Source organism: Pleurodeles waltl, chromosome 6, assembly GCF_031143425.1.
Source record: "Pleurodeles waltl isolate 20211129_DDA chromosome 6, aPleWal1.hap1.20221129, whole genome shotgun sequence".
NCBI classification, from domain to species: domain Eukaryota; kingdom Metazoa; phylum Chordata; class Amphibia; order Caudata; family Salamandridae; genus Pleurodeles; species Pleurodeles waltl.
This window is the reverse complement of record NC_090445.1, coordinates 463,622,971-464,776,403: the sequence shown is the minus strand read 5'-3', so window position 1 is coordinate 464,776,403 and position 1,153,433 is coordinate 463,622,971. Positions and strand designations below refer to the sequence as shown.

Here is a 1,153,433-nt window from a genome sequence, read left to right as displayed (position 1 = left end):
ATGGTCTTGTGCATGTCATGTATGAAAGGTGTGTGAATGGACTGTAAAGCGGTTGGTGCCTTGCCGTGGCTTTACAGCTCACGAGCTGTGAGTCATTGGTTCAGTTTTTTGGCCTTTCAGTTATTACCAGTGCATTTGACTTTTGTGAAATCTCTTGTTAATAAAATTTGATCTACTGAACCATCACTCACCCTCGTGCCAAATCCAACCAGTATGTGTGGTACGAATGACAAAACCTGCTCCGCTTTAATCAGGCGTCGCAGCACACTTGAGACACGCTAGGTGTCTCAGGTGGGACCCCGATGATGAAGCATGCCACCAACTTGGTTGGTGGGTGAGGGGTCTTTTTCACATAACCTAAGTGCGTTTCTTTTCACAATTTTAGTGTTTGGCACATCACAGACGTATGTGGACACATCAAAATGATATATGCAAAACTACCTGTGTTTGGGGGAGGGGCCATCTGTGTTTTTGGTCCTGGGTGCGGCCTTCATCTAGGGAAACCTACCAAATCCAGACATTTTTTAAAACTAGACACCCCAAGGAGTGCAGGGAGATGTGGCTTGCGTGGATCCCCCAACATTTTCTTACCGAGACGCCTCTGCAAACCGCAAAATTTGCTTAAAAAAGCATATTTTCCTGACTTTTGTTTGTGCGATCATCGCTCCAGCACAAAATTCCTACTCCCCAGCGTTCCCCTCAGTCTCCCAAGTAAAATGACACCTCACTTGTGTGGGTCCCCAAAGCAGAGTCAGCCTAAAGATGTATAAAAGAACAATGGGCCAGATGTACGAAAGGATTTTACCCATTCTGTGTCTATGGGAAAAAGCTGTTGTACATATGGCCCAATATGTCCTTATCAACTCGCTGTGCTATCTCCTCTATCTCTACAAGTTTTTGGCCTTATTCTGTTGCAGGCACCTGGCCCACCCACACAAGTGAGGTATCATTTTTATCGGGAGACTTGGGGGAACATAGAAAAGCAAAACAAGTGTTATCGCCCCTTGTCTTTCTCTACATTTTTTCCTTCCAAATATAAGAGAGTGTGTAAAAAATACATCTATTTGAGAAATGCCCTGTAATTCACATGCTAGTATGGTCACCCCGGAATTCAGAGATGTGCAAATAACCACTGCTCCTCAACACCTTATCTTGTGCCCTTTTTGGAAATACAAAGGTTTTCTTGATAGCTATTTTTCACTCTTTATATTTCAGCAAATGAGTTGCTGTATACCCGGTAGAGAATGAAAATGCACTGCAGGGTACAGCTCATTTATTGGCTCTGGGTACCTAGGGTTCTTGATGAACCTACAAGCCCTATATATCCCCGCAACCAGAAGAGTCCAGCAGACGTAACGGTATATTGCTTTCAAAAATCTGACATTGCAGGAAAAAGTTACACAGTAAAACGTAGAGAAAAATTGCAGATTTTGTCACCTCAATTTCAATATTTTATTTTTTCAGTTGTTATTTTCTGTAGGAAACCCTAGTAGGATCTAAACAAATTACCCCTTGCTGAATTCAGAATTTTGTCTACTTTTCAGAAATGTTGCGGTTTCTGGGATCCAGCATTGGTTTCATGCCCATTTCGGTCACTGACTGGAAGGAGGCTGAAAGCACAAAAAAACTTAAAAATGGGGTATGTCCCAGTAAAATGCCAAAATTGTGTTGAAAAATTGGGTTTTCTGATTCAAGTCTGCCTGTTCCTGAAAGCTAGGAAGCTGGTGATTTTAGCACCGCAAACCCTTTGTTGATGCCATTTTCAGGGGAAAAACCACAAGCCTTCTTCTGCAGCCCCTTTTTCCCATTTTTTTGAAAATTTAACAAAATTTTCACTGTATTTTGGCTAATTTCTTGGCCTCCTTCTGGGGAACCCACAAAGTCTGGGTACCTCTAGAATCCCTAGGATGTTGGGAAAAAAAGGACACAAATTTGGCATGGGTAGCTTATGTGAACAAAAAAAAAGTTATGAGGGCCTAAGCGCGAACTGCCCCAAATAGCCAAAAAAAGGCTTGGCACCTGAGGGGGAAAAGGCCTGGCAGCGAAGGGGTTAATATTAAAATGCTAACATTTTAAGTTGAAATTGTGTTGTGTGTATGTACGCTTTGTGTTATAACATCCTCCAGCATTGAAATGTAACTGTGCATTTAGCAACTGAAAAGAATTGCAACTTCATTTTCCACTCTGACCAACGATAAATATGGAAAAATACCAAAACAATCAAAAAATAAATACAGCTAAATACAGGCGGAAATAGCAACAAAAAAACCCAAGAAACCAGGTGAATTATTTTGAAAGGGAAATATATCATTTTAAGATTACAGACCCAGAAACCTGTCAAGCATTATTTACTGGTTTCAGACTTCAGATCCTTGGGATTCAACATTAGGGCTCCAGTGTTTTAATTGGGTTGAAAGCATCATCATCTATGGACTGTATACAATATTTGACATAATTAAATATTAGTTACTTGTGCGACACACTCCAGCGCTACCTTATGGGGTTAAGATTGATTTCAGACTCAAACATCACAAAGTAGAATTCATGGAATACGTCTGCAATGTTAAATTGAGTACATGGTTAACCTTCCAGGGACAAATACCAGCGGTGGACGGAACTCGGCGAGATTTCGTGGAATCCCGTCACTGTGCGGAAAATATGCAGCTCGCTCTGTAATTCGACAGCAGTTGCGCGAGCAGCACTGAAAATAAGCACGAACACCACTATGCATTGCTCACGAGCGTGTGGCCATTCAAGTTGGTTTTGATGCCTCTCGAGAAAACAACTCCAGCTGCAGAAAATCTACTCGAACAGCACCCCCCTGACAACAGCCGCTCGCCAACACCCATGTTAGAAAATCGCGCTAGGTGATGTCAAATCTCACTCACCAGCTTGCGTATTCTTGAGACCCGTGGGAGAAAAATTCTGCCACACAACCATTGACCAGATCTCCACATTAAAGAGTAATGCAGAGTTGCCAAAAATTCTAACAATTACGTCTGTGGAGCAGAATATTTTGCCCACCCATAGCAAATACTGAGATGACGACACAGACTCACCTTGAAAGCGCTCTCCTTGGCAAAGTTAAGGATGAGATCTCGTCGCTCGCGAGTTGTGTTGGTTGCATCAAACACCTGGCACAAAAAAATGCAACAAAAGAAAAGCGTGTCAGTCATAGAGATGCGAGCTGAGGAAGTTTAAATATATAAGTAAATGGTTTCTTACAGCTATTTGACCACCTTCCTCCAGCAGATACGTTTTTGCATCTTCCAGGGCTACCAATGCACACTGTCTATAAAGAAAGAGAGCATTATAAATCACAAGCATCGACGTAACACTGCTTTGGCATTTTGTAAACTTTGGTGGTAGGGAAGAGTACAAAGAATCTGCCATCACAAACTATATGATCTAGTGGTCACTTTTTTCACTGTTTTACCAGGAAGCATGAGTGTATTCCTGAGAGAGCCCCATTCACATTATCAGATTGTGTGATCCTGGGCAAACCATGACATCCTACAGTGCTTCTGATATGGTTATACTCCGTTTTTATTAACAGAATGTCCCAAACAGAAGAGTTAAATGAACAAGCACTGGCAAAGCAAAAAGAGGAGCCCTGAATGTGCGATTACAAACCACACCTAGTGGATTACCTAATTTTTTTTTTCAGTGAGGACCAAAAGCTGCAGGCATTCCCCTGTAGGAGGCAGGATGAGCGGGGAGGACACTGCACAAAAAAGGTAGGATGCCACTCTTAAGCAGTAACAGGAAGCTGCCAGCATGATTTTATTTAACATAAAATTTAAAACAATTGTGGATTCATGCTTTGGATAGAAATTAAGATCTAGTATGAGGCTAGAAACACGTGAACAGCAACATAAAGTGTGTTCATAGTAAGCCACAACGATCAACCACACAATAAGGATGAAGACAACAGACGTGTTACGGGGACGCGTTGCAGGCAGCATCTGAAGCTAGGCAGTGAAGATGGCTCTCGAGAAGCATAGTTTTCATCAGCAGTTTCTTTAAAACACTAGAGGGGAAGAGTCTCTGATGTCACCTGGGTGAGGAAATCAAAACAGGTCTCATCTGCGATATGAGGGTGTCAAGCTACTGGGTTAGCAGCCGCTGCTTGTGTTGGGTTACTTTTGAGCAGACCCATTTGAAGACGACTGGGCAATGTATGCTTATTCATTAGGTCGGCGGATGAAGCGCCTGCTACTGAGGGCTGTATTTGTGAGAGTGATACACAGTTCCCGTTTGCTTCCAATAGATCGTCAGACAGTCTGCAGTCTTGCAGTAACGTTCTGCTTCCTCGTACTTCTGGGAGTTATCGCCCTAACTCTACAGCGGACAGGGTGCTGCATGCTAAAGTTATACGAATACATACTCATGAGCGGTCCCCAAGTCAGGTGTCTCGGAGGACCACGTGACTCACTTACTTTGGGTCATACAAACGATGGGCAGGACCTGGAGGGGCTCCTGCTCGATGCAGCGCACTTTGGCACTGCAGTATGGTTATGTAATAACATCCGTAGTAATCTGTCACCCGCAATCTCGGATGGTAGCCGAAGTGAGAGTTAATGAAAGCGGTCCAAGCTGTCCTAGAACTATAAACTAGGAAGGACAGCAGACGGGTAATATGGATTAATATAAAAAAAAAAAAAACTTGTAAAATCCCAAGAAGTGGTGTCAAAGACACAACTCTGCTATTAAAGAAGAGCAGTGTAACAAGATGAATAGGTCGGCCAGTTAAAAATGTAATCACGTGGATTTCTAACGGTGCCACGTGCTTTGCAGCCTGCTTATTACTATTTCTAGGCCTCTTCTATGGCGTCTATCTTTTTAAATGCTTGTAATAATTTTGAAACCAGTAAAACGAATCAGCTGGGCACGGACCTTCCAATAAGGGGTACTTATATTAGAATGAACTTTATTTTAATTTGTAAAGTGCTACAGCCAGAAATGAGACATACACGCGTTTGTTTGACATACAAGCGAGAAGTCCTGTTTTTTTTTCAACAGTCTGACCTCTGCTGGTAAGTATTCACTTCCCCCATTCTGACTCTGGGTTTTTACTACTCTTAGGGCTCAAGGCAAGCAGTGGATTACATGCTAGTGATGACAGACCATCAAAGAAAACACACAGAAAGCAAGTGCACTCTGCAAGTCGCGTGTCGTGGAGGGCTCAGACTCCGTATTTTCTTAGATGTCTGTCCACTCACATCCTTGGAGGATGTCAGCAACATTTTAATTCGCGTTTTTTTGACTGCGTTTTTTAAATTATTTTTTATTGTTGTTGTGTGGAAAGTGCAGGAACGCGAGGTAAAAGGGTTTCTTCATATTGCTTGACGTAATGAAATGTGCACATTTCTCTGCCAAAGGGTTTTTTGTTCTGTTTTCGTATATGCCCAAACAAAAAAAGTTACATCTAAAGCGAAGAAATATTACAAGGTGATCCACACTAGTATAAAAATGGTCACGATTAATTGTCTTTGACTCCTTGTGTGCTAAAAAAAGGCAAGAAACACGTTAACCTATTTTTGAACCAGGGATTAATTGACGTCCTTACGTGTTATACTTCTGTTTTCAATCTTCGCAGGCCTTCTCAGCTAAATTAAAGAAATTCTTTATGACTACTCATAGCCAATTTTAATCTCACCAATTCCCAGTTCACAATTTGTCCCATTCCCTCTCCTAAGCAAGGTGCAGGGCATTACTCAACTGCTTTCTACGCAGCTTAAAGAAAAGAAAAGCTCTCCAACAAATAGTCCCGTAGTTGGGGGCCGCTGGGCATCCCAACCCCAATCTATTGCAGCGCCTGGCCAGCGAGGAGCACCCCTGATGATGAAGAATGCCACTTCGGTGGGTGTGGGCTTGTGTACCCGGACAGGAAATGCCCTTCTAGTTTGACTGTGCAGTATTTTGAAATTGAGGTACCAGTGGAGTATCCAATTAATAACAGAACAGTACACCACTTTGTTGATTTAGTCATTAAGTGGACGATGTGTTATGGACCGCCAAACACCCCGCCCCCGTAGGCCCAATCTTTCCTTTGTTTTTGAGAATCCTTTCACAGCTCACATTAAGTGAACTACTTTTCCTTTTTCATTCAGCACTTCTTGAAAGTGCATGTGTTGTATAGCACTTCGCTTCACGCCCTTCCCCTCCACTCACCCCCCCCCAAAAAAAAAACCTCTCCCTGTCCTGCCTTCCTCGCCACCCCTCCCAGCCCATTTGTAAAAGCACATTAACAGGGATATAATTGCTGGCGTATGGATGAAGAGCAGACTTCTGGGGTGCTTTTTATTTTATCTCCTGCATTCAACATATTTCATGAAAGCACATGCTTTTGCATACAGAGACATTTATGTTGCTGTGGGAAGATAATCTGCTGCACACACATCCGGAGCGTGGCAGGTTTACTTAGCAAGAAACTTCTCTTCGAGGCCCATAAATGTGTTCCTCAGGCTGCTATGTGGGACCAAATAGCCATATCATGCGGCAAGCAATTCTCTTTGCATTCTGACACTTCCTTATTCTTTCTAAATTATGCCCAGTTACATGAGTGAAAAGTATTTGGAAAAAAAACAGGGCATTTATAAAGCGTGGATTAGAGTGGGGTAAAATGTGGTAGAGTGAAGTGGGGAAGATTGGAGTAGAGTGGGGTGGAGTGGAGCTGGATATATTGTAGTAGAGTCGAAGCTGGAGTGAAGTGAGATAGATTGGGTAAGAGTGTAGTGAGGTAGCCTGGAGTGGAGTAGATAGGGATAGATTGGAGTGAGGTCGATTGGAGTAGGGTAGATTGGGATGGAATGGGGTAGATTGGAGTGGGATGGGTTGGGGTGGAGTGGGTTGGACTAGAATTAAGTGCAGTGGGATAGATTGGATGAAGGGGAGTGGGGTAGATCTGAGTGGAGTATTGTGGTGTAGACTGGAGTGGAGTGAGGTAAACTGGGTGGATTGCAGTGTGGTAGATTGGAATGGGGCAGACTGGAGTGGTGCAGTGTGGTTGAGTCTGGTAGATTTGCACGGAGATGAGCTGGATAGATTGCTGTGGAGTGGGGGGGACTGGAATAAACAGGTAAATTGGACTGGGGTAGACTAGAGTGGAATAGAGTGAATCGGGGTACACTGGAGTGGGGTGGACTGGGGTCGAATGGAGTGGATTTGAGCAAAGTGATGTAGACTGGAACAGGGTATGGTACATTTGAGTGGAATGCAGTAGACTGGTTGCAGTGGGTATGACTGGGGTAGATTGTGCGGAGTGGGTAGAGTGGAGTAGATGGAGTGAAGTAGAATGGAGTAGGGTAGATTGGGTTAGAGTGGGGTAGATTGGAGTGGGGTGGGTACATTGGGGTGCAGTTGAGTAGACTGAAGTGGAGTGGGGGGAGGGAGGAGTGTAGTGTGGGAGGCAGGGAGGGGAGGAGTGGGGGAGACTGGTACACTGGAGTGGAGTGGGGTAAATTGATTTGGAATGGGGTACATTGGAGTGAGGTAGAGTGGAGTGGGGCAAGCACCTCCATTGCTCCTTACCATCCACCCACTCCCCATTGCTTTCCCCAACCGGAACTTGTGATCCCATCCGCATCCCACTCTCCTTTTTATTTACTTATTTATTAAATAGGGCAGAGCCGCAAACTGCCTCTCCACTTCACAAAAAGTGCTACTAAGGTTTACTATATTTTAATTTACAGGTTCATATAAGATCAGTAAATAAAAAAAATAAACTAGCATCATTGTGTAGAAGCACACATGCATTGTGCTGCATGTGCATGCATATATCACATGTGCAAGCCCATGAAATGACGAGGCTTCATCGCAGTTTTTGTTTTTGGCCAATACTGCGCGATATTGACAAACAGCATTAGCAAAGTCAATGGGTCTGAAAAGTAAAACCTATTGGCTTTGCTAATGTTTGTTAATCTACTGCATGCGTTGTATGCAACAGCCACTGTCCCTGAGACTCGGAAGAGTTGGCCTTTGGTGAATTTACATCCACTCCATAAGAACAGCATTTTCACCGAGTTGAATTGGAATGCAGCGTGAACTCTCACCGGGCAGACTTTAAATGTGGGAATGGTTGTGTGAGGTAGGAATGAAGTGTTGTTGGGAAACCGCCAGGTCTTCGGACCTAAAAATGAAGTGGCCGAGGGACTAAAGAGAAATTAGGATGGGAAACGATGTGAAGTCAAAAGCAGTGTAAGACAGGCATAGGGGCACTGAGTCTGAAAAGGCAATGTTGGAGAAGGGCATAAACAAAGGGACAAAAGGCGGAGAGAGGGATATCAGAGATGGGGAGATAAACTACTATTACACTGCAAGGTATATAGACAGACACCAGCAACCTCTAGGGGTACACCCCATGAACATGCAAGCACACCAGCAGTAAAACACACTTAAAGGGGAAGACACTGCTGTGAAATTAGACACAGCAAGAACTTAGCAGTAAGGTCATGGGCAAGAAAACACTAAAAAGCAAGACCGGAAAAACAATGATTTTGCACACAACAGGTACAGGCAGCCATAACGACTGGAAGAATAGACACATCAGTGTATCAAAACTACGGGGTCTGACAGACATTCATGGGACTATCCATAGACTGAGCCTTATGAAAACACATCTAAGGGATAGGCACACAAAGAGGCATCTTGCCAGGATCAACAAAGAACCGCCTCAGGGAGTAAATACACACCAAAGAACCAGACGCTCACTCAAGCACTACCACCCACACCAGGCATATATTAACACCTCGGTTTCTAGGCACACACTCAGACAGACGGATGCTACAGGAAGGATAGTAGAAGGCAAAGTCTCAAAGAGCCAGACCGGCCAGAAACGAGTGGGGGACTAAGTAGCAAGGCGGTGCTCTTACTAGTGGTCAATAGTAGCTAGGAGAGGGTGTTCTGCTGTGGCAGAAAAAGTAGGACACAATATGCAGCGTGATTTTAAAATATGGGCATGAAGAAAGTAACTATCTGCAGAGCAATGAAAACAGTAGAGACATTTAGCAGCCACCTCTCCGATATCCATCCACCTAATGCACACTTTAGCTCAAAAATGAACAGAACCCTATTGAACAGAAGCCTGATCCGACCAGTTTTTAATGCTTATCTTTAACCCAAGAGTCATCGGCGCCTGTGAAGCAGCAGATTAAACTTGCATGCTGCGGGGCTTCTCCTGCATACTTGATGGCTGCATTGCGAACTCCAGCACAGAACACTTACCTCCTCTCCACTGGAGCTGGATTTACCAGTGACACTCCACTCTGCTCTGCTCTTCGCTAATAGGCTGACCGCTAACCAACACAAAGAATATTATTCACAACCCGGCATGCACCTGCATATCACTTGCACCGCCAGACTTTCCCAGTGACAGGGTGTGTCACAGGTGAAAATGCAGTCACTTAAGTACTTAGACACAGGTGACGTGGCCAGCAAATACAAGCAGCACACGAAACAGCCATATTCTCAGCCACAGCTGACCACACTAGTCAAAGAATATTTAAAAGGTTGAAGACTGGCGGAAGCTAGCAGCCGAAGTCGTAACCAAAGGTTTCCAATATGGCCGCCAGTCATGCAGGTTGACAGGCTTTCACACTGGGCAAGTCTGAAGGCTAGGTTTGAAGGGTCTTCAAAGCTGTAGCAGTCAGTAAATGCCGCCTAGGCTCCATGATAGTAACGGTAACAGGTCTAGCAATATGAAGAAGATGAAGAGGGAGACACTGGCACCAGTTCCACACGCTCCTCTTCTCCTGAGAGCCATCAAGGCAGCAGCAGGTTATACTGGGTTTGGCGAAATGCGCGGGTATCGTAACTATGACTGCATGCCCTACCCGCGCCTTTATTTTGAGCTTAATTTGACTCAGCAGCTCCGTGCGGCTGCCACTGACATTGCCATGACCTTCCAAGGTGCACTTTACAAGATATACATCATGTTCATTAACATCAATTTGTCCATGTGCTAAGGAATAAAGAAGTACTACTTTTTACATGTTTTTGCCCAAAGTACGTTTTAATGCAACCATCCATGGTACACTGTGGGACTGAACTACAACGGGGCAACGGCCCATGGAGCCAAAGCCTTAACAGGTCAACAGCTGAAGAGGGTTTACAGGAAGAACTTTACTCTATGTATAAAGAAGAGGGCGAGCGGAAGGCATAGGAGAGAGAAAGTGTGAGTGTAGTAATGACTTGAGACGTTGCCAATAAACTAATGCTGCCTGTAGTCAGGCCTAAAAAAACGGGAAATCATTTTCATTAAACGAATCTTTAGTCCCACATAACAAAATACAACACTGGGGTTCAATTGTTCCTAGATAATATCGATATTTATAGCTGATCAAAACAAGGCACAAAGACTAAAAGTTGGTCGAACCAAGATCACAAAATCTGGCTAAGTGGTACAACTTTAATAATAACATTAAACATAGCTCCTTCACACAAGCAAACATCTTATTTGTTTTTAATTCAAATGGCAACATGCGTTGGAAGAGGATTGTCCTTGCATGCAACGCCACGACACGACGGACTTACTTTCGAATTCTCATGGCTTCCTCATTGTCGTGGCGGAAGAAATCATAGGACTTGTACGACCTAACTGCTTCCCGGCGATACATTCCTAAATTGAATACTGAGTGGGAAAAATGTGGGTAAAGGTTAAGCTTGGGATCTTTTTTAGGGGGTAGAGAAAGTATGAGACAGTTTGGGGCATGCAGTTGAAATGGCAAAAAGACAGTAACCGGCAGGAAGGAAAGGAGACAATATGACAGAAACACAGGAAAGAAGGAGAGAGTGAGAAATGGGAATAAAAAAGATGAATAGGAAAGAAGGGTAGAATAGAAAGAAGGGAGAGGAAAGGACAGAAAGCGGGAGAGAATGCGACGGCACAGTAGCAATGGAGAACGGAGAAAGAAGGCGGTAGAAAGAATCAGATAAAACAGACAGTAACAGCGGAGCAAGGGAAGAGATTAAGTGCAATATCTGTGACCCGATACCTTTAAAAAACCTGGTCTCAGCTTTAGACGCTAGGAGCAAAACACGTGTTTCATCTATTGCAGCGCATCACTGTTATTCATTCAGGGCGTGGCTGCACGGTCCCGAGCATAGAGTGGTCAACCCAATGGTTCATCCACGATACACTGCTAATTACGTGAATGCTGCAGTTCATTACAGGGGTAACATCTTCGGTGCAAAACCTACCTTTTGTAGGCACGCCAATCCAATTGAGGTAGCGGGTTAGCTTTTTAGACATGTACGTCTTCCCCCTTGCTGGCAGGCCAATCATTACAATCAGAGTGGGGGAGTTGGTCATGTATGACGCCCAAGCTGAGGAAAAAACAATAAATCGGAAGGAAGAATTATAGGTATTTGCACTATTCCGTGGGCAGACATACTCCTAGAGAATATTAAACAGCTTTATTTACAGAGATTAAATGGCAATCTTAGATTAGCAGCTTTATATTCAAAGCGATAATATTACAGTACGTATGCTTGAGTTTCAGCCGGTGGGTACAGCATAAGGGTGCAAGGAAAACTATTTCGATTTCCAGTCTTATATTCACAAAAGCCTAGAGACAACAATATAGTAATGAGTAGTGATATAAATTAAGAAAGAATGCAAACGTCGCACAAGAAGTTGCCTGATACCTAAGGGTATGTTGTGCAAGAAAGTCGAATGAAGCAAGGTGGGCAAGGGGTGGGCGGGAGCAAGGTGGTGGGCGGGAGCAAGGTGGCAAGGGGGTGGGCTGGTGGGTGGAAGCAATGTGGGCAAGGGGGTGGAGGAAAGCAACAAAGTCAGCAGGGATTCTATCCCTGAAGAAGAAGAAAAGAATGAAGAAGAAGCAAAGCATGAAAGAGCAATGTGGAGGGGGCATGGAAAAGGACACAGACGAGAAAACGCATCATAAAGGATTTTGAGTGGAAGAGACACACATTAGGAAAACAGCTGGAACACACCTACACTCTTGCAGAGGAATTAAGACAAAAGAAAAAAGTAGGTCCCTAAAAGTGAGCAGTGAAAGGACACAAGTAAATGGGAAATTTGACAGGGCAGGACCACCACAAGGTGGACAAGGAAAGCCCATTGAAGAAGCAAGCACATTATAGCAACAGGAAGGTCAGCCAGTGGTAAACAGCAGGCAAGCTCAAAGCCCCTGCATGTTCTCCATACAGAGCAATGTTAGGACTAGCAGGCTCGACCAAAAATGGCTACTGAAGAGGGCTCTTATGGGCTTTGGTCAAAATGTAAAGTTTTTTAAGGGTCTTCTGTCATCTTTAGATTAAATCCACATTACTCTACAAAAACATGCCTTTCCGGGCTTCACTAATGGATCAATGCACAGATTATGCCACTTGATGGAACAATTGTACAACCAAAAGGCACTACACCGATCTGCCCAGATCGTACTTACAAGACAGGTCCTTTGACATATGTTTTAAGTCCTAGTCCACAAAAATGAACGACAGTGCCCATCACCATCAACCACTAGCATTGGTGGCACCATCCACTGATGAGCATTACTGGATTGTAACTGCATCATTAGCATTTCACCACCAAGCAAAACACTGCAATGCAACCCTTCCAGGTCCTTGGCTTCTTCCTGTCCTGCTGCATAGTGCCCTTGGAATGCTGCCCATGTCTCACATATGACCTGAACAATGCTGGTGAAAAGTCTTCCTCATGTCACCTTCCAGTGAAAACCATAGCCACTCGCTCCTGAGTGCTAAACCCTCAGCAGGGCAACAAGCAGAAAAGCAATCCAGTGAGTCCTTTAGGCCACCCAGCTAGTAGCCATCAAAGCCTAAGTCCCTACCTGAGCTGCTGCCAGAGAGTTTCCTTGGAATGTGCAGACTCTTTGGAAGAGAGAAGGTTGCATTACTGCTGCCATGCTGTACGTATTCTGCGAAAGAAGCTTGTACTATGGTGTCGGCTTTATCAACACCTGTTCTGTCAGCAAGGAAAGCTTCCCTTTCTGCTGATTTGCTCTATCTTTCCTTTGAGGAAGGTCTTGCACTGCTGTTAATAGTACGTAGCCTCCTCATCAAGTGATTATCAACCTCTTGATGCCCCTTCTCTCACATGGACCTTCATTTGATTTCCCTCTCTGATTCACTCTCCTGCATTTTCACTGTTCCCCTTTCTTTCCCCACACAAACCTTTGCCAATCCCTCACGACCATGCACTGCTCTCACAGACTGTTAGAAACAGGGTTTCTGGTTGGCTAGGTTATGCCAACCAGGCAGAACTCACCACCCTAGTCAGGGAAAAAAAGATACACACCAAAGATAATCTGTGCTCACCCTCTAGTAGCTCATCACAGAGCAGTCAGGCTTATCCCTAGAGACAATGTGTAAAGCATTTGCATAACACGCTCACACCAGTGACACAATAAGTACACCACAAAAGAGACTCAACACAGGATATACAAATATGTTTCTATATTGTATATATCATCAGACCAAATAACGGAAATCATAAATACTGTGCATATTATGCCAACTCTGAAGTGGTGTTAGTTTTCCTGGACACTAGGAGCAACTAACGACATACATCCTAAATATTGTAGGCATAAAAGAAAAAAAAGAAATGCAGCAGAACATGAAATGAAAACACAAGGGTCAGCTCTATGTCAGATGCAGGACAATCACATCCACTACATGGCAGTATGAAATATGCCACTAGAGATATCACAGTGATATCACCTACACCACACCCTTCGGTATTGTCAGAGTATCACATACCCATTGTAGTACATAGCAGTTGTTTGATTTACAGCTTCCCCATGTAAGGCAGCTCATAGCGTTAATGCAGCGCTAGTGGCCTGCGTCTAGGTTCCACCACGTATGGCCGCCGAAGAACACATGCACCCAAGTTATGTTTCAATATGGTGGCGGCGCATGCACACTGTTGATACAATGGGGAGACCTCGCTGGGTCCCCCGCATCAGGAATGCACCAAAACAATTTTAACTGCTCTGCGCCTTAGCAAAGAGAAGGGGACGTGGTTTCCAGGTTGTCACAGGGCCGCCCACAAAAGAGTGCTAGGCTTGAGCAACTGTACCCGTCTCTGGCCTGGGCCATGCAGGTTGTCCACCGGGCATTGAGGCTTCCATCTATGATCAGAGGCTGAGATGGACTCCTCCCTTCCAGGGTTTTCCTTTGCGTCAGGCGTCCAGCAGGTTTAAGGGGAGGGGGCTGCGCTGAGGGGCTCCTCTACGTGTGATGCAGCACCCAACAAGCCAGTTCGGCTGATGAAGCCCCTTGGAGGGGATTCTCGCAGTGCAGCTGGTGATGGGCAGTTTGATCGCCACGTGCTGAAGAGCAACAGTACAACGCTATATTGTATCTGCACTCCTCGTCTGCATGGAACAATGCCCTCACCAAGCACAACTCTGTTCCAGGGGAAAATTGCTCTACATGCTCTCCTTGTTACGGGTAGTAAAGCACTCGCCACGCAGTCCTTGGCAAATGCCCCAAGGCCAGTACAGCCAAAGAAGAAGCACTCAGCAGGTACTACTTCTGGTGAGAGGGTACATGAAAGTGCAGCACTCACCACACACTGGATAGGAGTAGCCATGGGTAAGACACCATGCTCCCAAGACTCTGGGCACCTGGGAGAACACGTGGGGTGGGGGTGGCGAACAGCAGTGGGCAGGCAGGCCAGTGCAGCAAAGTCAGAAATTCCACTTCAACTGGTGATACCTCCTGGCAGTCCCACAGTGCCTTGGCAGAACAGAGTCAGGGAGCAGCTGGCAGCAGGGCAACAAGCAGAAATGCAATCCAGTGAGTCCTTTAGTCCACTTAGCTAGTAGCAGGCACTAGGGCAACAGCAGAAGAGCAGTCCAGATGAGCCCTTTGTGCACAGCAGCAGTGCTTCTGACAGATGTAGAGCCCCTGTACTCATACTAATAAATGTATGTGATCTAAGGGGTGACTTCAAAGGAACCCTTTCAAGTGTAACACAAACCCTTTCAACCCAGCCCTGGCTCCAGACTTCAACAAGGGGTAAACCATCCCTTTGTGTGAGGGCAGGACATAACCTATTGTTATTGACATGTAAGGTGTGAACGACCTCTGCCTCTCTCAGTCCAGAAAGACTATCAGTATGCAGATTGATGCAGGTGCCTCTCCGTCACACCAAGCCCCCACTGTGTTGTGGCTGTCTGGAAAGTATGCACAAAGTGTAGTTGTCCCTCTGCCCTAGACGTGGATTGGAGTCAGGCTGCAAAACACTACAGTTATAAGAACAGAGAAATGTCCACTTTCTAAAAGTGGCATTTCTAAAACAGCAATGCAAAATCCAACTACACCAGCAAGCAGGATCTCTCACTACCATCCCCAACATACCAAACATGCCAACACTACTCCTTTCAGATCAGAAATTATCACTTAAAAATAGATGGGGGACTTCCCAATGTTAACCTATGAGAGGAGCAGCCCTCACAGTAGTGAAAAAGAAATAGACTGTTGTTACTACTAGGACATGTTTAACAAAAGGTACATGTCCTACATTTTACATACACAGCACCCTGCCCACATGCTCACCTATGTCCTACCTTATGGATGACTTAGGTGTAGTAAAAGGGGAGTGTAGTCCGTGGCAATTAGTTTGAAATGCCAAGTCAAGGTAACAGTAAACTGCGCACGCAGGTCCTGCACTGGCAGGCCTGAGATAGGTTTCAAAGGCTACTTCTGTGGGTGGCACAATCTGCGCTGTACGCCGACTAGTAGCATTTAATTTACAGGCCCTGGGTATATGGTATACCACTTAACAAGGTACATACAGGTAAATTAAATATGCCAAACAGGTGTAAGCCAATTATACCAAGTTTTAGGGTAGAGAGCACATGCATTTCAGCACTGATTAGCAGTGGTAGAGTGCCCAGAGTCTTAAAGCCAAAGAAAAGAGGGTCACAAAAGCAGCAGGAGGAAGGCAAAAAGTTTTGGGATAACCCTGCAGAAAGGGCTATTTGCGAACGCAGACCCTAAGTTCCTTCCCACCTCCTTTAGACCCTGAGCTACTCCTCAAACTCTTTAGTCCCTACACTGCTTCTCAGACCCTTGAACATGTGCTGCCTCCCACTCAATTTGGAGGCTGCACTGCTCCCTTTGGACTTTGAGCTGCTCACCAACCTGTGCTTCATTCATATAACTGACCAATCCATCCCCTTCTTGGGCCATAGGATGCTCCCTCCAGGACTCATCTTTGCTCTAGCACCATGCATCAGATGCCCCAAATCAATATTGCTTTAGTAGAGTAAAACAGCATTTACCAATATCACTAACATCAAACATGGGTACAGCATGGACATCAGCAGTGCACACCTCATTATATGTGGGAAATAAGCATTACCTACTTAGATCCCGGGTTACCTCTATCTACTGAAACTTGAAAACATCTCTTCAATATACAAAAGACAAAAACAGTATTTTTTTAAATAGTAAAGAGTACACACAACATAATAAGAAAAACATTTTAGAGTAACTTGTAGCAGGGGACTGTTTCAGACAAATAGTTTCAAAAAATAAAACCATCATCAAAAACGTGTATTTAGGGCATTCGTAATTGCAACCATGAAATAGCAGGATTCCAGATTTAAAGCAAATAGTTGTATTTATGATTTTACTGTAGAACAACAAATCCAATGACTACAAAGACCTTAAAAAAAAAAAAAAGAAGACGAAGAAGAAGAAACAACCACCAGACCCTATGTTAATTATTGGTAAGCCAGAGCCTCACAATGCAAATTCTAGCTGTGACTAGTGCAGCAAGAATAATTCCTTAAAGTTTTCTAGACATATGTGGGTATGCTCCAGCAATATTACCTTCGTCGATATCTAAAGTGGAAAATTAATTAATCTACTTAATTCCGAAATACCAATTTCAAGAAGTCTCTACTTTTCAGGTACTAAATAAACATATGAATTGTATTTGTTCCTGGATCCTAAATGTAAAGCAATGAGAGACTTTGAGCCCTAACCATAACGTTTTTTAAGGAGTGTAGTATATGTTCTATAACATGGTGAAATGTTGTGCTTCGAGTTATGATGCATTAAATATCCTGTGACCTAATACAAAGCTTTTAATGGTTTCATCCCTCCTTCTATGCTTGCCAACTCTATCCAATAATTTTTTTGCTAAAAGAACATACTGTCTGGTGTTTTTGCTATAAAATTCGGTATGCTCTGCCAATATGCTTTTTTATCAGTTCTGTTTAACCAAGAATTCAATGTAAGGAAGAGATTCAAGTTATATATTGAGCCTTAAAGCAATTGCAAAAACCCTAGCATTTGGAGATATTTGAAGAATCCTCTAAATAGAGTAGAGTAGTCAACAACAACTGAACTCAAAGATGAAAAAGTGAACTCTTAAATAACTGACCAACATATTGGAGTGTAGAGCAAGATCATATGTAAACAAATGCATCATTGGAAAAGCTAGGCACCAAATTATTATTCTGAAAAGTATATTTGTTGTTCTGGGTTACATCAAGAAACTGTGTTATTGTGGACCATATGATCCCTAATGGGAACCTATTCCATTTTTTCAAAAAGGATGTAGTAGTGGGCAATAAGGGTTCATAATGGAGTTCATATTTTTAATCTATTTGAAATGACAAAGTCACCTCTAAGTAAGTAGCCTTCTTCACATAATGGGGGGAGGTGGGGGCTGGGCTGAGAGGTTTCCACTATATAATATCTGAGTCTTATTTTGGTTCACGAAGTATCCTCAACGTCCTCCAAACCCATCTCAATTGTACCAAATGCCAACAAGGGCTGTGACTGGATTATCTGTAAAACTTGCAGTATCGTCAGCATAGGCAGCTAGAATGATGTCTGTTCTAATACTTCTCAGAGCTGAAATATATGCAACCATTAGAGGATAGTTCAAATATGGTTTGAGGTACAAATCATTCCCCTTTGAATGCAAAATCCAACACATATAGTTCCCATAGATCTGACCAAAACATTAGTCCTTCATAAAGAAGCATAATTCTGTGAATGAAGAAGGGACTAAACCCAAAATGACAAACCTCCCACCCCCCCACACCCAAAAAAAAAAAAAAAAAAAGACTTTCCATACAATAAGGCCAGGTGACCATCAAAGGCTTTCTCGGCACTAAGCAGAATCATTTCAGATGGATTACCTGTAACAATAGCAACATTTAGAATTGATGTAGTCAAATTCATGTGATCAGTCATATTTCGTGAGCAATCAAAACCATGCTGCATGGGGCTACTCACTCTTCAATCCAAGGTGTAATTCGGTTTACCATTATTTTCATAAAAACCTTAAAATTACAGTTTATGAAAAGGGATTGTCCTGTATGAGATACATTCTTTGGGATCCCGACCTTTTTCAGAAACACAATATTAGATTATTTCCAAGAAAGGAGGGGTGAAGTCCCTGCATCCAAAGAAACATTGTTAGCGGAGGGGTACTAGGATCTGAGAGAACCTACTACAGAAACCCAATGGAACTGAATTGACCCGAAAGCCTAACCATTAGATAAACTGAGATTTCCGGTTACCACTTTCTGTACGGTTAAAGGACTGTCCAGCAAATTCTGCTGTGTCTGTTAATTTTAAGAGGTTACAAGGAATACAATAAAACTGGGTTTGGGCGCTATTATGTGTTCTATCTTAATGGCACCATTTTATATATTACTCCCTAAAAGCAGGAGCAATATCACTTGGTCTGCAGAATTCTTGACCCTGGGAGTCTAGAATGGTTTCAAATGTATTCTCAATAGACTGTCCCTTGACCCTAAGGGCCAACATTTTCCCCACTTTCTCACCGTTTCCAATGCATTCAATACAATTTTCTAACAAATCGCATGTTATTTTCCCCATATATTTTTCTTTATCAAATCGCACATCAACTTATCCCATATATTTTTCTGCATAAATATTTCAGTTGTAATAAGTTTAGGGTACATTTTTTTGCTGGACCATAGCGGATAGGCTGTTTTCAATCATTAAAGCCTGTTCTACTTATAGATATAAAAGTGTAGCTCCAAAATAGTCTACCTCAAATTTAGCCTGTCTCTAGAGATGGTAAATCATAAAATAGCTCCCCATATGACGGCTGTTACGCAGTCCCCCACCATACTAACGCTTTTGGAGTTAAAGTTAGCTTACAGGAAACCCATAATTATTTTTAAGCTATAGATATGATAATTTAATTTAAAAAGGAGTTTTCTATCAAAGATTTATTTTCGTAATGTGCATGGTACTTGAAGAGATTTTCCAGAGGGTATCAATATTAATACATTATGATCGCATATGATTTGAGGAAACATGCAAACAGTTGAAAGTAAGGTACGATTTTGTGTTAGTAAAAAAACATCTATTCAAGGGTAGTTGTTATGTGGAGAAGACTAAATTTAAACCCAAGTCTGTGCTGATAATGATGTGGCCACACATCAAAAAGACTATAATAGGTCAAGATGTGTTGCACTGGTGCACAAGAAGATTGCATGCACTCAGAGTTTCCTACATTTCTAGAATCTTTATTAGGGTTGAATTGGTAGGTTAAGAACCCGCAGAGAATAAACCCAGATTCCCACAAGGAATGCTCCAACAAATGTTTCTGAAATACTGAAGGACCATCAATATTTAGGGCATAAATATCATAACTTGTGATGCCACATAGTTACCACTCAAGTCCGGCAACTAGCCATCATCCTCGATAATCATTTTTTACCTTGCAGAACCGCCTATTGCTATTGACCAATAAAGCAACACCTAGCCGGGATTTCTTGAGAAGATACACCAATAATATTGAAGCCAATTTAGGCCACTGCCCCTAAAACTATTTTGTTTTTTCTTGTAAGAAAACAGTTTCAAAGGCTCAGCTAAAAATGTATACCTTTTGTTAACAAATTTTAGTCTATTTACGTTACAGACAAGTCTTTTTCAACTATTATTTACGTTATTCCTTCCCTGTTGCCGGACCATTTTCTAGTAGATTAAAAAAAAAAAAAAAAAAAATCAAGTCTTGCTGCTATCAAAGTTATTTATCATCTTTGCATATTACAATCTAGCTACCTTCACCAGCCCTGACATCTTCACATCCCACCTAAAACGTCCCCCAGAGGGAGACCCTTCACTCTCCCTTACTCAAACCAACCAGAACCCCTACAGAAGGCAGCCAGAGCTCCAGATGTGAACGTCATGTGATATAAGTGATTGAGTAGATTTCCCCCTGCAGGCACAAATAATCATCATCATCTGAGCTCATTGTAGGTCATTCGATTTCCCCTCCCCCCCAGCCGATCTTCCAGTGCTAAACCAACAATGTGATCATTCATATTTTTAATTCACATTGGAAGTGAATCATTTGGATAATTTCTCAAACCATCTTTGTGCTTTGGTTTCCAAGGTACAGAACTGTGTACATGAATTCAAAGTGATTTTCAGTTTAGCCAGCTCTGGAAAACCTGTGCTACTACTGCTTGAAGAGTAAGTATAATTTTTCATATTTTTTTATGGTGTCCTAAGATGGTGTGGCAGAAGTCCGAACAAACAAAAATAGGAAAACTGACTATGTCAGGACTGGAGGTGAGGATTACGCTTCACTTTCAATCCTTTATTCTTCAGCAGTATTCAAAGAAACAACTACCTTTCCCATAATGCCAAGGGTAAAAAGCTATAGAAAACAACCAATCAACAGGTTAAATAACAGTCCAGATAAGCAGCCATTTTCCAGTGCACTTCCTCTTTCTTTCCTGCTCCAGAGAAAGATAAGTGCTCATGTTGATTCTAATTTTGCTGCCTTTCTAGTTTATTCTGCCTTTTATATCGCTGTCTGCTTGTGTAATTGGTGTGATTGTTGCTCGGCCACGTGAGCACATTCACTGCTCCAATTGCATCGTTAGAGTCGGGGGGGGGGGGTCAGAGAGTGCGGTGTTTCTGGTCGGCCCGCATTGGCAGGGTAACTTGGAATGCACATCTTGTTGACTCAGCGGAGGGGATGAGGGGAGGGGGAAGCGCGCCTCTTGAAAAGACGCCTTCCTCGCTGATGCTTTTTACCACCTTGGAAGCCCTTACGCCCCATGCGGGTCCGTAATTGTAAATGAAGGAGGGGCCAATGCACGTAACTCGGGTTGATATTTGCAGGCATTTTCTTGTTAAACTTATACGTGTAGGAGCATGTAGCGCTTGGCCGCTTCAGGGGCCGGGCCCAGGAGTAATTGTGCTTCCCACATTATCACAGGGAGCGGGTCCCAGGGATCGACCCAAAGTGCAGAAACTGCGTCAGCATACCCCTGGGGTCTTCCCAATTTATCCTTGGCTATGATCCTTATTGACAGGGACGTTTTTCTTTCCAGACTTTGTGTGCCCTACCTGCCACTGTGCACCTGCATGCCCACTAAGGGTCCCTTATAGCCGCCCTTTTAACTTCAGGGCACAACCAATTCAGTGGTTATTATTTGCCCTAAATGTGTTTCTATCACCGTGATCTGGCAAAATGCAAGCAAACGAAGACAAAGGATGCCTCCATCTACCATCTAGTGACTTCAGCCTTTGAGCCGCTAGAGAAGCACCTTATTCAGCTGGCTTACGCATGACCGATCCCCTTAAAAATCCCAGGTCCGCAACCCCTACCTAAAGCCACATTCTTGGGGTTAGATCAGCAGGTGCAGCACCCCCATAAGCGCAGGAACCGGTCTGGGGTGGACTTATCAGCTTTCGACAGAGTTAAGCAGGGGCTTCTAGAATGCCCGACTCCCTATTCCTGGCTATCTCGGCAAACAATTTATTCACCCCGAGGGAGGTACCAGGGGTTTGCCTTCTGGGGATGGAGATGATGACGACTCCCTTAAGGACTTTAATGATGAGGCAGGCCCCTCCAGACCCTGGCGCCCATTCCCCTCTTGGCGCCCTCTGCATGCAGAAACCCTCTTCAGGGACCCGGGAAGCCTTCTGATATGTTAGAGCCAGATGATCTGGTTCACCTCCACTCAGCAGAGTGGTTCCTCTCAGAGAAAATTGGCTATTACGTGCCTAATCTTGTCAGAAAGCCTCTTGAGAAGGAGGTCTGAGTAAAACTCTGGGCAGAATGCCCTCGACCCTCTCTGCTAGGCAAGGTAGCTTCGACTCCTGAGATAGATTTCCACATGGACAAGTGCCTCCAAAAATTAATCTGGGACCCCAAGAAAGGGATCAATAGATCTTGGAAAGTTTGCCAGGACAAGCTCCTTAACATGGTGGGCCCCCTAACCAAAATTCTGGAGCTTGAGGAGAAGGCTAAATAATCAGGTGTCACGCTCTCCCCTTAGGTCGTCTCTGGATGGGCTCAATGTGTAGTCTTCTTTCTGGGCAACGTTAATTGCGCTCTATCGACAGAGGCACAGCTCATCAAGGTGCACCCTGAATTAGGGGACCTCGCTTCTATGGAAGCGGGAGTGATGGCACAGGGGAGCCTATTTGGCAAGCCTTTTGTGAAGAAGTTGGCCAAATTTGTGGCAACCTTCACTTCCCTGGAGAAGGCCCAGTCCTCGATCAAAAAAATCTTGCAACCCTGCCTTTTTGTTGGGGCCAGTCGTGATAGAGGGCACTAGGCCGGCCATTTCTCCATTTAAGGCCCTACAAGAGGATAGATCTACTGCAAAGACCAGGGCCAGCCCCACTCTGGAGATTTCTTCTCAACCAGAAGGGCCCAGTAAGGACGAGGCTCCAGAGGCCCTTGTAGGGCCCAGTTCCATGGAGACCAAACCAGTAAGTGTGTCTATTCATTCACATTTAAAAGTAGGGGGTCGTCTGACTGTTTATTCACAACTGGGAAGCTATTAACTCAGACGCTTGGGTGTTACAAGCTGTACGAGGGTTTCAGGTAGAGGTTTATGGTTCCCCCACTCACAGCTCGCATCACCGCCTTTTGGTGTTCTCGCAAGAGCAGCAGAGGCTCATAGATCAAGAAGTGGACAACCTGCTCCTCAAGTTAGCGACGGCTTGCTCTTAGTTGCATCCCAGGAGCTTCTTGAGTAATATATTCCTGGTGGAGAAGCACAATGGCGGCCAGTGCCCAGTTATCAATCTTCGGGAATTCAATGACTGGTTTGTCTACTGCCATTTCCAAATGGAGGGGATTCATCTCCTGTGCGACCTACTGCACCCGGACAATTGGCTGGTGCAGTTAGACCTCAAAGATACTTAGCTCACAGTAACCATTTTTCTTCCACATCATCAGTTCGTACTGTTCCAATGGCGGGGGTTCATCTAGGAGTTCAAGACTTCCCACCTTCAGTCTTTCTTCTGCCCCGCTCCATCCCTGGTGCTTCAAAATCACAAAACCGGTGGTGGAGCACCTGAGGTCTCAGGAATATCATCTTATAAAATTTACCTCGATGACCTGCTCATGATAGCTCAGTGCTCCGTTTGGTTACGGGGTCAACTACAGGAAGCAATTCTCCTCCTAGAGGGTCTAGGTTTTATTATAAATAAATACCGGGAAGTCGTTGCTGGTACCTTCCAAACAAACCACATTCTTGGCCTTCGTTGTCAATTCGGTGAACAGGACCCTCAGTCTACCTTCCAGGAAGAAAGCAAAGACACGCAGAAGACTATGGAAGACCATGGAAGACTCTGTCCAAACTCCTCGACTTACTTGCGTCAGGTGGCTCGGATAGTGGGTCTCCTAACTTCAGGCCATTTTTCCAGGCGCTCTTAATTACAGGGCCTTCGAGCGCCTCATGGCCTGCCATCTACGCAGAGGTCTCCAGTACTCGAAGCAGATCCCTCTTATAGACAAAGTGAGGGCAGAGATGAAAGGGTAGCTGACTCGATGACAAGGTCAGGATCGGAACCAAAGATGGCTTGACCCATTCATGCCTCCATGTGAGCTAGACGCCAGCATGTCTGGGTGGGGTGCGTGCTGTAGCGGTTCCTTCACCAGCAAGAAGTGGTCGGCAGAAGGGAGGGACCTGCATATCAACTGCCTGGAACTAATGGCAGGTTCATTCGCAGTACAGTGCTGAACCAAGGAGAAGGTGAATTGGTGTGTGTTGCTGAAGATCGACAACTTCTCGGCAGACAGCTACATAAATCACCTGGGGGGCACCCGATCGAAGGTCTTCGCAGACTTGGCCAAGGAATTTTGGAATTACTGCTTGGACAACAGCATTTTGGTCCTAGCGGAATATCTTCCTGGGGTACCCAACCAAATAGCGAATTTGTCCTCATGGGAGTGGCACAACACAAGTTTGTGGTAGCTAGATCCGCATGTTTTTTTCATAACTGAATTTGCAGTGAGGTCCATTCACAGTAGGTCTATTCACCTCTCGGCTCAATCACCAGCTTCGAAGATACTTCAGTTAGAAGCTGGAGCGGCAGGCCGTTGCGACGGATGCCTGCCTTTAAGACTGGTCAAAGGAGAAAGGCTATGCATTCCCCCCCATTTGCCATGATCACAAGATTAGCAGCTCAAATACGGAGGCAACAGACAGACGTGGTACTGATCACGCCAGTGTCGAGATCTCAAGTGTGGTTTACAGTTCTTCTGGAACTTTTTGGGGATTTTCCAATCAGTCTCCCCCAAGCTCCAGATATTCTGCAGAATGCTCTAGGCTAGGGACACCCATTAGTCTTCCAAGGCCGTCTAACTCTAATGGCTTGGAGGATTACTGGGAAAGGTGGAGAGTCCCAGGGCTCTCACAGGAAGCTGAGCGACTGCTCCCCCAGGTCTTAGCCGATGGCGCCACCAAACAGTATAAATCATTATGGTCCAAATAGGTACGTTGGTGTATTCAATGCAGTGAAGGGGTGAGATGTTGTATCAATCATTCATTTTTTGGCCTCCTTGGCATCTCGGGGTCTGACCTATAGAAGAGTTAACTCTTCACGCTCCACCATTTCAGCAGGCCAATTGCCTGTGGCACCAGCCCGTGTAGGGAAACACCCATTCATATGTAAACTGCTGAGGGGATTCCAGCTCTCATTGCCTCCAGAACCTTGCTACGCCGATATCTGGGACGGCAATGTGGCATTACATCTCCTTTGATTGGAGACGAGGAATGAATACCTCTCCCGTAAGCAGTTTTCAACCAAATTTGGCATGCTTCTGTGTCTGGTGACTGCAGTAGGGTCTCAGGCGTCAGAGCCCTAGACATTTCAAGTTGGATCTCCACCCCGCAGGGGGTCACTTTTTACATTTCTAGGAGATCTAAAACTGATTCTTGTATGGTCTCCTAACCCACCTTTGATAAACACCCCAAACTTTGTATGGGGCGCTGTCCAAAGGCATCCCTCGGGAGAACGGCAGCTTTAGCTATCCCTAGCAAAATCTTTCAAAGCAATCTTCTTCCCCACCACTGCTTGCTGGGTCTGCTGAGGGATGCAAAAGCAGGAATTAATCTGTTAATCTTCAGAGCCCATTCAGTCTCAGGGGCGATGGCCTAAAAAGCCTTTTCCCTAGTCGCTAAACTAGAGGATATTTTGAATGCAGCTGACTGGCGTTGGACTCTATGTTTAATACGTTTAATTTCAAACCAGTAACCATTATGGTAACTTTGGTGGTGGACTAGCTTTAAACAAGCATAATCCTAACCTCGAGCACCGACACAGAATTAAACATTTCCCAGCAAACGTAAAGGAAAGTTTCAATTCTTAAGGACACATAGGATTATTCCCTCCCAGCTGAAGTGGCACCCACCCTGTAATAAGAGAATTACTTCTCTGGGGCTGCCGTTTTTCTGTTAGGATTTCTTCGATGGGCTTAAGTATAATGCTTTTCAGTTTTTCTTAAAAGATGTTTTACTTGCTGTTTTTCCTTTAAGGTATGGTATTAGTCGATTTGTCAAGTCTGTTACGAATTACGGAAGGTTTCTCTTTAGGATGATGTAGTTACCCTGTATTTATACATTTTTCTCTTCAGGCAACTAATCAAAAAGAGGCAATTAATGAAGGATAGTTTTCCTGTCGCGTCAAGAAAGAGGAAGTGCACTGGAAGATGGCTTCTTATATGGACTGTTACATGACCTGTTGATTGGTAGTTTTCTGTAGATTTTTTCCCTTGGCATTATGAGAAAGGTAGGAGTTTTTGACTACTGCTGGAGAATAAAGAATTGAAAGTAAAGTTAAATCCTCGCCTCTGTGTCCTTAATAGAACTGAAACTTACCTTTACGTTTGCTAGGAAAGTTTTCATTCCCTTTAAACTGTATAAGAGGGTCACACTGTCTGATAAACTTGATGACCAAAAATGAAACTGGCAATGTAAATAAGGTTGGCCCGTGGACTGCTCTTGCCCCAATTGGATTTGTTCCGCTGAAAAGGAAAACGATGGGCCCTATAGATTCAATAGTCAATGACCAAGTGCCTTAGTTCAAGAGAAGACATATGAAATTACTAGATGAAATATCTGCATGGGTCATCCCCCCAATCCTTCAGGTATCACCAGAATGAGAAAGTTATTGCATCACATTCTGTTTTCCATGTCTTCAAACTATGCAGCAAGATAATCCGCTTTTCTTCCCCTTGCTCTGATACTTCTAGCTGCATATGGTGTATTAGGTCTTCCAATTTGCCAGTACGTTCTTAAATTTCTTACACATCAGGCATCAAGAGCAGCCGTCTAATTGCCGACATTACGAACTGCTGCCTGTGTTTTCAGAAATGCAGTCCATGAAACAGCATGATCATTCCTGTATTACTCCTGAAACAAGCAGAATATATCATACAAAGAATTTTAAGTCAGTTGAAATGCTGAGCAGGACTCTACAAGATTCTGCTCCATACTTTTTTTTTCTCAACAATAGCGTTTGGTTGTGATATAATATCCAAGCTCATAAATTCAGTTACCCAAACCGGTAGGCAGTATCAACGTCTTGACAGTGTGATCCAATAGCAGAAGACACCCTCAGACTGATTATCATAGTTTGGTACCAAAGGAGCATTTCCCTGTATGGATTTCTCCCAACAACTAGCTGGTTCCTTCTGTTTACTACTATCTTGCCCAAATTCACCTTCCATGTCAGTTTGTACTTCAGAGGCACCTAACAGTAAATAAATTGCTTCTCTGTATTGATTGCTTCAGTGGAAGACATTTTAGAAAATTATGACGGTAAAGAACCATAAAATGTAGTCTCTGTTGGGATCTGTGATCAGGGCATCTCTTGCCTACCAGTCAGAAGTTATTGAGTTTTTGCACCAATTTTTTGTTTGTTGCCCATAACCCTTTCCTATTCCATTATACCACCAGGATTGGCGTATGCTTCTGCTCCTTCGTCACCTGCAATGTTCTTAGATTCTGCCACAGTTATAACATAAGGCGGCCTACCCACCACCTCAATATCAGTTTTGATACTGCAAATCAGTGCTTCAGTGGGTATATCAGAGTGGAGGGTGCCGTGTCATCCAGTTGAGCTCATCTAAAAACATTGCTCTACCTGACCTGCTGTAAATTATCTGTGACTTCCTGGGTAGTGTAAGTGGAAGTAATAGAGCCTTTCAATAAAGACACTGTTTGTGCCTCCTTATTGTTTGGTCGCTCTATTATTTGTTCCTCAATAGCCTTCTCCCCCTTCTGCCTCTGCTGCACCTTCAGTTTCTCCTAGTAGCCATGGCCGAGTTAAGAAAGAGTGACCCTAGAAGAAATTCACAAGCAGCCACCCTTTACAGGAAATCACTGCAGATGCTCTGGAGACGTGCAGACACTGACGTTCCGATGTCTCCAATGGTCACAAACAGAGATTTGCTGCTTTTTCCTATGCTCAGCGTGGTTTTCCAGGCACACGGGCCTGCTGCTGCGAAGCTCCCGCAGGGACCCCCTCACCACTTCCACTTCTTGCCATACTCGTACATAATTACTCAGTAATAGTAACTGGGCCTCAACAAAAAGCCACGCACCAAAAGGGAGAGAGAAGGAACAGGTCATGCAGTCGAACCATCATTTTCAAACAGATTTCAATAGCTTGAGTGGGCAGGGAAAGGGCAGAGAAGCTCTAAAGGGCAAGCAAACAAACAAATTGCTTAGCTTATTCCATTACTACTTCGAATTTTCTTCCTCAATATTTTTTTACCTTAACAACCTTCTTGAGTTTACATGCACCGTGCGTCCCCACACCCTTCAGTTCTAGACACATCCACGCAAGCACTTGCAGCAGCAGAGCTAGCTGTAGTGTCGTCAGTGCTAAACACCACACTAGCCTCTCCTCTATCATGCAGGTACAAGCCACCAGCTTGCATCACCACACGCTATAGCCACAACTATGATCACTGCCGCAGCAGCAAAACAGTGCAAAACAGTTGTTGGAAAAATCCAGGCAGATGTTTTTGTCTAATATCGATGACATTCGTACTAGGCACTCCTCGTCCTTGGGTGAGGACTACTTAGATCTACTGCTACAGGTTTTGCAAAGCATTATCCATTTGCCCATCATTCACTATATTTACCTACAGTGCAAATCGCCAAGGCCACTGAAAATAGGCAAGTAGGGGTTAACAAAAACTGTAAATAAAATACAAAAAACATTTGGACACAAATAATGATGATGGCACTGGGTGCTCAAAAACATCTGGCCTATTATCTTCACATACAGTGATCAGCACAGGTTACAATGGGAATATTTTAAATCATTCTCCGTAGAACATAAAACAATGAAAGACACTGGTGTGACGCACATCTTATGCTCTACCTTTTTTTTTAATTAAGAGAAATAATTCACTAGAGGTTTAGAGGAAATTGTTATCTAAGTTATGTTTTGAAAAAAGTGAAAACTTTTTATTTGTTTTTCCTAATAATCAAGAATAGATTTTGCTCTCCAGGCTCAACCAGAAATCCACGCTTTGCACTAATCCCAGACAAAACCAATCCCACTGCTATTGTTCCTAATCTATTGATTTTTCACCCAGAAGCACTTGCACATCTAATCCCAATAAGACATATACAGTTATTTACTCTAGTACACTTGAATTTTTTTATACTTCACTTCCTATACGGTTGGTGTTCTCGGGTGGAGTGCAAGGTTAGCGACTGAAAAGTTGGCCATCACATGATCAGGTAAACACTCGATCCTCTGACCTCAGAAACCGTGGCCAGAACGGAATGTCCTTGTTAACCTCACCAGGAAATGAAAAGAAAAACAAAACTAGAGTTTGAAACTATTGTGTGCACTGTTTCACGTGGATCACACACGGACAGTCACCTGCTCCCCAGCCTCCAAGCATGCGACCTTGAGCGAGGTTTTTAAACAATCAAAACAAACAAGAGCAGAATAACCGATAGTTGTGGTACCTGCGCATGTACTGTGCTCTCCAGTGCTGGAGTGAGAATCAGTTAGTCCTGAAAAATGTGCCTACATAGCCTACTAAATCCTAGAACGTAACATTCATCTTTAAGTTGCACCAGAGAATCACCTGCGTTTCTCCGGACACCTTTCATCAAACCCTACCCTTACGTTTTGTTATTGAAAATATAGAAAGAGAGGGCCCATTTTTGCTAAAGCAAGAGTTGGGAGGAAAACGTGCAGAATCATATGTGCTCAGAGAGAAATACAGGCCCCGAGTGTTCATGGCATCCAAGTAAAAGGCCAGTGCAGGAGACAGAGAAGAGAGACAAAGGCATAGTTATCCACAAAGCAGCTACACGTAGAAAGGCCTAGAAGCTTGCAAATGATATAGTTACAGGAAAGGCACGCATTTCAAATCCACGTTAATGAGGAAAGGGAGTTACTGGACAGGAATGTAAAAGCTTTGATGGTAGAAGGTCAGCAGCTGTGTGGAGGAGGTCAGACAGTCGGGGAGGGCTCCAAGCCTGGAGTTAGGAAAGGTGGAGCTACAGACAGCCTTAGAACGTGAGATAAAAGGTATTGCTGTTTTTCACTAAATGTGCATGTGATAGATATGTAACCTTCGCTTTTCTGCAAATGTGTAATTAGACACTTTCTCATGAGAAATGCGGCTTTATGCTGACGAAAGCAGTGACACAATGTACCACGTGAGCGCTTAGATCAAAATGCATGACAAGTGATAAGATGCATTCAAGGTAGCAAAAGTATATAAAAAGGGCTGCTTGAGTTGATGATTTTGAGGGCAGTTTCAGACTTAGAGCTGTGCTGTCCTCCCGGCCGTTATTCATAAATGCTCATATTACTTGCCAAACTGAATCCTGTCTTTCTTTATCCGGGACCTGCCAACAACAGTTTCCAACAGAGGGGCAGCCAATTCCCAGAACATGTTAGAGAGGCCCTAACAGGGGTATTTTTTCATACCTTCATATGTCACAAGTATGTTTTAATGTAGCTCTGACACTGCACAGAAGTTGCTTTTGAGCACTTTCTGCGGAATGTCCGAGGGAAGAACTGCGGAAAACCTTCAGGTGGGTTACGTTCAGTTTGAGTCTATGACTGTCAGCTTTGAAGTAATGCATGGAACACTCAAACCTGATATGTTTGTTATGTTTTGAGGGATGTTCGGGCTGTCAAAAAGTCTGATTTCAGGAGAAGGGCTTGAGAAGTTGATTTACAGTGGGAGGAGCCATGCACATGCAACGTTTACCCCAATACGTTTGTATTTCGGCAGGTGGATAGCAAGTGTTTTGGGTGACTACACTAAGGCATATAGTATGCTCGTGCGGCACGAACAGGCACAACAAGGCCTTGCGCTGGACACTTACAATTTTGAATTCAACCTCTTGTTAAATAGGAGAAATATATGGGCTGGGCACTTAAAGCAAAGGACAAAGGTTGCATACTCTCAGAGTTTGAACCCAGCACTTGTAGGTATACCTCCTCAAATACCATTATACTGGTTGTTAGAAATGGGGTCTGTAAATGGCAGTTGGGTTGCACCCTGTACAAGTAGGGACCCTCACTCTAGTCAGGATAAGGGAGATACCTGCTCAGATAACCCCTGCTCACCCCCTTGGTAGCTTGGCACGAGCAGTCAGGCTTATCTCAGAAGCAATGTGTAAAGCATTTGCACATAACACATAGTAATAAGTGAAAACACTACAAAAGGACATCACACCAGTTTTAGAAAAATAGCCAATATTCATCTATATAAAACAAGCCCAATTATGTTAAGAATCCAACATACAGTAAGAAAACTATGAATTATGCAAGATTTACTCAAAACTACAGTTCCTTGAAGTTGATCAACAAAAACAACAGTTCAGGCCGGCCGCTGCGTTGCGGGCCAGTTACGGTGTCAGGAAGACCCGCAAACAGTACCTTGGATTTGCAGGGCATCGTGATCCTCGTGGTGAGCTCCGGGGGGCGGCGTCACTGACGTCGCAGTGTCAGGTCCGGAGTCGGTGCAGGAGTCGTCGGGCCCTTGAGGTCACATGCGTTGTAGATCGAACTCCAGGCTGATAAAGTCAGGTGCACCAGCGTGGATGGCGTCGGGGCTGCGGTGCGAAGTGGGACGATGCGACGTGTGGTGCCCACAGGTCACGGTGCAGGCAGCGGCTTGGTGATGGCGTCCAGCGGTGTCGGTGAGACCAGGGCTGCGGTGTGAAGCGGGGCGGTGCGACGTGCGGTGTCCACAGGTCACGGTGCAGGCAGCGGCAACGTCGCTGCTGAAGCGCTGTAGTTGGTAGGCCCAAGCCAGCGGTGCAGGACGGGACTTCGTGACCCTCATGATTGGTGTCCACAGGCCACGGTGCAGGCAGGATGCCTGGGGATGACACAGGAGTCGATGGTGCTGGCGTCAGTGGACCGGGGATGCGATGCGGGATGGGACGGTACTTCATGTACCTCACGAGCGGTGTCCACAGGCCACGGTGCAGGCAGCGGCGCCGGTGTCAGCAGGAGCGTCGTCGTCAGGGATGCCCAGGCTGTGGTGTGAGCAGGCGATGCCAGAGTGCGGGGCCCACAGGTCGCGGTGCGAGCAGCGGCTCAGTGAAGTCGTCCCATGACGGCGTCGGTGAGACCAGGGTCGTGGTGCGAAGCAGGGCAATGCGACTGTGTGGCATCGGCAGGTCACAGTGTAGGCCAGTGGCGTCCTTGGCGGCGTCATAGTGGTTTCTCCTCTTAAACAGCACAAAACACACAGTTCCCAGTGCTGCAGGTCGAGGAAACTGAAGTCTTTGGTGTCCATGAGACTTCCAACAGGAGGCAAGCTCTACTCCAAGCCCCTGGAGAATTTTCTCAAGCAGGACACACAGCAAAGTTCACCCTTTGCAATCTTTTCAGGCAGAAGCAGCAACTGCAGGCCAGTCCAGCAAAGCTACACAGCAAAGGGACAGTACTCCTCCTTCAGCTCTTCTCCTGGGCAGATGTTCTTCTTGATTCCAGAAAGATTCTAAAACTTTGGGGTTTTGGGTCTTCTTCTTATACCCAGTTTTGCGTTTGAAGTTGGCAAACTTCAAAGCAAAGTCTCAAGTGTTTGCAAGAACCTTCCTTGTCCAGGCCAGGCCCCAGACACTCACCAGGGGGTCGGAGACGGCATTGTGTAAGGGCAGGCACAGTCCTTTCAGGTGTGAGTGACCACTCCTCCCCTTCCCTCCCCTCCAGCACAGATGGCTAATCAAGATATGCAGGCTACACCCTAGCCCCCTTTGTGTCACTGTCTAGAGGAGAGGTGTGAACAGCCCAACTGTCAAACTGACCCAGACAGGGAATCCACAAACAGGCGGAGTCACAGAAATGGTATAGGCAAGAAAATGTCCACGTTCTAAAAGTGACATTTTCAAACACACAATCTTAAAATCAACTTTACTAAAAGATGTATTTTTAAATTGTGAGCTCAGAGGCCCTAAACTCCATATTTTTATCTGCTCTCAAAGAGAATTTGCGCTTTAAGGATATTTAAAGGCAGCCCCCATGTTAACCTATGAGAAAGATAGGTCTTGCACAGTGAAAACCGAATTTGGCAGTATTTCAATGTTAGGACATATAAAACACACTAGTATATGTCATACCTTAAACATACACTGCACCCTGCCCATGGGGCTACCTAGGGCCAAACTTAGGGGTGCCTTACATGTAGTAAAAGGGAAGGTTGAGGCCTGGCAAGTGGGTACACTTGCCAAGTCGAATTGGCAGATTAAAACTTCACACACAGACACTGCAATGGCAGGTCTGAGTCATGTTTACAGGGCTACTAATGTGGGTGGCACACCCAGTGCTGCAGGCCCACTAGTAGCATTTGATTTACAGGCCCTGGGCACCTCTAGTGCACTTTACTAGTAAATCAAATATGCCTATCATGGACAAACCAATCAACAGTACAATTTCTATAGGGAGCACATGCACTTTAGCACTGATTAGCAGTGGTAAAGTGAGCAGAGACAATAAACCAGCAAAAACAGACTTAAAAAAATAGGAGGAAGAAGGCAAAAAGTGTGGGGATAACCCTGCAAAAGGGCCATTTCCAACACTGGTCTATTATGCAATGGCCACTGCTAAAACATAGGGTGATCCTCACAGGAATATAGACCTATTCAACTGCAGAATGATATACCACTTTGTCTCCAGAGTGACTCCCAGGTCAAAGCCCTTTTGAAATGGAGACAGCGATAGTCAAATGGAAGTGAAGCAGCGTCCCTGAGGCAGTTGCACAATGCAGTCTTTGAGTCACTGGGAAAGGCCAAACTCTTGGTTGCTAGAGACTCTGATGTCAATCTGGCTGTTGAGGGTGTACATAGGGAAAACACTGCAAAAAACCGCCTAATATAATTGTGAGGGCTATGGATCATGCTGGCACTGAAAAGGTTTGAGGAGGCTTGAAGTACCCACAGTTGATACTGGATGAAATGTGAAAGGCTTCATTATCAAGACTTAAAATCCTGAAGGACATTCACTGCATGTTTGACGATAGCAAAGGATGTCTCCTTGTCCTTCAAATGGCATTCCATATTAATGGCAATCACATGGTAATTATATTTGAATCCTCCATGCAGTTGAAAAAGGTGATTTTCTAAGATGGCTTTACTCCTTCTAAGTAGTTGATCAGGATGGGAGGCAACTCCTCCGTTCCTATTACAGCACTTGTGGGTTTCTCAAGGGTCTCTGTACACCCATCTTGTTCAGCACTGCATATAGAACCGTTCTGGTGCCTCAGCACCAGAACCCTACTCAGACCCGCCCTGCCACACCTCATCCCACCTGGACCGCCACATCAGACCTGAAAACGTGGCACTTATGGCTCCTGACTACCACGCCTGCTTGACCTAAGCACACCATCGGCCGAAGCCTAATTCAGTAAAGGACACGGTGTGCCACTCCAGGCACAAACCCTTCTACAAGTCTTCGCTTTCTCCCTGTCCTTATCTTTCCCACCTTCTTCCCGCTCTTGGAGTCTACAACTTTCCTACAGCCACATTCACTCCACTTTAACAATTATTCCACATTTCTCTGTTGCTCTCTCCAAGCAGCTTTTCTTTCCAATACTCTTTTGCCTTCACATGGTACCTCTAAAAACATAGTTCTTTCTTATCCTTTGCTGATATGCTGTGCTTTACTTCAACTCCATGTTAATCACTTTCCCCTCTGTGCCGTCTCTAATCCTGTTGCTCCTAGTTACTAGGCTATTCCTCAAACTTGTTTACTTTTATTTCACTTTGTATTTACTGGTGCTGTCTAAGGGATGCCATGCATTTCCGTATTGTTTCTGTGTACAGCATGCTAACACCTATCAGTCGAGTTGTGTTTTACATAAATGTGGAATAAAATATATAAAAATAAAATGAAAAATTCTGAAAGCCTACAAAATGACTTTTTATGATATTTGGTGTCAACAGCACCGGAGAGGTGAAGTAGGATTAATATGCAAACCTGGCCAACATCGGATGCAGTAAATAGGTTTTTCTAGACCTTCCTTTAGGAGGTCTCAATACATTCCTTAGAGTGAAAACCTAACTGGAAGTCATTACGCAGGTTATTCTTTTTTCAAGTGGCAGAGATTTCACTATTTACCACTATCAAAAGTACCTTGGCTAGATATGGTAGACCAGACTAGTTCAAACAATGCTCACTTTGGATTAGTCATAGCATCTCACCAGTGGTCTAAAAGTGGAAAAATGCTGGCCCACTTGAACCAGTAACTCAAACGTCATCTGGATTTCAAGGAAACACTGCGCCGGCCAATTATGACTTCTTAACAGGGGCAGGGTGATTATCACTGGTATTCCCATTGAAGGGCTAGGTCAAAAGCATAGACCCGGACAAAACAGTGTTGCAGTGACAATGAAACGTACTTCCCAGTGGAAAACATGTGGTTAGCACCAAATCCAAAAGAATTCTGCAACCCAGGAGGAGCCTGGCTGGCCAAACTCAACCAATTGCAACTGAACAGTTAGAGGTCGAGGAACTACAGGCATAACTAGAACCATTTAGGTGATGTGTCTCTGTTAGAAATGGGGTCCTTGGTTGACAGTCTGGTTACCCCCTGTTCAAGCAAGGACCCTCACTCTAGTTAGGATAAAAGAGAATCACCCTCAGCTAACCCCTGCTTACCCCCTTGGTAGCTTGGCAGAGCAGTAGGCTTAACCTCAGAGTGCTAGGTGTAAAGTATTTGTACCAACACACACAGTAACTTAATGAAAACACTACAAAATGACACAACACCAGTTTAGAAAAATAGGAAATATTTATCTAGACAAAACAAGACCAAAACGACAAAAATCCAACATACACAAGTCAAGTAATGATTTTTTAAAGGTTTAAAATAAAAAGAGTCTTTAGGTAGTTGTAACACCACACTAGCGCTGCTAGCGTGAAAATGTACCTGGTTTGCGTCAAAAATAACCCCGCACGGGCGGTGTGCGTCGAAAGTAACCCTGCACGGCTGTGTGCGTCGAAAACAACTCGGCACGGCGGTGCGCGCTTAAAAAGCCAACCACACGACGATCCGAAAGTCCCGCGGCGCAGGGTGCGATCTCTCAGCCTCCGTCAGCGATGCTGCGCGTCGTTTCTCCTGCTCCGGGCGTCGGTTTTTCGGTCGCGTTTCCTGCGGCGTCGTTTCTCAGCTGCGGAACCGGCGTCGCGTCGTTTTCTCAGCCGCGATCGGATTCGCGTCGATCTTTTCTCCGCACGGCGCTCGGTGCGTGTATTTTTGTCCTTAGGCTGCCAGCCTCTCCTTTCAGGGTCCCAGGAACTGGAAGGGCACCACAGAGCAGAGTAGGGGTCTCTCCAGAGACTCCAGGTGCTGGCAGGAAGAAGTCTTTGCTATCCCTGAGACTTCAACAACAGGAGGCAAGCTCTACATCAAGCCCTTGGAGATTTCTTCTTCAAGATGGAAGGCACACAAAGTCCAGTCTTTGCCCTCTTACTCTGGCAGAAGCAGCACTGCAGGAAAGCTCCACAAAGCACAGTCACGGGCAGGGCAGCACCTTTTCCTCAGCTATCAGCTCTTCTCCAGGCAGAGGTTCCTCTTGGTTCCAGAAGTGTTTCTAAAGTTTGTAAGTTTGGGTGCCCTTCTTATACCCATTTTAGTCTTTGAAGTCACCTTTCTTCAAAGGGGACTCACACCTTCTTGTGAAATCCTGCCTTGCCCAGGCAAGGCCTCAGACACACACCAGGGGGCTGGAGACAGCATTGTCAGAGGCAGGCACAGTCCTTTCAGATGAGAGTGACCACTCCACCCCTCCCTCCTAGCAGAGATGGCTAATCAGGAAATGCAGATCACACCCCAGCTCCCTTTGTGTTACTGTCTGGTGTGAGGTGAAAAACAACCCAACTGTCAAACTGACCCAGACAGGGAATCCACAAACCAGGCAGAGTCACAGAATGGTTTAAGCAAGAAAATGCTCACTTTCTAAAAGTGGCATTTCCAAACGCACAATCTCAAAATCAACTTTACTAAAAGATGTATTTTTAAATTGTGAGTTCAGGGATCCCAAACTCCACATGTCCATCTACTCTCTAGGGGAATCTACACTTTAATCATATTTAAAGGTAGCCCCCATATTATCCTATGAGAGAGAGACAGACCTTGCAACAGTGAAAACGAAATTGGCAGTATTTCACTGTCAGGACATATAAACCACATTACTATATGTCCTACCTTATCCATACACTGCACCCTGCCCTTGGGGCTACCTAGGGCCTACCTTAGGGGTGCCTTACAGGTAAGGAAAGGGAAGGTTTAGGCCTGGCAAGTGGGTACACTTGCCAAGTCGAATTTACAGTGTAAAAATACACATACAGACACTGCAGGGGCAGGTCTGAGACATGATTACAGAGCTACTTATGTGGGTGGCACAACCAGTGCTGCAGGCCCACTAGTAGCATTTGATTTACAGGCCCTGGCACCTCTAGTGCACACTACTAGGGACTTACTAGTAATTCAAATATGCCAATCATGGATGAACCACTTACATACAATTTAAACAGGAGCACTTGCACTTTAGCACTGGTTAGCAGTGGTAAAGTGCCCAGAGTAACAAAAACAGCAAAATTAGAGTCCAGCACACATCAACAACCTGGGGAACAGAGGCAAAAAGTTAAGGGAGACCACGCCAAGGATGAAAAGTCTAACACGTGTCCCCCCCAGCTAAAAGTGGGGAGCAACTACCCAACCTCATGGGAGTTCTCATCACTAAGGCGGAAGAACCTGGACAGACCATCAGCATTGGCGTGCTCTGTACCGGGTCGATGTTCCACCGTAAAGTCCATCCCCTGTAGGGAAATGGACCACCTCAACAGTTTTGGGTTCTCACCCCTCATCTGCATTAACCATCTGAGGGGTCTGTGGTCGGTCTGAACTCGGAAGTGAGTCCCAAACAAGTAGGGTCTTAGCTTCTTCAGTGCCCAGACCACAGCAAACGCTTCACGTTCTATGGCACTCCACCTACGTTCCCTGGGTAGTAACCTCCTGCTAATGAAGGCTACAGGTTGATCTAGGCCCTCTTCATTCAGCTGTGAGAGTACTGCTCCAATACCATGCTCTGAGGCGTCTGTTTGCACAACAAACTCCGTGGAGTAGTCAGGTGCCTTCAGCACAGGTGCTGTGCACATGGCAGCCTTCAGGGCATCAAAAGCGTTCTGGCAAGCCTCTGTCCAGATCACTTTCTTGGGTTGCTTCTTAGAAGTCAACTCAGTTAAGGGGGTAACAATGGTACCATATCCCTTAACGAACCTCCGATAGTATCCTGTGAGACCTAAAAAGGCTCTCACTTCAGTCTGGGTCTTGGGAGGCTCCCAAGCCAGAATCGTGTCAATCTTAGGCTGTAGGGGTGCCACCTGGCCACTCCCCACCTGGTGTCCTAAGTACACAACAGAACCCTGCCCTATTTGGCACTTGCTCGCCTTAATAGTGAGGCCTGCCTTCTGCAGGGCCTCTAACACTCTCCAGAGGTGTTCCTCCCATGTGGAACTAAACACAGCAATGTCATCCAGGTAGGCGGCACTGAACTCATCCAGTCCTGCCAACACCTGGTTGACCAACCTCTGAAAGGTGGCAGGGGCATTCTTCATCCCAAAGGGCATCACATTGAAGTGGAAGTGCCCATCGGGGGTAGAGAATGCTGACCTCTCCTTTGCCCCTTCAGTAAAGGCGATCTGCCAGTACCCAGATGTTAAATCAAACGTACTGAGGTACTTGGCAGCTCCTAACCGATCAATGAGCTCATCAGCTCGGGGGATGGGGTGTGCGTCAGTCTTGCTGACCGCATTGAGACTCCGGTAGTCCACACAGAACCTAAGTTCTGGAGTGGCACCAGGAGCAGTAGCCTTTGGGACCAAGACCACTGGGCTGGCCCAAGGACTGCTGGAGTGCTCAATAACCCTTAGGGCTAACATTTTGGAGACTTCCTCCTTAATGCAAGCCCTCACCCTGTCAGTCACCCTGTAAACCTTATGTTTAACAGGTGTACTGTCCCCAGTGTCCACATCATGTGTGCACAGGTGGGTGACTCCTGGGATCAGGGAAAACAGTGAGGCGAACTGTCCCAGCACGTGGCGACAGTCCCTCTGCTGTTCCTCAGTCAGGGAGGGGGAGAGGATCACTCCCTCCACAGACCCATCTTTCTCTCCTGCAGACAGGAGGTCAGGAAGAGGCTCACTCTCTTCCTCCACCCCGTCATCTGTCGCTAGGAGCATGGATAGCTCAGTTCGCTCAAAGTGTGGTTTGAGGCGGTTGACATGTAGGACCCTCAAGGGGTTCCTGGGGGATTGCAAGTCTACCAGATAGGTGACCTCGCTCTTTCTTTCCACCACCTCAAAAGGCCCAGTCCACTTATCTTGGAGAGCCCTAGGCTCCACTGGTGCCATGACCCACACTTTTTGCCCAGGCTGAAACTCAACCAGAGTGGCATTCTGGTCGTACCACCGTTTCATATCCTCCTGGCTTGCTTCCAGGTTCTCCTGAGCGAGACTCCTGAAGCGGGCAGTCTGGTTTCTTAGTGCCAGCATGTAGCTAAATACATCCTGGGGTGGTTTACTAGGAGCTTCCTCCAAAGCCTCCTTCACCAGACTGAGCGGTCCCCTCACAGGGTGGCCATAGATGAGCTCAAAGGGGCTAAAGCCAAGTCCCTTTTGAGGCACCTCCCTGTAAGCGAACAGAAGGCATGGCAAGAGGACGTCCCACTTACGCCTCAAGGGCTCTGACAGGCCCTGAATCATGCCTTTCAAGGTGCGGTTGAATCTCTCAACCAGACCATTACTTTGGGGGTGGTAAGGGGTGGTGAACTTGTAAGTTACCCCACACACCTTCCACAGAGACTTCATATAAGTGGATATGAAGTTTGTACCTCTATCAGATACCACCTCCTTGGGGAACCCCATGCGGGTAAAAACCCCCATCAAGGCACGTCCCACCACGGGGGCGGTGACCGTCCTTAGAGGAATAGCTTCTGGGTACCGTGTGGCATGGTCCACCAAGACCAGGATGAACCTGTTGCCCATGGCTGTCTTGGGATCCAGAGGCCCCACAATGTCAATTCCTACCCTTTCAAAGGGAGTACTGACTACCGGTAAAGGTTGGAGGGGAGCTTTGCATTTCCCCCCTCTCTTGCCACTTGCCTGACAAGTCTGACAAGATCTACAATAAGCAGCTGACTGCTTGTTCATCAAGGGCCAGTAAAAGTGGGAGACAAGCCTCTTATAGGTCTTGTCCTGCCCTAGATGTCCTGCCAAAGGCACATCATGAGCCAAACCCAGTAGGAAGGTCCTGAAGCCCTGGGGTACCACCAGCATACGAGCTGACCCCGGCTCAGGAACCTTAGGCTCACTATACAGGAGGCCATCCTCCCAATAAATCAGGTGAGTACCTGGCGCCCCGCCAGCCGCCTGGGCTGCAGCCTGCTGCCGCAGTCCCTCAAGAGTAGGGCACTCCTTCTGCGCTGTGCAGAATACTTCCCTGGTGGGTCCCCCTTCCTGCTGCCACTGCGACAGCTCAGGGACCTCCCCCAGTTCAGCCACCTGTTCCCCTGTAGGTTCCGGGGCATCACCCTCAGGCTCTGCCTCCTCCCGGACCGTGGGAACTTCTGGGGCGGGTTTCCCGCGCCTCCTGCCTTTCCTCTTCTTGGCGGTCCCCTGGGCCACTGTTTCAGGCTCCAGGGGCTCTTGACTACCCTGATTGGCCGCCATAGACCGGGTGGATACGCATACCCACCCAGGCAGACCCAACATCTCCAAGTGAGACCTGTGTTCCACCTCCTTCCAAGGGGAATCTTCCAGGTCGTTGCCTAGCAAACAATCAACAGGCATGGTTGGACTCACAGCTACTTTCCAGGAACCTGAGACCCCCCCCCCATTCAAAGGGAACCTGCGCCACTCTGCAGAGGCGCTCAGAGTTGTCTACTGCAACTACTTGGTGAAGTACCCGGGGATCAATCTGCTCTTCAGACACCAGGTGACTCCTCACTGTAGTCACACTGGCTCCTGTGTCTCTCAGAGCCTCCACCCTCTGTCCATTGATGGTCACCCATTGCCTGTACTTCTTAGTGTTATCAGGCACTAGGTTTCTCTGGACCATCTCACTGTCCCCTAGTGAGACAAGGGTCATTTCTGCTGGTTCCCACCCACCTGAAACCAACTCCTCCCCAAGCGCTACACTGGCCAAACCCTGGGACGGTGCACCAGTGGGTGTGCTTTTGGGGCATTTGGGGTCCCCCCTCACATGACCCACCTGGTCACATGCATAGCACTTACGTGGGGAACCACCTGCCACTGGCTTCCCTTTGGAGAACCATGGCTTCTTTTCACTGGGGGGTTGGGAATTCTTACCCTGGGAATCAGTTTGGGGCCCTTTAGAGAACTCATCCTGTTTGCCCTTACCCCCCCCTTTCTTCTGAGAGGGACCCTGCCCACCCTTGGCGTGGTCTCCCCATACCTCTTTTGGACCCTGGTGCTCTCCCAGCGGTCCGCTTCCTGTGCAAGCTTCCTGGGGTCAGTCAGCTTGCTGTCAATGAGGTGCTGGCGCAGCTCTGGAAAACATAAACTGTACAAGTGCTCCCAAGCAATTAAATTGTAAAGCCCCTCATACGTGTTTACCTTACTGCCCTTCACCCAACCATCCAGTGACCTGCAACAAGAATCAACACATTCCAACCATGTTTGGGATTCCTTTCTCTTGTAGGATCTAAACTTCTCCTTGTACTGCTCAGGGGTGAGACCATACCTTGTGAGTAAGGCCTCCTTCATGACAGGGTAGGTGAGACTCTGAGCATCCCCTAAGGCCGTCAGTGTGTCCCTCCCCTCTGCCTCAAAATGCTTCCACAGGGCTGCCCCCCAATGAGCTTCAGGGACCAGGTTCATGTGGAGAGCTGACTCATAACCCTTGAACCACAAGTAGATATCGTCCTCCCTCTTATAATCCCTCACAAGGTCTTTTGGGATGTGTACCCTTCTCTCAGGCTGCACTGTAGAATTGCTGCCACCATCCCTACTGGACTGACTCCTCTGATCAATCTCTTTTAAACTGAGCTCATGAGCCATGTTTATCTTCCTTTCCTCAAGGGCCAGCTTCCTCTGTTCCATCTCTAGACTGAGCTTTTTCAGCTCCAACTGGTACTCCCTCTCTGCCTGTCTGTCCTGTAACTCTCCAGGTGTCAGACTCTTGGAGGACACACTGCTACCCGCCCTGGAGATTCTCCCCTGAGACATAGCAGGCCCACCCACTACATCAGTGTGAGTGACTTGCAACTCCTCTTCCCCCTCTGGCTCCTCATCTGTGTGCCCCTCAGCTGCTTTGGCTGTCACCCAGGCCCTCAGCGCCTTTTGCAGCTCATCCTTCTTGGATGAGCTCTTAATGGGACAGCCAACATTACTACAAAACTGCTTCAACTGAGCCACTTTGTAGCTCTCCAATTTCTCCAAGTCAAAAGCAGCTTCAGCTAGGGCATCTCCAGACTGAGACATGATGAGAGGTTAAAAAAATATGCACAGTTCCAAAAACAGAAAAGCAAGTTCTCAAATGAAGTTCCAGAAAAGTCAATCACGGGATCAGCGAAAAAAAGAAACTGAATGCAGAGAAAAACAGTCCAAGTAGAAAAAACAAAAATCACAAGACTAGTAGTATGTGGTCACGTAGTGGTCTGAGATCAAAACAGTAGTGTACACTTAATTACTGTATGTCAAGTACAAATACAAGTCCAAATCCCGACCGCTGGTCACCAATGTTAGAAATGGGGTCCTTGGTTGACAGTCTGGTTACCCCCTGTTCAAGCAAGGGCCCTCACTCTAGTTAGGATAAAAGAGAATCACCCTCAGCTAACCCAAGCTTACCCCCTTGGGAGCTTGGCAGAGCAGTAGGCTTAACCTCAGAGTGCTAGGTGTAAAGTATTTGTACCAACACACACAGTAACTTAATGAAAACACTACAAAATGACACAACACCAGTTTAGAAAAATAGGAAATATTTATCTAGACAAAACAAGACCAAAACGACAAAAATCCAACATACACAAGTCAAGTAATGATTTTTTAAAGGTTTAAAATAAAAAGAGTCTTTAGGTAGTTGTAACACCACACTAGCGCTGCTAGCGTGAAAATGTACCTGGTTTGCGTCAAAAATAACCCTGCACGGGCGGTGTGCGTCGAAAGTAACCCTGCACGGCTGTGTGCGTCGAAAACAACTCGGCACGGCGGTGCGCGCTGAAAAAGCCAACCACACGACGATCCGAAAGTCCCGCGGCGCAGGGTGCGATCTCTCAGCCTCCGTCAGCGATGCTGCGCGTCGTTTCTCCTGCTCCGGGCGTCGGTTTTTCGGTCGCGTTTCCTGCGGCGTCGTTTCTCAGCTGCGGAACCGGCGTCGCGTCGTTTTCTCAGCCGCGATCGGATTCGCGTCGATCTTTTCTCCGCACGGCGCTCGGTGCGTGTATTTTTGTCCTTAGGCTGCCAGCCTCTCCTTTCAGGGTCCCAGGAACTGGAAGGGCACCACAGAGCAGAGTAGGGGTCTCTCCAGAGACTCCAGGTGCTGGCAGGAAGAAGTCTTTGCTATCCCTGAGACTTCAACAACAGGAGGCAAGCTCTACATCAAGCCCTTGGAGATTTCTTCTTCAAGATGGAAGGCACACAAAGTCCAGTCTTTGCCCTCTTACTCTGGCAGAAGCAGCACTGCAGGAAAGCTCCACAAAGCACAGTCACAGGCAGGGCAGCACCTTTTCCTCAGCTATCAGCTCTTCTCCAGGCAGAGGTTCCTCTTGGTTCCAGAAGTGTTTCTAAAGTTTGTAAGTTTGGGTGCCCTTCTTATACCCATTTTAGTCTTTGAAGTCACCTTTCTTCAAAGGGGACTCACACCTTCTTGTGAAATCCTGCCTTGCCCAGGCAAGGCCTCAGACACACACCAGGGGGCTGGAGACAGCATTGTCAGAGGCAGGCACAGTCCTTTCAGATGAGAGTGACCACTCCACCCCTCCCTCCTAGCAGAGATGGCTAATCAGGAAATGCAGATCACACCCCAGCTCCCTTTGTGTTACTGTCTGGTGTGAGGTGAAAAACAACCCAACTGTCAAACTGACCCAGACAGGGAATCCACAAACCAGGCAGAGTCACAGAATGGTTTAAGCAAGAAAATGCTCACTTTCTAAAAGTGGCATTTCCAAACGCACAATCTCAAAATCAACTTTACTAAAAGATGTATTTTTAAATTGTGAGTTCAGGGATCCCAAACTCCACATGTCCATCTACTCTCTAGGGGAATCTACACTTTAATCATATTTAAAGGTAGCCCCCATATTATCCTATGAGAGAGAGACAGACCTTGCAACAGTGAAAACGAAATTGGCAGTATTTCACTGTCAGGACATATAAACCACATTACTATATGTCCTACCTTATCCATACACTGCACCCTGCCCTTGGGGCTACCTAGGGCCTACCTTAGGGGTGCCTTACAGGTAAGGAAAGGGAAGGTTTAGGCCTGGCAAGTGGGTACACTTGCCAAGTCGAATTTACAGTGTAAAAATACACATACAGACACTGCAGGGGCAGGTCTGAGACATGATTACAGAGCTACTTATGTGGGTGGCACAACCAGTGCTGCAGGCCCACTAGTAGCATTTGATTTACAGGCCCTGGCACCTCTAGTGCACACTACTAGGGACTTACTAGTAATTCAAATATGCCAATCATGGATGAACCACTTACATACAATTTAAACAGGAGCACTTGCACTTTAGCACTGGTTAGCAGTGGTAAAGTGCCCAGAGTAACAAAAACAGCAAAATTAGAGTCCAGCACACATCAACAACCTGGGGAACAGAGGCAAAAAGTTAAGGGAGACCACGCCAAGGATGAAAAGTCTAACAGTCTCCATTGTCCCCCAAACCACACTCCATTATTCCAGATCTTCTAGCTTCCATCTCCAAAGGCACATGGGCTTTTCTCTGTATCCCACACTTTTGGCTGCAGTTGGTCACTTGAATTCTGGAACTAGCTAAACAGACGTTATAGTCTTTAGTAATCCAGAAGTATTAACATTTGTAGTTCTGATCAGCTCTTGACCCAAACTTACAGTTTACAGCCATAACGGCTGATCCTGTGTACCCACTAGGTTCTTCTTATATCAGCGGAGTCCCTGCCAACCAAAAATGTTGGTTGCCCAGTTTCAGACTACAGACCCTTGAAGTATGGTCACCTAGGTGAGTTTGGTGTGGGTGACAGCTACATAACAGCACCACGTCCCTTTCCACTGATGTGAGCCCAGATGAGACCTTAGCTGATCTTTACTGGACCTGTGCTCGATGTAGCTTCTGGCTAAAGTACTCTCAGTAGCTCAGAATACGGGTAAATCAACACTTTGCTTCAACTGGCACATGTTTGTACTTTGAACTTGAGTGCGATACCTTTTCCAGATTACAAGTGGACATTGAAGGCTTCGCTGACTTTATAGGGAATTTTTATTAGAAACTTGTAAAATAGGCTCAAATTCACTGACTTGTTCAGTTTTGTACCCCGGTTGTGAGATTACGGGATTTGGTAAATAGACAAGAAAGCAACTGGTCCAAAACCGAGGAACAGAGGAAAATGCTATTTCTCCCCAGCAGTTTTATCTGATGCACGGAATAGTAGAGAACGAGTCTTCGCCCCGAAGAAGCACTGAGGATACATAGGCGTAGCTACGGAAAGCTTAGCTCAGACAACTGGTAGCACGTGGTTTATCGGTTTACGTTGATTGCAGACAAAGCACTAACAGTTAAACCGAAAAGCAGCAGCAATATACAACAATAACAAAAATGGTGTTATGGCACCAAAATGAATCGACGACAAATCATAAAAACAAAGCATCTCCTCGGAAAAAGTCTCACATTATCGTGAACCCTCATTTAATAGGTGGGCACTAAAGGACACAAATTTGAGTCAGTCAGGAGGGTACTTATTGTAATGCGCTTTCAGAAAACGAAGGAAGAATTAAAAAAGGTAGGACCAATTATTTGTTTCCATTCTGGGTAGTAAAACAATTAAATATTAGGTCCTTGGTGATGTACGTCTGGACTCTGGAGGAGAAAACGAGAAATTTTGTTTGAATGCATGCACACCAAATCAAGGCCTTAGACTGCACCGGAGTACAGCCTAGTGTCATGCAGATTTTCTATTATCAGGAGAACATTTTTGGTGCTAATCTCTGCTGCAGTACAATGTAACAGTCAATTAACTGGGTTTCCTAACTTCAACTGTTTGTCATCTCTAATATCAGGTATTTGCAGTTCAATATTAAAATCGGGTTCACTCCTTCTCCGTATTCTTGAAAGGATGGATTCTTTACGTGTGCCAACACCAACTTGGGGGGATATACGGGTCTTCATAAAGTAGTTGTGATCCAGTTGCTGTAATGTGGTTCCACTGAGGTCAATTATCAGCCAGTGTCATTGTTGCCTGGCCAAGCTATATCAGAAAATGCGATGACTATGCAATCCCAGCCTTTTTAGAAGCAATGCCTGGTTCTCTTGATGATAGTCAGATGGGTGTGCCTCCCTCCTTGTATAGGTGATGGATCACCTGAGGTGCCAAACAGTATAGTGTGTGGGGGGATTAGAGAACCTCGGGCTTTTAGATCTCTCTTGTTTCTTTTATATGGCCTATTTAATATCTACGTTGAGCAACTGGCATCCATCATCTGTACCTGGCATCCAGGACCATGTGTCGAGGGAGACGATACCCAGACCCTCGGTCCGTTTTGAGACCATTCTGGTACAATTTTCATCAAAGTATGCATGTTGTCAGAGTGGATGGGGACCAGATAAGGAGCAACTAGCTAAAGTGTAACTTTGCCAAGTCAGCGGTAATGGTCACTGGAGACCGCGTCCACCATTGAGGTCGTAGATCTACAATCATGCCCACCTCCATGAATGCATTTTTTTACTTGGCTTGAAAAAGAATGATAACTGTCGGAATTTAAGTCCAAGTCCAGGCGTTGTCAGTATTCTGTTTATTATTTGCACTTTCTGCACAAAATATTGCCCCTTTTGATCCGAGGTTGCACGGATGACTACTGTCTTACTCTTGGAAAGCTGGAATGCTCCTTATTTGAGTACTAAAAAACCTCTATTAACTAGGCTCAATGAGAAACAATACTCTGCAGCTATTGTCATCTACTGAGATGATTATTAAGAGCAGGATTTCACTTTCATTTTTATTGACTACTAACCCCAGTAGGAAAAATAATAAAATTTAAATCTGGGAAATAAGTACATGCAATGCCTTCATCCTTTCTTTCAGCAACATTGGTTACTTATGTACTATCTCAGACTCTTCAGTCATTCTCTGGTTTCTTCATTGTGCTTAGATTTTTTAAAAACATGAAAGGGTAGGAGCTCCTTTTCTGTGCTTACCCTACGGTAAGTTGGTAAGTACCCCTCACTTACACCTCATAATACATCTCCCATGTGGAACTACCAGCGGAAGTCCCATTTAAGTAATGTTGGCAAAGCAAGGCCTCTTCATTGACATCCACACGCCATTTTGTGCAAGAGCTTCTCAATGACACCACAACAGCACAAGGCCACTTCACAAGGAATGAGAATGGGCTGCTTGCGATGTCCGAATAAAAGATTAAGCTTCTCTCCGTAGTCTTAATGTAAACCTGAATGCTGATGTTCCATCTGGGCCATGTGATGCATGTGCCTAGACTTCCATTGCATGTGTGTGCGCACACACACATACACATTCCCCTCCCCCTTTTACACAGCCTTAACCTCACCACTATCTTCAGTGAGGAAGGGGGCAGGATGAGGAAAATATACATGTAGGACTTCATGCTGCAGTGAAAATCAGGGCAAGAAACACACTAAGAAAATCTTCGACCAGGAGAAGTGACAGTTTGTAGGAGGCTGGCCTGGCTTATAGTGGGTACCTGATGGTACTTACACCTTGTGCCAGGTCCAGTTATCCCTTATTAGTACATTAGTAGTGTTCTAGCAGCTTTGGCTGATAGAGGTAGCTATAGCAGAGCAGCTTAGGCTGAACTGGGAGACATGCAAAGCTCCTACTATACCACCTATATCATATAGCACTATATCATAAGAATCACAAAAAATAAAGGTACTTTATTTTAGTGACAATGTACCAAAAATATCTCAGAGGATATACTCCCTTAGGAGGTAAGTAAAATACACAAAATATACACACAAAGCAAAATCAGGTAAGTAAACAGTTGGAAAAGTAGTGTAAACCCTGTGGAATACAATAGGATGCAATAGGCCTAGGGGCAACACAAACCATATACTAAGAAAGTGGAATGCGAACCACTTAGGGACCCCAGGCCTAGTGTAGTGTGTTGAGGGTTGCTGGGAGAGTAAGAAAACACTAAGGGTGTCCTAGATACCCCACCCCAAGGTGCTGAAAAGAAGGAGTAAAGTGACCCTACTTTCCCAGAAACACACTAAAGTCGTGGTAGGAGATTCTGCAAAGACCACAACTGACTGCAAAGCACTGAAGACGGATTCCTGGACCTGAGGCCCTGCAAAGGAAGGAGACCAAGTCCAAGAGTCACAGAAGTGTCTCGGGGGGGTGGCAGGAGCCCACTAAACCCCGGATGAAGGTGCAAAATGGCTGCCTCCGAGTGGAAGAAGCTGAAGATTCTGCAACAACGGAAGATGCCAGGAACTTCTCCTTTGCACTGAAGATGTCCCACTGCGTGCTAGAGGATGCAGAGTTGTTTCCACGCAGAAAGACCAAAAACAAGCCTTGCTAGCTGCAAAGGTCGCGGTTGAAGAAAATGGGTGAGACAGAGGGGGCGCTCAGCAACACAGAGAGCCCACGCAGAAGCAGGCAGCACCCACAGAAGTACTTGAACATGGGTTGAAGAAAACTGAGCACGGCGGTCGTCTCAACACTACAGAAGAGGGTCCCACGAAGCCGGTGGTCAACTCAGCGAGTTGAGCAATGCAGGACGGAGTGCTGGGGACCTGGGCTGTGCTGTGCACGAAGGAATCCTTGCAAAAGTGCACAGAAGCCCTAGCAGCTGCAGTTCACGCAATACAGAGGATTACTGTCTGGCATGGGGAGGCAAGGACTTAACTCCACCAAATTTGGACAGATGGACCACTGGACTGTCGGGTCACTTGGATACAGCTCCTGTGTTCCAGGCACCACGCTTGTCACAATGAGAGGGGACCCAGAGGACCGGTGAAGCAGAAGTTTGGTGCCTGCGTTAGCAGGGGGAAGATTCCGTCTACCCACTGGAGATTTCTTCTTGGCTTCCAGTGCAGGGTGAAGGCAGACAGCCCCTAGAGCATGCACCACCAGGAAACAGTAGAGAAAGCCGGCAGGATTCGGCGCTACAATGTCACTGGTAGTCTTCTTGCTACTTTGTTGCAGTTTTGCAGGCGTCCTGGAGCAGTCAGCGGTCGATCCTTGGCAGAAGTCAAAGAGGGAGATGCAGAGGAACTCTGGTGAGCTGTTGCATTTGTTATCTGAAGAGAAGCCCACAGGAGAGACCCTAAATAGGAGGATTGGCCACCTAGTCAGGTAAGCACCTGTCAGGAGGGGTCTCTGACGTCACCTGGTGGCACTGGCCACTCAGAGGCCTCCATTGTGCCCTCACACCTCTGGATTCAAGATGGCATAGGTCTGGGACACACTGGAGGAGCTCTGGGAACCACCCCTGGGGTGGTGATGGACAGGGGAGTGGTCACTCCCCTTTCCTTTGTCCAGTTTCGCACCAGAGCAGGGGCTGGGGGATCCCTGAACCAGAGTAGACTGGCCCTTAACACCTATTTCCAAAGGGAGAGGGTGTAACACCCTCTCTTAGAGGAAATCCTTTGTTCTGCCTTCCTGGGACTGGGCCGCCCAGACCCCAGGAGGGCAGAAGCCTGTCTGTGGGTTGGCAGCAGCAGTAGCTGCAGTGTAAACCCCAGAGAGCTGGTTTGGCAGTACCCGGGGTCCATGCTGGAGCCCCGGGGATGCATGGGATTGGCACCCTAATACCAGATTTGGCATGGGGGGACAATTCCATGATCTTAGACATGTTACAGGGCCATACTCGGAGTTACCATTGTGAAGCTACATATAGGTATTGACCTATATGTAGTGCACACGCGTAATGGTGTCCCCGCACACACAAAGTCCAGGGAAATTGCCCTGAACTATGTGGGAGCACCTTGGCTAGTGTCAGGGTGCCCTCACACTCAGTAACTATGCACCTAACCTTCACTAAGTGAGGGTTAGACATATAGGTGACTTATAAGTTACTTAAGTGCAGTGTAAAATGGCTGTGAAATAACGTGGACGTTATTTCACTCAGGCTGCAGTGGCAGTCCTGTGTAAGATTTGTCTGAGCTCCCTACGGGTGGCAAAAGAAATACTGCAGCCCATAATGATCTCCTGGAACCCCAATACGCTGGGTACCTAGGTGCCATATACTAGGGAATTATAGGGGTGTTCCAGAGTGCCAATTAGAATTGGTGAAAATGGTCACTAGCCTATAGTGACAATTCTAAAGGCAGAAAGAGCATAAGCACTAAGGTTCTGATTAGCAGAGTCTCAGTGACACAGTTAGGCACTACACAGGGATACACATACAGGCCACAAACTATGAGCACTGGGGTCCTGGCTAGCAGGGTCCCAGTGAGTCATATAAAAACACACTGACAAATAGGGGTTGCACTATGAGCACTGGGGTCCTGACTAGCAGGATCCCAGTGAGACCATAAAAACACCCTTATATATACACTCACAAACAGGCCAAAAGTGGGGATAACAATGCTAGAAAGAGGGTTTCTTCTCACACAGTTATTTTAGTCTTCTTGGGTGTCACTGTTGGAAGAAGAGCTTTGTGCCTTTCACTTGCAGCACAATCTATAGAAATGTCCCAAAATACACTTTTCATAGCTTTCTTTTGTAGAAGCAGTAAATTGATCTGTTATCTATGCAGCAGTCAGGCACAAACATTTCCACCAGAGGTCTTAAGTGTTTTAGTTGCGCCACATGTAAATAGTTCCTCCTGCTCTGTTATTGCTGTATACATTGGAAAACTCTAAAAACACACACTTTAACTGCTTTTTCAGCACCAGGCAGGTTTTAACCCTTCTTTGATACAGCCCTATGGTGCTCGTCTGACATACGTGGTGATCTCTTATTTTTCATCTATACGGCCTGAAAAGCAATCTCTCTTGGCCTCTGGTGCTCTCACTAACTTCAAACGAGTTCACTACAGCCGTCGTGGACTGTGGCTTCCTCCAGTCAGCCCGGTAAAGCTACGGCGACCACCTGCCCGTAATTTTCACTGACTATCCGTAATTTCACCCTAATGTCCATTTTCCATGATAAAAGGTTTAAGGGACGGAATTTTTCCATCATTTTAGACTTTTGGCTAAAGGACAAAATAAATTAGAATTCGCCAGGTGAAGTGAAGGGAGTCTCATTTTCTGTGTTCCAGAGGGAGAGGCAGACACAAAAACAAGCTAGCTTTCTTCCCAGGGTGCCTGCTACCCAGAAAGAAATGCAAATGTGTGCAATTGGTTAAATCTGCAGTCCTAAAAGCTGCTCTGGAGCCATTATAGGCCTTAATTGATGGAATCACATGAAGCTTCCTGTGACAAAGATAATATATTTTTCAGAGGTACTGTATGGGTGCTCCAAGTTGAGCTGTGGAGTGCATGCTTTAAATGAACTGTTACATAAAACATTTGCACTAGGTATAATTTATATATTATTACTGAAATATATACTTTAGGAGCCGTTTTCATCTTAACCTACATTAATACGCACATTTTGTGGCAGACTATACTATCCGGTGTGTAATGCACGTTTAAATAATGACTTTCAGCATGCTTCCAGGGACCTCAGAATTCTAAAGTTACTTTTCCCTCCCGCACCAAACAGGATTAAATTCTATGCGCCTCTGATTGCACACATAGGTATCTGTGGTGATCACATTGACCAATAGAGGTTTCATAACATAAAACAGTCTATTTCCCGCTGAATAGTTTAACTTTCAATTATTTATCTTTTACGATGTGCATTATTTCATATACAGATATTTGATGGTCAAAGATCAACAGAATAGTTACAGAATAGTTTGTTCTTTTTAGCAATGTCTTTGATTCCGCATCCACGTTCTCTGACCCAGTCTCCATTCCAGTATTCATACTTTCTCAATGGACTGCGACTGCTGTTTTGAATAGTTATGTGGGCCACGATATAACATTTTTTTAATGCAAAGCATCAAAACAACTTGCTGCGCTGCATGAAAGGGAGAGAGCAGGAATATGCCATATCTCTGAAAATATGGCCCATTGCTGTCCTCAGCCTGCGCTAGCACACAATCTGCTGCCTAGCCCCAACGCTGGTACCCTTGCACCATGGTGCAAGGGTGCCTGTGTTACATGCAGGATTGTTTTTGTGCAAGATAGGACACCTTTAAAAACAAAGTTTAGAGGCATTTTCCTCTTTCAGAGTGTGCAGCACACTCAGAAAGCGGAAACACAAGGAGAAATGAAGATCTTTCTTCTTGTTGGGTCTCCCCTGGGAAGGCGTACAATTCTAACACATTCCCAGGTCTACTAGAGTTGGTAAATTGGGGAATCCTCAGAATACATGAGTGGATGCATGGGAACACCAAAGCTCCCCGCCATGTTATGCCTTTCCGGCATAGTGTAATGCAAGGCAAAGACTCGTGCTGCCTTGTTTTATAACAGATTTACCAACCAAACCACATAGGGTGCTTCTACGTGGCATGGTGAATCTTATTCTAGGGTTTGCATCGTCCTGCGTGGCACAAGAGCAATGCAAAACCTTGATAAATCTGCCCTGTGATGTCTGGAAAAAACAGTGATATCAGCATATGGTGTCTTGGTTTCTCTTACCTTCATTAGGTACCTGTTATTGTTGTCAAATTATCCTGTGATCTGTATTTAACACAGTTTACTATTCATTTTACAGAATTGTACAAAATACTGTCTTTTATTTTTAAAGGGCATTGAGAAAAAAGTAATCTAGTCAGTGGCTTAAGTGTGCTATGTGTGACCAGGAAGCCTGGGTTCAAATCCCAGGAATCCTGGGTTCTAAACTGTATGACCTAAGTCAAACCAATTTACTTTATATGTCTAATTTACTTGATAGTGATGTTTGAGTAGACCTTCATGTAATTCAGTGTAAGATGGACTGTGTCCAAAACTCACATATGTTTTATTACCCTGTAATGCTCCACCATCCATATCAATAATCTGCCATGATGTAAGGGACACCAGATAATTGGTTCACTTTGCTCATTCCTAGTGTTGTCAAAAGAGAGGGTTAGGGAATGTTTTAAAGTTCACGTTTGGAAACTTTGACTTCAAATACGTGTCAATGCAATGTTGTGATCTGATGTACTAAATTGAAATAGTACCATATATTTTTTAAAGTTTTTATTGTTGTATGCCAAAAAGAGGTTACATTGCATGATGGTAGCCAGATATGTAGCAAAAGATTCCATCGTAGATTTACAGAGGGCTACATCTATTTATCAATCAATAAATCAGTATTTGTAAAGCGCGGCTACTCACCCGTGACGGTCTCAAGGCGCTGGGATGGAGGGGCCTCATCCGAAGAGCAACATCTTGAGGTTCTTCCTGAAGATGGTGAGCGACGGGCATTGTCTGGGGAACAGAGGGGTGGGGTTATTCCAGCTCTTCGCTACAATATAAGTAAAAGAACGTCCTCCGTGGTGGTTTTGCAGATGTGAGGGACGGTGGTTAGGGCCATTTGAGTGGAGCAGAGGGATCTGGCGGGGGTGGAAGGAGAAGTGGTGGTTCAGGTAGGCTGGTCCTGCGATGTGTTTGTGTGGGTGAGAAGCTTGAAGGTGATTAATTTCTCAATAGGTAGCCAGTGGAGGGTCCTCAGGTGTTGGGAGATGTGTTCTCGGCGAGGGAGGTCCAGAATGGGCCTGGCGGCGGCGTTTTGGATGAGTTGAAGGTTTTTTGATGGCTTCCATTCCTGCGTGAAAGTTCCTTTTGGCTATGTCTGGTTCTCCGGTGAGGGAAATGATGAGTTGTGTCTCATCGGCATATGACACGATGTTCATACCATGGCAGCAAGAGAGGTCATGTATATGTTGAACAGTGTGGGACTCAGTGAGGATCCTTGGGGGACTCCACAGTTGGCTCCTGTGGGTCTGGAGCTGTAGGGAGGGAGTCTCATGAAAAGTTAGCAACAATTGTTAAAATGTTCTGTGTAACTAACTGGCCCATAATAAACTATCCATTCCCATCCTCCTGCCCAGTCACCACTGCCTTAACTATCAGTGTAGGGAAGCAGAGCAATGAACCCGGTGGTGCTTAATAGAAAGCCTTCAAGTGGGAAAATCCAACAGTATGTCGGAGATAGGTGCCCTTAAAACACTGCCTTTTGTAGTTGCCTACATTTGGCAAAAACAACTAGCACATAGAAACCAAGAGTGTATGTGTCAGAGGTGAATTACAGGGGGAATGCATCATCCTTGGTGCAGTATTTAAAGCCTGCCACCAAAATATCCCACTTCTGTGCAATCAAATATTTTCTCAGACAACTCATTTCCCCCTGCTTAACAGGGTGCTCTCAGATCGAAACCAAGACAGTAAGACCCTGGTAAAACATGATAGTCCGTGGAAGTGAATCCTTTTAGTGCACTGTAATATTGTGTTTTGCTAGAAGAAAAGGCAGGTCAAGAAATTTGGTGGATGGTTTCTCGGGCAGGGGAATACGTCCTATAGGACCATTTCTAGGGAATTGTCAGTACATGGCGTATCATGGTTGACTGCACTACGAGAACTCTCTGCCAGTGTGAAAGGAGTGTGGGGCAAGACCAAAGCATATGAAGCAAATTGGCATCTAATTACATACAGCAAAAACAAAGGCAGCTGTGGCTCCCTAGTATATTTTGTCAATTCAGGTAGTTGTAAGGTAGGCTCAGTTCAGAATACTACATTAAATATTCTTAAAATTGGAGCCACAGGGATACTTTATGGGCGTATTCCAATATTAAGCCCAGTCCGCCTCGTGCAGAGATTTGGCCATGTCCAATAGTATGGAAAGAAGGTGTGGAGTGGTCCCCTTGTTGCAGGGACACTCTACACACCCATCTTATCAGTTTGCTGCCAGTCCCTATGGTGTAGAGCATCTAGCACACCTTATGTGGGGTTGGTGCTAGGTGGCGGACATGAACCAGGGCCTTTAATGATTGTTTGAGTTGTTCATAAGTAAGGAATTGGCTCAGGTAAAGACTGTACTCCACCATAATGATTTAGAAATCTAGCAGCTTTCTGCCATCAAACACGTTCCCTAATTTTGAGAGGCTTCTAGCATGCCACTGACGGAGTTACCAAGAGCAAACCTGTCTTGCATGAGTGGGAAGGCCTAGCAAAGGTAGTGCAGTTGTGTTGGGTTTCTTCATGTTAGTGAGTTTACAAATTTTAATAACGTATAAGAAGCCCTGTGGAATAACCTTCGGTTGGGTACACTGGTCAGTAGGAAAAAATAGGTAGTGTAGTAAGCTGTTCTTAAAGTTTTTACAGGTAAACCCCGTATCATGCAGGGGTTGGCCAGACAACCAGTAAGCAACCCACTGGAGCTGTGTAAATAGATAATACCGTTGTAAGTACTGAAGGGCTAATCCACCCGCAGTCACAGTTGGCTTTAGAGTGGAACGAGACAACTGGTGGTGCCCCAGACCCCAAAGCAGACGTGGGACTTGTCTGAAGAAAGAATGAGGGATGAGCAGGGGAACGTTTGCAAAAGAATACAATAACTGAGGTAGCACCACCATGTTCACTAGTGTGAGGTGGCCCATTACTGAAAGCAGAAGAGAAGACCAAAAGCAAGCTTGGCTGGGAGGGTTGTACTACTCTGCCCGGATTTCAATCTTGCAAATCAGTGGGGGAATACTAGATAGTAATCCCTAGACACCAACAGGTAACTGATTCCCTGTTCAAACTGGCATCTAATTGTATATAAAGGGGAAAACGCTACCACATGTTAAAAAAATACTTATTATATTTTAAAATGTTTACCATGTTCTTAAATTTTGCTGCTGTAATTTACATCCCAAATATTTTGAAGATTCTACATGTACTTTGGCCCTTAGGGAACAGCCAGTGGTTTGGCCTTGGCTCGATGGCAGAACCAATTTAAGACATGGACAGAGTTGGCAACTGCCCAGAGCACAACCTTCCAAAGGGTTTGACCCCTGCTCATCCTTCATAAACATGACAAGTGGACCACTGCACCAGCAGAGTTTGCCAGGGTGGGGGGGGGGAGCTGCTTGTTCAACCACTTGACAGTGCCTCTTCTCTGCTGAGACAACTCCCCAGGCATGCAATACTCTCCGATACTCATGGATAACCCATTTTGTCTGGTTTTAGGAATTGTCCCACCTTGTTCTTCTCTCATTTATCCAGTTCTTAGCAACCACACCTTTTAATCAGTTGCTGTGTATCTCCCATCTGATCTTGATTCCATTGTCCTCTTTAATTCTCTATGATTGATAAATTGGACTTAAAGTTCTGAGACAAATGTTGAGTCCTGTACACACACTAGTGCTGTGAGACTACAGACAAGTTGTGTGTACTTCACATCCTAACTCTCGGTGTGAGGCTGTGGTCCACACAATCTGTTCTGCCTCATTACATTCTTTTTTAGGTTTAATGTCCACTGGAGGTTGAGGTGAGCCAGATGTTCTGTTCAGCTTGTCTAAACTAGCAGAAGGTCACTTACCTTAATGTTTCCCAAACTGTATACCATAGGTTTTAAAATGTTAGAAACATAATACAAATGTTGCTGTTGCTTTTCTCCAAGAAGTCTGAGTAAATTTGGATATGGCAGATCTCAAGGGCATTAATTTACTATTGAAGAAGGACATAATGTGGCACTAGAGGCCATCACAAAGACCACAGTGAATAAATAGTGCTATGTAGAAAATAGTAATTAAATGCACTGTTAAGGTAGTCTTATGCAGGCTCTTCATGGATGTGTCCATACAATTGACTTTCTGTCCTGAATTTGTGCCCTGAATTTTTACCCTTTGTCCTGATTTTTTACAGTCCTGTCCAGAATTTGCCTCCACACCAGGTGGTCACCCTAAGTAAAGCAGATATGACTTGCGAGTTGAACACCGATGAAATGCTGTTGAACTTCACTGTTGCTGATTTCACAGTAGGTGAGCTGAGATTCAACCAAGTCTAATCACCTATTAAAGCAGAACAGGACACTGCTACTGTGCAGAATGAAGCAGAAAATCTCCCTGAGAGCTGACTAGAGAAAGCCTGGGTGATGACAGGCAAAAAAATATATATATCAGGAATACCCCTGAGTTGCTCCTAATTCTGTATTTTGTTCACACAAACAGACAATTATAGTGAATTACTCCCTCCTACAAATAAGCCAGCAAAATTCTGGGACATATACAAACAGTATCTTGTAGGGAAAGAAACGAGAGAACCAGAGGGTGGGATAACTGATGGTTAACCAGAACATGATTACTGTTACGTGTCCAATTGTTTACATATTGTATGGATAAAACCTGGAAAGTGCAAATACTCCTGTTAAAGGACGCAATAGGGTAATTGAATTGTATGAGTCTGCAAATGCACGATCTTATTGTACTGCTTTACTTGTTTGTATAAAAGCATAAATAAAAGGTTTTAAAAAAAAAAAATTCTCACGGATTCGTTAATTTAAGGTACAGTCAATCTTGCGCCAAAAGAATCTGGGCAGACCAACAAAAGAGAAGAGAAAGGATGGCAAACTCTGTGGTGCTGTAACATGTTCGCTCATTCATTAGGGGATATAGACTGTTGGGTGCAGGGCTGCAACGAAGACCTCTATCTAAGAATCGAAATCTGAAAAGCACACTGGGAAAAGTATATGAATCTCTTTGCAGAAATTGTATAAAAACGCAAGTGGCGTGGAGATCATTATCGCATATAAACACAAGTGGTTCTGTCAGATGGAAAAACGGAAATAGTCACTCTAATCTTACATACGAAATAATAAGCAATAAAAAAAAAAATCAACAAACGAAGGGCTCCCTATGTGAAAAGTGCAAAAAATGCTAGTGCAACGCATCCATTAAGGTAAATAAACTGTTCATATAAACAAATGAAAAACCAAAATCGTTAAAACATCGACGATTCTACAGTTCGCCGGCACCGATCGAATCTCCTTTTTGGAGGCATCTATGAACAGATGAATTTGATCTATCTAAAACAGATTAGATATTTTCACGGACTGAACAGGCTTTTCATGAAACCATTTTCATTTTCATCTGTTTATATGTACAATTTACCTTAAAAAGCACTCCAGGTGGCCCTTTAACAGAACACCGAGTCAGCTGAATGGACAGCTTTGATTAAACGCAGTGAGGTGTACTATAAAACAGAATTATAAAAGAAAACCCCACACCAGAAGAAAAAAAAAAACTGGTTGATGACATATATGATAGCTCAATTATCAAAACGGAAGCTTCCCTTAGTAACTGAAACGAGGGGTTCGCGTGCAACTCAACTATTCCACTTTCTAGTTGACAGCATTTAATAGATCTAATGGACACTACAAAGCTGCGTCGATCGCTTGCCATGTGCCTGCGTTTCAAACTGTACGTTAAAGGATACATAAAATGTGTGCCTGACCGCGCCACAAAGTTTGGAACATAATTTCCACACTGAAGTTAGTTCTGCAAGAACTCAAGCAAACATTAACCAACTGGCTGAACATTCAGATTCCAGCACTTGGCAGGTTATGTGCATGGTGAATTCAGCTACCTTTGGCACAGTGGTTTTATAGGCTGGGTCGGTGGTGGAAGCGAGTAGAGTGAAATACATTCTAACTGGATCCTGCAGGAGGAGCTTTGGGAGTGGTGACGGGAACGGTAGGATTTCTGCCACCAGAACATGTGACTGCAGCTAGCAGTACTCTATTACCTCTTTTTGCAAGGCGGGCCCACATGAGCCAATCTTTTGGCATCTTATACAACCTAGGTACAGACTAGGGCAGTACCATGTCTCCCAAACATTTCGTATACAAGTTGTTTTCGTTTCCATCATGATGCCCACCTGTATAACCTCGATCACAAGGATGATCATGGGAAGGGGCGAACCAGCATGTTGTGAACATCCCTCTGCCCAGCTGCTCCCAACTGAAATGTTCATTATCACTAGACAGAAAATGTATTCTGGTAGTCATAAGAATGACCCCATTTTAATGGATTAGATGACAAGGTACAATATCATCCCAGAAAATTAAAGTGTAGGAATGACACCAATGATTGATCATATTATCTGGAGGAGCAAGCGACTGACGAGCCATGCCATTACTATATTAATTAAAGAGGTGGAACTCAATGAAATCCCCACCCCTGCCAATTTGGAATTGTGGTGCAATAATGACTATTAAAACTTAATATTATTCTCAACCAGTTGAAAATCTTCATTTACTACCTGCATATGGTCTTAGTGACTACTCCCCTCTTGTACCTTTTGGGATACCTTGAGGGGGGGGGCTATGCTGCCCTAAACTATCGAGTGTGCCACGAGGTGACAAAGTGGTACTGCCAGCCAGGCTGCGACAAGTAATTAGCAAAGAGCCACAGACGCCCAGTGCCAACTCCACTCACTCCTCACCTTCTGAACAGATATATGCACAGAGGTGAACCCGGGTTAGGCAGGTACACTGGTTTGATGGTGCTTGAGAAACCACTGCATCACAACCATTTATGATGGGCAGTGGGGCATTTGGATGGGTAGCCTGCACTGGGGGAATTTTTTTTGCATATTTGCAAAACAATTGAGACCTGCCATTTGCTGGTCTTTACTGAGGCTCTGGGGTTTGGGTAAACTCATTAGATTGTACACTGGAATATGGTGTCTAAGGGGTGCAATCACATCTATGTTGCTTTTGGTGTCTCAAACTACCACACCTCGAACTGCATTTGAAAAAAATAGCTAGGCCAGATTCTAACGGATACTCTGACACCTCAAGCCTGTGACCCCTAAACACGATCTGAGAATAATCACACAAGTCCTTGGGATCTCGTGCACCCGTGAACAATATCTGAAGATAATCACATAAGCCCTTGGGATCTCGTGTACAGATCACAACAATGCTATAATGACCGACCTTCACAAATCTCACCCGGCATCATTCAAAGTATTTCCGTACAAGGCAGCCTGCATGCCTCCTAATGCTTAAAACTTTAAGCATGACACCTGTTGCAGCACCGCTAAGACGTCTTACCTTGAACACCAAGCTGAATTTCACCTACAAGGCAGTCCATCTTAACCCGTCAGAATAATTATGCCAGGAGGTTCAGCACCTGGTATTCGGAATGTTTTTTCATTATGCAATAGAAGAGTTAGTTTGATCACGATATTCAAGAAAAGTGTCAAAACATCATCTCCCAAGTCAGAGAACTATTTACATGACCGCACCTCAGATGTCACAACAGCAATATTGATCCCTCTATACCAAATATTTATGCAATACATCTTAGACTCCAACCTTGAAATCGTGATCCCTTATGCACCTTCTCAATATGCAGGAAATTGTAATATTTGCCACGTAATTCCAACTCCCATGATTCTCATAGAGTAATGCGTGTCAACTTGCAAGGCTCAAATTAACACTTTCTGCAATAAAAACATTGTTGTACAGCTTTCCAACAGTATTTACACAATTCTGGAACCAATCTTTATTTGTAAAATGAGGGTGCACAGAACTGCATCTGTGCCCACCAACTGTGGTCACATGATTAGAGCAGGAGACTACTCTATAGGTAGAGATATTACTGCTCTGGGTCATCCACGCTGTAGGCAGATTGCAAGGAGGTCTGGGTGTGGACAAAGGATGGGAAAATAGATGTTCATTTGAAAGTGCCACGCATTACTAATGTGGTGTACACAAACTCTGACAATGCCTTTTTTCCCCAAATTCGTTGCGCTTTTCAAGCTATCCCTATTTATAAGGGTGGAATTCGTGTGTCTAAACGTGCCAAAGTACTCCCGTTTTCCGAGCAGTGCGGCACGAGGGATTTCTTCACATGGAAAAATATTTTCCATTTCAACGAAACAAAGTTGGGGTAGGGATATATTCAAATGCGCAATTACACCAAGCCAAAGTTTGCAAATTGCCTGCTCGGCCAACAATCAGTATTAGGCAATCAGTATCAGTCTGTAGGCACAGACAGGGGCTATGGAAAACATGCATACCAAGAGAATTTACGAAAGTTGCATGGGTACTTTGTGAATTGGGGAAGATGAGAAAACCTATAAAGAATAGGCAGATCATACAACTGCCTAGATATCTGTATTTTTGTCAATTGCTCACTTCCCAGGCTCCAAGATTTGATGTATACAATATGATGGGTGGGAGTCTCAAACGTTTCCGACACCTGAAAAGGAACAACGTCAAACAGAGCTTATGTAAATATCAGTAATATAAGGAGCATGCCCAAAATCTGAACACTGAACCAGCTGTACTTATTGTCTGATTTTCAATATTTCAAGCCAGGCGACCTAGGCTATCCATACTAAATACAACTGTAATACAAAGCGCACATATTTACTCTGCTCTTCATGAGTTCAAGGCAGCTACTGTTGTACTTACAGCCCTTTTTCTCTGTAAGCCGAACTGATGATCCTTTGCTTTCATTGTTGTTGCTCTGTTCCATCTCGTGGCCCTTCATGTCCGACATTGTTATTAGTTCACAGATGCACAGGTTTTTTTTATATGGCGTCTATTCATAAACACAGTTAATTAAAAAATTAGCATGTTTTGCATTCATCTTATCTGTAAAGAAAAAATATTGCATAGCAAGAAAACATTTTATCATTTTTAGGTCGAGTGTAAGCGTTCAAACCTCATATTATTTTAGTATACTTCTTATGGCTGAAAGCGATTTCATTTGTTGGTAGCAGTGTTTTTTAAAATATCTTGCTCGCTAGTGGTCAGTTCTGCCTTTTTCTCCGTCCTTTTTCGGTTTCTTTATCTGTTGCTGTGACTGACTAATGTTATTTCTTTGGTGCTCCCCTTCCACTATGGCCGTTTTTGGCTAGTCGCTGCCTGTGTTTAATTGCAGAATTCCTTTTCTCTCATCTCCTCCCATGTTGTAGACATTTGTTTTGGCTTTATTCGAGTGCTGCCCCTGATTATCTCTGGCTTCTAAAATAAACACCCAGTCGTTTAGCTCACTGCTCACAAAAGCCACAATATGCCCTTTCTGGTAGAAAGTAGCTAATCCTAGAAGCAATGATGTAAAACTGGCTTAGCCTTGCATGGAGAGTGTCCCTCTCCATCTCCCTCTCCCTCTCCCTCTCCCTCTACAACATTGCACACATTGCATTGCTGATATCCTTTATTAGGGCCATAACTCTTCTCAGGCTACTCTGCTTGTTGAAATGTGAGGCAAGATTGCTTGCCTGACTTTTCATTCTATTAAAATATAAATAAAGCACTTTTCCAGCCTTATTTTCCACTTTCTGTTCAGGCACAAAGTAGTGCAGTCATCTCATCTCTCCTCAAGGGCTTGTGAATTCTGATGTCAGTGGCCACCAAAACATGGCAGGGAAAGACATAATTATGAGACAGGGTTGACCAATTTATGTGGCAAGAAAAGTCCAGTTCTGAATTTACAATGCCAATAGCTCTAACTCAAGAAAATGCAAACCTATTGCATTGCAAATGCTTGTTTAAATTCTAGTGCCGCAGTCTCTGGTAGTCGGACACAAACTGCAGTGGTATATGAAGAAGGCATAGAGTGCAGAGAATTAGCATGACATGTTTATGTTTATGAATTTATAAAGCGCATTGATACCTTAAGGCCTCCCGTCGCTAGGTGACAGAGTACGCAAAGTGAGCAGCGCCACAAACAGTTTGGGGAAATGTTGCAGATTAATAGACCGGGAGATTATGGGAAAACCTAAACCTAGATTCACTTCATAGTTTGGGGGCAAGATAAGCAAAAGATCTACCTCCCCATCTGGCTCTATGTATGCTTGGAATCTTCAGTAAGTGACCCTATGAAGATCTGAAGGGTGTGGAGAGGAGGTACGGTGATAACAGTACATTCAGCTTGAAGGGGCCCTTTGAATTCAGGACTTTGTGTGCCAAACATATTGTTCTGAATTTAATTCTGGTCTCAATGGCCAGTCAGTGCAACATTCTCGAGGCCTCTTTCTCCGAGTCTAACCTGGATATTTTCAGGAGTGTTCTTGCCGCCGCATTTTTGCACTACCTGCAGTTTTTTTAATGACATATTTTAGGGAGCCCAGGTATAGGGAATTACCATAATCTAGATGAGTCATCGCAATGGATTGAACCACTGTGTGTCAGGAGTTTTCTGGAATGAGAACCAGAATTTTACGAATTGCCCATAGTAAGTCAAAGCAAGGAGTAGCTACTTTTGTGCCTGTGAATCCATATTAAGGAATCTTTCTAGCTACATTCTGAGATTTTTGTATTGGGGAGTTTGGAACAGGGGGACTCCACTGACAATCTGGCCACCTTAGCCCTGTTGTTGCTCCAAGAGGCTTACCTCAGTTTTATCACCATTTAGTTTTGGGCAGCAATTTGCCATGCATCTAGTACCTTTTTCCAGGCATGATGCAAGTTGCTGCTGTTCAAGGTGCTGACCCTCCGCTACAGACACATCTAGTTGTGTGTCATTTGCTTAGGAAATTATGGATAAACCATACTCCTGTACGATACTTGCCAAAGGTGTCATATAAATGTTTTTAAAAAAGTAGGGCTAAGGGCCGAGGCTGGTGGTGCCCCACACTTGGAAGACATAATATCTGAGAGGCATGAATTTTCCATAACTTGAAAGGTTTGGTGTTTCACAAAAGAAGACATTCAATCCAATGCCTTGCCTGGGACTCCCACTTCATTTAGCCTTTTAATCAGTATCTTATGATCCACAGTATCAAAAGCTGCACTTAGGGCTAATAAAATAACTGTAGCCGCACCTTCCTAATCTAGAATGCATTTGAGCTATTCCGTAACTGACAACCGAGCCTACTCTGTGCTATGCTGTGCATGGACGTCCATTAGCATAGGGTGACAAAGCTGAATATCTTCAAGATAACCAAACTTTGTCAAGTTAACATGCTTCTCTATTAACTTTCCCATCACAGGTAGAAGTAAGATTGGCTGGTAGTTGCCCAACACTAAAGGGTCTAAATAAGGTTTTTTCTACAGGGGCTTTAAAATGGCATGCTTCCATTTCTCAGGGACTACCGATGCCTCTAGCGAGATATTGAGGATTTCCACTATTAATAGGAAAAGTATTTGTATGCCATTTTCCAAAGTAAGTGGAGGGGCAGGATCCAGGGGGTGCCTGATTTAACCTTCTTCATAGCATCACAAATCTTCTCCTCATGAAACCCTTGGATAACTGCCAAATGCATTGAAACCACAGGCAGCACGTCGCTGAGTAATTGATAAGGGAGTTGGTTAAGATTATCTAATAGTGCATTATAGATATTCAGGGCCTTTTACTGAAAAAGATCACTACCTCATTGCATCTTGCTATGGTGGGCGGCGGGAAGACATGACCTGGTTCAACCATGATGAGGGATTTGACAATCTTGAAAAGTTCTCTTGGGGAGTCTGTGGCCCGAGAGATTTTTCTCTCATAGTAAATTGCCTGAACCTTTTTGATTTCGCTTTGATAATGCATGATCGCCTTTTTGCAGTCATGTTTTTTTAATTGAGGCTGGTATGACTTCCTCCACTTCCTCTCCAATCACTTACATTTTTTCTTCAGAGAGGCTAAGTGAGAATTAAACAAAAGTGAGGATTTAATTTGTCCACTGTATCCTTCATCACTACTTGTAGCGCTCCTGCAACTGAAAACCCCCATTGTGCAATTGTTGAAATGCGAATCAATGCATCAATGTCTGCCAAGCCAACAATGCATTGATTTGACATAGGTAACCTGTGGTGCTACATGAGCATTACACTTAATCAAAATTGTCCTGTCAATCTGTTTGCCTATCTGTATCTAAAACTGTGCCACAAAGAGACAATTGACAGTTGGCCTATTCTCGCCAAAGTCAATTCCTTCAGGCAGAGGCCATATTGGTGGAGGTTAACATTTAAGGAACGAGGAAATGCAGGAAACATCTACAGCTACAGAATTATTCTCAGTAATTTTGCTCAGTACGATCCTTGTGCCTTTGTCAGACCACCGGGCCAAGGCTGCTGAAATACCACTCTCTAACTACATCTACATACGATGCAGCTATTCAGTATTAGGCAGCTTTGTAAAAGTAACAGGGATCATAGAAGAGATCAATGGTTGGTGTTGTTAAGAATCTGATTCTGTGCTGCTGTAGTTCTTGGTGGCCTGGCTCATCAATCTTGCAGCCGATACAAGCCAACATTTGGCAACAAGTCAGAGGAATATTTAAACAGTGGAGTAATCTAAAACAATTGGAGAAATTTAAAATAATGCAATTTCTGACTTAAAGAAAAGTGAGTCTCCAACCTAGTGTGTTGGCATGCAAACTGTGGCCACAATAATCAAAGCCACTTTCGCTGTGTTACCAGAATGCAATTTCATATCCCAAACTAACCGGTCTTCTTTCAGACAACTAATCAAAATGAAAAAATACAATAGGATAAATAGCCTTTGCATCCTAAGTTTGGAAATGCAAAGTTGTTTTGGTGCTCATGCAGTTTATTCAATAAGGCCTAAGGAAGCATTCATCTAGTGCTTGCTGTACTTCTTGTATTTATTTCAAACAACGGGGTAACTTCAAAAAGAGTGAATTATGTCAATAAATTGGTTCACTTGATTATGTATACAATGCAAAAAAACAATAGATGCATCATTCTTGCACATAGCCCATCTCATTCTCCAGCCCATTTATACCAGCCATTATTTCTGAGCCATCTCCAATCACTGCCGTTCTCATGCACACTTAGCCTTGCTCATTCTCTTTTTAAACTGCTTAAATGGGCCTTTAACTTTACACTGCATAATTTGTTTGGGGGACGTTATAATTATGTGTTAGTGTACAAACAGACAGGACCGTCTAAGAGATGTGTTGGACTTGGCCCTCTCTGCAGGGTCATCCCCAAACTATTTGCCTTACTCTTTCTGTTTTCACCGAATTCATATTTGTTAGATTTAGGACTCTACACACTTTACCACTGCCAAGCAGTGGTAAAATGCTTATGATCTCACAATTAAACACAGTGAAAATGGCTTACACCCAACTGGCACATTTAATTTACTTGTAAGTCCCTAGTAAAGTGGTACTACATTTACCCAGGGCATGTAAATTAAATAATACTAGTGGGCCTGAAACACCAATTGTGCGACCCACTTAAGTATCCCTTTAAATGTGTTTCAGCCCTGCATTGGAGCCTGGTAGTGCAGTTTTAAACTGCCATTTTGACCTGGCAAAAAAAAAAAAAAAAAAAAAAAAAAAAAACACACACACACACACTTTAACCAGGCCTAAATCATCCTTTTTAATACATAGAGGTCACCCCTGGGAGTCCCGCAACTACTCACAACAGCTGCTGCGCAATGCATCCTCAATGCAGAGCTCCACAATGTACCCTGCAACTTCTCGGAACCGCTGCTGTGCAAAGCATTCTCTGCGCAGGATTGCACAACGCTCCCTAACTAGAATTTAGGGTACTTCGTTCAGAGGGTCTAAATTGGTCCTTGTATCTGTCCTGCGCTCCATCACGGTCAGGCTAAACTTGTGAAGTTGTCATGGTCCAGCGCGATCGGATATACACATGTGGCTCTTTGTACTTTTTGAGAGCTATTTCTACCTAAATCTTTAAAATTGCATATCTCTGATTCTACTAAACTGAATTATGCCATTTTTATGACAATTTATTGCATTTTACTCCATGTTTCTTTTGTTGTGTGTTTACTTTATTAGAGTTTGAAGTGCTGCACATTACCTCCAAGTGAAGCTTGATTTTGTGCCAAATTACAAGAGAATTAACCACAGGTTAATTTGGGGGTTTGCACGTGTTTCACTCAAAGAAGATGTGTCTTTGCTGCTTGAGTAGGGTTTCAACCCCCTCCTACCAACTAGTAATCCAGTTTTCTACAAGATATCATTAGTATCTATGCCAAAGACATTTGACTGCCTGACAATTTTGTTAGTTTACAGGATTGTGCTTCGAAACTGCCCTAGAACAGGCTATCCCCTGTTCAAATTTCAACTTTATCAAAGTCATAAAGGACTCCTTGATTTTGTGTTAATGTGGGCTTTTTTACTCCATAAATGAGAGTCTTCTTTGATCAGGCATACAAGCGAAGTAACCTCTATAATACAACAACTGTACGGTTCCTCGTTTCTAACTCATTCGGCATGGTAGGTGTGCACATCTGTGGCATCTCAAATAAGTTAGGTCAGATACACCGACACAATAACAAAAATAAACAAACCTAGTGTAACCAAGACTGGTGCTTAAAAGGGAGTTGGGAAGGAAGGGAATCAGAATCTGTGAATTTATGTCTGTCATCGCTTAGGTGCCCCGTGTTCTCTGGATTTCTTACCTTTGACTGCACAAAAGCTATCCAGCCTTTCTCCCTTCAATAAAAAGGTGATCTCTAGCTATAAATCTCATGCCCCATTATTTTACCAAAATATTATGATTTTATCCTATATGTTAACACATACAAACGCATCTGTGAATCCCAGTACATCCCCTTTTAAAACACAACTTTAGCCTCCATGACAACTGAATTGTGATGTACACCTATAATTAACTCGGCCCTGCCTCCAGAACGATTCATATTTGTTTACTTCTCTCAGGAGTGCGCCAATTCTGCAATAGTTTGGCATTGGGAAAATGTTGCTCTTACGTCATGCACGATAAACAAAGTAGTTTCTGTTTTTTTTACTCCAAAAAGAAAAGTTATTATTTTCCTTTGACCGCTTAATATTTTTTTGTGTAATATTATTAAACTTTGCATTTGAAAGGTATTATTATTATTATTTTTTTTAATTGGCCTAAGTGTTACAGGGTTGTTTGAGTTTTTTGGATGTAAAATGTTGAAATACATTGTTTTTAAACGTATTGTACAGCAGCAAAACCACTTCCTTATAATTTCTAAGTTGCTTATTCAGCGATGGCCAATGTAGTTAAAATGCCGTTGTGAAGAAGGGCTTCTGTAGTAGTGAAATGGCTTATTGGCTGGCTTCGGATCAGATGGGCTAGCCTGACCAATCTGAGAACGTTGCGACTTAGCGGTAGCCTGTTCGTTCACAAATCCCAAGGCTTCCTATCCCCAAGCAATATGTAGTCGATGACATCTGAGGCAATAAAAAGAGGCTTCCATTAAGAGACTCCCCTCTTTTTGCCCTGGGTAGGCGTGGGCCAGAACTTCTGCTCCTGTAATGACAAATCTGCCTGCCACTGCGAACTCTTGCTGATAAGTCTGAACTGCCATTTTTGATCTGACTACTGTGCGTTGACTCTACGCCCTCGCTGTCTTGTCAGTGAACCTAACTTTCTCTTTCTAAACACAGTGCTAGATACCACCTCAGGTCCTCAGCCAAGTACTATGTCTACCTAACAATTTAGTACTACTCAAGTGAACTGTCGTTCTTGGGTTGATTCTATATTGTATTTCTTGGTTGCTTTGTGCCTTTTGCTTCTGGGATGATTGTATATAAGATTACACTGGTACTACTATTGCCACCACGTAGCTATACGGTTACACGACCACTCAAATGATCACAAATAGACAATCATCATAACGACCAAATACGTTAACTTCTTAAAGGCATATAGTATGACTGAATGCATGAGGGTTTGTGACAATTTTATATAACAGACTGCACGACAAACTCGTTAGTAAACTACTCGCATGCTTTGTAAGAACTGTGCTATAAACATCATGTCAAACATTAACAATAAGCATGCCAAATGTTTCTAATGTTGTAAGGTATCGAGGGAGTATAATGTTATTCATCTGAAAACGGTTGTAGCACCTCTACGGAAGAAGTAAGCGCTATATAAATACTCGTATAATACAAGATAAAAAGTTCCTAATAGTGTAAAGCATCCCATATGCCTTGAAACACAGAATTAACCTGCTTATGTAAGGAATAACACAAATATTGCATGAAAGGCAAATTGCAAAATGCATGACAATGCAAACCTTATGTAGGACTAAAACATTGGGCTCTTATGGAGGAGTCGCATGCTACCTGTCCACAAAGTGGTTCATCAGACGAAGTAAGCAGAGAGATCTTCCATGACAGCCACACTTGCCCTCATTAGGCAGATTTCCTTTGCATTCACTCACACACAGTTTTTTCCACCTAGCCTGGTAACCAATGCCTCTCACATACCTCCTTGACAAGCTAAACTTTCATTATGAACGCTCCTCCCTAAGCACCTCACAATCAGAGGATGGTGTCCACCTGTCTAACCCCCTCGTGTAAAATAATTCATCACTGCCTTCCCAAAACACAGGTAATCAGGTGGCTCCTCACGCAGCTTCTACAAAGGACCACACTCCTCCCCTTCACGGACTACGGGTAGGTCCCGTCTGCCCCTCCACTCTTCCCGCACCTGTTATAAACTATTCTTTCCGCCAAGGTCCAGAGGTGGGTGAAGGTAACCCCCCTTCTGGCCGCGCAAAGTCTTATCTCCTATCATTTATTCTCCGCATACTTTTTGTAAAGTTCACCTAAACTCTCACAGGTCAAACCTGTTCCCCGACACACACCCTATAAACAAAAACCTGCCCCAAACACACCAGTCCCACATCATACAGCTCGAAAGTCCGTTCGGTCCCACGCTATGCACAGACATGTGTCCTTCTCGCCCGCACAATGCCTTCATATATACTCTATTTGCCAAATGTCAAGCCCTAGGTTAGGTACATGCTGTATTGCATCAAATCCATTTAAGCTACCAAGCACTCTCTGACAAGTCAAAGCTCCACTTCACTTCACTGCAGATATATCCAGTGCTTGAAATAGAAAAATAGAAACGCAGGTACTCTGTCCCAGATTCCCTGCTTATTTCTGAGAAGTGTCGTTACTCTCCAATTAAAAGCATTACGTTTTTCTTGAAAAGTGCAGGTGCTCTCCCTCTCAAAATAAAAAAGTGCCGGTACTCTGTACTGGACAGTACCGGCCCATTTAAAGCACTGGATATAGCTCTTTTTCTTGCCTTAACCGGGTGCTGGTTTCACGCAGCTCCTGTGCCTTTCCTTGTATCCTGTGCCTGACCGCTCACCTTCAGCACCCTCCTCAGCTGTCATTCACTGATCTGCCAGCGGGCCCTGTAACATGGAAATCCGGCACCGGAAATGACGATGCCCGCTCCCACGGCGAGCCCCCTCATGTGATGTTTCATACAACTTAACGACCTTCAAGATAGACATAGAAAGAGGACAGCCACGTACTAGTCCTTTTCTTCGGGCATAAGTCAGCCATCTTAGATGAAACGATTTACCCTTTATTTACTCGTTAGAAGTTAGAACACACAGAAGGCATAGCTATAGTGTGGGACGTTAAAATATATAGATTTTAGACATTTTTTTAAACAGAAGTGAATCAGAATACTCAATGTATATCTATTCTTTCCAGTCTATTAGGAAGCTAAAGTTAGGGTTGAGTGGCAGCCCTTTCCCAGGTCTGTGTGATGTGCTACTTCAGTCCAGGTTTTCTCTCTGAATTCTGGGACTTGTAGTATGGTGTACTCCATTACAAACCACAGCTCAGACAAGTACCACGCATCAGGAATTACATTAAAGCATTTTAATGTTGGTGCCCACATCAATGTATTAAAATGCATTGGTCATGCATACAGAGGTCCCTGACACACTTTGGGGTTCATGAGTCGCTCCAAAACCAGCATTGTGTGCAGCACTGCTGCTGTAGGTTTCCAGCGCCGGGCATGGAGGATTCATTGTCATGGTAATGTTGGAGCATATATTTTAGTAACGCTTTTAGTGACCCAGACGTCAGCAGAAGGTTTCATGATTAACAGTTTAATGCAGAAAAGCTGCACTGACACATATTTTAAATGCTCAAGTTTTCATTTTTGGTGGTCACCATTGTACCTACCCGAAATAACAATGTGTTAACAACATTTACATAAAGTCAATGTAAATTTTAGACTTTTTATTAATTACTAGTAGTGAAATAAATTTTTTTCTTTAATGTTTAATGTGTGATTTATGAGTTTAAATAGACGTGCATATAAAAATGAATATACGTCGGTCATATTTAACGTGATGCCTTAACAAGTTTGCAATTCATAAGAAATGTTTGACTTATTCTGATGATATATTATTAATGCTGAATTTACAAGTTTAAATATTATGTGTGTTTTATTAACAAATATATGATGCATTATATTTCTTGTGTTAGCATAACTAGGTGTGCAGAACTCGTATTTGCAGTCATGTAAAAGTGATCAAACATTGTTCTCTCTAACGTGAAATTTCCCTCTAGGTTTTGTTCTCATGAAATGCTTGCAAGTAGTAAGAGACTCTTTTGTTAAATTATACAGAGACTTATAGTTAAATGGCCTTAGTTCGGGAACATTTAGGCCTGTGGACGCAATGTTAAATCATTAATTCGACTAACGCAGATTCACATAGGACTGAGGCAAGTCCATTGTACACCTTAGGAAGATTGTTTCAAGCAAAAATAAATTGTTACCGAACTGTCCGGATTCACACGAAAAGAGGAAAGAAAATACTGGATTGTTGCAGCTTGACATTTTATTGATATTTGATTGGATGATGCCTCTTTTACGTGATGTGGTACCACTGAGCTGGCAAATCAGAAAGTATTATTCCTTTTGATTTAGGGATTGGAATTCATAAGTGTCAGGGAGAGTTGTCCTTTTCTTTGCACTCACTCTGTCGGTCTTTCCTTGGCTCTTGGCCTTGCTGGTCTCTGTGCATCTCGTGTTCTCCACTTCCCTGATGGTGCTAAAAACGGACCTTGCTGCTGATCTGATATTTTTCTGATGAACAATCCTTGAATGCTGACCCTAGGAGAGGCATAAATATCCCTAATGATTGTCATTTCCCTTGACATGTTTTCCTTTTTCTAGACAAGACGCTAGCATGCTGACACTCACTCTTTTTATTTTTCTAGTTAGCACTAAGTATATTTTTCCAAACTCCTTTTGCCTTCTTAAGTATTTTGCCTGCATGTGCTAGCCCGTCCCCACGCATTCTTGTCCTGATTTCGTTAGCTTTAGGGACAACCTATGCCCAACCCAAATTTGCTCATTCTGTTTAATTGAGCTTGACTAATGTTGATACAGAAGAAGTTACAGATGATTAGAATTCAGTACCAAAGACTTAGCAAACATGAGATCACCCAGAATGAGAATGCATATAAAGGAGTTAATTGCCTACATTCAAACATGAGGTGCATTGGATAAATGGAAAGGCAGATAGGCAAAGAAAAGAGATCAGAAGAAAGCAAAGCAGAATTTGCCTCTGGCTGGAGCAAATCAAGCTAATGATAATATAAGAATGGTATAGATGAGGGAAATTCCAGGTTGAGGTTATGTACATGTCCTTTGGAGCAGAAATAACATATTGTCATTCACAAATGATTACCCAAGATTGAGAAAGAAGCGAGTAGAGTGGTACAAGCAGACCGATAGATTTTTGAAGCTTTCAAAATGCCTGTGGGAAGATCTGAACACATTGTTTGACATTGTGGTTCCAGTTGATTTGTGTTTTGAGTGCAAGCGGAGTGTTGATTGGCCAAATCACGAACCACCAAGCGATCCAGTACCAGGCGCTGAAGCGGTGATGAAAGGGTATTATAAAGAGATTGAATTTCTGAAGAACAACGTTTCCCCAAAAGATGCTGATTGGCAAAACATTGAAAGGACAGCACAGGAAACAAGAGTCGATTCAAGCCTATTATTAAACATTGCTGCATGCGTTCAAGCAGCACAGTGGTTCTGAAACTACTGAGCTGAAAACATGATTCATTTTGTATTTAGATCTGTGCAAGGATTGAAGCCTGAGGTCCACACAATGATTCAGCAGCATTTTATTTTTTGGCCGAACAAACCAATTGATGAAGTACTATATTGAGCAAGGTACTGCAGTGACAAAATTAAATTGAAACAGAAAAACCTGAAGGAGAAATTAATGGTGATGAAAATAAAATCTGCTGTGACAAGAAATCAGAGCCCACAGATGATGGTGAACAATGCAAGGGGTGCAACAGCAGGTTAACAATATGTCTTAGTGTAGAGGTAGAGGACGTGGTGTTCAGATAGATCAAAGTGGTAATGTGATTGATGTGCAGTCAATAAATAAAATGCATATATACATACAAAGTAACGGAGCACTCTAAGAGAGTATTGATATTCAAACAATATGATAACAATATAGTTAGTGACGTCAAAAGATTCATGTGTACTATTGTCTTTTAATTTAACACATTTAGACACATAAATACAGTACAATAGAGATCAATCAATTTGACTACAACCCAACTTTGTAATACAATGTTTGTTACATAAATCCATGAAATAGTAAGTGTTGTGCTCTATGTAACTGATCCAGATAGAGTTGAAGAAACAGCCAACACATGTTTTGTCCCTGATGAGAGACTTCTTCAAGGCTGATGGTAAGAGAATAATGATGTGTTTTCATATTGAATAATCATTACTAGCATAATCTAATTGTGTCCTGACCCATCACCATCATTTTGTGATGTTTCATGCAAGTACAGCTAGTGGTTAAAAGTGTTTAATCACCACACAGCTAATAGTGGAATATGCTAGGATGAGGGCCATCTTTGCTAATAGCAATAGGAATGCGTTGAAACTAGTATCAAAAAGACAAAAGAAGAGGAGACCAAGAACACTATACCATGAGAAAGAGTAAGAGAAGTGGAAAAGCCCTTGATGTCACCAAGATTGCCAAATATAACTAGGACATGTTCCTTACCAGTAAATTGTGTCACAAAGAAAAAATTCTAAGATTGGCAAATGTAGATCGTAAGGCCAGTCTTCTTTTTGGAAAATACTCTGTATGATAATACGAGTATAAGCGGTAAGTATTTATTGCATCTTAAGTACACCAAAAATGAGTAACCAAAATATGTATACTACTAACCTCCAAAATTGTTGAAACGTGTGTCAAATTATGTTCATAGGAACCGAAATTAATCTCTCTCTAATCGTGATCGAAAAGCACCATGAGTAATATTTCTAGTCAAAGGTAAACAATAAAACCATAGGTCTTGGTTCATAAGTTGTAATCAGTACGAGAGTCTTGATAAACCTCCTGGTTACAATCTCTGTATTGGAATAAATGAGAGGCTCACTCAATCCGAAATCTTTGTCCATAAATTGAATGAAAGTCTGCCAAACAATTCCTCAAAATTGAATGTGGGAAGTTTAAATTGAACCTCCAAGTCACGTAGTAAGAAAGAAGCAAACCAGCAAGTTAATTTCTTGACTAATTTTTGAAAGCGTAAAATGGAGCGCGTGCATACATTAAGCAACTCGGAATTGGTAGTAAAATTTATCAGTATATAGCCCAAGCCAAAAATAAAATAACGGAATACCAGTCAACCAAGGGCCGCCAAATAACTCTAAGAGAATATAAATTGATGACCATCATCACATAACATTTCAGTATGCAAAGTGCCACTTACATATAATACCGGCATGTCCCTCTGTAGGTTTGTACTGTTCAGAGCACGTTCGTATTGAGAGATCTGCGTGCTGCTAAGTTTTAAATAACCTCCGGGTTGTGCATAAGTATAAGTCCATTACGTAAGCGTGCATCAGTGAACTTCTGTGTAACGTCTCGGGCTAGCACGTAGCACACGAATACGTCATGCCTGACTGGGAGCAATGGAAGTTAGAACAGCTAATCTCATTTGCATGCCGAATCACCTGTGAAGAAAGACTCGTCTTCTTGAATCTTGACCAGTAGTTTCCAAATAAATCTGTGATTATTAGTGAAAAAGTAAAAAGCGAAAAACAAAGACTAAGAAGAAAAATAGTGTTATAAAAGAAAACTGAAAACTAAAATGAGCACCTGAAAGATGGTGATAGAAAGAATAAAGTGACCATTCATAAATATGTAGAGAAATAAATCAAGTGTATTACTAATTCTTGTATTGGTTTTGTTTTGGCAATTGAATGATCGCTCTCATGTTAAAAATGCTTACAGAAAATGATATAATTATTGTCTTGAATCATACCTCTATCTTTAGCCCATAATCTGATAATCCATCGAGCTTCATTTTTTTTTTTTAGATCTATTGTATGATCCCCTTCCCTCTGGTGGGATCTTATGTGACTTATTCCCAGAAATTTGACAATGGGAAGTTCAGATCCTGTATGATTTTAATTCATGTGTCTAACTAGTGGAAATGTTTTGTCATTGTTGCGTAATACTCTCATATGTTCTTGTATTCGATCCTTAAATGCCCGAATTGTGCTGCCAACATAAATGCTCCCACAAGCACACTGAATTACATATACTCCAAATTTTGTATTACAGTTTATAAAGGAATCAAAAACCTAAGTTGTGCTTTGATTGAAACTAAACTGGTGTGTTTTGTGTATCGCTAAGCTGCACATATTGCAGTTTCCACATTTGAAAAATCCCTTAGGGAGATCTGGTAGCCATGTTTTTGTAGGAACATCATGTACAGGAGGCAGGAAAATGTTACACACCAAGTCTCTGATGGTTTTGCCTCTCTTGTGTATCATTTCAGGTTCGAAATCCTCACAGTATAGTTTTCGGGCATCCTTTTATTTTGTCTTTCCGATACTAGTTTCAACTCATTCCTATTGTTATTAGCAAAGATGGGCCTCATCCTAGCAGATTCCGTTATTAGTCTTGTGGTGATTAAACACTTTTAACCACTGGCTGTACTTGCATGAAACATCACAAACGATGGTGATGGGTCAGGACAGAATGAGATCATGTTAGTAATGATTATTCAATGTGAAAACACATCATTGTTCTTTTACCATCAGCCTTGAAGAAGTCTCTCATCAGGGCGAAACACGTGTCGGCTGTTTCTTCAACTCGATCTGGATCAGTACATAGAGCACAAAACTTACTATTTCATGGATTTATGTACCAAACATTGTAGTACAAAGTTGGGTTGTATGTAAATTGATTCATCTCTATTGTACTGTATGTATGTGTCCTTATATTTCGATATATATTAAATTAAAAGACAATAGTACACACAAATCTACTGACATCACTAGCTATATTGCTATCATATTGTTTGAATATCAATACTCTCTTATTAGAGTTCTCCGTTACTTTGTATCTATATAGTTCATCTAAACAGAAAACCTTTTCTGGCTTGAGTTTACACATCAGGGCAACACGTGTCTTGTAATGTACGAGCACCAAAAACTATGTAACAAAAACTCTTTGGAGAATACAAAACGGATGTGGATTCACGAAAACCATTGTTGCCTTTGTTATAATAATAAAGAAAATGTAGCCATGTCATGCGTGTGGCAACTTCGGACACTGGATACAGGAGTGTCCCTATCCTAATGTGAATAATTTGGTGCAGAATGGTGGTGTTGATCAGACTGTTGGCAGTAATCAAGTTCAAATTCAGAGAGTCCAAGGACCTCCGAGTCCAAAATGCAGCTGTTCCTACAGGATTACAGCAGATGCAGGTCCCGCAGCAGTTGCAGGTTCCACAAGGTTTTAAATCCTGCAACAAATGCAGATTCTACAAGCTCTAATGACATAGCAACAAGTGATTGTTCCTCAGCAAAACAATAAACAGAGAGCAAATGCAAATGTAAATCAATTGGTAACACAATTTCCCTTAATTTATTTGAGTGATGAGGAGTTTCAGAAACATTTAACAGTGACAGCTCTGATGATGAGGATTGTATGTTAGCAGCATCCTAACAGTAGATCAACGCGTTCCTTATGTAAATGCCAGTGTTATGGAACACAATGTTTCATTCCTGGTTTAAACTGGAGCAACACGGTCAGAACTGCATAAATACCAAATGTGCCTTTGTCGTGAAAAATAATTCAGGTGGTAGGAGTAGCAAATCAGCTGTTAACTAACCGAATTACAGAACATATCCCAGTCAAAATATTGTCATTTGACGACTGGCACCGTTTTGTGGTTTGTGACTCAAGTCCTGTGAGCTTGTTAGGTTGTGATCTATTCTGTAAGCTAAATTGTTCTATTAACTGCACACACAAGGGAATAGCAATTCAAACAAATAGTGATGAAGAAATGCCCCGCAAAATTGAATAACTGTACCCTACTTATTTAATTGTTCTCAATGATAACAGTTAATGATTTACCAGAGTAGTTGCAAGGAACAGTTATAGCAAAAGTTTAGGATTTTTCAGGAAAGTGGATAGGACGCATAAGAGGAGTTGAGCCAGTTAAAATCACAGTTAAGCCAAGTGCAGTGTATCCACGGATACCACCTTATAGCATGACCCCTGAGGTAATTTCAGGATGTCAGGTACCGTGCCCAAACTTGCACGGGAGCAGAATGACCATTGTTCCTCTTCCCAGAGCTAACCTGTCATCCAGAATGACAGAATGACTGAAGAGCTCCACTGGGGCAAAGGGGATGGGGATAAAGAAGAGACTGCCTAATCTTCTTTGTTCCTGCTATTCTTCTTGAAATCTTGCCCTGTCTCCTGTCGTGAGAGACCCCGTTTGCTTACTGGTGAACAAGCCTTAGGAAGAAACTGCAAGAGAAATGCAACATATCACCAAATTCAATACCTTTCTGTTCCTCTATTCTTAGACAACAACAGAAATGTATACATACATATATGCACTTGTATTATGTACATCATTTGCTACATACCCAAAGTGAATTAGGAATTTGCCTCTTTTCTATGTTGTATAATGTAGTTGATTATTCATTCTATTTTTATGTTGGAAAATGTCTTCTTTTTGTCTTTCAGAGATGTGAAGTCTGAAAATGAAATGTTCCTTCAAAGATATTTGAATCTTAAATGGCAAGTACAACTTCTCACTTATATATGCAAGCAATTTTCTGTATTGAGTCTCTGTAAGAAAGTTCACTTGCTTGAGTCATTTAGTTTTCCGTTTATTGTATGGCTATTTGCTTTTCTTGAATTTTCCAGTAACCTCCTTTGCGAGTTGTGAGGTTTTGGTAAATGGGTTCAACAAAACATTTCTAGAAAACTATACCTGCCAGAAATCAAGCGTGGTAAGAGGCACTGTCTCCTGGACACTTTTTGGTAGTTAGCAGATTATATATTCAGGATAGAGCAAGTGCTAGTTGTAGACACTATTCCTGGACTTCCGAATATCAATGGAAACACTACTCACGTGATAGAGCAGCCGCAAATTCAGAACACTGCTCTCAGGTCTTCTGAAATCCAATAAAACACTATTCACGTGTACTGAGCAGGCACGTAATGAACACTGAATTGTGCGTTCTGGGAAGGATAGGTGTCACCTTGTAGGAAGTGGGCAAGTGCGTCCGAAATACTGCCTTCACGTTGCTTGACTTGGAGAGAGAAAAAGCGGAGGCAAATCAAAGCTTTATTCAGATTCCTGAGTAATGCAGAATGAAAGGTACGCTCCCCTCTCACTTTAAGAGCCCTTCTTTGGATTGCTATGTTCGCAAAGAAGCTAAATATGATGCCCTTAATGAAGTCTCTACCTTAAACAAGACTAAACCGACAGAGAAAACAATTAACACTCCTCACTCGAGAAATAACTCATTGAAGTGTGCAGTTTAGAATTTTGAGCACACTGAACATTCTACTCTGAGCTTCACTGAATTTCCTCAGAACACTACAATGGTGATAGATCGAGGGCACTTTAGTAGCCATCTTGGAGTTTTTTATGTTCCACTTATGACTTCATTTATTGGGTATCACTATTTCTGAATTACGGAGCCCTCCTTGAGAATGGATTGCATTGACTGCTCTCTCCCTGGAACTGGGTTTTTGAGGATGGTCCTGACACAGGAATAACTCCCGTAATTCAAAACTTAATTGAACAAGGTGTTGCAAAGGATAGCCTGGAAAGCCCATGTAATCCCCCTATTTTAGAATTGTGGAAGCCCAATACTGCATAGTTCAGGATTTGAGGAAAGTGAACAAGATTGTCGTTCCATGTTGTCTTGTGGTACTGAATCTAGCAGTGATTTTGTCCTAGTTTCCTTGTGAAGTGGAATGGGTTATGGTTACTGATTTGTGCTAAGCATGTTTCTTGATTCCCCCCATGAGGATAGTCAATTTTTTATTTGCTTTTAATTTCGGAAGTTGTGTTTTTTCATGGTGTCGTACGCCTCAAGGGTATATGTAGTCACATTCAATTTTTATTCAGATTTTGAAAAATAATTTGGAGTCCCTAAAATGCCTTTTCATCCATTTCTGGTGGAATACATTGATGATTTGCTGGTTGCATCAAACACACATGAAGCCTGTAGGCGAGATACAGTTGCCCTGTTAAACCACTTAGGAGAAAATAGACATAAAGTTTCCCAGCAAAGTTGCAGTGTTGTCAAAAAGAAGTTAAATATTTAGGTCACCACATAGAGAAGGGTACAAGGAAGGTGTTCCAAGAGAGAATTTCAGTAATCATGCAGGTGAACCCACCAGTGACACAGAGAGATGTCAGAAGGTTTTTGGGGATGGTTGGCTACTGTTGCCAGTGGATTCTGAATGTTTCCCTTTTGTCCAAGCTGTTAGTGAAGTTGACACAGAAGGAGGTGTCAGATCCAGTACCATTTGATGACACAAGCATAAAAGCCTTCTCCGAGCTGAGAGGCCTGTGCCGAGCCCCACCTCTGGGAATGTCTGATTATAACAATGGTTGTGCGCTTTCTGTTTTGAAACAGTTACACAAAGGTACTGTTCTGCTTTGTCTCCAACTAAGAGGAAAGCGATGCCAAGGAATGCAGCACTCCTAGTTTGAGTAATGAATTTATTAAGGCACTTCCCAGATATCAAAATAAAGCACATGAAAATATAGTTACAGTAGTTAAACAATGCCAGACATAAAAAGTACAATGCATCAACCATGAATATGTATGCAGTGAGTATATATATATATACATATATATATATATATATATATATATATATATATATATATATATATATATATATATATATATATATATGCATGTGCACAGCGAAGCTAGATAATTAAGGAATAAAAATGCATCACTATGGGGATCAAATCCAACAACATCATCCTGGTGCCAATGCCAAGTTGTGGAACCCTGGACAGCTGGGACAGGAGAAACCTTCTCTGATGGGAGTTTGTTCTGGGCAGTGCATCTACCCCCAAAATGAGTTCCTTCTGCCTCAGCACCAAGCTTCCCCACCTTATATACCTTAAACAAACCCAAGAGGGAGGTTCTATCAACATCCCCCTCTGTTCTCATTAATTATGAAATTAAAGCGCTGGCTGTACTCGGTCTTCGTCAAAAACACGCTTAGGAACGGGCCCTGCCCCACCGATGCGCATTCCAGAGGCAAAGTAGCAGTACTTCTCTGTGATGAAAATTGAAACCATTCCCAGACTGAGACTCTCTTATCATGTCTACCATCCACATTCCTCATGTTATGTTCCTGCACGGTACAACGTGGTGCTGGTGAGATAAAGCGCAAACAACGCTCAGTGTAGAAAACAGGTTTTGCGGAAAAATACCTGTGCCACCGATGTGACGCATCTGAAACTAAGTTAAGCACAAAATGGAGTTAGTGGTCAAGAAAGAGTCGGTGGTTAAACACAGATAGCATTACAGGTACCAACAGGCCCGCGGCATCTCTTTCTAACACATGTGATCCTGCAGCTGCTGCATTGCTCGGCTGTTTAAAATCTGTGTCAGCCCGAGTGTCGCTATCAGCCATTGCGAAATGGGTCACTCCTGAATGTTTTTGTGCCTCATTCTGTTGAAGTTCTTTTGACCCAAACCAAGACCCAGTACTTAACTATTGCTTGTTTGACCCGTTATGAACAAGTTATTGTGGGATCCTCAAATTTTAATATTAAGAGGTGTACTACTTTAAATACAGCAACGTTTTTGCCAATTACTGCTGAAAATGTAAATGACTGTGAAGGTGAGGTGGAGCATGACTGTCTCGCTGTGACTGAACTGTGCACTAAACTAAGACCTGATATTCAAGATGCCCCATTAGCTAAAAATGACTATGGCACTCATTATGACATTGGCAGTCAGCTGACCGCCACGCCAGCAATGGCGGTAGTACCGTCGCCAGGCCGACGGCAAAGACTGCCAAATTATGACCATGGTGGTGATCCCTCCCATAGAAAGCCAATGTACCACCTGAACTGCCAGTGTGGTCCCTCCACTGACCACGGAGGTAGCCATCTTCAGGCATGCGGAAGACTTCAACCCCCTACCATATTATGACATAGCAGACCGCCAGGATTTCCAGGGCGGGATCACCACCACCAAAAGCCTAGCAGAAACAAATCATATAAAATGAAACTCTCACCTCCAGGGACACAGAGGAGTCCGCGGCCACCATGGAACCCGAACTGGAAGTCATGCCGATGTTGTACCACTTAATGGCAGTCCAGGAGCACCAACGCCGACAGATGCGATGACTGTGAGTACAGCTGCCTAGCACACAAGGAAGGGAGGGGAGAGTGACACACAGACAACACACACCATACACACATACTACACACCCAGAACCATCTGCAGAGTTAATCAACATCAACATAACCTCGTAACAAAGAAAGCCAGTACACATACCTCTGGTCCAACCACTGTAATTATGTGGGAACATATATACATATGTACAGCAAGAGCCATTTGTAGGAGGCTGGCCTTGCTTGTAGTGGGTACCAGAGGTACTTACACCTTGTGCCAGGTCCAGTTATCACTTATTAGTGTAGAAGAGGTGTTTCTAGCAGCTTAGGCTGATAGAAGGTAGCTATGGCAAAGCAGCTTAGGCTGAACTAGGAAACATGTAAAGCTCCTACTATACCACTGGTGTCATATGCACAATATCATAAGAAAACACAATACACAGATATACTAAAAAATAAAGGTACTTTATTTTAAGACAATATGCCAAAAGCATCTCAGTGAGTACCCTCAGTATGAGGATGAGAAATATACACAAGATATATGTACACAAACCAAAATTATGCAGATAATAGCAAAAGGAAGTAATGCAAGCAATGTAAAGTTACAGTAGATTGCAATAGGAGCACATAGGTATAGGGGCAACACAAACCATATACTCCAAAAGTGGAATGCGAACCATGAATGGACACCAAACCTATGTGAGCTTGTAGAGGGTCGCTGGGACTGTAAGAAAACAGTGAGGGTTAGAAAAATAGCCCATCCCAAGACCCTGGAAAGTAGGTGTAAAGTGCACCTACAACCCCCAGAGAGCACAGAAGTCGTGATAGGGGGATTCTGCAAGGAAAACCAACACCAGCAATGCAACAACAACAGTGGATTTCCGGACCTAAGTACCTGTAAGACAAGGGGACCAAATCCAAGAGTCGCGACAGTGTCGAGAGTGGGCAGGAGCCCAGGAAATGACAGCTGAGGGTGCAAGGAAGCTGCCACCGGATGGAAGAAGCTTGGTGTTTTGCAAGAACGAAGAGTACTAGGAACTTCCCCTTTGGAGGATGGATGTCTCACGTCGTGAAGAAGCCTGCAGAGGTGTTCCCACGCAGAAAGACTGCAAACAAGCCTTGCTAGCTGCAAGGGTCGCAGTTAGGGTTTTTGGATTCTGCTGTGGCCCAGGAGGGACCAGGATGTCGCCACTTGGATGAGGAGACAGAGGGGGTGCCCAGCAAGTCAGGGAGCCCTCACAGAAGCAGGCAGCACCCGCAGAAGTACCGGAACAGGCACTTAGAAGAGGAGTGAACCGGAGTCCACGCGAAGTCACAAAAGGGAGTCCCACGACGCCAGAGGACAACTCATAAGGTTGTGCACTGCAGGTTAGAGTGTCGGGGTCCCGGGCTTGGCTGTGCATGAAGGAAATCCTGGAAGAGTGTACAGGAGCCGCAGCAGCTGCAATTCACGGGGTACCCAGCAATGCAGTCTAGCGTGGGGAAGGCAAGGACTTACCTCCACCAAACTTGGACTGAAGAGTCACTGGACTGTGAGAGTCACTTGGGTAGAGTTGCTGAGTTCCAGGGACCACACTCGTCGTGCTGAGAGGGGACCCAGAGGACCGGTGATGCAGTCTTTTGTTGCCTGCGGTTGCAGGGGGAAGATTCCGTCGACCCACAGGAGATTTCTTCAGAGTTCCTGGTGCAAGAAGGAGGCAGGCTACCCCCAGAGCATGCACCACCTGGAAACAGTCGAGAAAGCCGGCAGGATGAAGCATTACAAGGTTGCTAGTAGTCGTCTGGCTACTTTGTTGCGGTTTTTCAGGCGTCCTGAGCAGTCAGCGGTCGATCCTTTGGCAGAAGGTGAAGAGGGAAATGCAGAGGAACTCTGGTGAGCTCTTGCATTCGGTATCTGAAGAATTCCCCAAAGCAGAGACCCTAAATAGCCAGAAAAGGAGGTTTGGCTACCTAGGAAGGAGGATTGGCTACTAAGAGAGGTAAGAGCCTATCAGAAAGAGTCTCTGACGTCACCTGCTGGCACTGGCCACTCAGAGCAGTCCAGTGTGCCAGCAACACCTCTGTTTCCAAGATGGCAGAGGTCTGGTGCACACTGGAGGAGCTCTGGGCACCTCCCCTGGGAGGTGCAGGTCAGGGGAGTGGTCACTCCCCTTTCCTTTGTCCAGTTTCACACCAGAGCAGGGCTGGGGGATCCCTGAACCGGTGTAGACTGGCTTATGCAGAGATGGGCAGCATCTGTGCCCATCAAAGCATTTCCAGAGGCTGGGGGAGGCTACGCATCCCCAGCCATCACACCTATTTCCAAAGGGACACCCTCTCTCAGAGGAAATCCTTTGTTCTGCCTTCCTGGGCCAGGGCTGCCTGGACCCCAGGAGGGCAGAAACCTGTCTGAGGGGTTGGCAGCAGCTGCAGTGGAGTCCCCGGAAAGGCAGTTTGGCAGTACCCGGGTTCTGTGCTAGAGACCCGGGGGATCATGGAATTGTCTCCCCAATGCCAGAATGGCATTGGGGTGACAATTCCATGATCTTAGACATGTTACATGGCCATGTTCGGAGTTACCATTGTGACGCTATACATAGGTAGTGACCTATGTATAGTGCACGCGTGTAATGGTGTCCCCGCACTCACAAAGTCTGGTGAATTTCCCCTGAATGATGTGGGGGCACCTTGGCTAGTGCCAGGGTGCCCTCACACTAAGTAACTTTGCACCCAACCTTCACCAGGTGAAGGTTAGACATATAGGTGACTTATAAGTTACTTAAGTGCCGTGGTAAATGGCTGTGAAATAACGTGGACGTTATTTCACTCAGGCTGCACTGGCAGGCCTGTGTAAGAATTGTCAGATCTCCCTATGGGTGGCAAAAGAAATGCTGCAGCCCATAGGGATCTCCTGGAACCCCAATACACTGGGTACCTCAGTACCATATACTAGGTAATTATATGGGTGTTCCAGTATGCCAATGTGAATTGGTGAAATTGGTCACTAGCCTGTTGGTGACAATTTGGAAAGCAGAGAGAGCATAACCACGGAGGTTCTGGTTAGCAGAGCCTCAGTGAGACAGTTAGTCATCACACAGGGAACACATACAGGGCACATACTTATGAGCACTGGGGCCCTGCCTGGCAGGGTCCCAGTGACACATAGACTAAAACAACATATATACAGTGAAATATGGGGGTAACATGCCAGGCAAGATGGTACTTTCCTACACCATTGGCCAGTCCAAAGTCAACAAATGGCTACAGGGCAACGTCCGAGGCCCATCTTGACTCCTGACAGCCCAGTCACTCCAATGGGCAGGGGCATCATGGAGATGGTTGGCAGGCACCTCAGGGGTCGGGGGCTGGGGAGGAGTGGGTGGGGTTCTTTTTGGGAGGAGTGTCCTTGGCCTTGGAATTGGGAGGGTGCAGGTCTTTGCCCTTCTGTTTAGGGGCGGAGGAGGGGCCTTGGGACGGGGGGCCGCAGTGCCACTCTTTTTCCCCTTAGTGGCAGGTGTAGTCTTAGGGGGAGGAACAGGAGTCGACTAGGACCTGGAGGTACTGGCTTGGGGGGTGGGACCTTTTTCATACGGGCGGGACAGGGGTGGGGGGAGAGAAGTGGTCAAGGCAGGAAAGAAAAAACTTCTTTGGACCAATGGGGTGTGGTGTGGGAGGAGGATTGGGAGTGGAGGTAGAGGGAGAGGTCGTAGGAGGAGGAGGAGGTGTGGTGGACTTGGGTGCAGGTGCATGGACAGTGTGTGAGGTGGATGGCTGTTGAGTGTCTGAATGGGAGTGTTTATGTGTCTTTGGAGGGGGGCAGACAGGGTGGGAGAGGACAAACAGGACGTGTGTATGTATGTTGTGGTGGTGTCTGCAAGTGAGGTAGGTGTGCTGCATGAGGTGGTGATGGTGGTGACTGCACATGTGGTGTGTGGGGTGCATGTCTGCGTGTCTGCTGTTGTGGTGACTGTGGGCAAGGCTGTTCAGGTGGCAAAATCTGGGACTGATAATGCAGTACATGTAGGTGTGAGTGCTGATGTGACTGTGGGGGTGGAGGAGGGGGAGACAGTGGAGGAACTGACTGTTGTAGTATGTGCATCTGGCTGTGTGTGTGCTTGTGGAGTGAAGTGTGGTGCCTGTATTCGTCTGTGCATGTCCTGTCTGTTGTTATTGGGCGCATGCTTGTCAGATTGAGTGCGTGGGATGGGTTGGGGTAGAGAGCTATGGGACTGAGAGGGGGGAATGGAAGAACCAGGGATACTGGCTGCCATCACCGAGGGGGCCAGAGCCTGAAACAATCTCTGTAGGGCAGCCAAGCCACTGCAAATGTCCTCCAGGAAGACATTGCATTGCTGCATCTGGGATGCCAGCCCTGGGTCACTATGGTTGACTGCCCTACAGATATGGATCTCAGGAGGTCAATAGCCTTCTCACTGAGGGCAGCAGGGCTGACTGGGGCAGGGCCTGAGTTGTCTGGGGCGAAGAAGACGCCTACCCTCCTGGGTGAGCGGGCATGGGCAACTGGGTGGGGGGCTACTGGGAGGGCAGTGCTGGTACAGGGGTGGCAGAAGATGACATAGCTAGGGTGGTCCCAGAGTGGTCCACCACCACCAGGGAGCTCTCATCGGAGGAGGAATCTGAGTCTGTAGTAGTCGCTTCTGTCTCCCCCATGGTGCTCCCTTTGCCCTCCAAATCACTTGTCCCCTCGGCGTCTGTGCTCTCTGCCTCCTGAGTCCCGTGGGCTGCAGCTCCCTCACTTGCCATTGCCCCTGCTCCTTCACCAGATGATGCTTATGCGCACATGGACATGATGACAAAAGGAGAGAGGGTGGGGAGAGAAAAAGGTAGCATAGGGTCATTCACAGCACCAACAGCACATATGGCTTACACATCAGAATCACTCGCTGGGACTTACATTGCACATTACGGACCACAGTGAAAAACCATTACCTAGGTACAACAGCAGTAAGGAACCCAAACACTACTAACTGCACAACTACTGGGACTAACTAAGCCCTGTCTGCCATGGTAGGCTAGCTACTTATCAATACCAAATATGCATACCACCCTACATAGCTAAGCAGGACCACACAGGAATAGCTAAACCGGTATATTGGGCTATCCACTGACTAGAACCTTGCACCCAAACCCAATGGTAGGCAACAAATACAAAATACCACACAGTCTGCACTCACCCCTGTTAGACCTGACAGCCTTAGGGTCGTCACCCTCAACTTGTTGACTGCCTCCCTCCACTTTTTGACACTGTTTTTGCTGGTTTTAGGACTCTGCGTACTTTACCACTGCTAACCAGTGCTAAAGTGCATATGTTCCCTCCCTTAAAACATGGTGACGTTGGCTCATACCTGTTGGACTTTTTTGCTTATGCAGGGTCATCCCCAATCTTTTTGCCTCCCGCCTCCTATTTTCTTCTGACCTGTTGCTGTTGGCTTTTGAACTCTGAGCACTTTACCACTGCTAACCAGTGCTAAAGTGCATATGCTCTCTGTATAAATTGTATGTGATTGGTTTATCCATGATTGGCATATTTGACTTACTAGTAAGTCCCTAGTAAAGTGCACTAGAGGTGCCAGGGCCTGTAAATCAAATGCTACTAGTGGGCCTGCAGCACTGGTTGTGCCACCCACATAAGGAGCTCTGTAATCATGTCTCAGACCTGCCATTGCAGTGTCTGTGTGTGCAGTTTTAACTGTAAATTCGACTTGGCAAGTGTACCCACTTGAAAGGCCTAAACCTTCCCTTTCCATACATGTAAGACACCCCCTAAACTAGGCCCTAGGTAGCCCCAAGGGCAGGGTGCAGTGAATGGTTAAGGTGGGACATATAGTAATGTGTTTTATATGTCCTGACAGTGAAATATTGCTAAATTTGTTTTTCACTGTTGCAAGGCCTGCCCCTCTCATAGGTTAACATGGGGGCTGCCTTTAAATCTGATTTAAGTGTAGATTCCCTTTGGAAGCGGATGGACATGTGGCGTTTGGGGTCTCTGAGCTCACAATTTAAAAATACATCTTTTAGTAAAGTTGATTTTAAGATTGTGTGTTTGAAAATGCTACTTTTAGAAAGTGAGCATTTTGTTGCTTACACCCTTTCTGTGGCTCTGCCTGTTTGTGGATTCCCTGTCTGGATCAGTTTGACAGTTGGGCTGGTTGCACCTCACACTGGACAGTGACACAAAGGGAGCTGGGGTGTAGCCTGCATTTCCCGATGAGCCATCTGTGCTAGGAGGGAGGGGAGGAGTGGTCACTTACACCTGAAAGGGCTGTGCCTGTCCTCACACAATGCAGTCTCCGACCCCCTGGTGACTGTCTGGGGCCTGGCCTGGGCAAGGCAGGATTTCACATTCAAAAGAGACTTTACTTTGAGGTAGGCATACTTGAAAGGATAAATTGAGTATAAAAAGGGCACCTACAACCCCATCTTTAGATCACTTCTGGACATCAAGAGGAACCTCTGCCTGGAGAAGAGCTGAAGAGCTGAGGAGAAGTGCTGCCCTGCCTGTGACTGTGCTTTGTGAAGCGATCCTGCAGTTGCTGCTTCTCCCAGAGTAAGAGGGCAAAGACTTGACTTTGTGTGCCTTCCATCTTGTGAAGAAATCTCCAAGTGCTTGATTTAGAGCTTGCCTCCTGTTGTTTGAAGTCTCAGGGACAGCAAAGACTTCTCTCTGTCAGCACCTGGAGTCTCTGAAGAGGCTCCTGCTCTGACAAGTGGTGCCCTATCCAGTCCCTGGGCCCTTGAAAGGAAAGGCGGTGGAAATCCAAGGAAATTGACTTCGGACGACTTCGGACCGACGCCGCTGCTGATTCCGGTGACGCTGCCTGCAACTGACTCCGTGATCTTCGCTGGAACGCGACGGCTTCCGCAGGCCCGACGCTGCTGCAGCCCCGCTGAAGTCCGCGACTCTGTGGAAGTCGCCGCACCACATTGTGACCGACACCGCTCACAGTGCGCGGATTCAACGTTTCGCACAGACGCCGTGATCCCAGACTTCACGCATCGACTTGTTTTCAGTCTTCACCAAAGGTACTGTACTTGGGGGTCTACGCGACTCCATGTCCGGCGCCGCTGGTGTCGGCTTGTTGGGAACGACTCCGTCACAATGCCGTGTTAAAACCTCATCGCAGCATTTTGTGTTTCTTAGCGCTATTTTTGAGTTTAATCTTTAAAAATTAATAACTTGACTTGTGTATATCGTATTTTGGTCATTTTGGTCTTGTTTAGTTTAGATAAATATTTCCTATTTTTCTAAACTGGTGTTGTGTCATTTTGTAGTGTTTTCATTAAATTACTGTTTGTGTTGGTGCAAATACTTTACACCTAGCACTCTGAAGTTAAGCCTACTGATCTGCCAAGCTACCAAGGGGGTAAGCAGGGGTTAGCTGAGGGTGATTCTCTTTTACCCTGACTAGAGTGAGGGTCCTTGCTTGAACAGGGGGTAACCTGTTAACCAAAGACCCCATTTCTAACAACACCCAATTGGCTTATTTAATTTACTTTTAAGTCCCTAGTAAAGTGCACTACATGTGCCCAGGGCCTGTAGATTAAATGCTACTAGTGGGCCTGCAGCACTGATTGTGTACATAAGTAGCCCCTTAACCACGACTCAGGCCTGCCATTGCAAGGCCTGTGTGTGCAGTTTCACTGACAATTCGACTTGGCATTCAAAAGTACTTGCCAAGTCTTAAACTCCCCTATTTCTACATATAAGTCACCTCTAAGTAGGCCGTAGGTAACCCATAGGGCGGGGTCATATGTACGTAAAAGGCACGACATGAACATGTGTATTCTATGCGTCCTGGTAGTGTAAAGCTCCTAAATTCGTTTTACACTGCTGTGAGGCCTGCTCCTTTCATAGGCTAGCGTGAGGGCTACCTTCATATACTGTTTGAGTGGTAGATTCTGATCAGAAAGGAGTAAGAAGGTCATATTTAGTATGGCCAGAATGGTAATACAAAATCCTGCTGACTGGTGAAGTTGGATTTAGTATTACTATTTTAGAAATGCCAAAGTGTGCATTTCTCTGCACTTAAATACTTCTGTGCCTTAAAATCCACGTCTGCCAGGGTAAGTTGACAGCACCCTTGTGCATTTCACTCAGACAACCCCAAACACAGGATGCTCACTCACACCTGCACTTATCTGCATACTGAATGGGTCTTCCTGGGCTGGGAGGGTGGCGTGCCTGGCACTTACATGTCAAAGGACAGCGGCCTGCCCTCGCACATTGGACTGCCACACCCCCTACTTGGACCCTAGCACACAGGATGGAACTAAAAGGGGATCTTGTGCACTTCCAAGCCACTCTTTGAAGACTACCCCACTTCAAAGGCACATTTGGGTATTTAAACCGAGTCCCTGACCCTACCAACTCAGACACTTCTTGACAAGACACTTCCTGGGAAAGAAAACTGCACCAGGACCTGCAACCTGCTAAGATGAGCTGCCTGGCTGTCCAAAGGACTCACCTGACTGCTTTGCTGTAAATGATTGATGCCTTGCTGTTGCCCTGCTGCCTTGCTGCCCTCTGGCTCTGCTGAGAAGTGCTCTCCAAATGCTTGGATTGAGCTTGCCTCCTGTTTCCTTGAAGTCTCTGGACCAAAAAGACTTCACGTCTGCAAAGAATTCCTTGTGCGGTGGAAATTGATGCACAACCTGCCAGAATCGACACACAGCCTGCCATGCGGTGAGAAAACTACTGCATCGCCGAACCGGAACAACGTAGCCCGGCTCCCCGTGTGGAGATTGACGCAGCGTTGTGACCTGAACTTCGGCACATGGTCCACTGGATCGATGCATCGCTGAGCCAGAATGACGCAGCCCGACTTCCTGCGAGAGGAATCGGCACAGCGCCTGCCATGAGACAGAAATTTCCCCGCATCCCCCACCGGATCGATGCAGCTCCTGTGACGTCATCCTGCATGCCCAGGATTTCTCTACATTGTCCCTGGGGCATCCAAATACCCCGCAACCCGAAGAGGATCCAAGCCTGTGCTCCTGAAATCAACACAAAGCACTTGCTGCGTGAAAAAGCATCAATGCATCGTCTGTGTGCACCCAGAGAAACCGACACACACCTCCCCGTTTTCCACGCATCTCCTCCTCTGCAGTCCTGTGTGGATAATTTAGATGCAAACCAGGTACTTTGTACTTGCAAGAGACACTTATTGCTTTTTAAGAACTAAAGACACTATTTATCATTTTTAACAGTGATATTTCGACATTTACTTATCAAATTATGATAGTTTTGAACTGCTTTTTATCAGATAAATATCTTATATTTTTCTAAACTTGTGTGGTGTCTTTTTGTAGTGTTCCACTGTGTTATTGCATGATTTATTGCACAAATACTTTACAAATTGCCTTCTAAGTTAAGCCTGACTGCTCAGTGCCAAGCTACCAGAGGGTGGGCACAGGATAATTTGGATTGTGTGTGACTCACCCTGACTTGGTTGGACAGAGGGTAAACTGACTGCCTACCAAAGACCCCATGTCTAACCACCCCTATGTGGCTGCTGTGCTGCCCTCAAGTGTCCATCCAACTCCGGATTGATCACTGCCAGTGTGCAGGCCATTAGGTGGGGTCAGGGTCTGATGGGCACCCCTCCCTCGTTGGGAGGCTGTCCCCAGCTGGGCCTCCGTGGTCTTCCGGGCCCAGCATCTCAGGTCCTCTAACCCTTTCCTGCAGTGGGTGCTCTGCCGGCTATAGATCCCCAGGGTCCGCACATCTTTGGCGATGGCACGCCACAACCCTTTCTTTTGATGGGCGCTGACCCGCAGAGGAGACAGAGACAGAAGGACACCATGAACTATACAATCCAGTCTGTCAAACAAATGGCTCACATACTGCATTTGCCCTTCATCAAGCACACACATGACCCGTTCCTCTGCATACACATTGCAGGCAGCCAACCCCCCCCCCCCCAATGACACACTTCTAGCACACACATACATCATCAAGCAGCGATGGCGCATCCAACATACCCATGATGTACTCACCTGTTGGTCTGGTGGCCCATACAACTGCCCATACAGGGGTAGGACCCCATCCACAAGCTTCTCCAACTCCTCAGATTTGACTGCTGGGTCCCTTTCCCTTGTAGCACGGACAATCGCAGCTTCCAGACACAGGTCACAGCAGCACACGCAGTGGAGAGGTAGAACTGTAGAGAGTCAGGAATCAAGTGAAGTGGTAGAAAGAATATGGTAGTTATGTCCGTGGTGGTAAACACCGTCCCCGCCTGCGTTGATCATCATTGGTTCCTGTCCTCCATAGAGCCCCATTTTAGCCAATGAGAAGTAGCAGAGCAGTGCAGACCGGCTTCCGCCATGATGCCTAACGCCGGTGGAGAGAGGTCACTTCCACCTGTCCCTGCATACTACTCATGTTGAGAATAAATATGTGCGTCATTGATATTGACTGTTCACACCTAGACAATTCCAGTATCCTACATACATAGATGCTCTGTGCATTATGATGTGTGTCCATAGTTCCTGTAGTCACACCCATTTTACTTTTGGCTCACGTAGATACCAACCACTGCGGAGGATGAGGAGGCAAGCACCCGTGTACAGACCCCTTGTGGACTTGTCTACACTGGAGAACCGGCACATCATACTCACCTATCATCTGGACAGGTCCACCATTGCTGAGCTGTGTCCACAATTGGAGCCAGATCTAATGCCTGCTATCCGTAGCACTACAGCTATTCCCCATGTAGTACAGATACTCTCAGTGCCCCACTTCCTGACAAGTTGTTCATTCCAGGTGACAGTGGGCTTGTCTTAAGGAATGTCACAGCCAATGTTTTCAATAGTGCTTGGAAGGGTTTTGGCAGCCTTGTTCAAACACATGAGCAGCTACATTGCATTCCCCTAGAGTGAAGATTTGCCTACTGTGAAGGGTGGATTCTACACCATGGGACATATACCACATGTAAATCGGGGCTATTGATGGGACCCATATTGCTTTGGACCCATCCCAGGGCAAATGAGCAGCTATACAGGAATAGGAAGAGTTTCCACTCAGTTATGTCCAAGTGGTATGCCTTGCAGATCAGTACATCTCCCACATCACTGCCAAGTACACTGGACCTGTGTATGATGCCTATGTCTTGAGGAATAGCAGCATTCCACAGGTGATGGCACGACTACAGAGGCACAGAGTGTGGCTCATAGGTGAGCATGAGTCTTCACACAATGTATTTTAGTGTATGGCAACTGGAGATGTACTCCATGCCATTGTAAATAGGTAATGTGTGTCCCTCTCTACTTCCAGGTGACTCCATCTACCCAAACCTGTCCTGGCTGTTGATCCCTGTTAGGAATCTGAGAACAGGGGCTGAAAATCAGTAAAATGTGGGACATGACTGTACCAGAAGGGCTGAAGAACGCACATTTGGCCTCCTGAAGGCCAGGTTCAGGTGCCTCCATTTGACAGGTCGGTCCCTATGATATGCCCCTAAGAAGATCTGCCAGATTGTGGTGGAATTCTGCATGCTGGACAATTTGGCCCTCAGATGCCATGTGCCCTACCTGCAAGAGGAGGGGGGTGACAATGCACCTGTGGCAGCAGTGGACACTGAGGACAGTGAGGAGGAGGAAGAGGGTGTGGACAACAGGACACATATTAATCAGCAGTACTTCCAATGATACTCATATAAGGTGTAGATCTGTTCATGTCTCCATTTCTGTCGAGTGCTGTGTGCCAGCTGTGTTGAGCCAATCACTGCAATAACCTTTCAATTGATTGTCACTTATGCCTTGCCTTTTTGCAGATGTTGGTGTGGTCACAACAGTGTACTGATGTGATGGCTACAGACTGCTTAACAACATTTGTGTGAAGGATTCACATTTTACAGGACATTTTCAAAGGATAATGCAGTCAATTACATTGCACATTTCTATCTGATAAAGCACTATTTCTCCAGTTGTGATCAAGTGTGCTTACTGAAGTCACAATAATGAATGAATAGTGCAGTAGAGCGGGGTGATGGCTGAGGAAAGCCACAGTTTAGTGGTCCAGTTAGTTTGGAGCACAGGTACAATGTCCATGGGCCCAAAGGGTGAGAAGCAATGGCAGTCCTAAGAGAACAAGGTGCCTCCGTGGCACACACGGTGGACAGTCTGGAGGGGCTCATTTCCTGGCAGTGGTCTTTGTAACAGTCTCAGGAATCTGTCTGGGTCACAGGGAACATTTGTGGTGTGTTTCTTCTGCTGCAGAGGGAGGAGGAGGAGTGCTCGTAGCCTGTGGGTCCTGTGGCATGTCCTCCTGTATGCTAGCTGCAGCAGATGTTGATGGCTGCTGAGTGGAGTGGCTAGTGGTAGTGGGCAGCTGGTGTGCTCTGTTCTGCATGGTGTTGGCCATGTCACCCAGCACCCCTACATGTTGGCATTTAGGCTCTGCAACTGCTGTATGACCTCCTGGTGGTGTACCCCATGCAGCCACTGGTTCCCCTGCATGACGGTGATGACCTGACCCCTCCTGCCCTGTGATTTTTGATATGCCCCCAGGACATGTGTGCGTGCCTCTTGGGCAGTCAGTTCCCTAGGCCTGCCCCCCCCGCTGAGGGCGCACACCTGACCTCCATCTTTCCCTGGCCCCCTGGTGCCTGGGTCTCCTGAATTGTGTGCCGACTCCCATTTACACCAGGACCTTCTCCATCTTGCCTGTGTGTACAGTTGGGCACACTATTGATCGGCCTGTCCTAGGGACATAGGATTGAGGATGTTGGGTGTCTGCTGTGGTGTTTGAGTCGGAGGGGTGGGCCCTGTGGTGGACTGACTGTGGGATGTGGAAGCCGACTGACCTGTAGTCCCAGATGGACCAGGGAGTTTATGCAGCACGGTACATCCAGTGTTTGCTGTCATCACTGGGGGCATCTTCTCGTGGAGGACTGGGTTGCAGTGGCACCTGCTCCCCGCTGACATTGGCTGGGGGACCTGTGGGGCTGTTAGTGATTTGTCAGGGTTATTGTCTGTCACATTGTCCGCATTTCTACCTTTCCCTATGGGTTTGGTGTTGTCCCCCACCTTTTGTAGTGTATGGTGTTGGATTGCGGTTTTGATAGTACTACATGCTGTCCATGCATTGTTGGTGTGTATGTATGCAGTACTGGGAGGGGTGTGTCTGCAGTGGGTAGGCCATGTAGGGGTACAGATTTATGTGTAGGCATTGGGGGTGTGCACTGTGTGGGATGGAGTGGGGTGTGGGGAGTCTGGGTGAGGGGGTAACATGCCATGCATGAATTGGTGGAGGTAGGATAGTAATGGTGACTTACCTGTGTCCAACCCTCTAGTGACTCCATTGAGGCCCTCATGATGCAGGATTGCCATGACTTGCTCCTCCCATGCTGTCAGCTGTGGGGGACGAGATGGGGCGTCAAGGCGACCTGGTGCCTTGATGTAATCGAATGCACCTTTCACCGTAGGTCGTTCCACCTCTTTCGTTGTCTACCCTTGTGAGGGGATATTATCCACGGAGTTCACCCTGTCCATGATCCTCAAAATAGCTCTATCTTCCTGGCAATGGAGATCTGCTGGAACTGTGCACCAAACAGCTGTGGCTCTACCCTGACAATTTCCTCTACCATCACCTGCAACTCCTGCGGGGGTACTTTTGTTGGGACATGCCTATTGTATGCTGTGTGTGTTGTGCAGAGGGTATTCAGTGTTGTTGTTGGGTGTGTGGTGTGTGATGCATGACGGATGTATAGGTGGATTTGATGTGTGTGTGCAGTTCTGTAAAGGATTGGCCTGGCAAGCTATGGCAGTCTTTTCGTGTTTGCAAGGGATTGTAGGTTGGATGTGGGGGTGTTTTATAGTGCTATTGGTGGGTGGGTGTGTAGGGTGTGTGTTTATGTGTCAGGTGTGGGTTTTTGAACTGGCCAATGTTGGCTTGTGGTGGTGATGGTGTACACCGCCAATGGTTGACTGCCGTTGAATGTCCACTGCGGTGATTCGTGAGTCCTAATTTGCAGGGCGGTGTTTTGCTGGCGTAGCGGTGTGGGTGGTGGGCCCGACAGGTTTTCGCCTTCATTAGGTCTGGTGGACTCGTGGTAGTTTTCTGTTGGTTTTGTGTGACATAATCTGGTGAGCGGATTAACACCTCTGCGGCGGTCTGTTGGCGGCCGTCACCATGGCGGTCTTCTGAGTAGACTGCCAAAGTCATAATGACCACCTATGTCTTGTTCGTTGATGGCTCCTGTTTAAGAGCCAATGATGGAACTCTGAAATCCGATAATAAAGTTGGCACGGAGTCAGGAGTGACAGAAGCTTCATTTAGTCTTTTCTGCCCAAGTAGCTGAATAGATTGCTCCTACAAGAGCTTGATTGCTTCTGAACAGCTCAAAGTAACCATTTTCATTGATAGCCAGTATGGTTTTGGTGTTGTTCATGACTTCGGAGAGTTATGGTCCCAGAGAGGCTTTATGATCTCTTCTGGATCACCTATCCGAAATGGTGACAGGGTTTACTAACTATTGAAATCATTGCAGTAACCTGTGAAAATTGCAGTTGTTAAATGGGCGACACATCAAAAGTCAAATGATTACATCTCATTAGACAATGCATATGCTGACCGAGTGGCACACTATTGTGCTCTCTAAGGGACATCCTTTAGAAAGAAATGGAGCAATGGAAGCAGCTGCAGGAAGACAAATCAATATTTCTTCATGACAGCAATAGATACTTGGGAAGAAGTAAAAAGATTTCTGAAAGAAGTACCAGAAGATGAATGTAGGGGTTGGAGTAGAGCAGGCTGTGTTCAAAGAGATAAGGATGGTGTTTGGGTTTCCAGTGAGGAAAAAGCAGTGTTGCTCAATAGTTTGTTGTGCCCGATGGCAAGATATTACAATGGACAGGCTGATATTGGCAGGGACGCAATGATCAGAGCTTTCAGACAAAAATGGTACAACCCCCCGATTAGGGTTGGTTGCAGAAGCAGTGTGTCACAGATGTGTAACATGTCAACAAATTATTGTAGCGAAACGCACTATGGTTAATCTGAGTCATATTGGTAGATCAGGAGGTCTGTTCAATAGAATGCAACTTGATTTCATTGAAATGCCTGTGTGTAGTGGATTGAGGTATGCTTTGGTGGTGGTTTGTGTTTTCTCACAATGGGTCGAGGTGTACTCAACTCATAGCAATGATAGCCTTACAGTTGCAAAGCTGCTTTTGAGGGATTGATACCTCTGTTCAGCTTTCCGATTTCTCTGGAATCAGATCGAGGAACTCATTTCAGTTATGAAATCATTAAATAATTGTGTGTGGCTTTACAAACTGAGCAAAGATTGCACTGCAGTTACAGACCGGAAGCTTCAGGATTAGAAGAGCAAATGAATGAAACGCTGAAGTCTCAACTGGCATAAGTGTGTGCATCTATAATATTGAAATGGCTGGATGCATTGCCTCTTGTCCTGATGAGCATGTGCAGCACACCCAACAGAAAGGCAAGATTATCCCCTCACAAAATCATTATAGGGTGTTGTTAGAAATTGGGTCTCTAGTTGGCAGTCGGTTTGAACCCTGTTCAAGAAAGGACCCTCACTCTAGTCAGGATAAGCCAGATATCCAGCTCAGATAACCCCTGCTCACCCCCATGGTACCTTGGCATTAGAAGTCAGGCTTATCTCAGAAGCAATGTGTAAAGCATTTGCACATAGCACACAGTAATAAATGAAAAGACTACAAAAGGACACCACACCAGTTTTAGAAAAATAGCCAATATTGATCTCTATAACATGACCAAAACAAGGGAAATCCAACATACAGTGCTAAAGATCTGAAATGTGTAAGATTTAACTTAAAAATATAGATCCTTGAAGTTGATAGCTCCACCTGGGGCTCTCACGGCATTGTGATCAACAAAACCAAAAGTTCAGGCCGGCCGCAGCAATGCGGGCCAGTTATTGTCAGGAAGACCCACAAACAGTACCTTGGAATTGCATGGCATTGTGATCCTTGCGATGAGATCCAGAGAACAGCATTGCTCGTGATGCAGTGTTGGTTCCGGAGTCAGATTGGGAGTCAGCGGGCCCTTGAAGTCACGTGCGTTGCGGATCGAACTGCGGGCTGACGAAGTCAGGAGTGCTGGCGTGTACGGCATCAGGGCTGCTGTGCGAAGCGGGACGATGTGACGTGCAGTGCCCACAGGTCACGGCGCAGGCAGCAGCTCGGTGACAGTGTCCAGCAGCGTTGGTGAGACCACCCCTGTAGTGTTAAGAGGGGCAGTGCAACGTACGGTGTCACCAGTCACGGTGCAGGCAGCGACATCATTGTTGCTGAAGCGCTGTTGTCGGTAGGCCCACGCTAGTGCTGCAGCTTGGGACGGCTCAAGGCAGCATCTACCAGTCGCGGTGCAGACAGGGATGTCTTTTGACGACATTGGCTGCGGTGCAGGATGGGATGGTGCTTCGTGCTCCTCACTAGTGGTGTCCACACGCCACAGTGCAGGAAGCAGCGTCAGTGCCAGTAGGAGTGGCATCGTCACGGATGTGAATGTTGTGGTGTGAGCAGGAGATGCCGGAGTGTGGGGCCCACAGGTCCTGGTGTGAGCAGTGGCTTGGTGAAGTTGTCCGATGATGGCGTCGGTAAGACCAGGGTCGCGGTTCAAATGGAGGCATTGCGGCTCCGTGTGGTGTCTGCAGGTCACAGTGCAGGCCAGTGGCGTCATTGACAGTGACACAGTGGTTTTTCTCCTTGAACAGCATAAAACACACAGTTCCCAGCGCTGTAGGAAGTTGAAACTGAAGTCTTTGATGTCCCTGAGACTTCCAACAGGAGGCAAGCTCTACTCCAAGCCCTTGGAGAACGTTCTCAAGCAGGATGCACAGCAAAGTTCACCCCTTGCTCTCTTTTAAGGCAGAAGCAGCAACTACAGGCTAATCCAGCAAAGCAACACAGCAAAGGGACAGTAATCTTCCTTCAGCTTTTCTTCTTGGCAGAGGTTCCTCTTGATTCCAGAAAGATTCTAAAAGTCTGGGGTTTGGGTCCAATCCTTATACCCCTGTCTGCCTTTGAAGTTGGCAAACTTCGAAGCAAAGTCTCAAGTTTTCATAAGATCCTTCCTTGTCCAGCCCAGGCCCCAGACACACACCAGGGTGTTGGAGGCTGCATTGTGTGAGGGCAGGCACAGCCCTTTCAGGTGTGAGTGACCACTCCTCCCTCCACTCTAGCTCAGATGGCTCATCACGATATACAGGCTACACCACAGCTCAGTTTGTGTCACTGTCTAGAGGAGAGGCATAAACAGCCTGACTGTCAAACTGACCCAGACAGGGAATCCACAAACAGGAAGAGTCACAGAATAGTTCAAGCAAGAAAATGCCTACTTTCTAAAAGTGGCATTTTCAAACTAACAATCTAAAAAGCAACTTCACTAAAAGATGTATTTTAAAATTGTGAGTTCAGAAACCCCAAACTCCATATTTCTATTTGCTCTACAAAGGAATTTGCACTTAAGAGTTATTTAAAGGCAACCCCAATGTTTACCTATGAGAGAGATAGGCACTGCAACAGTGAAAACCGAATTTGGCAGTATTTCACTGTTAGGACATGTAAAACACATAAGTACATGTCCCACCTATTACATACACTGCACTCTGCCCATGGGGCTACCTAGCACCTACCATAGGGGTGCCTTACATGTATAAAAAGGGAAAGTTTAAGCATGGCAAGTGGGTACACTTGCCAGGTCGAATTGGCAGTTTACAACTGTACACACAGACACTGTAGTGGCAGGTCTGAGACATGTTCATAGGGCTACTTATGTGGGTGGCACAATTTGTGCTGCATGCCCACTAGTAGCATTTGATTTCCAGGCACTGGGCACGTCTAATGCACTTTACTAGGGATTTACCAGTAAATGAAATATGCCAATCATGGATAACCCAATCAACAGTACGATTTATATAGGGAGCACTTGCAGGTCAGCACTAATTAGCAGTGGTAAAGTGCGCAGAGACAATAAACCAACAAAAACAGAATCCAGCGCATCATAAAAACAGGAAATCAGAAGGCAAAAAGACAGGGGAGACACGCCAAAAAGCTGCCGCCTCTACCAGTCTAACAGGTGTGCTATGTGATTGCAGCTGTGTCCGCAAATGCACTTGTGAACATTACAGATGGCTTAGTGCTGGATTATTGCAAAGGAGTAGCTGATGTGGCTCGCTCCTTGTCTCACCAGATTGAAGATTTGAAATTGGGTTCTGGTGTAGAAGCATGTCAGAAAGTCATGCTTAGAGCCCCGCTTGAAAGGGTCTTTTCAGGTAGTCTTGGTGACTATAGCTGCTGTAAAGTGTGGTGGTCTACCGATCTGGGGTCATGTGAGCCACACAATCAAAGTTCCAAGTCCTCTTGAAGATACAGTGTCTGTTCCTCTACGGTCGGTTACAGTGAGAGAAGGGGTCCAGGTTAGCAGAACTGAGGACAAGACAAATAGCTATCACAGAGCATACACAGTTGCTGAAAGTCTGAGCGTGTCAAAGGCAATCGAAAGTGCAGGAGGATCGAGTCAGAGTCAGTCAACTCCTGTTAGCTCAGAAAATGTTCCAGTTGTGCCTGAGAAAAGAATTGTGGTTGGAAACCAGTGGCCTGCAGACAGTCCATACCCAATGATAAATGTGCCTCCTACTATTGCTAAAGTGACGGACGAATCAGAGCAAAGTGACAGTGATATTGAAAGTCGTGCCGCAAGGAGGTCAAAAAGAAAAAAAGTTCCCAGTTGAAAATATTCAGCTCCCGAATGGACTTAATACGCAGCTGAAGATTGGGAGAAGGAGTTTGTTGCCTTTTGTGCTGATAATTAGAATCCAGCTGAATACTTTTAACTTGAAATTGCTTTAGAACTGAACTTTGAAATCCTATTGCCGGTTGATGAACAAAGACATTATTTGCTGGAAGTGCTAATCAGTGATTACCAGATGGTTTACTATTAGAGACATTGAAACTTTTAGTAGTGACTTTTGAATATTTGCCGGTAGAGAAAAATCTTGATGAACTTCCAAGAAGATCAAGACCTTTGTAAATAAGTGCAACAATTTTGAGAAGATTTTTGGTTTTTGGTTTGCTCACAGAAGAAAAAGAATAGAGGTCCTGTAAATTGATATAGAGCGCTTTTGCATTTTTGGGTTTTTATTTTTATTTTTGAATTTGATATTTTTGGTCTAAGTCTAGGCATGCCATGAAACCCAACCAAGATATAAGGAGTAAATGCAAGTATATGTGTGCAGGATAAGCAGAATTGTGTTTGGTTGTGAGCATTTTATTGATAGTTGGTTTGACTCTGCCAATGAAAAAAGAGGTTGAGAGCACAATTACACCAATGTTAGGATACTCACATACAGAACAAGAGGATGAGAGACTGTTTCACAATAACGACTCAAAGGGAAGTATGGGCTTCATTAGGGTTTTGGCAGTCTTTTAAGCAGACCACTGAAGCCACTGCAGTCAATAGACCGCCAGTGCTGGCAGTCTGTTGACTGCCATATTCGGAGTCCTGTTTGGACTTTTGCCCATTTATGGGCGGAAGTCCGACTCCGTCGGCTTGGCCAACGGAGTTTAAGAGGCAGTTCCACCACCAGCACTGCCACGGCAACAATGTACCGCCCACCGAATTACGGTATGTAATACAGTGTGGCAAAGTCCTGTCGGCAGTGCTGTGCTGGCGGTGGAAAATGCCAGGACCCATCCCCTCCTGGACAACCACCTCACTGGAAAAGGTAAGTTCATCATCCAAAGGGGGGGGTGGATGGGTTGGGTGCATGTATGTGGTATGTGCATGTATGTGTACCTGAATGGGTGTGAATGTGTATACGGATGTGTGCGTGGAGGCTGTGTGTGTCTGCATGTATGCAGAGGGGAGAGGGTGTTGGGGTGCGAGTGCGTGTGTGTTTGTATGCAGAGGGGTGGGGGTATCTGTCTGAGTGCGTGTATGTGTGCAAGTCTGCAAGTGAGTGGGCGTGTCTGTGTGCAAGTCTGCAGATGAGGGTGTGTGTGTGCAAGTGTGCATATGCGGAGGAGAAGTGTGTAAATGTATGCGTGTGTTGAAGGGGTGGGGGGGTGAATGTTTGCGGAGGGAGTTGGGGGAGTGCATGAATGCGGAGGGGGGTGTGAATGATTGCGGAGGGGATGAGGAAATTAATGCGGGGGTGCATGATTGCGAAGGGGCTGGGTGTGTGCATGAATACGGAGGGGTGGGGGTGGGCATGATTCCGTAGGGGGATGGGGTGTGCATTAAAACAGAGGGAGGGAGAATGATTGTGGGGGTGTGAATGATTGCGGAGGGGGTGCATATGTGTGAGTGTGAATGGGGATGTGTGTATGTCAGTGTGAGAGCGGGTAGGGGTGTTTGTATGTATATGTGTGATTGGGGTGTTTGCAAGTGTGTGGATGGGTGTGGGGGTGCATGGAGGTGTGTGGACGGGTGAGGGGAGTACATGGAGTTATGGGGACATCTGTCCATAAATGTGCCGATGGCAGGAATGGGGATTCCAGTCACCAGTTCCGTGACCACCAGGGTTTTCGTGGCGGGGTGACCGTCATGGAAAGCCTGACAGTCTTTTGTCTCGTAATCCGGCTGGTAGGCAGAGGCCTGCCACAGGCCTGGAGGAGCTCACCACTGGCCACATCAGTAAAACCGATCCGGCGAGCCAAGTGGCGTTGTGGCGGTTTGGCTTCAGCCAAACCCCACAACTTGTAATGCGGAGGTGCATGGTTGTTATATTTGTACACAGATCCCTTCATCAGTTCAGTAAGAAATTATGTATCACAGCTTGCCACTAACATCTTGCAGTCTGTTACTAACAGTTATATAACCAGAAGTATGTACAATACTTCTATTCAAACTATGATATTGTGTTTTCTTTTGTGCCTATGAATCAGCATCTGAGTAGTATTGCTAAAGCGAAAAACATCGACATTGTGGGAGATTTCTTTGAACCAACCCTAACTTCTTGAACAGCATATGCACACAGAAACATTTTACCCTGCATTCTTACAAAAATAGCTTATTAGTCAAGTAGATGACAGTAGGCAAGCAATGAACATCAAAATAGAAAAATAAGTAGTTTTACAGGATTGGCAGAAAGATGCTGCACACATTACAGCCAGTGATACATGGACACTTAGCATTAGACTGGCAACCCATAGGAAAATTATGTATATATAGACCAAAATAAAAAACAGACACACATTTTGTAGGTACTAGTGTAGGTGCAATTACTTTTATTTAAAAGTGTTTGGACTTTTATGTTAAATGGACAGGATCCTGCCATACCAGGTGCGTATTTCATCTGTGGGGAAAATGACTATTACAAACTGCCGAAAGGCTGGTAGGTTACATGCTACCTGGGAGTAATATTTCCGAAGATGTATCACATGGACAATTTTGACAACCCAGTCTGGAAAAAGAAACCAAATTCTAGAATTAAAAGAGGATCCAGTGCAGCAGAGATTACAGGTTATATATTTGGTGCCATCATTCTATCAGTTGGTGTAATCTTGAATAATATCAAGATTAGGAATGTGTCAACCATAGTAGATAAAATGTCTACTGATTACACTGGAGCTATGCTTTTAATGGATACAGAAATGGTTACTGTGAGATCAATGTTTTTGCAAAACCGTCTTGGGTTAGGCATATTATTGGCGAAGCAGGGTGGAGTCTGTAAAGTTTTATATGTGCAACATTGTTACACTTACATACTGGACAATAGTAAGGATATAGGTAAGTTTATCTCTAACATCACAAATCTGGAAAATGACCTGAAAGGACAGACAACCACCTGTGCAATGGAAGCAGTAGGCAATGGTTTTTCGATCACTGGAAAGTGGTTTGGAAACTTGGGAAAGAGCAGTAGGAATGATCTTGAGACCTGTGTTGATTCTGCTTTCTGGCTTTGTGTGCGTTAGTTGCACTTGGATTATACAAACTATACACATTGTGAAAAGAGAAAAAAGCTGAGAGCAAACAGGGGAGGGAAGAGATAAAATTGGAGAAGAGGAGAAGTATTTATTATGCTAATCTCAAGAAAATTGAGAATTACAGCAGACCTTATCGAAAAAAGACATATAACATTTGAGTTGTCTCATTGAAATTACAGTGTGTCCTTTTTTGATGGCATAGATTGCCGTCAGCGGAGGGACTGTTGGAGTGTACATTTTAGTCATGTTTTTAGTGACCCAGACGTCAGCGGAAGGTTCATGATTACCAGCTTAACGTAGAAAAGCTGCACTGACATGTATTTTAAAAGTGCTCATGTTTTCATCATTGGTGGTCCCCCTTCTGCTTCCGGATTTAACAAGGTGCAAATAAGATTTTAATAATGTCAAAGGATATTTTAGACTCTTTATTAATTGCTAGTAATTAAACAAATGTTGTTCTTTAATGTTCAATGTGTGATTTATAAGTTTAAATGGACATGCCTATAAAAATGAATGCACTTCTCTGTCAAATTTAACATGATGCCTTAACAAATTTGAAATTCATAATGAAATGTTTTACTTATTCTGATGATATATTATTAATGCTGAATTTGCAAGTTTGCACAATATGTGTGTTTTATGAGCAAATATAATAAAGTATGATATTTCCTGTGTTAGCATAAGTAGGCCTCCAGAACTTTTATTTGCAGTCATGTAAAAGTGATGAATCATTGTTCTCTTTAACATGAAATTTCTCTCTAGGTTCTGTTATCATGAAATGCTTTGCAAGTAACAAGAGACTCTTTTGTTCCATTATACAGAGACTTGTAGTTAAATGACCTTGGTTCCGGAACATTTGGTCCTGTGGACATAATGTGAAATAAATAGTTTCACCTAACGCAGATTCACATAGGACTGAGACAAGTTCATTGTACGCCCTGGGAAGAAACTGGATTGTTTAAAAAAAAAAAAATGATTACCAAACTGTTTGGATTCACACGGAAAGGAGACGATTCCAGACCAAACCTAAGAAAATACCAGATTGTTGCAACCTGACATTTTATTGATATTTGAGTGGATGGTGGCTCTTTTACATGATGTGTGACCATTCAGTTGGCAAATCAAAAAGTATTATTCCTTCTGATTTAGGGATTGGACTTCGTAAGTTTCAGGAGAGTTGCCCTTTTCTTTGCGCTCACTCTGTCAATCTTTCTTTGGCTCTTGACCCTCCTGTTCTCTGTGAGGCTTGTGTTCTGCACTTCCCTGAAGGTGTTCCTAAGGGACTATGCTTCTGATATGATACTTTGCTGATGAAGAATCCTTGGATGCTGATCCTAGGAGAGGGATATCTCCCTACCGATTGTCATTTCCCTTGACATTTATTCCTTCTTCCATAATAGAAGCTAGCATACTGACACTCATTCTTTTTAGTTTTATAGTTAGTGATCTATAGCCCTAGATTTATTTTTACAAATTATTTTTGCTTTCTTTTGTATTTTGCCCGCATGTGTTAGCCCGTCCCCACACATGCTTGTCACAATTTGGTTACCTGTAGGGACAACCGATGCCCAAACCAAATTTGCATATTCTGTTTAATTGAGCTTGACTTATGTTGATACAGCCTGAGTGCATTAGTGTGAATATGAGGATTGACTCACTTGAATTCAGTGACCACAGAAGGTATAACAGTGCATTAGGGTTTATTTTTATAATTAATTGTAGTTTATTTTTCAGGGTGTAGAAGCAGGACTACCAGTAACGATACAAAGGAAAACACAGATGAGCTACCTACACACAGTATTATAACTTAAGTTCTTCACCTGAAACTGAAGCATCACTACAGTGGCCTGGCCACTTGTCTTTTATGAAGACACATGTATATGTGTAAGAAAGAAGAGGTTTGGAACAGGGCACACACAGCTCATCATGCTAGAGAACACAGAATAGGTGCTTTAGTGCAGGAGTGGAGGAGCTTCGAACGTGGATTTGTTGCTATCATGAATCGCAAGTTCTTGAAATCTTTATTTCTGTGGTAGTGTTATCTTCACTGTCGCTAAATTGTAGTAGTCTAACCTTGTACATTAGTATGTGAAGTGGTGTGTGCATATGCAGACTTGACTTTGATTTTAGATACAAACATCATGGGTGGACACAGTTGATTTGATATTTTACACTGTGTGCACCGGTGGACCAGAGGTAGTAATTCCGACAGTGTGTGTGTATATTTCAGAGTTTCAGACAAGACATGCTTCACTGCCTTTTTAAAAAGCTGTTTTTATACAGGCCAACATTTTTGAATGGGTAAGTGGGAGATTTTGAAAAGTAAATCAGGAGAATTAATTTTCCTCCTTGATTTGTACTGAAGCAGAGACTATTTCAAGTGGGAGATATCTAAATTAAAGCCATTTTTAGGTTTAATAAAGCCACTTTCGGACTTCAAAAATTGTGAGTCTCCCGTCTCAATCATGTCTATGTATGTGTTTTGTGCACTTGTTCAGTTGGGCAGACAACAACTTGGAGACTGCATCAATTTTCCTCTACTGCAGAACACCTTTACTATGCTTTGGGCATCCTTCTTGGGCGCACTTCCCCCTAAACACAAGTTGGGGGGGGGCGCCTGGGTGGAAATAACCTGTGCTGTGCAGCAAGCATATATAAGCGGGTCACTGGTTTTTGTGGTTTAGAGTGGGGCACCAGTGGTTTCATTAGGGGTACCAAAAAGTAGACCATGTAGAAGGCATGGTGTGCATCAGTCTCTGCAGAGCAGCTGAGAATCACACATAGGCAAGGTAGTGTCATGCGAATCTGAATAACAGAACCCTTTTGGCTCCTGAAAGACTCTGTATAGGGATGACGTATGTTTTAGAGTGAGGTGAAGTGAATGCAGGTTTAGAATGTTGAGTTTGTGGCTACACACAGAAGAATAAAGACATGCAATTCATAGCTCAGTGTGTGGTGTATACATTGGCGGCTACCCAGGCTGAGGAGGACGTTACAACTGGTGACGAGATAGGGGATAGTTACCCGAAGATCGACAGTGCTCTCTCAGAGAGTTTGCCCTAGACTAAACAAACTGCTTGTGAGTGCCACGCGTGTCTTTGTTGAAGTGCCGAAGATCAAGATTTGGCATATGTGGAGTCAAAGTGCAACTCCAGCCCTATGTGAAGCATTTAAAAATACAGAAAGCTTCACTGAGAAGTCTATGCATCGTTAGCTAAGAAACTATTAGCAAGGCCATTTAGAAAGGTACAGTGCTACTACGCAATATAAAGCTATACAATGCACAAAGTGCTACTGCTGAAGGGGGATACAACCAGGTTTTGAAAAAGCAGCAAATAACAGCAGCAAATTATACAATGATGCGGCGATCAGAAGCCCTGCAAAGCAGAGATCAGCGCAAATGAACGCCTAAAGAAAACAACAAGGAAAGGTCATCTGCTTACCAGAGCTGATTAAAGTGAGTCATCATACTGCTGCTGGAAGTGGCTCCAAGAGAAGTGCCTGGGGTTGTGATTACAGAGCCGTCCATACCTGCAGTTACGAGAGGCCCAGTAGAATGCCATTCTTTCAATGGAGACCAAGAAAGAGGCCACATTTCCCGCAGGCATAAAAGATGACCCTGAGGCCAGCATGTCGCAGGGCCAGGCTGATGGTATGAATGGAACAGATCCTGAAATCTGGTAGATAGAGAAAGAGAGAGGTCCAGTAGCAGGGTCAGCCAATCCTGTCAACAGTTATAATGCTGCTGCCTTCCTGAAACCATCACCACCCTTCAATACTGCCAACAAGCAAAATATTAGCGACATTTGATGATTTCATTGATGTGCTAGAAAAAAAGATAACAAAAACATTATCAAGGACCTCATGAATCTTGCTGGTGATGGTGTAAAAGAAATCATAAAGAAAAACTGTGAGCAGTTGAAGTTATGTACTGTTGAATTAAAGAAATCTTGAATCTCAAATTCAATTCAATGCCAAATGTAGATTATGAAAAGTACATTTTCAGTCAAGAATCACAAAGAGTTAGTGAAACCATAGATGAATTTGTTGAGAGACTGGATATGCTCATAAAACATTTCAGATTCAATGATTTTAATGTTGAAGAAGCAATACAAATCTGAGTTGATGATGGATGCATGTTAGATTTATTCAGATGAATGCTGAGAGAAACTCTTAGTCTGGAGAGAGTTCTTATGGCTGCCAGACCTGAAAAGCATGGTGATCGACAAGCTGCTGACCGGGAGTCCGGAGGAGCCTAAAGTGAGTCAATCATGAATAAGAAAAGCAAGCAGAAACACAGAGCTGAAGGACACAATATGATGTCTCCATGGAAAAAGAAGGCTATGCAAAGGCGGTGGTAAAGAAAACCATTTTGTAGCAGTTTGCAAGGTGAAGGAAAAAGTAAGAGCGTCACAGCAAGACACCAAAATGGCCGACCAAACGTTCCAGAAGCGATACTGGATGCACGCCCACAAGGCCAAACAACATCATCTGTTGAGACAAATTAACACTAAAGGAAGTCGATCGTCATCTAAATCATAGTCAAGAAGTTCATCAGCAAGTGAAGGTGAGAAAGATGATTGTGTGACTTGCAGCATGTGAAGAATAATGCCAGTCGAAAAAAAGATGACATGAAAAAGCACCCAAGTCATTCTAACATTGTTTGAAGATTATACTGAAAATGAATGGCTGTTCCATACCTTTCATTCTCAACAGTGGTGCGTGATAAATATTATGCATGAGGAGAAATATAATGAACTATCTCCATTATCATGACTGACACCATGAAAAACCAATGTGTACACATGGGCTGCATCGACACCCTTGAAAAGTAAAGGTTTGTTTGTAGCGACTATGAAACACAAGAAAACAAAAGCGCAAGCATTCATTCAGATACTTCAAGGTACAACATCATGTGCCTATTTACTCAGTGGGACTAATCTCAGTAAACTATGATATCAATGCTCATCACAAAATAGTTGTAATTCCCTCATTATTTCATGTATTAGGAAAACTTAAGAGTATGAAAGTACAATTGCATAATAATGATGTCCATTCTGTTGCTTACATACACAGAAGTGTATTTCATTTACAGGAAGCTGTTGAAAAGGGATTTGAATTACTTTAGCATGACATCATTGAGCGTGGTACTCACGCCATGGGTTTCTCCCCTAGTAGTAGTGCCCAAAAAGGACAGTGAAGGAGCTGTACGCATGTGCATGGATATGCGTCAAGGGAACAATGCAATTGAAAGATAGCGACATCCAGGTCCTCACATTGCTGATATGATAACCCAATTGGATGATGTGAAAGGCATCTCTCACCTTGATTTAAACAAAGGATATCATTAGTAGGAACTCACGAAGAAATTGCAAGCACATTACAACTTTTCTTCAAATATTACTCTGTTGCGATAATACTAAGGGGGTCATTACACTGCCTGCTGTAAAAACCGCCTACTGCTGCCGCAACAGCCACCGATAGACCATGGCTGCAGCTAGCAGCCGTCCGCCCTATTATGACCACAGCTGAATTTCTGCCAGAAAGTTGGCGGAAATCTGGCTGTGGTCATGCCGGTGGATTACGGTAAGGTGATGCTGCTGCCAGAAGCAGCGCCACGCCAGTAGACCGCCGCAGACCATATCATGAGCCATGATTCGGCCTGGCGGTGTTCTGCTGGTGGACGCTGCTGCTGGCAGCAGCACCCTGTCTCATCTCCTGCTGGAGGACCCCCTGACATCGGGTGCTCCGACAGGGGAGAGGGTGGGGGTATTTTGTGTGTGGGGGGGTGTGTGTATGTCTGTGCATGTGTGTCTGCGGGTGTGTGATGTGTGTTGTATGTGTGTGCATGTATGGATGTGTGAGTGCCTGTATGTTGTGTTGTGTGAATGTGTGCGTGTTTGTATGTATGTCAGTCGGTGTGGATGTGTGTGTGTGTGAATGGATGTATGAATGTGTGGATGAATGTGGGTATGAGTGTGTGTATGTGTGTGTTCGTGTGTGCATGAAGGTGCGTGTATGTAGTAGGGGGGTTCTGGGGAGGAGGGAGGGTTGGGGGTAACCAGGGAAGGAAGAGGGGGCAGAGAAGACCCCTATCAATGACAGGGAAGGGATTCTGTTGTTTTGGCAAAGTACCTCCATCAAACAAATAAAGATCTAAAATCCACCTAGCTACTGAAACAGCTGTGACAACTATCAAGATTATCCTGACAATTTTACAGGTTTCCAGCACCATTTTCATCACGCACCAGATCAAGTGAGGATTAGTACTTGTACCAAAGCTTGTTACCCTTCCTACTTCTACCCTATAGTCTCTACTTCAAAAGCTTGAGGGGCCGTCCTTAAGTTAACTGGATACCGAACGGCCTGCGATCCTCTGACCACAGCCCTAGCTTACCAATTCATTCTTCATTTTGTCAGAATGCCTCTATAAGTTGTTTCATAATAATATCTCTTAGGCCATAGAGGCTCATCAAAGTCAGTGAAGCAGTCGTCTGAGTCAGCTTAGACGAAGTAAGTCCAATATGGACCTGCATATTTCTGATTCATTTTTCATTCTCCCTGTTAGCTCTTTTAGATTCTGGCAACTCTAAGTCATTGTCACCGAATTCTGACCCTTCTTCATTCACTTGTTCTTCTGTCTCATTAACTTCAGTAATGGGCTCTGGTCTCTTGGTCTTGGATAGCAGAATCTTTCGTCTAAGTCATATCTTTGGTCATCTGTCTTCAGAATGTCTCCTTTCCTTAGAAGCACTAGTAATTTATGACTCGTAGAAAGCTGGATCATGTTTGAAAGCTGAGTCCTCTGTTACAGTCTCTCCAACTTCACTATCAGACTCTGAGGCACTCATTCTAGGCTGTTGTCATTCTCTATTTTCCAGGAAATTCCATCTTTTCTGCAGATATATAGTCTAAGTCTTAGTCTGGAGCCTTCAACCTGAGCTTTCAATCTGCTTTTGAGGTTGGTGATGCTCTGCGGCAGGCTGTGAAGCTTCAGATAGACCTTCGTCCTCCTCCTCAGAGGCGTCAGAAACTTCAAACTGAGGTGGACTTGGAGAGTTAGAGAACAATTGGCTCCCATCACACCCTTTTAAGATGTATAGCCAGTTCAGCAGATCGGCACACTTCATGTCCGTATTTATTGAATGACCTGGTAAGACCCTCTCCAATGTTCTCCCAAACAGGACTTGCTAATATTCCATATCACATGAACCCAATTGGCAGGGTTCAAATCATGGCATGGGGCAGAAATCATGGATAGGGTAACAACATTGAACTGCTGAGAGACAGATTGCACCACATCAGCCAGGCCTTTGCAACGTTCACGCACCAAGTCAATTGTAATGTTCACAAGGGCAGCCGCTGGAACTGTAGGGATTCTCAAGGCTCATCAATCAAATGTTGGTGGGGGAGAGTCCTGTCCTCCTTCACAGAGTGCTTTGGATGCGCATGGGTACCAGGTGAGGTCTGCCTGGCTATTTGATAGATGTGGAGGTGTGTGCCTTAGCCAGTTTTCCTGTGATCATCCTGTTTACCCTCTCTATGACTCCTGACACTTCCAGTCTGTAAACGTAATGAAATCTCTGGTCAGTCCCTAGGGTGGGGCATGACAAGTGCATCGCCTTGTTCTTGAAGTGATTCCCTTGATCTGATTCAAGTGGAATTGGGATTACAAGTCACGGGACCAACTCCCTCAATAGCAGCTTTAAAACCAGCATTTTGTTTCTGGCACACTATGCACCATTGGCACAGGCTCCCAGTCAACTTTGGGAAATGGGGATTTTGCCAGTAGAGTTTGAAGGTTAAGACCATACAGTTCCAACCTACATTGGTTGGACCATGGATATGTCTCACTATGGCAGAGAATGTGGGGTCAGATACTACATGTTTGCTTTCCTTTAATAGCCAAATGTCAGTAGCAGCTTTCATGCATACTGTTTTTCCCATTTCTCTTTCTCAAATGGAGGAGTTTCATGTTGTAATGCCCTCAATTCATTGAAAGTTTGCACTGTTTAGAAGCATATGCGCAACTGTCTCTCCCTCTGTAATGCTTCGCCAAAGTGGAATGAGCTAGTCTCAACAGCGCAATAGTAGGCCATTTCATCTGCATGTCCGTTCCCTTGGATGACAAAGTCCTCGTAGCTCTTATGCACAGCACATTTCACCACTTCAATCTGTTGTGGCACATTTAAGAAATTCAGGATGTACAAGCTGTTCCTAATTGGCAGGCCAGATGAGGTTAGGAAACCTCTCCGTAGGACCACAATTGGCTGAAGTCATGATGGCTATCAGTGTAGGTGGGACTCTCAGTCCATCAGAAGTACAACAGGCCCTTGTAAGAGCAATCATTTTGGCACTTGAACCAGGGTTATGTGGCACAAGTGGCACACGTAAACAACATCACTCAAGGTACAGGCAGAATAGGACGCTCTTAAAATATCACGTCTGTTTTTTAGACATGAGCCATCAACGAACACAATCTGGTCTGCTTCATCAAGGGGCACACCCAGTATGTCTGGTCTTGGGTTTGTCCACAATTCAGTAACATCTTGTCAACATCAGGGCAGTGCGCGCTCTACGGGCGGCTAGAATGCAAAAACCTAGTAATTTCAAGTTAACATAATTTATGCATTGTGCTGATATGCTGTTGTATAACCTTTTGCATTGCAGAGTTTAATCCTGAAGACTTATGTTCAGCGTGCATATAAATACTGTTCATATACAATGTACTGCTGCAGGCTTCCAGACTGTGTCAGGGTATGGTCCCTTTCTAGGGCCTTCTAGAAGCTTTCCCTGCAGCATGTCTGGGTGTGGTTTGTGGGCTGGGCTAAGGCTCTATAAAAGGGAAGGGAGCCAGCCCAGCTCCACGTGCTCACTATTCAGAGGTCCCGGTGCAGAGCAACAGCAACTTCCTGAGCTCCTGTTCCGGAGGCATACTTTGATCTTCCAGGCCTTTGCCCTTCATTACTTTGGTGATCCTTGATCAGGGCGGTAAGACAGAGGTTGGGCTGGGCCCCTGATCCCGTTGTCGAAGGCATTCGAGTTCTTGGGCCTAATTTTTCATGTTGAGAGATTTTACCTTGTGCGTGTGAATGTGCTCTTGGTTTTTCTGGCATTTACATGTTGATATTCGAAGCGGCAAGACGCACGATTCATTCCTCGTGTTTAACTTTGACATTCATTGTGCGCTACCATTTCTTGGCAGTTACATGGTGGCATTCGAATCGGCAAGACGAGCAATTCATTCCTCGTGTTTAACTTTGATATTCATTGTGTGCTACCATTTTTGGCAGTTACATGGTGGCATTCGAATCGGCAAGACGCGCGATTCATTCCTCATTTTTAACTTTGACATTCATTGTGCGCTACCATTTCTTGGCAGTTACATGGTGGTATTCGAATCGGCAAGACGCTCAATTCATTTCTTGTGTGTAATTCAAGTTATTCATTGTACGCTACCATTTCCTGGCATTCATATGGTAGCCTTCGTATCGGCAAAACGCACAATTTTTTTCCTTGTGTTTTATTCATGATATTCAGTGCGCGCCACCATTCCTTGGCATTCACGTGGTGGCCTTTGAATCGGCAAGACGCGCAATTCATTTCTTGTGTCTATTTCATGGTATTCATTGTGTGTTACCATTTCATGACATTTATGGGCTGACATTTGAATCGGCAGAACGCGCGATTCATTTTTTGTATTAAACCCATGCTATTCATTGTGCGTTACCATTTCATGTCATTTACTTGGGAGTGCTCGAATTGGCAATACGCGCAATTCATTACTTGTGTTTAAAATCACGATGTTCATTATGCGCTACGACATCATGGCATTTACTTGGTGGCCTTCGAATCGGCAAGATGCGCGATTCACTTCTCGAGTCTAACTTATGTTATTCATTGTGTACAATCATTCCATGGTATTTACAACCTTTGGTAAAATCTGCAATGTGCGCAATTCATGTTCCTGCAATTCAAGAAAACTAAAGTGCTAGAGTTCTTGATGTGATATTGTATGTGCATAATAGTCCCTCAAGCACGATTCATATGGTGGTTTAGAAATTCATTCAGATTATTTCCTGATTCCTCATGCAAAAGACTATACTTGAATTTGAAAGTTGTATTTAACCTTTCTTGATTCCCTCACAGGTATCCAGTTATCTTGAAGCCTAGTTATTTAATTCCATGCTTAAGTTGTCCATGTTTTCAATATGACACTGCTTAGAGTCATAGCCTAGTACTGGTTAATATGATATAATCTTGATATTGTGTGCTGTAACCTTTTGCTTCCCACAAGTCTCCTTCCCAGCTGTTCCCTACCTAACCCCCTTTTCCCCATTTGGACTCTCTTAGATTCTGTGACATTCTAATCAGACTATTGGAGCTGTCTTGTGGTGGAAGTGTTGAGAACGTGCACAGACCCCTGAGGATCTGGTGACTCTGACACATCTACACAATTGTGTTTGTACTCGCGTTCATCTCCCTCATCTGTGGTAGCTAACAATGTTGAAAGATTGCGAACATTATAGCACTGTAGGGATGCATTTTGTGCAGCCAGAATAATTTTCTGATAGTCGGTTAGAAGGCTCTTTGTGAGGTGCTGTGTGTGCGTATGGGTCAAAAGGATTTTGACGGAATGGGCACCATGACAATAAACTGGTGACCCATCGCAATATCTCCATTTTGGTGTATGCTCAAACTAACTGCTGCAACTGCTTTGAAACAGCTAGGTGATGCTGCAGCTACAGGATGAAGGATCACTGATAGGTAGGTCACAAGCCTTTTGAAATCACTATGGGTCTGTGTCAAGGCAGACAATGCTCACCCATCACTTTTGTGACAGAACAGAATAAAATCTTTGGTGTAGTCCGGCATTACAAGAGCTGGTACACTGCAGAATACATTTTTGAGCCCCTGGAAGGCTTCCATGCTCTTGTCATCCTTTGGTATCCATTTGGAAGGAAAAAATGTAGAGAAAGACAAGGGGCAATAACACTTGTTTTGCTATTCTTTGTTCCCCCATGTCTCCCTATAAAAATGGTACCTCACTTGTGTGGATAGGCCTAGCACCCACAACAGGAAATGCCCCAAAACACAATTTGGACACATCACATTTTCACAAAGAAAACAGAGCTGTTTTTTGCAAACTGCCTACCTGTGGATTTTGGCCTCTAGCTCAGCCGGCACCTGGGGAAACCTAGCAAACCAGCGCATTTCGGAAAATTAGACACGTAGGGGAATCCAAGATGGGGTGACTTCTCGGGCTCTGACCAAGTTCTGTTACCCAGAATCCTTTGCAAACCTCAAAATGTGGCCAAAAAAACACATTTTCCTCTCATTGCGGTGACAGAAAGTTCTGGAATCTGAGAGGAGACAAAAATTTCCTTCCACCCAGCGTTCCCCCAAGTTTCCCAATAAAAATGGTGCCTCACTTGTGTGGGTAGGCCTAGCGCCCAAGAAAGGAAATGGCCCAAAACACAACGTGGACACATCACAGTTTTTCACAGAAAACAGGTGATTTTTACAAAGGGCCTACCTGTAGATTGTGGCCTCTAGCTCAGCCGGCACCTGGGGAAACCTAGCAAACCAGCGCATTTTTGAAAACTAGACAACTAGGTTTATACAAAATAGGGTGACTTGTGGGGTTCTGACCAGGTTCTGTTACCCAGAATCCTTTGCAAACCTCAAAATTTGGCCAAAAAAACACTTTTTCCTCACATTTCAGTGACAGAAAGTTCTGGAATCAGAGAGGAGCCACAAATTTCCTTCCACCCAGAGTTCCCCCAAGTCTACCGAAAAAATGGTACCTCACTTGTTTGGGTAGGCCTAGCGCCCACGAAAGGAAGTGGCCCAAAACACAAGGTGGACACATCACATTTTTTCACAGAAAACAGAGGTGTTTTTTAAAAAGTGCCTACCTGTGGATTGTGGCCTCTAGCTCAGCCGGAACCTGGGGAAACCTAGCAAACCAGTGCATTTTTTAAAACTAGACACCTAGGGGAATCCAAAATGGAGTGACTTGTGGGGCTCTGACCAGGTTCTCTTACCCAGAATCCTTTGCAAACCTCAAAATCTGGCCAAAAAAAACACTTTTTCCTCTCATTTCGGTGACAGAAAGTTCTGGAATCAGAGAGGAGCCACAAATTTCCTTCCACCCAGCGTTCCCCCAAGTTTCCCGATAAAAATGTTACCTCACTTGTGTGGGTAGGCCTAGCGCCCACGAAAGGAAGTGGCCCAAAACACAACTTGGACACATTACATTTTTTCACATAAAACAGAGGTGTTTTTTAAAAAGTGCCTACCTATGGATTGTGGCCTCTAGCTCAGCCGGCACCTGGGGAAACCTAGCAAACCAGTGCATTTGTGAAAACTAGACACCTAGGGGAATCTAAAATGGGGTGACTTGTGGGGCTCTGACCAGGTTCTGTTACTCAGAATCCTTTGCATACCTCAAAATCTGGCCAAAAAACACTTTTTCCTCTCATTTCGGTGACAGAAAGTTCTGGAATCAGAGAGGAGCCACAAATTTCCTTCCACCCAGCGTTCCCCCAAGTCTCCCGATAAAAATGATACCTCATTTTGTGGGTGGGCCTACTGCCCGCAAAAGGAAATGCCCCAAAACACTATCTGGACACATCAAAATTATCAAATACAAAACTACCTGTTTTTGCAGGGGGGCACCTGCGTTTTTGGTCCTGGGCTCAGCAGCCTTCTAGGGAAACCTACCAAACCCAGACATTTCTAAAAACTAGACACCCAAGGGAGTCCAGTGAGGTGTGACTTATGTGGTTCCCCCAATGTTTTCTTACCCAGAATCCTCAGCAAACCTCAAATTTAGCTAAAAAATCACATTTTTCCCACATTTCTGTGTGGGATCACCGCACTGGGACACATTTCATGCCACCCAATGTTCCCCTCAGTCTACCGGTAAAAATGATACCTCATTTGTGTAGGTGGGCCAAGTGCTTGTGAAAGGGAAGAGCCAAAAACATGTCGATATTGAGGGGGAACAAACGGGGTCCAAAAGGGCAGTTTGCAAAAAAACATTTTTAGACTGACAAGTGCAGCAGAATTTTTATCGGTATAGATGAGACAATGCTGGGTGGTAGGAATTTTGTGGATTCCTGCAGATTCCGGAAGGTTCCATCACAAAAACGTGGGAAAAATGTGTGATTTCCAGCAAAGTTGGAGGTTTGCAGGAGATTGTGGGTACAAAAATGGTGCGGAGTACATGTGAAACACACCACCCTGGAATCACCCAGATGTTTAGTTTTCAGATGTGTCTAGGTCTTGTGTATTTTTCTACATGGCAGCGTCCCAAAGTCCATAAAGTACAGCCCTCACCATTCCAAGTGGGACGATTTTGAGAGTAAGCCAAGCTCTCATGGCCTAAATGAAAAACTAAAACCCAATATAATCAAATGTCTTCTTGCTTGCTGTGGGATAAGATGTTTTAGAGTGCGGGGGAGAACTGAACGAGGTAAGGGCGTAACCAGTCCCATACTGGTTGGTAGCCACCACCCCAATATTTTTTGTTTTTTAAATTTCCTGGTATCTAGTAGACTTTCTGCCCCCCGGGGTGTGGATCAGGGGTAATTGCCCCATCTGCCCACTGGTGGGCAGAACAACTTTGGCCCCATTTATACCCCCACCCTCTTATTCATAAAAAAAAAAAAACTTCTCTGGCCTCTGGTGCAGATGGGACTTCCAAAAATAGGCCCATCTGCCCCCAATGGGGGGCAGATATGGCCAACAGTAATGTGCCCCTATGGGGAGCGACCCTTACCCAAGGGGCTGCCCCCCTAAAGAAAACACACGCACACACACACACCAATCCCTGGTGCCTATGTGGTTTCTGCCCCCAGGGGGGTAGATTGGCCTCACAAAAATTGGCCGATCTGCCCCCGAGAGGGGCAGAAATGGTCTAAATACAATTTTCCCCCTAGGGGAGCGACCCTTGCCTAAGGGGTCGCTCCCCACCTCTAAAAAACAATACAAACAAAAAACAAAATATTTTTTATCACTGGCGCCTAGAGGTTTCTGCCACACCTGGGGGCAGATTGGCCTAATAACAATAGGCCGATCTGCACCCGGGGGGGGGGGGGGGGCAGAAAAGGCCTAACATAAATTTGCCCCCGCCTCCCCTGGGGAGCGACCCTTGCCTAAGGGGTCGCTCCCCACCTCTAAAAAACAAAAAAAAAATCCCCAAAAAATGTATCCCTGGTGCCTAGAGGCTTCTGCCCCCCCCCCTGTGGGCAGAACAGCCTAATGACAATAGGCCGATCTGCCCTTGGGGGGGCAGAAATGGCCTAAAATATATTTGCCACCCAGGGGAGCGACACTTGCCTAATGGGTCGCTCCCCATCTCTAAAAAAACAAACAAACAAACAAAAAAACACAAAAAAAATATTTGCCCTGGTGCCTAGCGGTTTCTGCCCCCCCTGGGGGCAGTGGGGCCTAATGACAATAGGCCGATCTGCCCCCCGGGGGGGCAGAAATGGCCTAAAATAAATTTGCCCCCGTTCCCCTCCACCCCCGGGTGGGCGACCCTTGCCTACGGGGTTGCTCACCTTGCGTGACATTGGCGCAAAAAAAAAAAATCCCCGGTGCCTAGTGGTTTCTGCCTAATTGACCTAAAATTAGCCAATCTGCTCCCAAAGGGGGCAGAAATGGCCTAAATACAATTTTCCCCTTCAGGGGAGCGACCTTTGCCTAAGGGGTCGCTCCCCTTGCATGAAATTCACGAACAAAACAAAAAATACCTGGTGTCTAGTGGATTCTGTCCCCCTTGGGGGCAGATTGGCCTCATAGAAATAGGCCAATCTGCCCTCTAGGGGAGCGACCCTTGCCTAAGGGGTCACTACCCACCTCTAAAAAAACAAAAAAACTAAAACAAAACAAAAAAAAATGATCCCTGGTGCCTAATAATAGGGGGGGCAGAAAAGGCCTTAAAAAAAAAATGCCCCCCTGGGGAGCGACTCTTGCCCAAGGGGTCACTCCCCTAATGCCAATTTCCTGTAATTAATAAATCCCTGGTGTCTAGTGGGCATTTCAAAAGCCGGATTGCTTTACAATCTGGCTTTTGAAATGCTCTGAGAGACTTTAAACAGAAGGAAATTCCTTTCCTTCCCTTTGAAGCCTCTCAGGCCTCCTCCATGTGATCAGAAGAGAAATGCTGATCATTTCTTTTCCGATCGCGCTGGAAGCTCAGAGGAGGCCTCTGTGATAGCGCACGATCGCGCGCTCACGTCATGGGGGGGAGTTGGGGGTGGAAGGGGAAGGGCTTCCCCTTCCATCCCTGCCTTGGGGGGGGTAGGGGAGAACCCCACAGAGGGAGCGCTAGTGCTCCCTCTGGGCTCTGTGCCCAGGACGTAATGGTTACGTCCTGGGCACACAAGCACTGTGCCGCAGGACGTAACCATTACGTCCTGGGCACAGAAGGGGTTAAGAGCCGGCGGCAATGTTGATGTGACTTTTCCGCTGGGCCAGCGGAAAAGTCTAAATAGGGAGCCAGTGATACCACCAACACTGGCGGTATACTGGCGCCCGCAGCCTCAACGGTCTTTGGGAAAGACCGTCGAGGTTGGAATGAGGCCTTAAGACATTTAGAGGCTCTGTGGCTACCTGACTGTTTGTGGCAGGCTTAGATAGAGGGTCACTTAAGGTTATAGAAGCTGACAGGGTGCTCTTGTAAGGGTGGATCGTGGCTAAAGCATGTCTCTGGACCAATGGGGTCAGTGTACTTCCTGATTCTGTTTTGCTCGCGGGCACACTTGAGGTTGGAGTAGTACATTTGATCTATGCAGGGTTTTGGGGTGCATCTCCGGCTTCTGGGGCTGCATTTTCCTGGGATGGTGTGGACCTCAGTAGTTCATCTTTGAGAGAGTCATCCTCCTCATCACTCTCTTGGTCTGACTCTTCTTTGAGCTTCTTTGGATGGAAAAGATTCTCCTTCAACAGGCCTTAACTGTCTATTGCAGGGGAAGTGCCTAATGTCGCAATCACATCCTCCTTCCACCTTCCCTGCCTTTCATCATCCTGAATGTTCAGCCAAGAATAAAACTTCATGCAGCTCTTTAGTGCAAACCTCCCTCTATGTTTCTCATTCGCCATCTGTTCCCAAAAATTCTGCGTCACAAATTGTATGGGCTTAGGCTGAGGTTTTAAGTCATATAGGCCCTCATTACAACCCTGGCGGTCGGTGTTAAAGCAGCGGTAATACCGCCAGCAGGCCGGCTGAAAAAAAGAATGGAATCACGACCATGGCGGGAACCGCCAACATAGACAGCCACTTTAACACTTCGACCGCCGCGGCGGTAGAAACAAACACCTTGGCGGTCACTGCCAACAGACAGGCGGAACACAAGGTTTCACCCACTGTATTACAACACGCCTATCCGCCACCTTTTCCAAGGCGGTACCAACGACATCAAAAGCACGGCGGAAACAAGACTTGGAACAGAAACCAATCACTTTTCAACACTTTACGAACAACCAGAATGCCATGGAGCCCGAACTACAGGTGCTGCCCATGCTAGTCTACCTCCTCTTGTATCAGGAGCAGCAAAGACGCCGGCGACGACCACAGTGAGTACTGCACCTATCACAGAGGGGAGAGGGGAGGGGGGAGGGAAAAGAGAGTGACACACACATGCAACATGCAACACCCCCACCCTCACCCACAACCCCATACACACAAATACATGCAGCAGCATTACATATACACACTGTCACCCCCTGGAAGAATGCAAAGACAAAAGGAAATGATTGTAACAAGTGTAATCAATTAAATATCAGATAGGCCAAAATCAAAAATCAGTATATACAAATATGTACACCAACTACACAAGTCCGGATATTAATGAAATCATTGTCCATGGATCAGTGTCCCAAAATGCATGAGCAAAGCACACACAAGATACCTGACTCGAAACGGAGAGAACCCTGCAGGGGCATCAGATGGAAAATAAACAGGCACCTCAGAGGGAGGGGGGGAACACCTCAACTGGATGAATAGACGACGCCACTGCTCCTCGAGGGGGCTCCATGCCCACTGATTAGTCCTGGGGAGTGTAAAGCCAGTCAGCCAGTCTCTCAAGTCTCTCCAGTGGGTGGTTTGCCCACTGCTTTATTCTGGGGAGTGCAAAGCCACAGTCTCAAGTCTCTCCAGTTGGCGGTTTGCCCACTGCTTTATCCTGGGGAGTGCAAAGCCACAGTCTCTCAAGTCTCTCCAGTGGGTGGTTTGCCCACTGCTTCATCCTGGGTAGTGCAAAGCCACAGTCTCTCAAGTCTCTCAAGTCGGTGGTTTGCCCACTGCTTCATCCTGGGGAGTGCAAAGCCACAGTCTCACAAGTGGATGCCTTTCTCCACTGGTTCTGGAGGGGACTTTGTGCCCAGGGTGCTTCATCCAGCCAAGGACTGGGGTAGTGGATGCCTTTCTCAACTGGTTCTGGAGGGGGCTGTGTGCCCACAGTGCTTCATCCTGCCAAGGACTGGGGTAGTGGATGCCTTCTCCACTGGTTCTGGAGGGGGCTTTGTGCCAAGAGTGCTTCATCCTGCCAAAGACTGGGGTTGTCGATGTGGCGGAGGTGCTGGCGGTGGTGCATGTGTCTGCACCTGTTGAGAGACACAGCAGGATGTCTCCTGCCGCCTCAGATGGCTGTCCACTGGGGCTGATGGTGGGGACTGTTGGTGAGGCAGCAGACGTGCAGGTGGCGGTGCTGGTGGCGGTGATGGTGGTGGTGCAGGTGGCAGTGTCCACCGCCGTACAGGTTGGTGTTGTGGTTGACAGAAGGGGTGACTGGTCCCTCAGCCGGAGCCTCCGTGCCCTGTCCTGACCTGCTCTTTGGCCTGTGTCCCTTCCCCACCTTTGATGTCACTGCTGGTGCCTGCCACTGTCTCCTTTTGGTTTGGAGGAGCCCTTGCTTGCTGGTAGGTGTGGCTTCTCCCTCCAGCATGTGGGCACCTTCTTCACCTTGGCAGGTGGCGGAATGGCCTGCTCCTTGGCCTCGCTAGGTGTCACACTGGCAGCCCTGATGGGTGGTGCCCGCGATGTGACCAGACTTTCTGAGACCACTGTGCTGAAGGATTTGGTGGCTGAGGTGCTTGGCTGGGACCTGGGCAAACTGGCCCTAGGGGAAGGACGGGGGGAGGTGTAGGGAAGAGGTCGATGTTAGTCAGGAAAATGTTCTTAGACACCTTGGGACGGGAAGATGGAAGGGGTTTGGGAGTGGAGGAAGAGGTAGTGGTTGTAGGAGGTGTACGTTTGCTGAATTTGGGTGAAGGTGCATGGGCCGGAGGCTGTTGTGAGGTGGATGGCTGTTGGGTCGGTGTGTGCCTGCGTTTGTGCAGTTTTGGAGGAGGTCTCACAGACACACTGGGAGAGGACACAGGGGATGTGTGAATGGTAGTGGGGGAGGTGAGTGCACGTGAGCGGTGTGTGGTGATGGGCGCACTGGTGATGGAGGTAGTGGATGAAGATGTAGTGCATGCAGGTGTGAGTGGAGATGAGACAGGGAGGGAGGAGGAGGACGTTGAGGAGGGGGACACAGTGGAGGCAGTGGATGTTGGTGTGTCTGCAGGGGGATGGTGCTTGTGTGAGTGCCTCTGGGATGTGTGGTGCTTATGTTTGCCATGTCCACTCTTGTGTGTTGATGAGGGTGCATGCTGGTCAGATGGTGTGCTTGGGATAAGCTGAGGTACAGGGGATTGGGTCTGGGTGGAGGAAGTTGGAGGGGGTAGGCTGGACACAGGGACAATGGCTGCCATCAGTGCTGAGGCCAGAGCCTGAAATGCTCTCTGTTGGTCTCTGTTGAGGACCATACAGTTGCGTGTACTGGGGGAGGACCCCATCCACTAGTTTCTCCAACTCCTCCACAGTGAAGGCAGGGGCCCTTTCCCCAGGCACTGTAGCCATTGTCGCTTCCAGACACAGGTCACAGCAGCACTTGCAGTGTAGGGCCTCTCCTGTTTAAGGTCAGGTATCGAGTGAGGCAACAGATGGCGGTCACGTCCGCGGTGGTGCGTACCATCACCACCAACGTACCTCATCATTGGCTCCTGGAACCCATAGGGCCCAATGATAACCAATGCTGGATTGCGCCGCTGTTTTCGACCGCCGACCGCGACGGTGTACAATGCCAGCTCATTTACATCATTTCCCTTTGTCCCCCCTTACAGGTCAGGCAGCTGCCATTTCAGGGGGCCACATGGCAGGCCAAATAACTGCGTCACACCTATTTAGGCCAGGAATACCGACAGACAAAGGCACATAGAGAAATTTTAACGTTAGTGCTAAACAGCCTTGTGAAACCTATGTGTTGTATGACCCTCTGCTCACCATTCTCCTCCATAGGGCTCGTCCGCTGGGGCAGGTGATGAGATGGTGGCATCCTCCGGTGTACAGACCCCTGGTGGACCTGTCGCCAATGGAAGACAGACACATAATTATCACTTACAGACTTGATCGTGCAACAATCCAGGAACTGTGTGCCCAGTTGGAGCCAGACCTGATGTCAGCTATCCGCCATCCCACAGGAATCCCCCCTCTAGTGCAGGTCCTGTCAGTACTCCATTTCCTGGCCAGTGGGTCTTTTCAAACAACAGTAGCCATGGCATCAGGGATGTCCCAGCCAATGTTCTGTAACGTGTTGTTCAGAGTGTTATCTGCCCTGCTGAAACACATGTGCAGCTACATCGTTTTCCCTCAGATGGAGGATTTGGCCACAGTGAAAGGTGACTTCTATGCCCTGGGACATATCACCAACATCACTGGTGCCATTGATGGTACACATGTGGCATTTGTCCCCCCTCGCAGGAATGAAGAGGTGTACGGAAACCGGAAAAGCTGCCATTTGATGAATGTGCAGATGGTGTGTTTGGCATACCCGTACATCTCCCATGTGAATGCCAAGTATCCTGGCTCAGTGCATGACGCTTTCATTTTGAGAAATTGCAGCATCCCTTTTGTGATGGGGCAACTCCAGAGGCACCGTGTGTGGCTAATAGGTGAGCCTAAAGTCCCCACACAGTTTAATTTACTGTCAGGGTATGGGAGATTCCCTAATGTTTGGAGGATGTCTAACAGTTGTCCCTCGATATTTGCAAGTGATTCTGGTTACCCCAACCTGCCATGGCTACTGACCCCAGTGAGGAATCCCAGGACAAGGGTAGAGGAACGCCACAATGAGGCCCATGGGTGAACTAGGAGGATAGTAGAGCGCACCTTCGGCCTCCTGAAGGCCAGATTCCGGTGCCTCCATCTGACAGTTGGATCCCTATACTACTCACCGAAGAAGGTGTGCCAGATCATCGTGGCCTCCTGTATTTTGCACAACCTGGCTTTGCAACGCCAGGTGCCTTTTCTGCAGGAGGATGGGCCTGATGCTGGTCTTGTGCCAGCTGTGGAGCCTGTGGACAGTGAAGAAGAGGAGGCAGAAGAAGAAGATGTAGACAACCGAAACAACATCACCATGCAATACTTCCAGTGAGACACAGGTAACAGGATGGAACTTATTCCCACATCTCATACTATTGTAGGGCCTAGCATTAGTCTGCCCTTTTCACTCTGTGTATGGACCCTGACTTGTCACTTTGGCTTTCCATTTCACAGATCTGGGTCCCTATCTGTGCCCTCTGCTTTGTTTACTCCTGGCCTACAGCTGTGTAACATTGGTATGTGAACAAGTAAATTGACACTGCTATATTTCAGAGATGTTACAATTACACATTTGTGAAAGCACAGACTGACTCCAGATTGTTTGGTGATTCAAGGGTATTTATTTTAGTGCTAATACGTGGATGGGGGTGTGTAATGGGCTGGGGTGATGGTGGAGGAATGTCCATGGCAGAGCCCAGTCTCTTGGTCTCACAGGTGCATTGTCCAATAGGGCAAAGCAAGGGGAGCAATGGCAGTTTAAGGTGGACAGGGTGACAAAGTGTGACAGAAGGGTGACATTCAGGAGGATCTTATTTCCTGGCGGGGGTCTTGGCAATGTTCTCTGTCTTGTTCCTGGATCTCAGGGACCATTTGCGGGGTGGTTCTCCTTCTGCAGGGGGTGGGGTGCAGGTGGCCTGTTGGTCCTGTGGTGGTGCCTCCTGTCCACTAGCACTGGTGGAGGTGAAGGGCTGTTCATCATTCAGGCTAGTGTCAGGGCCCGTTTGTGTCCCACTGTGTCCCTCATGGTGTTGACAAGGTCTGCCAGCACCCCTGCAATGGTGACCAGGGTAGTGTTAATGGACTTCAAGTCTTCCCTGATCCCCAGGTAGTATTCCTCCTGCAGCCGCTGGGTCTCCTGAAACTTGGCCAGTATCGTGCCCATGGTCTTCTGGGAATGGTGGTATGCTCCCATGATGATGGAGAGTGCCTTGTGGAGAGTGGGTTCCCTGGGCCTGTCCTCCCGCTGTCGCTCAGCAGTCCTCCCAGCTTCCCTGTTATCCTGTGCCTCTGTCCCTTGAACCATGTGCCCACTGCCACTGACCCCAGGTCCCTGATTGTCTTGGGTTGGTGGGTTTGCCTGGGTTCCCTGTAGTGGTGGACGCACTGCTGATTCACGTGTCCTGGGGACAGAGGGATGGGCCGGCTGGGTGGGTCCTGTGGTGGTGTTTCCTGAGGGAGGGGGTTAAGTGCTGGTTTGTGACAGTGGCAGGGGAACCGACTGTCCAGAGGTCCCTGATGGGCCGGGCTGGTCATCTTGATCCAGGCGTGCAGATCTGCTGTCATCATGGTGGGCCTCTTCTGTGGGGGGACTAGATATGTCTGGCACCTCCTGTCCAGTGACGTTGGGTATGGGTCCTATTGGGGTGTAAAAGCATAGTTTTAGTATCTGTGTGTGTCATCTTGTGCATTGGGTGAGGTACCCTCTACTTCTGTGCTTGCATAATTGTGTTTGCCCTTTTGTGATAGTTGGTTTGGGGTCTGTGTGGGTATCTGTACTGGACATGCTTTGGTGACGGAGGTCCATGCATAGGTGTTGCATGCAGGGCATTGGTGTTGAGATGTGTGGGTTGTGATAGTGGGACATATGTGAGATGATGAAGTGATGGGAGTGAGGGTAAGGGTGGGGGTATGTGATGGCATGCAGGTGTGACTTACCAGAGTCCAGTCCTCCTACTACTCCTGTGAGGCCCTCAGGATGCAGTATTGCCAAGACTTGCTCCTCCCATGTTGTTAGTTGTGGGGGAGGAGGTGGGGGTCCACCGCCAGTCCTCTGTACAGCAATCTGGTGTCTTGAAACCACAGAATGCACCTTCCCCCGTAGGTCGTTCCACCTCTTCCTGATGTCATCCTGTGTTCTTGGATGCTGTCCCACTGCATTGACCCTGTCGACGATTCTCTGCCATAGCTCCATCTTCCTAGCAATGGAGGTGTGCTGCACCTGTGACCCGAAAAGCTGTGGCTCTACCCGGATGATTTCCACCACCATGACCCTGAGCTCCTCCTCTGAAAACCGGGGGTGTCTTTGAGGTGCCATGATGTGGTGGGGGTGATGTGTGAGATGCTTTCTGTTGTGATGTTTTGGGGGATGTGTTGGTGTGTGTTGTTTGAGGTGCGTGGATGTTGTATGGGTGATGGTGTTGTGTGCCTGTGGATGTTGGTGTTATGTTTGCTAATCGCTCTCTCTGTGCTTCTTCCCAAAAATTCATTGTAAGGGTTTGTGGGTAATGTGTGTGTGTGTTTTATAGTGTTGTGGGTGTGGTGTGTGTATGTGTATCAGGTGTGTGTATTTTGAATTGTCCAATGTAGGTGTGTTTTGTAAATGTCTGTGTATTTTGAGCGCGGCGGTGTATACTGCCAATGGATTACCGCGGTTGTAAGACCGCCGCGTTGATTCGTGGGCTTATTCTTGTTGGCGTGACGGTGTAGGTTTTGGTATTGCCAGTTTATCACTGACCTTTGGTGTGGCAGACTTGTGTGGGTGTCTGTATTGTGGTGGATTCCGAGATGTGGGTCGTAATACCTGTAGCGGAATTCCACCGCCACAACGTTATGTTGGCGGTCTTCAGCACAGCAGAAAGCGGGATTTACTACCAGGGTTGTAATGAGGGCCGTAGTCTCCTCCTCAGATTCTCAAGCATTGGTATTGGATAGGTGCCACACAGTAGAAAAATTAGTTGCCCATCTTTCTCAGTATACTAGTGCCTTCGGTTGAGCCATACACACGTATGCAATAATTTCTTTGTTGCCATTTCCCTTGCTGGTGTGCCTTCGGGTGGAAGCTTCTCTTCCCTCTTTATCTCTTTCTGCTTTTTCTAGAACTGAATCTCTTGATTTATGCTTTTCAATGTTAGCTATGACCTCTCCTCGCCTTTCTCCTCGCCTTTCACTAAAGTTTCTCTCACTCACGGATCTCACTGTTCGTTCTCCAGTCACAGAACAACCAAGTCAAAGGCCAGTCAATCACAGCGCAGTGCAGGTTCTGCATTTGCCAGCCTATCCCTGCACAGCAACCTTTCAAGCAAGCAGCCCATGTGCGGTTGAACACTCCTGAACCCCATTTTCTCTCACTCTCATATAATTTCAATGTTGTCTGCTTCTATGTGAAATGAAGTGTCCTCAAGAAATATTCTACTCAGAATAATACTCACAAATCAGCAGACTTTCGACCTGCGGAGTTTACCCTTGCCAATGTTCTCACCCAATGCAACTAGTAATGATCCCCAACTAGCCTTAATTGATACAGCCAAGCAAAGAAAAGTCAAGTCCCTAGCTTGGCGTGACTGATAGTGCTTCACAGGAGACCTGACCTTAGCAGACAATACAAAAACCTACAAGAGCTCCAAATTAAACCTAAGATACCTTTTACCGATGTAAAACCACAACAAGCAATTAACACAGTGCAAGCATCAAAAATCCACAAAAAACAATAAACAACGACTACTGTCCCTATGAATTTGAGGGTTAAAGTCACATAATAGCTCAATTCAATGTCTGTCTACTGCATCTCAGAACCCCATTCAACTTCATGTTCTTCACTCCCCACTCATTTATTCTCATACACTGTTCCCTTTTGATACTCACATCATTGTCTTTGCTTTACTCTGGCACGCACCTCATCTCCCCACGGCTGTCTTTGGTCAGCATTGGGGCATAGGCTTCTGTCAATGTGGATCTTGGGGTGCAGCCACCTTTACCACGAAGATTCAGTTATTAGTTCTTATGCCAGTTTACCTTCACAGGTCAGATCAGTACTTCATTACTTGACAGATCCTTTTGGAACCATCAGCTCTGCTACCAGATCTATCAGTGCGTAAACCCATATATTTAAAAAAAATAAAAAATAAAAAAAATTGTTTGTATTGGTTTCACTGTTAAACAATAATAATCCAGCATAAAAGTTGACAACATCACAATATTCACTGTCATTGTTCCACCTCTGTCGCCACAGTTGGGCCATGCCCCACCAGCAATGTTGGAGCACATACATAACCAGTCCTTTTCCCCTATTCGTGGATTTACCAGCGAACCTCTCAATTCCCCCACAATTCTCAACTATCCTCTGCATTACCTCTCCGGTTAATATGGTTCTGCCATATTCGTGCCATCATCCCGCTTCGCTCTGTTTGTGTGTTGTGTGCTAGTGTCTAAATTCTGTGTTCGTGTACCCAGATCTTGGGCACCCTCGTCTGCTTCCTGGAATGCCTCAAGTATCGCCGCACGGGTTTCTATGACTTCCCTCACTTGGTCTTCTTTCCTAGCCTGTCTGATATGCATCTCATCTATGAATGGCAACTCAACTGTGTCCCTGCTCCACAGTGTTATTGAGAGGGCTCTCTTTCCTAGTCATCCAAGGGCTGTTCACTTCCTGGCAATGACAGCTCAAGTTCAAGCTGTAAGAATTTCCAGCTCATTTTCTCGTCTGGGGGTCCTTAACTATGCCCAGTAGACAGCATTGTGGGGCCTCCCACAATTCAGTGCCAGTCACTGTCCTCGGTCTCATTGCCACCATTTCCCAAAACAAAATAAGCGCACCTTTGGACACAGCCAGGCCATGTGTAGAAAGGAAGCACCATCCTCCCCTCATAACGGGCAGGTCACCCTCCTTCCCACATAATTCTACTAAGTTTGATTGGTGTCAGATAGGTTTGTTGGACATAGTTGAAGTGTATCAATTTGAGCCTGGAACTGTAGGGCACTTTTTTATTTAGCTCACATATCACCATCCATTCTATATCTGTCAAAAGGTCCACTAAGTCTTCCATCCAGGCCTGTTTGGCTATAAGGCTTTACTAACCCTGTCCTTTTTTAATACTTTATAGAGAATGGACATTTCTAATGTCGAGTAAAACCTACTGCAAACAACATCTGCAGCGTATCTGTCTGCTAGGAGGTTCAGGTGGGTGAAGGCACTTGCTTCTAAGAGCAGATGCTCCCGGTGACTTATCTTTTTCCAGGTTTTTAATGTATCACCAGGAAATATACAACAGGATGGTATACTTCATTATAAATTATGTTAAGCATGGTCAGGGGTCTATCTGTGGAGGGATCCGTTGGCTCCCCTCCTGGTTTAGGTACCATATAGACCATTCGTAGTTTAGGGGGCAGCTATGCCTTGCTTCCCTGTGGACCTCTATCAGAGGTTCAGTCAACTGAGCTGCAAATATATGATAATATTCTACTGAGAAGCAGTCCCCGCCCAGCATTTTTTCCCCAGACATCTTCCCCAGTGCCTCACTCACCTCTTCCAGTGTGCTCTCTGCGTCTAGCTCCTCAGAGAGGGCCAGTAGGACCACTGAGAGGTGTATCTTCACCAGATAAGCCGCCACAGTGTCCAGAGCAGGCTGTTGTCACAGCCATACAGTTCTTCTATGATCTTTGAGCATACCATTGATCGCCACCTGTGTTTTTGTCAGTATCCCATTGGGTCATCTCAAGGACATAATGGGGAGGGGGAGCTGTTTGCTTCCTGCTTCAGTATCCAAGCCAGCCATTTTCTGGGTTTGTCACCATCTCTATTCAGCCACTGTGAGTACTTCAGACAAGTGAACTTGTCCAGCCTGTACCACATTTCCCCCAACACAGTGTAGTGTTTGTAATTTCCATCCTTACTACTGGGTTTACAGCTTCTCGTTTCTATAAGTCCACCAATTTTCTCTGTAATATCACAAGGTCTGTGGTATGTTGTCATCTAATGCCATAGATCTTACTCATACACTCTCCCATCACATTTCACATTTGATATACATAATTCCATACCATCTAGCATTCCCTTCACATGGACATACCTGCTGCTTGGGTCCATCTCAGAGTACCACAGTTTGAATGGTATCCCAGGTATCACTCATATGTGCGGGCATAAGCAGAGTATGAAGACGAGAATCATTGACCTCTCCAATTCTCTTTCAGTTTAATATCTTCCTCATCAATAAAATGTGTTTCCTGTAGACAAGCTATGCCCATCCCCTCCCTGTACAGATAGGACATCACCCTGTGCCTCTTCACATACCCTCTAAGTCCTCTGCTATTCCATGTGACTAACGTATATTCTTGTGCCGTGCATTGACAGAAATCATCCCCTGGGGCATTCCTCTTGCTTCCCCCCTGAGTGAGTATCTCCTCCCCCCACTTGTCAACTTGCGACATAGATATCCAGTGCCAGTGCACAATCTCAGAGCATTTCCTCCTGTTCATTGTCAGTCAACTGCAACATAAGAAACCTTTGGTGGCAAAATCACCCACCCCAGTAAATGCTAAGTTACAGCAAAACATTGAGCTTACCCATTGTGTTAGATTGGAGTATGTTCCAGGCCTATCCCTCCAAGTTCCACAGTGCAAAAAAACAAAGAACTAGTAAGCCTTGCAAATGCCTCTGTGTTAACTACCTGATGAAATACACAGGAGGGAGGCAATACTCAGCAGGTCTCAAGTCCAGAAGGGACTAGACACAACCAGGAACCACACTCGAGCTTCCCTAATGTTCCCTATCTAGTATTCTCGATGAGCCATACTGTTGCTTATTCAAAATGCTTCCATTATCAATCTAATTTGTTAAGTCTCCCCATTTGCCTACCTCAGGCTCCCAGCCTGCCCCTCTCATTGTGCCCAGACACCAGGCATGTTCCGCACCAGCACTGACAATGTACCTTCCTGCCAGTGTGCCTTTTTACTGTTTTTCATCTGCATCCACTTGCCTGCTATGCATTCAACATCCATGGTCAGCTCTTTCTCCTGCTACTTTCCAGCTCTCTTTCCAGCATGCCATCTTGTTGGGCCAGCACCCGGGGTGTGAGCCGGCCTCGCAGTGTCTCCAACCTGCGAGATCCACTGCTACCACTGCGTCCAGTTTTCATAGTCCTGCCACCATGATCAGCCCTAGGTGTCCCACGCACACACCCAGGAACACGATCCCATAGTTCCAACTGGGACCACACATCCTCTAGTTTCTCAACAAAAAAAAAAAACTTTTAGTTAACTATCACTCTAAACCTGGCAGGGTACATCAGCATGTATGAGAGATTTATGACTTTGAGTTTCTGTTTAACATCCATGAAGTATTTATTTTGCAATTGCACCTTGTGTGTGTAAGCTGGAAAGATGGAAATTTTAAAGTTTTCATAACACACTTCTCAAAGCTCTCAAAATGCTGTTGCAGTCCCTTTAATTGAAGATTCTTACTATTATTGCGCTGGGTGGTGCCCCCCCATTAGCAGTCCCAATATCAAGGCCACATGGGCTCTCTCAACCACAAACACGGCTGATAAATCTTTCAGCTTTGTGGCATTTGTTATCCAGTCCGCAAGGAACTTTTCAGTGGAAGCACCCTCTGCTCATTTCAGGAAGCCCAGAAATCTTAGGTTGTTCCTAAGTGATCGATCCTCTGCATTTTCCACTCTACTCTCCAGAGTTTTAGTATCCACAGTCAGTATTGTTACCTGCTGCATGAGAGCCATTATTTCTATTTTCAAATCAGTAATGGAATGTACTGCAGTCATGACTCTATCTGCCACTGTCAGGAGATTACCCATTAAATCAAACTTCCACAGGAGCAGATGCCATTTACCCAACTCCCTCCAACAGATGCGTGCTCAGACTTTACTGATTATCTGAACCGGCATCCACTAGGGGGAAAGGGGATTGGGAATAGAAAAAGGGAGTCAGCCTCCAGATCCAGTTCCAACCTGTTTCCTACTTGAAGATAGCATATTCAGTGTGTTATTCTGTAACCTGCACCTTTCTTCTTATTGGGATTTCTTTAAAGAAAGGACCTGCAGTTGGGTGACAAGAGCATAGATAAGTACATTCCTACTGCGCATTCAACTGTTCAGCCATTCACATTCACCCAATTCTATCGTTCTCCTAACCTGGATCTTTTGAGAGACTAGCCTCTCTCTAAGAGAACAACGTTAACTTAATATCTTCTTTTCTCCAGGAGTCAGAGGTATCCAAGGTTCTCTGGAGAACAGTTCAAAGGTTCACCAATATACAATCTACGAATGTCTTTTACGGGAAACGAAAACTCCTTCTCAAGGTTCAGTTTTCTCAATCACAGCCTTTGAGCACTGAGGTTTGTCTCTAAGACTGGCAAGTCTGCAAGGTGAAGTGATTTTGAATATACATGTACATATATATATTGGCAAGTCTGGAAATCATACAAAAGGATTCTGTACTGCAGTTGCTTGAAGTTCTGTTAAGTCAAAACAAATTCTCTGCAGAAAGCTGATGGCCAGTTGTTGGAAGAAGGAAGAAATTCAGTTTCTCCAGAAGGGAAAAAGGAGCTGGTGTGCACATCTTAACAAGAAAAATGATTAATCACTCAAAACTGGAAGAATTCTCTATGAAACGAAGCACCTCAGGGACACTGCTCATTCTCCTCAGGATGACAGTTGAAGTGCGCAGCTCCCAGAGAGAAACACCTGGAGGGAAGCTTCAGCACAAGACTAAGGTAGAAACAGTAGAGCGATGACCTCACAAAGATTTGCGGCCACCATCTTGAGTGGCAGTTAAACCTGAAGAAACTAGTTCTAAGAATAGCCTCCTCAAGAGCCACCGGGAGTGAGGACGCCGCTGCAACCAACGTGGGTACAAGGGAAAGGAGAATCGTTTTTGCTGAGGGAAGAACTTAACAACAATGGCAATCGTTTTCCTGACTGCCACCATACGTAGATTTGTGCAGAGCAGGCCCACTTTTATGGAGTCTAGTTTCCCCACCAGTGCTGTACATGATCCCTGAATGGCCTCCAGTAGTGCAGTGCAAGATGTCTCTTCCTCTTGCTCTGTCGCCTTGGACCTTATTAGCCTAGTGGCCCTTGTGGCAGGTCCCTTCAGGGTGATGTGTTGCACTATGGTACTCTTTATCAATGCCAGGGATAGGGGAGGCGAATGGCTTACTTCTCCAATGGAGGTCAGTCCATGTCTACCCCGCCGCAGGCCCTCCACAAAGGGGTGGGGGGATTTACCACTTTCTCCAAGTCTGATATCGTAATGCAGACCACAGCGATGACCTACCGGTAGTGACTTAATCTGTGCAGTGCGATAAGGAGTGAGGGGGAGCCTTATGTCACTGCCCCTACCTCACACTCACTCACTGTACCCACACTGCCATCTCCACTGCAGCAATCATGTCCCACCGACCATGCACTCTTTGCAGCCCCAAAGGTATTTTACGGCTCCCTCCAGCAAGACTACGTTTCCACACACCGCTCCCTGCACCACCACACGTGGGGGCAGGCCGTTGAACCACCCTAATAACCAGGACTTGGAACCAGTTGACTCATTGTGCCGATCGCCACGGTACCTGGCACCACTCCAGCTTAGGTAGGGGCCCGCTCAAAAAGACAATCACACTCCACAATGTTACGGGCTGCCGTCTCGATCCCCAGCTCTCTGGTCACCCAACTGCAGTTCAATCAATCGGCCTCCTAAAACAGGCTGGGGGAGCAGAAGGCTTCTGGTCACAGGCTCTCTGCTTCTGTGCTTACCACTCACCTCGTGGTCATGCACCAGTATGTAGGCACCTGCCAAGCAGCCCAAGGAAGTCACAGCACCCTCTTCCACTATTGCACCTCTGTCGCAAGGCGGGAGTCAGGGAGATGGGCCCCATGCAGCCTCCACTCTCCACTGCAGCGGTGAGGCGGGACGAGGTGCAGGCACCAGGCACTATAGACTAAGACCAAGCACCCTCACTATCCACCCTGTCCCAGGTGAGGGGCCCAAAGTCTATCTCTGGCCCCCAACTGCAGCTTTTCAGCTTGGTGCCCTCTGCTTTGTCAGTCTCAGTACTGCTCAAATTTCGGCCTTTAGTTGGCACCACTCCTCTTCTCTTCACAGTTTGCTCACCTCCAGCATGGGACAGGTTCTAAACGAGCCAGTCCTGGTGGGGTCTACACTCCCATTTGCCGCAGTGATGCTAACGCTTTTCTCCTCCCGGTCAGGATTCGAAAACCCTTTCCTCGAGGTCGATGGGTTCTTTGTACCGAGTTACGATCATGGTTAACTGCATACAATCATTCCAACCTCAATCAATATAACAACACATTTAAACACCATGACCAATGTGGCCACAGAAACAAAACTCCAATCTGCGAAATGTTTCAAAGATTTATTATAACCTAGGAGCCAAAGTAACGTAAATTGTGCACATGATCAAGTTATACAAATAAAGAAAAAACATAGGCTGACCAAATGTACGAAACAAGTTTAATTGCCTCAATATCAACACTATTAAGCATTCCAAAAGAATTACACATACCAGCAAAGAAACAATTTGTGCAACAAAAACAGATTTCAAATTATTTGTTGATGACATTAGTCAAGCCAAGTTACAAGATTGATAAACCAAATTGGGTGGTCAAGGTGTAGGGGCAACCTACTACTATCATAAATTAGAACAATCATGTGTGGGAATGGGCTAACACATGTGGGCAAAAGCAAAAAGAAAAAGAGGTCAAAAATAATTTGGAAAACTCATCTATCTTGGGCAAAGTTAGACTAACTATAAAAATAAAATAGGCAGGTGTCAGCATGCTAACTCGAATTAGGAAATAAGGCAAGGAGACAATTAGCATTTCAGTTGAACATACCTCTCTTGGGATCAGAAAATAAATCTGATTTGTCAGCAAGGTAAGGAATCTTCGGCAAAGTCCACTAGAAGCACCATCAGGAAAACTGCACATGTAACCGAGGAAAAAACAAAGGGGACAAGTTAACAATTCAACAGCAAAGTGGGAATGACACTGAAGCTTACAAGTCCTTCCCTATTCTGGAATACACAAAACAGTTTGATTGGTTGTTTTGATGAGTCCATAGTATACAAAAAAGACAACATGAAATGAAAATTAAAACACAAGATGAATTTGTAACAGTGATGAAGATTCCCAGATCTGGGTGAAGTCATCTCTCCCTCGTGTGACACAGGCAATAACTAGCAACTCTGTACATTACTTGATATATTTCAACATCTTCCCATGGCTCACAATAGTTCCAACATTTTTCATGAGACTAGACAGCTAAACAGTAGGATATGTCTTGATTCCCAATCTCCAGCACTCGATGTAGCTTATTCAAGGTCAGGGGGAAAAGCTTACACATAGTACCAATAGGACTCTTTACTTTTCACGTGAAACAACCTATTGAAAAATTTATGTTAGAGGAAAAGAAGATGACTCAACAATGCATGTTACTGCAATATGAAAACTTCAGGCCTAGTTATGCTAACACAAGATGTTAAATACATTAATATTGTTATTACCAAAACACACATAATATTCAAACTTACAAATTCATAATATATTATAAAAAATATGCAAAAGCATTTCAATATTAATTGCAATATTTGTTAATAGATATGACAGAGATGTGCATTTATTTTTCTGCACACATGTAAATTTATACTCCAACTATCCTTCCTCTGACAGCAAATTATGCCATCACAAAAAGGACATTCTAATTTGCAATGAGACAACACAAAGCCTAGTTGTTTGATAACATAAGGGCCTTGGCTACTGAAATTCTAAATTCTCCTCAGGTTCTTGTAATAACTGCTCCTAATTTTTCCCTCTCAATCTATTCCCACCTTTGTTTATTCTTGGCTCTTTGTATCTTCTAGCAGTTGTATAACTTATAAACTCCAAGTGTGATTATAACACAATCAACAAAGGTCTCAGGATCATTCTCTCTATTCCCTGTCCATGATTCAATATTCCAAAATCCTCTGCCTGTTGTTTCCCAGATGTTTGTCTCTTTCAAGTCCTCTTTTAAATTTGTCATGATTGATATAAATTTCCTAATCCCCTTAATGTTATCTGGAATGTATGTGCAACAGCGTTACACCTGTAAAACTTTGCAGACTCTGCATTACTTTACCAATAAGATATCTTTTGCAATACAATTTTGCATAACCATTGATCTCATTGCAAACATTTCCATATCCATTTCCATATCTGCGACATGTCAGTTCAAAGAACCCTCCCACTATGTTAATATTGTTAGCTTTAGCAATGCTACTCAGATGCTGGGTATTAGGCACAAAGGAAAAGACAAGATCCATTTTGGAATAAAAATACTGAATATACTCTTGATTATATAGATGTGTTAATAACAAACTGCAACTAATACCGTAAGTCAAAGGAAGACTATGGTATGCAATTCCTTCCTGAACAGATGAAGGAATCTGGGTACACACATAACAAACACACACATCCATAGTTTCAATGTATTCATACATTGATCTGTAGTATACATTAGAAGACAAGTCTCCCTTTAAGATGTCCAAATGAAGCAATCTCTCATCCTCACACAATTGTTCCCGTTTAGTATGTGACTCCTCCTGCACTTGTGTGACTGTGCTCTCTAAATTATCCTTCACTGACACCTCAATCCATCAATCATCAATATACTCACTATCACACAAACTATTGCTAAACACATACACATATATTTACATTTACTCCATTTAGCCTGGTCCGGATTCATGACTTGTCTAGAATCAGACCAAAAATACCAAATTCAAAAAACAAAAACAAAATCAAAAATACTTCATAGTCTCTTTGCACTTATTTGTAGCAGTTTTTGATCTTCTAGCATGTTCATAAAAGTTTTTACTAACAAATTCTCACAGTTCAAAAGGGAAAGGTTTTTTATAAATTACCATTTGTTAATCGCTTATTAGCACTTCCTGCAAATAGTATCACTGTTAATCGATTGGCAAGGTTATTTCAAAGTTCAACTCTAAAGGGATTTCAAGTTCCAGAATGTTCAGCTGAATCCACACTGTCAAAATAAAAGGCAATAAACTCCTTCTCCCATTCATCTGCAGCAAAGTAAGTCCATTCTGGCGCAGATTACCTTAGGCTTGGCAACCTCTTTCTCCTTGATATTCTTGTTTCCCTGTTTTTACCGTCACTTGAACAGACTCTTCAGCTACTTCAGCAATTGTTGAAAGCACATCTGCAACCGGGTCTGGATGTTTTGAGGAACATTGGTCTCCTCTCTAAGTTTGCATTTCAGACACAACTGGTTTCTCAACATTGGCTGAGCTAGCAGGGGTCAACTGACGTTGGCTTGACTCTCCTGCACCTCCAACAGTCTTTGACACTCTCAGACTCTCACCAGTTTATGCAGGCTCTCTGACAGCCACTTGTCCAGTCCTCACAGTTTGGCTGACCTGGACTCCTTAACTCACTGATTCAGACACTAAAGGAACAGGCACTGTATCTTCAAGAGGACTTGCTTGAACTCAGTTTGGCAGACCAGCACACTTCACAGCTGTTGTAGTCCCTGGAACAATCGCATACGACCTTTTCCAACGCAGCTCTAGACATGTCTATCCTACATGTTTCTTCACCAGTACCCATTCACCAGGACCCAAGTCGTGACACTGTTCCTGTGACGGTTGAGCTGTTGCTTCTTCAACCTGATGAGACGGAGAGCGAACCACATCAGCTAGTCCTTTGCAATAATCCAGCACTAAGTCATCTTTAATATTCACAAGTGCATTTGCAGGCATGGCTGGTAGTCTCATGGCACGTCCCATGAGAATCTTGTGTGGACACAGTCCTGTCTTCTTATCAGGAGTGCTACACATGCTCATTAGAACAAGTGCTAATTCATCAGGCCTTTTCAATGTTGTAGAAGCACCCACCTTTGACAAATGAGACTTTAAAGTTCCATTCATCTATTTGACCAATCCCAACCCCTCTGGTCTGTCACTGCAGTGCAATTTTTGCTCAGTTTGTAATGCCACACATAACAATTTTATGATCTCATTGTAAAATGAGATCCTCGGTCTGATTCCAAAGAGGTCAGGAATCCGAACCTTGAGATCAGTTCCCTTAAAAGCAGCTTTGCAACAGTGAGACTATCATTTCTGCAAGTTGAATAGGCTTCTATCCAATTGGAAAGTATACATACGTTCACCAACACATACTTCAATCCATTGCATGCAGGCATCTCAATGAAATCAAGTTGCATGCTGTTGAAAGGGCCTCCTGATCTACCTATATGGCTCAGGTTAACCACAATACATTTCCCGAAATTCATCTGCTGACATGGTACACATCTGTCACACACTACTTCTGCAAATAGTCTGAATCTGGGGTCTGTTTGAATGTTCCGATCATAGTGTCCCTGCCTAGGTGCCATGGTAATACCTGGTCAATGAAGGCAACAAACTGTTTGGCAACACTGATTTACCTTCAGTTGAAACCCAAATGTCATCTTCATCTCTCTAAACACAACTTGCTGTACTCCAACCTCTGCGTTCCTCTTCATTAACTTCTTCCTGTAATCTCTTAACCTCTTCTCAAGTGTCAATGATCGTCATCAAGAAACTCTGGTTTGTCTCTTTTGTGGTACTTCCATTCCTCATTCCTCATTAAAGGACGTGCAATGGACAGCCCAGTATCTGCCCAATTGATCAGCATAGGCATTGCCCAACAAGATATAATCACTCGACTTTTGATGTGCTTCACATTTCACAAATGTGATTTTTACTGGTAATTGTAATACTTTCAATAACTGATAGAACATTTCACCATTTCGGATTGGTGATCCTGGAGTCACAAAGCCTCTCTGGGACCACAACTGTCCGAAGCCATGAGCACACCAAACCCATACTGACTATCAGTGAAAATGTTCACTTTAAGCTGTTAAGTAGCACAACATGCTCAAGTAAGAGCCACCAATTCAGCTACTTGGGCTGAAATGACTCCCTGAAGCAATGAAGCTTCTATTATTCCTGAGACTGTGCAAACCGCATGAACCAGCTCTCAGAGTTCCTTCATTATCTCTCAAACAGGAGCCATCAGCGAATATGGCACAGTTATTTTCGTCTAATGGGGTATCCCAAATATCAGGTCTAGGTTTGGTGCATAGTCCAGTCACATCAAGACAGTCATGTTCCACTTCATCTTCATCATTAACATTGTCAACATTCACAGGCAACAGTGTTGCAGGATTCAGAGTAGTACATCTTTTGATATTAACATTTGGCGAAACAAGGATTGCTAACTCATAACAGATTATGCGAGCATTGGTCAAATATTGGGTTTTAGTTCAGGTTAAAAGGACCTTGACAGAGTGGGGCACGTAGATGTTCAGATGATAGCCCATGACAATGCCTTCGCACTGTCCGATGCTAACACCTGCTACTGTGACTGCTTTTAAACAACTGAGCAAAGCAGCTGCTACAGGGTTCAGTGTGGCAAAAAAATAAGCTTCTGGTCTGTTGACCCCTCCATGTAACTGCGTCAAAACAAAAAGCGCACAATCATCAATTTCATGACAAAACAATGACAAACATCTATTGTAATCAGGCATTTCTGGAGCATGGGCTCGGCCCAGGCTTTCTCTCAGCTCAGAGAAGGCTTTCAGATGTGTGTCGTTAAACAGTACCGGATCAGACCCCTCTTGGTGTGTCAATGTTTGTAATGGCTTGGAAACCATTGCAACATTTGGAATCCACTGGTGGCAGTAGCCGACCATTCCTAGAAACATTCTGACATATCTCTGTGTCACAGGTGGATTCATTTGCATAATTGCTGTAATTCTCTCTTGGGACACCCTCTTTGCTCATATCTCTATGTGATGACCACATATTTCACTTCTCTCTGATAATACTGTAATTGTGCAGCAGAAGCTTTATGGCCATTTTCACCCAAATGGTTCCACAAGGCAATGGTAGCTCTCCTACAGGCTTCATTTGTGTTTGATGCGACCATTAAGTCATCAATGTATTGAACTAGGATTGAATGAAATGGCATGTTCAGGGACTCTAAATTATTTTTCAAGAACTGATTGAAAATGGATGGTGGCTCAGTACCCCCCTGAAGAGTACGACATGAGGAATAAACATGACTTCCAAATTTAAATGGAAATAAAAACTGTCTCTCTTCATGGAGTGGGAGGGAGAAGAATGCTTGGCACAAATCAATGACAGAGAACAATTTCGTTCACAAGGGATCTGCAACAAAATCACTGTAGGATTTGGTACCACTGGAAAACAGGGAATGACAATTTTGTTCCCCTTTCCAAATCTTGGACTATGCAGTATTTTCCATTAGGCTTCAAAAGTCCCATAATAGGAGAATTACATGGGCTTCCCATTACGTCTTTCAAGACACCCTGCTCCCTGCTCAACAAAAGTTTCAATTACAGGAGTAATTCCTGCAATCACTTCTGGGGCGATGTTATATTAGGGGATCTTAAGAAACACTGCAGTGGGCTTATTGTTATTATGACTGTCTCAACACCTCTTATTAGTCCATATCTTTCCCTGAAAAATCCCAAACCTTCACTACTGTTCCTTTCAGGTTTTCGGGAAAACCATTAACTGTCATCATTGGGAATAATTAAATGAGAGGATACATTTCATAAATTTTGCGGGACGGTTCATCATCACTATTTGTCTGAAGGAGGAATTTAATTTGCACAAAAGGTGACGTCCCAGCAAAGTCACAGGACTTAACTCGCAAACCACAATTTGGTGCAAATCCTCAAATGGCCCTATTTTAGCAGGAATATGCTCTGTAATCTGATTTATCAAATGGTGATTTGCTACTCCTACCACCTGCACTTTCCTTCCTAACAAGGGCACGTTTGGCACTTCTGCGGTTCTCACAGTAGAACGAGTTGCTCCAGCATCAACCAGGAATGAAACATCATGGGCCAGATGGATGGCCCAGAGTTTTGCGACTCACAAAAACATATGTACAACAGTGTACCTCACACTGTTTGCGATTCCCAATGGGGTCGTAAATAAGCTACCTCATCAATATTCATGAGGTAGGTCGCAATTTGCGACCCTGTTGGGAATGGCTGCACTGACAGGGAAGGTGGCCTGCTGGGGACAGCAGACCATCATGTCTGTTTTAAATAAAGACTTTTTTTTATTTAAATGCAGCCCGTTTTCCTCAAAATGTTATTTTCATTTTTTCAGAGCAGGCAGTGGTCTCTGGGACCACTGCCTGCTCCGAAAACATATTTTCGCTACCCTTCCCATAGGGACCCCCTTCCCGTTTGCGAATGGGTTTGGTGCTAACTGCGATTGTTTTGTGACCACATTCACGGTCACAAAACAATCATAGATCGCACTACAACTCACAATTAGGAAGGGAACGCTCATTCCTAATTGCAACTCGCAAACCTATTTTGTGATTCAGTAAATTACCACAAGCATGACATGGGCTTAACCTTTTCATTGGCCTCAACTACATTACCACTTTGATCTATCCAAGCACAACGTCCTCTACCTCTGAACTGAGGCACAGTGTTACCGTGGTGTTGCATACCTTGCATCCCACTTGTGTTCACCATCCCTTATAGACTCTGTGTTCCTGCCTGGGCAGATTTAATTTGCATCACCACTTTCTCCTTTAACTGTTTCTGCTTCAATTTAATTTCATCACTACAGTACCTAGCATACTGATAAGCACTTCATCAAATTGTATATTCTGCCAACAAATCAAATCACTCTGAAGCATGCTGCTAATTTCAGTTTTTAATCCCTGCATGAAACTGAACACAAAATAACTCATGTCCTTTGGCTCAATAACCTCTGATCCACTATGCAATTTAAATGTTTGCAATAATCTCTCATAATAAGCATCAATTGACTCATTAGTTTCCTGAGGTGACCTGTCAACCCTTTGCCGATCAACATCCTGTGGGGAAACTCTATTCTTCAGAAACTCAATCACTTTGTAGTACCCTTTCATCACCTTTTTTCAGACGGTGTACCTCTTCCTGGATCTCTTGGCAGTTCACAAGTTGGCCAATCAACACTCCACTTGCACTCAACCCAAAAATCTACTGGAACCACAATGTCAAATAAGGTGTTCAAATCTTCCCATAAGCATTTTGAAAGTTTTACAAACCTCTCTATTAGGTTGTACCATTCTATGGGTTTCTCTCTCAAACTCGGGTAATAATTTGTGACAGTATGTTACTCTTGCTACATAAGATATGCACATATCCTCCACCTGATATCTCTCTCATTGGTAGCATTTTTACACTCTCATCAGTTTGACTTACTCCATCAGGAGGCAAATTCTGCTTTACTTTCTTCTGATCTCTTTTCTTTGCCCTTCTGCCTTCCCATTTATCTAAAGCTCCCCTTGTTTGAATGTTCAGAATTCATTCTTTGATGTGCATTCTCAAGCCGGAAATGAATTCCAATCTTTAATTTTTCCTCAAGGGTTTCTGATTTGTCTAAATCAACATAATATTTCTCAGCCAATTCTACAAATTTTTCATATGTGAATCCTGCACCATTTGTGACATATTTGCACATGAAGCGCAATTCGTCTTTATTTTAGGTATCCAATCTTTGTAGCTCAAGTGTTCCCTCAATTAATTCCTTTTAATTCCAATTTTAATCTGGGCACCATCATTGTTCTATCTCTCTCTGGGGTCTCTTCTGTTCTGCCACTATTGTTTACTGTACCTTTTGCTCCACTCAAACTGTCTAACCACTCAGTCAGTTGCTGTGCTGAAAGTCCCTGCAAACTAATCTTGTTTCCCTGTGTCAGGTTATGCGGAGTATTACATGGGACACTTATAATCTGTTCTAGCAAGGACATGTGTGTAACTGGAGGTCCTGGAGGACTCAACTCTATTATTGGACCTGTTCGATCTAACATCTGATTGGGATCTGCAATTCTCGTGGGTGTCATAGCTGGAAAGGATGTATTTCAGCTTTCCATTTCTGAATTAGTTGAGTATGGTGAAAACCCTGCAGATACTGGATTTGGGGACTGAAGGCTACTCGCAGTATTACCTTAAGCATTCAGTGGGACAACTGGACCTATGGTGATGGGGAGTGTTAATGTTTCTGGTCCTGTCAAACTTGTCTGATTTTGCAGAATCATCATCCCTGCACTTTGGCCTGTTACTACTGTACTGTAAGTCTGTTGTGATTGATTTGAGGCAACATTTGTGGTTGTCGATACTGGAGAATACATTGGCATTGCCTGTCTCTGATTAAAATTTTGCACAGGTGCTGTCACATTAGGTGTTGATTTCATCTGAATCACTTTTGTACTTGACATTACCTCATTCACAACTGGGCTTGTAATCACTACAGGTAGGACTCAAATGCTTTGAAGGCTATACGGCTTACACATCCGAATCTGGCTTTTGCGTTTACACAAGTGAAACCGGGTCAGCAAATCTCACACTGATTGATATGGATCCTCCACATGTACTCAGTACTCACCTAATACCAACCAACAACTCACACTCACTCAAGGAAAACTACTGATATCGTCAATGGTGTATCATGACCAATACCTCACTGCAGACAATAAATTAACCAACTGTCTCCATACACTTGTGTATTACCCATGGATCTTAGGCCACGATGGACCCGTCGACAATAACAACTACCAATTACATTTTTTAGCACAAAGCGCCACAATCACTTAAAATAGGACGACTGCACAACCGCCTCACAACATCACACTCTACATCAATTTTAGCAAAAGCACTGCGATTGCAAAACCTTACTGATATATATTGCATTAAAATTATAAAACTTATAAAACTTATAACTGGAACTTCATCAACCTCTCAACTAACCATAGACCAACTTACAATGTGGGCAGGATTTTGAAACATAACCAATCATCAGTCCAACAACAGAACTGTCAATCCTAAAGCTGAACAAAATCACAGTTACACCTCCCAAGGGACTTAACGTCACTCTGCTACCAGAAATTTGCACGTTTTCTCCTCCCGGTCAGGATTTAAAAACACTTTCCTCACAGGTGATACCCAGTGAGGAATGTGGTTAACCGCATACAATAATTCCGACCTCAATCAACACAATAACTTTAAAAACCGTGACCAATGTAGCCACGGAAACAAAACTCCAATCTGTGAAAAGTTTCAAAGATTTATTATAACCACAGAGCCAAAGTAACATAAATTGTGCAAAGGATCAAGTTATACAAATAAAGAAAAAACATAGGCTGACCAAATATATGAAACAAGTTTAATCTGCTCAATATCAACACATTTAAGCATTCCAAAAGAAAAAAGAGGTAAAAAATAATTTCGAAAATTCATCTATCTCGGGCTAAGTTAGTCTAACAATAAAAATAAAATAGACAGTGTCAACATGCTAACTCTAATTAGGAAATAAGGCAAGGGGACAATTAGCATTTCATTTCAATATACCTCTCCCAGAATCAGTATGCAATTCAGATTTGTCTGAAAAGCAGGGAATCTTCGGCAAAGTCCATTGAAAGCACCATCAGGGGGAAAGTGCAGAACACGGGCTGCACATGGAAATCAGGAAAGTTCCAAAGGGACAAGTTAACAATCCAAGAGCACAGTGGGAATGACACTGAAACGTACGAGTCAATCCCTATTGTGGAATACGCAAAACAGTTAGATTGGTCAGTTCGATGAGTCCACATTATGCAAAAACAACAGTATCCAGTGAAAATTAAAACACAAGATGAATTTGCAACAATGATGAAGATTCCCAGGTCTGGGTGAAGTCATCTCTCCTTCTGTGTAGCACAGGCAATAGCTAGGAACTCTGTACATTACTTGATACGTTCCGACAAATTCTCATGGCTCACAATGGCTCCAATGTTTCTCATGAGACTGGACCTTTACACAATAGTGTCTGTCTTGATTCACAATGTCCAGCTCTCAATGTACCATATTCAGGGTTAGGAGATAAAATCTCACACATAATACAATAGGACTCTTTGCTATTCATGTGAAACAACCTAATGGAAAAATTTATGTTAGAGGAGAAGATGACTCAACATTTCATGTTACTGCATTATGAAAACTTCAGGCCTCGTTATGCTAACACAAGAAGTTAAATGCACTAATAGTGTCATTAATAAAACACACATAATATGCAAACTTACAAATTCATCATTAATAATATTTTACAAAATATGCAAATGTGTTTTAATATTAATTGCAATATTTGTTAATGCATTACATTAGATATGACAGATGTGCATTTATTTTTCTGCACACGTAAAAGAAACAAAGGGTGATGCAGCATCCTCCAAATGTAGAAAGTAAACACAATTCCCCCAACCCATCCTCCTGGTGCACATGTTTGCTATCACGCTTCAAGGAAGGTGTACAAGGCTGTTAAGGTGGCCTCCCGCCATTTCACGTCCGTAGGAGCCGCCCTCTTCGGGGAGGTGTAGGAGCCATAAGTATTTAGGGCAGGTCAGCTCTCTGAACTCCCCAGAAAGGAGGGTCAGAAAGGGGCATCATTAGCTCTCTGTAGGACTGCCCCTATGCGGTAAGGATAAGTGTAAGATTTTCCATCCCCAAGATCTGCCACAACTGATGTAACCATTCCAACTGTGTAGGGACCTGTGGGGAACCCCACTGTGTCAAAATGGTCTTTAGGGCCGCACCAGGGGCTAAGCTGATCTGGCGCCCCCTTAAGGACTTAAGTGGGAACGTTAAAGGATTAGGGAGACCCAGTATGATTTAGGCCAGGAACCTAGGGAGCTGTGTGTTCATATGGTGGTCAATTTCATTCACGATGCCCTCCCAGTAGGAGGCCAGCTTTGGGCAATCCCATAGAAGATGGGTGAGCGTGCCTGAGTAACCGCATCCCCTCCAGCACAGGGGTGAACGCAAGCCGTCACTTTTGTGGAGCCGGTCTGGGGTGAAGTACCAGTAGTTGGCTATCTTCATTGCAGTCTCTATGCTAACTGCACTGTATGCTGTGTGGCATCCCCTATAGTAGATCACCTCCTACTCCATGGGTGTTAAAGGTCTGCCATGTTCTGTCTCCCATCTTGCCTGGCTCGGGATTCTAGATTGCGGAGCCACTTGTTGTAGCATGTCATAGAGGTCTGAGGTTATATCTTATGTGTCGTATTCGTCAGTACCTGTTTTTCTTCTGCGTGATGGGTCGGCATGCCCCTTCCCGAATCAAAGGGTTCATCACCCAGTGGCGAATCTGGAGATGGCATATTCTGTCAGTCTCTGGTAGAGAGTGGTTGACCCTTAAGCTTTCAAAGGGCAGTAGACCTTCTTCATCGAATAAGTGTCCAACGGATCGACATGTTGGGGAGGTCCAGGGTCGGAAGAATCGTTGGTTCAAACCTGGCGTGAAGTCCGGGTTCCCCACTATGGCGTCAGGGGAGAGGGGAAAGATGTCAGTCCCCTAGTGCGTGCTTTCTGGTCCCATGCCTTCACAGTTGCTCTAGTGACGGGGGAAGAGTACAGACCAATGGTCTATGGCAGCGCGGGACAAAGGAGATCTTCCAGAGGGAGGTCCCAGCAATTTCACGGTCCATGAATAGCCACCGTCTATCCGACTCTGGCCCAGACCACTGAACCAGGTACCGAAGGTGGGTCACCCTGTAATATTGCTGAAGGTCTGGGATTCCCAGACTCCCCCCACCCCTAAGTGGGCGTTGGTAAGCTGGGTGTCGGGCCATTCTAGGTTTCCCACCAGCCCATATGAAGTGATTAACTTCGCTCTGTAACGCCTGAAGAGAGACGGGTGAGGGCTCTGCCGGGAGCACCTGGAAAAGAAACAAGGCCCTGGTTAAGACTGACGTTTTTATGGCAGCTATTCTGCCTTTCCATGAGATAGGACGGAGTCTCCGTTGGGTCAGTTCTTTTTTGACTCTCTGGAAAAGATGGTGGTAGTCCAGCTTTGAAGACTCTGCAACGTTCCTAGCTAGCTGTATGCCCAGATATGGGATGGAGTGCGGATTCCAGTGAAATGGTTACTGCTGAACCATCAAGTCCACCATCTCCTTCGGGAGCATGAGACTAAGGGCCAGATGTATCAAAGGGTTTTACCCATTCTGTGTCTATGGGAAAATGTGTTCATACATATGGCCCTAAGTGCCTGAGATTTTGAGAGGTTTATCCTGAAACCCGACACCTACCCAAAGGCCTCCACCTCCTTCAGAAAAGCTGAGATGTCCCTTAGCAGGTCGTCCAAGGCTACCACCACATCATCCATGTAAAGTGCAATAGTATGTTCTTCACCGCCGAAGATTGCCCTGGGGATCTCTGGGCTGTCCCTCATGTGCTGCGCAAAAGGCTCCATGTAGAAAGCAAACAGCAGGGCGTGTCCCGCGGCCGACCAGGAATGAGGTGGAGGTCACACGGCTGACTTTAACTGAGGCCTTTGGGTGGCTGTATGCAATTGCCATCCACACTCAGAGCAGGGGCCCGAAGCCGAAGTGCTCCAGAGTTGCCAGGAGCTGTGATCAGTGGACGCGGTTGAACGCCTTTTCAGCCTCTATGTTGAGCAGCATCAGATCTTGCCCAGAGCGTTGAGCTTTGTCTAACATGTGCATGATCCGCTTGGTGTTGTTCCCGCACTGCATGTGCAGGATGAAGCCCACCTGGTCTGGATCCACCAGTCCAGGCATCAGTGGGTTCAGGCTGAAAGCTAGGATGACCATGAGAAGTTTGATGTCTATGTTAAGTAGTGAGATAGGTCTTTGGGATGACCACGATGGATACACCTAATATGGATGGCGGTATCGTGCCCGGGCCCCAAATGGCATTGAAAAGGCGATTCAGAATTGAACGAGACTATTGCAGAAAGTTTTGTAGAACAGGCCTGGAAAGCCATCTGTTCCCAGGGATTTCGAGGCTTCCAGCCTAGCTATTGCGGAAATGACTTCTTCTGTTTGAATGGGGGACTAGAGAGGGGCCGCCTCTGCCACTGAAAGTTGAGCTGTGCAACCTTTACTGAGATACTGATGGGAGGTGTCCAGGTTGGACCGTTCGGGGGAGTATAGATCCCAATAAAAGTCTCGAAAGGCCGCTGCTATCTGTGTGTCGCCCACCACCTTGGACCCATCCTGGGCCTTGATGTCTCCACCATCATTGATTGCCTCTGGGCTCAAAGCCTATTAGCCAGGAGGCATCCACACTTGTCCCCCTCCAACATAAAAAGAATGGCGCAGCCGAGTTACTGCGTATTCCACTCTGTCACTATCTAAACTCGTGAGCTGCACCCTGGCAGCACTGAGCTGTCTCCAGACTCTCAGGGCCCCGGTTCGCTTGTGTATCCTCTGGAGTTACGCCACCTCCAGCTGTAGTTGGGCCCTCTTCTCTCGCTGGATCTTATTGTCTGCTGCTGATATTGCATTAAATTCACCTCTAATGACTGCTTTCAGCATTTGCCAGAGTAGGGAGATAGGCGTGTCTGCAGTGTAGTTGATTTCTAAGAAGCTGGCAATGGTTTTCTGTATCTGACCCACGACTTCGGTCCTCAGTAAAAGAGTAGTCCTAAGCTGCCAAGGTCGGTGGGCCCTGGGCTGGGGGGGGGAACGCTCAGCACCTGGGAGACAGCTGCGTGGTCTGACAATGTACAAGGCTTAATGTCTATCTCCTTCAGTATCTGTTGGGTGCCCTTGGTGCCCAGGAAGAGGTCAATGCAGGCGTAGGTTTTGTGTGCATGCGAATAGAAGGGGAAGTCTCTGGTTGTAGGGTGCCTACCCCTCCATAGGTCCTTGACGCCTAGCACCTCCAGCCTCCCCAGTCCCACTGGTGACAAGGCGCCCGCTCCACCATATCTAGAAGCCGACCTGTCACATTCATTGTTAAGGACAATATTAAAGTCACCCCTTATGAGCACCTGTGTAGTCCTGCACTCGGGGTAGGAACTCCTCCTGCTTCTCATTGGACACATAAATGGATGCCACTACGACCTGGAAGTCCCTAATGTGTATCCTAAGAGCCAGCAGACATCCCTGTATGTCCACAATTTTGTCTCCCACCCTCCCACGAAGGAATGCGAGACGAGGAGTGCCACCCCTGCCACCTTGGTCTCCCGTGAGGAAAAGTGCTGTATTGGGAAGGCTCTCAATCGTAATCTATGATGGTCGGCAGGAAGTAAATGGGTCTCCTGTAAGAGCCACAGGTCAGCCCAGTGTTTTCCAGGTAGGAGAGGACCGCCTTGCGCTTGGTTGGGTTGTTCAGCCCTTTAACATTAAGTGTAACTACTTTAAAGATTATTTAGATGGGACAGATACGATCTCGAGGTCTGATGAGCACCCACCCATACCCTGGCTCCCTCACCCCCGGTGTGGCAAATGCTACTGGAAGCTGTGTTCATTAGATATGCATGCCTGTGTGCGAACTTTGTGCAACCTACCCCAGTAATGAACAACATAAACCACAACAACATTTCTAACAATCCGCTAGTGGGAGCCGGAACCTCCGGCGTAGTCCAAAAGGATAGTCCAAGATCTAGGAGTACGGCACTCTAAGTACCTGTCCTCCATTGGGTGCCTCCCCACCCTCCCCCGGTGCCTCGACCCTGGCTTTTGTAGTCTTGGTGCCATTTAGGTCCTGCTCTCTCACTCCCTGTCAGGTTTCACTAAGTCCCCCGTGAGAGATTCCAGGACCGCCCTCTGCTCAGATGCCATTGACTCTGGGTCCGGTTTAGTGCTCCATTGGAAAATCAGGCAGAAGGGATGGCCCCAGGAGTAGGAGACTCCCCTGTCACTGAGGTATGAGGTGAAGTCCAAAGCCAGGTCCTGATAGATGAGCAATGAGTGGCCACAGAACTTCAGCGTGTGTTGCTCTCTTGCCAGCCACAGTATGTGCTCCTTGAGGGGGAAATCATGGATACAGACCAAAATGTCTTTGGGGGATACATGGGCCAACCTCAGCGGGCCCGCCCAGAGAACTCTGTCCATTCGTATTTCCCTGCCTGGGTCCTTCCTTAAAATATGGTGGGAAAGGGATCCGACGTATTGGGCAATGTTGTCCTCCTTTGCCCCGTTGGGGCTCCACAGATGCGAATATTATTCTGCCTCAACCGGTTCTCCAGGTCCTCTGTGTGTGCTTGTAGGACAATTTGTTGCTCTTGTACCCGGATTACTTCCTGCTGGAGTTGCACTATCTCCTCCTCTCGGCTATTCTCGTGCTCTTCCAGGGTGGATACTCTCTCACCAACCTCCTCTAGCTCGTGTCTCACCTCCTTCAGGTCCTAAGACAGGTCCTTCTTTACCGCCTGTAGGTCCTCTTTCAGCGATGTGAATAGCCCTTCAAGAAAGGACCACGTGATTGGGCCCTCTCTCTCCTCGTTGCGCTTGTGCCGTCCCATAGTGGGGGTGACTGCGTCCGCTTTACCTGTCATGGACTTAATCAGCATATCTTTCACCGATCTGTCCTTCTTGGAACCTGCCAAGGTCATCACTCCCTGCTCCTTCCAGCCGGCACCGTCAGGCCCCCTCTCCCTGTTGTCGCCTCTCTGAGGCCACACAATTCCCTTAAGGGTGTAGAACCGCAGTCCAGGCAGTGTGCTCCCCACACGCTCTCAGCCACAATGAGCCACCTCTTATGATCACTTGATGGGTCCCAGCCCGGTGTCCTGCTCGCTCCAAGGCAGCACCGTTCCTCACATGTGGGGTGCTCTGTGAGGCGGGTGATGTACAGGGTCTGGGGGATGACCAGGGCTCATCCCCTCCACCTCCTCTAACGGGGCTACAGCCAAGGAGCAAGCCTCTACCAGCTGGCGTTGAGGCTCCCCTGCAGTCCAGTAACCTGTGTTGTTCCCAGGCAGAAGGGCCGCGGGACGCACTCCTCCATCTTCTGTGGCGCTAGTCTCTCCTTTGCCAGCCAGGGCCCGGACCCCCCACTGGGCCAGGCATCAGGCTCTCCCGGTCACACCCCTTCCGCCTCTTCCAGTTCATTATGCCTGGCCGACCCGGGGTTCTCCACTGCTCAAGATGTCAGGGCCCAGGAGGGACCACCTGGGATGAGCCCGCTCCTCTCAGGTCACCGCAGGCCCCCCACCAGCACAGGTCTTTTGGTTTTCTCCTGGGGCGGCCATACGAAGGGGCCCGACACTCTGCTCCTCCGCCCCTGCAATCCTGTCTCAGGCATGCCACAGCCCGTCCTCCTCCCCGTGGTCACCTTTGCCTATGCCCAATCACTTGACCAGCATTGAGGCTCCGCTGCAGTCCAGTACTTTGCATCGTCCCAGGCAAGGGGGCACCGGGCAGCACACCTCTGTCTTCTGCTGCACTATTTTAGTCTTCTCTACAGTGCTTGCTGACCTGTATAGGCCCCCTGGGGGCCAGGTCTCCCTCCAGCCCAGGCGCCGGAGACAGGCCGCCCCCCTGCTTGGGCCCTCCAGGAATTTCTCCAAGAGGGGGCCGCCAGTCATCTCATCGGGTCCTGGGGCTGCCACGAGCCTTCAGCTATGCTGCGATGGGTGCTGCCATATTAAGGAGCTGCATGGTCTCTGGTCGTCAAGCCCAGTCTGCTCGTTGTTGGACTTCTGCAGCCGTCTCGTGTGCCCCTTCTGGGCCCTTCTCTTCCCTGACACATTGGGGCAGGGGGAACCGTGCTCTGATTGCTCCAGGGGGCGATGGCCAGGGTTGCTCATGGCGGGAAGGACGGAGAGGCACGAAAGTCCACCTCAGTGGTCTGCCGTCTTGGGTCGTGTATCCACACGTAACTTTAAACTAATAAATCCTAAATCAAAATAAATCATATTAATTTCTACTCATAATAACAATGCATTCTAATGATTAATATATTTCAACATTGTTAATTCATATTAGCACTTTGTCAGTTCTGGTAGGCACAGCATTTGCCGTGGTAGGGACAATGTCCACCCCATTTAAAACGTGTACACTTTTAAAATACACGATAATGCAGCTGTTTACGTTTAGGCTTTTAAATGCAAATATAATAGTCACCTAGGGCTGACTTCTGTGCCACTAAAGAATTACTAAAATGTACACTCTAACAGTGGTCATCAGGTAGGCCCCAAGGCTCTAGTGCCCCGCAGGACCCCAGCGTTATCCCACAGGAGGGGCCCCTAGTACAGTAAATCTCATAGCTTCCCAATGCAAACTGTATGGGACGCCACCAGGCAGGATTGTGCAGGAATACTTTGTGGGGCAGTTGAGAGCTCTAGCTGTCCGTCCCTTCTCCCATCTTGCCTGGCCACGCCACTGCACAAACTCATACATTTAATTTCCTCCTCAGCACACTGACACCCGATCAGGAGCAGTATAGTTCTTGCTGGACTTTGGCGCTCCCCACTGGACCAGTCTCTCCCAGTAAGCCAAGAGGGTAAAAAACAACAGGCAAGGTTCTCTATTTAAAGGTTTATTCAAATAAGTTAAATACAGAAGTGCAAAAGCTGGGCCATTAAATTTAATAGTAAATACGCATACAAATCATAAAGAATACAGCAAAGAGCCCAGTAAAGTTGTAATGGAAATCCAGCATATATTTACCTTCTAAGAAAGTGGAAAGGGTCTCCTCTTCATTTGGAGACATCACATTCTTTTATATGGCTTTAGAAAAAAGCTTAACACATTCACTGCATTAATACATGGCATGTACGCTCCTAACAAATGGAAATGAAACAGAGCGACAGTGGAGTCAAGTATGGCTTAGTGCATGAAGAAAACAGTTTTGAACTGTGCTCTGGCTTCAATGGAAAGCTACTGAAGTATATGCAGCGTTGGAGTGATGTAATCAAATTTCTTGAGGCCTTAGATAATATGAGCCCCTGTATGTAGGACAGCTCTGAGGGGAGCCACATGGGCTTTTGGTACATCTGAGAAAAGAGAATTGCCCTCGATTAATCTGGGGAGGACCAGTGCCTGGACAACAGCTTTTGAGGCTGGTATGAAATAACTGATGCTCCAAAATATTTAGTTGAATCCAGGCCAGCTTGGTTATAGCAACAATTTGCCTCTGAAGACTATCTGGGATAACAATCAGAGACTTGGCATTCTCTACGTTGTCCGGTTGCAGTCAAGGATGGAGAAAGATTTCATCCACTCATGGACAGAAAGGTTGGATTTCATTGGGCAGAGTTAAAGGAATTCAGTTTTAGTAGGGTTGAGTTTGAGTTTGTAGATGACATCCATATTTGAATTCTTACTAGGAGGATGGAAAGAAGGAGGATGTCATTGGCCAATAAGAGCTTCAGAGAAATCTGGGTATCATTCACATACAAGTGGTAGGACAACCCAAAGTTGCTTAGAATCTAACCTAGAGGTTCTAGATAACGTTTGAACTGGTTTGGAAAGAGGATTTGGCCTTGTGTAACTCCTTGTTGTGGACTGCCTTTATTGGGAATAGAGCTTCTGTTTTTTACTACGTGTGAGCGGTTTGTGAACTATGAGTTGAACCAGTCAAGGACTACCCCCTGCTTGCTCATTCAATCTCTCAAGGTGTTAATCAGGGTATGATGGTTGACTGTATCATAAGCACCAAACGTTCAAAGAGAACAGGTGGACAGAATAGCTGGAGTAGAGGATTCAAAGTAACTTATCAATAATTTGTAGAAGGGCAATTTCTATGCTGTTACCATGTCAAATGCAAGAATGGCAAGTGTCTAGGAGGTTGTTTAGATGGAACTGAAATGAGAGCTCAGAAAGCTATGCAGCTTTCTAGCATCTTCCCTAAAATGGGCAGGGAAGAGACTGATTGCAAAGTGTTCATGGTAATCGGGTCCAAAGCTGTTTTTAGGAATGGAAAGATTTGATCAGATTATAAAAAGTCTAGGAAGTCCACTTGCTCAAGAAAGGAGTTGACAAAGGTGAACAAGTATGGTAGAAGCAATTTGGCAAGATCTTTGATGAAAGAGCCTGAGATAGCATCAGTAAGATGGGTTGACAGTTTAACTTTGATAATGGTGCCTAGTAGCTCAGTCTTTCAAACTAGGTCTAAATGCGTCCAGGATAATTGCTTGCCCACAATTAGACTGTTTGGCAAAAATTAGATCGGTTGAATATGGAGGAAAAAATAGATCAATCAACTCCACATCCTTATCAAAACAGTCCACAAAGTTTTCAAAAAAGGCTACCAGGGCCTTGATATGGGGCTTATAAGCAGTGCTGTTCGATTGTTAGATTATTTCAAATAGGAGTTTAGGCCTATTTTTGGAGGGGTCAGGAGGGATTTGATGTTAGAAGATATGGGCTAAAAATGCAGCCGTTGTAAATACTTTTAGCAGTTCTCAGTCTTGTCAGTATTGAAGACGAAGGTGCTTGTATCTATTATTTATCAAGCTTTTGTGAGTCTTTTCTTTCATCATGAAGGTTTTTGGTGAACCATGGGAGGGAAGGTTTGTGTCTGCTCAGCTTGCTCTCTAGAAGTGCAAATTCTTCAATCAAGGATTCCACAAACATGTTATATCCATCAGAAGTGGCACTGATGTTTTGAGGCGGAACAACAAAGGTAATATTCAACTCAGCCTTGTTAGCCAAGGCTAGAATATCAACGCTTTTGGAATCACAGATTAGACTTTGACCTTCCTAGGTTGGCCTGAGATTTGTAAATGTGGAAACATTACCATGAATGGGATTTGATGGTGAATAAACCAATCCACTGGGATTAGGTTGTCAGTAGCCAAGAGAGAGTCTTTGAAGATCATAAGGTAATAGAACTTTTATATTGAGTCTGTTTCTGGCACTGCTGAAAAAGGAGAAGGTGTTCACAGGTTTGCTGTTCTCTCCACCCCAATTAAGACTTAAGTCTCTAAGGAAGCTGGTGCTCACAGAGGTAATAATTTGAGAAGTAATACACTTCATAGATTCTTCGAAGAAGGTGATCTTTTTGAACAAGGTTGCAAATAACATTCAATCTAATAATAGGGGGTTCTGGGCTAATATTTTGAGTAACAGACACTGGATAGAATGAAAGAGCATGCAGCAAAAAAATAATCTGTATCTTAGAGAATTTTTGAAAATTTTGCGAGTAACTGCTCTTCTCTCTCCCCTGCCCCCGCTACCCAGTACAAAGGAGTAGTAAGGGAGAAGAAGAAAGTCCAAACTATTGTTTGATGAGTCACTAAGCCAAACATATGTAAGAATTATGACTTCTAGATTGAAGCTCAAGATCATATTTGCAATCTCTAGGCAGTATTTGACTGCAGAGCAGCAGCTAAGAAGCAGACACTATAGTGAGGAATTATGAAGACATGATATTTCTAAGGGTCAATGAGCACTTTGATGAGATTTGCAGGTTATGTCATGGCTGTGGGAAGTGCACCAAGAAGGCCATGGTTCATGATGATGATGTGGAAATTGTTTCGGGAATGGGTATCTTTAACTTGAGGGCAGAACTGGAATCTTTGTATCTTTAAATGAGATCCATGAGGTCAGCATCTTCAAGGGAGGAGAATACTTGTTTGGGTCTATGGAAGTGGCTGTTTTAGGGAAAGTAGGATCCCCAAATGTTTCTCTTGCAGGTAGAGGGCTCAGTAGGGTGCAGGTAGCGATAGTGGCTTAAAAGGGATAGGTGAGCTGAGAGTAAACTGGACTAATCAGGAGAGAGTGGGCAGAAGGAGGAGGCTTGTGTAGTTTGACGGGGGAGAGTGGCTTGTGTTTATTTCTGGATTGGGACCGGGATTAGGTCTATGATTCAGGGGTTCTGGTGGATGGTACAGAGAGTCAGCAAGAAATTAGGTTTTCAATGAAGGGGTGTAAGTAGGGAAGGAGGGGGTTGTTTCGGGTGTGGGCTGGAAAGTGGAGCGGCGAATAGAAGAATAAAAATAAGATGATACAGTTGGAGCCATGATAGTAGCTAGTGGAAACTGGGTAGTAGGCGCTGGGAGTATGAGGGAGAGAGATCTGCAGAGATGTGGCAAGGAAGGAGATGAGGGTGAATTTAGGGTGAGAGCAAGGAGACAGAAATAGGATTGCTTCCTTACACCATGGAGGGAAAGATGAGGAATTGTAGGCAAGTGGGTAATTTGAGAAATTTGGGGGTCGAAACAAAGGAAGACATGGATCAAAAAATGGATGGCAGGTGTTGGGAGACCGATTGAATGGGGACAAGGGGTTAACAGGATTAAGGCCCAGAGACCCGAGTAATGAGGTTTGTGGCGAAGTATGGCTGGTTGAAAAGGAAGAAACTATAGTGTAACAGTGGGGGCATTTATCTGAGGGCAGGGAGCTCTGTGAAAGGCTCAAGGGCACAAAATAACTGTGAGCAGACTGTGTATTATGGGCTGTTGCCTGACAATGGGATAGGGGATCTGGTATAGAAGTGGGGGTCAGAGTCTCAGGAATGTCAACAGACAACTGGGACAGTAGAGACTTGGTGTAGGGAGAGAAACAGTTGGTCAAAGACAGCAAAGTTAGAATCATTGGCTTAGAACATAATTTTAGCATTGTTAAAAATGGGGAGTGAAAAGTAGTAAGGCTTGTGCATTTAAGCTTACATCAAAGGAGATGCTAGTTGCTGAGGGGATATGTAAGATATTATTAGGGTATTTACCCATCAGTGTTGTGAGTGAAGTGAAGGTCAGTTTTGATGGCCCCCTTCCATGTACAACAATAAAGGTCTGTAAAAAGGGTTTCAGGAATTCTTTCAGAATGTTGTGTTGAAAGAGTTTTATAGGCTACTGTGAGAGATTAAGAGACTAGGTTATCTTAAAGGAGTTGATTCCAGCTTTGGAGAAATGTTTTTGGGCTGAGGTGAGATCTTAATAAGCCATCTCTCACATAAGGGGAAGACTATTAATGAGGATATCTTGGTTGTCTTGCATTGGTGACTCAGCAGGCTGGATTTCCATTACAGGGCAGTTTAAGGCAGTTTGCAGAAATACTCAGAGCCATCACAGGAGAGATCATGCAAATGATACACGTAAGATAGAACAAAGTGCTTCTGGGAGTGGAAGTGAGAGGTGGCACTCCAACATTTTCCAGACAAAAATATATTATACATACATTAGTTTTGCACACAGAGGAATGTCAGTGTCAACCAGAGACCCAGAAGGCAAACGATCTATATTATTAACCAAGGTTAATTGGACCTTATTTTCTGACCTAGGAGGCAGTGGAATGAAGGAGATCAGTAAGACAGTACTAAGATGGTGCTTCTAAAAATTCACCACCCCCTAAGTTTTTGAATCAAATGAAACCAATGTGGCCGGTGTTGGAGTGGCCAATATTCACCAGTGGCCTGAAAGGTAAATTGCCCTGTTTGTGTGTCCATGTGAGGATGTAGGGGCAGCAAAGTTTTACGAGGATTGGGATCTTTGAGGAGGAGCGTAATTTAAAGCACTGAATAACTTTCTTGGATGTTAACACATGTTAACAAATTACAGTATTGGATCTTGCAGCTGTAAGGCCAATATTATACTGGGTGAGAGTAGTGGCAACCCTAGGGCAGTGGTGTGTTTAGAGACTTTGGAGGAAGTAATCTTGTATGATGGTCCTGGGGGTTATTCCTGGGGAGCTTATGTTAAAAAGACTCTAGAGAACCTCCGGTTGAAGGATTAGTGGGTGGATCTGGGTAGAGTTACTAAAGAGACAGTGGGCCAGATAAAAGATCGATACTGGGAACTCAGGAAGACAAGGGTGCAGCAGGAACTCAGGCCTGATTCAATCACGCACTACTAGTTTAACAATGTCTATGACCCAGCTCACCCTTGCCTGTAAGAAATTTGATGAGGCAAGGCGTCGATGGCTTCTCACTTTTTTTAAGGCTAGTGGAGTAAATTCTATGAAAACTGCCCTCTCAATTTGCGCAAGCCCGGGTACTGTGAGCGAACATAACCTGTTTGCCTCATAATTATGGGCCACTTGGCCCAGGCTAAGGGAATTGCCAGCCAAACTAGGGGTGGCTGTTTTTTTCAAAAACGTTAAAAATTTTGTAAGATCTAATAGGGGCATAGGCGATAACAGTATGATAAAATATGGTCTGCCTCCGCTAACGTTAGGGCCCGTCCTCCTTTAAAAGTCCCTGTAGCTATGTGAGTTATTACTGCCATTACAAAATACTGTGAGCACACGCACTTTGCCCTTGGGTCCCCCCACGAGTTGAGGACAGGCACTGACAAATAGCTGCCCCTCTTCTAGGATGTGGATGGGGGGCAGTCATCCTTAAATCAATCATTTATATTTAATTGTTTGGGGATATGTGATTTTTTATGAATAGAGAGACTGCTGCTATTGTATTTTAAACTGTGACTATGGGGCTATTATGAGTTTTTCAGTCTTTTATGATGTGTACTTTTATATTATTGTAAGGCATGTTGCTGATACAAGTTAATAAATTGAATTACAGCATTGAAATTATTCAGAGTTCCCTTTTATTTATAGCCCTCGTTTGGGACAATATTCAGTATAAAGTTATAGACTTTTGATGACAGCACATTATAGAAAAGAGACAGGAAATATTTATGCTCTTTTTTATAGACTATTGAGCTATTACATTTTTGTGAATGTTTTTAATATAGTTTTTGTTGGTCACATGATTTGGAACGGGAGCATGTTTGTAATGGAGCACAGTCAAAATCAAAAAGTTAGGTCTAGGCAGTGTTGTGTTTAATAAACAATTATTAAAGTAATAAATAAAAGTAGTATAATTAAGCATGAGTTCTTTGTGTTGTAGTGTCTTGTGAGTTAGTGATGACGGACCCTTTTGGTTCCCGATGGACTCCATAGAACTGTGGCATAAGCGTTCCGTTGTGGTGAATAGATTTCATGTCTAGAATGTTGAGTTTGCAGTTACACGCAGAGCAATAAAGACGTGTAAGACCAACCTCCCTGTGTGCTATATTAATCTATGAGTACCCAGGCTGTGGAAAACGCTACAACTGGCAGCAAGATGGGGGATACATAACCAGAAGATTGACATTGCTCTCCCAGAGAGTTTGCCATGGTACGGCAAACTGCTTGTGCGTGCCAAACATGCATCACTCGAAGTGAAGATCAATGTTTGGTATATGTGGAGTCAAAGTCGTAGGAATGCCAACAGACAACTGGGGCAGTAGAGACCTGGTGTAGGGAGAGAAACAGTGGGTCGACCCAGCCAGTGTGAAGATTTAGAAGATAACAAAAGTTTCATTGAGAAGTTCACTCATTGTTGGCCAGAAATTTGCTAGTAAGGCTGTGAAAAAGGTACAGTGCTACTATGCAACATTGGGCTATAAATAATACAGTACGACAATGCTAAAGGCAGGAGAAAACAAATACAATGCAAAAAGGTGAGAAAGATGAAGAACCCATACAAGAAACAAAGCACCTACTCACAGTTAAAGAAGAAGACAGCACCTCAAAGCCAGCGAGCAGGAACGATGTCCCAGGTGGTAGCACGTGGCTAGTGCTTCACGAAAGTGCCAGTACAAGTACGTGGCAGATGCTGCCAGAACTAGATTCTCTGGGACAGCAGAAAGTTCATCAGGTTATGATGCTGCCCCATTCTTGAAACCGCCACCTCCCTTTGATTTTGCCAAAACGCAAACTATTGGTGGTAGATTGACTACATAGATAGAAGGCGTAAGAGGGGTAATAAAGAAACTGCTGTGAACTGACAAAGTCACATATTGTCAAATCAAAGAAGCGTTAAATCTCAAGTTCAATCCAATGCCGATTGTCGATTACAAAAGATACATTTTTTAGGCAGGAACAACAGAAAGCTGGTGAAACAATCAACACATTTTTTAAGAGACTTGATACGCTTATTGAACACTGTAAGTTTAAAGGATTCAATGATGAAGAAGCCATATGTCTCAGATTATTGACGGATGTCTGTTAGATTTATTCAGATGACGAAAACTGAAAGAAACCCTTAGTCTGGAGCGCATTTTCATGGCTGCCAGAGTTGAGGAATGTGCTGATCGACAAGCTGTTGACATGAGGTGTCCAGAATGAGTTAGTCATGAACATGGAAAGTAAGCAGGAACATAAAGCTGAAGGACAGAAAGTGATGTCTCTAAAGAAAAAGAAACTGTGATTTAGATGTGGATTTTCGTTTCCACAAAGATAAATGTCCTGCCATTGAACAAGTGTGCAAAGGCTGTTGAAAGGAGAACCATTTTGTAATGGTTTGCAAGGCAAAGGTAAAGCTAAGTGTGTCATGACAAAAAAACAAAACGGATGCCCAAAAGTTCCAGAACCAAAGTTTTGAGCATGCCCACAAGGCCAAGCGGCAACGTCAGCTGAGGCAAATTGACACTAAACAATGTCAATCATAATCTAAATCTTTGTCCAAGAGTTCTTCAGTTTCATTGTCAAGTGACAGTGAGGAAGACAGATGTGAAATGGTGATGTTTATCTCAGAAAAAAAATGCATGTCGGACTGGCCACATGCAAAGAAGGATACGAGTCAAAGAAAAGTTGATGAGTAAAATCACAAAAGTCCTTCAACATTGTCTGAAAAATACACTAAAGGCTGCCCCATACCTTTTATTATTGACAGTGGTGCATTGATAAACATTATGCTTGAAGAGAAATACAATGAACTGTCTCCATTGCCCTGTCTCACACAGTCAAAGACAAACGTGAATACATGGGCTGCATCAATGCCATTAAAGCATCGAAGTTTGTTCGTAGCAACAATGAGACAGAAAAAGACAAAGGTACAAGCACCCATTCACGCACTTCACGGTACTGCATCAAGTGCCAGTTTACTTAGTTTCACTACTGCTGCTGATCTGTGAACTACAACCTTAATGCTGATGATGAAATAGTAAGTCAGTTCCTGCTGCTGTTTCATAGATTAGGAAAACTTAAGGCCATGAAAGTGAAACTGCATATCAATGAGGACGTTCGTCCTGCTGCTCAAAGATATAGACAAATTGCATTTCTTCTACAGGAAGATGTTGAGAAAGAGCTTGCAACATTATTAAAGCATGATATCAGTGAACAATCTACTGGTACACCTCTGTGGGTTGCCCATAGTTGTAGTGGGCAAAAAGGACAGTGAAGGATCTGTACACATCTGTATTGATATGCGTCAAGCTAACAAGGCAATTGAAAGAGAATGATATCCCGGTCCACTCATTGATGACATTATCACACACCTAAATGGTATTCTCTCACCTTGATCTGAACAAAGGATATCATGAATTGGAACTCAAAGAAAATTGCAGGTACATTACCACCTTTTCTACCCATAGTGGTTTATTCAGATATAAGCAAATACGTTTCGGTGCGTCATCCACTGCAGAATGTTTTCAAGTTGTAATTCGACGTATCATACAACCTGTCATGAAAGCTTTCAATTACAGTGATGACATATTGGTTTTCAGGGCTACTCAAAAGCATCATGACAAAGCTCTTACAAAAGTGTGTTGTTTACTTTCTAATGCAGGCTTAACTTTGAATGCTGAGAAATGTGAGTTTCACAAAACAAAACTCAAATTCTTTGGCTTTTGGCTATATCTTTTCTGATGGGGATATGGTGCTGGATCCAGCTGAAGTACAAACTTTGCCTGCCACCAGTCCCCCACAAGATGTTACCATGTTATGCTCATTCCTTGGCATGGCCAGTCATTTTTCTAGATTCATACCTGACTTTGTCACAGTCAGTGCTCCCTCACAGACTTAACAAAAGGAAATGCTCATTTTACTGGTCACACAAATGTGAACTAAGTTTTAAGAAAACCAAGTATGCATTGAGAATGGCACTGAAATGGCCTACTTTGATCTGAAGCTTCATAGAGAGGTTGTTGTTGAAGCAAGCAGGTCAGATTGGGTGCAATCCTTGCCTAACACAATGGAAATCTAAATACTCGAAGGCATATTGTGGCATATGCAAGCAGAAGTTTGGCACAAACTGAATGTGCTTATTCACAACCTGAGAGAGAAAGCTTAGTAGTGGTGTGGATTTGTGAATATTTCCATGCATTCTTATATGGAAAACCTTTGACTCTTGTAACTGATCATCAAGCTTTGCTTACCATTTTTGGCAATCCAAAAGCCAAGGTGCCTTGTCAAGTTGAATGTTGAGGTTTGTGACCACAAGAATATGACTACACTGTTGTGCATCATCAAGCAAACGATCAAAAACATTCCTGACTACTTTTCACAAGTGCCAGTACGGTGTCATGGTACCCCTTCCTAAGCAGCTGACGCCAACATTAACTTCATCGTAAAATATAGCACACCTGCTGCTATTTCTTTTAAACAAATTATTACTGCAAAGACAGTGACATGTTGATACTAACAGACATTATTGCACATCAATCCTAAAAACAGCACACTCGACCTCTCACCAGTGACAGTGAAAGCAATGTTCATACTTATGTTCCAGCTCTCAGAACTGATTATTTCATAATAAACATATATTGGTCTCTACGTAACAATAACAATACATTAGAAAATTCCACCTACCTATGGCGTCCACTGTCATCTGACATACTGATAGCTACAAAAACTATTGAAAGATCAAGTACAAAATGATCTACTATGTACCAATTCATTATTTATGTGATGATTCAAACTTGCTTCTTCATTCTACCACACAATTGCATAAAAACATCCAAGCACTTATCCAATATTAAAAATATATATACAATTCCACCTCACTATTCAATCCATTGGGGAATATAGTATCCAGTCTCAAAATATATCTGCATTCAGTTTGTCGGAGTATCTTGTCACGATTTCCCTGTCTGGGATGTCGGATCACATCATCAATCACTAAGTATTTCAAGCAGTTCACATTGCCATTGTGATACTCACTTATGTGCCTGGCTACTGGATAGGACATTTCCTTTCTTACTTACTGCCCTAAGATGCTGTAGAATTTGTTTGTGGACTTACAAAACTGTACTGCCAACATAACAAAGCCCACATTTGCAGGACAATATATTCGTGGCACGTTTGCGTCTTGCAATTATAAAGACCACAGATTGTTAGTGGTTTATCCCTAAATGGTATAACGTACTCTGTTGTGTTTACCCCTATTCTACAGGCCTTAAATTTGTGGCATTTGTAGACACCTTGTGCTTTCGACAACCAAATTTAGCCTGCAACATTTCAGGACTACTTACAAGGGCATCTCTCATAAAGTACTCCCTACGGTAATTAATGGCAAGAGTTTTTTGGACCTACCAGCCCCAAAACTGGATCACTAAGTGTCAAATGCCAGTATTTTCTCAGGCTACCCTTCAATTGTCTCCCCTGTGTAATATAAGCTGTTACCAATCTCATAGACAAATTATCTTTAGCCTTGTTTTTCCTTTGCCTATCTTTACTGTCCTTATCTGACTTGAAGGGCATGGATTAATGATTCATATGTTCAACCGTGGCTCCTGTGGAAAATGCTGGCCGCTTTTTGGATAAATGCGCAGGCAGGATTGATTGTGGCACAATGCTCATTTCAAAGAAAATAAACCTCGATAGAATGCATTTACAGATATAAACAAAGTAGGTGCCCAAGCTGAAGCTCCACTCCTGTTCTAATTATTGTACATTTTTGTGCATGGTGAAGTCAAAATAAGTGTGTTATCTTTCCATTTCCACTGTAAAATGTTATCTATAATCCATGATGGAGGTGTTTGAATCCTTCCTTTTTTTAGTGCAATATCTCATGCAGTGACTGTCACGAGTGGGTTCTTTCATGTCATCTGCTGCTGAGACCCGAGATTATGTTATCCCTTTTAAAAACTACAGGTATGTAAAATGGCCTAGGAGTACCACCCTTTTGGCCCCTGCCCATATACATTAGTGATATGCAAAGTCTTTCAACCCTTTTTCCCAAGAAGATGGATAACTTACTAAAAGGACCACCCCCCCAGGCATGTTTCCCACCGATTTTAGAGACATGTTCTTGATTCATAGGAATATGATCATATCTCCACCAAACACAGAATAACTTTATAAATGTTGTGGCCAAGCCCTGGTGCACATGACACTGAGTGATTATAGGGGGTTGGCTGCAAGGCCTGGGTGGCCAACCCCTGCTGTGCACGGTCTTCAGGAGTTGGGTGGTAATAGGGGGTTGGCTGCAGGGTCTGGCCACAGGCTGCGGGCATGGAAACAGATGAGAACTCCACTTCCAGTGAGCGGGAGCATTTTGACAGCTTCTGCTTGCTGGAAGTGGAGTTAGAATTTGCTTTTGCTTGGCAGGAGTGGTCACAACTCCTGCTAAACAAAATCATACAGCTATCTCCCACAGGAGCTGCCCAGGGGAGAGGGAGGGTGGCAGCCCTCAGGGCCATTAATGGCTTAAGGGAGGGAGTGTGGGACCCTCACTATTTTAATGTTACTAATTGGCCTCAAAGAGGTGGTGGTTCCTGGGGTGGTGGTCCCAGTTCTGGTGGTCCGTGTGGACCCCCCCTCCTTAACGTCTGTTTTAACCCCAGGGAGGTGGTGGTCCCCGGGGCTTCTGAAATCCCAAGGAGGGAGTCCTTGCGGCCCCTCTTCTTTTCTTGAAATAGCCCCGGAGAGGTTGTGGTCCCCTTAGGACGGTCCGCCCGGCACTCCTATATATTTTTCTAAATTGTATATCGGACAAACTACGCAGAAGGGCAAATGCAGAATTCTACAACACAAAAGCAGGATAAAATGCAAATCAATAGATGCACCTCTAGTGGAACACTACAAGATGATGCAACATAAATGTGATGACATAAAATGGCAAGTTGTGGAACAAATCTCCTTGGGATCTAGGGGAGGGGACAAAGACTACATCTTAACCAAATGAGAATTATATTGGATAGAAAAGTGCGGCACCATAAAGGAAGGATTAAACACCATTGAAGATTGGCGTCACGCCTCCCTTTAATCGCACTTTTTCATCCTGCCCCTCCCACAGTCCCCCTCGCACTTATTGCCATTACCTACTTCATGCAGGGCCAATGTCACCACCCGGGATTTTTTACGTATTTTTTACATATCCATTTGACACAGAGACCTCAGTAACTGGCATGTCTCCCTACAGACTGTGTCCTCCAGTGGGTTCTTATACATAAACCCTTACACTCATTTCACTTTTCCACCCATGAATTGACCAGCCTATTAGTCGCGTGTTTAGTTTGACACACATCTCTACACTATGCGATCTGTCTTCATCACATGATCGCTCCCAATACCGGGTTAATTTCTAATACACTATACTTTCCCGAGCGCAAGACTTCAATGCGCTCAGTGGGCGGACCAGATAGGAAACTGATGATATTCCCTTTCTGAAGTACCGCGCCGACAGCGTCGCTGCTTCCGTTGTCGTCGGACCACATAGGAAAATACTCACACCCTATTGACCTAGTTACGGACCAATGGGGTGTGAGCTTCGTCCTTTCATCATGGCTGACTTCCCCACATAAGCCAACACGTCGGATAAACGTGCAGCTTAGTCACAAAATATCCCCAGTCACATGAGTTAATGTGCACCGTTACACGGAGGATTCCGGCCATACGAGTGAACTTCTAGAAGCAATATTCACTAGTAAGCTGCTAACATTATATTTGAATATATCATACATTATGCTATAATTTTATTTCATTATACATGTTTTTAGATATTATGAGCCCCAGCCCACAATTTTTGAATGGCTGATTGGGAATGTACTTCCCTGGACTACTCACATGGAACATTACTACATTTGGAGTGATACCCCTAGACGAACTATTGAGCTTGTAAGCAGTAATTGACATCTTTATGATACCTACACATCATACCACACTATGACAAATAGAGTACAATTGTGTATATCCTTTCCCTTTAGGAAGATGCCCTTGACTAGAAGATATTAATCCTTCACTGGATTTCCTAGGTGAGTGCTGACATGTGGTCCCACCCATAACGCCATTCACTGACGCCGATTAATGAGGCCTTTATTAATAAGGATATTTACACTATCCCTAGGTGCTACTGACCAGACTCTATTCCCAGTCCTGATGATGACCCACTATTGATTTACATCAACACTTGGGGTCGAAACGTCGACATGATTTTGAATGTGGATTAATACTGTAAAGAAATTCTATGTGACTTCAGGGTCTCCTGGATTGACGGAGCCGTTGGAAGTCCTTATTGTTCTTAAACCACTTTCTGTACATATTGTAGATATCACCATCACTTCCCCTCACAATATTCACTTTCACTGTGTTTTTCTAATTAGGAGCACCTATCAATACAAGTACAATCCGTTTGAGTGATAAAAATGCAATGAAGTAACAAAAGTAATAAAAACATTATTGACGTTACATATATAGTATATCTTAATTGCTGAGTCAATTGTTTACCAAGGAAGTCTAGGAGTACTTCCCCCTTGCTCTGACCATAGATTTACTGGCGCTCATTATGACATTGGCGGTAAAAACCGAGCACCGCTGCAGTGACTGCTGTCAATATACCGCCGCAGAGGCGAATATCCGCCCACCAAATTATGACACACACACACACAAAACTGACAGAAAACGGCCACAACCACAAATCCGCAAGACCCACTGCATGTGATAAACTGTTGGTACTACCACCTATACATTATGCCACCAAAACAACACCCTCCAAATAATGACCCACCAATCACCACTGCGGACATTCAACGGTGGTAAACCATTGGTGCTGCACATCGCCAAGGTGGATATGGCCACCCAAAAACAAAACAAGACACATTTTCCAGAACCATAAACCCACGCCTGACACAAATACACATACCCCACACACCCACCAACAGCAGTGTAAAACACACCCTCACATCACCCACAATCCTTTGCAAACAAGAGAAGACCGCTACACTTTGCCATGCTAATCCCAGAGAGAGCTGCACACACATAGCACAACTACCCATTCATCCGTCACACCTGACACACCCCACTTCACACATCACCCAGTGCGCAAAACACTCCATGCAACACCCATGTCCCAACAAAGGCACCCCCGGTTCATTGATGAGGAGTTGCGGGTCATGGTGGAGGAAATAGTCAGGGTAGAGCAACAGCTGTTTGGAGCACAGGTGCAGCAGATCTCCTTTGCCAGGAAGATGGAGTTAAGGCAGAGAATCATGGACAGGATGAATGCCGTGGGACAACATCCATGCACAAGAGACGACATAAGGAGGAGGTGGAACGACCTACGGGGGAAGGTGCTTTCCATTGCAACAAGACACCATATCTCCATCAGGAGGACTGGCGGTGGACCCCCACAGCTGACAGCATGGGAGGAGCAAGTCTTGGCAATACTGCATCCTGAGGGACTCACTGGAGTAGCTGGAGGACTGGACACTGATGAGTCAACATTTACTACCTATCACCCACCATACCTGCATGCCATCTCACTCCCTCACCCTGACTCCCCTCACCCCACTCCATCTCACACAGTGCACCACCCCAATTGCCAAACCTAAATGCCAAGCCCTGCATGCCATACCCACTGCACGCACATCCCTTCCAGCTCTGCATGCACATCCACCACCAATGCATGCCCAGCATGGAGAAAAGAGAAACCATCACCATACACAACCAAAGTTGGGAGGACAACAGCAATAAAATTGGGAAAGCTAGTAATGGGAAATATGTCACTGACATGTAGTGCAATACATCACTTACATCCCCACAAGTGCCCCAGCCAATGTCAGTGGCAAGGAGGTGCCACGGCTACCCAGTCCCCCACCAGAAGATGCCCCCAGTGATGACAGCAACTCACGAGCTCTGGATCTGGATGTACTCCCTGGCCTATCTGGGACCACTGGTCAGTCGGCTACCCCATCCCACAGCCAGTCCATCATAGACCCCCCTCAGAATCTAACACCACAGCAGCCAGCCAATGCCCCCACACCTCTGTCCCCACTACATGTCAATCAGTAGTGTGCCAACCTGTCCAGGGACCCAAGTCCATACCAGACAGGCACAACAATGAGGGTCCTGGTGTCAGTGGGAGAGGGCTCACCGTTCAGGGGACACAGACACAAGGGGCAAAGGACACTCAGAGGACAGCTATGCACCAGGGGGAGGACAGGCCCTGGGAGCCGACTGCCCAGGAGGCCCTTACAAATGTCTTAGGGGCATACCAACAATCACAGGACAGGATGGGTCAGGTGATCACCATCATACAGGAGAACCAGCAGCTGCAGGGGGTACACCACCAGCAGGTCATGCAGCAGTTGCAGGACCTAAATGCCAGCATGGCCTCCATTGTAGGGGTGCTGGGTGACATGGCCAACACCATGAAGGAGGACAGAGCATACCAGCGGGCAACTTCTACTAGCCACACTACCCAGCAGACCTCCACATCTGCTGTAGGTAGTGGACAGGAGGTCCTGCCACAGGTCCCACAGGCCAGCAGCACCCCTCCCCCTGCAGAAGGTGAACTACCCTCAAACATTCCCTGTGACCCAGACAGACACCAGAGACGGTTGCCAAGACCAACACCACTGCCAGGAAATGAGCCACTCCTGGATGTCCCCCTTGTGTTCCACTGTGTCACCTTGTCTACTTTGAACTGCCATTACTCCCCTTCCTATGGCCCCTTGGACACTGGACCTGTGCTACAAACAGACAGGCCCACTAAACTGGACTATTCCCAACCATCACCCCCACTCTATTGCACTTTACAAAGTATACCACATTTTTAAATAAACACCCTTGGCCACAACTTGAGTAATAGTGCTTTATGTGAAAGAAATGTACAATGTATTGTACTGTATTGAACTGCATGATCTTGAGCAAATGTCCAGTAATATGTTGATCCATACTACATATGTGTCTCAGCAGTCTGTACACATCACAGCATTATACTGTTGTAACCACACAAACTTCTGCAATAAGGGAAAGGCATAGGTGACAGTCAGTTGGGATGCAAAGGTAGTGACTGGCATTATGCTACAGCCATACAGCACAACACTTGAATGGAGAAATGTATAGTTCAACAGTCTTACCTGAGTGACATTGGAAGTACTGTAGTATCATATGTGTCTTGTTGTCCACATCCTCCTCCTGTTCCTCCTCCTCATTGTCTTCATTGTCCTCTGCTGCCACAGGTGCATTCTCACCCCCTCCTCCTGCAGATAGGGCACATGACATCTGAGGGCCAAATTGTGCAACATGCAGCACACAGCAACAATCTTGCAGACCTTCTCAGGGGAGTAGCATTGGGATCCACCTGTTAGATGGAGGCACCTGAACCTGGCCTTCAGGAGACCAAAGGTCCTTTCAACAATCCTCCTGGTACGCCAATGAGCATCATTGTACCTATTCTCAGCCTCTGTTCTCAGATTCCTAACAGGGATAAAGAGCCAGAACAGGTTTGGGTAGCCAGAGTCACCTTCAAAAAGTGAGGGACATACATTAGCCTTGCACAATGGCATGGGGTATGATTCCTGAAGGCACACACTGACATACATTGTGTTGTGACATCAGATGTGGGATGCTGCTATTTCTCAGGACAAAGGCATCATGTACTGGTCAGCAAGGCACACCATCTGGACATTGAGTGAGTTGAAACTCTTCCTATTCCTGTACACCTGTTTCTTGACCCGGGGGGGGGGGGACTAATTCAATATGGGCCCCGTTGTTTGCTTTCCTTATCTTATGACCGAGCTGACAAAACTTCTCTGGAATGCACTTCTTAGTTTAAAGAAGACATTTGTTATTATTACTTCAGTACGAGGTTCCTGAGAGACGAGATTAGTAGGTTGGAAACACATGTTTAAAAGTAGTCACAGCAATAAAAGCAAAATATACCAAAGTACTTCTCAATTGCAATGTACACAGCAAATACATGTGATTATATTATAGCATAACTTCAAAGCAAAGCATAAAAGTCCAAATTCATCACCGTAGGGCCAATCACTGCTCGTCATCTTTCTCATGCCTGCAAGTTGATGACTCCTGTTCAATTGCGAGAAAGAGATTTTCCACCCAAACTGGAGGTCAGGCAGCTGACGTCCGCTCCTGACTGAAGCCTTGGAAAATTCCCCTTGCTGCTACCCAGGGACATGGTCTTATAATGCAAAAAGCCTGATAACAGGCCCCTTAGTCAAAACATGCTGGCTACTGTACATAGTGGGAACAAAACAAGAGTTGGAGAGTGGCCAAGTCTCCAAACCTCGCTCGTTCCCAGGCTGGATAGAGAGGAAAACACAAAATATACGCTCTCTTATCACGCTAGCGTTCGGTGTGAACACAATACGAAAAACACAGCTTGGTCTATCATGTGGAAAAACACAGTTCATCTGCAATGTGTCAACTGCAATGTCGAACTCCACGATAAAGCCAATAGGCAGGTAAACTGAATACAGAATGTAATATCTAATGCCACGTTAAAGCCAACAGGCAGCTAACCTAAATACCAAATGTAATGTCTAATGCCACTTTAAAGCCAATAGGCAGCTAAACTGAATACAACATGTAATGAGTTACTGGTGAACATTGAGCAACTAGTAAGCGCAGTGGTGAAACACAAAGGGGGTCATTACAACCCTGGCGGATGGTGTCAACAGGCTGGCAGTCTTTTTTTTTTAATTATGACCATGGCGGTTACCGCCAAGGTTATCCGCCGCTTCTCCGTTCCGCCCGCCAGGGCGGAGGCGACCGCTGGGCTGGAGACCTGGGTCTCCAGCCTGGCGGCCGTGACAATACCGCTGCTGGTATTGTGACCCGGCTTACTGCCATGGATTTCCAGCGGTAGGAACCGCCACGAAATCCATGGCGGTAAGCACTATCAGTGCCAGGGAATTCCTTCCCTGGCACTGATAGGGATCTCCCTCACCCCCACCCCAACTCCCTCTCCTACACCCCCACCACCCCTGCCACCCCCCAAGAGTGGTAGGACCCCCCTCCCCAACCCGACCCCCTACATTACCTTACACATACACACCCGACACGCACGCAGGCACCACCAACACACATACACGCACACACACCGACACACATGCCAACATCCACACACACAGTCAGACACGCACACCCACATTCAAACATACACACGCACATCCATACAGACATACCTACAGACATATATGCACTAATTCCCGAAACACGCAACACCCCCGCAAGCATACATGCTCTCACACACCCCCTCTACATACACCCACACACACCCCCATGCACGCACACAACACTCCCCCGCCCCCCTCCCCTAACGGATGATCGACTTACCTGTTCCGTCGATCCTCCGGGAGGGGACGGGAGCCATGGGGGCAGCTCCGCCGACACCACACCGCCAACAGAACACTGTCGCGCAGAATCACAGGACGTGATTCGCTGGGCGGTGTTCTGTTGGCGTGGCGGTGGAGGTGGAGCAACCTCCACTTCCCCGCCGCCCGTCACTATGGCTATTGGCGGTTCTCCGTCGGAAAAACGACGTAGGGCTGCCAACAGTCATAATACGCCGAGCGGAAAACCGCCACCACTGGCGGTCTTCAGCACGGCAGTCCCTCGGCGGTCTTGTAAAAAGACTGCTGAGGTTGTAATGACCCCCAAAGTCATTGGTCAAACACAATTAATGGCATAACACCAGTCAATGGCCCCAATCACATGTGGTATGTGTCCCATTCCATAGAATCCAGCCTTCACAGTGGGCAATTTATCTACCTGGGGGAATGCGATGTAGCTGCACATGTGTTTGAGCAAGGCTGCCAAAACCCTTGCAAGCACAATAGAGAACATTGACTTTGGCATTCCTGCAGCCAAGCCCACTGTCACCTGGAAAGAGCCTGTTGCCAGGAAATGGAGCACTGATAGTACCTGCACAAGAGGGAGTATTACTGTGTTGCAACAGATAGCAGGTAGCAGATCAGGCTCCAATTGTGCAAACAGCTCTATGATTGTGGCCCTGTCCAGACAATAGGTGAGTATGATGTGCCTGTCCTCCAGTGTAGCCAAGTCCACAAGGGGTCTGCACACGGGTGCATGCCTCCTCCTCCTATTAATCCCTAGTGCTGGTACCTACGTGAACCAAAAGTAAGAAGGGAGTGACAATAGGAACTATAGACACACAACATCAGTGTACACAGAGCATGTTTGTGTGTTGGACACTGGAGTTGCTAGGTGTGTACATTCGACACCAATGACACACTATTAAATCTGTACATATGTACTAGAAGTAGAAAATGGCAAATGCCTGTTCTTTATACATGGACAGGTGGAAGTGACCTCACTCCGCCAGCGTTAGGCATCATGGCGGGAGGCGGTCTGTACAATCGTGCATTGGCTAACATGGGGCTCAATGATGATCAGAGCCGGCAGTGACGGTGTTCACTGCCGCAGATGTGACCGCCATTTTCTGTCTATCACTTCACTTGAATCCTGACTTTCCACAGGACTACATCTCCACTGCGTGTGCTGCTGTGACCTGTGTCTTGAACCTGCCATGGTTTGTGCTACAGGGGAAAGGGCCCCAGCCTTCACGTTGGAGGAGTTGGAGAGGGTTGTGGATGGTTTCCTACCCCAGTATGGCCAGTAGTATGGGCCTCCAGACCAACAGGTTAGTACATGACGAGTGCTTTGCACGCGACATGGCTGCATGTAGATGTGTGTGTGTGCTGACAGTGTGTCATTTGAGGGGGATATGGCGGTGGCAGTGTTCATGTAGAGCAGTGGTTCCCAAACATTTTCGACCCACGGCTCCCTTGATCTATTGGCCACTGGCTGCGGCTCCCCATTATGTTACTTTTTGTTGGCGGGTGGGGGATGTAAGCCTGGCCTAGGGAGTACATCCATTTTTCTCCCTGAAAAGAATTGGGATGACGCCAATGAAGGTATTGTAATTCTATATATAACTGTAAAAAATAAAAATGTAACAGTTGTTTAATTACAGCATGCATAGGGTTTTTTAATAAGGGGAAAATATTGGTTGACGGTAACCCTAGTAAAATGGGCAGGTCTCATTTTTATGTAGTTATAACATAACTGTTTAAATATTGTGAAATGTAGAATCCCTTTAGTTGTGTTTAACCACCAGAGGGCGCTCAATGACAAAATTAAAAAAGAGCTGCTACAACTGAGTAGTTTTATTTTGTACGAACTGGCCCAAGGGCTATAAATAGCTCAGTGGTTCCCAAACTGTGTGCGGCGCCCCTGGCTAGTTTTGATGGCGCACCAGCGAGCCGCGGCGCACAGATTGGGAACCACTGATGTAGAGGTACGGATCATGTGTGTACCTGATGAGGGGCAAATGCAGTATGTAGGCCACATGTGTGAAAGGCTGAACTGTGTGGTTCATGGTCTCCCTCTGTTTGTGTTTCTTCTGCAGGTCCGTGCCCATCAGAAGAAGAAGTTGTGGCGTGCCATCGCCAAGGACGTGCAGACCCTGGGGGTCCATAGCCAGCAGAGCACCTACTGCAGGAAACGGTGGGAGGACCTGAGACGCTGGACCCGGAAGATCGTGGAGGCCCAGCTGGGGACGACCTCCAAATGAGGGAGGGGTGCCCGTCGGAACCTGACCCCGCTGATGGCACGCATACTGGTGGTGGCCTACCCAGAGCTGAATGGGTGCTTGACGGCATCACAGCAGCCACAAGGGGGTGAGTAGAGTGTGTGTGACAACCATCTTTGTTGCCTGACATGGGATTTGGGTGCAGGGTTCTAGTCAGTGGATGCCCCGATATTCCAGCTTAGACATTGCTGCGTGATCCAGCTTTGGTTTTCTGAGTGTAATGCATAAGTTTGATGGCTAGGTAGCTGGCTTTCCAAGCTGGCTTAGTTTGTCCAGGTTGGTGTGCAGATGGCAGTGTTTGGCTCCCACCTGCTGTGGCACCTAGCCAATGGTATGCCAGTGTGGTTCATACTGCCCATTCTTAGTATCAGTGTGTGATAGTGATGTGTATGCCATCTGTGCTATTGGTGCTGTGATTGACCCTGTGCTCCCTTTCTTTCTCCCCCTTCTCCTTTTGTCATCCTGTCCATGAGTGCATTAGCATCATCTGGCGAAGGAGCAGGGGCACCGGCAACTGAGGTAGCTGCAGCCCATAGGATCCAGGAGGCAGAGCCCACTGATGCCGAGGGGACCAGTGGGACGAAGGGAGAGTTGAGCACCACGGGGGGACAGGAGCTGATTCACTGACTCAGATTCTTCCTCCGATGGGAGCTCTCTGGCGGTGGCGGACTCCTCTGGGACAACCCCAGCTACAGGTTCCACTGCCAACCCCGTACCAGCACCGCCCTCCCAGTAGCCCTCCACCCAGTTGCACATGCCCGCTCACCCAGGAGGGTGGGTGTCTCCTTCGCCCCGGGCACCTCAGGCCTTTCCCAGTCAGCCCTGCTGCCATCAGTGAGGAGGCTATTGACCTCCTGAGATCCATCTCTGTAGGGTAGTCAACCTTAGTGAATGCCATCCAGGGACTGGCATCCCAGATGCAGAAATGCAATGCCTTCCTGGAAGACATTCACGGTGGCTTGGCAGCCCTACAGGGATCGTTTCAGGCTCTGGTCTTCTCTCTGATGGCAGCCAGTGTCCCTGTTTCTTCCATTCCCCCTCCAACTACCACTTCCCAGTACCAGTCTCCTCCCCCCAAACCCATCCCAGGCACACATTCTGAGAAGCTTGCACCAAAAACAACAGACAAAACTTGCACAGACAGACACAGGCAACACACTTCAGTCCACAGGCACTCACATAGACAACAGACACATGCACACACAACATCATCCACTGCCTTCACTGTCTCTCCCTCCTCCTTCCCCCCTCATAGTCACATAAGCACACACACCTGCATGCACAGCATCAACAGTCCCAGATCCTGCCACCTGCACAGCCTTGCCCACAGTCAACACAAGAGCTGACACGCAGACATGCACCCCACACACCACATGCGCAGTCACCACCATCACCACATCATGCAGCACACCCACCTCACTTGCAGATACCACCACAACATCCATCCACATGTCCTGTTTGATTGCCCCCACCCTGTCTGCCCCCCTCCAAACACACACAAACGCTTGCACTCAGACCCCCAACAGCCATCCACCTCACACATGCACACTGTCTATGCACCTGCACCCAAGTCCAGCACACCTCCACCTGCTACAAACACTCCCTCTACCCCCACATCCCCCCCGGTCCTAAGAAGCTTTTCCTTTCCTGCATTGACCTCCTACCCCCCCCCCCCATCCTGCCTGTAAGAGAAAGGTCCCACCCTCCAAGTACATCCAGCACCAAATCTAGCCCCGTTCCATCCCTAAGACTTCAGCTACCACTAAGGGCCACATGAATGGAACTCCTGCTTCCCTCCCCAAGCCCATTCGTCCGCCCCCAAAACAGAAAGGGTAAAGAGCTGCCCCCTCCCAAACCCAAAGCCAAGGAACCCCCTCCCAAAAAGAAGCCCTCTCCACCCCCTGAGGTGCCTGTCTATTTCCAACATGATGCCCCTGCACAGTGGAGTCCCAATGTTATCAGGAGTCAAGTTGAGGCTTGGACTTTGGCCTATGGGCAGTACAGATTGTGGACTGCCAATGGCTCTCCATGTAAATATGCATTTCTGTAGTTTATTTGGATTTGGGCTCTTCATCCTACTGGATTATAGTGGTTGGAACAGAGGTGTGTGTCCTGGCTTTCTTTGCTAGTGGGTCCTGTTACTGTTGATTCACTCTGCAGATGGTTCTGGGTGCATGTGCGTGTCACTCTCCCCTTCCTCACTCCCTCCCTTGTGTGCTAGGCGGCTGTACTCACCGTCGTCATCTTTGTCGGTGTTGGTGCTCCAGGACGGCCATGACATGGTACAGCATCGGGAAGACTCCCAGTTCTGGTTCCATTGCGGCAGCAGACTCCTCTGTTTCCCTGGAGGTGAGTGTCTTGTTTTAGATGATGTGTTTCCTCCAGGATTTTGATAGCGTTGCTACCGCCCTGGAAATCCTGGCGGTGTGCTATGTCATAATATGGTGGGCAGATCCTTGTCTTCATCCTGCCTGTAGGTGGCTACCGCCATGTTCAGTGGTTGTACCGCACTGGTGTTTGGGGTGGTACATTGGCTGTCTATGGGAGAGATCACCACCTTGGTCTTTATATGCAGTCATTACTGCTGGTTTGGCAGTTGTACTACCACTGGTCTGGCGGTGGTACTACCGCCATTGCCGGCGGGTCGGTCAGCTGGCAGCCAATGTCATAGTGAGGGCCTTAACGTTTGGATTTGTTCGCACTTTTATATAGCGCAGATTTGACCCGAAGGTATTGGAGTGCTTTACATGAGCATCAGTTACATTATACAAGGTATAAGGACACATTAGTTTTGGTTTTAGACATTGGGAGATTAAGGCCCTCATTATGACATTGGCGGTAAGTCCTGCTTACCGCCATGCTGACTGCCGCCAACATACCGCTACCCATATTATGGCACACACATAGCAATGCGTCAGTATACAGCCACACACACAAGTCCGCCTGCTGAAATTTCAGTGATAAACTGGCGGTACCAAAACCCACACCATTACACCAACAGAATTACACCCACAGCATTATGTCCCATAAACCACCGCAGCGGACAGTCAACCACAGTAAACCATTGGCCGTACATACTGCCGCGCTCAAAATACACATACTCAAGCAAAACAACACTACATTGGATAATTCAAACTACACACACCTGACACACATACACACACCACACCCACACACCCAGACCACTATAAAACACATACACACTACCCACAACCCTTTACGACTAAAATAATTGACAACTGAGAGAGACACCAAGAGCACCCACAGAACCAGAGCCACATAACACCATTACCCATACACCATCCACACACCTTATAGCACACACACCAACACATCGCCCCACACACCCTCACCCTACACCCATTGCACCATAAAGACACCCAGGTTGTCAGAGGAGGAGCTAAGGGTCATGGTGGAGGCAATCATCCAGGTAGAGCCACAGCTATTTGGATCACTGGTGCAGCAGCCATCTATTGCTAGGCAGATGGAGCTATGGCGGAGAATCGTGGAAAGGGTCAACGCCGTGGGACAGCACCCAAGAACAAGGGATGACATCAAGAAAAGGTGGAATGACCTACGGGGGAAGGTGCGTTCCATGGTAGCAAGACACTAGATAGCAGTACAGAGGACTGGCGGTGGACCCCCCCCTCCTCCCCCACAACTAACAACATGGGAGGAGCAAGTCTTGGCAATCATACATCCTGAGGGCCTGGCAGGAGTAGCAGTAGGACTGGACTCTGGTAAGTCAACTCTTTACTACTCCCCCCCACCTGCATGCCATCACATACCCCCACCACTACCCTCACCCCCATCACTCCACCACCTCACATACACCCCACCATCACAACCCACCCATCCCAATACTAAGCCCTGCATATAACACCAATGCAGGGACCCCCATCACAGACCTGCATGTACACCCATCACTAAAGCATGCACATTATAGAGAATCACCTAGCCCACAAAATCACTGTTCACACAAGGCAAAGCTGACAGGGCAATCACAACCATAGAGGGCAACACATCCATGCACAAGATGTCACACACAGAAACAATAACACTGCATTTACATCCCCACAGGTCCCCCAGCCAACGTCACCAGAGAGGAGGTGCCAGCAACATCCAGTCTCACCACAGAAGAGGCCCACAGTGATGACACTTGGATCTGGATGACCAACCTGGCCCATCAGGGATCTCCGAACAGTCGGTTACACAGGCACAGTCACATATCACCACAGAGCCTCTCCCCTCAGGAAACACCAGCACAGCACCCACCCAGCGGGCCCATACCTCTGTCCCCAGGACACGTCAATCAGCAGTGTGTCCACCACTACAGGGACCCCAATCCACCCCTCAAACACAGGACAATCAGGGACCTGGGGTCAGTGGCACTGGGCACACGGTTCAGGGGACAGAGGCATAGGACAACAGGGAAGCTTAGAGGACTGCTGTGCGACAGGGGGAGGGCAGGCCCAGGGAACCGACTCTCCAGGAGACACTCACCAACATCCTGGGAGCATACCACCATTCCCAGGAGACTATGGGCCAGATACTGGACAAGTTACAGGAGACCCAGCGGCTGCAGGAGGGACAGTACCTGGGGATCAGGGAGGACCTGAAGGACATCCACACCACCCTGGTCACCATTGCAGGGGTGCTGGCAGACATGGCCAACACCATGAGGGAGGCAGTGGCACACCACCGGTCCTCTGACACTAGCCTCACCGATGAACAGCCCTCCACCTCCCCTGCCGCTAGTGGACAGGAGGCCCCACCACAGGAAAAACAAGCCGCCAGCACCCCTCCCCCTGCAGGAGAACCACCCCGCAAACGGTCCCTTCGATCCAAGCAGAAGCCAGAGAACATTGCCAAGACCCCCGCCAGGAAATAGGACCCCCCTGATTGTCACCCGTGTGTCCCACTCTGTCACCCTCTCCACCTTGAATTGCCATCACTCCACTTCCTATGCCCCCTTGGACAATGCACCTGTGATACAAATAGACTGGACTCTATCCTGGACTTTCCTCCACCATCACCCCAGCCCATTGCACATACCCCTCTACTTATTGGCACTTAAATAAACACCATTTAAAAAAATACAAGTATGGAGTCTGTCAAATGATTGAACTATGTATTAGTTTAACAAGCTTTATACACTGCAGTACAACTGTACAGGAATGTATACAGAGGAACGACCTGTAGTAGGCTGCAGTCCACACACCAAATGCCAGAGTGGGGCACAGATATATGAGAATAGAGATGCCAAAAGGTACAGTAAGTGGCCATAGAATTGGAAGAATCTGCCTGCCAGATACAATGTTCAACACAAAACTGTCAATGTAAAGTGAAGTTACAGTGTCTTACCTGTGTGTCACTGGAAGTACTGTTGTATTATTGCTGTTCTGTTCCTCATCCTCTGCCTCCTCATCTTTACTGGCCACAGGGTCCACAGCTGCCACACACCCATCTCCAGCCTCATCCTCCTGCAGAAAAGGCATCTGGCGTCTCAAGGCAAGGTTCTGCAACATGCAGCATGCCACGATTATCTGGCAGACCTTCTTGAGTGAGTAGTACAGGGATCCACCAGTTAGATGGAGGCAACAAAACCTGGCCTTCAGGAGGCCAAAGGTCCTCTTGATAATCCTTCTTGTCCGCCCATGTGCCTCATTGTAACGTTCCTCTGCCCTTGTCCTGGCATTCCTCACTGGGGTCAGTGAAGAACCAGGGCTCACAAATTAGCCACACCCGATGCCTCTGGAGTTGAGCCATCAGATATGGGATGCTGCTATTCCTCAGGATAAAGGCATCATGCACAGAGCCAGGATACTTTGCATTGACATGGGAGATATACTGGTCCGCCAGACACACTACCTGCACATTCATGGAGTGAAATCTCTTTCGATTTTTGAACACCTGTTTATTTCTCTGGGGGGGGGGGGGGCAAATGCAATATGTGTACCATCAATAGCCCCAATTAAGTTGCAGATATGTCCCATTGCATAGAAGTCAGCTTTCACTGTGGCCAAATCCTCCACCTGGGGGAAATCGATGTAGCTGCACATGTGTTTAATCAGGGCAGACAACGCTCTGGTCAGCACTATTGAGAACATTGGGTGTGACATTCCTGCTGCCAAGCCAACTGTCACTTGGAAGGAGCCAGTTGCCAAGAAATGGAGCCCAGATAGGACTTGCACAAGAGGGGGGATCCCGGTGGGCTGACGGATAGCAGATATCAGGTCAGGCTCCAATTGGGCACACAGCTCTGTGATTGTGGCCCTGTCCAGTCTATAGGTGAGGATAATGTGCCTGTCCTCCATTATTGCCAAGTCCACAAGGGGTCTATACACGAGGGGATGTCTCCATCTCCTATTCATCCGCAGAGGTTGTAATCTAGGGGAGCAGCTGGTCAGTATTCCACATTTCCAAGCTCTACACTGCATTGTATGTTGTGACTGTAACAGTATATTGTTGTATAGACCCAAGTGGTTCCTATGTGTACTGTGACGCAGTTAGGTGCCATGGCCTGCTCCCCCCCACCTGAAACGGCGTCCGTCTGTCCTGTGTGGATGGACATGTTGAAATGAGGTAATGCCGCTGACGTTGTGCGCCTTTGCGGGAGGCCGTCGAGTACCGCCGTGCAACTCCTCATTGGTTGTCATTGAGACCTATGGGTTACAGCAGTGAATCCCAACCTTTTTATCGCAGCGGACCGGTAAATGTTTGATAATTTTTCCGTGGCCCGCTTGTTTTGATTTAATAATTTTAATTTAATTGTATTTAAAGATGACTTCAAGATTTGAAGACCTCGGGCGGCCCGGTGCCGATTGATCCGCGGACCGGCACCGGTCCGCGGCCCGGGGGTTGGGGAACACTGGGTTACAGTGCCCAATAGTGATGTACACCAGCGGTGCCGGTAGGCACCGATGCGGACGTGACCGCCATTTTCTATCTGTTCACTCACTTGCTACCTGACCTTCAACAAGAGAGGACCTACACTGAGAGTGCTGCTGTGACCTGTGTCTGGAACCGACCATGGCTCGTGTCACTGGGAAAAGGGCCCCTTCCTTCACCGCTGCAGAGTTGGAGAGACTGGTGGATGGGGTTCTACCCCAGTACTGAATGCTGTATGGGCCTCCAGACCAACAGGTGAGTACACTGTGAGCACGATGCTTGGGGCATGAATGCATGGAGTGCTGTGTGTGAGGGCCTCAGGTAGGGGGAGGTGGTGGATGGGCCCTGGGCAGAGTGCTGCAGGTATGGTGGCAATGTCTGTGCGTGAGGGGATGTGAGGGCTAGGGTGGTACATGAGTGTAACAGGCCGGACGGTCTGACTGATACCTTTTCTATGTGTATTTTTCTGCAGGTCAGCGCCCTTCAGTAAAAGGGTATATGGCATGCCATCGCCAAGGACGTGCAGACCCTGGGGTCTACGGCAGGCAGCCCACCCAGTGTTGCAAACAGTGGGAGGACGCTGGGCAAGGAAGATGGCGGAGGCCCTGCTGAGGATGGCCTCCCAACGGGGAAGGGGTGCTCGTCGAACCCTGACCCCCCTGATGAAATACTAGCATTGGCCTATCCGGAGCTGGATGGGCGCTTGAGGGCATCACAGCAGCCACAAGGGGGTGGGTACATTTTCCCAATATACTAATTGCGCATGGTGGGATGGTCTCCGGGTGTGGGTGCCCCTAGCCCAGGCCAGACATTGCAGGGTAGGTCCCATGTTGGGCAGGGTATGCTGTACACCACCTCCTACCAAGCTAGTAGGTATCCACTACTGGGCAGGGGTCTGTGGGTCTCAGGTATGCTGCTGTTGGCGTTAGGTATTCCTGTCCATGGCCTGGTGACTAGCATTGTCACTGGTTGTGCATTGCCTAGTGCGTAGGGCTGTTCCCTGTGTGTGTCGTGTACGCCAACGGTGGTGTTGAAGCAGCCACTGACCAAGTGTATCCTCTGTCTCTTCCCCACCTTTTTGTTTTGTCACCCTGTCCTTCTGTGCATTAGCATCATCTGGCAGAGGAGCAGAGGCACCGGCGAAGGATGGAGCTGCATCCCACAGGGCCCGTGAGGCCGAATCCACCGATGGTGAGGGCACCAGTGTGACGGAGGGCGAGGGGAGAACAGGAGTCAGGACGGAACAGTTGGGACAGTGATACCTCCTCTGATGGAAGCTCTCTGCTGGTGGCGGACACCTCTGTGCACACCCCAACTACAGGTACAGCTGCCACCTCTGTACCAGCACTGCCCTCCTTGCAGCCCCTCAGTGTGTTTCACGTGCCCGCTCACCCAGGAGGGTGGGCATCTCCTTCGCCCCAGGCACCTCAGGCCCTGTCCCAGTTAGCCCTGCTGCCCTGAGTGAGGAGTACACAAACGCAAGCACTCAGATACCCAACAGCCATCCACCTCACAACAGCATCCAGCCCATACACCTGCACCCAAACTCAGCAGACAGACACCTCCTACAACCACTCCCTCTTCCTCATCTCCCAAACGTTCATCCTCTTCCCGCTCCAATGTCCCTAAGAAGCTTTTCCTCTCCACCGTTGACCTCTTCCCTACCCCTCCCCGCCCGTCCTTCACGTCGGGCCATGGTGGTCAGAACCCAGGTGAGCACCTTAGCCACCCAGTCCACGGCCACAGTAGTGTCGACAGCTACTGCAGGTAGGAGAGGCTCCAGGGAACCAGAAGGCAGCACTAAAAGTGTGCCTGCACCGGGTGCATCAAGGAAGGGCGAAGAGGCACCACCAGCTTCCAAAGGGGAAGGGCAAGGAGGCACCACCAGCTGCCAAAGGGAAGGGCAAGGAAGCACCACCAGTTGCCAAAGGGAAGGGCAAGGAGGCACCACCAGCTGCCAAAGGGAAGGGCAAGGAGGCACCAACAGCGGGCAGGAAGAACAGGAGGCCTGGTGCTGGGACTGATTCTAAGCCCCCCACCACCAACCATGGCGGTTGAGCCGTCCGAGGCTGCAGGGGATGGGCTGGAGCCTCCCCCCACCACTGCCAGCCCCGAAACCAGCACCGCCACTGCCACCACTGAGCAGCCGTCACTGCTGGCGGGCAGTGTGTAATCCTGCCTCCATGGGCTGTAGTGCATCCTGGGCCCTGCAAATCCTGTAGGTGTGACACCCAGGTGAGATACTGTGACCTTGCAGTCCCCAAGTGCTGCATCACAGGGCACACGGCCCCCTCCAGCACCAGTGAAGAGGCCATCCACTCACCCCATCCTTGCCAGGATGAAGCACACTGGGCACAAGGCCCCATCCAGAACAAGTGGAGAAACCATCCACTCACCCCATCCTTGCCAGGATGAAGCACACTGGGCACAAGGCCCCCTCCAGAAACAGTGGAAGAAGCCATCCACTCACCCCATCCTTGACAGGATGAAGCACACTGGGCACATGGCCCCCTCCAGAACCCGTGGAAGAAGCCATCTACTCACCCCATCCTTGCCAGGATGAAGTACAGTGGGCACAAGGCTCCCTCCAGAACCAGTGGAGAAGCCATCCACTTGAGAGACTGTGGCCTTGCACTCCCCAGGACGAAGCAGTGGGCAAACCACCCACTAGAGAGACTGAGGCCTTGCACTCCCCATGACCAAGCAGTGGGCAAGCCACCCACTAGAGGGACTGTGGCCTTGCACTCCCCAGGACCAAGCAGTGGGCAAACCACCCACTAGGGAGACTGTGGCTTTGCACTCCCCAGGACCAAGCAGTGGGCAAAACACCCACTAGAGAGACTGTGGCCTTGCCTTTCCCTTGACCAAGCAGTGGGCAAACCACCCACTAGAGATAATGTGGCATTGCACTCCCCAGGACCAAGCAGTGGGACCAAGCAGTGGGCAAAGCACCCACTAGAGAGACTGTGGCTTTGCACTCCCCAGGACATTGCACAGGGCATGTAGCCCCCTCCAGGACCAGTGGTGTTGGACCATCTTCCAGCTGAGGTGCCCCCCCATTCCCCATCCCCCTGAGGTGCCTGTGTATTTTCGACCTGATGCACCTGCAGTGTTCTCTCTGTGTTGTTGCAGGAGTGTGGTGGGGCCTTGGCCTATGTGTTGTGGCCCTGTGGCCAATGGACATTGAGGACTGGGTAGTGTCCCTCCATTTGTAAATATGTATATACATTTTGAATTTGAAGCAGGTATTTATACTATTTTGTCTTATTATACTCACTTTGATCAATTCCTTTAGTCCTTGCATTATTCCTGAGGGTTACAGGGTGGATATGTGATGTTAGTGCATCTGGTTGTGTGTATGGTGTTGAGGGCGGGGTTGTTGTGTGTTGTGTGTGTGTGTCACTCTCTTTCCCCTCTCCCCCCCTTGTGTGCTAGGCAGCAGTACTCACCATGGTTGTTTTCGCCGGCGTTGATGTTCGTAATGCAGGACAAGGTATACAAGCATGGGGAAGATGTGCAACTCGGGCTCCATGGCGTTGTGGTTGTTTCCTGAGTCTCTAGAGGTGAGTCCTTTGACTTCTGTGTTCTGTTTCCGCCGTGCTTTTGATGTCGTTGGTACCACCACGGAAAAGGTGGCGGATAGGTGTGTCATAATAGTGTGGGTGGTACATTGTCTTCCGCCTGGCTGTTGGTGGTTACCGCCATGGTGCTTGTTGCTACCACGGTGGCGGTCAGTGTGTTAAAGTGGCTGTCAGTGTGAGCGGTTTCCGCCATGGTCATAATTCCGTTTTTGCTACCGCCAGACCGTTGGCAGTATTATCGCCACTTTATCACCGACCGCCAGGGCTGTAATGAGGGCCTAAATGATTTGCCCAAAATCACAGGATGTTGAGCTGACGTCGAAACTCGAACCTGGTTCGCCAGTTTCAAACGATTGCTGTAACACCACATCCTCTCCTTTAGGTGTAACATATAATCAACTGACCAACTGGATAAAAAACCATAAAGATAGCAAATAATTTAAAAGTGCTTTGTCTCTATTTAAGAACTCCTAAATTTGTCCTCATTGTAGTTTTTTACGGCACTAACCATCATTTCTATGGGAATAAGACCCTCTCATTTTTATAATTTCTAAACAAAATGCTTTAGGTATTACAATTTTGGTTACATCAAGTTGCTGTCAGGCATGCCACACTTTTGTAATAAACATAGAATGCTAGCAATCTAGTTGTTCATTAGAATACTGAGAGGAGGCTGGGTCACAGGCATAGACTGGGATAATTGAGGGCAGGGAGGAGTGGGAAGAGACAAGTTGACCATGTTTGGCAGGCCAGAGGAGAAGTGGCAGTACAATGGACCAGGGAGGGCTGCCTAAAATATCCTCTTTTTCAATGTAAGTCAATGGGGAAAATCCATTCCCCAGGTTTTTGTTTACCAAAATCTCCCTCTTACCAAGTTCAAAGTGTTGGCAAGTATGGTACATGGGATCACTGAAGGCCGGAGGAATGGAGTAGGGACATGCAGTCAGATAGCAGAGGGCACCAAACTGACCTTACTGGGCAAGCATCAGAGATTGCAGCAGCACAACTACAGAGCAAGCGGGAGGGTAGTACAGCACAACAGACCATGGAAAACAATAGGAAGGGGATAGGGCCATAAACCTGGACAACAGAGAGCAGAGGAAAAAGAGGCAAGTGCAACAAGCTGACCATACTGGACAGACAGGAGGAAAGTTGCAGCATAACAGCCCATGAAGGGTAGGAAGGGAGGAGGCAGTGGCAGCACATCGTACCATGTAAACATGTAAACAGGAGAGAGGTGGCTGGTGCATGGACTTGAACAACAGAGGGTATGGGTTAGGTGGATGTGGCAGCAAGATAACTGTTTAGGGCAGGCGGGAAGGTCAGTGGCAGAACAACGGCCAAACAGGGATGAAATGGGGGAGCAGGGGCCTAGACTTCGACAATGGATGGCAAGGAGGAAGTAGGCCAGGAGAAGCAAGTTTGGGTGGCGCAGCACAATGCCAGGCAAGGCCGTGCGTGGATACAGCTGATAGGGATTCTTTTAAACTGTCTACCAGGTGCTCCCATGCCCTTACCCTGTCTATAGACCCTACCCCTCTTCTAGCTTCACAGGAGAATACTGCACTTTCATATCCTGCCCATAGAGTCAGATATTCTTACAATTTGGACAATTTAGGGTCTCCAGGTGCTTTCAAATGTAATGTATTTTCACGCTTAGCCAGGACGAGTGACAAATCAATAAATAAGGTGGTAACCTTGTACTTACTTTAGTGTAGGAAACAGACTAGTGGGTGCATTTATTTAGCCTTAGGGTAGCATTAAACTACTTCATCGAACTTCCTGCACATTCAGACCTGACTATACCAAATGTAGCACCTCACCCTCCACATCTCAATGTCCAGGAAAAGCAGTGTCAACTGGGTGGTATGTCCTTATAATTTTGCCAGGGATTAAATATGATCTGTGTAGAAAATAGAAGTTAATCAACATAAATCTAGCATTACAGGCTACCCTGTGGGTAGTGGCTAAGATTGTTTCCCATTCTGCGTCTGTGATAGGCGCCCCAAGTCCTCGCTCTATTTTTTATGCACGTCTACCAGGGGTGTGATAATGTAAGCTGGAAGGGCCCTGTATAGAGTGGTCACTGCTTCGAGATATCCTGTGGGTGGTGCAAAGGATTTGGCAGCAGAGGTGGGTGGGGGGGCTCTGTCAACCCTGCTCTCCAGTGACCTCAGACTGTCCCTACAACTGCTCTGTGTAACAGAAAGTGGCCTCTTGGCACTTAAAATGTAACTGCAAAATGCTCAAAATCTAGCAGCTCCCCATCTCTGTAGAGGTCCCCCTCACACCACAGGCCACCCATTCTCCAAGTCCTTTTAATGCGCTCCTTGTAGCAAGTATTTCCAGAGCAGTAGTGGAATGTTATGGCAATATGGGAGGCGAGTCTTCTGGATGCAACATGGCCAGCAGCATCGGACAATGTGCAGCTCTGTGGTATTATCAAGAAGTGGCAGTTGGGGGTTCAACAGGAACCATAGCAGAGAGTTATAGTCCTGAGTAGCATTGTTCCCTCTTTCTGTCATAGTTACCTGGGATTGAATCCACTGACTGAACCACTGGAGCTGTGCTGCAAGGTAACAGGTTTCTAAATCAGGTGCTGCAAGCCCTCCCTCCAATGTGGGTGTTTGTAACTTGGCCAATGCCACTGTGTGTCTGCTTGACCTTCAAACAAGGTCTACCATCAATGTGTTCAGGTCACAAAATATGCAGTAAGGGATTACTAGTGGCAAAGTGTGAAAAAATACAGTAGGCGAGTAAGTGCCACCATTAGAGCTACAGCAATCCTCCCTCCCACTGATAACAGCAACGATTTCCAGAACTCGATGCTTGATTATAGCCTTCAGAGAGCTGCTCCAATGTTATCATCCAGCAGATCAGTGGTGCTATGTGTTAGAAATGGGGTCTTTGGTTGGCAGTCCGTTTGCACTCTGTACAAATAGGGGCCCTCACTGTAGTCAGAGCAATGGAGATACACACGAGATACACACTTAGATAACCCCTGCTCCCCCACTTGGTAGCTTGGCACAAGCAGTCAGGCTTATCTCAAAGGCAATGTGTAAACTATTTGTGCCAACACACACAGTAATACAGTGAAAATACTACAAAATGGACCACACTACCACACCAGTTTAGAATAGGCAATATTTATCTAAATCAAACAAGACCTAAATGAAAAAAATCCAAAATACACAAGTCAAGTTATGAATTTTAAAATTAAAATGAGTCTTACGCCATAGAAAACAACAGAAACATTGTTTTTACACAAAGGTGAGCGTGCGTCTGAAAAGTCCGCGATGCGTTGATTCCTTACTTGCGATTGAGGCTGTGCGTTGTTCTTCTCGGGTTGAGTAGGCGATGCTTCATTTTTCTCTCCTGCAAGAGATCTGTGCAGGTTCACGATGATATTGATGCCCAGTGATAATGTATGAGAAATCCATCCACATGGTGATGTAAAACATGTGCGTGGGGTTTGCGTCGTTTTCAGTAGCCGAACGTGGGTGTTGCGTCATTTCTCCAGCCACGATACAGGTGATGCGTCAATTTCCCAGCAGCGATGCAGGTGGTGCGTCGATTTCAGCCACGAGGCGAGTGGCACATCGTTTTTACAGCCGCACTGCAGATGGTGCATTACAATTTTCACAGCATGGCTTCCTATGCGTGGATTTCAGTCCTTGTTCTACAGGCTTCACCTTTCAAGGGCCCAGGGACTGGATGGGGCACCACTTGGCAGGACAGGAGCCTCAGCAGAGAGTCCAGGTGCTGGCAGAGGAAGTCTTTGATGGCCCTGAGACTTCAAAACAGGAGGCAAGCTCAATCGAAGCCCTTGGAGATTCTCCACAAGCAGGAATATACCTCAAAGTCCAGTGTTTGTCCTCTTTCAGGCAGAAGCAACAATGGCAGCCTAACCCAGCAAAGCACAGTCACAGGCAAAGGGACAGTACTCCTCCTCCAGTTCTGCAGCTCTCCTCTTGGTAGAGATTACTTTTGGTTCCAGAAGTAATCTGAAAATCTGGGGTTTTGGGTCCACTACTTATACCCCTTTCTGCCTTTGAAGCAGACAAATTTCAAAGGAAAGTCTGTTGTTCACAAGATCCTGCCTTGCCCAAGCATGGCTCCAGACTCACACCAAGGGGTTGGAGGCTGCATTGTGTGGGGGTAGGTACAGCCCATTCAGGTGTAAGTGGCCACTCCTCCCTCCACTCTAGCCCAGATGGCTTAGGATATGCAGGCAGAGTCACAGAATGGTTTAAGCAAGAAAATGCCCACGTGGCATTTTCAAACAGGCAATTTAAAAACCAACTTCACCAAAATATGTATTTTTAAATTGTGGGTTCAGAGACCCCAAACTCTACATTTCCATCTGCTCCCAAAGGGAAACTGCACTTTAAGGTTATTTAAAGGCAGCCCCCATGTTAACCTGTGAGAGAGATAGGCCTTGCAACAGTGAAAACTGAATTTTGCAGTATTTCACTGTTAGGACATGTAAAACACATCAGTACATGTTCCACCTTTAACATACACTGCACCCTGCCCATGGGCTACCTAGGGCCTACCTTAGGGATGCCTTACATGTATAAAAGGGGTAGGTTTGGGCCTGGCAAGTGGATACACTTGCCATGTCGAATTGTCAGGTAAAAACTGAACAAACATACACTGCAATTGAAGGTCTGAGCCATGTTTAGAGAGCTACTCGTGCGGGTGGCACAACCAGTGCTGCAGCCCCACTAGTAGCATTTGATTTATAGGCTCTGGGCACCTCTAGTGCACTTTCCTAGGGACTTACTAGTAAATAAAATATGCCAATCATGAAAAATACAATTACACATACAATTTACACAGGAAGCACTTGCACTTTAGCAGTGGTAAAGTGCCCGGAGTAACAAAACCAGCAAAAACAGAATCCAGCAGATAGTCAAAACATGGAAACCAGAGGCAAAAAAAGACAGGGGAAGAGCACACTAAGGGTGCCAAGTCTAAAACTATGATATATTTTAGTATTAAGACATTTAAGACAAGTTCCCTGACAGGTTAGCCCATGCAGGTCTTGGAGTTGGGGCATATCCCTGCATAGTGGGAACAGAGGGGATTTCCGTCAATTGATATTAAGTCCCAAGATTTAGCCGAACTGTTTCAATTACACAGTCACTTTTGCACCAGGTCATTGAGAAGCAGCAACATATCATCTGCATAGATGACCATATGATGCAGCGTTCCATGTATATCTAGAGTGCTATAGTACTCCCCCGATCTCGCTCTGCTTGCAGAGGGTTCTACTGCCAGATCAAATAGTAATGGGGTGGCGGACAAACCTGCCCTGTCCAATGGCCCTCTCTATAAGAGTTCAAAATGGTCCTGCTCATCCATACTCAGGCAGTGGGTGTTTTATAGGGAAGCCTCGTCCATTGGACAAACTCCCTCCCTAGCCCCATTTTCAACATCACCTGAAAGAGAAGGGCCCCACACAAACAAATTAATGCTTTTTCACTGTCAATTGCCCCAACTGCTGCTCTCTGTTTCCCCAGAAAGTCTGCATCTAATATTCAAATAAACCTACAAATATTTACTATTGAGGCACTAAAATATTCTCAACTCCTGAAGCTGTGAAATACTTCCTCAGCGCTCTCTCCAAATCCTGGCTGAACACCAGGACACAGAGGTTGATAATTAAGTGGAACTCAAATGACCTGACCTGCTTGAGAAACCCCTTGCAGGAACTGCCCAAGATGTCCATAGGCTGGAAATTGTGTCTGAACTTAAGGAACTCCTGTCAGGCGATGCTACCCTTAGGATAATTAAATACCAGCCTTTTACTTCCCTTTTCTATCCTCTGCTATGACACCAGAACCAACATTGGGGGGTGGCGCACAACCCCAGATTCACCTTGCTAAATTTAGGCACCACCCTTAGCAATTTCCCTAAATGCTCGCACTGTTGAAGCTAATGGGTGGTTATATACACAGTATATCCCTGCCCGCCCTACGTTTCTAAGGAGTACCCACGAGTCCCTGGCTATCCTCCTTTAGGGCACACCTCAGATGTCTATCTACATTGATGTCATTTAGGGCACCATTGTGTTAACTGTTTATTTTGTCTGTTAACCTGTATTTTTTCTTTAAAAGGGAACATATTTTTGGCGAGATTGTGTTGCTGAAGTGGGAGGGGGGAACTGTTAAATGTTGTTTTTCAATTGAAATGTATGTAATTTACAACACACCCACATACTGTCAACTCTCTTTATGTACAGTGCAAGAGCTAATGTGATTATATACCTACTGTTACATCAAGGACGCACACACCTGCCTGACTATCTCTATTAACCTGGAATGTCAGGGGACTCAATAACCATCACAAAATGCAGGAAGTTGTGGTGTATCTAGAAAGGTACCACATTCAAATTGCTTTCCTTCAGGAAACACACCTCACGAAACAGACTGAGGCCCTACAACCCTGGCGGACGGCGGTAAAATTGAGAAAAGTACTGCCAACAGGCTGGCGGTACTTTTCCCCATAATATGACATTGGCAGTTTGGCTTAAGCCACATTGTCCACCATGGCGGTAATGACTGCCGGGCTGGAGACTGCAGTCTCCAGTCAGGCGGGCGTCACTAGCCTGCCTGTGGGATTATGACCCCACATACCGCCATGGTTTTCGTGGCTTCCTTACTGCCAAGAAAACCATTGTGGTAGGCAATATTAGTGACAGGGAATTCCTTCCCTGTCACTGATAGGGGTCTTCCCCCCCAGCCATGGTTTTCCCCCATCCCCCCTCCCACTCCAGACCCCCCACGACATACCCGCACCTTCATGCACCATCTAACACACGCATATACACACTTATATCCATATTCAACCATGCATGCATACATCCATTCACACACACATCCACACCCACTGACATACATACATGCACACACGCATGCACACAACACAACATACACGCACTCACACATCCATACACGCACACACGGACAACACGAATCTCACACCCGCATACACGCACACACAGACATACACACACACCCTTCCCACACACATAACACCCACACCCCTCTCCCCTGTCGGAGACATACCTGATGGCAGGCGGTCCTCTGTCAGGAGACGGGACGGGGCGCTGCTGCCAGCAGCAGCGTCTGCCAGCAGAACACCGCCAGGACGTATCATGTGTCATGATACGGTCTGCGGCGGTTTACTGGTGTGGCGCTGCTGCTGGCAGCAGGGCCACCTTACTGCCATTCGCTACTATGGCCGCAGCCGGATCTCCGCCGTCCTTCTGGCGGAATTCCAGCTACGGTCATAATTTGGCAGACGGCTGGTAGCCGCGGCGAAGGTCTATCGGCGGCTGTCGCTGCGGCGGTAGGTGGTATATACCACCAATGTTGTAATGAGGGCCTGAGTGTATGATGGGCTCTCGCTGGGCAGCAGTGCACCTCAGATCCTCATATACCTCATAGTCATTAAACAGGAAGTCCACTTCACCGCTGTTTATTCCGAAACAGATGACCAGGGCAGATATGCTATCTTACATGGCACCCTACATAGTTCATTAGTAATAGTATCTATGGTATATATTTATGGCCCAAACAGTGACGATCATGAGTTTTTTTGCCAACTTGTGGAATAGAATACACGCTCCCCCACCCACTGCAATAATATGGGGAGGGGACTTGAACATTCGAATGTAAGCTGTGACCAATCAGCGTGTCTGGATAGGCACTGCAGACAGGCTGCAAATATACTATTTTAGGGAATGGAGGAGCACAGGTTTATAGATATTTAAAGCTGCAACACCCTACTGGACGGGAGGGGACATTCACTTCTTCTGCACATAATTTGTTGTCCAGACTGGATTGTTGGTTACCAACACGTGATGTCTGTGCCTGGGACAAAGATATCCGGCATCTTGTGAGGACACTGCCGGATCACGCCCCAGTGCTCCTGACACTGTCACTCCCCACGCACCCTCCCCCCCATTCATGTAGGAATTCTAACACATCTACCTACTGGATCAAGTGTTTAGGGCAGGACTGCATGTGGCTATCATAGAGTATTTCAAGCACAACATAGATGCTGTAGATAGCAAGAGCGCACTCTGGGAGGCATTCAAGGTCACTCTACGCTGGGTTTGTATCAGCACACAAGCAGGCATCGGGACACAGTCACTGACACACTGATTCACTTAGTGCAAAAGGCCATTTATTCAGACAGAATTGCACATTTTACATAAACATTGTATATACTGCACTTCAAACTCTTAACTTTAAAAAAAAACACCCTTTGAACTTCTCTCCATTCCTCTTTTCCCTTCATTCTTTCACTTTGCCTCCGTTCACTCATCTTCCACTTCAATTCACCTACACATTTCCCCTTTTCCTTTCATCCCCTGGTTGCTTCGGCCATCCCCCATGCTTTCATCCTTCACCTGCTTCTTTCTCCCCCCTGGAAGGGTGGCCAGGCCTGCATCGGACTGTCCACCCTCCCCATCTATTGCCACACAGCACAAACCCGATAGGGGTTTTGCTGCCCCATCAGTGAACCAACTGCAACATTGCAACCTTATACTGCTTCTTTGAGCCACATCCTTTCACCCAATAAATTCCCCACGATCAAGCGCATCTCCTTCAGATAGTATCCATTACCCAGTTCTGAAAGATGTACACCATTGACCCAAAACAGACCTGCTTCCCCCTCTGTAATGTCTTTATGTTTCAACACTTTTAAACCGTGTGTTCAGCAAAAAACCCTCATTGCCCTGTTGAGCTTCCTCCGAGCCCTTTCAATAGCCCCATGCTTTACAGCCCCTCTCCACTTTCTTCTGGGTACAAACTCCGTCCAGACTACGCAAGTCCCGTGCATCTTTTGACAAACTCCAGATCCTGTCGCATTATGTTGCAGTAAGGTGAGCCCGGAAAGCCTTACCAGATAATTTCCCCCCAGGTACAATATTAGTAGATCTGGGCAACCCCAGTTTGGCATCATGGATGTTAAAAAAAGAAGCAGGTTACCCCACCTCATGCTGCTCCTTCCCCACCATACAACTTCGTGTTGGCAATTCGGAAGTCCCAAAGATCGTCCATAGATCTGCCCTTCGGCATACTTTGCCACCCAATGTACAAATGAGTGGCCCACCATCCAAGTGACCATTTTCCTACTCCTGGGTCCCTCTACGCAACCTGCAAGAAGAATAAATGTCAACAGAATTGCCAAACAAAACACTTGCAATAATCATCGTTTCCCCCTTAAAGCCCCCCAACTCAAGGCCACACATACCGTTCCCAGCAACTAGATCGCCACCTGCCAAACCGTTTAACCTGAGCCCAGTTCCAACCCAACTGTGCAGCCGTGGTAGCTTCACCTTTTCTGAAAGAATGTGTCCCATAGCACTGTGCCCTTCTCCCTACACGTCGCAGCACTGTCCACATCACCACCACCAATTGAAATGCCGTCACCTTCTCCCCATTGGCATGACTAAACACTCCATTTGCGCCGGTATGCATCTGTGCCTGGAAAGAACGCTAATCCCTCACTGGAGAAGCCGATACATTCCCCCCTTTCTCCAACCAAACCCACTTTCCCCATCCCATCTGGTCAGTTTTAGACTTCCACATCCATATGCCCAAAAGTTCCCAGCTCAAACAAACATCAGCCGCCCTCACTCCTACCATTTTCCCCACTCATAAAAGCTCCTACATACGAAAAGGCCCAAAAACATCCACACCATGCACAGACGAAACAACACCAGCTGATGCGCATCTCAACAAACCGGCAACACATGTAACAGCTCCAGCAATTGTTCAAAAGTGATGGGTTCCCTTGCCTCCTTCCCTACACTCCCCCTAGTCCTACCTCAACCTTTCAACATTCTCCCTAAAATATCGTCCTTAGCTGGGTCCCAACCAAAAAACAACTTTCCATAAAATGAAACACCTGCCAACTTGCCCCCAATTGTGGCGGGCGACAAACCTTTCCTGATTAAGAACATAACAAAACTCAGCTTACAAGACTGCAGCACTGACTCATTCTGTACCCAAAAATTCCCTTCAAAATTTTCAAAACTCTGGAATTCCAACGATGCCAGATGGTAATTTTTGTGAGTGGATTCCGCCCGCGACATCTCTACCAGTTTAATGATCATCACGCCCCCTACTGCCAAATGTCGGCCGGGACCACTGTCTTGTGCCGCTTTGCTTCTGGTGCCAAACTTCGAAAACAGTGCCACTGTGAATGAGACAGGGAATTTGCAATAGCATTATTTACCCCTGGAATGTGCACAGCTTTAAAGATAACATTCAGTGACAAACATCTTAGCATGAAACATCTCAATAGGTGCAACACTCTCACATCCTTTGCCCTCTGCCTGTTTACTGGTTCCACCACTGTCATATTGTCCACGTGAAACACCACCGTCCTGTTAGCCAGTTCGTCCCCCCAGACCGTCAAAGCCACCAACAGCAGAAAAAACTCCAAAAAGGCAATACTCCTACCTTGTTGCAACCAATGTGCCGGCCACTGTTCTGCGCACCACGGTCTATCCCAAAAGAGACCGAACCATCAGCTCCTGCAGCAACCGAAAAAATTTGTACCTGCGAGAACGTATCTTCCTCCCAAAACATCATGGAGACCCCCTTAAACTGGTCAAGAAACTTTTCCACACTCAGACATCCTCTTGTAAACCCATCGACACTCGAATCCTGTGATGCGGAAGGGAAGCGCCTGACATGGCAAGCCCAAGGCATCTGCAAAAGGTCCTGTCCCCTTTTACGACCCTGCATGCAAAATTAAGGTAGCCCAACAGCTGCTGCGCCCTGTGTAATTCAATCTTATGCAATGATCGCTCTTGAATCAAAAATTCCAAAATCTACGCAACCTTCCCGTGTGGCAAACGAGCTACCAGGCTCACCGTGTTCAGCTCAATTCCCAAAAAGTAAATTCGCAACTTGGCCCTTCAGTCTTCTTGGGAGCCAATGGAACACCCATTACCCCCGCCAATTTCTCAAAACATGCCAATGCCCGTCCACAAGCATCTGTGCCAGCCTTTCCCACGAACAAAAAGTAATCCAGATAATGACCCACTGCAGGAATGTGCTAGACGTCTCAGAAAGTGTGCATGAAATGGCGCATCCCATCGGGAGTACTCTATCCACAAAAATTGCCCCATCCATCTGCATACCCAACAACATGAAATCCTCAGGATGAATGGCCAAGCCTGAAAGCTGCCTTGATGTCACATTTTGCTAACCGAGACCCCTTACCACATCCTTGAACAAGCGGATTGGCATCCTCAACGGACGCATAAACCACCCACGTATCCTCAGGTGCAATAAAATCGTTCACCGACGCTCCCTCCAGCCATAACAAATGATGGATAAGACAAAACTCCCCTGCCGCTTTCTTAGGTACAACACCCAGAGGAGAGATCATCAAGTCATCCATAGGGCACTCGAAAAAGGGGCCCACAACTCTACCTTCAGCAACTTCCTTCCCCAATTTGTCCGCTACCACCTGGGGCATATCCTTGGCAGACTGCAAATTGTCTGGCCATCTCCTGTGTCTCGACCCCTGGTAACCTATTTGAAACCCCTCCAGAAAACCCCATTCCAGCTTGTTAGCCGTGTCCCTGTCAGGGTACATGCAAAGCCATGGCCACAATACCACCAGTTTAATTGGCGTAGGTGCCCTTTGGCAGAGGAGCGCCTTGCATTCCTCTACCTCTAGCCGCTCTCCACTGTTCCGCTGGGCTATTGAGGGAAAAACATTGTGTGACCAAGTGCTTACCCCCACATTTAGAGAACCCATGTGTGGTGGGGTATCGGCGGTACAGAGGACTCTGGGCCGTATGTAGAGAGTGAATATTTATTATTCTTTAGGAAGGTGAAACTATAGGTAATGAAAAGTTAATGTGGTACCAAAAGTCTGGTAGCAACAATCCCGGTTGACTCTTTCTTGTTTTAAACGTCTCTGTTCTTTGTCTTTTTTTAGGTCTGGATGGCGTCAGATCACGTGGCCTCCCAGTTGGTACGGAAAACAAAAACACAGGAGCAAAACAAGGTGAAGTCGTTTGTGGGGTTCTGGTGTAGTTTTAGGGTTTAGACATGCAGGAAGGGAGGAATGACTCTTGAGATAGAGGTGGAGGTGTAGAAAGATAGGCCCGGTAGTGAGGGGTGAGAGGTTCTAGCTACTCGTGACAAGTATCTCTCTCAGTGCTCTGCCCAAGGTCTCACCCGTCTATTTCCGTTCTCTTTGATCCCTTTTCCCCATACCCTCCTCAGTCCCTCCCCTCATCTCTCCGTCTCCCCTCCCTTGTGCCCTAATAGAAAAACTGTGTTGTCGGCGTCCTTGTAACAAGGACTGTACCTTGTTAAGCCACGACCCTCCAGGGTCATGGCGGAAAGTGCTCCCTTCCGAGTCTCGGCTTTTTCTTGGACGCTCTCCGCGGGGTACTGGAACTCCCTCTGGTCCGTTCTCCTCCCTGTCAGCGTGCAGCGTTTCTGTCTCCTCCATCTTCGGCGTCATCCCTGGAGACAACTCCTCCTCCTTTCTGTAGTCCGTCGTTCCTTTTGATGGAGGAACCCGGAAATCCGGGTTTCAAGCATCTGAAGGCGTTCCCATGTCTCCATGGGAACGTGCGATTTCTCCGAGTGAGGCGCGCGAAAGGCGCCAGTCCAAGGAGCTGCGAGACGCGGTCGAGGAGACCCGTCTACACCATGTTTGAATTTATATGGATGTCTGGAGCAGAAACCTTTATTGAAATTCCAACATGCCCCTGAGGTAGGAATCTGAGGTCACTGTCCCATCCCCACCCCTGCTGGGGTGGGACGGGACTGAAAAGGCTTATAGATCACTGGGAGACCACTAGCAATATGAGTGGATGCAGCCGAATGCGAGGAAGCCATCCACTGCACCCAAAGCTCAGAGTCAACGTCAACCCCCAAGGCTTGTCCAGACTCACACTTACCCTTGCCCAAAACTCCTCATCATAATTGAGCCACGCAAAACCCCCAAAATGCATTTGTGCCTTACTTATTATGTCCATATATTTTAAGAGCGCGATGGCCCTGTCAGGAAACTTCTCACAATATGTACTAGCATATATCAGAAAAGCAGAAGTCCAATTATACATAGGAATTGGCACCCGGGGCCGCCTAGCTAACTCCCATTCCTCCTCTTTTGAACCCTCCTTCGCTTGTATGTCCCTATGCAACAATTTAAAAACATCAACATACTCATGCCGCCAAATCCTAGCCTTCGTTTTGTCCACAACGTGCAAACCCAAAGGCATCGCCAAACCCATGTACGGAAGCCTCTTCTTATGCCCATCCCCTACTGTGTCTGCCGCATCTTTGGCCATCGTCGCTGTGCTTGCACTTTCCCCAATACCAGCAGTGTCCTGTGTGGTCAATAGCTTACCGTCCCCTACCTGTGTCGCACTAGACCCATGTGTTCATGAATAGAATGATCACTTACCCCAATGGACTTGTGCATTTTGGACACAGCCGTACCATGACCACTACCCCATACCGACCACCATTCACCCTTTCCTTGAACTCGGGCACTGCCGTCGGCACCTGGCTACCTTGCTCCTCTTTGCATGCCACCCCCTGCGACGCTCCATCCTCCACTGTCGCCTGGAAAACAGAAATGGAAGGGGGGTTGTGCTGCTCTTGCACCCTTTCCCCCCCTTTCTCGCTGCTCACCTCACCTTTGCGAATCTCCCCCTCTTCCCATTTATCCGACTCCTCCCCGTAATCCAGTTCCACAGACACCTCCTCGTCCATTGCACACTCGTCCTCCGCGCCTCTCTCATCCATTACCTCACTCCATTTCTCCTGCTCCCATCCCGCGTGGCGCCTCCCACCTCTGCGGCCAGCACGGTCCTGCGGTGTAGAAAAGACCACTGAAGACCCCTCTAGTGCTTCAGACCAACGTCCGGAGGCGGTGTTGCACCCCATTGGTGTCACCATCTTACTGACAGTCACTTTCACTGGCTTGTACTCTCTCCGCGACTCTCATGGCTGTGTGCGCCACTCGTGCCCATCCAGCTGGTGGACACCTCGGCTGCGTGAGCCTCTTGATTACCCTCTTTCTTATTTGGGACCCATACCCAACTGTCTGAACCCTCCCGTGGAGATGTGCTAGACGCAGTCCTCTGACTAGCCACCTTCCTTTTCGGCTGCCGCCCCGTCGCCAAGGCCGCTTCCCTGTCCCTGCACAGCTGGGCCGATCTCTTCTCTGTTTCTGCCACTGCCTTCCTTTGCTCACATATCCTGGCCTCAGTGTACACAGAGGACCAATCATGGGGCGTTTCTGGACCTAAATCTGCCCTTGGGGTATCCAACTTATGGGACCAACGTTTCCCAGGCTCCCCTCCCCAGGCACTCACCCACACTGGTGTCTGACTATGTCATGGGGGCATGCCTGCCCCGACCCGACCCTTTCTTTTTGGCAGGGGCCCCACTTGACCCCTCCTGCGCAGGGCCACTTGGCACTGCCCCACTGTCTATGTGGGGGGGCTGCTGGAGTCACTAATGCCAGCCCCCAAGCCAGAATCAAAATTGGGAGCCTGCCTTTGCCCCTGTCTGGCAGGCTCTAACACTGCCATAATGGCAGCCACATTAGGATTACCCACCCTCCCTCCCTCCACCTGTCCTATAACAGGCCCCCCGGGGCAACCAGCAGCAGAACTAGCTGGGGGGTGGACGCTCCGCGTCCTCTCCCTCCAGCCGACCGTCGCCTCTTGGGCCTCTCTGGAGAGGTGCAGGCTGCGATCACGGCAGTGACACTTCTGGATGCCGCACGCGCATGGGGCGACATCCCTACCCAGGCCTGGTCAAGGACACTAGGCCTGAGTAGATCGGCGTGGCCGGCTTCGCCAATTAGCCGAAGCGTGGCCCGCACCTTGGCGGCATCGAGGCCTTGAGCCATGCCGCAATGAAAACTGGGCCTACCTAAAAAAGTTCCCCCGGGGACCGGCCAAAGACTTCCACTGCACGTACAGGCTGGCCCAGAAGAGGCCGGTCCCCCCTTTCCCTACCCTATATAAACACCCCTCTACTCCCCCCCACACATCCCTCCACCTGTCCCATCCCTGTGCATCATTTCTGCCCAGAATGATCCAGCGGAGAGACTAGACTGTGTCTGCTTTCCGCAGACTTCCATACTCCTTGATATCTGTCCGCAACTACACAAAAAAGAAGACATGATTAAAGCCCTGGAGCAAGAATATGATAGAATTTCTCACCCAGACATGCATGCACGCAATCATGAGCACATTACACAATACAACGATCTGGCCCAAAGCGAACTTCACTATCTATCCCACCATCGTGTGTCCTGAGTGTATGGGGAAGGTAGCCGCCCCGTTCGTAACTTGGCAGAAACTGAAGCCTCGCTGGGTAACCGCTCCTATCTTGAAGATAAGTGACTCTTCTGGGAAAAATAGATTTGGCACCCCAGACATTCTATCCTTGTTTCTAGACTTTTATATAACACTGTACGAAGCTAGAGACTCAGCCCCCCCAGCTACTATTGCTCAATATCTAGATGATAAAGCCCTATGGCCAGTGGGAATATCTATTCTAGATCAACAAATTACACTTGAAGAGGTTTAAGGATGCCGTTGGGTCCCTCCCAAAGGGAAAACACCAGGGCAGGACGGATTAACGTGTGAGTTTTACAAAGCCTACATAGACTTTCTGGCCCCACATCTGCTTGCAGTTTAGGAGGAAGAATACAGTGCTAGACAGTTTATCCCAACTATGCGGGAAGCATTAATTATTACTCTACTTATACCGATAAACCTCTAGATTCATGTCAATTATATCTCCTCTCTCCCTAATCAACACAGACACCAAGATTTTAGCAAAGATTATTGCCAATAGATTAGGCTGTCATGCCAAATCTCATATTACCCGATTAATCTGGCTTTATACAAGCCAGATCCACAACACACAATATACATACATTATTCTCCCTGCTGCACTATCTCGATCCCTCCATGAAGGCGGCGGCAGTACTCCTGGATGCTGCCAAAGCACTCAATTCGGCAACATGGCCTTGCATGTTTACTATTCTGGGTCGTATGGGCATCCCCAATGTGTTTTACAATGGATACGCTTAGTGTACACATACACAGTGGCCCGCATCCGTGTCAATGTCCATGTTTCTGACACCCTGAAAAATATGGCAAGGCACCCCTTAGGGGTGCCCCTTGTCCCCTCTCCTTTTCACATTTGCTCTGGAACCCCTTGCATTTGTGCTTTGCCAATGACATGCCCATACTGCCTTACGTTTTAACCTGCACCCAGTTGGTTTTTCCCTATACGCTGATGGCATGGAGTTACATGTCCCTGACCCCGAGGACCTTCTGTCTGCCATCCTCGGGGGAATATACGAGGTTTGGGGGGTGCTCCGGCCTCACATTTAATTGGGATAAATCTATTATCATGCCACTCACATCTGATCCAGCTCCATTTATGCTAGAGTACCCTCTTGTGTGACAGACCCGATGAAATATCTGGGTATATGGATCCATGGAGACCCAGACCCCATGGTGCAGAAAAACAATGGTGAGTCGATCAACAAATTAGGCAATCAAGTAGCCATATGGTCCCTAATGCCATTCTCCCTCGTAGATCAAGTGGCTTTCATGAAAATGATAATACTCCAACACTTCTCTATTTACTACCATACCCATTGTTCTCCCCTAGCATATTTTCAAGACTATCAGATCGCATTTGATCTCTCTAGCATGGGGTGGGAAACAAGCCAGAATTGGCTGGGCCACGCTGAGCCTTCCTTTCATGCAGGACGGTTTTGATGCACCAGACTTGTACTTATACTACAGCAGTGCACAAGCATATTTTGCATACTAATGGTACAACCCCCACTCCTACATACCACACGTCACCGTAGAGACAGAAGATGCACACCCCAATTCATTGAGATAAATACAGCAGATTGCACAACTGCAGCAAGGTGGAAATTAGGAACATATACCAAAATAATTCCACTGTATGCCTCAGCCCTCCTCCCACACTACTACTCGGCCATATCGATCATGTGTGAGCCCTTGCACTATTGGACAGCACCAGCTGAAGACAATGGGTGACATGTGTCATGAAGGCAAGTTCATTCCCATCTCAGGTCTTCCAAATGGAACGCGCAAGACCCCACTACTGATATATACATATTATTGTCTGTGCGCAACCTTGAAAGAGCATTACTCCTTCTTTCCAAACGAACCCCAGACACTAATTGCCCTACAAGTCCTGCTTACAAGCTCTATCTGAAAAAAGCTCATAACAAGACTATACGATGCCGCACAACATGACACTCAGACCGCAGAAGACAAAGGACTGAACCGATGGAATGCCTTGCCAGACACTCCGTTGACAAAAGAGGACTGGCAATCATAATGGCACGACTTACACTAAGTTGCAATCTCCATATTATCCATTTTAAATATATACAACAGATGTATTACACTCCCATTAAATTAGCACAATATAGTTTGCGAGATGTCACAGATTGCTCCCGAATTAGGGTGTCTTCTCTGTATTCCCTATGAGACTGACTTGTTTTGAAGTAAGGGTGATCGTATGGAAAAAATGTATGTAAAGCTACTATGACGAATTGCAATTTTCATTGTACTAGCTACGTGTAATGATTAATTACCCACTGGCGTTGTTTGTTATTTTTAAATAAAACTCAATAAAAATAATAATAATTTAAAAAATGCCTGGAAATATTTTACACTGTATTGTGTCCGGGAATAAATCCAGATTGGTCAGCATGGATCAGTGTGGGCATGTTCGGAGCAACCGGGAGGCCAATATCCTGCTAAGTATCTTGTAATCCACATTAAGCATAGACAGGATGTAGGTCCTCACATCCTCGGGCGGGAGCTCTGGTTTGAGTAACAGTACCACAAATGCCTCATCTGTAGAGGGCGGGAGTCATCCCAGTTTACAGGCTTTCGCATATACTCTGACAAGTCTGGGTGCCAAGTCATCTTCATATGCAGTATAAAACTCTATTGGCAGTCTATCTGTGCCAGGGACCTTGCATCTAGCCATAGCCTTAATAGCAGCTGTCACATCTGGCTCTGTGATCTCACCGCACACTTCTGCTGTAGCATCCCCAAGCCATGTTAAGACGGTTGATCTCAAAAATTCATCCAGAGCCCGAGGTTGTAATTCCAAGGAGAGAGCATAGAGTGCCCTCTAATATTTTATAAATCTAAGGCTGCTTCCATCTTGGCAGTATAGGCGCTCAACCACCTCTGATTCTATCTCAAGGATCATGGTCATCTTAGTGGATGAATTGGCAAGCCATGCCAGCAACAGCTCCGCCTTATGTCTTTCGGCGTGTGCTCAAGTCATGTACTCGTGATGGTCAAAGCAGCAGAGTTTTTCTGTGCAGATCGCAAATTACTCATTGGCTTTTAAGAGCTGAAACATCTGGCCAGTTCGAGTTCCCTCCTACTTTTTCTTGAGAATCAATTTCCTGCACCACCACTTCAGCTATACAATGCATTCCTATGAACACCTTGAAGGTGTCTCATTCGAGTAATAGTAAAGACACCATATTTGTACTATCTGCGAAGCAGTCTCGGATAGCCTCGCCTATACTGTGCAGAAACAGAGGATCTTGCAGTGCTTCCACTTGCAGCTGCCAGTCCAGTACACAAGGACGCTCTCTGTGCCAATCTGCAGTAATTAATAATGGATTGCAGTCAGTGACCATCCTGCATTACTGACTGCGCACGCCCCTCAGGGGCACAGAGGAAAGTATTTAAGTGCACATTCATGCAATCTTGAGAAAAAGGAGTAATCACACTTTCTAGGATGCAATTGTCTCCAGGAATCCACTAGCCCCCACCACCACCACTGACACCAATAGACATTTGCGGTAAGTGCTTCTTCAGAGAGTCATTCAGAGGGGCATAAGAGCAATCAATATTAAGGTCTGCAACACTGTTGTAGTCCCCCCCAGTATTATAATTTGTGTTACGTGTGGTGCAAGCACCCCGGATAAATCTGTGAAGAAACTACTCTGATCAATATGCGGAGCATAGACTCTCACCGGTGCTAGGTCTTGGACCTCCAAAGGGTCCGCCACCACCACATATCTCCCATTACCTCGTTTTTTGAATGCACAGCAATACCCCTCTTGCAAACTCAGAATATGTTGTAGAGTACCACTGTCTCCTCTAATTCTTTTTCAGAGCATCTCTTTCAGTAAGAATGAGATGTATTTTTTGCAATAATGCCATATGAACTCCCCGTTGTTTCAAATGAGTGTGGACCTTGTACTTTTTAGCCCTGCTATTCAGGCCCTTAACATTGCAGCTAATCAAATTATGTCACCATGGAGGTCATGGAAGCGGGTTGCAGCAACCCAAATCATATCTGAATGGGAACCCATCGCTCTCCTACACGCCATATTTCTGAATGCCAGGGAGAAAAACATAGAAGGACCAACAGGCATGATCCCAATCCTCAACCTTAAAGTATAACCCTAATGAAAACCTCTAACTCCGATTCTCCAGGACAAGAAGAGAACGACTCCCCATCTAAACCATACACAACTCAATCAATTCACGTGCGGTCTTCAAACACACATGCCTAATGCCTGGGCATTGCATCAGCCTGGTTGCTTCCCCACCCCACTGCAAACCATCCTTGCAAAGAACAGAACACAAGGGTCCACTAACATTGGGGTAGCAACATGCACCAGTTTCTCCACTCAATACATTACCAACAACATATTCTCAGCCAAGTGTCACAGTTTGCAGTAAACCAATTTTGTATCAGATGATGTAATTGGATGTGCTAGGTGCTAGGTGCAGGTGGGAGTCTTCAGAGCTGGAGTAGAAACAGAGGACTTGTCTGTTTCCTTGTCTCTTTCTTCACACTCTACAATTATGGATGAGAGGTGTGAGCCCGCTCCATTGAGTGCCGCAACTTCCTCTACCACTCTTATTTGCTCCTCTGTTTTTGAACTTCCCTGGTGAAGTCCGGGAATATCACAACTTTCTGGTTCTCAACCATTATGTCTCCTTTGTTTCTAGGCTGAGCCAGGATATGGTTGTGATCTTCAAAATTCAACAGCCTAGCCACCACTGGCCTCTGTGGTGCCCCTGGTGGGGGAGGCAGTACTCTATGAACTCTCAAGGGGGTACAACTGAGAAAGTCCCTCAGGAGCCATTTCTTCCTTGAGTCACAATTCCAGTAATGTAGTCATGTTTGTGTTAGAACCCTCTATATGCTCTGGCAAGCCTATGATGTTGATATTGTACATTCAGGCTCTATGTTCAGCATCTTCTGCTCCTGTTTCAAGGGGGAACTTTTCCCATATGGAGTTACTTACGGGTATTATTGCCCAATGAGCGCTCCATAGTCATGATCCTCTCCGCCGGTTGATGATGATCGTCCCTTAGCAGCTCCAGGTTATTCTCCAAAATGTCTCTTTTCAACTCTAAAGCTTTCCATGAGGGAGCAATGGCCTGCTGGTTAGCATCCAATGTGGCTGCACTTCGAGTCTCCATCTCCACCACAGTGCATGAGCCCTCCCCCTCTTCCACAGGAGAGGGTGGCAGCTCCTGTGATACTACAGGTTTGCCTGCATCTTTTTTCTTGGTGTATCTGCCCATTGTAAAATGACCCTCAGTGTTCTCTGTTCTCTGGGCAAGATGGAAGTATTATCCATTTCAGCTGACAAGCAACAAAAGGAAGTGTAGAAGCAGGGGCTCCCAGAGCAGCGTGCAACAGCACCACAGCACTCATCTTTATAGCACTACTGTTGCCCCCACCTGACTCCTCGTGGCCCGCAAAGACATGATAAACCCTTCCAAGTCTGTGTACCCTTCTTTCAACATTGCTTGGGGCGTAATTCAGCAGTGCACATGTGGGGGAGTGCCTGCGAGAGGGCCAAGTACCCGACTCAGCAGTGCAGGGGCTGTCCATGCAAGTCCTTGATTGGTGGCATATGTCCAAGCTGTCAGGTGCCGTTTAGTTCTCAAATTATACCAAGTTCCCTAATGGTTTAATGTGATATCCTAGGAATTGAAAAGGCCCAGGCCCTTTCCAGGTCGTTACTCTGGAGTTCAACCTGTTTCAGGGCACCACCAGATCCAGGGAATTCCCACTCGTCTCCTTTACAGGAGTGGAGGTATGGCAGGCAATGCAACAGTTTACATGTACCTCCAGGCATGTCAGAAGGGCTGGGGTAGCAGACAGACACCAGCCAGTGCATGGCTCTGTCCAATACCCAGCACCAGACCTATTAATGTCATGCAGTTAGGGTGGCAGCTCATCCTTGCAGTGGCAGCTTGTCCTTGCAGTGTCTATGACCCAATTGGTGCTCCCCGGCGAGCCGCCCTCCACAGTAAAATGGCTCCATCAGTGCAATCCCAAACCCGCTCCAGCAAGTCCGCTCAGTATGACAAATGGGGCAGGAGCAGGAAGCAGGCTGCGAGCGACTCGGCACTCCGTCCTCTCTGCCCAGGGATCACACTCAGCAGCTGCAATCAGTCGCTGCCACACCTGTCTCGCTGCAGGAATGCAGAGGGGTTGTTCTTGGTAGTTTTGGACGGCCTCAGTCACTGCTGCTTTCATTCATATGGCCCCCAACATTGGAGGCAATCTCCCCTGCACAGTTCTCCAGCCCTTCACCTTCTGTTTCCGAGGTCCTCACAGCCTCAACAAGGTCCATGCAGTGCATCGGAGGGGCCAGGCAATTTCTAAAAGCTGAGGCCGGGCATTGCGCCATCTAAGGTCTCGGCCACGCTGGTAACGATGCAAATGAAATAATGCTTGTTCTAATCTCACTCCATCTTCTCTAGTGGCTGCAATCGGTGCTTCAGAGGTTTTGGGACATACTTCCCAGGCTGGCATATGCTTTGTGGGCAGTGTTTTGACAGGATGGCAGTGGATGGTGGAGTTTTGGCGGGCAGCGATGCAGCTCCCACTCTAATTCATCAGAGGTTAGCCACCTCCTCCCTCTCCTCCCCCTCGCCTGATTAGAGGTCTTGACAGGGTTCTTCTGGTCTTGCGACAGAGTGGGCCCACCTTTGCTAGTGTGGACAGGCAGAACACTCCCTTCTCGTCCATCTCCATGCTCAGGTATGCCACCAACTTTTTAAATAAGCCAACAAGTCCTCTTTTGATAGCATTCGTCTTTGAAGTGATGTAAACTACTATAAGTGCAGGAGTGAACCCTGCCTATCTTTATCGGTGGTAAACAGTCTGATTCACATGATGCCATGTACTTTCTCTCATCATGAACCTTTTAGGGTTTAAGGCTCATGGGTGGAGGCGTGCAGCAATAGGGGCAACCGTTTTATTGATAGATAGCAGTTGTTGGGAGGGGCAACCCTCTTCATATTCTGAATGGCTGGTGCATGCTCTACATTGCCTTTCTCTCTGCTTCTTTGGAGGATTGCAGAATAATACCTAATTGGTGTAATGGCTGCCACTTCCCTAGTTCTTCACATTTTTTGACATTGCTCAAAATACCTCAGGGCCCTGATGAAAGGGCAGTTGGATGGCATGGTTCTTGGGCTTCCCTGTTCTGGCACGTTCTTCATTAGTGGGCCTCATTGCTCGCCCCTCAGGACTGGATGTAGTGCATTTTCCTGGGCTCCACTCTACAGCGCTACTGATGAAGCAAAAGTAGTGTTAATCCACTACTGTTTTTGTTGGTCCAGAACTGGACTTGGTCAACTTGCAAATCTGTGATCAAATAACATTTCAGAGTTTCATGTAAATCACATTAAGCTTCACAAGAAAGACTGACAAGTTTTATAATAAAGACCATAAAGGCTTATTAAACATTTACTCATTATAGAAATCAATTAAATGGCAAAGTGTTAGTCATTTGTCATTTAAAAGCATATAATTCAGCTCAGTAAGTAAGTCATGAACCTGAGATGAGAACAACAGAGTGTCACCTTCTAAGGATCAGGGAGAGTAAGTCCAGCACCTTCTGAGTAAACCTTATTTTATATGGTGAAATGCAATAAGATTTTGTATATTTGATGTAAATGTGCAGAAGTCCAGAAATCCCACCCAATCATGTTAGAGAAATACAGTTAAAATCACATTTGTCGGTCATAATTCCCTTTTTTTGTCCGCCGGCCTGTTTGCGGTATTGCCGCACCTTTAACACCGTCCGCCAGGGTTGTAATGACCCCCTATGTCATTCTCTTATGTACAACATGATGCTTTGTTCTCAAGCTTTTTTACATGTTGGGTTACCATAGTGAATGCATTCAAAATGTCAGCTATTGAGACCATGATGTGATTCTCATGAGAACTTAACCTTGATTCATAGAAATTTGTACTAAATATTGCGATGTCACAGGAGTAGCTGAGATGAAAACCACACTATATGAATCTGTGAGATAGGGGCCACACACGAAACACCCCCACCCTCGCATATTCCAACATACACACAAATGCATCCACAAAAATCACAGTAACAACCCACAATCCCCTCGGAAGAATGCAAAGACAAAGCAAAATCAGTTCAAACATTGTAATGTGGCAATATACATGTCTGTCAAAAATATACAGATATATAATAAAATCAGCCAGAAATATATACATTACGAGAAGTAGTGCAGATATGCACATAGCAATGTCCGTGCACCACTAGTCCAAAAATGCATGGGCGAGGCTCACAGTAGATACCTGTCCACAATCGGAGAGAACACTGCCGGGGCATCAGATAGAAATACTACAGGCACCTCAGGGGGAAGGGAAGGGGGGCACCTCAGCCGGATGTCTGCAAAGCCAGATCCACGACGGGGCTCCATGCCCATTGATGTATCCTGGGGAGTGCAAAGCCACAGTCTCTCAAGTCTCTACAGTGGGTGGGTTGCCCACTGTGCCATCCTGGGGAGTGCAAAGCCACAGTCTCTCAAGTCTCTACAGTGTGTGGGTTGCCCACTGTGCCATCCTGGGGTGTGCAAAGCCACAGTCTCTCAAGTCTCTCCAGTGGGTGGTTTGCCCACTGTAACATCCTGGGGAGTGCAAAGCCACAGTCTCTCAAGTCTCTACAGTGGGTGGGTTGCCCACTGTGCCATCCTGGGGAGTGCAAAGCCACAGTCTCTCAAGTCTCTACAGTGGGTGGCTTGCCCACAGTTCCATCCTGGGGAGTGCAAAGCCACAGTCTCTCAAGTCTCTACAGTGGGTGGGTTGCCCACTGTTCCATCCTGGGGATTGCAAAGCCACAGTCTCTCAAGTCTCTACAGTGGGTGGGTTGCCCACTGTTCCATCCTGGGGAGTGCAAAGCCACAGTCTCTCAAGTCTCTACAGTGGGTGGTTTGCCCACTGTAACATCCTGGGGAGTGCAAAGCCACAGTCTCTCAAGTCTCTACAGTGGGTGGGATGCCCACTGTGCCATCCTAGGGAGTGCAAAGCCACAGTCTCTCAAGTCTCTACAGTGGGTGGGTTGCCCACTGTTCCTTCATGGGGAGTGCAAAGCCACAGTCTCTCAAGTCTCTACAGTGGGTGGCTTGCCCAATGTTCCATCCTGGGGAGTGCAAAGCCACAGTCTCTCAAGTTTCTACAGTGGGTGGGTTGCCTACTGTTCCATCCTGGGGAGTGAAAAGCCACAGTCTCTCAAGTCTCTACAGTGGGTGGGTTGCCCACTGTTCCACCCTGGAGAGTGCAAAGCCACAGTCTCTCAAGTCTCTCCAGTGGGTGGTTTGCCCACTGTAACATCCTGGGGAGTGCAAAGCCACAGTCTCTCAAGTCTCTACAGTGGGTGAGTTGCCCACTGTGCCATCCTAGGGAGTGCAAAGCCACAGTCTCTCAAGTCTCTACAGTGGGTGGGTTGCCCACAGTTCCATCCTGGGGAGTGCAAAGCCACAATTTCGCAAGTAGATCACAGCCGCCACTGGCTCTGGAGGGGGACTGGTGCCCAGACTGGATTAGTCTCCCCGTGAAAGTTCCTGTCCCGTCACTGTCCCAGCTGCACATGGGATAATGATGCTTGATGTGGCGGTCTTTTCATTCTTTCCCGGTGCATGCCCTGTTCAGCGGTGCATGCCCTGTTCAGCGGTGCTTTGCCATGGCGGTCTCTGGACTGTTCAGCAGTGCTTTGCCATGGCGGTCTCTGGACAGTTCAGCGGTGCTTGCCCTGTTCAGCGGTGATGTGCCATGGCGGTCTCTGGACTGTTCAGCGGTGCTTTGCCATGGCGGTTCTGGACTGTTCAGCAGTGCTTGCCCTGTTCAGCGGTAATGCCCTGTTCAGCGGTGCTTTGCCATGGCGGTCTCTGGACTGTTCAGCGGTGCTGTGCCATGGCGGTCTCTGGACTGTTCAGTGGTGCTTTGCCATGGCGGTTCTGGACTGTTCAGCGGTGTTTGCCCTGTTCAGCGGTGCTTTGCCATGGCGGTCTCTGGACTGTTCAGCGGTGCTGTGCCATGGCGGTCTCTGGACTGTTCAGCGGTGCTTGCCCTGTTCAGCTGTGCATGCCCTGTTCAGCGGTGCTTTGCCATGGCGGTCTCTGGACTGTTCATCGGTGCTTGTCCTGTTCAGCGGTGCTTGCCCTGTTCAGCGGTGCATGCCCTGTTCAGCGGTGCTTTGCCATGGCGGTCTCTGGACTGTTCAGCGGTGCTTTGCCATGGCGGTCTCTGGACTGTTCAGCGGTGCTTTGCCATGGCGGTTCTGGACTGTTCAGCGGTGCTTGCCCTGTTCAGCGGTGCTTTGCCATGGCGGTTCTGGACTGTTCAGCGGTGCTTGCCCTGTTCAGCGGTGCTTGCCCTGTTCAGTGGTGCATGCCCTGTTCAGCGGTGCTTTGCCATGGCGGTCTCTGGACTGTTCAGTGGTGCTTTGCCATGGCGGTTCTGGAATGGGCATTGGTGTGTGGGATGACGTTACCTAGACTGGGCATTGGTGTGTGGCATGACCTTCCCTCATAGCCTACCTGGGCTGTGGCAGCCGGGGCCCTCCTGGGCACTGACTCCGGCGGTGGCGGTGGTCTCCTGACCAGTGACTATACTTGTGCCCTCCTGGGCAATGACTCCGGCGGTGGTCTCCTGACCAGTGACGATACTTGGGCCCTCCTGGGCAATGACTCCGGCAGTAGTCTCCTGACCACTGACGATACTTGGGCCCTCCTGGGCTATGACTCCGGCGGTGGTCTCCTGACCAGTGACGATACTTGGGCCCTCCTGGGCACTGACTCCGGCGGTGGGCTCCTGACCAGTGACGATACTTGGGCCCTCCTGGGCAATGACTCCGGCGGTGGCGGTGGTCTCCTGACCACTGACGATACTTGGGCCCTCTTGAGCAATGACTCCGGCGGTGGTCTCCTGACCAGTGACGATACTTGGGCCCTCCTGAGCAATGACTCCGGCGGTGGTCTCCTGACCAGTGACGATACTTGGGCCCTCCTGGGCACTGACTCCGGCGGTGGTCTCCTGACCACTGACGATACTTGGGCCCTCCCGGGCTATGACTCTGGCGGCGGTCTCCTGACCAGTGACGATACTTGGGCCCTCCTGGGCAATGACTCCGGCGGTGGTCTCCTGACCAGTGACGATACTTGGGCCCTCCTGGGCAATGACTCTGGCGGTGGTCTCCGGACCAGTGACGACGGTGCTGGCGCTGGCGTCTCGACCACCGGGAATGATGCCGCCCTTCTCCTCCGTGATACTCATAACAGGCTGGGCAGACTTCCTCTGGCCCTTCCCCACCTTTGGTGGAGTCACAGCTGACTCTCCAATCCCCTTGGGACCCCTGTGAGTTGTTTTCCCTCCAGGAGTCTTCACACGGTCCCGTCGTCCACTTTCCAATTTCAGAGCCTTTACAGGGGGTGGGCTGCCAGTGCCTTGGCTCCGGGTCATACTGCCTGCCCTGGTGGCCGGTGCACTCCACACACCTTGAACAGGCACCACTGGTATTGGAGGCTTTTTGGCTGAGGTGCTACAACGTGACTGATGAATTGGAGGGGGGGGCAAAAAGGTCAACTGTTTGGGATGGGCTGGGGTACAGGGGATTGGGTCTGGGTGGAGGAGGTTGGAGGGGGGAGGCTAGACACAGGGACAATGGCTGCCATCAGTGCTGAGGCCAGAGATTGCAGGGTTCGCTGAAGGACAGCCTGACCAGAATGAATGCCCTCCAGGAATGCATTACCGTGTTGCAACTCTCGTTCTACACCCTGGATGGCATTCACAATGGTAGACTGCCCAACAGTGAGTGACCTGAGGAGGTCAAGGGCCTCCTCACTGAGGGCAGCAGGGGTGACTGGGGCAGGGCCTGAGGTGCCTGGGGCGAAGGTGATGCCCACCCTCCTGGGTGAGCGGGCACGGGGCAAAGGCTGAGGGGCTGCTGGGAGGGCGGTGCTGGTAGGGGAGGTGGCGGCTGTACCTGTAGAAGTGGAGCACACAGATGGTGCCGCCACCACAAAGGAGCTCCCATCGGCGGACGAGTCAGTGTCGCTGGTTGGTGATCCGGTGGCCGACGTGAAGCTCCCCTCGCCCTCCGTCCCACTGGTGCATTCAGAGTCCATGGTGTGGCCCTCCAAGGCCATGTGGGATGCAGCGCCCTCGTGCTCCGGTGCCACTGTACCTCCGCCTGATGATGCTGATGCACAAAAGAACAGGGAGAGCACAAAAAGGGGGGGTGGAAGACAGAAGAAGAACATGTTGAGTGCATGGCATACCGCTACCGTTGGCGGACAAGACAGACACAGCAGCCCCCTGCACTACACCGTGCTCCTGGCCTCTGCATGTGCAATTCCTGGGATATGGCCTACATGGCTATGGTGGACATCTGCACACATGGATGCCACAGGGGCATATATACCTGTACTTGGCACTCTACTGAGGTGGGGTAGAGTGCCACATGGGCTGTATTACAGAGGGGCCTAGTCTATGTATTTATGCCTGGCCTAGGAACACCCACAGGCCTCCTCCCACACCCAGACCCCTCTACTGCGCGCAAAGTTCACAGAATGAGGTTGTACTCACCCCCTTGTGTCTGCTGTGATGCCCTCAAGTGCCCATCCAACTCAGGGTAGGCCACCGCCAGGATCCGGAACATCAGGGGGGTCATGGTGCGATGGGCACCCCTCCCAAGTTGGGAGGCCATCCCCAGCTGAGCCTCCGCCGTCTTCTTGCTGCAGCGGCGAATGTCCTCCCATCTTTTCCGGCAGTGAGTGCCCCGTCTTTGGTAGGCCCCCAGGGTCTGTACCTCCTTGGCGATGGCACGCCAAATGTTCCTCTTCTGGTGGGCGCTGACCTACATGACATGCACAAGGGAAGACGAAAAGTCATTACCAACTGCACCGTCGATGTGAGTGGCCCCCTCCCTACTCTAGCCATGTGGCCCATTAATTCACATGCATTAATGTTCCCTGAACTCTGCACCCTTCCCTCTTACAACCAGCCCTCTCCACCCAGGCCTAGCCCATACAACGTGCTCCCTGTGTACTAACCTGTTGGTCTGGAGGACCATAGAGTAGCGTGTACTGGGGGAGGACCCCGTCTACCAGTTTCTCCAACTCCTGAGCAGTGAAGGCAGGGGCCCTTTCCCCAGATGCAGCAGCCATCGTCGCTTCCAGACCGAGGTCACAGCAGCACTTGCAGTGTAGGTCCTCTCCTGTCGAAGGTCAGGTATCTAGTGATTGAACAGATAGAAAATGGTGGTGACGTCCACGGCGGTGACGTCCGCGGCGGTGCGTATCATCACCGCCGGCGCACCTGTTCATTGGCTCCTGGGACCCATAGGGTCCTATGTTTACCAATGCAGCATTGTGCCGCGGTCTACGACCGCCTACCGTGACGGTGTGCAACGCCAGAGCAGTTACCCCACAATCCCATTGTCCCAATTTAGAGGTCAGGCAGCCGCCATTTCAGGGGCCCACATGGCTTCATTTACTTCTGCGTCACACATAGCTAGGCCTACACTCAACACACATACAGGAAGGGTTTTGTGTTTGGTGTAGTCTTCTGTGTAACTGTGGGTACATACCTGGAGGAAAATTGACTTTATCGTTGCTGTTGTCCTTCGTAGGCGCCGTCAGCTGGGACATGTGAGAAGATGGCGGAATTCTCTGGTGTACCGACCGCTGGTGGACCTGTTGACAATGGAAGAGCGACATGTAATCGTCACCTACAGGTTTGACCGTGCCACAACCCAGGAACTATGTACCCAGTTGGAGCCAGACCTGATGTCACCAATCCGCCATCCCACTGGAATCCCCCCTGACGTGCAGGTGCTGTCAGTGCTCCATTTCCTTGCAAGTGGGTCTTTTCAGACAACAGTGGCCATGGCATCAGGGATGTCCCAGCCTATGTTTTCCAACGTCTTGTCCAGAGTGTTGTCTGCCCTGCTGAAACACGTAAGGAGATACATCATTTTCCCTGAGGTGGAAGATTTGCCTACAGTTAAAGGTGACTTCTATGCCCTTGGACATATCCCCAACGTGATAGGTGCCATTGATGGCACCCATGTAGCTCTGGTCCCCCCCCACAGGAGTGAACAGGTGTACAGGAATAGGAAGAGTAATCATTCCATGAATGTACAGATGGTCTGTTTGGCAGACCAGTACATCTCCCAGGTTATTGCTATGTTCCCTGGCTCAGTGCATGACGTCTACATCCTGCGGAATAGCAGCATCCCTGATATGATGGGTCAACTCCAGAGGCACCGTGTATGGCTATTAGGGGACTCTGGTTACCCCAACCTTTCCTGGCTATTGACCCCAGTGAGGAATCCCAGGACCAGGGCAGAGGAACGCTACAATGAGGCCCATGGGCGGACTAGGAGGGTGATCGAATGCACCTTCGGCCTCCTTAAGGCCAGGTTCAGGTGCCTCCATATGACAGGTGGTTCCCTATTCTACTCACCGAAGAAGCTGTGCCAGATCATCATCGCCTGCTCGATGCTTCATAATTTGGCTTTGCGATGCCAGGTGCCTTTTCTGCAGGAGGATGGTCCGGATAACGGTGTTGTGGCAGCTGTGGAGCCTGTGGAGCCTGTGGACAGTGATGAGGAGGAAGCTGAGGAAGAAGACAACGACAACAGGGAGTCAGTCATACAGCAACATTTCCAGTGACACACAGGTGAGAACATTTTCATTTTTACCATTACATTCACTGTCACACGTCTTCCTCTATCCTGTGTGTAATTTATTGGGATTATATGGTAATTGAGTTGTTTCTTTCTATTCCGGTTTCACAGGTGTGGTTACCAACGTGTGTCATCTACTTGCATCCTTCAAGGACTTTTGATGTGTGACATTGGTATGTTGCCTTTACATCTCACAACGCATTTTTACACTGTCATAAATATTACATTTTAACAAATCATAGACTGACTACAGATTGTTTTGTGTTTCAAGGGTGTTTATTGAAGTGCTCAGAAATGGGAGGGGGTTGTAAAATGAGGATGGGTGATGGCGGAGGAACGTCCATGGCAGAGTCCAGTCTATTAGTCTCACAGGTGCACTGCCCATATGGGCATAGGAAGTGGAGCTGGGGCAGTTAAAGTACGGACAGGGTAACAAAGTGGGACAGTGGGAGGAAAATCAGGGAGGTCTCATTTCCTGGCAGGGGTCTTGCCATCTTGCTCTGTCCTGTTCCTGGATCTCAGGGACCGCTTGCGTGGTGATTGTCCGTCTGCAGGGGGTGGGGTGCTGGTGTGGTGGTCCTGTGACGGGGCATCCTGTCCACTAGCGCCGGCAGAGGTGGTGGGCAGTTCATCGTCCATGCTAGTGTCAGGGGCCCCTTGGAGTGCCACGGTGTCTCTCATGGTTTTTTGTCCTTCAGCACCCCTACTATGGTGCCCATGGCGGAGCTGATGGTCCTGAGCTCCTCCCTGAACCCCAAATACTGCTCCTCCTGCAGGCGCTGGGTCTCCTGAAACTTGTCCAGGACCGTTGCCATCGTCTCCTGGGAGTGGTGGTATGCTCCCATGATGGAGGAGAGGGCCTCATGGATGGTGGGGTCCCTTGGCCTGTCCGCCCCCTGTCGCACAGCAGCCCTCCCAAGTCCCCCTGTGTTCCTGTGCCTCTGTGCCCTGGACCGTGTGCCCCTACCACTGCCCCCAGGTCCCTGTTGATGTTGGGGTGGGGGGTTACCCTGGGTTCCCTGTGGTGGTGAACACACCGCTGATTGACCTGTCCTGGGTACGGAGGTTTGGGCCCGCTGGGTGGGTGCTGTGCTGGTGTTACCAGAGGGTAGAAGGTCAGTGTTGGGCTGTGCCTGTACAAGGGGAACCGACTGTCCCGAGGCCCACGATGGTCCGGGCTGGTCATCAGGATACAGTAGGGCAGAGCTGCTGTCGTCACTGTGGGCCTCTTCTGGGGGTGGAGTGGTGTTGTCTGGACCCTCTGGTGTGGTGACGGTCCTTCGTGTTCCTGCAGGGGCATAAGAGCATGATTATTGCATGTGTGTGTGTGATGGTGTGCAATGGGTGGGTATCTGTGTACCCCAGTGCAAGCATTCCTGTGAGGGGGCTTGTGTGATGATGGTTACGGGGTTGTTCTGGGTATGTGCAGTGGGCATGCTTAGGTGATAGGTGTCCATGCTTAGTTGTGTCATGCAGGACTTGGTGTTGGGATGTGTAGTTTGTGTTATTAGTACATTAGTGAGGATTTGGAGTGATAGGGGAGGGGGTGAGGGCGGGGGTGTGTGATAGCATACAGGTAGGGTGGGGGATATGACAGTTAGGATTTGACTTACCAGTGTCCATTCCTCCATCGACTCCTCCGAGGCCCTCTGGATGCATGATGGTCACGACTTGCTCCTCCCATGTTGTTAGTTGTGGCGGAGGAGGTGGGGGTTCGCTGCCAGTCCGCTGAACCGCAATGTTGTGCCTGGAGACCACTGAACGCACCTTCCCCCGTAGGTCGTTCCACCTCTTCCTGATGTCCTTCCGATTTCTTGGATGCTGTCCCACTGCGTTGACCATGTCGACTATTCTGCACCATAGCTCCATTTTCCTGGCTATGGATGTGTGCTGCACCTGTGAGCCAAATAGCTGTGCCTCTACCCGTATGACCCTGAGCTCCTCCTCGGAAAACCGGAGGTGTCTTTGGCGTGACATGGGGTGGTTTGGGTGATGTGTGGGGTGGTGTTAGTGTTGATGTGTGTGGTAATGTGTAGTGGTGTGTGGTGTATTGTGCGTGTAATATTGTATGGGTGATGGTGTTGTGTGCCTCTGTGTGGTGGGGTTCTCAGTTGCTGTGCCCTCTGTCTCTCTCACCTTCGTCTATAATGTTTGGTCGTAGGGGTTTGTGGGTGATGTGGGTGTGTGTTTTATATTGTGTTGGGTGTGTGGGAGTGGTGTGTGTATGTGTATCAGGTGTGTGTATTTGGAATTGTCCAATGTGGCGGTGTTTTGGAGATGTGTGTGTATTTTGAGCACGGCGGTGTATACCTACAATGGAATACCGCGTTTGAAAGACCGCCGCGTGGGTTCGTGGGTCGTTTCTGTTGGCGTGGAGGTGGAGGTTTTGTTTTCGCCAGTTTTCCACTGACCTTTGGTGTGGCGGACTTGTCTGAATTTCGGCGGATTCCGAGATGTGTGTCATAATAGCTGTGGTGGAATTCCGCATCCGCATCGGTGTATTGGCGGTCTTCTGCATGGCGGTAAGCGGCTTTTACCGCCAATGTTGTAATGACCCCCTTTGTCTACAAAATAACTATCACATGCTGAATGCATGGCGTGGAAAGGACAGAAATTTGACTGCATACAAGAATGAGATGGTGACCTGCAGCAACAATCATTTTCAAATCGAGCCTACATTATCAGTGTTAAAATAAACACAGCTCTTCACCAGAATATCTTGAATTCATTATGTGTCAACTAAATCATGTTAAAATAATTATGGGGGTTATTACAACTTTGGAGGAGGTGTTAATCCATCCCAAAAGTGACGGTAAAGTGAAGGATATACCACCAGCCGTATTACGAGTCCATTATATCCTATGGAACTCGTAATATGGCTGGTGGTATATCCGTCATATTTGGGACAGATTAACACTTCCTCCAAAGTTGTAATAACCCCCTATGTGTTTTCATTTAATCCAATATACCAACCCTTTTAGCGCGTCTGACCTTAATAAGTAAACATATAAGGGGACGCGAGTAGGTCGATGAACCTTTTGACTCGCAATTAAGATGATTCCACCATAACTCCAGTTTATGCAGATCAAGAATCAATAATCAATCGACAATATCAATAATCAACAATAATCAATGACATTAATAATCATTGGAGTCAGTAATAGTAACACACCATAACGTTTCAGTGATGAATAACCACACCTTGTAGTAAAGGTTAGAATTTTTATTTCCCTATATTAACAATTCTAAAGTCACATAAATTAATCTCAGAATCAAATGATACACACACAGAAACAACACTGGCTGTCCAAATCGGCAGAAGAATCGCAATCTAATCAAAGCTTGAACTACCACACATTCTAAGGTTACAGTACAAATTAATAACAAGAACAATTGTGCAAACGATATCACATACATTTAGATTCAGCAGAGAAATGAATCAAACATTATTCCCTATTAGCATATTTTCATTAGGAAGAGACCTTATCTAACCTCAGATTAGCATCAGCATGTTGGGCTTCATGCAAAACAATTTAGTAATACGAATTTGGAAAACATCTAACTATGGCTCTATCAAAACAGTGAGGTGGTAACTAGAAAGAAAAGCAAATAGGCATAACACACACATGGGTACAATAATACCTATCCTCAATTGGATCGGCAAGCTAAAATAATCTTCGTCATCAGGGCATAAATTCAGTCAGGCATCAGGATTCAGCATCAAAGTTCAGAGATGCAAAGTCTTTAATCAACCCAAAAGAACAGAGGTAAACCCTCAAGAAGAATAGAGAGAATGGCATCTGCACAATGGCAAACGCGCAAAGGTATGCTGAAATGCTGGTTTCTTCTCAGTGCAGTCCTGTTAAGTTAAATTCCCTAAAACTATTTCCCAAGTCCCTATTGGTCAGGGATCACATGTTCACACTTTGTCCAATAAAACTAAAACTTCCAATCTATGAATTCTACCACTACTCCGTTCACATGTCGCTGATTAGTTTCTCCTGCAATGTCCTCATCATCCGGCTCGTCAGGCAACAATATTGTTGCAGCTTCTGCTCCAGTCAGTGTCCCCATTGTTCTCCTCCTGAGAAAGTCAGTCTTACACACATTACACACATATTGTTACCTTTAGCAAGAACAGCATCTTCTACCAGTCGGTTCTCATGAGAAAGCCTTTCAGCTACAAGCACATTTACACAATACAATGGAAAATCACAGTTTAACTCTCTAGGACAGCCATTTTATTAAACGTTAAGAAATGCAGCTTGACATGAGGCATGGCGACTAAGCCAAGACATCCGCTAAGTTAAGGCCTACAATGAATAAAGCTAATACATAACCCTTTATATTACACATTACTACATTAGTCAAACATATACTCAACATTTCATATTAATAAACTATTAATAAGTATACTTCGTGAACATTGGTGCCACTCATCGTGATCACATTTTCAAATGCATGCATTATTTTTCTATCATTATTACATTGTCTATGCAAATCCATTACTCAGAATACATGAACACTCATTAAAAAAATGTATTAAAATACCTGCGCCAGCAATCCCTCCTCTGATGATTAAGGCCCTCATTACAACCCTGCCGGTAAATGCTGCTTTCCGCTGTGCATAAGGCCGCCAACATACCGATGCGGCCGCGGAATTCCGCTACAGGTCTCACGACCCAGATCTTGTAATCCGCCACGATACAGACACCCACACAAGTCCGCCACACCAAAGGTCAGTGATAAACTGGCAATTCCAAAACCTACACCGTCACGCCAACAAGAATATGCCCACAGTATCACGACCCACGAATCAACGTGTCGGTCATTCAACCGCGGTAAACTATTGGCGGTACACACCGCCGCGCTCAAAATACACACACATTTACAAAAACACAACCACATTGGACAATTCAAAATACACACACCTGATACACATACACACACCACACCCGCACACCCAATCCAATATAAAGCACACACCCACATCACCCACAAACCCTTACAACCAAAATTTTGAAAGAAGGCCAGAGAGAGACACCACCTAAAACAACACCAGCATACACAGACACACAACATCATCACTTACACAACATCCACGCACCTCAAACAACACACACCAACACCACCTCACACATCACCCACACCACATCATGGCACCTCAGACACCCCAGGTTCTCTGAGGAGCTGCTCAGAGTCATGGTGGAGGAATCATCCGGGTAGAGCCACAGCTATTCGGATCACAGGTGCAGCAGACATCCATTGCAAGGAAGATGGAGCTATGGCGCAGAATTGTCGACAGGGTTAACGCAGTGGGACAGCATCCAAGAACACGGGATGACATCAGGAAGAGGTGGAACGACCTACGGGGGAAGGTACATTCCGTGGTATCCAGACACCAGGTTGCTGTACAGAGGACTGGCGGTGGACCCCCACCTCCTACCCCAAAACTAACAACAAGGGAGGAGCAAGTCTTGGCGATCATGCATCCTGAGGGCCTCGCAGGAGTAGCAGGAGGACTGGACTCTGGTAAGGCAAATCTTTACTACTTTATCCCCCTGACCCCACCTGCATGCCATCACATACCCTCACCCTTACCCTCACACCCATCACCCCAACAACCCACAGATACCCCACTAACACAACCCACACATCCCAAAACCAATCCCTGCATGTAACACCAATGCATGGACACCCATCACCAGTAGAGAGACTCACTCATGCCCCAAAATCACCAGTCACACAAGGGCCACAGCAATAATGCAAGCACAGGAGTAGAGGGTCACTCACCCATTGCACAAGATGGCACACACAGATACAATAACTATGCATTTACACCCCAACAGGACCCCTACCCAACGTCACCAGACAGGAGGTGCCAGACATATCCAGTCCCCCCACAGAAGAGGCCCACAGTGACGACAGAAGCTCTGCACACCTGGATCAAGATGACCAGCCCGGCCCATCAGGGACCTCGGGACAGTCGGTTCCCCTGACACAGTCACAAATCACCACTGAACCTCCCCCCTCAGGAAACACCACCACAGCATCCACCCAGCGGGCCCATACCTCTGTCCCCAGGACACGTCAATCAGCAGTGTGTCCACCACTACAGGGAACCCAGACAAACCCACTAACACAGGATGACCAGGGACCTGGGGCAGTGGCAGTGGGCACACGGTTCAGGGGACATAGGCACAGGACAACAGGGAAGCTGGGAGGACTGCTGTGCGATAGGGGGAGGACAGACCCAGAAACCCGACACTCCACGAGGCACTCTCCAACATCATGGGAGCTTACCACCATTCCCAGGAGATCATGGCACGGTACTGGCCAAGTTTCAGGAGACCCAGCGGCTGCAGGAGGAACACTGCCTGGGGATCAGGGAGGACTTGAAGTCGATCAACAACACCCTGGTCACCATTGCAGGGGTGATAGCAGACCTTCTCAACACCAGGAGGGACAAAGTGGCACACCAACGGGCCCCTGACACTAGCCTGGACGATAAGCAGCCCTCCACCTCCACCGGCGCTAGTGGACAGGAGGCACCGCCACAGGAACAACAGGACACCAGCACCCCACCCCCTGAAGATGGAGAACCACCCCGTAAATGGTCCCTGAGATCAAGGAACAAGACAGAGAATGTTGCCAAGACCCCTGCCAGGAAATAAGACCCCCTGAATGTCACCCTTCTGCCCCACTATGTCACCCTGTCCACCTTAACCTGCCATTGCTCCCCTTCCTATGCCCCTTTGGACAATGCACCTGTGAAACAAATAGACTGGCCTCTGCCATGGACATTCCTCCACCGTCACCCCCAGCCCATTTTACAACCCCCTCCACTTCTTTTCACAGAAATAAACACACTTCAATCACAAAACAATCTGGAGTCAGTCTGTGCTTTCACAAATGTGTAATTGCAATATCCCCGGAATATAGCAATGTCAATGTACTTGTTCACATACCAGTGTAACACAGCTGTAGGCCAGCAGTAAGCATAGCAGAGGGCACAAAGTGGGACCCAGATCAGTGAAATGGAAAGGCAAAGTGACAAGTCAGGGTCCATACACTGAGTGAAAATGACAGATTTATGCTAGCTCCAACAATAGTATGAGATGTGGGAAGCAGTTACATCTTCTTACCTGTGTCTCACTGGAAGTATTGCATGATGATGTTGTTTCGGTTGTCGATATCCTCCTTCTGCCTCCTCTTCTTCACTGTCAACATGCTACACACTGCCACAAGACCACCATCTGGCCCATCCTCCTGCAGAAAAGGCACCTGGCGTCGCAAAGCCAGGTTGTGCAGCATAGAGCAGGCCACGATTATCTGGCACACCTTCTTCGGTGAGTAGTATAGGGAGCCACCTGTCTTATGGAGGCACCGGAATCTGGTCTTCAGGAGGCTGAAGGTGCGTTCTATAAGCCTCCTAGTTCGCCCATGTGCCTCATTGTAGCGCTCCTCTGCCCTGGTCCTGGGATTCCTCACTGGAGTCAGTAGCCATGACAGGTTGGAGTAACCAGAGTCACCTGCAAATGACAACCCCATACCCAGACACCTATTCACAGTGTATTGGGTCCTTGGCCTCACCTATTAGCCACACACGGTGCACATAAGGGATGCTGCTATTCCTCAAAATGTAAGTGTCATGCACTGAGCCAGGATACTTGGCATTCACATGGGAGATGTACTGGTCTGCCAAACACACCATCTGCACATTCATCAAATGGTAGCTTTTCTGGTTTCTGTACACCTGTTCATTCCTGCGGGGGGACAAATGCCAGATGTGTACCATCAATGGCACCAATGATGTTGGGGATATGTCCCAGGGCATAGAAGTCACCTTTCAATGTGGGCAAGTCCTCCACTTGAGGGAAAACGATGTAGCTGCGCATGTGTTTTAGCAGGGCAGGCAACATGTTGGAGAACATTGGCTGGGACATCCCTGATGCCATGGCTACTGTTGTTTGAAAAGACCCACTGGCCAGGAAATGGAGTACAGACAGGACCTGCACTAGAGGGGGGATTCCTGTGGGATGGCGGATAGCTGAAATCAGGTCTGGCTCCAACTGGGCACACAGTTCCTGGATTGTTTCTCGATTAAGTCTGTATGTGATTATGATGTGTCTCTCTTCCATTGTCGACAGGTCCACCAGGTGTCTGTACACCGGAGGATGCTGCCATCTCATCACCTGCCCCCGCAGACATGCCCTATGGAGGATAACTGCGAGCAGAGAGTCATCCAACACTGAGGTATTAAAATGTGTTATTTGCAGAAACGTTTGTAATTCGCAATGTCCCGGTATCTGTCTATATTCCCGGCCTAGATAGGTGTGACACAGTTTTTATCCATCTCATGTGGCCCCCAGAAATGGCGGCTGCCTGACCTGTAAGGTGGGACAAGGGGAAATGAGGTAACTGCGCTGGCGTTGTACAACGTCGTGGTGGGCGGTCGAACACCGCGGCGCAATTCAGCATTGGTTAACATTGGGCCCTATGGGTCCCAGGAGCCAATGACGATGTACGCCGGCGGTGATGGTACGCACCGCTGCGGACGTGACCGCCATTTTTTGTCTGCTCACTCACTTGATACCTGACCTTCAACAGGAGAGGACCTACACTGCAAGTGCTGCTGTGACCTGTGTCTGGAAGTGACGATGGCTACAGTGTCTGGGGAAAGGGCCCCTGCCTTCACTTCGGAGGAGTTGAAGAAACTAGTGGATGGGGTCCTCCCCCAGTACACGCAACTTTACAGTCCTCCAGACAAACAGGTGAGTACACTGTGATCATGCTGCGTGGGCAATGCCTGTTTTGAGTGGTGTGGATGGAAGATACATGGGGGGGCTGAGGCCTGCATGTGCGGATGTTGAGTGTATGTGCGTCAGGGCATGGGTGGGAACTGGTGGGCAATGAGTATGACGGTCCGGACGGGTAAGTAATTTCCTTTCCCCCGTACCATTCCTCAAGGTCAGTGCCCACTAGAAGAAGGGTATGTGGCGTGCCATCACCAAGGACGTCCGGACCCTGGGGGTCTACCACAGACGGAGCATCAACTGCCACAAAAGATGGGAAGACCTGCGCCGCTGGAGCAAGAAGACAGCGGACGCCCAGCTGGGGATGGCCTCCCAACGTGGAAGGGGTGCCCGTCGCACCATGACTCCCCTGATGTGCTGGATCCTGGCGGTGGCCTATCCGGAGTTGGATGGGCAGCACAAGGGGGTGAGTACACTCTCATTCAGCTGACTCTGCGCACATAACGAGGTGTCTGGGTGGGGGCTGGTGGTCAGTGGGTTCCCCTAGGCCAGGGCGAACTTGGTAGGCAAGGTCCATTGAGAGGCAGGCTCTGTGGCACCCCAAACCCACTAGTGGTAATAGCCATCTAGACCTAGTCAGGCTCCTGTGACTTCCAGGTGTGCAGCAATTGGGCTTAGACCTCGTCCCCCATGGGCATGTGAATTTGCTAGGAAGTGTTAGTGCATGGCGTAGTGCTGAGGGCTGCTCCCTGTGTGTTGTGTCCACCGATGGTAGTGGTGTTGCATGCACTGAACATGTTTTTCTTCTGTCTTTTCCCCCCCTTTTTGTTGTCTCCTTGTACTTGTGTGAAATAGCATCATCAGGTGGAGGAGCAGTGGTACCAGAGCAGGAGGGAGCTGAAACTCACTTGGCCCTGGAGGGTGAATGTACGGAGTCTGAAGGCACCAGTGAGACGGAGGGCGAGGGGAGCTCCACATCGGGGACAGGAGCATACACCAGTGACAGCGACTCCTCCTCTGATGGGAGCTCCCTTGCGGTGGCGGGCAACTCTGTGCCCACTGCATCAACAGGTACAGCCGCCACCCCCCCACCAGCACTGCCCTCCCAGCATCCCCTCAGCGTGTGTCCCGTGCCCGCTCACCCAGGAGTGTGGGCATCTCTTCACCCCAGGCACCTCAGGCGCTGCCCCAGTCAGCCCTGCTGCCCTCAGTGAGGAGGCTATTGACCTCCTGAGATCCCTCACTGTTGGGCAATCTACCATGTTGAATGCCATCCAGGGTGTTGAGAGGCATTTGCAACAAACAAATGCATACCTGGAGGGCACTCATTCTGGGCAGGCGGCCCAACAGAGAGCATTTCAGGCTCTGGCCTCAGCACTGATGGCAGCCATTGTCCCTGTGCCAAGCCTCCCCCTCCAACTTCCACTACCCAGACCCAATCCCCTGTACCTCAGCCTATCCCAAGCACACCATCTGACCAGCATGCACACTCATCAACACACAAGAGTGGACATGGCAAACATAAGCACCACACATCCCACAAGCACTCACACAAGCACCATCCCCATGCAGACACAGCAATATCCACTGCCTCCACTGTGTCCCCCTCCTCCACGTCCTCCTCCTCCCTCCCTGTCTCGTCTCCACTCACACCTGCATGCACTACATCTTCATCCACTACCTCCATCACCAGCACGCCCATCACCACACACCCCTCACGTGCACTGAATGACCCCACTACCATGCACACATCCCCAGTGTCCTCTCCCAGTGTGTCTGTAAGCCCTCCTCCCAAAGTACACAAAAGCAGGCACACACCCACCCAACAGCCATCCACCTCACAACAGACTCCGGCCCATGCACCTTCACCCAAATTCAGCAAACGGACACCTCCTACAACTACTACCTCTTCCTCCACTCCCAAACCCACTCCAGCTTCCTCTCCCAGTGTGTCAAAAAAAACTTTTCCTGGCAAACCTTGACCTCTTCCCTTCACCTCCCCCCGTCCTTCCCCTAGGGCCAGGCTTTCCAGGTCCGAGCCCAGCACCTCAGCCACCAAATCCCCAGGCACAGTGGTGCCAGCAACTGTGGGGTCATCGAGTGCGCCACCCATCAGGGCTGCCAGTGTGCCACGTAGCGAGGGCAAGGACATTCCGCCACCTGCCAAGGTGAAGAAGGTGCCCACATCCCAGAGGAAGAAGCCGCACCTACCAGCCACCAAGGGCTCAGCAAAAACAAAAGGGGATAGTGGCAGGACACCTGCGGCACCATCAAAGGTGGGGAAGGGACAAAAGCAGAAGAGCAGGTCAGGACAGGGCACAGTGGCACCGACTGAGGGACCAGTGTCATCCCTTCTGTCCACGACAACACCAGCCTGTAAGGCGGCGAACACCGCTAGCTGCCCCGCCACCAGCACCGCCACCAGCAACGCCACCAGCACCACCACCTGCACCGCCACCGGCACAGCCATCGCACATCTGCAGCCTCAGCAACAGTCCGCAGCATCTTCCCCAGTGGGCAGCCGTCCGAGGCTGTAGGAGACGTCCTGCTGTGTCCCTCAGCAGGTGCTGACCCATACACCACTGCCAGCACCGCTGCCACAGACACAGCCGCAAGCACCGCCACCAGCCCCGAGACGTTCTCGGACAGTGGCACCACCGCTGACATGGCTACCATCCCCAGTGGTCAGTCGTACGAGGCTGGAGGAGACTTCCTGGACCCTGGCCAGCTTCCATGAGGCATGACCTCCATCACTGTTTGCACCTGCAGGTGGAAGGCGAAGCCGCAGCAGTGTGGGGTATGTCACTGGCCCCATGGCGTATCATGCTACCTGTTCCTCTGCAATCTCGTGGCACACACACCCAGGTGAGGGAATGGTACCGGCCACACTGCACATGGAGCACTGTAAGCACCATACCCCCTCAAGAACCAGTGGAGAAAAGCATCCACTACCTCAGTCCTTTGCAGAGTGAAGCACTCTGGGCACAAAGCCCCCTCCAGAACTAGTGGAGAATGGAGAAAAGCATCCACTACATCAGTCCTTGGCAGGATGAAGCACTCTGGGCACAAAGCCCCCTCCAGAACCAGTGGAGACTGTTATCCACTTGAGAGACTGTGGCTTTGCACTCCCCAGGATAAGGCAGTGGGCAAACCACCCACTGGAGAGACTTGAGAGGCAGTGGCTTTGCACTCCCTAGGATAAAGCAGTGGGCAAACCACTCACTGGAGAGACTTGAGAGACTGTGGCTTTGCACTCCCCAGGATAAAGCATTGGGCAAACCACCCACTGGAGAGACTTGAGTGACTGTGGCTTTCCACTCCCGAGGATACAGCAATGGGCATGGAGCCCCCTTATGCAGCAGTGGCGTTGTGCGTTCACCTGGCTGAGGTGTCCCCCTCCCCCTGAGGTGCCTGTTTATTTTCGATCTGATGCCCCAGCAGTGTTCTCTCCGTTTCCAGTCAGGTATCTTGTGTGGGCTTCTCCCATGCATTTGGGGGCCAGTGGTCCACGGACAATGATTGGTACACTATCCGGACTTGTGTGGTTGGTGTACATATTTGTATATACTGAATATTGAATTTTGACTATCTGATTTCTCATGATTACAATTGTTACAATAATTTCCTTTTGACCTTGCGTTCGTCCGGGGGGTGGTGGTGTATATATGTAATGTTGCTGCATGTATTTGTGTGTATGTTGTTGTGGGTGTTGGTGGGGGTAGGGTTATTGCGTGTGGCATGTGTGTGTCACTCTCTTTTCCCTCCCCCCTCCCCTGTGTTGTAGGTGCAGTACTCACGTGGTCGTCGATGGCGTCTGTCCTGCTCCTGATAGAGCAGGAGGAAGAGCAGCATAGGCAGGACGTGTAGTTTGGGGTCCATGGCGTCCTGGTTCCTCATCGGGTGTCAAGAGGTGAGTGTTTTCCCTTCTGTGTACTGTTTCAGCCGTGCTTCTGATGGCGATGGTGCTGCCCCGGAAAAGGTGGCGGATAGGCCTGTTGTGATAGGGTGGGCGGTACTTTGTCCTCCGCCTGTCTGTTGGCGGTTACTGCTGCGGTGTTTGTTTCTACCGCCGTGGCAGTCGGAGTGTTAAAGTGGCTGTTTATGTTGGCGGTTTCCGCCATGGTCGTGATTCCATTTTTTTCTGCCGGCCTGTTGGCAGTATTACCGCTGCTTTAACACCGACCGCCAGGGTTGTAATGAAGGCCTAAATGTGTCATCACACTAAACTATCACCCACAAATTTTTGCATCAGCTAAAATTCTGTCAATTCAATCCCTTCATACTTTTGTTCCCCTTTTGAGTTTTCCCTGAACAATTTTCCCCTTTTCTTTTCTTCAATCCTCTGATCATTCTTTTGTAGTGTGGTCAGTTTTACGTATATTTTGCGCATTAGCTTCAGGCCTTAGGCCTCTGTGCACTTTGCCCTAAATATATTTTATTCATTTGCTAACAGCTTAGAGCCTCTGTGCACTTTACTCTAAATGCTTTCTATTAAGCTTCGTACTGTTATTTTACAGAATAGCCAGTTCTACGGTGTTGTTTTTTATTCATATCACACTGTTTTGCCTACTTCAGCACTGGAGTTCTTCATAACATATTCACTCTGTGCTTTAGTCAAGGATACAGTCTGGTACATTGCCGATAGACGTGGTAGGAGTCTAGACTTGCCATTCCTGCGTAGGAACATTTTGTGATCACGATGACATGTTAGTTATAAAATCACTTCCTTGTCCCAATACATGCGAGAGGGAGATTCCGACCAGGGAACCACAACTAGACGCTGACTGCCTCGTTGCAGATGCTGAACCAGATCACAGGCCTTTGCTCAGGTATGAGTGTGTCCGTCTCCCTAGTGATACAGAAAGGCAAGCTGAAAGCTTAACATTCTGTGCTCTAAATAGAACAAGCAGAGGGAGAGTAGAAACGGTTAGGAATTATGATAGCTTTATTTCTATGTTTTACTCTCCTGGTTACTATATCAATCCTACTATGTTGTATTGTTCTGGTTATTGTGGCTCACGCCTTAATATCTAAAATACAGTCGTTTTATTAAAACTTATACTGTCTTTGTCATTTGTATATGAGACCATATTGTGAATGAGAGAGTTGGTTTGGATCTGAGTGACCACGACTTCCCTGAGAAGTTCCAAAGATGTCATGCGCTCGGCTGCCCAATCATTTCTTCCCCGTGGGAGAAATGAGGCACTGCTAGTTAGCCGGAGCAACAACCGGATTTAGGGTGACAGAGTTCCTTACACGTGGGTCAGACTCAGTCCCCCACACCGTTATCGATCCTGCTGCCTAGAAATCCAGTAGTCTCATTTAGGATAATGAGAGCCCACGCGACATGGCGCCGCCAACGTTTGGTCTGGCTCTAATGTTTGGGTCCGACTGACTCTCTCGGTCTCGTATATATTTTGACTCCTCGGTTCCGTATACGGAGACGTCCGTGGGGCTGAGGGTTTCCGCCACCACAGGTTGGGTACATCCTCATACTTTGTGGTTGGTTGTTCAAGCTTGAACTTTGAAAGGAAATACCCCGATATTGGTGTGCCTTCTCTGTCCTAGAGCTATTGTTGTTATACTAATGGCAAATCCAGTTGTAATAAATATACCGCTTAATATGCGATTGCCGCTCACGGGTCATCTGATAGCACATGGACTGACGGTCCAGGGGGGTCCGGTCACTTTTGTGGTGGACGCCCATGCAGCCTATAGAACAGAACTTTTTTATTCTTGGGTCGTATTTCCAGCAGCTGATGGGGGTACAAATACTTTTCACGAATATACTGTTGCGAATGTCCCTGGACAATACATGGCTTAGGCATACTTAGAAATACCTTTATCTTATCAAGAACACCATAATTGGCTCCCACATTCAGTAACACCAGTAAGGTTAGGTCCGTTGAGTAATGATGGTCCGACCTGGCATTTATTGGCTACATATACACCATATCCTGGAGTGGCAAATGTGGCAGTGGCTGAGGTGCGTCGTTTATATGTGGAATTAACTGCAACGTACAGACGATTAGTTCAGTTTGTGATGCAGACATTAAATACTAATGCAGCGCGTGCTGCTCCAGCTCACCCACATGCGGTGGTGCCGGGAATCAATCCGGCCACTGTACACTCTGTAATGGGCAAAGTACCGGCTAAACGTGAGGAGACTCCATTTTGGCTGGCGCAAAAAATTAATACGCTGGAAGCAGTATTTCCCCATACGGGACCTCAGGATAAGCATAGAATTTTGACGATGTGTTTGCCGTATGGGATGGTTCCTACGGTGGATCTTTGTAATACTTGGGGCACGGTGTTTGCCGCACTCTATACTACAGCACACGGTACACCGACTTTGGCTAATTTGCCGGAGGTGCTTAAACAAATTCAGGATGAATATGGGGCTGCCCCTGCCTTAGATTTAGGCATGCAATTGATGGGTAATTTTGACGCGGTTTCTTCTATTATTTTGAGTAATCTCAAGGGGGAGGCTGTAGCACTAGCAGTGCGAATGCGTCTTCGGGATGTTCCGCAGATTAATCAGGAGCGGGAACTTCCGAGAATAATAGCTGAAACATATTCTAGTATTGGTCGTGATAGCCTAGGGGCTCGACCGCAGAAGCCACAATTGCAGGGTAAAAATAATAAGGATAATTCTAAGCAACAGCAACCTGAGGGTGCGAAAAAGCGCTGGGATAAGAAACAGCAAACACCTAAGAAAGATGGTGGGCAGTCTCCGCAACCGGAGACCCCACAAAATAAGTATAATCTCAGGAATAGGGATACTTTGAAGACGCCTGATAGATATCAATATACTGATACGCGCCAATCTCGTTCCTTTCAGGACTCCTCGGAGAAAAGAAGTGAGAGAGGTGGGCGGTCAGAGCGGCGGACGGAGTACGTGAAACCGAGACAGGATTCACAACGCTCAGCGGAGGTTTCTATTAAACAAGAAGAGAAACCGCTGCAACAAAAACAGCAATTTAAAAAGAAGAAAGTGGCAGCAGTCTCAGTTAGACATGCCGCTCAAGAAGAGAGTTCTCTTGACGAACAAGACATGGGCGTTAGCGCTGTTAGACAGCGCGGCAGAGGTCACAATAGTTCGCCGGAGTCTTCTAGAGCATCTGGAGGCGAAAGCAACTGATGACTTCATACAAGTCGAGACGGTGGATATGCGAGTCTCTGATCCTGATCAAGTATATCTTGTGACTCTACGATTAGAAGGGGACATTGACCGCGTTGTACACGCCATCTTTTGGGACCATGTGGTGAAATCATATGATGTCCTGTTGGCCGAACAAGATTGGCCACCTGACTTTGTTCGCGACTGTCCGGTTGGGGAGGAGGTTATTGTGCCTTCCTTTTCACCACTTGTTCCGAGAGAACTAGCGGAGTCATATGGTAAATCATGGGCTCTAGCACAAGCCCCCGCCCTATATAGAAATAATGTGGGGTGGGATAAACAATCACCTTATCATGTAATTCCCATTAAAGGAGAACCTCAGCCACAGCCGCAATATCCTATTAAATTTGAAGCAAGGGCATCGGTTCGGAAAATTCTTACACAATTGGAGTACCAAGGTGTGATTGAGCCTTGTGTCTCGCCGATGAATAATCCCTTATTTCCGGTTGCTAAACCGGACCATTCCTATAGGATAGTGGTGGATTACAGACATTTGAATAGTCATACACGCACATATGCAATACAGAATTCACATAGCGCTGCGCTTATGAATAATATAGTGCGTAAAAAATACAAAACAACCTTGGATATCTCGAATGGATTTTTCTGCCAGAATATAGCACCCGAAAGTCGGGACTATACCAGTTTCAGTGCGTTTGCCTCTCAGAAAAAGTTTTGTCATTTACCTCAGGGGTATAAGAATAGCCCAGGACTGTTTTCGGCTCGTGTGACTGAACTTCTGCACGAGTTGGACCCTGAGGCGTTATCATATGTTGATGACATTTATTTGACGGACGATGAGATTCTACAACATCTCAGTCGCGTATCGCGCATTGTTGTGGGTTTTGCTGATATTGGTTATAAGTTTAATTTTAAGAAATCGAAGATTGCCTTCCTCAGTGTTATTTTCCTGGGATATGAGTTATCGAGTGAGGGCAAGAGCCTGGCGCCACATTTTTTGGAGAAATGTGCTTTACTGCAGCCTCCTAATACGGTTCGGAAGCTCCAGTCTTAGTTGGGGTTTCTGAATTTTGGCAGAACTTACATTCCTGATTATGCTACACGTATAAAACCCTTATATGAACTGATTCGCCCGAATTTTTCAAGTAGATTTTGGACGATTGAGCATACACACATACTGCGAGAGCTGCAGAATGATCTCTTAGCGGTTAAACATTTACACACATGGGACAATAAAACTCATTTGGTCATCAGGGTGATTCCTGGGGCTGTTGGATTTACGTATGTCACCTTTAATGAAGGGGAGACAGTCCCGATAGCATACAAGTCCCACTTGTATTCTGCTGCAGAACAACGTTTTGCACAGACTGAGAAAATTCTCACTGCAGTACAGATGGCTGTGATCAAAGAAAGACCGCTAGCCCAGGGCCAACGCATTATTGTCGTTTCCCCAATTCCGGCCTTAGAGGCTGTTACAAAAGCGAGTGTTCCTAATTCGAAAGCTTTACACCCGTGGTGGATACAATGGGCTACGTCTTTGACGGCCACTGATGTGGATTACATATTTGACCCTAAGCTGCAGACTCAAGAATTTCTTCAATATGAAATAGAGTACCCGGTTCCTGCTGGCACATTGCCTATTGACCAATATGAAGTGGTCATGTATACCGATGGCTCTGCGCAACCGGCGGTTGGGACTAAACAACAGTATTCTGCTGCATGTGCGGTGGTGAGCGGGACTATGGAGGGGGAAGTCTTCTGCCCCCGACATACTTATACTAAAACCTTGGGAGATTGCACGGCGCAGCTGGCTGAGCTCAAAGCTCTTTTGTTAGCGTTGGAGCATGCAGAGCCGGCGATATTGACCTTGCTGGTCTGTGACTCCTACTACTGTGTGCAATCCTTCAATGAATATCTGCATTATTGGAAAATGAATGGGTTCAGAGATTCTAAAGGCAACACCATTAAACATAAATTGTTGTGGGGTAAGGTTGCGGGTCTGAAAGAGACGCTTCCTAAAGTCCATGTTGTACATACACTTGGACACCAGCGCGTTGGAATACACGTTGCTGGGAATACTTTGGCTGATGAGGCTGCAAAGTCGGCAGTGGCTATCGCCACTGTAGCCGTGGTAACTCGTTCGAGTTCAAAACCAGACATAGAGATTTCGGCTGCCATAAAAGCTACGGCTGATGGCACGCCATTTCTTAAAGGATTCCCTTCTAAATATAGTTACTGCTTGAATGGTGCACTAAATGCTGTTGTTAATATTCCAGGCGTTGGTGTACGTGAGTTACCGAATAAGATTGAGAGACCTCGATTAATTTCTGCAGCGCATGAAGGGGTGGCATCTGCGCATGCTGGTGTGGCTGCCACGATTTCACTTTTACAGGCCCGTTATTGGTGGCCTGGTCTCTATAAGGAGACAAAGCAGTATGTCCTTTGTTGTGACGTCTGTCAACAAATTAAAGCATCGTCGGCTAGACGCCCGCAGCAGACTCCTCTTCTGATATCAAATAGACCATTACAGTGTGTGTACTTGGACCATTGTGGTCCACTGACACCAGATAGTGCATACAAATACATATTGGTTGCTGTAGATTCGTGCTCCAGATTTGTGTGGGTCTGGCCACAGCGCTCGGCTGACGCTCGGACTGTTATTAAAGATTTGCGTATCTTTGTCGATACATTTGCAGTTGCGGCTTTTCATTCGGACCAGGGCCCTGCTTTTGCCTCTAAGGCATTCAGGGACACCATGGCTTCGTTGGGGGTCCAACTCCAATTCTCGTCTCCATTTCATCCCGAGGGAAATTCTGTCGTGGAGCGTTTAAATCGTGATTTAAAGCAATCCTTAACAGCCAGGGTTATAGGTACGGGTCGTAGTTGGCTAGCCCACCTGTATGGAGTACAGAGAGCACTTAATAACTTGCCTAGAAGGTCACTGGGGGGTCGTACTTCATATGAGTGCCTGTTCGGAACACGAATGTATGTTCCTGATCTAGATGGTCCTGGTGTGGAGGCGGCAGATACGCCCTTTGACATAAATGATCGTGTCACTGTTTTGCAGGATTTACAACAATTTCGTGAAGATAACTCTTCTGCGAGTGCTGCCTCCTCTGGAATTAAGGATGAGCCAGTAACACCTACTGGTTGGATACCCAGGATTGGGTATCTAGTGCGTGAAAAGGTCGCAGTAAAGAAAGAATTTGGTCCTTCTTATCGAGCACCTGTCCCGGTGTTGGGGGTGAGCGGCACGAGAACTGTGATTTTGACGCCGCTGCAAGGGGCCAAAGGAAATCGTTTTGTTTCCATTGATAATGTCAAGTTACAACATGTGGCCGATTCTGCACAGCAGACCAAGAGGGACACCCAGTAGTTCCGGCATCCCTCTCACTACTGGGGAAGAAGTCCCGCTGCAGGTGATTAGCACCGACCCTGTTTCCTCTCCGAGCTTGGGGAGGGTGGAAGATGATCTTGCGATTGTTCCACAGTCAACGATTGATATCGATTCTTTTTCTCAAGTTGCTGTACGTTCTACTGATGTTTCTGAACATGTGATTTATAGCGTACCTAGGAGAGAACCTCCATCAGCTTCCTTGTTCACTGTTGCACCTTTTGCAAGAACTGCCTCTGGCTGCTTCAACGACACGGATGCGGCTGTATCCAGCTCTTCGTCTTCGCTGTCTTCAATCCGAGGTCCACGTAAGCTACTAAGTTGGCTTAAACGTACATATTTTGTTGTTCCTTGGAACTATTTGTGGCTTTTTATGGCTGTACTGACTATTTTTTTATGGTTGGGATTTGTGGTTACCTTTTTTCTGGTAATACATGGTCATTTTCTTCCTGATCGATCAGACATTGAGCACGTGGAGACTGTGTTGAGACCACATTTTTCGTCTCATATGGTTCGAAGAGACTTATCCAATGTGAACATTTCTGCAATACCGATTCCGGATGGAATTGTGTAGGATAAAGTAATGTTTGATATATATGGTCCCACTGAATTGATTCAAATACCGTATGTTCTTAAGTTATCAATGAATGATATTGTTATTCCAGGCATTGTTTCTGATGATTGGGATGTGAAGACAGTAGATGCTATGCTAAAAGATTTGCAATATTATACTGTCTATGATGATGAAGATGCTTACCAATTTAGAGATAATCATGGTGATATGTTTTGCTACACCTATTATGGACACCACTTTATTCACAAAGCGAGTAGCCCTAAGTCCATCTTTAATTATGTACCATGGGAACATTGCTCGACTCCTCCACAAGGGAGTTCGAAAACGTATAATGATAAATTTGCATATTTTTCTGGGCATGATCAGCGAAATGCTAAGTCTTACTATTTTAAAGTGACACCGTATTCTAATAAACAAATTTTGTTGACCGATACTAAATTACTGTATTCTAATTCGTTTGTTTCTAAACTTTCGGTCGAAGGATATGAATACTGGTTGAAGACTGTTGACTTGAAAAGTGTTTGGGGTACGAAAAATTGGCAAATGCAAGGCAGAGATACATTATTTCGAGCATGCATTATCCCTGTGCAAATGATTTTCCTCAATGACACAGTACAACAGACTAGTTGTTTGGGCTTGGCGTCGATTAGAGAATTGACTTTGCCTAGTATACCTGTCCCTTCTAAATTAAATAACTGGCAGCACTATGTGAATGCTACTTTTAGTGAATTTACGCATTGGGTCCAGAATGGTACGCTTAACGCTTCATCGTTACATCCGGGCGGGTGGTTATTGTGGCCTGTAGACACTAATCAGTGTCATCAACGTTTTGTTACCTCTTCTGGGGGGTTCAGGACTAGTAGGGCAGACCCTCGTTACATTTCACCAGAACATGCTGATATAATAACTACATACAGTGTGGGGAAACTTTGTCAACAATGGTTGAAGTACTCCACGCTGGGTGCAGTTAAATCACACCTCAAGTTACTGTCTAATGGTACTGATTTACAAGATTTCTTATCAGGTCCCAAGGTGCCCCGGAGAAAAAGGTTCTTATACGAAGTGTATAATGAGTTTTGGAAACTTTCCCAGCAGGAGGCTGCAGCCCGGTTAAGACAGATTGATCAAGAAAATCTGCTGCAGACTTTGTCTGTTGTTGATAATGGCATGCATACCCTTTCTGACCGTGTTTACACGATTGACAGCATTGTCTCTTCTGCTATTGACATTATAAAATCAGACATGTCTTCTTTATATCATGGGCAGAGTCAGACACGATCTATCATGCAGCTGGGTTGGACTCTTCAGACCTTGAAGGCGGGTCGCGTTCCATGGCACATTCGTGCCAGAGAGATTAATTTGCCTATCTCCACTCTGCAATTTACTTCTTGTTTGAAGCACATTCCGGTGGGTAGATATGAACTATTGGGTGACAGTTACATACACGAGGTGTGGGAGCTTCCTTTTCAGTACAGATGTGTTAATGGTTTGCGGGAAATTTTTCTTAGCGGTAGCGAATGCGAAGCTTCTGTTAGCCATTCCATGGTTTGTAAACAGCTGTCCTTTCACGGAGCGTGTAATGCTTCGATTGCTAACTTAGCTTGTTATCTGAAGGGAGTTCCAGTCCCGGTAATTAAAAACACTTTCCAGGTGCTTTCTAACGGCAGTTACATTGTTCTTAACAGCGAACGCTGCTGTGGCATGCGTGCCGGAATAGTTTACGTCGTTGTCGTCAACAAGGCCGTTACTTGCTGCGGGAATGTGTTGTTTCCCCCTACTGAATTTAGGGAGGTAGCGGACATCTGGCCTCATATTGCTACTTCCAAGGTTGATTTTGACAAGTTGAGTCGGCTGAAAGCTTTATTGTTTCAAAAGCATGTGGCCCTTACATCTGCTAGCGAGACTTACGCACTTCAAGTGGCAAGGTCATCGGCGGAGATACAGTCCCTTTTGAATACTAACTTTCCGAGTCACTTCGGTGAACTTGTGGGACGTATATTTAATGCATCCAGCACTGCTGGTATTGCTCATTTTTTCAAAGCCGTTGGTGTTGGTTTCGTTCACACCTTCTGTTCCATATTCGGTTTGATACCTTCGGCTATACACTCTATTTTCGGAAGCATTTTTGGGGGTTTCCCGATTACTTTGGCTTTATTGGCTGGAGTTTTGCTGTTGTTGCTATTTTTTCGCAATGGCTGTCCCGCCGCAACGAGATCCTGTATTGCTGCTCCCGTCAGCACAGCTGTGTCGTGAACGCATGATGCAGCGTTTTGGAGCAACACTCCTGGCTCATCTGGAGTGTGACTGGTCTTTGTCGTTCCGACCGGTTTTGGATTGTGTGCAACCTGTGTTTCGATGCCTTTGGTGCTCGTTTGAACATGCACTGGCTTTCTGTCTCTCACTGCAACGCTCCCCAGTGGTTGATCTTGATCTGTTGATGTTCCCGATTAGGGCTCATTCCCAGACTTGTGCACTACGGTTGCGTTTGCTTCGTGAAGCGGATTATGAGATTCCCTTCCTGGAGGAAGATGGTTTTGTCTCTTTCCTTAGCACTACACGGGGTGCCGCCCTGAATGGTTTTGGGGCTTTGGAACACACCTGCTCCATGGTACTTTGTGGCGTGGATCTTCTGATATTGACCTATCTCGAAGTGGAGGAGCTTCTACGTTCTATTGCTTCTGTCTGACAATTGGATTTTTTTCTCTCTCTCCCGACTAAATTGACACTATATTGCAATTCGCTCTATCGTCACATGTTTCCTAAATTTATGACTTTGTTGTCTTCTCATCTTGTCGAAATGTTGGGTTTAAATTTAGGTCATGTTTTTTTTATTTTTTTATGTTGTTGGAACCACTTGCTACCGACAAGGGGAGGGTGTAGTGTGGTCAGTTTTACGTATATTTTGCGCATTAGCTTCAGGCCTTAGGCCTCTGTGCACTTTGCCCTAAATATATTTTATTCATTTGCTAACAGCTTAGAGCCTCTGTGCACTTTACTCTAAATGCTTTCTATTAAGCTTCGTACTGTTATTTTACAGAATAGCCAGTTCTACAGTGTTGTTTTTTATTCATATCACACTGTTTTGCCTACTTCAGCACTGGAGTTCTTCATAACATATTCACTCTGTGCTTTAGTCAAGGATACAGTCTGGTACATTGCCGATAGACGTGGTAGGAGTCTAGACTTGCCATTCCAGCGTAGGAACATTTTGTGATCACGATGACATGTTAGTTATAAAATCACTTCCTTGTCCCAATACATGCGAGAGGGAGATTCCGACCAGGGAACCACAACTAGACGCTGACTGCCTCGTTGCAGATGCTGAACCAGATCACAGGCCTTTGCTCAGGTATGAGTGTGACCGTCTATCTAGTGATACAGAAAGGCAAGCTGAAAGCTTAACATTCTGTGCTCTAAATAGAACAAGCAGAGGGAGAGTAGAAACGGTTAGGAATTATGATAGCTTTATTTCTATGTTTTACTCTCCTGGTTACTATATCAATCCTACTATGTTGTATTGTTCTGGTTATTGCGGCTCACGCCTTAATATCTAAAATACAGTCGTTTTATTAAAACATTATATAAAACTTATACTGTCTTTGTCATTTGTATATGAGACCATATTGTGAATGAGAGAGTTGGTTTGGATCTGAGTGACCACGACTTCCCTGAGAAGTTCCAAAGATGTCATGCGCTCGGCTGCCCAATCATTTCTTCCCCGTGGGAGAAATGAGGCACTGCTAGTTAGCCGGAGCAACAACCGGATTTAGGGTGACAGAGTTCCTTACACGTGGGTCAGACTCAGTCCCCCACACCGTTATCGATCCTGCTGCCTAGAAATCCAGTAGTCTCATTTAGAATAATGAGAGCCCATGCGACACTTTGACTTCTTCAATGTAATCCTTTTGCACAATTTACACATTACCAATATCCCAATTAGGCAAACCATGATAATTAATATCCACTGTATAATTTTTAATAGAATCCCATTCCAAATGTTGCTGAGCCAATTCCCCACTGAAGCAAAACCTTTGCTGACCCTTTCTCAAACACCTGGTTCTTTCAATTCTTTCAGATCAGCACTGTCATTAGTCGGATTAGTAATTAAGTATCTAATTTCTTTACTATTATTAGGAATATACGAGCAGCAATGCCTAGAATTAATCATTTTACAAACTCCTCTATCCTTCGCTAAAGAATGTCTAAAGCAAGGTGATTCTGAAGAGCTCACAGCTCTTTCAGCAGCTAATTCAGTATCTATCAGGAATATGGCTCCTGAAAAATTTGTCAGCATGTTATCCACAATAGCAGACAACTTTCAAATTTCTATTGCATTCAGAACAACTTCTACTGAAGGAATCATTGCTCCAAAGATATCTCCCACTATACCAGAAGGAGACCTCCTCCTCTGTCTCATATGATGTAATTCAGTCACTTTCAGAAACTTCTTCAAATCATTGATTTGAAAAATCTGCGGGAAAAGTATTCCCAAACAACATGTCCCATACCATCCTCTTGGAAGATGGTAATAAGCATTAGGACCACAGATGTAATAAATCCCAGGAATTGCCCGGTCCTGTCCATTCAACATAAACGTCCATTTACTCTGAAACAAAAACACATGTTTACATTCACTCGTTCCCACATACAAAGTGTCAGCGCATGATTTAGGCCTATATATACACAAAGTTTACCTACGTGCTGCACATCTAGAGCTAATTTCCCTTGTGTTTTAATTGTACTATAAGCATAATCATTCCTGTAAGTCCTTTTCTCTAAGTCTTTTTCTTACTTCTCCTTCAAAGCCTTTCTCCTGTCATCTGTGTGATCTAAGAAGCTCTTCTCTAAAGGTGTAAGCAAGCATGTTACATTATTGCGGTGTGCGTAAGCTGTGCCAAATGTCAACGTAGGCTCAAAGAAACGTCTAATCACTATGTCATTATCCCTGGCTACTCTACTCCAATACCTAATTATAGAGACAAACAAAAACACAACATCATAATTTGAATAAAAGTACTGGATGTACACCTGATTATAAAATCTTGTTAGTAACAGACTACAACTTATTCCATATGTTAGATGCCGACTATGGTACATAACTCCTTCCTCAACTGATGAAGGAATCTGTGTACACATATAACAATTCCTGGCATCCGTCGTCTCAACATATTCACTCAGCAAGTGATAGAAAACATTAGAAGAAAGTTCTCCTTGTGCATTAGTACCCTCACGCAAATACTTCTCATCTAACCTAAACTTCTCTATTGCCATTAGTACAGTAGTTGCCTCAAAAGCAGAAGTATGGTTGGCTTCACTCTTATCAAGAACAGACATACCCACAATCAATACCACAAACAATATCCCACGCATAATCGCCAAACCAATACTCATATATTTAGAGCACCAAGTATTTCTACCCTGCTGGCTAAAATTACCCACGATCTGTAAAGAATCAGAAAGCAGAAGAAAATTTAGAAAAACTGCAGCAAAATCAAAACAAAACTTATTTGAGCCATTATTTACAACTCTCAGTTTCATTTCCTGGATCCCTTGTCAAATATCGGTGAGCAGCTTGTCAAAATCAGGTTTCAAAAGTAAAATCAGGTTGTCAATGTATTTTCAGGTTAGTCTCTTTCTCAAAATGTTCTCAGATTATCTCTTAGATTGTTTCAACAGTTCAGTTCATCAGTTTCCTTCAGGTGCCAAAATATTGACCTGGAATGCCTCTATCAAAACAAAAAGACAAACATTATTGCTGCCATTCACTTGTAGTTGCGTATGCCCATTCAGGACCTGCGTATCTTCGACTTGCTATTCTTTTCAACTTTCGATCGCCATTTAGTTCTCCTTCACTTAGATCTTCTTGCCTTGTTGTATTTACTTCTTCCTCAATTGTTGTCACAACAACCACTTCCTTTCCTTTTCTTTGCGACTCCTGCCACTTATCTCCTTTCAGTAGACCTTTTGTCAGTGTTCTCTTCAGAGTCAAACTTGAAACTTCTCCTTGCTCTGAGGTGTTTTCTCTTGATGGACCTGCAACAGGTTCAGGTGTCAGACCACAGTGACTTTGCTCCAACTCAACTCCTTTCCCCTCAGGGTCTGTCAATTGCTCCTTTTGTCTCTCATAATCGCTTGCTTATGGGATAGCCCTCCTCTGACTAGGCTCTCCTGCTGCCTCAATTGAGATAGGCTTTCCGTCACCCTCCTAGAGGTCTTCTCCTTTGACTCTCACAGGGGTGACTGAACCGTCCTCAATGGACTCAGAACCAGTCTCAGTTCCTCTTTGTTCTCTTTCCGGCCCTGAGACTTGCTCTGCTGTTGTTAGTACTCTCAACAACTCTTCTTCATGATCCAGTGGACATGCCACTTTCTTTGTGTGACTGGCACACTCTAGCTCACTTCACAGCTGTGGTAGTTGTCAGAACTACCTGAAACGGTAGTTTCCAATGAGGTTCCAAACACGTTTTCCTCATGTGTTTTTGGACTGCAACCCAGTCTCCAGCTCTCAGGTTGTCCCCTGGGCCATGGATTGGTGGCAGTGTGGTGGCTTCCACGTGCTGAGAGAAACAGCAAACCATATCAGCCAGACCTTTGCAGTAGTCCAATACCATACCATCTGTAATGTTGACAAGTGCATTTGCAGGCACTGCTGGCAACCTCATGGGTCGGCCCATACGAATCTCATGCAGGGACAATCCTGTTTTCCTGTCGGGTGCATTTTTCATTGTCATCAGAACTAAAGGTAATGCGTCAGGCCATTTCAGATTTGTGGACGCACACATCTTTGTAACTCTTGACTTCAAGGTGCCATTCATCTGTTCCCCTAGTCCTGATGCTTCAGGGCGGTAACTGCAATGCAACTTCTGCTCAATGTTCAATGCTGCACATAGTAATTGAATTACTTAATTGTTGAAGTGACTTCCCCTATCTGATCGGAAACCCGAAGCGTGGTATCAGTTCCCTAAGCAGTAGTTTCGCTACTGTGTGACTGTCATTTCTTTGTGTAAGGTAAGCTTCAATCCAGTGACTATAAATGCACACAATCACCAACATATATCTCAAACCTCCACACACAGACATCTCAATAAAATCCATCTGTTTTCTGCTGAATGGACTTCCTGCTCTTCCAATGTGGCTTAAAATAACCACTGTCCCTTTCCCCGCGTTCAATTGTTGGCAAATGACACAATGATGGCAAACTGCTTCAGCAACCTGTCTAAATCTTGGTTGAACCAATCATGTTTGAACAACCGCATCATGGCATCCCTCCCAACATGTGCTTGACCATGATAATACCTAGCCACTTGAGACAACAGACTGTTTGGCAAAACCAATTGACCCTCTTCTGAAACTCACAACTCATCTTGTCTTTGCACACATTTTAATTAATTCCATGAATGTTTTTCCTCCCTGCCAACATTATTCTGCAACATTTTCAATTCCTCCAAGGTGTCAATTACTTTTAATGCAAAACGTGGACATGTTTCGTCATCTTCAGGTAACATTTCGCACTTATCTTTGAACAATATACAGTTCAATGCGCAAAACCTTGCAACTTGATCCGCATATCCATTTCCCAATGACACAAAGTCCTGCGACTTCAGATGTGCACTGCATTTCACCACAGCAATCACTTCAGGCATTTGGATAGCATGTAACAGTTCTTTAATTATTTGACCATTTCTCGCTGGTGAACCAGAAGAGGTCATGAAACCTCTCTGTGACCACAACTGGCCAAAATCATGGACTATTCCAAATCCATACCAGTAAATCATGGACTATTGCAAATCCATACTAGTAATTGTGCACACGGCATATCCTGCTCTCAATGTCCCTGCATTGTCTCTTAGGCAAGAACCATCAACAAAGATAATTTGGTCATTCTCTTCCAATCAGGTATCTCCAATGTCAGGTCTCGGTTTTGTTCACAAATCAGTTACTTCAAGACAATCATGCTCAACATCTTCCACCTTTTCAATTTCAAATTTTTCATTAGGAAGTAAGGTTGCCGGGGTCAGCTCTGTACATCTTTTCAATGACACATTTGGTGACCCTAGAATACTTGTTTCAAATCTGGTCAATCTCGCACCAGTCAAATATTGGGTTTTTGTCCTTGTAAGTAGAATCTCTATAGAGTGAGGGACCAAAGGATATCCCATCATACTGCCCTCACACTGTGTAAGGCTTTGACCAACCGCTGCAACTGCGCGCAAACAACCTGGTAAGGCTGCTGCAACTGGGTCCAGAGTAGCTGAAAAATATGCTACTGTACGGTTTACACCTCCATTGACCTGTGTCAAGACAGACAAAGAACATGCATTGGTTAAGAAAGTAGGTGAAGAGAATTCTGGGATTAAAAGTCACTTCCTGATTTGATTTTGAATAAAAAAAAAGGTCAAGATTTTACCAATGAGAGAGATTCCAGGAGCGAATTTTGTTCATGTCCCTTGGAGCAGAAGTGATATTCTATCATTTACGAATGATAATCCAAAATTGAGAGAGAAGCCAGTAGAGTGGTACCAGCAGACAGACAGGTTTGTAAAACTTGCAAAGTGCCTGTGGGAGGACTTGAACACATTACTAGAGATATTGGTTCCAGCTGAACTGTGGATAGAATGTAAAAGGAGTGTAGCTTGGCCAACAAGCGAACCAGAGAGAGATAAAACTACAGGTACACCGTCTCATGAGGTTATGAAATATTACTATAAGGTGATTGAATTTTTGATAATGAGAATTTCACCCAAAAATATTGATTGGCAGAGGATTGACAGGACAGCTCAGGAAGCAAAGGAGTCAATACATGCGTATTATGAGAGATTGTTGCAAGCGTTCAAGCATTACAGTGGTACAGAGACAATTGAGGAAAAAGACATGATTCATTTTGTGTTCAGATTTGTGGAAGGGATGAGGAAAGTTTCTACAAAAGTTAACGCAGCCGCAGCAGTGGAACATGATGTTTCAGCCCAGACCTTGTTGCACATTTGCAGTCAGCTCCACAGAATCCTTTTTTCTCTTGTCTCTTTTCTTTACCCATTTGCCTTCCCATTTGTCTAATGCTCCCCAGGTCTGGGCACTTTGAAGCAATTCCTTAAATTGTGCCTTCATTCCGGCAGATCTCATGTGTTCAAAATCTTTAGCCTCAAAATCTAATCTGTAACTCCTTTTCAAATGCTTCGTTTTCTCTATTTCTACGCCATACTTCTCTGCCAGGTCTGCTAGCTTCTGATGCACATTACTCACTTCCCTCGTAATCTTTGGGCACAGATATCTCAATTCTGCCTCTGTGTAGGATTCTAACCTATTCACACCCATCGTTCCTTCAATGAGCTCACCTGCTTCCATGCTTAGCCTAGCATAATTCAAACACTCCTCGCCTTTAGGAGCACTCTGCGGGATATTCAGCTTTTCTAACCATTCAGTCAACTGCTGAGTGGTCAATCCTTGCAATGAAATGTTACTAGCTTGGACTGGTGGCACCTGCTGTGCAACTGCATTCGGGGACTGTGGTGCCAACAATTTCAAACCCTGGCTAATGTTTTACCCTACCCTAGAATCTGGAAGTACTCCGAATGGGCTAAGGTCCGGCAGTGATCTTTATCTGTCAAAAGTCTGTCCCACAGGAGAGACTACTCGAGCATTGTCGTTATGTCCCCCCCTCATTACATTCTGTGTCATGACAGCCTGTTCACCTACACTAGTTTTTTTCTGTGCAAATGGGGGTATGGCTGGACCAACAGCAATAGGTAAAGATATAGCATCTGGGGTTGTTCTGTTACCTAAGTTCTGAGTAACTCCCATGTTCTGATCCATCATTGGAGTAATCTCTGACTGTGTCCCTGTTAATGGAGTGAATCTGGGCATGACTTGTGGCTGCACTTGGGGCAGTAAAAGTGGAGGTGGCTCAGTCTGAACCATCAATTCGAAGTTTTTTCCATAATGGGCACATCAGGGTAAATTCTCTGAACCTGTGGCGGCTGCACGTGATTTTGCACAACAGGAGTAGTAGGCACGTTAAGACCACTCTGCATCATATTCTGTGTCAGGCTAGCATTCACCTGCATCGGACTCACTATCCCATTAACCTGCTTCAGAGCTAAATGATCAGCACTGGTACTTGGACCACTCTCATATGCTGCATATGGTGGTGGGCGATTTCTCAATAACTGTAAAATAAACTCATCATCATCTGATTCTTCCTCCACTGTTGAAGACTTCCTAGCCTGCCTATTTTCAGATGGGCTTCTGTTAGTTTTTCTAGTAGCTTTCCTTCCTTACTTCTCATTGTCCTGCAAAATCATTGGGAAGAACTTAATTCAGTGTAAAGTCTCCATCCTCCAAACTCTTAGAGTGCTGCTTTTCTCATTCTCCACTTGAATTTCTGTTGCTATTGCAGTCTGGCTACCAGCTCCCATATCGCTAATGCCTCAAACTGTGCTGGTCTCGGAAGGGGCTTTGATTCATATAGCACCATCCTTAAATGCTCTAGAACCCTCAAATTGAACGTCCCACTTGCAGAAAATACTAAGTTCTCATCTTTCTCTGTCCCTTTGCACCATTGCTTTAGCCAAAGACATGGTGCGATACCCTTCTTTTCCATTATAATGTAGGTTGGTGTACCTTCTGGTGGTGTAGCTTCACCTATACTCGCTGTAACGAACGTATCTCTGCTTAAACCGCTCTTTAAAGCTCTGAAAAATGTCATCTTTTTGACCTTTTTGTTATTCAAAATCAAATCAGGAAGTGACTTTTAATCCCAGAATTCTCTTCACCTACTTTCTTAACCAATTGCCTCGCACGGACGGCTGCCAGTCCCTGCACGACCCTTCTCATTAACCGACCTATCCCAGCGCAGCTCCAATTACGTCACACTCACACGTACTGCGGCTGATATAGTCTGGTGGCTTGTCCTCCCAAACAATTTACACAAAACTAATGCAAAATTGCGAGCACTAATCAAAACCAAAAACCAAATCTGCTGGTTTACTACAGGAAAGGTAACACAATCGCTTCATGCGCACATAGGTCAGCCCTAGCGCATCAAATGACAAGTCAGAATAACGCTTGCTTTATATATACCACCCACATGCTCCAAGGAACAACAACACCATACCATTCCATACTTTACACTTAACTACAAAGAAATGCATTGGGTAGAATGTAGTCCATTAAGTGCCAGATATTTTATAAAAATGCAGCCTTGGTTATGTTGAAACATTTTTCTTTAGGAATCTGAATAATGTAGATGTTCGTGAAGAATATAGGACGGAACAATACATGCTGGAATCACGCATGCCTGAACAACGCGGTCGGAACAACAACCACGTTGTTACCACTAATGCCTTTACCACTAATGCCTTAACAACGATTTTGGCCCCCCACTCCTGCCCCTAAAACAATCCTACCCCAACCCCTCCACCCCGCCCCTAAAAACAATCCTACTCTGACCACCCGTCCCTAAAAACAATCCTAACCCGACCCCCCACCCCTCAAACCTAAAACTACCCCAAACTCCCACCCCGCCCCTAAAAAGTAAAATTACCCCGACCCCCACCCTGCCCCTTAAACTTAAACTACCCTGAACCACCACCCACCCCTGAAAACTAAAATTACCCTGACTCCCCCACCCCTGACCCTAAAACTACTGTGACCACCTCACCCCCACTCCTAAAACCTAAAACTACCCCAACCCCTCCCATCCCCCCTTAAAACTACTACTACCCCCACCTCCACCCCTAAAACCTAAAACTACCTTGACCCCCTGCCCCTAAGAACTAAAATGAGTCGACCCCTCACCCCTGCCCCTAAAACAACAGCAACCCCTCACGTCTAAAAGTTAAACTACCCCTGCCACTAAAAACTAAAATTATCCCGACCCACCACCCTGCCCCTAAAAGTACTGCAACCCCCCACCCCTGCCCCTAAAACCTCAAATTACCCCGACCCCCCACCCCTGCCCCTCAAACTACCAGACCCCCCAACATTGCCCCTAAAAACGAAAATTACCCCCACCCCCCCTATAGACCTAAAACTACTGCGACCTCCCACCCCACCCCTAAAACCTAAAACTACCCGACCCCCCCCACTCTGCCCCTAAAACCTAAAACTACCCCAACCCCCGCCCCTAAAAACTAAAACTACCCCGACCCCCTCACCCCACCCCTAAAAAACTAAAACTTCCCGGACCACCCGCCTCCGCCCTTAAAAAATAAAACTACCCCCAGCCCATCCCTAAAACTACCCACCAACACAACCCCAGCCCCACTTACCTGACCGCGTCCTCTCTGATCCTTAGTCTGCTTTCCTCTGCCTTTACCACGCATGTTCATTGTTCAGGACATGCATGGTTAAGGCAGAGAACAACAGAGGCGTTGTTCACGAAAGCATTTTTCTGCTTTCGTGGACAACGCACCTCGTTCGGGGTTCTTGGTTTAGGCTGTTTTCCGTTTGTGAAGAGTATCTACAAAGTGAGAGGGTGTAGTTTGTCCCCACGCACTGGGGAATGGTGGCTTTACGTTATACTCAGAGGTGCCACTCACATATTGGGGCAACACACTATCTCTAAAATAGAGTAAAGGAGAAATTATAGTCTGTAGAGATATCCCTCAACCCTAGACAATTAGATAATTAACAGCCTAAAACATTCTAGAAAAATTCTAGTTTTTGTGGACAACCTGGAAATGTCATTGGTCTATGGTCTAGTTGACAAGTTGCAGTTCAAATATTTTTTGGGTAATAGGGCTATATTACGAATAATAAAAAAAAATACATTTGTCTCCCTAATATTGGCGGATTTGAAAGGAGGAACAGGGAAGTAGGTTTGGTCAGAAAGACTTTGGGGGAAGGGAGCTTAAGATTTTCCTACAATCAGGCTGGCATATAATGTTTAAATACAATATACGACAAGCAGGGTGCATGAGATGGGCATGAAGGGTAGTGGAAAGGGAGAGGAATGCGGTTTGACAGAAGTACTAAGTTAGAAAACAATGGGGATCAAAAAGACCGCCGAGGGACCGCTGTGTGGAAGACCGTCAGTGGTGGCGGTTTGTCGCTCGTCCTATTATGACCGCTGGCAGCTCTCCGTCCTTTTACGGACGGCGAGCCGCCAACAGCCATACTGGCGGGAGGTGGGGAAGTGGAGGTTGCTCCACCTCCACGCCACGCCAACAGAACACCGCCCAGCGACTCACGTCCTGTGATTCGCCGTGGCGGTGTTCTGTTGGTGGTGTGGTGTTGGCGGAGCTGCCCCCATGGCTCCTGTCCCCTCCCGGAGGATCGTCGGACCGGGTAAGTTGATCGTCTGTGAGGGGAGGGGGTGGGGGGGTGTTGTGTGGTTTGTGGGTGCATGGGGGTGTGCGTGTGTGTATGTAGAGTGGGTGTGTGAGTGCGTGTATGCCTGCGGGGGTGTTGTGTGTATGGGAATGAGTGCGTGTATGTCTGTAGGTATGTCTGTAAGGATGTGTGCGTGTATGTTTGAATGTGGGTGTGCGTGTATGACTGTGTGTGTGGATGTAGGCATGTATGTCGGCGTGTGTGCGTGTAAGTATGTAGGTGGTGCCTGCGTGCGTGTCGTGTGGGTATGGGTGAAGTGTTGTTGGGGGTCGGGTGGGGAGGGGGGCCCTGCCACTTTTGGGGGGTGGCAGGGGTGGTGGGGGGGTAGGGTAGGGAGTCAGGTGGGGGTGGGGTGTGGGGGAGACCCCTATCAGTGCCAGGGAAGGAATTCCCTGGCACTGATAGTGCTTACCGCCATGGATTTCATGGCGGTTAAAACCGCTGGAAATCCACAGCGGTAAGCCGGGTCCAAAAACCGCCGGCGGTATAGTGACGGCCGCTGGGCTGGAGATCCAGGTCTCCAGCCTGGCGGGCGGAATGGAGAACCGGCGGATGACCATGGCGGTTACAAAGTAAGACCGCCAGCCTGTTGGCGGTCTTACCGCCGGTTCTCCGCCTTCCGCCAGGGTCATAATGACCCCCAATATTTTGTAAAATAGCCAATATTTGTGAGCAATTTAAAAACAGAGGGAAGAGAATATGTGTGTTTTTGTCTGTGTGTATTTAAAAATTCTTGGTGAAATCAAACTGATATCTCACAATATCAGACTGAAACCACCTTTACCCAACTATTTATCAGGCATGTCTTTTATTGGGGTGGGTTGTAACACACCAAAACACACCCTAAAGCTACGTCCTTAAGGACGAACAGCAACTGAGGACTGTTCAATGATAAATCCACACAATCACAAATTAGTAATCCATTTACATGACACTGTTGCATCACAAGCTTAGAGGGAGATCTATTTTTGTCTTGATCCCTTATAGCCCAGCATGCACTTTAATGATCTTGAAAAATTATTCAAATGGCATTCAAATGTTTACATTCTGATATCGCCTGATATAAAAAGATTACAAGTCCAATAAAACATCCAATGGGAACATGCTATTTATTAGTTTTAGAGCCAGGTGGGTACACCTAATTATACCACCACTATAAGTAACAAGCATTTGCAATGCAATGGGTCTTGCATTTACTCAAATTAGAGCTATTAGCGGTGTAAACTCCTAACCGGACTTTTCTTGCCATATAAATTGAAAATGAAAAGTAAAACAGTTGACATAAGCGAACCAATTCACAGCTCCACAGCCACCAGGAGCATCAGCATGAAGAGACACACAAAAGGAAAAAAGTTCGCTCACAGTCAAACTTATCGGCAAAAGTGCACTTAGTCAAGTAACGGGGTGATAGCCAAGGGATAACAAAACCTCCCCAAGGAGGGACAAATGTAAACCATTTACCAATGTCATCAAAGGATTTTGAAAGGTAAGTAAACGAGCGAGTGGTAGTGATGGGCATGAGGTAGGCGTTCTTGAACGTCCAGATACATACCAACACATCAGAAAAGAAGCGGTTGCATGCTGCTATGCTTGCCCTAAAAAGCAGGTACTGAGACGGTCCCTATCGGTCTCTCTATTTTTGCCCTCATGTGGAAAAAAAAATCTTAACTCTGCAGCAGTATCTTCCTGCACTGCCTTCCATGTAACTTCAAAGAGCCTTGTTATAGTTCTTTTTCAGGATCATCATTTCAGAACTGAAGCATTTGCGATATTTTTTACAAGGAAACCATTGCTGTTGTTTATTTGTCTTATGCGTCTAACAACCACTGACAAAGCTAATATTCCTGGCTTGTTGTAGGTGCAATGCTACTTGTTATATAATATATGCAATGACAGAAAGAAGCAACAAAATGCCAGTCAGGAGATATACTATGCAAAGCACGGATTTTTAGCTTACGTGTTTTAGAGCCACGGCCTTTATTACATCGGTCACGTTCCTTTGAGAGACTCGTCAGTTTTTTCATCCCACTTTAATTCCTGACCGTACCTAAAAGTTCTTATGATTTTCGAGCACATTTATGTATTAAAATCTGTATTGATAGTAGAGCATTACGTAACTGATACTTTTTTCTCCGCACGCGTTTCAAGTTTCTCACCGTGGATAGAATGCAAGACTGGGCTCCAGTGTGGACGTACGAACCGTCACTCTAATCACAGAGTAAAACGTTGCCATGGCTGTGAGAAAACAAATCTCTGCACAGCATCAGCTTCGTCTCCGTCCCCCTCATACATAAACGCAACAATTGCATTGTTTAACCTGCTGCCCTAAACACTTTAAATAGCAGCAGGCACCAACTGTCAACTGCCAGTCTGACAAACTACCCGCTGCTAAACACAGCTGACGCCCAGGAGTTATAAGTATTCTGGCAAAATCAGTAATAATAGGTTAACTAAAGTTCGTGTGATATAAATTCACACACTAGATGATGGGCAACGAAATGCAATGTAACCATGTTCATAAGACAGAGTTTTTCATCCCAAAAGCTTCTACATCCCAGTCCGCTGAGTCGTTACAAACAAAACAAGCCCAGGAACCAACCAAACTCATGGGCGTGACGTGGGAGAGGTTAAAAGCCCACAGAGACATTACAACAGGGGCCAAGGGGCCAGAGCGCTTGGGCGCGCTCGACCCCTAAAAAAAGTCATCTAATCACCCCCTTTCAAAATTAATTTGGAAAATGATTAATCAAACTCATGCAAGAGGTGATGCGGCCTTCATGCATTATTATCTTTTAAAGTCAAAACTATACGAAAAGGTGCATGCACTGTGGGATCGGGACATAATCACATTACACATTGGTACTTAGTGCAAAAGGCCATTTATTAGGACAGGATTGCATGTCATAAATAAAACATTATATATACTGAGATTCAAACTGTTAACTTTAACAAACCCCCCACCCTCTGAACTTCTTTCCATTCTTCTTCCCCTTCATCCTTTTACTATGCCTCTGTTTACTCATCTTCCACTTCAATTCACCTATGCCTTCCCTTTTTCCTTTCATCCCCCATTTGCTTTGGGCACCCCCCATGCTATCATCCTTTACCTGCTTCTTTCTCCCCCCTGGAAGGGTGGCTAGGCCCACATCTGACTCTCCACCCTCCCCCATCTACTGCCCGTTAGGCGTTGTGCTGCCCCCCCAGGGGACCAACTGCAACATTGCAAAAACTCATACTGCTTCTCTGCGCCACATCCTTTCACCCAACAGATCCCCCACAATCAGGCGCAGTTCCATCAGGTAGTAAGCATTACCCAGCTCTGAAAGATGCACAGCATCGGCCTTAAAAAGACCGGATTCCCCTTCAATAATACCTTCATGTCTCAGTACTTTAATACTGTGTGTCCAGCAGAAAACCCTCATTGCTCTATTGAGCTTCCTCTGAGCCTTCTCAATAGCCCCATGCTTGACTGCACCTCACCATTTCCTTCTAGGGAGAAACGCCATCCAAACTATGCACGTACCGTGCATCCGCTGCCCAGTCAGCTCCAGATCCCGCTGCATATGTTGCAGTAAGTTGAGCCCAGATAGTTTTTCCAAATAATTTTCCCCCAGGTGCAGTATCAGCAACTCCAGACAGCCCCAGCTTCACATGATGGATGTTAAGAAAGAAAGCAGGTTACCCCACCGCATGCCACTTTTTCCCCACCATACCACTTCATGTCGGCAACTCGGAAGTCCCAAAGATCGTCCATAGATCTGCCATTCAACATACTTCGCTGCCCAATGTACGAATGAGTGGCCCACCATCCAAGTGACCATTTTGCCACTCCTGGGGCCCTCAACCCAACCTGAAAAAGAATAAATGTCACTGGACTTGCCACAGAACACCTGTTAAATAACAATTTTCTGTCCCCTTCCCTACCCACCTCTCCCAACTCATGGCCACACATATCGCTCACAACATCGAGACCTCCACCTGCCGATCCGCTTAATCTGAGCCCATTCCCAACCCAAATGAGCAGTCGCCATTGCTGAACCTATGCGGAAAAAATTAATCCCATAGCACTGGGCCCTTCTACCTACCCGATGCAGCGCAGTCCGCAACACTACCAACAGCTGAAAAGTCGTCACCTTCCCCCCATTGGTATGCCTAAAAACTACATCTATGTCAGTATGCATCTGTGCTTGAAAGACACACCACTCCCTTACCGGACAGGCTGCTGCATTTCCCCCCATCACCAGCCAAACCCACTCACCCTGTCCCATTTGGTCTTTCTTGGACTTGAGCAGCCATATTCCCAATTACTCGCCGCTCAAACAAACCTCAGATGCTTTCACTCCCACCTCCTTCCCCAATCCTAAAAGCTCTGAGACACGGAAGGCTCCAAAAACATCCACACCATGCACAGGCAAAACAACGCCAGCTCATGCGCATCGTAACATCACACCAGCAAGACATTCAACAATTCCAACAACAACTTAAACGTGATGGGTTCCCTTGCCATCTTCCCTACACACCCCCTAGTCCTACCCCAACCTTTTAACATTTTCCCTAGCAGGTCATCCCTTGCTGGGTCCCAACCAGAAAACAGCTTTCCGTAAAAAGAAACACCTGTGAACTTGCCCCAAATCGTTGCAGGCGACAAACCTTTTGTGATCAAAAACAAGACAAAACGCATTGTACGAGCTTGCAGCACTGACTCATTTTGCTCCCAAAAATTCCTCGCAACCTTCTCAAAATTCTGAAACTCCAACCATGCCAGCCGGTAATTTTTTGGGGTGGATTCCCCTAGCGGCATCTCTACCAGTTCTATGATCCTCACGCCCTCCATCCCCAAATGTCGGTCAGGATCACGTCTTGTGTTTTTCTGCTGCTGGTGCCAAACTGCGAAAATGGTGCCACTGTGAACGAGACAGGGAATCCGCGATAGCATTATTGACTCCCGGAATGTGCACAGCTTTGAATACAACATTCAGTGATAAACATTTAAGCATGAAATATCTCAAAAGACGCAAAACTAGCACATCCCTCGCCCTTTGTCTGTTCACTAAATCCACCACTGTCATGTTATCCACATGGAACACCACTGTTCTGTTTGCCAGTTCATCCCCCCACACCGACAAGGCCACTAACAGGGGAAAAAACTCCAAAAAAGCAATGCTCCTGCCTTGTTGCAACCAGCATGCCGGCCACTGTTCCACACACCAACATCCATCCAAAAAGACCAGCCTGTGGCTCCCGCAGTATCCGAGGAAATTTGCACCTGCCAGACCATGTCCTCTTCCCGAAACATATTGGAGACCCCATTGAACTGTGTCAAGAAAGTTTCCCAAACCCTGACATCTTCCAATAGACCCATCAACACTCGGATCCTGTGATGAGGAATGGAAGCGCCTGACATGGCCAAGCCAAGATGCCTGCAAAAAGTCCTGCCCCCTTTTACGACCCTACATGCGAAATTCAGGTAGCCCAACAACTGCTGCGCCCTACGTAGTTCAATCTTACGCAAGGATTGTACTTGCCGCAAAAATTCCAACATCTCCGCCACCTTTCCCTGTGGCAAAGGAGCCACCAGGTTGACCGTGTCCAGTTCAATACCAAAAAACGTCAAAACACAACTTGGGCCTTCGGTCTTCTCAGGGGCCAATGAAATGCCCATCTCTGTAGCCAAACATGCCAAAGCCCTTCCACAACCTTCTGAGTCCAATTTCCGGATGAACAACAACTTGTCCAGATAATTTATTGGTGCCCACACACTTTAACAAACTTTACCAAAAACCCACTGTAAGAAAGTACTAAACATCTCAAAGAGTGCACAAGAAATCGCACATCCCATCGGGAGGACTCTGTCCACAAAATCGCCCCATTCAACTGCATGCTAAGCAAACTGAAATCCTCCGGGTGAATGGGCAAAAGCCTGAAAGCCACATTAATGTTGCATTTTGCTAACTGTGACCCTTTTCCACAACCTCGCAGTAGGCGAATTGCATCATCAACGGACACGTAGACCACCCGCGTATCTTCAGGAGCAATGAAATCATTTACCAACGCCCCCTCTGGCCATGACAAATGATGAATGAGATGAAATTCCCCCGCCACTTAATTGGGGACCACACCCAGGGGACATCATCAGCTCATCCATAGGCCAATCAAAAAAGGGGCCTGCGATCCTACCTTCCGGGACTTTTTTCTTCAATTTGTCGCCTACCACCAAAGGCACCTCCTTGGCAGACTGCAAATTGTCTGCCCATGTCTTGTGACTCGGACCTTGATAACCTATCCGAAACCCCTCCATAAAACCCCATTCCAGGTTGTTCGCTATGTCTCTGTCAGGGTACATGCGCAGCTAGGGGCGCAATAACTCTAGCTTAATTGGTGTAGGCGCCCTTTGGCCCAGGAGCGCCTTGCGTATCTCTACCCCTAGTCGCCCTCCACTGCTCCGCTGGGCTATTGAGGGAAAAACATTGAGTGACCCGGTGCTTCCCCCCGCATTTGGAGCACTCATGCTTGAATTTCATAGGTTTCTGGAACAAAAGCCTTTATTAAAGTTCCAGCATGCCCCTGAGGTAGGTCTCTGTGGTTGCTGTCACGGACGGGACGGGACTGAAAGGGCTTATAAAGTACCGGTAGCCCACTCGCAGTATGAGTAGAGGCCGCTGACTGTGAAGATGCCATCTACTGCATCCAAAGCTCAGAGTCCACGTCCCCCCATGCTTTATCTGGGTTCACACTAACCCTTACCCGAAACTCCTCGTCATAATTGAGCCAGGCAAAACCCCCAAAATGCATCTGGGCCTTTCTAATGATGTCCATATATTTAAAGAACGCTATGGCCCAGTCAGGAAACTTCTCACAATATATGCTAGCATATATCAAAAAGGCCGAAGTCCAATTATCCCTAGTAACCGGTACCCGGGGTCGCCAAGCTAACTCCCATTCCTCTTCTTGGACCCTTCCTTCGCTTGAATGTCCCTGTGCAATAGCTTAAAAACATCAACATATTCATGTTCCCAAATCTGAGCCTTCGTATTGTCCGCCACATACGAACCCAATGGCATTGCCATTCCCATATAGGGAAGCCTTTTCTTCCACTTTATCCTCACCATCTTTTTCCTGCGGCGTTGTGCTCGCACTTTTCCCCACACCAGGCACTTCTGATACTCCCCGTCTTATCTTCTTCTACTTGTGTCGCACTTGACACCGATGTCTTGTGAACGGATTGATCGCCCACCCCAATGGACTTGTGCATTTTTGACACAGTCCTAGCCTGCCCACTACCCCATAACGACCACCATTCTCCTTTATCTTGAACTCTGGGCACTGCCCTATGTGGAGCTGTCGAAACCTGACACCGGCGGTCTTCTTTCCACGCTGTCCCTTGCGATGTGCCAACTGTTGTTGATGCCTGTAAAACTGAAGTAGAAGAGGGGGTTGCACCGCTCCTGCGCCCCTTACCCCCCCATCACCTTGCTCACCTTGCCTTCGCAAATCTCTCCTTCCTTCCACTCATCTGACTCCTCATCATAGTCCAATTCCACAACCACCTCGTCGTCCATAGCACACTCATCCTCCAAACCTCTCTCGTTCATTACCTCACTCCATTCGTCCTGGTCCCGTCCCATGTGGCGCCTACCACTTCTGCTGCATGTGCGGTCCCGCGATATAGAGGAGGCCGCCGAAGGCCCCTCTAGTGCTTCTGACCAATGTCCTGGGGCCCTGGTGCGCCCCGTTGGTGTCGCCTTCCTACAGCCAGCCCCCTTTGCTAGCTTATACTCTCCATGCCTCTCATGGCCATGTGGGCCACTCGTGCCAGCTCCGCGTGGGGACCCCTCAGCCGCATTAGCCTCTTGCCTACCCCCTCTCTCTTTGGGGACCCACACCCAACTACCTGACTCCTCCTCAGGGGATGCACTGTGAGCCGTCCTCATACTCTCCCCTTCCTCTTCGGCTGACTCCCCCTTTCTAGAGCTGCCTCCGTGTCCAGCTTTGCCCACCTCTCCTCTGCCTCCGCACTACCTCCCTTTGCTCACGGATTCTTGCCTCAATATCCACAGAGGACCAGTCCTGGGGCACTTCTGGGTTTGGAAGTCCCTTTTGAACCACCAAAAATGTGGCCCTTTCTGGCCCCCAGGGGGCCCTGTCTGGCCCTGGCCTTCTTCCCCCTGTCTGGCCTCCACACTGGCACCTGGAACTCCTATGTAGGAATAGTGTCCTGGCTTTTCATCCAAAGAGAAGAACCAGGGGCCCCACCCAAACCCTCATTGGCTGAATCGCTGGGCCCTTCCCCATCTATAGTGTCTGGGGGGCTGCCCACCCCACCATGGCCAACCCCCAGATTGACTGCCAAAACTGGGGCCTGCCCCTGACTAAGGGGAGCAAACCCCAGGCACTCTGCACCACCAGCAGCGTGTATAGGCCCAGTCACCCCCCCCACCACTATGCTGGCATGAGGCCCCACGGGCCCTATAGTCATTTTGGGACCTGGGGTGGGCGGACACACTGCGTCCTTTCACCCCGGCAGAGCACCGCTTCTTGGGCCTCTCAGGCAATGTGCAGGCCGCGATCGCGGCCGCCACACTCCCAGACGCTGCGCGCGTAGGGCGTGACATTCCTACCCAGGCCTGGTCTAGGACGCCAGACCTGAGTAAATCCACACCTGGATTCGCCTAAAAGGTGAAGTGCAGCCCTGACCATGGCTGCATTGTGGCCTTGCACCATGTTAAAACATTGCGCCTTCTACCTACACTTCCAAGGGGACCGACAAGACTTCCTCCACGTTAGCGGGCTGGCGCAGAAGAGGCCGGTCCCCTTTTCCCTCCCTCGTCGCGTAGGCTCTCATTATTCTAATGAGACTACTGGATTTTGAGCAGCAAGATCGTCCACGGTGTGGGAGACTGAGTCTGACCCACAGTGGGTGACACCTGTCGCTCTAAATCCGGGTTTTGCTCCAGCTAACTAGCAGTGCTTCATCTCTGCCAGAAGATAGGGATGATTGGGCAGCCGAGCGCATGACATATTAGGCTTCTCAGGGAAGTCGTGGTCACTCAGGTTACATCCGGTTCTCTCGTTCACAATACAGTCTCATATACAAATAATAGACAGAAGCAGTATATGTTTCAATAATAGGTTTAATAAAACAACTGCATCTTAGATAGCAAAGCGTGAGCTGCAATAACCAGGACGACACAACATGACAATATTAAAATGGTGACGAGAAGAGTGACGCATAAGAATAGCGCTATCATATTGTCACTAGGATTGATGGAGTATTTCCTATCTAAGTCATAATCTGAGCCCAGCATGTTAAGCTCTAATTCTGCCTTTCAGGTTCCCCTGGGAGGACATTAACCTTCATACGTGAGCAAAGGCCTGTAGTCAGTGTTAGCATCTGTAGCAAAGCATTCAGCAATCAGCATACAGTCGTGGTTCCCTGGCAGGAATCTCCCTCTTAACGTGAAATGGGACTAGGAAGTGTTTTTATAATAACACAGCTGATGTTCTAAGAAAATGTCCCTACGTAAGGATGTGTATTTTCTACGAATGTAGGAGACTAAACTTCTACCACGTTCACCGGCAATGTACCAAACTGTAACCTTGAATGAAGCACAGAGTGATCAAGAATGTCTTGTTTGAGAACACAGTGCTGAATTAAGCAAAAATAGTTAGACAGATGAAATTAAAACAAGACCGTAAAACTGGTTATTGTAAAAATAACAATGCGAAGCCGAATAAAATATATCTAGGTTAAAGTGCACAGCGGCCTAATGTGTCAAACTAACGTGTATTGAGCTATTTCTAAAATGGCTACACAACACCCCTACTTAAACCTCCCCTTGCTCCCTCCCCCACTTACCCCATAGCCAATCACTGTCCTTCCCTGCATCACTTCCCCTGCCCCGAATACTCCCGCGGAGAGACTAGACCGAGTCTGCTCTCCGCGGGACCCTGCAGAGTCCAAATAAATAAATACATACTAATCATACTTTAAACTAACATCCCTTCTGGCAAGATGCCAGAAACACCCACATGCTCCAGAGAACAACACCATACCATTCTGTACTGTAAACTTAACTACACTGAAATGCATTAGGTAAAATTTAGTCCATTTAGTGCCAGATTTGTTTCTATAAAAATGCAGCTTGGTTATGCTAAAACATTTTTCTTTAGAAATCTCATGTAGATGTTCCTGAAGAGTATCTACAAAGTGAGAGGACAGTGCCTTGTACTTTGTACCCACGTACTGGGGAATGGCGGCTTTACATTATACTCTGAGGTGCCACTCACACAGTGGGACAACACGTTATCTCTAAAGTAGAGTAAAAGAGAAAATATAGTTTGTGTAGACATCCCTCAACCTTAGACAATTAGATTCAATCCTGTAACAACACTATAAGAGAAGGTCAGTGCAAAAGGCAGACCACTCTTTCTAAGGTATTATGACTACATATTAAATACCCAAAACCAAGATGTTATGCTATCTGGAAAGCTGACAAAAGAAATGTAGAGCATCCTATTAAGAGTAAAGGATATCCAATTTTGAAAAACTGTTCAGATATTAGATCTTGAAGACAATTGCTTGAAATAGCATGTTGTCCATATTGCCTGAAAATACAGGATTTTTATCTACCTGTAATTTAGCAATATTTGCACAAAGGAGTTCCTTTCTTTGCTGTACATCGAGACTTCAGTATACACATGGATGCTCAGAAGGCCTCTAGGTTCACCTACGAACCCCAAAACTAATAGCAGCTGTCACTAGCAAGGGCTCGGTCTGAGTGACCGTATCGGATTACCTCCGTAGAATGACAAGTGGGCAGACTATAGGGCCCCCTCTCAGGGCTCACACAGAGGAGACCCTGAGACACAACCCGCAGTTTGGGGTCTGGGGAGCAAAACCTTTGTGAAAATGAAAAAAGACAGTGAACTTTAAAGAATAATGAAAAAAATGACAGGGACACAAGCAGGCCAGGTTTTTGGGGTGTCCATGATTACCCAAACATACATAATTTGTATTTTTGAATGAAGCACAGTCATGAAAAAACTTTAATATGAATGATATAGATATTATAGCATGACAGTTGTGAGAATTTGGATTGTTATTGGAAGTGGGCGACTGCCCATTTCAAAGAATTATCACAATCCTTGTCAAAGTGAAGCCTCCAAGTCATTAAATTAACCTAAGATCAAGCCCCTGGTAACTATGGCACAGAGAAGACAAGCTTAGCTTAGAGAAATGCACAAAGTATTTATGCAGTATGAAAACAGTAATAAAGTCACAATATACTGGGGTCTTGGTGCAATTTTAGGCTGACTGCGATGCAGCGCGGGTTGGATAAATCAACCAGGTTCGTCCTAGTCAAAGATTTTACCATAGGTTTAACATAGGCAGACACTACACAGTGATTAGATCACTCCAACTGCCCTGCTGAGTTTGGGTCATCTGAGGCAGACCTGTAATTCCATCCACCTGATTTAGATGGGCCCTCCTGATTTAGAGGTTAGTTTTCACTGCCCTTCACTGTTAGAAAGTAAGGGGAAGTGAAAACTGCTAAATGCTCCCCTGGCCTTGGGGGAGGACTCCCATGAAGAGAGGAGCATTTTTTAGTTTCAAAAAGAAAATCCTGTTTCAGGATTTTCTTTTTGAAAATAAAAAAGAAAACACTTTGACAGAGCCATGCTCCAAACTGAGAAAAGCATTGACAAGAACTGCTGTGACAACGGCTCCTGACAGTGCTATAGAAATGACTACCATCTTGTTAGTGATTTCAAAGTTAGGCAGGCAGCATCTCTATAAAAGTGACTGAGTAATTTACTCCATCTCCCTGGAGGAAAAACGGGATGTCCGCCTACATTTAACTGGGCCCTTAGTCTTTTAAATCAAAATCACCACAGGAGTAAAGTTCTCAACCCCCCTGGACCTCAGAGTGCCAAACAGAGACCAACAGCAGGGCCCAGCCCAGTCCCAAAAGCACTGGGCAACTGGGGACATCCAGAAAAGGTCTCTTGCAACTTATTGTCTCCCTGAAGCCACACATGAGGTAGCCAGCTGATTCTTGGACATTCTCTTCTATGTCCTGAATAAGATAGAGCAGGCCCAGTCCTTCAGGGCTACTCTGAGATCACGGACAGCAGGCCACTCCTTCTTCTGTTCTTCTGCAGATCTTGAAAGTGTTCTGAAGTGGGTGCTTGACGTGCCACATTCTATGCTTGCCACCAGCTACTGGCTGGGTATGACTCCTGGGCACTTTCTTACCAATGGGGTAAATGTTTGCAGGGCCAACTCTATCCACTTTTTCAGAAGTTTCTGTTTGCCTTGATGCAACAGGTCAAAATGTTGTGTCAGGGCATTTTCAAAATGGCAAAAGTCTTCGGTCACACTAAGTTTGAGCTCTGTGGGCTAGGTGGGTGTGCCACGAGTGCACTGTGGCAATGTTAATATCCTCTCACATCTAACACTAAATCCAGACTGAACCAGGCCTTGTAGCCCCAACAAACTCAGATACCGAAGACTGGTAGACAAAAGTAGAGTCTTCAGCAAACAGGCAGGGGAACCACATGAATTGCCTCCCCCTTTTAAGTGTTCCCTAATTGTTATATGTGGCTCAAGAGATAAGTCAAGCAGGATTTGACAATATGGTGTCACAGGATGTCCACAGTTCCCAACCACAATATTCTGTGAAATTCAGAGATGCCAGTTTTGCCCTTTCAGGTCATCCTATTGTTTTCACCTGGGGGACATTTCACACCTAATCAAGGCTGAGCACAGGCTTGGAGACGTTGGAGAGCTAATACCAATTAGCGTTCAGGAACTTCAGGGAAAAGGTAACCTTCTAAAAGCTAAGCTTACTTACTGTTTGTTGAAAATCAGACTTCACCATTGACTTGTATTTTTAAAACTATTAACTATAGTGGTTTATTTATTTTTCTAGCTGATCCCTTTCCCGAGATACAGTATTAGTATTTTAACCTGTACTCTGGTTTTCTACATAGAACAGCCAGACTTGCCACACTGCAGATAGCTTTGTTGGGCCTCGTCACTATGCGGGTGTTAGACTTGGCGTGATCTCCCCTAACATTTTGCCTCTGTTTCCCAGGCTGTTGATGTGTGCTGGACTCTGTTGTTGCTGTTTTTGTTACTCTGGGCACTTTACCACTGCTATCCAGTGCTAAAGTGGAAGTGCTCCTGTATAAAATGTGTAGGTAATTGGATCTCCATGATTGGCATATTTGATTTACTGGTAAGTCCCTAGTACAGTGCACTAGAGGTGCCCAGGGCCTGTAAGTCAAATGCTACTAGTGGGCCTGCAGCACTGGTTGTGCCACCCACATTAGTAGCCCTGTAATCATGTCTCAGACTTGCCATTGCAGTGTCTACAGGTTTAAACTACCAATTCGACTTGGCAAGTGTACCCACTTGCCAGGCCTAAACCTTCCCTTTTCTTACATGTAAGACACCCCTAAGGTAGGCCCTAGGTAGTCCCTTTTCTTACATGTAAGACAACCATGAGGTAGGCCCTAGGTAGCCCCATGGGCAGGGTGCAGTGTATGTTTAAGGTAGGACATTTACTAATGTGTTTTATATGTCCTAACAGTGAAATACTGCCAAATTCGTTTTTCACTGTTGCAAGACCTATCCCTCTCATAGGTTAACATGAGGGCTGCCTTTAAAAATGATTAAAGCGTAGATTCCCTTTGGGAGCGGATAGACATGTGGAGTTTGGGGTCTCTGAGCTCACAATTTAAAAATACATCTTTTAGTAAAGTTGGTTTTAAGATTGTGTGTTTGAAAATGCCCACTTTTAGAAAGTGGGCATTTTCTTGCTTAAACCATTCCGTGACTCTGCCTGTTTGTGGATTCCCTGTCTGGGTCAGGTTGACCATTGGATTGTTTGCACTTCTCACTAGATAGTGACACAAAGGGACCTGGGGTGTAACCTGAATATCCTGATGAGCCATCTGTGCTGGGGAGGTCACTCACACCTGAAAGGGCTGTGCCTGCCATCACACACTGCAGTCTCCAACCCCCTTGTGTGTGTCTGGGGTCTGGCCTGGGCAAGGCAGGATTTCACAAACAAGAGAGACTGTCCTTTGAAGTAAGCCTACTTCAAAGGCCAAAATGGGTATAAGAAGAGCACAGAAAACGACAGACTTTAGATCACCTCTGGACATCAAGAGGAACCTCTGCCTGGAGAAGAGCTGAGGAGCGGAGGAGAAGTGCTTCCCTGCCTGCGGCCTTGCTTTGTGGAGCTATCCTGCAGTTGCTGCTTCTGCCTGGTGAAAGGGGACTGGACTTTGTTGTGCATTCCTGCTTGTGAAGAAATCTCCAAGGGCTTGTTCTGAGCTTGTCTCCTGTTGTTGAAGTCTCATTGCCATCAAAGACTTCCCCTGCCAGCACCGGGACTCTCTGCTGAGACTCCTGCCCTGCCAAGTGGTGCCCTATGCAGTTCCTGGGAACTTGACAGGTGAAGCTGGCAGACCAAGATTGAAAATCCACGCACAGACCGCCGTGCTTGGAAATTTCCGACGCAACCTCCGAGACGGGGCTGAAGAAACAAAGCGCCGCCAGCTCCGTTGCTGAAATCGACACACCGCCAGCAGAGCGGCTGGAAGATTGACGCATGTGGCTGGAGAAATGACGTGTGCAAAGCTAACGGAGGGTGGTAACATCGCAACCCACACAGCGTGGTTATGCTAATGCTGTGCAGCAGGATTTTCCACGCAAACCATGCTGGGCGCGGAAAAACAACGCAATGCCTGCCCAGCCCCGAGTGCTGCACGGATTGACGCATTGCTCTCCTGCAAAGAGGAAAAATTACTCACGCCGACCCGACTGGAGAAGGAGAAACAACGCCTGTTCTCACTTGCGGGTGAGAAATCAACGCACTGCTTACCTTTTTCGACGCACACTCGCCTGTGATATTTTGACACTGCCCAGGTACTTTTCATTGCTAACAGTGTTTTACCTGTTTACAAAAGGATTTAAGACTCTTTTCCTTTTAAAATTAATAACTTGACTTGTGTATGTTGGATTTTTGTTGTTTTGGTCTTGTTTTGTTTAGATAAATATTTATAGAACTCTGAAGTTAAGCCTGCCTGCTCGTGCCAAGCTAGCAAGGGGACAAGCGGGGGTAGCTGAGGGTGATTCTCCTTTGCCCTGACTAGAGTGAGGGTCCTTGCTTGGACAGTGGGTAACCTGACTGCCAACCAAAGACCCCATTTCTAACATTGGTGATCAGCGGTTGGGATTGGACTTGAATTTGTACTTGACATACAGTGATTAAGTGTACACTACTGTTTTCAGTGCAGACCACTACATGACCACATACTACTGGTCTTGTGATTTTTGCTTTTTCTCTGTGGGACTCTTTTTTTGTTCTACTTCCATATTTGTGCTGATCCCTTTTTCCTGACTAGAGTGAGGGTCTTTGCTTGGACAGGGGGTAACCTGACTGCCAACCAAAGACCCCATTTCTAACAGCGGGCATGGTACTAATTTTCTACATGTCCCACTTTTTAAGTACCAGGCATCCTGTGAAGCATGTGATTGGTGTGAACATTGTAAATGCACCCTTTTTTATTTTAATGTTACCTCATGGACAGAGAGCACGGATCTCTATATAATCTAGACCGTGCAGCCTGCTGCAGTAGTGCATCATAGTGTACATGTTGCTGAAGCCTTATGTAAAAGTGTTAAAAACAAGCACATGAAAGACGTGTGTATATCTCCACCCACTCCACACAACAGGATGTTGTTCTGAGGCTGGTATCTTTAACAATGTTCCCCATACCACTCAGATAACAGACTTGTGAGGCATGAGTTTTTGTCTTATACAGTTCCTGATACCATTGTTCAGCCTGTTTTGAAATGCTTCAACTTTTGGGAAATCTTGTGGTCTGGAAGTGATTGGGCCAAGATCCACAGCTTAGTCAACTGAAAAGAAGAAGGCAGAATTAGGCTTAGAGGCAGGGCCACGGAATTATGCAGCAGTGGAGGACCAACTTATATAGCATGGTTGACCAAATTGTGCATTAAGAAAAGGCAAATTCTGATGCATATTGCAGCATATTTGGGGCAGTATTTCCGCAGTATTTTGTCATTTTTAGGTTGTGCCTACTAAACATCACATGTCAGTTGTGAGATGTATTATTAGTTTACAGTAGGCTTATAACTTTTCTGTTTCTTACCATTGATAGCTTCATTGTCACCATATGAGAGTATATATGGTCTTCTGTTTTCCAACTGTCTCCCTTGTGTGCTTCTCTCCTCCCTCCTGTGTTCCTCTCTCTCAACCATGTGCTTCTCCCCCACTCCCCACATGCTGATTTCTCACCCATATGCTTTCTAATCACTAGCTCTATGTTGCTGTCTTTTACTTGTTTGAGCTGGTCACCTGCTGCACCATGTTGCTCCCCCCCCCACTTGCGACCCTGTTTTGCTTCTCACCCTCACCTATTCCTCAGTGTTGCTTTGGTGCCTTGCCTCCTGTGTTGCTTTTGCTCTTACCCATACCCCTCCGTGCTGCTTCTCCCCAGTGTTGCCCCCTCTACTTGTTTAAGCAAAAAAACACTTTAGCTTCTTTTCCCTTTTAGCTATAAATCCATCTCTGATCAGTAAAGAAAAAGCAGCAGCACCAGAAAAACAATTGCCTTGAGACACAGGTTCTGTCATGTTGTGCTGCATGGCTAAAACTATTGTCAAAGCCAATAGGTTCCAAAGATGAGACATATTGGCTTTGCCAATGCTTCTTATGCATGTTAACACTATGGGTGAATGTTTCACCACATTAATAAGAGTTTAACACCTAAATAATGCAATCATCCTATAAAAGGAGGCCTTTCTCTGCACATCCAAAGGCCTGTCATTGTGCAGTAACACATGGTAACATTTTAGTAACTTTAGATCAATTTGAATCATAAACATTTTTGTTAAAATCTGCAAATTATGCAGATGATGGATTATGTGACAAGTTCTGCAAATCCACTTTAAGTGGTAAATGCCTCCGATGCAGAATTGCATAATCCTATTGTTCCTGCCTGAAGGCTGCAGTGATTCGGCTACTAGACACATCTCACATTTGTATTTTCCCTTCAGTCTTTGGGCATTCCTGTTGTGTTGCCCACCTTGAAGAGTCTATTCCTTTACCATGCTCTTCCTCCAGTGAGCAGTCTATCACAGCAGGATAGTCTACAATCGTATAGCCCCAAACACAGGCCATGGGAGTGATTAGAGGTTCACACCTGGATGTCAGCCTCAGTGATATGTGCATCAGGTTACCAAACGGCCCGAGCCCTACTCTTTAAGATTCAATTATCAGCCTCATCTCCTTCCTCAGTTGTGCCCAGGCCCCTTTAATCAGTGACCTCTGCCAGAATCAAAAGAACCCCTTTTGAAGTGCTGAACGGCCTGGCTCTTCCTTCCTCCAGTGTGTCTCACCCAGTTCTCAAGAATGCGGCAATCCACAAATCTGTCTGGGGATCCTCTACTTTCACAGACTCCTCCAGCTGGCCCTGGTGTTCCCAATATTGAACCCACAGACAGTGAAGCACTCTATCCTCCCAGGCATTCATGTGTCTTTGGTTCTGCACAGAAACACGTGTGTAGCATCCCTTGTGCTGCACCTAAGTCAACTCAGACATACCTGGTTGTCGTTTGTAGACATATGTGCAGTCTCCATGTACTGCTACCATGGGCACACACACATAACAGCTTTGTGTAGAAACAAACACAGAGGTCTCCATGTACTGATACCACAGACATACACAAATAAGTGTTGTGTAGAAACACATGCACTCCCCAGCACTCCACCCATTCTGATGGAGGTTGAGGATGAGCTCACAGCAACAGAACTGTAATAGAGAGAGCAAGTAGGCCCTACTGTCATGATGCAGACAAAACGGCCTGGTCATCCTACTGCTTACTCTTCACTAAACAATATGCTTCCTCAACCATGCTTGTGCTAATTAACTCTTGGGAAGAGCAGTAGCCCTTTACCAATATGAGTGTAGTACTTTGAGTGCTGCTCCCAATCTAACCAGAACAAAATTCATGAGACAGGCTAGGTCATAGCACACATGCATGATCTGTGCTCGCTCATGACCAAATACCATAACAAGGGTCCAGTTGTCACTGCAGCTGGGGCACTCAGGGCAAGAGTACATGCCTTTCACCATGCAAAGGACTGTTTTGCATCATCAGACTACCCTAAACCAACTCCTACCCAGAAGAGGTGTGGTCAACAGATTGTTAAAACCAGCTGACAGTCCAATGTCATTCCAATAGCCAATGAGGCTTTGTGTTCCACTACAACATCTAGCCCTTGCAAAGAGATAGGCCATTTCAGCAACTCTCTTTGTGGCTCTCTTCATAGCCATCAACCACTTCAATAGCTTATGGTCTGTTTCCTCTTCAAACCAATACAGGCGGAACTTACACAAGGCCCATGCTCCTTCTCAGTTGCCACCCAGTTCTGATCTCTGGGTTGTAACCTCAACTAATAAAAGCCACCAAATCTTTATCAGTATCATCCACTTGAGCTAACACCGCTCCAACTCCTGTGTCAGAGAAATCTATCTGTACAGTAAAAGACTGACTGTAATGAGGTGCTTTCAGTAAAGGTTAATTGCATAATGCTTTCTTTAGTTTCTCAAATGTCGTTTGACACCCCTCAGTCCAGATCAATTTTCAGGGCTGCTTCTTGGAGATAAAAGCAGTCAATGGGGCAACTATACTTCCAAAATTTGCCTTTAATACCCGCTGAGTCCTAAAAAGTCCTCAGCCTGGGTGGTAGGCACGTCCCACTCCATCACAGTCATAATTTTCACACTCTATCACAGACTGAATCGTGGAGTCCAATATGGAAAATCTTCCCGTTCTCCACCTCATGCCCATCTGGCATTTGGTTACCTTAATGGCCAGTTGCGCCTTCTGTATCCTTGCCAGTACCTTTCCTGGGTGGCTCATGTGGACATGACATGAATTGCTAAACACCGCAATGTCATCCAGGCAGGCAGCTCAGAACTCCTCCAGCCCAGCAAGAATATGGTTCACCAGGCGAAGAAAAATGTCTGGGCCTTCTTCAACCCAAAGGGCATCACCTTGAACTGATACAGCCCATCTGGTCTAGGAGATGTGGTCTTTTTCTTGGCACTTGCTGCCATTAACCAATGGTCATATCAAAGGTGCTCAAGTACTTTGCAGCACCTAACCAAATGCCTGGCTCATCTGCCCTTGGGATTGGGTAGGGGTTCAGCCGTTGTCACCTCATTGAGGGTGTCACACACTCACCTGTTTCCAACCGCTGGGACGGCACTGGAGCTGATGCTAGGCCCCTACTGCTTAATCTAGAAGAAGCGGGCCCAGGGATAGAATTCCTAGTGCTTGCTAACTTCTAGAAGGGGGGAGGGACAAAATAATACATGAGAAAACTTGTGGTACTTTTCCTACTCCGTGACGATGCTACTCTGCTTAGCAGGGTCATCGATTCTTGACATTCTGATTTAATCAAAGGTGGATATTTGTGAGTCAGCACTTCTGGTTATTGTGAAAACACAATGGACTGGAAAAGACAAGTAAAGGCACTTACCATCAGTGCATAGATTCTCTACACTGTTTACAATATGATACTTTCAGTATTTCACACTTACAGGTTTCTTAAATAATCATAACATGGTAGCAGATGAACCAGATACTCTAGTGCAGAGGTCTTCAAACCTTTTGATGCCGGGACCCCCTCTTAAAAAACTTTAGGTGTAAGGACCCCCTCCTGATAAAAATTTATAGAACCTGGTACTCCTCATCATCAATAATAAACATCCCCATTTCACACAGCAATCATTTTTACTGTGAGGAAATAATATTAAACAGTGTTTAGCAAATCAAAGATCAGTGAGTGTGGGGGTGTGGTCAAGGGTGTGGCTAAAAACAAAGGTCCCCATTTATTAGGAATTGACATGGGGCAGAGCTGCAAGTCTTTTTGCTACACTGCCACACTCCAATACAAAAGGGCAGGAATGGACCATATTTATGAAATACAGTATATTTCTGTCCTTTCCCCCTGCGCTGGCGCACAATTGCTGCCTAGTGCCAACATAGGCAGGATTGTATTTGTGCAGGAAGGGGCACCTTCCTGCACAAAAACAATCCAGAAAGGCATTGTACCTCTTTCTACATATGTGGCAGATAGCAGCACACATGGAAAGAGAAAAAAACAAGGAGAAATTAATACATTACTCCTCATTATGCGTGCTCTGGGGAGACGTAAGGTTTTGGTACTTCTCCAGTTTACGTGATTTTGTAAATCTGGGGCAGCGTCAAAATCCATCTGTGTTGCATAGGAACACCCACCTCTACGCCCGTGGAACACCTCCTTGACGCAAAGTAAGGCAATGCAGCGACTTGCACTGCCTTGCCTTACTCCATGTCTACAAGGCCATTCAATCCACTCAGGGTGGCTTTGAGTCAGCTCATAGGTACGATTGAGAGGCTTGTGATGCTGGAGCATCAAAAAAAGTGATGCTCCAGCAGCGCAAGCCTCTCATAAATAAACCCAAAATATTCTCTAATTTTTTTTAAGTCTTTCACCGCCAGGTAGCTACACATAAAATAATAGCCAGCTGAAATAAAAAATAAATAAAATAAAGTTGTTACTCATTGGGAAATGCACTGTGGTGCATTATGAAACCTCTATTAGTTAATGCACTGCAGAGGTCTGTGTTTAACCGGAGAGCAACAGAACTAAGGCCCTCATTACAACCCTGGCGGTCCGAGACCGCCAGGGCTGTTTTGACTGAAGCACCGCCAACAGGCTGGCGGTGCTTCAGAGAGGATTACGGTCGCACTGCCGGGGCCGGCCGTTTCCTGCCACATTTGCCCCGGCGGTGATAATCCGCCAGGGCAGCGCTGCTTGCGCCCAGGGGATAACGAGCCCCCCTACCGCCAGCCTTTTCCTGGCGGTTTGAGCCACCAGGAAAAGGCCGGAGGTATGGGGAGTCGCGGGGCCCCTGAGGGGCCCCTGCACTGCCTATGCCACTGACAGGGCCCCGTGCAGCTTTTCACTGTCTGCATAGCAGACAGTGAAAAGCGCGACAGGTGCAACTGCACCTGTCGCACGGCTGCAACACCGCCGGCTCCATTTGGAGCTGGCTCCCATGTTGCGGCCCACATCCCCGCTGGGCTGGCGGGGATGTCATAATGGGCACCGTGGGAGTGCGGCCGCACGGCGGTTACAACTTGGCGGGCGGCGGTTGCCGCTCGCCAATGTTGTAATGACCCCCTAAATCTTTGTTAGTACAGTTGAGAATAGTGACTTGTGTATTTTTAGTGCCATCAGGTCACAGCCTGTGACAGAATGCACTGTGAATATATAAAAAGGCATTATATTATACTTGCATTGCACACACTATAATATAGGCCACTACAAAAAGGTTTATTATAAAACTGTGCTTCCAAAATGTGGATTTAAGTAATATCAGAGCATATGCAATACCTTTTTTAATAGCTGTCCCTTCAACACCTCCTGGTGAAGTAAGCGCTGTGTAAATACAATTACAATTAAAAGCATGCACTTTACAGCTCAGTTGTTAACTCTTCGCACTACCCCTCAAAAAAAAAAATGTTTGCCTTCACAAAGCTTTGATCATTTAAAGCTGCTCCCAAGCACCCTTTACATTTGCAGATCAGCTCGTAAAGCACATTTGCTTTTCATTCAGGAAGCAGAAGCCCTGGGCTGAAAGTCTCCTTAGCTGTCTGTGCAGCTTTCACAGCACAGGAGACTCAAATTAAATTTCAGCTGAGGCATTTTAAGGATCAGCTGGGGAAATGTGCAACCCCCTTTCCAGGTCTCCACGGCCCCCCTGGGGGTCTCGACCCCCAGATTGAAGACCTCTGCTCTAGTGGAATCTTCTGAATCTCTTCGGAAGAACTGGGAGTACTAGGTAGAGGTAAATCACTTCACAGAAAACTCAGAACATAGCTTGGAGTTAATGGTGCTCCGAAACCAGCACATGGTACGTATTCTGGGAAATAGAAAAACAGGTTTTTTTGGGCACATACGTTGGAAGTTAACCAGCTCTCAAGTTGTGTTTGAGACCAGGTTACTTTTGGAAATAGATTACATTCAGAATTACATGAGCTTGAAACAAGACGAGAGTTGACACAAGGTTGGGATACTGACTCTCCTGAGGTTGTTCTCTATACATAGGTCAAAACTCAGTAATGTAAATTCACATGGTACAGAATTGTTCTTGTAAAAAAGGTTGGAGTTATTGACACTCCCAGGATTATACTCTGTATGTTGACTTAAGTTTGAAAACAGAACAATACATGAAACAAGATTACTTCAAGTCACAAGGTTGGAATCACTGATACTTCTAAGGTTATGCTAGGAACATGGTTTGGAGTTAAGAGGCACTCCCAAGGCAATTTAGAAACAAGACGAGGGTACTCCCAAGGTATACTAGTAAAAATGGTAACACTCAGTTCAAGACTGGAGTCGTAAACACTCCCAAAGTAAGCTAGAAAACATGGTAACACTCAGTTCAAGCCTGGAGTCATAAACATTCCCAAGGTATGGTAGAAAAGACAATTACACTCAGATTATGAATTGGAGGTATAGGTTGGCTTGGGAGACAGCTCTAGTCCATGAACAACAAATTCAGAAAACCAAGACTTGGAGAAAGAGTCCAGAGGTAGAATCAAGGAGATAACAGACAGGCCTGCAATGGCCACTAAAGATTAGTGTGCACTAACCTGGGGACAAGTACTTAACCTGGAAAGCAGTTTAGAAGAGTTTGGATCTAGCAGGTGGGTCGTGGCTAGAAGTTAGAGAAGAGGTGGAATCGTAGCTTATGGAGGGAGACACTATAGGGTTCTTGGGAGTCAGGATTTCGAAGTCACCGCAAAGGACCTGGAAGATTGGAACGTTTGGTGGTTTCCGGAAGACTTGGCAGATAGTGCAGAAAAAAAGTTGCACAGGAACAAAGCGAGGAAGGTCCGGGCGACTCAGGAAATAAGTGCAGGTATGAAGCTTGTGCTAAACAGGAACCTGGGAGATCAAGGAGACTCAGAAGGTGAGTGCAAGGGAGCTGTTTGTGCAGGACTAGACAGATGCTCGTGCGGTTCCAAATATGGGTACGAGGCCAAGACTCAATGCAAGTTCAGCCAGTTATTTAAACAGAAAGAGTGTTCCAGGAGGGCTCGTGCCTCACGTGGAGGCTTCCAACAAAACCTGGGAAAAGTCATGTGCTACATACAAATGGGATGGCTGCACATGAAGCAGGTGCAAAAGGTAGTTGACAATAAGTACAACAGAACCTAAGAGCATGATAGAACAACCTAATGGTTGACGGTGGAAACATGACTATTGTAAGAGGGCACAAGAAATCTGCAAGTACAAACTAGATGAAACTTGCATAACAACACACACAGGAGGGTCAGTGGTTGAGACCTAACTGGAAGGGGGTTGTCATGGACTATTTGAGACGTTAAAGCACCATAATAGAAGGAATGACATGATGCTGGTGAGTAATACCCACCAAACAAAGGGGACAAGATTGAGTCATGACAGAGGGCTCTGTAGTTCACACAGAACAGAAATTCAGTAGACTTTTGCTTTGGCACTAGTGCTATAGGACTGGATTATGGACAATGAAATCCCAAAATGACCCCCAGGTACAACTACTTGTCAACCTCCATCTTACTGCATCATTAAACCCTGTAAGGTATTATATACATTCTGACCTTCATTGTCAGATTGTTCCCTGTGCCTATGTCATACACACAGAAAGGTGTCAACCCTGGAGTCAGCAAAAAGAGGTTGGAAAAATGTCCCAACACCACTCTACACTCTATCTGCTGCTCAGGCAGTAACCAAGGGGCTATTTGAACCCTTTTCACAGTACCATCCTTCATGTCACTATGCAGCAAGTCAGGATATTTACTATGCTATCTCTCTCCAGAAGTAAGGCTTCACCCTGTTCACATAGAACATCATCTTGGGTTCCTATGTGACACCTTTTGTCCACCAAGTAGTTTACCTCAGACACTTTCTGAACTATCTTGTATGCCCCCTACCATGAGTCCTCCAAAGTCCTGGGACCAGGGACAAATAGGCTTTAACACCAACACCTCCTAACCTTCCTGATACCCAGTCAGAGAATCTTTCTGCTCCACCATTGGCACTTGGCTATGCTGAAGGTTTTCCTATGCTTGACTCATGTATTGCACTGCCTCAGGCCAGTCACATAGTTCAAACCATCTGAGGTTCCTACCACCATGCTCTTACTAAGAAGAGTAGTTCTCGAACCGGAATCTCTCAGTAAGCAAACAAGTGACAGGACAGGGGGAGATCCCACTTCCTCCTGAGATTCTCTGTCAGAGTTCCCATTTATGTTCTTCAGTGTTTTGTTAAACTGCTCCACCAGACCATACCATGTATGGTATGCTGTGGAGAAGTAGTATGTCACACCAGCTTGCTCCCACATCTCTCTTATGTAAAACAAGATGAAATTGGTTCCCCCATCCGAGATCATCCTCCTCAGAATCCCAACCCTAGGAAAAATCCCCAGGAGAGAGCTTGCTACCAACTTTTGCAGACATGCTCCTCAGGGGTACTGCCTCAGGGTACCTGGTGGCTTGATCTACCACAACCAAGATCTAATTGTTGCTGACTGTGTGAAGAGAGGGTCAAATGGACCAACTATGTCTATTCCCATTCACTCAAATGGAACACCTACAACAGGTAGAGGCCCTAACAGTGCCTTTATCCTCCCTCCTGACTTACTACTTATCTGACAAGTGGGACAGGTTCTACAGAATTGATATGTGTCTCTGCCCATCCCTGGCCAGTAGAATAGAGAGTTCAACGTGTCCTGGGTTTTCTAATGCTCAAGTGTCCTGCCAAAGGTGCTTCATGGACCAGTGATAACAGGAAATTCCTGTGCACTAACAGAACCACTAGCCTCTTGCTAGATCCTGGCTCAGGATTTCCCAGCTCACTGTACAGTAGATCATCCCCCCGGCCAACATAAGGCCTGATTAAGATTGATGGAGGGGTTACTTCATCACAACTGTGATGGATAGCCCGTCCACCGAAATTTGAATCCCGTTATATCCTATGGGATTTAGAGTATAGCCGACACGATATCTGTCACCGTTGTGACGGAGTAATAGCTCCACCAATATCTAAATCAGGCCCAGAGTGGTTACCAACCACTCCCTTGCTGTCCTGTCCCTAGACTTTCTTCCAAAGTACCACAATTATAGGGCACTCTTCCTGTGTCTGTGGCAACCATCCTGCGTAGGCCCCACAACAGTTAGCTCACCTTCCAGCTCTAGAAGCAAGCCAGGCTCCATCACCTGCTCTGCTTCCAGAGTATCATTATCCCCTCCTTCTGGAGCAGAAGCAATGATCTCCATAGCTAGTGCCTCTCTGGAGTCTGCCCTTCCTTGAAAACTACATTGCCCAGGTCCCTGCAAATCAGAAATGGTTCCACTCTCCTCCCAAGATTGCTGTGCAGCCTGTGCTCCGGTTAACATAGCTAACGTGGGCAAAGCCAGAAAGGCTTCTGGTCCTGGCACCTAATCTGGGCAGTTAAGTTATTGCCCAAGAGAAAACCAGTGCCTTGCTTTTCCCTTGCCCTGCATTGACCATAGCCTCCTTACATTTGAGCTCAGTCTAAACCCTGGTAAGCGGCTGCTACATGCCTTGCCCACTGGCTACCGGACCTGTATCCTCGGTACCATGAATAATCTCTATAGGCTTAACAATTGTGCTCCACTACAAGCACTTTCCTCACATTATTACTAACTTCCTGCACTTACTAACACCCCATCATGTTAGAATTAAAGTGCTTGAGAGCACCTGAGTCCCTCTCCCAGATGTCCATAGCCACTAGGTTTAACACAACCAGTCCCTCCGGGTGCCCTCGCCACATGAAGCATATTCATAATGCTGTGCCGGATGCAGCTGGTACAGGGTCTTTCAGCTGACATTCTCTTCTATAACGTCCCACCTGGTGGCACTTGTAGCACGCCACCACTTTGGATTTGGAACAACTTCCCCATCCTCTCTTTTCATGATGGTCCTTACTGGAAACACCATTCCCATTCTCATTTTTACCGGGCCCTCCTCGGGTAACATGGTAATTAACCTGGCCCATGCCCATATGTTTGGCATCAGACTGGGGAGAGCTCCTCTCCCCCTTTGCCATTGAATCGTGCTGTTTCAGACCCTTGTTCACCCTGTTAGCTAACAACTTTTCAGCCAACACTGCAAGCCTGGATCCTTCTCTGTCTGGTCTGACAGGTATTGTCTAAGTGGTGTAGAGCCCTTCTCCTTGAGTCGCTCTGTCACCATCAACTGGTTAAGGGACTGAAAATCATTTGCCTCCATCCCTTTCACCCACTCATTCCAATCATGCAAACAGTGTTTCAAAATACATCAACAATAAAGAATGACTCAAAAGTGAGTTTGAGATAGGTAATTTAGAAAAACCAAGAAGGTTTATTAAAAGCAGTAAAGGAAAATAAAAATTGCAAAAGCAGCAAGGGTCTCATTGAATCTGTCAAAGGGCATAGAAATCAATTGCCATGAAGGCTTTTAGAGTTTAGGTAAAATACAACATTAAGCAAAATTAGGTTTTTAGGCGATTTTCACAGAGTCTGACTCCGCAGAATTCTGCAGAGTTGATTAAAAACTCTGTGAAATTCCGTGGAGGCTCCGTTCCTTGACCTGTGGAGTCCTGAATGCGCCTGCTCTCAGAAGCACTAAGCAGGGTCAGGCCTGACCCGTCTTACCACTTCCGAGATCGAGCGCATTCAGGAGAGGGCCATAGGCAGTGAAAGCTGCCGTTTCAAGCCTCTTGTGCACTGGCCTATTCCATGTGTAGGCACATGGGGCAGGCCGGTGCACAAGAGGTGTGAAACAGCAGCTTTCTTTTGCCGCTTACGGCCCTGGCCTTAATTCTGCCAGGTGAAAGATGCCAGGCCTCTTGTGCACTGACCTGCCTCATGTGCACTGCGCACAGGACAGGCCGGTGCACAAGAGGCTTGAAACGGCAACTTTCACTGCCTACGGCCCTAAAGCTGCCATTTCAGTCCTTGTTTGTGCACCAGTGTGTACAGACAATGAAAAAAAAGATAATAGGAGACGAGGACTTACCTGGGTCCTCGTCGTCCTTCCCCCAGCGGCCTGCCTCTCTGTCTGCCTCCCTCTGCCGTCTGCTCCGCTGCTGGCAGATGGAGGCCTGGCCCTCCCTGGATCCATCGCTGGACCCGGTGCACACTGCAACCCAGTTATAGGGCTACACAGCGCAAGTGCAAACTGTCTGTGCTTGCACTGTGTAGCCCATAACTGGGCTGCAGTGTGCACCTGGTGAGCTCTGCTCTGCTGGTGGGGCTAGCTGACATTTTGGCAAACTCCATGCTCCACGTGGAGCGCGGAGTGCCAAAAACTTCGTTAGCACCGCCAGCGGAGTGGAGCTGCCCCCCCACCCCTAAGCAAAATCCAAGAAATAGACTAAGGGCCCTATGTGCAAAACGTTTGAGTGGTCGATTTGCGCTTGCAAATGGAAACAAAATAGCCTTTTGATATATACTAACCCTATTTTGAGATTGGGTAACCTATTATCTAATCGCAAAATAGGTACCGAATCACAAAATAGGTTAGCGGTTTGGTATTAGGAAGGGGTTTGTTAAGGGCGTCCCTTCCTGATAGACAGTTGCAGGGCTATGTGTGAATGTTTTTCTACCGAAATGCGATTGCAAAACATTCACATTATACCAAGTCCATGAAGGAGGTGGTAAGCCATATGCAAAAGGCAAGGAGTCCCCAAGTGACCCCTTCCCCTTTGTGAATGTGGGCATAAACATTTTTTAAGAGAAGGCACTGCCTATTCTTAAAAAATGAAAAGAAAACTTTTCATTTTTGTTTTTGAAATGCATCCTGTTTCCTTTTAAGGAAAATGGGTTGCATTTAAAAAAATGCTTTATTTAAAAAACAGTCCCAGGCATGGTGGTCCACTGACCCCAGCAGGCCACCATCCCTGTCATTACAGGCCATTCCCAATAGGTCACAAATTGCAACCTGCTTCATGACTATTGATGAGGCAGGTCCACTTGCCACCCACGGGGAATCGCTAAATGTCTCTGAGACACATTACTACATCGTAGTTTGAAACTTCTTAATTGCGAGTCACAAAAAGTTGCAACTAGGAAGTCGCAAACTGTTTGCTTCATACATGTGGCCCAAGGTCCCAGAAGTGTAGCAAATCAATAGAAAATCGGAAACAATCCCTAGTAGAATCACAAAAGTCTCTGGCTCACCCCCAAATTTGGGGGTTTATGTAGCCAATATCACCATAAAAAAGTATAGAAACTGCAATGTCAGAATGATGCAAGGAAAAGTCTAATTATTTTAAGAAATTACATTTAAAAATGTTAAAACATAATATAATCCTACCATCTTAACATTATCTCACTACGTAAATATTGATTTGGCCCTTCTTAATGTCATCCAGTGGTGTCAGTACCAACTAGTCACATAACCAACAGAAAAGATTCATGAATGTACACAATACAGTGAGCTAGCAGGAAGAGCCTTGGAAAATAACAAAAGGCATCCTCCAGAGAGCTACTACCAGAGGTCATACAAAATAAACAGTGCCTGGTTTGCTGTGTGTGAAGTCAATGAGAAATAAAAACACACAATGAATATTATAAAGTCGGCAGTCATGTTTTTAAAGATAGAGTTGAGGCCTAGCTGAGGCCAAGTTAGCATTAGGCCATAAAATCAGTTTTACACTTCACAACCTTTTTCTTTCAATTAGAAATGACTTGTACTGTTTATTTTTAGTTAACGAAAGCTCTAACAAACTCCTCCCTCTGTTTATAATCATCACTAAAATCCTATTAAAAGAATTCATAACACAGCATGCATCATTGTCTTTCTTTTGGGTCTTGATTCTTCCAACATCTTGATAATGTCATAGATTAGTGCTTTAAAATCTTTCATCTTATAAACGTCCCTATTCCTTCTGTCTGTCGATGTTCCTTCCATCTTCATCTTGCAGCCGCAACTCAGTCACATTTTAGAAAAGATTAGTTCACTCAAAGTAAGTAAGAGATCAAACACAACTTAACACAATAATTATTGGGGTAAGGACAGAGAGCAGCACACACCAACCCAAACAAACAAACCACTCACCAACCTTTCTAAATCCCTTTCTAATCTCACCAAACCAGAAACCAACTGATTTCTACAATCCATAATCCTCAAGATCTTCACTAAAGATGTTAATCATATTTATCATACGTGTTAATAAACTTACTGTTATCAGGAATGAAGGTGCAGCACTGTTGCTCTTTCACCATTTGGCAGACTCTGCCCTCCTTCACAAAAAAAGATATCTTTCACAAGGTGGTTTTGAAGAATCATAGCACACATAGCAAGACCACCAACCAGCGTTGACAAGTTCCTAATCTCAACATCACTCAATGCAACACTAATAGATGGAACCATAGCACCAAGTACATCTGATACAATTTGTTCAAATCCAGGTTTTACTTTTTTGATTCAACAACATCACTCTTTTCATTCATCTAGCAGACCCGAGGGAACAACTCCTTAGCCAGTCACAAGGTAGGTTAAAATAAGCACTCTTACCACAAACATAATACATTTCTCTATTTCTAGGCTCTTCACTAACCAAAACTAAGCATTTTTCAATCAAAGACCCATGATTAGCAATATACCACCTTTCATACTCACTTTCTACAACTAATTATATTGAACTAACATTTTGTGGTTCCTAATGCACCATATGCATTATTCCTCTTTTCACATGCTTCATTCTCTATCTTGATACATATTCAAACTTCCTCATTTCTCTTCAGACTAATTTCTGCACCCAAATTCCAGCCGCATCCTCACAGTTTTTCAAAATGTTCACTTTTCTTTCACTGTATTCTTTCATTAATTCACATTTTTCCTCATTCAAACTGCACACAAATACATTTTTAGTTTTGTTAATATTCAAATACGTTTGTACAACTGCTTTCAAATATTTAGAAAATGCTATACAATTCCGAGGGTCTTCAGTTGAAAGAAGTTCTTCCAACAAAGTGTTGAAATCCAAAAGATACAGTGACAAAAATTCTCTAAACAAATACATCACAAGATCATGCATATAAGATAGGCAGTTGGGAATAGGTGACACCCTCCGAGTCTGAGGATGGTAATTATGTACCACATAACAATAACTAACATTCATTTATGCTTTCATTTAAATCTGCAACTTAACTCACTCCAAACTGCTATCCTTCAGATCTGTTGCAGCTCTAAACGGACTATTGTGCCAATACCTTTTAAAGATCCTCAACATTTCTTCTGTCTCTACATGTCTGTGTATAAATCTCAACATATTTGCCACCACTGCATTAGCAAATATATCTTAATGTTCTGAGGTTATCCTCATTTCCTTATAATCTTTCTTATACCCAGCCATTTCCCATATATTCTTTTCGTTCTCTGGTACTTCCTCCTAACGTTCTCTAAATGTTGTCTTTATTGGATTTAGCCAAAACTATTCACATTATTGGATGAATCAGTTTCTGTTTCAGATTTACATTGTACTTGTTCTTGCCACTTCGATTTGATTGTTAGAGTTTCAAGAGCACAATATTTAGCAAGTTAGTTGGCATAGTTATTGCGTATGGAGATGATGCCATCACCGTATTCATGGACATGCACTTTACAACTGAGATTTCTCTAGGTTGCTGAATGGATTCTAACAGTTTCAGAATATAAGTGTTATTCCTTATGGGAGTATCAGAGAATATCATGAGACTCCATCCTAGATCACACTGCCCAAAGGTGTGTTCCCCTCTAAATTCATACTGGCTGACTGTGTAGATTGTCACACTTAGGGGGTTATTACAACTTTGGAGGAGGTGTTAATCCGTCCCAAAAGTGACGGTAAAGTGACGGATATACCACCAGCCGTATTACAAGTCCATTATGTCCTATGGAACTCGTAATACGCCTGGTGGTATTTCCGTCACATTTGGGACAGATTAACACCGTCCTCCAAAGTTGTAATAACCCCCTTAATTCATTAGCCAGTCAACATGCTCTTGTCACAGCAATTAATGCTGCTACTTGTGCTGAGGTTACAGTACATAAGTATGATGCTTCATCAATTTCAGATATAGAACAAACTGCATAAAATACTCTAAATGTTTTGATGATCTCTGTAGGAAGCTGGCTATCTTTGCAGTGTATCCAATGTAGGGGTTTGCTATACAGATAGTACATGCAACCCTTATTGGTTTACAGGGGTAAAAGTAATAATCCCAAAAGCTCTCTCTTTGGTGGTAGCGTGGACGAGCAGTTAGGCTTATCAGAGGGTAGTGTTAAGCACTTGCTGAACACACAGACTCAGTAAATGAGACACATTCAAGATGGAATTCAAGACCAATGTGTAGAAAAATAATTACTTTGTTTATATAATGTTTAAACACCAGAAAAATTCTAAGAAAATTAGTATTGTTGCAGTTGAATCGATTCAGCAAGTAAGTAATATGTTTACTCATAGGAACATTTATGTGGTAAAGACTTGAAAGTACTTTTACTGCAAGGTGGTCCTTGCAGACAGTTCTCGGGTGTTCCCTAAAGACTGTAGGGTGATAGGGGAGCAAGGGCACTAAAACACCAACAGTACAGTTTTACCTACCTTGGGTCATCCCGGTGCAGGGGTGCTGTTCGAGTCGGGTGCCTTGCGCACTGCACAGTTGTTGACAACTGTGCAGTGCGCAAGGCACCTGGGGTCTACCTAGGTCTACCTACAAGGGGTCTACCTAGAAAAAGTCTGACAAGGGGCACTGGAGGACAAGTCCGAGAACTCCCAAAGGGGGGCTCGGTCGGTGGGGTCATGGGAGCAAGAGATCACCTTCGGTTGTGGTGGACCTTGGCCAGGGAGCTTGGGTCTTTGTCGTTGGTGCTCCTGCATCAAGGCGTCCACACTTCTTAGGTGGACCTGAAAAAGAGGGACAGAGCAGAGCAGCTGGGTCCTTCTCAGTGATGGCCTCTGTGATGCTGATGTCCCTCGACGGCTGGTCTCTGATTGTGGTGTTGGAGTCTGGTCAGGACAAGCGTTGGTAGCTTCCGGGGGTCCGGTATGCCGGCTATTGGTGCAGATTGCCTCTGGTAGGTCCTGGGGTCTTCTCCCTTGGTGGAGAGATGGACTGGTCCTGCTGGTGCTCAGTGACCTTCTCCTGGGTGGCTGCTGCGTCAGTGGTCCTGGTGGCCAGCAGAACGGTGAACAGGACGTTGCAGTTGGTGTCTGCAGAATGCAGAGAAGTGCTTCCTCCAATCCAAGGAAGCTGCTGATGACTTGGTGAAGTGCTGGAGGCCCTCGGAGGCTTTTAGAGTATAGACAGCTGCAGGACAAGTCAGGAGGTCACAATTGTTGGGACAGGAGCAGGTAGGCAGACAGGGTTTCGCGCCAAAAGTCCACCAGCAATCCACAGTTCTCACTCCTTTCTCTGTCCTCTTCGTCTTAGGTCAGACAAATCTAAATCTCTGGTGTCAGGGAGTCACCTAAATACTCAATTTGGGGACATTCAGAGGAGTGTAGGGTGGTAGCCAATGGGCACCCCCTATATGACCACTTCCTGGGAAGTGGGCATAACCCTGACCAAGAACAAGATGATGGAACCCTTCCTTGAGTGTCCTCTTCGAGTACCCCACCTTAGGGGTGTGACTAGCCCAAAGAGGGGACATGGCTACTGATTAACTAATTTCCCTCCTGTCCTGGTGCCAATTGGGCCTAAGGAAAGGGGGTGGCAACTCCCAAGTCTGTGCAAAGCTGGGCTTACATACCAAAGGCGGTAGAGTTTGAACTCCCTGCCCTTGCTATGTAGATTCACTAGCCATCCTGCTGGAAGAGGTGATAACACCTTCCTCTGAGCAGACATTGTTTCTGGCCTCTGAGAGCGCAGGTCCTTATCTCCAGAGGCGTGTCTCCAGAAACGTGTCTATGCTGGCAGGCTGGTCAATACCAATCAGCCAGCACACTAGAGGACTAGGAGGTTTCAAGGGGCACCTCTCATGTGCCCTCAGGTTGCATGTCACAATAAACCCAAGACTGGCACCAGGCTGGATTTATTAAGATGAGGTGTCCAGTACATACTTTACGATGGCTTCCTTGTTCACTTGCAACATCTAGTAATCGAACTAGACTTCACAGGGGTATATCTGCTCATCTCCTCACAACAAATATGATTCACCCTGCCTTAGGACTCCAAGGACTCCCAAAGGGTGACTTACATATATTTAGATGCAGTGAATGGGCATGATACATAATTTGTGTGTCAATTTCGTGTGCCATGTCGTGTTTTCTCATGGCTTGCACCATGACACACAGTCTGCTATGACAATCTGTGTGTGCTTTTTAGTGGGGTAGCTGATGGTGGCACAATAAATGCTGCAGCCCTTAGGGACCCTCTCTAGTACCCAGGACCTAGGTACCAGTGGTACCATTTATTCGGGACTTACAGAGGTACAAGAGTGTGTGTTAATTGTACAAAATAGACCTTGTTTTAGGGATAAAGCACTGGCACTGGGGACCTGTTTAGCAGACATCCACTGCATCTCAGTCAAAAAACTTCAGTACCAGAGAGCAAAAAGTGGAGATGACCATGTCCAAACTTTGCTACAAGCTCCAAGACAAAAGCTGTCCGCAAAAACGCAGAGTTAAATCAGACTCATGAAGCAGCATATCATTTATTTCTGGTTTTGATTTAGTACACAGCTGTGTTACATCAATGCAATTGTGGTAAGCTTCTTCATCATCTTCATCATTCTTTAGAATCACCAGCAATGTTTAAGTATTAAAGACTTGATTTAGATTTCAGTGGCTGGATTACTCCATCACAACGGTGACAGATATCCCCCCATCAAAAAATAAATCACATACAAAATAATGGGATTTATATTTCGGCAGACAGGATATCCATTGTGATGGAGTAACCGGCATTCTGAAATCTAAATAAACAGATGAGATGGCAAAGTTATCTGTTCAGTTATTTGCAGTGTGTCTGAAGAGTTGTGCTGCATCGCTCTGACCACTGCAGCACCTGTATGTCTTACCCCTGTGTCCTGATCTATTGTGGAAGATCCATCCACAAAATATACAACACTACCTGGAATGGGGTCTTCTGTTGTTTGGCTACACTCATCTGGAATATATATGGCACAATCATGGGCATCATTATCAGTGTCTGAAATGGGGTGTGCAAAGAAGGTAGCATGATTGACTGTGTGGCATTTAACCACCTTCAGGGATGGTAATGATAATATTATCTCGTAGCCTGATACTCTCTGTGTTGTTAGTGTTGTTTTAGCTTTCTGAATTATTGCAAGCACAGCATGTTCAGCATACAGTGTCAAGGATGCACCCATACAATGGGAGCACTTTTCTCTACTGCAAAGGCTGCTGTGGCTAGTGCTTGTTCACAAGGGTAATGACTTTTCATGACAGAATCAAGTAGGCCACTAAAATATGCAATTGGTTTGTGGCCTAAAGGATACTTTTGGGTGAGGACAGCCGTCATCACCTGGCCATTACAGTGGCAAAAAAGAAAAAACTATTTGTTGTAGTCTGGTGTTCCTAACACTGGTGCATTTGTTATCTCTGTTTTTATCTTACTGAAGGTTTATTTAATCTCCGTAGTCCATGCTATCCTGTCTTTCTGTCTTTTCACCTGTTTGATAGATTCAAGCAGTGGGGATATTAAAGTACTGTAGTCAAAAACCCATTGTCTGACATAATTACATAAGCCTAGGAACTTCTGCATTCCTTTCACAGTCTCAGGTTCTGTCATCTGCTGAATGGATTCTGCTCTTCCGGGCATAGCTCGGCGGCCTGATGCTGACAGTAGTTGCCCCAAGTTTTGAACTTCTTCCTGGCAGTACTGTAATTTGTCCCTGTCTACCCTGTAACCTCTTTGAGCAAGGGTGCACAACAGGGACACAGTGTCCTTTCTACACTGCTCTTCGGTTGGACTAGAGATCAGTAGGTCATCAACATACTGCAACACTGTGCTGTCACATTGAAAATTGGTGAGGTCATTCTTGACCGTCCTGTTAAAGACACTAGGGGACTCACAGTACCCTTGAGGTAGTCTGGAATACAGGTACTGTGAACCACAATAGGAAAATGCAGTCAAATAATGACTGTCTTGGTTCAGGGGAATGCTGAAAAATGCATTCTTCAAGTCTATGACTGTAAAGTATCTAGCATCTTGGGGTATGTTGGTTAGGATGATGGAAGGGTCAGGTACTACAGGGAATTCTGGTATCACTATGTCATTAAGGGGGCGCATGTCTTGAATCATGTACCACAAATTTCCCTTGGCCTTCTTTATAGGGTAAATTGGGGTGTTGCAGGGGGATTACCTGGGTATATGACTCCCTGCTCCACCAATGCCTGTATAACAGGTGCAATGCCCTCCTCTGCTTCTTTGGATAGAGGATATTGTCTCACTCTTGGCAGTATTGCTCCTTCCTTCAAAGTTATTCTGAATGGTACTGCTGTGTGGACGAGGCCTACATCATAAGGGCCTTTTGTCCATAAGTTAGAGGGTACCTGCGCAAGGTCATTATCTTTGATAGGACTGGAGACATTTATTGGTATCACAGGCCTTGTCTCCAGTGTGGTGCGTAAAGGTACACTGTTTTGAAAAACAATCTCTGTCCTTCTAAAGTCATCAGCAAACAACTGGTCATCTGATATGTCGCCCACCTGCATGTTGGGATCATAAAAGATTACACATGCCCACATCGCACCAGTGTGGTCACTTGCCATCAGTGTCCCATAGGTGGGGGACACTTCTAGAGCTTCTATTTCCAGAATTAGGTTTTTGTCTAATGTTTCAAAATAGGGACCCTGTCGTCTAAAGAGAATGTTTTTGGGTAATTCAGCTAGTTTCCCTGTCAGTTCCGGTGTTTCTGCTATGATGGTGTGCACTGCTCTAGTAAAGGCTAAAATGTCTAAAGGTCTGGCTCTAACTTGGTTACCATCTAGTGGGTGTGTGACCATTGTCATGATGCGTGTACTAGATACTCCAGGTGTTGAACAGATCATAGTCCCATCCTCTTCAAAGTGAATAGTCATATTTAATTTTGCCATGATATCACATACTAGCAGATTAGCTGGTGCATTTGGGGAGAATAAGAAACATCCATCAACATACCTCCCCCCCTATTTTCATCTCCACAGGTTTAGTGAATGGAACCCTCATTACAGCCCCGGAGAACCCCTGTGTGTCCATTGATAAATTTGACAATGGCAGTCCCCTCTCATGGATACAGGACCTAGTGGCCCTAGTGTCGATGAGAAAGGTGTACTCCTTGTCATTTATGGCTACCATCACAGTGGGTTCCTCATCTGAGCTGTGGGTTACCGATAAGACTGGGCACATGAGACTTCTCCTTGGGCACCTTCATTGGGCATGTTCGCCCATGTAGTTTTGCTGGAATGGGTTCCCTCCCCTGACAGTTACCCCTCCTTGTAAGTTCTGGTGCTGCAAGGTGGGCTGCACTGTCTGCTGTGGCCCATACTGTATTTGGGGCACTGATTGCTGTAACTGCTGACCAATTTAGCTGCTGCTTTCTCTATTTTATCTTTCTCGCTCTTTTCTTGTCTCTTCTTCCAAAAATGTATTATGTGTGCTTGTATCTCTGTCCATGGTTTGGCCTCCAAGGCCACTATATTATCTAATTTATCCTGCACTTCAACTGGCAGACCCTTTTTCACTATATTGAAAAATAGTATTGCATTCTGTCCAGTTGCATCCCAACTCTCCCCCACTTCCAGTGTCCATTTTTCCTTTATTCTGCTAAGGAATTGGGCTGGGTCCTCATTTGGCTGCATTGTTTGTGCCATAAGGGACCCAATGTCTGGCCTGTCTGGATACATTTTCCTCAGTTGTTTCCAAACAATTCCCCTTACTCTATTAAAGGGTGCCCCATCACATTTTGGGTTAGTCAATGTCACATCCTTTACTCCGGCCTTTGTGAACAGTGTGTCTGTCTCATCTCCTATAAGGGAACTTAGTAAACTCTTAATGTCCCCTATTGCAAGAGTAATCCCTGCAGTATGTTTCTCCAGAGCTGCTATCCATTTCCCAGCACCCTCAGCAAGTTGTGGCAACTGTCTTTTAAGATTTTCTTTTTCCATCTGTGGCCATGGTATATATTGAGGCGCCCCTGGGCCCTTAAATATCAAGGCCAGTTGTGACAGTACTGTAGACCTATTGCCAGTAGAGTGACGAGAGTCATACTTACAAGCATATCTCTGCCACACCCTTAAACTTTTCTGCATATAGGGATAATCCCAGTAAGGATCCCCTGCACCCTGAAAAATGCACATTTCTGCATTAGGCATGTCTCGGGGTTCAAAGGTACCCTCTCGCGGCCATGGTGTCATCTGTGATGCCAATCCTTCTGTCCAACCTGCTAGGTTGTCAGTAAAAGGGACAACATTATACCAACTATTTTCATACTGAGCTACTATTTCATTGGGCGTCAAATTATTGCCAGGACATACAGGGAATGCATGTGCCATGTCTTTCCTCAGTGTAATTTTTCCGGCCGACTCAAATGTTCCCTTTCTCTCATATGGGCGTGCATGCGCCCCATCAAATACTAATCTCTGTAATTCTCTTGGCATCTTTTGTAAAGTCTGTCCTGTCTTATTGTTTTCTTCTCCCTCACAGGCATATTGTGACTGTTCCTTGTTATGGTCCTCAAGAAGGGACATTCTTTTAACATGTTCAGTGATGTCATCTAATGCCCCCTCTGATCCTTTGTAGGATTTTTCTAACCCCATATCTTCTTCACCTAAGCTGCTATGTGTCATCTAGTCCTTGTTGTTCAATTATTTGTGGCCTAGTGAGGGCCCTTGACTACCTCAGTGGCCCTTCCTCCTTTTCCGAAGTCGCTCTTTGGTCTACTTGTCCATCTTCCTGCTCTGTGTCCCACTTGCCTACACTATTCTCTTCTGCTCTTGAGTGCATGAACCTCCAGCACTCTGTGGGAGGACTTTCTGGTGTGAAAGCTAACCTTCTTGTCTCATTTTTAATATTGGTACTCGTTTTTTTCAAAACACCTTCCTTTTTTCTAGACCCCTCCATTCTCTGTACCCCTCTTGATCCCTCATTAGATATACCTTCATTCTTCCTAATGAGGGACATCTCGTCCTCTAAATGAAGTGTAAATGTGCCATTTACTGCCCCTATGTATTTAGTACTGTCTCCACCTGACATTTCCCATGGTGTACTGGCCATTTGAGGACATGGAGATGGGTGACCATTTTCTGTATGTTTAGAAAAAGATTCTAATGGTGGGCTGTACTCTGGGTCTGTATATCCCACAGCAGGGGGATGTGAAGAGGTGGGTAGTAAGTGTGGGGCACCAGGTTGCAATGTATACATGCCCTGTACCTTTGCACTGCCTAACCTTAATTGCACATCTTGATAGGGGGGTGGAGGAGCTGAAGGGAGGGTTTGAGGCTTTGTATTTGACTCATTCATATTTGTTTCACAAAAGACCCTCCATTGGTCTAGTGTGATCTTCCTTTTCTCCAGTTTATTTCCCTTGTATTTACTCTGTAGGAAGGGGGCCATGTGTTCTATTATTGTATTATCAAATGTGCCCTCTTTGGGCCATGCATGTGCAAGTTTTAATGTTGCTTTGTGCCATTCCTTACAGTATTTTCCTATCCTGTCCCTGTCTCCTGAGAACACTTTAACCATGTGTTCTAAAGGAGACCCCATGTCTGTTTAGTGAACTTAATCTTTTGTACTATATGTTTTACACTCTAAATGGACTTCTATTTACTTCCTAGGGTATTTCCAGACTTCACATAAGGCTGTGAAGGTGAACATCAAATATATATATATATATATATATATATATATATATATATATATATATATATATATATATATATATATATATATCCCTAATCTCTGAAAGACTTTGTTCATTTATATATATATATATATTGGGTAGGTGCATTTATGTGTGTCTTAAGTGGTTTGTTTGCCTGACACAACAAACAATAATGTTATTGTGATATATATACATGTTTATAAATTACTCATTTCCTATATTCCACACTGGGAGGTCCCTAATAAATGCATACAGTAGGAGGTCTAATACTAAATATGAGTCTGATATTATTGCAGGGACTTGACGTTACTGTTGCCCATGGTTCCACTGAAAAATTGCAGTAACTTCAATATATTCACTTTCTGGCCACAAGGTGGCACCAGTGTCACACGTGATTTTTTTTTTTTTTTTATAGTCCTTCAAAGGGGTGCTTTACTCTTGGAAAGACAACTGCAACAGGTTTTGTAGATTTCAAAATAAACTCTTTTATTCTAATTATGTGAAGATCCTGTTCACATCTATCTGAAAGGAAGTTAAATATATTTGTATGTACAGTATAGTAGCTGATAATTCTCCTTCTATTTGTATGCCTTCAATAGATATATGTATGTCCCAATCTATACTATTTGATAATTCATCTAGCCTCCAATCTTGAGGCTCTACAGTTTCATAATGGGGATAATAGTTAGTAGTGTCAATATTTGTTATGGGGTTCATGAGGCTACTACAGTACTTTTAACTTGAAGGATAATGTCCTTGTATTAGTTCTTTGAATATTTTTTATAATTGTCTAACAGGCGTTTCTTTTATGTCAATGTAGGTTGTTTTTAGGCCTAGGGGTGATATACTATAAATACCTAGGCATTCATAATCTTCTGACTTAAAAAATGATTCTATGGTATTGATATTGCTGATCTACTAAGGTCAGTTCTGTTGCAGAGGGCGACAGCCCGACCGTTATACAAATGAATAATTAATTCAGGGATGTGGAATTAATTTGTTGACTTTTTTGGGACATTACTTTACTTTTGAGTATACTGTTATAACTTAACCTTCAGAAGAATAGGAGGTCTGATACTTATTCCTAAATAACATAGACTTATATATTGACATTATTATGTGGCCACATTTCTATCCATGCATGCATATACATACACAGTAATTCTCAATTTCATACTAGGGCAAACAAAATACTACTGGTCACTTCCCTCTGGATTCATAGAGGGGACAACTTTTCACTATTTGCAACTACAAATTCTGACTTCCAGACTTAAGGTCTGGGTTAGGTTGACATGAGTGTTCTTTAGAACATACACTTATTGCTCAGCCCCAAGTCCACCACTAACTCCTGACCACTTTTGACGTACTTAGTCAAGCTCCCTGTATCTTCCGGACTTACCACGGGATCCCTTAATATTATCTCAATTCATACACAATTTTGCATGCAAACACAAAAATTACATACATTACAGTGTCAAAATTGTAAATGTCTTTATCAAATAAAAGGAACAGACCTTGAACTTTGTCCACTTCACTACCTTCCACTGAGACCCATCTGTCCACACGAAATCAGAGATTTTTACATAAATGTTGAATCTCCCTTACCTCATTAAAAAGTGCGCAAATCACCACATGGAGACAGGAAGGTGCCCCCAGTCCAGTAGTTAGTGAGATCAAAGTAGAGCTCCTGGCTGGCTCGCCAATATGTTAGAGGGGAAATCTGTTAATAAAATAAAACAGATCAATTTGATACAATAATATAGGTTTAATCGATTTTCAGCTGGAAACAACAGGCAGTCTCAACATAGAGGCCATGACTGAAGTTCAAAGTTCTGGTTCAAACACCAGTAGCATTTATACTGTAAAAAACACAAAAAACTGTGGCCAAAAGTTCAGCATTGACGTAAGCAACTACAAGCAGTACAGATAAGATAATGAGGTGCATCTGGAAAAAAGCACGTGCACTTGTTGGCCTCATGGGTGGGTAAGTTACACTGACGTCATTCACCATATCTATCTTTCTGCACAACAAGAGATTATATGTTGCGTGCTGCTCATGGTAGCCCTGCCTTGCAAATACTTATCTGACCCTTACACAGTTCCCTTACCACGATATGAATGACTTGTGGTTTTTAGGACCCTTGTGCTAAGGCAGGATACACCCTTTTGTTCCACCCTGTTCGTGCTAAGTGAACATTTTGAAAGCAACAGTTGGTGCAGCTTTAAAGAAAAACCCTCATTCTAATGTGGCTTGGGCCTCTTGTGTGTTTCAGCACAGCTAACTTAACAATACAGCAAGTGTATAAGTTTCCTAAGTAATAAGTGTTTGTTTGTCCTAAATATGACCTGCCTTTTCTATTGAACCCCATGTCACGTATTAAGCCTTTCCCTACTTACATTGGTTTCCAACTATCTCTAGCCTAAAATGTTTGTATTGGGATTTAGGAACTTATGTTTGTTTGTATGTGATGTATTCCTATTCTTCCTACATCACAACATGAAACTACAATTTTATTTATCCTCTGATGATTTTGAGCCACCTTGAATTTGTCGCTTGTTTTTTTTTTAATGCCTGTCACAGAGGAGTTTCTTAGACTACCAAGCACCTCTCTTAAAATTCCCTGTTCAGTCATTATCTCTATGACGGTCTTCATTCCTCCTTCTCGTGAAGGTTTATATTGACATGTTCTGGGGTAAACTACTTGTAGATTAACTGGTATTTTCACTGGCTCTACGTACTTTAGGAACCCAAATCTTCATTTTGAGTTTGAATGGTGACACCACCCGCATTCCATTAGGTCATACTATTCATTTTGCACAACAAATCCCTGAACAAATTACAGAAACCTGATTAGTATTTTGTTTATTGCTTATTCCTCCTACTTGGACTTTTCTTCCTGAGAGGGGTTGAGGACCTCAGTGGAATGAACTGTGGAGTGGGTGGCACTAGTGTCGATCAAAGATTATACTGGGTGACTATTCCTTGCCATCTATATATGGACCAATCTGGGACTGCATCAGGCATGCAACCCTCCTCAGGCACCATCATAAAGAATTAATCACCCCGTACATATTGGGGGGAATTCACTCTTCAGGATTAAAACATTCTGCTGAAATCCTGAACTCTGGTATTGATTTTATTACTCATTTTGCTGCAACGCTGGGGCTACAGGCATGTTCCTATAAAAATGGCCCATGATCTTGCACATTCTGCATCTGTGATGGTTGGGCTGGGGCAATAACCTGTATCTGCAAGTGGTCTTCATTCTCCTGCATTTGAAGAACAAGATCATTTGGAATTTGATCTGGATTTTGTTGACACTTGTGCTTGCGGTGACCAGATTCCTTGCAGAGATGACAAGCAGTGTTTTTATTAAGCATTTTTATGTTCTCATTTATTCCAGAATTATTTACAAACCCTCTATCTCTGTCTTGTGGAACCACATCCAAATTGTGCACACAACATATTATTTCTTTACATACAACTCCATGCATTCCAAACTTCACACTAGAATTCTCACCATTTGCATCATCACATTACCAGAATGACAACACATACTTATCATATGCTTCTTTAAAGCTGCTAAGTCTGTGCAGTCATAAACATCTCCTTAGTCATTTCCTGCGTTGAGTCAAAACAATCCCTGCAATATAAGGCATACTTGAGTATCTCTTCAGTTCTCTATGTTTGCCACAACATCGCCCTCTGCTGAATATGGGAACTGGGCTCCAGATGCAAACCCAAGACAAAAGCCAATATGAAACATCTAACGCCTTGCTGGATCTTCAACTCCACTGTACTTTCTGTAACTCTACATAAGTCTTTCGTAGTATGTATATACTGACTCTTCAGGCTCTTGTGTAGCTCTCACAGCCCTTGCCCAATTCACCTCCTTCATCACAAGAGGAGCTGTACCATTATTAGGAGCCACTCTTTGAGGTTCATATGTCGCTTTGCACTGAATCCACAAATCTTTTGGATTTAGCTCAAATAGTATTTTCAAATCCACCCAAAGTGAAATTAAATGAAATAAGAAAAAGGCACTTATATAGTGCATTGCCACTCCAAAGAGTATCCTGGTGCTCTGGACCTCCAATTAACTGTCCAGTAGCGGCATACTATTGAACCTGTTTTAAAAGCCACGTTTTTAACTTCTTTCTAAAGTGAGTGGTCTCTAAGGTAGTCCGCAGCTCCAGCGGCAAGTTGTTCCAAGCTGTAGGACCTAAAAAATAGAAGAGTCTACCACTGGACCTAGAACACCTAATCCTAGGGATTTTGGCCTAGAAAGCATTGGCTTAAATGTGATGCGTAGATGCAAGGAGGTGGCATAGAAGCTGATCCTAGCCCTTAGGCACCCTGTACCCGACTGATGAAGGGCTCTGTGGACCAGGACAAAAGTCTTAAATAAAATCCTCTTTTTAACAGGGATCCAGTGAAGTGCTCTGTGGGGACACAAGTGCTGTCAAATGCAAGTCTAGGAGAGTGTGTGCTGCTGCATTTTGAACCACCCGTAATTTGTTGAACAAACATTCAAGGAGGCCCAAAAGCAAGGCCCAAATACAAAGCACTTCCAAAATGGCCACTAGCTTTTCAACTTCTGTATACCACTTTTCTGGTTCCTCTCCAGGATTGAAAAATGTGTTGTAACAGCATTATAATTACCTCTTGTTCAAGGAATATTCACATATGCTCCTCCATTAGCTTCTTGCAAAGGAAATTTGGACACAATAATTTCCGCTTCAAGTTTACTCATGACCATATTCACTTCCTTTTCGATATCACTCTTTTCACTTTTAACATAAATCTTTTTTTCCGTTTATCTCTGTGCTTTCTGAAATGTCTTCAGTCCTTAATATAGTCAACCAACTCCTTGATATACGTTTGCAGGGTCAAGAAGCCCATTTTTTCAATTTAAGCTTCATTCAAAACTATTTTGAAATTTCTACACAAACTATTTTTCCTGTACTTATCTTTGACACATTCTTCTGCTAGTTTATCAAGTCTGTCATGTGCCTCAGGCGCACACCTAGCTGCTACTGTGATCAATTAGTACTGTTTGTCTGAATTGTACAATAGCAATCTCCCTGAATCAGTTGTGCCTTGTATAATTTCTTTAAACTGGATTTCTAAATTGGCAATATTAATTTGTCTTATTAGTGGTTCTGTTTCTGTTGCCTGAACAGGAGCCAATGAGACTCAGTTGTAGAGGGAACAGTAATTCTATTGGGACCAGTAAAATATCCTGAAGTGGAGCACTTGCAGTACCAATGGTGTTATGTCATATGTACTTATGCTTGGCTTGATTCACCTGCACCCATATCTTGTGGTGCTGGGCTCATGTCTGAACATCATCTGTGTAAGAAGGTCTAGAGTCTAAGGGGGTCATTCCAAGTCTGGCGGGCGGCAGCAGCCGCCCGCCAGGCAGGAACCGGCATTTGGCCGCCACGCGGCCAAAATACTGCTGCCCCCATTCCAACATTCCCGCTGGCCCGGTGGGTGCTAACCATGTTAGCGCCCACCGGCCCAGCGGGAATGAGGGCCGCAACACAGGCGGTGTTGCGGCGGTGCGACGGGTGCAGTTGCACCGTCGCGCTTTTCACTGTCTGCTAAGCAGACAGTGAAAAGCTTCATGGGGCCCTGTTAGGGGGCCCCAAGACACCCCTTACCGCCAGCCTCTTCCTGGCGGTGAAAACCGCCAGAAACAGGCTGGCGGTAAGGGGGTCAGAATCCCCAGGGCAGCGCTGCCCTGGCGGTTTCGCCCAGCCGGGGCAAAAACGGCAGGAAACCGCCGGCCCCGGTTTTCTGACCGCGGCTTTACCGCCACGGTCAGAATGGGCATTGAAGCACCGCCAGCCTGTTGGCGGTGCTTCCGTCATTCTGCGCCCTGGCGGTCCAAAACCGCCAGGGTCAGAATGACCCCCTAAGGGCCAGATGTATCATTATTACCAATAGCAATTACCAAATTGTAATTTTTTGTGAATCGGAATTAAGTAATCTCTATTGGAATGTATGAAACTACATGAGTTTCATATAGCGATTTGCAAGGGCTCGAAAATGGGCCTACCTCATTAATATTCGTGAGTTAGGTCGCAATTTGCGACCCATTGTGAATGGCTACAATCACAGGGATGGTGGCCTGCTGGGCTTTCCTTCAAGGAAAACGGGATGCATTTAAAAAAGAAAAATGAAAAGTTTTCTTTTTTTAAGAGTAGGCAGTGGTACGTGGGACTACTACTTGCTTTAAAAAAATGTTTTTGAATGCGTTCACAAAGTGGAAGGGGTCCCTTGAGGATTTCTTCCCCTTTGAAAATGGGTTGCCACCAATTTGAAATTGGTAATTGCAATTGTTTTGTGACCGCATTCACAGTCACAACACAATCATACTTACCTCTGCGATTTGTTATTAGGAAAGGTCGCCCTTGACGCATCCCGTCCTAATAACGAATCAGTATGTAGTTGCAAATCCAATTTGAGATTTGGTAACAAGTTACCGAATTGCAAATTGGATTTGATACATACCAAAATGTATTTTTGCGATCGCAAACGGCTCGTTGGGCCATTTGCTTTTGGAAAAATGTTTGATACATCTGGCCCTAAAAGATTACATGATAAAACATCTTCCCCATCAGAATCATTTTCTTTATCCTACGTTTGTTTCTAATTTTGGGAACTATCTGATGTGTTCTCATTTTTTTTTGTTTTTGTCAACCTTGCCAACTTCTGCAGGAATCATACCCACAATCAACATAATATCTTCTCTCCATACCGGTTTCTGCATGCTCCACTTAGATACTAGCCACTGACTCACTGAGCTTCTAACCTGCTCTTCCATGTTTTTCTCTCCTTTTCAATTGTCTCTAGGTTCCAATTATTTTTATGCTTCAAATTGCAGAGGTCTAGGGAGGTGTGATCAAGCTTGCAAGATGGTGGATGTGCTTCACAGGAGCTTCACAGTGCATTGCTCCTAATCAGATTGATCTAGCCAACCAGACCAACTAAATCACTTCACAGTAGGTTCCATTATCTCTGCTGCCATGTCCGGAGGTGGGTGAGGCCACTTGGTTAGGCAGGATTGCTGGAAACATGAGGAGGCGACAACAATGGCAGCAGACTATCCCAGCATGCCTAACTGCTGGGCCCAGACCTTGCGGGCATCCATCTGAGGTCTGAGAGAACCCTTGCTTGTGAGTGTGCCTAGAGAACATCTGCTAATGTTACACAGAGAACCAGCTTGGTCTGGGAAGGCCCGGTCATTGAAGCACGCGCTGAGTTAGGCAGGGAGTGGAATGGTCAAGTCTTGCCCTCCTTGTACTGTGAGAAAAGGAGAGCTAGCTGGCCTCTGTGACGGGGACAGTGCAACTGAGTGGGACACTGAAAAGCAACAGGTGAGACCAGATGACTCTTCATCTGTTATGGATTTCTGTAATGGTGTTCAGTCCTGGAGATTCCATGTGGAAGTGGTGGGTCAACAGTAGCCTGCTACAAAGTATGAGATATTGGGGGATGGTGAACTAGGTCCTGCGCAGGCTTTCTATAATCAGGCAGCCAGGATGGTGACACCTGAAGCACCGAGCTTGGCAAAGATGACATTTCACATCCATGGGGCCAGCAGCTGGATGCCCTCCCCCTGGTCATCAACCTCTATATTGGACTGTACATCAGTGGGCCCCCACAAAGACACAAGATATTGGGCTGATGGCAGAGAGACTATCCACTTGAAGGCTTGAAAGGCCTGCTGAAAAGATGATGAGGAATCCTCCGGGACCTATTCAGAATGTAGCTGTTTGGGTACCCATGTCCCAGGATTACAAGGCTCACCCCATGACACAGTTGAGATCCTGCACTGAAAATGAACACTGGGACATATGGAGACAACTGACATGGTGGAGAGGTTGTGGCAGAACAACCTCTCTCTACTGCTGCATTATTGGGGAAGCTTCTAGACTATGAAGCAGATGAACCTCTGGCTCTGGTTTGATTGCCCCCCCCTTTCTCTTCTGTTTAAGGATGCCATTAGGACCTGTGTATCTTCCGGCTACTCTCTCATCACTGAACAGTAATATGGGGAAGCCACAGGCAGCTGCTGCTGAGCATCAGAACACAAAAGATCATTACACAAAAGCTTCAACAGGTATCCAACAAACTGGAGGGCCATGCAGGACCCGATATCCTCTACACACATTTTATAAGATATTTGTGACACTTGTAAATCTCTGGAGGCTGAACTTAGGGGGTGATTCTGACCTCGGCGGTAAAAGGCCCTTACCGCCGGTCAGAAGTCCGCCATTCTACAGCCGCGGCCGCGGTAAACCGCCACGGTCATTCTGACCACCAACTGTGAAACCGCCAAAAACCCGACATCCACGGAAGGCCGCCTCATCAGCGGGCAGCGATAAACTGGAGATGACCAAACCTCCACCGCCACGCCAACACAAACACGCCCATGCCATTCTGACCCACGAATCCACGTGGCGGTCTTTCAACCGCGGTATTCCATTGGCGGTACACACCGCCGCGGTCAAAATACACACACATATACAAAACACAGCCACATTGGACAATTTGAAATACACACACCTGATACACATACACACAACACTCCCACATACCAAACACAATATAAAACACACACCCACATCACCCACAAACCCCTACAACCACAAGTATCTGAGAGAAGGGCAATACACAGAGAGAGAGCACAGGGAACGCAAAGCACAACACACACAGGAACACAACATCATCACCCACACCACATCTATGCACACATCACCACACATCACGACGCACATCACCACAAACACCACCCCACACCTCATCCACACCACACCATGGCACCCCAAAGACACCCCAGGTTCTCGGACCAAGAACTCAGGGTCATGGTGGAGGAAATAATGAGGGTAGAGCCCCAGCTCTTCGGCACACAGGTGCAGCACACCACTATAGCAAGGAAGGCTGAGCTATGGCAAAGGATCGTAGACAGGGTCAACGCTGTGGGACAGCATCCCAGAAATCGGGAAGATATCCGAAAGCGATGGAACGACCTACGGGGGAAGGTGCGCTCGATGGTGTCGTGACACAACATCGCTGTGCAGAAGACTGGCAGCGGACCCCCACCCACTCCACCCCAATTCTCAGCATGGGAGCAAGAGGTAGTAAACATCCTGCATCCTGATGGCCTCGCTGGAGTACACGGAGGAATGGACTCTGGTAAGTCGAATCTCAACTACTTCACCGCCCCCCCCAACCACCAGCATGCCAACCCACACCCCCACCCTCACCCCCAATCTCAACCCCCCAGCACACATCCTCCCTGCCAATGTCTCACCAGCACAACCCACCCTAAACAACACCAACCCCTGAATGCCAACACAAACCATAGACAGCCATCACCAAAGCATGACCATTGCACATACCCATACACCCCCCCCCCAACCACCCTCACAACACCTCCCACAAGGGAATGCCAGCACTGGGGGACAAGGGCACTCAAAATGCACGCCATGGCACACACAAAAACAATAACCACACTATTTTACCCCTGCAGGGCCCGAACGCCAACACACCGCCACAGAGGGTCCAGATTTGTCCATCCCACCCCCAGAACAGGCCCCCAGTGAGGACAGCAGCTCTGTCGACCTAGAACCTGATGACCAGCCCGGACCATCGGGGACCTCTGGACAGTCGGTTCCCCACACACAGACACAGGCCACAGCAGACCCAACCCCCTCTGGGAACACCAGCACAGCTCCCACCCAGCGGGCCCATGCCTCCGTCTCCAGGACACGTCAATCAGCGGTGTTTCCGCCACTACAGGGCACCCAGGCTGACACAACACCCCAACAACAACAGGGACCTGGGGGCAGTGGTAGTGGGCACACCGTCCAGGGGACAGAGGCCCGGGGAAACAGGGCAACTGGGAGGGCTGCTGTGCGACAGGGGGGGGAGGACAGGCCCAGGGAACCCACTCTCCAAGAGGCCCTCACCACCATCATGGGAGCATACCACCACTCCCAGGAGACGATGGCGACGGTACTGGCCAGGTTCACCGAGATCCAGGCACAGCAGGAGGAACGCTACATGGGGTTCAGCAATGAACTCAGGAACATCGGTACCGCTATGGGGACCATAGTCCAGGCCCTCAACCGGATAGAAACCACATTGCGGGACCATGTGGCACCACAAAGGGCCCCTGTCACAAGCCAGGACCAGGAATAGCCTACCACCTCCGCCGGCGCTAGTGGACAGGAGGCCCCACAACAACGACAGGCCACCAGAACCCCACCTCCTGCTGAAGAACAACCACCCCGCAAGCGGAATCTGAGATCTCACAGGAAGACAGAGTACGATGCCAAGACCCCCGCCAGCATAACATACCCCCTGATGTCATCCCAATGTCCCACATTGTCACCCTGTCCAACCTTGAACTGCCCCTGCTCCATCCTTCCACAGGCATATGGACAATGCACATGTGAAACTGAGAACTGGACTCTGCCATGGACATTACTCCACCCTCAACCATCACCGTTTTAATATCATGTACCAATATCTAGCACTAAAAATAAATCACTCATTGCACTGAAATCATTCAGGAGTCAGCCTGTATTCTTTACAAATGTATAACACATTACTGTTCAATAATGTTCAGTCAATTTGTGATGACAACATACCGATGTCAATAAGCATTAGTCCATGGGCTAACCAAGCAGAAGTCACGCAGTGGGTCATACAGCACTGAAAAGGGAAGGGAAAATCAAACATCAGTTAAAAAGAACTGGGGGGAAATACACAAAGTAAAGATGCAGGAGGCTTTCAGGAAATGTTAAATGGCGTGGGTGATTCTTACCTGTGTGCTACTGAAAATACTGTTGGATAACTGTGTCCCTGTTATCTGTGTCGTCCCCGTCGTCTTCCTCCTCTTCACTCTCCACAGGCTCCACAGCTGCTACAACACCACCATCTGGACCATCCTCCTGCAGGAAAGGCACCTGACGTCGCAATGCCAGATTGTGAAGCATACAGCAGGCCACGATGATCTGGCACACCTTCTTTGGTGAGTACATCAGGGATCCACCTGTCATATGCAGGCACCTAAACCTGGCCTTCAGGAGTCCAAAGGTTCTTTCTATGATCCTCCTAGTTCGCCCATGGGCCTCATTGTACTGTTCCTCTGCCCTGGTCCGGGGATTCCTCACTGGGGTCAATAGCCAAGGCAGGTTGGGGTAACCAGAGTCACCTATTAGCCACACACGTTGTCTCTGTAGCTGTTCCATCACATAAGGGATGCTGCTATTACGCATAACATAGGCGTCATGCACTGACCCAGGGAACTTGGCATTTACATGGGAGATGTACTGGTCAGCCAAACAGACCACCTGCACATTCATAGAATGGTAATTTTTCCTGTTTCTGTACACCTGCTCATCGTCTTTTGGGGGTACTAAAGCCACATGGGTCCCATCAATGGCACCAATGATGTTGGGGATATGTCCAAGGGCATAGAAATCACCCTTCACAGTGGCCAAATCATCCTCCTCAGGGAAAACAATGTAGCTCCGCATGTGTTTCAGCAGGGCAGACAACACTCTTGACAAAACCTTAGAAAACATAGGCTGAGACATCCCAGATGACATGGCCACTGTTGTTTGGAATGATCCACTTGCAAGGAAATGGAGTACTGACAGAACCTGCACCAAAGGGGGAATCCCTGTGGGTTGGCGGATGGGGGACATCAGGGCTGGCTCCAGCTGGGCACACAGTTCATGTATAGTGGCTCGGTCAAGTCGGTATCGTAGTATAATATGGCGTTCTTCCATTGTCGACAGGTCCACCAGCGGTCGGTACACGCGAGGATTCATCCTTCTCCTCGCAAGTCCCAGCGGACGGTGCCTAGGAAGGACAACATGGAGTATGGAGTCAAGCAAATCACAGGTACGTTCACCACAGCTTGCATAGCACACGGTTATCTATGTATTGAAAGGCGTGTATGTGTGGCAATGCAAGGCCTAGGCCTGTGTGACGCAGTTGAAATGAAGCCATGTGGGCCCTTGAAATGGCGGCTGCCTGACCTGTGAAGTGGGACAATGGGATGTGAGGTCAATGCGCTGGCGTGGCACACCGTGGCGGTAGGCGGTCGAAGACCGCTGTACGAAGCCGCATTGGTTAACATTGAACCCTATGGGTTTCAGGAGCCAATGACGATGTGCGCCGGCGGTCGCGGTACGCACCGCCGCGGGTGTGACCGCCATTTTCTACATGATTAATCACTCGAGACCTGATCTTCCACAGGAGAGGACCTATACTGCAAGTGCTGCTGTGACCTCGGTCTGGAAGAGACAATGGCTGCTGCGACTGGGGAAAGGGCCCCTGCCTTCACGTCTGAAGAGTTGGAGAAACTTGTGGATGGGGTCCTCCCCCAGTATGCGTTACTCTACGGTCCTCCAGACCAACAGGTAAGTACACTGAGTGCACATTGAATGGGCTATGCCTGTGTGGAGTGGGGTGGATGTAAGTTGGTGGGGTGGGGAGCGAATGAGGAGTACAACGCACGACAGATGAGAGCATGTGCCACATGGCAAAGTTGGGGAGGGGGGGACATTCACATCTAACATGCAGAAAAATGATGACATTTCATTTCCCACCCTGTACATGTCAAATAGGTCAGCGCCCATCAGAAAGTCGACATTTGGCGTGCCATCACCAAGGAAGTCCGGGCCCTGGGGGTCCACATCAGACGGGGCACCCACTGCCGCAAGAGGTGGGAGGACATCCACCGCGGAACCAGGAAGACCGCCGAGTCACTGCTGGGGATGGCCTCCCAACCTAGGAGGGGTGCCAGTCGTACCCTGACCCCCCTGATGTCCTGGATCCTGGCGGTGGCCTACCCTGATTTGGATGGGCGCTTGAGGACATCACAGCAGACACAAGGGGGTGAGTATCAGCACATTCTGCTATCTTTATGCGCAGTGGAGGCGTCTGGGTGGAGGAGGAGGGTTGTGGGTGACATTAGGCCAGGGCGCTTTCTGTAGTGTAGCCCTCTCCTTTAGGCATGGCCCTGTGCCCCCGCCCCCCACCTCTGTAGGGTGCCAAGTACAGCTATCCATGGTCCTGCATCACTCATGTGCGCGTTTGTTGTCCCTAGACCTGTTGTCCTAGTCAGAAGTACTGAGTAGTGTACCCCGATTGCGCGGCTTAGTGCATGAGGCTCCTGTGTCTGTCCTCTCCGCCAACGGTGTTGACAATGCATGCACTCAACCTGTTTTTATTTCTCCCCCCACCCTTTTTCTTTATCTTCTTGTGCATGTGTGCATTAGCATCATCAGGCGGAGGAGAATTGGCATCGGAGCACGAGGGAGCTGCAAGTCACAAGGCCCCGGTGGGCCGTGGTACAGACACCGAGGGCACCAGTGATCCGGAGGGCGAGGGGGGCACCACAACGGGGACCGGTGGTGACACCAGCGACACCGACACGTCCTCGGATGGGAGCTCCCTAGCGGTGGCAGCAACATCCGGGCCCCCCGCCTCTACAGGTACAGCGGCCACCCAGCGCACCAGCCCCGCCCTCCCAGCAGCCCCTCAGCCTACGCTCCTTGCCCGCTCGCCCAAGAAGGCGGGCATCTCCTTCGCCCCAGGCACCTCAGGCCCTGCCCCTGTCACCCCTGCTGCCCTCAGTGAGGAGGTCATTGACCTCCTTCAGACCATCATTGTTGGGCAGACTACCCTTTTGAATGCCATCCAGGGGGTAGAAAGGGAGGTGCATCGGAGCAATGCCTACCTGGAGGGCATTCATTCAGGTCAGGCTGCCCATCAACGATTGTTCAATGCTCTGGCCTCAGCACTGACGGCAGCCATTGTCCCTGTTTCCAGCCTCCCTCTTCTAACTGCCTCCACCCTGTCTCTGTCTCCTGTTCCTCTGCCTATCCCATCCACACCATCAGACCAGCCTGCACACACCTCAACACCCAAGGTCAGCTCATCCAGACACAAGTACCACAGATCCCACAAACACTCACCCAAGCAACACCCAGATGCAGACATGCCAACAGTCACTACCACCTCTGTGTCCCCCTCCTCCTCGTCTCCCTCCTCCCTCCCTGTGACGTCTACACTCATACCTGCATGCACACCACCATCAGCCAGTGCTTCCATCACCAGAACACCCTCCACTACAGTCCGCACACGTGCAGTCACCACCCCCACTGCCATTTACACGTCCCCTGTGTCCTCTCCCACTGTGTCTGTCACCCCCTCTTCCAAGACACACAAACGCAGGCAGCCACCCACCCAACAGCCATCTACCTCAAGACAGCCTACGTCACAATCACCTGCACCCAAAGACAGCACACCTGACTCTCCTACAACCACATCCTCTTCCTCCACTCCCATCACCACTACTCCCACCCTTTACCTTGGTCCTAAAAAAGTTTACCTCTCAAATCTTAACCTCATTCCCTCCCCTGACCCACCCCCTCCATCTGCTAAGAGTCCCAAGCGCACCTCAGCCACCACCAGCCCAGCTTCGAGTGTCACTGTGGTGCATGGGTTCTGGAGTCCACCCTTTGGCAGCAGTGACACTTCTATCAGCAGCAAGGGGACAGCCAGCCCCCCCCCAGGCAAGAGGACTCGGAAACTCAAGGGCCGCCGTGAGAGGACTGACACGGCTGCCCCCAAGGACCAAAGTTCTGCCACTTTACCTGCCACAACATCCAGGGGAGGCAAGGGCCAGAGAGCCTCTTCTAAGGAGCGAAAGGGCAGCAGGGCAGAGAAGTCAGCCATCAGGAGCGCGGAGCAGGAGGGCCCCACAAGCCCCATCCCGGCTGTAAGGGAGGACACCAAAGGGCCCAGGACTCCGTCACCGAAGGGTCCTGCAACTGCACGGTCGGAGGGTGACTGAGTAGGGAGTCCAGGCCAGGTCTGGCTCCCTTGAATTACTGGACAAGCACCGCTGAACAGGGCCCGCCGTGCAGAAGAGCACCGCTGAACAGGGCCCGCCGTGCAGAAGAGCACCGCTGAACAGGGCCCCGTCGTCTCAAGCACCGCTCCGCTGGGCCCTTCCTGTCAAGCACCGCTCCGCTGGGCCCCGCCGTCTCAAGCACCGCTCCGCTGGGCCCTTCCTGCAAGCACCACTCCGCTGGGCCCCGCCGGCTCAAGCACCACTCCGCTGGGCCCTTCCTGCAAGCACCACTCCGCTGGGCCCCGCCGTCTCAAGCACCACTCGCTGGGCCCCGCCGTCTCAAGTACCGCTCCGCTGGGCCCCGCCGTCTCAAGCACCACTCCGCTGGGCCCTTCCTGCAAGCACCACTCCGCTGGGCCCCGCCGTCTCAAGTACCGCTCCGCTGGGCCCCGCCGTCTCAAGCACCGCTCCGCTGGGCCCTTCCTGCAAGCACCACTCCGCTGGGCCCCGCCGTCTCAAGCACCGCTCCGCTGGGCCCCGCCGTCTCAAGTACCGCTCCGCTGGGCCCCGCCGTCTCAAGCACCGCTCCGCTGGGCCCTTCCTGCAAGCACCACTCCGCTGGGCCCCGCCGTCTCAAGTACCGCTCCGCTGGGCCCCGCCATCTCAAGTACCGCTCCGCTGGGCCCCGCCGTCTCAAGCACCGCTCCGCTGGGCCCCGCCGTCTCAAGCACCACTGGCACAATGACAGTGCCGGATCTGTGTCGAACTACTGTTCACGGTTCACTGTGCCCACCATGCCTCCTCCTTGACCAGTGGAGACTGTTATCCACCTGATGGACTGTGGCTTTGCACTCCCCAGGATGGCACAGTGGGCAAGCCACCCACTGTATGGACTTGAGAGACTGTGGCTTTGCACTCCCCAGGATGGCACAGTGGGCAACCCACCCACTGTAGAGACTGTGGCTTTGCACTCCCCAGGATGGCACAGTGGGCAAGCCACCCACTGTAGAGACTTGAGAGACTGTGGCTTTGCACTCCCCAGGATGGCACAGTGGGCATGGTGGCCCCTTCGTGGATCTGGCGTCGTGGACTCATGTGGCTGTGGTGCCCCCCCCCTTCCCTTCCCCCTGAGGTGCCTGTAGTTTTGTCATCAGATGCCCCTGCAGTGTTCTCTCCAAAGGACTCAGGTCTCCTGTGTGGGCTTTGCCCTTGTGTTGATACACTTTGGGCCCACGGACACTTGGATTTTCGTTGAATGTGCAGGACTAATTGCCTCGGTTTATCGATTGCACTAAATATTGAATTGATTTTTTAAAATTTTTATTGCTATTTGACCATGACTTATCAGAGGCTATTTTTTTACATAAATTTTGATTCACAATTTAATTATGTCTTTGCATTTTTCATGGGGGTTTGGGTGGTGTCACTGTGACTTGTTGCTCTGCATTGGTGTGTACATAGTTTGGGGGGGGGTGTGTGTCGCATATGTGTGTGCCGTAACCTTTCCTCCTCCCCCCTCCCCTGTGTCGTAGGTGCAGTACTCACCGTTGTCGTCTGCGCCGCCGTTCGTACTCGTGGTAGATGAGCAGGTAGACGAGAGCAGGTAGGATATTTAATTCGGGTTCCATGCTGTCCTCCTTCCTCGTGGAGTGCGTAGAGGTGAGCGTTTTCCCGTTCGTAGTCTGTTTCCGCTGTGTTTTTATCGGCGGTGCTCCCGCCCCGGAAAAGGTGGCGGATTGGTGAGTTGTGATAGGGTGGGCGGTACATTGTCTGCCGCCTGTCTGTTGGCGGTGACCGCCGCGCTGTTTGTTTGTACCGCCGTGGCGGTCGGAGTGTTAATGTGGCGGTCTCTGTTGGCGGTTCCCGCCAGGGTCAGAATTCCATTTTTTGGACCGCCGGCCTGTTGGCCGCCGCTTTATCACCGACCGCCAGTGTTAGAATCACCCCCTTAGTGTGAATGAAGTGGGAGCTGAGGTGACCTTTGGCCATGCATGGCAGAGGTAGGTTCTGGGAGTGGGTGAGTTTTTGTTTCCCCATTGGGCTCTGAATCCTCAGATCCGTGAAGGATCCACATCCCTAGATATGCAATTTTCTTTTTCCTTCAATAACTCCAAAATTACTGAATAGATTTGCACCAGATTGCAAAAATAGATTTTTCTGAACCAAGATCTAGCTTTCTGCCAAATTTGGTGTAAACCAGTTTAAAGAATTGGGCTGTAGTCATGTTCAAAAATTGCAAAATCCCCATAGACACTGCACTGTGGGAAATGTGTTTTAAGACCCCCTGCTTTTCTCGGTCCCCGTTTGATCAATCACCCCAAAACTTTTCAGACAGCAGCTGAGCTTATTAGTGTACTCATTTTGAAAGTTTTGTCAAGATTTGTCTAACAGCGCCAAAGTTATCAGCAAAACAAAAAAATCCTTCATCTACGGGAAAAATTGGTCCTAACTATAACTATTGACTGGCTATGGACTATATATATATATATGTATATATATATGTTAGGGCAAGGACGTTTTTAGGTTTATGGGGTAGGTCAGGGTATTGAATAGAAAGGTATTTTTAGAGTTTCAGGTGGGTTATGGTGTTAGGGTGAAATGGGTATTTTTAGGGTTTAGGTTGTTGTAAGCACCCATGTATCTCTACAAGACTGTTGGATTAGGGCGGCAGCACCTCTAAATGTAGGTGACTGCGTCACTCCCACAACAGGTGGCAGCTATCGACACAACCCTCCCGCTTCTAACAGCACCTCACCAAAACACAAACAGTAAAGGTGATTTCTAGCAGCCTAACGCATGGACTCTGAAATCCTCTCAGGGATTTGCGGTGCAACAAGTCTTACCCTTTTCTCTCGTTAGAAATGAGTCTCTTACACACACAGGCAAAGAAAAAGATGCAGGAAAGTTTTCAATATATTATTGAAAAGACTGCAATCCTCTATAAAATACATGAACTGCAATGTTTAGGATAATGAAAATAGACAAAATCAGGATTGTGAAAATAAGCAATGTTACTATGAACAATCCTAACATTTTGCAATAAACATAAATACACAAACTCTTCCCTAAAGCGTATTGTCTACCTAAACAGAGCAAGGTATCATAAACCTAATCTGCTGAAACCATGTCCATGAGAAGCGGCCCATTACCCATTACCTTGGAACAAGGTCAGCCTCCAGTCCCCAAATCAAGCGATGTAGAGACACAAAGGCTGAGGTCTGCAGCAAAATGACACACAGCGTGGATAGAAGACCCTGGGTGGAACCCCCTCTAATGACCTTGGTCTTACAGAGTGTTTATACAAGGCCCATGTTATTGTTCTTGCAGACATTGTGACGTGGGTATGTACCAAAGTTAGATTGTGTGATCAAAACTTGGATCATCAACACCATAACAAAAATGCCCAACATGTTCATATTCTGTGAAGCAGAGGGACATGTTGACAATTCATTACATACATTACTAATAATGACGTTTTCCCGGAATGGCAACTGTTTATAACATAAAAACATTTCTTATAAAATGCAGGAAGTGCAAGTGCTGTTCAAATGAATAAAAGATTAATAATAAAACAGAGCATATTTATCTAGGTAAAAAGGCACAGGCCTGCAAGCCAAGGCTAAGCTAAACTCCTGTGCCCGAGCAAACTAAAATGGATCCATGACAAGGGTGGGTAGTAGTCTTTGGATGGCAACAGTATTTTTAGGTTTTATGGTGGGTAGGGGCACTTGGGTGTCAAGAGCATTTTTTTAGGTTTTACGGTGGGTAGGGATATTTGGGTGACAAGGATATTTTTAAGGTTTAGAGTGGGTAGAAATATTTGGGTGTCAAGGGAATTTATAGGATTTAGGGCGGGCAGGGGTGTTTGCGTGGCAAGGGTATTTATGGGTTTTAGGGTGGGTAAGGGTATTTGGGTGTCAAGTGTTTTTTTTTGTTTTAGGCTGGGTAGGAGTATTTGGGTGGCAAGGGTATTTTTTAGGTTGGATAGGGTTTAGGTTTTGGGTTGATAAAAGGGAACAAAAGCTTGCCCTCTGCGAAACAGACATTGAACATAATGCAATCAACTGATACAGACAAGAATCTGGTGAAAGGCTTCTCTTTTTAGCCTGAACAACACCATGACATAGTACAAACAAAGATTGATATTTACCAGTTTATTAGGAAAGTCAAACTGACGAAACACTTTGCTAATATGCAATTCAAACCCACACAAAAAGCAAAATCAAAAGAAAAGTGTGATCTTACTATCAGGCAAAAGAGTGACATCATAGTACTTTTTGTTTTAATGCATGACCTGGATGACATTGACTTCACAGAGACCCAAATTGTTGAAAAGTTTGAGTTGAAAATGAATGATCATGACAATAATTCCTTCAAGTGAAAATCAAAATGTTGCTCCACTCTCGCCCAGGCTAACAAAGCTGATATATTCTACGAGGCAGTGATGACAGAGACTTGAAGAGAGTGAAAAACAAACGCAACAGAAATAAGAGAGAAAACTTCACGCTATCTGAAAGGAAGGCATTAAAAGCTCTCACAACCAGTGAACCACTGGTGTTTAAGCTGGCGGACAAAGGGGGTAACATAATTATTCAAAATGAATCAGATTACATTGAAAATGCCTATAGGCAATTGAAAGACACCAACAGTTACAAAAAACTTAAGTATAACCCCATCAATTTTATAATTGATAACCTCAATGCGAAACTGAGAGGATGGTATGAAGAGTCCCTTTTCAATGGAGATGAGTATCTGTTCTTGACTAGCACAAATCCAGTCATGCCAACTATATATTTTCTACCCACAATTCAAAAAATGTCACATAAACCTCCAGGGAGACCATCTGTCTCCGGTTGCGGCTCATCCATTGAGAACATTTCAAAATATGTTGATCATTACATCTCTCCCATGGTCAGAATATTGTCATACATAAAGGAATCAGGAGATTGTGTCCGACATTGAGTGGCAACAGGATTTTTGGTTGATTACCATCTAGTGGTGTCACTCTACGACTCCATTAGGTATGACGTTGGTCTAAATGCAGTCAACTACTTTTTAAAACTGAGAAATTTAGAAGAGGTGAAATACTCTGCAATGTTACTAGAAATGATTGAAATATGCCTGTGCAGCAACATTTTTCTCTTCATTTATGAAGTGTACCAACAGATCTGTGGACAGCAATGGAAATCTCCTTCTCCCCCACCTATGTGAATCTGACCATGGGCTGGTGGGAGAGGAAGATTGCATGCAGTGAGCAAAATGAACATCACCTGTTGAAAATCATCATTTGGCTGCGGTAGATCGACGATTTATTTATTGTCTGGAATGACACACAACAACAATGTATGGAATATTTGCAAGTAATTAATAACAACAATATTGTTTAAGGTTCACTTATAAGGTTGATGACAAACAAATTGACTTCCTCGAAATTGGAGTCTGTGTAAAAGAGAACAGGTTAGAGACTACAATGAATAGGAAAGTGACCATCATAAATAGTGTTCAATACAGGTCAAACTACCATCCGAAAGCACTGATAAAAAGTATTCTATATGGAGAGTTTATTCGTACAAAACGTAACTACTCCAGGGAAGATGATTTGGAGGCTCAGTTCACTGCAGTCAAGAAGACATTTTATAATAGAGGCTATCCATCATCCTTTATTGAGCAGGCTGTGAAGAGAGCCAGCAGCAAAACATGACTTCATGATTTTGACAACGAAATCAGAGTTTGGTGATGACACTGAAACTATAAGAATGATTACAACATAAAGCAAGGAGAGTGCACATATAAAAATAATTTTTCAGAGACATATTCTAACCAGTGACAGTGATATTTCCAGAGCTGTTGGAGCAAGACCCCTATACAGGTACAGGAAAGTTCTCTCCTTAAAGGACATATTGGTAAAGAGTCACTTTCTGGACAATCGACCAGCCAAAAGGTTGGAGGTAGAGCAGGGATTTTGTCAAATGCAATAGCTGTAGAGAACGTGGAATAGAGAGGAACATGAAAACTGTTACTGACCCCACAGGAAAACCAGTACACAGGATCACTTGTAATACTAACTTTGTGGTATATGTTTTTGAATATATATGTGGCCTCAAATATATTTGAAGAAGAACCTGTCCTCTAAAAAAAAGAATATCAGAGTACATACATGCAGTGAAGCATGAAGATATGAGCTATACAGTTGCTAAACACTACACCCTCTTGCATGATAAGTACCGGAGGATAATGACGTATTATGGAATAGCACACATACCACTGAATGAGAGGTGTGGTGACAGAACATTTCAATGTCTTAGATTGGAATGCAGATATTATATAAGGCTGTGAACCAAGGCACTGGCAGGGCTTAACACTGATGAAGAACTGCATGTACATCTTTGAGAGTTGGACATTGTCCAATGTATCTTTGTCAATCCCTATTCTCATTTGAAAAGTGTTGGGCCATTTTCCAATATTAACCTTTTGGACCCATACACACTAGGTACTATTTGGCTGTAATGATACTCTTAAAATAACAAGGGAACTTGATGTGACATAGTTTTTGTTTCACCTATACAGGATTTGCATAGCCATTTGTAGAATCGTACCTTCTATCTAGCACAGGAGCCAATATGCAATCACATCACCCATAATGAATAGGGGCATAGGCGAACACCTTATTCTCTAGATGTGAGCACAGTGAATCTTTATAGATATGTGGCACTCAGCCAGATGTTCATGTATACCCAACCCACATGGTGAAATCTGTAGTATTAAGAAACAATGACTCATCCAAAGGTTCATAATTAGAAATATTCCTCTTGCTTTCACATTACGTACTGAAGATTATTACACTCCTGTAATAATTTTCACACAAAGACGTGTTCAGATCTTTGTGATAATTGAACCTAACATGCTATTCTTTGGCCTATTAATAGCTGGACTTTTTGACTTTTTGATGTTTTTTATGCTTAGCATGGACTACGCTTTCCAGAATGCCTAATAATCGGCAGGACGAGCCTATCCTATATATATTGAAATTGAAAAAGGACTCACTTGCCGTGATCAAGACTCGTGAGCTGAAACGTGTTGGTGTTTGCTGTACAAGAGTAAAGACTGTGGCATTCACTGGGAAGCTGGTGTGCAGCGGTATATATGTACCAAAAAGAGTCGTCCTGAACGAAAGAGCACTCACAACAGGTCACTATGGAATGTAGCAAAGTCAGCAACTGACAGAGAATTCTTTGGCATTTTCATTATTTCAGGCCTTATATTTTCAAGCATCTCTGGACACGTGATTCTGGGTTCATCCCTTCATCAGCTAAGAACAAACATTTCCTTCCTTTTTCAAAGGCCAACTGCCTGGCTGTTCAGCAGATTTAATTGCAGGCACCTGATATCAGTTGAATACCAGTTCTGTCCCAGTGGACCTCAAGTGCGCTGCAAAGTGCATCCTGGTGAGGGTAGTCCTGCACATTTTAAAATTATATCCCAAGTGGGTTGCTGAAGCCAAACAAAATAATAACGCACAGTTCATTACCCAAGTGGGCAAATTTAAAGTAAGAAAATCATTTTTGCTGGCAATGTTCCAACCTGCTGCTCTGAAAGTGACCATCCATAAAGTCACACAAAGAACTGTTCAACAGCCAGGCGGAAGACAAAGTACCGCCGACCATATTATGACACAGCACACCGCCACGATTTCCAGGACGGTGCCAACACCATTAAAAGCCTGGCAGAAACAGACCACAGAAAACGAAAGACTCACCAACAAGTACACAAAGGACTCCGCCGCCGCCATGGAACTCGAACTGCAAGTCTTCCTGATGCTCTTCTACGCATGCTCCTTTGGAATACCAACTCCGACGAAGACGACGACGGTGAGTACAGCCGCCTAGAACACAAGGGAGGGAGGGAGGAAAATGAGAGTGACACATACACGCACAACACACATCAGACACACACACACCATAAACACAGCCAGCCGCACACGTAAACCAATGGCACATGAAACATGAAACAATAAAACATGGACCAGATTACAGAAGTAGTGAAAATGTATTAGCAAGGGAAAAGCCACCACATGAACACAATATATACAATTGTCCACAAAGGGCCAATGCCCAGTCCAAAGTACAAAGGGCCCATATGGCCACAGGGCACAGTCCAAGGCCCAACTTTTCTCCTGACATCAACTTCACAGAACTCTGGTGGGGCATCATTTTGTGAGTGGGCAGGCACCTTGGGGGATGAGAGGGTAGGGGGCACCTCTGCTGAGTTGAGGCACTTTCCCACTGGTTCTGGAGGGGGCTCCATGCCCCTTTCTCAGTGCTGGGGAGTGCAAGGCCACAGTCTCTGGAGTGGGTGGCTTTCCCACTGGTTCTGGAGGGGGCTTCTTGTACATCAGTTACAGGAGGGTAGCCTACATGCCCTCTGCTGGAGGTGAGGGCTGCACTGTGTCAGCAGGTGAATGTGTCTCCTGGCCAGCCTCTGCTGGAGGTGAGGGCTGCACTGTCCCTGCGGGTGAAGGTGCAGCCTCTGCAGGAGGAGTGGGCTGAACTGCCCCAGCTGGAGGTGAGGGCTCCGTGACCACTGGTGGTGGTGTCATCCTGCCAGCCTCTGCTGGAGGTGAGGGCTTCACTGTGTCAGCAGGTGAAGGTGCCTCCTGGGTAGCCTCTGCTGGAGGTGAGGGCTGCACCCAGCGGGTCTCAGCGGGTGAAGGTGCAGCTCTGCAGGAGGAGTGGGCTGCACTGCCTCAGCTGGAGGTGAGGGCTCCGTGACCACTGGTAGTGGTGGTGGTGTCATCTTGCCAGCCTCTGCTGAAGGAGGGGGAGACAGTGGAGGCAGTGGATGTGGTTGTGTCTGCAAATGTCTGGTGTTTGCGTTAGTGCTTGTGTGCTGAAGTGTGGTGCCTGTGTTTGACTGTGCTACTCTTGTGTGTTGTCTTGTGTGAACGCTCGTCTGTATGTGTGCATGGGATGTGTTGTGGTTAAGGAGACTGGGACTGGGAAGTAGTAGTTGGATGGGGGATGGTAGGGACAGGGACAATGGCTGCCATCAGAGAGGAGGCCAGAGCCTGAATCGATCTCTGTTGGGCAGCCAAGCCACTGTGGATGCCCTCCAGGAATGCATTGCTGCATCTGGGATGCCAGTCCCTGGATGGCATTCACAATGGTTGACTGCCCTACAGAGATGGATCTCAGGAGGTCAATAGCCTCCTCACTCAGGGAAGCAGGGCTCACTGGGGCAGGGCCTGAGGTGCCTTGGGCAAAGGAGATGCCCACCCTCCTGGGTGAGCGGGCACGGGCAACTCGCTGAGGGGCTACTGGGAGGGTCCTGCTGGTATGGGGGGTGGTGGCTGCACCTCCAGCTGGGGTGGTCAAAGAGGTGTCCACCATCACGAGGGAGCTTCCATTGGAGGAGGTATCTGAGTCTGTGTTGTCATCTACTGTCTCTGCTGTGGAGGTCCCCTCGCCCTCCATCCCACTGGTTCCCCCGACATCGCTGGACTCTGCCTCCTGGGACCTGTGGGATGCAGCTCCCTCTGTTGCCGGTGCCCCTACTCCTCTGCCAAATTATGCTAATGCACACATGGACAGGATGACAGAAGATAAAGGGGAGAGAGAGAAAGAGAACACAGTGTCAATTACTGCACCAACACTACTGTTGGCATACACAGCACCGTCACACACAGGGATCAGGATTGAGCACAATGCATTGCACCGCCATTGACATGACTAAATGCCACAGCAAGATGAAGGCCAAACACTGCCAACTGCATGCCTCCTGGGACCCACTAAGCCCTGTCTGACATGGAATGCAATCTAGCTAGGTTACCTTCTTTTCTCTTTCAACCATTCCCCTTGAGCTGGATCACGCTGTAATGTCTGGCCTGGTATTAAGGAGCACCCACTAATTGACACTCATCACCCGGATCCCATGCCACCTAACAATTATTGTAGTAATGCCCACTGTACTCATCCCTTTGTGGCTGCTGTGATGCCCTCAAGCGTCCATCCAGCTCTGGGTAGGCCACCATCAGCTGGGCCTCCGCGGTCTTCAGTGCCCAGCGTCTCAGGTCCTCCCACTGTTTCCTACAGTGGGTGCTCTGCCTGCCATAGACCCCCAGGGTCTGCACGTCCATGGCAATGGCATGCCATAATCCCCTCTTTTGATGGGCGCTGACCAGCAGAGGCGATATAGACAGGAGGACACCCTTACACATAGAATTCAGCCTGTCACACATATGGCCCACCAATCCCGTTTCCGTCACCATTGGCACACACATCGCGCGTCGCACACCATGTACACCACCACCATGTTCCCCGCCCCACCATGACACAATGCTAGCACACACATCTCCATGCATCCTTCCCACATGCATCGTGCCCAAGGTGTACTCACCTGTTGGTCTGGAGTCCCATACAGCAGTCCGTACTGGAGTAGAACCCCATCTACCAATTGCTCCAACTCCTCCACAGTGAAGGCACACGCAGTGTAGGTGTTCTCCTGTTGAAGGTCAGGAAACAAGTGAGAAATCAGATAGAAAATGGTAGTCACGTCCGCGGCAGTGTACACCATCACCGCCGGCGCTGATCCCCATTGGCCACTGTACTACATAGGGCGCCACATTATCCAATGAGGAATGGCATGGAGGAGCAAGACCGCCTTCTGCCACGATGCCCAATCTCGGCAGAGTTACCTCACTTCCACCTGTCCCTACAGGGAAACGCCCTTAAGGCCGACTCCGGAACAACGAAGTCCTGGTTAACGAAAGCAGAACAACGCTTTCCTTAACCACGACTTTGTTGTTTTGTGCCTTAACCACGCATGTGCTGAACAACGCACATGTGTGGTTAAGGCACAAACAAGGGAGTCGGCTGAGGAGGACGCCGCAACAAGGCGACGACTCAGGTAAGTGGGGTGGGGGGTCTGGGTTTTAGTTTTAGGGGTGGGGGGTCGGGGTATTTTCTGTTTTAGGGGCGGGGTGGGGGGTCGGGGTTTTAGGTTTAGTGCCAGAGTGGGGGGTTGGGGTATTTTCTATTTTAGGAGCGGGGTGGGGGGGTCAGGGTTTTAGGTTTAGAGCCAGGGGGTCAGGGTATTTTCTGCTTTAGGGGCGGGGTGGGGTGGGGGTTCACGGTTTTAGGTTTAGGGGCGGGGCGGGTATTTTCTGTTTTAGGGGCAGGGGTGGGGGGTCAGGGTTTTAGTTTTAGGGCCCGGGGTCGGGGGTCGGGGTATTTTCTGTTTTAGGGGCGGGTGGGGGTTTTAGTTTTAGGGGTGGGGTCGGGTTCGCGGAATTTTCAGTTTTAGGGGTGGGGGGTCGGGGTTTTAGTTTTAGGGGCGGGGGTCAGGGTATTTTCAGTTTTTGGGGCAGGGGCGGGCGTGGGGTGTCGGGGTTTTAGTTTTAGGGCCGGGGTGGGAGGGTCGGGGTATTTTCTGTTTTAGTGGCGGGCGGGGGGTGGGGTGGGGTTTGGGGTTTTAGTTATAGGGGCGGGTGGGGGGTTGGGGTATTTTCAGTTTTAGAGGGTGTGGGTGGAGAGTTGGGGTTTTAGTTTTTAGGGGTGGGTTGGGGGGTCAGGTAATTTTAGGGGCGGGTGGGGGTTGGGGGGGATTTTGGTTTAGGGGCAGGGTGGGGGGCTCGGAGTAGTTTTAGGGGCAGGGGTGGGGGTCGGGGTATTTTCAGTTTTAGGGGCGGGCGGGGGTGGGGGGTTGGGGTTTTAGGGGTGGGTTGGGGTTGGGTAATTTTAGGGGCGGGATAGGGGTTGGGGGTTTAGGTTTAGGGGCAGGGTGGGGGGCTCGGAGTAGTTTTAGGGGTGGGGGTTGGGGTTCTTTAGGTTTCAGGGATGGGGTGGGGGTTGGGGTTGTTTTAGCTTTTGGGGGTAGGGTGGGGGTCAGTTGCAGGGGTGGGGGGTTGGGGTTTTAGGTTTTAGGGGTGGGTTGGGGGGTCGGGTAATTTTAGAGGCCGGGTGGGGGGTTGGAAGGGTTTAGGTTTAGGGGCAGGGTGGGGGGCTCGGAGTAGTTATAGGGGTGGGGTACTTTAGGTTTCAGGGATGGGTGGGGGTTGGGGTTGTTTTAAGTTTTGGGGTAGGGTGGGGGTCGCTGTAATTTTAGGGAGGAGGTGGGGTTGGTGTAGTTTTAGGGGCAAGGGTGGGGGGTTGGTGTGGTTTTGGGGGGGTGGGGGGGTCGTGGTAACTTTTAGGGGTCGGGTCCGGGGGACGCATGCAGGAACAAGGGATGCCTATCACTAATGCCTTTACCAGGAATGCCTTTACAACAAAAAATCATTGTTAAGGCATTCGTGGTAAAGGCATTAGTGGTAACAACGAGGTCGTTGTTCCGACCTCGTTGTTCAGGCATTCGTTGTTCCGGCAGGTGTCGTTCCGACATACATTCATCCCTACATACAGGAAAACCATGAGATTAACTTTTACTGCATCACTGCCTAGATCCACACATACCTGCCATTGCCACTGTCTTATCACAGACATGCAACATGTACATTGAGGTTGTGGTTCCATTGTTCAAATTGTGACAGCCTACTCACTCTTGTAACCCTTAGATACCTACCACTGCGGAATAATGGGAGGAGAAGATGAACCCCCGTGTTCAGACCCCTGGTGGACTTGGCTACACTGGAGGACAGGTACATTATACTCACCTATAGACTGGACAGGGCCACAATCACAGAGCTGTGTGCCCAATTGGAGCCTGACCTGATCCAGCTATCCGTCATCCTACTGGGATCACCCCTCTTGTGCAAGTGCAGTGCTCCATTTCCTGGCAACTGGTTCTTTCCAAGTGACAGTGAGCTTGGCAGCTGGAACTTCACAGCCAATGTTTTTTATTGTGCTGGCAAGGGTCTTGTCTGCCCTGGTGAAACACATATGCAGCTACATTGCTTTCCCCCAGTGAGAAGATTTGGCCACTGTAAAGGCAGGATTCTATGCAATGGGCCATATTCCCAATATAATTGGTGCGATTGACAGTACACATATAGCGTTAGTCCCCCCAAACAGAATGAACAGGTGTTCAGGAATTGTAAGAGTTTCCACTCACTGATTGTTGAAATGGTTTGCCTGGCAGACAAGTACATCTCCCACGTCACTGCCAAGTATCCTGGGTTGGTGCATGACGCCTTTATCCTGAGGAATAGCAGCATCCCAAATGTGATGGCCCAACTACAGAGGCACAGGGTGTGGCTAATGGGTGAGCCAGATCCCCCACCCACTGTATGTTAGTGTATGCCTTCAGGTGTTCTCCCCATAGCATTGTATAAGGCTAAATGTTGTCCCTCAATACTTGCAGGTGACTCTGGCTACCCAAACCTATTGTGGCTGCTGACCCATGTGAGGAATGCCAGGACAGGGGCTGAGGAACGTTATAATAGGGGACATGAGCGAACCAGAAGAATAATTGAACGGACCTTCGTCCTCCTGAAGGCCAGGTTCAGGTGCCTCCATCTGACAGGTGGTTCCCTGTGATACTCACCTGGAAAGGTGTGCCAGATAGTAGTGGCCTGCTGCATGTTGCACAACCTGGCCCTCAGACGACATGTGCCTTTTCTGCAGAAAGGGGCTGGAGATGGCCCTGTGGCAGCAGTGGACACTGAGGACAGTGAGGATGAGGAGGCAGAGGATGAGGACAACAGAACATCAATTAATCGACAATACTTCCAATGACAAACAGGTTAGACAGTGGAACTGACCATTACTCAGACTATTGATTTATCTGTGTGCCTGTGGCATGATGGCATTCACTTCCTTTGCCTTGTCAACTTACTGTCACCTATTGCTTCTCATTTTTCAGATGTTGGTGATATGACAAAATTGTCCTGATCACAACAGACTGTTCCAGGTCATTATTTGTTAGCTATCACAGTATTCAGATCATTTGCACTCGAAGTGACTGTTCCCACAAATGCACATTTAAGACACATAAAACATAAAAGGCATCTGCTCCTGTGGAAGTTTGATTTAATGGGTAATCTTCTGACAGACTGAAGTGCCCAAAAATACTTATTTCCACCTGAGCAGAATGGCTGAAGGTTTAGATTTGAATGCCTTGGTGGCACTAATGGAAGAAATGCAAAAACAATTCATCCTTGCCCTAGATGAAAACAAAAACTTGAAGGATGAAATAAAAATATCCCATGTTGAGACCCAACAGCTCATGGACAAATTAAATAACTTCACTTCTGGGAGTACTGCAGGGACTAGTGGGATTTCAGGTAAAACCTTCCCTAGCTCTACCTCAGAAATATCCACACAAGTCATTAATTCCACCTCCCCTATCATTCCCCTGGCCACACCTGGACGTTTTAGTGGAGATCCTTACAAGGGGCAGATATTTTTAACCCAATGCTTGTTACACTTCCTTTGTCGTCCTGTTATTTTTTTACAGAGGATCAATCAAAAACAGTGTTTATTTTGTTTTATTTGAGTTGAGATGCGGCTTCATGGTCTATGCCTTTGGTGTCACAAAATTACCCTATATTATATGATTTTGAAGTCTTTAAAACCAAATTCCTTCGAATCTTTGACCGCAGAACAATTTTCAAAGCCACAGATAATGAATTACTAGACTTAAAACAAGGTAATAGGGATTTAGGCAGTAATTCTGAGTTTCCCGCTGGGCTGGCGGGCGACCGCCAGAAGGCCGCCCGCCAGCCCAGCGGGAAACCCCCTTCCATGAGTGGAAGGGGTGCGACGGGTGCAGTTGCACCCGTCGCGATTTTTAGTGTCTGCTTGGCAGACACTGAAAATCTTGGTGGGGCCCTGTTAGGGGGCCCCTGCAGTGCCCATGCCATTGGCATGGGCACTGCAGGGGCCCCCAGGGGCCCCACGGCACCCGTTACCGCCAGCCAGGTTCTGGCGGTCAAAACCGCCAGAACCAGGCTGGCGGTAAGGGGGTCGGAATCCCCATGGCGGATTCCCCTGGGCAGCGGGAAACTGGCTGTACCGCCGCGGTCAGAATGCCCATGGGAGCACCGCCAGCCTGTTGGCGGTGCTCCCGCGGTCGTTGGCCCTGGCGGTAGTCTACCGCCAGGGTCAGAATGACCCCCTTAATCTCTTATCTGGCCCAATTCAACAAATTAATTGTGGAGACTAGTTGGCCCGAGAGCAAAAGGACTGCGTTTTTTTACTGAGGTTTACGATGCGATAGCCCAAATTCCAGATCAACCTCCTGATGTGTCAAAATTAATTGATCTAGTTTTACAGATTGATCAGTGTCTGTTTGAAAGAAAAGCTGAACGCAGGAGAGAATTTCATCCTATCCCACCACATTTTGATAAGAGTAAAGTGGAAAGTATCAAGACCTCCGAGACACACTCTTCAGAAGAGCCAATGCAAATCAGCAGTGTTCGAGGTCCCCGGTCTAAAGAGGAAAAGGACAAGCGAAGATTTAAAAATCTATGTCTCTATTGTGGGTTGTCTGGGCATTTTGTAAGAGAATGCCCAAAGAAGCCTAAACAAGATAATTCAGGAAAAGATAAAACTCTTTCTACCGATAGAGTAGCCCTGGTTGACTTACAACAACAACCATTCCCCTGAATCCCAATTAGTGGCAAACACCTTACAGTCTGCTTCTCCTCATCTTACAATCTCATTTGACCTCATCTTCACAGAAAAGAAACTGCAGAAGGTTTCGGTGATGATTGACTCAGGAGCTAGTGGGAAATTTCTGTGACATCCAGTATGCCACAAAAATGGGAATACATTTTATTAAAAAAATAATAGCAGAGTCTGTTTATGCGGTGGATGGAACAAACTTGTCTTCAGGTCCAATCACAGATGAAACTGAACCTATAGTTCTGAAAGATTATCTAGGACACCAAGAAAATATATATTTTAATCTCATAGATGTTCCTCAATTTCAGCTGATCTTGGGCTTACCGTGGCTTATGGAACACAACCCCCAAATTAATTGGGAAAAGATGACTGTCCAATTAAGTTCAAGTTACTGTTGAAAGCACTGTTGGTAGTCTTCAAGAGATAAGTAGTGCACCATCTCCCGCTCAAGTTTTAGCTACTAAATCCAGTGTGGTTTGTGCGCTGGAAAAGGTTGTCATTCCCCCAGAGTATAAAGAATTGTCTGCAGTGTTTGACCAAGCAGAGGCAGAGAAGCTACCTCCCCACAGATCTTATGATTGCAGGATCAAACTTGAGCCATGTGCAAATCTACCTTGCAGTATAATCTATGTCCTTACTGAAAAAAAGAACAAGTTCCTAAAAGAATATTTGGAAAAATATTTGGCAAACGGTTTTATTCGTCCATCTCAATCTCCAGTCTCTTCTTCCCTCTTTTTGTCCCAAAGAAAAAGAATGAAGAGTTAAGAGCTTGTATCAATTATAGAGCGTTAAATCAAGTTATGGTGAAGAATCAATATCCCCTGCCCTTGATTTCAGTATTTCTAGATCAGGTAAAAGACGCAAAAATCTACACCAAACTAGATCTTCGCAGAGTGTACCATTTAATTTGAGTTGCTAAGGGAGTCGAATTGAAAATGGCCTTTCGCACCTGGTTTGGTCTATACGAGTGCCAAGTGATGCCTTATGGGCTATGTAACGCGCCGGCCGCTTTCTGGCAATTTGTGAACGTTGTTCTGAGAGAGTTTTTAGATCAATTTGTAGTAGTCTACATTGACGATATTTTAATCTTCTCCCAGAATTTGCGAAACCATGTAGATCATGTGAGGACAGTTCTAAAGAAATTGTTGGAAAATAACTTATATGTAAGGTTGGAATAGTTTGCCTTTCATGCGAAGGAAGTAGAATTCTTCTGATTCATCTTATCGGAAAATGGAGTTTCCATGGATCCTGCTAAAATTAAAACAATCCTGGATTGGTCTTCTCCTAAAACGGTGAAGGAGGTGCAAAGTTTTATTGTCTTTGCCAATTTCTACCACCAATTTATAAAAGAGTTTTCTAAAAAGGTGGTCCCCATTTCAAAACTTTTGAGAAAAGGAGTACTCTTCCATTGTTCAACTGATGCTGAAGAATCTTTTGAGTTCCTCAAAAGAGCCTTTACAACAGCCTCGATCTTTCTCCATCCTAACCCTGAGGAGCCATTTTTTGTGGAAGCTGACGCATCCGACCAAGCGACTGGTGGTGTATTGTCTCAGAGCACAAGGAAAAAGGTCGGCTTCACCCAGTGGCATTTCGATCCAGGAAATTAAATCTTCCTGAAAGAAATTATCCAATTGCTGACAAAGAGCTATTGGCAGTGAAGGATGCCGTTCAGGAATGGCGGGATTATTTATTAGGGGCTTATCATGTAGTCACTGTGTTCACCAATCACAAAAATCTTCAGTTTTTAAAGTCTGCTAAGACATTATCTCCTAGGCAACTGTGATGGTCCTTATACTTTGCAGATTTTAATTTTACCATTACCTATCGACCTGGCTCTACCAATGGTAAGGCAGATGCGTTATCAAGAATGAATAATATACCTAAAGACGGAGAAGCTGAAACGATTCAAATTATTCCAGCAGACAAGTTTGTTTGTACCTTACAATTTTCCGAAATAAAAATGAAGGTTCGAGAATTCATGTCTGACCAAGAAATTTCAGATTGGGCCAACAAAAAAGAGGGAAGAAGAGTTTTAGAAAATCTTCCTTTTGTTGAACATGCTTTATATTTGCCAACTCGTGAGTTGCAAGAACTAGCGCTACAAGCGTGTCATTATGATCCTTTAGCTGGCAATAAAGGAATTTCAAAGACTACCAAATTAATTAAGAGGTATTTCTGATAGCCTGCCATGATCCCTCAAATAAGACAATACGTTCAAACCTGTGATAAATGCATTCAGGGAAAGACAACACGATTAGCTCCTGAAGGTGAGCTTCAGCTTCTTCCCATTGCACCATATCCCTGGCACACCATTACTATGGATTTGATTGTAGATTTACATTCAAGTCAAGGTTTTGACACAATCCTAGTTTTTGTAGACACCTTTTTTTAAAAGGAGATATTTCATCCCCCTGAAGAAGGTTCCTCGAGCCTCTTAGTTAGCACAGTTATTTTCACGGCACATAGTGAGAGCTCATTGCATTCCGGTGGTTGTAATCTCAGATCGAGGTCCCCAATTTGTTTCCCAATTCAAGAGGACCTTTATGAAACAACTTGGAATAGACTCACGTTATTCTACCAGTTATCATCTGGAAATGGATGGACAGATAGAAAGAGTTAACCAGGAGATAGAGCAGTAGCTACGATTTTATCTCCTGGGTCAAGATAATGATTGGCCAGATTTCATTTGGACAGCAGAATTTGCGTCCAACAATGCTATTCATGCCTCCACTGGTTATTCTCCTTTCTATTTGAACTCTGGTAGACACCCAAACATTATCTCAGGAAGGTCGGTCCCAGCTGTGAATTAATTCAGTAAGAAAATTCGAAAGACCTACCAATTCCCTAGAGAACACTTGACCAAGGCAAAGGTCTCTACAAGAAACATGCTGACAAAAAGAGTAGAGACAACCCTGGTTATTGCGAGGGTGAGAAGGTCTGGCTTTCCACTCAACATTTACATTTAAGAGGGAACAAAAAATTCCAGCCTAAATATGTAGGACCCTTTAAAATAAAGAAAATTGTAAATCCAGTAACAGTCAAACTCGCCTTGCCCCCTCAGATTAAGGTTCATCCAGTATTCCATGTCTTGCTATTTAAAAGAAGCCCTCCCAATGTTAGGACAACCACCCCTCCAGATCCTATCCAGGTAGATTCACATTTAGAATATGAAGTGAATAGAATTTTAGATCAAAATTTAAAAAAGGAACATTATATTACCTCTTTGATTGGAAAGGTTTTGGACCAGAAGAAAGGTCCTGGGAAGCCTTCCAAAATGTGCATGTTCCAAGGTTGATAAAGCAATTTCACAACACTTTCCCCAACAAACCTTCTGTGGGAGGAGTTCTTTGGAGGGGGGTTGTAAGACTTTTCATCCTTAGTGTGGTCTCCCTTAACTTTTTGCCTCTGTTTCCCAGGTTTTTGATGTGTGCTGGACTCTGATTTTGCTGTTTTTGTTACTCTGGGCACTTTACCACTGCTAACCAGTGCTAAAGTGCAAGTGCTCCTTTACAAAATGTGTACGTAATTGACTTGTCCATGATTGGCATATTTGATTTATTAGTAAGTTCTTAGTACTGTGCACTAGAGGGGGCCAGGGCCTGTAAATCAAATGCTTCTAGTGGGCCTGCAGCACCCACCCACATAAGTAGCTCTGTAATCATGTCTCAGACCTGCCACTGCAGTGTCTGTGTGTGCAGTTTTAACTGTAAATTCGACTTGGCAAGTGTACTCACTTGCCAGGCCTAAACCTTCCCTTTTCTTACATGTAAGGCACCCCTAAGGTAGGCCCTAGGTAGCTCCAAGGGCAGGGTGCAGTGTAAAGGTAGGACATATAGTAATGTGTTTTATATGTCCTGACACTGAAATATTGCTAAATTCGTTTTTCACTGTTGCAAGGCCTGTCCCTCTCATAGGTTAACATGGGGGCTACCTTTAAATTAGATTAAAGTGTAGATTCCCTTTGGGAGCGGATGGACATGTGTAGTTTGGAATCTCTGATCTCACAATTTAAAAATACATCTTTTAGTAAAGTTGATTTTAAGATTGTGTGTTTGAAAATGCCACTTTTAGAAAGTGAGCATTTTCTTGCCTATACCATTTCTGTGACTCTGCCTGTTTGTTGTTACCCTGTCTGGGTCAGTTTGGCAGATGGGCTGGTTGCACCTCACACTAGACAGTGACACAAAGGGAGCTAGGGTGTAGTCTGCCTTTCCTGATGAGCCATCTGTGCAAGGAGGGAGGGGAGGCGTTGTCATTTACACCTGAAAGGGCTGTGCCTGCCCTCACACAATGCAGTCTCCAACACCCTTGTGAGTGTCTGGGGCCTGGCCTGGGCAAGGCAGGATTTCACAATTAACAGAGACTTTGCTTTGAAGTAGGCCTACTTCAAAGGAGAAAATGGGTATATGAAGGGCACCCAAAACCACAGACTTTAGAACACTTCTGGAAAACAAGAGGAACCTCTTCCTGGAGAAGAGCTGAAGAGCTGAGTAAGAAGAGCTGCCCTGCCTGTTACTGTGCTTTGTGGAGCTATCCTGCAGTTGCTGCTTCTGCCAGAGTAAGAGGGCAAAGACTGGGCTTTATGTGCCTTCCATCTTGTGAAGATCTCCAAGGGCTTGATTTAAAGCTTGCCTCCTGTTGTTTGAAGTCTCAGCGACAGCAAAGACTTCTCTCTGCCAGCACCTGGAGTCTCTGGAGAGACTCCTATTCTGCCAAGTGGTGCTGTTCCAGTTCCTGGGACCCTGAAAGGAGAAGCTGGCAGTCTAAGAGGAAGAAATCCACGCCCAGAATGCTGTGCAGGGAAAAGATCGACGCAACTCCGATCTGCAGCTGAAAAATTGACGTGCCGCCGGCTTCGCAGCTGAAAATCGACACTTGCCTGCAACGCGACCCGAAGATCAATGCCTGGGGCTGGAGAAACGCTGCACAGCATCACTGACGGAGGCTGGTGAGATCTCAACCCGCACTTCGTAGTTTTCAGATCATTGTGCGGCTGGATTTCTGACGCAAACACTGCTGGGCATGTAAAAATGACGCAAGGCCTGCCCCAACCTGAGAGTGCTGACCGGATCGGCGCATCGCTTTCCTGCGGACAGAGGATGACGCGCCCCAACCCGACGAAAGGAGCAACGACGCATGGTCTCGCTTGTGAGTGAAATCGACGCATCGCAAGCCCTTTTTGGCGCACACTCACCCGTGCGGGGTTCTTTTTGACGCACCCAAGATACATTTTCACTCTAACAGTGTTAGTGTGTGTTTTAAGCTACATGAAGACTCTTTTTGCATTTTTATTGATAACTTGACTTGTGCATTGTGGATTTTTGTCATTTTGGTCTTGTTTCAATTAGATAAATACTCTCTATTTTTCCAAACCTGTGTTGTGTCATTTTGTAGTGTTTTCATTAAGTTACTGTGTGTTTTGGTACAAATACTTTACACCTAGCACTCTGAAGTTAAGCCTACTGTTTGTGCCAAGCTACCCAGGGGGTAAGCAGGGGTTAGCTGAGGGTGATTCTCTTTTACCCTGACTAGAGTGTGGATCCTTGCTTGGGAAGGGGGTAACCTAACTGACAACCAAAGACCTCATTTCTAACAGGGGTACTGTCAGGAAAACTATTGCCAGCATTGGTAAATTCTTCCCTCGGCAAAAACAATTCCCCTTTTCCTTGTACCAACGTTGGTTGCAGCGACGTCCTCATTACCGGTGGCACTTGCGGAGGCTGTTCTTAGAACTAGCTTCTTCAGGTTTAACTGCCACTCAAGATGGTGGCCGCAAATCCTTGTGAGGTCAGCGCTCTAGTGTTTCTACCATAGTCTTGTGCTGAAGCTTCCCTCCAGCTGTTTCTCTCTCGGCGCCCTGCACTTCAACTGTTTTGCCTTTTGAAGAAACTGAATTTGTTCCTTCTTCCAACAACTGGCTATCGGCTTTCTGAGGAGAATTAGTTTTGGCTTAACAGAACTTCAAGCAACTGCAGTAAGGGATTTCCTTTTGTATGATTTCAAGACTTGCCAATATATATATATATATATATATATGTATATGTCCATATATATTCAAGAACTCTTTGCTTTGCAGGCCTTTCAGTCTTAGAAACAAATGCTCAGACTAATTCCTAGAGACTCTGATTGAGAAAACTGAATCTTTGGAAGGAGTTTTCATTTCTTGTAAAAGACATTAGTAGTTTGTATATTTGTGAACTTTTGAAATGCTCACCAGAGAACCGTGGAAACCTCTGACTCCTGGAGAAAAGAAGATATTAAGTTAACATTGTTCTCTTAGACAGAGGATAGTCTCTCAAAAGATCCAGGTTAGGAGAACAATAAAATTGGGTGAATCTGAATGGCTGAACAGTTGAATACACAGTAGGAAGGTACTTATCTATGCTGTTATCACCCGACTGCAGGTCCTTCCTTTAAAGAAATCCCAATAAGAAGAAAGGTGGAGGTTTTCAGAGACACACACTGAATATTCTAACTTCAAGTGGGAAACACAGGCTGGAACTGGATCTGGAGGTGGTCTCCCTTTTTCTGTTCCCATTCCCCTTTCCCCCTAGCGGATGCAGAGTTCAGATAATCAGTTAAAGTCTGAGCACGCATCTGTTGGAGGGAGTTGGGTAAAAGGCATTTGCTCCTGTGGAAGTTTGATTTAATGGGTAATCTTCTGATACCCACCTAGCTGGGGGAGAAACAAGTGCCCATCGCAGTCCCCTGAGTTTGACGATAAATGCACTTGTCAAAAGTTAAGAAATTGCTGGGGGGCGCAAGAGAGCCCATGGCTAGATGGTCCCATTGCAGCGTAGCTCTGCTGGCCGGGATCAATAATCCGTCAACTGTCCTGCCATCCCCCTATAAGTTTTACATATAAAGACAGCAGAGACATGGGTAGCTGCTGGCAAGCTGCGGACTTGCTGCAAAAGAATTAAGCCCTGACCCCCACGCAGAAACAGGAACGTGTAGATTGGGCCTGTGAGCCAAGGGGTGGACGCATTGATGCCCTGGGCAGCACCTGATAGCAATGCAGGAATGAATAAAACTGAAGTCCAGGCACTCCTGTAAGTAGCAATCCCCTCCCAAACAGTGAGTGGGCGAGACTGCTGGATGATATTGATGTGGCGCGGGAAGAGCGCCTGGGCACAGAAGAGGCCCACAAGGCTGTGTGATTGAAAGCAGCATCTGCTGGCCACCAGCGGGCTATCTAGTGCATGTAGAACGGATGGGAGACCGAGCGATCCTGTTTTTTACAGTATCCCATCAACACAGAGAGTAATCGCTGTTGGGCGAGAGAGCTGGCCAGTATTAGACGAGAGCAGGGAATGCATCAGGGCACTGAAGAGGCCCGAGAGGACGAGTAATTGAAGGCAGCATCTGCAGGCCACAGGCGGCCAGTGGAGCCAATAAGGCCATGGATGGGTCAAGAGACCCGCCGTGAGAGTTCTGAGGCTGGAGGGAGTGCAACTTGGATAAACAGACTCAAATAACCATGTGACACAAGCATTAATCATTGTTACGCTCCTCGAAGGGCTCCTTGGAGGGCCGAACGCGAGAGAGAGAGCCTGATCATAGCGGTGGCACCTCCCACCTGGTCTCCCACCCGGATCCCACAAACTCAGACCACACCAATTTTTGCTTTTGTGGAAGAATTGAGGCCGCAGTTTATTAGGCAATTTTCAACTTACAAGCGATCCTTCAACCACCATTTTCACTTCTTCAAAGAGTTATTGCCCTTCTTTTCATGGGCCTCCAAAGCACTGTGCCCTACATTCAGTGCCGGCCAGTCTGCCTCAGGTGCCTTATCACCATGGGGTGTGCAACCATTCGTTTGCATTCAGGGCAAGCATCTGCTTCCAGCCCCAACCGGAAACCATTTGTTTGCATTCAGGGCAAGCGTCTGCTTCCAGCCCCAACCGGAACGAGCCTGTGCCCTCCTTGTCACGGCCCCAAGCACTGTGCCCTACATTCAGCGCTGGCCAGTCTGACCCAGGTGCCCGATCACCGGGTGACCTTTCACTTCCGCTGCATCCACTCAGTTCCTTCCGGGTAAGCGTCTGCTTCCAACCCAGGCGGGTGACCTTTCACTTCAGGCACCACCACACCTTCCTTTCGGGCAAGCGTCTGCTTCCAGCCCACCGGGTGACCATTCACTTCTGGTATCACTATTCATTTCAATCAGGGCAAGCTTCAGCTTCCAGCCCAAGAATGAATTGGTATCCTGGGTGAACGTTTCCACTCTTCTTTGCCAGTTGACCTAGTCACCTCTACACCAACTTCTTCCGGGCCACAGGCTCTGCCCTTGATTGTTTCCTTCCGGTTTAACACACAAGGCCATTGTGGTAGCCTGTCAGTACCATCCTGGGTCCTGACTGTCACCTGTTTGTGGCCTGTTCCCCTCCAGCAACCTGCCAGGTCTGTACACCAAAAGGACCTCCTGTAAGTCTCCTATGCCTCTGCGACAGTTATCCCCTAGAGTACTCAACCGCTGCTCCTTATCTTCTCTGCGGGTGGGTGGGTGGGTGTCCTCTGAAGAATCCCCATGAGAAAGAGGGCCCCGTGCCAGGCGCCCACAGTTAAATACCTTCCCAGCCACGTTCCTTTTGTTAAATTTATGACCGGGCTGGACCCAGTGTCCCATTTCCTAACCAGTAACCTTCCTTGCCTGCCTTATCTCCCTCCCTTACTCCTGCCAAGTCCGGGTTATGCTCCTTGGGGGATGGCCTCCACTAAGGCCCATGGTCCAGCTATATCCCCCCCGAGGGGGGGGGGGCTGTACCAAGGGGCATAGCGGTGGCACCTCCCACCTGGTCTCCCACCCGGATCCCACAAACTCAGACCACACCAATTTTTGCTTTTGTGGAAGAATTGAGGCCGCAGTTTATTAGGCAATTTTCAACTTACAAGCGATCCTTCAACCACCATTTTCACTTCTTCAAAGAGCTATTGCCCTTCTTTTCATGGGCCTCCAAAGCACTGTGCCCTACATTCAGTGCCGGCCAGTCTGCCCCAGGTGCCTTATCACCATGGGGTGTGTAACCATTCGTTTGCATTCAGGGCAAGCGTCTGCTTCCAGCCCCAACCGGAAACCATTTGTTTGCATTCAGGGCAAGCGTCTCCTTCCAGCCCCAACAGGAACGAGCCTGTGCCCTCCTTGTCACGGCCCCAAGCACTGTGCCCTACATTCAGCGCTGGCCAGTCTGACCCAGGTGCCCTATCACCGGGTGACCTTTCACTTCCGGTGCATCCACTCAGTTCCTTCCGGGTAAGCGTCTGCTTCCAACCCAGGCGGGTGACCTTTCACTTCAGGCACCACCCCACCTTCCTTTCGGGCAAGCGTCTGCTTCCAGCCCACCGGGTGACCATTCACTTCCGGTATCACTATTCATTTCAATCAGGGCAAGCTTCAGCTTCCAGCCCAAGAATGAATTGGTATCCTGGGTGAACGTTTCCACCCTTCTTTGCCAGTTGACCTAGTCACCTCTACACCAACTTCTTCCGGGCCACAGGCTCTGCCCTTGATTGTTTCCTTCTGGTTTAACACACAAGGCCATTGTGGTAGCCTGTCAGTACCACCCTGGGTCCTGACTGTCACCTGTTTGTGGCCTGTTCCCCTCCAGCAACTTGCCATTACTCTTTAGGATCGCATTGTAAGTACCGCCATGCCTTGCTGGGAGCTTTCGCTGCCTGCAAGGCCCCCCCACTACGTAGGTGCGCCTCAATTCTTCCACTCTATGAATTGCCTCTTTCATTCAATGATGCCCATCTGATATGTGTACCCCATGGGGACAATGCTAGTCTGGCTGCTGCAAATTAAGCTATGCTTAATCCTACCTCTGGTTACCCCCAACAGGAATTTGGTCATGAGGCCGTTTAGCCTTCATCTTGACAACTATATGCTATCTTGGGATTGAGCCCCTATCTAGGACCTCCTGGGGATGGTCTCTGATGATATCACCTCTTTCACATCCATGGCCCTAGCCAACTCAGTGAGGGATTCCCTCAATCTGAAACAAGTTGCCCCTCGATAGCGGATGATCAAAATATCTGAGTATCTTGCAACCCAGGCTTTGCGAGCCATTCGACCCTTGTGTGCCGAAGCAGGAAAATTGCATCCTCCCCCTGCTGCCGGCTCTTTATGCCCTTCCACACTCCTGACGGTGTGCTCTCACTGGCTCATCCCATTCCTCGAACAGGCATCAACTCCGAGAACTCATCCAATTCACCATTTTCAGGCATTAGTGGAACCTCCTTGTTGGCCGATCCCTTTCCTTCAATACTGCCACTGAGCCATTCACCTCCTGGATCACCCCTACCAGGACCTGCCACGTCCTCCGAGGCCAGACCTAAATCGCCGCTGTAGGGCACTCCCTCCTCAGGACTCGTATGATCCACATCCGTTTTGCAGCTGACCTAAAATGAAATAGGCGTTAGCATAATGAAAGGTGTCAGTGTTATTGGAGTGCAAGTGCGGGCACCTTTGTTATATTCTAACTAGTGAACCCTGAAAATCATTGGGGTAATGGAACGGACTTAAGGGTGTGTCCACCTGTAAATGCAGATGGACCTGACTCAATGGAGAGACATAAGATCTGTCCTACTTCCTTCCCCTAATCAGACCCACTAGTCCAACGCTTTACTTAACCCCATCCACCTTACTATTGTGCATCCATTATGAGACTGGAACAAGGGTGTCTGTGGGGCTTTTATTGTATAGCAAAAAGGTGCCTTCTAAAATATAGGGAAGTGGGAGGGAGGGTTGGGGGGTATAAGTACTTGGAAATATACTTGGAAATACAGGTGGACTCCGTCCATCCATACTAGCACCATAGATAGTTTACGAGCAGAGAGAAAACAGCTCAGCCCCACTATCTTCATTTTACTGTGCCTCCCGTTCCTGCTTGCTCCACCCAGTTGCTTAAACTTATCTGGTGTTCTTGCCCCCGGCCCTTTACATTTTTCCCGTTTCCCTTTTCTTCATTAGTTACCCCCTTTGCCATTTCACTGCAGTCTCTCCTTTCTTGTTAACAATCTTGCTCAATTTCACCTGACTACAGGCATTTGCCCCCCTGCTGTCCCTCCCTGTCACGCTGGACACGTGCATTGCAACACCTGATATGTCCAAGAGTTACCCCATGCCTCCTTTTTTTTTTTTCTTCTTTCTTTTCCTTAAAAGCCTGCTAGGCATCTCCTACTGTTCCTTGAAATTACGGTATTAAGCTGAGTTACCTTTGGCACGTTGTATGCACTCAAGCCGCTTTGACTACCCACTCATCTTTCCTTCACATGTGTGCTCGTCACTGAGTAGTGCTTACTTGTGTTACTGTGCTCACCTACTTAGAACAATGATGACAACCTAGGATGCCTGAGAGGCAACTCAATCCCTTCCCATTTCACCACAGACCTAAAAGCTTTTGAATCCCCCAATATAAAATTACTCCTATAGCATTTGTTTTCCCGCACTTTGACTTATACCCATACTTGGAATTGAAAACCGTTTTACGTGCACCAACCTCCAACCATTTCTGCCTTTCACATTCCCCTGATCAGATGTGTGTTTTTTTTTTTTGTTTTTTTTTTTTACAAACCTACCACTCTTTCTGCCTTTCACCAGGCCTATATTATGCCATACCGCACTCCCCTTGACCCACCTTGCACCGATGTGGCGCACTGGGGAAGGGGGAAGAAGGAGCGGAGAGCGCTCAGTATCTCCCAACTCCCTCCACCCCAAACCCTCAGCAAGGTGCCTTGCACAGCCACCCAAGTCAGAAGAGGGCCCAGGTATACCTCCCACTACAACCAGCCGGGTGGGCTTTCTAATGCAAACTCCCCTGCCAACGAGGACTATGCACCTGCTGTAGACATTGCCGTCTGTCCAGCAAGGTGAGAACCTAACAGTAAAAGACAATGCTGTTGTTGAGGCAAGTTTTTTTTTTTTTTTTGACTTATTGTAGTTTCACCTCCTTGGGTCACCCTGAAGGGTAAATAATGCTAAGGATATGGGTCTCAACCGTAACGCACGTGCATCACTGTTTGTGTAACTGGTTGATGCGCTCCTCAATTTAAGGGTAGTACCTAAAAAAGACCCACCAGAAACACTGCATTTGGTAATTTTTGTTGGGTGATTGTTTGCACATGTTCCCCTTTTGCATATCAGTCTTTTCAATCCCTCTTGGTTGTGCTTTTCCACATCTCCTTCATCCCTTTAAATACATTATGCACCCATTCCCCTGTAACCAGTGCATTTTCATATTGTTTTGTGTGAGCCTTATTCTTTTTTTTTTTTTTTTGTATACCTCATTCCCAAACCTCCGCTCAAAATTACCATTGCCAGCAGAATACATCACCACTGTACTCTATGCCACACTACTTCACCCCATAGTAAATTACCATTAGTGAGTACATACAAACCAGGAATTTAGGCAAACCCTGTAGGATGCAGCATCTGGCTTGCTGCCATTGTTGGTGGATCTGACTACTGGGGGGTAAAATACTGTTAACCATATCCTTGTGCCCCACCACTCCTCCTATTGTCCTTCTTGCCTTGTTGACAAGTGACCCGGTATTGTGACGCGATCACCCTGGGCAAGGTTATCTGGAAATTCCACTGTTCTCTATAAAAGGTTCCAGACTTACCTTGCATACTTTGTCCCTGACCCTTAATTCCTCCTCCTGTACCCTTTATACGCCACTGCTGACCCGGGTTGCCCGACTACTGTCACTGCCTTTGCTCAGGTGAACATTGCCTTTTCCACCTCGTGGTTGAACTCCTACACCTTCATTGTATCCTATAACGGAAAACACACATTAGCATTTGCATTGCCTAGCCTTTACCAATCTTTTCGCCCCTTCGTGTGTTTGACCTCCTTCCGGACCTGCGCAAATCCGTCACCAACTCAACGACTCTCACTCCGATCCTCCCCGTATTTTTCAGATAATTTGTATAGAAACTGACCTCCCCTCCCGCCTCAACTTATCTTGCAGCGGTGCGGGTGTGTCAGAGAAAGGGGAAGGAGGAGCTGGAAGAGCTCTCTTTCTTCCAAACCCCTCCCACCCCAACCGCCAACACCGTTTCTTGAAACCACCCCCCACTGCAAGAGGGACACGAGAAGTGCTACCAGGTTATAGACGCCCGATATAGCTTCAGGACTACGCTGCCTCAGTATTAATTGTTCGCACATTTAACAACTGCAAAATGCAAGAGTGGTCTGAAAGGTAAGAGACTGGCTGTAAACCGGGTATAGACGTCAGGTATGCCTTCATGACTACGCCGTTTCCATTGTTCACACTTCTCAAGGCCGCAGCATGCAAGAGTGATCTGAAAGAGAAGAGACTGGCTGTAGCAGTATTAGTGTTTACACATCAAAGGCCGCTGCCTGCTTCTCCCAGGAGAGAATTGGGCGCCCGCACACCTCGTGGATGGGCTACTTCCATCTTTGTATCCTACAATGTAAAAACACACATCATTAGCATTTGCCTCTCCTACCTTAACCAATTCTCCCCCCCCCCCCCCCAACTTATCTTGCAGCGGTGCTGGCGTATTAGGGAAAGGGGAAGGAGGAGCTGGACGGGGTCTCTTTCTCCCAACCCCGCCCCACCCCAACCGCCAACACCGTTTCTCGTGACCTTCCCCCCCGCTGCAAGAGGGGCAAGACCAGTGCTACCAATATGGATGCGAAAATTGTCCCATAGTGCTCCCCCCTTTTGTCTGATGGTCCCAGTCATTTCCCTCGAACCAGGTTATTGAAGTGCCTGTATGCCTAAATATATATATATATTTTTTTTTAAACCTTTCATGTTGCCCAATAGAGAGTGAACAGTCACCTGACAACACGCAAAGGCGTCACTCATGGAGAAAGCAAAATGCAAGAGTGATTTGAAAGGGAAGAGACTAGCTGTAAACAGGTTATAGATGCCAAATGCAAGAGTGATTGGAAAGGGAAGAGACTAGCTGTAAACAGGTTATAGATGCCAGATATGGCTTCAGGACTATGCTGCCTCAGTATTCCGTGTTCACACCTTTAAAGGCCACCGCCCGCGTCCTGCTCCCGTCATCTTTCTCTTCTAGCTCCTCGTTCCTATTCCATCCTCCCTCAATTCTCTCTATTCTGTCTCTACCTAACCCCTTCCTTGTGCCTCTCTCCCTCTTTCTTTCCCTCCTCTACTGTCTCTCCCGTCCCCTGCTTTGCATTCTCCTCTCCCTTCATTCCTTCCATCTTCCCCTTCTCTGTCGTATCTCCCTTCTCCTTCCTTGTACCCCCGCCCTATTATTGACCTTCTCCCCTGGCTTCCTCTTTCACTTCCTTGTCTTTTTCCTCCCCCATTCCTTCTTTGGCTTCTCTGCTGCCTCTCCTACAACCTCCTTGTGCCTCCCCCTCTCTGTTCTTTCCCCTTCTCTGCGGTTTCTCCTTTCAGTCCTTGCCTGCTAACTTTCACATCTCTCCTAATGCCCCCCAATCGCCATCATTCTGTGGGTCTCCGCATACGCACTTTGAAGCTAAGTAGACCCTACCGCGTGCGTCGAGCTGACTGCGTAACGGGCAAAGGGTTAATACTCTGACAGTGATTCTTAGACCCCAGAGATCGCAGCACCCGAGAGTAGACCGTTCACCCCTTCGCTAAAATTCAGATTTTCCTAGCTTTAGTAAAGGAAAGTCTAGATTTTATTAAAGAAGCGGAGGCGAGTATTATGCTTCCTTTCCTTGCTTTATTTTAAATAGCAGCCAAGATAGAAAACAAAACTACATATCCCAAGAGGCATAGCAAATACAATAAACGATGAGGTCATAGATAATAACCAATGAAAACCATTCAACCACAATAATTATCTTAACTGCGAGCAACAAGCCCTCTTTTCTTGCGGGAGCAGATCAAAGTGGACGGAACAATGGAATAATAACCAAAATAATAGAGAAAGCCATAAGTAACGTGAAAAAGTCTTTGGCAAAGTCCAAGGAAGAAGGAGAAGCCGACTTCAGGTGGATATCACCACATCCGGAAGGCACTATCCGCTGATCGTAGGAGCAGGCAGAAGAACGTTCTTTCAAAGAAAGGGCCTCTGACACAAAACCAGCCTGTTCAAGTCGAAGCGGTTGGTGCAGGAGAAACCGGCACTGAAAAAGAAAAGGGTGGGTTAATAAAAGAGGTGGGATAATACTCGCCTCCGCTTCTTTAATAAAATCTAGACTTTCCTTTACTAAAGCTAGGAAAATCTGAATTTTATTACAAGAACGGAGGCTCCTATTATGCTTGTTTAAAGCATATTAACAACAGAATCAGCCATTGAAGAAATAGGTTTACAATAAAAGGTTCTAAAGGTAGTAACATTAGACCAATCCGCCGATCTAAGAATGTCCTCCAAGCGAGCTCCAGCCCAAAGAGCTTTAGAAGCCATAGCACCTCTAGTGGAATGCGCTCCAAAAGAGGTAGTGTCGACACCCGCAAGTTTCATAACCCATTTTACCCAGCGAGCCAGAGTAGGAGAAGATACGGGTTTATGAGGTTTAGAAAAAGAAATCAGTAACTGGTGAGAGGAGGACGTTCTTAAATCTGCAGTTCTGGCAATATAAACTTTTAAACATTTACCAACACATAGTTAGGGATGCAAAGGAAAATACGGATAATGGACAATAGAAATGTTAGTCTTGGTTCTCCTATGAACTCTAAAAGATACATCCGAAGGAGAAAATTGAACAGAAGAAATATCCAAAGCTCTTACATCAGAAACACGCTTCAATGAAACTAAGCATAGTAACATAGTTAACTTCGCAGAAAGACATTTTAAAGAAAGTACATCATTATCGAACCAAGAATTGAACAAATTTAAAACCAAATTCACATCCCATAATTGCGTATATCTAGGTGTGGGGGGATTAGAAAATCTTACTCCCTTCAAAAGACGACACACCAGAGGATGTTCCCCAACCGGTTTACCATCGATACGAACATGTTCAGCAGAAATGGCGGATCTGTAAGTATTCACCGTTCGATATGCCCTTCCTTGGGAGGCAAGAGATGCTAAAAAGTTAACGATTAGAGTCACATCGGCTGAAAAGGGATCTGAATTCCTGTCCAAACACCAGCCACTCCAGACCAACCAGGCCGACTTGTAGGCCTTGGATGTTCCTGGGGCCCAAGAGTGGCGGATATATTGAGCAGCTTCTTCCGAAATTCCTGGGGTTCTCCAGGCTGACCCGAAATCTTCCATGCTACGAGAGTTAAGGAATGGTCGAGAATCATGTCGTGGGGGCGCCCTTCTGGATCGAGCAGGAGGTCCGGGAAGGAAGGAATTAGGACAGGAAAGTCTACCGATAATTCTAGAACCGAGGGGAACCAAGGCGGGTTTGCCAAAAGGGTGTAACCAATACTAGGGAGGCTCGTTGACGACGAACCTGGGCCATGACTCTGGCAATCATCAAAAAGGGAGGAAAGGCGTAATTGAGATGGGGAGACCAGTCTTGGAGAAAAGCATCTGTATCGAGAGCTTGGGGATCCGGTCTCCAACTGTAAAACCTTGGGAGGTGAGAATTCAGCCGAGAAGCAAACAAGTCTATTGACATGAGGCCGAATTTCGAAGAAAGTTTGTTGAATACTAAAGGGTGAAGACGCCAATCGCTGGAGTCTTTTAGGTAGCGTGAGCACCAATCTGCTATGGTATTCATTTTCCCAGGAAGATATTGTGCCGTGACCGACAAATTTCGGAGAAGGCAAAACTCCCAAAAACTTTTGGCTAGATCTGCAAGGGGTTTGGATTTTGTTCCCCCTAGATGGTTGATATATCTTAGGGCGGAAATGTTGTCCATTTTTAGGAGAATAGAACAGCTCACCTTGTCCTTTGCGAAGGTCTTCAGAGCAAAGGAGCCTGCAAGCATCTCTAAACAGTTGATGTGCAAGGCAGACTCCTTCTCTGACCATACGCCCCCAGTCGAGACGTTGCCACACCTTGCGCCCCAACCTGTCCGACTTGCATCGGATTCTAATACTAGATCTGGGGCCGAGGAGAAAATAGCTCTTCCGTTCCAGGCTTCCAAATGATCGAGCCACCATTGAATCTCTGCGCGAGAATCCTGATCTAAGCAAACGATGTCCGAATACTGAAGGCCTTTGCGGAGATGACGAATCTTTAGTCTTTGAAGTGCTCTGTAATGTAATGGCCCTGGGAATATGGCCTGAATGGATGAGGCCAAAAGGCCCACAATCCTTGCCAAGGAACGTAGGGATAGACGAGAGAGACTGAGGACCTGCTGTAATTCGTGTTTTATACGACATACCTTCTGATGGGGAAGAGATAGAGATGTGGTTTTGGAATCGATGAAGAAACCTAGAAACTCCACTTGAGTAGAGGGAACCAGAGAAGATTTCTCCATGTTTACTAGAAAACCCAGAGACTGAAGTAGACGAAGGGAGATGTGCAAGTGTTGTAACAGGGTATCCCTGTTCTGAGCCATTATGAGAAAATCGTCCAGATAGACGATCAATCTTATTCCCTGAGCTCTTAAAGAAGCTACCACTGGTTTCATCACTTTTGTGAAGCACCAAGGAGCCGAAGCTAGACCGAAAGGAAGGGCTTTGAACTGAAAAATCGAGTCTTTCCATTGAAACTGCAGGAACTTCCTGTAAAAGGAATGGATAGGAATCGTAAAATAAGCGTCCTGAAGATCCAGGCGAACAAACCAATCGCCCTCCAACAGAATGTCCCTGAGATGTAGGATCGTTTCCATTTTGAAATGATTGTAAACAACGTAGTTGTTGAATGGTTTTAAGTTTATCACTGGACGAAATTTCTTGTTTTTCTTCTGTACCAAAAATATGGTGCTGAGAAACCCCGAGGGATGGAAACAAGTCTTTTCTATTACATTTTTTGAGATTAAGGATAAAATCTCCAGATTCATCAAACGCGATTGTTCTTGAGAGAACTTTAGAGGAAGAGGTGGAGAAATTTGGCCGGGAACTTGATAGAGATCTATACAATACCCCTGAATAGTTTGAAGGACCCAAGGGTCCGCGGTAATTTGGCACCAGTTTGTAAGAAAATGGGCTAAACGACCACCTACGGGAAGAGGGCCAAAACACAAATTTCTTACCTGAGACCTGTCCTCCCCTTTGACGGAAGCTTCTGCTCCTGAAGCCTCTCCCCCTTTGGGGGTAGAACTGAGGTCTGAAGTCCGTGGAGTAGATGGAAGAGCCTCGGAAACTGCCGCCGCGGGTGGCGAAACGGCCGGTAAAGCGGCTCCTTCCTTTACCGGCCCTGGCAAAAACTCTAGAGTTGAAAATTTTCTTCATTGAAAATTGCGCCTTATCCAAAGTTGCAAAGGTAGAAACATATCTACCCAGTTCTTTAATAAACGAATCTCCAAAAAGAAGACCGTCCGCCTGTTGACCTTCTTCTCTGGCGGCGAAACTGCCCAATTTAGGCTCTATCTTGAGTAGAAGACTTTTACGTCTCTCTTGAGAAATTGCGGTGTTAGCATTTCCCAGCAGACAAATTGCCCGTTGGGCCCAATTGGATAGAGCTTCAGGGTCAATTTGTGAGCCTTCCAGCCTGGCATCCTCAGCTAAATCCAGGATTCTAGTCAAAGGACCAACCAAGTCCAATAATCGGTCCTGGCAAACCGACCACGCACGGTCGACCCCTTTCTTATGATCCTTACCATACTTAGAGAAAAATAACACCATGTTAGGATCAATTACCGGTGTCGAGGTAATATTATAAGGAAGGGAGGGACGAGGACATTCAGATCGTAGTTTACTTCTCGTGGCTTTATCTAATGCGTGTCTTAAATGACACGAAACATATTCCGCCACGTGATCAGACGGGAACCATTCCGTAGAATTTGGGTGGTGTATTAACTTCGGATCAAACATTGGTTCCCCCAAAGCATCCAGTACTGTGGAATCATTATTCTGTAAAGGATTTGTATCAGACAGAGAAAATGTTTGCCTCTTCTCTAAAGGCCCTTTCCAGAGGTCGTCAGGACCCTGTAAATCATCATCGTCCCCATCATCATAATCAATGTCATCATCAGTATCCCTCAACTGAATAATATTCAAAGGAGAGGGATCTTTTTCCACCGTTTTGGGTTCCTTACGGGGGGAAGGACCAGCCATTTGGGGAGATTCGTCAGAATTCGAAAGTACTTGGGCTTTAGAAAAAGTGCGCTTTTTTCCTCTACCTGGTTCCGCAATATTGGAACCCTGAGAGGACATTTTCTTAAAAGACAACTCCAGCTTTTTTGACATTTGAAGCATAGACGAAGAAACCGCCTGTTGTACAGTGTCCTGAATAAAAGAATTCAGATCAGCCCGTAAATTGTCCATATCAATATCATTGGAATGATCAGCCACTTGTTTTGACATAATAACGTAATCACAATAAGAAAAAATAATAATAATGATAATAATAATAGTAATAATAGTAATGAAGAACAAGGATGCCAGGCAGAAAAACCCCAAATTGAAAAGGAAACTGTTTAAAATTAAACAGTAACCAAAGGGTTAAAATTTTATATGGGCGTAAACAAAGAGTGACCCAAATCCAAGGATATAAAAAAGAAATACAGAAGAGGGGCGTGTCGCGCCTTCCGCGAACAAGCCAAACCTCTCCGTAAACAGCTCAGTTGAAAAACGGAGCCTCTCGAAGCAGGGAGAGGTTTCCGTAGTGACGCGTCTGTGCCGGCCGAGCTCCTCTGAGGAAACGCGTTGAAGCGAGACGCGCTCCTCAGAGAGAGCGGCGGGAGAGCCGAACGTTCGAAAGAACGCTCGGCTCTGCCTGTGAAGCGCGAGGGAAGCGCTGCTGAGGGAAAAACGGCAGAAACGAATCAAGAAAACAATCAGAAAATCTCTACAGAATAAAATAACATACTCTCACGACATTTCCATAACACATGTAAAAACACTCAACAATACCCAAGTAAGAAAACGAAATGAGGAAAGAACTTATCTTGACTGCGAGCAGCAAGAAAAGAGGGCTTGTTGCTCACAGTTAAGATAATTATTGTGGTTGAATGGTTTTCATTGGTTATTATCTATGACCTCATCGTTTATTGTATTTGCTATGCCTCTTGGGATATGTAGTTTTGTTTTCTATCTTGGCTGCTATTTAAAATAAAGCAAGGAAAGGAAGCATAATAGGAGCCTCCGTTCTTGTAATAAAATCCCCCCTTCCCCCAGCCTAACATCTGGTATGCTAATAAGGCCTGCCCCTCGGTGGCGCTGTCCAGTCTGCACAGAGCCTCCATTCATTGCCCTTTGCTCAGACCGGCTGCCCCCGGAGCACTTTTACTGGGCACCTCTGCAAATAAAACCGAAGCCATTTCCAGCCACATTCTCCCATAGGAGAGCTGCCTTTTCAGCTCTTCCATTGACCGCAGAATAACACGGGAATTACATAAAATGTATAAGTAATTCCCAGCGTGTGAGTTAACTACGTGTGCCATAATGCATGACGCGACCAGATGCATTTTTAATATAAATTATTGTGAGAAGTCTGCTTGAAACAGGCGAATGCGCAGACAACAAGTGTTTGTAGCACAAACTATTTGAAATGAGGCCCTCCTCCGCACTCCGTACAAGCCAATTGAATGCACTTAGCAAGGCCTTCGGCCACGCCCATTAATCTTCATAATCCATGAATTGCTGTTATTTATTACATTTTAGCTGTAGGCATTGCTCTAAGATATGTATTGAATTTTAATTATATGCAAAGAGATAGAATTTCACAAAGTCTTTTGTTATGTTTTGTACTAAATCTGTAAAGAAATCTTCATTCGAGTTTGTGTTTTCCTGTCCGTAAAATCCATGTCGTGCTTCTATGTATTGTGAGCAATAAGCAGCAGAAACGATGCTTCAAGGGAGGCATTAGTCTGTAGTGTGCTAATGACGATTCGCGCGCTAAAAGAAGCATTGTGAAGTGTGTACTTCAAAGAAAACAGGCTGGAATGTAGAAGTATGTGTATAACGACAATGCACGTGATCATTAGAATGCGCACCTCATGCACAGGTTGCAGTGTAATATTAACATTTCTACAGTAAAGAAGCAGAGGCCAACACCACAACGATAATGAACCAAGAAGTAAATCAGGAAAATGCCGCAACTCGGTGGCTGAGCTCCTTTCAAGGAGAGCCCTGGAGTCCTGCAGGGCTATCTAGCAGAGCTTTGATCTTTTCAAGAGGGCCTATCTTGTGTCTCAGTAATTGTCCCGGTAAAAGCAAGACTCCCCGGCACGTCAAGAAAGGAGTCCTTTTATTATGAGTATGTAACACACTGGCTGCAGTGGTGGAATGCGTTGCGATAGGCATCCTCCGTCCGTGCGCCATGCCCCAGTGAAACAAAATAGTTCTAATGCACGCGGCCCACATCCCACGGCCAGGGGACAAGCTCGCGGCCCGTTGAAAGGTCTGATCTTTGCTTAAGCAGCGCTGAATACTTGTTTTAAATGATTGACTGAAAGTTTAGGAAGTTATGGCTCCAATCTTGGTTGAAGATGACAGGAAGGGGTTTTGGGTTACCTGAGGCAGACTCGGGGATTAAACGAACAAAGCCCCCTCAATGTTATCCAGATTCATAAAAGGCAGTCATCATGTCACCGGTTCACACTTCTGCGACAGCGAAGATTCCTCATTACGCTGTTTGCCATATTAATCTTACGTTACAAATATATTTGGTGATTTTATATCATGTTTAATTAACTGATTGAGGGCTCCTGTGTTAAAATGGCATCACATTAGGCACGCAGATGAAATATCACGGGACCGGTGGATGACAGGACGCAAGAATCAAAATCAGCGCTCCAAGGAGAACAACAATGCATTCCCGGCGATGCTGCTGCCTCGGTGTCTCCATGACCACTCGTAGAGCTCGACTCAAAATCGAGCGGTGTATTAAAGCCAAAACGGGAGGCGAGCGAGCGCAACTGGAAGAGGCGCGGAAGGTTACATGTTTAGGAACCAGAAATAACCAAGCTTGGCCTCCCCAAACCCTCTAGCTACCGCTTCTTTCTTTCTTTTTTTTTTTTTTTTTAAATTTTTTTTTATAACTGTCTCACGACGCCATTCCTCCTCCGTAGACGGCCCCCACCTCCCCCAGGTAGAGACCTCCGCCCAAGCATTACATGCGACGTCCAGTACTCATCTTTATGACTGACGAGTATCGCCACTTCAGCGGCACCGCGAGCAAGCAGCCGTCAGCCACGTTTCTCACTCACCGGTTTTCGTAGCTCGCAGACATTCTTCAGAACGGTCCTCTGAAGAATCGCCATGAGAAAGAGGGCCCCGTGCCAGGCGCCCACAGTTAAATACCTTCCCAGCCACATTCCTTTTGTTAAATTTATGACCGGGCTGGACCCAGTGTCCCATTTCCTAACCAGTAACCTTCCTTGCCTGCCTTATCTCCCTCCCTTACTCCTGCCAAGTCCGGGTTCTGCTCCTTGGGGGATGGCCTCCACTAAGGCCCATCGTCCAGCTATATCCCCCCCCGAGGGGGGGGGGGGGGGCTGTACCAAGGGGCAGACTTTGCTGCAACTGAGGTTAGCAGTACTGGAATGCTTCTGATGGTGGGGTCACCCTGAATAGAGAGCGTTGCTGTGCAGTGATAGTCATGGTTGGTTACGGTTCGGGATATTGCTAGTTGTGCATAAGGCCCCTGCTGAGCAGCAGAGTTTGAAAACTCTAAGTTAATACCCACATGAGTAGGGGGCAGCTGTGCTGAAGGGGAACCACCATTGTAAGGTGTCCACAGTCTTGAACCAAGAGAGCATACTGTAAAATAAAGCGGCATCACATGGATTACAGTCAGTCCCATATTTCATTGCCCTACATAGGTACCATCACTGTTCGCATCTAAGGGACGAACAGTGCCTGTATTCTACTCAAGACGGGAAAGCTGACAAAAGTCAACCACGCCTCAATTTTGAAGCTAGGCGTGCAACAAGAGCGAACCATGGGTATCAGCCAGATCCAGAGCATAACACAGAGACACAGACAGCAACTGCTCTGGAAACTACCCAGCTGGCCACGCGTATAAGTCTCCAAATAATCAATGGCAAAATAGACTCCTTGAACATTCGCACTGACCACAAGGCAGCGAAAATGGACAAACAGGCAACACGTATCACAGCAGCGGATGAGTGAATACCTACCACTGAAGAGGAACTGCTAACCATGAGAATGAAATCTCTCAGTTCTAGCAGTGATTCAAGCAAAAAATGAAGATCTTGTAGCCCGATCATGCTGCAACAATCTGCGCGTCATTAGGGTTCTGTAGTCAATCAACACAGGGAAAGTGGAGGTGTATATGGAGCAGATGATCACGTCGCTATTTGGCTCCAACAATCTGTCATCTCTGTGGGTGATTGAGTCGGCGCACAGATCCCTTGAACCTTGATCACCGCCCGGGCCCCACTGCATCCCATTATAGCAAAACTGGTTAACTATAATGACCGTGAAATGGTGCTTCGGCTTGCACAACATTTGAAAGATTTAAACTACCAGGAGACATCGATTGCTTCCTATCCAGATTTCACAGCAACAGTAGAAGCTGCGCAGAATATGTACCGATTATCAAGCAACTATAGAAAGCAGACATCCTGCATGTAATGTTCTACCCCGCGCATCTTCGAGTTGAAAATGGAGAAAAAACGAAGACCTTCACAACAGCCAAGGCAGCTAAAGAATTCTTGATTTCCCTCACAACTCAGAAAATAAATCAGCACATGAAAGACAGTGATGAGGCGGAGCTTCCGCGCAACACCAGTCCTTAGCGGCACCACGACGAGTATGAACACTGAGCTGATGCGAACCTTTTAGCCACTATGGTTGACTCACACTATCTGTAGCAGGCCGGACTGTCAGTAAGACCCCACTGAGGTCTGTTAGAAGAATGGAGATCCCGGCCACCTCCGCTTTGCGGGAGGAGCAGTGGGATCCTGGCGGCCCCCATTACATGAAAACCCCATTGCCTTTGATAAGTATATTGTTTTTGTTTGTGTTGTACTTTCAGGACGAAATGTGTTATTTGATGTTCTTTCGTAAAGGGTCTCTCTTTATCAAGTTGGGACTGCTGAAGTGGGTGGGGGCCAGGTTGTGTGTTTACTGTTCAAGTCACCACCGTCATTTAGCCTACTACATGACTTTTGCCGTAGTACACCCATTATCCATATGGACACATAACATGCTTGTTAATGCTAACTAAATGACTAAGCACGAGGGGTACATAACCTTGTTGACATGGAATATAAGAGGGCTCAATAGCCGAAAAAAATACGACAGGTCCCTGCATACCTAAATAGACATAAAGTGCAAATTGCCTTTTTCCATGAGACACATCTAACACACAGCACTGAACAGGCTATTGGAAACAGATGGGCGATCTATCGACGGATATCATCATTATTGTCATACTCCAGGGGGGTAATGATAGTGGTTAAAAGGGGAGTGCGGTTTACATTGGCCCATACCGTGGTAGATGAGCAAGGCAGATTGGCCATTGCACGGGGGTATATATGGAGAACACCAGTAACATTGATCACTACCTGGTATATATGGAGCACACCAGTAACATTGATCACTACCTATGGCCCCAGTGTGGATGATCCAGAATTTTATGAGACGGTCTGGCGCCATGGCCACGCTTTGAAACCACAAAATATACTATGGGGTGCAGACCTCAATACATATTTAGACCCCACATTAGATACATCTGCCATAACAGAATGGCATGGAAAACAGGCAGAAGGGGTCATAAGGGCAGGGTTGGAGGAATATGCGCTCATAAATATATGGCAGCTATGCCACCCAGTATGTTGTGAGGGTTCCTTCAGCTTGACAATGCATGGTTGGTAGTCCAGGCTGGATTATTGGTTGCTTACATGGGAACTGAACACATGGGTGCATTAAATCTCACATATGCCCAAGACATTATCAGACCACGCCCCTGTGAAGTTGGAACTGTGCCTACCCTCAACACTCCCCACCTCATAATCAGGGAGATTTAAGCTGTCATCTCTTTTAGACACTGGGATAAGAGCGGCTATTACAGAATAATTTGCAACTGATGTGGGCTCAGTGGAAAGCAAGGGAGCCCTTCAAGGTCATGATAAGGGGCATGTATATGAGCACGCAGGCTGGTATTCTGAAATCCATCTGAAATCAATTAGTTCAAACTGTAGATATATTGTGTACACTGGAGAGAGATTATGCTGGTTACTTGAAACCAGTCACTCTAGCAGAGACTAGAGAACATCTCACTACTTATGATGAGCTGGCCAAACAAGGTACAGTCATATAGCACAAGAGTATGGTGAGGGAGGTTGGCCCGGTCAGAGCCTAGCAGAAAGACTAAGAATGCCGAAGGCCAAGATCATACAGTGGAGATAATCACTCCTGATTCGACGGAACATTACGTCACATCTTCCATTCTCCAGGCATTCACACAATACTATCAGAAACTATATAGCACTTATGTGCCGCCCACAGAGACTGAGAGCAACCCTTATTTAGATGATGTAGCATTGGCATGGCTATCCAACCGGCGGAGGGAATACCTTTTACAACCCATAACAATAGACAAGATCAAAGACACAGTTTGTAAAATTCCACATGGTTAGGCCCCTGGCTCAGATGGGCTAACTGGGGAATTCTACAAGGAATTGGCAGACCAGGTAGCTCCGCACTTACATGCCATGTATGAGGAAGCGTACATTAATCAGCAGCTGCCACCAACCCTGCGGGAAGCCCTAATTGGGACCCTGTTAAAGACGGATAAAGCAGCTGAAAATTGAGTCATATAGACCGCTCTCCCTCATCAACATGGATGCCAAAATTCTGGCCGAAATCGTAGAAAAAGATAAAGCTGGAAAGTTTATGCGCAAGTTAACTAATAGAGAAATTGACCTGCAATTCATCCTCAGACTGTTAGATGCCACTAGATTACACCTGACATATCCCCAGCAATTTGCTCAAGAATTTGCGAACTAATATGAACCGTTACATGCAGCACGGATCCTGTCACACGGAATGCACAAATCTCATCCTAATAGACTTGTCGGTTAAACCACTTTCTAACTCAGACCATCGGAGGCTGGATAAATCTCTGTGTGTGGAGGAAATAGAGGCCCATGCTGGCCTTCGTCCCAGAAAAATACCCAGTCCAAATGTCTTTCCTTTTGAGGTATTTAAGCGATATACATCTCACATCACTCCTCAACTCTTAAGCATATATTAGGGAGCTCATGAGACTGGGAAGCTAGTTCACAACTTGAGGGAAGCAATCATATTTGTGATGCTAAAACCAGGAATGCGCCTCGTATGGGCCTAGACTCTTAATTAATTTAGGAGCCAAAATATTAGTCAAGACATTAACGTTATACATACAAACAAATAAACACTGTCCTTTCAAACTAAATAAGAGAAAAAAAGAAAAAGTAATCTAGAGAAAGATCAGTCTTGCTGATTCAAGAACCTGCACCTTTTGGCACTGTCAGTCACATGAAAGGCAGATTCATGACCTGCGGTAATGAACCCAATTGGAACAGGACATTAGTCCTGTGCACTAGAGAATAAGCAAACATCAATCCAATCCTTGTTAGCACGCATTCAAGTAAAAGATTTTTATTCATTCAGGAGACCTCATCCTTGTGTTTTGTGATGCCTCACAGAAACACATAACCACATACAGAGAGTGTTCAAAACATATCTTGAGATTTTGGATTACCATGAATCTGATTACCTTAACCAACAATAAATATAAAAATCTAATCTTTTTTGATACCATTACAAATCAGACCACAACTAACAATTATAACAAATCTATCCGAATTAAAGTAACCAGTCAACCTATTGACCACAGATCAAATGGACAAAACCAAAACGCTCACATGCAGTGTAATTTACAACTCCATACAAATCCTCACCCTCATACTAAAAATGCCACAATGGACTAGTACAGTACCACAATCACTCACAATTCATTCTGCCTTACTAACACTCACACTCCTCTGCTAAGGAACAATTCTGGAATGGTGGAACACCACAAATAATCCAGTTTTCGTTTGGCCATGGAAATCGAAGGGTGCAAACAAAGTTCAGAATGGGGACAAAAATGATCCTGAAGTTGGTCTGTTAATTTATGTGTACTCTTCCCCATATGGTGCTGTGTTTTAAATAATCTGCATGATAGTCAAAACACTCATAGCATCTAGATAAGGGTAAGTGTTTTTCTCAAGAGTAGATGAGGCAATATGTCCCTAAAGAGAAGATTCAAAACATAATTTCAAAATATAGTCAATAATGAAGAATGACTCAAAAAGTAAGTTTCAGATCAGTAATTTAGACAAACCATGAAAACGTATTAATATTTTAAAGGCCAGTACAGGAAAATTAAAATTGCAAATGCAGCAGCAGTCGGTATCAGTAAACGGACATGGACATCAATTGCCATTAAGGCTCTCAGAGCTTAAGTAAACTACAACATTAAGCAAAAACTGAAAAATAGTCTAAGGGCTTGATTTAGATTTCAGCGGATGGCTTACTCCGTCACAATGGCAAAATATAAATCTGATAGGAAATAATAGGATTTATATTTCGGGGGATGGGATATCCGTCACCCCTGTGACGGAGTAACCCGTCCTCGGAAATCTAAATCAGGCCCTAAGTCCCAAAAGTACAGCAAATCAATAGAAAATCGAACAGCATCCTTAGTAGAAACCTAAAAGTCTGTCTCACTCCCAAATTCAAAGGTTTCGATAGCTAATATCCCCATAAAATGATAGAAACTGCAATGTCAGGATGGCATGCAATGGCTGCACAGATGGGTCAAAAGCAAAACGAGGTGACTGGACTAGTTAGTTCTCAGGCTGGAAGTTGGATACCGGTAGGAGTAGGCAGCTAGAGTTCCCCTAAAACCATCCATATATCATTAAACCAAAGCACACCTGGGAAGTCTTAAGTTACAGTGGGGGCTGCAGACACTGTTCAAGGGAAGAGAGTGCTTTTAAATCTTGTGAATATGGTGTAAAATAATATGTATTGAGAAAGCTTATGGGTTGTGCGCCCCCCTCATCCTGCTCCCAATGATTGAAGAACCAAGCCTCAAGATCTGCTAAACACCCCTTTCATACACGCACAGATTTTACAGGAGTAAGCAGTGTTAGGAAGACAAACATGCAGAATGCAGACATGGGACAGTACATTCATATTCTAAATAAACAAGGCTGGAAAGAATGATGGTGTGTGCGCCCAAAGTATTTACATTTGCTTTTTTAAATTCATACATACGCTCAGGGTATTTTATAAAAAAAACATTCCCTAGGGTGTCCCTTTAAAAAGGAAACATGCTGTCAATTCTCATTATACAGCCAAAAGCAGACTTTAAAAAGAAAAGCAGTGTGCTGCTCTCGTTGATACCGCATGATCCACCCATGTGCTAAGTCCATTCAGGCTCCAAACAACTCAATGGTGCTGGAATCATTTTCAGAGTGGGAGTGCTGCCACCAGTCTTACATGGTGAAGTCATAGGGGCTGTGAAAAATCCAACCCTCAACTGAGAATAGGTGTAACAAATGAGCCACGCCCACTCAGCAGGAGAATGGTAAGGATGTGGTATATAGCTGGAGGAGCATTTGGAGCACACTGTCACACATAAATTACTAAAGCATAGTGTTGTAGTAAACTCCCATTTACAGACAGCAAATGTTTCAATGAAATGGCCACTAAATTTGCACAGACATGTAGTTTTACTGATTAAACCCTGTAGCATTCAAAGAATAATCTGTGGAAATCGGGTTACACAAATATTTATCATTTGCCAAGTAAAGTACCTTGATTTGTTTTGATCGTATTAAAATCTTTGTTTCCATTATACTTAAAAAACACAAAAAAGTGCTTCAAATGTGGTTTCTAACTGCTGAAATATCTTGAGTAACTTGGATAGCTTACTCTCAGGTATTTAATTTTTATTGAGTTAGAAAATAACTTACATTCTACAGTCTTTCGTTTGACACTAGCTGTACCCCAACAAGATTGTCACATAGTTCCCTTTACAAAATTCTCTACCTTTGCAGTCAGGAAAAAAAGTGAACACCAATCTCCATGTTAAAAGAAGAAGCAGCAATCTGACGGAAGACATAAGGGCTGATTAAGAGTTTGGCAGACGGAAACAACTGTCCGCCAAACTCCTGACGAGGTGGTCGCTGTCATGTGGTCATCCTGCCCGCCGGACCCATTACTACTTTCCCACTGGGCTGACTGGCAGCCCAGTGGGAAATGGGTGGCAGCATTGTCGCTGGTTCGTATTAGAGCCAGCGACAATGCTGCAGCATGCAGGGGGGCACCAGCACCCTCGAAATGTGCACTGTCTGCACAGGAGACAGTGCACATTTCAAGGGTGCTGGACAGGGGAACCCCTGCCCTTGATCTCTGCCAGCCTTTTCATGGCAGCTGAACCACAATGAAATGGCTGTCGGAGAATAAGGTTGTAATCAGCAGGGCGGCACTGAGTTAAGCACCGCCCTGGCTGATTGCAACCTGCACCGCCGTCAGCCCGTCGGGATCTGACAGCAGGGAGGGCGGGAGGTTGGCGGGTCTGCCACAGCCACGGAGGTCCGACAGCCATCGTGAGGATGGTGGTGTTCAGACCGACAGCCTCGTAATCTGGCTCTCAGTGTTACATTGGACTCCTGTCTTTGAACACAAAGCTAATGTGGCAAGATAACAACAACATTTAGAGACACCTTTATTTCTCATTCTGAACTCTATAATGGTTATTTTTGAGGTGCTGCAGCAACTTCCCTCCCCCCAGTACACTACTTTTAAAAAGTAGACACAGTATGGCATAACAAGAGCATGCCGCTGATATCACAGTGCCTTAATGATCGTGTGCCTGAATCCAGGTTGGAGTCTTTTCCAGATTGTTGATTGAGTACCAGTAAATATGTTGAGGTCTTCTTCACATTAAATATACAGGTTACATCACTGTATAATAAAACAGTTATTTTCATACGGTTCTCTTCAATTGATTCCAGCAGCATAGCTTTTACCAGTCTTAGATGAAAATCACTTTGCTGCAGTTTTGGCCTCCAATAGATTGACCCCAAGTGCTTTATAATGACAGGAAACAAATCAGTCTTTAGAAATTCAAACTGAGTTTTTCCTCTAAAAGCAGTCAGATCATTTGTCTGGGCAATCTATGTAATTATTCATTTAAGGTATTCCAGTACTTTTATTTAAAGCGCTGTACAGAAGTAGCAACATCATTGGTGGTAAAGACATTCAAGCGACAGCCAAGCTAAAAAGTAAAACAGGTAGACAGCAGGTCCCCCTTTACCACGGCTTTAAACAACAACAAAGTAGTGACAGATCTTGTAAATAAAAAAAGGATGGTATCACAGCAAGGGAGATGGTCCCTTAGACGGATGAAAGCTTGAAGGAGCACACAGGTCAGGTGAGGATAATAAACACGGAGAAGCAGAGTGAAAAGAACCACTTTGACCTAGTCAGTGAACTGCTCTGCCACCTCATAGCTCCACCGGCAAGTGAGGCTGATCTGTTCTCTGAACGCTGACCTTTGTCAGGAGTTCGAGGCCCTCCTCCACCCTCAGGCTTCTGCCTGCGCTTCATCCCTGGTGTCTAGTGGGGGAGCTCTGCTAGGCTGCCCTCTGCCTTCTGTTCACTTTTTTCCTCTTTCGCCTCTTTTTTCTGTGTGCTGTTCCTATTGTGTTCAGTTTCCTTTTGTGCTCCTCTTCCTCATTTTTCTCCCCTCACTCCGCTCTCTCTCTCTCCACTCTCGCTCTCCCCTGCCGCTGCTGCCCCTGCGGCCCGTTCCCTTCTCTCTCTTGCGCTCCATCCCTGCCACTGCTGCCTCTGCGGCCCGCCCCTTTTTTCGTGCCTTTTTCAGCTCTCACCTCCCAGCTGCCCTCTCCTTCCCCCTTCCCTACTTAATGGTGACCTGAACGCGACCTGCGCCCGGACCCCTGGTTCTGCCACCCGCCGCCTCTACACAGCAGCTGAACTCATCACGCTCAACCCAGGACACAACAACAACTGCAAGCAAGCAGCTCTAGGCAACACACACAGTCTCTTCAGCTGCTTCCGCTGCCGTCAAACCTGCATAACCACCAAGACCAGGGACCCAGTACAACCCCCCGCAACAACTCACTGAACCCGAAACCCCTGAAGTGCATCCTCCTCAATGTCCGCTCCCTCCATAAGCACGCCACCGAAATCTAGGACCTCCTCGACAGCACCAGACGGACATCGCATTCCTCATCAAGACCTAGACCAACAAACACCTCAGGCCCAGACATTGCCATTGCCATCCCCTAGGGATACAAGATCTCCCGAAAAGATCATCCCAGCTGCCCGGGGGGGGGGAATCACCACCTGAACACACACTCCGAAAACTCCAAAGAAGCCACTAACCTGATGGAACACCTCCACTACAAGCTACACACCAACCCAACATCCACCATCATGGGAACCATCATTTACCGCCTTCCCAGACGTAGCACACCTTTCACCAACTCCATCAGGGACTTTATCTCTGCACAAGCCATCGCAGTCACCAACTACACCCTGCTGGGAGACCTCAACTTCCACCATGGGAAACCACAAGACCCCAACACCACATCCCTCCTAGACAACCTCCAAAACATAGGACTTCGACAGATCGTGACAGAGCCAACACACTCTCTCAGGACACACCATCAATTCCATCTTCATTACAGGAACTTCCGCTACCTTCAGCCACATCAGATCCTACTAGACCTCTTGGCAGCTTTCGACACAGTCTCCCATCACACCCTGATACGAGGACTCCACGAAGCCGGCATCAGATAAAAGTCCCTCGACTGGATCCAATCCTTCCTCTCTGGCAGAATGCAATGAGTGAGACTGGCCCCCTATCTCGCGGAACCCACGCACACCACCTGCGGAGTGCCTGAAGGATCCTCTCTCAGTCCCACGCTGTTTAACATCTACATGGCGCCCCCTCGTCACCATCGTCAGAAGCTGCGGAGTAAACATAATCTCCTAAGCAGACAACACTGAACTCATCCCCTCCCTCTCCAACGAACCAGACAAGGCCAGACACAACTTCCACAAGGGCATGAAAGCAGTCACCACTGGATGAGAGACTCAACACAAACAAGACCGAAGTACTCATCCTGTGCCCTCAGCCCAATGCATAGAGTGACTCCTGGTGGCCACCCACCCTTGGAAACCCACCCACCCCCGCCAGCCAAGCCTGCAACATCGGAACCATCATGGACCCCGACCTCAGCATGAACCTTCAGATCAACTCAGTCACCTCCACCTGCTTCCGCACCCTCCTACTCAAGACCTTCAAATGGATCCCCCTCGAGCATAGAAATACTGTCACACACGCCCTCATCACCAGCAGACTGGACTACGGCAATGCATTCTACACCGGAATCAACAAAAAGCTCACCCGCAAATTACAAAACATCCAGAACGCCGCTGCCAGTTTGATCCTCGACCTACCCAGACACTGCCACATCCCACAGCACCTACACACACTGCACTGGCTCCCCATAGAGAAAAGAATCACTTTCAGAATCCTCACCTACGCACACAAGGCCCTCCACAACTCCAGACCTGCCTACCTTAACCAGCGACTCAACTTCTATGCACCCCACAGGACCCTACGCTCAGCCCAGCTCTCTCTTGCAGAAGTACCCTGCATCAGGAAAACCAGAACCGGAGGACTCTCCTTCTCCTACCTTGCTGCCACTGCCTGGAACGCCCTACCCATCCACATCAGACAAACCACCTTCCTCCCCAGCTTCACGGAGGAACTGAAGACATGGCTTTTTTAATCGACCTCTGGTACACGCTACAAACCTCCCAAGGACCCCCCCCAGCGCCTTGAGACCGTAACGATTAGTATCTGCTCTTTATAAACTCTGATTGATTGTTTGCTGCAGCGTTTTAATTGCAAGGATGCTTGATTTGACTACCTTATCTACCCCTACTTGGGCATTCATTGACAGTTGGTCACAAATAGATCCTAGATCGTCAGTCCAGGCACAGTGAGAGTTATACGTTTTCCACTCACCACTGGTGCATATTTCAAGTTTTGGGTGCATTCAGTTTAAGGTGGCCCCATGTCATCCATTGGTCAACGACCTGGAGGCAACTGAAAATTTTGGATTTTTCAGTGTTCTTGGGATTTCTCAATTTCAGAAGTATGTGTAGTTGCAACAGGAGGAGCAAAAAACATTGATTAATTCTAGTAGTGATTTCAAGTAGATGATGAAAAGTGTAGGAGAGCCTTGAGTGACACCTGCTTTAATGCTGCAGGGGTTTAAAGAGAATGGAAGAGGTATGGGTGATATTTGGTCTATTGCTTAGGTAGGATGTGATCCAAGCGAGAGGCGTGCCATATTCCGGCTTCCTTGAGTCTTTGAATTACTGTGTTATGATTAACTGTGTCAAAGGCTGCTGAAAGGTTCATGAGAAGTACAGCAGGAACCGAATTTTGATCTATTGTGTTTGAAGGTCATCTCAGTTTGAGATGAGGGCTGATTCAGTGCTTCTTCTTGAAAATAATCCTGTTTGGAAATTGTCTTCAGTTAACTGCTGTTCTTTCTATAAGTTGCCCAGGAATGGCCTGTTTGGCATAGGTCTTTAGTGTTTGGTTTTTAAGTGTCAAGGTTAGTTTTCTTTAAATAAAACATATGACTTTTTTAAGTCGTCTCAGAAAACTCCTCTTGTTAAAAGTTTTTAGATGAGTGTCCTGACTGGGGTGGCTGCTGAATTTGTTAAAAACTTGTTGAAGATTTGAGATGGACAAGGATCAGAGTGGCAGCTGGCTGGCTTGCTCGCTTTGACAAGATGCAGAAATTCAGATTTTGAAGTAGTGTAGAAGCTGTGTTAGCTTTGCTCTGGAAGGATTTGTTGTGAATGAGTTGGTGCTGCTAGCTTTTTGTTGGTTAAAAAAAAATCCAACATGTTTGCTTTAGTTGTGTAATGATTTGCCAGTTATTCACAAAAATCTTGAGAAATGGAATTGGTTTGGCTTGTGGAATATGGTGGGCATTTTATAGAATTCTTTATTACTACATTTTTCATTGTGGATTTGGCTGGAATAGTATAGGTATTTAGGGCCAGATGTACAAAGCAGTTTTCAAGTCACAAACGGCGAATTGGCCCGTTTGCGACTTGAAAAATGCTATTTGGGATGTACAAACCCCAAACTGTGATTCAGTAACTTGTTACCGAATCGCAGTTTGGGTTTTGCGATTCGGTATTAGGCAGGGCGTGACAAGGGCATCCCTTCCTAATACCGAATACAGATGTTATGTATGATTGTTTTGTGACTGCGAATGCGGTCGCAAAACAATCGCAGTTAGCACCAGTTTCAAACTGGTGCTAACACATTCGGAAACTGGAAGGGGTCCCCACGGGACCCCTTCCCCTTTGTGAATGGTAGCGAAAATATTTCTTCAGAGCAGGCAGTGGTCCCACGGACCACTCCCTGCTCTGAAAAAATGAAGAGAAACATTTTCATTTTTGATTTTGAAATGCATCTCGTTTTCCTTTAAGGAAAACAGGCTGCATTTAAAAAAAAAAACTGCTTTATTTAAGGCAGTCACAGACATGGTGGTCTGCTGTCTCCAGCAGGCCACCATCCCTGTGAGGGCGGCCATTCCCCATTGGGTCACAATTTGTTACCTACCCAATGAATATTCATGAGGTAGGTCATTTGCAACCCCATTGGGAATTGCAAACAGTGTCATTGACATTGTTGTACATCAGATTTTGCGATTCGCTAATTACGAGTCGCTCTGATTCGCAATTTGCGAGTCGCAAGAGATGATTTTTGTACATGTGGCCCTTAGTTTTTTTTAATAAATATTCTGTTAGGTCTGTGTTGGAATAGTTTGTCTTGAGGGTTGTTTCTTTTGAGCTTATTGTGTTGAAGGTTGCCAGATTGTTTTTGTATGTTTTTTTAATTCTGCATTCATCTGAGAGGTGTGTTTTCTTTTGTTATGTGTAGATGTTTTCAGCGGAATTCAGCGGAATTAAGAGATCAAAGATTAGAGTGTATTTCAGAATTTATTGTGACAAGATTTATGTTGAAGGTAAGCTGGTTTTCTAATTCCTCCAAATTCAGCTTGTTCCAAGCTAGATATATAGGTGCAGGTAAGATGTTCTTACCGGAAGTGAGTTATGGTATCTCTTGTGGTGGAAGGCAACCAGTTAGTGGCCTGACCATGTGACTTGAGTAATACTCACTGAGACACACGTGTGCTGCTGGATCTTCTTGTGTAGGCGAGACTGCTAGACTCCGAGTCATTCAGTAGAAGGGTGTTTCCTCTGGTCTCTGGCTGCAGAGCACGCATAAACGAATGCAGTGTGATAGAGAGAGACAGCATTGAACTGCTTCAAGAAGTGTTGCAGCTCAAGACAAAGCAAGTCAGAAAAGTGCCTTGCCTGGAAGACACATTCCCCAGGCACTTGTGGACAGAGGTGAGGTCATCTAATCTCAGCAGCATGTGCTTAAACATACTAGGCTGCAATAAAGAAGTGTAGTGGCGTGCGGGGTGACACTTTTTATGATTTCTTTGCTGGTGCTAACGCGTCCCTTTATGATAATTTATTTCACATTAGGACTCGTTTTAGGCCAATTAATCTTTTGACCCAGTTGAGAGACACCTTAGGACGAGATAGCTAATCAATATATCTCAATCAATACGTTAATAATGTCATCAATATTTATCACGACAATGCATTAGTCAAAGTCATTAATCAATTCAAAAACGCTACCGTGAACTTTCAGCCATGAATAACCACACCATTTTAGTAGAATTTTGTGAGTTTTATTCCCTATTAGTTACAATCTAAGAGCAGATACGTTAACCTCAAAACTAAGAAACATAATAGCATAGTCACAATATGGCAACTTTGATCAGATTTCATTAAAGCAAGAATCACAAACATTAGAACATAACATGGCGTGAACATAGATCAAGATTGGCAGAGTGTCAATATTGCGTCAGTTCAACAAAGCATATTTTCGGTCGTTTGTCTATTTGCGTCAGTTTAGGTGAACACCTGTCCTAACCACTGATTAGCATTAGCATGTTGGGCTTCATGCAAAACAATTTAGAACACCAATTTGGAAAACATTTAGCTAAGGTCTCTGTCAAAAGTAAGCAGTTGGTACCTAGAAAGGAAAAGCAAAGAGACAAATTACAAATGCAATTGTCATAATTACCCTCCAAAGATTAGGTCAGCACACAGGTTCAGTCTTCGTCTTCAGGACATCAGTCAAATCGCCATCAGTCAGGACTCAGCTCTGGGACAAAAGGGCACTTTCCTCATAAGGAAGTAAAGTGTAAATGGGCAATCTAAGGGCGAGGATGGTTTTAATAAATCTCAAGTCACCAAACAGAGTGACAGAGTTTCTGGATAAAATCAATAGCATTCCCTAACCCACCTAAATGACCTTTCTGTGACATGGGTTTGTATCCCTTTTTCGTAGTACATTCCCCCAAAATTCTATTGGACACTTGCTATACCCCACTATCTTCAACCTATCGTATAACACATTAAGTAATCCTAATCTTCACCCCCTATTGGTTTACAAGTCTTTGATTGGTCTTCGTAATTGACGTCTCCAGAGGTGGCACGTCCGGTGTGACTTCATCCCTTGGTAAGTCTTTGCACATCTTTTGGTCAGCAGTTCCATTGTCTTCACCGGTTTGAATGACCTTGTACATGACATTAATCTACACTGTTTCAATTCATTTATAACATATATTCCATGGGCATAGAAAATATGCTTGAGAACGGATCTAACATGGTTACATTCATCTTCCAAGTTTGAAGAAAAAGAACAAACAGGGTCATGGCCCCTTGTGAGTCGGCACACTGAAAAATAGAAAAATGCATTTAATATGAGAGCCAAACAGCTAAGCTTCGGCTCATGCTAACTTAAGGCCTATGAGGTTTCCAGTACAGATTTAATAACACAAATGTTAGTTTAAGCTCATTTGAACGTAACATAAACATTTTGATTATCATTATTAGTTTGCGTATACATTGGTGGCCACTCTTCGTGGTCACAATTCAAGCGCACGTTTAAGCAAAATCGCTATTATTATAGTTTCTATGTGGCATCATCACACCTTAATTCATAAACATTTCATGCTAATATAGATTATATAAGCTACGCTCTCTCACTGGTTCTGGACTGACCAAGGTAAGGGCGACCCTTTCCAGTAGCCACGGTGCTGATGATAGAGTAACACCAGGCAGACCGTGACCTCCAGAAGGAGGCCCAGAGGAAAAAAAAACAATCCTGGTAAAAACCTCAGAAGCAAGGAACTCCTAAAAAAGTAAGAAAAAAGAGAAGTGTAATATGAACTGGAAACAGCAAAAACTACAGACAAGAAAAACAGGAGACGTCCAAAACATCACCGGATACAGGAGCGAGGAGCACCATCAGAACGGAAGTGTTTGCAACGCACAGCACAGAAGACCATCTGAGCTTATATACTGGCAAACAGGAAGTGACATGCAGGAAGTTCCGAAGACACCATGTTGAATTGGGAAAAGGCACATTAGAGTGAATGGAAAAGTAGCCATGGTGTAGAAAAGGAAGCAAAGCATGCAGGGAAGGAAACAAAGGCTCCTGTGAAGAAGAAAAGATGGCTAATAGGGAAACCACAAAGAAATAGAAAACAAGAGAAAAGAAAAAAGACAGAAAAAATAGGTAAGAGAGATTATAAGGGCAAAAGGCGAGCACAGCGTGACGCAGCACCCAAAGAAAGATGTACTGGTCGCCCTGTGGACCGAAAAATAGGCAGCGGCCCGGAACGCGGCTCTAAACGTGACCCGCAGCAGAAACGGACGTCCAGGACACGGACCACTGATCTGACAGCAGTCCACAAGTGGAGCGCTCGAGGTCCACACGGCGTCACACTCCGATGCATGGGTGTTGCAGCCAGTGGAAGGCTTCCACATAGAATTCTGGGAAACCCCAAAACAAGGCTCACCACCAAAACCAATCTTTTTCTATGAGATGGACATGGCACTGATAGATTTTGAGGTATAGGAACTTCTGTCGAAAGAGGCTATTGACAAGTCCATACTCTACCCCAGGGGTTTCCTGAGCAATATCTTCCTGCTGGAGAAAAAAGACAAAGGTTTCCACCTGGTCATCAACTTACGGGCATTCAGCGAGTGGGATACAGACATTTCAAGATGGAGGGCATTCACATGCTCAGGGACCTCCTCTTACAAGGGTATTGGATAATACGGTTGGATCTCAAGGATGCATACCTCACGGTCCCGATCTTTCCCCCACACCGCAGGTTTCTGCAGTTTATATGGAGGCAACATGTATTTGAATTCTAGTCTTTCCCATTCGGAATGTCATCAGCACCCTGGTGCTTCACGAACTTGCTCAACCAGTTGTGGAGCACCTCAGGACTCAAGGGGTACGCAAGATAATTTACCTGGATGATATTCTCCTGATGGATCAGTCTCGCTCCCAACTTCTGTGTCACGCGAACATGACTATTGTTTTGCTCCAGGAACTGGGGTTCATAATAAATCGGAAGAAATCAGAGCTTCCCAGGCTTCCCAGGCTATGACCTTTCTGGGTTTCCTTATAAATTCAGATGCGGCCTCTTTCAGCCTTCCAGCCATAAAGGTATCCAAGATCAGGAAGGAAATGGGGAAGGTTATGAGAAGGGACAGGATCTACCTCAGACAGTTGGCCAGAATTTTGGGGCTCCTGTCGTCCTCAATTAAGGCCATTTTCCCGGGACTCTTTCATTACAGGTCATTGCAGTGGTTGAAGGTGCAGCACCTCAGATAGGGAATGACTTACTCCGACTTTACATCCCTCTCTCTGGAGACAAGGATGGAGCTCAAATGGTGGCTAGACCACATGGAGGACTGGAACGGCAGAGCAATCTTCGGGTCCTCTCAGAATCTGATCATAGAGTCAGATGCCAGCCGTCAGTGCTGGGGGCCAGATGTGAGGAGATTTCGATGAGAGGCCGTTGGACTCAACAGGAACTCAAACTGCACATCAACTGCTTGGAGCTCCTGGTGGGCTCCTTCGCAATCAGTCACTGACGCGATGTGATGCTATTAATTGTGTTTGACCAATGACTTTGTGTTTCACCACTGCGCATATTAGTTGCTCAATGTTCACCAGTAGCACATTATGGGGGTCATTCTGACCCTGGCAATGACGGAAGCACCGCCAACAGGCTGGCGGTGCTTCAAATGCCATTCTGACTGCGGCGGTAAAGCCGCGGTCGCCCCGCCGGGGCCGGCGGTTTTCCGCCGTTTTTGCCCCGGCTGGGAGAATCCGCCAGGGCAGCGCTGCAAGCAGCGCTGCCCTGGGGATTCTGACCGCCTTACCGCCAGCCTGTTTCTGGCGGTTTTCACCGCCAGGAAGAGGACGGTGGTAAGGGGTGTCCTGGGGCCCCTGGGGGCCCCTGCACTGCCCATGCCACTGGTATGGGCAGTGCAGGGGCCCTCTAACAGGGCCCCGGCCAGCTTTTCACTATCTGCCTAGCAGACAGTGAAAAACGCGACGGGTGCAACTGCACCCGTCGCACGGCCGCAACACCACCGGCTCCATTTGGAGCCGGCTCCTGTGTTGCGGCCCTCATTCCCGCTGGGCCGGCGGGCGCTAACTTGGTTAGCGCCCGCCGGCCCAGCATGAATGTCAGAATGGGGGCCGCGGAATTTTGCCCGCATGGCGGCCAAATGGCGGTTTCCGCCTGGCGGGCGGCGGTAGCTGCCCGCGAAGGTTGGAATGACCCCCTATATATTTTGTTCAGTTTAGCCGCCTATTGGCTTTAACATGGCTTTAGCCATTACTTTCTGTATTCAGTTTAGCCGCCTATTGGCTTTGACATGGTATTAGCCATTACATTCTGTAATCTGCCTATTGGCTTTGACATGCTGTATTCAGTTCAGCTGCCTATTGGCTTTGACATGATATTAGACATTACATTCTGTATTCAGCTCAGCTGCCTATTGGCTTTGACATGATATTAGACATTACATTTGATATTTAGGCTAGCTGTCTATTGGCTTTGACATGACATTAGACATTACATTTGATATTTAGGTTAGATGGCTATTGGCTTTGACGTGGAGTTGGACATTGCAGTTGAAACATCGCAAGCTGTTTTCTTCACACCAGACTAGACCTGATAAGAGAGAGTACATTTGGTGGTTTCCTTTCTGCTAAGGCTTGGGAAGAGGAGAAGTCTAGGAGATCTGGCCAGTCTCCAAAGGCTTGCGTAGTTTTCCCAGTCTGAGAGGAGGGGGCACACTTTTTGTAAGGATGACTCGGGGCTACAGTGAGTTAGATTCGAATCTGCTTGACTTCAGGCTGGAACTAGGTGCCAGTTGCCAGTCTCCCGTTTGGGTAGATAATCTCTTTCTCGCAGTTGACCGAAGTCATCAACTTGCAGACCCCAGAAAGATGAAGCTGAATATGTAGGCCCTGCCGCCTTGCTCAAACGGTGATGAATTTGACTTTTATGTTTTGCTTTGCTGTGTACATTGCAACTGAGAAGTACTGTGATATATATTTTGTTTTCTTGCTGCGACTATGTTGTGTGCTTGAAATCTATTAATTTGTCTCTCAAGAACTTGTGGCTGGGGAAGAATTAACAACAATAAAGGTCTTCTTTGAACTCAGAAGTGCATTCCAGAGAGGTTCTGTAAGCTCCGATAGGAGATAAGTAGGAAGGCAGAACATTTTGCCGTAGTCAGCAGTCTGGAAAGTCGAGTTATAGATTTCTACATGCACAATTTAAAAGTGTAATTGTTTTTTGTTGTTTGGAGAATTACAGAAGCACGGCAGACCATGTTTGAAAATGTATGTGTACTTAAACTGCCTGATGGTGCTGTGAGAAACATGTTTTCTTTCTGTGATAAAGCATATTTAGAAAATGTGCCTTTTGGAAGCAATGATGTTCCTTTTGTTTATGACAGAAGGGTTTGGATACTTTTATCTGCTTACAGAAAAATGCAGGAGAAATGTAGGCAGTTGGAACATGAAAATAAGAATTTACGTGAGCAAATTAGCCAGAATACATTAATGCAAGATAATGCTGAAAGTTATAAAACTGCTGTTTTAGAAGAATCTGTCTTTTCCCATTCCAGTAATGAGGGGGTTAAGACAGCTGTGAGCCAGTCTGAGCCTCCGTGTGAGCCAGGTTTTTTGGCAGTCAAAGTGCATTCCTTAACTGATAACACGGAGAACAGAGCTCAGAATGTGATTTACGAGTTACCATCGCAAAATGTGCAAGTAAAAGGAAAGATTTTAGAGTTTCTTACTGTTTGCTCTAAGCAAGAGACACCGAGTTTCATTAGCTTGTTTGATTTTTGGAAACAGAATAGCCCTCATCCTAGTGAAATCCTAACACTTTGGTATATGGTCCCTAGGAAAAAATATAAGCAGCTGCGTGCTTGTGATTTGTCAAATGAAATAATTCAGACTTTAGGTTTCTGCGGAGTGCAAGAGGGAAACACTGATTTACATGTAAATCAGGAACAGGGGAATAAAAGAGTGCCCCTAGCTAGGATCATACACTGGATCTGGTACTTGCAAGACAGGGCTAGTGTACCACAGGTAAAAGAGTCACCAGTGAAATTGAGTTCACCATTTGAATTTGTGTCCCCTGAGGATAAAAAGCATGTTTGTTTGACTAATGATTCATTGACTGAAATGTTGTTTTATAGCACAGGAGAAGGAACAGCGTTGTACAATGTGTGTCAGACTTTAAAGCAAGAGCTGCGTGAGATGTGTCATTTTTACACTGATTCTTGGTTCATTGCCAATGGTTTAGCCATTTGGTTTTCCACATGGCTTGTGCATAACTGGTTCAATTCCCTTGCAGATGTTAAAGAGAAAAAATCAGAGAGAGAAGTGTTCACCCAGAATTCTGACTTAGTGGGGATGGCTAAGTGGGTGCACCAGAAATGTGAACAGCTGGGAGAAAAAGCCACTTACAGGTGGGCAGAGATGAGAGAGATGCACATTCCCCTAGATTTGATAAACACTGTGCAGCACGCACAAGAGAGATCTGTCCCACAAGCAGTCATAGAGCAGTTTGGGAGAGGAAAGTTACCAGAACAGATATGGCAAAATGATCAGGTTTTAGGTGGAGTGATTGCTGCAGATTACCAAGGAGAAATCTAAATTATGCTGGCAACTAGAAAATAATCTTATTCATTCATACAAATTGGACACAGAATGGCCCAACTTGTCAAAAGTGCAGTGAATGGAGGTTTGGTAAAGAATGAGTCTGCCCCAGCCCTTCTGACAGTGCAAGAAAAGGGAAGCTGTGGTGCAGCAGAAAAAAACCTCAGTGCTGAGGTGTGGGTTGAGCCCCAGATGACCCTCCAGAACCTGCAGAAATTATAATAAAGGGCCCCAAAAACGTCCTGCTGATTATAAAACAGGGAAAGGAAGAGGAAGGGTACATTTCAAATGACAAATGTTATTTGCAAGAAAAGTCATACTTTTTTCTTTTGCAGATCCTACCACGTACCGCCACTGTCCCTGAGTGTTCTGTGTGGTCCCCCTTTGGGTGTGTGCGTGTGGGGTCGGGGAAGCGACCGAACCCCCAACCTGAACCTGACTGAATAAAGTGCAAGCACCATGGATCCATTTTGCGCAAATGGCGCCTTCAGTTCAAGTTCAACTTGTTTGATTACATTCTTCCACTGGAACTAAGCAACGTTAACAGTCAAATGTCTGTTTTTTCGTGTGGAACTCAGACTTTCACTTACCTTCCAGCAAACCTGTCAGGTGGACCGTGCACCTTTACATGAGTTGAACTCATGCTACATCCAATTGCTATTTTAGAGACACTATAATCTCATTCAGAGTATAAAAGTTTCAGTATTTTCTGTGTAGATCTATCTGATGTGAAAGGTTATGAGATCAATATGTTAATCCACTTCCATTGCTTTACAGTGATTGCTTTGATCATTCAAATCTGATTTGCTGATAATGTTTTTTTGTGCTGATGTTTTTTTTTGTTTTTGTTTGAAACAAGAGATATGTGAAACAAAAATTCATTGGTCATAGGGTGGAATGTGATGCTATTAATTGTGTTTGACCAATGACTTTGTGTTTCACCACTGCGCATATTAGTTGCTCAATGTTCACCAGTAGCCCATTATATGTTTTGTTCAGTTTAGCTGCCTATTGGCTTTGACATGGCATTAGCCATTACTTTATGTATTCATTTTAGCCGCCTATTGGCTTTAACATGGAGTTAGCCATTACATTTTGTATTCAGTTTAGCTGCCTATTGGCTTTGACATGGCATTAGCCATTACATTCTGTATTCTGCCTATTGGCTTTGACATGTGGTATTCAGTTCAGCTGCCTATTGGCTTTGACATGATATTAGACATTACATTATGTATTCAGCTCAGCTGCCTATTGGCTTTGACATGATATTAGAAATTATATTTGATATTTAGGCTAGCTGCCTGTTGGCTTTGACATGACATTAGATATTAAATTTGATATTTAGGTTAGATGCCTATTGGCTTTGACGTGAAGTTGGACATTGCAGTTGAAACATCGCAGATGTCTGTATTCTTCCAAGCTGGGTTTTTCCACAAGATGAACCAAGCTGTTTTCTTCACACCAGACTAGATCCGATAAGAGAGAGTACATTTGGTGTTTTCCTTTCTGCTCAGGCTTGGGAAGAGGAGAAGTCTAGGAGATCTGGCCAGTCTCCAAAGGCTTGTGTAGTTTTCCCGAGTCTGAGAGGAGGGGGCACGCTTTTGTAAGGCTGACTCGGGGCTACAGTGAGTTAGATTTGAATCTGCTTGACTTCAGGCTGGAACTAGGCGCCAGTTGCCAGTCTCCCGTTTGGGTAGATAATCTCTTTCTCACAGTTGACCGGAGTCATCAACTTGCAGACCCCAGAAAGATGAAGCTGAATATGTAGGCCCTGCCGCCTTGCTCAAACGGTGATGAATTTGACTTTTATGCTTTGCTTTGCTGTGTACATTGCAACTGAGAAGTACAGTGATATATATTTTGTTTTCTTGCTGCGACTACGTTGTGTACTTGAAATCTATTAATTCGTCTCTCAAGAACTTGTGGGTGGGGAAGAATTAACAACAATAAAGGTCTTCTTTGAACTCAGAAGTGCATTCCAGAGAGGTTCTGTAAGCTCCGATAGGAGATAAGTAGGAAGGCAGAACACGCGAGACAGAATCTCTTGTTGCATTCTCCTGAGAATGGACAATGTGTCTGCAGTCCAGTACATAAACCGCCTGGGCGGCACTCACTCGAGGGCCTTGGCGGAACTGGCAAGGGATTTTTGGCATTGCTGCCTCCAGCATCAAATCTCGGTGACGGCGGAATATCTTCCAGGTACACAGAATACTCTTGCAACCTGGAACACCAGACATCTGGAGGACACCAGCGACTGGCGGTTGGACAGAACCGTGTTCTCAGTGCTCATGGATCGCTGGAGGCCATGTTCAGTGGATCTTTTTGCATCCAGACTGAACACTCAACTGCCAAGGTATTTCAGTTGGTGAACAGACCCTGGGGCGACGGTGGTGGATGTGTTCCTGCAGGACTGGGGGAAGGAACAAGCCTATGCCTTCCCCCCTTCCTGTTGATACCGAGAGCAACAGCTCAAGTGCATCAGTGGTTTTGATAACTCCACTGTGGAAGTCACAGGTGTGGTTTCCAACTCTGCTGGTACACTCTCACGACTTCCTGCTCCTTATCCCAAACTTCCAGCAGATACTTTTAGACCCTCAGGGTCAGCCACACCCTCTGGTTCTTTAGGGCCATCTCAAACTCATGGCATGGAGAATTTCAGGAGTTGTTGGGAAGACAACAGACTTTTGAAATGGGCTGAAACGTTCATCCGTCAGGCTTAGGGCCCAGATACATGTAAGAGATAAAGATCAGCATGGAACTGGTGGGTTCGTTGGTGTGTGGAGAGACATCTGGATCGCATTGGGTCCCAAATTACAGATATCTTTAAAAAAAAAAAATTCAAGGTGAGTAAAATGGATTATGATAGAAGTGGGAATCACTGTGTGAATTTTGGGGGCACACTCCACTAGGTGTGCCATGGCCTCTAAGGGCATCCATGTAGGTAGATTGGAGGACATCATGAATGTGGCTGACTGGTCATCAGAATCTACTTTCAAAAGATTCTATTTTAAACTGATTCACAAAGCGACTTTGCTGGTAGTGCATAAACTTTGAACATGCATAATCCTCGCCTCCGGTCCTGACATAGAATGAAAGATTTCTTAGCTATTGAGAAGGAAAGTTTAAGTTCTATTAAGGACACGGAGGCGAGGATTATCCCACCTGACACAGTTCTTGTGTCTCCCACTCGAACAGACATCAGACCTAGGATGGCTATGAGAGGTAATATCCAATTTAAGAATACTCTTCTAAGTTGATGTATTATAACGTGCATATCATATGGATTGCTAGTGTTTAACTGATTCAGGACAAGATTGTGTTTTGGGATTTATTATGACTTGTGGTTGTAGGTGTGATTTCACCTTAGAATGAGAACAGTTGTGAGAGGTGGTTTTCTCAAAGATTGTATTATTCTTTTAGGAGCGGATGCAGTGAGTTGATGGTGCCTTAACTTTCAATCGTAATGAAGTCGAGGAGGGACTTGGAGAACGGAGGTATATATATATATATATATATATATATATATATAGACATTCGAAGTGTGAGTGGGTTGGACAGTGCTTCCCATAGAGACGTGTTGGACTCATGGGATATGTAGTGTTATGTTTTTTCTTGTTGAACTTTGAACTGGCTGTTAATAAAAAGTAAACAAAGAAATACATAATCCACGCCTCTGTGTCCTTCATAGAATTGTAACTTTCCTTCTCAATAGCTAGGAAATTTCACAGGCTCCCGCCTGAATCAGGTCTATTGGCATATAAGTGTAAAAGATCGTGAAAAGCACAGTTCCTGTGAGACCTGCCTAGTTTAAAGATGAAGTTCCCAAATAGGGCCTTCCCAACAGAAATGAAGTGAGCAGCCAGCAGCATCAATCAGGGTGTATGGGTCTGTGGCACAGGTCAGTATACTGAGAACGTGTTCGCACTATCTTTTAATTGCCGACAATATTTTTACTTAGAATTTTCTGACATTATCAAGTAGGTTAGTGACCTTCCATTTCCAGGGTTTTGCATCAGCTTCAAAGCTTTCTCATTACTCAAAAGAGGGACATTTCTAATACACATCTCTTTACATGGACTTCAATGCATGGTGTTATTTCAGTGTCACTCGAAGTGTCACAGAATTGGGTGTAAAATGTCACAACTATGTACACTGAAATTATGAAATGTCATATTTGAAAACCTGGCAGTCTGCGACACAAATAACGGGTGTACAGTCGCACACTGCTGTGTGTGGCATAGCTTGTTGGCCATTGCCAGCGTGCAAGAGCTCGTAGAGTTAGTCCTACGTTTATCTTACTTTCACACCGATGGACCAGTCTGGTGACGCTAATCACATTACCATGGCGTTGCTGAGTAACGTTTTCCCGATTTCTCGCGAGGATTCGCAGCAGCTGATCGGCAGGTTGCCATCTTGTTGCCGTGGCTCTAGGCCGCTGGGTCTTTCTTTCTGTTCCCCAGATCCGAAAATGTTGCGGCTTCGGTGTAAGTCCCGTCAGGGCACTGCACCGTTGCAGGGCCTGAGCGCTGCCTCTTCGGTGCGGGAACTGCAAGAGAGAATACGAGCCCTTACCGGAGTACCTGCCGAGCGCCAGCGCGTATTGCTGGGCTTTCCTCCCCGGAGCTTGGACCTGAGCGACGGCGAAGCCAGCCTCGGGGGGCTGCGGATCCAGAGCGGTGAGAGAAGGGGAGAAGAGCTTGGAAAGCATGGCAACAGGCTGCGGGCGGTTATTACAGAGAGTCGGGGAAAAGGTTTATTCTGGTTGGCGATCGTGAGGGGTGGGAGGGATACTGGCAAGCAAGACATCCTCGGTGCCTCAGGTGGGATCATAGAAGAGCAGTTTAGGGATGATGGACTGCGTTGAGACCAGAGAGCCCTTAATGATACAGAGCTGTAGAATCCAGTTAGATCATTGGGAGAGAGTTGACAATAGATAAATGCTGGAGTATGGGATCCGCGATGGCCAGTAAAATAATTGAGAGATTGGTGATATATGGGTGGAAATTCGAGATTGGCAGCCAGAATGTGGAAGTGCCTTGTTTTTGGTGAGAATACCAAGAAACGTATTAGGTGCGCTTGAAATCAATGCGTGAGAGCCCTGGAAATTATTATAAAGTCAAGAAGGACCTGGCTTGTAATCACAGAGGGGAAAGCCAGTCGAGGGTGGCAGTAATACCGTGTTTTTTTTTAGACGGGGTGGCGGTTTAATGGAATGCATGCTATATCTCAAGGCAGATTTGGTATGAGGGTTATCATGTGGGGTGTAATTAATTAAAGGGTAAAAAAAAACTTTTGAATGGATGATGTATATTCAGAGGATTGGCTAGAATGGTGTTTGGGTGATGGGAAAAAGGGGGTCTGTTATTTTGCGAGATGTGTCGAACAACTGTGTGTGGAACCACGAGTAGAAGTTCAGTTTAGTTGAGCCTGTAGTGATAGAACATTTGGATGGTGTTCAATCCCCTGAGGAAAGATTACTGAAGTGCGATACCCTAAGGGCTTTTTATTCAGAGAAGTGTTAATGAGAAAGTGAACCCTGTTAGCACGTCTAACCTTATTTGGCTTCTTATCTCTTATTTAGAAGAGGACGCGTTAGAGATTCAATGGGCCTTCTTACTGCACTTAGAGTAATTCCCACCATAAATCCCAAATACAACACAGAATCAACTCTAAACAACAGTGTATACCTTGGAGACAGTAATCTTCACACAACGTGACCTGTTTGGCGATGAATAACCACACCTTGTGTAAAAGTTAGAATGTTTATTTCCCTATATTAACAATAGTAATATCACACACATTAATCTCAAAACAAAATGATAGACATATAAAAACAGCACTGGTTGACCAAACTTTCTAAAGAGTCTGTTCAATGCATTGATCATTAAACATTCTAGAGTCACTGTACAAATCAATAGCAAGAACAACTGCACAATAGAAATAGCATACATCTAGGTTCAGCAACTGAGCAATATCAAGTATTAGTTAGTAGCAACCTGTTAACTTGTCAGGGTTTCCCTTACTAACCTGATTAGAATAGCATGTTTGGGCTTCATGCAAAACAATTTTAGCGATGGCTCTATCAGAATAGCGGTTGGTTCCTAGAAACAAAAGACAAAATTTACAACAAGAACAATACCAGTTTGTTATACCTCTCCTCATATGGATCAGCATGCTGCGAGTATCTTCTTCAGTCTTACATCTGTTCGGTCAGCATCAGCAATGGGCCATGAAAGGGAATGGTTCAGAAATGGGGACTCTAAGCTATCTGAACCATCAGAAAGCAATGTCTAATGGGGTCAGCATTCAGCATCAGAAGTTGAGTAATAAAGTTAAGTAGAATCCTCTAAGGAGGAATCAAAGTAGGAGTGAGCACACCTCTATGGAGGTGCAATAGGAACGATCCCTCTTCTCTCTGTGCTGTCTGGTTAAGTTAAAATTGTCTTAAAAACTTCCCATGTTGCCATTGGTCAACAAATAGTACGTTTGCAATTAGTCCAATAGAAATAAAAGTTAAAATCTAAGATATAGCTAAACTCTTTCACATGTCTTTGATTGATTGGCTCCTCTTCTCCTGTTTTCACTGTCAGGCTTGTCAGGTAACACTTTATTATCTATTTGTACTCCAGTCAGTGCATCCATTGTTAGTTCCTGGGAACATCACTGTTTCCCGCATTACATTATACAACGTTTCATGGTTTTCTGGCAAGCAGTTCTCATGAGAAAGTTAAAGACACTGCTAACGTTTGGTCAACTCAGTGAAAAACGAAACACAAATTAATTTCTTTAGACATACATTTCCCACGATTTATTTGATCAGTGCAGCTTAACATGAGACTGTACAAACTAGGCCCAAAACCTTGCTAACTTAAGGCCTACAATTAATAAAGCAAATACATAATGCAAAATCATTAATGGATCACTCTACTACATTTTATTAATGCAGGTTATTCAATTAATATTAATAAGCCTTTTAATAAAAACACTTTGTGATTAATGATGGCCACTCAAGTGGGCACATTTTCCAGGTCGCACATTATTTTCTATGTTAATCAAATTCTGTGCAGATTCATTATTCAAAGTACATGAATATTTATTAGTAAAAATTCAGCGTTCACAATCCCAAGACAGTGTATCGTAGTGGGTGAGCTTTAGCTTGTTGATGAATAATTACATCCCATCAGAGATTTAGATTTTTTTTTTTACTGTTCTTGTACAGTGATTAACTTGTCTAATTTATATGTTGGTGAAGAAGCTTCGTTTGCATTGGACTGTCGTAGTAGTTATTTCAAAAGGTTAAGTATATAGAAGTGTGAAGTCTTAAATTTCTTCTGTTGACCTTTTAACTTCTAGCAAAACTTATTTAACCCTTGTATGTTGCGCAGTATGCATGTCTGTCTCGAAGGGGTGTCTAGAGAGTGTTGTTTGTAATTTCTCACATGCATGAAGCAGACACAGGTGGCGATTCGAATGGCAAACGGGCAGTTGCTGTGGGACACAGAGCCAGATTGGCGCGGCATGCCATGAGAGCCTTTAACGAAATAAACAACAGCTTGTTTTCGTTTTGTCAGATCCTTCTTACCCCATTTGTTGACGATTGGACTTCAGTCGGACACACACCCACTCAGCGGGACCTATTTAGAGGAATTTAGGCATTTCTGATAAGTAATTAATGTGGCTACTCGACTTCTAGTGCTTCTAGTGCCACCTTTCTCGCCCTGGGCTTGTTTGGAGGCCTCTTAAGTTTTTATGGTGTTCGGAGCAGGATGCTGTTGGTGATGCATACTTCGGTGCCCATGCATTTGAGGGAGACAGAGCATGTCTACACTAGCGCATCACGTGCGCATTCATTTCTTTCAGCACAACACACTGAGCGGCATCACGTTGTGCGTGGTGGTCATATTGGAACTGGCTCCTACTGTTGAATATGTTTTGAAGCCACATCGCTTCGCTGCTCAGTACCTTTGTGGTACTTCTATTTTTAATGTTTGATGTCAAAAACCCACAAGGCATCTACGGACTGGAAACAGAGGTAAACTAGAAACAGAGGTAACCGAGTTGAAAAAAAAACAAAAAAAATATTTTACAGCGTTGAGTTTTAACAGTGTTGTGTTTTGTTTTGAGTACTGTTCAGCCCTGTTGTGTACTACACACCTTCATAAATTTGACTGTTTACCACCTGGTATTTGTTTGTATACATTATAGTAGCAGATGCTCATCAAATTACCCATTTCTTGGTAAACCAGCCCTTAAGTGGGCACAATGGTTCAGGCTGTTTGATGCCAATAAATATAGTCATATATGTATATGTACGTATATCTGCACTATTGTTTGGAATTTTGAGGCAAGCAGCTCGGCAAATTTTTAATAATTCCCCACTAAAACCACCCTCTTAAGGTGATGCACAGGGAAACGTGTATTTAGAGGCCATAGCGAGATTGAAGAAGCAATTTTTTGACAAACCAAGCATAATGTTGCATTGCCACAATTTCTACAAACCAAGCAACTCTCAGATGAGCATGTTGAGTATATATCATCTCTGAGTATTAGCGACTGTGAGAATTTGGCCCAAATCTGAACAATTAGTCAGGAGAATTTTTTTTTTTTTTTTTTTTTTTTTTGCATTTGTTCATCGAGAAAGGGACAGGAATGATTACTTACTTGTATTAGTCCATCATCATCTAAAGTTATTGATTTGACTCTTAGTATTGAAAGGTCAGCGATATCAACCAAGATCATGTATACGGAGTCTGCCACAGGGGTCGACGTGGTGTCCTCAACAGACATGGAGCAGGAGGAGTCATTATGTATTGTCAATACTAAAGGGAAAATATCTAAAATTGTTTAAAAAATACTTAGTGTTACAGATGTGGATCTAAGAGTCACTTAACTATTTTTTCTGATTGCCCAGTAGTGGGCAAATTATGCCTCATTTGTAAGAAAACAGGTAATTTTCAAAATGTTTGCAAGGGTCACAAGAAGACATTGAGTTGGTAGTGTTGACCTCGAAGTCAACATGTGTTCTGATTCCCTCAACAATGTGATTTTAACACTTGTCTGTGATTATAAGCTTAAAATGTTTAAGGGACCATTGTGTATTGCTATTATTGATGGTATTCCTTTTCTGGTCATGTTCATTCTGGATTGCCCATAAGTATTTTAAGAAAACTACCTTTTATGAGCATTGGGTTAAGGATGTTTCTTTGTGCCAATTAAAAGTGAACCCCAGAGTGTTTGAGATGGTTTGCTATTTCTGGTCTAAAGTACAATGCCTAATCAGAGAAACATACACAAATGTCTACGTAGCTGTGAAGCGGAAGAACACCATTGGTTGGCAAGTCTTGGCACGCTTGGGTTTGTATCATGTATCAGGAGCTGAGAACCCTGTGGTGGTTAGAGATTTGCCTGTGTGCCATGTGGATTGTGAGGAGGTTTCAGTCAATGTAATACTGAATATGTTTCAGTCAGTATTTAGCAACCAAGTAGGGTTGGTGAAAGGAATGGAACATCACGTTAGACTGGCACCTGACGCACAGCCTGTGGCAGACAACGCTAGACCTGTACCCATTAGTGTTAGGGGAGATTTAAAGAACACGCTTCACAATCTGTGCACAAGAGATCATTTGGCCCACAGATTCCTCACAGTGGGTGGCACTCATAGTAGTTACACGAAAAAAAAATAAGGAGAGATCAGTTTATGTGCCAGCTTGCATGCCTGAATATCATTGGGGGCTGCCACCCTCTGCCCAAAATTTACAGGTTGTTCGCATATCCTGGGGGGTTAGCAAGCAATTTGCAGTCAGTTTACCACCAGGTCTTGCTAACTGAAGTCTCAAGAGTTGATGACATTTGTAACCCTCTTTGATGCCTACAAGTTTCTGAGACTACCATTTGGACTGGCCTCAGCGACCAGTGTATTCCAGAAACTAATGGACACATTGTTCCAAGGCATCAGAGGGGTGCAAGCATACAGACTTTCCGATAAATGCAGAGACTATGCAGGAACATAAAGTGTTGAAAGAGATGTTAACCATCTTGGAAAATAGAGGCATGCCAGTCAGAGATGAAATGGTAAATTTGCAACTAATGAATTTGAATACTTGGGTCACACAGTGTCGGCCACAGGCATAAAACCAAAGTTTTCAGTGGTTACAACAATTACCGATGCTAAAGCACCCACAGATAGAGCTACCCTGCATTCAGACCTAGGGTTAGCTGAATACTGTGTTCGATTTGTAGCTAGTTATGCCCAAACTGTTGAACCTTTATGAGCATTGCTATGGAAAGACCAGGTGTTTAAGTGGACGGACGATTTAAAGAAGGCATTTCTTAATGTCAAAGAATTAATTATAACAGTTCCAGCATTACATGGCTTCAGGTAAGATTGCACTGCTTTAATAATGGTGGATGTTGGTGTTCATGGTTTAGGTGCTATTCTCAGCCAGAGAGTGAGTGTGCGTGATCAAACCGTAACATTTGCTTCGAGTTCTCTGAAACATTTTGAGTGTTAATATAGTGCGATGGAACATAAAGGGAGTTGCATGTGTGTGAACAGTACAGAAGTTTAAAGTGTACATTTGGGGAAGCAGGTTTGAACTCCTTATTGATCATAAACCACTGATATATGTATATATATACATATATATTTTTTTTTTAGTAAAGTAAGCAATAATAACCCATCAGCCAGGCTTATAAGGTTAGTGTCCAGGCTACAGGAGCACAGTTTTTCAATTAAACATACACCTGGTGGGAAAACCTTCAGGGCAAATTTTCTCCAGAATGGAAGTGGATGATGATGATGATTCTTGAGTGGATGATGTTGAATGTGTACCATTGTTGGGTGCGGTAGTGGTTAATTGAGTACACAACTGGTAAATGGCCAGAAACTAGATGTTTGAGTGGGGACATACAAACATTTTCACAAATTGCTAAAGAATAGTCTGTAGAAAATGGCATTGTACTCCGTGGTTTCCGTTTTGTCCAGGCTAGAGCATTGTGCAATGTAATCATAGTTAAGGCCCACCAAGGCCATCTTGGCATCACAAGAACTTGTATGAAAGTGAAACATTATTATTGGTGGCCTGCTATTGTCAGTCAGGTTGAGATGATGGTTGATGAGTGTCCAGAATGTTTAGTATCCGATAAGCACTGGAGAACTGTTCAAACACCATTACATCCCACTCAGTTTGATTAGATTTTCATACATATTAACTGCTACTCAGCAACATGGCACACATCATTTTATCCATTGACTATTACTCAAAATGGATGCATTACATGTCTGTAGAAACCCCAGACACTGACCTACCCGTTAAATGTCTTAGCAAGGTGTTTTTAATAGAAGGAGCTCCTTAAGTAATCGACACAGATAATGGCACACAGTTTGTTTTTGAATGAATGTGAAAATTAACATCTGAACAGGATATAAAACATTTGAGAGTGGCGCTGCACTTGCTCACTTCTAATGGTTTAGTGGAATGTGGAAATAAAATTATGAAGGATGGCATACAAACTGCCATAGCTTCAGGTGTGGATGTGAAGGGGTTTATTGAGCAATAGGTATGGAATTACAATATTTCTCCACATTGTACCACAGGTGTCACACCTTTATCACTAATTAGATGCAGGGAGGTACACGCTTTTCTGTTTCCATCATGGTTGAAAGAAAATAAAGGTGCTGCCAAGATTAGGAAACCTGGTACAGAGGGGATTGCATCAAATGTGTTTGAGACAAGCAACTATGAAATGTAACCTGGATAGCAAAAGTAGGTTTGGCATGGTAGATGTATTGAGTGGAGATTGGCTTGTAATTAAGAAACCCATCAAAGTTTAAAAAGGGAATCTAAATTTTCTATGCATGTACAACATAGCAGAGGTGCAGCTTTCATCACAGGGAAAGGGTTGATGGAACAAAAGACAACTGGTGACGGTAAAACCAGTACAAGCTGATATCATGAAACAAGAGGAAAGTGATGTATCTGCACATGACCGTGGTTGGGTACATTGCTTACAGACGAATGTTGAGCATAAGAATTCTGGTGGACAGGAGGGTGAAGTCACTATTCAAGTGTCACCTAATAGATTGTCTCATGGTGACCGGGACCGTAAAGGAAGAGGTCCTATGGTCACACATCAGGAAGGTTCTCAAGAAGTTTGATGACTTAATAAGGTACTAGACTACATAACATGTTAATACGTTTTCACAATTACAATTTAATATATATTTAAGGAGAGTTAGTTTTGGGTTCATGTTTAAATCAAATGTATATTTATTGAACTTTTTTTCGTTTTTTAAAGGGGAAAGGTGATGTATGTAAGTCTGCCTTGAGGGGTGTCCTGAGGATGTTATTATTTGAAAATGTTCATGTCCATGGAGCGGACACTGGGGAGGATTCAAACGGCAACAGGCAGTTGTGGTTAGACTCTGAGCCAGATGGACACAGCATGCCATGAGTGTCTTTAATAAGAAAACAAGCAAGTAACACCTGGTTTTAGTTTTCTGAAATCCATCTTGCTACACACGCTGAGACAGTTATGCCCTTTACATCCATTCATAGAACCCAAAGCATGTACTGGTTTAAAAGTGCAGTAGTAAGAACTACAGAGAAACCATTAGTTCATCCAGGTGAGGGGGGATGGTGGAAGAACAGAGCGTGGAGGGTTCAGATGGAAACAGTATTACTTTAAGAAGAGATGGGAAAGATCTGTTTTGTGAAAGTAAAGAGCAGTAACTGTAACATACCTCAGTAGAGAATGCCATGCTGTGGTTATAGTTCCAGAGAATAATTGTTTCTAGAAGGTTGATTAAAAAAAATTAGGGTCTGAAGTCCTGCTGCTGGGGTTTCCGAGGCTTCTTCACACTTGTAGAAGAGCTGAAATTTAGAAGGGACTGTGAATGGTTATTTCCTTGTAGACCAGGTGTTGGAAAGTGGGATGTTGGTAATAGTAACTTTGAACCTACCACTGACAATAAGGCCACTAACCAAATATAGGTTCAGTAAAGGTCTCAGTAAATTAGCCCCTTGCTCAAGCCTTGGTAGCTGTAACCGAGCAGGCAGGCCTAACTTAGGAGACACAAGTGTAAAGCATTAAAAAACACCAATACCGTGAATAAGTGAGACACAACACACAATAAAATCCCACACTGCAAAAATCCAATGTAGGGAACCAGAGATAAGACTTTTTAAAGAATAAACACTTTCTAGTGCTTAGAAACACAAAGTGCCAAGTTTACCAAAATTCTTCAAACTTCAGGAGGTGTTTCTTGAAGTCCTCCTTGAAGGTCCAAAACATAAATCCAAGGGTCTGGAATCTCCTTGTTGGTCCTTGGAACCGGATATATGAATGTTTAAAAAAAAAAAAAAGCACACTTCCTTCCTGGTGCTTAAAAATATAAAGCATCAACTTTACCAAAATTCTTCAAACTTCAGGAGATGTTTAGTGAAGTCCTCTTTGAACATACAGAGGTTCCAGAAAAAAAATCCAAGGTTCTGAAATCCCCTGGATGGTCCTTGGAACGTTGGACCACAATTCCCACAATGCACTTGGCCACACCCCTAAAAGTCCACTCCAGGCTGGGGCCTCTTGCAGGGGGTGATGCAGGTGAAGCTCTGTTAACCTGTAGCTGCATGGAGCCCACTTCTGAATCCTTCTTGAAAGTAAGGCACCATCCCCAGGGCTGTAGTACCAGATAGTGCAGCAGGTGCAGTTCACTCAGAAGTGCAGGCCATGGGTGCAGATCCAGATTCCGGCAGGGCAGACCTTCCTCCTCTTGTAGGCTCAGGCAGCATATTTATTCCTATCTCCTGGGCATCCGGATGGGGGGCACCCCAACCAATAGAATTCTGAGTGACATCCAGATGTATGACCACTATATCCAAAGTGTGGCATATTCCTGCCCCAGAAAGCACCTTTCTTCCAGAATCGATGATGGCTGAAATTTCAGAAGAGCAGTAAGAGCGTGACAAAACCAGCCCTCGTATTTCTCATTTCCATAGCTCTCCTAACATCCTCCTTAAGCCTAGAATCTGACTGATGGGTCCAGAAGATGGGGGTTAGGTGATCTGGAATTCCCTCCTGTTCTGCTCTCCTTTGAGGCTGTATGTTTTATTACCACTCCTCCTGCTCTGGCAATGTCAAATTGCTGTAAATATAAAAACAAATCTTTTAAGTCCTTAAATGACTTTTCTACGCTTTTCCTTACTATAATTACAATGAAATACAGACCTCGGAAAATCATAAAAATGTTACTAGACCTGAAGGTCAGGTAACTTGAATAAACGTCTCGCCCTGTATAGGGGTCTCAAATTGTGTGATCTTGGGCAAATAGTTTATAGTTGCCTTTTTCCTAATTCTCACATGATAGCCACTTCAAATATGTGAGCTCTGCATTACTCCAGTACAAAAAAACTATTTTGTTTATGTAGACTAAAGTTTTCTGCATGTATCGCAAGAATCTAGCCCACATAAGGGACATATGACCCATGACCTGCTTTTAGTTTACTAACAGTATTGCTATCAGAACAGGAGTGTTTCTCAGTTTGTTTAAACACTTACTTTTAATAAATAGATTACTAAACCATGATGTGGTAGCATATTGTCATCTGCACACCGTAAATGTCCAAGAAATGTCCAAATACCTTTCTATTGAATTGCAGATTTACTGATAACACTATACAGTGTGTTAATATTCTGTGAAAATTGGGTTTCAGAAAACATATCCTTTGCATATCAACTCGTGAAGTATTCTGATTTGTTTTCATCCTATTAACAGATTTTTTACATCACATAGAAATACAAAAAAGGGTCTTTCGCAACTACTGAAATATATTTTGAAATGTTTGTACATTTGACTTAGTCATTTAAAAGTTGTGTGTTAGGAAAAACCCAACACCCTATACACTTTTATTTTACACTATAAACAGCAGGTCACACAGTTCACCTTACAAAGTGCTGGAACTCTGCAGTCAGAAGAAAAATTTATTGTAAGAAAAAGTGATTTGTGATCTCTGTATGTGAACACAGAGCAAATGTGACATACAGGCACAGGATTTAAAGGAGTCGTTAATTGCTCCTCCACCTTCTGACTAAACAGAACACCTGCACTTTGTCAACTCACCAGAAGGGGCCAGTAAGTGGTCCACTAGATTTTTGGAGTCCTGAAATACAATATTGCAATGATAACCTATGAAGGCCAGTATTTACAATGGAGGAAAAATGAAATTATTATATATTTTTTCCCTCACTGGGATTTATAACGCATCTTTTATGAGGGCCCCTGCTTATAGTTACGTGACCTCCATTCTCCTGCGACTCCTGGGGGACCATAGGGGTGTACCCAATATGTGAAAATAAGGTAGATCGTCATGTTTAACTTGCACATAGCACCAAAGTCGAATTGGGACTCCATTTTTAAATGCAGCCGGTAGAGTCGGGCTGCATTTAAAAATGACAAACATCCAGCAATGCCCACAGGGCAGCAATTCTGCCTCGCCTCTACTTCCATGCCCTATCACGCACTCTAGGGTCTTATAGGTACGTGGCACCCCCATTTCATATTATTTACTAAGGACTTATAGGGGCTGTCATGCAAATTGTATGAATTTAACTTTTAAAGACAGGCTGCAAGGCAGGCCTGCATTTAAAAGGACGGAAAGCACACATGCAAGTGTAGAAATTCTGCTGGGCATCTATTCTCTGTGCCCTTTTATTATGTGCCTGTGACTACTTCCTCGATGGTGCTGTGTTGTTGGTGTTGCTGTGCATCAGTTTTTCTGGACTTATTATATATCTTTAACTATATCCAAGATGGTGCTGTTTTGTTAGCGTTGTAGCGCATCAATATGTTCGTGCGCAAAAGTCTCCTGGGTTACGCATCCACATCTATGCGCAAGTTGTACTGTATGCTAGTCAGCCGTTAAAACTCAGTCCTGAGCTGAGGCTTCTGTGGGGCAACTTTCAAGGCTACACATGAGCTCTTCAGTATGCTAACCTCTCCCCTTCAATCTTGCAAAGTGACTTAGAGGGCATATAGCGCTATTTAGCGCTCATAGAATTCACTGCACTAGTACTCCAGATAGTTTATAAGCTATCAGATTTCTGGGTTTGTGTTTCAATTGCTGGCTTTTTCTGATTGATAGCAGCCATTTAAGGTGGACTATCTGAGCCTGTGTATTCTGTGATGATTATTTGTGAAGGGCTTACATGTAAGTTTGGACATAGATGGGAACGAGGTCTTGACTGGATGGATTTTCATACTTTTGAAGCAGGTTGGCAGGCATTTCATACCCTGTGTGATCTTGGGCAAATCACAGTATTTCTTAGTGACATTTTTTGATGCCACCAACTTGCACTTTTACAAAAGCCCAAGCAACCCTAGTAGACTCTTAAGAATACCAAGGGGATACAGTGGAGTACACATTTATCATCACTCGCTTGCCGGGTCACATAAAATATTATGACACTTTTATTCACCTTCAGTACACCTAGTTATTGTGTGATTTATATTGTACCATAATAATTAGTTTGCATATAGTGCGTCATACTGCATTTTATGCTTTTCTGCACACAGTAAATAGCTTCCCCAACACCCAATGTGATAGTACTTAATTTACTGACCTTGGAACGATGGGCAAGTCGGCCTTGCTAGGAGTCGAGCTTATGACCTTAGAATGTTTTGTCGTTTATTTTCAGGGTAGGAGGGGTACAATGAGGGCTTGTTTGGTCTGTGTTGATTAAATGTAATATTTGTGTAAATGATGAGACGGAGCTGACGGGTTAAAATAGAATATCTATCTAATCTATCTTGTGTACTGTTGTGCTTTTGCTAACCTTTTCGGTCTCCCTTTATATACTTTTTTGAGGACGTGATGTTTTAAGGTATAACCCCTTTTTTCAGTTTTTAGGGTCCAAGCACAAAGCTCTTTGTCCCTGGTATAATCTCTTTGTGGGTTTGTAACCATGCCCATATCACTACCATCAGTTTAGTTGGTTCGTGGGCTTGCCTTTCAAAATTTGCTCTATTTAATTGGTGAAAGGCATGCACACGTCATGCCTTTTCCGGTGTTTAGCCCACCTCAAGTGCACTGCCAACTACTGAAACTATATACGTGGTTTCTGCACCTTTTTGCTCTCTTTATTTCGTAGGCAGTGCATTCTTGCTGGGCAGTAGTAGAGCGCTTTTCATCACACCGACCCTGGTATATGGATAATTGCACTTTTGCCGATGTGTTTCACTGCAAGGGAACTTCTGTTTCCTTTTGTGTGCTATCTTTGCTCTTATGGCGGCCGTCGGCTTGCTTATGTGAAACTGTTTTACTTTTCAGTTTATGTGGCAAGTCCGGTTAGGAGTTTAGAAAGCTTATAGCTTTACCCAGAGGAGACGCAAGACCCATTGCAATGCAAATGCTTGTTTTATTTTTAGTGCATAGATGCCCGTTCATCAGCAGATGTCAGCCTACTTGAAAGTGTGGATCAGTGTACAAATGGCAGAACTGTGGTTTTGGCTGTTCACTTTTTTCTGGGTGCCTTGTGGATAATTCTGATCAAAGGGGAGAACTACGGGCCAGTCATTATCCTTCGTGGAAAAAAATAAATAAAAAAACTAACAAGGACAGGAAAACAGACTGGATGTTAACACATCATCTGTGTGAACTCTGGCAGAATGGCCCTTCCATGAATAATTTAGCTCTTGACACCTGTGAAGGGCAATAGCAGCAGGGTCAGGTGAGCAGTACACCGAAGCCGAAGCGTGGAGAGACCAGAAGGTGATGGGAATTGTTGGGGCAGGGAGGTGTCTGCAAAGATGGTTCGCGAGGACAATTGTTTGCACCCTTCTTTCAAGGAGGGAATGTGTAAGGTGTCGGTGTGCAGGGCTTGAACCAAAGGCGACACCAGTAGTATACGTGACCCCGTAGATGGCCCAGTACACAGGGTGACCCCCATCTCTACAAAGTGCCATCTGGGTCTCTCTGCACTCTGTAAGCACGTCTGTACACAGCCCCATGAAGGATACAGACACACTGTAAGCACATCTTTACTCAGCCCTCTTGGAGGGCTCTCTACACATGGTGAACACATATGTACAATACGAGTAACTGTTTTCACAGAATCTAAACACATCCATGCACCGTGCCATGAAGATCTCTGTACACACTGTGAGCACATCTGTGCACAGCCTTGGCTCTGTAAACATGATGGCATCTGTACAATGCACCATGTGGTATTCTATATACTTTGTGGATCCATGTGTACAATGCCCTATACATGACTTTATACACATTATGAATGCATTATTATATGGGTCTCTGTACTCCTAAACAAATCTGTTCGCAGCCATCAGAGAGCTCTGCACACTTTGTGAATACATCTGTATATGTCGTCATTTAGGTTGCTCTCCACATTTTACACACATCAGATTTCAGTTGTCAAGTATATTTTTCATATTAAACAGCTTTGAATTCCTTTCCCACTCAGTGATTTTTGCCAACTCTCACTTGCAGTCCAATGACTTGTGGAGACTCTGCATACACTGGCTTGCCTAAAAAATCATTGAACTGGCTACAAAAACGTTAAAATATTGCTGGATGTGGAATTCCTATTGCCTGATGGTTGGGACATATTGTTTGGGGTCAAGGGCAACAAGTTTTCATGTTTATGTTGTCCTAGGGACAAGTAGGCCCAACCCCCTGAAGCACAAACCCTTTGGCTGCCAGTTTCACAGAAGGGAACTGTCTGCAGTTGAGGTAATGTGTGCCCATATGTTAATGCTGTTCGAACTTACATTTATGGTTCATTAATGAAAACCCTTCATTATTAGGGTGAGCACTGTAAATAAACCTTTTATGGTCACAGTGCACTACTGACAGTGGTTCTAGAAAAAGGAAAAAAAAAAGTGTACACACGTTTGAAAAGTTTAACAATATGATGCTAAGTATAATGCTCCCAGAATGCTCTTTGATTTAGATGCAAATATTTGCAGAAGCTTGTAAGCAAGAGCTTTTGCTTTCAAAATAAAATGTTAAGAAAAAAATGCAAGTAGGAAAAAAAATGTTTTTGCTACTATGAAATTATAGGTGCTATTTCTCTGGAGCGTCATTTGGTAAAATGTGTTCATGCTAGTAATTCCCAAAAATATTCCTAATGGGAAATCAGTGTAACCATGTTTAACAAGGTCCTAGGAAGCATAAAATTAAGGAAACACTGGCAAAGCCAACTGATCTGGCATATTTGTGAGTCTTGTGGTTTTGTCCGTGCATGTTTTTTTTGACATGGCTTTTGTAACACTTTGTTGGGGGAGCTGTCAGCCCTCACCATTGTAACAAACCCTGGCAAAAAGAAAAAAGCTTTTGTTCCCATAAAGCACACATTGTCAGCAGTAGTGTAACAAAGGCCCTCCATCAGCAAAGCACCCACCCTGAGTGAGCCTGTAAATGGGCCCCCTTCATATTCTTTTCTGGGGGCCCCCTCCAGTTTCGTTATGCCACTAGTAGTTCATGGCACTAAAAACAACTTTCTTTAAAAAAGTCACAAAAGTGCACCCATGGTTTAGATCTTTGAATTAGTGGCTTTCATGAATGCACAAGAACTTACAGAAGTAGACCAGGAAATCATACTCCTAGAAAATATTTAACTATTTTAGCACAAGCAAATATGCATGTGTTGACTTGCTCAGGTGAAATATATTGAGCATTTACAAGTTCACTTTCCCTCTAACCACTTTTTTTTTCTCAACCCTGGAAGATCCTCTACTTATGCCATTGTCAGGAGTAAATTTCCAACCTTTCTCATTATGGGAAAAGATTAGAGAAGAGCTGATGAAAATCCTTAAACATGCAAGTCAGTAGGTTTGCAGACTCAAAGGCAGTCCAGCACTGGAACTACTGCTGCTTCTTCCAGCCCCAGGATGTAGATCTGCAGAAAGGTGGCCAAATAAGGACAATGCTATAGTAGGGATTGAAACTGCAAGTATTCAAGCCCTACTATAGTAGTAGCCCTGGCATAATCAGAGAGGCTATTATCAGAGTGCTTACATAATGAGATTGCTGCCATAATTTGTTGCAGCACTACCATAGCACCAAAGGGACAAGTATATTTTATTTTACCGGACAAGTAGATTTAAGAAGCAACCTGCCCCATAGACAAGTAGATATTTTATTCAATTCCACAACCCTGGCTTCGAGTCTTGCACAACCATTCTTTAGCATCCTTTTCTCATGAAGTCAAAAAGCGCATCCCTCCCCGCCAGCTGAAATATTTCAGCAGTCCACTATTCTATGTTTTATAGACTTCAGCGATGGGGAGGACGAACTGTTAAGGTGTTAGGACCCTCCCAATGGAATTCATACACATCTTCAATTAGAGCAGACCCAATTATTTACAAGTTCAGGAAGCTTCTTAAAACCTGCCTTTATGCCCCCTATCACGTGCCTTGTACAGACTATCAGCGCTGTGATTGAGGTACCATTAGCTCCAAGAGACTCCACCCAGGAGTGCAAGTGCAATGTACAAGCAGCCTAAACATATATAACTAAAGAAAATCTGTACACAGCCCCATATATGTCTCTAGGATTTGTGAACATCCATACAGACCAGTGATTATCGTTTATGGCACTGTACACAAGGTGATCTCATTTGTAGACATATAGGTCTGTGTAAAGATCTATTAACAGATTCTGAACACAATGCTAAATCGGACCCTGTCCACATTGTGAACACATCTGTATACAAAAAACTCCCTCACTTACTGCCAAATGGCTCCCCTAACTCTGGAAGATCCAAGCTGGGGTAAATGCATTAGCATTGCCAACGCCTATATCTCTCAGATTGCCGAGACCTATCTGCTTTGCCAGTGCTTGTTCAATTCACCTTTGACAGTGTTTTAAGGAAAATTCCATAATTTGTGGGTTTCTTCCCCCTTCATGTGCTCAGTTTTTAGACAGATTGGTTCTTGACTTGTGTATTTCTCTCCATGGTCTTCCAAATGCATTCACCCTCAACTAAATTAATACATGGGTGAATGAGCTGTAGTTCTGTAGTGGAAACTGACTAATTAAGGTGTGCCAGCACTTTAACAACAGCTCTGTTGAGATCAAAGAGTGAAGGGGAAGAAAGCCAGTTTTTAAGGGTTTTGTGAAATGTTAAAATGTTCACATTCTGTGATCAAGAACAGCAGACCATTCCTTGCTTTAGTTCCTGAAAGGGGAAAAAGGTCCCCCTCACCCAAGTCTGGAACAGTTAATATGGTATAGGTGAGACTCCCAGGTTTCTGTTTAAACAGATCTTTAACTATAAATAGCTATGGAAAACTCGTTTTCCTTTGTCTGTATTTATAAGTAGAAACCGAAAAAATACTGACATCTCCGATAATTGTGCAGCACAGCCGTGCTCTACCCCAAGGTTGCCTACTCTGGTGCATAGAGGAATGCGGCTGACCTCTGCGCACGAAGGGTGCCTTACCACAAGAGTGGCCTTTTATTGCACATTTGGCAGACTCCCTCTGCAGGCCATTCATCAAGGGAGTCTGGGTGGTCATCCTCATCTGACATGGTCTCCCCACGTCACGACATATGCTGCTTCTTGTGGTGTCTGAGTGCATCAGTTCGTTCAAGTGAACTCGGGCAGTGTTGGAGCCTGTTGGTCCTGCTTCCATGTGCGCGCCTTATTGAATATGCCTTGTTTTACTGGGGTCTGCACTTTTAGCTGCTCCTTGTGTTCGTGACCACTACAGGGGGAACAAATGTTTCTGTTAAAAGTGCTACAGCATCAGAATTTCTTTAAAAGGCCGCACAGCTGATGTTGAACCATGCACTGCATGTTAGTCAATTGGCATGCATGATGCAGTACTTTTGAGGGGCAAAGCATTTTTGGCCAGTTAATCAAATTGATAAAAAGTGAATGTTTTGATAGAGAATCTAGATCTCATTGGCAAAGCATCATGTGATTCTGGACATATCACTTAATTTTCACATGACTGTAAACAATGTATAGGAACAGGTGAAATTTAATAAGCACTCAAGTAAAGCACTCCAAGAATTTCTGGTCAGGTTCCATTGTTGTTCGCTCCAGGATAAGAACTTTTTTGACGTTGAAGCAAAGCATTTAGCATTTTTCACCTTTCCTCAAGAATATGAACACTTATGTTGCATTTTAGCAATTTATAAATATATATTTATCTTAGTGTTTGCAGGATAATAATTTGCTCTGTTTAAAAAACAGAAGAAAAATCCACCAAAATAGTTCTTATGTCTAAAATAATCCCAGCGCAGTTGTTCTTCAATGAGAAAACGGAATTGGTTGCTCTCTTAAAGACACAGCTTGACATTTGACCTCTGTCTTTGAATGCACAGCAGATGTGACATGGTAAGAACAAGATTTAAAGGCTTGTTTACAGAAAGCTAGTTCTTTTCTACCCTCTGGTCCATAAGGCAGTGGTTCCCAAAATTGACCGACTGGCCGTTGTCTGCACCTCCCCATTATGCTACTTTTATTTGGCGGCTGAAGAGATGTAAGCCCCCTCTCTGGCATACTTGTATTATACTCCCTGAAAATAACTGGGACTGAGCACATGAATGGATTAGTTATTCAGCATGTTAGAAGATGTGTAATTCATTGTCTTCCACCAAAAGAGGAAAGAGAATGCCAGGTGTCTCCAACAATTCAATCAGGAGCTACCAGTAGGTCCCAGACACCTTCAGAGTACCCCACAGTCTCAAGTTCATTTTTTAAATAAGCACAAGGTAATCTTTTTTACTTTTAAAGTTAAAGCAGGCTGTCTTTATCTTCTGTTATCATCATTAGGCTGCAGATTTCAGTGCCTGATAATGAGCAGGGCTCAGTCAGATTTATGACCCAGTCTGAAGCTGGGGCACAGAGGCCAACAACTGAAGCACTGAGGAATTTAACTCTTAAATAAATTTCCTTGACAACTCATTACTGGAGCTGTGAACAACATTAATGTTTTTAAATGAGTGAAAATCCTTAATGTCGGTTTATTCTTCTTTTTAATTTTATCCCATTTCAAAGTGTTGCATTTCCAAACAGTAGGCCTCTTGCTCCTAGTGGCAAGTTGACACTGTGCTAGAAGTGTAACTGAAAAATACAGCCATTTTTTTTAAATGAGGGAAATGTAAAGTGTAGCACAATATTATGGACATTTTGCAGAACATTTCTGCTCTTCAAATTTCTCCCATTTGTTAAAAAAAAAAAGAAAAGGACTATTTTTTTTTTTATACTTGTAACGTGCCACATATGGCGAAAGGTATGTCCTATGCTGCAATTACATAGGCTCTAGCACCCATACAAATATATCCCACTATACAGACATGTTCAAACATCCCTAGAGACCACACTCTCACTGATGGACATGGTAGCCCAGCCATAATGCCCATAGTTAATCTGTTTTGCTCAAACCATATTATCTGGCTCTTTTGACATTAGGTTTAAAGTCAACGAAGCTGGGTGTAGGGGTGTCTGGTAACAATGCACAAGTTGTTTAGCCTTTAGTTTCTCTCAATGATTTTCACTGATCAGGAGTAGCTCTCGCAACAGGAAAGGCTGGAGACCCCTGCAGTACAACCTACCTATATTGTAGTAAAATAAATACAAATACTGTTTGTTCTTTATATTATTCTGTGACTGTGGTCCACTGTTTGGCCTCCCTATAATGTAATAAAAAACAAAAATACTGCTTATTCTTCACAATATTCTGGGGCTATGGTCCGCTGTTTATGGCTACATGTCTTCACCCTTAATTAAAAGGACATTGAACCCTATCTTACAGCTTGTTGAATGTTTAATCATTGGCTCCGCGTCTATGTTGAAATGAACATCCACAGTGTAAGCATGTGGTAAACTGGTAGGTTGGTTCAAAATATGGATAACTTAAAAAGTAAAAAATTAGTATATTACTGAACCAATCATTATTACCATCTCATTCTTTCGCTAAGTTTGTGGTGAAGTTGTGTTCACAATGCAAAACAAAGATCCAGAAACATAGAACTAGGAGAGCTTGATGTGAGCCACATTATTACGGCGGCCACCTGAGATAAATGTATGTGCATTGAAGTTAGGTTGCTATAAAAACCTGGCACGGCTGTGGCCATCTTCGACTTCCATTGGTCTACATTTTTCTCCTTGCCTCTTCAGTTGATTTTGCCGGAATAAGCTGAAAATGATGAATTACTGTTAACCCATTTTGATCCCTCAATCTTTCCTTGATTGCAGCTGGTGTCTTGCATGTTTGTGTTGCTCAAGCACCACCCAAGGAGCTGGTTTTAGTGAAATCATTGCATTTTTAATACAACCCCTTTTTTCTCTACACTCCCTCCTTTAGTGGTGTTACCCACTGCTGTGGTTTCAACTGCTGAGTGGATGGTTTGCCATAACAATTTCCTGCCCTCCTTAAGACCAGCTCGGCCCTCCTGGGCCAATACTTGGATTACAATAGCAGGAGTACCGATGAGGCCGGTGATCTCCCCCCCTGGAGGCACCAGGATGCTACCCCTCGATTTTTGTCTTTTAAGAAAACTGCTGAGAGGCGATAATGTCCATTATTTTTGGTACATGTCCCTTTTTCAAAAATGCGTCGGAATTAATGGAATTGGGCTGACTTGTAGCTGTAATCATTTCTGCTAGCATTTAAAAGCATACTAAATCAGTCACCGTACTGTGAATGTATTCACTCTTTCCTCCAGCATTAGCTTTAATAGTAGTTATTTACATAAGCATACATTCCATCACCCGCCACCAGGACTGGAAAACCTTCTGAACTAGTCATATATTCATTATCATTGAAGTTTTATATAGTGCAAACTCTACCCGAAGGTGAATGTATTGAAGTGATTTGCATGAGTTACATTACACAAGCATACATTCATATTTAGTAGGCATGGGGAGATTACGTGGTTTGCCCAGAGTAATAGGACAAGCCAAGACTCAAACTTGGTTCCCCAGCTCTAAAGCTGCCAGCTCTGACCGTTATGCCATAATCTCTCGCACAATGTGAGGGATTGATTAGCATTTCTAAACAGTGTTGTTGCCTGTATGCACTCCATATTTCACATATATGTTTGCCTTGTTTGACCTAGTTACATTTTAGGCTAAACTGCTTCCCTAGAACACCATCAGTGGGACAGATCCAGAGCCTTTCATCCACAAATAAGACACTGCTCCCTTCCCTCCAGTTCCCAGAGCGACAGAAGCAGCAGATCGGCACGTTTGGCTACTTTGTCACTGTCCCAATCCATTTTACTGTACATCTCAGCATGTCACTACATACATAATGTTCGAAGGTAGATGTAATGCGATTGAGAGAATGTGACGCTGTTATCTGTCTTGAACAGAATGACGTCTCAGAACGAAAGTCTTGAAATATCACAAGTCTGTGGTTTTGTGCGTTCCAACATGAGAAATAAGTACTTCGCCCTAACAATACTGGAAGTAGAATCCAAAGCAACAGAAAATTGCAAGAAGCTCAGCAGAAACTGAGTTGTAACTCATGGTGGAACACACAGGAAGCGTTGCAGCCGTCAGAATTATGGAGTCATCAGAGGGGCTTGGAAGCGGTGGACCTTGTGGAGGCGTGGAATATTCCAGTGAACCTGAGGAAAGGGAGAAATACATGTGTTGCATTGTTCTGCTCTTCTGCAGACTAAGAAGACGAAGTAAAAGAAATGCCAAAGGCTAGCACTCTTAGTCTGAGTAATGAATTTATTAAAACGCCTCAAGTCTCATGCACAGAAAAGTAACGTTAGCTTTTATTTCAGATACAAAAACACATGAGCAACTCTGAAAATGTTCACAGCAATGAAATAACACTGATCATAGAATTCAACAATGATTAATATAAATATATCATCCAGGTCCTTAAACCGTTCCATTGTATGTGCCATGTCACGGCAGGCTTTTGTGGGGTCGTGAGCCCCTATAAATCAAGCTCAAGCCTCTCGGGAAACAAACATTTGCCGATCCTCCACCACAAAGGAAAAAAACTGCCAGGCCACAGACGTTTTGCAAGCCAGAAATGTAATAATGTGGCAACACCTAATGCGTTTCGGAAAGCTACATTTCCTTGTTCATGAGTGAACACAATGTCAATTACTACCATATTTAAATCTACCTGTGCTTTCTTGTGCAACATAACATAGGTGAAGAACAAATCTGACTGTTTGTGAATAGGGGAACCAGTACACTTTAGCCTGGTGGTCAGTAATTGTGGCAGCTGTAGGCATCTCTGGGTATAACTGAGTTGACTCCTATACACCATGTTGCCATAGTCTAGTTTTGAAGAAATCAAGGTATGAACTGTGTTTTTATGGCATAAACTTGAGTGGCAGAATTTTGAGTACAGCTCTAAAGATCTTGAAACAGAATTCCACATGTTTTATGGCATGCTGTGAGAATGACTATGTAAGGTCAAACATTATCCCCAAATTCTAGTCTAGTTCCACTGGAGGGCACCAGGTACCCATTAAACCTGTCCAGTAGTAATCACACCAGAGGGAGGATCAACTGACACCCTTGATGTAAAATACCTTGTGTTTTGTCTGAAATACATTTTAAAAGGTTTGCAAACATTTGGGAGGCTGCTTCTTGTAAGCAGCCTTTAAAAGCATTTGGAAGGATATTATGTTTGAATGCAGATTATCTCCAGTTGGGTGTAAGGGTTTAAATAATAAAAAAATAAAGAAAATAGACTCAATCCTAATAATTTTAGCAGGAGCTGTCCTATAGATTTATTTATGTGGGGGTGAACCTGCATGAGTTATATGTGGAAAAGGAGTAAAAGGAGTAAGTTGGACTGCTTGTTCTCGGTTAGTGAAGAAATCCAAGCATGGTCATTTACCTCTTTCTCCCACCGGCCACACCTGCGGTAGTAGAATGGTATGGAAGACTGTCCAGTGCTGTTGAGATGTTGAAGAGGAACTTGCTAATCTAAGGGAACTCCAGAATTATCCACTGCAGAAATTAACACTGTTTAAGTCCTGTGGCCCTAAAGAAAACTAGCAGGAAGTGTGGGTCCTATAACTTGAAAAACTAGCTTAAGAAGCAGAATATGCTGGTAATAGGTTAATACTGCAAGGTCTGCTAAAGACTTCTTCAGCAATGGAGCGGTAACAGCTTTTGTCCCAGAAATGATATCAGATATAGGCTACAAATAGGTAAAGAAAAATCCAAAGGATCTGTGATCAATTTAAGATTTCTAACAGGATAGTAGTGTTCAAGAGGAGATCCAGGTCACTGGTTTTGCTGGTACTTACTCCAATTTGGTCAGTGCAGCAATCTAATATTCCATGGGTGGGGTGTTATGCTAAATAGCAGGAGTCAAGTTAGTGGTCCGAGTTAAAAGAAAAATATAATAGAAGTGAACTTAAACTGGTGGAAGACCCTCGCTACTATTCAAAATAACCCAGCCTCCCCTAACCTGTACTCTTCTATCCTCCCTCTTACATTTCCTTTTATTTCCCCTGTTTATCTGCTCCTTATTTTTCTCTTTTTCCTCTTCAAATTGTCGAATATGCATTCTTAATACAGCATATCTAAACTCAATAAGGCTTCTCTTTTTCTAGGTCGAGCGTGCAAGCGCTTTGACCTGTTGTAAGTATTGTGGGCTTTTAACCATGTCCATGTCATGTCCATCACTTTCATTTGTTCCTTAGTTTGCCTTTCAAAAATCACCTGTCATTGGTAAATGCTTTACGTTTGTCCCACCTTGAGGCTGTTTTTGTCACACCTTGCAAGACTGCCCCTGTTAGGTGGATTATTGCACGGTTGCCACTATACTTCAACATGGGTGAGCTATTTTTTTTCTTTTATCTCTCCCCTTCATGCTGCATGGCAGCCGTGGTGTGCACAGTGCGAACTGGCACAACAGCGTAAACTCGATAAACGATATTTGAGCATTGGTCACATTGTTCACAGTTACCTAATCAGTCATTTCTTTTGGCTCACCTCTTAAAACACTTGAAATTGGTAAATGCTTGGTTGTGATGTCTGACATGCAGTCTAGCTTATATGTTTACTATTAATTATAAAGACTCATTGATACATGAGGTTTAGCATACACATTTACTATTACGTATGAATACTCTTTGTCAAAGGTCTATTGTGGTGTTGACATTTCATCTTAGAATGGTAGACTATAGGTTTAAATCGGTAGAAAGACTGCTTAAATTTGAGTTTTGTTGAAGAGTTGGAAATGAAGCCACAAGTGTCTTTGAGCTTTGTAGTTGGTTAAAGGCCTCAATATCTTCAGTTTACTTTACAGGTGAGAATAATCAAAGATTAATATGTGCATTGCAAGTGTCATTTGTTGACGTGCCATCATGTAAGAACCAAGACTGTGGTTTGTGATCATCTTTGCCAACCCCAGAGAGAGGACGAGTATCTGCCTGAAAGGAGGCTTGAGCAGAGCTAGATGACTTTTAGAATGGCAGTAAGAAAGGAATTGCAGTTCTCTATTTTGGAGAGTACCAGTTTTTGAATTACTTGTTTGAGTTCTTGTTCTCGGAGGATAGGTTTGATTTTACCATTCTTTCATGTCACTCAGAAACCGCCCATGAAAAGCATTTCAGTTATTCCTGGTCACCTATCTGTAATTCTGTGTTAGCAATATTCAAATCTGATTTTGTTTCTAGACTTATTTCTTTATCACATACTTTATAGTTTTCTGTTTGACTTTTATATACATCATCCTCCAATAGTTGCCTCCAGTTATTGATATATATTTTTTTGTTCTAACAGGTGATACCTTAATTGTTGAAGAGGACAACAGCAAAACAAAGACTGATGTGCCGTCAAGTTCAAAACCCAACGCTTTGTCAAACCTGGACACTTTGCCTGGCCTCTCACGCAAGGTGGTTCCAGCAGACAATTCTTGTCTTTTTACCAGTGTTTATTATGTGGTGGAAGGGGGTATGTATGATCCAGCTTGTGCCCCAGAAATGCGTAGCCTTATTGCTCAGATTGTCGCCAGTGACCCGGAATCTTACTGTGAAGCGGTCCTGGGAAAAACTAACGAAGAGTATTGTGATTGGATCCGAAGGGATGACACTTGGGGAGGTGCAATTGAGGTCTCAATTTTGTCCAAGTTTTATCAGTGTGAAATCTGTGTGGTGGATACTCAGACAGTCAGGATTGATCGCTTTGGGGAAGATGTCGGCTACACTAAGAGAGTCCTGCTGATTTATGATGGAATTCATTATGATCCGCTCCAGCGTAAATTTCTTGACCCAGACGTTCCTCCTCTGACCATCTTTTCATCCACAGATGACATTGTTCTTGCACAAGCATTGGAGCTGGCAGATGAAGCAAGAAGTAAAAGACAGTTTACTGATGTAAATCGCTTCACCCTAAGGTGTATGGTTTGTCAGGAAGGGTTGACTGGACAAGTGGGGGCAAGAGAACACGCTAAAGAGACTGGGCATACCAACTTTGGGGAAGTGTGATGTAAGCAAGTGTATTTTAAGCCTACTACCTCACAGAACCAGAAGGCTCTGGTGTGTAAAATAAGCTAAATAAATCAGTGTGAAAGCTTGAGTGCCCCTCCCTACTCAGATAATAGAGTGAAGTTTTACATGCACGCATCTTCTGATCCTATAAATATGTATGGTATGTATTAAAATGCATTCACTAAGTGTGCATATGTTTGAATTCTGTGTTCTACTGTGCCTCCTTTTAAAAGGCCTAGTCATAAAACTAAGGCACAGAGAGCAACGCACTGAATTTCATGTATGCATTGTGAAAAAACAATTAGAACTATACAGTGGTGCTGTTCTTGGTTTCAAAATTGGTTGTCAAAGAATGAAATTAATGGTGATGTAATGAAAGAAACTTATCGACCAGGGTAAATGTTACATGGTTGTTAATCAAGGGCTGCTGAAGTGTGCTAAATAGTCAGGCTCCAGGGGTGGTAAGGGTGAGGTGGGTTGGGTTGGGGGGATCAGGAGTACTGTATTAGAATTTTGGTGCTATGAGTAGCCTGATAAAATGTTTCTTAGCTTTCAGATAAAGAAGGCTTCTAAACCTGTTTTGAATTACGCCATATGTGAATGAAGTAGCTTCCTTATCAAATGTTAACAACTGACAATGGTGTGGCGTGATTTAATTATTTTGCCGGTCATGTTAGAAATTGAAAGTACACACCCTATATTATTGCAGCCTTAAATTATCCATAGTACCAAGTATGTCATTTGGTGAATGGAATTCTGTACTTTGTTTTTAACTGTTTTACATTATTTCCTTGCAAAAAGGAAACCTGCTTATAACTGAGATGTTGAACATAGTAAGAAAACACACTATATAGTTTTATTTTGAGGTTTTATTAATGGTTTGCTTTACCAAATGTTACGTCAGAGTGACTGCTGCCAAGTGCCCTTCAAACCGATCTACTAATCAACAGTGCTAGTGAAGTGAGGATTGCCCAAGGAAGGGTCTCGGGGTACACAGTGATGGAATACTTGATTGAGAATGGACTACAGGGAAAGGAAATGGGTATCTCGAGTTTACAGTAACGAGACTACTATTGGATGTCTATTTACTAGGATAGTCCTATGGTGCAGGACGTTACACCATAGCAGTGAGACTATTTGTCATGAGCATTCTCAGTGACAGTCGAGACTGAATCTCCATCATGGGCTTAAGTGTGACAATTGGGGTCTTTTTAATCGTAGATTGTTACTGAAGTATTCAACAGCGGTGCACAGATTTTCCAGTTTACATGCCTCTCGATTATCAATGGGCAATATCTAAGCAAAAGAAGGCGGTGTCTGGTACATTCATTCCGAAGCGTTGAATGTGGTGCACAAAAGTAAACTGTTCTTAAAATTTAAAAGCAGGATTTAGGCAATTCAAGTAAGATGTTTTGAAATCGTCTTTGAATCATATAATACGCTCACAAAGCATAACTTTTTAAATAGAAGTATACATTTTGCAGAAATGTATTAATATATTTCAACATGAGCATGTTAGTGGTCTTGTATGGTGAAGCTTTTTTGATAGATGCAAGGCAGTGAAGACGTTACTAGGCGTTACTATGTGACGCTTTTAGGCTGGCTTCTTTAAACTGTTTTCAGATGCCATTAGACTAGTGCTATCCAGCAGAAATATGAGTTGGAAACCGGCATCATTTGATGTTTATGCGGGAAATGTTTTTTTATGCATAAAAAACATTCCTTAATCACTTGGAATGTTCTTGCTAGTTCTCCTTTGAAAAAAAACACTTACACCGATTAGCTGGCGTTTCTTTATTCGTAGTATTCTGAACCATACATTTCAGCTGTGCGTTTTGCCTTATTGTGCTGAAGGAATGGAAAGGCTAGGGAGCCTCAAATAGAATGCCTGGAACGTTTTTAAGTTAAGGGGAGCCAGAAATATGAAGAGCTGAAAATGCAGCCCCGTGTATGCACACACAGGAACTGCCGTGTACTGATTTGCTCCGTACTTGGACTCTACAGATGAGAATGTTTGAAAACTGTCCCTATCCAAGGTACCATGAAAAGAAAGGATTGTGTTTTTCAGTTAGAATTAGTACTGCTGTCCTTACAGAGCCTGGTTGATGGGTAGCTGAAGTATTCAAGCCTTAAAATTTGCCTTCTACCATTGATCCAGTCCTCCCCACTTCTGTAGAGTGGTTGTTTTTAAGTATTTGTGAAAAACCTGTTCAATAAAAAGTTGGTGTCGCGCATACTGACTTGTTTTATAACTGTTTCTAGAATCAAAACAACTATTCAACGAATGCCACTTTACTACAAGAGATAACCTGAAACTAAATTTATCTTAGGTGAGACATTGTGAAATTTACATTTGTGGTGAGATTTGTTTCTTAACTCCCTTTTGTTACAGACATTTCTAGGCATGTGCCACATCTGAGTAACTAGCTGTATAGAAGCTAGTTCATAATAGACCTTAAAGATGGTTAGATCAGTTTACAACTTCTGTGTTTGTTGTCATTGTTTAAAATTGCATTGTATACGTGTATCCAGCAGCGTTTTCAGAATTGGGTGATATGGAATGTTTCATGTTCTGCGAACGTGCTCTCACTAAGGCAATATTTTATCATTCTGGACATTTAATGAACCAATTGAACTGGTAATGCGTGTAGCTAACTTATGTGCACTGGGAGGTATGGGTGGGCAGTTGAAGGAAGAGTAGCAACAAAAAAAGTTTAAAAAAATAAATAAAATAAAAAGTTATCGCTCCATTCATCTTGCCGACAGGACGTTTGAGAATACATGTGACATAGGAAGCGGCCTCTTCGATTTCTTTCAGAATCCGTCTACACTGTATACACAAATTGGAACTTGGTAGAACACAATCTTGTATCTGCTGCCTAGGAATAACCTATGGGAGGTGGTCTGTGTGCACTAGAGCTGCTTAAATGAGGAGCAAATGTAATCCAAAATAGAAAGAACGTTTGACACGGAATGTAATGTTGATTTTACTTAAATTTAATCCTGTTCCTTGTTGTGAGAACGCATGCCAGTATTTGAAATAAAAGTGATATTTGGATGCTCCAGAAGTCCATTTTGACGGTGCTGCTGCAGTTGTCTGAAATCGACGTCCTGCAGGGGTAAATAACAACTGTCGATTGTTTGCCGCACGTTTCCTATGTGCACGCCCTGTCCTCCTCACAGAGAGTGTTGGGGGGGTGGTACCTCCATCTCCAAATATATTCTTGTTTTACTGAATAGTAATAAACTTTCCCACTACGTTTGTTACTTCTCTGTGCCGTTTGCGGCCTGGTATTAAAGCGTTAAGCGGAGGAACCGCATCTGCTTAGTCTTCAGTTTACTACTAGGCCTTGATCTGATTTTATGAAGTCCTGTTACCCACTTTTCTAGCTTCCTGACGCCACAACTAAATGTCTGCACAGGCTTCTTAGCGTTGAAAAAAAATGATGTGGACCAACGACACAGGAACTATCATTTCACCTGGTGCTGATCTCAAAACCGCAAAATGTTGAAATGCGAACTTTTAGATTGAACTTCACCCACCTAACTTGCCAAACACTCTAGTAAAAAAAAGCTAACATTTGGTAGTCCAGTCAGAACTCATTCTTTCGTGTTTTGCATATTCGTTGGCAGTTATCAATTCTCGTTTTGTTCTTTTTAACTAGGTCAAGCGATTCTAATATTCAACACGTATTTTTTTAAACTGGTACATTTGTTTAATATTTAAACTTGCTGTTTATCTCTTGGAGTCTTCAGAGATGTTTTTTCCATGTCTTTGAATATATTTTATTGATTTTTTGACTTGTGCTTGTTTCTTGTGGATGTCAACATTTCTGTACTCATAAAATTATTTTACCAGTATTTGTGAGTGGGTTGATACGCGGGCAATTTACTACTGCTGTGTCTTGCCATATAAATATCTGCTGAAAATGTGAACTTTCTGTGCCACCACATTAAAGTACTGCATTAAATAACTATAAACTGGAAACTTGTGTCTTGTGTTAACTTTTTGCTGCGGCATATGTTCAGGGTGTGTGCCGTTTCAGCCGTCCCAGTTCAGTGCGCTTGTAGTGACAGTTTTTTTCTGTTTAAGAACATGCACAAAAGGATAGCAGAACGTGGTCCGCAAGTTTATCCATCTGATGCCAAATTGAGAATTGTTTACCAGTGGAGTTTCGCTTTTGTTTTTCTTTTACATCTGATGGGCCACCATGGCACGCATGCGTTAGTCCTGTCAACTTAAAGAAGTGCTTTTATAGCTCTTACCCAAAATACTGCAGGTAGCAGTAAAGGGGCAAATTATGTTCAATTCTTAAAGGTTTACAGCTCATTTTTACACGAGTTTAATTGTATTTATCAAATCACCTTTCCTGGAAGGAAATAAATCAAAATCCACTCAGTGCCATAATATTCAGTGTTAAATTTAATTATCTAAGGAACCATCCACAAAGGACTAAATCTCACTGTACGTTAAGCCTTTAGCTGCTAGTCTCCTCCATCCCGTGCCATAATATTCAGTGTTAACTTATTTACCTAGGGAACCATTCACAAAGTGCAAAATCTCAATGTATATTAACCCTTCTACTGCTAGTCCCTCACCTGTGCCACAATATTCAGGGTTAAATTAATTACCTAGGGAACCTTTCATAAGGGACTGAATCTCACTGTATATTAACCCTTCCCAGCTTTCAGGAACAGGCAGACTTGATTCAGAAAACAAAATTTTCTAACACAGTTTTGACATTTCACTAGGAGAATAGCCCATTTTCCCTATTTTTTATTTGCTTGCAACTTCCTTCCAGTTTGTTGTGGAAATGGGTGTGAAACCCGTTGTGGAAATGGGTGTGAAACCCGTTGTGGAAATGGGTGTGAAGCCCATTGTGGATCCCAGAGGGCTGTACATTTTTGAAAACTAGATACAATTCTGAATCCAGCAAGGGGTCTTTAGTGTAGATCCTTCAAGTTTTTCCCAAAGAAACCAAGTGTTGAAATAAAATATTTGTGGGTTTTCCAAAAACTCAAGGTACCCAGAGCCAATAACTGAGCTGCACGTTGCAATGGGTTTTTATTGTGTATCTGGTAGAGAGCAATTCATATGGTAAAATATAAATAGTGAAGCCTATGTATTTCTGAAATGGGCACAAGATATGGGGTTTAGAAGCTAGGGTTGTTTGCCCGTCTCTGAATTTGTAGGTATCCATACAAGCATGCAAATTGGAGACTATTTCTCAAAATGACTTCTTTCTTACACATCGTCTATCTTTTGGAAGCTGCAAATGCAGAGAAATATCATTGATGATAACGTGTGTTCCACTAAGTCTTCTGATAAAAATGGTACCTCAATTGTGTGGGTAGGCCTATTGGTCTCGACAGGAAACTGCCCAAAACACAACATGGATACATCAGATTTTTTTCATGCAAAACGGACCAATTTTTAGGTCTTGCATAACAGCGTACAAGGGATGTTGTATATAGTAAAGGGCTTGGACCCCGCCCCTCTCTTACCATTGGCTCGCTCCATCTTCACTCTTCTGTGCTGGTTTTTAGTTGGGCAGCACATGCCCTGCACTCAGTTACATTCCTTCAGTTGAGCACGGACGAAGTTTCATTAATTAATGCCCGTCAACCGCTTGTGCTCTGATTTAAGGTACTATTTAGTTCACTGCCACCATCTGGTTTGTTGTTGATTGCCGGATGTTCACGGTCTCCCCGTAAACTACCTGCATCGTTGCTACTACCACCTGACGTTTTTCATCATACTGTCAAAATTTCCTCGGGGTGATGTTTTGTTCTGGAATAACCCCTTTTAGATGGGTATTGTTGCCCTTCACCTTTTAGCCTACAGTACAGCAAGTCCTATTGAAAGCTGACAGTAGTGATTACATAATTATTAGGGTTTTCATAAGCTTTTACAAAACGAAATATCTGACTGTGGCACCTGAAGACTGCTTTCTAGAGCGGAGCACCGTATCGGCAGTACTTTTGTCAGTGTTTTCTTTTTCAGACAAAGGGAAGTGGAGAAAGCAGTAGGCTGCATGAAGCTCCGTGTGTATTACTCTTTTGGTCTTTGGAAGTGTTGGGGCTTGTAAACGGGGGGTGGAGCCTCTGCTATGGTGGACGAGGTTGCCCCACTGCTGAAAGGCAGTAGAAAAATAAAATGATGATTAAAAGTATGTTAGAAGGCATGTGTGGTTGTAGATACACATGCTGCCATCTAGTGTTGGGCTCTCAGTGCCTCAACTTATTTTTCTTTGAGGAGTGTTTTTGAGTCACAGGCTTGAGTGGCTCCTCGCCCTTGGCGATATTGTGCTTAGTCATCGAGTTCTTGTTTTTCTCCGCCATTGGGTTCAGACATTTTTCTGCTCACTCTGTATTTACTCACTCTGGTTCGAGACTGTTTCTGTCTTTATCTTTAAACTTCAAGCGTGTTCCTTGGGGGCAGGCCTTGCCCAGCCCCAGGCCTATCTCCACGTGGGACAGGAAGAATATGTGATCCCGATGCTGTGTTTTCCAAAGTGTGTGCTGAGGCACACCGGTGCACCACCGGAACTCACCAGGGGGCACAACGCACTTCTTGGGAACATTGGAAATGCTTTCACAGTAGTATGGAAGCAAAAGACTTGCAGTGGAAGCAAATCAAACATGCTTGGTTTTACAATTTTACATCATAACATTGCAAAAACCTAACCAGTTTGATTTATTTGCACTCAATTCTTTCTCTTTTGTACTACTGTATAGCTCTATTCTAAAGACATGTTATGTTTAGAATGGAGCCGTGCAGTAGTATAAAAAGGAAAGCATCACTGCAAATAAATCAAACTTATTAGGTTTTTACAATATTATGTTGTAAATTGTAAAACCCATCAAGTTTGATGTGTTTCCACTGCAAGTCTTTCTCTTTCATACACTGTACAGCTAACAAGGTCACACGGTAGTATGAAAAAGACTGTGTAAACAAATCAAACTTGATGGGTTTTACAATTTGCATTGTAACGTTGCAAAAAAACCTAACAGGTTTGATTTATTTGCACAGCTTTTGTTTCTCTTTTGTACTACCCCAGGACTCCATTCTAAAAAGGTGTTACATTTAGAACTGAGCCATACAGTAGTTAGTACAAAAAAGAAAGAATCACTGTGCAAATAAATTAGACTTGTTAAGTTCTTGCAATATTATGTTGTAAATTGTAAAACCCATCAAGTTTGTTTCCACTCAGTGCTTAATTTTTAAATAAAAACATACCAGAGTTGAAAGCTCGCCTCTGAAACAAGTGGCTGCTGCAACTGAATATGCAAGCACAGAATACTGAGGCAGTGTGATCCAAAAGCCATCTTGAGCCCCTTTAATCCATTTACAGCCTCTCCCTGGTCCCTTCAGCTCACTCTTGCAGCTTTGTGATTTATCCCAATGTAGAGATTTTCCATCCTTTCGCCTTTCCAATACTTGTCTTTTGATCGCAGTAATGAATGATGCAGAAAACTAAGTGCCGGTCCTCAAAAATAACTGCTGGTGACGCCCCACCGGAAACTGGAGTCTCAAACTAAGCACTGCTTCTACTGCAAGTATTTCTCTTTCATATTATTGTACATCTAACAAAGCCGCACGGTAGTCTGAAACAGAAAGACTTGCAGTGGAAACAAATCCAACATTATGGGTTTTACACTTTACATCATAACACTGAAAAAATCTAATAAGTTTGATTTATTTGCATTGTGATTCTGTCTCTTTCATACTACTGTACGGCTCCATTATAAAGACGTTATGTTTAGAACAGAGCCATACGGTAGTATGAAAAATATAGAATTGCAGTGCAAATAAATCAAACTTATTGGGTTTTTGTAATCTGCATTTGTGGCTCTGAGTAACCGATGTAGGAATGCCATGTGGGGGAGTTATGAAAGCCACACCTGTTAGTGTCTTGAAGGGTTTGGACCTGTGCTTGATGTCTTGCCTAATAAATGAAGAGCGTGTCCGCTTAGGCAGGGCAAGGCACAATCAGGACAGTGATGGCGTGGTATTGCTGTCCATGTTCTTCAGCTACTCGGGGAAAGCAGGTAATCATGAAATCACATCCATGGCAACATTTAAGAGGAAAGTGGGAGGTTTAAAAAAAAAAAAAAATCAGGAGAATGTATTACTTCATTAAAGCCAGAACAAAATCACAAATGTGTATATATATATATATATATATATTTTTTTTTTTAGCCTGCCAGGAGATAGAGCTATGGCAGGCAGAAAGAGCGTGATAAAAATGTTGTGCACTGGCCTGCAGCAGGTTACTGGCAGTGCGTGCCCCAAGTCGCTCAAGACAATTAAGATCTGCTTCATCCTAATTATTTTCAGAGAGAAAAATGGAAGTGCTCCTGAGGCCAGGCTTGCATCCAACCACTCGTAAGCTGCGCTCGAAAACTTCTGAGAACCACCGCTCTGATGGAAGAGAGACTGTTCAGATTCTGGCCTCAGTGCCACGCCAAATTTCCACACACGGATCATCATCATCAAGTGTGTAACCTCTGCCTTTTCCACCAGTAGCGCATGGCGCTCATTTCGGTCTAAGAAAACACTCAGGATTGAAGAGCTCCTAGGTGGCGCATTCGACGCAAGAGCACACCCATATTTTCAGGGATGAACATGCCCAGGAGGAGCCGGAGCAAGAAGGGCCATTCTCAATTGAAGACCGACTCAGATCAGCAATCTGATATCAAGAGTCAGGACATAACCTCAGTGCAACTCGTGAGTAAAAAAAAAAGCTGCCCTTCCTTCCACAAAGACTGTGGGGGGGGGAGGGAGGGAACCCTGAAGGTGGTCACCGGACCGCCACTGCTTTCGGCCCATGGTTGGTCACAGAAGTTTGATTCAGCTGCTCTGCCTTCAGACTCGGCACTGAAATCTGGAATAACTGTGGCTGGGTCTTCTCTATTGACCTTTATTGTTTCAGTCCGAGTGAAACTAGTGAAAGCTTCGGAACTAACAACTTTGGCACCAAGTGGGAGTACCACATCTGTCCTTTCAGGAACTAAATTTTTTTACAGCGTCACAAAATTCTGGTGCCAAAAACATCTGAACATGCTCATTCATTTGCTTCTCTGTCTCCAGTTGAACCAATTCTAGAGACTATGGACACTAAGCAGTACAAAATTCATATTGAAAAAGATACAGGCAGAATCGTGGCTTCTCTGACCATTCCTGTCAAGTAGAAGCTCTCATTTGAGGAGGTCCTTGATACTTCACCCCCACCTAATAAGCTACATAAACATAAAGTTTCTAGTTCGGTGGCAGCAGCAGCTCCTTTTCCAGCTCTTCCACCACCTCCCTCTGGTCCTCATTCACCTAAATCGCACATTAAAGGGGAATACCTCAGGGTTCACCTGTATATGATAGGGGAGAATTAGGGGGTGCGCCACAAGACCTAGATGCTTGGGATTTCTATGACACCAATCTTATTATTGATAAAGGCCTGGATCTTTACCCTGCTCACCCCTCTCCAACAGAGGACACCACAGGGTAGCAGCAAGTTATAGCTAGGACTGCTGCCTATCACAATGTACAATTACATAAGGATCAACTAGAACAAGACTTCATATTTGATATCCTCACCTCAACACACAAGGGCGTACAATTTCTCCCTTTGCTGCCAGGAATGCTTTGACATGGAGATGTTTTCAAAGAGCCAGTGCGCTCAGGTTGATAAGAAATGTAACACACCTCCATCTGTCCCACTTTACATCCGATCACAAGCCCCGCTAGATTCTATTGTCACTACCATAGGCTGGAAAAGATCAAAAAGGCTACCCAAGATTGGCCTCATCAAGAAAAGGAAAACAAAGAAAAACTTGATGCAGCGGAAAAAAGGGTAGCCGTGCAAGTGGCCAACCATTGGCGTATTGCCGGTTCCCAGCCACTACTTGCAAGATACAATAGGGCACGTTGGGATGAAATGGAATACAGCCTTCAACACCTCCCAGAAGTACACCGTAAGCGTGCACAGCAAATTGTTTCTGAAGGTCAAAAATTGCAAACAATTCAATTAAATGTGCATTAGATGCAGCAGACCCAGCCGCACAGGGGGTTAACATCCGTATTGTCCTTAGAATAAATGCTTGGTTAAGGTGTTCTGGTTTCAAGCCAGAAGTGTGCAGCAAGCTGTCCTTAATATGCCTTTTGATGGGGAGCACCTATTTGGTCCACAGGTTGACTACCCTTGACAAATTAAAAAAAGACACTGCCAAAGCAATGGATGCTCTACAAACTCAAACTAGCAGGGTTTTTTTTTTTTTTTTCTTCCTGCCGGCCTATGTATAGGGGTGGCTACAAATCAACCACATCCTCAGAACATTCCACCTCACAGCAACGTCAGGCCTCTTCCACATACTCTAGAGGTTTTGTATGAGGAATATACAGAAGAAACAATTGCAGAGGAAAGACCACCAACACTCGTGGCTCACCCTCAGCCAAACATTGTTTACCTCCACATTCCACTCCCGTAAGAGGGGGGAGTCTTCAGTTTCACCAACAATCAATGGACACACGTAACAACGGACCTTTGGGTCCTATCCATTATCCAACATGGTTATTATCTAGAACTTATATCAACACACCCAAACATTCCACCTCTCAGACAGCAAATGTCAACCGAACACCTCACTCTTCTAAAGGAAGCAGTTCAATCTCTGCTGTTACAAGGAGCTACAGAAACTGTTCCCATACAATACCAAGAACCAGGAGTATAATCTCTCTACTTCCTCACTCTCAAAAAAGGCAGCACTCTGACCTATTTTGGCTCTCAGACCACTAAATCAATATATTCTCTCGGAGCATTTTCACATGATCACCCTTCAAGATGAAATTCCATTACTACAAAAAGGTGACTTCATGAGTGCTCTAGACCTGAAAGATGCTTACTTTCACATTCCCATCTAAGTTTTGCAGTGGTGGGACAACATTATCAGTTCAAGGTTCTCCCTTTCGGAGTCCCAACCACTTCCAGGTTAGTCACCAAATGTCTAGCAATAGTTGCAGCACATCTCAGAAGACAACGGATACATGTATTCCCTTGCTTGGACAACTGGATAATCAAAGCCATCATTTTAATTTAATGTCAATTTCTCACTCAAATCACAGTAAAACTTCTTCACATGTTAGGGTTTACAATCAAAACCCTAAATTCACACCTGCAGCCTCTTCAGATTCAACTGTATCTAAGAGCTATTCTCTGTACATATTTGAGGTTAGCTTACCCCAATGAAGCACATGTTCACAATTTTCAGCAAACAGTCTCTCAGCTACAGGTCAATCAAATGTACACAGTCAAGATATTGATGGGCTTTATAGGCATGATGGCATCCTGCATTGACATCGTCCGTCATGCCAGACTGTATATGTGTCCTCTACAGCAATAGCTCTCTCACCAATAGTCACATGTGTTGATAGACCGTCCAGCTTACATCTCTCTACTATGGTGGAATCCCACCAACCTACTCAAAGGAAAGCCTTTTCAAGACCCGGTTCCCCAAATAGTTCTGACTTCGGATGCCTTCCTCACAGGATTGGGTGCTCATCGCAAATCTCTTGGACCCCAGACCATACACATCAATATTATAGAACTTCAGGCAGTCTTCTTATCCCTGACGGCTTTTCTACCTCATTTAATGCACAAATCTGTCTTAATTTGGTCAGACAACATGACAGCAATGTATTATTTACAAAAACGAAGGGGGGGGGAGAAGAGACACAATCACTCCAGTTGACTCAGCTGGCACAAGCAATCTGGAAGTGGGCCCATCATCACCACTTTGCTCCTGGGAGATACTCTGCCAGGGGATGAGACAATAACTTTGCAGACCTGATAAGCAGGACGCACCAAGTAGTCCACGAATGGGAACTACACTCAACAAGCCTTCAAAACTACTTTCAAAAGTGGGGAACACCTCACATAGACCTGTTCGCCACAGCAGAAAACTGAAAATTCCAAAACCTTGCATCCAGGTAGGCACACTCTCCGCCCAAATACAATGCCCTATGGATGAGCTGGTCAGGGATATTTGCTTACACGTTTCCATTTCTCCCACTCATTCCATTTTTAGATCGCAAACTCAAACTTCTCTCAACATGATCCTTGTAGCCCCCATATGTGCTTGTCAACTTTGGTTTACAACACTACTAGATCTCTCCCAAGTACCTCATGAGAGACTTCCTAACAGGCTGGATCTTCACACAAAATCTCCAACAGATAAGACAAGATCCCAAATCAATCAACCTTGTGATGCGGCTCCAGAAGTCATAGAGCTCAGTTGTCTTCAGTTACCTGCAGTGTATGGACATTCTAAAACAAGCACGTAGAGTAATAACTAGAGCCTGTTATGTGGCAAAATGGAAATGGTTTGTCTGTTCTCAATCCAAACACATTGATCCATTAACACCATCAGTACAAGATATTCTTTGTTATTTGCTTAACATGCAAAAAGCAAACCTTGCTTACACAATCAGTTTGGTTACACCTTGCTGCCATTGCAGCTTATTTACAAAACTGACAACATACTTCATTATTCAAAATACTAGTCAATAAAGCTTTCACGGAAGGACTTAAAAGAGGTATCCCATCGAGGCTACTCCCAGTGCTATCCTGAAACCTTAATATTGTACTCACTCAGCTCATGGGCCCTCCATTTGAGCCTCTTCACTCTTGTCCAATACAATTCCTTTCTTTCAAAGAAGCTTTTTTAGTTGGTATTACATAACTTAGGCATGTTGGTGAGCTACAGGCCTTAACATTAGAAGAGCCTTTCTTTCAGATACATAAGGACAAATTAGTCCTCCGTACATACCCAAAATTTATACCAAAAGTTGTTTCTGAATTTCACATTAATCAAACCATTCAGTTACCGGTTTTCTTTCCACAACTGTACTCTGGCAGAAAGAGCACTCCACACATTAGATATTAAAATAGCGCTCATGTATTCCATTGACCGTGTCAGGGAGACCAGATCCTTGGGTCTGCGCACGTTCCCAACATGTCCACCTCTAGACCGCTCCAAGACTCTGATAGATAAAATCACAGAGACTGAAAGAGTCCAAGCAGGAGAAAAGGGGATTAGGATGGGAACAGCTGGGAAGGGGACCTGTAGGAAACAAAAAGGTTAAACCACACAATATCAAGATTATATCACATTGACTTTTACTAGACTATGATTCTAAGCATTGTCAATCTGTAACCATGGATAACTTAAGAAAGGACTAATAACTAGGCCTCAAGACGTCTGGGTACCTGGAAAGGAATCAAGAATGATTAATACAACTTCTCAATTAAACTTTTCATGAAATGTTACACATTGTCTAGGAATAAAAGAACCTTCTAGAATTATGTTTTCAAAACAAACATGGTCTTTTTACATGAGGACAAAAAGTAATCTGAAACGTTTCCTGGAACACAATAGGAATTGTGTTAAGGACTTAATATGCACACATAATATAACATCTAGAATTTTAACACCTAGTTTTAAATGCAGGAAAATGAATTGTGCATACTGCCTATTTCAACAAGGATATGCAAATGCCATGAAATGATTGCTCACTCTGCAAGCGATCTGAAACATCAAGATTTAAATGCGGGAATGAATTGTGCGTCTTGCCGATTCGAATGCCACCATGTAAATGCCAAGAAACGGTCGCGCACAATGATTATCAAAGTTTTAATTGCAAGGAATGAATCTTGCGTCTTGTCGATTCGAATGCCACCATGTAAATGCCAAGAAATGGTCGCGAACAATGATTATCAAAGTTTTAATGCAAGGAATGAATTGTGCGTCTTGCCGATTCTAATGCCACCATGTAAATGCCAAGAAATGGTAGCGCACAATGAGTATCAAGCGCTAAATGAAAGGAATGAATTGTGCGTCTTGCCGATTCGAATGCCACCATGTAAATGCCAATAAACGGTCGCGCACAATGATTATCAAAGTTTTAATTGCAAGGAATGAATCTTGCGTCTTGCCGATTCGAATGCCACCATGTAAATGCCAAGAAATGGTCGCGAACAGTGATTATCAAAGTTTTAATGCAAGGAATGAATCGTGCGTCTTGCCGATTCTAATGCCACCATGTAAATGCCAAGAAATGGTAGCGCACAATGAGTATCAAGAGCTAAATGAAAGGAATGAATTGTGCATCTTGCCGATTCGAATGCCACCATGTAAATGCCAAGAAATGGTAGCGCACAATGAGTATCCAGAGTTAAATGCACGGAATGAATCGTGCGTCTTGCTGATTTGAATGTCAATATGCAAATGTCTAGAAATGGTTGCGCACACTGTTGCCGAATCTCAAAAGTCAAATGCCAAGAATGAATTGTGCGTCTTGCCAATTCAAATATCAACATGTAAATGCCAGAAACCAAGAGCACATTCACACGCACAAGGAAAAATATTCCAACATGAAAACTAGGCCCAAGTACTCGAATGCTTTCGAAAACGGGATTGGGGGCCCAGCCCGGCCTCCGTCTTACCACCCTGATCAAGGATCACAAATACAATGAAGGGCAAAGGCCTGGACGATCAAGATAGGTCTCCGGAACAGGAGCTCAGGAAATTGCTGCTGCTCTGCACCGGGACCTCTGAATAGTGAGCACGAGGCGCTGGGCTTGTTCCCTGATATAGAGTCTGGCCCAGCCCACAAACCACACCCAGTCATGCTGCAGAGACAGCTTCTAGAAGGCCCTGGAAAGGATCCACACCCTGACACACTCTGAAAGCCAGCAGCAATACATTGCCAATGAACAGTATTTACAAGCAACTTGAATATAAGTCTTCAGGATTAAACTCTGCAATGCAAAAGGTTAAACAACAGCATATCCCCATAATGCATGAATTACGTTATCTCATAAGTGTTGGGTTTTTGCATTCCAGTCGGCCTTAGAGCGCGCACTGCCCTGGTGTTGACAGACAGAACTGAAGAATTCAGAAAAACTAAATTGCTTTTTGTGGCTTTTTCAGTACCTCACAAAGGAATTCCTATTGAAAAAAGTAGCGTAGATAGATGAATTGTGAAATGTATACAAATATCTTATGCTAAAGCTAAAATTCCTCCTAAAGCACATTCCACAAGGAATTTATTTTTTAAATATTTCTTTAGCGGACACTTGAAAAGCAGCTACTTGGTCTACACTACACACATTTACAAAACATTATTGAGTAGATGTACAAGCTCGTCAGCAAACTAATGCAGGACAAGCTTTCCTAAGAACACTTTTTCAGACAACTGCAACTCCCACAGGCAAGCCCGAACATTTATTTTTAGGAGGGACTGCTTTACAGTCTATGCACAGCATGTATATACAGCCACACATGCCATTGAATGAAAAATTTTACCAGTAGACATCTGTTCGTGGCATGTAGTGCTGTAGATTCACATGCGCCCTCCTTCCTCCCTGGCAGCCTGTGGCCATTTAAGTTATTTTATATTTGTATATAGTTGTACATAGTTACTTATATTTGCATGGACCTACTCTTTTCTATACTTCTTTTATACTCTAACTGTTTGCGGGAAAACCATCTAACAACAAACTCAATGGCCATGCACAGTATCACCGAGAAGGAGGAGACACTTGATCCTGTGACTCAGACACTTCTTGAAGAAAAACAAGTTGCAACACTCATACCTCAACACTTGATGGCAGGATAATGCACAGCATGTGAATCTACAGCAGTAAATGCCCCGAGCAGATGTCTAATGGTAAGTACCCTTTTCCTTTATTATCATTTTATTTTCCCACATAGCTAGGGTGGGGGCGAGGCCAACATCCTCTGCGTGAGCAGGGAGGAGTGGTAGGTGCACTCTTAGAGCACAATTTGGTTTCGCTGGCCATCTTAGGCCAACCAAACTGATATGCGCTCTTAGATCTCTCCACATGGGCTGTGTTGCACAGCTGAGTGGAGACCAAGCGTAGGCTCCCACTCTCTCATTGAGCGGCATTTCAGCCCACTCAGATGTGTTCCGGCGCTACTCGCATGCTGGGTAACTGCATTATAAAAGCATCTGGATTGGGAGGGGAGGGGATTAAGCAAAACCGAAGCACTGAGATGGCATGTAAGTGTTTTTTATCCACACGCTGCCCCACCAGCCTTACCTAGCAGTAGCCACTACTGACAATAGACTTAAAAGATGAAGATCCCTGGTACTGTGGAGATTTTTTTCGGTTGTTACAGATCTGTAGCTTGTCAATGCTCTTTTCAAGACCTCACCTTTGGGTTTGTTCACCCTTAAATACAATGTTTTTAAACCTGTTGCCTCGAATTTTCATTTTCTTTTAAAAATAACTTCATTATACAGAGGCAGTAGATACAAAGTGTATTTTCAAACTGGGGCATACTTTGACTTCATAGCTGCTGAATCCATGCAGTGATCACGTTAATTGACAGATTGCCATTGGTGTCCATATTTTGCTATACAGTAAACATTGGTCTTAACGTCTCACCATGCTGTGTTGATTATACGAGAAGGGGCTAATAAGAAAACACTGAGATTTGGCGCAAAAGTCAAGTATTAATGAGGGAATAATATTAAGAGGTGCGAATGTTCTAAGTAATTATCCGATCTATTACTTCAGTTCATGTTTGCGAGAAAACAGGTAGCTGGATAAGAAATTTTGTGGTGTTTTCAGACCAGTCAGACATTTACCAGAGTAGCAACTTAAAAGGAATAATCTCTCAGCTCATATATCTAAACCCAAGGGATGCCTGTTGGAGCATCTTCCCCCCATAAGACATTTATATTCATGTTTCTAAAAGTAGAAATAATTTAGAAAGTCATGCTGAAGAGAAAACTGTCTGGTTTTTATGCTGGTCTCTATCACAGTGTCACTCCATTTGCTGTTCCCTTGGTGACTGCAGACATTTCACTATGATGACTATTTTTTTTGTTATTGTTAACAGTACCCCGTAAGCAAGACACATGCGCTAGTGCATGCTTTCTCAGGCTGTTCCCTAAAAACAGCCCACATACTGACCTGTCAGAGCAGTTGTGTGGGTACTGCCTGATTGCCCCATACCAGGACAGTCTGGCCCTAAGCTCAGAAAATGCATCCACACATTTTCTAATGGGATCTGTGCTTGCCAATGTGCAACCATATTTTCATCAATCTGTTCCAGAATGTATTACTCAAGTCCACATGATTTACTCTCATATACTGATCATTTACTGGTAACTAACAGAATTCAGCAGCAGCCTCAAATAATGCAAAATCGACTTTTGGCCATGAACCAATGATGCTTGACTTAACGTTTACTCAAGGAAATGAAAGCAGTTAGGCACAACTAGGCAGTTCAAGCAGAAGATATGAAGAAGAAAATGGTGCTATCGTAATTTTGGGTGTATAATGAAACCAGCATTAGCAAAACCAAAAGGTGTCGTCTAGGAGAGAGCAGTTGCTAGTGATGTAATTGTTTTTTGTCATGTTGTACAGCAGCATGAGTGAAAGTAAAAATAAAAATATAGGCCACATCATATCCCCCTTTGCCCCCCACATCCATCCCCAGGGAAAAGTAGCAAACCTGTACATTTTTTTAAACTAGAAACCTAGGCGGAATCCAGGAAGGGGGTGACTTGTGTGGCTCTCGCCGTATTTCTTTTTTTTTACCCAGCATCCCTTGCAAACCTCAAAAGTTGTAAAAAAAAAAAAAAAGACAAAACAAATTTCCTCACATTTCTGTGATGGAAACTTCCAGAATCTTCAGAAATCCACAGAATTCCTACCATTCAGCATTGCCCTACTTCTGCCAGTAAAAATGCTGAGCCACTTGTATGGTTGCGACTAGTGACAGTGACAGGAGTGGATCCAACCGAGGTGAGTAGGAGCCCCCATGCAAGGTCTCTGAGTGTCCGTGGTTTGATCCGTTACAGGCACTGAGCCCAGCCAGACAAGTGGCAAAGCATTTTTATCAGCAGATGTGGGCCAATGCTGGGTGGTAGGAACTTCTGGGGTTCCTGCAGATTCTGGAAGTTTCCATCACCGAAATGTGAGGAAAATGTATGTTTTTAGTCAACGTTTGAGGTTTGCAGACATTGTGAGTAAGAAAATGGTGTAGGATGCATGCCAACCACACCACCCTAGACTCAGCAGGATGTCTAGTTTGCAGAACTGTCTGGGTCTGGTAGGTTTTTCCTGACGGCGGCATACCCAAGCCCAAAAAGTGCAGCATGTCACCATTGCAAGTGGGATGATACTGGGAGTTAGACAAACGCTCATGAGCCATTTGTAAAAACAGCACCCAGAAGATCCAAATGTCCTCTTGCTTGCCATTGGAATGAGATGCTTTAGTCTTCAGGAGAAAAGAAAGAATATTGAGATTTTAGGGGTGAAGGTGGAGCCTGATGTTAGGCAGAGAAAAACCCCACACAAATGTTTTTATGGGGGTGAGGGAATGGAGTGATTTCTGCTATCTAGTGGACTTTCTGCCACACCCCCTGATGGGGCAGGTGGTGGTAATTGCCTCCATGTACCTCTGAAGGGGCAGAAAGACACTGTCCCTATTTTTATGAGGGTGGAGACATGCCTATGCTGGACAGTCCCCCCACCCCTACAATAAAATAAATAAATAAATAAAAGAATCTCTGCTATCTAGTGGGTTTTTTGTCTCCCTGGGTAGAGGAGATGGGGGGCAGGTGGGGCGAATTGTCCCGATCTACAAAAGACTGTCCACCAGGCTGCAGTTGGCAGAGTATTTGCAAAACTCTGTGAACTCCGCTGATAAAGTGGAGTTTACCACCCATCCCTAGTGCTTATTTGTACCTCAAGCACTCTTTACCCGCTTTATAACCACATGCTTCCCAGTTGCGTTTCTGCTTCTCTTGGCAGCTAACCCACCCCTGCTCTCCCTGTGTCATTAGTGAGTGAATCTTCACTCTCCCAAGTTTGACGAGGCAAAATAAAAATATTGCCTGGGCTAAAGTTCAATTTTGCTACTTATACGTCACCCCTAAAGGCTCATAGGGCAGGATGCATGATATATAACAAATAGAACAAGTGCATTTACGCTTTGCACGTTCTGGCAGGAAACTGCCGACCCCCAAAAAGGTTCTTTCTCACTGTCAAAAGGCTAGCTCCTCCGTAGACTAACACTAGGTTACCTTACTTCACTTAATAATTGTCCAGGATTGCATGTCTGTGAATGGCTCTTCTGTGGCGTTGTGTGTATTCCTTGAAGACTGGGGACAAAATGGCCCTGGGAAAAGGTGTTTCACTCCTGAGCAGGTTGGCCTGGGATGAGTGGCGTTGTACTTGGCCCTTTCTGAGCTTCAAAATGTTGCCTCTGGGTTTGCCAACCACCCTCTTTTCTTCTGAAGATGCCTGGACTGTCACTGGCAAATGCAGCCCAGTCCTAGGCCTGTCTTCCTACCCTTTGTTACCCTAATTAAGGGGGCACCAAACTTTTCAGTACGAAGGCCTCATGGTATATTTTACAAATATTTGCGGGCTGAAAAAACATCAGTATTTATATGAATAAAATTTATATGAATTAATACATTTTACTTGGATTTTTTTTTTATCAGCATATGATTGACAACAAAAGGGAAATGTGACAATTACAAAGAAACAATGCTGTGCTTAAACTGAAAATTTATATAATGAGTTAAATGTCAAACGTTAGTAAATGCTCTTGCTTTTTGTCCTTTCTAATGTTCCTGTTAAATTTTCTTACCTTTTCCATATTTACTCCTTCCCATTCTTCTGGTCATTCTTTCTCTTTTGTCCCTTCCTTTCTTCTTACCATTCTCATGTCCTTTCTTCGCACCTTTTTTCCATCCTTCTTTTTATCCTTCCATTCATTAATCTTCCTTTCTCTTCTTTCCTTTCATCAGCCTTCTATCATTTTTGATTTCCTCTTTCCATTATTTAAATCTACTTTTCTGCTTTCCTTATTCCTTTTTATTCTTGTATTCCTTCCTTCTTGCTATTCTTCTTTCTAAACTTAATTTTTAATTTCCTTTCTTTTTCCCATTTCTATCCTTCTATTCTTTTTTTGTATCAGGTTCTATCCTGCTTCCCTTTACCTTTTCCTTTATTCGTTCCTTTTCTGCATTGCTCTTTCCTTCCTTCGTTGCTGGATCTCACTGCATTTGCCCACTTTAAAAACTTCGCTCTGTCACCAAAACAGCTTTAGGCCTAGTTTTTAGGTGCGTTTTTGGGCCTAGTAAAGTTTTCTGATGCAGCCAGACCCAATACAAGATAGGGCAGAGCACCTTCATGTCAGCAGTAGTTTAAAAGGGAATCGCTAAACTACGGTTCAGTTTCTGAAAATTAATTACTTCTCTGCTCTCACAGATTAAACAAAAAAGGCGCTCACACCGCTCAAGCCTGGTTCTGCGGCTTAACTAGTATTCCTCTCCAGCCATGGTACTTTCTTCCTTCTGTTTCCGTTTTCCTCCTCTGCTTCCTGCAATAGAAATGAGCATTTGCAATGCGATGCAGTGGGTCTTGCGTTTGCTCGAATTGGAGCTATTAGCATTGTAAACTCCTAACTGGACTTTTCTTGCCACATAAACTGAAAATTAAAAGTAAAACAGTTTCACATAACTGACCGGACATTCTTGCCACATAAACTGAAAAGTATGGGTTTCACATAAGCGAGTCAACGGCTGACATAAGTGCAAAGCATCCACACAAAAGGAAACAAGTTCGCTTGTAGTGAAACGTACCGGCTTGACTACTGCCCAGTGAGATTGTGCTGCGAAATAAAGAGAAAGGGAAAAAGTAGTCCAGAAACCAGAAGGAAAACATCGAGCCTCAGATGTTTTCAGTAGTTGGTTGGTGCATTCGAGGAGGGCTAAACACCGGAAAAGGCATGACGTATGCATACCTTTCACTAATGAAATCAAGCAAATTTTAAAAGGCAAGCCCAGAAACCAACCAAACTGATGGGAGTGAAGTGGGTGTGGTTACAAGCCCAGAGAGATTACACCAGCGACAGAGTGCTTTGCGCTCAACCCTAAAAAAAAGACTCTTACTTAAATTGTTAAGGTCAGTCTTTTTTTTTTTTTCTTTTTAATTGGTCTGTTCTGTGGGTATTTCTACTATCTTTCAAACAATAAAAGATGGAAAATAGAAAACTGCCTAGAATAATTCTTTTTTTGTTTGTCCTAAATTTTATTTTGCATAAAGTTCCTAAACATACAAGGGGTATACTCTATAAATGTTTTTGTAGGTTCATTCCAGAGACTTTTCATTAGAAATCACATTTATTGGCTCTTCTAAGCCATTTTATTTGTCCTATCCTGACACCTTGTGGCTAAAACTAGTAAAGCAGCCAGATTTTTCCGACGTTTCTACAGTTAGGAACAATGCTTTACAGATCTTTAGATCTTCATCCAGGAATGTGAGCAGGATAAAGCCATATTTGTTGCTTTCAGAGTTACAGGGAGTGACCAAAGTGGAAGGTAGGAGTACATTGTGGTTGTTCATTCACATAAAATAAGCAAACAATATGAAGCCTTGGAGGAGCCCAGAATACGTTTTTCTGCAAAGCTGACTCTGCGAGTCAGATAAACTGTTGCAGCGGGCTGTAGTTTGGAGACCACTGCTCTAGATAGATCGGAGTCAGTCCCAGAGAAAAGGGAGGTTCAAAGGTGACAGCCTCTCATCAGAACAGTCCTAGAGACCAGAAGATTTATTGGAAGGACTGTCCTGCTGTCCGGAAAAGGAAAAATGATCCTCCTTGCCTTGATCCCAGCTACCCAAAGTGACTCCAAGTGACAGTTGGCTGTGGGGAGCTAGAGAGCCCGGCTGCAAGATGGTCACTGTCTTGTGAGGCTCTGCCAGCCAGAAAGGACAATCCAACATATATCTGCTGTAAATGGGGGCATCGGCATTAAACCGTTGGGCCCTGAATTTCTAGAGGTGTGCTATAACAATTGGCACTTTCTGGTGAGGAGGGAGAGGAAGGAGTGTCAGGAAATCCTTGGTTTCTCCGGCTCCCCCTCTTGAGGTTTTGGGGGTACTCTAAAGTTGGCGACACATACACAAATCTGCAGATTTTGTTATTGAGAGTTTCCTGGGAGCGGACGGCTCTCAAAATGGAGGCTGCTGAGAGTCAAGGTTGCCCCTCTAGTGTTGCGGCTGGAGGAGCTCTTGTGGACAGCTGAGTGATGTGAAGTGCATGTGCAGCCTCTGAAGCGGTGCACTTCACAGAGGAGATTTTGAGAGACAGAAGCCTTTCTGGAGGAGTCGTGCATTTGTTTTCCTTCATCAGTTGTTGCAGTCACGCAAGTGTTCTGAGACACAGAGAGAATGAATTCTCTAGAGTTCCCTTTTCAAGCCATAGAAACCTTTACTTCCTAGAATATTCGTTTTACTCATGAAAAAATAGTAAAGAGCAGGAAGAACAGCATTTTCAATAACATTAGTTTTCTGTCATATTAAAAATAGTGAAGAACAATTATTCCCAGAGCATTTGTTTAGTCCTGAGAAATCAGTACAGAGCAGGAACAACAGTCATTTCAAGAAAACTTGTTTTCTGTCATATGCGAAAGGTGTAGAGCAGTAATTCCTACAACATTCGTTTTTGTCAAGGGATAAGAGTATAGTTGGCAGGCACACCACAGGGCGACCCCTTGGTTATAATATCTGTCTACAGTCCATATGTTGAGAAAATTAAAGAGGCATTGGGTTCAAGGCTTCATTCTGTTCCTGTGAAGATTTGCAATAGATACCGCTCGTGACAGGGTGCTGATTGGCGGCCCTGGGTGTGCTGCAGCCTACTGCCTTAGCACCTCCTCCTGCATGTGTTCATATCGTGGCCAGCACCGGGCAGTTGAAGTGGGCATGCTGCCTGGAAGTGAGCACACACTGAAACTGGAGCCTGGAGGACCATAGCATCAGCGCCCCGACTGGCGGGGTTTGAGTTTGCTGGTGAGGCGAATTATAGGCGGCCTGGCTACCTGCCCACACAGCAGCTCGCCGGTGAAATGACTGTGCCCTGCGTCTCTGACTAGGCGCAGGGGTCCTCCCATGCTGAGACCGCCCTTTCAATCCTTCGATTTGTGGACCACTCTGAATCTGCTCAGGCCCTATCCTGGGGCCTGACTGTTAACACCTGTTTCACCGTTGACTGGGGACCCTAGAGCGCGGTGACATAACTAGGTCAGCGCAACGTAGTTGGGTGATGTCTACACTGCAGGATTTAGTTTGTGAGGACTGTGCTGCTCACCTAGCCCCCCGGAACCCTCTACATACTACCTTTTCTGTGGCCTGTGCCGGCAGAGGCCCCTTGAGCTGGCATAGCGAATTAGGCACCATATCTCCCTGATGACTGTGGGTTTGCTCATGTCCCCTGGGATTGGGTACCCAGGGTGGGGGGTGGGAGTCTTGGAGAGTAGTCTTGCCACTGACTATCAGGCATACCCTGACAACTCAGGGGATTGCAGGGTGTATGGCTACCCTACAATGAAGACATCCTATGGTGGCACTTGGACACCCAGTACAGCAGTATTGACTGAGTCTGTGAATGCCCCCTTGCAGAGTCTGCTGAATGCCTGGGGAGTGGTGGGACCCTAGGACTGCCAGCAACTGCTTTCAAGCCTGAGGCTTCTGGCACTCAGCCTTCTACAGTGGGCTTGTCCGCAGTGTCCATAGTGAACAATGAGAAAAACAGACGTCAGGCAGTCCCAGCTGACCTTTGAGAACCACAGACATACACTCACCACTCAATTGCCTTCTGTTGACCAAATGTAAGGACCCGCAGAAACTGAAAATGTTGAGCTGGATATTCACTCTATGTTCCTGGACCTTCCTGGACCTCAAGTAGAGCCTGACGACCACTGACATGAAAATAGACATTCTGGTGGACCGGTTTGATTGTCTAAAATATAAATGGAACAGGCACAAGGGGTGAATAGACCATCTTGAACGCCACATTTTTGATGTAGAAGACACGCAATCCTCTGCTGGGGAGCGCCTATTCCAAATGGAGAGGGTGCTTGAAGTTATCCATAATAACAATGAAGACCTAGAAGCTCATTCAAAGAGAAATAATCTACAAATTCCATGGGTCTCTAAATCAGCGGTGATGGTGCAAATGGACTATTAGGAAACAATGCTTTGTGACCTCCTTGGGGGGGGGTGAGCGGTTGGGCTGTCCCCCCATGCTCATAATTGAGTGAGCCCACAGATCGCTGGGTCAGAGGCCGTCCGGCTACTAAATTACCAAGACTGAGATACTACGCTGCTCCTGGCCAGAGACTGTTTCCCTCTCCAATATCAAGGCAATGAGATATCCTTTTTCCTGGATTTCACTTTAGCTGCTCAAGCTTCTGGGTGACACTTCCTTACCATGAAACATATGCTGCAGAAAACAAACGCCAAATACTCTTTAATCAATCCGGCCAAGATTTGCATCCGCCATTTGGGGAAAACCTATTACTTCTCTGACCCAAAAGCGGCTGCCAAATATGTTAGAGGCCTTCCTGCTGCAAAGTCTGGATCATTTTCATCACAAAGACCCGGGGTAAGATCACCTAAGTGATTATGACTGACAGACAACCATCGACCAATAGCAGTTGGCCCGCTACAAATCAGGAAGTAGCAAACACTCGCCATTACTCTTTCAGGTACCTTGAGCTGATGAGCGGCCAGGGGGCACGTCTCTTAATGGTGCGGCATCCGGTTTGGTGGTACTGAGTGGTGCATCCGGACTTGCTCCTGCCCCGTTGTTACTTTCCTTCCAGCAACATGTAGCTGGGAGTGTGTTGTGCCTCTTGGACGCCTCCCCTGGAATGATTCCCTTTCCAACATTTCTGGGTGCACAGGGGTATTTAAATGCTGGGTGGGATGGTACTAGTTGGCCTGTTTGGGTGGGGGTTAAAGTGGGAAGTTGGCTGCCAGTTGGGTAAATGTTTTTGTTCCTTATTTTAGTTTTTTGTCTCTGTTTGACCAACCTCCTTGATGCCACTCAGCTTCGTGCTCTTTGCTTTTTGTACTGCCTGTCATGTTTTGATTGCTGGGATATTTAACTCCCTTCCTGTGCCTAGATGCCGCCGGTTAAATGAGTAACCTGGAATGTTGGGGGAGGTAAATGATAGGTGGGAATCTAGACGTGCTAGCATACTTACAGCGACACAGGGTTGATGTCTGACTGGCACAAGAGCTATACTTAATAGAGGCGGCTCAGGCGCACCTGCGGGTGGGCTGGATTGTGGAGCGACATGTGGCACATTACTCTATGCGCATGGGGTGGCAGTGCTGATTTGTTGAGGCATTCAGTGGCATACACGCTGCACACTGTGTGATAAACAGGAACACTATGCAATATTGGCAGGCACACTACTACCCCTTGGTTATAATATCGGTCTACGGTCCATATGTTGACAATCCCCATTTTCCTTTGGAGAATATCTGGGATGGATGGGCTGGGGTGATTCTTTGGGTAGGAGATTTTAATGTGATCCTAGATGTAAGTGCAGATAAATCAAGTGTCTCCCATTGCCCAGACCTGAATGCAGCCACACAACTGCACATTACAATGACAGACAACAATCTCATGATCTGTGGTTCTCTTGGCATACTGGTAACACATAGGGCAGATGCATAGCATCTATACATAATACATGGTTGAGAATTGATTATTGGCTGGCGACCAAAGTGGTACACCTCCCATGGACATTGTCCGATCATGTCCCAGTCCTGGAAAATTGGAGTTGCCCTAATGAAGGTGGTTCCATAACGGGAGTAACACCAAAACGTGCGTTGTCATGGCATATCTAAGCCTCTTCTAGTCCTCACCATTGACTCCTTGGGCAAAGCATACGTATGGGTACACAAACCGAAAATAATGGATTATTAAGTGACTGTAAGGGTCATCTGATCCCTTTCACTAAATGTACCAACGTGATTGAAATCCTTGAAGGAATATATACAGGGAGTGCAGAATTATTAGGCAAATGATTATTTTGACCACATCATCCTCTTTATGCATGTTGTCTTACTCCAAGCTGTATAGGCTCGAAAGCCTACTACCAATTAAGCATATTAGGTGATGTGCATCTCTGTAATGAGAAGGGGTGTAGTCTAATGACATCAACACCCTATATCAGGTGTGCATAATTATTAGGCAACTTCCTTTCCTTTGGCAAAATGGGTCAAAAGAAGGACTTGACAGGCTCAGAAAAGTCAAAAATAGTGAGATATCTTGCAGAGGGATGCAGCACTCTTAAAATTGCAAAGCTTCTGAAGCGTGATCATCAAACAATCAAGCGTTTCATTCAAAATAGTCAACAGGGTCGCAAGAAGCGTGTGGAAAAACCAAGGCGCAAAATAACTGCCCATGAACTGAGAAAAGTCAAGCGTGCAGCTGCCACGATGCCACTTGCCACCAGTTTGGCCATATTTCAGAGCTGCAACATCACTGGAGTGCCCAAAAGCACAAGGTGTGCAATACTCAGAGACATGGCCAACGTAAGAAAGGCTGAAAGACGACCACCACTGAACAAGACACACAAGCTGAAACGTCAAGACTCGGCCAAGAAATATCTCAAGACTGATTTTTCTAAGGTCTTATGGACTGATGAAATGAGAGTGAGTCTTGATGGGCCAGATGGATGGGCCCGTGGCTGGATTGGTAAAGGGCAGAGAGCTCCAGTCCGACTCAGACGCCAGCAAGGTGGAGGTGGAGTACTGGTTTGGGCTGGTATCATCAAAGATGAGCTTGTGGGGCCTTTTCGGGTTGAGGATGGAGTCAAGCTCAACTCCCAGTCCTACTGCCAGTTCCTGGAAGACACCTTCTTCAAGCAGTGGTACAGGGGGAAGTCTGCATCCTTCAAGAAAAACATGATTTTCATGCAGGACAATGCTCCATCACACGCGTCCAAGTACTCCACAGCGTGGCTGGCAAGAAAGGGTATAAAAGAAGGAAATCTAATGACATGGCCTCCTTGTTCACCTGATCTGAACCCCATTGAGAACCTGTGGTCCATCATCAAATGTGAGATTTACAAGGAGGGAAAACAGTACACCTCTCTGAACAGTGTCTGGGAGGCTGTGGTTGCTGCTGCACGCAATGTTGATGGTGAACAGATCAAAACACTGACAGAATCCATGGATGGCAGGCTTTTGAGTGTCCTTGCAAAGAAAGGTGGCTATATTGGTCACTGATTTGTTTTTGTTTTGTTTTTGAATGTCAGAAATGTATATTTGTGAATGTTGAGATGTTATATTGGTTTCACTGGTAATAATAAATAATTGAAATGGGTATATATTTTTTTTTGTTAAGTTGCCTAATAATTATGCACAGTGATAGTCACCTGCACACACAGATATCCCCCTAACATAGCTAAAACTAAAAACAAACTAAAAACTACTTCCAAAAATATTCAGCTTTGATATTAATGAGTTTTTTGGGTTCATTGAGAACATGGTTGTTGTTCAATAATAAAATTAATCCTCAAAAATACAACTTGCCTAATAATTCTGCACTCCCTGTATAGGAATGCAATGCAATGGACCTCAATATGTCTGTATAATTGGTTTTAATGGTAGTATGTGTGAGTCGTAGTATGATTGGGTGTGAATGATATTTTTAACATGATATGATTAGTATATTTCTTCTCTAGAGGGGGTGGAGGCGGCCACCTGTATCTATCATTTATTGAATATGTTTTTGCTTTGTATTTAGATTTATTGAAATTGTTGAAATGTATAAAATATAGAATGCAATCATACGAATTTGAAGAATAATAAACAAGAATATTGTTTGTAAAAAAAAAAGGAATGATATATACAGACTCGAGTGGCATTTATTGACGTCTTAAGAAAGTAACACATCCATTTATATATGGGTTAAATTTTGAGTAGCCTTTTGTTTATGTTTATGTGTATTTACCCCTACAGAGGTCTGGTCTCTATTATGCAGATGATGTCACTTTTGTATGTCAGGGATCCTCACAGCAATCTGGATCCACTTATCTGAGAGTTCACTCGATTCTGCAGCATTGCAGGCATCAACTTAAATTGGGCTCAAGCTATCCTGTTCCCCCTGGTGACAGCGACCCGGCAGTTTGAGTTTGAATTCCCCCTAACATGGGCACGAACCCGGTCTGTTAGCTTGGGATCTGGCTCATTCGGGACCTTGATGAGCTCTGGCAGGCTATCTATGGCAGATTAATGTTATGGTTGAGGATTGTATACAAATGTGGCCGTAGCTCCCGCTATCCCACACTGGTAGACTGTCTGTCTCAAAAATGGTGGTCCTCTCTACATTTGTTGTACCTGTTCATTAATTTGCCAGTCCTGTTGTGCTTTCGCAGATGGCTCAGGTCTCACCTCATAACACTGGTGTGGGCAGGTCAGCAACCCTAGTTGACATAAGAAATATTGACACTCCTTTTTTAACAGGGTGGACATGGAACTCTGCTTCCTTAGTGTGCAAGTGCAATTTGCCCATAACTGACTCTACCATACACAATTTCAACCATGCCCAGCACCTGCACACTATCAGGCTGCCCTTGTCCATTGCAGACATCTCTATACCTTCCCCCCAAATGGCCATGGACTCAGATAGACACAGTGGCATGTACGCTGTAGGCATGGAGCGAAATAAGACGGAGAGCACAGCTGGGTCATTTATTTGCCCAGTCTGTGCTGAGTATTGGCTACCCTTCTGTACCTGCCACATTGGATGCTGGCATGCCTTCCTGGCTGTGCCAGCTACAACTGACATCCTTTGGAGCTGTGTACCCAGAGGTAACCTTTACTACTTTCCAACAGATGCTCCAGGGACTCCACATCCCATTTCTGGACGCTCTTACTTGTTACTAGCTGCGTGTAGCTGAGAGAGCAGCCAATTACACCTTTCCTGAGGCCCCTTAAATTTTTAAGGTGCTGCTAGCAACCCTACAAACCCGTCCCTGCACAGACTAGACATGCAACTCTACGCAGGAATGCAGGAGACTGTGCCGATTTGTATGCCCGCTGCTGACCAAATATGATCTGCTGACCAGACAATCTCCATCAGCGATGAGCAATGGAAATACTGCTGCACCCAGTCTAGAGTACTCTCCCTGAACTATAGGCTGTGCTTAGTCCACTTCAAATACCTGCATAGAATATATTTTACCCCTGAGAGAATGCACAGGCTGGGACTGGTGGATAATGCAAGATGTGCGTGTTGTGCTGTGCCTAGTGCTGATTTTCTGCATTTAGCATGGGACTGCCCTGGAGTGGGCATTTTTGGGAGACGCTTTTTGATGGTATAGCAAAGATCACGGAGCATTCCTCATTGTACATGCCAAGATTCGCAATTCTAGGCTAATTTAGAGAGGTTCCCCCTGCAGTGTGCAAGCTGACTACACTCCTGTTATTGCTGGCCAAGCATAGGGTGGCGATTCACTGAGGGATGCAGCCGGCGCCGTAGAGGGATGGTTGGCTTTGGGACTTTATATACTGTCAAGAGCAGCTGCACACACACTGTGAACTGATGCCTATGCTACCCCAGCCCAAAGATACTTTGTCCCCCCGTGCACAAAAGAAGATGCCAGTGAGGTACCAGCTGCTCCTTGATCTAGTTGTATATGCTCATGAGCCGCCCTCCTTGACATGGAGCTCTGTCCCCCAGGCCCATTAATACTGTGCGAAATCTCATACGTCCGTTGCAAAGAGGTCTATTATAAAAGCGGTACTCACCGTGTCTATGGTATAATCCTCTTTGGTTGGCTAGTCTGACTGCCTCCTCAACACCATCAGCTTGTTGTTCATCTTGTCTTACCATATAATTTTGAAATTCATGTACCTTGCATACAGTCATTGCTGTTTGTATGCTGTTCTTTGTTCACTACAAAGCTTTAATAGGAATTTTAAAATGATGGCTGACATGCTTCAAATACAGGGACACCACAAGCTTTTAGAGGTGTTTTCAGCTGACCTGACCCCCATTGTAGCCTCTATCTTTAGAGTGCTGTATACATACTGTACATGTTGCCTCTAAGTTAAGCCTGACTGTTTTTCTGCCAAGCTACCAGAGGGTTAAGCATATGTGTATATAATGACTTGTTATTCACACTGACAAAGATTGTGTTTATTACTTGAGTTATGCACTCACACCTCTCAACTAATTACCCAATGTTTTAGACACAGTTACTGAGCTAGTTCTTGGTATTATTAAAAGTGGTGCAGCATTATTGCTTATTCTTCAAGATATGCTACAACTCAATAGGCTGAGAAAGGGGTAGAGTTACCCAAAAAAGTATTGCAAGTCTATGTCGTGATACCTTACCTGTGAGATCGCGGAGACCCTCAATAATAAAAAATAAATGTAAAAAAGGGCAGAGAATGAAAATGTTCTGAAAGAAGGCTGGAGCCATAATGATCCCAAATGGAAAGTAAGGAATTCCAAGGTGCATTTAAAAAGAAGCCACAATTTTAGCAAAAAGCTGAAGAATAGAAAGGATATAACCTGAGATATATATGGGAATTAAGAGCTCCAGAAAGATCACAATGCTCTGGTTAGTAGTATGCCTATTCTTTATGGAGTTGCCAAGATGATCAGGCAGAGTGCAGTTAAGGTGCCTGCTCTTCTCCAGGACCTTACAAGGGATCAAGCTACTGGCATGGAAGAGCAGACAGTCGAAGACCAGAATCAGAACCCTCAAGACCTTTTCAGAAGAAAAGAGTAATTCCAGCATGGAAACAACATGTCTCACAAAAAGGGTTTGTGAGGAACGAACCATGGGTGTGGGCTGTACTAAACAGTGTGGGGGAAAAGTAAATGCAGCCTGTCAGGAACTCAATTCCCTCCTGATCTTGAGTAGATTAGTAATTAAGCACAAATAGAAACACCTGATGGTCAGCTGAATGGACCAGATTTTTCCAATATAGTATAAATACAAATTGTAGGGGTTATTGAACGAATAATTCCAAATATCTTTTAGACTCGTTGATTCCTATGACATTATAGTTGTGGAAAAAGATTGCCCCCCACAAGCTGTCATTGCGGCCCCAAAAGGGGAGGAAGATAAAATTGGAGCATTTTCTGCTCTAGTGCCCCAGTAAATTAAAGTCTGGTAAGCCAGAATGTGGATATTACAATTAGCTTCTGCACTATAATAAATCAAGCAAGATGGGCTAAAGATGTTTATGTCACAAGATTACTTAGAGAGATAAACCACGGGTTCAGAATTAATGTTGAGTAAAATGATCTTGAAAGAATCATAGTATTAAAGAATAGTAGTCCCTTTGTTTGTTAACAATTAAAACTATTGTTTACTTGATTTTGAAGCCAGGTAAGTCTCGGATAATTGTACTTGACTATCGCAATTTGAATTTATACTGCAAAACGAAATGATCATAGCAGCTGACTAATGATTCAATTGACCCACACATGTAAAATAATTCTAGACGTAGCAAACAGATGTTTTGCGCGAAGGATAGCATCAAAATCATATCACTTCCTCCTTTACCCTAGAAAGAATTCAGTTCTGCTTTGCACGACTTCCTTTGGTATATAAAAGCAGCCCAGGGATGTTTTCAGCAAAAATACTTGAAATATTACAATGTAAGCTAAGGGTAGTTTCATCTGTTGATGAGATATACATCTAACACACAAAAGGTGATGGTGGGAATGCTTGTAAATAGTCTAACCAGTGGCAATCACTCAGGGTAGCATACCATCCCATCATTTTTTTTCCCCAACAAGCCATAGGAAATTAGACCCACCCATGTGCAAATCAGCCATGGTCGTTCTCCAATAGGAACAGTCTGCTGACTGTAACCATCAACAGCAAGTGTTGACGCTTACAGTATGGGTAGGTTATTCCAAGAGTGAGGAACTGATTTCTTATTTGAAGCTATAAAGCAACACATAGATGCATTGCATGTACACATGAATGTTTGTTTTATTAAAGGTCCAAAGTGACAGAACATAATCAAATGTGATATATATTCTTTTACAGTTATGGTTATAAAACATAAACCTGCTACAGGAGCTCATTAAAGAATAAGATAAATAGTCGCAAAACGTATGCCAGAGAATACAATGTCATATAATGACTCAAAAATGATGGTGAAGAAAATATATTCAAGTTCCGAAATCACTTCAAATTGCTTTTGATGCAGTACAAAATACATAAGGAAATAATAGGCATGAACATTTTAACACTATATTCACTTTCCACACACCTGCATAAGAAATAAGGTTGCATAAAGTTCTGTGGATCCCACCAAGTTGAAATATTTTGTGAATATAATTTGAGTGATCATGAAAAGATGCTAAGTAAGACTCTGCATAGTTTGATTTCAGTCCACAAGTTTGAATAATTACTTTTTTATTCCTTATGACAAATTAAGGATTACATGGTTGATACATAGATTTATTACAGTACATAATAAGGTGTTACAATTAGAAGAGTGTTTCATTAAGAAAGATACTGGATGGAACACAAGCTAAAAAACTATATACTGTTATATAGATTAGAGATTCAGTATTCAAAGCAATGCTAAAAGAGCAGTCAGTCTTTCAAAATGTAAAAGAGTGTCCTAGTCCAATAGAAACTTCACTTATATGTAAACAACTTGTTTTTATCATGAATGCAACATGACTACGGTTGGAAATTATTGCAAATTGAAGGTTCCGCCAAAAACTGAAATTTCAGTAATGTTACAAACCATGAAAAATAACTCTTTCTTTGTGAAATCCAAAGAAGATTGTTGCTTGCTCAATAAATTATTCACATATTTAGTGAGTGAACGAGCTAATCGAGTGTTGTAAGCTACACTTGCCAACACGAGAAGTGATAACTACACACCTCTGGCCAATTGCTAATAAAGTGTAATTTGCCAATCTTAATTAACTGAGAAGCCTAACTACATTGTTATCGAAACAAGGTTTAGTGTTAGAATCAGTAAGTGATTGTTATGAAGCTCAAGTTGCACGTACTGCTAGTAGAATAACAATCATTAGAAACAATATATCCATGTTAATTTATTGAACGATTGAAAACTTTATTTCATGTGCTTTAACACCACAGGCATTTTAGCACATAAAACTGCAGGAAAGTGTAGGTTAGGGTTATATAAAACATTAGGGTCCGGGGTAACTACTTCACTTGGTTATATATTTTCAGTTTTTTCCACAGGATTGTCCCCAAACCTAATAGTGGGTGCAGTTGTGAGGCTTTTGATCCTGGCAATTAAGTGATAACAGACCCAGTGGTCCAAAGAAGGTTTTCAAAGTGTGGTTGAATTCAGACTGGAAGAAATGGGGTTACCTACAACGCACAGCAAATGTACAGTAATCTGTTGAGCACTTCTGAACAAGTTATCACTGAAGACTGAAACTTGGCACTGTCCTTCCCCGCTGAAGAATAGCACCCTAAAGCAAAATGTTCTGGATCACCGTGTACTATTGGTAACCACTGAGATATTCTTTCACTGATGAAGCCTTTCCATAGCAGTACAAATACATCACATGCATGTAGTTAGGATTACACATTTAAGAGAGTAGAATGTCTTAATAATGTAACAAAATAGCATGTCAATAATAGGTATAAATAGTGCATAAAACATGGGTTATCTGTTAATCTTCGTACAAAATGGCAGGGCAGGGCTTTTCTGGTAACACATGCATGTTGCATTCAAATCAGGCCTAATTGTATGAAAATAATGTGAATTCACTAATTTTTTAGCGTAGTGTTTCCCATACTGTAGACCGGGTTGTGAACTTCTGTGCAATAAATAAAGATGCCTTCAAATTATGTATTTATCTTGTCACATTTGCTGTGCTTCAAAGCAGAGGTCAAATATCAGGCTATATCTTCTGACAAATTGCTGATCACGTCTTTTTAATATCGAGATTGGTGTTTACAAATTCCCTTCACTTTGCCATCAAAGAAAGAAAAGTTATGTGAATTATGTGACAGACTTGTTGAGTTACATAATGTAGGAAAGGCTGTAGGATGTCATTTTTTAGTAATCTGCCCCAAAATGCAAATACCTATAAATGAACTGTGCCCATCCAGGAGTTAGGAAAGCAAAAGTGAAGCATATTTTTTGGTAACTGAAGTGTGATGGAAACAAAGAATGTAATAGCATCAGAATGAATCAAGGTACTGTACATGGTAATGCACAAATACATATTCACTAAAACACGATGTCCACATCATTTGTGTGCGATATAGTTTTATTAGTAGAACTTCATGATTGTGCAAATTTAGTGACCATTTAAGCAGAAAATTTGCTGTCTGTAAAAGCAAAAGCACACAGTCCTTTAGTTACATTAATAAATCGCCGCCTCATGTCTATTAAAGCTATGTGAGTTGCACAAGATTGTTGTACTAAAAAATGGGCTGTGGTTCTGAAACATTTGTGAAGCGTTGCTTTATAGTGTGTTTGTAAAAGGCTTAGGGCCTAGAAAACTAATGCTTTCAGTGGTGATATTAGCTAACAGAGTGTGCAAGGTTGCCCTGTTATTTTATAAGTAGGTTGACAATAACTCTAACCAACAGTTTTGGCAAAGACAATAGGTCTTGCCCCTGCAAGAGCTACCGGCTCAGCCAATGTCCTTTAGCCGTGTTGAAGATCAGTGCGGCTGCTGTGCAGCATGGCTAAAAGTTAGGAAAAAAAGTGATGTGACGCAGCTAGCACTGGTCTTGCTATAGTATTTTATTTTCTAGTGGCTGTGGGGCAAACTAGACAATGGGAAAGATGGTAAGAAGGAACAAGCAACTGAAACAGCGGGAAGGTAAAAAAAGGCCTATGGCTCATGTTGGCAGCATCGCAGCGCTTTTTTATTATTTAGTGATACAGTGGAGCAACAGACAGTTCAGGAGCAACATGGACAATGGGAGGTGGGAAGGAAGAAGCAACACGGACATCAGGAGGGTGGGAGGGGAGAAGTAACAATGACAACTTGTTCTATGACATGACCAGCACTCGCAATGTCATAGCGTTTTGTTTTCTTATGGTGGTTGGGGTGAGGCAGCACAGACAATGGAAGGGTGGGAGGGAAGAAGCAATGCAACAATGGGAGGGGGTGGGAGATTTGAAGGAAGAAACAACATGGACAATGAGGAAGAAGAAAGAAAAAATAGTACCTGAATCACAGCACAAGCAGAGAAAGAATACTAATCAAAATGAAGCAATCAGTACTTGGTTCATGATCTACAAGAAAGAAGAGGAAGTGAAGCTGGTATATGCTGGCCAACTAGGAGGAAACAAATAAGAGTGACACTGACACCAATGAATAGAAAGTAATGGGCGGGTTCCAAGCCCCTTGAAGTAAACAAGGTCCATTGTAAACAACAACGCATTTGTGCTGTCTTAGGCGAGACCTAAGAATGACAGAAATCCAATGAGGAGGAAGCTTCCATTCTGCTGTCCAGAGAGGTAGATATAGTAGCAACATCGGAAGGCTATCTCACCCAGCACAGAGCTAATGTGGAAGGAAGCATGTTTTGATCAAATTGCTTAGCTTTCTGATGTGTCTCTGATCTATTGTTCATGCAGTGGTGCACAGCAAATCCCTCTCCGTTCTCTGTAGTGACTCTTTGGGGGACTGGTATAAAGAGACCTAAGAATTTAAGAGGGGCAGACACGAAGGCTAGTTGCTTGGAGGAAATGCCAGCAGCGGTGGCTTCTCCGCTATGGCGTATGAGCGTCGCTCCCCCCGCCATTAACTGCAGATGCAAAACTTTAAAAATAAAACAATAATAAACTATGTTTATTATTGTTTTATTTTTAATTGGGAAGGGTCATGGGGATGACAAGCATGGAGGGGGAGTGGTGTGCACTCCCCTCAGTGTTCAGATGTGTTTGGCCGGCAGTCTCAGAACGCCCAATCACACATGCGCACTGAGCTCTCTCTAACCTGGCACTGTGTTACCGGGTTGGAGAGAGCAGACACAGGCTCCCAGTCTGCCAGCACCATGAGAGCAGCATTAGGATTGGCCACAGGGCAGGCTGGGAGTCTGTGCCTTCAGTGCAGCCTTAAGACTGGCGATGCGGTGGTGACTCAAGAGTCAAGTGCTTTTTTTTAAAAGTTAAATTTTTTGTTTATTTTGTTGTCCCCTCTGCCATGTGCTGCCCGCCCCTTCACCACATAGTGAGCTGTGACTGAATGCCAGTATATATGCCTTGGCATGATGGAGTGAAGAAAAATACTAATTATTCAACTAACATCAGACCCATGAGTCTACTAATAAGGTAAATAAAGGTTTTGGGTAGAGTCAGACCAATTATTAAAGGTAATAGGGATGTGCAACATAAAATGCTTTGGGATTTTGGAATATAACCGATACACCTTCTGGACAACATGAAAACGTACATTTGTTAACTCTGTATTAAATGATTTTTAATTTACACGGATTAGGAAATTAGAACCTGCATTGTTCACACCATCCATCACCCTCTGAGAATGGGAATTTGAGCCATGATGCACGAATACTATTTTGTCTGACTCTTTAAGCCATCTTAGATTGAATGAATGTGGAACTATCAGTGCAGTGTGCTCACAATGGGTTCACAAACTACAGTGAGACATCACAGACTTTGTGAGCTGCACAATCGGTGAAACAGAAATAGCACACAGTTTTTTGATGATGCCCGCAACATGCAGTCTCAGTATGCCAGGTTTAGTAGCTACCATAGTGGACGTCCAGCACACACTCTAAAGGCAACACTGTCACTGATCAAGCTGTGAAATCTGCCGTACAGATGCAGGTTTGCAAAGTAGCATCATTGATAGTTGAAAACCTGATGCTACTTGGATATGCACTCAGCAGTCCAGCCATGGCACAACAAGCCATGCCTCTTGGCTTTCGGGAGAAGTATAACTACTGGTGCATGGGCTCTGTGAGCTGTGAAGAATCATGCAAACAATGATTCTGCCAACATGGATCCTACTTTCCATTTGAAAGAGACCGTGCCTTGTCTTTGATTTAAGTGTGCCTTATGCTTGCCCTTGGCAATTGCAAGTGAACCCTCAATGTTAATGTTACCTTAGATGGAGACTGTACTTTGGGTAAATAATGTGTAGCTCTAATGGATGTTTGGAATCTTTTTGGTAGCCAGAGTTTAAGCATGCGTTACTAGGCCCCAATTGTCAGAATTTGGTAAGCTTGTTCTGGCGGTGTATTATGCAGCCAAAAAACAGCAGCAAGTATATCCCTTTAGCACTTGATTGTCAGGCTACCGAGGTGATTAGTCCAAGTGAGTAGTCCAAGTCCTACTAAGAGATGTGGTGTGGAGTTAGAGACTCAGAACTCGGTAACTTATTATAAATCAGTTGTCCAGTTAGTCCTAGATCTTGAATAAGAAAAAGTAAGTTTATACTACTCGTGATACAAAGCTACATAAATGCTACTGGGCCAGGAACACATAACTTGCAGAAATAGACAGGTAATGCTTCAGAGTGTTTTGAGTGAATTGGCTTCTGCAAATGGCTGTGACCTTAAGCTAGCGGTCTTCAAACTTTTTTAGGCCAACCCCCAGACATTTTTTTAGGAGTGGGGGCCCCATCACTAAAATGTCTGGAAGTTGTAATTTAGTTTGGAATACCTGGCTTGTGGCGGTTTACAAAGATATATACCCCTCATAAGCTTGCAAACCACTAGATCCTCTCCAACAGGCTTCCCATTATTAGGAAGATGTCACTCAGAGATTGCAGATCTATAATTATTAATATATCAATAAGCCATGTCTAAAGCTGCCAAGGAAGCAAGGAAATTAATCACCTGGCAGACATTAGTCCCAGTGGGATTGGTATTCCGTTTGTCACACCAATTAACCCATTGTTGCCATGCTGAAGCATATCGCTTTTGGGTACCTGAAGCCTATTCCTGATCGATACAGAAGGAAGCCTGTTGAAAAAGGCCTGGCACTTGCCATCTGCCCAGAAACTTTCCAATCTACCAACTTGAGCTGCACCGAGAGAATCAATGGATTGGGAAGCTCCACTGGGTCCAGAAGAATGTTCTGGTGAAAAAGAATCAAGAGAGGAATGTTGCACTACAAGATGCTGGCCATAGGGAACCATGGTTGTGCCCTCCAGAGTGGAGTCATCAGAATGATCTCCACTGTTTGACGACCCACCTGAGACCGGACTCTGGGATCATGTTGAATGGGGGCAAAGCTTATCCCAGGGGGGGAAGACCAGTCCTGAAGGAAAGCATCCGTCACTGCCACATCTGGATCCAGCCCCCAAAAAGAAAAATAGAGAAATCTGTTGATTCAGGAGGGATGCAAAAAGGGCCACAGAACAGGGACAACACTTGTGATTGAGACAAAAGAAGATCTTCGGGTCAATTCTCCAATCGGTGAAATGTTGAAGAAATTGGGAGTGCCAGTCCGCCACGAGTTCTTCTCCCCAGGAAGATATTGCACTATGACCGAGACATGATGGAAACCTGATGTTCAAGGCAGCAGTGCCAAAAGTCCTTGGCAGTCTCCAGCAACATCTGAGACCTCTTACCGCCGAGCTTGTTGTCCTTACAAACTGCTGAGGAGATGTCCATTCTCAGAAGTACGCAACAATATGTCTGTGAGAGGGGAAAGACTCTTGATTGCAAAGGAGCCTACAAGGAGTTCTAGGTAGTTTATCTAAAAGGTGGAGCTCGACTTCCGACCACCGACACCCCCCCCTGTTCAAAGGGTACAACATCAGGCTCCCCAACCCCATCTACTGGCATCAGATGCCAGAATGATGTCCGGGCAGCTGCCAAAGATCCTTTCCCCTTCCAGGCATCCATGTTTTCAAGCTACCCTGTCATCTCTGTCTTGGGCTTCTCTGAGAGGTGATCCTGATACAAATAAGGTAATCCTTTCTGCAGTTGCTGAATTATGAGTCTCTGCAGAGCCCTGTAATGGAGGGGTCCAGAAAAAAATGGCCTGTATGGATGAGCCACAATCTGTGCACCCAATCCAAATGAGATTGTCGGGCTGCATAACGCAGCCCTGAATCCCTTCTTTATATTCTGTATTTTCGGGCCAGTAGAATCAATTGGGACAATACCAAATCTATCTGGAGTCCCAAAAAATCCATTCATTGGGAGGGAGTCAGGCTAATTTTGGCTGATTGATTACAAACTCTAGGTCTTGCAGGAATTGAATTGTGCAGGACAGGTGAAGGGTTACTGTCTGAGGGCCCTTGACAAAGAGAATCATAACATCAAGGTAGCTAATCAACCTTACACCTTTGGCCCAGAGAGCTTCCATGATGGGTTTCATCAGCTTGGTAAAGCACCAAGGAGTGGAGGAAAGACCAAAGGGAAGGACCTTGAATTCAAAGCAATACCCCATTCAAAAGAATTGAAGAAATTGATGATGAGGGGGAAAAATGAGAATTGTTAAATACATGTCCTTCAAGTCCAGACAGAGCATCCAGTCGCCCTCTTGTAAAATACATTGGAGGAGATGAATCCCCTCTAACTTTAAATGCCTTTGAGTGATCCAGGCATTGAACTCCCTCAGGTTTAAGACTAAGTGAGACCCACCCCCTCTCTTGTCAACAAAGAAAATGGTACTAATGAAACCACCGGGATGAGGGGGAGAAAGGCAAATGGCGCTTTTTTGCAAGAGTGCATGAATTTTTGCTGAGATGACCTCTTGTTCTTCTAGGGAAAAATATAGCTCTTGAGGAGGGCATGGTTGGGAGGGAGTGCTGTAGAACTCCAGCTTGTAACACTGGACGAATTCAAGCACTCACATTCTTGGGTCAGAAGTTGCCAATTGTATAAAAACAATTTTGGCCTGCCCCCCAAAATTACCTTGGAAAGAGAAATAATTTTCACCTGCATAGCAGGGATTTTGGGAGGCTCCCTGCTGACCTCTATTGTATCACTTTTGGAAGCGATAGTGTCCCCCACATGCACGGGTCGGGTAAAAGGTATTGCTTGAGGACTGGTCCTTCTAATTATCAGGTCAGCAGTAGGAGGAGTCTTGTTGGGTACCTTGGTAGTAACTACAGCCTGATGATCGGCCCTGAAATCATCCAGCCCTGCCCAAAAGGGTATTGCGAAATACTTTTTTTCAAGGAGAGCTGAGCCTTGTCAAGAGTATTTTATGTTGAGGCAAACTTTACCAAATCCTTGACAAAGGACCCACTGAAAAGGAGATCTTGAGTCACTGATCGGGCCTATCATTTAACTTTGGGTCAATGCACATAGGTTTGGAGCACTGTCTCTTTGTGGATAAGGCTACGCTGGAGTTTCCAACTGGCAGACTGGGCGTTGCACCCGCCCCACCAAGATATCCAGATCTATGGGCATATTGGATTTCTTGGCCAGACAGGCACACAGGCCAGCTCCAGGATTTTCCTAAGGGGCCCTGAAATGTCCCGCAATTTATCGTGGCAGTAATGCCAGGCCCTGTTGTGGACCTTCATAGGGGCTTTATACCACTTCTTCATGAAAGTAACCATGGTGGGGTCCACCTCAGGAGTTTCAGAGACTTTACCAGTGAGGTCAGGCCCAACGCCCTGTTGTTGACCAACATCTGGCTGCTGTTATCTAAGGTGTTGACCAGATTTTCCTCCAAAGAGGTTTACTTGCCTTCTTCATAATATTCCCCCTCAACTGGTCCATATTGAGCCATATGAGAACAATAAGAGGCCAAAAAGGGAAGCAAAAGTGCCACAACTCATGGTAGGCCAGGGCTACAGTAAAGGGAGTGCAGAACTCCAGCAGGCAAAATACGATTTTATAGTGTGTGGAGGCAGCTGCCTGCAGAAGCACTTTAGGCAGGGCCTATGCAATTTTTACACTGCCGTACTCAGATGCACCAGGGCATGAATGGAGAAGAGAAAAAAAGCACTGGGGAGGCTCTAATAGTCACAGGCCCACTAACAGAGATGCGCTGCTAGATGATGCTTTAATTCCTTGCTGCTGTGTTCGAAAGAAGCACACATGTGTGGTTGTGGGTCAGAAGGGCTAGAGATGAGATTGCTGCAGTTGGAAAGTGACGGCCTCACATCGCTGCCGTTCCATTATGAAGGGAGCCTACAAAGTGAATCTCCACTCAGGAAGCAGAAGTGCTCCTCCTAAAAGGAAAAAAACATTTATCCAAAAACACAAGTAAAGATTGGTACAGCATAGTGGTGAAGCACTCCCATTAGAAGAAGGCAATCAATTATAGCACTGTATTGCAACACGGGTGGCACCTCCCTAACAATGAGGGAGGCTCGCACCCACCACACAATAATCCTGCAAATTAACAATGATTGTAAACAACTATGAATGCCACTTAACTTGCTGCGAAGCAGCAAAGAAAGAGGGTTACAAAATGGAAGTGCCTGCATTTGAAGAACTGAGTTGTCAGTGATGAAGCAGAAAAAGAAAGATTAACAAACATTTATATATCATGTAACAAAATCGTATGAGACAATGTGATTTTAGCAAAGAAAAATAATGTATGTAGAAAAATGTGCCCACGAAGCAGTTCGCCATTAGTATAAACAAGCTTAATTAATCATGAAAACCGACAAATGTATGAATATGTCATAATTGAAGCTATATTCTATGATTTTCTCGTTAAAACTGCTATATGCTTAGCTTAAATTTAGCAGAGGCTTTGGCCTAGTTGCCTGGTCTCAATTTTAACTGCGTAGATTTCACTTGTATTAACAAAGACATGTTTTGAATCTTTGAAAACTGTATTTTTCCAGTAGAATGACTAATACACTTATCTCAAAGTTTCGTGCTAGGCAACTTTCATCCCCTTTGAAGCTCAAGGTCAGTTTCTGCAGGTACAGACAATGAAGACACTGATGCAGAATTAATTGGCAACTTTTTTGCTACTTATGGTCCAAAACTCCAAGGACACCTTATGCGTAGATGAGTATTAAGAGAAAAGACACTATTCATTGGTCAAAGAGAAATCACCCCATGGACCCTCCAATGGAAGAACCTGAAGAATTTGGACCTTTTCTTACTTAATCCCACCGGACAAAGAGAAGCCAGCCATTTTCTTTGATGCCATTTTGAAGCCAGATTTGAGAAGCCATCTTGATGACACTCTGATGCTTTTTCTCTATCCCAGAGAGAGAGACTTTAAAGAATTCTCACCCTAGAGACTTTAACTTTAACTTTACTTTGCATTGCCCATACAATAAATTGTTGCCCCCCCCCCCATTTTGCTTGCTGCTGCAAGGAAAACATGACTTACACTTTTCCCCTTTAAAGTCTGCCCCATGCTGATCGAACCGGTACCTGAAGGACTAAGACTTACCTTGAATGCTGATTGTATTTGGTAATTATGAAAGGATAAAAGTACTAATCATTGTGTTTTCCTTCTTAGGTACCAACTGCTTATTTTGACAGAGCCTAAGCTAGAAGTTTTCTAAATTTATGTTGATTAAATTCATTTTGCATGAAGCCCCACATGCCAATGCTAATTAGAAGTTAGTTGAGGTATTCATTTGATGCACTGTGCTGAATTGAAATCTTGTTATGCTGACCGATGTATGCAATTCGTCAAATTCAGTTACTTTTATTAGTGATTTGCATAGCTATATCTGAGTGTATAATTATTCTAGTTTTACGTAGGTTGCATTTCTTCCGTCGCTATGGACAGCCAGTAATGTTTGCCTATGTGTATCATTTGATTTTGAGACTTACTTACATTGTGCTAGCTTTGTTAATATAGGGAAATAAACTCATTAACTTTTAATAAACAGGGGTGGTTATTCATGAATGAAAGGTCATGGTGGGTCAAATTACTGATTTCTGTTTAATTAATTTGTTGATTGATTACTAATTGAGTATTGGTTATTGATTATAAATGATTATTGATCACTGATTTGAGGGATCTGACAATTTCTTTGGATGAGGAGAACTCAACCCGGTCAAAAGGTTCACCGACCTCCGGCGTGTCCAAGTATAAGTAATTTACAAGGACTGGACGCGCTATCATCAGTGATTGGAGCATGTGATTACTAATAGACTAGAAGTTCATGGGATGTGTATTTTTCTCATGTATTGTTTTAATTGGCTGCTGTTTATTTCATGCAGTAAAGAGAGAGAAGCATAATCGGAGCCTCCAGTCCTGTCTTAGAATCAGTGACTTGTGGAGCCAGCAACAGGAAAGTTGGAGTATCCGGACAGAAGGAATTTCAGCTTCTGAGGGCAGAAGAAGAGCCTGGGGTAGACAATGGGAGCCCCCAAGCTCACCACAGTGCCTCCCCAGTGTCATTGGGACCGGAGTGGGGGGTGCCGGGAGCATGGCTTCGGCATGTAGCGCAAGTATACGGGACTGGAGGGAGCGAGAGGACTGACGGGTGGTAAAAGACATTAATATTGATAGGAGAGGGCTGGAGGAAACAGTGAACTGAATGTTTTTTTCTACCTTTTATATGGGAGAGAGAATTTTAGAAATATCAGGTAACTGAAGACAAGGCCAAGTGCACTGAGAAAGAAACACAATTTTTTTTTAATGAAATCAGTGATAATGGGAGCACCATATCTAAAAGAACCAGAAGAGAACATCAAGCTCTAAATGGAGAGAGATAAAAGCAGAAAAACCAAAGAGAGAAAACAGGAGGTAACATTAGCAGGAAAGGGAAATAAGAAATAACATAGTATAAGAAAAACAGACCTACTCACCCACACTTTGTGTGTGTTTCTGTCAGAGGCATCAGGTTTCCTGGAAAGGACTCTAGGAGGAAGCACAAGGATCAGAGGGAAGCAGATGAGCTCAGGACGAGTGAAAGAATAGGAAGTGAATAACTAAGCTTTATTTCAGTACTAACACATTATATGCAAATAAAGACCCATGATAAACTCATATGGATGTGTACTTCTTCTGTTCATTCCTCTGCCCTTTAACAGTCCCCTAGCCTTACAGGAAAGCTGGCTGCTGTGACACCAGTCCTGGATCATGGACCTTTCTCCAGCATCTTGTAAGAGTGATGCCTGAGCACCAGTCACTGAGAATTTCTGGAATATTTATTTGCGATTTCGGTGCAGTTTTCATTGCAACATGTTTCTGTGTGGAAATAGGGTGTATTATATGGTGTGGTAGTGCTACCTCATGTAATACACTTGCCAATGACAGCTTTAAAAATAGGGTCTCTGGTTGGCAGAGGTATACACCCTTATTCAAGTAGGGACCACAATCCTAGTCAGGGTAAGTCACTACACAACCTACATTATCCTGTGCTCCCCCACTGGTAGCTTGGCACAGAGTAGGCGGGCGTAACTTAGAAGGCAATGTGTAAAGTATTTGTGCAATAGCTCATACTGTCACACATTGAAAACTCCACAAAAAGTACTCCACACCAGTTAAAAAAAATAGATAATATTTATCTGAATAAAATAAGACCAAAACGACAAAAATCCAATATGCACAAGTCAAGATATCACTTTTTAAAGGTAAAAATCAGTCTCAATCCTTAAAAATCAGTGGCTGTATCCTTTTAACACACAGTATTTGGGATGCATCAAATATAATGATGCAACGTGGGCACAGGGGAGGAGATGCGTTGAAAAGTAAGGCTATGTGTCCAGCACTGCAAGGACGATGTGCAGTTTCTTTCGATACTGCAAGGTGATGCGACGATTTCCAGGAGCCCCTTGTGCGCCGGATGACCCTGCTGCCCTACCCCCCTCTGAGGGCATGGTGCAGGTTGGGTATCTGTGATGCGGTATGCAGCGAGGGAGGGGTTCCTGGTCTCTCTGTGGTTGAAACGGTTGAAGGGTACCCCCTTGTGAATGACTGGAGGAGGTCTATGAGGGACACTGTGGTGACACTTGGGGCTGGCTGGACGTATGCTTCCCTGCCTCCATTTCCATTTATATACTGCATATAGGTACTTAGTTATTGAGTAGTGGATTGGGATGCAAGTGCTTGTGTGTGTGGAGTAGAGTGAGATGTCAGATGTGAGGGTGTTAAGTGTGATCTTCTTAGGTGACAAGGGAGTAAGGGATCTGACAGCACTAGATTGCACAGTTACTGGATCCTGCTTCCCCAATTTACTATTCTGATTGATAGCTTCAGAGTGATTATGTGAGTGTTGCTTGAGTGCTGTATTGTTACCACTAGGTGCTTTTAGGATCAAGTGAATGTTAAGGGTGGGGGATGTATGGGAATACACTGGTTGTTTAGAAGTGTTTACTCGGCGGGTGGGATGGGATGTGTTAGATTGTACAGTTCCTACTGTTGCAGCAGAGACACAGTCATAGATGGAGGGTGGGGGGCTTAGGTCGGGACACTGTTTGGTTTTCATAAGGTACAATGGCTACATTATATAGAATTGTGATGTGAAATGTGTGGGGATTAAACTCCTACACTTAGAGATATTGGGTCCACACATATCTTAGACAGCAGGGTATGCGAGTTGCCTTGCTATAAGAAACACATCTCCTGGATAACAAGGCGCATTAAGTGCAGCGAAAGTGGAGGGGACAGTTTTACTCTGCTACCTATTCTAACTATACCCGGGAAGGGTAGATTTGTGCTGCACCCGAGGTCCCGTTTAAGATGCAGAGTTTCTGGGCAGATGTAAAGGGTTGATACCTTCTGCTCTGCTCTTTAATGGGCGGACGCAATGTCTGCTTTCTAAACATCTATGCTTCCAATGTGGATGACAGGTCATTCTATCTAGGACTGGAACATGATCTGCTCCCATACTTAGGGACCCCCATACTCTGGGCTTGGGATTTTAATTGTATACTTGATAGCGCAATGGATAATCATCCAGCCAGGATGGGCTTGAAGCCCCAGATGGTGACAGTGCTACATGCAGTAATGAGGCGGTTGTGGTGCATTGATGTCTGGTACACAGTGCACCCAGCTGATAAGGAGTATACATGTCATGTCACCACCCATAACACATACGGCCGTTTGGCTAGGTTCCTGCCCATGAAAGACAAAGCTACTCAGATGGTGCACATGCAGAGCCTGGGCAGATTTTTATCTGATCATGCGCTGATGCACCTGGTCTCAGCAGTGGGGGTCGGAAGACCTTTGGTACCCGTATGGACACTATGGCAATAGGCACTCACGGAGGAGCTTCGAGCGGTGGTGCTGGGATAATTTGCATCCATCTGGTCTATGGCGAACGAGAGGGGTGTAGAGTGGGACACCATGAAGGCAGTGACCCCAGGGGAATGCCTGCCATGGATTGGTTGGCACAGACATCATTTGGAGGCACAATTACTAGAGGAGGAGGGTCGCCTGGTGGGCCTCCAAGCAAGGGATGCTCCCTTGATGGTTACCCAGAATGCGTAACTCATTCGGCGGCTCATAGAGCAGGGGCGGGGACTTGGGATAGGTTGGACAGTCTGGTCCGTCACGACTATCGTCAGTCGCTACTCCATGAGGGTGACAAATCAGACCGCCTACTGGCATGGTTATTTAAGAGGGAGAGACCCCCCCGGTGATTACTTCCCTGAGACATCTGGATGGCTCCCTTACAGGGACTAAGGCCGAGATCAACTCCCTTCTGCAAGTTCTTCTTGGGGCAGTCTATGACGTGATGGGCGCGTGAATTTCTGGCCCGGATGCCACTCCCAGGATCGACGGCGGAGCACAAGGAGAGTCTGTAGGGCAACATCTCAAGTGGAGGAGATGGATGAGGCTGCGCAGGGGATGGCCAGATGCATGGGCCTGGCCCTGATGGGCTGCAGATGGAATATTACCAGGAGTACTTAGGGCTGCTCCTCCATCGCCTCCACGAGGTTCTCTTGGAGGACCGAGAGCACAGAGTGCTTACTCAGTCCATGCACGAGGCGCAGGTTGTTATGTTTCCTAAGCCCAACAGAGACCCAGCAGAACCCGTCTCCCACCGCCCTTTGTCCATGGTGGGAGCATATGTAAAAATTCTCTTGAAGGTCCTTGCGACACAATTGCAGAGTGTGAACTCTCATGTGGTACATGCGGACCAGTGTGGTTTTATGTCTGGTAGGGGGACCCACATGATCTGCAGCGATTCTCCCACACCCTCGACTCGACCGCAGATAGCGAGTTGGAAGTGGCAGTGTTCACCTTAGACATCAAAAAGGCATTTCATACACTGGATTGGAAGTATTTATGGGCGGTCCTTTGAAAAATGGGCCACGGTTCGAAGTTTATGTCCTGGTGAAGTTACTTTGTGCGGGCCCAGTGGCCACGGTGCGAAAAGGCTCCCTGGTGCCTGATCAGTTCCCTAAAGCAAGGGGTACCAGACAGGGGTGTCCCTTATCCCCGTTCCTGTTTGCCTTGGCGATGGAACCTTTGACGATCTGCGTCCACCATGAAATGGCCAGATGGGGGATTGCAGTAGGGGGTAACACTCATGTCGTATCTCTCTACGTGGATGATGCACTTGTGTATATCACACACACTGAGTGGTCAGTAAGCCAGTTGTTACACATCATGTTAGAGTTCGAGTCAGTATTGGGCCTTCTGGTGAATAAGCAGAAAACAGTGTTGTTCCCACTGGCTGCCTGGGCAAGGATGCCCAAGGTGAAACTTCCAGTAATTAAGCTTCAAAGGGAGATTGATCGTTTTTTTATATCTGGGGGTTCAGATAACTACTGACCCGGAGACCCAATACAGCCTTACATGGGCAGTGTGCTACATAGTTTGGTGGACTCAACACGTTTCTGGGTAAGCCTACCAATATCGGTGATGGGTAGATATGCACTGTGCAAAATGGTGCTTCTCCCCCGCTGCCTGTATACTCTGCAAAACGCAATGTATAAGATCCCTCTATCCACTTTCACTCAGCCTAATCCACTCTTGGTTTTCCTGGTGTGGGTTGGGAAGTGCAGCAAAGTTAAGCAGGACATTTTGAAATTGGACACGGATCAGGAGGGTTTGGATTAACTGACTGTATTATTTTGCTGTCCTGCATCAGTATGCTGCTCTGTGGTGTGATGACGGCCCCAGCGTAGAGAAATCCTTGCTGGGCTCATCGGGCGATGAGGTGGATCTTCCACACTACCTCATGCTGGGGCGGGCGTCCCTGTCTATTGCCCCTTCATTGTTCAGCAGGTGACTGAGGCATGGGAGCAGGCCATGAAATGTGTGTTGCGCCAGGACCCACTACTAGGATGTTGTCATTGCGGTGGCTAAAAGCTATACCCGATATAAATTGGGTGATGGATCTGAAGCAGTGGCATGCCGGTGGCTGCACTACTGTTGGTGACCTAGTCCACAGCAATGTATTCCTCATTAAAACAGAGGCATGGAATGTGTTTGGCCAACATGAGGAGCAGTCCCTCCAATTCGCCAAAATATCTTGCATGATACAAGAGATCTGGCTATCCTTTCTCGCCAAGCCAGATGAGTCCCAGACTCTGCAGACGGTGCTGGATCCTGGGTTATTTAGGGGCCTGATGTCCCGTTTCTACGCTGCCCTTAAGGTGTGACCGCCAGACAGACACCACAGTGGTTCAAAATAGGTTGACAGAGTCACTGACGACGGGTCTCTCAGTGAGGGCCTGGAAACGAGCATTTGCCCAGGTAAAGGAGATGGCCACAGCATGAGTTTTAAAACTCATGCAGTTTTACTACCTACACCAGGCATACTTAACTCTCAGTGTTTACATAGGATAGACAGGACAAGCTCGGCCGCTTGCCCTCATTGTGGATTGACATCAGCGACCTTTCTTCATGACATGGGACTGTGGAGCCCTGATGGAATATTGGGCGGATGTCCTGAAAACGCTTCGAGAGGACACACAGGTGGCTCTGGAGTCCTCTGTCGAGCACCTCTTGCTTGGAGTGCTCCCAACACCTCCCCCTAGGTCCTGAATCCACCATAGACTGGCTTTGTTGGGGCGGTTCTTGGCTAAATGCAGGATAGCTATACATAGGGTGAAGTCCGCGGCTTCCACAGGTAGTAGGTGGCTGACTGATGCCCTGGAATTTCAATTGGTGAAGAGAGACACCTACATGCTGTGTGCCCTGATGAAGATGCCGAACGGGACCTAGCCGTGTGTGAGGCAACGTTGGACGTCTTGTCAGAGATTCCCCTGGTTACGCTAACCCCGTGCCCGGTTCCGGGGGGCCGGAGTACTGAGGCATCATGTGACACTAGTCCCAGGGTTGGAACCATGTCTGAGAATATTTAAACCTTATCTGGGGAACTCCCCCACCCGGGGGTGGTGGTGCATGGGTAGTGTCATGGATTACTGTCCCCACCGCTTGGACACTTGTCTGTCGATCCCTGACCCCCCCACCCTGGCCCCCTCCTGTTTGTACGGTTGATCCCAGTCGAGCTGCTTTTGTTGTCTACAAGTTTTCTATATGTTGAATACTAGTTTCTAAGCTGTATCAGTTGCTTATATGCCTCTATTGTGTCATGTATTGTGTATCCTGGTGCCCGGCACACTGCATGCGATTATGCCCTGCGTGGCTGCTGTGCAGTAACGTATGGCTGTAATTTTGTTATGTGCACCTGAATAATTGAATACATTTTTTTTTTTAAATGTTACACCACACGCATCCCGCATGGACTTCATGTAAGCAGACATGAAGAAAGTGCCTCTGTTAGACACTATGGGGGTCATTATGACCCTGGCGGTTTCCTGACCGCCAGGGCACAGGTAGCAGTTTCACCACCAAGGTAGCAGTTTCACCACTAACAGGCTGGCAGTGAACACAGCCACATTATGAGTGGGCCGGGTTGGCCTCTGCCAACCCACCACATCTCCACTCATACTGCCAGGAGGTCGGAGCTGCTGGGCCGGAGATGTGCATCTCTGACCTGGCGGTCCACAAAAGACTGCTGGCATTGTTAGGAGACCCCTTTCCACCAAGGTTTCCGCAGCGGAAGCACCACCACTAAAACCCTGGTTGAAAGGCTACCGTGACAGGGAATTTCTTCCCTGTCACCAGTAGACGACTCCCCCCAGCAAGCACTAAACTTCCCCTCCCCCTCCAGACACAGCACCCCCTTCCTCACCCTCCCTCCAGACATAGCCCCCCCACATCCCTCCAGACACAGCGCCCCCTCCCCTGCACCCTCCCTGCATACATGCACATGCACAGACATCCACACACACCACACATACACTCATTCACCTACACTTACATACATGCATTCACTCACACGCATCCATACTCAGATTCACCTCAGCACTCATACCCGCATTCAGCCACGCATACTCACACCCATCCAAACACACATACTCACATCCATCTAAACACACATACTCACACCCATCCAAACACACATACTCACATGCAAACACGCATTCACCACAACACTCATCCTCGCACACACACACACGCATACACACTTACATGCATACACGCACTCACTTCTACATTCAGACATGCATACAACCACGCATATGCACATTCATGCACATACGCAGACAACACACACTCACACACGCACACACAGCACCTCCCACCCTACCGCCCCCTCCCCTGTCGGACGATCAACTTACCTGGTCCGGGGAGAAGGTAATCCGGCAAGGAACGGGAATGGATGCTTCCACCTCCGGCAGCAGGACACCGCCAGGCCGTATTATTCTTCATATACGGTGGGCGGTGTCCTTCTGGCGGGGCGGGCCGGTGGTGGAACCATCCCAGCGTCTCCGCCCACCAGCACGACTACTGCTGGATTTCCACCCAAGGTGTGGTGGGAATCCAGCAGTATCCGTAATATGGTTGACAAGAAGACTGCCAACACTGGTAGTCTTCTGGTACCGGCGGCTTTGGCAGTCTTCAAGGAAGACCGCCAAAATCATAATGACCACCTATCTCTGTGGGGAACCCCACATGGGCAAAGTTCTGGTCACCACAGGTGCAGTCACCGTCCTCAGATGGATTGCCTCTGGGTAGTGGGTGGCATGGTCGAGGATAGACCTGTTTCCTAGAGCTGTCTTGGGGTCCAATGGACCAATGACATTGATGCCCACCCTTTCAAAGGGGGTACCAACATTGAGCATTGGGATCAGGGGAGCTTTCAGCTTTTTTGCTGACTTCCGACTTGACTGGCAGGTGGGTCATGACCTACAGAAGGTATCTAAGGCTTTCTTCATTTGGAGCCAATAGAAGTGGGTGACAAGCCTGGCAAAGGTCTTTTCTTACCCTAAGTGTCCTGCCAGGGGTATGTCGTGTGCCAGACCCTGTAGGAAGGCCTGGTAACACTGGGGGACCACCAGCATATGTGCTGCCCCAGTACCCAGAGCCTTAGGTTCGCTATATAGGAAATCATTCTCCTAGTTGATTAGATGATCCCCAGAGACTTTACCTGCTGCATGGGGTGAGGCCTCACCTCAAGCCCTCAAAAATGGGACACTCTTTATGTGCTTTTCAGAATTCCTCCCTGGTGAGCTCACCCTCAACTTGCCAGCCAGCAAGATCAGGTAGTTCACCTAGTGCGACAGTGTCCTTCCTGGCTGGCTCTGGGGCCCCCTCCTCAGGGACCCCATCAACCTCCACTGCGGGAATTTCAGGGACCAGTTTCCCACGCCCCATGCCTCTCTCCTTGACAGCAGTCTGGGCCATGCTTCCAAGCTCCAGACACCCTTGACTCCCCTCCAGGGCAGCCATGGACTCTGTGGTCATACAGACACACTCAGACAATCCTATACTCTCCAAGTGAGACCTGAGCTCTTCCTCCCTCCAGGTAGTGGGCTCTAGGTCATTGCCTAACAGACAATCTACAGGCATGGCAGGGCTCACAGCTACTTTCAGAGTGCCAGAGACCCCCCCACCTCAAAGGGAACCAGAGCCACCGGTAGTTACTCTTATGATTGTCATCGACTGTGACATGGTGGAATGTGTTCGGTAGGACCTGCACTGCTGACACTTGACAGTTGTCATGCTCACTCCTGTGTCACGCAGAGCCTCAACCCACATTAATGGTGAATCACTGCCTATACTCGGAAGTATTGGTAGGAATGTGGGGTTTTGGCACCATAGCTGCATCCCTCAAGCACACTAGGGTTACCTCTGTCTATTCCCCAAAACTATCTGGGACTATCTCGTCCCCACGCACTACACTAGGCAACCCAGATGTCTGTCCACCAGAGGAGGGCTGTGCCCTCTTTGGACATTTGGAGTCACCCTTAGAGTTACCAAACTTGGAACACTCTGCACATTGGGATACAAACCTCCCTGTCTTGTGATCAAAGAACCCTTTCCTATTAGGATCAGACTGTGACTGGTTACCACTACTCCCATGGGAATTGTTTTGGGGGCCTTTGGAGAACTCCTTATTTTTTAGTTTTTCTCCCCCCTCTTTCTTTTGTTGGGAACCCTGACCACCTTTGTGGGTGTCCCCCCCAGATAACTTTTTGGTCACTCTGGTGCTAGACCAGAGGTACGCCTCCTCACCAAGCTTCCTGGGATGAGTCAGCTTACTGTCAGCTAGGTGCTTCCAAAACAAATACTAAGCATGTGCTCTCTCAGGATTAAATTGTACAACCCAACATAATCACTGGCTTTGCTGCCCTACACCCAGCCATTCAGTGCCTTACTAGAGTACTCAATGAAATCTGTACAGGACTGGTTGGAGAGCTTGTTACTGTCCGTGAATCTTTGGCGAAACTTCTCAAGGGTCCGTCCAAATTTGGCAGTCAAAATGGCTTTCATGGGAGTGTACTTCATCTGGTCCCCAACCTCTAGTGTCAGAAGTGTGTCCCTCCCAAGGGTTGACATGTTTTTCCACAGGCCAGTACCCGCAGTGCTCTTCAAAAACCCCATGTACCCTCAGAGCAACTTTATAAGGAGAAAACCACTTATCAATGTAATCTCTCATCACATAACTGAGCACCATGTCCTTGGATATACAAACCTTCTTGTCTACATCAGGTGCTGTACATGTGCTGCCACCCTGACTGTTGGAATTCACCTGTCTAGCCTTGAGTTTCAGCTCTTTCAGATTCAGTTAATGAGCCAGAAGTGATTTATTTTCTGCCAAGGCTCTTTCAGCCTTTTTGTCAGCTCTTTCAGCGTGCTGGGCTTCCCTGTCAGCCTCTATTTTTAATCCTGCAAACTACACATGAAATTCTCTCTCCTCTTTCCTTTTCTCTGTGGTCAGGCTGTGATTTGAGACACTGCCCCCTGCCCTCACAGGTAGCACAATTTCAGGGGTGTCCCCCTCCACGGCTTCAGATAGCACCTCAGAAGAGCCTGTCACAGGCTCCTCCAACTCATCACCCCCCACCCCTGCTGGTGCATGACTCTGCCTAAGCCCTCAGTCCCTTTTGGAACTCCACATTCTTGGTAGCTCATTGGGAGGGTACCCCCATCCCTTTGCAGAATCTTTTCAACTGACTAACACTGTAATCCTCCAGCTTAACCAGCTCACACTGCATGGCTCCACTTGCAGAACCAGCCACAGACAGGAGGTATAGCTTGAGCTAAAACAATATGAATCAGGAAAACAATTGCAGAAAAAGAAAAAATCTAAATGGTCTTTAAATGTGGGTAAGTAGTGTACAAGTAGCTATTGTATGATACTGCACAAAAACAGGTCCCATCCTCAGCGCTGATCACCAGTGTTAGAAATTGGGTCTCTAATTGGAAGAGGTATACACCCTTGTCAAATTAGGGACCACAATCCTAGTCAGGGTAAGTCACTTCACAACCTAAATTACCCTGTGCTCACCCTCTGGTAGCTTGGCACAAAGCAGGCAGGCTTAACGTAGAAGGCAATATGTAAAGTATTTGTGCAATAACTCATGCAGTAACACCGTGAAAACACCCCAAAAAGTACTCCACACCAGTTTAGGAAAATAGATAATATTTATCTAAATAAAATAAGCCCAAAACAACAAAAATCCAATATACGCAAGTCACTTTTTGAAAGTTTAAATGAGCCTCAATCCTTAAGAATCAGTGGTTGTATCCCTTTAACACACAGTACCTGTAATGCATCAAAATTAATGATGCAAAAGGGCTACAGAGGAGGAGATACATTGAAAAGTAAGGCGATGCGCTGGATTTTCTGGCACAACAAGGATGATGTGTTGTTTCTTTCCATGCTGCAAGACAATGCAGTGATTTTCAGACGCACAGCCTTGGTTCCTCACTGCGATGCGTAACTATTTTGACGCCCATGGACGATGCGTTGAAAATCGAGACCGATGCTGCATCGAGTTCTGCAGGCATTGCATCTATCCGGTAGGCGATGCAGCAATTTTCCAGCCGCGAGCCAGGCTCTGTGTCAATTTCTGCAGGTATTGTATTGTTTTTTTCGAAGCACTGGGATTTTCTTCTTTATGTTGAAGTCTTCCTTGGCCCTGAGGCTTCAAAACAGGAGGCAAGCTCAATCCAAGCCCTTTGAAACTACTTGTGGAGGAAGCAGAGTCCTTCCACCAGGGTCAGGGGCCAGCAGGCAGCAGGGCAACAAGCAAGAGAGCAGTCCTTTCAGCAAAGGAGTTCAGATGAGTCCTTTGGGCAGCCAGGGAGTTGCTCTGACAGTCAATTTGCAGGTTCAGAAGTGTCAGATTTTGTGCGGTCACAGAGCCAGTATCTGTACACCTAAAAGTGCTTTTGAAGTGGAGGAAACTTCAAAGAGTGTTTTTGAAGTGCACAAGTTCCACTTTCAGCCCAGCACTGTCTGCCAGGAGCCCTGTGAGGAGTTATCAGTTCTTTGTGGTGTAAGAAAGAGCCTTTCCACCCTTCCTGCTCAGGGAAACCCATCTGCATGCAGATGAATGCAGATGCAGCAGGGTTTCCTTTGTTTATGGTCGTCTGGGTGAAGTGCACAAGAAGAGATGTTGGCCAGCACAGACCAGATGTAGTTTGGAGATAGGCTGGAGATAGGCACAGATGCCAGTAAGTGCAGGGAAATGCCTTCTTTTTAATAGTGGCATTTCCAAAATAGTGATATAAAATCCAACTTCACCAGTAAATAGGATTTCTTACCACCATTCCAACCATACCATTTATGATAGGTCTATTCCTCTCAAATCAGATACTACAACTTAAATGCATATAATGGAATCTTTAAAGCTGGCTTATAAGAGGATCAGGTTTCAAAGTAACGAAAAACATCTTTGGGGGGTTACTACCAGAACATGTAAAACCTATAAGTACATGTCCTGCCTTTTACTTACATAGCACCCTGCCAAATGGGTTACCTAGGGTCCACCTTAGAGGTGACTTAGATGGAAGATAAAGGGAATTTAAGGCTTGGCAATTAGTTTGAAATGGTAAGTCTAAGTGGCAATGAAATAGCACATACAGACCTAGCAATGACAGACCTGAGACATGGTTAGGGGGCTACTTATGTGAGTGGCACAATCAGTGCCAAAGGCCCACTAGTAGCGTTTAATGTACAGACCCTGGGCACATCTAGTGCACTTTACTAGGGACTTATAGGTAAATTAAATATGCCAATTGGGTGTAAGCCAATGTTGCCATGTTTAAGGGAGAGAGCACAAGCACTTTAGCACTGGTCAGCAGTGGTAACGTGTGCAGAGTCCTAAAACCAGCACAAACTAGATCAGAAACGTGGAGGGAGGCAGGCAAAAAGTCAGGGGAAGACTACCCTAAGGCTATCACGTCTAACAGACACTTTGAAACTGTTTAAAAGAAAACGTATGTGTCACTGCGGTCAGTTAGAGGTACTTGGGGCAACCAAATCTGGCAGGGAGCCAGTTAGGGGGACCAGCAAAGTCCTCAAGAATATTTACCTTCACAGGAGTAGCAGTCCTTCAACAGGTCCATTCACTTTATCTGCATTGCAATGTATTCCTATGGAGTGCTCATGATGACAGGAATGAAGATGCTCCAAGGAAGCTGTGAATGTGACACGGTCAATGGGGGTCTTCTTGCAGGGATTCCTCAGTTGACGAAGATGGTGAGGGGGCCTTGTTTACAGTGTTGAAGTCCCGTGACTGGCTGAAGTTCAGTCACCACTGGGCTACCAGCCACCCATTGCGGTCACAGACCAATCCTTCCTGAGTCAATAACTGGCCTTCTGAGGGTCCCAGCAACTCTCTGACAGCACACCTTCTCTCAGTGATCTCGGATGCAACTCTTTGCATCAAGTGTTGGTCCTCGGCACAGCATGGCGGTAGTTGTGGTGGCATGAAGACTTTAGGCTACTAACTTGCCCCAGGGACTTCATTAACTGTTGTGTTCCTGTGCTGTGAGCAGGAAGCAAGTCATCTGGCCCTTGAAGTTCTCTTGGCTTGACTGGGCTCTGGAGACAGCTTCTCCTTGAGCAGGACATGGCATGCACAGTCCCCTTCTTTGCTAGTCACTGGTTACAATAGGTGCAGTCCTTTTCAGTGCAGCCTCTCTTTGCTGGTCCCCCTGCAGCAAGTCAGTCCTTCTTCCAAGTCGGTCATGATCTGAAGTCGGAGTGCCAGGGTAGCCCTTTTTGTGCTTGGAAAATGCCCTGAGCGCAGAGTGCTATTGGTAGCTAATGTGCTACCAGGTTCCCTCCCACCTGGTGACCACTTCATGTGGAGTGTGGCATCCCAGGATGCACCATTCTACCCACTCACAAGATGCTGAGACTCCTCTCTGGAAGTACAGACCTAGCTAGCGCACCCCCAGGGTTTGGCTACCATAGGCCTACATGCCCCTGCGGAAACCGGTATGGCAACTGGCTTCCCCTCTCGGCTCCCCATGCCAGCCTGTCTACCTCAGAAATAGGGCAGTCCTCGCCCCTGGTGTTGCACATCTGCCCTTCAAAGGCAATTTCACCTTTGAAAGTTGCCTTTCGGGGCTAACACTCAAGTGGCTCCCTTTAGGAGGAAGGTGACACCTCCCTGGCCTGTAATCCCTCATTGGTCTCCTTACAGGAGAACAAAAACCTGTTTGGTGGAGCAGGCTCAATGTGTGCCTGAGAAGGCACAGGAGTTTTAAGGGCAACAGAGGGGCGGCTTTGCTGAAGCTGCATACTGCAACAATTTACATTCATTTTAACTTAAGATACAAGTGGGGCTTAATATAGCAAGTTGTTTGATACCTTGGAGTGCCCAAGTTGGTTGCACAGTTCAGGAGTTAGCATAGCTGAGAGACCAGTGCGTAATCCTGTACTCGCCATTTGGGCGAAGCAGTCTTTCCACAGTAGAAACAGTTGTTTTGCATGTCATACTGTCAGGACATGTAAAATACACGTCCTTCCTGTGTCATATGTTGCACCCTGCCTTTAAGGCTCAGTAGACCTGCAAGAGGTGTGCCCTACATACATGTCCAGGAGAAGTGTTGGGTTTGCCATTGCTGTCAATGGCAAAGTCGTGCTAGCAGTGCTCGACTGCTCTGGCAGTCGGCAGTGGCTAACTGCGGAATTTGTTTTACTTGGGGGACCTTCAGGGTGGCACAATCAGTGCTGCAGGCCCTCAGGTATCCCTCTAACTTACATGCCTTGGGTATCAGGGTACCATTACAGGGACTTGCAGGTAAATTAGTAATTTCCAATTGGGTATTGCCTATTCGACATACACTTTTAGAGTCAGAGCACTGACACTGAGGTCTGGTTAGCAGGCCTCAGTGCACTTCCAAAGTCAAACAAGCATTTGCAATGCAATGGGTCTCGCATTTGCTCGAGTTAGAGCTATTAGCTTTGTAAATTCTTGACTGGTCTTTTCTTGCCACATAAACTGCAAATGAAAAGTAAAACAGTTGACATAAGCGAGCCGATTCAAAGTGCAATGGCCTCCATGTGCATGATCTCGAAGAAGAGACACAAAAAGAAAAAGAAGTTCGCTCGCAGTCAAACGTATCGCCAATTGTGTAAATATTAATGTAACAGGGACAGTCTCCAAGGCGGTAACAAAACCGCCCCTAGGCGAGACAAACAAAGCATTTACCAATGATGATAAAGGATTTTTGAAAGGCAAGCTCACGAATGAGTGGAAGTGATGGGCGTGCGGTGGGCGTGCGGTGGGCGTGTTCAAAGCCCACAATACTTACAACAGGTCAGAGCTTTGCACGCTAGACCTAATTATTGAAGCCTAAACATTTATGCTATTCCAGTAAAAACTAAGGCAGACCAATAAAAAAGTTATCTGAAGCAGATACTGCAATAAACAGATTCAGACACGTAATACTACAGTGCAAAGTTGTAATGGTCAGAGTTGACGTGAGATGAAGGTTATTACTCTTGAACTTCACTGCTCACATCTTGGGCCTCTGCAATGAAATTGTACTTTAGTCCTGCCGGAACATCCTTGTTTACAACTTCTGCACCTGAACAAAAACAGCAGGGCATAAACCACACATGCAATCGCACACAGTGTAAAATGCTATTCATTACCATTGTTAGTGGGGCATTATGACCCTACTCAAACTTCTCCATTTGTAAGTCACGGCCCCTCCTCACACAACATTGGCAAGAAACACCTAACACACTCTGCACGCATACATATCTATGTATGTATGCACACACACATTCACAGTACATATGTATACAATGACTGTCTGTTTTATTACAAAGAAAGCAGTGATTTCAAGCCCATATTGCATGTGGATGATGTAATATCCAGGACTTCGCAGATAAATCATCATTCATTCGTAACATGCATTTCAACCAATTTGAAGCCCAACCTATGAGCAAAATCCTTCCCTTAAGTTAATTAGACTGCAAGCATGATATCCATTTAAATTGCATCCTCAAACACATAGCTGGGTCACCTTCATTAAGGGTAAACAGAACTTGAACACATTTAATTGCACTCGGGGTTCACAGACAAGGAGGCCAAACGGTTCTAAATGGCGATTCTTCACCTCCTGAAACACCAGGCAAATGAATACTCCTACGAAAAATGCAATTCAAGGCACATCGAAAGACCTGTATGCTTCTAACTAGTCCGCCTACATTTCAACTCTCATCCAAACTCATCACCATCAGTTCTGCTTACACCATATGCTTCACTGACAAAACAAAGAATAGTGTTGATTTTTGGAACGAATTAATTATAAATTAGAAAAAGGGATATTTTCCTGTTTTAAAAGTAATTTCACATTCATGAAAGCCTCGATGGAAGGCTTTATGATGATTGGAAGAGCCAGCTTTATTTGTTGCTTTGACACGAGAATTGTGTGTGCCTGAAATAAATATGGACGTTACTTCGACAGATTCAAATATATATTTGTTCCTCGTTGTACAACTTAAGCTGTAGTATGTATGTGTCTGCTATAATCAATGGAGTTTGGGCTACCACAAAAATCCGGCCGTAAATTGCGATGCAGACAGATGCTGAAGGTCTCAGAAACAAAGAACCGTGCACCTACCACGGCAAGCATTAGTCAACTTCAGCACACAGGCGCCGGAGAGGCACACTGTTTACAGATTCATGGTAATAACCGGTCTAGCTGTACATGACAAAGCAGCACCTGTGTTTCTGGCTGAATTCTTATGTTTATTCTTCAGCTTTTGGGAGACCCGGACGCATAGCCCTTTGAAAGTTGCTGCTGTTCGAAAGCCTGGCATTCAGTAAGCAGATAAGAAAATGCTATCACTTTTCTGTGACAACGTGCAAGGGAGGGGTGTTGTGCGAAATGAGGACATGCCGAAAAGAAAACAAGCACCGGGATATCAAAACTCAGACTCAGTCAGGGGCCTTAAGAATGCCTGCAGTCAGAGGCAGAGCACTGTTTTAATGAATGGAAAGATGGGGCTCTTCGCAGTTGTCTCCCAAAGCACAGAAATCAGTCCTGCAAAGAAAACGATGTTTTCTTCTGTTTACATTGAGCTTTGAGATTCCCTGGACGGCCAGGATGGTGCAAGAAGTCACCTCATATGGCAGTGTGCCCCATGCTCCATAAATAATGCTGTAAAGCAAATAATTCGAGGCATCTGGCACCCAAGGATGGACGGGAAGGAACGGAAGTAGCATTGCAAGAGGCCTTTTGCAGAGCTGGCCAGTGAATAGGGCCAAAAGATAACAAGCATCAAGCTCGGCTTTCACAGAGCGGGACGAGTTACAAAAATAAATACATTTGAAAATGAAAAGTAAAGCAGTTTCACATAACTAACCAGTCTTTTGATGGCACATAAACTGAAAAGTAAAAGTTTCACATAAGCGGGCCGACGACCGCAATCAGCGCAAAGCAAACACACAAAAGGAAACAGAAGTTTGCGTGCAGTGAAAGTATCGGCAAAAGTGCAATTATCCATGTAACCTGCAAATGTACAAATATCCTTGTAACTAAATCAACGTCATGCAAAGGAATCGACTACTGCCCAGCGAGATCACGCTACTACGAAATAAAGAGAAAATGTAGTCCAGAAACCATACTGGAAACATGGAGCCTCGGATGTTTTCAGTAGTAGGCTGGTGCGCTCGAGGCAGGCTAAACACTGGAAAAGGCATGACTTATGCATGCCTTTCACTAATGGAATCAAGCCAATTGTAAAAGGCAAGCCCACAAACCAACCAAACTGATGGGCAGGACATGGGCGTGGTTACAGGCCCGTAGAGAGATAACAACAGGGGCAGACCGCTGTGCGCTTGACCCTAAAAACCGGCAGCATCAGTTGAAAACCATTTGCAGTGACCATATAAAAAGAAGCATTTAATTACAGTTTCCATAACATTTTTTTGGTTTATATAGGCCAGCTATGGGACTAGTTTTAGGTGGTTCTGCTCCTTTTTTATTATTATTTTTTTTATGATTTTCCTCGATATACAACTTCAAAACTTGTGACAGTTACCATACAGAATTGCTTGTTGACCAGAAGTACATACATTATGGTGATAGAGTCATGTAATATGAGACTGTTAAACCTGGCAACTCTTGGCATGGTTTCCCTGTACTTTGTGCTCCCGACCCTATGCTGCAATTTGCTTTGGCTGGTTTGGATACTCTTGCCACTTTACCACTGCTAACCAGTGCTAAAGTGCAAGTGCTCTCTGTCTAAATTGCATTGGTGATTGGATATCCATGACAGGCATATTTGATGTACTAGTAAATCCCTAGTAAAGTGCCCTAGAGGTGCCCAGGGCCTGTGAATCAAATGCTACTAGAGGGCTTGCAGCACTGATTGTGCCACCCACATGAGTAGCTCTATAAACATGTCTCAGACCTGTGGAGAAGTGTGGCTCAATGGTTAGAGGGCAGACCCTGAAGCAGAGATCTGGCTCAAGACCAGGGTTCAAGTCCTGCTTCGGCAGGTCTTGGGCTCAATTCCCCTTGACCAGATAATTCTCGCCTCGGTGCCTAATCTAATTCATGGGTCCCACTCTGCAACTCTGGGCAATAGCTTGCTTAATCTCCACAACGGCCCCAACAGTGCTTGGATGCCTGGCTTCACCCTGGGGGTGCTCAGGAGTGGGCGCCTCACAGGGAAAAGCCAGGAGGGGTTCCATAGCGGTATGAGTACAGTGCCTTGAGACCCTAACGGGTGAGTAGTGTGCTATACAAGTGCTAATTTACATTTTACATTTTTTGCCACTACAGTGTCTGTGTGTTCAGTTTTAAACTGCCAATTCGACCTGGAAGTGCACCCACTTGCCAGGCACACACCTTACGGTTTACTACATGTATATCACTCCTAGGGTAGGCTGTAGGTAGCCTCATGGGCAGGGTGCAGTGTATTTAAAAGGTAGGACACGTACTGATGTGTTCTACATTTCCTCATATTGAAATACTGCCTAATTCGGTTTTCACTGTTGCAAGGCCTATCTCTGTAATAGGTTAAAAATCTTTGAAGTGCACTTTCCCATTGGGAGCAGCTGGAGATTTGGAGTTTGGTGTCTTTGAACTCACAATTTTAAAATACATCTTTTGGTAAAGTTGTTTTTTAGATTTGTTCGAAAATGCCACTTTTAGAAAGTGGGCATTTTTTGCTTAACCATTCTGTGCCTCTGCCTGCTTGTGTAATCCAAGTCTGAGTAAGACTGACAGTTGGGCTGTTTGTAAATACCCACTAGACAGTGACACAAGGGGAGCTGGGGAGTGTCCTGCCTATCTTGATAAGTCTCCTGGGCTAGAGTGGGGAGGGAGGAGCTGACACTTGCTCCTGAAAGGGCTGTGCCTGTCGTCATGCACTGCAGACTCCAAACCCTGGATTGTGTCTGGGAAGAGGCCAGGGCAGGGCAGGGCAGGATCTTGTGAACAAGAGAGACATTCCTTTGAGGTTTGACTGCTGCAAAGGCATAAATGAGTATAAGCAGTGGACCCAAAACTCCAGATTTTAAAATTACTTCTGGATCAAGACAAACCTCTGCCAAGGAGAAGAGCTTGATGCTTAAGGAGGTCCTGCCACTCTGCCTGTTGCTTTGCTGTGCTGGCCTCCTACTGCTGCTTCTGCCTAAAGAGGGAAAGAACTGGACTTTGCTTTCTTCAATCCTGCTTGTGAAGTTTCTCCAAGGGCTTGGACTGAGATTTCCCCCTGTTCTGAAGTCTCAGGGACATCGAAGACTTCATCTGCCAGTGCATGGGTTCTGCTGCTGGAAGTCCTGACTTGCTAAGTGGTGCCCAATCCAGTCCCTAGGCCCTTAGAAGTGGAAGGTGATAACCTGTGGGGGAAAATCCACGCACACTACAAACATCAACACACGGCCTGTCCCTTGGCTAAAACTTTGATGCATGCCTGCTATGCACCTGGAGAAATGAAGCAACACCTGTTCTCACATGGACTCTTCGTACAGCGCATCGGAAATTTCCACACACTGATCCTGGGCATCAAACATCCCCGCATGGACGTGAGACTGCACACCCGGAATCAAAACACGACCTCCCTTGCGAGAAACAGAATCAACGCACGGCCTCTGGTGCATGTAAAGAATCGACACATGGCCTATGGTACTAGTAAAGAATTGACGTACGGCCTTACTTGCAAGTAAGGAATCGTCGCTTCGCTTACTTTTCTGACGCACCGTCACTCTTGATGCATACCAGGTTCTTTGTGCTAAATCAACTCCCATTTCCTTACCAATTAAATAGGCTTGGTATGGCCCCCAGTAATTTTTAGGATGATTCTGTGGTGGAGTTAACTCATTATATGTGTCTGTCTAGGTGTTACAGTATGCCATACCTGCATGCCATTCTTTTAAGGTAGGTAGTGGGCTGCGATTCCACCTCATGACCCTTCTGCACTTCCCTAGTAAAAGCCCCATAGCCACCAGACACCTAACTCTCTTCTGCACATCCCTATCATAACAAAGGAGAGCTAGTAATGGTGTATCCACTAATTTGACTTCCACTATGTCCTTCAACTCTGCGAATACACACAACCAGAACTGTTGTATACCAGGACAGGTCCATGCCGTGTGAAGAAAACCTGCCTTCCCCTCACTGCATCTTGGACAGTCAGCTGTAGTGCATAGCCCATATTTAAACAACCTAACAGGTGTGTGGTATGTCTGATTGACTTACAATGAATCAATCTGTGTCTCCAGTTAAGGTATATGGCACGAACCATGGAGCAACAGTATTGTCATTGAGTGTCTGTTAAGACTACATCTATATCCCCTTTCCCAATTTAGTCTGGCTTTTGTTGGTCCTGATCTGCGTGACTCTTGTGCATAAGCATAAAGCCTAGCCCCTTATTTACGATGTGTGTCATTGTCTATCACTTTGGAGAGTGCAGGCATTTCGGGAGGTTCTAGTAACTCGTCACCTAAGAGTTCCTGCATGGTGCAACGGGCCCTGTAGTAATGATATCTCATAAGTGAAGTTAGTGTCTCCATTTGCTCCGTGATAGATTCCCAAGATCACATTGCACCCTCTTGAAAAAATCTCCCATAGTTTCAATGCCTAATTTACAAAGTGCCGCAACTGCTTCTTTGTCACGACCAAGCGCACCGCTCAACCTTTGTATGAGGTGAATAGAGTAGAGGAAGTGCCTGCTTTGTAATGAGACTGTGCCATGAATGTGTAGTGGAACTCACAGAATCAAATATACCATTACGTGGTTTGGGAGGCAAGAATGTTTGGTAGGGCAGGGTGTAAGGTACTGACGTATCACGTTCGTTCTGTAAGAATGGTAGATCATGAGGGCCGTGGAGCCAAGAATGTGCAAACATAGAGTGTCTGCCTTCTAGTATGCCTCTAAATTGGGGGCATTAAGTCCTCCCATATCATACGGCAGAGTTGGGACCTGCCACTGAACTCTAGGTTCTTTCCCACCCCAAGCTAATAGGATCATAAGTCACTGCAGGCTGGCGAAAACAGATCTAGACAACAACATTGGAGTGTTCTGAAACAGGAATACAAATATCGGGAGCACAACCATCTTAATAATTGCTATGCACCCTGTCCAGTAGAAGACCCGCGCGGTCTGTATAAATTTGTATTCCCTAGTATCTTACCGAGTCAGTTACCAATTTGAGAGGAAAATCCAGTAGTACCGGAGTTGTAGCTGGGGTTAGAGGGAACACTATAGACTTGTCCCAAGTTTATCCTCAAACCTGAGAGGCCTACAAATTGCACAACTTCTCGGAGTGTAAGCATGAGATTACGGAGCAGATCACGAACATAAAGCAGGGTATCATCTGTGTAAGTGGATATTATTAAGTTGTATCCTGGAAACTGGATGCCTCTATGGCCATGTTATTCATGCAAAGCACACGCCAGTGGCTCCACCATCTGGAAATATAATAGGGGCGATAGTGGGCAACCTTGTGTAGTACTTCTGGTGATAGATATTGAGTCAGAGACTGACCCATTCATTCTCACTTGAGCCATTGGAGAAGCGTAAGGGGTCTGTACCAGCTGGATAAATACCTCTCCCACCCCAATGCGGCACAGCATCTCCATCAGAAAGACACATTAGACTAAATTAAATGCCTTTTCGCCATCTAGGAAAACAGCCACTGCTTGCACTACAGGTTTTGTTTGGTGTATGATACCAAACAAGGTTCTAAGGTTCATTGTGAGGCTATTGCTGAGGATGAATCCTGTCTGTTCCGCTTTCACCACAACCGGCAGGAGCGAAGCCAATCTGTCAGCCAGGATTTTAGTGTAGAGTTTGGTGTCAATATTAGTTAATGAAAGGGATCTATAACAAGAGCGTTGCTGTAGGGACTTGCCAGGCTTACACAATGTGGTCATTAGCGCTTCTCTCATGGATGGTGGCATGATCTTGTCTTTGATCATTTCCTCATATTGAGTAATCAAGTATGATATTAAAAGATCTTGATAGGACTTGTAGAAGGCCAATGTGAGCCCATCAGGGCCCGGCTTTTCCAGTCACCATTCCCTTAAGGGTGCGGTGTACCATCAAGTATTCCCTATTTTTGTTCGCCAGACAAGACATTGATACACTCTGACACTGAGTCAGTATCAGGGGGGATTCTAGATGTATACAGAGCAGCATAATAATCGCGAAACCCATTTGTGACACCTCTGGGGTCTCTAAGAAGTCGACCCTGCTTGCCTTGCACTTAATCATATCAGGATCCCTATTGGGCCTTAATATAGCTGCTAACGCCTGGCTGGGCGGTTGCCTTCCCCGTATGTGTAGGCTCTTGCATACTTTGCCCTGCGATGAACTTCATTATGTGCAGTTTCTTGAAATTCCAAATGTTTCTCATGGATTAGATCAAGTATTCGATTGTTAGCAGTAGCCAGGTGTTTCCTCACTGAGACTCATATCTCTCTCTCCAGGAGAGCCAACCGGCCTCTTATTGATTTCAGGACCCCCACCTGTTTCGCAATTGCTATCCCTCGAATGCACAGATTTCCAACACCATGCTAAATTTAGAAACTGAGCCTACATTTATGAGAAACAATTCTTCTATGGCTTGTGCCAAGTCATTACGAAATGCTGTATCTTGCAGGGAATATGGCGGAAAGCAGCACGTGAATGGGCTACGTGACATCTCCGGGTCTCTAGCAATAAGAGTACCAGTGAGTGGTCTGAATATGTCCAAGGCCAAGGTTCTCATGGGCGTACTCTGGATAGGAGGCTCCTTGCTACTGTTGGAGTGTGTCTTTTAAAATTAATATTAACATGAAAGGCTTGCAATATATTGTGTAATGAAGCTGCATAGAAAATGTGTTAACATAGAAAATAATGCGTGCGTTTGAAATGTGCCCACGGGGAGTGGCTACCAATGTATACGAAGACTAATGAAACTTATTAATGATGAACTAATTATGTACTAATGTTTGAATTAGTATTAGCATATCATAATTAGAGTCATATAGTAGGGGTTTTGTTAACTAAATTACTAGGCTTTAGTTAGCGAGGGTCTGGGCTTAGCTGCCTGGTCTCATATTAAACTGTGTTTTTCCTAACGTGCAATGTACTGTCTTCCTGAAGGACATGAAGCTGTACTTTTCCAGGAGCTAGATATGTGTGTGTAGCCGTAGTAAATTCTTTCTCATGGGACCCGTCTTGCTCAAGGAGATATTGATTTTGTGATGCCAGAAAGATACCTCGTACTGGGAAGTCTCCGAACGTGGTCAAAAGGGTCATCGGCCTAGGCGTGTCTCCTTGTAAGTTTACTTATCAAGGTTCTGACGCGCTATCACTACCAACCAATAATCAATGCATATGTCTAGATAGTGTGTTGCAAAGTAGTGAGTGTAACCCCCTCTCATGGGGAACCTATGCCTCCGGACAGCCACCAGGCTGGTGTTGGCCGCTATTGTGCATACTGCTCGCTCCGCAGCGGATGGCCGTCTGGGGGAACCGCCCAAACGGTCAACTTCCGGGTTTAACATGCAATTGAAATCTCCCCCCAAGATCTATGGGAGGCCACCCCAGCCAGCCACTCCGACTCATAGACCCTGATAAAACTATGGATCATCATAGTTTGGGCCATTGAGTCTCACTAACAGAAACGTGAGGTTCCCCTTGGTGCAAGGGGCCACAACGTACCTGCCACCTGGATCTTTCAGAAGTTCTTGTAGGAGCATTCCTGAGTTCAGCCCCATCTAAATCAGTCCCTCTTGCGCATGGGAGGTGAACCCAGCCACTAAAAACTGGCCTTGTAGTCTGTGCGAGGTGAGGACAGTACTGTCCATGGCGAGATGCATTTCCTACATAATGACGCTTCAGATAGGCCACTACCTTCCACCGCTTTCTGTAATCATTTAAACCTCTGACGTTCCACATCAGCAATTTCAAGATAGCTGTTCCGTCAGGGTGAGTAGGCTCTGCAGTGTGTTCTGTCGTGTGTCACGTAATTCACAGTATGCTGTGTCTGACCTAGGCCAACAACAATAACAAACATATACTGTGTCAACCACCCCTCGCCCACGACAGGCTGACCCCCAACCTCCCTGTCATTTTGTATATGTACCCACCCATTCCCCCTTCAACCGTTCATGAAAACCATCCCATGGGAATTTTTGAGCACACACTGGGGCAGATGTTGCCAGGCCTTCACTGATGCTGCTCCCATCAGGCCACCCTACCCAGAGTTATTGAGCCCCTGTATAAGAAGGGAAGGGCATCCCTCTCCTGGCATAAGGTATATGTCTGAGCTCGCTGGATCGATTCACCATCCCACATAGATGCAACTGTGAAGTACAAAAAACTCTGCATAGTACCTTCTAGTCACTTCGGTAATTGAGTTACGGGGTGCCTCATCCAGAAACAATCTATCTCCGTAGAACCCTCACAGTGGGGGCACCCATTCAGTTCAGCTAGGAGTGTGTCCAATAGTAGATTAAGTATGACTCTCTCCCTCCAACTCTCAAAGGGTGCCAGAACAGAAACCTGTATAGGAAGAAAAGGGAAAGGATAGAGATATCCAATAACCAATCATAATCATCATCTCTCTCATTAAAGAGTCAAGGCAGGTGAATTTCGCTGATTGCCCGCAGCTGCCCTGCATTTCAGGAATTGTGAAAGATGCTTATGGTCCGTAAAAGGCAATGATTTCCCTCCAACCATGACTCTGAGTTTGGCAGTAGTCCAAGTGAAACTCCCATAACTGACGCTTAGCCGGGAGAAACTGCCTCTGTGCCTCTTGGACATGTTGAGTGAAGTCGAGATAAAAAATGTCTGATTCTTCATGCCGCAGTCTTAAGTTCACACACTTTTCTCATTTTCGCATCCCAGTCTCTGAAGTTTAAGAGTTTGCCGATCACTGGCCTAGGTGGTGCCCCTGGGGGTGGCCTGGGCGCAAGTGATCAGTGCGCTCATTCGACAACAAACATATCTGAAAAAGTTTCACGGCCCAGTACCATAGTAAGAAGTTGTTTGATATATTATTGCTCCATATTATGAATAGCTGTCACTTCAGCAATGCCTACTATTTGTAGGTTGCTCCTATGGGAAGGACCAACAAGTCATCAATCTTGGTTTGGAGCGCAACAAGCGTTTTATCCATTTTGGCTTGTGTTGCATTAATGGTGGCGTGATCATCTTTGATATCAGAAATTCTTCGATGAGACGTTCAGCATGTTTATCGAGCCTCTGAGTTCCTTTTTTATTATTTGTTCCAAACAGGAACAATTATATGGAACTTGACTGTACTATGATATGACATAAATCTGATGAATCTGAAATTAATTAACAGTGTTGCAATGTGCAACACCTACTTTGTAGTGCAGATATATCATTAAATCCAATTGATATCCAAACTGAGATCCTAGACTTCTTTGATCATAAATTCAAGCGAGCGCTTGAACTGGCCTCCTTTAAGATTAAAGAGAATTTCAAAGCATTACAAGCCCTTAAACTCCAGGGTTTCTATCAAATTGTGGTATAACGACAAGGTCACCAGTTGACTCAAAACTGGTGGGAAATCTAATTCTGCTTCAGTAGGGTGACAGGTAAAGTTTGCTATTGTTCTCAGATCTCATTTGCGGGGCCACATGGCAGACACAAGTTATTGGGCACCAAATAAAGTAGTTAGGTCATTTGCCAGTCCGGACTGTTCTACTGGGCACTAGGTGTTTCAGTGTAGTTTCAGGGTGTCACAAACCAGCCATTTTGCTTTGAGCAATACTTTTGATAATTCACTGTAGCATCAAAAGAGACTTTTCACCATTAGGATATGATTCTCAATAAAAGTATTCCTGTGGAAAAGATCAATACATAAGACATGTACATCTTAGTAATATTTCTTGGTCTGGTATGATAGGGAGCTTAACCATGCATTAATGCACCCCTGTGCTAATTTTTGAGTACCAGAGAGGAGATTGGCCAATTAGTATTCCCATTAAGGAAGTATATGCACTGTGTGCTGATAGGCTCTAAGATTAGAAATTAACACTTTGCATTGTAGTTAATGTGCAGATAAAAAAAATATTACCACAAAGAAGAGAGCGAAAATTAATGTCTGATATGGAGGTGCAGGCCATTCAAAGATGGCGTCCGCAGTAAGGTGGATTGAGTGCCCCTATTTCAGCAGTATGCAGAAGTTAAAAAAAGGGGGGGGTATTCGCATTATGTGCCCGCAGGTTCCCAGATCAGAAATTAACACTTTGTACTGTAGTTAAAGTGCAGATAAAAATAACCATAGAGAAAATGAGAGCAGTGGGTCATTTCCAGCTCCTGTCCCAGACGTAACTTGCGCACCAAAAGTCCAAATGCGCTACAGCCATATACACCTGCCGCTCAATAGGTGTAAGTATAATATATCATAAAGTCTAAGGATAGCAATACACCATCGATAGTATATCAGTCACCAATGTACAGTATATTAATTTTTTCTCTTTTATTTGTATTCCTCACATCGTGATTCCAATTCTAATGACACACAGATACAACCAGCCAACGTGTTTCGTCTACTTGATGCAGACTTCTTCAGGGCTGTAAAAGACAAACAATACACATATAATACAAAAAACATCAAAATACATTAGACAATACTCAATAAAAACATATACACTCTTTCTGGTCACATCTTCCCAATGTTTCTCCATAATGGGAGCTCTATAACCAGAATAACACCAAACCTAAATTCTATAAAATCGAGAAGGTCCATCCAGGGACCATCATCTCTATTGTCCAAAATGATGGTGAAAGATCAAACATAATTAGTATTAGTATCAGTCCAAAGTCATCGTCATATCCTCAAAAGAGATTTTCTTGAAATCTTTTTTCAAAAAATATTTTCAAAAGGTTTGACAAAATCAAAAGTAAAAAAGTTTGAAAAAGTACAATAAAATCATAGCAGATGGAATACAACATGAATATAGGGCCCAATAAAAGTATGTCCTTGTTAAACATAACATTAATTCAAATAATGTATACCGTTAATTACCATAGGTAAGTTTCAATAGTTTTTTAGCCCATATTTCTATGTTATAATAGATATTCCAAAGATCATGTACATAGGCAAAAAAGCCCATACAGTATCCCTCCTAAATTCACTTTCTCAAAATACTGAGATAAGACACCCCAAAGACAATATATGAGAAATTATTAAAAAGGTTTGTTTCTATATACCTCACCTATGCAAGGTATCAATTTAAAAAACATACGGTTATTATGTATGCACCATAAACATTTTTTAAAGCGTGGATATCAATATAATGATGAGATAGAGCAACAACTGTTTGGAGCACAGGCCCAGCAAACCTCAATTGCCAGAGAATAGTCAACTCAGTAGGCAGCCATTCATGCACAAAGGAGGACATCAGGAAGCGATGGAATGACCTCAGGGGGAAGGTACGCTCCATGGCATCATGACACCGGATCACCATTTACAAGACTGGCCGTGGGCCCTCACTTGCTCCCCCACAGTTCACATCTTGGGAGGAGAAGGTCTTGGACATTCTGCATTCCGAGGATCTGATTGGAATACCTGGCAGACTGGACTCTGGTAAGTACCCACAACTTCCATGTTACACAATTGTTGTGTCCTGCATGCTTCCTCATCACCCAAATACTCCCCAATTCACTGTATGTCTCACTACACCTCCCACTTATATACCTAATGCCCCCTCCTGCATGCCACAACGCCACCCAGCCCAACTGCCCACACAGCCCTAGCCAAAGGCACAGATGGCATTGGCTAATACTATCACTAAGACTCCCACATTGCGCTAGCTCATCTACGCGAAAACCTGCATTGTGCACATCACCTTAAATCCCTTGCATGTATGACTATTGTACTAGCTATACCAACTAGGTGGTACGACTGAGGACCAATACATGGCAATCACAGCAAAGCAATGGCACACCTCAATGCAAACAAGGCTAAACACAGCTACAGCTCTGTGACTAATCCAGTTGCACACTAATCCAGATCTTCAACCCTGAAAAGGACTCACCATGGCAGACTCCATGCACAACATGCACAGACAGGACATTTAACCTCGCACGCTCACATACTTTCCTCCCACTAGGACACCATACTGCAATGGCCAGCCATTTTGTGTCACATCTAGCAAGCTTCATTAGTCACTAGGTAACAGTGCCGAACAGTCATGCGCACTATCAGTAGGTACCTGAACACATCCACAGAGCTATGGTGAGCCAAACCTGATGGACATCAACATGGAGTATGGTACACATGTCACAGACTACTATCTACCACCAATGGTAAGCTGTGCTGCATCTGTCATTGTCATTGCTGGAAATCATGTTAAGCCACTGTATGCATCTGATAAACAGATACCCAAACACACTTACTATATGTAACACTGTCTCTCACTCAATTCACAGGTACCCCTGCCAGTGCCACCATGGAGAGGATACCAGAGACTGCCAGCCTTCCTCAGGATGAAGACCCCAGTGAGGACAACACGCATGTATGTCTGGACACTGATGACCTACCTGGTCCATCTGGGACACCTGGTCAGTCTACTACTCCCTGCCTCACCCAGCCCACATCAATCGTCCCCAACCCTGTGGCATCAACATCACAGCCAACCCTTCATCCACAAACCTGTGTCCCAAGCACTGTTCAAAAAGTTGTGTGCCTCACAGTACAGAGACCTGAGTCAACCCATGACACACCAGACAATGAAGGTCCAGCAGACAATGGGAGTGGGCATACTGTGCCAGGGGCACAAGCACCTGGGGGTAGGGAGCGTGGGAGGGAAGCTGTGGGCCAGAGGAGGGTGCTCCCAAGGGACTCCACTGACCAGGAAACCATCCCCAAGTCCTGGGAGCATATTGAGAATCCCAAGACAGGATGTGCCAGATTATCACTATGCTGGGAGAAAACCAAAGGCTGCAGAGGGAATACCACCAGAAGGTCATGCAGCAATGGCAGTCCCACAATGCCACCATGGCCTCCGTTGCAGGGGTGCTGAGGCATATCAACACCACCCTGTGTCCTTCCACCACCCACCACCAGGCCCCTTCCACTAGCAACCTAACATCTGAGCAATCTACATCAGCGGCAGCTAGTGAAATGGAGGCCCTGCCGGGGGAACCACAGGCCTCAGACACCCCTCCCTCTGTACCTGAAGTGCCTCCCTCCCCCAGCAAAGGTGGACGTCTATCCAGACATCCAGCTGGAGCAGATGCCAAGACCAAACCCACTGCCAGGAAGTGAACCTCTCCTGGTTTCTCTCCCTTGTGTGCCACTGAGACACCCTGTTGACTGTACAGTTTCATTACTCCATTTTCCAAAGGCACATGGACAGTGGACCTGTGCAACCAACTGCCGTAGCACCGACTCTGATTATTCCATCTACCATGACCTCACTCATCATCTGTTGGACAAAGTATGCACCTTTGTTTTGCCTTACAATATCATGATATGCACAATAAACACCATTGCACACAGATGGATATTTGTAATTAAACATCAACTAATGTCATGTATGACAAACGTGGTCTGGTAATGGTCCCCTACATCCAATAGGCAGTGTAATGGACAGCAGAGGGAGGCTTCCTCAGCAGGAGACATGGTACAAGAGATATGTCTCAGAACAGATGTCAGAGAGGTATACATCCTGTCCCAGACAAGGGTGTAGTCAGTAGTCCAAACTGCAAAAATACCATGACAGAGAGTACCATTGGGAAGGAAAGCATGATGCCACACATACCAGCATACCTCCTATGCAGGGGCACCAAGGTCATACCTATAAATCACCAGTCACAGATTATTCACACTATTCACTTTACCTGTCAACTGTCATGTTCAACCAACTTTTCTGCAATCACTTACTAACTGCTAATGAAAATGAATGCCTCAAATCATAGGTATCAGATACCAGATAAGATACCAGAGTCAGTGGGTGGAAAGACATGCGATCAGGAGAAAGCACCCAACAAAACTCTATACTTGTCTGTCCATTTTATATGTGAATGTAGGAAACTGCAGTGAAAATACTTAGAGCTGGAACACTTTTACTGTGCACCTTACATTCTATCAGCCAGCTTCCACATGTCACACATTGGGATAGGACCACATCAACCCCACTCTGATGAACCAAGTCAGGAGGACAATTGTCTCCAATGATTGTGGACATGCAAGACTTGAAAATCCCACTCAACATACCTGTATGCCACTGGAAGTACTGATTGATGAGCTCAGTCCTAGAGTCAGCTGCACCTTTCTCCTTTTTCCAATACCGAAGACACCCTCAGCACCGCCGAACACCTGCACTTCCAAAATTGACTGACCCAAACACCACCCTCCGAGGGACACTCGTCTACAGGCCTGCCGGCCCACAGTAGATCCATTACCAACATCATCAGCATGCACGCTCTCGCATCCACTGACTACGTACTCCTCGGAGACTTAAACTTCCACCTCGAGAACACCAATGACAACAACATCGCCACCCTGCTCGACAACCTCTCCAACCTTGGCCTCAAACAGCTCGTCACAACACCAACCCACTCTGCAGGACAAACACTCAACCCTATTTTCTCCGCCAGCAATCACGTCTCTTTCAGCCACACCACGAACTCCACTGGACAGACCACCGCTGCATCCACTTCTCCTTTACGAAACCCACAACACACCAACACCCACAACGGATCCCCCACTGCAGTTGGAACAAGGTCACTGAAGATCAACTTATTGCGTTCCTCTCCCAGAACCCACCTATCGACACCACCGACACTGATGCAGCTGCCCACAACTTCAGGCAATGGGTCAACACCTGTGCCAATACTCTCGCCCCGATCAAGAATCCCTCCAACAGATGCACTGACAGAAAGGCCTTCTGGTTTACCGCCGACCTCCACAAATCTAAGCAAAGCTGCCAAAGATTTGAAAGAAAGTGGCGCCAAGATCAGACTCTGGACAACCTCACAGCCTTCAAAATCGCCATCCGCAGACACCACCAACTCATCCGAGCCACCAAGAGAACTGCATTCAAAGACCAAATCAACAACAATGCATACAGCCACAAGAAGCTCTTCAACGTCGTGAAGGAACTCTCCAACCCCAGCTCCAAAGCCAACGACATCCCACTTTTCCAAGACCTCTGTGACTCCCTAGCCTCCTACTCACAGCACTCAGATCCCCCCGGCAACCACCAACCACCAACCAACAGATTCACCACAGATTCACCTCTGACCAACCACCTGCTCTCCTGGACCCCGTCAAAAACAACAACACCATCAAAATCATGAACACCATCCACTCCGGCTCTCCATCTTACCCCTGCCCTCACCATATCCTCAACAAAGCAAGCTCCGTCATCGTACCCCAACTACGGAAGATCATCAACAGCTACTTCAAGTCTGCCACCTTCCCAGACAGCTGAAAACAAGCCATGATCAACACCCTCCTCAAAAAACCCAAGGCGGACCCAACGGACGTCAAGAACTTCCAACCTATCTCCCTGCTCCCCTTTCCGGCAAAAGTCATAGAGAAGGCTGTCAACAGACAACTAACCTGCTTCCTTGAGGGGAACCACACCCTGGACCCTTCCCAATCTGGATTCCGCAGCAACCACAGCACCGAAACCACCCTCATCGCTGCCACCAACGACATCAGAGCGATGCTAGACAGCAGCAAAACCCCGACCCTCACCTCTCGGATGCGTTCGACACCGTCTGCCACCACCTCAGAAATGCTGGAATCCGTGACAGAGTCCTGGACTGGGTCACCTCCTTTCTCACCGGCAGAACCCAGAGAGTCCACCTCCCACCATTCCACTCGGAGGCCACCGAAATCATCAGCGGCATACCCCAGGGTTTATCCCTCAGCCCGACCCTCTTCAACGTCTACATGGCCCCGCTCGCTAACATCGCCCAATCCCACAACCTCAACATCACCTCATATGCTGACGACATCCAGCTGATCCTCTCCCTCACCAAGGACTCCGCCAAGGCCTATCTCCATGAAGGAATGGAGGCCATCGCCGAATGGATGAAAAGCAGCTGCCTCAAATTCAATTCTGACATGGCGGAAGTCTTCATATTCGGCTCCACCCCCTACACATGGGATGACTTCTGGTGGCCTGCCACTCTCGGAACCACTCCGACTCCCACCGACCACGCATGCAACCTTGGATTCATCTTGGACCCCTCACTCTCCATGACCCAGCAAGTCTACGCCATCTCCTCCTCCTGCTTCAACACCCTCTGCATGCTCCGAAAGATCTACAAATGGATACCCACTGAAATCAGAAGAACAGTCACCCAAACCCTCGTAAACAGCAAGCTGGACTACCGCAATGCCCTCTACGCAGGAACCATGGCCAAACTCCAGAAGAGGCTGCAACGCACCCAGAATGCCTCCGCACGCCTCATCCTGGACATCCCCCTGCCACATCACAGACCACCTGAAAAACCTACACTGGCTCCCAGTCAACAGGAGAATCACCTTCAAACTCCTCACCCACGCTCACAAAGCCCTGCACGACACGGACCAGAATACCTCAACAGAGGACTCTCCTTCTACATCCGACCCGACATCTCCACTCCACCGACCATGCCCTCGCAACCATCCCACGTGTCTGAAGAACTACAACCGGTGGTAGATCATTCTTGCACCTCGCCACCAAAACGTGGAACACTCTTCCCACTCACCTGTGCCAGATCAAAGACCTCCTTACCTTCAGAAAACTTCTCAAGACCTGGCTTTTCGAGCAGTAGCAGCACGTTCCCTCCCCTTTTCCCGCCTCCTCTCCTCAGCGCCTTGAGACCCTCATGGGTGAGTAGTGCACTTTACAAATTCCTGATTGATTGATTGATTGACATCTCGTCCTCCCATGGGCCTCACTGAAACGGTGTTCACCTTCCTTGGCAAGGTGCCTTACTGGTGTCAACAGCCAAGGAAGTTTAGGATAGCCAGAGTCACCTGTGTGCACAAAAGTAGGACCAGTGAAATTACATGGAAAGCGATAGGGCAGATAGTGATGACAGGTGCCATAATAGTTAAACACTTTATAATGCATACGTACCAAGGAGCCAGGCTCTTTCTGAGTGTAGTCGTCCCATCATGCGTGGGACATTGCTGTTCCTCAAAATGTAAGAGTCATACACAGATCCAGGATACTTGACTGTGACTTGTGAGATGTACTGGTCAGCCAGACACACCACCTGAACATTTATGGAGTGGTAGTTCTTCCTGTTCCTATACACCTGTTCATTGGCAATGGAAGGGACCAGGGCTATATGAGTGCCGGCAATGGCCCCTACCACATGAGGAATGTGTCCCATATCATAAATGTCTGCCTTCACATAAGCCAAATCCGCACTTTGCGAGAACCTGATGTAGCTATCCAGGTGCTTTAACAAAGCACACAGTACATCCTTCAACACCAGTATGAACATGGGCAGTTATTGCCACTGTATTCTGAAAGGAGCCTGTGGCAAGAAAGTGTAGCACTGACAAGACTTGTACTGTGGAAGGGATACAATAGGGATTGTGTATGGCTGGCAACTGGTCTGACTCCAACTGTGTACATAGATCCATGATGGTATGACGATTCAGACGATAGGTCTGGATGAGATGCCTGTCCTCCATGGTTGCAAGGTCAACTAGCGGATGGTACACTGGTGATTGTCTCATTCACCTCATGGCATAATATCTAGCTTGAGATGAGAGAATGTACATTGAGTAAAGCAGTTGACACATGTAAGAGGAACATGTTAAAATAACACACACCTAACACTGTAGGGCATGCATAGCACTGATGACATATACTATAACAACCATGCTGAAGCGCCAAGGACACCATCTTTGCAGCACATTTCCGTACATGTAAGTCATATAGGACAAATGTCACATGTGCAATGTACCATATATGGCAGACTGAGCTGTCCTGTTCTGATCAATTGATACGTAATGGTATATATCAATATAGTGTAATCTCCAATGTGCCTCTGAGTATCTGACCATGGCCATCATCTTACATAATGCCACATCATGTCATTGTGTCATGACTGTCACTATTTTTTCTATTACCTTGTTCGCATAACATAGGCTCATGACGCCATTTGGGCGAATATGTGTATGGCACACTTATTTTGGGACATCCATAGTTAATATGTGCACAAAATGGCAGCCGACTTTCCTGCTGAATTGGACCGTTGGAGGTGACCTAAGTCTGTCGGCGGATGTCGTCATGGCGGTCGGCAGTCGCAATCGCTGTGCAACTTGTCATTGGTTAACATTGCTGCCTGTGGTTGTTGCGCCGCGGGCCGCCGCGGTGTCTCCCGGCAGGGCCGCGGGGGAAGCCGCGGCCTGTGTCAAAGGTCGCGGGGTCCGCAGCAGCCCTTTTCTCCGGCTGCGCGCTGTTTTCTGGATGCTGCGAGGCTGGAGGCCCAGAATTGGGCCTCGGTCCTCACCGCACACAGCGCTCAGTGCGAGTATTGTTGCGGGGTGTCTGCGCCCCCCCCCCCCCAGCATCACTTACCGGTTACCCATTTCAGGGTCTTCCTTTCCTCCTGCATGGTTCTTGAGCCATGCCTTCTCCTTCCCAGCATGCCTTGCACCTCCCTTTTCCCTGCATACATCTGTTCCCTTTTTTACTATGGCATATTTTCCTATCTCTTGCTATAGCCCCTTCCCAATCCAAAATGGTGGTGTTACATCTTCCTGTCCATCACTTCCTGTCTAGGGGTATATGAGGGTAATCATTTCTTCTTCTCATTGCATTGCAACACTTCTGCTGTGGTGGTCACACTCCGGCCGGCCTTCACTTGGACGCCAGTTCTTCCTGTTCTTTCTTCAGCCTTCCAGTATTTCCAGGCTCCTGAGTGCTAATTCCTCGGGTCCTCCTTCTGTTCCAGGGAGTTCCTGTTGGAGGTTTTTTCCCCTTGGGGTTTTTCCTCTGGGACTCCTTCTGGAGGGCACGGACTGTGGTGGCGTACTATTTTCAACAGCACCGTGGCTACCGGAAGGGGTCGCCCCTACCTCGGTCAGAGCAAGACTTGCAGGAACCGGGGCCGCACACCATCCCTCTCCGATACAGACGGTAAGCCTAGGGTGAATCGTGACAGTGGTGGACTGGGGCCAACGGCGATGACCGTGGTGGTGACGGTCCTGTACGTTGCGGCTGTGCCTGCCATTTTCTGCAGCCTTGCTTACTTGACTCCTGACACTGAATCAGCGAGACCGGATCCTCGGGGTTTGCGTCTGTTCCCAATATGTCCACTTCTTGGCAGCTTCAAACTTTACTAGCTTTTATAGCACAGAGTTAAAGAATGGCCAAGCAGGGGATGAGGTTTAGGTTGGGAACAGCGGGGAAGGAGACCTGTGGAAGCAAGAGTTAAAAACACAATAGCATGGTCATTCACATTAATCTTCATGAACTTTGTTTTAATTCTTTATGCTCTAATAACATGAGAGATCAAGAACTTTTCAATAACGTGACCTTTTATACTCATATGCTCTGAACATTGAACTCTCTCAAGTTAATCCTTAGAATAGCAATTACATCACAACAAGAGTCAATGAGTACATTTGTTCCCAAATAAGTAACTGCTATAGGATTAATGAATGATACTGTAGAATAGGCAAACTGACTATACTTGTTTTGTCTAAAAAGATCACACTCTGTTTGATCTAAGTTTCAAGATTCAATTGCCCAGAAATTATTGCGCACCTTATTGGCAGACTGCGCATCAAGACTCAAGTACATGGAATGATGGCGTGCTCTGCTGATCTGAACTGCAAAGGTTAATTGCCAAGAATGAATCGCGCACACTGTTGCAGATTCAACCATCAAGATTCAAATGCCTCGAAATGATCGTGCACTCTGCCGATCCGAACTGCAAGGGTTAATTGCCAAGAATGATCGTGCTCACTGTTGCTGATTCAACCATCAAGATTCAAATGCCTCGAAATGATTGCGCACTCTGCCGATCAGAACTGCAAGGGTTAATTGGCGAGAATGAATCGCGCACACTGTTGCCGATTCAACCATCAAGATTCAAATGCCTTGAAATGATCGCGCACTCTGCCGATCAGAACTGTAAGGGTTAATTGCCAGGAATGAATCGTGCACACTGTTGCCGATTCAACCATCAAGATTTAAATGCCTCGAAATGATTGCGCACTCTGCCGATCCGAACTGCAAGTGTTAATTGCCAAGAATGAATCGCACACACTGTTGTCGATTTAACCATCAAGATTTAAATGCCTCAAAATGATCGTGCACTCTGCCGATCCGAACTGCAAGGGTTAAGTGCCAAGAATAAATCACGCACACCGTAAATCACAAAGCCAAAAACTCAACTGTTCCTAGAAACAGAGTCGGGGGTCTACCCTGACCTCCGTCTTACCGCTCTGCTTGAAGATCATCAAGATAATGAGGACAGGGCCAGGAAATGTCCAAGTTGGCCTCCGGAACAGGAGCCCAGGAAAATGCTACTGCTCTGCACCGGGACCTCTGAATAGTGAGCACGTGGAGCTGGGCTGGGTTCCTTAAATAGACCCAAGCCCCGCCCACATGCCACACCCAACCAGGCTGCAGGAAAGGCTTGGAAATAAACAATACATTACAAACAGCATTAATGACATTTCAAGATAAATACCTGCAATGCAAAAAGTTAATATGCAATATCAACACACAATGCATGAATTATTACATTGCATAAGGTTTGGCTTTTTGCATTATGTTGCCCATAGAGTGCGCACTGTCCTGGTGTTGACACACTGTTGCTAGTAAAACCTCCATGACCTGAGCTGCTGTGCGCTGTCTCTGGGAGCCATCATGCCACGTCCTGCAGGTGATAGGGCCCCTGTTTTCACCCCAGAAGAGCTGTAGAAGCTTGTGGAGGAGGTCCCATCCCTGTTTGAACAGCTATATGGGGCACCAGAGGAGCAGGTGAGTGCAATGCAATAGTCATGTGTGATATGGGTTGCGTTTGATGGTGAATCATGCACGTGAACCAGTGAGGGAGAATGTGCACGCAGATGGCATAAAGTGTAGGCGTGTGTTCTGAGAAGATGGGTATGTGTGGGCCCTTGCTGAGACAGATGTGTATTGCCCGCTGCTGTTGGTATGGTACCAGTGTACATGACTTTCTCCTTATGTCTGTGTCATCCATGCAGGTGAACCCCATGCCAACCCATGCCATTGCCAAGCAAGTGCAGACCCTGGGTGTCCACAGCCGACTGAGCCCTCATTGTCGCAAGCGGTGACAGGACCTGAGACGCTGGGCCCAGAAGGCCACGAAGGACCAGTTGGAGATGTCTTCCCAATTAAGAAGGGGTGTCTGTCGGCCCCTAGCACTCCTAATGGCAAGCATTAGGATGGTGGCTACCCTCAGGTGGATTGGCGTTTGAGGGCAGCACAGCATCCACAAGGCGGTGAGTACTGACTGCATCCTGGGACTTGCCACTGGTTGTATGGTGTTAGGTGCCTCACTGTAGCTTCTATGGCAGTGCAGTTTGTGCAACATGTATGTAGACTAGTGGACATGGGTAGTACCCACCCGGCCTGAGTATTACTTGTAGATGTGTCTTCATGGCTTGCTGTCAGTGGAAGTACATCTCCTGTAACAAGACATCTCCATGTCAGCATGTGGAGATGGTCAAATGACATTGGCACATGTGTGACTCCATCCTGCCTTTTCTATGGATGTGAGCTTATGTGTCACCCTACCCATTGCGTATGACCTGTTCCATCCATCAGCATTTGAGCATTAATGGCTCTAAGGTGTACGTCCTCTCCCATCTGTATTACACACCCGTATTTGCAACTGGGTAACTCTCGTTTTTGCATAGGGACTATAGACATCAAGTACTGATATTGATTCCATGTGAGGCTGCCATTCCATTTACACCACATATATGGCCTGTATAGGACTTAACGTATGGCTTGGTAGTTGTATCCCCATATTATCTATGGGGTATATGAAGGATGCAACAGGGGGATAAATTGATTTGTGTGTATGAATTGTTTTGATTGCAACCATCATGCATTTCAATGTGCTAGACTAGTGGGGATTTGACCTTTTACCCAATGGGATTGTACTAAAGGTGGTAAGTGCCTAAGCAGACCTCGCCCTTGACAATATGTAATGTGAATGCCATGTATGCCAATGCCCTAGCAATTACAGTGCAACATTGTGTAGCTGCAGCCTTCATCATATCTCAATGGTTACTTAGGGCACATCTGATGGAGTGGGACAATGCCTGATACCCTTGGCCTAGCTGAAGTTGGTGTTTTGGACAGGATCAGTGTTGTTTGACTCATGGGATGTTGATATGAAATATTTGTTGTTTCTTATTTCCTGTAGCTGCCCTATGTAGTTGTGGGATCTGTTGTCAGTGTTATGACAGTCATGTTGGTCCTTGTATGCATCATGCTTACATGTCTTTTCTGTCTGACATGTGTGTTGTCTGGATTAGGTACAGTTTATCACATGTCAGAAATGGTATGAGTGATAGTGGTATCATGTTGTGAAGCCCAGCTATTTAAACTGCATGTCTGGTAGAATTGTATGTGGGCCATGATGTCATATGTGTGTTCCTGAAGTTCATCAGTTGTGACACAGCAATCAGTGATTGAGAATGGATGTGTAATGTGTGCCATCTGGGCCATTGTATATGCATTTAATTGTAAGAATAGTAGTGGTATATATGTTTATGGTGTCTGCAGATCTTCCTCTGTGATTGGGTAAACGTTATTACATGCCTGCGGCTCTGACTTGTATTCTACACATCAGATGTTACCTGTATGGGTGTCCATATTTTAGTGGCTACATCAGTTATCAGTTCACTATAGATTTTTCTGTACAGAGTGTTAGGTCATCCATGTTATGTGACAGGCAGGTTGTGTCTGGTGTGTGAATGGAGTTGTCTTCCCTATCATGGAACTTTACAAAGGACATGGACTGATCAAGTTATGCAACTGTACAGGCCTCTTGTGTTTTGTTCAGTCACCTTCACTTCCAATAGGTGATAGGTTTATGGAGAGCTATGAAGAGGATTCGGGTAGTCATTTGTACTTCAGCCAGGGCATGATGTGCATGCAAACCTGGGTTTGAAGGTGGATGACTCCAGTCGTGCTGAATTACGTGGATTTAGATGTGGGTGTGAGGCTTGCCATTTAGGTGTGGGTATTAGTGACATGTTGTGGCATGATGTAGGATGTGTATTGGCACCAGAGATAGCCTAGCCAGGAGATGCATTCCTACAAATGTGCATATCTAAATGTGTGTCTGCAAGGTATTTGTTAAACCTCTCTCTCTCTCACACTCTATCTCCCTCCCTCCCTCCCTCTCTCTATTTGTGTGCATCAGCATCTGCAGGCAAAGGAGATGGGGCTCAGGAGGGTGGGGATGCTGCAGGACAAAGGACCTGGAGTGCTGCTACCAGCGACAGCGAGGGACCCAGTGGCACAGAGGGTGAGCGGAGTGCCACCGGGGAAACCGGATGTTCACCTTCATCTTCAGAATCCTCCTCCAGTGGACACTCCCTGACAGTGGCGGACCCTGCTGGAACCAACTCAGCACCATCTTTGTCCGCCACCCGCCTTACTACCACCGCCCTCCCTGTAGCTCTCCACCCAGTTGTCCGTTCCCACTCACCCAAGAGGGCGGGCGTCTTCTTCGCTGCAGGCTCCTCTGCCGCTGCCCCTGTCAGCCCTGCTGCCCTCAGTGAGGAGGCTATTGACCTCCTGAGGGTGATCCCTGTGGGTCAGTGGAATGCCATCCAGGGACTGCCAGCTTAAGTCCAGGAGAGCAATGCGTTCCTTGAGGGCATTCACAGTGGACTGGCTGGCCTACAGAGATCCTTTCAGGCTCTGGCCTCCACACTGATGGCAGCCAGTCATCCTTTGTCTTTCGTCCCTCCTCCACCAACCTCTTCCCAATCCCAATCCCAAACCCACCCAAAGCACACAGACAGACAAGCATGCACACACCTCAACATCCAAGGCTACATCTGAGAAACACAAGCACCAAAAGACCCACCACCAGCATGCACACACCAGCAGACACACCAACATCCACTACCTGCACAGACTCTCCCAGCAACCCTCCTTCACAGACACTACACCAGACACATCTGCAGACACCACACCAACATTCACCGATCCAGCCACAACTCTTATCCTACCCACAGTCAGCACAACAGCTGACCCACAGCCATCCACCCCAGTCACCACATCCACAGCCACCACAACCTCTGACATACCCACATGCAGCACATCACCCATACCTGCAGTCACCACCCCAACAGCTGTCACCCATTCAGAATGACATCTCCCCCCCTCCTCCCAAGACACATAAATGAGAACACTCACCATCCCAACAGACACCCTGCACACACAAGCATTCCTCACACACACTTGCACCCACGACATCCACCAAGATGCCTCCTACAACCCCTCCCTCTCCCTCCACTCCCAAACCCTTTTGCCATGACCTCCCCTGTGTCTAAAAAGGTGTTCCTCTTTGAGTTGTCCCTCTTCCCTACTCCTCTCCCACTATGGATATTGTGAAGTGAGCTACATTATCAGCAGATGTCCTTGACTGGGGATGAAGTGTTTCAAAAGAATTCTCTTTCGGAGATATCTTGTGCTTTTTGACACTCAAACAAATAACCACCTTAGCATGTGGTGAGAAGAATTGGGGTGCCAAGACATTTGGCCTCTTCCTGATGGATTAAAAGGAACAGAATTAATCACCTAGAATGCATAGAAATAACATGCTTCACAACATTTCTTCCCTTTAGGTTTTTTTTACATTTTCTCTGTTTCTTAGGTTTATAAGGATCTATGGGACCGTTTAGAGACATAGGCCCTCATTATGACATTGGCTGTCTTTCCCGAAGACCGCCGTGCTAGCAGCCACCAGAAGACCTCATCAGGCCGAACGACGGCAGCAGAGATGCGGTCCCATCACTCACACTGCCATGGCAGAAAAAGACCGCACCTCCCCCCCAATACGACCCACAAATCAGCATTGCGCTGCGGTAATCCATTGGCGGTCGGAACCGCAGCGGCTGAAATGGAACCTCCACTGCAACACAATACCACATAGGGCAATTTGAATACCTTACACCTGAAACACATTCACACACCATACCTCCCCACCTATAAAACACACACACCCCTTAACCCCTTGCCACAAAAAAAAGACATACATTGCACGACCGCGCTGCAGATCTCACTGCACACAGACATCACAGACACCTGCACACCTCTCACGCATCACACTTCACTTAAAATATCTTACACTCACACACACATCACACTCACCATGTCCCGACAAAAGCACCCGCGTTTCATCGATGATGAATTAAGGACCATGGGGGATGAAATCATCAGAGTAGAGCCACAGCATTTCGGGGAACGAGTCTAGCAGATGGCAATGTCAAAAAAGATGGAGTTATGGTGGAGGATCTTCGATAAGGTGAACTTAATGAGAAGCCCCCCACGCACAAAGGATGATATACGCAAGAGGTGGAACGACCTGAAGGGGACGGTCCGATTCATGGTGTCCGGACACCAAATCACCCTCGTGAAGGCTGGCAGTGGGCCCCAACCTCCTCCCCTGGAGCTCACATCATGGGAGGAGAAGGTCTTGGCGATCCTGCAACCTGAGGGTCTCAGTGGAATCCCTGGAGGGCTGGAAACTGGTAAGTCACCTATAGTTCGATTGTATGAAGTGTACCTGTAATGCATACATCCACATCCCCTGCATGCCCACCCTACCGCACTAACACCAATCCCAAAGTCCACACCCAAATGCACCCAATGCATGTACAGCATGAAGCACTACGACTCAATGCATCACCTGTTAGCCTGCCCATTCCCCTTGTATAACTACACCTGAATCCTGAAGAATGACAATTAACACTCACCTCGCAGCCCCTGGAAAGTACATCAGGCAGATGTGAATACCAATCCCTGTCATCCACAGATGCCACGGAGAATGTAGTCAGATAACCAGTGCCACGTACAGCCAGTCCCCCACTTGATGAAGACCCCAGTGATGACAGCGACACAGGATGTCTGGAACTGGACGACCTATCTGGCCTATCCGGGCTCTCTGGGCAGTCCACCTCCACCAGCCTCACCATGGAGCCCCCCACAACCTCTGCCACCACACCTGTCGTCCAACACCCCACACCAGTGGCTCAAGGCCACGTCAAGCCATAGAGTGCCGACCTGTACAAGGACCTGAGTCTGCACCCACAACACAAAACGATGATCGTCCTGGTGTAAGTGGACACACTGTGCCGGAGACACAGGTTAGGGCCAGTGGGAGTACACCTAGGGGTCAAAGGGCGGGGCAACCCAGAGACCCCCCTGCTCATGAGGCTATATCACAAGTCCTGGAAGCATACAACCTATCCCAGGACAAGATGGACCAGATATTAGACCTGTTGGGGGAAAATCGGGCCAGCAGAAGCAGTACCACCAGGAGGCCATGCGGGAGTGGCATGCCCTCAATGCCACCATGGCCTTCATGAAAGGCTTGATGCAGGAGCTCGTCACAGTCCTGCGTGAGTCCTCCACCCACCACCAGGCCCCTTCCAATAGCCAACCGACTGACCAGCACTGTACATCTGCTGCAGCTAATGGGATAGTGGTCATGCCTGAGGACTCACAAGCCACCACCACTGAGCCATCCTCTGTTGTTGAGGAACCCCCACGCAAACATGGTTGTAGACCCAGATATCCTGCAGGGACAGAAGCCAAGACCAACCCCACTGCCAGGAAAAGAGCCTCTCAAGAACTGTCTCCCGTGTGTGCCACTGAGACACCTTGTTGACTTTCCACTGTCATAGCCCCATTTCCAAATGCCACATGGATACTGGACCTGTACTATCAACTGCTGGGCCTTGCAGACTGACATAATCTATCACCATGGTCCCACTGCTTTGCACCCCAACCACCCGTTAGTGTACGTAATAAATGCACTTACACACAATTTTGGTGTTGTGTAGTTACACATGTAATAGTGCAACAAATGTGTGACATGTCACAGAAAATGAGTCAATAAACACAGTGAGGGTGTGTATGTGTCATGCTGTCACCCGGTTTCCTGGAGCAAAGTCAGTGTCCACACATCCCTGGGTCCTCTGGTAGCAGACTGGGAAGGGTGGTGAAACAATATCCATAGTACATCTGGAAATGATAGCACAGAATGTAAATCACATATTATTTTCACTGTTGCCAGCAGTATGTACCTGCACAATATGATAGTTAAACTATTTACACTCTAGGTGTACACATTGATAGACAGTCCAATGCTCTTGCACACCTGGCCACAACCCTTTTCAGATACTTTGAGACAAGATAATCGTTGCATCTAAACGTAATGATCTGCGTAATAGACACTCATTGTAGTTGTACTACACAGCTCAGACCCTTGGATGCCAAGTATTAACAGCACTTGAAGTCACAAAAAGGAGCAAACTATGGAAATGAACATGTGATACCAGAATGGAGAAGTCAGACATTGAGAAGAAGAAGATGGGATGTCTGAACTATATGCAACCCAGACAAATGGACTAGCTAACATCACAGTGGCACTGTTGACCTACTTGTCAGACCACTCCTGTATACACTCATCTGAAACCCAATTGGGGTCAACACCTACTCATATCAGGAATGGATAATGAAGTATACCCAATCTGTGCACCAGCATGTGACATGTGAAACGTAGAGAAGTACCTACTAGAAGCTTACCTGAACTACTGCTGCATGAGATCTGTCCTTGCGCCTACATCTTCCTCATCCCCATCTTCGTCACTTATATTTCCTCCCTCCTCTGCCACCTAATTGTCCCCTACTCCTACCTCCTCCAGCAATGGGATATTCCTACTTAGTGCCAGATTGTGAAGCATGCAGCAGCCCAACACAAGCTGGCACACTTTCTGTGGTGAGTACTGCAGGTAACCACCAGAGATGTACAGACATCTGAACCTTGCTTTCAAGATACCGAATGTCCTTTCGATCACCCTTCTTGTCCTCCCATGAGCCTCATTGTACTGTTATTCAGCCCTGGTCCTTAGATTCCTAACTGGTGTCAGTAGCCAGGAGAGATTGCGATAACCTGAATCACCTTTGGATAGGGTAAACTAACATTTACTTTCCACTATGTCACATACAGACTGAGTAGTACGGCTGGGGTAACTGTTATTACATATACACTCATCATACTCACCGATGAGGTAGGCCCTGACTCCTTGTAGAGGCACCATCAACCATGGGACACTACTGTTCCTGAGCATGTAAGGATCATGGACAGATCCTGGAAACCTTGCAGTCACCTGGGAGATGTACTGGTCAGCTAAGCAGACCATTTGCCCATTAAGGGAGTGAGAGCCCTTACGGTTCCTGTAAACTTGCTCATCAGCCCTGGGTGGTATTAATGGAATGTGGGTAGTATCTATAGGCCCAATCACATGAGGGATATGTCCCATTGCATAGAAATCAGCCTTCGCAGTTGCCAAATCTACAGCATTGGGAATTTGTATGTAGCTGTCCACATGTTTGACTAAGGCGGACAAGCCATTCCTCAACACATTGCTGTACACAGGTTGAGACATGCCCGTTGCCATTCCCACTATCCCCTAGAATGAGCCAGTGGCCAAGAAATGCAGGACAGATACCACCTGAACAGTTGGAGGAATGGCTGTAGGTTGTCGAATGGCTGGCAGCAGATCAAACTCCAACTGGGTACACAGCTCCCTGATTGTAGCACAGTTCAGTCGATAGTGGGAGATGATGTGGTGTTCTTCCATCATTGCCAAGTCAACCAGGCACCAGTACACAGGTGCATGACTCACCGACCACAGTGGTCGGCATCTACACATTGCATACAACACAAGTATGCCAACAATTACTATTCACGAATCTTACTGCAGGGTCACAAATGGAGAATCAAAATCACATATGCTGCCACTTCTTGCATGCAAAGCAGACTTCAATGTGCCCATCCTTTGTAATTCCCATGTTAATTGCACACACATCTGGGATGACATCAGTGAGATGCTTGTCTGTCACTCCTAGTGTACAGTCATCATCAAAATGTAAGTTTATTCCCACACTGTCATTATTTCATTTCCGGAATCCAAGTTTGTAATGCCTGAGTGTAATTTACTCTGTCCCAGGGCATAACTCATCGCATGTCCATGATGGAAATGAGTAGTGGCACTATGAAGTTATGTATTTGTACCTTTTGCAGTGCAAAATGCCTGCTGCCTGTCCTGCATGCAGGGGATGGATGTCAGTGAGCTCATTCCATGGGCGTATGCCATCATGGGGGTAGGCGGTCGGAACCACTGTGCAACTCCTCATTGGTTAACATTGACATCTATGGCATTCAGGGACCAATGATGACTACCGCCGGCGGTGACGGTGCAAATTGCTGCGGCCATGACCGACAATTTCTACAGTGTATCTCACTTGACTCCTGACTGCCCAGCCATCAAGACCTCCGCTGAGTATGGTGCTGTGTCGTGTTCCTGGGAGCCATGATGGCACGTGTTACAGGGGATAGGGCCACCGTCTTCACATCAGAAGAATTGGAGAAACTTGTGGATGGGGTCCTACCCTTGTACACAAAGCTGTAAGGGGCTGCAGAACAGCAGGTAGGTCGCATTATGGTACTTTTTGTTGTTATATGGGTATGTAAGTGTGTTATAGTACATGAATTCAGGATGTTCCAGTGGAGGGTGTACCTACGGATATGACTGCTAGGAGTGTTGCGGAAGTGTGAAGTCATGTACGATGCTGATATATGTACTGTTAGCAGGCCTATGAATGTCGTAGGTTGTTGGGTCTACATTATTGTGCCTTTCCTTCTGTGTCACCCATGCAGGTCAGCGTTCATCAAAAGTCAGGAATGTGAAAAGCCATCACCAAGGAAGTGTGGACCCTGGGGGTCCATATCCAGTGGAGCACCCACTACAGGAAGTGGTGGAAGGACCTGAGATGCTGGGCACGGAACACAGCAGCAGCTCAGTTGGGGGTGGCCACCCAACGAGGAAGGGGTGTCCATCGGACCCTGACCTCCCTGGTGGCTTGCATACTGGTGGTGGCCTACCCATAATTGGATGGGTGCTTGAGGGCAAACTAGCAGCCTCAAGGGGGTGAGTGATAGAGTACACTTCCTGTACAGCTTGCTTAAGACTGGATGGGTGTGTTAGCCATGGGATCATGGATGTCTCCTGTAGGTATGACAGTTAATGTAGGTAGGAGACAGTTGTGCTGTGAACAGAAGTAGCTGTGATAGGTGAGCATCTGAGCAACAGGTTGACATGGCATTTTTACAGTGCCACATTGTAGGATCTTAAGTTGGTTCCCATACCTATCTATACATGCGCATTATGGGTGACACGGTTAGGTATGACAATGTACAAATGTCACTCATAGACAGTATTCTCACAGTAATGATTCTGTATACAAGAGCCCTAACAATGTAGAGTAGTACGTGAGTGTAATTGTAGTGATACCATGATTGTGTATGCACATCAGAGTGTATGCACAGTGGGTGTAGAGAAATGTCTATTGACGTTGTAGAGTGTGAATTTAGGAATGATCATAGAGTCATGTTGTTGAAATGTTAAATGGGGATTGGTATTGACCCTATGCTCTCATCTTTTTCAACCCCTTCCCTACTAGTTGTACCATTCTTGTGTGCATTAGCATCAGCAGGGGAAGGAGTAGGGGCACCGGCAAGTGGAGAGGCTGCAGCCCATGGGACCCAGGAGGCAAAGACCACCGAAGCCGAGGGGACCAGTGGTTTGGAGGGCAAGAGGAGCACTACGGGGGAGACTGGAGCAGATACCACTGATACAGGTTCCTCCTCCGATGGAAGCTCCCTGACTGTGGGGGCCCCTTCAGGGACCATCCCTGCACCATCCTCATCCCCCACCCCTGTTGGACTTTTTGCCTTACGCAGGGTCATCCCCAGTGTTTTTGCCTCCTTCCTCCTGGCTTTTCTGACCTCTCGCTGTTGGCTCTAGGACTCTGAGCACTTTATCACTGCTGACCAGTGCTAAAGTGCAGGTTCTCTCCCATCTAAAGTTGGTATGATTGGCTTATACCTAAGTGGCATATTTAATTTACCTATAAGTCCCTTGTACAGTGGTATCTCTATACCGAGGGCCTGCAAATTAAATACTACTAGTGGGCCTGCAGCGCTGCTTGCGCCACCCACTGAAGTAGACTTTCAAAACCTGTCTCAGGCCTGCTAGCGCAGGGCCTGTGTGCGCAAGACTGTGCCCTGGCCTCACACAATAGGGTCGTTAACCCCCCACTGATGTTTAGAGCCTGTGCTGAAAGGAGAGAGGGGGCACTCCCAGAACCAGTTGTAACTGGCTGGAACCTCCTCTCCCTACCATTGTAAAACACTGTAAGAACTGACTATAAGTACAGGGGAATTTTCCCCACAATTTGGAGACTCTTGGAATCATCTTGGAACTGGACACCAAAGGCTGAAAGGACTCACCAGGAACCGCCATGGACTTCTGCTGCTGTGCTGACCTGTGACCTGCCTGGTCATTGTGAAGGACTTGCCACTTGCTGCCTTTCCCTTGTGCTGGCCTGTAGCTGGGCCCTCCACCTGAGGACCTTGTCTTAAGATTCTGCTCCCGAGGGGCAGGGTGCTGTGGCCCCTGACCCCTGCATCCATTTCTTCACGAGGGGTGCTTCTCCGTGGTTGCGGCTGCCATAGCGCTGATTGCAGCGCGCTTATGGAGCCTTGGGAGATCGTAGGCTCCTTGCTGCATTGTGCCCCTTTAAATAAAATCACCGCAGCAGGCCGGGAAGCTAGAAGAACACTCGCGCACCGCATCGGGTGCAGGCGAGTGTCTGCTCGGGCCCCAGGAGGGGTCTGATCTTCTTGTGGCTTCACAGCAGGACCAGGGGAAGGCGCGGGGAGTGCCCCCTTCCCCCTGGCCTCTGCGTTAGGAGCAGGACGCTCCTTTTCTGCTGTTAGGTAAAACGGGCATTATTGTGGGCCCCCCCCTTGGTGGAAGGGCCAGTGGAGGCCCGGGGGGCCCCCAGAGATCGCGTGTCCCGGGAGGGGCCTGTCATTAAACCGGAGGGGGCGCGTGGTGCCCCCCTCCTGCCCTAAGTTGCTTTTGCTGGCTTTGGCCCCCCTTGTGATGGCCGGTTGAGGCCCTAGGGGGCCCCCAGTAATCACGGTCCCCGGAGGGGCCTGTCTATAAAAGAGAGGAGGTGCATGTCGCCCTCTTCTGACCCCAGAGTATAAGGGAGGCACCCGTTTTGCGCGTAGGAGCGCCGGGGGCCCCATTGTTCGCCTTCTAGGCACTGGAGGTGCCTTCATCCAACCAGGTACTGTTTAAAGGACCAATATAGTTGCAATCCAAAGTTCTTTCTACAGACTTTTGTTTGATTCATATATTACCTACCTGCGTTTGATGTTTTTACATATGTGTATGCAAATGTTCCTTTTATGGAAATGCTTGCTAATATGTTTTTCTAACTTGCCATATGTTTTCTAATGTTCCTACTATGGGCATTTTATGATATTCTTATGACAAGTGCTGTGATGTAATAACATGTTTCCTGACTACTGCTTATGTTGCAGAATACTGAGTAACTTGTGTGTTATGTGTGACTACTGCTAGGTTGCAGAGTAACTAATGTGTAACGTTCTGACAACTGCTAAGGTAGCAGGATAGTACTGATTTGTGATGTTTGGTCTGATAATTGAGTTGTGTACAATACAGTATATTTTCATATAATCTGGTGTTGTGTTTCCTTTGTGGTGGAGATATTGCGTCACATGTGTGTGTGTGTTGTGCAAACGCTTTGCACATTGCCTCCGGGTTAAGCCTGAATGCTTGTGCCAAGCTACCAAGGGGGTGAGCAGGGGTTATCTTGGACGTGTAACTCCCTTGCCCTGACTAGAGTGGGTAAGTTCTGCCTGGCTGAGGTGCATACCCTAGCCAACCAGAAATCCCATTTCTAACAACCCCCCTTACCAGCACCGCCCTCCCAGTAGCTTCTCACCTAGCTGCCCGTGCCCGCTCACCCAGGAAGGTAGCCATCTCCTTCACCACAGGCACCTCTGCTCCTGCTCCAGTCAGCACTACTGCCCTCAGTGCTGAGGCCATTGACCTCCTGAGGTCCATCTCTGTAGGGCGGTCAATCATCATGAAAACCATCCAGGGCCTGGCATCCCAGATGCAGCAGACTGGCCTACAGAGATCATTTCAGGCTCTGGCCTTTTCATTGACGGCAGCCAGTGTCCCTAGTACTTCCATCCTATCTCATGCTACCTGTGCCCCATCTCAAAGCCCTCTCCCAACCACGCCACACATACAGACAAGCACTCACCCAAATCAACAGGCAAGGTATGCAAAGACAAACACAGGCACCATAAATCACATCACAAGCATGCACACACTCAAGGCATAAAAGCAGACACAACATCAGCCATTACCTCCCCTGTCTCCCCAGCACCTCCTCCCTTGCTGTCACATCACCATTCACACCTGCCAGCACTGCATCCTCACTTCCAGTTCCTGTCACCACAACAGCAGACACTCATATATGCACCCTACGCACTGCATCCACACTCACCACAACCACCATCACTCACACATGCAGCACACCCATCTTACATGCAGACACCACCCCAACATTCATCCACATGACCTTTCTGTCCACTCCCAGCCTCTCTTCCCCTTTCCTCCTGAGACACATAAACGCCTGCACTCAGACACCCACCATTCCTCCACCTCACTCATACATACTCTGCCTACATTTGCACCCATATCCAGCACAACTACATGTCCCATAATCACGCCCTCTACCTCCACTCCCAAACCTGTTTCCCAACCCACCCCCCTTGTTCCTAAGAAGCTTTTCCTTGCCTGCCTTGACCTGTTCCCTGAGCCTGTCCCACCCGTGTTGCCCCTTGCCCTCATGGTTCTCTCCCCAAGCCAAGTCCCTCCACCTCCATGTCCTCCCATTCTACCTCTGGTACCCCTCCACCCATGAAAAAGCCTGCCACAAAACATGGATCCAAAGCCCCTGCTCCCCCCGTCGAGAGCAAAGCTGAAACCCCCACTCCCTCCCAGACCAGAGCCAAAGGAGCCCCCTCCCAAGCCAAAGCCCAAGGACCCCCCTCTCAAATCCAAACCCCCACCACCAGACCCTTGAGGTGCCTGCCTACCCCATTGATGCCCCCACCTTGTGGAGGCCATTAGGCTGTCAGGAGTCAAGTTGGGGCTTTTGACAGGCACAGGCCTACTTGCCTTGATGCTTTCTGTTCACATTTCATTGCATTTGTTATTTATATATTTACAAAACAGGATTCCTATTGGTTTCCTTAACATACAGTTGTCAAGTCTTTTTTTTTTACTGGTGAGTTTCCATCCATCTATCATGTGGTGTATAATGTGCATTTCTAGGCATTTTATCATTCAGAATCACTGTTTTTTCTTGTATTTGGGCATTGTATGTAGTGTTGTGTCTTTGTATTGCTTTGTGTGTCTCTGCTTGTTGGTGCTATTGATGTGGTTGTGTAGTTGTGATCCAGGATGTATGTATGTGACATGTGTGTTTGGCGTGGCTGTGTTTTGTGTGTGTGTGCCTCTGTACAGGTGTTGTGTTGCGTGTGTGAGTGTGTGTGAGCACTGGAATCCATGCATGGTGTGTATGTTGTGTTTGGGTGTGTCAATATCCCCATCCCCCCTTCTGTGCTCTGCAGGTGTACTCACTGATTGTGTTGGTGGTCATCGAGGAGGAAGGTGAGGAAGAGTGCTGTGAAGATTCGAAGGTGGTGTTCCATGGCTTCCGCAGCCTCGCCTGTGTCCCTGGAGGTGAGTGGTTGCTTTTCTACTCGCTGTTTCTGCCAGGTTTTGGGTGGTGGTCGCCCCGCCCCGGAAATTATGGCGGTCTGCAATGTCGTAATATGGTGGGCTACGCAGTGGCTACTGCCAGCCTCGGGATGGCAACCTCCTTCGGCGGCGGTCTGGCTGCACTGTTGGTACCATCGGCAAACTGGCTTGGTTTCAGTGGGTTGACTGTTGTGGTCATAATATGGTGGCTTGGCGGAGGTTCAACCACCATCGCCGGCGTGGGGGGACTTTTACCGCCAAAGTCATAATGAGGGCCATAATCCCTCACTCATAATTGGTGATGTACTCTCTCTGGCTGCATGGCTACAAGTGAATTAGTGGATGGTTGTGATGAAATATCTTGATGGTTTGAAATGGTTTAGTCTGGCCAGATGTGTATTTGTATATGTTTGTTTTTATAGAACACTCCATATGCATATCCACCATTGTTGTAAATTCTTCCAAAGGTGGTCGTGATGAAGGTGGATTGGTAGGTATTGTAACCACCAAAACGTGAATTGACAGGTATGTTCAGAACATCTCAGTCCACTGCCTAACAACGGTCGAAATTGGAGAGCTTTCTTTCTGTTGATTCTTGTAGTGGATGTTTTGATATTGCTGGGTTGGGGATGTGAGGTATGAGTGAGATGATGTATGTTTGCATATAAATGTTGGAGTGAGTGGGCTGGATGTTGTGTATAGGAGTTGGAAAGAGTCAAACAATTGTTTTATGCCTGTATTCTTGTTGAATTCAAAAGATAAAATATCAATGGGGTCCTTGACTGATCATTGTATGTTTCAAGCAGTAAAAGAAATGTACATCAATTGCTTTAAGGAGGAAAAGAGATGTATAGAATCAATGATTTTGGAAAAAAAAAAAAAAAAAAAGAAGTGTTATAAAATTTACTAAGAGGACCTTGCCAATAAAAGAAAGAGAATTTTTTTTTTATTAATTATTCATAAAACATATTTGTGATGCAACAATCACTTCTGGTCAGAACAGTTGCAGCTTAAGTTGTATGTGAAGTAATACAGGTCAGGTGGGTTCTTGTTTGTCTACTTTTAGGGTGGGAGCTGGCTTCACTGTTGGTAGGGGCAAGTTTTGTAGCTGGGGACTTGACGGCCACGTCCCTACTTACAGTGTTTCTAAATTAAAAATGCAAAAACAAATGACTTTAAAGCATGCTTAAAGCATACTTTAAAACAATTTGGATTGCTTATTTAGAAGTGTTGTAAGTAGGCATATGGCCAGCAGGTCCCCAGCAGCAAATTCATGTTCTTACACTTCCAACCCACTGAAATACCCGGTGGCGGGTAGGCCAGTCTGGTCATTTGCCACTGGGATCTGTCCTAGAAAGGACAAAGTACACCCTTTCCATGCTTGACTGTTAGGGTAGTGCGGGTGAACAGTCAAAGTCTTCTCAAGGAGGGAATTTGGGGGTCAACAGCATAGAACTTTAACAGTCAAGCAACAGACAGATGCCCACATTATAATATTGTCGGAAAGTGCCACCTACCGCTGTGGCAACGGCAGCCAAAAGACCGTCGCCACGGCTAACATCCGTCCGCCATAATATGACCATAGCTGGATTTACGCCACAAGAATGGCGGAAATCCGGCTGTGGCCATGCTGGCAGACGGTTTTGAGGTGGCGCTGCTACCACCAGCAGCGCCATGTCAGTAGACCGCCGCCAGCCGTATTATGACAAATAATATGGCCTGGCGGCGTTCTCCTGGCGGGTGCTGCTGGCGGTAGCAGCGTCCCGTCCCCTGCCAGAAGATCCACAGGATGCAGGTAAATCAGGTTTCCCACAGGGGAGGGGGGTGTAAATGGAGAGGGGTGGGGGCGTCTGGGGAGTGTTGGGGGGTAGGCCTCCTACCAGTGACAGACAAGGAATTCCCTGTCACTGGCAGGGCCTACCGCCATGGTTTTTGTGGCATTACGAATGCCACGAAAACCATGGCGGTAGACAGGGTCATAATGCCGCCAGCGGGACAGTAGCGGCCGCCAGGTTGGAGATTGCTATCTCCGACCCGGTGGCTTCTACCGCCATGGCAGTCGGTGGGGTACCAACCCGCCAATGTCATAATGTGGCGGTATGTACCGCCAGCCTGTTGGCGGTACTACTGCCACATTTACACTGACTGCCGGGGTCATAATGACCCCCACAGTATCCAGCCCAGTGCTTAAAGTCAACACCAGATCTATTGGTGACAAAAATGCAAAAAAACAGCACTCTCAAAACAAAGTAATTTATGCATTGTGCTGATATGTTGTGGTTTAACCTTTTGCATTGCAGAGTTCAATCCTAAAAACTTATTTTTAATATGCTTACAAATAATGTTCCTTTGCAATGTATTGCTGCAGGTTTTCAGAGTGTGTTAGGGTGTGGCCCCTTTCCAGGGCCTTCCAGAGACTTTCCCTGCAACATGCCTGGGCGTGGTTCTGGGCTGGGCCAAGACTCTATAAAAGAGAGCCAGCCCAACTTCCATTGCTCACTATTCAGAGGTTCCGGTGCAGAGCAGCAGCTTCCTCCCGAGCTCCTGTCCCGGCGGCCTATTTGGATCTTCCAGTCTTCTGCCCTAATCCTTCATTGGTGATCATTGTTCCAGGCGGTAAGACGGTGGTTGGACTGTCCCGAAACTGTTATTTAGAATTTTCATATTCTTGGTTTAAATTCTTAAATGAGTAACAGATTACTTGCGCGCTACCATTTCTTGACATTTATATGGTAGATTACAAATAGGCAACACACGCAATTTATTTCATAAAGGTTTGACTTTGTTATTCATTGCTACCTTTGCTTGACACTTACATGGTGGCTTAAGAATTGGCAAGACGCGCGATTCGTTTTATGGTGTTTAAACATTGTTGTCCATTGCGCGCTACTATTTCTTGACATTTACATGATGTTTTACGAATTGGCAAGACGTACAACTCGTTTCACGAGCATTTAACTTTGTTGTTCATTGCGCGCTACCATTTCATGACATTTTACATGGTGTCTTAAGAATCGGCAAAACAAGCGCGATTCGTTTCATTGTACTTTGATCTTGTTATTTATTGTGAGCTGTTATTCCTTGACATTTACATCGGGTTTTATGAATCAGCTAGACGCGCGATTCGATTAATGATGACTTTGATATTCATTGCATGCTACCATTTCTTGGTATTTTACATGGTAACACTCGAATTGGCAAGACGCACGATTCTCTCCTCAAGTTTAATTCACGTTGTTTATTGTATGCTACTATTCTAAGATATTTATTATGTAATATTCGAGTTGACAAGTTATGTGATTTGTTTCCTGAATCCATATTGTGTTATTCATGGTGCACAATCCTTTTATGGTGTTTACTATATATATATCTGCTATATGCGCAATTTGTGTTGAAACATTTTAAGAGTACACAGAAGGTCAGAGTTTCTAGATGCAATATTGTATGGTCCTAGTATACATTCTCAAAACAGGATTTATATGACTGGTTTAAAATTTAGTCAGAATGTTTTTTCTGATTCTCATGTAAAGGAAAGTACTTGAATTAGAAAGTTTTCATTGAATTCATCTTGATTCCCCTACAGGTATCCGGACATCTTGAAACTTAGTCATTTTAAACTTAACTCTTAGTTTGTTCATGTTTTCAGAGTGACTAGGCTTAGAATCATAGTCTAGTATTGATTTCAGGAGATATAATTTTCATATTGTGTGTTCTAACCTTTTTCTTACTACAGGTCTCCTTCCCAGCTGTTCCCTTCCTAGTCCCCTCTTCCCCTCTTGGACTTTCTCAGTCTCTGTGATTTATCTATCAGAGTCTTGGAGATGTTCAGTGGTGGACGTGTTGGGAACGTGCACAGACCCCGAGGATCTGGTGACTCTGGCACTTATCCTAAAGGAAGCACTTTGATCACACACCATAGTGTAATGGTACAGAATACAATTGAAGGACTCATACTTGGGGCTGTAATTCTGTTTGTAATCTTCCCTTTAGTACCATCTCCTAATAATGGAATCACCCATTGTTGCTAATTTGTATTGTATAATACGGGATGAGGCACGGATGTCTCAAATCACTCCCATTGTGTAGTTGTGCCCAACATTTTAGTGTGCTTTCATCACTTGACAGTTACCCACTCAGTCTTAAGTTCGGTCTAAACATCAGGTTCCAAGCCCTGTGGTTACTTGGGTGCTGTTGTTGCAGCCTGTGTAGTATGGGATGGACTTGTGCAGTGGTCCTGTTTCTGCTGCTTTTGAAATGGGGCTAGGGACACACCATCCATGCACTACCTGAAAGGGTTTGTCCACAGTGACGTCGATTGGTCATTAAGACCTGGGGCAGGTAGGGGGAGTGAGCTTCAGATTTTCTGAGAATCAGGCTGGCATATAATGTTTAAGTACATTATAGGACAAGCAGGGTGCATGAGCGAGGCCTGACGGGCAGTGGAAAGGGAGAGGAATGCGCATTGGTAGGTGTTGGACCTGGCCCTTTTTACAGGGTCACTTCCCAAACTTTTTGCCTTCCTCCTCCTACTTTTTTTTACCCTTTTTAGGGTCGAGCCTGCGTTGCATGTGCTTGCGCATGCGTATATCACAGCGAGACGCTTTAGTTATTAGAAAAGGGCTCGGAGCCCTGTCGACGTCACGTCAGTGTGTTTGATTGGTTCGTGGGCTTGCCTAGTAAAATCTGCTTGCTTTCATTAGTCGAAGGCATGCCCACGTTATGCCTTTTCCGATGGTTAGCCCTCCTCGAGCGCAGCGACCAAGTATAGAAAACATGCGAGGCTCGCTGCTTTCTGTCAGATCGTGGGCTACTTTTTCTCTATTTTCCTAGCGCGATTTCGCTTGGCAGAAGTCGAGCGCTTTACACAATTAATTTCACTTTTTCGGTTTACGTACATAAAAGCACTTTTGCCGATAGATGAAAAGTCGGGTTAGGAGTTTACAACACGATCAGCTATAACATGAGCAAACGCGAGACCCGTTGCATTGCAAATGCTTGTTGCTGATGCTATGACTCTCATCACTGTATCACTGCAGATCAGTGCTAAACTGCATGTGCTCTCCCTTGTGAACTTGGAATGTTTGGCTTATACCTGATTGGCACATTTAATTTACCTGTGAGCCGTTTGTACAGTGGTATCTCTATAACCAAGGAATGTGAATTAAATGCTATTAGTGGGCCTGCAGTGCAGCTTACAGCACCCACAGAAGTAGCCTTTCAAACCTATCTCAGGCCTGCTACTGCAGGGCCGTCGTGTGCACTTTACTGTCGCAGAGAGCTGGCACCTAAATTTACTTGCCAGGCATGGATCTCCCCTTTTACTACATATAAGTCACCCCTAAGGTAGGCCCTAGTTAGTCCTATGGGCAGGGTGCTATGTATGTTAAAGGCAGACAGGTATGTTAAAGGTGGACTGTCCTGGTAGTGACAAACAGCCTATTTGGTTCCTCACTGCTGTAAGTGCTGCCTTCTCATAGGATTGCATTGGAGATGCCCTATCTTATATCTGGGTGGGATTGTCTGATCTATGAGCAGTAGCATAGGCATGTTTTTTTATGGTTGTTAATGCAATGAGAAATGCTGCTTACTGGTGTAAGTGGATTTTTTATTACCATTATAGAAATTCCACTTCTAGAAACTAGGCATTTCTCTGTGCTTATAATTCTGGTGTTTTGCAGCTTGACTCCAATCCACGTGTGGGGCAGAGTGACAGCTGGGCTTTGTGCATATTTTTCAGAGAGCCTTTACACAGGGAGGGTTGAGGTGTCACAGAGGTGCATCTACATACTGAATGGTCTTACTGGGCTGAGAGAAGGAGAGGGGTGCACACCTGCATTTGTAAAGGCTGTGCCCTGGCCTCACACAAAGGGTTTGTTTACCTCCTACTGATGTCCGGAACATGTGCTGGAGGAGAGAGGGGACACTCCTAGAACCAGTTAGGACTGGTTGGAACCTCTTCTCCCCTCTTTGTAACAGTTGTGCAAAATGAGTATAGGTACAGGGGTTCTCCCCATGCTTTTAGACATTCTAGGACTTCTAAATTGGACACCGAATGCTGCTGGAGGGACTCACCAGGAACCTCTTTGGACTGCTGCTTCTGTGCTGACCTGCTGGGTCACTAGGAGGAACTCTAAAAAAAAAAAAAAGAGAGGGCCCTCCTGTCTCTATCACCCCAAGGGGACAGGGCGCCGTGATACGGTGAAAAAGCAAAACTCCCCAAGGGGAACAAACCAATCACCACACAATAACCGTTAATAACGGAAAAGGACGAGAGTTACGCTCCGTTACTCAGATTTTAGGTTGGGAACCGTATTGATAATATGTGGTCCTGTTGGATTATTTAAATTAAATTGTGGACTCCATCAATTTATTCTTTAAAAGACTATTGTGAAGCAAAGGACTCTATACAAATCAATATATGGATCGGTATGAGGGTTTGCTTTGCCTTTGATGGAGATTTGGTTAAAAATTGTGGTGAGTACATTCTTTAGTCCTGAAGGAGGTGGTGAAAGGATCTGAAAGACCACCGAAACGCATCAACGCTAATTGACATTACTGGACACAGAGGAGTAGGCCCAATTCGAACAAGGATTGGTAACAGAAATCGATTGGCCTATATTTACCAGAATTGGGACAGTGTACCTACAATAGACCATAATAGATGACTTCTTGTGTCTTCCCCATGTTGGATTTTTTCTTTTATAAGTGATTTTTTATTTTTTCTAAAAAATGTGGTTTGTATTGGGACTGTTGTTATATTGGGGTTTTTAATTGTCTGGGATTGCATTAATAAATTATTATTATTAGATTTCTTTATTTGAGATTGATCATTTGAGTGATTGAATATTTGAGATTGTGTGGTGATTGGTTTGTTCCCCTTGCGGAGTTTTGCTTTTTCACTGTATCACTAGGAGGAACTGCCACTGACTACAATCCCTTGTGCTGGCCTGTTGAAGTGGGCCGTATCACCCGGTGCTTCCAGAGACTCGGTGGTGTGCCCCCTGTTCCCCTGTAACCTTTTTCCCAGCCATGAAGAGGGTGCAGGAAGAGCGCTTCACTAATAATGGCACAGAGAGCATTCTGAGTGCTCTACATGGCACTGGAAAGAGCGCTCCCCTTTTGTGGCATGGAGCGCCTCCTTAGCACTTTATTTTTATTGGAAGAGTGCTTTTTCCCCTTAGAGTTGGAAGCGCATCCTGAGTGCTTCGTTGTGTGCCACAGGACACTCACTGCTGAGACCCAGGTGGATCAATTTCATTGTGAGGTGCGTGAAACGTGCCCTTCGTTGGTACCCCTGGAGGACAGGAGCACACAGGAGCGTGCCCCTGCGGTACAAGCAGGCAGTGTTTCCTTGCCGAATCACAGCTGCGGCCCAGGACGAGCGTGGAGATTCAATTGCGCACCAGATCGAGTTGCGGGCGAGTGACAGGGGCCCATTAGCGCCCAGAAAGGCCTAAGCAGAGTCGCCCGGGAGGCCCTGGAGGGCTCCGGGTGTGCGACCCCCAGCGTGAGCAGCTGGAGAAATCCTAGCAGCTGGGCTGGTAAGAGGGCCTACAAGCTCTGCGGCAGCACGGGGATTCGCTCTCTTAGAGCCAGGAGGCTCATGTATCATCAATCTCCCCCCCCACTTCTTGACGAGGGTGCTGGGAGATTTCAGCCACACCGCTAGGATGCAGGCGGCTGCCACGGAACCAGTCAGTGTTGTGCAACCGCTTTACACACTGCCTTCGGCTTAGGCCTGACTGCTGGTGCCAAGCTACCAAAGGGGTGAACAGGGGTTATCCTGGGTGTGCGACCCCCTCGCCCTGACTAGAGTGGATGGACTAGGTTAGAAATCACAATATTTTGTGAATTAAGCAATATTTGTGTGCACTTCCATAACAGAGAAGGAAGGAATGTGTGTGTTTTTGCCTGTGTGTATGTAAATATTCCTGGTGAAATTCGACTGATATTCACAATATCCGACTAAAAGCACCTCTATCCAAGTTTTTATCAGAAGTTTAATTATTGGGTTGGGGGTTAACACTCCAAACGCCCCCTGAAGGTACTCCCCTGCTTGTCCAAACACGCCAGTAACTGAAGGAGGCTGACCACAGGCCCTTTGTGTGTCGTTGTCTGTGGCGTTACAATGAGCTGAAATAGACCTAAAACAAAAAAAAAATTGTAATTATGCCATTCCAGTTAGAGCAAATGTAATGTTCTTTTGAAATTTGCTGCTTTTGGGAAATGGGAGTTGTGTTTTAAATTGTTCCAAGAAAGCTGGGGCAGTAGCCAATTTAACAGAAAACGAAAGCAAGCAAGTAAAATTTCTTGCTCTTTGCCAGATCATTTACTTGCTTGCGTGCTTTCGTTTTCTGTCATAAAATTGTAACGGGATCCTTCCCCAGTTTTTCTTTTTTTTTTAACAGTTGAACTGAGCCACGGACTGTCAAGGAAGAAGGAACTTAAAGTTTGTTGGTGGTGTTGACACAGTGACGGCCTTGTCCTGCTGCCCTTACTGCTTGCTAAATATTTGTGTTTTTTTTTTTCCTTTTTACTAATCCCTTGGAGCTGACGGTGCAGCGGAGTGGAGGCGTACACTGCCCCTCCTACTCTGGAGAGAGAGAGATTCCTGTCTTTGGAACTACAGAAGGTGCAAGAGCCTCCTCGGCCGGACACTTCATCTGTGGTCGCGGGAGGGATCAGAGCTGGGTCAAAGGGTGCCAATGGCGGCATCTCGCACTAAAGACTTCAGGTGGCGTTCCACTGCCACCCTCTGCTCTATCTGGCTGGCTGCCTTCACTGCTAACGTTTCTGGTATGTAACCCGCAACCATACAAATAGCAGATTCCTTTTTAAAATCTTTGTACAGGTTTTATAACTTAAATATCACTGTCGAGCTGGTCGAAATGTACAAAAGTATTGCTAATGTTAGCGAACAAATCATCATGACTGGTGGGAATAATAGTGATGTAGACGATTTTCCGTGTACCAAGAAGAGTACTGGCAACCTTGCTTTTTTTTATACTCCGTGAAGTTAAAACAAATGTTAAGCGTCAACATGCGCTTGAGAGAATCTTTGCAGCTAGTTCGACGGCCCGGTGTGTTAATGTGCTTACTGCATGACTAGGTTCATCATGTAAAGGCCACCGATTCAGTTCAGTCCCCCATACTGCCATGATTGCCATGATGTTAACTGCAGTCATACGCGCCAAGTTATTGTGTGCGGTGAGTGGATATTCTGAGGCTTATTCGGGACCTATTTTACCCCGTTTGCACTTTAGTATTGCATTAGAAAGGTTAAAAGGAGCGACAGTTACTGCATCCTCTTAGATTATGGCTTCCCTAATTGATACGTTTTCTTGCTTTTCTGTTAATTTAGTTAACTCGAGAACAACGTCTGTCTGCAATAACAAAACTCACATATACCAGTCAGGCACAGGAATTTAGTTCACGTTTTAAACCACATCCTTAATTACACAGACAAAGATTATTGCAAATGATCCTTCAGTTAATGCTTTTTTTAGAGGACCCCCTTCCATGTTTACATACCAGATAAAACGCTAAAGCGGTGTTTTTCGAAAAGACGCTATCTGCTAATGTGGTCTACTTTCTCTGAGGTGCCCCTGTCTATTTTTGACCCTAATCAAACCCCACCATTCACCCTTTCATCCTTCCGAGTTTGGGATGGAAGGTGCCAACACATTTTATTGACCCTGCCACTGGACAGGAAGCACGACTAAACAAATGCAAAATAGAAGACTTACCATTAATTCAAGAACCAAGGCATTCTTCTCAGCACAGCTGTTAAACTTTAGAATTGGACCAGCTGAACTGTATTGGTAAATCAACAGACAGGACATGTGGTACCAAACTACATGGAGCCATTTAGACTTTTTAACCTAGTAGCAGAGCAGATTGTCAGTAAGTGGGTGAAATTCGCATTCAGTAGACTCTGGGCACCACTGTCTTATCTCAAACACCATATCCAATAGTAGTTATAGTCGGGCCCGGTTCCAGGAATTTGCATCTGGATGGGCCAAGGGTACATTTGGGTGGGCCAATGTGTGCCCAATTTTTGTCAATTCTGGAGGTAGCCTACAAGCCCAAGATTTACATCATATCTTCTTCCAAAGAGGCATACAGTGCATCTAGAGCATTATATGAGAGTATGGGCTGATGTGTACACTCCACAGCCCTAACCTTTATAATTTTCAGCACACCAGGTTTCAACACAAGCACCTGGATTCACTGCAGATTATAGTAGTAGTTCAAGCTTAAGGGGGTGCCTTTTACAACACCTAAACCTTGACGTTTCACATCAGGAAGATGGGCTGATTAATGCATTCCCAACCTACAGAATATTACTGCATGCATCTTACACAAACTAAATTAGATAAACACGCTCAGAACCCCCAAACAGACCATAATTGTGGTGCAGAAGGCCGTTCACAGGCCTGGGCCCTGGTGTTGCTATACCTGCTGCATCATTAGCAGTTAAACCTCTGTCACTACTCTCCCAACTAGAGATGGGGACCCACTGAAACCTCGGTCCAGGCTTGAGCCTGAAGCCTAGCTCTGGTTCAGCTTGAGGTCCTGTTGAAAACTTGAGTCCATAACGAGCCAAGTTTTCATGTATCTTCTGCCTGCCACACTCTACCAGAATTTAGTGTTACAGCGAGAGCTTCCAACTTCAAAAAAGCTAGGGTCAAGCTTCGACTTTGGCTAAACATTCTGTATTCCTTGACAAATCTCCAATGCCTAAAATAAATGAATGTGTTGTGTTATGTTATAGAATTTGTAAAGCGCATGGCTAACCTAAGGCTTCCCAGCGCTAACGGGTCAAACCTACGCTAAGCATAGAGGACAGTCCATTTCAAAACAGCCAAGTTTTGAGTGCCTGGGGTCATGTGACAACTGTCTTGCCTGTTGAATCACTAATGGCATTGTCACCAGTGTGAGAACAGGGTCAGTAATGACTTTAAGCTCATGTTTAAAAAGTATCTCTCTTAACAAGTGCCTTCTCCGTGGCCTTTACTGGCATGACTGGGTGGGCCAAAGATCATGTTAGGGTGGGCCTGGCTCACCCGGACCCCTGCTAGAAATGGGCCTGGTTGTAGTTATGCCAAAATGCACCCCTCCGGGGAGACGTAGCCCAGACCCATGGTCGCTGAAAGATTCTGTACCGCTACCGTGACCCCGCCCCTCCCAAAAAATACATTAAAAAACTCCTAGCTCTCCTCTCCCCCACACCGTGGAGTCCGTACTAGTTCTGCAGTCCGATCGTTTCCGCTTAGCTCTCTTCTGAGAGCTAAATCGCATGCACACACACACACACATTAACACATGCCTGCTGTTGCTCTCGGTGGTCCAAAAAACGAAACCTCAAAAGCTGCAGAGGACTCCGTTTGTATGTTAATATCACTGTGCCATCTTCACTTAACAGACAGAGCTTCAGACTAAAGAACAAATTAACGAAACAAGAGCGCCAGGGAAGGATCCTGAAGCTGGCAATCCCAGAGATAACAGTTTCAGTTGTTTGTTTAAACAGTTACTTATTCATGTTTCCCAAACGTGACGTGCAGACTTATCAGACAGCGCCCCCGACAAATCTAAATTTGGCGCCCCTCCTTAGTCCCCTTCTCGCATTGGTGATCCGATGGGTTGGGGCTCATATGTCACTCCCTGCTGAGTATCTCAAAGCAGAGACCGACCTATGAACACATATTTACTGACGGTGGGAGTCTATGAGAGTGTGCGGGGGCGAAAGGGGCAGTGGGGACAATGGGAATCGGAGGGAGGCTAAGGGAAGTAAAGTCCTGCCTTTGCCATTATCTTTCATTTAAAAGGCTCCCAAAGTCGGGCCACTCGGAGTCACGCAGCATTCTGTCACAGCTGCCGACGTATATATGCACACAATACAAATGGCTATTAGTAACTGGGACAGGTATTTCAAAATTGTCTTTAAAATCATCTCTGGATGAAATAACCGTTGTTTTCTGTAACTTCTGAGACCACACTTTTGTGGCTCTTAGCGCCTCATAAAGTAGCACATACTTAATGTACCGCATTGGTATACAGGTAGTTTTATCACAGAAAAGGGCTCTCAGACACACTTGGATATTTAAAGTTTTCATTAAATTTCTCTAAGGTTAACATTTGCAAAGTTATTTTTCAAAGCAAACAAGATACTTCTCTTTGGAACGTTTACGATTCATGCTTATGCACACATACCCTTTGGACAGTGGCACCTGTGCAGTTTGTGTGTGCCTTGCATGGTTGTCGTCTTCGTGTGATCGCTTACTGACAAGAGCAGCTTGAATGCTGGGACGTGTAGTCCATTATGTATATAACACTTCAATTCCCAGCATCCAATTTACAGTTAGCTAAAAAAATGACATTGAATGAAAGTAAACCCCCCTCCCGAGTACTGTTGAGATAAGGCCGGTAGGCAGCAAGGCATGTAAAATAACGTGTCACGTTAGACATCAACCATCATCATGATTTGGAACAGATCGGTGGTATTCCTTTGTGGATCATTGCTGGTCCCATCCATCTCACTCTACAATAGAATTGATGGAATGAGCTTCAGTTCGTGTTTTGGAATTAATAGTCTGAATATTCCATGCCTAGAATTTTGTGAGTCATTTTATTTTTAGAGTACTGAATACTTCAGCGGGAAACACCCTGCCATGAGGATGCCGGCTCCGAATGGAGCCGGCGGAGTGGAAGGGGTGCGACGGGTGCAGTTGCACCCGTCGCGATTTTTAGTGTCTGCATGGCAGACACTGAAAATAATGGTGGGGCCCTGTTACGGGGGCCCCTGCAGTGCCCATGCCATTGGCATGGGCACTGCAGGGGCCCCCAGGGGCCCCACAACACCCCATACCGCCATCCTGTTCCTGGTGGCCAAAACCACCAGGAACAGGATGGCGGTATGGGGGTCGGAATCCCCATGGCGGCGCAGCAAGCTGCGCCGCCATGGACGATTCCCCAGGGCAGCGGAAAACCGGCGGTACACCGCCGGTTTTCCGTTTCTGACCGCGGCTGTACCGCCGCGGTCAGAATGCCCAAGGGAGCACCGCCAGCCTGTTGGCGTGCTCCCGCGGTCGTTGGCCCTGGCGGATTTTACCGCCAGGGTCAGAATGACCCCCAAAGTCTCTTTGAAGCACAAAGTACCTGTTTTGAGTGGAAAATCTCGACAAGGGGCCGCAGAGGAGGAGATGCGTGAAAAATGTTGTGTGCGTCGGTTTCGCCCCTTCACACACGGACTTGCGTTGTTATTTTCCACACGGGAAAGACGTTGCGTCAATTTCCGGCGCATGGACGGGCCTCCTCTTCGGGTTGCAGGGTTTTCAGACACCCCGGGGTCTGTGCGTGGAATCATGGGCTTGTTGGCAAGCTCTGCGTCGTTCCGGTGGGCGATGCAGGGAAATTTCTCCCTCACAGCAGGCGCAGCGTCGATTTCCCCTCTGGGAGTCGGGCGTCGTCGTCCCAGGTCAGCTGTGCGTCGATCTGGTGGGCCAGTTCCGGTTGCACCACAGGCACCACGTTGATCTTTTCCTTGAGAAATCGAGCGTCGTCGTCCCCGTTCGGCGTGCAGTGAATTTTTCACCGCGGAACAAGCTGTGCATCAAATTTTTTGCCGCTCAAGGAGTCCAGTTGCACGACAGAAGTCTTTTTGGTCCTGAGACTTCAGGGAACAGGAGGCAAGCTCTATCCAAGCCCTTGGAGAGCACTTCTGCAGCAAAGCAAGAGAACAGCAAGACAGCAGGGCAACAGCAAGGCAGCAGTCCTCTGTAGAAAGCAGTCAGGTGAGTCCTTTAGGCAGCCAGGCAGTTCTTCTGGTCAGGGTGCAGGTTCTGGTTCAGGTTTCTTCTCCAGGAAGTGTCTGAGGTGGTAGGGCATAGGCCCTGCTTTATACCCAAATGTGCCTTTCAAGTGGGGGAGACTTCAAAGAGTGACTTAGAAGTGCACCAGGTCCCCTTTCAGTTCAATCCTGTCTGCCAGGGTCCCAGTAGGGGGTGTGGCAGTCCTTTGTGTGAGAGCAGGCCCTCCACCCTCCCAGCCCAGGAAGACCCATTCAAAATGCAGATGTATGCAAGTGAGGCTGGGTACCATGTGTTTGGGGTGTGTCTGAGTGAATGCACAAGGAGCTGTCAACTAAACCCAGCCAGACGTGGATTGTAAGGAACAGAAAGATTTAAGTGCAGAGAAATGCTCACTCTCTAAAAGTGGCATTTCTAAAATAGTAATATTAAATCCAACTTCACCAGTCAGCAGGATTTTGTATTACCATTCAGGCCATACTAAATATGACCTTCCTACTCCTTTCAGATCAGCAGCTACCACTTCAACAATGTATGAGGGCAGCTCCAATGCTAGCCTATGAAGGGAGCAGGCCTCACAGTAGTGTAAAAACAAATTTAGGAGTTTTACACTTCCAGGACATGTAAACTACACAGGTATATGTCCTGCCTTTTACCCACACAGCACCCTGCTCTAGGGGTTACCTAGGGCACACCTTAGGGGTGACTTATATGTAAAAAAAAGGGGAGTTTTAGGCTTGGCAAGTACTTTTAAATGCCAAGTCGAAGTGACAGTGAAACTGCAAACCCAGTCCTTGCGATGGCAGGCCTGAGACAAGGTAAAGGGGATACTAAAGTGGGTGGCACAACCAGTGCTGCAGGCCCACTAGTAGCATTTAATCTACAGGCCCATGGCACATATAGTGCACTCTACTAGGGACTTATCAGTAAATCAAATAGTCCAATTTGGTGTGATCCAAGGTTACCTTGTTTAAAGGGAGAGAGCATATGCACTTTAGCACTGGTTAGCAGTGGTAAAGTGCGCAGAGTCTAAAAACCAGCAAAAACAGTGTCCAAAAAGTGGAGGGAGGCAGGCAAAAAGTTAGGGGTGACCACCCTAAGGCTGTCAGGTCTAACAAACATTGTTTCTTTATTATGTGTAATTTCTGAAATTATGCTTTAACACATAATCCTGCAGTACACAACAATCTGCCCCACTACAATCTACCTCAATCCAATTCACGTCAGCCCACCCCAGTCTAATCTGCCCTACTCCAGTTCGTCCCACTCCAATCGAAAACAATCTTCCCCACTCCAAAACAATCTGCTCCAATCCAAAACAATCTGCCCACTCTATCCCAGAACAAAATGCCCCACACCCATCTACCCCACTCCAATCCAAAACCATCTGCCCCACTCCAATCCAAAAGAACCCATCTCACTCCAATCTGCCCAATCCAAAACAATATGTCTCACTGCAATCTGCTGCGCTCCAACTCAAAAGTCTGCCCCATTCCAATCTGCCCCACTCCAGTTCAATCTGCCTCACTCAAATCTACCTCACTCCAATCTGCCCCACTTTAATCCAAAACAATCTGTCCCACTCCAGCACAGACAATCTGCCCCACTCCATTCCGCCTCACTCAAATCTGCCCCACTCTAATCCAAAACAATCTGCCCCCTCCAATTCGGCCCACTCCAGTCAGCCCCATTCCAATCTAAAACAATCAGTCTCACTCCAATCCGCCCCACTCTAATTGGCCCACTCCAATTAAAAGAATACACCCTACTCCAATCCAATCCACCTCACCTGACCCCAATCCAATCCACCCCACTACAATCCAATCCAACCCCTCCAGTCCACTCTACCCCACTTCAGTTCACTCTACCCTACTCCGTTCCACCCCACTCTACTCAAATCCACCCAAACTACTCCAATCCACCCCACTCTATTCCAAACCACCCTGTACTACCGCAATCCAGTCCACCCCATCCCACCCCAGTTCAGTTCACCACACTCCAATCCAATCCATACAGCCTACCCCACTCCAACCCACCCCACTACATCCCATCCAATCCAATCCACCCCACACTAACACAATCCAATCCACCCCAATCCAGTCCAGTCCACCCTAATGCAATCTGCCCACTCTTATCCAAAACTCTGTGCCCCACCCTAGTCAGCTCCACTCCGATCCAAAACAATCTGTCCCACTCCAAACCGCCCACTACAATCTGCCCCACTGCAATTCATTTCAATCTGCCCCACTCCAATTTGCCCCACTTTAATCCAAAACAATATGCCCCACTCAAACCTGTCCCACTCCAATCCCAAACAACCCACTCCAGTCCAAAACAATACTCCCCACTCCAGTTTGCCCCACTCCAATCCAATACTCCCCTATCCATCCAAGTTCACCCCATTCCAATCCACAACAATCCACACCACTACAATCCAGTTCACTTCACACAAAATCACTCCACTGCCACCCAATCCACCCCACTCCAATCCACCCTAATGCAATCTGCCTCACTCCAATCCAAAACAATCTGCCCCACTGTAGTCTGCCACACTCCAATCCAAAACAATCTGTCCCACTCCAACCTGCCCCACTTTAATCAAAAACAACCTGCCCCACTTCAACCTTCCCCACTCTAACCTTCCCCATTCCTATCACAAACAACCCACCTCAATCCAACCCGCCCCACTCCATCCCAATTCACCCCCCTCCCACCCATCTCACACAGTCCATCCCACACCAATCCAATCCACTCCAAACCACCCTAATCTACTCCACTCCAGTCCACCACTCTTCAATTAATCCACCACTCTCCAATTAATCAACCCCTACAATTCACCCCACTCCAGTCCAACCCACTCCAATCCAACTCCAGACCAATGCACCCAACCATCTCTACTCCAATCCAGCCCACTCCAATCCAGTACACCCCACCCCATCCAATCCACCCCATCCCAATCCAGTCCACCCTAATCCAGTCCACCACACTCAATCCAATTCACCACACTCAGTCCAATTCACCCCACCCTAATCCACCACACCCTTATCACCCCAATGAATTCAATCCACCACGCCCCAATCTGATCCACCTCACTCTAATCCAATTCATCCCACGCCACCCCACCCCAAACCAATCCACCTCACCCCACTCATTCCAATCCAGTCCACCCGCTCTAGCTCACCCCACTCTACTCCAATCCACCCCCTCTACCCCAATCCAGTCTAGTCCATCCCAGTCCTCCCCAATCCAGTCCACCCCATCTAGTCCACTGCACTTCAATCCATCCAGCCTACCCCACTCCAATCCACCCCACTCCAATCTTCCCCAGCCCAATCCATCCCAAGAAAATCCAATCCACCCCACTACAAGCCACCCACCCCATCCCAGTTTGTCCACCTCACTTTAGTCCAGTACAATCCACCCCTCTCCAATTCACCCCACTCTAGTCCATTCCACACCCTCCAGTCCAGTTAATCCAGTCCAATCCAACCCACTCCAATCCACCCCACCCCACTCCACCCCATTTCCATCAGAACCACCCCACTCTAATCCACTCTACCCCAATCCAGCCCACTCTACTCCAATCAAATCCACCCCACTACCTCAGTCCACTTCAACCCACTCAACCCTATACCACTCCACTTTACAACACTCTCTGCCACTGAACCACTGCACTCTACCCCTTTACTCAACTGTACATCACTATACTCCCCCTATTCCAAGCAATGACACTCCAACAAATCCACTCTATGACACTCCGTGCCACTAACTTTTAGCCATGCTGGACAACAGCCACACTGGTGTACAACATAGCAAAACACATTGCCAAAACCAATAGCTCTTTTGTATAGGCGAGACCTATTGGCTCTGCCAATGATTGTTTATTTTTAGAGGGAGAATACTTGCTCTTCTCAGCAGATAAGTGATACTTTAAATTGGCGAGAACCAGCACGTATCAGAAACAAGGAGGTACTTCGGTATAGAGTACCTGCGCTTCTGTTTTTTCCATTTCAAGCACTGGAAGAACCTTAATGCGTGGAGCTTTCCTAGTGGCTCTTGTCATGGTAGTATGTCAGAATATTGTTAACGAAAATATCTCCTGACATAAATATTGTTTCCTAAATATTGTTTACAAAAATATTGTCCCACTGGGTATACATAGTCGAGTATCTGCAATTGAGTGGTGTTTTGGTAAACAATATGTAAGACATAATATTTTTCGCAAACAATATTTAATCCACATTATTCTGATCCAATATTCCTTCATAGTGTGCAGTTATGTATAGGTCTGTGGGGGTGTTTGATATTTGCCTAGGATTTACTATACTCCCTGCATGCTGTCTGTGTGTGTGCACGTCAGTGCCTCACCTTCTTCAGGGTGCTCACCACTCACCAGCCCCCGCTGCTTGAGTCTGTTCTCTACGTCAGTGTTCCCCAAACCCCGGGCCGCGGACCTGTGCCGGTCCGCGGATCAATCGGCACCGGGCCGCCCGAGGTCTTCAAATCTTGAAGGCATGTTTAAATACAATTAAATTAAAATTATTAAATCAAAACAAGCGGGCCACGGAAAAATTATCAAACATTTACCGGTCCGCGGCGATAAAAAGGTTGGAATTCACTGCTCTACGTTGAAGAACTTGTACTGCAGATGCTAGCCCTATATGGGACTGCTGTTCCTAGGCATCTGGTGTGGTGCGCACACAGCACTGGATGCAATCAGTAAATCCACCTTCCCTATACTACTGATGTCCCTGGTGATGAGAGGCGGCTCAGCCAAACATGCCATAGTTTTCCACATTGAGTTGAAAATCTGATAATTTATCCCAACTCAGATCTGGGGCGTGTTTCTGCTAGCTTTAGATTTGTAAGTCAGAAATCATTTTTTTGTAAATCACATATGTTTGATTTTTGTAGAGAAATGTTGCCTTACAATTTGTTTTTATCGAGATTTGTTGCAAGTTCTTGGCCAACAAGAGTCAATTTTTTAGCCCTCAAAAACTGATTCTTTTGTGACACAAATTGCATATATTCAAGACTATTTTTTCAAGGAGTGATTTGTTTTCTGTTGCAGTTCTTTTCATTTTTGTATTACATGAATATTTTTACAAATGCTGATGTGGGCAATTCTCATTTTGGCATAGGAGGAATTTTGGTCAACCCAAGGGAGCAGCAAGAAAAACAAGCATTTGCAATGCAATGGGTCTCGCGTTTACTCGAGTTAAAGCTATTAGCATTGTAAACTCCTAACCGGACTTTTATTGCCACATAAACTGAAAAGTGAAACAGTTTCACATAAGCGAGCCTACGGCCACCATGAGCGCAAAGCAAACACACATAAGGAAACGGAAGTCAGCATGCAGTGAAATTTATTTGCAAAAGTGCAGCTATCCATATAACCACAAAAGTGCAATTATCCATGTAACTGGCAAAAGAGCAAATATCCATGTAAGACATGGTTGATGTCATAGGAACACATTTTTAGTGTTTGGCCAAATAAAAAGGCAAAAAGAATGGAATAAAGCAGCATCTACTAAAATATCAAAGGGGCTGGTCCACCTAAAACTGATAGCATGCCTATGTACATGGACAAAGAACAGGGAAATACTTAATAAAAATCCTGAAATACTGGACTTGTTACAGGGTCCAAAATATTTTTTGATGAAAACAAAAGTGTGTCTTTGCCTGGGCACAGAATAGTTTAACATAAGTATGGATGCAGGAAAATGAAGCGCTTGGTGTCCCTGCCACTTGGGAATGCTACAGCCATGTCTGTGCCTGGGCCTGGGCAGGACTAATGGACAGGACAGGCCATGCATTGTAAAGACCAATATGACCACTATGGGACAGAGTGGAAGAGTCCTGGTTCTCCAGAATATGTACTGGTGGGCCCACTGACACCCCCGGCGCAATGTAACCACAGGGTTAAGGAGAGTGCACTGTACGGCCATAAAGATAGGGTGGTGAGTAGTGGTAAAGTACGGTTTCATTTTAAGATGTAGGTCAGTATAAGGTCAGTACACTTACTTTTGAACCTATTTTACTTAATGTAGTGGTAGTCTCAGAAGTGGTAATCTCAACAGTGGTAATCCCTGTAGTGGTACTCTCAGCGGTAGTAATCACAGTACTGGTAATCACTGTAGTGGTAGCCTCAGCAGTAGTAATCCTGCAGTGGTAATCTCAGAGGTAGTAATCACAGTAGTGGTAATATCAGTAGTGATAATCTCAGTGGTAGTAATCACATCAGTGGTAATCTCAGCAGTGGTAATTCCTGCAGTGGTAATCTCAGAGGTAGTAATCCCAGTCGTGGTAATCTCAGCAGTGGTAATCTCAGAGTTAGTAATCACAGTAGTGGTAATCCCTGCAGTGGTAGTCTCAGCGGGAGTAATCACTGTAGTTGTAATCCCAGTAATGGTAATCACAGCAGTGCTAATCCTAATCCCTGCAGTGGTAATCTCAGAGGTAGTAATCACAGTCGTGATAATATCACTAGTGGTAATCTCAGTGGTAGTAATCACATCAGTGGTAATCTCTGAAGTGGTAATCCATGTAGGGGTAATCTCAGGGGCAGTAATCACAGCAGTGGTACGATCAGAGGTAGTAATCACAAACGTGGTAATTCAGCAGTGGTAATCCCTACAGTGGTAATCTTGGAGATCGTAATCGCAGTAGTGGTAATCTCAGCAGTGGTAATCCCTGCAGTGGTACTCTCAGCGGGAGTAATCACTGTAGTGGTAATTCCAGTAATGGTAATCACCGCAGTGCTAATCCTAATCCCTGCAGTGGTAATCTCAGAGGTAGTAATCACAGTCGTGATAATATCACTAGTGGTAATCTCAGTGGTAGTAATCACATCAGTGGTAATCTCTGAAGTGGTAATCCATGTAGGGGTAATCTCAGGGGCAGTAATCACAGCAGTGGTACGATCAGAGGTAGTAATCACAAACGTGGTAATTCAGCAGTGGTGATCCCTACAGTGGTAATCTCGGTGATAGTAATCACAGTAGTGGTAATCTCAGCAGTGGTAATCGCTACAGTGGTAATTTAAAGGGTGGTAATCTCAGAGGTAGCAATCACAGTAGTGGTAATATCAATAGTGATAATCTCAGTGGTAGTAATCACATCAGTGGTAATCTCAGCAGGGGTAATCCCTGCAGTGGTAATCTCAGAGGTAGTAATCCCAGTCGTGGTAATCTCAGCAGTGGTTATCCCTGCAGTGATAATTTCACAGTGGTAATCTCATCAGAGGTAATCGCACTGGTAATCTGGAAGGTGGTAATCACAGTAGTGGTAACCTCAGCAGTGGTAACCCCTGCAGGGGTAATCTCAGAGGTAGAAATCACAGTAGTGGTAATATCAGCAGTTGTAATCTCAGAGTTAGTAATCACAGTAGTGGTAATCTCAGCAGTGATAATCCCTGCAGTGGTAGTCTCAGCGGCAGCAATCACTGTAGTGGTAATCATAGTAATGGTAATCACAGCTGTGGTAATCCATGCAGTGGTAAACTCAGAGGTAGTAATCACAGTAGTGATAATATCGGTAGTGGTAATCTCAGTGGTAGTAATCACAGCAGTGGTAATATCAGCAGTGGTAATCCCTGCAGTGGTACTCTCAGAGGTAGTAATCACAGTAGTGGTAATTCAGCAGTGGTAATCCCTACAGTGGTAATCTCAGAGGTAGTAATCACAGTAGAGGTAATCTCTGAAGTGGTAATCCCTGTAGGGGTAATCTCAGGGGTAGTAATCACAGCAGTGGTACGCTCAGAGTTAGTAATCACAAACGTGGTAATTCAGCAGTGGTAATCCCTACAGTGGTAATCTTGGAGATAGTAATCGCAGTAGTGGTAATCTCAGCAGTGGTAATCGCTACAGTGGTAATTTAAAGGGTGGTAATCTCAGCAGTGGTAATCTTTGCACTGGTAATCTCATAGGAAGTAATCACAGTAATGGTAACCTCAGGAGTGGTAATCTCAGAAGAGCTCATTTCAATGTAGTAGATTCTATGTAGCGGTATATGGGCGCAGTTGTATTTTTGGTCATGACATACAACTCTTCGTGCTGGGTCCTCTGTCTGATATGTTCATTGCATTTGCGTGTGAATAACCTCAAACATTTTCTGTTTATAGAAAACAGAAGTCCACTCACACCGAAATTTATTGGCAAAAGTGCAATTATCCATGTAACCAAAAAAGTGCAATTATCCATGTAACCGGGTCGGTGTCATGCATAACGCTTGACATCTGCCCAGCGAGATCGCGCTGCCTACGAAGTAAAGAGGAAAAATAGTGAAGAAACAATATGGAAAACATGGAGCCTCGTATGTTTTCAGTAATGGCTGGTGCGCTCGTGGCAGGCTAAAGACTGGCAGAGGCATGGCATTTGCATGCCTTCCACTAGTGAAATCAAGCTAATTTTAAGAGGCAAGTCAACGAACCAACCAAACAGATGAGTTTGACACGGGTGTGGTTAAAAGCCCACAGAGAGATTACACCAGGGACGGAGCACTTTGCAATCAACTCTAATAAAGCAGACTTCGCTTTGAGCTTTATGGTAGTGAATGATTGAGAAATCTCTACCCTTTTTATAAAGACTTTCCGGAATTGTTCTCCTGCGGAAAGTTTAAAAAATGTTGCAGTGATGCATTTTACACAACGATTTTAAAATAATGTAGCCAAAAGGCTACACGATTATTTTCATCTGTTTTCCTTTTTTCTTTCCTCTTTCCTTCTTTCATCCACCCTTTCCATTTTATTTCCAATTTTCTTTGTTCAGTTTCTGCTGCTTTTATTTCTTCTTTTCCTCTTTCTCCTTTCATTCCTTCTTTCTTTCTCATTATTTGCCTTTCATTCAATCTTTCTTTATCTTTCTCCCCTAATTTGTCTTATTTCATTTTCAAACCATTTCTCTTTCATTCTTTCCTTTCTTCTTTCATTTATTTTTTTCTTTCTTCTTATCCTCTTGTCCTTCCTTATCCCCTTCTTTTTATGCTCTTCTTCCCTAATTTCTTCTACCTTAAATTTATTTCAATTTCATTCCTTCTCTCTCTCCTTAGTTTTGTGTGTATTTTTCACTTATTTGCATTTTTATTCTATTTACTACTTACCCTACTTCGTTTCCTCCTTGCATTTATTTTTACATTTGTGTCTCCATCCTTTTCTACTCACCACCTTTCTTTTCATTGTTCCTTCTTTCTGTCATTCTTGCCTTCCCTCATTCTTTTTTCTCACCTTTCGTTCATCCTTTCCATTTTTTATTTCCTTCTTTGCATTCCTTTTTGGTTCCATTTTTCCACACTGCTTCATTCTGTCTTTCCATCTTTCTTTTCCTTTTTGCATTCTTCATCCCTTTATTCTTGTGTTGCGCTCACATTTTATCATGTTCTCATCATTTCTCTTTCTCCCTGTCACTGTGTTTGGCTACTTAAGCACACCCCTGCCCCCATCCTACAGCTGTGTCATAATGCATTCTTAATTTTCAATATATATTAGCCGCTGCACAGACACAAGTTAACATCAAATTTAAAAAACATTTAATTCTCTTCAGTGTAACCCCCTCTAAAGCTGGTTTGGGAGTATTTCGTTACTGCTTCAGTTAAACCACAAATCTACTCTTTGGTAGAATCAATCCGGCACAAATAGAGAGATTCACAGTAAGCATTTCATAATTTTTAGGTTTTGCCTGTACATTGCTTCAGCTGTGCTTGCAAAATCTCTTGTAAATAAAAAAATAAGCTAAAACTGCACTGAGAGCCCACCCCTTAGTTACCATTACTTACCATTGGTAGGGAGCTCCTGAGACCCTCATTTTCATGCTTCTCTTTTGTCAGCACCTGTTGCTGCCTCCTGCTTGCACTTTCGCTTTGTGTCTTCCTGTTTTCTGTGGTGTGCACTCATCAAGTACAGTTTCCTGTCCGCAGCCATTATCCTTCAGCTGGCCGCATGCTTGCAGAGGTATTTATTTTAATGTTAATCTAGCACTGCACAAAAGCACGTGCATTTGGAGCCCTCTCTACTCCTGCCTGTACCCTCAAGCCTAAAACCCAGAGATTGAAACTTTAAGTGTTGTACTTACCTGTAAAACGATCAACATTTCTTTCCCGAGGAACTGTTTCTGAAAATTGCAGTGCCCATTTTTAAAACAGATTATTGCCAATAATTCAAAAACTATATTGCTTACCTTTTCCAAACAAAGTAATGTTGATACCTATGTAAAATACAAATCTATTGAAGTACTTACCTACAACTTGAATCTCGTGGTTCTAAAAATAAATTAAGAAAATGTATTTTTGCTATATCAAAAACAATTGGTCTGGAGTTAAGTCATTGCATGTGTGCTTCTTCTATTTGTCTGTGTATGTGTACAACAAATGCTTTGCACTACCCTCTGATAAGCCTAACTGCTCGACCACACTACCACAAAAGAGAGCATTAGTATTATCTACTTTAGCCTCTTTTAAGCCTCTAGGGAACCCCTGGACTCTGTGCCCACTATATCTCACTTTGATATAGTATATAGAGAGCTAGCTTCCTACACTGGTGGATGAGCCGTGGGGCCTACGTCTTTTCATTTGCTGGACTAATCAGCCAATACCTGATCACACAACTTAATTCCAAAATTGGCGTTAGAAAACTGATTTTTGAATTTGACTATTTTTTCTAAATTTCTAAAAGTCTTGCTAGGGCCTTGGTTAAGTCCCCTTAGCATCTCTTTTAAGATTTAAAAGTTATTGTAAAGTTAGGATTTAGTTCATAGAAGTAGTTTTTGGTTTCTAAAACGTAATCCCAACTTTTAATAACATAATGAGCAGCTCAGAGCAAATAGTGGTGGAACTCAACCTCACTCCTTACCGCCATTTAGGGATGGCAGAGTTAAGGTTCCTCTGTAGGCTGAAAAAGATTAGAACAGGTTCCAATTCTACCAAGGTCAAGCTCCAGGAGCACTTGGCATAGTACACTAGGGACTACCCTGCTGAGGAGGAAGAACTCCACTGAGACAGGGAAGCTATTAGAGATGAGGAGGATGACCTCCCCCCTCCTCACCTAATTATGGAGACAAGGATCCCAAGATCTCCAAGGATAGAACTCACTGGATCTGGATCTTCCAGAGGGGAGTCCAGCTCCTCTGGGAACATTGGGGGCAGCCTCAATGAAGAGGACATCCTTTTAGCATGGATGGCCAAAAGATTAGCTTTTGAGCAACAACTCCTGGCTATAGAAATGGAGAGAGCGGAAATGGGCTTAACACCCATTAATGGTGGCAGCAATATAAATAGGGTCAGAGAAAATACTGATATCCTAGAAATCCCCAAGGGGATTGCCTTAAAATATGAAGAAGGTGATGATATCACCAAGTGGTTCACAGCTTTTGAAAGGGCTTATGCAAAAAAAAAGTTAAAGATCTCACTAGGGAGCTCTCCTTTATGAACTGTTCACTGGTAAGTGTAGGGTTAGACCCCTCACACTCTCTGGTAAAGATGCAGAATCCTATGACCACATAAAAGCTACCGTGATTGAGGGCTTTGGATTCTCCACTGAGGAGTATAGGATTAGTTTTAGGGGGCTCACAAAACCTTGAGCCAGAACTGGGTTGATTATTTTGTTTAATCAGTGAAAACACTAGATGGTTGGATAACTGGCAGTGGAGTGTGTGACTATGATGGGCTTTATAATTTGTTTATGAAGGAACACCTGTTAAGTAACTGCTTCATTGACAAGTTGCATCAACATCTGGTAGACATTGGTCCAATTTCTCCCCAAGAATTGAGAAAGAAGGCAGACCATTGGGTCAAGACAAGGGTGACCAAGACTTCCACAGGGGGTGACCAAAAGAAAGGGGCCACAAAGCCTTCCCAGGGGAAGGGTAGTGAGACACCTAAGGACAAAAACAAAGAGCCTTCACAAGGGCCCCAAACACCTGCTCAGGAGGGTGCCTGAGCCTCTTCACAGTCCACAAATGGGTACAAGGGTAACAACTTTGATCCCAAGAAAGTCTGGTGTCACAACTGAAAACAGCATGGACACCAAACTGGAGACATGGCCTATCCCAAGAAAAATCCCATTAACACTACTCCAGTTAGTACTGGAATAGCCAGTCTCCAGGTGGGATCAACAGTGTGCCCAGAGCAAATCAGGGTTCACACTGAAGCTACTCTAGCCTATGAGGGTGGTTTGGATATAGCCACACTGTCTGCCTGGCCGCCTAATATGCAAAAATACAGGCAGCAGCTCTTAATCAATGGAACAAAATTAGAAGCCCTGAGGGATATAGGTGCCAGTGTCACCATGGTGACAGAGAAACTGGTTTCCTCAGGACAGTATTCGGCTGGACAAATGTATCCAGTAACCAATGCAGTCAATGTAACTAAGGTCCACCCCATGACTATAGTGACTTTAGAATGGGGAGGGGTTACTGGCCTGAAACAGGTAGTGGTCTCTTCTGCAGTTCCAGTGGAATGTTTGCTAGGGAATGATCCGGAGTCCTCAGCTGAGGCTGAGGTAGAGCTCAAAACCCATGCAGCCATGCTGGGAATCCCTGAACTGGTGTGTGTAAAAACCAGAGCACAGGGTGAAAAAGAAGTGTTGAAACCTGGAATAATGGCCCAACCTTCCAAGACAAAAGGTAAGAGGACTGGGGGACCACCTTCGGTACAGCAAAAGAAACAAGACCTCTCTTCCCAGGAATATGTCTTTTCCCCTGAGGGAACTGAGTCCATGGAGTTGGAACCTTATCAGGTAGAGCACTTGGGCCCAGGGGACTCACAAGGGAACAGCTGTGCCAGGGAAAAAAGACTTGTCCCACTCTTGAAGGCCTGAGGTAGCAAGCTGCTGCACAGGAGAAGGGAGATGTCAGTGGCTCCCACAGGGTCTATTCGGAGGATGGACTCCTTTACATTGAGGCCAGAGACCCCAAACTTGTTGCCACTAGGAGAATGGTAGTGCCTAAGGAGTTTAGAGAGTGTATTCTCATTTTGGCCCATGACATCCCCTTAGCTGGGCATTTGGGACAGACCAAAATGTGAAGCAGATTTGTAAACCACTTTTATTGGCCCAATATGTCCCAGAAAGTAAGGGCGTTTTGTAGCTTCTGTGTCACCTGTCAAGCCAGTGGCAAGACAGGCGGCCATCTAAAGCCCCCCCACCTCAATCCACTGCCTGTGGTGGAAGTCCCCTTTGAGAGGGTTTATGTAGACATTGTGGGTCCACTGGAACCACCAACAGCCTCAGGGAACCAGTACATACTGGTAGTAGTGGATCATGCTACCAGATACCCAGAATCAATACCCCTTAGGTCTACTACAGCTCCTTCAGTAGCCAAGGCCCTGATTGGTATTTTCACCAGAATGGTTTTCCTAATGAGGTGGTATCTGACCGGAGCACAAACTTCATGTCAGCTTACCTGAAACATATGTGGAATGAGTGTGGGTGACTTACAAATTCACCACCCCATACCACCCACAAACCAATGGACTTGTTGAAAGATTCAACAAGACATTGAAGGGCATGATCATGGGGCTCCCTGAAAAACTCAAAAGGAGATGGGATGTCCTCCTGCCATGCCTGCTTTGCGCCTACAGAGAGGTGCCACAAAAGGGAGTAGGGGTTTCCCCTTCTGAGCTTCTGTTTAGCCATCATGTAAGAGGACCACTGGCACTTGTTAAAGAAGGCTGGGAGAGACCCCTTCATGAGCCTAAACAACACGTGGTTGACTATGTGCTTGGCCGCCGCTCTAGGATGGCTGAGTACATGGAAAAGGCATCTAAAATCCTTGAGGCCAGCCAACAATTCCAGAAGTTGTGGTATGACAAAAGGTTGCAATGGTTGAATTGCAGCCTGGGCAGAAAGTCTGGGTTCTGGAGCCTGTGGCTCCCAAGGCACTTCAAGACAGATTGGGTGGCCCTTACCCAGTCCTAGAAAAGAAGAGTCAGGTCACTTACTTAGTAGACCTGGGCACTAGAATGACACCCAAGAGGGTGGGCCATGTTAACCGCCTGAATCTCTATAATGACAGGGAAGACATACCCATGCTGGTGGTTACTGATGACGATCAGGAAGCAGAGAGTGAACCTCTGCCTGACCTGCTCTCAACTGACCCTAAGGATGGGACAGTAGATGGCGTTGTCTATTCAGACACCCTATCTGCCCAACAGCAAGCTGACTGCAGGCAAGTACTGCAGCAGTATGCTAAGCTCTTCTCTTTGACTCCTGGCCAGACACACCTGTGTAGCCATGATGTGGACAGAGGAGTCAGTTTACCTGTCAAAAACAAAATATACAGACAATCTGATCAAGTCAAAGAGAGCATCAATGTAGAAGTCCACAAGATGCTGGAATTAGAGGTAACAGAGCATTCTGACAGTCCTTGGGCTAGCCCAGTAGTCTTGGTCCCCAGACCTCATACCAAAGATTGCAAGAGAGAAATTAGGTTCTGTGTGGACTGCAGAGGGCTCAGCTTTTACACCAAGACAGATGCTCACCCCATAACTAGAGCAGATTAATTGATTGACAAATTAGGTGCAGCCCAATTTCTAAGTACCTGTGACTTAACTGCAGGGTACTGGCAAATAAGAATGCCACCTGCATCCAAAGAAAAGACAACATTCTCTACTCTTGATGGGCATTATCAGTTTATTGTTATTCCCTTTGGCTTAACCCCTTTGCTGCCAGTCCATTCCCCCCCTCAGATGCCAGGCCTTTTTTTTTTGCTATTTGGGGCAGGGCATGCTTAGGCCCTTATAACGTTTTGTCTACATAAGCTACCCACGCCAAATTTGCGTCGTTTATCAACATCCTAGGGATTCTAGAGGTCCCCAGACTTTGTGGGTTCCCCTGAAGAAGACTAAGAAATTAGCCAAAATACAGTGCAAATTTCATTTTTTAAAGAAAAATGGGAAAAAAAACTGCAGAAGAAGGGTTGTGTTTTTTTCCCTGAAAATGGCATCAACAAAGTATTTGCGGTGCTAAAACCACCAGCTTCCCAGCTTTCAGGAACAGGCAGACTTGAATCAGAAAACCCAATTTTACAACACAATTTTGGCATTTTACTGGGACATACCCCCATTTTTACGATTTTTGTGTGCTTTCAGCCTCCTTCCAGTCAGTGACAGAAATAGATGTGAAACCAATGCTGGATCCCAGAAACCTAAACAGTCTGGAAAGTAGACAAGATTCTGAATTCAGCAATGGGTAATTTGTGTAGATACTACAGAGGTTTCCTACAGAAAAACAACTGAAATAAAAAAGAAATTGAAATTGAGGTGAATAAAACAGCCACTTTTCTCTACGTTTTACTCTGTAACTTTTTCCTGTGATATCAGATGTTTAAAAGCAATATACCATTACGTCTGCTGGACTCTTCTGGTTGCGGGGATATATAGGGCTTGTAGGTTCATCAAGAACCCTAGGCACCCAGAGCCAATAAATGAGCTACACCTTGCAGTGGGTTTTTATTGTATACCGGGTATACAGCAATTCATTTGCTGAAATATAAAGAGTGAAAATAAGGTATCAAGAAAACCTTTGTATTTCCAAAATGGGCACAAAATAAGGTGTTGAGGAGCAGTGGTTATTTGCACATCTCTGAATTCCAGGGTGCCCATACTAGCATGTGAATTACAGGGCATTTCTCAAATAGACGTCTTTTTTACACACTGTCTTTCATTTGGAAGGAAGAAATGAAGAGAAAGACAAGGGACAATAACACTTGTTTTGCTATTCTATGTTTCCCCAAGTCTCCTGATAAAAATGGTACCTCACTTGTGTGGGTAGGCCTAGCGTTTGCAACAGGAAATCCCCCAAAACACAACATGGACACATCACATTTTCCCAGAGAAAATAGTGGTGTTTTTTGCAAAGTGCCTACCTGTGGATTTTGGCCTCTAGGTCAGCCGGCATCTAAGGAAACCTACCAACCCTGTGCATTTTTTAAAACTAGAGACCTAGGGGAATCCAAGATGGGGTGACTTGTGGGGCTCTCACCAGGTTCTGTTATCCAGAATCCTTTGCAAACCTCGAAATTTGGCTCAAAAACACTTTTTCTTCACATTTCGGTGACAGAAAGTGCTGGAATTTGAGACAAGCCACAAATTTCTTTCCACCCAGCATTCTCCCAAGTCTTCCGATAAAGATTATACCTTACTTGTGTGGTTACGCCTAGTGCCAGCGACCGGAAATGCCCCAAAACACAATGTGGACACATCACATTTTTCCACAGAAAACAGAAGTGTTTTTGCAAAGTGTCTACCTCTGGATTTTGGCCTCTAGCTTAGCCGACACATAGGGAAGCCTACCAAACCTATGAATTTTTTTAAACTAGAGACCTACGGGAATCCAAGATGGGATGACTTGTGGGGCTCTCACCAGGTTCTGTTACCCAGAATCCTTTGCAAACCTCAAAATTTGGCTAAAAAACACTTTTTCCTCACATTTCGGTGACAGAAAGTTCTGGAATCTGAGAGGAGCCACAAATTTCCCACCACCCAGCGTTCCCCTAAGTGTCCCGATAAAAATGATACCTCCCTTGTGTGGATAGGCCAAGTGCCCGAGACAGGAAATGCCCCAAAACACAACGTGGACACATCACATTTTCCCAAAGAAAACAGGTGTTTTTTGCAAAGTGCCTACCTGTGGATTTTGGCTTCTACCTCAGCCAGCACCTAGGGAAACCTACCAAACCTATGCATTTTTGAAAACTACACACCTAGGGGAATCCAAGATGGGGTGGCTTTTGGGGCTCTCACCAGGTTCTGTTACCCAGAATCCTTTGCAGATCTCAAAATGTGGCAAAAAAACACTTTTTCCTCACATTTGGGTGACAGAAAGTTCTGGAATTTGAGAGGAGCCACAAATTTCCTTCCACCCAGCATTCCCACAAGTCTCCCAATAAAAATGGTATCCCACTTGTGTGGGTAGGCCTTGTGCTCGCAACAGGAAATGCCCCAAAACTCTATCTGGACACATCAAAAGTATCAAATACAAAACTACCTGTTTTTGCGGGGGCACCTGCGTTTTTTATCCTGGGCTCAGCAGCCATCTAGGGAAACCTACCAAACCCAGACATTTCTGAAAACTAAACACCCGAGGAATCTAAGGAGGTGTGACTTGTGTGGATCCTTAATGTTTTCTTACCCAGAATCCTCAGCAAACCTCATATTTAGCTAAAAAAATCTAATTTTTCCAACATTTCTGAGTGGGATCACTGCACCAGGACACATTTCCTACCACCCAACGTTCCCCTCAGTCTCCCGGTAAAAATGATACCTCACTTGTGTAGGTGGGCCAAGTGCTTGTAACAGGGAAGAGCCAAAAACATGTTGAAATTGAGGGGGAACCAAAGTGGGTCAAAAAAAAACATTTTTAGGCTGACAAGTGCAGCAGAATTTTATCGGTATAGATGGGATAATGCTTGGTGGTAGGAATTTTGTGGATTCCTGCGGATTCCGGAAGGCTCCATCACAAAAATGAGGAAAAAAGGTGTGATTTCCAGCAAAGTTGGAGGTTTGCAGGGAATTGTGGGCAAGAAAATGGTCCGGGATGCATGTGAAGCACACCACCTTGGACTCACCCAGATGTTTAGTTTTCAGATGTGTGTAGATCTTGTGGATTTTTCTACATGGCAGCGTCCCGAAGTCCAAAAAGTGCAGCCCTCACCATTCCAAGTGTGACGATTTTGAGAGTTAGCCCAAAATGTAAAACCAAAACCCTAAATAATCAAATGTCCACTTGCTTGCCGTGGGATAAGATGTTTTAGTATGCGGGGGGAGCTGAAAGACTGTTACCCCCTTCAGTTGGGGTGGGGGCATTACCATGCCCATACTGGTTGGTAGCCACCACCACACTATTTTTTGTTTGTTTTTTAAATTCCCTGGCATTTAGTAGACTTTCTGCCCCCTCCCGGGGTGTGGATCAGGGGTAATTGCTCAATCTGCCCACTTGTGGGCAGAACAACCTTGGCCCCATTTATTTGGGGTGGGGGTATGGCCATACCCCCACCCTCTTATTTTGAAAAAAAAATCTTCCCTGGTGGGCTTTCTGCCCCCCTTGGGGGCAGATGGGTCTTCCAAAAATAGGCCGATCTGCCCCCAAGGGGGGCAGATATGGCCCACAGTAATTTGCCCCCATGGGGAGCGACCCTTGGCCCCCCCAAACAAAACACACACATACACACACACACCAATCCCTGGTGCCTAAGTGGTTTCCTCCTCCCGGGGGCAGATCGGCCTAATAAAAATAGGCCGATATGCCCCCAAGGGGAGCACAAATGGCCTAAAATCAATTTGCCCCCCAAGGGAAGTGAACCTTGCCTAAGGGGTTGCTCCCCTTGCGTGAATTTGGTGCAAAACAAAAAAAACCTGGTGCCTAGTGGTTTCTGTCCCTCATGGGGGCAGATTTGCCTAATAAAAATAGGCCGACCTGCCCCCAAAGGGGGCAGAAATGGCCTAAAATAAGATTTCCCCTCAGGGGAATGACCTTAATTTAAGGGGTTGCTCCCCTTGCGTGAAATTGACGCAAAAAAATAAAAATCCCTGGTGTCTAGTGGTTTCTTCCCCCAAGGGGTGCAGATTGGCCTAATACAAATAGGCCGATCTACCCGCAAGGGGGGCAGAAATGGCCTAAAGATAATTTTGCCCCCAGAGGAGCAACCCTTGCCTAAAAGGTCGCCCCCCACATATAAAAAAAAAAGAAAAAAAAAGAAATCCCCGTGCCTAGAGGTTTCTGCCTCCTCCTGGGGGCAGATTGGCCTAATTACAATAGGCCGATCTGCCCCCAAGGGGGGCAGAAATGGCCTTAAACAAATTTGCCCCCCTAAGGGAGCGACCCTTGCCTAAGGGGTCACTCCCCTCATGTGAAACTGACAACAAAAAAAAAAAGAATCCCTGGTGTCTAGTGGTTTCTTCTCCCCTTGGGGGCAGATTGTCCTAATAAAAATAGGCCAATCTGCCCCCAAGAGGGGCAGAAATGGCCTAAAGATAATTTTGCCCCCAGAGGAGCAACCCTTGCCTAAGAGGTCGCTCCCCACATATAAACAAATAATTCAAAAAATAAATCCCTGGTGCCTAGAGGTTTCTGCCTCCTCCTGGGGGCAGATCGGCCTAATTACAATAGGCCGATCTGCCCCCAAGGGGGGGCAGAAATGGCCTTAAACAAATTTGCCCCCCTAGAGGAGCGACCCTTGCCTAAGGGATCGCTCCCCTCATGCGAAACTGACAAAAAAAAAAAGAATCTCTGGTGTCTAGTGGTTTCTTCCCCCCTTGGGGGCAGATCGGCCTAATAAAAATAGGCCGATCTGCCCGCAAGGGGAGGCCGAAAAGGCCTAAAGATAATTTTGCCCCCAGGTGAGCGACCCTTGTCTAAGGGGTCGCTCCCCACATATAAAAATAAAATAAAAAATAATCCCTGGTGCCTAGAGGTTTCTGCACCCCCCCGGGGCAGATCGGCCTAATTACAATAGGCCGATCTGCCCCCAAGGGGGCCAGAAATGGCCTAAAACAAATTTGGCCCCCCAGGGGAGCGACCCTTGCCTAAGGAGTTGCTCCCCTCATGTGAAACTGACAAAAAAAAGAATCCCTGGTGTCTAGTGGTTTCAGCCCCCCTTGGGGCAGATTGGCCTAATGAAAATAGGCTGATCTGTTCCCATGAGGGCAGAAACTGCCTAGAATTAATTTTGCCCCCAGCGGAGCGACCCTTGCCTAAGTGGTCGCTCCCCAGATATAAAAAAGTAAACAAAAACAAACAAAAACAATTCCTAGTGTCTAGGGGTTTCTGCCCCACCGGGGGCAGAGCGGCCTAATTATAACAGACCGATCTGCCCCCAGGGGGGACAGAAATAGCCTAAAAATAAATTGTATCCCTGGGGAGTGGCCCTTGTCTAAGGGGCTTCTCCCCTTATGTCATAAACAATAAAAAAATCCCTGGTGTCTAGCGGCATTTCTGCTGCCCGATTGCATAACGATTGGGTAGCAGAAATGCTCAGAGAGACATGAAGGAGAGGAAAGACCTTTCCTCTCCTTTTATGCCTCTCTGCCCCCTCCACGTAATCGGAGGAGAAATGCTTTTGCATTTCTCCTCTGATCGGCGCTCGAAGCTCAGGGAAAGGCCTCTGATGAGGTCAGCACGTGATAGCGCACTGACGTCATCAGACACCACATGAGGGTTGGAGGGGGGCGGGGGTGGTAGAGGAATCGATTCCCCTTCCATCCCTGCTCAGGGGAGAGGGGTGCTTGGCCATCGGGGGAGTGCTAGGTCTCCCCCCGGGGGCCCATAGCAGCACGAGCTGGTCGTGTCCTTGGCACCGGGCAACCATTGCCGAGGACGAGACCAGCTCATCCTGGGCACCCTAGGGGTTAAAGAATGCCCCAGTGACCTTCCAAAGGTTGGTGAATCAAGTCCTTGCCGGCTTGGAGTCTTTTAGTACAGCATATCTAGATTAAATTGCTGTTTTTATCTCCAGCTGGCAGGATCACCTGGTCCACCTGGGGAAGGTTTTGCAGGCCTTGCAATCAGCAGGCCTCTGTATTAAAGCATCTAAGTGCCAAGTAGAGCAGGGCACAGTTGTATACTTGGGCCACCCTATATGTGGAGGCCAAGTGCAACCCAAGATTCTGACCATTCTGGACTGGGAAGCTCCAAAAACCCAGACTCAAGTCACGGCATTCCTTGGCTTGACTGGGTACTACAGGAGGTTTGTGAAGGTATGTGAGTCCATTCTGACTCCCCTCACTGAACTGACCTCAAAGAAGATGCCAAAGAAGGTAAGCTGGACTCTTGACTGTCAAAGGCCTTTGGCACCCTGAAAGAAGCAATGTGCTCAGCACCAGTTCTTAAAGCTCCAGATTATTCTAGGCAGTTCATTGTGCAGCCAGATGCATCTGAACATGGGATAGGAGTAGTCCTGTCCCAAACCAATGATGATGGCCTTGAATAGCCTGTTGCTTTCATTAGCAGGAGGTTACTCCCCAGGGAGCAGCACTGGAGTGTCATTGAGAGGGAGGCCTTTGCTGTGATTTGTCCCTGAAAAAGCTGAGGCCATACTTGTTTGGCGCTCACTTTGTTGTTCAAACTGACCACAGACCTCTCTGATGGCTAATGCAAATGAAAGGTGAGAACCCTAAACTTTTGAGGTGGTCAGTATCCCTACAGGGAATGGACTTTGTAGTGGAGCACAGACCTGTGTCTGTCCATGCCAATGCAGATGACCTTTCCAGGTTCTTCCACTTAGACAATGAAGACTCTCTTGGGAAAGGTTAGTCTCATCCTCTTTCATTTGGGGGGAGAGGTTGTGAAGGAAAGTGCCACTATTGGCATGGTTACCCTCCCACCTTTTGCCTAGTGTTGATGCCAACTTTGATTGAAAGTGGGCTGGGACCCTGCTAACCAGGCCCTAGCACCGGTGTTCTTTCCCTAAAACTGTACCTTTCTTTCCACAGTTGGCACAACCCTGGAAGACAGTTAAGCCCCTTGTAAAAAGTACCCATGGTACCAAGGGCCCTGTGGCCAGGAAAGGTCTCTAAGACCTGTAGCATGTATTATGCCACCCTATGGGACCCCTCACCAAACACATACACACTGCCTTGCAGCTTGTGTGTGCTGGTGAGGAGAAAAATACAAAGTCGACATGGCACCCCTCTCTGGGTGCCATGCCCACAAATCAGTGCCTGTGGCATAGGTAAGTCACCCCTCTAGCAGGCCTTACAGCCCTAAGGCAGGGTGCACTCTGCCACAGGTGAGGGCATAGCTGCATGAGCAATAAGCCCCTACAGTGTCCCCTACTGGGAAGTTTGGTATCAAACTTCTCAGCACAATAAACCCACACTGGCCAGTGTGGGATTTATTGAAAAATGTACACACAGGGCATTTTAGAGATGCCTCCTTTATGTTAGCCAAACTGCTAGTGTAGGACTGACGGGTCTGTGCCAGCCTGCCACTTTCAGACAAATTTCTAACCACATGGGTGGGTGCCTTTGTGCACTCTGTGGTCAGAAATAAAGCCTGTCCTTGGTGGAGGTGCTTCTCACCTCCCCCTACAGGAAATGTAACACCTGGCGTGAGCCTCAAAGGCTCCAGCCTCGTATTCCAGTGCCTCACGGCACTCCAGCTAGTGGAGATGCCCGTCCCCCAGACAAAGCCCCAGTTTTGGCAGCAAGTCCGGCAGGAAAATGAGGGAAAACAGGGAAGAGTGACCACCCAAGCCAGAACCACCCCTAAGGTGTCCCGAGCTGAGGTGACCCCCTCCCTGCAGAATCCTCCATCTTGGTTTGGAGGTCAGCGACCAGTAGGGATCGGAATGTGCCCTCATCCCCAAAGGGAGTGGGCACAAGGACGGTGTAGCCACCCTCAGGGACAGTAGCCACTGGCTATTGCCCTCTGACCTCTAAAACGCCCCTAAATGTAGGATTTAGGGACCTCCCTAAACCCAGCTCACCAGATTCCTGGTGACCTACAAGAAGAAGAAGGACTGCTAAGCTGAAACCCCCAGCAGAGAAGAGGGAAGACAACAACTGCTTTGGCCCCAGCCCTACCGGCCTGTCTCCTGCTTCAAAGAACCTTCAAAAGACCAGAGACACATCCAGTGGGACCAGTGACCTCTGCCCAACTCCAGAGGACTGCCCTGCACCCAAAAGGACCATGAACCCCGGAGGACAGCGGCTCTGTTTAAGAAAACCTACAACCAAGAACTCCCACCTCACTCCGGATGACTGAGTCTTGACCCCTGTGCACCCGACGCCTATGGCCAGTGTCCAGGTGGTCCACCCAGCAAGAGAGGGTCTACAGGTGATTTTTAGCAAGTGCCCACCCTGGGTTGACATCTCCACCCCTCCATGACGCTGCCTGCAGAGGGGATCCCGATGAACCCCCTGACTACGAAGCTCCGGACGAAGCTATCCGATGCCTAAATACACACTGCACCCGCTGCCCTCAGGCCTTGGAGAAACCGTCACCCGGTGCAGTCGCGTCCAGCAGGCAGCCCTCCTCCCTGTCCGACTGGTACTGTGCCCGAGACACCCCCCTGGACCTCTCCTGCAGCCTGAGTGACCCTGTGGTGTCCTCATAGACCAGCATTGAAAACCCAACGTCCTGTTTGCACCATGCACCGGACCGTCCCTGTGCAGCTGAGGGTGTGTTTTTGGTGCCTGCTTGTGGCCCCTTCAGTGCTCTTGTAATCCCCCCTGGTGTGCCAAGTCGGGGTATTTACCTACAGGCAGACCAGAATCTAAGTTCCCCCTGTCTTCATAGGAGCCCACGTTAAAATTGCTCATCTTTGACCTCTGCACCCGGCCGGCCCCATGTTGCTGGTGGTGGGTGTTTGGGGTTAACTTGAAACCCAACCGTTGGACTGCATAAAACCCGGAGACTTAAACAGTAAGTGTTGTACTTACCTGTAAAACGATCTAACATTTATTCCCCCCAGGAACTGTTTCTGAAAATTGCAGTGTCCATTTTTAAAACAGATTATTGCCAATAATTCAAAAACTGTATTACTTACCTATTTCAAACAAAGGTCTGTTTATACCTGTGTGAAGTACGGATATCTATTGAAGTACTTACCTGCAACTTGAATCCTGTGGTTCTAAATACAAATTAAGAAAATATATTTTTGATATATTAAAACCATTGGTCTGGAGTTAAGTCATTGAGTGTGTGCTTATTCTATTTGTCTGTGTGTGTGTACAACAAATGTTTTGCACTACCCTCTGATAAGCCTAACTGCTAGACCACACTACCACAAAAGAGAGCATTAGTATTATCTACTTTAGCCTCTGTTAATCCTCTGGAGAACTCTGTGCACACTATGGCCCTCATTACGACCCTGGCGGTGAGTGATAAAGTGGCAGAAATACCACCAACAAGCTGGAGGTAAGTCCTGCCACATTTTTACCATGGCGGTGATAACTCCCATAGACAGCCAATGTACCACATCAACCACCCGGGTGGAAACAACACTCACCACGGCGTAGGCAACAACAGCCAGGCGGAAGACAAAGTAGCACCCACCATATTAAGACATGTGAAACCACCACCTTTTTCAGGGCTGTACCAATGCCAACAAAAGTCTGGCGGAAACAGAGCACAGAAGTGAAAGGACTCACAATTGGAGCCACAGGAAAGAACAATGCCACCATGGAACCTGAACTGTAAGTCTTCCCGATGATTTATACGCTATGCTCCACCTGGTATACCAACGCCGACGAAGACGAAGAGGTGAGTACAGCTGCCTAGCACACAAGGGAGGGTGGGAGGAAAACGAGAGTGACACGCACACCATACACACAACCAGCTGCAGATGTAAACTAATGACACACAGCATTATAAAACATGGACCACATTGTTGAAGTACTGTCAATGTATTAGCAATGTATTAGCATAGCAAAACCCACCATATGAACCAAATATATACCAATGTTCATAAACGGCCAATGCCCAGTCCAAAGTCATAAGGGCACACAAGGCCTCAGGGCACAGTCCAAGGCCCAACTTGTATCCTGACACATCCAGAGAGAACACTGCAGGGGCATCAGTCTGCAAGTGGGAAAGTGCCTCAGGGGAATGGGTTGGGGGGGCACCTCAGCCGAATACGGGAACTTCCCCACTGGTTCTGGAGGGGGCAACATGCCCATTGCTTTGTCCTGGGGAGTGGAAGGCCACAGTCTCTCAAGTGAGTGACTTGCCCACTGGTTCTGGAGGAGGCAACATGCCCATTGCTTCGTCCAGGGGATTGCAAGGCCACAGTCTCTCAAGTTGGTGACCTGCCCACTGGTTCTGGATGGGGCAACATGCCTATTGCTTCGTCCTGGGGAGTACAAGGCCACAGTCTCTCAAGTGGGTGACTTGCCCACTGGTTCTGGAGGGGGCAACTCGCACATCAGCCCCTGGAGTGTGGCCTACATGGCATCCGATGGTGGTGACGGCAGTAGTGTGATCGTGGATGGAGGAGCCTCCTGGGCAACCTGGGCACTGTCTGATGGCTCCACTGTGGTGGTGGATGGTGGAGCCTCCTGGGCAGCCTCTGCACTGTCCGATGGCTGCACTGTGGTGGTGGATGGAGGAGCCTCCTAGGAAGCCGCTGCACTTCCTTAGCTGGCGGTGGGGGTCTGTGACAGCTGGCGGTGGTGGAGGTGTCAGCCTGACAACCTCTGCTGGAGTAGGGCCTTTTGTTTCCTCCAGTACATGGGGCATGGATTCCTTACCCTTACTGGCAGGGGTGGATGGGCTCTTTCCCTTTCTGCCTGGTAATGCAGGCTCCTTCCCCTTCTTTCCAGATGCTGCTTACTCCTTCCCATTCTTTCCAGGTGGTGCAGGATCCTTCCCATTCTTGCCTGGTGGTGCTGGCTCCTTCCCCTTCTTTTCAGGTAGTGCAGGATCCTTCCCATTCTTGCCTGGTGGTGCTGGCTCCTTCCCCTTCTTTTCAGGTAGTGCAGGCTCCTTCACCTTCTTGCCTGGTGATGCTTGCTCCTTCCCTTTCTTTCCAGGTGCTGCAGGTTCCTTCTTCTTCTTCAATGGAGGTGTGGTATCCCTACCACCACAAGTAGGTGGTGCTATCACTGTCCCCGAGGACTGTTTAGCTGAGTGTGGTGTGTGTATGAGTGTCAGGTGTGTGTTTTTGTTATTGGCCAATGTAGTGTTGTTTTGTATGTAGGTGTCCATCCTGAGCGCAGTGGTGTGTACTGCCAATGGTTCACTGCCGTTGAATGTCTGCCGTGGTGATTCGTGGGTCATAATGTGGTGGGTGTTGTTTTGTTGGCGTAACGGTATGGGTGTTGGTAGTGCCACTTTATCACTGTCCTTTGGAGTGTTGGATTTGTGCATATAGCTGTATTCTGTCGGATTGGTGTGTGTGTGTCATTATATGGTTACCGGATATTCTCCACCGCGGGGGTACGTTGGCGGCCGTCAGCATGGCGGTAAGCGGCATTTACCACCAATGTCATAATGAGGGCCTATATCTCATTTTGATATAGTATATACAGAGCCAGATTCCTACAGGTGCAGAGTAGAGTGGAGTGGCATAGAGCAGAGTATGCATGGTATGGTAGAACACTGCCATTAGAAACAACACATTTTCAGTTGAGATGACCATTGTACAGACATACAGTTTTACTAATAAAAATATACAGTGCACAAACGTAAATGTGTGAAGACTGCATTATCTAGTGTAATGATTTGGGTTGATCCTATTATTTGTTCCCAACCCACTTTAGAAATAACAAAAAATGTGCTTCATTTGTGTCACTAATTCTGATGTTTTCTAAACTACTTACGCAGTTCATTTACATGGTGTTGTGTGCTAGAGAAAAACACTTTCCTACCGCCCACTATCCAGCATGATTGTCACAAGAATCCTATCTCTTTCAAGTCAGAGAAAGAAAAGTAAACAAGCACTGTTGGAAGACAGTGTCTGACATTTGATCTCACGCTTAGGCTGCTCAGCAAATGTGACCAGATAAGAAGATTTAAAGGCCTGTTTACAGAAAGGAAGTTAGTGGAAGGATACAATAAACACGGTTTAGGCAATGGGAGGGACAAACTGAACCCATAGAGCCTAAAGCAAATAAAGCTAGCATTTAGAAAGCCAGAAAATGTGAGTTACAAACCACAAAGCCATTGGTAATCAACAGGCGAAATGCATTCCTTGGTGAACTTTCTGAAAGTCCCTAAGATGTCTTTAGCAAACCAGACAGCTGCACTATCTGGTAGGCTGCGAACAAAGAATGGATGGCAAGCAAGCAATAGACACGCACTGTAATGTAGGGTGGAGAGCTTTCTAAAGACAGAGTACGTAGACAGGGCTGTTGACCGAGAATGGGTGCAGAAATTCCAGACAATAATGGCTATTGGCTTTATAAATATGATCAGGTCTCTACAATGTGCTGGGTGACTTCTGATTGTGCTTGTTACATCTTAAGTTTCCTGTGTGCCCCCTGTGGCATAGCTGCAATGTTTTCATTGTGCTTATGTGCAGACCTGCCATCTCAAAGAAAAAAGCATTGGCAAAGCCAATAGGTTTCACCTATGGAAGATCTATTGGCTTTGTCAATGTTTTTTAGACACGTTGCAAAGCACTGTGCGTTTCTGTGCAACATGCTCAAAGTAAAAAAAAAAGCACTTCCCGCGTCATAGCACATTTTTTCTTTACTCTAAGCTATGTTACAGAGTAGTATCCCCTACTGTGCAACATGTCAAAAAACATTATCAAAGCCAATAAACATTGCATAACTGATTCTTCCAGTGAGGCAGTTGTCATGGTTGAGACGTTCCTAATCGGATTAGTTTACCCAAGCATGCACACAATGACCTAAAACTGATTTATGCCTCAGTCTCCTCCACTCTTAGACTGTTTCATTGGTTTGAGACTGTTCCTGCATAAACATGTTCCTGTGTATGCAGTGGCTGACCATTATGTTTCCCTTTTCATTGGTTCATTCATGGCTTTGTTTTTTGGGGTTCCCTTATCTTCTAACCTCCTCCTCATCCTTCTGAAAATGCAACTAAGTTGCGGGCTGAGGTGAGCGGAACATGAGAGGAGTGCTGGGATTGCCCAGAGTCTAACACAGCTGGGTTGGAGCAATATTAGTGCACATGTCGATTTGGCTGTCCTAAGACAGCCGTCCAAACCGACATTCGCACTTACAGTGCCCACCATTCCTCCTCTCTGCCATGGCTTGGCCCCACCCTAGGTACCATTGGCTCAGCCAGTCGAAAATGGAATGCTAATAAAATTGTTTTATCATTATTTTATTTTTCACTGACTGACTCTGAGCACAGGGGTGACGCTTCTCCGCTATTACGCCAGAGAAAAGTGGTCACCCTTGTCCAACTGTACAAAAAGTTGGATGTCATTGCATTCATTAGTACGAAGCAGCTGTGTCCCTTGATGACCCTGTACAGTGTCATATACATAATAAACAGTAAGCAAAACAAAGAGCAGCGTTGAACTCTGCATCTGACATTATGACCCTTGTTGGAGTGTGACATTTATAATCAATATTAACATGAAAAGCTTGCAAAATAATGTATAAATGATGCTGCATAGAAAACGTGGTAGAATAAATATTAATGCACGCATTTGAAATGTGCCCACGGGGAGTGGCCACCAATGTATACCATGACTAATGAAACTGACTAATAATGAATTAATAATGTACTCATGTATGATTCTGTATTAGCACCATGAATTATGTATTAAGGTTTTGCTAAATTAATCACTAGGCCTTACTTAGCAAGGGTCTGGGCCTAGCCGCCTGGTCTCATATTAAATGTGTTTTCTAACATACAATGTGCTGTCTTCCTGAAGGACATGAAGCTGTACTTTTCCAGAAGCTAGAGATGTGTGTGTAACTGAAGTAAATTGTTTCTCATGACACCCGATTTGCTCAAGGAGACATTCTTGATGAATGCAACAGTGTAATTTGCAACAGGTACAAGGTCGCCTAAACCAAGGGAAGACAATGGAACTACTGACTGGAATGACTAGTGTAACTTTTCCTACCTGACATTCTACCTGTTGAAGACGTCAATCACGGGAGCCAATAAACTGCATGAGAACTGTCTTAGGTGAAAATTCTACTAAGGTGGGCAACAGATTATTGAACAGAGATAACGATGCACCAAATATTGCCCAATTGGAAATTCGAGACTTGTCCGGCAACTTTAATATAACAACGTGACACAAGGAGAAATCAGCCATTCTTACTCTGCCATAACCGAGCCAATCTTACTCTGCCATTACCGAGCCATTCTCACTCTGCCATTTTTGAGCCATTACTCGTCTTTAACCTACTACTATTGAAGCCGTTATTCTTCTTAGCTATCCTGAGAGACTTTGTCTTTAGCTGTTAGATACCCTAAACCATCCTCGCCTTACCCCATGCCTGAATTGCACTTCTCCTCCTTATGAGGGAAGAGCCTTTTGCTATGCCCTGCTGAGCCTTACCTGCTTATCCTGGCTGATGGCATATCGACTGCTGTCCTGGGACGGAGACTGTCACTGTATGCTGCCACTTCTGGATGGGTAACTATCTGATGATGAACTGAAATTGTTTGCCTTTTCTTTCTAGGTACCAAGTGCTCTTTTGACAGAGGCCATAGTTAGATGTTTTCTAAATTCATGTTACTAAATTGTTTTGCATGAAGCCCAACATGCTGATGCTAATTCGAGGTTAGTTAAGGAATTTACTAAATCGGGTGCAAATAGACAAATGACTGAATCTTTGCTGTGTTGAATACTGTACTAATGATACTCTGCTAAAGTTGATTCATGTTGACATTGTGCTTTGTTAAGATGTTCCAGATTTTTGCTTTGATAAAGTCTTATTCAAGTCGCCATATTTTAATGCTTTTGATGTGCTTATTGATATTGAGACTAATAAACATGCCATAGAATTGTAACTAATAGGGAATAAATATCTTAACCTTTACTAGATTTGTGTGATCATTTATTGGTTGGAAGGTCATGGTGTTTCATCCTTATTGAAGTGTATTGATAAGTAGAATTGATTAGTTACTGTGAATATTGATGAAGTGATTGATCTATTGATTGAAATGCCAAATAGCTATCTCGTCCTAAGGAGTCCCCTATCAGGGTCAAAAGGTTCATTGGCCTAAAACGAGTCCCTGTATAAGTAAAATTAGCTAGGTCGGGACGCGTTATCACCCTCAGATCTAAATGCTGTGGTCAGAAAAAAAGAAGGCAAACCAGCTTTCCACTTTGGCGCAGATGCCTAGTTCTTTTAGTCTCAGTCTAAGAATGGCATGATCAGCCTTATCAACTGCAACAGAAAAATGGAGTGATAACACGGCTGCCGTGTCACCTTGATCGACTACTGTTCTTTGAGCATCCATAGTCAAGAATAGAGAAGATTCAGTTCCTCTCCCCAATGCGAAGAATAGGTACCATAGATCAACGTGTCTGTAGACACTAGGACATCTGAGAATTGAGCTGCTCCAAATGTTTGCATTATTTTCCCAGACATGAGCATTAAGGTGATGAACTGATTAGTTGTCAACTACTCGGTAGTCAAAATTGTTATTCTTTTTTTAAATAAGTGAGACTATTCTGTTTTTTCTGGTGGCAGGAACTCTTTCGGTTGTGAGGGGTGTTTTAGATGCCTGCAATTGTCTTTACGTATATAGCACAGTGCTTAATTTGTGCTTGTTGCTTCCGGTGCTGAGCACTGGGCATTTACTTTAGAGGGCCGGCGCTTAATTCTACTGCCTCAACCATTTGCTGGGAGCAAAATACACATTTGGGAAAGACGGAGGAAGAGAAAAACGAAAAAGCGTCACAATGGGAGAAGGCAGAAAGCTGCAAGAGTGAGCTGAAGGGGCGGGAGTGGCTATAAATGGATTAAGGGGCCCGAGATGGCTTCAGGATTTGGCTGCCTCAGCATTCCGTGCTCGCACATTTAACTGCAATAGCTGCGTGTTTCAGAGGAGAACTCTGAGCACTGGCACGTTTTTATATACAAATTAAGCACTGATATAGCAGCAAGAGGGTTGAGAATTGTTTGGAGTGGGGGAGGGGAGAGATACGGCACATCAAGAGAGGCCGATTTGCAGACCATTTCAGGAGGAATTAATTGAAAGGGTGTGCCGGTGGCAGGAGTGACAGCGCTGATTTACTGGATACCTGATTGCGCATTTTTTGTGTCTTGGTATGTTCCTTGTATTTTGGCGATTAAAAATCCTTCCAAGTTCATCGCAAACTTTTTTTGCAATGAGATGTCGTCTTTGTCTAGAGAAATTGGAGTAAGTGAAAGTGTTCACATTGTGAAAAAAGTTACCAAGGTGTATTGCTATCGTTTAGAATTCTGTTGCTCAAGCAAAGTGAATTCCCCTTAGCCAGATAGACTGTATTAACTGTCAGTTGTATTGTATACATTCGACAGTGCTTTAAATAGGCAGGTGCTGTCCGGTACTGAGTACCTGCACTTCTTTAATTTGAAAGGTAGAAGAGTACCTGCACTGTTCAGCACTTTAGCAATACATTGAATGAAAGAGTACCAGCACTTCTCAGTAGTAGCTAGCAGGTACTCTATATTCGGAGTACCTGCACTTCTAACATCCCATTTAAAACACTGCATTCGGGCCTTTGAATCAGAGAAAGCGCGTTTTTAGTTAATCTTTGCGGTGATCTGTAGGCATTCTTGACTTTGTAGACTCTTAATTGAGTAGTCTTCATGAGAACTGCCTTGTTTAACACAGACTGTGTCCTGTTGTAAAAACGTTCCGCACTTTATTAAAGTTGGAGTTGTTTTGTCGCTGTGATCTAAAATTAAGGAAGAACATTCAATTAATTTTAGACAATATATCTATCGAGCCTTTAGTTATTTTGAGACGGGCAATATGTTTATTGAAGAAGCACTTAAGAGAGTGGGGCGGTCCATGTTTGGGGGAGGGTGTCTAAAAAGGAAGTGTGACTTTCAATGTGGGTTGTACCCGTGACTCAGAATTCTGCTTCACATTCAGGCTGAAGTAACCAACAATGAATACCTGGTAGATTTTTGCAAAATCTGCCCAATGGCCTCAAAGATTTGGTCCATTTCTCTGGACCCTGAGTCTGAGGGATGACAAGTAACCACAAAAGTCAAGGTAGTGTCTGCTTTCTGCTTCCAAACCACAGTTCAGGAAGCAGAGCGGTCTGACACCATTTATGGGTCTGAAAATCTAGTCACCATAACTGAAGATCATTCCATCCTCCAAGCCCCTCTGGAATTGTTTCACTGAACAATGTTTTACATTTCACACCTTTATTTTAGGTGTTAAAAGCACAATTAAAAATGTGTTTGTGTCTGCATTTCTTGGTGGATAATGCCCCGAAAGCCCCCCCACAAATTGTTAGCCTGCCCATTAAGTTGTAAGAACACATAAACTGGGTTGTCACTTGAGGACAATTGGAGGTGTGCCATGGTGAGTAGTGCGCTTAACAAATTACTGATAGATTGACTATTTAACTCAAAGGCACCCAGCATGAACGTTTCAAAGCCGCTGCTAATGAGAAACCTTTTTGATGGGAAAGAAACCTTTCCACGACCTTTGTGCCAAACAGCATTCATTCGCATGCCTCTGTATTATTGTTTTGATTGACCTTTCTTTTTGTCATCAGGCGTTTGTTTTTGACTCATTTTCTCCCTTTTATTCCATGTGTATTTATGTTCGTTGTCTTTCTCTTTCTGTCTGCAGTTTCTTCTCCCCACCGGTATAGAGCATCACATATTCATTTTAATAACCCCACAACGTTTTTACTCTTTTTGATTTTTCTCTCTTTTCTTTTTTCTACCATTTTTGTCTTGCCTTTCTTACCCATTGCATCGCCCTCCTTCCTTGTGGTCATTTTTTGCATCACAACACTAGTTTACTGTTTTTGAATCCACTTATCCACAAACTCTCACCTCTTGCAGTTCATTTTGAGTTACATTTCTACTTTATTTTGATTAAACCATTTCTATGCAGCGTTTCAAACCACGTTCTCTCTTTTTAACTTGTATCTCTCCTTTCATTCCATTTCCTTGTATGCAATTGCTTATTTATTCATTCATCTCCTTATCAATTTATCTTTTCTAACTACTTGCCTTTGTTGAAGTTTCTCTCTCTTTCAATACCCCCTTTTTCCTTTATAAGTAGATTTTGTCTCTCTTAAATTTCCTCGTACTGAAACAGCAAAGTGCACCAATGGTGGGGCACACACAGGGTCGGATTGGGACTCAAAATTGGCCTGGGCACCCAAAAGAAAGTGGCCCATATCTGTGGATCACCACCTTTCATGAATCAGTGTGTCATTAACATCTTAGACTTATTTAGGGGAGAAATGTGTGGTAAATTATTCTTTTTAAAGTTTTGAAGACCAGTAGCATCATCCAAGACTGGAAACACTTATTCCAGTACATACCACCCTCCAGGGACAGCCTTTGCTCAAAAAGCGCCCTGGGCCAAATCAAATTTGGGGCCTGTATGTTCCTCCCTCGTCGATTTCCACCCTCCCCTCACAATTCAATTCCTACTTTTTCTTAGTGACGTATTTAACACTACCTTCATTAAAAGATCCCTAGCAGCTGATGTTCTGGACCAAGATCAAGGGTAGGAAAGGGAGCATTATTGGGTTATGAAAAGTCTATGTCCTGCCACCTTCAATGCACCTGACCTTGTCTTCAACTCTATTACTCTAGACGATCTTAATATGGGGTGTTTTGTGTTCACTGGCCAGTCAAATCCCAGCTGATCACCTTGGCAGTGACCAACCTCTGAACACACAATTCCTCCACCCTGAACCACCTGTTTATATGCTATATTAGAGGTGAGAAGTTTTGGGAGGGTGGTGCCTTTCTGTACCTACCGCTATGGGCAGTCCCCTGCATGCCAATGCCAAAGGCTGGCCCTATGCCCAAATCTACAGACAGGCTGGAACCCCAGGGATGCATGGGATTGGCACCCCAATACCAGATTTGGCATGGGGGGACAATTCCATGATCTTAGACATGTTACATGGCCATATTTGGAGTTACCATTGTGAAGCTACATATAGGTATTGATCTAAATGTAGTGCACATGTGTAATGGTGTCCCCACACTCACAAAGTCCGGGGAAATTGCCCTGAACTATGTGGGGGCACCTTGGCTAGTGCCAGGGTGCCCTCACACTTAGTAACTTTGCACCTAACCTTCACCAAGTGAGGGCTAGACATATATGTGACTTATAAGTTACTTAAGTGCAGTGTAAAAACGCTGTGAAATAACGTGGACGTTATTTCACTCAGGCTGCAGTGGCAGTCCTGTGTAAGGATTGTCTGAGCTTCCTATGGGTGGCAAAAGAAATGCTGCATCCCATGGGGATCTCCTGGAACCCCAATACCCTGGGTACCTAGGTACCATATATTAGGGAATTATAAGGGTGTTCCAGTGTGCCAATCAGAATTGGTAAAATTGGTCACTGGCCTGCAGTGACAATTTTAAAGGTAGAGAGAGACTAAGCACTGAGGTTCTGATTAGCAGAGCCTCAGTGACACAGTTAGGCACCACACAGGGAACACATTCAGGCCACAAACTTTGAGCACTGGGGCCTTTGCTAGCAGGGTCCCTGTGAGACATATAGAACACACTGACAAATAGTATTTTCACTATGAGTACTTGGGATCTGGCTAGCAGGATCCCAGTGAGACAGTAAAAAAACACTGACATAAACTCACAAACAGGCCACAAGTGAGGGTAACAATGCTAGAAAGAGGCTACCTTCCTACACGTAATATTTATTAAAAGTTTGACTTCAGCCCTGAATTGAATTCAAATAGCTAGAAAAATAGTTGTATATTCATTTTTCTAGCTAGTCCCATTCTTGAGATACAGAATTAGGAGTTTAATCTGTACTCGGGTTTTCTGCATAGGACAACATGGCCTGCCACAGTGAAAAATAGCTTTTGGGTGCTAGTTACCATATTGGCATGTTAACATTAAGGCCATAATTTTGACCCTTGCCGTCTTTTGACCACCACATTATGAGTGTGTCGGGTTGGCCGCTGCCAACCTGCCACATCTCCACTCATACCGCCATGGCGGTATGAACTGCCGAGCCGGAGATGTACATCTCTGACCCGGCGGTCCACAGCAGACCGCCAGCGGCATTATGAACCGGCCTAACGCCATGGTTTCCGCAGCGGTAGCACCGCCATGAAAACCATCGGCTACCAGTAGATGGCTCCCTCACCCCCATGCACCTGACACCCCACCTCCCCTACACACACATAGCGCCCCTCACCTCCCCTACTGTCACAGAGCCCCCTGCATACATGCACACATACACCCACATGCACCACGCATACATGCGTTCACTGACACTTCCATTCACCAATTCACTAACACTCATCCATACATGCATTCACTCACACATGCTCACATGCATTCAGGCACACATGCACACATGCATCCAAACACACATACTCACACACATACACAATGACTTGCAAACATTTACTCACTTCAACATTCATACACGCACTCACTCACATGCATACAACCACACATACACCACAGCACTCACAGTTGCATTCACACATTCACACACATTCAGACACACATGCAGACACCACACACTCACACACAACATCCCCCACCCTCCCACCCCACTCTCCTGTTAAATGCCCGACTTACCTTTTCTGGCGGGGAGGTTGTCCGGCAGGGAACGGGAAGGGGCGCTACTTCCACTGGCAACCCCCGGCCACATATTAATGGTCTTAATACGGCTGGCGGTGTCCTACTGGCAGGGCAGTGCAGATGGTAGCACTGCCAGGCAACACCGGCCGTCAGCATGGCTACTGCTGGATATCTGCCCTAAATGAGGCAGAAATCCGGCAGTAACCATATTATGGCAGGCGGAAGATCCCCAGCTCTAGTGGTCTTCTGGTCCCCTTGGCTTTGGCGGTCTGTGTTAGAGACCGCCAAAGTCATAATGAGGGCCTACATTTCTACATGTCCTACTTTTAAATACCATGCTAGGTGTGTTGTGGACTACAAGGCCTACATAGGTTTGACTTATTAATATTTAAAAGGAAGGGGTTGGTCTGTCAAAAGGGTTTAGTTTCAGAGGTCAAATTGCAGCGTTTAAACTGCCACAGTCAGGCCACAGTGGCAGGCCTAAAGCAATGGTCTGCAATGGCACAGTAGTGGATGGTACATTAGGTGTTGCAGGCAACTAGTGACTTTTAACTTACATTTTGTAGCAAAGTCTAGGGACTTATTGGTAAGTTATATATACACCAATTAGGAATATGCTAATTCAACCATGTATAAAGGGGAGCACATGCACTTTACCACGGGTTAGCAGGGTTAAAGTGCACATAGCTGTAAAGCCAGAAAAAATATAGGGTCCAGCAAAAGGTGAAAAGTACAATGATCCCAAACAGAAAAGGTGGATTTCCTACATCCAGCAGCTGGTTTACCTGTGTGATCTGGGGTGTCCTGGTATATTATTAGAATGAATGTTCTTGCACCGTAGCAAAGGGGCTGAACGTGCTGATCCAGAGTGTAATATTATCTTACGATAGCGCAGTGGTTCCTGAACCACAGGAGGGATTAGGACATAATGTTGTCGAGGTTTCTACATTTTAGTTCAGTAACTCTCGCCCCACAGCAGGAGTTTGGGCATAAAGATCCACAGTTCCTAGTGTAATGCTGTTTGGGGGAGGGGAAGCATGGACAATCAAGTACATTAGTATAGCAATGGTTCCTGAATGATAAGAGAGGGTTGGACATGGTGCTCCACGGTATCCTTTACAACGCTGTGGTACAGTACTTTATGATCCACCTCTTGTTAAAAACCTATGATTACATTGGCTGCAATGGGGTGGATTAAGTGAATTAATGGCTCTAATGGCTCAAACCTTCATATAAAGTGTATGATTCATAACACTAAACCACAACTCGGTGAACTGATGTGGTTGGCAATTGTCCACAATTGATTCTGATGTTTTATAACAAAAACCCCTATGCATGACATGTACTTCCTATTTATATAATTCACATCTGCATCAGAAGCATCGTAGTGATGTGTTCTCTGTGGAATGTTCCGTAAAATGTGGTATGTTCTGCAGAACAGTCTGTTGAGTGAATGCGGTCTACTTTCTGCTAATTTGTGGCACTTATTTCTAGTGTCTTTATTTGTGTCTCTCTTTATCCATGCCTGTGGTTGTGTCTTAGTTCCCATTCTTGTATTCTTTTCTTTGCCTCTTTTTGTGTTTGAGACTATCAGCCGTTGTGTATGTTTTTAGTTTATCACTCGAAGGATCAGTACATGTCTTTTGCTCCCGTTATCTATCTTGCATGGCAAAAGTGTGCATCTCCTCTGCTTGGAGTCTGTGTACTTTTTATCCAGTGTCTATAACCCCATCACCGTGCTTCTCAGTTTAGCTGTTATCCTTGTGCAGTGTCTTCTTTGTCCCCCCTGTTTGTGTTTGATAGAAATGGTTCTGTCACAGAGTCTTCTGTCATTGTAAGTCTCTATCTCAGAGTTTCCATTACCGATGTTTTCCTCTCCGTGTCTCCCTCTCCCAATGTCTGACTGTCCTGTTGCCTGCTTGTCCCTCCGCCTCCTAGTCCAAGTGTTGCTCAGTTTCGGTGTGTCCCAGTTACATTATCTCCATCTCCCAGTGTCTGTCTCCCTGTGTCTTTCTGTTCCAGGTGTGCAGACAGACACCACACATCCAGGTTCTCCCACTTCCTTCCACGTCACGTTTAAATAGATGTGGGGCCCGAGGGGGTGGGTGTGTGTGTGGAGGGCGGGGTAAGAGGGTTACTATTTCTTAAAACCAACCAACAGTGAACTTTGTGGGGCTACTCCCATGAAAAAATAATAATATGGAAGGAAATAGCGAGGCCAGACTCGAAGGTGACCCTTGGAAGCCAAACATTATGTGTTTCTGGGTTGCGGCCCACCTCGTTTCACCCGGGTCATGTTGCCGGAGTACTCTGAAGAAATAGAAGAGTTCAAGGAAAGAACATATCAGAAAACAAAAGTAAGAGAACGCTGAAGGAAAGGTTCAGCCCCATGAAAAAACACACTTAAGCGGATTTTCACGCAGTTAGAACTCTCAAAAGCATGGTTTATCGGTCTAGAATATCATTGATCCCTGTCCGACTGTCTATGTTTTCTTGCTCCAGACTCCGTTTCCCTATACCGGCGTGCAGGGTTTTTGCAGGGGTATCTGTGGTTTCCTCGACCTATTGGCTGTTTTTCATTGTCTGTATTTCCTTTGCTGTTTCCACTTCATCAGTGCACTGGGGAGGTCATTTTGCCAGAGCAGGTCTATTGTGCCCACCATGTGTTTTCACAACCTTCTTGCAGTTGCAGTGCTTCAAGGGTGCAGCAGTTCTATTCGAGTTCCCATAACTTAAAAGTAACACTTGGGAGTATTCTGATAACTTCGTTGGCAGAATGCCATTCATTAGGGCCGTGGGCTCGCAACCAGCTGCACCACAGGTTTCAGAAATGTTAGTTATTGGCCAGAAGCCTATCTGTTCACATGGCAACCTGGTTCGCCTCTGTGGTTAATTTGATTTATGTATCAACCTCCCTGCTGATTTCCTAATACTTGGCAACTGATGGCGGGTGCAGCTATATGAGAGCGTAAATCAAAGTCAGTCTTACTCCACTCCCTTCCCCCACTTCAGAATTCTTCACATTTCTTTACAGACTAAATAATCATATGACATCACTAGAAATTCAAACAATATTGTTATTTAATATTATTCATATTTTTATATATTATTTTGTAGAGTTCATTGAAGTTGCACAGGCCATAAAGTTCAATATGCACGTACATGTAGGTATTTGTAAAGCACAAATCTAGTCCGAGAGCAAAATAGTGCAGCCAAGCACGCAAACCGTTAGTTACAATTCAGGGTCCTGTTTGATTGGTTCAAAGCCTATCATTTACACGGTAATCAGAATACCTTGTCCTTCTGAAGTATTTACATGTAAAAAAGAATAGGTCTAGTATCGTCATCACTGTTTTCCTGAGTACTAGGGAGATGAAAGAACTACCACTTCAAAAGTTTAGCCTATCGCAGCATTGAAATGTTAATGACATAGAGTCCATGGCTTAAAGATGGACGGATGGGCAACCAAATGGAAGGCCAATCACTACCTGAAAGACTGCCTCTTTACACCGATTTGTAAATGTAACTTCAGAAATTAGGCAATGCCCTGGACTAGGCAATGACCTGGACTGGGATCACAACCAAAAAACAAGTCTAGGGAGCTATATTAGAATGATTCAATTGGAATCTTACTAGAGAAAGCATCACTCCTGGTTGCTAAGAGAAGTCCCTCTAGTTTTGAGACATCATTCAGTCAGGCTGTGGTTTGAACTGCAAATGCTTTAAAATGTGGTCTGCCATTTGGACCTGCCAAGAGACTCCCGAAATGCCCAAGTTTAATTTCCAAGACCCTAGAATTTCTTGGTAAGTTCAAATCATTTGAAATAAAGCCATACATTATTGACGTATTACATGTGGTGAGGAGGCAGAACGTGGCTGCATTCAAGAGGCTGTCCACCATAGACACTGTTGCAACACCTCCAAAACAAACATGCTGAAGTTCAGAAGGTGAATGAGCAATAAAGGTGCCTTTAAATTGTGTTTTGATCTTGTCATCTTTGCTGTGCTTCAAAGACAAAGGTAAAAAATCTTCTGATAAATTGTTGCTTATTCTTTTAACATGGAGCTTAGGGTTTACTTTCTCTGACTTCAAAGTGAGAGGATTTTGTAAACTGAACTAAGTGACAATTTTGCTGAGTTACAGGCTGTAGGATGGCATTTTAGGATGAAGCCTACCCAACCGCACAGTTGTCTTGTTTGCTGAAGACATCTTGGGGACATTCAGATAGCTTCCCTGGGAATGCATTCTGCCCATTGCTTACTGTTGACTTTGTGGTTTGTAACTTGCATTTGTTTGCTTTTTATTTGCTGGCTCTGTTTGTTTTAGGCTGTCCAGCTTGAGTTTGCCCAAACCATGTTTATTGCATCTGTCTGAGATCTCACTTTCTGTAAACAGGCCTATAAATCTGTGTTAAAAATCGGGTCTCTAGTTGGCAGGGGTATGCTGCCTGTCCAAGTAGAGACCACAATCCTAGTCAGGGCAAGTCACAACACAACCTAAATTATCCTGTGCTCACTCCCCGGTAGCTTGGCACAGAGCAGGCAGACTTAACTTAGAAGGCAATATGTAAAGTATTTGTGCAATAACTCATACCGTAGCACAGTAAAAACAGCCCAAAAAGACTTCACAACAGGTTAAAGAAATAGATTGTGATTTTATAATTAAAACAAGACCAAGAAGAGAAAAATCCAATACATAGATGCTGAGATCTGCAGTTTTGAAAATGTAGGTAAAAATAGCATAGAGAAGCGCAAAGCGCCAACTGTGGTTATCTGGTCGTGCTTGACCGGGACAAAGTCACAAGTTCAGGATGACCGCGAAGGAGCGCGTGTCGGCTAAAGGGACCCACTTGGGCCCACTGAACGCAGTACCTTAAATCCTGATGGGCAGTTTGTGCGGCGTTGCTTGGCCAGGCTTTGCAATGTCCGGTTTTGAGAAGCTGTGTGGCGAGGCTCTGGGGGGATTGGCGTCGCTTTGCGTTGATCCCGGGGAGCTGTGCGGCAAGGCTTTGCAGGATGTCACCCCACCTGGCCTTGAGTCCAGTGAGACTAGCAGCAGTGCAGTGAGGATTTGTGAGGCTTTGCGTTGCTTTGCAGCAGTTCCAATGAACACTGTAGAAAGTAGAGTATCTTAGGCCCACTTCCAAGGCAGGGCACACTCACTTGTAGACTTGTAGAGTCCAGGCGCAGAAGGTTCAAGTCTTTGATGCCCCTGAGTCTTGGAAATAGAAGGCAATCTAACAAGCCCTTGGAAATCAATTGTGGTGGGACGGCAGAGTCCCTCAAGCAGAGTCAGGGAGCAGCAGGCAGCAGGGCAACAAGCAGAACAGCAGTCCTTCCACAAAAGCAGTCCAGTTGAGTCTGGTGTGCAGCCCAGTAGTCCTGACAGAGTCCTGACAGAGTCCACAAGTGTCTGATTTGAGAGGGTCAGAGCCCCATGTGTATACCCAAATATGCCTCTGAAGTGGAGGGGACACTTTAAACAATGGTTGTGAAATGCACCAGTTTCCCTTTCAGACCAGGAGTTTCCCTTTTCATCCAAGAGATCTGTGGGGGATTATCAGTCATTTGTGGGGTGTCAGGCCACTAGCCTTTTAAAGTGTAAATAAGAGCTATTCCACCCTTCCTGTCCAGGAAGATCCATCAGTATACAGATGAATGCAGATGCAGCTGAGTGTCCTGTGTTTATGGCTATCTGGATGGAATGCATCAGAGTATCTGTCACCCAGCACAGACCAGACGTGGATTGGAGACAGGCTGTAAGGCCCAGAGAGCAGTAAGAGCAGAGAAATGCCTGCTTTCTAAAAGTGGCATTTCTGAAATAGTAATGTTAAATCCGATTTTACCAGTTTTGCAGGATTTCTCACTACCATCCAAACATACCAAACATGCCAATGTGACCACTTTCAGATCAAAAATTACCATTTAAAAGTATATAAGGGAATTCTAATGCTAACCTATGAGAGGAGCAGCCCTCGTAGTAGTGAAAAATGAAATAGACTGTTTGTCACTACCAGCGAACGTAAAACATAAAGGTACATGTCCTACCGTTTACTTACATAGCACCCTGCCCAATGGGCTTTCTAGGGCCTACCTTAGGGGTGGCGTCTATGTAATAAAAGGGGGGGTTTAAGGCTTGGCAAGTAGTTTTAAATGCCAAGTCAAAGTGGCAGTGAAACTGCACGCACACGTCTTGCAATGGCATGCCTGAGTCATAGTTAAGGGGCTCCTTAGTGGGTGGCACAGTCAGTGCTGCAGTCCCACTAGTTGTATTTAATTTACAGGCCCTGGGCATATTAAGTGCCCTTTACTAAGGTCTTGCAAGTAAATTAACTATGCCAACTGGGTATGAGCCAATGTTACCATGTTTTAGCGAGAGAGTACATGCACTTTATCACTGGTTAGCACTGGTAAAGCACCCTGAGTCCTATACTCAACAAAAACAAAGTCAGAAAAAGAGAAGGAGAAAGGAAAAAAGTTTGCGGGAACCCTTCAGAGAGGGCCAATTTCCAACAATCTGGTTCTTGTCTTTTGGCTAAGACCAGTCAGCAACCAGGGCTACTAAGGTTTTCAGGTGCACCTCTAAGGTGTCCTTTGGGTACATTTTAAAATAAAACTCACAATCGCACCAGTATTGATTTATTAGACTGAGTTGTTTGATACCAAACAACCCAGGGGTCAGAGAGGCTATCATGTGGCTGAACCACTCCACTCTACGCCATTTCACTTCACTCTGAGACAGTCTACTCTACGCCACTGCACTCTACGTCAATGCCTGAGGGACATCAGGATGAACAAACCTGATGGCACAACCTAGCTGGCAGAATGAAATGAGCAACACAAAGCAACATGTTTGGCTTTTGCCCATCAACGGCATGGCAGATGTTATCAAGGATCACTTTGACCCTTTCTGATTGATGAGTAATAGTGAGTTTATAAACTGCATGTGCACACATTCTTTGTCCCCAACTCTTCCTCTCTGTAAGCATGTAGCACACCATACTGTTTATCCTGAAAATCTTCTCTACTGTGACATTCAAGACCTCCTTGATTGATGATGGAATTTCATTGAAGGGCCATTTCTGACGTCCCACATTCACGTGGCTATGCTGCCCTGCCAAGGGTGCTCATTTTCACCATTAATCAGCATGACTGCAGACATGCAGGGTTCACTTATCACTTTGACTTACTTGGGCATCCATTTGAATAATATTTCAAATGTAAGAGAGGTTATGAACTAATCAGACCTTGCCCTATGATACTGGATTATCACATTCCCAAACTGGTATGGCTGGACCTTCTTTTGTCAAGACACAGAGTGTGCTCAGACCACTGCCTCCAACTGCTTTATGTCTGGACATAACCCATCCATTCAACTCCTTTTTGTAGAAGTTATTGCAGGAAAAATGACTGTGATCCTTAGAAAGGTTTTGAGGTTACCCTTATAATGCTTATGAGGAATTTATGTTGATAAGAGTGACTATAGAATCAGTCTGTGAAGACAGTATGACCACACTGGCAGAGGTCCTACCACTGACCTATTGTTAGCACAATGTTCGGTCCTCTGCTATTTCAGAAGGCCTAGAATCCAATGATATGTCTACCTTTTTGTTGTCCATTACATTGGAACTCACAAAACCCTCTTTTTACTTTCATAGAGCCAACAGAATCAGTTCCAGAAACACTCTGAAGGGTATTATACTGAGATCTGTGATAGCATATATTCTAAACCACCAGCAGGCCATCCAAGCAGTTCAGAAACAGAGTGGCCTACTTCTATACAGAAATCACAAACTCTTTGTAGCAGCTAGATTTCTCGATACAAATATGAAAATAAATAATTCCTTAGCACTCTGTCCTCAACTCTACAAGAGGAACATCAGACAGAGACTGTTAGGACCATCTTCTACATGTATTAATATTGATGGGAAGACTTAGTAAAGTTATGAACCAGTGGATCTGTTGTAGTTCTTGGAAATGCATTACAAAAGTCATTACAGTACACATTTCTAATAAATAGGTGGGCCCAATGGGGAGCAATGTGTTCACCAAAATCAGCGCTCTAAGTTCTAAACTCAACATAGATTCCAAACACACCTCCAACACCGCCAATGCCTACTTTCTCTCCACCTTCTCTAGAATCAACATTGAATTTATGTCCACCTTGTCTAGAATCCTTCACAAATTCAAGTCTACATGGATGGTGATTGTAGGAGACTGGAAACTTATTCTGTACCCAATAATAGACAGGTTTGACCCATAAACAAGATCAACATGAGCATCTGGGGGATGCAATGGAAGATCAAGGTCTAGGAGACCCCCAGCACGTGTCCCACCCCAGAGATAAAAAATCATGAGTCTGCGGTAAATATTCAAGGAGTGACTATTTCTTTACTTCCAGTTCAGTCTTGAAGGTTATCTACAGTTGCCCTACTCTGAAAGGACAGATCTCTGATGATTTGCCAGTGCAGCAGGACTTAAACTAAGTTATGTCGCTCCTGCTTTTAAAAGTTAGATAACAAACTTATCCAGATACAGACCACCGACAAAGAATGCTGCTCTATTGGCGCACCTAGCCACTTATCGAAACAATCAAGGGACCAGGATCCTTGTCAAAAACTATGTGGGCTGCCAGGAAAGCAGCCATATGAGGCCAAAACATGAGTGATTCGTCCCTGAGCAAAAGTAAACCTAGATTTGAACAATCTGCTATGTAAAGGGGAAGGGAGATGTAACTAGCTGTTAGAATGCACACCCATGTTTTGTTGAAATTGATTTTCATGGCCTCTTCAGGAAAATTATAAGGACAATGTTTATAATCCCTATATAACCTTTGTAAAACCTGGATAGGATTCTTTTCTCACATAACCTGTCAAAGGAGGAACCTTTGTCTGTGATACTCAAATGCCCACAATTGGTTTCAGTCACTCCAGTTTCATATGCATAGATTATCAAAGGATTACCCAAGCCCAGATCCAGCTACTCAGAAACACATCGCCCACACAAGTGCCCATCTACTCGAATAAAGTCAAATGTCATCAAAGACAAGTCCACCTCCATTTGTGCTATTTACAGAACTATTTCTCATAGATGTGGTGAGATGCTGCTGAAAACTGTACCTGTGCACCAAATATTTTCAGACCAGGATGACAGAAAGTGAACAGATGGTCACCTGAACATCCAGGATAAATTCCTGCACCCAGCAGAGGGAATAGGATCAGCATAGATAAAAAGTTACTTCTGTGGTTCCTAATTTTTTTCCTGCTGAATACAGAACTGTAACAGATTTGAGAAGAACCAAAAGTAGGATACTTTTTTCTCACTAGAGCAACCATTGCAGAAGCTGAGACATCTGGATGAACAAGACTGTATGGTGGGTCTGGAATGTTAAATCATGAAACTGAACTGACAATCTGTTTTAGCCAACATTGGCCTTTTACTTGAAACTCAACTGCAATATCCGTGGGTCTTAGTGCTGTTTATTGGAGTGGGCTAAGTATTTCTGAGACAATGCTCCTTGGTCTGTAGTAATTTATTGTCTAACTCATCTGCTATACCAAGGCCCAGTTTGACACCTAATCTCTTTACTGTATAGCTTGCTTGAGGTAAGGAACAGTGTCAACAATGTAATATTTTCTATGATATCGGCTGGTTCAGAATCTGATCAAAAATGTGCTTTCCTGTCCTCATTCAGATCTGACCCACAGGTCAAACTCTTCTCTGCCTCTGGAATTCCAAAGGCCTCATAGGCTTTGTGCCCGGTCATCTTGAAATTGCCGACACCCAGACCTATCACAGACTGCTTTTTGCCCCATCAACATACCAGATTGCTGATGCCCTCAGCAAATAAAAGCAATGGGCTCATCACCTATTAGAATAACAAGTTATGTTTCAGAAGATTTTTCACAGGAGACTGCCTTACAAAGAGAAGAAATGCTTAGCACAGCATCCCATACTGCACAAATCCGACATTAGAGTTTGCTTGTAGAAACAACCACCATGCTACTGTCTAAAGATGGGAAACATGAGGAAATCTTTCTACCTGAAGAAATGGAGGCCTTCCTGGATGCTTTCAAAACTTGAGCCATGGCCATATCTCAACCATTGTCATTTGCAGAGAAGCTGATGAATAATCCCCCAGAGCTGCTGCGTGCATCAACTCTAGTGGCAAACAGCATCCACTGGAACAGGAAACATTGGATTCTTTTAGAAACAGATGAGCTGAAAAAGAAAGGGCCAGACAGGGTCTCCTGACAAGAGACAGAAATAATTGTTGGTCCCTCCGAAAGCATGAGTCACCAAAAAAATAGTTGTGGCCTGCTCTCTTGAACTTTTATTGATCTACACTGATAGACTAGGCCAGGCTTAGCTGTCTGTGGTATGTGTGTACTAATCTGTACTGACATCATCATAGACGACTCTCCATCACTATCAGATTCAACTTTTACAGTGCTTACTCCACCTTTGCTGTGAAAAACATTATGAGGTCAAACATATCCCCCATTCCAGACAGGCCTGGACCAATTTTATTTTCTATTTAGTGTTATGTGGCATCTTAAAGACCATTGACTGAATTCTGTATGGCTTAGATTACTTGTATTCTACATAGTACCCGATTAAATTTCTCCAGTATTTCACAAGAAACTTTCCTATAAAAATGGTAACCAGTGGGATAATTTTGTATGTGCAAGTGTGCTCAACTCTTATAAAAGTGATAACGTTCCTGATACACTTGCCCGAATTTATAAAAACATTGATAAACTCTATCTTTTCCCTGCTTTTTAATACAAATTATGTACTTTCTTTTTAACAGCTTATTACTTTTTTTTAGGTCTGGCCTGAGAACCAGCTTTAGGTGTCTCTTCAGACTATTGTGTCTAAGAAAAAGTATGTTTTATACTTTATATATGGGTACTTTTTCCTATTCCTCTTCATCCATTAGTCTGTTCATTTGTCATTCTCTCTTTGGTACCGCCCTCCACAGCATACAGCATGGGGCAACGGGACAGCCCACTTTAACCACTGGCTCTGTCTGACTGTGAGGGACTGCTCGCCAGGTCCTTAATAATTTGGAGGGTTGGATTATGCCAAATAGCATTTTGTCACCCTCTTAAGCAGGCGTTAGAGCAAAAAGAGGGATGGTCGATCAGGCCTTCTGTTTGACAGTCTTATGGAAGTATACTAAACTAACTGATGACCATTTATACATTGCCTCCATGGACTTAGGAGCAGCATTCGATGTTGTTCCAAGATCTCTCCTATGTGGAACACTTCAGTCTATGAGAGTTCTACCTTCTTTTCTCAACATCACAGTGAGGTTTCACGAGGAAAATTACGCGCAGTTCAAATAGGGCAGCAAGGGCTAGTTTACGGAACTCGTCCCTGTCAGAGGGGATGTAAGATAAACGTGTATTCTGGACACTATGCTTTTTTCAATTTATACAAATTATGTCATTGACCATCTTAATGGCTATGTCATGTAAGTTAAATTGCCTAACAGTCCGTGCATTATTGTTCACCGACATTACTATCCTGATCGCCCGGACCCAGGGGCTTGGAAAAGGGATTGGCCTCTTTTCAACCATATTCTGCAATTAAGGGTTTGCAAATAAACACCTGTAAGTCAAAGATAATGATCTTCAACCCACATAAGAGTAACAAAGGGAAAATCAGACGGGGAGATAAGGTGCTAGACAGTGTTGCTAGTTCTGAGCATCTGGGAATCCAGCTTGACAACAGACTTTGTGGGCATTCACATCTAGAGAAGAGCAAGGCCACACTCACCTAAAGAACAGTTGTAATTTTGAAACGTTTTAAGGCGGTCCAATCGAGGGCCATTTCACCAACCATTGAGGGGTACAGGGCCAAAGGCCAAACAGTAACACTTTATGGTGATGAAATCTGGGGGTACTCATCTGTGCCCATCTAGCTGTTCAAGAAAATAATTTCTTAGGATCATGAAGTAACCCCCGGGAACCCCTTTAATTCCCTTATTCATGGACATCACCCTTAAACGCATTGAGTTCTGTGCTATACTGAGACCTCTCTATTGTTGGATTATGTTGAGGGCCACTGTGGAACTGCGCATAAATAGGGGAGTCTTAAAGGAGATATTGTCTTTGGCCAGTACCTGTAATGTTCCGTGGTTCCAACACATTTGTCAATGGTATTGGAAATTGAATTTAGATGATTTATGGTATAACCCCGTATTATCAACGAGAGTTTTAAAGGGATAGATAAAGCAGCATTTTGAGAGTATATCCAACTTTTCTCTGGACACCTTTGCTAATAGGTTTACACTTTCACAAGCCATTTCCTATGTATGAAGCATATTTAGATTCTATTCAATCACCATTGGATAGATCCTTGTTTATGAAGCTGTGTTTGGAGTTCTTAAAATCAATATGCATGCAGCCAAGTGGCGCATGGGCTCCGATAATGGGGCTTTCGGTGATCTGTGTACCTATTGTGCTGTTGAAAATATTGAACATGTTCTGCACATAGACACATGTGGTTTACACCTCTGTGTCGTACCTTGGATTTCTTAACTTTTTAACCAGCACATAGATTATGTTTAACCACTACTTTGCCTTTTATTGTCTTTGGCCTGAGCATATTGTTGCATATTGTATGCTTAATTAGAAAGGTGAAAGGTAACCAGTGTTAACCCCTTTTAGCACATGCTGGGGGTTTGAACTGATGTTTTTTTTTAAAAGTATATATATTTTTTTTATGTACAAATAAGTTTATTTGATGAATGCACTTTTTGATGTATTTTTTTAATGTTATTTGTGCTATATGTATTTGATGCATCATTAATGATGGATTATTATATACTTATGTTTGGGCACATGGGCAATATCCTCTATAGATTCTAGTAGTAGCTTTTTTCTTTTTAATAGTTGGATGACTTAGCAGACCGAATATTAGAGTTTTGCCACTGGAATGTGCTTTAACACAAATGCTCTGTGGGTTTTTTGTGTTTTATGACTTCCCGTATTATGATGCATTGTGTTAATGAATTATGTTACATTGCATCGGATATTTATGTACAGCTTTTTAAGGTTTTTAACTGAGATAAAGTATTTTTCATGATGATGAGTGACTGCATTTTGCTTGTACAGAATGTGCACTTTCTCCATAAATAGTCACTGCCAGTGCCAAGGTTTGAGACCCAATAGCCACTTTTAATATAAGAACAGGGGCGGCTCCTTCACTATTGCGAATGAGAGTCACCCCACTGGCTGCGCCAGAAGCAGAAAAATGAAACAATGGATTACTATCATGCTAGGTTTTGCGTGAAAGCAGCACAAGGACTGCTGGGGAGCCTGTGCTGGTGTCCCAGCAGTGAAAGCTGGGACACCAGAAGAAGAAGAGCATGAGGCAGCAGGAGGCAGCAGGGACGGATGCAAGGTAAGTGCGTTTTTTATTTATTTTTATTTTTACCTCATCTCTATCCCCTGCCTCCCCCCCCCCCACTTGAGTTATGCAGCAACCGCCGCTGGAAAAAAAAAATATTTTCTCCTATGAAGTATGCATGTTTTTTTCTCTTGAGAGGACCCAACAACTTTTCGAGATGATCACTACTTTTTGTTTTCAAAAGCTCAAAAAAAAGATGCCAAGAGACGCTTTGGAACTCAATCTTGTTATGCATTCTAATGCTGCGCTGGCCCTCTTATGCGTTGCTCTAAGTGAGTAAAATAAAAATACCATTCTGACAAAGGAATGCCTTCCCTAATATTTCCTGTTCAGCACTGTTCTATTAGACAGATGGGAGGCAAATAACTCCAGACCGCCATTTTATTTTGTGACATATTCAACATTCATCGAAAGATATGGTGTTTATTTACTGGCAGTGGCCCTGGACGCACTTGTATCCAGAACTATGTTTATTGTTCAAGCCAACATTCAGTGCAAGGCATTTCGAGGCATTATGTCACTTGAGAGTTGAGTATCTTTGAAAACTATTACTGCTATAACTTAGTTCACATCTGTATATGGGGAACTGGAAACAAAAGCAATACTTTTCTGGAATGTCTTCTTTAGTAAAGAGTATTAGCCATTCGTTAGGTCGAAACCAAAACCTCTTGTGGGCATTCTGAATGCCTCCCTGGGAATGCATTTTACCCATTGATTACCATTGGCTTTGTGGTTACTCACATTTTCTGGCTTTCTACCTGCTGCTGTTATTTGTTTTAGGCTGTCAAGCATGTCTTTGTCCTTCCAATGGAGTAAAGCGTGTTTAGCATGGCCTTCTTGTAATCTTCCACCGGACCCACTTTCTGTAAACAGGCCTTTACATTTTATTCTAATTTTGTCACATTCACTGTGCGATTCAAGACAGAGGTCAAATGTTGGGGACTTTCATATTTGCTTTTCTTTCTCTGAATTCAAAGTAAGAGGATTTATGAGACAATCTTGGCAGGTACTGGCAAAAAAAGTTTGTTTTCTAGCACACAACAAAATGTAAACATCTGTAAATGACCTGTGCAGAATAATACAGAATATATCAGAATTAGGCAAGAAAAATGAAGCACACTTTTTTGTAATTCAGAAGTGTTGTGAAAACAAATAATTTAATATGACCAAAACAAATCAGTACACTTGGTGATTCCATTTCCACACATTATCATTTGTGCGCAGTATCAGTAAAAGTGGTTGTGCAAATGTATGGTCATTTACATTGAAAATGTATTGTCTGTAATGTCAGTGCACTAAAACACCATGCATACTCCCCTTTAAGCAACTCCACTCTCCACTACTCCATTCTACGCCACTACACTCTACAACACTTCACTCCACTCTACGCCACTCTAGTCTACTACACTCCACACTACAATACTCCATTTTACAACACTGCTCCAATCTCTGACACTTCCCTCTATGCCATGTCACACTACACCATTTCACTCTGTGACACTTTATTCCACTCTACGCTGCCCCACATCACTCCACTCCACCATACACTAAGGGCCAGATGTAGGAAAAAGCCAAATTGCGACTTGCAATTTGCGAGTCCGTGCGACTCGCAAATTGCAACTCACAATTTGGTATGCAGAAAGGTGTCTCAGACACCTTCTGCAACTCGCAATGGGGTCGCAAAGACCCACCTCATTAATATTAATATTAATATTAATGAGGTGGGTCGCATTTTGCTACCCCATTGCGAGTATGGGCACTCACGGGGATGGTGGCCTGCTGGAGTCAGCAAACCACCATGTCCGTGACTGCTTTTTAATAAAGCAGTTATTTTTTTTTCTATCTGCAGCCCATTTCCCTTAAAGGAAAACGAGCTGCACTTAGAAAAAAACCCGAAACCCTTTGTTTCGGTATTTTTTAGAGCAGGCAGTGGTCCATTCAAGTGGATGGTAACTGCGATTCCATTTGAGACCGTTTTCACGGTCGCAAATGGAATTGAATCGCACTCCTATTTGCGAGTCGGAAATGCATTTTGCGAGTCGGATCTGACTCGCAAAATGCATTTCTGCATAGCAAAGAGGCTTTTGCGCCTCGCAAACGGCGTTTTTCACTGTTTGCGAGGCGCAAACCCTTTGCTAAATCTGGCCCTAAGACATTTACTCCACTCTCTACACCCCTCCACTCTGACACTGTACTTTATTCAACTCTACGCCACTCTGTAACATTTTACATCACTCCACTCTACACATTTCATTCTATGACACTCTACTCCACTCTACAATACTTTACTACACTCCACCCTATGCCTCTATACACTACTCCTCTCTATGACACTTCACTCTAGGCCACTCTACTCTACTCCACTCTGACTCTTCTCCACTCTAGACCACACCAATCTGACTCTACTTCACTCTCCACCACTTCATTACACCCTACTCCAAGCCACTCTATGACACTTCACTCTACATTTCACTCAATTAAGCTTTGTCTCTCGTCTCGCATTCTAGCTCCAGGACACTCGGGATCATCTCTTACAAATAACACCGGGACACTCATTGAGTAGCTGTTGCGCTCTAAGTATCCCTCAGATAGATAGATTGTTTTCTAGACCCACACCCTAACATTTAAGTGCATTGGATTTCCAGGCACTACCTGTGTCTGATGGATCAGGTTAATTTATATGGGAAATCGAAATGCAGAGTGTAAGTGCTTATGGTAGGGAAATATACCCTCAGCATTTTGTATTCAGAGAAACAAATTATTTTTCTTGTTTATATGGAAGTAGAAACTGAAAAGAATAGCTACACTTTATTTTACTGGCATTTGTACCATTGGATTGTTTAATGATGTATGATGCTTTATCCTGCCAAAGGCTGTCATTATTGTTTTTTTTCATTAACTTGAATGCAATTCAAATTTTTTTCTGTTTATTCAGTGTCCCAGTATATAGTTTAACTATCTTTGAACATTTAAATTATTCCTTCACCTTATAGTAATTCAAACCTAAAAAGTACCTCATCATTGCATCAATAAGAATCATCTTTTCCTAGGGTGTATATTAAGGCCCTCATTATGACCTTGGCAGTCTTTAGACTGCCAGGGTCATGGTGGCGGACAACAGCCACATTACGACTGTGGTGGTAGTGCCACGGTCGGACCACCAGCACTGCCACTTTTCCGCCATAGGACGGACTGGCGGTGCTGTGAGTCCTAGTCCGCTGCAAGCAGTGCTGCCCTGGGGATTACGACTCCCCTCCCCACCAGCTGTTTCATGGCAGTGGCATCACCATGAAACCGGCTGGCAGAGACCGGGTGCAGGGGGCCCCAGGGGGCACATGCACTTTTCATGGGCAGTGCAGGGGCCCCCCTTTCCAGCCCCGTAGCGATTTTTTTGTGTCTGCTTTGCAGACAGTGAACATCGCGATGGGTGCTGGTGCACCCTACGTCCTACAGCATTGCTTCTGACTCTTATTATGAGCCGGAGACAATGCTGTAGTCTGTACTGTAGTCTCCAGCCCGGTGGTCGTTACCTCCGTGGCGGTCAGTGTGGTACATTGGCGGTTTGGCTTTTGCCAAACCGCCAATGTCATTATATGGCGGTATGAACCGCAATCCTGTTGGCGGTACAACCGCCACTATAACACCGACTGCCAGGGTAATAATGACCCCCTAAATCTTTTACATTAGAATAAAGCATGTAAGAATTATCAATAAGTATGACAGATAAGGACTAAAGTTTACTGGCCTCATTACGAGTGTGACGTTCTGCAGAACACCACACTCGTGGTGGTGGTCAGGACAGCCGCTGTTGCCATGGTCCAACCGCCACATTACAACCCTGGTGGTCAGGCCACCAGTGAACTGCTAGCACCTCCAGGATCCATAATCCTGGTGGCCTGCGTGGCAGAGATCATAATCCGCCAGGGCAGTGCTGCACTCAGCTCTGCAGATTACGACCTTGTTCTCAGACAACTTTTTCATGGCATAACCCTGCTATGAAAAGGCTCACGGAAAACAGGTGCAGGGGGCAACAGGAGGGCATCTGCACTTCCCATGCACTTGGCATGGGCAGTGCAGGGGGCCCCCTGCCCAGCACCATCGCAATGTTCACCGTCTGCTTTGCAGACAGTGAATATTGCAAGGGTGCTGGTGCACCCTATGGGCTACAGCATTGCCGCCGGCTCTATTACAAGTTGGAGAAAATTCTGTAGCCTGTTTCCTACTAGGCCGGCGGATGGAAACTGAGGTTTCCATCTCCTGAATTAGCAGGAAACTCTTAATAACTCTAACTGGGTAGTCACCACCCTGATGGGAGTTTAACAGATAGACTTTTCTGTCCGATAAGCTCGAAATGAGGCCCTAAATGTTTACTCAATGAGTATAAGTACAAAAATATATAAGCTGGACCATCAATCAATGAAGCATGTAGGCATATAAATCAGAGAATAAAAGAACTACACCACACCAACACCGTTGCATTATGGACCATAATGCATAGCTTGTTTTCTAGCCATTAACATTTTTCTGCGAACAAGTCTCTTGATTGAATATGCAGTTGATGCTGTCCATTGTAAATTTACATACTGAAGAAGTGTACTATTATTCATGATGTGCATACTAGTAGACCCTGGGCAAAACCTCCATCGGACCTGGGAGGTCTGGAAGGCAGCCCAGCCGACTGATATTGTTTAGTGTTAAAGGAGATGACTAGAGATAGTGTTTCAGCTTGTTAGATTTTATAGTTACTGTGGATTTGCCTGTTATTTTTCTAAAATGGCCTTAAATAACACAATGACCTCTCCTTTCCCCTCATCTCTCTCAGTTGTAAAGATAGCCAAACTAATAGCAAGATCATTAGAACGATCGAACCAAGAGCATGTAAAATATTGATATAATGAGCATGTGTAGCCAGCAGATGTTACATTAGTATAGCCACACCTCTGTATATTTTCCAGTCAGATCGTATTCTTAGATGTTTAACGATTTCCAATTCCTGTACTTGATATTAGGTGATACTAATTTGTAATACAGTAGGACTTGAGGTTTTGCTTTTAGTTTTTAAACCTCTTTTGTGGCACTAAACAGTTATTCTGGAATGTTTAGATGTGCATGCAACTGATTGAGGGCTTTCTAGGGTGTGAAGATGAAAATGAAATCAATTGAGAACTTTCCATTTGTCTGTGTCTCTTCAACAGGCGATTGTGGTCCTCCCCCATCTGTGCATTATGCCATCCCTGAAAAGGGTGCTGATAGTGATTTATTTCCTGTTGGCACCACAGTGACGTATAAATGTGATGCTGGCAAACATTATGTGAAGATAGATGAAAAGTCGGACACCGTTTCTTGCCTTGAAGATTCTTCATGGTCACCAATTGAACAATTTTGCAAAAGTAAGTTCAGTGTTTAAGATTTAGGCACGCTCCTTCAATTGTTTTAGCATTTGTAAACGCATGTGACAATAAGGCTTTATTCTCATTGTAGGAACTTTGTACCAGATGTACATAGCTTTGGGTTTGCAATTTCCCAATAGTGATTTTTTGTCATTCACTGTTAGGAAATTGCAAACAGCTATGCACAACAGTGTGTTTTACACTGTTTGAGATTCCCAGTGACCTACCTTATTAATAATCATGAGGTAGGTCACAAATTGCGACCCACTGGGAATAGCTAAAAACACAGGGATGAAGGCCGCTAAGGACAGCAGACCACCATGTCTGTGTTTGCTTTTAAATAAAGCAACTCTTTTTTTAAAGGACACCTGTTTTTCTTAAAGGAAAACAGGATGCTTTTCAAAACCAAAAATGAAAAGTTTTCTTTTCATTTCCTAAGAGTAGGCAGTGGTCTTACGGACGATTGCCTACTCCTAAAAAATGTTTGCACCCACATTCACTTTTGCGAATGGATTACCACTAACTTGAAGTTGGTGGTAAACAGCAACTATTTTGCGACCGCATTTTGCAAAACATTCTTACATCCCCCTTGCAAGTAGGAAGGGATGCCCTTAACACACCCCTTCCTAATACTGAATCATAAACCCATTTTGTGATTCGGTAATAGGTTACAAAATTGCACAATGGGGTTTATACATACAAAAAGGCTTTATTGCATTTGCAAATGGCCCGATTCTGTGAATCGAGCCATTTGCAAGCACACACAATCTTCGTACATCTGGCCCCCAGAGACTTGCAATCACCCTCCACCTAGATCTCCCACTAACAGACAACTGACCAAGCACACATTACTTGTATTTTGGAGAGCACATTGCACGCAGGCTACTTCAGTGCATCAAGGGGGTATACTGAAGAGCACCGGTACGAAACTGACAGAACAGATCGCAAAGGCATGGCCATTTTTAGAAAGAGACAAAAGAGAAGAGCAAAGACGGGTAGAGGTCTGAAAAACCGAGTATTAAACTAAGGTACCGGGAATAGGGAAGAAAGACCGAGTAACGAGATTAGCAACTTTGATAGAAAGAAAGAAGAAATGGAGAAAGAACGTGGCATTCAGCTGCAGCACAGCTCAAGGGGAGGGGCAGGAGGGCGGTGAGTGGTCAATAAATAACAATAAAAAATGAATAATATTAAACCTGGGACACCAGCACAGGCTCTCCATACAATCCTGGCACTGCTCTCATGCTATATCTTGGTCAGCCGCTCAGACACTGCCTTGGAGTCTGTGCAGTTTCTCCAACCCGGCTGTACAACACAGCTGGTTTGGAGAAACCTAAGTCCGCATGTCAGTTTGGCCAGCCTAAGACAGCCGGGCAAACTGACCTGTGCACTGAGTGTACTCACTCCCCTCATCCTCCCACCTTCCCTCGCCCATGGCCCAACCCGTGCCTCCCTTCAAATGTTGGCTCAGCGAAAGTGAAAGTGTAGCATCCTAGAGAGGACAACAGCAAGATTTAAAGGGGTAGGATAAAGAGCGGCTTGAGGGCACTTGCTATGGTTAATGATATCAGCAGGGATTAGGAAAATGTTATTAAAATATTAAATCAGGGAGGAGGACATTATTAAAGAATGTGCCTTTTCTATATAGTAAAACTGTCTTTTTGCTAAAATGAAATATGAAAAGGAACTGATGTCAATTGCATGGCATGGTATCCAATGCTAGAAGGCATCTGGTGCCTCCCGAAACCCAAAATTACTGTCCCGAAATGCTTTTAGTGTATCTGAAGGAAAGATATGGAGGATCCTACTACTTTGTGTATTGTCTTGTTTATTAAACAGAAGCAACATCTATGCCTTCCCTGAATCTTTCAGAGGAAATATCAGTGGTGAGACATCCCCTTAAAACACAGCCCCACAAACTTCAAGGGGAAGGACGGGGGGGGGGTTAAAAAACATTTTATTTTTTTAAAGTACCTCTTTCCGTCGCCGCTGTCTTTTGCAGCTCGCTCGTCGCTCCTCTTATTTCCAGTGAATGTTGGGACACCAAAACACAGGCTCTGCAGCAATCCTGGCACTGCTTTCATGCTAAACCTACCATGAAAGTAGCATCAGGATTGGTCTGAGCGGCTTGGATTGCCACTCAGACACAACCCTAGGGTCTGTGCAGTTTCTCCAGCCCAGCTGTTCAACATAGCCGGGCTGGAGAAACCTAAGTGCGCCTGAGTTGGCCGGCCAAACACACATGCGCACTTAGGTGCACTCTCTCCTCATCCCACCTCCTGTGGCCCAGCCCCGCTCCTCCATTCACATGCTGCCGGCTGAACCAGCAGCTGAAAGATAAAACGATAATTTGAAAAGTGACACCAAAACCCTCAACGTCCTCAACCTGTCCGCAACTTTTCTCATCCAACACCTCCACAATACAGGAATCCATGGAACAACTCTTCAGTGGATCAGTTTCTTCCACACAGGCCTCACTTAGAAAGTCAGCCTAGTCCCCTACACCTCCAAACCTTCAAATTTGATCTATCATCTATCAAGGATCATCTCTCAGCCCCACGCTCTTTATTGCCTTTATTGCCCGCTCACCAACAAATTTTTTGTGCCCATGGTCTCAACATTATCTCATACGCTGATGGCAGACAGCTCATCCTCTCCCTTCCCAAGGACATCCAGAGCACCCAAACAAAGTTTATTGACAGTATGTCACTAGTTGGCCTTGTGATGAAATCCAGGTGCATTAGGCTCAACTCAGATAAGACAGAGGAAGAGACACTACACTCTGGTCCTTGGCCTGGTGGCCATTTGAAATGGGACCAAAACCACCCTCCTCTTGCCAAGCTAGGAATCTATGGATCGTGACTGACAGCCAATCTTTGATATCCAGCCATGTTAACTCATTTAGGGCCAGATGTAGGAAAAATCTGGATTGCGACTCGCAAATTGCAATTCAGACCGAGTCGCAATTTGTGAGTCGCAATCCAGAATGTTGGATGGTGTCCCTAACACCATCTGCGACTCACAAGGGGATCGAAAAGGCCCACCTCATTAATATTAATGAGGTGGGTCGCAATTTGCGACCCCCTTGCGAGTGGCGGCACTCACAGGGATGGTGGCCTGCTGGAGACAGCAGACCACCATGTCTGTGACTGCTTTTAAATAAAGCAGTTTTTTTTTTTTGTAATGCATCCCGTTTTCCTTAAAGGAAAACAAGATGCATTACAAAACTAAAAAATGAAACGTTTCCGTTTCATTTTTTCATGCCATTCACAAAGGGGAAGGGGTCCACCACCAGTGTGACACTGGTGGTAACTGGGATTGCTTTGTGACCGCGTTTGCGGTCACAAAACAATACAGCATCGTGCTGCGACTCGCAATTAGGAAGGGGAACACCCCTTCCTAATTGCGACTCGCAGTTCCGTTTGGCGAGTCAGTAACCAGGTTACCGACTCGCAAAAAGGGGATTGGGCTTCGCAATGTGCTTTTTGCACGTCGCAAACAGTGAAATTCGTTGTTTGCGACGTGCAAAATGCTTTGAACATCTAGCCCCTGCTTCCTTCTCTATTTACGCCCTCAAGGTGCTCAGAAAAATCTTCAGATGGCTTCCTCTCAACACATGATGAAGAGTCACCCAAGCACCACACCAGCAAGCTTGTCTACTGAAATGCAGCCTACTTTGGATTCTCCGCCCGTCTCATTAAAAGATTACCAAACATTCGAAATACAGTGCCTAGGCTTGCACTCAACCTTCTACCATGTACCCACACATCCACACATCTCAAACACATCCGCAAGCGCACACTGCTTGAACTATTCACTCATACAGACAAAGCACTGCAAAACCTAAGTTCCACTGTCGACACAAATATGATATAGGTGTCGTCAAAGAATAAATGTACTTTTCTAGAGGGGATGTTTTCTAACAGAGGTGCTGTTTAAAGGAGAAATTGTAATTTAGAAGAGAAGGTATGATGTAGTGGAAGCATGTAGAAGCGGAGCAATGTGATCTAGTGAAAGGAGGTTGTGTGGAAGGGTGGTGGTCTAGTGAAGGGGGTGTGGTCTAATGCGCACAGTGTAATCTGGAAAGAAGGTGTGTTCTACCAGAGTAAGTGTCTTATAATCAGCTGGTATTGTCTAGTGGAGGGGATGTATTAACAGAAGGCTTTACAAAGTGTTTTATATCCTATCCGCTAGATTCTTACTAGACTGAATTTAACATAGCCAGCGCCGCCAGGATCAATCTTACTTTTTAATCTACTCTACAGGCTCTATGGAGTCATACTTGGTTGATAAGGTTCCTCCACTCACTGCCTACGACTGTAGTTTCTGACTAAAACACTCCATACACGCCGGGACCACAGCCAAACTCCAAAATCGCCTGCAACGCATTCAAAACGCCTCGGCCCGCCTCATCCTCGACATACCCCGCAGCAGCCACATCTCCGCACACCTGAGACACCTGCACTGGCTCCCAGTCAGCAAAAGGATCACCTTCCGACTTCTCACCAACGCACACAAAGCCCTCCACGACAAGGGACCGGAATACCTCAACAGACGCCTCAGCTTCTACGTCCCCACCCGCCTCCTCCGCTCCTCTGGCCTCGCACTCGCTGCTGTCCCTCGCATCCGCCGCTCCACGGCGGGTGGGAGATCTTTCTCCTTCCTGGCGGCCAAGACCTGGAACTCCCTCCCCACCAGCCTCAGGACCACCCAGGACCACTCCGCTTTCCGGAGACTCCTAAAGACCTGGCTGTTCGAGCAGCGATAACCCCCCCCTTTTTCCCCTAGCGCCTTGAGACCCGCACGGGTGAGTAGCGCGCTTTATAAATGTTAATGATACATTGACTGTAGCTTAACTAGTATGCCAGCTGAATCCCCTTGTGTCTCACAACATATGTTGCAAAGCTGTTTGTAGTGCTCTAGAGAACCATTCAACAAATAAACAAACAAGCATTTTCTAGTGAAGTAGGTTATTTCCAAGAATTGGTGTGATGTGTGGGGAAAAGACTCAGTATAATGGAAGAAGTGAGTAGTAATGCAGAAGATGTGCTGTAGTTGATGTTTCTGTGTGAAATATGTTTTTTTTCCTTTTGTAGTACAAAGCTGTGGTATGCCAACCAGATTTGAGTATGGCGAACTATTGGAGGAATACCTCACAGCAGAAATCTTTCCAGTTGGCAGCACCGTGATGTACAAATGTCGCCCTGGTTATGTGTTGAAATATAGAGGCATTAAGCCCGTTTTACAATGCCTTCCATCCTTACAGTGGTCTAAAAGACTAGAGTTTTGTCATCGTGAGTATTTTAATGCTTCATTCACTTCTTTTGCTCGGCATGATCTCTTCCTTGATTAACCCATCAATTAACTACCTGAGATTAATAGAGAGCATGTTTTGTGCATACATGATCATGCTTAAAAGTTAGATCTGAGAAAAGGGGGTATCTGTGATGGCGGCACAGCTTTCCTGTGGGGTAATTTTCAATTCTACTTAATATTTTAGCTTTTCATAGGCTCAGCCTAGGTTAGTTGCAGACTGGCCTTTAAGGAAACCTCAGGTATGGGACTATTTCTGAGAGACTGATAAGGCTGAGGGAAGGACAGACACATAATAAGGTTTCCTGACATATACCTCAAGGTGCCACTGCTCAGATGGCCTTCTTTGCTCCCAGGTGTGCCAGGACACTTTGAGGTCCCTCTCAACACTTTACCATATTCACACTATTAACAGCCAGATGTATATAAACAACCTTTGTCTGTCCTTATCAAAGAGACCGTGTGGGAAAAATGTTCTTATATAGCACCCCTACCTCAGGAGAAAATGTGTATGCTAGCCAAATATGGATACTGTTGCAATCCATGTTTTGGCCTAACGTTTAAAGTGCTTGTAGGTGTACTGGTTTGTCTCATAACCACAATCACACCCCGCTCTCCTTTTCTTCTATAACATCATATGCAGGATATGCAAGCCAACTGGACAAATAACACAAAGCACATTGTGATTCTACTCTTTGCCTCTGTAAGCTATTCTGGTTCTGTAGGTTGCATGCCACAATGGCACAGTTTTCTTCTCATCTAATTCTTTATTTTTACTTCCAGGGAGAGATTGTGGAAATCCAGGGGAACCAGAAAATGGGGTAGTTAATGTGCCTGCTGGAGAGTCAGATGATCCTGATACCAAATTTGGTTCAGTAGTGACCTTCAGTTGTCTTAAAGGGTGAGTAGTAAATTCAATAAACACTTGCTGGTGGGCTTTGATTGCTGCTGCTGGAACTGGTATTTCCAGTATAAGAAGTTGTGTACCATGTGGCACTGTTTACTGGCCACTTGAAACAGTGTGATTTCATGCCTGGTCCTACTCCATTTCTTCCGATGACTACATTTCCAATGATCATTTCAGTAATTGTGGACTACCTCAATAATTTCCAGTTTATTCTCCTCCATTACTGCCCTTTCCAATTTCCTCATGATTGCGTTCAATTTCTTCCCCAAAAATAATATACAATGTCTCATTCCAGAGCTTGTTTAGATTTCATAATCAGCATCATTCCAAAGTTTTCTCTTTCTTACATTGTGTTGGTGCTTTAAATCATACCATCGGACATCTTTAAGGTGATTACTGTCCTTTCAACCACCGTTGCACAACCAGCTTCCTTCCTGAATTTTTCTTGTACACCCAGTGTTTTATGTATAGCTCCAAACTTTGATGTCATATCTGCGGACTACAAAAGACACAGCTGTGTCACAATAGAAGTATGTTTTCATAATACCCTTTGCATAGTGTACCGATACTCTCTGATCTTCAGGATACCTCACTTTGAGGCAGCAATTGCCTACAACGATTAAAACATTCTTTTTTTGCATAACCATCCATTTCAGCATATAGCCCCGTTACATTTGAACGGTACCCACATACTGATCTAGGCTCTTTCTTTCATCTCAAAGGTAATGATTAAAAAAAGCCATGCCTATCCTCCTTCTCCAATGTACACTGGAGCTTATGTACTTCAAGCGGGAGAGCGGAGACTTTTACGGCGCCATCTCAAGAGAGATGCGAGTGAGGCCTCAGGACAGCTTAATTTATTTATTTTATATTTTATATAGAAGGTTGCAAAGTGCTTCTAACCACCCGTTGGTGGCACCAGATGGATTTGAATACAGGATGATATGGAAACTGGTACGAGGGAGGAATGTGCTATGCAAACCCTGGTGATGTATAGTAAGTTGTATATCAAGTAAGGATAGGGTAAACCGAGGATTCCCGAACACATATGTCCCTTAAGATGAGAAAACGTTAAATGATGCAAAGTATGTAGAACCTGAAATACTGCATGCTGGCTTTTGGCGTCTGACCAGCTTGGGCATCAAAATTAATTCTCCAGACAGACTGAATTGAAGTGAGTTAACGAAATGACGGTGAAATATGTAAGACTTTAAGGCCCATATTTATACTTTTTTTTTCCCCGCATTTGCGTCATTTTTTGATGCAAAAGCGGAGCAAACAGAAAATATAATTGTAGTTTCTAAGTTTTTCCAGAACTTGCAGTAATTGCCTTTCATTCTCAGCTGTGGAGGTAAACAACACTACAGGTAGGAGCCATGTACTTGCAAAGTTGAGGCAGCATACATTCTTCTGTCTGGTTGAGCAGACAATACAGAGCCTGCTGGGAGGACGGATTATCGTTTATGGATATCTAAAGGACACCAGTTGTCAGCAAAGAAAGCTTTATAAGGTCCCCCATCTGCCTTTCGTGTGATGATGTGGCTGTAATCTGAGCAGAAGGTTTCTCATTTGAACATGTGCATAACATACGTCTATTGGTGACAGAATCCTTTACTGAAACGATACAAAAATTGCTACCTCAGGTAAAACTTTATGCTGTAAATCTAGTCTTTAGAGATGCTGTGGTCTGACTATTTATAAAGCGTTATCAAAGTACCATTGAATCTGCCTTTGTATGCTTAGTGTGCTCAGCTTTGGCAGCTCAGAAGGAAACACCTGGCTGTTTATCGAAAGCAGCATAAACCAAAAAAGACTAAACCGTCATCTGTTTATTGAGTAATTATAGTTAGAGCTAGCCAAAGCACCAGCTTTGCTCATTAATCTTAACTAGTCTGCTGCTGCTTAAGCCCATATGTTGGGTGAGGTATAATAACCAGTGTTATTGATTTGTTTTGTGCTTGGTACAAATATAGGGGGCAACATTAGGAATTCTAGCATTCCAGCAGGCAAATGCTCAGTATTATTGCACCTTAACTCTGCTAACCATGTCCTACTACAATCATTATCTTGTATACAAGACATCTCAGACACTGGTCAACTCAATGATGGTGTCGCTGACACCATCTGTCACTCGCAAGGGGGTCGCAAAGGCCCACCTCATTAATAAAGTGGGTTGCAAACCAGGTTACCGACTCGCAAAACGGGAATTGGGCATCGCGATGTGGGTTTTGCACGTCGCAAACAGTGAAATTTGCTGTTTGCGACGTGAAAAACCTTTCCTACATCTGGCCCTTAGTCTGTTTGCCCATTACTCTGAGGTTGATAAATGATAAGACAGATGAACTTCCATATCTAATCCTTTACCCAGAGCAGATCAAAATTGGAAGGTGAATTGAGACCATCTGTCAGTATTCAGAAGTTGTTGAGTATCATGTATTCAATGTGTTGTATAAAAATCTCATGTCAATTCTTTAGAGGATTTTAACTCTGGTAAAGATATGAAATTACTCAGCTTGCTCCTGTGACCCACCAGCACCCTAATTTCAGTCCCTCTTGACTTTGGGTAATTCTACAATAAAATACATTGATGCTCTAAGCCGACGACTAGGTGGAATAGGTAACGGTGTTGTGAAATTATTACCATGTTAGCATGGTGATGCTACAAAAGTATTGACATCTAACAACTTGATACTTTTCACACCCCATTAAAAGATAACAAGTTTTGCTGGTGCAATAACCACATACGATGTGTTTGTATGGTGCACTACAAATATACTAATGTGGAGGCTGATGATTTTTGAAAGTGGTGCTGCGTAAATGTTGGGCATGACTTTTATGTAGTGAGCGAAGCGGGCAAGCTTAATGGACAAAAGTGGGGTCCATGTTGGGTCCTCTTCCCAGGAAAAAAATGAAAAAAGATTGGCAGAAGCTGATCGGCTGCTACTTATAAGCAATAATGAAAGCTCAGCGTAGCTAATGACTGCCAACCTCCACCTCCCTAAAGTGCAGCTTAGGCGTTGTCAGTGCCCCACACAGGAGTAGTAAGCACTATATAAATGTTACAGTACAGTACACTACTTCTACAACCAGCACTGATTGGAGACCATATAAGCGGCCGTAGGCAAAGAGGGATTTATGATAATAATCAACCCACACACCCTCACGCTCTCTCTTTCATAAAAGGTTCCCAGTCACTCACTCCCTAAGGCATCCATCCATACTTCTACCCGCACACACATCCCTTATCGATCAAGTCACTCATCTACCTAGCCACTCACTGTTAACTCACTCACCTACTACCATACTCACCCATTTACTCACTCAATTGAAGATTAATTTGCAAGTTCACTCTCTTATTCACTCACACATAACTCAGATAGTCAATATTCCATCTAAGGAGTAACTCAGTTGATCACGCACACTTGTCACTCATTCAGTCACTCATTGAGGGCTGGCTGCAAACAACGAGCAATAGCTCTGTTGGATGTAGACACAAATATTATGTAAAACGTTTGAGTCTTTTTTTTCCCAAATCCATATAGAGAACACGATTATTTTAAAACAACCTGTTCTAGGTCACTCGGTTTAGAATTACAAAGGTATTCAGTTCTTTTCTGAGATCTGAAGTCATTAAATTAATCTGGCATTCACATTAGACAGTGCTTTAAATGGAAAAATAGAAGTGCAGGTACTCTGTACCAGAGTACCTGCTTGTTTCTGAGAAGTGCCGGTACTCTCCAATTAAAAGTATTACGTTTTTCTTGAGATGTGCCGGTACTCTCCCTCTTGAAATAAAAAAGTGCCGGTACTCAGTACCGGAGAGTACCGGCCCATTTAAAGCACTGACATTAGAAATATTAGCATAACCTCAGCTGCACACTTGCCTCCGTATTTAGATGGCTGTCATTAAATGTTAATAAGTGGCTGTAACGCAGATTCCCTTTTATAGCTGCGATCGTAGGATTTAGTGCTAGATCTCAGGGCACAGCGCCTTTGATTAATGGCACTGGGCTGGCTGCATGTTCTTTGCTGTTGATTCCTCCTGTGAGAGTGGGCTGTGTTGTCGTTATTGACGCTCTGGCGCTGCAAAAGGCATGGACTCACTTCACCTGTTTCTACTTTGCAGACATCAAGGTGAAGCCTTGAGTACATGAAACAAATAAAAAAACAAGTGAAAGGTGCCACTGGGCCGAGAAGGCTACGAGGATACAGCACTTTGGAGAATAATTATGCTCAGGTCTCTTTGTGGACTAGCCACATTAAAATATATATCAGACAAACAAAATTGCTATTTATTAATGCCCATTAAACTGGCCACAGCTTTGTCATCTATGGCCATTGTAAGTTTTAATATTCGCTCTGTTCTCTCTTGTCGGTGTGTCCACTTTTCATTCCAGTTGCAATCAGGTATTATTAACACCAAGGGTCTGTTCACAGGAACGCAACTCCTTAAATTGTGGCAACTTGTTGATTCCAGTTGGTGGCCCCTGCCAGCTCTTTTCTTTACAAGCGAGGTCCTGGCACCGGGGGCTTTCTGGTTCCAAGATCACTGTGCGAAACATGTTGCCAACAATGGGACACCAAGGAGTAAAATGCAAGCTGGTGACAGGAGCCCTGGATAACATGCTCCATAAAGCATGTTAATTACACCTTCTTTTTAAAGTAGTGCTAAATGCCAAACTTATTTTAATTCTAGGCACTGTAAACCGCAGATGCTATCACTTTCTAATTTATATGACTTGGTGTAACCATCTACAGAAAGGGGTGCAGAGTGGTGAATATTGATGAAAGTACCTGCCTTGGTACATTATTTGCTGCTGAGTTGCACCCCAGACATCATGTATCATAGATGCATCGGGCCAGTTGTGAGTTTTCACTCTACCATAGGTTGCATGACTGACAGCGGATCAGGCCCGAGGTTACACAGCATCAATCACTGCAGCAGTGCATAGGACACAGTGACACTAGAAGGATCTCCCCAACCCTTGCTGTTACTTCATGTTAGCGCCTATAACTGTGTTGGCACGATAGCAGAGCAAGGTGTGCACAGATCGTGCTGCTGTTCAAGGTATTTGTGCAAGATTAACATACCTTTCAAGATTTTGACTTTGATAGTTCTAAGCCAGCAGTGTCCATGTCACGCTGGGGAACCGTGCAGTTAGCACCATCACACCAGGGAAAGCTTAGTAACTTGCACCCTATGGGCAGAGTACTTGTAATGTTAAGTCACAGTGGATAGGTCTTGGCAGTGCCCTGGGAGAGATCTCCCATGACTTGGACACAGCAGCAGTGAGTGGAACTGAGCCCTGTCGTTCTATGCCTTCTTAGTGGAGGTCGTTCAACGCCGTTTTATATCACCCGTACCGTGGGACTGTATTGTGTGTGATATGCATTTATATACGTTGACGAAAGCTGTGCACACCGAGCTACATCACTGCTTATTATGTGTGATATGCTGCACTTTACTTATCCATACCAAAATATCAATGTACAATGGGGATCAATATGTCTACTTTGCATCTCAATGAGAATATCAATTAATCACTGAACAGAATTTCTTCCTTTCAACCTTATTATTTATTAATGTTTGTCTCTCTTTGTCTCTCTTTGCTGTATCAAACTCATTTCTTAATCACATATATATACAAAACGCCTACACATACACATACATTTATAAACATCTCATTACTTAATACATGATGTTGAACATACACCCATTGGTGCTCAATGTTTTAAAATTCTTTTACATTAACAGCTTCCAACACAGTTTTGAAATATAAGCTGCTAAAGCCTTTATCGGGCTTCCAAATGAGGTAGTGATGATCAATACCACACTGTCTAGGTTCTTGTTCCTGTTGATTATTTGCGGTATAATCCCATTATCATCCTTTCATGATTCAAAAATTCAAAACACTCCTCAAAGAAATAGTCAACACTTTTCGGCCTTACAAGTTATGGACTCCTCAGAAGGAATACTTTTACCTTTATTTCAAGATCTCTATGTTCTTATTAGCCAGACCTCTCTCAGCTGGAAGAATTTCTTTCAGCTCACACCGTTACCTCGGTTCTTGTGCCATTGGCTCTTTTCAATTATTTCCTCCAGCCTTCAATATAATGGGACCGCTGTCTCCCCGTGTGCGATACAACCCGTCTTTTTGCCTTTGTTTAACTAGCCAATTTACTTATCTAGCACTTGCTGTAGCGGACCCGTGCACATAAGGAATGTCATTCATGTTCACAACTACTGATGTACTTAACAATAGCTTGGTAGGATTAATGCTGATCGCGGGAAGGATGGCTCTTTGAGCTAAATGTTTGCTGCTGACAAAATGGTGAAAAGACGTCATAAGTTCAAATTGTGCCAAGACTGACTGCCTTCAATACTTTTGAGGCCAGTAAATTGAGTACCCTACATTGGTGTAGTGTTAATAGTGCCAATTATTTGCGCTGCTTGAAACTAACATAAGTAAGGCATGATAACCACTCATAATATTGATGGACTGGTAACGCAGCAGTCTTGCTTCCTGAGGGCGCATTCCTTGTGTATAGCTGCAAGCAGCCTGGATTGTGTCAGTAGGTGCGGGGAAGACTAAAACTAAAGATGACTTACTTTCTGCCAGTCGCCACCTGCATACTCTTTTCTTCCTGTCCCAGAAGTCCATGTGGGTGCACATGCTGCCAGACTCACCTAGGCCAATCCAGAAACTGCTGTCATGCTGGTAATAGTATTACCCAGCATGAGAGAAGCACCAGGATTAGTAAGAGCAGCATGGTTTGCACTCACAAAGGGATGGGGAGCCAGTGCCTGTTCTCCTCATGGCTGTGCAACACATCTCGTGTTAAAGGCTGCTAAGTGCGCACGTTGGCTTGGTGGTCCTAAGACAGCCGACGCAACCAACATGCGCACTTATCAGTGCCACCACTTCTCATCCCTGCTGCATTTCCCCACTCTAAGACAGCCAGTCAGCTCCGTTGGCAGCCTGCAGGGTGAAAAGTAAAATGATAATATATGTTTTTATTATTATTTTATTTTTCATGTTTGGATTTGCTGGCTCTCAGCAGTGGGGCGACACTCCTCCACTGTAATGGAGGAGAAGCCACTGGTGTGTGTAAAATGTTAATGGTTTAACCAAATTAGATGGGAAAGTAATTCAGAGGTTGTTTTTTTTCTGTGCTAGCAGCATCCTTCTTAACTCAAAATATATGGCTGTTATGCAAGGTCGTTGCAGCTGTGGAAGTCTTGTGACTTCGGCCAATGCTTCGAAGATGAGCATGCTCTGAGAATATTTTCGAGCATGCTCAGAAAGCATCCTTTGGTACTAAGAACACCTTATGATTCTAAGCTATTTGTGATTTCAATGCAAATACAGTTTTAACATTGGAACAGAGAAGGTAACCATAGGTTATTTTTTGTGGTTTGAACTGGACTATGACCCTGTGTGGTCTCTAGCTGGCAGAGGTATGCACCCTGTTCAAGCAGGAACCACAATCCGAGTCAGGGTAAGGGAGATACACAATAAATTAGCCAGTGCTCACTCTCTGCTAGCTTGGCACAGATCAGGCAGGAATAGCTCAAGAGGCAATGTGTAAAGTATTGGTGTAACATTTGAAACAGTGAAAATGCCCCACAAGAATAATCCATACCAGGTTAGAAACACAGAGCTTAATTTAATGACCAAAACAAGACCAAAATGACAAAAATCCAATCATTGGATGCTGAGATATGCAAATTTAAATATTTTGCATAAAACAGTACATAAAAGTGCAACATGACAACTTTGTTTATCTGGTTGTGCCAGACCGGGGCAAAGTAAAGAGTTCAGGCTGACCGCAATAAATCGTTGGCCAAGTACATGGACCCTCATAGATCTGCTAAACACTGTACCTTAAATCGTGGTGCCCTGTTTGTGCGGTGTTGCTATGCAAGGCTTTGCTACATTTCCTCTGAGAGTGAAGAGGGGAGAGCACCTTAGGCCCAATTCCAAGGATCCAGAACTGGGGTGGTTCCACTTGGCAGGGTAGGCTCACAGATGGCAGAGTGCAGGAGGAGGTTGGTTGGAAGTCTTTTGTGTCTCTGAGACTTCAGAAAACAGGATACCAGTCAGCTGGCCCTTGGAGTCACTCTGAGTTCTTGGTTGTAGAGATGCAGGTCCAGTCCTTCTCATTCCCAGGCAAGAGGACAGCAGTCACAGGTCAGCACAGCAAAGCAGGAGTTAAGCAAAGTAGCGGTCCAGAAGAGTGGCAGTCCTTTCAGCAGCACAGCAGTTCTTATTGGCAGAGTATCCACAGGTCCAGAAGTGTACTGAAGAGGTGGTGTCTGAGATCCAGTATTTATGCTTTGGTGCCCTGCCTCTGGAAGTTGGTAGAAGTGTCTAGAGGTGTATCGGTAAAGCGTACAGATGCCCTGCCTCCCCTGTCTTGGCTCCAAGCTGGCTGAAGTGACAATGCAGAGACGTTAAGCCCTATTGTGTGAGGACAAGAAAAACCTATTGAGGTGTAAGTAAGGCAGTGCTAAGCTCTGCCTCCCCATCAAGCAAGTTAATGGCCCATTAAGCCCCATCAAGTCACACCTAACCTTCCATTGTCTGTGGTTGTCTAGAAGGAATTCATAAGGGCCAGCTGTCACATACCCCAGACCTGTATTTGAGAAAGGCAGCAGACACACAGGACTAAGAGCAGAAAAATGCAAACTTTCTAGAAGTGGCATTTTTAAAACTGTAATCATAAACCCAACTTAACCTTTAAAGAGGATTTATTCTTACAAGTCCATAGGTACCAAACACAACAGTCTCACTCTTTCTCAATCAGGAATTACACCTAATAAAGGTATTAAGTTATCCTATGAGAGAGTTAGGCCTCACAGTAGCGAGAACGAATTTGGGAGTTGTTTACTACTAGGACATATAAAAGTCAAATGTATATGTCCTGCCTTTTACGTACACCCTACACTGCCCTATGGGATACCTAGGGCCTAACTTAGGGGTCTCATATGTGTAATAAAAGGGGAGTTTAAGGTTTGGCAAGAGGTTTTGAATTCCAAGTCAACATGGCAGTGAAACTGCATGTAGAGGCTCTGCAGTGACAGGCATGAGATGTGTAAAGGGCTAGCTAAGTGGGTGGCACTAGTAGCATTTAATTTACAGGCCCTGGGCACATATAGTGCACTTTACTAGGGGTTTAGAAGTAAATTAAATATACCAACTGTGGATACACCAATCTTATCATGTTTAGAGTATAGTGCCAAGAATCCTAAAGCCAACAAACACGAATATAGCAAAAAGTGGAGTGAAAAAGGCAAAAGGTCTGGAGATGACCATGCAGAAAGGGCCAGATCCAACAACACCTGTTTCCACTAGTGAGAGCCTTGTTAGTCAAGAAGAAAATATACATTAAAGGAACTGCACAGGTGATAGCGGTGGCTACACATAATTTCTGGTTCGTTCAGATCTGAAGGTGTGGTCGTTGTAACTGAATCTGAACCAAGGATGTACATGGATCTATTCACCCTTAGTTAGAAGTAGTGTTTAAGTGTGCTGTCAAAGCTTTTACAAGCCCAAAGACAGATCGGAGGATGGAATGAGGATGCTTATGTTGAAAAGAAGCCAAAGAAATGCACAAAATTCTCCGGCCAGCACTTGCATAACACACACCCGATAAGCAACACTTATGACCTCAAAATACTTATACAAATAAAATAACAACACCTAAAAGCTCAACTTAAAACCACATAATCAAAACATTGATGCTACATTCATAGCCGTCCTTTTAACGTGGCAAGGGTAAATGACATGTAATGTTAGCTGTATGATGAATTACTACATTTGTAATTGTAACTGTTTCATTTAGAGTTGACATGCTTTTATGAATTCCTTTTCAGAACAAGGACCTGAAAAAGGTTTTCTAGACCCTTGGACATTGAGAAGTTAGTCAATATGTCAACCTTAGATGGAAAATCCAATGGACTGCAGCTACCCTGAGCATTACTTGAGTGAAGTGTATTTTAGGTAACAATCAGCCCTGTGAGAGTTCACAGGCATAGTTAGTGGAACCAAAACCCTCATTCCCAATTGATGGGCCCACAGAAGAACACTAGGTAACCAAGAATATATTTTTAAGATTTATTAAAATCAAAATTCTATCTATTCTATTGTAAGAAATGGGGTCTTTGGTTGGCAGTCAGGTTGCCCCCTGTCCCAGCAATGACCATCTGTCCAAACAGGGCAAAGGAGAAAAACACCCGGTTAAACCCCGCTTACCCCCTGGGTTGCCTTTAACAAGCAGAAAGGCTTAACCCAGAGACAATGTGTAAAGTATTTGTGCTAACACACAGTAATACAGTGAAAACACTACAAAAGTACTTAATACCAGGTTATAAAAATAGTCAATATTTATCTGAGCAAAACAAGACCAAAACGACAAAAACCCAAAAAGCACAAGCAAAGTTATGAACCTTCAAAAGATGAAGCTTCAATTTAGTGCTTAGAAACACAAATGCTTTGAAATGGTGGTATCACAGCGTCGTGACAGAGTTGTTCTCAACAATCGAGGCTGCTGCGGCATAGGGCCTGCAGGGTCGTCACACTCCAGTGAGGACCACGGCTTCAGTTGCAGGCGGCGTCACAGGATCTGGCAGCGGCACCAGTCCTGAGTCGTCTGAAGTCGTTGCCCTTGGGTCTTCTTTATTTTCCATCATCTTCTCCTTTCAAGGGTGCAGGGACTGGATAGGGCACCACTTGGCAGGGCAGGAGTCTCAGCAGAGATTCCAGGTACTGGCAGAGGAAGTCTTTATGGCCTTTAGACTTAGAACATGGAGCAAGCTCAGTCCAAGCCCTTGGCGATATCTCTCAAGCAGGAATATACCACAGAGTCCAGTCTTTGTCCCATTTCTCAGGCAGAAACAACAACTGCAGGATAGCCCAACAAAGCACAGTCACAGGCAGGAACAGCACTTCTCCTTCAGCTCTTCTCCTGGCAGAGGTTCCTCTTGAATCCTTGAAGTGATCTGAAAATCTGGGGTTTTGGGTCCAATACTTATACCCCTTTCTGCCTTTGAAGTTGCCCAACTTCAAAGAAAAGTCTCTGTTGTTCACATGATCCTCCCTTGCCCATGACCGGCTCCAGACGCACACCAGGGAGTTTGGAGCCTGTATTGTGTGAGGGCAGGCACAGCCCTTTCAGGTGTTAGTGCCCACTTCTCCCTTTACTCTAGCCCAGATGGCCCATCAGTATATGCAGGCTACACTCCAGCTCCCTTTGTGTCACTGTCTAGAGGAGATGCACAAACAGCCCAACTGTCAGTCTGACCCAGACAAGGGATCCACAAGCAAGCAGTCACAGGATGGTTTAAGGAAGAAAATGCCCACTTTCTAAAAGTGGCATTTTCAAACTAACAATCTAAAAACCAACATCACTAAAAAATGTATTCTTAAATTGTGAGTTCAGAGATCCCAAACTCCATATTTCTATCTGTTCTCAAAGGGAAACTGCATTTTAAGGACATTTAAATGCAGCCCCCATGTTAACCTATGAGAAGGATAGTCCTTGCAACAGCGAAAACCGAATTTGACAGTATTTCACTGTCAGGACATGCAAAAACACACAAGCACATGTCCTACCTTTAACATACACTGCACCCTGCCTATGGGGCTACTTAGGGCCTACCTCAGGGGTGCCTTGCATGTATTAAAAGGGAAGGTTTGGGCCTGGGAAGTGGGTACACTTGCCAAGTCGAATTGGCAGTTTAAAAACTGTACACACAGACACTGCAGTGTGCAGGTCTGAGCCATGTTTACATAGCTACTTATGTGGGTGGCACATCTGTGCTGCAGGTCCACCAGCAGCATTTGATTTACATGCCCGCCCTAGGCACCTCTAGTGCACTTTACCAAGGACTTACTAGTAAATCAAAAATGCCAATCATGGAAAAGCCAAATACACATACAATTTCACATAGGGAGCACTTGCACTTTAGCACTAGTCAGCAGTGGTAAAGTGCCCAGAGTAACAAAAACAACATAAACAGAGTCCAGCACATAGCAACAACCTGGGAAGTAGAGGCAAAGAAGTTAGGGGAGACCACGCAAAGGATGCCAGGTCTAACATCTGTGAAAAGTAACTATCATAAAAATAAACAAGATAGTGCCAGTGATACTTATCAGAAGACTGGATACTTAAAAAGGTGGTAACATTATGATGATACCAGGAAGCTTCTTTATATCAATATCTCCAATACTGTCTTCCTCCATGCCAACTAAGCTAACCCTAGATCCAGAAAAGGGCTCATTTGAGTTCAGTAGATGGTTCACACCTGCATACCTTTCCTGAAAAAATAAAAATGTTCAGCAAAGAAACAGCAAGGAATGATTATTACAACTCTGTATGACCCTCAGTCTTTAATCCCTGCTACCTACAAAGTTCCTCTCTAATTTATAGCTCTCTGTTCTGGTTTGTATATTGTGTATAAGAACTATTGAAGTTGTCCAAAATAAATAATTAGTAGTGAAGCCCTTGCAATATGTGAAAAGCCAAGATATCAATTTCTATGAAGCCTTGTTCATTATTTAAAAGCAATTAATGGAAAAGTGATGCAAACCATACAGAAAAACAGGAATATATTTAGGCCCTTTGAATTACCATGCTGTAATGAATGCATCAATAAATGTGCATCTATAGCTGTCGTATAGGCTAAATAAACCAGCACATATAATTTAGACACGCCTTGGCAAAACCAATCGGTTTCGCCTTCCCTTCCTATGTGCTTTGCCAAAGGTGTGCTGCATCGGCAGAAAGGAAAAAAATAAAATAGAATAGATGAAGTAAATCTGCATGTGTCATGCCACTGCTGGTGGCTGACACAGTCCATATGAGTTCATGAGTGCTGATGTATGTGCATGCCTGTGTCACCAAACATGCACATGCCTATTGAATGAGATGCACACCATTTTTTTTTTTTTTTAAATTTAACCGTCCCAAGATGGCAGAAACCACTTGGAGCTATAAATAAATAAAAAATACTTGTGCAAAAGTCGTATGTTTTGGTTCTTAAATTTAACAGCCCATCAGCAAATAGCAGCTGCCAGGCCCTTTGAAAAAATAGAAAAACAAAATGATTTTAAGGACCGAGCGGAGAGGATGTGCAGTGGAAGAACAGGTGGCAAGAAGCACCTGCATGTGGGTCGGGTGAATAGTTGAATAGCTTGAGGCCAAGGAGGTGGGACAGAGGGTGTAAATGAAAAAAACACTTAAAAGTCACAGGAGGAGGGAGCAGCAGGGAGTGCATGGGGTGGAAAGAAGCAGCACACAAGGGGGAGAGCAAGTGAAGAAGAAATAGACAAGCTGGTGGGGAAGAGGGAGAAACATGGAGCATAGAGGTGATGGGTTTTTTAAAGGGAGAGCAGCACTCAAGCAAGAGAACAAGAAATCACATACACTCTTGGAGTGCTTAAATATAAAGAAAAAGTATCTCCCTGAATCCGGGCCATTAATGGATACAAATCAATTAGTCCGAAGGATGGTACAGAAGGTATTCTCCAGTGGTGGGGCAAACACAAGAAAAGGAAGGAAAGCCATCAAATAAGGAGTAAGCAAATGAGTGACTATAAAGCCAACCAATGGCAAGCAATAGGCTGCCTATAAGCCCACTGTAAGTTTTTGGTATGGTCCATGTTGGTTTTGACCCTTTTTTGCAAGGTTATCCTTGAACTTTTTACCTTCTTCCTCCTATTTTTTCTGACTTAGTTTGGTTGGCCTTAGGGCTTTGGGCACTTTACCATTTTTGACCAGTGCCAAAGTGCAAGTGTTCCCTGTCTAAATTGTATTAGTAATTGGTATATTTAATTTACTACTAAGTTCATAATAAAGTGCACAATGTGTGCCCAGGGCCTGTGAATCAAATGCTACTAATGGAATTGCAGCACTGATTCTGCCACCCACATGAGTAGCTCTGTAAATATGTCTCAGACCTGCCACTGCAGTGTCAGTGTGGGCAGTTTTAAACGGCCATTTCGACCTGACCAGTGCACCCACTAGCCAGGCCCAAACCTTTCCTTTTACTACATGTAAGTCACCCCTATGGTAAGCCCAAGGCAGCCCTATAGGCAGGGTGCAGTGTATTTAAAAGGTAGGACATGTACTGGTGTGGTTTATATGTCCTGATAGGGAAATACTGCTCAATGTGTTTTTCACTATTGCAAGGACTATCTTTCCCATTGAATGAGGGTTACCTTGTAATATCTTTTAAGTGTAATTTCCCACTGAAAGCAGATAGAGTTAGGTTTTGAACTGTGAGTTTGAAAATGCCACTTTTAGAAAGTGGGCATTTTCTTGTTTAACCATTTTGTTCCTCTGCCTGGCTGTGGGATACACGTTTGGGTGAGGATGACAGTTGGCCTGTTTGTAAAATCACTCTAGACAGTCACACAAAGGGAGCTGAGGTGTGCACTGCATTTCCTGGTGGGTCTTCGTGGGCTAGAGAGGTGGGACGAGCTGACACTTGCACCTGAATAGGGCTGTGCCTGTCCTTACACAAAGCAGTCTCCTAAGTCCCCTGGAGTGTGTCTTGGGCCAGGGCTTAAAAAGGCAGGATCTTGTGCACTACGAAGGCTTCTCTTTGAAGTTTACCTACTTCAAAGACAGAAATGGGCATAAGTACTGGTCCTCTGACACCACATAGTTAGAACACTTCAGGACTGATGACATTCTACCAGGAAGAAGAGCTGGCTGCTGAATGAAGGACTGCCAATCTGTTTGTTGCTTTTCTATGCTGGCCTGCTGCTTGATGTTTCTTTCCTGGGAGTGAAAGAACTGGGCTTGGCTTTCTACATCCTGCTTTCCAAGGTTCTCCAAGGGCGTGAACTGAGCTTGCCTCCTGTTAGAAGTCTCCGGGCGATCAAATACTTCACCTGCAAGCACCTGGGCTCTCCTGCTGAGTGTCCTGACTTGCCAAGTGTTGCCAAATCCAGTTCCTGGGCCATTGGAAGTTGGCTCTGGTGCAACCAAAAAGAAACTAAGCACATCAACTGGCGCCACTCTCTGACTCAGTGCCGTTGCCTGCACTGGAGTCGTGGTCCCCCTTAAGTGCAACAACCTGGAACACAGGCCAGATGCCACCGCAGCATCTCTGAAGTCCCACCACAGTGTGAGTCCCACGTTCCAGGTCACTGACATCCATGACACCAACAATGCTGCAGCAGCTGTGGCCCCGTGGTGCGATCGTGACACCACAAAGTCAATGCCTTGCACCTTGACATGTTGTATTCATCGATCCCGCCTGGTTGTAAGGAACCAATGCCTCGCAACCGACGCTGCTTCACCTCCCCTGCCTAGCAGTAAAGAACCTACGCCTCACTTCCTCAGTAGCAGTAAGGAACTGAAGCCGCACTGGTTTAATCGATGCCTCACCTCTCTGTCTCCATACAACATGTTTGTTTCCTCATCGTTTTTCAAGATAAGCCTAACTGCTTGAGCCAAGCTACTAAGGGGGTGAGCAGGGATTATCTTAGCTATGTGACTCCCTTACTCTGACTAGAGTGAGAGTCCATACTTGGACAGGGTGCAGACCACTGCCTAATAGAGATCCTGTTTCTAACAGTACACAAGAAGTCTTTCAGCACCTATAGGAGACACTTAAATGTGTTACCATAAAATGAGACCTTTGCTCCCTCAAAGCATTCTAGAGGAAGACAGACACAATTTTTTTGTTCACTTTGGGCAATTCAGGGGGCAACAACGAGCAAGATTTAGCACCGAACCACTGCAGTTTAACTGACCTGTGAAGCAGTGGCAGCTTGTTGGGCACAGAAGGGGCGGGGCGACACTCGGGGGGGGGGGTATGTAAAAACTAAAATAATTATGAAAATAAAAAACTTACCTCCTTGCCGTTGCTCCACTCCGCTCTGCTCCTCTGTCTTCTTGCTGTAGGCATAGGCTCCCAGCCTTCCCTGCGGCCAATCCTGATGCTTCTCAAAGCAGAGTCAGGATTGGCTGTGAGCACCCAGACAGGGAACTCCAAGGCAGACTGGGAGCCTGTGCAGGCTGTCCACAACCCAGCAACTGTGTTGCTGGGCTGGAGAGAGCCCTGTGCGCATGTGGGTTTGGCCGGCCCGCAACAGCCGGCCAAACACACATGCGCTCTGAGTAGGAGTGCTGAGCACTCCCCCTAACTGCTCGTCACCCCTTGGCCCACCCCTTTCAAAGAAAATAATAATAAACGTAGCTTATTATCATTTTCTATGAAAAGATTTGCAGCTACCGCTGCTGGCGGGGAGCAGTGCTCCTCCGCCCTAATGGATGAGTCGCCCCTGCTGTGAAGGTTAATAAAGTTGGCTGAAGGCAGGGAAGAGGAGGACACCTGAAAAGATATAATGAAAATGAGTATATGGGTTAGGATGTCACATTCTTAGATCTTCTGCAATCTGTTCTGTTCATCTTTCTCACAGCGACTCCATAACATAGAGGCATTAGTGGCTTTTTCCATGCATCACATGATGGACCTGGCTTTTGTGTATGCAGCATAAAATTAATCAACATGGTAGCAGTCCTCAAAACATTCCAGCGAATTCTAGTGTTTCATTATTTCCAGGAATGCCTGTATTGTTCCTGCCCAGTGGCGTCCGGCAGCTTTAGGAGGGAGGGGGGCGGGCGGCAAGCACACACACACACACACTCATTCTTTCACACACACGCAAGCACATCCATTAACAACACTCATAACATTCAAACATGCACGCACGCACCATTCATTTTAAAAGTTCACACACACTCATTCTTTCACACACACATGCATGCTCGCACACACATCCATTACCAACACTCATAACATTCAAACATGCACGCACGCACCAAACATTCATTTTAAAACATCGCGCACACACACATACTAATTTGTTCACACACATACGCACGCACTTCCATTAATGCTCATAACATTCAAACATGCACGCATGCACCAAACATTCATTTTAGAAGATCACACACACATTCTTTCACACACGCACGCACATCCATTAACAACACTCATAACATTCAAACATGCACGCACACACCAAACATTCATTTTAAAACATCACACACGCACACAAACACTTACCTTCAGCCTTGGAGGTCCCAGGAGGGTTTGGATTGCTGCCTTCCCTCCTTGGCTGACCTTAGGTCAGCCAAGGAGGGAAGCAAGCTGTCCCAGCCTCGTCACAGAGTGGGATGGGGTCAGTGAGACTGCTGACCCCACCCCACTCTGTGACGAAGTGTCACTGATTGAAACTCGCCCTGAAACCTTCAGGGCTTAAACCTGAAGCCCCCAGGATGTAGTCAATGGGTGATGCTTTCCTCATCACCCAGGGGAGGGCCTCGAGGCAACTTTGCTGAGCCGAGAAGGTCACACTCATAGGAGTGGTGACCTCCTCAGCCCAGCAAAGTTCAGCTCAGGCAGCCAGGAGTCTGAGTAAATCGCGCATATCTGCTCCTGGCTGCCTGACCTGAACATGAAGAGTGTCTGTCAGGCTGACCTTTGTTCAGCCTGACAGACACTCTTCATTAGGGGCAAAAGGTGGGGGGGGCGTGGCCCCTCTGCCCTAAAGGACGGGCCGTGCCTGTTCCTGCCACAGGAGCATAACAAAAGTCCCCGCAACCCCTACGGTGCTGGGGACTCCTGAGCTCAAGGAGCCCCCTCAGCACAGTCCTTGGCCTGAGAGCTCCAGAGCTCGCTCGCAGGGGGGGCCCTCCATGTACTTTGCAGGGGCCCCCTAAATTTTCGTTACTCCATTGTCCTGCGAGGACTATCACGTGGAATTCCTTGTGTTGATTTGCTGTATTATTGCATCGTGGAAAAGAGGGAAATTCTTGGTTGAAACAAGTAGGCAGCTCAAAGACCTACCAGCCTTCTCACAGGTGACTTTTACACCTTACCCTTCACCCACTCATAATTTCACATTTTCCATAGAACATAGGGTGACAGTCTTCTTTCATTTCAAGGTGAGGTACTTTAGATTGTTAGTTTTTGTCGTAGACCATGAAAGTTCTCTAATACCAATGGTTGGTGCAGGTGGTGTATTTCAGTCCCTTTGATAAGGTGCGGGCCTGCAGCAACAGCAGCTCTGAGGAGAGCTAGTGCTTACCAAAAACAAGCATTGGCAAAGCCAATAGGCCACACCTATGTGAGAGCTAATGGCTTTGGCAATGTGTTTTAGTCACCAGTGTGGTTGCAATTCAGAATGGCTAAAGGTTAGTGGGATGGGTTGTGGTGGAGTGGTGTAAATTGGGACAGATTGAAGGGGAGTAGAGTTAGGTAGATTGGGGTAGATTGTACTGCAGTGAGGTAGACTGGAGTGTGATAGATTGGAATGTGGTAGAATGGTGTAAAATGGAGCAGGGTGGAATGGGGTAAAGTGGGGTGGAGTAGAGTGGAGTGAGATACTTTGAGGTAGAGTGGAGTGTGGTAAAGTTGGATAGATTAGAGTGAGGTAGATTGGTGTAGATTGTAGTGGAAAGGGGTAGAGTGGATTGGGGAGGAGTGGAGTAGATTGGAGAGGGTAGATTAGGGTAGATCGTAGTGGATTTGGGTGGATTGGGGTAGATTTGAGTGGGATAGGTTGGGGTAGAGTGGAGTGTGGTGGAGAGAGGTAGATTGACATTGAGTTGGGGCGGAGTAGATTGTGGTGGTGGAGAGGGGTAGATTGAAGTAGAGTCAGGTAGAGTGGAGTAGATTGTAGTGGACTGGGGTAGATTAGAGTCGGGTAGATTGGCCTGAGTAGATTTGGGTAGAGTGGAGAGGATAGAATGGGGTAGATTGCAGTAGGGTAGATTGGTGTAGATTTTAGTGGAGAGGGATAGACTAGAGTGGGATGGAGTGGGATAGAGTTGAGCAGGGTCGAATGGCGTAAAATGGGATAGAGTGAAGTGGGATAGAATAGGGTAGAGTGGAGTAGATTGACGAGGAGTAGTTTAGGGTAGATTGTAGTGGATTGTAGTGGGATGGATTGGGGTAGATTGTAGTGGGGTGGATTGGGGTACAGTGGAGTGTGGTGGAGAGGGGTAGATTGAAGTAGAGTAGATTGGGGTGGTGGGGAGGGGTAGATTAGAGTAGAGTGGGGTGGGGTAGAGTGGAGTGCATTGTACGGTAGTGGGGTAGATTGGAGTGTGGTAGTTTGGCCTGGGCTAGATTGAGGTAGAGTAGAGATTGATAGAGTGGGATAGATTCGGGTTGGGTGGATTATAGTGGAATGGCGTAGATTGGGAAACAGTGGGATGGGTTAGATTGGGGTAGGTTAAGATGGGTGTGGTAGACTGGGATAGAGTTGAGTGGGGTAGATTGTAGTGGAGTGGGTAGGTTTGAGTGGGGTCCATAGGTATAGATTGAAGTGGGATAGATTAGGGTAGATTGTAGTGGAGTAAATTGAGGTGGTGTGAGGTAGATACGAGTAGAGTGGAGTTGCGTAGATTGGGATAGAATGGAGGCAGTAGCTAGAGGTAGAATGGAATGGGGTAGATTGAGGCAGAGTGTGATCGTTTGGAGTGGGGTAGATTGGAGTATTTTGTATTGGAGTGGGGTAGATTGGGGAAGAGTGGAGTGAGGTAGATTAGAGTAGAGTGGGGTAAATTGGGGGCAGAATGCAGTGGGGTAGATTGAGGTATAGTGGATGGAATGGGGTAGATTGGGCTTTGGGGTGGTCGAGATTATGGTAGAATGGGTGGATAGATTGGGGTGGACTGAGCTAAATTGAGGTGGTGTAGTTTGGGGCACAGTGGAGAGGGCTAGATTAGGGTAGGGTGGGAAAGATTGGGGTAGATTGGTGTGGGATCGATTGGGATAGAATGGGAGAGTGGGATGGGGTAGATTGAGGTAAAGTTGAAATGAGGTAGACTGGGGTAGAGTTGAATGGGGTAAATTGAAGTATAGTGGAGTGGGGTAAAGTGGAGAGGGATTAAGTACAGTGGGGTAGACTTGGGTGGAGTGGGGTAGATTGGGGTAGCATGGTATGGGGTAGATTTGGGTGAATGGGGCACAGCAGGTAGATTTTGGTAGATTTTAGTGAAGTGGGATAGACTGGAGTGGGGTAGATTGGGGTAGTATAAGTGGGGCAGATTGGGGTTAAAGTGGAGTGAGGTAAAGTGGGTAGATTTTGATAGGTTGCAGTAGAGTGAAGGAGGGTAGATTGGAGTGGGGTATATTTGGGGTAGGGTGGGGTAGATTGGGGTAGAATGGGGTGGGGTAGATAAGGGTAGAGTGTGGTGGATTGTGGTAGAGTGGGGTGGAGTGGGGTAGAATGGAGTGGGGTAGATTGGGGTGACACGAGGTTGAGTGGGGTAGAGTGGGGCAGATTGGGCTTGATTGGGGTGGTGTAAATGGGGTAGAGAGGAGTCAGATTGAGGTAGTTGAGGGTAGTTTGAGCTAGATTGGGGTGTTGTAATTTGGGGTAGAGTTGTGCTGGTTAGATTGAAGTAGAGGTCAAGTGGGGTACATTGGGGTGGAGTGGGGTACATTTGGGCAGAGTAGGGTAGATTGGCGGAGAAGGGGGTAGGGTAGATTGGGATGAAGTTGAGTGAGGTAGACTGGGGTAGAGTGGAGTGGGGTAAATTGAAGAGGACTGGGATAGATTGGGGTAGAGTAGAGTGGGGTAGAGTAGACTTGGATAGAGTAGAGTGGAGTGGGGTAGAGCAGGTATATTTTGTTAGATTATAGTGGAGTGAAGTGGGGTAGATTGGGAAAGGATGGGGTGGGGTAGATTGGGAAAGGATGGTGTGGGGTAGAGTGGAGTGGGGTAGAGCGGGTGGCTGTTTGTAGATTTTAGTGGAGTGAAGTGGAGTTGATTGGAATAGGGTACATTGGAGTGGAGTAGACTGGAGTGGGGTGGACTGAGGTAGAGTAAGTTAGATTGGGGTAGAGTAGGGTAGTTTGAACTTGATTGTGGTTGTGTAAATTGGGGTAGAGTAGTGTTGGTTTAATTAGGGTTGAGACTGAGCAGGGTACATTGGGGTACAGTGAAGTGGGGTACATTTGGGTGGAGTGGGGTAGATTGGAATGGGGTTGATTGGGGTAGAGTGTTGTGGGGGTACACTGGGTTATGGCTGACTGGGTAGATTAGGGTAGAGTGGATTGGGACAGATTGGAGTAGACTGGAGTGTGGTAGATTAATGTAGAGTGAGGTGGAGTGGAGTGACGTAGACTTGAGTAGCACTGGGTAGGGTGGATTTGGGTAGAGTGGAGTGGGGTTGAGCGGAATAGATTCTAATAGATTGTAGTGGAGTGAAGTGGGGTGGATTGCAGTGGGATAGATTGAAATGGGTGGGGTAGTTTGAAGTGGAGTAGAGGGGTAAATTTGAGAGGAATAGAAAAGATTGAGCTGGAGTGGGGTTGAGTTAAGTGGGGTACATTGTGGTGGGGTAGAGTTGGGTAGAGTATATTGTACAGAAAGGATCTGAAATTACATCTGGCCAGCACTGGCCAGTTAAGGTGGCTGCAAAGAAGAGGGACGCTGCCGCCAACAAATGGTAAGCAATGGTAGGGCTCCAAGACCTTTTTGTAAACAACAGTGTCTAGCAAGTGAGATGAACGCGCTAGTGCATGCAGTCACAGGCTCGACCCACAAAATGGTGATAAAAAAAAAAAAAAAATGATCATTTTAATAGCCATGGAATGATACAGAAGCATAAGCTTTGAATATTACACAGTCGCAGTTGTGTAATTATAGTTACTTCAGACTTACAATTGGAAGAGTGTTCTTGTTTTGCTATAAATCTGGCTCTATGTAACAAATCTTCACAAAACTCTCCCAAAATAATTATATACACTTATGTTTCTTTCTGGAAAGTTTGGGGTGTTTTGTTAAGCAGGGGCCAAGAAAAATGGGGTTCCCAGAATGTAATTTCACTATGCAATTTCCATAGGAAAAAAAGTTAGAGAACAATACAAAAAAACAGCTGAATAAAATTACCAAATTTTGCAGAAAGCTAGATCTTTACCCAGAAAACGTAGTTTCTGTAATTTGGAGTATATCTGTTCAGTAGGTTTTGAGAAATTAAGGTTAACAAAATAGAGATATATTGAAAGGTGGTCTTTTGGGAGTCCAGCAGGGCTGGTAATTTAAAAATGAAGCATTGATTGGCTGAGCAGACTTCTTTCTTCTCTGGTTGTTCATGGCCGTGTTAGCAATTGGGTATCTTGTTGGCAGAGGTATGCACCCTGTCCTAGAAGGAATCACAGTCCTAGTCAGGGGAAAGTCACCAACACACCATAAATTAACCTGTGCTTACCCACTGGTAACTTGATACAGAGCAGTCAGGCTTAACTTAAGAGGCAACGTGTTAAGTGTTTGTGCAACACTTCAAACAGTAAAACAGTGAAAACACCACACTAAAACATACCACACCCAGGAAGAAAAATAAAGCTCAATTTAAGGAACAAAACAAGACCACAATGACAAAAATCCAAGTAGAATTAAAGATATGAATTTTTAAAGAAGAAATTTAAACATAATGCTTAAAAGCATTAAGTGCCAACTGGGGCTATCTGTTCATGCTAGACCGGGACAAATCTGATGGAGCGTGGATCAGATAACGGGACTAGCCTTGGCATGCTGCAAAAGTACCTTGTTTGTGTCAACGTCGAGGGAGATGCAAGGAGCAGTGGAGATGATGCACAAGAGTCGATCCTTAGGATGTAGGAGATGTGTTAGTTCCGAGCCCTGCAAAGTCAGAGATGCGTTGGATGTGGAGAGATGCAATATCCTCAATCTTTGCAGCTGTGGCGATGCATTGGCATTGCTCGAGATGCGCCTGTTCTGAGAGGCACATCTGCGTCAATGCGTTGATTTTTGACAGGAGCAACACTATGCCCACTTCCAAGGGCCCAGAACTGGATTGGCACCACTTGACAGGGCAAGATGCACAGTTGGCAGAGTCCAGGTCCTGTAGCAGGTGAGTTGGAAGTCTTTTATGTCCTTCAGGCTTCAATCAGGAGGCACGCCAGCAGGCCCTTGGAGTCACTTTAAGTCTGGGTTGGAGAGATGCAGGTCCTGTCCTCACACCTAAGCAACAGGTCAGCACAGCAGAGCAAGAGTCCAGTAGCATAGCAGTTCAGCAGAGTGGCAATCCTTTCAGCACAGCAGTCTTTCACCCTGGCAGAGTATCCACAGGCCCAGCGGTGTACTGAGTTGATGGTATCTGATGTCTAATATTTATACTCAGTTGTGCCTTTGAAGTGGGGGAAGACTTCAAAGAGATACCTTTGAAGTGCACCGATTCCTTCCTCTTCCTGCCCCGGCTCCAAACTCAATACAGGGGGTCATGCAGCCATTTGTGTGAGGACAGGACACAGCCTATTCATGTGTAAGCGTCAGCTCCTCCGTGCCATCCTACCCAGGATGGACCATCAAGATGTGGATATCTCATCAGTCACACCTGAGTTCCCTTTACGTGTGGCTGTCTAGAGGGGATGCATAGAACCCAGCTATCACCCACCCCAGACTTGTATTCAGAGACGGACTGAAAGCACCAAATGGTAAAGTAAAAAAATGCTATCATACATATTGAATTCTGACTTCAGTGTAAATTGTGATTTTGAATTGTGATTCCAGAGACACCAAACTAAGGGATCCCATCCAATCCCAACTGGAAATTAAACTTAGAAGATGTAGTAAGGTAATCCCTATGTTATCCTATGGTAGAGATGGTCCTTGCAGTTGTGAAACGGATTTAAGAGTTTTTCTTCACTAGGGCATTTAATACGTAAAAGTGCATCCTACTTTTTAAATACACTACACCTTGCCTTTGGGCTGTCCAGAGCCTACCTTAGTGGTGACATATGTATTAACAAGCATTTGCAATGCAATAGGTCTTGCATTAGCGAGAGTTAGAGCTGTTGGCATTGTAAATGGCAATGACAATCTCACCTTTGGGACTTTATAGGTATTTTATAGGTATTTAGCCATGCAGCACCTTAAACCTTTATCAGAAATATACTGCGTTTGTGCATTCCTTCATACAGTTGGCATTAGACTATAATGGTCAGAACATCCTCTAGAGGGCACCACAATATAAATTGCATTTGGAAGAAACATAGAGGGTCATTCTGACCCTGTGCTCCAACGAGCATTCTGACCGCGGCGGTTCAGCCGCGGTCAGAAGCGGAAAGTCAGCGGTCTCCCGCTGACTTTCCGCTGCTCGTGTGAATCCTCCATGGCATGAGGATTCTGACCCCCCCTACCGCCATCCTGTTCATGGCGGGAAAGCCGCCATGAACAGGATGGCGGTAGGGGGGGTCGCAGGGGCCCCCGTAAGAGGGCCCCGCAAAGTATTTCAGTGTCTGCCTTGCAGACACTGAAATATGCGACGGGTGCCACTGCACCCGTCGCACCTTCCCACTCCGCCGGCTCGATTACGAGCCGGCATCCTCGTGGGAAGGTCGTTTTCCCCTGGGCTGGCGGGCGGTTTTTCAGCAACCGCCCGCCAGCCCAGGGGAAAACTTGTAATACCCGCAGCGGTCTTTTGACCGCGGCGCGGTATTTTGGAGGGCGGCATCCTGGCGGGCGGCCTCCGCCGCCCGCCAGGTTCATAATGAGGCCCATAGTCTTGTAACTATATAGTCAAACCCCTAAAGGGCATAACCACATGACAAAAATAATGGCAGACATCACTGCAGTGTAACAATATATTCAGCCCCTAGAGGGCATAGTACATTACACATTTTCAAGCCTAGCAGGCCTGCTAGAATATTCTTACAAACAAGGGCCGTAAAACACAAATTACTCTGAGATATAAAACAACATTTCCAGCTATGAGAGAGCTTAAAAAGACATTGAATGGTGGAAGAGGTTATGATTTTTCCCCTTCTCCAACCTAGTGTGACCCAGAATATGGCCTGGACTGAAAGAGCACGCCATGCTGATCAGTTTGGTAATGGTCCTATTGTACTGGAACCACCACAAGCTGAGTTATGGGCAATAATGTGTTGTAAAAGAAATACCTCGCAAAGCATTACGGGGCGGGTTTCCCTAGTGCAGTGAATATTGTAGTATGGGCTCTCCCACTGTGCAGGGAGAGCCTCATTGAGGATTTAATATCGTCTGGTTGATTTCTTACTACTTAAAGCTACAAACAAAATGAATAAAACTAACAAAAAACCCACAAGACACAACTACATGCATGTTCTGATTATGTAAAGTAATGAACGGCAAACGCGAAAAACGAACCGTGCGTGGGAACACAAGTGCTTACTACCACTTGGCACTGACAGCACTTCAGATGTTCTGCGCACTAAGGGTAATAGGGGAAACTGAAGTACAATGTCAGCAGATTGCGAGCAATGGCATCACAAGGCACACTGGAAGCTTTGGACATTAAGCAGCATGCATTAACGCCTTTGAAGCGATTGCCAACATTTTCATACCGTGGGCATTAGATGAGTTGGCCACACTAGCAGAAAAAGTGGAGCATGGGACACTTAGAGTTCAAACATGCAGTTTAGGGGCTTACTGTGGGTAAATGGAGCACTCTGGTTGTAAAGAGCACATGCAGCGTACCTTAAGTTCACTTTATATCAGCCGATAGAATAGGAGAATGACCTGTCCTCTGACTCCGTCTTTCGTCTCACACACCTCCAACTCCGCAGCAGGGAGAATAAGGAGAAGGTGCAAGGGAGCCAGAATTTAGCTAGAGACTGCGCTAGGCAGCCAGTCCCCCATCTCTTAGGGTTTGGTGTTGGTAGGACAATAGAGGCAGTAATTGTGAAGTGCAGCTGGAGGAAGAATAGGAAGGCTGGTGAGCGATGGGAAACGTGCAACATAAGCACGCAACACCCTGTTGCCTGGCGACTGGTCATGTGTTTGTGGTTTGAAATCAATGGAACAGAAGCACCTTTGGCTCAGCACTGTGAAGCTGCTGCCAAGTCCAGCGTTAAACCTGTGCTTGAATTTACAAGCTTCAATAACAGGATGCAAACCTTTGGGGAAAAAGGAATGCACCACAAAGCATTATGGGGCGAGTTTCCCAGTGAATATTGTATTATTGGCTCTCCTGCTGTGCAGGGTGAACTGTGTTGAGGATTTAATACTTTCTGGTTGATTTCACACTAGATAAAGCAACAAAAATAGAAATGAACAACAAACACACACACAAGCATTTTCCAATTGTGTAAAGTAATGAACAAGAAAGTACAAACGCAGAAAATGAACCGCAGGTGTGAACACAAGAGCTTGCCCACAAACACGTACATCAGAACACAAGCCGAGGCAGGAAACAATTATAAAAAGAGTTCCCCAGACAGCAGAATAACAATGAAGGTGTAAGAAAGCAATACTTGGCCAGTGCTCCTCAGCCAAGAACAGAAGTAAGATATTAGCTGAGGAAACCAGTTAGGAGGCAGCAAAGAGGAGCAACACTGCTGTCAACTTATGGTAAGCAGCAGGTGGAATCAAAATCCTTTTAATGAATACATCAAGCCTTGCAGACAACGCATGCACACTGCCTAGGCTCGACCTAAAAAGGAAGGTTTGGGCCTGGCAAGAGGATTAACTTGCCAGGTTGACATGGCAGTTTGAAGCTGCACACACAGACTCTGCAATGGGAGGCCTGAGACATGTTAAAGGGCTACTCAAGTGGCACAATCTGTGCTGCAGGCTCACTAGTCGCATTAATTTACAGTTCCTGGGCACAGGTAGTGCACTTTACTAGGGACCTGAAAGTAAATTAAATATGCCAGTGATGGATTAGCCAATGTTGCCATGTTTTAAGGGGAGAGCACATACACTTTAGCACTGGTTAACAGTGCTAAATTGCCCAGAGTCGTATGGCAAGCGAAACCAAATTCAGCAAAAAGGAGAGGAGAAAGGCAAAATATCTGGGGAAGACTCTGCAGAAAAGTACGTTTCCAAAAGGTGGGCCGCAAAATATTGGAAAAAATGTTTGTACCCGCCCAGACAGGACATGATGACTCACTCCTTGTGTCCGGAAAATGTTTAAAAAATACCAATTAGGGGGCAGGCTAGGAATAATGGAGTGTGAGCTTCCAGCAGCACCACCTGGGCCCAAAATTTAAAAAATATATATTTTGGGTCGCTGTGGTCCAGCTGGTATAAATCTGTTCAGTAGCTTTCGAGAAATCAAAGTTAAAAAAAATTGAGGTATATTAACAGCTGGTCCCTCGAAAAAGAATTACAAAAAGAAAATTGGGGGTCTGGTGATTGTATTGGGGGTTTCTCTGCTCATTGGATTTTGGGCACAGAGGATGGACCCCCTCGCACCACTTCAACCAGGCATGGTTGATTGTTGGCCACTCGTGGGGGTCAAGCACATGGCCCTATGCCCAACCCCATGCCGTGCAGAGCCATAGGCCAAGAGTAGGAAATGGTTGGGTGCCACTGGTTGGGTGGGCACAGATGCTGGCTGCAGGCAGGCCCTGTGCTCACCCCCACCACACACCTCACAATAGGCACATTGGGGGTATGGCCACCTATAGGAGATTTGGTGCATGACCTTAGCTACAGGCACACTGTGGGGTATTAGGTGCTAGGAGGGCAGCTAAACCCCACCATGCGCAGCCTATGGCCACACTCAGCAGGGGGTTGAGTACCAAAAAGGTGAGACACAGGCCCTGGGCACTGGCCAGGCTGTTTATCAAACCCCGCACAGTACACTGCTGAAGGCTGTACGCAGCAGGGATTGGCCACCCATGGATTGCTTGAGTATGATAATTAGATCTTACTTTACTTTAAACCCTAGAAATTCACTGGAAATCCAAAGGTTAATGTGACATTCTGGTAAGGTACGGTAATAATAGCTTACTCTACATTAAAAAAAGACAGAAATTCACTGAAAAAAAACAAAGGTTAAAGTTTTGTTATGGTTAGGGCAATCTGTCAGTGAAACATAACATTTTAAACGTAGAAACACTAAAATTCACCCATTAAAGTTTAGTGAGCAAACAAGAACTTGTGCCCCCATCATGCTCTGCTTATGATCTCACAGAATGCATCGCTCATAACCTGTTCAATGACATTATTGACATCACTGATAACATCTCAAATGACATCATTGATGATAACACTAGCCATGTTAAATATATGTTTATATGTATTAATAATATATGTCTGTTTATATCATGTATATCTATATCTATCGCTCTCTCTCTCTCTCTCTCTCTCTATATATATATATATATATATATATGTTCGATGGCATGTGTAGCTGCAGATACACATGCTGTGCACATCCCGCCATCTGGTGTTGGGCTCGGAGTGTTACAAGTTGTTTTTCTTCGAAGAAGTCTTTTCGAGTCACGAGACCGAGGGACTCCTCCCATTTCGACTCCATTGCGCATGGGCGTCGACTCCATCTTAGATTGGTTTTTTTCCGCCATCGGGTTTGGACGTGTTCCTTTTCGCTCCGTGTTTCAGGTCGGAAAGTTAGTTAGAATCTTGGAAAAATCGTCGGTATTGTTTGCGTTCGGTATCAGGTTAGTTACAACAGATCGACACCGAATTAAGAAGAGCTCCGGAGGCCCTTTGGGATTTTTTTTTCGATCCCCGTCGGGGCCTGGTCGGCCCGGCCACGTGTCTCTTCAAGGCTGATGGAACGGACCCCATTCCGCTTCTGTCCAAAATGCCATAACAAGTATCCATATACAGATCAACATCTGGTCTGTAACTTGTGTTTGTCACCAGAACACAAGGAGGATACTTGTGAGGCCTGTCGAGCGTTTCAGTCCAGGAAGACACTCAGGGACCGAAGAGCAAGAAGACTACAAATGTCATCGGCGCCGACAGGACAAGGGTGTTTCGAGGAGGAGGAAGAAACATTCTCCACCCAGGATTCGGACTCGGAGGAGATCGAACCCGAAGAAACGTCGAAAACCGTGAGTAAGACGTCGAAACAGAGTACTCACGAGAAGACTTCTAAAGCCCAGGGGACACCACCGCCAACAGGCCATGGCTTAACCCAAAAAATAGGTGACCGTTCATCATCACCGAAAAAGGGCGAGCTGGTGTCGAAGTCATCCGACTCCGGTCGAGATACTGGCACACAGCAATCTCGGGCCCGAGATAGTGGCTCTGAGAAGATTCGGCATCGAGACAGCGGCACCGAAATGGGCCGGCACCGAGAGGGCACTACGCCGAAAGTAAAAAAGGTTTCGTCGGAACATAAAAAAGCAGCCGAAAAGGTTTCGGTACCGAAACATCCAGCCTCGGAACCGAAAAAAAGTTCCTATTCAGAGGAGCAAGGACTGTCCTCACAGATGAAGACACACAGATTTGGACAAGAATTAGAGACAATAGAGCCAGATCACACACAAAGACGGCTCTTTATTCAAAAAGATACAGGGAAGATCAGAACTCTTTCTCCAATCAAGATGAAACGTAAACTTGCCTTCCAAGACAAGGACAAACAGCCACACGCAAAAGTGGCTAAACAAGTAACACCACCACCATCCCCACATCACTCTCTGCAACCATCACCGGTAGCCACACCACCAATGATGCAATCCCCAACTCATACGGGAATGAGTCAAGATGACCCTGACGCATGGGACCTTTATGACGCACCAGTGTCAGACAATAGTCCCGAAAGCTATCCAACTAGACCATCGCCACCAGAGGATAGTACAGGCTACGCTCAGATGGTATCGAGAGCAGCAGCATTCCACAATGTCAACCTTCATTCTGAACCCATTGAAGATGACTTTCTTTTTAATACACTGTCGTCCACACACAGTCAATATCAAAGTCTTCCGATGCTACCCGGAATGCTAAAACACTCCAAACAAGTGTTTCAAGAGCCTGTCAAAGGGAGAGCTATTACTCCAAGAGTAGATAAAAAATATAAACCGCCACCAACAGACCCAGTGTACATTACACAACAACTAACACCAGACTCTGTTGTAGTAGGAGCAGCGCGTAAAAGAGCCAACTCTCATACTTCAGGAGATGCACCACCTCCAGAGAAAGAAAGTAGAAAATTCGATGCTGCAGGCAAAAGGGTGGCGGCACAGGCAGCAAACCAGTGGCGTATTGCAAATTCGCAAGCTTTGCTAGCCAGATATGATAGGGCCCATTGGGATGAGATGCAGCACTTTATTGAACATTTACCAAAGGAGTTCCAAAAAAGAGCGCAGCAAGTAGTAGAGGAAGGACAGAGTATCTCCAATAATCAGATACGGTCAGCAATGGATGCTGCAGACACAGCTGTTAGAACTGTCAACACATCAGTAACAATAAGGAGACATGCATGGCTGCGTACATCAGGATTTAAACCAGAGATACAGCAAGCCGTGCTGAATATGCCATTCAACGGACAGCAGTTGTTTGGGCCGGAGGTGGACACTGCGATCGAAAAACTTAAAAAAGACACTGACACGCCCACAGCCATGGGCGCACTCTACTCCCCTCAGAGCAGAGGCACATTTCGAAAGACACAATTTCGAGGGGGGTTTAGAGGGCAAACCACAGAAGCCACAACCTCACAAACAAAGCCCACTTACCAGAGCCAGTATCAGCGGGGAGGTTTTCGGGGACAATATAGAGGGGGACAATTTCAAAGAAATAGAGGAAAGTTCCAAAGTCCCAAAACTCCTCCAAACAAGCAGTGACTTCAAGGTCACAAATCCCCAACACATAACACCTGTGGGGGGAGACTAACCAAGTTTTACAAACATTGGGAGGAAATAACAACAGACACTTGGGTCTTAGCAATTATCCAGCATGGTTATTGCATAGAATTTCTCAAATTCCCTCCAAACGTCCCACCTAAAACACACAGTATGTCAAAACAACATATAGATCTTCTAGGACTAGAAGTTCAAGCATTGCTACAAAAAGAAGCAATAGAATTAGTACCAAAACAACAAATAAACACAGGAGTTTACTCACTGTACTTTCTAATACCCAAAAAGGACAAGAGTCTGAGACCAATACTAGATCTCAGAGCATTAAATCCCTACATCAAATCAGACCACTTTCACATGGTTACATTACAAGACGTAATCCCACTGCTCAAACAACAAGACTACATGACAACACTAGACCTAAAGGATGCATATTTCCATATACCAATACATCTTTCACACAGAAAGTACCTAAGGTTAGTATTCCAAGGGGTACATTACCAATTCGAAGTGTTGCCATTCGGAATAACAACTGCGCCAAGAGTTTTTACAAAATGCCTGGCAGTAGTAGCTGCACATATCAGAAGGCAGCAAATACATGTGTTCCCGTACCTAGACGATTGGTTAATCAAAACCAACACGCTAAGACGGTGTTCACAGCACACAAAATATGTCATAGAAATCCTCCACAAACTAGGTTTCTCGATCAACTACCAAAAGTCACACCTTTTGCCGTGTCAAACACAGCAATACTTAGAAGCGACAATCAACACAGCAAAAGGGATTGCCACTCCAAGTCCACAAAGGGTTCAAACATTTCACAAGGTAATACAGGCCATGTATCCAAGACAAAGGATACAAGTCAAAATGGTAATGAAACTACTAGGCATGATGTCTTCATGCATAGCCATTGTCCCAAACGCAAGGTTGCACATGCGGCCCTTACAACAGTGCCTAGCATCACAGTGGTCACAAGCACAGGGTCAGCTTCTAGATCTGGTGTTTATAGACCGCCAAACATACATCTCGCTTCTATGGTGGAACAGTATAAATTTAAACCAATGGCGGCCTTTCCAAGACCCAGTGCCACAATACGTGATAACGACAGATGCTTCCATGACAGGATGGGGAGCACACCTCAATCAACACAGCATCCAAGGACAATGGGACATACAGCAAAGACAGTTTCACATAAATCACTTAGAACTGTTAGCGGTATTTCTAGCGCTGAAAGCATTTCAACCCATAATAACCCACAAATACATTCTTGTCAAAACAGACAACATGACAACAATGTATTACTTAAACAAACAGGGAGGGACACACTCGACACAGTTGTGTCTCCTGACACAGAAAATATGGCATTGGGCGATTCACAACCACATTCGCCTAATAGCACAATTTATTCCAGGAATTCAGAACCAGTTAGCAGACAATCTCTCTCGAGATCACCAACAGATCCACGAATGGGAGATTCACCCCCAAATACTAAACACTTACTTCCAAATTTGGGGAACACCACAAATAGATCTATTTGCAACAAAGGAAAACTCAAAATGCCAAAACTTCGCATCCAGGTACCCACAGGATCAGTCTCAGGGCAATGCGTTATGGATGAACTGGTCAGGGATATTTGCTTACGCTTTTCCCCCTCTCCCACTCCTTCCATATCTAGTAAATAAGTTGAGTCAAAACAAACTCAAACTCATACTAATAGCACCAACATTGGCAAGACAACCTTGGTACACAACACTGCTAGACCTTTCGGTAGTACCTCATGTCAAACTACCAAACAGACCAGATCTGTTAACACAACACAGACAACAGATCAGACATCCAAATCCAGCATCGCTGAATCTAGCAATTTGGCTCCTGAAATCCTAGAATTCGGACACTTAGACCTCACACAAGAATGTATGGAGGTCATAAGACAAGCTAGGAAACCTACCACTAGACACTGCTATGCAAATAAGTGGAAAAGATTCGTTTATTACTGCCATATTAATCAAATTCAGCCCTTACACGCATCTGCAAAAGATATAGTAGGATATTTACTACATTTGCAAAAGTCAAAGCTAGCTTTCTCTTCCATAAAGATACATCTTACCGCAATTTCAGCTTACCTGCAAATTACGCACTCAACTTCATTATTTAGGATACCAGTCATAAAAGCGTTTATGGAAGGCCTAAAGAGAATTATACCACCAAGAACACCACCAGTTCCTTCATGGAACCTCAACATTGTCTTAACAAGACTCATGGGTCCACCTTTTGAGCCCATGCACTCTTGTGAAATGCAATACTTAACGTGGAAAGTTGCATTTTTAATTCCCATCACATCTCTAAGAAGAGTGAGTGAAATTCAAGCATTTACTATACAAGACCCATTTATTCAAATACACAAGAATAAAGTAGTTCTACGGACAAATCCAAATTTTTTACCAAAAGTTATCTCACCGTTCCACTTGAATCAAACGGTAGAATTACCAGTGTTCTTCCCATAGCCAGATTCTGTAGCTGAAAGAGCACTACATACATTAGACATCAAAAGAGCGCTAATGTACTACATTGACAGAACAAAACTAATTCGAAAAACAAAACAACTATTTATTGCCTTTCAAAAACCTCATACAGAAAATCCAGTTTCAAAACAAGGCATTGCTAGATGGATAGTTAAGTGTATTCAAACCTGCTATCTTAAAGCAAAGAGAGAGCTGCCTATTACACCAAAGGCACACTCAACCAGAAAAAAAGGTGCTACCATGGCCTTTCTAGGAAATATTCCAATGAACGAAATATGTAAGGCAGCAACATGGTCTACGCCTCATACATTTACCAAACACTACTGTGTAGATGTGTTAACTGCACAACAGGCCACAGTAGGTCAAGCTGTACTACGAACATTATTTCAAACAACTTCAACTCCTACAGGCTGAACCACCGCTTTTGGGGAGATAACTGCTTACTAGTCTATGCACAGCATATGTATCTGCAGCTACACATGCCATCAAATGGAAAATGTCACTTACCCAATGTACATCTGTTCGTGGCATTAGTCGCTGCAGATTCACATGCGCCCACCCACCTCCCCGGGTGCCTGTAGCCGTTTAGAAGTTGATTTTGAACATTTGTAAATGTGTAAATATATTACTTTAAACTTCATTATGTACATACGTATTCACTCCATTGCATGGGCACTATTACTAGCATACACAACTCCTACCTCACCCTCTGCGGGGAAAACAATCTAAGATGGAGTCAACGCCCATGCGCAATTGAGTCGAAATGGGAGGAGTCCCTCGGTCTCGTGACTCGAAAAGACTTCTTTGAAGAAAAACAACTTGTAACACTCCGAGCCCAACACCAGATGGCGGGATGTGCACAGCATGTGAATCTGCAGCGACTAATGCCACGAACAGATGTACACTGGGTAAGTGACATTTTCCATATATATGTGTGTGTGTGTGTGTATGTGTGTGTTATGCATAAAAACCTTGTTTGGCAAATAATTAATCAGTAAACTATCTGCAATAAATATACCTGTGATAAGTGATCTGGATCATGTTCAATTTTTCTGTGTCTTGAGAATAATAGAAGGCAGATGGATCAGACCAGTCATCACCATTAATATAGAGAAACCTTCTCTGGAAATATTTAGGACTATTTATGGATGGTGTCTGACAATACTCCCATTGTGTATAATTATGTATTCTCTAGGGCTGCTGAATAGATGAAAGTATTTATGAATGAATGAAATTATACTTACAAAGCACAGCTGCTGCTTCATGAGAAGCATCCTGATGCTGAAATACAACAAGGGAGGAGGGAGGTACTAAGATTCATGGAACAAGAACGTTTTCAACTGGGCTCTACATACACTTTCACTAGAGATATTGCAGCGATACAATGGAATTGAATTCCAAATAATGGGAGCAAGAAAGGAAAAAGATCTGCCACCAGATTTAGATTTACGCACTTTTGGGACAAAAAACTGATTTTGATTTGCAGGGTGAAGCTCCCTAGAGGAAACATATTTTTCAACCTGTTTTGAAGATAGGGCGGACCATTATTAAAAAAAGGCCCTATGAGTGATTAATCTTAACAAATGTTAAACTTAATTCAGGATTTAATTGGTAACCAGTGAAGAGATTTTAGTCCAGACTGATGGAATACCTTTTAGGTGTATTTAGTACAAGACGAGCAGTGGCTTTCTGGCCCCACTGAGGCTGTGTGATCAGATCTTGAGAAATATGCAGAAAAAGGACACTGGCATAGTCCAATCTGGAGATAATCAGGGTGTGATTAATCCCTTTTCAAGTAGCTAAAGCAAGTCTCGGGCAAATGCAGATGGAGTGGGCACTTGGCCCAGTGAGGATGGTCAAAGGAAAGAAGAATCCATAGGAGATGGTGTGCCGAAACTAAGAATCTCAGTTTTTTCAGCATTAAGCTGTAAACAGCTGTTACACATCCAGTCCGTAACTGCCATGAGACAGCTCAGGAAATCACTAGCCAGTGAATCATCAAGCTGTTGAAAGGCCAGCATCAGCTGGGTGTGATGAGCATACGATACAGTGTTCACACCCCATTTTTCCATCACAGGGGCTAGAGAGTCCATATAAATGTTAAATATAGTGGGACTTAAAGCTGAACCCTGTGGGACACCACAACCGATGGGTCTGAACTGAGAAGTAAAAGGAGCTAGAAATAGAGCTTGTTGTCTTTCAGAAAAGAAGGAATGTAGAAAGTCAAAGCCCTGTCCACTATTCCAATCTTCTACAATATCTGAAGGAGAATTTTATGGTATACTGTGTCAAAGGCAGTGGACAACTCACAGCCTTCTGACCCAGACTGAGACTGGTCCTAATGTATTCAGAAACCTACAAAAGAGCATTTTCTGTGCTGAACCCACCGCCGACACTTGACTGGGAGGAATTAATTATATTATTGTGCTCATCAAAGCTGTTAATTTGGCTGTTCAGTAAAGATTCCAACATCTGTCCTACAATAGGAAAAAGGGAGATTGGTATGTAATCGGCCATTTTTAAAACCGGTACAATAAGTGCCTTTATCCAAGAGAGAGAGGTTCTATGCCCCCTTTTTTATGAAAAATTTGTTCTGATTCTTCCAGAGATATCTTTTGGAATGATTCCAGCAACCAACCCCACTGCATAAAAGAGGGACATGATAAAGGCCCTGTGGAGAGAGATGCATCTGAATGAACACAGTGCACACAGATTATTTTCACTTTGGCATAGAAGAAGTAAGATAGACCTTCTGCAATTTTCTGGGAGGCAGGAGTACGTTGTGTACATGCCTCATGTTTTAAGAGCAACTTCACAATTTTACACACTGCTCTGGGAGTGTTTTAGGAGGCAGAAGTTTGTTGAGCAAAAAAAAATGTTTTTGCCTTTTTTATATTTTCCCTAAATAGTTTTAAAGCCACACAGTAAGCCTGCTTTTTGTCACTATCAAAAGTCATCCTCCACTTTCTTTCAAATTTTTTACACTTCTGTTTTTCTCCATAAAGACACGGTGAGAACTGAGTGGCAGAGGAAGAAGATCTTTTCCCTGTGCTGGTTTTAAACAGTGCTAGGTTGTCAAAATTTGATGCTAAAGAACTGTCGAAGGCTGTGATCTCAGAATGGATTCCCATCGACTTGTTCAATTTTATATCTGAGAACAGTTTAATTAGGCTCTGTTCGGGAATGGAATTCCATGCTCTGACTGTCCCTGCAGAGTTTAGTTGAGGCCTGGTTGACAGCACAGGGAATAAGAAAATGGTCGCTGTCTGGAAGCGGACGCGCATAGATGGAGTTTCCTTTGGCATGTCTGTGTTGTGTCCATGCAGCTGTCTGCATTTTGTAGTCCCGGGAGCACTAATCCCACCCATGGCCAGCCACTAGAGTGCACACTCACATATGTAGTAAACAGCGTGTGGACTGCAGGGTGGAAAAATGGAGGAAAACAACTCCCCCTAATGAGACCAACTCCCTTTTGATGCCAGACCACGATCAGGGTAATGTTTCAAATCATGAGGCAGGAAATAGAAAAAGCTGCATGAAAGGAAAATATGACTCCTCAAAAAGTGCTGAATGCCAGTAAAAATAAAAAAAACACCAATGTATTGAAACAAAAAAAAGAACAAAAAGAACAAATACAATAAAACACAACTTATTTAAAACATTTCAGAACCTTAGTGATGCTCAACATTTCCTTGCAGAATGATGTCCATAATGTTGGAAACAAAATATCTCCTGGTTATTTTTTGCATTTAAATAGTGATCCTCATTGTCTAATGATACATAGGAACTCAAATAATTAATTAATTGTTTATTGGTATTTATATCCCATGTACTTGCAAAAGAGACAGTAATTAAAAAGTCACCCAGGGAGGTTTTGAAAACATTGAATAATTTCTGTCTGACCCAAAATCTAGTAAGTAACTCTTTTCCAAACAACACAGTCCAGCACAGGATATGCATTGATGGCCACTGCATGATAATCCTGTTGTGCTCTGTGAGAAGGATGTGTCTTCAATTACTGATTCACAAAAATGGCACTGTTTTATCAAGTTCCCATGTACTAATAGCAAAATTATTATCACCATCATAATTCTCATTAGAATCAACAGAATGCCAGTATCAATCCAAATATAGGACCATGATGGACAAAGGTATCTATCACGGAACCAATGACAAGCAAGAAGTCATCTATATACTGGGTTTCTACTTATTTGACTCAACTTGATTGTTAAGGTGACCACTACACACTACTGGTATGCACTTGCCAAACATATTCACACACTCTTTGCACTTTACCATATCTTAGTTTTTAATTGCCCTTTTCAGGCATTGTTGCTCCTTACCAGATACTTGTTTTTAATTACTTATTTTACCTTTAGATAGGAACTTATTCTCTTTGCTACACAACTCGATGTTTGGTGGAACATTTTTGTTCCCGTGTTACGAGCCAGACTATGTTGATGATTTAATTGTAACAAATTTCTTACATTTTCACAATAAAGTATTACTACTATCATAGTAATGATTGACTGGTGGGACAGCTATTTATCTTGTTTCATAATTGAAATCAGAATAATTTCCATGCAGCATAATTTCCTGAAGCTGAATCATTTCACATTGATGTGGGTTCTGTTGTTTGGTCATAAAAAACCACAGTAGTAGAGTTAAAATTGTTCATCTTGCAGCACTAGGTTCACATGTTAAAACTGGCAGTGGTATTTTATCTTTTGATGTTGCTGGCACTTGATGTAAAGCTGGAGACACAGCAGACTCATCAATTCCTGATATAAGGCACAAGATTTCAGCATGACTGCATCCTTCTTGTGGTAGGTACTCCAGAGTAGGAAGAGGATGCATTGATCTATTCTGGAGGCACCTTGCTGTCTGTTGAACAGAATCAGCCACATAGTGCTTTTTGAAATGACCTACCAACACTTTCCCGTCTTTCTTATTTTCTTATCACTAGGAAGCAACAGTAAAAGTATTGTGGAAGTGCCTTCTGCTGTAAGAACCAAATCATGTGGTCTGTATGATGGTCCAAAGACCTGCTTGTCGGGGATATTTTTCTGAACTAACTCACCCACCTTAGGGAGTCACCCATCACCAGCCTTGCTAGCTTTATCTTCATCAGTGGCAGAATCAGAGTTCTACACAATAGGCAATTTAAGTCTAGTGTCTGTAATAAATGCAATTATGAAATAGGGTCAGAAGCTTTAGTTGTTAACTCTAACACTTTTCCGGGAAAATCAAGGTCAGACATATATACTGGTACTCAAAATATAATTTGTATGGAGTGTAGCCACTAATACTCCTATAGGCAAATTATTGAGGGCTCTCCGATTCCCATAAAGGTTATGAAGCCAGGGCAATCCTATATTCAATACTGTAGGGCTCAAGGTTTGTGTAAATGCACTGTTGGCTCATTCTACAATGCAGCTTGAGGCCAGGTAGGGTGGACACTTATAAGGCAGTCATGCTCCCAGAGCAGACATAGGATCCATAAACGCCTTAGTGGAAAATGCAGCACGATTGTCTGAATGAACAGAATGAATCACTTCCATTGCTACTAGGCAGTGTATGTCTTTTATGGCTGCTCAAAAAGTGACAGTTTTTTGTGACCAACTCCAAAGACATCTAGAGTAGGAGATGATCATAACAAGTATGTATTTTGCACTCGGTAGTGGACGGATGTATTAAACGAATAGCAGGGGGCTTAGGTGCTGGTTTTACAAAGCATTATTGTTTTATTTGTTGACAAATGTTGCATTGTTGCACATGTTTTAAGCATTGGTAAATATGGCCACCAGTATCATTGCTGCAGCATTGATACAGTAGCACTGATTCCAGCATGAGCAGAAACTATTCGTTTGTGAACTTCCCTGACTAAATGTATTCCATCTTCTCAGGAATATGCCTATCCCCAACCCTAGATATAACAACCATGGGAACATTATCTTTAGTAAGAGTGTAAAGTGTTTAGAGGGGAAACTGTCAGGAGGCTTTTCTCCTTTGAATGTTACCTGTATTTCCGCTAAAATGTCTGCATTGATTAATTTGAGATTGTGTTACAGCAGGTTTGCACAGCTGTTTTTGCAGTTAAATCTGTTGTGCATTTACCTTTAGCATCAATTCCTTAACGTTTTGGGTCTATGGTGTCTGTACATGGTCTAAAGAAAATCTCTCCTGTAGAACAGCTACCGTTCCCCAAACAAATTTGCCTTTTGTTGCCTTCCCCTTTGAGTCTCTGAATTTGTTTAAGAACTAATGCAGCAAATGTACATTGTAGTCTTGTACACAGAATGCTGAATCTGGCAGTTTTGGAACTGAAAGATCAGCCTGCTGATGGGCAAGAAGTAGATCATGTATTTTTTCTTGCTGTGCAGTACAGTGACCCAGAACTTTAGTGTTTGTGCATAGCGCTTTGAAGTGTCATCTTCAAAAACTTCCTGTACAGCAGCACAGTCCACGGAGTACTTCTGTTTAGTGCCAACTGTTGGCTAAGTGAAGCCGTCCATATAGAACACACTGTTCTACTTTTGTATGGGTCAAATATGTGAAGATTGTGGAATATTTTGTGTGTACTGTAAAAATTATTGAGTCTGAAATGTTGAATCATATTCAAATTTTACATTGTTGCATTTAAAGAAGCAGTCCACTGTACCAAACTGAGCTGTAGAGTGCACATATTGGGAATAATAGATTTGGGTTTAGCTTCCAGTGGAGATATGGAACAATTATAATGGTTTGTTTTCCTTGTTCCAGAGGATGCTCCTTTATTATAGCTGTTTATAATGCAGTGACAATTTACTCAGTAGGAGTAAAGCATTCCACTGCTGAGGGGTACATAGATCTGTATGCTGTGGGAGTGGTGTGTAGTTTGAAGTGTTAGAAACAACTGTAATCACTAGGTTTGTCTTATTGCCCTGTGTCTGTAAACACTTAGGTCCTGATTACAAGTGTGACGGTCCGAGGACTGCCACATTCGCAGTGACAACCAGACCACCATTACAACCCTGGAGGGTAGACAAGCCAGGGAACCACTGTCCCCACCAGGAACTTGGTTCAAGACAAGCTGACGGCGGTCTCAGTTGGACTCAGCCATGATGGCACTGAACTCATCACCGCCTGGCTGATTTTAACTGAGCTTTCCACCAACCTTTCAATGGCGGGAGACCCTGCCATGGATAGGCTGGCGGGAAGCCAGTGCCAGAGCTGGACTGCTACAATATTAGCTGCAGCTGCACCTTAAAGGAGCTGAAACCAATGTCGTAGCACTGTTCCCGCCATTCAGCCCGGGGGGAACTTGTAATACAATGTTCGTGCCGGACAGCTCGGAGGGAACATTGTAATATGCTTGGGGAGGACACCACCAGTATGATGGTGGCATCTTCCCTGCAAGTTTGGCAGTTGGCTTGTCTGACTGCCAAACTCATAATCAGGCCCTTAGGCCCTTATTATCAGTCTGGCAGTCCTGAGACAGCCTGGTGGTGCCGGTAGTCTTAATCCGTCAGGGCAGCGGATTACAAGTCCCCTCTCCGCCTTTTTTGCATGGCGGTTCCACGCAAAGTCTGGCGAAGATGGGGTGCCTGGGGCCCTCATGGACAGCCTCATTGCGCTTTTCACTGCCTGAATTCCAGGCAGTGAAAAGCGCGATGGGTGCTGTTGCACCCAACCCACCTCAACATTGCTGCTGGCTCGATTACGAGTCGGCATCTATGTTATGGCCTGTTTCCTGCTGGTCCAGTGGGCGGAAATGCTATTTCCGCCCACTGGCCCAGCTGGAAACTCGTAATAGGGTCAGCAGGTGAAAAACTGGGGTGGCAGTTTTATGTCCAAAAGAGTTTGGCAGGCGGAGTCCTCCACCCACCAAACTCAAAATTAGGCCCTTAGTCTATAATATGTGTGCCTACAGTCTACGTAAGATTGCTGCATTTTTACCCGATTTTTTTCAGAAAAACATTAAGAGTAATTAATTCATATGAGGGCTTAACCCATTCAGTATAATATAGCAAGTAAGCTCCTACAAAACTTCAGAAAAAATCAGAACTTGTCACTTCCTTAATGTGTTTGGTGCCTGTGAAGAAACGCACCTCTGCAATAAGAAAGGTGCAAATCTTTTACACTCAGATAACTCATATCCAAGGAAAATAATATACAATTTTAGATTTTCTAAATTGATTTTATACCTGTTTCAGGCAAAACGTCTTACTATCCTGCCCGACCTAACCAGGTGTTCGGTCAAGTCATCGTGTCTAATGTACAAGTCGTTAATATATGATAGCGCCTTGAAATCTTACTAATCCTCCATAATCCTCATTGCAGTATCCATGGTTATTGTTATACCACTGGGGAAATCTTGTATAAGTATACTGAAAACCACCAAACGAAAAAGTGGTTATATGTTGGATTTCAGGTGCTATATTTTGACTGTAAAATCTTTTGCATATATCTATTACATATATCTAACATTGTTAACATATTTTTTCCTGACTAAATACATCATACGTCCTTAGTCCTTAGTCCAGTGCTGTGAGCATTTCAACCATGACACATTTCTAAGATGCCTACTCAGTTTGCACCACATCAATCAACCTGATCTTTGTGCTGTATTCATTCCATAGTTTCAGCCACTTGAAACAAATGTTTTTGGATTATGAAGCTTTGAAGTGCTTGATTTAGATTCAGGCAGTTGATCGTAAACGTATCTTGCAAACGTTACCACATTTACAGATTGTCTTACACCTATAAGAAACCACTTTTTGATCTGTACATCGAAAATATTGCATGTTACAATAGAAAAAAAACTGTACATTATAGCCTGAAGAAGCGGTGCTAGCACTACAAAACTTATGTTGGTTGTAGACTGTACCCTGCTAAAGACAGATACATTTTTCAAGGATAACAACTTTGAAGTTTTGTGTCAAGGATGTAGACCATCTTTCCAATTGCTGAATGAACAGTATTGGGTCAATATGAAATAGCTCAATGGTACTTATATTGAAGGAAAACAAAGTTGTACATAGTTAGATATATATATATATATATATATATATATATATATATATATATATATATATATATATATATATATATATCAAGATGTTTTTGTATATGAAATAATTTATTAAAAGGAATAGAAGTTTTTGTATGTGCTGTTAGCTGCTCCTCACACCCACTACTTGTACATTAAATGATTTGTGAACCATAAGGGTTACTCGCTTAGTTGGTAAGCAGCACAGGGGCACTGAGTTCAGTCAACCTATAAGTTAAAATATTGAAACATGAGCATCTTACAGCATGTGTGTATGTATGCACATTTACATTTCTCTAATCTAAAACTAATCTATATAAATTGTCAAGTTTTAATACCGGAAAAAGAGCAGTGTTTATAGTGAAATGATTATGCAACATTACACCTTGAATGATCCAAAATAGCTTTTAACTCACACTTAGCTAACTGGACTTATGGCTCACTCTTTAACAGAATCATGCGGAGAATACATTCTTTGTCCTAACCTACTTTGTTTCTGTACAATGCAGGTGACTGTTTTTCTGAAGTATTCAGGGAAATGCTTGCATTAGTACTTTAACACCTTGAGGTGCTTCCCTTATGAAAACCAGAGGCATCTCATCATAAGGAGGATGATGTCTTATGCCTCCGTTAAATGAGACCAGAACATAGCTTTGATTTTGTGCAATATATCACTGCCAATCTTTATTTCACATCATAAACCCTGTCCAGAGGCTTTATCGGTCCATCTGGTGTCTCAATTTCTATACATTATTTAGTTGGAGACATCACCAGGTCCTCCTGGAGAGTTTGTCAAATGCTTCCCACTTATGCTGTACTTTGAAGTAGCGTCACTATCAAAGTTGATTTCCACAGGAGAATCCTGGTCATCCAAGACATGATTTTTACTAAACTGGCTACTGTCTTTTTCTCCTTTATACTAACTTCAACATCATGCATTGAAACAGTCTTCTTTTGACATATTCTTTCTTTCTGCAATACTCAGTCCGTCCACTCCTTTTTGTCTTTGTATTGTCCTCTGAGTTCTGTAAAGAAAGGGAAGAACAGCTGTTATATCATTGTCCCTCAGATTATATCCACCCCTGCTGTACTCCTGTTTTGAAGGGGATCCAGTTTTTGTTGCTCTGCTTTTTCTTACCCTCCACTGCAGCCTTATCTTTACCTAAACCCTCATTCTCATTTTTGTATTTGAGTTGTGGTTTTATGGCTTGAGAACCAAAAGTATCATGGCCCACAGTGGTGTAAACTTCTGAAATATTCATAAGGAACTCCAGTTTGCGATCTTAAACAGGAACCTCTTCCAACCCCTGGATTACTGCCAGAACAACAATATTGAGGAAACTGTTCCAAAATTCCCTAACAATTTAATTCCTGAATAAAGAGCATGTGCAGCACCCTGCTCAATTTATACATATATATGTTAATACCTCTCGTAACACTGCAAATGATGGTGTGCTAGACATAGTAGTTAGGATAATTGCAAATAGTATTCTCTAAGTAGTATACTCTTCTACATGCGCTACCATGTCAAGTGGAGCACATATAGTTAAAATCTTATGCTTATCCTGCAGTTTTTTGTGTTAATAGACTGCTTCTAATTGGTTAGTTTTACAATCTTTCTAAATTGTAATCCCCACTTTGTAGGATATTTGCTTATGATAGCATTAATAGTCTGTTGGCTAATTGTCTGCACCGTGGGGTGTGCTTGTTGCGCACGGTCAGGAAGAAATGCTCCCTTAGCAGTCAATTGTGAAACAAACCGTTGAGATGGTCTATAGATGATCACTAACTGATTTAGTAAGTGCCTTACGTCTACATCTGTCAAAATTACTGTGTCAGGATTCAGTGTATATTCAGGCAGTACAAGCCAGGTAGCCCCCTTCATTACTCAAAGGACTAATTCTAATATTCTAAACTGCATAGGGTAGTTGTCTACCAAACCATGCTTGATGTTCTTGATATCCTAACGGGACTTCTACCTTGCAATAGGGTTAATTTTAAGCAGATATCGTGGTAGATTTGTACACTTGAAAAATTTCCTGTATTGGGAAGTACAACATAGAACACCACCCATGAGTAAAATATATCATAGGGAAATGTAGCATGTACATTTACCACAACAGCCATCCACCTCATGTGTTAGGAAAGCCCTTCGATAAGAAGCGATGGCTAATAGTGCCCTGAAATGTACCCCTATCAGAATAGATTGTGTCACTACAATACAGATTCAAACCATGATATTCACAACTGAAATACAAATGGAGAATGACCATCTAAAAGTCAAGTGACTAGCAAATCAGGAGAGAGGGTCATATGTTTTCTAGGTTCTCTATAACACAGCCAAGGAAATGTGAACCACTTGGCACAAAAGAATTGGTCAATGTACCAATGTAAGAATGGTATCCATTTGGACTGCAACAACTCTGCAACTCACCAAGAAATACTTCAGCAGGACATACGTTTCAGTTAACAATTAGTTTTACAAAATATCATAGAGATAATTAGCAGAATACGGACACTTTTTCACATTAGAAAAGCACTCTCAGTAACACCAGGAAACAATTGATGCATTTTAAAGAATTATTTTTTAAAATCAAAATCCTATCCTAGTGTACACAGTATAAATTGTAACTGTGATGAAAACAGACAGTATAGTAGCTGCAATGTTTACATGTAATGTGAAAAGCAGACAACTTTCCAACATATAATTATATATCAAGCCCACCCTCATTAACTTACTAAGCTACTTCAACACTAAAAGAAAAAACCTAATTCAGGTTTCAAAGCTGTTTAACACTCATACTTGTTTTGATCAATGACGTTAGTGTTCAGTATAATATGATAGTCTTCTTTTCTCTCTCCCTTTTTCACACACTATTCCTAACTGATGTAACATTATCTAGCAATTGTTGAATCTTTTTAAATAAATAATTAGCAGAAAGTGGCCTGATGCTCTTTCACTTGTTTTCACTCTATGAACCTATGCTCTTTGAATACAAATCAGTGAGAAGTGAAATTATCAGTATTCATGAAACTTTGTTCACAAAACAATAATAATTATTTAAGAACAGAGAATGCAGCTCAAATTAACTATTGTGAATATATTTGAGAAGACTTGATTATCAAATTGCAAGGAAAAGTGACATTAAACAAAACACATTCTATATTTGTTTTAATACGTAAATGATTAACAGATGTAACTTTGAAAGTGTGATACCTAGAAGAGAAAAAACATGACAATTATATGTAAGGAACATGAGCTCTGTCTAAACTGAAAGAGATAGGCGCACCTGCTAATAGTAAAAACTGGTGCCTTGAGTATGTCGTCTGAATTTTCTGAAAGATCAAGAAAATCCATGTGACCAGTGCTATTGGTAAATTTTCTGGATTTCTTTACAAAATGTGGCTCAGAAATAGGTTTTCTAGGCCTGCTGGCACTATAGACTTAGCAAGTATACCAACCTGAGGCAGAAAACTCAGTGGATTGCAAGTGCCCTGCAACCCTCTGAGCATTACTTGAGAGAGGTGCATTTTAAGTAACAATCAGCCTTGTGAGGTTTCACAGATATAGTTAGTGGAACCGAAAACCTCTTTCATCACATATAGGCACAATCAAGACCACTTAGATACTAAGAATATATTTTCAAGATTCATTAAAATCAAAATCTTATCCTAGTACACACAATATGAACAGCAACTATTATATAATAAAAATGCAAGTGGAAATAATAATTATCAGGAGACTGAATAATAAAAAATTTTAGGAATATGTTGAAATCATAAAGCTTTTTTACATTATTATCTCCGAGCCTGTTTTTTTCTCAGCTAACCAAGCTAAACTTAGCACTTAAAAATGCCTAGCTTGAGTTTACATCCACATACCTTTTCTGAACAGTAAAAGCAATGTTCAGCAAGGAAACATCAACAGCTGCTGTCTCATTCTTTTTGTCAGGTTCGAGCAATGCTTATTGACAGTACTAGGGTAAACATATTGCAGTACTCCACATATCGGAACACAACCACTGGAGGCACGGGAAGTATACTTTATACCACAATGCCAACTTTGTAAGTACCTGTTGCTCTCCAGAACTCATATACTCAGTCCGATATGTTGCCAATTTTCCTGGAAGGAGTGCCATATGTCCCAATATTTTCATGTTTTTTAACACACCCTCTCCCTTGATATGTAACTTTTTCTGCATTTTGGCACCATTCCATGTCCTTCTGACAGTCTTGAATCCAAGGAGACAACAGCGCTCCCCATGCTCTCACAATGTTCCTTTTTGCCACACTGACCCCCACCTCTAACCATAGCATGGTGTATTTCAGCCATATCTCCTCACCTTGCACATTGAAAAGAAGCTATTTGGCATCTAGGGGGACTTCTTCTGTTCTTACTCTAGCCATTACCCCGTAACATTCTCCCAATAAGTCTGAATAACTGGACATGTCCACAGTACATGTATGAATGTACCTTCCTGACCACATCCCCGTATTAAACCCCTTGAGGACGCCCTCCCCATCTTATATAGCAGTGCTGTTGAATAGTAGGATCTATGAAGAATGTGAAGTTGGACTAGATGAAATCCAGCACAAATTGCTATGACTCTTGGACTTTGTAGTGTTTCCTCATTCTCAAAGTCACCCAGGTCCACCTCCTACCTAACCCTCAGAGGATCCAATATGTCCACAGTGTTATTCATAAGCTTATTATACACTAGAGAGATGTCTTTCTCTGGCATAAGGTCCATCAAAAGTCATTCCTCAAGTGGGGGAGATTCCTTCACCTGTAACCCCTGGGTTAGATGGGTGGCTAGGCCCTTGTCACTTGCTGATAGTGGTAATGCTGATAATCAGCCAAATGAAATTTGGCCTATAATTCCCTAAAAGGGCGGACCCCTCATCCCACCAGATGTCTCCTGGCCGCTCTACACCCAGGAGCTCCCATTTTGCTATGCCTTCAAGGCCTCCCACTTCCGTTAAGAGATCACTATCTCAGAGGGAGTTTGTTCTGTCATTTTCCCTGTCCATCCCAAAAAGTTCAGGGTCACCCCTCATGTTTTAAGCACTCCAAGTATGCTTAGACAGGATCCGTCATCGTCCGGTCTTATAGAACAGGATAGTCCCTGGCACCCATTGCCTCCCTGTCTACCTTTAGAGCTGGTTCTTGTCGATCACTATAGATCCAATATTGATGACTATTAACTAGGAGGTCCAATAATATATCTGGGATTGCCAGTCCTCCATCACAAACCCTTTTGTGAAGCTTGGTCAGTGCTATTCTTGAGGTCTCCCATCCCAAAGGAGAAGTCGAACTTGCTAGTCAATTCTGTGAAAGAAGGATCTCAGTATGAGGAATGGTGGATTTTGTAAGACATATAAAAGGCGGAATACAGCCATCATTTTAGATAGGGCCGCACTCCCCATTAAGGAAAGTGGCAGCTTCCGCCAATGAATTACATATTGACGTAGTCTGTCTAATATGACATACAGGTTCCTGTTTAGGAATTCTATTGTATTCCGTGTAATATAGATACCCAAATAGTTTAAACCGTCTGGTTCCACCATCAACGCTGTCTCATGTGGCAAGCATAGTATCACCCTCCAACAGAAACAAGCAAGATTTGTCTCTATTTATATGGTAACCGGAGTGGTCCCCGAATATACTGAGTACCTGCAATACTCTATCTATGGACATGGTTGGGTTACCTAGGTAGAGCTGAACATCGCCGTCATAAAGAGATGCGCATTTCCCCATGCCCCGGTGCCCTTCATTCCTGAAATGAGCAGAGCAGTCCGGATCCAGGCTGACATTGGTTCCAGCACCAGTGCAAATATTCTAGGGGATTGTGTGCATCCTTGCTGGGTACCCTCACCCAAGCCAAATCATTGGGGCAACACTCCATTAGACCTGACCCTCACCACCAGGTTTGTATATAGGAGTCAGACCCAGGTACAAAAAACAGGGCTAAACCATAGGCGCTTCAGGACTGCAAAGGTGGTCCCATTCAGCATTGTCAAATGCCATACGTGCATCCAATGAAAGGATTACTGCTGGATCTACCCATGTGTAACACAATGGAAGTGCCAGTACCTTGGCCTGAACCTTGGCCTATGCTGTCTCATTATTGAGTCTGCAAGTCAAGAGATAAGCCAGGTGAAGGCTCAATGTGACTTCCCCTTGCTCCTCATAAAAAAAGATGAGTATGGGTTTATATATTCCGTATAAACATTGTCAAACATTTCCAAAATAAACAATAGTAGTAAATTCCTTTCAACCTTTTACTTACATTGTTTCTGTGAAACGTTGCTTATTTTTAAAAACAATAAGCGAGAACTCGCAATATCAATTTCTATAATGCCTTGATCATTATTTTAAAGTAATCACTAGAAAGCCAAATCAAATCATATAGAAAAAACGGAATATATTCAAGCAGACTGAATGATCATGTTGTAATGTAGAACAACTTTTATATTTGATGTATGGGCCTAAATAAACCAGCATATATAAAGAAGAATACATCTTAAAGACAAAATGTATGATGATTAAAAGAGGGTGAGGTAATGAGCTTGAATGGCTAGTGCCGAGTTGTGAATTGTGCTTCTAACAATACCTTTCAAAATTTGTGATTTTAATTCATAATCATAATTGCACTTTAGCTGTGGTTTTTCAACATCGAGGTGTCATAACCAAACCTAACAATAACTTCACTCTAACCTTTGTTTTTGTCTGTAAATATATATTAATTAAAGTATATAATGAAGTTTATTCTGCTTTTAAGATGCTGATTATTCAAGAATTTGCAAGTATGAGGTGTATAATTTCAGCAAGCAGCTTTAGGTTTCAACTATTCTGCTGATCTCTCTCGCTTACTAGTATAGTTTCTAGATTTTGATTTTACTACAAGAGATTCTCTCTCAGTGGCACGTGTTGCTTCTTCCTGTGTTTATACTACCACTACAATGTCCTGGTCCATTGCCACATATGGCCTGTTGTAGAGGTTCCCTCTTAAGCATTGGTACTGTGTTTCAAACCTTGGGCAGTTTTCAGCAGTCTGTGCCTATCATTTAGAATTTCCGGGGAAATGTTGATAAGTATTAGTATTAGTAATGTTTAAACTTCTATTTGATATTGCATTTACAGTGTTTACTTGCTTTTTCGAATTATTTTCAACACCTATTGCATGCGGAGTTTTGGAAATAAGTGAAGCTTTATATAAAAACATATTATTCACTATAACGAGCTTTGGCAAAGCCGAAAGGTCTGAGTTTAATGTGCCAAAACGTGCACTATTAGCACATTACAGCAAGACATATGGGAGGCAGGCAGCAGTAGTGGACAGAGGGCTATAGTTGTGAATTAATTCCTAATCCTGTTAAGTGCAAAAAGAACAGATGATGGACGGAATGCTGACCAAATCAAACATTCACCACAGTCACAGATCTGGGCCTAAATCCATTGTTTTGTGCTTGCCATTCCAGTGCAAGTGCAAAGTGCAAGCACTGATCTGGAAGCAGAAGGGTGCATCACAAAAGCCACAGCCTGATTAAATAATTGAGAATGTCAGAGTGATTAAGTGTTCATTGAAGTAATGGGTCTTTCAGAAATTGAATTACCTCTGTTGCGCTTTAAAAATCCTTGCTCAATTCATCTCATCCCACACATGGAAATGAAAAACGTTGCAGGGCTGCACGGTGGATCGTTATTTTGATTGACGGGTGTTTCCTATTTTTTGATTCTTCAAACTTTGATGCTAGGTGGCCGTCACACTGCAAGTCTTGTAGATAGAAAGCAGCAGCACCACAAACCTGGGGAATAAAACATACGGCACTGACATCAGAGACACAGAAAGAAGAAGATTGCACAGTAATACTACTCTAATTGTCTGTGTACATGCCTGTCTTTACATTTGTAAGTGCTTTAAAACTAAGGACCTAATTATGAGTTTGGACTCTTTGGGTTGGAAGACTGCCACTCCAGTCTTCCGCCCGCTGGCCCTACTATGAGTTTCCCGCTGGCACAGCACGAAACTCACCACAACATTGATGCCGGCTCGTAATTGAGCTGGCGGCAATGGTGCAACAGCATCTGTCGTGCTTTTCACTGCCTGCTTTGAAGGCTTTGAAAAGCGCGATGGGGCTGTCCATGGGGACCCTTGCACTGCCCATGCGAAGTGCAGGGGCCTCCATGGGACCGCCGACACCCATTCTCCGCCAGCATTTGCATGGCGGTAGTACATGCAAAGGCTGGCAGAGAGAGAGGACGTAATCCCCAGGAGCAGCGCTGCTTGCAGTTGTACCATGGCACTTTCACCACAGTCAAAATGTGGAGGCTGGACTGCCGTATTGGCAGCAGTCCAACTTTCATCGCAGCCCTGGCGGCCTGAAGACTGACAGGATTGTAATTAGGGCCTAAATGTTTTGGTTTTGCCAATTCTTCTTTACCCTTAACAATATACATCAACGTAGGCAGAGCTGGGGATTTTAGTCTTTCTGTACTTCAGATGCGTCTATTACTGGATATGTGCATTGATTCATAACCATCTGGGTTGACCATTGCTTTTCTCTTTACAGCAGCCACTCTGAGCCAATAACCTCATACTGACCTTTGTGATGAATTAGATATCCCCTTTTCCACTTAGGTTTAAACTCATTGGGCGAAACACCAGAACATGCACAGCTACTGGATGGAGAAATTCTGTTCCTATATGTGAACGTAAGTGTAAAATCATATCTTTGTTTCTGTGTTTTTGTTCATTATACTTTTGGTAATTCTGTACATTTTTGTATACCTTCTTTTCAGTGGCCCACTTCAATTTCCTTGTATCTTTTCTGGGGTGCTTTGCTCACTGCTAACTGCATTGACATTTTTGCTGTTTCATTTTACACAACGTGTGCATAAGGCTCTTTTGTCTGGTTTCAGTGTTATCCGGTTGTTGGCTCACCTGCAATACTGAATGAGGAGGTCACGTGCCTGGGTGTCTTCAGAAATTTTTCCGGGGGGGGGGGGGCGTCCTGGACTGTTTGTGGCAGGGGCCGCGGCCATAGTGGAGCACGCAGTGTAACACTATGGCGGCCATAGTGTTATGCTTCACTGTGAGCCTGCACACCAGACTGTACCTAAATCCGGTGGGGGGGGGAGGGAAAACAAGCACCCCCAATTACCCCCCCAAAGACGGCCATGGTCATGTGTTTGTGCTAAACCACAAACTACATAACAAAGTCAATGGAACACACATATACGGAACGTGGTACAGCACGTTGGCGACATGACAAACAGAATTCTTCTTATGCCCACCTTGTCCAAAACAGCTCTAGGTTTATGCATACACCTGCCATCAACCAAACTACACTTTGCATAGCCAGGTTCACATTTTTAACAACATATATAAAGGGTTAACTTTTTCACTCAGGCCAATATTGTTGCTTGCACTGGGAGGCTCATCCATACACAACTGTGCATCTTTCTCAAATGCCCACTTCATAAAAATATCAATAAACACCCTGGAAGAGACATTCTTGCAATATCACTTTAGAACGTATACAGTTGTGTTAAAAATGTGAGAATGCTTCACTTCTCCTGTCACATTTATGGAGCCACATTTCAAACTAGGGAACTTGACAAGACAGTCACCAATGTTCTAATGTTGGAATGCTCAGCCTTCAAACTTGCCTATGCCCCCAAAATATGCCACATCCTAGCTTATCACTATATTACTAAAGCTAAAAATCTTGAAAGCTATTGTGAGGCAAAACCAAGATGAACAACACACCTTAACTCACACATCCTATCTTCCTCTCAATCCATGTGATGAAAGCCCACTCGCCTTTAACCTTCTATGAATAGCTTTCTCTATCCCCTATAGAACCCTCTCCAGCCCAGATGGTGCAGAATGTCCTCGTCAACAGGTCAGCTTCTATGCCGTCCAGCACTAAACTACACTACTACTCCTTGGAATGTGGCCATGTCTAGGAAAAACTCAAAACTGCTTTTATAAAACATATTTTAATCCCTTCCCTGCCAGGCCTTTCCCCCCTCAGGTGCCAGGCCTTTTTGTGGCTATTTGGATAACTTTTTGTCCACATAAGCTACCCATGCCAAATGTGCGTCCTTTTTTTCCAACATCTTAGGGATTCTAGAGGTACCCAGAGTTTGTGGGTTACCCTGAAGGAGACCAAGAAATTAGACAAAATACAGCAAAAAAGGTCTGCAGAAGGCAGCTTGTGGTTTTTTCCCTGAAAATGGCATCAACAAAAAGTTTGCGTAGCTACAATTACCAGCTTCCCAGCTTTCAGGAACAGGCAGACTTGAATCAGAAAACCACATTTTTCAACACAATTTTGGCATATTACTGGGACAAACCCCATTTGTAAAAAATTTTGTGCTTTTAGCCTCCTTCCAGTTAGTGACAGAAATGGGTGTGAAACCAATGCTGGATCCTGGAAAGCAACACCTTTCTGAAAAGTAGACAAAATTCTGAATTCAGCAAGGGGTAATTTGTGTAGATCCTACAAGGCTTACCTACAGAAAATAACAGCTGAAATAAAAAAAGATTGAAATTGAGGTTAAAAAAAAACAGCCATATTTCTCCACGTTTTACTCTATAACTTTTTCCTGCGATGTCAGCTTTTTGAAAGCAATATACCGTTATGTCTGTTGGACTCTTCTGGTTGCGTGGATATATAGGGCTTGTAGGTTCATCAAGAACTCTAGGTACCCACAGCCAATAAATGAGCTGCACTTTGCAATGGGTTTTCATTCTATACCGGGTATACAGCTATTCATTTGATGAAATATAAAGAGTGAAAAATAGGTATCAAGTAAACCTTTGTATTTCCAAAATGGGCACAAGATAAGGTGTTGAGAAGCAGTGGTTATTTGCACATCTCTGAATTCCGGGGTGCCCATACTAGCATGTGAATTACAGGGCATTTCTCAAATAGACGTCTTTTTTACACACTGTCTTACATTTTGAAAAAATGTAGAGAAAGACAAGGGGCAATAACACTGGTTCTGCTATTCTGTATTCCCCCAAGTCTTCCGATAAAAATGGTACCTCACTTGCGTGGGTAGGCCTAATGCTCGCGACAGGAAACACAACATGGACACATCACATTTTTACATTGAAATCTGACGTGTTTTTTGCAAAGTGCCAAGCTGTGGATTTTGGCCTCTAGCTCAGCCGGCACCTAGGGAAACCTACCAGATCTGTGCATTTTTTCAAACTTGACACCTAGGGGAATCCAAGATGGGGTGACTTGTGGGACTCTCACCAGGTTCTGTTACCCAGAATCTTTTGTAAACCTCAAAATTTGGCCAAAGAAACACTTTATCCTCACATTTTGGTGACAGAAAGTTCTGGAATCTGAGAGGAGCCACAAATTTCCTTCCACCCAGTGTTCCCCCAAGTCTCCCGATAAAAATGGCACTTCACTTGTGTGGGTGGACCTAGCGCCCACGACCGGAAATGCCCCAAAACACAACGTGGACTCATCACATTTTCCCAAAGAAAACAGAGCTGTTTTTTGGAAAGTGCCAAGCTGTGGATTTTGGCCTCTAGCTCAGCCGGCACCTAAGGAAACCTACCAAACCTGCACATTTTTTTAAAGTAGACACCTAGGGGAATCCAAGATGGGTTGACTTGTGGGGCTCTCACCAGGTTCTGTTACCAGAATCCTTTGCTAAACCTCAAAATGTGGCAAAAAAACACTTTTTCCTCAAATTTCGGTGACAGAAAGTTCTGGAAACTGAGAGGAGCCACAAATTTCCTTCCACCCAGCATTCCCCCAAGTCCCCAGATAAAAATGGTACCACACTTGTGTGGGTAGGCCTAGTGCTCTCGACTGGAAATGCCCCAAAACACAACATGGACACATCACATTTTCTCAAAGAAAACAGAGCTGTTTTTTGGAAAGTGCCAAGCTATGGATTTTGGCCTCTAACTCAGCCGGTACCTAGGAAACCCTACAAAACTTGTGCATTTGTGAAAACTAGACACTTAGGGGAATCCAGGATGGGGTGACTTGTGGGGCTCTCACCAGGTTCTGTTACCCAGAATCCTTTGCAAACCTCAACATTTGGCGAAAACAACACTTTTTCCTCACATTTTGGTGCCAGAAAGTTCTGGAATCTGAGAGGAGCCACAAATTTCCTTCCACCCAGCATCCCCCCAAGTCTCCCAATATAAATGGTACCTCACTTGTGTGGGTAGGCCTAGTGCCCGTGAAAGGAAATGCTCCAAAACACATCAAAATTATCAAATACAAAACTACCTGTTTTTTGCGTGTGGGGGCACCTGTGTTTTTGGTTCTGGGCTCAGCAGGCATCTACCAAACCCAGGCATTTCTGAAACCTAGACACCCAAGGGAGTCCAGGGAGGTGTGATCCCCCAATGTTTTCTTACAGAGAATCATCAGCAAACCTCAAATTTAGCTAAAAAAATATCACATTTTTCCCACATTGCTGTGTGGGATCACCGCACCAGGACAAATTTCCTACCACCCAACGTTCCCCTCAATCTCCTGGTAAAGATGATACCTCACTTGTATAGGTGGACCAAGTGCCTGTGACAGGGAAGAGCCAAAAACATGTCGAAATTGAGGGGGAACCAAAGCGGGTTCAAAAGGGCAGTTTGGAAAAAAACATTTTTAGGCTGATAAGTGCAGCAGAACGTTTATCATTATAGGTGAGACAATGCTGGGTTGTAGGAATTTCGTGGATTCCTATGGATTCCGGAAGGTTCCATCACAAAAATGTGGGGAAAATGTGTGATTTCCAGCAGAATTGGAGGTTTGCAGGGCATTTTGAGTAAGAAAATGGTGCGGGGTGCATGTGAAACACATATTCTTGGACTCGCCCACATGTTTCGTTTCCAGATGTGTCTAGGTCTTGTGGATTTTTCTACATGGCAGCGTCCCAAAGTCTAAAAAGTGAAACCCTCACCATTCTAAGTGGGACAATTTTAAGAGTTAGTCAAGCTCTTGTGGCCCAAATGAAAAACCAAAACCCAAAATAATCAAATGTCCCATTGCTTGCCGTGGGATAAGATGTTTTAGTGTGTGAGTGAGAGCTGAAAGACTGTTACCCCCTTCAGTTGGGGTGGGGGCATAACCAGGCCCATAGTGGTTGGTAGTCACCACCCCACTATTTTTTTTAATTCCCTGGCATCTAGTAGGCTTTCTGCCCCCCGGGTGTGGATCGGGGGTAATTGCCCTATAGGCCCACTGGTGGGCAGAACAACTTTGGCCCCATTTACTTGGGGTAGGGGTATGGCCATACCCCCACCCTTTTATTTTGAAAAAAAAAAATCTTCCCAGGTCTCTGGTGGGCTTTCTGCCCCCCTTGGGGGCAGATGGGCTTTCCAACAATAGGCTGATCTGCGGGGTCAGATATGGGCAACAGTAATGTGCCCCCATGGGGAGCGACCCTTGCGCAAGGGGCTGTCCCCCTCAAAACACACAAATCCCTAGTGTCTAGTGGTTTCTGCCCCCCTTGGGGGCAGATCGTCCTATTAAAAATTTGCTGATCTGCCCCCAAGGGGGGGGGGGGGGGGGCAGAAATGGCCTAAAGACAACTTGTCCCCAATTGGAGCGACCCTTGCCTAAGGGGACGATCCCCATATATAAAACAATAAAATAAACAAACAAAAAAAATCCCTGGTGTCTGGGGTTTTCTGCCCCCCGGGGGCAAATTGACCTAACTGCAATGGGCTGAAAAGGCCTAAAAATATTTTGCCCCCCCTGGGGAGCGGCCCTTGCTCAAGGGGCTGCTCCCCTCATTCAATAATATGAAAAAAAAATCCCTGGTGTCTAGTGGTTTCTGCCCCCCTTAGGGCAGATTGGCCTAATAAAAATAGGCCGATCTGCCCTCAAGGGGGGCAGAAATGGCCCAAGAGTAATTTTGGCCCCGGGGAGCGACCCTTGCCTAAGGGGTCGCTCCCCACATAATAAAAATAAATAAACAAAATAAATGATCCCTGGTGTCTAGGGGTTTCTGCAGAAAAGGCCCAAAAATATTTTACCCACCCTGGGGAGCGGCCGTTGCTCAAGGGGACGCTCCCATCATTCAATAATATATAAAAAAAAGAATTTCCCTGGTGTCTAGTGGTTTCTGCCCCAGGGGGGGCAGATTGGCCTAATAAAAATAGGCTGATATGCCCCCAATGGGGGGCAGAAATGGGCTTAGAGTAATTTTGCCCCCCGGAGAGCGACCCTTGAATTAGGGGTTGCTCCCCACATATAAAGAAAATAAATACATTTAAAAAAAACATTTGCCCTGGTGTCTAGCGGTTTCTGCCCCGCCCCGGGGGCAGATCGGCCTGATTAAAATATGCCGATCTGCTCCCAGGCGTTCCACAAATGGCCTAAAAATAATTTGGCCCCCTGGGGTGTGGCCCTTGACTAAGGGGCTGCTCCCCTCATGTCCATTACCTAAAAAAAAAAAAATCCTTGGTGTATAGTGGTCACTTCTGTTGCCCGATCGCATCGCGATCGGGCAGCATAAATGCTGAGAAAGACATCAAAGGAAAGGAAAGGCCTTTCCTTTGATGCCTTTCTCAGCCCTTACAGTGATCGGAGGAGAAATGCAAAAGCATTTCTCCTCCGATCAGCTTCCAGCGTTGAGGGGCAGGCCTCTGATGAGGTCAGCGTCGGATTGCGTGCTGATGTCATCAGATGACATGGGGGAGAGTCATTTGGGGGGGCAAGGGTGGAAGGGGAAGCGATTCCCCTTCCATCCCTGCCCAGGGGAGGGGGGGTGCCAGGCCAAGGAGGTTACATCCCCGGCACCTCAGCGCCACGGCAGCAGACGTAACCAACTCGCCCCAGGCACCCGCAGGGTTAAAAAAATCTACTGAAGACTCAATGCTCCCCTCTAATTATTGTCTAATTTGTAAAAAAGAAAAGCAAACTAACTGAAAGAGCTAGATACAACTATTCATGTTCAGCAGGGGTCTCCAATGAGTAGCTCATGACCTACTGGTAGCTTTTGAGCTACCTGTAAGTAGCTCTCCTGTGTGTAGCCCAGCCTACAAAAACTGAAATGTTTATATTTCAAACAAACATGTAAACTTGTCTGATGTGGTCAGTATTGAAATTCTAATAACATTTGTATCTCTGGATGATTTTCATCTTCATTAGTAGCTTTTGCTACAAAAAAGGTTGGAGACCCCTGTACTGAAAGTGTAGGAAAGTGGATCATTTGTAGGTGGAGGTATGCTCCTTCAGCTAATAATATTACCACAATCAATAAGGTCCAGTCATGCCTCAATAAAGTTCAACCCTCAGTAGCTTGGTAACAAGCAGTCAGGCTTAACTTAGGAGACAGGCAAGTGTAAAGCATTTAGTATCACCAAAAACAGTATATAACCAAAAGACAAAACACAATAAAAACCCAACACCAATTTATAAGAACTGAGAATATTCTTATCTTTAAAATGACACCAAAATGACAAACATCCAATGTAGGGAACCAGAGATAATAATTTTTAAATATTTAATTAAAAAATGTGCATTCTAGCTCCAAAAAACAAAGCTTCGACTGCTGCTATCTGGTCGCACTGGATTGGACAAAGTCAAAGTTTTAGGCCAAAAGTGATGAAGCATGGGTTGGAAATGTTAAGCAGTAGGGCTTGGTCAAGATTTTACCTTTGCACTTAGTACGTTTTTTGGAGCTTTTTCTGTCGATGTTGAGCGATTGGGTCCTCAGCTCCGGGTTGCACAATGCACTGGTGAGTCATGGAGGTCTTTGCCGCCGATGGTGAGGAGGCCTGGAGTTTTCATTTGGGCAAACCTGCAAAGTCAGGCTGAGTCGTGATTCAGCATCACTGGCTTGACTCTTGTTGTCAATGCCGGTCTTCTCGTGGAGCTTTCTCTCAAATCTTTGTCAAAAGTTCCCAAACTTTCAGTACCTCTTTTCTAAAAGTTTCTTGATGCAGGAAAGGGGTCCATAGCACCACCCAAGGATTTAGGAGCTCTGGTTTGCATATTGTGGTCTGAGACTCTAACTCTCACAATGCATGTGGTCAAGCCAAGTAAAATCCAGGTGAAGCTGGTCAGCTGGAGTTGTCCTTGTTGATGTTGCAGGTAGCGTCTTCCAACACCTTTCTACCTGTTGCTGATCAAGGAGTCCACTCCTTACCCTTTAAGACAGGCAAAGTGATTCTATAATGAAGCCTTGAGAGTGCAGCAGGTGCAGTCCTTATGAGTGTGGTCCTCTGTTGTGCAATCCAAGGGTCGAGCAGGGCAGACCTTCTCCTTCAGATGTTTTCAGGCAGGGATCTGAGGGCCTCCTGCAGATCTCTCATACTTATCCTCCATTCTTGGCTGGCAAGAGGGGGGACACCCCAACCATTGGTGTTCAAATTGCCTCCCTCTGCTATGACCACTTCCTGCGGAGTGTGGCATACTTTTGACCCAGAATGTACTGTTCTCCAAAAACCAAAATGGACTAATTCTCTCCTTGGAGTGCAGGTCTGGCTAACCCAAACCACAGGTATGGCTAACTTTTCCCTGTACTCTCCTTACAGCCCCTTTCCCAATCTAACTTGGGGGCGCTCCCATCTGGCAGGGGATCAAGGAAGTGGGTGCTGGCCTGGGTCCTGTGACATCTGTGTTTCTACTTTGAAGTCCAGTTTATCTCCTCAGCCTCCTTTCTATCCCTGGCTTCTCCAGGAAGCAGATCTTCTCCCACCAAATGGCTATATTGTTTCCACCCCAGCCCTCTTCACACCTGCTCAGGGAGCAGCTCGGCTCAGGCTGTAAAAGGCTGACCAATCAGAAGAGGCTGCTACAGGGCTGCTTAAAGTAACTTCAGGATAATAAGTTCTAAAACTACTTTCCTGTAATAGTTATAATAGTTTTGACCTTGGCAAGTTGTTGGCTTTATTGCAACTATCATTTTGATACTTTGAATCAGGTTGCTACCTAACTAACATGAAAAGCTGCACTTTATTAAAGTTTAATAAAGCCTTCCCATCTTAGTCTATGCGGCTATCAACACTACTATGGGAAAAACGACTTTGGCTGTTTTCCCATATGACTGCATATAAAACATCTTTTATATTGTCACTGGTTTTTATAACAATGCACCCTACCCTTTGAGGACCTAGGGCAGACCTTAGAGGTGACATATATGTAATAAAAAAGTAGTTTTCGACTTTGGAAATACTTTTAATTCCAAAGGCGATTGGACACAGTTTATCTTAAAAACAGCTTGCAAGGAAGGTCTGGCTATAAAATGACACCAGACAGTGCACATGCATTACATTAAGCCTACTGGGGTCTCTAAACCTACATGCCCTACCATATACTAGGGCCTTACAGGCATGCTGCTGTGTCCAGTTAGAATTATACCAATTGACATGTACCTTTTAAGGACAGAGCATGGGCCCTGGGTCTAGTTAGCAACGCCCACGGCACTTTCAGTAACCACCAGTATCAGTCAAAAAATGGGAGTGATCAGAGTAAAAAGGATGACTTTCCTACAGAAAAGAAAATAATCTCTGTGTTGATAGCCATTCAATATTATGCTCGGGTCGTTGCACAGAATCTGCTTTTACAGTAACATGGGACAACATGCGTACAACAAAGGACTCTTGAGTAGCTGCACTTCTGATAATGGACCTGTTTGCTGATCCATTTTCCTACTCTTCTTGAGACTCAAATCTACAGGGATACAAGACATTGTCCTTTACTGAAATGCATCCTTCTTCTCAAACAAAACTTTTATTCGGTCTTCACTTCCCCCTCTGCACTGACTCACTTCTCTCAAAGATGAAGCTCTTTGGGCTAACCAACACCACCCATCTCCTCTTTACTAAATGCTTTTGAACACTACTGGAGCTGAGCTTCTACTTCAGTCTCAAGAGCTTCTATTACTGGGAAGAACATCAAGAATACTTAAACTTCAAACATCCAGGCTAGATTCCAGTGCCCTGGGCCAATGACTCCTCTTGGTTCGATAGAATGAATCACCTTTAAGTAAACCCATAAAAAGCAGAAATACTACCCTATGTTAAATGCACAATCTACTACCCTTGTGCAATCTGCCCAAAAGAGCTTGGCACACCTCTTGGATACAAGTATCTCCTTGATTTCTCAAGTGAACCATGTTACAGAGGTATCTTTTTGCATGATGGCATAACCTTTGTCACATTCTTACCCCCCAACGGACGCACCAGCAATCTAGTGCTCTCTTGTATAAATTATGCAAATTCTATATAACATGGAGAATTCTATTAGCTGATTAAGAAGCTATGGCGAATCCAGAACACACCTAAGCTCCCTAATATCAATTCTCACATTTCACTCATTTTACTTTCACGCATAGATTATTGCACTATTCATGATTCAGGTGTTTTCTTCATTCAACAAAACCTCTTCAGTCTGAACTGGCTCCGCCCCTATCTGTACACCTCTTCAACAAATCTTAAACTGGAGCAATTTCCTCCTCACTTCAAATAGCTAGGGTAGGATACTCTCTCCTTGCAGGAATAAGAGTATTTGTGACCATCTTGAATATCGGAGTGTGATGAAAACATGGCTGTTTCCACATTCATAATTATATTTAACCATAAAAAGAGGAGGTATGCGCTTATGCAACTGCGTCTATTCTTACAATATTCCACAACATCTCACACTTATGTGTACAATATGTATGCAAACCTGAAAACCTTCTACTCCTAAAGAAACCTATATAAGACCCTGATGATCATGCCTCCCTTATTAGCTCCCTGTATTCTTGGATGGGATTTGCTGGCAATGTTTTTCACTGGTCTCCTTATACCTTTCCTACTGACACCAATTTTATCACATAATCCAGGTCACAAAAGATCCCTATCATGTGTCGAGGCCTGAAGGGGTCCAGACTGTCTCCAGTCCTCTTCAACTTTTACATGGAACCACTTGGTGGACTACTCACACATAACAGCATCAAGATCTAGCAATATGCTGATGGTACTCTGCTTGAAGGTTTCTCTGCTTCAGATATCCAGTGCTTCAAATACTGCTTGCACATCATTCAGACCTGGATGCCCAGCTCCTACCTGAAGCTCACACTAATCAGGACAGAGTCCATGCTATTTGCGAGAGCAATACACAAGATACAAATCTGTCTCAGTGATCTTGACCTTGGTGCCTTTGAAACCCAACTTTCAACCAGTGCCACATTACTTGGATTCATCCTGGACACCAGTCTTGCCCTCAAGGAACACATGGCCAAAGAAGCTCTCTCTTCCAAGGAAAGTGAAACCATTTCTTCCATAAAGCAACTATTCCATGTTATTGCAGAGTCAACTCCGGCACCCCTTAGGGGCATCTTGCATGTTGCATGTCTCATCCAGGGCCAGAATAATGTTTACATCACCCTCCATCCTGTTGGATCTCCATTGGCTCTTGTTGGCCCACATCATCTTAAAAACAGCTGCATCAGTTTACAAAGCCATTGCGACCAGCACCCCTGCTTACCTTGCAGACATGGTTAATCTCTGCTTGATTGCGACACACCAGCAGCCAAAATACCACTAGACTGCAGACTAAGAAGGTCAAAAAAGTAACAAAATAAGACAGCAAGCATTTTCCATGTATGTACTCAGGATCTGAAACAACATTATTGTAGCTATCAGGCCCATCTGCTCCAATTTAGGAAAGAGTTCAAGAGTTGCCTCTGTAAAGAACACTACATTGCAATGCATTAATCATCCACAACCCAGTTTCCTCTTTTCTTACTTGTTGACTTTATATTTTTCTTTGTCCATACGAAGAACTCCGCTTCCTTTTAGCTAGGTTTGTGCTGTAGAAATACTGTGCACATACATACAAACCTCAGGCCACATCCAACACGGCGCTTGCAGGCCATTGTAAAACCAACAACTTTCTCAATCCTGCATTCTGAAAGGGCACCCAGGATTCTGATGCAAATAAGAGAGCTTTGTGACACTATCAGTGGTTGGAAGCACCATATGATTGCAACAATAAAATACAATTTCTGACCTCTACCAACTCAGGCTGTAGTAACTACTGCTTAAATTCCTGCCATCTCTAATTGAAATCTTATCGCTTGAGATCTTTTTCTAATGAAATATAGCATATGGAGGACAGCACTCCTACTTCCTGCTTCAAGATGGCATGACATAATTATCTTTATAGCAGAGTATGAAGAGCTGCCATAAACCCAAATGTGTATAGTCATATAGATCCCAGGTTTACTGTCTTTTTGTCTTAACTTGCTGTTTATATGTTATTCCATCTGTCCATATTTGTTTCTCCATCTTTCTCTCTCTTGCACCTCCAGAATTATCATCCTTAGTAGAGAGACCCCATAATGTGCCCAATCACCAAGCCATCAGGACACGAGCATCCTACGCACAATGCATTCCTTCTCAGATCATTAAGTAACTACCTGACAAATTTTGTAGAAATTCTCTTCCTCAATCATTAATTCTTTCCCTCTAACCTGAAAGCTTGTCATGTTTTCCTCTTGAAAAAGACCCACTCTTCACATTCACACACAGCTATTGGACATTCCAGGCATCTTTTAGGCTGGTAAATGAACTGTATAATGTGTTGCTCCTCAATTGAATGAATGAATGCACATATATAAAATTATTAAATCATTCCACTTGAAGTAATCTTGACATTTCACAAGAGTCAAAGTTAATTCAGTATAAAAACATGTCAGTTAGCTAGCATTGCCGATCATTCATCAGTCTCCAATATCTCCTCTTGAAAGATGTGCTATCAGTGTTCTCCTGCCCCCAAAGTTCCATACTGTTCTAATTTTGCTCTGGATCTTACTCCTGGATCATCCCATTCAACAAGGTAAACAGAATTAATGACAGAGAGCCTTTCGAAAAGCAGTTTAACTCTGTATAGATCAGGGAGTCTGGTAACTGATTCTACAACTCAGATGTGTGAGCGCACCCAGGCTTATCTGTTTAGTTACAGTAACTTATAAGCAGACGCATCCTCATGGCCAATGAACCTTTTGACTCGTTTAAGATGATCATACCTTAAGCAGCATATAAAAGTCATCAATATTAAACATTACAAATCATTTGAGAATCAGTAATGAACGCACAATGACCCATTTGGTCACGAATAACCACACCGTTTGATTATAAATTAAACTGTTTATTTCCCTATATTAACAATACTAAGGTCTTGAAAGTTAGTCTCAAAACCAGATGGTACATTTAAAGCAACAACACAGGCTGGCCAAATTGCCTAAAGAATCTCAATCTAAACAGAGCTGTAATCACAGTGATTTCAATAGCGATCACGCAAAGTAATAACAATATCTGAGCAAGAGAAATGGCATACATTTGTTCAGCAACAGAATAGCATTAAGTCATAGATGAGAAAGGTAACACCCCACTAACTACAGATTAGCATCAGTATGTTGGGCTTCATGTAAAAGTGTTAGTAACACAAATTTAGAAAACCTCTAGCTATGGCGCTATCAAATACAGCAGTTGGTAGCTGAAAAACAAAAGATAATCATCACACTTATATTTTAAATAAATGTATTTATTTTGTTACACAATTCTTTTTAATTTTGTCTCTTGCAAATTTTTTTTTATTCCTTTTCCCTAAATAATTTTCCATTTTAATTTCCACCCTCCACTGACTCTTTTCCAATCTTTTCTTTTTAATAACATTATACAATTTATGCATTCCCCATATTCTAATAAGAAAAATCACAATTATTAAAATCCCTTGTGTTATTTTTATTAAAATCTATTTTCCCAAATTGCCAAGCCAATTCCCCACAGAACAAATCCTTTGCCAGCTTTTTCCCAAACAGCGAGTTCAGCTAGTTCTTTCAAATTAGTTTTATCTCTGGTTAGATTGTTAATAAAGCCTCTAATTGCTGTTGTCCGGCATATATGAACAACAATGTTGTGGACTAAGCAATTTAAACACTCTGCCCTCCTTTGCTAAGAGAATGCAAGGCGGTTCTGAAGAGTCATGGCTCTTAGCGCAGCCAATGCAGTGTCCATGAGGACAGTGGCTCATGGAAAACCTGCCAGCATTTTATCCACAACAGTAGACAACTGTCAAATTTTAATAGAATTCAGAACCACTCCCACTGAAGGAATTACTGCTCCAAATATGTCTCCAACAATGCCAGAAAGTGATTCTCGCTTTTGTCTCTTCTGTTGTAAATCAGTCATTTTAGGGAATTTACTCAGGTCTTCAAGTTGATACATTTTCGGGAAGACTATCCCCAAATAACATGTGCCATACCATCCTCTAAGAAGATGGTAATATGCATTTTTTCCCACAGATGTAATAAATTCCAGGCACTGCTGGATCTTGACCATTCAACATAAATGCTCATTTATTCTGAAACAAAAACACATGTCTGCATTCACTCGTTCCCACAAATATTCTATCCATATAAGATTGTGGCCTATATATACAAAGCTTAACTACATGTAGTGCATCTAAAGCTAATCTCCTTTGCTTAGTGATGTCAGTAAATGCATAGTCATTCCCAGGTTTTCGCAGAACTATTCCCTTATACATTTTTGCCTTTAATGCTCTTCTCCTATCGTCTGTGTGATCTAAAAAACTTTTTTCAACTGCTGTAAGTAAGCATGCCAGATTATTCCGGTGCGCGTATGCTGACCCAAATGTTAACGTAGGCTCAAAGAAACCTCTAACTACTTCTATGTTATTTTTCTTACCTACCCTACTCAGATATTTAATTACAGGAACAAAAGAAAACACTATGTCATAGTTAGATTACAAATATTGGATTTACTCCTGGTTATAAAACCTTGTTAGTAAAAGACTACAACGCATGCCATATGTTGTCGGTCATAAATTCTTTATTTGGCATCAACCTTAAAAGTATAAAAACAACAGGTTATACAAAATTCATTAAAAGTCACGTATTGCATTATGCAGTCATATACATTGTTCCAAATGCATTCTAGTCCTTATCAACCAACTCTATTTACATAATTCATTACAATGTGCAACCTTAAATAAATTTAATTTGCCTACTAAACCTTCAGGGTACAACATACCTATCAAATTGACCCATATATGATTCTAATAAGGTTTAAATCCTTCATAAAGTGCTTTTTCAATATAAAGTGCTCTGTATTTTACTTCTCGCCTCGCTACAACTTAGCAAATTGTCTATATTACCGGTGGCCCATAGAATGTTAAATAATCAATTTACAACCATTGAATCTCTTCATTCACCATTATTACCTATGTTACCCCTGTGCCATGTAAGACCCATTAAAATCCCTCTTAATCCAAATAAAAATCGACCTAGCGTGCAAGTTATATTCAAAAACTTCAAATCGACTAGCAGCTTGAGCGCTTGATCCCGATTATTAATATTATACTCCTTAAAAATTGGCCTTAAAAACTTTTTACGCACTTCTAAAAGCTAATAACAATCTAAAAGTAGATGTTGCGTGCTACATTTCTGAAGTAAACCGCATGTACAAAGACCGTGGGTGTTCTTGAGAAATACTTTTACTTTGGAATCCCTATAACCTGGCTGTAACCCAATTCTGAACTGTAGCACTGCGTCCCTTAATCTTGGGTCCGGTAAAGCCTTTATATAGGGGAAATTGTCTGGGTGCCTCCATCCACCCACCACAGCCTGGGTTGAAATTTTACCTTCCAGGTACTTCAGATCTATTTCTCTTGCCCTTTCCTTCACCATTAATCTTAGGTTCTGTTTCGGAATTTGTTCTCCACACCACTGGTTACTGGGTAAGCCTAAGAGGGCGCAGATCGTTTCTAACCGTCCTCACACTTGTTTCGCCCAGTATAACTTGTTTGTTATTATTTATTTTTTACACAATCTCACAATCTTACAAAGCCCCTCATCTCTTACGCTTAACCAAAACTTCAGTGCCGCTTGCAATCCACGATAAGTCCATGACGTCATTTGACATTCTGCTCTTATAGCTTGTATCATACTTGAATGAGGCAGCGATAACATTCGCTTTATGCAAATTCCTTCTTCCGTCTCCCAATTTAATTTCCCCGAGAATGTTAAAACTTCTACTGCATATTGAGACTGGGGGCGTACCATAGCATTAAAAGCAGAAATAACCGGCTGGAGGGAGGGTCCCCCATATTTACTACTAAATTGTCTCAAACCCCAGACCGATGATAGTGCTTTATTTTTTATGGCTTCAATATGATCTTTCCATTTCAAATCAGAGTCGAACCACATGCCTAAATATTTATATATTTGTACCTTTTCTATTTTTTATCCTCCTAGAAGGTAAATAAAGGCTCTCTTTTCTTTCCCTATTGACATTATTTTCGTTTTATCCATATTTACTACCATTTGTTTCCTTTGGCAATAGAAATAAAACACATCCAGTTTCCTTTGTAGCCCTAGCTGCGTCATATCCATTATCACTAGATTGTCAGCGTATAATAAACAGGAAACACGCATTCCATCCATTTTTGGGCATAGACCTTTACCCTCCTTCAGCAGCTCTGGCAAGTCTGACAAAAATAATGTAAATAGTATTGGGGCCAGCACACAACCTTGGCAAAGTCCATTTTTTATAGGAAACTTTTTTGAGAGTGAACCACTCGTATCTAAAAATACTTGGGCCCAGTTTGGAGAATGCAGACCCTGCAGGAGAAATATTAAGTCCAAACTAATTCCTAACTGTTTTAGCATATCCCACAATAGTTTCCTATCGACCAAATTGAATGCAGCACAGAAATCAACAAAACAGTAAAACAGGCTTCCTCGCATTTCAATAGATTTTTTTTTGCTCATGACCACAGGCTAAAACAGTGGTCAGTTGTTGAGTGCCCTTCTTTAAACCCCCCCTTGTTCTACTGGTATAAAATCATTTTCCTCAGCCCATTCTGTTTCTCCTACACTAATAAGCTTATCAGACGGTAATGTTTTGGTTGTGTAGGGTCCTCTTTTTTATGAATCGGTCTTATAGCCCCCTTACAATTCTCTCGGAAACACCCGTGATCAAAAATTTTACAAAATGTAGTGTGAACATTTTATACCCTCCAATCAATGTTTTTTTATTATTATTGCTGGGAGATTGTCTGGGCCAGCCTCTTTAGTTAATTTAGGGGCTACAATAGTTTCTTTTCTTTTTTTGTGGGACAAACGCTAATCTCATATCCTCACCAATCTTCCTAGTAGCTCCATATTCTTCCTCAGCGTCGGAACCTTTATATACGGTAGACAAATATGTATACCAGTCCTCTTCTCCAATCAAACACTGCAAAGTTCCTAACCTTTTCCCCTCCTTTACTAACTTGCAGAAGCCCCTGATATCCCGTGTGCTTATCACCTCAATCATTGTATCCCAATTCTTCTTAATATGTGCTCATTTCCTCTGTCTTATAATTCGTTTATAACTTTTTTTTGCCTGACAAAGCTTTTCTTCTGCAGCCACAGAAGGTCTTTTCTTATATTCCCTTCTTAATTTTCACATCTTTTGCTTTTTGCACCTACACTCCCAGTTGAACCAACTATTGCTGTTATTAATCTTCTATGCTTCTTCCTTCGTCTGTCTCTCTTGCAACATTTTTTATTTAGTTTTCAAGCAGTTAAAGGCAGACTATGATAGGTTACTCCCTCCTCAACAGAGGCTGGAATGTGTGTACAAATATAACACTCTCTCAAATCCATCGTGTCAACATACTGCCGCAATAAGCGATAGAAAGGGTGGGCACCTTCTCAAAATAATAAAGCCCTACTCACTAAAAATAATAGAGAAACAGGAGATACTGCGAAAATTACCATTAAGAAAACTAAAATCACTCCTTCACTCAGGTCCTTTTTTAAGGTACGGAGCATATCGACCCACCCACTCAACAGAGTATGTTTACCACTTTAGCAAATATGGACACTACTACAGCAGAAGAAGCATCTATCCCGTCAGCCCCACTGCAGAGCTGAGTCACTCAAGAAACAGGGCAAACTATGCCAAGGGGGGATTTCACAGGAGGTGGAGGTTGCATGTAGCAGCATAACTTACACAGACTCTTTACTTCAATCTATATTGCAAGAGATGAGAGACAAGTATGCTACATCTGAGTCTAATCAGGTTAAAATCCAAGGAGTCTGTGATAGTCTTGATGCTAAAATTACCAATCTGACAGAGAGATTAGGGGCTATGGAGTCCACTATTGGAGGGCTACAGACTGAGGTGGAGGCTAATAGGCAAGAGCTTCACACCTTAAAACAAAATCAGGAAGACCTGAGAGATAAAGTTGAATCCTTGGAGAACCATTGTAGACGGAATAACCTTAGGTTTTTGAATATTCCGGAGGGAATGGAAGGAGATAATATTTAAGGCCTCATTATAGCCTTAATTAAAGAACATATTCCCACGGTAGCCGCCATTGACCTGGACTTGGAAATACAGAGGGTCCATCGGGATCCTTTTAGGAGAAATCCCAACAGAGATAAACCCTGGAAGGTTCTGGTTAACTTTGCCTCTTACCGAGTGAAGGAGCAGATTGTTACAGAGGCTCTCAAAGTACAGGGCTTTAAGCATGACGGTTGGTCTTTTTCAGTAAGGTCCGATATGTCTAGGGAGACACAAGATCGACGATGGAAGCTGGGAAAGGATATGCAGGAGCTTAAAACCTTAGGTGCCACTTCACAACTGAGGTTTCCGGCCACCCTAAGGGTAATGTGGAGGAATAAAATGCACAATATGAGAGATCCTCAAGAAGTTATGGCACTAATTGAACAGATAAAGAAGGAGAGTTAGCGGGCTCTGGAGTGGCAGGGTTCAGTGGTAGGATGATCCACCCATTATGGTTAATAGGTCAAGGGATGGGTAGTTCTGGGGTGTCACGCTGTAAGATGATTTGGTTACATTTTCACTGGGTGGGGAGCAGATGGGAGAAAAAAGAGAAAAAAGAGTCCTCAAACTTTAACATAATTTTTGGGTTAGACAGGAGGCAGCTGCTTGTATTAGAACAGGACGACGGGGTCCGACATTATGTTTAGTCTTAAAATTCTTACCTGGAATGTAAATGGTCTCAGAGTAAGCGGTAGGAGAAAGAGAATCCTTGAATTTTTAAGACAATCTGACAACCATATTTTTCTCCTGCAGGAGACACATTTAAGATATGAAGAGTATTCGTTCTTAAGACACAAAAATGTATTTCTCGGTTTGCCTGTACCAACAATCTTGTAGTGTGAAAGGGGTAGCAATTATTGTGAAAAATGGGATTCAAGGTCATTTGACAGATGTGAGTGCTGATCCTGGGGGTAGATGGGTATTGGTGAATATCAAAATAGATGGGGTTGAGTATACTCTGGTCTCTTGTTACGGACCCAATGTGGATGACCCTGGTCCACTTACGGAGTTATATGAACAATTGTCAGACAGAGCTACGAATCAGATAATAGTTGGAGGGGACTTCATGTTCTGCTCAGTCCTACTCTAGACAGATCCACCACTAGACCAACTGTTAGCACAATTAAAATGAGGAACTGTCTCCACAACATAATTAAGAATGTTGGCTTGTTTGACCCCTGGCGAATTAGAATGGGGCAGACCAAGGAGTTTACTTTTTGGAACGCAAAATATGGCCATGCCACTAGAATTTATTTTTTTCTGATAGAAGTGAGAATTCGGAACAAATTATCGGGCATTTCTCACAAGCAGTGTCATCTTTCGGATCACTCTGCAGTTCAGCTGGACATAACTCTTACGGGCCCACACGCATATTTAGGCTTGGCATGGATAACTGCAGTTTGGGAGACATACAAGTCCTTTATTCGCGGAAAATTGATTAGCTCTGCAGCTTATAGGACTAAGAGAACCAAAGCTATAATAGAGACCTCCGTAAATTGCAAGCTCAGACGGACACTGCTAAGGATGCAACGACACAGGTTGACTTACATCATCGTATTCAGGAAGCTAAAAACTCACTTGACACCTTCCTGGAATCCATTGTGAGAAGCAAATGGGAAGCTAGTAAACATGCGCATTTTGAGGATGGAGAAGGATGTGGGAGGCAATTAGTTTGGAAAACCAGGTCTGACAATACTAGAAATAATATTAAAAGCATAGTGATGGATGGGTCGGGTAGGGTACCTTCAGAAGATTATGATATTGAGGGAGCATTTGTTAATTTTTTTGAGAACTATATAAGGAAGGCACTGTGGCTCCGACGGAGGTGATCGAAAACTGGTGTGGGGGGCACCCTCCCTAGGCTAGAACAAGACAAAAATCAGGCCCTTAATCAATGTTTCCAATGTGGGGAGGTAGAAAATGTTATCGCCGGTTTGAAAAAAGGGAAGGCCTCGGGCCCTGGTGGGATCCCGGCCGAATTATATAAACTTCTAAAAAAAGAGCTCGTGCCACTTTCTCATGCAATGAAGCCATTATAACTCTAATATTAAAACCGTAGAAAGATGCTAGGAGATGCGAGTCTCATAGGCCCATCTCACTGCTTAAAAACGATTATAACATTTTGACACAAGTACATGCCAGGAGACTAGATAAGGTGATTGATGATCTAGTACATAACAACCAGAAATGTTTTATGAAAAATCAGTGCTTAAGTGATTTGGTCTCTGCAATTGACATTTCTACCGCCACCAATATGCCTCTCACCATTTTAACAATTGATGCTGCAAAAGCATTTGACCGGGTGAGTTGGCATTTTTTGCAGGTAGTGATGGAACATAATAACTTAGGAGACAACTTTCTTAAGACAATTAAAACTATTTATAAAACACCTCTAGCTAGGGTTCTGATTAATGGCTCTGTATCTCCCCAGTTCAGAATTGAACGAGGAACACGACTGGGATGTCCCCTCTCCCCCCTTCTCTTCAATCTATATGTTGAATCTTTGGCTAGGAGAATCAGATCAGATCATAGAATAATACCTTTTCAGTATCAAGGATGGGTCCTGAAGGAAGCCCTATATGCAGATGACCTATTGGTTTATTCTCAGGATCCTCAGAGTTCATTCCCAGCACTTTTTGAAACTATAGCAGGGTTTGGGGAAATTTCTGGTTCCTTAGCCAATACCGATAAATCTGAAGTGATGACTTGGAATGGCCCACAAGGTAGTAGATTACAGAAATTTGAAATTCGCTATCTTGGGGTAAAAGTGGTCAAAAACGTGGCAGAGATGGCCCACGTGAATTTTTTAAATCTTTTTAGGGAAACTAGAAGGCTCTTTATCCGATGGTCACTTCTCCAACTTTCTATTTTAGTTAGAAAGACTTTAATAAAACTGGTGATACTCCCAAAATGTACATTCATTTTTAGTACTCTTCCCCCTATTTTTTAAAGCTGACTGGTTACGGAAATTGCAGGGGGAAGTAGTCAGTTTTATCTCGTCATATAAAAATCCAGAAATAGCCTGGAAAAAATTGAGGAAAAAGAAGCTAGATGGACAAATTGCACTTCTGGATTTTCAGCTTTACTCCTGGGCATTTCAATTGAAAAACATCAGACTACTATTTTCTAAAGAATATGGTTCCCCACCGGTTATGGGTATTAACAGGCAGCTTTTGGGAGCAGGCTACATATTTTATTTATAAATTTCGCCATACCAGATACTACAAAAAAGTAAGATTAAAAGTTCTTAATACCGCTTGTAAGATATGTTTTGCACTGAGAACGAGGTTAGGAATTCCTTATTATAGTGAGCTAGCCCCAATTTGGGATTCGCCCGGCATACCGATATGTCTTCAAGATGCCTTAGTTATCCCACCGATAGAGGGAGGAATTGTACGATGGGGACAAATAGTTATCAGTGGTTCCGCGATTTCATGGGCGTTCTCATCTGATGTGACAAATGCTAAATTATCCAGATTTAAATATATACAAATTAAATCCTGGGTACAAGGAGAGCCCGAGGCCGGGCTTGTTACAGATTGGGAAAGTGAAATCATAGGAACCCATATGTTTAAGAAAGAAGTTTCAAGATGATATTGGGTATTAATACAGGCCGAGGAAGCCTCTCTTCCATCACCCGTAGAGGGGTAAAAATCAGATTTTCCGACACTTGACCTTCTTCATTTTTGGCAAACATCTTTGAAGACACTTTAATCTGTGGTGAAACCCGCCTCTTTGAGGAGGAATCACTTGTTCACCTTGTACAGGGCTTATTGGACTCCCAGAAGGTTAGCTAAAATAGGCTTTCAAAAGAGGAGCAACTGCCCGAAGTGCGACCTAGCGGGTGTAGATGACATACATTTTTGGTGGTGGTGTCAGGGACTAAAAACTTTTGGGAAAATGTGGGCAAGATGATCCTATCCATTCTAAACAGTTGAGCAGAAATTAGTTTACCAATGATTGTATTTGGGCTATATGAGGGAAACATACATGATAAATTGACAAAACCTTTGACACATCTCGTTTTTTATCTAATATTGATAGCACGACAGGAAATATGTACCAAGTGGATATCCATTTTTCCCCCCACTCATATTAACTGGCTGTTGTCAGTGAAGAGAATTTCTGACCTTGATTGTAGTAATGGTCAGCTCAAATGCCAGAGAATGTGGGAACCATTTTTGACCTTTTATAGAATTAACTTTCCCAGGTAGATATGTATGGGACAATCTCTCTGCAGCTGAGTATGGTAAGAGTCCAATGATTAATTTAGACGTAACAGATAGGAGGAGGAGAGGTAGATCGGTTCTCACTTTCTTCCCCCCCCGTACCTCCTCACTTCATGTTGATGGAGGCCGCGTCTCAGGTGTCCACTCTCAGGTCTGGGACCTGATAAGAGTCGAGACATGGTAAGACCTCTCCTGACTTTTGTTGTAAATGAGGACTCAAAAAAAAAAAAAAGATAGAAAACATTAGAAGAAAGTTCTCCCTCTGTGTAGTCTACATGCAGATATTTTTAGTCTAACCTAAACCTATCTAGTTCTGAAAGCATAGAAGTTGTCGCTATAGCTGTGGTATGGTTGGCCTCATTCTTATTGAGAACAGTTACACACACAATCAATATCAGGCATATTATCACACCTGTAATTGCCAAACCAATACCTATGTTTTTACACCACCTATTCTTTCTACTCTGCTGGTTAATGTTGCTCATGATCTGTATAGAATCAGAAAATAATAAAACAAACAAACAAATATATATATATATATATATATATATATATATATATATATATATATATGTAAATCAAAATAAGATTACATTTTCTTCAGCAATTATTTATAGCTCACAGGCTTACTTTCAAGATCCTTTTGTCAAAAATCAGTTTAGCAGCTTGTCAAGATAATGTTATCAAAGTCCTTTCTGGTAAAACATTTTCAACAGTCTCTTTCGTTGCACTTTCTTATCTTGCGTTTCTCAACAGTTCAGTTCATCAGTTCTCTTCACATGCCAAAATATTGACTTGGAATGTCTTGATCAAAACAAAAACTTAACAATTCTTCTTGACATTCGTTGGTATTTACATATGCCCAATCAGGACCTGAGTATCTTCAGTTTACAGTTCTCTTCCTTTTCAATTTTCATTCTTCACTTAATTCACCATCACTCAGATCTTCTTTTCTGGTGGTGTCAACTTCTTTCTGAATTTGTGGTACCACGTTTATTTTCTTTGTCTTTGACCTTGTTTCTGGCCATATTTCACCTTTCGACAATTTTCCTGTCAGTGCTCTTTTCAGCATTGGACAAGAGTTTCCTTCTTTTGACGTTCCCGCAACCGGTTCAGGAGGAGTCAAATCTCTTTGGCTTTGATCTGCCTCAACTCCTTTCCCGCTGGGGTCAGTCGTTTCTTCGGACAGTCTTTGAAGACCGTCTGCTTCTGGGAAAGACTTCCTCTGATCTGGCTTTCCTATTCTTCCAGTTGAAGTTGGTTAATGTTCATCCTCCTGTATTTCTTCCACTTCGTCTCTCACAGGAGCGGGCAAGTCAGTTGAAGAGAGCTTTTGCACCATTTCCAGTTCAGCTCCTCTTTTCCCCAAGCCTGGAGTTTGTCTGGACATTGTTGGTACTTTTCTTGCTCTGTAGGATTTGGTTCTTTCCGAGTGTGACTGGCTTGGATCCAGTTTGGAAGTCCTGCACACTTCACAGCCGTGGTAGTGATTAATACCACCTGGTAAGGACCTTTCCACCAAGACTCCAAACACAATTTTCTCACGTGTTTTTGAATCACAACCCAGTCACCGGCTCTATGTTGTGTCCTTGATCTTCAGACGGTTGCAAGGTGGTAGCTTCTGCCTGATGAGAGAAAGCGTGAACTACATCAGCCAGACCTTTGCAGTAGTCCAATACCATATCATCTGTAATGTTCACAATAGCATTTGCAGGAATATCTGGTAATCTCATGGCTCTTCCCATAAGGATTTCATGAGGCCCCAATCCTGTATTCATGTCAGGTGTACTTCTCATTGACATCCAAACTAGTATTAATGCATCAGGCCATTTCAGATTTGTGGATGCACACATTTTTGCCATTCTCAAGTTCAAGGTACCATTCATCTGTTCCACAAGTCCTGAGGCTTCAGGGCGGTAACTACAGTGCAATTTCTGCTCAATGTTTAAGGCTGAATATAGCAATTAGATCACTTCATTGTTGAGGTGACTTCCCCTATCTAATTCTAAAGAGACCGGGATACCGCAACGTGGAATTAATTCTTAAGTAGTAACTTTGCTTCTGTAAGACTGTAATTTCTTTGTGTGGGATAAGCCTCAATCCAGTGACTAAAAAAGCACAAAATCACAGCACATACTTCAAACCTCCACATACAGGCATCTCAATGAAATCCATTTGCATTCTGCTAAATGGTCCTCCAGCCATGCCAATATGGCCCATATTAACCTCTGTTCCTCGTCCCACATTCATCTGCTGGCTTATGCTACACCTGTGGCAAATTGCTTCGGCAACCTGTCTAAATTTCAGATTAAACCAGAACTGTTTAAAAGTTCTGTCCATCCCATCCCTTCCCACGAGTCTCACCACGATAGTATCTAGCAATTTGAGTCAGCAGGCTGTTAGGCAGCACTACTTTCCCTTCACTGGACACCTAAACATCTCTGCATGCATTTCAATTTTTGCCAATCTCTACGCTCTTCCTTTGGCACATTATCCTGTAAAATGATTAACTCTTCTAATGTGTCAGTAATGTGCATTACATAATTTGCAAAAGTCTCATCATTCTCAGGGAAAAATTCCCACTTCTCCTTGAATGACATACCATTCAAGGTGCAAGACCTTGCAACTTGATCCACATATTAATTTCCCAATGACACGTAATCCTTGATGTGCACTGCATTTCACCACCGCAACCTTTTCAGGCAACTGAATAGTTTGTAACAGTTCATGTATTCTTACACCGTTTCTTACTGGTGAGCCAGATGAGGTTAGGAACCCTCTCTGTGCCCACAATTGACCACAATCGTGTACAATGCCGAATCCATATTGGCTATCTGTGTAAATGGTAACTCTTAATTGGGTTGAATATGGCATGCTCTTGTAAGAGCCACCAATTCTGCCACTTGTGCATAAAACCTCCTTGAAGCCATGAAGCTTCCAGTATGCCAGAGATGGTACACACTGCGTATCCTGCTCTCAATGTGTCCATATTATCTCTCAGGCAAGAACCATCAACAAAAACAATTTGGTCATTTTCTTCCAAACAAGTACCTCTAATATCGGCTCTTGGCCTTGTCCAAAGTTCAGTAATTTCTAGACAATCATGCTCAATGTCATTCATTTTATTAATGTTACCATTCTCATTTGGAAGCAAAGTTGCGGGGTTAAGCACTGTACATCTCTTGATTGTCACATTAGGAGATCCTAGGATTGCTGTCTCATTCCTAGTAAGTCTGGCACTGGTCACGTACTGTGTCTTGGACCTAGTGAGCAAGACTTCGATAGAATGAGGAACCATGATAGAGAGGGGATGACCCATCACAATGCTCTCACGCTGAGCGAGGCTCTGCTCAACTGCTTCAACGGATCGCAAACAACCTGGTAAAACTGCTGCAACCGGGTCCAAAGTGGATGAAAAAAATGCCCATGCGATTCACATGCCCATGAGTTTGAGGCAAGACAGACAAAGAACATGCATCACGTTCATGACAAAACAACAGAAAGGGTTTTGTGTAATCAGGCATACCCAAAGCTGGAGCTTGACACAAACTCTCTTTTAAATCAGTAAATGATTTCATACAGTCTCGATCTAGCACTAAAGGATCAAAAACATCCTTTTGAGTTAGTTTCTATAAAGGCTTGGAAATTACTGAAACATTTGGGATCCATTGGCGACAGTAGCACACCATTCCCACAAACATCCTCACATCTTTCTGGGTAGTTGAGGCTGGCATCTGCAATATGGTTGCAACCCTCTCTCTTGAGATTTACCTGATGCCTTTCTCAATCAAATGACCCAAATATTTTACTTCTTTCTGACCGTACTGCAATTAGCCAGGAACACTTTTTGACCATTGTCTCCCAGGAAGTTCAGCAATGCATTTGTATCGTATTTACACCCGTTTCTTGTTTTGGACCCGATCAGTAGATCATCAATATACTGCACCAATGTTGACTGATATGGCATCGCTAATGATTCTAAATTATTTTTTAAGATCCGGGTAAAAATGAATGGTGACTCTGAGAACCCTTGTGGAATCCTACACCAACAGTAGACTCTATTTAAGAATTTGAAAGAAAAGAGATATCTGCTGTCCTCATGAAGAGGCACGGAAAAGAACGCTTGAAACAAGTCCACTACAGTGAACCATTCAGCATCGCATGGGATTTGAAATATAATCGCAGCTGGATTTGGCACTACTGGGCAACATGTGACCATAATATATTTTATTTTTCTTAAATCCTGAACAACTCAAATTTTCCCACAAGGTTTACACAGTCCCATTATTGGTGAATTACACGGCTGCTCAACACTTCTTTTAAAATTACTGTAGAGCGTGTAGCTTCAGTGTCTACTATAAATTAGACTTTGTGACCATTCACTTTTCCTTTAACATAGGGACCTTTCTGATCTACTTCTAATGAAGCAGCTAATACACATTCTTCCTTATCCAAACTCTCATTCACCCAATCATCGTTTATTCCATTCTCACTGTATAGAGGGTATTGGTATACAGTATTATTACTTTGGTTTAATCTTTGACCTGTGACCGTCTGAGGAAGCATCACCTGCTGCTGGTCCAAAGGGGCTTAAGGTATTTGGATTTGCTGTCTAGCCATCTGAATTTGTTTTCCAGGCAACATTTGCACCTGTGGCTGCATCTGCTGTATCTGGGTCATTTGTACCTGGAATGGCTGAACTGGTTGCATGGGCTGCATAGGTTGAGAACCTTGCATCGCATTCACATTATTCTGAAAATGTGGATTTGGACCTCTCACTCTTGGTCCTCTCACCTTCTAGAAAGAATTGACATAATTTGCTTGCTGAGCAACACCTCCCTGATTTACCATTGGACACTCCCGTTTCCAATGACCGATGCCTTTGCAAGAGTGACAAGGCAACATTCTTTTCATCACTTGTGCTTCACCTTGTACCACCACTGTATTCAAATCATGACCACAATTAACACTTCCCATTCCACCTCTACCTCTTCCTACGTTCTGAAACAACATGTTTCCCTGCTGTTGCTGCTGAAACGGAAAACCTCCCTGAATTCCTCCCTGTGCTGCTTTGATCTGCATCACCAGTCATTCTTATCACAACAGTATTTTGCATCCTGCAGCACTTCATAAATCAGCTTTGCTTCCCAGCAAATCAAATGGCTCTCATTCATCTGACTAAGTTCTGGTCTGAGAACTTCAAAAATTTTGAACACAAAATGTATCATGTCTTTTGGCTCAATTTCTGTACTACTGTAATATTTAAATGCCTGCAACAATCTCTCATAGTATGCATGAATTGACTCTTTCACTTCCTGACCTGTCCTATCTATGCGCTGCCAATCAATGTTCTTGGGCGAACTTCTCGTTTTCAAAAATTCAATCAGTTTATAGTAAAATTTCATAAATTGGAGAGAAGGTGCACCTGTTGTCGGATCGCTCGGCGGCTCCCTTGTTGGCCAATCTATGCTCCTTTTGCATTCAATCCATAAATCTGCTGGAACTACTATCTCTAAGAGAGTATTCAAGTCCTTCCACAGTCATTTTTCAAGTTTCACAAACCTGTCTGTCTGCTGATAGTATTCTACAGGTTTCTCCCTCAACCTGGGGTAATCATTTGTAAATGACGAAGGCCTTCATTGCGACCCTGGCGGTCGGTGCAGAAGCAGCGGTAATACCGCCAACAGGCCGGTGGTAAAAAAAAATGGGATCACGACCATGGCGGAAACTGCCAACACAGACAGCCACTTTAACACACCGACCGCCACGGTGGTAGCAACAAACACCTCAGCGGTCACCGCCAACAGCCAAGTGGAACAAAATCTACCACCCACCCCATTACAACTTGCCAATCCGCCATCTTTTCTGGGGCGGTACCAACGCCATCAAAAGCACGGCGGAAACAGAAATTGGAAGGGAAACCACTCACCTCACAACACTCACCGAAGAACCAGGATGACATGGAGCCCGAGCTGCACGTCCTGCCAATGCTGGTCTACCTTCTCATACACGACGAATATCAAAGGCGGCAGCGACGACCACGGTTAGTACTGCACCTAGCACACAGGGGGGGGGGAGAGGAAAGAGAGAGTGACACACACACGCAACACCCCTACCCCCAACACCTTACACACAAACACATGAAACAACAGGACATTGACACCCCGTTACCACCTGGAAGAACGCAAGGTCAAAAGGAATTGATTTAAATCAGTGTTATTTTGAATTATGCAGATATACTTAACAAGTATAGAAAAACAGTATATACAAAGATTTACAAAATGTACAGAAGGCCGTACACTGTCTGTGGCAAATGTCCGTGGGCCAATGGGCCAAAAATCAGGGGCCAAGCCCACACTTGACTCCTGCTTCAATACGGAGAGAACACTGCAGGGGCATCAGGTCGTAAACACACAGGCACCTCAGGGGGACGGGGAAGGAAGGGCACCTCAGCCAGAAGATGGTACAACGCCACTACTCCTCGAGGGGTCTCCATGCCCACTGCTTGGTCTTTGGGAGTGCAAAGCCACAATCTCTCAAGTGGGGTGGTTTACCCAATGCTTGGTCCTGGGGAGTGCAAAGCACCAGTCTCTTAAGTTGGTGGGTTGCCCACTGCTTGGTCCTGGGGAGTGCAAAGCCACAGTCTCAAGTGGATGGCTTCTCCACTGGTTCTGGAGGGGGCTTTGTGCCCACTCTGCTTCATCCTGTCAAGGATAGGGTGAGTGGAGGCATTTCTCCACTGGTTCTGGAGGGGGCTTTGTGCCCAGTCTGCTTCATCCTGCAACGTATAGGGTGAGTGGATGCCTTTCTCCACTGGTTCTGGAGGGGGCTTTGTGCCCAGTCTGCTTCATCCTACCAAGGATAGGGTGAGTGGATGCATTTCTCCACTGGCTCTGGAGGGGGCTTTGTGCCCTGTCTGCTTCATCCTGCCAAGGATAGGGTGAGTGGGTGCATTTCTCCACTGGTTCTGGAGGGGGCTTTGTGCCCAGTCTGCTTCATCCTGCCAAGGATAGGGTGAGTGGATGCATTTCTCCACTGGTACTGGAGGGGGCTTTGTGCCCAGTGATACAGCTCCTGGGGTGTGGCAGTTCACACTCCCCCACCTGGGTGTCGGAGGCATGCGTTTTGCAGGGAACAGGTTGCATGATACTCCATGGAGGCAGGGCCAAACGCCATCCTGCGGCGACTAAGGCTGCAAACTGGTGGTAGTGCCGGTGCTGGTGAGGGTGGGGGTGCTGGTAGTGGTGGAGGGAGGCTCCACGCTGTCTCCTGCAGCCTCGGATGGCTGCCCACTGGGGATGCTGCTGCTGTCTGTTGCTGTGGAAGCGGCGGGGCAGGTGGCCGTGCAGGTGGCCGTGGTTCCGGCGGGGCCTGCGGCAAGGATGCTGGTGGTGCTGGCCGTAGTGCAAGTGCTGGTAATGGTAGAGTGAGGCTCCAGGCTGTCTCCTGCAGCCTCGGGCGGCTGACCACTGGGGATGCTGCTGCTGACAGTTGTTGTGGCTGTGGAAGGGCAGGTGGCGGTGCTTGTCGCAGTGCTTGCCGCGGTGCTTTCCGCGGTGCTTGTGGCGGTGCTTGCCTCGGTACAAGTGGCGGGCCTGTCGGTTCTGATGGTGGCCACCAGGCCCTCACCTGGCACCCCCAAGGCCTGAAGTGCCTTGTCATGGCTTTTCTGCCCCTTCCTCACCTTGGCAGATGCTGCTGGGTCCTAGGCACTGGCAGCTGGAGTTCTGGAGGAGGCCTGGCTGGGTGAGTCGTGCTCCTTGGCCGTGCGGCATGGTGGCCCCTTCTTCACCTTGGCAGGTGGCGGAATGGGTTGGTCCTTTGCAGGGGTTGGTAGAACACTGGTTGGCCTGACGGGTTCCCCCTTTGATCCTCTTGGAGTTGCAGGTACCTCAGCGTCCGCCGACTTGGTGGCTGAGGTGCTGGCCTGGGATCTGGACACCCTGGCCCGAGGGGAAGGACGGGGAGGGGTTTAGGCATAGGGAAGAGGTCAGTGCTAGCCAGGAACAGTTTTTTAGACACACTGAGGCGGCAAGATGGAGAGGGTTTGGGAGTGGAGGAAGAGGGAGTGGTTGGAGGAGGTGTCTGCTGAGTTTTCATGAAGGTGAATGGGCTGGATGCTGTTGTGAGGTGGATGGCTGTTGGGAGTGTGGGTGCTTGCGTTTGTGTACTTTGGGAGGAAGGGTCACAGACGCACTGGGAGAGGACACGGGATGTGTGCATGGTTGTGGGGGTGGTGACTGCACCCAAGGGATGTGTTGTGATGGGCGTGCTGGTGATGGAGGTAGTGGATGATGATGTAGTGCATGCAGGTGTGAGTGTAGACACTACTGGGAGGGAGATAGACGATGAGGAGGAGGGGGACACAGTGGAGACAGTGGATGTTGGTGTGTTTGCATGGGCATGGGGCTTGTGTGGTACTTATGTTTGCCTGAGCCACTTTTTTGTGGTGATTTGGGTGAATGCTGGTCTGAAGATGTGCTTGGGATAGGCTGAGGTTGAGGGGATTGGGTCTGGGTAGAGGAAGTTTGAGGGGGAGGCTGGACACAGGGACCAGGGCTGCCATCAGTGCTGAGGCCAGAGCCTGAAATGCTCTCTGTTGGGCCGCCCCGCCAGAGTGAATGCCCTCCAGGTATGCATTTGTTTGTTGCAAATGCCTCTCGACACCCTGGATGGCAATCAGAATGGTTGACTGCCCAACAGTGACGGATCTCAGGAGGTCAATAGCCTCGTCACTGAGGGCAGCAGGGCTGACTGGCGCAGGGCCGGAGGTGCCTGGGGCGAAGGAGATGCCCACCCTCCTGGGTGAGCGGGCACGGGAAACATGCTGAGGGGCTGCTGGGAGGGCGGTGCTGGTAGGGGGGTTGGCGGATGTACCTGTTATTGGGGTGGCCACAGAGGTGTCCACCACTGCCAGGGAGTTTCAATCTTCGGAGGAGTCGCTGTCTGTGGTCTCCCCTCCTGTCCCCGTCGTGGTGCTCCCCTCACCCTCCGTCCCACTGGTGCCTTCACCCTCGGTGGATTCAGCCTCCAGGGCCATGTGGGATGCAGCTCCCTCTGTCACCGGTGCCTCTGCTCCTCTGCCAGATGATGCTAATGCACACAAGGACAGGGTGACAAAACAAAAATGGAGAAGAGACAGAGGATACACTTGGTCAATGCCAGCAATAACACCACTGTTGGTGTACACTACAAACAGGGATCAGCTCTATGCACTAGGCCATGCCCAACCATTTATAGAGACAGTCACCAGCCCATGGGGTACAATGCCTAACGCCAACATCTGCACACCAGATACCAACAGGACCCTGCCCAGTGGTAGATGGCCACTTACACCATTGGGGTAGGAGTGCTCCAGAGCCTGCCCACCAAGGGACCTACCCTGCCATGACCTCCCTGGCCTAGGGGCACCCACAGCCCACATTCCTCACCCAGCTACCTCCTAAAGCGCGCAAGGTCAGCTTTCAGATTCTGTACTCACCCCCTTGTGGCTGCTGTGATGCCCTCAATAGCCCATCCAACTCAGGATAGGCCACTTCCAGGATGCGGAACATCAGGGGGGTCATGGTGCGACAGGCACCCCTTCCACGTGGGGAGCCCAGCCCCAGCTGGGCCTCCGCCGTCTTCTTTGACCTTTGGCACAGGTCCTCCCATCTCTTGCAGCAGTGTGTGCTCCGTCTGTGAAAAGACCCCCAGGGTCCACACCTCCTTGGCGATGGCAAGCTTCTGGTGGGCGCTGACCTGGAGGAATAAGACATCAGAAAAGTTATTTACTCACCCGTCCGGACCGTCCTACTCATTGCCCACCAGTTCTCACCCATGCCCTGATGCACATACACTGACCACCGTACATGCTGCATTCTGGCCAGGACGCCTCAGCATCCTCCAACGTGTGGCTTACATCCACAGCACTCCAAACATTCATGGCCCACGCATTAGGCTCATAGTGTGCTCACTTGCTTGTCTGGAGGACCGTAGAGTAATGTGTACTGGGATATGACCCCATCCACCAGTTTCTCCAACTCCTCCGCAGTGAAGGCAGGGCACTTTCCCCAGACACTCGAGCCATTGTCGCTTCCAGACACAGGTCACAGCAGCACTTGCAGTGTAGGTCCTCTCCTGTTAAAGGTCAGGTAGCAAGTGAGTGAATAGTTAGAAAATGGCGGTCACGTTCGTGGCGGTACGTACCGTCACCGCCGGCGTATATCGGCATTGGCTCCTGGAAACCATAGGGCCCAATGATAACCAATGCGAAGTTGCCCCACTGTCATCGACCGTTTGCCGCGACGGCACACAACGCCAGCTCATTTACCTCATTTTCACTTGTCCATCCTCACAGGTCAGGCAGCCGCTGTTTCAGGGGGGCACAGGCCATGGCACCTAACTGCGTCACAGCAGACATTGGCACATCAACTGACTCTTGCGTTCACATACTGATTCTGTAAAGTAATTTAATCTACATTAATGCAATAGATGTTTGAATATGAACCTCTGCTCACTGTCCTCTTCCATAGGCTTCAACCGCTGAGGCAGAATATGAGATGGCGTCATCCTCCTGTGTACAGACCCCTGGTGGACCTTGCAACAATGGAGGACAGACACATTATCAGACTTGATCGTGCCACAATCCTAGAACTGTGTGCCCAATTGGAGCCAAACCCGATGTCAGATATCCGCCAGCCCACAGGAATCCCCCTTCTAGTGCAGGCCCTGTCAGTGCTCCATTTCCTGGCAAGTGGTTCCTTCCAGACAACAGTGGCCATGGCATTAGGGATGTCTCAGCCAATGTTCTCCAATGTGTTGACCCCAGAGTGTTGTCAGCCCTGCTGAAACACATACACAGCTACATCGTGTTCCCCCTGGTGGAGTATTTGGCCACAGTGAAAGCTGACTTTTATGCATTGGGACATATCCCCAACATCATTGGTGCCATTGATGGTACACATGTAGCATTTGTCCCCCCCACCCCCCGGAGAAATGAACAGGTTTACAGGAATAAAAAAAACTATCACTCGATGAATGTGCAGATGGTGTGTTTGGCAGACCAGTACATCTCCCATATGAATGCCAAATACCCTGGCTCTGTGTATGACACCTCTATATTAAGGAATAGCAGCATCCCATATGTGATGGGCCAACTCCAGAGGCACCAGGTGTGGCTAATGGGTGAGCCAAAGATCCCCCCAGAGTATATGTTGATGGCTGGGTATGGGATTGCCCCTAAGGGTTAATGTGTGTCTAACAGTTGTCACCCTATATTTACAGGTGACTCTGGTTACCCCAACCTCTCGTGGCTACTGACCCCAGTGAGGAATGCCAGGATAAGGGCGGAGGAACGTTACAATGAGGCACATGGGCGTACAAGGAGGATTATAGAAAAAAACCTTCGTCCTCCAGAAAGCCAGGTTCCGGTGCCTCCATCTGACCGGTGGTTCCCTGTACTACTCACCCAAGAAGGTGTGCCAGATCATTGTGGCATGCTGTATGTTGCACAACCTGGCCTTGAGATGCCAGGTGGCTTTTCTGCAGGAGGATGAGGCTGGAGATGGTCTTGTGGCAGCAGTGGAGCCTGTGGACAGTGACGAAGAGGAGACAGAGGAAGAAGATGTGGACAACAGAACGCACATAATACAGCAGTACTTCCAGTGACACACAGGTAAGACACTGTAATTCCACTTAACATTTCCATAATCTGTTGGACATTGTACAAGGCAGCCTCTTACCCTATGTCTATGACCACTGACTGTTCACTTTGGATTCTCTATTTTCCGATATATGTGCCCCATTCTGGCTCCTGCTATATGTGCTGCTGGCCAACAAAGCTCATCCTGTAGTATATTTCACTGTACATATACATTGCAATGCTTTCGTAATGTTGTACTAATACATTTGTGAATCATTAGACTGACTCCAGATTGGTAATTGTTTCAAAGGTGTTTATTGATGTGCTAATAAATATAGGGGCATATGCAAGGGGCTGGGGTGATGGTGGAGGAAAGTCCATGGTAGATTCCTGTCTCTTGGTATCACAGGTGCATTGTCCAGGGGGGCATAGGAAGGGGAGCAATGGGTGTTCAAGGTGGACAGGGTAACAGAATGGAACAGAAGGGTGACAATCAGGAGAGTCCTATTTCCTGGCAGGGGTCTTGGCAATGTTCTCTGGCTTCTGCCTGGATCGCATGGACCGTTTGCGGGGTGGTTCTCCTTCTGCAGGGGTTGGGAAGCTGGTGGCCTGTAGGTCCTGTGGCGGGGCCCCCTGTCCACTAGCGCCGGCAGAGGTGGAAGGCTTTTCCTCGGTTTGGATAGTGTCAGGCCTTTGTTTTGCCACTGCCTCCCTCATGGTCTTGCCCAGGTCAGCCAGCACCCCTGCAATGGTGACCAGGATGGTGTAGATTTTTTGTGAGGTTATCCCTGATCCCCAGGTATTGTCCCTCCTGCAGCCACTGGGTCTCCTGCAACTTGGACAGTATCTGGCCCATGGTCTCCTGGGAATGAGGGTATGTTCCCAGGATGTTTGAGAGTGCCTCATGGAGAGTGGGTTCCCTGGGCCAGTCCTTCCCCTGTCGCACAGCAGTCCTCCCTGTTGTCCTGTGCCTCTGTCCCCTGAACCGTGTGCCCACTGCTACTGACCCCAGGTCCCTGATCGTCCTGTGTTTGTGGGGTTGCCTGGGGTCCCTGTACTGGTGGACACACTGCTGATTGAAGTGTCCTGGGGACAGTGGCATGGGAACCGACTGTCCAGAGGTCCCTCATGGGCCACGTTGGTCATCCTGATCCAGGCGTGCAGAGCTGCTGTCGTCACTGTGGGCCTCTTCTTGGGGGGACTGGATGTAGCTGGCACCTCCTCTCCGGTGACGTTGAGTATGGGTCCTGTGGGGATACAAATGCAGTGTTAGTGTATCTGCATGTGCCATCTTGTGCATGGGTGTGTTTCCCTCTATGGTTGTTATTACCAAGGCAGCTTTGACTTGTGTGAGTTGTGATTTGGTTGGCTAAGTGATTGTCACTAATGTGCATGCTGTGGTGATGGTTGTCCATGCAGGTCTGTGATGGAGGTCCATGTATTGGTGTTACATGCAGGGCTTGGTATTGGGATGGGTGGGTTGTGATGGTGGGGTATATGTGAGGTGGTGGGGTGGTGGGGGTGAGGGTAGAGGTTGTTGTTTGTGATGGCATGCAGGTTGGGTGGGGGATAAAGTAGTAATTATTTGACTTACCAGAGTCCAGTCCTCCTGCTACTCCTGCGAGGCCCTCAGGATGCATGATCGCCAAGACATGTTCCTCCCATATTGTTAGTTGTGGAAGAGGAGATGTGGGTCCACCGCCAGTCCTCTGTACAGCTATTTGGTGTCTTGCAAACACGGAACGCACCTTCCCCCATAGGTCATTCCACCTCTTCCTGATGTCATCCCTTGTTCTTGGGTGCTGTCCCACGGCGTTGACCCTTTCCACGACTCTCCGCCATAGCTCCATCTTCCTAGCAATGGACGTCTGCTGCACCTGTGGTCTGAATAGCTGTGGCTCTACCTGGATGATTTCATCCACCATGACCCTTAGCTCCTCCTCAGAAAACCTGGGGTGTCTTTGGGGTGCCATGGATGTGGTGTGGGTGATATGTGTGAGGATGTGTGGGGTGATGTGTTGTGGTGTATTCTGTGATGTTCGTGGATGGTGTATGGTTGATGGTGTTCTGTGCCTCTGATTGAGTGGGTGCTTCTTGCTTGTCTCTTTGTGCTTGCTCTTTTTTTTTTCGCTGTAAGGGGTTGCGGTAGTGTGAGTGTGTGTTTTATGTTGGTTTGGGTGTGTGGGTGTGGTGTGTGTAGGTGTGTCAGGTGTGTGTATTTTGAATTGTCCAATGTGATGTATTTTTGTAAGTGTGTGTCTATTTTGAGCGCGGTGGTGTGTACCGCCAATGGTTTACCATGTTTGAAAGACTGCCGCAGTGATTCGTGGATCGTGATACTGTGGGCGTATTCCTGTTGGCTTAACGGTGTGGGTTTTGCTATCGGCAGTTTATCACTGACCTTTGGTGTGGCGAATTTGTGTGAGTGTCTATATAGTGGCGGATTTCTCTGTGTGGGTCATAATACCCCTGGCACATTACCACCGCACTCACGGTATGTTGGCAGCCGTCAGCACAGCGGTAGGTGGCATTTACCCCCAGGGTGTAATGAGGGCCAAAATGTCACTTCTGCTCCATGGGACATGAAGAGAATTTCCTCCTGGAATCTCTCTCATTAGTAACATTTTCACCAGATTCCCAACCTGCTGCATGTTTGCCGGGGGAATGTAAGAATCCTTCTTCCCATTCTCTCGTTTCTTTACCCGTCTGCCTTCCCACTTGTCTAATGCTCTCCATGTCTGAATGCTTTGAAGTAATTCTTTAAGATGCATTTTCTTTCCTGCAGTTCTCATTTGTTCAACATCCTTTGCATTAAATTCTAACCTGTAATTCCTCTTTAAATATTTTGTTTTCTCAATGTCTGTGTCGTTTTTCTCTGCTAGATCTTTGGACACAAGTATCGCAGTTCTGCTTCTGTGTAAGAATCAAGGCAATTTACACCTATAGTCCCCTCAACAAGTTCACCTGCTTCCATGGAAAGCCTAGTATAGTTCAAGTATTCTTTTCCCTTGGAAGCACATTGTGGGCTATTCAGCTTATCTAACCATTCGGTTGATAAGTGTTTGATAACTGTTGTACAGTTGAATTCGGAAGTTGGGGTGTCATTAACTTCAAGTTAGGACCAATATGAGACCCTGTTCTAGTATTCGGAGGAGTTCTGAAAGGTCTCAAAGCTTACAATGACCCTGTTCGAACAAAAGTCTGTCCCACCAGAGAAACTATTCTGACATTTTCAGTAAGTCCTTCTCCCCCTCGTTTCTGACTCAAGGTTCCTTGTCCATTTGTGCTATCATTTCCGTGCACAAACAATGGTATCACTGGACCAATAGTGACAGGTACAGACACGGCGTCTGGACTTGGTCTAGCATTTCCATTCTGAGACCACATCATTCCCGTATTCTGACTCAACAATACAGACATATCTGCCTGTGTCCCTGTTATAGGAGTGTATTTCAAATAATTTGTGGTTGCATTTGAGGCATTAAGAGCGGAGTTGGCTCTGGCTGAACAAACACTGGTTTCTGATCAACCTGTGCTGTCGGCATTATTATGTTTGTTGCTGCATCTACGATAGGCACATCTGGATAAGTCCCAGGAATATTCAGTGGTGATATCTGATTTTTTTACTGGAGACAGAGTAGGCAGGTTAAAACTGCTCTGATTGGTACCTGCACTAAGTGAGGACTAGTCTGTACTGAGCTCTGTGTCATGTTAGGATTAACCTGTACGGAACTCTCAGTCTGTTAGGATTACTCTGTATTTAACTCTGTGACATGTTTACCGGTGTCGGTGCAGTGGGATTCACACTAGTGTTTGAACTATTCTCTTGTGCCACATATGGTGGTGGACGATTTCTCAATAACTGTAAACTAAATTTATCATCCACTGACTCTTCATCAGGAGTCAAAGACTTCCTGGTCTATTTTGATTTCTGCTCTTCATCCTCAGATAGGCTCCTGTTTGATTTTCAATAAGTTTTCTTTGCTTCTTTCTCACTGTCCTGTGAAATTGCAGGAAACATTCTAATTCCCTGTAGGGTATCTAATCTCCAGTGGCTCTGCTCATTATCCCACCTAGCTTCCACTAGTGTTTTCTCTGTGCTTCTCATTTTTCTTTCAAATTTCAACACTTGTTGTTGTCTGGCTACTAGCTCCCAGATCGCTAATGCTTCGAACAGAGCTGGTCTTGGCAGAGGTTTTAAACCGTACATCACTTGTCTCAAATTTTCTAAAATTCTCAAATTAAAGGTTCGATTTTCAGGAAACTCTAGACTTCCTTTCTTTTCTGTGATTTTGCACCAATGTTTTAACCAAAGGCATGCTCCGGTACCTTCCTCCTCAATTACAATATATGTCGGAGTACCTTCTGGCGGGCAAACCTCTCCTATTCTAGCTGGAATATACTTATCTCCCCTAAGTGCACTTTTTAAAGCTTTGAAAAACTTCATTTTCACAAATTTATGTCACAATCAATAATCAGGAAATTACTTTTTATCCCACAATCTTCTTCGTCTACCTTCCCAACCAGTTGCACTTCACGATTTTCCACCAATCCGTGCGCAATCCTTTTTACTAACCAACCTATCCCAGCGCGACTCCAATTATGTCACACTCACACACAACCGCTGACAAAGTCTTGCGGCTTGTCCTCTTAAACTCAGATTCACACCAAACTAATGCCAATAAAACAAACCTGTCTGTCTACTATAGGTAGGAGAATTCACAATCGCTTCAGGAACCTTACAGATTTTTCACAGACGGCTTTCACTCTAGCAGCTATTCTTTCTTTCTCAGTTCCCCAGATTTGCAAGCAAAATTTGACCCACAAATTTTACTCTCAATCTGATCAACGAGTCAGTTCTGGTGCGCATAGAACTCACCAAATCTCAGTAAAAAAACAAAAAAACCTTCATTCAATTTAACACATAACCCTGAATTGCCAACCACACCCAATTGGCCACTAAACTGACAGATTACAACAAAAACCAATATACTCCGGAGTCTTAAACCTTGCAGGGCTCGTATACCAACAACCATGTTTTCAGCACAAAGCGCCACACACATGTGAAGTATGCCGACTTCCCTACTCTCACACTTCGGAGTGCGCACACTCCTTCTACACCATTGTTTGAGTACGCAAACTCCCTAAACTCTCACAAACAACTCAATTTATCTGCAATTTGCAAAAGCTGTTCAAGCACATAAACTACTCCATTCTCCCTGTCAAATAGAGTGCTGAGAAACACTCCCATCAAACATAGGCAAACTCTAAGGACTTGGGAAAGTCACTTTGGGTGTTTAGGGACACATCTTCTCTATATTTTGCATCACTAAATCACACAAAAAATCTTTAATCAGAATCAACTACGTAAGATATGTTCTTAAAGAGACATAACCAGCAAACTCTGCTACCAAAACTGTTAGCGCGCCCAGGCTTATCAGTTTAGTTATAGTAACTTATAAGCAGACGTGTCCTCAAAGCCAGTGAGCCTTTTGACTAGTTTAAGATGATTATACCTGAAGCAGCACATAAAAGTCATCAATATTAAACAATACAAATCATTTGAGAATCTTTAAAGAACGCACCATGACCCATTTTGTCACGAATAACTACACCGTTTGATTAACAATTAAACTGTTTATTTCCCTATATTAACAATGCTAAGGTCTCGAAAGTTAGTCTCAAAACCAAATGGTACATGTTAAGGAACAACACAGGCTGGCCAAATAGCCTAAAGAATCTGAATTTCAACAGAGCTATAATCACAATGATTTCAATAGAGATCACACAAAGTAATAACAATAATATCTGAGCAAGAGAAATGGCATACATTTGTTCAGCAGCAGAATAGCATTAAGTCATAGATGAGAAAGGCAACACCTCACTAACTACAGATTAGCATCGGCATGTTGGGCTTCATGCAAAAGTTTTAGTAACATAAATTTAGAAAACATCTAGCTATGGCGCTATCAAAAACAGTTGGTAGCTGAAAAAGAAAGACAAACAACAATGCACAGTTTATTCATATTACCTATCCTTAAGGATCAGAAAAATAGCTTAAGCTTCTTGAGGAGGACAGAGAATTTGGGAAATGGGGACGGTTCCGAATTTGGACTCTAAGTTCTCTGAATCATGAAGTTAATTATCTAAAGTAAGCAACAAAACGCTACAGGCTATAAGCATTGAGCGCTAAAGTAAGCACCAGCATCACTGCATGGAGCATAGGAAATAACTCAAAAAAATAAAGTACCAGAACATTAGTAGACAGCTGGCAAGAGTCAAAGTGACTCACCAATCAGTAAAGAAGTGGCTGGTTGTTAAAGAGTGACCTTCGAATAGTGGCTGACCCCCAAACTCCAAATGTAGAGCTGTTAAATTAAATCTATCTCACATTGTCATTGACATCTTGTGATGAAGATTGTCCAATTACAGATTTACTACATATCATAAAAATATGTTAGACATTCGTACATCAATGATTGGTTCTTCTCCATTTGCATACATCCGGTCAATACAATAAGAATCAACTTGTGGAACCTTCCGTTCATTATCAGAGAGTTCATTGTTCTACTCTGTTCCCAAATACGCTTCGAATCAACAGTTATAGTTCTGTAGAATCATTCTTGGGTTATACAACATTTCCTCGAAAGAAATACAATGTATTAATAATATAAACCCTAAACAAGTTTGAGATTCAGACAAAGAACTTGCTATACAGTGGACATGAGATCGTTCTACCAACATAACAACTTACAGTGCTTTGGGAGATGCTCAATTTGACCATGGCCTTGTTAGAACTTGCGGCCTTTTCAGTTAGCTTAAGAAAAGTTCATAATATTTAGCTGCAAGTATGACAGAGTAATGCACTTTCAAGCATATATCTATATAACTCTTAAATCATATTAATACATTATTAAACAACCTCATACACCATGGTGGCCAATTAAGTAAGCACATTATGAGTCATGTTATCTTCTATGCTAATTACATCCTATATGTTAAGTCAAATATAGGAATACATGTAAAAGTCATTAACGTTAATTTCAGCCCTCACAGATGCCTGACCAGCAAAAGTGCTCCCTTCTAACCATGGTCTCCTATGGCAAAAGATTGTTAATATAAACAGAGCTTCAGAGAAAAGAATACACTGTGATATGTCAGGATGCAGTTTCAATACGGGACAATGTCTGGTTGATAATGGTGATTCCTGTGTGCTATTCTTTTTGGACCTATTTCAGACTTTTGACACAACCGTGGGACACCAAATTCTACTCGGACTCCCTAAGTGGGTTATTTGTGTACAGAGTTCAGTTGGTCCAGTGGAATACTTGGCATTGTTGGCCTAGCTCCTGGGATTGGGAAAGGTTACATTCTGTCCCCTTTAATAGGCAACAAATCCTGAAAATGATGGAAGGTTACTTGAATGTCACAAGTGTACCAGTTCCTCAATCTGCAGATTACATCCAATTTTACATTGAGATGTCTGTAGTGTAATCTGCATTAAGAACTGCTTCATATTTGTTTAGCTGTATATGTTTGATTTCTTCCATTGTTTTGTCTCAGATGTGTTTCATTGCAGACAATAGTGGTAACCATTACTTTGTCATCTATCTGTTTCTGCCAGTCCTCTAGCTATCACTTGTCAAGGCCTACTGTCAATCCCCTAAGCAGTTCCAATTGTCACTTTGCATATACTCCCTCTCTAGTATTGTTAGACTCCTTATTTTACAGAGTTGGTATCAAGGATATGTGCTGCAGTAAGGGAGTGCCCACAGCCCAGACAGTGTTCCTGTCTGACTATGTATCATGTTGTTTGCTGATAGCATACATTGTGACCTGAGGAGAAACTTGGGTTGCATGCAATAAAGTTTACTTTTAACATGTTGACTACATTACAGTTGAGTTGAAATTGTTGAGGTCATAATGTTGTGTCCTTTGTTATTACCTATGACAGTTTTCCAGTAATTCATCTTTGTTGTCCATGTTGCCTCATCACCCTGCAACACCTCTCTTGTCCACGTGGCCCCATCTGCCCGCGCTATTGTGCAACATAGGTAAAAGCAGGCAAGGCATACTAAACCCATTTTACGATTTGGTAACAGGATACCTATTCGCTAAATTGGTATAAAAAGGCATAACGCATCTCAGGAGATCACTGCCAACTTTCAAACTAACAAAAAAATAAGTATTTTTGTTAAATGCAGCTCCATTTCCTTTAAGGGGACAGGCTGCAATAAAAAAGTTTACATATTTTAATGTGATAACAAACATGTTGGTCTGCTGACCACAGGGGACCACCATTCTTTTCATTGCATTCAATCGTACTGAGTTGCAATTTGCAGCCTACCTTATGAATATGCATGCGGTAGGTGGGATTGCCACCAACTGCAATTCTAAATTTTGTGAACAAACCTATTAGTACATAGATTTGTTTGCAAAAGTCTCTAACAATTGCAAAAAAACTGATGCACAATTTACAGCCACTTTTTGCAAATGGAAATTTCGTACATTAGAGTTAAGATGCCTAGCCTCCAGACATACACAGAAAGAGAATTGAACAGGTACCTCCCAACCCCCTCAATGGTGATGCACTTTAATGGAAGAGACATTTTAAAGATAACCGATCAGCCTGAGAACTTGAAAAGTTTGATGATAAGTAACCCCTTTCCCAGACCCTTTCAACATCCTTTTTCACATATACACACAGAATAAATCCTATTAGTGGGGATATTGTATGCCCTAATATGGTGTAGGATGTGTCAATTAGAATTGTCATGATCATAATACAAAGTACTAGCAGACACCTATAAAATAAGTGAAGACAATGTAAAAATACCAAATATTATGGATACAAGCAAAAGCTGTTTTACCCTAGTTATCATTGGATATGTGTGACAGTGGCAATGGCATCCCCTATGGGACATGATCTTGGACAAGAACGGTTTCCAGACATGGAGCAGATGATCCTCCTCCTCTCATGGGGGAGAGAATGTTAGGTTTAGTATTTGTGCCTGCTTACCCTGCATGGCATAGCAACTTGCTACTGTGTAAAGATGCATGGCAGCACGTTGCTGGGTGAGAACATCTGGTAACATATTTCTATGTTCTGTCTCCTGTAGCCCTGTCGCTGAGCAGAGTGATAGATCCACATCCTCCACCTAAGTTATCTGTGCAGAACCACAGAGTAGTAGATGTTCATATACTGCATAACCACATTGGCCATTGTTATCCGGGTAATAAACATTACGGGTAAGTGTTCCTTTGTAATTTTTGCTGGGTTAATCTTATCATAGTGTTACGCACACCACAAATATTGTTAGGCTCAATAGGCTACATCAAATAATAAGGCACTATGGGCCTCATGTATGATTACCAAATTTTGCGGTTTCCTAATTGGGACTTATTGCGACTCACAATGAGGAAGTTGCAAAATATTAGGTCCCATGCAGGCCTGCTTTAAGGACTCCGTAACAAGTCGCATTACAACATAGGAAATTGCATTTTGTGATTTCCTATTCAGTTGCAATTTGCAAATGCGGTCGCAAATTGTGAATGCGTTCGTCATTTGCAACCACATTGTAAAATAAATTGCTTTTCTGGTTCCTGGGTCAGATGAAGGACCCCCTAACACATGAAGTGCTGCCCAGGACAAGCAGGGAGAGCAGTCACAGTGTGTAGGAGAGAACTGCTGCACACCCAAAGTGAGCTGAGGAGCCCAAAAACCTGCAAAAAAGAAATGGCCAGCCAACCGGAAGAACAGGAAGCAGGGCAAAGATTATAAAATTAAAGTTCACTGAAAAATAACTTAAAATTGACTGAGGAGTGCTGCAATAATCAGGACCAGCTATTTGGTTGTGCCTCCATGACTATGCCTGAGTCACAAAAAATAAAGATATGGATGGGCATGCAGCACAGGATTAATGCTGTTGTAGTGGAAAAATGTTCAGTGGAGGAAACACAAAAGAGGTGGTACAACCTGCGGTCTTGTACCAAAGAAAGGGTGGAAACATGCTTACAAAATTCCTGAGCAACAGGAGGTGGTCCATCAAATACACCCTCACCCTCAACAACGAAGGCAATGATGGAGACGACACTTGAGTCAGAGGCGGTAGTAGGATTTGGAACCTTGGACACATCTGCCCCTCCACCATCATCAAGTAAGTGTGAAATGTCTACTATGCCACCTTTTCTGCCCGTAAACCTGGTATCTACATGCATGTAACAGAACCTTACACAGACATATCTAAATGGTCCACATTCATGTATCAAAAATCACACATATTGCATTATGGGAAATGTAGTCATAGACATAAACAGTGTACCCAGTGTCTGATATTTGTAGAATAAAGTTGTACGACCAATGAGATAGTATGTCACACATAACATTTAATTGATATTTACATTAATCCATTAGATACAACCTGTGGATGTACAAGAAGGGCCAGCAGATGAGGGAGAAGACCAGGGCCAAATGGAGGAAGACACAAGTAGAGTGCCTAAGAGCGTGCCTTCCAGATCATATGGCCAGTCCAGCACTGTGCCCATCTCCCCACAGCTACCAATAGTAGTGGGACAGGGTACAAGACAGTCACCCACTCCCATCCGCTATGGAGTCATCAGGACTGGACAGTAGAACAGCAGCTAGGAAAAGGGCCAACATTCTCTCAACCTGCGGCCCTTTACCGGATAAGGAAAGCAAGAGGATGGACCTTATGAGTTGTGCCAACCGGTGGAGAATTCCAAATTCAAATGCGTTATTGAACAGATGTGCACACCAGCACTGTGATGAGCTGGGAGAACTAATGAACAGCTCTGTAAGCAGATCGCCGACCTGGTTGATCACCGATCTGGTGCACCTCTGTGCCATACTATATGCCTTTCATGTGGGTTGTTGGGGGGAATGTAGGGTGTGAGGATCCATGGCCTCAGGGCATTCACACTGTCGCCTGACAAAGCAAATATGTCTGTGAGACAACATGCAAGGAATGATTATTGGGCAATAATGTGTAAGTGTTAACAATACTTTCCAGTATCTAGTAGGTAATCTTCATCAAACATCCCTCTTTCCAGTCCTTGTGCCTGAACATGTAGGAGTCATGAGTGCTCCCTGGATATTGTGCAACAATATCTGTGATAATGTTGTGTGCATTGCAGACAACTTGGATGTTCAGCGAGTGGGTGCTCTTGTGGTCCCTGAAATATGTATTTCAGTTTGGATGAGGGACGTATGGGGCTAGGGTCCTGTCTATACACCCTATGACCTGGTGTAATCTGGCTATCTGGTAGAATATCAATTTTGCTGTTCCACATCATTCTTGGGCGTCAAAGAAACTGCGAAAGAAATGCAAAAGCAAACTCTGTGACACCCCTCTGGCTACAGCGAACACATTTTGGTAACGGTCAATAGGTGGAGGGAGCACAACACCTGGATATGGGTGGGGACTGCACTGCTGCATTGTGTACTTTCTAGGTGCAGCTTTAAGGTTGCTATTAGCTCCGGATACCTTTGCTACTCTGCCTGTATTGTTCATAAATCTTGTCTCAAACATGGTCAGCATGACTCTGAATACCCTCTCCTGTCTACGCCTCCTTTGTTGAGCAGCCAGTATGTGCATCCTCCTTGCTATAAAGTACATGGCAGCCATTGCGGACGCCCCTGATGCATTCTTGGGCTTACTTTGGGCCCTGTTACCACCTGATTTGAACTGGTGGTAAATTGTATCTGCGAATAGGTCGTTTTGCGACTATTTGCAATTTGTGACTCACTTGTAAACGCAGTTTGCAACTAGCAGTTAGGTATTTCCTAATTCCAACTTGCAAAATCTGGCCGCAAAAAATACTGAATAGCAGTTTGGTCGCATCGCTATTCTCATTTTGTGAATGCTTGTCGTACATCCCATATGGCCATTTTTGCATTTGGGAGTCATAGATCATTCGTACATTTGGCCCTATAACTTTTGCCATGTGAAACTTTTCTGGATTCACATGCTGTGCATTATCCACCATCTAGTGGTTGGGTCCAGAATTTTGGAGGATATTCTGAAAATGCCCATTCAGGGGCTCACTGAGGGGCCTAGATGGGTTAGACACCTTTCCAGTGTTGCCAGAACGGCCACCATAAGTTGTGTCAGAAGGACAAGCACCCAGTCTTCAATCTCTCCCCATTGAAAATTGGAGTGAGGAGTGCAAAGTCTGCAAAGTCTGCTTGGTCTTAATGTCACGTAGGCTCTCATTATCCTAATGAGACTACTGGATTTTCAGATGGCAAGATCGTTCACAGTGTGGGGGACTAAGTCTGACCCACGGTGAAGGACCCTTGTCACCCCAAATCCGGTTTTGCTCCGGCTAATTAGCAGTGCCTCATCTCTCCCGAAGGGAAGAGACAGTTGGGCAGCCGAGCACATGACATCTTAGTACTTCCCAGGGAAGTCGTGGTCTCTCAGGTCGCAACCGGCTCTCTCATACACAGTACGGTCTCATTTATAAATGACAAAGGCAGTTTAAGTTTTAAAGATTGGTTTAATAAAACGACTGCATTTTAGATAAAGCGTGAGCTGCAATAACCAGAACTATACAACACAGTAGGATTGAAATTGTAACGAGGAGAGTGAAGCACAAGAATAAGGCTATCATAGTGCAACTAAATTATGTTCTCTCTAAGTTATATTCTGAGCACAGCATGTGAAGCTCTAAGCCTGCCTTTCAGGTTCCCCCGGGAGGACATCAACCCTCATACCTGAGCAAAGGCCTGTAATCTGCATCAGCATCTGTAACGGGGCAGTCAGCGTCTAGTTGTAAGTTCCTGGTCGGAATCTCCCTCTAACGTGTACTAGGACTAGAAAGTGTTTTTATAACTAACACGCAGATGTTCTAAGAAATGTCCCTACGTAAGGATATGTACTTTCTACGAACACTAAAGACTAAACTTCTACCACGTTTACCGGCAATGTACCAGACTGTAGCCTTGACTGAAGCACAGAGCGAGCAAGAATGTATTGTTTGAGAACACAGTGCTGAAGTAAGCTAAACAGTGTGATGGAATGAACTAAAAACAAGAGGCCTAATACGTTAATGCTAACGCGCATAAAGCTACATTAAAAATGGCTACACTACATTAGCATTGAAGATGCTGAGGGTAAGAGAGAGACTGAGACTAGCACACTACAGCATGCATAGCCGGCATACAACACCATACCTGAGGGATCTAGCCCGCTCTAGTGAGGAGGAAGATAATGTCACAGAAGGAGCAGGGTGAGAGTCCTCGGATGGAGAGTTAAAGATTTTTGACATCAAGCAAGAGGCGACGAAGAAGAAAAGATGAGGTAAGAGATTTAATGGTCCCCAAAAAATAATCTGAGTTGAAAAGAGCTGACTCAAGGGTGTTGAAGGGGGCCTCAGTGTTGGAACACTCATCGACCACAGGCAAACTCTGAGGAAAGGAGCCCTATGTATCCCTCGAGGGGGACTTCAGTCGAAAGAAAACTCCCAAAAAAAACAAGGCATCGAAGGACATAAGGGAAAAAGATGCTTTGATATCAAAAAGGACAGGTCGAGAGCTTAACACCAAAGCTCAGCAACTGATGCGTCATCAAAAGAATCTTTGACGTACAAAACGAGACCCGAGCCTTGACCTAGAAGAACAGGCTGCCAAAATTGAGAAGTGAAAGTGACTTCAGGCCTTAATGTCCACCCTTCTACTAAAGAAGAAGGAGTTTGATGAAAGTCTGAAGGGATTCAGGATGCTGCAAAAGGCTTTGATGTTGAGGAGGCGACTGACAAAGAGGAAGAAGAATTACAACCCTGCTCCCTCCAGAGCCTCAGGGAGAGGAGGAAGAACTCCTTGATGAAGAAGAGGAAGAACAAGCAGGGATATATCAGGGTTTGGAGGAATCCGAATACATTGAGACACAATGGCTAGACCTCGGGACTGATTCGCCTGAGGAGGGAGGATGAAAGTTATTCATCAAACCCTTTGCCTCCGGATGATATTGGAATGTATACCTAGGTCATCAATCATGAAACTGAGACATGTGGGGCACAACTGGAAGAGGGCAAGCTGCAATTGTGTTTTCTGCTGGAAACCTTGCTGCCCAGCCAGCCAAGGAGTCCATTTCTACCTATTTTCCTCAGTATCCTCAACCAAGGTAAGGAGGCATTCAAGGAGTCAATCACTTGCAGAGCTGTTACGCAAAGGGCTGAAAAGAAATACAATTATCCTTCCAAAGATCCGGCATACATCAAGGGTACTGTCCCTGCGGATTCAATAATCACATCTACAGAAAGGAAAAGGGCCAACATTCTCTCAACCTGCAGCCCACCACTGGATAAGGAAAGCAAGAGGATGGACCTTATGAGTTGAAAGTAGTGCCAACCGGTGGGGAATTCCAAATTCAAATGCGTTATTGAACAGACGTGCACACCAGCACTGGGAGGAGATGGGAGAACTAATGAACAGCTCCGTAAGCAGTACGGAGAGTGAGCAGCACATTTAGCTGAAAGTGGCAGAAATATTGCAAATACTTGTTTAAAATCAGCTTTGTACGTGGCATACACATCAAGCCACCAGATGATGGGCAGCACACTGAGGTTCCACTCATGGTTGGGAATTACAGGCTTCAAGCACGAAGTTCAATCAAACATCTTAAACACTCCCTTCAATAGGAAACAATTGGTTGGGAGTGCCGTAGATGAAAGTCTAAATCAGTGGAACGAAGAGAACGAAACTGCCATGTCTATGGGCGCACTGTAATTTCAGGGTGGAATGTGAAGAGGCACCTTTGCATCAAGAAAACCTACCACTGGAGGAAGTTTCCAGGGTGAAAGCTCACATCAAACATTCCAAGGCACCAATCAATCTGCAGCATCACAACAAGGCTGGCAGTACCAACAACAGGGATACCAGTCATTTCGAGGAAGAGGGCAACAACACAGAGGAGGCTCAACTCCCACAAACAAATGACTCTTCAACAACAACGTTACTGTCACAAACTCTATCAGTGAAAATCAGAGATGCACAATTTACATTTCTACACAGAACACCTGTAGGTAGAAGGATACAAAACTTTCTTCAGCAGAGGAGAAAGATAACTTCAGACAAATGAATACTAAACACAATTAAATTCGGATATTTCATACAACTAACCAAATTCCTGCCAGCAGGAGGACAAAGGAAAAAGGACAAAGGTCCAGTCCAAAAAAGAAACAGCTTGACTCCTTAAAGAGGTAAATGATTTACTGGACATATAGGCAATCAAAGAGGTCCCCAAACAAGAAATCAACATCAAAATATTTCTTAATCCCAAAGGTGGACAGATCACTGCATCTGATTCTAGAACTTAGGTTCATAAACAAATTTATAAACATTCAATTTCAAGATGCAACCTTACTGTAGATCATACCGCAGTTACAGCAAGGAGATTATATGGGAACAATAGACTTAAAAGATGCCTACTTGCACATTCCAACAAATGAAAGGTATGTGGTAAACAAAAAACATTATCAGTTCACAGTACTGGCATTTGGGATATAATCAGCACCAAAAGTGATACAAAGTGGTGGCAGTAATAGTGCACTTCTGAAGGAAAGGAATGCATGTACCCCGACGATTGGTTACTAAGAGAAAACTCTTACATCAAGTGCAAACAGGACATCGAGGAAGTAATGAAGAGCCTTTACACACTAGGTTTCTGATTGAAAAAGAAAAGCCCTCTCCAGAACCCAAAAAAGAGAAAGTTTTCTTGAAAGCAAGAATCAACTCCGTTCAAGGGAAAACATACCCCAACCAGAAGAGGACACAATCCCAACAGATAGAGATTCACAGCTACTGCAAGGGCTAAACTCTAACACCAAGTACAGTGGGGAGGACAGTAGGGAACATGGCATCATGCATCCCTTTATTTCCATATGCAAGACTTCACATGAGGCCAATACAGGAAGGGCTTGAAAACCAATGAAAGTCGCACGCAACTGGGAGTTGGGAAGATCTAGTGGTTTTCACACAGAAGGTAGAACAGGAGATTCTGTGGTGGAACAGAACACTTTTTACACAAAGGAGAGCATTAACACAACCAACTTCAACAGTAACGATCACCACAGACCCCTTTCATATGGGATGGGGGAGTTCACATGGACTCACTCAAAATACGAGTATAGAAGATGAAGAGAGTATTCCTAGTCCTAAAGGCATTCCAAAGACAACTTTTGGGGAAAACAATTTTTAATTCAAACTGACAATACAACAACAATGTTTTACATAAACAAACAGGGAGGAACCCTTAACAGCAATAAGTCAAGAACTATGAAAATGGGCTTTAGAGAGGAAGATGGAATTGCAGGCTATACATGTTGTTTGGAAAGACAATGACTGAGCAAAGAAGCTGCATACTCCCATAACTGGGAACTGAACCAGAAAGTAATACAAGGAATCTTTCAGAAATGGGAACACCAACTATAGATCTGTTTGCAAATCCACAGAATGCAAAATGCCAAAACTTCGCCTCCAGGAAAATGTTTATTCACCTGTCTGTGGGGAATGCACTGTTGATAAATTGGTCAGGGACATTAGCATACGGTTTTACCCCAATTCCACTGTTGCGCACAGTAATCAACAAATGCAAAAGGGGCCAGATGATCTAATCTTAATTATCCCACAGTGGACAAGACAAACGTGGTTCTTTGAGCTATTGGAACTAGCACAGGAAACTATCAAACGTTACCAAAACAACAGGATCCGTTGTCAATGGAAGGGGGAAGACTAATTCACGCAGAACCAGAGACTTTGAGTCTAGCAGCATGGCTTCTGAAGACTTAGAATTTGGACATTTGAAGCTACCAGAAAACAAAATAGCAGTTATAAGGGATGCTAGAAGACCAACAACCGGAAAATGTTACATTGCCAAATGAAAAATATACTCACTACGGTGTATAAAGAAGGGATTAAAGAGTAAAAATACAAGGGTCAAAACAGTTTTAAAATATTTAATGTACTTTTTAGAAGAAGGACTTACTTATGCATCCTTAAGGGTTCACCTTGCAACTATAGCGACATATACAAGAGGACATATTGGAAAATGTTTATTCACATCACTTGTAATAAAGAGGTTCTTGCAAAGAGGATAGCACCAATAAGAAAGACGCCAGCACCAACATGGAATCTAAATGTGGTACTTACTCAGCTAACAAAAAAGCCTTTTGAACCTTTGCACACATCTAATTTACAAATGCTAACCATAAAGACTGCTTTCTTAGTGGCTATCACATCATTGTACAGAGTAAGTGATTTACAGGCACCTACTATACAAGAATTTCACATTCAGAGACAGGATCGTCTTGAGAACAGACCCTCAGTTCTTGCCAAAAGTCATTTTGAAATTTCACATTAATCAAAGTATACAAATTCCATACATTTGATGAAAGGCATGCAATAATGTACTACATAGAAAGGACAAAGACAAGCAGAAAGACTCAATAACTATTTGCATCATTTGGAGAGAGTTTCTTGGGAAGACCACTAACTAAAAACACCATGGCAAGATAGAATGACAACAAATTCAGTTGTGCCACACTTATGCAGAAGAAACTTTAACTATGGCATCAAAGGTGCATTCCACATGAAAGAAAGGAGCAACCATTGCCTTCCTGGAAAATACACCACTGCAAGAAATTAGCATGGCAGCAACATGGTACACACTTTTGCAAATCACTACTGTAAGTACATACAGGTGAACAAGGAAGCTCAATTAGGACAAAAGGTTTTACAACATCTGTTTACAAGTCAATGCCCATCTTGAATCCAACCACAACAAGGCTAGAAACTGCTCCAAAATCAGTGCACAGCATGTTAACCCAGAAAAGATTAATGCTGCAAAATGTATAGTTTCTCACCTCTAGATGTAGTATTGCAGATTAAAAAATGTTCTGAATTCATAACCGACCTGCCCACATCCTTCAAGAAGATGGAAGGAAAAGCAAAAAAGCAAAAAGGAAAAAAAAGAATTTGACGATGGCAACCAAAGGTGGGAGCTTCTGGAGGAAGCAGGATGACATCACAGGGGACAGTGGAGGTGCAGTTGATACCCAACAGCAAACAAAAATGTAAAGGAGTAGAAGGACTACAAAATAGTGGAGAATTCTGGACTCACCCATTAGATGGCTGAATAATGTACAGCATGTAAATCCAGAAAATTCGTAAAGCTGCAAAACTACACCTACAGGTAAAAAACTATACGTGTTCCTTATAGTCACATACATTAACCTACAAAAAATGTTGACTCTGGAACATTGACTACCATTATTTTGTCAAGGTTAGTACATCCAAAGATAAGTATATATTTTCTTCTGCTAACTCCTGTTATATATACTTTGAACATGCACACAATATAAAACCTTGCGTTACAGTTCTTAAAATTGCTGGAGGCTAGGGCTACAAGAACAGCCTAGCCTCTAAACCCTTGGCTCCTACCTTAACTTCCCTGATGCCAAGGTGGGAGTTAAACCTAAAACCAACTATAATAAGCCAAAGGTTAGAAATGCCATGATGGATCATATTTTGTAACTTGCCCAGCTGGATTATGATATTTTTCCTTCCATGATTCACTGTTGGCTCCATAGAAAGAGATTCAACAAGCTATACACCAATATTTTGCATACTTTTTGCCTTGTTTGATTTGTTGTTTGAAAAGAGGTTTCTGGATTTGGGATTCAGTCTTTGCCCCAAAGATGTCTGTTTTTCCAGCATTTAACTGCAACCAGCTCTAATATATCCAATCATTAGCTAAAAAAAATAACAAAATTATTATGTGTACCTGGGGTACAATCCAGGTTCAAAACAACTGTGTATATTGACTGCATTTAATTGAAAACAACCCAGTCTCTTCTCATGAGGTCTGGAAGTATAAAGTAGTTGTCGAAAAGACCCCCACATTTATAAGTTGTAGGGCTAAGTTACTGGCAATCTACCAAATGGAGATCTCACTGTATGAGTGTAAGGCAGCCCAGAAAACGTGCTAGGGGCATAGCTTGTTGGCCCGATCACTAAATGGATGAAGGTAGCGCTGCATTAATATTCTAATGACAGGGGTGTTCACTATCTTGAAATCCATTACAAGATATACTTTTCATTCTATACTTTCTTTTGTCTTAGAGGATGCTATTACTTGTTGATCCACTTTATTGATTTCATCACTTTAATAGTATTGGATTTTCTGGGATATGAACTTCTTTGTGATCCATGTATGACGTACAAACTATTTGATACTACTAGGATTTAGTAGGCTTAGATTCTATCCTATTGTGCATAAATTACATGATGTATATTTTTTATGCTGGTATCTGCCACGATATGTTTGTACTTAGGTAATAAAATGTAATTTAAAAAAAGTGCTGAAAAGACATTGAAAGCCATAAGCCCTGAAAGGGAGTATCAAATTAAAGTACTAATGGAAGCCAGGAATAAGGTCAAGTGCCTAGCTGATGCGTCATTAATTAGAATGTTAAATCACTGTTTCTGTGAGTGTAGATTGGTAAGTGGTATTAATCAATGCTTATAAATCTGACAGCTGCTAACGAGTGCTAAAGTGCTTAAACATGTTAAATTGGCGTATACCCAACTGGCATATTTAATTTACTTGTAAGCCCGTAGTAAAGTGGCACTATCTGTGCCCAAGGCATGTAAATTCAATGATACTAGTGGCCTGCAGCACAGAATGTGCCTTCCACTTAAGAAGCACTTTACACATGTCTCAGGCTTACCATTGCAGGCTGTGTCTGTACAATTTTAAACTGATATTTTGACATGGCAAAATAAACCTTTTGCTGGACCCAAACTTTCTTTCCAATACATATGTCACCCCTAAGGTAGACCCTGGGCAGCCCCAAGGGTAGGGTGCAATGTATTTTAAAGTAGGACTTGTACTTTTACCTTTTCTACAGTCCTCGTAGTGAAAAACTAAATTCATTTTTCACTATTGCAAGGCCTGCCTTTCCAATAGGATAACATTGGGATTACCTTATTACGTTTCATAAGTGTAATTAATAAATATGTATAGGTAACCCCTTCATGTCTGGTGTCTCTAGAATCACAATTTAAAATCCTAACTTATGGTGAAGTTGGATTATTAATTACAATTCTTAAAATGCCACATTTAGAAAGTTACTGAATTGGGAGGTTGGGCCTATTTACTCAGCAAGGTTGGGCCACTTGAAAATCAATCAACTGATACCTATGTTGATAATTATTTTGCCCACACAGTTTTCGAAAGTGATACATTTTTAATTTTCTTGACCTGATAGTTATTTAGTTTAACCTTTTATTTATTTTAAACAACGCATTTATAAATTTTTCATATTCTTAAGACAAACAACGCCCATTTGAACATATTTTAAGCCCACAAACTCAAAAATCAAAGGATATAAATCATATGTCATGCATTAAACCAATTACAAAACACACAACTATAAACACAATTACATTATACCAGTTATTAATTCAAGAAGTGATTGGAGTTGTCCTATTCTGCTCAATTTTTGGGCACAGTCCGTACTTAAACACATTTAGAGGGGTTGCGCCACCATTGATGTTTCGATAGAGCCGGGCATGCAATTTTTTTGGGGGGATTGCGTATGTATGGTTATTAATTGTCACCAACTCCCTTGCGCAACAAATTTCAAATTCCCCTTATCATGGGTTATCCTCAGGACCAAGACTGGGTTCTAGACTGATGCCGGTGTTTGGTCTCTCCTTTTTCCCTTTTTAAAGGGATGTTAAGTCCAAAGATTTCATTGAGTACTTTAAGCCATCCGTGGGCTTTTTCCCTTTGTTTTGTTATGTTAGTTTTTAATTTTAGTTTGCAGTCACCATTTTTAAGCTTTGCTGTGCCACTGTTTAGTTGTTTATTTTCCAACTTAAATTCAATTGCCTCTCTGGTTAAGTGCATCCTTTCCCAACTTCAGTCTGTAGCTCCATGCCAGATTTTCAGTTAATGAAAAGTTTCTCATATTCTCTCCGGTTGAGCTCCTTAGCTGCAGTGTCAGTGTTAGAAAGTTGGCATTTTCTTGCCTTAGCCAGTGGTACCTGTAGCCTGTCTCTGGGTCACATGACTGGGTGTGGGTGAACATTGGGCTTTGTGTATTCCTCCTAGACAGCCACAGACAATGGCGAGATTAGGTGTGACTGGAGGGGCCAATACTGGCAGGAAGGAAGGAGCTGACTCAGCCCCACTTACACTTGATTAGGCTGTGTGCTGTCTCCACACATAGGGTGCATGCCCCCTGTAGTTAGTACACACCCAGGCCCAGAATGTCAGGGCACCTGTGCACTTCAAAGGCATGTCTCTAGAAGCTTCTCTCTACTTCAAAGGCACAACTGGATATAAATAGTGTATCTCAGACATCACCAATTCAGTACACTTTTGGACCTGTGGAGACTCTACCAGGAAGAAAGTCTACTGTGCTGCTGAGAGGACTGCCACTCTGCTGGACTGCTGTGCTGAAGGAACTGCTGACATGCCGTGCTGACCTGCTGCCTCAGACCTACATTTCTTGAACCCAGAACCCACAGTGACTCCAAGGGCTAGTTGACTGGCCTCCTGATCTGAAACCTTTTGGACAAAACAGGCTTCAACAACTTTGCATCTGCACCTGGACTCTGCCATCTCTCAGTCTAACCTAGCAAGTGGTCCCACCCTAGTCCTGGTGCTTTGCCAGCCTCTGTAGATCCAGCCGAACCAATGAAGCTCCTCTGCTGCGCAGCATAACCTGTGCAGAACCAACGCTTCTCTGCTGCTGCATTGATTAGACCTGTCGCAAAGACCCACATTGCTGCAGCAAACTGCAAGGTCTTCGTAACTGCCACTGCAGAATGCACCTTCAGGGTAGGCCCTTTCACTCCTTGTTGATAGCAGCATCACAATGACGCCGGACTCCACATCACAGCCTCACTGCTCCTCAGAACCGATGCAACGCCCTGACTGTGTGTCACATCCTTGATACCAGACTTTGCTTCGCAAGCCTCATTGGCAGGATCCTCGATGATGACGCAGGTCCTGGCTTTGCAGCCTTGCCGCATCTCAGAACTGATGTATCATTTTGGCTGTGCAACACTTCTCTGACGTGGAACCTTGCAATGCTCCACAAACCAGGATTTAAGGTACTTTATTCAGCAGGCCTAACTGGGTCCGTTTAGCTGGACCATGCTCCATTGTGTTCTGCATGAATTTGTGACTTTGTCCTGGCCCGGCATGACCAGATATTCACAGTTGGTGTTGTCTTCTTTTTGGTGCTATTTTCACTAAAATCTTTACAATTCCGTATCTCTGGTTCTACTGATTGGATCTTTCTTGGTTTGGTCTTATTTTATTTATTAAATCCAACATTATTTATATAATGTGGAGTGAGACTTTTTATATGTATTGTTTTCACTGTTTTACTGTTTGAAGTGCTGCACAGATACTTTACTCATTGTCTCTAAGCCTGACTTCTTTGTGCCAAGCTACCAAAAGGTTGAGCACAGGTAGTTCCACCGCAGTGGATCCACGGTCGATCTGCGTCTCTAGATATACAGAAATCTTTATTCTTCAATAACTCAAAAACGACTGAAAGAGTGACACCAAGTTACAAAAAGAGATCTTTCTGAACCAAGATCTAGCTTACTGCCAAATTAGGTGAAATTCCATCCAGTGGTTCGCAATGTAGTGATGTCTAAAATTCCTATGGGAAATTTCATGCCTCCCCCACTCCCATTTTCTGGTTCCCCGCTTGAGGAATCACCCTAAGATGCCCACCACTGGGAGGTAGGAAAAGCAAACCTAACTCTGCCCCCAGCAAGCAGGAGCTTTAAAACTGCTCCTACTTGCTGGGTTCTGAGTTTTCATCTCTTTCCCTGCCTTGCTGTCATGTGGGCACGGGAAGAGATGAAAATATCGCTTCCGCAGGAGTTGGGGAGCCAACTGGGACTGCGCTGGGCCTTGAGGTTTCCCCTGTGGTCCCGATTAAACATTACCGGGTGCCCTGGGTGGAGCCAGGGAACCCAGAATGACGTGGCTGGGTCTCCGGGGATGGGATCACCGGGGCTGAAATTGTCCCAGGGAGGGGGACCATAGCCCGTCCCATTTTAAATTATTATATAAATATTTTTTATGATGCAGCCCTGGGGAGGTGGTGGCCCTCTGGGCCTGGGTGGGTCCAATGGCCTCCCTAATATATATTAAGCCCTGGGGACGTGGTTGTTCCTGGAAGACTGGGGGGTTTGTGTGGCCACCCAACAATTATTTTAAAGTAGCCACGAGGAGGTGGTGGTCTCTTGGGTCCATGTGGGGTCGCATGCCCCCTCCCATTTTTAATTTATTTCCCTGGCGAGGTAGTGGTCCCTAGGGCCCGCGGAGGGGGTCTGTGCAGCACCCCCTTACTATTTTATATTTGCTGTCCAATTGACACCTCCAAAAACTTTTGGTATGTAGCGCCAGGGAGGTGGTGGTCCCCAGGGGGGAGGGTGGTCCGTGCATCCCCTATATGTAGCCCCAGGGAGTGGTCGTCCCCAGGGCCCGGGGGCCTCCACATAGCCATCCTAACATTTTGTTATGATGCAGCCCTGGCGAGGTGGTGGCCCCTGGACTCTGGGGGGGGGGGAAATCCAAGGGCCCCAAATATATATTAAATAAATGTATCCCCAGGACATGGTAGTCCCTAGGGACCCTGGCGGGGTCTGTGTGACCACCCAACAATTATTTTTAAGTAGCCCCGGGGAGGTGGTGGACCCTAGGGTCTAGGTGGGGTTTCATGCCCCCCCTTTTTTTAATTTATTGCCCCGGGGAGGTGGTGGTCCCTCGAGTACAGGGGGTCCCATGCAGCCCCCCTAATTTTTTTGTTGTTTTGTAGCCCTCAGGAGGTGGTGGTCCCTGGGACCAATACAGCACCTCATATATTTTTTTCAACATTGTCCTGGGGAGGTGGTTTTCCCAGGTGGGTCTGTGCACCCCCTACCATATATTTATTTAATGTAGCCCTGCGGAGGTTGTGGTCTCTGGGGCCCAGGGGGTTCCATGTAGCCCCCTCCAAAATATTATTTTATGTAGCCCCAGGGAAGTAGTGGTCCCTAGGGCCCAGGGCGTCCACATGGCTGCCCTAACATTTTTTATCATGCAATCCCGGGGATGTGGACGGCCCCCCCAAATATATAGCCCCGGCAATGTAGTGGTCCCTCAGGACTCGGGGGTCTATGTGGCCACCCAAAAACTATTATAAAGTAGCCCCAAGGAGGTGGTGGTCTATTGGGTCGAGGTGGGGTTGCACAGCCCCTCTGTTTCTTAAGTCGAGCGTAAGCGTTCAACCTCATGTATACTTTTTGTATACTTCTTATGGCTTAAAGCAATTTCATTTGTTGGTTGCAGTGTCCTTTAAAAGTTCTTGCTTGCTAGTGGTCAGTTCTGCCTTTTTCTCCCTCCTTTTTCTGTTTCAGAGCAGTGACCAACTACTGTATTATTCCACTTAGATTTCTTTATCTGTTGCTGCAATGGACTTTTTTTGTTATTTCTTTGGTGTTCTCCTGTCACTGTGGGTTTTTGAGTCTGGTAGCTGCCTGTGTTTATTGCAGCATTTCATTCCTCCTGCCTCCTCCCACATTGCTGACTTTTGTTTTGGCTTTATTCCAATGCTGTCCTCTTTTGCCTCTGGCTCCTAAAATAAGCTTATTTTACAGAAAAGACACCCGGTCGTTTAACTCACTGCTCACGAAAGCAACAATATGCCCTTTCTGATAGAATGTAGCTAAACCCAGAAGCAATGATGTGAAACCTACTTAGCCTCGCATCGCATCTCGACTCTCTCTCCAGGGCCCCTCCCTGCCAGCACTCATGTCAACGGACACAGTGAATTGTTTGTTTCCTTTACTGGAGCCATAAATCTTTCCAGGCTGCTCTGCTTGTTGAAATACGAGGCAAGAATCCTTGTAATACTTTTCATTCTGTTAAAATAAAAATAACATACGTTTCCAACCTTATTTTCCAATTGCTGTTCAAATGTTTACACAACGCAAGGTAGTGCAGTCAAGTTGTAAATCAAAATACTAGCCATTTTAATGTTTGTCGTACAGAAAATCTAACGAATCTGTGTGTATGGCATTATGGCATTTGGATATTTTTAGTGCTTAGAGATGATCACACTGTGTTGCTTTGAAATGTTGCCCGCACCTCTTCCTGCCCATATAACTGTTACTTTTCACTTATTCTAATAATGGAAATTGTGATGGAAGGGATGTGGAGATGCTATCAAAATACATTTCTAAAAAACCTGAACTTTGAGTCTGACCAGGGCTTTTGTTTTTGGTATAAGGTGGACAGTTTGGCATGCTCAAGTTATTATTGTAAATAACATTATATTTCACTTCCTGTTTAGTATTACCGATATTGCAGGCCCTAACCTTTTATTTTTATGTGGTTTTAAATAGTTCCAAGTCACTGCTGTTGTTAAGGCACCTTACTAATTGCAGATCAGATACTTTGCTACAATACACTATTTCATGAATATGATAATCATTTTTACATTGTTAAAACCTAATTACGAGAAGATAAGAACTACTTTTAATGACCCAAAGATGATTGTTGTAATTGCAGTCAACACAAAGAAAAGATAATGAAGACTGTCTTTTGTGCTGTAGAATTTAGCCAGATGGCATGATAATTTTAGTAAGTATGACCTTTGTGTAGGGACTTGGGAGAATCGCAGTCGGACTCACCAGTTTGAGCATCATGGCATGGCTTTGGAAGATCATGTAGGCAAGCTAAGGATACCACTTCACAAGACAGGCCATTGCTGGAGCACCTGAAGTGGACTTACTTTGTTTAGAATTCCTTCAACTCTCTGCTCAAAGACATGTCTGAAGGATCTATACTAAGTTCCAGATGCTCCATATTTTAGGCCTTGCACCAAAGTTGCAAGTAAGGGTGGAACTGTTTCCTAGAGGGACAATTTGTGAATGTCAACCCAGCATGGGATGTCAACTGTTTCTTCTGACTTGATCCTCATTTTTCATTTCTCACTTTACTTTAGCGACCCAAGCACAACACTGCTACCTTTTATTTAAATGTTGCAAAGTTAGTTATGGCTTGTTATTGATCTGGTCCCACCAGCTGACTCTATCACATCTTTCTGCTGACCCTGTTGAAAGACCAGTCACATGTGCTACAGACACCCCAGTGTTGTTGTTGTATATAACAAACTGAGGGACATTAGCAAAGACATTCAGTTTAAACATTCTTGATCTGTACGAGTGGGTGGTGGGCCCACTTATTTTCCTAGAAAGAAACTGGAATTTTATGAGACACATAAAAGGATTGGAGAAGTAGATTTTGTCCCCAACTAAAGTGCTCTGGGAGACAATGTTCTAAGCTTTTCATCTGTTCTTTCCATGAAGGAGTAAGCTGCGGTTTATTAAAAAAACAATGCCCAGCGCCTCAGGCATTTTGACCGTTGATTCATATATTATTTATTGGGTTGTGAGGAGTGTATCACTTGCACATTCAGAATGTTTTAAGTGGGGAGTGTACTATTTCGTACTTTGCAGATGTCCTACAAGATACAGTTTTGGCTGGGTAGTATTTATTTTGCTCAAAACAGAAACATTACTGGCTGGGATCCATAAATAATGATGTAATGTAGTTATTGTCAGGCTTGTCCAGTTTAATAGTGTCACCACTAACTGTGACAGCCCAAACTGGTATGTCTGGCACTTAGATGCCCATCTCTGCCCTGTCAATCTGGCGCATGTATTTGGTTTCAATTTAATTTGTGTAATTCTCAGAAACACAGTTCATATGATTTATCTAAAGGTGGTGAATAGCATTAAGTAATCTTGAGGGAGACTAAGAAATTTGCCCACTTTTCCTGCCTGGCGAACAGTTAACCCAGCAAGAACTCTGTGTCATCTTATTTAGAGGTTGATGCTGATGTTGAGAGCATATGTTCATATTTTTCTTTGCACTTAAATATTAGTTTAGTAAGTTTTATATGTTGCATCTCACGTTTCAGTCATATCAGATTGCTGCACCACAACCCCACAATTCTAGTTGTTCCAACTGTATAAAGAAAACCTTGCATCTTCTCATGATACTACATGTGACTTTGCAGTGACTGCCCCAGTTTGTATTTTTTTCACTCTTATTTTTGTATGCGTTCATCTCTGCAGAGCTTATAAAAACTTGTTTTTAGGTCAAGCGCTCTGGCCTGTTGTAATCTATCTGTGGACTTTTAACCACACCCAGTGCACGTCCATCACTATCACTTGTTCATGGGCTTGCCTTTTAAAAATCCTTCGCTGTTATTGGTAAATGCTTTACGTTTGTCCATCGTTGGGGAAGTTTTGTTTCCGCCTTGCCATCGACCCTATTACATGAATGATTGCACGTTTGTCGATACGTTTGACTACAAGCGATCTTCTTTTCCCTTTTGTGTCTCTCCTTCACGCTCATGGCGGCCATGGCACTTTGAATCGGTTTGTTTATGTCAACTGTTTTACTTTTCATTTTCAATTTATGTGGCAAGAAAAGTCCAGTTAGGAATTTGCAATGCTATTACCTCTAACTCGAGCAAACACGAGACCCATTTCACTGCAAATGCTTGTAATTTATTGCCCCAGGGTTGTGGTGGTCCCTGGGGCACAGGGGGGTTATGCGCAGCCCCCTATTTTTTTTTTCTTTTGTAGCCCCAGGTAGGTGGTGGCCTATGGGGCATAGGGGGTGGTTCTGCACGGTCCCACTGGGGAGGTGATGGGCCTGGGGGGGGGGGGTCTGTGCACCCCCACCATTTATTTATTTAATGTAGCCCCATGGAGGTGGTAGTCTCTGGGGCCAAGGGGTTCTGCGTGGCCCCCCTCTGAAAAATATTTTTATCTAACTCTGGTAAAGTGGTGGTCTCCAGGGCTCTGGAGTCTGCACAGCTCCTCCTAACTATTTTTTATTTGATGGCCCGGTGAAGGCCGTGTGTTGCATGGGGTTGGGTTGTTATAGGGCGTTGGCCGCAGGGCCTGGTCACAGGACAGACCTTGCGCCCAACCTCCACTGTGCACAGCCAAAGAACATGTGCTGGAGTACTTTGATTAAGGTGTGGCATTTAAAATTACTTTAGCTTAAAAAAAACAGGGATATTCACTGAAAAAAACCAAAGGTTATTGGGACATTAAGAAATAAAAAATGTTAAAAACATAGAAATGTACCTGTTATAGTTAGAGTTATTTTAAGTAACTATATCTTGTGCCCTAACGTAACTATAAATTCCCCCCATGCCATGCACTGCTAGTTACCCCACGTAATGCAACACTCGACATTTTTAAAACATCATTGATAATATCAATGTAATAATTGCAGTAAAACTAGTGAGGAGAAAACTGTGCATGGTGGGGGCGCGAGTTATAGTTACCTTAGGACATGTGTTATAGTTACTTGAAATAACTCTGTCTCTAACAGCTGAATTTGTATGGTTTTCTACTTTTAAAATGTGAGCCTAATTATAATGTCCCTCTAACCTTTGTTTTTTTTAAGTGAATTTCTATATATTTTTTTAAATTGTATTACCTAACTACAACATCCCTGTAACCTTTGTTTTTTTCACTGAATTTATAGTGAATTGATACAAAAACACACACAAACACATAATTATATACCTCAATATTTTTTAAATTAAGTGACTTTAAGCTTAAAAATATGAAGTAAAAACCTGTGATTTAAAAGAATTGAAACTTACCTGCTATGTAACAACTCCTGAGGTAAGTTCTATTTTGTAATGATTCCCATTGTGGAGCCTGCGAAGTACAGTCTACATGCTGATTAAGTTAGTTAGTTTAACTACTTGTGAGGATTGAAAATGCATCGTTCTTAAATGGTCAAAATCATTATTAGTTGTATCTCAGTTCTGTGCTTCCCATAGCCAGATGTTCATAGAGCTTGACAAAGTTGATGAGGGTAGCTAGATCATAGTCTATAGAATCCCCTGTGTGCAAGGGTACTGGCAGTTTTAAAGAGTCGCTTGTAGTTGCGGTTATCCTGTAGAATTAAAGAACAAAGCTTCAGTAATTTAGTCAATGTGTCCACCTCTAAATAACATCTCTTGTATGATGTAAGAGTTCTTACTAACCCTATTGGCATTTACGTCAAATGTATCTTCTTATTTTCTTTCTTCGATTTAGCTGTAGTGTGTGATGATCCTCCAGACATAGCCAATGGCACTCATAGCGGCTATGGCCAGGACCAGTTCCAGTACCTCGCTGCTGTAACTTACCGTTGCAACTCCAACTATTTTCGGCTGAGCGGAAGCCGGGTAAATTACTGTACGGAGACGGGACAATGGAATGAGCCTGCTCCTGAATGCAAAGGTAACTATATGCAAGAAGGGAATCCATAGGAAGAATTATTTGTTATTGGCTAAGCACAACAGAAAGATGCAAACATTGGGACTGGACATTCATCTCATATGTTAACACCTGTCCCTTTTCCCACCTTTTCAGACCAACAACCTGAACAGTATTTCTAATACAATTTGAATGTCTATTGAGTAGGTCTTACCAAGAGACTAGTTTTCTATTCTCAGTTTTCTAACCTGGCCAAATTGCATGAACCCGTGTGTAGCACTGAAGTTCCATTTACCCAGGGCTCCTTCTCTGATAAAAGATGGGGATCCCTGCAAAATAAACAGCCTATTTCAAAACTACACTGAATGGATGCATGCATTCAGTCTTATTTACTTGTGCATTTATGTGCAACTTTTTATTCACCGAGTCATTGCCCACTTCGTAGACTGTATATCTTTTCCATTAGATCAAAAAATGTGCTCCCAATTTAGCTATGACACAAATGTGATTGCATCACTGTGCATCAAAAATCCTCTGCATGGCCTCTAAACGCTGTGCTGGCCTACACCTTGCATATTTTCTGTGCTTCCCATTGTTTTCACTTTAGTGAGCTTGACAATCATCTGAACTCACTGGAAGTGTTCCATATCATTTGTGGCTTGCTCAGCATGTCAGGGTGCACAGCCATACCCCTTGCAGAGCTGGAGTAGCTACGTCATTGCATCTCAGGCTATGGTGGTGACTCTAGTGGCTGCTTGATTACAGTTCGGAATCGCAGGCCTTTTTATTTGTACACAAGTGAGACTATATACTAGCTCTTCCCAGCAACGATCTATTCAATCCTTAAAAATAAACGTCCCTTGCTTTCAACATGTCTGGGAGAAGCCTCAAAAACATATTTTTTGGGAGATGTGTGCTACATATGTGTATGGGTGAACGATGGAGTCCGTTTCGAACTTGTGTGTGTACTGTACAAAATGGTTTAATCTGGTAATGCCCATCTCAGACATTCTAGTCTGCAGTTACAGCATTATGTGCCCTTAAGAAATTGGTGTACCTCTTACGTGGTAGTGATTTTAGCTATTCCATTTAGCATATGTAGGCTCCACTATCCCCATTGTCTTGCGTTGTGCTCATCTCCCTCAACAATTGGTGCCACTACTTTGACAGACACGTTTCGAATGTACTTTACCATTACTTCAACCCCATTATCCCAACCATACAGTTACCCCAACCTTTTAAATTATAGTAAAATGATTTGAATTCATTTTATTAACTTTTAACATGCTTTAATGTAATAACTAAACCCAAACTAGATTTATAATGAATTTAAATCATAAATATAGTAGATAAATCAATAATATTTAATATGTATCCTTAATCTAAACCTATTACTAACAGTGTTTTAGGTTCTGATATAAGGTGAGCCTTGTGCCGTTTGAAGAAGCAGCTCTGCGTGGGCTGGGTGCAGCTTGCCTCTCCCTTGAACCTTCAACCAGTTTCACACAACACTCAGTTTAATCACAATAGAAGTATGCAGGAAATGCCTGGAAAAAGTTAATCACCTAATAAAGCCTTAAGACCCTAAAGGCATCTCACTAGTGTGGGCCCCAGCATGCGATCAGGGCATGAAAGGCTACCCCATACACTATCTAAAAGGAAGAAGAAATTCCAATAGCAACTAACATTTATTAGTGTGAAGGCCAACCCCGCAGCGGAAAATCAACCGTTAAATCTCTCTCATGGCACGTACGTTTGAGAGCTTAACAAAAATTCCAGTAAAATTTTACTTATTGAATGATCCAGTTGGGCCCATTTTATTCTATGCCAAGTGACTTTATCTCTCTCCCCGATCCCATCTCACCAATGAAAAATAATCAGAGTCCATTGCAAACCTTCAATCTAAATTCAGACTCCAAGGAGGGCCTCGTTGACAACCTGTCGAAGAAGGAGTCTGATGATAGCAAAGAGTCAGCTTGGGGCCTAGTCAGCGATTGGGAACTCCTCACATTGGGACCTCTGTCACCTTGACCCCTTCCCGAGCAAAAGTTACGAAGACATCCAAGGGGCTGTAATTTATTAAGGAAGCCCTGCTTCCAGTTGAAGTGACTATGGAAATAAGGAATGTGGAAAGGAGTCCAACCATGATCCGTGATCCAGTTTCAGATCGTGACCCACCCTGGGGCCTTGCCTTGGTAACACAGGCTCCACAGGGGCACCTTTACCAACTCCACAAAAAATGCAGATGCCACAAGGGACGTTGAAAGTTTTTCAGACACAGGGGCCTCCTCATTAATTTCCACAAAATGCAAATACTTTTAGGGAAGCGATCGGGGGTAGCCCCCGAGACACTGTCCCTCCTGCAACAACAAAACCTGCGGCAGTTTGGGACTTCCTCCTCAGAACATCTCTATTGATCCTTGATGCCCCAATGTATCAGTTCAATAAAATGGATGTGTAAATACACCCTTCTGAATCTAATGGCCATCTTAATCTCCAGAATCGATCAGAAATTGGCCAAGCAACCTAATCTCCTGTGCACAAGCATACGCGGCTGCTACCAGCATGGACTGCACTTTTGCCCTGGTGGTCAATAAACTTAGAACAAATCCTGGAGGTCTTGGCTTCATTAGAAGATATAAAAACAAATGTTAAACATCACGGGGTCACTAACAACCCTTGAATCACCACAATCACTTACAAAAGATCAAACAGTATCCTAGCAGGATGACGTATCAGACTTAGCAACCAGGAGTCAATCTCTACATATAGGACCAAGTACTCCCACCACCGTAGCCCCAGAGATAGGGACCAGAGGGAGTCGCTCAGGCAATTTCGCCGATTATTACAGATAGCTCAGAACCCTTAATTTGTTACAAAGTAGCAGATCTATATAGCCAACAATATTACTGGGCTGATGCCAAGCTCAGGCATATGTAGGGCATAAGCATCTCCCCCTGCCGTAGGCTATCAAGGCAAGCTGTAAAGGGAAGTACCGCAGGAGTCAGGGAACCAGTCGTTGACCTTTCTTCAGCGCCTGGCTGCCTAGCCAAAACAAGTTTTACACCACTATATCGGTCAGAAGGAAGGGACAATGTCCTCAACTGGGGTTAAAAAAATTAAGCTAGTGCAAAAAGTTCTCTCTCTTGACAAGATCACGACAGCTGAAATGGACTCAATTGAATTCCGGATTTCCTTTGATGATATGAACCAAGAATCCACACTAGTGAATTGGAAAGGAAGTTTACCAGCAAAGCTTGTCCATCAAGAAAAGGAACGCTTTCTATCATGGGACATTAACATAACCACACTGTGAGAAAACAGAGCTGATTGCAGAGGCCCCCTGACTTTTTTCCCCCATTTTTCACTTTTTGCTGGTGTTTTCCTGACTCTGATAGTGCGCTGGGTACTGCTAACCAGTATTCAAATTAGGCTAATTATAATTGGCTATGTCAACCTACCTATATGCTCTAGTATATGGTAGGGCGCATATTTTTAGGGGCCCCAGCATAGGTAGTGCACCCATAGATGCACTGCTGAGGTGCCCAGGATCATTTTAAAGGCAGGCCTGCTTTGCTGGCTGCTTTTAGATTAAAGTTATATGCAAATTCAACTTTGGAATTAAAAGTACTTCCAAAGTGTTAAACTATCTTATTTTTTACATATACGTCACCCCTAAGGTGTGCCCTATGTGCCCCTAGGGCTGGGTGCCATGTAACTATAAGCAGGGACCTTATAAAAATAGTTTTATAAGCCCTGGTGAGGTAAAATAGACAAATTCATTTTCCCCTCATTGTTGTGAATGGCCCCGATAGGCTAGAATGGGGATACTTTATTTTATTATTTAAAGTCCCCATAAGTGTCAGATTCCTCAAGTTTGGTATCAAATTAATTGTTATAATAAATCTCACAACTTACAGTTGTTGGACTTAATATAACTTGTTCTGGTAAAGAGTTTTAAACTCTACCTAAAAAGTTGCCAACTTCAGCCCTGTAGTGCTCTACTCTGATTGGCCAGCTTCTGGTAGTCTGGCCAGGCTGCCTTGATGAGGTGTGAATTAGCCTGGGCTGAACACAAAGGAATGTACCTGGGGGAGGAGAACTTCCCTCAGCAGATGGGGAAGCAGGAAGGTGGGAAGGCTACCAAACTGCTCTTCAAAGCGAGGGAAGGACATTTGGAGTAGCCCAGTACCCCCCTCACATCTGCAACCCCAGACAATTAGGTGCCCTCTTGATGAGATTAAGAGAGGGCAGGAGAAGGGTGTATTTAAGATTTTTAGCCACGCCAGTGGGTAGGCTCAGCCAGATGTAACCTCCAAAAATCACTTTCAGCCATGATGTAGGGGCCAGCAGCATGGCAGTATCCAATCTTTAAATTGTTTACTCACTGGTCTGCAAGATCAACCACCCCCAGATATACTTGACACAGGAAACTTAAATATGAACTTGCTGGCCCCATTTCCACAAAGGAACTCTATAATTCAGCTGGATTACAGATGGTCCATCCCTGCACAGTCTACAGTCATCTCAAGCAGGGGGTTTAAAAAGTTTTAGCAAAAGACCTAGAATCTCTAGGACTAAGAATATTGAATGGAAGGTATCATCAAGGTGTACTGCCTTGATTTACTCTCTATTTGTTTTTTTCTTGCTCCATATTAGATAGCACAGCCACCACACTCCCTTAACTGTGTTTAATTACCTCTTACAAGATTGTTAAAACAACCTACAGTGATAATGGGCAGAAGCAAATAACTATTAATGTGCAACGTCAACTCCATGATAGATGGCTCTCGCTACCCGGTGAGCTTGGTTCAATTAATTTCTGGAAGCTTCGTTAGACTGTGGAGACTATACAAAGCATCTGGAACTCAGCTCTAAGCCTAGCAACTGATTGCTTCAGTAAGGCCTCAGCTAACCAGATTGTCAAATGGACAAAGCTCTGTGACAAACTAATAGGTCAATATTCCAAAAGTGGTGGGCAAACCTCACATAGACACAAACAAGTACAAAGCACATACAAAGTCTCTGCTTACTGCCATGCCATCAGGAAGGAGTGCAATCATATCCAGAGACAGGCTAGGAATCAACCCGACAACCCTGAAATGCTCAGGTCCTTGAAAAGGTTAATCAAACATTTTCAGAAAACGATCTGGCAGGAACAATCACCCTTAAAACAAACCTCTTGGGCAAAATTCTTTTATTGAGCAAAAAAGAGAAACTCAAGGAACTTTTGGCAATTGGGTAATAATCTGAATCGAGCCCCAGTTGCAATAACTAGCTCGAATTTAACTTAAGATAGTTGGGTCATCTTCCTGAAAGGGCATTTTAAAGTTTCCCACGAGACAACTCCTGTGTCGTTTCACAGCCAGGTCTAGTCTACAATTACTTACCACGATAGTGTGGAACCCACCCCGTATACTGTTTCGGAAGAACAAACAAGTAGAATCATCCTGAGGTGAAGGCAGGACTGGGCCCCGGGAACCAATGGCTTGCCACAAGCACTGTTTGAAACAAACCTAACTTGCTGGACACCTATTCTGACAGCAGTTTTTAACAGCACTCTCTAGCAACAAACCATACCAGAGTCATGGAAAGGCTCTATGATTATTCTAATCATTAAGATTGGGGCTAGTCATCACCTGGCGAACTACCACCTGATAACCCTTCTAGACGTTGGGGTGAAACACTTTGCTAGCATATTGCTTGAGAATCTGTTGCAGTGGGCCGATGATAACCAAATCATCCCTCCCAACCAAATCAAATTCACCGGAGGGGTTGGTACCTCAACAAACATTCTGGCATTTTCCCTGTTAATGGACAAGCTCAGGCTTAAAAAACAACCAATCTACTATGCTATTTAGATTATAAGGCTGGATTTGATGGTGTAAATCGTAATCGTTTCTGGCATAAGCTGGCATCTATGAGCATTTTGGCCCACCTTTTAAAACCAACACAGTTTTTCTATATGGCACTTGTATAAGAGTGAGAATCAAGAACGGCTCCACATTATCCAGGAAAATATACACATCTAAGGGTTTAAAACAAGGTTGCGTTCTTGCCCCACATTTGTTCAACCTTTTCTTGGCTGATCTGTCTCTCACAATTGGTACAGTAAACTCTTACGCTCCGGAACTAGGGTCCATGCCTCTTTCAAATCTACTCTATGCAGACAATGTGATCCTGCTCAGTCAAACTAAAATTGGCCTTCAAAGCTCAATTGATAAATTGGCTTTCTTTTCTACAACTAGTGGGATGACAAAAAACCTGAAGAAAACAAAGGTAATAGAAGTTGGAAGCAGACACAAGAAAAGCCACAAATGGTTTTTGCATGGCGATCAATTGGATCTAGTGAGAACCTATAATTACTTAGGGGTACTCTTTGAGGACAGGGGTTCTCTCTAGCAGCAGAGGAAGGAATTGCTTAGGGAAGGAAATACCTTAACACTTGCTTTCCATACCTTACAACATGCTCTGCCAGGCCCAAGCTTTTTACCCCTTCTGATATGGAAGTGAAGCACTTCATGGGTGAGATGGCCCAGTTTTACATTTAATCATAGCTAACATTTTTATATGATCTTATCTCCCCCTAAATGCCTTGCCTGCACAGATATGGCTTGAATTTGGCTTTAAAAAAAATCAATTTAAAGGAAGGGAGCTTATGTGAACATGGAGTAGAGTTAGGGATGCCATGGCTAGTCAACTCTGCAAAGCTCTTTGGCAGCAAATCCAAACAAGTGAAACAGCTCCAGCTCGCCTTTATCTTGATTCAGCAATAAAGGCCTTAGACATTAGGGATATTTGGGAAACCTGCCCATGGCAAAAAACAGGTCAACTCTGTGCTGAAAACATTATCCATGCTAACAGACAAAGCAGCTCTATCCTTGAGGCAAAAAACTAGTTAACACCGTGGAGAAAAAATCATCCAGGCTAACAGACAAAGCAACTCTATCTGTGAGGTCACATGCCTGGGTGATTTTAAATGGTTACAAGACTCCAACACTACCTGGAGACTGGGTGTTCAAGTCATCTAAAAACTGACTTCATGCAATACTGTTTCAGCCTTCTCCCAGGGGAATCTGATGGATTGCTATGGAAAAAGCTTGACCCAAAAAGTTGTTTTAGATTGTGCTCCTCTGGGAGAGAAAGCATGGTACACGTTACCGGTCTTTGTCCTGGCCTACTCCAAGAAAGAAGACCCCTTTTTAACCAACGAGATATATGGACTTGTACGGAGGCAGTAACTGCAAGTTTAAATGACACGGAACCTATTTTGAACTGCTGCTTTACAAAATTTCTTAGGCGTGCGGGGAAAAAGCTCTCCACCACTAATCCCACGCAGTGGCTTATGCCAACCTTTTGCTCTTCTGTATAGTATAATAACACTTTCTCTGATTGAAGAGCCCTTGTGTTGGTATTCGGCTTAAGCCTCCAGGTGATATCCATGACAATAATATATAATTTTTTTAATTAAAGAAAACTTTGTCTAAAAAACAAAATCATATCATGGACAATTTAAATTTTAATAGTTATTTTACAAGATTTGAAGGTGAAACTAAAATTTGCTTTTCTGCAACTCTTTTACGGTGATTCAAGTTTTATACATTTGCATTTCTTACTTTGTTTTCAGTATGAATTATGCTTAACAATAATTTTTAATGTAATGTAGAATGATCTTAGACTGTGCTGTCTCAAAATGCCTCTTCATGAACTATATCGTTAAAGTTTTTTATTAACTGTATAATAAACTTTAAACCTAAAGTTTATTACTAACCATAAAACCTAATTATTTGAAATTAAATAAAATGAAATAAAATTAAATAACTACCCTTAAATAATTAGTTGTTAATTAGTTTAAATTAAATCGTTAACTCTGATTCTACACCTAAAACCCATATGTAACATAAAATAATTAGGCTGTACTGTTGTCAGTGTTTTTTGTGGATGTCAGTGGTGTTTCCCCAGTGTTTTCCGAGCCTTTTGAAATCTGTGCCTATGTGTTTACTCAGTTGGCAACCTCCCGAAATATACAAAAGCTGGGTTTTCACAGTGTTTACAAAACATGTTTTTATAAAGCACATATTTAACTTAAAGGAAACACAATGCAGGGCACCTAGTGTCTTCCGATTTGCAGTGTCTCTAATGGGCTTATTATAGACTGTTTTAAGCATAGAAAGTTTGTACATTGCACTCTCACTCACATCTCATTACCTTTCACACTCACTCTGTTAGGAGTCTGTCTGGTTTACATGATTATTAATGTATTCAAAAAGTAAGAGTCCGGTAGTCATATGTTGTAATAAACAACTTCCATGACACAGTTGGGGATCTTCCACCTACTCCTTACTGAATATTATGAAAATGCAGAGGTAGTCAACCCTGCCAGCTGCATAGAACCTTGTCAAATCTTTACAATTTTGATTAACACCAGATTCATGTGTGGACCTGCATTCTAAGGCACTTTAAGTGTGCTCACCACTGCTTTCTGTAGTTTGTGCCTGATTATATTAAGGTAGTGCTGTAACCACTGCTTTTCTGCACTTTTTACCTGACTAAATTAAGGTAGTGCTGCTGTGTGGAAATTCATTGCTGCCAAGTGTCCCCATAGTAAATGTCTCACTTTAAGTCAGTCCTGACCTTTTGACAGACATCACATTGTATTCTGTGAATTGACTTGTTGCTGTTAACATTGTAACAAAAAAAAGCTCAAAATCCCAAGCAATAGAATGTGGTTGAATAAAAAGTCAGGGTTAGATGAAGGTAGCACACATAGCAATGGGGGGCTTTGGAGTTATTAATTTTGTTGGTATGTGGGAAGTCTTGTGTCGTGTTTTCACCACTATCCCATGTACATGGCGACAGCACTGTTTTCAGAGGTACCTGTCACTAAACCGTGCAATGGATGTTCCAAGGATGTTTGGCAGTTCACCAGCTCTCAATACTGACTTGTTAGAAAAGGGGGCTGGTGTATCAAAGGGCTTTACTCATTCTGTGCCTGTGGTCAAATGTGATAGTACATTTTGACCAATATTTTTATGAGTCACCCATTTCTCCAATCAGTGAAAAATGCTGCCAAAAAGCTGACTATGATATTGATATTTCCAAGTTCTCTAAAGCATATAAAATAATTAGATGAGTCCTAAAAGATACTTCTGAACTCTACACCTTTAATTTAAAGAGACAGAGCTGCAAGAAACAAACGGAAGAAGTAAAGTTTTTGTGACATCCGTAAACAGCAAAACTTAAGCAGAAAAGTCTTAAATCAGTATTTTTGCTGCTACATTGTATAAAAAAGTTACATTGTATTGGCACCTTCATAAAGAAATAAAAGGACACATTATCATTCACTTTCCTTTCTTGGTGGTTGGACAGGTGTTTATCAGTATACACATATCTACACAGAGGAGGGTTGTTTCCCTTTTGGTAGGGTTTTATCTGTTATTATAGGTTTACACTTAAAACGGTATAGTCTAAAAATACGTTAAACTAACTATAATATTTAGTTTTGACCTAACCATAATATCCATTCTAACTCTAATACCTAAGTAAAGTAACTGCAATTGTTATCCACCGCACCAGACACACAGATACAGTTGCAGCCACCACCAATTCAGAGGCTTTTCCCTGATGTCCCAGTATTAGAGACGACTACGAATTTGATGGTGCCGCCTGATCCACTATACACGAGATCAAAGTTAGTGCAGATTGAGCCAACTCCACAATTGCTGCCGCAGGAACAGGTGGTCCCGAATTACACTTCGGTTGCAGGACCGCAGTCAGTTACAGCACCTATGATGAATCAAGCTATGGGAGTTAATGCTCTACTGGGATTGGGAAACGGACAGGCACCAGCCGCTATATCATTGCCGATTACCGTTGGTCTGCCAGTACCGCTATATGCGCAGGTGAAGCCTAGTGTATGTGACCAAGGGGTAATGATTCAAGAGGTGATAAGAGGAGGGTTCACAGGAAACTCCCACGGAATGACACCGGGAGAACCGACAGCAGAGAGGTCTAGATCTTTGCTAGACTTCAGCCCTATTGAGGTTGCTTTAGAGACCATGAGACAAGCAGGTTTGGGTCTACTGACACCACAGGTATTGGGTGCAAATACGTCACAGACACCAATGATGCAGGCTGGAAATATCTTGTTGCAAGGCTTAACGGCGCAACAGTTGACAGAGTGGTTAAACAAGCTTAACACTCCACAGACTACTCCTGCGACAGCAGAGCAATCAGAGAGAGAGGAATACCTGAATTTGTGAGGTTGGGAGTGGAAGCAGCTGAGCTAGTAGAAGGGAGCATGGGAGTGAACAGACTAGAATCATACACTGAGGCAGAACTGAGGTATCTGTGCCCGAAAATAACCAAAGAAGTGAGTAAGGTGCACCAGAGGTTAGAGAACGTGGCAGACAAATACTGTATAGACTTAGACAATACTAAGCATCTGAAGAGGAGTTATAGGTTAGACTTCGAACCTAATGATTTTGATCACATGAGATCCACTAGAATGAAGGCACACCTCAAAGAGATACTACAGAGTGCCCAAGTTTGGGGAGCTTTAGAGAAGTGGGAAGGCAGATGGGCAAAGAAGAGAGATAAGAGGAAAATTGAGTGCCTGGAATCGCAGCAGACGAAGGCTGCGCTAGACACGGGAACAATAAAGATGTTACCAATGAGAGAAACAGCTGGAGGGGTCCTAGTCCATGTACCCTGGTCTAGGGGAGACATTTTGTCATTCACAAATGATTATCCCAGGTTGAGGGAAAAGCTGATAGAGTGGTATCAGCAGACAGACAGGTTTGTGAAGCTTGCAAAGTGTCTCTGGGAAGACTTGAACACACTGTTTGAGATTATAGTTCAAGCTGATTTGTGGCTTGAGTGCAAGAGGAGAGTGGATTGGCCGACGACGGAACCGGAAAGGGACAGGGCTACAGGAGCACCGTCTCCTGAGGTGATGAAATACTACTATAAGGTGATTGAGTTTTTGAAGCAGAAGGTCTCACCGCAGAATATTGATTGGCAGAAAATTGATCGAACGGCACAAGAAGGCAAAGAGTCGATACATGCTTACAATGAGGGGTTGTTAAAGGCATTCAAACACTATAGTGGCACGGAGGTCATAGAACCTTGTATTCAGGTTTGTTGAAGGATTGAGGCCAGAGATTAGCCAGATGATTAAGAATCATTTGATTTGTTGGCAAGCGAAACCGATTGATGAAGTATTGCAGTATGCGAAATACTGTAGCGATGAGATTGAATTGAAGCAGAGAAAGCTGAAAGAGGAGGTGATGGTGAAGCAAATTGAGGCAGCTCAGACAGGGATGCAGGGAAATGGAGTACAACAGATGGTACAGCAGCAGCCTCAAGGGTACGGAATGTTCCAGCCGCAAACAAGAGGCAGAGGTCGGGGAGGTTTTGTGAACCGTGGTCCAGACTTGAATACTGTTGTGGTTCAAAATGATGTGTAAGGGATGAAAAAGATGTCACCATGCCATGCGTGCGGGGTCGTGGGGCACTGGGAGTGGGAGTGCCCAATGATGGTGCAGGATGGTGTTGTTCAACAAAGCAATGATGTCGGTGCATTTCAAAATGTGAGGGGTCCAAATCCGAACTTCCAGAATAATATGGTTCAGCTGCAGGGTCTCCAGCCTATGGAACAAATGCAAATGCCACGTGTCAAACCAGTGCAGTTGCAGCAAGTGCAGCAGCAGATTCCCATGGTACCTAGACAGGAAATGCAGTTGCCTTTAGCTCCGATGGGACAGCAACAGGTGATGCTTCCTCAACAGGTCACAGGTCAAACAATGAGTCAACATAATACAGTACAACAGTTCCCATTGCATGCTGAGAATGGAATAAACGATGAATGGTCGATGATTGTTCAGATAGTGAGGAATGCAGGCTTGCAGCGTCCCTAGAAGTAGATCAGAGAGGACCTTATGTGCAGGGAAAGGTGATGGGTCACAAGGTTTCATTCCTGGTTGACACAGGAGCTACACGCTCTACAGTCAGAAGTGCTGAGGTTCCAAAATTGCCGTTTTCGGGGCGTACCATAAAGGTGGTAGGAGTAGCAAATCCGCTCTTGACTAATCTGATTACAGATCCGGTTCAGGTTGAGATTGGTACCTTTCAGGGATTGCATAGGTTTGTAGTCTGTGATTCAAGTCCTGTATCCCTACTGGGAAGAGACTTGCTGTGTAAAACAAGGTGTTCAATCACCTGTTCCAATGAAGGGATTGAGGTGCAGACAAACAGTGATGATGAAGGAGACGATGGTCAGATCTCAGAGCCAGAGACGGAGACCACAGATGAGGAGTACCCTTTGATAAGCTTCTTTCCGATGTTCACAGTGACCGATTTGCCAACAGAATTACAGGGAACAGTGACAGAGAAGGTGTGGGACTTGACAGGAAAGGAAGTGGGACTGATCAAAGGAGTAGAACCAGTCAAGTAGATGTGAAGCCAAATGCCGTGTTTCCCCCAGGTACCACAGTACCACATGGCAAGATGTCCTCATACAAGTGATGCAGATAATTGCAGACTTTGTGAACCAAGGGGTCTTAAAAGAAGTGATGAGCAGCCCATGTAATTCACCAATAATGGGACTGAGAAAGCCTTGTGGGAAAGTTCGAATTGTCCAAGACCTGGGAAAAATTAATGAAATAGTGGTAAAATGTTGTCCCATAGTGCCAAATCCAGCCGTGATCATGTTTCAGCTCCCATGTGATGCAGAGTGGTTCACGGTTGTGGACGTCTGTGCCTCTTCACGAGGACAGCCAATTTCTCTTCAGTTTCAAATTCTTGGACAAGGTTTACAGTTGGTGTCGGATTCCTCAAGGGTTTTCAGAATCACCTTCCATCTTCAATCAGATACTGAAGAAGGATTTGGAATCATTGGAACTGCCTTTTAATTTGACTCTAGTACAGTACATTGATGACTTGTTGATTGCATTCAAAACGAAAGATGACTGCAGGTATGATACTATTGCCTTACTGAATCATTTGGGAAAGAACGGACATAAAGTGTCCCCAAAGAAGCTACAGGTCTGTCAGAAAGAGGTGAAGTACTTAGGCCACCTGATTGAAAAGGGGTCAAGGAAAATATCCAAATAAAGAGTGACAGCCATATTACAGATGAGTCCCCCGACATCCAAGAGAGATGTGAGGATGTTTTTGGGAATGGTGGGCTACTGTCTCCAGTGGATTCCCAACTTTTCAATTATCTCCAAACCTTTGGTGAGGTTGACTGTCAAGGAGGTTAAGGATGGCCCGGATACCCTAACTATGTCCGACAAGGAAACAAGGGCATTCATTGAACTGAGAGAGTGCATGTGCAGGGCTCCAGCTTTAGGTATACCTGACTACACAAGCCTTTTGTACTGTTTTGTCATGAACGTGATGCTTGTTCTCTGTCTGTCCTGACACAGGTCCATGGAGGTGCAAACCGCCCAGTAGCATATTTTTCAGCTACTTTGGACCCAGTCGCAGCAGCCTTACCGGGTTGTCTGCTTGCAGTTGCAGCAGTTGGTCAAAGCCTCACTCAGTGTGATGGCATAGTGATGGGACATCCCTTGACAGTAATGGTCCCACATTCAGTTGAAATACTACTCACCCGAACCAAGACCCAGCACAAGACAAATGCTAGATTGACCAAGTATGAGACAATTATATTGGGGTCACCAAATGTGTCACTCAAACGATGTACTGTATTGAACCCGGCAACTTTGCTTCCCAATGAAAATACAAATGTTGATGATGCTGAGGAAGTAGAACTTGATTGTCTTGAGGTAACAGAACTGTGCACCAAACCAAGACCTGACATTAAAGATACTCAATTAGAGGAAAATTATTACATTATTTTTGTTGGTGGTTCATGCCTGAGGGACTCAGTGGGAGTACTAAGAGCTGGATATGCTGTGTGTACAATCACCGGTATCCTGGAAGCATCTTGGCTCGAGAGAGTGTATTCTGCTCAAGTGGCTGAATTGGTTGCTCTTACTAGGGCATGCCATGCCGCTGACAAACTAAAAGTGACTATCTATACTGACAGCAGATACGGATTTGGAATTGTCCATGATTTTGGCCAGTTGAGGTCACAGATGGGTTTCATGACCTCTTCCGGTTCCCCTGTGAAAAATTGTGAAACAATTAAGGAGTTGTTGCATGCGATTCAGTTACCTCTTGAAATTGCAGTGGTGAAATGCAGCGCTCACGTTAAATCACAAGACTTTGTGTCAATGGGAAACGGATATGCAGATCAAGTTGCAAGGTTTTATACATTGAACTGCATATCGTTCAAGGATCAGTGGGAATTGTTACCTGAAACTGAAAATGAAACATGCACAGGTTATGCATTAAGGGTGGTTGACACCATGGAAGAGTTTAAATTGCTGCAGGGACGTGCCAGCAGAGAAGAGAAACGTTCTTGGCTTAAAATGCAATGTGCACAAAGACCTGATGATTTGTGGGTTTCGGATGAGGGGAAAATGGTTTTGCCAAACAGTCTTTTGTCACAGTTTGCAAGGTTTTACCATGGTCAAGCACATATTGGGAGAGACGCCATGATCAGGTTGTTCAAAGTCGATTGGTTCAATCCAAAATTCAGACAAGCTGCAGAAGTAATCTGTCACAGGTGCATCATCTGTCAGCAGATGAATGCGGGGAAAGGGACCGTGGTGAATTTGAGCCACATTGGGAGAGCAGGAGGTCCATTTAGCAGGATGCAGATGGATTTTATTGAGATGCCTGTGTGCGGAGGTCTGAGGTATGTGTTGGTGATTGTGTGCATCTTTAGTCACTGGATTGAAGCTTATCCTACACGTAGGAATTACAGTCTCAACGTAGCGAAGTTGCTGCTTAGGGAGTTGATACCACGTTTCGGGTTCCCGATCTCTTTAGAATCAGATAGAGGAAGTCACTTCAACAACGAGGTGGTTAAACTCTTGTGTGCAGCACTGAACATTGAACAGAAGTTGCATTGTAGCTACCGTCCCGAAGCCTCAGGACTAGTGGAGCAGATGAATGGTACCTTGAAGTCGAGAATGGCGAAAATGTGTGCAGCTACCAATTTGAAATGGCTAGATGCATTGCCCTTAGCGCTAATGTCAATGAGAAACACACCCAACAAGAAAACAGGACTGTCTCCTCATGAAATTCTCATGGGCCGAGCTATGAGATTGCCCGCAGTGCCTGCAAATGCTCTTGTGAATATCACGGATGATATGGTGTTGGACTACTGCAAGGGTCTGGCTGATGTGGTCCGCTCTTTCTCTTACCAGGTGGAAGCAACCACACTGCCCCCGATAAATGATCCAGGTCACAATCTGAAAGCCGGTGATTGGGTTGTTGTCAAGAAACATGTGAGGAAGTCGTGTTTGGAACCACATTGGAAGGGGCTGTATCAAGTGATACTGACAACTACTACTGCTGTGAAATGTGCGGGAATTCCAAACTGGATCCATGCCAGTCACACAAAGAAGGTGACGTGTCCAACTGATGAGGAACTTGAGTTGTCAAAAATAATAGCTACAGAAAAGGGAGTCTCAGGGCCGGAGAGTAATCAAAGGGGAACTGAGACTGAAGGAGAGCCTGTTGAGGATGGCTTGGTCACTCAAACAGCAAAGAAGATCCCGAAGGGTGACGGTGAGCCTATCTCAACTGAGGCACCAGGGGAACCGACACAAAGAGAGGTTCTCCCAGAAGCCGACGGATACGGGTTCAAAGTTGAACCCCTGACAGACCCTGAAGGTGAAGGAGGTGAAACAGAGGGAAGTCAAGGTGTTCAGACTCCTCCTGAGCCACTTGCAGAGCCAGCAAGAGAAAACACCATGGCACAAGAGGAGGGCTGTTAACAGCAACCTGAAAAGCCAAACAGTAAAAGGGCACTGAGAGGAGATAAGTAGCCAGAATCGCAAACTGAAAAAGGGAAAGTAGTCATTAACGAAACAATAGAGGAAGAGGTCGATACCACAAGGAAGGAAGATTTGAGTGAAGGAGAATTGCAGGGTGACCGCAGATTGAAAAGAAAGAGAATAGCAAACAGAAGATACGCGGGTCCTAAATGGGCTTATGCAACAACAGCCGAGTGGCAACAAGAGTTCTTGGCTTTTTGTTTTGATCTTGAAGTTCTAGGTCAATATTATGGTACTTGAAGTTGCCCACAAATAAGAGACTGTGTTAAGCTGACATTTGAATAAAGGGAAACCTGAGAAAAGAGACTAATGAAAATTACCAGATGTGACACTTAACCTGAATTGACTTGAAAAACCTGATTGTGACAAGCTGTTTTGGATTGACAAAGGACCCTGGGAGTGAATGAGAAAGCTGTAAATACTTGCTGGAAAAAGACTTTTGCGTAAAAGAGTTACTAACCATCCTCCTATTAGTTGATTACGATTGTAGTACTTTACTATCTGATTCTTTACAGATCGTGCCTAGGTCAGGAGAGGACGTTGAGGGAAATAAGCGTTGTAAATATTTGGGTGTTGCTTTGGCTGTTGTATGTGTCATATTCATTATAGCTATATTTGTGGAAATGCGTCTGGTAGATGAAAGTGAAGATAACAATGCTACAGTTTCTGAAACTGCTACATTAACACCGTGGGACAGGTTTGAGCAGGATGCGAAGTATTTACATGGCGAGAGTAATGCAAAAGGGGAGCTGTCTACCAACGTTTTCTATCGCTTGCTGAGTGAGTATGTTGACACTATGGATGCAAAGGCTTGTTATGTGTGTACACAAATTCCTCTTTCAGTCCAGGAGGGAGTTACCTATCACAGCTTGCTATTAACGTACGGGATGCGTTGTAGTCTGCTACTAACGCGTTTTTCTAATCAAGAAGAATTGCAATATTTTTATTCGAATTATGATTTAGTGTTTTTGTATGTGCCTATCATAGAAGATTTGAATAATGTAGCTAAATATTATGCCATAAAGCTGGTTAAGGTTTCTTCGAGCCTAGAATGACAATTAGTACATCATATGCGCACCACAATAATTTGACATGCTTACTTACACCTGTAGAAAAGAGCTTTTTAGATCACACTGAAGATAGAAGGAGAGTTTAAAAGGGGAAATTAGAAAAGGGCTTGCAACAACGGTCATTCCTTAGTAATAGCAATAATGGGGTTAGGGAACAAGGGAAGCTAGCTTTACTTTCAAAACATGTAGGTAGGCTTTGCATTACGCGACCAAAGTCATATTATGACACTGTGTTTGTGGGAACGAGTGAGTGTAAGCATGTGTTTCTGTTTCAGAGTAAATGGACTTTCATGCTAAATGGAATGGATCAAGCGATCCCAGGGGTCTCTTATATTTGTGGACTTAGTGCTTTTTACCGTCTTCCAAAGGGATGGTATGGGACATGTTATTTGGGAATAGTTTTTCCAAAAATCTATCAACTAGATGATTTGAAGAAATTTCCGAAAGTGACAGTGCTTCGTGCTAGACAAAGGAGAGAAACTGCTGCTGGTGTAGTAGGAGACATATTTGGAGAAATAATTCCTTCAGTGGGAGTTATTTTGAACTCCGTAAAGATTCGAAAGTTGTCTGCTATTGTGGATAACATGCTGACAAACTTCACAGGGGCTATACTCCTGATGGATACTGAACTTGCTGCGGAGAGGGCTATAACTCTTCAAAACAGGCTTGCTTTAGACATTCTTTTAGTGAAAAGTGGCAGAGTCCGTAAGATGCTTAATGAGCGCCACTGTTGTGCTTATAGTCTGAACAATAGTAATGAGATTAGAAGTATGCTTACTAACCTAACAAGAGATAGTGCAGATTTAAAGGAACTGAAAGAACCAGGAGTCTGGGAAAAGGTTGGAGAAGGATTTGCGCATGTGGGAAGCTGGTTTAGTGGCCTTTGGAATGGGTTTTTAGGAAAATTAATACAGGGAATAGTAATTGTCTTGGCTTGCTTATTCGGACTATGGTTATTAAGTAAATGCAGTAAAAGGGTTAACACAAAATGGGCAAAACATAAGGAAAGAAGGGAAGACAAGAAAAGGGAGAAAATGTTCAGAGCAAAATATGAAAAGGCAATACAAAAAGAAGAGATGGAAATGAGGGAAATGAACAAATGAAAGTAAAGTAAAGAGTGGATTTGTGTGATGACAAGTGTCATCAGAGGAGGGATTGTTGGAGTGTAGTTATTATAATCAAAAATTAACATGAAAGGTTTGCAAATTAATGCATAATGATGCTGCATAGAAAATGTATTAATGTGCTTTTACTAAACGTGTGTTTGAAATGTGCCCACAGGGAGTGCCCACCAATGTACACGATGATAATTGAAACTGGCTAATAGTGAAATAATAATGTACTAATGTATGATTTTGTATTAGTAATAAGAGTTATATGTTAAGGTTTTGCTAATTAATCACTAGGCCGTAGTTAGCATGAGTCGGGGCCTAGCTGTACGGTTTCATATTAAATGTGTTTTTCTAACGTGCAATGTGCTGACTTGTAGCCGTACTTTTCCAGAAGACTAGAAGATGTGTGTAACCGTAGTAAATTCTTTCTCATGAGACTCGACTTGCTCAAGGAGACATTCTTGCTGAATGCAACAGTGTAAACTTGCAACAGGTACAAGGTCGCCTGAACTGGTATAGACAATGGAACTACTGACTGGGACTGTGAGAGGACCGCGAGAACATGAAATTGTACCTGATATTCTACCCGTTGGAGACATCAATTACAGAAACCAATAAACTACATGAGAACTGTTCTAAGGTGACAATCTTAATGAGGCGACAAGTAAACCATTGGATGGAGATATTGGTGCACCAAAACTTGCCCAATTGGAAATTAGGGGACTGTACAACCAGTTTAATATAATCCTTTGACACCAGGAGAAATCAGCAAATGTAAGCTATTCCGAGCCATTTTCTATAGCCATTACGTGCCTTTGCTATTGCCTAGACACTTTGTCACTCATACTTTCCTCTGTATGAGGGAAGTGTCCCTTATTGCCCTGTCTTGCTGAACTTGGCTGTGTGTCTTGGCTGATGGTGAATCAACTGATGTCCTGAGGATGAATACTGACTCTGTATGCTGACTCATTACAGAGGGTAACTATATGATGATGAAATTGTAATTGTCGGTTTGCCTTTTCTTTCTAGGTACCAACTGCTATCTTTTGATAGAGACCATAGTTAGATGTTTTCTAAATTTGTGTTGCTAAATCGTTTTGCATGAAGCCCAACATGCTAATGCTAATTCGAGGTTAGTTAAGGAATTCACTAAAGGGACGCAAATAGACAAATGACGGAATCCATGCTTTGTTGAATAATGCACTAATGATACTCTGCTAAGATTAACCCATGTTGACGTTGTGCTTTGTTCTAATGTTCATGATTTTTGCATTGATGAAGTCTTATTCGAGTTGCCATATAATTACTGTGTTGATGTGTTTTCTGGTATTGAGACTAATAAACTTACTCGTAGAGATGTAATCAATAGGGAATAAATATCATAAATCATACTAAATCTGTGTAGTTATTCACGACTGAGAGGTCTTGGTGTGTTTTGATTCTTAATTATGCCATTAACCAAATTGAATCGATTTGCTATAGTGAATATTGATGATGTTATTGATCTATTGATTGCTATGTTGATTAATTGTCTCGTCCTGAGGTGTCCTCAATCAGGGTCAAAAGATTCATTGGCCTAAAACGAGTCACAGACTAATTAAATTATCTAAGACGGGATGCGCTATCACACCCGCTCTCTACCTGCCATCTACTGCCTTGTCTACGTTATGATAACAGAGTAGTATGTTTTCTTGTTGCCTGACTTGGGGTGAGGGTGTTTAAGTAAACCAAAGGTGGGGGATGCAAGAGATGTGTGCATGATAATTGATCTGGGGCTCTCCTAATGGCACCACTGTAACAATTGACCTTTCAACTCTCCTCCTTCTGTTTTCAGATACCCGCTGTTCAAACCCAGTCTTGGAAAATGGACATAAAGTCTTAGGGTTTAAATCTCAGTATGTGGTGTCGGATGAGGTCGAATTTCGTTGTGACGAGGGCTTTAGAACAAATGATAGGCTGATCATTCACTGTGAGGAAGAAGATAAATGGGTTCCAAAGATGCCAGTGTGTCAACGTAAGTATTGTTAAGACGCTGGTGGTCAGAGCTAATGTTGCATCCTCCCGATTTACCACAAAGGTGTTTGTACATTCCCTCGATTAAAGCAAAACGAGACTGGCTTTGCACTAGGAAATGAAATCGCCATTGTGTCCCACCGTGTTGTTGGTGAATATTGTGCAATAATATTAACAGCTGTTCCTGACCTAGAGGGACATGGCTGAGTTCTCAACACAGTGCTGTCTCTAAAATGCTGGAGGATCTGATGTGTATGCCCAAAAATGCTTAACTGTCTGCTCATGTGCCCTCAGCTCCTGATATTGTCTGCACATGTGCCCAAATGTCTTTCACAGTTTCACTGTGTCCAAGGGCACCATGTTTTTCGCTCTCTCTGTCCATGTCTTGCATAGTCTTGTGGCTGTCCATGTGGCCCAAACCTCTCACACTGTCCATGAGTTTCGGTTTCGCACCCGTCAGTTAATGTCCCAAGTTTCTGAACCAGTCCAGGTGTTCCAAGCTCTTTGGATAGTCCGTGTACTGAGTACTGCTCACAATACCTGCCCATGTTGCTCGAGCATTTCACACTCAGCACATTTGCCAAAAACCCTGTTACACTGCCTGCCTATGTGATCTAAGCTCCTATGCATTGTTAATGTGCTCAAATGTTCTCTTGCTGTCTGCCCAGGTACCTAATTTTGCTGATTCTGCCTTTGAGGCCCTAGTGCTTTGCGCTTTGTCCATTAGCACCGAGCTTCTCACCCTGTGTGTCATGTGCCCCAAGTCTCTCTTCATGGCCACCTGCACTCTACTTCTCCTAGCTTGACGTGATTCAGTCTTCATCCCTATCGTATATTAAAAGCGATGTTCCAGTCGGAAAATAGAGAGCTCCCCGCCATGCTTCTCCCCCATGCTTCAATTACTGTTTACACATGACATGTGCCTCTGCCTCTTTTCATTCCTGTTATGTTTTCGATGTGCATGTTGCATGTCAGATATGCTTGTTGCATTGAGTGGCAGTGTTGGTTAGTGGCCACATGTCACATATGACACCTCCATCCTGTCGAAGAAGTTAGGCTTTAAAGTTTCACCTTTCCTGGTTTACATCCCTATCAAAAAGTCAGGACTCGCTTCTTGAGTCACGTGTGACTCTGAAACGTATTGTAGAGTTCCATATTTTTAAAAACTCTTGGGTAGAGGAGATCCAAACAAAATTCTTTATGCATGGGAGAGCTACTGTTTAGCTAAGGCCAAGTAAGCTATGTACACTGGTGTTTGCACCCACAATCATGTTTCCTATCCCTCTCTCCCTTTAGCTATTGTTTGCGGAGAACCCCCAGCCATGGTAAATGGAAGTCACTCTGGAATGGACCGCAAAGTGTTCAGGTACCATGAGTATGTGACTTACCACTGCATATCTGAGGATCTTTCACTGATTGGAAACGACAGAATCCAGTGCATCGGCAATGGGTACTGGAGTGGAAAAGCACCTCTTTGCAAAGGTATGATGGTAGGGCTCAGTTTCTCCAACACTACTCATCAGGACTTCCTCAAGAGAAGCCCTGAGGCCATCTAGGGCTACATATGAAGGAGATGAGCTTGGTTAGATCTAGAAAGGGGGATAGTGTGGGTAACTGGGAGAGAGGCACTAGCAAGTGTTGTATTCCTGCTGACAATCTCTCCATGTGTGCTCATTGCTTTTTAAAGCTAACCTCTTAAATACTGGTATGGTATTTGCCAAGGACACTCCACCAACAGAGAACTGGCCTATTGTTCCCAAATGAACAGCTCATTAGTGTTGCCCTACTTGCTGTATTCTGGCAGCCTGGTCAGTGAAAAAGGAAATATCAGAGAACACACTCCCTCAATAAATACCAGGGCGGCTAAATTGATTTTGCACATACCCCAAATAAATATTGTAGCTAACAGAGTCCAGCAATCAGCTTAATTATCCAATTTACTGGAAGAAAATGTTTACCATTCTTATGGAATGGAGATGGTGGGTGACTCCGCAGATAAAATATTAGGTTTAGCTAATTTTATTCTGATCTCTATTTGAGTTGCCCCACTTGACAGCTCTGTTTGGAATTTGTGGCTGTGTGATTAAATTAAGGGAAATGGTGCAACAGTCTGTTCTGGGAAGATAATGGGTCGTAAGTGGTCCTGTGGACTGTACAGCTATCCTAAGGAGTCATCTGCTCATATTTTGAGTACTTGCTTCTACTTGTTGCCTCTAAAAATATATTTTAAAGGAGTTTTCACAAGAGAAGAAAGTCTGCACTTGTAATAATGTCACAATGTAGACTTCGGGGGGTAGATCTGCAGTTAATTGGGTTAGCCCTTGAATTAGTAGAAATAGCAGTTGAGTGGATCAAAATTATTGTAACTTACTGCTTAGGAGAGTTGCATTTTATTAATAGTAGAGTTTTGGAGTATTTCATTATTTTTATAGCAGGACTGTGATAATCCTTATTATTGGTTTGATGTAATGGTACTTAGCAATATAAGATAATGTAATAATTTTAAATTAGATAATAAATATTGATTACGGACTGAATATCTATCTTTTTAATTTTCAAGTCAGTAGATCAAGTCCTGGCTTGGTTAATGCTACTTTTTGTTGGCTTATCAGTACTTGGAGACAACGCTGTGTTCTGTCGGCCCTGTGTTTGAATTACAATCACTGTGTGCTCACGGCAAATTATAATAATCACAGCGATCTCCCCAAATCCATAAGCATTGGCGTGGTAGCCGATTTGCACAACACATGAGATAGTGAGTTAGTTATATTGTTGAAAGGTGAAACTGAGCTCTCATTAGAATGGGATGAGGGGTCGCCAAACATGGGTATGTTTTCTCTATTCAGTCAGCCTGTAGCTCACCTCAGTTGTACACCCGATTAAGTAAGGGTTATTGACAAAATATTAGAATTCCCATCTGATGTAAACATACACAATTCATCTGCTGCGCATGGTGATCAATCAGTCAATCAAGGGTCAGGGTCTCCAGGCGCTGGGGGGGGGGGGGGGGAGGGAGCTACTGGTTGAATAGCCATGTCTTGAGTCGTTTTCTGAAGGTCAGGAGGTCTTGGGTCTGGCGTAGTTGGAGTGGTAGGGAGTTCCAGGTCTTGGCGGCGAGGTGAGAGAAGGATCTTCGTCCGGTGGTGGTGCTAGTGAATGCTGAGGACGGAGGCGAGGGTGAGGCTGGCGGAGCGGAGCTGGCGGGTGGGGGTGTGGAAGGTGAGTCTGTCAGTGAGGTAGGCCAGACCTGTGGTGTGGAGGGCTTTGTGTGCGTGGGTGAGTAGTTTGAAGGTAACCTTGCTGCGGTCTCTTCCGGTGATCTTGTAGCCTTCTGGTATGGCTATGCCTGGTTCCGAGGCCGGGTTCATCCAGGTTTCAGTGAGAAATGCGACGTCAGGCGAGGATGTGGTCAGTAGGTCGCAGAGTTTGATTGCATGCTTGTGGGCGGAGCGGGTGTTGAGCAGGATGCATCTTAGGCGGTCGTCTGAGGCTTGGAGTTGGAGCTTGGAGGTTAGGTTGCAGGTGAAATTGCAGGCTTTGTAGGAGAAGGGTCCTTTGGTGTGCTTCAGAGTGGACTGGAAGCTGATAGAGGTGCGTCCTGGATTAAGGGTGTGGAGGTCATAGGCAGTGTAGTTGTGAATGGTGGTGCGGGGGTGTGTGGGCCAGGGGGACTGCCGCTGAGCGCGGTCTTGGCGCGGTCGGGCACAGACGGGCTTGCCTTTGGCGTGGCAGCGGTGTGCCCGCTGCACGCGTCCACACTGCAGCTGCCATAAGAAGGGAGGTGGGTGGGAGTGGCAGCTGGGAGGAGGGAGGGATCTGCGAATGGGATAGTAGGGGGGCGGGCCGCAGGACTCAGCGGCGGGAAGAGGGATTACAATACGAGGTGGAGGGAGGGGGGCGGGGACGCATCTGCGAGGGTGAGAGCGGGAGTCAGAGAAGCTGGGAAAAATAAGGAAAGGCACCTGAGAGAAGCCGGCAGGGGCAGCGGTGTTGGAAGCGACCTGCCTGCTAGAAGCAGTGATGCAGCCAGTGCGCTGGGAATAAACACCTAAGCCTTATTTTGCAACCTGATATATTGCCAGCATTTCCACATTTATTAAAACTGTATTCCTGTTGCATATTAGCAATGCAATACCGACTGAAATCACTGTGTAATTTTTCTGAAATTTTCATTTTCCCTGTTTTATGTCAGAAATGGTGTTTTGCTACAAGTCATGGTTCTTTTAAACAAAAGTCACCTTTAATTGCTTGGTTTATCTTTGTCAGTTTCATGCTCACTATGACATCTATGTAAGACCTCCAAGTCATGAGTATTATTTCGACATACCAAGTAAAAATTCCCTTGCTTTTGAGTTTGGTAAACTGAGTCACTGTGGTACACCACTTAGAGGTTGCAGAAATTGCAAAAATTGCAGCACTTAGTGCTGTGCAAAAGTATCCTCATTAAAATTTGAATGCATGTGAGGTTGACGTGCCCACTATCCACCCTTGTTTGGGTGACATATTGTTGGTAGGTCTTAGTGTTAAGCGGGTATTAATGGGTTGTAGAATATTGTGGTACATGGTAATGCAAGGGAAAATCCGTCCTTGTGTGGCAGGCATACATGTGGATACATGATAAAAATGTCAAACTGATAGCTGGGCATCAAGCATGCATTTACTAAAAATTGAAAGCTTGCCTTTCAGGACAAAATCATTTTGTTCTGTTTCAAGAAAGTGATCACCTTCTGTTTTGGAGAATTGTGTTTAATATTTTAAAATTATAAACTTGTATTAGATAGCAACATTCCTGCATTTTCATTAATTGAAAAGCCGATTTTCACAGGTATGAATGTAGAAGGGAAGAATGATGCCACGTGAAATCCATTTACTAAACTGCGTGTAAAATGTATGGAATTTTAAATCTTATAGAATTTGTGCTAATAAATGCACCTCTTCACCATTTTGTTCAATATTTTGTGGTGCATGAACTCTGAACTTCACCCGGGTGTGACAGCCTTCTATGTCACATTATGAAAGTAGTGGAATATTTTAGGAGTCCACCTTCAGAACCTTTGGTGTTTTGCCACTTATTTGAGAACAGTGTTGTAAAATGCCTATTTGGCCAATTGGTGTCTAAATTGTCTGGATGGGATAACATCCTCTTGCACTTATGAGGAAGTTAGGCTTGCTTGCTTGCTCAGTCAGTCCAATTCGGTGTTGATATTTATCATCTAACACTTTAAAAATAACCAGATACCTCTGATTAAAGGTGCCCCCCAAATATACTGGACAGCATTGGATTCACCCACTGAGTTCTCTCACTATATGCAGTGTACGTCTGGCAAAGGATTTTTTACTGGGGGGTGATTTTAACTTCCAGTCTAGGCCTGCCTCCAACTGCTGGAGGCTGCATAGTGGTGGAGTCATGAAGTGATAGTATACATGTTGTTAACAACCGGGTCTCACCCTCTGGTAGCTTGGCATGGAACAGGCAGACTTAACTTAAAAGGCAACGTGTTAAGTATTTTTGCAATAACTTATATAGTAACATAGTGAACACACCATGAAAAGAGTCCACACCTGCTTTAAAAAAATAGAACGTATTTGTCTATATAGCAGGAGACCACAATGATAACATTCCAGTCAGTAGATCATAAGGTATCACTGTTCAGTAGATTAAGACAAAAGCTGTGCTTTCAATCAAAATAATAACATTCAGATCAATAGATCACGAGGTATCACTGTGTAATGGATTAAAGTAAAAGTGGTGCTTTCAATCAGGTGAACATGTGGGCCACTCCGGTCCAAATAATCATAGAGTACTTCCGTGCATTGCTGTGGGGCTAGGGCTGCCAGAGTTGGGTGTAACTACAATATACTTCAAAGGGGGGCCCAAGTGAGGATGCTGGCAGCTCCGGACATGGCTCTTCGGTGTTGTAGGCAGTCTCAGGGGGAGCAGTGTCATCCGCCTGAAGCATTGAATCGGCTTTGGCTTCACGGCGTGAGACCCAGTCAGCAGTGCCCTTACCTGGCACAGAGCTCAGAACGACTGTTATCACTTGCCTCAGGGGTACAAATGGGTAATTACAGGCCAGGGGACTGCCAGCAAGATCTTGCCTAAGTAAAGCGTGCTGAGCCCAACGTGGACATCCACCAGACAGCAAGCTCAAATCACCCAGAGCAGATCGCTGATGTTCTCAGGGAGACTTGGGGTGGGGTGAAGCCGATGCAGCCGATAGCGAGGTATTTGATGTTCCTGAGAACTCGAGGAGAATGGAGGAAAGTGAACAAGCCCTTGGAGATCACTCGTGGAGGGAAGACAAAGTCCTTCCAGTCGGGTCAGAGAGCAGCAGCGCAACAAACTGTGGAGCAGTCCTTGCAGGAAAGCAATCCAGTTGAGTCCTTTGGGTAGCAAAGCAGTTCTTCTGACAGGGCTTTCATTCCAGGTTCATAAGTGTTGGCTTTTAGTGGGCCACAAACCCAGCACTTGTTCCCAAAAGTGGCTTTGAAGTGCACCAGTTCCCTTTCAGCCCTACTCCTGTCTGCAAGGCTATATGCAGGGGAGTTATAAGTCCTTTGTGTGGGATCAGGCCACTACCCTTATAAGTGTAAGTGTGTCTCCCTTCCCTCCTCATTCCCAGGAAGAACCCATAGGTATGCAGATGAATACAGATGCAGTTGAGTGTCCTGTGTTTGTGGCTGTCTGGATGGAATGCACAAATGTAGCTGTCACCCTGCACAGACCAGACGTATATTGGAGACAGGCTGTAAAGCACACAGAGCAGTATGAGCAGAGAAACGTCTACTTTCTAAAAGTGGCATTTTTTAAATAGTAATGTTAAATCTGATTTTACCAGTAAAGAGGATTTATCATTACCATTCCAAAGATATGAAACATAATGTAGCTACTCCTTTCTGATCAGGAACTACAGCCTAAAGGTATTTTAAGGAATTCCAAATGCTGGCCTATGAGAGGAGTATGCCTCGCAATAGTGAAAAACAGCTTTGTGAGCTTTTCACTATCAGGACATCTAAAACTTAAAAATACATATCCTTCCATTTGAATACACTGCACCCTGCCCTATGGGTTACCAGGACCTACCTTAGGGATGATGTATGTGTAGATAAAGGGGAGTTTAAGGCTTGGCAAAGGGTTTTGAATGCCAAGTCAAAGTGGCAGTAAGATTGCACACACAAGCCTTGCAATGGCAGGCCTGAGACATGGTTAAGAGGCTACTTATGTGGGTGGCACAAGCAGTGCTCTAAGCCCACTAGCAACATTTAATTTATAGGCCCTGGGCACATGTAGTGCATTTAACTAGGGACTTATAAGTAAATTAAGTATGCCCAATATTACCATGTTTTAAGGAGAGAGCACAAGCACTTTAGCACTGGTTAGCAGTGGTAAAGTGCACAGAGTCTTAAAATCAGCAAAAACGAGGTCAGAAAAAGAGGAGGAAGAAGGCAAAAAGTTTGAGGTGACCCTTCAGAAAAGGCCATTTTCCAACACATGTCAAGTCAGCTTGGGGTGCAGGCATGCAGGAAGCTCCTTGTAGACAGAAAAGCAAACCGACTACAGTGAGAGTTGGATGCTAAGTGCAAACATGCTACAAAAGTACACAATTCTGCCAGCTCAACACATTAAGATTACTATGACTCCTCATATGTTAACATACGCCATACAATCTTGAGCCCAGATATATATATATATAAAGCAACAAAATGTATTAGATAGTGTTTTTTGACAATGATTGAAAAACTCTTGCATGTATCCCAATATTCTATAACATCAAACTAGAAAGTCATACATCAATTGAATTTGACCAAAAACATATAATACCTTTTATTTATAATGAACAAAATATGTTTGAGCAAAGTCACCCAACAGCCCACTCATACTAAAAGACTGGATGCATACTCACTGTTGTTTCAATCACACTTCATTCAATCAAACACAATCACGCCAGGTACCATTAAAAATAGTTCAATACTGTGAACCAGACCAAACCATGTAACATAGTATATATTTGTCCTGTGTGCTTATATATATGCCTCTTAATGTAGCCAAATATATATTCAAATAATAATAATACAATCAGTTTAGTAACTGTAGCCTTAGTACACTAATGTCCTCCTAGGGCTACATATGTTGCATAAAGAAAGAGATTCCTTTAGTTGGAGGACATAAAATAGAATCCCCTTTCCTAATATGTGCATAATATGGTCTTCTGGTTCAACTTCTGTTTCCAGTGGTTGACTTTGCTCAAATATAATTTGTTTGTTTTATATATGATGTATTGTATGTTTTTGGTCAAATTGAACTGGTTTATAACTTTCTATTTTCATGCTATAGAATATTGGGATACATCCTAGACTTTTTCAAACATTATCAAAAGAATGAATATGTGTTGCCCCTTTATGCCTGTTAGCAGTGCTACTACCAATAACTTCTCGTTGATTGGCTGCAGCAGTTTAGCCTGGCCAAGAAGGCACATTTGACGGGTACACCGCACCACATCATTTGCCATAAGAGATAGGGCCTAAGTTACCTGTGTCCAGTAATTGTGTATTGGGCTGCAGGTCCAGGCCACATGCAGGAAGTCCACTTCCATTACATGACAACAGATACGCTTAGCATCTGTCCACAGACCAAACCTACGTAACTTGTGGGGGGAGTAGTATGTTTGTTGCAGATATCTAAAATGAATTATCCTTAAGTTGCAATTTGGTGTCAGCCTACTCATCAATGCACAGAAGTATTCCCTGTCTGCGGGTGTTAGACACTAACTTGTTAGGTCCAGTCTAAGGTTTCAATAATTTAAACCTGAGCTCGCTCCCTGGTAGTTATTGCACAGAGCAGACAGGCTTATCTTAGAGAAAAGTGACAAAAAATGTCTAAAGTCTAAAACACAACACAATAAAAATCCAACACCAATTTTTTGAAACTAAAGAAAAAATAATAAGCAAAATTACATAAAAATGAGGGAAAACATAGATAAGTATTTTTAAAGATTTAGCGGAAAATAGAGCCAAAAAGCAGAAAGCGCTAATGGTAGTCAGTGGTCATGGTAGACCGGGACCTAGGTGCGAATTGAGGGCAAGCGCGAAAGCACAGTGGAGCATGGGTCAGATACAACACGTAGATTGGCCACTCTAGGACCTGGAAGTAGGGGAGATCAAAAAAATTCTAAGTCCCAGTCTGAAAAGGGACTTTGTTGTTTTTCTGAGGAAATTCTGGAACTCAATCTGGCGTTGTGGAACTGCTGGTTGGATAACCATTGCGGTCGATCCCCTTCAAGCTCTGGAGTCTTCTTTTGGTGCCTAAACAATCACAGGAGTGCACTTCCAAGGCTTACGGGACCTCAGGGGTGCACTTAGAAACTATCAGGGTGTCAGGAAAAGGGCATCATCAAAGTCCAATCTAGGTTCAGTTGCATCTGTCCAGCTGTGATTCTTCATAGGAATGTCCTCTTCAACTTTTTTATGTTTCTAAACCCACACGGGGAATCAGCCTCATGATCCTTGGAGATCTTTCTGTCCTTGGATTTCAAGTGGAAGTGGTCCCAAAGCCCTCAAGTCCTTCTCACAAATCACACATGCCAGGTGCAGGAGGTTTGGTCCTTCTGGAATCCTTTCAAAAGTCCAGCAGTGTTCTGAGGAATGCTGGGGAAGGTCAAGCTTTGTAGGGTTCACCTGCTTGTGCATGGGGAACACCCCAAGATACTTTGAGTTCTTCTCGGACCAATGAGGTAAAGCTTCCCAGGCCTTGGTCCACCTACTTTTGCAGAAGTTCTTGTTTGCTTTATTGGTGTGATGCCTAGAATGCAATATGACAGAGCAAATGCAAAATAGCTTTCTAGACCACACTCAACATGGGCTCTAACTCTGTAGTGCCAACGTGATGCACATAGCCCCACCGTGCATATTCTGTTGAGCTCAGAGGCATAGTCTGTTGAGCTCATTCAGGTCAACTTATTGTTTACTCTTGGGAGTTGGATGCTAAGTGCAAACATGCTACCTATTCCCTGGCTTGAACACATGCTGGGAGTTGGTGGAGGCTTATGCTAATGACGCAAATCGTATCTTTCTAAAAGTTTATTTTCCTTAATATTTAGTAAAAAACTGACTTCATCATTGAATTGGGATACTAATAACTATTACAAACAGCTGTTTCATTATTTTTCTAGTTTATTCCATTCTGAGATAGCATTAGTAGTAATTTGATATGTACTCTGGTTTTCTACATAAGACGGGTAGACCTGTCACAGTGACAATAGTTTTTAGGGCCTTGTCACTGTAAAGCCGTGGGAACATTAATTTCTACATGTACCATACCTTAGTGTTTACAAGGCTTACATAGGGGTGACTTAGCAATATTTAAAGAAGAGATTTTCCCCTCTCAAAATGGTTGTTATAACCAGTCACATTGCAGATTTTCACTGCAGGAGTCAGGCTACTATGGTAGGCCTAAAGCCATGTTTTCCTTTGTCACACCAGTGGAGGGCCCAGTAAGTGCTATGGTCCACAGGTGATATTTAACTTGCCATGCCATGGGTGCACTTCTGTTTTTTTATTGAAAAGATAAAAAAGCCAATCAGGGAGTACCCAATTTCAGCATTTTTTAGGGATCAGAGCACATTCACTCGCCACTGGACAGCAGTGCGCCGCTTTGCAGAGTCTTAAAAACTAGCAATAAACTTTACCAACAAATGGGTGCAATTTTCCACACCCACTTGCCCATTTGCTAACATTTTCTGCTTTCAGTACCTTCCTTAAACTACCTTCCCCTGTTGAATCTTTATTCCATCTATCAGACGATTGTTATCCAGTGCATTGGATTTGTTTATCAGTTTCGGAAATACTGCTCCTTGTGGTCAGGGTAATAGAGATGTACGAGGAAAGCTAAGAAGTGAGAACATAAAATAATAGTTCTGTCAGGTTTGTAGTTATTTTGAAGCAGGCCATAGTCCGTGCATTTATATATTTGTGCAACATGTGAGCTATTGGGTACTGATGGGCTGTAATGTGCTATTAGCCCTAAATATTCTCGCATAATCTTTGGGGGAGAAGCTCCAAATGTGAAGTTGTCTTTAAATTGATCCCATTTTAACTAATGACTACTCCGATATGTTTTGGAATGTTCCATTTGCCACTACTTATGCCATAAGTCCACTGCAAGAGAACTTCCAAGTTTTACTCCAATATGCTAGCCCGATGTGCTATTTGTGCAACATTAGGAATTCTTGTTAGGACTGATTCCATGAGGGAATCTAATACCCCTCAAATAAGGATACCTTTAAAGTAAATTCAGTTTTGACTAAAATGCTTCAAAATGTACCAGTTGTTCTCCCGTGTTCACCTCCGAGGAGAACGGCATCAAAAAACAAAAACAAAATAACGTGAACTTTGAAATATCACCGTTTGCACTGATTTTGACGTAAGCTACCACATTCAATTTGCCCCTCCTCTACCCCAACAACATTTTTTTGTCATTGCTGGGGGCTGCGCCCCACAAAACATTCACTCCTGGCTTCGGCCCTGAAAGAAAGCACAAAAAAGGGAAAACAATGAAAGAAAATGAGTGACACGAGGCACATAAGAGCGGTAAAGAAAGGGTGAGAGAGCACAAACAAGGAGCAGAGAAATGCACAAATAGGCGGCAAAGAATGAATGAGAGCATGAGAAAAGCACAAAAGGCGCAAAAAAATGAATGACTATGGCGTGCGCTACTTAAACAGTTCAGCAACAACAAAAATAATCTGTTTAATATTAATAATAACAGTTGAGCAAAGCTTTCGGAGTATAAAACTAACAAAACCCCTGTTCTGATGATACATTTTATAACTGAGAGCTTGAACTTGTTGCTACTTGTTGTTTCCACAGGACTGCATTCCTCATTGCATTTCTTCTTTGTTTTCCGTCCAGTACTGTTCCCGTGCATCCCATCCTCGCCCTTCCTTTCTAGTTCCATCACTGCCACGGAAGTTGAATTTGGAGTTAACTTGATTCAGGGCATGTTTAAAAAATTGCTTTTAGGGAGGTAATGGCAAAGGTAGGGTTAAAGCTGATATACCTGAACGCCAAAGTGAAAAGAGTCAACGGAGATTTGCGCGTTCATAGTAGTTCTTACTGTTTCTATTACTGTGAGTATGTTCCCGCATATGTGAAAATCAGAATAAGCAGATACTTCCGCTGAGGTGCACATCTCTCCGCCTCGTTGCTCTCAGGCAAATGAGTGGGAGACGTAAACCTGAAGTCTTTATCATAAGGTTTAGTACAAGTAATATTTTGTTCATATTTCCTGTGTTTCTTTATCAAACGCACGGTATGCAGCATAAACTTGCACTGCATATCATTCAGGTTAGGGTAATAGGACATCTACTGCCTCTCCCAAAATAACACACGCCAGGCATGAATAACAATTTACAGCACACCAATAGAAAGATCACCCAGATCCTTGCCTTTGTGCTGCACGTTGTTTGGCGCCTCAGAGCCTCTACAATGCTTGAAGATCATCCTGCAAGAGGAAGAGATCAAACTGTCCACTAGAGGGAACGTCATGGATTGTCTTCACGCAGCCCTAGTGGAGCAGTGAAGGATGCCGCGTAGCAGGACCTGAAGGTGAAGATGAATTGGGGTCGAAGTGCTCATCCTGGTGGCGGGGGAATAAAAGAGAATTGGCAAAATGAGAGGAACTGCCTTTGACTCACAACTTTGATCAGTGTATCTTCAATGCTGTATAACCCCAGAAGACACATTGCCTGCTAGTACCACAGAGCAATTTATGTCCATCCTGTTAATGTCACCATTTCTACAAACAGCATACATACTATTCACACACAGAGAGTTAAATACAATTCATACAGCACAACACAAACTAGTAAAAACACACCAGACTGTTCATCCACATATCCACAAAGGGTCAGCAAATTCACATATCCACAACCATTTCTTTCACTCCTTCAAGACCCTGTCCCTGCATGTTGCTAGGAACAGCAACAGCAATCACACTTGGTGCAGTAGGGGCACAACCAGGACTGACATAACAACCCATTAACTACACCCAGCCAGGTATGTGCCACCACACTCCTTCCTCATTCATACTTATTCTTAACTGCTTACTAAATCTATGTCCCACAAATCTATGCACCTTTATTGCTAGGTCTCAAAACCATCCAAGTTTGTTTGTGCACATATTATGCCATCATATTATGGCAAACTATCCACAGAAGTATCCTCAGCATGCAATCACATAAAGCCTGTTTTTGATAACGTTTCAGGTTGTATTTTTCCAGACCCTCAGTCACCTGCCACCACCTTCACTGCTGTGCCCTTCTTGTAGGGCCATGCAGAGTGGCTACTCAGAGTGGAAAGAGCACGAGTGAAAGAGACAGATGTTTCCCTCCACATGCACAACTAAAATGTACTGCAACACAAATTTGGTACAATGTCATCAAGTTCACTTCAGTTTCTCTAACACACTGCCTCATACAAAGCATGTCTCAATGCCCTGTGTGCATGATGCCTACTACTCTCAGTTTAGCTGCAATTTACTTTTGTTACTGTCCAATGATTACTACTCAAGACACAGGTTTGGGTTTGTGACTGTGTTTATATCCATAACCCTACCATAAGTTCACATAGTTCTTTTAGGAACAAGTGTCTGGTTCACAGGACCTGAGAAAGAATAGCTGCTAGCTGCGGTTCCAGCTGCAAGTGGAAGTGGATTTGCTTTTATGGTAGAGACACCCTGCTCTTACTTACCAGTATTTTGGCACAACACAACATTGCATAGGACCAATAGATTGTTGGCCCAGTGCAGAATGACCCTCTTTAACACCACACAATTGCTGGTCACCAATCTCCTTTATCTGCCAATTTTCCAGATTGCAAGTCCTCCGGCGATATGACAAAGGCCACAGATGTTTTTCTTGGCTAACCCAGAATTTACCTTCTCCGAGCACTCGCCCTACAGTTACCCCACATGAATCCATAGTCTCACTCTCCAAACCAGGTGCGACTCAGTGTCCTCTCCCACTTTGAACTGACAGGAATACAAGATGAGCACTGATTTTCTATTCAGCAATTGCCATTTGGCACCTCCTAAAGCAACCCCCCTCTTTCCTATCCAACCAATTGTCTGAGTGTCACTGACACACATATGTGGTGATTGTCCATGGGGAAGGCTATTTCTTGGGCTCACACACACACACACACACACACACACACACACACACACACACACATCACAAACATGCCCCACCTCTTCTCACATGTACATGTTTTACCAACATCAGATATGTAAATCTACCAGCAGTGCACCCTATTACAATAATATGTTGTGCCCAAACCTATATGCTGTTTACTGTCTTGTGCAGCAATGCGATTACATGGAACCATGTGTATGGGCATAGGCAAACAACAATGGAAAACAACACTGCCACACAAACAACAGACATTCTCAAGCAGTATGGTCAGAGTTGAAATATATAAAATAGCATTTTACCTGCCAAAAGTTAAAGAGGATGGGAGCATGGAAGATCTGATGTGGGGCATGGTGTTCTGTACAAAAAAATAGAAATTGTGAGGGAATGAGGTATATTATGTGATGTAGTTATGTGACCTCACTGTGTAATACACTTACTAACCCCTTTCGGCCCAGTAGGTTTCATCTGTCAAACCCTCATCTCAACCCTGGGTAGCTGTGGCACTGAGCAGCACGGCTTACTCAGAGGAACAAGTGCAAAGCATTTAAACAGCACTAAAACAATTGAAGAAATTGACACAACATTCAAGAAATCCAACACCAATTTATGAAAATAGACTGTATTTTTATATAAATTTAGACACCACAAATAAAAAGATCCACTAGAGGGTTCTGGAGATATGGGATTCAAAAGAAATAATAAATCTAAGCATTTCACTCAACAACGAACAAGCACTGGCAAATTCAATGAATTTAACACTTTAGGCAAGTGTCAATGCTGTTGGGCAGCTTTACTTGGGATGACCAACTCTGGCAGGAAGCTAGTCAGGGGAACTAGAAAGGTCATCAGGAATGGTTGCCTCCACAGAAGAATCACTCTTCAAGAAGTTCCAGGCACGTTACCCATGTTTCAATAGATCCCTGTGGAGTGATCCTGATGGAAGGGGTGAGGGATGCTGAAGATGCTCCAAGGATGCTGGGGATGTGATGCAGTCGATTGAGGTCTTGCTGTCTTACTCCTTAGTCCCGGAGCTGGGTGAGGCAGTCCTGATCACAGGGTTGACGTCCCATGAAGTCCCCTCCAGGCTGGGAGAAGTCCAGTCACCACCGGATCACCAGCCACCTGGTGTCACAGTTACAGCAGGATCCTCCTTTGGGTGACCAAAAGGCACTCCAATGACTCTCCCAGCACCAGCAGACTTGGGGGCAACTTTGAGCAATGGGTCCTGGTCCTGGGTGATACACAGAGGAGAGGAGCAGTGATCCGGTGATTTGGGATACCAACTCCCCCTCAGTAGGCTTCCTGCTCTGTGGTGGAAATGTAAAACGAACAGGAGGACAGCAGACTAACCCTTGGACTCTCTGGCTTTGGCTGGGCTCGGCAGATGACTTTTCACAAAGCAGGACATTGCATGTACACTACCTTCTCTCGCTAGCCACCAGGTGCAACAAGTGCAATCCATAACCATTACGCCTCTGTTCGCTGGCTCCACGGTGCAGCAGGACACTCCTCCTTCGGTCTTTCTTCCAGTCAGTAGAGATCTGCAATTTGAGTCTTCAGAAAAAATGCCCTCAGGGCAGGATGTGGTGGGTAGCCAATGGGCTACTAGGTTCCCTTCCTCCTGATAACTACTTCCTGGGAAGTATGTCATCTGGCTATCCCAGGATGCCCCATTCTGCCCACTCTCAACATGGTAAGACCTTTCTGTTGAGACTGCGTTACTTAGACCACCCTCAAACGTGTTGCTACCAAGAGTCTACATGCGCCTGGAAAAAAAACAGTTTGACTACTGGCTTCTCCTCTCCTGTCCTCAGTGCCCACTTGTCTGCCTAAACAATAAAGTACCCTTCCCCTAAGTGTTACCCATTTGTCCGTCAAAGGTGGTTTCTCCTTTGAAGCATGCCTTTTGAGCTAATAATGTGTGGCCTTCTTCAGTAGGGAGATAACACCTCTCTCCCATGCAGGCCCCTCTTGTGTCCTTTCCTGGGAGTTGTTAGCACATCTCCCCAGGAGAGCAGAAAGCTGTCTGCAGGACAAGCCACATGTATATCATAAATGGGCACCAGATACACTGGGCACCTAAAGGGGCAATTTCGAAAGTTGAACTTTGCCCACCAGTAACATTAAATTTGATTTAAACATTAAATCAGATTTAATTCACTGATCTTTTGATACCAAATAGCACCGACCTTAGTAGTCTTTTTCAGAAGTTTTTAGGGCTGGGGTACCAGCTTTTAACTCTGTACTTGACAATGGGGCTACTAGCCTGTCCACAGTAAAAATGGCATTCTAGGGTTTTTACTGTTGGAACATGTAAAAGTACAGGTTCTACTTTTTAACATAGAGTACCCTGCCTTAGGGTTTGTTAGACCTTCTTCGGGGGTGACGAACATACATTAAAAAGGGGGATTTGGGCTTTGCTATTACCTTAAATGGCAAAGTCGAATCCGCAGTTTAAAACTGTCCTTCCAGTCTGCAATGGCAGACTGAGAGCTTTGCTTTACCTTGTCCCACTCAGAGTGTCACACCAGTGCTGCAGTCCCTGGGGGACACTCTAACTTACAGGTCTTGGGTACCCCTGCTACCAGATACTCAGGGCTTACAAGTATGTTAGGCTATGACAATTGGGGACAAGGCAATTAAACATGCATCAATTTAAAGGTCAGAGCACATGCACTGAGTCCTGTTTAGTAGGGCCCAGGGCATTGCAGAGTCATTACATCAGTACCTAGCAGTCAAAATAGGGACAGAAAGTGGGGAGTAAACCTCCAAAAAGCCTGTTTCCTTAAACGGATTCATAAAAAAAGAAAAAGAAACAGCCTAAATCAAGGGAGTGATCATTAAAACAGAGGGAGTGACTAAAGGCCTGATTTAGAACTTGGCAGAGAGGTTACTTTGTTACTTTGTATGCTGAAACCTAAATCCCATTGTATCCAATGGAATTTAGACTTTGGCCGGTGAGATATCTGTCACTGTTGTGACAGAGTAACCCATCCCCTGATTTCTAAATCAGGCCCTAAGTGTCCTAAAAAAATTCTAATTAAAAAAGTAGTGACTCACAAATCAAAAGTCCAAATGAAACAAAAATCCAAACTACATATCTAGTATCCAAAACAAAATTGCCTTGAGAACCTGATGCATCAGAACAGCGATTCGCCACTGCAGCAGTCTATGGAGATCAACACATCCTTCCTTGTTGGAAAACACGGCGCATCGCGCTTCAGAACCAATGCATCTTGGCTCCTGCACTTGTCTTTGGAGCTGACGCATCATCATCATTGCATGGGACAGACTGAAGCATCTCATCACACATCTCGCTGTTGAGACTAGGAAAAGTTCTTTGTTCCCTGGGACCTGCGTGGGTCATGTAGCGGGCTTGTGCTCCATCGTGGTCAACCTGAACTGTGACATTGCCCCGGTCCAGTGCAACCCAAAGTAACCCATAGGGCGCAATGTGATTCTAAGCGCTATTTTGCATTTATTCTTTAAAAATGAATCTATCAACTTCAACACATTGGATTTTGTCGCTCTGGTCTTAATTTATTGATAGGATCATAATCTACTTTTCTATCCTGGTGTGAAGTCTTTCTGTGGGGTTTTCACTGTGTTCCTGTGTGAGTTATTGCACAAATAATTTACACATTGCCTTCTTAGTTAAGCCTGTCTGCTCTGTGCCAAGCTACCCGAGGGTGAGCACAGAATAAATTCGTTTTTTTTGTGACTTACTCTGACTAGGATTGTGGTCCCTATTTGGACAGGGTGCATTCCTCTGCCAACCAGAGGCACAATTCTAACATTGGTGATCAGCAGTGGAGATAGGACTTGTGTTTGTGCAGTGCATACAATAGATAGGCGCACACTACCCATTTAAGACCTTTTCAGAATTTTCATCTGCCTTTTTTCCTCATTTGCATTTTTGATGCATCCTATACACCATGTCTTTGGCTGGTTCTGCAAGTGGAGGCATGGAGTTTGAGCTGGCTAGGCTGGAGATTTATACACTTAACCAGTTGAAAACTTCTGCAAGGAGATTGGAGCACCTCCCAGTGGAGCAAAAAAGAAGGTGGAGTTTCAAATCATGCTAAGGACCTGGGCAGAGGCCTGCTCCCAAGAGAATGATGAGTGGAAGGAGCCTATGAGTGGCTCTTCCGAGGAACTACCCGCAGAAGTTGCGGGGGCACCCCTGGATTTGTGCTCCCTGTGAGAGCAGGAAGGAATTTCTACAATCATGGTCTGTCCCCAGAGGAGAGGAGAGAGAATTCCAGCTGCAGTTGGCAAAATTGAAAATAGAGGCTGAGAAGAAGAGGGCTGAGGCTGAAAGAGCCTTAGCTAAGAAGAAACATTTGTTGACAATGGAACTGAGTCTAAAAGAGCTGGAGCTCAAAGACAGGCAGATTCTAACAGTGATAGCAGAGGCATAAGCAGTACATGAAGGAGATAAGAATGTTTGTGTACCCAAGGATTTGTTGCCAGTTATGTATTGGGAGATAGTCTTCCGTAAGTGTTTTTCTCCTTATGAAGTTGCACTGAAGGTACACAGGATTCCTGAGGAACACTGGGGTGGGTGTGTGGAAACACACACCAGCACTTGGCAGGGACACACTTATAATATTAGAGATTGGGAACCAAACCAAGTACAATCCCATGAAAACTATCTTACTTGCCAAATTTTAACTGATCCATGGGAAGTATTTCCAAAGATTCAGGGACAATCTCCGAAACCAATCCTAGGTAGATTCCATTAATTACTCCAGTAAGTCACTGAATGGCTGGGTGAGGGGCACCAAAGTTAACGATTATGTTGGATTGTGCAATTTAATCATGAAAGAGCACATGCTCATTATCTGTTTTACAGAGTTCCATCAGCACCTAGTTGACAGTAAGCTGACTGACCCGAGGAAGCTTGGTTAGGAGTCAGACCTCTGGGCTAGCACCAAAAAGGTATTGGGTGAACACCCACAAAGGTGGTCAGGGTTCCTAACAGATGAAAGGGGGTGGGGCTTAAAAATAAGGAGTTCTCTAAAGGCCCCTAAAATAATTCCCAAGGGAGTACTGCTAACCAGTCCCAGCCTCTAAAAAGAAAGGGTTCTTTGACCATAAGACAGGGAGGTTTGTATCCCAGTGTACACAGTGCTATAAGTATGGTCACTGTAAGGGTGACTCCAAATGTCCCAAGAGGGCACAGCCTCCCCCACTGATGGGCAGACACCTGGGTTGGTGAGTGTATCACTTGGGGAGGAGGTAGTCCCAGCTAGTCCTGGGGAACAGATAAAGGCAACTTTAGTGTCCCTGGGGGATAGAGAAATGGTGCCAATTGCTCACATGCCTACAAATACTTTCAAGTACAGGCAGTGGGTCACCATTAATGCGTAATGGGTAGGGGCTCTGCATGACACGAGCCAGCATAACTGTCAAGTGTCATCTGGTGTCTGCAGAGCAGGTCCTACCAAACAGATTCTACAAACATAGGCACCGACAATCGTGAGTGCAGTCTACCGGTGGCTCTGGTTCCTTTTGAGTAGGGGGGCCTCAGGTTCGCTGAACGTTGCTGTGAGCCCTGCTATGCCTGTAGATTGTCTGTTAGGCAATGACCTGGAGCACACTACCTGAAGGGAGATAGTACTTCGGTCTCACTTGAAGATGATGAGATTGCCTGAGTAGGTCTGTATGGCCACATGAGCCATGGCTGCCCGAAATGGGAGTAAAGGAAGTTTGAGGCCTGGAATAATGGCTCAGACAGTTGCCAAGGAGAGGGTCAAGGGGTGTGGGAGACCGGTCCCTGAAATTCCCATGGCAGAGGTTGACAGGGTCCCTGAGAAGGAGGCCTGTGAGCCAACCGGGGAAGACATTGCCACCCTAGGTGACCTTCCTGAGCATGAAGCTTGCAAGCTGAGGGTGGACCCACCAGGGAGAAGTTCTTCCAGATGCAGCATGAGTGTCTCACTCTTGAGGGCTTGAGGCACCAGGCCGCAGCCAAGGCAGCAGATTAAGCCTCTGGTGATCACCTAATCTGCTGGGAGAACGATCTCCTTTACAGTGAGCCTAAGGTTCTTGGTGCTGGGGCAACCTGTGGGATGGTGGTCCTCCAATGGTACTGAACCTTCCTACTGGGTCTTGCTCATGACATACCTCTGGCAGGACATTTATGGCAAAGCAAGACCTTTTCCAGGCTTGTCTACCCCTTCTTTTGGACTGAATGAAGACAGCCTCAGATGCATTATGCAGGTCCTGTCCCACCTTTCAGGCCAGTGGAAAATCAGGTAAAAAGCACAAAGCTTTCCTGGTCCTCCTACCCAATGTTGCCACCCACTTAGAAAGGGTGGGCATCAACATCATAGGACCTTTGGACCTAAAGACTGCCCTAGGCAATAGGTGTGTCCTGGTCTTGATGGACCATGCTACACGGTACCCAGAGGCAATCCCTCTGAGGCCAGTGACTGCACCTGTGGTAGTGAGAGCTGTGATGGGGATCTTTACCCGTGTTGGGTTCCCCAAGGAGATAGTATCAGACAGAGGCACTAGCTTCAGGTCAGCGTACATTAAGTTCATGTGAGAAGAGTGTGGTGTAACTTGCAAGTTCACCTCCCCCTATATCCTCTGAACATTGAAGGGCATGATTATGAGTAGGGCTTCCAGTTTTATGGTATTTATTTTTTAACAGATTGCCATCTGTATTTATCCATATTTTTTTTGGGCCATCTTATTGGTATTTATCCATATTTATTTTGATTTGAGAATAAATGGAATTCTAAAATGATATATTTCCATATTTGTTTAATTCTTATACATGCACTCATACGTGAATGCCTGTCGTGTTTAAGCAAATTTAGCAGCCACATATAACATAACACTACACCCACAGGTACATATTAGCATTATACTACTAATATATGTTAACATATGCCTGTATTTAGATTATATGATAAACTGACCTCTCAGGAGACCTGGGATGCAGGAAATGGCGGCTCATCCCAGGTGGCTGCGGAGCTCCTTTCAACCTAGATATCACCCTACGCATCAAAGAGAACCCTTTAACATCTCCCCTCTGCATGGCTGTAGTTGGAAGGGGTTGTCTGTTGGGACCCTCACATATCCTACAATATAAGGCAGAACATCTTAATCACTCACCAATACTCTCCTTTTGTCTCAATGTAGATACTCCCCAGAACAACGGTCATCTATGGGGCACATTGGCACTACAACCACACTAGACACGTTTCAATGTTTGTGCCCCCTACCCCTAGTTTTTCTTCCCTTTTCCCCTGCATGTTAGACAGGGATTTTACAGCCAGTACCATAAAGCAGTAACAGTATGAAGATGCTTTTAGCAAGCAGAAAGGAATGTGATCCATGGTTGTATCCGAGAGAAAGTAGATGTAGGAAGTACCCTCTTTTTGGCAAGGTTACCCCCATTTTCTGTTTGATGTCAGTGTGTTTGACTGTGCTCACTGGGATCCTGCTAACCAGGACCTCTAGTGATTATGCTCTTGCTCCTCTGAATTTTGTCACTGCGTATTGGTAACCCAGTATTTCACCCAAAATTGGCATACTGGTGCCCACTTATAAGTCCCTAGTCTATGGTACCTAGGTACCCTTGGCATTGGGTTTCCAGGGGATCACTATGGGCTGCAGCATTTCTTTTGCCACCCATAGGGAGCCCATGCAAAGGCTTCTGCAGGACTGCCATTGCAGCCTGCGTGAAAAGGTCATTCACATAGCACCAGGTCACTTATAAGTCCCCCACTATTGCAGACCTTCCAGCTCTGAAGGCAGAGTGCAGAGTACTTGTGTTTGAGGGCACCCCTGCACTAGAAGAGGTACCCCCATGATCTCCAGGACCATTACCCGAACTTCGTGAGTGCGGGGACACCATTTTACTTGTGTACTGGACATAGGTCACTACCTGTGTCCAGCTACATAATGGTAACTCCAAACAAAGGCATGTTTGGTATCAAACATGTTGGAATCATACCACAAGGCTTTTGCAAGCAGTAGTTGTATGATTCCATGCACTCTGGTGGCTCCTTAGAAGACCCCCTGTATTGCAATTACACCATTCTGAGGTTTTCCAGGCAGCCCCAGCTGCTGCCATCTCACAGACAGGTTTATGCTCTCCTGTTGCTTTAGCAGCTCAAGCCCAGGAAGGCAGATCAAAGGATTTCCTTTTTGTACAGGGGTGTTACAGCCTCTCCCTTTTGGAAATAGGTGTTACAGGCTTGGGAGGGGTAGCCTCCCCACGCCTCTGGAAATGCTTTGAAGGACTTGCATAGTCCAGTCTGCACCAGTTCAGGGACCCTGAGTTCCTGCTGTGGTGCAAAACTGGACAAAGGAAAGCGGAGAAACCCCTCCCCTGCCCAGCACCACCCCAGGGGTGGTGCTCAGAGCTCCGCCAGAGGGTCTCTGGGTTTTGCCATCTTGGATTCCAAGTTGGGAGGGCACTCTGGGAGCATCTGAGTGGCCAGTTGCAGCAGGTGACATCAGAGCCCTCCCCTGATAGGTGCTTACTTGTTAGCTGACCAATCCCCCTTTCAGGGCTATTTAGGGTCTCTCTCTTGGATGGTTCTTCAGATTCAGATTGCAAGACTCCAGCAGGAATCCTGTGCATCCTTTACTTCACCTTCTTATCGAAGAAACTGCATCTGGACCCTTCAGGAACTTTACAACTGCAAGAAAGAAGCAAAGACGACTTCAGCAACATTGTATCTTCTGCTCCTTACTGTAACTGTTTCCAGTCGTGCATCCTCAGAGGACAGCCTGTCTTCAGCCTGCACCAGAAGAACAAAGGAATCTCCCTTGGAGTGAAGGAGTCACTCCCCTGCTTCAGCAGGTACCTCTCTGCAATGACGAACGGTTGTGTGGGACCCCTCTCCTGATGAGCTACATGGACCCTGCATCACAGGTGGTGGACTGAAGTGGTCCTGACAGTCCTGACGTCCAACTTTCCAAATTTGGTGGAGGTAAGAGCTTGCCTTCTCATACAAGAAAGTACCCCCGTGCTCCGTGTGTTTTGCAGTTGCCAAGGCTTGTTGGCATCCTTTCTCAATGTTCTTCGTGCACCATGCAGCTCTGGCCCCCAGTACTCCTTCCTGTGACACACAGCTTCCTGCGTGGTTCTCCGGCGACTTGGGACCCTTTGTTGTAGTGCTGCATGGACCTCCTTTTGCACCTTCTTTGACCCCATGCTGTGGGACTCCTGTGCATGCTGCCTGATCTTCTCAGGCCTCACTGAGTTGCTGAGAGCCCCCTCTGATTCCCCCCGCCTGGGTAGAGTCCACCAGGTCCCTCCTGGTCCCTGGCAGCGCCATTTTCCCCTAACCGTGAGCTTTGCATGAGCTAAGGCTTGTTGGTGGAATCCAGCGACGTAGACCAGACTGCAATTATCCATCCGGCGTGGGACATCATCTGCATCAACCAGGAACCCGCATCCATCTTCTTCGGTGCAGTACTGACTGTTGTTCTTCACTGGTGGTTCTTCTTTTGCACCTTTATCCGGGTTAGCAGGGACTCCTGTTCTCCCTGGACTCTTCAGTGCTTCTTGGACTTGGTCCTCTTCTTCCACAGGTCTTCAGGTCCAGGAATCCGTCGTCGATGTCTTGCAGTCTCTTCTGGTTCTTGCATAATGTTCTTCCTCGTGTTCATGTGTCTTCTAGGAAATTTACTGTGATTTACTTCTGCTTTCCTGGGCTTTGGGGTAGGTTCTATCACTTACTTTTGGTGTTTTCTACTACTCCCTGAGCCCCTCTACACACTACACTTGCCTAGGTGGGAAACCGACTTTTGCATTCCACTGTCTTAGTATCCCTAGTTCCCCTAGGCTCATTTCTAACTATTGTGATTTTCAGTGTGTGCACTGTTTACTAACTGTTCTTACAGCTATTTCTGCATACTAGTGTATATAATTTGTGTATTACTTACCTCCTAAGGAAGTATAGTCTCTATGGTATTTTTGGCATGTGTGTCACCAAAATAAAGTGCCTTTATTTTTGTAACACTGAGGCCCATATTTATACTTTTTGACGTAAATCAGCGCTAAGGCATATTTGCGTCAAAAAGTTTACCGCCGGCTAACGCCATTCAAACGCACCAGCCGGGCGCCTTATTTATGGAATGACATTAGCCGGCGCTGTGGCCTGGTTAGCATCAAAATAAATGACGGTACCCGGGCAGCGGAGGCGAAGGGAAGACTGGGGGTTGTGCGCCACAGAATGGTGCAAGTCAGGTTAGAGTCAAAAATATTGCCTATAACCTGACTTGCGCCATTTTATGATGCACAACCACCATGGAAATGACTCCTGTCTTAGCAAAGACAGCAGTCATGCCCCCCTGCCCAATGGCCATGCCCAGGGGACTTCTGGCCCCTGGGCATGGCCATTGGGCACAGTGGCATGTAAGGGGGCCCAAGTTAGGCCCCCATGCCACAGAAACAAATATATATATATATACTTACCTGCACTTACCTGCACTCACCATGGATGGGTCCCCCCATCCATAGGTGTCCTCCAGGGGTGGGTGAGGGTGGCAGGGGTTGTCCATGGGTGCAGAGAAGGGCACCCGTGGACTGCTTCCATGGTCTCCCACCATGGAAATAAGCCCACAGGTCCCATAATGTCTGCCCTGACTCAGGCGCAAAAAAATGGCGCAAATCCGTCTGACCGCCATGTTTTAAGGCCCGCCTCCTCCTGTGCGTCATTGTGACGCTGGAGAATAAATACGGCACACATGCCTTAGAGTAATTTTTTGCACGGGAATGCCTACCTTGCATGTCATTAGCGCAAGGTAGGTTTTCACTTACAAAAAATGACTCAAACTCCATAACTTTGGCCTAGACTGGTCTAGCGCAAAAATATAAATATGGAATTAAGTTTGCGCTGAATTTGTGTAAAAAAATGTAGGTTAGGTAGGTTAGGTTCTCCTACACTACACTAACACACACTTACATCATGTCTACTGTTGTACCTAGCTCTGAGGTCATGGGTACTCCCTGTGAGGGCATTACTTTCAAAGAATTGAAGGGGCTGTGCTCAAACAGAAGCCTAGATGTAGGAAAGAACACCAATAAGAATGTTCTGTTAAGCCTTCTCCTTCAGGATGATCAGGAACATACTGGTAACCAAGAGGAGGAGGGGGAGGGAGATTCTAACTCCTTATAATCAGGGAATCATCCTTTAGCTTCAGGGAAGGGCTCTTCCAAAGATCTTCTACCTAGCAGACCTACTAGTGTAGCTGGTAGTGGGAGAGGTAGTCATTCAGGTAGGGCTCCCTTCACAACCAGAGGTCAGGTCACTAGGGACTCAAAAGTTAGGGAAAGACCTACCTCTGCACATTTCCCATATCACCTCAGTTTCTGAGGGATCCCATGGTTCAACGCCAGATGAATACTCCATGGATAGGGAACTCCGGAAACTGAGACTGGAGAAGGCCAGGCTGAGGCTGCAGCAGCAACAGCTAGCCCTAGGTAGGGATGCCCTGGCTGTGGAAAGGGAAAGGCAGGGGTTGGGGCTAGTTCCCCATTGTGAAAGCAGCAGCAGTTTCTCTAGAATTGACTCTAGAAATCTGCACAAAATTGTTACCCCATACAAGGTGGAGGATGATATTTACAAGTGGTTTGCTGCACTTGAGAGGGCCTGCAAAGTTCTGAGGGTCCCTCAAATGCAGTGGGCTGCTATTCTGTGGTTGTCCTTTTCTGACAAGGGGAGGGATAGACTTCTCACTGTCAGAGAAGAAGACGCCTATGTGTAAGGAAATGCCTCCTTGGCGTGGTTACCCCCTGACTTTTTTGCCTTTGCTGATGCCAAGTTATGATTTGAAAGTGTGCTGAGGCCCGCTATCCAGGCCCAAGCACCAGTATTCTTTCCCTAACCTGTACCTTTGTTTCCACAATTGGCACACCCTGGCATCCAGGTAAGTCCCTTGTAACTGGCACCCCTGGTACCAAGGGCCCTGATGCCAGGGAAGGTCTCTAAGGGCTGCAGCATGTCTTATGCCACCCTGGGGACCCCTCACTCAGCACAGACACACTGCTTGCCAGCTTGTGTGTGCTGGTGGGGAGAAAAGGACTAAGTCGACATGGCACTCCCCTCAGGGTGCCATCCCAACCTCACACTGCCCATGGCATAGATAAGTCACCCCTCTAGCAGGCCTTACAGCCCTAAGGCAGGGTGCACTATATCATAGGTGAGGGCATAGGTGCATGAGCACTATACCCCTACAGTGTCTAAGCAAAACCTTAGACATTGTAAGTGCAGGGTAGCCATAAGAGTATATGGTCTGGGAGTCTGTCATATAGGAACTCCACAGCACCATAATGGCTACACTGAAAACTGGAAATTTGGTATCAAACTTCTCAGCACAATAAATGCACACTGATGCCAGTGTACATTTTAATGTGAAATACACCCAGAGGGCATCTTAGAGATGCCCCCTGAAAACATACCCGCCTGGTCTGGTCTCCTTAAATATCCCTGTAGACTGTGTGCTTGGAAATGACCTGGAGTCCTCAGCATGGGCTGAGGTAGAACTCAAAACCCATGCAGCCATGCTGGACATCCCGGAACTGGTGTGTGTCAAGACAAGGGCACAGTGCAAGTCTCAGGGAGAAAAAGTGGTGTTGGAGCCTGGAATATTGGCCCCACCCTCCAAGAGGAAAGGAAAGAAGACTAGGGAACCAGCTTCAACACAGCAAAAGAAAAAGAACCTCTATTCCCAGGAAGAAGTTCTGCCCTCTGAGGGAACTGAGCCCATGGAGTTGGAACCTTATCTGGTTGAGCTCCTAGGCCCAGGGGGGACCCACAAGGGAACAGTTGTGTACGGGGCAAGAAACCTGCCCCTCTCTTGAAGGCCTTAGGCAGCAAGTTGCTGAAGAGACCAAAGGAAAAATCACTGGAACACATAGTCTATTGGGAAGATGGACTCCTCTACACTGAGGCAAGAGATCCCAAACCTGGTGCCACTATGAGAGTGGTAGTGCCTCAAGAGTTTGGGAAGTTCATTCTAACCTTAGCTCATGATATTCCACTTGCTGGGCATTTGGGACAAACCAAGACTTGGGAAAGGTTAGTTAACCATTTCTATTGGCCCAACATGTCCCAGAAGGTAAAGAAGTTTTGTGTCTCCTGTACCACCTGTCAAGCCAGCGGTAAGACAGGTGGACACCCAAAGGCCCTCCTCATTCTACTTCCAGTGGTGGGGGTCCCCTTTGAGAGAGTGGGTGTGGACATAGTGGGTCCACTTGTACCTCCCACAGCCTCAGGGAACCAGTATATCCTAGTGGTAGTGGATCATGCCACTAGGTACCCTGAAGCAATTCCCCTTAGGTCTACTACTGCCCCTGCAGTAGCTAAAGCACTCATTGGTATCTTTACCAGGGATTTCCTAAGGAGGTGGTGTCTGACAGGGGTACCAACTTCATGTCAGCATACCTGAAGAATATGTGGAATGAGTGTGGGGTGACTTACAAATTCACCACACCATACCATCCACAAACCAATGGTCTTGTAGAAAGATTTAACAAGACATTGAAAGGCATGATCATGGGGCTCCCTGAAAAGCTCAAAAGGAGATGGGATGTCCTCTTGCCATGTCTGCTTTTCGCCTACAGATGGATGCCTCAGAAGGGAGTAGGGTTTTCCCCCTTTGAACTTCTGATTGGCCATCCTGTCAGGGGACCACTAGCTCTTGTAAAGGAAGGCTGGGAGAGACCTCTTCATGAGCCTAAACAAGATATAGTGGACTATGTACTAGGCCTACGTTCAGGATGGCAGAGTAGATGGAAAAGGCAAGCAAAAACCCTGAGGCCAGCCAACAACTCCAGAAGATGTGGTATGACCAAAAGGCTGCTATGGTTGAGTTTCAGCCAGGGCAGAGAGTCTGGGTTATGGAACCTGTGGCTCCCAGGGGACTTCAGGGCAGATGGAGTGGCCCTTACCCTATGCTAGAAAGAAAGAGTCAGGTCACCTACCTGGTAGACCTAGGCACTAGCAGGACCCCCAAAAGGGTGATCCATGTGAACCGCATCAAACTCTTTCATGACAGGGCAGATGTGAATCTGTTGATGGTGATAGATGAAGACCAGGAAGCTGCGAGTGAACCTCTTCCTGATCTCCTCTCCACAGACCCTAAAGATGGCTCAGTAGATGGAGTGATCTATTCAGACACCCTCTCTAGCCAACAGCAATCTGACTGTAGAAAAGTGTTACAACAGTTTGCTGAGCTCTTTTCCCTAACCCCTGGTCAGACACACCTGTGTACCCATGATGTGGACACAGGAGACAGCATGCCTGTCAAAAACACATTTTTCAGACAGTCTGACCAAGTTAAGGAAAGCATCAAGGTGGAAGTCCACAAGATGCTGGAATTGGGAGTCATTGAGCACTCTGACAGCCCCTGGGATAGCCCAGTGGTCTTAGTCCCCAAACCTCACACCAAGGATGGTAAGAGAGAGATTAGGTTTTGTGTAGACTACAGAGGACTTAATTCTGTCACCAAGACAGATGCCCATCCCATTCCTAGGGCAGATGAATTGATAGACAAACTAGGTGCTGCCAGATACTTAAGTACCTTTGACTTGACAGCAGGGTACTGGGAAATCAAAATGGCATCAGGAGCAAAAGAAAAGACAGCATTCTCCACACCTGATAGGCATTATCAGTTTACTGTTATGCCCTTTGGGTTAAAGAATGCCCCTGCCACCTTCCAAAGGTTGGTGAATCAAGTCCTTGCTGGCTTGGAGTCCTTTAGTGCAGCTTATCTTGACTATATTACTGTCGTTAGCTCCAGCTGGCAGGATCACCTGGTCCACCTGAAGAAGGTTTTGAAGGCCCTGTAAGCAGCAGGCCTCTCTATCAAGGCATCCAAATGTCAGATAGGGCAGGGAACCGTGGTTTACTTGGGACACCTGGTAGGCGGAGGCCACGTTCAGCCACTCCAACCCAAGATCCAGACTATTCTGGACTGGGTAGCTCCAAAAACCCAGACTCAAGTCAGGGCATTCCTTGGCTTGACTGGGTACTATAGGAGGTTTGTGAAGGGATATGGATCAATAGTGACACCCCTCACAGAACGTACCTCCAAGAAAATGCCCAATAAGGTAAACTGGACTGTAGAATGCCAACAGGCCTTTGACACCCTGAAACAAGCTGTGTGTACAGCACCAGTTCTAAAAGCTCCATATTACTCCAAACAGTTCACTGTGCAGACTGATGCCTCTGAACATGGGATAGGGTCAGTTTTGTCCCAAACAAATGATGATGGCCTTGACCAGCCTGTTGCTTTCATTAGCAGGAGGTTACTCCCCAGGGAGCAGCGTTGGAGTGCCATTGAGAGGGAGGCCTTTGCTGGGGTTTGGTCACTGAAGAAGCTGAGACCATACCTCTTTGGTACTCACTTTGTAGTACAAACTGACCACAGACCTCTCAGATGGCTTATGCAAATGAAAGGTGAAAATCCAAAACTGTTGAGGTGGTCCATCTCCCTACAGGGAATGGACTTTATAGTGGAACACAGACCTGGGACTGCCCATGCCAATGCAGATGGCCATTCCAGGTTCTTCCACTTAGAAAATGAAGACTCTCTTGGGAAAGGTTAGTCTCATCCTCTTTCGTTGGGGGGGGGGGTTGTGTAAGGAAATGCCTCCTTGGCATGGTTACCCCCTGACTTTTTTGCCTTTGCTGATGCCAAGTTATGATTTGAAATTGTGCTGAGGCCTGCTAACCAGGCCCCAGCACCAGTGTTCTTTCCCTAACCTGTACCTTTGTTTCCACAATTGGCACACCCTGGCATCCAGGTAAGTCCCTTGTAACTGGCACCCCTGGTACCAAGGGCCCTGATGCCAGGGAAGGTCTCTAAGGGCTGCAGCATGTCTTATGCCACCCTGGGGACCCCTCACTCAGCACAGACACACTGCTTGCCAGATTGTGTGTGCTGGTGGGGAGAAAAGGACTAAGTCGACATGGCACTCCCCTCAGGGTGCCATCCCAACCTCACACTGCCCATGGCATAGATAAGTCACCCCTCTAGCAGGCCTTACAGCCCTAAGGCAGGGTGCACTATACTATAGGTGAGGGCATAGGTGCATGAGCACTATGCCCCTACAGTGTCTAAGCAAAACCTTAGACATTGTAAGTGCAGGGTAGCCATAAGAGTATATGGTCTGGGAGTCTGTCATGCACGAACTCCACAGCACCATAATGGCTACACTGAAAACTGGGAAGTTTTTATCAAACTTCTCAGCACAATAAATGCACACTGATGCCAGTGTACATTTTAATGTGAAATACACCCAGAGGGCATCTTAGAGATGCCCCCTGAAAACATACCCGACTTCCAGTGTGGGCTGACTAGTTTTACCAGCCTGCCACACACCAGACATGTTGCTGGCCACATGGGGAGAGTGCCTTTGTCACTCTGTGGCCAGGAACAAAGCCTGTACTGGGTGGAGGTGCTTCTCACCTCCCCCTGCAGGAGCTGTAACACCTGGCAATGAGCCTCAAAGGCTCACCCCCTTTGTTACAGCGCCACAGGGCATTCCAGCTAGTGGAGATGCCCGCCCCCTCCGGCCACGGCCCCACTTTTGGCAGCAAGGCCGGAGGAGATAATGAGAAAAACAAGGAGGAGTCACTGTCCAGTCAGGACAACCCCTAAGGTGTCCTGAGCTGAGGTGACTCTGACTTTTAGAAATCCTCCGTCTTGCAGATGGAGGATTCCCCCAATAGGATTAGGGGTGTGCCCCCCTCCCCTCAGGGAGGAGGCACAAAGAGGGTGTAGCCACCCTCAGGGCTAGTGGCCATTGGCTTCTAACCCCCCAGACCTAAACACACCACTAACTTGAGTATATAGGGGCTCCCAGAACCGAGGAAGATAGATTCCTGTAACCTGAAGACAAAGGACTGCTGACCTGAAGCCCTGCAGAGAAGAAGGAGACACCAACTGCTTTGGCCCAGCCCTACCGGCCTGTGTCCCCACTTCAAGAAAAACTGCAACAGGGATGCGTCCCCCAGGGTCCAGCGACCTCTGAAGCCTCAGAGGACTACACTGCATCTGAAAGGACCAAGAACTCGCGAGGACAGCGCCCCTGCTCCAAAGAAACCAAAACTTGCAACAAAGAAACAACTTTAAAAGGACTCCACCTTTCCCGCCAGAAGCGTGAGACTTTCCACTCTGCACCCGACGACCCCCGGCTCGACCTGCAGAGAAGCAACACTACAGGGAGGATTCCCCGGCGACTGCGACCCTGTGAGTAGCCAGAGTTGACCCCCCCTGAGCATCCCCAGTGACGCCTGCAGAGGGAATCCGGAGGCTCCCCCTGACCGCGACTGCCTGCTTCCAAGAACCTGACACCTGGTAAAGACACTGCACCCGCAGCGTCCAGGACCTGAAGGATCCGACCTCCAGTGCAGGAGCGACCCCCAGGTGGCCCTCTCCCTTGCCCAGGTGGTGGCTACCCCGAGGAGCCCCCCCCCCCTTGCCTGCCTGCTTCGCTGAAGAGACCCCTGGGTCTCCCATTGAAACCTATCACAAACCCGACGCCTGTTTGCACTCTGCACCCGGTCGCCCCCGTGCCGCTGAGGGTGTACTTTTTGTGCTGCCTTGTGTCCCCCCCGGTGCCCTACAAAGCCCCTCTGGTCTCCCCTCTGAAGACGCGGGTACTTATCTGCTGGCAGACTGGAACCGGGGCACCCCCTTCTCCATTGAAGCCTATGCGTTTTGGGCACCACTTTGACCTCTGCACCTGACCGGCCCTGAGCTGCTGGTGTGGTAACTTTGGGGTTGCCCTGAACCCCCAACGGTGGGCTACTTTGGACTCAACTTTGAACCCTGTAGGTTGTTTACTTACCTGCAAAACTAACAAATACTTACCTCCCCCAGGAACTGTTGAAATTGCACTGTCTAGTTTTAAAATAGCTTATTGCCATTTTTGCCAAAACTGTACATGCTATTTTGCTGATTCAAAGTTCCTATGATACCTGAGTGAAGTACCTTTCATTTAAAGTATTGTTGTAAATCTTGAACCTGTGGTTCTTAAAATAAACTAAGAAAATATATTTTTCTATACAAAAATCTATTGGCCTGGAATTGTCTTTGAGTGTGTGTTCCTCATTTATCGCTTATGTGTGCACAACAAATGTTTAACACTACCCTCTGATAAGCCTACTGCTCGACCACACTACCACAAAATAGAGCATTAGAATTAACCCTTTTTGCCACTATCTTACCTCTAAGGGGAACCCTTGGACTCTGTGTATGCTAATTCTCACTTTGAAATAGTACATACAGAGCCAACTTCCTACATTGGTGGATCAGCGGTGGGGTACAAGACTTTGCATTTGCTGGACTACTCAGCCAATACCTGATCACACAACTAAATTCCAAAAACTGTCATTAGAAACTGATTTTTGCAATTTGAGCTATTTTTCAAATTTTTTAAAAGTCCTGCTAGGGCCTTGTGTTAGTCCCTGTTAGCATTTCTTTTAGGATTCAAAAGTTTTGTAAAAGTTTGAATTAATTTCTAGAGTTAGTTTTAGATTCTTAAAAAGTATTCCAACTTTTAGAAACAAAATGTCTACTACAGAAGAGAATGTGATGGAACTCAACCTCACCCCTTACCTGCATCTTAGGATGTCAGAGATAAGGTCTTTCTGTAAAATCAAAAAGATAAAGACTGGTTCAAACCCTACCAAAGTACAGCTCCAGGAGCTCTTGGCAGAGGTTGCTAAAAACAACCCCTCTGATGATGCCCTCACAGAGGGGGACACTAGTGAGTTGGAGGAACTCCCACCTCCAGTCCTAAATAGGGAGACTGGGGTTTCTCCAACCCTGACTCCAAATGTGATAGTCAGAGATACTGCTTCTCACACAGGAGAGTCCAGCAACTTTGGAAGCATTGAGGAAAGCCTCAATGAAGATGACCTCCTGCTAGCCAGGTTGGCCAAAAGATTGGCTTTGGAAAGACAGATCTTAGCCATAGAAAGGGAAAGACAAGAGATGGGCTTAGGTCCCATCAATGGCGGCATATATACAAAATCTATTGGCCTGGAATTGTCTTAGAGTGTGTGTTCCTCATTTATTGCCCGTGTGTGCACAACAAATGCTTAACACTACCCTCTGATAAGCCAACTGCTCGACCACACTACCACAAAATAGAGCATTAGAATTATCTCTTTTTTGCCACTATCTTACCTCTAAGGGGAACCCTTGGACTCTGTGCATGCTATTTCTTACTTACTTTGAAATAGTACATACAGAGCCAACTTCCTACACTATGGTATTCTTAAAACTGGACTCTTGGATTAATTTGGCTTACCCACTGAACAATACAGAATTAAGTTCAGAGAAACCAGAAAAGAGTCCTCACAGGATTGGATAGACTTTGTGGACTGTTCTGGTAAGGCTTTAGAAGGCTAGTTACATGGCAATAAAGTGTCTAACTTTGAGGGCTTATACAATCTAATTCTAAGAGAGCATATTTTGAATAACTGTGTACCTGATTTGTTACACTAGCACTTGGTAGACTCAGATCTGACATCTCCCCAAGAATTGGGAAAGAAGTCAGACAAATGGGCCAGAACAAGAGTGAGCAGAACTGCTCATACAGGGGGTTACAAAGACAAGAAGAAGGATGGTAAGTCTAATGACAAAGGTGGGGACAAAGATAAAAACAAGGAGTCTTCATCAGGCCCACATAAAACCTCTGGGGGTGGGTCTAAGTCCTCTTCTAACTATCAGATTAAGAATCCTTGGTATTATGTGTGTAAGAACAAAGGCCATTGGGCAAGTGAGAGTACTTGTCCAAAGAAAAACACCAAAGCTCCTACCACCACAACCCCCACTGCTTCCACTAGTGCCCCTAGTAATAGCAGTTGTGGTGGGAAAAATAACACTACAAATAGCCAATAGCCAATTCAAGAGTGTAGCAGGGTCCACTCTGGGAAGTGTAGTGGGGGTTGGTTTAATTAGGGAAACCACTGAGGCTGTTTTCGTCTCTGATGGTGGCATTGATGTTACCATTCTTGTTGCTTGTCCCCTTAATATGGATAAGTACAAGGAACAACCCCTAATAAATGGTGTTCAGGTTGAGGCCTACAGGGAAACAGGTGCCAGTGTCAAATTGGTGACTGAAAAACTGGTGGCCCCTTAGCAACACCTACTTGGTCCTGAGGTGGAGGTGGAGGCCCATGCAGCAATGCTGGGCATTCCTGGGCATATCTTTGTTTTGACAAGGGCTCAGGCCAAGAAGCAAAGAGGACAGGGAAACTTGGATCCTGGAACAATGGACCAAGAACTTCCCAAAAGCAGGAATAGAAAGGGTACAAAGTTATCCACTATCCCTCCCTCCACGGAAGATTCCCCTTTTGAGGAGGAGGCGTCTACACCCTGTGCAGAACCTACACTAGCGAAACTTCAGGCTGACGCAGCTGAGCTCTTGTGTGCAGGGGGTCTGGCAGAAAGGAGTTAAGTGTGGCTCAGGAGACCTGTCCCACACTTGAAGGTTTAAGACAGGAAGCTGTCAAACAAGAGGCAGGGGATGTCCGTGATACCCATAGGGTGTATTAGGAAAACAATCTCCTTTACACAGAAGCACGTGACCCAAAACCTGGTGCCACCAGGAGACTGGTCGTTCCCTTGCAGTACAGGGAGTTTCTGTTGACCTTAGCTCATGACATTCCCCTTGCTGGACATCTGGGGCAAAGCAAGACCTGGGACAGACTGGTCCCTCACATTCACTGGCCTCACATGTCAGAGAACTCAAAGGAGTTTTGCCACTCCTGTGTCACTTGCCAAGCCAGTGGTAAGACTGGTGGCACTCTAAAGGCCCCTTGAGCCCACTGCCAGTGGTTGGGGTGCCCTTTGAAATGGTAGTGGGTGACATTGTTGACTTGACCTTCCTACTGCTTCTGGCAATAGGTTCATTTTAGTGGTAGTAGACCATGCCACAAGATACCCAGAAGCAATACCTCTGAGGACCACTACAGCTCATGCAGTGGCCAAAGTCTTCCTGGGAATCTTTTCCAGGGTGGGGTTTCCAAAAGAGGTGGTGTTAGACAGAGGTAGCAACTTCATTACTGCATACTTAAAAGCAATGTGGAAAGAGTGTGGTTTAACCTACAAGTTCACCACACCTTATCATCCCCAAACAAATGGGTTAGTTGAATGCAAAGGTATGATTATGGGACTCTCTGAAAAGCTCAGAAGGAGATGGAATGTCCTGTTACCATGCCTCCTTTTTGCCTACAGGGAGGTACCGCAGAAGGGAATGGGCTACAGCCCATTTGAACTCCTTTTTGGACACCCCGTTAGGGGTTCATTAGCTCTTGTGAAAGAGGGGTGGGAGCAATCCTTGAAGCCCCCTAAACAAGATATAGTGGACTATGTGCTTGGCCTAAGATCAAGAATGGCTGAGTACATGAAAAAAGGCCACTAAAGTCTTCAGGCAAGCCAAGAGTTACAGAAAGAATGGCATGACCAGAAGGCTGTCCTGACAGTGTACCAACCAGGACAGAAGGTGTGGGTATTGGAGCCTGTGGCACCCAGGGCACTCAAGGACAAATAGAGCATACCTCACATAATAGTGGAGAAAAAGGTTGAGGTCACTTAGTTAGTTGACCTAGGCACTCCTAGAAGTCCTCTGAGAGTACTTCATGTGAACTGCCTGAAGCCCGAATATGACAGAGCGGACTTGCTCATGGCCATTGATGAGGGACAGGAAGATGAGTGACCCTCTCCCTAATCTCTTCTCTAACACTGCAGTTTATGGCTCAGTGGAAGGAGTTATCCTTGCAGATTACCTTTCTGAAGAGCAGAAGGAAGACTGCAGGAACCTCTTAGGTCCATTTTCAGAACTCTTTTTTTCTGACACATGGTCAGACTACCTGGGGTGAACACACCATTGATACTGGTGACAGTTTACTTGTAAAAAGTAAGATTTATAGACAGCCTGGCCATGTCAGAGACTGCTTTAAATCAGAGGTTCAGAAAATGCATGACCTAGGAGTGATTGAGCACTATGATAACCCCTGGGCCAGCCCAGCGGCGCTTGTATACAAACCTCATTCTCAGAATGGAAAAAAGGGAGATGAGGTTCTGTGTAGATTACAGAGGGCTCAACACAGTCACAATGACTGATGTTCACCCTATTCCCAGGGCAGATGAGCTTACTGATACACTGCCATCTGCCAAGTATCTCAGCACTTTTGATTTGACTTCAGGGTATCGGCAGATCAAACTATCAGAAGATGCAAAACCCAAAACTGAACACGGTTCTCCAAGGTCTGGAAGCTTTTAGTGCAGCATATCTAGATGATATTGCTGTCTTCAGCTTCACCTGGGATGACCACCTGGTCCACCTGTGGAAAGTTTTGGAGGCCCTGCAAAAGGCAGGCCTCACTATCAAGGCCTCAAAGTACCAGATATGGCAGGGGAAGGTAGTTTATCTGGAACACCTGGTAGGTGGAGAACAGATTGAACCACTTCGGGGGGAGATCCAGACTATTTTAGACAGGGCTTCCCTTACGACACAGACCTAGGTCAGAGCCTTTCTTGGTCTCACTGGGTATTACAGGAGGTTTATTAAGACCTATAGCTCCATTGTTGCCCCTCTTAATGACCTTACCTCAAAGAAGGTGCCTAAAAAGGTATTGTGGACAGATAGCTGTCAAAAAGCTTTCGAGGAGCCAAAGCAGGCTATGTGTACTTCACCTGTCCTAAAAAGCCCAAACTAATCCAAGAAGTTTATAGTCCAAACTGATGCTTCAGAGGTAGGGGTTGGGGCAGATGTATCACAACTAAATTCAGAGGGCCAGGATTAACCTGTAGCTTTTTTTCAGCATATAGTTGACCCCTAGAGAAAATCGTTGGTCAACCATAGAGATGGAGGCCTTCGCTGTGGTCTGGGCCTTGAAGAAGTTGAGAGCATACCTTTTTGGGACTCACTTCATAGTTCAGACAGACCAAAAATCTCTCTTATGGTTAAAACAAATGAAAGGTGAAAACCCTAAATTGTTGAGGTGGCCCATTTCCCTACAGGGGATGGACTTTACAGTGGAACATAGACCGGGGAGTAATCACTCCAATGCAGATGAACTCTCCAGATTTTTCCACTTAGACAATGAAGACTCATCTGGTCAAGGTTAGCCTTACTGTCCCTCGTTTGGGGGGGGGGGAGTTGTGTAGGAAAGTACAGTTTTGGCATGGGTACCCCCATTTTCTGCCTGATGTCAGTGTGTTTGACTGTGCTCACTGGAATACTTCTAACTAGGACCCCAGTGACTATGCTCTCTCCTCTAAATTTTGTTGCTGCATACTTGTAACCCAGTGTTTCACCCAAAATTGGCATACTGCTGCGCCCTTATAAGCCCCTAGTACATGGTACCTAGGTACCTAGGTACCTAGGGCATCGGGGTTCCAGGGGATCCATATGGGCTGCAGCATTTCTTTTGCCACCCATTGGGAGCCCATGCAAAGGCTTCTGCAGGACTGACATTGCAGATTGTATGAAAAGGTGCATGCACCCTTTCACTGCCATTTACACTGCACCAGGTCACTTATAAATCACCCCTATTGCAGACCTTCCAGCCCTGAAGGCAGGGTGCAGAGTACCTGTGTGTGATGGCACCCCTTCACCAGCAGAGGTGCCCCCATAACCTCCAGGACCGTTCCTCCGGACTTCGTGAGTGCGGGGACGCCACTTTATGCGTGTACTAGACATAGGTTAATACCAGTTAGGCCTTGGCTGCTCATCCACACTACCCCTAGAGAGCCTGGCTTCTAGTCACTGCCTACATTTCACTTTTAAGGGATAAACAGACATGGTTTAAGGTGTAAGTACATTGCGTACCCACTGCAAACCAGGCCAGCCTCCCTCAGTAGATAATTCAACTAAGATTATAAATAAAACTAAAATATGTAACTACTTATTGTAGATTCTCTACCTTTTCATCTGAACCACTGTCATATTTGTTCTGTTCCATAGGATTGGCTGCTATGTATACTGTAATATTGATACTTGCCTGCTAATTTGTTCTGTTTTGATAAAAACTAATAAAGAAATTTAAAATAAAACCAAATGCTTGTATTTAAGAAAATCTGATCCTGTTTTGCAACTCTCCATGCTGTATGCTCATCTTTTGCCTTGAATTCACGAAAGACAGCTTAAAGAGTCTTTCACAAAAAGCACAATTTTTATTATTTTTCTATTCTTAAAAATCAATACAGACACGAAACACATTGTTTTCTATTTGTATTTATCTGTAAAAATCAAATAGGATACAGGGAGCCTTAATTATGAGCCTGCTTGAACACCTGAGGCATAAGTGGCCTGTCTGCTTGCCATGCCTTCTCCTAGGCTACAGGGAGGTGCCACAGAAAGGAGTAGGGTTCAGTTCCTTAAAGACTTAAACTCCTCTTTTGTTACATATAGGTCCTCCCTAAGGTAGGGCCAAGATATATGTAGTATTCCTGGACAGGCCACAACAAGAACAAATGTAGAAACAGCAGAATTGCGATATGATACAGATTTATTTCAGATATAATCCACAAAGGAAACTTCATCCACCATGAAGACCAACTGCATTCACTCCACTCCCAGATCCTCCCGAGACTCAAGGCTCTACATTCTGAAGAGTCCAAGAGGACAAGAGATGGAAGGGAAAGAGGTGGAAGCAACCATCCAGGGTAAACCTAAAACTAAGGGAGACACAATAATGACATAGAAAGATACAACATGTAATAAACATACAAATTACAATAGAGAATATGTATAACACACACCACACTATCTCCCCCCTTTAAATTATAAAAGATGGGAGGAACTTTTCCATTTACACTTTGACAACTCTGTTCACATTCCAAATGCGCCCATCATCCACTTTGACAGCCCCCTTAAACACTTTGATAACTTTAAAGATTTTACTGTAGCAAGAAAAACTTGCATGAATTCCTTTCGATAGCTTAATTTTGACAGAATCTCCAACTGCAACAACAAGAGGTTTAACAGCTTTACGAAGATCATGTGTTAACTTCCTCTTCTCTTGCAGATTCTTCTCTTTGGCTACAGCTAGTTCTTTAATATTCTTGTGATTCAACTCCTTTCCAATAAACTTATTCACCCATGGGGGACTTATCTTGGTGTTGGGCACTATTTTCCTGAACAATACAAAAGGAGACTGACCAGTACTGGTATGTGGTGTGTACCTGTAACTTTCAACTTTGGATTTGACTGCGTCCATCCAACTATGCCCTGTCAATTTGGCTACTTGAATAGCTTCCTTTAACGTCAAATTGAAGCGCTCAACCATTCCATTGGTTTCAAGATGGTATAGGGCACTTCTCTTATGTATGATACCTCTAGACGCTAAGAACACACACATGTGTTTCGAGGTAAATTGAACCCCATTGTACTTTATAATGCACTTGGTGTTTCCTTCCCTAGCAAATACCCCTGTAAGGAGGTTTGTTATTGACTGAGATGTTATATCAGGTGTAATCAAGATTTCAGGCCAGCGAGACAACATGTCCATTAATACAACAATATACTTAGAAGCAGAACCACAGACTACAGGTCCCATAATGTCTAACGCAACATCCTCCCACATCTCTTTTGGAATTTTCTTAATCTCCAAGGGACGGGACCTGCACTTAAGAATTTTATCCACAAATTAGCATTCTACACATTCGCAAACAGCTCTTTCTAACGCTAAATCCACTACCAGCCACCAATAAACTCCTCTTAAACGTTCTTTGGTTTTGCAAATACCATGGTGACCCAAATGTGCCAGGCGTAACAACCTATCTCGTAAGCCAGACAAAGGCATTAGTTAGGGCATCCCATCCTCGTCGCCAAAAATGTAGTATTCTTGGACAGGCCACAACAGGAACAAATGTAGAAACAGCAGAATTGCGATATGATGCAGTTTTATTTCAAATATAATCCACAAAGGAAACTTCATCCACCATAAAGACCGAGTGCATCCACTCCACTCCCAGGTCCTCCCGAGACTCAAGGTTCTACATTCTGAAGAGTCCAAGAGGACAAGAGATGGAAGGGAGAGAGGTGGAAGCAACCAACTAGGGTAAACCTAAAACTAAGGGAGACACAATAAGGACATAGAAAGATACAACATGTAATAAACATACAAATTACAATAGAGAATATGTATAACACACACCACACTAGCCTATAGGGCAGGGTGCAAAGTAAGTAAAAGGAAGGACATGAGCTTGTAAGTTTTACTTGTCATTTTTCACTACTGTGAGGCCTACTCCTGTTATAGGCAAGATTTGGGAATTCCTTAATATACTTTTAAGCCATAATTCCTGATTAGAAAGGAGTAGCTGCATCATGTTTAATATTTTTGGATTGGAAATGATAAATCCTCTTTACTAGTAAAGTCAGATTTAACATTAATATTTTCGGAATGCCACTTTTAAAAAGTGTGCATTTCTCTGCTCTTTGTGCTTTACAGCCTGTCTCCAATACATGTCTGGCTTGGGTGACAGTTACGCTTTGTGCATACCTTTCAAACAGCCACAAATACAGACAGGCTAGTTATGGCTGAGTACCCATCTACATACCTTTGTATTCTGAAGACCCTTCCTGGGCCGAATGTGGAGGGAGGGGTTTGCACTTACACTGCAAAAGGTAGTGGCCTGACCCCACACAAAGGACTGATTAACCCCCCAGGTAGCCCTGCAGACAGAACTGGGTTAAAAGGGATACTGGTGCACTTCAAAGCTATTACTTGAAGTCCCCCCACTTCTAAGGCATAGTTAGGGATAAGTATTGTATTTCTGACCCCACAAAATCAGACACTTCTGGACCTACAACTATTCTCTGTCAGAAGAAATGCTGTGCTGAAAAAAGGACTGTTACTCTGCTGGACTGCTGACCTGGAAGGATTGCTGTGCTGCTGTACTGCCCTACTGCTCTCCCACCCTTCTGAGGGAATGTTGGACTCTGTCTTGCACCACAAGTGATCTCCAAGGGGTTGTTTGCTTGGATCCTTTTGCATGATACTCAAGGACATCAAACTCTCTTTCCCTGTTCTTTTGCCTGGTTCCCTAGAAGTGGACACAGAGACTTGCAATATGGAAACTGACACATCTCCTGTCTGCATGTAGCAGAACCGGCACATCAACCCAGTTGCTGGACTAAAATAAGATCATCGCTTTCGGAACTGCTGCACTGCCTTAAGAGCCGGATGCTTCGGAACCGCGCTTCACTGCTGCATCAGTCTATGGAGATTGATGCATCCGTGGACTGCCTGGGAAAACCTGACTCATTGCACTTCAGAACCAATGCATCTCGGCTCCAGTGCTTCTCTTCAGAACCAACTCATTGTCATCACTGCATGGGACAGATCAGCGAATCGCACCACGCATCTCGCTGTTGCAACCGGGAAAGGTAATTTGTTCCCCGAGGCCTGCATGGGTCCTGTAGGCAGCCTGTGCTGCATCGCAAACAACCCGAACTTTGACTTTGCCACTGTCCAGTTTGATCTAAAATAGCCCTACTTGATTCTAAGCACTATTTTGCATTTATTCTTTAAATATTCATATCTCAACTTCTACATGTTGACTTTTTGTAGTTCTGGTATTGATTTATTGATAAAATGGAAAACAATCAACTCACCTATGCTCGGGGACAGAGATTCCCGCAGAATGGAAATAGCGATCTCCGAAGAAGTCTGGATCGCACACTTTTCCAAAACATATGCCCGAGTCAGCAAGGAGAACCCTATATTACACGAACACGAGCAAGCCCCACAGCAATGCACTCTCCTGTTAATAACCCCTCAATTCAGCCTTAAGGAGATAGAGGAAGCCATATCTCTAAGTAAACCAGGAAAAGCCCCGGGCCCCGATGGCGTCCCGATAGATGTATACAAGGCCAATATCCACCTATGGGGCCCCCTATTAACGCAGTCATTGAGGGCCATCTGCACACAAGGTCCCCCACCATCTTGGCGAGATTCCAATATAATTCCTATATATAAAAAAGGTGACCGTCTTAACCCAGCCTGCTACAGACCTATCTCCCTGCTGGACTCAACAGCCAAACTAGCAGGGAGAATCATCCTGAACAGATTGCAAATTTGGGCAGAAGACAAGAGAGTCTTGTCTCCTGTCCAATACGGATTCAGGAAAGGCATTGGGACAGTGGAACAAAGCCTGAACCTAAGTATAATTATAGGAAAGTATACTAAGATCAGAGAAGGCAACTTGCACCTGGCATTCATTGACTTATCCTCAGCATTTGACTGCGTACTACATGACAAGTTATGGGACATCTTAACCAGCATGGGGGTAGATCCAGCAATAATCCAGTTTATACGAGACATGTATTCAGGGTGCAGAGCAAGAGTGAGGTACGGCCTAAAGGGGGAGAGCACCCGCCCTTTTGGCATATTTAGAGGCGTGCGCCAGGGCTGCGTCCTCGCCCCGTTCCTGTTCTCGTTGTATATAAACAACTTAGAAAATGTGCTGGTTAGTAATTGTAAAGATCTACCCCAAATAGGCAACCGTCCTGTCCCGGTCTTACTTTATGCAGATGACGCAGTTTTAATGGCCAGGACCCCGTTAGCCTTACAAAAACTACTAAATACTTGTATTACATTTATGTCACAATTGGGTCTTACTGTCAATTATTCAAAAACATTCATCATGAATTGTGGTGGGAAACGCGGCAAACCCTACAATATTACAACCGCGGAAGGGAGAGTAGAAACCGCAAGCACCTTTTCCTACCTGGGCATAATGTTCGACAATCAGGGCTCCTGGGTTAACTGTAGGAAGATAAAAAAATCCCAGCATATTAAAACAACGATGGCCTTAAGGTTTTTCTCTAAAAGAATAGGGGGGATTACCCCGCCAAACATGATAAAAATTTACAAAGCTAAGTGCATCCCAGCAGTCACGTATGGGTCCGGTATCTGGGGATACACAGACTGTAATCCGCTACAGACGGCTGAAAACGACTTTTTAAGATATATATTGATGGTACCAAAAGGCACATCATCATACATAATTCATTCAGAACTAGGATCCCCCTTTATCACCGACCTGATAAAGATCCAACCCTTACTGCTATGGCACAAAATTTGGACCTCGGAACACACTGAACTAAATAAGGCCATTTTGACCGACTGCATGGAGTCTACATACGCAACAAGGGTGCCATGGCTAAAATTCATCATGACTTTCTTTGAAAACATGGGCAACAAAGCTTATTACACAAATCCAGCTCTCCTGGAAACAATCTCTAGGAAAGACCTGAGTGCTATGGCACTAAAATATCTAGAAGATCTACAATGGGAGGTTGAATCAAAAAAGTCCACCGTCAGTCACAATCAAATAATCTTGTCAACGGAGGCTATTCAGCCTTATCTGATGAACGTGATAAACCCTCGCCATCGTTTTGTGCTCACTAGAATGAGGCTGGATATATTCCATCGTTTGGTGACCTTCCCAACCATGAATGATTGGAGCACCACCCTGAAGGCCTGCCCATGCGACGCAAAGGCACAACAAACCACATTCCATGTGGTTTTATTTTGCAAATTCTACGCTAAGCAAAGAAAGCGCCTAGTAGCCCCTCTCCTAAGGCTAATCAATCTCCCTCAGTGCCGCACCGCGTACACTTGCCTTCAGGTATTATCATCTATCGAGATGTGCAGAACCTTGGCCAATTTTTTATGCTCTGTATTAAGCACAAGAAAGTGCATGGGGGCTACCAACATAACTTGAACTATTTTAGATTATTTATTATTTTTTAATCTCTAAGATTTTAGCTTATCTTATTGTATTTTATTTATTGTTTATCAAAATGTAAATTATTGTTACTTTTATGACTTGTTGAAAGTCGAATAAAGTCCTTGTACTACTGATAAAATCATAATCAATTTACTCAGCCTGTTGTGGAGTCTTTCTGTGGTGGTTTCACTGTGTTACTCTATGAGATGTTGCACAAATACTTTACACTTTGCCTTCTAAGTTAAGCCTGCCTTCTTTGTGCCAAACTACTTGAGGGTGAGCAGAGGATAATTAAGGTTGTGGTGTGACTTACTCTGACTATGATTGTGATCCCTATTTGGACAGGGTGGATACCTCGGCCAACTAGAAACCTAATTTCTAACAGATCCCCACCTGGTTTGTCTCTGGTGCCTGCGCTCATCGCATGACACCAAGGCTCGCGTGAGTGCAAGTCTGTGCATCCGAAGGTGATTTGCGATCAGGAGATGGAGGTCCCAGCGGTGTAGCAAAAGAAGACCGCTATGTTTCCGATCTCAGTTACGTGAACGTTCTTGAGACTGTGTAGAATTTGTTCCTGAGGAAAGTTTTCATCGATGTCCAAGACTTCCTCGTCAATCAGATAAGAAGCGTAATAACACAAAGTTGTTGGAGCATTCTTCAGCTTCACCCATTAGTCGTCATGCTTCTAGGCCTGCTGCCACAGTCCACTTGTGAACTGGTGTCAGGGCTTGCTCATGCTACCCAGAATTATCTGGCACTGGGATGACACCTGCCCAATTACAAGAGTTTTACAACACCATGCATGCCATCTTTGCGATCTGACTTTCTCTGGCATACCTTTGGGCTCCATGGAGCCAAGAGGTACCATGACTGGGTTACTGCTGATGTCTTCGCCCTTGACAAGAGCCAGGCCCTCACGATCTATTCCTGGATTTTGCTGCCTTTGGTACCACCACCTACCCAGGCTCTGTCCAGTCCAGTGCCTCCCATGGCACTCATGATGCCACTTGACAACCATTCCTGATGTTGATCTGGCACCGTCTTCAGGCTGATCAACTTCGAGCCCTGCTCCGTCCAGGACATACCAACCCCTTGAATTTCTTCCTTTGGAGTCACCTTATAAGGAGGAGATGTATGGTCCGTTGAAGGAGGACCTTGCTGATGAAGAAATCTGGTATGAGTATCTGGAACATGGCAGTGGACTAGACACTTACCCAGACAATGACATGCTTTCCCCTCTGGGATACCCTTTGGAGGAAGGTGCTTCCTTCACCACAGTAATGCCTAGGGCTGCGGAAGTCCTTGACCTTCAGCTTCTCACTGTCTAGTTCATGTTGAATTTTTTGCCTGAGGTACTTCAGGAGGGGGATGTGCCCCAGAACCATTGCTGACCTTTAATGAAGCCCTCACTGACCCCTTACTGGTGGCTGGGCTAAACCTTGCACAGATGTTCCTGTGCACAGCACGATTGACCATTGGCATCGTCCTACACCAGAGGACCCAGCCTTTCTTTTCCCAGTCCCCTTCCCCTAAGTCCCTCGTGGTCCAGGCCTCCATGGCCAAAATCAACCCAAGCTCGTTCTTTACTGCACTGCCGTATATGGAATCCAAGAGGCTGGATACCTTTGGGAAGCGCATATGTTCTTCCACCAGCCATGCATTGCAGTCGGTGAACACCACATGCCTCTTGAGCCCCTACTACCACATGTTGTGGAATTTGGCTGGGCAGGTGTTTCCCATGTTGACTGGGGAGAGTCGTGCCATCCTCACCCAGGTTTTACTGGACGGTAATGATGCAGCTAAGTTCTCAATACAGTGTGGCATGGACACCATGGACTCTCTTGGTAGGGCCATGGCTTTTACATTGATGCTTCAGCTCCACGCTTAGTTACAGTCCAGTGGGTTTTCAAGGGATGTTCAGTCATCCCTGATTGACAAGCTCTTTGATGGGCTCCACTTGTTCTGCAAGAAGATGGACGCGGTGGTCCGGTGCTTCTGCAAGTGCGGTGATTGGTCTTTCCGCCTCCCCCTCTCAACTGAGCTGCAACAAAGGCCTTTTCTTCTCTCCATAGCTGTGGAATGGGCAATTTTGGCCACCCACAGTACCAGCCCTACACTGTAGAGCAGCCCTGTCATTTCGGGTAACGAGGCCATGGAACCCAAAGAGGACATAGGAACTGTACCCTGAGAACAGCCCAGTCCCCTCCTTCCTCAACCAATATAGCCTCCAAGCCTCCTCAGTGTGCCCTCCATCCAGCACGAACCATGTGAGGGTCTGGATCAGGCATCACTATGGTCCAGCATTACATTAAACCGGTGAGTGTTCTAGATAGCACAGAAGGGGTACACCCGACCATTCATGGACACCCTTCAACTTTTCCGATGATCCCAAGAATGGTTGATGGAGGACAATCTTATTTACTCCACTGGAAGAGGAAGCCCTCTTTCCCAAGGGGGGCATCGAGAGGGTGCCCATGCCAGAGAGAGGGTGTGGCTGCTATTCCCACTACTATCGAAGAAGGAAGGAGGCCCCTGCCCTATCTTAGATCTGCACCCTCTCAATTACTTTCTATGGAAATAAAAGTTCAAAATGCTTACGCTGACTTTAGGGTTTGTGTGCCCTGGATTCCAGAGAATGGGTGGCTGCGTTGGACTTGCAGGTCATCTATTTTGATACACCTGTCTGCTTGGCTACAGGCATTACCTGCAGTTCACAGTGGCCCACAAGCACTTCCAGTTCGCTGTGCTCTCCTTTGCCCTCCCCAGCATTCCTCGGGTGTTTACCATGATGGTGATGGTGGTGGTTGCAACATATCTGCGGAGGTCAGGGTTTCCAATATTCACCTATCTCGATGATTGACTGTTGAAGGCAAGCTTGTCTCCAATCTCCAGGCTATGGCACACCACCTGCATTCACTGCGGTTTTCCACCAACGTACTGAAGTCACACCAGACTCCCTCCCAGATACTCCTTTTCATCAGAGCCATTCAGATCTTTCTCGGGTTCTCCTATGCCTTATTACTGGATCAGTGGTGGAAGTCCTCTCCTGGCTCTTCTGCTGCAATCAACACTGCTGTACACATCCTGGTGATAGTTTACTAGATTGCTTGGTGTGCACTCTAGCTCTGCTCTGTTTTAGACCCCATAGAGCTGAGGGAACCCTTTGCAGACTCCATACTACATAATCTTCATTTCCTCCTGTACTAAGTTGAGGTTCCTCTCCTCAACCATTTTGGAGCAGTCTGTTATGGAACAACAGAAGGATAGCTGTGGATTTTGTTCTGCCCACTGCATCGCTCAGGAAATTCTGTATGAGATGTGTATTAGAAAAACCCACCCTACTTCTAGAACAATAAACAAAATGTCACTGTATTGTACGAGAAGAGTTACATCACTAATAAAGTTCACAAGATTAAATGTACAGAAAGTTCATTCTTTGATAAGAGTGATTCTTATATAATCTAATTCCAGATCAGCAATATTCATTCCATGGAGAGTCCCCAAAATCGTTGCAAGAAGTCCTTAATGTCCTGAAAACACTTAAAGGTGAATTTGCATTCTACTACCCAATGTTCCCTCTAATTTTATCTGTCTGTGCAGCAGTGTAACATCTCTGTGCACTGCAGCTGAGGCTATGTGTGCCAGGAATCTGACCATGCATACAAGATTTAGTTGGGGTTCCACTATAGGCCAAACAGGCATGTACTCACATTTCTTTATTAGCATTTCTTATGCTAAACATGTTTATAATCCCACATTGTGGGTTACTTCTTCTGTGATACAGCTTTTCCCTGGCATTTATAATGCACAAGTGGTAGAGCTATGCAAGCCTGGAAATTCATAGAAAGCGTTGAGCCAGATTCGATCCATTAGAAAATCCCACATGAAACAATACAGCAAGTGGCATGTAAAAATATGGCAAAGATTAAAAATAGGTTATTTCATCATTAGTTGCATTTCAAATTATTTGTAGTACAATAGATGACAGCACAGCAAATTGAGGATGACAGGCTCTGGGCTCTGACATCATAGGAATTGGGCAGCAGACTGCCACACTCCCTAAAACATAGCATCTGATTGTTTCATTATATCCAATATGCAGCATCAGATTATATCCACAAGAGCCATTGTTCAAAATCACACCAGGTTCCTGAGACCTTCACATAACAATAGAGTATGTGGTGCACCACAAATGTACTTTCCCACCATCAGTAACCAGTCTCCCGACTCCGTGTGCATTTGTGGTGGAGTTGAGGAGGCTACAGAGAACACTATGGTACCATTCTCAGCCGTGCCAATTCAAAGGGAGTCCTTACAGTATTGCACATATGCAGCAGTACTTTAAGTGGACTGAAACTGGTGCAGGATCTCTAAAAGAAACATGGCAAAAGAAGAGTAACTAATAATCCATTCCACGAGGTATGGCTGAAAATATGTGAACCAGAATCCTGTGCTTCACGCTGAGGTAAATTTAACCAGCATTTGGGTGCCTTTGGGATTTTTCTGTTACTTCATCCAGGCATAACACAACAATGGATCTACTCCTAAAACAAGCCAGACCTATTGGCTTTGCCAAATCGTTTTAGTTGTATCACACAAATGAGTAACAATGATTTTGTTGAAATACTGTGAACTGAAAATGTCTGTCCTTCACACTAATTTTCTCTGCACTCTCACTCAGTGGGGCTGGTGACATTTTAAAGTGTTGGTGCATAAAAGTTGGGGCTGAGTTTAATGTAGAGAGTGACTGAAGTGTGCAAGCCCAACTATGAAGAGATCGCAAGCGGTAGCAGACCAGACAAGCTGTGCAAGACCTATTAAAGGTCACAGGGACCTACTTTATACACCTGACTCAAAGAAAACACATGAATGAACTGTCAATATTCTGTTTTCTTTGTAAACCAGCAGCTGCTATATTAGGTTTTGTAGTGCCAAGGTTTATTAGACCACTAGGATGGTTTCTAGTCGTGGTGCATCAGAAGCTGGTTTTCACACTGTTGGCACGATACTGGTGTAGTGTCGGCGGTGGCCGGCACTACCAAATAACCACACAGGACACACTGGTTCGGTTTGGTGTGCGGCGGCATGCGGCATTAGAATGGTGCTGTGCATGGAGACTCTCTCTTGTGTGTCCGTCTGCTGTCGTCACTAACTGCCACACCCCGACCACACCTTTATTTATTGGCTAGGTCACATGACCACGGGTGGGGCCCATTCATACTAAACCCTGAGGGGGAATACTATGAGTGGACTGTGTAACCACCCCTCCAGTTCTTTCACCTATAGTAGTGCCCAGCGACCAGTTACATCACTGGTGCGACAATACATTCCTCCTAAAATTTAAAAGAAAAACACAGAAACGCAGATTAGCAAATACTTTCAAACAGTCACCCATCTGTCACATGGTCACGAAGCTTCACTGAAGGAGCAGGGTTACTGCGTAGATTGTATCGGGTGTTTTCAGATCTTCCTCGGCTAGCACTGAGTGTCCCATCACTAGCAGACACCACGTCCGATGATGGGATTGGCGGGCCTTCATTAATCGCCTCACGACATGGAACATCACTGTCATCATCATCATGCATGGATGAGTGATCATCTGTTGATTGTTGATTGATCTGTTGAGGACCCTTGCCCCAGACAAGGTGCAGTATTGGAGTGAAACCTCTTAAACAGTGACATGTTACGTGTCACAAGGTCTGTCCTGCTTCGAGCCACCACCAAAGATCCATGCCGCTTCATAACCAGCCATGGGGCGGGGTCAAAAGGCATGTGGAACTTGCTGCCCGGAGACAGTTCCTTGAGCAGTACTAGATCGCCCACTTTGAGGTCCGACTGTCGAGCTTGTTGACGATGACTGGCATATCGATTGGTAGCCAGCCGTCACTCATGAACTTTGTCAGGATCCAAAGAGCTGGAACTCCAGGACTGGTGATGTGGTATTGAGTCGATGACCGCTCTCCCAAAGACCACATGCCCCGGTGCTCTGTTAGTTGTGGAATGAGAAGTCAGGTGGTAGTTCCTTAGAAATGAGTATATTGCATGCCCAACTGGCTGACCACTGGCATGTGCAATGCGTATCACTTTATTCAAGGTCCTCAAAAAGCGCTCAACCTCACCGTTGGCTTGTGGCCATCGTGGGGTGATCCGTCTATGTCGGAAGCCAGCGTTTTCAAAGTATCCAGACAATTCTCGGCTTTGAAATGGTGGACCATTGTCTGTCTTGATTTCCTCAATGAGTCCATGAGTTGCCATGATTTTCTCAATACGAGGTATAACTACCTCAGCCTAGATAGAGGGGAGGACCTCAACTACAGGATATTCTGAAAAGTAATCAATCATGACCATGGTATGCCGGCCATCCAGGAGACTCTCAAAGTCTAGGCTGGCTGACACCCAGGGTGACGTGGGACCCGGCTCTGTTTCTACTGGAGTCGGTCAGCTGGGTTCCCCTGATGCTTGACACCACTAACAGGCCTTTACTGTGCTTTCCACTAGCTCATCCATGAGTGGAAACCATACTTTGAACCTTAGCCGGCTTTTGGTCTTAACTATTCCTTGGTGTCCATTGTGGACGAGTTGCACTACTCTGGATGTGAGAGACGAAGGGATTACCAGCCGGCATTCTCTGAGGAGACACCCTTCAGCACCCACTGTTAGTTCGTCTCATACATGATACAAACTCCCTAGGAAGCGCTGAGCAGTGATCGTCATGGTCGGAAGTTGTTTCTTGACTTGGAACTATTATTGTAGCTTGCAGGGCCTTCTGGAGGCATTCATCGCTGGCTGTCCCTTGGACTACTTCTTCCACTGACAGAGGTAGTGGTCTGGATCTGTCGTAGACGAGCTTGACGTATTCTCCAGTTTCCTCCGCTTCACGTACCTCATGGTGGGAGGTGGCTCGGGGATGCCTGGATAGATAATCTGCAGGGTTGTCCGATCCTGGGCAATACTCCAGCTGGCACCTGTAGTCCTGCAGTTGGAGCATCCATTTTTCGATCCTTGGAGGGGGCTTCGAGGCGGTGCGGTTGAAGAGAGGTATGAGAGGCTTATGGTCAGTGGTGACCAAAAAGGGGCAGCCATATACATAAATGTGGAAGTGTTTGCATCTCCATTGGACCGCAATAGCTTCTTTTTCAATTTGGGGAGTACCTCTGCTCAGTTTCCGTGAGGTTGCAAAGGCTACCGGGAACCAGTCGTCATCCTTTTGCTTCTGAAATAACACCACACCCAGGCCTTTCGGGCCGGCGTCGACAGCGACCTTGGTGTCTCTCTTTGGGTCACAGTATCTTAGGATGGTATCGCTGGACAAAGCGTCTTTGACTGTTTCAAATGCCTTTTGTTGACTTGAGCCCCAGGTCCACGGTTCTGACGATTTGGTGAATATTCGGAGAGGTTGAGTTAGTGATGCAAGATCTTTAACAAAGCCACCACAATAATTCACCATCCACAAAAAACTTCAGACCTCTGTCACACACGAAGGGGGAGGGTCGTTCTTGACATCCTGCACCTTTGCTGGGTCAGGTGCTACTCCCGCGACAGAAAATACGTATCCAAAGAATTGTATTTGATTTGTTAGGAATTCACATTTCTGGCGGTGAAGGGTCAACCCTGACTCTTGTATTCTCTGTAGAACACTCTGGAGCCGAGAGTGGTGTTCCGCTATGGTTGGTGCATGAATCAGTATGTCATCACTGACATTGATGGTGCCTGGCAAGTTCACTAGCAGCTCCTGTATGGTATTTTGAAACACCTCAGCCACACTGGATATTCCAAAGTTTAAACGCTTGTAGCGCCTCAAACCCACATGTGGAGAAGGTTGTGATGTAGCGTGACTCTTTGGACAGAATTAGCTGATGGTATCCTGACCGTAGGTTGATCTTTGAGAACCAGCACGACCCGCTGAGTTCTCCGATTATGTCATCTATTGTGGGTGTTAAGTGTCTTTCTCGCCTGATGGCTACATTAGGAAGGTGCATATCAACGCAGATGCGGACCTCACCGGGTTGCTTTGGCCTCTGTGCCACTACGATAGGCGACACCCACGGCGTTGGCCCCGTCACTCTCTCGATGATGCCAGCTTTTTCGAGGTGGTCTAACTCCTTTTCTACTTGTGGTCTGAGGTGGAATGCTATGCTTCGGTGATGAAGCGCGACTAGTTGGACTGTCTTGTCAATGTGTAGCTTTACCTCCTTGTTCTTCAGACACCCAGTTCCTTCGAACACTTTGTGGTACGGGGTGAGGAGCTCTTCTACTGACTCTTGGTGTATCTCAAAGGTGAACGTAACAACCTCTAGTTCTTCTGCTGTCTTGCAACCCAGTAGCATTCCGTGTCCCTCTTCAGCCACGTATACTTTTGTACGGACGGTTTTAGACTCATAGGTGATGGTAGTCTGGAAGACTTCCTTTAGGGCTAGCGGCGTGTTTTGTCCATATGCGCATACTCTAACCTTTGCTTTGCTTAAAGTTGGGGGTGGGTTCATTTGGCCGTATTCATTGGCCGCGAGGATGTTTATTGACATTCCTGCGTCAACAACTGCTAGAATGTTATGATTATCCACTTTGATCTGACACTTGGGTAGTTTCTTCGACGACTGGGTCGTGTTTCCTATTGTGAACAGGGCTTGGATGACATGTTCTTCTGGCTCGTCATCGTTCATGTCACTGCTGTGTTCTGACTTACTTGTCACTGTGTTAATTGAGGCATTTCCGGTTTGGGTTCTACTTGACCTGCACACTTTGATGAAGTGGTTTAATTTCCCACAACCAACACATTTCTTTCCTTTTGCCGGGCATTCGGTTGGCTTGTGTGGTGGACCACCACAGTGTCCACATGGTCTCGTCTGTGGTTTATATGTGCGTTGTTTTGGCCTATTTATGGGCATGGCTATTGCATTGACAGTCTCCTCTTTGACTGGTCTTTGTAAGGCTGCCTCCATACTCCCAAGACCAGTGCTACTGACCAGGAATACAGTCATCCAAAGAAACATGAAGTACAAAAGCATGTATCGAAATTGTCCAAGGGTTCCAAGACATCAGCAGTAAATTTGGGAAGTGATTCCTTTTGTTTTGCTTTTTATTTAGATATTGAAGATTCAAGATGACCCTCACCACAAAACCATGCAAATGAAATTTTCAAGTCTTGGGATATTTAGTTTTACTTTCATTTTTACTTTGTGATCTCCTTGTACACGTGGCTGCCATCTTGGATGAGGCATTGTTGCAAACTGATTCCTGCAAAAGAAATGTGTGTTAAGGATTTTCGCAGTAAGATGCCATTTCATTTTACTACAACCTGTGAGCACACTCCTGTTTCCTCTTTGAATGTGCCTGAAATCATGACAACTAGTCACTGAGGTCTGGACTACAGTGAATTCCAGCAAGGCATGGAGATAGATTGGATGTTTTGTAATGCAGAGAATTAAACATAACTATACATGTGAAAAGACATAACTGAGCTCTGTGTCTGTGTAACAAATTCTCTATAGTATGTTATGGAAATGTAAGTTCATAAAACTAAATGTATGAACAATAAGTATCTCAAAAGTAACAAATGAATGTAAATGTCCATCTATGCTTATAACTACCTCAAGCTTTGGCACTTTATACTCTCTTGTGAAGATGATTTAAGCCTCTACTTGAATTCTGTACACTGGACAGATAATCAAAAACATTAATATCCTTTCATTCCTAAACCTAACAATGATATGTTCTTATTGAAACTCTAGTACTGTGCTCAGGATAAGTGTGAAAATAAATATATAAATAAGCCTCAGAGCATTCAAGAATATTGCATGTTCATTTCCACCAACAACCTTGCCTTAGTATATTCACTCTACTGCTTTTAGATTAAACCTGAGTTGAGATAAAGTAGAATTATTTCAATGTAAAAGTTCATATTCCTCAAAAATACTCTTTCTGGATAGACCTCTATGATGTTGTTGATACAAATAACCCTCATAAGCCAACACTCAAGAAAAGGGAATCTGATATCCAAGGAACTAGCCCTGGCTGCAGAAACATGGTATCACGAATGACTAGCAAGATTGCCAGCAACCACAAGGGAAGGTATACCCAATAATCTAAGATGGATGTAATCTCTTTTAGAACATGGTAGAGTTCAGCTTGCTGGAAATAGTAGTTCACCTCTATTGTGTTGCCCCACAATACCTCCCCAATGCATGGTGCTTCATTCCAGACAACATCAACCTCTGTGAGAACAGCTGTTCATTCCTTGGATCATTGTGAGGGAAATTGATACACCACCTCCAGGTACATGAACCACACAGCACAGCTTTCTGTTGTACAAATTAATGAGCTGAGATTAAAAAAATGTGGTCTGTCTGTACATATCTGTATTCCCTCACATATCATTTGTCATTTTTTTCGGAACCAAGTGTGTTCATGAAATTCATGGTCTGAGTTGCCTTGAATTAATTACTGTACTGCACCAGCTAGCAGATCAAGGTCCATCTCAGGATGAATGGGTTCATCCTGCTGGAAGAAGGGGTGGGCTTAGAATCTCCCTAGTCAGAGCTCCATAGGTGTTAACCTTGCTGCATATTAGCTTGGAGACATGGGAGAAAGGGATAAAAGGTAGATCTCTGGCTCTGTACACCACAGGGGTTTTCCTTGAAGTCTAGAGGGAAGAGACCAGGATTGGGTGGGTGAAGTTTGCCTTAGATAGGGAGATATGCTACATTTCTGCTGACAGCTACATTCTTTAAACCTTCCCAGAGTGCAGCACATTGGGAGGGGCACAGGCATTGGTCAGTGCCCTTAAGAGACTCTAAGAGGTTGAGCATGACATGTCACCACAAGGTTGGGTGAGTGTCTCATTACTCATAAGAAACTCCACCTCCCTGTTTCAGACTTTGAAAACTGAGATGTTTGCAAGGACAGAGGCCTTGGCAGATAAGCCATTGTCAGGTGACTGGAGGCTCCTGGTTTGTAATTTTGACCTTGTGGACTTTCAGAAGGGCTAACCCTACCACTAACTTATTCTCACTTTCAGCAGATGGTGGACTTTATAGGGACTCTGAAGTAGAGCGTCCTCTGTCTGGATTCATCCTGAAGTGGGTTCCTTAGGTCTGACTACTACAGGTTCTTACTGGACACAAAGTTAACCTGTCTGGGTGGCTGGGGAATGCAAGCAAGGAGGTTGGTCTGCCACAGAGGACACTGAAAGGGTACTCCCAGAAAGATTCAAAGTCATGAGACAACCAGGGTGGAACAAGAAGGCAGGTTAAGGCCCACACAGCCATGCTGCTGTGGAGGTGTTGATAGTGCTAGTAATGGCAGAGGCAATGGAAAGGCTGTGGGAAATTCTGAAAGGATTCTGGGAACTGGGAAGCCCCTGAAGATTGCCTCTTGTGGCTATAGTGTGTCACTAGGAGCACAACCATGAAAATCTCACTGGAATCATTCAAAATATACTTTCTATCCCTTGCTACTTATGATTGGCATTGCCCTCTTCTCCTGCATGTGCTCTGACGTGAGCTGAAAAGAATTGCTTCACCAGTGCCATTGCACGTTTCTTTGTTTTCCTGCCCTGTAGGAGACTGTAGGAAATTCAGGGTCAGATCACCATAGTGAACTGGCTTGGGATTCTGCTTAAGGAGGATGTGCTTTCTGTACCAGACAGGGAGCCCTTGCTCTGACTGCAGTGGCCCTCTGATTGTCAAATGCCTGTGCTTCCTGGCATATGATCTGTGCGAGCACTATCAGAGGAGTATGCAGTAGGACAGGAACAGATGAGGTGAAAGGGCAGGTAGAGTGTTCTGCTCTGAGAAACTAAGTCACCAGGAATGTGCACCTAATCTTAATAAAGTTCAATTGAAGTCAATGGCCAACAAGAGGGTCAGTCATAAAACAGTGTATACTTAGTCCGGATATTTAGATATCAATGATGCATGACACATTGTATCGAATCATCACATGTACATGCAATTAAGTCTTTAACTGTATTAAACCAAATGCACAAATCAATTGGATAAAGAAAATCAATCAGGGGTAACAAAATTAATGAAAAAGCAAAATGAATGGTTTCCCTTCCTTTGTAATGCACTTTAAGATTCATCGACTACATGGCCACATAAAAAAAAAAACTCAACAGGGCTCCAAGGAAAAGAAAGATTTCCCAGTTGTGGCTTTATTAAAGAACAATCACTGCATGCCCCCAAAGTCTCATAGAATGCAGAAATGTGCATATATTCTGCTGACACCCTATATGGATGGGGTAGTGGCAGCTGCAAAACGTTGTAGTGAGTCTTCCTCAGCCCTAAAAGCTGGGAACAATTTAGGGGCATGCTAAATTTCTTAGGAGGTAGTGTGTTAGTGCCCTGGAACAGACCTGCCTTAAAACACTTGCTGGGGCCTACTTTTTGTGAAGGTCCTAGGAGTATGTAACATTTTGTGTCGAGGCATCATAGGTGGTTATTAGCCAACCAGGTGATAAAGAAAGAATTGTTGATGTCAAGTACCATTGGCCTTATTTTTGATCTGTAAAAAGCCATGTAAAATCCAATGTTTTTGGTATTTTCCCTCGATAAAGGGAACAGCTTTCTGATTATTGATGTAACATACGCTTTCAAAGACTGTAATTCTGATATTGTGATTAAGGAATACTTTATTAAAGACAGTAGACTTTGGTGTTGGGCTTTTTGGTGTGCAAATTGGCATTAGGTAAGTTGCAGGAAATTGAAACAGCCAAATATCGGTAAGTCATTGCATAATATTTACTTCTGTGTTTGTTGAAGTACTTTCACTTTCTAAAGAAAAAGCATCGAGTGGACTATAATTTGAACGTTTTTGTGTATGGTTGAGCTTCCAGTTTTTAGTCCACAGCACCACTCTGAGTTGTTCTTGATCTCTGCTTGTTACCGTCAGAGTACATTTCTTAAGAGGGTGTTTTGTGGTCTTTGGTAAGGGGGTGGCAAGACACCAGAACTAAGGGCCAGATGTTTCAAGTGAATTTGCATTCGCAAACGGTGCGAATGGCCGTTTGCGAATGCAAAAATGTCTTTCATTATGTTTGAAAGGCATTTGCTATGCAATTTTAAGGAATCGCAAAAATAGCTATTCCTTAAAACTGCGAGGCCATTTAGAGAATCGCAAGTTGCGATTCTCTAAATAAGAAATCGCAAATAAGGAATCCTTTTTTGTGATTTCTTAAGCACATGTATCAAGCTTTACCTTAATGTGAATTGGGCATTAAGGAATCGCAATTACCACCATGTGCAAATTTTAAAAATGCATTTTTAAAATTGACATGTAAAGCACACATGCCCCTTTGGCATGTGTGCGCCTTACATGTCCTCAACTATTTTGTGGGGTGCAGCAGAGGGGGCCTTAGGTCCCCAGCACCCTGGGGTTTTGCATTTCCTAAATTGCGAATTCCAGTTAGGAATTTGCAATTTGGGAAATGCAAAATATTTGCAGTTAAGACATAGGTGAGAATGCACTCAGAATCGCTATTTGCGATTCGGTAATAGCATTTGCGATTTTTAAGAAATCCCTGTTACTGAATCGCAAATATGATACATACCATTTTGCGAATCAGAAATAGCAATTTCTTAAAACTCGCTATTATAGATTTGCATAGTAGTTTCTTCATACATCTGGCCCAAGATCCCTGGATGGCACAAATGCGGCCCTGTAACTTCTAATTATCATGGGACCGCCCCTATCAGATTTTTCACATATGTTCTTTGTGTGTTTGTTGCAAGCATCAAGCAGCCGTGTCTTTCTGTTATTTCTGGCAATCAATGCGCTTGCAGTTGGTGACTGATGGAAGATTAAACTGTCATGTGTTGTATCAAGAAAGGCAGACTACATATGTGAAGCGGCCCTGGAATTGTGCACTGCTTGCATATTGATAGAGTGCCAGCAGTGCCATTTGCATTAATGTTGTGCCGGTGTGTGCCCTGTGTCAGAGTGGCAAAAGTGCTGCATGTGAACAGAAGATGGCCCTAGCACACTGGCATACATGCCACCAGACACAATTCAGATGTGAGAGTTTTGATTTTTGACCCCAAAAATGGCTTTGCTATAACTGCTCCCAAACTAATATTTTCAGTCAGTGCGCAAAATAAATTCTCTCGATGTTGTTTTGCAAATTTTCCCACCTTCCTGTTCTAAAATGTTGGCATGAATGCAGTAGGTAAATGGCCAATGACACAGAACTGCTTTGGCATCCATTGTCCTGTAGTGGCTGTGGTATCTTGATGTACTGCTGCACTAAAATGGTAATGCGGATCTGCACGTGGTGCAGACACTGGGATTGGGCGGCCCAATAGATGAAAGCCATGGCCCACTGGTCCTCTGAAATGAATCAGTGGCTAGGAAGTGGATTGTCACCAGTACCTTGATATGGACAGTAATGGCGTGGATGCGAGCTTTTGGTAAAGTATCCTCCTGCTCCCAATCTGCAACCATGTTCAGAATCCCATTTGAAATGAAACAATATCTCCACGTTACTTCTTGCCTATAATATTAACAACTGCCTGCTAATCATTTCTCCTTCTCAAATATCTTTTAATCAGAATAAGCGGCACTACAGCAAATGCTGACGCTCTGTTGTGCCCGTGGCTGACATGTATGGTAAATAACTGAGTGTGAATGGCAGGTGGCTTTATTGGGAGCAGCTGGGGAAGAGTGAGATGGGATAGTAGTGGTTTGATGAGGATCTGCAAGAAAGGGGTGTTATGGGGATGTTGTCAAGGAATTCTAATCCAATTGAATTGGCGGATTTGGTAAGGACTTCGAAATATGTATTTTGCATAGATTTATGTTGAGGAAGTTTACATTTACGAGAGTTATGAATGTGTTTGTGATTTATCTGCTTTCTTTGTTCATATGGCCAGATAGGTATGTATGTGATTTGGGATCATATTACATGTGACATGTTTCCAGTGGCAGCAATCTCCAATTGTGTATTTTTTCACTTCTGTTTCAAATATGTTTGACCCTTCTTAGTGTGTTGGTGTTGCTACAGCGCCGACTGCGAGCGTGCTAAATTTTATACCATTTACCTATATTTTTATTTTTCGTTTGTCTTGGTATTGTTATTTTAGGTCTCCACCGGCTTCTGTGTGAGTCCATTCCGCTAAATATGAGTGGCCATTTGTGATGTACATCAAGGCAGGCTGTATACAACTTTGAGCCTCGTTGATGCTACTATGTTTGAGTACACTGTGTACCTTTATTGAATTGGGTTTCACTAACATTTTGTAGGTGTGTTAGTGATTTCCATGCCCCTGCTTGTACCCTTCTACGATTTTCCCCTTGCCACAACAGTTTAGGAGGATACATTTTGGTGTACCTCCCCCGTCCTGTCCCACATTTACGCTTTAGTAGTAAATTGCATTTAATATAATTCCTTAAACGAGGAGGATGTACCCACGCACAGTCACCCTACTATTGCCCATAGATTTTGAAAGGATGTTTATGAATTGCTTAGTTCTTAATTACAAGTCAAGTGGAGAGAAATTACAGCCTGGTTTTATTTGCTAATGTGTGCTCCACCCGAGAACACGTTTTTCAGCACTTATGAAAAGATTGCACTTGAAAATCCCGAGCGGTAAAATTGAATGTCAATGTAAAACTGTTACTCAGAGTTGAGTGGCACAACTGTTGTCATGAAGAATTAGCACCCAATACCACTTGCCCAGAGCAGGTGATGACCATCCATTATATATGAAACGAAGTGGCTGAGGATGCGATAACGGCATGCGTGAGATTCTACGGTGTTTAAATAAACTACCTAGACTACGCCTCTGGTAGATAAATTAGGAATTCTTGCCTGTGCTCTGGCGCTAAACCAAAAATAGAGGGCACAGTAAAATAGTGTTCTAGCAGATGTAGAGAGTGGTGAAGGGCTGCATTTTAAACCACTCTCCTAGATTGCAACAAGACTAGTATGTCTGGTACGTAGACCTTCTGCAACTCCCATACCCTTGTCTCACCCACCATTTCTTCACTGCTTATGAGGAGCCATTAGTGACACTGGGTTCTAACAATAACATTCAGCCACACTCGGAGTTTATTTCCCAATGCATCCACATAGTAGTTCCAGATAGGCAACCATAATAAATATTAGCTGATGCAGTGCTGCTTATACAACCCAAACTTAAATATTAAACTTGTATGATTGTTTCTCTCATTCAAAAGGCAGAATTGCAATAATAGAGTCTTTACTTGCAAAATGAAATTTTAGAATTACATAACTTCGTGCAGTGAAGTTTTATCCACATGTCCTGTGCCACACACAATGAAGATTAATGGGATGCCCTCAATCACAGCACGTAAAAGCGATTCTGCGTTAAAAGTTTGTAATTAAGCAATTTTATATATCCCACAGCAATTTTACTGCCAGATAACAGCAAATCGGGTGCGCTTTTACAGCTCCTGATTTATAATTCAAATACCAATCAAGGCATCGGTGTACTATTAATCTTGAATGCATATGGTTTTGTGAATCGAACCCACACTTTACTGATTTGTATGTTTATATTGGTTGAAATATTGGAGATGTGTAAAAAAGCGAGGTTTGGAAATAGCATTTGTTGTCACAAATATCTGGATATTAGGGTCAGGAATTCAGATTTACTGGGTCTAATACACCAGAGAGAGATGGTTAGGGAAAAAATGTTTAGTGGTAGGTCAGAAACCAATTGTTATAACTTAGTAGCTTCTTCTGAAATCCCCATTGATTTTTGAGACACTGGGCCGGTGCAGCGACATCAAAGGGATTTATCATATTTTTTATTAATGAATCTTTGAGAGTTCCGCAAGTTTAAAGACAACGAGGATTTATGAAAAGAAAAGAAAGGAAGGGAAGTGGAGGGGAGTGAAGGGTACGGAGAAGGCAAGGAAAGGAGGAAGGGGAAAAAAGAGGCAGCCAACCAGTAAGGATCCCATCTAGCTAGTGGATACCGTGCTTGTCTTGTATGTTTTTTTTGTAATACTTGACACTTTTAACCTTTTTTGCAGATGTCCTTTGTGAAACACCAACTCTCTTAAATGGAAAAATAAATAACGTCCACCATCCCCTGCGATACAAAAGTACTATTGAGTTTACGTGTAACAGGTATTTCATCCTAAAAGGAGAACCTCGGAGTCAGTGCAGTGAATACAGTACATGGATTCCGGAAGTACCCGAATGCAAAGGTGAGTCACCACAGAAATGGTCTGCATTGATAGAGCAGCGTAAATGAGGGGATCGTCATCTCATTTAAGTGTTAAGAATATTTGCTCCATTTCCGACACCTCAAAATACTTTATCAAGAACATCATCTTAAAAAAAATCATCTTGAAAGGTTTTTGCCCTACGTGGGTGAGGGTGCCATAGAAGTCAATGTATGATCTTTAGTGCTGGCCAGATGCAACATATTCACATTCTAGCATTTCTTTGTCCCCAAAAGGGAAGTGGTTGTGCCTTCGGATCTTGATAAGTAAACTTACAAGGAGACGCAAATAGGCCGATGAATCTTTGGGCTCGCAATTAAGATGTTCTTGCCACAACTCCAATACATGCAAATCAATAATCAATGACATCAATAAATGATAGAGTCAGTAATTATCACACACCATGACCTTTCAGTCATGAATAACCACATCTTTTAGTAAAAGTTAGAATATTTATTTCCCTATATTAACAATGCTAAGGTCACATAAATTAATTTCAGAATCAAATGGTGCACATACAGAAACAACTCTAGCTGTCCAAATCTATGGAAGAAATGCAATCTAATCAAGACTCAAGCTACTACACATTCTAAGACTATGGTGCAAATTATTAGCAAAAACAATTGCACAAAAGATATAATATACATTGAGAGTCAGCAAAGAAATACATCAGACATTAGTCCCTGTTAGCAAGATTTCATTAGTGACAATCCTTAACTACCATCATATTAGCATCAGCATGTTGGGCTTCATGCAAAACGATTTAGTAACACAAATTTGGAAAACATCTAACTATTGCTCTATCAAAACAGTGCAGTTGGTACTTAGAAAGAACAAGCATTTGCAATGCTATTGGTCTCGCGTTTGCTTGAGTTAGAGCTATAAGCATTGTAAACTCCTAACTGGACTTTTTTTGCCACTTAAATTGAAAATGAAAAGTAAAACAGTTTCATATAACTAACCAGACTTTTCTGTAGTAAAAGTAAAAGTTTCACGTAAGCGAGCTGATGGCCGCCATCAGCGCAACCCAGACACACAAATGGTAATAAAAGTTTGCCTGCAGAGAAACCTATCGGCAAAAGTGCAATTGTCCATGTAACCGACAAAAGCGCAATTATCTATGTAACGGGCAAAAGTACAAATACCTATGTAACAGAATCGATGTCATGCAAAGCACTGGACTACTGCCCAGCGAGATTGCGCTGCAAAATAAAGAGAAAAAGTAGTCCAGAAACCAGACGGAAAACATCGAGCCTTGTATGTTTTCAGTAGTTTGTCGGTGCAAATTTGAAAAGGCAAGCCCACAAACCAATGAAAGTGACAGGCGTGACATGGGTGTGGTAAAAAGTCCACAGAGAGATGACAATAGAGGACAGAGCGTAAACGCAGACTATGCACTGTCAAATTAAACACATCAAAAAGCAGCTAGTAAGTTTGCAAGAAATATATTAGAATTAGTTTAATGTAAGCCAGGTTAAAAACATTCTGTGGCTTTGATTGTGTAGGGGCATGAAGAGATCCTATCTACCTTGCAAATTCCTAGTAAAAAAATGTAAATAAGCTGCGATGAATATCTAATTTATGTTGATCACTGTTTCTTTTTTTCCTGTTTCTGCACGGTGACCTGCCTTTAACCCTGGCAGCTTGCTCTGGCATCAGGCATTGTGACATCAGAACTCAACTGTAATAACTTACTACAGTTGAGCAGCTATGTCACCAGTCGCCTGTAATAAGGGAAATTGAGGCAGGCTCCAATCTATTCTAGTAAACTGATACCTGTAAATAAGTAAATGAGAACTGTGCTTGAAGTGCACAAAGGAAGTTTACGTTCTTTATTTACACAAATGTACATAAACGGCAGAACATGCTTCCATGCTCGGAAGACCCTTACAAAACTGGTTTATTGAATGTTTATTGATAAATACTACTGCTGCGGTCTGTCGTTATACTCTCCCAGTCTCCGTTTAACCCCATGGACACTACTCTCGCCTACTCCCTAGAAGCTGCCTGCATCACTCTGTCTTCCAGGGCCTACTTGCTAAACACACCACCTCTTCCCTGGCAGGGGCACACATGCAATGGAAAGAAAAAACACAGCTGACAATGCCTTCTATTAAGAAAGAAACATAAGGGCGCAACGTACCGTAACTAAAACTATTTTATAAACAGACCATAAACTATTGTCACGAGAAACATACAGTAGACTGTATCAGGGCTTAATTTGTGCTTGTTTTTTCCGGTGCGGGCACCCTCACTTATTTTGGTGTGCCGGCACTTATTTTTCTGCCTCAAGCATTTACTGCGAGCAAAAGACATATGGGAAAAATGGAGGAAGAAAAAAACGAACTAGCCCAGGTATACAGCACTGGCTTGAAAAAGGAGCCACACTGCGTCTGTGAATACGATGCACCCAAAGTCACAACGTGTATTCTCCTAGCATTTGTCTAGTTCAGGGCGCTGCACCAGCACAGGGTAAAATAACCAGTTTAGTTGTCTTTTGTCAACTGACAGCACCATGAGAGGGTTGGCAGATCTGGGCTATCACTATTGAAACGGCCAAGAGAGGATTGTCAGCTGTCGTGGTGGGGGCGTGGCTGTACCTTTATGGTGGCACCAACATAAGACAAGACCACCCTGGAATCGCACAATGGCCAGAAACGGATACTCTGTTAACAGACTAAATGAGTATATGTTGATAAATGCATCGTGACAAATATACTTATTGACATTAAAAACAAAATCTGCTTTGTATGTGAACCGATCGCATTTGGGACAATTAGGAGGTGTAGGTTTGGGGTGTTTACATGACCACCAGGCGACCCTGGTTGTTATATATCTATGTAGTGAAAATGCAGATTAGCTAGTGCGTGCTTTTCAATTTTGGAAGCAGCATTGCAAAAATAATATATCCTCAGGACAGATCCATGCAAACAAAAACACCTATGTTAATGCTTCGTATGGGGCCTTGTTAATATAATAGGGAAATATGAAGGGGAAGAAAAAAAACACACAGACCTATTTGCTGCACTCGGTGGCTACAACACGGTCGTTTGGCTACGCCTGTGACCACACTGCACCTCAGGGGAACTGCATTTGTCATGGATGACAACACTTAATAGTGGATAGTTTTGTAAAATAAAAGGATATCAAAATAACGTGAGCTGCTTCTAAGCACACTGTTCCCTGAAATAATAACGCCCTGCCCTCTGTGAGGCACAAGCTTGCAGGAGATCACTGAAGAAGGTTTCCTTCAGAAGCAAGGCCTCTTTCTGCCAGAGTTTCCTCACTCGAGCAGCAAGGCCTCGCTGTAGCTTTTCAAGGCCCAGAGTCTCTCTCTCTGCCTCGCTCGCCCCCTCCCAACCGGCTCCGCGGCTGTCTAAATGCACCCCCCCTTTCACTCTTCCCCCCGATCCACCCACCCTGACCCTCAGCAACCCAGACACACTGCTGGCAACTGACCTGCTTCTGGTAGTCCTGCATGTAAGTGTGCTACTAGGCCGCACTGACTCCAGGAACTGCTGCTTGGATTTCACATGCGTGCAAGGAAAACAAGCATTTGGAATGCAATGGTCTTGTGTTTGCTTGAGTTAGAGCTCATAGCGTTGTAAATTACTGACTGGACTTTTATTGCCACACAGACTGAAAATAACAAAAGGAAGAGAGCGAGGGCAAGCTGGCCCTGGAAAAGCCCCCCTCTGCTGTTGGTTTATGTTTACAGAGGGAACTGGTGGGGAGGAGGGACTGAACAAGCACCCACACTGTTGAGGTAAAACAACCAGTGCTAAAAAAAAGTCCCTTACAGAAGAGATAAACAGGACATAGCACAATTACACAGTACTTTGTGCTGTTCCCAAAGTGAAAAAAGGCAGGACAAAGAGGCAGAACTGACCACTAGCAAGCAAGGATTTTTGAAGGACACTGTAACTAACTCATCAAAACACTGGAACTCACTCTATTGTATACTTTAGTATACAGCAGGCCGAACGCTAACGCTCAACCTAAAAAGGCAAATATGCATAACATACACATAACTTCGGTAATACCTCTCCTGAATTGGATTGGCAAGTCATGATAGTCTTCGTCCTCAGGACATCAGTTCATCAGCAAGGTATCAGGATTTAGCATCAAAGTTCAGAAAACGCAAAGTCTTATGCAACTCAAAAGAATAGAGGTAAACCATCCAGAAGAATAGAGAAAAATGGCCCCTCTTCCCCCTGTGCAGTACGGCTATGTTAGATCTCCTAAAACTATCTCCCAAATCCCTATTGGTCAATTAATCGTATGTTCACACTTTGTCCAAGAAAACTAAAACTCCAAATCTAAGAATTCTACTATTACTCCGTTCACATGTCTCTGATTGGTATCTCTTTTGACGTCTTCATCATCTGACTCGTAGGTTAACAATATTGTTGCAACTCATACTCCAGTAGAATAGAGAAAAATGGCCCCTCTTCCCCCTGTGCAGTACGGCTATGTTAGATCTCCTAAAACTATCTCCCAAATCCCTATTGGTCAATTAATCGTATGTTCACACTTTGTCCAAGAAAACTAAAACTCCAAATCTAAGAATTCTACTATTACTCCGTTCACATGTCTCTGATTGGTATCTCTTTTGACGTCTTCATCATCTGACTCGTAGGTTAACAATATTGTTGCAACTCATACTCCAGTCAGTGTCTTCATTGTTCTCCTCCTGGGAAAGTCAGTCTCACACAGATTACATACAAAATGTTACATTAGCAAGAACAGCATCTTCTAGAAATTGGTTCTCATGAAAAAGGTTTTAGTTAAAAGCAGATTTAAACTTTGAAGTGGAAAATCACAGTTTAACTCTTTAGGACAGCCATTTTATTAAACGTTAAGAATTACAGCTTGACATGAGGCCTGGCAACTAGGCCAAGACCTTCGCTAAGTTAAGGCCTACAATTAATAAAGCTAATACAAAATGCATAACCCTTAATATGATGCATTACTACATTAATCTACCAAATGCTCAATATTTCATATTATTAAATCATTGAATAGTACATTTCGTTAACATTGATGGCCACTCATCATGATCACATTTTCAAATGTGTTCATTAGTTTTCTACATTATTATATTTTCTAGGCAAATCTATTACTCAAAATACATGAACACTCATTAATAATTTTTATTAAAACACCTGCGCTAGCAATCCCTCCTCTGATGACTAAATGAGTCATCACACTAACTCATCACCCACAAATTTGTGCATCAGCTAAAATTCTGTCAATTCCTTCATATTTTCCTTTCCCTTTTTAATTTTCCCTAAAAATGTTTTCCCTTTTCTTTTCTTCCCTCCTCTGATCATTTTTTTACCTTTTAAATTTGATCCCTTCACATAATTTACATATTCCCCATATTCCAATTAAGCAAACCACAATAATTAGTATTCCCTGCAATACTTTCAATAGAATTCCATTCAAAAATGTTGCTGAGCTATTTTCCCACTGTAACAAAACCGTTGCCAACCTTTTCCTAAACACCTGGTTCTTTCAACTGTTTCAAATCAGTGCTTTCATTAGTCATGTTAGTAAGTCTCTTATCTCTCTATTGTTATCCGGAATATATGAACAACAAGGCCTAGTGTTAATCATCCTACAAACTTCACCATCCTTCGCTAAAAGAATGTCTAAAGCAAGTCTATTCTGAAGATTCATAGCTCTTTCGTCAGCTAACTCAGTATCAATCAGGAGTATGGCTTCTGAAAAATTTGTCAGAATGTTATCCACAATAATAGACAACTTTCGAATCTTTATTGAATTCAGAACAACTCCCACTGCAGGAATTATTGCTCCAAATATATCTCCCACTATACCAGAAGAAGACTCCCTCCTCTGTCTCTCATGATGTAATTCAGTCACTTTCAGAAATTTCTTTAAGTCATTCATTTGATAAATCTTTGGGGAAACTATTCCCAAATAACATGTCCGATACCATCCTCTTGGAAGACAGTAATACGCATTAAGACCACAGATGTAATAGATCCCCAGAATAGCTGGGTCCTGTCCATTCAACATACATGTCCATTTACTCTGAAACAAAAACACATGTCTACATTCACTTGTTCACACAAAGTGTCAATGCCTGATTGGTACTCTCAACAGCTCCTCTTTTTCATGATCCAGTGGACATGCCACTTTCTTTGTATGACTGGCATGAATCCAGTTTGGAACTCCAGCACACTTCACAGCTGTGGTAGTGGTTAGAACTACCTGAAGCGGACCTAGTGTCTCATCTAAGGGTCTGACTCATGAAGAATTGCAGGACAGACAGCCAGAGAGGGAGCACCAGAGGGAGTTGGAGAAAATGAGGATGGCCCTCGAGGAGAAAAAGATTTTGCTGGCTCATGAGCGTAGCTTAAGAGAAATAGATCAAAAGAGCCAGCCTAGAAGGGATAGTGGCAGCCACATCACAGTACAGCCTGAGAGGAGGGTGCACCTTCCTAAAGATCTTGTAAAGGAGTACAAAAGGAAAGATGACATATACTTGTGGTTCAAGGGTTTTGAGTCTGCTCTCCACATGAATCTGGTCCCTGAAACTCATTGGGGGGTGGGTCTGTGGAAGCACTTTGAGGTAGAGGGGAGGGATACACTGACAGCCTTAGGGGATGCTCGGAATCTCACCTACACTATCATGAAGGATGCCCTACTCACAAGATAGGGTCTCACCCCTGAGCAGTATAAGGATAAGTTTAGATCCTATAAGAAGAAGGAATCCCAAACATGGTTGGAATGTGTTAATTCTTTTTGCAGGTCACTGGATGGTTGGGTGAAGGGCAGTAAGGTAACTACTTATGAGGGGTTTTAGAATCTGATTGCTTGGCAGCACTTGTACAGTTTATGTTTTCCAGAGCTGTGCTAGCACCTGATTGATAGCAAGCTGACTGATCCCAGGAAGCTTGCGAAGAAAGCGGACCACTGGGAGAGCACCAGGGCCCAAAAGAGGTATGGGGAGACCACACCAAGGGTGGGCAGGGACCCTCTCAGAAGAAAGGGGGTAAGGGTAAACAGGGGGAGTTCTCTAAAGGGCCCCAAAGTGATTCCCTGGGTAAAGATTCCCAATACCCAGTGAGAAGAAGCCATGGTTCTCTAAAGGGAAGCCAGTGGCAGGGGGACCCCCACATAAGTGTTATGCATGTGACCAAGTGGGTCATGTGAGGGGGGAGCCCAAATGCCCCAAGAGTACACCGGCACCCACTGGTGCGCAGCCCCAGGGTTTGGCTAGTGTAGCGCTTGGGGAGAAGTTGGTTCCATGTAGGTGGGAGCCAGCTGAGATGACCCTTGTCTCACTAGGGGACAATGAGATGGTCCAGAGGACCCTCGTGCCTGAGAACACTAAAAAGTACAGGCAGTGGGTGACCATCAATGGACAGAGGGTGGAGGCTCTGAGAGACACTGGAGCCGGTGTGACTACAATGAGGAGTCAGCTGGTGTCTGAAGAGCAGATTGAACCCCGGGTACTTCACTAAGTAGTTGCAGTGGACAACTCAGACTACCTGTGCAGAGTGGCGCAGGTTCCATTTGAATGGGGCGGGGGGAGGCATTGTTTTCCTGATCCCAGAGATCACACACTTGTGCACACATGATGAGGACACTGGGGACAGTCCAACCATTAAACAGAAAGTTTACAGGGTGACTGACAGGGTCAGGGCCAGCATTAAGGATGAGGTATCCAAAATGTTAACCCTAGGGATTATTGTGCATTCCTGTAGTCCTTGGGCCAGCCCAGTGGTATTAGTCCCAAAGGCTGCTGCACCTGGTGCCACTCCAGAACTCAGGTTCGGTGTGGACTACTGGGAACTCAATGTGGTCAGCAAGACTGACGCACACCCCATCCCCCGAGCTGATGAGCTCATAGACCGGTTGGGAGCTGCCAAGTACCTCAGCATGTTTGACTTAACATCTGGGTACTGGCAGATTGCCTTGGCTGAGGGGGCCAAGGAGAGGTCAGCATTTTCTACCCCAGATGGACACTTTCAATTTAAAGTGATGCCATCTGGGATGAAGAATGCCCCTGTCAACTTTCAGGGGTTGGTCAACCAGGTGTTGGCTGGGCTGGCTGAATTCAGTGCCGCCTACCTGGATGACATTGTTGTGTTTAGTTCCACATGGGAGGGACATCTGCAACACCTCTGGAGAGTGTTAGAGGCCCTGCAGAAGGCAGGCCTTACTATTAAGGCAAGCAAGTGCCAAATAGGGCAGGGTTCTGTTGTATACTTGGGACACCAGGTAGGGAGTGGTCAGGTGGCACCCCTACAGCCAATAATTGACACCATTCTGGCTTGGGAGCCTCCCAAGACACAGACTGAGGTGAGGGCTTTTTAGGCCTCACTGGCTATTACAGGAGGTTTGACAAGGGGTATGGTACCATTGTGACCCCCTTGACTGAGTTGACCTTTAAGAAACAACCAAGGAAGGTGATCTGGACAGAGGCTTGCCAGACCGCTTTTGATGCTCTGAAGGCTGCCATGTGCACAGCACATGTGCTGAAGGCACCTGACTACTCCAAGCAGTTTGTTGTGCAAACAAACGCCTCAGAACATGGTATTGGAGCAGTACTGTCAAAGCTTCATGAAGAGGGCCTAGATCAACCCGTAGCCTTCATTAGCAGGAGGATACTTCCCAGGGAACGTAGTTGGAGTGCAGTAGAATGTGAAATGTTTGCTGTGGTCTGGGCGTTGAAGAAGCTAAGACCCTACTTGTTTGGGACTCACTTCCGGGTTCAGACCGACCACAGGCCCCTCAGATGGTTAATACAGATGAGGGGTGAGAATCCAAAACTGTTGAGGTGGTCCATTTTCCTACAGGGGATGGACTTTACGGTGGAACACCACGCTAGTACAGAACACGCCAGTGCTGATAGTCTGTCCAGATTCTTCCGCCTTGGTGATGAGAACTCCCATGAGGTTGGTTAGTTGTGCCCCACTTTCAGCTGGGGGGGACACGTGTAAGACTTTTCATCCTTGGCGTGGTCACCGCTAACTTTTTGCCTCTGTTTCCCAGGTTGTTGATGTGTGCTGGACTCTGTTTTTGCTGTTTTCGTTATTCTGGACACTTTACGACTGCTAACCAGTGCAAAAGTGCAAGTGCTCCTGTACAAAATGTGTAATGAATTGGTTTATCCAGGATTGGCATATTTGATTTACTAGTAAGACCCTAGTACAGTGCACTAGAGATGCCCAGGGCCTGTAAATCAAATGCTACTAGTGGGCCTGCAGCACTTGTGTGTGTTGCTACCCACATTAGTAGCTATGTAAACATGGCTCAGATCTGCCACTGCAGTTTCTGTGAGTGCAGTTTTAAACTGTAAATGCGACTTGGCAAGTGTACCCACTTGCCATACCTAAAGCTTTCCTTTTCTTACATGTAAGACACCCCTAAGGTAGGCCCAAGGTAGCCCCAAGGGCAGGGTGCAGTGTATGGTTAAAGTAGGACATATAGGGGGTCATTATGACCCCGGCAGTCCGTGTAATGGTGGAGGTAGTACCGCCAACAGGCTGAGGGTACGTACCTCCGCTATTATGACATTGGCAGTTTGGAAAAAGCCAAACGCCAAGTTAACATACCGACCGCCACGGCGGTAATGACCGCCGGCCTGGAGACTACAGTGACGGCCGCCCATGGAATTTTTACCCCACCCACCGCCATGTTTCTGTGGTTTCTGTACCGCCACGGAAACCATGGCGGTAGGCACTATCAGGGCCAGGGAATTTCTTCCCTGGTACTGATAGGGGGCTCCCCTGCCCCCTCCCTCTACCCAGCATCCTACCACTCCCTCCCCCTCCCCCTCCCAACCCCCCCCCCATATACACACATACACGCACATACATACACACCCATACACACACGCATACACACAATCACCCACACATGCATACATTCATACACACTCACACCAACACTCACGAACATACATCCAGGCACACACGCACTCAAGTGACACAACATGCATGTACACACACACCCACTCATGCACACATGCATTACACACGCATGCACGCATTCAAACACAGTCACACACGCCCCAACACACGTACACAACACCCCCTCTCTCCTGTCAGAGAGGGGGGGTCCTCTGGCAGCAGATGGGATGCGTCGTTGCTGCCAGCAGCAGCGTCCACCAGAAAAACACGCCCAGGCTGTATCATGGAACATGATACAGTAGGGGGCATTTTGCTGGTGTGGCACTGCTGCTGGCAGCAGCACCGCCATACCACCTTCTGCTGCCATGACCATAGCTGGAATTCCACCAGCCTTCTGGCGGAATTCCAGCTACGGTCATGATTCCATGGACGGTCGGTAGCCATGGCTACGGTATGTTGATGGCTGTCGCCGTGGCGGTAGGCGGCATTTGCCGCCAATTTTATAATGAGGCCCATACTAATGTGTTTTATAGGTCCTGACAGTGAAATACAGCTAAATTTGTTTTTCACTGTTGCAAGGCCTGTCCCTCTCATAGGTTAACATGGGGGCTACCTTTAAATGTGATTAAAGTGTAGATTCTCTTTGGGAGCGGATAGACATGTGGAGTTTGGGTCTCTGAGTTCACAATTTAAAAATACATCTTTTAGTCAAGTTGATTTTAATGGTTGTGTGTTTGAAAATGTGACTTTTGGAAAGTGACCATTTTCTTGCTTAAACCATTTCTGTGACTCTGTCTGTTTGTGGATTCCCTGTCTGGGTCAGTTTGACAGATGGGCTGTTTGCACCTCTCTCTAGACAGTGACACAAAGGGAGCTGGGGCGTAGTCTGCATTTCCTGATGAGCCATCTGTGCTAGGAGGGAGTGAAGGAGTGGTCACTTACACCTGAAAGGGCTGTGCCTGCCCTCACACAATGCAGTCTCCAACCCCCTGGTGTGTGTCTGGGGCCTGGCCTGGGCAAGGCAGGATTTCACAAACAAGAGAGACTTTCCTTTGAAGTAAGCCTACTTCAAAGGGCAAAATGGGTATAAGAAGGGCACCCAAAACCACAGACTTTAGAACACTTCTGGAAACCACGAGGAACCTCTGTCTGGAGAAGAGCTGAAGAGCTGAGGAAGAAGAGCTGCCCTGCCTGTGACTGTGCTTTGTGGAGCTATCCTACAGTTGCTGCCTCTGCCTGTGCTAGAGGACAAAGACTGGACTTCGTGTTGCCTTCCTTCTTGTGAAGAACTCTCCAAGGGCTTGAATTAGAGCTTGCCACCTGTTGTTGAAGTCTCAGGGACAGCAAAGACTTCTCTCTGCCAGCACCTGGAGCGTCTGCTGAGACTCCTACTCTGCCAAGTGGTGCCCATCCAGGTCCTGGGACCCGGAAAGGAGAAGCTGGCAGGCCAAGAGTGAGAAATCCACGCACCGACCACCGTGTGGCGAAAAGATCAACGTAACTCTGATCTGTGGCTGAAAAATTGATACGCTGCCGGCTTCGCGGCTGAAAATCAACGCTCGCCTGCAGCGCAACTGAAGTATTGATGCTCGCGGCTGGAGAAACGATGCACAGCATTGCTGATGGAGGCTGGTGAGATCACAACCCGTGCTGTGTGGTTTTCGGATCATCGTGCGGCAGGATTTCTGACACAAACATCGCTAGGCGTGTAAAAACTACACAAGGCCTGCCCGGACCCGAGAGTTCAGTTCGAATCGACGCATCGCTCTCCTGCGGAGAGAAGAAACAACGCATGGCAACTGGACTGAAGGAAAAACTTCGCAAGGTCTCGCTTGTAAGTGATATCGACTCATCGCAAGCCCTTTTTGACGCACACTCGCTCGTGCGGGGTTATTTTGGATGCACCCAGGTACATTTCCATGCTAACAGCGTTAGCGCTGTGTTTAAAATTATATGAAGACTCTTTTTGTTTTTTAATTGATAACTTGACTTTTGTATTGTGGACTTTTGTCGTTTTGGTCTTGTTTTGTTTAGATAAATATTTTCTATTTTTCTAAACCTGTTTTGTGTAATTTTGTAGTGTTTTCTTTGAATTACAGTGTGTGTTGGTACAAATACTTTACACCTAGCACTCTGAAGTTAAGCCTCCCTGCTCATGCCAAGCTACCAAGGAGGTGAGCGGGGGTTAGCTGAGGGTGATTCTCTTTTACCCTGACTAGAGTGAGGGTCCTTTCTTGGACAGGGGGTAACCTGACTGCCAACCAAAGACCCCATTTCTAACACTCTGCCCATAAGGATTTCATGCAGCGACAATCCTATCTTCCTGTCTGGTCTGTTTCTCATTGTCATCAGAACTAAAGGCAATGTGTCAGGCCATTTCAAATTCGTGGACGCACAGATCTTTGCAACTCTTTTCTTCAAGGTACCATTCATCTGATCCACTAGTCCTGATACTTCAGGGCGCTAACTACAGTGCAACTTCTGCTCAATGTTTAATGCTGCACACAGTAATTTAATTATTTTACTGTTGAAGTGACTTCCCCTATCTGATTCTAAAGACATCGGAAACCCGAAACGTGGTATTAGTTCCCTAAGCAGTAGTTTTGTTACTGTGAGACTGTCATTTCTTCGTGTAGGGTACGCCTCAATCCAGTGACTAAAAATGCACACAATCACCAACACATATCTCAAACCTGCACACACTGACATCTCAATGAAATCCATTTGCATTCTGCTGAATGGACCCCTTGCTCTTCCAGTGTGGCTCAAATTAACCACTGTCCCTTTTCCCGCATTCATCTGTTGGCAAATAACACAACAATGGCAAACTGCTTCAGCAACTTGTCTAAACTTTGGGTTGAACCAATCAACTTTGAACAATTGAATCATGGCATCCCTCCCAACATGTTCTTGACCATGATAATCCCTAGCCATTTGAGACAGCAAACTGTTTGGCAAAACCAATTGACTCTTGTGAAACCCACAATTCATCCTGTCTCGGCACACATTTCATTTAGCTCCATGACCATTTCTCTTCCCTGTCAGCATTATCCTCCAGCATTTTCAATTCCTCCAATGTGTCAATTACTTTTAATGCAAAATTTGGACATGTTTCATCTTTTTAAGGCAACAGTTCCCCATTGCCTTTGAACAATATACAGTTCAATATGCAAAACCTTGTGACTTGATCCACATATCCATTTCCCAATGATATAAAATCTTGTGACTTCAGATGTGCACTGCATTTCACCACGGCAATCTTTTCAGGCATTTGAATAACATGTACCAATTTCTTTATCCTCTCACCATTTCTTACTGGTGAACCAGAAGAGGTCATGAAGCCTCTCTGTGACCATAACTGGCCAAAATCATGGACTATTCCAAATCCATACTGGCTATCCGCATAGATTGTAACTTTCAGCTGCGCAGAAACATGGCATGCTGTAGTAAGGGCTATCAGTTCCGCTCCTTGTGCAGAATATACTCCTCGAAGCCAAGAGGCTTCCAAAATACCAGCAATTGTTCACACTGCATATCCTGCTCTCAGTGTTCCTGTATTGTCTCTTAGACAAGAACCATCAACAAAGATAATTTGCTCATTCTCTTCCAATCGGGTTTCTCTAATGTCAGGTCTCAGTTTTGTGCACAAGTCAGTTACCTCAAGACAGTCATGCCCAATGTCTTCCAGTTTCTCAGTTTCAATATTTTCATTTGGGAGTAAAGTTGCTGGGTTCAGCACTGTACATCTTTTCAATGACACATTTGGTGACCCTAGAATATTCGTTTCATGTCTGGTCCATCTTGCACCGGACAAATATTGTGCTTTCGCCCTGATAAGCAGTATCTCAATCGAGTGAGGGACCATTATAGTCCAGGGATGCCCCATCACAATACCTTCACACTGTGTAAAGCTCTGACCAACTGCTGCAACTGCACTCAAACAACCTGGTAAGGCTGCTGCAACTGGGTCCAAAGTAGCTGAAAAATATGCTACTTGGTGGTTTTCACCTCCATGGACCTGGGTCAAGACAGACAAAGAACATGCATCACGCTCATGACAAAACAATGTGAAATGTTTCCTGTAATCAGGCATATCTAAAGCTGGAGCCTTGCACAGACTCTCTCTCAATTCAGTGAACGCTTTCATTCCAGCCTGGTCTAAAACTATGGGATCTGTGATTTCCTTATAAGTCAGCGTCTGCAATGGTCTCGAAATGAATGAAAAATTGGGAATCCATTGGCGACAGTAGCCTACCATCCCAAGAAACATCCTGACATCTCTCTGTTTAGTCGGGGGATTCATCTGCAATATGGCTGTAATCCTTTCTTTTGATATTTTTCTTGATCCTTTCTCAATCTGGTGACCCAAATACTTTATTTCCTTCTGACAGTATTGCAATTTAAATGGAGACACTTTGTGACTATTCTTTCCCAAATGGTTCAGTAAGGCAATCGTATCATACTTGCACTCGTCCCTTGTTTTGGACGCAATCAGCAAGTCATCAATGTACTGCAACAAGGTTGAATGGAAAGGCAATTCCAATGACTCCAAATTCTTTTTCAAGATCTGGTTGAATAGACGGTGACTGTGAAAACACTTGAAGAACTTTGCAGCAGCAATAAACTTGATCCAGAAATTTGAAACAAAAGAGAAATTGACTGTCCTCAGGAAGAGGCAAGAAAGGAAGGCTTGTGACAAATCAATGACAGGGAACAACTCTGCATCACATGCAATCTGAAACATTATCACAGCTGGATTTGGCACCACGGGACAACATTTGACCACAATCTTGTTTATTTTTCTCAAATCCTGGACAATTCAAATCTTCTCACAGGGCTTTTGCAAACCCATTATCGGTGAATTACATGGGCTGCTCAACACTTTCTTCAAAAACCGCTTGCTTTACAAAGTCTGCAATTATTGGGGCAACCTTCATAAGAACTTCTTGCGGCATGTGGTACTTTGGAAGTTGAGGAAAAACTGCATTCGGCTTTACAGTAACTTTAACTGGCTCAACTCTTTTTATCAGACCTACTTCTTTTCCTGTCAAATCCCACACTTTCTCTTTAACCATTCCCTGCAAATCAGGATGAAGCTCTTTCACTGTGAACATCGGGAACAAATCAATCAGAGGATATTCCTCATTTGTAGTTTCACACTCTGTTTCTGGGGCTTGGTCATCTTCATCATCAATATTTGTCTGAACCTCAATTCCCTAATTTGCACAAGTAATTGAACACCTTGTTTTACATAGCATGTCTCTTCCTAGTAGGGATACTGGACTTGAAACGTAGACCACAAATTTATGCAATCCCTGGAAGCTGCCAATCTCAACTTGAACTGGATCTGTAATTGGGTCTGTCAAATACTGGTTTGCTACTCCCACAACCTGAACTGTATTACCTGAAAGGCGAAAAATGTGAACTTCTGCACTTCTCACTGTAGAGCGTGTAGCTCCTGTGTCAACCAAGAATGAAACTTTATGAACCATAACTTTTCCCTTCACATAGGGACCTCTCTGATCTACTTCTAAAGAAGCTGCAAGCACACATGGCTCCTCATCTGAACTTTCACTCATCGAATCATCGTTTATTCCATTCTCACTGTGTAATTGGTGTACTGTGTTGTTACTTTGGTAAAGCCTCTGACCTGTTGAGAAAGCATCCCCTGGTGCTGCTCCATTGGGGCTTGAGGTATTTGAATTTGCTGTCTAGGTACCATAAAAACCTAGTGCTGTATCAGTTGCAACTGTGTCATCTGTACATGTGGCATTTTTTACCTGCTGCATGGGTTGGAAATTCTGCACCTGATTCACATTATTCTGAAAATTTGGATTTGGGCCTCTCACTCTTGGTCCTCTCGTATTCTGGAACGAATTTATGTCATTACTGTGCTGAACAACATCTTCCTGCACCATCATTGGACACTCCCGTTTCCAATGTCCAACGGCTCTGCAAGCATGACATGGCAACAACTTTTTCATCGCCAGCACATCATTGTGAACCACTACATTACCTAAGTCCGGACCGCAAGTCACATTACATCCGAGACCTCTACCTCTCATCTGAGGCTGAAACATCACGCTTCCCTGCTGCGGCTACGGCTGCGGTAATTGTTGTAGAAAATTCCCTTGCATTCCTGTCTGAGAGGCTTTAATCTGTATCACCATTGCCTTTTCTTTCAGCCTTCTCTGCTTCATCTCAATCTCATCATTACAATACCTTGCGTACTGCAACACCTCATCAGTCAGCTTTGTTTGTCAGCAAATCATATAACTCTTAATCATCTGGTTAACTTCAGGTCTCAATCCTTCCACAAATCTGACCACAAAATGAGTCATGTTCTCCTCCCTAATTGTCTCAGAACCACTGTAATGCTTGAATGCCTGTAACAATCTCTCATAGTACGCATGTACAATTCTTTTGCTTCCTGAGCTGTCCTGTCAATCCACTGCCAATCAATATTCTTGGGTGAAATTCTTGTTTTCAAAAATTCAATCACCTTATAGTAATATTTAATTACCTCAGGAGACGGTGCACCTGTATTCTTGTCTCTCTCTGGTTCACTTGTTGGTAAAACCCACCTGTAAATGGCTAATAGCTTGGTTTTCTTCAATCCACTCTTTTAACCTACTTAGAACCTGGTAGCAAAAGATCTTTTGTAAGTTGTCCAGTAGACTAATAGGTCTATAATTTCCCGGGATACCCCTCTTCCCTTTTTTGTGAATAAGAATGATGATTGCTCCCTGCCAGGACCGAGGATAAATTCCACTTACCAACACAGCATTTGAAACCCTATTAACAGAAGGACCCCAAAGATTTGGGTCCGATTTAAACATGTCCGAGGGTATGCCGTCCAGCCCTGGTGTCTTTCCCGATTTTTGGACCTTAATAGCAATCTTGGTTTCCTTCAGAGTAAAAGGTGTCAAACTAGCCAAGGGAGAGGAGAGATGTAATGATTCGCCATAATTAGCAATAGTACAGTCGGGCTCAGAACTGTACAACTCAGCAAAGTAACTGGACCTGATTTCTGGGGGACTATGACACACCGGCCTAAAATCTTCATGACGGCCATTTCTGGCCACCAGGGACCAGAAACGTTTTGGATCTGAGTCCCTGGCAGCCAGAGCAAGTTCTTTCCATGAAGTCTCTTCCCAGTGGTTCTTACTGGACTTAAGAACGGAAGCATAATCACGCCTGGCACTGATACACATACATCACAATTCACCTACGGTTTGCATAAGCTGTGCAAGCTCAACCTACTTCAGTCACACTACCACTGGAATGCCGAGAACATCCTCAAACAACCATTAACAGGATCCAGGTCTCTGGGGAAGTCATTTCTGGACGTAGGGGAACATTATCTCTCCAATTAACATCATTGAAAAATAAATCCAATCTCTGTAATAATTAATTCTGCTACCACCTATGACGGCTCTCAGGGAGATGAACACTCAGTCTCTGCTATCTTCCCTGAGCATCTACGATGGGCTCTTAAGGAGACAAACCTTTTTTCTCTCTTACCATCACTGTTAACACCTGTTACTCTGCACCGAATGTCCATGATAAGCTCTTAAGGAGACAACCGATCCCTCTCTTTCACTATCTCTGTTTGCCTATTATTCTGTACTGGACGTCAATGATAAACTCTTAAGGAGACAAACCATCACCTCCCTTACCATCTCTGTTCACCTATTACTCTGTACCGGACACCTACAGCAAGCTCTTAAGGAGACGAACCATCCTCCGCTACCATCTCTGTTAGCACGTCAGATCTTGATAAGTAAACTTACAAGGAGACGTGAATAGGCTGATGACTCTTTGGGCTCGCAATTAAGATGTTCTTGCCACAACTCCCAATGCATGCAAATCAATAATCAATAACACCAATAAATGATAGTCAGTAATTATCACACACCATGACCTTTCAGTCATGAATAACCACATCTTTTAGTAAAAGTTAGAATATTTATTTCCCTATATTAACAATGCTAAGGTCACATAAATTAATCTCAGAATCAAACGGTACACATACAGAAACAACTCTGGCTGTCCAAATCACATATCAAATAAATAACGTCCACCATCCCTTGCGATACAAAAGTACTATTGAGTTTACGTGTAACAGGTATTAAAAGGAGAACCTCAGAGTCAGTGCAGTGAATACAGTACATGGATTCCGGGAGTACCTGAATGCAAAGGTGAGTCACCACAGAAATGGTCTGCATTGATAGAGCAGCGTAAATGAGGGGATTGTCATCTCATTTAAGTGTTAAGAATATTTGCTCCATTTCCGACACCTCAAAATACTTTATCAAGAACATCATCTTAAAAAAAATCATCTTGAAGGGTTTTTGCCCTACATGGGTGAGGGTGCCATAGAAGTCAATGTATGATCTTTAGTGCTGGCCAGATGCAACATATTCACATTCTAGCATTTCTTTGTCCCCAAAAGGGAAGTGGTTGTGCCTTTGGATCTTGATAAGTAAACTTACAAGGATACGCGAATAGGCCGATGAATCTTTGGGCTCGCAATTAAGATGTTCTTGCCACAACTCCAATACATGCAAATCAATAATCAATGTCATCAATAAATGATAGTCAGTAATTATCACACACCATGACCTTTCAGTCATGAATAACCACACCTTTTAGTAAAAGTTAGATTATTCATTTTCGGGTCACGTAAATTAATCTAAAAATCTAAGGATATACATACAGAAACAACACTGGCTGTCCAAATCTATGGAAGAAATGCAATCTAATCAAGACTCGAGCTACTACACATTATGAGATTATGGTGCAAACTATTAGCAAAAACTATTGCACAAAAGATATTACATACATTGAGAGTCAGCAAAGCAATACATCAGACATTAGTCCCTGTTAGCAAGATTTCATTATTGACAATCTTTACCTACCATCAGATTAGCATCAGCATGTTGGGCTTCATGGTAAATTATTTAGTAACACAAATTTTTGAAACATCTCACTATGGCCCTATCAAAACAGTGCAGTTGGTACCTAGAAAGAAAAAGCAAACATGCATAACATACACATAGGTTTGGTAATACTTCTCCTGAACTGGATCAGCAAGTCATGATAGTCTTCGTCCTCAGGACATCAGTTCATCAGCAAGGCATCAGGATTCAGCATCAAAGTTCAGAAAACGCAAAGTCTTTAAGTAACTCGAAAGAATAGCGGTAAACCCTCCAGAAGAATAGAGAAAAATGGCCGGTCTTCCCCCCTGTGCAGTCCGGCTATGCTAGATCTCATAAAACTATCTCCCAAATCCCTATTGGTCAATTAATCGCATGTTCACACTTTGTCCAATAAAACTAACACTCCAAATCTAAGAATTCTACTATTACTCTGTTCACATGTCTCTGATTGGTTTCTCTTTTGACATCTTCATTATCCGGCTCGTCAGGTAACAATATTGTTGCAACTTATACTCCAGTCAGTGTCTTCATTGTTCTCCTCCTGGGAAAGTCAGTCTCACACACATTACATACAAAGCATTACATTAGCAAGTACAGCATCTTCTAGCAATCGGTTCTCATGAGAAAGATTTTAGCTAAAGCAGATTTAAACATTGTAGTGGAAAATCACAGTTTATCTCTCTAGGACAGGCATTTTATTAAACGTTAAGAAATACAGCTTGACCTGAGGCCTGGCAACTAGGCCAAAACCATTGCTAAGTTAAGGCCTACAATTAATAAAGCTAATACAAAATGCATAGCCCTTAATATGATGCACTCCTACAATAATCTAACAAATGCTCGATATTTCATATTATTAAATCATTGATTTGTACATTTCGTTAATATTGGCGGACACTCATCATGATCACATTTTCAAATGAGTGCATTCGTTTTCTACGTTATTATATTTTCTTTGCAAATCTATTACTCAAAATACATGAACACTCATTAATAATTTTTATTAAAGCACCTGCACTAGCAAAAATGTCTCTAATAAACTTGCTCTTTCAACTTCAAGCATTAGATGCTAGTCGAAAGTGAGAACAAAAAGTTCACAAGTTTCTTGTGGGTGATCAATTTGTGCTCTGAAGTTTTCTGTCTGGCAAAGAGTGCATTATGATATTCTCTGATGTCACGTTTTGGTTTGTGGTGCCTAACTGTAGGGTTGTTTTGTGTGTTTTTTGTGTGTTGTCTACGTACAGATGTAATTTGAGGATGGATTTGGGCTGCAGCTGTGGGCCTTGGGAAGTGCCTCTTCTTAATTTTCTGACTTCTGTGGACCCCCAGTTAATCATTTCTTGAAACCGGGGCCCTCATTTAATCAATACTGGCATCCGGCGACCCCAACTTAGTAATTACTGGAAAGAGTGGCTATCCCCGAACTGAACAATATGTTTTCAGAATGCTTTAGAGGGCTCACAGACATAGGCCTTGCTTCCTGAAAATAATAAAAAAAATATAAGGTGGAGAGGGAAACACACCCCGATCCCAAGAGGCATGTGGGGATTCTAAATGAACCCCCTTGTTTTGCTGGCCACAACATGGGCAACATGTTGTGGCTGCTATTACAGAATTCAGGGACTTGTCCCATTTAAAGTGCGTGTAGTGAAAGTTTGTTTTGAGGGCCACAAAAAGGAGTACATATAAAGGGTGATAAAGGAATTTAGGCACAATATCATCATCATTTGTTGGTGTACCATATTTTCTTTAGGAATTTTGGTGTGTTTTAAGGTGTTTTGAAATGAGAGCAGCATCGGGATTGGTTGCTGGGCAGGCTAGGAGCCTGTGCCTGCAGCGAGTGGAGCGGTAGTCAAAAAAGCGGCAAGGCTGCTGCAGCGGAGGAGGAGAGTTTCTTTTTTTTAAATGTTCTTTATGTGGTTGTGCCCCCTCCCTGCAGCTATGCCCCTGCAGGAGCAGCCCCTTGCTGGCATATATTGTGAAAATACATCATATGACAAGCAGATCACATGAGAGTGGTTTAAGCGGCAGTGGAAACGGAGAGCAGTGCAGATTGGTATGATTAATAAGTGAGAGGAACATAAAATTTGGAAAAATAATTAACATTTTTTGGGCTTTCAAAACATAGATGAGAGAGAGTCTGTGTACTTTGCCAGTGTGTGTGTGTGTGTGCATAAATCCCAGGTGAAACCCGACAGACAGCTCACCATACCCAACTGAAAGCACCTGTATCCAACAATTTATCAGAAAATACATTTATTAGTGGGGGTGTATGTTGCACCTGGCTCTTTTTGCAGGGTCATCCCAAATCTTTTTGCCTCCTCCTCCTAATTTTTCAGACTCGATTTTGTTGGCTTAAGGACTCTGGGCACTTTACCACTGCTAAACAGTGCTAAAGTGCTTATGCTCTCGGTGTAAATTGTACTGTTGATTAGTTTATCCGTGATTGGCATATTTGATTTGCTGGGAAGTCCCTAGTACAGTGCACTGGAGGTGTCCAGGGCCTGTAAATCAAATGCTACGTTTGGGCCTGCAGCACGTATTGTGCCACCAACATATGTAGCCCTGTAAACGTGGCTCAGACCTGCTACTGCAGTGTCTGTGTGTGCACTTTTAAACTGCCAGTTCGACCTGGCAACTGTACCCACTTGCCAGGCCCAAACCTTCCCTTTTGGTACATGTAAGGTACCCCTAAGGTAGACCCTAGGTAGCTCCATGGGCAGGATGGAGTGTATTTAAAAGATAGGACATGCACTGATGTGTTTTATATGCCCTAAAAGTGAAATACTGCCAAATTTGGGTTTCACTGTTGCAAGGCATAGCTCCCTCATAGGTTAACATAAGGCTGCCTTTAAGTAACTTTAAAGCACAGATTCCCTTTGAGGGCAGATAGAAATATGGAGTTTGGGGTCTCTGAGCTCACAATTAAAATATACATCTTTTAGTGAAGTTGGTTATTAGATTGTGAGTTTGAAAATGCCACTTTTAGAAAGCAGGCATTTTCTTGCTTAAACCATTATGTGACTCTGCCTGTTTGTGGATTCCCCGTCTGGGTCAGTTTGACAGTTGGGCTGTTCACACCTCTCCTCTAGACAGTGACACAAAGGGAGCTGGGGCGTAGCCTGCATATCCTGATGAGCCATCTGAGCTAGAGTGAATGGAGGAGTGGTCACTTACACCTGAAAGGACTGTGCCTATCCTCACACAATGCGGTCTCCATCCCCCGGGTGTGCATCTGTGGCCTGGCCTGGACAAGGAAGGATCTTGCAAACACTTGAGACTTTGCTTTGAAGTTTGCCAACTTCAAAAGGAAAGAACAGGGTATAAGAAGAAGTCCCAAAACCCCAGACTTTTAGAATCTTTCTAGAATCAAGAGGAACCTCTGCCCAGGAGAAGAGCTGGAGGAGGAGTACTGTCTCTTTGCTGTGTTGCTTTGCTGGACTGGCCTGCAGTTGCTTCTTCTGCCTGAAAAGAGAGCAAAGGGTGAACTTTGCTGTGTGTTCTGCTTGAGAAAGTTCTCCAATGGCTTGGAGTAGAGCGTGCCTCCTGTTGGAAGTCTCAGGGACACCAAAGACTTCAGCTTCCTCGACCTGTAGCACTGGGAACTGTGTGTTTTGTGCTGTTTAAGAGAAGAAACCATTGTGCCGCCGCCAACGACGCCGCTGCCCTGCAGCGTGACTTGCCGACACTGAACGGAGCCGCACTGCCCCGCTTCGCACTGCCATCCTGGTCTCACTGACACCATCATCGGATGACTTCACTGAGCGGCTGCTTGCACTGCGACCTGTGGGCCCACACTCCAGTATCACCTGCTCACACCGCAGCCTGGGCATCCCGACGCCGCCACTCCTGCTGACACAGGTGCCACAGCCTGCACCGTGGCCTGTGGACACTGCTCATGAGATACACGAAGCACTGTCTCACACCGCAGCCCCGGTCCACCGACACGAGCACCATTGACTCCAGTGCCATCACCAGGCATGCTGCCCACACCTCGGCCTGTGGACACTGCTCATGAGGGTCATGAAGCACCATCCCATCCCGCACCACTGCCTTGGGCCTACTGACGACATCGCTTCTGCAACGACGCCCCCGCTGCCTGCACCGTGACCTGGTGACACCACACATCGCACCGCCCGGCTTCACACAACAGCCCTGGTATCACCGATGCCACTGGATGGCGTCACCGACGCCGCTGCCTGCACCATGACCTGTGGGCACAGCATGTCACATCGTCCCACTTCTCACCGCAGCCCCGACACCATCCACGTTAGTGCTTCTGACTTCATCAGCCCGGAGTTCGATCCACGACACTTGTGACTTCAAGGGCCCGACATCCCAGGCACCAACTCCAGAACGGTCATACGTATTTCTTTTTAGACTCTAAGAGACATTATCCTCGAATGAGCCTCTCCCCCCTGTTCTTAGCCTTACCAGCATGCACCCCCATTAAAACTAGCAGTAGCAACTGGTGACATGCTTGGTAATTTTATTTTCACCCCTTCTGGATCTCTGTAATTATCCAGTCAGTCTAATTTCAGCACTCCCTCTGGTTCTTTTAACCAAGAGGTTGAGTCCGCCCAAGTAGTATCATCTTACTTGGGTGGGGCTAGGTGGTCAAATGATGAAGCAAGACACTATTATGTGTGTGAGACCACCTAGTCCGTAAGGGAACTCCCCCCTCCCCCTGTTGGATAACATAGCACCCCTTTGCTTGGACATTTTCCAACCATGTCTTCCCAGTTTTAGAACCTAAAGCGACTTAACTGACACCGCCTACTGAGGGAATACTGACCCAGTCCTACCCTCAGTTCCTACTACCCCACACCTTTAGTGATTATATAGATTTCTCTTGGGAGGTGGTGTGGGTTAGCAACACTCCCAGTGCTCTCCTTTTGTGTGTTACCAACTCCAGAACTGACACAGCGAAGCCGCTCTGCGGAGCTCACTGCGAGGATCATGATGCCCTGAAAATCCAAGGTACTGTTTGCAGGTCTTCCCGACACTGTAGCTTGCCGGCGATGCCGCAGCCAGCCTGAACTGTTAGTTTTGTTGATCACCGTGCAGTGATAGCCCCAGGTGGAGCTATCGACTTCAAGGAACTGTATTTTTGAGTAAATCTTGCAAAATTCATATCTTTAACACTGTATGTTGGATTTTTATAATTTGGTCTTGTTTTATATAGATAAATATTGGCTATTTTTCTAAAACTGGTATGGTGTCCTTTTGTAGTGTTTTAATTTGTTACTGTGTGTTATGTGCAAATGCTTTACACATTGCTTCTGAGAAAAGCCTGACTGCTTGTGCCAAGCTACCAAGGGGGTGAGCAGGGGTTATCTGAGCGGGTATCTCTCTTATCCTGACTAGAGTGAGGGTCCCTCAAACTGACTGCCAACTAGAGACCCCATTTCTAACAGTGTAACACCCCAAATTCCCCCCCTGAAGCTATGCCCCTGAGTGGAAGTGAGGATGAGTTAGTGAGAGAATGTGAGTTAGAGTGAGTGAGGTACCCGGCAATTTAGAACTGCAGAAATGAAGAAGTAAACGCAGCTTCCTTTTCCCAAACACCCTTCATGAAGCAGAAGAAGAACATGCAGGACACATTTTTAGTGTTCTTTCCAAAAAAAGGCAAAGAGTGAAACAAAGCAGCATACACTAAAGTATCAAAGGGGCTGGTCCACCTAAAACTGATAGCATGCCTATGTACATGGACAAAGAACAGGGAAATACTCCATATAAATCCTCAAATGCTGGACTTGTTACAGGGTACAAAATATTATTTTATGAAAAGGAAAGCGTGTCTTTGCCTGGGCACAGAATGGTTTAACATAGGAATGGATGCAGGAAAATGAAGCGCTTGGTGTCCATGCCAGTTGAGAATTCTACAGTCATGTCTATGCCTGGGCCTGGGTGGGACTTATGGACAGGACAGTCCCATGCATTATAAAGACCAATAGGACCAACATGGAACAGAGTGAAAGAGTCCTCGTCCTCCAAATTATGTATCGGTGGGCCCACTGGAACCCCCCTGCGCAATGTAACCACTGGGTTCAGGAGGGGGCTCTGTATGCAAAAGAATTGTAGGTGCACAATTCCAAGCTAGAGGGCACACAAACACATCTCACAGTTATACAATAGTACTGAAGCAGGGGCCCTCATGTATCATCAACAGGATATGCTCCACGTCAGACCGGCGATGCAATGTCTGATTGGGCCTTCCAGAGGACCACATAGTCGTAAAAATCGTGTGAATCTCAGTACCAAAGGTCTTGGGCTACTGAGAAACAGCTGGAGAGATACATAATAAAATTGGCTAGGGCACCTCCTCCGTGAAGAAATTTTTTAATAGACGAGCGAAGACCTGGTCAATATCAAAAACACATGTAGAGTGAAAGGGAAGTATTGGTCCCACACTTTTTGAGTGATGTAATGTGTGAGGTCATAAGTAGTGCATGGTGGGGCACAAGTTATAGGTAACTCAGTAAACTATAACTGGCCTATCTATCTATCTATCTATCTATCTATCTATCTATCTATCTATCTATCTATCTATCTATCTATCTATCTATCTATCTATCTATCTAACTATCTATCTATCTAACTATCTATCTATCTGTTACCTAGGTAGTTAGTTATAGTTAGGACCTAGTTTCCATAGGAAAAAGCATTTTTTGTTTTGCCAATGACTTTGGCGCCAGGCCCTGCGGCCATCCTCGTCCATGCACAGCCAAAGGACGTGCGTGAAGAGGGTTGGATTAATGTAAGGTAATTTAATATTATTTAACATTTTTTTAAAAACGTAGATATTCATTGAAACAAACAAAGGTTACAGAGACGTTATAGTTAGGTTCTGAATTTACACACACAGAACCATAGAAATTCTGCAGTTATAGTTAGTTATTTCAACACCTATGCACTCTGCATGGAGTTTATTAACTCACTCACACGGCTAAGGAATAGCACTTATTTTTTAGGATATTTTAAACTTTTTCACAGATGGTTTTGTATCTTGTTTTGGGTATTAGGACCAGTGAGTTGGTGAAAGTACTCCAATCAGACTTTAGGTGCTGTGAAGGTCCTTTAGGAGTCCACAGCTCACCCCAAGATTCCAGAAGCTCGGAGTTGCTCCTTGAGGGTGCTGACTCCAACTCCCAGAATGCACTTGGCTCAAACTCCAAAATGCTCACTGGACAGTGGTCAGTTAGTCAGTTTCTTCAGGATTTGATGCAGAGGACTCTGGGTAGCTATATTGCACCTGTAGCAAACAGGTAGTCCCTCCTTGAACCAGTTAAACCAGGCAAAGTCCTTCTTGTGGTGAAGCCCAAGTGTGCAGCTGGTATAGTCCTTCAGAGTGCAGTGTCCGGGTGCAGGTCAGGGCAGTCCTTCTTCTTTTGATGTTCTTCCTTGTAGGGATCTGAGGTATGGGTGCAGCTCTGCCATATTTATCTTTGCTCCTGGGTGAAAAGCGGAGGGGGGCGGGTATCCAATCAGGGGCAGGCTCCTTCCCCCTTTGATGACCTTTTCCTGGGAAATGTGGCAAAAATCAATCCCCGGGAGCAACATTCCTCAAAAATCCAACATGGCTGAAAGTGATTTTTGGAGGTCAGATCTGGCTGAGCCCACCCACTAGTGTGGCTAAAAATCCTAAACACACCGCTCTCCTGCCCTCTGCTATTTTAAAAAAGAGGGCACCTAATTGTGTGTGGTTGTAGGATGTGAGGGAGGTGCCGGGTTGCTCCAAATGTCCTTCCCTACCTTAGAAGACCAGTTTGGCAGCCTCCCTTCTTCCTGCTACCCCTTCTGCTGAGGCAGATCTCCTCTCCAAGGCACATCCTTTGTGTTCAGCCCAGGCCACTTCACATCTCAAGGCAGCCTGGCCAGGCTACCAGAGGCTGGCCAATCAGATAAAGGAACAACAGAGCCGAAGTTGTCAACTTTCTGGTAGAGTTTTAAAACTCTTTACTTGAACTAATAATATTAAATCCAACAATTGTAAATTGTGGGATTTATTATAACAATTAAGTTGATACCAAACTCGAGGTATCTGACACTTAAGGGGACTTTGTTAATTAAAATAAAGCCTCCTCAGTTTCGCCTATGAAGCAGTTCACCACAGTGAGGGAAAAATGAATGTGGCTATTTTATTTCACCAGGTTTTATAAAACATTTTTTATAATGTCCCTGCTTATACTTACATGGCACTCAGCCCTAGGGGCAAATCGGGCACCATAAAGACGACGTATATGTAAAAAATAAGGTAGTTTAAGGCTTTGGAAGTACTTTTAATTCCAAAGTCGAATTTGCATATAACTTTAGGTTAAAAGCAACCAACAAGACAGGCCTGCCTTTGAAATGACACTGAGCATCTCAGCAGTACACCTATGAGGGCTCTATCTATGCTGTGGTCCCTAAACCTACATGCCCTACCATATAATAGGGACTTATAGGTAGGTTGATGCTGCCAATTATAATTTGCATATCTACTTTACACAGAGCACTGGCGCTGGTGCTGGTAAGCAGTACCCAGGGAACAGCCAAGAGTCAGTAACCACCAGTATCTGTCCAAAAGGTTTGGCGGTGACCATGGCAAAAAGCAGGACTTTCCTACAATAAGTGTGTTCCAGGGTGTCTCACTGTATGCATCAGTGTATACCTGGGTATGTTAGTGTATGAATCAGTATGCCCCTGGGCGTTTCAGTGTATGGAGAAGTATGTGCCTGGGTGTCTTAGTGTGTGCATCAGTATTGCCTGGCTGTCTCAGCATATGCATCAGTGTGTGCAAGGGAGTGTCAGTGTATGCATGAGTTTCTGCCTAGGTGTCTCAGTGCATGCGTCAGTGTCTGCCTGTGTTCATGAGTGTATACATCAATGTGTGCCTAGGTGCCTTATTGCATACATGTGTGTCTGCAGTACAGTGTCTTTTAGTATATTCATGAATGTGTGCATGGGTGTGCCAGCATATGCATCGGTGTATGCCTGGGTGTGTCAGTGTATATATCTGTGGGTACCTGGGTGTCTTAGTGTATATGTGAGTGTGTGCCTTGGTGTCTCAGTGTATACATGAGTACATGCCTGGGTGTGTCAATGTATACATGGTGGTATACCTAGGTATGTTATTGAATGCATTAGTGTTTCAGTAGTTGCTTCAGTGTCTGCATTGGTGTATGGATGGGTGTTATTACTGTTTACTAATTTTGTTCTTCCTCATTTAGTGATCACTATAATGTTCCTTATTTTCATCATATACCCTTCATTTATATTCCCTTTCACTTTTTGTAAACACCCTACTCACTTTTATCTACCTTACATACACTCATGACTTTTCTAACAATTTTTTTAAAGTACATCTTAATTCTCATAACTATTAAATGTATTTTTGCACTGTACTTTTCTTTCTCAGTATCAGTTAGAATCTCTCCTCACTGAAGATGCAACCAAACAAGCACAAGAATGGTACACCACTCTCATACAAGCGAATCATTAATGACAACCTTTTCTACTTTGCTTTCAAGGTTATTCAGTCAGAAAATGAATCACATTCCCCCTTTCATATTTAACTTATGACCGCCTCTAAATGGTCAGTATTGTTAACCCTTTCTAACACTCCTCTAAAGAAAGCCAATTTGGTAAGGTTTTGGCTATATCCCCCGATATGCTGTGGCGATCAGTGGGACCCCCTATGTAACTTCATGATGGATCCCCAGATCCACGCACGATCCATGCAGGAGCAAAAGAATACTTCTCATAATCTCTGCGTACACAATGTCATGTATACTCCATTTGGTATAGACAACTAAATTTGCACCCAACCAATCCTTATTCAGCATTGAGGCAATGAGGGACCGCCATTGATACTAACGTATAGGAAAGAAAGTGAAATGACTGAGAAAATCTTTAGAAGATATTGGAAGATTCTAAGGAGTGATCCGGATTTGAAACAAATAATAGGAACAAGACCGCAAATAACATATAGGAGATCAAAATCCCTAAAAGACATGTTGGTCAAGAGCCATTATGTAGAACATCCCAGAACAAATTGGCTAAATAAAAGTGCAACAGGGTTTTATAAATGCAACAAGTGCAAGGTATGCCAAATTAAAAAAAACACAAAGGGGGTCATTCCAACCTCGGCGGTAAAAGGCGCTTACCGCCGTGCAGAAGACCGCCATGACACCGCCGCGGTAAACCGCAACGGTCATTCTGACCGATAACAGGCAAACCGCCAAAATACAGACATCCACAAAAGTCCGCCACACCAAAGGCCAGCGAGAAACTGGCGATGACCAAACCTCCACCGTCACGCCAACAGAAATACGCCCACACTATCACGACACACGAATCCACACGGTGGTCTTTCAACCGCGGTATTTCATTGGCGGTATACACCGCTGCGCTCGAAATACACACCACTCCCACACACCCAATACAATATATAACACACACCCACATCACCCACAAACCTCCACTCCTAGAGATTTGTAAACACGCACCGAGAAAAGACATCCGAGCACCCAGACGCCCAATTCACTGTCACCCAGCAATATTTGCACGCACTTCACACAACACAACAATACACATCACCACACTTAGCACCACACAATCCACCCTACACATCACCCACTCCACCCCATGGCACCGCGAAGACACCCCAGGTTCTCTGATGATGAACTCAGGGTCATGGTGGAGGAAATTGTACGAGTAGAGCCACAGCTGTTCGGGACACAGGTGCAGCACACCACCATTGCCAGGAAGATGGAGCTATGGAGCAGAATAGTGGACAGGGTCAACGCTGTGGGACAGCACCCAAGAAATCGGGACGACATCAGGAAGAGGTGGAATGACCTACGGGGGATGGTGCGTTCCATGGTATCCAGGCACAACATTGCGGTGCAGCGGACTGGCGGCGGACCCCCACCTCCTCCCCCAGAATTTACAACATGGGAGGAGCAGGTCTTGAACATCCTGCATCCTGAGGGCCTCGCGGGAGTAGCTGGAGGAATGGACTCTGGTAAGTCTCATCTTCACTACTTCATCCCCCCCACCCCACCTGCATGCCAACTCATACCCCCACCCTCACCCCCACCCCCATCACACCTACTCCTTGCAAATGTCTCACCATCACAACCCACCCATCCCAAAACCTAGCCCTGCATGCGTCAACAAAGCATGGACACCCATCACCAAAGCATGCCCACTGCACATGCACATACACCCCCCCCCCAAACCACCGTCACAACAGCCCCCACAAAGGAATGCCAGCACTGGGGTACACGGGCACCCACCCATTGCACGCTATGGCACACACAGAAGCAATAACCATACTTTTATACCCCTGCAGGACCCGAACGGCAGGTCACCGCGCAGGAGGGTCCACAAATGTCCACTCCACCCCCAGAAGATGCCCACAGTGATGACAGCAGCTCTGTCTCCCTGGATCTAGATGACCAGCCCGGTCCATCGGGGACCTCGGGACAGTCGGTTCCCCTCAGACAGCCACAGGCCACAGCAGACCTTCCCCCCTCTGGGGACACCAGCACAGCACCCACCCAGCGGGCCCATACCTCTGTCCCCAGGACACGTCAATCAGCGGTGTGTCCACCACTACAGGGAACCCAGGCTAACCCAACACCCCAACAACAACAGGGACCTGGGGGCAGTGATAGTGGGCACACAGTCCAGGGGACAGAGGCCCAGGGAAACAGGGGAACTGGGAGGGCTGCTGTGCGACAGGGGGGGGACAGGCCCAGGGAACCCACTCTCCACAAGGCCCTCTCCTCCATCATGGGAGCCTACCACCACTCCCAGGAGACGATGGCGACGGTCCTGGCCAGATTTCAGGAGATCCAGCTTCTGCAGGAGCAACAGTATATGGGGTTCAGGGAGGAACTAAGAAACATCAGTTCCGCCATAGGTACCATCGTGGTGGCCCTGAATCAGGTAGTCACCACATTGCGGGACACTGTGGCATCTCAAAGGGCCCCTGACACTAGCATGGACCAAGAACTGCCTACCATCTCCGCCGGCGCTTGTGGACAGGAGGCCCCGACACAAGACCAACAGGCCACCAGAACCCCACCCCCTGCAGAAGGAGAACCACCCCGCAAGTGGACCCTGAGATCCAGGAAGAAGACAGAGTAAGATGTCAAGACCCCCGCCAGCAAAGGATACCGCCCTGATTGTCATCCCACTGTCCCACATTGACACCCTGTCCAACCTTAAACTGCCCCTGCTCCACTTTCCACAGGCATTTGGACAATGCACCTGTGATACTGATAGTCTGGACTCTGCCATGGACAATCCTCCACCATCACCCCTCACCGATTTGCAACCACCCACCAATTTAGAGCACTTGAATAAACACACTTATTGCACAAAACAATCTGGAGTCTGGCTGTGATTTTGAACAAATGTATTAGACATGACCGTGCCAAAATGTTCATTTACATTGTGATGCCAACAAACCGCTGTCACACAGCTGTAGTCCATGGGGAAACAAAGCAGATGTCACGCAGTGGGGCCCACATCTCTGAAAACGGAAGGGAAAGTCACAACACAGTTACCGTACACTGGGGGAAAAAGTCAGACAGTAGAGAGGTAGGAGTCTTTAAGTAAATCTAATATGCCGGTGTGTACTCTTACCTGTGTGTCATTGAAAATACTGCTGTATTACTGTGTTCCTGTTCTCTATGTCGTCCTCTTCGGCTTCCTCCTCTTCACTCTCCACAGGCTCCACAGCTGCTACAACACCACCATCTGGACCATCCTACTGCAGAAAAGGCACCTGGCGTCGCAAAGCCAGGTTGTGAAGCATACAGCAGGCCACGATGATCTGGCACACCTTCTTTGGTGAGTACATTAGGGATCCACCTGTCATATGGAGGCACCTGAACCTGGCCTTCAGGAGGCCAAAGGTTCGCTCGATCACCCTCCTAGTCCGCCCATGGGCCTCATTATACCGTTCCTCTGCCCTTGTCCTGGGATTCCTCACTGGCGTCAGTAGCCAGGACAGGTTGGGGTAACCAGAGTCCCCTAATAGCCACACATGGTGCCTCTGGAGTTTACCCATCACATACGGGATGCTGCTATTCTGCAGGATGTAGGCATCATGCACTGACCCAGGGAACTTGGCATTAACATGGGAGATGTACTGGTCAGCCAAACACACCATCTGTACATTCATGGAATGATAACTCTTCCTGTTCCTGTACACCTGTTCACTCCTGCTGTGGGGGACCAAAGCAACATGTGTCCCATCAATGGCACCAATGATGTTGGGAATATGTCCAAGGGCATAGAAATCACCGTTCACTGTAACCAAATTCCCCACCTCAGGGAAAATGATGTAGCTCCGCATGTGTTTGAGCAGGGTAGACAACACTCTGGACAACACCTTGGAAAACAAGGGCTGGGACATCCCTGATGATATGGCCACTGTTGTTTGAAATGACCCACTTGCAAAGAAATGGAGTACTGACAGCACCTGCACTAGAGGGGGGATCCCTGTGGGTTGGCGGATGGGTGACATCAGGTCTGGCTCCAGCTGGGCACACAGTTCCTGTATAGTGGCTCGGTCAAGCCTGTATGTCAGTATGATATGTCGTTCCTCCATTGTCGACAGGTCCACCAGCGGTCTGTACACGGGAAGATTCCTCCATCTCCTCGCAAGTCCCAGCGGACGGTGCCTATGAAGGACAACAGCGAGCACAGAGTCAAACAACCCACAGGTATGTTCCCACAGCTTGCACATAACACGATTCCCAATGCATTGAAAGGTTTGTATGAGTGTTGATGCAAGGCCTAGGTATGTGTGACGCGGTAGAAATTAAGCCATGTGGGCCCTTGAAATGGCGGCTGCCTGACCTGTGAAGTGTGACAGTGGGATGTGAGGTCAATGCACTGGCGTGGCACACCGTGGCGGTAGGCGGTCGAAGACCGCGGCGCAAAGCCGCATTGGTTAACATTGAACCCGATGGGTTTCAGGAGCCAATGACGATGTGCGCCGGCGGTCGTGGTACGCACTGCCGCGGTACGCACCGCCGCAGGCGTGACCGCCATTTTCTATCTGCTTAATCACTCGATACCTGATCTTCCACAGGAGAGGACCTACACTGCAAGTGCTGCTGTGACCTTGGTCTGGAAGAGACAATGGCTCATGCGACTGGGGAAAGGGCCCCTGCCTTCACTGCGGAGGAGTTGGAGAAACTTGTGGATGGGGTCCTCCCCCAGTATGCGCTACTCTACGGTCCTCCAGACCAACAGGTAAGTACACTGGGACCATGCTTAGTGGGCAATACCTGTGTTGAGTGGGGTGGATGAAAGATGGTGGGGAGGGGAGCGATTGAGGCATGCATCAAACGACAGATGAGAGCATGTGCCACATGGCAAGGGTGGGGATGGGGGGGCCACTCACATCGAGCATGCAGAAGGTGATGACTATTTTTCTCTCCCTGTACATGTCACATAGGTCAGCACCCACCAGAAAGTCGCTATTTGGCGTGCCATCGCCAAGGACGTCCGGACCCTGGGGGTCCACAACAGACGGGGCACACACTGCCGGAAGAGGTGGGAGGACATCCGACGCTGGAGCAGGAAGACGGCGGCGGCTCAGCTGGGGATGGCCTCCCAACGTGGGAGGGGTGCCAGTAGTACTTTGACCCCCCTGATGTCCCGGATCCTGGAGGTGGCCTACCCCGATTTGGATGGGCACGTGAGGACATCACAGCAGACACAAGGGGGTGAGTACAAACACATTCTGCTGACTTTGCGCGCAGTGGAGGTGTCTGGGTGGGGGAGGAGGGCTGTGGGTATCCCTAGGCCAGGGCGATTTCTGTAGGCTAGGCCCCTCCGTAAGGCATGGCCCTGTGCCCCCGCCCCCCACCTCTGTAGGGTGCCAAGTACAGGTATCCATGGCCCTGTGTCATCTATGTGTGCAGTTGTCGTCCATAGGCTTGTAGGCCATGTCCCACGGATTGCGTAGTGGACCCCAAGTGCGCGGCGTAGTGCAGGGGGCTTCTGTGTCTGTCCTCTCCACCAACGGTGTCGCCAATGCATGCACTCAACATGTCTTTATTTCTCCCCCCCCTTTTTTTGTGGTCTTCCTGTTCATGTGTGCATTAGCATCATCAGGCGGAGGAGAAGTGGCATCGGAGCACGAGGGAGCTGCATCCCACATGGACCTGGAGGGCCATAAAACGGAGTCCGAATACACCAGTGGGACGGAGGGCGAGGGGAGCTCCACAGCAGGGACTCGTGCTGATGTCAGTGACAGCGACTCGTCCTCTGAAGGGAGCTCCCTTGTGGTGGCGGCAACATCCGTGCCCCCCGCAACAACAGGTACAGCCGCCACCCAGCGCACCAGCACCACCCTCCCAGCAGCCCCTCAGCGTTTGCCCCGTGCCCGCTCACCCAGGAAGGTGGGCATCTCCTTCGCCCCAGGCACCTCAGGTCCTGCCCCTGTCACCCCTGCTGCCCTCAGTGAGGAGGTCATTGACCTCCTGAGGACCATCATTGTTGGGCAGTCTACCCTTTTGAGTGCCATCCAGGGTGTAGAAAGGGAGGTGCACCAGAGTAATGCATACCTGGAGGGCATTCATTCTGGTCAGGCTGCCCATCAGCGATCGTTCAACGCTCTGGCCTCAGCACTGACGGCAGCCATTGTCCCTGTCTCTAGCCTCCCCCCTCCAACTTCCTCCTCCCAGACCCAATCCCCTGTACCTCTGCCTATCCCAGACACACCATCAGACCAGCCTGCACACACTCCAACACCCAAGGGAAGCTCATCCAGACATAAGCGCCACACATCACACAAGCATTCACACAAGCAACATCCACATGCAGACATAACAACACCCACTGCCTCCACTGTGTCCCCCTCCTCCTCGTCTCCCTCCTCCGTCCCTGTGACGTCTCCACTCACACTTGCATGCACAACATCTTCAGCCACTACGTCCATCACCAGCACACCCACCAGAACACTCCGCACATGTGCAGTCACCACCCCCACTACCATTTACACGTCCCCTGTGTCCTCTCCCAGTGTGTCTGTCACCCCCTCTTCCAAACTACACAAACGCAGGCAGCCACCCACCCAACAGACATCCACCTCACGACAGCCTCCAGCCCAAGCACCTGCACCCAAAGACACCAGACTTCACACTCCTACAACCACATCCTCTTCCTCCACTCCCATACCCACTACACCTACCCGTCCCTCTCTTTCGAAATTGCTTTTCCTTTCCAACCTTAACCTCTTTCCAACAGCTACCCCACCCCGTCCATCTCATAAGACTCCAATCAGCACCTCAGCCACCACAAAACCGGGACCTATAAAGACTGTTTGCCATGGACTGTGGAGTCCCCCACCCTCAAGGGCAACCAGTTCAGCTAGGAGCCAAGGCACGGCCAGCCCACCCCCGGAAAAGCATCCAAAGATTGCCAGTGCCCGGCGCGAGAGGCCAAAGACACCAGGGACCAAAATCCCTACCATGGCTCCGTCAGGAAGTGGGGTGCCACCTGGCACACCGCCAAAGGTGGGAAAGGGCCACAGGCGAACAGGGAAGGGTGGGAAGGGCAGCACGCCCGACAAGTCCGGCAGCAGGCCAGCTGGCCAGGAGGGCCCCACCAGCCCCATCCCAGGTGTGCAGGAGGACACCCACAGGCCCGGTACTGCAGCCCAGGAGGGCCCCGCAAGCCACGTTCCAGGTGGGCAGGAGGACACCCAGAGGCCCGGTACTGCAGCCCAGGAGGGCCCCGCAAGCCACCACACAGATGGGCAGGAAGGCCCCGCCAGCCACATTTCAGGTGGCGAGTGACATCCATGCCATGGCCGGATCCGCTGACCTGGACACTCATCTCAAGCACCGCTGAACTGGGCCCTTTCACTCAAGCACCGCTGAACAGGGCCCTTCATCTCAAGCACCGCTGAACAGGGCACCGCCGTCTCAAGCACCGCTGAAGAGGGCACCGCTGTCTCAAGCACCGCTGAACTGGGCCCTTCATCTCAAGCACCGCTGAACAGGGCACCGCCGTCTCAAGCACCGCTGAACAGGGCACCGCCGTCTCAAGCACCGCTGAACAGGGCACCGCCGTCTCAAGCACCGCTGAACAGGGCACCACCGTCTCAAGCACCGCTGAACTGGGCCCTTCATCTCAAGCACCGCTGAACAGGGCACCGCCGTCTCAAGTACCGCTGAACTGGGCCCTTCATCTCAAGCACCGCTGAACAGGGCACTGCCGTCTCAAGCACCGCTGAACAGGGCACCACCATCTCAAGCACCGCTGAACAGGGCACCACCGTCTCAAGCACCGCTGAACTGGGCCCTTCATCTCAAGCACCGCTGAACTGGGCACCGCCATCTCAAGCACCGCTGGCCCATTGGCAGAAGGAGCAGGCCCTCATCTGTGTCGGGCAGGGCTGCACGAAGCACTCTGGGCACAAAGCCCCCTCCAGAACCAGTGGAGACTGTCATCCACTTGTGAGACTGTGGCTTTGCACTCCCCAGGATTGAACAGTGGGCAACCCACCCACTGTAGAGACTTGAGAGACTGTGGCTTTGCACTCCCCAGGATGGCACAGTGGGCAAACCACCCACTGTTGAGACTTGAGAGACTGTGGCTTTGCACTCCCCAGGATGGCACAGTGGGCAACCCACCCACTGTTGAGACTTGAGAGACTGTGGCTTTGCACTCCCCAGGATGGAACAGTGGCCATGGAGGCCCCTTGTGGATCTGGCGTCGTGGACTCATCTGGCTGAGGTGCCCCCCCTTCCCTTCCCCCTGAGGTGCCTGTAGTTTTGCTATCTGATGCCCCTGCAGTGTTCTCTCCGTTGGTGTCAGGTATCCTGTGTGGGCTTTGCCCATGTGATTTGGGCCCAGTGGTCCACGGACAATGCCTGCAAAAATTATCGGACTTTTAATATTTATGTATATAATAGTTTTAGATGTGTGATATATTTATAAGCCAGTGATACAATATATTCGACTGTTTATGATCATTTCCTTTGGTCTTTGCATTCTTCTGGGGGGTTTGGGGGGTGTAACTGTGATGTATTGCTATGCATTGATGTGTGTGTTGTAGTGGGTGAGGGTGGGGATGGGTGTGTCGCGTATGTGTGTCCCCGTAATTTTTCCCCTCCTCCCTCCCCTGTGCCGTAGGTGCAGTACTCACCGTAGTCTTCTGCGCCGGCGTTCGTGCTCCTGGTAGAGGAGCAGGAAGACAATAGCTAGGAGGATGTGGAGTTCGGGTTCCATGCTGTCCAGATTCCTCGTGGGGTGTATGGAGGTGAGCGTTTTCCGTTCGAAATGGCTGTTTCCGCCGTGTTTTTATCGGCGGGGCTACCGCCCCGGAAAAGGTGGCAGATTGGTGGGTTGTGATAGGGTGGGCGGGACATTGTCTCCCGCCTGTCTGTTGGCAGTGACCGCCGCGCTGTTTGTTTGTCCCGCCGTGGCGGTCGGAGTGTTGAAGTGGCGGTCTCTGTTGGCGGTTTCCGCCAGGGTCGGAATTCAATTTTTTTAACCGCCAGCCTGTTGGCGGGTTAGCCGCCGCTTTAACACCGACCGCCAGGGTTGGAATGACCCCCAAAGTCTTTTTTAGACTACAAAGGAAGAGAAGTACAGATTATGCAAAAATGTACATGTAATAGTCAATTTGTGGTATATTTGATCCAATGTGAATGTGGATTACAATATGTGGGAAGTACAATATGCCCACTGAAGAAGAGAATATTGGAACATATTAGAGCAATCCAACATCAAGATCGTAGCTATGCAGTGGCTAGACATCATAATAAATGCAACACCACAGATTGGAGAAGTATATCATTATTTGGTTTGGCACCGATGAATGTTAATAAACGTGGAGGAAATAGAACCTTACTGTTGAGACAGCTTGAAAGCAGATACATTATTCAACTCCGTACAAGGATTCCGTACAGGTTGAATGTTAACGAAGAACTCTTTGTACATCTATAAGGGATAAATAACATCAATAGTGGATAGTGAAAGTGGTTAGTGTAATATTGAATCAAATGACTATTAGAACAGCAGGGTCATCCATTGATAAATGCGAAGTCTCATATTGGTTTGCAACATAATTATCATGAAATAGTATCATTGCTTGAATAAGGAGGATATGGATAATATAATAATTCTACATGTGGGGATAGATATGATTTATATAAAATATTTAAAATCTATTATTGGAATGAATCTTTGATGTAGGATTGGAGAATATGGCTGTGGATGCCATTTTAAATAATTAGTCTTATTGTTGAGAAAACAACGTACTTCATTTGCAAAGGCACTTAGCCGATTATTATATAACAGGTATTGAAATATGCAATAAGCAGCAATGAATAATGTGAATTGGTTGAATTTTTTGCAATTGTAAGACAAAACACTAAGGGGGTCATTCCGGCCAGGGTCGGCGGGAGCACCGCCGACAGGCCGGCGGTGCCCCGCAGGGCATTCTGACTGCGGCGGTTCGGCCGCTGTCAGATGCGGAAAACCGGCGGTCTCCCGCCGGTTTTCCGCTGCCCATGTGAATCCTCCATGGCGGCGGAGCGTGCTCCGCCGCCTATACCGCCATCCTGTTCCTGGGGGGTCTCCCGCCAGGAACAGGATGGCGGTATGGGGTGCCGCGGGGCCCCTGGGGGCCCCTGCAGTGTCCATGCCAATGGCATGGGCACTGCAGGGGCCCCCGTAAGAGGGCCCCACTTAGTATTTCAGTGTCTGCTATGCAGACACTGAAATACGCGACAGGTGCCACTGCACCCGTCGCACATACCCACTCCGCCGGCTCCATTTGGAGCCGGCTTCCTCGTGGGGAGGGGTTTCCCGCTGGGCTGGCGGGCGGCCTTCTGGCGGTCGCCCGCCAGCCCAGCGGGAAAGCCATAATGGCCTCCGGAGCGGCCATATGGCGGCTCCCTCCACGCGGGCGGCGACCGCCGCCTGCGGGGGTCAGAATGACCCCCTAAGTTACAAGCAATCATTAGAAATATAAATCCATTCAGCGCATAAATAAGTTGGTTGATAATAGATTACGATGAGGCCCATGATAATCTTATCTTCCTTAAAATTGAAAATATTTGAATGAAAAATATTTTATATGGTGAAAATTGAGTTTTTGCAAAACAGCAATGAATATGCTAAAATACGGAGAGAATGTATTGGGTAGGAATTCTAGCTGTGTGTAAGCAATTACTATTAATCTAGCATTTTGCAACGATCATTGTACATTCTTTCAATTTTATGATTTAGATTTGTGTGATTTTGTTACCAGCACTGGCAGTTGAGTGAGCCTTTGAGAAAATGACTCTGACCATTTGGATTATATATATATAATATATATATATAATATATATATATATATCAAAGAAAATGTTGTTATAGTTGGGTATGATAGAAAAAAACACTGAAGTTCACCAGTTACAGTTCAGTGACCTAACATAACTTGCAGCCCCATCCGCACTGCTTATGATGTCACATATTTCATCACTCACGACATGTTAAATCACATCATTGATGATATCACTGATGCTATCTCAAATGACATCACTGAAGGCCTTACCAAAGAATGTGACAGTGTGCTCAATGTTTATGTGACTGGAAGGTACTGCAAGCTACACATAGACCCGATTTTCAACTCTCTACTGCTAACGGGAATAACCTTTCACAGCATGGAAGACGGGAAGTAGGTGTGTCACATCACTCACATTTAGTAAATACCATGCTCTTTTGTTATCTGATATTAAGGTGCCTAAGAAATAAAATAACTGTATACATTACTGCAACCAGCAACCTATTACGCCTTGAATGCACTCCAAAAATGTGTTTGGTCATTATTTATCTTAATGAAATGTGCCTGTTAAACACCTCATCAGACATGGAATTTTAGGTCAAAGGCTTCACATTGATGCCCTGAATAAGGCTAGCATAGCTATGCCATATGGACAAGCCATTTTACATTGCAAACAAACACTAAACATATTCCTGAGATTAGAAGAATAGCAAAGACCATTATACAATTCCTATAATCATTTTGCAACTTATATTGACTGTAAATTGGTTACCAATATATTATGCACTTAAAACTTTACTGGTAGCTTCTTTGTATGTAATAGAACTTTCACAATACTGAATCAGACTTGTCTCCAGGACTTTGCTATTATATTGTGTTCTTGTATTCATGTACATATACTCAAATCTATAGAATTGTGGGCCCTTTACTACCAACTTTCCGTTTTTAAAATGATCTTGGGGTTTATAAAGTACTTTGAGCAGTAGTATCTCTGATGATATCATCAATGATGTCCTCAATGATGTAATTTGAGATGTCATCAGTGACCCCCCCCACCGCTTTCACATATACACTGACTAAACCTAATCTGTATATGACTATGGCATAATGTGTGTCGTCATATGGAGTGCATTACGGGGCACAATTTATAGTAAGCTCACTAGTGCTTAATTTGTAAATAAAAACGTTCCGGTGTCCAAAACCGTCCTCTTAACCACGTGGCTGCTGATGTGGGATCACAGAATACTGAGGCAGCATAATCCTGAAGCCACGTCTAGCCTCTTCAATCCATTACCAGCCCCTCCATGCCCCTTCAGCTCACTCTAGAAGCTTTCTACTTTCTCCCTTTGTGACGCTTTTTTGTTTTTCTCTTCCTATGTCTTTCACATATATGTGTCTTTTGCTCGTAGCAAATGCTTGAACGCAGAAGAATAAGCGGCGGCCCTAAAAAATAAGTGCCCGTGCTCAGCACCGAAAACAACAAGCACAAATAAAGCACTGAAGCTCACTGAACTAAAACTGGAGAATAGAAAACCATTACGAGCTTCTCCTCATCTCTCGCTAAAATTCCACCACTCCCTGTGCTACTACAGTACAGTAGTATGAGTAACTCAGGGTGCTAGTATAGGTAACTCAAGCTCAGGATAACAGGGATTAAAGCAAGACCCTTGAAAAATGAGACATCAAAAGGGAATCTGCTCTTCTGGTTTTGATTCACCGGGTACTCTTTATCTTTCCATGGTAGTTCACCCGGAGACTGGATCTGATACTTGTGTGGCCTGATAGAGCAGTTTCCCAAGGGTTCAAAAGGAAGAATAGATAAATAGGGTTGAGTCTGACCTGTATGGAATGTGATGGTTGGTTCTTGGTTGTCCTTTGAGCAATCACAAGTATTTTTTATTACTTGCAGATCTCCGTTGTCAACTTCCAGCCCTAGAAAATGGAAGAATATTAAACGCCAATCATCAGTATACAATAGGGGAAAAACTGTTTGTTTCCTGTAATCCAGGCTTTCGCGTGAGTGGCTCCAATCGAATTACATGCGGTGAAGGTAATGATTGGCATCCACCAGCCCCATGGTGTCGCCGTAAGTACTGACAAATAGAAAGTGGTTCGAGTTACAGTTCAATTTCTTTGTTCATCTTACTTTACTGTGTTCTTGTTCGCTTCTTTATGCTTGTTACCATTTATTAATCTCATATTATGTGCAAGAGCAAAAGTCTCAATATGTCCCAAAACAGACATGAAAAGCTCCTTCAGCCTTGTTTTTTTCTCTGCTTTCAAGTGCTTACAGTTATGCATATACGGAAAGAAAACACCCGCAAATGCCAGAATGGCAATGAAAGTATGGACGGGAGATGATACTCATGCCTGAGCAGGAACAATTTGGGATGTCTGTGTGACTCCTGAAAATATGCTGTTACCCTAGTCAGATGAGGTTACTGCAAAGTATGTTTCATGCCCTGTCACTAGGTGCCTTAAAGTGCAGCAGATGAGTCCAATAAATTCAGGTTCAGGGTAAGCTCAGCTAAAAGAGAGATGCTCTGACACAATAGCTGGATATGAGAGAAGGGAATGAGGCTTTATCTGTGTTGTTATGAGTACATGCATTTATCTGACCGCTAGTTATAAGGCCCCTGTTCAGGAACTATCTCACTGCCCTTTCCCTTTCTTAAATACTTAAATACTGCTCTTGGTTCAAAGATTCGGGAATGGTGGGATTATCCCTTGCAAATGTGTTTTTCTCACATGGTAACTGCTAATGTTTGGTTGATTTTAAATGTGAGCAGGTTTGTGAGCACCTGCCAAAGGCGATAGACATATTTTTTAGCAGTCACTACATATTTGCAGATAGTCTTCCATAGCGAAAATGAATGGAGAGTTAACCCTGTCAAAGGCATGAGTAAGTCCATTTTCAGGATGTAAATAAGGAAATAGCATTTTCAAAAGTGATGTGTAAGTGAAGGGGCGTTTCAGGGGGAAAAGGTTACTCATGCGGAAGCAAAAAAATAGATATACATTTCCTTTTGTGCAAATACATGTGCCTCTTGGCACATCTGGGAATCTGTGGCAGTCCTAGATCCCTTAGTGTACTCCTGGAATTGTCTGTGAAGCTCTAAAGAAATGTCAGAAATTTACTTGCCTTTCTCTTCTTTTGTGCCACTATTATATACTCACCCCTTATCTTCTCCCTTTCTTTCATTCTCTGTATTTTCTTTTTCCCCGTAATCCCCACCTACATCCACTTCAGGCTCTCACCACTATTTGCCTGCTCTCCATCATTGGCCTGAAATGTTGCTGTGTTCCCTCTGTTTGTGCTTGCCATCTTTGTTTTACTTCCCTTTCTACTGTTCCTTCTATGTTTCTTTTTTCTAGTGTCTCAAAGAATATTTATTCAGTGATACTATATAAAACCCCAAAAATAAATGATCCAAGAAATTAGGAGGGTCAAACTGCATGTTCCGTCATGTCGATCAGTTCCTGACGTGAATGTCACAGTCTAATACAGGTGCTACAAAAGAAGACACTTCAACTTTCTATCATTACCATTGTTACCTGGCCACGTAGGAAGCTGTCGAAATCCATGCTTATGCCCCCTCCTGTCATTTGGTAAGCATGGCAAACCTGTCTTCATCTACAGCTGTCTCGCTTCCTGGGAACCATACCCTTTCCTCTAGCCAGGCTTTTATCTTGGCAGCACCAGCGTGCCCTTGATGGTCGAGTTCAATGACTTGCTTTCACATTTGCTGCACCATTATGCACAATCCAAGTAGGAGGAGCCCATCCACCAGTATGGCAAATACCTCTCGCACTCTTTATTGCTGGCTAATTTTCATCCGTTCCGTCTGTCCGGATCATTTGGTTCCACCCAGAAAGTTTTTCCACTGGGGATGTTGCATGGCTTTGATTGCTTTCTGTATGCATCAATTCTCACTGAATGCTGCCATTCTTTCTTCCAGGTCCATCTCTTCTGGGCAGGCCACCTGTATTGCCAAGTGAAGCCCTCCATGACCTTCTCTTGCTTGGCCATGCTCTCTCATATTCTGGCTGAGGGAGTCAGGCAAAGAGTCCGCTGGGTTGTGGGTCCCTGTTCTGTACACCCCTATGAAGTCATGGTTCTCGAGTTGGACTGCCCATCCTTCTATTTTTGGGGTGTGGCACTGTGCCTGCAAATGGGGGAAGTAGCAGCTTTGATCTGTCATTGTTCGAAACTCCCATCCATATAGATAGAGGTAGAAATGGTGACAGGCCCATTTAGTGGCTAGTGCTTCTTGGTCTATTTGGGCGGAGTCCATCAGGGTCCTGCCCTGCCTTGCTTCCATGTACCTGATGCCCACTCTTTTGTTAATATGGCTTCTCCAAGCCCTACTAGACTGTCATCCTCAATTAACTCCAAATGTATGTCTGACTTTACGCATGTCATGATGGAATCATGGAGTAGTGCTTTCTTGATCTCATGAAATGCTGTTTCCACTTTATTAGTCTACTCTCATCAGGCATTCGCCTTGATCAAGGCCTGTAGGAGTTCTGCATTGGATCACTAGATTAGGTGCAAACCATCCAGAATATGTGGTCATGCTAATGAAACTTCTTATTTTGGTGCTGTTTTTCTGTTCTGGGGTATTTGGCTTTGGCCTTTTGAGAGTCGACATCCATGGAAAGGCCATGCCCAAAAACATCAATTTGATTCTTGAAGAATGAACATTTCTTCTTGTGTGGCATAAGCCCATGATGTATTGGTGTTGTAAGCATTGTACTTAGGCAGTTGTGATGGTCCTCCAACAGGGTTGAGTGTATTGCTGATATTCAGCACTGCTTCCAGTCTTGATAAGGTTTCCCTGGTGGCATTCTAGAAGACTATAGCCCCTGATAATATCCCGAAATTGAACTTTTGGTACCACCTCAGCCCTAGGTGGGAGGAAAACCTGGTGCTACACCTAAACTCGGGATCCAGCATCAGCTGGTGGTATCGTCCATTTAAGTACAACTGGAAGAACCTGTGCCCTCTATTCGGGTCTGCAATAATGTCATCCTTGCTGTGCATTAGGTGTCTCTCCCACTGTAGGGCCTTTTTGGGAAGCCTCATGGCTATGTTAAGCCAGATGGCCTCTAGCCGCTTTGGTTTTGTAGTGATTAGCATGGGATATTCCCACAGACAGGGACCTGACACCTTCTCTATTACTTCCAATTGCTCCAGTCACAGAAGCTCTTCTATTAGCGGCTGGAGGTAGATGAAACATCACTCACCTATGTCCAAGGGATATGAGAATTGTTTTGTGAATTTGTGGTTTTGGAGCATAAACTTGGATGGGTCTTGGTTGGTGTTTTTGTGCTCTGATGTGCTGGACCCTGCTATGGACAACTGGGATGAGGAACCCCCTGATTCCCTGAAAGGACTAAGGACTCTTCCCCAGTTGATCCCAGGATCAGTTGGTCTCTCTAAGGGCCAGTGAGGTTGGCCCCTTTATGCCCCCTGAGTACCCTTTGGGGAAGGCTCTGGACTTCTGTGCCAGAGACAAAGACCAGTAGGAATGCTAGTGCCGGCACCCAGGAGAACCAGCTCTCTGTGGATTACACTACTTTGCCCCTGCAAATGCCTCTGGTGGCTAGAACTCACCACCAGGAGGAAAATGTGCTCAGGTCCCAGGCCTAGCTTTCCCCATGCTGCTGCATCACACTTGTTCCTGTCTTCTCCTTGCTTTTCCCCCTCTTTTATGTGTGCCTTCTCCTTGCTTTTCCCTCATTTTCACCACTTTCTCCTTACTTTTTGCCCCGTTTTTTATGTGCCTTCCCTTGCCTTTCACCGCTTTCTCCTTGCTTTTTCTCCCTTTTTTGTGCAGCCTCCCCATGCAAGTCTGAACCATCACCACTATCAGAATTCCGAAGGGCCATCAAGACTTGGCTGTTCAAATGAGCCTCTGAGGCCTGCAAGCTATGGAACTCTCAGGATCTCTTCTGCCTTTGCATCATAGATTTGTCTGCAAAGAAGACTAGGCCTAAATCTTCCACTTTGTGACTGTGAAATGATTTTCGTGATTTGAAAACAGACTTGCTTCTGACTGTCCTTGTTTCTGACTGTTATTTCAATTATGCCCACGAGAGGCATGTATTATCATAATGATGTGCCACAGAGGCAGCTTTGCCTTAATTGTTTCGTACTGCTGTGTGCTCATTACATTCAGGGATGCCCTTCCTGTCAATTAGGGCTTAGATTGCTTTCCGTTCCACCAGGATGGTACACATTGGGGTGTTTATCTTAAATATGTCATTCTCTTTGTTGCCGTCTCATTCATCTTTGGCAGCACCCTGTCTGGGTTTTCCACTGTCTGAGCGGTTGTCATCCAGGGTCAGTAGTGGAGGTAGAGCCAGTGTGAGGTGCAAGCATCCTTGAGGTCTTTTCCCTTTGTCACTGCTTTGGAACACACTTGCGAAGTGGCTAGGTTTCCCACACAAGGAGTAAACTTTCCCCTTTGTTGGGCAGCTGTCGGTCTGCATGCACCGCTGGTCCTCAGTTGAGGCACTGATTTGATGCAGAGTTATGTGGCCATGCTGGCTGGTTTTGAGGTGACTCATCAGCTCATCTGTTGGATAGTTCATGGGACTTCACTAAAATGAAGATGTCTTCTAACTTGATGTCTGGCAGCATCAGATGCCTGAGCGCCGGCGATCTGTATCCTTGGATTAGCTACACTATCACCTTCTTTGTTTGGTTGCAGGAAATCAATCAATCATTTCATCATCGCATGGGCTAGCTTGACGGAACATGAATTGCTCATAATTGGGGTTCAGATGCAGGTTTAAGAGGGTGTTGAGTGCTGCAACAGTGTGTCATTTGTGTATCACCAAGTAACGTATCTTGATTTGTTTGAGCCTATTAAAATCTTTGTTTCCATCACACAATACAAATAGATGTGCTTCATTTTTGCTTTCTTAACTGCTGAATGTGAACAGTACATTGACAGTATTTACATTTTTTTATGCACTGAAAATCAACATTCCAACAGCCTTTCCTTCCACATTATCTGTATCCCAGCAAGATTGTCAAATAATTCACATTATTTTTCTTTCTCTGACTGCAAAGTGAGATGAGTTTGCAAACACCAATTCACATGTTAAAAAACATAAGTAGCAATTTGTCAGTACATTTAGACCTCTGTCTTTGAAGCGCAGAAAATGTGACAAAATAAATACAGAAATTAAAGGTATCTATAAACTGCTTAGACTTTCTTGACACACCCAACATTAGCTCATGATCACCAGTGGATCTTAATCCATAGTTTGGAGGGAAACACTGCGATAGTATAACAATGCGAGCATCCTCACCAGGTACATCTATTTCTTCTCTTCATTTCTCGTATTTGGTACTCCATATTCTACACTGATGCTTGTTTCATTATATACATTATGGGTTAGACGTATGAGGCTTTATTTAGTTCGCAAATGGCCCGATTCTCAGAATATTATCAGAATCAGGCCGTTTGTGACCAGAAAAAAGCATTTTCCTTTATATCAAACCCTGTTTTGCGATTTGGTAACATATTATTGAATCACACAATAAATTAGTGATTTGCTTTCAGGAAGGGGCGTGTTAAGGGCGTCCCTTCCTAATAGCAACACGTAGTGGTGTGTATGAATGTTTTGCGACTGAAATGTGGTTGCAAAATATTCACTTTTTTACAACTAAATCCAATTTGGTGGTAACCAATTTGCAAATGGGAAGGGGTCCTCATTGGACCTCTTCCTCTTTGTGAATGGTCGTTAAACATTTTTTAAGAGCAGGTAGTGCCTATTCTTAAAAAATGAAAAGAAAAGAATGAAAACAAGCTGCATTTTAAAAAAAAGTTGCTTTATTTAAAAGCAAGCACAGACATGGTGGTCTACTGTCCCCAGTTGGCCACCATCCCTGTGTTTTTAGCTATTTCCAATGGGCGACCTATTTCATTAATATTAATGAGGCAGGTCAATGGCGACCTACTGGAAATCACAAACAGTGTAAAACACACTGTTGTACATAGCTGTTTGCGATTTCCTAATAGCAAACTGCAATAATGTACTATTCGGAAATCACAAACCAAACCCTACGTACATCGGACCCAATGTGTTTTATTTATTCCTACCAATCGCCCATTTAACATAATTATGTAGACAGTTTTGATGTATTTTCCAAATCCACTAATTAGAAATGCATATACGCCATTGTCCTTATTCAGAATGTTCTTGGAGCCCAAACTGAGCCACTAAATCCACCTGGTCTCCTTTTTGCCTTAAAAGTCTTTCTCTATTTCCACGTCTTATATGAGGTAATACTAGATCAGATGCACAGACAACAAAGTCTTGTTGGTTTCTTTTAAGTTCAGAAATAATGTGCATTGCTGTGGTACATCATGCCACTTTCATCTATGGATAATTAGAGAGCACACACCATACTCCCAGTATATCTCTTTCCACAAGAGAGCTCAATCATGTACATTACAAATATATTCAGACACTTCAAGAAATATTTAATGTCATCGTTTATCCCTTGTTCTCACCACTGATTTTAATCACACTTTTTTGCAAAATTACATATTTTACAATGTCCGCAAAAGAAAACATCATTGGGGAGATGAGACAACGAAATTCGTATTTCAACATCCTTATTTTTAAAATAACTTTATACAGTAAGTGTGTACGATTGAACAATGTTATCCTCTTTCGACTTGCTTTCAAATTCTGCAATCTGTATCGATGCTGTACAAATCGTTTTGTCATAGACCTCTTTTCGTGAAAACCAGTTTCACTACCGCAAATTCTCTCGGCCCTTGAATATTCCCTATAGGGAATGTCTTCAATTATTTTTAGGGAGACATGAGGATGCACATAATATTCAATTTAAGGCAGTGTCCTATGATACCGGTAGTAATTTTACCATCAATGATTTTAGCTTCAGTGTCTAAGAACACAATTCTCTCTTTACTTTTAGTTAGGGTCAATCTTATATTGCTGGGATTGTTATTCAGCAGCTCGAAATAGTTATCTTGTGTAGATTCAGTTCCATTGCAAATGACGGAAATGCCATCAATGTGACGAAGCCGAGAGCAAATATGAATCATGTAATTTAGATTGTCTTCTCGATAGGTATGATTGTGCTCACAACATTGCATTCTTAGATTTGCCTGGGGCAGTGTGAATCGACAGCCCATAGCAACTCCACTTGTTTGTAGGAAAACATCTTTATTGGAGACAAAGTAGGTATGTGTAAGTACAGCATTTATTATCATCCAAATTATATCTGAATGTTGTAAAGAACGCACCAACTTTGTCTTCAGAAATGATTCAAATGCTGTCATGACATCTTCACAGTGAGAAGATGTGTATAAGCTACAGACATCCACGGTTACCAGCCATTTGACTGGCTTCTACGCAAAGGTTTATTTAAGAAGCACACGTTACATGAGGAATTTATCAACCAAGATCACTAGGTTCTCAGATAGAAACTCTCTCTATACCTCATATAATCAGCCTCCTATGCCGGTTCTCACTTGTTTAAGTATTTTTGGCAACGAATTAAAAGCTGAGATTTTCGGTTTTAAATGTGCTAAATATTCCCTTTAATTTCCAAGAGGATATTTGCCTCCAGCCATGGCTGTACCAGTTCTATTAACGATGTTAAAAAACTATTTGTAGTGGTCCTCTGATAGTTTTGTGTATATTTTCCCATCATTTAAATGTTTATGGGCCTCACTGAGATAACCTTTAGTATTAAAAATTACTCACTTTATCAGTACTCTTCTCGTTAATACTGATTTGTCAGCACAAATCTTCTGATTAGATTCTTCTTAGTATTCTGTTTATTGTTAAATCTGAATCTATATATCACACATGCAGATCTTCTCAAATGATTAAATTATGCAAAAATCATCCTCCTAGGGAATAATCTCAATTTTGTTCTAATTATATTCCTAAATGTTAGTGTTAGATGAATGTCTGATTTTCTTGCTACATAATTTCTTAGTGTCAGAGAAGTATCTGTCATCAGTAACATAGTCACCATATCGTCAAACATATGCTGGAACAAATCACACAGAATTTTAAGAGTTTCCAAATCACACACATTATTGTCCTCACATTCTTTTGTCTCAAACTACTTTTGTAACTTTAAATTTCTAGTGAATCGAAAAACAAATCAACTTGAAAGTCCACCAGCTAAATATCCCTCTTAGGGGCGTAGCTCGAGCCCTTTTCAAGGATTCTCAGTTTCTCTTACAAGAATTGGCTATTCAACATATTACATACAATTGAATAGCTCCCTGCATGTACATTTGACCCCTCTCAGATCATCTGGTCTGCATTCCTCTTTTTGATAGTAAGAACTGTTCATGTATTACTTCTTACCATTTTGTAATTCTAGGTCAGGATTTTTACATGTGGGAGAAATGCACATAGTAAACCTAAATGGTCCTCTTTAAGCCCAGAAAGTAGTTCAGAGTTTTATATCTCCAGTATTTCTCCAGTTCTTACCTACTTAATTTCTCAAAACGACTGAATGTACTATTCACATCTGTTGGATTATCACTGAGCTCATCTACAACCTCGGACACGTTTTTTTTTACAAAACTTGCTGCCACTGCACTTCTAGTCTACTCCAGGAGAGGCATATTTGTGCTTATTATCTCTATTTTCACTTCTAAGCTCCTTAAATCTCTTAAGATTTCAGTAGCAAATTTTGATGCCAGCTCAATAAGCCCTTCCAGAGGCCAAAAACAGGAACACCTGGGGATATGGGGAGCTAGAATTCGTGAATATGCTGCCCAGCCGATTACCACCAGGTCTCTTATAGGTGTTAGTGCATAGCGCAAAATTCATCAGCACACTCTGGCCCATATTTATACATCTTTTGCGCCGCATTTGCTTCATTTTTTGATACGAAAGCAGTGCAAACTTACAAACTATAATGGTAATTTGTAAGTTTGTGCTGCTTTTGCGTCAAAAAGTGATGTCAATGTGCCGCAAAAAAGTATAAATATGGGCCTTTGTTTGCTTTCTATCATGTGTCAAACTGGAGAGTCAAGCTTGGATGGAAGAAATCAACCCACGCAGTCTTGGTGCCAATGCTGCGTAAACCTGAGTTTCAGAAGATTTAGAAAACTCTGCTAGACATTAGCTTTGTCGCACCTTCCAATTACTGTTTCAGGGAAACAGGGCATTTTTTTGTGAGCACAATCATTTATGTATAGCAAGAAATGGATATTGTAACCCCAGGCAGAGACAAGCATTGGCAATGCCAATAGGTTTAGGTTATGATTGAAAGTGCCTTTTGTGCAATTGACAGGTTTAAGCCTTCAATAAGTTATCAGATCTCATCTCTGTCATTCATCTTTACACTCATGCATTCCTTAATCTATCCATCAACTCATTCTTGCATCCACCCTCTGATAAAATCCCAATAAAACATACCCAAACTCAACATCAAATGCAAGATAAGTTATAAGAATACAAATAGAAAAAAAACATTCTGCAGTGTGTCACGCCCTCCCCAGCCCAGTAGCATGCACAAGAACACACCACACACCCAGTTTGTTGTTAGCATCTTTACTGATCAGCATACAACATGTAACTGATCTCTCAATATCCGAAAAACCATTGAGATCACGCCTTGACACCTCCCGGATCGATTACATATGTCCTTCATAAGACTGCCCCTAGTCACATAAGACTGCCCCTAGTCACAGGGTCCTAAAATGTACAATTCTAAGACATTACACCATCTAAACACAGTGGTCACATCCTAGCAATAATGAAACATACTTATCTATAGGCTTTATTACAGAGTAATAACAATTTACCCTTAAATGTCTATTGACTTTAACATATACATTTCACTATCAATATGTCAGGCCTAATTCCTTTGTCATAACGTTTCATTACACATAATCAGGCCAGTAGCCTCTACCATTAGCTTGTTACCATAACTAACACAGATTTACTGTGGTTATAATCCTTCCCACAATGCAACCATCAGTTATACTATAATAAAATTACAAATATGTACAAACCAGTTGTCATAACAATATAAAGCAATAGAGCCTGGCAATAGGGCCTATTAAGGATTCACATAGTGCAAACCGTCTGTCCCCATGGTTTATTCAGGTGGGTCACTTTTTGACCTAGCCAGTTCTCCCTTCCTTTGCTAAACACATTTTCGGCTTATAGGATACTATGCATGTTATCCCTGTTAACGAGTTGTAAAGTGCTAGGGCTCTCTACATAAAACATGGTAAAATTGGCCTCAATCCTGAATGGTACATTTAATGTTCTTAAAACATCCAAGTGCCTGTACCCAGGGCATGTAAATGAAGTAGCTTTTCAAATCATGTCTCAGGCCTGACATTGTAGCTTGAAGTGCAGTTTTAAACTGCCATTTTGACCTGGCTCAGTAAACCTTTTGCCAGGCCTAAAGCCTGCTTTTTAATAGTACCCCCTAAGGTCAGCCCTAAAGGCTCAAAGGGTGAGGTGCAAGGTATTTAAGAAGTTGGACATGTATGTTTAAAATGTTACATGTCCTAGCAGAGAAAGGCTATATCTTCCATGGACTAACACAGGATTACCTTATTAAACATTCACATTGGACCAAATAGGGATATGCTGTTTGCACTCAAACTGCCTGTGACGACCGTCAGCATGAAGTTCCTGTGGTACCTGTTGTACTCTCTAACAGCGACCATCCATGATGAGCATCAATGCGAGATTTGCACTTCGCACGGACAGTGGCCATCCCCAAAAATCAACCAACGTGAAGCTCCAGCGACATCCAGATCTTTGTGCTGCAGCAACAACCATATGCGACACAGAACTTACTTCCTACACTAGTAGTCTCCTTTTTGCAGCCCTCGTCAACCCAAATGGAACTCCACTGGCTTTCTTTGAGAAGGTAACACTTCAGCGGACTTTTGACTCGTACTCCATTGTGGTCAGCCTGAACTTCTGACTTTCTCCTGATCTAGTTGGACCAGATTACCACGAGTGGTGCTTTGTGCTTTTGGGTGCTATTTTCACCTAAAATTTCGAAAACTCATATCTCCGTTTCTAATGATTAAATATTCTTAGCTTTGGTGTTATTCATTAAATTGTACTTTATTTTTCTAAATGGGTTTGGGCTTTGTCTTGTTTAGTGTATTCACTTTACTACTATTTAAGACCTGCATGAATACTTTACTCATTGCTTCCATGTTAAACCTGAATTATTTGTGCCAAACTACCAGAGGAGAAGATTCAGCTCAGGTTCATTTAGTGATTTATGCGGTTCACTCTGACAAGGATTGTTTATTATTTCCATGGGGTTTCCATCCCTCTCAACTAATAACTAAATTTTCTACATTCACCAACACCAAAATACTTGCCTGCTGCAGTAATCTGCAGTATTCTATGCAGCAAAATACCTGCCTACAGAGTTTAACGCAGTATAATAACATTCCATCATTAAAAGCCTATTGCCTTGAACACTTGTGGTTCACAATAAGTAAGACTTACATGCTTTATCATAACCTTTCATTATACGCAGATCACACCTAAAGATTCTGACATAACTTCTTCCACTGAACCATAAGGCTTCTGGCCTTTTTAGTTGCTTGACACTGTATATAAGCTATCTGTCTATCTGTCTATCTATCTGTCTATCTATCCATCTATCCATCTATCCATCTATCCATCTATCCATCTATCTATCTATCTATCTATCTATCTATCTATCTATCTATCTATCTATCTATCTATCTATCTATCTATCTATCTATCTATCTATCTATTGCATGGCTACCACAACAGGGTATCCCAGTGCTACTGTACTGTAGCTGGAGATCAATCGCATTTAAGATAGCCACGTTTTCAACAGCATATGAAACTCCAAAAAAGAAGTGCACACGCATAGTTTCAAAGGAAGAGAGTTCCATAAGATAGTGCCAAGAAAAGCAGATAACCCACCCTACCTTGATAATTTGAAACAAAGTATTACAGCAAGATGCAGACTACTAGAATGAATATTATGCTTTGGAGAATAGAACTGCACCAAAGTACTAAGGTACATGGGGCCACAACCATTTAGAACCTTGTGCATATACCGCAAATCCTTAAATTAAACTTGCTTATCAGTTGGTAGCTAACAAAGAGCATGTAAGTATGAAGGGACCAATGCAGATGTGGGAACAAGAAAAATTAGACAAGCTGCTGCATTTTCATTTTGCACTGAAGCATGTTCAACAATTTTTTTGAGGCACCTAAGCATAACATATTTCCACAGTCTAGCAGGGAAATGATCAAAGACTGTACAATGGTTCATTCTGCTGAAAGAGGATGGAGCCAGAGAATTTTCCTAAGACATCTAAGGAGCTCAAACAGCAGGGCGCAATCATATTTATTTGGTGATTAATAGAAAGCCTTTAATCAGGCCAAATGCCAATATTTTTAGCCACATTGCCAGGAGTAGGCAGTAGCCCCAGATTGTCCAGCTACCTTTGTGAGGTCCAGAGTTGTGGCTGGTTGCCCACCACTAACACCTCTGTCTTATCACCATTCAATTTGAGGTTATTGTTCCTCATCAACCCCTCTGGGTCATTAAGGTTAGATGACCTTGTGTTGTCTTGCACACTTAAGGAAACTGTAATCTTGTGCACATATTTATACTTTTTTAGCACCACATTTGCACCACTTTTGATGCAAAAGCGGCACAAACTTAAAAAATACAATTGTATTTTGTAAGTTTGTGCGGCTTTTGTGTCAATAAATGATTCAAATGAGGCGCTAAAAAAGTATAAATATGGGCCTTGGTGTCATCAATATACGTAAAACGGCTCAGTCCCTGAGCCTCTATTATGTTGGCCAAAGTCCGAACATAGATATTAAACTATGTAGGGCTCAGGGAGGAGCCCTGTGAAGCTACACAAGGAATATGTACATTTTGAAGATGTATAGGCTTTAAGGAACACATGAAATGAGTCATGTGAAAAGGAAGTAAACCAAGACAGAGCCAGTCCCTGAATGCCAATGTCTGCTACTCTCGGACTCAAAACTGAATGGGACACTGCCTCAAATGCTGCACTAAAGTCTACCAAAATAAGGACAGCAATGGCACTGCCTTCTAAGGAGCTCCATGGCATTAAGTAGAGCTGTTTCTGAACTACAACTGGAAGGAAGTCTGATGGGGAACAATGAAAGAAGTCATGGTCCTCCAGAAATGCAGTGAGTTGACAATTAACATGCTTTCCCAATATCTTAGACAGATCGGCAGAAGAGGAATATGTCTGTATTTGTACCATACAGTAGCATCTATAGTGGGTTTCTGTAACAAAGAAATGACCACTGTGTGCTTCCACACTGTAGGTGCCCGTCCTCAAATCATCAAGACATTTAGGGCCTCATTATGACATTGGCGGCAAATGCCGCCTACCGCGACGGCCGCCAACAAACTGTCGACGTGGCTACCAGTCTCCAACCGCATTATGACCGTAGGCAGAATTCCGCCAGAAGGCTGGTGGAATTCATAAGGTGGTTCTGATGCCAGCAAGACACCACCTAGCGTATTACCTTCCATGATATGCTCTGGCAGTGTTTTTCTGGCGGACATTGCTGCTGGCATCAGTGCTGTGTCCCGTCTCATGCCGGAGGACCCCCTGCAAGCAGGTAAATCTGGTTCTCCGACAGGAGAGGGGGGTGGGGGTGTTGTGTAAGTGTGTGGGGGTGTTGTGTGTGTGTGGGGGTGTGTGTCTGTTTTTGCATGCGTGCATGCGGGTGTGAGTCACGTGGAATGGGTGCGTGAATGTACGTGTATGTTGTGTGCGACAATGTATGTTAACGTGTGTTGCGGTGTGTGGGTATGTATGAGTGCATGAGTGGGTGGATGTAGGTATGCGTGTGTGTATGAGTGGGTATGTGTACGCATATGTGTGTGTTGATATCTGGGTGGGTGGGGGAGGACTCTGGGGACAGGGGTTGGGGAGACCCTTATCAGTGCCAGGGGAGGAATTCCCTGGCACTGAAGGTGCCTACTGCCATGGCTTTCGTGGCAGTGAGATTGCTACGAAAACCATGGCGGTAGGTGGGGTCAGAATCCCGAGGGTGGGATTGTGACGGCTGCCTGGCTGCAGACCGAAGTCTCCAGCCCAGCGGCTGTTACCACCCTGGCAGACAGAGTGGTACATTGGCAGTTTCGCTTCAGCCAAACCGCCAATGTCATAATTTGAGCAAAGGTACCACCAGTCTGTTGGCAGTACCTTTCCCCAAATTGCCGCAGTCCGCCAGGGTCGTAATGACCCCCTTAATATGCAGAGTAGATGGGGAACTGTTAGAAATTGGGTCTCTAGTTGCATCTTGTCCAAGTAGGGACCACAATCCTAGTCAGGGTAAGTCACTGCACAACCTAAATCAGCCTGTGCACACTCTCCAGTAGCCTGGCCCAGAGCAGGCAGGCTTAACTTAGAAGGCAATGTGCAAAGTATTTGTGCAATAACTCATACAATAACACAGTGAAAACACCACAAAAAGAACTCCACACCAGTTTAGGAAAATAGATAATATTTATCTGAATAAAATAAGACCAAAATGACAAGAATCTAATATGCACAAGTCAAGCTAGCACTTTTTAGAAGTTAGAACTCTTAATACCTAGGAAACAATGGATGGATCTTTTAAGTACAAAGTACCTAGGATGTCTAAAAAATAACGACAGTACAGTGATGTATTGATTTCTCTGGAATGGTGGAGGTGAAGCGTCGCTTGTTTCTTCGCAGGTAAGGTGATGTGTCAATTTCTGAGTGAGCAGCCTTGGCTCCTTACTGCAGTGTGGGGATAGTTTGGTGCCCAAGGACAATGTGTTGATAATCCAGAATTTGCTCTGAGGATGTAACAGGTGATGCGTCAATTTGGTGGGTGCTGAAGTGATTTTCCTGCTACAAGACAGGTGTTGCGTTGATTCTGCAGGTGATGTGCCCATTTTTGCAGGTGTTGCGTTGGTTTTTCCAGCTAAGTGGGTTTTCTCCTGCTGGTGAGTCTTTGATGGCCCTGACACTTCTTAACAGGAGGCATGCTCAGATCAAGCGATTGGAGATCACTTGCGGGGAAGGCAAAGCAAAGCAGAGTCAGGGGGCAGCAGGGCAACAAGCAGGAGAGCAGTCTTTACGGAAAAGGACCCCAGAAGAGCCCTTTAGGCAGAACAGCATTCCTTCTGACAGAGTCCAGTTGTAGGTCCAAAAGTGTCTGATTTGAAGGGGTCACAGACCCAGTATATATACCCAAATGTGCCTTTGAAGTGGGGTAGACTTCAAAGAGTGGTTGGTTTTAAAGTGCACCAGTTCCCCTTTCAACCCAGTCCTGTGTGCCAGGAGATCTCTGGGGGGGGGGTATCATTCATTTGTGTGGGGACAGGTAACTAGCCTTTGAAATGTAAGTGAGAACCCCTCCACCCTTCTTGCACAGGAAGACCCATCAGTATGCAGGCAAATGCAGATGTAGCTGAGTGTCCTGTGTTTATGGCTGTGTGGGTGGAATACACAAGGGGAGCTGTCAACCAGCACTGGCCAGACGTGGATTGGAGACAGGATGTAAGTCACAGAGAGCAGTAAGAAATGCCTGCTTTCTAAAAGTGGCATTTCTAAAATTGTAATGTTAAATCCAGCTTCATCAGCAAGTAGGATTTCTCACTACCATTCCACCCATACCAAACATGACAATGCCACTCCTGTCAGATCAGAAATTACCACTTAAAAGTATACAAGGGAATTTCCAATGCTGGGCTATGAGAGGAGCAGGCTTCACAGTAGTGAAAAATGACTATGGGTGTTTATCACTACCTGGAAATGTAAAGCTTATAAGCACATGTTCTGCCTTTTACTTACATAGCACCCTGCCCTATGGGCTACCTAGGTCCTACCTTATGGGTGACGTGTAATAAAAGGGGAATTGAAGGCTTAGCAAGTAGTTTTAAAATGTCAAGTCGGTGTGTACAGTGGAACTGCACACACAGGCCTTGCAATGGCAGGTCTGAGACATGGTTAAGGGGCTACTTATGTGGGTGGCACAATCAGTGCTGCAGGCCCACTAGTAGCATTTAATTTACAGGCCCTGGGCACATTTAGAGCAGTTTACTAGGGATGTACAAGTAAATTAAATGCGCCAATTATGTATGAGACAATGTTTCCATATTTAGGGGAGAGAGTACAAGCACTTTAGCACTGGACAGCAGTGGTAAATTGTGCTAAAACCAGCAAAAAATGAGATCAGAAAAATGGAGGGAGACAGGCAAAGCATTGGGGGAAGACCACCCTAAGGCTGGCAGGTCAAGAGGAACCTCATTGGATGTATCTTAATCATAATGTCTTGTGGCACAGGATCACATGTAGAACCAGATTTGATGGAATCAAGCAGAGTCACTAAAATTGAAGAGCCTAAAAGACACAAATCTGTATGTGTCCAAGAACTACTTCAAAATTAGCTCTGTTCCAGAGCATCAGAAGTGGCCCAGGAGATGTAGTCAGCAATCTTATTATGAAGGGAACTGGCTAAATCATTGCAGTTTTTCTGCAAGAAGGGTAAGGGTGGTACCGTCTGCAATGGGTCAATAAGATATTTAACCATCACAAAGAACTTTTTAGATAAATTATGCGCAATAACAATTTTATCAGCAGAATCAGCTGCCAGAACTACCTGACAGGCTCTGGAATACACCTCCGAGATGTTTTTAAATTCAACTTTATCAGCCTCACAGTGGGGCTTTCAGCAAGTCCGCTCTAAAGACTTGCATTTTTTCTTTAGCACCAGCAACAAATCATTTAACCAAGGAGCTGGTGTACAGCTGACGTTTTTGGAGTCAGATTTAAGGGGCAATGCTCTATCTAAGGAAGGACAATTCATGAGTCCACTGCCTTTGTGTCCTCCTCCAAAATGCATGAAATATCTGGACTCACTCCATGCAGATAAGAGCAAAAGGTTTCTGCAATAAATTGGCCCATGGTCTATAAACTGGGGTAACACCAGAAATAAACGGTTCAACACTTTTGATATGGAGTCTCATAGGGACTGCAAAATTATCAGACCAAAGTAGTAGGACAGTCTCCTGAAGTGAACATAATCTGGCAAAAAAAGCATATAAAATAAGTAATAAAATTGCAAATTTACATTTGGCAAAACAATATACAAAACCTCCCAATAAGGCCTAACAGGAATCAACACCATACAAATTTACTCCCAAGGTTTGTTTGTCAAAGTGGTTGACCAATACCAAACCTTTACCTACTATGATAATCTGTGAGATTACATGTAACCAAAGGCCTCTCCTCGGCCTGTAACGTAATGTGTCTATTATAGTAATGTGTGAAATTATATGCAACAAAATACCTTCTTATAGGCTTTATCACAGTGTAATAATACTTCCTTAAAAATGTAGTGTCTTTAGCACCTGGTTTTCACAATAAGTAGGTCAGGCCTACTGGCTTTATCACAACATTTCATAATAAACAGATCAAACCTATGAAATAAGGTAGGGCTTTTCTCAATTAACCGATTAAGCTTCACCCATTGGCCTAACACTTAAACCAATGCTGGCCTATTCAAATGCACATAAATTCATAAATTGACAACAATCATACATATAGTAATAGGATTAAAAACACATAAAATAATACAGCTTGCAAAAATAATATACTACCCCTCTCAACAAGGCCTAACAAGAATCATCACTGGGAAGCCCCTAGTTTTGTTAAAGTGGGAGGCCAATGCCAAAACCCTTGCTTACTATGGTAGTCTGTGAGATACTGGTCTATAGCCTGTAGCAATCTTTGATAACAACCATCTGTTAAAGGCTTACTGGCTTTAACATATGCATTTCACAATTAACAATCTAGACCCGTTGCCTTTGTCACAATATTTCATAATAAGCAGGCCAGACATAATGTTTTAAATGTAATAAAAGGACATACAGCTTGTCACCATAATCAACAGGTGAGTAGAAAGAGTGAATCTCTCCCAGATTGCCTCTCCTCAAAAGAACATAATGGATCATTTGAGGGAGTGAACCTCTCCCCTTCTAGGACACATCACAAGGAAAGAGACTGCCGCCAGCTTTTTGGACAGTTCTCTCTTACTCTTAGGCTCCCTCATTAGTGCACGCACAATACTGACACAGCGGACAGTATGTCTGTCAAGAATAATACCTACAGGCTATCTAACAAAGTGAGGGCCATCATTAAGATGATGCTGTCCCTGATGCTGGAGGAAGGGATGACTGAACAATCCAACAGCCCTTGGTTCAGTCCAGTAGCACTGGTACCCAAAGCCTCCCTCAGAACTCCAGTTCTGTGTGAATTTGCGAGGGCTCAATTCAGTCACGAAGAATGTTGCTCACTCCATCCTCCGAGCTGATGATCAGCTGGGAGCTGCCAATCTCCTTAGTGCCTTTGAATTGACATCAATGTAGTGCTAGTTGCTTTAACCAAGGGGGGCAAGAAGAGGTCTGTATTCTCCAGCCCAGAAGGCCACTTCCAGTTCATGGGGATGCCCTTTGGGTTAAAGAATGCCCCTGCCATCTCCCAGAAGTTGGTCAACTGGGTCGAGGCTAGGTTGGAAGAATTCAGTGCCACCTACCAAGACAACATTGCAGTTTTCAGATCTAGCTGGGTAGACCACCTGAACCACCTCTAGTCAGTCTGTTAGGCCCTGCAGAATATAAGCCTGACTATCAAGGCCAGTAAGTATGCCATATAGGGCAGCGTTCGGTGGCCTACCTTGGTCACCAAGTTGGTAGGGGCAAACCAAATTCAGACTATCCTGGTTTGGGAACCTCCAAACCCCAGTCAGAGGTGAGGGTTTTCCTGGGCCTCACTGGCTACTACAGGAGATTTGTCAAGGGCTATGGCACCACTGTTGCCACCTTGACAGAGATGATATGGACCGAGGGTGTGTCAGAAGGCATTAGACCCCTCAAGGAGGCCAGGTGAATAGCACCAGTACTCAAGGTGCCTCACACTCCTGTTTTGCCAAATTTATTTTTATTGGCTTTACCAGTGATAGAGTACTTGTGGTCTTTCCCTAAGGCATGGTAGACTTGGCCCACACCTCAATAGCATACTCAATTTACTTATATGTTCCTAGTAAAGTGGTATACCATATCCACATGGCTGGTAAATTAGAAGCTGATAATGGACTGCAGCACTTAATATGCCACCCACTTAAGTAGCCCTTAACAGACACCTCAGGCCTGCCATTGCAGCTTTTGTTCAATGTTAAACTGCCAAATAAACTTTTTGCCAGGCCTAAAACTCCCTTTTTAATACATGTATGTCACCTATAGATAGGCCTTTAACAGCCCACTGGGCAGGGTGTATTGCGTTTTAAATGTTGGACATGCACTTTTAATTTTGACTTGTCCTGGTAATAAGACACTCTTAAATTCATTTCTTCACTATTGTGTGGCCTACCTCTCCCTTAGAAAAAACACTGGGTTACCTTATTACATTTCATAAGTGATAATTTTTGTTTTGTTTGGGATCAGCTAGATGTGTCATGTTGAATGTCCAGGGAATTGTAATTTAAAATCCTCTTTAATAGTTATGTCAGATTCTAAGTCAAAAGTCTGAAAATGCAACTTTTAGAAAATTCAAAAACAACAAGGTGATGGATGGAATGCTTGAATTAATTTTAGCCACTGGAAATCACCTTGTTAGGCTTCCTAGCCCATCATTTTTCACCTACCATTCACCTTAGTTTGGACCCAGCCATATGCAAATCAGTCTTGACCTTGCTCCTCATGGGAAGAATACAGCCTGAACTGCCAGGCCAGCTCATCGCTGAACTGGAACACAAGCAACGTTGCACCGGTTTTGCCCTATTTAGGACTCTTAAGCCAGGTAAAACTTGATTACAGTGGCACAGTGAATCCAGACCCACATCTGGGCATATATTTGGCACGCTTAGGGCGTCAAAATGGCTTGTTCCCATTGGAACTGGGTCATGACTGATTTGCATATACTTAGTTCCAAACTGAGGTGGCATGGTGTGTATAGTAGCGTTTGACTTGGATGGAGCCCTGAGTAATTAGCAGTGGCTGAGATCAATTCAAGCATTCTATACATCACTTTCTGTACACTTTAATATGTCACCCTAAGTGGGATGGGTATGCTCAGGTGTAGGTCTGTGCACACTAGGTCCCTGGAGCCATGCTATACCTGGGTGGTAAACCCATGACAAGAGTAAAACTGGGCCTTGGTTGCTTGTGTTCCAGTTCAAGGAAGACGTGGCTTGGCAGTTCAGGCTAGACTGTTCATAATGGACCAATGACAAGACTGATTTGCATATAGCTGGGTCCAAACTGAGGTGGCATGGTATGCAAAATAACAATGGGCTGGGATATGGCCCAAGTAATTACCAGTGGGTGAGATTAATTCAAGCATTCCAGCCATCACTTTTTGTATACTTTTAGAAAGTTGGCATTTTCTTGACTTAACCATTTGGTGCCTGTGCCCTGTTTCCTGGGAGACATGACTAGGTGCAGTTTGCAGTTGGGCTTTGCGTATTCTTCACAGACAGCCCCACTATAGAGGAACAGGGTGTTGTCAGGATGGGGGATGGAGTTATGGACAGCCACACTTGCCCTTCAAAGACACTGCACTAGCATATTGTTCCCCTAGACATCCTGGAATCAGGGCATGGAGGCAGGAAATTCCAGACACTTCTGCGGAGTGAAAGCTCCAGACGTTTTTTCCACTTCAAAACCTGGCACAGGGTATAAAACTAGGACCCTCAGACCCACTCTTCAATACACTCATGGATCTGTGGACACTACAGGAAGATGACTACCCTGCTGCTAGATGACTGCCCTACTGCTTGAGGCCAGCCTTGCTGCTTGAGGCCTGCCTTGCTGTCTGCAAAGAAAAATTGGACCTGCTACCTTCATCCCAGGGTACTTGAGTGACTCCAAGAGTTAGTCTCCTGTACTGAACAAGAGTGACACAACAAGCTCAAGAGGCATTTCTGCAACTGCCCAGCTGACCTGCTGCCCTGGACCTGCCTGGACCTGTAGCTGGACCTGCCTGAGCCCTGATGGCCACTGTTGGAGTGAGCTGATCCCCAAGAGGTGCCTTCCAGGTCCTAGACCCTTGGTGTGCCACCAGTTGAGCTTCTTTTGGAAGCAAAGGACAAATCCTGAAGTTTTGGGCTCTTCATAACTGTGAATGTGCCCATTTGCGCCAAGATCTTGATGCCCACGCGGACCGTCAACGTGAAGCTCTGGTCAACCTGAACCTGCGCTACAGCATCAACAGCCAGATGTGGCCACCAATGTAAAGCTCCAGCAACGGCCGTCCATGAGACCCAACGGGATCTTCATGCCACAGTGACGACTGCCTATGACGTCCAGCCTGCTTTTCGTGTTATGGTGACGACTATCCCGATACTCTCTGTGCTCCTCACGGCCTCCTCCACTGCAAACTGGACTTTTCTCTCCGGCCTTTGAGAAGATAACATTTTCAGCAGGTGAACCTGGTTCCTGTGTCTGACCCTTGCTCCATCACAGTTGACCTGAACTTGTGACTTTCACCCAGTTTCACATAATCAGATAAACACGAGTGGTGCTTTGTGCTTTTAGGCACTATATTTACCATACATTTTTGAAATTACAGATTTCTGGTTCCTTTGATTGGATTGGTGTTGTTTCAGTGTCAAATACTTTATGGAATTTTACTCTATTTTTCTAAGTTAGTATGGGATTTTCTTTTGTTGTGCTTTAGCTTTGTTACTGTTTAAGTGCTGCATACATTATTTATACAACTAAAGCCTGAATGCTTTTGTACCAGGCTACCAGAGGGTTAAGCAAAGGTTAATTTAGTGACTTTTGTGGGTCACCCTGACAAGGAGTGTGGCTTTTGCTTCAGGGGGGCTCACTCACCCCTCAACCAACAAACCAATTTCTCACAATATGCTTTAATTTAGAGCAATAACAATCAGCATCTAAATGTTAATTGACCTTAACATATGTTTTTCCAAAACATATGTCAGGTATAGTGCATTTATCATAACATGTCATTATAAACAGATCAGGCCTGTAACTGTTGGAAATGGCCCTTTTTGCAGGGTCATCCATAAACTTTTTGCCACCTTCCTTCTAGTTTTTCTGACCTGCTTTTGTTGGCGTTAGGACTCTTGGCACTTTACCGGTGCTAAAGTGCATATGCTCTCTGTGGAAATTGTACTGTTGATTGGTTTATACATGATTGGCATATTTGATTTACTAATAAGTATCTAGTAGAGTGCACTAGAGGTGCCCAGGACCTGTAAATCAAATGCTATTAATGGTCTTGCAACACTTGGTAAATAGCCCTGTAAACACGTTCCAGACCTGCCACTGCAGTGTCTGTGTGTGCAGTTAACCTGCCATTTCGACTTGGCGAGTGTACCCACTTGCCATGCCTAAACCTTCCCTTTTTATACTTGTAAGGCACCCCTAGGTTAGGCTCTAGATAGTCCCATGGGCAGGGTGCAGTGTATGTTAGAGGTGGGACATGTACTGATGTTTTTTACATGTCCTAACAGTGAAATACTGCTACATTTGGTTTTCACTGTGGCAAGGCCTACCTCTCTCCTAGGTTAACATGGGGGCTGCATTTAAATATTATTAAAGTGCAAAGATAGAAATATGAGTTTGAGGTCTCTGAACACACAATTTAAAAATACATCTTTTAGTGAAGTTGGTTTTTAGATTGTAGTTTCAAAATGCCACTTTTAGGAAGTAGGCATTTTCTGTGGATTCCCTGTCTGGGTCAGTTTTGACAGTTGGGCTGTTTGTGAACCCCCTTTAGACATTGCGACAAAGGGAGCTGCGGTGTAGACTGCATAGCCCGATGAATATCTGTGCTAGAGTGGTCACTTACACCTGAATGGGCTGTGCCTGCACTCTCTCAATGCAGTCTCCAACCCCTTGGTGTGTGTCTGGGCCTGGCCTGGGCGAGGCAGGATCTTGGGAACAACAGAGACTTTCCTTTGAAAAATGCCTACTTTTCCACAAGATTTTCCATGCATTGTTCCTGGGCATCAAAGTCAACCCGACTCTGCGCGGATCCGAGGTGCCCCATTCAGAAATCGATGCATCGCTCTCTTGTGAGGGAGAAAAACTACGCATCACTGGAGAAGAAAGTAAGCACGACCTCCCTTGCAAGGAAGGAATCTATGCAGCGCTGACTTTTCTGATGCGCGCTCGCCCGTGCAGCTTTATTTTTTACGCTAACCAGGTTCTTTGTGCAAAATCATCGTTCCCATTGTTTTCTATGGAGTAAGACTCTTATTCTTTTGGAAATACATATTTTAACTTGTGTATGTACAAGTACTTTACACATTGCTTCTGAAGTTAAGCCTGCCTTCTCATGTCAAGATACCAAGACGGTGAGTGGGGGTTAACTGAGTGTGATTCTCCTTTGCCCTGACTAGAGTGAGGGTCCTTGCTTGGACAGGGGGTAAACTGACTGCCAACCAAAGACCCAATTTCTAACAATAGCCATGATTGTCTTGCCACCAGAACCAGGTCAGTTCTCCAGTATCTCATTATAAACTCTGCCACAAGTAAAAAGTGCAATATAAGCAGTTGTTTGTAAAAGCAGAGAAATTTGGCCCAATCGCATCTTGTACTTAAGGAAACTAAAATGTGGATGGAGCCTAAGCCTCTCTGTCATTAGGACTCTGATTTCTTTTTTGTTGATCACATAAAGTCAGGCAATAGGTGCAATTCAAGCAGGACTAAAATTCTAGGTGGATTAGTGTAGCCCCTGGCTCTCAAACACAAAACTGTAACTCTGAAGTTTAAAGGTAATTGTGCTGTTCTCCCATTTGTGCTGCTGCCAGAGAAAAACAAACACTGTAAAAAGATAGTTTTCTAAGTAATTTGAATAGCATTACAATCTTGTGGGTGCTCCTTGCCCTAAAAGTTCAGAGATGATTACAGTTGAATAGAGGGCAATAACTTTTTTGTGGAAGCACACAATTTCTGTGTAATCTGAACAAGCAGTCCTGGCTTTGCCAATTAACAGTGTTGCAGTGAGTGGACAGATGGGTCTGACTTTTCGGGGTCTGACTCGAAATGGCAGCTTTAACACCTATTGTTACAAATTGTTTAAAATGCATGTAGTGTGGACTTTAGCTCCGCCCAGAGAAATCTGTTTTTTTGCCTCATGCTATTGGCTGTTTGCTGTATCATTCCACCTGCTATGGAGCTCTTGTATTCAGGTCAAATAAAATAATGGGATATAAGAAAAATGCCCGGGATATAGAGAAGAGCAGCCATTCACAATGTTTTTGACGCTCCCCCCTTCTTAGTTGGAAGTGCAGGTAGCAGGTATATTTGTTAATGGTAATCCAGATCTATGAGAACATTTTAATAGAAGTAAGATGTAACTGCAAACACATTTGTAAGTATCACAGTAACAAATGGTGAATATTTCGCAAAAGCCCTAAATTTAAAGCGCATTGTCATAGTTACTTAGATCAAACCTAAAGTGAATATTTGTCCATTCTCAGAATGTGTTGCTTTTTATGGGTAAGTCTTCTTTTAAAGGTGGCATCTTTTTTAAAACAAATAGTCTTTGCCAGGAACTGCTGCTCCCACAAAGCCCTTCATGCCATACAATGGAAACATTCCCATGTCGGAAGAACGATAAACTCAATTGCCATAGCATGACATAAGAGGGTAAAACTGTTCTAGGCTGATACAAGATGTAAGATGTGATTGAAAAAAGATGTGATTGACAAAGTCTCAGAGCAATTGATGAAGGGGACTATACGTCAAGGATTGAATGGGATAGACCTAAGGCCCACTCTCTGTACATTTTAAACAATAGACTTTGCAGACATCTGAAGTTGTCAAACCATACTTAAGAGTGCATTGTTTCTGGCCTTCTGTAGTAATTTTGTGTCATCTCTTGGTGGTGCTATGCTTGCTGCCCTATTTGACTTTATGCACCAAGCAGCTTCTAGAAATGGCTCCCCCTGCTCTTATTGTCAGTTTCTCTTCTGGACAGAAAGTTCAAGACTATGGCTAAATGGCGCTGGACTGACTCCCCAGAGGTAGAATGACCTCTAGGTAAATATGCTATATAGTAGACACAATGCTGTCCAGGGTAGGCCATTATGCCCAGTAAAAAGTAAATAACCGGGCATTGAAGGTGACTGACTTTGGCACTAGTTTGTCAGCCGGACCACTAATTTGAAACATTGTTAACAAGTACCAGATGCAATATTATTTTATAATGACCTTCTCTTCACAGGTCTCCTGGCCATACTGACTAGTAAACACATTTGTGACCTATTGTGAGGTGCTTTATTAGCACAATTGCACATTCTTAAGGTGGCCCTGCACATTGTGGAGATTAAATATTATCCCTAATCAGATGTCCCTTTGAGTCCTTGCAATGCACAATGTGAATCCCTGAGATGCAAATTTAGATGTATATAACCTGACTTTTCTAAATAGCCCTTAAGTATGGGCTCTGGAGCTCTAAACTATTTATAAGCACTCATAACATCAGCAGTATGGAAAGGGGGGATCTCAATGTTGAATTCCTAATGGAATGACGCAGAGACACTGTGGCTTAGTTAAATTAGGGGGATCCTGGAGCACTGTCTCCCTATTCCTTCTGGTTAAATTGTTCTCTATTATGCCATTCGTGCATCCACACAAAGTTTTCCTCAGGTGTGTTAGTCTTCTCCAACATGGTCTGACAGTCTCCAATAAAGACCTTAACCTTGGGAGGGCAAGAGGACAAGGAACGTTTTAGAAATGGGGTCTCTAGTTGGCAGAGGTACACACCCTTGTCCAAGTGGGACCACAACCCTGGTGAGGGTAAGTCACTCACAATCCAAATTCTCCTCTTCCCACCTCTGGTAGCTTGGCACTGAGCAGTCAGGTTTAACTTAGAAGGCAATGTGTAAAGTATTTGTGCAATAAATCATACCGTAACAGTGAAAACCCACAAAAAGACACCACACAGGTTTTTAAAAATTTAGAATATTTACCTGAATAAAATACTGTTGAAACGATGAAAATCCAATGTACACAAGTAAAGTTATGAATTTTTAAAGATTAAATCCAACTAAAGCGAATAGAAAACAGAATAGCTCCAACTGGGGCTATCACGGCATCGTTGACGGAGCTGTTCCCAACAATCCGACACCACCAGTGCTGGTCACGGAGTTACATGGACCCCCAGGTGCAGTACCTTTTGAAAACGAAAAACAAGGACATCGCACGGAGTCAGAAAGAGGCGTCGGTGGAGTTAGTACAACGTGAGTCCGAGTGGCGTCGGTTCCGCACTGCAAGGCAGGTGGAGGTGCGACGTCAGCTCAGTCCAGATGCAGGGGGAGATGATGCAGCACTGTCCGTGATGCGTCAATTCTTTGTGACCTGGCGGGGTCGCTGGTTCCGGTCTGTCAGGACGTGTTGTGTCGACTTCGCAGTGTCGGGATGATCCTGAGTGATGTCAGCAGAGTCACGGCAACATCGGACTTGCGTTGCAGGCCAAAGTCATTGCATGCAGTGAGGTCCACGGAGCGCGAGCAGCTGCGACGTTGCTGGCTTCACTGAAATGGTTCTGAAGTTGCTGAAGTCAGTGTACTAGCAAAAATCTAGCAGTGGAGGACTTTGTAGTCCCAGGATGCTTGTTTCGGTCCAGGGAGGACCTGGCCTTGCAGTTCGGGTTGGACTGTTCCCATGAGGAACAGGGTCAAGATTGATTTGCATATGGCTGGGTCCAAACCAGGGTGGCATGGTGAGGAAAAGAACGATGGATTAAACCCAGATCTGTGACTGGGGGTGAGGGTTTGCATTGTCAGCACTCCGTCCATCATCCTTTTATGTTGCTAGACGACTTTGTAGTGCCTGAGACTCCAGAACAGGAGGCATGCTCAATCCAAGCCCTTGGAGAGCACTTTGGGGGGAAGGCAGAGTCCTTCCAGCACAGTCAGAGGCCAGCCAGCCAGCAGGGCAACAGCAAGGCAGCAGTTATTTGCAGCAAAGCAGTCCAGAGAGTCCATTGGGCAGCCAGGCAGGTCTTCTGACAGAATTCAGCTGTAGTTCCAGAAGTGTCTGAGTTGGTGGGGTCAGAGACCCAGCTTATATACCTAAAAATGACTTTGAAGAGTGGGAGACTTAAAAGAGTAGTTTTGAAGCGCACAGGTTCCTCTTTCAATGAAGTCCTGTCTGCCAGAGTCCCAGTTAGGGATTTGGCAGGCCATTGTGTGAGGGCAGGCCACTAGCCTTTGAAATGTGTCAGGCCTTTCACCCTTCCAGCCCAGGAAGACCCATTCAATATGCAGATGAGTGCAGGTGTGACTGAGTGTCCTGTGTTTGTGGCTGTCCAGGTGAAATGCACAAGGGAGCTGTCAACCAGCCCAGCCCAGACATTGATTGGAGACAGGCTATAAGGCAAAGATGTTTTTTAAGTGCAGAGAAATGCTCACTTTCTAAAAGTGGGATTTCTAAAATAGTAATATAGGGGCTCATTACGACCCTGGTGGCAGGTGGTAAGCTGGTGGTAACACCGCCAACAGGCTGCCGGTGTTCCGCCAGCTATAATGACTGTGGCACAATAGCCACGGCCATACCGCCTGCCCCTCCTCTATACCGCCAGGCTTCTGCCTGGCAGTCATAATCCCCAGGGCAGCGGTGCAAGCACAGGTCGTAATATGGCTGGCGGAGTCCTTTTGGCAGGGCGGGGCCGGCGGTGGGCCCGCCTCTGCACTGCCAACCGCCAGCATGAATACTGCTCAAATTGAGGGGAAAGTCCTTCAGTACTTGGAATACGGCAGTCGGAGGACCGCCTGCACTGGCAGTCCTCTGGCAGATGCGACTTCTGCGGTCTCACCAGAAGACTGCGGAAGTCGGAATGAGGGCCAAAGTCAGCTGTGATACAGATAGTTTGGGTGGCTGCAGCCAGGTCCAGATCCAGAACCAGTGGCACACACAATGATAGACCCCTTGCTTTTTATTAAAATTGATAGAAATCCACTGAAAAAACAAAGGTTGAAGTGACGTTATAGTTAGGTGAAAATGTCAGTTACAGCATACCTTTAAATTAACAAAACCATTGGAATTCACCAGCTATGTTTATCTTAAGTAAATATAACGTGCCCTAAAATAACTTTCACTTGCACCCTCGACATGCACTGGTACTTACCTCACATATTACCTCACTCATGACATGTTCTATTACACCACTGATAACATCACAATATGTGTGTGTGTGTGTGTGTGTGTGTGCACAAGTTTTTTAAATTTAGAAGTTGGAATAGGTAATAGTAAATTTTACTCTGACAAAGTCCAACATTTCCTCTTCTGTTGTTTAGTTTGAGTGGGAATAGTAAGTCTGATCCCTCCAAAGCCCAACCAACACTTTCCCTTTCCCTTCCCCTTCCCTTTTAACAACCACTCCTGACCATCGGGGTTTGGAAGCTTTGGCTTCAACTCGTGTGAGAACACATTGAGTTATTGGAAACAATAAATGTTACAAAGCAATATATTCTCCCATTTGTTGTGTACCCCAGAGGAGTTTTGTGTAAGGGAGGTTGCTCCCCTTTGTCCTGGAGAAGTCCCTATTTGAGTTGTTGGATAGGTTACATTGTTGAAAATTGTAGTTGTTGACTATAAACTCATCGTAGTGTCATAAAGTGAACTTCAAATTTGAGTCCTCTGTAATGAATTAATGCATTGCTCTGTCAAAAAGGACATAGGATTTTTATTCTTTTTAAGAAACACTAGTGCACTTTTACACTTTTTGCCACTTATCAACTTCCCTGTGAACCCGGAAACCCGGAACCGGAAACATTGGACTGCATCCGGGAGACGCTGTGGAACATCGCCGGAGTCAGAGCCAGCGCTTGCAGCGGTGCACTCAGCACAATATCCGCACCGTCAGACCAGACCCCCGGGCTCCCGCGGCAGACCGGAAGCCGCGGCACCCATCACAGCACCCGGCCCCTAGGGCTCTGAAGCTCTGAGGCTTGGAGTGAGGCAGAGGGTCAGAGGGCCACAGGAGCGTGGCGGAGTGGCTTGAGGCTTCTCTCGCTGATCCATACCGAAGCTCCCCAACCGGGTGCGGCTGGTGGGGGCCTGTGGAGGGGGGATGGCACAACATTACCACTGAGGACCTCTGCCCTGCTGCCCCCCTCAAGAAAGGAAGGTTGGGGGAAGTGGCAGAAGGAGCGGTTGGTAGGAGCACGGGCCTGCAGAGCTACCTACGGTGGTCAAGCTGGCACAGCTGGCACAGCACAGCCGCGGTATCGCTGCCCCATTGTCAGGATAGATTTCACGGAGTGCCAAATACGGGGTAAGGAGTGAGACCGCAGGAGCCATAGGGAAAGGGTGTGGCCCCTAGTGCACAAAGGCGGTCTGAAGAGTATTGAGGCACCAGAAGGAGACAAGCCTAGCCGAAGGCAGTAACCAAGCCAAGGACGTTCAGCGGCAAAGGCAGGGGCAAACAAGGTGTGTGGAGCTACTGTAACAGCCATTGAGAGACAGTAAGAGGCAGGGAGAAGCAAAGAGGACCACGACAGCAGTGAGGAGGTGAGGTGGTGAGAAGTGGGGTAGGTGGGGGGGTCAGTAAGAGGAGGAAGATCGAGTGACGAACCCGCAGTCTCTGCCCCCCCCAGCCATCCCCAGCATCACGATATATCATCATACTCACCATACAGCCCTACAACCATACAACTAAGCACCCACGCAACCCGGCCGCCACCACAAGAAGGTGGGGTAGGCAGCACTGCAGTACAGTATAGAGCACAGCGGAAGCGGCCCGATAACGTTGGGTGCAGCTTGCTGGTGTTCTAGAGGGGGGTTCTAGTGGCGGATACTGTGTGATTGCCTAGGTACAGGACTACTACGGGAGGAGAGCGGGCCATCACCATTAGAAAACAGTTAAACAACAGCAGCACACCCACTAAAATGAGGTCAGGACGTGAAAGACAAGTTACTACAAGAGCAAACAAAAGGAGAGGGATGCAGACGGGCGAAACCTCAAAAAAAGTAAAGGCAAACGTAGCAAGGGAAAATACAGCCCTAATATCACCCGTCACAAGAATGTTTGATAAGGTACAGAAAATCGCAGAAAAATTCAACTTCCTGAAAGACCCAGTAGGTATAATCTTCTCCACTCCAAAGGATACAAACTTACTTACTGCTCCAATTACTCCAATAAAATCCAGCCCAGTGAAGGCGAAGGAGCTAAAAATCAATGTAAGAGAGAGCTCGCAGCAAACTGAGCTGGAAAGTGCAGCAACCAAGCGAGAACATGAAAATAAGGAGGAAATGGAAGATAGTGTAGTTCTAGGGTGGGGGTCGGTAAGTGACACAGACCTTTTATCAGTTTTGCCAGAATCCCCCTTCCAGCAAAATGGCAAAAGGGAGAATAAAAGCGCCCTGCTGAGAAATGGGCAGCCAGCGCTTATAGAAGTGATTGTGGAAGTGACTGGGAACAAAATAGGCGAAACAAAGGGACAAGTATTAAAATCAGAGGGAAAGGATAAAACAGAAATAATTGAAAGGGATATGGAGGGTGAAGACGAAGAAAGGGAAAATCATGTGTCTCATCAAAACAGCATAAAGACGAAAGTGCGACACATGCTAGGCAAGAAAGTTCAGCAGCCCAACAAAGTAAGACGGTTGACATATGGGAAGTGGTTTTTAAAACATCACAACTGACACTCGAGGCACTAACATACCAAGCAAATAAAATGGATGTCCAGATAGATCTCCTAAACATAATAGCAACGTCAATATCAGGTATTGACCAGAAATTGGTGGATCTAAACAATTTGATTATTCGAGCACAAAACCTGGTAGAAACAACAAATATGGAATGTTCATGTGCTCCGATAGTGGAAAAACTGAAACAAATTACGGAAGTCTTAAGCACTATTATAGATTATATAAAAAAGAATAATCCTACAGGACACAGGAAAAAAACAGAGAACGAAAGGGACATGTGTTACTACCCAAGGAGGAAAGATCATGAAATAAATATGGAAGAAAATGAAACAATTAGAGGCGACAAAGCTGACTCCCCTGCAAATCTCAATGTAGGTATTAAACAGAGCATTATAGGAAAAAAGGAGAGTAATAAACAAAACGACGAGCCAGAAAATCCGGGAAAATCCACGGTACTTAAGCAACAAGAAAAAAAATCATACATCGACCGGGGAGACAACAAAAAAACAGAGGAAAAAATTGCATAAAGCAAGAAAAAAGCAACAAATAAGCACAGCAAAATTAGAACTCCTAATCGCAAGGCAAAAGACGGAAAAAACCTGTGAGTCAACATTAGAAACAGTGAAACAGGAAAGGGAACACATAAAATCTTTCCCAATCTTTCAAAAGTATGAGAAGGAAGATGAGGATAACACCGAAAAGAAAGAAGATGTAAAATCAATTAGGGGGGCTAAACCCGCAAAAACCACAATGGGAACAGAGAAGCCTCTCATTACAATTCCCGTAAAAGATGGGGGGAACACAATTCTTGAATTGAGCCCACAAAAACAGCAGCTAAATGAAACTCCCAAAAATATGGGAATCACAAGGAAATAAAGGATTTAATAACCAACCTCAGCAGGTAAACAGCAAGGGGAAGAACAAGGATAGGAATAAGCAATCTTTGGGCAAAAATGAGGATGCATCAAAAATGCAAAGTATAATTGGAAAAGACATGATGTGTCGACTATCGGATAATGAAGAGGAAGGAAGCAGGAAATGGGGAAAAGGTGATGGGACGGAAGCCACAGAAAGAAGCTCATGGGGAAGAGAAGACCAGAACATTGACATAGAAAGTTTGAATACTTTAGATAAACTAATTTTTATACCCACATATAAATCTAGAGGTGCACATGACATTTTGAACAGGGATAATATATAAAATGTATTGCATGCAATTCCATCACTGATAAATATAACATTGTACGATATGAATTTCTGAAGCTTACAGTGGGGAGTGTACAGGAAGCCACTATAGCCACATTCCAAATAGCCCACTGGCCCAGGCAGTGACGAGAGAAAAATGTATATTCGCAGCCTGGGGAATACAAGTATCATTACACCCAAAAGATATGTATCCAGCACCGTTTATGATAACAAGACCCAAGAATGGGGGAGGCCAATCATACTCAGTTCTTAGAGAGGCAAAAGGAAGGATGGAAAAGCAGGAGGAGAGTCAAGAGGTAAACATCATAGAGGCAAAGGAAAGACCAATAATGGTCAACGCAGGTTGGATTACTGAGGCACTACACGGAAAGTGTGGGAAATGAACTAATGAGTATAGAGGGGAAAATAGAAGGAACAACGTTTTAGACATTAGCTCATGGAACATAAATGGAGCCCAAACCAAGTCCCAGAAGAAAGATATAGCTGTGATGCTAAAAGGAAGTCAAATAATATGCCTCCAGGAAACGTGGGTGACAGAACCTTTAGATATAGCGGGGTATGCAGGATATTTTATAGACTAGCAACAAAAAGAAACAAACAGGACAGACCAAAAGGAGGCTTAGCAAGTTTTATTGAAATAGCGCTCAGAATAGAAGTACTTCAGGTACCCATAGCAAATGATAATATCCTGATACTAAAACTAAATAATTGGAGGGAAGAGACACATAGGGGGTCATTCTGACTCCCGCCGGCCGCGGTAACTGCAGGGCCGGCGGGAGCCGGCAGAATACCGCTGCGCGGTCAGAAGACCGCCGCGGTTATTCTGAGTTTCCCGCTGGGCTGGCGGGCGACCGCCAGAAGGCAGCCCGCCAGCCCAGCGGGAAACCCCCTTCCATGAGGATGCCGGCTCCGAATGGAGCCAGCGGAGTGGAAGGGGTGCGACGGGTGCAGTTGCACCCGTCGCGATTTTCAGTGTCTGCTTGGCAGACACTGAAAATCTTGGTGGGGCCCTGTTAGGGGGCCCCTGCAGTGCCAATGCATGGGCACTGCAGGGGCCCCCAGGGGCACCATGACACCCCTTACCGCCATCCTGTTCCTGGCGGCCAAAACCGCCAGGAACAGGATGGCGGTAAGGGGGTCGGAGTCCACATGGCGGCACAGCAAGCTGCGCCGCCGTGGAGGATTCCCCAGGGCAGCGGGAAACCGGCGGTACACCGCCGGTTTCCCGTATCTGACCGCGGATGTACTGCCGCGGTCAGAATGCCCATGGGAGCACCGCCAGCCTGTTGGCGGTGCTCCCGCGGTCGTTGGCCCTGGCGGTCCATGACCGCCAGGGTCAGAATGACCCCCATAATCCCTTGTATATAATGAATGTGTACTTTCCCACAAATGAAAAAATAAAGTCTACAATCGCGAATGAGCTACGTGAGGTAATAATAGGCGTATTACAGGAACAAAATGATCCAGACATAATACTAACAGGAGATTTTAATATGGACTTGATGCACATATCGGAGCGTGAAGAGCAATTAATCCACCAAGATTATGTATGGTCAATTCCCCCTCAAAGGAATAGGGACCACTCGAGAAGAACTTATGATAAAAGGGCGAACTCCCTATTAAAGGACTTGGAGTCCCTAGGGATGAGAACCCTAAATGGGAGATTTCAATCAGACACTCCTCCGGAGTGGACCTATTTCTCACTCGCCGCCTGCTCGATAATAGACTACACAATAGTAACGCTAAATCTTTGGGGAAGGATAAAATCTTTCAGTATAAAAAAAACTTCAAGTAGCGATCACGGACAACAGAGAATGGAGCTTTCAACACAAATACAATATTACCAACAAATACCCATGTGGGAGGAGGGAAGACACAACAATAAATTATCAAAGGTTAATATGGACTAGTGAAGTGAGCGCCCAAGTAAAAGAGATGGCTGAAACTTTAGTAAAGGAAACTCTAGCAAACGGATATGGTAATAAAGTTAAACAGTGGAGGAGTTTTCTTAATAGTATAATAAAAAAGGGAGTTGCAAAGAAACCCCATAGGGGCCAGTGAGGAAAAATAGTGGAGGAGACCCGGGGAAGAATAAAGTTATCCATAGCCGTTCAGAAGTTAAGAAAAGAAAGGAACAAAATGCAAAGGAAAATTAGGAAAGACCCACAAAACAAAGATCTACAGCATAGCTTCTGGAAAGTAAACAAGAGTCTGCAAAGACTAGTCTGGGAAGAAAAAAGGGAAAGAAACGGTGAGATCTGGGCTAAGATACTATTTTTGGCTAAACAAAACAATGCACAGCAGTTCTGGAAAACAGTAAATGGAATAAATCGGCCTCAAAGACCAGTAGTAAATTCAAACATAGTAGAACAGACATGGGTTAAATTTTTCAATGAAATATTCAAACCAATAACTATAGGGCCTAGAGAGGAAAAGTCAAAAAATGAAGACATCAGGAATGGGGCCAAAGGAAATAAAGATAGCATTAAAGACACCTTCCAGGAGAATCAAATAAGGGAAATAGTATTAAAATCCAGGAAGGACGGTGCTCCAGGACCAAATGGTCTTCCTCAAGTTTTGTATTTGTCAAATACTGATTTATGGATACCGGTATTAACCACAGTTTATAACTGTGTGCTACAGCTACATATAGTACCAGATTCATGGCGGGGGTCTATAATAAACCCTGTTTATAAGAAAGGTAACAGAGATGCACCAGAAAATTACAGACTTATTACGTTACAAGATATAGAAGCTACGTTTTTTGCTACCCTACTTCTAAAGGAACTACAAGATTGGGCAACGGATAGAAATATTGTCCCGCTAAATCAAACTGGTTTCACAAAAGGAATAGGAACAGAAACTAACATACTAGCATTATCTATGTTAATGGATAAACAAACTCAAAAGAAGCTACCAATGTATCTTTGTTTTGTTGATTTTAAATCAGCCTTTGATACTGTAAATCAAAACTTGCTATGGAGGAAGCTTATAGAACTGGACATTCCAGCAAGTCTTCTGAAAACTATACAGCTCCTGTACACTGACATCTGGGTGAGGATATGGATAGGGGACAGGTCTGTCTTATCAAGAAAAATAGACACCTTTCAAGGACTAAAGCAAGGCTGTGTCCTTGCACCCTATCTTTTTAATTTGTTTTTAGCAGATTTAGCAGAAGAACTAAAAGCTGTACACTCTCATGCACCGAATTTAGGCCAAATAACTATATCTAATCTTCTATATGCAGATGATGTTGTTTTGATAAGTCAAACACAAGTTGGGCTTCAAAGACTACTGGGAGGGCTAGCAAATTATTCAAAGCAAAACGGTTTGACAGTAAACCTAGAAAAGATGAAAGTAATGGAATGTAGTCGTAGGATAAACAAAAAATATAGATGGTTCATGAATGAGGAACAGGTGGAATTAGTCCATTCCTATTGCTACCTGGGGGTGCGGTTTGATGAAAAGGGGTGCTTTACCCAGTATAGGGAGGAGTTGGAAAAGAAAGGTCTAATACTTCGCATTGCATTCTAAAAACTAAAAAGAACTTTGAACGGTCCAAGCATTTTACCATTACTAAAGGTGATATCAGCCAAGCTGGCACATAGTTTAACGTATGGAGGTGCTGCATTAAGAGGACGTGATGAACTATGTTTAAATACGAGTATAATAAGAACATATAGACTGTTATTTCATATACCTCCATATACATCACGAGCACAGATACGATTGGAGTTCGGGCTAATAAATCAAACAATAGAAAGAAAAGGGGCCTATATGAAAACTTGCCACAGAATAAAAACCAATAAGAGGAATGACCTGTGTCAGGGCTTGTGGCAAGAACTGCAAAAAAATGGTGAGCAACCGGCTGCGCTCTATCTAAAAAAGGCAATAAATGAATTAGGGCTGAATGAAAGCTGGGAAAGCAACCTAACAGTAACATGTTTCAAAAGAGTAGTAAAGAATAAAATCAAGATGTTATCTCTACTGAAGGACAAAGAAATATTATCAAAAAGATCGCATGCTTGGGGGGTACTAAATGAGTATAAATGTCTACGACAGCAGCTCTATTTTGAAGAAGGCTGGTCCCCTGCTTTGAGAATGGAATTTCTGTATATCCGACTAGGAAAGTTACCTGGTGATGAAAAGGATTATGTAGGGGGGAAGGAGAGCCCTAAGGAAATGTGCAGGTTATGTAATAAGGGGAAGTGGAATTTAACTCACCTTTTATGTCTGTGCCCCGACTTAGAGCAAGAGCGGAAATGCTTGCTAAAATCCCTTTTTAATCAACGTGGCATAAGGTCATGCAGAAAAGCAGTAATAGCATGCCTAAAACCAGGTGATCCAATCTTGAGTGCACATATGGTAAAAAAATTAAGAAAGGCTGAGAAGAAATGTTTAGGGAAAGGAATAGAACAACGAGATAGGAGGGGGACTAACAAAGAAGAGAGTTTTGTATAACTTTTACCTTTTTAAGCCGTATTTATTAAATGTAATAGTTACATATTTTTACATGTAAAAAAGTTTCTAATTTTATGTTAACAATATTTTGCACATCATTGTAGTGATTTTAATTGTACAATAAAGATTCATTCCTTACCTTCTCTGTGCCATTTTTGGAGCACATATTATTTGGTGTTTTTCTGAATCCGTTAATATTCATACAATAATGAATAAATCTGTGTGATTTGCACTGAGAATTAACAGTGGTTGTTTTGCCATAGAACCCTGGGCAGAGAAACTCATCTCCCTAGGGAGCCATTGTATGTATTTGTGGGTCTAAATGTGAGTCATTCTGACAAATACTTTCAGACCCGAACACCAGATATCCGAATAATGTCAGCAAGTGAATCTTGAAGTGCTTCAAGGTGAAGAACCATTGTTACATATAAGTAATTGGTTTTAGCAGCAAGACAAGTTTGATCTTAGTGATGCAACAACCAGGCAGTGACAACTAAAATGTTATTTCCCCCCCCCTCTGTTTTTAGCTATAATTTGCGGCAAACCTCCAGATATACCAAATGGGACGCACAACGGAACGAACCGAGAAGAGTTTGGATACAAGGAAATCATAGAGTACCAGTGTAACGCAGAAAATCTTTTGTTTAGTGGAAGTAAAACAATGACTTGTCAACAAAATGAAAGGTGGAGTGGGGCTACACCTTCCTGTAAAGGTATAGTATTATTGTAGTTTGGTGGTCGAAGAATGGAGCACAAACCGATCCAACTAAATTTGTTCCAGGTGTTTTTCTGAGCAGCAGTTTGAAGTGTGAGACTGGTTTATGTATGCAGGCGCTAAGTCATATTTTCCCACCCAGATCTCCCGTTCATTCATTGTCTAATGCAATTACACACAGTGTCCCTCCTGCACTAATTGCACACCTCAGTTTCACTTTGATTCCTTCCTGCTTTCACTATTTGATCAATCCTTCATGAATATACCCAGTGAATTCCTGCCCATCTCTCCCGTTAGCAGCACATTCCTGCTCGGACCCATGCCCGAACTCTCTCCAAATTCCGAACTGCTCTATTCCTCACTCTTGCCTTACCCAAGACTGTTCTATTCAGATTCTCGATACAGTCCTCCCAAGTAAATCAACTCACTTCGTGGAGAAGGATAACCAATGGAGTGGAGTGGAGTCCGCAACCAGAGTGTGAACGCTTGCTTGTGCCTGATTTGTAGGCTGGTACTTAGATGCTGGCAGAAAATGAGACATTTTATCTGCTGGTTAAAGCGACTGGACGTGTGCAGGCTTGGATATAGAACATCAATGCATCTGTTTATGCAGTGGAGCCTGTAGTGAAGCACGGTGGTTCGACAGACTGTGCACAAAATGAATGCATGCTAATCTGATGGAAAGTAGGCTTAGACAATTACCAGCCCAGCCTGAGGGAGGCCAGTCCAGCTATTAGAGTCCCTGGCTGCCTTTATTCCTTTGCGTACAATGTGGCACAATTTCAGCCTTGGAAGTCCTGGCTTGTCAAGGTGAAGGCCACAGAATGTCTGCTCAGACTCTCGGTCACCCAAAAGTCTGTTTCAAACGTAGGCTTGGGCAAGTGAAAGCAATTCAAAGAAACTGCAGATTCCTTTAACATACTAGACTCCATGCCCTCTTCACCTCTCTTCAGTACTCTTCAAAACGAAACCCATAAAATTCAAGTCCTTTGTCTGTGATCTAGCCAGCCAACGCTTCTATAACTTCCCAGTTAGTTGTAATAGGGCTATTCTCAACAATTACTTACATCCTTCCGCTACAGCATGCCCTTGGTACAAACTATACTAGTCCGTCTATCCCAATCATTTTCATCCAGTATCATTTTCATCCAGTGTGTACATCTGTTCCAAAGCACTCATAATCTAAACTCCTCGTATAGATTCTCCCCAACAAATGCCAAGCCAAATTCCACCACCTTCATAGACCAGCAAGGTTCAGATAGTCCTAGGTGAGGTCCTTGCTACTTACAGTTGAGGTGGCCTTGCCGCTTTCATGCTCATTGAATTCTCAAATACATTTTGCACCATCTACCACTCCAACCTACTCTTATTCCTGCAGAGCTAAAATGGCTGCTAGGAAAAAGTGCTTTTCCTCAAAACTGTAATTAATGCCTGCTCTTAGAACTTCATAGCTGTGTTCACCTTCAAGTGATGTACGAGGCCCTGTGGTATCTACCCCTTGTTCCTTGTTTAACAAGGTTCTAGTCAGGTAAAGAGTTTCTCCTGTCAATCAGTACTTAGAAAACAAACAGCTGATCCTTTAGGCCAAGGGCTTCAGTAACGTGTTAGTTCCCCCTTTGTGTACTAAATTCAAAATGGGTTGTCCATCATAAGAATAGTCTTGATAATCAAAATTACGGGCCAGATGTATCAAAGATCCGTTTTGCATTTCTTAAATAGCAAATTTGAAGAAATCGCTATTTAAGAAATGAAAAATGGCATGTATGAAATTTGTGATTCGGTAATAGCGATTTCTTAAAATTTGCAATCGATATTACCGAATCGCAATTAGGGAATGCGACTCCATTCATCCCTATGGGCTGTAGGCCCATAGGTGCGAATGTTTTTGCATTTCCCAATTTGCGAATTCCAGTTAGGAATTCGCAAATTAGGTAATGCAAACCCCAGAGTGCTGAGGGCCTAAGGTCCCCTCTGATGCACCCCAAAAAAATATTTGCGGACATGTGAAGCCCTAGATGTGCTACATGTAATTTTTTAAAAATTGCACATGCTTCCCACCAAACTTGAGTTTGTGGTATTTGTATTTCCTAAATGCCCAATTCGCATTTAGGAAATTCTTGATACATGTACTTTGGAAATCGCAAATAGGAATTCCCTAGGAATTCCCTAGGAATTGTGCGGGGACACAATTTTAAGGAATCACTATTTTTGCGATTCCTTAAAATTGCACTGCAAATGCCTTTCATACATCGTGAAAGGCATTTTTGCATTCGCAAACGGCCGAATTTTGCTATTCGCACCGTTTGCGAATGCAAAAAATTTTGATACATCTGGCCCTACATTCCTAATATTAAGCATATCGATTCATGTTACTCATAAGAAAAACTTTCTTCACTGACTAACACACTCTGGAATTTAGTGTTCAAGTGGTGATATTAGGATTCCTTGATCCTTAACTGCTCATTACTGTCCACATCAGGAAGACCCCTTGCCAACTACCATCCCCATACAACGCCTTCAGGAATCTGAACTACTAACGTCTTCCCTCCTTTACTTTGGTTTGCCTCAAACTTCAGGACTGTACAACCTATCAGAGTCAGTGCATGCTTCATATAGGTAGGTCCAAATGCAAGATAGGAAAATTGCCACCCCAAATTGAACCATTAGAGCGAGTGAATCTTCCACACCTAACTATCACTAGCAGCACATTGGAAGTTGCTCTTGCCTGCAATGTGGATCCAAATGGTGCATTTTATAATATAATCATAAATGAAGGTTTTACAATGAGTTCTGAAGAAATACTCATTAAATATTTCAGTATTTTCATTGATACTAACACTGCAGAGATGTTGCTGAATCCTTCTTCTGCCCTCCCCCACTGATCATTTGAAATTAGTGAAAGTCATGCCTTTTCTGCTCAGTTTATCTGAATAAACTGACTAAAATGCCATATATTTTACAGAGTTTAAATAATCTGTGCATGGAGTTTGACATGGATGTGGCGCCCTTAATTACAAAATGGATGTTCTTTCGTCCTCCTTCTCTGCTTTCCTTTTTTTCCCCACTCTTACTCATTCGGGAGCACTTCCTGTCTCTCTGGGCCACGTTACACCGGCTGCACCAATTATAACTGTAACGCGCCCATCCACCTGATCAAAGTGCTCATGTCAGACTAGTCCCCATCCTCAGGCATTGGAAGCCATCTTTCCTTCTCTTCTTTAACGCCGCTGGTCCCACTCAGCTCCTCTGCGTCGAACGTTAGTCCTCCTCGTGAGAAAACATACACACCTCTCTAGAACTGTACACCTCTCTAAAACTGCACAAGCAAGTTCCTGACTTTCCTGACCAACACAAAAAATTATTCGTAGGATGGTTACTCAGTTTCTACCCCCTACCCTTACCACTGAACAACCACCAGCCCTCTTACCTCCAGGAAGGCATTGCAAATTCACCGGCACTAACTGTTGCTTTATCATTAAAGTTTCTGTTTACACTACATACCCACAATTACATACTGCAACCGCCGACCTGTGCGAAAAAACAGTCAATGAAAAAGTAGTTTTAATGTTTTCTTGTTGATCTCTTTTTCTTTCCAGTTGTTACCTGCAACAATCCGGATCTTCAAGATGGAAAAGTAGTCACCGACTTGCAACCTCCATTCCAATACAAACATACAGTGTCCTTCGAGTGTCATTCTAACTTCCAGTTGGTAGGGGAACCAAATTCCACATGCGACAGAAACGGTCGATGGAGGCCGACTCTACCGCGTTGCCAGCGTAAGTCTCCTTCTCTGGTTGAAATGTGACTTCATTTGAGAACGGAAAGAAGTAAAGTATGAGAGGCGCATACATCATGCTTCTGTGTGATTCTAGAAGTACGTGCTGCCACAAACAAGCATTTGCAATGCAATGGGTCTTGTGTTTGCTCGAGTTAGAGCTATTAGAGTTGTAAATTAGTAACTGGACTTTTCTTGCCACACAAACTGAAAATAAAAAGTGAAACAGTTGACATAAGCGAGCCAATTCAAATCACCGCCGACATAAGCGAGTGAATTCAAAGCGCCACTGTGAGCGTGAAGGAGGCACACAAAACGAAAAAGAAGTTCCCTCGCAGTCAAAGTTATAGGCAAACATGCAATTATCAATGTAACAGGGTCGGTCCCCAAAGTGGTAACAAAACCGCCCTTAAGTGGGACAAACGTAATGCATTTACCAATGAAAAGAAAGATTTTTCTCTTAAGACCAATATAGTCTCTCACCAATCAAAACAGTCATATCCCCACTTCTAAAATACCAATATCGGTCGGTTTTGTACCAGCCAGCTATCAAACAATTTCCAATCATATATACCTCAGCTTAATCTCATAATGGGCATTGTGGAACAATTTAAAGAATATGTTGAACACAGTTACCTGTTCCATGACTTTCAGTAAGGGTTATGACCCATGAAAGGGACCTAATCTGCCTTGGCAAACATTAGTGAGTACCTTTTCATGACACTTGATGATGAAGACCAGCTAACTGGTCTGATCCTTGTCAAATTCTCTGTAGCATACAATATTGCAGACCATAATACAGGACATTCTACAATCCCTGTATAAAATCATGTCTCTAATTTCTTAGTAATCGGCAAATTGTGACACCCAGTAGGTGGTTATAAAGAAATGACGTCAGAACTCAATTGTAACAAGCTATTGCAGTTTACTTCTGACATCACTATACCTATTGCTAGAGGAGGCTGCCAGGGGGAAACGCAGGTGAGGTCACGCAGCATAATTGAACAGCTAGTTATAGAACAAAAACAAAACTTGGCTTTTTTATTCTGCTCTGGTTTTCTAGCTGTACAGTGACAAATACAAAGGCGATATTTATGACAACATGTTTATTTTTTGTCTCCTTAGGTAATTATAGAAAAGTTGGAATCTTTCTGCATGTTCTACACATTCCAAGCTATTGTGCCTTTTAAACTTCAGCAACAAATATATCACAGCTTTTTGATGTGTTTAATTTTGCACTAGAGAATCTATTTTTATTTTTCATGTTTGCAAACATGTTCTCTGTTTTCTTTGAAAGATTTAAGTAGTTTGTATGAAAGGGGCAAGTGTGATCATGTATTATAAGGGATAAAGTACCTCCTGCTGTACATAAGGATACTGCATGTTACCTTGGCATTCCATAACCTTATAAAGAAACTTAGTCGTCAGCCTGGTTCCTCAATATGGTCATGGAGCTCCTCTGTCACTTGCAATACCCGTATAATGTATGGGAGGGGGTATTTTATATCTTGTATAACATGTCACAGGACAGACTGAAAAATTGGTTTACAGTATCTAGGTATGCCCTAAATTTAATACATTTTGCTCCGATCTGTGTTAGCCAACAAGTATACATAGAAGCTATGGACTCCTCCTCTTGTGGGTTACTGTGGTCTCCCAGAGGAATCATTCCTCTCCCCATTATTGTTCAACTGCCACTTGGCACCTTTTCCCAGCAGGTAGATAACTATCAGCTCTATTTCCAAAAGTATGTAGATGATACCAAAATTTATGTAGGCATGGAAAAAGATCCAGTGAAGCAATCCATCCAACACCTGCAACTACTTCAACAGCATCCAATATTGGAGCAGAAGAAGATTCCTTTGCCGGCATAGAGCCTAAACAGAAATCCTAATCACAGACGTACAGGTTCTAGCACCCTTCTATTGCTTCAGCCTCTTGACAAGGGCCATCCCCACCACTTCTCGGAATCCGAAGAATCTGGTGAGCTTCTTTGACACAGATCTCTCATTCATCTCTCAGATGAGTGAGGCCCTTAAGGGTGTCAATATACAAAACTGCGTGCTCTTGAAAATTCTTACACTTTTGAAAACTTGTCACCTCAATGAATTGACATGACATGGGGTGTCCATATTTCCACAATGTGTTGCCTACAGGCCTTTGAAATAATCGTACACAGTACTAATACTTCAAAATCAGGCTGCCAGAATGTGCTTGCTCTGTAGAAACATAATTATGGCAAACTAGCATTCAGAGTGCTCTGCTGGCTCCTAGTGGATTCCAGGGTCACATTCAATATGGTTTGTAATATTCACAAAGCTCACTGGATCAAAAGCCCAACTTATCTACAAAAGCTGGCTCCTGTTGTCTGGCAGCTGAACTCCAATCTCTGGAATGCCCTGGATCACCACTCCAGAGCAGAACGAAATTAAGGCATATTCAGGAATTTTTATAAAACTGGTGTTCATTTCATGGAATACTTTCCAGAGGTCTCTGGTTGAGAATTGGTAAAGTGGGCTTCTCCTTTCAATCTGCTAGAACTGAATGGTCCTGTTTCCATTTGTACATGAATGACTCCCAGTGACATAAAATCCGCTGAGTACAAGGAGGCTGGGAATTACTTTCACCCCGTGGAATTACTAACACTGTAGCATCAGTGTTACTGCATCACAAGCTTTTAGTGAAAAGTCTGTTTTCATATTATTCTTTCCTGCTATTGCCCGGCATATCAGTCGAACGCTTTGTTTGCTTTCAGAAGAGTCCAAGAGAAGCACTAGACCTGCAGTGTTTTCAAAGGACTTGTAATTCTCATTTAATTGGTAACTCTTGCAACCAGTCCTATCAGGATTACTGGCCTGCATGTAAAGAGGGTCTAAATAGTTTGAAAACACAAATAAGTCATCCTAGTACTTAAAACATAAAATGGACATTACTCCTGCCCAGAAACCTGACACAAAAATTGTAGAAATCAATTTAAGGGGTAATTTAGGCTTGGCTGGGCGAGCAATGAAACGGCAGCAGTTCACCCAACATTTTCTGACTGCTCTGATGAAGATTTTGGCCAAATGTGTTCCCACTGACATAGAAGGAGGCCTTGTTATTGCAAAGTTTTTGCAATGTGAACACTGCATGAACTGTTCAGTTATCCACCTGGGCATACATGAACCCTCACATGCAGATGGTGTAGACTGAAAGATTGGAAAAAAGCCCATTGTGGACTGTTCAACCTCCCTACCACCCAGTGGCATAACAAAACAGAAGCCCTCTCCCCCCCCAGGTTATGCTGAAGGCCCCCCACACACTCACCTCAGTAGGGGCTGAGGGGGCCCCCTTCAGTAAAGGTAAGCCTGGGGCCCCCTCGCACCACAGGGGTGGCGGGGGCCTCTGTTATGCCCCTTTTACCACCTTAAAAGTGCACAACTAACAAGCAGATACTTGACAGTTTATTGAACTTACAGCAGTGTGTGATTCCCTTGTTCCTAATAGCAATGGCAATACTTGTTTTAAGAGTTGTCTAACTCCCTAAAGCCTTTGAGTCACCCAGGCCTGAAAGAATATGCCTAACCATGGGTGATCGGTGCTCTAGACTAGAGAATGGATCAGTGCCAGAGTCTTCATCGGTAGGACTTAGTAGATGCTTTATAAGTAGTCAAGAGGTGAAGGCATTAGTGCATAGACAAGTTCCACTTTGTGGTGGAAGCCAAGAATGGATCTCATTTTACTCATATGCATTTGGAGGTGCATACCCCTGTTCACATCACTGTGCTAACGTCATCAAGACTACTAGATTAAAGGTAACACTGAATTGCTATTTTCTTCTAAAGGAAGAAAATTCAGTATGGCAAGACATAGCCTGCGCCCATTCACTTCTCAAAGAATACAGGGACATGCAAGTTGCCGACAAAATGGCTGCATACAATCACTTATTTTTTTACATTTCCTATGCGCACACTGCAAAACCAAATTGCTTCTTGATGCTAGAGAGAGAAGAGCAAGAGGCAAGCCAATAATTTGTAGTCAGGAGGCATAACTGTGAAATGTGTGAGTGCAGGAGTTACTGTGCTTGAGTCCATAACCAAGCAATGGAATACTTTTGTATTCAATGTTTTCCTGGCATGATATCGGGGTGGAGGGGTTACAGAGCTAGGATGGAATTGAATTCTACAAGTGAATACTGATGACTGAGAAGAATTCATTGTATCTGTTTTTGCAATTAGTTCTGGGACTGACTAAAAAGTAATGCTGCTTGAAGTGGAAGTAGTGTGTAGTAGTGTGTGTGATATTGCTTTGCAGATTTTCCCCAGGGGTACGGAGCCATCCATGATTTTAATGTTGAGTTGTAGGGCCTTGAATGTGATTCTGAAGTTGCCCAGGAGACGCTGGGGGCGTCTAGGTTGTAGATGGAGGTTTAATTGCTTTTAAGGCTGTACCACATTTTGTGCTATTTGCAGGTCAATTTACTTGGTCGGCGTGTAAGCCACAGTAGAGCATTTTTCCAATACTGAGATTGGAATTGACTGACTACTGTGGGGTTATTTTCAATTGGGGTGAATGGTTGGGTATTTGCTTGGAATGTGGGTTTGATTGCTGGACCTATTTGGGTGATTAGTTTCTCCTGAGATCTGTCATTTGGTGGATGGTAGTGGTGAAGGGATGATTCAGCCGATTCTGTTTTTAAAGAGCGCGGATATAAAGAATATCAGTCTTTTGTCTTTCCCTTCCTCCATTAATTAAACTTAGCTGTAGTCTCTAAAAGATAAGGAATTTCTCAATTGGCTCTCTGTGCATTTCTGACCTCCCAACTGGAAGCAGTGTTCTGAGAGTCGTTGTGAGAATGCAGACTCTTGATGCTCCTATAAGCAAGTGAGCTGAGACTCACAAATGCCCGAGCTGTCGAACCTAGGCTGGATACCAAGACTGGGACTTGGACATGGACACAGATCCCGACCTAAGAAGGGCTTTCAACATACCGTAGGCTGCCCCAGCTGGCGGGCATTGTGACTGTCATCGACAGAGGTCTGCATTGTTCAGGGGAGATCGACACACTCCTCCTCTGATTCGTGTGCTTACATGGTCCAACCTGCCTATCCTGCCTAGCTGTGGTCAACCATGTAGGTTTAACAACATCTTCATCCAATTGTAGGAGTAAGAAAGGACCACTGAAGGAGGAGGTGTTAATAGCATGTGGCAGAAGCCTTTGGCTTCGGCTTTGGAGTCCCAGAGAGAGTTAGTCTCCCTGGCATTGGGTAGAGTCCTGGCTATGTACGGAAGTGGCCAGCATAGTGTCTGGTGCAGCTTGTGCCACAGTGAGTTACCCCGCCCCCACCCCTGCCTTGCCCTATTCTACATCACTCTCCGACCATCTCAACCAGAATGTCTCCAGAGATCAACATGCCCTTAGATTTCCACTACTTCAACCACAGCCTATCAACTCTGAGGGACTCGTACGATTTACAAACCAGCTTTCAACAGAAGCCCCACAGAAGGTAAGACGATAGCATCAGATCCTAGTGCCCGATCCCTCCTTCCGCAATCTTCATGCAATATTCACACAATCTCTATGCAATCCTGACATATTTGGAATTGATGTGCACGAGCGCTCAAGGGTGCTCATGTTCTTAACAGGATTGGAGAATGTTGTTTTTGACTAAGAGAGCGGTTGGAGCGGCTCTGGCAAACGCGATACCGCTCGAGTAGGTCGATTAAAAGGATCTTGAATTAAGCTGCCAACCCATGTACTTTTATTTTCTACTACATTATTTTGGCGACGAGCGTTGATTAAGGATATCGGCCTACTGAGTGAAGCGGAACTCAGCGGTTAGCAACTAGCCCAAGGGCACAAACCCAGTGGCAAGCCCGTCGGCAACACGGGCAGGATCAGGGGTAGGGTGATTGTGTGTATTTTGTTGTACATACCTGTAAGTATGCGTATATCAGGTACTGTGAGAGGGCATTTATGAAGGCAATGTGAGGAACAGCGCGTTTAGGTGCAAATGGTCTGCATCAAGGGGTTGTTCTTCAAAGAATAACATTGCTGCAGCGTGCCTTAGTGTTTCTGATCTTAAAGGGGTGGCGTCATATTTTTCTTAAAGGAGCAATGCACACTTACGGGGGCAATGCTTACTTTAAAGCAGTGGTTCCCAAACTTTTTCGATCCCCAGCTCCTTTGACCTATTGGCCGTGTTGGCCACGGCTCCCCATTATGTTACTTTTTTTTGGCGGGTGGGGGAACGTAATCCCAGCCTGTACCTGTACCTATACTATTTACAGTTTGACTTCTTTATTCTCTCGTTCAGGTTCCTGAAAACCATTTATTTTAAACTATTTCTTTTCTTTTGTCATAGGGATATTATTAATGGTACTCTGGCGCCCTCCGCTGGTCACAATAATTAATGCAGGGGGTTTTGTTTCCAAAACCACGGTGAAAAGCTACCGATTAAAAGCACCTCCGAGTGGTTTCCAGACTGTGTGCGGCGCCCCTGGCTAATTTTGACGGCGCACCAAGGAGCCGCGGCGCACAGTTTGGGAACCACTGCTTTAAAGCACGAAGCACCTCTGATTCACCAAAGAATAACGTTGCTGTAGTGTGCCTTTAGCGCTTTTGGCCTTAAAGGGGTGGTGTAATGCAGATTTAAAGGGACAACGATTACTTTAAAGCACAAAGCACCTCTGATTTACTCTTGAAGTTCCCCGGACTTGAAAGTTGTAGCACGGTGACACGCACGTGTTCTAGCACAGTGACATCTCATATTCTAGGACCAGCAGTGCGTGCACTTCATTTCTTTTACATGGTGACGTGCACACCTTCACTATACTACTGTCAATGAACTTGCATGTTGACATTACTGCTAAGTTTCATTATGTTGAGGGATCTATTTTCTTAGTTTGAACTGTTTTTACTTAGTACCAACACATGGAGCACGTTTCAATCTCTGCACCACCATTTTTCCTGCCACATCAGGGTGTACCAGCGATCCAGTGGGAAGACTGAATAGATATTTTTGCTAATTATTTGTTGGCATTAGATAGCGAGGATTTTAGGGCCAGATGTATGAAACTTTTTTGCATTCGCAAAAGGTGCGAATCGCAAAATTCAGCTGTTTGCAAATGCAAAAACGTGGTCTGCGATGCATGAAAGGCATTCGCAGACCACAAATAAGAAATCGCAAAAATTGCGATTTTTTGCGTTGCGACCTGGATTTGCGAGTCGCATTTTGGAATTCGGTATTTCCAGTAGAAAATTGCGAGGCGCAAAATGCGATTCGCAAAATCCATGTCGCAATTCGATGCACCAAAAAATCGCAAATTGCAATTTTTCGCAGAATGGCATTTTGCACATGCAAAATACCACTAAGTGAAACCAGGTGGTAACCAGGTGCAACCTATATAAAGAGGCCCAGAATGCCTCAGACTCTTTTCCACAATGGCTGCACTCTACGTAATGGCGAGGAGGATGAGGATCTTGGCAGGTTTGAGGAGAGGGAGGAGGAGACAGGAGCGCATTTTCAGAGTGCGCATTACACTTTTTGACCAGACTGAGGAGGAAATATTTGAGAGGTATAGGTTGAACTCAGCCATGATACTTGATCTGATAGCTGAGCTACAACCCATACTGCAGCGCAGAACACATAGGACTCACAGTATCCCCACCCATGTGCAGGTATTATGCTCCCTCCACCTACTTGCCTCAGGGAGCTATCAAGGGGTCATAGCAGCAGCTAGAGGGGTCTCACAGAGTACCCCCTCTAGATTTTTCAATGCATTTATTAACGCCATGCTGAGCAGGATATGCTTGCTATGCCACCAGATTCAAGCTAGCCTGGCTGATGAAGGGTGATACCCTGAAACCGGTCCCAGGATGCTTGTTTCTGGTTCAGGGAAGACCTGGCCTGGCAGTTCGGGCTGGACTGTTCCCATGGGGAACAGGTTCAAGAATGATTTGCATATGGCTGGGTCCAAACTGAAATGGCATGGCAAGCAAAAAGACTGATGGATTAAACCCAGATCTGTGACTGGGGGTGAATGTTTGATTTGCTCTGCATTCCGTCCATCATCTGTGGTTTTTGCATTTGAGCAGGATACACCAGTACATCAGATTCCCCCACACCCCACAGGAAATACAGCAGACAAAAACAGATTTTTACCAGATAGCACAGTTCCCCCATGTCCTAGGTGCCATAGATGGGACACATGTTGCAGTCTGTCCACCATCAGCCACAGAGTATGTGTACCGCAACCGTAAATACCAACATTCAATGAACATACAGGTGATATGCAATGCCTCCTACATCATAACTGATCTCGTGGCCAGGTACCCAGAGAGCACCCATGATTCATGCATCTTTCGTCATAGCGGCATTCACACAAGACTGCTAGCTGGGGAGTTTGGAGAAGGGTATCTATTAGGTATTGTCCCTCTGTACACTGGCGCATTGATGGCGTGCTGATGTCAGATGGCTCAGTTACTCAATATACCCTCTGTCCTTTCCAGGAGACAGTGCTACGCAGTGCACACCTACATGATGACGCCCTACCTAAATCCTACTACACCTGCTGAACTGAGATACAATGCAGCACACAGGGCGACCCGCAACGTGGTGGAGCGCACCTTTGGCCTGCTGAAGAGTCGCTTCTGGTGCCTCCACAAAAGTGGAGGGGCACTACAGTACAGCCCAGAGACGACATGTAAAATAGTGGCTACTTGTGCAATCTTGCACAATATAGCTACCACTAGGGGCATAACTGTGGAAATATCGGAGCCAGACTCAGATGAGGATGATGATCCCATACCACCCCTACAGCCAGCAGACAGGACCAGTGCAGCAGAGGGAAGGCAAAGGCATGCTGACATCACACACAGCCATTTCAGATGTAAGTATGTAAACACAAATCCACTGACAAATGTACCTGTAGTGAGTAAATTTATTACCTTAATGTCAGGTAATGTTAGTCCAATGCATACCAACACAAGTGAGTTAAAAAAAAAACAATAGCAGTTCACAGTAAAGCACTATTCCTTCATAGTGTACTCATTACCCCTCTGGCCACTACAGTCACTTCTTGCGGCCATGCACGCCACTCGAGTACCCAGTTGCCTCACTGGCACCTCGATTGTCTGCCTCTGTGGCAGTGCTGTGCCTGGCACTGCGCCGTCTGGTGTCCGTTGTGGGCACAGCTAGGCTGCTGAGGCTGGATGTGTCCTCTGTGTCCCCCAGTCCAAGCTCGCTAGGTGTGGCTGACCTGTTCCCATGATATTGTCAATCACATTTGTGATTTGGACTAGTCCGTGAGCCACATCCCTGCTGCTGTGTGCTGCCTCCACCTGCGCAGCCACTGCACAACGTGAAATTTGGGAGGTGCAATTAGCCAGCCTAGTGACAGAGCAACAAAATCCTCCGAACATGCTCATGAAGTGTCGCTCCTGCCTGCGGTTGCTCACCCTGTCATGGTGCATTTCCTGGCATAGTTCCCTCAAGGCAGAAGTGAGCTCCCTTGTGTCCTGCGATGCCTGGACCTGTCCCTCATTCAGCTGTTCAATGTTTACATTCAGGCACTCCAGCTGGCAATGCAGGCTGCCCATGTTGGCATTATGTTGCCGCATCTGTTGTTGTAATGCAGTGATCTTTTTATTCTGCAGGCGCTGCTGCTGCAACATAGCCGATTTCAGGCCACCAAAGAAGGAGGTTCCCTCACCTGCCTCATACGCCTGTGCACCTGCATTCATAGCCATCCTGCGGGGTGCTGTGGTCTGCTGCGAACTGGGCTCCTGCATCTGGGGGCATCTGCCAGTTGGGGATGGTGTATGTGGGCCTTCCTGCTGCTCATCAGAGTCCTGACTGAGTTCTGACAGTGGCAGTGCCCTGGCCCTGCGTCAGAGTGGCGCAATGTTCAGAGACCCACTCATATTGGAGTCTGAAGCAGGATGGGTGTGAGTCTCCCCTAAACTGGCACATGCTGTGGCTGCTGGGCCTGGCCCACCTGCAACGACAATATGCAGCATGTCAGTTATGTCTGTTACAATTACGGTCACACAATGGTAATAAAGGTACAGGTACTTCTCTTCACTGTGTTGTGGGTGTTGTGTTCTTCTGGGTGTTGCTCTACTTAATTACATTGTATGTGCTACTTTCATCTCTGGGTTGTGGACTGCCACTCCCATAATGCATTGTTGTGCTGCTTCTAAGATGTGCAATGGACTACTTCTCACAATGTTTTACATTACTTGCTAATTCCTAAGGGGCTTTTGTGCATACACATATGGGGTTACAATTCAATATTGCACTTACCTTTGCTGGTACTTGGTGTGCCGGAGGTGTCAATCTCAGTGACCCCACTGACTGCTTTAGGGAGGAGTGTGGACTCCACTAGGTCCTCTATCGCAGTGGAGGGTGACTCTGTGGGTGGGCTGCCTCCTGTGTTCCTGGCCTCCTGCAGTCGTCTTGCCACTCCCTCCTTGGCACGGGACCGCAGGTCGTACCACCTCTTCTTAATTTCTTCTACCGAGCGCTGTGCCACTCCAGCAGCGCAGATCTTTGTTTGTATGTCTGCCCAGAGTCTCCTTTTCTCACTCTCAGGCACCTGGAGTGAGCTTTTGCCAAAAAGCCAGTCATGGCTCCTGACCACCTCCTCTGTCAGCACCTCCAGCTCTTGCTCGCTAAATTTCAGCTTACACTTTCTTTCTACCTTCTCCTTTCCTTGGGCAGAGGTGTCCATTGTTGTTATGGTGTGCTGCCTCCTTCAAAGTGTTGCTCAGTGTGGCTGGGCTGACTCTCTCTGAGTGCTGGTTTTGGTGTGGCACCTGAAACTGCCTGGGATGACTCACTTCCTGATTTTTATGATACATGGCCTATTGCGACTCGGAAATAGCGATTTCTTAAAAATCGCTATTTGTGATTCGCAAAGCCATTTTTCATACATCTGGCCCTTAGTTCTTCCCGCAAAAAAAGCAATTTTGTTAAATTGCATAGGGTTAGAGGCGCATAGACTATTTAAATTCATGCTTGTGGCTACAGATAATGGAGCTCGCATTACTGATGAATACAGAGAAGCTAGATTGAGATTAAGCAATAGGTTTGCGAAGGAGACTAATGTGGTGCTGGCAAGGTATAAGTTTTATACACAACCACAGAGGTTGGGCGAGTCCATTGATGAGTTTGTGTCCAGATTGAAAGAGTTATCTGTAAAATGCCATATTGGTGGCATGTGTGAAGACATGATTAGAGATCAGTTAATGGTTCAGTGTAAGAGTAGAACAATTCAAGAAAGATTGTGGGCTGCAAAGAATCCTAGTTTGAAAGACGCTATTGATATGGCCAAGGTGGTAGAAGAATCAGAATTATGCACAAGAGAGATGGGGAAGCATAACAATGGAGGTGGAGAACAGCAATTGACACAGGAAACTGTTGGTGGGGTGGAAAGCAATTGTGGTAGTGTGGGTGTTGTGGGACAAAATACACAAAGTTCACAAAAGATACAGAAATCTATTTTTAATAAGAAGAAATGCAACAGGTGTAGTAGTAATTTACACAGCAGTGAATCCAAGGGATGTTATGCCATAGGTAAAGAGTGGACAAAGTGTGGACGCCAAGGCCACTTTGAACGCATGTGCGTTGAATGGCCTAAGTCGAAGGGTGTGGTGGGGTGTAAAGATAGATGTGAGCCATCTGATCGCATACTTAGCTTGGGTGGGGACAACAAAATGAATAGTGACAGAAGGGAAAGCAGGCCCAAGGCTTTGATCACCATTGAAAATATAAATGTAGAATTAATGGTGGATACTGGATCAAAGTATACTATTATTCCTAATGATGTTTTTATGATGAATTGGCCGCAACTTGAGTTGACAGCTAAAGATATTTGTCCAGGTAGTTACCAAGGGGAGGACATTGAGACTTTGGTTTTTTTTCACAACTGTGATTCACTTTAAAAGGAGAGAGACCCATGGCAAGGTGTATGTGGTTGAGAGTGGGCCACCAATATTAGGTTGGCTGTACCAATACGACCTGCATATAATTGTTAATCCAAGAGGTTCAGAACAAATTTTAATTGTTGAAGATGGTGATTTCAATGGTATTCTTGAAGAAGTAAAAGAAGTGTTTCAAGAAGAGTTGGGGGAGCTAAAGGGCTATGTGCATAAAATTTGCATGAAGCTAGGAGCAGTTGCAGTGAAACATAAAGTTAGGAAGGTACCCATTGTAGTCAGAGAGGAGGTTAGTAAATTGTTGAAAGATATGTTAAAGGAGGGGGTGATTGGACCTGTGGACACTTCTGATTGGGTTTCGCCCATAGTTATCACAAAAAAATCCAATGGCCAGTTAAGATTTTGTGTGGACCTTCGCAGTGTCAATCAGAACATTGTAAAGGATAATTTTCCTCTACCCAATATTAACAAACTCATTATGTTACTCAATGGTGGCAAGCTCTTCTCTAAATTGGACCTTAAGAGTGCTTACCATCAGATCCATTTACATCAAAGTTCGCGGGATGTTACAGCATTCATCACCATGGATGGCACCTTTCGTTTCGTCAGAATACCCTTTGGTCTATCATCTGCTGCGAGTGTCTTCCAGCGTATGATGTCACATGTGTTTGAAGGCTTCAACAATGTTATATTTTTCCAGGATGTCAATTTGGTATTTGCACTAACTGTTCTGGAACACAACCAAATTTTGAGAAGGGTGCTCCAAAAACTTTTGGAGGTGGGACTTACTCTACGTAAAGAGAAATGTCTGCTTGAGGAAGGAGATTGAGTATTTGGGCCATACAATTTTGGTTGAAGAAGTGAAGCCAAAAAGCGACCTGTTGGACGCTATTAAGCTCTCTCTGTGTCCAAGGAACAAAGATGAATTAAGATCCTTCATGGAACTCATAGAGTATTATTCAAAATTTGTTAAAAACTTGCTGACAAAACAGAAGGGTTGAGAGTATTGTTGTGCAAAGGTTGCAATTTCATATGGTCAGAAGTACAACAAGCATGTTTTGACAATATAAAATGCACAAATTTTGGTACATCATTTCCTACTATTGTCACTGTGGATGCAAGTGTGTCTAGTGTAGATGCAGTATTATCTCAATTGCACCAAGGTGTTGAAAGGACAGTGGCTTTTGCCTCACGCTCACTCACTTAAAGTGAAAGAAATTACTCGGTGATAGAGCGAGAGGCCTTAGCAGCTGCCTGGTCAGTGGAATACTTTAGGACATTTTTGTGGGGTATCAGTTCCAAATTGAGAACAGATCACAAGCCTCTAATTAAAGTATTGTCGGTAGGAAGGGTGGGAAAAGATTCTGCTACATTGGTCAGGTTGGCGGCACATTTACAGGAGTATGTGTATAATGTTGAGCACATTCAAGGATGGCAAAATGTTCAAGCTGACGCTCTTTCAAGGTTTGCAGTTGATGGAAGTTGGTTGATGGTAAGGCAGTTTTGATAAAGGGGGAATAAGAAGCGGTAGCATGGATAGAAGATATAGTGCAACATGGTTTGGTTGTTGTTTCTAAAACGGAATGGCTACAAGGGATGTTGAATGATTCTGTGTTACAGTGTGTCAGTAAGATGATTGTTGAGGGTGCAAAGAAAGAGAGTGCAGTTGCGGTATAGGTGAGACCTTATGTCAAAGTTTTGGATGAACTGTTGTTGAGTGATGGTGGGGTAGTGATGAGAGGTGACAAATTTGTAACTCCGGAGAACGTAAGAAGGAGAATTATACAATTTTTGGTGGCCTGTTGTTGATGTGAAAAACCGCCTAGTGGGTGCAAGAGTGTATACATTGTAATGAGAGTGAAAAAAGATTAACATTTGGGAAGAAGTCACTGATGTGTCATATTGAAGATCCTGGCGAAGCGTGGCACACAGTTTGTCTGGATCTTATAGGGCCAATGCCTGATTTAGGCTATAGTTGGAGATTTGCTTTAGTCTTGGTGGACGTGTTTTCTAAATGGATGGAGGTGGTGTTTATGATAGAGGTGTTAACAAGGTGTACCATTGCCATTTTAAAAGATATTTTTGGGAGGGAAGGTTGTCCCCATACTATTATCACTGACAATGGTACACAATCGAAATCTTTTGAAATGAAAGAGTCTTTGTTGGCTTATGGCATCATGCACAATCGTACTGCACTATATAATCCTCAAACCAATGGCATTGTTGAGCGTATTAACTGTATAATTAAAGGTACAATTCAATTGGCAGTGCAGAGTAATCAAAACATTGATATAGCGGTACATGAGGCAATTTGGGCTCATCACATCATGCAACTCAGAGACAAGGAAAAGACACCTTTGAGTTCATGAGAGGACTTAAGGCCAAAACAAAGTTGGTCCCTAGTTGGTTGGAGGGTGGTTTGCTAAAGGTGGATAGTCATGTGGAAATTTCACAGTTGATTATACGTTCAGGTATACAAGTTGGTGAATGGTTGAAATTCAAGGATGGACACAAGGGTTTAGGTTGGTTTAAGTTCTGTGGTCCTTTCGAGGTTAAGCAAGTGAGTGGTTATTGTGTGGTTTTAGACAATGGAACCAAATGGAATAAACACAGAGTAGCTCTGTATCAGAAGGGAAATGTAAGTGAGGGTTCAAAAAAAAAAAATCAGTGATGTTGCAGAGGGTTGTAGTGGCTTAATGTTAACTGAGAGAGAAGTTAAGAAACCAATTTGTGATGTCTCTCCAGGTTCCTCTCCATGTAGTAATGAAAGAAATGGGGTGAGTGAGCAGATAGGTATGAAGGAGGATGGAAACAGACAGGAAAGCAGAGCAGTGAGAAAGAAAGAGACGACCACCTGCATATTTGGATGATTATATAAGGGAATCAAATGTCAAACCTAAACTTTCTTGTTTTTTAAAACTTGTATTTGACATCTGTATATATTTCTGTAATTGTTTCCTTTTTTTTTTTTTTTTTTCCATTTGTTTGGTGTGCTTTTTCCTTACTTATTTTATCCACAACATTGTGACTTTTATGTGTTGCATATTGTTATCATTTGTAGTGTAAATTAACAATGGAGAAGGATGTGTCATATTTGGAATTTGATGTGCGCGAGCGCTTGTCTCGCGCTCAATGGTGCTTGTGTTCTTAACAGGATTGTAGAATGGTTTTGAATTGGAGAGCGGTTTAGCAGCTCTGGCAAATGTGATACTCCTCGAGTAGGTTGATTAAAAGGATCTTGAATTAAGCTGCTGACCCATGTACTTTTATTTTGTACTACAGATCCCTTGAATGCAATCGCTTGAAAGCAGGAGATCGGCCCGTAGGAACATTGTCAGGTTGTTTCAGGGCCCCAGAGAAGTTTCAGAACTGACTTCACAAATTGAAGCAACATGAAGCTTAAACTCAACTCTAATAAATGAAGTCATGAAGTGCAGGAGGGCAAGCCGACCCGCCCAGTCCAGGGGGGACAAAAATGCATTGTGGACAAGCATTAGCAGCAGGTGGCATTCATCCCATTCACCACTTAAGAAGGCATCAGATGGCTAGCTTCTTTTACCCATAGCCAGCAAGCGCCAACCCCAAATGTTTGCTATATTTTTCTATCTCAAGGACCCGGCTGCTGCAATTTATACTACTAATGTTGACATCCTAGGATTGCCTTCCCCTCTTGAGCCAAAAGTGATCCAGCAAATTGCCCTACAGGGTCTAGAAACTGCAAAGACATAGCTTATGCAGACAACCCCAAGCAGGATAGTACTCAAGACAGGTGCACCGCACCAGCCTAAGGACACTCTGAGACTCAGGCCTCCTCAAAGAAGACTGAAATTGTAAAGGAAGGAACCCCAGGCGTAGTTCAAACAAAACCCAACAACATTCCTCAAGATCAGAGGAGAGCTTCCAAGGAAAAACAATCATCACTGAACACTTCTCTGCAAAGGCGTAAAGGGGAGGTTTTGATGTTTGGCAGTACACAAAGCCCAAACCAATCAATGGACTATAACATCCTATCTCTCATTATTAAAGCACTGAAAGATGAAATGGTGACAACAACAAAGCTCACAGTAAGGCAGTAGCCAACTACAACTAACAACTCAGGCAGGCTGTCCACTAATGTCTCACAATCAGTTAGCTCAGATAAGCAGCCAAACACAACGCCAAAGACAGCACCACAGAAAAGCAAGAAGGACCAGTGGTGGCCTGTTCTTTCATCAGATACAACCGATACCCCCTGCAAGTGACCATGGACAGTTAGCAGAACAGGGGGCCCAGCACCATGAGATGCCCTCACTTAATTCTGAGGATTTGGAGGAAATAGTGGCATTCTATGTGAGGGGAACGCCAGAAACCCCCTCCAAAGGAAAGTTCACAGTATCCAAAAATGAATCAAATCAAAGCACAGACTGATGAAATCTGGACCTCATTATTAGGAACTCTTCAATCTTCCATCAAAGGCATTTACTATTAATCAAAAAACAGGGACACCCAAATAACTCTCCTAAACACAATGGCAGTGTTTACATACAGTATTTACACTAAGATATGGATCTATGTAGCCTTATAAAGAGAGCACAACAGGCAGCAGAAACACTTTGCCCTGCTTTCACCTGCTCACCAATACTGGGTAAGTTAGAAACTTTAGCAACTGCCCTTAGTGGCCTCTATGAGGAACTTAAGACCACACTAAAATAGGCAGAAATGATCCACAAGAACAGAGTGGGAGACACTCCAGATCACAGCAACTTACTGAAGATATCTAAAAAAGAATAAGGAACAACTGATAGGAGTGAGGTGAAAATGACACTGAAGGCCAGAGTATCACAACCCCCATGCCATTGTGCACCTGAGTCAAAGGAATCTGACTCAGGGCACCAAGCTGGTGGAGCTGCATCCTACCCTGTTAGGTACTGCAGCTATAGTGGCTACAGGAAGGGATAAGGGTGCTGTTCTAAAAGAAAAAATTATCCCCGATGACTCCCCGAAATCCCACAAATCGAGAAGGAAAAACCACAGAAAGACAAGAAATAGGAAGCTGAAACATGCACATGAGTGCAGTGTATACTCAATCTTTAAGAATGCAAGCAGCCACTTGAACGGGAGCCCAGAGCTAGATGAAGAGAGTGACCCATAGCTGACTCTGAAAGGGGCCAAACATAGTAAAGTGGCTGCATCTCTAAAGGTGGCAGCCTTAGCGGATATTCCTGACAGCCAAAACAAACGGCAGCCAGAGGACCCTCAACAAGCATATGATGCCACATCCTATGGAATGTACTTAGGAGCAGTAAGAGCACCAACCCTGTCTAAAACTGGAAATGTGCAGGGAAACATTGGTGGCAGCAACAGAGCCCGTAATAGAAACTCTATTCAAGACCTCCTCAAATCCATTTTCTGAGCAAATAGGGCAAGCGAGTGCAACTAAATAAACAGTGGCTTGGCCACTGTCATCTGATGCAAATAGTGAGGACTCCCCAAAAATACCAACCACTCCTATAGGAGCTTCCATGCTCATTGAACCAACAACTGAAACCAACTACTGATCAGGGTGCTAATGAATCTGTACCTCCGAAAGGGCCCAAGCCCGAATCAGAAGCAATCACAAGCAAAATATACACCAAGATATGCCTCACCCTTAGTAAGAACCCAGCCCAAATTAACTCTACATCAGCTAGAACCAGCCAGAATCGGGAAATCATAAATCCACCATCATGTACGTCTAACAAAACGTTAACCCAATTTAATCCCAATCTGACCAGGACATAAGAGAAAAAAAAATAGTCCCCAGCTGCCCCTAACAGTGGCTGCATGCAGAGGTGCAATTTTAAAATGAGCCAAGCATGACAAGGTTTGAGAATCGAGAGGTGAGGACTGTGGCGGCCGGCACCTTTAGGAGGGATGGGGCAGGCGGGAAGTGCACAAACACACACACACACACACACTCACGCTCATTCTTTCACACACAGACACGCAATTACACGCACATTCATTAACAACACTCATAACATTCAAACATGCACGCACACACGCACCAAACATTCATTTTAAAAGTTCACACACACTCATTATTTCACACACAGACACACATGCACATCCATTAACAACACTCATACCATTCAAACATGCACGCATGCACTAAACATTCATTTTAAAACATCACACACACACACACTCATTCTTTCACACACACATGCACGCACATCCATTAACACTCATAACATTCAAACATGCAGGCACCACCAAACATTCATTTTAAAACATCACACACACACTTACCTTCAGCCTCGAGGTCCCAGGAGGGCTGGAACTGCTGCCTTCCCTCATTGGCTGACCTTAGGTCAGCCAATGAGGGAAGGCAGCAGTCCCGGTCTTTTCACAGAGTGGGATGGGGTCAGTGAGACTGCTGACCCCACCCCACTCTGTGACGAAGTGTTACTGATTGACACTCGCCCTGGGCGCTTCAGGGCTTAAACCTGAAGCGCCCAGGGCTAGTGTCAATTGGTGACGCTTTCCTCGTCACCCAGGGGAGGGCCTTGAGGCACCTTTGCTGAGCCGAGGAGGTCACGCCTATAGGAGCTGTGACCTCCTCAGCCCAGCAAAGTTCAGCTCAGGCAGCCAGGAGTGTGCGCAAATCGCGCATGTCTCACTCCTGGCTGTCTGAGCTGAAAATGAAGAGTGTCTGTCAGGCTGACCTTTGTCCAGCCTGACAGACACTCTTCATGTGGGGCAAAAGGTGGGGGGGGCATGGCCCCTCCACCCTAAAGGACGGGCCGTGCCTGGGCGAGGAAGAAACTACCATCTATCGCTCAATATTTCTGAAGATTGGCAACAGCTTGATGATACTAATGCACCCAGAATATCAGTCTAGGTGGTCCTACAAAGATCTGAACTGAGGTAACATTCTTCTTCTCTTCCAACAAATATGAGAAACAAAAGGCATAAGCATGAGTGACATTGTTTCGTGGAGTTGTTTAATTTATTCTACACTGAGGCAACTCAACAAAACAACCAGGGTCACCTGTGCATCAGCTGAAGCAGCCAGAAAGATACTGGGGGAAAGCACAGGTCTTAAAAGGATGGGGGATCCATGAGACCCCTTTTGAAGAACCAGCCTACCCACACCTGTTGCAAATAAAGGCAAACGAGCACCAAGACATTCACAGGTCAAAGCAAAAACACTCAGTTTTGAAGAGTGCTCTCAGTAAGTCGCAGTAAAAATACTGGGGCAAACCCACTTTTTGCCCACAATGACAAAGAATAGGCGTCAAGTCAAAAGACTAGAGTAGGTCTCGGGGCACTGAACAGGCCAAGGTCACAGTGATAAACTGCAACTTCAGAGCAAATTATTTCTAGTCAAACAGACCACCTTCTGATTTTCTAAGCCTGCTAAGCAATTTAGACGATCAAGAGATTAAGGCATATTTAAGATTTTTCTTTGTGATCCTGCTGCAGGAAACCTGGGTAGAGGAATCACCGTTAATCCCACGCTACATCAACTTCTCAGTGCCAGTAACAAAGGAGGTGCTTTTTGTCATCACAGTGGAGGCCTGGTAGAATACATATCAGCCTCACTCCAAGGAGAGTGTAGACCAAAGACGACAACATGTTCAGGCCTGCAAATAGTCTGCATCCCCGTTCCCTATGGCGCTAGTGAATATATACATACAAGCGACTGCAAAGGTGGAAAGTAAAGTAATAGACCACCTGAAAACAGACATCATGGAGATTCTAAAAGGGCAGACTTCAACGGATCTAGTTCTCTCTGGGGACTTTAAGATGAATATACCGGACTTATCACTAACAAACGAGATCCTGGCAGTCCAAAATGCATACTGGCAATCCATGTGCAAAGTAAGTGACCATTTTCCCGACTACCCAAAATGGTCACTGAACTTGTTAATGAACAAGAGGATCTCAACCTAAGGATAATTATTGGTCGCTTCCCTACGAATAGCCCACTAGTGGCCTCCTTTCACTACCACTCAAACAGATCCCTAATTGACTTCACAATACCATCAAATCCTCTGATTCATCTGTTTGAAATCTTTTGAATGGTGGCAAGAGATGAAAGTGACCACCCGCCACAGGAACTTTCTGTTGCTATCCATCTTGCCCACTATGTTCCTGTAGCAGAAGCACATGGAACAGCTTATACGGTCAATAATAAAATAATAACATGGTCAACTGGCTCAACTTACAATCTTCCAGAGCTTGTCAAAGCAACATTTCAGAAATGCACAGACCAAGGCAATGCCGATTTAATAAACGGGTCTCAGTTCACCAGGAGGTTTGCAGAGCAATACGCAGCACCAGTGATGTGTACTGGCAAATGGAGCGGCAGCACAAAGTTCCCAGTCTCCTGCAAACTAAAAGGCCTAAAACTCAAGGTAAATCAAACGCTAAGGGCTTACCAAAAGACACCAGGTGACAAATCCCTTAAAGCTTTAGTGGCAAAAGCAGCCTATAGGAAGCATAGCTGGCAGTTAAGAAGGGAGGCTGATGAATAATTCCGAGCCAGGCTGATAATCAACATTAAGCATGACTTTCCGATGCATGTGTGCACGGGGCACTTGTATCAGGCTTATCATGCGCTCCACCCTCATCAACACCTTCTCAGAAGTCTCCGAGGACAAACTCTTAATTTTTTGAATTTCGAATCCCATACTTGCCCTGATAAAGTCTATGTGACGAAACACGTGTCGGCTGCATTTTGGATTCATCATCTCTCTACAAGAATAAATCGTCATCAACCTCAATATCGTGTCTCTGGACTCTGCTTGTACTGTTCCACTTGGACGAACACTATGTGGACAATTTTGGTGTGCCCTGGTATTTCAAACTATATCCTTCTCTGACTGGCCTCCAGTCAGCGATACTTTGACATCCTTGGTGGTTGGTTGTCACCCCATGTTTGGCACCCATTTGGCATTTTCTCCTAAGGACTTTGAATCTCTTGCAACAAACATACTTACCCATCGGGATCGGATGTGCAAACCTCTTTGGCATTAACCACCTTTCTATTTATCTTCAACATTAAAAACTAATTGACATGACAGATTTTGGAAGACTGTGAATAAGCGAAATGGCCCAATAAAACCTATAACAGCTTCAAATATATCAGAAGACTACTGGTCTGATTTCCTTCCGAATCAGTTTAGCTGCTTCCTTGTAAAAATAACAACACCCAAAGTGGAACAGTCCATGTGACGCTTTGCTTTAACACCAATAAAGATCCCTAAGAAGGACCACTTAGGGAAAAATATGGGAACCAAATAATGGCTAGCATGGCAGAAAGTGAGGATAGCAAAATCAGCCCTCTGAAGATGCAAGCACAGATCATTAAAATACAGATGGTAAAGGGCCGCTGAGAAGGAGTACCAGAATCTAATGGCTTTCCCATGGTTTTCTTTAAAGAGGACCAGGAATTCTGTGCTGAAAGCATGGTGCCGGTTTTTAACAGCATTACAACAGCTAATGTTATAAAATATTCCCGGAAAGGCTCAATCATTTCCCCCATTCATAAAGGAGGTGACAGCTCACATCCTGCTAACCTTTGGCTGACAGCCCTCCTCGACGATAGTTGAAGTAATTTGCAGGATGTCTACTGGAGGAATTAACACCCTGGGCTGTGGAACAGCATAAAACCCCCCTCAATCAAATGGACATTTCAAAAGGCATGATAACAACAAGAAACACATTGGATCTTTCCTTGCTACTAGACCAGTGCAAAAACAACCCCTAGCCTCTCCATCTCTGCTTCATTGATTACAGAGCGGCCTTTCAACTGCATTGATTGAAGGAAGCTCTGGCAGAAGTTAGCCACCTGGGACATCCTCCAGTCCTTCTTATAAGCCCTGGTTCTTCTCCTCACAGACATATTGATCCAGTTTAGACTGGAATTCGGCCTAAAAAAACAAACTTTTGCCAGGCAAGAGGCATTTATAAAATGTTGTTTTAAGTTAAAAAATGTTAGGATACACACTCTAACTCATCTCGGCAGGAAATTGGCATAAGAGATCACCGTGCACTGACAACGTTTGGGCTAAACTCAGTATGAAACACACAGATTAGCTATCCTCAGTTAAAATTATGATGAACACATTAATTAAACAACTCTCAATTCTGGCTGATAATGAAATATTTTACAAGTGACATCACACTTGGAAGACAATAGCCAGCTACACTTCACTGAAATCTCAACCATACCTTGACTTTGGGTTTAATATTCACATCAAAGGGAGACTTCTAAAATATCATCTGGGTTGTCTCCCCTCACTCTTACACCTGCCGCCGTGCCAGTGAGCTGAGGTCAACAGAACTATGCCGGCTGTGTGGTCAATGGTTTGAAACAATGGTTTATACAAGTCCACAGTGAAGGACCGTAAGAAGATACAAAGAGCGATGTTCAATAGAAGGGGACAAAGTCACTGTAGACAGGCATTTATAGCCTTCTTCATGATACTCAGTTGAACTGTAGGCTGGTGAAATACATCATTAGATTTGAGCAAAAACGTGATAAGAGAGCTCCTGAAGCCAACAACCAACTCACACCCCTGTCTATTTGGCTAGCTGGATGACAGCCCACACAGGAAAAAGCACATTGCTAGAAACAGGACATTTTAATATACTTTGCACTGATAGGTTTACAGCCGAGCATGGTGACTTCGTAGCATTTTGCACAGCCATGCTATAACAACTTATGAGTCCACGGTGTACCTGCCTTTTTGACAATGTGTTGCCAGCTGGCTGACAATGGTGATATGGCAGGAAATTCAGCACAGCTACTCTTAAGGCCGGGCACTGTCACTTTTACGTCAGGGATTATGTAATTTTATTGACAATGGAGGCTGCTAGCTGTTCTGTGACCTCCATAGGCCACAGATGTCGAGCCTGGCCATATAAAACTGTCCAGATATGACTACGCTGAGCACCAACTCTCTAACATATTGCACAGATAAGCTCATGACTTACTATTTAATGAGAATATGTTGCACTTTAATTGCACTTTAAGGTACCTCTATTCAAATGTATGAGAACTCATTATGTATATGATTGTTCTGTATATGTATATTGTTTTTTAACTTAATCTTAATACTGTTTATATTGATGTAAAATGTAGAGGTTTTAATTAACTATGCACTTTATAATAAATACATTGACTTTCCCTGAATGTTGCTTTAGGAAGGCTGATGACAGACAATTTATGAGCATTTCCACTTCATTATCCCCTTCTTCTAAATACTTCTGCTTGGAGCCAGCATTGCTACTTGCTGCAAGAGCTGTCACCTTTTACAAAGACTATATATAGCCCTCATTACGAGTCTGTTGGTCACTAGTTTGCCAGACCTGTGGATGGCAGGTGGACCGACACCAGTGCGGCGGTCCGAGCGCCATATTTCAAACCTGGCAGTCGGGCCAAGGGGGGACCACCAGGATCAGGGATCCCGGTGGTCTGGTCGAAGGTGGCAGTCCTAATCCACCAGGGCAGCGCTGCAAGCAGTGCTGCCCTGGGGATTACAACCTCGTTCTCTGCCAGCCATTTCATGGCAGTAGCACAGCCATGAAAAGGCTGGGGGAGAACTGGTGCAGGGAGCACCAGGGGGGTCCCACTGTTCATGCACCTGGCTTAGGCAGTGCAGGGCCCACCCCCCCAGCCAGCACCCACGCAATGTATTCTGCAGACAGTGAACATTGCGTGGATGCTGGTGCAATCTGCAGCCTACAGCATTGCCACCGGCTCGATAACGAGCCAGTGACAATGCTGTAGGCTGTTTCCTGCCAGGCCAATGGGTGGAAACTCAGGATTCCGCCTGGTGACCTAGCGGGAAACTCTTAATGGGCCTGGAGTTGAGGTAGCCAGTATGGCGCCAACCTCCCTGTCGGAACACTGCCCGCCAAACTCATATTCAGGCCCTATGTCTGCACTACGTCTAGAAAATGAAACCATCTTGTTTTGTTGATCAAAGTTTAATGTTATAGTGTCTTTGAAGTTACTGGCAAACCACATTCACAAATATTTTATTTTAGAGTGTTGCCATGTGAAATCAACAGAATCGAACTCTTGTTTGGTGCAGTGGATATTTAACAGTAGTATTTCTGATTTATCAGTATTTAGTTTACATCCTGACAACTAGGAAAAAATGAAACATGTTCCATAAAGTTTGGAAAGGAGGAAGATGGGTTGTGTCGACTGCATAAAGGGAAAATTGAATGTGTTTTTTATCTAAGTTCAAAGCTGGAGATATTGGGGTCTTTCCGAATTTGGTCAGGAAAGGTTCCAGTGTAATAAGAGAGTGGATAAGGGGCAACCATGGCATACTCTGGATAAGGAGAAGTTACTAGATAAGATACCATTAACAAAAGATGGCAGCTTTGGGACAGGTGTGAAGTAAGGAAATTAAGGCACCGAATTTTTGGGGGGACCAATCCATTTTAATGCCACAAACATGAAGTCCCATCCAATCCTGTTGAATGCTTTCCCAGCGTCAAGTGTAATAGCAGCTAAAGGGTGATCTAATGAAGAATGATGACCAAGTATATTAAATAAATTATGAATGTTGCCAGAAAGTAGTCAGCCCTTAACAAAGTCATATTGTTCTGGACCAGTAAGGTCTGGGATATCTGAATCGATGCACATGGCTAATATTTCTGCAAGTATTTTATAATCTGTGTTATCCATGGATATAGGTTTATCATTTTTACAGTAATTATGATCTCTATTTTCTTTTTGATTTAAACAGATCATTGCTTCCTGGAAGATACCTTGAAGTGTTTTGCTTGTAGAAAGAGTTAAAAAGAAGTAGAAGATACGGGAGAAAAATCTTTGCAAAGTGGGCTTAGAATTCAATGGTTAACCTGTTGCATAGATTCTCATTATGCAAATGAGGCTACTGGATTTGGGAGACAGGATCACATGGATTGTGTTTACTAAGTATGATTTCACACCACATGACACTTGTTGGCCTAATCGGGGTTCTCCGGATAACTAGCAGCGCCTCATCTCTGGCCTAGATGATTGTGGCAAACGGGCGCATGACAAGAAGACTCCTCAGGGGAATCATGCTCGATCAGATCCTAGCTGCTTTCTCTCAGTTACCAAAAAGTCTCATACAGGCAAAGACAAAAGAGGCAGAATATAGTTCGATAAGGATTTATTGAAGTAACTGCATCTTACATAAAAAGGCATGTATTCCAATAACTAGGTTGATAAAACACATTGAAAGCAAGCAGGTGACTAACAGAGTAAAACACAAGAATAGTCCTACCATACTGTCACTAAGAATGATATAGATATATCTTGCTCCTACCTACACTATGTCTGAGCACAGCGTAATACGCCTAATCTGCCCTTTGGGTTTTCCCCCTGGAGGTACATCATCCCTCATACCTGGAGGAAGAAGCCTGAAGTCTAGAGAGACACCAATCCCATGTGGATCAGGGGTCCGGCCGTCTAGGCAAGTTGCTGCAGCGAAGCAATTAGCAATCAGCATACAGTCGTGGTCATCTGGCTGGAATCTCCCTCTAATGTGCCTGGGACAAAGGGGTGTTTTATAATAAAACACCTGGCATTCTAAGAAATAGTGCCCACGTATGAGTGTGTGTTTTCTGTGAATGTTGGAGACAAAGCATACCACATTTGTCGGCAACCCTATCTGACTGTAGCCTTGGAGAAAGCACAGAGTGAAATAAATGTCCTACGAAGAATGTAATGCTTGAGATAAAGAAAATAAAACAGCACCACAAATATTGCTATTGCTATAAAAATAAAGCAATTCTGAATAAGATGTAACAGGGTCAAAGTGCACAGCAGCAGGCTTAGTTAGCATAAAACAATGTGTCTAAAACATGGCTAAAATAGCTATTCAACAAAACCATCTGGCACAGGGGTCTTTACTTTTTTTAATAAGAGCCACTGCATTAATGGTATCTGTTATAGTGATAGCTTTGTTTAGAGATGCAAAATCAACATTAGGGGCATTGGAGAGTCTATATTTTGAAAGACTTTAGATGTGTCTAATGGAGAGGGATTTAAATCTGGGGTATATAGAAATTAGTAAACGGGACAAATTAATTCAGAATATCTCTATCTCTAATAAAAACATCACCATTTGTATTAGTTAAAGAATTAATTTTTTAGCATTCTTTTCTAACTTCCATGTAGTTAGCAAGTAGCTTTCCTATTTTGTTTTGGCTTCCATAGTAGCAAGTGCTGCTTTTTAGTAGGTAACTAGAAGCAGCAGTGGTAGTAAGGCGGTTGAAATTTATTTTGACTTAATTTATTTTTGTAATGAAACTTAATTTTTGAAGTGATAGAATTTATATTTAAGTTTTTTATAGTGCCCAAAAGATTACTTGATTGGGTTTCCATCAGGTTATTTTTGTGCAATACATAGTTGATGATGAAACCACGAACTGCCGCTTTGAAAGAATCCCAAACTATTGGAAATTAGATATCTCTTGTGCAAATAATAGTGAAAAAGTCTTGAGTGAGTTTTTCAAATTGTGAGTTGAGCTCCTTATCTAAAAGTAAAGGGTTTCTGAAACGCGATCTACAGGAATGTGGTGAAAAAGGAATACGATCTAAGTCAGTGTACTCAGGGGCATGTTCAGAAATAAGAATTGTTCCTATATCAGAGTGTGTGAGGCTGTTTCTAAAAAAATCGATGATCAATAAAAGATTGAGAATTCACAGAGGTTTGAGTGACATAGGGCCTGATTTAGAGTTTGGCGAATGGGTTACTCCTGTCCCCCGTATTATGATTCCCATAGGATATCATGGGATCTTAATACAGCAAACAGGATATCCATCACATTTGTGACTGTGTAACCCCACCCGCAATGCGCTAAATCAGGTCCATAGCCTTTAAATGTCAGTAAGAGATTTGTTGTGGATTGCTGATTTAAATTGTGCATGCATTTTGTTATGAATGAATTTGACTTTAGAATTTCCTGGCTTAAATAGAATCCATGACTTCATTGCAATCACGCCCAAGAATAAGATAATCATTGTTATATTGATGTAATTTATTAGAAACAGTGAGCCAAAACACATTATGAACAGATACCGATCAATATACATTGAAAATAGTAACTGGAATATTGTTGATACACAATTTACCTATAATCCACCTGCCTTCTAAATCATGTTCTTTACCGACAACTGAGATTTGACATTTTTCATGACAGAGGTTCATTTCACCATTGCTTTTGCCCTCACTGGGGAGGGGTAAACACTGCTGACCCAACATTTTTTCCTTTTATTAGCTCACAGTTCAGATAAATGTGATTCTTGAATTATAATATTATTTTTGAGTGTTGAGGGAAATGGCCCTCTGTCATTTGAAAGGATTACTCAGACCCTTCACATTCCATGGGAGAAACCAGAATGTGAAAGCAAAATGGTAGTATGAACAATGTACATGTCTTCAGTAAACTGCAAAAAATTGATTTTGGAATAGTTGAATAAACCAAACTTAAATCAGCAGAGCAAGAGAAATAGTGAGAATGGAGAGGGAAGGAAGAGGGGTAGAAATAGGAGATGCTAATGAAAACATGAAACAAGAACATAAGGGAAGAGAAAAGGGAAAGAGATAGTACATATAAGAGACAGTACAAGTCAAATAAATGAGGACTGAGGTGGGTACCTATGTATCCGAATGACATGAAGGGGTAGTGGCAACACCACAAGATGTTGATGGCAACTGCTTCCCTCCATAGGTGGGCAAGGAACATAAGGAACATGTTAGAACAGCAACAGGGAGAGACCACCTGTGGAATTAGGAGTACCCCTACTAGAATCCTGCATAAGAGAAAAAGAAACAAGAAAATATGGGTAAAATTGTTTTATGTTAGTCTAAAAAATACTTAACATTGAAAACAGATAAAACAACATTTCCTTCCAAAGGAAGGCATAATTGATTGATTATAGGCATTCAAGATGATTTTGAAGTCTCCATAGCTTCTCATTCATGCCGTTGAAAATACTTTTTGAGAGTGGTGACATAAGTGACTTTGAAGAGACAGGAATGGAGGAGACCAAACATTGCATTCATAGCCCTGAGAGTGGGTCACGTTTTCAAACATTGCTTATGGTGATCTGCAGTAGCCTTAGCCATATCCTGAGAAAGATAGAGCCGACATCCTGGACAAATGATTTGTTTCCTAGTTTTAACTGCTGATAAAACAGTATATGGTAGAAAGAGCTTTCCAGGGTTTTGCTTGGATCTTTGGGCCGAGTCTGTGAGCTCTCTTTAAGTACTGTGGTAGACAGTAAGTCTAGAAGTTTTGGAGGAAATGGTTAAAAATAAGTGATGACATTGGAGCCTTCACTTCCTTCTGGAAGACCATAGATTTGAAGATTGTTTCTTCGATTACAATTTTCAGGATCATCTGTGTAGAGATTTCTGACTCTAGCTGGTCTATGCATGAAGAAATATCCTGCAAGTTGACAACATGTTACTGTATTCTAGAGATTTAAGAATCCAAAGAGGACCATCTGTCATCAAGATGCTGTAAAAAAGGGTTTGTTTGCTCTATTAAGGGATTTAAAGCTTGGATTTCCTCCAGTATTACTTTCATTAAAATGGAGGATAGTTTAACTAGAGAAGGAGGATTGCTTGGGCCGTTTGTTAGACCCCAGATGGTAGATTAGTAGAAGTAGAGAGCTTTGAGTTCAGAACCGGAGCATTGTCTGATTTCTGGGTTGTAAAGTCTTCCATCTCATGTGAGGAGTCTAACTCTGAAATATAGAATTTAGATTGTGACCCAGTGTGTTTGAGGTTTGTTATTTTCCTCATATAACAAAGGATCTAATGCGATAGGCTGAGGATTACAGTATACACGGTCAGAAGATCTCATCAACAAATAGAAAGAAATAAGAGCAACATCAAGCAAAGCAAGGCACAAAATATAAGAGGGAATAGAATAAGCAAGCACAGAGAGTCATCTTCATATGACCCGTTGAACTAATTTTTTTCTGACCAAATTGCTCTTCAAATTAGGTTTCCTGAGGAAGGTTGTGACCAAAGCAAGTGTCATGAAGGTAGGTAAGTTGCGGCAACTATTTGAAGTATTCCAGAGGCTGGTACTAAACCTTACTGTGTGAAGAGACATGCAGAGGAGCATAGCTTGCGTTGAATGAAAGTGCAGAGTCAAATCCAATGAGGGGTACTGAAAGGAGTGTTCCTATGATTTCTTAAAGAGTTTTTTTTGCTTGTATGTAAAGCTACTCAAAATGGTGGTCGCTGCCTCATCATTTTATTGAAGCGTCCCTCCAAAGCTGGCATTATATATAAAGGGGTGTGAAATAGTCACATAAAAAAGACTCAGGCACTTCACCAGTTCTCAAGCAGTGTGTCAGAGGAGCTTTCTTTGAAAAAAGTTCAGCCAAAGCAACTGTTGAAAATGCAGGTGATTTGTAGAATTTATTTAAAATATTCCCGCAAGGCCCGCAATAATCATTACAGTCTGAGGAGGTACTTAGAGGAGCAGAGCGTGGAGAGAATGTAGGCATGAGCCAAATCCAGTGAGGCATGCTAAAATGATGAATGTTGTGGTTTCCTAAGGAGGCGTGCTTGAAACCCCATTCAAAATGGCAGGCACCTCCTTGATGTTTTGCAGAAGGATTCCCCCAGTGCTGGCATTGCTGATAAAGGAGTGCATAGACCTGAGCCAAAAGCATTTCGGGTGCCTCACCAGCTGTTCCCATGCATTATGTCAAAATACAATTCTTTTGAAGGTCCACTTCCCGTGTGTCATCCCCAAAATAGAGCCTGACCCAGTACTTAGCTCAGTGCAGTGCCACCATCTCATAAGGCTCCGAACCCCCCGCCTGTGTTATTTTTTTAATGTTGTCAATGAAAAATTAGCCAGGTCAGCCGCATAGTTCTTGGGAGTGTGGGATAGCTGTTGTGATACACAGTGCATTAATGACACTCACTGTTTGGAATGATTCCCCTGGGTAGTTTGTCTTCTATGATACTACTGGCAAAGTATTTTTTTGGGCTTGAAACATGATCTTGTGGTAGTCGGATCTTGTGAAGTGCTTTGGCCTGTTCCAGGCTGTCAATTTCTGTGGGACTTCCTTTCTAGAGAAATTAGGACACTGGAGAACCAAAAAATCTATTTTTATACCATTCTAAAAAACAAAGCTGCAGGTGTCCAGTGTATTCAACATATCTGACCGTAGAGACTCCAGTAAGAGGCTTGATGAGAACACAATTACGTGTTGAAGAAGAGAGGTGACAAATGCAGTGTTTTGGCACACAGACCATCCATGATCAAATGCTGCAGGAGGAAGATGGCTATGTTGAGAGCAGCACATGGGCGAAACATGATCATCAACTGATGCATTGGCTAAAATGTTAGGTGCAGTGTACACTGGCTCACACGGATGTTTGATGCAGGGGTGTATACACTCCAAAGCTGCATGGCAAATCATGCTGTCTTTGGGTACCACTTTTGAGAGTGGCACACACATCACTTTTAGCACCTCTTCACTGGCTACCAATCTCAGCAGGCTCGACATCTTTGACCTCCTCGCTGTAAGATACACTGAAATTAGTCTCTCTCTGGTCAGATTCTGTCCACACCAGGATGTTTATGTCCTGGGTTCTTCGGTAGCAGCAGTAGAGGTTTTTCTTAGACCTTACCATTTAGTATTTACCCATAAAAGGAAGACACCCATAGTTTCTGTCTCTGAACCTTGCCTTTTTTTTACACCTGTGTGTATGGCTTCTGGAAATAGAACATGAGCACTGGATATGCTGGAGGGATCACCTTAGATTCACCCATGGCACAGCTGACCCACCTTAAACACACAGGTGATTGGTGAAATATGTGCAAAAGTATCAGCCATTAGTTACATCCAGTCCTTTGTTTTTTGTTCATTATACCTTTCAACACAGGTACCGGCCATATGCATATGAGGCTTAGTCTTACTCCAATAGGAACAGACCAGCATGAACTGTGAGGTCACATCCCATCTAGACGGGAACACAAGCACCCCCAAACTAATTTCAGACTTGTTGTGCCTCATCAATAAGGTGCAGCTAACTGATGAGGCCAACACCCACATCTGGGCTCACTTGCCACACCGAAGGCATCACAGGGGCACTGTTAGAAATGGGGCTTTTGGTTGGCAGTCAGGTTACCCCCCCCCGTCCAAGCAAGGACTCTCACTCCAGTCAAGGTAAAGGAGAATCACACTCAGTTAACTCCAATCACCCCCTTGGTAGCTTGGCACGAGCAGGCAGGCTTAACTTCAGAAGCAATGTGTAAAGTATGTGTACCAAACACACAGTAATATAGTGAAAACACTACAAAATAGACACCACACTAGTTTAGAAAAATAGGTTATATTCATCTAAATAAAAAAAGACCAAAACAACAAAAATCCAGCATACACATGTCAAGAAATTAATTTTCAAATGAATAAGAGATTTAGGGGGTTATTCCAACTTTGGAGGAGGTGGTAATCTGTCCGAAATGTGACGGATTCACCACCAGCCGTATTACGAGTTCCATAGGATATAATGGACTCGTAACACGGCTGGTGGTATATCCGTCACTTTACCGTCACTTTTGGGACGGATTACCACTTCCTCCAAAGTTGGAATAACCCCCTTAATCCTTAGAAACAGTGAGAATGCTGTTGCTATACATAGTACATAGTACCTGGTTAGCGTCAAAAATAAAGCCGCACGAGCAAGCGTGCGTCGGAAAGAGGAAGCAATGCATCAATTCCTTACTCGCAAGTGAGGCCGTGCATCGTTACCTTCTCCACTCAGGTCAGCGATGCATTGTTTTTTCTCCCTCACAAGAGAACGATGCAGAGTTGGGTTGACTTTGACACTGAGGGACGATGCCTGGAAAATCCGGTCACACGGTGTTAGAAATCAGTGCTGCGTGGGGTTTGCATCGTTATCAGTCTCCGTAGGTGGGTGTTGCACAACATTTCTCTAGCCGCGATGCATCGATCTCCCAGCCACGAAGCAGATGGAGCATTGATTTCAGCTGCGAAGCTGGCGATGCATCGTTTAACAGCCGTCTTGCAGAAGGTGCGTTGAAAATTTCCCTGCACGGCGTTCTGTGCGTGGATTTTCAGTTCTTGTCTGCCAACTTCACCTCTCAAGGGACCAGGTCCACTTGTTAGCAGGGGAAGTCTTCGATGGCCCTGATACTTCAAAACAGGAGGCAAGCTCAGTTCAAGCCCTTGGAGATGCTTCTCAAGCTGGAATGCACAACAAAGTCCAGTCTTTGTTCCCTTTCACAAGCAGCAACTGCAATATAGCCCATTAAAGCACAGTCACAGGCAGGGGTAGCACTTTTCAGCTCTTCTCCCTGGCAGAGGTTACTCTTGAACCCAGAAGTGATCTAATTTTCAGGGGTTTTGAGTCCACTACTTATACCCCTTTCTGACTTTGAAGTAGGCAAATTGCAAAGAAACGTCTCTCTTGTTTGTAAGATCCTGCCTTGCCCAGGCTAGGTCCCAGATGCACGCCAGGGGGTTGGAGACTGCATTGGTTGACTGCAGGCACAGCCCGTTCAGGTGTACGTGAACACTCCTCCTTTCCCCTCCAGCCCTGATGCATCATCAGGATTTGCAGGCTACACTCCAGCTCCCTTTGTGTCCCTGGCTAGAGGAGTGGTGCAAACAGCCCAACAGTCAAACTGACCCAGAAAGGGAATCCACAAACAGGCAGAGTCACAGAATGGTTTAAGCAAGAAAATGCCTACTTTGTAAAAGTGCCATTTTCAAACACACAATCTAAAAACAACCTTTACAAAAAGATGTATTTTTAGATTGTGAGTCCAGAGACCCTAAACTCCATATTTCTATCAGCTCCCAAAGGGAATCTGCAACATAATAATGTTTCACGTCAGCCCCCATGTTAACCTATGAGAGAGACAGGCCTTGAAACAGTGAAAAACAAATTTGGCAGTATTTCACTGTTAGGACATTTAAAACACATTAATATGTGTCCCACCTTAAACATACACTGCACCCTGCTCATGGGGCTACCTAGGGCCTACCTTAGGGGTGCCTTATATGTATTAAAAGGGAAGATTAAGGCCTGGCAAGTGGGTACACTTGCCAAGTCGAAGTGGCAGTTCTGAGCCATGTTCACAGGGCTACTCATGTGGGTGGCACAACCAGTGCTGCAGGCCCACTTGTAGCATTTGATTTACAGGCCCTGGGCACCTCTAGTGCACTGTACTAGGGACTTACTAGTAAATCAAATGTGCCAATCATGGAAAGCCAATTACACATACATTTTACAGAGGAGCACTTGCACTTTAGCACTGGATAGCAGTGCTAAAGGGCCCAGAGTATCAAAAAACAGCAAAAACAGAGTCAAGCACACATCAACCACCTGGGAAATAGAGGCAAAAAGTTAGGGGAGACCATGCCAAGGACGCCAAGTCTAACAGGCACTCAAAGGTGGCTGGTGGTGTGCTTGCAAATGTTGTAGCCACTGGAGATCACTTAGGATTCGTTCTAGAGACCATGAACCCTAAGGGCTTCTTCAGATTCTGCAAGGAACTACACACAACCCCATTCTGTCATCTATTTATAGCTTTAAAGACAGGTTGTAGACCCTTTCTTCCAGCTACTTCTCCTCATCTTCTTTCATTTTGGCACTGGAAAGCAACCCCTTGTGGCTGAAGCTAGGGATACAGGAGCATCAAATAACCCTGAAGAACTTCACTTTCCAAATAACAATGAAAATGCATTTGTTTGTTTCTCTTGCAGCATTCATTTTTTCTCAAACACAGACTTTTAAATGTCAGATGACTTCTGGCTATCTGCTGATTCTTTTAACATATTGTTTATTTTTGGTTCTCTGACTCAAAAGTGAAAGCATTTTGTAACTTGACCTGTGTGACATATTGCAGGGTGGGAAAGGAAAAGGCTGCAGTATTTCAGTGTTTTATGGAACACATACATATAAACATCTGCTTGTTTCAAAACTAAACTTTTCAAGTATCTCGAAAAACCTCAGCAAATTGGAACATAATTGGGCTCATTATGAGAACCATAGTATGTGAGTTCTTTAACTCAGAAGAAAGGAATAATCAGTGTTTAATTTGTAAAATAAAGTTTGCCATTGCCCAAAGCTCTGCTCAGGAGCCCACGACTAGTGCAATTAAACATAAGTCTGCCTGATTCCAAGGCTTGTAGTTTTGGATCCAGCTCATGCCTCTTTAATCCACTGCCAGACACTCCCTGCCCTTTTATCTCATGCTTGCAGGTGACTGTTTTGCCACTATGTGATGGTTCTTCTATCTTTCTGCATCTTACTGGTTTGTGTGCTTTTCACTCTCTTGCTCTCATAAATAGTGTGGAAACAATTAAGCACAGTGGTAATGTTTCTGCTTCTTTCTGCTCTTCTTGAGATGTAAAACTCAGAAGATTATAGTATTTCCTCTTACAAATTCTGCCAGGTTGTACCCGACAGAACTTGTGCTGGAGAAAAACATGGTGCTTTTGCAGAAGTTGGACATCAGATCCAAACGCAAATTTCAGGACCATAACCTACACTTCTCATTTTAGTCATGTATTTGTAAACATGTCCTCTAAAAAGCAGTACTGGACCTCACACTATTTCCCTTTTCTGTTGAACCGGAATTCCTTAAGTACAGTGGATCTTTAAGGCGCATTTGGATTTTTCAGTACCCTGTGCCTTTTATGAGGTCATATCATTGGCCCGCTCCCCCACTCCCAAAATTATTTTAGCGCCATTGCCCACATACAAAAAAATGTGTAACTTGCAGTTCCCCTGCTTGAATCTGGGCAATGCTGCTTCAGCTTTTCCAGCCGTGCCAAGTGCCACCCATCTCGGGTTAAAATAACGCGTTTTCAGTCATTTTCCCACATTACCGAAATGCCTGAGATTGTCGCACAAAAGAACCATGTCCTGAAGTGCGATAAAACAGCTAGCAAAGTGAGAAACGAATTGCACTAAGCTCTGAATATTGTTTATCAAAGGCCACAAGGTAGTGCTGGTGTACAACCCTGCTCCTCAGTTGTCAGGTCCCTAATCTGGGAATGGCTGGTCTTTGGCTATTTCGCCTTTGGCCTGGCTCTGTGCTGCCCTAATGGCTGCTTCAGCGAACCCTTGGTACTGAGTGCATTTCAGAGCTATAGTGACACAGGCACTATTTAATTTGAGGATTCCCGGTCAAAAGAAATGATGGAATCATCAAACTGTGAAATGCAGAGACAGAGAGATAAAAAAAAGGTCATACCGCTGGAGCTCAGGTGACACAACTGTGTGAGATCTGGGAGAGCTTGGCTTCACTTATGTACAGCATACTGTGGGCCCCCTCCAATGAGAAGTATCTCTGGCACCCCACTCTGCTTATGTTTCAAAGACTCCCATCACAAACCCTCACTCATATCCCAGCCAATCGAACCAGAGAGATTTGAAGACTGCAGGTGGGAAGATGCAGAGCGGGTTGCGCCTTCCAGCCCCCTCAGTTTCTCATTGTTCAAATGGGTGTAATTTCTGATATTTATATGTTTCCCTTGTCTTCATTACTTGATTTTGTTGAAATGTCACTCATAATTACACAGAACATATGAAAAAGTCACACATTGCTATCTGAAGCCTCGGCAGCTCTACGTTTCATCTGTCCGAAGTCAATAAAAACAGGCATTGCTAAAAGGATGCCATGCCAAAACGTTAATCAAGCGGCAAGCTTCCATTTGGTTGATGAACTGACCTATCCAAATTTTAGACAAATGATTTATTGTCCACCTAGTGGCGCTTTTGCTCCATTAGTTGTTCAAGTAGGTTGCAATAGTAGCTGATTCTTAAAATGCCTCTCTGAATGTTCTTTATTTTCAGGGACGTCCTGTCCACTCCCTTCTGTTAAAAACGGATATGTCACAACCTTGGGTGGCAAGAGAAGAGAAACAACATTTAAAGCTGGTAAAGTTTATGAAGTTGCATGCAATGAAACGTACACCTTGGATAGACGACACACCGCATATTGTGATCAGAAATATAATTGGAATACTACATTTCCGTCGTGTTCACCCAGTAAGTACCACTTGTTCACGCTTTTAAGAGATTGTTTTCGTTTTAATTTTTGTTAGGAACATGTTAATTTGGTTATGCTACTTCACAATTAAAAATAATGATTTGAATGACTCGCTTCCGAGGCGGGCTTTATTCAGGCGATGCAACAAGGGGAGATTGCTTCTAGTTTACAACATCAACCAACAAAAAAAACAACTGGTAAGTTTTTTTTTAGATCTGGCTTTATAGTGAAACTGTCGCCAACCTTATGTGATGAACAAAAAAGTGTTTTAAGAAGTTCTCTTTAGAAAGGGGTTTTAGCTCCGTCCGCTGGCGGCCTGCTTTGCTCGAAAGGAGAAGGGAGGGTGTGGCGTGCGGGGGCAGGGGCGGGGCTGGGGGATGTTACCTAAAATGTGATAAAATTAAGTTTAAAAACAAAAACACATATTTTTGATGTGTCCCGCGCCACGCTCCTCTTCCCTGCTGGCTGCAGGCGCAGGCTCTCAGCCTGACCTGCAGCCAAGCCTGACACTGCGGAAAGCAGCGTCAGACTGGGAGTCTGTGCAGGCTTTCTCCAACCCAGCAACAGAGTTGCTAGGCTGGAGAGAGCCTACAGTGCATGATTGGCCAACACATGCGCTCTGAAGGCGAGTGCTAGGGAAGTGCTTAGCACTCCCCCTCAGAGCACGTCACCCCTGTGGCCCGCCCCTTTACAAGGAAACAATAACAAACACCGGGCCATATTTATACTTTTTGACGCAAAACTGCGCTATCGCAGTTTTGCGTCAAAAAAATTAGCGCCGGCTAACGCCATTCTGAAGCACCATGCGGGCGCCGTATTTATTCAATGGCGTTAGCCGGCGCTAGCAGACCGGCGCTGCCTGGTGTGCGTGGAAAAAAAACACGTACACCAGGCAGCGCCGGCGTTGGGGAAAATGGCGTTAGGGCGTCTTAAAATGGGGCAAGTCAGGTAGAGGCAAAAAAATCGCCTCCACCCGATTTGCGCCATTTTTAACGACGCCCAGACGCCATTTACATGACTCCTGTCTTAGTAAAGACAGGAGTCATGCCCCCTTGCCCAATGGCCATGCCCAGGGGACTTATGTCCCCTGGGCATGGTCATTGGGCATTGTGGCATGTAGGGGGGCACAAATCAGGCCACCCTATGCCAAAAATTTTTTGAAAAAAAACAAAAATTATACTTACCTGAACTTACCTGAATGTCCCTGGGATGGGTCCCTCCATCCTTGGGTGTCCTCCTGGGGTGGGCAAGGGTGGCAGGGGGGGTCCCTGGGGGCATGGGAGGGCAGCTGTGGGCTCATTTTGAGCCCACAGGTCCCTTAACGCCTGCCCTGACCCAGGCGTTAAAAAGAGGCGCAAATGCGGGTTTTTTTGCCCCGCCCACTCCCGGGCGTCATTTTTGCCCGGGAGTATAAATATGACGCATTTGCGTCGCAGTCATTTTTCTAGACGGGAACGCCTACCTTGCATCTCATTAACGCAAGGAAGGCGTTCACGCAAAAAAATGACGCTCATTCCTCATACTTTGGCGCTAGATGCGTCTAACGCCAAAGTATAAATATGGCGTTAGTTTTGCGCCGAATTTGCGTCGAAAAAAACGACGCAAATTCGGCGCAAACGGAGTATAAATATGCCCCACCGTTTGTTATCGTTTCCTTGTAAAGGTTTTGCAGTGCTGCTGCTGGTTGGGGGTAGGGGGTAACGCTCCTCCACCCTCATGGAGGAGCCGCCCGTGCCTCTGGTAGACATTTGATTGGACAGACATTGTGTGTTGCTACACAAAAGAATGCCTATTACACTTTTATTGGTTCTAGAAGGAGTTTTCCTATCCTATGAAGTCCGTTGTGTTAAAACGTAATGACACAGTCATGTCTTGGGGAAAAACAGCATTAAAGGCTGTGATTTTTTTTGTGGCTCCCACTAGTTGCAGTTCTACAGCTGGTACCCACTCATTTCCTGAGGGGTAATTGCTCCATGCTGTGAGCAAAATCAGAGATGAAAAGTAGCCACCACATCTCCAGTCCTTCAACAAGTGGAGCACACAACAACTTACAAAATGTTGCAGCAACAAGTGGAGCACATAGCAGCTTCCTGATTCTCTTACGTGTGCTTATTTGTCATATGAGACTAGACACTGTGGCTGGTGATGACGCAGCTACTTAGCAATTAGCTTCTTTACTTTGAGTCGTAGGCTTCCCTCTCCTCACAAGCTGAGGAATCCTCACCACTCCCATATAATTTTCCCTACCCACGCAAACTAAGAAGTGAAAAAGCAGACAAACTCCAATCAGAAACTATTTACGTTTCTGTCCCAGTATGGATACCTTTGCCACTATTTCCTTTGCTTCCAATGTTTGCTAAGCATGATCTTGGAAAAAGGCCCTCATTTGAATCCAGGAGTGGGGGGACAAAAAATAATGACCAGGGCAAGGGAGACTAGGGCTTATGAGTAGTGAAGATAACAGATAAGAAACCAGGTCTTTACTACTTCACCAGGGCACAAGTTGAGGGTACATTCGGGTAGATGTCACCCACCCACTATTTTCACAGGGTGGACGTTGTCCACCCTGCAATGCCAAGAAGCTGACCCCCACTGAAATATGCTGAACTCGTCTCCGTGTAATTTTCTCACACTGGAATACGTTCACCAGTGCCTGCATATTGTCTGCTTTAGTTCCAAGAAGCAACTTGCAGGATCGGAGGGGTCTTAGTTATTTCAATTTTCAGCTGGGCCCAAAACAAAGGCCAAATTTAAGGGGCCATCAGACCTTCTGTTGTTGGAGTATCCTTAGCTGGGAGCTATATTGAGCCTCACACCTAGATGCAAATGCGATGAAAGGGAAACAAATGCATGCAGCTTGTTATTGTTTCACAAGTACTTAAGTGAGGCATGCTTTTGACGTTGTTCACTCCCTTTATATGAGAGATGCATGCGCTGTAAGAATGTCATATATGTTGGTCTGTCCCAGTATTTACACAAATAACAATTTAAATACCACTACTTTGCTTCATTTCTTTTATAGCTCCACTCCTCCCAATGCAGGGTGTTAGAGCGGTTTATATCATATGAAAACATACATTGTCAATAAATTATATGTGTGTAAATCAATGTAAAGGATGTGTCACATAAGACAGTGAGGGTTACAAGGTGCCAAACGTCTTCTAGAGATATTAAAAAAATAATTATTTGTAAAAATAACATTTTAAATGGTAGATGGAATACAAACATATTCACTTTCTTTAAGGCCAAGACGGAGCAAAAATCTCCTGATTCTGCACAAGAAACAGCATTGGGTACTACCCCTCCCTCTGTTCATTTATTGGAACTCATGTAACTGTTGGCTTCATCAAAACTCTTGATTGCCTTGTAAGAGCCCTCTGCTGAATAGGCAATGAGGTGTTGGTGTTTTCTGGAAGTTGTCTGGGGGAATTTGCTTTAAATGCACTCTGAAGTCTTTCTGAACAATGTGTATCATCCATGAATCTGAGATCCTGTTGTTACAGATTTTAATTAATCTTTTTAACCCCCCTTCCCCTAGATGGTCAGCCGAAGTCTCTCCTGGCAAATAGCCACGACTTTGACATTGGTAGGTGACAGTAATTATTTGGTGCTGGGAATTTTCAACATTCAGAGCTACTTAACCACAATTCCTGGAATGAAAGTATTTCAAACGAGATCTCACCTTTGCCGACAATCCAAATGCTCTTTGTACTAAACCCAAAACCCCTAAAATAGGGGCACACTGCTGTCCATGGGTGTCATTTCACTAAAATGCCAGGGGTAGCCGAAATTACATCACACACCACAACATTTGACCTTTACTTTGACTCTCACCCTCAAACTTACACATACATACAAATTTACACACTCTTTCACATAAACACACTCTCATCCGCAAGCTTGCATACAACATACATTTAAAAGCTTTTTTTTCACTTACCTTAGCTGCCAGATCAGGCCATATTCCAGCTATTGCACTCCATCTCTTTTACTATCCAATTAGTGAATAATATTATTCAATATTTGGGTAGTAAAAAATTTACAGAAAACCAAGAAAGTGGGTCTTCACCAACGTCCATGAGAACGAGCTTCCTCTGTTTTCCAGGCACTAATTTTCCCACCTCTGAGTCCAGGTGTTGCCATGGCAGTGCGAGGGGTTGCAAGGGGCAAGCAAAGGGTGCACGTGGATCCCTGGCGATCCCTAAATGACAAATCACACAATAAATAAGTACACTGTTCCATATATCTAGGGGGACATTAATGTTCAGGAGCAAGAGCCCTCACACATCCAAATGGATGTCATGCTTCATCATCGGGATGCTCCTCGTCAGACTGGCAGTGCAATATCTGACGGTCTCCCCGTTCGGGGGTTCTTTGCCGGAGATCTTTTCAAAAGTGGCTGCCATCGTGATCGTAATGGTAAGACACTAATTGTGGCAGGAGAGTGAACTAATTAAAATTGGTTTGTAACCCCACAGCAGTCTGCTTTAATGAATGTATCAAGAGGAAGAGGTTACCACCAAGATTAAAAACATAAAGAAAGTGGAGAATGAGGGTTCATGCTCAACCACTTTATAACAAAGCCTGGAGATCTGGGAAATTGTCACCTGACCCCTGAGGTCTGGTCAACATGTTTCGCGTATTGTGGTCTATAAAGATCCTATAACGCTTCTTCAGGACCTACAATCAAATAAACTTCTCCTGACTGTATACTTTTGGGAGACCGTACACTGGACCAACAATCTCCCAATCCCTTTCTTTGTTGAGATCCCTAAATGACATCAGGCAGCTGTCAGGAGCTTTTCATCTTTCTCAGACCTCTTTATTAAATCAACCAAAAGTAGGACTGTTGGAAATGGGGTCTTTGGTTGGCAGTCAGGTTACCCCCTGTCCAAGCAAGGACCCTGACTCTAGTCAGGGTAAAAGAGAATCACCCTCAGTTAACCCATCCTTCCCCCCTTGGTAGGTTGGCACGAACAGTAGGCTTAACTTCAGAGTGCAGGGTGTAAAGTATTTGTACCAACACACACAGTAACTTAAAGAAAACACTAGAAAAATGACAAAACACATGTTTAGAAAAATAGAAAATATTTATCTAAAGCAGACAAGACCAAAACGACAAACATCCACGATGCACAAGTCAAGTTATCACTAAGAATTCAGAAAATGTCTTCAGGTAATTTTAAACACAACACTAACGCTGTTAGCGTGAAATTGTTACTTGGCTGGGTCAAAAATAACCCTGCACGGGCGAGTGTGCGTCTATTTCACTCACAAATGAGACCTTGCGTCGTTTCTCCTTTAGTCAGGTCAGCGTGCGTCGTTTCTTCTCTCCTCAGGAGAACAATGCGTCGATCCGGTTAGCACTCTCAGGTCCGGGCAGGCCTTGCGTCGTTTTTACATGCACAGCAGTGTTTGCGTCATAAATTCAGCCGCACGATGGTCCGAAAACCACGCAGCGCGGGTTGCGATCTCACTGGTCTCTGTCAGTGATGCTGCGCGTTATTTCTCCAGCCGGGCGTCCATCTTCCGGTCGCGTTGCAGGCGATTGTTGATTTTCAGCCATCGGCGGCACGTCGATTTTTCAGCTGCAGATCGGAATTGCGTCAATCTTTTCCCCGCACGGTGGTCTGTGCGTGGATTTCTCACTCTTGGGCTGCCAGCTTCTCTTCTCAGGGTCCTTGGCAGAGCAGGAGTCTTTCCAGAGGCTCCAGGTGCTGGCAGAGAGAAGACTTTGCTGTCCCTGAGACTTCAAACAACAGGAGGCAAGCTCTAAATCAAGCCTTCAGAGAGTTCTTCACAAGAAGGAAGGCAACACAAAGTCCAGTCTTTGTCCTCTTGCACAGGCAGAAGCAGTCACAGGCAGGGCAGTTCTTCTTCCTCAGCTCTTCAGCTCTTCTCCAGACAGAGGTTCCCTGGGTTTCCAGAAGTGATCCAAAGTCTGTGGTTTTGAGTGCCCTTCTTATACCCATTTTGCCCTTTGAAGTAGGCTTACTTCAAAGGAAAGTCTATCTTGTTTGTGAAATCCTGTCTTGCCCAGGCCAGACCCCAGACACACACCAGGGGGATGGAGACTGCATTGTGTGAGGGCAGGCACAGCCCTTTCAGGTGTACCACTCCTCCCATCCCTCCTAGCACAGATGGCTCATCAGGAAATGCAGACTACACCCCAGCTCCCTTTGTGTCACTGTCTAGTGAGAGGTGAAACCAGCCCAACTGTCATACTGACCCAGACAGGGAATCCACAAACAGGCAGAGTCACAGAAATGGTTTAAGCAAGAAAATGCCCACTTTTTAAAAGTGGCATTTTCAAACACACAATCTTAAAACCAACTTTACTAAAAGATGTATTTTTAAATTGTGAGCTCAGAGACCCCAAACTCCACATGTCTACCCGCTCCCAAGGAGAATCTACACTTTAATCATATTTTAAAGGTGGCGCCCATGTTAACTTATGAGAGGGACAGTCCTTGCAACAGTGAAAAACGAATTTAGCAGTATTTCACTGTCAGGACATATAGACCACATCACTATGGGGGTCATTACGACCTCGACGGTCTTTTCAAAAGACCGCCGAGGCCGCGGGAGACTGAATACCGCCATTGCCGGCGGTATTTCTGTCTCCCTATTATGACATTTCCGCTGGCCCAGCGGAAATGTCACATAAACATTGCAGCCGGCTCGTGCTGGCACCGCTGTCCTGGGGATTATGACCGCCAGGCGGAATCCTGGCGGGAAAGTGGAGGGGCCGGCGGTATGGCCGTGGCAATTCCGCCACGGTCATAATTGCTGGCGGAACACCGCCAGCCTGTTGGCGGTGTTACCGCCAACATACCGCCGGCCGCCACGGTCGTAATGACCCCCTATATGTCCTACCTTAACCATACACTGCATCCTGCCCTTGGGGATACCTAGGGCTTACCTTAGGGGTGCCTTGCATGTAAGAAAAGGTTTAGACTTGGCAAGTGGGTACAGTCGCACCAAGTCGAATTTACAGTTTAAAACTGCACACACAGACACTGCAGTGGCAGGTCTGAGCCATGTGTGCCAAACTACTAATGTGGGTGGCACAACGAGTGCTGCAGGCCCACTAGTAGCATTTGGTTAACAGGCCCTGGGCACCTCTAGTGCACTGTACTAGGGACTTACTAGTAAATCAAATATGCCAATCATGGATGAACCAATTATATGCACATTTTGTATAGGAGCACTTGCACTTTAGCACTGGTTAGCAGTGGTAAAAAGTGCCCAGAGTAACAAAAACAGCAAAATCAGAGTCCAGCACACATCATCAACCTGGAAACAGTGGCAAAAAGTTAAGGGAGACCACGCCAAGGATGAAAAGTCTAACAGGGACAAATAATTTAGCTCTCTTCAAAACGTCTGCCTTCCAAGATCGTATCCATAATTGATGATGAGCTGCAGTAGATCTCGCTACTGCAGCCACTGAAGTCAAGGAATGAAAATATAAAGCTGATAAAATTCTCACTTGCTGCTCCATAGGAGACCATATAGGAGTTGTATCCCCTTCTTGCTGCATAAAGTTCACCAAAATCTGAAAATCTCCCAAAGGAGACTGTACTAAATATGTTGCAAAAAGAAAGAACCAGAGTAAGACCTCTTCATTGCTGATTCATCATTTTTGTCAATAGGATCTGCAGACCCAGCATCTTCAGGTATTATGCAACCATTTGTTGCTAGCCCTGCCATTAATTAATTTGTATTTGATACGGTGGGTGTAGGAGTAGAGAGTCTTCGTTAAAAACATTGATAAATTGGGTTTCTCTACTGCCTTCCGATCTTTACGGAAAAGTTTCCTGATCATGTTATGTGGAGGAAGCCCTTCAAAATCCTTACAATAGTACTGTTGACAAACACCATTCTTTATCATTAAGACTGTTTTAGCAAACTTGCAAAAATGTCCTTTTCAGGAAATTCCAATGGCATATTAGAATAATAATAGCCATGTCCTCTTCTTCAGGCTCTTCTTGAGCCCCCTTTACATGTCTCGGCTTTGCAGGGCATTTGTTAGACTCCATCCTAGAACTAGGCATCAGCATGACTCACACAGAAATCTCCTGCAGCTTATTCACTCTTTTCTATAGCAATGAGCTCATGCAGGTCTTGTGGTACATCTGTGTATAAAGTTGAACGAGCCGGTAGCCATGCAGCTCCAAGACACAAGACCACTGCAAAAATTGAGCTCTACAAAGCCCAAACTATTAAATGTAATAATAACTGGCCACTAGGAAACCATTCTTTTTTTGCACTTAACATAATGCTCTTGTGTGGTAGAAATGGATTTTCCTCTAAACTCAGGCATCCTTCTCTGGGTTGAGACAGAAAAAAGCAGGAAGTGGCTGTGAGTGGCAAATTTAAAAATATCCCAAAGTTTGTGAATTGCGTTTTTCTGTTTTTTACTTTCTACTTTTCTTGGCCAGACAACATTCTAGGCCCAATTTAGAGTTTTGGTGGAGTGACTACTCCATTGCGACAGAGCAACAGAGACAGAGTACTTTCTCCACCAAACTCTTCATCTGCCCAGATGATTTTCTGCTGTGTCAACCAACAGTATGCTGACTTTGGCTCCATCGTCTACATACTCTTCCAGTAGCCTAATGGAGTACAGGCCATCATACGTAAGGCATCTGATTGTCCGCCCAATTTAGAGTGTGTTGTCAAATGGCTATTTTTCATGTCCATCACTGTTATGTAAAATTTGCTGGTAAGGCACAGTAAAAAAAAAAAAATCACAAAAGTCCATGGTTTGAGGGGGGCCATTAGTTAAAAAATTTTCAAAAACAAACTTTCGTTGTGCGAGTTTGATAATAAAACATATAAAACATTGGAAAAGTTTGACGAAGTCCATCAAACTTTTCCTGCATTGACTGCAGGACCACACCAGGGGTGGGCATGGATGGGTGGACCTCAATTACTTATTTTAGATAGAGAATTCCGTCCCCCTTAGGTCTATGCTAAGTGTGGTTCAGTGGTGCCCTTGTTACTGTGAGCACACTGTTGAGATTCTCACTGCACTCACTTTGGTTTTCATTTCATGTTTCTTCAGACATGTAGAACTGTATTCAGAAAAAGTCTAATAGGTTACCAGAGGTGCTATGTGCTAGGCCAAGCTCCTACCAGGCTCCCATTTTTCTAAATGTGTAGTAGTTTCTGCTTTAAAAAACAAAAAAACTAAAAACAGTGATGGCAATGTCTGTACTTCAAAGGATTTCTCTGCCCTCCCTTCTATGTTAGTGTTAAGAAAGTGATTCTTGTCTCCTTTAGAACAATTAAAGGATGTAGGAAAGTTCCCCTTTTTGACATGATCATCTGCACTTTTTGCCTGGTATTCAATGCAATTTTGATTGAAACTGCACTTGTTTCCTACTAATCAGGTCCCTTCAGCCAGATCTCTTTCCCTAAAGCTGTGCAATTGTTCCCCAATTGGCAATACCTTTGGCGCCCCTATAAGTCTCTAGTAAATGGAATCCCTGGTACATAGGGCATGGGTACCAAAAGAGTCCCCAAGGGTGGCAGCATGTGTTGTGCCACCCTCATGGACCCCTCACCTAGCATTTACAGACTGCTATTGCAGGCTGCATGTCTTGGTGCAGCTAAAAGTGAAAACACGACTTGACACACAGCTGTATGCCATATCCTCCAAACACTGCATGAAATATATGTAAGTCACCCCTACAGCAGGCCTTACAGCCTTAAGGCAGGGTTCATTACATTGAATGTAAGGACATATGTGCACAAGCAGATATGCCCCTGCTATGTTTTTGTCAACATAGTAAGTTTGCAGGGAAGCCATTTTAAGTACGTGTGCTGGACACTGGTCAATGTGAGTTTCCCTCCACATAATGGCCTCACTGAATATAGGGATGATTGGTATCAAACATCTCGTATTAGTAACCCTCACTGATGCCAGTGATGGATTTATTAATACATGCACCCAGAGAGCACCTTAGAGGTGCCCCCTGAAATCCAACCATCTACTCGTGTGTGGACTGACCAGCTTTTAGCCAGCTTGCCACCACCAGATGCACGTCTCACCCTTAGAGAAGAGAGCCTTTGCTCTTAGGGTAATCATAAACCAAGCCGAGAGGAGGACCTGTGAACCTGCATTCCAAGGGAGAGGGCTTCAAAGAGGCCCACTGCCTTTGGTATGCAGATCTGGCTTCACTCACAGGAGAGATGCCGACACTTCTGCCCCCAGGCCAATTTGGCACCTGGACAGGTGGGAAATTTGGTATTCAGGGAGGTGTGAGTCCCCCTCAGGTCAATCCCACCCCTAAGGTGGGTTGCTTGAAGTGGACACAACTTTTAGAAATCTGCCATATTGTTGTTGGTAGATTCAGGAACTCTGAGACAGGGCTGTGCCCGCCTCCCACAGGAAGTGATCATATAGGAGGTGTAGTGATCCCAGGGGTAAGTAGCTCATTGACTACTATCCTACACTCCCCGAAACACCCACCAATTCAGTATTTAGGGGATGTCCTGGCACCAGGAAAGCAGATTCCTGCTGACTTACGAAAAAGAAGGATACTCAATAGTTGCAAAAGCAAAGCCTGAAAAAGAAGCACCTGACTTGGCCCCAGCCCTGGGAATCTCTCTGCTGCTCCTGAAAATTGGCACCAAAGTTGACTCATCCTGCAAGCTGCTATGCCCCCAAAAGCCTTGGAGGCTCGCCTGCCTTCAACAAAGATCCAGGAGCTCCCATGGAGGAGCGGAGCTTCTTCCCTGCATCTTACAGGCACCCCTAGACAAACTGTTAGGATTCCAGACGCCAAAACCAGACATCTGAAAGTACCACTGCACCAGTGCCATACAGCCTGAATTGAAGTGTAACAACAGTGCCAGCGTGGTTCACAAGCCCTCCAGAGTCAAAGCCCACCCTCGTCTTGCCCACTGTGGATTCACCGATGCCATGTGCAGCCTCTGCATGCAGGCCCCATCAATTGTGAGGGTTCTGGTGCAGAAAGCTTGACGCCTCAAAGCACCTCTGCACCCGTCGCCCCTGGCCTGTGGAGAAGAGAACCTGAGGCATTCTCCACAACCCCCTTGGATCCCCAGTCCTCACCTGCAGCATCTCTTGGACTGGACTGATCACCATTGACTAACCCTTGGTGCCTGATGCAGTATACTTCTGCACCCGGCTGCCTGAGTGCCACCCAGTGTGGCCTGCTGGTGTGGTCCTAACCCTTGCTTAATACTCACCTGTTCAGCTGAGAGAGTAAGAGATGAACAAAGACTGTGGGCGCAGGAGTTTGATACCACTTGAGCTCTAGGAGCCTGGGGTGAGGAAGTTGCACTTTTGGGAGCAGGCTCGTGCTTTTCCATGTGCATGTCTGTAGCTCAGATTTCCCTCAGGCTATCTTAATTTTCCATAATCTCATCCTGCAGCATTGCTTAAGGTACTAGATATTTACCATTAGCAGTATAGACATCTATGTATTTTCAGACACCTTCTGCTCTTTCACCAACATGACAACTAATAGCTTTTCAGGTGACAGAGCGAATTGTATATATGATGAACCACTGCCTTGCTTATGTAAGGGACAATGCAACACATTCTTAGTACGATGTAAGGAATAAGTTTTATGAGTGAATCAAACAATTAATAACACAAGCAGGCTGGGCGTTTATATGAGTTTGTGTTTTAACCACAGTCAAAAAGAGGGAGAATGTGTGTGTGCCATTATTAAATAGCTTTCTGTTAGTGATTAGATAATATTGGTGTTAGAAATTGGGTTGTTGTTTGGCTGAGGTGTGAACCTTGGTCAAACAGCAGTCACAATCCTAGTCAGGGTAAGGGTCAGGCAATGCCTAAATTAACCTTTGCTCACCCTCTGGTAGCTTGGCACAGAGCAGTCAGGCTTAACACAAAAGACACCACACCTGGTTAGAAAAATAGATCAAAATGTAATAAATAACACAAGACCAAAACAACAAACATCCAATAAGTAAAACTTGAGTTATGAATTTTTAAAGATTAACATGTGAAAAAGCTCTTAGAAGCAAAAACTGCCAAAACAGATTATCTTGTCGCACTGGACCTGGACAAAGTCAAAAGTTCAGGCTGGACTTGAGTACGGGCCAGCTACAGGGATCCTGTTGTGTTGTTACTGAACCAAGGAGTCAAGGAGATAGGTCGATATTCCCCACATAGCGATGGTGATGCATTGACGCAGAGATGCAGTGAAGTTCGAGTGCACATTCTGGCTGTGTCGTTGTCAAGTCTGTCATTGACTGGGATGTGGGGACCCTGTGCCGAAGAGAGCACCTCAGCATTGGTTCCAAAGGCAGTGCACTGGTTCTGCTCACGCAACAGTGGGATTGCTTCAATTTTGCCCACGTAGCAGCTCTGATGCAGAGAGTCTTCCCAAACAGCAGAGGATGCATCAGTTCTGCTGGAGCAAACACCTTAGGTCCACATCCAAGGGCCAAGGACCGGTGTGGCACACGTGGCAGGACAGACTCACAGAGTCCAGGTATAGATGCAAGTTGGTTGGAAGTCTTTTATGTCCCTGGGACTAACAGATCAGGAGGGCAGTCAGCTAGCCTTTGGAGTCACTTTAGGTTCTGGATATAGAGATGCAGGTCCAGTCCTTCTCACTCCCAGGAAAGAAGGCAGTAGTCAGCAAGGCAGTACAGCAATCGAAGAGTCCAGCAGAGTGGCAGTCCTTATAGCAGCATGAACATTTTTATTTCTTACAGGTTGTGAATTACACTTATAAAATCTAATAAGATAACTCCAACCTATGGGAGAGATAAGCCTTGCAATAGTGAGAAACACATGAAAGAGTCTTTCACTATCCTGACGTGAATCTTAAAAATGCATGTCCCACTTTTTAAATACACTGCACTCTGTCCTAGGAGCTGTCTAGGGCCTACATGAGAGGTGACCTATATTTATTAAAAAGGAAAGCTTCTCCCTGGCTAAAGGGTAAATTTGCCAGGTCGACACTGCAGTTTAAACTGTACTCAAGCTCTGCAGTGGCAGGGCTCAGACAGGTTTCAGGGTTAAATGGATGTCACAATCAGTGCTGCAGCCCTAAGAGTAGCATTTAATTTACAAGCTCTGGGCACAGTAGTTGGGTAGATGCCAGTGTTACCATATTTTAGGGAAACCGCACAAGCACTTTAGCACTGGTTAGTAGTGGTAAAGTGTGCAGAGTCCTAAGATCAGCAAAAACAAAGTTGGCAAAAACAGGAGGTCTGAAGGCAAAAAGTCAGGTGAAACCACACCAAGGATGCCAGGTCTAACAATTGGCAGACTGAAGACAGTGCCATATAGGTTGAGAAAAAGTAAACAAGCATTTGCAATGCAACAGGTATCGCATTTCTCCAAGTTAGAGCTATTAGCAGTTGTAAACTCCTAACCGGACTTTTCACTTTAAGGGGCATATTTATACTCCGTTTGTGCCGAATGTGCGTCAATTTTCTTTACGCACAATCAGCGTAAACGTTGCCCCATATTTAAACCCTGACGCCCGAGGCCGCGCACGAGAAAAACCCGCTGTGTGCGTCATTTTCTGGAAGCGGCAACCCGCCCTGAGTAAATGATATGCAGGGTAGGCGTTCCCGTCCAAAAAACGACGCTCACGGCAGCGCGTCGTATTTATTCTTCCGGGCAAAAAGGACTCCCGGCCGGTAGGCGGAGCAAAAAAATGACGCAAAGCCCGATGTGCGTCAAAATTTAACGCCTGGGTCAGGGCAGGCGTTAAAATGGGGCAAACACACCTGTATTTAATCAGAACACACAGAACAAACAGCAGAGCAGCAGAGCAGCAACAGGGAGACATGGAGGTGATTTTGATTCAGCATGCACGTAGACGCAGAGCCCTGCAGCAACAACAGCAGCTACAACAATAACAGCAGGGACCCCAAAGACAGCGCAGAAGGCAGGAGAGGATATTCCGCCCAAGAACAACCCTGCATGGCCTCAGGGAACACGACATCATACAGAGGTACCGGTTGAACTGGCAGGCCATTCAGCAGCTGCTGAGAAATATTGAACAGCAGTTGGCCCCCACTTTGGTGACACCCCGCACCATCCCAACAGAAACAAAGCTGCTTGCCGTACTTCACCTGCTGGCAAGTGGCTCGTTTCAGACAACTGGTGCCCTGGTTGGTGGAATATCACAACCATCATTCTCTGCATTCCTGCCAAAAGTACTGGATGCCATCATTCGCCTGACACCCCGCCACATCTGCTTCCCTAACACACTGCAGAAGCAGCAGGAAACTAAACAGGGGTTCTACGCCATCAGTGGCTTCCCACACGTCCTTGGTGCAATCGACCGCACACACGTACGCCTTGTACCACCTGCTGCAACAGAACACCTCTACCGCAACAGGAAGCACACACATTCAATCAACGTGCAGGCCATAGTCGATCACCAAGGACTGATCAGCAACATCGTGGCTAAATATCCTGGTAGTGTACATGACACATTCATCTTCCGTCACAGCACCATCAACCAACACTTCCAGGATGGACGGTATGGCAATGGACTACTTGTTGGTAAGGACAAAAATCAAACTCATATACCCACTGCACAGCAACCCTCTAGGACAAACAACACCTACACCACAATAGCAACACCTAGCCAGGAACACACTGAGGTCCTCACATCACTAGCCATGTTTCAGAAGTCACCATTGAACCTGTCACACATTGGAATCTACTCCACAGCTTAATGTGAAGACATTAATGAGTGTGGTTGCCTAAATGTCACCTTGCAAATTGGAAGTGTCACAATAACCTGTACATTAACACATTGCATATGTCTCAAGGTATGGGATGTCCAGGGTACTTTCATATGAACGTGTTAACTACACTTTCATGTTTTAACTCTGCATGGAACTATCATCTCACCCCCAGTGAAGACACACGGACACGTGTATCACAAGTCACAATGCAAGGGAGGGCACACTGTTATGAAAATCCAAATACAGACTGCTGACAAACGGGTAGCTAACAAACACTTGCTCAGCCAAGGAAAAAACTCAATGCAAAACTTTTCCCCTACAAGTATAGGTTGTCACATTAGTACACAAAAGAGTCACAGACAACACAAGACAACTACTGCCATCAAAGGTCTGTACAAGAGTGCTTTCTACATCTAATTGATCCCATTCTGTGTTTCTCTTTCAGCTGATCAGGAGTATGGCATCCAGCCTTGGCTAATGACACCATTTGGGAACCCGACTACTGCAGAGCGGGCATACAACGACGCCCATAAGAGGACACGCAGCATTGTTGAGCGGACCTTTGGGATCCTAAAGTCAAGGTTCCGCTGCCTTGACATCACAGGCGGTAGCCTACTATATTCCCCAGAGATGGTCTGTAGGATCATACTCACTTGTGCCATATTGCACAATATTTGTGTAAAAAGGAACATTCCCCTCCTTGAACCAGACCAAGACATGCCTGAAGATGATGAAGAGGAGGATGCTGGCCTGCAACAGGAGGGGGAACAACCAAACACGGCAGCTGGAGTGCGTAGGCGCCAACAGCTTGTAAATAATTTATTTTCATAATTTGTTATATCAACACTTATTGCACAATTGTAAATAAACACAGATAACAAACACCACATCATGCTTTGGCCTATTCATTTCTGCCCACCTTTAGTTTGAATGTGCTGAAAAGGAATGTCGTCTAATTGAGCAATAGTGACATAACACTCATCACACAAAAAATATACACCACAAATGTCTGCACAGAGGCTATGATGTTACATGATACATTACCATCCACAGAGGCCAACAGAGTACAAATGTGGCAATGACACATGCCTGATCCAGACACCTGAGACAGTCTCTTACTCAGCACAAAAATGTAGATCATTTGAAAGTCTCATTACACGTGTTCAGTGACAGGGTGGGACCATCCATGTGTACGTGACCATGTCCTCAATGGCTTATATCAATTTTTGATATAAACAATACCCAATTGGAACAACATTAGCTGCCACTAACTCATGAGGAGACCTTGAAGTTACAGTGACAACATACACCCAGACAGTTGATAGTGGATCCACATTCGCACACACATGTAAACATATGTCATCCAATCAACCAAATATTTGCAAGCAGCCGATCACAGTAGTGTCCCAGTTTGAACCTAGCAGGAAGAATGTAACATGCCACTAAACCAGGTAATGCATAAAGGGCCACATACATCAACAACCTATTTGTCATCAGCACATGAGGAACGCCAAGATTTAGCAAACATAGTCAGTGCAAAATGGTATGTCAGATTGCTCCAAATAATCAATAGGGCAAACGTCAAATGGGCTAATGGGATGAATGACTGGCTAACAGTGATTCATACCCTATGGCCTTCCATTAGCCTGCTGCTGCAGGTTTTGCATAACAGAATAAATGAAAGCCATGGATAAATTAGCAAATCTGGAAGGGCAAACCCTAGGGTGCTGGGGGCCTAAGTCCACCTCTACCGCCCCCCAAATATACAAGAATTATGTACTTGTGAAGTAAACACATGCATAAGGCGCATGTGTGGCCTACATGTCAAAAGTCAAACACAAATCAGATACACAAAATCATAATAGGACATGGTTAGCCCCATAAAAAGTGTAAGTGACTATTGCACTCCCTGTTTGGACTATAGATAAATGCATTACCGTGATAAATGTGGACACATTTTTGAGAAGGAATACATCCTGGTATCCCATTCATCATTTCAAAATAGCCATCAGCAATTACCCAAAATATGTGTACAAATACGGTTAATACATTTTTTGAGGTATCATAAATATTACAGTGTGAATGCCTTCTATACATCCAATAAGGGACATGTGTCATAGCTAACCACAAATGTGTATCACGTAGCACCGTTTGGTCATGACAAAGTTCCTTTCACAACTTGAAAAAATGAAGACATAATTTTAAAAATGCGTCATATTTCCACGCATACAGCATGGGCGTCATAATTTTTTGACGTACAGGAGTGCACAGAATGCAGAGTCAAAAAATATGATATGAAAAATAAAAAATTAATAAGCACAATTACATGTCCACCATATTGTCTCTGAAGCGTCAAATTTCCACGCATACAGCATGGGCGTCATAATTTTTTGACGTACAGGAGTGCACAGAATGCAGAGTCAAAAAATATGATATGAAAAATAATAAATTAATAAGCTACATTACATGTCCACCATATTGTCTATGAAGCGTCAAATTTCCACGCATGCAGCATGGGCGTCATAATTTTTTAACGTACAGGAGTGCACAGAATGCAGAGTCAAAAAATATGATATGAAAAATAATAAAATAATAAGCTACATTACATGTCCACCATATTGTCTATGAAGCGTCAAATTTCCACGCATACAGCATGGGCGTCATAATTTTTTGACGTACAGGAGTGCACAGAATGCAGAGTCAAAAAATAGGATATGAAAAATAAAAAATTAATAAGCTACATTACATGTCCACCATATTGTCTATGAAGCGTCAAATTTCCACGCATACAGCATGGGCGTCATAATTTTTTGACGTACAGGAGTGCACAGAATGCAGAGTCAAATATAAATTTTCATATATGTTTGTCATATTTGCCAGCAAATTATAATTATACACAAGAACTGTAAACTCAGCCTCACACAAATGTAAGGGAACAATGAAGAAATTACTTTTGTCTCTGCATTATGTGCAATGTTATGCGTCAAAAAATATGACGCCCATGCTGTATGCGTGAAAATATGACGCATAACGGAAAAATAAAAACGGTGGCCATTTTATGCAGGAAGTGATGTAATAGGATATCCTGTTTACAAAATCTGTACTGTGAGTTTACTTTCACTTTCACTTTGCAGTCTCAGATTTTTCTAGACTGTGTGGTTGTGTGAAAAGTGTAGTCCTGTGTTTTACTGCTTTTGTGTCGGGTGTACCTTGTATTTTGTGCTTTTGTGATCATAGTCTTGTTGTCTAATATTGTCTTAGTCTGTTTAGTATACTTTTGTCAAATCCTGTTTTTGTTTGTATTGTCTGTGGGAGTCTGTTCTGGGTAGTTTAACTTTGGGGTTAGTTGGGCTATTTTTCTTAAGTTTTCTTTTTCCTTCACTACTCTACCTTTCCCCATTTCCCACTTTTACTTGTTTGTCTCATTTTTCACCTTTCAATTTGTTAATATGTCAGGTAGGCCTCGGCTTGCCAGGATGGGTGAGGAGGAATTGGGGTGATTCATTTGGCTTGTTTGCCATTTCCTCCCACTCCCACTCATGCTGGAGGCTGGGGGCCGTGTGATACAGGGGTATCACACGGAGGCACGTAAAGTCCGGTGGGGGAAGGTGCGCCATCACCTGGTCCGGGTGTACGGTAGCATTAGGAATGAGCATCAACTAAAGCACCGCTGGGCTGATCTGATATCCAGGGAGCAGGATCTGCTGGACCACCTGGGAATCAGGATTGGTGGCCATGTTGGTGAGTACAAATCAATTACATGTGAATAATTGAAAGCTCTGTGGGGACATGTGATGATTGTTACCCAATCTGCTAGATAAGTAGCTGACTGTGTGTAATGCTAGGGAAACCTAATGTGTATTTGTTGCACAATGTGTAGGAAGACCAATGCTAGCAGTCAGATGGCTCATGTTTTCAACACATACCGGATGCCTGTAGCTGTATGTAATGTGTTGTTGCCTTTGTGTCAGACAAGCGACACGTTAATGCCTCGATTTGAACTCTACAGGTCATATTTGCCAGTGAGAAAGTGATGTTGAAACAACATACCTACATATGTAGACGCCATAGCTAGACAGAAAATTGTAAACCCATGATGATGCTATAAATGTGTGGTGCCTTCACGTCACATGAACTTAGCTATTTTGTCCACACATATGTCACATGTGTGTCTGGTTGCTGTGTGTTGAAAATGTCGACATAGCCTGTTTGAGTTTGAGGGGTCATGCAGTCCTCAAGTAACCAGCTTTTGGATGTCTCTCTGGGATGCACATGATGAGATGAATGCAAGCCATTATTGTTGGGGCATACTAATGGGGGTGTATCTTTGACACCACATGACTGTCCTGGCCACTGCATGTGTGTAGTAGGGTGTGTGTAACTGTAGCAGGAGACTCATCCAATGTTAATGTTGATTAAAAATTCATCCATGCAGTATGAGCATGTGTGAAAGTGTATCATTACGCATGTCATATTCACACAGTGTCATAGTAACTGCAATTATTTGTCAGTGCACGGAGTCTGAGTATATTCTTCCTTTCATGCTTTACAGGTGGACCTGCACCGTACACCGTAGGAGAGGTGGCACATTTTGAGGACCCCGATACCTACAGTGAGTGTGGCCTGAGTGCTATTTTTATTGTTTGCTAGTGATGCAAGATGGACTACTGTGTGTTCAACAGAATTCATGATTTGATGCGCTGCCCGTTCATTGGCATTGTTGCTTTAGTGGGATTTCAAATATCACTTCTGTTTCTGTAGACCAATACTTAGCCATCTCTCAGATTTAGGGGCTGTAGGTCATTCCAGTCGGCCCGCTATGGGGAATGGGATGAGTCATGTGGAATACACTGGTTAATGTAAGAGTTGCTCTGGGACTTAGCTTGAACTGAGTCTGCATATCAGACTGACATTCTCCCAGATAGCTTTGGCAAATGGCTTGTATAAAATATGCAGCTTCCTAGTTGAGGATGCACTGTGTACACTGTAGGTTGGATCTTCCGGGGGCATGTACTTCCAGAAGTTGAACTAGAAGTGTGCGTGACTAGAGTGCAATGGCCTAGGTGTTCAGTCGACTCATGATCATGGGTGTTCTTGCTCCTCTGTGTGTGTGGTAAAACATGCCTCACTGATAGTATGTGATGTTGGCCTGAGTCAGTGCATTTTGACATGTCTGGACCTTGGATATGACAATGTTTGGCTGACTCCAACGTGTTGCTAGCCCTTCATTGGTGTTGTGTGTGGAGGCAAATACTTGTTGACCTTTCTATACACTCCTAGGTGTGCATTGAACCTGGGATTGTTGGTTGTTCTTCCCACCCCACCCTCAAAGACTGCCATGTGATTGGGAATAGGGTACCTAGGACTGTAGCAACCAGTATGTTACACGTACTTGTGACCTTTTGCAACTTTGTTTAGAACCTAGTGTACACATTCGGTTATGGCCCATGGGTTCAATATTTGCAAACAACAAATTACAAATGGCATTGAGTGAGGGTTGTGATAGTTATCACTTAGAGTGACATATGTAGTGAAGTCAGTATGCGGAAGAGGTTCAGCCATAATGTCAGCTGCATTAGGCATTATTTGGATGAGAAGTTTAGGCTGATGTCATCCATCATATAGAGACATGGATATGCTAGGTGTGAGCTGGCCTTATGTATGCAGGCTTCACATGTACTTCCTCTGAGACTTTCAATGAACTATGTTGTGACAATTGCTGTAACAAATACAGTACAAGTACAAATAACCCATTGTGCTATTCCACCCAATGCAATTCCCATGGTAAATATTTGCCATATCTCTTCACAGCTGCAAACATGAGTGCCGCAGATAGACACCAGTTTGAGAGTCGTGCCATGCTATACCGGCACATCCTGCAGGTGCAGTCGGGGTACAGAAGGATGGCCCACAAATACCAATCAGATCGGGCCTCCGGGGCATGGTGGGCCTCACCACAGGTTGGCCCTACATTGCCCACAACAGCCACCACCACCACATCCACCAGGTCTCCCCAAGTGGCCCCAGCAACGTCGGGCACAGTTGACCCTGGCTCCTCATCAAGACCTGGACCCAGCCATGTTCAACAACCAGGACAGTCCAGTGGGCATTCAACTGCTGGCACAAGGTCCACCTCGGCCGGCACACAGACTGCATCAGCCCCTCCTGTGGACCCAGCCGCATTCCTGGCATTGAGCCGTAAATTGGACAAGGTGTTTACAAAGGTGGACAAGCTAAGCCAGGATGTGGCATATATCAAGAAAAGGGTTCGGTCCATCAGGCGGACCCTACGGAGGGCCAACCTCTAGGACATTTGCCATGTTTAACTTTTACCCCTCCCCTCTCTCCTCTTTCCTATTTTGGACTGATAGTTGTGTTTTGGGGATTAGTATTAGGTTAGTATAGGTAGTTAGCTTAGTTAGTGTTAGGGAAGAGGGTGGGGGGTCCTTATTCTTTCTATTTTTCTTTTTTGTGTGGGTGGGTGGGGGTCAATGTTGGGATTCCTGTTTGTTTAAAAAAAAAAAGAAAATATATATAAAAAAAAAAATACAAAAAAATATATGATTGTTTAGGATAGTATAGTATGTGTGTAGGTTAGTATGTGTTGTCCTGCATGTGTCCTGTCTCATAATGGTGGGTGGGGGGTTGATGTTTAGATCGTTTCGTTATATGTATAGAGTAAGTTTAGCTTAGGTTAGTTAGGGACAGTTGTGGGTTAGTAGTAGTCAGGTTAGATTAGTGTAGGTATTACTTTTCCCTTAGTTGCTTCTTGTGTGAATAAATAGTAATAAATATATAGTTAACCCTTTACATGATGCGTTAGGTGCTACTTTATCATGGCCTTGACATCAGTGTAGGTGAATGTTTTTCTATGACATTAGTGTCCTATGCTAGCCATCCCCAGAAAATTGAGGTTTAACATGCCAGCTACCAGTGTGCTAACTTGGTAAGTATCCACCATTTGGGAGACCCACCATTGGTAGTTTGCATCGATCACCAAGGTTTTGTGTTGGTGAGTATGTATTCTACTTCACAAAGTGTGCTTCCATACTTGTTATTGTGGGTAATTTAATAGGTCGGACTGCAGTGTGATGTTCAGGGAGATCTTTGTAGATGAGGTGTTGTTAACACTCTTGTCTTGTTGCCTTCATTGCTGACCTAGATCATGTGTGTAATAATTCAGCATGACTTTCCTTCATGGAAGTATACTCAGAAAGGGTGATTGATGCAGTGTTTTCTTTTTTTGTTTGCTTAGATTTTGCAGCATAATTTCATGTTTTAGTATTGCATGGTGCCTACATATCTCAGCCACCATTAGTTGACTAGAATTGCTATAGATGGAGCATTATTCTGTCCAACACAGCATAATTGTGTGTGGTTTGTCCCTTCATCAGTTATTCTCCTCAGAATGGTAAGGCTATGATGCAATCCTGGCCACTGCACAGATGTATCAGACTACATTATGTCAGGACAGTTGTATTGACAAGCTACATGGTTGCCACACAGGCACTTTAGAGTTATGTACTGCACAGTTGATGTGTGAAATAACACAGAGACATATTAGGTGTGCAAGTGCTATTTATTGATAGGTGCTGTAGTGCAAAATGTCCATTGTCCATGTTTGCTGGGTCCGTTCTGGTGCATTCTTACATGGTGATCCTACAGAAGGGGTGTGGATGATGCTCCTGACATGCTGGGGTGATGTCACAGACAGTGCAGAGGGACAGGAATTGGCAAATAGTAGGAGAGAGACATTCACTGGCAATGGTGACAAGTCATACAGTGGATTGCAGAACAGTCATTGAGTGTAGTTGTAGTGAGACTGGCATTTGACAAAACGTAGGACCTTGGTCAAAGTAGGCCATGGTGCAGCGACTAGTGCTTCCGGGTACTCTTTCGTAAGAATGTGATCTGTTCCATGTCTTCTTCTTCTGATGTGTGTGTTGCCTGGTTTGTCCTTGTTGTTGTTGGTTGTGAAGGGGCAACACACACCTCAGTGTTAGAAGACGTGGAGGCAGACATCCCGGGGGCTGCTCCCTGTGGAGTTATTAAGGGCAGTACTGCAGCAAGGAGGGCCTGCTGGTTTTTGAGAATAGCAGCCACATCACGATGGTAGGCAGCCAGGTCGGCCCTGAGGGGTTCAATGTTGCATTCGTGCACACGTTGACTGGATTGCAGTTGTAGGTGTTGTGTCAACTGGATGACAGCTGTGCTTATTTCCTTCTGTGTTTTGGCAAGTTCCTGCAAGAGAGATGTTAGGGCTTGCATAGCAGCTGCCTGATCTGCAAATGACATCATGCACGAACGCACCCCCTCAAGGCTGGCTGCCATGTTTTGCATCCCCACCCGCACCTCCTTGGCCAGCTCCTGCTGTACACCAACTACAGTTCTTTCAAAGCTGGTGCCAGTGTCGTCAGAGTCCTCAGCTGTGTTGGAGCTGGCAGGTCTTACAATTGGGGTGGTGGGTGGTTCTTCTGTGATGGCTGCTTGTTCTGTGCTCCTCCTTGTGACTGAAGGTGGGGTCTGGAGGGTTTCAAGGACCTTTTGGATGGTCTCCTGGGAAATATTTATGGGCTCGTCATCCATGTCATCAGGGAAATCAGGGACAGGCATATCGGCAGGGGATCCATGTTCCTCTGCAATGAAACAGGGTACAATTAGTGTGTCTGTGTTGTGACAATTTTGCCATAACATGCAAGCCTTTGGATGACTTAACTTTGTGCTCTGGTTTGGTATTGGTATCTGCTGTCCTTCATATGGGCATTGTTATAGGCCTATGGCCCACCTGTGTGTCACATGTATGATATAGAGTTATCAGACTTGTCTGCCTAATCGCCTCTAGGTGTTGCTTTGTACCAATTTGGGAATAGCCATCTTTTTGTCCTACTCGTCCGTCCGTGTATATCTATTCTTATGGAGAGACATTTTGTTGCGTGGGCTCTCATTATCCTAAATGAGACTACTGGATTTCTAGGCAGCAGGATAGCTAATGGTGTGGGGGACTGAGTCTGACCCACTTGTAAATAACACTGTCACCCTAATTCTTTCTTTTTGCTCTGGCTAACTAGCAGTGCCTCATGTCTCCCACGGCAAAGAAATGATTAGACAGCCAAGCGCATGACATCTTTGGAACTTCTCAGGGAAGTCGTGGTCACTCAGATCCAAACCAATTCTCTCTTTTCCAGTATGATCTCATATACAAATGACAAAGACAGTATTTGTTTTATATGATGATTTCATAAAACAACTGACTTTTAGATAATTAGGTGAGAGCCGCAATAACCCAAACAATACAACATGATAGAATTGAAATAGTCACCAGGAGAGTAAAACATTTGAACAAAGCTATCATGGTGCCTAACTGTTTCTACTCTCCCTCTGCTTGTTCTATTTAGAGCACAGCATGTTAAGCTTCGAGCTTGCCTGTCTGATTCACTGGGGAGACATCAGCCCTCATACCTGAGCAATGGCCTGTGATCTGGTTCAGCATCTGCAGCAAGGCAGGCAGCGTCTAGTTGTGGTTCTCTGTTCGGAAACTCCCTCTTGCGTGTATTGGGACAAGGAAGTGATTTTATAACTAACATGTCAGCGTGATGACAAAATGGCCCTACGCAGGAATGCCAAATCTGAACTCCTACCACGTCTATCGGCAATGTACCAGACTGTATCCTTGACTGGAGCACAGAGTGAATATGTTATGGAGAACTCCAGTGCTGAAGTAGGCAAAACAGTGTGATATGAATAAAAAACAACACCGTAGAACTGGCTATTTGCTAAATAACTGATACGAAGCCTAATAAAAAGCATTTAGTGCAAAGTGCACAGAGGCTCTAAGCTGTTAGCAAATGAATAAAAGTACATTCAGGGCAAAGTGCACAAAGGCATAAAGCCTGAAGCAAATGCGCAAAGTATACGTAAAACTTACCACACTACACTTTGACTGGCTGTGGGTGTTGTGAATGCCCTGGCAGCACACTTGCCTCTCAGGACCTGCCCCAAACACGTTTTATTCACATTGACCTAAATGTAAATGTTATGTGGCATATCCTATGCATGGCAATGTTAGGATGTGATATGGATGTAAACATTGTTGATGTTTCGAGGTGATGTTGGGTAATGTGTGTTTAATTGGATTGCCCTGTTTATTGTATCAAAGTCCTATTTGGTTCTCAGACTGTGCAGGTGTGTTTCAGTGGCCAGTTGCATGTGTCCCCTCCTCAATGTTGATGTCTGAGCAGTATGACATTAGTGATGTTGCCTTGTTAGCCAGGCACGTGAGGGACCCTGACGTATGCAGCATGTGTGTGTCCTTAGTGCTGTGTGGCTCCTATTGCTGTTTACTTTGGCTGATGTATGTGTCAAGTATGGGCATTGGCATTTGAGTGTACTGGTGCCTTTGTCTTATTTCTATAAATAGTTGCAGATGTCATCCTCACCCCCTAATTTAGGTATGTATGTTCCATGGGGAGGTTCCTGCCATTTGCTACTATAGCTGCACAGAGATCAGAGGTGTTATTGTCAACTGATGTCGCAGTTACATTGCAGTTGTTGTTTTGGCTACTGGATTACTGATAGGGACCTAGTTGATGTACGATACATTTTGACTGACGAATGCCTGGATGTAAGTTTGACGTAGTGGCCTTCCCACCTGTCGCTGCTTTCCCTTGGCTCCATTGTTGTAATTACAGGATGGCCCCATGGGACTGTTGTTGGTGCTGTATTTTGTCGTGCCCCAGCTTCAGTCTGTGCTGGCCATGCCCCCCTGCCGTGCCCCTTTACCCATGCCACTTCATATATATGCTGAGTTACAGGCATTGTGTAGTAGGTATTCCCCCCCCCCGGTTGCAGTTATCATTATTGTATTATAATTACCCATGCGACTTACCCTGCATGTGCGTTGTGTCGTGGTAGTCTGCGCTGTCCTGTCCTTGAATCCCTGTGACGATCTCCTCAGGGATGACGGCTGCGACCATCTCCTCCATGTGGTCCAGGGCCTCCTGGTGTGCTGGACTCCCCCCTCCAGTCTGCAGTGCTGCCTTCCTGTTCCTGGCCATTTTTTCTTTTGTCCTACGTTTGCAGTCATGCCAGCGTTTCTTACACTCGGTGACTGTTCTGCGTTCTTCAGCCACACTGTTGATCTTGTCCACAATTTTTTGCCATATGGCCTCTCTCCTACTGATTGGCAACTTAGAGGTGATGAACAATTGGTGCTGGTGTTCCGTCACCTCTTTAACCAGGATTTCCTGCTCCTCTGCACTGAAGCGACACTTTCTTTTTTTTCTATAAATGTCCTGGTTCCTGTATGGATATTCCTGGCTGGTTCCTGGTCTGCTGTCATCTTCCTGTAGTCTGTTGTTGCATCTGGGATCCATTTTGGCTCTCCTCTGCTGAAAGGGTAGTGTTCGCGGGTGAATTTGACGCTATTGCGTCAAAAAAAACTGCGCTTTCCGGGTTGCGCTGTCGTAAATCGACCCACAGTGATTTGCGCCACGTTAACGTTGGTTTACTTTACGACTTGACGCCGCTGTGTGCATCACATAATAATGACTCCGACCTGTTGGTTGCACCGCCGTGCGTCAAAGTATAAATTTGACGCCCGCACGGCGGATCGAAATGGCGTAAGCCGGCGTTAAAATTTTTGACGCAAAGCTGCGCCGGCGCAGCTTTGCGTCAAAAAGTATAAATATGGCCCTACAACATTGGCAAAAGTGCAATTATCTACGTAACAGGCAAAAGTGCAATGAACTATGTAACAGGGTCGATGTCATGCAAAGCGTTCGACTTCTACCAAGCAAGATCGCGCTGTGAAAAAAGGTAAAAAGTAGTCCACAAAGTTTTCAGTACTTGGTCACTGCGCTCGAGGGGGGCCAACCACCGGAAAAGGCATGACGTATGCATGCCTTCCACTAATGAAAGCAAGCAGATTTTAAAAGTCAAGCCCACGAACCAATGAAAGACAGTGACGTGACATGGGCGGGGCTCCGAGCCCTTTTCTAACTACTAATGTGTCTCGCAAGTGAAACGCATGTGAAAGCGCATGCGAAGCAGGCTCAACCCTAAAAATGGTGTTCATGTGGGTTGGGGCATTGGGCCTCCGGCAGTGAGCGCTTGTCCGACTTCCCAAGGGGAGCCTGTGCAGGTGCGATTAAAAGCAGCAGGTCCGGTCGGTGGGCTTGGTGAGCAGAAGAGAGCTGAAACTACAGCTTTACCTTCCTACAGTCATACCACCCTGAATGCGCCTGATCTCGGAAACTATGCAGGGATGGGCCTGGTTAGTACTTGGATGGGAGACCACCTGGGAATACCAGGTGCTGTAGGCATTTTGCCTCTCGCAGACACTAGGTGCTGCACATCTTAGCTCAATTACACAGCTTCCTGGCTAATTTCATTTCACTTTTTATTTCCTGCACTCTTTTTTTCCTGTTTTAAAAAAAATAAATAAAACAGAACATCAATAACACTAAAATACCCACTTTCCAAAGGAAAACTTGCAGTTATTCTGCACTTTACACTCTGTCCAAGCTGAAGAAAACATTTGCTCCACGACGGGCAAAGGGATCCCTAGCTAAGGCTTTGCTTTCTTGTGGTAAGCATATGCGTGAGGTCTTAAGACCGGATCTCACTTCTTGTGATGTCATTTTCTGTCAGCTCATGGGTTGTGATGCCACTACCTGTGATTCCAGGTGCGATTTCACAATGTGGTGTCATGTGCAGTGATGTCACTTGCATAGTGCCTAACTTGGTCAGTCCCCCCACTTATTTTCTTTAAGACTTGTGCCATGAATAAGCCTTAGCCCCCAAGAAATAGTGCTTCAGCCCACTATTGGCAACCAAATGGAAAAAATCAGCACAGCGTGTCGGAAATGTGATAAAAGGACGATGATGTATTCGGTGTGTAAGAATGAAATGAGGTGCAGACACTAGTGTAACAGAGTCCAAAAGCAGAGCATTCCAGAAACAGGGAATAAAAAGAGGAAAGATGCGTACAATTTGAGTTGTTGTAAAAGCATTTTAAAGCATTTTCCGGCATTTCATGGCACTGTAACAGGTGTCATTAACTTAACAATACCCTCGGCCCAAGCTGAAGAAAACATTTACTCCACGACGGCCAAAGGGATCCCTAGCTAAGGCTTTGCTTTCTTGCGGTAAGCATATGCGTGAGGTCTTAAGACCAGATCTCACTTCTTGTGATGTTATTTCCTGTCAGATCATGGGTTGTGATGCCACTACCTGTGATTCCAGGTGCGATTTCACACGCTGTGGTGTCATGTGCCGTGATGTCACTTGCATAGTGTCTAACTTGGTTAGTCCCCCCACTTATTTTCTTTAAGACTTGTGCCATGAATAAGCCTTATCCCCAAAGAAATAGTGCTTGAGCCCACTATTGGCAACCAAATGGAAAAAATCAGCACAGCGTGTCGGAAATGTGATAAAAGGACGATGATGTATTCGGTGTGTAAGAATGAAATGAGGTGCAGACACTAGTGTAACAGAGTCCAAAAGCAGAGCATTCCAGAAACAGGGAATAAAGAGGAAATGTGCGTACAATTTAAGTTGTAAAAGCATTCCAAAGCATTTCCCGGCATTTCATGGCATTGTAAGAGGTGTCATTAACTTAACGATCCATTTATCGACCACAGAAAGAATGGTTGAGCAGGGCGTGTGCAGAATAAAACCTGTTCAACATAGGAAAACATCCCAGCAGAGAGCACATTACTCACTGTTGCGTCCTAAGCATTAAACTACAGACCTCTGTCTCTTTCAGTTTCACTTGTATTGTAAGAAGAGGCATTATTTTACATGTTGTTTGAGAAAGGATTCCATGATGAAAGATCTGATTTTTCCAACAACTCCTAAATACTTTCTGTGGGACCCTGGTTTGACAAATGTAAAGAAAAGACCTGCCACCCTCTGCCTGTAAGGCATGGCGAATATGTTGCAGATGGCACTTACAGAGTGACAGAGCCTCTCCATCAAGTGAAAAAAGTGCAAGAAGAGGGTTTGCATTCCCGTTTATTTCTGGATTTGTTAAGGTAGTGTAGAAGAGATATTTCTCCCGGCCAGAGTGAATGGAGGTGTCGCCACTCAGTGGGATAACGAAGAGAGAACTCCTGCATAGCAGCAACTAATCGTCCTTGGGAGGGGAGAATGAACGCTGCTGTTCAGAAGCAGCGTCTCCCCTGGTGACTCCTCCTTGTCATGCCCTAAGGAGTGGTCCAAGGAGGTGCAGCAGATGCTATGTCAGGTCAGGGTTGTCCATTGTAACTGAGTGTGTGAGAGGGGCCGTCTGATAGTCGTGATAGGTTGGGGAGGGGCTGCTGCAGCCTGTGAAGATGAGAGAATCGGACGTAACCCAGAGCATTTAACGAGCATTTTCAATACAACGGGTCACGCATTTGCTTGAGTTAGAGCTATTACCGTTGAAAACTCCTAACCTGACTTTTCTTGCCACACAAAGCTGCATTTTTTTTTCATTTGTGTGGCAAGAAAAGTCCGGTTAGGAGTTTACAAAGCTGGGGGTGGGGTGGGGGAATGCAACGCTCTCGTGCTTGCTCGAGTTAGAGCTCCTAGCGTTGTAAATTACTGAGTAGACTTTTCTTGCCACACAGGCTGAAAATAAAGAGAGTGAGGGTGAGCTGGCCCTGGAAACGCCCAACTCTGCAGTTGGTTTATGTTTACAGAGGGAGCTGGTGGGGAGGAGGGACTGAACAAGCACCCACACTGTTGAGGTGAAACAGGCAAATGCCAAAAAAAGTCCCTTACAGAAGAGATAAACAGGACATAGTGAAATTACACAGTACTTTGTGCTGCTCCCAAAGTGAAAAAAGGAAGGACAAAAAGAAGAACTGACCACTAGCAAGCAAGGATTTTTTGAAGGACACTGCAACTAACAAATCAAAATGCTGGAACTCACTCTATTGTATACCTTAGTATACAGCAGGCAGAACGCTAACGCTCAACCTAAAAATGAAGATCCAGTAGTAACAGAGAATGATAGGATGTCAAGCCATATATAAGGAATAGTGGCAATAGTGCCAAAGGGAAATACAAAGTGACAAGAAGAGACGTAAAAGAATAAAGGGTGACAAACTGAATGTGATACATTCCAGGAAATTATTGGCATGTTTTGTATTCTTTTAAAATAGTGGGTTAACTTTTGATAACAGCATGTGCCACCGAACAACGTACGTGGTGATACATGAGAGGCTCTTCTTATGTCAGTACTCAGTAGCAGTTCATGGAGCAGGTCATAACGAAGTTACATTGTTTGGAATGCCTGTGGCTAGGGATTTCTGTCCTGAATTCCTTGGATAGCCTTGTCAATGTACAAAAGTCATGATCTATAACACTAATAGTCAAAAGTACTGGGAGCCTCATAACATTGTGGTGAATGAGTGTATCTCAATCTTGACATGTAGTAGCCCCAGCTATCTATGTACCAAGCTGCACAGAAAAGCAAACCTTCATTGAACCTTAGTCTTAACAGGCTAGAGCTGATGATATATCTTTACAAATATTGTATCTACTCAGAGTACAGTGGCCTATGGTGGGAGCCAGCAAAAATATTTCCAAAGTTGAAAGTTAAAAACACTTGGGTTTTATTGTGTTCACCTGACACACATGCGCACACAGAAGCACACACACATGCTTTCTCCTTCTCATGTGATCATCTCTTTGGCTTTTCTTTCCCCATTTCTCTTGTCTCAATTGCTCCTCTTCCTCCTGTTTCATCTTCATCTCTTTTCACCAGCTCCTCTTCCCCCACACACTTTTCTTACTTGCACCTCCCTCTCATCTTCCTCTGTCCCATCCTTTGTATCTGTCTTCACATTACTCTAACTTGCATCCTCCTCTTCTCTTACTTTCTCCCATCTCCTACATCTATCTGCCTCTCCACCACGTAGGACCATTGCAAGGGTTTTTTCCAGCCAAGGGTGGAGAAGTGTGGCACAATGGTTAGAGCGGCAGACCCTAAGGCAGAGATTTGGCCTGGGACCAGGGTTCAATTCCTGCCTCAGCGGGTCTTGGGCTCAGTTCCATTAGACCAGATAATTCTTGCCTCAGTGCCTAATCTAATTAATGGGTCCCACTCTGTAATTCTGGGCAATAGCTTACTTAATCTGCACAACGGCCTTGACAGCGCTTGGATGCCTGGCTTCACCCTGGGGTTGTCCAGGAGTGGGCACCACACAGGGAAAAGCCAGGAGGAGTTCCACTGTGCCTTGAGACCCTAACGGGTGAGTAGTGCACTATACAAGTGTGAAGTTTACAGTTTTATTTTTTACAGCCTAGATGAGAATACATTTTTCTGCACCAGTCACCTCTAGCAAGTGTGCCAGATTCTCTTAATGTTTGGACAATATGATATTCCCTGGGCAACAAACCCAATTCCTCTGACCTCCTGGTCAGCATTTGCTCGCCCTCCTCTGCACAGCTCTACCTGTTGCTGCTGCCTCTGCTCTGAGAGCCTGCTTGACTCCCAGTTCAAGGCCCACTTTCACCTACAGGCTCCAGCCTGCACCTCATCCCTGGTGGCCTAGTGGCCATCTGTGTATAAGTATCTTGCTGTCACCTTTACTTTTGCTTATTTTCTGTCATCTTTATTTTTCTTTTTTCTATTTTTTCTATAATTTTTCTTTTTCTTTCTTGTCTCCTTCTCTTTCCTCTCAGCCTTTCACTCTCCTAGAGTTCTGTTTCCCTGCCACTGCTGCCCCTGTGTCATCGCCCCCTCCCTGAAAAGTGCTTTACGACCCTCCAGCCTCCCTCCCCTTCTTAATGGCGGTCGCTGTGCACTGAGAGGGCAACTCCTCTGACCTCCTGGTCGGCCTCTGCTCGCTCTCCTCTGCGCAGCTCCACCTGTTGCTCCTGCCTCTGCTGCATTCGAACTGAGAGCCTGTCTGACTCTTAGTTTTAGGCCCACCTCCACCCGCAGGCTCTTGCCTGAGCCTTATCCCTGGTGGCCTAGTGGCAATCTTTTGTAAGTATCTTGCTATCACTTTTACTTTTGCTTATTTGTCATCTTTATTTTTTTTTGCTATCCTTTTTCTTTTTCTTTCTTGTCTTTCTTCTCAGCCTTTCACTCTCCCTGCACTCTGTTTCCCTGCCACTGCTGCCCCTGCAGCCCCATCCTCCTCCCTGCGAAGCTCTTTCCCGCCCTCCCAGCTGACCAGACCCTCCTGCCTCCCTCCCCTTCTTCCTGGCGGCCGATGTGCAACAAAGGCGCACCACTAGTGTGCCACCGGCGCACCAAAAGCAAGCCCATCTGCTCTTGTACGGTGCCCAGTGCCACAAACCCTGGTCCTCTCACCTTCCATCGCTACAGCGCGGAGACTCTCCACACGCTGAACAAAGGGCGCTCCACCACCTGCAATTTCGCATCACCCAGAGACATCCATGGACCATTCTCCTGCCTCTACTGCCACTGCATCCTCACCTTACACCAAGCCCCAGACCCTTTCGTCACTGAGCCATCGAACACCATCCAGGAGTGCGCCAGCTGCATCCTTCTCAACATTTGCTCCCTCCACAAACATGCCATAGAAATCTTGGACCTTCTAGACTCCACCCACCCAGACAGTACCTTTCTGACTGAAACATGGACAAACCTAGCGTCACCCTCAGTGACTACAAACTGCTCAGTAAAGACTGTCCTTTTCACCCAGGTGACAGAATGGCCATCCACCTGCCACCTGACAACCAATGTTGAAGAACACTCCCTCCTCCTGGAGCACCTCAATTTCCAGATTCACGCCACCCACAAGTCTACCTTCCGCGGCACCATCATCTGCAGGCCATCTGCCCCCCGCCCAGCCTTCAGCAACTACATCATCTACATCATTTCACCCCACGGACTCGCCTCCATGAACTACTTCCTCCTCAGCGACCTCAACTACCACATTGACAACTGCAATGACATCAACAGCGCTTCCCTACTCGAGAACCTCACCACAATAGGACTAAAGCAACTGGTCCCCTCACCAACACACAGCGCTGGACACTGTAGGAAAGTACCATCTTGCCTGGCATGTTAGCCCCATTTTCACATGTATGTCAGTTTGTTTTTGCCTGTCTCCTGCTAGCCAAGACCCCAGTGCTCATAGTTTCTGACCTGATTGTGTGTCCCTGTGTAGTGACTACTTGGGTCACCGAGGCTCTGCTAATCAGAACCTCAGTGCTTATGCTCTCTCTGCCTTTAAAATTGTCACTATAGGCTAGTGACCATTTTCACAAATTCTAATTGGCACACTGGAACACCCTTATAATTTCCTAGTATATGGTACCTAGGTATCAAGGGTATTGGGGTTCCAGGAGATCCCTATGGGCTTCAGCCTTTTTTTTGCATTTATTTTGCCACCCATAAGGAGCACAGATAAATCTTACACAGGACTGCCACTGCAGCCTGAGTGAAATAACGTCCACGTTATTTCACAGCCATTTTACACTACACTTCAGTAACTTATAAGTCACCTATATGTCTAGCCTTCACTTAGTGCAAAGTTACTAAGTATGAGGGCACCCTGGCACTAGCCAAGGTGCTCCCACATAGTTCAGGGCAATTCCCCGGACTTTGTGAGTGCAGGGACACCATTAAACACATGCACTACATATAGGTCAGTACCTATATGTAGCTTCACAATGGTAACTCGGAATATGGAAATGCAACATGTCTAAGATCATGGAATTGTCCCCCCATGCCAAATCTGGCATTGGGGTGACAATCCCATGCATCCCCAGGGCTCCACTATGGACCCCAGATAATGCTAAACCAGCTCTCTGGGGTTTTCTCTGCAGCTACTGCTGCTGCCAACCTACAGACAGGCTTCTGCCCTCTTGGGGTCAGGGCAGCCCAGTCCCAGGAAGGCAGAACAAAGAATACCCTCTAAGAGAGGGTGTTACACCCTCTCCCTTTGGAAATAGGTGTTAAGGGCTGGGGAGGAGTAGCTTCCCCCAGCCTCTGAAAATGCTTTGAAGGGCACAGATGGTGCCCTCCTTGCATAAGCCAGTCTACATCGGTTCAGGGAACACCCAGTCCCTGCTCTGGCGTGAAACTGGACAAAGAAAAGGGGAGTGACCACTCCCCTGTCCATCATCACCCCAGGGGTGGTGCCCAGAGTTCCTCCAGTGTGTCCCAGACCTCTGCCATCTTGAATCCAGAGGTGTGAGGGCACAATGGAGGCCTCTGAGTGGCCAGTGCCAGCAGGTGACTTTAGAGACCCCTCCTGATAGGTGCTTACCTGACTAGGTGGCCAATCCTCCTCTGAGGGCTATTTAGGGTCTCTCCTGTGGGCTTTTCCTCAGATAACGACGTGCAAGAATTCATCAGAGTTCCTCTGCATCGCCCTCTTCGACTTCTGCCAAGGATCGACTGCTGACTGCTTCAGGACGCCTGCAAAACTGCATCAAAGTAACAAGAAGACTACCAGCGACATTGTAGTGCCTAATCCTGCTGGCTTTCTCGACTGTTTCCTGGTGGTGCATGCTCTGAGGGCTGTCTGCCTTCACCCTGAACTGGAAGCCAAGAAGAAATCTCCAGCAGTGGGTCGAGAGAATCTTTCCCCTGCTCCAGCAGGCACCAAACTTCAGCGTCACTGGTACTCTGGGACGGCTCTCATCTTGACGAGCGTGGCCCCTGGAACACAGGTGGTGGACCCAAGTGACCCAGACTGTCCAGTGGTCCAACTTTTCAAATTTGGAGGAGTTAAGTCCTTGCCTCCCCTCGCCAGACAGTAATCCTGTGTACTGCGTGAGGTGCAGATGCTAGGGCTTCTGTGCACTTTTGCAAGGAATCCTTTGTGCACAGCCTAGCCCAGGTCCCCAGCATTCTGTCCTGCATTGCTCAACTCACTGAGTTGACCACCGGCTTCATGGGACCCTCTTTTGTAGTTTTGAGATGACCGTCATGCTCAGTTTTCTTGAACCCGTGTTCAAGTACTTCTGCAGGTGCTGCCTTCTTGTGCATGGGCTCTCTGTGTTGCCGAAGGCTCCCTCTGTCTCCTCTTCTAAGTGGCGACCTCCTGTTCCTTCCTGGGCCCGGGCAGCACACTTTTTCTTCAACTATGACCTTTGCAGCTAGCAAGGCTTGTTTGCAGTCTTTCTCCAAAGAAACAACTCAGCATCCTCCAGCACTTTGTGGGACATCTCCTGTGCAAAGGAGAAGTTCCTGGCATCTTCCGTTGTTGCAGAATCTTCAGCTTCTTCCACCCAGAGGCAGCCGTTTTGCAACTTCATTCAGGCTTTAGTGGGCTCCTGCCCCCCCCAGTACACTTTCACGACTCTTGGACTTGGTCCCCTACCTTTACAGGTCTTCAGTTCCAGGAATCCATCTTCAGTGCTTTGCAGTTTGGTGTGGTCTTTGCAGAATCTCCAATCACGACTTTAGTGTGTTTCTGGGGAAGTAGGGTCACTTTACTCCTACTTCTCAGGGTCTTGGGGTGGGGTATCCTGGACACCCTTACTGTTTTCTTATACTCCCAGCGACCCTCTACACACTACAGTAGGCCAGGGGCCCCTAAGTGGTTCACATTCCACTTTCTTAGTATATGGTTTGTGTTGCCCATAGGCCTATTGTATCCTATTGTATTCTACAGTGTTTGCACTACTTTTCTAATTTTTTACTACTTACCTGACCTTGGTTTGTGTGTATATTTTGTGTATTTTACTTACCTCCTAAGGGAGTACATCCTCTGAGATATTTTTGGCACATTGTCACTAAAATAAAGTACCTTTATTTTTAGTAACTCTTGAGTATTGTGTTTCTTATGATATAGTACATATAGGATATAAGTGGTATAGTATTAGCTTTGCATGTCTCCTAGTTCAGCCTAAGCTGCTCTGCTATAGCTACCTCTAGCAGCCTAAGCTGCTAGAACACTAATAATCTACTAATAAGGGATAATTGCACCTGGCACAAGGTGTAAGTACCATCAGTACCCACTATAAGCCAGGCCAGCCTCCTACAGACACACACTCAACACACTCAACGCCATCTTTTCCAACAGCAACAACATCACCGTTGTCAACACCTCCACGCTTCACTGGACCGACCACCACTACATTCATTTCACCATCACCACACCGACCATCCACCTTTGCACACTCTGAAACCCAAGCAGAAAATGAACCAGTTACTGCTCATCAACACCCTCAGCAAGTCTCTCCTGCCCCTCACCACAGACGTTAACATCTCAGCATGGAACTTCCAATGGACCTCTGAATGCACCAACACCTTTGCATCTCTCTGAAAGACCTCAGCTAAACAACTCCTCAAGAAGGCCAGTTGGTTGTACCCTGCAATCCAGGACTCCAGGCGCACCTGCAGATGGCTAGAGAAAAGATGGAGAAACAGCTAGTCCCTGGAAGACTTCGAGGCCTATAAAAAGATGCCCTCAAATGCAACTACCACCTCAGCAGAGCCCCCAGGAAAGCCACCCTGCGGGATAGTATCAACACCAGGTTCAGACTCCACCCTTACCTGTTAGAACCTACAGAGATCAGCTGGGGAGTTCCACAGGGCTCCTCCCTGAGCCCCACACTAACATCTACATGGCCCGCTCGTTTCCATCATCAGGAACCATGGGCTGAAACATCGTCTCCTATGCCGACGACACCCAGCTGATCATCAAACTGACTGAAAACCCCTGCCAAGAAGAATTTCCACAATGGGATGGAAGCTGTTTCCACCTGGATGAAGGACAGCTGCCTCAAGCTCAACTCTGAGAAAACCGAGATCCTCATCCTGGGACCATCCACATCAGCCTGGGATTACTCCTGGTGGCCAGCCACTCTTGGCACCCCCGCTACCCCAACAAACCACGTACTTAACCTGGATTCATTGCAAACTATGACCCGCCAAGTCAACTCAGTCGCAGCATCCTGTTTTCAAATTCTCCAGAAGATCTTCAAATGGATCCCAAAGGACTGCCGCAGAACGATAACCTATGCACTGGTTACCAACAGACTCGACTACGGAAACGCCCTCTACTTCGGCACCACCCAGATAAACCTGAAGAAACTACAGCACATCCAAAACACCTCGACCAGACTTATCATGGACTGTCCCCGCAGTAAACACATCACCAGTCACCTGAGAGACTCCACTGGCTTCCGGTTGAGAAAAGAATCAACTTCAAACTCTTCGTCCACGCATACAAGGCCCTCCACAACCTAGGACCCACCTACCTCAACCACTGCATCACCTTCTACTCCCCCACAAGACCTCTTGATTCTGCTCAGCCAGCATTATCCACCGTACCATGCATATGGAAGACCTCTGCTGGAGGAAGAACCTTCCCCTACCTCACAGCAAAGAGCTGGAAAACCTTGCCCCTGCACTTCAGACAGATTCCATCATTTCCTCAATTCAGGAAGGTCCTTAACACCTGCCTCCTCAAATGAAGCACAGAGGGCAACACCCCTAGGTGCATTGAGACCCTTATGGGTGAGTAATTGCGCTCTATAAATCCTGTTTTGATTTGATAATATTTCTTCCCCTCTTGTCTCGCACACAAACCTCTTTCTCACACCTCCTCTCTATTGAACCCTCCTTTCTCTTATTACACACTTTACACACACCCTTGCCTTTCTCACCCTCTGTAGGAAGCTGGCCTGGTGTGTGGTGGGTACCTAAGGTACTTACACCTTATACCAGTTCCAGGTATCCCCTATTAGTGAAGTGTAGGCAGTGTCTAGAAGCCAGGGTTTCTAGAGGTAGCTGTGGATGAGCAGCCAAGGCTTATCTAGGAGAAATGCAAAGCTCATGCATAACCACTGTAGCCACACAGCACTTACACAGATGAACGAAAACACTCAGTTGTACAAAAATAAAGGTACTTTATTTTTGGTCACACAATACCACAAAGTACTAGAAGGGCTTCTCTCCAATAGAAGGTAAGTAATACACTAATTATGTACACTAGCAAACAGCAATAGGCATTGACAAGGTTAGAAAACAGTGCAAATGTAGATAACCAATAGTGACACTGAAAGGAGCCCAAACCATATACTAAAAAAATTGAATGCGAACACAGGGCCCCCACCTAGGTAGGTGGAATGTGTAGAGGGGAGCTGGGAGTACTAGAAAACCACAGAGGTAAGTAACGCAGTACCCTTAGCGACCAGGAAAGCAGGAGTAAATCACTGTAATTTCCCCATACTACTCAAAAGGAAGGAAAAGAAGACACCCAGAGAAGACTGCAAGAAACCAGCGGTGGATACCTGGAGAGGAAGACCTTTGGAGAGAGGGGACCAAGTCCAGAAGTGTCAGTGGAGTCTAGGAGGATTAGGAGCTACTACCCACACAGCTGTACTTGCATTTATGAGTTCGTCGACTGTGATGAAGAACAGATCAGCACTGCAGCCCTGGAGCTGGAGAAGAGTTCCTGAGGGATGCAGAAGATGTCCCACGCTGGAATGAAGATTGCAGACTGGTGTTGGTGCAGGAATTAATCTACAAGCCTTGGCAAAGGCACATTCACAGTTATTGGAAAAGTAGTGCTGCGGGGACAAAGCCCAGGAGTACTCAACCCAGAAGGAGGAGTCAGAGGGGACCCCCAGGAAGCAAAGGCATCACTCGCAGGAGTCTCATACGACGGGGACACAGAGGTTGAAGTAGGAGCCCATGCAGCGCTCTAGAAAGGGATCCCCCACCGCGGGAGAACCACGCAGAAGGCTGTGCTTTTCACAAAGGAATGGTGAGGGCAGAAGATGCATGTAGCCTGAAGTTCCCTTGGAGGAGATGCCAACAAGCCTTGGTAGCTGCTAGAGACTCTGTGCACGGGGGGACTGTCCTGTGAGGGAACGCAGGAGCTTACCTCCACCAAAGTTGGAAAGCCGGCAGAGAGGACCAAGAGGACTGCTCCAGACCACCATAACCATGATGCAGGATCAACACAGCTCAGGAAGAAAGGAGATTCACGCAGCCAGTCACAGTTCCATTAGGTGCCTGTGGATGCAGGGGAGTGACTACTTCATTCCAAGGGAGATTCCTTCTTCCTTCTCATGCAGACTGAACACTTACTGCCCTCAGAGGATGCACAGCTGGGAAAATGTTGCAGAAGCTGTAAGGAGCTGTGGAAGCAATGTTGCAAGAAGATTCTTCATGGATGCAGATTGTCAGGTCCTGGAGGGTACAATCACGGTTCCAGTGGCTAGAAGTCGAAATGGAGGTTGCAGAGGAGTCCTGCTGGAATTTTGCAAGCCCAATCTGAGGACCCACCCAAGAGAGAGACCCTAATTAGCCCTGAAAGAGAGATTGGTCACCTAGCCAGGTACCACCTATCAGAAGAGGACTGACGTCACCCGTCTGACCTGGCCACTCAGATGCTCCCAGAGGCCCCTGTCAACCTTGGAAGCAAGGCGTCAGAACCCAGGGACCACCTGGATGAGCTCTGAGCACCACCCCTGGGGTGGTGATGGACAGGGGAGTGGGAACTCACTCTCCTTTCCATTGTCCAGTTTCATGCCAGACAGAGACTGCTGGGTCCCTGAACCGGTGTGGACTGGTTTATGCACAGTGGGCACCAAATGTGCCCTTCAAAGCACAACCAGTGGCTTGGAGAGGCTACACCTCCCAAGCCAGTCACATCTATTTCCAAAGGGAGAAGGTGCTACCTCCCTCTCCCAAAGGAAATCCTTTGTTCTGCCTTCCTGGGCTTAATCAGCTCAAGCCTCAGGAGGGCAGAAACCTGTCTGTGGAGTGGCAGCAGCTCGGGCTGCCTGAAAAATCCTGGAAGACTGGTGGTAGCAATGTTGGAGGTCCTCCAAAGAGCCCCCAGAGTGCATGGAATCATTCTTCCAATACTTACAACAGTATTGGGGTATGATTCCGACATGTTTAATATCAAACATGCCTAGGGTCGGAGTTACGATTATGTAGCTGGACATAGGTGTAGTGACCTATGTCCAGAACACGCATAAAATGACATCCCCACACTCAAGGAGTCCAGGAAAATGTAGCTGGAGTTCATGGGGGGCATTTCTGCTAGTGCAGGGGTGCCCTCACATACAGGTACTTGTACCCCGCCCTCTGAGCTAGGGAGGCCTGCCATGGGGTGACTTAAAGTGACCTGGTAGTGAAAAGGGTGCATGCACCCTTTCAAGCAGGCTGCAATGGCAGGCCTGTAGAACACTTTGCATGGGCTCCCTATGGGTGGCATAATACGTGCTTCAGCCAATAGGGACCCCTTATACCCTAATGCCCTGGGTACCTAGGTACTATATACTAGGGACTTACATGTGGGGACCAGTATGCCAAATGTGGGGTGAAACAGGTTCCAACAACCAAGTTTAATAGGAGAGAGCATAATCACTGAGGTCCTGGTCCCAGTTAACACAGTCAAACACACTGACAAACAAGCAGAAAATGGGGGTTACCATGCCAAGAAGGTGGGCACTTTCCTACACAACTCCACCCCCCCTCCCCACCCCCTCCCAATGAAGGAGAAGAAGGCTAACCTTGCCTAGGTGAGTCTTCATTGTTAAAGTGGAAATATCTGGAAAGTCCATTGGAGTGGTTACTCCCAGGTCTATGTTCCACTGTATAGTCCATTCCCTGTAGGGATATGGACCACCTAAACAATTTGGGGTTTTCTCCTTTCATCTGTTTGAGCCATAGCAAAGGCTTGTGGTCTGCCTGAACAGTGAAGTGAGTGCCAAATGGCCTCAGCTTCTTCAAGGCCCAGACAACAGCAAAGGTCTCCCTTTCCATAGCTGACCAACACCTCTCGCTGGGGGTCAACCTTCTGCTTAGGAAAGCAACTGGTTGGCCCTCCGTGTTAAGTTGTGAAAGAACTGCCCCAACCCCTACCTCTGAAGCATCAGTCTGAACTATGAACTTATTGGAGTAGTCAGGGCTTTTTAACACAGGTGCAGAGCACATGGCCTGTTTGAGATCCTCAAAATCCTTTTGACAGCTAGCTGTCCACAAAACTTTCTTTGGCATCTTTTTAGAGGTGAGGTCATTAAGAGGGGCTACAATGGAGCCATAGTTCTTAATGAACGTCCTTTAATATCCAGTGAGGCCTAAGACGCCTCTCACTTGGGTTTGTGTAGTAGGGGGTTCCAATCTAAAATAGTTTTGATCTTCCCCTGTAGTGGATGAATCAGCCCTCCACCTACTAGGTGGTCCGATACACAACCTTCCCCTGCCCTATCTGGCACTTAGAGGCCTTGATATTGAGGCCTGCTTTTTACGGAGCCTCCAAAACATTCCAAAAGTGGACCAGGTGGTCCTCCCAGGTGGAGATAAAGACAGCTTTATCTTCTAGATCAGTGGTTCCCAACCTGTGGTCCGGGGACCAGTGGGGGTTTGCGAATCCTCCTCAGGGGGTCTGCAACTGCTTAGAAAATGTAATATTATTAACAGATTAGGTCCCCAGCTTTCAGTATTGACTCATTGGGAGGGGGGGTCCCCAAATTCCAATAATGATTCAGTGGGGGTCCCCGGGTTCCAGTACTGATAAAGTGGGGGTCCACAGAAGCCAAATGTTTGAGAACCACTGGTCTCGATAAGCTGCACTATAGACTTCCAATCCTTGGAGCACTGTATTTACCAGCTTCTGAAAAGTGCCAGGTGCATTTTTCAAACCAAAGGGCATCACTGTGAAGTGATAATTCACTGCAATGGTTGTAAATTACGTTTTTGCTTTAGCATCATTTGATAACCTGATCTGACAATAGCCTGCAGTCAGAACAAATGTACTAAGATACTTGGCAGATGCCAGTGTATCTATGAGCTCATCTGCCTTAGGGATAGGATGAGCATCAGTTTTTGTGACAGTGTTGAGCACTCTGTAATCAACACTGAACCTCATCTCTCTTTTCCCATTTTTAGAGTGAGGTTTTGGAACCAGCACCTCTGGGCTAGCGCAGGGGCTGTCAGAGTGCTCAATGACTCCTAGGTCCAGCATCTTTTGCACCTCTGCTTTGATGCAGTCTCTAAGATGGTCAGGTTGCCTGTAAACTTTACTTTTGATAGGCAAACGGTCCACTGTATCAATGGTGTGTTCACCCCATGTTGCCTGACCAGGTGTCGGAGAAAACAGTTCTGACTGCCCTAGGAGGTTCCTGCAGTCTTCTTTCTGAGATTCAGAAAGACAATCTGCTAGGACAACCCCATCCATTGAGCCATCAGCTGCAGTTTTGGAGAAGAGGACAGAGAGAGGGTCACTCTCTTCTGCATGTCCCTCATCAGTGGCCATGAGCAGGGTAATATCAGCCCTGTCATAGTAGGGCTTAAGGCGGTTCGCATGACGCACCCTGAGGGGACTCCTTCTAGTACCCAGGCCAACCAAATACGTGACCTCACCCTTTTTCTCCATTATAGTGTGGGGACCACTCCACTTGTCTTGGAGTGCCCTGGGAGCCATAGTTTCCAGGACCCACACTTTCTGCCTTGACCGCTAAATAGTTAGGCATGCCTTCTGGTCATGCCACTGCTTCTGCAGTTCCTAGCTGGCCTGAAGGTTTTTAGTGACCTTTTTCATGTACTCAGCCTTTCTGAATCTGAGACCAAGTACATAACCAACAATGTCTTGTGTAGGGGATTTGGGGGGTTGCTCACAGCCTTCCCTTACAGGAGCAAGGGGACCCATAGCAGGGTGTCCAAATAGACGTTCAGAGGGGCTGTAGCCCACTCCCTTCTTAGGAGCCTCCCTGTAGGCAAAAAGGAGACATGGCAGTAGGCCATCCCTTCTCCTCCTGAGTTTTTTCAGAGAGTCCCATGATCATGCCTAGAGAGTTGTATTAAACCTATCTAGCAAACCATTGGTTTGGGGTAGTAAGGGGTGGTGAACTTGTATGTTACACCACATTCCTTCCACATGGCCTTAAGGTAAGCAGACATAACGTTTGTACCTCTGTCTGATACCACCTCTTTTGGGAAGCCCACTCAGGAGAAAATTCCCAGGAGGGCTTTTGTCACTGCAGGAGCTGTAGTGGTCCTTAGAGGTATAGCCTCTGGATACCTAGTGGCATGGTCCACCACCACCAGTACCACAAGTATAAATCTGTTTCTAGAGGCAGTGGGCGGGCCTACGGGGTCAACAATATCCACCCCAACCCTCTCAAATGGAACCCCAACCACTGGCAGTGGAATTAAGGGCGCTTCTGGAGTGCCACCTGTCTTGCCACTGGCTTGACAGGTGACACAGTAGCGAGAAAACTCCTTTGCATCTTCAGGCATATGAGGCCCTTGAAAGTGTGGACAAGCCTGTCCCAAGTCTTGCTTCGCCCCAAGTGAACTACCCGGGGTATGTCATGGGAAAGGGTCAACAAAAATCCTCTATATTGTAGAGGTACTACCAATCACCTGGTAGCACCAGGTTTGGGTCCCCTTGGTTCTGAGTATAAGAGGTTGTCTTCCCAATACACCCTGTGGGTGCCACTGACATCCCCTGCTTCCTGAAGGACAGCTTGCTGTTTTATCCCTTCAAGTGTGTGGCAGGTCTTCTGAGCCATACTGAATTCCTCCTTGGCAGCCCTCCCCCAGCACCTTCAAGCTCAGCTGTGTCAGCTTTTAACTCTTCAGGTGTAGGTTTTGCCAAGGGAGTGGACTCCTCCTCCTCAAAGACAGAATCCTCACTGGAGGGTGGGGTAGAGGGCAACTTTTTGCCCTTTCTACCCTTGGCTTTAGGGGCCTCTTGGGCCATTATTTCAGGCTCCAAGTTTCCTTTAACTTTTTGGTTTTTGACCTGTGCCAGAGTTAAAGCAAAAATATGCTCTGGGAGGCCCAGCATTGCTGCATGGGCCTCCAACTCTACTTCAGCCCAAGCTCCAGTCTCCAAGTCGTTCCCTAGTAGACACTATACAGGTAGATCTGTGGACACTACAGCTTTCTTAGGATCAGTAACCCCATCCCAGCTGAAATCAACAACTGCCATGGGATGGCACACAGTATTGTTGTGGGCGTCAGTCACCTGGTACTGGTGACCAAATAGGTGTTGTTCAGGGGACTCCAGCTTTTCAGTCAGCATAGTGACACTGCGCTTGTGTCCTTGTAGGCCTCTTCTGAACACCACTTATCGAGGGCAGTTCTCTGTACTTACCCATATTAAGGGGACAGGCAGCCAGTGTGGCAAAATCAATGTCCACTTCTGAGACTAAAACAGCCTTAGTAGTCTCTCTAACTAAACCAGCCCCCACTACACTTCCTAAAGTGAGCCCTGCTACACCCTTGGACTGGCTATTGCTACCAGACCCACCACTACCCCTGTCAATAGGGGCACTAATGGTAGAGGTGGGTGTTGTAGCGGTGGGTGGATTGGTGCCTTTCTTAGGACAGGAGCTGTCTCCTGGCCTATTGCCTTTTTTTTATCCCAACACTTACCTGCTTCCGTTTTCTTGCCTTTGTCACCCCCTGTGTGGGCTTTTCTGTTCCCCCGTGTTCTGACCCATTTGTTGGCCTTCTTTCCCAATTCTTGGGGAGAGGTTAGATCTGAGTCTACCAAGTACTGGTGCAACAAATCAGACTCACAATTGTTACGCATGTGCTCTTTCAGAATAAGATTGTATAAGCCCTCATAAACATTGACTTTGCTACCATTCAACCGGACTTCCAAAGCCTTTCCAGAGTAATCCACAAAATCAACCTAATCCTGGGAGGACTGTTTCCTGGTCTCCTTGAACCTTATCCTGTATTGTTCAGTGGTAAGCCCAAAACCATTCAAAAGAGCAAACTCCAACACACTGTAATTATCAGAATTTTCCTCTCTGACAGTAAGGAGAGCCAAAGGATAGCAGCCCCTGCCTCTGGGGGATCCTCTGTACTTTACAGGCCCTCTCCAGAGCAGAGAACCACTTGTGAATGTTATCCCCCACCTTTTGAGGGGAACAACTTTACTCAGGTTTCTGGAATCAAAAAGTCCTCCCTGACCCTAGGTTCCCTGAAACCAAAGTTGCTGCTGCCACCATGGGGTGCTAACCCGAACCCCTGCCTTTCTCTCTCCACTGTCTAGGGCTAGCTGTTGCTGCTACAGCTTCAGCTTGGCCTCCTCCAGCCTCAGTTGCCTGAGTTGCCTATCTAGAGAATCCCCTGGAGTTATGCAGTGGCTCTCTCCAGATGCTGAGGAGATGTGAGAGTGGACAGAGGAGGATTGATTCCTAATCTGGGGCACCCTCTGGACCAGCCCTTCAGAAACAAAGGTGGACCTACTGTATGGCCCTCCTTTATACTACTGACAGTGCTCCTAGCAGGACTGTTAGTGCACCTAGGTTTTGCCTGATCCTCCCTGGGTATGTCCTGACCCACCTCAGTAGCTATATTTTCTTTCTCACATACTGGGGGGGTCAGAGTCTACTTCCGCCTCTGCCTGGCTACCGGCCTGGACATCCTGGAGGAGCAGGCCTAGAAGCAGAGTCTTGTTGTGATTTCCCCCAGCCTTCAGCTTTTTTTCTGCACGCAACTCCCTAAACTCTTGGAAGGTCATTTCCTCAACAGGAGACTCCATGACCTGAGTTGTGTGCTCTGCTAAAGACATGTCAGCTAGCTAGAGTGGTGTAGGATCCCTAACTACTCTAACTAAGTACCCCCAAAATGTTTGGAGTAAGGGATATGCCTAAACCCTTCTCTTACCCAAACCCAAGAGACTGTTTCCCTGTTGCTAGGTATAGTGTAGACCCCTAGCTAGTATGTGGTCTTTCCTGTGGAAAGTACCAAGTAACAGAGTGGTAAGGCAATTGCAACTGTTTATACCACTGCTGCACCACCAATTTAGGGAGTACTAGGAAACCACAGAGGTAAGTAACACAGTACCCCCCAGAGACCAGGAAAGCAGGATTAAACCACTGGAATTTCCCCAAACCACCCAAAAGGAAGGAAAAGAAGAAAAAAAGACACCCAGACAAGACTGCAAGAAACCAGTGGTGGATTCCTAGAGAGGAAGATCTGTGGAGAGAGGGGACCAAGTCCAGAAGTATCAGTGGAGTCCAGGAAGAGAAGAAGCTACTACCCACCCAGCTGTACTTGCAGGAGTTGGTTGACGGTGATGAAGAACAGGTTATGACTGCAGACCTGGAGCTGTAGAAGAGTTCCTGAGGGATGCAGAAGATGTCTCATGCCTGAAGAAGATTGCGGACGGGTGTTAGTGCAGGAATTCCACTAACAAACCTTGGTAAAAGCAAGTTTGCGGTTAGTGGAAAAGTGGTGCTTCCGGAGACCAGCAAGCCCCAGGAGGACTCAACCCAGGAGGGGGGAGTCAGAGGAGACCCTGAGCAACACAGAGAGCCCACAGGAGCAAAGGCAGCACCCACAGGAGTCCCACAGGACACTGACACAGAGGTTGCAGAAGGACAGCACAAAGCACTACAGAAAGGGATCCCACGCTTCAGGAGAACCACGCAGAGGGTTGTGCATTGCAGGAGGTAATGCCGAGGGCTGGAGCTGCACGTAGCCTGAAAGTTCCCCTGGAGTAGATACCAACAAGCCTTGATAGCTGAAAGAGATGCGGGGAACGGTTGCACTCTCCTGCATGGGAAGGGCTCACATCCCCCAAAGTTGGACAGCTGGCAGAGAGGACCAAGAGGACTGCTTCAGACCACCACCCGTAATGCAGGATACATTCAGCTCAAGATGAGAGGAGATCCACACAGCCAGTCATCGTTGTAGTAGGTGCCCGCGGATGCAAGGGAGTGACTTCTTCACTCCAAGGGAGATTCTTTTATCCTTCTCATGCAGACTGAAGACTTGCCACCCTCAGAGGATGCACAGCCGGGGGACATGTTACAAAAGCTGGAAGGAGCCATGGAAATAATGTTGCATGAAGAGTCTTCTTCGTGGATGCAGATTGCCGGTTCTTGGAGGGTCAAGTCTCAATTCCAGTAGCTAGAAGTCAAAGTGGAGGTTGCAGAGGAGTCCTGCTGAAATCTTGCAAGCTGAATCGGATTACCCACCCAAGAGAGAGACCCTATATATCCCTGAAAGGGGGATTGGTCACCTAGCCAGGTGACCACCTATCAGGAGGGGGCTCTGACGTCAGGCTTAACTTAGAAGGCAATGTGTAAAGTATTTGTGCAATAAATCATGCAATAACACAGTATAGCACCTCAAAAATACACCACAAAGTGTTTAGAAAAATATATAATAATTATCTGATAAGATAAAGGTCAAAACGATTAAAATGTAATAAGTATATGTTGAGATATCACTGTAAAAGTGATATAAAGTGTCCTTAGTCTTTAAAAAGCAATAAATGTCTCTTTCAAGCACAAAGTACCTGGTTTGCGTGCAAAATCTCTGCAAAGAACCGCAGAGGAGGAGATGCATGGAAGCAAGGGAGGTATGCGTCAATTTCCGGCGCTCTGTCATGGATCCTCTTCGGGTTGCGGGGTTTTCAGACTCCCGGGGACGTTGTGTGGATTTCTGACGCTGACAGGACGAAGTCACAGGGGCTGCATCGATCCGGTGGGCGTTGCATGGAAATTTCTACTGCACGGCAGGCGCTGCGTCGATTCCTCTCTGGAAGTCGGGCTGCGTTGTTCTGGCTCGGCTGTGCGTTGATCCAGCGGGCTGTGCGACGAATTTACGGTTGCTACGCTGGTGCTGCGTTAAGAAGTCTGGCTGCGTCATTCCAGTTCGGCATGCGATAAATATTTCACCACGGTGTAGGCTGTGCATCGTTTCTGGCAGGCTGTATGTCGATTTTCGCCGCACAAGGAGTCCTTCTTGTAGAAATGAAGCCTTTTTTGTTCCTGAGACTTCAGGGAACAGGAGGCAAGCTCTACCCAAGCCCTTGGAGAGCACTTCTTCACCACAGCCAGAGAGCAGCAAGGCAGCAGGGCAACAGCAAGGCAGCAGTCCTTCACAGAAAGCAGACAGGTGAGTCCTTTGGGCAGCCAGACAGTTCTTCTTAGCAGGATGCAAGTTCTGGTTCTCTTCTCCAGGAAGTGTCTTTCAGGTAGAGGGTCTACCTCAGAAGTGTCTGAGTTGGTAGGGGCAGAGGCCCTGTTTAAATGCCCAAATGTGCCTTTGACGTGGGGGGAGACTTCAAAGAGTGGCTTAGAAGTGCACAAGGTCCCCTTTCAGTTCAATCTTGTCTGCCAGGGTCCCAGTAGGGAGGCTACAGTCCTTTGACATGTAAGTGTCAGGCCCTCCACCCTCCCAGCCCAGGAAGACCCATTCAAAAGGCAGATGTATGCAAGTGAGGCTGGGTATCTTGTGTTTGGAGTGTGTCTGAGTGAATGCACAAGGGAGCTGTCAACGTAACCCAGTCAGACGTGTATTGTAAGGCACAGAAGGATTTAAGTGCATAGAAATGCTCACTTTCTAAAAGTGGTATTTCTAAAATAGTAATATAAAATCCAACTTCACCAGTCAGCAGGATTTTGTATCACCATTCTGGCCATACTAAGCATGACCTTCTTACTTCTTTGATCAGCATCTACCACTCAAACAATATATGAGGGTAGCCCCAATGTTAGCCTATGAAGGGAGCAGGCCTCACAGCAGTGTAAAAACGAATTTAGGAGTTTTACACTACCAGGACATGTAAACTACATAGGTAGATGTCCTGCCTTTTGCCTTTACAGCACCCTGCCCTAGGAGTTACCAAGGTGTGCCACCTTGGTGTGACTTATATGTAGAAAAAGGGGTGTTTTAGGCTTGGCAAGTACTTTTAAATGCCAAGTCGAATTGGCAGTGAAACTGCACACACAGGCCTTGCAGTGGCATGCCTGAGACAAGGTTAAGGAACAACTTAAGTGGGTGGTAAAATCAGTGCTGCAGGCCCACTAGTAGCATTTAATCTACAGGCCCTGAGCACACATAGTGCACTCTACTAGGGACTTATAGTAAATTAAATAGTCAGATTGGGTATGATCCAGTGTTACCATGTTTAAAAGGCAGAGAGCATATGCACTTTAGCACTGGTTAGCAGCGGTAAAGTGTGCAGAGTCTTAAAACCAGCGAAAACAGTATCTAATAAGTGGAGGGAGGCAGGCAAAAAGTTAGGGGTGACCACCTTAAGGTTGTCAGGTCTAACAGCAACCATGACACCACTTCATGTGATGTCACTCTCCATCACATCATTGAGCATTGGCTATATGAATAAGCCCCCCCACACACAGCCCCCTAACTATTCTGTTAGTGCGTGTGCCCTGATTGAAAAAAACACCACAATGGCAGCTTCTGTCAGTGTATAGAGATGTATATGGCGCTGACAGACATCTTTAAATTCGGATGTCCATCGGGGTGACATACTAACCCTGACCAACATTAAACTGTGGGCCAAACTCTAGATGAGGCCCTCTGTCGGGGAGTGGGCGGATTCCTCCGCTTGTGGGGACTTAAGCGACGAAAATGGGCCAGGAGGTATTGAATGGATTGCAGACTCAGACATCTGTGTGCATGTTGTTGCAGCTTTGCACGAGCGTGAGGAGTCTCTGGTGCAGCTTGACATTTCGATTTTGTTCTTGCATCTCGCGTAGAGACAGTCAAGATTTCTGTCTTAAAGTGGAGCGCTGCCACATTCTAAAATGCTGTTAGAAGAAGTCTACCCGCTATGAAGAATGCTTTTTTGGATGAAAGAGGATCTGTTTGAGTACGTCTCAACCTAACTTTACCTAAAGGCACTTCAGAACTAACACTTAGTAGCTTCTGCTTCATAGACCACGAGCAGTTTATAAATTGCAAACATGGGAGTTGTTTACGTAGGAAAAGACACAAGTTACAGGGTGGAACTGCTGCAACAGGTGCCAACTTTTGTAGGTGCACATGTGTACATCATACAGATGCACTCATTAATATTACATCGCACTCCTGTCAGGATTCGAGCACATGGAGATCAAGCGATCTGCCTAAAATCACACAGAATGAAGGGATAGCAAAAGCGGCCTCCTGCGCGTACCTATCGCTGTATTTTCAGAAGAGCACAGCAGGCCCCGGAGTATCTTGCGGTCCTAAGATTGCACTTGTGGCCAACATAGGCTCAGCAGGATTTTTTAGGGTCGAGCCTGCGTTGCATGCGCTTGCGCATGCGTATCGCAGGGAGACTCTTTTGTATTTAGAAAAGGGCTCGGAGCCCTGTCAACTTCACGTCAGTGCTTTTATTGGTTCGTGGGCTTCCCTGATAAAATCTGCTTGCTTTCATTAGTCGAAGGCACGCACATGGCATGCCTTTTCCGGTGGCTAGCCCTCCTCGAGCGCAGTGACCAACTACAGAAAACATGCGAGGCTCGCTGTTTTCTATCGGGCTCGTGGACTTTTTTTTCTCTAATTTAGAGCGCGATCTCGCTTGGCAGAAGTCGAGCGCTTTACATACTTGATTTCACTTTTTCGGGTTATGTACATAAATGTACTTTTGCCCGATAGGTGAAAAGTCGGGTTAAGAGTTTACAACGCGATCAGCTCTAACATGAGCAAACGCGAGACCCGTCGCATTGTAAATGCTTGTCTTATGAAGCTGCTTTTACTGTGTGTTTTATTTCTAAAGCACCAGCTGTCATCTAATTTATTTTATACATTTATATGTTTGTTATAATTTTTTCTATGTTTATAATTCCATGTATGTTCTTGCTCTGCCGTTGGCAGCCGTCTACGGATCCAAAGACATGGCTGTGGTATGGAATCCTCTCAGGACTGTGCCTAAGGAAGGCGGTTGGAGCAGAGATGCTTGTTTGTGCTCAAGTCCGGTGCTCCAGTTCTCGATTAAATATTGGAAATAATTTGCTTGGAAGGACTTAACTTTACACGGACTTTTATGTTTATTACAGCTTCTGAGCCCGAAACTAGCAGGAACACGGTAATCACCCTATATTAAATGCCTTCCATATCACACCCCAAAATATAGTCTACAGTCATGTGTGCATTAAACATGAATATGTAGAGTGAAAGTAGCAGGCACAGATAGATATATGAGAACAAGATACCCTTTGCCTCATTTCAAAAGCATGATGTTCTGTTAGGTGCCACTCATCCTTAAAACATCTCAGTAAATGTAGCTCACCTTCATTCATACAATGCTCAACACTGGGTTGAAGATGCATTTCTGACGTGACGACAGTTCCTTGAACCATTGAACGCGAGCAGCCGTCATGTGCGGTCACAGAATCAATTGTGACAAAAACAAATGTATATATTTCACACCGCACTCGATGATGGAAGACCTGCTAACGCTAGCTGGACAGTGACATCTGGTTGAAACTTTCATCACCTGAGTTCCCTCTGTGCATGTCCAGTGCCCTAATGCAAATTAACGGGAGCTCCCTGTAGGCTGTGGTAAGAGAGTTTCCAGCCCCACCGCCTGATAATTCAAATGAAGGCAGTCCATGTCTTGGATACAGAGTGTCCCCCACCTTTTTATTGGCTGGTCACTGATAACTACCCGGGTGAGTAACTCACAGCGTAGATCTAAAGTCTTGGTCTATGAGTCCACTCCATGTAATGAAGGGAACAAATTGATTGCCAGGTCCTTGCACCACCCCTTGTCACCTAGGCCTGTCATCTGAGCAGATTGCCCTTGGGACATGTCTGAAAAGATCCCACTTATAAACCTTTTTGTGCAGCCACTTGTGGAGAACTTTAGAGCCTGAGCTCACTGTTATGTTGGGGCTGGTTTAGTCCCACTGTAGTTGCTATCACAGGGCTGTGGTGTCAACCCCCCTCTGCACAGGCGACATCATGGTCTGGCCTTTCACATGCAGGGGGTGGCTAATAAACAGGAGCGGGGCCCGGACCTCATTGTCTTTTAAACACTACATGGTGTGCATGCTCTTTATTTGCAGCGTACCACAGGCATATGCATCAAAGGCTTATGATTACGGCCCAGCTCAAGAACGAGGGTAAAACATAACATTTGGGAATGAGGGCATGTGGCCGCGTCCTGCACCACAACTTATGTGCTCTGCCTTGGCCGTACTGCTTCTGGAGGTCTCAGCCTTTCCTGACAGTGCTGCAGCACCACACAGTGACTTCTGCCTGAGTCCGCGAGCCTCCAACACTGCCCGTTCCTGGAGGGTGTGTGTCTAGAGCTCTCACTGCTCTCTGGCAGGTGCAACCTCTCTTTTGCCTGTGTTGGCAACTCATGGTGAGGTCATGCCCTTGCGCTCGTCCCTGGCATCAACGTTTGGGTCAGCGGTTCTCCTGGAAGGAAGCCGCATTAAAGATACAGTGCTCGTGGCCCCATGCATTTCGGCCCCACCTGCATTTTTGGCCTGCTATTGGTCCCTCATCATACCTGAACCGGCTGGCCCTAGGGGAATAAACCTCATACCTAAGCCTTGGAAAATAGCAGTGAAACAACACTAACAACCAGCTCAGGATTTGCAGTGAGTAAGCCTATGGCCCACTCTCTCCAGTGTTGTTTCTCTTCCTGCAGGGCCTGTGTTTGGTGGGAGCCCCTGCCTGTATGGAACCCTGTGCAGGACTTTGCTAGTAAAACTGTATGCCCTTATTCATCATTTACCAACTCTAGAAGGTTGGTCATATTCCATAAATGTTTAGCTTAAGCCTCGGTGATCACTGAATTCTTGCCTGCAAAACCTGTGTGTGCCCCCGAAATTCAGACACTGTGAAGTATTTCTTGGCAGCTCCATTAATCTTCGGTGTCCTAGTGTGGGCCAAAAAAGACCATGGCATCAATCCCGGCTCTGGAGCTATTTGTGGTGGTAGGGTCTCTGTCATCACAGGCACCGAAATGGAAGGCAGGGGTAGACCAGCTGGAAACTTATTTAGAAAATGGCAGAAAATGCACCGTGCTTTTGCAGTTGGTAGGTGTTGCAATTCATAAGATTGCAAAGACCATAGTAGAAGCTGGTCCACCTTTTACAAACAACACCGTGAAACAAGTCCTAGTTTACCATTTTAAACGTTTTGCTAATCCAGATTATGAGTGGTTACTCTTACACCAAGCCAGACAACAACCTGAGGAATCAGTGAGCTAATTTTATGCCTGCCTAAAAGAGTTGGCCAACACATGCACCCTGTCGGACGCTGATGATGAGATTAGGGCTCATTTCATTTAGGGCTGCTCTTCCACTAAGCTACGGATACACATTCTACAAGTTCTCAGAATATCTATGACCAACATACTCACCATGGGCTAATCGAAGAACTTTTAAAAACACGTGCTGCGCACATGGAGCTAGCCCTCCAGTGACCCATAAAATCAAAACCTGTCAATCTGACTGCAAAAAACGGTCCAGACAAGAAGAAAGCTTGTCTCAAGTCTACCCCTAAAATATTCTCTGGTGTGGATGCCCCTATCTGCATCAAGGGGACTGTCCCACTCAGGGGAGAAGGTGCTCTTCCTTTAACAAACTCAACAATTTCTCCAAAATCTGCCATTCAACTCCTTCCCCTAAAAACACAGAAGCAAAAGTCAGTAAATGCTGTGGTCTGATGACCCAGAAAGAGGAGGAGAACATGGATGATGATGATGTGGAGGGGTCAGTACACATCATAAATGCCATGCAACCTGGAGAGCATTATAGACGGCATTCCAGGATGCATGATTTCTATCACGGGTCACAAAATTTCTGCTCTAACTGATACTGGTGCCTCAATGAACATCACGGCACAGACTGTTCTGCAGACTCTCCCCCAGCAACCAATCATCTGCCCCACAGTGACACTGGTGTATGCCTGTGGCTCAACATTGCCCCTCCCACTGGCTGGTGTGTTTACCACAAAAATTACCCATGGGTCCCGAACAACCTGGGCCAAGGTCTGTCATGAAGGAGGGGTCAGTAATGCTGATCAGTTGACACATTGCAGAATGCCTCAAACTAGTGACTGTTGCCTTCAGTGTCCACTCATTACACATTGAGGCCCTATTGGAATAATTTGAACCACTATTCGAGGGTATTGGGTTGCTCTAAGGGCCGCATGATACATCTACAGGTTGATCAGACAGTTGAAATGGTTGCTCTGAGAAATCGCTGCGTTGCTTTTTCACCTACGTCCCAGGGTTGAGGAAGAGCTCTGAAAGCTCAAACATGCTGACGTTATCGAGAAGGGAGAAGGCCCCATTCCCTCGGTATGCCCAGTAGTTGTTGCCTGGAAACCAAAGCAACTGGGGGAGGTCTGAATGTGCATTGATATGGCAATCAGGCGTGAGAGGCATTTGATGTCAACATTGGACGAAATAGTGGCCGAAGTGAGTAGGTCAAAGTTGTTCTGTAAGAGGGACCTTAGAGCTGGATACCATCAGCTGCTGCTGGCACATGAATCCAGAGCAATCGCCACTTTTTCCATTCATGTGGATTACTGAAATACAAACACTATAGTTTCAGGGTGTCCAGTGCTTCTGAGATGTTCCAAGATGTCACTAAGGAGTACTCACAGGTCTTCCAGGTGCGATAAACAACAGTAATGACATCTTGGTGCATGTGCCAATGCTTGAAGAACACCTAACCAGGTTGAGGGCAAAGTTTCAGCAGCTGTTGGAGGATTGCCTCACACTCTGTTTCTCCAGGTACCGTTCTCTGAAAACGGTGTGATGCCTGATCCTGTTAAAGTCAAAGATATCTAGTCTGCTCCTGTCCCTACCAGCATAATGGGAGTACACAGTTACCTTGGGATGGTGACTAACTGTGGTCATTTTATTCAAAATCTCACCACCCTCACTGGCCCACGAAGGGAGCTACCCAAGGCCAACACCATTTGGGAATGGGGCCCAGAACAAGAGAAGGCATTTCAAGCACCTGAACAAGCTCTGTCAGAACACACAACTTTGGGCTATTTTGATCCTCATCATGAATCTGAACTGTCTGTAGATGCCACGCTGACTTGGGGCTGTGCTGTTGAAAAAACAAGACAAAGGAGAGTGGGTCCCCATAGTCTATGCCAGTTGTGCACTAACTGACACAGAGAAGCTCTATTTGCACATTGAGAAGGGTGCCATAGGAATCCATTGGGACTGCCACATTTCCATATATACCTTAAGACTATCCCTTTGTGGTACGCACTGAAAACAAGCCTCTTATTCCTTTGTTTACTAGGTCCTCCTCCGGACCCCCTTTAAGGATTAAAAAGTGGGTCTTCCAGTTGCAAGAATACAATTTGTTGATGGAGTACCGACCAGGAACACAGAAACCGGTAGACTACTTATCCAGACACACTAGACCGGCCACCAGTGGTGAGGAGTCAGAAGCTGAAGAGGCCGAAGAGTAGTAAGAATTGTGGTGGAACGGTCCCATCCCCTTCCAATCTCCTTGGAGGCGAATGTAGGTGACACAAGGGTGGACGAATGTCTCCCCTTATCTCATCGGACAGCTGAGCCTTGACAAATTTTGCTCTCACTGCCTCATGTCCCCCATGAATTGGCAGCCTCTCCAGAAGGTTGTCTGCTGAGAGGACCAAGGTTGGCAATTCCTGGACATTTACAATGTGTGGTGGATCTAGCTCATGCTGTTCACCAAGGTCTGGTCAAAGCAAAGTCTTGACTACGGAGCAAAGTTTGGTTCCCTGGGTTTGATGACTGGGGTAAGCAAACAGTGCTACTGGCACTGGCTTGGCACAGTGAGCAGATGCTGCTTGCTATGCCAAGCAGCCAGACCGGTAGACCCACCTGCACCCATCATTAATGAGGCCATCTCTCCTCTTCCATGGTACAATTCGAGTGCCGATTTTGCAAGTCTGCCTGATGGCCAGCATATGCTGATGGTAATCAATGACTTTTAAAAATATCCCAAAGTGGAAATCCTTGATTCCATGACCATTGCTCAGACTGTGCTTCCTCTGGAAGAAGTCATGGCTACCCATGGATTGCTGAATGAACTCTGTACTGGTAATGGGCCCCCATTCTCACCAAACATAATAATACTTGAATTTGTATAGCATGACTAATCAACTGTGAGGGTATCCAGGCACTGTCCATAGCCGCAGAGATATTAAGTGATTTGCCTAGAATCACAGCATATTGAGCCGATGGAGGAATTTCTGATTGAAAGGTAACTCCCAGATGGCAGCAGGCAAATGGAGAGGCTGAACATTTCATGAGGAACGTGATAAAGATTGCATTAGCAGATAACCAGAAACCTCGAATGTGCCCTGTACTCCTTTCTTTGAGAATACTGACTCACTTCACATGCTACCACAAATGTCAACCCAGCTCGTTATGCATGAATGGGATGGTAGATGCCCCAACCCTCACATGGTGAAGCAGTCTGTGGTCAGAAATGGAATGGCTGATGTGCTGCATCAAAGCAAAGGACAAAATGACAGAATGTCGGTGAAACGAAAAGCCAGAGTGAAAAATCTGCAAGTAGGTGACCTGGTACTTGTCTGAGATCGACATCTTGGGAGCAAGTTTAGACTCCCTTTCGAAGGTGATCCATGGAAAGTCAGTGCAGTGAAAGGGACAATGATCCCAGCAGAAAGAGAAGGTAAGGTTGTGACCAGGAATGTGGCATTTTTCAAGAAGTACAGGTCTTGGTGTCTGACCTCAGGTGTTAGTCAGCTGACATCTGGTGGATGAGGATAGACATGAAGAGGACATTTCCCCGGAGTCTGTAGAGAGTTCTACTGAAAGGGGCATTGAAAGTCTGACAGAATCTGGTAATCAGGATCCATCTTGCCAGATGTTTGATCACCCAAAGAACAGCACCAGAGGCGATGCAAGTGAGGGTTTGTATGGAGAAGACCAACAACAAGTATTGCAGAGTGGGACAAAATTCTTTAGCTGGACAAAAAGAAATGCCACCTCAGGACACATCCATTGGGATCATCCAGGTTAAAAGATCTTGTGCTGCACTGATGCTAATTTGACCGGGTATTTTTAGACATGTATTCCTACTGAGTATGGATCCTGGGACTACGTATGTATTCTTTTGTTTATTTTATCTGGATGTGGATCTGCGTTTAAGTGAGGGCTTATGTTTATTGGTGAGTTTGAGTTTGGTTTTATTGATGTATTATGTTTTGTCAAAGTTAAGGAGGAATGTTATGTTGGGGCTGGTTTGGTCCCACTGTAGTTGCTGTCACAGGAGTGTTAGGTCGATCTCCCCCCCTGCGCAGGTGAGATCATTGTATGGTCCGTCACATGCAGGGGGTGACGAAGAAACTGTGCATGCTGGGGGCGGAAGTCATAGTTACCTTAGGGTACGAATTACAGTTAATTGAGATAACTGTAAGTATAATAATAGGTGAATTTCTATAGTTTGGCACATTTAAAATGTGAGTCTAACTATAACGTCCCTGTACCCTTTGGTTTTTTTCAGTGAATATATACAGTAGATATCTATATATATGTGCCGCTCTGTATTTATAGTTAGGATTCAGAGAGATAGGAATTCTTAGGATTTTTGATTGCAGTAGCTTTGCCACCATTTGCCAAATCTCCAACACACTTTTCAGACCTATTCTTTTTTCTACATTGTCTGATGATGCAACTTGTCATGGTGATTAGTTAAGGGGGTGCAAAGAAAAAACTGTTATCCAAAACACAGTTTTCCACCAATGCATTTTCCAAAGACCTTTTAGACAGCTGTAACAAAAAAACTGTAGTTTTTAAATTATAAGGGAGAACAGCTTAGAGATATATTAGCCCGCTGTATTGCTGTGGTATACCACGTTATGTGATAATACAAATATTATCAGATAATGAAAGCCATTTCTTTTGTAGCTAACACCTTATTGACACATTTTATTAAAGCTCTTGCTTTGTTGTAGGTATTTCGTATCTAGTGCCCGTAAGTGACGAGTGGTAAGACTGGGTGGCCCACAAGGGGTTACTGGACTGGCAGCCAGTCTGGAGGGAAGGGGAGAAGTGTTACCTGGAGTGGGGTACATAACTGAATGCTGGCCACCAAGGTTCAGCAGAGCCTGGAGAAAGCAGCGGAACAGCCTGTCTTTGGCCGCAGCGCATTGCTTTATTGTATGTAGTTTGTATCTAGCGCAGAAATATCTGCCTGTAAGTGGGGGATAGTAAAACTTCTTGGCCCACGAGATGGACCAGGCTGGCAGCTAGTCTAGAGGTAAAGGGAGAAGTGGTGCTCGGAGCTGGGAACATTAGTGAACACTGGCTGCCAAGGACCAGCAGAGCCAGGGGGAAAGCAGGTGAACAGCCCAGCTCTGGCCCCTGCTCCCATACAGCATTGTCTGAGGCAGATCCCACTGAGCATTGTCAGATTGTCACAATGAGGTCACCTGCATCAGGCCTCTATGGGCTGAAGGTGTGCAGGAACCGCAGACACCCACACTTGGAAGCAGGCCCTGTACCCAGAGAGTCCACATTATAGCCAGCTATGTCCCACGTAAAATCATTCATATCCGAAACCTAGGTTGCGTTGTTTGGAAATTCACCATTGTTTTTCACTGAGGCTGTGGGGAAATAGTTTTTTCATTAGAAATAAAGCAACTATAGTTAAGGCAGGATGACCTTATGGATGTGCAGAGTACATAAAGACATGTAGGCGATATATTTTCTACTAAAGTCAGATGGCACTTTTATTGGTTACAAAAAACATCCAAACAATTGCCAGTGTTATTGGAACTTACTGAACAGATAAGATGTGATGTGAATCTTGCATGGAGTTTCTGGTTTTTTAAAGATATTGTCTGTGATTAATTTGACCTGATGTTGATTGATGTTCATTTATTTATAAGTGAAGATATTAGACGATATTATCGACAGTTTAATTGCTTGATTGGATTATGTCCTGAAGAAGTGGAGATTCTGCAAAACACGTTAGCAACTTCAGTGAATGGCGATCACACTATGAAAAATATTGCGCTATTTCATAATGATTTAATTTGTTATAAATTTATGTATTAGGAGCATTTTCTTTGTTATTACAATTTGATGTGTTAGGAGTATTGTTTCATTATTTTTATGATTTAACCCCTTCGCTGCCAGGCCTTTTCCCCCTCCTGTGCCAGGCCTTTTTTTGGCTATTTGGGGCAGTTCGCGCTTAGGCCCTCATAACTTTTTATCCACATAAGCTAAAAAAAGCCAAATTTGCGTCCTTTTTTTCCAACATCCTAGGGATTCTAGAGGTACCCAGACTTTGTGGGTTCCCCTGAAGGAGGCCAAGAAATTAGCCAAAATACCGTGAAAATGTCATTTTTAAAATAAAAATTGGAAAAAGTGGCTGCAGAAGAAGGCTTGTGGTTTTTCCCCTCAAATTGCATCAACAAAGGGTTTGCAGTGCTAAACTCAGCAGCTTCCCAGCTTTCAGGAACAGGCAGACTTGAATCAGAAAACCCCATTTTTCAAAACAATTTTGGCGTTTTACTGGGACTTACCCCATTTTTGCAATTTTTTGTGCTTTCAGCCTGCTTCCAGTCAGTGACAGAAATGGGCATGAAACCAATGCTGGATCCCAGAAACCTAAACATTTCTGAAAAGTAGACAAAAGTCTGAATTTAGCAAGGGGTCATTTGTGTAGATCCTACAAGGGCTTCCTACAGAAAATAACAACTGAAAAAGAAAAATATTGAAATTGAGGTGAAAAAAACATCAATCTTACGTTTTACTCTGTAACTTTTCCCTGCAATGTCAGATTTTCGAAAGCAATATACCGTTACGTCTGCTGGACTCCTCTGGTTGCGGGGATATATGGGCTTGTAGGTTCATCAAGAACCAGAGGAACCCAGAGCCAATAAATGAGCTGCACCCTGCAGTGCGTTTTCATTCTATACCGGGTATACAGCAATTCATTTGCTGAAATATAAAGAGTAAAAAATTGCTATCAAGAAAACCTTTGTATTTCCAAAAAGGGCACCTGATAAGGTGTTGAGGAGCAGTGGTTATTTGCACATCTCTGAATTCCGGGTTGACCATACTAGCATGTGAATTACAGGGCATTTCTCAAATAGATGTCTTTTTTACACACTCTCCTATATTTGGAAGGAATACATGTAGGGAAAGACAAGGGGCAATAACACTTGTTTTGCTAATCTATGTTCCCCCAAGTCTCCCGATAAAAATTATACCTCACTTGGGTGGGTACACCTAGCGCCCGCGACAGGAAACGCCCCAAAACGCAACGTGGACACATCCCATTTTTTTAAAAGAAAACAGAGGTGTTTTTTGCAAAGTGCCTACCTGTAGATTTTGGCCTCTAGCTCAGCCGGCTCCTAGGGAAACCTACCAAACCTGTGCATTTCTGAAAACTAGAGACCTAGGGGAATCCAAGATGGGGTGACTTGTGGGGCTCGGACCAGGTTCTGTTACCCAGAATCCTTTGCAAACCTCAAAATTTGGCTAAAAAAACACATGTTCCTCACATTTCTGTGGCAGAAAGTTCTGGAATCTGAGAGGAGTCACACATTTCCTTCCACCCAGTGTTCCCCCAAGTCTCCCGATAAAAATGATACCTCACTTGTGTGGGTAGGCCTAGCACCCGCGACAGGAAACGCCCCAAAGCGCAACGTGGACACATCCAATTTTTTTAAAGAAAACAGAGGTGATTTTTGCGAAGTGCCTACCTGTAGATTTTGGCCTCTAGCTCAGCCGGCACCTAGGGAAACCTACCAAACCTGTGCATTTCTGAAAACTAGAGACCTAGGGGAATCCAAGATGGGGTGACTTGCGGGGCACTGACCAGGTTCTGTTACCCAGAATCCTTTGCAAACATCAAAATTTGGCCAAAAAAACTCTTTTTCCTCTCATTTCGGTGACAGAAAGTTCTGGAATCTGAGAGGCGCCACAAATTTCCTTCCACCCAGCGTTCCCCTAAGTCTCTTGATAAAAATGGTACCTCACTTCTGTGGGTAGGCCTAGCGCCCACGAAAGGAAATGGCCCAAAACACAATGTGGACACAACATATTTTTTCACAGAAAACAGAGGTGTTTTTTGCAAAGTGCCTACCTGTGGAGTTTGCCCTCTAGCGCAGCCGGCCCCATGGGGGGCAGAAATGCCCTAAAATAAATTTGACCTCTCCAAACCCCCCTCTGCCCGGGAGCGACCCTTGCCTACGGGGTCGCTCCCCCTGCGTGACATTGGCGCCAAAAAACAAATCCCCAGTGCCTAGTGGTTTCTGCCCCCTTGGGGGCAGATTGACCTAAAATCGCCCAATCTGCCCCCAAGGGGGGCAGAAATGGTCTAAATACAATTTGCCCCCCAGGGGAGTGACCCTTGCCTGATGGGTTGCTCCCCATCTCTAAAAAAACAAACAAACAAAAAAAAAACACACAAAAAAAATTTGCCCTGGCGCCTAGAGGTTTCTGCCGCCCCTGGGGGCAGATCGGCCTAATAATAGGCCGATCTGCCCCCAGGGGGGCAGAAATGGCATAAAATAAATTTTTCCCCCAACCCCCACCCCCCTCGGGAGTGACCCTTGCCTACGGGGTCGCTCCCCCTGCGTGACATTGGCGCCAAAAAACAAATCCCAGGTGCCTAGTGGTTTCTGCCTCCTTGGGGGCAGATTGACCTAAAATCGCCCAATCTGCCCCCAAGGGGGGCAGAAATGGTCTAAATACAATTTGCCCCCCAGGGCAGCGACCCTTGCCTGATGGGTCGCTACCCATCTCTAAAAAAACAAACAAACACAAAACAAAAATTGCCCTGGCTCCTAGAGGTTTCTGCCCCCCCGGGGGCAGAAAAGGCCTAAAATAAATTTGCCCCCCCAACCCCCACACCCCCCGGGAGTGACCCTTGTCTACTGGTTCGCTCCCTCTGCGTGACATTGGCGCCAAAAAATAAATCCCCGGTGCCTAGTGGTTTCTGCCCCCTTGGGGGCAGATTGACCTAAAATCGGCCAATCTGCCCCCAAGGGGAGCAGAAATGGTCTAAATACAATTTGCCCCCCAGGGGAGCGACCCTTGCCTGATGGGTCACTCCCCATCTCTTTAAAAAAAAAAAAATTGCCCTGGCGCCTAGTGGTTTCTGCCCCCCCTGGGGCAGAAATGGCATAAAATAAATTTGCCCCCCCATCCCTCCCCCCCCTCCGGGAGTGACCCTTGCCTACGGGGTCGCTCCCCCTGCGTGACATTGGCGCCAAAAAACAAATCCCTGGCGCCTAGAGGTTTCTGCCCTCCCTGGGGGCAGATCGGCCTAATAATAGGCCGATCTGCCCCCGGGGGGGGGGTGAAATGGCCTAAAATAAATTTGCCCCCAACCCCCACCCTCCCCCCCAGGAGCGACCCTTGCCTACGGGGTCGCTCCCCCTGCGTGACATTGGCGCCAAAAAACAAATCCCCTGTGCCTAGTGGTTTCTGCCCCCTTGGGGGCAGATTGACCTAAAATCGGCAGAAATGGTCTAAATACAATTTGCCCCCCAGGGGAGCGACCCTTGCCTGATGGGTCGCTCCCCATCTCTAAAAAAACGAACAAACAAAAAAAAAAAACACAAAAAAAAAAAATGTCCTGGCGCCTAGAGGTTTCTGCCCCCCCTGGGGGCAGATCGGCCTAAAAATTGGCCTAAAATAAATTCCCCCCCCCCCCAGGGAGCAACCCTTGCCTAAGGGGTCGCTCCCCCTGCGTGACATTGGCGCCAAAAAACAAATCCCTGGCGCCTAGAGGTTTCTGCCCTCCCTGGGGGCAGATCGGCCTAATAATAGGCCGATCTGCCCCCGGTGGGGGGGGGGTGAAATGGCCTAAAATAAATTTGCCCCCAACCCCCACCCTCCCCCCCAGGAGCGACCCTTGCCTACGGGGTCGCTCCCCCTGCGTGACATTGGCGCCAAAAAACAAATCCCCTGTGCCTAGTGGTTTCTGCCCCCTTGGGGGCAGATTGACCTAAAATCGGCAGAAATGGTCTAAATACAATTTGCCCCCCAGGGGAGCGACCCTTGCCTGATGGGTCGCTCCCCATCTCTAAAAAAACGAACAAACAAAAAAAAAAAACACAAAAAAAAAAAATGTCCTGGCGCCTAGAGGTTTCTGCCCCCCCTGGGGGCAGATCGGCCTAAAAATTGGCCTAAAATAAATTCCCCCCCCCCCAGGGAGCAACCCTTGCCTAAGGGGTCGCTCCCCCTGCGTGACATTGGCGCCAAAAAACAAATCCCTGGCGCCTAGAGGTTTCTGCCCTCCCTGGGGGCAGATCGGCCTAATAATAGGCCGATCTGCCCCCGGGGGGGGGGGTGAAATGGCCTAAAATAAATTTGCCCCCAACCCCCACCCTCCCCCCCAGGAGCGACCCTTGCCTACGGGGTCGCTCCCCCTGCGTGACATTGGCGCCAAAAAACAAATCCCCTGTGCCTAGTGGTTTCTGCCCCCTTGGGGGCAGATTGACCTAAAATCGGCAGAAATGGTCTAAATACAATTTGCCCCCCAGGGGAGCGACCCTTGCCTGATGGGTCGCTCCCCATCTCTAAAAAAACGAACAAACAAAAAAAAAAAACACAAAAAAAAAAAATGTCCTGGCGCCTAGAGGTTTCTGCCCCCCCTGGGGGCAGATCGGCCTAAAAATTGGCCTAAAATAAATTCCCCCCCCCCCCCAGGGAGCAACCCTTGCCTAAGGGGTCGCTCCCCTTGCCTAAGGGGTCGCTCCCCTTGCGTGAAATTCACACAAAGAAAAAACTCCCTGGTGTCTAGTGGTTTCTGCCCCCCTTGGGGGCAGATTGGCCTCATGAAAATAGGCCAATCTGCCCCCAAGGGGGGCAGAAATGGCCGAAATATAATTTTCCCCCAAGGGGAGCAGCCCTTACCCAAGGGGTCGCTCCCCACCTAAAAAAAAAAAACATAAAAAAGAAAAAAAATGGTCCCTGGTGCCTAGAGGTTTCTGCCCCCCCTAGGGGCAGAAAAGGCGTTCCCGAAAAAATGCCCCCCCCCGGGTCGCTCCCTTATGTGAATTTAAAAAAAAAAAAAATCCCTGGTGTCTAATGGGGTTTCAAAAGCCGGATTGCAAGCAAATCCGGCTTTTGAAACCCTGGGAGAGACTTCAAAGGGAAGGAAATACATTTCCTTCCCTTTGAAGCCCCTCTGGGCCTCCCCCAGTGATTGAAAGAGAAATGCTTTTGCATTTCTCTTTCAATTGCGCTGGAAGCAGAGCTTCCAGCGCGATGGGGGAGGCCCCTGTGACAAATCAGCGCTCGCGTGCTGACGTCACAGGGTGGGGGTGGAGGGGGATCGGGGGTGGAAGGGGAAGGTCTTCCCCTTCCATCCCCGCCTGGGGGGAGGGGGTTGCACGGGGGGCGCGCTAGCGCTCCCCCAAGTTCCCCTGTGCCTTGGACGAGGTGACCTCGTCCATGGCACAGGGGAACTGTAGCCTTGGACGAGGTCACCTCGTCCAAGGCACAGAAGCGGTTAATGTATTATGAATTGTAACTTGCATTTACAGAAAAAACACAGAAACATATTTTCAGTAAATTTCTGCTTGTGGTGGATTTTTTAAAAATTTGTCAAGGGCTCATGTACTAAACCTTTACTCCCCACTCTACTTTGCTCCGCTCGATGCTCCTCCACTCTAAAGCACTCTGACACAGCACCCTGACACAGCATTCGACTCTTCTCTACAACACGTCACTCCACTCCATGCTACTCCACTCCACTCTACAACACTCCACTCACCTGTGCACTCCTCTCTACACCACTCTTCTCCACTCTACAACATTTTATGCCTCTCTATGCCACTCCACTCTACAACACTTCTACACTCTATGCTAATCTACAATATTTTTCTTGACTCTACAACACTGTACTCCACTCTGTGACACCCTAAGTAACCTCTTTGATGCCACTAGATGCCACTTCACTCCAGTCTACTCTGACACTTTAATCCATTCTACTACTCCTCTGTATGCCACTCTATGCCATTCTGCTCTACAACACTCTATGCCACTCTACTCTACAACAGTGTGCTCCTTTTACTCCACTCCAGTCTACAACACTGTACTCTACTCTATGCCACTCCACTCTACTCCACACTGACACTTTTCAACACTCAACCCTAAGTTCTGCTTAGCTTCAAACTAAGAGGAAACAGAGCCTTAGGGCTTCCCCTGCAGTGTCATTGTTTCAGCAAGCCCTGAGCTGCTTTGACAGCAGCTCCGTGTTAGCTGAAGGGTTTTATCTCTGTCCCCCGCATGCGTGCAGGAGACAGAGATGACAGCTCTGCTGTTTGATAGCGTGACCTGCTTTAAAGGTCCCACTGTCAAACAGCAGAGCGTTTGCTGTGGCTTGGCTTCACCGTGGGTGGTGGTTCCGAAACAGACCCCCTTTCAACTGTTTTCTCTTTGCCCCAGGGGGTGGTGGTCCCTGGGCATATCTATATAGAAGCCATTAAGGGTGGTAGTGGTCCCCGGCACTTGGGGACCCCTTAGGGTCCCCTTTTTTCTTTTTTTTAAAGATGTGCCCCGGGGAGTCTTGGTCCCCCTATAAAATTCAGTGTAGCCCCGGGGAGTGGTGGTCCCTGGGGCTAATGTTTCTTTTTTTAAAATATTTGCCCCTTTGGGGTGGGGTAGTGGTTCCTGGGACATTTCATAACAGCCCTGGGGAGGTGGCGGTCCTCAGGGCAGTAGGGGGGGCACGCAGCCCCCCACATAAACAAGATAAGCCAGGAGGTTGCGATCAGTAGGAGGGGGTCAGGAGGCACCCCGCATTTATAAACAAAACCTCTGGGACTTGGCCCCCCGGGAGGCATTGGACTAATGAAGCACAGAAGACCGCGCTTTGTTTTTAAACATTTTTTACGGTGGATATGCTGTGTCTCCACTCGTAGAATTAAAAAAAATGCTTTTTAGCCTGGGGGGGGGGGGGGGGCTCTTAGGAACACCACCACCAGAGCTAAGGATGTAGGGTGTTTGGACTCTGGCCCCTTTTGTATTTTTATATATTTTTTTTCTGGGATTTGGCTTCAGCCAAGTCCCAAGATGGCTGACAATACTTCAGTGTTGAAGTGTTATCATCCAATCTGCACGAGATGGGGAGGGGTCACGAATCCTTCACCTCCCTATTAATACAAATTTGAATTTTCTTCAATTTCTCAAAAACTGCTGAATGGATTTACACCAAATAACAAGAAGGGCTCTTTCTGGACCAAGAGCCTCCTTTTTCTGCCAAATTTGGTGTACTTCCATCCATTGATTTTTGCGCTATCACTGTTCAATTTTTCTAATGGTAATTGACATTGGAAAAGGTCTAAATTTAATCCCCTGCTTAACTCTGCTCCTACTTGATGGATCACCACAAAATTTTCCAGACAGAAGGTCAGATGATTGCCAAGCTCTTTTGGAAAATTTCATGAAGATTCGTCAAGCGACGCCAAAGATATAGGCAAGCAAAAAAATTATTTTTCTATAGAAACAAGGCCCTAACTGTAATTGCCTACTGGTGATCGCCAGTAGGTAATATATATACATATATTATGTTGAAGGTGCTGTGGTGTGTTCCTCGAGCTGCAGCTTCGAACAAAAGTAGTAGTAGCCGGACTGGTCACTAACAGGCCTTGGCCATGACAAACACAGAGTATGGTTACTTTGAGGACCTGGAATCTGACGGAAAACAGTAGCCACCTGAAGCTTGCTGGAGGTCAGGTCTGTGTTTCCCACAATGCACAATGGGGATCCCTTGATGGGCCCGATGCCCAGTGATTCTTTGGTTTTGGTAGTGTGGTTTGCCTGAGTGCTGCAAGGGACTAGTATGTCACTGGAAATCTGGAGTTGCCTTTGGTGCTCAGAAAAGTTCCTTTTGTTTTTGAACCAGTCCTTCATCCTGGAATAGTTGCAATCATGCAGTTGAAGGATGATTGCCACAGGTGCAGGGTACTGCACCTTCACTTTGTGCAAGTCCTGAAATGGCAGACTTGTTTCTCTTCTTTGTCCTTGGCTGCAAGTCAATCAGATCAAAGGTTCTGGTGCCAAGGGTGCCCCTTAAATCCTAGGTATAGGGGTCTTAGTGGTGTGGGCTACTAGCCCCAGCGGCTTATTTGCTCCTGAGGTGACCAGATCTGATGGTATGTGCCACCTTTTCTACCCAGAACCCTCTATACCACCACTTAAAATAAATTCCAGAATCCATCCATGGCTGTAGAGACCAGGTAGCCCACCCCAGGGGTGTGGCTATTCTTTTAGGGGTGTACGCCTGCCGACTACCTAATTTTCCTGTGTGCAAATGTACCTAAGGGCAGGGGGATGGCTTTGTTCTCCTTTGGGAGTCAGCCTGATTGCATATCAGAGGTGGTGTGGGCTTTGAAGCTCACCGCCTTGATGTGCCATTTCACTAGCTATCCTGTCAGAGAGGGAAGTGACACCCCCGCTCAAGCAGGCCTTTGTTTCTGACTCCTGGGAATGTTAACACCTCCTGGCAGGGGGGGTCATACTCCTGCATTGGCGGCAGCAGCTGCAGACTGTCAGCTGGGGTAGAGGAAAGGCTGGTCAACCAGATGCGCAACCTCTAAGGTAGCCACCTGGGTGCATGTCACAATAAATCTGACTTTGGAAGAAAGTTGGGTTTAATAAGACAAGTCATTTGATACCAAACATGAAATATATTTTAGCAGGGCCAAATGGAGTTGGCTACTTCGGGATGGCCGGGTGTCAGACCATTATAGCCTTTAACCCCGACCACTTATAGTAGCCCTTAATGGAAAGAGACCACTATAGGGACATATAAACTTGCACTTTTATGTCTATACTTTTAATATAATGCACCCTGACTCCTGGGCTTAGGAGGCCTACCCTAATGTTGACTGGCATATATTAAAAGTAGCGCTTTCACCTTGCCACATATGGTGAGGGCAAAGTAAAGTTGGAGCAGTTTGCACTGTTTCTACAGCCTGCAATGGCAGGTCTCTTTCCATCTGCTTACTTGAGTCACTCAAGCTGGCACAAGCAGTGCTTCAGGCCCTGGTGACTCCTTTAACTCCCATGCTCTGGGTACCAGTGGTACCATTTACCAGGGACTTATAAGGGGGTTAAATTTCCAGTCAATTGGGGATACCAATTCACATACATCATTTTTAGAGAGAGAACACTGGCACTGGGGCCTGGTTAGCAGGCTCCAGTGGACTTTCAGATTCATAACTGTCAGTATTGGGGCAAAGCATTTTGGGGCAACAATACATAAAGGGCACTCATATGTGTATATATATATGTGTATGTATATATATATATATATATATATATATTTTCAGTCCTCCCTAATCTGCCAGTCGCCTCTGGTACTGTAGTTTACATTTTCCTTCCACACAGCATAGCGCAGTTGGTCAGCCCACTTCAGCCATTGGATCCACATTTTTATGTACATATTGCTCACATCCACTACAAGACAGTCCTTTTAGAGACTGGTGGCCTAATATGCCCTTTAAATTAGAAAGCACAGTATTATTCTCTTTTGTAAACTTTATTTTATTTCTTTTGTAACAGACTGACAGCTCCCAGACACTGGTACCAGGCCCTTGGTACTGCTTTCAGTGCATCACATTCAGTGTAGTCACCAATAGTGGCTGCAGTTTTGAAAATTACCCTTCAGAATCATTCCAGTATGGTTGCCTGCACTGGCACATACTTACAGATGCACAGGTGACCATATTCAAATGTTTAAATAAACCTTTATTACAAAAAGCATTCTAAAATGCAACAGCGGCTCCTCTGCTAAGGCGGAGGAGCTTCACCACACTCCTTTCAGGAAAGGAAAAATAAAATGATAATAATGCAATGCTATTTTAAAAAAAAAAAAAATTCAGGAGCCAGGTTAGGGTGTGGCAGGTCTGGGCTGGAGGAGGAGTGGTATGTGCACCATAAGTGCGCATGTCTGTTTGGCTGGCTGTGTTGGGCTGGCCAAACAAACATGCACACTTAGCTTTTCTCCCCCTGGAAGGAGAAAGTGCACAGGTCCCACTCCCTGTGTGAGCGCGGAACCAGGCAACTCACAGCAATCACGACACTGCTGTCATGCTGGTGACATCGGTGTCATAATTGGCTTAGCGGTGTGTGGGAGCCTGTGAATGCCCATGAGAGGACGAGGTTGCTCAGGACGAATACAGGCTAACACGTCTCTAAAGGAGCAGGTAGGCGCTCATTATTCTTTTTTTTTTTTTTTTTTTTTTTTTTAATCCTCTGCCCCCATCCCACCTCACCCGTTCTGTGGCAGCCACCACTGCTAAAATAACCTACCATGTAAAGGAAGCAGTTGGTCCATCAGAGCGTGACTGTGATAGTGGCTTCTGATCAAAAGAGCTGCCACTATGCTGCTATGGGAATACAGACGGAAATGCTTGATTTGTGAAAGGCTATGTAAAATAAACTACTCGTCATCAATTGATTTGATGATATGATGTTATGGTTTGTGATCAATTGTATATAATTTTTTCATTTTTGTTTGTCATCTGCCCAAAGTCAATCTTCAACTATTCAATTATTTTTGATGTGTGCATTAAACCTGAAAAGCGACGATGTTGACAAGTACTTTGAGAAAGCTAAAGTGAAATGTGGCCATCAGTCTGGAGACGCATGTTACACTCTGTGTTTTTCAGATGCCCCTGCAATGTGCTTTTAGTTGACTTCTACAATCAGTAGTCTCCAACCACAGAGACCATCACGATTGCAGCTGCAGATCTCTCCAGCAGAGCCGTAGACTCTGAATGGTTCAGGTGCACACAAAGTTGTTATCTCTAAGGGAGAACATTTTCTTGATTAGTAATAGGAAGTCTCAATTTGTTGACACAGAGTCATATCTTTGAAATATTTCTATCTTACTATAGCGTAAAAGGTACCATCTGCTTACATTCGGTGGTATAACGTTTGAAAGGGATCTCTATTTAAGGGATGTGTGCATACAGTATAGTGAATATATACTAATAGGTGGTTAGACCTTCAATCTGAGCACACATCCTCTTTATGAAGGGTTATATAAATATACCAGGACAATACTTCTCACTCTCACTCTCCTGAGCCAGAACCAGGACTCTAAGTAGCTAAAGAGCTGTTTAGTAAATGGCAGGGTTTGGGCTGGAATATCTAACACTTTATGACCCACTGGATGATTCATAGATGACATACTGCTAAAAATCTATATGAGATTGTCTCTCATAATAATTGTGCTGTTTTGAGAGACACATTTTTTACATGGCTTTAGGCAAACTGGTGCCTCCAACTTTGCATGTATCTGGATAGCGCTATGTGTTTCTCCATGATCATCACCCTTTCACAGGACTTCTGAACCCAACCATCCCTCTACTTCAACAACTAAATCAAACTGCAGGAAATTGACCTTCCTGCTGGACCATCCTAAAACCTTTTGCCTTCCTCCTCTAACTTTTTGCTAAATTCCTTCTTGTTGGCCTTAGGACTCTGTGCACTTTATCACTGATAACAAGTGCTAACATGATCTTGCTCTCTGCTCAAAACATTGTAATATTGGCTTAAACCCAATTGGCATATTTAATTTACTTATAAGTACATGTGCCTACATTTCAGTCCATCTTGGTTTGCCCACTTTACCAATCTAGTCAGAGACTAGCTAAATGCAAATAAACCTTGGTCCTAGTTTTAGAGAGACCAAGCATTTGTGCATTGGACGTTGTGAAAGTAGGTGTCTGTAAGTGCATTGAATTTTGTGCAAGTGTGCATCGAGTATATGTGCATCTGTGGCATTTGTTGTCTACTGCTGAGTAAAATCTCCCTATGCACTCCAAAACCCAGTAGGGCACTGTCATCCTGCGGTACCGCTATGTCCCTCTTTTGTGTGACATAATCAGTGCATTGCTCCTTCTATCCTGGACTGAACTTTATTATTTGTTTCCTGCAAATGCGTGAAATGACGGTTTCACTGACTCAAATGTGCCTGTTCTCTAGCCAGTGACCTTCAGTATTACAAGCAGTAGCAGCTGGTGTCAGGGCAGAGTGACGAGGCAGTGGGACTTCACAACATGAACACAAAACAAAAAACATTAAAGAACTTACCTGCCACCCGCTGCATCAATGTTCTTATGTCCCTCTCCACTGCAGCACAGGCTCCCAAACTCCACTGCGGCCAATCCAGACGCTGCAGAGCAGCATTGAATTGGCCTGAGCGCCCTGGCTTTGTGCTCCCAAAGAGACTGGGTGGCTGTGCTTGATGTCTCCAACCGGAGAACGCAGCTTGGATTGGAGACTGCTCAGTGCTCATGTCAGTTTGGCCATCCTGAGATGGCTGGTGAAACCCACATGCGCACTGATAGCAGTGCACACCAATCCCCCTCAGTGCCTATCTTAGTGGTGTCCCCGCTCCCAAAACTCAGCCTGGCCTTTAGAACTTGAAAAATAAAATAATAATAAACCTCTTTAATTTTTTTTTATTTTTCAACTTTTGAGGCTGCTTGGGGGGGAGTGAAGAGGGGAGGAGGCGACGCTCCTCCGCCATATCGGAGGAGCTGCCGCTGATTACATCAAGATCTTCCGCTGGATCCCCGCTGACACTAGAAAAACCGTGACCCACGCCCTCGTCACGAGCCGCCTGGACTACGGCAACACCCTCTACGCTGGGACCACCGCCAAACTCCAAAATCGCCTGCAACGCATTCAAAACGCCTCGGCCCGCCTCATCCTCGACGTACCCCGCAACAGCCACATCTCCACACACCTGAGACACCTGCATTGGCTCCCAGTCAGCAAAAGGATCACCTTTCGACTTCTCACCCACGCACACAAAGCCCTCCACGACAAGGGACCGGAATACCTCAACCGACGCCTCAGCTTCTACGTCCCCACCCGCCTCCTCCGTTCCTCTGGCCTTGCACTCGCTTCCGTCCCTCGCATTCGCCGTTCCACGGCGGGTGGGAGATCTTTCTCCTTCCTGGCGGCCAAGACCTGGAACTCCCTCCCCACCAGCCTCAGGACCTGGTCCATGACCACTCCGCTTTCCGGAGACTCCTAAAAACCTGGCTTTTCGAGCAGCGGTAACCCCCTCTTTCCCCTAGCGCCTTGAGACCCGCACGGGTGAGTAGCGCGCTTTATAAATGTTAATGATTTGATTTGATTTGATTACATGCTTTGTCCACAGAGAAACCGGGCAGTTGCTAAAAGACCTACCATACTTACCTTCCTAGAACATATTACAATTTCCAACATCCTTTGCACCCCATTCCTTAACCTCTTCACCTCCGTAGTACCAAAATATGGCTGGTTGCTATTTATGGGGCTGGCAATGGGGCTTGTCTGCAAGACAGTGCCATAGACCTGCTGAAATCCCAACTGATTCTCTCCATCGCAATATAAATCCTTACCCACCCAGCACATGGAACTCTGAAAATGATCCTTCATGGTGCCCTTTTGATGAAAACAGACAGATAGGGTTCACTTAATCGGAGGGTTCAAGAAATTTTGGAATTCTTTGTTTTTCATTTAAGTTGTATCATATTCGAAAACTGTAAGTTTTATTTGGACACATTGTGACTCCTGGCCAGTTTCTAACACAGGAAACAATGTAGAGGTGCTCAAAGGGCAGGGTCTTCTAAAACGTGACTGGTCTTTTCTTAGCGCTTCATTCCAGATGAATACATTCTCTTCAGAACCAAAGGCATGTCATGAGCTGTCTTACATTTCCTTTAGGCAGCCTTACTTTGTCTCTAAATGATAAAATATGAATATGTAGTATACACGCTGTGTATATTTTAATACATGCAGAACACGAATTTGACTCTATATGACTTTGCGTTTTGATGCTCATTTTCCTTTCTTGGAATCATACTTAGACTTATTTTACCTTCTTTCTTTCGCTAGTTGTCTGCCCCGAACCAGTGGTAAAAAATGGCTATGCCGTCCTCGTGTACAACGCCTCAGGATTCGAGAAGGAATACGGAGTCTCTGACAAGATGGAGGTTAGGTGCAATGGCGGTTACACTTTAAACGTCATTGATGAAATTGTCTGTCAGGCTGATTCTACGTGGTCTTCTCTACCTACTTGCCAGTTTAGTAAGTATAACTGCAGCTCTGTAGATTTGCGATGTGATTGTCATTTTGAATAGATTTTAAAAGAAATAGATGTTAAGGCAATGGTACTCATTCAAGCTTGGAATTTATGCCATTATTATTCAAATATATTTTTAAAAATCCGCAGACAATTTGTTTTTTAATCTGTTCATTGCCAAAATTAACCGATGTCTACTCCTTATACAGTGCTGAATAGAGCACATGAGAAAAAAAATGATTTTGTGAACAGAGTTGACTTCATATGTCCTTTGACCCCAAGTGACACAACAGGAAGTAACATTTTATGATTTTAAACCCACTGGCATCTCTGTAAGTGATGTCATGTATAAACGTTTGCTATGATGAAATCACAGCAGGTGGCATGAAAGAGGATGGAAAATTAATATTATATCTAAGGCCAAGACCTGCGGCCAATTGAAGGCCATGCACAGCGGGTTAAGGCGGGTTAAAGTGTACTTTCATAGAAGCTGGATGTTGTATATCCTCAAAACCACATCAGAAACCGAGAAATTAACCGAATAAACAACAGGTAAAGTGAAGTTATGTTAAGATTAAGTATAACAACTTTATTTAGTTTAAAACAAGTCTGAAATGTATTTAAAACACGATAAACCACAGTTAGAGTGAAGTTATGGTTGCAGAGCAGGGCCTAGGGGGCCATAGAAGTTCACTGATTGTGGGCGCCTCCATGGTCTGTGGCTCGTACGGCAGCCATGTTAACCATGGCTCACGTCCCATGTGCAAAGCTTATGACCTCACAGTCTTTATACCTGGAAGTTATGACACCTCACAGCACATTGTCATTAAATGACAGTGCATACTCAAACAGTACACATTACTATGTTCTCAGTAGTCTAAGCAATAATGTTAACGGTAATGGGATATGTGATCTAACCTGTAAGATAATTTATTACATTTGTAATTACATCTGTAACATCAAGGTGGGGAAGATGAGCATTGAATTTTGTGTGCCAGTTATGGTTTACATTACTGTTATGTGGATTGTAGATTGTGGGGCTCTGTGATTTCGGGGTTTTATTTTGTGACCATCGCTTTGCTTTGCATGTGCTGTTTTGGTCAGCTATGGTTCTGTAAAAAAATATTATCAGTCTTCTGTTTCTTAATTAATTAATGAGATCACCATCATCAGAGGCTCGCGGCACATGTAGACAGGGCACCATCAGATTGAAGACAAAGAAGTGTAAAAAACACAAGGGAAGCAACTTCTATTTATGCACTCAAGATCGGGAACAACATCCCCATAACCATCAGAACTGCCCCAAACCCTCTCCAGTTTTGGAAAATGTTAAAACGAACCTCTTTATTGAACAGTTTACTTCTTCCCTCAGAAACCAGCTGCCTCTCCAACCACTTGTTGACTGAATCTTTGCGTTTAACCCTGTACAGAGCTGTACAAATACCACATACATACATATATTGTTTCATACAACTAAGTGTAACATGGACAAATTAGGAACTCCAAATGAGCAAAATCCCACATCCTACTGAAGCTTCTCCTATATATGTTGTCAGTGCCAGACAGAGCCAACAGATACAGGGCTGCCTGGGGAAAAATTACATTTATTGCTTGTTGTATGGTGTGATGATCAAATATCTTAGGAGAGTCAATGGAAGAGCTATGAGAGATGCAATGGCATAATCTTTGACTATGCATATAATTTTACAGCCAATTACATGAGACAAAGTGGGGAAGTGAGAAAAAATTGGACATATCCAGTACTGTGTCTGGTAACTACTGCCAAAGATAATGATACATAGAATTATAGCTGGGTAACAGTGAATAACAGGGATATATTTTTCCAGAGGAGTTCTACATGATATTAAATAGACAACAAGAGTAAAGTTTAAGTTCCCTGTGATGTTACTCAGACCCCCAAGACACGGGTGTAACAAAGGCCCCCATGGTACGGGAGGCCCCTGAGCTCCAGGGGGCCCACTCAGCACAAGTCCCTGGCCTGAGAGCACTTGAATAAGTCCAGAGTGGGGCCCTCCATGTACTTTGTAGGGGGGTTCTCTCAAGTTTTGCTATGCCAGTGCCCCAAGAGGAAAAAAATATTGCTGTTATACATTTCTCTACCCTTCTATAATTTTATATTATGTATGGCTCCCAAAATCCTCTGCCCCTTATTTCAGCTGCTATGCAGGGGCAGAGTAATGTTGAAAAAATGCCTCTTGACAATTACCCCATCACCCTCAACCTACGGCCTCCTCCTTTCCCCAAAATTTCACAAATAGACATCTGGCATCCTGTCAACCACACCATCCCTTGTTTAAATTGCCCAACTCACCTAAATACAAATAGTAAATAAAAATACCTGGCCTCCTGCCACCCATCCTCATTACTCTCGACATCCGCCCGCCCCAAAATTGAAAGTAAAATACCTGGCCTTCTGTCACCTAGCCCACACCACCTTCTGCATTACCCCACCAAATCTGATAAATACTTGGCCTCCTTTCAACCACCCTTAACACCCTCTATGCCAGCCGGCCCATCCGTACCCTAAGCTGCACTCTCTGCTCTCACATTGAAAATGGAGAGCTGGCACGCACTGGCCATGGGTGTGTGAAGCATACGTGTCAACTCAGGTTTTCTCCTATCAGTGTGAGTCTGCAAAGACACTCAGGTCTCTGGAAACCCACGTGGGGCAGCGGAACAAAAGGGAAGCAAGTGTTTCCCCTTGTGATGTCAGAACAGTGGGTAACCTATTTGGTTACCCTCTGTTGTGGTGTAACTGTAGTGAATAAGTGGGTTTCAGATAGAGACATCTTGTTGCGGATTCCTTACCTTAGAATTTCCCCCTTGCATCATTCTGGATCCTGAGATTTTTGTGAGCAGTATCCCTGTTTGCCGTTAGGTAGTGTCGATCGGCTCTGTGTTCGTCGTCCACATTATCCACGCGGGATGTGACATTGCGGGTCCTTATATAGGCGCCACCCTGGCACACTGACATCAGTTCTTTTCTTTCCATGCTAGCCAGCACTGATCTGAAGAAAGAGCTACCCCTCAGTCACTTTTTGACTGGTCTTTTTTTGACTTTTGTCAAAACTTTTTGATTATACTACTCCAGGTGCATTGAGGGATGTCTTCGATAAGACCAGGTTCAAGCCCTCTGGATCCTGCCATCGGGCATTGCCTGTAACAGATCATGTAACTTTGGTATCTTGAGAGCGACCATGACCGAAGTTGTGCTTTCGAGTGCCCGGTCATGAATACGAAGTCTTTGAGGGAGTGGTCCCTAAAGCTGATAGCGGCCTGGTGCTCAGCTACGCTCAGGTCCCAGTCTCGGTCCACAGGAAGGTCTCAAGATCAGTTGTGGAGCCCCCCTCTTCTTCGTCCAACTTTAAGTCCTCAGGACATTTGGGTAAGTCAAGGCGGAAGCAGATGTCGAAGAAAGTGGAACGTTCTTTGACTTCACCTCATCCGTTGGCCGACGAAGAGAGGGAGTGAGAGCATCCTTGATCTAGGCCTCCATCTGTGGAGCCAGTGTCTGCGCCTCCCAACTTAAAGAGTTTTATGAGGCCATGCGCCTCAGTTTTGGGCAGTCTGACTCCGCTGACTTGCCTTCGGCCCCGTGGAAGGGACCCCTTCAGGTTTCGTGCTGGTAGCTACGATGGAGACCCATGGATCCCTTCCTGGATCTGAATCAGAGCCGGTCATACCACCTCAACATTCCCTGGCGCCGGTTGGACAGGTGTCATTTGACGCTGACTCCAGCACCAACAAGTGCCTTGCTCCCTGTGTCGAATCCTGAGCCTTATTCCTGTGGGCTGGCGTACGGACCTGGGTGAAGCCAGTGGACTGGATACTTCCCCTGATAATGTCATTCCCTCTCCTACGACCGTTCCTATGGAGGAGGCAGCTTCATATTTCATGATTGTGTGGAGAACAGCTGAGGTCCAGGATCTTGAGCTGCCTTTGGTGGCAGTCGGGACTAACCTCCTGACAGAGGTGCTTCAGCCTGGGGCTTCATCCTGTGAACCACTGCTCCCCTTTAATGAAGCTCTTACAGATGTCCTACTGGGTATCTGGTCCAAACCCAGCACAGGGGCTCCTATGAACTATACGATTGCCCATCACCATCGCCCTGCACTGGGTGACCCAGGTTTCCTGACGCAGCACCCTACCCCTGAGGGCTTGGTTATCCAAGCCTTCACTTCCCAGGGCGCATTCCCTTCTGCACCCATTGATAGGGAATCAAAAGAGGCTGGTCACACTTGGGAAGAAGAAGTTTTCTTTCGCCAGACTAGCATTGCGGTCCGTGAATACCACATGCCTTTTGGACCATTATTATCATACACTGTGGGATATGGTTACACAAGTGCTGCCTTAGGTCCAGGAGGAGGCCCGAGCTGTATTTTCCCAAGCAGTTGCTGATGGGAGATACACAGCAGAGTTCACAGTCTGATGTGGACTGGACACAACAAACTGGTTGAGGACATCTGGCTTTTCAGGGGATGTCCAAGCCAATCTTACTGACATGCCCTTTGATAGCACCTGTATCTTTGGAGAGAAAGCAGACTCAGCACTCAACTGCTTCAAGGATTCTTGTGCTACGGCCAGGTCCTTGATCCTTATGGCAGCCCTTGGTCCCCCCTCTGTCTGCTTTTTGCCTCTATCGTAGCTTGGTAAGGGGCACCCAGCCTCGTCTGTTTCCCTCCAGCCACTATTCTCTGCATGCTGCTCAGCCTCTGCCTGGCCGGGCACATGGGATTCACCGTCCACCTGAATCAGGGAGCCAGTGGTTTGGCCAGTCATCCACCCCACCTCCGCAGCTGCCTCCAAACCTTCATAGTCTGACACTTCCTCACCAGGGACCAGTCGGAGGCAGGATCTTCTCTACTGGCAGTCAATCCTGTCAGCCAGGTGAGTTTTGCAGATAGTCTGAAGGGGCTACTCCCTCCCCTTCAAGAATACCCCTCCATCCATGCCACAATCCTATGATTGGATGATGGAGGATCCAATAGGAAGTTACTGCTCTCTTGGCCAAAGGGGCCATAGAGAGGGTTCCTGTGCCAGAAGTAAGTCATGATAGCTATTTTTGCCACTTTCTGTTACCCAAAAAGGACATGGACCTCCGCCCTACCCTAGACCTTCAGTCCCTCAATTTCTTCCTCAGGAAGGAGAAGTTAAAAATGCTCACTCTGGCTCAGGTTCCTTCTACCCAGGGCCTAGGAGACTGGATGGTAGTGTTGGACTTGCAGGATGCCTATTTCTATATTCCCGTCCTGCCTGCCCAAAGACATTACTTGTGGTTCATGTAGGCCACAAGCACTTTCAATTCACCATGCTCCCCTTTTATGTGGCCTTACCAGCTCCTCTAAGGTGTTCACCAAGGTAATGGTTGTGGTTCACAGCTCATCTGTGCAGGTCAGGGGTTTCAGTTTTCCCCTACATTGATGACTGGCTATTGAAGATGTGCTAGCCCCAGGCTGTCGTCTCCCACCTCCAGACTATGGCGGACCTCCTGCATTCGCTGGGGTTCACCATAAACATTCCATAGTCACACCTGGCTCCTTCTCAGATGCTCCCTTTCATTGGAGCTGTTCTGGACATAATGCAGTTTCAAGCTTATCCTCCTAAGCAGCGAGTCCAGGATATTCAGGCTATGATACCAATTTTTCACCCTCTAACCTGGATTTCGGTGGGGATGACTCTGAGACTGCTGGGGCTTTTTGACCGCCTGCTTGCCAGAATTCTTATGTGGGCTCTGCAGTGGGACCTGAAGTTCCAGTGGGTGCATCATCAGGGGAGTCTCTTCACCATGGTCCAGATCTCGGAGGGAACTGCGCAAAATCTACAGTGGTGGCTCACGAGCCACAATTGGTTAAGAGGCAGATCCTTCTCTCTTCCCCAATCAGACCTGGCAGTAGTGAGAGATGTGTCACTCCTGGGGTGGGGCGGCCATCTGGGAGAGGCGGAGACCGGACCCATCTGGTCTCTGGCAGAGTGCAACGTCCACATGAACTTGTTGGAGCTCTGGGTGATCAGGCTAGCATGGAAAGCATTTCTTCCCTCTCTCAAGGGGAAGGTATTGAAGTTTTTCATGGACAACTTCACCACCAGGTGATACTGCAACAATCAGGGAGGGGTGGGGTTGTGCACTCTGTCAGGAGGCACTGCACCTCTGGACATGGCTGGAACACCAGGGAATATCCTTAGTGGTTCAACATCTGGATGGCTCTCTCAATCAATCAATCAGGAATTTGTAAAGCGCACTACTCACCTGTGAGGGTCTCAAGGTGCCGAGGATGGGGGGAGATGGGGGTAGAGGTGCTGCTACTGCTCGAACAGCCAGGTCTTGCAATGTTTCCTGAAGGTAAGGAGTTCTTTGGTCTGGCGCAGGTGGGTGGGAAGAGTGTTCCACGTTTTGGCAGTGAGGTGCGAGAATGAGCTACTGCCTGTTGTAGTTCTGCAGACGCGTGGGACGGTTGTGAGGGCGAGGTCGGCGAAGCAGAGATGCCGTGTCGGGGTGTAGAAGGAGAGGTATTCTGGTCTGGTGTTGTGCAGTGCTTTGTGAGCGGGGGTGAGGAGTTTGGAGGTGATTCTCCTGTTGACTGGGAGGCAGTGTAGGTTTCTCAAGTGGTCTGTGATGTGGCAGTGGCACGGGATGTCCAGGATGAGGCATGCAGAGGCATTCTGGATGTGTTGCAGCCTCTTCTGGAGTTTGTCTGTGGTTCCTGCATAGAGGGCATTGCCGTAGTCCAGTTTTCTGCTTAAGAGGGTTTGGGTGACTGTTCGTCTGGTTTCGGTGGGTATCCATTTGTAGATCTTTCGGAGCATGCAGAGGGTGTTGAAGCAGGAGGAGGAGATGGCGTTGACTTGCTGGGTCATGGATAATGAGGAGTCCAAGATGAATCCTAGGTTGCGTGTGTGGTCGGTGGGAGTCCGAGCGGCTCCGAGAGTGGCAGGCCACCAGGAGTCATCCCATGTGGAGGGGGTGGACCTGAAGATGAGGACTTCCGTCTTGTCGGAATTGAGTTTGAGGCACCTGCTCTTCATCCATTTGGCGATGGCCTTCATTCCTTCATGGAGGTTGGTCTTGGCGGAGTCCTTGATGAGGGAGGGGATCAGCTGGGTGTCATCGGCGTATGAGATGATGTTGAGGTTGTGGGATTGGGCGATGTTAGTGAGTAGGGCCATGTAGATGTTGAAGAGGGTCGGGCTGAGGGACGAACCTTGGGGTACGCCGCAGATTATTTTGGTGGCCTCTGAGCGGAATGGGGAGGCGGACTCTCTGGGTTCTGCCGGTGAGAAAGGAGGTGGCCCAGTCCAGAGCTCTGTGGCAGATTCCTGCATTGCTGAGGCGTGAGAGTAGGGTGTGGTGGCAGACGGTGCTGAACGTGGCCGAGAGGTCCAGGAGGATGAGGGCCACGGTTTGTCCATTGGCCAGTGTGGCTCTGATGTTGTTGGTGGCAGCAGTGGGGGCAGTTTCAGTACTGTGGTTGCTGCGGAATCTGGATTGGGAAGGGTCCAGAATGCAGTTCTCCTTGAGGAAGCGGGTTAATTGTCTGTTGACAGTTTTCTCGATGACTTTTGCCAGGAAGGGGAGCAGGGAGATAGGTAGGCTGGAAGTTCTTGAGGTCCTTTGGGTCCGCCTTGGATCTTTTGAGGAGGGCGTTGATCTTGGCGTGTTTCTGGCTCTCCAGGAAGGTGGCGGACTCGAAGGAGCTGTTGATGATCTTCCGTAGTTGGGATGCGATGACGGAGCTTGCTTTTTTGAGGATGTGGTGAGGGCAGGGGTCAGATGGAGAGCCGGAGTGGATGGTGTTCATGATTTCAATGGTGTTGTTGTCGTTGATGGGGGTCCAGGAGAGCAGGAGGTTTGTCTGTGGTGAATCTGCGGTGTTGGTGGTTGCCGAGGGTTCTGGGTGCTGAAACTGTCGTGGATGTCTGCAATCTTGTGGTGGAAGTAGGAGGCTAGGGAGTCACACAGGTCTTGGGATAGCGGGATGGCGCTGGAGCTGGAGCTGGGGTTGGAGAGTTCCTTCACAACATTGAAGCTGTGTGTGTTGTTGTTGATTCGGTCTTTGAAGGCGGTTCTCTTGGCAGCTCGGATGAGTTTCTGGTGTCTGCGGATGGTGCTTTTGGAGGCTGTGTGATTGTCCAGAGTCTGATCTTGGCACCACTTTCTTTCGATTCTTCAGCAGGTTTGCTCAGATTCATGGGGGTCAGCAGTAAACCAGAAGGCCTTTCTGTCGGTGCGTCTGTTGGAGGGATTCTTGATTGGGGCGAGGGTATTGGCACATGTGTTGACCCATTGCCTGAAGTTGAGGGGCAGCTGCATCAGTGTTGGTGGTTTCGATGGGTGCGTTCCGGGAGAGGGTCGTGATAAGTTGGTCTTCAGTGACCTTGTTCCAACTGCTTTGGGGGATCCATTGTGGGTGGTGGTATGTTATGGGTTTCTTGAAGGAGAAGTGGATGCAGCGGTGGTCTGTCCAGCGGAGTTCAGTGGTGTGTCTGAAGGAGACGTGATTGCTGGCGGAGAAAATAGGGTAGAGTATGTGTCCTGAGGAGTGGGTCGATGTCGTGATGAGCAGTTTGAGGCAGAGGTTGGAGAGGTTATCGAGCAGGGTGGCGGTGTTGTTGTTGTTGGTGTTCTCGAGGTGGAAGTTTAAGTGCCCGAGGAGTATGTAGTCAGTGGATGCGAGAGCTTGCGTGCTGATTATGTCAGTGATGGAGTCGCTGAACTGCTGTCGGGGGCCAGGGGGCCTGTAGACAAGGGTCCCTCGGAGGGTGGTGTTTGGGTTAGTGTGGATCTGGAAGTGCAGGTGTTCGGCGGTGCTGAGAGTGTCTTTGGTGCTGGACATGATCCTGATGGTGTTCTTGTGGATGATGGCGATGCCTCCTCCTGTATTGTTGTTGAGCAGTCCCTGCGGGTGATCTCGTAGCCGTCCGGGATGGCTATGGCGATGTCGGGTGCTGAGAAGGTGTTCATCCAGGTCTCGGACCTGAAGGCGACGCCTGGGAGGCTTGGTCGAGTAGATTCCATAACTCTACTGCGTGCTTGTGGACGGAGCTGGTGTTGAGGAGGATACATCTGAGATGGATGCATCCTGCCTTGGTGGGTGGGTCATTGGGTTGGAGGCTGGTGAAGGTGCAGTTTTGGCAGAAGGGTCAGCAGGTGGTCTGTGGGGAGGCTTGAAGGCAGGCGGGAGAGGGGCTGGTGTTGAGAGTATGGAGGGTGGCAGCGTCATAGTGAAGACATGCGTGGCAGCAGTGGGGGGGGATGTGAGCCAGAGGTTCTGGAGCTGGGCCCAGGCCAGGCACAGACGGAGGCAGACAGGCTTGCATTTGGCGCGCTAGCGTTGCAGCCACGCAGCAACCGCCATTAAGCCAGGAGCTGGGGGGGAGGAGAGGACAGCTGGGAGGCGGGAGCAGGGGCGAAAAATGGCATAGAAAAGCAGGCAGGCTGCCAAAAAGTGGGCAGGCAGCGGGGGCAGCTGCGTCAGGTGAGAGACAGACAGGGGAGAGCGAAAGTGAGAGAGAGAGAGCGCGGAGTGAGAGAAAAATTAGGAAGAGGGTAGTGCGAAGCAAAAGGAGCACAAAGGGGCAGAATTGAAGCAGAACAGAGAGCAAAGCAGCGAAAAGGAGGAGAGCGGCAGAAGGTAACCTAGCAGGAAAGCAGAGCTCTCAAACTAGACACCAGGGATGAGGCGCAGGCAGAAGCTTGAGGGTGGAGGAGGGCCTCAAACTCCTGACAGGGGTCAGGATTTCAGATGAGACAGGGAAAGGGCTCTACTTACAAAGTGGAGCCACGGGAGGCGGAGCAGTGCACTGACCAGGTCAGTGATATTGCTCTCTGAACGCTAGAACATAAGAACTCAGCCGACAATGCTTAGTCAATCATGAATGGTGTCTCTATCAAGAGGTGTTGCAAGGTATTTTTCAGCAGTGGGGTGCGTCTTGGTTAGATTTGTTCACCTTCGTAGAGAATGTGCAATGTCAGCAGTATAATGTGTTGGAGTTTCCAAGGTGGCAATCACTGAGTGACACTTTTCATCCTGAGTAGAACTCAGGCCTCCAGGATCCCTTTCTGCCCACATCACTTCTGCCCAGAATTCTAAAGAAGATCTAGAACGACTGGGCCCAAGTCATTCTAGTTGCTCTGGACTGGGCACAAAGAGTCTGGCATCTGTCTGGTTGTTTATCCTTTTTATGGCCTAGCAGGGCTGTGCTATGGGCTCTCTAAAAGGTTTTTTATCTGCTACCTCTACGTCTTTGAGGTTACCTGATGAACCCTCTTTGTTTAAGTCTACTATTGTTAATAGGTCCCTTAAGGGCCTTACCCACATGTTTCCTGCATCCCCATTCAATATGCCCCAATGGGATTTGAATTTGGTTGTGACATTCCTAATGTGCACTCCTTTTAAGCCTCTCCACAATTGTACTCTCAGGCTTCTAACATAAAAAACAGCCTTCCTTGTGGCCATTACATCTGCCCACAGGGTGTCTGAGCTGCAGGCATTGTCATCTAAGCTGCCTTACCTTTCCAACTATCCTGCCAGTGGTGCCTCGCACTAGGGCTTCCTTTTTGACAAAAGTGGCCACACCCTTTCATGTAGGCCAAACCATCAGCTTGCCTCCTTTTATGCACCCTCTCATCCTTCTAAGGAAGAGGAGAGACTCCACAGCCTGAACCTAAAAAGAGCAATGGCGTTCTACCTTGATCGTACCAAAGAGTTTGGGGTGGATGATCAACTCTTTGTTGGGTATGTGGGTGTAAAGAACGGTCGGGCAGTGCAGAAGAGAATCCGCGCTAGATGGGTTGTTCTCTGCATTTAAAATGTGCTATACACTGGCCAATAAGCAGCCACCTGAAGGTTTGCGTGCTCATTCTACCAGAGCTACAGCTGTGACCACTGCGTTAGTATACGGAGTACCAGTCGTTGACATCTGTCAGGCAGCAATGTGCGCGTCTCTGCACACGTTTACCAAACACTACCACCTGGACAGTCAGGTCGCTAGGGACGGGTACTTTGCCTGTTGGTCCTGCATTTCTTTATAGTATGATCTTAGTTTGCAGACCCACCTCCGGGGATGGTTTTGCTTAGGTATCTATTCTGCAACTAGATGTCTCTATCAGATGAGCAAGTTACTTACCTTCAGTAATGCCTTATTTGGTAAAGACAATATCTATTTGCAGATTCCTTACCGACCCACCCGTCCTCCCTGCTCTGCGAACTGGGGACTCTCCTTTCAGGGCCTTAGTTTTGATGCACTAGTGGTCAGTGTTTTTCATGGCTCTGCACTTCTGGTGTGGAAACTCGTGTAAAGAAACTGATGTCAGCGCACTGGTGTGGCACCTGTATAAGACCCGCAACATCATTTCCAGCTCGGATGATTCCGATGAAGGATGCGGAGTCGATCGATGCCACCTAATGGCGCGCAGGTGTACTGCTCACAAAAAATCTCTGGATCCAGACTGCTGCCTGGGGGAAATTCTAAGGAAAGAAATCTGCAACTAGATATTGTATTTACCAGATAAGGCATTACCAAAGGTGAGTAACTTGTCATTCAATCCGGTTGTTCATGATAGAGGATTCTTTTGAAAGTCATCAATAACATGAATAATTAAATTAATCATTGCCTGAGGAAGGGACTGTGACTACAAAGGAAGAACTACGGCCATATGAAGGAATGATAAACATGCAGCAAGAATGACCATTTAACGATGTAGTGAAAGGAAGTGAAGAAAACACCATCACTGAATGATGTAGTAGTTAACAAGAAAGAATTATCACTGGATATAATAATGACAAATTGAAGAAGAAATTGCAAATGTGAAGAAAAGGTGATCAATGATTGACAACTATCATTAATGTGGAAAAGATTAGGTAACATGAAGAGTGTTAAACTTGGCCCTCTCTGCAGGGTCCCCCCAAACGTTATGCATTCACCCTTTCTGTTGTCTCAATTTCATTTTTGTTGGCATTAGGACTCTGAACTTTACTATGGTTAACCAGTGCTAAAGTGCTTGTGCCCACTGTTCTAAACATGCTAAAACTGGCTTACATCCAATTGTCATGTTTACTTTAATTTATAAATCCATAGTAAAGTTATACAACATGTACCCAGGTACAGTAAATTAAATGCTACTAGTGGGCCTGCAGCACTAATTGTGCCACCCGCTTAGCCCTTTAAAACATATCATAGAACAGCCTATATGCAGTTTTAAACATTCAATAAGACCAGGCAAAATACACCTATTTGCCAGGTCTAAACCTCCTTTTTTATACATATAAGGGACCCCTAGGATAGGCCCGTCACAGTCCATATGACAGGGTGCACTGTATTTAAGAAGCTGGACATGTACTTTTAAGTTTACATGCCCTGGAAGTGAAAAACCCCTAAATTCATGTCTCAACATTGTGGGACCTACCTTTCCCATAGGAAAAAAATGGTGTTACTTATTACATTTAATAAGTGATAATGTTTGATTAGAGACAGGTGGACATCTCATGATTGAGTCTAAAGATTTATAAGTTAAAATCTTCTTTAATATTAAAGTCAAATTTTAAGTCACAATTCCCAAAATTCCACTTTTAGAACGCTGGCATTTTCTTGTTTTAACCATGTGGTTCCTGCAGCTTGTGACCTTGGTCACATCACTGTGATTAGCACGGCACTTAACTTTTAGTATTCCTCTGATACAATGAGACAAAGGGGGACTAGGTGTTAGATGAGTGGGACAGAGCTGTTCCCTGCCCACTACTTACTTTTCAAAGGAGCTGCCTAAGTACACTCACAAATAACTTCACACTAGCCTTTTGTCACCTCAGACCTATTGGAGCCTGAGCAGAGAAAATAAAATTCTGGGACTATCTGTGGGGGAAACTCTACCTGGCAACAGGTGTAAAAATATGACCCTTAGACCCACTCTTGATTACCATCATGGTCCTGTGCCAGACCCCCAAAAGGACTGCCTGGTACTTCAGAGGACTGTCCTGCTGTTTGAGGCCTTCTTGGTACTTCAGAGGACTGCCCTGCTGCTACCAGAGGACTACCCTGCTTCTTGAATCCTGTCTTGTACCCACAGAGAATTGCCTTGCTGCTTGAGGCCTGCCTTACTGCTTCATCCCAGGGCTATCTGAGTGATCCCAAGGGCTGGTCTCCTGTTCTGAGCTACAGGGACATAGAAATCTCCAAAAATGTATTCCCGGCCTGGAGCCCGCCTGAAGAGAGTCCTGCCTTCCAAGTGGCGCCCACCTAGTACTAGTCGTTTGGAAGTGGAGCTAAAGGAGCCCAAACAGCCAAAAACCAAAAGTTGGGACTCTTAAAATATTTTCCATCAAAAATTGCTCTAAGAACTGATAACCTACCTGTTTGCCAAGTCACACAAGGTAGATCACCGGTCGGTCAGACTTTGTGGTAGGTCTTGCTATGTTCTTCTATGAAGCAGCAAATCTTGTTCAGCAACTCCACTTCAGAAGAGTGTCCGGTCTCTCGGAGTCCTTGTCAGCTACAGCTGCAGCTTTGTCCTGCTGCAGATAATAAGGAGAAAGGAATAGATAGATACATTACTGTCAAGTCCAGGAGTTGAACTATGTCTGGCCCATTTTATCTTCGTGCACAAACACTGATTGGTGTTTTGTTGAAGATTACAAATGAAATGTGTCAATATTGTTAGTGATCTTGCTAATATGGCATTACAAGATCCATTCGTGAGTAACAGTGAAAACCTCAACATGCACTGATTATTATTAAGCAATGGTGCATATCTTAACAAATGCTAGAAGTAATGAGGAATGGTTTAAATATGCCACTACAGACAAAACTGCTAAGTTATGACCTGGCATTAAAGATTCATTAGGGCAAATCTGAACAAGCTTTTAAAATGAATGAGTAATGGTGCAATTATGAACATTCACTAAATATTTTTGAATTGTGAGGAAGATTTGAGCATTCATTAAGGATTACTGAGTACTAGTGCACATCTAAGCATGGGTTTAACCCCTTCGCTGCCAGGCCTTTTCCCCCCTCAGCTGCCAGGCCTTTTTTTGGCTATTTGGGGCAGGGCGCGCTTAGGCCCTCATAACTTTTTGTCCACATAAGCTACCCAAGCCATATTTGCATCCTTTTTTCCAACATCCTAGGGATTCTAGAGGTACCCAGACTTTGTGGGTTCCCCTGAGGGAGACCAAGAAATTAACCAAAATACAGTGAAAAGTTCGTTTTTTTTTTTTTTAAATGGAAAGAAGGGCTGAAGAAGAAGGCTTGTGGTTTTTCCCCTGAAATTGGCATCAACAAAGAGTTTGCAGTGCTAAAATCACCAGCTTCCCCGCTTTCAGGAACAGGCAGACTTGAATCAGAAAACCCAATTTTTCAACACAATTTTGGCATTTTAATGGGACATACCCCGTTTTTACGATTATTTTGTGCTTTCAGCCTCCTTCCCGTCAGTGACAGAAATGGGTGTGAAACCAATGCTGCATCCCAGAAACCTAAACATTTCTGAAAAGTAGACAAAATTCTGAATTCAGCAATGGGTAATTTGTGTAGATCCTACAAGGGTTTCCTACAGAAAATAACAACTGAAATAAAAAAATATTGAAATTGAGGTGAAAAAAAAAGCAATTAAATAAATGTAGAGAAAGACAAGGGGCAATAACACTTGTTTTGGTATTCTATGTTCCCCAAAGTCTCCCGATAAAAATGGTATCTCACTTGTGTGGGTAGGCCTGGTGCCCTCGACAGGAAATGCCCCAAAACACAAAGTGGACACATCACATTTTCTCAAAGAAAACAGAGGTGTTTTTTGCAAAGTGCCTACCTGTGGATTTTGGCCTCTACCTCAGCCGCCACCTAGGGAAACCTACCAAACCTGTGTATTTTTTAAAACAAGAGACCTAGGGGAATCCAAGACGGAGTGACTTGTGGGGGCCTCACCAGGTTCTGATACCCAGAATCCTTTGCAAACCTCAAAATGTGCCTAAAAAAACACTTTTTTCTCATATTTTGGTGACAGAAAGTTCTGGAATCTGAGAGGAGCCACAAATTTCCTTCCACCCAGCGTTCCCCCAAGTCTCCAGATAAAAATGGTCCCTCACTTGTGTGGGTAGGCATAGTGCCCACGACAGGAAATGCCCCAAAACACAAAGTGGACACATCACATTTTCTCAAAGAAAACAGAGTTGCTTTTTGCAAAGTGCCTACCTGTGGATTTTGGCCTCTAGCTCAGCCGCCACCTAGGGAAACCTACCAAATTTGTGCATTTTTGAAAACTAGAGACCTAGAGGAATCCAAGACGGGTGACTTGTGGGGCTCTCACCAGGTTCTGTTACCCAGAATCCTTTGCAAACCTCAAAATGTGGCTAAAAAAACACTTTTTTCTCATATTTTGGTGACAGAAAGTTCTGGATTCTGAGAGGAGCCACAAATTTTCTTCCACCCAGCATTCCCCCAAGTCTCCCGGTAAAAATGGTCCCTCACTTGTGTGAGTGGGCCAAGTGTTTGTGACAGGGAAGAGCCAAAAACAAGTTGAAATTGAGGGGGAACCAAAGTGGGTCCAAAAGGGCAGTTTGAAAAAAAAAAATTTTAGGCTGACAAGTGCAGCTGAAATTTTATCGGTATAGATGAGACAATGCTGGGTGGAAGGAATTTTTGCAGATTCCAGAAGGTTCCATCACAAAAATGTGGGAAAAATGTGTGCTTTCCAGCAAAGTTGCAGGTTTGCAGGGCATTGTGGGTAAGGAAATGGTGCGGGGTGCATGTGAAGCACACCGCCGTGGAATCAACTAGATGTTTAGTTTTCAGATGTGTCTAGGTCTTGTGGATTTTTCTACATGGCAGCTTCCCAAAGTAAAAAAAAAAGTGCAGCCCTCACCATTCCAAGTGGGACGATTTTGAGAGTTACCAAGCTCTCATGGCCCAAATGTAAAACAAAAAACAAAAATAATCAAATGTCCTCTTGCTTGCCATGGGATAAGATGTTTTAGTGTGCGGGGAGAGCTGAATGACTGTTAGCCCCTTCAGTTCGGGTGGGGGCATAACCAGGCCCATACTGGTTGGTAGCCACCACCCCACTATTTTCTTTTATTTTTTTTTATTCCCTGGCATCTAGTAGACTTTCTGACCCCCTCGGTGTGGATCAGTGGTAATTTCTCAATCTGCCCACTGGTGGACAGAACAACTTTGGCCCCATTTATTTGGGGTGGGGGTAAGGCCATAACCCCTCCCTCTTATTTTGAAAAAAAATCTTTCCTGGTCTCTGGTGGGCTTTCTGCCCCCCTTGGGGGCAGATGGGCCTTCCGAAAATAGGCCAATCTGCCCTTAAGGGGGACAATTATGGCCGACCGTAATGTGCCCCCGTGGGGAGCGACCCTTGTCCAACGGGCTGCCCCCCAAAGCAAAACACACACATACACACACACCAATCCATGGTGTCTAGAGGTTTCTGCCTCCTTTGGGGGCAGATTGGCCTAACAAAAATAGGCCAATCTGCCCCCTGGGGGCAGAAATGGCCTAATAATAATTTGCCCCCCCCGGGAGCGACCCTTGCCCAAGGGGTCGCTCCCAAATATAAAAAAATAAAAATAAACAAACAAAAAATTCTCTCTGGTGTCTAGTGGCTTTCCGCCCCCCCGGGGGCAGATCGGCCTAATAATTGTAGGCCGATCTGCCCCCGGGGGGGGGGGGACAGAAATGGCCTAAAAATAATTTGCCTCCCTGGGGAGCGGCCCTTGCCCAAGGGGCCGCTCTCCTTATGTGCAAGTACAAAAAATAAAATAATTATCCCTGGTGTCTAGTGGTTTCTGCCCCCAGGAGGGGCAGAAATGGCCTAAAAGTCATTCGCCCCCCTGGGGAGTGGCCCTTGCCCAAGGGGCCACTCCCCTTATGCGCACGTACAAAACAAAAAATCCCTGGTGTCTAGTGGTTTCTGCCCCCCCGGGGGCAGAAATGGCCTAACAGTAATTTGCCCCCCGGTAGCGACCCTTGCCCAAGGGGTCGCTCCCCAAACATTAAAAAAACAATAAATACAATTTTCCCTGGTGTCTAGTGGATATCTGCCCCCCCCGAGCAGAAATGCCCAGAGAGACATGAAAGGAGAGGAAAGGCCTTTTCACTCCTTTCATGCCTCTCCGCCCCCTCCATGTGATCGGAGGAGAAATGCTTTTGTATTTCTCCTTCGATCAGCGCTACACGCTGAGCTTCCAGAGCCAGGGGGCGCTGACGTCATTAGTCGCCATAGGGGGATTAAAGGGGGGGGGGGCGGGTGGAAGAGGAAGCGATTCCCCTTCCATCTCTGCCCAGGAGAGGGGGGTGCTCGGCCATCGGGGGAGCGCTATCGCTCCCCCCAGGGGCCCATAGCCAGACGAGGTAGTCTCATCCTCTGCACCAGGCAACTGGTGCCGAGGACGAGACCACCTCGTCCAGGGTACAGATGTTTGTGTTAATTTGAACATACAGTATTAGTGAGTGATGCAGAAAATCTGAACATATTTAATGATGGAGATTCTTGGCACAATGGTGCTGTCTCCTGATAATGCTTACAATGGATTTATGGTAGTAATATTTGTTAGGAAGTAGCCAGAGATATGGTTTACTGCTTAAGACTTGTCAAAAACAAGGGGTCGATAATACAAGCCTGCTTGTACTGAGTCCATATTAAAAAGAAGGATAAGTGGAAAGGCCTTGCCAAATGTTGGTGCTCTCTGAAGTCAGACTTCATGTGGATGAAGAATGTACTGTGTGACAGTGCCCATCTTCTTTTGGATATAACTTCCTTCGTGGCCGTGGCATCCATGCTAAACACTCACTATACAATGTTGCTGAGGCCAGGACATTGTTATGCAGATCTAGAATTCCTTTCATAAAGACTAGTTGCTTTCTTAGTATCAGGGTGCAGCATAAGACATGCATACATTTATGCACAAGTCCTATGCAGTGCAGTACACCGAAGCTCCTGAACTTGCATATCTGTAGAAGCAGAAGAGGATTGAGGGCTGCACAGTGTGTTGGTGCATAGTGTTTGCAGAGGGTTGGCATGATCTGAACAGAAACTGCATGCCTCAAAGGGACACTGCATGCTAGCCACCTGATAAAAGGCAAGAAAGACTACTTGTTCCATGGAGCCACAGCTAAGGCTGGGTTCCATATTGAATGCAAGGAGTATAAGTTCCTCATTGTCCAGTTCGTTCTTGCTAGGCAATAGTTGCTGCCATTAGACCTTGCTACTGGAAGCTAAAATTCTTGTGACTTATTAGGTCAACAAAAGACATCATTGATATCAAAGAAGTGTGTTCACACCACACTTGGAAAGGATATAAGCTTGTAATTTGTTAGGTTTATGAATTGTATTTTGCATTTGGTTTTTTTGCCAATAGTCATTTGTTAGGGTTATAAACTTTACCATGCACTGTCTTTCAGGTATCTGTTTGGATTAATAACTCAATAACTTCTGTAAATGTTTTCACAAGGCAAATCAGGGGAATCGTGTTTACATATGTAGGAAAATACCATCTTGCCTGGCATGTTACCCTCATTTTTAACTTGTGTGTCAGTTTGTTTTTGCCTGTCTAACTGGGATCCTGCTAACCAGGACCCCAGTGCTCATAGTTGTTGCCTGAATGTGTTCCCATGTGGTGCCTAACTGTGCCACTGAGGCTCTGCTAACCAGAACCCCAGTGCTTATGCTCTCTCTGCTTTTAAAATTGTCACTGCAGGCTAGTGACCATTTTTTCCAATTCTGATTGGCACACTGGAACACCCTTATCATCATCATCATCAACACAAGCTTTATTCGGTCAACAGGCCATCAAACAACACAACAGTATAAATATCACAAAAACATATAAAACATATAGAACACCCTTATACTTCCCTAGTATATGGTACCTAGGTACCCAGGGGATTGGGGTTCCAGGAGATCCCTATGGGCTGCAGTATTTCTTTTGCCACCCATAGGGAGCTCAGACAATTCTTACCACTGCAGCCTGAGTGAAATATAGTCCACGTTATTTTACAGCCAATTTACCCTGCACCTAAGTAACTTATAAGTCACCTATATGTCTACCCCTCACTTAGTGAAGGTTAGGTGCAAAGTTACTAAGTGTGAGGGCACCCTGGCAGTAGCCAAGGTGATCCCACATAGTTCAGGGCAATTTCCCCAGACTTTGTGAGTGCGGGGACACCATTTCACACGTGCACTACATATAGGTCAATACCTATATGTAGCTTCACAATGGTAACTCCGAATATGGCCATGTAACATGTCTAAGATCATGGAATTGTCCCCCCATGCCAAATCTGGTATTGGGGTGCCAATCCCATGCTTCCCTGGGGCTCCAGCATGGACCCCGGGTACTGCCAAACCAGCTCTCTAGGGTTTTCACTGCAGCTACTGCTGCTGCCAACCCACAGACAGACTTCTGCCCTCCTGGGGTCTGGGCACCCCAGTCCCAGGAAGGCAGAACAAAGGATTTCCTCTGAGAGAGGGTGTTACACTCTCTCCCTTTGGAAATGGGTGTTAAGGGCTGGGGAGGAGTAGCCTCCCCCAGCCTCTGGAAATGCTTTGAAGGGCACAGATGGTGCCTTCCTTGCATTAACCAGTCTACACCGGTTCAGGGATCCCCCAGCCCCTGCTCTGGCGTGAAAATGGACAAAGAAAAGAGGAGTGACCACTCCTCTGTCCATCACCACCCCAGGGGTGGTGCCCAGAGCTCCTCCAGTGTGTCCCAGACCTCTGCCATCTTGAATGCAGAGGTGTGAGGGCACAATGGAGGCCTCTGAGTGGCCAGTGCCAGCAGGTGACGTCAGAGACCCGCCCTGATAGGTGCTTACCTGACTAGGTGGCCAATCCTCCTCTGAGGCCTATTTAGTTTCTCTCCTGTGGTCTTCTCTTCAGATAATGAATGCAAGAGCTCCCCAGAGTTCCTCTGCATCTCCCTCTTTGACTTCTGCCATCGACCCTGACTGCTCCAGGACGCCTGCAAAACTGCAACAAAGTAGCAAGAAGACTACCAGCGACATTGTAGCACCTAATCCTGCCGGCTTTCTCGACTGTTTCCTGCTGGTGCATGCTCTGGGGGCTGTCTTCCTTCACCCTGCACTGGAAGCCAAGAAGAAACCTCCTGTGGGTCAATGGAATCTTCCCCCTGCTAACGCAGGCACCATACTTCTGCTTCACTGGTCCTCTGGGTCCCCTCTCATCTTGACGAGCATGGACCCTGGAACACAGGAGCTGGATCGCAGTGACCCCGACAGTCCAGTGGTCCATCTGTCCAAATTTGATGGAGGTAAGTCCTTGTCTCCCTACGCCAGACAGTAATCCTGTGTACTGCCTGAACTGCAGCTGCTAGGGCTTCTGTGCAATTTTGCAAGGAATTGTTTGTGCACAGCGCAGCCCAGGTCCCCAGCACTCCGTCCTGCATTGCTCAACTCGTTGAGTTGACCACCGGCTTCGTGGAACCCGCCTTTGTAGTGTTCAGATGACTGCTGTGCTCAGTTTTCTTGAACCTGTGTTCAAGTGCTTCTGTGGGTGCTGCCTGCTTCTGCGTGGGCTCTCTGTATTGCTGAGCGCACCCTCTGTTTCCTCCTCCAAGGGGCGACCTCCTGGTCCTTCCTGGGCCCGGACAGCACCCATTTTCTTCACACATGACCTTTGCAGCTAGCAAGAGTTGTTTGCAGTCTTTCTGCGTGGAACCAACTCTTCTTCCTCCAGCACGCCGTGGAACATCTTCTGTGTAAAGGAGAAGTTCCTAGCATCTTCTGTTGTTGCATAATGTTCAGCTTCTTCCACCCGGAGGCAGCCATTTCACACCTTCATCCGGGATTTAGTGGGCTCCTGCCCCCCCGGACACTTTCACGACTCTTGGACTTGGTCCCCTTCCTTTGCAGGTCTCCAGGTCCAGGAACCTGTCTTTAATGCTTTGCAGTCTGTTGTGGTCCTTGCAGAATCTCCTATCACGACTTTAATGTGTTTCTGGGGAAGTAGGGTAACTTTACTCCTACTTTTCAGGGTCTTGGGGTGGGGTATCTGGGACACCCTTAGTGTTTTCGTACACTCCCAGTGACCCTCTACATACTACACTAGGCCTGGGGTCCCTAAGTGGTTTGCATTCCACCTTCTTAGTCTATGGTTTGTGTTGCCCCTAGGCCTATTGCATCCTATTGTATTCTACAGTGTTTGCACTACTTTTCTAACTGTTTACTTACCTGATTTTGGTTTGTGTGTATATTTTGTGTATTTTACTTACCTCCTAAGAGAGTATATCCTCTTTATTTTTGGTAACTCTGAGTATTGTGATTCTTATGATATAGTGCTATATGATATAAGTGGTATAGTAGGAGCTTTGCATGTCTCCTAGTTCAGCCTAAGCTGCTCTGCTAAAGCTACCTCTACCAGCCTAAGCTGCTAGAACACTACTAATCTACTAATAAGCAATAACTGGACCTGGCACAAGGTGTAAGTACCATCAGGTACCCACTATAAGCCAGGCCAGCCTCCTACAACATAGAACTGTTATTGTGAGACAGGTGTGGTATGAATAAATTGATAAAAGCAAGGATATGATTACCAAGGATAAAGATGAACTATTTGATGTTAATGAATGCTTTTCATATTACAGTTATAAACCTGATACATTGAATGTACAACCTTGAATGTAGCTGTGTTTAGCAAACAACATATAATAACTCGGGCATTATTCACAATGGTAACTCTTTATATAAATTGTTGGTACTCTTGCCACAATGTAGCGCAACCCTGGTGTAGGGCTTAGCCTGACATATTATTGTAAATCTTGACTTTTATTTTCATTGTGTGTTTTATACAGTTTTAAATTGGACAATTCATGTACAGTCATTGGACTTCCTTCAATGAACCAAAAAATGAAATGAGCAGTAAACATTTTATAAACCTGGGAGGGAATCAACAGATATCCTTCCCCTCTTCCCTATAAAGAAGAAAAATTAGGTGCATTGATGAAGAACAAAGTAGCGTTGTGGTGGTAGGGAAAGGGGAAGAAAACAGAGATTAGAGGATGCTTGAGTATTGTGTTTATTTTGTGATTTTCAGGTATGCAGTGCCCCCCAAGTGTGTTGAGGTGAGTCAACAGGGCTGCAAGTAAGAGAAATCCAACCAATGGATAGCTCTCCTGGGATTATTAATCAACTAGCTGGAGCCCCACAGATGCAGTCAATACAGCAGAAGTACTCAAACCTTGAAATGTACTGTCTGTGACTTCCATCTTGCTCTGAATTTGCTCTGATATGGATTAACTTGTGTGTTAACACCATCTCTTGGAGTTGCCATAATTTGTTAAATAAGAGAGCAATGGGTGGAGGCTCTCGCTACCTGAGTGAGTTGCCTTGTTACTCCAGCATATGCAGAGGTAAGCCCGAGTCATACGAAGATACAACCTCCAGATGTTCAAGCCTTATGCTTCGGATGAAGTGCTCTGAGTTGGTTGGGATGAAATAACTCAAGGACCATTTGATATGCCCGGACCTCTTTGTAAACTGTCTGTATGACTTTGGCCCATCAGGTGTGGAGAAGGGCTCCCCTGCCCTGCTGCATATCCAGAATTTGTGTGTGGCAGAGGGGAAGATGTGATGGAGATGCACTAGATTCACTTACCACTGGTACATCATTTTTCTATGCTCAATCTCTGGGGAGGTGTGCTTCTATAGGCCTTGGAAATGTCAATGAAGAGATCTGCCCATGATTCACCTGTGACCATCCCACCAAATCTATCTCTAACCTCAACTGATAGAGCCATCGCTTAACCGGTTCTCTAAAATAGAGAGTCCTATAGATGTTGGAAACCAGGCCCCTGTCATCTACATAGGTTTTTCAAAGTAGGTTACAGGTGTGATGGCTGCCTCAGTTGGGGGGGGGCTAGATGTCCAATGTCTTAGGTGCTAGCACTGGAGTCTGTCTATCTTTTAGTATGGTTAATTCTGTTTTCCACTGAATATCCTCCCTTCCCACCTGACTAAATCCCACAATGAGTGGCAAACACTGCCCAGTCCATAGTGATCCATTTCTTCTCCTTCACCATCCACTCTGAGACAATGCGGAATTGAGGTACCCTATATTATCACAAACGGGTGAGGAATGCCAGTACTTTCCTTTCTATAGGTGACAATAAGATCATGAGGTCTACTTCCTCACCAGTTAAAATCCATTAACTAGTTGTACATGGAACGTATTTTGATGAGAAGTATGTTTATCCGGAGGGACTGGAAAATATAATACTCTTGGAAATATATTGATTTTGGAAACATTAATGTGTCTGAGCCACTAGATGTAGCAGGGACACCACACCCACTGGCCTTGTAGACTTACATTGTAAGGGCTGGCCATTTGGCGTCACCCCATCTCTATTCTGTTGGTTAAGTTAAAGCCTCAGTGCCAAACTGAAGGGGCGTCCTACCTGAACTGGGACGATAGCTGCAAGCTGGACATAGGGTAGATGGACCAGTTGAGAATAAATGTTTTTTCCCTTATTAACCCTATATCTGGAGACTTTCTCAAGGTGATTTAGTTCTTCCTAGAGCTCCCCAGGTCTGTTAGGGAGAGCAGAATGTTATCAGCAAAGAAGCAGATCTTTCACTCTTGCACCCTGTTAGACTTTGCATCCTTGGCGTGGTCTCCCCTAACTTTTTACCTCTGTTTCCCAGGTTGTTGATGTGTGCTGGACTATGTTTTTGCTGTTTTTGTTACTCTGGGCACTTTACCACTGCTAACCAGTGCTAAAATGCAAGTGCTCCTATATAAAATGTGTAGGCTTTCCATGATTGGCATATTTGATTTACTGGTAAGTCCCTAGTACAGTGCACTAGAGGTGCCCAGGGCCTGTAAATCAAATGCTACTAGTGGGCCTGCAGCACTGGTTGTGCCACCCACATTAGTAGCCCTGTAAACATGGGTCAGACCTGCCACTGCAGTGTGTGTGTGTGCAGTTTTAAACTGCTAATTCGACTTGGCAAATGTACCCACTTGCCAGGCCTAGACCTTCCCTTTTCTTACATGTAAGACCCCCCTAAGGCAGGCCCTAGGTAGCCCCATGGGCAGGGTGCAGTGTATATTTAAGGTGGGACATATTCTAATGTATTTTATATGTCCTGACAGTGAAATACTGCTAAATTCGTTTTTCACTGCTGCAAGGCCCATAACTCTCACAGGTTAAATTGGGGGCTACCTTTAAATATGATTAAAGTGTAAATTCTCTTTGGGAGCAGATACACATATGGAGTTTGGGGCCTCTGAGCTCACAATTTAAACATACATCTTTTAGTAAAGTTGGTTTTGAGATTGTGTGTTTGAAAATGCCACTTTTAGAAAGTGGGCATTTTCTTGCCTAAACTTTTCTGTGACTCTGCCTGTTTGTGTATTCCCTGTCTGGGTTAGTTTGACAGTTGGGCTGTGTGCACCTCTCTCTAAACTGTGACACAAAGGGAGCTGGGGTATAGCCTACATATCCTGATGAGCCATCTGTGCTAGGAGGGAGAGGGAGGAGTGGTCACTTACACTTCGAAGGGCTGTGCCTGCCCTTACGCAATGCAGTCTCCAACCCCCTGGTGTGTGTCTTGGGCCTGGCCTTGAGACTTTCCTTTGAAGTAGGCCTACTTCAAAGGCCAAAATGGGTATAAGAAGAGCACCCAAACCCCTGAAAATTAGATTACTTCTGGACATGAAGAGGAACCTATGCCTGGAGAAGAGCTGAAAAGCTGAGGAAAAGTGCTGCCCTGCCTTTGACTGTGCTTTGTGGCGCTATCCTGCAGTTGCTGCTTCTGCCTGTGCAAGAGGATAAAGACTGGACATTGTTGTGCATTCCTGCTTGTGAAGAAATCTCCAAGGGCTTATACTGAGCTTTCCTCCTGTTGTTGAAGTCTCAGGGCCATCAAAGACTTCTGCCAGCTCCTGGACTCTGAGACTCCTGCCCTGCCAAGTGGTGCCCTATCCAGTTCCTGGGACCTTGGAAGGTGAAGCTGGCAGACCAAGACTGAAAATCCATGCACAGACCGCTGTGCGGGGAAAATTTCGATGCACCTTCTGAGACGCGGGTGAAAAACGACATGCTGCCGGCTTCGTGGCTGAAATCAATGCTCCACCTGCATCGTGGCTGGACGATCGACACACACAGCTGGAGAAACGACACGCAACACCCGCTGACGGAGGCTGATGATGTCGCAACCCACACAGCGCAGTTTTCCTGATACCATGCAGCTGGATTTTTGACACAACATCGCTGGGCGCAGAAAAACGATGCATCGCTCTCCTGCGGAGAGAAGAAACAACACACACCATTGGGGCCGGAGGAGGAGAAACGATGCGTGGTCTCGCTTGAGGGTGAGACATCAACACATCGCTAGCCTTTTTTGATGCACTCTCGCCTGAGCATGTTATTTTGATGCTACCCAGGTACTTTTCAACCCTAACAGTGTTTTTACTGTTTTATCAAGGATTTAAGACTCTTTCTTGCTTTTTAAGTCATAACTGTGTTGTGTCATTTTGTAGTGTTTTCACTGAGTTACTGTGTGTGTTGGTACACATACTTTACACCTAGACTCTGAAGTTAAGCCTGCTTGCTTGTGCCAAGCTACCAAGGGGGTGAGCAAGGGTTAACTGAGGATGATTCTCCTTTACCCTGATTAGAGTGATGGTCCTTGCTTGGACATGGGGTAACCTGACTGCCAACCAAAGATCCCATTTCTAACACTCCCCCCTCAAAGGGAATGCCCTTAACTCCGTGAGGGACCTGATCTTTACTGTTAATAGCTCAACTACTAAAACAAATAAGAGAGGTGTTCCCTTGGAGTGGAAATGTGGAACCTCTTGTAGTAAAGTACCATCTTTCTTGGCGTGTTACCCCCAATTTTACATGTATGTCAGTATGTTTTTGCCTGTCTCACTGGGATCTTGCTAGCCAGGACCCCAGTGCTCATAGTTTGTGGCCTAAATGTGTATGCCTGTGTAGGGCCTAACTGTGTCACTGAGGCTCTGCTAATCAGAACCTCAGTGCTCATGCTCTCTCTGCTTTTAAATTTGTCTCCGTAGGCCAGTGACTTAATTTACCAATTTCAATTGGCATACTGGACCCTCCTTATAAGTCCCTAGTATATGGTACCTAGGTACCCACGGCATTGGGGATCCAGGAGATCCATATGGGCTGCAGCATTTCTTTTACCACCTATAGGGAGCTTACACAGGACTGCCATTGCAACCTGCGTGAAATAAAGCACATGTGATTTCATAGCCATTTTCACTGCACTTAAGTAACTTATAAGTCACCTATATGTCTAACCTTCACTTGCTGAAGGTTAGGTGCAAAGTTACTAAGTGTGAGGGCACCCTTGCACTAGCAGAGATGCCCCCACATAGGTCAGGGCCATTTTCCCAGACTTTGTGAGTGCGGGGACACCATTACATGCGCGCACTACATATAGGTCAACACCTATATGTAGCTTCACAATGGGAAATCCGAATATGGCCATGTAACATGTCTAAGATCATGGAATTGTCCCCCCATTCCAAATCTGGTATTGGGGAGCCAATTCCATGCATCCAGGGGGCTCCACTATGGCCCCCCGGTACTGCCAAACCAGCTCTCTGAGGCTTGCTCTGCAGCTACAGCTGCTGCCACCTCACAGGCAGGGTTTTGCCCTCCTGGGGTCTGGGCAGCCCAGTCCCAGGAAGGCAGAACAAAGGATTTCCTCTGAAAGCAGGGTGTTACAACCTCTCCCTTTGGAAATAGGTGTTACAGGCTGGGGAGGGGTAGCCTCTCCCAGCCTCTAGAAATGCTTTGAAGGGCACAGATGGAGCCTCCTTGCATAAGCCAGTCTACATCGGTTTAGGGAACCCCAGTTCTTGCTCTGGCATGCAACTGGACAAAGGAAAAGGGAGTGAACACTCCCCTGTCCATCACCACCCTAGGGGTGGTGCCCCGAGGCACTCTAGTGTGTCTCAGACCTCTGCCATCTTGTTTTCAGAGGTGTGGGGACACTCTGGAGGCCTCTGAGTGGCCAGTGCCAACAGGTGACATCAGAGACCCCTCCTGATAGGTGCATACTTGGGTAGGTAGCCAATCCTCCTCTCAGGGTATTTGGGGTCTCTCCTGTGGGCTTCTCTTCAGATTACAACTTGCAAGAATCTACCAGGACTCCTCTGCACTTCTCTCTTCGACTTCTGCCAAGGATCGACTGCTGACTGCTCCAGGATGCCTGCAAAACTGCAACAAAGTAGCCAGAAGACTACCAGCGACATTGTAGCGCCTAATCCTCCTGGCTTTCTCAACTGTTTCAAGGTGGTGCATGCTCTGAGGGCTGCCTGCCTTCACCCTGCACTGGAAACCACAAAGAAATCTCCTGTGGGTTGACGGAGTCTTCCCCCTGCTTCAGCAGGCAACAAACTACAGCTTCACCAGTACTCTGGGTCCCCTCTCATCTTGACGAGCGTGACCTCTGGAACACAGGTAGCTGACCCAAGTGACACTGATTGTCCAGTGGTCCAACTGTCCGAATTTGGAGGAGGTAAGTCCTTGCCTCCCCTCCCCAGACAGTAATCCTGTGCACCGTGTGATCTGCAGCTACAAGGGCTTCTGTGCACATTTCCAAGAAATCCTGCATGCACAGCTGAGCCTAGGTCCCCAGCACTCCGTCCTGCGATGCTTAGCTCCCTGAGTTGACCTCCGGTGTCGTGGGACCACTCTTTGCAGTGTTGAGATGAGCACTGTGTTCAGTCTTCTTGAACCCATGTTCAAAGACTCCTGCGGGTGCTTCTCTCCTTACAGTGGGCTCTCTACATTGCTGAGGACCCCATCTGTCTCCCCTCCTGAGTGGCGACATCCTGGTCCTTCCTGGGCCCAAGCAGCACCCTTTTTCTTCAACCATGACTCTTGCAAGTAGCAAGGCTTGTTTGTAGTATTTTGCCAAGGAAAACACCCTACATCCACCAGCATGCCGTGGGACATCTTCTGCAGAAAGCAGAACCTCCTACCTCCTTTCGTTGCTGCAAAACCAGCATGTTCTTCCAACCGGAGGCAGTCATTTTGCACCTTCATTTGGGGTTTAGTAGGCTCCTACCCCCCTTGGACACTTTAGGGACTCTTGGACTTGGTCCCCTTCCTTTGCAGGTCTTCAGGTCCAGGAATCCGTTTTCAGTGCTTTGCAGACTGGTGTGGTCCTTGCAAAATCCTTTAGCAGGACTTTAGTGTCTTTTGGGGGAAATAGTTGTACTTTACTCCTGCTTTCTTGGGCCCTGGGATGGGTCTCCTTTACACCCTTGGGGTTTTCTTACACTCTCAGCATCCCTCTACACAGTACACTTGCCTAGGGGTGCATTCGTGGTTTGCATTCTACTTACTTAGTATATGGTTTGTGTTGCCCCTAGGCCTATTGCATCCTATTGTGTTTTTCTTTGCACTACTTTCTGACTGTTTTACTTACCTGATTTGGTTATTTGTGTATATTTTTTGTATGTTACTTACCTCCTAAGGGAGTATATCCATTGATATATTTTTGTCACATTGTCACTAAAATAAAGTGCCTTTATGTTTAGTAACTATGAGTATTGTCTTTCTTATGATATAGGACCTATGTGATATAGTGGTATTGCAGGAGCTTTGCATGTCTCCTAGTTCAGCCTTGGCTGCTCTGCTATAGTTACCTCTATCAGCCTAAGCTGCTATAACACTACTACACTCTACTAATAAGGGATACCTGGACCTGGTATAAGGTGTAAGTACCATTGGTACCCACTACAAATCAGGCCAGCCTCCTACACCTCTCAACCCATTCGCTCTAACAAATGATGTGGAAGATGTATATCCTACTGGGATCCAGTCCTTCATTCTAACCTCAAGTCTATCTTATTGAGGACAGGCTCAAGGAAGGTCCAGCTAACCCTGTTTAATTCTTTCTCAGCATCAAAAAACAGAAATGACAATGGGAGTATCTTCTTTCTGTGACTCTTTTACAATAGATGGGCCTGTCACAACTTCCAAGAATTTGCCTATAGCCCTTGCTAGCATTTTTGGGGAATAATCTCAAAGTATCCCCCTTGCTCCCTCCACTGCATTGACCCTGGGCACCCTGACCCTCCCTCTTAAGTTGTTTCCACTTTGGAGACTTTAAAAATTAAGTTGTCTGAGATGGCTACTCTGGAGAGGAACAGGATAAGAGAATGTGAGATGAGCAGATGGCCTGTCCAATGTGTGGATATGGGAGTAGTAAGTGTATTACTTCTATATGGGGTGTAAATACCTCCATGTGTCCACCAGACCCAAGTCTGTCATCTGCTTCCTCAGTTTCCCTGGCATGGCCTCTACTCAAGAGTGTAATCTATGGTCCTTATCCAGGTCAGGGTCCCATGACAAGATTAAATTGTCTTTAACAACTAGCTTTCCACATGCATAACCCAGATGGTCATGCAGCGATTCCTGGAGAAAAAGTTGCTGAGCTGAATTAGGGGCTTGTAAGTTTAGGAATACATGTGTTTTTCATGTAGTGCAAGCTTAACAAAGCACCCCTCTTTGGCCTAGTTGCATCATGGCATTTCATAGAGAGAAGGACACACTGGGGTCACGTATGATGATTGCAGGAGGAGACCTGTTTTTGCATGGTAAGCCCCCCCACTTAGTGCTTGATGTTGATGTGTCCTAGAGGTTGTAGTGCCCAGGGCCCCTGCTAGCCAAGTTCCTGGGCCAGAGCTCTTTCTCTCAATCTGTTGTGGTGCTTGGCACAATTAGATACACTCTTAAATATCACTGTAAGTCCCTAGTACTACTCAGCATTGTGAAAGAACTCTCCAACCCCAGCGCCAACGTCAACGACATCTCTCCATCCCAAGAACTCTGCAACGCACTGTCCACCTTTTTCCACCGAAAGATCACCGACATCCATGACAGCTTCAACGCCACCCCCATGCCAGACCCCACCCCGAACACCCCACCTGCACAAACCACCTGACGTCCTGGACCAACGTCAACGACACAGAGAAACGCAAGATCATGAACTCCATCCACTCAGGATCTCCGTCAGACCCTTGCCCCCACCACGTATACAACAAAGCCGGCTCCACCATCGTCCCCAACTACGGAAGGTCATCAACATCTCCTTCGAAATAGCGACATTCCCAGAAAGATGGAAACACGCCGAAATCTGCACCCTCCTCAAGAAGCCCAATGACCTCAAGAACTTCCGACCCATCTCCCTACTCCCTTTCCCAGCAAAGGTGATTGAAAAAATCGTCAACACACAACTAACCAGCCACCTTGAAGACAACGACATCCTGGACCCCTCCCAGTCCGGCTTCAGACGAAACCACTGCACCGAGACCGCCCTTCTTGCCACCACAGATGACATCAGACGCCAAATGGACAATGGCGAAACATCAGCCCTCATCCTCCTAGACCTATCTGCCACCTTCGACACAGTCTGCCACCGCACTCTGAAATCACGCCTCAAAGAAATTGGAATTCAAGGAAAAGCCCTCGACTGGATCATCTCATTCTTCTCCGGCAGAACCCAGAGAGTCCGCCCCCCCCCCCCCCCTTCCGCTCCGAAGCCACCAACATCATCTGCGGCGTCCCCCAAGGCTCATCCCTCAGCCCAACACTGTTCAACATATACATGTCCCCCCTCGCACAAGTGGCCCGACAACACAACCTCAAAATTCTCACCTACGCCGACGACACCCAGCTCATCCTTTCACTCACCAAAGACCCGTGCACCGCCAAAACCAACCTCCATGAGGGAATGAAATCCATCGCCGAATGGATGAGAAACCTACTATGCCTCCAACGCATCCAAAACACCTCCGCCCGGCTGATCCTCAATGTACCCTGCCACAGCCACATCTCACACCACCTGAGAAACCTCCACTGGCTCCCCGTGGACAAGAGGATCACTTTCAAGCTTCTTACTCACGCTCACAAAGCGCTCCACGACACCGGACCAGCCTACCTGAACGACAGACTCAGCTTCTACACCCCCACCCGTCAACTCCGTTCCACTAACCTCACCCTTCGCCGTTGTTCCCGCATCTGAAAAAAGACCTCCGGTGGCAGATCCTTCTCATATCTCACCGCCAAAACTTGGAACACCCTCCCCACCAACCTACGACAGACCGAAGACCTACTCACCTTCAGAAGACTCCTCAAGACTTGGCTCTTCGATCAGTAACAGTACCCCCCGCACCCCACCTCAGCTCCTTGAAACCCTCACGTGTACGTAGAGTGCTTTATAACTCCAATGATTGATTGATTGATTGAGGAAATGGGTATACCTTTACCAAGGGCATAGGGTAGTAAGGGTAGGCCTCTGAGGGCAGCATCATTGATTGTGCCACCCTTTAGGGCCCTGCACCCAGATACACCCAGCACTGCCATTGCAGGCTGAGTGTACTGGGGCAAACCTAACAAGCATTTTCAATGCAACAGGTCTCGCATTTGCTTGATTTAGAGTTATTAGCATTGTAAACTCCTAACCGGACTTTTCTTGGCACACAAATTAAAAGAAAAAAAAACACAGCTCGATCGCACTATGTAAAATGCAGCACGAATGTGCTGAAATTGAAAATGGAAAATCCGAGCGTATCACGCTATGTGAACCCCAGCGCGATCATGCTGCACGGAAAATAAACAGACAAAGTGGTCCGGAAATCATGCTGAAAACATCGAGCCTCGTATATTTTTAGTAGTTTACCGGTGCTGTGTATGTGGGCTAAACGCCGGAAAATGTATGACGTATGCATGCCTTTTTACAAATAAAGGAAGCGGATTTTAAAAGGCAAGCTCACGAACCTATGAAAGTGACTGATGTGACATTGGCGTGGTTGGGAGCCCAAAGAGAGATTACTATAGGGGACAGAGTGCTTTGCGCTCGACCCTAAAAAGGCAAATTCGACATGGCACACTCCCTGCATGCCCTGTACACCCTACACTGCATATGGTATGGGTAAGTCACCCCTCTATAAGGCCTTCTAGCCCTAAGGCAGTTTGCACCATTCTATATGTGAGGGCATAGCTGCATGAGCAATATGCCCCCACTATGTGCTTGCCAAACCTGGGACATAGTGAGTGAACAGAGCAGCCATTTTGAGTACTTGTACTGGAAACTGGTCAAACTTGAGTTCCCCAGTTACATGATGGCTACTCTGAACCCTGGGTTGTTTGGTATCAAACAACTCAGGATGATTATTCTAAACTGGTACCAGTATTGGATTTACCCCTAAATATACCCAGGGGTCACCTTAGAGCTGTCCGCCGCAAAAACTGACCTAACTGGCATAGTTGCTGACTGGTTCCATCCAGCATGCCTCTTCCGGACAGCCAATATACAAACTTGGGGGAGAGCCCTGGCTCTCTGGTTTGAAAAACAATTCGCTTCCTGGGTGGAGGAGCTAACACCCCCTCTCTCAGGAAAGTGAACAATCCTGGTGGTGAGCTTCAAAGGGCTACTGTCCTTGAAATTCAAGCCCCAGGCCTGCTGCTAGCAGCAGATGGCTTCCCTGTTTGTCAACCCCCACTTTTGGCAGGAGCAAAGGCGGGAAACCACACAAAGGGCAGGAGGAGGGGTCTCACTGAGCATGCACCACCCCTAGGGGCTTGCAGGCAAAGTGGACCCCCCTTTTCATTTTCCTCCATGTTGGATGGCAGGAAAATAGCCAATGGGGTTTAGGGAAGTGACTTCCCACAGGAAGTGGTCACTATAGTGGGTGTAGCCCACCCAAAGATAAGTATCCCATTGGACACTACCAGGTCCCCCCTAAAACGCCCACTAAATTCAGTATTTAGTGGGTTCCCCTAGACCAAGAAATCAGATTCATCAGGAAGAAAAGAAGACAGCACCAAAGAACCCGACAGGACGAGAACAGAGGACCTGCTGCACAAGAAGAGGCTCCAAGACCCCTGCTTGCTGCACCAGAGCCCTGACAATCGCCGCTGCGGAGGAGCAAACCACTGGACTGACCTCAGAAGACCCCAAGGACCTCTAGGCTTGACAAAAAGCCGAAGATGTCCCTCCAGAGTGGAGGCACCACTCAAGAATCCAAAGAAACTTATAAGGAACTGGCAAACTGGTGAGAGCCACTTCACAGACAGGACAATATCTCTGCAACCGGAAGTTGCAACCAGACCCAACGACACACCAATGACAGCGCGGATGAGACCTGCAAGTATGCCAACTTTGGTGGCACAGCACCCTCTGGTGGCTGAGTTGTGCCAGTAACCCAGGTACTGGTCAGTGCATGTCTGACACCACTAAAAACATCTCACCCAGAGCTGCAACTGGACCAGGAGGAAGCCCCAGTTGACAGCCTGGACCTCCCGCCAAAGCACCCTCGTCATCCTGCAAGGCCCCAGAAGAAGACTTTCCTCCACCTCCAAAGGGTTCCATTGCACACAGCATCCAAGACTTCCAACTCACCCTGCATCCGGCCGCCCTGAGCTTTGCATTGCGGTCCCTGCAGTATGCCCCTGGTCCCTAACCCCTTGCGACCTCAACAGCCCAAGGGGAACCAAAGGCCCTGTGCCAAGAGACTTTCCAGCTCTGCTCCCGCCGGAACCGGGACCACCATAGGCTCTCGAGCTGGCACAGTGTGCCCTCCGACTGCTTCGACCAGCCTGCAAAAGAAGAGACTGGTACCCCAAATGTACGATTTTTTTATTCATTTTTAAATGTGACTGTCTATTGATTCCTATGGTGCGTAATTACGCACAGAAAGTCTAACTTTATTAAAATTTTGAAATGTCATATCTCAAAAAGTACTTAACATATCTTAAAGATCTTGGTCTTAAAAGTTATAAAAAAGTCAGAAGTATTTGTATAAATTCTGGTCTCAAGATATTCATTGACTGTGTGTGGTGCATGATTGGATTTGTGAGTACAACAAAGGCGAAACACAACAAATGCTAAGCACATCTCCTGGATTAGCCTAACTGCTCGACCAGCTACCTTAAAAATTGGAGTATTAGGTGGTCTAATGTTTGCCTCTGGCAACCAGCGTGTGGTTGCCTAGACCACCTGCACAGTGTGCCTAGTTTTGCACACTACATAGACGGCCAGCCTCATACAATGGTCCACATCAACATCTGTTGTAATTTCCTTGGGAAGTTTAGGTCTGTCAAATTAATCATCAGTAACCTGAATTGTTTTGTTTGCCTTTTACCTCCATTGGGGAAGCACCCACTAAAGCATACCTTTGCCTGCAAAGTAATCCTTCCCACCACCCCACATCAAAAATAAAAAGGTGTATGATATATGCTGCATGCCAGCTGGACTTATGCTCAGCACTGGGCAGGGAGACACCCCACTCTCACATCTTTAGAGATATTGAATCTTGTGATACATGGTAGTGAAGGAGGTATGTCAGGATAAGGATGGTCTGAATACTTGATTCAGGTTGTGTGATTTTTTTTTACCTCATTTTGTTTCTAGCTCTATCCCTTCCCGACCCCAGTTTCCTATTGGAGCACATCCACTCCATGCTCTCTGAATCACACTCACCTTTGACAGTTCATGAGTCCACTTGTGAGTTCTCTTGTTCTTCACATTTTCTGCATGCAGTGAGCCCCTTAGTGTCATATCTTACTGCTCCAGTCATCCTCATGTGCTGCACCACTTCCTCTTTTGTGGTCACAATACTGGGCACTTGTGGCCAACTGGGCCACCTCTTCTCTGGGCTGTCTACCACATGGGTTGTAGGTTTCTACTTCGACTGAGATCTTGAGCCACATGTTTTAATTCATCTGTGTTTTTCCTTCTTTAACTATGAACTGCATTTGCTTCTTGCAGTGATTGCATGACCTTTTGTTGGCCCTTTTAAAGATATTGAAGGCAGAAATTATGTCACTATGCGAAAGTCTCTGTGTTTCCTCAAGGAGATGGCTGAAAGATCTTGGAAAGAGTGGACGTTTGTGGAACGTTACTATGCCCTTTGATCTCATTCATTACAATGTTGGGTCTTTATCCTGGTGGGGATTTCTTGTTGTCTTGTTGAGTGTATATTTATTGTGTGCAGTTAAACTTGAGTGCTGATGTGTCTGGGAGATCTCTGATTACATATAAATTCCTGGATGTCACTGCCTTTGTCCCCCCCTCATAATCCTCCTAATTCTGATGGTGTTACAACATGTGCAATTTTCCAACTTGCTTTGGAGTCCAATATTCTGCTCTTTGAGAACCACAAATCCTGGTCCAGAGCTAGGTATGCTCTTAGAATTGTCATGCATGACCCATTCCAGGCCTCCCCATGTTCACACATCTCGTCCTTGAGTTCTTGTATGCTTCAGGCTGACTCTAATCAATCTTACTGTTATGCTAATTTATTACAAACCATTTTCAAGATAGTACTGGATTATATCAGGGGAATGCTGTTGCAGCATTTTGGGGAGTCAAATGTATCACGAGTCGAGTGGACCCATCTTTCTACCACAGATACTCAATCCTTGCAGTTTCTCCACCATGGGCTATGCCTCCTTCACTTACCACCTTACTTGAAATCCTGGGGTGTGAAAAGGGACAGAGGACGCACCAGCGAGCCATCTGTTAGGGTTTGTACACAGCAAAGAGCATGTTCCCTCTCACTGCACTAGTGGGTTCTGTAATAGCTCCCTTTTAAACTTACTATTGAAAGCCTTTCTTGTTATCTCACCTCCCCCCCCCCAGGCTTCTGTGTATGTTGTTTAATGTGCTGTTTTGTTTACACATTGGGCCTTGCTTTTACCAAGGCTTCTTTAAAATACTCCTCCCTAGGCCATGTGTTAATCCAACTCATTTGTATAATAACTGAAACTCTGCACACCTTTCAAGAACATGTGCAGCATGTGAGGACCACACCCAGCTCTTCAAACCACACCCAGCTCTGCACACCTTCCAAGAACATGTGCAGCATGTGAGGACCACACCCAGCCCTTCAAACCACACCCAGCCCTGTCTATAAAAGGCATCCCCCGAGCCTCACCCAGTGCTTGTGCTCGTCTACCTCCCGCTTACCTGAGAACAGATCCCTCGGCGCTGGCACTCCTGCTCTTTACAGACTTTCATTGACTTCAATGGGCGCAGCTTCTGGCTCTTCCTTCTTCCGGTTTCCGGGTCCTCCTTTCTTCAGCCTCTCTCCTATGAGTAACCTGCAAAAGAGAAAGAAGACAAGGTTAGACTGATCAGTATCTCTTGCCAGCAACAAGTAAGTGCAAAACCTTTTATTACCTGAAAGAACTTTGACAACAATTTCTGGATTCGTGTATAGACAATTTGAAACGAAATACCTTCCACGAACATTGTGATTCAAACTATTTGTTACAAGAATATTTTGCAGAACTTTGTGAAGCAAACATTGTTTTTTCTCATGGAACTTTTAAGAATCGAACAGTGGAAACCATTAACAGCAAGGCAAACAGTAAATCAAGGACTTGCACAAATTACATGCTGTATTTTGATGTAAAAGTACAGTATTTGTTTTATAAAAGATTCTGGAAATATGGGAAAAGTGAGTCTGCTATTGGGAATTTAGGCTTTAGTTATATTAAGATGAATGTTTGATATTGGTAATTCTGATAACGGTATTTGTTTAATGTTTTAGAAGCTTTACAGTAATAGAAAACACATCCCAGAGCAGTAACACATTCCAAACCTGGAAACTAGAGACCAGGATCCAAGAGGTACTTTTAGAAGAGAATTTCTAATAAATAAAGGGATAGTCAGGAACCCATTTAGGAATAGGTTGCACTTATCTGTTCTTTGTTTATGTTTCATTAGGCACCAGTTTCTACAGAAGTCAGAAAGGGCCGCAGATTTGTGCAGCACTTCAACAGTGGAAACGCAAGAACGGTGTTGTCTCTCTTTTTTATTTTATCCACTTCCCCCCTTCCCTTGAGCTTCTGTTCTTAGTGCACTGTTTTAAAAACTAGTGTGCTGGAACAAGCAGTTTCAGGGTGGGGTCGGATTTTCTTCAACCTCCATCAGAACTGAACAAGAACTCAGGTGAGCTGGGCTTTGACAGAAGCACAAGCCTTAAAAAATTTCAGTTCTGGTGGACGATGAATACCCGGGAAGAAATAGAGGGCATTGACGTCACGGATATGGCACAGGCCCTAAATGAGGACTTGGCTCATAATGAATCAGTGTCTGGCATCTTGCAACATATGCAAGAGGAAATAGAGAGATTAAAGATGGAGAATACCTCTTTAAAACAGGATTTAAGCAGGTATAAGTTTAGGGGATCTCAGTGGAACACAGCTTCTACGCCTTTGTTTAAAACCTCCTCAGAGACAGGGGCGCCATCAAAACATACAACTTTGCCTTCCCCAGTTGAGGTTACTGTTAATGTTCCTAATGTTGTGCCCTTAGCAGCACCTGAACGTTTTCATGGAGATAGTAACAATTTCCATGTTTTTATCAATCAATGTCAATTACACTTCATTTGTAAGCCACAACAGTTCCCTACTGATGATACGAAAGTGGCATTCGTCTTGGCCTATTTGGGTGGTACAGCAGCCAATTGGTCAATTCCTTTCGTGGATAGAGATGATCCCATCCTCCATAATTGGAATCAATTTAAACGTACCATGACCAGCCTTTTTGAAAAACACACTTTCATGCAGGCAAGTGATAATGAGCTTTTAAATCTTAAACGAGGCAACAAGGATTTATTGACCTATCTCACTAGTTTTAATCGTTTACTCACCGAGACACAGTGGCCAGAAGAAAAGCGTGTCTCCCTTTTTTATAAAGGTTTGAGAGACGAGTTAAAAGACGCGCTGGCTCATATCGTTGATTTGCCAAAAGACTATTCGGACTTTGTAGATTTAGTTGTGAAATTAGAACATAGACTAGGAGAAAGAAAGGGAGATAAATACAAACTGGAATCACGGTTAACTTTTATTAGACACAAGAAGAAAGACACAGATAATAAACTCCCTGAACCAGAGCCTATGCAAATAGGGACACTCAGAGGTCCACTCACATCAGAGGAAAAAGAAAGAAGGAGAAAATTTCAATTATGTTTATATTGTGGCAGGGCAGGTCACTTTGCCAGAGAATGTCCAGTAAAGCCTAAAACTCCACGAAAGGGTGCTGTTTCCTCCACCTCCTCAACTGAATCGGGAAACGATTAAGCTCGACAAGGGGAGAGGTTACTTGTTCGAGAAAACATCTTAATCAAACCTCTAATGCTGCAGCCTTCAGGGTACCGCACATACCTAGACATTTCATAATTCAGGTTGTTTTAATTGTTACTACCCAAGTGAGGCATTCTCTCCCTGTCCTACTGGACTCAGGCGCGACAGGAAATTTTGTGGATAATAAGTTAGCTGAAATCTTAGGACTTCCTATGTGCCTAAAGCCTTGTCCAGAAGCAGTATGTGCAGTGGATGGGTCAGAATTGACCTCTGGATTAATCACAAAACAAACAAGTCCACTTGTTATGGTCTGTCAGAACGGGCACACAGAGGTGATTAGCTTTGATCTGATAGATACTCCTAATTTTGGTTTGATTCTCGGGGTACCCTGGTTAACAACTCATAACCCAAAAATGTATTGGGTGAACAGAACTGTTACTTTGGATTCCTCTTTCTGTAGAACCAATTGCTATCAAGAAGCAGGTACAGAACAGAGCACAGTATTACACTGTGCTAGTGTTACACAAGATGAACCAAACCTTACTTCAAACGCTACGTTGTTTATTGGCTGATTATTCTAGTGAATGGTTGGAAGCTCTCCCTGTAGCAGAGTTTGTTTATAATAATACTGAGCATTCAGCTCTACTTTGCTCACCATTCTATTTCTGTTACGACTCGGTCGTCCCATTTCCAGGGGGCGCTGTAAGGGGACTGTCAGAAGCCTGGGAATCACCTTGAACACCTATCTAGAGTCCCTTGCTGACTCCTGTTTGTTTCTCTTTTCTCCATGGTACACTTGTGTAGGACTACATTTGCTTCTTGGGACTGCAAATCCCATAATGCACAGCTTGGTAGTCAGGAAAACCCGGATTCTGTTTCCCATTGTTTTCAATGGGAGAAGTCCAGTTGCTCCTTTTCACTGGATCCTCTCCTCCAGGACTTGCAAGTGTCCGAAACCACACACACCTGAAACCTCTCCTGTGCAGCCCAGCTTGGAACTGCTTATAAGCAGCCATTTCCTCAAGCTCCCCGTCGTGCATCGGACTTCAATTCCTTTGTGTTACAGACCCCTTGTCGGATGGTGTTCCAGTTTTGTTCCTGTTCTGTTCCAGCCTGATCCTGTTTCCTGTTTCTCTGCCCTGCTCCTGATTGTTCCAGCCAGAGTCTGCTCCCTACCTCTTAGCCTTGTACCTGTTTGTTTCTTCCAAAGCCTGCTCCCTGTTTCTCTGCCCTGCTCCTGCCTTGTTTCAGCCTGAACCTTCTCTCTGTTTCCCAGTCCTGTTTACTGCTCATTTCCTACTCCCTGTATTCCAGTCCTGTCCTTGCCTGTTCCAGCCAGAGCCTGTTCTCAGTTTCCCAGTCCTGTCTCTGTCTGTCCCAGCCAGAAGTTTGCGCCCTGTTTTCAAGTCCTAGTCCCGCCTTTGCTTCAGCCTGAGCCTGTTCCTAGTTCTTGCCTCTGCCTCTTTGTTTGTTCCCTTCTGTTTCTGTTTCTTCTTGGTTCTTTGTGTCTGGTAAGTGTTCTATCAGTCTTCACCAGTGTATACGTGTCCTCCTGTGTACTGGGGTTGGCTCCTGGTTTCCAGGAGGCAATTCCAGCCCCCATCCTTGTCCAGTGTTATACGTTGTATTTCGTGCCTAACAGTGACAGTGTGCTATTGCTGTTTTCTCAGGAATCGCCACTGTGTTTCCAGCTGGACCCACAAGAGCGTGTCCTGTGTATGTAAGTACTATCCTTGTTTGTGCTCTAGGGTCCAGAGACAGAATCACTTCTGCTGCCTCCTTTCTATGGGGCTGGCAGGGTGACTATCTGTAAGAGCAAACTGCACAGAGGCATTGAGATTCCCTGTCACTGTGGGAGGTTCTGCGCCTTACTCTGTGTACAACCCCAGCGTGTTTGTCCACTGGTAATCCGTTTCCTGTTTGTTCACACAAGGGTTGCTCTGCTTTTACTTTCCTGTTTCCTGTGCCTATCCATAGCTGTCCTTTCCGTGTATGCCTTTAGCTGCTCTTCTGCCCCAGTACACTACCTCTGTAGGATATTCGGTGACCTCAAGGGGTGTCCCAACCAAAGTCCTGATCAGCCCTGCCCGAAACCGTGACAATTTCTTGCAGGGGTATCATCCAAGAGCTATACCCATTTTGTTAGAAGATTCCCTGTTGCCTACAGTAACGGATAGACTAACGAGGTTAGGTGACATACAAAACAAAGCCAGGAAACATTTATTAAAGTACAAGGAAAGCATGAAAAGACAAGCAGACAAACACAGGTCTGAGGCCCCAATGTATAAAATTGGTGACAAGGTATGGCTCTCCACAAAGAACCTAAACATAGAGGGATCCCGAAAGCTGCAACCACGTTTCATTGGACCCTTTAGTATAACTGCCATAGTAAACCCGGCAACAGTAAAATTAGATTTACCAAAAGAATATCCAGTACATACTACATTCCATGTGTCCTTGCTTAAGCCGTACAACTCAAAAACCCGACCTGAACCACCACCTCCACCCATACCAATTAAGGGAAATCTGGAATATGAAGTGAAAAGCATAAAAGACTCAAAAAGAATTAGTGGACGTCTGTTTTATTTAGTAGAATGGAAAGGATATGATGAATCTGAGAATTCATGGGAACCAGCATCATATGTACATGCCCGACAGCTGATTAGACGGTTTTATTTCAAAAATCCAGGAAAACCCTGTCCTGTAGGAGGGCCTTTGAGGGGGGCAACTGTTAGGGTTTGTACACAGAAAAGAGCATGTCCCCTCTCACTGCACTAGTGGGTTCTGTAATAGCTCCCTTTTAAACTTACTATTGAAAGCCTTTCTTGTTATCTCACCTCCCCCCCCCAGGCTTCTGTGTATGTTGTTTAATGTGCTGTTTTGTTTACACATTGGGCCTTGCTTTTACCAAGGCTTCTTTAAAATACTCCTCCCTAGGCCATGTGTTAATCCAACTCATTTGTATAATAACTGAAACTCTGCACACCTTTCAAGAACATGTGCAGCATGTGAGGACCACACCCAGCTCTTCAAACCACACCCAGCTCTGCACACCTTCCAAGAACATGTGCAGCATGTGAGGACCACACCCAGCCCTTCAAACCACACCCAGCCCTGTCTATAAAAGGCATCCCCCGAGCCTCACCCAGTGCTTGTGCTCGTCTACCTCCCGCTTACCTGAGAACAGATCCCTCGGCGCTGGCACTCCTGCTCTTTACAGACTTTCATTGACTTCAATGGGCGCAGCTTCTGGCTCTTCCTTCTTCCGGTTTCCGGGTCCTCCTTTCTTCAGCCTCTCTCCTATGAGTAACCTGCAAAAGAGAAAGAAGACAAGGTTAGACTGATCAGTATCTCTTGCCAGCAACAAGTAAGTGCAAAACCTTTTATTACCTGAAAGAACTTTGACAACAATTTCTGGATTCGTGTATAGACAATTTGAAACGAAATACCTTCCACGAACATTGTGATTCAAACTATTTGTTACAAGAATATTTTGCAGAACTTTGTGAAGCAAACATTGTTTTTTCTCATGGAACTTTTAAGAATCGAACAGTGGAAACCATTAACAGCAAGGCAAACAGTAAATCAAGGACTTGCACAAATTACATGCTGTATTTTGATGTAAAAGTACAGTATTTGTTTTATAAAAGATTCTGGAAATATGGGAAAAGTGAGTCTGCTATTGGGAATTTAGGCTTTAGTTATATTAAGATGAATGTTTGATATTGGTAATTCTGATAACGGTATTTGTTTAATGTTTTAGAAGCTTTACAGTAATAGAAAACACATCCCAGAGCAGTAACACATTCCAAACCTGGAAACTAGAGACCAGGATCCAAGAGGTACTTTTAGAAGAGAATTTCTAATAAATAAAGGGATAGTCAGGAACCCATTTAGGAATAGGTTGCACTTATCTGTTCTTTGTTTATGTTTCATTAGGCACCAGTTTCTACAGAAGTCAGAAAGGGCCGCAGATTTGTGCAGCACTTCAACAGTGGAAACGCAAGAACGTTGTTGTCTCTTTTTTATTTTATCCACTTCCCCCCTTCCCTTGAGCTTCTGTTTTTAGTGCACTGTTTTAAAAACTAGTGTGCTGGAACAAGCAGTTTCAGGGTGGGGTCGGATTGTCTTCAACCTCCATCAGAACTGAACAAGAACTCAGGTGAGCTGGGCTTTGACACCATCTCCAAGCAGTTCTTCCCAAATGATGCATTTTGCATGCCTGCCAACCAACAAGCATCTTCAACTGAGGTTCTGCCACTCATTTTGGATCCCTTCTCGATTTGTTCCCCACACTGCCCCTCAGCTAGCCTGTGGAACTCATGACCAGGCATTGATTCTGGCTACCACTGCTGCTTTTCAATATCGCCCACTAACTGAATGGCCAAGTGTCTGTGATGTAAGTGAGACATGCAGATTTTAATGCTCCAAACTAACCAGGGTCATCCCTTCTTGACCTGTCAGTGTTTTAAGTGGAGCCAGGCAGTAGGCGCTCAATCCTGCATTAGGTTCTATTTGGTTCCCCTGCAGGGTGAGGACCCCAAGGCAGATGCAGTCCCAACTAGGCCCCACGGAGTCCTGATTTTCCCTACACTGCTCCAGTTGTAGCTATATTGGCATTCAGCCTGTATCTGCAAAAATGTTCCAGGATTACTTCCCACATTTTCACCCCAGTCTTGGAAGGATCTCATGGACAGTCTCTTTTTGCTCCCCTGCGTGCCCAGTGTCCAGGTTAGAACAGGTAAGTCATTCATGGCAATCTGCTGGCCTCCTACAATTATTTATTTTATTTTGATATTTGTAAAAAAAAAAAGCCATCATCCCCTGGGGGACATCCCAGGCCTGGACCAAACACAGACAGTCAGGTTTTGCAAACACAATGCCAAAAGTCAGGTCTTCAAGCATATATGAAATGTGAGAAGATCCTCTGTAATGGGAATGTCCAGAGGGACTTCCAGTGGAGTGCTGCTAGATGACTAAAAGAGTGGCCACCCATTCCGGCTTTCTTGTTACGTGTCTTACGAATCAATGCTTGATGAGAAGAGGACAGCGTTCTTGTGGGTTTATAGAAAGTCACTTTGGCACATAATATTGCCGGCCCAGACACATGGAGTGCCTTGTGAACACAACAGAGTAATTTCAATCTGGCTCTTTACTGCACTGGAAGCCAATGCAGCAAAGTGAGGCAAGCCGAGGCTGAGCTTATTTTAAGACTGTTACAGATCAGTCTGGCTGCCTCGTTCTGTATGAGTTGCAGATGATTAAACAAGTAATCAGCCATTCCTAAGTATATGGCATTGCCATAATCCAACCTGCTCATAATGAGTGCCTGAGTGAAAGTCCTGTGGCAGGATATTGTAATCCATCGAAATAACCTTCTCAGCATGCGTAGGAGTCCAAAACACCTCCCACACACCAAATTCACCTGATTTTGCATAGAGAGTCATCTAACACAAATCCCAAATTCTTGGCTGCTCTTTTGGGTGTCAGAGTCATGCCAAGATGGGTTGGCCACGAAGTGTCATTCCACACTTTAACAGCCCCTCCAAATAACAGGAAAACAATTTCTGCGTTCAACTTCAAACTATGTGACTACATCCAGCTGGCCATATTGTTGAGACAACCCAGTAGATTCTGAAGGGTTACTGGATGACTCAGATCAATTGAGATAATAAGCTGGGTGTCATCGGAGTAAGAAACTTACTTGAAGCCCCAGGACTTAACAATACTCCCTTATGGGGCGACATATAAACAGTGACAGGCTAATGGAAGGCCCTTGTGGGACCCTGCAGTTAGACCAGATGGGAGTAGAATTATTTGAGGCCAACTGAACAGAGTGAGATCGGTCAGACAAAAGCTCCAAACCACTGTAAGGTGTTACAGTGCAGTCCAACTTCATGTAGCCTGTGAACTAACTGAGAGTATCGAAGGCAGCAGACAGATCCAATAAGATCAAGGCAACCTCTTTGTCTTCATCTGCCTCAGATGTGATTCTGTCCACTGCCGCCAACAGAGTAGATTCTGATGCTATTGTTGGCTCTAAAGCCAGTTTGAGACACATCCAAAAGAGTATTATGTTCCAAAAATGTAAAGAGCTGGGTGTTGACTAGCCTTTCCAACACTTTGGCCAAGTATGACAAGAGTGAAACGGCCCCCACTTTCAGCTCCAGCTTTTTTTCAATAGCGGCTGCACTAAGGCATCATTTTGAAAAGATGGATAGTTGGTGTTTTTCAGTGAAGACTCAAACAGCCAGGTGATGTAAAGACTTAGAAATTAAGCTAGACTTGAAAAGATGAAATGCAGGCAAGGATCTGATGGTGATCCCGATTGTACCACTTTCAGAGTTCTTTCCATTATTTCTGGTTGTGGGCCCTGAATCTCACCCCAGTGGATGGTTAGCCTTTTTAAGAAAGGGCTCGTCCAAGGGAGGTTGGCTCTCAAATGTAAAATAGTTCTTGTCCATCTTATCATTAAAAACACTTTGCCAGTTCTTTACAATGCTGCGATGAAGCTGGAATATTTTGTCTTAAAGCTATGGGGTGCAATAGCTTTTGGACTATCTTAATTAATTCCTTTGATGATCCACTGTTCTCTAGTCTCTTCACAAAATGTAGTTTTATTTACGTGTGAAAGCTTTTTATGGGACAGTTTTAATGCCGCTCTAAGAGCCATACCATTGGTAGGTGATTTGGAGAGCCGCTAACCTGTCCCAAAAATTCCATCTCGCGGTTTGTATCTCATTCCTGATGCTCCAGGGCTAAGCAACACAACCAGGGACAAAACAGGAGGGTGCCTGGTTGACCAGGCAGAACTTTTCATGAGCTACCACTTCTTTCATCGGGCTGCAAACGGGTCACAGTGTATTTCTCCAAAGCCAACTGCTGGGCTCCGGCTTTCCTTGTTCCTTACTGTTGTGGATAGTGAGGGATGATAACCGTGCATACTACTACACTATATGATGATGTCCTACTTCATGCCTGGCTAGGTCACACCCTCCTATTTGTGACATTTTCATAACACTGTTACTCCGTATTTCCATAACCTCATACTGTGGGATTGATGTAGCCTCTCATTAATACATTCATGCACTATGCAATTCATCCAGCCATCTGTCAAGTATTGAATTTTTCAACCTCTCATTCGTCCCTGAACTCATCCTATAATTAACTATGCATTCCATCATCTACTCATTCATCCATTTATACACACACTCGTAGATCCAACCATTGACTAATTATCACGTTCACTCACTCGTCCATCCTCAGAAACTCAAGCACAAATAAATGAAGATTCCCATTGACTTATAAAACAGTCAGACCAATCACGCTTTCTCATGAGATCCCTAATTTATTACCTACTGGGCTTTGAGGAAAGGTCAATCAGTAATGCAGGGAAATCAATAATTAACATCTGAAAGTATGAATGAACACATATGAGTAATCTGCAGTAAGTACGACAGGCAAATATATTTGTGAATCAATGCAATTGTTGGATATTTGGTATTCCAACGCATCCTGTGTAATTGGTGAGCAATTATTTGTTCTAAACTTTTCATATTTTGCTAACTAATGTACTGAATGTGATCATGCACTAATTTTCATCACTGTTAAATTCTTATTTTATTGAAAATACAAACGACAACTCATACCAAAATGACTCCCTGCTCCGTACAAAGAGAATGCTACAATATTTTAAAACAATCTGATATACTTTATGCGTACAACTAACAGGGTTGATTTAGACTTTGGTGGCTGGAGTAAAGGTAGTCAAGGTGCTGGAGGACTTTACTTCCACCACCCTGCCTTTACTATGCCCACCAAATTTAAAGTTTACCTCTGACCCTTCTATGAACTCTATGGCTGTGTATGTACAGCCATCACAAGTTCATACAAAAATATTTAAAAGTTAGATGTGCATACGTCAATGGTGATGGGCACCTACACAAAATGTTTATAAGTTTTTACTTGTCCAAAAACAAACAACTGACATGAGAGTTTGTTTTTGGAAAATAAAAAACGAATGTCCCCAATACCATGGCAGTTTTCTCCCATGGGAAGGGGTCATTCTTAGGTCAAGATTTCGAGACCTCTTGTATATACTTTAGCATATATTTCTTTGTGAGCTTACTACTTTTCATTGGTTTGTTTCAGTGTCCTTTAAAAATATTTGCTTGCTAGTGGTACATTTTTGCTATTTGTCCCTCTTTTTAAATCCATGGAGCAGTGCCCCAGTACTTGTACTCTTCCAATTGTCTCAGTCTACCATGTGTTTAGGGACTCCTTTTCCCATTCTCTAAGAGCATTTAACAAGAGCGCATTATTTCTTCCCTGCTCCTGTTTCTGTTTGCCTGACAGGGCTGTAATTCATGTTATCTATTCACATTTGCTGTGCCTTCAAAGACAGAGATCAAATGCCAGGTACAAGGTAATTTTCTTTCTATGAAATGAGACTGAGAGGATTTCCCCCATCCCCAAGTCCTTCCCTCTTTTCTGTTTGTCTTTGTTTCCTGTTAGTGTTTGTCCGACTCCTCCAAATGTCCAGTGTCTGCCCCTTTAACAATCCTTGTGCTCTGATTCGCCTTTAACTCAGCTGTTGTCTCCGATCGGCAAATACAAATAAGGCAACGCATTTTTGCAAAGCAAATGCCTCGTGGTCCATAGTTGGATTATGAATATATAACATGATAATTGATCTCTGAATTATTCAATTAGTCTCCTCGAAAGGAAATGTATTAATAGCTGTCTTTTACCACAATTTCAATTTAACCTTTACACTAACAATCCACCTTTTTAATGTATCCATTCATCTTTCAATCTTATTTTGCTTAAACATTTATTGTAGTGAAACATTTTTGCAGTTGCACTCTCCCAACCGTTATTTCGAGCCTTTTTTGTAAATATTTTTGATGGCATTTCACTCTAGTATCCGGTTTGGTAAATGCGCACTGTCAGTATGATCACAAATTGATCTTTCCTCTGTGTGTCAACTCATTATTGGACTCCGCAGAGATGGAGGCCCACAGGACAGCAGCGAAGGTTTAATATTATCAGTCCTCGCTCTGGGGTTAGTATTACTTGGTTTGCGGTTTCAGACAGCATCCCCTTCTCTAATTGCTTTTTTTCAGATAGAGGGCAAATCACTTTCTCCAGTCAGTGACCCCTGTTCCAAAGAAGTGTACCGCACAAGGTTAAAAGTCAGTATAGCATCCACATGTTGATACCTCCATGAGCATACAGCAACTACAGAGTATTTTATTTATTTATGGTCAACAAGCTCTTTTAAACACAGATTGATCTAAGTAAACATAGAAGCTGAAAAATGCTGATACATTAAAGGAACCAACCGCACAGCTGTTGCTATTCCATCCTATAGATCCCTCTGGCTGATTGAGAGCAAGCCTATGTTCCCACACAGACGTGGGATGAAGGGGGCTGCATCCCATCAATCATTTAATATAGAGGATTAAGCAACAACATCTTGACAGATTTCTCAACCTTACTAGATCTTGCAAAATATCTACACTGTACGAAGATGGTGCAGAAAAAACACACCTCTCTCCACTTCCGAATAATTTCCCAGTGTGAGCAGTTGGTGCTTAAGGAAGTTAATGAGAAGAAGCATTTGCAATGCAATGGGTCTCGTATTTGCTCAAGCTAGAGCTATTAGCGTTTTAAACTCCTAACCGGACTTTTCTTTCCACGTAAATTGAAAATAAAAAGTAACACAGTTACACATAAGTGAGCCAATTCACAGCGCCACAGCCGTCAGGAGAATCAACGTGAACACACACACAAAAGGAACAAGCATTTACAATACAACGGGTCTTGCATTTCTCCAAGTTAGCGCTATTAGCAGTTGTAAACGCACAACCGGACTTTTCTTGCCACATTAAATGGGAAAAAAAAGAGCGCGATCGCGCTGCTACAGTTCACTCGTAGTGAAACCTATCGGTAAAAGTGCAATTATCTACGTAACCGGCAAAAGTACAATTAACTATGTAACAGGGTCGATGTCATGGAAAGCGATTGACTTCTGCCAAGCGAGATCGTGCTGCGAACAAAGATAAAAAGTAGTCCACAAACTGAACAGAAAACAGCGAGCCTCGCATGTTTTCAGTACTTGCCCGCTGTGCTCAAGGAAGGCTAACCACTGGAAAATGCCTTCCATTAATGAAAGCAAGCAGATTTTAACAGGCAAGCCCATGAACCAATGAAAGTCACTGACGTGACATGGATGGGGCTCCGATCCCTTTTCTAACTCCTAAAGCGTCTCGCAAGTGAAACACATGCGCAAGCACATACGACACAGGCTCGACCCTAAAAAGAAGTTTGCTCACTGTCAAACTTATCTGCAAAAGTGCAATTAGCCATGTAACAGGGGTGATAACAAAGGCGGTAACAAAACCTCCCTAAGGAGGGAGAAATGTAAACCATTTACCAGTGTCATCAAAGGATTTTTGAAGGACAAGCCCACGAACCAGTGGTTGAGATGGGCATTTTGTAAAGCCCAGATACAGACCAACACGTCTGAAAAGCAGCGCTTGTGCGCTGCTTTTCTCAACCTAAAAATAGGGCACAGCAAATATTGACTATTTTATTAGGAGCTAAAAGTTACCAGTTCTGGACAAATCCGTTCTATGGCACCTCAAAATGGAGTAAATAAAAGTAAGAAGATTGTAGGACACTGGAAATCTACCTAAATGCTCATGCATGTTTTAATTTTGACACAAAAAGTGTTTGGGGAGATGAGGCATTGCCAGTTGAGTTAGCATAGATCTGTATTAAAAGTCATAATTTTCCCATTAGACGAAATTAAGTTATCTTTGCTAATTTGCTTTATCCTTATGTGCCACAGATACCTTTGCCAAAAAAGGAGGTCCATAGGAGGTGGTGTGCCCTGGTCGTACACGCGCCTAAAAATAAAAGAAAGTTAAATCCTTAAAAACGAGCACAGGCAATAGGTCTGGCTTGTACTTTGAGTCCTTACTAAAATATTTAAGAAAAGACAGCTGCAGTGGGAAAAGTGCAAATACCACGATGTTCTGCAAATATGTTTGGGATAAAGAATTTAATGTGTGATGATTTGAACATTTGAAATGTACAAGTCTCTCATGCATTGCAGTGCAAGCACTCCACAGGAGGATGAATGATGCACCAAAAAGCAAGCAGTAAGGGAGTAATACTTCTGTGAGTGGGGCCAAAGCCCACTTAATGTATATATATATTTTTTTTAACTGAGAATAGGTCAAGACAGCATCTCTGACAAGCTACACTTAAAAACAAACATTGGCAAAGCCAATATATCTTTCATTTTGGACCTACCATCTTTACCTATGAGTTTTAGCCATGCTGCACTTCATCCCTGAGGGGGAAGAGAAACACAACAGGGGATGAAGGTATGTGGGGAAGCAGCATAGGATATGGAAACAACACAGAAGGGGCCAGAGAAGCACAGAATGAGACAGAGCAACGCAGGGAGAGCACGGAACCACACACAGACGTGGGAAGCAACACAACGACGTAAACAACACTGAGGGGCAGAGAAGCATACATCGACAGATCAACACGGGCGAGCATGGAACCTCACAGAAATGTAGGAAGCAACATGACCACGTAAGCAACACAGGAGGGGCAGAGAAGCACATGGCGTGATGAGCGATATTGAGACCAGGGCATTGGGTTGAGGGGGAAGGAGTTAGACTCAGGAGCACACAGTGAGACACAGCAACTCATAGATCAGGGGTGAGGGCAGAGAAGCATACAGTGAGAAAGAGCAACATGGAATGGATTATATTTATAAAGCACACAGGTACCCTCAAGAGGGTCCCCTGGTGCCATACAAACAGCATATGTACAATACAACAATGGCAGATAGTAGAGGAAACGTTTCTCATTCCAATTGAAAGCACTCCAGAAAAAAAACAGCACTGTTAAGTTGTGTCAAAGTAATGGCTATTACACAGCACTTAGAAAAAGCAGAAGTGTAAAGGCGAGAGTCAGGGGGGATTAGAAGGTGCACCAAATCTGGTTTCGCACTGGGCGCTATTGGAGCAAAGGCTGGAACTGGCTGTACTAGACAGTAACAACAGGCGAATCAGCAAATGTGTCCCTTCAAGCAGTAAACATAATCCAACTGCAAGAGCTGTGGAACTGTGCAACACTTTACCCTGCCTAAAGTATTTCAATCCTTGCACTGGTTCAGACCAAATCAGAGCCGCCACATTGCCTGCAGCTTCTAGAAAGCACACTGGCTACAGGAAAAAAAATGAAAAGATAAACAGTTTCACATAAGTGAGCCGACGGCTGCCATGAGCATGAAGCAGGCTCGCAGTGAAACGTATCGGCAAAAGTGCAATTATCCATGTAACCAGCAAAAGTGCAATTATTTATGTAACAAGGTCGATGTCGTGCAAGCCGCTCAACTACTGCCCAGCGAGATAGCGCTGCATACGAAATAAAGAGAACAGGCATTTTCAATGCAACGGGGCTCGCCTTTGCTCGAGTTGGAGCTATTTGCGCTGTAAACTCGTAACCTAACTTTTCTTTCCACACTAATTAAAAGAAAAAAAACACAGCGCTGAAATTGAAAACGAAAAACTGAGTGCAATCTCGCTATGTAAACCCCAGCGCGATCGCGCTGTGGGGAAAATTAACAGATAAAGTAGTCCAGAAACCAGGCTCAAAACATCGAGCCTCGTATGTTTCTAGTAGTTTACTGGTGCTGTGTAGGCAGGCTAAACACTGGAAAAGGCATGACGTATGCATGCCTTTTACAAATGAAAGCAAGGAGATTTTAAAGAGCAAGCCCAGGAACCAATGAAAGAGACTGACGTGACCTGGGCGTGGTTTGAAGCCCAAAGAGAGATTACTTTATGGACGGAGCGCATTGCGCTCGGCCATAAAAAGTAGTCCAGAAATCATACGGAAAGCATGGAGCCTCGTATGTTTTCAGTATTTGGCCATGCGCTCGAGGAGGGTTAAACACCGGAAAAGGTATGACGTATACATACCTTTCACTAATGAAATCAAGTGAATTTTAAAAGGCAAGCCCACGAACCAACCAAACCGATGGGCATGACATGAGCGTGGTTAAAAGCCTGCAGAGAGATTACAAAAGGGACAGAGAGCTTTGCCCGCTCAACCCTAAAAATGAGTTGGCCCAGGTCAGCACCACAAGATGCTATATCACAGCTGGCCACTCTCAAAGGGACATAACCTGAGGCAGACATTTTCAATTGCAGTCAAATGTCAAAGCTTTGGTATTAACACCACATAGCCCACTCACTCCAGGCAGCAAAATATTATTTTTTCCAAGTGAAGTCATTATATGTTAAAGTGCTGCTTACTCATCAAATAGCGAATCAGGAGGAGCCCTATACTTCACCTTCGTTCATAATCATGGTGACCCTACGCAACCGAACTTTTTGGCCTTCCCATCCACTTGATGATCACTTGTTGTCTAGTATTTTAGCATTGCACTAGAGTTACTCCTATTTATATAGATAATGGGTAACACTAGTTTGCACTATTTTGCACTCCAGGCAACGGGTTAATGTTGGTCACCTTGTCGGTGGTTCTCCCTGGCATCTTAAACTTTGAAGAAGAGCCACTTTAATCTGCATTGAGCAATTTTCAATGATGTTGCACCTTCTTGCACTTTAGTGTCCGGCTAATCCCAGCTACCTTGCAATTTGTGGTTTTGGTTGGTGATTTTAATTTTATGACTTTTCTGCTAATGTGCATTTTAGTGATTGGAGGAGTCGGATTCATCTTTCTGACTTATGTATTGTAACCTAGTGGGCCTCATACATGTTTACGACAAGCCGTTGGCCCTCAATCCAGTTGTATCTGGGCAGAATTGCTATTCAAATGTTTAAACACACAGTTTTAACTATTGATATGTTTTTTTGCTTTTAACAGGTTAAACACTAATCTGAATTTTACCTGCTGCAGTGTGCTCTTGCAATGATTTTAAATAATCAGCAATAAAGTATTACCTAGACCCTTGGTATTCTGTTTCAGGGGCCTTCATCATATCATCTCCCAAATGAAGTGGAGATTTCCGCTGAACAACAAAACTTCATCTTGCTAAATAAATGTATCTTTCTTTAATTTCTGGTAATGGATATCTTTTGTAACACTCAGCTGAACATGACAAGTTTGATGCAATGGGCGCGTTGTTAAGTTCCTCTTGCCCAGTGATACTCAGCCATGAGACACTGGTCTAAAAATACTAAAATCTGAAGGAAGCTTCGAGAAGTTAAGTGCACAATGATGGAAGAAACTGACACTGAATATATATTTATTTTATTATCAAGACAAAATTAGCTAAATCTTTAGAGCAAACTTCACTTTTGCACTCTGGTGAGAAAAACCATTTTGGAAAATCCACATAATTAACTCCATAACCTACAATCTCACTCTACATAATTCCACTACAGTTAATACCATTTAATTACTATTCACATAGTTCCACAGCATACCATGCCACATATTTCACCCACTCAGCTCCACACCACACCGCACAATTCCACAGCAAACAATTCCAATACAACCCATCTCTACATCCCACTTCAAACAACTCTCTTATTTCTCCTTCCCACTCCTGCTACCCTCTCTTATCTCACAATTGCACTGCCTTTATCATCCCTCCCTCACACTCCCTGTCTCCTCTATATACTGCCTGCTCACACATGCTACCTTCCCATGCCTCCTCGTGCTGTGCACTGGTCCACCTCTGACCCCCCCGTCCCACCCCAGGTGCCCCTGCCACTCTCTCTCTATCTTTCTCTTTCTTGTACTCCATCTTACCCCTCTCTATCCCTCTCTCATGGACTCTTCCCACCTCTTTCAATGTGGTTGATGTCAGGTCTTAGAGCACAGTTTCTTTCCCATGCCTTTTCAAGGCTTTCATCCCTCAAAGCCATGCTCTCATCCTCTTAGGGTGTCTTCTGGGTACATAGGCGCTCCCTATTTATCTGTGGCCTACTCTCCCCTTCATTCTCTCTTTCTCACAGACTCTTTCTGCTCCTCTGTCTGGTCTGGAGTTCATTCACCACTTCGTGCACAAATGACCTATCCCTCTCTATCTTCCTTTCTGTCTGTTCTGTGCAACTCTCACCCTTATCCATTCAGCATGCCATATAATTCCACTACACAAATACACTATACTTTACACAATTCCACCCCACACACTTCCATAACTAACAATTCCGATTCACCCCACAGAATTCCACTCCAAACCTCATACATCCACTCCAAACCAAAACACATGGGTAAAAGACATAGGCCCTCATTACGACCGCCGCCCGCCAAGATCGGACCGCCGGGCGGCCGCCAATGCTGCTGCACTCCGCCGCGGGCATTTGGAGATCACCTGGTTTCCGCCCGCCGGCCCAGCAGGGATCTCGGCCGCAACACAGGAGCCGGATACAAATGGAGCCGGCGGTGTTGTGGCTCTGCGACGGGTGCAATTGCACCCGTCGCGCTTTTCACCGTCTGCTATGCAGACAGTGAAAAGCTCCATGGGGCCCTGTCAGGGGCCTGCAACTCCCCTTTCCGCCAGCCTTTTCCCGGGCGGTTCAAACCACCAGGAAAAGGCTGGCGGGAGGGGGACTCGTGATCCCCTGGGCACGGATTACAACCGCCGGGGCCATTGTGGCGGAAAACCGCCGGCCCCGGCTGTGCCACCGCGGCGCTTCCGCCGCAGTCGTAATACCCCAGGAAGCACCGCCAGCCTGTTGGCGGTGCTTCTGTCATTTTAGCCCTGGCAGTTTTGTACCGCCAGGGTTGAAATGACCCCCATTGTCATTTACAGTGCCAATAGCTCTAACTCTTGCAAATGTTTGTTTATTTTTATTGTTTCTCAATTCCCAACCATTCCTGGCTGTGACTTGGAGTAAGGAAAAAACCCTTTTGACTTCGCACTCTAAATAAGGAGACAGTCACAGTCAGATGGCTTACCTCTGACAGCCCATTTTAGGGCAAAGGTTTACCCTGACAGAGTCAGAACAAATCTGGAAGTCCTCCAGACTTCAAATACGGCAGCCGGACCAAGGGTTTGGTAGACAGGGTACTGCTTTGCCATTGTGGAAGAGTACACTGTCAGACAAATCTAAATCGGGCCTATATTGATATATATTACTCACATGTCTTGTTATATCAGGGTGGGTTTTGCACTATATGATTGAAAGGCCTTATTTAGACTTTGGAGGAAGGCATACTGTATCACAAACATGGTGGGTGACCAGTCTGCCATATTACAAGCCTGTTATAGCCAACAGGACTTATAGATGGCTGAATGTATATCGGTCCCATTTTGACAGAGTAAACCATCCCTCCAGCTCTGAATAAGACCCAATATTTTCCTATTTCTGTCCTGGAATTGTCCAGTTGACATGTTTCAACTGTGAATAGGCTAATGTCTTGCTGTAGGGCCTTCATCAGTTGATCAAAAATGTAAGTAATACATGGAAAAGACACATTCATGATACATTTTGAATGAACAACAACTTAATATGGAGCTGCAGCGCATCTGTTGGAATCAATTACCAGTGATTAATTAGAGAAGAATGCTCAGATGTGAAACAGCTCATGGGGCCAGATGTACTAAGCATTTTAATGGTCACAAACACTACAGTTCAGCATTTTCGATGCTTAAAATGCTTTTACATATGTACTAATCACTTTATAGGGGTTCCAACTCCTAAAATGGAATTCCAAATGGATACTGATTCAGTATCAGGAAAGGGCACGAGTGGGCGTCCTTTCCAAATATTGAATTGATATCTAATGTGTGAATGTTTTATGAGCCAAATCTGTCACAAAACATTGATATTTTATCAACACCTCAAAGGAGGTGGCAATACATTTGCAAAAAGGGAGTGATCCTGTTGGTGCCACTTCCCATTAGTGAATATGAAAAGAATTGTTGAAAAGTAGACAGTGGTCTATGGCACCACTGCTAACTCTTACATCAACAAAAAAAGTCAACTTTTCTTTTTTATATGCAGTCCTGCAGCAACACGGGTTGCATTTAAAACAAGCATTTGCAATGCAATGGGTCTTGCGTTTGCTCGAGTTAAAGCTATTAGCTTTGTAAACTCCTTACTGGACTTTTCTTGCCTCATAAACTGAAAAGTAAAATAGTTTCACATAAGCGAGCCGACGGCCACCATGAGTGCAAAATAAAAACACACAAAAGGAAACAGAGGTTTGCTTGCAGTGAAAAGTATGGGCAAAAGTGCAATTATCCATATAACGGGCAAATATCCATGTAACAGGGTCGATGTCATGGACTGCGCTCGACCACTGCCCAGCGCTATTGCTTTGCCTACGAAATGAAGAGAAAAAGTAGTGCAGAAACCATACAGAAAACATTGTGCCTCGTATGCATTCAGTAGTTGGAAGGTGGGCTTGAGGCGGCCTAAACACCGGAAAAGGCATGACGTATGCGTGCATTTCACTAATTAAATGAAGTGAATTTTAAAGGGCAAGCCCACGAACCAACCAAACTGATCGGCTTGACATGGGCGTGGTTAAAAGCCCACAGAGAGATTACACCAGGGACAGAGCGCTTTGAACGCTTGACCCTAAAAAGATTACTTTACTGAAAGGCAATCACAGAGACAGTGGTCTGCTGCCCCCTTCTCTGTGATGGCCTCTACTTATAATGAGTCACATATTGTGACCTACCTCATTAATATTCATGATGGAAATCGGATTGTGACACCTTATGATTCAGATTTTTAAGAAACGACCTTTTAATACATAGGTCTAGTCTTATAAATATTCACTTGTCACAAAAATACTGGTTGCAATATGCCACTAGTATTTCACGGCCAGAGATTTGTACATTTGACCTTTTAAATCACACTTTTTTAAAACTTTACAGTGGAGAAGAAGCAAAAACCTATGTCTATCTTCCCCATTGTGAGTCACATCACAAATAAACTCCCCTTCCTGATTGTCCGTTTGAAGGAATGACGCGGGCCAAGACTGCATGAACCTGGCTGTGTTACAAGAAGAATACATGCCACTATTCAAGAACTGATGAATGTAGACTGACTGCTGCAGACGTTATTTGAGTAGTACATGTATGGAATTCTGGTGAGTTTCAGAAACCATGAGCCTTATTGCCATCAATCGCAAGTCATGCATTTCTTCTGTGCTTAGTTACAGTTGTATTCTAAACTGAATAGGATCCGCTCAATGATAGACTTTTTTTTTGCTGTCAGAAAAAACTAGAGATGCCAGCATTTGACAGACTGGGAGCAATGTCATGGTACTATTGACTTAATCTTGATTCTGATGAACAAAGCCCTCATGGAAACCAAAATGTTATTTTACACAAAACCGTAGCTGCATTTCTTTTGTTTTCCCTCCCCTTCTGTCTGTAGCATTGTGCTTATCACTGCCCTTCTCATGCTCTCCTCCTCTCTCCCCATAACATTATACTGGGTGCCAATCCGTGCTCATCCTTGTATTTAATTTCTGCACCATATGCTCTGTCTTCACTCTTTCCTGTACCTCCCACTTCACTCTTTGCCTCTATCTAATGTTTTTCTATTTTTAGTTTATATCCGTCAACTGTTATGCCCTTAGCTTTTTTTTCTCCACCTACCTTCATCTCCCAACCAACGGCCCCTCTCTCGTCTGGCCCTTGGACTCCCTGTGTCAACGGTTACCACTCTGGGCAGCATCCAGGGCAAAACAATTGGTAAGTGGGTATCACAAAGGTCTGGTCTAATCATCCGCATATCTAAGCCATACGTCTCTACACATGAGGAGTACTTGGCAAGGATGCCATGAGGCCTGGTGCAAGGAAAGCAAATGGCCCCATTGATTGCTGTTGGGATAGCAGCAAGTTTCTGTGTTTAAGGGCACCGCAGGGCTCTGTCCCCCCCCCCCCACCAGTGCCACTGCACCTGCTACACTAATGGTAGCTGCGACCTTGTATGCAAGGCTATGTTAGGAGGTAACGTGAAAGTATCAACATGTAAATTATTCATACCCCTCAGGTAAGGAGTTTTATATTTGGAAGACTACCACTTCATTATTGAATTTTCATCCTGCCAGGTCTATGCATTTCAACAGAGAATCAGTATTTAATTAGTTGAAGATAACTTTTATAGGCCGAGGGCTCTTGCCCCCAACGACCAGGCCATATAGGCGTAAAACGATACTAGCATATTACCAATACCTTTGACCTGTAATAAAGCAATTACTTTTTTATTTATCAATGTTTCTTATGTTACGGAAGTAAAATACATTTGATGTTTTCCTTTTCAATTGTACTAGTTTCTTGCGACGAACCTCGTGTGGAAAATGGGCATATTGTTTGCAAAAACATCATAATGCCGCCTCTGGAGTCTGGGTACCAACTTTCAGACAACATTACTTTTCAGTGCAACGATGGTTACACCATGAATGGTATAAACCAGATCCAGTGTAAAGCGGATTCAAGGTGGTCGACTTTGCCAACCTGCAAACCTGGTGAGTATGTCTCCAGCCACAAAAGCTTGTGTTGATGTGTGTTCTTTCTAAACAATAAACCAATACATTTTTAAACCCTTAAAACTCTTATTTTTTGTTAGTAACAAACGTAATTGGCTTTACATGGCTACCTGCATCCAGTTATCCTACAAAGTATGATTTAATCAATGAATTCACATTCAGTATTCAGCATAACAAGTGCTTAAACTCACCCCCCATTGTAATACAGATCTCCTCCCTCCCCCCGCCGTGCTGCTACAGCTCTTAGCACAATGAGTATTTCGACGTTAGATTTACCTATCATTATTCAGGGTATCTTTAGGTGTCAATAGGTAACATCATATAATTCATTCCAGTTCAACGGTTCCAGATCCATAGAGACCCTTGTTCTGGGGGATGTAATCAATTCTCTCCAATAACTTTCTAAGATAATTCTTCTGTCACCTCCGAAGGCGATGGCTATGGGTGCTTCATACTATCTGTCAATATCTCCCAAACTATGGCCAAGCCAAGCAAACCTCGTCCTTGATATGCTTCCTGGAGGAATACTGCACCATCATGACCCACCCACTATTCCTATTCTCTGCGCCAGACTGTCACCTTAGGACCTCCCTGTGTCTTTCAGTTTTATGTAATTTCCCGCTTTGCTAATATGAAAGCTAGGTCCTGAAAGCGGCTTGCAACTTTAGTTTTGGCACTTTGAGGGAGCCAACATAATAAATAGTGTCCTGAGGTGAAGGACACCTCCCTTTTCACCACCCAGAGAGTGATCTCCCAGTATGCGATGAGTGTCAGGCAGTGCCAAAACATGTGCATGAATTCAGCCCCCTCTTCCCCACATCTCAGGCATTTGGCAGTGGCTGTGTGAAAATGCCGATTCAGCCATTCTCGGGTGAGATACGCCCTAAGCAAGAAATAAAAGTTTATTAGCTTAAAGTGGGCATTTCTTGATATTTTAGGGATCCCCTCCAATATTGTATCCCAGTCCTTCTTGGGAAATGGTTTCCCAAGATCTTCCTCCCGGAGAGTCTAGAGTGGGTCAGTGGGCGCAATGTTTCTTCTCTGATCACCCGATATAGATAAGTAAATTCCTTGAAAGCCTGTGATGATGTTAGGATATAGTGACAGCATTTATGTGTGGGAGGTTCACATAGGCCCTCCACTCAGTGTTTTAGTGCCACTGCCGTTACAGAACCCTGTAGCAGAAAGTGGCCTTGGGGCAGGTCATATCCTGACGGGAATTCCTAAAATGATAGGTGTGCTTCAGTGTCAAACAGGTCACCTACATTAGTCACTCCTGCTTCTTTCCACTCTACCAATCCTCATCAGCCCCCTCCATGAGGTATGACCTCCAACGATGTTAAATGGAAATCAGGTGAACACGGTACCTTTACATACATTTCCACAAGCAATGGTCCCAGCAGCGGCACAATACTCTAAATTCCCTAACATCCTTCTCATTGCTGCACCTGAGCTGTATGAGGATTTTCAGTAACCATCCAAGATCGGGGACAAAGGGGCCCACTGCCTTCCCCGGTATTAGCCTGCCCACTACCCACTAGGTCAGCCCCTGAAGCTGCGGCACCAGGTAATACACTTCGAGATTAGGGGCTGCAAGGCCTCTGTCTTCTACTAGTCTCTGCAGTGTGGTCAAGGCTGCTCTTCTACAGCCTGTTCCCCAAATGAATGTGATAACAAGGGAATCAAGTTCTGTAAATAGGGCTTGAGAAATCCAGATCAGTAGCACAGTGAAGGAGTGCACCCATTTTCAACAGCGCCACCCGGCCTGTCACTGAGAGGGGTACCTTGGACCAGAATTTCAAAGTGGTCTTGAGAGTATGGATCGCCTTTGCCACATTACTCTCAAGTAGGTCAAGCGGGTCATGAAATATCTGCAACAAGGCTTCCACTGTAGTAGAGCCAAGTCCTGAGGAGGCTGTCAGAGTGCCAGTGTGGGGAATAAACTTGGCTTCTGCCAATTTATACACAACCTTGAGAGTGCTCCAAATTTCTCCAGCAACCTACAAGCTCTCTCGAGCAACATAGACATGTTCCTAAAAAAGATCAGGAGATCGTCCATATATAGAGCCTTACAATGAACATGGCCTTCGATCTCTTTCCCCTCGTAGATATTCCCAGTCTGTACGTGGCACGATAGTGGCTCCTTTGCAAGGGCGAACAGCAGGGGTGACAATGGGCAACCCTGTCTTGTTCCCGGGCCCACCTGATATCTGCCAGATATGGCAATTACCCCCATCTGGACTCTGGCTGCTGGGTCTATAATTAATAGCTTGGTCCACCTCACAAAGCCCTGTCCCAATCCAAAGCACTCCATAACTGTATACAGGAAGTCCCACTCCAGGCTATCTAATGCCTTCTCTATATCTACCCCAAAAACTGCTGCCTCTTCTTGGTCATAAGTGTCTGCCTCTAGGATTGTAAGGAGCGTCCTTAAATTGATTGCTGTTATGGCTGGGTATGAATCCCACTTGATTAGAGTGTATGAGTTGTGGCATGTGCGGGAGTAGTCTATTGGCCAAGAATTTGAGTAAGAATCACAATATCTATATGTAATATCGAAAAGAGTTGATAAGATTTTTTTATCATGGGCAGATTTACCAGGCTTGAACAGTGGCACTACCAGGACTTCGCAGTGGATGATTGCAACAGTCCTGTTTCCCCAGCCACATTGTATAGGTTGATTCATTTAAAGGGCTAGGTCGTCACTGAATGCAGCACAGAACTCCATGGTTCCCGATGTTTAGCCCCGAGCCATACCCATTATGGCCACCCTGACCTCTTGTAGGGTGATCTCTCCTCCGAGCTTCTCTGCCACATTAGGGGATGAGATTGGGAGTGTTAGCGGCACTAGAAAAGCATCTCTTTTATCAGTGGGCCAGTTTGATAGAATTTGCAGTTAATATCGATAAACTGCAGGACCTCGGTCAGTTTTAGTCTCCAACACCACTGAGCCCTGCTTAATGGGGTTCATGAGCAAAGCCAACAGTGATCCTGTATGGTCTTGCTCAGCGTGCACCTTAGTCACACAGACCTTATAATCAAAGCACCTTAGCTTTTCTACCTGAGCGGTGACTGCTTCCTTAGCCTCCAGAAATTCTGGTTGGACTTCCGGATGGCCCGTCTGCACAATTCACCTTGTCTCAGATGGCCTCAGTTGACATGTCCTCTGTCAACAACTTGTGGTGTACTCCCATGGACTCTGCAATGCACTTCCCCCAAAGCACCACCTTAAAGGCATTCCACTTCGCCTGTGGTGACAAAGCAGTTCCAGTATTTTCTTCAACGTATTGTCAGATGCTCTACTCCACAAATGCCTGAAAGGTCTGATATTCCAGAGACTCTAGTTTTTGTTTCCCCATTGGTATAGTGAGTACAGTCATCCCCCAACCCCAGGGTGAGTAAAACCGGATTACCTGGCACATTTCTAGAAAGATACTCAACACTGTGTACTGAGCTGTGACCATCTGGGGTACAGAGAAATGCATCAAGTTGCACCTGTAAGTCATGTAATGATGAGAAAAAGGAATAGTTTAGTTCATGTGGGTGATGCAAGCATCAGGAGTCAATTAGTCCCCATTCTGCCTGCCAGCAGGTGAACACTCTGACCACTCCTATAATCGGGGAGTCCTTGAATGGGGGTGGGAATAATAGAGTGCAGGGTCCCCTACACAGGTATAGCCTCCTTCCATGAGTAGTGATCTTGTTAAGTAGGGGGTCAAAACTCTGGAGAGGGCTGAGAAAAATAACCCTTGATCTGTGTTTTGTGCATATTTGTTATGTCCCTTCCCTCCATTCGGCCAGACACCACTACAGATCTGTCCGAAGGATCAATAAGTGTTCCTGTGCATTGGAAGGAAACCCCTGGAGCGACCCACACTAATGCTCCCCTAGTGTATGCCAAATAGGTTGTATAGTATGCCTGCCCTCTCCATCTATGCTGTAGTGCCGCTCCTTCTTTGACTAGCAGGCATGTTTTCTGGAGGAGGGCTATCTGGACCCTGCCTCCTAAGGTAGGATAATATTTTGCATCTTTTGGTGCATACACCGTACATTTCAGGATGAAATCTTACAGGTCACGGGGATCCCCTTCTGGTGTAGTGATGGATGGATGAGTGGCTACACTTGCTGCCTCAGACACCCTCATATGTGACCGTCAAACACTGAGTCAACAGTTGATCTCTCCATGGGGCATGGCTTGGACTATTCCTAGTAACATTCAAACAACAAACAACTCAACTCCCACACCCCAGGGAAAGCAGATTAACCCTTCTCATCAAAACTCACAACTAGTCTGTAAAAACTCACGGTTGTACTCATGAAAACATGCACAAAAAGAAAAGAGGAAGGGAAGCAACCTAGAGCTCCTGTCACAGGTATCCTCCGCTCATCAGGTAATCAATAAATTGTAGGAGAGGCTGTGCCCGGAGGACGGTGCAGTTTGTCCACAGTTCACATATTACTCCCTTCAGTTGCATATGGCCTACCCACTAAAAAGGACCAGTCTTACATTTCAGCATCTGATTCAGATTAGGTCATCTGGAGTGCCCGGCATCACCACCGGCATCTCAATATGTAAATCGCCAGAGGAGCTGGAGTCCTGCTTCAGTTTGGTATCACAGACCTCGTCATCGTCCATAGACACAGCTGCGCTTGTTCTTTCACCACTCAGTTCTGCCACCACCTCCACTGTCCTCTGCTGCTCTTGCTGAATCTCCTCCCTTGAAGGAGCCATTCTCTGGGTGCTCTTTTCCTTGCATCTCATTCTCTACCTTCTGGGTAAGTGCTTCAGGGACCATGGCTGAGTCCTATTGTTGGGTGGTGATCAATCCATTCCCATATTTTTTGCGGGGAGCAGAAGAATTGCCCTCCTTCAGGTGTCACAAAACACAGCCGAGCTGGGAACAACATGGCATAAGAAATGCCCATACGACCGAGTTGCCACTTTTCATCAAAGAATGTCAAGCATTGTTTCTGTACCTCCTTTGTGAAGTTTGAAAAAATCATGACTTTTCTATTGTCCACCTTGGTGTCACCCTTCTCTCTCCTTTCTTCTAGTATATAGTCCCTGTAATAGAGGAGTCATACTACTGTCAGTCAACGGGGTGCACCCGGCAGTGGGGCAGTGGTGGCACCTTAAGTGCTCTTTCCAATACATAGAAGGGTGGCAGCCTCATAGGGGATATTTCTTCTCGCAGCCTCCTTTCCAGGTAATCCAGTATGTTGTTTCCCTCCAATTTCTCCGGAATACCTATCATGCAGATGTTATTTCTCCTTGATCGATTTTCGGCGACCTCTGCACTTTGCTCCAAAGTGTGAACTTTTCCTTCTGCAAATGTAAGTCGTTCCCGGAGTGCTAGTAAATCTGGGGGAATCTCCGCTAGCCTTCTTTCAGTTGGGGTGACCCTCTCTGATGAATGGCGATGGCCATCTTTGAGAACACCCAGGTCTGCTCCTATTGTATCTATTTTCATATCGAGGGCTTGTCTGGAAGCAATGATGGCTTGTAAGATATCTTGCATTGTTGGGCTTGTGGGTGACCTCTCCATCATTGGAGCCGGGTCATTGTCCTGCATCTGGGCAATTAAGCAATGCATGGTCGTTCCTCCTGCATCTACATCTTTCTTCCTAGTTGCCTTGCCCATGGTGGCAATTAGATGGGAGGAACTCCCTCCCCAAAAAAAGCATTACCAGCCAACTGTGTAAGTGCGATAGAGCTTTGGCAGTCCAAAGATGGCATAGCTTAGAGTAAACCAAGGGCTCAGATAAGTCTGTACCAGGGCAATGGCTGTATGCCTTTCAGTGTAGGAGCTCTGGAGCTGGCAACCTCTTCCCAAATCGATTCTCCTCAGAGATGAGGTGTCCCAGTCCATTTTTGGGTTGTGTGTTCCGCAGTGCAGGCTATTGTGGTTGGGTGGTGGCCAGGAGTATGGTATTGTGGACCCAGTCTCAGATGTTTTATACCGTGGGTGCCAATTTCTGGTCAGATGCCCCAAACAGACCCGATTCCTAATCCAGGGCAGGCGTCCAAGTTCAAGGTTAACCCCTGGGTTTTTCAGGAAAGTAGCCTTGAAATGGGTATCATGGGCTGGCTCCGAGCTCCACAGATATGTTCTTTTCAGCCGGGGTTTACTGTCCTGGCACATCATACTTTAGATGGGATCTAGACCAGGAGCTCCCACTCTCACATTCCAACATCAACTATGCTCTGGGGCCCCTACAGCTCTCCCCCAGGGATACCTCTGTTGTGCTACTCAGTGATCTTTCCAATGGGATGTGAAGCATTGATGCCAGAGGAATGCAGTAGGGTTGGGGCTCAGCTCCAGTTCCATTTTCTGTATCGCATCTTTAGGTAGAATACTTTCTAGCTTGTTGTGGAGATCCCCCAGCTTGTGGTTATTTATAGAGTCCAGTATTAGCTCCGCTCCTGGACACACTTCAGGGCATGCAGTCAGCGGTAAAAGTGGCCCTGCAGCAATCTTGGGACCTATTGTTAGTTCCTATGCCTTGCTTGGTTTTAGCTGAGGTACATAGGGGTGTTGTCTTTAAGATCCCCTGTTGCTTTGTGCCCTGCAAGGATATGGATTGGGCATAAACAACAATAAGGGCGGGGTGGCAATTCCACTTCCACATTAGTTGCCTTCACAGGTCTGCGTGCTGGATCAGCACTGTCTCACTACTCATTAAGCAGCTCTGCTCCCCAGAGCCTGCTCGCACTCACCCCTGGTCTCTCAGGAGAAGGCTGCCTTGTGGATGTCTGCCCTGTGCACAGAAGTCTATGCCATCTCCATCCTCCTATCTCAGTAAGTGCCCTTACTGAGGGAGAGCCCCATCAGATCACCAAGCAGGGACTTCAGTGCCCGTTGCGCACCTCAAAGCTGCACGATTTTTGCAGACCATGCCCAACTATGCCATGCGTGCTGCAATACTCTTTTTGGCCCAGCCATGCTCACCTTCTGATTAGCCAGCGGAGGCCTCACATCTGTTCCGGCACTCATCGAACGTCTTCAGTTGTGCACTGCGCACAGCAGTCTCTGCCTTCTATCTCAGTAAATGCCCCTACTTGGAAGGAGCCTTGTCAGATCAGCAAGCGGGTGACCTCAGCACCTGCTGGGCTCCTCGATGCTGTGCAATTTTGGCAGACGGCAGCCAGCTATGCTGCGCAGGGTAGAAGTACTCCTTTTGCTGCTCTGCAGCTCTCACCTTCATGGTTCACCAGCAGAGGCCTCACACAGCTGTCATGGCACCCAGTGATCATCGCCAGTAGCCACTGGTGACCAATGTAAGAGTCACCTCCGGCAGGAGGCAGCAGCAGTGGGTTGACAAATATTGGGAACCAGCACCAGTGTTCACTATGCCCCACAGGGCTGGGTGCCGATGTTAGGCCTCTGGCCTCCATTTGCAGGGCACTGCACAAATCAGTGCAACTCAGCTCTGTTTCCATTACAGGAGCTTCCTGGTACTTTCTAGGGCCAGGAATCACATGGAGGGGGGATCTCTGGGCTCAAGTACATCCGCTGTCACCCCCTATGCCTTCATAGTGTGCAGGATGGCGATGGGTGGGGGCAGCGTGACTCACTCCTTTGCTGCCTAGCCATGCCTCCTCGAAGGACTACTTGTACACCATTGTAGCTACATTTGAGATGTCTATTAGAGTACCGTTGCAGTGAAATACTGTGTGGGTTGAATTGCCTTGCTTGGAGCTCATCAATATGCAAAATATTAGAAGATTTAAAAATCCTGTTCATCTATAACTTTCTCAAAACCCATTCCTGAAGATATGCTGTCAAATGGTATTCGTTTCTGTTATCTTTATTTTGACCCTATAGTTTCAACATATATATGCATATAATTTATATATATAAAAACATATATATATATATATATATATATATATATATATTTATAGTTAGGTAAACATTATATATTCATTTGTTCTTTTCATACAAACATTAAAATTCTAAACTTATAGTTATAACAAATGTATAATTTAAGGGCCTCCAGTTATACCTTAAATTAATAATTTATGAACCACCTTCAGTTTACTATGTCACGCACCTCCGTACATCTTGTCATCTTACTTTCCACACTTTATTAATTATAACTCACCACTCTACCATGCACTGTGTCCTCAAAAATTATATCATTTAAGATGTTGTAAGTGTTGTTATGAATGCTATGATTTCACAATCTAAAAGTCATATAATATGTGTGGGTATAACCAGTCCATTGAGAAGGCATGACTTATAGTTAATGTAGTGTGGCAAATGAGGTGACAAGAGTGTGTACCAAAGTGTGTGACATTGAATTGAAAGTGGTGTGTAAATTATAAATTTTAAGTTTAGAATTTCTAATGTTTTATAGTTTAAGTTGGGTTTGTATAGAAAGAATCAATAAAGTTTTCCTAACTGTAACTTATCGTTATCCTTTTATTTTTTCATGGAATTTAAATGATATTTTTTATTAAAAACACCATAGTGTTGAGTGCCATTTACTTGAGTATTTTTATGTAGAGTATCAGAGAGTAAAGTGAGGGACAGCATTGTGCAGTCCAGTGTCATACAGTGTAGTGTAGTAGAGTAGAGTGGTGTACGGTGGAGTGGCATGTTTTATAGTGTTATATATAGTTGAATGTCGTACAGTAGAGCGTTATCTACTGCACTGTTGTGGAGTGCCTTTGAGTAGGGTGTCGTAGAGTGCCATAGAGAGGAGTAGAGCGTTGTGCAATGTAGTAGCATAGAATGGAGTACAGTGGAGTAAAGTGTTGTACATTTCAGTGGAGTAGAGTTTTGTCCAGTAGAGTGGCGAAGAGTGTTGTACAGTGGAGTGTTGCATAGTGGTGTGTCACACAGTAGACTGTGGTGCAGTGGTGTACAGTGGAGGAGGGAGTTGTAGAGTGGAGTGCTAAGTGTAGTGAGGTTTCATAGAGAGGAGTGGAGTGGCATGTGCTAGAGCATCTTATAGTGTAGTACAATGGCGTAGAGTGGATATGCATAGAGTGGAGTAGATTGGCATGGAGTGTAGTAGAGTCTTGTAAAGTACAGTTGCATTCAGTACAATAATAGGGTGTCATATAGTGGAGCGGCATAGAGTGAATTGTTATTCAGTAGTGTAGAGTGAGGTAAAGTGTTGTGCAGTGGATTAGATTGGAGTGGAATTGAATGTAGTGGCCTAATGTTGTATGTAGTAAATTATAATGGAGTGGAGTTGCGTGTCGTACAGTAGAGTGGAATGGTGAAGCATAGAGTCTAGTAAAGGGTTATGAATTGGAGTAGCACCTTGCACAATAGAGTGGAGTGCTGTATCGTAGGGTGTTGGAAAGCCTTGTAGAGTGGTGGACAGTATTGTACAGTGGGGTTTATGGGTATATAGTGTAGTAGAGGTTTGGAGAGTGCAGTACAATGTGGTAGAGTGGCTTAGAGTCTCATAGAGTTGAGTGGCATAGAGTAGTAAAGAGTGGAGTACACTGGAGTAGTGTATTGGACTATAGCATTTATTGGCGTGACATACAGTGCAGCGCTGTACAGTAGAACAGAGTGGAATTGCATACAATGGAATAGCATACAGTAGAGTGGCGTAGAGTAGTGTCCAATGGAATAGCACAGAGTGGAGTCGGGTACTCTGGAGTGGGGTAAAGTGGAGTAATCTACAATGGACTTGCATATAGTAGAATAGCGTAAAGTAGAGTGGCATATAGTGGGATAGCATAGAGTGGAGTGGCATAAACTGGAGTAGCACAGAGTGGACTAGCATAGAGTGGAGTAGCATACACTGGAGTAACGTATACTGGAAAGTAGAGTGACCTAGATTGGAGTGGTGTACATTGGAGTGGGTTAGAGTGGAAAAGCATACAGCAGAGTGTTGTGGAGCAGAGTAGCAAAGAGTGGAGTGGCAGAGGGTGGAGTAGCATAAAGTGGACCGGTGCACAGTGGAGATGCTTAAGCTTGAGTTGTATACAGTGGAGTGACATGGAGTAACCTGGTGTACAATGGAATAGTGTAGAATTGAGTGGCAAGGATTGGAGTGGTGTCACTGGACTAGCGTAGAGTGAAGTGGCATAGAGAAAAGCGGCATACAGTGGGGTAGCGCATAGTAGAGTGAAAGTGTACAGTGGAGTGGTGTACAGTACAGTGACATAGAGTAGAATAGTGTAGAGCAGTGGTTCTCAACATTTCGACTCCTGTGGTCTCCCACTTAATCATTACTGGAACCCCCAATAAATCACTATTGGAATCTGGGGACCCCCACTGAGTCATTACTTAAAGCAGGAGACACGAGCCGATGCATTTTCAATGATTTGAATAGCAAAACAATACACTAAAATAAAGAAGCAATCGTTTATCGTGCAACTACACCACATATTCAATCATTTAATTAATAAACAAATATTTAAAACATTGAAATTTTAATGGTAATGTTGGACCTTTTGTAAATTTAATTGAGGACACTGGTCATTCCTACTATATTTTGTTTGATGTACTTGCACTGCTTCCACTAATAAAAATGAGGGCAATTTTTAGCCTCCAATGTTAAATTACTTACATTTATATAACATTTTAAAATGTTCAGATTTACATTTGTTTTAAAATGTATATACCCTTTATTAATCTGTTTATATTACTAAATGATTAAAGCAGTCACAGACCCCCTCCCCGGAGTAGGCTTTGTGGACCCCCTGGGGTTCCAGGACCATAGGTTGGGAACCACTGGCATAGAGTGGAGTAGCATTCAGTGGAGTAGGATATAGTGGAGAGTGAAGTGGCCTAGACTTGAGTGGTGTACAGTGAAGTGGGTTAGAGTGCAATAGCATACCGTGTAATGGCATATAGTGGACCAGCAAAGAGTGGAGTGGCATAGAGTGGAGTATCATAGGCTGGAGTGGCATACTGTGGAGTGGCATAGAGTAGAGTGACATACAGTGGAATAGCATTAAGTAGAGGGGCATAGAGTGGAGTGGCGTCAGTGAACTTGCCTAAAAAGGGTGGCATAGAGTGGTGTAAAGTCAAGTGGCATACAGTGGTGTAGAGTGTAGTAATAGAGTAGAGTGCAGTAAATTGTGGTGGTGTGGCATAGAGGGAGTTGCATAGAGTAGTGTGGTAGAGTAGTATAGAGTGCAATACAGTGTTGTACAGTTATAGGCAGGAGTACAGTGTTGTACCATGGAGAATCACAGAGTGGAGTGGAGTAGAGTAGAGTTTAGTACAGTGAAGGGGGTAGAGTGGAGTAGAGGGTTGTAGATTAAAGTAGACTCAAGTGGCATAAACTGGGGTGGCATAGAGTGCATTGTCATAGAGTGTTGTATCGTAGAGTATTGTGGTGCAGAGTGTTGTGGGTAGAGTGACTTAGTGAACAGTGGAGTGCTGTTGAATGTAGTTGCATAGAATGGAATGACATACAGTGGAATAGCGTAAAGTAGAGTGGCATACCCTGGAATAGCATATATTGGAGTAGTGTACAGTAGAGCAGCATAGGGAGGATTGGCATACAGTGGAATAGCTTAGAGTGGAGTGACATAAAGAGGAGTGGCCTCCAATCGATTAGCATAGAGTAGAGTGGAATAAAGTGGAGTGTTGTAGCGTGGAGTAACCTACAGTGGAGTTGCATATAGTGGAATAGCGTTGACTGGACGAGCATAGAGTGGAGTAGTATACAGTGGGGCAGCATATGAATGAGAATGGAGTGGCCGAGACTGGAGTGGTGTACAGTGGAATGGGTTAGAGTGGAATAGCAAACTTTCAAGTGGCGTAGTGTGGAGTAGCAAAGAGTGGAGTGGTATAGAGTGGATTGGCAGTCACTTGAGAGGTGTAAGCCGGAGTGGCAATTAGTGGAGTGACGTAGAGAAAAATGGTATACAGTGGAATAACTTGGCATTGAGTGACATAGAGTGGAGTAGCTTGCAGTGGACTAGCTCAAAGTGAATTGGCTTAGAGTGGAGTAGCGTGTAGTGGAAAAGTGAACAGTGGAGTGGTGTACAGCAGAGTGTCTTTGAGTAGAGTGGCATAGTGTTAGAGTAGCATACAGTGGAATAGTGTAGCGTGGAGTGGCAGAGAAAGGAATAGCATAGAATGGAGTAGTGTACAATGGAGTGGTATACAGTGGAGTGGCATAGACTGGAGTGGTGTGGAGTGGATGGAGCGGCATAGAGTAGGGTGGCACAGAGTTGAGTGGTATAAACTGGGGTGGCATATATTGCAGTGATGTACAATAGAATACCGTAGAGTGGAGTGGCCTATAGTGAAGTGACTTAGAGTGGAGCAACATAGAGTGTAGCTGCATACAGTAGAGAGTCATAGAGCATAGTGGACTGTTTTAGAGTGGAGTGGTGTGTCGTCAAATGGAGTGAATTGTTCCAGGGTGGAGTTTTGTACGGTACAGTGAAATTAAATGATGTGTCATACAGTGCAGTGTCGAGGACTGATGAGTCGTAGAGACTGTTGTAAAGAGATGTAGTGTGTAGCGTGTCATACACTAGAGTGTGATAGAGAGAAGTAGAGTGGTGTACAGTAGAGGGGCATGCATTCTATAGTGGAGTGGCATACAGTGGAGTGGTGTGTCATAGAGTACAGTGGAGTGTCATACAGTGGAGTATCATAGACTAGAGTAGAGTGGCATAGAGTGGATGTGCATACAGAGAAGACTCCTGGAGTGGAATAGCTTGGAATGAAGTGGTGTGTCATATAGTACAGTTGAGTGTCAGAGTGGAGTGTCATTTTTGTAAAAATCTGTTTATTACATTTGTCGTTTAAATGTTATGTGTCATTACAATACTTACATTGCTGCAGCTGGGTGGCGTGCATACAATAATGTGGTGTATACACATGGCATACAATACAGTAATTATGGCAGAGGCTTATTCAATGGAATAAGATATTACGCATCACAGGAGGCCGGATATGTGAGGTATTAACCACTACCGTAAATACACAGGAGTAAGAGAGGTGCAGAGTAAGTATGTATGCATGGGTGGTTACTGGTCAGGATTATCGACTTTGCCTTTCAGCAGAAACATCTTCAAATATTAACACAGTTATCTGAACTGGGAATGGGAGAACTTAAGGTAAGGAATATATAGGCAGAACTATAAACAGGCGATCTCTGAAGTCAGTATAACATTTGTTTAGGAAACATCATTGATTACTCGTCGACAATGTCAGTATGAGACTCAATACAAGAGATGCTGGTGATTCTGCTGGAACGTGGCAAAGTGCACAGAGGGGATTATTGTAGCATGTGTGGTGTGTCCTGTGGTGTGGGTGATGTTGATGGTCTTGTCACCTGCTCCATTCCTTGGTGACAGCTCGTCTATGTGCGTAGGGTTGTCAGGTATAAATGTGTTCATCAGTATTGTATCCCAATTGGTGGCTATTGGGTATTTACGGAGTCCAAGTGTACCCTGCTGATGGAGAGCAATACTATCTGCCTGCACTTTGATCGCCATGGATTGTAGCCATGCTTCGCAGCATGGTGAGTCAGATGAATGCCATTTACGGGAAATGGGCCTCTTAGCTAAGGTCTAAAAATCAGGACGTGACTCTGTTTTTATCCCTGCGGAAGAGCTCCAGTATGCAACCTCCCTTTGAATAGGATGGTTCAGTCCACGTAGGGAGACAGTTGGTGTATCACTACTCTCCAATAGTGGTATAAGTGTGGGCATGTCCACAACATGTGTAGCAAGTCTGCATTTAATAGATGACAATGCAGGCCTTCTGTATCTGCCTAGTTGAAATATCTATTAATTTTTTCAGGTGTGAGATAAGCCCTTTGAGTGATATAATATTGGACTAGTCGAAACCTAGCATTGTGTGGCACACATACTGGGCTCTACAACAGGCTAGATCATTGGCATCCTTGGTCAGTTCCTCAACGGTCTCAGAGCGAAGTGAGTGGTAGGGAGATATGGTGTTGCAATGAGTCAGCTAGCCAACGCACCAAGTGCCTGCTTTTGCCAAGTAAGTGAGCAGTAAAAACGAAAAAGCCTCCATTAGCATGCCATATTGATGGAGAGTACTGTTGCCATAGACATCACCCAGGGTGTGGACCCTACGGCATGCCACAATGTCAACTCTGCTAGTGTAGTGGTGTGGGTGCCTCTTGGTGTCTGTAGGATAGCGAAGGCTGGGGTGAAAGAATTGTCATTTCAGTGAGGTACAAACCTCTGCAGACGCAGAAGTATGCCAACACAGGAGCAGATGTTGGGGTGCTGAAGATCTGTTACAGGGTTGGAACAATCGTAGAATGTTTGAGAGACTTCAAGGTAGAGACATTGTGGCTGTGTCAGACAGTTGGCGGGAGGCCAGCCACCTTGATACCCATTGCAGGTGGGCCGCCAAATAGTTTTTGAAGTTGGAGAGTGCCAGGCCTCCCTGATCAGTAGGCCTGTAGAGTTCAGTGAGGGCCACTCTACATGGGGAATTGTTCCAGATAAATACTCAAATGGTTTGTTCAAAAGAGTGGAAAAAAGAGGCTGGAACATACATAGGAAGGTTGACAAAATAATACAAGAGTTTAGGTAGGGCCACCATCTTCAGGAGAGCCACTCGGCCTGTTACCGATAAGGGTAGTGTCTTCCAGAAGGCCATCTGGGATTCGAGGGAGGTTGTAGCACTCAATAAATTCCAGTTGAATAAGTCAGACTTCGAATGGTATATTTGGATACTGAGGTATCTGAAAGTGTCAGGTTGCCAGGGAAGGGAAGGAGCAGCAAGAAGTGGACCTGGGTTGGGAAAAATACATGACTTAGACCAATTGCCATGCAGGCTGGACATGATGCATACATGTTGAGTGTGTTAATTATTGGTGCTGGGAGTTGTGAAAGATCTTTCAGGTAAATGAGAAGGTCGTCCGCATGAGTTCCATCTTCCATAGGTAAGAAAAAACGAGAGGTGACTGAGGGAATCCCTGTCTTGTGCCCCTTTCAATGTTAATAGGACTGGGTACACGGGTCTTGTTTTAACTTTGGCTGCAAGCAAAGTTTACAGTAGATGCACCAATTGCATGAATTGATAACCTAGTTCGAACCTTGATAGGGACCTGAGCAGAAAAGAGAATTCTAACTAATTGAATGTCTTTTGTAGGTCGAGTACCAAACAGCCTGCTTGGGGCAGATGACATGGTGCATATTTGAGGATTCAAAAAAAGCACTGCAGATTAAGTGATGTGGCGCCAGCTGGCACAAATCTGTTCTGATCTATATGTACCAGGGTAGGGTTCAAGGGTTCTAAGCGGTCTGCTATGATTTTAGCCAAAGTTTTGTGGTCTGAGTTCAACAGTGCCAGTGGTCTGTATGAATGAAGGTGTGTCAAGTCTTTGTGTGGTTTGGACAGTGAAATTAGGAATGTGTGTCAGAGTGTATCAGGAAGGCGCATGGCAGTAAGTGCCTCCTCATAAATAGCAAGTAGGTGGGGTGCACGCAATGATGTGTACGCCTTGTGAAATTCTGCTGGCAATCCATCTGGGCCAGGTATTCTCCCAGTGGCAATAGCTTTATATGGCTTCTTGGATCTCAACTAAAGTGATGGGTTCATTTAGTATTGATTGTTGGCCTGGCACAACTGTACATCCAGTATCAGGGGGAGGTGTATCATGGAAAGAAAAGAGTCACTGTCATCCAGAGAGGATGATGTGACAGATTGATATATAGCGGTATAATGGCGACATAATTCATCATGGATTTCGCGTTGCATGAAAAGTAGTGTGCCAGCATCCGCATGTAGTGCTGCAATGGGGCGCTTGGGTTGGTCTTTCCTTATTAGCCAGGAAAGGAGGGAGCTAGCCCTGTCCACTGTTGCATGTGTCTTTTTAGAGTGAGTGGGGTAATTTAGACAGCGCAATCTTCCAAGGAGCCCAGAGTGTTCTTCCTGGGCCTCAGTGAGTGGTGGTTGACTGTTTGGGTCTTCTATCAGCGCATTTTCGAAGCACAGTAGCTGCCATTCCACTGCGAGCACTTCGCTATCCTATTGATGGCGTATATTTCAAGTCAGTCCCAGGCAGTGTCCTTGAAAGGTCACCTTGAAGGTCTCCCACTCCATGGGGCTTGTATCAGTGGATCCCTCATTGAAGTTGAAATAACAGATGCCCTGAACACAGGATCCTCCGCAGTGGGCTTTAGCTGCCATGTAGGCACAGGAGAAGGACTACCATCCCAGCCCAGATGAAGGCTCTGAAGATTATGGTCCGAGTGGGTGCGGCCTAGATTGTCAGTGCTATGTACGGGGCGAGATCTGCGGTACAAAGCAGTCTGTCAATGAGTACATTAAGCCTGTGTGTGGCTGAGCAAAAGGAATAGACCGTGGAGGAGGCATTTAAGGAATGCTAAATGTCTAGCGGGTTCCAGTTGTGCAGCAAATTTACTAAGGAGAGGGAATTGGAGGACGCCACAGTGCAGGGTAGTGGGGGGGATCTAGCGCAGTATCTAAATTATTATTAAAATAACCCCCCAGCAGCTAGGAGATTTCCCTTCAGCAAGACAGGACCTTGAATAATTTGTGTAGGAAGGGGGCATAAATACTGCTAATAAGGATGCGTCTACCGTTCACCCGTCCTTTGACTAATACATAGCATCCCTCAAGATCCGCTACTTCCTCTTCCTTTAAAAATGGGACCCGTGGGCATAAGAGGAGTAGTTTGTGGAATATCCCTGACCACACCAACATTGTTTAAGTTTGTCAGCTTCTAAGCATGTCAGGTGGGATTCTTGCAATAGAGCAATGTGTGCAGTCTGCTACTGGAAATAAGAATAAATAGCACATCACCAGGTGGGGGTATGGATACCACGCACATTCTAAGTCAGTATTTAGAGTTGGTCATAGTGCATATCACCATTGAACCAGGGACTGTCAAAAATGTGAATAATTGTTATTATAGCAAATAAAAAAATCAGTGCACAGACACAAGTGTCTGCCCAAACCAGGGAGCAAGTTAGCTTGGGGGGGGGGGTTCGGTTAGTTGGGCCAGCTCCCGTAAGTTTGCAGTAATGGGGTGAGGCGTAGCATCAGGAAGCCGCAGGTGGACATTAGATCAGTTGATGTTGTCTGCAGTTTGTGGGGTGATGTCTGGCAAGGGCAGTGAGACCTGCCACAGAGCTCTTGTCATACGAATGAGATTCCACGACCTCTGAGCTCGAGCAGTGCAGAGTGATTGGCAGCAGCATGTTTCAGCACCCAACGGGGTTAAGTGATTATTTGCTCCAAATCAGGAGCAACCTGAGAGGTCCGGTGGGTTTCCTGAAGTCCGAGGGCTTCTCACATCACCCTGGTGCCTCAGGCAGGCTGTCTGCAGACCAGATGCCTCCAACCAGCTCCATATGTCATTTGGGGTGATAAAGAAATGTGTGGTACCTTCTGCAACAACGTGTAGCCCTGCTGGAAAGAGAAGTGAGCAATGTAGTATGTGTAGTGGGTTTTCACTGCAAGAAAGGAGCGCCGGTGACACTGAACTGCGACTGCATAATCTGGGAAAAACATGATTTGAGCTCTATCTACTTTCACTTCAAACAGTTGCCATGTTTCTCTCTGCACTTAGTCTCTGTCACGTAGCATAGGAACCAGATTACCATTGTGCGGGGCCCTGAGCCAGGCAAACACCCACTCGCTGGGACACAATAGGCTGTCTCAACCACGAAGAATTGCGAGAAATCAGCTGAAGGGAAGTTGTCACGTCAGCAGGGTTCTGTATATTGTACTGGATCTCAGCACCACAAGGAAGGCCCACCACATGGATATTATTTTTGCTGGATCTCCTTTCTGCATCTTCAGCACATCTTTCTAATATTTGTACTCGCTCTGACAGAGTTTGTAGGGATGATTCCATCCATGCTTTGGGCTTTTGGTTGTAGTGTCTCAAGGATGTGTTGTGTTGCTGTCACTTTGTCTGTTAGTTTCTGGTGTTCTGCCTATAGCAGGATAACATCTGCTTCAACTGTATCAATCTTAGCTTCCAGTGAGGTCCTAGATTGTTCACTTGCTGCAATTACAGTGTCTAATTTGTCGTCCAGTGAGGCAGAACCATCAGCTCAGTTTCGGTTGTTTGATGTTGACTCAGTCTTCGAGGGTGAGGCGCAAGGAGTTGTTCTTGTCAAGTCAAGTGTAGCCACCCCATTGCGAGTCTACTGGAACTGCAGTTGTCTAGGGGAAGTGCAGGCATTACTGCGCATCAGGACCTGCTTGTCGATAACTCTAGGTAACAAGCACACCACAGCACAAGCAATCCCTGTTTGCACTACTGCAGAAAAATAGGAAATTGCAGTGACTTCAGGCCTGAGCTGTCTCCACAAAGGCACTGGGAAGGAACCCTGTGGTCACAGCCTGTCAGGCAGTATAGTTTTGCGTCTGATTCAGTGTCCGATTCTGTAGGAGTCTGCGGTTGTTTGATTTTCTCCCAAGGGGATGAAGTATTGCCTCCACAAGTGTCTGAGTCTGCTTTTAGAAGAGGGGGGCTAGCTATCTGGCATAGCGCTTCCTCCGAGCCGTACAAGCAAGGGCTGTATTTGTGCCTCGTAACCGTTCATAAGAGTCTGCGCTGGGGAGCCAAGATGTCGGGGACGTGGTGCGCTTATGACTGGTTCAGTACTGGTGTGATTGCCCATTGTGGCCCTTAGCTAGTGTCAGTTGGGATATTGTTTCAAGGTCACAGTGCAACAGGATGTTTACTTGTTATCATTTCATTTTCATCTATTTGGTAACAGGCCTCTCTGAGTCTTGGTTCCACAATGTTGCTCATGCTCAGCTCGGGGTCCAGAACAGTGTGCCCAATATGCAGGAACCTCTCTCAAGGGGGGTAAAAGGAGTCAGTGACCGTGCAGGTTGTGCGCCTGGTTGCTCCGTAGGCATTATTCTGGGGGAAAGTAAGGGGTGTGCAAGGCCAGGTGGGCATTGTTCCAAAAGGTCTTCCAGTTTCCTCTGAACTAATTGCCAGGATAGTGCAGTAAAAGACCTGGGCCTGATCTTGGCCCCTGGGTCTAGTGTGCTTCAAATGCTCTCTAATACATCCTCTGGCACGCCCCAATCCCATGTGACTTACTCAGCTCGCATTTGTCACAGCAGTTCACCACCAATTACGGGCAACCAAGGGTTTCTCTATGTGTTTCGTAGCTTTGAGCCCGCCTGCATAGTGTGTCTCTATCGTCCCATTCAGGGTAGTACACTCATTTATACGGGATATTTACTGTGTGCGGACGGGCAAGATGTTACATGTATGGCCTGGGCCTGAACTTGATGCCTGTGCTCAGCGTGCGGTTGGAGCTCACTTGTGGCATGTGTCCCGGTTCTACTGCAACCGCGCCTCCGTTCGTCATATCAGCTTAAATGGTTCCTGGGTAGCCCGTTTCTTATTGGTGCCACCAGAGTTCTCCTCTAATCCCTCCATTAATGGTGCATTGGTCCACCATGGCCTTTAAACTTGTGAAGTGTGTTTCGGGCTGTGCCTGGTGTTGTGCAGTTTCTTCTCTATCAGGAAGTGACCTGCTAGCGTGCTGATTCATACTGCCATGTGGGTACAGGCCGGATCTCAGCTCGGGGCCTCCCCAAGGTCATCGAGAATTGGCAAACTTTGCAGCAAGTCAGCTTATAGGTCCAGCAGTACAGGAGAACAATCTAGGGCATTGGATGGCAAACATAGCCCAGAATTGAGATGGATAATGGGGTGATGAAGTGGAGCCACTTCAAAGTGCATCCTCTATTTTGGCTTTGTTAGCCACACCACCCCCTGAGTGAAGTGCAATACAGTGGGGTGGAGGGCCAACAAGTGGAGCGTTGTTGAGTAGAGTGGCATAGAGTGTAGTACAGTGGAGTGACATAGAGTGGAGTAGGGTAGATTAGAGTGTTGTAGAGAGAAGTGTCATTGAGTGGAATGTCATAGTGTGGAGTGGATGAGTGTGTTGTAAAGTGCTGTGTCATACAGTAGGGTGGCATCTCATAAAGAGGAGTGGAGTGGTGTGTCGTAGAGGGTCATACAGTTTAGAGAGTAGCATAGAGTGGAGGTGCATAGAGTGGAGTAGAGTTCATAGAGCAGCATGGAGTGTAGCAGTGTTGTATAGTTGAGTTAAATACAGTGCAGTACTCATAGAGTGAAGTGGCGTAGAGTTGAGTTAAGTGTCATAGAGTGTAGAGGTGTGTCGTAGAATGCAGTGGCATGGAGTTTTGTAGAATGGAGTGGATTGCTATAGAGTGGTGTGGTGTGTCATAGAGTGGATTGGCCTGTCATAGAGTAGAGTGCTGTGTCGTGGAGTGAAGTAGCGTGTCATATGTGTCATAGAGTGGAGTAGATTGACATGGTGTGGAGAGGCATAGAATGGAGAAGATTGTTAAGGAGTGGAGTTGTGTGGCACAGAGTAGAGTATAGTGGAGTGGCATGTCAGAGTGGCATGTTCTACATTGCGTTACAGTGGAGTGGCATAGAGTAGAGTTGAGTAGTGTGTCATAGAACACAATGGAGTAAAATGCTGTGGAGTGGTATAGAGGGAGTTACATAGAGTGTTGTACAGTGGAGTGCAGTGCCATAGAGTGGTGTAGAGTGTCATACAGTGAAGGGACTTAGAGTAGAGTGGGATAGAGTATAGTGGAGTGGTGTAGAGTGGCATGTCATACAGTGTCAGACTGGAGGTGTATAGAGTGTAGTGGCATGTGGTAAAGTGGAGTGGTGTGTCATAGAGTGGACTGATGCCAAAGAGTGGAGTGGCATGTCATGGATTGGACTGGTCTAGAGTGTAAGGGCATAGAGTTGAGTAGAGTTTTGTAGAGTGGAATGGTGTAGAGTGGACTATTGTGGTGTGGTGTCAGAGAGTAGTGTCTTGTACAGATCGAGTGGAGTGATGTAGAGTGGAGTATTGTCATTCAGTAGAGTGGGATGCAGTGGAATATAGGGAATTGCATAAAGTATCATAGACTGGAGTAGAGTGTGGTAGTGGCATAGAGTGAGGTATAGTATCGAAGTGGAGTTGCATAGAATAGAGTGCCGTAGACTGAAGTGCCATAGCGTGTTAAGGCATACAGTGTTGTGATGTACAGTGTTGTGGTGTCGTTGCATGGTGTCGTAGTGTACAGTGCAGAGGCATAGAGTGTAGTAGCATACAGTGTACTAGTGACTCTTGGAGTAAAGTAGAATATGTGTCCTAGGGTGGTGTGTTGTTAAGTGTCTTAGAGTGGAGTGATGTAAATTTGAGTTTCATAGGTGAACTGGCATGTCATAGAGTGAAGTGGCATGTCATACAGTGGAGTGATGTTTCGCAGAGTGGACTGACGTGGAGTGGAGTCTCAAATCGAGTGGCGAGTTTAAAGGAGTGCAGTGGAGTTGTATAAAATGAAGTGTCATGCAGTGTTGTGTCTTTGAGTGTTGTGGCATAGAGTATTGTGGCCTAGAGTGTCATGGCATAGAGTGGAGTAGTGTACAGTAGAGTGGCATGTCGTATAGTGTAGTGGTGTGGAGTGTCGTAAGAGTGGAGCATTTTAGAGTTAGGTGGCATGATGTAGAGTGAAGTGGTGTGTCATACTGTGGAGTGGCGTCTCAAAGAATTTAATAGAATAGACAGTGTACTGGTATAGAGTGTGAGTGGAGTGGCATACAGTGGTTTAGAGTGGCATGGCGTAGAGTGGAGTACTGTAGTACAGTGGAGTATAGTGCAGTAGTGTGTCACAAACTAGTGTAGTAAAGTGGTGTAATGTGGCAAAGAGGGAGCTGCGTACAGTGTTGTAGGGTGAACTAGAGTGTTTCAGGGTGGCACAAAGTAGAGTGTCAAAGCGTGGAAGATAGTAGTGTGTTAGAGTGTTGTTTAGTGGCACAAAGTAGAATGGCATACCATAGAGTGGCGTGCTTTGTGGTGTCATGGAGTAGCATGTTAAGTGGAGTGCAGGTTATAGAGTGGATTTGGGTGTCATAGAGTGAGTGGAGTGTTTTGCCATCCAGTGTCATATAGTGGAATAAATTGGCATGCAGTGGGGGACATAGAGTGCAATAGTGTGTTGTGAAGTAGTATAAAGTATAGCAGGGTGCTTTTACAGTAGAGTGGATTGGCGTGTCAGAGTGGCATGTCGTACAGTATCTTAGAGGGGAGGGTTATAGATCAGAGTGGCATAGGGCTAATTAGGATGTCGTAGAGTGGAGTGGCGTACTGTGGAGTGGCATGTCATAGAGAAGCATGTGGTAGACTGGAGTGGCATGGAGTGGAGTATCATACAGAGGAGAGGACTATTGTATAGTAAAGGGGTGTGTTGTGGATTGGTGTGTCATACAGTAGAGTGGAGCAGTGTGTCATACAGTGGTATGTAATACAGTGTCTTAAGAGTGAAGGCGATGGAGTGGAGTAGAGTGACGTGGTATGTCAGAATGGAGTGGTGTACGGTGTCATTGTGCAGGCTGGGGTGGCATAGAGTGGAGTTGTGTACAGTTGAGTGGCATACCATACAGTGCAGTAGCAGGTTGTAAAGTGGCATAGAATGGAGTGGAGCATCATAGCATAGTGTCATAGAGTGGTTTGTTGTAGAGTGACGCATGGTGTTGCATTGCGAAGTGGCATATCATGCAATGTAGTAAAGTAGAGTGGCATGCAGTGGCGGGGCATATTGTGGAGTAGGGTGTTGTAGCGTGGAGGTTCATGGAGTAGAATGTTGTGCAGTGTGGTAGAATTGAGTGGCATAGGGTATCATAGATTGGGGTTGCATACAATGGTGTACAGTGACATGGCATAGCGTAGAGTACTGTAGTACAGCTGAGTATAGTGCAGAGGTGTGTCATATACTAGAGTGGTGTGGAGCGGCATTGAGGTAGTTGCGTAGAATGTTGTCGAGTAGCATAAAGTGCAGTAGAGTGTAGCAAGAGTGCTATAGAGTGGTATGGAGTGTCACAGAGTTAAGGAGCATAGAGGTTGTAGAGTGGAACCAGGCATAGTGTGTTGGGCATAGAGTGCAGTAGAATATTATAGAGTGGCATATCATAGAGTAGAGAGGCATGTAATAGAGTGGAGTGGAGTGTCGTAGAGTGGGGTGGTATGGAGAGGAATGGGATATCGTAGAGTGAAGTGGAGTTTTGTAGAGTGGAATGGTGTTGAAGAATGGAGTGGCATACCATACAATGGAGTGGAGTGTCATTCAGTGAAGGGACATGTTGCACAATGTGGTAAAGCTGAGTGGAGTGGCATGCAGTGGAGGGGTATAGAGTGGAGCAGTGTTATGGAGTGGTGTAGAGTGTAGTGGTGTGTTGTACAGTAGAATGGAGTGGCGTGTCATGAAGTGGCGCCTCCTACAGTGTCTGAGAGTGGAGGGGCATAGATTGGAGTGGCATAGAGTGACATGGTATGTCATAGAGTGGCGTGGCATAGAGTGGAGTGGCACATTGTAAAATGGATTGGAATGTGCCAGACTGGGGGGGCTTGCCATACAGTGGAGTGGTATGTCAGAGTGGAGTGGCATGGAGTGTAATACAGTGGATTGGACTGTAATGGAGTGATGTGTTGTGTTGTACAGTGTAGTGGTGTAGAGTCGAGTGGCTTGTCATACAGTAGATTGAGTGGCGTGGCATGTAGTACAGTGTCTTAGAGTGGAGGGGCGTGATTGGTGTAGAGTGAACTCTGATGTTGTGGAATGGTGTACTGTATTGTGTTGTTGTGTAGGCTAGAGTAGCATAGGATGGAGTAGATTTAAGTGATGCATAGTTGATTGGTGTGTCATACAGTGGAGTGTTATGGAGTGGCGTATACTGTAGTTGAGCATTGTAGAGTGGCATGCTGCAGAGTGTTGCACTGTGGAGTGGCATGTTGTACACTGTCGTAGTAGAGTGGCGTACAGTGGGGGCATATGGTAGAGTATAGTGTTAAAGAATGTAGAAGTGTAGAGTGGAGTGGTGTGTTGTACAATGTCTTAGAGTCAAGTGGCACAGAGTGTCATAGAGTGGAGTTTTATACAGTGGCATGGTGTAGTGTGGAATACTGTAGTACATGGTAGTACAGTGTAATATTGCAGGAGGCACTACAGGACTCAGAACTTAGGACCTCATTACAAGGCTGGTGGTTTTGAGACTGCCAGCCTTGCAGTGGCGGTCAGGACCGCCGCTGCTGTGGTGGTTTGACTGCCACATTAAGACCCTAGTGGTCACACTGCCAGGGTTCCACCGGGATCGGTGATCCCGACAGGGTGATGGCAGGTGCAGTTTGGAATCGGCCCTGCTGATAACCTGTTTTTCCACCCGCGTTTTCATGGCAGTATCACCGCCATGAGAAGGCTGGCAGAGAACAGATGCAGGGGGCCCTGCACTGCCCAAGCACTTATCATGGGCAGTGCAGGGGTCCCCCTGTTCAGCACCCTCCCAATGTTCAATGTCTGGTGTGCAGACAGTGAACATTGCGAGAGTGCTAGTGCACCCTGCAGGCGACAGCATTGCTGCTGGCTCGAATACGAGCTGGAGACAATGTTGCCGCCACTTTCCCACTAAGTTGACGGGCAGAAACCTCGGTTTCCGCCTGTCAGCCTAGCGGGAAAGTCTTAATCGGTCTGGCAGGGAGGCAGCCAGTGTGGCAGCAGCCTCTCCATTGGAGGTTCGGCTGGCGGGTCATTCCATCCGCCGAGCTCCTAATGAGGCCCCTAGTCCCCTCTCTTGAGATTGTATTAAAAAAAGATATAAGGTGTCAGGATAGGAATTCCCTGTGCTCGTAGCTCTTGTGGAAGGACTACTCCTGTGGCGAAAATGTTAAAAATTGCAGCAGAAAAAGACTGCGAGAGTTGAGTTGTTTTATTATTGTTATCTCTTGGGTGGGCAAGGGTCTGATGGTCATTATTTTTGATATTTTTGGGGAGGAGGGGTTGTGAGTGGTTCCTCCCTCCCGAAGCCACCCTTTTGCCCTGCTGACACCATCCCCAGAGGCTTAGTACAAATTAAAGGGGAGAGTGGCATGCTCCCCTCCCCGTACCTCAATAAGGCCCCAGGGACCAAATCCCCAGGGTTGAATATAAATTTATGGGGACGGGGCAGGTGCCCCCGTGCCACTATTGGGCCCCAGAGACTCCATCCCCCATGGCTGAACATTAAATAAAGAGGGGGTGCATGTGGCCTTCAACAAGCCCTCGGGTGGACAGGAGGGACATCAACCAACATATGACATCCCCAACTAAAAAATAAGTTTTGGGTGCCCCGGGTGGATACCAAGCCACCTACCTAATAAAACATATGTCTGCTTCTGCCAGCACTCACAATGTGGGTCAGTTGGCGAGCCGGCTAAGACCACTGGGTCCCTGAGGCTCCCCACATGGCCCACAACTAAAATAAAACATGCTGGTGCCCTGGACTGGCACTGCAACACCAACAAAATATCTAAAAGAATTAATATAATTAAATAATGTGTGGCAGGAGCCACTCATTTATTATTCACTGCTCCTTAGAGGAGTGCATAATAATGTCCTGTGAGGACTGTTTAAATTTTTGGAGCATGCTGGTGTCCCTACAAGAGGCAGGGGCACCACCAATAATTTTTTGTAATGTTATCGATAGGAGGAAGGAGTGTAGCAGTACAGCAACATAAAAAAAACATCAATAAGTCTTCTGCTTCTTTAAATTCATGACCCACTGAGAACTTACCATGTATTTAAAGCACTCCTGTCAGGAGGTCTGTGCTCTTCAGCTAGAGTACAATGCCTTTTTATGGTTGTTTAATGATTGGATGCTGTGGGCATAAAATGTTAAAAGAAAGACTCAGACAATTTTGTTTTATTTTTTCGTAAAAAACAATGTCTTTGGCTATTTATCTTGACTTTTTTCACCCAGAAAATGCAATAATAAAAACTATGTACAAGGAAAGAGTCACATACATGTTTCTTTGTTTAAATAATAAGCATGTTTATAGTAAAGAATATTAATTAACATGTGTAAGGAAATGCCTCCTTGGCATGGTTACCCCCTGACTTTTTGCCTTTGCTGATGCCAAGTTATTATTTGAAAGTGCGCTGAGGCCTGCTAACCAGGCCCCAGCACCAGTGTTCTTTCCCTAAAACTGTACCTTTGTCTCCACAATTGGCACACCCTGGCATCCAGGTAAGTCCCTTGTAACTGGTATCCCTGGTACCAAGGGCCCTGATGCCAGGGAAGGTCTCTAAGGGCTGCAGCGTGTCTTATGCCACCCTGGGGACCGCTCACTCAGCACAGACACACTGTTTGCCAGCTTGTGTGTGCTGGTGGGGAGAAAATGAATAAGTCGACATGGCACTCACCTCAGGGTGCCATGCCAACCTCACACTGCCTATGGCATAGATAAGTCACCCCTCTAGCAGGCCTTACAGCCCTAAGGCAGGGTGCACTATACCACAGGTGAGGGCATAGGTGCATGAGCACTATGCCCCTACAGTGTCTAAGCAAAACCTTAGACATTGTAAGTGCAGGGTAGCCATAAGAGTATATGGTCTGGGAGTCTGTCATACACGAACTCCACAGCACCATAATGGCTACACTGAAAACTGGGAAGCTTGGTATCAAACTTCTCAGCACAATAAATGCACACTGATGCCAGTGTACATTTTATTGTAAAATACACCCGGAGGACATCTTAGAGATGCCCCCTGAAAACATACCCAACTTCCAGTGTGGGCTGACTAGTTTTGCCAGCCTGCCACACACCAGACATGTTGCTGGCCACATGGGGAGAGTGCCTTTGTCACTCTGTGGCTAGTAACAAAGCCTGTACTGGGTGGAGGTGCTTCTCACCTCCCCCTGCAGGAACTGTAACACCTGGTGGTGAGCCTCAAAGGCTCACCCCCTTTGTTACAGCGCCACAGGGCATCCCAGCTAGTGGAGATGCCCGCCCCCTCCGGCCACGGCCCCATTTTTGGCGGCAAGGCCGGAGGAGATAATGAGAAAAACAAGGAGGAGTCACCGGCCAGTCAGGACAACCCCTAAGGTGTCCTGAGCTGAGGTGACTCTGACTTTTAGAAATCCTCCATCTTGCAGATGGAGGATTCCCCCAATAGGATTAGGGATGTGCCACCCTCCCCTCAGGGAGTAGGCACAAAGAGGGTGTAGCCACCCTCAGGGCTAGTAGCCATTGGCTACTAACCCCCCAAACCTAAACACCCCCGTACATTGAGTATTTAGGGGCCCCCAGAACCAACCAAGATAGATTCCTGCAACCTGAGGACGAAGAAGGACTGCTGACCTGAAGCCCTGCAGAGAAGACGGAGACACCAACTGCTTTGGCCCCAGCCCTACCGGCCTGTCTCCCCACTTCAAGAAAAACTGCAACAGCGACGTGTGTCCCCCAGGGTCCAGCGACCTCTGAAGCCTCAGAGGACTACCCTGCATCTAAAAGGACCAAGAACTCCCAAGGACAGCGGCCCTGTTCCAAAGAAACTGCAACTTTGCAACAAAGAAGCAACTTTTAAAGACCACACGTTTCCCGCAGAAGCGTGAGACTTTCCACTCTGCACCCAATGCCCCCGGCTCGACCTGCGGAAAACCAATACTACAGGGAGGACTCCCCAGCGACTGCGAGCCCGTAAGTAGCCAGAGCTGACCCCCCTGAGCCCCCCCCAGCGACACCTGCAGAGGGAATCCAGAGGCTCCCCCTGACCGCAACTGCCTGCTTCAAAGAACCAGACGCCTGGGAAACACACTGCACCCGCAGCCCCCAGGACCTGAAGGATCCGACCTCCAGTGCAGGGGCGACCCGCAGGTGGCCCTCTCCCTTGTCCAGGTGGTGGCTACCCCGAGGAGCCCCCCCCTTGCCTTCCTGCATCGCTGAAGAGACCCCTGGGTCTCCCATTGAAACCTATTGCGAACCCGACGCCTGTTTGCACTCTGCACCCGGCCTCCCTTGTGCCGCTGAGGGTGTACTTTTTGTGCTGACTTGTGTCCCCCCCGGTGCCGTACAAAACCCCCCTGGTCTGCCCTCTGAAGTCACGGGTACCTACCTGCTGGCAGACTGGAACCGGGGCACCCCCTTCTCCATTGAAGCCTATGCGTTTTGGGCACCACTTTGACCTCTGCACCTGACCGGCCCTTAGCTGCTGGTGTGGTAACTTTGGGGTTGCCCTGAACCCCAACGGTGGGCTACCTTGGACCCCTACTTTGAACCCTTTAAGTGCTTTACTTACCTGAAAAACTAACAAATACCTCCCACAGGAACTGTTGAATTTTGCACTGTGTCCAATTTTAAAATAGCGTATTGCCCTTTTTGCCCAAACTGTACATGCTATTGTGTTGATTCAAAGTTCCTAAGATACCTGAGTGAAATACCTTTCATTTAAAGTATTGTTTGTAAATCTTGAACCTGTGGTTCTTAAAACAAAATAAGAAAATATATTTTTCTATATAAAAACCTACTGGCCTGGAATTTGTCTTTGAGTGTGTGTGCCTCATTTATTGCCTGTGTGTGTACAACAAATGCTTAACACTACCCTCTGATAAGCCTACTGCTCGACCACACTACCACAAAATAGAGCATTAGAATTATCTCTTTTTGCCACTATCTTACCTCTAAGGGGAACCCTTGGACTCTGGGCATGCTATTTCTTACTTTGAAATAGTACATACAGAGCCAACTTCCTACAACATTGCATTGTGTGAATTGTTGCGATATACATTTGATAAAAAAATTTGATAATTTTTGTACAAAAGATGATAGGACAGCTTAATACATATTGATATGCTCACCTCTTCAAAAAGCCAATAGACTCACCTTTTATATTTTGGTGTTGCAGAAGGCCTTGTTTGGCATAGTGCGTGGTGTAGGGTTGGCTGCTCAGCGGGGTTGGCTGCCCGCTGTAGTGCCTGGCCACAGGCTGTACATGGTGGGGGGGTTGGCAGTAGGTCATGGCAGCAGGCCCCCTACCACTCACAGTAAGGTAAGGTAACTATAACTTGCGCCCTCGCAAGGCACTGCTTATTACATCCCATTTTATATAACTTATGAAATGTTGTATGACATTATTGGAAACATCACTGGTATATCTGAAATAGCATCTTTAATGACAAAATGGGGGCGCGAGTTATAGTTACCTTAGGCGCAGGAATTTCACTGTTTTCTTTAGTTTAAATTGTTACTTTGCTACTGAAATCTTCACTTAATTAAAATGTCACTTTAACCTTTGTTTGTTTACAGGAACTATTAGACACATTTAAAGCACAGAATAAGCCAAATACCATCCACGCCATGCTATAAAAGTGACACATCCTCTTGCCATTTTTAGCCCTGGCCTTTAAGGCTGAGCTAGGTGCCTCACCAAATTACTCTTTTTCCATCATACCTAAAGTTGATACATTGAGTGGCTTTTGCTTAGCTGATTTCATCCATTGATCTGTTAATGAAATTATCATTGACCTTTTGCTTTCCCCCACCACATCATATATCAGGAGGCAAACATTCAACTCTCTTTACCTAATGGCTCTCTTCACTTTCAGTGAGTGCACTAAGTTGGTGAACATTCTTCACAACTGTGTAAATAGCTTATCTTTCTTAAGTTACTCAGCTGGTTCAAATTGTGTTTTTTATTATATTTACTTTTTATAATAACTCCTTTTTAACCCCTTCGCTGCCAGGCCTTTTCCCCCCCTCAGCTGCCAGGCCTTTTTTTTGGCTATTTAGGGCAGTTCGCCCTTAGTCCCTAATAACATTTTGTCCACCTAAGCTACCCACACCAAATTTGCATCCTTTTTTCCAACATCCTAGGAATTCTAGAGGTACCCAGAGTTTGTGGGTTCCCCTGAAGGAGACCAAGAAATTAGCCAAAATAAAGCGAACATTTTGTTTTGTTTTCCAAACAATGGGAAAAAAGGGATGCAGAAAAAGGCTTGTGTTTTTTTCCCTGAAAATGACACCAACAAAGGGTTTGTGGTGCTAAAGTTACCACCTTACCAGCTTTCAGGAACAGGCAGACTTGGATCAGAAAACTAAATTTTTCAACACAATTCTGGCACTTTACTGGGACATACCCCATTTTAACTATTTTTGTGCTTTTAGCCTCCTTCCAGTTAGTGACAGAAATGGGTATCAAACCAATGCTGGATCCCGGAAAGCTAACATTTCTGAAAAGTAGACAACATTTTGAATTCAGCAAGGAGTCATTTGTGTAGATCCTACAAGGTTTTCTGACAGAAAATAACAGCTGAAATAAAACAATATTGAAATTGAGGTGAAAAAAGAGCAATTTTTCTTCATGTTTTACTCTAACTTTTTACTGTGATGTCAGATTTTTTAAAGCAATATACTGTTACGTCTGGCTGGACTCTTATGGTTGTGGGTATACATAGGGCTTGTAGGTTCATCAAGAACACTAGGTACCCAGAGCCAATAAATGAGCTGCACCTTGCAATGGGTTTTCATTCTGTACCGGGTATACAGCAATTTATTTGGGGAAATATAAAGAGTGAAACATAGGTATCAAGAAACCCTCTGTATTTCCAAAATTGGCACAAGGTAAGGTGTTGAGAAGCAGTGGTTAATTGCACATCTCTGAATTCTGGGGTCCCCATACTAGCATGTGAATTACAGGGCATTTCGTCTTTTTTACACAATGTCTTACATTAGGAAGGAAAAAATGTAGAGAAACACAAGGGGCAATAACACTTGTTCTGCTATTCTGTGTTCCCCCAAATGTCTTGATAAAAATAGTGCCTCACTTGCATGGTTAGGCCTAATGCCCATGACAGGAAACACAACATGGACACATCACATTTTCCCAAAGAAAACTGATGTGTTTTTTGGAAAGTGCCTAGCTGTGGATTTGTGCCTCTAGCTCAGCCGGCACCTAGGAAAGCCTACCAAACCTGTGCATTTGTTAAAGCTAGACACATAGGGGAATCCAAGACGAGGTGACTCTCACCAGGTTCTGTTACCCAGAATCCTTTGCAAACCTCAAAATTAGGCCAAAAACACTTTTTCCTCTCATTTCGGTGACAGAAAGTTTTGGAATCTGAGAGGAACCACAAATTTCCTTCCACCCAGCGCTCCCCCAAATCTCCCGATAAAAATGGTACCTCACTTGTGTGGGTAGGCATAGCACCCGTGACAGGAAATGCCCCAACACACAACGTGGACACATCACATTTTCCCAAAGAAAACAGACCTGTTTTTTGCAAAGTGCCTTGCTGTGGATTTTGGCGTCTAGCTCAACCAGCACCTGGGAAAATCTACCAAACCTTCACATTTTTAGAACTAGACACCTAGGTGAATCCAAGATGGGGTGACTTGTGGGGCTCACCCCAGGTTCTGTTACCCAGAACCCTTTGCAAACCTAATAATTTGGCCAAAAAAACATTTTTATTCCCATTTCGGTAACAGAAAGTTCTGTAATCTTAGAGGAGCCACACATTTCCTCCCACCCAGCATTCCCCAAAGTCTCTTGAGAAAAATGGTACCTCACTTGTGTGGGTACGCCTAGTGCTCACAACAGGAAATGCCCCAAAACACAATGGACACGTCACATTTTCCCAAAGAAAACAGAGCTGTTTTTTGCAATGTGCCAAGCTGTGGATTTTGGCCTCTAGCTCAGCCGGCGCTTAGGGAAACCTACCAAACCTATGCATTTGTTTAAACTAGACACCTAGGGAAATCCAGGATGGGGTGACTTTTGGTGCTTTCACCAGGTTCTGTTACCCAGAACCCTTTGCAAACCTCATAATTTGGCCAAAAAAAACAGTTTTTCCTCACATTTCGGTGACAGAAAGTTCTGGAATCTGAGAGGAGCCACGAATTTGCTTCCACCCAGCATTCCCCCAAGTCTCCCGATAAAAATTGTACCTCACTTATGTGGGTAGGCCTAGTGCCCCTTGTTAGAAATGGGGTCTTTGGTTGACAGTCAGGTTACCCCCTGTTCAAGCAAGGACCCTCACTCTAGTCAGGGTAAAAGAGAATCACCCTTAGCTAACCCCTGCTTACCCCCTTGGTAGCTTGGCAGAGCAGGAGGCTTAACTTCAGACCGCTAGGTGTAAAGTATTTGTACCAACACACACAGTAACTTAATGAAAACACTACAAAATGACACAACACCTGTTTAGAAAAATAGGAAATATTTATCTAAACAAAACAAGACCAAAACAACAAGATTTCGACATACACAAGTCAAGTTATGAATTTTTAGAGATTAAACTCAAAAATAGCGTTTAGAAACAAAAATGCTTCGATGAGATGTTAACACGGCGTCGTGACGGAGTCGTTCCCAACAAGCAGACACCAGCGGCACCGGACACGGAGTCGTGTAGACCCCCAAGTCCAGTACCTTTGGTGAAGAGTGAAAACAAGCCGATGCGCGAAGTCGGGGATCGCGGCGTCTGTGCGAAACGTTGAAGCCACGCGCTTCGAGCGGCGTCGGTCACGACGGGGTGCGGCGACTTCCACAGAGCCGCGGACTTCAGCGGGGCGGCAGTGGCGTCGGGCCTGCGAAGAGCGTCGCGTTCCAGCGAAGGTCACGGCGTCAGGTGCAGGCGGCGTTACCGGATTCAGCAGCGGCGTCGGTCCAGAGTCGTCCGAAGTCGATTTTCTTGGATTTCCACCAGCTTACCTTTCAAGGGCCCAGGGACTGGATAGGGCACCACTTGTCGGAGCAGGAGTCTCTCAAGAGACTCCAGGTGCTGGCAGAGAGAAGTCTTTGCGGTCCCTGAGACTTCAAACAACAGGAGGCAAGTTCTAAATCAAGCCCTTGGAGATTTCTTCACAAGATGGAAGGCACACAAAGTCCAGTCTTTGCCCTCTTACTCTGGCAGAGCAGCACTGCAGGAAAGCTCCACAAAGCACAGTCACAGGCAGGGCAGCACTTCTTCCTCAGCTATCAGCTCTTCTCCAGGCAGAGGTTCCTCTTGGTTCCAGAAATGTTTCTAAAGTCGGTAGATTTGGGTGCCCTTCTTATACCCATTTTAGTCTATGAAGTCACCTTTCTTCAAAGGGGACTCACACCTACTTGTGAAATCCTGCCTTGCCCAGGCAAGGCCTCAGACACACACCAGGGGGATGGAGTCTGCATTGTCAGAGGCAGGCACAGTCCTTTCAGATGAGAGTTACCACTCCACCCCTCCCTCCTAGCAGAGATGGCTAATCAGGAAAGGCAGGTTACACCCCAGCTCCCTTTGTATCACTGTCTAGTGTGAGGTGAAAAACAACCCAACTGTCAACTGACCCAGACAGGGAATCCACAAACACGGCAGAGTCACAGAATGGTTTAAGCAAGAAAATGCTCACTTTCTAAAAGTGGCATTTTCAAACGCACAATCTTAAAAAAAACTTTACTAAAAGATGTATTTTTAAATTGTGAGTTCAGAGACCCCAAACTCCACATGTCCATCCACTCTCTAGGGGAATCTACACTTTAATTATATTTAAAGGTAGCCCCCATGTTATCCTATGAGAGAGACAGACCTTGCAACAGTGAAAAAACGAAGTTGGCAGTATTTCACTGTCAGGACATATAAACCACATTACTATATGTCCTACCTTATCCATACACTGCACCCTGCCCTTGGGGCTACCTAGGGTCTACCTTAGGGGTGCCTTACATGTAAGAAAAGGGAAGGTTCAGGCCTGGCAAGTGGGTGCACTTGCCAAGTCGAATTTACAGTGTAAAAATACACACACAGACACTGCAGTGACAGGTCTGAGACATGATTACAGGGTTACTTGTGTGGGTGGCACAACCAGTAAAGCAGGCCCACTAGTAGCATTTGATTTACAGGCCCTGGGCACCTCCAGTGCACTTTACTAGGGACTTAACAGTAAAACAAATATGCCAATCATGGAGAACCAATTACGTACACATTTTAAACAGGAGCACTTGCACTTTAGCACTGGTTAGCAGTGGTAAAGTTCCCAGCGTAACAAAAACAGTAAAATCAGAGTCCAGCACACATCAACAACCTGGGGAACAGAGGCAAAAAGTTAAGGGAGACCACGCCAAGGATGAAAAGTCTAACACCCCTAAACACAATGTGGACTCCTCAAAATTATCAAATAATAAACTACCTGTTTTTGCAGAGGTGGACCTGTATTTGTGGTTCTGGGGTCAGCAGCCATAAAGGGAAACCTACCAAATCCAAACATTTCTGAAAAGTAGACACCGGAGGGAATCCAGGGAGGTGTGACTTGCGTGGATCCCCCAATGTTTAATTTCCAAGAATCCTCAGCAAACCTCAAATTTAACTAAATAAATCACATTTTGCCACATTTCTGTGTGGGATCACAGCACCGGGACAACATCCACCCAAAGTTTCCCTCAGTCTCCCAGTAAAAATGATACCTCACTTGTGTACGTGGGTCAAGTGCCTGTGACAGGGAAGAGACAAAAACAGGTCAAAATTGAGGGGGAACCAAAGCAGGTTCAAAAGGGCAGTTTGGAAAAAAAACATTTTTAGGCTGACAAGTGTGGCAGAATTTTTATCGGTATAGATGTGACAATGCTGGGTGGTAGGAATTTTTGTGGATTTTGTGGATTCCTGCAGATTCCGGAAGGTTCCATCACAAAAATGTGTGATTTCCTGCAAAGATGTAGGTTTGCAGGTCATCGTGGGTAAGAAAACGGTGCGGGTGCATGTGAAGCACACCACCCTGGACTCACCCAGATGTTTAGTTTTCAGATGTGTCTAGGTCTTGTGGATTTTTCTACATGGCAGCATCCCAAAGTCCAAAAAGTGCAGCCTTCACCATTCCAAGTGGAATGATTTTGAGAGTTAGCCAAGTTCTCATGGCCCTAATGTAAAAGCAAAACCCAAAATAATCAAAGGTCGTCTTGCTTGCCGTGGGTTAAGATGTTTTAGTGTGCAGGGGAGAGCTGAAAGACTGTTACCCCCTTCAGTTGGGGTGGGGGCATAACCAGGCTCATACTAGTTGTTAGCCACCACCACATTATTTTTTTATTTTATTTTTTTATTCCCTTGCATCAAGTAGACTTTCTGCCCACCCCCGGGGTGTCGATCAGGGGTAATTGCCCAATCTGCCCACTGGTGGGAAGAACAACTTTGGCCCCATTTATTGAAAACAAAATCTTCTGCTGTCTCTGTTGGGCTTTGTTCCTCCCCTGGGGGGCAGATGGGCCCTCCAAAAATAGGCTGATCTGCCCCCAAAGGGGGCAGATATGAGCAACAGTAATGTTCCCCCATGCGGAGCGACCCTTGCCCAAGGTGCTGCCCCCCCAAACAAAACACACACATACACACACACCAATCCCTGGTGCCTAAGTGGTTTCTGCCCCCCCCAGGGGCAGATCGGCCTTATAGAAATAGGCCGATCTGCCCCCAAGGGGAGCAGAAATGGCCTAAGATAAACTTGACCCACCCCAGGGGAGCGACCCTTGCCTAAGTGGTTGCTTCCCTTGCGTGAAATTGACAGAAAAAAATAAAAATCACTGGTGTCTAGTGGTTTCTGCCCCCCTTGGGGGCAGATTGGCCTAATCAAAATAGACTTATCGGCCCCCAAGGGGGCAGAAATGGGCTAAAGATAATTTTGCCCCCAGGGGTGTGACCCTTGCCTGAGGGGTTGCTCCCCACATATAAAAAACTAAACAAGAATACAAAATAAAAATCCTAGTGCCTAGAGGTTTCTGCCTCCCCCGGGGGCATATCGGCCTAATTACAATAGGCCAATCTGCCCCCGAGGGGGGCAGAAATGGCCTAAAACATATTTGCCCCCAGGGGAGCGACCTTTGCCTAAGGTGTCGCTCCCCACATATACAAAAATAAAAGAAAGACAAAAAAAGATCCCTGGTGTCTAGAGGTTTCTGCCCCCCCCCCCCCCCCCGGGGACAAATAAGGCCTAAAAATAAATTGCTGCTCCCCTCATGCATAAAATAAACAAAACTCCCTGGTGTCTAGTAGGCATTTCTGCTGCAATGCGATCGGGCAGCAGAAATGCTGAGAAAGACATCAAAGAAAAGGCCTTTCCTTTCCTTTGATGCCTCTCTCACCCCCTCCACGTGATCAGAGGAGAAATGCTTTTGCATTTCCCCTCCAATCTGAGCTGGAAGCTCAGGGGTAGGCCTCTGATAAGATTGTGCGCTGACGTCCTCAGGCGCCACAGAGGGGTTGGGGAGGGCGGGTGTGGAAGGGGAAGTGATTCCCCTCCATCCCTCCCCTGGGGAAGGAGGAGCGAGGCCCCGTGGGGGGAGCGCTAGCACTTCCTCCGAGGGCCCCTACCTGGATGTAATGGTTACGTCCTCGGCACACGAGGGGGTTACAAAGTGTTCATGTGACTTTTGAAAATTGGAGCTTACTGAAATTCGAGTACGTGGATAGGTTGTGATATATTCTTGTCTCCTTCACAAATATTAATAATAAAATGCATGCCACAACTGAAAGACTTATTGTTTAAAAACAACACTATTATTAGGCAGTTGCATTGGTGAGTATCTTTGCATTTAAACATTTTGGTGGAAGGGCAAGGTCACCATGTGAATGTGACAGCATATTTTCTTTTTCTTACTTTTTATGGCATTTGCTTGCAATAAACAAAATGAAAAAAAATGAATAAATGTACAAGCTTGCCATGTCCAGACTTATTGGCTTTGCCACCGTTGGTTTAAGCAATTCTTTAAGCATAGGATTAACATGTGCAATCCATGCTGAGCCAAAAATGACAAAGGCATTTTATCGTTCCATGCACTGTATTAAAGCTTTGGATTGATGAAATACCATCAAAGCCACCTTAGAATAAGTATAAGTAGCTCCTGACAGATAGGTTTCACTGTTGTTAGTTTGTCAGAAAATCATAGCTTTCTCCAGGGTCAAGGAACCACCCAGTATATGTCCAAACGATGCCCTTGCAGGCTTAGAGTGTGCCACATAAATCAGGCAAAAGAGAAATAGGGAACTCTTTGTAGTTCCTCATATTTTGATGGTGATTTGCTTTCTTAATGTAGAGTTATCTACAAAATGGTAGACTCTAAATTTGCTCACCTCAATTGTCTGTTTTTTAGCAGATCTTTTATGCATAGGATAAGCCAACTTTAACATCAAGTGATAAAGCTAGAACATATGTGTGGACCTCTGCCACATTATTTGACCGAAAATGAATTGTTTTATTTTGTATTTTGTTTTAAGGTACATATGCTTTATCAGGAGCAAATAAATCAAACAAAAAGATTGTCATACACCTCAGGACTATAGAAAAAGATTTTACATCTCACCTATTCAAGGGTGACTCCAACCACACCCCATCTTGATGCAATCCACTAGTTATCCCCCCTTTCTCTGTTAAGATATCCACATGCTTTCTATACCCATGGTTGAACTGGGAAAAAATAGGTCAGGGCGTCAAATAAAAGTGGCCCCCATTAGCAAACCGCATAGCTAAAAAGTGGTCCAAATTTGCAAATCAGGCCAGTATTGAACTTTTAAAGACACGCTGAATGCATTTTTTCAAGGTATTGGGGACTGCATGCATTTTTGTTTGCCACAGGCAGTGTTTGTAGTAATATCAGAAAACTCAAAAATAAAACCTGGCCCACCTGGCCATAAAACAGGCCCACAGACTGCTAAACAAACAGACCACACACTGATCTGTCAGATCAACCCATTGGGCACTTCCCTGATTGCCCTGTGGGCCAGTCCGACCCTTTCTATACCCACACATGCTATGCTCTCCTCTTGCTATGATCCCTCATAACCCCAATAATAATCATAATATTAAAGTAATATACATCCTACATCTCTGTACATTTTGTACAGGTAGGCTTACTCAATGTAGTTTTATTTCTTATCATTTATGTTTTTACTTGGACACATCTTCATTTTTAATGCGCTAATTAATTATGATGAAATGGTCTGTGCCATGTCAGAGGACTGCTATCACCGGCCATTGCCAGAAGAAAGCCAGACTTTTAATGTCTTATCAGGGGCTGAGCATAAAGAAATACTACACAGCCATCATTTACTCTTTTTTTCATTTTTCACATAAAGGGAGCAGGTTCCTGCCTCTAGAAGTGGGGAATTTCAATGAGGATGAACATCAAACCCAGGAAAAGGACATGGTAAGTGATACCAAACATGTAGTAATGGAATCGAGGGGTGAGGACCAACTGGTTCTTAAATCCAGCAGCTATTATTGCACCAGATTTTGATTGAGTCGACTCCACTGAAATCTGCTGTGTCTCTGTGTAATTTGCTAGCATTACGCCTCATTCGGTAGGGCTGCAATTTGTGTTTTCTGAGTTCAGAGCAGAAATCTGCAGTGGGCAATTTCAGCCATTATTGACATACCTGCTTCACTTAAAGGGCCATCAGCACCCCTTTTGCTCAAGTATCCTAGCACGGAGCTAGCTGGCGCACAACATGGTAATGCCAGTACCATTGAGCGACCAAAGACACTCAACTTGTTGTCACTTCAAATGTATTTAAGAGATAAATTATGAGTTGAAAGTAGTTTTTTAGTTACACAAACTCTAGATAGAGGAGCTATATATTCACTGTAAGAATGTCAGAAGTTTCTGTTCAACATGAGTACTTACAACCATTTACATAGCAATTATGTTTTAATTAGCCCTGGGTGGAAATCGCTGAGTTTCACTTCACAGAATTCCGCAGAGTTACCTAAAAACTACACAAGATTCCATAGAGTTCCGTGAACGGTGGAATTTTGGTACGTCATGCTGATTTTTAAGGCCTAGAACTTGTTCTGCGATATAAAATCAGCACGAATGGCACCATGCGGCATGCCAGAGGGTGCCGCTTCTTCCTTCCACTTGAGTAGATTTTCTAGTCGAGTGTCAGCTTTCTCAGTGAGAGCAGTAGCTTTCCCAATCTGAACGGTAGTGACCTGGCCCGACCACCTGCGTTGAGAAATTGTGCCGACACTCGTCCTAGCGCTCTATTTTCTTACTCATCCAAGTTAATGATCCTGAGCCGCGCAAGAGAAAAATTCCACCATTTATTGATTGGCAAAGTTTTTCAAGAATTCCATGCTCTAGACAGAGCGCGGAGTGGACAAAAATCCGCAAGGTTTGCCAAAGGAGCAGAATTTACCGCCCACCCAAAGTGTTTAGTACTGTACATAGAAACCATTTTTAGCAACCTTGAACAAAGAAAGCTTGAGGAAAACAAAGTAAGGTTATAAATGTATCCTTTGCAGTTTGCAGGCAGCTCCTCGATGTGGGTTCATAATTTGTTAATTTAAAAGCATTGCAACTTAGAACCTGCAGGTTGCACACGGATATCTGCAATAAAAGCAGGAAAAGCAGCATCTACATAAAATAAAATGGGTGTCCCACATATTACATGGTGTGCTTCGCATCAAGCTGCTGCATGTCAGAACATTGTGCACACAATTATCACTTGGCATAAACATCAGCTCCCAAATATTGTTTGCAAAAAATAAACCCAGAAGGTGTAGATTTTCTACCTCTAACAGCATAATATTGTTTTGGTGTTAATAAAGACAAACTATTTATGTCGGACAGTATTATGACAATAATATTCTGCTACCATACAAATCAGGCACATTAAGCCCTCTGCGTTATTTTGAGTCAAACCTCTGACCAGACTACACACATATCTCTCCAGTAACTGCATTAGTCACAAGAGTTCTCTACTTCTGTTAAACTCTGGAACTTGCTGGGTACACTCAAATCACTGTAAGGGGTGCATTATCCGGCAGTACATTTTAAGATGCAATATGTTTGTGACAAATTAAGCAAGCTAGAACAGTCTTGCTTTCAATTTTTACTTCATGACAATTTCTTTGGGGGTAGGTCTTAAAAATTTATAAAGTGACTGCCAGAATCCATTACTCATGAATCAGCCCCTCTTTCCTCCCCCACCCTCTCTGCTGCTACCACTTTACCACCAAGTAACGGAATCCTGTAATATTTTTTCATTTTTCAACACTGCATAGGTACTCCCAGTACTAACTGGGACAACCTCCTCCCTGAGCACCACAGTAGGAACCAATCCCTGGGTCTGCCCACTAGTTGGGGGTTGCTGCCCTTTGAGGCAGTTGGTATCTTCTTTTGAGTGACCATTCCTGTAACACTTAAAGCTCTCAGGGGTGAAGTGACCTGAAGTCGTCTTCCCATGGAACCTTTCTTCCTGTCAGGATTGGGCTGGGAATGGTTCCCCTGGAGATTCTTTGAGGGTCTTTTAAAAACTCAGCTGTTTAATCTTTGTCTCAGTTCTCCTCTTTCTTCTGGTAGTTTCCCATGAGCCTTTTTGGACACACCATGGTGCTGACATAGAGGTCTGCCTTCTTTGCAAGCTCTCGGGTGAAGTAAAGTTGCTATCAATCAGATGTTGGTGCAGGTCTGCAAAGCAAGCACTAAACATGTGTTCTCTCACAATCAGATCATACAACCCTTCCTAATCACTCACTCTGCTGCCCTTCACTCAACCATTCAGTGCCTTCCTGGAATAACCAGTGAAATCCACCCAAGGCTCGTTTGACAACTTGTGGCTGTCCCTAAAGCTTGTGCTGTATTTTTCCGGGGTGAGCCCAAACCTGGTGACAAGAGTAGCTTTTATGGGGTTATACTTCATCTGGTCATCTACCTCTAGTGTCAGGAGGGTACCCCTCCCCACCGTGGTCATGGCTTTCCAGAGACTCCCCCGAACCGTCTTCTGGGACCCTATACATCCTTAGGGTTACCCCCTAAGTCGAGTCATTTGTCAATGTCATACCCCAGCACATAGATAGGTACCAGTTCTTTAGGAATATGGACTATCTTGTCCCCATCAGACACTGAGGTTTCACTGACACCATGGTTGCTGGACCATGTGCCTTGTTTGGCCTTCAGATAAGCTCTGGTTTACTCATTTTGTGAGCTAGCAGAAATTTGCTTTCCTCCAGGGCCAGATTCTTTTCTACTAGGACCCTGTTGACTTCTCCCTTTGCCATCGCCAACCTTTCTTTCCCATGCAGTCCTCTGGGCAGCTGCCTTCTCCATCTTCAGATTGGCCATCTGCAGCTGAAACTTCCTACCTGCATTACTGTCAGCTAGTTCCTCTAGGAACAGGCTGTGAGCTAAGATGCTGCTGCTGGCCCTGGATCTGGCAGGGGGAACTCCCTCATCTGGAGCTATGTGCAGGGGTGGTCATCACTCCCCTTCTATCTCCTCCTCCTCTCCTCAACATCCACCTATTCCTCTTTCTTCGTAGCCTGTAACTGATGGGCCTCCCACCAGGGCCTGAGGGTCTTCTGAAGCTCCTGCTTCTTGGAGCTCCTCTTTGCAGGAAGCCCCATCTCCCTCCAGAATCCTCTGATCTCACAGTGTAGCTCTCCAGGTTGTTGAGCTCAAACTGCATGATCACAGATAGAGTCACAGATACACAGTTGGGTGGAATGGAAGTAAATTTGGAAAAAGCATAAAAGCGGCAATCACAGAGAATTTAAAAAGAGGTTGATTATTTAATGTCAGATTATTTAAATGGGATTTTTAGTGTTACACAAAATCAATGAGTGGCACTGCAAACAGACAAGTACTGGACCCCCACCCTCCCACCCCGCCACCCCAAGGTGTTGGTTAAATTGGGCTTAAACCCTTCTCAAGCACCAACCATAAACCCTTGTCAGACTGACCTATAAAAAGTCAATACATTAACCTGTGCTTAACTCTAAGGTAGCTTGGCTAAAAGGCAGTCAGGCATTACTTAGAGGCAATATGTAAAGTATTTATGCATCACTCAAACAGTTAAAAAGTGTAAACAAAACACAAGATAAATCCCACAGCAATCTAGAATAATACACTAAATTGTAATAAATAAAATTATACTGGAATGATAAAAATCCAATCAGTAGAACTGGAGATATGCAGTTTCAAAGTCTTGAGGGCTGTGATGCAAGGTCCTTTATTGAGTTGCATTGCACTGCGTTAGTACGGATGAGGAGGTGTGAGGGCTGGTTAGCTAAGGCCAACGAAAACGAATCCAGCAAAACAGGAGGGGTGAGGGCAAAATGTTAAGGGGACTTCTGTCCAAGGGTGTCAAGTCTAATATCTATCTATCTATCTATCTATCTATCTATCTATCTATCTATCTATCTATCTATCTATCTATCTATCTATCTATCTATCTATCTATCTATCTATCTATCTATCTATCTATCTATCTATCTATCTATCGCACCTTGTATGCAGGAGTACCAAGGTGCTGTTATTGACCGAATTTAAGGGTCTTAATCATTGAGATGCACGGGCTGTGCCAACTGAAAATGATACAGTTTATGTGCATCTTATGTGCATCAGACACCAAGCCCTACACATGCCAACACCCTTGTATATGGCTGAGAAATTGAAAATTGCTGACAGTCAACAAGCAGAATCCCTTTTTCGCGAACCTTTGTACTCTTCTAAAATACATGGGATTACTTCTGCTTACATGCAGTACTGGCCTCCTCTGATACTCCCCCACCTTGTTGTCCCCCACTTCTCAATGCAGTCTTAGTGGTCCAGCCTTTGCTTTAATCTTGGATTCTCAATGCAGTTTTAGTGGTCCAGCCTTTGCTTTAATCTTGGGATAGTATTTTATAGTAATTCCACTGTTTGACTTTGCCTCTCGCTTTCAGCTTTGGTTACCTTTCACTGAAATCCTGCCCCTCGCTCCAGGTGCCAATAAGCGCTTACCAAATTGACCTTCAATGATTTTATTGACTGTTAGATGCATTTTCTTGGGGCTGGTGCGCTATATTCTTACCCCTATGACATTGCTCCTACTAACTGTGGTCTTATTGATGCTACCTTTTCCACAGCTGTTATGTTTCAGTTTGCTGTTTGTGTTTACCAATGTGTGTGCTGGACAAAGTATTCAGGTTTATCAGTATCTGTTACTTGATATGGTCCCTTTGTAAAGCGCTCTGCTGGCCTTGGTCCATTTTCACTTTATAGGTAGCCACACTACTCTGGAAAGAAATATGTAGCCTTTTATATTTGCCCTCATATGTGGGGTATGTTAGGAGGTAATAGGAGGGGCTGAAAGAAACCGAGGGAATAGAGGACTGAGAGAATGAGGGAGAGGGAAAGAGGGAAAAAAACTAGAACAAGATGGGAATAAGAAAGAAAGCAGGAGGCTTGGTGGGAAATGAGTGGAACAGATACTGGAAAGCTAGATAGTGAACAGAAAGTCAGCCAGGTAGACAGAGAATGGGGAAGAAGGAGACAGGAAGTGAGTCAGAGTAACGTAGAGTAAAGAAAGGGAAAGGGAGACAAAGATAGATGGGGGATTTTGAGGGTGCATAGAGAGAAAAATTGAAAGGAGCCACAGAGAGGAAAGGGAAGGGAGCGAGAATGAAGAAAAAGGAAATATAGCCGGAAGTAGAAATTGACAAAGAGGAAGGATGAAAGAGATAGAAAAAGGACACCGTGGTAGGAGAAGGAAAATTAATGAAAACGAAGGGTACCAACGGGTGTGCAAAATACTGTTGAATGAGAGAGGCAGGATGGAGTGGGACAGAGGGACTAAGAGGAAGACTTACTGGTAGAAGTGAACAATATACAACTGGAAAATTCAATTTTGGGAGTAAAGCTGCCTCTGAACGTTAAAGCTTTAACATGCATCATTTGATGACAATATAACAAGCTATTCCTTAAGCGATATGGAGATTCTAGGTGGAGTCCTCAGGTTGTTTTTGCAGCTCAGCTCCACAAAAACTCTCCTGATTTCGAGCGTGCGTGACTGTACACTGAATATGGAACGTGCTGCAAAATGGTATTGGATTCGAAATCAGGCCACCTACTAACATGGTAATCATTCGCTATAAATAGTGCCTTGGAAGGGATGGTAGATGTAGCAGGGATAAGGGGCTTCAACATCTAGCCCCCCATCCCCCCCGCATCCCTGGAATTAATGTTCCTGCTTGACATAGGTGTATTGGAGAGCTCTATGCTGGGTATCCTTCACTAGTCAAATATGTGATTTCTTTGTGTTTTAGATCATTGAGACAAGGGCAAGTGAAATCTGCTTACATGTGTTTCAAAGCATTCGTGAAAACAGGGAGAAGATGAACATTCATGAGACGCAGACGCACCTACTATTGCAGAATGTTTGCCTTGCATTAAAAAGTATACAAAGTCGATACAAGACAACTACTCCCCAGCCCGTTACAGATGAATGAGCCTAATTCATACAATAAGTGGACCTTCTAACTGATTTTTGATTAGCTTCTTATCATGTATTTTGGTTTATTCTCACTTTCATGGATTGTGGATCTTGCCTTTCTGTTTTAAAACCATTCTCTATACAAATGTCTCACATGATTTAATTTGTTTTAATATCCAATTCGCAAGATGATAAACTCATTGTGTTTGTATGTACAATGTAGGTGATACTTTTGCACATAACACAGCTTTTAACCATTTTTATTGTAATAAACTGCAGAGAAAATATTCCCCTTTCCCAGTGTTGAGTTCCTTCATTCTTTCCGGGATTGTTCAGACACAGAGCTAAACAAGCATTTGCAATGCAATAGGTCTCGCATTTTCTTGAGTTAGAGCTACTGGCATTGTAAATTCCTAACTGGACTTTTCTTGGCACGTAAATTGGTTAACCCTGCCTCATAATTTCATCTTTTCCTGCCATATAATTCCAGTGTCCCAGCATAAAGCCAAAGCACTTCTACGTACCTTCTTCCTCTATCTGCAGCAAAAAATGAAAATGTTGCTATTTAGCAGCGTTTAATCGGACAAAGCTTAATTGAAGCACACTGTTGTGTTTACTAAAGGCAAATATGCACTTACAAAATACATGATTTCCACTTGAAAACTATAGTCGAAACACGGAACACATTGGCCACACAGAAAATAAATATTTTTTAAAAGCTAATGCCTGCATATTAATACAATTGTATCATTTAATAATTATGTTTCGTGTTGTTTTACTGGTGTGTCCCATATGGTGTTTCGCTGAAATTTACACCGTTTAGGTGTGATTAACTCAACAAAGTTTTATAGCATCTGATAACATTGCCGCTGTCTACAGAGCCAGCCAACCATTTACACTCTTTCATCTGGGTGGTGCTGCCCTTTCACGAACACATGCTAATGTTTTGGCTCTGTGTTTTTGTTTTTCGTGTTAAACTTTCATCTCACCAGCAGTCTTTTTTACATACATTTGCAGGATTTCACAGTGCTTACGAGTAATGAGTGATTCATGTCCCAGTGTTCAAAAATGTTTTCTACAACATAACATGTTGCTGTTTAAACTTCCAGCCTGGCGGCTTGTTTATAGTTTGGAGCGGAAGGATATTTTCACATGTTAGAGTTTGCATTTCTAATAAATGATTATTTATTTTGCCCACAGTAAATCAGTGAGGCAGAAAAATAACTGATTGCCCTTTAACAAAAATTGTTTGTGCCCTGCATCGGAACACACCGACTCAAATTAAGCACTGTGAACATAATAAGTGTTCCTTCTTTGGATCCAGCTGTTACTCTACACAGAAGGCTGATTTATTTTTCCTTGATAACAAACCCATAAGCATTATGTTTTTAGCTTACCAGACTCACAGTTGCCTTGTTGGCATACACAAAAAGTATGTTTTTTCTAGGTTCAGCTGTCACTTTACACCACATGCTAATAACTGCTGCATATACTTTTACGAGTACTGAAAACTAAAGTGGTCTAATTTGAAATTGTAAAGAAGCACATTTTCCGTTGTTTGTGTTGTTATGACTTTCCCAAGTGTCTCTTTTGGTCATACTAAATGCAGCGCTGTAAGCAAGAGATGAAGTTGGCGTTATTATAAGGCAGTGCAGAGGGTTAAAGTGGCAGCTGCAAAGAAAGTTTTGTAGCCAGATCACAGACTGCATTCAATCTTCAAATGTCAAAATAACTCTGCTGATAATGTTATTTCTGGAGAGAGAATGTACTTTTCTGTAGTGGAAGCTTGGACTAATTATAAGGTAACACAGAAGGTTATTGTGCCTGCTGTGAGGAACATGAACTAAGCACATCAGAACTAGGAACTATTGTAACAAGCTCACATGAAAGGTGATATTTACGGGCTGCTGGCAAGCAGCAGAAACTTAATTGGAAGGATAGATGTGGATTGGTTTTGCTAAAGCTCTTTTCCTCTTCGGAGGTGTTTCTGAAAGCAATTGAAACCAGGAGCCGGCTCAGCCCCTTCGCTCCTGATAGCCGGGGAGGATTTTGGTTTGTGCGCCATTTCAAAGCAGTACCATCGTACCCCCATGATCATTTATTGAGGCGGAAAAGATTTTACCCAAAAAACAATATGTATCTATCCGCTCCAAATTATTTTGACCCAGAACTCAGGAGGAACAGATTTTCCTTCTGTTTTTTGTCCCCGTGAAGCATATAACCTGGGACTGTATTGATTCTCAAGTAGTGCTTGACAGAGTAAAGATTTAGAGCAGCCAGATGTTGATTTAGGCCCTCTGGGGTGAGATCAAACACAAATATGTCATCCGCGTATAATAGGCAGGCAATTGGTCAGCCACCCACCGTGGGGGCGTAGCCATTTGTACTCCTAGGGATTTTGGGGAGATCATAGATGTATAGGAAAAATAGCAATCGGGCCAATAAACAGCCCTTTTTCAGGCCATTTTTGGTCAAACATTTTGAAGACCATTCCTGCTCTCCATCCATGAAGATTTTACACCAAGTCGAAGAGTGCAGGGCAATCGCCTATTGCAGCAGGCATGGCAGAACCCCTATTTCCTGAAGTTTCCTCCACAGGAGTTTCCTGTCCACCCTATTGAATGCTGTGGAGTAATCAATAAATGCAGCATACACTATTCCCCCACTAGTCTGGACATATTTGTCAATTACTGTTTGCATTATTAAAATATTATCTAAGGTATTGTGGGCCTTTCTAAAGCCTGCCTGTTCCACCGGAAGAATACAATTTTCCTCAGCCCATTCAGTTAATTGCATTAAGATGCTTTTCACAAAAATCTTTCCTGTTGCATCTGTTAAGGCAATTTGTCGATAATTTAACGGTGCTGTTCTATCTCCCTTTTTATATAAGGGGAGTATTATACTACCCGTTCAAGATTCCGGGATATTACCTTGAGAATAGCAGGCGCAAAATAATGGGTGAAGAAGTCTTGCCCAAAACGACGGCTCCCTTTTAATTAGAGTCTTCGGAACCTCATCGGGCCCATGGTGCCCAATGAACGAATTGAATTTTGAATCCCCTCTAATTCAGCCACGGTGGGTGCACCCGTATTATCCATTTCTCCCCGTTCATTTAATACTGTCACCTCTCTCCCAAGGTCCCTGACCCGATTTTCAGCTTAAAGGACCCAGATATACAACCTCCAGTCTTCCTCTGCTATTGGGGGGGGGGGGCGCGAAAAGGGTTTTATGGTTTCCATACCTTTCAGAGATAATAGCCCAAAATTTACTAGGGTTTCTCGTTGCGGCTGCTTCCCTCAGTGCGATCCACCTGTGATCCGCTTCTTTCGTTTGAATGGCCAGTTTCACCTGCGATCTTCTTCTCTTGAGTAGTGATATTTTCCTACTCCTTTCCATAGTCTTACACTCCAACTGTCGCCTTAGCTTGTTAAGTTCTCTATTCAGATTCACGATGGGCAGCTGAGCTTTTTAAATTCCAGTTATACTACGTTCAGGCTGATTACGCGTAATAATATGTCTCATTAATTTGGGAAAATATATTAAGGCATCCTTCCCCCTAAACCTCCATGTTTCCCACAATATTTACCAATAATGGCTTCATCGCTGTTATTTTAGCTGTCAACCCCAGTCTCCTATTTTTCCAATTAATTCTAAGGTTTACGCCTTTTATAGACCAAGGATCTACTGCCCCTAGCTGGATTTTTAAGGTACATTTTAGAATCATATGGTCACCATACGAGGTATCTATTATTTCCATATCCTCAACTCTTTGAGTGATATTGAACGAGGTGCAAATATAGTGTATAATAGAATTACTCATGAGGGACTTGTGAGTGTAGGGTGCTTTCAAGTCCGAACAGAAACGCCCATTCAGTATAATACCGCTACAGGACCTCAAACCTTTCAATAAGATTAGTCCTCTTTTGTCTGTCCTAATTCTGGAAGGAAATAGAATAGGTGGGATATTCAGCGCTTTGTCCTTCTCTGGGTCACAATAGGTGTGGAGTGTAGAATTTGAAATTTTGCAATTTAAATCCCCCATTACAATTATATCAACAGAGTTTCCTAAGGCAAAGACTTGGTTAAGTATCTGTTGTAGAATCGTGTTGAATTCCTTTCCAGGGGGGACATATGCATTTACAATCATCGGGGGGAATTTCCCACCCTTCCCCCCACTAACATGTACTCTTACTATTTGGAAAAAAAATTGTAGTCACAGGGAGGCTTTCAAATTCCCAATTATATCTATCACTTAAAAGCATAGCTATACCCCTTTAGTGCGCCCTTTTTTTGAAGGGAGGGTTTTTTTTACTTAAAACTGTATAAACGTGGGCATGAGAAGTAATTTAAACACTAGGGCCCTCATTCCGACCCTGGCGGTCAAAGACCGCCAGGGCCGCGGGCAACGGAAGCACCGCCAACAGGCTGGCGGTGCTTCAGTGCCCATTCCGACCCCCTTCCCGCCAGCCTGTTTCTGGTGGTTTTCACCACCAGAAACAGGATGGCGGGAACGGGTGTCCTGGGGCCCCTGGGGGCCCCTGCACTGCCCATGCCACTGGCATGGGCAGTGCAGGGGCCCCCTAACAGGGCCACAGTATGCTTTTCACTGTCTGCTTAGCAGACAGTGAAAAGCGTGACGGGTGCAACTGCACCCGTCGCACACCTGCAACACCGCCGGCTCCATTCGGAGCCGGCTTCTGTGTTGCAGGCCCTTTCCTGCTGGGCCGGCGGGCGCTCCCTTGGCGGGCGCCCGCTGGCCCAGCGAGAAAGTCAGAATGGCCTCCGCGGTCTTTTGACCGCGGAGCGGCCATTTGACGGTTACCGTTTGGCGGGCGGCGACTGCCGCCCGCCAAACTTAGAATGACCCCCTAGGTCTTTTGGATGCATATCAGATCAATCTTCAATGAACAAATTACATTTAATTTTCCTAGATGTTTCCTTAATCTGCAGCATTCCAAGAGACCAATGAAAGGTCACTGTTAGTAACTTGACTGTAACAGCGTACCCTGCGACTGAAACCTGTTCAGGGCCCCGCTAGCCAATTCCAATTTTCATGTTTAGGACTGGTGCCATGATGAATGGGACCTTCCAAGACCTTTACTACCCTTGCACCCTAGAATAAAGAAACATGCACAATTTCACCAGAGGATGAAAAACATTTCCCCCCCGATTCACATTACCATTTGTGGAGTCTAGACCATGGGTAGAATACTGCCCGCCAATGTACGTTAACTTGTCCCAAACTCTATCCCTCTGCGTTGAAATTGAGCACAATTGGTCAGAATTAATTTCACAACGATTTTAGAGGTAAACCATACCTTTGCCTTACACCCACCTATACTGTGGTCAAGAAATACCCTCACAATATCCCTACTCTCAATTCATTTGAGTTGAGTTCCTCTATTTTCCAAAAAACACAACAGTAGAAAGGAACAATTTAAACATATTAGAATCTAATATAGTAAGAAGCTCCAGGCTATCCGGTAAATCCATATGCCTAATAAGGTCTTTATCCCTTCCTGATTTTTCTCCTACATTCTGAGGTGTCGCGTAGGCTCTCATTATTCTAATGAGACTACTGGATTTTGAGCGGTAGAATCGCCCGCAGTGTGGGGAGACGGAGTCTGACCCACTGCAGGTGACACCTGTCGCTCCAATCCGGGTTTTGCTCCGGCTAACTAGCTGTGCATCATCTCTACCCGAGGACAGGGATGACTGGGCAGCCGAGCACATGACATAATTGGTTTCTCAGGGAAGCAGTGGTCATTCAGGTCTCATCCGTTTCTCTCAGTTACATTAGTCTCATTTATACAATGACAAACAGAGGCAGTATATGTTTCAATAATGTTTTTAATGAAGCAACTGCATCTTAGATAGCAAAGCGTGAGCTGGAATAACCGGACGACACAGCATGACAGTATTAAAATTGTGACAAGGAGAGTGAAGCATAAGAATAACGCTACCATATTGTCACTAGAGTCAGTAGACTAACTCCTACCTAGGCTATAATAGAGCACAGCGTGTTAAGCTCTAATTCTGCCCTTCAGATTCCCCTGGGAAGACATCACCTATACCTGAGCAAAGGCCTGCGGTCTGCAAAACAGCTGCAGCTATGCATTCGGCAATCAGCATACAGATGTGGTTCTCTGGCTGAAATCTCCCTCTAACGTGTAAGGGACAGGGAAGTGTTTTTATAATAACACAGCTGATATTCTTAGAAAATGTCCCTACATAAGGATGTGTGTTTTCTACGAATGTTGAAGACTAAACTTATACCACGTTCACTGGCAATGTGCCTTGCTGTAGCCTTAGAAGAAGCACAGAGTGAGCAAGAATGGCTTTTTTGGGAACAGAGTGCTGGCCTAGGCAAAAACAGTTAGATAAACAGAAAATAAAACAAGACAGTGAAAGTGGCTATTGAAACAATAATAAAATAAAGCCGAATAAAATATATCTAGGTTAGAGTTCACAGTGGCTTGACCTAGTGTGTTAAAATAACGTGCATGGAGCTATAGCTTAAATGGCTACACAACAGAGAGTCTAATCTAGTGCAGCTGTCCAAAGCTCTTAATGGGGCGGTGCCAGGCGAGATTACATTGATTGAATCAAATGTGTCACAAGGCATCACCGAATAGTTTGTCGGTGATCTCGCAACAAACCCATATCTGGCCTTTGCTGTAGAACAGGAGAAGCCTCCTTAGTCTCGTTCTGGAAGCTCTATATTAAAGAGACCTGTTCCTGCACATCCAAAAATTCCACATGCTCCGTTTCCTCAAACTTAACCTTCCTTGCCTTCTTTTTAGAGATTCGCCTGTTCCTTTTTCCCTCTTATTTTAGTTGATTTCCTGGACTTTTACATCTCTATTTCATTCTGTTCCATCGACTTTAAGGAAAAGTGATCTTTCGGAAGGAAGATTGGGAATGGAGCTGATCTGGGATTTAGAGCGGGTTCGTTTTTCCGAACATCTTGGTCCAATAGAGGACGATTACACGCTGAACTCATGCTGGGGAAGAGGTTGTCCAGAGAATATATCACACTCTCTTAGGAAGCCTGATTCACTAGCTTTGGAACTGCTTTATCCAGGTGTGATTTTCCTGCTTGGGTTCCTTTATTGGAATGGGTGGACATGTCACCTATGCTCGTCAAATCTCCAGCAGTTGAGGACTTCAAACAGGTACCGTTTATGTTTATTCCCAATCCTTGACATACATCCTTTATGGTCGTCTTGGCCGACTCATCAGAAGGGTGGCTCACATTTTGTTTTACTAATAGAACCTTCAGTATGGAACCAAGAATATCTTGAGTGTGAACAGAATAGACAAAATAATTATTTTGAGGCACTTAAAGGATTCAGAAAGGACTATATGTTGATCTGGTGGGCAATTAGAGAAGTTCCCACCACAGACCAAATCCGGGGTTTCTGAAGACATTACATCCGAAAGAAAGTGGTCAAAGGGATTACTACTAAAAGGTTTTAGCATAAGGGAACCAAGATTAGATTGAGCTACTGCGGGCATTATTGGGATGGATGGAGGAACAATTCTGTGGCGGGGCACATCATCCGGGTCAATGTCGGGGAGGGTAAATTCCATAATTTCAGCTTGATTGGCCCTACTCAAGAGAGGGGGAGGTGGAGACAACAACTAAACCCACCGTCAGTAGTGCCCTTATCCATCATGTCATTTAAGTCATTACCATGGACGGAACCTTGGGAGATATTGTTGGTACCAAAATGATTTCCCGCCTTATCCACTGATTTCTCACATAGGCCCTTTTGGAGAAATGGGAGAAGAGAGTTCAAACTTTTTGTATTCAGATGCTGGACAGCCTTATTTCTTAAGGGGTTTGATTTGGGGTTTTTACAGGCCTGGCTGAGAAATTACCTGCCCCTTCTCATGCATTTTAAAGTCATTTTTATTCATTCTGATCCTTTTACTTCCTTTTTCTACTTTGTTGTACTTTCTTCCTGAGTCCACTCTCCAAGCCAACCAATTTTACTATCAAGAAATTTGTTTAACGATCCACCAGGACCTAGTATAACACTGAGTACAATTTTTCCTGCTGCACCCTTCTGTTGCACTCTAAATTAAGGACGTCCTCTGGATCTCGAAGAGTCTCAATCCACAGACAGACCACAGACCTCAGGGCACCCGTTCTATAACAATGCAAACAGGCTGAGGCTCAACAGAGCAGGGCGAGGCAGAGCGAAGCTGGGCCAGGAGGAAAGGAGGAAAGAAGAGGGACCAGCAACAAACCACAGTACCTTAATATCAGAGTACAAGCTCTCCTCAATTCCCGGCTCACCCAGCTCTCTTCCGCCCTCTGTTCTCCAAGACCTGCTAACCTGTATCCTCTTCGCAGCTGACTCCTTGATGCTTCCTCAGTGCTGTTCAGGTGCTTTTCCTTGTGTGTTCAGAGGGGGTCTCTCTTCTTCTTTCCCCCTCTGCCTGTTGTTGCCTGTTGTTGTCTTTTGTCGTCTTTTGGGTGGGATTTATCTCCGGAGGAATGCGGCAGGTTGTCCCACCAGCCCCGCCGACCTCTTCCTCTGTTGGCAGAAACGTTCCTCGTCTTCCTTGGGCAAACTGCCCAAATCAGCCTAATTCTGGCACCTCGGGCACTCCAGCCTCAGGGGAGCAGAGCGCTCACTTGTTCTGTCTCCTCCCCGGCTCAACAGCTCCACAGGACACAGGACCCAACAGAAGCCTCCCCCCGGGCACTCTCTTTGCTATCTTTGACTAGGGGCAGTGGAGGAAAGAGGCCACAGTATCTTTGCGCCTCTCCCAGTCTTTCTCGCAGACTTTTCTTGCCCCCAAAACTTCCTACTGCTCCATAGGCCCAGAGTGGGAGAGAGGGTTGAGCGTCCTTCCCGCTGCTGCTGCCCCGCGGTGTCTCGCGGCATCTTTTCCACGGCACTGCCATGCCACTTACAGCTGCTACTGCAACAACAACCGCTACCGCTGCTAATGCTTTGCGCTCCCTGGACCTGCCTGGAGCATGGAGCATGGAGCCAGCCTGTTGTACAGAAGCTCTGCCTCCTTGCATCCATGCATCGTCACTAGCACACATCCGTTCCTACATACGTACTACGGAATTCCACGTCAAAAGTGCAACTAGCCATGTAACAGGGGCCATGGCCAAGGTGGTAACAACACCTTCCTATGGAGGTACAAACAAAGCATTTACCAATGAAAACAAAGGAATTTTGAAAGGCAAGTCCATGAACGAGTGATAGTGATGGGTGTGCTGAGGTGTGGTTTAAAGCCCAGATACGTACCAACACTGCGGAAAAGCAGCGCTTGCACGCTGCTATGCTCGACCTAAAAATCATTTATTCTTATGGTTCCAGCAAATAAATTGTTTCCAAACACAGACATGGTGAGTGAGCGGGTACAAAAAGATAAAAGCACAATCATCCGGTGTATTGGCTCAAGTAGTAAGACTAGTTACAGACATTTTATTGGTTAGCCACACCACAAATTGTTGAAAGTAATCAATCATTTCTGACATACACTTCTTAATTTGTAAAATACAATTAAATTAAATTAATGGGCCCAGTTTTTTCTTAGGACCTGACTATGGAACATTCCATAGATGCCAAGATTTGCTTCCAGTTCGTGCTTCTTTCGTCCAACACCGAACGCTTGCTCTGTCTTTATCGCAATCTTGGAGGTTTGTCTGTGTCAGTATTTTCATATCTTTCTGTTTCTCCTTATTTTTCTCTTTTCTGCTTTTCTCTTTCTCTCTTTTGCTCTGGGTCAAAGTCTGTTGATGAAAAATAAGTCCTGGTCCCAAAACAAAGGAGTGCCACGGCCCACCAGATAAAACTACAGACACAGAAATTAAGTACTGCTTGGCATGTTAACAGTTGATTGGAGCATCTGTGAAAAACTAAGCAGAGTACGACTAACCAGGATCATCTATCATCTAGTAAAAAGACAAAAAAAGAAAACTATCTTTTAGCTTTCCTGCATCAACAACAATAAGGATTGTAGAATGTCCCTTTGATGATTTATGGTTAAGTTTTGAGTGTGCCTGTGAAGCCTGTGAAATACTTTATCAGATGAGCCCTTCAGACGATGAATAGATTTGCAATGTCCGCCAAGGGAAGTTATCCATTGGAGCTTGTGGCTTCCACTCTGAAGTTTCCCAAATTGTACCTGGCATACAGAGATCACCAAAATATGAAAGGACAATGGCGGACATCAGAATCCCCGGAATCACGATTCAGACATTGAGAGAAATGCTAATTGATATGCAAAATAATAGTTCTGGCTTATAACTTGAAGTGCCTGAATGCTTCCTTCCATGCATTCAGTTACTTATCTTCAATGTATTTGGTCATTCATCCTTGCACTTTGTAAACTAATTCACCAATGCATTGGCTCATTCTTGCCCATCCACAATATCACCCACTCAAACTCACAAGTCAAAGAAGAGGCACTTTCATTTTAAAAGCCAGAACTATTGACTTGCTGCTAGTCTTTGAGGGCAATCTGCATTCTAATGCTTGTATGCTAATCTGTGAGGGATGTGAGTGATGACAGTAATGTGTGACTGCCAGACTGTAATGGGTGTGAAAGATCTTCTGTTATCATGGCAGTGCTACCCTGAGGGATATGAGAATGTTACTGCTAATGTATGTCAGCTAGTCCACGAGGAGTGTTAGAATGCTTCTGGTAGTATGCAGCTGCTCTACTACAAGGGGTGTGAAAGTGTTGATGGTAGTGTGAGACTGTTGGTCTGTAAAGTGTGTGAGGGGGCTGTTGATAGTATGTTTTTGGTGCTATGTGAGGTATGTTGTGTTTTGCAGCTAGAACACAGTATTATTCAGGAGAGTATGCTGGCTGAGCAGGTGTGAGTCTAGCCAAACCTAGGTTGTTAGACCTGGAATCCTTGGTGTGGTCTCTCCTGTCCTTGCCTCTGCTTCCCATGTTTTGACTCTGTCCTGGACTCTTTTTTTACTGTTTTTGGTACTCTAGGCACTTTACCACTGCTGACCAGTGATAAAGTGCAAGTGCTCCCTGTGTGAATTGTATGTGTAATTGGCCTTTCTATGATTGCCATATTTGATTTACTAGTAAGTCCCTAGTAAAGTGCACTAGAGGTGCCTAGGGCCTGTAAATTAAATGATACTAGGGGGCCTGCAGCACTGATTGTGCCACACACATGAGTAGCCCTGTAAACATGGCTCAGACCTGCCACTGCATTGTCTGTGGGTGCAGTTTTAAACTACCAGTGTGGCTAGGCAAGTGTACTCACTTGCCAGGCCCAAACCTTCCCTTTTTACATACATGTAAGGCTCCCCTAAGGTAGGGCCTAGTCAGCCCCATGGATAGGTTGCAGTGTATGTTAAAGCTGTAACATGTACTTATGTGTTTTACATGTCTTGACAGTGAAATACTGCCAAATTCGATTTTCACTGTTGCAAAGCCTCTCTCTCTCATGGTTTAATATGGGGGCCTGCTTTAAATATCCTTAAAGTGCAGTTTCCCTTTGTGAGCAGATAGAGATTTGGAGTTTTGGGTCTCTGAATTCACAATTTAAACATATATCTTTTGGTGAAGTTGGTTTCTAGATTATTAGTTTGAAAACGCCACTTTTAGAAAGTGGGCATTTTCTTGCTTAAACCATTCTGTGACTCTGCCTGCTTGTGTATTCCCTGTTTGGGTCAGTCTGGGCTGTTTATGAATCCTCTTTAGACACAAAGGGAGCTCGGGTGCACCTGGAGCAGAGGGAGGAGTGGTCACTTAAAGCTGAATGGGCTGTGCCTGCCCTCACACAATGCAGTCTCCAACCCCCTGAGTGTGAGTCTGGAGCCAGGCCTGGGCAAGGCAGGATCTTGTGAACAAGAGACTTTTCTTTGAAGTTTGCTTACTTCAAAGGCAGAAAAGGGTATAAGTAGTGGACCCAAACCCCCCCACCCCCGATTTTTAGATTACTTCTGGAACCAAAAGTAACCTTCACCAAGGAGAAGAGCTGAAGAACTGAAGGAGGAGTACTACCCATTTGCCTCTGACTGTGCTTTGCTGGGTTGGCCTGCAGTTGTGGCATCTGCCTGAAAGGACAAAGACTGGACTTTGTGGTATATTCCTGGGTATGAAGAATCTTCAAAGACTTGGATTGAGCTTGCCTCCAGTTTTGACATCTCAGGGCCATCAAAGGCTTCCTATGCCAGCACCTGGACTCTCTGCTGAGACTCCTGCCCTGCCAGTGGTGCCCTATCCAGTCCCATGTCCCTTGAAAAGTAAAGCTGGTAGAACAAGGACTGAAATCCACGCACAGGAAGCCATGCATGGAAAATCTTGACTCATCACCTGCAACGCGGCTGTAAAAAATGATGCGCCACCCACCTCACGGCTGAAATTGATGCACCACCTGCATTGCATCAGGGAAAATTACGTTTCACCTTCATCGCAGCTGGAGAAATAATGCAACACCCACGTGCGGCTGCTGAAAACAACGCAAACCACATGCAGCGCGGTTTTCCATCAACGTGTGGCCGGATTTTACATGCATCGTCTCTGGACATCAAAGTCATTGTGAACCTGCGTGGATCCAAGGTGCCCTCTCGGTAAATTGATGCATTGCTCTCTTGCAGGAGAGAAAAATAACGCATTGCCTACTCGTCCGGAGAAGAAATGACACACGGCCTCACTTGTAAGTAAAGAATAGACGCATTTTTGACTTTTTCAACGAATGTTCCCCCGTGCAGGTTTATTTTGATGCAAACCAGGTACTTTGTGTAAAAACAACTTTTCCATTGTTTTCTATGGAGTAAGAATCTATTATTTTGAAAATTCATATCTTGACTTGTGTATGATGGATTTTTGTTGTTTTGGTCTTGTTTAATTTAGATACATATTGCCTCTTTTTAAAAAAACTGGTGTGGTGTCATTTTGTAGTGTTTTCCCTGTATTACTGTGTGTGTTGGCACAAATACTTTACACATTGCCTTTGAGATAAGCCTGACTGCTTGTGCCAAGCTACCAAGGACGTGAGCAGGGGTTGTCTTAGGAGTGTAACTCCCTTACCCTGACTAGAGTGAGGGTCCCTGCTTGTACGGAGTGCAAACTGACTGCTAACCAGAGACCCCATTTTTAATATAGGGCCAAGTGGGGACTATTCGAAAAGGCTTTTTTTATCTTCTTGTGGAATTCAAAAAGTGAGGAAGAGGCTGTTATGTGTAGCGGCAGGTCATCCCATGCTTTAGGAATGATACTGGAGAATGCCGGATCTGGTTTTCCATTGAGTGGGATGTATGCACGTACGATCCCAGATTAGTGGAAGTGTCTAGAAGGTTTGTGAAATTTGTGAAAGCAGATGTGATCATTGAGGTATGCTCTGAGAGTGAATTTAGCCACTGAGTTCCAAATGGTCTACAGAATCTTGGCATGTTTTTTTGTTGATCCCGGCATGGAGGGTGTTCCCTTAGTCCAGCTTGCTTGTGACAAGGGTGTGCGTGATGGTTTTCTGGATGCCAACTGGGAGCCATTTAAAAATCTTCCTCAGCATCTTCAGGGTATGGAAGCATGAGGCTGTAACTCTGTTGATTTGGGTGGTCATGTCATGTTTGCTTTCAATGGTGATATTGAGGGTCTTGGCCTGAGTTGTGGGGGAGGTGTTGGTTCTTGCTTTGTTGGCCAGCAGTTGGATTCCCACAATGAAGTGCTGTTCTCAAGGAAAATCATGATTTTGGTGTTGTCGGTTTTCAGCTTCAGGCAGTTGGTCTTAACTTGATATGGGTACTGGATGCCTTGTCCGTGAGGGAGAGAATGAGTTATGTGTCATTGGAGAGAACGTTATGTCATGAGTGTGGATGATGCTGGAAAAAAGGGTTCATGTATGTGTTGAAGAAGGCTTGGCTTAGGAAGGATGGAACTTTGCAGACAAAGTCGCGGGCATCTAATGTATATGATGCCAAGCTGACTGACGGAACGGAGCAGATCCATCAGAGTGCATGTCCTTGGATTTTGATGTTGTGGAGGTGTTCAATGAGGATGGAATGAGAGATGGTGTCAAACAGTGCAGAGAGGTCCCGGAGGATAAAGGATACCATGTCTCCTCCATCCAGAGTCATGATGATGTAATCTTTTGCAACTATGAGGGCAGTTTCCATGCTATGGTTGAGTCTAAAACTAGACCGAATTGTGTTGACGAGTTGGAGGTCGTTTAGGGATTCGGTAGGTCCTTGTTGATCTTGTCTAAGACCTTAGCCAGGAATGGTAGCAGAGAGATCGGTCTATAATTGTCAAACATTTAAGGCTACACAGAGGGTTTCTATAGCAATAGGAGGTCAGTTGCATCTGGGAAGTTTGCCGAAGAGGTGGAGGCATCCAGAATGGACTGAACATGACACTGATGGGTTGCAGTCCTCTGCAAAAGGCATATTGTGGGCTGGGCTCCAATGATGCTCCGTGTAGATGGATTTCATAGTGTGGTTTCTTCTGTGGTGAGGCAGGCCATGTGGTTATCGTTGGTTCTTTGGATAACATCAGGAGGCATTTGGTGAAATCTGTCAGGTCCACTTGCAGTTTGAAAATGCTGTAAATGGTGGTGACTCCATTGCAGAAGAATAAAGAAAGATTGTTGCAGAAGTCCTGCGAGGGGGTGATCGAGTTGAAAGTGGCCGCTGGTGAAGTGAAATCTTTCACAATGGCTAAAATGTCTTTGCTTCTGTTAGTACTGGTGTAGATCATTTAGTAGTAGTGCCTCAGAGTGGAATTAAATGTGCTCCTTCGATGGTAGCTTCTCAAGGTGGATTTGAACATGCTCCTGTCTGCATTATTTTGGTTCATTCCCCATTTACGGTCCATTTGTTTGCAGTGGCACTTCAACAGTCTGAATTCCTCTGTGTACCAAATGACCGGGGGTCTTGTTGTACTACTGTGTTTGATGGGGTCAGCGAGTTGAAGCAGAAGGTGAACCAAATGTTGAACTTCTGGATGGGTTTTGAAAGGCTGTTATTGAGTTTGGGTCGGTGGGTGCTGAGAGCAGTGTTCCAGGACTTGTCAGTGATGCTGTTATGGTTTCGTCTAGCTGGTCTGGCTGTGGTGTGTGTGCATAGGAGCAGAACAGGGATAATGAACTTGACAAGGGTGTGGTCTGTCCTGGAGACTGGTGTTGGCTGGTTGATTCTGTTTGACAACTGTGTTGTCAAAGGTGTTGAAAATAGGGTCCAGGAGGTGTCCGGAGATATGGGTAGGTCCCCTTACTTGTTGGGTGAGGCCCGGGATGTGTGCTTTTGAATGGGCTCGTATGGCCTATCAGGTGGAAGTTTAAGTCTCCAAGTAGGATTTAATTGCTAGAATCGAGAGTGAGTGGTGCGGTGAAATCCATGATGGTGCTGGTGAAGTTCAGGTTCAGACCTGGTGGACTGTAGATGGGAATGGCACTTGGGTGAAGTTGACTGTGTCATGGATTATGCACAATAGATGTGCCAGATTGGAGGATTATGTGTCTATGTACTTGTCAAAGCTGATGGCATTCTTGTGGATGATTGCGATTCTGCTTCCAGGCATGTGAAAATTGTCTTGCCTTTATGTAAGAATGCCGTAAGTATCATAGCCTGATAATGTGTGAGGGGTGTATAAATGCCATTAGTAGTGTGTGCTTCTAGACTGTGAAGGGTATGAGAGAACTTTCTGTAGCATAACTGCCATTTTGAAAGGTTTGACTGTGCTATCGATGCCAGTGACTACTACTCTGAAAGGTATGAGTGTGGTTTGTAGTGTGACTGTTACTCTGCGAGGGGTGTGAGGGTGCTGTTAGAGTGACAGCACTGTTTATAGTGTGATAGGTTTGAGCTGAGAGATGTGAGAACGCTGTTGTTGGGGGTAACTTTTGTTTAATGGAAACTCTGTAGTGTGACCACAGAAAGTGACTTCTTTTATGGCCTCTAGCCAATAAAAACAATGCAAAGTGAATAACTGCTCAAATCAATATAGAAAGACTTAAACATCAAAGTCAAGCCATACTCGTCTATGGTTGATCAACGACCACCTAAAAATAACCGTGGCTTGACAAAGAATATTAAAACGGGGGCTTGTAGGGGCATTGTCAGAATATAATTGGGCATTTTTTTGTTGTCAGGAGTGGTAGAGTAGACACATACACCAAAATAGGCGGCATGCATCAGAATGCACTCATGAGTTATAGTTTGGTATCGTCCTGATCGCTAGTGACACTTTCTAGTTCGGAGTTTTCATTTAACATTTAAGATGTATCCTGCTGATGTGATATATAAACCTTAATAAACCTGGAACACAGTGAGGATAAGGTAGACACTTATAACGCCCACGATGTTGAATGGTAAAATAGAAAGTTGTGTGGGTTAGAAAAGGAGTTCACGAACTTGCAGGCGCTAAAGGTCTAGAAAAGGGAAAAATAAAGGGGACAGAGAGGTTTGAGTTCACAAGCAGACACTGGTACAAACCTTACACTTGCAGTGGTGGGAGGGGTGATAATTGGGCATTTGCTAAAGTGGAATCGGCGAGTAGTCTGAGGTGGATGTTGGGAACTCTGGGAAAGAGTCACGAATCAGAAACTGAGGGCTGGAATGTAGAAGCTGAGAATATGCATAAAACCCGTGAAACACATGAGCTGAAGGACAAGGTTAATTAGACGTAAAAAAGAAGAATGGCAGAGAAAACGTAATGCCCATTAGAGGAGATAAAATTGAATGTTCAAGAGGGGTGGAAACCGGGAACACTTTAGGAAGAAGCAGGGTCGGATTCGGATTAAAAATAGGCACAGGCAACCCCAAAAAAGTGTCCCACATTAGAGGAGAGCAGACTTTCACGAAACATTGCTTGGTTATCATCAGTGGGCTACCTTTCTGAGAAATGTGTGTTTCATTAGGCATTTTAAATCATGAAGGGTGAGTAGCACTGGAGAAGACTAGAAACACTATAGTTGTAAAAACTGAAAACTTACTTTCAGTGTCAACGTTTGGTTGTGAGCATCCAATCAACTGTGTCCTCGACCCTGATTATCACATACACCTTTAATTTTCAGTGGCTCACTCCTGTTTCTGTTCCCTCTTTTATAATACCAGCAGTGAATTATAATCTATGATGCACCAGTGGTCTAATAAAAAATATGCCTGTACTCTCTGGAGCCTCAGTCAGCGAACCTGCCTCATAGCTGTCACAGGCGTACAGAAACACCTGCACCAGCCATCACTAAGATTAACTACGACTGGCAAAGTCCCAGCCTTGGCCTCAGGGTCTTGCCAGGCTTGAAGTCCTCCCCATTAGTAACACGTTGTGACATCACTTGAACCCCTGGGGGCTTTTGCTTTAATCTATACAATGCACGCACTCCCTGTCAATCATGCTTTCACCCCACCCTCTCCCATTTCATCACAGGGGAGTGGTGTTGGCAAGCGTCTAACTCACTGTACCTCACCTTATAACAAGGTGGAGAAGGTGAGGTGAGAAGCCTAGAAACTGACAGCTAGAACCTACACGACAGTGCAACTCCGCCTTTCTGCTTCAGTGCTGGTGCTCCTGCCACTACAGTCATCTGAAGCACAAAGGATCAGCGAGCTAAAGGAAAGTAAGTAAAAACAAACTGTAAAGTAGTGTGTGTTTGTGAGTGATAGTGTAACTTACTGGGAATGAGTCAGAGTGAGTGAGAAAAATGAGACTAAGTTAGAATTAGAGAGCGAGTATAACTGAGTACATGTGAGTGTGAGCTAGAATGCCCGAGTGAGTGAGTATAAATAAGAGTGAGAGAGGTAATTATTGCCATATGAGGTTTCTGGCCAAAATGTAGACATTTAGGATGTAATTATTGGCATATGGGACAGTTGTGGCAAAATGTTGGTACTGGCATTGTGACTGAGACCGTCAGGGGGATTTACCATGCTTTATAAATCATTGATTGATTATAATTCTTTGTATAAGAAAAAACTATGCAAAATGCTGGCACTAGAATATTGAAGGTAATTCTTGGCATATGGGGTGAAGAACACATGGAAACGTGCTGGCACACTAGTGGTAACTGGTGGTATTTCTTGGCACTTTAGACACCTGTGCAAAATGCTGGTACTACCATATGCAAGATAATTCTTGGCATTAGGGAGGGCAAAGAGGGCAAATTGAGTGGGGAAATGGAGGCAACTATGACAGCATTCTGGCTTAGTACATGCTAGTGGTAATTTTGACCTATGGCTCACCCATAGAATATGGGATGCATGCATTCCAAAATTATTGCCCTGGTACAACAAAGATAATTATTGGCATCCCGGGGCACACACTACACACTTTGATTTAAGTGGGGATGAATCCTGGAGTTTATCCATCTTCACTGAGTTGGTACACGTTTAAAGTAATTCAGCATTTATTAAGTGCCCTTCCAGAGCCAGTGGTTTTTTTTTTTTTTTAGCAAATGTGGGTGAATACTGTGATGTAAAATATACTATTTGACCTTGTTTTTTAAAACTGTTTTACAGGAAGAAATCCCCCAGAACCTTAACAGAACATGGGCGTGCTCTTTGATCACTCACTAGAATTCAGATTAAGTATTACACCACCCCCCATTTAAAAAAACAACTAGCCTCTACTGCATATTTTACAAACCCTAATGCTGCTTAAAGGCAGATTGGCGTAGCAAAAATCTGCCGATCTTCCCCCAAAGGGGGCAGAAATGGCCTAAATACAATTTTCCCCTCCAGGGGAGTGACCCTTGTCCAAGGGGTCGCTCCCCATCTGTAAAAAAAACAAAAAAAAACATCCCTGGTGCCTAGTGGTTTCTGCCCCCCTTGGGGGCAGATCGGCCTAATCAAAATAGGCTGATCTGCCCCCCAGGGGGGCAGAAATGGCCTAAAATAAATTTTCCCCCCAGGGGAGCGACCCTTGCCTAAGGGGTCGCTCCCCATCTGTAAAACAAAAAAATAAGAAAAAATCCCCGGTGCCTAGTGGTTTCTGCCACCCTTGGGGGCAGATCGGCCTAATCAAAATAGGCTGATCTGCCCCCCAGGGGGGCAGAAATGGCCTAAAATAAATTCCCCCCCCCCAGGGGAGCGACCCTTGCCTAAGGGGTTGCTCCCCTTGCGTGAAATTCACGTAAAAAAAATATATATATTCCCTGGTGTCTAGTGGTTTCTGTCCTCCTTGGGGGCAGATTGGCCTCATAAAAATAGGCCAATCTGCCCCAAGGGGTCGCTCCCCACCTCCAAAAAAAACTAAACAAAAAGAACAAAAAATGATCCCTGGTGCCTAGAGGTTTCTGCGCCCAAGGGGCGCATAAAAGGCCTTCCAAAAATAAAGCCCCCCCGGGAGCGACCCTTGCACAAGAGGTCGCTTCCTTATGTCCATTTCATAAAAAAAAAAAATCCGGCTTTTGAAACGCTCAGAGAGACTTCAAAGGGAAGGAAATACATTTCCTTCCCTTTGAAGCCTCTCTGGGCCTCCCCCACGTGATCGGAAGAGAAACGCTGGAGATGGGAGGAGGCCCTCTGTGATTGTCAACGGGTCGGGGGCGAAAGGGGAAGGGCTTCCCCTTCCATCCCTGCCTTGGGGGGGGTGGGTGGCGAGCACAGGGGGGGTGTAGTTCCCGGGTGTAGGACGAGGTGACCTCGTCCAAGGCACCTGAGGGGTTAATATATATATATACTGTAAACTCTTGCAAACCAGCTTACCTCAGGAACAGGAAGGGGGGCTTGCTGGTGAACATGGTCATGCCCCCATCCAGGGAAACAAAACAGAAGAAGCTGCGAGGATGGTTTAGAGGCAAGTGAAACTGGCAGACCGTATATGGCACAACAAGTAGGGACTGGACTTGTGAAGGCAGGGTGACTGATGTTTCTGCTTCAGGTCTGTGGGGATTTCTGGCGGATTCATACACGCAGTAAAATTGGGATGCAATGCAGACTGACACTGCAATTGAGCATTACTTATACTTAAGAAAAGGTTGATAGGGAAGAAAGCTATCTCAACTCCTTCTGAGCTGGTGAAGATGGCAAGTCAGAGAGTGGACAGGGCAGGGAATGGTAGGTAAGGGTTGCATGAGAAAAAGGCTTCAGGATGTGCCAGCTCAGCAACAAAGTTTGAGTTGACAGTGTGTGAAAAGCAGCCCGAGGCGAGATGTGAAGGTACTAAGTAGTAGGACTTCAGCCTAAAGCAGGTCACTGAGGCTTCTGTTGTTTCCCTGGTTTGACCTGCATTGCTATCAACTACACTTTAGTGCACAGAAAAGTCTTTCCTTTAATTACATCATCACAGCATGAGCAGAGTCTAGCATGGTCTGGTGATGCAGTGGGCTAATGCATCAATTACAGGTTTGACCTTAAGGTCACAGATTCAAACTCCGACCGGTACACTCAGCCTTTGATAGTACTGCGGTTAATAAAACGAGTACCATCACGTTGGGTACAGTGAAGGAAAAAAGGGGGAACCCAGCTTGTTCGCAAATCTAGCAACTGCCATTGAGATGGATCTGGAATCCAGGCTGGCCCCAGAGAAATACGTTGACTTTGTTCTGATGTATTTTGCCAATGCCGGAAAACATTCATCAGTGCTTGCAGGTTCCTCGATTTCTGCTCAGAGCAGCATCCTGCAGTGGGTGAGAGACAATTCTTATTTTCATGTCCAGCAATGACTTCACAAATGCTTACGAGAAACTACAAATTGGAGAAATGTTTTTTTACTTTTTTCAGCCCCTGTATGTAAGTGACATGCATAATTTAATGTTTTTTTATAGAGCTATTTGTCCCAATATAAAGCTTCAGAGAGATTTACATCACACTCATATATTGTACACTGACAATTATTCAAGTGTGTAAATGCATTTATAGGAAATTACATAAGACTATGAGGGTTACAAGGTGTAGGAGTCGGATATCTTCCATATTGGTTGGCACCACATGTTAAGAATGCTGGCTCTGGAGAAACACAGCAACTTTTCAATACTGCACAGTGGTTTGGACTGTCTGAACTAATGAGAATGTATTATTACCCAAAGAACCCTTTCTTAGGAATCCCAGAATAACGAAAGATTGATTAAAAACAAGTTCCTAAATCCATGCTTTGCACTGTACACGCAGGTCCTTAATGCTAGCTTATAGCTCAACCCTGCTGCAGTGGGTGGATCATAAGTATGGTCAGTAGAATTATGCGATTCGGTGCTGAATTTTTCTCATAATTATGGATGTGCCACATTTGCCAGATTTTATCAAAAAAGTTTGTTTCTAACTCAGTTGCTTCAGAAGTTACTAAAAATGTGGCAACACGTGCTTCTCTTCACAAAGGTTGAGTGGTAATTTTCAGTTGCTTACTGCTGTGTTTGGTTGTTAAACTGATACTCATGAGGTGAAACATTTGCCCGGACAGGATTACAATGTTTAAAAATGCATAATTTGTATTTCATTGCCACATAATTTGGTCCTCCCCTGTTGCATAATTTGGTCCTACCCGACACATAATTCCAGTGGCCTTCATCTTAACTTATGTCCTGCAAGTAACAAAAGGAGCTCTATAACAAAAGAAGTAGCTCACTGACCTACGAAAAATAACTCTGTGATCTGCAGCAGGCACACTAACCCTATGTGCTAACTTATGATGAGTCAAAACCGTGACTAGATAGAGCACAGATCTCTCCAGCAAGTGCGTGTCACTCTCTGAAAAACTGGGCATGTGCTAGTAAATTAAATGGTGAACTTTAGGCTGGACAGCCCGAGGAGAAAATGGCACAACACCTGAGGTAACCTTCCAGTGGGACCTATCAGCCTTTATGCACCGCGCTCCCACCCCCTCCCCCCCACTATGACCTAAATGTGAAGGCCTGGCGAGGAGTGGGTCACATGAAAGACTGCTGTATTTCTGGGCAGAATGGCCCATGGGGGCCGAGGTGAGGAGAGCCCAGCAGGAGCACAGCAACAACCGGCCTATCAGGAACACCTCTGTAGTCTACCCCCTTCCCCACCCACCCTGGGTGAACGTGAAGCCCCAGTGGGGTCGGGGACATGTAAATGACACAGCTTCTAGGCTGACCCCGGGGGTGGGGGGGCAGTGAGCCTCTCAATGTCTCTGCTGTGACCCCAGGCAGCCCTGCCCCCTCTAAATAATCATGATGACTGCCTCTGCCGGCCCCATAAGGCAATGGCCTGGGCAGGTTGGAATCGTGGGAGGAAGGCACGGAGGACACTAGCGCACTATGGGCAGTTGGCAGAGGCTTTAAAAATCCGACCCTGGGAAGAAGGCATTATATGGGGCATGGGAATAAGGGGGTTATATGACAGGGACGTAGATCAGAATGCAGACAGGGTTTCCTACCTTTTGTTTGACTTTCTTTTCATGCATGTATTTGTGTTGAGGAAAGTGCTGTTCCTGTGAGCATGTATAAGTGGAAGATGACTGTCATCAGATAGCTCTCATCTCTGTCATCCCTTTACCAATTAACGTCGGAATGATTCAAGAGCCTTTCCAGAATTCGAGCATGGTACTAGTCTCTGTGTTGGATTTTGGAACTCCTCGTCTCAACGGATATCCTTATGTAGGGATTGGTGCATTCTCTTAGTGATTGAATGGATTTGTTTTTGCTATGACTCAGTCTCGTTGATTCCATAGCCGTACACGTTCTGCCAACAAAGGCTCTGGATTTGGTGTCAGAACTACATCAGTTTATATTTGCTTGTACTCTACTGTTTTTCTCTTCCACCTTCCACAATCCACTGGTTTTGATGAAGCTCGAATGCACCATGTTCTGATGCTTTTCAGACCGGAGTGCCTTGCTATAACTATTCTCGAGTCACAGCCATAAGGGTAGCAGCTCTGGTGTTTATGGGGCTTAAACTGGATCTCACAACAGTCTTCCATAGTTACAGAAAAAAGTGAATAATTATTTCTTTTTTTTGTGACCTTTGCATTTTGAGGGTGAAAAACACTAAACAAAAACATCATAACCAAGACTGGCAGATAATCAGTTATGCATAATTCCCACAAATAAAACAAGTAACATGTACAGGGAGATAAGTGAATCAACCCAGGGCATCGGTTTAAACTAAGGTACCATAGGTATGGCAATGCACTACAGCCAGTATGGCAGGGATTGTCAGGTCTCTAGCTTCCAGGCACGTCCGAATCATAGGGAAAGAGCCCTAATAGGGGCATGGAGAACCAGGCATTGTTCAGCATTCCTTCCATCATCTGTTTGTTTTGAACCATACATATCAATCATACAAAAATACCAAAACCTGTAACACAGTGAATAAAGAGGAAGAGGGATAGGAGGTGAAAAAGGGGGTCGGGAGTTGACTGAGGGGATAAAGAGGGAGGGGCCAATCAGAGGTTTGACAGGATGTGGATGAGCAACGAATCGTGGTAAGGGGTGCTACAAGACCATCAGGATACTTCCACGGAATAACAGAAAAGGCCCATTGGTTGTCTGACGGTATAGGCACAGGGACAGGTGCTTGCTTCAGTGAGGGAGTGGCAGGAGAAGGACACGGGGGGGAGGCTACAGTGACGCACAGTGGTGGTTGAGTGTCCAGCCAAGTGTTCAAGTCATGGGAGACAGTACAAGAGTAGCATGCTTCAGGCTAAGGTGTCAAATGACACCAGAAAGGCACCCCATATTCTGTCAAACCTTGTCCAGTTTATCATTTAATTTTTATGTGAATTGTTCATGCAGGGTTCTAATGAGTTCCACCACCAATTCTGCAAAAGTAGGGAGGGTGGGTTGGGACCAGTGGCAGAGGATGCACATTTTTGCCACTGCTAAGGCCAGCCACTGGTGGGTATGAACGTCCATGCCAGGAGCATTCACAGTGTCATGAAGCAGGGGAGATGCGCAGAAGGGGAGATGAACTGGGGATGATGCAACCATAGGAAGCCCAACCACACTGCTGCCCAATGGAGACGCCAGTCCCATATGAAGTGCACCTGGTCACACAAGTACCACACAAGTACGTGGGCATCTCCAGCAGCTGCTATGGACCAGCAAAGCCGTTCTGTGCAGCTGTTTTAGAGACTAATACCAACTGTGTCTAATCTTACAGTACAGCACTTTGAGCCGGGACTCTCAAGAGCTCTGTCATGGGAGTGGAGGAGTTCCACCCAGTCTGCCGGAGTGTATTTCTTACCCAGGGCAGCCTTCCACATGCGGCATGTTACGGACATTTTTGCTTTTAAATGAGCTCTAGAGAGCTTTAGAGTTTGGATCTGGCCCCATAGGGAGAGATTCAAATGTTGCCATTTAAGGAAGTCCTGAGTGAACCAGTCTCAAAGGGGTGGAAGATGTCCTCCACCATCTGATGGAGTTCCTTTATCTTTATAGTGAGATACTTCAACCTCTGGCGCACCCATCGTATATCACTAGAATGGAGGCAGGCTCTGGTAGTTACAGAGGACAAGGGCTGGGCTTCACTCTTGGTTCAGTTAATTTTATAGCCTGATGTGACCGAAAAGCAGCCAGTGATGGAACTGATGAAAGCCAATGAGGAAGCCAGTCGAGAGAGGAAGAGGGGGATAGCATCAGCGTAGAGAAGCGCCTTCACTTCTGGGGAGTAAATGAAAATGCCCAACACCTCTGCGATTAGACAAATAACAGTAGAGGGGGGTTCCATTGTTAGAAGAACCAGCAATGGAGATATGGGGAAACCTTGGTGCATGCCCCTCCAGATCAGGAAGCAGACGGATGGAAAGCCTCCACATTGGACCTCTGCATTTTGGGATTCATAGTGGAGGTGAACCTTAGAAATTGAATCATCACAGAGACACACATGGGACATGACTCTAAAAAGGTATGGCCACTCAACTCAAATGCCTTTTCAGCATCAAGGGAAAGTGCTAGTCACTCCCCTTAGTCATCCTTAACATGCCATAGGAGGTGTGCAAAAGTAAGAAGATGGCCCTGAGAGGAAGGATCTGGGATGAAACCCACCTGCAAACCGTGTATAAACTGCAAACTCACTTTCCAGAGGAAGGTGGCTAGGATCTCAGCCAAGATCTTTAGATCCATATTTATCAGGGGGATTGGGCAGTATCTGGCACACTCAAGTGGGTTCTTCTTGCCTTCTTTGGGGATGACCATGAAAGTGGTTGTGTTGTAGAGCAGGCCTTGGGATTGGAAATCAACAGCCTTCTTATAGGCACAAGTGAGTAGTGGGGTCAGAAGGGGCTTACCTATCTGGTAAAACTCTCCAGGAATCCCATCTTCCCCTAGAGATTTACAAGTGTAGACAGAAGCTATGCCCTGTGCGACTTCCTCCTCATGTATATATCACACCAGTGGAGCCCAGCTGCCAGCAGTAGGAGAAGGCAACCAAAGAGGCAGGAGAAAGGCTTCAATCTGTGCTATGGAGGAGGTGAACTATTTGCAGAATAGTGCTGAGTAGTAGTCATCAAGACTTCCCACAATTTCTTGGGGATGGGTCAGCAGAGTTCCAGTCTCACTCTGGAGACCTGGGATACCAACCTGCAATTCACTTTGATGCAACTGGGCCACAAGGAAGCAACTGGCCTTTTCACCCTGATGGTATTCACACCAGTGGAGTTAGACTAATGTTTTTTCTGCTGCTGCTGTGAAAAGTGCATTAAGAAGTGTCTTGGAAAGTTCTAAGGACTTGTGATGGGAGTCTTTCAGCTCTCCCCTCCTCACATTAAAAGATCTTATCTCAACGGCAAGCAAGAGGACATTTGATAATTTGGGGGTTTGATTTTACATTTGGGCCATTAGAGCTTGGCTAACTCTCAAAATTGTCCCACTTGGAATTGTGAAGACTGCACCTTTTGGACTTTGGGACATTGCCATCTAGAAAAATCTACAAGACTTAGACACATCTGAAAACTAAACATCTGAGTGTTTCTAGGATGATGTGCTTCAGATGCACCCTGCACCATTTTCTTACCCACAATGTCCTGCAAACCTCCAACTTCGCCTGAAATCACACTTTTTTCAACATTTTTGTGATGAAACCTTCTGGAATCTGCAGGAATCCACAAAATTCCTACCACCCAGCATTGTTGCATCATTACCGATAAAAATTCTGCCCCACTTGTCAGCCTAAAAATGTTTTTTTTTCAAACTGCCCTTTTGGACCCGCTTTGGTTCCCCCTTAATTTTGACATGTTTTTGGCTCTTCCCTGTCACAGACATTTGGCTCACCTACACAAGTGAGGTATCATTTATTTTTATCAGGAGACTGAGGGGAACATTGGGTGGTAGGAAATCTGTGCAGGAGCAGTGATCTCACACAGACATTTGAGGAAAATTAGCTAAATTTAAAGTTTGCTGAGGATTCTGGATAAGAAAACACTGAGGGATCCACGCAAGTCACACCTCCCTGGACTCCCTTGGGTGTCTAGTTTTCAGAAATGTGTGGGTTTGGTAGGTTTCCCTAGGTGGCTGCTGAACCCAGGACCAAAAACACAGGTGCCCCCCCATGCAAAAACAGGTAGTTTTGTAATTGATAATTATGATGTGTCCACGTAGTGTTTTGGGGCATTTCCTGTCATTGGCACTAGGCCTACCCACACAAGTAAGGTACCATCGGGTGAGGTGGGGGAATGCTGGGGAGAAGGATGTTTGTAGCTCCCCTCATACTTCAGAACTTTGCAGCACTGAAATGAGGAAAAAGTGTTTTTTGTTGCCAAATTTTGAGGTTTGCAAAGGATTCTGGGTAACAGAACTTGGAGAAAGCATCGCAAGTAACCCCACCCTGGGTTCCCCTAGGTGTCTAGCTATCAGAAATGTCCAAATTTGCTGGGTTTCCCTAGGTGCCAGATGAGCTACAGGCCAAAATCCACAGCTAGGCACTTTGCAAAAAACAGGTCAGTTTTCATAAGAAAAGTGGGATGTGTCCATGTTGTGTTTTGGACCTTTCCCTATCGCGAGCACTAGGCCGACCCACACAAGTGAGGTACCATTTTTATTGGGAGACTTGGGGGAAGTGCTGGGTTGAAGGAAATGTGTGGCTCCTCTCAGATTCCAGAACTTTCCATCACCAAAATGTGAAGAAAAAGTGCTTTTGTTTGCAAAATTTTGAGGTTTGCAAACAATTCTGGGTAACAGAACCTGGTGAGAGCACCACAAGTTACCCCATCCTGGGTTCCCCTAGGTGTCTAGTTTAAAAAAATGCAGAGGTTTGGTGGTTTTCCTAGGTGCCGGGGGAGCTAGAGGCCAAAGTCCACAACTAGGCACTTTGCAAAAAAAACATCAATTTTCAATGTAAAAATTTGATGTGTCCATGCTGTGCTTTGGGGCGTTTCCTGTTGCGGGCACTAGACCAACCAACACAAGTGAGTTACCATTTTGTATCGGGAATGCTGGGTCGATGGAAATTTGTGGCTCCTCTCTGATTCCAGAACTTTCCTTCACTGAAATATGAGAAAAAAGTGTTTTTTTTTCCAAATTTCGAAGTTTGCAAAGGATTCTGGGTGTTAGAACCTGGTGAGAGCCCCACAAGTCACCCCTTTCTAAATTTCCCTAGGTATCTAGTTTTTAAAAATGTATAGGTTTGCTAGGTTTCCTTAGGTGCAGGCTGAGCTAGAGGCCAAAATCCACAGCCAGGCATGTTGCAAAAAAGAAAAGCCAGTTTTCTTTGGGAAAATGTGATGTGTCAGCATTGAGGTTTGGGGAATTTCCTGTTGAGGGCACTACGCCTAACCACACAAGTGAAAGGTACCATTTGTATCGGGAGACTTGGGGTAATACAGAATAGAAAAACAAGTGTTATTGCCCCTTGTCTTTCTCAAAGTGTATTTGAGGAATGACCTGTAATTCACATGGTATTATAGGGACCCCCAAATTCAGAGATGTTCAAATAACCACTGATTCTCAACACCTTATCTTATGCCCATTTTGGAAATACAAAGGTTTCCTTGATACCTATTTTTCACTCTTTATATTTTACCAAATGAATTGCTGTAAACCCGGTATACAATGAAAAACCATTGCAAGGTGCAGCTCATTTATTGGCTGTCGGTCCCTAGGGTTCTTGATGAACCTACAAGCCCTATATATCCACGCACCCAAAAGAGTCCAGCAGACGTAACTGTATATTGCTTTAAAAAATCTGCCATAGCAGGAAAGTTACAGAAGAAAATGTGTCCAGAAATGGCTGTTTGTTTAGCTCAATTTCAATATTTTTTTTAGTTCAGCTGTTATTTGCTGTAGGAAGACCTTAAAGCTACATTCAGGATTTTATTTACTTTTCAGAAATGATTAGCTGTCCGGGATCCACCATTGGTGTCACACCCATTTCTGTCACTAACTGGAAGGAGGCTGAAAGCACAAAAAGTAGTAAAACTGGGGTATGTCCCAGTAAAATGCCAAAATTGTGTTGAACTTGTGCTTTTCTGATTCAAGTGTGTCTGTTCCTGAAAGCTGGAAAGATGGTTATTTTAGCACAACAAAGCCTTTGTTGATGCCATTTTCAGCGAAAAAACACATACTTTCTTCTGCCGCACTTTGTTTCCTAATTTTTCTGACAAAAAAAGAAATGTCAGCTGTATTTTGGCTAATTTCTTGGTCTCCTGCAAGGGAACCCACAAACTCTGGGTACCTGTAGAATCCCTAGGATACAGATTTGGCATGGATAGCTTATGTGGACAAAAAATTATAAGGGCCTAGGTGCAAACTATCCCAAATAGCCAAAAAGGGCTCTGCCCCTGAGGGGGAATAGACCTGGCAGCGAAGGGGTTGAAGAATAATGATTTTTTTTTTTTTTTTGGGGGGGGGGGGTTTGCAAATAAAGATTTTATTTATGTTTTATTAGACTGTGTGCTATTGCATTTTTCCTGTTGGACAATTGGTCCCAAACTCCTAGTAGACTAGTGTGAATATCAGATAATTAGTAAATGGGTGGACCTCGTATTAAACGTCCTATGCAAAGGAGACATATATTGCAGGTATTAAATGGTTTTTGAAGATTATCAAATCCAGTTTAGCATTTTCAAGTAATGGGATTTAACTGATTGGTCATACCTTTTTTCAGAAACAGATGAAGACGGTGAATAACTGAATTGACTATTGACAGTTACCTTTTGAGTTTCGATCTTTGCAGTCAGTAAGGTTATTGTGCACATTTAAGTGGATCGGAAGCAAAATAAGTGGATCATGTGGTTGTTCTTGTAGGAAATTACCAAGTAGTCAGTTTCTTCAGATGCTAATCTAGTAGAATTGATTTCTAACTAATTAGTTGTGTAGCTCTGATCTTGGATGTGACGTTAGGCCGCTGGGTGAAATATAACTGACCAGAACGTTTTGGGATTGACCAAGTGATGGTTAGTGTTCCGGTCCACTTTTATCAGAACCATTGGCGAGTCAATTGATCTCAGTGAGAAGTGACTTTCTTGAGAGCATAACATAGGAGCATTCAACGGCGTTGGTCTTGTCAGAGATGCTATTGTCACAGTTGCTGATTATTAAGTGATGTAGAGCCAGATTATGTGATAAAAATAACTGAAATGGCAGGTAGGGCTTGAAATTACTGTAGTGAATGGCAATGGGTCTTGTCCTCGATAATACTGGGATGGTAGTTCTAATGGTGTGATTATTATCAGTTAACGGTGAAACTGAACTATTGGTTCATTATCAACTCAAATGTGTTGCAACTAGAGTGATCAGATTCACGCATTGATTTAATTGTGGATATCAGTCGCCTTAATCTTCAAAAGAATGGAGGTGAGTGTGTGAACTGTATCAGCCACTAGTGTCATCAATGCGGAATTGTTGCTTTTGAATGATTTATCATTCTCTTTCTTAGAAGTTTCATTTTTGATCGAAATTTGCAATAAGCTGAGTTAGAGGTTGAGAATCTCATTTAATATTGATGTGATAAGCAAAGACTTTATGTTTGGTGGCATTCAGTATTATGGCATGAAGTAATTTGAATGTCATCCACCAAAAAAGAGCTAATAGATGTGATTTAGTGATTCTCAAGAAATGAAGTAAATTGTCATCTGATAAAGAATGTTTATATCGCCCTTTCAGTGTATTAAGGGCTATATACAAACTAATTACATTTATGATACGGTGTGTGACATACAATCACACTGATAACCAGTTGTGAATAAAATCATTAATATCCTTTTAATATTTAGAATTAGAATAGATTAATATATGTTTGTTTTATTGCTTTGTTTTCCAATTCACATGAAAACATTTCGGGGTATGTTGTTCACTTAATGTTTTCGATTGTTTTTTTTTTTTGCATGTTTATGCATTTTTATATTTATTATTTGGCTCATAAAATAATTGCTTTCTGCTTTCCAAACATCTGTCCTGATGAAGGAGGCTCGAAATACTAAATCAACAACTACATCTAGAGTGATTTTTTGCATGTTTATGCATGTTTATATCTATTATTTGGCTCATAAAATAATTGCTTTTGGCTTTCCAAACATCTGTCCTGATGAAGGAGGCTCGAAATACTAAATCGACAACTACATCTAGAGTAATTTTTTGGACAAGTCTATTGATTTATCTCAATGATGACAATTCAATATGGAATATATGTATAGCAATTGTGAGGGTATAATTTTCATTTGATGTGAACCCACAAGGTGGGTAATTATATTAAAATCCTACCTGACAGAATAGTATTGATTCTGTAAGCCAGCAAATCGGCCCCGGTTTTTTATTACCACAAATAATATTTTTTGTTTTGAGCATGCATATTAATGTTAGGGTTATCTTCTTTGATAACATTTTCACGCTCTGACAATTAATGATCTCTATGTGACTTGTAGGGATTTGTTTGGGAGAATTGCCTTTTTGATATCTTATTCCTTGCTTCTAAGCATGTTCTTCCAGTCCCTTATTTTCCTTCCCTTTTACCACCTGTACACTTCCAACATATATTGTGTTGTTTTCAAGCTGTTTTATGCCATGCAACATGTACTTGAAACTTTTTGCAATTTATATTGCTTCACCAATTGTAAAATCATTCAGTATTAACAATTTCTCTTGTGATCTATTACAGGCAATTTTCTGCACCAATTTATCACGGAGCAGTTTAAGGGCCAGTAATTGCATGTTGCCACTAATCCTATCAGTGAAGCTGAAAAGGCATCACAAGTTTCAACAGGCAAACTTTTTCAAGGCTAATTCATACTGATAAAGTTGTTATTCTTTCTCTTCTTCCCATAAGAAAGGAGGACGATGTTTCAAAATCTCCCTTCCTTCTGCACCCAAACACTGTTTAAAATGTACCAATTTGCACTTCCCAGTAAATATGTTCCATTTGATGGCTTCCACATACGGTTTAAAGCCATCTTTCTACCTTTCCTATTCTTGCTTCGGGAACTGTAAAGACAATTGTCTTGCTACTACTCCCTTTATATTGCTCTTAAAGGTGCGTTTGAAATGGGGCTGTTAGGTGACTGGGGTATGAGCTCTGGTCGAGTACCTAGTCAGGGTAAGGTACAGGCAAACCCTGAATTATCCTTTGCTCAACCTCTGGAAGCTTGGCACAGAGCAATCAGGCTTAACGTAGAGGCAGTGCAACACTTCAATAAGCAAAACAGTGAAATCACCCCACAAAAATTTTCCACACCAGATAGAAAACTAGAAAACTAGATCTGAATGTAATAAATGAAACACGACCAAAACAAAATCCAATAAGTAGAACTGGAGATATTGATTTTCAAAGTTTAAGTAAAGATAGCAGGAAGAAGCACAAAGTGGTATTGGGGATATCTGGTCGCACTGGACTGAGACAAAGTCAAAAGGTCAGGCCGACCATGACGGAGTGCGGGATGGCTACAGGGACCCAGTTAGGCCCCCTGAACCAAAGTACCTTAAATCCTAGGTTGCAGAGGGTTGCATGGATCTGCGTCGAAGATGGGTCATATAGCCAAGGCAATCCTTTGGTTCTGAGATGCGATGAGGCTGCAGTGCAAGGCCCTGTTGCATCGACGTCAAGGATCCTGTCGATAGGGTTTGTGATGTAAAGCCGATGTCAAGTATTTGAGGCGATGTGTCGACTCCGATGAGCGGTGATGCTGTAATGTGGAGTTTCTGTGCCATCGTCAAGGCTGTTGTCAATGGGAGGTGCCAAGAGCTTGCGCTGGGTAAAGCGTTGCACGGTGGCAGTTCGAAGGCAATGCATTGAGCTCAAGATGTTGGATGCAGCAGCAATGTTATTAGTTTTCAATATTTGGAAACATGCAGAATATTTCCCCGCCCCCCACCTTCTTTTTGTCTCTACCTGGAGACCCTCCCATTCCGTGGAATAAATGGAAAAAAGTATTTCTTACTTATATTCAGGTTTGTGGCAGCAATTTATCATCTGACAGGAAGACTTCTGTTCTTCAACACTGTCTTGGTGCAGAAGGTCAAGAAATTTTGGAGAATTTACCTTCTATCAATCTTCCGGATGGTGCTGAAGGAGACACCAATTTAAATGAATTTGAGTTTACACTTCTTAAATTGGACAGACATTATTTACCGAAGATGTCAATCATCCTTCAAAGATTTTACTTTGGGAAATGCAAGCAGAGTGATTCTGAAACTGTGGAGGATTTTGGAACACATCTGCGTAAACTAGCAGCTCAATACAAGTTTGGTGATTCCCTGGATGAACGCATCAGAGATCAATTTATGTTGGAGTGCAGAAGCGATAAAATAAGAGAAGCCTTATGGTCTAAAGGAGATCCAACCCTGGAGGAAGTTTTGATTGTAGCAAAATAAATAGAGCATTCAGAACTTTGCATAGAACATCTGAGGAAGCCAAAAGGTGTTTCAAAAACGATTCAACTTGTTGAGACGAAAACTACATCAAAAGGACCCTCCGGTGCAAAATCAAAGTTATTATGTTTTAGATGTAATTCAGCTTCACACTTAGCTAATAGCAGAGATTGACCTGCTATCAACATGTTGTGTAAGAAGTGTGGCAAGAAGGGTCACTTTGCTACATGTTGCAAGTCTATAGAAGGGAAAGTTGTGAAGGTGAATGAAATTGAGTATGAAGAAGAGGGTGATGATGGGAAATCTTTTGTTTTACAAATTGTCAATGATGTGAATTGCATAACCAATATTTGTTGTGAGTATCCTATTGACAAAGTGGAGGTTGACGGTGTTAAAATTCCTATGATGATGGATTTGGGAGCAAAGTTGACTTTGGTCTCTGATACCGACTATTCTAAATATTTTATGAACAAAGTCACACTTCATGCAGCAGATGTTACACCTTTCAGTTATGGGGGAAAACCTATAGAGTTAAAAGGCTATTTTGAGGCTAAAATAGTGTTCAAAGGTAACACGATTGAAGGAAAGGTTTGTGTTCCAGTAGTGGGGGATACCTTATTGAGTTGGCCACATCAGAAATTGTTGAACATTATATTAAACCCCAACGCTGTACCACAAGTACAAGTGCAGAAGATTAGTAGTTGGGGTGAGGAATTCAGGAAAGAATTTCCTGAAGTTTTTGCCAATAGGATAGGCTGTGTCAAGGGATATAAGCATCGAATTGTGCTAAAGAAAGATGCATCTCCGAACTCATGTAAGGTTAGAAACATTCCTTTCAGTTTGAGAGACAAAGTGAAGGTTGAACTTCAGAGGTTGGTGTCTTGAAGGCATTATTGAGAAAGTTGAGGCTGCGGAATGGATCGCTCCGATCGTTGGTGCAACTAAAACTAATGGAGACATAAGGCTGTGTGTGGACTTCTGAAATTTGAATAAGGTATTCATTGAGGACAGGTTTCCCTTACCTAATATAACAGAGATGGTAAGTTCTCTGGGGGATGCAAAGTTCTTCACTACCTTAGATCTCAGCTCAGTGTATCATCAAGTACAATTATGCGAAGAGTCAAAATTGCTCACATCCTTCACTTGTGGAGAAGTGTGGCTCAATGGTTAGAGCGGCAGACCCTGAAGCAGAGATCTGGCTCAAGACCAGGGTTCAAGTCCCGCTTCGGCAGGTCTTGGGCTCAATTCCCCTTGACCAGATAATTCTCGCCTCGGTGCCTAATCTAATTCATGGGTCCCACTCTGCAACTCTGGGCAATAGCTTGCTTAATCTCCACAACGGCCCCAACAGCGCTTGGATGCCTGGCTTCACCCTGGGGGTGCTCAGGAGTGGGCGCCTCACAGGGAAAAGCCAGGAGGGGTTCCATAGCGGTATGAGTACAGCACCTTGAGACCCTAACGGGTGAGTAGTGCGCTATACAAGTGCTAATTTACATTTTACATTTACATTTACGCCTTTTGGAGTATTCAAATTCAATAGCATGCCTTTTGGACTCTGTTCAGCTGCTTCCGTTTTTCTAAGGCTGATGAATGAGATACTTGGTGATATGACTTGTGTAAAAAAAATTCAAGACGATGTGCTTATTTTCACGAATACCATAGAGCAACACAAAATATGGGTCAGGAAAGTACCTGATGTATTTTGTTTAAAAGGAATTACATTGAAGGGAGATAAATGTAAGTTCTTTAAATCAGAGATTTTGTATTTAGGCCACATAATCACAGGTGATGGTGTCAAACCTAAGGATGATCTAGTAAAGTCTATTCTTGATCTAGCAGCACCTGAAAATAAGAGTGAGGTTCAAGCTTTCTTTGGGATGGTGGAATTTTACGCAAGAATTATTCCAGATTTCGCAAAAAGGAGTTGTTCCATAAGGACCTTACTTAAGAAAGGTAAGGATTTTGTGTGGGATTCTGAATGCCAAAAATAATTTGATGATTTAAAATTAGGTTTATCCTCAGCGCAATCTGTAAGCAGTTTCCAACCGGGTCTTCCCTGCTCCATCACCACAGATGCCTCAGAGAAAGGTTTAGGTTGTGTCTTGAAACAATTCAATCATGACAAGACTAATATTATTGCTTTTGCTTCATGTGGGTTACGTGGTGCAGAATGTAAGTATTCAACAATAGAGAAGGAAGCATTGGCATTTTCTGGGCTATAAAGAAATTAAAGCAATTTCTGTGGGGTACTAGCTTTGAAGTTTGTACGGATCATAAACCTCTTCGTGAGATTTAAAAAAAAAAAAGGTTGAGACAATGTCTCAGGTCACATATGTAAGTGGATAGTTGGCCTACAAGACTATCATTTTTACGTGAAGTATGTACCAGGATGTGAGAACAGGACTGCAGATTGCTTATCCAGGTTGAGGAAAGAAGGATTGGATGAGTGTGAAGATGATGATTCTTGGTGGGCGGATGAGGAAGTGAAAGTTTGTGATATCAGGAGTGGTTGTATTACTGAGGAAGAGTGGAAACAAGAGTTGAATGATGATTTAGATTTGTCACGAATCAAGGACTTGCTGTCTGCTGGGGTGCTGAGAATTTTGGTGCGCAATATAAAAAAATCTGGCATGAACTTTCTATTAAAAATGGAGTGGTTATAAGGGGGAGTAGGTTGATTTCTCTTGCTCATTGTTGGCATCATGGCATTTGAAAAACTAAGGAAAGGTTTAGAGGGGTGTATTGGTGGCCTGTTATGGATATAGCAGTTGAAAGGAAAGTGCGGGATTGCGTGGAATGCAAAGTGGCGGACAAGACTTTAAAAGTTTGAACGCAACCCATGATGTTAAAAGAAGTTCCAGAAGAAGTGTGGGAAGCGGTTTTGATTGACATTTTGGGCCCGATAAATCTTGGCATACACTCAAAATATGTGGTAGTCCTCATGGATGAGTTATCTAGGTGGCCAGAAGTTATAATCACTTCTGAGGTGTCTTCTTTGAGTGTAGTAAAAAGTTTTATGGAAGTGCTTGGTAGAGAAGGCAATCCAAGATACATATTGTCTAATAATGGAGTTCAATTCACGTCCAAGTTAATGTGTGAGTTTTTGAGAGAAAGGATTGTAAACAAAAAAAGTGCTTTATACCATCAAGAAACGAATGGGATGGTGGAACATTTCAACAGAACGTTGAAAGAAACTATGCAGTTGGCAAATCAGATGGGGTGTGATTGGGAGGAGATGATCAAATGTAAGGTTGAAGACTACAGGTTTACGCCTCACTCCAGTACTGGTCAATCACCTTTTGTTATGTTCAGAAAACGCATTCCTCACACAATAATAGATCCTCCGTGTATTAAAGGCTACACTAAAAAACAATTTGACTATGAGAAACTGAAGAATTTTGGCGGTGAGCAGACATTTGAGTTGTCAGGAGAAAAGAAAGCAAGTGTATGATGCGAGCAAATTGGTGAGAGAGACACGGATTAATGTGGCTGATTCAGTCAAGATCAAGCTGCCAGGGAAAACATGTAACGGGCAGTCCCATTTCAGTAGAGTTTTTAAAGTTATTAAGGTATTTAAAGGAGCAGTTAAATTGGATGATAGGCGAATCTGGAATCTCAATAGACTTGTTAAGATTAAATAGTATGGTTTTGGTTTAAAAAAAAGGGGAAGATGCGGTAATATTATAGGTAATTGTAAATATAATTTTTCTTGTATTCTTATTCTTATGTATGCAGCCCTTTGTGTGGGGACGGGACACAGCCTATTCACGTGTAAGTGAGGCTGAGCCCAGCTCCTCTCTCCCATCATGCCAGGATGGCCAATCAGGTCACACCTAAGCTCCAACTGTGTGTGACTGTCTAGGGGGAATACACAAAGCCCAGCTGTCATCCACCCCAGACATGTGATCAGAGATAGGCAGCAGGCACCAAATGGGAAAAGAAAGAACATGCCAACTTTCTGAAAATTGAGTTTTTCACTACCCGGGCATGCAAAACATAAAACTACATATCCTGCCTTTAAAATACATTGCACCCTTGCCCTATGCGTTGTCAAGGTCCTCCCTTAGCGGTGACATATGTATAAAAAGAAAAGGTTTGGGCCTGGCAAAAGGGTTATTGTACCAGGGTGACATGGCATTGTAAAACTGCACACGTAGACTTTGCAATGACAGGCCTGAAACATGGTTAATGGGTTACTTAAGTGGGTGGCACAATCAGTGCTGCAGGCCCACTAGTAGCATTTAATTTACAGGTCCTATGTACACATAGTGCCACTTTGCTAGGAAGTTAAGTAAATTAAATATGTCAATTGAGAATAAGCCAATATTACATTGTTTAGAGGCAAGAGCACTGGCACTTTATCACCGGTTAGCAGTAGGAAAGTACACAGAGTCCTAATACCAGCAAAAGTGGAGGAGACAACCAAAAGGTTGGGGGGAAGCCTACTTTAAGGCTGTTAGGTCTAACAATTTGTATTTGTAATTATAAGCCTACAGTACTCTTTGCAGTTATTAGAATGATTTTGTTGCTTTTACACAAACAAGCACGGTCACAATTTAACATGTGACCTTATTTATATGTTGTTAGAAATGGGGTCTTTGGTTGACAGTCAGATTACCCCCTGTTCAAGCAAGGACCCTCACTCTAGTCAGGGTAAAAGAGAATCACCCTCAGCTAACCCCTGCTTCCCCCCTTGGTAGCTTGGCAGAGCAGTAGGCTTAACTTCAGAGCGCTAGGTGTAAAGTATTTGTACCAACACACACAGTAACTTAATGAAAACACTACAAAATGACACACCAGTTTAGAAAAATAGGAAATATTTATCTAAACAAAACAAGACCAGAACGACAAAAATCCGACATACACAAGTCAAGTTATGAATTTTTAAAGATTAAATAAAAAAATAGCGCTTAGAAACAAAAATGCTTCGATGAGATGTTAACACGGCGTCGTGACGGAGTCGTTCCCAACAAGCCGACACCAGCGGCGCCGGACACGGAGTCGTTTAGACCCCCAAGTACAGTACCTTTGGTAAAGAGTGAAAACAAGCTGATGCGCGAAGTCGGGGATCGCGGCGTCTGTACGAAACTTTGAATCCACGCGCTTCAAGCGGCGTCGGTCACGACGTGGTGCGGCGACTTCCACGGAGTCGTGGACTTCAGCGGGGCTGCTGTGGCGTCGGGCCTGCGAAGAGCGTCATGTTCCAGCGAAGGTCACGGCGTCAGGTGCAGGTGGCGTTACCGGATTCAGCAGCGGCGTCGGTCCGAAGTCGTCCGAAGTCGATTTCCTTGGATTCCACCAGCTTTTCTTTCAAGGGCCCAGGGACTGGATAGGGCACCACTTGTCGGGGTAGGAGTCTCTCCAGAGACTCCAGGTGCTGGCAGAGAGAAGTCTTTGCTGTCCCTGAGACTTCAAACAACAGGAGGCAAGCTCTAAATCAAGCCCTTGGAGATTTCTTCACAAGATGGAAGGCACACACAGTCCAGTCTTTGCCCTCTCACTCTGGCAGAAGCAGCACTGCAGGAAAGCTCCACAAAGCACAGTCACAGGCAGGGCAGCACTTCTTCCTCAGCTATCAGCTCTTCTCCAGGCAGAGGTTCCTCTTGGTTCCGGAAGTGTTTCTAAAGTCTGTAGATTTGGGAGCACTTCTTATACCCATTTTAGTCTTTGAAGTCACCTTTCTTCAAAGGGGATTCAAACCTACTTGTGAAATCCTGCCTTGCCCAGGCAAGGCATCAGACACACAGCAGGGAGTTGGAGCCGGCATTGTCAGAGGCAGGCACAGTCCTTTCAGATGAGAGTGACCACTCCACCCCTCCCTCCTAGCAAAGATGGCTAATCAGGAAATGCAGGTTACACCCCAGCCCCCTTTGTGTCACTGTCTAGTGTGAGGTGAAAAACAACCCAGCTGTCAAACTGACCCAGACAGGGAATCCACAAACACGGCAGAGTCACAGAATGGTTTAAGCAAGAAAATGCTCACTTTCTAAAAGTGGCATTTTCAAACGCACAATCTTAAAATCAACTTTACGAAAAGTAGTATTTTTAAATTGTGAGTTCAGGGACCCCAAACTCCACATGTCCATCTACTCTCTAGGGGAATCTACACTTTAATCATATTTAAAGGTAGCCCCCATATTATCCTATGAGAGAGACAGGCCTTGCAACAGTGAAAAACGAAGTTGGCAGTATTTATAAATCACATTACTATATGTCCTACCTTAACCATACACTGCACCCTGCCCTTGGGGCTACCTAGGGCCTACCTTAGGGGTGCCTTACATGTAAGAAAAGGGAAGGTTTAGGCCTGGTAAGTGGGTACACTTGCCAAGTCGAATTTACAGTGTAAAAATACACACACAGACACTGCAGTGGCAGGTCTGAGACATGATTACAGAGCTACTTATGTGGGTGGCACAACCAGTGCTGCAAGCCCACTAGTAGCATTTGATTTACAGGCCCTGGCACCTCTAGTGCACCTTACTAGGGACTTACTAGTAAATCAAATAGGCCAATCATGGATAAACCAATTACATACAATTTACACGGAGAGCATATGCACTTTAGCACTGGTTAGCAGTGGGAAAGTGCTCAGAGTTCAAAAGCCAACAGCGACAGGTCAGAAAAAAAATAGGAGGCAGGAGGCAAAAAGATTCAGGATGATCATGCATAAGCGAAAGTCCAACATATGTAAATTTGGCTATTGTGGTTATTCCTTTGGTCTTGTTGAATTCTACATCTTGTGCTTACTAGTTGAATACATTCAGTGACAATACTATTGCAAAATGCTGTTTAGGTGTGCAAAATATAAGCCTTGAAGGTGGCTTTCTCAACTTAGTTGCTTCCTCTTGCCAACTGTCAACATCAGTGCATGCAGACTACACATTGATCAGTGTGCAAGTTTTACATTTCCCACCCACAGGTGTCTGGACTGGTTTCAGCTTGAGCATACTGTTTTCTGGGCTACTAACGGACCATCCGTAAAAGGGTCAGGGACGCAGTGGTGATTCACATTTAGTCTGTTGTTTAGAATAGCAAACTCAAGAAATGCACTAAGAAAATTCATATAAATATGTTTTGTTTCAACAGCCATATCCTGTTGCTTAGCACATGTGTAAGAACCACACAGAACATAATTAAAGCAGCACTAATGCATGTTGTTTGTAGCAAGAATTACATGAACAGCTCTAACCTCATGAGAGTGTTACTAGCGGCCTAATACCATAAAACTACTTCTATAACCTACACTATGAAAGCACTGAGAAGCTAAATTGCCTCTAGAGTTCCTTGGGTACTAGCACACTGCATACCTTTTCATCAGACTTTAGCCGGGAATAAGATAGCAGTAGTAATAATAAGTAGTTTGAATAAGTTAGCATTCTCTTCTCTGTGCCTTTTATTTATGTAGTTTATACAGTTCCACCCAATCGCAATCTCCAAGGTGATCATAGTATGCATCTATGCATTGAAACAAAATGGAGGCTGAGTTGCCCCATCAAAGGTGGTTGAGAAGCAAAGATCATTTGTTACAATATGAATGCATTGTTAGTGGTACGTAGTTCATGTGTTCGCCTACTTCACTTGGTTTGCATGGTTATCAAAGCTTTGATTCAAAGTGGAGTGTATTTTAATTGTCTGTCTATTCCCTTAACTTACTGTAGTTGTTAAGAAAGGCCAATATGTATCCTCCCACCCATCATCATAACTCCTTCCCGATTAGTCACCCATGCTACTATGACATAATTGCAGCGTGGTTCAATTTGGCAGTACAAGAGCTTTGTTTGTGCAATGTGCATCTGCTTCAGTTAATGTAGCATTACAAAGTTGTAAATGCATTGCAAACTAAAAACAAAGTGTTTTCCCTTCCCTCCCAGTGCCCACTCTATCACCTCCTGGTATTTCAGTCCTTTCTTCTTTCCAAAGTTCTGTCCCAGCCACCCCAAAAAATAGAAAAATTCCTTTTGGCTTGCGCCACATTTATGTACAAGTCATTAATATTTCATGGCTTCCATAATGAATTCATGCAAGTTCAGATTTTACCCTTTTGACAATCTTCAAGTACGATGACGCATGTGTGGGTAAAAATTTCACTGTAACTCGTAATCTGCCACATCAAATTCTAATGGCCCTAGGAGACCAGCAATTTACTGCTACTGGGCTACTCTACTTTTTAAAACATTGCACAGAGCACTGTTAATAATTAGTAATTTTCCTTTTTCTTTCCTGCTATAGTTACTCCTGGTGGACATCCTACTTGCCAGGAGACAGCAGCCTGGCTGTGGTGGCAGAAGCTGGAGGGCATCTACAATGATTATCTGTGGCTGGTGGCTCCTCAGAAGGAGGATGAGGCCCAGGCAGCAGCCAACATCCCGCCGTTCCTAGCTGCTCCAACCGGCCGCCAGTGCCTCCCACCTCCCAGCAACATCATCAGTGTCACCCCCAGCTTGCATCAGCCACCCCGTCCCACCACTGCTGCCCCCCTCACACTTGGACTGTAATTTCCGATGCTGTGTCCTGCAACACTTTGCACAACTGGACTGCCGGGTGGCACACACTGAAGCAACCCTTGATACTCTCCGGACCCAATTGGGGAATGCCCTCTTCTGACCTTTTTTTTATTTTTTGTTTTGGTGGGAGGGACTTTTGATGTGATTGGAGGGGGTAGGAAAGGGAGTTGGGAGCAGTTTTTTTGCACTTTGGACTTTTTCTTTGGATTTTCGCTTTGAACTTTTGTTGTGGACTTTCATTGGGCTTTGGTTACTGATGGATTCATTTGTTTGGGTAGAGGGGTAGGCCTGTTGTGGGAGGAAAGGGTGGGTTTTCTATTTGTAAAAAATAAAAGGGGATAATTTGTTTTAATAAATTCATGCCATATATCTCTATTTTGGTGTTTTAGTTTGCACTGCTGTCTTTTAGTGTAGCCTGTTTTTTAAATCTGCTAAAAAAAGTTTAAGTCAGTTACTTATACTCTTGCTCTAATGCCCTCTATAACTATATTGACCACTAGGGGGTGATTGTCATTGCCTATTTTGCCTACAATAATGTAGAAACACACAAACAACAGCTTCCTCAGTAGAAGATAATTACTAACTAAATGAGTCGACTTCAATCCATAGTTCTTCTCTTACCTGAATAGAAGGAGCGAAGGCTGGTACCTCAGTCTTCTTACTACAGGGTTTTGCCACAGTGACATCTTATCTTAAGGGAGTGGTAGCAGTAATAGCAGGCTAGGGTGCTCACAGGGAAGACACAAGGTGCCACTCCCACCTATGCGAACTCCAACTGCAGGATTAATCAAAGTGTTATCCATCACTGTCAACTAGATTGAAAGAAAACAGAGAGTTAGTAGGTTATATATTATATCATAGCTTTAGAAAGACTGAAACCAGACTACCGTGATGACAGTATTTGGCACACAACAAAGAAGACCTGATATGATAATAAACACTGGCAATATGTAGGTAATGAAATCCTTAAGTCAGGAAAAGTGGGATCAGAGTCAGGAGTGGATGGACAAGGTTAAGTGTTCACATAAGACAAGGCCTAAATGATGATGTCGACAAATGAAGCGTGGATGGGTAAATGGGGCCGGTGTGGAATAATTAGAAGGTCATGCAGTAATTAGATTTTTCTTTCACTACATCCACCACAGCAAGTGTGTGATCCATTTATGGTGTAAAATTAAATCACACCTCAATAAAAATCACATAACCGGAGGGGGTGGGGGGAGGTGAGGGTAGGGGCTCGATGAATGGATGGGAAAGAGGATTTGGGAAAAATTGTGACAAAGACAAACACTACACAAAAGAAACAATGACAATAGTCATTGGGGCACTGACCAGCACACAATCATCAATCTGTTGAGGAAGGAATTGATAAAGGAATGAGTATGACACAGTTCAGTTACATACATTGCAAACAGTTCTTCAGCCCCAGAGAGACCCAAGATAGTATATCTCTAGCTGTTCTGTCTTAAAGGTCTGAAAAATACAAATTATGGAAGATTGAATTTAACCCACCCAGTTCTAAAAAATTATGATTGTTAAAAGGAAAATGATGCTGTATTTCCAAATTGGGTGGTGCATCTCCATTGTTCTCGGAATGTCAGTCACTCTTGGGTGCCTGCTTGAACCTGTCTGGTATGCAAACTAGATTGGTGAGCTCTCACCAAGTTCTGTTCGTGCAGGAGAGGACTAGGAGAAGGCCTTCATCTTGAAAAACAGTAACTGTATTATAGAGTAAAGGAGAAGGACAAAAGGAAGCAAGGTAAGCTTCATTAGGAGTCAGGAGTATACCAAGAAGATTCAGAGGCCGAGCAAGAACATAAAGCAGAGTTTTGCATTTGAGCCAGAAATGCAGCAAATACACACTAAGCAGCATTTCCCCAATCAACACATCTATCTCCAGTCCACAGAGCTGAGTAAGTACTAGGCCTCAGAGTCTTCATCATCATCATGGCTTTTCGTTGAAGTCAATAACTTTCTCCTAGCTGTTGAGGTGGTCCTGCCCTCGGTTCTTCTATCCTCCTCTTCCTGATTCTAAGTAACTCTATCCCAGTCCCAAACTGAGTGAGGTAGACCTGTGTAGTGCGCTGCTGTTGAAGAACAAACAGAGAAACAAAAGGATATTTATGTAGATTTGTGTTTGATAACCAAAGTGACTGGTCTGGTCTCTGAAGAACCAGAAAAAAAGGAGTGGACCCTGCAGGCAAATTTTGCTAAGTTTGAAATGCCAATCACTTTCAAGAACAAATGATTGCCCATCAGCCTCCAAACATTGCAAATCATTTAAGTCAAGTTTACATATTTGTTGAACTCCCTCCCTCACTGTCTGCCACCACACATACCATCAATCATCACTCACAAGCACTTAATACATCATCACTCATTGGTGCAATTGTTAGTAGTTACCGCTTCCAATCCAAGCACGGTGGTAGATTTAACATTTTATCTACTCTTTGATGGTCGCACTTTTGCTGTCAGTCTTTTAATCAATGATCTTCTGGGGCAGTCCTACTAGGTAATGCAAAAAAGGATAGGCAATGACATGTGAGAGAGGCAGGCACTGTCTTCAATGTCCTGGAGGGAATGTGAGGGCTTCTGTACTGCACATGGGTCCAAGTCCAATCTGCCCATATATGTGACTAAAAAATGGTGGGGCAGCATAAATCTGATACAAATATAATGTTCCACTAACTATTTTATTTGCAAAGCAAGAAAGAAGTTGAATGAGAAATAATTAAAAGGTTCTATGGTGGAACTGGCATACACAGTTCAGGAAATATAGTTTGTCCTCAAACACAGGTGGTTCGCCCAGAAGTTGGTCAGCTAACACAGTTGATTCTGACCAATCATCCTCCTTCTCTTCCTGTGGTGTTTGTGGTATGGTGTAATCAGTTGGTATGAAATGTTGGTTCATTTTTATCATGTCAATCTCTCCATGTTTTGAGGCGAGAGACTGGTCCTTCTCACTGAAACAACTGCACCAGCTGCACTAAACACATGCTCAGCAGACACACTGGCTATAGAGCAAGCCTTTGGCTCATCTTCCCATACCAATACACCAATAGTTTTTGATCCACAAAGACCTATTTTGGGCCATCCAGATTCTCCTGGAACCTCCCCTGAATGATCATTGGTGCTGCCACTTGCTCAACCTCTTTTGACTTCGCCTCTGCACTGGAGGTAAAATCTGCCATTTGGAAACAAGTCAATGCAGAGGTTAGTTCGGATTTTTCAGTTGCTGTTGTTGTTGGTGTTCTTGTTGCTGGTGTTGGCTGCTGTGAGATAAGACTGCCCCTCTGGAAGTTGAAGGCGGCACTTCAGAACTGTACAGTGGAACTCTAATTTCCAGCTGCTCTTCTTCCAGTTCTCCCGCTTGCTCAACAATCCATCTCTTATTTTGAAACTTCCCCTTCAGAAAAAGGAATGAAAGTGGGAAGAATTTTTGTAGATTGGATCAAGTAGGCTGGCACAGATATACTCTTTGTACAAGATAATGTCATTTTTCAGCCTTACAATACAAGTCAAGTGATAGCTTAGGCTCTCAACCAAGGCATGCGCTTCTGGGTTTTCGTTCACACCTCCGAGTGTGAATCTTTCAGACATCTTCTTTAGCGGGTCCTGTAGCAGATGCAACAAAGGGATAGTTTCGCCCATAGTACTGTTTTCCTTGCTAACTTCCCACGAGCAGCATCTGTGTCAGGCATTTAACTAGGCCCCATTTGTCGGCATCAATGGTCATAGTTTTCCCAATTGTATCACTTCCTCTTTGAATGACAGTAATCGATCTGCCTGTACTGCTCAAATAGACATTGCAGCATATAATAGGTTAAGTTCCAACATTTTGGCATCTCCTGTATCAGGGCTTTAACTGCTAATTTATTAGCATGCTGAATAATCCGCAGCTGCTTCCGGATTTTTAAATGTGGTCAGTATGTTGCTATGTCTTTTTCAGAAACTCTTGAACAACTAGGTTGATGCACTGCACCAAACACAGGAGCCTGAAATGGCCACTGTCTGACATGGCCTTGACTATGTTAATACCATTGTCCATGGCAACAAATGCAATTCAGAGACCTCTGGGCTGCAGCCATTCAGACACCTTGCTAATAAATTTGTCCAAGATTTTTGCAGCTTTTTGTGATTTCTCCATGGTGAACATGGCTACTGTTGCATCCTCTGAATGCTCTTAAAAATATCTTCTTGGCCAAGACCTGTAGAAAGCTTTTGGTTTACCACGCTAAAGAGATCCAGCGTACAGTGATGCACATGTAATTAGTTGCCTGACAACTTGTCCACATTTCTGTTGTCAGATGGACAGTGCAGACAGCACTTTGCTGCAAAGGTTGTATAAGCAATTGCAGCACCTCGTGATGCAGCACTGGAACAGCAACTGTGGCAAAATATATCTGATTCGGAACCTTCCATTTTGGGAAGATGGCTGCCACAAATTCTAAGAATCTCACTCCTTCCACAAAAGAAAAAGGGAGGAGGTCTAGCGTTAACATTGTTTCCGGCTTCCCATTGTACAAATGTGTCCCTGGCTGGTTGCAGTCATAGGACCCCTCCTGCCTTAACATGCCTGCAATAGTAGCCTGTATTTTTTTCTTTTCTGGGGCCACTGATGTAGGCAACATTCAAGAAGTGGGTGATGGAAGACTCAGCACTTACCATGTGTTGTGGTGTTTCCATCTGACTCTGAGTCTTCCTTTGCCATTGTGAGGTTGCTGAGCCAGGCGATTCTGGTGCACTTCTTGGGACAAGGCTGTTTGTGTGAGGATGTCACCCTCTTCTTCCTCACCTTCCACCATGATTTGATCAGTTATAGCTGATGTTTCCTGGCTCGCCTCATCTTCATCCCCACAACCACGTTCAGCAATTTTTTATCGTGCTCCACCCACTGGATTGCGTGATGTTTTTTCATATGGGTCATTTTCGCCTCCAGTATCATAATGTGAACAATGCTTAGCTCGACGAACACTTATGTGGTAAATGGAGCATATTGCAATGTTCGACTGTTTGCTAATCATACAAAAGTCCCAAACTCGGGAGAAATACTTTCTTACTGGGCCACTGCCAATGCCGGAAGAAGAACTGGAGGTAGGTGGATGTGTTGATTACCACTCTGCAGTGCATACTTCTACTGAGGTAGGGGTTGGTGCAGGCCTCAGCTTGGGCCTTATAAATATGGGAAATGGAGGTGCTACCTATGCCACATCCCTTGGAGCAGGATGGATAGTAATTTTGAACTCCTCTTGTCATAATCCTCCACATCATCTTCTTCCATGATTCTAAGGCTTTCTCAAACTTTTCTTTTCTCTTGCCTCTTCTGGGTCCACTCCCTGTCCCTATCATCATCATCAGAAGTGATGCGTGGAAAAGATGGTGGAGTAGTACCCTTCCTTTTTCTTGCTGGAGATCTGGGAGCCATTGCTTCTAAAAGAGGATACTCTTGCTCAGCAGTAAGCTTGACCTCCTGCTCCGCTCCAACTTCAGGAAGATCAACTATTGCTGGCTGCGGCTGCTGTCCACTTTGCTCTGTTTCCTGAAACAATATGATACTACTTTGCGAAAGGGACAAATCAAATTCAGCATTACTGTTGTTCGGCATTGCCATGACTGTAGTGCCTGCCTCACTGACAGACATGATCTTGGGCTTAGGTTGGGGTGGTGCTGTTTATATGGCAGTGCTGCTCCCAGCTTACTCCCTGGGGGCCGGTGTGGCAGGCACACATCTCTCAAAAAAGGTTGTGATCGGCACGCCACTGGTGGAAAGCTGCTTCTTCTCACAGACTACTTTCTTGGGTGCTATTTTCTGTGGGGCCATCTTAAAACTATCAGTTGGCTGTGGCACTGCGCTGCACAAGTAGAAGAGATTGGAGAAATTAAATCACTGTACAGGTCTTCTCTTTGACAGTACTGGGGGTGATGTGACATCTCTTTTCTTTTGCACCCAAAAACAACCATGCATGAAAAACATGTAGTTAGTGAAATGTGGCATTGTTGCAGATTATAATAATAGTTATTTTAGTGCAGTTGGTTACTTATATACCAATTTAATCAAACATTGTAAAGCCAACCCACACCATCACACCATAAAATGTTATTTCAAGTCAGGCAACACAACATGCAGATATAGCTCTTTGCTTTATCTCCATCTGTTTTAAACGAGACACTTGTGGTAGTCCGAGAGAAATGTATGGATAAATGGAATATTCTTTGAAAAATCTATGGTGGCAAGGTGATCCAGGGGAAATGGAATGATCATTGAAAAAATTAGTTATACTGTTGATGTGTTTGCAGTGCATCGCAACAAGGGTGTCAAGGAGGAAATGGGATTATTATACACCTAAAGAAACCGAATGCTGTAGTGTGGCTGTGTACCTAGTGTGGATGGATGGATGGATCACGGCAAAATGCAGAGTTAAGTAAATTGATAATATAAAAAAAAATAACAAAATTAAAATTAGAAAAATTAAAAACATTAAAAAATGTAACTATAGACTTAAACTAAACAAATGATCAAATTGTCAATGTTTGTATGGGAGGACAAGAAGAAAGAAACCTATTGTAATGAAAGGATGAAGAAGGTGCAAAATAAGAACTGCAAAAAAGGAAGGAAATAATATAAGAGTGTTCATCAGAATTATACTCTTTTAGTATACATGTACTACAATGATCCCCAAGCATATCAATATTAAACTGGTATCACATCAATCCATGCAAGCCTATGGCAAAGGCACACTGGCTGGATGCACAAAATGGCTGCCAGTCACATGGTCAAACAATAACAAGGAGCAAGTAGGCATGAGGAATAAATAACACATGCTAGTCTATGGAAAAGGCATGTAAGCTGGCTGCACAAAATGTCTGCCAGCCACAGGTCAAACAACAACAACAACAAGAAGGAGCAAGTAGGCAAGGGGTAAGACACAACATGTGCAAGCCTATGGAAAAGGCTCACTGGTTGGATGTACAGGATAGCTGCTAGCCACATGGTTAAACAACAAGGAGCAGGGAGCCTTGGGGAGCAAAGAGACATGCAAGCCTATGGCGAAGGCACACTGGCTGGAAACACAAAATGGCCACCAGCCACATGGTCAAATAACGACAGCAAGGAGGCATGGGGAACAAAGAACACATGCAAACCTATAGCAAAGGTGCAGTGGCAGGATGCACAAAATAGCCACCAGCCATATGGTCAAACAACAAGGAACAAGGAGAACAAAGAACCCAAGCAAGCCTAAGGCAAAGACACACTCGCTGGATGCACAAAAGGACCGCCAATCACACGGTCAAACAAGAACAAGGAGCAAGTAGGCATATGGAACAAAGAATACATGCAAGCTATGCCAAAAGCTCACTGGATGAATTCACAAAGTGGCTGCCAGCCCCATGGTCAAACACCAACAAGGGGCGGGGCGTGGACTGACCCTCAATGGAGTAGGACACCAATCTTCATCTCTCCGGCTCCCACCTATACCCTGCCCATCATTAGCAGCCCCAGAGCAGGCACCGGATCCCGAGCAGTGAAGAAATAGCAGTTCCTCACCTCCTCCACCAGTGACAACTTGGCGAGCGCATTGGTTCGGCTCCGAGCGTGGCCGGCAGAAGCAGGTGATGGAGCCTCCTGGCACGAAGGCTACCATCTTAAGCCACATGGCTGTGAGGAATCCTGGAGCCTAGATGCCTGAAAAGACATGGGCCGGGGCGTAGCGCATCCCTAAAAGCACATGGCCTGTGAAGGAGCCTGGCCAGTGGAGAGAGCTGTCCCTGATCTCGGAGCAAAGCTCTGGCCTGCCTGAGCATGCCAGTGCGTGACAACCTCCCCGTGGCCACTGGCATTGGAGCCCTGGTTTGGTGATGGCTGGGGGAGGCCAGCTGGGGAATGGCCTGGAATCCAAATGATGTGGAGGTGAGCAACACAGGAGGTAAACAGGCCATAGCACCCCCATCACAATAACTGCCTGACACTGCAATACAGGGGGGCATCTAGAGGCTTCTGTGACAGGTGCGCCCTCACACCACAGGGACTGGCACCCCTCCTGAGGCCCCAACCACACCACAAGCACTCAGCTCTGCAATGGCCAACTTAACATGTGCAGGCACGGGACCTCCGTAGCTTTGCCTCCGTCCAATGAACCCATTGGGTCCAAGGCATGCGCACACGTCCACAAGCCCGCAATAGGCAGTAGTCCCCCTGGTGGGACCATCAATGAGGCCTGCCAGTCACACACCACAAAACCCTCTCCCCTATGTGAAGGCTTTGGCTCCCTCTTGGAGTCCTACTTCATTGAAACAGTGCAGCGCTTCTCAGCACGGCCAAGACTGTGGGGCCTCAGTTCAAGAACTGTTAGCCATCCAATCCCTTAGCACCCTCTAACCATAGACAGCCATCCCTGAGGGTCTCGACCCCGGCGCAGAACTCGCTCGTGAGGAGAACAGATGTTGGAGTTGACAACTGTGCAAGGGGCCCCTGAACTGAGCTCAATGGCCTGACAGCCATAGATAGCCCACCGGACCTCCTTGCTATAGACAGCTGCCTCTCTCCTGAACTAACTGTCAACTCCTACCCGGCTCTTGCACAGATCAACACACATTCATGGCCCTGACTAAAAATACCTGGCAAACATGCCCCATAACAAGACTACCAAAGACACTCCAGTAACAGCATTCTGGAGCAAAACCCCAACGGTGGACCCAGACAAGCTCACTGAGCACCACACCATGACCATGGTTACTACTCACACAGCTCTTTTAACACAAGAAAACACAAATCATTTCCTGCAGAAAAGTTGCTCTGCGATAGGAACACTGTGTACATACTTTACCTCCTGCATCAAAGACATGAAGAAGAATGTCTCCAAAATTGGGGAGAGGGTGGACGACGTAGAACTCATGATGGACGCACGCACAGAGGACCCCAAGATATTGTTGCGATGTATCCAAACCCTGGAGATCCAACACCTAGAACTACAAGCCATGCAGGAGGACCTGGAGCACCCTAGTCAACAGAACAACATCCGCCTCAGGGGAGTCCCACGGGACCAAGAGGCCAAGGACATAATGGCATACATGGTGGCCCTTCTCCATGCACTCAGGGGCATCAGTGATGCTCCCCTTTCTTAGCTTGATAGAGCTCATTGGGTGACATCCACCCCGAACCGCTCGGGAGCACTCCGACATCCAAACACGGTTACATTACTTCTCAGAGAAGGAAGCTATCTTAAAAGCGGGCAGATTAACAGCTGGCCTGATCTTTGGGGTCACACTATATAGCTGTTCCAGGACCTCTCGCCCATTAATCTGAGACGCCACCATGACTTCAAGCCTGTAACAGACAAATTGCACTCAATGAACATTCACTATCGATGGGGCCACCCTTTGGTGCTGCTCTTTTCCTGGGAGGGCAAACTCCACACCATTTGCTCTCTCACAGAGGCTAGGCAACTATTGGACGTGACCTCCCTCAGCCATGAGGGCTCAGCTGTACCGAAGCATGAAGCCCAGAAGGTCACCTTTTGACCCACATGGACCACAGTGGGCCCTTGCTACCCGAACAAAACCACAGCAGTGCAGATAGCAATTGAAGCAAAGTGGAAGTATTATACAAAACCTGGGGAATATGGGCAGAGATACATCCCCAACGCCCTCCTTGTCAGAACCGGCCTGCTGACCGTCGCTCTCATAACACCAGGCTGGCCTCTGTTGTATGAGCTCCACCAGCTGAACCTCCGCTGAGCCTCAATGGTAATAGTGGGGATGGTCTGGACAAACAGAAAGCTTTCATTGCATTTTACCAAACTTATATGCAGTAGATAAGGCCTCACCCACACTCACAGCAACATACTTGAATAATCTTAAATGGGACCCAATAATCCCTTAACATGCGTACCTCTCACAGGCTCCCCATCACATTGGAGGAACTACGCCGTGCCGTTCAGAAATTACTACTGGGGAAATCCCCAGAACCCAATGGTCTCCCAGTTAGCTTCTATAGGCTGTTCTTACCAGAGCTAGGAATCCACATGCTTGGCCTAGACAACACATTTACACAAGACACAGGTCTTATCCCCTAGGTGTCAGAAGCTCAAAATATCACTTATCCCTAAACCGGACAGAGACCCGTTTGTCCCTGTGCTTCTCATATTGCCCCATCACTCTACTGAACACTTTACTGATGCAAAAATCTTTACTAAGATTCTGGCATCCGACTTGAACATTACCTCCCACTCCTAATAGAACCTGATCAAGTCAGTTTCATACGCGATAGGCACGGAGGGGATAATATTCGCAGGACTGCCCACCTAGCACCAAAAGTTCAGTGCCACAATATCCCAGTGTGCCTTCTCTCACTAGGTGCGGAGAAGGCCTTTGCCCATGCCAAATGGGACTTTCTGAAGGATGTTTAAATCAAAATAGAACTGGACCCCAAACTGATCTCCTGAATCCTGCCTTCAGATGTTAGCTGGACAGCGACCATCTCAGTAAACAGCCACACCACTACCCCTAATACCATTCGATGGGACATAAGGCAGAGCTGACCCCTGTCCCCCTACTATTTGTCCTTGTAATGGAACCCTGCCTCAGACATGCTGAACAGGCATTGGCAGTCCTCAGACATGCTGAAAAGGCATTGGACATTCCTTTTGGGGGGTATTTCTATAAGGGTAACTTAATCGCCAGCAGCCTCCTGCTCACCATAATCCACCCCGATACCTCTCTCCAGGCAGTAGTCACTATAAGCAGAGATTTGGAGAATCTCTCGAACTTGAAAATAAACCTGTTTAAGTCCAATATACTTAACCTATCAGTCCCAGCGGAGGAAGTTTCCCACCTGAAAACATTAGCCCTCTTACAGTGGATCCCCGCCAAAATCAAGTACTTAGGAATCTACCTCACATCGACTCTTAACACTTGGATGAAAGTGAACTGGCCCCAGTTGCAACACTGAAGAAAACACTAATATTTATTCAGCAATGCAAAACACGAACAATAACTGAGCTATAATAATTTCACAACACATATCCTCCTATGTCATCAAATATAACCCCACAACATATACACTTTTTGCAAAAAAAATGAAATACAAACAATCACCAACATTTTTTATTTATTTCAATGTCATCCCTGCCCTAAATGTAGTTTTAAAAACATATACTACTGAAACATTTATTTCATGCACTGATGACTACTATTACTGGGCCTACTGGCTAAATGGCCCTTTGGAAATCTATGCCACATAGTAAAATAAATGAATATTGCAAATGTTACAAACATGCAACTATTTTCCTTTACAAAAGATGAAAAATCAATTAAATGCAAAATATGTCAAAAACTAGACCCACACTTAAACTCCAGGCCCCCCCACCACTATAAAATTTAAATATCAAATTAAAGTACAATGAAATACTGGTGCATGCCCAAGCAAACAAACAACACCTGTATACAATAGTTTCTGAACTTATTTGTGAGATAACACAAAAACAAATTATTTAAATCCAATATTATGTCCAGGAGACAGAGAGTGATCTGTCCACCTCGAAATCCAAGTGAAAAGTGACTGGGAGATGGAAAAAGCAGTGGAAGGAGCCTGCTGGACAGGAACAGGAAATTGCAGTCTCTGGGGCACTTCCTTCCTGTGTGAAAAAATAAAAGTTTTCTCACACTAAAAAACAACCTGAAAGGTCCAATGTAGAAAAAAATCCGCTCACAAACCTCTTTTTGACTAGATTTAGGTGCATCTTGAGTAGAAAATCTACTCAAGGTGTGTTCGCGAGTGGCGCTGTTTTGGCCGCTGGTGTGGTTGGAAGCCAAGTGAGTGGGCTCAAAGTCTCGCACGTATGGCCCCGGAGTGTCATGACGCTCGCAAGTGAGTGTCAAAAACAATTATCGCGTGCACCAACGAAGTCAGCTCGATTCCGGATGGCTGAATTCAGGAACTCTGCGGGGCATATTTATACTCCGTTTGCGCCAAATTTGCGTTGTTTTTTTCTACGCAAATTTGACGCAAAACTAACTCCATATTTATACTTTGGCGTTAGACGCGTCTAGCGCCAAAGTTCCTGGAATTAGCGTCATTTTTTTGCGTGAACACCTTCCTTGCGTTAATGATATGCAAGGTAGGCATTCCCGTCTTAAAATATGACTCCGATGCTATTGCGTCGGATTTATACTCCCGGGCAAAAATGACGCCCGGGAGTGGCCGGGTCTAAAAAACCCGCATTTGCGCCGGATTTTAGCGCCTGGGTCAGGGCAGGCGTTAAGGGACCTGTGGGCTCAGAATGAGCCCAGAGGTGCCCTCCCCTGCCCCCAGGGACACCCCCTGCCACCCTTGCCCACCCCAGGAGGACACCCAAGGATGGAGGGACCCACCCCAGGGACATTAAGGTAAGTCCAGGTAAGTTTTAAAAAAAAAAAAATGTTGTGGCATAGGGGGGCCTGATTTGTGCCCTCCTACATGCCACTATGCCCAATGACCATGCCCAGGGGACAGAAGTCCCCTGGGCATGGCCATTGGGCAAGGGGGCATGACTCCTGTCTTTGCTAAGACAGGAGTCATTTCAATGGGGGATGGGCGTCGTAAAAAAATGGCGCAAATCGGGTTAAGACGTTTTTTTTGCCTCAGCCTGACTTGCCCCATTTTTAGACGCCCAAACGCCATTTTTCCCTACGCCGGCGCTGCCTGGTGTACGTGGTTTTTTTTCACGCACACCAGGCAGCGCCGGTCGGCTAACGCCGGCTAACGCCATTCAATAAATACGGCACCCGCATGGCGCTTCAGAATGGCGTTAGCCGGCGCTAATTTTTTGGGCGCAAAACTGCGTTAGCGCAGTTTTGAGTCAAAAAGTATAAATATGGGCCTGCATTACTTTGCATATCGCAAAGAGCCCAAGTTCTTAAAACTCGACCAGAGGTGCAGAGTTTTGTGCCCAGGCATAAAAATAATGCAGCTTTGGGGAAAAAAAAGAAAATTAAAAAAAGGAAAAAATAATCCCATAATTTTTTTCATAAGGGGATTCATGGCAAAGTCGTTTTTACTGGATACTTCTTGATTTTGTCAATTTTCTTGGTCAGCTTATGGGACAACCAACTCTAGTCTTTAATTTAATATGTTGCCCCAGCAGGATCAAAGACAGCATCCGAATGATCCTTGAGAAGAAATGAAACCACAAGCATGTTAGCAGCTGCTTGTGGAGGATGGACCAGAGCACTCGTCATGATTCCAGAGCACTCAAAGATGATAAAAGTACCTCGATCAATGGCTTAAATGACATTAGCGGTGCAAGCCAATTCTCAGAAACACTTTTCAAGGGGTGAAGCTGGTTCATCATAGTGAGCATTCTGTTGCGTGGGCAGGTGGACTGCTTGACAGGGCTACTGGTGTGACTTCAATGGTTGTATGAGCATTCCACATATAGGAAAGCCACTGGGGGCTGCTACACAGGTAGTTCCAAGCTGATTTCAGTTACAAAGTTCATATACCAAAAGACAAGCTTTACTCGTAAAGTATTCAGTTTGTAAAAAATGCAGATTCCACTCAAACTGAGTTCAGAAAGCCACTGACATCCCAGATAGTGTGCTATGGTTTCTTGTCAATTGGTTCAGCTGTATCTGTGTACTTCATATTGTTGAGGAGTTTGATACTCTTGATGGATCAGGAGAAAAATTACAACATTACAGCAGAATATTACAGGAATGGTGGGGAATCCTTTAAAAAGACTTGAGAACAAATAGCGAAAGAAGGAATCAGTCCAAATGCAGCTTTAAGTCCAGTCAACAGATTTGAAATGCTGTTATTAAAAAGTGCACAATACCAGCTGTAGTACACTAGTTGAAAATTGTTTGCACAATGTGTGCAAAATGAGTTGGGCATTATGTTTGTAACAGCCTATGTATTTCGGAAGCAGTTCTGGTTGTCTGCAAGTCATAGGTCTCAGTTGTAGAAGAAAGGAAACTCTTTCTGTAATAAAACTGCAAAGGACTTACTAACTTATCAAAATGCATGCTTTTCACATCAATTCTAGATCAAGGGACACATTTGATTACATGTTGGAGTGGCAGGTACAAGGCATATCACAACACTGTATTGTTTTAGAAACTGTAATCACATAAAGTTGTTAGTATTCCAACCTGATGTTGGTTAACATGAAATACAATACATTATTTAAAAGTGTGTGGTGTGTTGGGAAGGACGAAATGGGACTCACTGATAAGACACAATTTAAACCATGCATCAAATGATTGCACATTTCTTGCAAATAAATTGAATCGCACAGCGAGTGGCCTTGAGGGTTTCTACAGCTGGAAATACTGATAAACACATGTCCATCTTCATTTAAACATATTTAGGGTAAATGAAATGTCCCCAAATGAAAAAAAAAATTAATTATGGATTTTGTCATACCGGCAGAATGATTTATATTTCTGGCAATCATGAAAGTGGAAAGTTGTAATCGAAAGGGAAACAGCTTGATGTATCACCCATGTCAGAGGTGGATTTTCAGTAAGAGAAAACAAGGTTTCTTCCATTTGCTCAATGAAGATTCCAGTTCGAAATTACTGTGCAGTTGTATTTATTGTTCATGAACGATAAAGTATAAGTCTCTACGTTTATCAAGTCACTTTTTCTGCTATGGTCAAATGACACTCGGAGACTGGAATATATCAGAGACTATTTAGTTTCACTGTTTTTTAGGATCTTTGGAGTTCTTATTCTTGCAGTCTTTTTTTTTTAATCACCTGCTGGTTGCTGTTTAATAGGCTTATCATGGCCATGTCTGTTCCAATCAATTTCTACTGGACCACAACCTAACATTTTCAATACAGTTCACCAATAGGATGTCTTGGTGCAACCGTATTCACCTCCTTAAATACTTATTAGTTGGAAATATATTTCCTATTGGCCTTGAGGAAGTCTTGTTGACGAAACACGTGTTGGCTGTTATTTCTCTTGATTTATGATGGACATTATCACATGGAATATTTTTGGATGAACAATAAATACAACTGCACAGTAATTTCAAACTGGAATCTTCATTGATACATATGAAAATACACTGGATTCACATGGTGTGCCCTGGTATATACCTATGAGCCTCAGAGAATAGATATATATTGGTGGTAGTGGACCATGCCACCAGATTTCAAGAGACAATACTACTCAGAGTGGTCAATGATTCCACAGTGGCCAGAACCCTACTTGGCATTTTCATCCAAGTGGGCTGTCCAAAGAAGGTAGTCTCAGATGGAGGGCGTTGGACTTTTTTGCTTATGCAGGGTCATCACCAATCTTTCTGCCTCCTGCCTTCTATTTCTTTTTACCTGTTGCTGTTGGCTTTTGAACTCTGAGCACTTTACCACTGCTAACCAGTGCTAAAGTGCACATGCTCTCTGTGTAAAATGTATGTAATTTGCTTATCCATGATTGGCATAATTGATTTACTAGTAAGTCCCTAGTAAAGTGCACTAGAGGTGCCAGGGCCTGTAAATCAAATGCTACTAGTGGGCCTGCAGCACTAGTGTGCCACCCACATGAGTAGCTTTGTAATCATGTCTCAGACCTGCCATTGCAGTGTCTGTATGTGCAGTTTTAACTGTAAATTCGACTTGGCAAGTGTACCTACTTGCCAGGCCTAAACCTTCCCTTTTCTTACATGTCAGACACCCCTAAGGTAGGCCCTAGGTAGCCCCAAGGGCAGGGTGAAGTGTATGGTTAAGGTAGGACAAATAGTAATGTGTTTTATATGTCCTGACAGTGAAATATTGCTAAATTTGTTTTTCACTGTTGCAAGGCCTGTCCCGCTCATAGGTTAACAGTGGGGCTACCTTTAAATCTGATTAAAGTGTAGATTCTCTTTGGGAGCGGATGGACATGTGGAGTTTGGGGTCTCTGAGTTCACAATTTAAAAATACATCTTTTAGTAATGTTGATTTTAAGATTGTGTGTTTGAAAATGCCACTTTTAGAAAATGAGCATTTTCTTGCTTATACCATTTCTGTGACTCTGCCTGTTTGTGGATTCTCCTTCTGGATCAGTTTGACAGTTGAGCTGGTTGCACCTCACACTAGACAGTGACACAAAGGGAGCTGGGGTGTAGTCTGCATTTCCTGATGAGCCATCTGTGCTAGCAGGGAGGGGAGGAGTGGTCATTTACACCTGAAAGGGCTGTGCCTGTCCTCACACAATGCAGTCTCCGACCCCCTGGTGAGTATCTGGGGCCTGGCCTGGGCAAGGCAGGATTTCACATCCAAAAGAGACTTTACTTTGAAGAAAGACTACTTCAAAGGAGGAATTGGGTGTAAGAAGGGCACCCAAAACCACAGATTTTAGAACACTTCTGGAAACAAGAGGAACCTCTGCCTGGAGAAGAGCTAGAGAGCTGAGAAAGAAGAGCTGTCCTGCCTGTGACTGTGCTTTGTGGAGCTATCCTGCAGTTGCTGCTTCTGCCAGAGTAAGAAGCCAAAGACTGGACTTTGTGTGCCTTCCATCTTGTGAAGGAATCTCCAAAGGCTTGATTTAGAGCTTGCCCCCTGTTGTTTGAAGTCTCAGGGACAGCAAAGACTTCTCTCTGCCAGCACCTGGAGTCTCTGGAGAGACTCCTGCTCTGACAAGTGGTGCCCTACCCAGTCCCTGGGCCCTTGAAAGGAAAGCTGGTGGAAATCCAAGGAAATCGACTTCGGACGACTTTGGACCGATGCCTGCTGAAGAATCCGGTGACGCCGCCTCAACCGACTCCGTGATCTTCGCTGGACCTCGACGACCTTTGCAGCCCGACATTGCTTCAGCCCCGCCGAAGTCCAAGACTCCGTGGAAGTTGCCGCACCACGTTGTGACCGACGCCGTTCGAAGTGCCCGGATTCAATGTTTCGCACAGACGCTGTGATCCCCGACTTCGCGCATCAGCTTGTTTTCACTCTTCACCAAAGGTACTGTACTTGGGGGTCTACACGCAACTCTGTGTTCGGCACCGCTGGTGTCGGATTGTTGGGAACAACTCCGTCACGACGCCGTGTTAACACCTCATCGAAGCATTTTGTGTTTCTTATTGCTATTTTGGAGTTTATTCTTTAAAAATTCATAACTTGACTGTGTATGTCGGACTTTTGTCGTTTTGGTCTTGTTTTGTTTAGATAAATATTTCCTATTTTTCTAAACTGGTGTTGTGTCATTTTGTAGTGTTTTCATTGAGTTACTGTGTGTGTTGGTACAAATACTTTACACCTAGCACTCTGAAGTTAAGCCTACTGCTCTGCCAAGCTACCAAGGGGGAAAGCAGGGGTTAGCTGAGGGTGATTCTCTTTTACCCTGACTATAGTGAGGGTCCTTGCTTGAACAGGGGGTAACCTGACTGTCAACCAAAGACCCCATTTCTAACAGGGGGACAAACTTCATGTCTGCCTATCGGAAGCCAATGTGGGATGAATTTGGAGTTATTTATAAATCTAACACCCCATATCATCACCAGACCAATGGTCTGTTGGAAAGATTCCATAAGACCATGAAGGACATGATCTTGTTTAGCCACCCTGTAATAGGGCCATTGTGTTTGGTGAGAGAAGCTTGGGAGAAGCCTCTCAAGGAACCCAAACAGGATGTGCTGGACTATGTGCTAGGGCTGCTGTCCCACTTGGCAGAGTACATGAGTAGAGTAAAGCAGCAAACTGAAGGCCAGCCAAAAACGTATTCAGCTTTGACATGACTGGAAGGCTACTATGCCTGAGTACAATCCAGGACAGTTGGTGTGGCTGTTAGAGCCTGTGGCTTCTAGGGCCCTCCAGGACAAGTGGACTGGGCCTTATCTCATTCCACAGAAAAATAGCTAGGTCACCTTCTTGGTCCACCTTGACACCCCCTGGAGTCACAACAGGGTACTTCATGTCAACAGACTGAAATGCCACCAAGACAGGGCAGATATGACTATGCTGATGGTCAAAGATAAAGAAGGAAAGGAGGAAAGTGAGTCCCTGCCAGACCTCCTATCCACCAATACACAAGATGTGTCAGTGAAGAGAGAAGCACTCCCTCCCACGTTGACAGACCAGAAGAAGAAATACTGCAGAGAAGTGTTGGAGCACATTGCTGGACTGTTCTCCCTGAACCCTGTATTTACTATTTGGTGTGTCCATGACAGAGACACTAGTGACAGATTACCTGTCAAAAACAAGTCTACAGGTTGTTTGACCAGGACAAAGCCAACATCCAAGCTGATGTAGCTGAGATGCTGGAGTTGGGTGTAATTGAGCTCTCTGACAGTCCATGGGCCAGTCCAATTGTACCGATTCCAAAGCCTAATCTCCAAGGGGGAAAGAAGGAATCAAGGTTTTGTGTGGACTACAGAGGTTTGAATGCAGTCACCAAGACTGATGCTCAACCATACCTAGAGCTGATGAGCTCATTGACAGGTTGGGGGCTGCAAAGTACCTGAGCACATTTGATCTGACCTCACATTACTGTCACATTGCCCTAAGTCCAGGAACAAAGAAGAGGTCAGCCTTTTCTACCCCAGATGGCCACTTTCAATACAAAGTGATGCCCTATGGCTTGAAGAAAACTCATGCCACCTTCCAAAGGTTGGTGAACAGAGTCCTGTCTGGGTTGGAAACTTTCTGATGATATAGCTGTATGCAGTTCCACCTTGGAGGGGCACCTGGTCCACCTGAAGGAGGTGCTATCAAGGCAAGCAAAGGCCAGAAGGGACAGAGTTCAGAGGTCTACTTGGCCCACCTTGTTGCTGGAGGCCATGTACAGCCTCTCCAGCCAAAGATCCAGACCATTCCAGATTGGGGGCTCTCAAAACCCAGGCACAGGTCAGGTTCTTTCTTGTCCTGATTGGGTACTATAGATGTTTTTGTAACGAACTATGGGACCTTGTGGCTCCATTCACATAACTCACCTCTAAGAAACAGCCGAAAAAGGTCATTTGGATCCCAGAGTGTCAGAAGGCCATTGATACTCTGAAGGAGGCTATGTGTTCATCACCAGTCCTGTTGGTCCCTGACATCTGTAGGGAGTTTATTGTCCAGACAGATGCTTCAGAGCACAGTATTAAGGCAGTGTTTTCACAGGTAAATGAAGAGGGCCAAAATCAACCAGTTGCCTACATTAGTAGGTGTCTACTCCCCTGAGAACAAAGATGGAGCGCCATTGAGAGTAAAGCCTTTGCTGTGGTCTGGTCCCTCAACTCAAGAAGCTGAGACTATACCTGTTTAGTACTCACCCCTGTGTTCAAACCAACCACAGACCTCTCAGATGCCTCATGCAGATGAGAAGGGAGAACTCAGGAGAACCCAAAATTGTTGAGGTGGTCCATTTCGCTACAGGGGATGGATTTTAAAATGGAACACAGACCTGGGACTGCCCTTGCTAATGCATATGGACTTTCTAGGGTTTTCCAGTTAGCTGATGTAGACTGCTAGGGTGTAGGTTAGTTACCTATCACTTTTTGTCTGAGACAGGGGAATGTAGGAAAGTCATCCTTTTTGCCAGGATCACACTCTTTTTTTGACTGATAATAGTGGTTACTGACTTTGAAAGTGCCCTGGGCTCTGCTAACCAGGGCAAGGGCCAGTGCTCTGTCCTTTAAAGGTAGAAGGCAATTGGTATAATTCTTGTTGACCAAGGTAACTTATTTGCAAGTCCCTAAGATATGACAGGGCATCTAGGTTTAGTAACCACAGTGGACTTAATGTACTTAAGCATGATCTGCTGTGCTGTCTAGTGCCATTTTAAAGCCAGTCCTGTCTTACAGGACTCCCCGTGCCCCCAGCGCCTTGAGACCTTGCCGGGTGAGTAGTGCGCTTTATAAATCCCTGATTGATTGATTGATTGATTACAGGCTGGTTTTAAAATAAAACGATGTCCAAATTCGACCTTGGAAAAGTTCTTCCAAATTCCAAAAATACATTTTATTGCATACAAGTCAACCCTAAGGTCTGCCCCAGGTGCATAAGGGGTGGTATGCCTTGTTATAAAAATCAGGGACAATATAAAATATGCCCTAGTTGGGAAAAACAACCAAAGTCATGTTTCCCCATTGTTTAGCTGCTAGCCCCATAGACTAGTATGCTGCACCCTGAGTAGGTGTTGAGAGACCTGGGGCTGAAACAGGACCGCCACTTGGTGACAAGTGAGCTGGCTCTTTGTCCTGGTGCAGCCCAACCAGATGTCCATGGGTGGTGCTTTATGCATTTTGGCACTAGAATGTCATTTGTTTCTTTAATCTTTGAAAATTCATACTCTGGTTCCCTACAATAGATTTTTGTCTTTTTGGTGTGATTTTAAAGATAAAAATATTATTTATTTTTATAAACTGGTGTTGGCTTATTATTGTATTGGTTCTTTTACATATTTACTGTTTTGAGAACATGAAATGCTTTACACTTGCCTGTCTCCTAAGTTAACCCTGACTGCTTATTGCCAAGCTACCCAGGGTTGAGCAAGGATTAATTTAGTGAGACTTGACTGGACCTTATTAGTGATTGTGGTATTTCTACTAGCTGAAGAGACATATTTCAACTTGCTAATAATCCACTTTCCTACATCATGCATTTCACACATTCAGTTTCCTAGTCATGCAAAAAGGAACCGGGAATAATCCCATTCATGTCCTTAAATTTTCAAATCATATGGCAATTGCAACGTTTCAAAGGGTCTCATAACAAAAGGAACCCTTTTTAGAACTAAGCCCTCATGATCATGAGCCCCTGCACCAACATATGTCTCATACATGCTTCAGCGTGGCACACCATCAGTCATATCGTCATCCCTTGGGCTGCTCTGTAAAATGAGTATTATTCCTCAGTGCCTGGTCTGTTTATGTACACATGTATGCTTACTATAATACATTAATCCATTTATGTGGTTGTACTAGCGATAAACATGCACTGTGCTTAGTCTTGTTGCTGTAGTGATATGACTCATGCTTATGACTCAGAGGAAATGCTTGATGATTCTGTGGCAGCTGTTCCCAATTACCCGTATTGTGGTAAACAAAACATGTGAATATAGCTATAAATGCTGCTGGAAAAATGTCAGTTAATGCTTGGCTTTGACTATGAGAGATATCTGTTCTCCTGTCTGACCTCTCCTGGAGCCTTCGTGCCACACTCAGCTACAGCAAGCATATCCTGCCTGACCTTCCCTGGAGCCTCTGCTCCTGGCCCAGCTACAGCAGGACCCCCCCACTGCCCATCAGAATGGGAGTCTGACTTCACCCTACCATTCCTTCACTACCATGTTCTCCCCAGGACCTCGATTACTTGATTTCTGCAGCTGCAGTTTTCCTTTGGTGGCGACTTCCGTTCTTCAGCCCCGGCATCTTCCCTAATTGGTGTCTCAAGTGTCTAACGTCAGTTCCTGCAAAAAATAACAAGAAGAAAGGGCTAAGTACTGCAAGAAAGGTAAATGCACTGCCCAGAACAGTTTCAGTTGCCAAATATTGCCAGAATTACAAGAAGCACCCTTCTAACAGAATTAGAAAGTTAAGCATTAAAAACTGTGGCAATCTGTACAAGAAAATGAGGAGTTCCTCTTTCGTGAACTTGGTTAAATGCAGCCATGCTACACATAAAAATAATTTGTAGTGGCTGGTTATTTTGTGTTTACTGGTGCTTGGAGTGATGTAAACGCCATGCTTGTACTCAACATTGAATTTAACTGATTTATTGAGAGAAGATATTGCAGTAAGTGTGTCACAAATGAAAGTCTTTTTGGATATGTAACATGTAAATGCAAAGCACAGGGTTGATATTTATCTATGCCAGTGCTTGTTCATTCCTAGTTACCCATTAGGGATCATTGAAGACATACTCCACCAATTGGATGCCCCTGAGCCCTGGTGGGAAGTCTAGTGATTCCAAACCAGACTCCACAGCAGAGATGCAAGTCACTCTCTCTCTTTATCATTTTGCCCCATCCCCACTTCCTCCTGGGCAGTACCTGATCCAAGGTCCTTGATCAGACGCAGTGTCCGAAGTGAGTTGGGATGCAGCATCATCTCTGCTGATAAGTGCGCCAGGTCACAGATCTGGGTTCAGTCCATGGTTATTTTGCGCACTATGCCACCTCAGTTTGGACCCAGCCATATGCCAATCAGTCTTGACCCTGTTCAGCATGGGAAGAATCCAGCCTGAACTGTCAGGCCAGGAGTTCCCTCGACCGGAAACAAGCATCCTGGGGCCCGTTTCAGAGTATCATCCCTTATCAGACAGGCAAGCTTGAATCCAGTGCACAATGAGCAAGGGGCCCACATCCGGGCATACCCTGGTCACTTAGGGCGAATTTAGCAACACAAAAGGATGACAAATGGAGTGCTAATACATTTCAACACTCAACCCCAGTCACAGATCTGGGTTTAATCCATCTTTCTTTTATTCGCCATGTCACCCCAGTTTAGACCCAGCCATATGCAAATCAGTCTCGACCCTGTTCCCCATGAGAACAGTCCAGCACGAACTGCCAGGGCAGTTTCTCCCTGGACCAGAAACAAGTATCTGGTTCAGGATGTCACCGCTCATCCGCCAAACTAGCTTGAATCCAGTGGCACAGTGAACAAGGGACCTAGATCTGAGCATACCCTGGCCACTTAGGGTGACTTTAGAAACACAAAAGGATGCTAGATGGGGTGTGGAGTGCTCAGATTCCTCCATGAAATCCATTGTTCTGTATAGAGCTGGAGACACACTAGGCTCAGGTATCCTCAACTGGGTACTCAAGCTGATGAGGAGGCATTTATCATTTGTTTCATGGCAGGTACTTGATACCTCTGATCTCTTAGACACCTTGTAACTTATTTAAACATTGGTCCAGGTGAATTTATTTTTCGTGTGCCAAATTCTCAAGATTATTTAGGTCAAGTACATACATAGGCACTTCGAAAAGTATTTGGTATGACGTACAGCCACCCAATACTTTTCTAAGTCAGTTATTTAATGTTCTCTGAACTCCATAAGTTAATGGTACAAACTAAAACCTGAACTAAGCACACTAGCAGTAAGGGCTTGTTTATGCATGCCATTATGTCACTTTATTAAGCTGCTAATCTCTTATCAAAACAGGCTGCTGAATTGCAGACATACTCCCATAGCAGATATAGCATCCCTGTAACTCTTTGGGTTGAGCACAGGACTACTATCTGAATGAAATGTATGAACTGTTCTTATAGCTATTCCACACTGCACATCCTTTAACTGCTCATGCAACTGAATTTCTCTAAGGCCACACCCACAAAAATCAAGAAAATAAATCAATTGCACCCAACATGTACTTATATGTATTAACAGAATTTCTTGGCCTGACAATATACAATTCTAAATAGTAGATGTGAGACTGTGATGGGAATCTGCTCGGGTCTTTTAACACTAGAAGCTTTAAACTGTTGACAAACTTCACATTGCTGAACATATTCTGACTTTTTAAGTAAACATGGCCATGACTAGTGTTGCTGCTGTACTATTCCAGTTGCATTTATCTCAGCATGAGGAGAAGATAGCTCCCCAAGGGCTCCTTTAATTAGGTCTAATCTAGACAGTTTATTAGGAATTATAGTATTTCCCACTTCTGGTATGGAACGCAAAGGAGTGTTATCTGAATTGAGGGTGTAGGAGTATTTGAGAGGAAAGTCAACTGGAGGTGTATTCGCATTTTTACTGATGCCTGTATTTCTGCTATGATATCTGTCAATGTTCAGGTCTGGTTAGGACTGCTAATTTAACAGTATGTACTGCAGCCTTTGCAGCTAAATTGGCTGCACAGTTCCCTTTGATATGAATCCTGTCATAATGATGGCCTAAAGTGTGCATCACTTGGATCAGTAGATGTTTGTCTTGTAGGACAACTACCTTTCCATACTTCTGCTTATTCTTAATTGGTTTCTCACATGAATCTTTAAATCTTTTCAGGAGCCAGTATTTTAAATCTACAGGGTAATCGCTTATGCAGAGGGATGAATCAGACACTGACACTAGCAGTGTGTTTTTTCTACCATAGGAGAAGTCTTGCAAAAATGAACCTGAAAGTAGTAGGGTCTGATTCAGCAGCTACAACAGATACAAATCTGAATGAACATACACTACCGTCTACCCCTAATTCCACACCCAGTAAACTCACAAGAAGGCAACAAAAGCAGACCAGGAAGGGGAGGTACAAGCTCTTCAAATCAATGGAGAGTGGTTCTATCTGATTTTTGCAAAACAAAGTAAACCACACACAGACTATTCCCCTACAAACGTTTCACTTGAAAGCTTGAATACATCAGGGTAGTTGGCCTCAGCTAACTCAGCAATATTAATAAACCCACCACAACAACATGAGAATATCAAACTAGACAAACAAGACCATGGCACAAGCCACATAAATAGTAAAACTCCCCTGAAACAAATACAGATGGGGGACTATCAAACAGGATGCAGTCCAACTCAGAGAAAAGCTAGGATGCTGGGCCCATCGCAATCAAGTGAGGGCTTGCTAGTCAATTATGCTAAGCTTGGAGAGAAGATGGATAATCCTGCTATAAATCAGATTAGAAGCCCCATATCTCCTCCAGCAGCTTTTTTAGATCCAGATCGTCCACCATCATTTGTCAGCAATCATGGGAACACAATCAACTCAAATACTCACAAATGGAATCCTATATCTATAACTATAAATAGTCATGAATGAAAAATACAAGTTTTAGAGGCACTGATTGAAAAACATTCAACCCGGCTAGGTCAGCATGCCAGTCAATGGCTAAAACAGACTTAGGACAATTGGAATGCTGTTTAACGAGGCATTCTGGGACTCATAGTGCATTAAACACAGCCGGGATCAATTTCCATTACAGTTCCATTTTATTGAATAAATCCACTTACAATATCATGACTAGACAACTAAGGGCTTTATAATTGTTGTATTCAATGGTGAAGGAATGGCTTGCATAATGTCTAGTGTTGGTTTGTGAGGGTTTTGGGTGTTGGATGCTGTAACGTGCATGCTTTTTGTGTGTGTCTTTTGTCACCTATCACCTTCTCTGCATTATGACTACAGCACTCATAAGATCTATGCCTCCTTGGAGCAATTTGAATGCTGTTTAATAAGGCATTCTGGGACTTCTAGTGTACTAAACACAACTGTGATCAATTTACATTTGGTTGCATTCTAAGGAATAAAGGCACTTACAATATCATGACTAGTCAACTAAGGGCCTTATAACTGTTGTATTCAATGTTGAAGAAATGGCTTGCACAACGTCTTGTGTTGGCATTTGAGGGGTTTGGGTGTTAGATGCTGTATCATGCATGTATTTTGTGTGTATTTGTTTCTCGGTTGAATATGTTATTTTTGGATAATGAAGTAAAGGCAGAATTTGTGTTACTTGTCTTACTCAAAGTGATAGAGACATATCAAAGAGGGACGACATGCACACATCTTCTCAGCCATGGCACATATGCCATTCCTAATATCTAGGATGCTGTTCAAACTATTCACATGGGGTTACCAGTATTCTGTACAAACAAAGTGGCTTCACATGCTAAATGAGGCACTTGTCATGTAGACTACCTGATGTTCTCAAGGTATATTCCAATGTTCTGAATCACATCTTTGAAAAGGTCATATGCAATTCCCTGTTTGTATATTAGTACCCAATTTTGCAGGTATGTGGTGTTTCAGTAGGCTGCAAAACAGATGACATTTGATAATAATATAAACAAAGGCGTCCAAGCACCAATACAAGCACAGCCATTCATATATGTACATTTGTTAACAACATTGGAGATGATCTACTGGCACAATAATCATATTCTGAGTTCAAGTGACACAGCGGGAAAAACCCTCAATGCATTGTTTTCTTAAATGTTCATTCTTTATTTATATTCCTTTTGCAAAAAAATTCTCCATCCAGTAGTCAACGCATTTTGTCCTATTCAAGGACATCTTCAGGGCTACAAAACAAAATATATAAAATACAATATATATTATCCCCATAAAATAAAACATTAAAAAAAACTAAAGCATCATCATTTGACACAAGATCAAACAATGCAACAAATAGAGGGACAGTTTTATATTTCACACATGTTCGTACATCATGTGATGATTGCTCCAACCACAAATGTAACTCAATCAAGTATGCACAAAAGACAATACCATATGACCATTCAAATATTCCATTATTACTTTGATATATATCTTGTGATGTCCCATATAGAAATTGTCACAATCACTGTATGTCATCCTATCATTCCATGTGAGACCCTCATTTCCTCTGGTGTTAGCTTTCCATACCACATCAAATATCACAAGCAGAACAAAAACAAGGACATATTAATGGCATTCTTTACCAGTAGTGCAAAGACAGGCAATACAATAAAATTCATCAATTGGGCTCAGTATTGCATTTCCGTCTAATAGAACATCATAGATCCATTCATATACTCTACTCAACAATTACTGCATAAGAAAACAATACAGTAAAATTAATCTTATGAACTTAGTATTGTACCTTCATACAGTATGGCATCATCACTCCACCCAGACGAGGAATCCCTGGTACAATTCCATTCCAACATAAACTTCACACACAGTATATTGTAAGCATGACTCTGACTCCCCAGAGGCCACTATGTTGAACTCAGAACAATTAGAAACTCTCTTGATAATCTGCTCAGTGCACAGGCAGGTAACATAATTATATTAATCAATTAAACTTCATGTTGTACCTTCATCTAGTGAAAAATCATTGGTCCATTCTCATGGTGAGCCCCTGGTATGATTCCAAGTCAACCTCGACTTCTCGTGTGGTCTATTGATATAGGACAATTTGCAATCCTAAAACAATTGTAATCTGTCTTTGAATCCACTCTAGTACATAAATGAGTGGATGTTTATTACGCAACACTAGTAGCAGTTTTTTTTAAAGTATTTCTTTCTTTCTTTTTTCTTCCTTTCTTTCTCTTTCTTTTCCATCTTTTTTATCCATCTTTTTTATTCAATTTTTCTTGCTTTTCTTCCTTTTGTACATCTTTTTTGAGTTCCTGTCCTTCTTTTGTTCCTTCTTTCATTCATTTCTGTTCCTTCTTGCCTTCCCCTTTCCCTCTTTCCCTTCTTTCTTACTTTTCTTCTCTCTATTCTACTTTCTTTCTTTCATTTTTCTTTCTTTTTTCTTCTTTCCTTTTTCTTGCTATCTTTCCTTCTTTCCTTTTCCTTTTTCTGTCTTCCCTTTCATTTGTTTCCTTCTCTGTTTCCTTTTCACTTGCTTTCTAACATTTTATTTATTTCCTTTTCCCTTATTTCTTTCTTGTTTTTCACCTTCTTACCTTTGTCTTTCGTTCCTTTCTTTTTCACTTCTTTTTTCTTTCTTTTCAACTTTCTTTCCTCCTTCTATATATTTTTCTATCGGTCTTCCTATTCTTTCGTCTGTTTTTCTCATTCTTTTTTTCTTTCTTTCTTTAAGGCAGGAGACTGAGGCAGAACTATTGGCTTTTTTTACTCTGTTTGCCACAACCTTTAGATTGAACTAAAATTATGTCTATGACATCGTTATATTTAGAGTTTTTTTTAGCCACACTTCATCCATGTGTCATTTCTTTTTTTCTCCAACCCACTCAAGCATGCACCAAGGGGCAATGCACCACTTCACTTCAGCCACTGGCTGGCTTCACTATGAGTTACAGCATGCTGCCCTTCAAAAAGCAGCACATCCATATACAAAGTAGTACCCTTCAGTGCCAGGTAGTACTATGGTAATGTGTGCCTTTTTGTTTCAAGATCGACAAACACCCGGCAGCTTCCCAAAGTAAAAACATTTTGCAAAAACCATGACAAAACAAAGGCTGGTGGACAATGCAAGACATTTTGGCTTTGCCAATGCTGGTTTAACTGTTTTGAAAAGTTGTTTTTCTGCTTTGCCTCACTCTGTTTACATCCTTTTTGGCTATCATCTTGAAAGTTAACAGTCTAGTTATTTGAGGCTCCTAACTACAAGCCCTCTAAATGTGCGGGGCAGCGCCTGCACACCGATAAGTCTGGGGGGGGAAGCTTGTTTGGTGCTCTGAGGCACTAGAGCATTGCTACTTTTGTAACTGGCTATTTTTCAAATGAGTTTTAAAAAGTCATTTTTCTGCTTTATCTCACTCTGTTTAAACCTTTTCTGGCAGCCATCTTGAAAGTTAGCAACTTATTTTTTTGCGGCTGCTAACTAGAAGTCTTTTAAATGTGCAGTTCACCATGTGCACACCGCGGTCACATGCAGATGGCATGCGCTGGGGCACTAAAGGCATGCTAAAGGAAAACCCGTCTGTGACCTGTCTGCACCTGAACAGGAGCAGAGGCCAGGGATATTGCCTGTACTCTTTAATATTTAGCCTTAGAGCATCACAATTTAAAACAGGTCAGTACTCCCCTTCATCCAAAGGCTGCTGAGACCTTGTGGAGAGCAGGCTTACATAGAAGCTTTCCCTTCAGCAGAGTGTTCTCTGTTTCCCATCCCACCTTGATCACCTCTTTCCAGTTTGCCCCCCCAGCAATTCCAACCATCTAAACACATGGCTGTCCTCAATACCAGGTACCTGAGTAAGTATAGCACTGAAATCTACAATTTGGTAGACTAGAACACACTAGAAAGGCTTTGCCTTACAGAAACCTAGTTGGAGGAGTTGTCTATGCAAGATATTTTGGAAGTGTTACAGTTGCAACATTTTGTTTTTAACACCATAGAGGCTCACACTCGAGGAGTCGGTGGGTTGCTATTATTGACTCCCGCAACTTTTACACATCTGCTGTGATCCGTACCACTATTTCTAGAGTTGACATAATGACAGTAAACATTTAATATTCCTTGCTGTCTAGTGTGTATAATCATATATAAACAACCACACTCCATGCCTAACTTTACTGACTCCTTCTTCAAATTAATTAGTGGGCTTGGTATCTCCTAAAACCACCTTTTGGACATTGGAGATTTTAATTTTTGGTATGAAAACCCTCTCATAAATTCCAAGACCAAATAGTTATTTGACCCCAGGTCCCTATTTTTCACTGACCAGGTCCAACTACCCACCCATTCTAAGGATCATATTCTGGACTTGATATGGTCACACAATACACCTATCAAGGAGATGTCGGTCCTTTCTTGCATACGGTCAGATCACCACCTCATTACATTTTAAGCATTCCTGAGGACTGGTATTGTATTAAGTAATGCGTCCCCAAGCACCTTCCATAACTGAAGCAGGATGACTCTCCAGGAAATAGCTAACACCCTTCACAAAACCTGCCCAGTCCTTAACACCTTTGTTGAACAGACATGTGTGTGTGTTTAAATGGTAGCAGCATACCCACAACATAGATGTCCCAGAACGTAATCAAATGATGCAGCCTCCTTCCAAACACGCCCTGTGGTTCAATGATGAATTGAAAGTGGCAAACTTCAGGCTATGGCAACTTGAAATGCCGTGGCATAGGAGCTATGGCACTTTAGATGGAGAATGTTTTAGTGAGAGCTTGGGGAAATGTAAAAGCTTGCTTTTCATTAAATCCTCTTTTTATTCTAAATGCCTTAATTTAGCGGAAAATAAAAGGAAATGTTTAAGATATTAAACAAACTCACTTTTCCCACGTGAGTAACCCAGGTTATAGAATCCTCCCAACTCTGTGCAATGCACTCAGCACTTTTTAGTGACAAAAGTGAATCAATTCAGACTACCTTTTTGCCTCAACAACCTGAAAAGGATGTGGACTGTGGTGCCATTAATTCTCCCTTTTTGTTTCAGTTTCCCCAGCTCCAGCATGAGACTCTTATTTCTCTGAAGTATAAGGTGAAATCTGGCTCCCTGCCATACTACCACTATGCGAGCTCAGCCTGTCATAATGGCCAACCCTACATTAAACTTTCTAAATAAGTCACTCACTCAGGGCATTGTCCCAACAATGATATTTCCCATGCTGAAGAGGCCAAGTGATGATGCTAAACTGCAAATGTTTTTGCCCCATTTCACCTCTCCACTATGCAGCCACATTTTCAGAAAGCTGTGTTACTCAAGAGCTAAGCAGGTTCCCTTATTTATCCAACTTTCTTCATTCATTGCAGGCTAGTTTCTACCTAGGCCACACTATAGAAGACATTCTTTCTTTGATGATCTATGATGGGCGATGCTGAATACATCTCCATGTGCCCGTGCTGGTGCTCTCAACTGTTTCCTTTTTGAAAAGGCTCCCTTGAGCCAGTGAGCTGATGAGCTCTGGTTGTAGCACCTGCATGCCAGTGAGTGGTACGGAGTCCTGAGAGGACTTTTAGCAGGATTTCTTGCCACCTGGGAGATAGACCTGCTGCTCTCTGCTGATGAAGGGCTAGACCAAGAAACACGTGTCCAGCGACATACAGCACTAGCTGCACCTACTAAGGTGAAAAACGTCAGACTACTTTATGAAGTAAAAACAAACTTGTACTGCATTTACCAAGATGCAATAGGGCTGACTGCATGCTGGAGTGTGAGGCAGGGTGCTCCCAACTGTGTTCTCCTAGATTTATCGGTCACCTTTGACACTATCAACAACGTGATTCTGCTTAATAATTTGAAGGCAGTCGTTCTATCAGGTCAGGCTCTGAGCTGAATATATTCCCTACTAGGAGGCCACACACGGTCAGTACAGTTAGGCCAGTTTTACTCTTCTAAGACCCATCTGTGGGGTCCCTCAGGGCTCAGCATTATCTCCTTTGCTGTTTAATGTATGCATCTACCCACTGATCTAACCCTGGCTATTCATGGTTGTAAATTTTCCAACTATGCTGATGACTCTCAGCTCATCTTCCATTTTGAGGGTACCGCCCATCCCGACCAGGAATTTTAATCTACTCTGAAGTTCATTTAGAACATGATGGGCAATGATCCCTCAAGCTAAATGCTTATAAGACTGAGCTGATTATCCTGAACCAAAGGACAGAGCTCTGGGCCAACACCTATTGGCCCTCTGAGCTATGTGCCTTCCCTGTACCAGGCAGCCTCGGCCAAGAGCCTGGGAGTTCTGGTAGAAAAGCAACTGTCCATGATTTCCCGGAACAAGGCCGTGACAGTGAAGTGATTTGGCCTATTGAAATCCATCAGGAATGTCACTCCTCGTCTATCACTTAAAATCTTGAAAGTGGCTATTGCAGACGTAATTATGTTGTGCATGAAGTATATAGAGTTTTTATATTTGGGTCTTCCTGCAAGTTCTTTACACAAACTACAAATTATTCAACGTATGGTAGAGAGGATAATCTTTAAACTGAATAGACAAGCACGCACCTCTCCTAACTTAATGACGTTTCACTGGCTCCCCATCAAACAGGTTTTATTTTTTGTAAAAACTGCTTGTATTATTTACAAATCCATTCATGACCAGATTCCAGCCTTTTTAGTAAGCAGAATAGAGCTATATGTTCCTACTCGAGCTCTCAGATCCTCTCATGCCAGCCAGTTGAGGAACCCTTTATTCAAGCAACAGAGAGGAGGGGGTAGGAGTTTAATAAGCTTTTAAAATTGCTCCAATACTTTACCATAGTGAGATCTCTTCCCCAGCTGTAACGTTTAATTAACTCAAACAAAATTAGCAAATTATGCCTCCGTACTTCTCCCTAAACCTCTCCCATTTAGTAGTAATTATGCTCCTTTTTCCAGCCATTCCCCCAGTCTCGCTCACATTTACTAGTAGATAGTAAACTTACATGTTTAAGGATCTCCCAAAGGAAAAGATAGGAGAGATGGAGATTTACATGTATAGGTTTGTGAACAGGTCCATGAGTGTTTTGGCACATTGTCACCTTCATTTTGGTTAATTGATGTCCGATGCCCTCATAGCATTTTTTTAAATTTATCCCACAAGTGACTAACAGAAGTGTGAAGTATTCTTCCCTCATTCTATCCCCAATGTAGAAAAGCTCAAGGACTCAATCAGAAACCGGGCCTCCAACGCACAGGTAAGATGTGGATGCCACGTGCAACTACACTACAAGTTGTGCAATCCTCATATCAGTTATTTCGCTATTTTGGGAACACTTTATCTTGATACGATTTAGAGCAGATTTGCAGTTTGTGTGTTAAAGGCTGTGCCGTAGACTGGTAATGCATTCTATTGCAATGATACAAGAATTGACCCATCCATAATCTTTAATCAGATCCCACTGTTTGCTATATTGGCAGCGCGCTTGTGTGAATATTTGAATAAGAGCAGGTTTACGAATAAAGGTGAAGAATTTCGATCAACTAATAATTAATGTTATCAACTTCCTTATACAGGGGAAATGTCCCAGAGGCTTTTAAAGAAGGATGCAGAGTGTTTTTCTTAAACTAAACGGATTCAGAGTTAAGGGATATAGTTCTAGGTTTGAAAAAAACCCATTTGATATCGCGATTAAATACTGCAGTTTTACCACAATGGCTTTTAAAGGAACACTGACATCTGGGGCTAGATCATACTGTTATACATCCGACATGCGGCTTCCCGCTTTCTCATTTGGGGGCTGTTATCAGTTCTGGAATCAAAGTTACCGATCAACAAGCCACGCGGTTTATTGGCTTTCAGTTAATCAATCGTCCCAGCAATCTTGCAACACCATCCTGGAAGTGGTTGTCTTCCACTGATTTCTATGGGATCACTTTCCCACCAAAATTATAAATCCTCTCTAAAACGGAACATCCCTAACAACCTTGCCTAGATCACCATAACACCAGTCACCTGACTGTCCATTCTGCCACTCTGGCATTTTCATGGTGGGCTGAAGGGTAGGTGGCTCCTTTCTGATAGCACAAACTGCCACGAGCCACCCATGAAAACCCAATGTCCATATCTTGGTTGTGGCTCCTGCAGTGTGAGGAGGCTGGCATGAACAATTCTTCTGGTGCTGATTTTGGTTTCCAGTCTGGCCCTGAGAGTCAAAGATTTGGGATTTATGTTGAGGCTTCTCCTCAAACACGTGACAAATACAAAGCTGCATAATTCCAGGTTAACACCACTTTGGAAGCTGGAACACAATGTACCCAACCTCCAATTCAACCATAGTACAAACCTAAATTATTTTCAAAGCTGTCTGTCCCATGTTCAAGTACTTTTTAGTCATCCATTCTAAATACAGTGAATGGACCTCTACACCACAAATATAAAATGCTGTTTCTCTTTTTTTTACATCAGCAATGGTGGAGGCAGGTTTTTGTGCTAGTGGGGGCCTAATGGTTTTCGTGGGGCATGCTGGTCAGTCATGGCTGTTGAAATTTCAACAAACACACACATTGTAGCTTGCAATAAGGGTAACCACTGTAAATCACTAGGGGTACCATTCCAACCATTGTTCTTTTGCCCACCATGCCACCTCAGTCTGAAACCAGCCATATGCAAATCAGTGTTCACCATGCTCCAGTAGAAACAGTCCAGCCCAAAGTGCCATGCCAAGTCCTCCATCACTGGGCTCATTGGTTGGGTGTAGCTTGGTTCCAGTGACCACACACCTCATCACCTCCTTCTTTCGAAGCCCAAATGACTCCCATGCCTCTTGACCCATCTCATTCACAACCCACCTGTCCACATGCCTGTTGCCATCTCCCAAGCATCACTCATCCCCCTATCTGCTCCGTCCTAATCTTTATATACAAACCTGTACTTTTACAACACCTCATTCACTGTCCACGTACCTCTTCTATCCCTAACCACATCTTAGCCATGCCACCACTACCACCACCTGTTCTCACCTCAGTCATTACCCACCTGCACAACACCCCCCACTCACGACTACCTGTCTGACTATTACACCATGCTGCACTTCAGACATAATCCAACAGCCACCAGCTCAGTCTTACCCATCTGTTACAAGATTTACCAGTACCCCTCCTGTCACTACCTATATGACCTACATATCTCTTGCCATCTCAGCCTCTACCCACTTGCCACCACAACCTTATCCCCACCTCTGACACTACTGCCTACTACCAGACCTCTGGTCCACCAGCTACTACCTTTATTTAATCACCACACTCCTTGCCCACCTCAGCTTCTTCACAGCTCCCCCCAAAACCCTGCACACACCCAGGTGTCCAATATATACAGAATTCTCCTTAAATGCAAGCAGTTACTTTTCAAATTCAAGTCGCCAGCATTAGGACTGGAGGCAGTGTGAATTGTTTGAAATGTCACCTGCTCACAGACCTGAGGCACATAGGGATACTCCACAAAACCTAAGCTAAAGGGGACCTGGCCCGTTTGCTACTAGCCCCCTCTCCCAGTAAATCTGGCATGGGCACCAGTAAGGATTTTCTGAGTCCATCTGGTTTCCTATGGAGGTTTTTTGTTTAGGTGAAAGCCTATCAGACAGTGTAGACTTCTTGGGGACATTCTGAAAGCTTTCCTGAGAATGCATTCTACTAATTATTTGCCATTGGCTTTGTGTTTCGTATCTCACATTTATTTGCTTTTTATTTGGTGGCTTTATTTGTTTTAGGCTGTCCAGCTTGAGTTAGTCCCTCCTGGGAGCATAGCCTGTTTACCATGGCTCCTTGTATTCTTCTACGAGTGCTCACTTTCTGTGCGTAGGCCTTTAAATTCGGTTCTTATCTTGCAACATTTGCTGTGCATTCAAAGACAGAGGTCAAATGTCAGACTCTGTCTTCTAAGGGAGCTTGCTGTTTACTTTTCTTTCTCAGTCTTTAAAGTGAGAGAATTTATTAGACAATCTTGCTGGGTACTGCAATTGTGAAAGGGTGAAAGGAAAGACTTTTTTCTAGACCACAACAACATTTAAATGTCTGTAAATGAACTGTGAAAATATTTTAGAATGTATTATAATTAAGAAAGCACAAATAAAACACATTTTTGTGATTCTAAAGTGTGCTGGGGGCAAACAGTTTAAAACTATCAAAACAAATCAATACGCTAGGCGATGCCCTTTCCACATATTATAGTTTATGTCCTGTGTAGTTTTATTGGTAAAAAGTATGCCTGTGCAATTATGATGGTGATTTCTACAGAAAACGGTGTTGTTTGGAATGGCAGTGCACTACCACAGCATGCATACTCTACACTATGCCACCCCACTATACACCACTCTACTACACTCTATACCACTCTACACCCTTCCACTCTACTCCATTCTATGCCATGCTACTGCACTCTGACATGCCACTCCTCCCACATCACTTCACTGCACTATATGACACTCCACTCTAAGACACTCCACGACATTCTGCTCCACTCCACTCTATGACCCTCCACTCTACGACCATCACTCTTTGGCACTCCACTCCACTGCACTCTATGCTGTTCCACTCTACAACACACCACTCCATGCCCTCACATGCACCTCCACTCTTTCACACCTCTCAACTCTGACACGCCACTTCACTCTATGACACGTCACTGGATTCTACAACACGCCGCTCCACTCTAAGCCACTCTACTGCACTCTACTGTGCTCCACTATACGACTCTCCACTCTAAGATACTCCACTCAGTGCCACTCCACTCTATGCCACTCCACTCTACACTATGCCATTCCACTCTACACCACTGCACTCTAGGCCTCTCCACACTACGACACAGCACTCCACCCTATGCCAATCCGATCCTAGCCACTCCAATGCAATCTACACCCCTCCAATGCACTCTATGCTACTCTATTCTATGACACTCTGTCTATGGCACTCCACTCTATGCCACGCCACTCTATGTCACTTCACTCTATGTCACTCAAATCTACACCACTCAACTCCACACCACTCTATCACACACCACTCCACTCTATGACATGCCTCTCCACTCTGCGTCACTCCACACTATGCCATGCCACTCCACAGCATGCCACTCTACACCGCTCCACTGTATTCTATGCTACTGCATGCTATGCCACTTCACTTCACAACATTCCACTCTATGACACTTTACTACACTGTATGATATGCACCCTACTCATTCTATTATATGACACTCTACTCTAGTCTATGACACCATGTTCTGTGACACTGTACTCAATTCTACGACACTCCACTTTGACACATAACATCAGTGCATGCTATACTATTTCACTTTTTGACCCTCTACTCTCAACCTTCCACTCCATGACCCGACAACACTCTGATTCTCTAGTCTACTCAACTCTGCCATTCCACTCTGACACTATACTACACTCTATGACACTCCACTCTTGTGACACTCTACTCCACTCTATCCTACTCCATTCTTCAACACTCTACTCCACTCTACAATGCTCTATTCTCCTCCATTTTATGACACTTTACTCCACTCTACAACACTTTATGACATTCCACTTTTCCACATTCTGTTCCACTCTATGCCACTCTACTCTACGATCTCTACTCCATTCCATGCCACTCTAAGACAGTCTTTGACATTTTACTCCACTGTATGCAGCTCCCTCTACCTCACTCCATAACACTTTCCTCCAGGATACTCTACAGAAAACTACTCCACTATACTCTGCTAGTGAACTCTACAATACTCCACTGCACTCTACGCTCTGCTATACTCTAGATCGCTCTAATCTATGACACTCTACTCAAATCTACAGCACTCCACACCACTTTACTCCAGTCTATGTCACTCCACTCTACTCTACTTTACAACATTGTACTCCACTTTATGCTTCTCTACTCTAAGACACTACAGCCCTCATTACAACCCTGGCAGTCGGTGTTAAAGCGGCGGTAATAACGCCAACAGGCCGGCGGAAAAAAAATGGAATCACGACCGTGGCAGAAACCGCCAACATAGACAGCCACTTTAACACTCCGACCGCCACGGAGGTACAAACAAACAGCACGGCGGTCACCACCAACAGACAGGCGGGAGACAATGTACCGCCCACACTATTATGAGAGGCCAATCCACCACCTTTTCCGGGGCGGACCCAACGCGAACAAAAACACAGCGGAAACAGGACTTGGAAGGGAAAACACTCACCTCTCCACACCCTACGAAGAACCAGGACGCCATGGAGCCAGAACTCCAAATACTCTCTGCAATGGTATTCCTGCTCCTAAATCAGGAGCAACAAAGACGGCGGCAACGACCACGGTGAGTACTGCACCTACAACACAGGGGCGGGGGAGGGAAAGGAGAGTGACACACACATGCAACACCCCCACCCCCACCCTCACCCACAACAACATACACACAAATACATGCTACAACATTACATTTACAGCCCCCACCCCCTTTCAAGAATGCAAGGACAAAAGGAAATGAGTTGAAGGATTGTAATCATGAAACAAACAGTAGTGAAAACTCGAAATACAGTATATACAATTATGTACACCAACTACACAAGTCTGGATAGTGCACCAATAATTGTCCGTGGACCAATGGGCCCAAAATGCATGGGCGAGGCCATCACTCGATACCAGATTCCAAACGGAGAGAATACTGCAGGGGCATCAGATCGAAATGAAATAGGCACCTCACGGGGAAGGAAAGGGGGGGCACCTCAGCCGGATGAGTGCACAACGCCACTGCTCCACGAGGGGACTCCATGCCCACTGCTTTATCCTGGGGAGTGCAAAGCCACAGTCTCTCAAGTCTCTCCAGTGGGTGGTTTGTCCACTGCTTTATCCTGGGGAGTGCAAAGCCACAGTCTCTCAAGTCTCTCCAGTGGGTGTTTTGCCCACTGTTTTATCCTGGGGAGTGCAAAGCCACAGTCTCTTAAGTCTCTCCAGTGGTGGTTTGCCCACTGCTTTATCCTGGTGAGTGCAAAGCCACAATCTCTCAAGTCTCTCCAGTGGGTGGTTTACCCACTGCTGCATCCTGGGGAGTGCAAAGCCACAGTCACTCAGGTGCATGCCTTTCTCCACTGGTTCTGGAGGGGGCTTTGTGCCCAGAGTGCTTCATCCTGCCAAGGACGGAGGTAGTGGATGTGATACTCCACTGGTTCTGGAGGGGGCTTTGTGCCCAGAGTGCTTCATCCTGCCAAGGACAGAGTTAGTGGATGCCTTTCTCCACTGGTTCTGGAGGGGGCTTTGTGCCCAGAGTGCTTCATCCTGCCAAGGATAGTGCTAGTGGATGCATTTCTCCACTGGTTCTGGAGGGGGCCTAGTGCCCAGAGAGGTAGTGGATGCCTTTCTCCACTGAAGGTGTTGCATCATGGAAGCTTCCCAGGCTCCTGGAACTGACCACCAGGCTTGGTGAACTGACCACTGGGGATGGCAGACATGTGCCACTGGCTCAGGATGTCGCGGGGCCGCTAGTGGTGCTTGCGGCGGTGTAAGTAGCGGCGGTGCTGGCGGCGGCCTCTGTGGCATTGGTGCTGGCGGGCGACTCTGTGGCAGCGGTGCTTGCGGCAGCCTCTGTGGCATCGGTACTGGCGGCGGGCTCTGTGGTGGCAGTCCTGGTGGCAGGCTCTGTGGTAGCGGTGCTGGTGGCGGTGCTGATGGCAGGCTCTGTGGTGGCGTTCTGGTGGTGGGCTCTGTGGCGGCGGTGCTGATGGCGGGCTCAGTGACTGCACTGGTGGTAGCGGGCTCAATGACTGCGGTGCTGGTGGCGGTGCATGTGGCGGTGCAGGTGGCGGTCTTCTCCGCCGTACCGGTGGCCGTTGACGTGGACAGAAGGTGTGACACTGGTCCCATAGTCGGTGCCACCATGCCCTCTCCTGACCTGCCCTTGATTTTCTGGCCCTTCCCCACCTTGGATGGTGGCGCAGCTGTCTTGCCACTATCCCCTTATGTCGTCCCTGAGCCCTTTGTGGCAGGTGTTTTCGCTTTCTCCCTCTGGGATGTGGGCAACTTATTTACTTTTGCAGGTGGCGGAATGTCCTTGCCCTCGCTCCGTGACAAACTGGCTGCCCTGATGCTTGACGCACTCCAAAAGCTCGTTTGCTGGGACCAATTTGCCCGGTGCTGTGGTGGCTGTGGTGCTGGGTCGGGACCTGGAAAGCCTGGCCCTAGGGGACGGACGGTGAGGGGAGGTGTAGGGAAGAGGTCAATGTTAGCCCGGAAATTTTATTTAGACACACTGGGATGGGTAGATGGAGTGGGTTTGGGGCAGTGAAGGAAGAAGTAGTAGTTGTAGGAGGTGTACGATTGCTGAATTTGGGTGAAGGTGCATCGGCTGGAGGCTGTTGTGATGTGGATGGCTGTTGGGTGGGTGTGTGCCTACGTTTGTGTAGTTTGGGAGGAGGGCTCACAGACACACTGGGAGAGGACACAGGGGATGTGTGAATGGTAGTGGGGGTGGTGTGTGGTGGTGGGCGTGCTGGTGATGGAGGTAGTGGCTGAAGATATAGTGCATGCAGGTGTGAGTGGAGACGAGACAGGGAGGGAGGAGGACGACGTGGAGGACGGGGACACAGTGGAGGCAGTGGATGTTGGTATGTCTGCATGGGAATGACACCTCGTAATGCGTGCAGAGTCAGATGGATGTGACGGCACTCACCCCCTTGTGGCTGCTGTGATGCCCTCAAGCCCCCATCCAACTCCGGATACGCCACCGCCAGGATCCGGAACATCAGGGGGGTCATGGTGCAATGGGCACCCCTTCCACGTTGGGAGGCCATCCCCAGCTGGGCCTCCACCATCTTCTTGCTCCAGCGGCGAATGTCCTCCCATCTTTTCCGGCAATGGGTGCTCCGTTTGTGGTGGACCCCCAGAGTCCGGGCGTCCTTGGCGATGGCACGCCAAATATCCTTCTTCTGGTGGGCGCTGACCTAGAGGAATAGTACAGGTGAAAAGGAAAAACTTTAACCGTCCGGACCATCACAGTCATTGGCCCATGCTCACACCCTTGCCCTGATGCACATACACTCACCGTCCGCACATGCAGGCCTCAGTACCCCCCACCCCCCATGTATCTTCCATCCACACCACTCCAAACAGGCATTGCCCATGCAGCATGCTCACAGTGTACTCACCTGTTTGTCTGTCGGACCGTAGAGTAGCATGTACTGGGGGAGGACCCCATCCACTAACTTCTCCAACTCCTCCGAAGTGAAGGCAGGGGCCCTTTCCCCAGACACATGCGCCATCGTCGCTTCCAGACTGAGGTCACAGCAGCACTTGCAGTGTAGGTCCTCTTCTGTTGAAGGTCAGGTATCAAGTGAGTGAACAGGCAGAAAAAGGCAGTCATGTCCGTGGCAGTGCGTACTTTCCCCGCCGGCGTACATCATCATTGGCTCCTGGGACCCATAGGGTCCAATGTTAACCAATGCAGGATTGCGCTACGGTCTTCGACCGCCTACCGCGACGGTGTCGAAAGCCAGCGCAGTTACCTCATATCCCCTTGTCCCACCTTACAGGTCAGGCAGCCGCCATTTCAGGGGGCCACATGGCATTAATATTAACTGCATCACACCTATCTAGGCCTTGCATACACGCAGTAACAGGCACATTGCGTATTTACAAATGTTTGCTAATGACATTTAGTAATACCTCAGTGTTGGCTGACTCTCTGCTCGCTGTTCTCCTCCAGAGGGCACGGCCGCTTGGGCAGGTGGTGAGATGGTGGCATCCTCCGGTGTACAGACCACTGGTGGACCTGTCTACAATGGAAGAGAGACACGTAATAGTCACCTAAAGATTTGATCGTGCAACAATCCTTGAACTGTGTGCCCAGTTGGAGCCAGACCTGATGTCAGCAATCCGCCATCCCACAGGAATCCCCCCCCTCTAGTGCAGGTCCTGTCAGTACTCCATTTCCTGGCAAGTGGGTCTTTTCAAACAACAGTGGCCATTGCATCAGGGATATCCCAGCCTATGTTCTCAAACATGTTGTCCAGAGTGTTGTCTGCCCTGCTTAAACACATGCGCAGCTACATCGTTTTCCCTCAGGTGGAGGATTTGCCTACAGTGAAAGGTGACTTCTATGCCCTGGGACATATCCCCAACATCATAGGTGGCATTTATGGGACACATGTGGCCTTGGTACCTCCCGCAGGAGTGAACTGGTGTACAGAAACCAGAAGAGCTACCATTCAATGAATGTGCAGATGGTGTGTTTGGCCGACTAGTATATCTCCCATGTGAATGCCAAGTTTCCTGGCTCAGTGCATGACAGTTACACACTGAGGAATAGTAGCATCCCTTATGTGATGGGGAACTCCAGAGGCACTGTGTGTGGCTAAAAGGTGAGGACAAGGACCCTATAGCCTGTGAATAGTTGTCTGGGTCTGGGGTTGTCCCTAAGGGTTAGTGTGTCTAACAGTTGTCCCTCGACATATGCAGGTGACTCTGGTTACCCCAACCTTTCATGGCTACTGACCCCTATGAGAAATCCCAGGACAAGGGCAGAGGAACGCTACAATGAGGCACATGGGTGAACTAGGAGAGTGATCGAAAGGACCTTCGGCCTCCTGAAGGCCAGGTTCCGGTGCCTCCATATGACAGGTGGTTCTCTCTACTACTCTCCAAAGAAGGTGTGCCAGATCATCGTGGCCTGCTGTATGCTGCACAACCTGGCGTTGCGATGACAGGTGCCTTTTCTAAAGGAGGATGGTCCAGAAGGAGGTCTTGTGGTAGCTGTGGAGCCTGTGGACAGTGAAGAAGAGGAGGCAGAAGAAGAGGATATTGACAACAGAAACAACGTTATCCAGCAATACTTCCAGTGAGACTCAGGTAAGAAGATGTCACTGCCTCACACCTATCATACAATTGTTAGACCTATCATATGTCTGCCACTTTCACCCAGTGTATGGACCTTGACTTGTCACTTTGCCTTTCCATTTCACAGATGTGGGTCCCACTGTGTGACCGCTGCTATATTACCTCATGGACTAGAGCTGTGTTACATTGGTATGTTGACAATACAATCGACATTGCCATATTCCATAGTTATTGCAAATACACATTTGTGAAAGCACAAACTGACTCTAGCTTGTTTTGTGATTCAAGGGTGTTTATTTCAGTGCAAAATAGTGGAGGGGGTTGTAAAATGGGCAATGGTGATGGTGGAGGATTGTCCATGGCAGAGTCCAGTCTATTTGTTTCACAGGTGAATTGTCCAAAAGGGCATAGGAAGTGGAGCTAGGGCAGTTGATGGATGGACAGGGTGACAAAGTGGGACAGAAGGATGACATTCAGGGGGGTCTCATTTTCTGGCGGGGTCTTGGCATTGTTCTCTGTCTTTGTCCTGGATCTCAGGGACCGTTTGCGGGGTGGTTCTCCTTCTGCAGGGGGTGGGGTGCTGGTGTCGTGGTCCTGTGGCGGTGCCTCCTGTCCACTAGCGCTGGCGGAGGTGGTGGGCTGTTCATCATCCAGGCTAGTGTCAGGGGCCCCTTGTTGTGGCACAGTGTCCCTCCTGGTGTTCACAAGGTCCTTCAGCACCCCTACAATGGTGACCAGGGTGGTGTTGATGGACTTAAGTTCCTCCCTAGTCCCCAAATACTGTTCCTCCTGCAGCCGCTGGGTCTCCTGAAACTTGGCCAGTACCCTTGCCATCGTCTCCTTGGAATGATGGTACGCTCCCATGATGTTGGAGAGGGCCTCGTGGAGAGTGGGTTCCCTGGGCCTGTCCTCCCCCTGTTGCACAGCAGTCCTCCCAGTTCCCCTGTTTTCCTGTGCCTCTGTCCCCTGAACCATGTGCCCACTGCCCCCAGGTCACTGATTTTCTTGGGTTAGTGGGTTTGCCTGGGTTCCCTGTAGTGGTGGACACACTGCTGCTTGAAGTGTCCTGGGGACAGAGGGATGGACCCACTGGTTGGGTGCTGTGCTGGTGTTTCCTGAGGGGGAGGCTCTGTGGTGGCTTGTGCTAGTGTCAGGGGAACCGACTGTCCCGAGGTCCCAGATGGGCCGGGCTGGTCATCTTGATCCAGTTGGACAGAGCTGCTGTCATCACTGTGGGCCTCTTCTGTGGGGGGAGTGGACATGTCTGGAACCTCCTGTCCGGTGACATTGGGTAGGTCCTGCAGGGGTGTAAAGTCATGATTATTGCATCTGTGTGTGCCATCATGTGAAATGGGTGGGTGACCCTGTACTCCAGTGCTTGCATTCTTGTGTAGGACCTTGTGTGATAATTAGTTTGGGGTCTGTGTGAGTATCTGTAGTTGACATGCCTTGGTGATGGGTGTCCATGCTTTGGTGTTGCATGCAGGGCTTGGTGTTGGGATTTGTGGGTTGTGATAGTGGGACATTTGTGAGGTGTTGGAGTGATGGGGGTGAGGGTGAGGGTGGGGTATGTGATAGCATGCAGGTAGGGTGGGGGATGTAATAGTTAAGATTTGACTTACGAGAGTCCATTCCTCCTGCTACTCCTGCGAGGCCCTCAGGATGCAGTATAGCCAAGACCTGCTCCTCCCATGTTGTTAGTTGTTGGGGAGGAGGTGGGGGTCCACAGCCAATCCTCTGTACTGCAATCTGGTGTCTTGAGGCCACGGAACGCACCTTCCCCTGTAGGTCATTCCACCTCTTCCTGATGTCATCCCTAGTTCTTGGATGCTGTCCCACTGCGTTGACCTTGTCTACGATTCTGCGCCATAGCTCCATCTTCCTTGCAATGGAGGTGTGCTGCACCTGTGATCCGAATAGCTGTGGCTGTACCCGGACGATTTCCGCCACCATGACCCTGAGCTCCTCCTCAGAGAACCTGAGGTGTCTTTGCGGTGCCATGTGTAGTGTGGGTGATGTGTGAGGTGGTGTGTGTTGTGATGTGTGAGGGGATGTGTTTGTGTGTGTTGTCTGAGGTGCGTGGATGTTGTGTGAGTGATGGTGTTGTGTGCCTGTGAATGCTAGTGTTGTTTTTGGTGGTGTCTCTCTCTGGGCTTCTTTCTCAATTTTTGTCGTAGGGGTTTGTGGGTGATGTGGGTGTGTGTTTTATATTGTATTGAGTGTGTGGGAGTGGTGTGTGTATGTATATCAGGTGTGTGTATTTGGAATTGTCCAATGTGGTTGTGTTTTGTAAGTGTGTGTGTATTTTGAGTGTGGCGGTGTGTACCGCCAATGGAATACAGCGGTTGAAAGACCGCCGCGTGGATTTGTGGGTCATGATACTGTGGGCGTATTCCTGTTGGCGTGACAGTGTCGGTTTTGTTATCGCCAGTTTATCACTGACCTTTGGTGTGGCGGACTTGTGTGGGTGTCTGCTTTTTGGCAGATTCCGGGCTATGGGTCGTAATAGTTGTAGCAGTATTTCGCCGCGGTGTGTTGGCGATCTTCTGCACGGAGGTAAGTGGGATTTACCGCCAATGTTGTAATGAGGGCCTATATGCCAGTCCACACTATGACACCCCACTATACTCTGACACGTTACTCCACTCCAGTCTACTCCACTCTACGCCAGTCCACTCCATGATACTTTACTCCATTCTATGGCCCTCCACTCTACGGCTGTCCACTCTAACCCATGCTACGACACTCTACCCTCTCGAAAACACTCCACTTTATGCCACTACATGACACTCCACCATACTACATGACACTGCGCCACTTCACGACCCTTCACTCTACTGCACTCTATGCCACAACACATCACTTACTTTTAGTCATGCTGAACAGCAGCATATGGCTAAAATATATTGGCAAAGCCAATAGTTCTTGCACAGACAAGACTTTTTGGCTTTGCCAATGCGTGTTGTTTCCCTGTCCTTTGTGTAGCTACCCATCGGACACTGCATCAACTGCTTTTTAGAAAAGATTTCAATGGCTGCCATATAGTGCTTTACGGTCCTGCACAAATCCATCACATCCCAGACGAAAACATGACATTTGAAAAACAAATGAAGGATGGATTTGACATTTGCCCCTGATTACGAGCTGGTGGTCGAATTCAGACCCTGTGAAACAGGAGTATGCAACTTTTACACTGGGATAATAATCCCAAGTTGTGCTTAATTACAGCGTTCCCTCCTTTTTCTGATAGATTTTGTTAAATGAAAACTGCTGAAATGTATCTGACGACAGCGCAAAGATTCAAAATGTGACGTGTTAAACACCGATTTTGCATACTATGCCTCATTTACAATTGAAAAGCTAAGGAATGTTTACTGCACCCCATGGTCATAGAATGTACTAGGGCCCATATTTATACTTTTTTAGTGCCACATTTGGGCCGCTTTTTGACACAAAAGTGGCGCAAACTAACAAAATACAACTGGGGCACATTTATGCTCTGCTTGCGCCATATGTGCGTAAAAAAGTTTGACGCACATTCAGCGCAACCCCTGCCCCGTATTTATACTTTGATGCCCGACCACGCGGACGTAAAAATCCCACCATGTGCATAATTTTTTGGAAGGGACAACCTGCCTAGGGGTTCCCTTCCAAAAAATTACTTTAAGGCCTGTGCGCCTTATTTATACTCTGGCGTCATTTTGATGCACAGGAGGGGGTGGGCCTTAAAAAACGGCGCACAGCCTGATGGGCGCAGTTTTTTAACACCTGGGTCAGGGCAGGCGTTGACACCCATGGCCACCCCAGGAGGACACCCAAGGATGGAGGTACCCATCCCAGGAAAGGAAAGGTAAGTTCTGGTAAGTATTTTTTTAATTTTTTTTAAGTGGCATAGGGGGGCCTGATTTGGGCCCCCCTACATGCCACTATGCCCAATGACCATGCCCAGGGGACATAAATCCCCTGGACATGGCCAATGGGCAAGGGGGCATGACTCCTGTCTTTGAAATGACAGGAGTCATGTCAATGGAGGTTGGGTGTCAAAAGAAATGGCGCAAGTCCAGTTTGAGGCCTGTTTTTTGCCTCAGACCTGACTTGCACCATTTTTTAATGCACAACCCCCATTTTCCCATAAGCCGGCGCTGCCTAGTGTGAGTCATTTTTTTTATGCGTACCAGTCCGCAGCGCCGGCTAACGTCATTCCATAAATAAGGCGCCCGCATGGTGCGTTGGAATGGCGTTAGCCGGCGATAAAAATTTTAAAAAGTAAAAAGTATAAATATGGCCCATTTATATTTTGTACGTTTGCGCTGCTTTTGCACCAAAAAGTGGCACAAATGCAGCACTAAAAAAGTATAAATATGGGCCTAGGTACGGTAAACACCTCACCCTTTTGTGATCTTATCTAATCACAAATATAGCCTTAACGTTTTGTAAGCAAAAAAGTACTATTATTTTGCACAAATAACGTATCATTTCACTCAGGAGCTCTGCTAGTAGAGGCTGAGGAATCTAATATAGTGCCAGACAGTGCTTAATTTGAGCCATTGGTGTCCGGTGGGGGGCACCGGCACTTATATTTCTGCCTCAAGCATTCACTGGAAGGAAAGGACACATGGGAAAGACGGAGAAAGAGAAAAACGTAAAAGCGTCACAAAGGGAGAAAACAGAAAGCTGCAACAGTGAGCTGAAGTGACAGGGAGAGGCTGTAAATTAATTAAAGAGGACCGAGATTGCTGCAGGATTATGCTACCTCAGTATTCTGTGCTCGCCTGTTTAATTGCAGCAGCGTTGTGTTTCAGAGGAGAGCTTTGGGCACCAGCACGCTTTAGCACTGGTACAAGAAGTGCTAAACAAGCCAACCAAAGGAATGAATGGATCAGGGGCGGCATGCAAAAAGGCCATACAAGAAAATATTGAAAAATTAGACAGAGTGGGTTGAAACACGTGGAAAAGGGGTACGCAACCAGTGGAGAACCCCAGAAAATAATAATAATAATAATAATAGTACTACCCATGGACGTGAATTCACTGAAACGCCAGGGGTAGCAAAGGGACATCACATGCCCTTTGACCTCCACGTCCACTCACACACAAATACTTACACATATACACAAATGCACACTTATGCACAGTCTCTCATATAAACATACTCTCAACCGCAAGCACACACACACAATATACTTTTAAATTTTTTTTTTACTTAGCTCAAAAGTCATAGAAGGGCGTATTGCAACCAATTGTACTCCATTTTTAATACACTAATAGTGCATAATGTGATATTATTCACTACTAGTGCCATAAATAATTGACAGAAAACAAAGAAAGTGGATCCTCAACTGACATTCCTTAGGACTAGCTGCCACTGTGTTTCTGGCATTGGATTTTCCACCGCTGTGGCCAGGGGTCTCAAAGGCAGTGCCAGGGGTCACAAAGGGCAAGCCAGGAGTCTCAGCTGCGACCCTGAATTATGTCCATGGTACTACCACAGAGAGAGTGTATTCATTGAGAACATGTGATACTCAAGTGTTTTAAGCATCGCCATAATGTCTTCCTCAATTCACTTGTTTTTGTAAAAAAGTCCTTTCATTTGTAGATGAATAAAAAACAGCTTGAGAGTTGTACCCTCGCCTCTGAGGTTGAAGCAAAATTTCAGTTGCACGTGTCCCTTCCGTTCAGAAGGGGCCTGGCTAGGACAAGGTGCACTGTCCCTTTTGCATTTACATTCCGGGGGAATTTAGTCTAGTCTGGACTGAATTGACCCATTTTGGCAGAACCTGCACTAACTTGCAAATGGTGGGCCATGGTCTGTGTTTGCTCCCAGAGTTATTACTAGTGGTTCAGCTTGATTCAAGCTTTTTACTCCATCTTTGTATGCCGCGTCATCACTATAAATATCAGAAAGGACTGTCTATTAGTTCCTGGTATTTAATATTCAACAGACCTCACTAGACATCCCTCTATGAGCTGTGGCTCGGAAACTTGCTCCCTTCTAAGCAGGAGCTGCAGACGTCCATGCATAGATAATATTTTGGCTCTGTATATTTGTTTTGCTGGACTGTGTACTGGCCGGTGGAAGCTGAGGTATGCAGTTTTAAGAGGAAAACCAAGGTCCTAAAAGATCTAGGGGCTCATTACGAGTCTGCCAGTCTTTTGTGAAGACTGTTGCAGTGGCGGCCGCAAAAACACTGCCATGTTGGCAGTATTCTGACGACTGTATTAAGAGTCACACTGTGAAGTCTGCTAAAAAAACAGCCAAAATCTGAAAGGGCCAGGACATTGGAGGACGGAAAAGAGGCGGCCCCACCACCAGCACCGCCAGTCCAACAAAAAACCTCCCATCAGATTGAGATCCACAAATCACGACAGCGGTTCTACAAAAGTGAAAAAACCATGGCACAGCGAATCGCAGCAGTCTCAACTCACATCACACAGAACACCGCACCACATTGGATAGCTTGACTACCCCACACCTGACAAGCATCCAAACACTCGACACACCTACACACTGCACTATATAACACACCCTTACACAACTCACTATCTTTTGCAAACAGAACGCCAATCACAGACAAAGAGAAGAAATAACTATCCCAGATATAGCGAAATAAATGTTTGGCACATATACACATTTTACCACGCCTACATCCCACGCCTGCTCTACATACACAACACACAAATTACTATCACACACAATGTACAACCGTCACCCACTCACATCAAAGGACCTACACCTCATTACTAACGTTTCCTTCCACCTCTTACCACCACTACCATGTCCCCACAAACACACCCACGTTTCACAGATGAGTTGAGGGTGATGGTGGACAAAATTGTCATGGTAGAGCCACACCTTTTAGGAGCACAGGTCTAGCAAAGATCAATAGCCAGGAAAATGGAGTTGTGATAAAGAATAGACAACAGTGTCAATGCTGTAGGCAGCTATCCATGCACAAGGGAGGACATCAGGAAGAGGTGGACCAACCTCAGAGGAAAGGTACATTCCATGGTATCCAGGCACCAGCTGGTGGTACTCTAAACTGGCAGTGGATCCCCACACCCTCCTCCTTCTTTCACATCTTGGGAGGAGAAGGCCTCAGACATCCTGCACCCTGAGGACCTGACAGGAATACCTGGGGGAGTAGAGTCGGGCCAGTCCCTACAACATTAATTTCACCTAAATATTTTGTCTTGCTCCCTCACCACCTTTCCACACCTCAATTACCAAACCACCCACAACCCTTCTGTGCCAAATGCACAAATACCCCTCTCTAGTATGTCATGTGTCCACTAAACTCACCTGGGTCCCTTGGGAATTGCATGTTAAGTCTTGGGGACTGATAGCACTACATCTCCTAGAAGGCAATATTCCACCATAAAGAAAACCGGCACAGAAAACTAAATTTGAGATGTCCTGCACCTGAAACTAACAACCAATGTAACCCATCATAAATGTACCACTGTGAAACAGTTTAACTCAATGATAGCAATGCAATGGCCCACTCCTACTACCATTACAAGCAAAACCCAGGTACAGCTGGGTGCCTAAGCAAACTGACCTTAGGAAGAAGATACTCAACTGGGGTGGAAATCTAGTTGCCAAAGTGCATGCACATACAGCACATCCAGATAGAGGTCAATGTCAGTTTCATACTCATATACTGTGTCCCTACTATGACACTATTGTGCATTGTTCAGCATTTAGTGCCATGTATCATGCCTCTTGGCAAAAAAGGTTCTCACCCATGTCATTAGTCAGACAACATAAGATGATATCAGCAGTGATATAACTACCAATGTAGTTGAACATCTTTGAGCATGGTGTGTGGTATTGAAATACATGAGTCGCATTTTGTTCAAACTGAGAATTTTAGCAGCTGTCATTGTTATTTCTGGGGATCATGTTAAGGCAGTGTGTGTATCTCACACCATCACTACTACTCAACCGTAAACATAACTTGTTGTATCACTCACAGCAACTCTGTATTCCACTTCTCCTAAAGGTAACCTTGCCATTGTCACCATGGAGAGGATACCAGAGACTGCCACAACCCCTCTGGATGAAGGCCCCAGTGAGGGCAACACCCCTGGATGTTTGGATACTGATGATGAAGCTGGGCCATTAGGGACACCTGGTCAGTCAGCAACTGCCAGTCTCATCCTGCCCACATTGACTCTTCTCAGCCTAACTGCATCTCTATCACAGGTAACTGTTCACCCCAAGCCTGTGTCCCAAGGTCTGTTTCTTCCATTGCGTGTCCCCCAGTACAGGTACCCGAGTCTCCTCTTGTCACCTCTGACAATGATGGACCTGCCACCACTGGAAGTGGGCACACTGTGCCTAGGGCACAGGCACGTGGGGATAGGGTGCATGAGAGGGATGGTATGGGCCAGAGGATAGGGACTCACAGTAACAATACTGACCAGGAAACCATCTCCCAAGTCTTTGGTGCCTACCAAAGTTCCCAAGGTTTGATGGGCCAGGTACTCGCCATGAATGGGGAAATCCAACAGCTGCAAAGGGACAACCACCAGGAATCCATGCAGCTTTGCAAGGCACAAAATGGCATCCTGACTTCCATTGCTGGGATACTGAGGGACATCAATACTATTCTGAGTAGGTCTGCCACACAGCATCAGACCTCTACCACTAGTAATGAGTCATCAGATACTTCAACATCTGCGGCTGCTACTGGAATGGAGGCCCTGCCATGGGAAAGACATGCTTCAGGCACCCTACCCTCTGTAGCAGAGGAGCCCCCCGCAAACGTCGACGTCCACCCAGACATCCATGAGGAGCGGATGCAAAGACCAAACCCACTGCCAGGAAGTGAACCTCTCTTGATTGTTTTCCCTTGTGTGCCACAGATACAAACTGTTACTTTCTTTTATTTCAGTTTCAAATCACGCATATTGTTTTGCACTCCAAAATAAATACAACCTAAACACAGATACTGGGGGTCATTCCGACCCCGGCGGTCAAGGACCGCCGGGGCCGGGGATGCGGGAGCACCGCCAACAGGCTGGCGGTGCTCCTCAGGACATTCTGACCGCGGCGGTTCAGCCGCGGTCAGAACAGGAAAACCGGCGGTCTCCCGCCGGTTTTCCGCTGTCCTGCAGAATCCTCCATGGCGGCGCAGCTTGCTGCGCCGCCATGGGGATTCTGACACCCCATACCGCCATCCTGTTCCTGGCGGGGCGCCCGCCAGGAACAGGATGGCGGGATGGGGTGTTGTGGGGCCCCTGGGGGCCCCTGCAGTGCCCATGCCAATGGCATGGGCACTGCAGGGGCCCCCGTAAGAGGTCCCCACTTTGTATTTCAGTGTCTGCTTTGCAGACACTGAAATACGCGACGGGTGCCACTGCACCCGTCGCACATACCCACTCCGCCGGCTCCATTCGGAGCCGGCTTCCTCGTGGGGAGGGGTTTCCCGCTGGGCTGGCGGGCGGCCTTCTGGCGGTCGCCCGCCAGCCCAGCGGGAAAGCCAGAATGGCCTCCGCGGTCTTTCGCCATATGGCGGCTCCCTCCAGGCCCCCCACTGTGTAAGTGTCATGTATCAACCATGTACAGCTGTCATGCATGACAACTCATGTCCCAATATGTCCCTCTGTATTGTGCAACCTTTGTTATGGACATCTCACGTGTGCTCTATAACCAGGAGACTCATTACACTGGGTTTGTAACAGATATAACCCAAATTAGCTGAATTGTACAACTCCACACATTTATTAGTAGATTTGCACTCAGTATATAGAGTAGTACTGCTGGTGTCTTAGGTGTCATACACTAATAACCCACAGGATACAGAAGCTAGGGATGTCAGTCTTTCTACCAGCCAGGAGCCAAACTGATTGGTCCTTTGTATAACCAGGTAAAGCCTTATTACTTACCCACACCTTGGCTTCCTAATAATCATGCCCCATGATACAGACAGAGATCTGTACTGATGGTTCCTGTCCTGGAACCTTTCACTTACCATGGAAAGGTACCTGTAGGCTTGCCACTCACCTATGACAGTCCTCAGGAACATGCACATTGGTCTGCAAAGTAGTAACACACTGACAGCTATGTACAAGGTAGGTTACACACAACAGAAACCATTATGATGGTAGAGGCTCTGGTTCAACATTTGCACATGTGTCAGACACACATGGACACATGTCACCATTTGACCAACTTCAGTACCAAGCATGTATTCTTTTAGGAAAAACACTTCCATCCCAGTGAGTTGACAGTGTGGCCATATAAGTGGCACTCAGCATACTCATGCTAATCAATACCTGGTTTCATCCATGTCCACTTGTCATTTCTGCCTGCAAATCCCATCTGCCTCTGACACTGTCTGTGATTTGCCATTGAGGATGACAGGAACTCCGCAAAACTGTGATTGACAAGGATAAGGGATAGGACATAATTGTAAACATACATATATTCTGACAAGTCATTTGTACAAGTGTGATTTTGCTTGTGCAGTAACAAATCATGACACTGTATAACACACTGTTCAGTACACAATACCAACTAACAGTCTGCATGCATACCCGAATCATTGGCACTGGAACAACCTAAGACCTCACAAATGATAGTAAATAGGAGGTGACATGCCAGGCATCAATTATAGACTACAAAATGGAATCTCACTTTTAAGAACACATCACATAACTTTAGTAAGTTGAAGTACTGATTGGTGAGATCTGCCCGGATGTCTCCAGCTTCATCTTCATCAGGCCCACCCTAACTTGGCAAATCTGCATTTTCATCCACAGGTTCTGCTGGCTTCCCCTCATCTTGTATGAATAGTATATGATATCTCAGGGCAAGGTTGTGAAGCAAGCAGAATGCAACAATAACTTGACATACCTTTTTGGGTGAGTATACAAGGGCTCCCCCAGATTTGTCCAAGCTGCAAAATCTTGCCTTCCAAAGCCCAAAAGTGTGCTCCACGACACACTTTGTCCTTCCATGGGCCTCATTGAAGCAGACTTCCCCTGGCATGGTTGGGTACCTCACAGGTGTCAATAACCAAGGACAGTATGGATAGCAGGAGACACCTGTAAGGAATAGGTATAACAACACAAACGTATGTCTTGGACATGCACATTTGTGATAGCAGAAGAAAAACTTTGCAGACACACATCGTGTGACTTACCAACCAGCCAGGCCCTCTCTGTGTAGAGTTGTGTCATCAGCAGTGGGATATTGTTGATCTGCATGATGAAGGAATCATGGACTGATCCAGGATACTTTGCATATACTTGTGAAATGTACTGGTCTGCCAAACATACCACTTGGACGTTGGAGTGGTAGTTTTCCTGTTCCTATATACCTGTTTATTGTCACTAGGGGGAACCAATGCTACATGGGTGCCATCTATGCCTCCAACCACATGTGGAATGTGTCACAAAGCATAATACTCTGCCTTTGCATAGGCCAAATCCACACGTTGTGGAAACCTGATGAAGCTGTCCTGGTGGTTCAACAATGCAGTCAGTACAGTCTTCAAAACTATACTGAACATGGGCTGAGACATCCCTGCAGTTAGGGCCACTGAATTCTGAAAGAACCCAGTGGCCAGGAAGTGTAGCACTGACATGACTTGAACAATGGGAGGTATGCTATCAGGATTGCAAATGGCAGGCATCAGATCTGGCTTCAACTGATGACATAGATCCATGACTGTATGCCTATTTAGGCAATATATTTGTATAATGTGTCTCTCCTTCATGGTGTGCAGGTCCACTAGTGGGTGGTGCACTGGAGATTGTCTTCCTCTCCTCATGCCAGGGTGACTATGTGTGAAAAAAACAGATTCCAGGTGAATTTTACAATGTACAAACAATGAATATGTTCATATACAGGTCACACATATCTCCATATGATGTTAGATGAAACATTTGACATTTGATGTACAGCATATGGCTATGCATTCCATGACTGTTCCCTTTGATGCAGCTTCCCTAAACCCTCAGACGTACTTTACATACATATATATGTGACTGTCAGTGTTTGATAGTCCTACCTAGTTTACATGTGAAACATATTTGTTGCACCGATACTACACTGACGTCTCTAATAGGATCTTGTGAATAGATTTTCATTTCCATTACCAGCTATACCTATTTTACACAGTGTTAGACTTGGCATCCTTCGCGTGGTCTCCCCTAACTTTTTGCCTCTGTTTTCCAGGTTGTTGATGTGTGCTGGAATCTGTTTTTGCTATTTTTGATACTCTGGGCACTTTACCACTGATATCCAGTGCTAAAGTGCAAGTGCTCCTACGTAAAATGTAGGTGTAATTGGCTTTCCAAGATTGCCATATATAATTTACTAGTAAGCCCCTTGTAAAGTGCACTAAAGGTGCCCAGGACCTGTAAATCAAATGCTACTGCAGAACTGGTTGTGCCACTCACATTAGTAGCTCTGTAAATATGGCTCAGACCTACCACTGCAGTGTCTGTGAGTGCAGTTTTAACTGCCAATTCAACTTGCAAGTGTGCCCACTTGCCAGACCTAAACCTTCCCTGTTCTTACATGTAAGACACCCCTAAGGTAGGCCCTAGGTAGCCCTATAGGCAGGGTGCAGTGTATGTTTAAGGTGGGACATATACTAATGTGTTTTATATGTCCTGTCAGAGAAATACTGCCAAATTTGGTTTTCACTGTTGCAAGGCCTATCTCTCTCCTATGTTAACATGGGGGCTGCTTTTAAATGTTATTAAATCATACATTCCCTTATGGAGCAGATGGACATGTGGAGTTTGGGGTCTCTGAACTCACAATTTAAAAATACATCTTTTAGTGAAGTTGGGGCCAGATGTAGCAAAGGGTTTTTCCCATTCTGTGTCAATGGGAAAATGTGTTCATACATATGGCCCTTGGTTTTGAGATTGTGTGTTTGAAAACGCCACTTTCAGAAAATAGGCATTTTCTTGCTTAAACCATTCGGTGACTGCCTGTTTGTGGATTCCCTGTCTGGGTTAGTTTGACAGTTGGGGTGTTGCACCTCTCTCTAGACTGTGACACAAAGAGAACTGGGGTGTGGCCTGCATATCCTGATGAGCTATCTGTGCTAGGAGGGAGGGGAGAAGTGGTCACTCACACCTGAATGGGCTGTGTCTGCCCTCACAGAATGCAGTCTCCAACCCCCTGATGTGTGTCTGGTGCCTGGCCTGGGCAAGGCAGGATCTTGAAAACAACAAAGACTTCTCTTTGAAGTAGGCCTACATCAAAGGCAGAAAGAGGTACAAGAAGAGCCCCAAAACCCCTGAAATGTAGATCACTTCTGGAATCAAGAGGAACCTCTGACAAGGAGAAGAGCTGAAGAGCTGAGGAGAAGTGCTACTCTGCCTAGGACTGTGCTTTATGGAGCTATCCTGCAGTTGCTGCTTCTGCCTGTGAAAGGGGACGAAGACTGTACTTTGTTGTGCATTCCTGCTTGTGAAGAATTTGAAGATCTTGAACTGAGGTTGCCTCCTGTTATTGAAGTCTCAGGACCATCAAAGACTTCCCCTGCCAGCACCTGGACTCTCTGCTGAGACTCCTGCCCTGCCAAGTGGTGCACTATCCAGTTCCTGGGCCTTTGAAAGGAGAAGCTGGCAGACAAAGACAGTAAATCCACGCACAGATCACCGTGCAGGGACATTTTTGACGCACCTTCCGTGACGCGGCTGATAAACAACGCGCCACCGGCATCACAGCTGAAATCAATGTTCCTCTTGCATCGCAGCTGGAAGATCGACACAACGTGGCTGGAGAAACGACGTGCAACACCCTCTAACGAAGGCTGATAACAACGCAAACCCACGCAGTGCGATTTTGTGATACCATGCAACCCGATTTTCAACGCAACATCACTGGGCGCAGAAAAACAAGCGAAAGCCTGCCTAGACCAGAGGTACCTCTCCGGATCGATGAATCACTCTCTTGCAGGAGAGGAGAAACAACATGCTGACCCAACTGGAGGAGGAATGTTGCACGGTCTTGCTTGCAAATGAGAAATCGACGCATCACTGGCCTTTTCCGATACACACTCGCCCGTGCAGTGTTATTTTGACGCTACCCAGGGTCTTTTGTACACTAACAACGTTCTCCCTGTTTTCTAAAGGATTTAAGACTCTTATTCTTTGAAAATTCATAACTTGACTTGTGTATGTTGAATTTTTGTTGTTTCGGTCTTGCTTTGTTTAGATAAATATTCTCTATTTTTTTAAACCCATGTTGTGTCATTTAGTAGTGTTTTCACTGGATTACTGTGTGTGTTGGGACAAATACTTTACACATTGCTTCTGAAGCTATGCCTATCTGCTTGGGGCGAGCGGGGGTTAACTGAGGGTGATTCGCCTTTACCCTGACTAGAGTGAGGGTCCTTGCTTGGACAGGGGGCAACCTGACTGCCAACCAAAGACCGCATTTCTAACATTGGTGATCAGCGACTGGGATTGGACTTATATTTGTAATTGACATACAGTGATTAAGTGTACACTTATGTTTCCAGTGCAGGCCAGTACGTGACCACATACAGCTTGTTTTAGCTTTTTCTCTTTTGGATTATATTTTTCCTACTTCCATATTTTTGGTGATCCTTGATTGACCTTTTTTAGCTTCATTGGGAACTTGTTTTCTGCCTTTGGAACTTTGCACTTTTGTTGACTTTTCATTATGTCCCTATCTGGAGATGCATCTGTTGGAGCTGCTTTTGACTTATAGAAATAGGAGATCTATACAGTGGCTCAGTTGATGCAGTTCCGTAAGAATCTTGCCTGTCCCATTAAGGGCTCCACCAGGAAGGAGAAGCTGCAAAAGGCACTGCGGGTCTGGGTGGAATCCAATGAAGCTGAGGGGTACACAGAAGAGGAGGAGGATGAGGAGGAGGAAGAGCAATCCATACACAATGGAATAGTGGGTGGGTATGTTATGTCCAGGGAGAGGGCCTCCAGGGCAGGTAGCAGTGTCTTATCTAAGGGTTTGACTCCTGAAGAGGTACAGGACAGACAGGCAGAGAGGGTTCATCAGCTGGAGTTAGAGGAACTTAAAATGGAAATGGAGGAGAGAAGGTTGGCCATAGAGGAGAAAAAGAGGAGAAAAAGATGCTTCTGGCTTATGAGCTCATTTTAAGGGAGCTGGATCTAAGGAGCCAGTCCAGCAGAGATGGTGGCAGCAATAGCACAGTGCTGCCTGAGAGGAGGGTACACTAACAATGTTCTCGCTGTTTTCTAAAGGCTCTAAGGCTCTTAGGGCGTCATTATGATCCCTGGCGGTTCAGCCCGCCACATAAAGAACACATGGAGGGCCCCCATGGGGGGCCCTCCCCCACCGCCAGGCTGCCTCCGGCAGACAGCCTGATGGTGGAAGGAAAAGGCTGGCTTTGGGGGTGCTCCGGGGCCCCCCTGGGTACACCTGCACTGCCCATACACTTGGCATGGGCAGTGCAGAGGCCCCTGTGCAGTGCCCCATCGTGCAGGTCACTTCCCGATTTACGGGCAGTGATCTGCGCGACAGGTGCAGCTGCACCCGCCGCACAGAGGCATTGACAGTGGCTCCATGTGGAGCCACTGGCAATGTCCCGGCAATGCATTCTCCTAGGCCGGCCGTGGAAACAATGTTTCCACCCTTCGGCCCAGCAGAATGTACATAATATAGCTGGCAGGGTCCCAGGGGGGCTGGTGGTCAGTTAAATGACCGTCAGCATGAGGATGTCGTCATGGCAGTAGGCTGTTACAACCGCGGTGGACATTGCCATTGGAACACATTGCCACCTTTGGTGGACTTGGGCCAATGGTGACGTCCACCGGCGGTGACGGTTCTGTAGGTGGGGGTTGTGACTGCCATCTTCTGCACCATCCCTCACTTGACTCCTGACACTGCTGCCAGCAAGACCTCCACTTCCTGAGTTGCTGTGTACTGCCTCTGGGAGCTATTGTGCCACATCTTGCAGGTGATATGTCCCCAGCCTTCACTACAGAAGAGCTGGACAAGCTTGTGGATGTGGTCCTACTCCTGTATGAACAGCTTTATGGTGCACCAGAGAAGCAGGTGAGTCCAATGATATACCAACGTGTGAAAGGTAGAGTGTATGATGGTGTAAATGAAATGTACAGTAGTGAAGGATTGGGTAATCATGTTTGGGTGTATGAACATGTGTACATGTGCATAGGCAGACATGCAGTAGTGATACATGGTAGATAGTGTGTAATGTAACTTCCTTTATACACAACATAGATTGCGGCATGCACCACAATAATGGTGTGAGAAATGTAAATAGAAACATCCCATGTTATGGACAATCATGTTGCCTGGTCATATGTGTCTAGTAAATACCTGGTACTGATCATCCACGTTGTATGGGTGTCTCCACTTCGCACATGGGCTGGCTGAAGATGGAAAATTGAGAATGAGTTTGAACTGAGAGGAAAGGAATGTTTGTTTACTTGCTGTAACTGAAGTGTTCTGAGCACTTGTGTTGGTATGGTACATGTGAACTTAACGTTCTCCTTTTGTCTGTGTCATCCATGCAGGTCAACACCCATCAAAAAAGGGGGGTCCGGTGTGCCATCACCAAGGAAGTGCAGACCATCGGGGTCCACAGCAGGTGGAGCACCCACTGTAGGAAGTGGTGGGAGGACCTGAGATGCTGGGCCCGGAAGACCGCAGAGGCCCAGCTGGGGATGTCCTCCCAAGGAGGGAGGGGTGCCCATCGGACCTTGACCTCCCCTAATGGCCCGCATATTGGTGGTTGCCTACTGTGATTTAGATGGGCATTTGAGGGCAGCACAGCAGCTACAAATTGGTAAGAACTGATTACAAACATGTAAATCCCTCCGCCAGTTCAGTGTCTAATGTGTAAGTATCTAAACTGTGACAATGTGGTAAGTGGTAAAGGTAACAGGTCTCCTAGGAACACATAGAAGTACAGTTGCTACCATTAAAACACAGGTGTGGACATTGTATTGTGTTTAGGGACATAATACTTACCTATGTTAACCCTATTGTATAACAGAATGTGGCGGTGCACAGGTGAATGTGTCATATGTGTACCTATTTACTGACTTGCTGGGTCATCCTTCCTACCTACTGATCCAAACTCCAGATATCCTGTAGGTAAGTTGTCCAAGTCTTTGGTCTCTGTCCATTCCCTTTCCACTGGATCTAGCTCTATGTGCAACATATGGTCTGACAGGTGAGAAACAGTCTTCATATTCCAGAGTTGTGAAATAGATGTAAGGTTCATGTGAGGGTATGATCTCAATCTGAAATTTCACATGGCATACTTGCTACACTTACTCAGAGATGTGAGGAGGTGTTCTCATTGTTAAGTGTGGACGGTACATTGGCAAATATGATGCTTAATCAGGGTGGACATTCTACATGGTGAAAAGATAGTAGCAATACTACATTCCTAGTGAAAGACATATCATTGACATGTGAGCGAGTTCAGACTATTTGAACCATGTACATGGTATTGTGAAGGTAAGTGACTAGCCTGGTATTCCCTTAGCCAATGCATTATGGGCATGCTACATAGGGCAGAACATTGTCTATATAGGTACAATATACACTTTTTGGGCCAACATCCTGGGTACATTTCTAATTCCTGCCATTGATAAGATTTGTAATTCAAGTTTGACATACTTACTTTTGCTATTCTGATTCTGTTTTGAAGGATTTTAGTGTGGCTAATCTCAACTTACACTGACCTCATTGTTTTGCAGGAGTTGTAGTTGACTTTTACATGTTGGTGGAATGGTATATGTTATCAGTCAATTTGCTGGACTTTAGGTTTATGTCTCAATCATGGTTACTTTATAAATTGTTTATGTCAGTGTGATGTAAGGTCACTCATGTCTGAAGTGTTGTTAGTGATGTTGGTATTTTGATATTGTTTATTTGGGGTTTATACTTATCTTGATTAGTAGGAATATTTGTGGCCTTCATTTACATGACAGGTGTCCATTGTATTGAAGCTGTTGATATGCTCCCTGGGGTTGCCTGTGTGCTAAGTAGGCCCCTATTGCTATACATGACTTTGTTTTCTATGTGAGACTGACTAAGAAGAGTAGGTCCACAAAGTTTGCATTAACCTTTGCAAAAACACAATTCTTATATGTGTTGCAGAATGGGATTTGAGGTATATTATACTCCAAAATTGGATATGCCAAATGGAGTAGGTGCATCTGTGGGTTTTGCCATTGTGAATGTTATAGACACATTTATATGTTATGGATGTGATTGCTAAGCAACATGCTGTGTTGTAACTGGAATGTGATGAGGTAAGTTTCATGGACCATGACATCAGGTAATACACAGAACAAGTGTAGATGTGGAGTATATATGATACTGACATCATTGTGAACACTAATTCCTATTGATGGTTTGTTTAACAGTGAAGCTCTGTATAGGGACACACTTTTTATATTGACAAATCATCTTGTGCAGCAATAGCTTGTATTACTCATACTACTACTCATAGGATGGTGATGTAGTGGTCAGATAGTTGCCTTATGTTGCCTTATGTTGTGTGTGAAATTGTTGTCATATAGGGTTCTGGAAAGTATGTTGTTGTGACATGAAGTTGACTCAAAATGGTTCCTACCTGGGGTTGTTTTACACAGATGTCATGTTACTGTTTTGGATTGTGTAACACATGTGTATGTGAAGAATATGATGACCATACTTCTCTCTCCATTTCTCAGCATCACCAGGCATAGGAGACGGGGCACAGCAAGCGGGGAGGCTGCTGGCCAAGGGACCCGAAGAGATTATACTACTGACACCGAATGACCCAGTGGCCCGGAAGGCAAGGGGAGTGCCACGGGGAGACAGGATCCACGTTTTCATCTTCAGAATCGTCCTCCAGTGGACACTCCCAGGTGGTGGTAGACCCATCTGGGACCATTCCAGCACCATCTAAGTCCACCACCCCCTTACTACCACCGCCCTCCCTGTAGCTTCCCACCCAGTTGGGTGTGCCCGCTCACCCAAAAGGGTGGGAGTCTCCTTTACCGCAGGTACCTCTGCCCTAGCCCCGTCAGCCCTGCTGCCTTCAGTCAGGAGGCTATTAAGCTCCTGAGATCCATCTCTGTGGGTCAGTCGACCATCATGAATGCCATCCAGGGACTTGCAACTCTGATCCAAAAGAGTAATGCGTTCCTGGAGGGAATTCACGGTGCACTGGCTGACCTACAGAAATCCTTTCAGGCTCTGGTCTCCACTCTGACGGCAGCCAGTTACCCTTTGTCTCCCATCCTTCTTTCTCTTCCCAATACCAAACCCTTCTTCCCTGACCCAGCCAAAGCACACAGACAGACAGGCATGCAGCCAACTCAACATCCAAGGGTAGCTCAGGCTAACACTAGCACCCCAAGACACCACCGGCATTCATGCAAGCAACATTTAGATGCACACACAGCAAAAGTCACAACCTGCCCTGACACCACCCCCAGCATCACTGAGCGCACACCTGATACCTGCACACACCACACCGACATTCACAGATCCAGCCACTACACCAATCCTACCAACAGACAGTACCACAGCAGACACCCACCCCAATCACCACACTCACAGACACCACAACCACTGACACACCTACATGCAGCTCATACACCATACCTGAAGTCACCACCCCAACAGACAGTCACCCACCCACCACGGCATCCCCCAGCACCTCCACCTCCTCTTCATCCCAAGCCACACAAACGCCCAAATTCACCCACCCAACAGGCACCCACAAAGAGAGCTCGCACAAACCTGCACCCATTACATTCACAACACCTCAGACAACCACTCCCTCTCACTTCACACTCAAACCCTTTAGCTATAACCATTCCCTGTGTGTCTAAAAAAGCTTTCCTTTCTGAGTTTGCCCTTTTCCCTACTCCTCTCCCAAACTGAGGTACCCCTGGACATTCTGGGGGTTATTCTAACTTTGGAGGAGGTGTTAATCCGTCCCAAAAGTGACGGTAAAGTGACAGATTTACCACCAGCCGTATTACGAGTCCATTATATCCTATGGAACTCGTAATACGGCTGGTGGTATATCCGTCACTTTACCGTCACTTTTGGGACGGATTAACACTCCTCCAAAGTTAGAATAACCCCCTCTGTGTCCCTCCCCAAGTCTGGCCCTTCCACCTCTAAGACCTTCACTGCCCCCCCTGCAAGTACCTATGCCCCTCCCCAGCCAAGAAGTCTACCCCTTCCAAAAAAACACAACACTCCCCTAAACCTAAAACAAAGCTGACCCCCTCCCAAGCCAGATCTCAAAGGCCCCCTCCAAAGCCTAACCCCAAATCTCCCCTCTGGCACACCTCCACACCAGGTCACCCCTGAGGTACCTGCCTGCCCATAGATGCCCCTACCTGTGGTGGTTACATAGCAGTTAGAAGTTAAGTTCAGGGCAAACATCTGTGTACTGTGTGCATACAGAGTTATATTTTGGACTGGCCTATGGGCTTTGACTTACACTTTCCACTATATTTTTATTTATTTCAACAAACCTGTTGTTGGTTTAGTGGTAAAACCTTTGTCATCCATTTCGTTCCCTACTGTTGTTCCTGGCTGACAGTTGTGTGTCTGTATCTGTGTGTGTATGTGGTGCTTGTACTACCTGTGTTATTTAGACAGTATGGGCCAGATGTAGGTAGGAAACAATTTGTGAGTCGGAAATTGCAATTCAATGCGAATCGCAATTTCCGACTTGCAAAATGGGATCCAAGAAAAAAAGCGACACCAATTTGCGACTCGCAAATGATGTCGCACCGCAGTTTGCGAGTCCACTTTTAGCGAGGTCGCTTTTTGCGACCTCACTAAAAGCGAACTCTCAATTTGCGAGTCGGGTGTCGCAAATTGCGAATGGCCCGCAAATTGCATGCAGGTGCAGCATAACAGTTGGAAAAACACTTCCTGGCTCTTGATGATGGCATCAGAACCAGGAAGACATCAAATACACCTGGGAGGAGGGAGGACCACACCCTTTTCAAACTGCTGTGCAACAACCAGGAGAGAGGAGCTGCTGCTACCAGGGAGGACACAGGCAGTGCAGGGAGGAAAAGAAAACTCAAGTTTTCTGAGAAAGAACTTGAGGTGCTAACAGAAGAATGCTGCCAGCCCCATGACCAACTTTTTAGCAAGGCAGCCCTGAGTGTACCAGACACTGAGAAGAAGAAGATCTGGCTGCAAATCCAGGATCGGATCAATGCCATTGGGGTGAGCCACCGAACCCTGGATGAAATTTAAAAAAGGTGGTACGACCTGCGCTCCAGAACAAAGAAGAGGGTGGCAGAGCGCCTCAGGGAAATGAGGGGCACAGGAGGAGGCCCATTCCACCACCCACAGCCATGGAAGAATTGGTGGAGCAGACACTGGAGCCTGAGGCCGTGTCAGGAATTGGAGCATTGGACACTTCTGCGCAAGGGACATCCAAAAGTGAGTACCATGAAATATGCATTCACACCTACAAATGCAGTATCCACACTCTCCCAGTACACAGCAGCAGGCACAACCAGACTAGCTCCATTCCAGACTAGCAACCACTAGAATGGTGCATTATGGGCAATGTAGTACAGTGGTCAGCATATAGGCAAATGTTTATTATGAGGCATACAACAGATGTGAGAGACTGACAGTGTGTTCCCTATATCCCACCGGTCTCCCACACGACACCCCCAGCAGCCACACCATCCAGGGAGGAGACAACAGGCCACAGGCAGTGCAGGAGGCTGCAGCTGATATTCCAGGGCCCAGCACGACACCACCACAGTCCCCTCCAGAACAAGTGCAGGACATGGAGGAAGGACACACGACCCCTGGCTCCAGCCCCACAGTAAGACGTCCAGAGCCAGCAGCACAACCACGTCGCACATGCAGATGCCAAGTTCAGGCGGTGCCCCAGGAGGAGATAAGGGAGGCAGCAATGTCTGTAGACGAGGCATCCCTCCTTACCGGGGCCTGCAAACAAGACAATTGCGGTTGATATCACGTGCTTTGCACAGACTTGAAAATAACATGACCCATGGCCTGACTGATGTGAACTCGCAGTTCACAACACTCAATGACAATGTGAGCGAACTCACCCAGTCCATCCGCCAACTAGTGACGGAACTAGTGGCTGATAAATGCAGCGCAAGGCGCAGGGAGCGCCACCTAGTCACATGCTTTGACCGCATGGCAGCGTCCATTGGGTGTCTTGCCACCAACTACTGGCCTGTCAAGACGGAACGTGAGCCTGCAGGTCGAACTTGGCCACTTTGCTGGGGATGTGGCACAGGGACTAGGCCGCATCAGCCACGCAGTGGACATGTTGGAAGCCAGGCAGGTGGCAAGGGGCACAGGTGAGACCGCTCAGGACAGTGTGGAGGGGTCCAATATCAGCAGTGTGTCTGCAACTGACTCACGTGTGCTGAGGAGTGCACGTCAGGGGTCAGCAGACCCACCTGGGATGAGCCATGCTGGGCGAACAAGGAGGAGGGTGTAGGCCATGAGACAGCATGACTCATGAGGCACATGAAGTCAATGTGTCCTCATAAAAATTGGACATGTGCAGCCCCTTACGGACAGATTTTTTATTTCAACATTTAGTTCACTAATAAAAAGGTTTTGTTTGCTCCACTACACACCTGGGATCTGTTTGTGTGACATCAGTGAGTGTGGTGACAGTTGCCACGTGCCTGCCAAAGTATTGGGTTGCAATGTGGTCCCGTCTCTGTCTGCCTTGATTTGCAATGCTTCTATGCCCAGGTTGGCGATGTGGTAGCTCTTGCTCCTCATCCTCTGAATCGGTGTCTTCAGGGGTGAGATGTAGTCCACGTCTGGTGGCAATGTTGTGCAGGACTGCGCATGCGCCAACGATCTTGAATGCTGTTACTGGGGCATACTGGAGCGCACCTCCACTTCTTTGGAGGAATCGGAATCTTGCCTTTAACAGTCCAAAGGTCCTCTCAATGACAGTTCTGGTCCGCAGATGTGCACTGTTATATCACCTCTCATTCTCATTGCCAGGTGTTAGGTATGGGGTAAGTATCCATGGTCTGAGCGCATATGCACTGTCACCTGTTTGGCAAAAATAAGCAATGTTAGCAGGGCATGGATGGTTTCTACAGTGACCTGTGTGTATGGCTTCAGGGTGTAGTCAGCAATACCTAATAGATATCCGTCTCCAAACTCCCCACGTTCTAGGCGTTGGTGTATCCCACTGTGCCTGAAAATGTATGAGTCATGTGTACTCCCTGGAAATTTGGCTACAATGTCAGTGATGACATTATGGGCGTCGCAAACCACCTGGATGTTCAGTGAGTTGGTACATTTCCTATTGCGGAACACATATTCCAGATTTGCAGGAGGGCAGATTTGTATATGTGTCCCGTCCACACACCCTATTAAATGAGGGAAGTTGACAATTCTGTAGAAGTCCAACTTGGTGCTGTTAATTTCTGCCTCATTCCTGGGTAGGTATATGTATCTGGACATGTGTGTGAGTATGGCATCTAGGAAACATCTGAGGAATCGTGAGAGTGTACTTTCGGATACCCCACCTGCCACAGCAATCACCCCCTGATAGCTACCCGAGGCCAAGAGGTGCAGGGAGCATTTGCACTTGCACATGTGTGGGAATGACGCTGCTGCGCATAGTCTGGCATTGAAGCTGCAGATTGAGTAGTTCAATTAATTCTAATATTGCTGCACTGCTGAGTCTGTATTTGTCATAAATCTCCTCCTCAGTTTGTTGGAAAAGTGTCTGCCTGGTTCTGTATATTCTCTCCTGTCTCTCCTGTCTCTGGCTCCTCCTCCTCCTCTGCTGGGCGGTGTGGACTCTCCTCCTCCATGCTAACACATATATTTCAGCCATTTTGAGTAACCCAGATGCCTTCTGGGTCTCCTTTTATACTTTGGTTCTGGTTACCACCTGCTCTGACTTAGTGGTAATTTGGGAGTGCAAAATGGGCTTTTTGCGACTAGTCGCAATTTGCGAGTGGCTTTTTCATATGGTTTGCGACTCGCAAATTGCGACTTCCTATTTGCGGGTCGCACAATGAGGGCGCTATTTTTGCGGGTCGGTAATGGCTCGCATAGCAATTTGCACTTCAGAAATGGGATTTTTGCATCCCATTTCTGATTTTGCGGTGTCGCAAATTGCGAATCGGGCCATTTGTGACTCGCAAAACTTTGCTACATCTGGCCCTATGTGAGGTTGTCTGCAATGCTTTCGTCTGACAGTGGTAGGGTATGTTTTGTGTGATAGACATTTGTGTGTTCGAAACATTTTGTTGTATTGGTATTGAGTGGTGTTTGTGTTGACATGTGTTTGTTGGCGTGTTGTGTGCTTTTACTGTGTGTGTTTTGTGTATGCTATATTAGATAAGATGTTCTGTGTAAGTCGATCTGTAAGTAGTACGGTAGTGTAATTGTGTGTGTTTGTTCCCTGTTGGTGTTACATTGTGATGTATGTGTGATGTGTCCCTGGGTGGTGTCCACGATGGGTCCCTGTCAAGAGATTGGAGATGGTGAGGTTGTGTTGTAGTTGTGACATGTTGTCGTGTTGTGTGATACTGTGTGAGGGTAGGCCTGTGCAGTGTTTCGGTGTGTACCTGTGTGTGTTTGTGACGTGTATGTGTGTGTGTGTTGGCCATAGCGTGGTAGTTGTGTTTGTGTGAGTGTGTGTGTGGCTGCATGTGAGTGTGCTGCTACATGTGAGTGTCACCCTCCCACCCCTTCCCCGAATGTATGTTGTGTTAGTGTACGAAAATTTACAATATACAACAGTGACCGGTAAAGGGTGTGTACTTACTGTTGCTATTGTCGTCATAGTCACAGATTCAGTAGTCTTTTTGTGAGCAGGAGCAGTGAGATGACATGTAGTTCTGGTTCCATGGCTGCTCCGAACAAGTATGACTTCCTGAAGGTGGGTGTCTCCTTTTCTGCAGTTCATTTCCGCCTGGGTTTCCGTGGTGGAGCGACCCCGGCGGAAACATTGGCGGTGTGCAACCTCCTAATCTGTCCCACGGAAACAAGGTCTCCACTGGCCTGCAGGTGGCTACCATTGTCTGTGGCGGACAGACAGCTGTAGCAGTGCTGTCATTGCTTTGGCTATATTCTGTTCTGTATACTGCCAATGTCATAATTTGGCAGTCTTCTCCACGAGCCTGTTGGCGGTACAACCACCACCTCCAACATGGTGGTCCTGGGACCACCAAACTCGTAATGAGGCCCTTGTGTTAGCATAGACCAAGGGATACATATGTTGAGCTATTCCGTCAGTGGTGAAGTACTGCACCTGTAGGGCCCCAAGGTGAGAATCAGCATTGGCCCTGGTACTTCATCTCTAGAGAAAGGTGTCAGACTTAAACATTTAGGGCTTGATTTATACTTTTTGACGCAAAACTGCGCTCATACAGTTTTGCATCAAAAAGTTTAGCGCTGTCTAGCGCCATTTATTAACGCCACCCATGCACCATATTTATACTTTGATGCTGGGTGGCACCTAGAACAGGTTGGAGTCATTTTTCCTGATGCTAACCATTGCACCTTGTCGTAAGGCAAAATGACGTTAACGTTAGAAAAATTATTCTAATCCGGTTTACGACATGGAAACACGTTGCAAAACGGAAATGTGGCAATTTTCCCCGCAATATCATCAAAAAGGGAGCAAACAGTGCAAAGGAGCCCAAAATGGATCCCAGAATCCAGGAGAGACCCCAGGGAGACCCCAGACAACCAGGAACCAGCCGGAAGGACACAGGCAAGACCCAGGGGAGAGACAGGAAGAAGAGGAAGTGTTGCTTCTGCACAGAGGAGCATGAAATACTGGTGAGAGAGGTGACAGAGCACCAGCATCAATTCTTCATCACCTCTAAATTGCCAATAGGAAGGAGAGATGCAATTTGGCAACAGATTGTGGACAAGATTAACAGTGTGGCAGAGGTCAGGAGACCTGTCACTGAGTGCAAGAAATGCTGACATGACTAAGCGGAGGACAAAGGAAAAAATGGAAAGGAGCAGGAAGGCATCACTGCAGACCGGAGATGGAGTCCAGCACTGCAAGAGGACCTTGACGAGATGGAAGAGATGGTTGCAGCCGTCATCCAGGAGGAAATGGTCAATGGTATCGCAGAAAAGGACGGCGCAGACTACCAGGAAACAACACATTGCAAGGGGTACCAAAATGCCAAAATGTCAAGTGCAAGAAGGGGGAGGCACACACCTACAACATAATGCATATCAGCCCTGCAAATCAGGCAGTGGAAAGGGCAAAGAGGCACAGCATGGGACTCTCTGCACTCCCCATGCCAGGGGCACAGCACAACACAACACCAACAACATTCAATCAAACAAATTTAAATCAAACACATTTCTTAAGCTCACTACTAACCTGGTCAGGTCTCAAGGCGCTGGGGGGGTTGCTGCTTGAAAAGCCATGTTTTGAGGTGCTTTATGAAGGTTAGGCGGTCCTGGGTCTTGCGTAGGTTGGTGGGGGGGGAGTTCCAGGTTTTGGCGGCAAGGTGGGAGAAGGATCTGCCGCCGGAGGTGGTGCGTTGGATGCGTGGGACTTTGACGAGATCGGTGGAGTGGAGCTGTCGAGTTGGTTTGTGGAAGTTGATTCGTTCGTTGAGGTAGGCCGGTCGGGTGTCGTGGAGGGCTTTGTGAGCGTGGACAAGGATTTTGAAAATGATCCTTTTGTTGATGGGCAGCCAGTGTAGGGATCTGAGGTGGGCAGAGATGTGTTTGTGGCGAGGGAGGTTGAGGATGAGACGTGCGGCTGCGTTCTGGATGCGCTGGAGTTTTCGCTGAAGCTTGGCTGTGGTCCCTGCATAGAGGGCGTTGCTGTAGTCCAGTCTGCTGCTTATGAGGGTGTGGGTGACCGCTCTTGTTTCTAAAGGAATCCATTTGAAAGTCTTGCGTAGCATGGAAAGGGGGTTGAAGCAGGAAGATGATATGGCGTTGATTTGCTGAGTCATGGAGAGAGATGAGTCCAGTATGATGCCGAGATTGCGTGCGTGGGTGGTGGGTGTTGGGGGTGGTCCAAGGGTGGTGGGCCACCAAGAGTCGTTCCATGCTGTCTTGTTGGGACCAAAAATGATGATCTCGTTTTTTTATGAGTTCAGTTTGAGGTGGCTCGCTGTCATCTAGTTAGCAATGGCGAAGAGTCTGGTGTGTAGGTTATTCTTGGCGGTAGATTGGTTCTTCGTGAGGGAGATGATGAGCTGGGTGTCGTCAGAGTATGAAATTATGGTGAGGCCGTGGGGGAGGATGATGTTGGCGAGTGGAGCCATGTAGATATTGAAAAGGGTGGGGCTGAGGGAGGATCCTTGGGGACCCCACAGATGGTCTTGGTGGCTGTAGACCGGAAAGGAGGGAGGTGAACACGTTGGGTTCTTTCGGAGAGGAAGGAGGTGAGCCAGTCCAGGGCTTTGTGGCGAATTCCGGCATCGAAGAGGAGGGTGTGAAGGGTTTGGTGGCATACGGTGTTGAAGGCTGCGGAGAGGTTTAGGAGGATGAGGGCGACGGTTTCGCCCTTGCCCAATCTGGTCCTGATGTCGTCTGTACAGGCGATGAGGGCGGTCTTGGTGCTGTGGTTTTTGCAGAATCCAGACTGGGAGACGTTGAGTATGTTGTTGTCTTCTAGGAAGCGAGACAGTTGAATGTACACTATCTTCTCTATGACCTTTACGGGGAAGGGGAGTAGAGGGATGGGTTTGTAGTTTGGGAGGTTCTCAGGGTCTGCTTTGGGTTTTTTGAGAAGAGCGTTGACTTCGACGTGTTTCCAAATATCTGGGAAGGTTGCAGTCTCAAAGGAACTGTTGATGATGGCCCGGAGCTGGGGAGCGATGATTTGGCTGGCCTTGTTGCAGGTGTGGTGGGGGCAAGGGGAACCTCTGCATGGAAATACACCACCATGCCAAGGCTGCTGGAAATGCTGAAGCAGACTAGGAGAGTAGGGTAGAACATAAAACTGGTCTGGTGTCACAGGACCGCTGGTATTGTCAGAATGTAAACTAGAAGACAATGCCCAGTCTCAGGCCATTGGCTCAAGCGGCATTCCCCATTGACAACATTTGCCACAATTACCTGTCCTATGCGCACTGGTCAATTAGGAAATTCCAGCTAGGTACCCATGAAACAAACACACTCAAAATGAGGGTTCAGTATGACTACCTGATCAATACCTATCAATCCCTATTCAAGGGCAACTCCTGTCAACTGGTCTTGTCCATAGACTCAATAACCATCAGGCACTGTCACATACATAATGATGTACATGGCAGTAATCCCATACCCATGCTGCCCATCACTGGGTTTACCCCTGTGTCACAATAGCTGCAATGCCACCATGCAGTATCTCAGGTATCATAGTGCTAAGACAACTGCATTGAGGGGAGGACATATGTGTGTAGGAAGGCAAACACACCTGCACAGTCACAAGAAGAAATGGAACTCTGCCAGGTACATCAGGGTAATGCAATGTAGCACACATACGCAAACATCAACATGAGAAACTACCAATGGTAACATGTGCATTGTCTCATGGAAATGCCATGCATGGTGTGGTGGTAGGTCTCAGCACCTCATAGGT

The 1,153,433-nt window shown here is 45.1% G+C and overlaps 3 protein-coding genes, 1 long non-coding RNA gene and 1 pseudogene across 5 annotated transcripts in view; 3 read left to right on the top strand and 2 right to left on the bottom strand.

Moving 5' to 3' along the window:
* The window catches only part of PFKFB2 (6-phosphofructo-2-kinase/fructose-2,6-biphosphatase 2), a 241,642-nt gene extending 171,544 nt beyond the window's left edge, over positions 1–70,098 (bottom strand). For both annotated transcript variants that reach the window (XM_069238608.1, XM_069238609.1), the window contains exons 1-6: positions 70,003–70,098; positions 61,381–61,510; positions 11,200–11,325; positions 10,534–10,630; positions 3,226–3,292; positions 3,060–3,134 (exon numbers count right to left, since the gene is read on the bottom strand). In XM_069238608.1, coding sequence (XP_069094709.1) covers positions 3,060–3,134; positions 3,226–3,292; positions 10,534–10,630; positions 11,200–11,325; positions 61,381–61,468 — 453 coding nt within the window. In that variant the 5' untranslated portion in view covers positions 61,469–61,510; positions 70,003–70,098. The remainder of the gene's footprint in view (positions 1–3,059; positions 3,135–3,225; positions 3,293–10,533; positions 10,631–11,199; positions 11,326–61,380; positions 61,511–70,002) is intronic.
* A 260,487-nt stretch (positions 70,099–330,585) lies between these two features.
* On the bottom strand, positions 330,586–338,306 carry LOC138301971 (uncharacterized). Its single transcript, XR_011205193.1, has 2 exons — positions 338,101–338,306; positions 330,586–331,011 (listed from the first exon to the last, which is right to left on the bottom strand). It is a non-coding gene; the product is annotated as an uncharacterized lncRNA (long non-coding RNA).
* A 24,123-nt stretch (positions 338,307–362,429) lies between these two features.
* On the top strand, positions 362,430–391,532 carry YOD1 (YOD1 deubiquitinase). The gene is made up of 2 exons (XM_069238607.1): positions 362,430–362,773; positions 386,838–391,532. The coding sequence occupies exons 1-2, from the start codon at positions 362,440–362,442 to the stop codon at positions 387,539–387,541; spliced, it is 1,038 nt and encodes a 345-aa protein (XP_069094708.1). The 5' UTR covers positions 362,430–362,439; the 3' UTR covers positions 387,542–391,532.
* Positions 391,533–489,813: 98,281 nt separating this feature from the next.
* Positions 489,814–1,042,483, top strand: LOC138299901 (C4b-binding protein alpha chain-like). Its single transcript, XM_069238606.1, has 17 exons — positions 489,814–490,199; positions 548,953–549,147; positions 554,244–554,441; positions 555,244–555,361; positions 606,149–606,222; positions 668,865–669,050; positions 688,954–689,133; positions 690,429–690,614; positions 750,053–750,229; positions 791,282–791,458; positions 828,268–828,453; positions 832,052–832,231; positions 867,997–868,191; positions 940,423–940,614; positions 998,014–998,208; positions 1,036,069–1,036,139; positions 1,042,022–1,042,483. The coding sequence occupies exons 1-17, from the start codon at positions 490,109–490,111 to the stop codon at positions 1,042,202–1,042,204; spliced, it is 2,784 nt and encodes a 927-aa protein (XP_069094707.1). The 5' UTR covers positions 489,814–490,108; the 3' UTR covers positions 1,042,205–1,042,483.
* On the top strand, positions 895,122–895,230 carry LOC138302271 (5S ribosomal RNA; annotated as a pseudogene).
* Positions 1,042,484–1,153,433: the final 110,950 nt, after the last annotated feature.

Bases quoted from the DNA above. Each gene is read 5' to 3' on its own strand.
- LOC138299901 (XM_069238606.1), top strand. From the start codon at position 490,109: ATGGCGGCATCTCGCACTAAAGACTTCAGGTGGCGTTCCACTGCCACC. The intron at 868,192-940,422 runs GTAAGTACCACT...TTCTTTCGCTAG, and splicing joins ATTTCCGTCGTGTTCACCCA to TTGTCTGCCCCGAACCAGTG. The intron at 940,615-998,013 runs GTAAGTATAACT...CAATTGTACTAG, and splicing joins TCTACCTACTTGCCAGTTTA to TTTCTTGCGACGAACCTCGT.
- YOD1 (XM_069238607.1), top strand. From the start codon at position 362,440: ATGGCGTTGCTGAGTAACGTTTTCCCGATTTCTCGCGAGGATTCGCAG. The intron at 362,774-386,837 runs GTGAGAGAAGGG...TTGTTCTAACAG, and splicing joins GGGGCTGCGGATCCAGAGCG to GTGATACCTTAATTGTTGAA.